Raw genomic sequence first — 1153433 nt, 5'->3', positions numbered from 1 at the left:
TTCGATACTGCTTGGTGTATCGAAAAAGGTTTCGAGATAGTTGTTCGATGTAATTAGTGTTTTCATGCGTGGACGCGTAGATGGCGTTTGAGGTTGATGGTTAGAATCATATATAATTTAAGTAAAACGCAAACTCGTAAATTCAAGTAAAATACACAAACAATATATAGGTCATGTAGACATTTTGTTATTAAATAACGAATACATTCAAGGTGGCAAAAGTTATTGCCTTATTCTGTATACTTTAGAATCATCGTAGAGGTTAGACTGTCTAGAACGTGCTTTCCACACGTGTGCCTCATTCTCGTGGGACAGGAAAAATGTTAACAAACGGAATGCTGAACGTAATTGCACCCATAAAACTTGTACCAACGTCATCAGCACTCGGTCAATGGTCCTCCGTCGTGCGATCTATTATTCAAGAAAATATTATGGGACTATAGAACCGGCGAACAACCTTCCGTAAAACGGAGGAGCTTCGATCCGGATATGACGCGCAAAATTCTGAATAATCCACTTCGAACGGCAAAAGTCGACGTTACATTCTACCAAACGAAGTTCGAATAAATGAGATAGCGGAGGGTTCTAGAATGAATGTAAAATCAACAGCTTCAATAGGTGCTTCCAATTGTCTTTATAAAAAATCATTTATTTAATCAATGACATAATCTTTATTAATTTGTATTATTTTTTTCTATTTTTCGTTTGCAAGCTCAACCAAGGACGTGCATGGGAGTTTCATCGCCATTCGTTATTGTGAGCTTACTGTGGTAAACAACCAGTTGATTCGTATGCAAATTCCACCGCTCGCATGAATATCGTAAAGCAGTCAGCACACGGTTAATAATATTATCAATATTTGTCGGTATAATATTATCAATACTGATAAGTTTAATTTAAAATTACATTTCGTATATGCCAACCTAATACAACACCCGGTTACAAACAATTCGACGTAAAGACGTTATCAGACAAAGCTGATCCGACGCAAGTGAATTTCTAAGGGTTTTATATCTTAGATGATTGGTGGGGATGGAGATATCTATTAGTTACATCGCGATTAAGTATCTCGAGTTTTCTGAACTACAGTTATCGACATGGTCCCTATAGCGACTCGGTAACAGAAGGATGCGGTGCACACTAAAGTCGCCTCCGTCTTAGCACCCCTCAGTTTTCACGAGATTGTTGTATTAGTACGCGCTTTCTCCATCCGGGACCTACTTCCCAGAGCGAACCAAGGAGATGAATCGACAATAGCGAACCGTCGAAGTTGTCGGGTGGTAAGAGAGAACGAGAACCCGAGAAAGCGTGGCCCGCGCGAAAAGAAGCCACCAGTAGGGGAATCGAAAGTAGAAGGAAGAACGTTGAGCGGGCAGGAACGGGTACAGAGGGTGGAAGGTGTCCCTCGAATCACCCCCGCTATGGTAACGTCGTAGCACGTGCTTGCTACGTCACCGCGTGTTTACAGAGAGATACCTATAGCCGTACTCGTGACCTTGTGTTTTGTATATATCACCCTTTCCTCCCCCCCACTGCCCCCTGGCGGTCGCGGGATTCCCCCGCCGCGCCCGCGGACCCGGGAATACCCCTATCCGGTATCGTCTCCTCTCCCTTTCAACCTCCGACGCGTCTCGTGCATGAGAGAGCTCCTCAAACTCCCCATGAGGCAACCAGTTGTTCCGTCTGTGACGTAACGGAGTATCACACGACCTGTCGGTGCTTTGTTGCATCCTGTCCCACTCGGCCGTCTCTCTTTGTCTAGCACCCTGCCACCGGCAGACTTCTCTCTTCCCTCGTCTTTCGACCGATGGTGTTCTCCGTTCTGCTTGTTGCTCGCTGCCCTCTTCGTCTGTCCGCGTTTCCCCGTCTCTTTCCACTTCTCTGTTCGTCGGTGTGTACATACACTCGTCACTTTCTCTCTCTCGCCCCGCTCCCTGCCCTCCCCCCTCCTGCCTCGATGTCTCTCTGTCTCGCGACCACTGTCGGAATTCTCTTTCCCTGTACCCTTTCCTCCTTCGCCGCCTCTGCGAATGCCCTCCTCCTCTCGGCACTCGCCATGTCCGTCCATATGTACGCGCGGCTACGTGCCCTTGTGTATTCTCTCCTCGTGATGCGTGAGAGCGAAAGTGAGAGATAGTTGGCGAGAGAAACGGAGAGAAAGTACGAGAGGATGGTTTAAATGGGTGAACACATCGCCTCGAAGGTCGTGCTAGAACCGACTGGGTCACTGGAACGACCGCAATGACCCCGCGTCCCTTTGCTCCGGGTTCTCTTTTCAGTGTAATGGATTTGGGATCGATCGTTCCGTGGAAAACGTGCACAGTGCAGATCGTTAGACCTTTCCCTGTCGCGCGAGGAACACGTCCGACAATTTCTGCTTCTGATCGGTTCATCGATCGTATTGGTTATATGCGTGATACTTTCGATAAAATAATTAAACGTATAAAAGATAAAATACAGAAACTGTAAAGTCGAAAGGACACGTTAGAAAAGAAGAGAATGCAACACGATGCCTTTGGAATGACATTGTTCCTGTTCCAACAGCTCCGCTTGCAGAGCTATAAAGAGCAGACGACAAAGACGACGGTACTGCAATGAGTCGGCTTTAAGTTAGTTTCGCGTCGTTCAAACTCAAACAGTTCTGCTAGATGGCTACGTGTAAGTATACTCGAACACAAAAGCAGGGATTCTAACCGTAACTCGAACCCTGTTCGGTTCTCAGTTCTGTAGAGTAAGTCGCATAACTGAATTACTTAATAGAGACTTGGTTAACCCGCTGTTACGGTAAGTTTATAGTGGAAGCCCCTATTTCACGGATACTAGAATACACAGGTACTCGTGTGCTTTTTAATAAACACTGGACAATTGTAACGACACTTTCGATAATGACTTGCCATCATTTTTTTCTGATTCAAAGTATCGTTGTTATTCATCAGTCGTACAATTGTCATCAAGAGCTGTTTTTAGGTTATGTTACTTAGAAGTTACTAAGAACTTACAATTTTCCATGCGTTTTTGAAGTACACGGAATAATACCTTTTTACATATTAACATAATACATAGTAACAGGGTTACGATTTAGGTTAGATAACCCGTGTACGACTTGCGAGTTACGGTGGGTTACTGTCATCCGCTTTGGTTAACTGGATTACGGTTCAGGTTAGATAGAGGTTAGGATCCCTGTCCTAAATTTCTGCGTGCATTACTAGCGACTAGTATGCTGTTCTAAAGTTTGGCCATCCGTTTCTGGAACACCTCGTACCCTTTTTTCGATCGGAGACCGATTTACCAGGGCTAGAAAAACATGACTCGTCGAGCGAAGCGAAAGTGAAACGCTCTCCAATCAATCTCTTCGACTTTCTCCGAGTATTCGTTCCTCGGCTGCCTCGGGGCAAACGAAACCTCAGCATCCATTTACGCGGTTTAAAATTTCCAATATTTTCAATCTTTTTCTGTTCTTATAACTTTCTTCTCTTTCTTCCAATCTCATGCTTTTTATCCCCCCAAATGTTGATGACAAGTCACTTATATTAAAGGGTTGAAAAGTACACTTTTTGGACTTGAATTTAAAGGTTAGAATTTTAGACTCAAAGGTTAGAGTAAACGTAAAACGTGTTTCCACGCCTAGCTTGGAAACGATTACTTCTTTTTTCATGTTTTAACATTTTTCACATCGATGAATCGTCGATTTCGAATTAAAGTAAATACAGTTACTAACAAAATTGAGCGTACACCTATGTAGTTAATAAAAACTGGTGGGAAAATGAACATAAACGGACATATTTAAAAGTAAAAACGTAATATTTATTTTGTTCATATATTTTGAAGGACAATTAGTGGAAAAAGTCTTAAATAAAATTAATTGTTCATTTCTATTTAGCAAAAGCAACAAAACTGTTCTTGTTTTACTGTCACAAAATTGAGCATACAGCAGATCAAATTAAACAAAAATAATTAACAGATTTTATTTTAATATTTTGTTGCAAATCCTTTTGCATCTATAACTGTTCTCAAACGTTTTGGCATAGACTCGACTAACTTTTCTGTAGTCGAACACGGAATACTATTCCATATTTCTACAATTTTGCGTTTAGCATCTGTTTTATTACTAAAACTACAATTATTTAATTTTAATTTTAATTCTCGCCACAAATTCTCAATGGGATTAATATCCGGCGATTGTGGTGGAGTGTGTAATAATTTTGGCACGTTATATAGCAGCCACTCTTTAACAATATACGATGTATGTTTAGGATCATTGTCCTGTTAGAAATAATATATGACTGGCATGTTTAATTTTAGAGCTGACGATTTCAAATTTTTTTTCAAAATATCGAGATATTTTAGTTTGTCCATAGTTATTTCAATAAAATTGCTATTACCGACTCCACTTGCTGCCATACATCCCCACAGCATTATTGAACCTCCGCCGTGTTTTATAGTAGGAACCGTATTCTTTTGATCGAACTCTGAATTCGGTTGTCTCCATACTATTATTTTTCCATCCGAATTAAATAAATTAATTTTAACTTCGTCAGAAAATATTACGTTCTTCCAAAAATTTATATCACAACTTACATATTTTTTTGCAAATTCCAAACGCTTGATTCTATTCACCTTAGAAATATAAGGCTTCTTCCTTGCTACCCTACCGTGATAGCCTTTATCACGTAGCACCCTACGAACAGTTTCTATCGATATCGATTTTCTAATTCTCAATGAAACATCTGTTGTTAATTTTGGTACACTACTTTTTGGATTAATTTTAATTTGTCGTATTATGTACCGTTCGTCAGTTCCAGTCAGAATTTTTTTCCTTCCGCGTCCTGGCTGATTATGCAGTGTACCATTGTATTTGTAATTGTTAATAATTTTTTGTACAGTAGAGTGGGCTCTACCTATTATTTTTCCAATTTGCCTTAGAGATTTACCTTGACAATACAATTTAACAACTAATTTTCGCACAGAAATATTAGTTTCTGATCTTTGTGAAGCCATAGCGCAAATTTTCGCTAATAAACAATGACAAATGAAAATCAAACGTATCATAGCAACGGAACTATGTTACTAGATACAATCGAATGAATTGTAAACCATGAGAAGTTTTACAAAAGTTAGTTTTCTAGTTACTAATAAACTGTACGCTCAATTTTGTGACGATAAAATAAGCATACTTTTGAAGTTTTTGTTAAACATAGATGAACAATCAATATTGTTTAATAATTTCTTCACGCATTATCTGCTGAAATGTACAAGTAAAATGTATAATGCGTTTTTACTTTTAAATATGTCTGCTTATGTTCATTTTCCCACAAGTTTTTATTAACTACATAGGTGTACGCTCAATTTTGTGAGTAACTGTAGTTAGTAAAACATTTCGAAACAAGAAAACAAGGTGGATGAACAGAAATAAAGCGAGGTGAAGTGGCACCAAGGAAGTCCACGGTTCTTATTCCCGCCCACGCGTTGCGTTATTATTTTTGTCCCGACGATCATCTCCGTGTGTTCCTCAACGATGTTTCTAAAATTAAGGAGATATGCAACCTTGCAACGAGGTTCGTTGCTAGGAACCATTGCACATTTAATGCTGCGTAGAGGAACTTTCCTTCGTCAGCAATACGAAAATATTAGAGAACAAGGATATCATTTTGTCGAATTTTCAAAATGAAAATATTTTTATTATTTTTATATTGTAGAAATCATTCGTGCAATTGAAATAAATTCATCCTTCCTCGTTAAAATAGAAAGCAGCCCATATTTTTAGCGGTCTAGGTTAGGTCAAATTAGTATATTATTAGTAGGTAAAAATTAGTAAAATTTGCAAACTTTAAGGCTTCGTATTTTTCGAACAATCACGAAAATAGATAATCGATAACTTCTTCTAATTTCATGTAGACTACAACATATTTCAATATCATAAAATGATCGATTTGGCATGGAGTGGCTCATACATCAATAATATTTCTATAGGCGGCAGTTACTCTGGAGAATCCGTTGACAACCCTGGCATTGAGAATGATCGAGTTGCGAGATATTGTGAGGTTAAGAAAAACCTTGAAATTAATATAACACAAAGAATTAGTGTCATCGTAATGGTGAAAACTACCCCTAAACAAAATATTTAACACTTAACTTATATGTTTAAAGTATCTCTTCTTCGTTAGATATGAAGTTTTAAAGATGGCGCCCACAGGCTCTTGCGAGACAGACTGGAACGTTTATTTATCTTTCGAGTTATTTCCTTGTTAATTACGATCGTGCATTTCGAATACTCACTGGGCACAAGTGTCATCGTCGTCGTCGCGATCATTATCACCCTCGTCATTTCCACGACCGTCATCGATGTCACGACTATAGTAATGCTGTCAACCACAGCCGACACAAGCATTTTCCTACCGTGGCTTCGTTTTCCTTTCCTAATTAACCGGCCAATTATCCCGCGAATCGTGATCGTTGCGATCGAACCGTTCTCTTCCAATTTCTGACGATTCCCGCCGAAACAAGATACTTAATTGCTCCTCTTAGGTTCGATTAATTTCGAATCAATTGCCGGTTCATTTCTGCGCCGTTCGTTGCGGTAACTGTTAATTGGTCACTTAATTGAACCAGCATGCGTTGCTATTAGCCCCGAGTCTGTGAATGCTTTTATACTCAACACGCTCGTCCCCGATAATTTTCAAATTCTCTTCATGAAACGCAAAGAAAAAAATAGTTATCTCACTCTAAAGTAAACTGAGAAAGAACACCGACTTTTGTTCGTAACGTTTATTAAATTGTTTTCAAAAAAAAAAATTGACAAATAGATCCAGTTCGAACAAGTAACTTTTAGTTTCCTGGGTTCGCTTTAGTCTTCCAAAAGTTTTTGGTTCGAATGTTTCCGCAATCTCTCGTTCCCAATTACGACCTCGTTTCGGGGAACAAAAATATTCAGGGGTAGTGCACGTAAATTCGCGAATCTGAGGGAACCGATGCACGAGCCGGTGCAACGCGTAAGTGCACTCGCGGTTGCATTAACGAGGCATGATCCCGCAATCGCGTGCTTCGAGAGGCCCTCTCTCGTTTTCCCATGCGTTCGCGGGCTCGTTACAATTGCAGTTTACGAGAGACTATAATTTCATCTCGCACGGTTCTGTTAAAACTCCATTTTCGGTCAAGAATATAGACAGAATACCACAGACCCGCAACACGTTTTCAAATAATTTATTTAACCTCGTACTTCGTAACGACGCGTCGTGTCGCCTAACAATTAATCCTAGAGTTACACATGTTGCTACGAGGGTCGTTCAATAAGTCCTTAGAAAATCCAAGACCTGGCGCTCGTAGCATCGAAAATGGTTTGCCTTTAGTAAGCATCGTGACTTGCTAGACAACTGTCAAAGTTTCAGTTATATCCACCACATGGTTTCATTTTTATTGTCGATCGAACAAGGAACTTCCTCTTGCATCGAGACAATGCACGGGTGCACACATGTGAAGTTTCGATGGCCAAAATCATGGAATTAAAATTGGAATTACTACAATATCCACCGTATTCGCCGGATTTGGCCCTCAAGTGACTTTTTTTATTTCCAAACTTAAAAAAAATGGCTGGGCGGACAACGGCTCACGTCGGACGAGGAGGTCATTGCCCCAAACAGATGTCTACTTTGAGGACTTTCCGAAATCTTACTTTTTAGACGGCTTAACAAAGTTGGAGAAACGTTTGGGACTTGAAAAGTGTATAGAGCTAAAAGGAGATTATGTTGAAAAATAACAAAAAGAAATCTACCTAAAATAATTTGTTTTTCTATCTTTTTCCAAGGACTTATTGAACGACCCTCGTATAAGGAAAATGAAAATTCGTCGCAAAATAGAGAGAGAAACGTGCAGACGAGACAAAGGAACTCGGATGAGTGCATCTTGATAAGATTGTGAGAGAGATTGCGATGGTTGCGTGTCCTGGGACGGTATTCGTCGAAGCCAAGGCAAAAAGTGACTCCCTTCTCGTTGGTCGGAACGTATCAGGTTGCAGCGTTGAGCCCTGTTCGCGAAATGAGTACATATTCATGTTTCAAAAACACCTGCTACTTGGAAATAAACCATGCAGAGTGACTCGCGAGACGACTGTGAAAAGCAGAATGTTTGGAAAGCGATTCTGAACCAAACATAACGTGTACATTATGGATTTAGATCACTGTTTCTCAACCTTTCTTGTATGCAGGTGTCATAGGTAACCAAATTTTGAAGAAGTATAATACAAATAAGCGTTTCTTAATGTGAATGGAGTTTTCTAATTGTCAATAATACAAATTGGGTAGGTGTAGGCGCCATGTTGCGAAACACTAATTTAGATCAACGTTTTGAACATTATACAGAGTGTTCGGCCACCTCTGGGAAAAATTTTAATGGGAAGTTCTAGAGGCCATAATAAAACGAAAATCAAGAGTACCAATTTGTTGATTGAGGCTTCGTTAAAAAGTTATTAACGTTTAAAGTTACGCCTGTAGAACGACAATCTGCAAACAGCTGCGTGCATGCGATAGTGGTTCTCACTCAGTATGAGTAACTCTATTTACTGACGTATCGACATCCTTACAGTTTTGTGAATGAGAACCGTTCGGCGGAACTTTAAACGTTAATAACTTTTTAACGAAGCCTCAATCAATAAATTAATATTCTTGATTTTCGTCTTATTTAGGCTTCTAGAATCTCCCATTAAAATTTTTCCCAGAGAATACCCTGTAGAATCAAATTCAATTTGTCGTTCGAGGGTACTTCTTCTTTCAACACCTTATTTTACGATTTACAGTGATCCCTCGTTAATGTTACACTATTCTAGTTGTTTCCGATTCGCTTGGTCGATCTCAAGAGTGAGAAACATTGGGAGTGGGTGAAATAAAGAAAAATGTTCAACATCTGTTTATACTACAGGTTCTAAAATCGTTCAGCAGTTCAGAAGTACATATGTAGTGTTTTTTTTTTTTTTACAAATTACACGATTCTCGTACGATAGCTCAACTTTGAAACAGCGTAGGCTGGTTAATAACGTTTACGCCTTTTTAACACACTCACCAAGGATCGTCACGCATTTTTAATTTCGTCGTTCTCGCGTATTTCTTTGTCTTCGTTTTTAAACTTTGTTTCGTCACGTTTTCGGGGAGGTTAATCACAGACGGTGATTCTCGGGATTGCTTATCGGTAACAATAAATGGCAGTAATAGAGATGATCCCCATCGATCATCGATCGTTAACACTTTGTGAACCTTTGTCGTCCAGCTTCTTCTCGGTATGGACGGTACACACGCTGATCGATTTAACATCTCGCGTTAACATCGTCGCTGTGTCGATACAAACTACTTTTTTGTTTGTTCCTCGAAGTGTGCTGCGAGGTATTAACATTTCGAGAGTTTAATCGACCAAAACTGATGGTCGTGGATACGAGCGATACCCAATTAATTATTGTCGGGCATCGTGCTCGCATTAATAACAGCGCGAACATATGCGACGCGAACGTCGATAAATACGATTCCAGGACGTCTGGTATTTAAATTGTTGCTTCCGTTTAACTACGGTAATCCCCGGTTGTATGTTACTCAATTTTTTCCGCGCAGAGAGAACGCCAGCTCCGACAATACTCTCGTATTTCATTCCTTATTTTAAATCAAAGTGTTCATATTTCAAATTACATTAGGACGTGTAAAAAAAAAATGGGTTCTTTTTTGAAGACAATTAAATAAATTATTTGTCTGCAGCCAGCAATTGTTTGAACAGCTTGGTTACCGCAATTTAGTAATGCTCAATAACCGCTAAATACGAGACGAAAGTCCTTCTCATTGCAGTAGATAAAAATTACTTTCAGATTACTTTCAAATTATTTTCGAAACTAACTTCTAAAGTTAAAAATCGTTGGCCTCTTCGATACTATATTTGATTGTTTTAGCGGGCCTTGCATCGTTTGGACCCCGAGAGGCAGTTCTGAAAAAAACAATATGGCGTCCACTTTCCTAAATGCCCTAAGCACGTGCTTATTTTGCTTGCTGGTTGATCCAGTTTTGCCGAGGTGTTCGTGTTTTTCCCTCAGTCTCGTCTTCTTGTCGCGTCGGGTGTATGAAAAAGAGTGTGAGAGAAAGAGAAAGAATGCATCGATATAGATTATTTCTGTCCACGTGAGATTGTGTGTGTTTGTTCATCCGCGGTTCACTCTCCCTCCCAGGCGTGGTGTTACGGTAGAAAAATAAAGCTAAACGAGAAACTAACCCTCCGAGTACTGTGCCGGAGTCACCGTTGACTCGTCACTTTCATCGGCACACGCGCCAAGTCCCGCTGTTGTGACAAAGATAATTGTTTACGTATATACCTACGTGTTGCGTTTACTGCCCCGATCGATGGGATTACTGTTTTTTTTTTTCACGGGCCTCTTTGTTTTTCACTTGTTGTCCTTTTCTCCTTTCTCCTTTCGACCGATGGTCCGATCAGCTGGGTTAATTTCAGCTACAGGTTCGCGAGCAAGACAGACAGACAGAAAAGAGGGGGGGGAAAAAACATAGTGTCTTCTTTACTTGTTTACAAGTGTTTTCAAGTGGACGTGTTCCTTTACAACGTTTCGTCGAAGGAAGACGTATGTACGCGAAACACGGAGGTGCTCGAGTTTCAAGCAAGAGAATATCCGCATTAGTGAAATGTCAGCGTGAGCCAGAAATGACTCCGGCACAGGCCGCGATGTCCGGTACTCGGAGGGATTAATCGTGAGAGTTATAATTTACCAGGCGTTAGAAGAGAGAAAAATAAATAACAACTTCGGCTACATTAAATCTGTTACGTTTATAAGACAATAAAAACTATGCTCGCTCTCGCCGTAATTCGTAATAATAGCGAGAGCGGCAGCAATAATATAATAATAATCATAATCATCCACGTCGACGTAGATCGTCGTCGTATTTCGCAAACACGTGTATCGATTCCAAGTTCGTCGTCGTCGTCGATTTAAATCGTTAAGTTTTTTTTTTTTTTATTTTCTATTCGGCGTCGTATCGCACATTTTGTGTCCTCCGTTCATCGTGATCCTGAAACGCGAAATCCTCAACGCCCTCCGAAACGCACGCACGTGTATAATATAATATATTTATGTATCTTCTTTCTTTGCTAACGAAACGATCGATAACGGAATAAATTAGGCGCTAAATAAATAGAACGGTTCGCTACGGTTTTTAATAGGTTCGTCCATAATTGCTGGCGTTTCTAGTCCTTCTATTTCCGAGTGCCCGTGAACCACCGAAAACGTCGTTCTGTTACAGCGATTCGGTCAGACTGTCTGTCTGTGTTCCTCGACGGGGGAAAAAGGGGACCATGAGACTGGAAGAATTGGGACTTACTTCTCCGATTGCGATTGGGAACGAGAGATGGAAAACAGTGGGAATTTTTAACATCGGGTTCCGTTTCTTCGTGTTCGATTTATATAATATTATCGATGACGTGAACGTTGATAGAAAGATACGAAACAAGCATCGACGAACGAGTATAAAAATAGAGTTCATTTGCAAAAATATAAAATCAATAATACATATGCATACGTGACACTTGGGCATAGAAAATTCCAAGATTGAATTATGTTATCATTTATTGACAATCTTGAAAGTGCTTACACGAAAGCTTTTCTGTAAAAATTTACAAATTTAGACAATTCTCATACGATAAATCATTGCTTCTGAAGCTTCAATTAATAATTTTTTTAATATTATAAGTTCTCCTTTTTATTTGAAACATGGTAAGTTTTCTATGGCCATTAGTGTCTACAATTTACCTCTCTTTGATAAAACATTTATATTTGTGTCCAAGTAGTCCCAGCGAATGGCTCAATTAAATAAATTAAATATGACTATTTTGTCGAAAAAGGTAAATTGCAAACTTGATGTTAGTAAAGAGTGCGAAGACACGAGTGAAAATGATTATTGAAGTGCATCCTAATTTTTATTTATATATAATTTGACGTTTCATAATCCGTTTAAAATTATATACACATTATGCATTATCCATTTTGTAGTTTTGTAACTATATTCTATTTTTCATGGTGATTCTTACATCTTACTCTTTTGTACTCATTCTTCAATGTTTTTTTCGTAACCTTCTATCAACGTTTACGTCATCATTAATATTATCTAACCGGGTAACTCTGTTATTTTTATCAATTCAGTCAAATGGTTTTGCAGACATATTTTCGAGAAAAATTGATTTTTACTAGGAGGCCCCCTTAAGTCCCTCCTCGTTTTCACGAGGGGTCGTCATTCGTGTCGCCGGTTGGTACTGTGTACTATTTTTCCCTTCCCACTACCAATCGGAGAAGAAATTCTCAGTAGTCCTTCTCGCCAGGCATCACTGCACACAAGGAACGTTCGAAACGGTTCGCGTTTCGGAAGTTTCTCCTTCCGGTTACCTTCGATTTTTTTTTTTTTCGTGCAATAAAACGAGCACGGCTGTCTTCGCCGGCGTGTGTGTCGTTTAATAATAGGGTCAGTACTAAAGCAGCCTCCTGGCCGCACGGTGTTCTAAATTACAAATATATATATTTTATATAATATGTATATTTATAAAATTTGAATGAACGTTCTTGATCAAGCTATAGTGGTTTATTTTTTTTCTTTCTTTCCGTATATCTTGCGCTCTCTCTCTTTCACTCTTTTTCAGAAACATACGCAATCTTGCACGCTCGCATTCTCCCTCAACCTCTCTTTTCTTCTTTGTCAATCACATCAACAGTTTGCATCGTTATACCTCTATATTGCCGTATTCGGTTAGTTTGTCTCTTCTTCGACGTCGTCTTCTACTTCTTCAACGAGGTTCCTCGCATTTCCTCGACGATTAATACAATAACCATTGATTAATGCAAAAATACTAGTTACATCCCTGTACATGAAAACCCCTGACACGGTGATGGTGATAAACGTACCTCGTACGTTTTGTCGTTTAGGTGTGCCCGCCACTGCCACTCGTTTTCTCGTTCTTGGTGGACTCAAAAAAGCGTTACTTTTATTTGTTTCTAAAGTTTCTTTTACTTACAAGGTATTTGGTTTTGCTTCATGCATCGCTCTGACATGCAGTTTCGTTTAGGTATATAAATTATGGTAATGATTCTGTATTATAATTATAATAATAATTATTATTATTAATATTAATATTATCATTGTGTGTTCGGTGTACCGCCCGTTATTTTTCTTGCTGGTCGCATAATCAGATACTCGATCTCTCTCTCACACACCCGATTTTACGTTCGTTCGTTCGTTCTTTTCCACACGTTCTTTCCTTGTCCTGTGTCATTCTCACTTTGCATACCACTCGCAAATATATATTTATACATATGCATGTATCGTATATATACAAACATATATATATATATATTCGAAAAAGCGCGTCAACGTGTTCGGTTTCACGCGTCTCGTACATCGTCGGCAGCCATGAACACGCGGTACAAATCATGGTAAAAAGGAATGATCATTCTATTCGATAAGGGCTACAAGTCGTACGCTACCGTGTGAAAAAAGCTGAAAATGGGGAACCGAGGGGGGGGGGCTGAAAAAGGCAGTATCGAGAATCGCTTCGTTCGGACGAACCAAGAAGAAAAAGATGAAAAAAAAAACATAGAAACAAAAAAGAACAGAGAATATACAAGTATATATATTCGGTGTACTTCCTAAGCGCTACGCCGCGGCAGAAAAAGCGAAAAAGCTCCGACGGGTCGAGTTTTCCCTCTGTCAAGCCCTTTAAAAGAAAAAAAAAAAAGAGAAAACGAATAAAAGGGAAGAGAATTCGCCTATCGAATGCTTGGTGTACCGTGGTTTAAAACACTAGTTCGATCCCCAGCAAGAATCGTCGCGCTGCGCCGGGGAAGAAAACCCGAAGAGGAACCGGTCCAGTCTCGAAACTGAATTCGTCGAAAACACCGAACGAACGGGAAACAACAGAAACGAAAAAATGACGGCACGAAGGGGCTCGCGCGCGATCTTCGAAACCGTGAGCTTTCGCAGCTTCGTTCTGCCTCCGCGATCGAGCCCCAATGAATCTAAAAACCAGCATGGTGCTCGCGTAACAGCCCATCGTGTGCGCGTGGTGAATGCTATTGTTGCACGAAGTCTCCGGTGGGGGATAGGAGAGATGACCCTGCGAGAGAGAACGGAGGAAAAGGAAACAAGGCGGAAACGGGATACAAGGAAACAGAATGACGAGTAGAAGCTTCAGGAGAGACAACTAGCTGATAAAACGGAGAGATCAAAGTGAGAGAGTACCAAGGGAGAGAAGAGACATAGAGAGAGAAAGAGAGCTGCAGCGAAGGGAGAATAATGAAAAACGATCGTGATGGTGCCGATGGTAGCTACGCAAGGTCTACTATCCGCGACCCTGATCGGTGATCCTGGCGGTTTTTAGAAGCGCCTCGCCGCGATCAGCGTTAGATTGGCGGCCGACACGAGGGCGGTGACGTTGTTGCTCGTATTCGTGACTCCCTGGGTGGTGGTGGGTCACTTCTTGCTCTTCTTGGTGGGCGGCTCCTGCGCGTCTTGCGAGTCCTCGGTGTCCTCACTATCGGTTGGTCGCGGCGTGTTGTTGCTGTCGTCGTTCTCGTTCGTGGCGAGGGAGTCGTTGGTGTCTTCGCTGGCCACGGCGACCGTGATCGGCGTGGCCGGTTTGTCCATCGAGTCCTCGGTGAAGGACGTGGTGGTGCTGTTCTCGTCGATGGCCGCCGGATCAATACTACCCGGCTCCTTTCCGTTCACCGCCACTTCTTGATTGCTGTCGTCCGATGGTTCCGTCGCCTCGCCGTTGCTGGGCGGATGAGAGTTACCGTTCTCCGTCGAACCCGGGATCCCGTCCAGTAACTCCGGTTTCATCTCGGACGCCACGTAGTGGGTCCACAGCGCCAGTTCCACCCTGTGAGGGCTCCATGTCTTGCTGTTCGACGCTGAAACGAACCGATCGAACGACCACCGTTTAGACACCGTTTATCATTTCGGTCGTTTAACCCTTCGACTACGTTTGACACGTGCGTTGAACGCTCGTAGGCGTTTAGCACACACAGTCAACTGATCAATGATAGGTGCTTTTCATAGTCAAAGGGTTAAGGGAGTATTCTAGTATGAACATTTGAAACAAATTTTTTTTCTTTTCTTGAGGAGGGTGTTTTTGTTTAGCTCTATGTTTCAAGAGTATTCATCATTTTTCTTTGCATAAAAATATTAAGAATTATAGGAACCCGGTGAAAGCCTTAGAAAATTTCATTATATCTTTATAAAAATATCACCGACGCGACGAGGTTTCCTTATTAGAGGTGATACAAGGAGAGGTTCCAAAGCGTAACGTTGACTCTTTGATGAGCTTTTACACAATGATAGGGCTTGAAATATTGAAGCTAATGGTACCCGGTTTTGGGAGCAGACGGTTAATAGTTTACGAGATATTTAATGTTAAATTTATGGTTTGAATGGCCACGGGCTAGCGTAACTGGGTCGATAAAGCGTCGATGGTCTTCTTTTTATCTCAGGCACGAATCCAACTGAAGACATTTTTTAAACATACAATATTCTTCTCGCATACATTACTGACTACAGTGGATCAAACAAGTATTGGCACACTCAAATTTTTATAAATATCTTTGTTTGTTGAAGTATTTTATCAACATCATGTATATCATTTTATGTCTTTTAACATACACTACTTCTATACCGAAGCACATTACTCAATATCAATAACAACGGAAATTATAAAGAAATAGCGAAAAATTTATCGTCAAGAAAGTATTGGCACAGACATGTCTGCAATTGTAGCTCTATAGTTTCTTCCTTTAGGACACTTCTTACACGATTTCAAGGACGCAAATGTAAACAAATATGTATATAACATTGGACTCTCTGTTCGATAGAGGTATTTAATTTCAGTATTCGTCTCATACAGGAAGGATGGTTGAAAAAACAAAAGAGCTGTCGATTGCAGTACGAAGCGAAATTATCTTTCTTCGTAAACGGGGCAAAAGTTATCGTAAAATCGGAGATTTCTTAAAAATTAGTTTCTCTACGGTTAGAAATGAGGAGTTTGCCACAACAGAAAACAGACCGCGATCAGGCCGACCGAAAGTTTTAACAGTGAGGGAGCGACGCGACATTGTTAAAGAAGTCAGAAGAAACCCATTTGTGAGTGCTCTCAGTTTATCTGTTTATGTCGCAACACAGTGGAGGAAGACAGTTAGTTCACAAACAATCCGAAAGGTTTTCCATTCGGCTCATATTTACGGTAGAACCTCGAGAAAGAAGCCGTTCATAAACGATGCCAATAAACAGAGACGGCTTGGATTTGCAGAAGTGCACATAAACGAGGATACTGAATTTTGGAAAAATGTAATATTTTCTGATGAAAGTAAGTTCAACATATTCGGATCTGATGGAAAGAAATATGTGTGGAGGAGATCCAACAGTGAACTGGAGTCGCGAAATATTCAACCAACGGTTAAGCACGGTGGCGGACATGTAATGGTTTGGTGTTGCATGTCATACAATGGAGTGGGAAATTTGGCTTTTATCGAAGGAAATATGAATGCTTTAAAGTATACCGACATATTGCGAGATAATTTATTACCAAGTGCTGCAAAATTCGGCATCGAAAGAACATTTGTATTCCAACAGGATAATGATCCGAAGCACACGGCAAGAAAAACGAGGGAATGGCTCCTGTACAATGTGCCAAAACAATTTCAAACACCTCCTCAATCGCTGGATGTAAATCCTATTGAAAATTGATGGTACATTTTAGATTTAAAAATTCGTAAAAGAAAAATTTCAAATAAGAATGATTTAAAAAAGGCGTATTAGAAGAATGGGCAAATATTCCACCACAACTACCCGAAAACTTGTGGAATCGATGCCAACTCGATTGGAGGGTATTATTAAAGCGAAATGAATGCATACAAAATATTAAAAATCTATTTAGTTTGTATTAATGTTAAAGACTAAGCATTTACTTTTTGTTTTCTACGCGTGCCAATACTTTTTGGACTATGCAATTTTCGTTATTTCTTTATAATTTCCGTTGTTATTGATATTGAGTAATATGCTTCAGTATAGAAGTAGTTTATGTTAAAAGACATAAAATGATATACATGATGTTAATAAAATACTTCAACAAAGTGCCAATACTTGTTTGATCCACTGTATGTAAACAACTAGTTTCGAATCCGTAGGATCAATTTAACGCCTCACCGGCCCAGCTGTGCTCTTTTGTGATCAATCAAGTCATACTGCAGCGGAGAAAAGAGAAACCGTAACTTTAACATTAACCCCTTTGATACCAGTAACAAGCTGTGCCCACTGATTTCATTTTATTACAGGAAGATCATAATAAAATCTATCTGTTGAAATCGTTAAAATTCGAGAGTGCAGTGTCAGGTAACTTCTTCGAAGTTCGGGACTAGTTATTTGCTATAATAATAAAAAGAAAGTATCTTTTAAACCTCCCTTTAACCTCGCGTTAGGCAATCGGGGCAACACGGTATGTTTCGAAGCGTCGTGACAAAGTGTTACAAGCTTTCTTTTTATTTCAAGAATAAAACACATGGAATCTTGTTTGGAAATTGATCTTCTGGCAGTAATTGACGAATCGACAAAGGCACTCACTTTGTTTGTTCAGCCTCTCGACAGTATTTTGAATGTGCTGGACAAAGTTGAGGTACTCCTTGATGGTATAATCGATGCCCTCGATTCCCGGTATTGCCATCAGGCATTCGTCCGCCATAAAAGGCGCATTCTCTGGCGACGCTGCTGCCAATAGGGCCGATGCCATCGTGGTGCCTACTCCTTTCAAATTCGAGAGGGCAGTGATCGCCTGTTCAAGATTTGGAAGCTTTTTGAATGCTTTTTTCGTCTCCGCCATTACTGCACGGGGTGTGTTCACTTTTACCAAGTAGTTCAGCTGGGGGTAAAACTTTCCACGCTACAAATAACAAAGCAGAACAAACACGGTTAAACGAAACGGCCTCGTTCTCACGAAAAATAAAAAACAATTCCAGGATCGCCTACTTATGAAATAACTTCCGTGTTTGATAAATATTTCGAATTGCAGAAAAAAAATTATCGTGTTAAAACATCGACTACCGTGCACCAGACATGAAATTTGGTCGCCATTTTCAATTTGGTTCTGTGAAATTGATTTCTTTCGAGTTTGCAATTTATTAGGAAAGTTACTATCTTATGCAGCTTCGCATTATATTACACAAAGTAATTACAGTCAAAGAGAAGTTAAATTCGATATATTTTGATCTGAATGTAATTAAAAAAACGGATCTCGTAATTTCGCAGTTTATTACAAAGATCTCTAAAAAGCGAGGATTAACGTCATTTATGATATCTAAGTAATAGCGAAGAGAAAGATCTCGTGAAGCAATTCCCTTGAAAGATTTATATTTACCCGTGTCAGAGTGAATGTAAAAATAAGAGAGCGCAGTTCGATTCACTCACTGTTTGCTTCCATTTCATCGTTTGCACCAGCTCCTCGTGGATGAGATGCGCGTCCTTGCCGCGTGACTTGATCTTCTTTGGAAGCTCATTCTGATACCTGCGAGCAGAAAAAGTTGTCGGACGGTCAGCGACGGGATCGTGTATGCGCAGGGTGCGCAAGATCACGGCTACTCGGATCGATGACGCAACCGCGGGAGAGCAGAGTGCAGGAAACAGAATACTGATTAAAAATGCAGGCGCAAGAAGTGGTTTTCCACCTACTGACAATCATGCGGGACGCCCCGACACGACGCTGGGAACACGAGCCAAATCGGGGACGTGTTCTCCAATGTTGGACTTTCCACACCCTATCAAACATGTCATCCACCCAAAATCTTCATTTTTTAATCGTTAATTCTGTTAATTTATTAGGGAATAGTAACTGCCAAATCGAGGATGTAATCTCTATATTTGCACGTTTCAAACCTTGTCATACATACTATTCATCGTTATTAATCATTTCTATCATTCATCAATCCTGAATTAATTAGTGGGAAATAACTACTAAATACGAAGCTGTATCATTCATGTTAAACTTTCTCAAACTCCATCAAACATGTCATCCACTCTAAATCTCCGTTTTTTAATCCATCGTTAATTCTATTAATTTATTAGTGAGAAATAACTGCTAAATTCGAAGATGTATCATTTATGTTAAACCTTCTCAAACTCCATCAAACATGTCATCCACCTTAAATCTCCATTTTGTAATCCACCGTTAATTCCATTAATTTATTAATGAGAAATAACGTCGATGTATCATTTATGTTAGACCTTCTCAAACTTGATCAAACATGGTATCCATCCACTACTTGCTTTGCTAAAATTATTTTAATACAGAAATCGATAACTAGACATAATATTAATCGATAAACACCAGTGATTTGTAATGAAAATTTCAAACAAGAAATAATTACGAGATTTCAAACAAAACAAGTAAATAAACTTTATTTTATTAAATTTTGTGTATTGCGTTTCACTGGTCGATTTATTTAGCTTAGACGATAAATTAAATAATAACAAATGGTACGTATCATTAAATTAAACTTTTCCCGTTGTAAGTGAAACGTGATTTTAATTGTCTATAAATTATACCGTTCAGTAGTCGCCTTTTGAAACATCGGAGAAATCAGTAAATGTCTAAAAGGAAATATTTCTAACATAAAATTCAAAACAATAGTATTCAAATAGTATTCGATGAATATTTTAATAAATTGTTTTAACAAATTGTCACTTATATTTGCACCTCCAAAGTTTTCGATTACACGACACGAGATCCTAACCCTACTTTGCAGTTGGTAGTGCAAGATTTAAAGAGCCGTGTCGCATCATCGAAGAGTAGATTCGAGAATTCATTTCGACCGGAGTACGTTTGTTTTAAGAACCTCGGTTTCGTTTACTCGAAACGACTCGGATCAGGTAGCGTTTCCTTTTTTCTCCTCCCTCCCTCTTTGTCTCCCATTATTCGGGTCATCGACATGGGACAAGTTCTCTGTTTCATGGAACGAAGACTGGATCCGTGAACAGAAACGAGCCACGAGAGAGAAAGAGAGGGAGGAAGATGCAGTCTCGCGTGGTTTTGTTGTAGGTACTTTCGAAGGACGTTCGGATCAGCTGTTTGGCCGAAGAGCTAAACTTAGTTGCGACTAGTTTGTATTTCATTCACATAATGTGACGCTTGGACACGTGTTCTCTGATTTACGACCACTCATTCTTGTCTTCGGATCGACGCGTTACCGGCAAATCGGCGTTATAAATTTTTTTTTTTTATAGTAATTATTTACAGAGCACGTTCGATTTATCATTGAAAGCGCATATTGAAAAATGTTAGGTTATAAATTATGTATCGTCGAAATTAAAGAATATACAAAGTGTCCATTTATAAAAATTTGAAAATCCTATTAAACCGGTCGAAAGAAAAAGCTGCACCATAAAATTATAATCTCCTACACTGTTTTCTTTAATATACTTTTTTTTGCAAATTTATTTTGATTCAGTTCTCTTTATTCTCCATACATTTCCATCATTTCATTAATTTTATAGACATTCCGAAATGTTTGGTAGCTTATCATAATATAAATATTTGTTTTTGTTCATTTATCATCATGATAGCGATATATAATATTCCATAAAGTCAACTACCGAAACGAATAAATTATTTTCGTAACGATAGAGGTGGATTCTGGTCCACTGTGCGTTCTGTTATGCGATTTCGCGACGCGAAAGGACTGTAGAGGCGAGAAGGTCGCGAATCGCATCGTTATTCAGCGCGATTGTCCCATAGAAAGTCCAAAAACAATCGTTCGAGTGGCACAACGGTGTGTTTCTTTTGAGCGCGCCTTCTTTTGAGCAACGTTGAAACCTTTTCAGGACGGTTGCTCGCACGCAACCATTTTAAGAGGCGCTCGCGCTGCTTCGCGCCACGCAACGCAAAAGCAACCTTGACACAATCGCAGCGCGCACCTCGACACGAGAGGATTATGTCTCGCGAGAGCTCTACGAGGCTTATTTTTCCACGTCGTTTTTACGACGGTTCTCCATTTTCTCCTTCCCCGTCCCTATGCTTCTTTTCTACTTCTTCTGGCACCTTTGAAACCGACGATATCGTGAATTATAAGTAAACTAGGACTAGACTCTCGTCGCGCAAAAAAGTGATATTCCCGAACTGTTTTCATCGCGTTTTGAAACACGTTCGTGTTGCTCAACGCCGACTCGAAAATATGCCTGACTGACTAGCGACGGCGTGACTTTTACGCGTGGGACTATTCGAATGTTTTATAATTCGAACGTTATTATTCGAATATTATTGTCTGTATATTTCAGCATACGAATATAATTATTAGATTATTAGAAGACTAATATTCAGGGAAGAAAGTATTTATATATTTGGCTTATTTGAATAACGCTGATATTTCTATTTAAACACTATGTACATCTTGACGTCATTAGATTATCAAGTCACGCATACGGATGAATTGGTGCGTTAAGCGGAGCCGATAATTTTTAGGTGATCAATAATCTACGTTTGTATAAATATATACAAATACGTTTATATATAGACGTACGTAAATAAACTGTCTCGTTTCCGTAATATGCATTACATCACAAGGCAGAGCACAATACGTATAGTGTGAGATGGTTTGAAACAGCTTACAGTCAAAGAACCTGAACACATTAATTTCTCTTTAATTACACTAACAAAAATAAGCGAATTAATTATACCAATTATCATTCACTTGAATTTCGACAGTTTCAAAATACAAATATAACTTGAAAGTTCTAAACCTATACTTTATATCGTACTGATGACAATAAAATAAATTTCGAACATTCGTAACATACGTCCCGTTTACCAGAGAACTATATTCACTCACTCTTAACAGATTTTCCACCAGATGTCGCATGTGTATGATGCACCGATTCGCGCAAGGGACCAACGTCAGATGCACGCGACAACGACGATTTTTTTACCGTCCGTTTGCATAAGCAAACAAAGCACGAACCATAAGATCATTAAATTCGTCCATTAGATACGTTATATTTTTTACATAAATACGAACACGTGGTACGATTGAATAAAAAATGTCAAGGATATCCCTAGACAGGGAAAACTAGTATGGCGGTCGGCGCGTTACGAGGAAAATGGACTTGAAAGTCATCACGGATGCGGAAACGTTGAGAAGACGGCAAAATCGTGACAAATTTATCGCGATCTCGATGGGCGAAGAACGACGAACGATGACCGTGTCGACGAAAGTCGATATTCGATTGCCAGCCGTTTGACCCGAATGTTTTCATCGCTTTAACGGACTCGTGAATCAGCAAAAATGTTTCCACGAACCTGAAGCTGTGCACCATTTAGCGTGAATAGCATGGGAATCGTGTTTTAATCATCCAGCACGATTTCTTCGGGTCGGGTTACGAAGAAATTCTTCGTTCAAGGTCGAATGCTCAAGCAAAGCGAATTCGAGACGAGACGAGATAAGCGTTTCCCATAACACAGTAAAATAGGATCTGTTCGAATAATCGAAGAAACGAAAAGACAATTTCGCGCGTTCCCTTAATTTGTCACTGATAAAAAATATATATAAAATTTTTCACACGTAATTACACGCTCGCTGCGAAGAATAATACGGGATCTAAACGCATACATAAGACACCGTACGTAAAGGTTACGCGCAAAGCAGAATCGTTTACACGAACAATTACAATCAGTTTATCTGTTGGATCGACAAGAATCATTTATTCCTCATCGTGAGACACTGGTTCTTTCTCACAGGAGGAAGTCGTGAATTGTACTCAGAGTTGTCCATTATTTTTTAATAATGGACCTTAAGAAGTAACAAGAAACGTACCTTTTCCGTTTTCGAGAAATCAATTTTTAAGGGGGGGAAAAATTTTAATCCCCGAGTATCGGCTATGACTGCCAAAATATTTAAAACATTTACATACCATATTTGGGGAATTTAATAAAAACTGAACTATGTTCGTTAAACCTTTGAAACTACAGGGTGTTTGGCCACCCCTGGGAAAAATTTTAATGAGGGATTCTAGAGGGCAAAATAAGACGAAAATCAAGAATGCCAATTTGTTCATGGAAACTTCGTTAAAAAGTTATTAACAATTAAATTCAAAAATTTCAAATCGTTCTGGAAAAATTATTTTCGTTTTGGGGGGTCAATTACAATCATTTTTGGTGAATAGACATACCCCCGAAATCCTACCCATTTTCTAGAAATTAAATCGAGAAGATGTGAAATTTTTCGACCGAAAAAAAATATTTTAAATCGTTCTGGAAAAATTATTTTCGGTTGCGGGGGTCAATTACAATCATTTTTGGGAATAGACATACCCCCGAATTCCTGCGCATTTACGAGAAAAAAATTTAGTACAGGCGGAACTTTAAACGTTAATAACTTTTTAACAAAGCCTCCATCAACAAATTGGTATTCTTGATTTTCGTCTTATTTTGGCCTCTAAAATTCCCCATTACAATTTTGCCCAGAGATGGCCGAACAGCCTGTATAAGCCCCCTATACGAAAGATAAGCTAAGATAGACTGAACAAATTTTTGAAAAATTGTTTTGTAACTATACGAAAAATTGATTTAATGTCGTGGAACATCCACGACGCACATTCATCGGTCATACTGTTACTAAATAATTTAATACTCTAATAATTTTGGTATTAGAATATTCTATGAGGTCCCAGCTATCGATAATATCCAGCAAATAATTTCGTGCTTATTTGTATATCGTTGGAATTTCATAAAATATTCTAATACCAAATTCATAGGAACATCAAATTATTTACGAACTATGCGACTAATACATTTCCACAAAATACTATACAATATTTTAATTTTCTTTATTGGGAAAATATCGAGAGGTGGAAAAAATTAATAATAAATTTCCGTACGATTGTGCATTATATTTGCACGCACACTCGACACAGGTGTGATATTTTGTATAAATACATATTCAATGAATCAATTTCTTTTTAAATATGAACCAGGAGGGTGGCCTTTCCATTACGCCTCCACAATAAAAAGGTGTAATTATATGAAACCTGGATTCATAAAATATTCCTGATGCGTAAAGTATTTATGCTTTTCATGCATTTAAGATATAACAAACAACAGCGCGAAATTGTATCGTTAATTCTTTTCCACTTCTCGTTATTTTATATTCTAAATATTGTATACTATTTTGTAGAAACGTTGGCGTACAGGGAAGGAGTGTTTTAATAAAAACAAAATAAACGGAAGAATAAAAAACCGAGTCAAGGGCACTGGAATTCAAACGACACGCTATTAAATTTACATGATTGTCATTAAGCGATTGAAACTTTCGTACGTTTAAGAATTTATTTTTCGAAAACACGCGTAAAAAAAAATAAATAAAATACTTAGAAACATGAAACTTTGAAGATTAGTGAATTATAGGAAGAATTTATTATTAAAGATAGCGCAATTTATTAATATCGTCTCGTATAAAATATTAGTCGCATCACACTTTCACTTACCACAACACACACACACACTCGAAACTCAAACGATTCAAACCGTTATTTGATTTGCAAACGAAAGGCAAAGAGTGTTCGAAACGCGTTCGAGTCTAGTTTTAAGAGAGTTGTTGATATATTGGAAGTTTCTGTGGTTCGTTGCAACAGGAAAAACGGTCACCGAGGTAAGACCACCATCCGCCACTACGAAACACATGGTGTTACACAACCGTGCATTACAGCATCAGAAAAATAAACGATCGAAAGAGAAACGACCGTGGGACACACGCAAAAACATCTAAAAAAAATTCGTGGGCCAGTCACGAAGCGTAATTGCACAGCATTATATCGAGGATATTCGAGAACTTCTACAATTCCTACACTGAAATACTATTTCGTATAAAAACTATCCCATAAACACCAAATTTTAAATATTGCAAGCAGAAAGTAGATCACAAACCGGGATATTCTACTGTAACCGTCCGTTTTCAATGTGATTTTTTAAAATTAAGAAAAACTAATAAACCTCTTCTAATCACAACGAATGCTATGAATAGACAATTTCCAATATGGCACCTTTTCAAAGAAAGTGATTTTTTAATATTAAGAAAAACTAATAAACCTCTTCTAATCACAATGAATAGTATGAATAAACAATTCCCAATATGGTACCTCTTCAAAGAAAATGCGCTGATTTTGTATACTATATTTTAGCGATAGTATTACAAAAATGGGAAGACAAGGATACTAATAATGAGATCAAATTTCTTTAGATTTAATATTGACTGTTGTAAATCGTGAGTATCGAATACAAAAAAAATTTGGAACATTAAGAAATAGTAGCAGGAAAGTTCTGCAAGAACGTTGCACAAAGCAGATATTGATGACATGGCGGCAGTTGACGCCGTGGAAAAGTGGCCTTGACGTAAACAAGGATCGCTGGGAACGAAAACAACGGTTCTTTCCACCTCCGACGGGCAAAGAAAATCACTCTACAACATCCTACGATAAAAAATCCGATGAAAAAAAATATGCAAATTCACTGAAGTCGTAACGAAACAGAATTTAAAAAAGTATCTCGACAAATGTTGCGCGCTCGATCGAATACCTTGTATCTGGTTTTCCCCGTAAATTCCCGTACGAAAATCTTTCGTGTTGTTTGAAATCTCAATAAAATCCTTGTTCCGATCCTTGATACAGAGACGAATGTACGTTCTCTGAAAGCATTCCACCGCGATAATTACGGTTATCGCAATCGTTCGTTCGATTACGGTGAATGCACAATAAACTAAATAACCGATCGATCGGAGAATCGTATTGAAAAGTCAACGGATACGTTGCAAAGGATAAAGTGGAGGAGTCTGATCGACTGTGTCTGCGAAAATAAAGCAGAGAGAAGGCTCTGCCTCCGTCTAACGAAGAATGAATAATTAAACGGTTAAAATGCGATCAGGAAGGGAAAAAGATTCCATTATTATTGTCCGATTCCGGGCGTCGTCGGAGAGACTAAAAAGGCTTAACGTGGAATTTAACGAGACTCGAACCTGCCTTTAATTAATTAAGGCAAACGTGACGCCAGTGGAATTGAAGCTTGCGCCGTGGAAACATCGTTGTCGTGAACGCTCGTCACGGGAACTATCTCCAATTCAAGCATTCGCTCGAATTTTCGCCATGTCGTGGAATTTACCAGGCTTCAGTCTCGCCGTTAGCCGGAAAATCGTAATCTGCTTGATACATAAATCGTACTTATCGTTTCGTGTTTCAAAATCCACCGCGACTCCATAAACGCGTTTTAACCGGCGGCGCCGCGGCTCCCGTAACACGTTCTTTTTAAATTCGAAGGTTATCGCGACGAAAAAATAACAATTATCCAAGGTACCAAATCTAATTAACTCTTTTACCTTGTATTCATTTAAATCGAATTGAATTTTTAAAAAATATCATGCGGAACAATTGTTTAATTTCATTTTGTACTCGCCGTTTTTAGAAATTTAGTCGAGCATAAGATCAAGCCTTCGTTTAAAAGCTCGTTTATCGAAGCTAGAGAAAATAGTTAATTTCAATATATCAAGCATATATCACGAACGTATAACGATTACAATCGCTAAGCGAAACATAATAATGCATGCATTGTCATGGCGGATGGAGAGTACTTTCGTTCTCGATACCAGTGAATACGAGACGGCTAACGTAATGTGAAATAATACGGAAAATTTCGTTGCGATCGTTGAAATACTGTCCCGTCGGACGAAAGCTCGTCGATGGCGGTTTCTTAATTTTTTACGAAGTTTTCAAACGTATGGAATCGCGATTTGTCACTTTTTTCGCGACGAAACAGGTAGAACGAGGATCGTTCGTCGTTGAAAAAGAATTGCGAAAATAAGAGTGGAGAAAGGTTCGTTAATCGTATCCAAACGAGTCGAGGTAGTTGTGTGAGCCGTGAAAGCGACGCCGGCGAGTCGCCTCTTTCACTGGCATCGTTGCCAACGCGACGGTCGCTCGAAAATCCGCTTTGCTATCGACCGAGATGTCAGAAAAATCCGCCAAGACGACCCATTACCGTCTTTACGTAAATCTCAAAGTTCTATCGACAATATTTGCAGACAGTGTATCAAAGAGCTCGCTAGAAACGAGCCTATAGTACGCGGTACGTAACGGCAACGTCGAGACTTCCTCGATGAGGTGGCATAAAATTCCCACGGAAATCGGTCGATACGATCGTGTTAAAAAATGATATAAAATTGGAAATAAAATTGGAAAGAGACGATAAAGGTAAGTAGAAGATTAGGAACGAGTCAAGAAAGACAAGAGTTAATCGAGTCAGCACGTGACGCGAGTTTTATGCGGATACTTTAAACGAGGTAGCCACGTATTTCGAAGCGACCGCTCTTCATGACCGTCGTCGATCACGGCAATAGGAGAGGGTAAATATACTATCTGGAATCGTAGCTAGTCTTGCGAGGGGGCCATAGGGGTACACATACAGCATGCGGTGGTAAGTAAGTACGTGATGGCAACTGGCGCGCCACGGGTTCATTGTCCCGTGTGGTGCCCGTGGTGGAAGCCCCTCGTTGAAAAGGAGGACCCGTGTATCGGGCGTAATATGTCGACGGTATACAGGACGGTATTTCTGAACTTACCAGTTGTCCAACTTGATTAGCTCCTCGGGTTTTTTCGTTTTGCGATCGGCCTTGAGTCTGAGGGCCTGCGGATAAAGCTTCAGTACGTGTTCGAACTGACTCGCAGTGCCCTCCACGAAGAAAGTCGCTGTGTCTTTCACGGAAGCCATTGTGATAACTGAGCTTCGAGGAACGGCCATTGGGGCGCAGCACCAGCGCCTCCGTGCACTATACCCGTCTCCGTCACTCCCCCTCAAGAGTCTCTGTCTCACTCCCTCTTCTTCCTCTTCTATCTTCGTCTATCAGTGTCTCGCTTACTTTCCTTCTCCTCCTTCTCTCACTCCTCGATGCACCCCTCTCCGTGCGTGCCACGGGAGAGGACCGACCACGCGAGAAATCCTATTTTACCCTCTGCCTCGTTCGAATTCTCTCGGTTTCACCGGCGGCGGTGATACGCGACACACGCGTGGGACGCGTTCACGATCGGCGCACACACAGTTTATTGGCGAGGAAGATCGTCGACGATACCACGCGTATATAAAGCAGACTCACTGCCAGTTCCTTTCTCTCACTCTCGTTCTGTCTCTTTCTGTGCCTGGCTGTTTTTCGATTTCCTCGAAAGGTATTCTTCACGCTTCAAGGACGAAGTTTTTTCAACGATAATTACTACGATGTCGGACGCACGGTGAAGAAGTTTACGCGGTACAGGACGTGGTGCAGAGCTACGAGGTCTCGTGCGTACACTCTCGTAAGGGAAAATCACCGTAGTTACACGCCGAGAACTCGCCTTCGGACCTCGTTCGACTGTCCCGGGTGGGGAGCGCGACTCGACGTCGCCAATAGGGAGCAGCACTGCTCGGCGTGTTTCGGACTTCTCTCTTCTGTGCCCGTTCCCCTCTCTTGCCCTCTCTTTTCCTCGTCACGTCCTTCCACCACCCTTATTATTTGTACCGAAAATTTCAACCGTTGCGTGCGGGTACGCACGCACGAGGATCAACGATACGGGCCGATGAAGGAAACGATGACAATAATACGTGTGCAGAGCAACTTGTGCTCCAACTTTTCGACTCGACAAAGAGGAGAATGTACAAGATACAGCAATGGAAACGCGACGAACCTCCTTTCTCCTTTCGAGATCACCGTGTTTCCCTCGGCGCCAGATCCTTCCTCCTTTTTTCCCTCGCTCTCCGAGAGAGCTTCGTACGAATGCGTGCGGATTCCCCGCCGGATGTCCGCGAAGTATAGACGGTCTCCCCACCTCTTAGTTTTCGTACACGCACGTATGCACCGATCTCCGAAGGAACTCTCGGAATACACTCGGGTTCTCGCGTACTTCGATCGTCAGCCGCGAGACTATACACACGAGTTCCGCAGGGTACGTACCCCTTTACGCTCTATTTACTCACGAACGTCTCTGATCCTCCCGTTTCTTAGGACACGCTGTACCGACTGTTTCCATGTAATCGTTCGTATATCTTTTAATACAGCACGAAACACGCTCCAGCGTCGGCTAAACCTCATTGACGATCTCATCGACGACCGCGACGACGATGACGGCAAGTAGACAACAAAGACAGCGATGTACGGCCGTTGTCTTTTTCCCCCGCGAAAAACGGCCTCGATTATGCTGTATCACACGTCCGCCTCCGTACGAATAACCACGTTCGATGACTGTGTACGCGCGCCTGGCTCTGCACGACTCCTCTCTCGGTGCTCTGTCGCTGTCTATTTCGAAGGAGTGTGTGCGTGTGCGCGCGCGCACTCACGACCGACCGAGCGAAAGAGCGGGCAGAACGAAGCTCGAAGCCTTCGCTCGAAAAACGGGAACACGGAGCGGTGCGCGCTTAGGCAAAGACCACGTATAGTCAATCGCTTGCTCTCCTCTGTATGCTGACTGTAGTGAAACGAGCGACCGACTGAGGGCAGCGCCTTCGCTGCCTTCTGCTCGTCCCCTTTTCCTCCTGCCCCCTCGGGACTCGGTACCACTACTAAAGCGCCGACCCTATCTCCCCTCTACGCGCGTTTTGCTCCCACTCGCTCTTTTTCTCTTTCCGTTACCCCTGATCACTCTTTCTTTTTCTAATACATAAAACGAAAGAACGAACGCCACGGATCGCGCCTTTATTATATAGATTTCATACTGAAATATTTGCCGTTCCGACGGCAAGCCGTACAATTTCTCGCACGACCCTACTTCGTGGACTCCCACGAGCGACACGGACGCTCGATACCTCCTCGCGAAGGCGCGTACCGTTCGCTCGATCGCGCTGGGTCGTCCGACTGGAAATCGATGCTAAAGTCGGGGTAGAGGCGCGCCAGTGGTGCCGTACCACGGCTGGCACACACCGTGTTCCCCGCACACAAATCGACACCGATGTGTCTGTCGGCCTTTACGTGCGCGATACGCCGTCGCTCACTCCGCAAGGTTAAACCGTGTGGGTAGAGACGGGGTTCCTGTACACGGGCCCGATACTTGTATGCGACGCGTCACGGCTGCCAGTACGCGTGTGCCAGAAGTGGCTCGCATACGCACGAAAGGGCATACGAAGAGACAGACTCGCAACCCTTGTGTCACGAACGCGTTGAAAAAGTCTGCGAGGTTTGAAAACTCCCGGAAGGATGACGATTGGACGACTGTAAAGCAGCGAAGGGAGGGAGCGCTTTTTTCATGCTTGTACAGGAAGATCACGAGACGGATGCCGGTGCCGTTGCGAAACGAGCGATTTCACAATTTTGTAAACGCGACGATAAACTATACCTCCGCGCTTACGAGCTAACGATACTCGTTCTATCGATAGCCGAGTCGAGACTCGATCGCGGATGCACGTCGTTAAAATCACGTTTATAGACATTTTAAATATTTCGTCAATGCGTTTTATTTGTTAGAAAAACGTTCGAATTTTTGCCTCTTCCGTTGTTAATACAAATTCGAAACTCGAATGTAGGAAATTTCGATTCCCGCGAATCAATTCTACCTTCATCCTTTGTCCTCGTAAGCCGTTAGCTTTGCATTCCTCCGCTCTTTTCTCACTGGTGTCCGTGACCGTCGTGCAAAATTGTAAGCAACGGGGAAACTTACGGCTGTTTTCTTCGAAACTTTTGCTACATACATGCATTTTGCGCGAGGGCTCGTCTGCTTACGTTCTTTACGTATGTGAGAGAACGATCGTTCTTTGTGCGCGGCATACGCCTATACCGCCATACCACATGCCGCGCTGTGTGGTAGAATGCTGGCGTATAATCAGTCGCGAGATGATGTTGGTGGGCGATATTGGTATACGTGTATATCATCGTGAGATCTCGCTTCGCCGGCCAGCCCGTAAGTACCATAGCGAACGCCTCACTACCAATGTCAGCATCACTACCACCGAAGCACTCTATAGTTGCTAGCCAGTCGGGTGTACTCGGGGAAAGTGGAGAGCGCTTGCGCATCGGTAACTTTCCATTGTCGCTGTTCCTGCAGAGCAAGAACGAAGAAACTTACCGAGAATCTTTGCAAAACTTTAGAATCACGAGTTAAAATGCTATGCCTCGAAATACTAAGAAAATGTAAAATTTTATCATTTTTCCTCTTTACGTTACGTCGAGAATATAAGCGGCATACAAAGACCGTCGTTTCATCGCTTCGGTTCACCTTCGATCCGACGCCCGTAGCGCGTTTGAAAGCACGAATTTTACCATGCATCCCTTGTTTCCTGAATCGAAATAGGGGTTTGGGCTTCTTTCAGAATTTTCATAATCTCACTGAAATTTATAACGCGCTATACCTGGATTAGGAGAATCGTTGTTTACTCAGAAAATGTTTAAAATTGTAGGGTCAGCGGTAAGCGAGGAATTTAAAGCTTCGCCAGGTATGCGCGCATGGACAATAGTGCAGGTAGTCGAATACCGAGTGTCGGGGGTTGTATCAGAGTACGGTTCGCCTTCGGGAGCCGAAGCATTCCTACAAATTGTTACTTACACAAAGTTTCGACCAAGCTCTTCAAAATTATATAATTATTATAAAATGAAAATATAAAATATTTCATCGTACTTGGAAATAAAAAATAACGCATACTCGGAAATCAAAATTTAAGTATAAACAGAATACGAGATTCCTGGATCGAGAACAAATTTAATTTGATAGATTTCAGATAAATTCAATGTACAAAATTATATCGCATTTGTGATACTAAATAACAAACTTAAAAATGTAAAAATGCTAAATAACAAATAATAAGTACTTTCCACATGAAAACTGAAATGTTCGACGAAACAAAAGACTTGCGCGGTTTCGATCGTAGCTTAGCCTCGGAAATTTGCCATTTACGCGATTTTAAATGTCCGTAGGGAGTGGAGGATCTCGTAATTAATACGCGGGGGAATATTCGGTGGTGAGAAACGAGCGATTACTGGGACTCAACCCCGTAGGCCTAGAGCAAGTTGCGGGTAATGTTACGGGGGACAGACAGAAGGGGAAGACGAAGAGAAAGGCCGGTTTTCTTCTGAATCGCTTTAGCAGGCAACAGAACCAGGCAGCCGGCTGTAAGCCCCGCATCATGGCCATCGACTCACCGTTATGTGCCGAGCATCGGTGAAGCCCTCGTGCCCCTTATACAAAAGAGAGAGGCCCGACCCCCTCTGTCCCTCGGGCGCTTGAAATTCAACCCCGGCACTGCCGTCCGCTGCAGGGTTGCCAGATCGTATTGCCAGGACGCGCGGTTGCAACGCGCCGTTATCGATGCTTACCGCACACCCGGACAATAACCTAACCTCAAATTCAGCTGCAGAACGAGCGCGGCTCGGTTTTGTTATCAGCAGCGCCGAACCGCAGAACAGCCCTCTCTAAATTGAATGAGCGGTTTTCAAAAGCGCCGAAACTATCCTTGAATATGCCTCTCAATGTATATATATATACATATATATACATATATATATATACCGTCTCGTTCGAACGAGAATTTATTGCCATCTTTCAATAGCCATTATTCATATTATTGAAGCCGTTTAACATTTACTTTTCTTCGATAGTTCGTTGGGCACATAAAAAATATTAATGGATAGCGTTTTAAATTAAAAAAAAAAAATACGCGAAAGATCGAAGAAATATGGTAATCCAGTTTTACGATGCAGTTCGCATGAATTTAAGGCTACGCCATTGTTGGCAACATACCGGACGCGACACCGCGTACATCACGGAACATATGTTCTATAGATTCTAGGCTTTTCCGTCGGTTGCTTCTAAAGAGCAGCTCGTAACCTGTTAATTATTTGTCGTCAGCAACAGGTCACACTCTCTTTCGTGTCTACGTTTTACCCGGAAGTTCGTGCGTGTTCGTAGACTAGTAATAACGTCACGCGCGTACAGAAGCCCCGTTCATTGTTACGTTGCCGCGGGTCACAATAGAATATTTACTTTTCTAATTTCTGTTCGTGTAAAAGTTTCGCGAAATAGAAATTAAAATTCGAAAGAATCGATCGAATACGGGTCACGAATAAATTGCTGTACATAGATTTTTCATTCGTTGCGTAGATATTCGAATAAAGTTTCAACCATCACTGACGTATACAAATTTAATACCGTGTACGCGTGATCTGTTTCCGTATCAATGATCACGAATACAAAAGTCACTTGCAGCGGAATTTTCTCGTTACCTATACTCGATCGCAACACGAAGATGAAAAGCAATAGCAAAAACAGTTATTAATAAGAAAGGCGTCGTTAAATATACCAAGACCTTACGGTGCGTGTTCTTGAGAAGCCTGTAACTGTACGCGAAGTTTAAATGCTGCGATCTCGGTGGATTTAAAACGCAACCGATGGTAGGAAACAATGAGGGAGATCAAAAGGGAGCGTGACTGGCACTATCGCGGTTGAAATACGCTTTGCATGCGGAGCTATGGCTGCGTTCGATTCGAACACGTGTTCTCGATGCGGTTGCTACACGACATTGTCGCGAAGTGACATGTGGGCCACGGCGCGCGGCGGAACGTGTGCGGATGGAGCATAAGGCCAGTCGGCCGAGGGACGGGCGCGGAGCTACGCTTTATCGTGGGCCAATCCGAGCGCTGTGACCTTGAGTAACTCTAGAGAGAGAGAATATATTTAGCTGTGAGCGGCTCCGAGCTGCTGGTGCGCTGCTACCTATCTCTTCCTCGTGCTCTAAAGTGTCTTCAAACTAGAGGCTCGCAGCGGCAGATTATAACGAGGGAGTCTTGCCGAGGGAAACTCCGGCCGCAGGACTGTCCCTTAAATCCGTGGTTACAAGGAAAAACTTTGCATGTCACGATCTAAAAAAAGAGAAAACGAGTTTACGTTTTAATTAGATCGCAAGTTTGATATTAACAAGTTTTCTACTTTTTTAATCCACTTGTACTATAATTTATTTTCTATTAAAATTTTTACGCTTTTTGTAATACTCCCGACACAACTATTATTTATGTAACAAGTGTTAAACACTGCTGTCGCCTTCCTTCCGTGCAGCTTGAAGTCTTTGAACATTCATTACAGCTCCGACCAAGTAACAAGGAGCAATTTGAATTCCAGTTGAAGCACGTTATGAAGCTCATCATTTGTTTCAAGGCTGGTCATTCGCCAATTTTTTTTGACAGACACGTGGACTTTCGAATAGTTTTGCTATAGCCAGAGCCATCCGATTATTCGGTGTTTTATTTTGGAATGTTGTATCGTGAACGCTAGGTGACGATGACGAGTTCGAAACCAGTTCTCCTTGGTTGCCTCGAGAGAGCGAGCTTCACGGGGTATTCAGGGTTACTCGCCCCAATTTCCGTGAATCTCTCGAGCGTTACGAGGCAATTGGGTATTCCCAAATTATAGTCGGCGCTTCCGACAACTATCTTCGTTGTTAATTTGTAAATCCTTCCTCGATTTGCTAACGAATCTGCTCCGAAAAAAAACAACTACAAAATCATCGCTCAATACAGTCAGTCAAGAAAATATTCGGGCACCAGTATAGTTTTGACATTATTGACTCTGTATCTTTTGTTTTTGAACAAAAGTGAGTTACTCTGACGTGTTCTATTTTTAATCAAGAGATTAATATTCGATCCATTTTAAGCAAAATAACTATTGGTTTAGTTAAAAGTATAGTTTCTCTCACCAATATGGTATCTGATTGCATCTCTCTTTTTTCAATTTTTCTTCTGTTTTTCATTAACTGGCGTTTTGTCCAACACCCGTATTCCACTAACTGGCGTCTTTTCCGCGAGGAAAATCGATTCGGTGTATGGGATACTAATGTGTTAACAAAGTGTGATTGCGAATGCTGCAGCCTTTATTTACTTTTTAAGTGCGATAAGCGACACGTATTACATGTAACTTGCACTGTTTGTAGAATTTATTTATCAGTGAACGATACGGCCCTGCATTAGCGAAAGGGATATCGAAGAGATCGATATCTTGGCTCACTATCGTCTAGCCTTGCGAATCTCGTTAAAAATTTGATCCCTGAGATCAATTAATTTCATCGCTAGCAGGAAATCGAAGCTCTTCTTTTCCAAGGAAAACCGGACGCTTTTTATAATTATTGAAAATTTATTATTCTGTCGGACTATGTATTAGGACAAAATGTAATCTGATTAACTTTGCTACGATTACTTCTACGAAGTAATTATATTCTAACCGCTCATAAATTATACTATAAATATACGGTATTTATACGGTTTAATGACTTATGATTATGTTTATTTGCTAATTATCATTGCAAGTTCATTGTAAAAATAATCGTGGCAAACGTAATCAGATTACATTTTACTCAATCAGAGTTGGGTCAAATTTAAAGATGAAATATTTCAAATACTGGTAGCCCTCCTACAACACGGCATCTTATAATTCGGTTTCGCTATAACACGATTCACAAATTGCGAGAACCCTCCTACAACACGGCATCTTATAACACGGTTGCGCTTTAACACGATAAGAAAATTGCAAAAACCTTTGTACAACATTGTACTCTTACAGCACTGGATAGCATGATTTTTGCTTAACATATTTAAAAACTAAATTACCTTAAAATAATGAACTGTAGTGACTTTACATGAAAAAATATAAACAAATTATAATTTATTAAATTAAGGTTGCGTTAAATTAATTTTTTCTTTGTGTTATACATACATTCATATTTTTCATAAAAATTAAGTTGCTTATGTAGAATTTAAAAAAAATATTTGCTTTTAATAAGTTTTCGGAACGTAACTCCCCTTTTTATACTGGCTCTGGGTCTCATGTAACACGGTTTCACACAACATGGCATTTTCTAGGAATCTATCTACCGTGTTATAGGAGGATTACCTGTACTGTTTGGTATAACAAATGCTACATAGTTCAAATAAAATACTATTTTAAAAATGTATTAAAACGAATCAAATATTTTACCACTTTCTGTTTAAAATAGTCATTTACCCAACTATGTGCTTAACACTGTTATCGATAATCTTTTAAGAATTGTCCGTATAATGTACCTGTTAAGATAACAGATTGCATTTTACGATATCTCTGAGTATTATAGGAAAATACAATAATTTCATAGCTAATTCGCAAGGTGCACAAGGAATACAAGGTACATTAATAAAATTAAAAAGTAGAGGAACGAATGAAAAGGAACTGACACTTGGGTCCAAAAACGATTCACCGATCTATCGTTAAAGTATTCGAATAGCCCTAGCGCGAGCACGGGTGTCAGTAAAGTCTCGATACGATCGCGCATCAGAACCCCGCCGACTATGGTCGGTGTTACCTTTTTCAAGCACGTAAATTCCAAACGACATTCAGACGTCGCTCCATGACGATCCGCAAATTCCTGGCGCGCGCGGTGCAACAAGTCCATCGCGATCGATCCTTCCCGCGATCGATCGGGCTCGTCGGCAACAGCACTCGAAATTTGCCGTGTGGATCTATTTACACGGAACCAATATGTAGTTCGGCGTGCAACAGGCAAACCGGGATTTCGCTCTCTTACAAGAGAGAACGACACAGAGATCGACGGTCGAGAGGGAGGGCGGGGTGGATGACAGAAGGAGGGAGATCAAGTTAGAAAAAGAACGACGAGAGAGGAGACGCGAGAGCGAGACGGAGTCGCGGGGCACGGTGAGAGCGAGACAGGATACAAGACACGGGCCGAGAGAGAGAGAAAAGCTACAAGTCTGTGCGGTATTCCTTTCAGTGTGATTGTCATTCATGCATTGTGAATCAGGGACTTTATTTTTAGAAGCGACTGAATGAAAGTGGAGTACCCCGTAGTAGTAGTATAATGTCGGGTGGTAGGAGGAAGAGGTGGCAGAGGAGGAGGAAGAGGCAGAGGAGGAGGAGAATGAAGAAGAGAAGTACGCGATACGGGGGGTGGGTGGCGGAGAAAGAAAGACAGCCGGTCGACCAGAAGGAGAAAGAGGGCTGGGGAGGGAACGAGGAAGACGTTCCACCGATCTGCGAGTAAATCGTAGTACGTTTAGTTCTCACACGTGGCTGGGCTCCCTCTCCGTCACCCTTTTCGCCGCCACTACCACCACCCTCAGTCAACGACATAAACTGCGGGACACGCGAACGCAGAGGTGCACGCACGTGCCCACTCTCGGACGTTGTTTACCTATACCCCTGCGAATCGTCGTGTAGAGAAGCGAAACTGACCAGATTACTGCACGTACGGTTGCGCTTCTAACTCCGATCCGGTATACGCTCGATATCAACGATCCTCTTCATACTGTCACCACTGTGTTTGGACCTAGTCGCTGATTTAGTTGTTGGAACAGCTTCAGACTAGAAAAATAGGAGATCCAAGAGAACATAGCCTTTCAATAGTATTTGTAATTAAAATCTGCCATTTTTTAAAATGGCAAATCTATAATTCTTGTCATTATTAGCAAAAAGAAGCATCTTTCTCCTCTTCGTTGTTCGCCGTTGCAAAGTCGGTTGCACCCTCCAAAACTGCCAACATTTTGGATAGAACTGAATAAATAATCATCACTGTTATATAGTATATTTGATGACAATACGTACCCCCATAGAATTACATTTCCAGGGAGGTAAAAAGTAAACCTCGGGTCAACCGAGGTCAGGGCTAGTCCGCTTGCGGGGTGCAATACAAACTCTTTAGACACCACGAATAGTTAATTCAGAATAAAAATATGAACAATGAAAATAAAAATTAATACCTTTAAATGGAAATTTGCATCGCTTAATTCGTGCATGCAATTGCCATTTTGACTTCGTATTCGTGACCGGCGACCCCGAAAACCTTTGTACCGTAATTTTCATGTTGATCGAAGGGTACGAGTGACATTTTGGTCAGGGTTTTTCGTGATTTCGACCGCTTACGCGACGCGTCAATGATCCTGGTAGTTGGCTATACGGGAGGAGATTCAGATGGTAGAGAGACAGACGGTGACCCTCGAGGTCGCGGCTGACAAAAGCTAGACGAGGAAGGAGAGACGGCGCGCATACGGACAGACCACACGTGCACGGAAGAGCTACGTGCGTAAGCAACGATCCAATAAATAGCAGGATCATTGACACCGACCGCGTGGCCGGGCTTCGGCGCTGTTGTACTACGATGTTTACAGTTTAATTCGAGATACTTGAAATATCACGTGCAGCGTGTTACTGCTCACGATAAACGTGTGTCTTTGAACGGGGAGGGGGAAATGGGGCGGGTCTTGGGGTGGGAGGGTAGGGGCAGACGAACGATTTGACAAACTGCTCGCGAAATGAGTCACCCGTGATCGTGTTCGTGTTTGTGTTTGTGTTTGTGTTTGTGTTTGCGTGTGCCTGCGTGTGAGTGTTCTCTTCGGCCGTCCCTCCTCTTGCTCTTTAGCGGCACGCTCAAGGTCCAGGAAACTATGTTACCGTTATCTAAATTGGATTATAAAACCCGGGCAGCCTTGACCCAGGACAATGTCTTATCGCGCTTGTAAACAAACCGACTGCGCTCGATTTGCGTCATGCGTCCTGCATCGTGTCGTGTTCCGTTCCAACACGATCCAAACGCGCATGTATACGAAACTAAGGAAATCCTGGACTAATTGTTGGTCTCGTTCCTTCGATGAAATTGTCAACCATTCCGTAACTATACTTTATTCGACGAAGCAGGGGATTAGAAAATCCCTTTTAATTTAGGAAATTAAAACAGTTACAAAAATATATTTTCTTTTAACTTACACTATGAAATGGAACGATATTTCTGCCAATTCTATTGTACATTATATTCTTAATTAGTCTTTACGAGGGAAGTTCTGCCGCGACAGGTAGAAAAGGCTGGAACCCTTCGGGACTGTCGTATTAATCCATAAAGGAATTTAAAGGTCCCGCACGGACAATGAAACGTCGAAACGAATTTAGGAAGCACCGTAATATTCATCAGGTAGTTCTAAAAGCGCGAAAATGTGTTACGTTCTAAATTAAATCCAGATAGTTCTGCAACAAACAGTTTTTCGTTAAATTCTCTTCGAGATTTATACGGCTATTATTGTTCTAAAATAAATCTCTAGTTGTGTTTTAAACGGTGATGAGTTTCGTTTCGTAAGTATCGATCCTTCAAGTATTTCGAACAATACGGCGAACCTTTTAATTGAAACACGGGATCAAAAGAAAAAGTTACGCAGAATCGAACCGCTGTGCAGAGCAACAAGATTCTGTTTATCGGATGATTGTGCATTTTTACACAATAATCGTTTCAATTATTATCTAATCGTGACTTGTGTTCTCAAGTTGAGCGTTCGCGTAATCGTTACCTAATTTCGTTGAGTATTGCGTGCATTGCGCATATATTCCTGCTTCTGCAATTCCCACCACCCACTCGGTTACCCGTTACGATTCTAAAATATCGGAAAGTACAGTAGCGCTCGCTTTCAAGACTGAATTTTTACCCCGGATTTAAGGCGAAGAGTCATCCGCACCACTGCTCCTCCAACGTAAGAAAAAGTCACCTAACCTCCGAAAAACAATCCCTATCTTACTTACTTTTGATGTCACTAACGGATTGGTTAAGTTCTCCCAATAAAAATAAGTCCAAAAACGACGCGATCCGGATTATTTTTAATCGCGTGTAAAACGAAACGCTTTCGAATGTTTTAAGGAGGGAGTCTCATGTGAAACCCCAAAAATATCAGTATTTTTTTCACTTCATTTTTTGAAAGTATATACAGTGAGTGTAAAAAGTATTCGTACACTAGCCAATTTGAACAAAAACTTTGCAGAACTTTGTTTATTACAAAAGTATGTTAACAAAAACATGCATACATATTCTTAGAAATCTCTGGAACAAATGTCATTAACAACAAATTATTTATTTATATTTATTATGAAAATATTAACAAATTTCCAGAAATTGACCTAAAATATACGCGTAATAAGTATTCGTACACTTCTAATTTTACAACAAAAACTATAAATTTTAGTACATAAACGTAACAAAAATCAGTCTATTTGCTATTTTAGTATCTAGTGGGATTTCCTTTAGATTGTATAATCGCTTCAAGCCTTTGCGGCATTGAATTTACTAAATTTTTGGTTATACTACTAGAAATTTTGTTCCATTCCTCTAAAAGTGCATTTTTTAAATCTTGTTTCGAAGAAATGTGATAGTCTCGAATTTTTTCTTCAAGATGACTCCATAAGTGCTCTATCACATTTACGTCTGGAGACTGTGGAGGGATTTTTAATTGCTGCGGCACATTATATAGGATCCACTGACGTGTATTATAAGCAATATGCTTTGGATCATTATCTTGCAAAAATATATAATTGCCCTGTAACTGCATTTTAGTTGCACTAACCTGAAGATGCTCTTTTAGAATATCGATGTACATTTTGTGATACATGATATCATCGATAAAATGAAGGGATCCAGCCCCGCTCGCACTCATAGAGCCTAACTGCCAAACTGTGACTGATCCTCCTCCATGCTTTACGGTCGGCTTCAAATTTCTTTTTTCGTACTCGGTATTTCTTTTCCGCCATACTGTACATCGTCCATCTGACCCAAATATGTTAAATTAACTCTCATCGGTAAATATAATACGGTTCCAGTGCTCCATAGGAACATTAACGTACTCTTTCGTGAATTGCAATCGTTTCTTTCCATTAATTTCATTTACGAAATATTTCTTACGAGCTACTCTGCCGTGATATCCTCTATCCCGTAAAAAATTACGCACTGTGCTACTGCATACGTTAATGTCCAGATCATTTTTAAGTTCAGCTGTGATTTTCACCGCACTTATCTTTGGATTTTGCTTTATTTTTTGAATTATCCATCGGCCGGTATACTCATTTATTATTCGTTTACGTCCGTTTCTTGGATTATTTTTTACAGTTTTTCGATCGCCATATCTGTCAATGATTCCTTGAATCGTGGACCTCGGTCTATTTAAAACTTTAGAAATTTCACTCAGTGTTTTACACTTATTATGTAAATAACAATTTTCCTTTCTTCTTCAGAGGTTTCCTTGCGTTTTCGTCACATTTTACTGATAATTTCGTTGATAATGTTTGAATTCAGGATACTACCTATACCGACGGCATCTCCAGACATACTGATGCTCTAAGTATGTTTACATATCATGGATTATCTTGTAATCGTTCTATGTGGAATGTTACGAATCTAAGACTGTACGAATACTTATTACGCGTATATTTCAAGCCAATTTCTGGAAATTTGTTAATATTTTCATAATAAATATAAATAAATAATTTGTTGTTAATGACATTTGTTCCAGAGATTTCTAAGAATATGTATGCATGTTTTTGATAACATACTTTTGTAATAAACAAAGTTCTGCAAAGGTTTTGTTCAAATTGACTAGTGTACGAATACTTTTTACACTCACTGTATATTTAAGAATGTACTGTTAAATTTTGAGAGATAAATGTCAAGTATTGTGGATTGTAGAACATTTGTTGTATAACCCTCGTGGTAATTGTCGGAGTCATTGTTTCGGGTGATTACCATGTACAGCCCAGACATTACTGTTTCGGAAGGTTTACGACAGGGTCAAGAAACATCTGCTGTTATTAAAAGTTGAAATTTGAGCGTTTTTCTCATCTAGGTGGCAATATTCTGGAAGGAATTCTACGTATATGGAGCTGAGATTGATGAGTATGATCTTGCAGACTTTAAATGCGTTTCTCTCGAAACGTTACTTTCTTAACTGACGTAGATAAAATCTCAAAAACTATACGTTCGATTGCTTTGAAATTTTTACACGTTGTTCCACATACTAGCAGTTTTCGCCCGTACCAAAATCAAATTGTTATAATGAGTTCATCATATCTTTTTTATTAAAAAGTTGCAAAAGAAACGACGAAATTTTGCAATTTTTACTTTAAGCTTTCACCATTTTGTAAATTTGCAACATAAATTAATTATTTTTGTACGGGCGATAACTGTAAACCTACCGAATAAAAATCTTTTTGATTTTTTTGAATTAGTCAACCTTGAGAGCTGCAATCACCTATATCAGTGTTTAAACACATGTTTACTGCGGACATGATACCAACATTAAAAGTTAATAAAAAGTAATTCAAAAATTATCTTGTATTCCCAAAGGATAGCTAAGTAAACTGCAACAAAGAATCATAACGTCAGATGTAACATTTCCTTCAAAAAAATTAAGAAAAATGCTTCAATTTTCTATCATTCACGTGATACTCCCCCCTTAAATGCATATGACTTCGAATAGCGTTTCGTTCCGTTGTCCAAAAAATAAAATTTCCTCGACTCTCTGCGAGCAGTGAATCAACGTTGCGGCGCTAATCGTCGCGAGTAGAATGGCCAAAAACGTGATGTTCGAATTCTGCAACCCAAATACGGTGGTGATGTCTAGGTCACCGACTAGAGGACTCGCTCGACGGGATTACATGGCGGCAAGAGACGGCGTTCGATCGGGGTCTGAAATCGAGATGAGCGCGAGATCGTGTTGCGCGTCTCATATTCTCGATTCTGGTTTCTCCGCGCGGCAAACGAGCGAGATCTCGAATAGAATCGCATTGGCCACGAGGCGAAATGTTATCTCTTGTACGCTGGCACGCATTTGGACGGAGAAGTTGGACCGTTGGACGATGATAAGATAACGCGTTCTTGATTGGCTGGCTAGCGTTCCGCAGAACGCCGTAAATTCGGTGTAAAGTTCGCTTACAGCTTTTCGAGAATAATTTATTGGCCCGTGAACGACGATCCTCGTTGGCTCGAGGAAGATTTAAGAACGTGGCGTGTCTCTGCGAGTCTGTTTCCGCAAAACGGCATCGGTTTCGTTGTTAAACTACGCTTGACGGACTCTGGGTCCATTTGAACCCGTACAAACATTTATTCCAGAGTCGTGAAGCTTTGGCTTTTAACCCCTTGCCGTATAATAACGTCTCTGACTCGTTACAATTCTTGATGTCAAGTTTCACAATTATGAGGCTACTCACTGGTCATGAAGTCTTATACAGGGTGTTCGGCCACTCCTGGGAAAAATTTTAATGGGAGATTCTAGAGGCCAAAATAATACGAAAATCCAGAATATCAATTTGTTGATTGAGGCTTCGTTAAAAAGTTATTAAAAAATTAAATTAAAAAATTTTAAATCATTATGGAAAAATTATTTTCGGTTGCGGGGGTCAATTACAATCATTTCCGGTCAATAGACACACCCCCGAAAACCTACCCAGGTTCGAGAAAAAAATTCGAGTAGGAGCTGAAATTTTTCGGCGAAATTAAAAAATTTCAAATCGTTCTACAAAAATTATTTTCAGTTGCAGAGGTCAAGCACAATTATTTTTGGTGATTATACATACCCCCGAATTCCTACGCATTTTCGAGAAAAAAAATTCCTTACCGAAAATATAATCTGAGGCTTCAAATGGTACCCCGAAATTTCATGCGAATCTTCGAAACATCATAACTCTTGAACGAATTGGAGGATTTTAACGTTTCAAAAGACTAACTACGCGTATTTTGATGGAGAATATGTTGAAATTCCGAAAATATTCGAAAAGTTGTTCCTTAACCCCGGAAAATGTGAAAAACCCCATAAAAATGGCCCCATTTTCAAACGTCCATAACTCCTACAATAGTGAATATATTTTAATGAACTTTTTTTCTAAAGTAGTGCTTATGGATACCTACAAAAAAGTATTAGACAAAATTTCCGTGCATCGTCAAACAAAATTACAAAAAATCAAAAACGAATTTCTAAAAAAATCGACATGGTAGGTCAAAAAAAATTTCAAATCATTCTGAAAAAATTATTTTCAGTTACAGGGGTCAAGTACAATCATTTTTGGTGGATACACATACCCCCGAAATCCTACGTACTTTCTAGAAAAAAAATTCTTTACCGAAAATATACTGTGTGGCCGGAAATGTTTTTATAACTTTTTAACGAAGCCTGAATTGATTTTCGTCTTATTTTCGCCTCTAGAATCTCCCATTAAAATTTCTCCCAGAGTTAGCCGAACACCCTGTATATTATAAATCAAGTCTTATACAATTCGTAAAACAAATCTATTCTTTTTCGTGGCTACTCCTTATAAGAATAAATTTAAACAAAATTAAATAGTATATATTTGAAAAATTATTCGAAATTAAATAGTACGTCAAGGGGTCAATAAATAACAGTCCAAATTATGTTTCACTTCCGAAACAAAATTATACAGTACGACTATTGATAAACACTAATAACGAGATATAAATTACTAGATCAATTCTATGTTGGAGGACCTGTCTCCTACCTATGAATATTCTAAATTATGATGAACTACCAAGATCGTCAGATATCCTAAATATTTTGGTATTTTTACCGATATGTATGGACCATCCTATACCGATATTAACGGTTACGTTGTGATACCATTGAAAGCGAATGCCAGTATTCGGTCTCTGTTTGAAATTACCGTTTGGGACTCGATCTTTTCGAACAGTGAATTTTAACGATCGCTACAAAACGGTGGACATCGACAGGTTCCCGCAGGCGTGTGCGGATGAACTGATTTTAAAAATCAGCTCGTTCGACGCCTCCCGACCAGTCGGTTCGCGAAGATATTGCGTTCATGCTGATCACGGGCAGCCAATAACTCCCGTCAGCGATAAATCGACGTTGTGCAACGCAACGCTGTCCGAGCGTCGCGAAAACAAATCGCTGACGCTTGACACTGAACTCTTTCGACGACACGTGCGTGACATTCCTTCGTTCCGCGAGCGCCGCTCTTTGGCCCGCTCAACGGACGGCCAAAATAAAGTTAATCCTTTGAGGGATGCGGCCAGGGGCGGACTGGCCATGCATAAATCCATCGGTGCAATCCCAGGTAAGGTTGTGAGCCCGTTTCCTTGGGTCAAAAGCGATTTTTTAATTTTATTAAGCTAATACTACTATTCCAAATTACCTGCACCTTAATAAAATCATTACTTTATGCCAGTAAAACTTTAGACCAAAGTTTTAGGTACCTTTTATTTTTCATTATTGCTAAGAGTTTAAAATATAAAAGTTTATTGGTTTCAGAGGAGAGTTTGGGAATAATAATTTATATTGTTGCTGTAAATTGTGTTATTATCAGTGCATAAGAGAGATTTAGTAATGACAAAGATTACTATGCAGGTTTTAGTTTTCTTGATCCTAGAAATTTTAATAATCTTTCTCAAAAATTTTATCCAAACATCTCTGAAGTTTTGCTAATGAAAAAACTCGGAGGTTTTGTTTCTAAATAGCCACATTTAAAAAAATATTAATTAAAACAGATGCAGAGGATATACAAATTTAATGCAAAAACTGTGTTCTCTGCTGTTAATCCATTTTATAAACAGGGTGGTCCACGCAATTGTTTCAAGTCATAACTCCGTTATTATTGCATTTCCGAAAAAATGCCAAAAGAGAAAGGTAAATGGTTCGAAGTGCACTACATCTGTAGGCCTTTACATTTTTTTTAGATGCAGCAGTGCATGTGCAATTAACAATTGCATCATTTCTTTAAATAGAAATGCATTTTTTTTTACACAGATCGATTCTTTTGTTCATTCTACGTAAAAAATGATTAGGGTACCATGGCTAAAAAATTATTAGATCTCGAGATATTTTCAAAAAATTTCTTTATTGAAGAAGATACTCAAATACTTCATGACTATGTTGTAAAGGTAACCACACTTTCGATATTGTTATCATAACAGAAACTTTCTAAAAAATAAGTTTTGCAATAACGTTATCGCAACAAATACATCATTATGTTGGCCAGCCCGTTCATCTGATTTAAGTCCCCTTGACTTTTTTCTGCGGGGTTATTTGAAAGATAGAATTTATTAAAATCCCATAGATTCTGTAGAGAATCTGAGAATAACTGCAGATAATTTAAACGCAGTTATGCAAACAATAAAAAAAACGTTATCAGAAATGTTTAGAATGTAATGGAGAAGCGTTTGAGCATCTTCTTCAGTAAAGACATTTTTTGAAAATATCTCGAGATCTAATAATTTTTTAGCCATGCTATCCTAAGCATTTTTTACGTAGAATGAACAAAAGAATCGATCTGTGTAAAAAAAAATATGCATTTCTATTTAAAGAAATGATGCAATTGTTAATTGCACATGCACTGCTGCATTTAAAAAAAATTTAAAGGCCTACAGATGTAGTGCTCTTCGAACCATTTATCTTTTTCCTTTGGCATTTTTTCGGAAATGCAATAATAACGGAGTTATGACTTGTAACAATTGCGTCGACCACCCTGTATATACAATTTCTATAACTGTGACCGATTTGGCTGCAGCTTACAAGTACTTTAATACAGCATCGTGCCGTAACTGTTATGCTTATGGCAGTAAAGAAACAAAGTACAGCCTTCCAAAAGGGGATGAATCCGACTGCGAAACTTAAACGAATAGATTGTTAAACAGTTCATCGCAGAAATAAAATATTTTATTTTTTAACGTACCTATTAATAACTAATTCCCCTCTAGACAAGGCTGATTTGAGGTTGAAATCACAAGGTCATTTTTAATTTGCCAAATCCGCCCCTGGATGCAGTCTTTTGGGACGACCGCCGAAAGCGTTCGCGCAAAAAGAGGTCAAGCGAACAAAGACCAGCGACGACAAAGAAAATGCGCGCGAATTTCATCAGCTCTGTACTCTTTTAACATCTTAACGAAGTTATGGGACCGTGGTCCATGTTTCGGAAACAGACTGAGTCACGGTGTTGCAGACCAGGCTCTAGAAACGAAAGATCAACACACAAATGCAATATAATTAAAAGCAAACATTTAATCGTATTAACTCCGGAGTCGAGCAAATTGTATTCCCGAATAAAGAATGAAAATCGTTGAAAATTTGGTTCATCGACTTTCGAGGCTGAAAAGCAACGATTTTATCGTTAGACTCATAGAAATATTGTTAAAGCTTTGCTATTTGGTTTTGTTGTTCCCTACTTGCGCTCGCTAAGCGCACTTTTGTACACCTGATCGCGTTGAGCCGCGAACTCAGGTGGAAATTGCATCCACGTTGCTCGGAATATGTTGAAGGTCACGTACCCGAATAATTTAATTCATCCAGAATGCCCTAATTACAGAAAAAATAAAAACATTTTGAGGCAAACGACGGGGGAAAAATAATACTCAAACCCAGATACAATAGAACATTTTTTTTTTTGAATCACCAAATTTGAAATTTGACCAATCGCCTGCCGTAACGGTGCAAGAATTGCGTCACCGGCGATTGTGAGAAAAATGCATCAAACCAGTTTCGCGAAATCGACACGGTTATTGGCGAATCGCGGAATGAATGAGCCCCGGTCGTTTCTCTTTGCGTACAAATTGTAAATTTTATCGTATCTGACTGATCTACGACCGTAGATCGGCGGAATAATACCCACCGCTCGGATATCGCCGCAGTCTCGGTCGGTAATTACGAAAGACAATTTCGCAGGCTCACTCTTCTCTTATCTACCCGACCTCTCCGGGTGGAAGTCAACTATATTATCTCTCCTTACTGCTGCGTTTCGCTGTAGCGTAGAAGGCGAACGGTGCACTACGTTTTCGCGTCGATAATTCAAGCGCAAAATACAGACCGAAACGTCGTTACCGCCGCCTCTAACGATTCTAAATGCGTTTGCGTTGAACATTAAGAGTATTAGGTCATACCCATAAGTTTCTGCTGTTCGACATTTTCAGATTATCGAGAATTCGTGACTTAATAGGGAGAAAAAAACAAAAATTTGTCGGTTGAGAAAACACAACCAAAAATAACGTTTCAATTGATTATGAAACAAAGATTTTCGGCTTCAAAACATGTTTTTCAATCGACAAATGCATATTGCGAACCTAACCTCTGTATGCATTGACTCGATCGTCTGTGACGCGCTTCGTCCGCATGTCAATATCGATTCCTAAGCGACGTTCACGGAGATCACATTTTCTTACAAGCATGTCGGGGCAAAATGGTTAATTCATAAGTTTGGGAGCTGAATGTATGACAAAAAGGTGTGAACGTTGCTTTCAACTATTGCCGATTCGGTCCTAAAACCGTATCGTGTAAACGAGCAGTAACAGAGATGAATGGTAGTACGCATGACAAAAAATTCGATCGTCTACATCGAGCCTAAAAATTGTACTTTCTTCAACGAGACGAAAGAGCAATTGGAAGTAAGTGCCCGTTCGTTAAAAATTAGCTTAAACTTTACGTATGTCGTTGCTCGTAGCATAAAAGTCTGACAGGTTAGTGTGATCGCAGCGTGCATCGTTTCGTACATTCTTGCTGAAAATCGCCACACCGTGCCAGCAAAACGCGCATTTAAAGGTACTGTGGACAGGCCGAGATCGGAGTATGGATTATAACCTCGCTCTCTCTCTGCAAGGATGCCATGCTCCGCGGTTTGCGCTAATGAACCAGCAAGTCTTTATGGTGGTTTTATTCTCTTACGTCACCAAATCCATCGGCACGGCCTTGCACGGTCCGCGCGTAACGGCGGACCTCTGGCGGCATGATCTGGAAGCAGGCCAGCTAGGCCGCGCCAAGCTAACGAGTTTTTTTCTCGACGATAAAGGCTAACGCAAAACTTAACCAGGAAACGGTAGAAATTCGTATCGTTATGCCATCGAGACTGCATTAAAAACACAAGCCCCGTACTCGCGTTTAGAACTTCGATGTTTCCTTCTTCCTTGATAGACGCATCAAAAATAGTTAGCCAATACTTGGTTGCTTCGTATAAGATAAATTTTACATACTCGTATATTATAGATAATCTGTGGATCGTCATTCGTGATGAATGATTTGACCAGGAAGCCGAATTCGAAATGACAAATTACTAATTTTACCAGTAAATGTTTGTAGCTCAAAGAGGGTTATATAAAGTACTTCGGGATTCCCTGTATCCGTTTTGCACCTGCCGGATCCGCTCTGGCTCCGCAGGTGCTTAGGAAAGTGCAGGACGTGATCACTTACTCTCTTACACTCGCGAAGGCTGCTCCTTCTCTACGCTTGAATATTATCTCCTTATTACTTGCACGTCCACGTAAAGCGCACCTGCCGTCTTAACTTTGATATTTCTCAAAACTAGCAATTTTTACACTATCCTAAAGCCCTTAGCATGACAAGACCTCCTTAGCCAGAACAATTTTTGCATAAGGATCGTCGTCGCTTAAATGCTGATGTTAAGGAAAGAAAGACTTCGAAGCTTGTATCGTCGATCGATACGTTTCGATGAAGATAACCTATCTTTGTCAAACGGTTGGAAAAATCGTAAAACGGAACGCGTAACAAAAACCAAAACCCTTTTCCCTGTGTCCATCGAAGATTCACAATCGAAAAAGAATTTTATCTCGATTGGATCCTTGTAAGAAATTTACAATGTCTAGGATCGTGAAATATTCTCGCTATAATTGGAATTTCGTTGTACTCGATACTTGGTTAAAAATTCTGTTAATTTTTACAAATTTGTTACGTCGCATCAGTGTTCGTGATTCGCGCTTAGTATTTTAAATATTAAATATATTGATAAATTATTATGACGAACACGCTGTAAATGCATCTGAACGATCCGAAATTAACGTACCTACGTCGCGTCGGGGCACAAATTTACCAAATCTCTGAACGAAGGTTTTGGCAACGGAAGAACGGTCGTCCGAACTCGAAGATAGAAATCACCGATGTGCAACCAACGGTCCGAATCCTCCCCTCTCCACACCAGAAACGAAAACACCTGTTACAGAGCCCGCAAACGTGAGATGTTCTGTTTATTTTCATACGATATCGAATCATCGTAACACACTTCGACACGAAAGCGGTCTATTTTACCAACAGCTCGAATAAACCATGCAGATGGCAGCATGTACCGAAGACACACACTATAGATCGCGAGGGGGCACATTAATAAATTATTATTTACGTTGTACCAAAAAATGAAAAGGAAATTAATGGTTTTGTCTTGGATCTACTGCTAGATTCAACGGTCCGTTTACACGATACGATTTTTAGATTGATTCGATCATTTTACTGTCAGATTAAGAGAACCAATTATTGTCTTCTTAACTAAGATCTAAAATACATTAATGAAGTTCGACTTTCGTGTTGCATGTTTCTATAAATTCTAATGCATTAGATACTATAACACTAGAAACATTGTACATACAATATGCGTATGAAAAGTTAGGTTAGGTGCACATAACTGCAATGTGGACAACTGTAACAGCTTTTTTTAGTAAATATCGTCCTAACAGTAATTCCAACATGAGTGAAACGTTTATACCAATCACTGTCGCCCAAATATTGAATGAAAAACTTGACTGATTTTTGTTTCTTTGATGACACTTATAGAATCTAAAATAACCAGATTTTATTATTTTTGACTCAACTACTGCAATAATAATTTTTTCTTTAGTATCCCAAGTTCCTTTTCATCAGCAAGAAAATCATCCTTTTCACTAATATTTTTTCATTATTTTATAAAAATCAAATGATAAGAAATTACTTTTTAGTACTAATTGCACATGTTAGATTACGTTTTACATGTAACTTCGTAAGGTTCATTCGATATTTTAAGTAAAACAGTATAGGGCGACAATAACTTGGTTGATGGCAGTAAATGGATTCTTTAACCTACGCGTAAAAATGACATTTTCGATGGAGATACGAATCGTATTAGACTCAGAAATAACCTCGAAATCGAAGATGTATTTATCTAAAAACGCCTTTAAATTGTTTGTGAAACTATTACTTTCCTGTTGCTTCCTGCAATGATCTAACTTTATTGATTGTAAGATTCTAACCAGGAAGTGCACAATATAGCGTTCTACAGTTTCAGAGACTGAAAACAATAGAATCATCGTTACAATTGTAGATAACAGAAAATACGGCTTTGGAGGTGTCTTGAACAATGCGCGCTGCAAAGTCAGATGATGGTGCGTCAGAGGATGACGTCGCGTTGCCATGAACTTAACATTTATTTACAGTAACATTTTCATCGTTTGAATTTGATGTTCATATAGTCTAATTCACGTTCGTTATTTATCAGTACAAGTGTATACGCAACAACGTTTATAAAATATAATGTAAAACGAATAATTAATATAATTCCTAAATTTTATAATTCTTAGAGGGGGCAGCGATCGCCCCTCTCTTGGATGCGTCCTGGTTTTCGGCACATTCTTTGCGTGAAAACATTAACTGAAACATATATGTGTGTTTGAAAATGACTGTTTGCCCTACTTCTATCTGTTAACAGATACACTCTAATCGAAGATCACACTCGATGCATAAGAAAAACTACTTTGAAATTTTACGATTATTATTTTCAAATTAAGTAATGGACAATTATTTTTTTTTAATGAATTTTTTCACACAAACATTTAGGCTGTTATTTTTGGTCCTTTCTATAACCTACATATACGTACATACCGAAACTTAGCGATCGCCTTGGTATTCAATAACCTCCATTTAAAAATTATGCTTTGAAAGACAAGTCCTCGAATGAGAGAGAATCGCGATGAACATACAAATGCCTTATTACGCCGAACGTATACTTACATCTAACTACTAAATAGACGATTGAATTTTACAGACCGATTATAGTTCCAAGAACTCTACGGCCATTTTTCCACCTAAGCAATACAACGACACGATCGACTAAAATTTTCAATTGACAATTACCTGTATCTATCGAGTGTAAAAAATATTTTCTAACAACTTTGCAGTAAAGTAATAATTCGAAATGAAGAAACGTAACAAAGGAAGATAATAAGGTCGCTTTAGAAAATTTATATCCCCCGCCTTAATTTGCATTTTTCAAGGTGGACGAGCAAAATGTCGGGTCCTTTATGGACGTCAGTGTGCCTCTCACTTGCGCGACAATTGATGAAGAACGCTGAATCATTGGCAACGTGCTTGAACACCTTGTAGGAAATTCATCGGGGCCCCTTGTTCCGGTTTTCGACGCCGAAGAAGTCCCTACATCGCGATGTCGCCGGTCCGGGGAGCGTTCACCTCGTGAACGAGGATGCAAAATGAACGAACCGAATGTAAATTTAGAACCGCCTTCTTTCTTCGTTTCGTAATCGGTTAAAAGGGGAAACATCCCACCGTGAATAATCCTCGAACGGTTTTCCCCTGTTTCGCCCAGCGTAGGAAGTTATCCTCGCAGAGTCGAAAAGCGCGGTTTAAAATAAACATTCTCGACACTCGCCTCGAAGAGCACAAGACCAAAAATCTAACCACGGCCACTGGTTAGATTTGTTTAAAATTTATTATCAGTGCTTGTCGATTGTAATAATTTTTGCCAGAAGCCAAACATAATATAGACTATATGAAAAATATGTACATAATACATACAATACGAAAAACCCCAATGTTCGGGGGTTTATGAATTTACAAACCAGATAAACGTTCGAAACCAAGATAACCCGGACGAGATTCGTCGACTGACCCAGGATTATTTTCGTTTATTGACCATTTTCAACGGTGGGTATACCTGCTAGAAACGTATGTATTTAGAAACGTCGAGAAGGTCTGCGTTCACGACAATGGCAGCGAGGAATATCTCTGGTCGCGAAGGAAACAATCGTTCCAGGAGTTGCCGGATTATTCTTGAGCCTGAACCCGAAACGCGGCACGCCGGTTAATCCCCGAGAACACAGCCGGCAAACAAGACGTTAAAAGAAGAAGAGGAATCGCGAAAAGCAAGGTTAAGAACAACCACAACGGCGAAAGGGGGAGAGAAACATAGGAAGAAGAAACGTAACGAGAGATGAAAAGTGGGCGGAGTAAGGGAAGGGTAAGAGAAGGGATCTCCTCGCGTCTGAGGACGACCCTTGGCGGAAATGCAATTTCGGTTCTTGTCTGGAGACGACGTCGCTACCGTGGCTCATCTCCGAGGCGTGACCCCTTCAAGATCGTTGAAGACGCGGCTCTCTCGCGCAGACAGAAGTTCTTCTCTCTGGCATGTTCCAGAAGATGAAAGGCTCCCGTTGCTATCAAAGGGAAAGGGAAGAGATGCAAAGGCCCCACCAGACAATGGCCATGAGCCCCAAGGTTTTCAGCCTCGACGTCCAGGGCTCCGGAGGTTCAGTCGCGTGATTCCGACCGGACCAGTCGACCGATTTTCAGATTTTTTGCAGATTAGAATTGTTATCCTACCGCTAAACTTCTTTATTGTGCATGCACGGTAATACAGTAGGACTCCGTTTATTCTCCTGTTTCAAGGTGAACTGGTTATCTCTGAATTTTCTTTTTCCTGGGTTAGAAACGTGCTCCTCGATGTCACGACTTTTTTTCTTTCAACGTTGTTTGAACAGAAACATCCGAGCCTTCTTTATAAGGTAAATGTATCAATTATAGTAAGCTTGTTATTAAAAAGTCGTTCGATAACTTTTGTCTCGTAAAGTCTTGTGAGTTTTCATTTATTTCATTTATTTGTTAATATTAATTTCTACGTCACCGGATGTAACAGGTGCTCCAGCAGCATTCCGATATCCATTTCCGGTCCTTCCACGTTCTCACCGCTAAAACTGCTACCAATTTTTTAATCTTAAATAACTATGCCACTACCGTGTAACTGAAATATAAAAAAACATATGCATGCATCATGCAAAATATACAAAGTAAAAGAAAAATTTTAACCGTTAAGTGAAATAAGCATCAAGAATTAAGTCGCTATAAGTAGAACCTATTCGTTATCTATTATTTGAACAAAATGTTGCACATTTGTGCTCCGAGTTAAGTAACTATGCAATAATGAGATCATTAGTATTCAATGACAACGTGTTACACGTGGCTAATTTAATTGTTTACCGTTAATGACCGTCTCGCCCGTACAACAATGTCGGAGACATTAATAAGATTACGATATAACGGTTATGATAATGAAAACGGTGTCGCTAATGACACAAACGTCGGGATGTCATGGGAAACCTTAACAAAGGCCTGAATTTCATTTAAATTCGATTAACCGGATTTTAAAGAATTTATATTTTCCGAAATCCTCCCTGTGCGAAACCTTACACTTCCTTTATACTATACGAACTGTCAATCCTGTACCAGGTATTACGCGTGCAAAAATCAAGAACAAAGAATAGTATCAATTTCATAGAAAATACATTTTGGCTGTTGTTGGAATAAACAAGAGTCTTAACCTAAACCTGCAAGAAACAGTTGCGTATTTTAAAAATAATTTTATCATTAAACTTCGATCTCAATAAAGCATCTTGTCGAAACCACATCTTACAAATTATCATTGTCAGTAACAATCACGGTCGCGCTTTCTTCGTTTTAAACAATGTAAGAAGAAAAGTAATTCGAGAGGAAAAACGCAACTATTTTTTGGTAAACAAAATTGCAGCTTTGCACAAACGCCGGTGCCATGTTGACCATAACCTAGATACGGCTCTGGCTTGAACTGATTTGTATCTCAACGTCTCTAATCACATACACGTTTGTTTCGTTCCACGAAGGAACGTGTTATCAAAGAACCGAGAAACAGGAAACCGCATTCGTTATTGGGAACGAAGGCTAGGGTTAGCTTGATCGAATGGCGTGCGAACGTCTCGGAAAGTTTCATTGAATGTGGGCGGAAGCGTGTATCTGCGACGCTTGTAAATCTTGAACAGGAAGCGGAATACGCGCACATTCATAAATTGGCCACCGACTATTTCATAAAAATTCTGATCGCGGTGCTGGCAAGGCTCGTTTCGTTCAAGATTCGACAGAACGAACATAACCCCCACAATGGCCTTTTTCATCTGGCAATATAGAAGGCCATTCTTTTCGCTCGGTATATGTACTTTGCGATTTAACGCGAGTTTATTTTAAATTGCAAAAAAAGCTTTGGAAAATGGTATAATAGGACGCTCTGGATTTCCGTCGCGTCTCACGATCGGCTTGCAGAATCGCTACTTTAAATGAAACTTTCCCAGAGCACTGTAGGAACGCGTGAAAATTAAAGACATCGACGATATATTGCAAGAATTTAGTATAGATGATATTTTAACTTGGACTGCTTTAGAGATACGTTCTAAATTTCTCGTGACGCGGTACCAAAAAGACAACTAAGTTCTATTTATAGTAGTTGTATATTACTTATCCCGGTACTACAAATAGCCTGCTTTATAAATAGATTATTATAAATACATTATTATAAATAGATTATTTTATGAATAGGCTATATATAAATAGTCTACTTTGCAAATAGACTATTATAAATAACTTATAAATAACCTGCACTGTTCCTTGATGTACATATACAGATCAGAATAAAGGCGGCTTCATCGAAATTCGTTCAGTAGATTTTGCGTTAAGTCAGGTCAACGCCAAGTTATTTTTTAATGAGTTTTCTATCTTGTTCAATTAAGTTCAAAAATGGATCGTCATCAATATGCCCTGTTCTAATTCTTGTAACGATGACTCTCTCTTTTGTAGGGTAGAAGCAACCACGTAGTTTTCGTAGAATGAGTTGCAGATGGATTTCCGTTGGGTACATAATGTTTGTTTCCATTACATATCTCATTGGTTCATTATTTATCTTTTTGTCTCTTCTGTTAGGTCTTCCATAGTTCTATTCTGTGGATGTAGTTGTCGGTAGATTAACTGCTCCATTAGCTGTTCGATCCGCCTTATCGTTCCCCAGTTATTTCGTGCGTAATACTGTTGAAAAAATACGACGATCAGCCATGTTTTTCCAGCTGAAAACAACGAAGACAGATGCACAATCGTGCGGCGAAAAGTCGCTCGTCTGCATCGGGCCTTACGAGCGCTTCGTAGCGGCGATGACGTCAAAGTTCGCGAAAAAAACCGCGTAAAACGAAATTCGTATTGTTGAAAATCGTGTTTTTCGAGGGACAATTGTACTTCGTTATAAAATAATCAGCAGTAAAGTGGCGGTAAAATGCAAATTGGCTGTAGAACCAAAACGTGGTCGACGCTCCTGATCTGTAAAAACTATCATTCAAAACATAAATTTCGTTTGAAAAACGATATTCTGTAATTAATTTTTAACGATGCGTGATATGGATATCTCGTCGCGCGTAGGACAGAACTGCAATACGTCGCCATTCGGATCCTTTTGTCGTGCAAATTGTAGTACACAGCTACGTCTAATTGATAGCTCGTTTGCAAGGTGGTATACAATCCATCCTCGCTTTCATCGCCTGCAGTCGCACAAAGGACAATTCAATTTCCGCGCGACCGCGTTTATATGTGGCTGCGCGCGGTGTTGCTTCATTTCTAAAAACATCGGGCCCCGTTCGTAACGCTAACATAAGACAATAACCCAAATAAACAATGTATCCGCACCGATGAGACCTTACGTAAGAGGCCGACACGGTCGAACAAGCCGAATGCCATTTGTTTGCGTGACGAGCTGCAGTTAAAGGGATGGTAAGGATTTACTAGGAATTTTTTTATTCAATTACGGTGGCCTGAATCGTATCGATAATGAAAATCCTTGATACTTGGTTGTTTTGCGAGCGTTGGTTCAAGGTTCCGGACTCCATCTTTTAAAGCACGCTACTCGTCGTTGCCCCTGGTATAAATTTGTTTCTTTTTTAATTTACAGCACATTGTTCGGTAACTAAATTTGGTACAATTTTTATTTTTAGAATATTAACGAAACTTTAATAGGAAAGATATAAAAAAAAAAAGGACAGTTACGCCGTCAGAGACCTTGACGACACATATTTTTATTGGCGTTAATAACGCCTGTTTTATTAATCCATTAACACCTATTCCTATCTAACAATTATCGACCATCGCGCTTAATATAGGATCGACGGTGTTTTCATCCTGTCAATCGTTTCTACTCTATTAAACAATAACCGCAGGTTGGATGTCTTCATAAGCACGTTTTTTTTTTACGCTTTCAAAACAAACGTGCACTTTGTTGGGGTAACAATAGTCCAACACATTGATCCGCCGTTCGAAACGGTTGATCGTAGATAAGAGTTGAACAATTATTTTTCTGTAAACATAATTTCTGGACACGCGTTGGGCGAATCCTCACGGCTATTTATAAACAAATAAATTATAAATTCAATCTCGAATAAAATTCAAAAACCTATTCAAACCTATTAGTGGATCGAATAAACATGTTCATGTACAGTAACAATGAAGAGATTTATAAACATTGCAACTACTATCTAACCTGCTTTCACTACACGTTTGTTTACAATGCACGTGATAACTGACAATGATCTCGTCCATTTCACGACTAAACGCTATGTTTCTAATTTGTTTTTCTCCCCTGAATATTTCATGGCGCACGATATGTACTTTCCATTGTGAAACTAAAGTCGTTTAGATATCATATTTATACATTACTGAACTATTACATACATTATAATATTCGACTTAACTTACATAAACTTGTTTTTTCTGTTAATCAATATATTGCAAAACTTGCCTCGATGCAATGAGTTAAAGATTTGCATAACGATTATGGTCTTCATTCAGCATTATCGCGTGCTCAGTGTTCAATTATCCTACTGTAATTTATTCTGAACTGCAGGAAACGATGGAAAATAAAAAGTGCGCAATACCTTATTACGTATCTTCGGTTATTCGTTTTTCTTTCCCTGATAGAGCTCTTAGCAACTTACAAGAAGAACAGTTAAATTGTACTATGTGCAAGTTGAATGCACACGCCTAAGGATGTACTAAATTTCGTGTTATTTCTGGACTTATTTCGTTCCATTGTTTTGAAACAGCATCTTTAAACAGTCGTTTTGTACAGAGTGTTTTTGTATTATTCTCTCTAATTCGTTCCAAATGTACTCCATCGGATTTAAATTTGGGAATGGAGGAGGGGTTGGTAATGGACGAGGTGCATTAAAAATAATCCATTGGCGGATAATGTAAGCAGCATGTTTTGTACTATTCGTGCTAGAATAGTAATTTTTTCCACATTTCTTTAAATATATGTATTCATAAACCCCCATACTAATATATTTATATTTATTCATATAAATACGTAGTTTCAAATTAAAATTTTTTTTTTTATATTAATTTTACTAATCAATGGTATCCAGCAGTTTTAAGAACTCTCCGGATAGCCTAAATTGTATCTTTATATTATTTTCCTTGTTTACTTATGCTGTTAATACTGTGGAGATAACCATGGAATTTTGTACTATCTTGGTGATTTTCCTTTTATCTCGATCTGTTGATTTTTCCAAATGACCGTTTCGTGGAAAAGTTACGTTTTCCTCATCGGTAAACCGTTTAATTATACTTCTGACCGTAAACCAACACTAAACCACTACTGGAATTTATTTGTTATTCATAATTCCCGTTTAAGTTTATTTTCGACATGTTTTCAAATTATAAAATAACAAATGTGAGTATTTATTATTTTGCGTTTTTAATTAAGACAAATGTCGACAACGTTCTTGATTAAGATAAATATCCTAACATTCTGAAAAAACACAGATCAGCGGAAACTGCTACAAACATGGAGAAGGGTTTACGTTTTACTTGATTGACGTTTTCCTTTTTAAATATATAGATAGATCAATAATTTTGTGACTCACTCTACGTAAGAAGTAAATGACTTACATCGCTATCGAATTAGACGTGAAATTGCCATGGATAAATATGAAAGTAACGTCTTCGTAACGTTGCCTGTTTCATGGTTACTTAGAAAAAATTATTCCATAATATTTGAATATAAATTGATGTAGTATAAAACAAATAAAAATGTTTATTTTTCTGGTTTCTTTACTTACATCGCTTTCATAATTATCGGTACGATTAAAAAACCGTGAAATTGATTTATTGATACAGTTTTACTCCCCAATTTTAGTCGTCCGTTTTGCACAAGCTATACCAATGGAATATAAAATGTGTCATTGATAATACGAAATTTAAACATAACGTAATAGTAAAAAGTTAACAACAATATCTTACGGTTTGAAATCAATTTAAAGTAATATAGCTTTGCAAAGTCGGAACGTGGATGTGTATTCTGACGATCTTGTATAGTACAAAATGGTGATGGAGCAGTCGACGCAGTATTCTCGAATCACGCATGCGCGCGCCTGCGCCACAGAAAAGTAGTACGCCGGAGTTTTCGTCCGGTATAATCGCGTTCCTCTTCTCGTGGCGTAGAAAAGCCCGCGTCGGATTGTGTTCGGGTCATTTAACTCGTATCTAATAGCTATTCGATCGGCGTTCGATGCATTGAACGCATTTACATTTCGACGGCAGGCAAATCTGGACGTCGGAGTGCGCAGTGGCCCAGTGCGCATCGGTGGACCGAAACACGAAGAGCGAGATCAGCGAGAGAGTTGAGAGTGTAATGTCTGATAAGGCGAGTGATGGACAGTCGTGCGAGTGCGTGACCGTACCTTCAGTTTTGACAGTTCAACCGTAAAAAGTGACTCGAGGGAGGTACAGATTCCCGAACAGCGCCCGAATCGCGTCTAATATGTATGTGCCAACGTGCCATTGATCAAAGCGGACGGTTCGGAGGACTGATTCAGAAAATCGCACGGACAAGGAAAAAGCACAAGTGGTCGTCGGTGTGTGTCGCGCGTTGTGTCCCGTCGTAAGCACCTACGTGTCTTTCGTCAGGAGTATAAGAACATTAATCGGAGGTGGTTACCTCCGTACGAAATAAATAAGGACCAGAATCTGTCATAATTTCTTCCCACTGGCAAACAAAGGCGGCTGGTTTTAGCGCTGCCTTTGAAGACTGGATATAGTACTGCCTCTCTCTTTCGTTCTTGCTCTCGAGGGACGAGGAAGCAGAATGGAGGCGATAGCGAAGCACGATTTCACGGCTACTGCGGAGGATGAGCTTAGTTTTCGAAGGAGCCAGATCCTGAAGGTTAGTATATCGTACGTCACGATGCGACGTTTAATCCTCGACGTACAAGAGTGCAAGCGGACATTCGCATTTTCCCTATTACTTCTCAATGAATTTACCGATCACGAACTTCTCGAACTGCTTTCGTGCGAGCGGATATCGCGTGTCTCTTAAGGATATTCGCGACAATGCGCTACGTTCCATAAACTTATATTCTTCGATACTTCGTTGTTTTTCTTTTTGTTTTCGAATGTGTTCCGACTTTGTTGTCGACAATTCGTCCACAGATATTTCTTCCGAGCATTTTCTAAAACACTTTCTTACAAGATACGTGACAGGAAAGTTTGTTAATGTTATCATGATGATAAGTTTTCTCCTCCTACGATTCTTACCATTCTTGAATTGAAATTTGGGCGATGTACATTTATTAGATTCGTACGGACGAAATGTTACCTTTCTGTGTTAAACACGAATGACGTATAAATTTATTAAAAACGTTTTTATATGATATTTTTCACTTTTCTCAAAGTTTTGCTGGCTTCATTGTGTCAATTTGATGACGAAAAGAAATTCTGGAGATCAAAAAGTCGATGAATGTTATTGTTTATGACCATTTATGTTTAAAATATTTGCTGTACAATTACTCCTGCAATATCATAATTATATTAAATAAAAATAAACTTTTTACAGTTGTATTATATGTATATGTTTTAATCTAAATATAATGTTATGCCTTGTCATGATACTTTTTATTTACGTTTTTTATTAATATTTTAAGGTTATGTATCAATTACAGCATTTAACTTTAATAATGAAAATGAAAGTAATCAATTGTTATGTATAATCTTATTTATGTGTAACAGAAATAAAAATAACTACAATATACATGTTTCAATTTAATTATACAGTCACTTTCTGATCAAAATCTGTGTTTGTCCCTATATAAATATTCTTTGCATCTTTCAATTGATTTTGTAAGCAATGATTAAAGAGTAGTAAGTATGTTGAAAGAAATTTGAAACTTTGTTTTGCATACATAATTTTCATTGCTACAAATAAATTATGGCAACTGTGTTATTTTTACAGATTCTAAATATGGAAGATGACATGAATTGGTATAGAGCTGAACTAGATTCCAGAGAAGGTCTCATTCCAAGTAATTACATAGAGATGAAGAACCATGAGTGGGTATTCCTGCTTTTTAACATATAAATATATTTTCAGTATCTTTTATTGAATATTTATTACAAGGATGTTACTCTAAAATTATATCTCCTTGTACTTTGTTTTTTCAGCTGGTATTATGGAAGGATAACCAGAGCAGATGCAGAAAGATTATTAATGAACAAACACGAAGGCGCTTTTCTTATTAGAATTAGTGAAAGTTCTCCTGGTGATTTCTCTTTGTCCGTTAAGTTAGTAAAAGATTGTTAAGAGAAACTGTGTATACAAATTAAGAAATATGTCAAGCAACATTTATTGACTCTCTTTTCAGATGTTCGGATGGCGTTCAACATTTTAAAGTATTGAGAGATGCTCAAGGCAAATTTTTTCTCTGGGTGGTTAAATTTAACAGTCTTAATGAATTAGTAGAATACCATCGCACGGCATCCGTTTCCCGCTCGCAAGATGTTAAATTAAGGGATATGGTTCCAGAAGAAGTAATTACATTATAACTTTTTAACACGATGGTTGTCACGGTGGTTGTTTGTAACAATTATGTTGTACTTTTTCTAGTGTCTAGTGCAAGCATTATACGATTTTGCGCCACAGGAACCCGGGGAACTCGAATTTAAGAGGGGAGATGTAATTACCGTTACCGATCGTACAGATCAACATTGGTGGCACGGAGAGATCGGCAATAGACGGGGTCTGTTTCCATCTACATATGTTACTCCATATCACTCCTAGGTAAAAATATGTGCTGCGCTTCGAGTAATTCTTTCGTTATTGTTATTTGTATCTCTGACTGGTAGAAATTATTTATTTTTAGGCCTCATGTGCACACAGAGGTCACAGGCATCGACCTCTTAATCCCACCACTATCATATACAGGATCAGACTTACTGCAGAATTAATCAACAATATTTTGCAAACTCCGCCTATCGAATGGGCTACCAGGATGTATTGGTGGTCTAGACGTCGAGTTGTCTAGCTTGGTTGAATATACCATTAGCACTCTTCGTTGGTCTCATTGAAATAAATTCTCCATGTTTAGTAATTACGTAAACAAACGAGTACGTAGAGTTCCTTGATGTAGCGCATAACGGGGTAGCAAGTTTGTTTTGTTATCATTGGAATAGCGAGAGTAAATTTTCACTGGGACCGATACTATTATTCGAAGTTATCAATAGTCATTGTGTGTGTGTACAACAGATACATCTTTAAACATCTCATATTTCAGTTCCGCGAAGTAATCGAGTAGAAGGTAGATGTGAAAATACATTCACTATATTTACGCGTGACAAACGAATCTTTAAATAGTGTTTCCTATTTCTTGGTAGTCCATTAATGGGAGTATTCATATGGGAACGTACAACATCAATTGTGTACATCAATGATGAGGAGCATCGGCCATATTAAACGAAACTGCATATTGTTTCGAAAGACAGGTTTATTACAGGGCTGTAATAAACATTGTATTTTTCAATACGAATTCGCTGTTCGAAGAACGGGGACCTTGGTGATAAAGAGCCTAGTAAGCTACCCTTACGTGAGATACAAGAACTTTATATAGATATAGCATTAAACGCGTCGCCTTTTGGCATAAAATGCACACTTATTATGCCTCTATGTTGTGGATATTTTTACAAATACTTTAGGAAGAAAGTATTCTTCCATTGGTTAAGATACATCTGACACCACTATATCAGATATTCTTGCTGTGTATCATATATAGACTTGTACTTTCAGACTGCACGTTGAATAACCATTCTGACGTCTTTTTATGAAAATCCTTTTTAAGTATTAGCAAAGATATATAATTGCAGTTTGAACAAGCTATTTTGCGTTTTGATTTTTTCCCCTATCGTACGTATACGATGGGAGAATTATATTTTTACAATTACCGACTATTCTATGAAACATAGTTTTTCACTTTGGAACATTGTGTCTTTTTTGTCTAGAAATGTTACGACGAAGAAAAGCGAACGAGAATACAATTTTTTACACGAACATAGTACATGTTATATATTCTTATTGAAACTCGAGTACAACGAGTGACTGATTTATTCTTTGTAGTGTGCTAGAATAGTAACAAAAGAATAAAACGTAGAGTATCAAAATAAGAAAATACAAATTTTTATGTCGAAAATTCAGTTAATTTCGTGATATATGTTACCTTCTTAATGAAAATTTCTATTCTGTAAATGCATTTTTGAGAGATGCCAAAAAGCGATACGACATCGAGAATAGGCCGTGCGAAATAGACTCGACTTTTGAACACGACTGGTCTGTACAATGCAAAACATGTAATTTTTAAAAGAGCGTAAGTTCGTGTACATTTTTTTAAATATTTTCTTTTTATCTGATCATTTCGGTAAATCTTGCTTTCGTATTTCTGTGTAAACAATGAAAATACGTAGCTGTATCGTGTAATTATTATTATTATTAATATTATTATTATTATATTATTATTCGTTATGTTACATTTTATTGATAACAATATATTATATTAATTACATTTGCATGCTTTATTTACTTACGCCCATAAACCACGACAGTTTGATTACAGCAGAAATTTTATCTACGTTACGTGATAATATTGTATTTTAGTTCGAATAACTGCTTTGCATATACATTTTAGACAATTAACGCTATATGCTTGTGCATGCATTGTATTATAAAATAGATGGAACCAAAAAAAAGTAATTCTAAAAAGACATACCCTTTCTTTAATCCAAAAGACTGCAATAATGACCTTATGGTTCTTAAAAAGTATAACCCTGGGGTCGCCGACGCTTGTTTCACCGACACGATTTGATCGGTATTAACTTTTGTCGACACTATGTTTACGTGGACACACATTTAATACTTCGTTTCCCATGAATAGAGGAAATAACTTCCGCCACTTGTTCAAAACTAATTTGCATTGCGTTTGTTTCACGAACAATTTAACCCTTACAATCACGAACAGATTGACGATGAAAGCGTTTGTTAACGACTGGATTGTATCGATGTAAAGCATAGTATCGATAAAAGTCGATGTTGGTCAATTCGCGTCAGCAACCCCAGAGTAAACCCGTTTCTGTATTGTACCCAAAATTATGGTTACGGACATAGGCGTTAACGTATGTAGTTTTGACCCACTTTACACCGTCAATACATTTAGTGAAGATTTATTATATTTTATGTAGTTCCTGATAAAACGAGTATTATATCAAGAGATTGGGAGAAAAATTGAAATTTACCGAAACAAAGAATATTCTAGTGTTTGCTTTTTATAAAGTCTAATATTAAAAAAACCGCGAAGTTCGGTTGCTTAGGTTCAAAATAAATTGTTAGAACGCAAGTTCATCCATTTAATTCTAGCTTTATGGTTAATGTTATTGAAAATGCGGATATAGTATAGTTAAAAAACTGTCAGAAACATCTGAAGATTAGTAGTGTAGATTTTAAGAAATACAAAGCATACAGATTCACTTGCCTTATGTACTTAAAGGTTGCTCATTTTAACAAATATTCTCATACATAATTTATTTTCCCGATTTTTTTTTTTCTTTTTTTAATTTGTGAATATGCTTTACAGTTTTTATGACAATCTGTGTATATTAGCATTCATTTGTACATGTATTGCAATTTTTTTGTTTGTTAAATATTTTGTATCAATTATTTGAATAAAGACATTAAAGCAGCAACAAATAAAGCAATATACACGTACACTTGTTATGAATATTTTCTTAACTATGCGTGTACAATTGCTTAAATGAATCGGGAATTGAGTTGTCTTATGACAACAGTATACCATGATATGTCTGGACCAAGAAATGTATAATAATGAGATGTAATAAAATACATGTTTGAACAAAGTTCATTCTACTAATCTTGATTTGAATTATTGCTGTTTGCAAAGACTGTACAAAGTTATACCACTCACTTATTATTTTAATTTTATGAATGACAAGCAAATCGAAATGCATTTATATCATGATCAAAGTGTAATGCTGTGAAGAGTAATGCTAATAATTATTTACTGCCTGATGTATAGCTAATACTTAATACTAAACTATTTATTATGTAATTATTAAATACAATTGTGGCATAATAAAATGCTATCTGAAAACATGAACTTTTTTGTTTACTCTATAATTGTTATACATTTTTCATTATTCATTTCATTATTTCAAATTACATAATAATTGTAAAAATTATGTATTCTCTAAGTACTTCATTTTTAGGGTAACACATCTTTGTAACACATTTTTGATAAAAAAAGGTATTTTATTTAACATACAAGTCTATAAGAAATATATCTTCCAGCAGTTTCAGAGGGTCTAATAATTTTTACAACTTGTCCACGTTTTAAGCCAAAATAACGTGCCACTGGGTCACCAACTTGTATACGCATCAATTGATTCTCTTTTAACTTATACCTGGTAAGTAATTCTTCTTTCTCATCAGGTGTAAGTACAATATGTTCAGGTACCAATTCATGTTCTGTGATGTTAATGAGTAACTCTGATTCTAAAAATTGTTCCAATATATATTTTGGTGCCATGTCTACGAGTGACTGTTTTGCTGATGGTGTCATTCCTTGTTGCACAACAATGATAGCTCTATTATAGAAAACAAATCATATAATATATTACAGTTATCAGATTACTAATTCTAAAATTCATGTTTGACTTATCAAGTAGGATTGAACGTTTGATAGAATGTTACCTGTGAATTTTTTCCTCTTGCATGCGTTGACAATACGTTTTAATAGTTTTGATGCCTATTTTAGGTTCATCGGGAAAGAATACAAAGAGTTGGTCCGTCGGATCGTCATTGTGAGCTACTAGAACGATCAGATCACTGCGTGCTGGTCTTTTCTCGCTTGGTTTGTCACCGAATTGTTCTTTAAATTGTTCTAAAGTTTGATCCAATTCATCCTGCGTAACGAGATAACCTCGATCATGGCATAACTGCATTACTGTTTTCCTTATTCGCCACAATTTATACGTTTCGGCTTCGTCATCCATTACTTATTTATATGTAGACTATTTACGTATTCAAATTTTCCAGATTTGTCTTATGCTTCCTGTTTCTCTGCTACTTCTAATTGACAGTATTTTAGCCGAACAACATAACCTTTATCAAATAAAACTCACAATTTTTCGCGCATGCGTATTGAAAATGGTTTAAATTATTAAAATTAAGTAAACACGCATGTCGTATGGTCCTTGTTCGATTGGTATAGAAAATTATGTAGAAATTTATACAAAACGAGTAAAGAAGCTCTAAAGAGAGGAAAAATACTGGAATAACTGGTGAAATGGATCATCAATTTGGCGTAACTCCAAATACATATTTTATTTGACAAGCATTGTATAGGATACTAACATTTGAAGTAAAAATAAGGGAATTGGAAAAACATAAGTCTTTGGCTAGACAAATATCCATACGTCGGAAGCTTGGTAGAGCTTCTTTGTTGTTAATAATTATGCACGTCTATAATTTTTGGTTATGCATGCGATAAAGTTGCAGTAAGTTTGGTTATTCTGTCAGTGTTCGAAACCGGTTAAATTATTGAAAACAAATAAAAACGTAATGTTAGAGAAGTAAAATTATTATAGCTTAGTTTAGTATGTCAATCGGCTTATTCAGCAGAATATAGCAATCGTTGAGACCCAACGTACAGTCGCGGCGGTATTTATGTTGACGCTGTTGTATTTCTGGTATTGACGATATTGTTCCATAATTTAAACACTTGTACGCGTCCTTCCGTACATTCTGACATTGTTTACATTATGTACAAGAAATGCCTCAGTATACCAGTGAGTGTCAAAGCGAAAACACCGCGTACAATCAAATAACAGTCAATCTGTAAAAATATTTCCTAAATTTGATTCGCCGGAAAGTAAGTTGACGTAATCAAGTTTTTATTTCATTAATAAAATTTTGCTATTAAACGCGCATTTAATAATTTGATAATGTATTTAGTCTCTTATATAATGTTTTTTTTTTGTTATGTATTGTTATTGTTAAGAATGGGTTACTTGTAGCATGCCGAAAATACGGGAATTACACGAGTCTGAAAGATTATTAATTTATAAAAGAAGGAGAAAAGGCCAAAGTTTGCAACAGATTGCCACAGATTTTGGGATATCAAAGGAAGGGGTGCGAAAAATTTATAAAAAGATAGAGACTACTGGGAAACCTGAAAATTTAGTTAGAACGGGAAGAAAAAGAAAAACAACTCCCCGTCAGGATCGAGAAATTGTTAAAATAACAAAAAAGGAACCATTTATTACTGCCAAACAGATCAAAGAAGATTTAAATTTGCCAATAGGGACCACTCAAATAAAATCCCATTTATACGAAGCTGGGTTGCATGGTCGAATATCTAGGAAGAAGCCACACATTTCCGAAACAAATGCTCGCAAACGTTTAAATTTTGCAAAAGAGCATTTTAATAAACCGACTGCATTCTGGGAATCCATAATTTGGAGTGATGAGTCAAAATTTGAATTACAATCAAACAAACGAAGGAAATATGTGTGGAGAAAAAAGGAGAAGCTTTTAAACAAAATGTTATCACCTCCACCGTGAAACACGGTGGAGGGTCTATAATGTTATGGGGCTGCTTCAACAATGAAAATGTAGGAAAATTAACAGTTATTGATGGTATATTAACAGCAGCGAAATACATCGATATTCTAAAAGAAAATTTGTTTCCATCAATTCAAAAATTTGGGCCAGATACAGGATACATATTCCAACACGACAACGATCCGAAACATACTGCAAAGATCGTTAAAAAATTTATCGACGAAAACAATATATTGCTGCTTTCTTGGCCACCGCAGAGCCCTGATTTAAATCCGATTAAGCACTTATGGGACGAACTCGATCGAAAAATACCAAAATCGGACCGCTATACAAAACCAAAATTGATAGCCGCACTAAAAAAGGCATGGGATGAAATACAGCCCAAAACGTTAAAAAAATTAATACACAGTATGCCAAATCGTTTACTGGAAGTAATTAAAGCCAAAGGGTATCAAACTGCTTATTAAATATTTTTCTTACTGTTACTTATAGAATTATAATTTACTTTATAACCATTGTCAACTTACTTTCCGATAGACGTTCATTAGAAAATATTTGTTAATGCTATTGTTACTCAAATGAACATAATTAATAAGGTGACATTATTTACTTAAGACACGAATAAATTTATTTTTGTAAACATTTCGTATTTTATTTATTTTTATTGTATCCTTTTACGGCTATTTTATAAAAATGATAAGTGTCAACTTAAATACCGACGCGACTGTAGGTAGAAAAAGGATTGCGGTGACCGTTGCATTTTGGACTCGTCAATAATGACCTTCGCGATCAGGACCGCCATTATAAATCGAGGACTTTTTAGACAGCTGCACATCACGTGGAAATTACCATCATAATCATTAATAGTTATTTTGACCGACTGACGTTTTCCCCAAAATTATGAACAACGCAAGCCCCACTTCGTTGCCGTCTCAGAACCACACTCGTAGAAATACGAAATATAAAAACTAATTACAGACTCAGTCGAATCAGCAAGCGTAAAAACGTGCAAACGAGAACCATAATAGCTAATAGGTTAATGATAAACCAAACTTGAAAGAAAGTATCACATAAAGTCAATGGAATGTTCTCGATTACTATACGAGTGATAGTAAATGGAAAATATGTGTCCATTCAAATTGATATACGCGACGTTCTGGGTCGACATAGGCACGTATCCAATTGGATACACAAGGCGGTCAACGTGTTAAGGTCGTCGAGTTAAGTGACCCTCACCCTTATATACAGCGTGTCTTACGAAATTCGAATATACCGTTGCAGATTTGAGGAAAAGATACACGGCTTGTCCCAAAAATGCTTTCTTTGTTTTACAACATACAGTTTCTTATTTTTAATACGATTAAAATGTTGGGCACGCAACAACGAAAGTGTAACGATATATCAAATTTCACGGAGATCCATTCAGCGGTATACGCGTATTGACGCGTGTTTGCGTGTGTGTGACCACGCGCTCAGTTAATTGGAATTTAAATAGCGCGCGCCGTTGTCGGACCCATGAATTTTAACTGTCGATATTTCTGAAAGGAAGCATCAGATTGGAAAATGGTAAAGGACTTTTCTATTCGTATCCCCTCGAACAATCTGTATATTTCGGATTATTCTATAATTTTTAGACCCCCACGTTTAATATCGTATCTTCCTCTACCTATAAAATATTATAAAGTAAAATTTATAGAACGGTTATAAATCTCACGAGCCTAGATCAAATCACGTGGCATTTTAATCGCTCGTTACAAAAGGTATGAAAGTTATTGCAACGACAGCGTAGATTTATGGATAAATTTATCAGTCTGCGACAATGTCCCCTAAAGTACACGAGGTAATAAAAATCACAAAAGTAGGCGATAAAAATGTACTCGTCCAGGAATTATGGTTCCGATTCTATTATTCACTGACATCCAGTTGTCCAATGATGAATTGTATTTAATAGTGTCAGTACCATTATGCCTCCTGTACGTATCCTTCGATCATGACGATCGATAAAATTCTTTATTTCGATTTATTTATCCGGTCAACTGTTCGTAGAACAATGGCGTACGTTGAATTTTGATGATAAAAATCCGGGAACCTTCGGTTTATCGCATCTATTGAAATGTATATCGAAGATGTACGAAACTTAAATGCTTAATCCTCTGTACGTCGCGTAATGTGTTTTGCGTACGAGGTAGAAAGGGACAGGTAGAAATAGAGTGGGAAATAAGTATTTCCCCCTTTTCGGTCGTGTTTAGGTTCGCGATCCCTACCATCGATTACGGTCATGACAAGCGTGCCGCGATCGCGACGTCAGTGGTTATTTGGTTCCCGTGAAGGTGCTACACCTGTCGTGATCGGTCGCCATACATGTCACGGAGTTTGAAGTTTAAGCTTCGTCGCGTGTTCCATATCGCCGAAACTCTACCACCTGTTTGGATACCCGGTATCCAACGTTGGGCTAATTTATTTTAGTCGTGAATCCGTGAAAATGCAAAAGGTACGATACCTTTTATCCAACAGTCCATCGAGCATCCGTTAAGTCGTTTCCTTTCCGGTTTGTCTTCAAACTTGCACGATGCTCGAACGAGCCATGCAGAAGTTTCAACGACAAACGTAGACGGACATGACATAATTGACGCGTAGTTTTTAGCATGATAATCTATTTTATAAGTTGGTAGTGCAAAAGGCATGGTGCCTAAACCTGATAGTTCAAGGGCTATAACATTTTGTCTACTAAATTATTCAATGCATCCTTATTCATTTTCATTTAGACATTGTACTATTATGCGTTGGAATGTTTGTAAACACGAGTCTAGGTTTAATATCGATCAGTGCAAGATTAACTTTCTTGTTTGATAATTTTGTGGATTTACGAGCGATGAAATAGTAAATACGTTCATTTCGTTTATTAAATGTAATCGGAATAATCGTTGTGTTGGCTATTTAAATGGAACTTATGGAGACTGATTGGTACACGAGGTCCAACTTTATGGCCACCGGCGGTCACCCAACACTTGACTTTTTCTTACAAGGATACTCGAAGAATAAAGTGTATCCGCGTCCTGTTATATACATACTAGTTTTCAAGGCATTCAACATGGTATTTTTAGAAATATCGAAAGTTATAGAAAGAGACATAACAGAAGCGTTAAGTAACGTAAAGAAATGACGATGTTTACATTGCAATGGAAGATCATAACACTTATAAAGTGGAAAATTAATAAAATTTAGAGTGGTGTAACTCGTGAAATATTATAACGTAATTGATAATTGTCAGGATTAAAAAGACATCAAAATCAGGTCTCAGTTTGGCAATTTCATTATCTTTATCGTCGAAAGTTCTGTTATACGTGACTAGGTAGATAAGTACGAGTAGATTACATATTCATATTACGTAGAAGTTTCAACAGTAAGCGCAGAAGTATATGACATAATTGACGTTTGTTACTTCATATAATAAGTTAAATCTTTTAGTTGCTCGCATAATAATTTTACTCATCGTTTAGTTGGTCAAGGCCTATCAAGGATCGTTACTATCTATAAGTATATCCAAGCAAATTTTATTTACATCTCAGTTTTTTATTTTCGGCAACGTTGTTTCTAATGAACCGAAATATCGATTTATATGTATAACAGAAATAGTGCTCCAAATACGTAACAAGTATAATTTATCATTAATATTATAACAAAATAATATTCTATTATACTTATTATTTATTTTTTGTTTTTATTTTGTGAATAAAATCGTCAAATAAAAAATTAGAAGTTATTTTACAAAATAACGTAAAGGGACTGTATTTAGAAAATGAAGAAACCGTAAAATGATAAACATGTTATTTGAAATAATATTTCTAGAGTGTCCAGATCTTCACACGCGAGTAGTATACTTGTGCAATAAATGTTAGAACGTGTCGTCTGCCTCCCTACTCGTTTCGAAATTCTATGAAATATTGAGTCTACTATTATGCAATTACTATTTAAATTTCTGGAGCAACCGTAGACAGTCAACTACCATTGCCGTATTTCTCTTACATAAGAATTTCTTTTATTTAAATTTCGCGTCTCACGATATATCGCGTGATTATAATAATACAGATAGAATGTTCTTATACTGCTTAGAAACGTGTTTTGTTCGTGTACGTAGCTCATTTTACGAAGATTAATGCGTGACTGTAATTGTACAGATCAGTAGCGGATCTAGAAGAACTTTAAAGTTGGCATGCAGGGGGTGCTAACGAAAAGTCGCGAAAAAATTTCGAGAAACTCACTATTCGAAATTGTCTGTTCTATAGTGCTAACCTAATGGTACCAAATAGAGTTATAGTCCGGTCCAGTTACTAGTTTAACCCTGCGCACAGACTGTATACAAAGTATACCATATAATTATAATGCTATGGGAAATATTTTTGCAACAATCGCCATTGCTTTCGAAATGTGGTGTCGAGTCACACTCGACATAAGATCGCAAAGGGTTAATCCGTACCTGCTGGTAATCCTAACCGGAGCCACGTTCTTGGCCTCGTGATCTCCTAGCTCTAGCACTAAGCGAGTGTTGAATAAGAAAATGAAGAATATTTACCACAACGAGATTTCCCAATGGTGATTCACTCTCATTAGAGTTCTGAATTAATAAATTTTTATATCAACGAATTCGGTTGCTCATAGGGTTCGTTGTAAGCAAAAAAGGCAGTAAAGTCTGTGACGAAAGTAGAGATATACTAAACTGTGTCAAGAAAGAGAGTAACAAACGAGAGCTGTTGCTAAGCAATAAACAAGGTCAAGTTAACCAATACCGAGTCTTTGCAGCCGCCAGCAGTTCACAATGACAATTTTTATTAAAAAAAAAAATCGTAAATTTATATTCAAACAAAATAGAGATTATGCACTGCAGATTTTTCTATAGCGTTATACATCTCCGTTTTTGATACTGAAAATGTTTTTCAATGCATCGAAAAGCAGATCAGAAATGTGCAATTATTTCCAATGCGTGACGAGTCCACAAAGTGAGTATCGTCTTCAAAATATTTATATTAACAAGATTAATAAAATTAGTCACCTGATAACAGACTGTCCAAGTGTTAACGAACTCGCGACGAGAACGATCTTCTGGTTCTTTCGCACGAGATCGAGGAACTTTCGGTCTGCGAAGGCTCTAATAACCGAGAAAGCAAGGACAACGTGCAAACAATCACTTTCGTCGTGACGTAACGTCGTTTCCGAAAATAAAAAGTAAAATGAAAGTCTCATTGTTACTTTCTCATCGCGCACTAAACGTATTTGTCATCGTTTCTCCTCGACATCTGACTTTTCGCGCTTCCGCCATTTTGGAACGAATGAAAATACAAACAAAACATTGTGAACGAAGATTGTGACAATTAGAACTCGTCAAAAGGTTTTGATTGCATTTAAAAAAAAGTTAAATGAACCTTTTCTTTATTCTTTCTACTGCAAAAAAAGAAATGAAACGAAATTTTATTCCACGCACATTTAAACCACATTAATTCCAATAAAACCGCTGTAAATGTTTTAGTTGATACATGAGAAATGTCAATTAAGGAAAAGAAAAGAAATTCTCGCTCGTAAGGAGTCCAACCGGAAGTAACTATAGTGAGACACAGCCAAAATCGTACACCACATACGAAAATATGTTTCATTCGAAAAAAGAAGTTTATGAATGATTTGGAAAAAAACTAAGGAAGACATATTATTGTAAATATATCTGTATTTATTGCGCAATAATGACACAAGAAATGAATATTGCTTAACATAAAAAAAATTAAGTTACTATAATACGAATATTCTTTTATATTTAAATTAAATTAAAAATTAGTACTTTGTAGGGTATCCTCGGTTCCATTCTTCTTGCAATGCCTTTTTTAAGTCATTTTCATTAGAAATCGTATGTTTTCTAATCCTTACTTCTAATTCATGCGAAATATTCTCAATTACGTTTACGTCAGGAGAATTGGGGAGGTGTATTGATAACTTTCGAGCAGTTATATAATTACCACATATGCGACCTATGTTTTGGGTCATTATCATTATAAAATTTAAAACAATTCAAAATTCCTAATTTTCGGCACTATTTTTTAGATTTGTTTTTAAAATATTCAAATAATCAAATTTGTCCATGTTCTCTTCAATCAATTACAAATTTCCTGTTCCAGTAGCTGATATACACCCCCAAACCATCACTGACCCACCTCCATGTTTAATAGTAGGATTCATATTTATTATTTTAAATTCTTCATTAGGTTTACGTCATACAGTAACTTTGCCATCTGAATGAAAAAGATTAAATTTGCTTTCGTCGGTAAAAATAACTTCGTTCCAAAAACTAAAATCCTTAGTTAGATACTGTCTCGCAAACTCTAGTCTCCTTTTCTTATTTTTATCGCTGACAAATGGTTTATTTCTTGCTATACGCCCATAAAAATCATTCTTTCTTAGTACTCTTTTTACAATTTTTAGATTAACAGATATTTGTAAATATTTTTCCACCTCGTTCGACAATTTAGGTGCACTCAGCTTTGGATTTTTTTTAATTTTTCTAACTATCCATCGCTCATCGTACGCATTAAATTTTTTGTTCGGTGATGTTCTTAATTTATTTGTAATTCTATTTTCTTTTCTATAGCGTTTAATAATGTATTGAGCAGTGCTAATATTTCTACCAATAATTTTTACAATTTCTCGATAGCTTTTCCCATTTTGAAAGTTCTTCGCGACAATTTCCCGCGCCTTTAATGTCGTTTGCTTCATTTTTGCTATTATTACGATTTATTTCCTTGCTTCGATGTAATACAACGTTTATTAGCAAGCTAAAACAATTCTTTTGTTTAACGTTCTTCCTTTCTTTCTGGGGATTCCTGGAGGGGAATACCAGATGGGAAAATAGCGTACGATTTTAGCTGTGAGATGTTTTCTGCACCGTATTATAGTAGCTTTATTTTTTTCATGTTAAGCAACATTCATTTCTTTTGTCATTATTGCACAATAAATACAGATATATTTACAATATATGTCTGCCTTATTTTTTTTCCAAATCATTCTCAAACTTCTTTTTTCGAATGAAACATATTTTCATATGTGGTGTACGATTTTGGCTGTGACTCACCGTAAGGGCGTTTAGTTATTCAGAGAAGCCGGTAACACGTGGTATTAGGTTTGCTATAAAATGATTCAAGTCGCAGAACCGGCTTCCTTTATGTAACAAAAAGGTAATAATCACCATCATGCGTTGGACGATGGTCGTAGATCCTTGTGAAACGAGGATAAATTCCAAGCTGTCGTGTGCAATTCTACCTGAATGCCTTCAAGGATTCTACGACTGAAGCGTTTCAATGTTGCTCAAAACGGAACGTAACTTTTACAATCAGTCGTGTAATTCTACATACACATTCATCCAATTTACATTAGAATCTCGATGATCCACGTAGCTCGTCGAGCGGAATATTCGAATAATTGCATTCCAGGTTTCAACATTTTTTGGAATTTTCAATTTGCAAATTACTGTGCACGAAACATTAATTTTTTTGAATTGACACTTATTTTTGTATCGCTTTTTAAATGTCCATTGCATTTATGTGCAACCTTCGTAGTTGGGCTTAAAATTAGGCAACTAAAAAAAGAGAAACTAGAAATAAAAGAAAATGGAATAACAATATCGAAATTGAGTAGCAATAATTAATTAAAAAAGGTAAAGAAGTAAGCAGTAAATGTTAAATTTTTTCAAGGTAGAATTTGCCTGTCTAGTAATACGTTTTATTTCCTAGTATTTGGTATAATATCTTCGCTGTCCTTGAAGCAAAATTCACTGTAATCTAATCCAATTTCCATTAATTAACATTCGCGATTTCTACACGGCAATTCTTTCATCGACGGATCTGATGTAATGTATGGAAATCGGATAGGCTAGAACAAATTCGAATCGCGATTTTTCTGTTAATTCGATAGCCTCTGCTACGTATGGTACGACGATCGCGAACTGCAACTTTCGTCGAGCGATTGTTGCAACGTTAGATTGACGCAATAGTCGAACGTTTCTGATCGACTGAAACGTCAAGAATGTCGCGTGTATTAACAATGAATCGAGCGTATTCGCGTGCGACGACGATCGAGGTATGCGGCCCCAAAACAATGGAATGCAAGACAATCACGTTTATCAGCTTGGTGTTGTTCGGTCGCCATATTGGAGGAAAATTATGAAAGTCCAGTTATTGCATATTATTGTATACTTTGGTATACTTTGCATATATTCCATAATAGAAAAAGAAGACCACTTATGTAATATCGATAATACCATTAGACAATGATCTAGAACAAAAGGAAGAAGAAAAAGTAAGTGACCGCCATGACAGTCAACGTGTCGGTGAAAGTTAATTGCTGACGTTTGCTTACTCGTTTAAATGTCTATTACACGCTGTAAATTATAATAATTTAACTACTCTTTTGGAGATATTCTTATTTAAAGAATTTGTTACAAGGTTATCCCCACTACTCATTATTATAATTTCAATTAAATCTCATTCATAATTACTCTCACTGTGTTGACCGTGTCTTGCTTGCTCTCGCTGGATCTCACTGGATCTTGCTGGTTTTCACTGGTTCTCTATTTCTCACTCTCGTCCCTGATGTGTATAGTGTGGAAAAATAACAAATTGCTACTTGGAATACCGCCAAAGCTACGAGAGTGAGAGGACACGTTCTCGAGTAACAGTTTTAGGGTAATTACTAAAATATTCTGAAGAATGACGGAGATCAAACTTCTATGAGAAGATTTTATAAACATGTCTAGTCGAAGTTACATATTGCGACGTTAATATTAGTTTCACCATGGAAGTGAACGTGGCAAGTAACCGTAACGACGAAATTTAGTAATAGTGAAAACCGAGATACGATCCTCGTCTATGGCGCGAGGAGAATCTTGCGAGAGCTAAACAATTGTATGCAGAAAAATAACTAAATTAAAAAACTTCAAAAGCTTAGGACTTGGAGAAACTTATAATTTCAACGTGGAGTGCAAATGGCCTAAGCTTGAAAGAAATGTGAAGAATAGAAGAACTACTCTTTAGTTTTAACAACATCTACGTAATTAGAAACAGATGACAGTTGAAGCCATAGCTTCTATTAGAGAGGTCTGGACTTTCTCCAAATAAATTACTTGTAAAATAATCGTTAAGATAATATATTATTTTATTTGTCAAATAATGTTTGAAGTATCTTATTTGAATTTCGACGGAGGATCACGATGCATAATTTATGACTAGAATAGCGTGCAGCGTTGCAGACTTTGGAAAGTGTCCTTGCAAACGACAACAAGAACGGTTATGCAGAGGAATTAGTTGTTCCGTGTCACGGTTCGTTCGCTGTAAATAATCATCGAGCGACAGAATAGCGCTGAAATAAAAAGACAAGTGCAACGAACCACTGCTAACACGATTTATTAGCTAGGACATTCTAAATGCTTTGCTAATTATTCACACTCTATCTGATATAGAACTCAAAGAGGTGGGGACAAACAAAAAATATAAAAACTATAAATAGAGATAAAAAATGCAAATTTTGACGAATGTTTAACTTTTAACGAGGAATAAATAAATATCAAGCCTCTGTAGCAACTATCCTCTTGTTTTGAATTTGTTTTTAACATTATTTTCCTGATTCGTTTAATTTTTACAGGAAGGAAAACAAAATGCTGCATTCGTCGGAGACGATGGCCACTCGACGACGAATTTCCAAACCTCGAACGCGAACAGCATCGCTGAGAAGGTAAAAAATACGATTATTTCGGAATCGAAGTCGAATAGTCAAAATTGAGAAAAAAAAAATTGAAAAATTACCTTTAGCAAATTGTAAAAACCGGGGAACTTCGTTCTCGTTTTAGAAGCATGGCGATGAGAATTTCGGCTTCGATTATGGGATTCAGGATGACCGCAAGTTACGACTTTCCCCGTCAATTCCAGAGGAAATGGTACCATATTTCAGATTATACCGCCTGTACAAGGCCACCAACTATCCCCATAGATAATTCGAATCTTTCATTTTTATTTTCGCTCGAGGTCTGCCGGAAAATGTTTTTTTTTTCGTCAATTACAACGCGACGATAATAAGAAAGCAACTATAAGAGTCAACTTTGTATAAGATATACAAAAATTACGTCTAAAGACCATCGTAGCTGGATCGTGTACCTTTGGATCGATGGAGATTCGTTAATTAAATTAAAAAATGATATTAATCTACAGACCAATAGTTATCGTCTGAACCAAAACGAAGGAAAATTTGTTAAATTAAAGAGAAAGTAAAATTGTTTATTTCATTACAAACATTAACATAATTTTGTTTCGCACGATAAAAGAATTCATCGATCTATTTTAGAGACATCCATGGTAGCCACTTAAAAAGATAGACTGCAAGAAACGTGCAATAACTTGTTTAATGAGATAGATTATTGCACGAAAATTGTACCCCGTGTTACATTGAAAAATGACTAAGCACGCGAGATAAGTTTTAAAATGTTTACTGTATAATTATGGAATAATTGTTTATTTTAAAAATCGACGCCCCCGGATGGAAATACTTCCTTAAAGCGGCGAAGACTTGTTATTTAAGTATTATTTAAAATTCGTGAAGTCTACCGCGGAGAATGGAGCAGATAGACCGACCTGGGACAACGGATTGGAATTTCTGATGTCCTGCATCGCCATGTCCATCGGTCTCGGCAACGTTTGGAGGTTTCCGTTCACCGCTTACGAAAATGGCGGCGGTGCTTTCCTTATACCTTACATCATCGTCCTCTTCGTGGTCGGCAAACCGTTTTATTACCTGGAGATGATAATGGGGCAATTCTGCAGCCGATCGTCGGTGAAAATGTGGGCAGCAGGTGCAGATTCATCGATACGTCCAATAAACTATACATTCGTGGCGTTTATTTTCAAATTTTATTTCTCTAACGAAAGAAAAAAATGGAGAACAACGAATATGGAAATAATTTTAAAACTAAATCTAGAAAATTTCATTGGATTAATAAAATTATATTATATTATAAAATGATACAACTTTCCAAAAGAGCGTTTAAACAAAATTTTACAAACGGTGTATAATACTTTGTCAAAATATATTACAATATTTCGGTGGAAAAATTTAAATTTGAAAAAAATGGCACGAATATATGTTGCAATCAAATATTTAATTTCGAAACTCTTTTGGGTAGATTATACAGTATGCCCCATGTAATTGGGTTTAAAAGAGTAGAAGATAGAGACAAAAAATTACATTAGAAGAGATTCTTGTTAAGGTAAATCGAAGTAACAATTTAATTGTAGCGCCAGGATTTCGAGGTGTAGGCTGGGCCCAAATGTTCTCCATGCTCGCAGTAGGCACTTACTATAGTTCTCTGATGACTACGACTCTGTATTATCTGGTCGGAAGCTTCCAATCCCAACTTCCTTGGTCCAGCTGTCTCGAGGAATGGGGTGACTCTTGCGTAGATTCTGGGGGATCCTACAACGTCACCGGACGAAACAGAAGTTCCATGATTAGCTCTGCTGAACTCTACTTCAGGTGAGTCTTAAAGCGAACATAATCGTCGTTCAGATTCAGATAACGTTACTATGAGGATTCCTATATTGAGTTGATGCGTAAGTTCCCTTTTCATTCCCCGTTATATCCTGTTACACCTGTGATTTTGTCAATTTTTATAAATGTAATTAAACAGTGAAACCTCTAAAGCTCCGAGTGCCAAAGAAATACTTTGTTTTTATTTACTGAGTAACTAACGATGCTTTCTAACTTACTTATCTTCGTCAAAATATCCTACTACATTCCCAGTCTTCGAACAAACTTTACACACTCATAAAAAATAAAATCTGCTTCGTTCCAACACGACTGATACCCATTTTTATGATAGCCTAAGGGGTTCGTTGAAGCCTTGCAATATTCCATATTGCGTACGTTTATCCTAAGTCCTTCTTTGGAGCTTTTGGCGTCTGTTCTGCAGAAAGGGCCGCCATATTGGTTCACGGTAGATTCCCTCGGTCTCGATCCTAAATCCTGACCAAACTCGTTGCGTTTCCTTTTATGGAAATTAGGGACGAACGTGTTCTGATTCGCGACGAAACGGTTTTTCCGACAGGAGAATAGTGTTGAAGGAGAAGCAGACGATCGACGACGGGATCGGTTTGCCCGATTGGAAGCTGACTATCTGTTTGCTGTTCGCGTGGGGCTGCATATTCGCTGTATTGGCGCGCGGCGTGAAGAGCTCGGGAAAGGCGGCCTATTTCCTCGCTCTCTTCCCTTACGTCATCATGATCAGCTTGCTGATCAGAGCGGTGAGCCTGGACGGCGCCGTTAACGGGATCGTTTTCTTCATCAAGCCGGATTGGGGGAAGCTGTTCGATGCGAACGTCTGGTACGCTGCTGTCACACAGTGCTTCTTTTCACTGTCGGTGTGCTTCGGTGGTGTCGTCATGTACTCGTCCTACAACGACTTTAAACACAATATATACAGGTTACTCTTTGAATATAAAATAATGCTTGAATAGAGAAGCTAACATCGTTAGAATCGAGGGCCCCGTTTTCTTTTTACCTCGGAATCGTCGCGACGCACTACGAGTGTCACAGTTCCATCAGGAAAAATGATAATCCGTTTTGCATCACATCAGAAAATATGAGGCCAGAAATGGTTCCCCGAAATTTCGTGACTACGTTTAAATAATCATAACTCCTGAACGGATTGGAGGATTTTAAAGTTTCAAAGTGCAAACTACGCGTACTTTGGTGAAAAATATGTAGAAATTCTAAGAATGTTTGATAAGTTGTTCCTTGATCCCGTAAAGTGAGAAAAATCCTATAAAAGTGGTCCAATTTTCAAACGTCCATAACTCCTACAATAGTCAATGGATTTCTTTTAATCTGGAAGTAGAGCTCATGGATACGTACAAAAAAGTACAAAACAACTTTTCCGTATAGTGTCAAACAAACTAATTAAAAATGAAAAACGAATTTTTAAGAGTTATTTCCAATTGTTCTAAAAATATTATTTTCAGTTGCAGGGGTCAAGTAAAATCATTTTTGGTGATTAGACATACCCCGGAATTTCTACGCATTTTCGAGAAAAAAATTCCTTATAGAAAATATAATCTGAGGCTTGGGGTTCCCCGAAAATGCGAATATTTGAAACATCATAACTCCTGAACGGATTAGAGTATTTTAATGTTTAAAAAGGCAAATTACGCGTATTTTGATGGAGAATATGTAGGAGTTCTAACAATATTGAAAAAATTGTTCCTTAACCCCGTAAAGTGAGAATAACCCCTTAAAGGTGGTCCAATTTTAAAACAGCCATAACTCTTACAATAGTGAATATATTTTAGTGAAATTTTTTTCTGAAGTAGTGCTCATGGTTACCTACAAAAAAGTATTAGACAACTTTTCTGTAGGGCGTCAAACAAATTTATTAAAAATGAAAAACGAATTTTTAAGAAAAATCGATAGGAAGTAGGTCTAAATTTTTTGACGAAAAAAAAAATTATAAATCATTCTAGAAAAATTATTTTCGATTGCAGGGGTCAATTATAATTATTGTTGGTGAATAGACATAGCCTCGAAATTTTACGCACTTTCGAGAAAAAATTCAGTTGCGGGACAAATTTTTCGGTGAAATTAAAAAATTTCAAATCGTCCTGGAAAAATTATTTTCACCTGCGAAAGTCAATTGCAATCATTTTTGGTGAATATATATACCCCCGAAATCCTACGCATTTTCGGGGAAAAAATTCCTTACCGAAAATAAAATGTGAGACCAGAAATTGTTCCCCGAAATTTCGTGCCTACGTTTAAATAATCGTAACTCCTGAACGGATAGGAGGATTTAATGTTTCAAAGTGCAAACTACGCGTATTTTGGTCAAGAATGTGTAAAGATCCTAAGAATATTCGGAAAGTTGTTCCTTGACCCCGTAAAATGAAAGATTCCATCAGGAAAAACGACAATTCGGTCACGAGCTCTGCGTCTAACTGCTGATACTCGGAACGATCGAACGCGTTCCATGAAGATTTATTACGTAAGATGGAACACTAACTCCCGACGTAGCTCTTTCGTTTTAAACAATAGGAGATAGGTGTAGTTGCAGGTCCAGCAGAGGTGACTTTTAAGAATTTTGAAAGTAGTAAGAACGGTTGACAAGATCTAGCAAGGTTTAGAAAGTTTCGCAGAGGTCACCGTGGTTAGGATGACACAGAATTCGGGGAGCAAGCATAGATCAAGATGGGTACATTCAATTGTTGAAAAAGTTCGTAAAGGGTAATATTCGAAATCAGTATATTTTCGACGCTTTTTTAACGCGAGTATTTTAAGTGTATACAGTTGGTGGCTCAACCTGTACGTGTGTGTTTTTTAAACACGGTTCTCTGGTAAGGCACTAGCATATCATTCAACCTGTTTCAGAGATGTCATAGTGGTAACCACCTTGGATACGTTCACCAGTCTCATAGCAGGTTTCACCATTTTTGGTATACTCGGGAATTTGGCTCACGAACTCGGCACAGAAGACATCAGCAATGTTGTTCGGGGCGGAACCGGTCTCGCCTTTGTCTCTTACCCGGACGCAATTGCAAAATTCACTGTTCTGCCGCAGGTGAGCCTTCAAACGCTCGAAATAATTGTCTAACGCCTTGCTGGTCCACGATAAACGATCACCAAATTCATTTGACACTTTAAATATTTATTTTCGTTGCTATCGACTTTGTCTTTTCAATGATTCGACATTACGATGATTATTAAATTTAAATTAAATCGATTCGCTGTTCTCGAATTACCTTTAAACAAACTTCTTTAAATTGACGAGGAAGAAAAATAGTTTTCTAATATTTATCAACGATATCCTTTTCGAAGAAACAATTTTTCAAATACTTAAAAATTCTTTTTTTATTTTGTACGTATAAACGTACCAAAATAGTTTTTTTTTTTTCATTTTATTTCTCTTCTTTTCTGCTTCCTTCGTAGGAGGTCGTTAAAAAAATAAGCATCGCAAATGTTCTTGGACGTTGAAATAACGAGCATTTTCGTTATTATAACGAACGTAGTATCAAGGATTTTACCGTTGTTTGCAGCTATTCTCGGTGCTGTTCTTCCTGATGCTCTACGTTCTTGGCATTGGAAGCGCTATCGCCCTGGTGGGCTCTCTCGTCACCATCGTCAGCGATCAATTTCCGACTTGGAAGCACTTGTACATAGTACTTGGCGCGGTTATATTCGGATTTTCCGTCGGAACTGTTTACTGTACACCCGTAAGTATCGTATCGAGTCCCAAGTTGTACTTTAATATACTTAGGAATAAATATTCTATCAAAAGAAATTTTTGAATTTTGGCAATAGGGTGGGCAATTCATTTTGGAGCTGGTGGACTTCTACGCTGGCTCCTTCGTCGTCTTCATCTTAGCCACTTTGGAGATAACTGGTATCTTCTGGGTGTACGGATTAGAAAATTTCTTAGACGACGTAGAATACATGATGAAAAGAAGGCCGTCCGCGTATTGGAGGCTCTGCTGGGCCATCATCACCCCCCTCTTGCTGGCTGTCATCTTAATTTACAGCTTGATCTCTTTGCGACCCTTGACTTACAGCGGTATTTCTTATCCGTACAGTGCACACGGTACGTATTAATAATTTCGTGTAATTTATTTCTTCTTTCTTACAACTACGTACATTGAAATTCAAAATAATTTTTATTTCAAATTTTATTGCATGAATTTTATTTTATTCGTTGAATAAGGAATTATTCGATGTTTTATATACTAGTGAATTAATTAATACTCGAGCTGAACAATACTTGGTTGAACGTGCAAAGCTGTGTTATGTAAAACATCGTTAATAAATTTTACAGGGATTATTTTCAATAAGAATCCAAGATAGTGTAAAATAATCTGGTTTCTAATAACTTAGCAGTCGACCTTGAAACCCCACTGAAAAAAGAAATACTCTGAATCGTTTCTTTGCCTTTCGTGGGTAGATTCGTGTTAACACTAAATCTAACAAGATCGGTCAAATGACTATTTTATGGTAGAACAGTCTAACAACGCGTATTAAAAATACTAAAAACTTTAGACGCGTGCAGTTCTGAAATTACTAGTGCTTTATCCATAATTGAGCCATTATCAGAAGCGGTAAACCTTCCTCTTTAAAATAGCTTTTGGGTTTTGGCGATCCGGCTTTCCGTTTTCGAGATATCGTAATTTATGTGAAGGGGTAATTTTTCTTAATTCGACTATCGCTGTCTCCGTCTAACGCGTCACGTCGGACGTTCTTCTCACACGTTGACCCACTGACCGAGTGACCGAGTGACGTGGTGTTTACTATTTACTACGCGCACGTGCGGTCAACGACCTTGACAAGGCCGTAGTAAGAAAGTAAACAAACGCTTCGGACCCTTATATATCTGTAACTAGCCACCGCATCGACTTGAAACTAAAATCATCATATCTCCGGAACTAATTACGCTATCGACTTGTACGACGCTCGTTTTAAAGGGCATTTCATTCTCTATCTAATGATCGTATCACCTACTATAATTTATGCTGTCCTCTATGTTTATTTTGAAATTTACTTTGACGCTACATACCCAAAAAAGTTTCAGCAATTCCTATCGATTATACGACTGGTGTGCGACAAAATTCGATTATAAATTATTTATTTAATTGAAAATGAATTGTCGGTAGGTCTAGTGTTAAGGAATGGTCCGTTTCACGAAAAACATTGATTTACAGCTGCTGGATGGAGCATCTGCGCTTTCGGGATATTACAGATTCCATTCTGGATGATATACACGATGATCTCTAAGAGGCACTTGAAATTTCCCGAGGTACGAGTAATAATTTCGACCGACAATAGCTGTACGCGTGACTACTTATGCACTTGCAGATGATCAAGTCAGCCTTCAGGCCATCCTCGCATTGGGGGCCGAAGAACGCGAAACATCTGGCTTCCTGGCGCGAATTCAAAGAAATCAGACGGAAAATACGGGAGAAACGAGAATGCTCGAGGATGAAGCAGTTCGTTTACGTGATACTCAGTTGGGAAGATAAGCTCGTGTAAAGAGAACCGAGCGTTCTCGCTCTATAGTAATTCATACATCGATTATAAAGGCACACAGTGGCCGGTGAACAGTTTCAGAAGTGAGCGATACAATGGATTCGAGTCTATTAATCTTCTGGCTCTCCGCTTTGAAACCATTTACCTCACTCTGTTTTGTACTTTCACGGATCTAAGAAAATAGGAACATCCTCCCTTCCTATCTCTTCCTCTGAAGACATTTCACGGCGTTCAAAATATCCATTGCATTTCTTTGTTCATTTTTGCCCTGCTCGTTCAGTTTGCCGTCTTGTAAATAGTTCGTACCTGTATAGACGTAGGCTTCAACGCTTTTTTTTATCGTTTAACCCTTTGGTAATCACTACAAAGTATGTTTTATAATTTTAGATCGAAGAGAAACGGACGCCCAAATTCGTTGGAAGTTTCGATGACAAATAAATTATGTCACAAAATATTCGATAAATCGTAAGCGTTCTCCGATGTCCGCCATCTTCGAAGATACAGTAATTCTTGCCTTCGAGTGCCAAAATGGGAACTGTTGTTTGACTTACGAGCGCAGTAGGCAGCCATTTTTATCTTGAACCGAGGGCAATAAGCAGGATAGAAAAGCGAAACTCAAATTGAAATATATTTCGTCGTTAGAGGGGTTTAAAAACGTATATTTTACGTACTGCGTGTGCTTTGGATATTTCAGTTAAACGATATACGCACGAATATAGTAAATATTTTTCTAAACATTGTCACTTGAAAGCGGGAGTTCTGTAGTTTCTTTTTCCAGTGTCGTGGAGTACAGTATTAAGCAGAAAATCGAGTGACACGATAGTTTTAATGATTTATGTTACACAACTGCCGCGAAAAGTATTTAAACTCTCAATTTTATTTATTAACGCGACAGTTTCTTTCCATACTACTGCCTTTAAAATACTTAGAGTACGCTTTCAATAGCATTTACTAAAGGTGTGCGATAAATACAGGGTGTTCGGCCACTCCTGGGAAAAATTTTAATGGGAGATTCTAGAGGCTAAAATAAGACGAAAATAAAGAATATCAATTTCTTAACTGAGGCTTCGTTAAAAAGTTATTAACAATTAAATTAAAAAATTTCAAATCGTTCTGGAAAAATTATTTTCGGTTGCGGGGGTCAATTACAATCATTTTTGGTGAACAGTCATACCTCCGAAATCCTGTGCATTTTCGAGAAAAAAATTCAGTACGGGCAGAACTTTAAACGTTAATAACTTTTTAACGAAGGCTCCATCAACAAATTAGTATTCTTGATTTTCGTCTTATTTTGGCCTCTGGAATCACCCATTAGAATTTTTCTTAGGGGTGGCCGAACACCCTGTATAGTAGCGTCGCGTTAGTTGGCAGTAATTCGAGATCATATTTAGTCATCTATCGAGACAGAATTCCAGTCAATTAACGCGACACTACTGCACGAGTCGATATAGAAATATACTTTCTTAACGTGTGGATTTTCGAATCATTCATAATGCAAGAAATTCCAATCGTCGACGTACTCTTCCTCCTCCTCCTCGTGTTCCATCGACACGGTTATTTTGTCTTCCAAGTCCTGTTTTTTTTCCACCGTAGAATAATAAGCGTGTTATTAGTAGTTGCACCGATTTTGATAAATGTACGCGAAGTAATTTAGATAAAAAAGAATGCAAAAGCTATACAGACTCGTAAGCTAAGTCTCTCTCTTTCGATCATAAGTTCCAACTCGAACTCCCTTTGCCTCCTGCACCGTTCCTCGCATATCTGAAATTGTATACAAAATGGCAGACACCTTTTTCAGATACTTCTGATAATCCCAGAAAAGAATGTTTCCTCAGTTTTTGATCAGTTAAAAATTCTAATATAAAAAAACTTTTTTTTCGATAAAGGATAAGGTCACCTTAACTGTTTTTTAAAATCTAGCTTTAGCTTATTATCTAACTTTGTAATTCAGTAGCCAGTGGCCGAGGTATTCGACCGGATCGAAGGGCTTCTTTGAAACAATTTCACACATGCCACGTGACAAAGGCTTGCTCAATGAGTTTTTCAGGTACATCCCATCCGGAGACAAATACTCGTCGGAGGAAGAAGACGAAGACGCGGACGAATCGGTGTTTTCTCTATTCTTCTCCATATCCCACAACTTCTCAAGCTTTTCGATGTCCTCCTCAACGAATCCTATCGCCTTCAGCAGTCTATTATTTTTTAAGACGCATAGAAACAGAATTTCCTCAAAAGTTTTGGATGTAAATCACGCTGAGAGTCTTCAACGTCGATGAATTAATTTTTTACATAAACCACTATTACTAGCTTTTATTTATTTTATTTTATTAGCGCGTGTCGAACGTTTAGCTTAAAATTTGCTTACCTAAGAAATTCGTCGGTGAATCCAACTTTCAGTAAAGTAGCGATCAGGCTTTGGCTTAGCGATTTTTCGCGCAAGAATTTTGCAATTTTTTCTTTCGGAGTTGACGCGACATTAGATAGATTTTGTATTTCTTTATTACACGATTTATCTGGTTTTTGAGGTATCTTAGATTTTTTGGCTTCGTTGTGTCCTTTGGAAACCTCTTTTGCATGTTCTGGAAATCCAATCGTAGCTTCTTTGATCATTTTTTTCGTGTTTTTTGAATCGTCTTCTTCTAGTTGCTCTAAATTTGAGTGCTTTAAGAATAGTATTAAAATGTTTTTGTATCGTTACTAATTCATAGAAAAATACAACTTTTTTATGCACGTGTTATAGATTTAAAATTATACGTAACTTATACAATAATAACACAATAATCCAGCGACTAATAAGTAAATTAGGTTACTTTTGGGTTATGTTTTCATTAATTTAAATAATCATCTCTCATTTCGCAGTTGAGTCAGACAAAAACAACACGTTACATCAAAAAAATATCAAATTTGGAAATTTCATATCTATACTTGATCGAAAGACTGAAATTCATCAAAGATTAAAACATTTTCAAATTACCTTGTCCAATTTCGATTCTCTCTTCGTTTCAACGTCCATGTTCGCAACGATATTTTCTTCTTGTTATAATATTTTTTGTTTAAATAGAATAAGATTAAAATTTTAGAGAAAAATTATTTCTACCCAACTAAGATCAGTATTTTTATCACCGTGTGTTGGTGACATTAATAAACAGAGTATAGTAGTACATTTATCAGTGTGCATAGAATTGCAGTGTAATCTAAATGTTAGGATCGCCTTATCGCCAAGGTTTTTTGATCACGTACGAATCGACACACGTTTCGTGATATAAAAGCTGATGCGTGCAACGTCGATCGTCGAAAAGCGCGGGGCAGAATCGATTTGCCCGTTTCTAGAAATCGTAATTTCTTTGTTCTCGTAGTCTTCATCCTGTCGTTTCATCCTGTGCTTCGTTCATCCTCGACTATCAAATGCGCAAGTATACGGTGAGTCAAAAAACGCGACTTTTTTTTTCGTCTTCGGCGTCAAGACATTCGCCTTTCACACATAACATTTTTATCAAAGAGTAAATAAATAAGTAAAAAAAAGGAACATCGATTACTTGCCACGTTAATATTTGCGATTCTATAATTTTTTCATGGTGCAGGTATCGTTTAACGATTCTGTACAGCGCTGAGGCAATAAAAATAGGCTACGAATTAATTCTTTTACGCTCGAAAGTGTACCAAGTTTGTTTTCTTTTTATTAGGAAACGCTCATACATTCAAGTTCGCGTTTTATTATTTCTAAAGCTGTTTTAATCGCGTAATTTCATTCTTGTATCGCAATTTGGCCGAGAAAAGCAAAATGGGAACGGGTTTTATGCTCTAAAACGCAGTCTAAGCTTACATAAACAACTTCGAGACGCGAATTGGTTCGCTTTATTTACGATTGGTTACACCACGAGCGTTGCAGGAAGTGATAAACGGCTTTCATTGTATTTTGTCTGCCACAGAAACACTGGCGATAGCAAGATTTTACTCACGCGATAAGAATCCGCATGGGTTCCATAAAGAGCTCAAAACTAATGCTCCGCTATCTTGAATATGGAACGTCCGTGACACGTTATTCTTTTTGATCAGCTTTTGCAGAATGGTAGATGTCGAGAAACTAAAACTAATGGTATATGTATACCTAATTTTCCATGAGACGAGAAAGCTTATGGAGTTGCAATTTTCTCCTCGTTGGCCAACCCAGTATTAAACGACAAAGTTTAAAATTCAATTCATCTCTAATTGACCCTTGTTGCCATTGACGACTGTTTAAAATGGACGACTATTTCTCGATATTGAATCCTTTGTATTTTTTAAATACATCTACAATGATCGGTGAATTAATAATAAATAAAATTGCTATTTACTTAGGTTTCGAGTGCATCATCCCTGATAACTATTAAACTATGATCTTGATAATTTCAAGTATTGTGCCTCGTGCGATTCACGGAAGACAATGCTATCTGTGCTTAATCTTTTAAGGCAGTGTCGATACTTCACCAATGATCTGTTTTTCATCGAAATTGAAAAACCACTCGTCGTTAAACCATTTCACTTAACGTTAAACCAATCCACTTATCGTTAGAAAGGAATTACTATTAGAATCACTATTACGTAGCAACGCTCAATCGCAAGTTTTCGTTATTTTCATTTCGTTAAGCTCTGTCACCTTTTCTTAGGCATTTCCAATAGTGCAGTCAAAGAATGTTTCAGACAAAAGTGTATGTTTATAATGCTTTTTTCATTAAAAAAGTCGAGGTCAACTTGACAACAACCATGCACCACACCGAAGGCCACACAATTATTAAAGAAAAAAAATAATATAACAACTTTAGATTGATCGATTTTTATTTTAAAGTAATCGAATACGTTTGCTTTCGTTCGTAGAGCAATGGCGTTCAAAACGGTCATCGGAACGCAGCATTTGTCGCGGACGAAGAAGACCAAAATGGCTTCCGGAAAGACTCCGGAGACTCGATTGCACGATATTCGGTGACATCCGAGGAAACAGAAGCGAAAAGAGGCTGGAACAACAGCATCGAGTTCCTGATGTCCTGCATCGCCATGTCCATCGGATTTGGTAACATTTGGAGGTTCCCGTTCACAGCGTACGAAAATGGCGGCGGTGTTTTCCTTATACCATACATAATCGTTCTGTTCCTCATTGGTAAACCATTTTACTACTTGGAGATGATCATAGGACAATTCTCGTCCTCGACGTCCATCAAGGTTTGGAGCCTTTCACCAGCGTTCGTCGGTAATTTTCATTCGTTTACAGTTAAGATTTACAGATAGTTAAAAATATAATCAAAATATATTCAAATCCTATAAATCTAAGAAAAAACTCCTCAGAGACGACTACCAACGTGTAGCCTTATCGTTAGAAAGAAAAGGGCTAATTTTAATATAATTCTTCTTAATAACTTTAATAATCGACTCTTCTTTCGAGCTGTCCATTTGCTTATCCGTCTATTTGTATTCTGTTTTAATAATTCTGTAGCCACATTAGCAGATGCAATCTCACAAAATATTACACAACGCATAATTCATCCTTAGCTCGTCTTCCTACGTTATGTAATTACGTTTACAATGCTTCATTCATTATATTTGTACTCCCGATTGACTCACAACACATTTCTACAATTTGATGTAGAAATAATACCGATCCACATCTTGGAAACTATGGAAGTGTATTTTTTTTAGGAGTTGGATGGGCCCAACTCTGTTCGAACGTGGCGCTGATGACGTATTACAGTTCCTTGATGGCTTTGACGTTGTTCTTCCTGATCGCATCTTTCTCCTCCGAGCTACCCTGGGCGAAGTGCAGAGAGGAATGGGGCGACCATTGTGTGGATTCCAGCACTAAGGCGAACATAAGCGCGAACAGTATGGGCGCATTCGAAGGAGCACGGTCCGAGGGTGCGAACGTATTCGACTTGCTGGTGACCGACGAACAGTTTAAAAGCTCGGCAGAACTTTACTTTTTGTGAGACATTTTTTTATTGAATCATTAAATCATTAAATCACAGACGAGGTATACGAGCACACCATACAAATCGTTCTAGAAAAATTATTTTTGGCTGCGGGAATCAATTACAATAATTTTTGGTCAATAGACATACCCACGAATTCCTACCCACTTTTGAGAAAAAAATTCGAGAGTGTAAAATTTTTCGACAGAATTAAAAAATTTCCAATCGTTCTAAAAAAATTATTTTTAGTTGCAGGGGTCAAGCACAATCATTTTTGGTGTTTAGACATACCCCTGAATTCCTACGCATTTTTTAGAAAAAAATTCCTTACCGAAAATATAATTTCAGGCCAGAAATGTCACTCGACTTGCGTATCTTTAAAACGTCATAACTCCTGAACGGTTTGGACGATTTTAATGTTTCAAATTGCAAACTACGCGTATTTTTGTGAAGAATATGTAGAAATTCTAACAATATTGACAAAGTGGTTCCTTGACCCAGTAAAGTTAGAAAAACCCCATAAAAATGGTCCAATTTTCAAACAGCCACAACTCCTGCAATAGTGAATACATTTCAATGAAATTTTTTCCTGAAGTAGTGCTCACGTTTACCTACAAAAAAAGTATTAGACAAAATTTCCTTACATCGTCAAACAAAATTATTAAAAATCGACAGGTGGTAGGTGCCTAAATTTTTCGTCGAAAAAAAAATTTTCAAATCGTTCTGGACAAATTATTTTCAGTTGCGGAGGTCAATTACAAGCATTTTTAGTCAATACACATATCATCAAATTTCTACGCACTTTCGAGAAAAAAATTCGTTACCAGTAATTGTTCCCCGAAATTTCATGCGAATGTTTAAAAAATCACAAGTCCTGATCGGATTGAAGGATTATAATGTTTCAAAAGGCAAACGGCGCGTACTTTGCTGACGAATATATAGAAATTATAAGAAAGTTGGAAGAGTTGTGTCTTAATTCCGGAAATTGAGAAAAAGTCCATAAAACTGATCCAATTTTCAAACGACCATAACTCCTACAATAGTGAGTATATTTCAATGAAATTTATTTGTGCAGTAGTACTTGTGGATACCTACTGAAACGTATTAAACAACATTTCCGTACAGCGTAAAACAAAATCACGGTAACAAAAAGATAAAATTTGCGTAACATATTACTTTTAGCACAATTTTTGTCAGTTTTCGTAGCAGATATTCGTAAGTAAACATTTTTCGAGAGATGTGTTTTTAATTAAAATGAAATTTAAAGGTTACACTTTTCGATATCAGGAAAGTGGTACTCCAGGAGAAGGACAGCATCGACGATGGGATCGGATTGCCAGATTGGAAATTAACGCTCTGCCTGCTTGGCAGCTGGCTATCGGTGATCCTGATAACGTTCCAGGGCGTGAAAAGCTCTGGAAAAGCGTCCTATTTTCTCGCGATCTTTCCCTACATCGTACTGGTCAGTCTTCTGATCAGAGCAGTCACCCTCGATGGCGCAGGAAACGGGATTTTGTACTTTATCACGCCAAAATGGTCGAAACTTTCGGACTTGACCGTCTGGTACGCTGCTGTCACGCAATGCTTCTTCTCGCTTTCCGTTTGTTTCGGCACCATCATCACCTATTCGTCGCACAACGACTTCAAACACAATATCTACAGGTAGAATTCTTCTTTTCTCTTCCGAAGAAAACGCGCCAAAACTTCGGTTCTCCAATTTTTACGAAACTTTTAGAGCGTATAGTGACCATCTTTGTTTTACAAATCATAGAAAGTAACCGGTAACAAAGAAATAGTGTTAAGCATTAGGGTAATTTTCGAAGAGATACATCATTGTATTAATGATACTGAAAGATTAATAGCTTTAATTTTGTTTGTTTGCAATTTTATCGAATGTTGACGCGTTTTAGGGACGCGATGATCGTGACCAGCCTCGACACGGTGACCAGTATGATAGCTGGTTGCACGATTTTTGGAATTCTTGGTAATTTGGCTCACGAAATGGGTATTACGGATATTGACAAAGTGGTGAGGTCTGGAGCTGGTCTGGCGTTCGTTTCTTATCCCGACGCGATAGCAAAGTTCGATGTTGTGCCACAGGTAAACGCACGATTATTGCTATAACGGAGGTCCGTAAGAAAATATTTTTGGTCAGAGAGCTGTGCAAATTTAAATTGTTCTCCACAGGTATTCGCGGTCCTCTTTTTCGTGATGATGTTCGTTCTGGGAGTCGGTAGCAACGTAGGGATGGTATCGGGAGTAGTTATAGCCTTAAAAGACAAACTTCCAAATGTAAAACTCTGGCAAATCGTAATTTCAGTGTGTTCGATGGGATTTGCCGTCAGCACAGTTTACGTAACGCCTGTACGTATGACATTTTCATCGCAATCAAAAGAAATTCATTTTTTTTTCAAACCAAGTCGAGCATTCGATTATCCAAACAGCCCGAACGTTCGATTAAACTTAAAAAAGATTAAATGTAACGTTTGAACAGCCTGGTTGCATTCGAGTTATGTAATTCGAAATCAATAATCAAATAGAATTCGACTATCTGAAACTATAAATGATATTCGTGTGATAATCATTGTTTGTACAAAATTTTAGAGTGATCGTAAATGATTTAAAACAATATTGCATAGTCAGAAGATGAATTGTATAGTGTCTAACTATTCTGACTATTCTCTTTGCTCACAGGGTGGCCAATTTTTGCTTACGTTGGTCGATTATTACGGCACCTCTTTCGTTGTGTTTATCCTGGCGTCTTTTGAAATCACTGCGGTAGTATGGTTGTACGGTTCGTATTTTTCGCATAATTTTTATATAATTATTACAGTTACACCTCGAAAAATAAATTACAGCTTTAAGAACATTTCTTGCATAGTTCAAACAAATATTATTTTTATTACAAAATAGTTACTTTATTGCAGCATAAATATACGTTCTATCTAAAATTTATTTATTGCTAATCGTAATTTAATGGATGGTATGTTATGTATTTGTTTCTTATTAAAGGACGATTACCCCGTAAATAAATAAAAATAATACCCAGCTAACTGTTTATAACTAATCTTGTTGGGACAGGTATAGAAAATTTCATAGACGACATCGAGTTTATGTTGGAGAAAAAAACGAGCATCTATTGGAATGTCTGCTGGTTTCTCGTAACGCCGTTGATTTTGATAATAATTTTTATATACACTGTTGCAACCTTGTCGCCAGTGACTTATGGCGGAAAAGATTATCCAGCGTCGGCACACGTGGCTGGCGTGATTATACTCTGCATCGGCGTTTTCCAAATACCATTCTGGATGGTAGCGGAAATGGTGAAGAACAGACGTCTGCCATTTTTGCAGGTACCATGCTTGGTAGTGAAATACTCGTGGAGTGTCTCCCAAAGAATATTTTTTAACATCTTCCCGCGTTGATTATTTGTTGTTTTACCAATCGTTCCTGTTTCCGTCGCAGAATATAAAAGCGTCCTTTCAACCAACGTCAGAATGGGGGCCAAGGAAGACCAAGTACAAGGATGCCTGGTTACTTTTTAAAGAACAGAAAACGAAAGAAAGGAGTCTCAGGACGCAACCCAGATGGCTCCAATTGATTTGCATACTGCTGCGTGTTAAAATGAAATAAAACGGAAGGAACACTTTTAATCTGGCATTAAAGTGGTTCACCAATCGATGCAAAGAGAACTTCAACAAAGATCAATAACTTACAGGAAAGGTTGTTGATCAAAATTAATACCGATAAAAATTGATTCAAAACGTTGCAACGAAACTGATCGATTGGTTCTCATTTTCGCAATGGCCATCAAACACGATAATATAGGAAACTTAGGTGTAAATATCATTACAGTAACGTGACAGTTAAGTATATTTATTTAGAAATTAAATAATCAATATACAGTATGGAGATATCTACAGAATGGTAACGATCGAAGTAGCTAGAAGACCAGATCTTAAAGCGAATTTCTTAATAGTACAGTCGCTATCAATCTGCTCCAATCAACAACTCCACTATTCTCAGTCGTTTCTTGCTCAGGTTCATCCTCGATATCCTTTTGGCGTCCTTGAAGTCTTTCCATTCTTTGTACTTGTTCGGATCTTTTGGGCCCCAATTGGAACTCGGTTTGAAGATCTGAAATCACACGAATAAAAATAAAGAAATTATAGTTTATATCGTATTATGTTATTTTTTCAATTGCTCACGTCCAAAGCATTTTTATGTTTGTTCTGTATCCTCGTGACAACGATCCAGAGTGGAAACTGAATCACTCCCAGTGCCAGAAGAACCCAACCAGCGACTGAAACAGTATCAGAACAATAAAAATACGTATAGCATAATTATCGTACGTTTCCTTTGGGTAACAATGTTTTTACCGTAAGCGGAAGTTGGATAATATTCGCCGTTGTAAGTGAGAGGCGTCAACCCGTATAGAAAATAAAGCAGAATCGAAAAGAGAGTCAGAGGTGTCAAGAAACACCAACAGGTCCTCCAGTAGAAGGACGGTCGGGTGCCAACCATGAATTCTACGTCGTCCAAAAAGTTATCGATACCTATGCGATGAGAATCGATTAGAAAACTATAGGACGAAGGGCGAAGCCAACGAAAAAATCCACTTTTTGGGAAAAATGAAACAAACTGACGGGACACGTTTGTTCCAATTTACAAAATCATCGAACAGCTTTCAAAATCGATACTGTAAAATAGAAAAAATCCCTGACTTTAGCCTAGAGGGTTGTGGATTTGACTAATAGAAACGGTTTATTTGAACATTGTAAAGTTCTAATTTTGTATGAATAATAATAACGACTATTAAGAATAAATTTGCGAAGATGAATAATAATATATCTTGTAGCTCATTGTAATTTTTATCGATTCTTTCGTGGACTTTGACGTAATCTGTGGGAAACGCGAATAATTTACCGTATACCCAAGAAATTCCAATCACTTCGAAGGAAGCCAAGAACACTATGATGAACGTTCCACCGAAGTAGTCTACCAGGTTTAGAACGTATTGTCCTCCCTGTAAGAAAAATTAACATCCCTTGTAAGTGAATTCTCAACTGTTCAGTATTTTATGAAATTTAAACACGTAATGAGACTCACTTGCGTACAGTAAACGATTCCGATTAAAAAGCCGCAGCTCGTAACACCGGCAGAGATCTTCCAGTTTGGAACTTCCGGGAATTTGTCTTTGATGATGCTGACGATGACGTTGGTGAAGGCCACCGTGGTGCCTATTCCCAGGACGAACAGCATCAGGAAGAACAATACGGCGAAGAGTTGAGGTACCACCGTGAATCTAGCAAGTGCCTCGGGATACGAAATGAAGGCAAGACCTGTACCACCGCGTACGACTGTGCTGATGTCGTCTTTCCCGGATTCGTGAGCAAGATTACCCAAGATACCAAAGATCGTCGTCCCTGCTATCAAACTCGTGGCCAGATCCATGGTCGTCACTACTGTGCAGTCTCTGGAAAAATTAGTTTCCTTTGAATCTGCCCAAGAAAGACACAAGAGACTCAGAATATGAATAACTAGCAATACCAAATGCAATTTTGTGACGTGACTTAGAAAAATATTAAAATTATTAAAATTAGACAAATATTCTTTTCTCCACAAAAATGTTACTGAACAAAAATATAAGACACTTGGAATATTTATATATTTTGTATATACAGTTTCTAATGCCAGGATGGCACTGTGTAAGTCATTCAATGAAGAACAAGTAGCAACGTCGCCATTGTATTCGTTCGAATCAAAGTCAAGAATCAAGACGGAAGTAGAAGATCAGATGCGATTTCGATTACCTTAATACGTTGTGATTGAATCGGTTGTAGGAGGAGTACATGGTGACTGCACCGAAGCAGACTCCAAGGGAGAAGAACGATTGGGTTACAGCCGAGTACCAAACGGAAGGATCGAAGATTTTCTCCCAGGTTGGCGTGAATAAAAATATAATGCCGTCCACGGATCCCTCGAGCGTCACTGCCCTCACCAGAAGCGTTATCATGATCACGTATGGGAACAGAGCAAGGAAGTAAGCAGCTTTCCCGGTGCTCTTGACGCCATTGCTAATCACTATGAAAACGCACACCCAGCTGACGAAAAGGGCGACGACCAGCTTCCAAGATGGCTCTCCGAGTCCTTCGTCGATTCCGGCTTCGTTAAGGACCACTTGGCTGGAAAATAAATGTTGCACTAACTCTTAAGTGTAGTTACAAATAATTATTTCGACGTAAATTAATCAATTGATGGAAAATAATCAACTGTGGTTCGAGACACAAATTTCTATAGTGAAAAGTGTTAGCAGTCAAAAGGATAAGATCTATTGTTGTCCCAACAAAGCTTTTGTAAATACTTATAAATATTAAAGATGACTGTCTTCTAGACGAAGACAAATAGTTGACATTAATTAAATAGATCTAATTGTAAAGTTCTGGAAGTTGAAATTTTACCCAAAAATAGAACAGAAATTATGCAACGACTCGATGATTGTTTATAATGATATTTGAGACATAGATTTAACACTCACCGAAAAAAGAAATCGGCTGAGCTGCTTTTGTTGACGTTCGTAGTCGTGTTGTTGGTTGACGTGCTGTCGAAACAACCGTCGCCCCATTCTTCCCAGCAAAAAGCCCACGGAAGAACCGGTTGAAAACTGACCAACAGGTAGTACATTGTCAATGCCATCAGGGAACAATAGTAAGTGACCACCGAGAAGACTGACACGGCTACGCCATAACCGATCCCTGAAGTGACGAAGAAACACAAACATAGGGGTAGGTTGACCAATCATACGTGTACTATGTCGCAGAAACGTTTACTGTAGGAAAAAGTGACTTCTGCAATGTTTTTAAACTGTATCTGACACAACGATAAGGATAATTTAAAAATAAAATATAAAAAAAATTGAATAAATATTTATCCTCTGTAGAGTTTTTGTTCTCACATTCCGTACAGTTACACTAGTGTAAATATGAGAAGTGTATTTTGAAGTTTGTCTATTATACAATTAATTGCCACCCTTAAGTATCTGTGAGAGGGCTAGAAATTTTAGGTCTTCAACCCCTGGATTGGAGCGGCCATTGCACATACCTTTGAAGGCTGACGACACGGACCAAATTTCCACGCACGACTTGCTGCTGAATTGTCCCAAGATCATCTCCATGTAGTAAATAGGCTTGCCAATGATGAAGAGGACGATGATGTAAGGTATGAGGAACGCACCGCCCCCGTTTTCATAAGCTGTGTTGGGGAACCTCCAAACATTACCGAGACCAACCGAGAACGCCACGCAGGACATCAAGAATTCGATGTCGTTCGTCCATTGCTCGCGCTCGTTTTTGTCTGGAGGATCTCCAACCCCCGGCTGCTAAACGAATCAAATAATTTGTACGATTACGAACATTGGTACAGTACGAACATTGATACCATTGAATTTGATAAATGTGTATATAAGTTCAGTTATTCTCCATCGAATCAAACAATTATTTATATATTTTCGCGTTATCAATAATTTGAAACAACGTATTAAAGCAAATACCTCTGTGTTTGATAAATCAGCAACCCTGTATAAGGGTGCAGTTGTTCTTCGTCGAATCGAACAATTATTTACATATTTTCGCGTTATCAAACATTAGAATCGTATTGACAGGCTTTTTGGACGATAAATAACTTGAAACAACGTACTAAAGTACACCATTGAGCAACATTTTAATGAAAAAAGAAAATGGAGTCGTCAAACGAGAGGAGATTTATTAACGTTCGTAATATTTTGTGGTATATTTAAAAGATTGAACGACTCGAATGATTAGTAAAAAATTTCTTAGGGTTACGAAAGATCCCAGTGAGTCATTCGAGGGTTAAAAGTGGCTCGTGCGTGGGAGCGTGGGTGATTCGAGTTGTGCTCGACGTTCGACTCGAGTTAGAATAGATCCTAAAAGGTAACTCACCCTATTTTCGTGTTGCTTGTCGGTCGTGGATATTACTGAGAGCCTATACGAACCAGCCACACCATCGTTGCTCGCGAAATTGTTCTATGAACGGAAACGCAATAGTTTGACTATCTTCTTCTTATTATCTAACAAATTGCTCGTTGCAAATTCACACTCCCGGTTTCTTCGATTATTGTGCCGTTTACGTAAGGACGCATCAACGAATATCTCTCTCGAATATGCTTCCATGCAACCGAGCTATTAAAGAGCAATTACGGCGAGATCCCGTTGAATTTGTTACGAGCAATATTCTCACCGGAACAATGCTCCATTTACGATTCCGTCGGACAAGGAAGAACGTTTCTAAACAATCGTCGATCGGCTTAGAACGCGTCGAACATTTATTGCGAGAACAGAATTATTGGGAACAAATTGAAACTAAAAATAAGTGTATAATCGTCGGATTTCTTAGAGACGTTTCAACATTGGCCAACGTTGTTATTAAGATAACTGAAAATTAAGCCACGATACAGCTTTACGACTGCAATTTAGATTAGCTTCTCGAAATGAATTTGATATTTAAAGCAATAAATCATTTGCACTTTCTAAGAACCGTTTATCAAGTCTAACAATTCGGAGACTATCGTCAAACGATTGAAACCACTGTAAGGCCTTTTTTCCAATCAACGTTCAAATTTTTACGTATCGTTTCGTTGGCAAATTTTTTGATTCTCACAAAATATTATCTCAATAGAATTTTTTTCCAGGTAATTCGAGCAAATTTTGGATTAAAAAGATGTCGTATCGTAACGATTGTTCTTTTAATAACTCGTTAGGTAATTGCTGCAATTTCTATTTTATTCACCGCGACTCGTTATTTGTTATAATTCGAAACGTCGGGGGAAAAAGATACGAACCTGAGTCATAGTCACCCAACGCACGCTGCTTGCAAGAGTCCCTCTTCGGCGATCTTCACGAGGCAAGAGCTTTTGAAAGACTGATCGACGACATTTAGTCACCTAGATCGACCGTGTGTCGTGAGAAATCTTGACAACTGGCAGTGTCATATTTTCATTTTCGCGTTAACACCGTCCACTTATCAATTTCACTTTTCACGGTATCGCCTAATTGGATATTTCGGCTGTCTGCGAACGGCACCCGACACGCGAAATCAGCATCCGGCACGCGACCTCGAAGGCTCTCGATCGTCTTTTACAAATACAACGCACGGCGTCATGATTTTTGCATACGACAGATTAGAGGAATGCCACGGACGCGATCCGAATGTTCTGTTTGCTGATGGTTTTGTAAATTGCGGATTGTTTTGTAAATCGAGCGTGTCAAACGATCCACGACAGGAAAGACGATACGGATCTACATGGTCAACGTGTCTCCATTGAGAATCGCAAAAACTCTTTTCTCTAACGCTACGTCCATTGTGTCTGTTTTAATCATTTAATTAGTGGGATCCTGGTAATTTTACGTAATTTTTTAGCTTTAACGTTACTTCAAAATACTTGTCGAATGCAAGTTTCGTTTCACAAAAGGTAATATTAAAAGAGTGCAGAAGGCTCGCCTTCTAAAAGGCTTTGGTAAATTATAGCGCTCGAAATGGTGAGATATAGTTTAAAAAGCTTTCTCAGATATTTAAAAAAATTAATCGTTTGATAGTACGAATTACGTTTTATTAGTACAATATACATATTTGCAACGTGTGAATTCCATTTTATTGGTAAGTATGCAGTTGTATCCCTTTATTATGAAATATTTTATGAGATATATCGTACGATTTGTAAACATAACTCGTACTTATTAAAAAAATGTAATTCATACTGTTAAACAAAATTCATTGTTCAAAATTTATTTCTAGATGCGTCGTAAATTAGACCTAAAAATTTCCAGTCGCCGCATTCGGACAAAAATTAAACGAAAAACGAGCATGAGATAATGCAAATAACTGCAAATTAAACTTTATTAAAGACAAGGTCGTCTCAGAGCCATAATATACTAGGTCGATGAATTCATATTACAAAGTCAAAAATGTATAGTCTGAATTTAAACAATTACGATGATCTTGATTTTTCGAGACAAACATTTTCAGTTTAAGTATTAATTTTTGGTGAAAACATTGTCCATCTAAACTGTCGAAATTACTCGAAAATCGTACTGATTCGTAATGCACCTTAAACAACAAGAAAAATTTATAATAAAAAATTTCGTCCTTGACTAAATCACTAATCCAACCGAGAAATATGTTTTCCTTGCAATTTTAACGTTAAATATCTATTAAACCTTTGAACCGTTCGGTCGTAAAACTATGTCAATAGGTTTAACGTTACAAGCACTGTGCAAAAGCGTATTAAAAAGTGAGCGTTACACTAGAGTCTCGTTCTTTCTTAAAAGAATACGTTTACTAGTTTTCCTTGTGGTCGGTTTTTTATTTCTTAATGTTAATCTACGAACGCTATCAAGCATAACCAATGCAGCAATTAATAGTGACTTTCTCTTTGTCAACCTGAGGCCAGCCATTTCTAAGAAGAATTGCCCTGCATTCTGCGCGCCAAGACAACAACGTTACGCGGTGACCGTGTTAAATCAGATATTATCGGTCAGATTCTTGTATCTTCAAACGTTAGACTATACAGGGTGTTTCTAAATCCTTTACTGATCGTTACGATGAATGTTTTCTTGCTAAGTTGCAACCGTTCAAAGTTACTCGTCGAATAGAATATTCGAAGAATCAGCAAAGATGCAACGTACAATATTTGTTCGTCATCGAAACGAGTGCAATATCTTTACGATTGGATGAGATCTTCTAAAATCACTTTGCATACGAGAAACTGCTTAATACCCGCCATTTTCAGGAATAGCTAATTAAGTTTCTATTCCTGGGAATCGTTGGAAGGGACACGAGGAGTTTTTAGGTTCACTTGAATCACACAAATGTGCAAGTAGTCTGTACAGAATTCGATTTTATTTGACACTATTTAAAAAAAGTCTCCACGAAACCGCTTCGCTGACTGAAATTCCTCTCCGCGATGAATTCTTTCCATTCCAGGCGGATCTTGGGATCTTTCGGGCCCCACTTTTCTTCAGAAGGACGGAACGCTGCTTTGACGGTCTACGAAACAGACATCGACCGTGAAAATTAATTATTTTTGTGAAAATTACTCGCAAAAGTAGTTATCAAACTTCCCTATTCAAATTTACAATACTATTCTTTTTTCTTTTGTTCTGCAAGATGCTTTAAAAGGGTGTAAAATAACTTTAGAATGGTAAAAGATATGAAGAGAAAGCTGAAACAAAATTGCACAGTTTTTTCAAGAAGTATTTTAAAGTTATTTCGAAAAGAAGAGAAATTTTAATGTTTTCGAGTAATTTCAACCTCTTAAAATTTTGTTCAACGTTAAAAAAATGGTTTTATATAAATATTGAATGAATTCAAGCCAACTTATCAGTTCGTGTAATCGTATAACCGCTCGTGACAAAATGACTCACTTCGATCAACGACGACGATCTCTTTTGTACCAGCTTCTGAACCATCAAACCGACGATCAAGAGAATTCCCAAAGAGAACAGGAACCATCCAATGCCTGCAAACATTCCGTTCAATTTCCCACTCAGTTTTATTTATCCACATCCACTTTAAGACGAGTTACAAACCTAAGGCGTATCGTGGAAATTGTACACCGTCGTACGTGGGTGATTCGTAAGTAACGATCGTGTACACTAGAATGATGATCATCAGCACGGGCGTGACGAACGCCCAGCAGAATCTCCAGTACCACGACGGTCTTGACCCCAGCATAAATTCAATGTCGTTCAGGAAATTCGACACGCCGTAAATCCAAAAGATCGTTACCATTTCCAAAACGCCCACGATTATCGCCACGAAAGTACCACCATAATAGTCCACCAGCGTTACGAACCATTGACCACCCTTGAAGATCAGATTTAGTCCAGTTTTATCGAACGTCGATCAACTTTTTCCCCCACTCCGACACTGTGTCACGTGTTCGATGGAAATCGATTCATATGACCGAGTAAAAATTGGTTCATATATTCGGGTAGAATTTTATTTATATATCCAGGCAAACAAGCGCCTCGTACTACATCTGTAGTATATCTGGAAATTGTTTTATCTAACGAGGTAAAAATTATTTCTTATACAGAGTGTTCGGCCACCCATGGGAAAAATTTTAATGGGGTATTCTAAAGGCCAAGATATGACGAAAATCAAGAATACCAATTTGTCGATGGAGGATTCGTTAAAAAGTTATTAACGTTTAAAGTTCCACTTGTACCGAATTTTTTCTCGAAAATGCGCCGGATTTCGGAGGCATGTCTATTCACCAAAAATGATTGTAATTGACCCCCGCAACCGAAAATAATTTTTCCAGAACGATTTGAAATCTTTTTTTTTCGTTGTAAAATTTCACACCTCCTCGAATTTTTTTCTAGAAAGTAGGTAGAATTTCGGGGATATGTCTATTCACCAAAAATGATTGTAATTGACCCCCTGCAACCGAAAATAATTTTTCCAGAATGATTTGAAATTTTTTTTTTCGTCGAAAGGTACCTAATTAGATTTTCGGTAAGGAACTTTTTCCCGAAAGTGCCTAGGATTTCGAGGATATGTGTAATGACAAAAAATGATTGTAATTGATCCCCACAACCGAAAATAATTTTTTTAGAACGATTTGAAATTTTTTAATTTAATTATTAATAACTTTTTAACGAAGTTTCGTCAAGAGATTGATATTCTTGGTTTTCGTCTTACTTTGGCCTCTAGAATCTCGCATTAAAATTTTTCGCAGGGGTGAAATTGCTTCATATATTTGGATAGAATTTTATTCATATATCCGTGCAAACGATCGTTTTATATATTCGAGTAGAAATTGATTCATATACCTGTATATCTGTAGAAATCGTTGCATATATCGAAACGGACAAATGTTTCATGTATCCGAACAAATGGTCGGTTCACGCGTTTAGGTAAAAATTGATTCACGATATTTGAGGTAGTACTATATTATAAGAGGACTTATTGGAAACCATCTTAATTATCTGTGCTATTGTACATTGTCTCTACAATCATTTATTGTATATAAATACGTCGCTTTAAAGTTACTGTGAGTAGTTTAAAACTTATCGTAGGTCGCTAGATATTTACCGTGATAGATTTAATGGACTTTTGCAATTTGCAAGCGCTATCCAGTCAGAAATGAGTGTTTGCGTATTACATTGATAATAGCAAAGGTATTAAAATGGTCTGTCTCTAGTGTGCAGTAAGAACTAATATTAGAAGAATTTTTCCGTAATTTATGTAACTTCCTGTGCAGGAAATTTTCTTCGCAGTTCAAATAAATTTCACAAAGCGATTAAACGAGCGTAGTCGATTTGTTTAACGTGTGTTGTTGTTTGTTGCATAATGAGAAAGCGAGACAGCAGATGTAATTGCTGTGTATTAACAATTTGCGTCCAGTGTAATTTAAATTGTTCGTTCTTGTGATTATACTAATTCTGTCTAAATATAATTCTTCTCGTTAATCATACGTAAGTCTTATACTTACAGGCGTGATGTATACGAGACTGACGATGAATCCTAAACAAGAAACCAGAAGTACCAGCTTCCAGTGAGTCACTTTCGAATAGTGGTCGCAAAGAACGGCGAAAACAGCACCGGCAAGGGCCACCGCGCTTCCGATACCCAGCACGAACAACATCACGAAAAAGAGGACGGCGAAAAGCTGTGGTACTACCCTAAAACGGGCCAAAGCTTCCGGGTAGGAGATAAACGCGAGGCCAGTACCGCCTCGCACCACACTCGATATATCCGTGGTGCCCATCTCGTGCGCCAAATTCCCAAGGATTCCAAAAATTGTGCAGCCAGCGATCAGACTCGTGAAAGTGTCCAGTGTAGTGACAATCAATACGTCTCTGCAATCACAGATATAATTATCCGTTATCTCAATCTTATGGGACGAAACTAGAAAGATTTACCCCTTCTTACTGCATCTGAGATTTATCGAAAATACACGAAAGTTATATAATTGGGTCTCTCTCGGATAATTCAAGGTGTTTCTGACGTGGTCCTCTAAAGTCATATTTTCTTCAGTAAATTTTTGAATCAAGTATTCATGGGTGATTATAAACGAATTTTATTTTTGTATCAATCAAATTCAAAAGTCTTACCTGCTTATGTTGTGTCCAAAGTTGTTGTAAGATGAATACGTGATGATAGGTCCGAAGCAGACGGACAAAGAGAAGAAACATTGGGTAATGGCGGCGTACCAGACGTTAGGTTGCCAGAGCTTGTCCCAATCCGGCGTGATGAGAAAGAGGATCCCGTCGACTGCACCCTCCAAGGTCACCGACCTGATCAGCAAGCCGATCAGGACAATGTAGGGGAATATCGCCAGGAAGTATGCAGCCTTCCCGGTGCCCTTTATACCCCGAAACAGCACAACGAATATCGTTACCCAGCTCAGTAAGAGGCAGATCGTCAGCTGCCAAGATGGCACCCCGATGCCATCCTCGATGGAGTCGTACTCGTTCAGAACGATTTTCCTAAACAAATTCATCGTTGTCGCGTGGCTAAGATGCTTTTGATTCGCGTAAATCTCGAGAAAGCCATCAGATTAAGAAAATTAACTGAATGGGCAAACTACAGATAATAACTCTAGATCCTCGTGGCAAACATAATGACTACTTAGTACAAATCGAAAAATAAGTGGAGGGAACCGAGCAACAATGTAGCTTTGTGAAACATGTGACAGGAAGCCATTTTGGTATGTCGTGAATTGTTTAAAAAAATACTCTACGTTCGAAAGATATATGTGTATGTAGATAATTATAAAAACGTGCCAACGTAATATTTTACATTTAAACTCGTGTTTAAAATAATTGCATATGATGATGTGGGGGGAGTTTGACAATACAAATGGAGGAAAAGCGTGGATAATTTGAACGCCTCCATCTATTAATACCGTCATGAATGGCACACGATTATGTCTGAATGCGATAAATATGTATAATTCTATTCGAATTATACCAGTTTTTATGCAAGTAAATAGAGATTCCGTTTTATCAACGATCTGTCTTAACAGCTGCTCTCGAGACTTAGATCGAGATAAACGTGCGACTAGTTATCGTGCATCGTTCCTTATAAATCTAATTTAAGTATGTCACACTGTGTTATACATAGTGCGCATGGCGCCATTACGATTCAGGAAACTATACTACCGCTCATAAATATGGAAGACACTTGATTATTATAACTCTAAGAAACGAAGTCGTCCAACGATCTTCGAAGATTGCAATATTGCTACATTATGACAAACGAACTATAGATACAATTAAATAATTCCAGTCGTACGAACGAAAAGTTTTAAGTATTAGGGATAATCCTACCCCGAAACCTATTTTGTTATAAAAACTGCTTGTTTTTACTGTAATTAATGCGTTCTGTCCGTGTCAAAGAATCACCAACCTGAAGTACAATTCCGCGGAGCTGCGGAGGGTACCATTGTTTAGAAAAATGGCCTGATTCTCGATGTCGTCCTTCGGAACCGAGTCGACGCACTGACCCTGCCATTCCGGCCTACAGTAAGACCAAGGTAATTCTGGTTGAAAACTGGCTACGAGATAGTACAACGTCAAACCCATTAAAGAGCAATAGTAAGAGACTACGCATGTAGCTGCGAACGCCTGACCGTATCCCAACCCTGGAATTAACATTTGCGTCAGCTCTATTTACCTCCGCGACACAGATCTATTAAGAGTGTTCGTACAGCTCGAGAAAGTGCACTGGTTAGCATATTCCATTAATCATTGAACCACTCATTTCATACTTCTATGGTATATAAACGTGGCTGTTATACCTTTTATATATATTTTTATACAGTCTATTTTACGTTTACAATTTATAAATCTTGATGACTCCTGAGATATGTATTCCATATTAGCACTGGGAAATACCAAAACAATCAAAATGACCAAAAGTTTTTCTTTGCTGTAATTTTCTATATGAGAATGAGTGAACACTTATTTGTATTATACATTTCTTCAAATTTCTATCGTTTTCATTTCTTTGGTGCAAATAGATACACTATAATCGTGGATAGTTATAGCGTTAACATAAAAGATGATAGATGAAATTCATAGCGTTGATCACCTTTCATCGCCGGAGCCATGGCCCACGTCTTTGCGCACGATTTGTTAGTGAACTGACCCAGAAGACCCTCCAAGTAGTAAAAAGGTTTTCCCACAAATATCAGAATAATGATGTAAGGTATTAGGAAAGCGCCGCCTCCATTCTCGTATGCAGTGAATGGAAACCTCCAAACGTTCCCAAGGCCCACGGAAGTGGCTATACACGCCATTAAAAATTCCAGACCGCCTCCCCATTCTGCTCTCTAAAGAAACAATGCAAAAAATATATCTATACAATCATTTATAAAAATACTTTACCTTCAAACATTCGTTATAATCGAATAGTTTCAGAATTTTATAAACGTATGCATTCTTAAAATTGTCCTTTTATTATAGCTGAACTGTTTAAGAAGTTTTAAATATTTTTGCTTTAAAATTACGTACTTGGCAAAATGATTACAGTAACTGTAATCAAACAGTGTTTCAAGTCGAAGTCGATTCGATATATAATTGTTGTCTTATCTAAACAAGACCATCTAAATATCTCCATTAATTTTGACGATAATTATTTTATATGCAATTTAAATATGTTATTTTTTTTTTCTATGCGTATAAGTGCAAACTTTTACACAGAGGACACTTTGTTTAAGTCCCATAATTAAAATGAACAGTTGTGGATCGTGTGTGACCCAAAAAATAAAATTCACTTAATGACCCGGCAATTGTTCGAACTTGATAACAGATCCAAATTTATATTTCAGGATCGAGTACTGATTTTCTGATCGGAACCATCGATTATTTTGAGTTGCTTGGAGAAGCAATTAGAAGACCAAGCTTCGCGAGTTTGCCCGTGTTTATTTCTTGATTTTTCCAGCGTTTCGTGCGAAAATGATTTACCACCTATTCTAGTGTTTGCACGAGCGAAGGTGTCATACAAATATAAGCGGGAAAATGATTCGTCATGCGAGAAAACCGAGCACAGACGAGTCGAAGAGTAAACGAACGCGGACAGGTGGTTTATTATCGTTCCTATGCTGGAAGCAATCGTTAGTCGCTGGTCGTTGGAACCAATTCCAAGCAGACGATATTACGTACAGGGTTGTCAGTTCCCGCAGGTGGTTTCTCCAGATCGTTCGACCCTTTCGATTTCACCGAGTCCACGAAATCGTTCCCCTTCTGCTCACCCTGAACATTTTCCATCTGGAACGCCTCGTTCGCGTAACCATTTTGTATCTGCAACACGTTTCGGTCCCGTAAATTAAAATCTCCGCTCTGCGCCCTTCGTTACGAAACATAGTTACGAAACATCGTTACGAAATGTCTCACATAAACTCCGTTCTCCAATTTCTCCATGTCGTCCGTGCGATGAATTCTCCAGAAAAATTTAAAATTTCCTTCGATCGTTCACTGTTTGCTAATTCTTTCCCCTCGAGGGAACGCACTGCCGCGACAATATCCTTTCCGTAAAAAGACACTGATGCATTAACGCGTGAAAATCCATCACCGAATGTTTCCTCGTCCGCGACTTGCTCTTCGCTGCCGCAAGACAATGGCCAGGTTCGAATAATCGCGATACTTGGAACAAAAACCGCACTTCCAAAAGATGTCACCAGGTTGTTATGTAATTTCGAATAGTCTTGCAGACGATCTTCCGTGTTCCTTGGAACGGAGAGCCACCGACGAGGAGGGCGGGATCGCTCGAGGTCGGGCGTAGAGGTGAACAATTTGTTCGTAAGGTCATGGAATTGTGGTCTTGGACGATCCGTAGGACGGAGTCACGCTCTGCGAACGATTCGTCCGATGGAGTCTGGTCACCGAGCTGTCCCAAAGACCGACATCGACGAAGTAAACCTCGCTTTTAACGCGCACGTCGATTAGATATGATCGCCGCGAAACGTTCTCCTTCGTTCTTCAAACTTCATCCGTAGTGGCTCTCTGTTAAAGCAGGATGCGCCGACAGTCGCTGAAGGTACGTACAGTGAACGAAATAATGATAGGTTCGTCTTATTAACGTCAGATTCACTGTAGTTTTGTAGTATAAATGTTCATTTTGTTCGAAATTTTTTATGTAATTATCGTTATACGTTTTTGAAATGAACGTATAAACTCCTATTAATATTAACCCTTTAGACTCCAAAAATTCATTTTAATAAAAGCAACTGGCTACAATTTTGCAACGCTATTTTAAGGAATATTAAAATTGTTCTTTTTCCTCAGAGTCATTTATAAATGTTCATAATTTTAAATTTCTTAATTGATAAATATTTGAGAAGGTAACAAACAGAACTTAATATTTAGTAGATCCTACATTTTGTATCCCCTGAAATATCCTTTTAGACATCGACTCTGTTAATTTATCTAAAGTTTCCAATTCGATTTGAGACCACATTTGTCGATCGCCATTTTTTCGTTTTCCTTTGTAACTAAAATTTCCTACAAATGTTTAATTGAGTTCAGGTCAAGTCTCCTTTTGTCAGGCCAAAGAATAGAATTTTATTTGCCTCAAAAAGTTATTTGAACAAGAAACTATTCGAATAAAAAATTATTTACATAAGGATTTCTCTGAAAATTTGTTCTAATGCAATTTTATTTATATTGCAAGTGGACGAAGTAAAAATATGTAGACAATACCGAATGTGTATTATAGTGCTGCTAAATTAATGAAAACAAATAATTATTCGTATTATTGCCGGAATAATGAATGCAAAATTATTCGAATAAAAAGTACAATTTCTTAAGGATAATAAATAATTATTCGAAATCTTTCAGAAACGTTGAAAGATATTCAAAAAATGTTTCAATAAAAGTTGTTTGGCACGAAAGGTGGCATGATGTGACAGAAATGGTTCTCTCGTCAGTGAAAAAATGGCAGAGATTTCAACATCAAGTTAATGTCCTTAAACAGAATGCTGTATTTTTGTATACATATATAACTTTATAGTACAATTTAATACAAATCCAACTAGCTATTATCGAAGTCATTTCGTCGAGCATAAACGTGAAAAGTCGTGTACAGTCTCCGGTCACAACACTCCGCATGACTGCCACGATGCTGCACAATTACAGGACATGATTGATGACTGTTATACGTATTATGTCAATTTCATACTGTACAATTGTAAACAGATAGCATTCTACAAAAGGAAATGGACACTTTGTATATATTTCCATACATTACTTCAATGGGAACAATACTGTTTATATAACAGAACATTCACACAAACGTTCAATGTGAAATTTATAACGGGCATTCAATCGTTTTTATTTTTTACAACTTGATTTAAACAATTTGGAACTTTCGATGATAGGCAATTAAACTTTAAAGTGTCGTCATTTTTTAAATTGATTCTTTTCTTTTATTTTAGTACTATAGTTAAACTTCACCTACGATCGTTTATTTTAGAAACAACCTGTACATGATACGGGGAATTTCGTCGAGTACCATCGTCGCGATAAACTTGGGATAATAAAAACTTACCGTAATTCGACCATCATTTCTCAATCGCGAGGAAAGCCTTTGATAAAGAACCATAATCGTGTTCATCTCGCAAAGAATAGGTCAGAATCGTAAAGCAATAAAACGTTTGTCGGCTCGATACGGACGTCTTTCGATTAGGGCTGGGATTATTCTAATTGTTTCGTATTTGAATAGTTTCCAAATATCCGAATGCTTCGAATGAATTACGTACATTTGAATATTTAAACATTATTCATATATTTGGTCTGTTTCAATAATACCAATGCTCTATTAAATGGTCTATTAAAATAATGAAAAATAAATAAATTAAAAGAATAATATTCGACTTATATTCGAACGCTTTGCTGACTCAAATATTCGAAAGTTTGTCAAATCATCGAATATTGCGTTGCAACTATGTAATTGGTGGGTGCATGTCGATTACTATTTCCCAACTGCAACGATCGCAGGAAACCGAGCAAATTATTCTGAAGGATAAACGTGGAAATATTAGCCATAACTGTTAGCTCGAGTACCGTTCAAGGCCTTCGATCGAACATGTACGTATACTATCGTTTCTAGCTATTAGCTCGCGTTAAATTTACTTCTTTTTCAACGTGAACACGAGTCTTCGAATGAGAGACTCAATTGTCAATCGTGAGTTACTTAGTACGATAATTCCTACTAGTCGAAAACGTCATGATTAGGATAAAAGACAGACACAGTAAAAATAATTTCACTCTTCCACAAGAATTTCTCAATAAACTTGCTCGGTTACCGATCATCGAAACGACAGATATTTCTATCGTTGGTACGAGATGTACTGTTTGTTTAGGCGTGTAGATGTGTTACAAAATTAGGGAAAATAGCGTGATACCGTAGGAAGTAGAACTGCGTCTTAATCGCAAACTTCCTGACGTCACACGGCAAACACTGTTGTTCTCGATTAAAGGATTACCGCCAGCAGCCTGAAGAAATCAAACAATAGAGTCTGGTTTCGTCAGAGACGCTCATTTTCTTCGCCTCTAAATACATTTATTAACGCCTTTAGCCTGGCACTTTGCGGAAGATCAGACGAGCTTCTTCGAAGACTTCGGTATTATCGTTTTTCTGCGATCGTCGAACGTTTCTAAGGAATTTTCATTTTTGAGGGCTTTGAAATCGATCTGCATAGTACGTAGTTTCTTTACAACCCTCGCGTCCACGAACGATATTTTCCTCCGAGTACTAGAAATCCACACGGACTTAGCTCACAAAAGCAAATACAATTATTTTAATTTGAACTCTTTCTCATGTTAGAATTCTTAGAAATAGAGCAGGCAAATTTTCATTTTCAGACACATACAAATGTCATCATTTTGAAGACAAGGATACATGGAAAGGATCTTTTTAAGATCCAGCCAAAAGGCAACTTTCACAAAGAGGAAATAGAAAATAGAATTAAATGAATAATAATAATAATAAATTGGAGACGTTGCAACGTTTGCTAACAAAGAATGGTAAAACTCAAACGTCTTATCAATGGTGGGAAATCTGAAAAATATTCAATTTGCAACAAAAAATTTTGGCGTTAGTACGTTACTAAATTATTTTCGTGTACTTCGAGCTTCGATTCTCCATCAGTGCGTTATCGTTCGACGGAAAATGGACTTCCGGGAGAGGATCGATGTCGACGAATCGAACAAATGACAGTGAGAATTCGTACCCGTAAAGCTTTTGTCAAATTTCGGTGCAATCGGTCGAGCAGCGTGACATTTCTCGTCCGAGAATGGCTTAAATTTTTACGACTATCGATTTAAATCGTCCACCAAATGATCGGCCAGTAGCGATCGATGATGGACAATCTGAGTGACATTTACTATCTCGTGCAGATAATTGTTTATCAGATATTCGACTACTTACAGGTAAGATCGCGTGATTAACCTTCTCGTTCTGTCGTTTCAATTGCGCGCAATGATTGAAACGATGACTGACAAATCGTAAATGAGAACGGAATAATAACGAAATACGTTTCAGGATCTGATCCTGTACAAATTCCTCTGGCTGGTCTCGACCAACGACGAGATCGACTATTCGGTTTCGAAGGTGCTCGCCTCCAGAAACATGACAGCCGATGTCTTGGCCTTCTTCGTTCTCTGCGCCATTTTGTTTCTCATCGCGATGTTCACATGTTTCACGTCCAAATGCGAGAAAGACGAAGGACGAGATAACGCGACCGCTGGTATCGAAATGTGAGTCGAAGGACGTGGTTAAGTCTCGCGAAAGAATTTGGGATACATTCCTAGCAAACGACCCGTTCAACGATCGGGGTGAGTTATACGTCATTCGATTCTTCTAATTCAGTACATTATTAATATGCATTTCATTATCTGCGGAAACTCGTTATTTTTTTATGAACTGCTTGTAAAGTTACAGTAAAAAAGTAAGATTAAGTACATTTTTTGGCAGGTGCACAGGTAGAAACAAGTGACTATCGCTGCTATGTTCATGTTACAAATTATAAATGATTGATCTAATTTGATAATGCTACATTATCAAATGGGAATATGTAGAACGTGTATGCATAAAAATCATTTTTTTACGCATAGACTTTGCATGAGTTGGTCAGGTAGACAGTATGTGCCGCAACAATTAACCATATAACCCAGATCTACTCAGACAGTACTTATAGGTAGACAGTATGTACATGCAGCAACAGTAAAAAATGTTGCCACCCTCCTCTAACAGTGTTTACGGGTAGACAATATAATAAATTACTATTGTATGCAGTGCATTGGTTTAACTTTTTTTTTATTATTAAATTTCATTATCATCTACGTCTGGTATATTTTGATTTTCTACAGAATCAAATGTGAAATTTCTTTTAATAACTGATTAAATAAATCATCCTTTCCTTGCTTGGAAGATTTATAAAATACATAATGGCTTAAGTACCCAATGAAATTATCTTTTTTGCTGAAAATAGGAAATATTTATGGTATTATATGTTACAAAAAGTATTAAAAAACGTGTGAAATTGCAAATACTAACCGACAATATTCAGGCAAAAAGTGTTTACTATGCCTCCACGTAGTTTCTATTGTTTTCCTACGAGCACCTGTTTCTAAATCTTTAAAATGTAAACTATGGTTTACGGTGAGATGTTTATACCTTTCTTTTTCCAAAATGTTGTAGGCTTTCCAACAATCTGAGATAATTGTAGTTCCAGGCAACACCCACTGTTTGATTATTGGAAGAAGGGACTCTATATCCCTACTTTCAATAGGGACCAGGAATATTTTCCCACTTTCCCTTTCAATTACTCCGAAAACCCATTGTCCTGTGACTCTCTATGATATTTTCTTCTGCCGAATTTAGACTCGTCTATTTCTACCACTTTGCCTGATCCGCCAAGTATTTCACATGAGTTTTGTAGCCAATCAGCCATCACTTGCTTCACAAAATAGTTCCATTGAGAAACAGTGTTTTTATTTAATTGTAATTCTCGTATGATACGATATTGTTCAAAATTATGGACTAACGTGTAAGTTAATTTTAGTACTACTTCGTAAGAAAGTTTTGTTTTTGAGAACTATGTTCCACGCTTTATAGATATTTTTATATCACAGATTCGCTTTCTTTTGCAAGCATTGGCAGATGCTGCAATTGTTCTTCTACAGTGCCAATTTTCATTTATCAATTTCATTGCGTTTCCACACTGTGGACAATTAAAATTTTTGGCAATTAACTTTTTGTCTTGCAAAAATTTCAATAAGGCTTCTTTATTTTTAAAAAATTCGTGCAATTTAAATAAGGTCCATACTTCTGGAACTACTAATTCACTCATTTTTATAGCACAGTTGAACAAAATTCACAAAATACAAGAAACAGAAGAAAATCAGGAGTGACAGTTGAAACAAATGATTACTGAAACAATTTCTGCTTTTCTTCTGTTTCTTGTACTATCTGCGATGTGGAAATGTTATGAAAATGGTATATGCAAATTGGCAATGCAGGATAACTATTCCAGGATCTGTTAATCTAACTAAACGTAAAAGACGTTATAATATAAAGATATTTGCAAAGCAAAGAACATGGTTTTCTAAAAACAAACTCAGCTACAGATGTTTTAAAATTAACATATATGCTAACATATAATTATGAGCAATGTCATATTATTATATAACTAAAATTAAATAAAAATACTGCACAGCAATTGGAAAGGTAGAGTAGATTGTTGAGATTGATGAATCAACATTTTGTCGTAGACAATATCACAGAGGCCATTTGAAAATTAATCACAGCGTCAATTTTGAAGATTCCATTACTGATGCTTACACGAATTAAATTGAAACCACTTGGAGGCATGCTCCACATATAATACTACCAATATTCTATATTTTCAAGAAGAGTAACTTCATTGGATACCTGAGCTATTATGTATTTAGTAAATGAACATAGTAGGAAAGTGATGATTTATTTAATGAAATATTAGCAGAAATAGCAAAAAGGACACCCCACAGATCTTATGGAAAATGGCCCCTGGTTAAATTAGCTGAACTTTTGATATGATGTAGTTCATTATATCTTCATGAAAAGTTACAATGAGCCCAAGCTCGTAAATTTAACAGTTTTCGAGATACGGGGGATCACAAGTCAATAATAGCGCGCCTTATTCTAGACTACCACGTTTGAGCATATTTGAGTGTAAGAAGCACTGTTGTACACTGTCCATTTATTTGACCCCTTGAAACTCAGTAGTTGTACTGTGGGCCCTTAAATATTACCCCTTGATCCCCTGACCCTCTGACTCCCATTCAGGAGTCAAAATAAAAAAACGCCAAAAAGGTAAAAAATGGTTCTCTTTTTCATTGTACAAACATGAAGCACCGTCGTCATTAGCATTACCCAGTGTGCACCACAAGGAGGTTGCCCGATCGGATTTTGCACACCATGTGGTCCTGAAGAGGTCCGTTTTTATAGTTCTCTCTATTCGACCATAAGAATCTCAACATTCATATTGCCTTGATGCCCTCTATTAGCGGCATCTCTGGTCGCATTTAGAAGATTGCCATCCGAATATTTGGCATGCCTTTGATGACGAGCAAATCCTAAAAACCTTAAAACACTTGTAATATGTGCGCATGTACCCAATGTTTTGGCACCGGATTGACAGATGCAGTAGGAACCATTTATTACTTCCTCTTCTAGTTCCAGTTCATTTTTGGGAATTTGAGAAATAAGAACTTGATGTTTGGTACGATTCCGAAATCGTGAATAAACTTTTTGTCTTCTAAGGCTGTTATCTACCAACGAAATGCAATCTGTAATTCATCGTCATCATCTTTTTGTAGCCGAGGGTTAAGGGTTCAAGGGGTAATATTTAAGGGCCCACAGTACTACTATTGAGTTTTAAGGGGTTAAATAAATGGACAGTGTACAACAGTGCTTCTTACACTCAAATATGCTCAAACGTGGTAGCCTAGAATAAGGCGCACCATTATTGACTTTTCATCTCCCGTATCTCGGAAACTGTAACGACAGTCACTTTCCACCTGTAAACCTGTCAAAATACAATTAATCTTATTTTTTTACTGTAACTTTACGACAAGTTTATAAAAAAATAACAAATTTCCGCAGATAATGAAATGCATATCAATAATGTACTGAATTAGACGAATCGAATGACGTATAACTCACCCCGATCGTTGAACGGGTCGTTTGCTAGGAATATACCGAATTTGGAGTTGTTGGATTAACACCGAAGCGTGGACGTGAGTTAACAAAAAAATAGCATATTTCATTGGGTTATCTCATAATCATCGACGTTTTTTTTTATGTATTAGGGTTTACAGTCAATTACTTGGTTACTAGCTATTTTACACTATTTTGGACACAAGTTTCGACTCTCGAAAACTTGGTAAGGTTGTTCGATACAAAAATCGTGGTTTAACAGCATAACAAATGGAATAAAATTTGTTTTCTATTAATTAAAATAAGGTAGATAGTATATAGGATACTATTACATTCTTGTAAATAGCATGTACATCTTGTGAAAGTTGTCTTTTAGTATTGGTTCGATCTTAACAAGATGGCGACAGGTTCTGGTGGACTAGGTGGTGTATAGTTAATTGTTACATTACACTTGGAGCAAGTGAGTGGTTTTTGCTTGTCAAATTCTTATTCTGGAGATTATTACTTGTTCTATTCTTAGTAATTTGTCGTTTGTGTTTGACAATATTCTTATCGACGTTTATTTTCTGCATTAGGTTTTAAAGTCAACTATTCATTAGGTAGTCTGCTTCACACTATTTTGGGCAAAAATTTCGGTTTTCAGATACTTGAAAAGGTTTGTGCTAAGGAGTTTTGTAGAGGGTTGTCTCAGTCCCTAAATATAATAATTCGTATCTTACTTTAATGTTTTTTAGTTTACATTCTGTAGTTTTGTTGAGATTTAAAATTTCCCACAAATGCACAAACATCCGCAGTCTATTTATTACTATTTATTCGATCTTTGCCTGATACGAAACTCTCTACGTATTTTTCTCTCGGAAAAAATTTTGAATAAAATCGTTGTTAGTAACGATCTGTCGACAGAGTATCCACGGAGTTCCAGGAGGAGCCTTACTGGAGTTTCAGCGCGACGAGCTGCTTCGACGCCTGCGGGGACTCGGTCTGCGGCCACGGGCGCGCTCTAAAGCGAAACTTCTCGGACGAGAGTCTCACCAGGATTCGCGGGGTGGATCGTAAACGACACAAAAGGATTCTGAAGTTGTCCATCTTCGGTTTGAGCGGTGTCCAGGCTCAAAATTCGCAGAGCACCCGAACCGAGATGATGGCTCGAAAGAGCAGCCAGACGTGGCTGGTCAGACGAACTAGGAGCGGACAGATCTACGGGAAGTATCTTGCGTAGATCGACTCTCGACCAACGTTTTACTTGTATTTTTTCTTCTTTTCTTAACCGTTTACCGCTTTTTACGAGCCTCTTTTATTTTGTAACGGATCTTATCGTCGCGGCAGACTTTGTTATTCCGCGATGAAACTTTACGATTTTTACAGGAATGAATTTATTTTTCAAATATTGACACCAACCGTTACGCGCGACGTTTTATGAGACTTTTGTTTCGTTGATAGGAAATTTTCTTGATGTTTTTGTTTTTTTTTTTAGGCTGCCTCGCCGTGGCGAAGTATTTGTACAGAAATAAAGTCCTAACAGTGTTTGTGCGTCTCGTTAAAATCATTTCGCGCTTCGCTGGACGCGTTATCGATAAATAAATAAAGAGATCCAAACTTGAGGGAGGGGAGTGGAGGGGGGGGGGGGAGAGAGAAATTTATCTTGCAAATGTCGTAAACTTATTACGACCCTCGTATCCAGCGTCGTAAAAACTAGTATGTATGACTTTATTGCCGCGGATATTTCTTACGAAAGACTGGCCATGTATCGGGATCAATAATCTATAGATTATATTCCAACAATGGAAAGTAGAGCGCATGTAAATTATAAAAATAAAATTGTTATTGCACTCTAATACTGACCAAGAACAATACATGTTGAGAAAAAACACTTCGTAATAGAGAAACGTAATAAAGTTGTCTGACTTTTAATATTTCTCCAAACATTTAATCCTCTGATAATAACAACAAAATAACTGTATTGCATATCTATATTGGACGTCCACTATTTTTGCTACAAGCTCTTAGCTTTATGCTGTTCTGTGGCGTCTCTTGCACGTTACTCTACAAGCTATTAATATTATTGAATAGGACAATGAATTAAAATAAGTGTTACAAATGTTTTTATAAATACTTCCATAAATTTCCATAAATAGTGATCGTCTATTATTTTTTTACCAATGTAAAAACACGTTTCAATAAAATTTTGTATCGTTGTGTTTTATTGTACAACAGGAGTACTTATAAAATAATATTTGTTACCATTTTTCGAACTATATTATTTACTTTTAAGGAAAAACGTTGCATCGAGCAATGTCAATTTACTTTCTGGGTCGAGTGATAGGTCATCGTGTGGTTTTTAGTCGATAGGAGTCCAAAACCACCCTGTGCCACCTCCTGGGACCAGAGATGCCAGACGGAGCCCCGGGTGCACCGGGGATACCTCATTCCACTTTCTCATACTATGCCAGATCACACGTACGTGAGCTCGTATAAAATATTCTATTTAACAAAAGAATCTGTTAATTAATTGAGCCGTTTATTTTGAAAGTGGCCTAAGTCCATTTATCTTCAAATCGAGATATTTAAGGGTTTGCGTTTCAATGAATTTAAAAATATACGTATAGGATACTAATGAGTCATACTGCTTAAGTGTATCTAAGGGTGTTAAATTTATAGTTCCTATTAAAATAGTAGCAATTATTAAGTGAATAATATGCGTTTTCTTATCAAGAATGGAGTTAGGCCACTTTCAAAATTAACAGCCAGATTCATTATAAAATTTGAAGGTGCCCAAGTCCATTCAATATAATTTAGGATGCTTCAAATTGAAAAAAAACAATTCTGAATTTGCAGAGCTTAATAGTCGTTTTAAGCGTCCTTCGCTTACTTTAAAAGTATCCGAAAAGAATTTTTTACAGACGGGAACTTTTCCGTTTTTAGAATTTAACAAATAGCTAAAACTCCAATTTCTTGGCGAACCTTTTCCGTTTGTTGGACGTCTTTGTTCCACAATTTTGCGCTCGACAGCTTCGTAAAGCAATACATTTTGTTTGTTAAAATCTCCCAAACCCCAAAACTTCTCGAAAATATTCTTTCTTTCTTCTTCATCGTAATTTTTTGTGCAAGCATTCCGACAACGGCAATCTTTGTTTTCGAACATTTTTTCAGGTACAATATTTCCGGTTTGAGTACAATATCTTTTTCCTAAATTCCGTTTGGATGTATGATTCATCAATCTTTTCTCCATTGTTATTCGTATCTTCATCCCCTGAAGACGAATATTGTTCTATAATTCTGTTTCTTTTTCGATTTTTTTAAAAAATCATTAGTTACTATTTCTTCTTCACTGTCTGAACTAAATAGTCTTGTTCTGTTCTTCCCCATGGATGAAATAATTTCTAAAATTTAATATTAAATTTTATGTTTTATATTAATTAAACGTACTGGTTATTCAACTAACGCAATTGTCCAAAAACTGAGGTTAACTTGAAAATACTAATTAATTAAAATTACCTTCATCATTGCTTTCCGACATTATCAATAGTAAATATCTTGATTTAAGTATAAATGGAGTTTGGCCACTTTCAAACTACACGGTTCGATTATTGAACTAACTCTGAAAACTTATGTGTCAAGAATGATCGTATTTGCTCGGAATATAAGCAACCTGAAATGCTTTACTGATAAATAACATGGAGTTGTACATGTAACCATGGTAACCGGAAAAAATTGAAAAATGGAGTTAGGCCACTTTCAAAATAAACGGCTCAATTTGATTATATTTGAAAATATTCTTGCTAAAATTAATATTTCACAGTCAAGTATTAGAATTTGGAAAAACGTTCACATCTACGAACTTAAATTAATTCTTGTTTATTTTAAACATAATTTATTACAATGATTTATTCTTTATACACAGAGATGCCATATATACTTTATTATTTGATTTCACGAATACGTGTACACAGTTAATACATTTTCAGTTAGCTCATTTTATATTCTGTTTCGATCTTTTTAATTGTTTCCATTATTTTTTCCTTTTATATTTCATTTGTTAAAATACATAGGCGTTTCATTAACACTAATGCTAAAGTTATCGATGCCAGTAAAATCTTAAATACTAGTAAAAGCAATTTTATTAGTGTCAAGAGTCATACTTAAACGATCGTTTAAAAATCATACAATGTTTCAGAACAAGTTAGTTCACAGATTCATAAAAAAGATGTTTTAGAAATATTGTATGAAGATTAAATAGTTTATATACTAAAATCAGTCCTGTAAGTAGCGATAAATAATTTAAATATTAAGTACAGGGAAAATAGTATAATAGGAAACCATTCTTTAAATCTAGTATCGACGTATAAACATTATATAAATTATATTTTATAAAAAATGTTCAAGTATATTAAATTCAAAAAATACTCTTGATTCTTAAACAGAAGTTTACATTTATCTGTCTATAAATTTAAGTTTCTGTTAATATGTAAGATGAATGGAATTAATATAAGAAAGATGTAATTAATTGTTCGATTGCTAGTTATTGTCTCCGTTGTATTCTACGACATAAAAAATATTGCGTGAAACAAAAATATTAATAGTTAAACGGAAAAGTCGAAGCGCATTTTCCCTAATTTATTAATTGAAATTTTTAAACACGGGGATCTAAATATCACATTAATAAATTCAAAAATACGGTTTTCGAGTAAACAAAATAAGCTATTGTAGAATAGGATTCTTATAGATTTATAGTTTAAAAAATTCGATACTCCGACCTCTGTGTCGTTCGCATCTTGGATTAGATCATTTTAGTTTACATAAAGTTTCTATCTCTAATATTGTCCACGACATAGTTCTTTCCGTTTAATAATTCCACATGTATACATATATATATTTGCACACATTCCGAACAACATAACAATTATGTTAACATATTTAAAATAAAGTATGAACAGCTTGAATCATTATTGAAAGAGTTTGCTACCAGTCTATAGTTTTAGATATCAGGCACTGAGATTCTGCGATTTAAAGAACCTTGGCCGAAAACATCCATTTTTTGTAAAACTCAATCAATACGATACATGAGAACATAGTGATAGTTACAAGTTTGCATAATGTATAATGTGTGTTACCTTGATATGCATGTATCGCAGTTCTGTGTGTGTATATGTTCTCTGTATATTATGTATATAGTATATATGTACGTATCGTATTCAAATAGATCTATATAAGTATAAAGTATTTATAATCAGGCATTAAAACCGCAATCGGTATCAAACCATTTCTATATAATTATTCAGAAGTTTTCATTTTGTACGCATCGTAGGAGCTGAAAGTGATTAATTCTCAGCACGAGATATGGATTAAGCCACATAAATATTCTCTTTTTTTTTTTAACCTACTTAAGTTTTTTTTTTCTTGTTATACGATTACATGAAACGTTTATAATTATTGTCTTTATATAGTTCTGATTCTTAAGCACTTACCATTGGCATAGAACGTTTTTAATAGCAAGTAAACGCGAGGAAAAAGAATCTGCTTCCATGATTATTTTTTTATTTTTTTTTTTTTCAATTTAATCTCCAGTTATTGAGATACCTTTATTCGAAAACTGTCACCGGGGCAGTTTAGCCATTCGAAATAAATGACCCAAACGAGTTCTTAAGAATCGAAAGTTAAATTCACTCGTACGCATAATCGATGTATAGTATATCGTGTATACATAAACTCGAGTATGAGGAAACGAGACGCGAGCGATGCGTTTTCGTCTTTCTTAAAGAATTCAATCCGTACATTACAGATTTCTCCTTTTTTTTTTCTTTTTTAAACGTATTGTCGCTTATTATTACTTATTTCAAAGTATTATCTTTTTCTTTTTTTAACATACATATCGTAAACTCTGAAATCGAAATCGCATCCGTGTCGATTGCACGTACGGGCTACAAGAATATCTTTTAAGATTAATTATTGTCATTCGTATAGTTCCGTTGATTATGCTTTGTAGTCTTAACTTAAGTAAATATATATATATATATATGTATGTATATATATATTATATGTGTGTGTGTATATATATATATATATATATATTGTCAAAATCTTCAAAATATTAGTCTTTCTATTTTATTGTCCATGTTCAAACGAGGCGGAGAAAACCCGAACGTATTTACACGAAATCGCGATACTTTTCTCCAGATTATGTTAGATTATCGATCTCGATATCCTAATCTTCGATTTCCGTTGCAGCCTCGTTCGAGCGGGTTTCGTCTCGAGAAGAATCAAAAATTCACGACGGAATAGAAGCATCGAACGTCTGAAGACTTTTTTTTTGCAGGACAAGACACGTAACATTCTGCAATAAAACAATTGACTAGAACCCGGGTACTTGCGTTCGGAACAAAAATTAAATTTTCCTTTTAATTATAAAAATGTCAGTCTAAAAATATTCGCTTTAAAAGAAATCTTTAATTTTTGTCAAGCATCGAAAGTGTCGCAAAGCAAAATATCGAAACGATTATCGTCGATTGAAATGCTCGTGACGTCGTACCTATATACCCATTTTCTTTTTTTTGTTCTATGCATCGGTTGAAAGTTGTAAAAACCGGTTTCAGGAATCTGCCCAAAAATAAATTCACGATTTTTTTTATTTCATGGCGAAAGAAAAAAATAAGCTCTCAAAAGTGGGTCAATTCTGATCCCGTGAGAAGCTACCCTTTTTCCAAAAACTATTCCCGATATTATGTGTACACAAATAATGGCGATAAACATAGTAAAAAGTGTAACGAATACAGAATAAATCGTGAATGTCTGACAAGCTTGTAGTGGGTCAGAAAAGACCCGTCGTTAACCTTATTATTCAACGTACGATAGTCTTACGAGCAAGATAATCGAAAATAAAATTTCGTACTTTGGATAGATTTTGATTCTCTGAACGATAATTTTATGAAAAAATATATATATATATATTTAAATATCAACGAAGTTGTACGTTGAAGGTATATAATAAAATATTTATAAAGAACACAATATGACTCGAGGATCGTTAAAAGGTACCATTCCCACTCTCTTTCGTTATCTTGCCCGGTGTTTTCTCCGCTCAACGGTGTCAAAATACGTTCGCGTCACCGTCGTTGACACTTGTCGAAAATAGTATTAAGCTTACGCGGCTGGAAATTACGAGTTCGAACGAATTAAGAAAATATACGTTCGCGGTCCGTTGTTCCGTTTATTGACGTTTTCGCGTGGTCGAACGCGGATGAAAATTAGAGGGAATCGTGTGGCAAGATAACGGAAGGAACGAGCAACTTGCGGGACCGATCTAGGCTCGACGAAAGCGGAAACTCCTTCGATGGATGACGCTGCCGGAAACGCGAGAGGCCGATTCACGTAGGCTTCAAGATGTCAGAGATTTCAAGGGAAACTGATGCGAATCCTTACCGATCCTGCTGTGTATGGACGTATCAGAGATACGGATGCGCCAATTTGTAGTTCAAGTACTAACGCAACATATATTCCCGGGACTGAGGCTCGCTCCTCTAGAAGAGAAACATGCATTTTATAATAAGACAACGCTCAAACATACGATCGTGGTCGAAACGGTTCCAAAAATAATTGTTGTACAGCTGTGTTCGGCCACCCCTGGGAAAAATTTTAATGGGAGATTCTAGAGGCCAAAATAAGACGAAAATTAAGAATAGCAATTTATTGATTGAGGCTTCGTTAAAAAGTTATAAAAACATTTCCGACTATACAGTACATTTTCGGTAAAGAATTTTTTTCTCGAAAGTACGTAGGATTTCGGGGGTATGTGTATTCACCAAAAATAATTGTAATTGACTCCTGCAACTAAAGATAATTTTTTTAGAACGATTTGAAATTTTTTAATTTTGTCGATATTTGTCCACCTACTCAATTTTTTTCTCGAAAGTCCGTAGGATTTCGGGGGTATGTCTATTCACCAAAAATGATTGCAATTGATCCCCGCAATCGAAAATAATTTTTAAAACGATTTAAAATTTGTTAATTTAATTTTTTAATAACTTTTTAACGAAGCCACAATCAACAAATTTATATTCTTGATTTTCGTTTTATTTTGGCCTCTAGAATCCCCCATTGAAATTTTTCCCAGGGGTGACTGAACACCCTGTATATCGGTTCTGAATTAAAACAGATACGTAACAGGTTATTGTTCTTCGTATATATATTCTGTTTCAATTACAATTAAACTATCGATATATCCATAATAGATATTTTATATTTGTTGCACCGTGGTGTTCAAATATATGACTAACGATCGAGTCGATAAAATGATACAAGACTGCGCGACACCAATCGAGATTTCATAATATATAATTGTATTTTAGATCCTGTCAGGCGCAGAAATGAAATCACAATTGAAAGCCATTATTAACTGCCGGAACTCCCGTTAGGAACATTTTTTACGGCTCGAATTAATAATCTATCTATCTATATATATCCTATCTTATTCGAGACCGTACCGTGACGAACATATGTATGAGACTCTATCAATAAATCTAATACTGTTTTCTTTATAGGTAGCATTTTCGTCACAATCTTTTAGTAAAGCTTTAAATGATATATATTTATTTAACATCTTTCTGTTAGTTGATTCTAAAAGACTGGCGGTACAATGGAATGCTTCAAAATCCCCACCTGAATTTTGTTTAATGTCTTCTTCAGTGTTATTCATACAACTGTCCACAATATTTACTGTATTATTTCTCTGTAATTATTTCTCTTAATTGTTATGAACGAAACAACAATTGTGTCCCTTGGCAAGATTAGTAGTTACTCTTATTTTACTCCCACTCGTATTCTTACTTTTACCAAATGTTATGTTTATTACAACTGCATTTACTTCTATTTAACGAAGTAGTTTTGTTTCTTTAAATATTAACAGGGGCAAATAACGCGCAATTAGAAAGGTATAGACAATACATAAACAGTATAAAAATCAACAATACGTGGGTGGTGTATTTTCTCGAGCGGTCACCCATCCTATACTGACCGCGCCCAACGATGGCTGCACTGCAATGATCTGACGAGTTCACGAGTTCGCGCGTTCACGATCACCGCTGACAAGTTTTATTTTTATTTTATTTAAATATAAATCCTTAAGTATCTCAATCTATGAAAAATTGGACTCACACCAGCGTTTGTACACTCTGCGTAAAAAAATATTAATTGCGAACAGATATTTGTAGCACAAGGGAGGCGTTATTGTATATTTGCTGCCCCTCTGGGTATACCATTGCTCTGTTTGAATTTGAGTAAATATATTAAATAAACATTCCGTAAAAATTTGATTCCATTAAGTATACAGTGATTCAGTAGTGTGTATACACGTATTGCATAATATCACAGACGTGCTGTATACAGGGTATCCCCGAAAGAAACGATCAAATTATGATAAAATTTTCTTGTGAATAAAGTAAAAATATTTCATAAATATAAAATAGCTTTTAATTCGCAGAGTAAAGAGGAAGAAAAAGTGCCTCGAAGAAGAGTAAATACGCATCAGGAACCGACCGATAGGATCAATACTATTACATCGTCCAATAAGTTCATGAACTTACAAATTTCTTCCATAATATATTTAGAGAAATTATTACAATTGTCGCGAGATTCATACAACGTTTAATTCTATATTTAATAGCGTCTAAGCTTGTACTTTCATTTTGTGGCGAGTAATTCATTGCAAACGAATATTTTTACCGAACACGTCGTTACAATTTAATCGTTTAACTTGGGAATACTCTATATATCCATGGCGTTTCTTTCGTCCTACACATCCTAATATTTTCGTTATTTTTGCTGATACGAAAAAATATGACGGAACCAATTCGTTTGGTTCAAAGATAATAATATTATGATTCATTTTTCAAGATAAAAGGAACAATTTTTATGTCCTATGACACGTTTGCTATCTACTCACCGACCATGCTTGACCAATATTTGGCACATTCGACGTGTATCGTCCCTGACCAAACTCGTAATTAACTTTCGTTGGGATTCGTAATGTCGGCTTCAAGAATTGCTTTCGATTTTGCTGCATATTTAACTCGTCATCCATCGCATCCTCGAACGCAGTCTTTCCTTCATTTTCCTCGGCCCTGTGCAGCTCCTAAAAGAACGTTCATAACGACTAGAAAATCATTTACATAATTAGAAATGCTTCGATTGTCTTTTAAAATTATATCATTCGTGAATTTTAATATTTTTCCTCGAACTACCAGATTGCGTTTGCGTTCCTCGAATAATTCACGAGACCGAATCGGGAAATTTCCTTTATGATAATAATAATGATAAACAACAATCATTAAGAGCTTCGTTAATGTGATACGTTAACCAATGTACAGGGTATCCCAGGTTATTCCTTGAGTCTAAATAAGGAAAAAGTGTTATGTGAACATAGGTAGTTCAGAGCTTTATTAAAAAGTTATAACAGAAGTACGAAATACGAAACAAATTAGTAACTCGTTATTACGATACAACGTAGGAATATATTCAACGATATTTACATTTAGCTTGTCTTAAATTGCATTTACTATTCGAGGTCGTCAAACATTATAAACGTAATTATACTTCAGTTCTGTCAGTAAATTGTTGTATCGAGTGAGTCGTTAGATTTCGAAATGCCTCAATAATAACGAGTGTTGTTGGAAATGATTTAATTTTCTGCAGCTCTCACACAAATACTAAGTGATCCGAATTTCGAGCTCGAGTCATAAAAAAATTGTGTCGAATGGTCCGGAACGTTTCGAGATATATCCGGCTCGAATCGAAATTTCAAGATACCGAAACACCCCAAAATAAATAATAAATATCGTTTTATTTCGCAGACGCAAGAAGATGGAAAATAAGCAGCTGTCGCCTCGAGCAGCTTAGAATCCCGAGTAACTTTCCAAGCGAAAGTTGCGTCGTGTCAGTGTTATTCAAGGTAATAATTTGTTCGTTAACCTTCAGCTCGCGGGCACGTTCGGCTTGAAGCAACTCTTTCAAGTGCTGAAACCTGCCGGCTTGAGGAACTTGGGGCATCGGAGGCGGACCGCCGCCTATTGTACGAAAACTGGATAGGTGTCGTCTCGTGGACGACGAGTAAGGATTGATTGTTCCGTAAAATGGCGAAATCTTCTCGATGGGCCTCACGAACTGTCGCATTCCGTTCCGTAATCTGCTTCCGGCTGGAACCTTGTGCACTATTTTCCCGTAAACCGGAGCGTTTCCGCCCGCGCGATTGCGTGGCCTTCCTGTGTATCTTCCTGAAAACGTAAACACAGCTTGACGATACGAAAAAGTCTAAATAATAGAAATAGAATTTATTGAAATATTTAATAAACTATCGCGTGCACCATTTAGGGAGGGGGGGGGGGGACAGTAACAATTCGTAGTTTACTATCCTTTAGTTATTATCAACCCTTAAGTAGATTATTGGGGCCGCTGCAGCCCTCCGCAAGTTTGAACTAATAGTTGTTTAATATAATTTGATCCTCCATTAGTTCATTATTTTTTAAATGCTTTAAAGGAAAGTTGATTTCCATTTACCAATTTGGTAAAAATCAACGTTAAGTAAAATAATACAGTTGAGATTCAGAGTCCATGTATGAACTGAAACAATTAATTCTCAAGTTGAAATGTTAAAGAAAATAAATTTGAATAGGCTTCATAAATTTGACTGAAATTATGAAAATAAGTACTACGATAAGTTTTAAGTTATGTAGTTTACAATTGTCTAAAATCAAAGTTTTGGTCTCGTAAACAATTTTACCATTTTAGATTGGCAGTCAACGTGTTAAAGGTTAAATCTCCGCCTCTGAAAGAACCAACATCAGGAATATGAATCTCGAAATCGATTCCATGCGACACAATTAGCTACGGGTAGGTAATAATAGTGACGGAAATCGAGGTGGCAATATCTGGCGACCCACCCCGTGTAAAATACTTGGACGAACTTGGAACTTCACGTTTCGCGTACACGTTTACGTAATTCTTGTACAAAGTTTGAATCAAAGTGTTTCCAGCAAGTGCCGCGATGTTCAGGCAGCCCATCGATAATTGGATTATTTTGCATGCGTCTACTTGCAGCCTATTAACCATTAAGTGCAAACTGCGCGGAACTTTAATTAAACGGGCAAAAGATAAGATAGTATTATGGGCAAACCAAGAAGCAGACTATAATAGCTATCGATACGTTTTTGGAATAATTTTTGGAACCGTGTTCGAGGTATTATTACCATATTTTTATTGTGGTATCAGTGACGTTTATAATTTAGTTCATTTCACTCTTCAAATATTCGAAATATATTTTGATGTATTTGAATAATACATACAACTATTTTCATTATCTCTATTATAGTATCAGTAACGTTTATAATTTGGTTCATTTCATTCTTTATATATTTAAAGTATATTTGTATACATTTAAATAGTACATACTACTATTTTCTTTTATGTCGTTTGTGCACATAACTTTGATATTACAGATAGTAAAAAAGTTTAGAGTGATTCTACGTTTGAAAGTAAGCTGAGAAAAAAGAATGTTCATTTAAGGCTTCGTTTTCGAGATAATTTAATTTGAAAATTGCTCGGATACGCGCGCGACTGTGAGTACGATTGCTTGGCACGTCTGTCCATTACCTACTATTTCTACTTACGCTGAACTCGTGCTCTGTCGCAGGCATGCAGTATAAGCGAAATCAAATTAAAAATTAATTAAAATAAAACTAGAAACTCGTGAAATTTCAGAGGCTGTGGCCATCGACCAGATTAAAATCTCCGTCGCGTTGTACGCCATCTTGGAAACGCTCGTAGGAATATTTTGTCGTCGATCGTTCCGTGGTTTTTAATAAAATAGCCTAATTGCTCAGAAGTAGATCCGTCATTCTCGGAATAATGACTATTCGAGGAAATATTACCAAACTGTAACGATTTCTGTTTTAAACTACGCGTCGAGGCGTAATAGTCGACTTTACGGACATTTTTGTCGTCCATCTTGGAAAATGTAAATCAAGGTACAAATACAATTTCCTGTAGTTTAAAGTTTAAAACGAGCTTAATACGGGATTGTATTAGCGAAAAAAATTCTAAAAAATAATCGTTGATAGAATTCTACTAATTTGAACGATCGCAAAACGAAAATTTTGATAAAATACATTATGAGTTACATTTCCTTTGCAATATAATGAATAAATAAGCGTTTGTTTTCACCTCCTGGTGTTTTCTTACGACTTGGTTAGTTTTTTTCTTACCAGACGCGTACTTACGTGCTATGTTAAAGGAGTCTCCTGGTTGTCTTACCTCGATAATTAAGAGGAGGTTTGGCGCGTTCGGAGTAGGACTTCCACATATTATACGTAAACGGATCAGGATAAAGCGAATATCCGGTGTTGGTTTTGGCAGCTCTGCTCTGTCGTTTGGTGTTCCTCCACATTGCCCTCAATTCTTCGCATGTCGGCTCGGTCAGGTCAACGCGCTTCTCGACGATGTCGCCGTTGTTCCCCGACTGCCCTGAGATCGGATCGATGTATCGTGTACTGGCCACCAATGGGCTGCTCGAATACGCTAACACAAAAGCGGTCCATACGGCCACAGTACGCATTTTCTAGCAACAAAACAAACAGAAACGGGCAAACGGTTAGATCGAATATCCATTCTAAACATATACGCGTACGAGAAAAATAAAATATTGGAATAACTATCGTCCTTTGGAGACGATACGATCGAAAAGAATCTTAATCCTCTCGGAAACATAAATAAGTATGTTTCCTTTTGGAAATCTTTGCTAGTGACTTCCAACAAATGAGAATTTTTTGTTTTAAAAGACACGAATTTAAATCACCTGTACCATGGAATACGAAGAGTATCGATATATTTCATAAACAATTAAAATGTAAGAATCGTTGAGCGAATCGGCGAATTGTTGAGGAGGAATTTAATCAACTGTTCGTGTAATAAACATCGAATTAACGCTACTCAATGAAATTGTTAATCGATACGCGTTGACTGCCATGGTGGTCACTGGTGACCGGCACTTCGAACGTATCTTTAAAACGCTTGCGATAAATGGACCTTAATATTTATAATATCATTAACGTTGGGAATACAAAATAGAAAGTACTCTATAGAACTAATGAATATTTTCTATTTGTTACGCTATAATTTGCAGAAGTGTAATTAATTGCTATTCCATAAAATGCAATGAAGTAAGCAATGAAGTAAAGTAAATTCGGACTTGTTTCTCAAACATTCTAAGGAGGAACAAGTGAACATCTTCAAATTCATCTCGTGAATTATTCTTTGTTACAATGAAGGATACATCGAAGCAAAGAATCTTTATATTCTAGAAACGGGTTTATTACAATTATTCGAGAAATCTATAATGAAACAGAGAAGATAACGTTACACCGATTGATCATATTATCTTATATAAAGATAATTATATTTCGAAACCGTAGCACTTTTCATGTTATCCATGAAAAGTTTTAAAAGGAGAATTAATTGGAACCGTAGATATCAACAAATTTGTTTCCTTTCAATTATGATTTCCTTTCTGTCCCTGACAGGGCATAAAATGCAATTATCATCGATGTACGAACCGTGAAATTTCAATTGGTATTGCGCAGTATTGTATTATTTCATTAACCGTATACACAACAGAGAAGCAGATTATATCATGCTACGCTTTGAACGTTTTATGTATACCCATTGTTACTGAGTTATTAACCGTTTGACGTTCGAAAAATTAACATTCAATAGCTAATACAAAGTGTTACGTTTTCATGATATTTTACTTGCGTAATTCGTTTGCTGGACAAACCATGGTATCTATTTTCATTCTACGTGAAGAAGGATTACAAGTTTTTCATGGCACGTATGTTTACTTTACCATGTACACGGAAAAAAGAAAATTATTGGCAATGGTCGAACATTCTCAAACGTTATACTCAAGTTATAAAGTATACATTTATAAATATTGAAAAAATTATACATAATTACCGTCGAAAGAACAAATAATCACCCTTGGGGATGAGATCAAGTATATTGCAAATATACTCGAACCTCTGTGAGATAGGCTCGAACCCTCTATAAGTACTTTGGCAAAGAGAAACAGTACTTTCAAATATACTCGAACCTCTGTGAAATAGGTTCGAACCCTTTATAAGTACTTTGACACAAAATACAATACTTTGATAAATGCACAAAATATCGTGCTTAATTATGCTTGAATTCATAATTAAATTCTGTATATTTGCACGTGTAACGATGCAATTATAGTTTTACAATGTATACGATCTTCATATCAGCGCATAGTATTTCGTAATGTAATTGCAGCTTTCATATTATCCGTAACAAAAGCTACTACTTTTCCTTTATTTTTCAGTCGACGAATCTGTGACATTACGTGTGATCTATCAATGAAATTTTTAGATTCAAAATATTAACTGCCAAGTAGAAAATTGTTGAAAACATGGCCAAGTAATAAATGCGAAAATCTTAAAATCTTAACGTGAAAACATGAATTAAACAGTGCAGAAGAAGTATGCAATAGAACAGATCTGTGGACAAACATAAATACAGATAACTTCTTGATTGCCACGTGCCACTTTATCGTTGATAATTTCGAGTTAAAGGCATATACGTTGCAAATATTCGTGACAAATGTCGGCGAGTCGTTTCACATTTCAAACAAGGTACCGTGGCTATAGGTAAATAACGAGAAACGCAAAATTTAATTAATGTACCGAATCATAAATTGATTATAGGCGTAGAAACGCGGTAGAATTCTACGTATCGAATGTTTCAGAGATTAACATAATTAAAAATTAATTTTGAACCATTAACAAATTTAGAGTGGAACGCTCTTAATATTATTGAATTAATGCTATGTATATTTTTTTTTATTTCGGGAGAAATTAATAATGAAAATAACTTTTGTTTTGTATATTTCTACTGACAACCGTAGTTTGGAGTATACGTCGCTGAGACTGATATATTATGTTAATTATTATCTAGGTAATATCGAGAAGAATCATTTTTATACACATATATTGCTAGACGATTCAAAACATTGGCCCTTTTCAAAACTGAATCTATTATTCGAGCAAGGGATATATTGATCGATACAGCCATCAATTACAATATTAATGATAATTCTGTAACATTGTTCAGAATCATTAATTTGGTCATCCTTCAACAATGAAGTAGCGATTACAAATAATACAATACCTTGGTCATCTTCTGCTACGCTAGAAATAGAAAATTATATAAAATTGCAATAATTGCAAGGAAGTTAATATTTTGTTGTAGCAATTCATCCAAGTATCCCATCCTATCGAGAATTGCACGTGTACGCATATGTATAATGGCTGCTTCAGCGCATTGAAAAATATTATAAATAAAAAAAGAAAATAAAATATTATTTTTAAATAATATGAAAATCAATTACATAAACCCTGTTACAGAATTCTGATTTCCAAGATTCGAATGTCCATAAAAATAACATCGAAATACTCACAAGTACCTTTTCGAAGCTTGCAAGTACCCGTTCCAGGGTCGATATCTTTGTAAAGAATAAATACGCTTTAAGCGTAATTATCGAGTAGTGTTCGAGGCTCACGAAACGAAACATGGTTATTGAAATTTACTCGGTCTCGTAAGTATAATATTGAACTTGATTCCGTCTCTACCCACCGTCTAGCTTTCTCCCTTGCGAGGACTAACAGCTGTTCTTTGAACAATTCTTCCTTATGCGCTGGTTCTACCTCGACGAACGTGTTTCGCGTATAACAGGTTGTACCACGGAGTGCAACGTCTCATTTTACGAGCACCGACCAGCGTTGTCTTCGGGGACACTAATTCTTTTACGCGACACGAGAGAAGAGAAGTTCGAAACACTGGCGAAACGTTTACGTTCCAATCTGTGCTCGTAGTCTCACGATGATCGAAACCTGCCAAGAACGTTTGGAATCTTGTATCGAACTCTGTGGATTGTCACTGCGAGGGACCAAGTTTGCCAAGCGTAACTGGAAAATCGAACGGAGATCCAGGGACAGAACGCGATAAAAAAGCGGACGAGCGAAACGGAAAGATCGACAGCGAAGAAAAAGACTCTGGCCAAGGAGGCCCGATAAATCGTGCGACCACCGAGCGAGCAAAGAACGAATACGTATGAATGGAGCCAGCAGACACCACGGGGGTGGAACGGAGGCGGACAGAGAAAGAGGGAAACAGAGAGGGTGCTAAGGAAGGAAGGAGGTCAAGAGTGGAACGTGGAGAGACTGGTGAATGAACGGGATTCGGATTCACTAACCTGCCAGTCCACGCAGTCCGGAAACCGAGGAGCAACTGAGAGAGCTGCAATCATCGGCCCGACTATTTGCCTTCCTTTCCACCCCCGCTTCGAGCGCACCCCTGCGTTTCCCCCTCCATCCTGGCAAAGCTCCCTCCTCCCCTCCCTCTCTTTGCTCCCTTGCCATCTTTCCTCTGTACTCTTCCACTCTCTGAACGGGCTTTCCAGGACGACGTTCCGGCACCAGTCACTCGAGAGGACGCTTTCGTGCCCTCGACGTGCGATTCTTTTTACCATTTTTACCCCATCTCCGGACGAAATTTTCTTAACGTCGCCGATTCTTCGTAACCTTTCTCGCGAACTACGAGCTTCGGAGTTCTTTTTTCATCCTTGCTACGTTAATGTATGAATTTCGAGGAATTCGAAACAGGGTAGTTTTAGAGAAATGAGAGTATGTAACTATAGTTTCAAGGGTTGAACTATTGCTTTCTGAATGTCGTTAATATTGTTCATTTATACGAAAAAAGAATAGTACGCGGGGAACAACATAAATAAAATTTTGTAAAATAATTAATGTACGCTGCAAGGATAGTTTTTGACTTCTTGAGGATTGTTTAATTATATCTATTTTTGTGTGTAGTTGGCATGAATAATCATTCTACTTATACGATTGTGAGATCCATATGAGTTGGTTTACAAAACAAGTGGTTTATAAAATAGGATGTAGTTCCATAAATATTTTGATCGTAGAGTAATCCCTACACAACGTTTCCATATTCGTATTCGAAGTCTATCCCTCAATTATTTCAATAGGATTTGATGATTGTAAGGGCGTATAACTCGTGAACAATAGTACAATGGTTATTAAATACCTATTTTTGAGGTTCTCTGTTTCAAAATAATTTTTAAAATATCAAACAGATTTTTTAGAAAAATTGTTCAGCATATTTTAGTAATATTTCTTAAAGCGTTAAATCTTTTCCATGACATTGAATTTGCGTGAAAAATGCTCCTAACATCGAGGAGGAAGAATGTAACCCTTGCATCAGTAGCTCGGTGGATCTATCGGGTGCCGTGAATATGATATTGTTCGATGGCACTGTTAGGCATGTCAATTTCGTTCCACAATACCGATTACGTTCGTTGAATTCCCGCCACTCTTCTATTCAACGTTCCGTGATTTTGTTTTACATAATCGGTTTCATCATCCAATTATGTATGTCATACTAAACGCGTGCGAAGTACAACCAATTAATTGTTGAATACTATTAACGATAATTCTCTTGTTCTTCTTTTCCTATATTATTTATAATTCACTTTTTTTCTATTTAACACGTTCGTCATTACTTCGTTTGTAACAATCTTATTTATTGTAGCGCATGCTTTCAATTATGTACGAATAAAATATACTTAGTGAGCCAATATTTTCAATGTAGTATTCTACATAATGATCGACAGTTCATTAGTTGTTGATAAAAGTGACAACCTTTGCTGTCACATATACTTGACATTGGCCTGCCACAAGTAATCAACGTGTGACAAATGTATTTATAAATACTTTCACGCAATTTAGTCTTTTCTCTTTATTATTATATTATTATATATATATATATATCGTGATCTAAATCGTGTCATCATTAATTTTATTCGTTCTCTTCACGACTCGAAATTTTTTCTATAATATTTTTGAAAATATCATCGACACAATCTATGATACATTCTCTACTTTCTTCGGATAATTTTCTATCGTTCGTTCGTTGTTTTTTATACAAGTGATCATTGATTTACCAATACCACATTCTTCTGCTAACTGTTGCACACTCGCCATTTTGAACCACGAATCAGCAATGACGGGGAACCATATCTGAAACAAATCGTCGTGTACGATGAAAAACGGGTATTTTCTAGTAATAATACTCGAAAAAACACAAGGGTGTCCAGGTGGAAGCGCCTGAATCTACTACAAATAAAGATCCAGAATTGCATTGCCTATGATAGGACAAGAGAATAATTTATTCTAAACTTAACGATAAATCGTCTGTATCTCGTCGATAGAAAAGAGAAGAAAATGAAGGAATTAAATTGGATCGTTACAAAATTATCTGAACGGAAAAAAACTCTAAACTTATAAACAAGTTAAAACCACCCTTCGAGAATATTTCTCGTCGAAAGCGCAAACGTTTTACGAGTACGGTATTAAGGAACTCGTGGAACGATGGAAGAAAGTAATGGAGACTAATTGGAAATTATGTAATTGATTAAATTAAATCACCTCTTGTAAAAACGATAAAGTAGTAATCGATTTAGAAAAAAAACGTACAAACTTTCGATTTTACGATAGTATTCGATGGGTCTAAATGGACCCGGAGTTCGCTGGGCGAGGGTCAAACGTGACGACATAACTAGGGCGGTAGAGCACAGACGACCTTACGCTTATTGTCAGTTCCGGTCCGCCTGCGCAACAAATTTCTCTCTGGGACTTAAAATCGTTGTAGCCTGGCGTCCTCAGCCTAACCAAGAAATAGCTGCGTCACCGAAGTTCCCAGCACCGTTGAAACCCTGCGTCGAACTTTGTTTTCTCTTAGCGTTGTCGAGAATATAAATAGGAAAACGACTCGTTCAAGAGCGATCTTAATTAAGAGGCACCGAATACGTTTTCGTGCCAGTAAATGATCGTTGACCTGGTTTTGATAAATGCATCATTTAACCGACTATGCGCAAGGCATCGATCAATCTAACACTGATTTCTTGAAAAACTGTTTCGCGGAAAGCTCCTTTTTGCAGGAAAACTTTGGGGAAGCTGGTACCTTTAACTTTTCTAATTTTATTTTTTATTTTTCAACACATTCAATCTCTCTTATAGATCTTTCCTTTTTCCCCAATGAAAATATAATCTAACTTGTACTATATTTGTTTCTTTGTTTTACCATGGTAACGTATTATTGAAATGATAATGTGTTTGGCAAATTGACTTTATGGGGTTCGCAACCAAATGCGAACCGTTCGATTAGCCCATGGAAAGCTAAGAGGCGGCGTCACAGGTCGAGGTTATTTTTTGCTGCTGGCAACTGTTGGCGGACTATAGACCAAGTTTCATTCAGATGGATCTGCAACTTTACACATGACGTTTAACCGAATCGATCAAGTACCGTGATTTGCAATTATTCGGGAGATCAAAATTAAGCTTGATAGACATTTTGGACGAATCTGCACCTTCGATGACCTGTTGAGGTCACTGCTCTAGAAATTATTTAAAAAATCCACGCTTGACAAAAGATTCTTTTACCTCAACAATGCACCAGCTCACTTGTCTACCATTGTAGCTGCAAAATGGTTCGATTTACTCTACGAAGTCCTTTTGCATCCTCTCTCAAAAACCTCATAGGCGACTAAGTTGACAAACGAAACATGTCTGTTCGAAAAAAATTATCAAATTCAATTGTAAACATTTGTCATTATTTGTGTTTCGTACTATATTTATTAGCATTACGTGTGCACACATAACACCGAAAACTCGGAAAAATAAATCCATCTCGGTTCATTCTAGCCCTCATGATCTAGAACGGTCAGTTTTTAGAATCCGAGTCCTCGACTCGATGTCGTTGATATAAACGTGTGAATCGTCCGATAACAAAGACAAAACACGGGTCCGAGTCCACCCACCTTCCTCGATTAAGTAACAATCGCGAACAAATATCTATCGAAATTCGTAGATTTATTTTAGTCGTTGCAATTCATTTTACTGCAATTACAATGAATTGTGAATTGAATATTTCCGAAGAAAAGAATTTAAAAAGAGAAAACCCCTTCGTTGCCTCGTCATTTAATTTAATTTATTTCGCATCCTCGACCGAGCGAATAATCTTCTGACCCGCTGTGTTTCGTCCGTGGCGTAGCACGAACGTTACTACGTCGCGAGATATCTCGTTCCACGGTTGCGAAGTGGTTTTAAGCGAGCAAACATCTTGGCAACGATTACGTAGCGCGTAACGAATGACGCGATATAAACGAAAATGGTTATTTTAATGACACATTTTCGAAAAACCGTTTTGAACGTATCAATTTTGGAACAAAGTGCCTGCACTCGTGTGTATAATCGACGACAGGGGTTGAATCCACCCCCTCTCTCGTTAACCACCCACGGAATTTCAGTAATCGGGCTGCCGCCCCTCCACCTCGTCCCTTTCCCCTCGTTTTTCAAGGCCCCTTCCCTTCCGCCAACCCCCGTGTCACGGCAGTGCGGCTGCTGAATGACCAGAAGTGGGGGTAACTTATCTCCTCTGAACCACCCACGCAATCAATAGCAGCCTTGCCGCTTCTACTGAATGGACTCAGCCCTCCACAGGCTCTGGCGCTCTTCGTCTGCCTCTGGCTGGCTTCTATACCTTCTCACCCTCACTCTATCGATTACTACGCCCTTGCCGTGCGATCCTGCGGGGGGCTGCTCTATCGACCCATCCACCTGTATTACACTTCATTCATAAATCTTTGCTGCTTTTCGCTCGGATATCGTAACGCTAGTTTTTTCTTACGATTGGTGCCCCGTGGGATCTGGCCTCCGGTCTCCGGATCGGTCCAGACATTGGCGTTCGTTTCATGTTCTCTCGATTCGTATCGCTAAACAATCTTGCTAATTACGAAAGACACCACGTGCACCGAGCCTCGAACGATCTTGAAACGATGCGCGTTCTTTGTTTTCTCGTAAACGAAATAACAGTGCGTTTCGAACGAAACACATTCCCACGTCACCCACATGTGACATGATTTTTTACAGAGGACCTAAAAAAAAAAAATTAATCGACAAGATTAGAAAATAAATCAACACAGGAGAGAAATAAATTCTATAACAAATCGTGGGTATGCTAGTTTCCAATTATCTGAAAACAAGGTTTCGTTTTCGTGGAAAGTTTGAGAGGCTTGGTGTGGCAGTGTCAAAAAAGGAAAAAAGAATATCGTTTATGCATTATAAAATATTGCAGATAAAATCTCAAGACACTACGCGGTCTCCTAACTAGTCACCGACCTATTTTTTTTGGATTAATTATGGATCTTATACAATAATATTTCGAAGGGAAAAAGAATGTCATTGTCCCTCTAATACGTCACGCCTATTTAATATTATAAGAAACAATATAATCCCTGAAGATAAATTATATACTACTGTGTAAATACGTACATCTATGTGCAAAAGTTAAACATTGTTGGTAGTATTCTATACAAGTTCGATTCGGTTGGAATCCCAGTCACTTGACGCTAAGCTGATAAAGGGGTGCTTCGATAAACACTTTGACGTTGAGTAGGTAGGAAATGTTTGGATGATTCCGATATTCGTAGTAATCTGAAGTATCTTGACATTCAATTATAATAGCCACTATTTTAAAGAACATTCGGACCAATATGCCATTTAATAATCGAGTATAACGATAATTAATCAAATCATCACCAATCGAATTGATATTATTTAACGATCGTATACGTGACTTAATAATTAATATGTTTAAAGATTAAAATACACCAACAGATAATAAGTAGGTAAACTACTGTTATTTATACTTTCACAGCCTTTGTAAAATAATAACGAAAAAGTAAAACAAGAGGAAGATAAAAATACAAGGGCAAGCACAAAATTGATATACAAATTTTGTAAATAGTTAATAAATTTATTTATTACATTTCTGTTAAATACTGTACATTATTCCATTAGTTTTAAATGCTTGAATACGTGTACGAATTAATTGCTAGTAAACTCTAGACGTCTACGTGTTACTGTAAGCTACAAATAACGAGACATTTTTTTTTTAAACTTAATGTAGATTTTAGGTGATTTATCTCCTAACTACATTCACACGGCCACTTAGAAGAACTTAATTCGTGTTATCGAACATTGCAATGTCATTATAAAATATGTACGTGATACTGTATGTAAATATAACATCCGGCACTCTTACGCTATATTTATGATATCGAAGCTTAGTATAACTAAAGCAAAATTCTTTGAATGTAGAAATATCGCAGAACATTGGATACGAAACACTGCATACTTTGCATTTAAATCGAGGAGTTCTTGTTTAAAAATTATACTTTTGATTTTATAGATCAACTAATATATTCGTAAACTATTTCTCGAAATTAACACGCTACGATCCACAACGCTGTAGTCAACTAATTTTGTTATTCAATAACATTTATGAAATTAAATGTATGCTCGCGCTGGAAACCCTTAATCTTAGTGTTAAAATAATTAACTATAATGCACAAGAATTGTACATACTTCATCGTGTTTAACGTTGACGTTAATGGAACACCAATATTACAATTTGTATGACGTGTATTGAGTGTACTTTAAAAGAGACATAAAAAAGACATGATTTGTATAATAATTTGGTCCTTAACCGCTGTTGGAAGATCATCTTTCACTGCTCCAATAACTCTTACCGATAACCTCTAGAACCAAACACATAGTTTTTTTTATAAAACACGCGGCGCGATAGCGCTTCTCTAGTTTCGTGTCGAAAAAATTCCAACCCAGTAATATTAACGACATTGAAAGAGTAAATTTAATTTATGCAAAATATCACAAACAACCAGACACGTTATCCTTTGACGGGCATCAATGTAAACGATCATATAACAAAATTATATTACTAAATATTCCAATATTACTTTAAACCAACTTACTTTAAGCCAACTCAACAGTACAAACGTACTGTTACTCACCTGTACGATTGCTAACAGGGCTACGACTTCGAGAATAACTTCGACTGTAGCTTCTGCGGTTCCCACGACCATTGTGTTCCCTACTATGACTTCGGCTTCTGCTTCTTGAGTAACTACGATCCTTTCCGTTGCGACCACCTCGGGGTCGCCATCGATTTCTTCCGCCTAAAGATATTTGATTCCTGATTACACGGCGCGCAATCCGATTCCTTTTTGATAATAATTCATACTACCGTATCGAGCTCAAGGTATTCGGTTATGAGTTACATAAATTAGACTTTGCGTATAAAACAAAATACGTAGGTACCTCTGTGCCTCCCATATCCGCCACCTTTATTATCGGCAAGCTCCAGTAATTTTGGGTTTATAACTTGATTCGCTTCTTTTAATACCTGGATTAGGTCATTAGCCTTATTAGAATTATTCGGTGTAAAAAAGGTGTATGCTGTACCAGTTTTTTGCCGACGACCTGTTCGACCAATTCGATGAACGTAATCCTCCGAACAGGAGGGATAGTCAAAATTGATAACAAACTTGACGTCTTCAACGTCTGAAATAAAGCATATGCATTACCTGTTAATTTCTGGAAGCATCCGTCTCGAGGACAGACATTGGTTAAAATAGTAGTATGGCAAAGTGTATATAAAATATTGTATTAAATATCAATCACGTATTCTAAATTAAATGTTTGTGTTATACGCTCTCCAAAAGATTCCACTATAAGGATTTATCTACAACTCTAACTAAAAACGTGTTTGGACGAACATACATAGTTTAAGCAGATATGAACGTAAAAGGTATTTAGAGTCTGCGAAAAATTTAACATTCTTTTTAATTAAATCTCTTTAATTATATTGTACTAAAGGCATAATGTTTAAAAATAAAGGAAAATGAATCTATTTCTTTAGAGAGCGTTTAGACAAAAGTATAAGGTTCTGAAATAAAGATAAATTTTTGCATAGAAAACAATCCTGGATCCCTTTTCTAACTAAAAATGTTATTGCATTAATAATACATTTCCTTTTAAAATGTTTTGCATTCTTTTTAACAAGATTAGTTTAATTTGCCGCTAAGAAGATACAAATCGAATGTAGCAATTGTTACAGTTCTTGATAAATAATGAAAAATAGATTAGAGAGTAATATTTAAAGAAAATGAAACCAGGACTGCTGTACAAAAAACCTTACTTGGTATAATAGTTAGTATGGTGTAAATATGTATTGATACAGTTATCATAAAGGATGTGAAAGGATAAAGGAAATGTAAATTCAAGTGGAAACAAAAGTGATACATGTGTACATGTATAGAAATATACACATACATACACATACAGTGTCTCGTAAAATATGGCCTGCTCAAAACGTTAAAAATTCTTAAGTTAAAAACAAGAGAACTCTTGGTAATTTTTAGTGACCATTAATCAACAACTTCTTAAATTTTTGACAAATTTATGTACCCTATGTATACATGATGAAATAAAATTTAAAAAATGTATTTGAGAATTTTACCATGCAACAAAAAGTTGATAAATAATGATCGCACGACAGTATCAAGAATCAACTTATTCTTGACTAAGGAATTTCTCGCATCTTCCGCTTTGCCACATATTACGAAACACCTTGCTATATATGTTTATATAAAAAGTGTATATACAAAGTCACCTAGAAAAATGCATCCAGACTATACACATTTTGTTTAAATCCGAGATGTATTTTGATTAAACAAAATGTTGCACAATTCTTAATAAAAAGAAATATTTAGCTAAAACTTCTACGGTAACAAATTGATTCTAAAATCCGTTGTTTATCCAAGTTAAATACTTCTACCTGTTCTAAAGAAAATATTCATGTTCTTGATAAAATCCTAAATAAATCTCGAAAACAGTATAATATATTACATCACAAATTTTTAAAAGTTATGTTAATAACGTATAACGAATTTTTTTCAATTCCTACTCAAAAGTCTAAAACATTAAAAAATTGATGTGGTGCTATAATTATGTACTGCATTGTATCATTAAACGAGCAGTGGTTATTTGGTTGCCAATTCCGTACAAAAACGGTGCAAAATCATTATATTGTATTGTATGAAAATCGCTGTTCTAAAATAACAATTACACGACATTAAATACTGACAAACATTTTAGCTCAATCAATAAACATCTTAGATTTCGGCGAAGAATAATGTTATATACGGTCAAAGTGCCTGTTTTCTGAGTGACTCTGAGTATATGTATATATATGTATATGTACATATAGCTATATATAGATATACACATATATAATATATAGCAATTAATTTAAGATTACTTTTATACTAAAATTAGGCAGTGGGTGAGTGTCGCTAGCAACGTACGGGCAGGGCCTGGCTGTTTGCGCTCGCTCCAGCTACAGCCTCCGCCATTCTGTTGCTACAGGGCACACTAGAGGCTCTGGCATCAGCTACCATGCCACCGCCTCATTGGACCGTTGTTGGGTCTGATTAGCTTGAGCGGCCAGCGCAGGGGATTCTATTCTGGCAACAACTTGGCCAGCCCAGATGGCGTACAGCGTAGCGTAGAACTGATATCCAGTATGTAGGAGGTAAAGTAGACCCCGATTAGGCCCGGACTGGCCCTTCACGGAATTGACGTATAGAGGCACGCGTCGCAGCCAGCGCAGACAATGCAAACCAGTGCACCACCGAACAAACAGGCGGCGGGCACCCCCAATTTGCTTTGCATTACCCGGCGTGGGCCTGCGCGCAATGTGCCTCTGCAATACAAACAAAGATCCAACCGCGTTAGGTATATGTTTACCTCGTTATCTCCTGTGTTCAATATGAATTTTTGTATTACAGTTTTTTTTTATTTTATTTTTTTTTTTTTTGCTTTCTTTTCTGAACTGTCTAGTTGATTTCTGGAAACCTCGTATGGTTGAGTTCATAGGAAAAAATACGTTTAAAAAACTTTCGTTTATCTTATAAGTTTCGGCAAGCGCATAACATTTAACCAGTCGAGTTAATGCTTACATTAGAACTTTTACGATTGTAATTATGAATCATTTGCTTCTTTGATTTAAAAAAATGAAGAGAAAAAAATAAATAAATAAATAACGCCTGATGTTATCATTGGAACTCTTCGTGACTTTTAGATTCAATTTACAGTTTTATTTAAACAGATAAACTATTTTGTAATTTTATCACATTGATAGCTATAATGCTTGCCGATCACACGTTATACAAGATTAAATTCATTTTTATGAGTTTTATTTTAACGTATTGTTTAAAAACTAATACCTTTAGTAAAATGTGAGGAAGCAAATAAACACAAATATTAGAAATGCTGAATGAACCACGTTATGCATTTAGAAAACTGTGTAGTACAAGAATTGTTTACTTTTTCAAAACAAATTTTTACAACAATGACACTTTGATTAACATTAAGGCTCTGAATTGTATCATTTAAGACTAAAGAAACTACTTTATTATATGTTTGTGTTATACCTGAATGCAATCTTTAACGAACTGCCGCTATTCAGTAGAAATATTTTGAGATATCAGAAACATTAAAAAGTAGACAGTTCTTAATGTTATATTCGTATGACATATATATATATATATAGGTTATCTGTTTACTTCCTCTAAATTAATTATCTATACCCTTTTGGCACATAAAGTGGTCCAAGTCTAGATCAGTGTATACACAATGAAATCCTGTTCTGACTAAATATATGCTTGAATTATTTGTATAAATATTATGCAAGAACAATCCATTACTAAGTATGTACTAACGTTGTAAAAAACAGTATAGGTTAGTTACTAATTGAAATATGCGTTTTGGTTGATAAATAATTATTTAAATTATATTATTATAATACAATCCATTTCGGTTACTATTATCATAATCATATATTTTGACAGAACAAGATGTCTTGTATATAGCAGTAATTATGAAGCTCAAATAAGATTTGTAGAAATAATGTGATTTAGAGTGGTTCATTTTCCATACCAGAGGAAAATGATCAGTGATGCTTAGTCTTATAATTTTATTAGGTTATAGTTACAGTCTCTTACTTACCAAGACCACGAGCAGCTACATCTGTTGCAACAAGAATTGGCGCTTTTCCTGATCTAAAATCTAAAAATTAATATTACCTTTCGATTGGCAAACATAACAAATCGTTAAATTAAAGATCGATTCATAACCTCAAATATTTACCTTGTAAAACCCAATCCCTTTCTTGCTGTGTCTTGTCACCGTGTATACAAACAGCTGGCCAACCATCTCTCTTCATTTTTCTAGTTATTTCATCTACTCTGCGTTTTGTTTCGATAAATACTATTGTTTTGTTTTCACTTTCTGCCATTATTTCTTTTAGAAGTGTACTTAATCTATAAGTACAAATAAAAATTAATTAGTAATGTGATAAGCAGGGGTGTGCGGGATCCCGAAAATATTTGGTCGGGGCGGGACGATGTACTAAACAAAACTTATTTACTTACTTGTTTTCTTTCTCATAATCTTGGCATACATCGATGATTTGTAATATATTATGATTTGCCGCTAATTGTAAAGATCCAACATTAATTTGAGCATAATCCTTTAAAAAATCTTCGGCTAAATTTTTTACTTCTTTAGGCCATGTGGCAGACCACATTAATGTCTGCCTATCTGGCCTAATTTGCTCAATAATTTTTCTAATTTGAGGTTCAAACCCCATATCTAACATTCTGTCTGCTTCATCTAGTACCAAATAGGTACACCTTTTTAAATTTGTACGGCCTGATTCAAGAAAATCTAATAATCTACCGGGTGTAGCTATAACTATCTCAACACCACCATCTAAATCTCTGGCTTGTGCACCTTTTGGTGCTCCACCATACAGGCAAGTGTTTCTAATGCCTGATGAATGACCAAAATCATCAGCAACTTGCTGAATTTGTTGTGCAAGCTCTCGAGTAGGAGCTAATACTAATGCAATAGGTCCATCTTTTCTACCTAATTTAGGTTGACTATTAATGTGAACAATTGCAGGCAATATATAAGACAATGTTTTTCCAGAACCAGTTGATGCAATTCCAACCATATCCCTTCCACTTAAAGCAATTGGCCAACCTTGTGCCTGTATTGATGTAGGTTCTGTAAAACCTTGTCGTCTGAAAATGACAAACAACATTGTTATTTGATTTTAAATTGTACTAATTAAAAGTGAGGTTAATTAAACTATTATTGAATAGTAATACAGGTATCCCTCGAATTACACGGAAAAGAATTGCGGCAATGCTCGAGTTATGCGGTTTTGGAGCAATTTTATTTAAAAATAAAAAAGATATGTATTTCACAATAGTTTGTATATATTTCAGAATATTTCAGAGACTAATTCTGAGACTCGACTTACGCGGAACCAATTAACCGCGTAACTCGAGTGTTACCTGTAGTCTTTTAAAAATATATTAGACCAAATAGTCCACATCTTTTGATTTATTATTTTGATTTGAATATTTATAGTAATTTGCCCTTTATTATTTTGCAAACAACTTAAGTAAAAAGTAACATGTAAAAGTCCATGTTTTGCATTTAACATTGAAAGGTAACAGAATTCTACAATTTTTTCATATGAATTTAAAAAAGAAAGAAATAAGAAAGAAGAATCAGTAGTGTACATCAAAACAGTATAATTAAATTGTCTAAACTAATTTCTCTTTAAACTTTGTATTTCTCTTAGTTTACATGTGAAACAACATGTAATATTCTATGTTAAACAACATTAAGAATGTGAGCTCAATTTTAATTCCATTCTTACTTGATTAGTGGAAGTTTAGTTTTCCAGAATAAGCAAATTTTAAGTTGTGACATTATTCTTGATTATGTATAGTATCATCACATACTGGATACTTGTTCTGGGTTTAAAAATAAATTCTGACATCATTGTTGTAAAGTAAATGGACTTTATAATTGGTACATTTAATGCACTTTAAACACAAAGGAGTTTATTACTTGAAAAATACTTACTTAATTTCCTTAAGAACATAGTCAGGAAACCCTGTTTCTTCAAATGTAAATACAGGATTAGGTATATTTTTTCCTTTCAGAGTAATTTCTTTTTCACTTCTATATTGTTCGACTATACGTGGATCTCGATTTTGAACAGCTTCATGCGGTACATAAAAATCTTTTTTAAAAGGCTCTAATCGACTTAGATCCCACCGAGGCTTTCTTAAATTTGCTCCAGGTTGTCCACGACTATTCCTGCCACCGCCTCGATCCCGACCCCCGCTACCTCCCCAACTTCTTCTTTCTCTTGGCGATCTGCTACGAGATCTAGAGCGAGATCTACGTCTCCTATCTCTATCACGACTACGACTAAAATAAATTATACCACAATATAATTATTTCTATATAAATCTATATTTTATTGTGATAGTACAATACATTTCTTGGTACATTTCTAGCAAACGACCCGTTCAACGATCGGGGTGAGTTATACGTCCTTCGATTCGTCTAATTCAGTACATTATTGATATGCATTTCATTATCTGCGGAAATTTGTTATTTTTTTATAAACTTGTCGTAAAGTTACAGTAAAAAAATAAGATTAATTGTATTTTGACAGGTTTACAGGTGGAAACAAGTGACTGTCGTTACAGTTTTCGAAATACGAGAGATCAAAAGTCAATAATGGTGCGCCTTATTCTAGACTACCACGTTTGAGCATATTTGAGTGTAAGAAGCACTGTTGTACACTGTCCATTTATTTAACCCCTTAAAACTCAATAGTAGCACTGTGGGCCCTTAAATATTACCCCTTGAACCTCTAACCCTCGGCTATAAAAAGATGATGACGATGAATTACAGATTGACACTTCGTTGGTAGATAACAGCCTTAGAAAACAAAAAGTTTATTCACGATTTCGGAATCGTACCAAACATCAAGTTCTTATTTCTCAAATTCCCAAAAAAGAACTGGAACTAGAAGAGGAAGTAATAAATGGTTCCTACTGCATCTGTCAATCCAGTGCCAAAACATTGGGTACAGGCGCACATATTGCAAGTGTTTTAAGGTTTTTAGGATTTGCTCGTCATCAAAGGCATGCCAAATATTCGGCAATCTTCTAAATGCGATCAGAGATGCCACTAATAGAGGACATCAAGGCAATATGAATGTTGAGATTCTTATGGTCGAATAGAGAGAACTATAAAAACGGCCCTCTTCAGGGCCACATGGTGTGCAAAATCCGATCGGGCAACCTACTTGTGGTGCACACTGGGTAATGCTAATGACGACGGTGCTTCATGTTTGTACAATGAAAAAGAGAACCATTTTTTACCTTTTTGGCGTTTTTTTATTTTGACTCCTGAATGGAAGTCAGAGGGTCAGGGGGTCAAGGGGTAATATTTAAGGGCCCACAGTACAACTACTGAGTTTCAAGGGGTCAAATAAATGGACAGTGTACAACAGTGCTTCTTACACTCAAATATGCTCAAACGTGGTAGTCTAGAATAAGGCGCGCTATTATTGACTTGTGATCCCCCGTATCTCGAAAACTGTTAAATTTACGAGCTTGGGCTCATTGTAACTTTTCATGAAGATATAATGAACTACATCATATCAAAAGTTCAGCTAATTTAACCAGGGGCCATTTTCCATAAGATCTGTGGGGTGTCCTTTTTGCTATTTTTGCTAATATTTCATTAAATAAATCATCACTTTCCTACTATGTTCATTTACTAAATACATAATAGCTCAGGTATCCAATGAAGTTACTCTTCTTGAAAATATAGAATATTGGTAGTATTATATGTGGAGCATGCCTCCAAGTGGTTTCAATTTAATTCGTGTAAGCATCAGTAATGGAATCTTCAAAATTGACGCTGTGATTAATTTTCAAATGGCCTCTGTGATATTTTCTACGACAAAATGTTGATTCATCAATCTCAACAATCTACTCTACCTTTCCAATTGCTGTGCAGTATTTTTATTTAATTTTAGTTATATAATAATATGACATTGCTCATAATTATATGTTAGCATATATGTTAATTTTAAAACATCTGTAGCTGAGTTTGTTTTTAGAAAACCATGTTCTTTGCTTTGCAAATATCTGTATATTATAACGTCTTTTACGTTTAGTTAGATTAACAGATTCTGGAATAGTTATCCTGCATTGCCAATTTGCATATACCATTTTCATAACATTTCCACATCGCAGATAGTACAAGAAACAGAAGAAAAGCAGAAATTGTTTCAGTAATTTGTTTCAACTGTCACTCCTGATTTTCTTCTGTTTCTTGTACTTTGTGAATTTTGTTCAACTGTGCTATAAAAATGAGTGAATTAGTAGTTCCAGAAGTATGGACCTAATTTAAATTGCACGAAATTTGTAAAAATAAAGAAGCCTTATTAAAATTTTTGAAAGACAAAAAGTTAATTGTCAAAAATTTTAATTGTCCACAGTGTGGAAACGCAATGAAATTGGTAAATGAAAATTGGCACTGTAGAAGAACAATTGCAGCATCTGCCATGCTTGTAAAAGAAAGCGAATCTGTGATATAAAAATATCTATAAAGCGTGGAACATGGTTTTCAAAAATAAAACTTGCTTACAAAATAGTACTAAAATTAACTTACATGTTAGTCCATAATTTTGAACAATATCGTATCATACGAGAATTACAATTAAATAAAAACACTGTTTTTCAATGGAACTATTTTGTGAAGCAAGTGATGGCTGATTGGCTACAAAACTCATGTGAAATACTTGGCGGACCAGGCAAAGTGGTAGAAATACACAAGTCTAAATTCGGCAGAAGAAAATATCATAGAGGTCATCGTGTGGAAGGACAATGGGTTTTCGGAGGAATAGAAAGGGAAAGTGGAAAAATATTCCTGGTCCCTATTGAAAGTAGGGATATAGAGTCCCTTCTTCCAATAATCAAACAGTGGGTGTTGCCTGGAACTACAATTATCTCAGATTGTTGGAAAGCCTACAACATTTTGGAAAAAGAAGGGTATAAACATCTCACCGTAAACCATAGTTTACATTTTAAAGACTTAGAAACAGGTGCTCGTAGGAAAACAATAGAAACTACGTGGAGGCATAGTAAACACTTTTTGCCTGAATATTGTCGGTAAGTATTTGCAATTTCAAACGTTTTTTAATACTTTTTGTAACATATAATACCATAAATATTTTCTATTTTCAGCAAAAAAGATAATTTCATTGGGTACTTAAGCCATTATGTATTTTATAAATCTTCCAAACAAGGAAAGGATGATTTATTTAATCAGTTATTAAAAGAAATTTCAGAAATTTCATTTGATTCTGTAGAAAATCAAAATATACCAGACGAAGATGATAATGAAATTTAATAATAAAAAAAAAGTTAAACCAATGCACTGCATACAATAGTAATTTATTATATTGTCTACCCGTAAACACTGTTAGAGGAGAGTGGCAACATTTTTTACTGTTGCTGCATGTACTGTCTACCTATAAGTACTGTCTGAGTAGATCTGGGTTATATGGGGGGGGTTAATTGTTGCGGCACATACTGTGTACCTGACCAACTCATGCAAAGTCTATGCGTAAAAAAATGATTTTTATGCATACACGTTCTACAAATTCCCATTTGATAATGTAGCATTATCAAATTAGATTAATCATTTATAATTTATAACATGAATATAGCAGCGATAGTCACTTGTTTCTACCTGTGCACCTGCCAAAAAATGTATTTAACCTTACTTTTTTACTGTAACTTTACAAGCAGTTTATAAAAAAATAACGAATTTCCGCAGATAATGAAATGCATATTAATAATGTACTGAATTAGACGAATCGAATGACGTATAACTCACCCCGATCGTTGAACGGGCCGTTTGCTAGGAATGTACCCATTTCTTTCCATAATATCAGAAGTAGTTTCGTTCTTTCATTCTGATCGTACATATTGCTATTAAATATTCACGAAGTCTACGACAATTTGAATTAAATACACCAATGATACAAAATTATAGTTCTGTTTCTAAATCAGATCTGAAAAACATTTATTATTTACATTACTTTTACTATTTCGTGAAATGATATACAAAAATCTGATTGAGCTTAAATCAAGGAAGTGTGGAAGGTTATGTTGAAATGAGTTATTGAGAAATTGGCAAAAGTCTCTTAAAATCATATTTTCTAATAACTTTTTATCCGTATATGATTTTTTGTATTTTATTACAGACAATGGTAATTTGATAGAATTTCTTCTATATATGTATATATGGTTGTAATACTGAGCACTTTGGACATATTGATACATATACCCTCGCGCATCCATATCATACATGGCTTACCTCCTGTAGCGACCCATATTCAACCTCTCTTCAGTTTCACTCTTCTTTTACTACGACGCTGTACTATTACTAATAATTACTTGAACATAAAAAAAACCGCGAGATAGAATGTAACTTGCAAAACTTAAATCCAATCAAAAGACGCAAATGAAAGCGGCTCCTATGCCACAAACGACACAATTACAAGAAAGAACGAAGGTATCGTGAAATTCTTAACGCATGCGCAGCAAGTGATAAAAATAACGTTCTTGTATACATATACTTTGTAACATTCGCAAAAAAATGTAAAATATAATACTAATTGATTTTCTATGTTTAAAATGAAACATTACTTAAAACCATAAACCTTTTAACATTTATATGTCCTAAACAAGAATATATTAAAGGTAATGAATCTAAAATATACTCTCTTACTTTAATACATGTTCATTTTCATGAAAGGTTCATTTATAAAACGACATTTCTTTGCAGGAAATATACGTATAGTACACGAATTTCGAATTTTGTGCATTAGTTTCTCGATAATTCTTCTTTTAAGATTTATTTTTTAAATTGGTTTCTCGAGACAGAAATGGAAGTATCGTTTATTAACATTTAGATAATTTCATGTATGATACAAAAGAGGTCAGCCGTGATTTTGTTCTGTAGCGATTAAAAATTATGTTTGATGCAGAGAAGAAAAAAAGAAATTTTTGATTTCGTCCATGATCTGTCGACTAGTTTTGTGAATAAATCGTACAGAGTTTGCCATTAATTCGTTAACATGTATTTTGTGAAATATTCTGATGTTTAAAAGTATCATATTAATTATTATTGAAGAACTTGCGAGAAGTGACTGAGTTCATAGCCCTCTTGTGGCGAGTTCAAAAGACGTTGTTGCAACTCATTATGTGACTCACATAATGTGAGTTCCGTGGAGTGACGCTTGTCATTAACTGGTCAGCAGTTGCTCATGAACCATCGAAGAGCAAGGAGGGTTTAGATTTCTTCCACACATTATTATCCTTGTGCATTAACGCGTGGGGTATAATTAAAAACACATTCCTCATTTTGCAGATTTCGTTACAAAACACGCTATTAATTTATTTCTTATTTATTTCTCTTGCTCAAACAATGTATTAAGTTAATTTCTTCTTTCGTTTTGAACTATTTGTGCAAGTGATTAAATAGATGTACATACTCAGTTCATGTGAAGAAACTTGTTATAATCGTTTGCATCATTCGTACGCGTGGCTTGACATTTCGAACTATGTGTTCCAATGAAATAGAATCGAACAAAATGGAAAGTTCTACTAAACGTTATACTAGTAGAAACTGAAGACTGTAAGGTCGAAAGATGATAATGAACGCATGTAAAAACCTTGAATGGCGAGCATGCAGTAAGAGACAATATGCATAATCTAATAAGAGGAAACAAGGAGGAGGTTGCCGCGAGAAGAATGTAATGAGAAATTCCGAAGACGTCAGTCTAACATTCAGGATCATCGGCTGCCGTTGTTGACACAGCTTCCTTTTTTGTCATGTGACAGCCAAGACACGATGAGGAACGGGATGATTACCACGCGGGCTGATGTTTACACAGAAGAAATTCCCGGCACATCCAACAGGTATGTCATAAATCCTTAAAAATTGATCAATTTTAAAAATCGATTTACGTTATCGTACTTCTTATAAGAAATAATAAACTATCGTTAATAATTGGAAACATTAAATGAACAAAAAAATTTTTAATACATTATCTATTATCATTTCAACTTTTGATCATATAAAAGACGTGTTCTGCGGCCTACTGACGCTGATACTTATTGCGATCCAAGTTTCGATACAAGCAATGGGTTTAAGTTCTTGACAGGCCATGCAAACAGTGACGCTAGTAATGGATCTAAGCTAATAACTCATTCGACGTTGAATTGTCACTCTATTTTCCAACATTATGTGAGCTATATCCTGAAATCCATTGCTAAAACAACAATGTATCATTACAAATTCATCGAAACTTCGCGATTGTAGCTCGAGTATACAGAATAAAATACCTGCGTGTTCAAACAAAAATATGCGGAATTACAAGAACTTGTCGTAAAGTGCAGGGAAAACATTCCGCGCATTTTTGTTTGAATACGCAGATATTTCGTCATTCGACAAGCATTCGTGTAACCTATGAATGCTAATGAATTCTTCGAAACGAATGCCGACACGCTAATACATACATTGTTGTTTTAATAATGAGTTTAAGTCTATAGTTCTCATAATGTTAGAAAATAGCGTAACAACTCAACGTCGAATGAGTTATTCGCTTAGACCCATCGCTAGTGTTACTGTCTACGTGGTCTGCCGACAGCTTAAACCCATTGCTTGTATCGAAACTTGGATCGCGACAAGTATCAGCGTTAGCAGGTCGTTTTACGATACCTTGGAAATAATCGAAAGATAGAAATATATTTCTTTGAAATTTATCAGTTTTACGATTTCTAGCGATGGATCGCTAAAGCAAGTTACTAAAATCTACGTGCAGATCAGTGTTTGGCATTATCGCGCTCTATTGAATTTTAATATCTTGTGTCAGACACTTTGAGGTATCATGTAACTTCCATGAAGGTAAAGAAGTATGTAATTCAATATCTCATCTTTGAAGGTAAACGTAATGAATATGTACCTGCGCTGAGTAAGTATGACATTCTGGAATAACATTTTATATTACAAGCATTAATTTTATTTCGTCATCTTTCTTCTACACGATGTATGAAAATAGCTGCCGAATATTAATTGTACGACACTGCGTCGAAAATCATTGTATTTACAATAAATTATGTCTATCGTGTTGATTAGTTTCGCATATCCTTGAATATATTCTTATTTATAGACTTTGGTTAATAAAAATTCATTAAAAAAACATGAAAAATCTTGAAAAAAGGCACTTGTAATTTTCCAAATGTACTTGACTATATGTATATGCCGATGATTATGAAAATGATGCAAGTGGTGTATGAATATTTCGTTTGTAAATATTTACATTTTCAGGAAATTCAGTTTCAGGATCCATTGATGTCTCATATATCATTTTATGTATGGCATTTTTTTTTTAAATTATATCGTGAAAGTTTTTATTCCAAACTGATACTCAAAAGATAAATTAATTATTTAAAAAATTGTATCCAATAAATGGTAATAAATATTTAAACTTCTATAATTGTTAAATAAGTTTACAAATGTTCTAAATGCTATTTGTAATTTATGTAGGAAGACTTTTCGGAAAGCATTGGCACGGAAGGTTTTATTTTTTGTTCTGTGCCCATACTGCTTTAAAACCGGTTTCATGTTAGGTGGGTTATGTGTGTATTAAAGGATGGAGTGAGTCAAACTAAGAAGAGCGTGTGCTTCGATGAAGTCTAAATACCACCCATAAAAACGATGACATTACGCGTAACGATACCGTATTTACAAATAAACGAGAAGTTAACCCAATTATTGTCTGCTTGTATAAACATTGAGCTATTTGTCACATTTTCTTCTGATACATCGTATTATTTAAATTACCATTGTTTGCTTATAGAATTCATTTAGCTATACAGGGTGTTCAGCCACCCCTGGGAAAAATTTTAATGGGGGATTCTAGAGGCCAAAATAAGACGAAAATCAAGAATACCAATTTGTTGATGGAGGCTTCGTTAAAAAGTTATTAACAATTAAATTCAAAAATTTCAAATCGTTCTGGAAAAGTTATTTTCGGTGCGGGGGTCAATTACAATCATTTTTGGTGAATAGACATACCCCCGAAATCCTGCGCATTTTCGAGAAAAATATTCAGTACGGGCGAAACTTTAAACGTTAATGATTTTTTAACAAAGCCTCCATCAACAAACTGGTATTCTTGATTTTCGTCTTATTTTGGCCTCTAGAATCCCCCATTAAAATTTTTCCTAGGGGTGGCCCAACCCCCTGTATACAGGATGTTCCAAATTCAAATGGTCAAATTTTGTCAGCGTATTCTTTGGATTTAAATAAGAAAGAAATATTATGTAAACATATGTCGATTAGAGCTTTATTCAAAAATTGTAATGAAAATATCAGATAGTAGTGAAATAATAATACATACGATACAATAGAGGAACATACCAATAGCTTATTGTTAGATAACAAGCTGTATTTACTTTTAAGTTTGACGAACATTATGAGCGTAATTTTCACTAATACTATTAGTAAGTTGCTGGACTTCGAAGTGCTAATTTGAAAAATTGTTAAAAATATTATAACGTTTTCGATAACCTCGGATAGCAAATATTTACTAGCTCAGATGAAAATAGACTAAGTATAAATATAGTTATCACGTTGTATCGTGACATTTTATTGTATATTTTATAGAAACTGTTATCAATTGCTAATGGGAAATTTCATAACCACATATACTGAGAGAAAACAGAGTGCAGTGGTGGTGGTAAAAATACATCCGGTCCTCAATATATTAAGCAATGGGAAGGTTGTACGGCAACAAGAAGAAGGGTGCATTGGTTAAGGCTAATATGCATTCATATTGTAAAGCAAATAGTTTTCACCATTAAATTTCATTAGTAGCGAATCTTTTTGGCAATACTTGATTAATATCGTTAATAACTAATTTGCAGAAAACATGGAACATTTAGCGAGAAAAAAACCAATTTTATTATTTACAAGAAAAATATTGCTATAACTATTTTTATTTTAAAGGTGCATGAACTTGACGAAACAAACCGTGCCCGTATCTTACGTACACTTTAATACCCTATGCTGGACAACTTTGTTTAATAAAGCTATTATGGTTCTATTGCATAATGACTTTGCTTTATTGTCTGTTCCTTATGCGTGCAGTACGATGCATTAACTTCTTTTATAATTCTTTCTTGATAATAACTTTATAAAATCTCGAAAGTTTAGAGCATGTTTTTGGGAATGATCAACGTTTTCGTATATAGTATGATAAAATTCGATATTACGAAATTTGACAATTTATTATCATTGATAGTACAACGTTGTCGTACAACATTGAAAGATTGCTATGAAGAGTAATGTTGATTGTTAAATTACTAAAGATATTTGTTACCATATCATTTGATCGGTGACCGCTGTTCGACCGGCAAGCTTCGTCTCTCCTCACCTGCTCCCCCTTTGGTATACGCTATGCTTGTCTCCTGCCAGTCTTTCGTGCGCTGCGTGCCCGTCGTTCGTTCGAGTTGGGATGCTGTCTAATTTTCATTTCGTATTCAGTCGTTCGTGAATATAAACAAGCGTAATCGAGGGTGTTCGTTTTAACAATTACTTGGTCGATCGCGGAATAATGCGTTTTAAGAATCCATTGCCACAGCGTGGCTCCTACGAGTAAGTTCAGTAAGGCGATTTGGCAGATTTCGAGGTTAAGCATTCTTTTCCCACCCCTGTCTTCTTCGCGGCGAATTTCAATTCTCTCGTTACTCGTACTCTCGACCGTTGCTGATTTAATTCAGTTGCCGAAACATTTACGAATTCTGACGTTTTTATCGCGAATATGTCTCACGATAACTTTTCTTTTATATATAACTTTTATTCTTGTCTTGCTATTTTTTTTTTTTTTTTCTTTAGAGAATGTGCGACAATGTTCGAGTGGTAATTTTAGTAAAGAGTGAAGAGTATGCATTTGGTACCCAATTAGTAGCTCGATGATAAAACTAACCGAGTAAGTGAAATGTCCTTCGTTGTAGCAACGAGATAAGTGGCTTTCAATTACAATAACGAAAATTCACTGGACCGATCGCGAAGTATTTAATTGCACTACGTGCTTTCTAGCGCGCTAACAATTCATTTGCACTGTATTAAATGTATAATACACACGCTGCGATTCGACTTTGGAATATTTCGTTCAAAGAGTAACTGTGTGTGGCCCTAGTATACAAACATGTATTGCTATAAAAAAAACCGGTTTCGCCATGACACGACCACGGGTCCTTGTACGCATCTTTGGATTCACAGAATTCGTAGATAAATCCTTATTATTTACGATGCCGGTAATAGATTTTTCGCTTATGCAATTTCTGAAAAGTGATACTGATCCCGCCTGCGGTTTTGTGAAACTTTCATTCGATGAACGTTCTTTTTAAGTTGCCCCCAATAAGATCCTTTTACTTAACAGATATTGTTGTGCCATATCGCGTATCGATTTCTCAAATAAGATGTAGATCTAAATACAGATGATGTAGGTACAAATATTTGCACAAAAAATAGTCGATAAAATACATATTATCGTCAGTAGCTTTTCCTGAGTCAAGTAATATTTCCTGAACTTTTTTTCTTTGCTTGTATAATCTTTATAAATAGAAATTTTAGTAAACAAATTATCCCACCGTGTTGTAATAGTTTTTCAATTATGAATCTGTTGTGCTATGATTTTTTTATGTATGAGTTTCCGTGGTGATGAATCGTTTACGAAGTTTTATATTTTGCTTTGATTGTTTATCGTTTATGATAGTTGTTTAATGTTTTGCATTATGACTAGACCAGTGGTTCTTTCTATGTAATGTTTCTTAGAATGATGTTCTTAAATATTAAATAATGTTTAATTACGAATTAATAGAAAATAAATATTAAAAATTTCTATGTGCAAGCTCGTGGGCTCTCAGATATCTATTGTAACTAGGATCACTGTAGGGCCCACGGACCATAGGTTAAGAATCAGTGGACTAGACGATAATATTCAAAGAATTTTATGGAGTTTTCATGTACGGATCGATTTTACTTTAAAAGAGGGGGCGACTTTCCCTGTGGATCCGCCCCTACGACCACGTGAAAACTGTACACGCGAGTTGGGAGTGTAGTTTTAGGAGTTATGTCGAGCAGTTGAACGGCGATTGCCGACCGTTGCACAAGCTTCTGGTGGTTTGTTTCTCTGCGAAGATACATTTCGATTTGACATATTAAAAAAACGATACATCGATTTTCGTCAATTTTTGTAATACGAACGTTGCCAGTGACAAGTGATCACATAAATAAATAATTTAACACGCGACAATAAACTTTACGTAAATGGTACGCATAGTTGTCGAATGACAAAATTGTTAATTTACTTGTTATTGAATATTGTTGAAAATTGCTAAAATCTTTCACTTTTATTATTTTATTTACAATTCTTAATTTGTTGGAAATGAATTAATTATTAATTCTAAATTAATTTAAAACACTGAGTTTGCAGATAATTATTATTATAATTATTGTACAATGACTATTAAAATCTTGAGGTGGCTAGCCGTTATTAAGTCAATGCAAGTAGAACTAAAGTTTGATAGTACGTATTTCATTATTCCTGCTGATCATTTGCACGCTACTTACGTTGCGACGAGTAATAATTTACACAGTGATAAAGCGTTTGTTCCTTACGAAAACAACAATTTCAAAGTTTTGACAAATGTTATGCGCACAAGGGACACAATTTTTAATTTTGTTAAAAATTATCATCGCAGCTTCATCTGGTGTTTTATTCTGATGTAATCGGTTTTTATTGCAACGCTCATAAATATACATATACGGATACAAAGTTCCATCAAGCATAAATTAAAGAATCACGTGTGTACTGATTTTTTTTTCAACGAGACTTTATAACCTGGCATTAATTTTTTGTTATCGACACTTGAACCTTGTATTGCATGCAATTGTAGGTATACCATGATTTTAGTCTGTACCTTCGATACGCGGATACATGGAACGCATGCTCGCACTTAGAATTTCACACAATCAAGTAGATTTCAATGAACAATGCATGTATTTTAATCGATAGTAATTGTTATCGCGTTATTGGTCTTGATCAGCTCAAAGATTGCAGGTATCGTTATGTTCCATTCGCTTGTTTTGTAGAAGCGTTCTTTTTTTTCTTTCTTTATCGTATCAGTAACTAACGCGAATCTTTTTTCTTTTTCATGAAAGGTTTTCCCGGGTGAATATGTTTTTATGCGCGCATTTAACGGCGACGTCTAAATTTAGACAATTGGTGATAAACATTTAAAGTATCGATTGTTTGTCGAGCGAAATATCGCCAGAGACAAACGCTCAATCTTCTTTTGCCCGCGCGATGTATCAAAACGCAAAATGCAAAAATCTGTGATCAGTGATGTGTGAACTTCGAACGAAACAGGACGAAGGCGGTGTACGATTCGCAGCTCCGATGGAAAAGGATAGACGATTCGAAAGACGTATCTCGAGCCAGCGAATTTAATACGATGACACGATTATAATCGCTCGAAAACGATTAAAACCGCAATCCCCAAGAAATGGCGAAGCAAATATCATTTTATTCCACTCTGACGTCGGAAGAAATGAGTAGAATGCAACCTTGTATGAAAGCTAGGTGGTATGTCTTCTTCCTAACACTTTCTACCGAGAACTTAGAAGGAAAGAGAGAGAAGGAGAGAGTGAGAACGCGTGTAACGTTCTTCGAAAGAATTCCAACGAAAACGTATTCGGTTACAAACCGTCGTAATCCAAAGAACACGTGTCGAAACTTTCGTTGTCGGCGAATTAAATAGTAAATATTTGTTAATATGTACTTTGCGTTCTTTATTTTGTTATATATGTTCCGAGTAACTAGACAACAGTGACCTACATCAACTCACCCTTTGCACGGTAATGATTGTACTACCGCGAGACAGCTACGAACAGCAAATTGCAAGGCGTTTGACACGATTCGGTTGAAAGGATATAAAAACCTAACGTACTTTAAACATTATAATTTTTTTTAAGTCCATTACGACGAAGGCACGGGTAAGACTAACTTGAGTTGAATAGTAAAGAGACCAGGGTCAACTGCGTGACGAGCCTGAATAACAGAACAGCAGTTGACCAGATCAACGGACCGACTTGTAGCTTGAATTTAACTTATAGAAGCTATTACTACTGCTGCATTTTTAAGCTTTTTAGTAGAACGTTACCAGCGTAAATGGCACCGGTCTTGACTTGTACCCTCCTATGTTCGTTAAAGAAGTATCACTTTTCAAGACAAACGGTACCTGTTTTTAAAAAATCACATTTTATTTTGCGAACAATTTTTAAATACGATATAAATATACGATTTCACCGGAACAACTGAATTGCTGAATTCATAAACAATAAAAAGGTCACTGAGAAATAATTACTATTCGTCAAACAGCATCGTTCATCTGTAAAAGTTGCATTAAAAGTTGTTGTTTCTAGATCGAACGATGGGCCAAAATTGAATTTTAGCTGTTCAGACTTTCAATTCATTGTTTATTAAGAACGAAAATATATAAATTATTTTTTTATTCGTGTTAATTCAAATATTTTTTTTCTGTTTGAAAAATCTTTTAAATATTTAAATAATCTCTCGGTCGCGTGATTGATTAGATTTTGAATATCAATATCTGCATAACCTATTTGATTTTGTGAATTTAACGAACCGTTAAATTTCGAATCTGGCTCACTGTGGATCGTAGCGAATAGTAAGTAAATATTGAAATGAAATTTGCCATTTTGTTTTTTCAGTGTCATAATGACCAGTGAATCTCCATCGCCGTTGCAGACCTCTGTGCCACTGGTAGACTACGACGTAACAGATGATGCTCGTTCTGGTAAAATCACACCGACCGCACCTACTATTCCGGTGATGAGCAAACTTTTAAACAGTGGTACCACCGACACGGAGACGATCGAAAATGCAGTGCCGATCGCGCAGACCGTTCTACCGGTACCCGAGCCGCGACCGAAAATCGAAAGGAACGGAATCGATTCGGAAACGAAAAAGTCGGTCACTCAACCCAACGACGACTCCTGTGTCGTGGATTGTATATACTTCACGCAGCAGTGCTGCGAATGCATGATACTTTAACGGTCAAACTCACCGCGTGCGGAATGATCAATCTCCTACGCACGATCTCGGTTGATCGGTAAGGAAAACTCAAACTGTCGTCCCGAACTTCGATATCGTTCAGACTTATCGACCAAAATAACGTAACGTCGAAATGCTCGCGTTGTTTTCCTTATTAATCGAACAATTGCTTCCCTCAAACAGCACGATTATAGTTACTTTCGTCGTAATCCGTTCGCTATTTAACGAATTCACGAACCCACTGATAATTTCTTAGTTTTCCTCGAGAAGTCGAAGATCTGAAATTTAATTCTAGCATTGAATTAAAACCAACATTGTTTTTTATGATAAAATGATTATTTATTAGATGAAATTTATAAACTACATATTGAGATATTCTTTATAACGAATATGTACACTAGATCTTCCTTAAAGCTTTGATTCAATTTGAAGCATTCTCAATATAGAAGTGTCTATTTATGTTTCGGTTATAATTGTATACTTAAACATGGCATGAAATTAATAGTTATATACATGATAGTATAACTATTACTGTTGGTTACTAATTATCTCATTAGTTTTCGAGAAATAAGATTAACGAACCTGCTTGATATTTTAAACTGAATGAATTTGATTTCCAGTTGTGCTTTTATGTAATACTGGATATGGGAAACGATCGACGTAATATCATTTTTTGAACAAAATAGTAGAGTAGAAAGATGGAAGAAAGACTAACAACCATCCACTAAAAATATCGAATCTCATTCAATGAAGAGCTCTGTATGATAATTTGTCATGCATTCCTACTTTTAAATAGTGATACTAAACTAGTTCTTAAGTGCTTGTACGCATTATACCAAACAAATCATTGAAAGTCGTAGTTTATATAAAATTGCTTTTTAATGCATCTTGATACTTTGTTCTTAAGTAAAAGCTATGCAATGCATAAGAGTTTCTTTAATATAGATACAGGTTTTAAGATTATTAGAAAATTGAAAATCTATAACATTTAGCATCCTTCGAAAAGACTGCTCAAGTGCCGTAAATGTATGTAAATTTAAAGATATTAAGTATCATTTTAGAATGATATAAAAAAACTTCTTATAAAACAAACATTTACATAGATCAAGTACTATTTTTGAATGTAAAATTTTACATTTATGGAGCAAAAAGAATATATATATGTAAAGTTTGCAATCTAGAAGAATAATTTAAATAATATTTATGACGCAATACGCAAGGTATCCCAGATCTTGATGGCCGAACTTTGTCAATGTATTCTTTCGATTTAAGTGGAGAAAAAATTTGTTTAGAGTCTTATTCAGAACTTATGATAGAAATCATAACATTAGAATAAAGCTCTAAACAGTATATGTTTATGTAACGTATTTTTCCTGTTTAGACCTGAAGAATACCCTGCCAAAATATGGCTGTTAAAATCTTGGACACCCTGCATAATCATAACAATTATATTTTAAGAAAAAATTGTGTAAATGAAAAAGATGATAGAAATATATTCTTGATATATAATAATAAATATGATATGTCGCAAATATTTTCTAAACAGTAATGTACAAATTAAAAAGGCACTGCTATGACTTCTAAAACTTTAATACGTTAATTGTATAGGAGGTTTTACAAGTTAGTCTCTTTTGTATAAACCATTATTTTTATTAACGATCAAGGAAAATAGAGAAATATCAAATGCATGTATTGATTATTGTATACATAATTCTTTAAATTATACTTTCTGTAATAACAAACTACAATATAGTACCGAGAATACACGGAACTATAGGTGACTGAAAATGAATTTTTGATAAGGTGTATTGTCATTGTATAAGAAATTTTATCTGTACAAAAGTTTCTCCTTTCTTGAGACTGCCATACATTGTACAACACCCTGTATATTTTAAATACACATCTTTTTCAATTATTATCATTTCGTGACAAACTTAATATAATTAGTTCAAAAAAGAAGTAATATGTTTCAAGAGCAATATAAAACGTGAATATTTATATGTTAAATATTTTCATTATACGATACTACTTTTAATCCTTGCTTTCATCATATAAAGTAAGTGACTACTTTAGTAATATTCATTTAGTAACATCTATGTTATAATGTTTGTTGTATAGAAAAGTGTATCTTTCATAACTAAATAATGACAGTTGTACACTGTCTTAATACCTATTTACAAATTAAACAGTTATATATTTTGTGATACATTTCTATAATACATAACATACCCAGTATTTTAATTTATTAATTGCTCTTGTCCTATCACAATATTATATATGATAGACATTTAAACAGTTTTTGTTAATATTTTATACAAATATGTGCAATAAATAAGAACTAAACTGCAATGAGAAATAACTGTGAAAATTGTCATAAATATCTAGTAATAGTTACCCTAATTAAGCAAGTATATTTTCAAATTATTGCAGAATAAGTATGATATATTAAGTTTTATTACGAATATTTCTTTAATAAATACAAAAAGATGAAAGGATAAACAGTTTGAAAATTTACAAAACTGATAATAAATTAATTGGTTTTTATTTTCAAACATCGTGTTATGCATCCCGGAAAATTCGATATTTATTTTTGTATGTATACGCGATATTATGAAAATATATCTTAGTTACATTAACTAAATATTATACCTATTAATAATAAAAAAAAAAAGAGTAAAATTCAGATTTGACTAGGATCTTTGAAAACAGTTTAAGTAACTCCGTTTCAAGGTTACATTCATTTTTAAACTGATATGTGTGCAATGTTCTACTTTCTTCTTAAAGAATGAATTGGTATATCAGGCTACAAATAAGTGAAAAAAGATGATAGAAGTGTTATAACCCAACAGATAAATTATTTTCTATTTTACAGTATTGTACTCGAAAATTCTGATACACTTTCTCAAATTCAAACTACAATCTGTGATGTATTAATTGTATCAAATCATGTATCACGAAATGGACTATAATAATTAATTAATAATATACACTTCTGAATTGAAAAATTAATACAAAATTGAGTATAAATTGTCAATTACTAGTAAATATATAATTTCTGTGTCTCTTTTCATAGTAAAGAACTTTTGCAAGAAAGTTATGTTTGAAGATTGTCACTAGAACAGTTCCAACCCAATTAATCCGTTATCGGCGTATATCGTTAAGATATCTATCGACTGGCCTCAAAAGATATTTAATAGCCTACTAATAGTGCAGATTTATACATTAAACTGTATTTGCATTGGGTTACGATTTGTATATGGGTAGTGGATGTCCTTCAGAATTAAATATCCATCTATCTAAATCTATTAATTGCCTTGTATCATCGAATAACAAATACAAATATTTTAAAGTCTCAGCGAACCAGAAACTTTCTGTTAAATCTTGTTGTCGAGTATTCTGAACATTTCGTACATTACCAATACTCGTGTAACCCTTTTCCACTTTCGTATAATTTTCGAAAGCCTATTGCGTTAAAATCTGCATTATTAAAAGTATAACGGTGCATCCGTATTTGAAGAAAAATATTTGTTAATTTACTTACTTGAAATATTTGCCATCCCCAATCTTGGAATGTTTTATTTCCAGTGAAATACCACATATAAAACAAACTTTCAATAAATTCGGGCCTCAAAAGATTATGCGCGTCGTTGATTTTTACATACATGTCCATTGATTTCTCTCCCTCCACATTCTATATAAAATAATATTTTTTATACGATTTAACATCGTTTACGACGATTTTTGCACGATACATTAATTATTTTAATTACCTGAATATTAAAGTAAGTAATTTCTGGCGCAAGAAATGTCGGTTGAATTGCATACGTTTGATAACAAGTTTTAACAATTTCGTTAGCAAGATCCATATGTTCGGACGGCAAACCATGATGTGCTCCTAAAGCTAATGTGCCACCTAAGTAACACGTAAGATGGTCCTACGAGATAAACATTAAGTTTATGAATAATATAATACGTAATAGTAGCGCGATTAATTGTATTCAAATGCTTATATCTCGTTACATGCCATTTTTGGTCTTATTTCTTTATTTGCCCCAACTAGTTCCGAGATGAAGAGATACTTATTGTTCGCCGTACGTTTGACAAGATGCTTCTGAGTCCCGGAAATGCCTGATAAATAATCATCCCGTAGGCTGGAAATGTTTATAATCAAGCATATTACCATAACTTCGCAACTACTCAAGTAAGTGATACAAGCCTTATGCTTTGGTGATTAAAACTCAAAAAGTACTAACTAATTAATGGTCTTCCCAGTTTGAAGCCACTGTTTCAATAGATATTCGTAATAACTATCACCACGTGCGCCAAGCGTAATTGTTGCATACTCTCTAAACTGTCCAGTGTTAGCATTAATGAAAATGGGTACTAAACCGTCATATTTTTCTAATTGATGTACATGTTCTGAGACTTTTGCTACTGCTTCCTGAAGAAACAATAATTACATACTCTTCTACGTATGATACAAATGATGCGCTCTATCCGTTAAAGGATATTTTATAAGTACCTCGTATTTTGGTTCTCCTGTATTACGACTAAGATCTCGAAATTCTAATTGAATCGAAGTGACTTCGCTAGTACTACTATCAGGACCCCATTTAGGACTATGCGCAGTTCTAGTGCCTAGATTTACATCAGAATAAGGAACACCAGACGAAGTAGAAAATGCCGGCATCATTCGATCTCCTAATTGTGCCTGTGATTTGTATCAAATATATAAAATTCGAATAATGTGAATTTGGTTTTACGCGGTTTTTTGCATACAAAGTAAACTTGTAAGATAGATTACACATTGTGGTTCGTTTTTGGATGAAAAAGAGAGGAGAGGGATATAAACATTTTACGCGGATTTTCAACTACGCGACTAGTTGGAGAAAGACACAATAAATAACTTACAGCTTTATTTAGGAAAATCTTATCGCCAGAAAGATGATACGCTGATAATAGACCTCCTAATACCCTTATTGTAACTTCAAATAAATTAACGTCCCTATTTAGGGTGAACACTAAATTCTTGTCAATCCATGCTCTGGCTTCTGAAAATTCTGTAAATAGGAAAAGCCAAATTTATATACATGTGCTTATGTATAGCTAATATAGCCGTGTTTCAATTTGTGCATTTCTTAATAAACGGATATACGAATTCACGTGTATCGAAGTACAGTAATGCCTTAGATATTAGCCGACGTTCGGGACTGAAACTGACCAAAGTTAAAGGAAAGTAGATCTTCCAGGAAATTCCGTGGGTCTCTTTCTTTTAGAGAATGCGAGTGAGATAGAGATGCATTACACGGCACATCGATATCTCACCGTAGATTTAAAAACATAACAACACGGATAATGCACGCGAATTCGTATATATTAAATACATGTAACTTCAACGCGGATATTTTAGCTAGACACGTGTACGCATATTTTAAATACACGTGAAACGGCGATCTCTAGTAAAAAAAATCCTGACGTTCCATCATACCATTATTCAAACCCATCATATACATAGTGTCGAGAGAATCAACTATGGTAAGTCCTAAGCCAAACCATTCATAATATTTTTTAGATATTGGCTTCACGTTGTCATGACCCCAAGCATATTCCTTATATCCATTCCATGAGTGTTTAAATGCTGCGACTATGGCTTTTTGTCTATCGTTTTGTGGGCCTAAAATTAAATAAGTATATTATAACAATTAAAATGGCCTTATATATTAAGAATATAATAGTTTGGTATGACGTTACCATTGAATTTAATTGGGTTTGGCTTAGGTTGAGGTGGCTCTCCAATTTGATCATCGTCCACTTGGTTTATTTCTGGTTGGAATTCAGGTTCTTCTATAACCTCCCCACCATCCTTATGTTCCTGATTTACATTATCTACTACAATATCTTCTATTGCCTATAAATTTTATTCTTTTAAGAAATTATAAAATATACAAAAGATATCTTAAAAGTACTTTGTTAATTTGTATCGTATTTATTGTACCTTTTCGTATCTAAGGGTGTCTTGTATTACCTCTATATTGTTGTAATCATTTTCATCTAAAACTCCATTCTTATTATCCCCAGGCAATAGATAAAATATGACTAATATAATTGTAATGACTACAAAGTATAGGATATTTCTTTGAAACCTTGATAGCTGGTTCCATTGCTGAAAGGACGAATAAAGTTTGTTTATTTGCATGCTTGGATATGTATAAATGGTTCTTTTTTTTTTTATCAAACAAACGTAATAGAAAAATATTTACAAAATTTCGGAACAATATTACAAGAGCTTACCCTCCAAAGACTACGTGATGTTCCACGCGCAAAAGTTGCACTTTCCTGGATATTTAAACTAATATAATCTGTTTTCCCTAGATCCCTCGGCGGAAACATATTTTGCTTAAGGTTAAGTTGTTCTGGCGGATACAATAATAGCGAAAGCCAGAACACGTCGCGAGACGATAATGCCACTGGTGTACATTAATTGCAATGCTCCTCATTTATGTAATCCAAATAAAACATGCTTACAATTAATTATACTTCTTTCAAAAGACCGTACAAGGACAACCATCGACCGTAAGAATTTCATGTACCATTCGGGTTGCAGTATAAAACCTGATACCGCGACTGTTGACAATGCACTTAAAAATTTCACCTATGTTTAATCGAAATGGCAATATCATTCCGTTTGCTTGTATTCACGCACAAATTCATACGCTTGGTAAATATAATTTATTAGTACAACATCACTTCTGTTAATAACACAGTCCATAAACAGATAGATCCTCTTCGTCGGTTGTAGATTTGACATTACAGTGGCCCATAAAAGTGTGCATATACGAGATTGAAATTTGTTTAATTTTATTTTATTAGTATTTACGTAACGTTTTTACGAAATATATTTACGCGTAATTAAAATAGAATTCAAATTTTTAAAAATAACACAAATACGAATCGAGAGAAATAATTTCTCTTTGAACGAATGAAAAATATTTATTATATAGTATAAATATCGCCATCAGGGGCGGACTGGCCATGTAAATCCACCGATGCAATCACCGATGGGCCGTTTTCGATCGAAAGCAATTTTTTTAAACTAACTAAATTAATGTAAACAGAATCGTTAAATCAAATATATTATGATCTTAACAAATTTGTATAGTACAAATATGCAGTAGAATCATTGCCAATCACCTTGTGTCTTAATTACGTTCTACCAATTGGAAGTTGAAACGCACCTACGATTTGTATAGTATGACAAAATTTATTTACAACATATCTCAAATATGTTTTCATAATTTAAATAATAGATAAATTTACTGAAAATTTAATCAACTTCAATTGATTAAAATCATTTCCTATCACGTATAGTATCGCAGGTTCAATGTCTAGTTTATTGAAACACGAAAAGATTCGATAAACAATTGAAAAACTGATGACTTTTATTAAAAGATTATAAATGTTAGAACCATTACAAGAAACTAACAATATTTGTCACATTTGAATAAAAATTGTCTTTTAAATATATTTTTATTTAAAATATTTTCAATTATTGATCCTTTCCTTGTATATCCTTTATTAAATCTACATCTAGTTGAGGTAAATTCCCTGCAGTTTCTTTTTTGCTGAAAATTATACATTTTGTCTACCAAACTGATTGATTTCACTGGATAATGTATAGAATACTTATATAATTTGTATTTTAAACTCAATAATTTATAGATATTGTAAGGAGATGGCCGGGATTTGTGATAAAGTGCAGAAGACCGAGATGAAATATGTATACCAATGTATTAGTCTTGCCTCGACAACGACTTGGACGAGACTGACTCTCGATTTGGTCATCGGCGGCGGATCGGCACCTTTAAAAAGCTCTTTCCACGGCCCGCAGTCGCCTCTAACATACTACAATGTATGTATGGCGTCCGGTCGGCCAACGGCTTACAATATATTTGATATTCAAATGTTTTCACAAGACACCACAGTAAATACATCAATGAAACAAATTTTATTACCAATAAAAGTAAATAAATTTAATTGTAGATTGAATGTAGTTTTGTGAAAAAATTACAAACAATTGCTCAGTTTATGTTTTTGTATATTTAGCGTCATATGATTTTAGTGTAATAATTCCAAAGCTTTATTAAATTCAATCTCTACCCAAATTTAAATATGTTGATAGTACAAGTGTTGACAAATTGATTATCGACAATCAATGTTACATCGGGACTAGTTTCAATGCACAAAATATAATTAATGAGAGCCTCCTGAACCATATACAATATCATCTGGAGGTTGAGAGTCTGGAGTATGGGGCCACATTGTAGGTTTCTCAGGATTGAAAGCATGCTCTGGATACATATCCTTAAAGTCTTCCAATGTCATCTCTGCAATGGGTAACAAACCTTTTATTCTGTCTATTTCTTGCTGTGAAGTTGATATTTGTGAATCTGCATAACGAAGATATTCTTCAATTTTAACAAGCTGTAACACAAAGATCAATATTAGCTACATGAAATTTGAAAGAATAAAATATAAAAGAAAAATAAATATGTTATATTACAGTTTCTTTTTCTTCAGCTTCAATTTTTGCTGTATAGTTATCAGGTGGATAAGGTATTGTTAATGATTCATATTCTTTTTGAAACTTATCTACTAGACCAGGAGTTGTAATAGTTCTTTTATAATATGCCCAATCAATTTTTGGTGCAGCTTCTGGGTTAGCTGTCATACTGTAAAACATAGAATACATTTCTACAAATCATTATTAAGACCTTTACAGTAGATTCAAAGTTATATGATTATACTATTTTTCTTATAACAAAATTAATACAAGATACTATCATAATTTTATTTATTATTGGTTTTGAATGATCTTTAAAGAGGTTATGGCATCTCATTTCTATATTAATCACACGTTAAAATTCCCATTTAATAGGAAATAAACTAGAAATTCGTTAGTACTTAAATTAAAAGAATAATATTAAGAATAATTAATTCAGCTACTTGATTATTTTAATGTTGAAATATGGAACATCCATTCAAAGGTATTATGTAATGAATTTATTTTGACGATTTTTACTAACCGTCGTAAAAATTGATCGGATTTAGTTTTAAAAACAGCCAGTGTAGTTTTCTCAGATTCTGGAATCCGCTCAACGAGTGGCGCCCAATTTATCGCCTTGATTGCTCTTCGTGACATTTCTTCGAATAATAGTAATTCTTACGATTAACGTAATTCAAATCTTCTCTTCCGAACAAGTTCGAACAATGTGGTAGATGGAAGCAAATACCACTATTGCCAGATAAACCGGGGTTTTTGCGCATGCGCATTCTACGAACAGCAAAAACAGTGATGTATATAATCAATATTTCGGGCGTCAAAGTTCAGTAGGCCCTGATTAACAGTATCGATATGATGTATTCTCAAGCTTCTTAGCAAGGTAGAATATGTATAACTATTACATTATTGTATGAACGTAAAGAGTACTGTCTGTAACAACGAAGTTAGACGAGTGATACGAGAGGAAATAGTAATGTGTAAAAAATAATGTATACTAAAATATGAAAAATTTATATATTATAATAGAGGCAATGAATATGTCCACCACTGTATACCTCTAGAATAGTTTTATTAGTTTCGCTTGTATCGACTTTTCTTCTTTTAGCTTCTATGTTGGTTTTCTAAAAACTTTTAGATAATTTTGTAAAGTAACTAAATGGGGGCCCATAAGATACCTGTTTTTTATATAATCAAAGTACTTCACTGATACTGTGTACGACACGCATGCGTGAAAACCCCTACATGCTGGCAACTTAGCCGCTACTTTGAAAATTTCATATTCTTCATTAATATCATTTGGTATCGTTTTCGATTGGTCGAGTTCATGTTTATCGAAATGTAATTTCGACTACATTACACTCGATATAAAGATTTGTTCCAAAAGTATCATACCGTACTGACTGTTCGACTGTAAATCGAAGTACATACACAAGCAATACATTGTTCAAAATGCATATTATGAGGGGTTAATTACCTTATGTAGAAAAATTTAGTTCCAGAAACTTTTATGCAGATAAGCCACATATAAAATATATGGTTAAACATTACGCACGAGAAAAAGGAATATTTTTAAATGACTATATAAGTTTTACATTGTACGGTATTTCAAAGATCATCGAAATGCTTTTTAGTGTGTGTATATGTTTAGATCGATGATAACAGTCTTGTTAGTTGTCTTGTGCTGTTGATCAAAGACTTGCAAGAGTTCTAAACTTCGAATCAAATTTGAATTGATTCGAATTATTCGCCAAATATATAAATTCGGAAGTGCTTCAAATCCAATCACTACCGACAACACGACTAGTGTTTCAAGACCGACAAAGTAGGGCTCACATATGCCTTCTTTCTCGGCTTTCCGAAGCTGTCCGAACCGCCGGAGCTCACATACACGTGTCTGTGCATTGGTATGTTAAGTGGAGGGGCAGTTCTCTGATGGAACCGGTCTGCCGTCTAGAAACACTGGATTCGAGAAGAAGGAAAACTAAATATTAGAATAGTAATAAGATGAACGTACAACCTATACATATTACACCACACATTGTACACACGACATCCTGCTTACAAACTATTACCGATGACAATAGATGTCGCGATTAGTGACTTTACGAACTCTGACACATTCATACATAGCGATGAAGCGCAGCTACAGGATCGATAAAAGAGGAAGATCGTGGTCACGGGGTACGTGGGGTATGGAAAAGGAAAGTAGAATAGCGAACAAGCAGAGAAAGGGAAGTAGATGACGCGCGCGGTGGGTGCGAGTGGTGCGAGGTTGCTCGGGGTGGTGAGTGGTGAGTGGTGAATGGCGAGGGTGGGCGGGCGGGCGGAGTGGGCGGTGGTGGTCAGGCGGTGAGCATAAAGAGGATAGGATAATATCGGTACACAACCTCCGCGGTAGCTTCAAGTTCGCCGCTTTAATACCGGCAGATCTACGATGTAGTTATGCCGAAGAAAACTACAAGGCATGTGAAAGAGTCGGGATCAACGAGAAGTTCTCATCATAAAAGCAATAATTCCGCAATTGGGCCGGAACAGGAAACAAAACACTTTAGAAGCGTTCGCATCGGTCTTACCAACGGCAAGCGTTGGCTCTCTCTTAAGAAACGCTTAGGTTTATCAACGGATGAAGATGTTGCGGTTTATCTGCTCGATCTTGCAGAGTCCACTTCCAGGTAGGTTCGAGATAAATCGCTTCTCTAGACTAGCACGTTTTTTTTCACGAATCCGGCTAAATGGCGTTGGATTCGACGTCAATGTTTTATTCACATTAGGAAAACTATTTTGACTGATAGATAGTTGTGTCTTGTCATTCGGAGACGGGACTTCCCCTTTATCGTACCCGAATCTTCCCCGAATCGCCATCTTGCGGGGTCGATATTTGATGTGAAAGTAATCGATAATGTCTTGCTTGTTGAAAGCTCAAAAACCGATTTTATCGATCTTACCGATTTTGACTGATCTTGGTTTACGTCGGGATCGTGTACAAGTCGATATAGAAGAAATGTCATATTTGTTTGAGTTCAAGTACAAAATATATTTGGGTAAACAATATTCTCTGAGCATCTATTATTGGATTAACAACTGCTGATCACTTTTTAACTGTAGGATTATTATTGTTTTAATCCTTCCCCAAGTTTCTCTCTTGAATTAATTTTTTTGATGGAACACTTTTTGTTTTCTATTCACTTTAATGTTGGTGTCACCATATTCTTTATCTTTATCATTTTCACATATATGCTTTTTTCCATAATAAACAGACACTGCGACAAATACAATGGAGAAGACCAAAGAGCAATGGATCAAGACAAAAAGAACAAGACGCAAATGGCACAGACCGAAAACATGATAGATGATACAAAGGAATCTCTTCGTCGGAGTCTGAGGAAACAAAATAGTAATGTTGCTTCAGAACGTGAAGCTTTTTCTATGGATACTGCACGAACTACATTAACCAATGATGTTGAGTTATGTGCAAGACGTAGTTCAAGATCTAAACATCATAAGAACAGAGCCAAGCATCACAAAGACAAACGAAAAAAGAAACGACACCTTAAAACTGTCGATGTACTTTTATCAATAGAAACTGCTAAACAATTATCCACTGAGTCACCAGCAGAAGACAAAAAACAAATTACTGTGAAAAAAGATAATTCTAGAATAGTGAATGAAATTGGTATAGAGCCAAATTTAAAAAATAGTCTTCGCATCGCTACAAGAGAGGTTGAATCTGTTGCAACAAAGACTGAACACGTAGGTAGCATAGAATTTATAGGAAGTGTAAATACTAACAAAAATGTACTTTATCATGCCATCAAAGATGTTGATGTGGAAAACACTGTGACGATTAATAACCAGTGTGAGCAGTTGAAATTGAATAGTCTAACAACAATTCCCACTGTTAAGAGCAATGCCAATGAAACTACCATTGAACAAGTCACAAATACATTGGGTACAATGTCTTCTAGTGCAGCTTCTTGCATTCAACCTGCAGAGACAAGCGACAATAAAAATGTTTCGTGCGACATTTGTTATGATGATAACAGCGAACATGTCAGTACAATAGCTAATTGTTCCAGCTTGAATACAAATGCAACTCAAGAAACAAATAGTCGAAAATTGAAAAAGAAACGAAAACGATTGAAATATGATAATCAAGAGGAAGAAGATGATGATGCAAAAGAAGATTCGTCCGAAGATTTTCTAGATGATTCTGCCCATAAGCACAGAAAGAAAAGGCATAAACGTAACAGCGAACACAGGAGTCGTAGGCATCATGATGTCCGGAAAGCGCCCCAAGATGGAATAATCGTGCAGGATGAAAGAAACGCCGGTTCTCTAACGGACGATGTATCAGCAATTGCAGCTTCAAAATCTCAAAGCGAAGCGAGCCCTGAAAATGTATTATCCGAGCCGCAAAGATTAGCTATTAAAATAAAACTCTGTCAGGAATGTAATAATCGTCACTTACAAGATGCCTGTCCCTTGACCACGCCTCAATATGCGATCCCGGATTCCATATCGTACGAGGAATGGTTAAATCAGCACAAAGAAAATTCCGAAGTTTTAAAAGCTATAAAATGTGATGATCCTATGTCTGAAGGATATGGAAAAATGGCCGAGGATAATATCGAGTCCGATGATGAATCTTTACTTACCGAACACTGTAAAATGAAAATGAAAGCTCAAAAGGAAGAGAAACGATTGATTGTAGATGCGGACCGACCATTGTATGCCAGAGATTCTATACCTGAATGCTTGGAATTAAAAATCACTAATTCGGAACACGGACTTGGAATATATGCGAAAAATTCTGTTCCAATGCACGTTAAATTAGGTCCTCTCGTCGGACGATTAGTTAGGGAAATGGACATTCCTGATGATTTTTCCATGAGACATATTTGGGAGGTAAAATCGATGGAATAGTTTTGTTAATCTTTCTATACGGGAATTATATTTATAGAGATCATGGATCAAATATTTCTCCGACAAAACGATATTTCTTTTTTTGTTTTCTTTAGATAGATAATAATGGTAAAACTTCGTACCTAAGTACCACCAACCCATTAAGGAGTAATTGGATCCGTTATATTAGGCCGGCCGAGACAAAGGAGAAAAGAAGTGTAGCTGTAATTACGAAGCAGGGAGAATTGCATCTTGTTACTACACAAAATATTGTGTCGGGAATGGAACTAACATATTGGGCAGATTCACAATCTTCAGCATGGACAAGAAAGAATAAAGTAGACAAAACGAGTATGGTATCATCTTTCTCAATATCAGCGTCGATGGTGAATGTTGCGAAAACAACGATCAAACGTTCAACTATGAATTAAACAAGAATTTCATTTCGTTTCGATTACGCTTATTTATTTTCTTCTGTTTAGATTGTGGGGGATGCAATTTGAATTTTGCTCATCCGATATACTATCGTCTACACTGTTGTATCTTCCATGATACCAATTACAGTTTGACGATAAGAAAGTATCATTGCAAGGTAGAGATAATTGAATCGTTATATTCCGTATTGATGTCCGTTACATTTTATGCGACGGCTCTTGACGGTTTACGCGACTAAATATACGCATGTATTTTCGGTTGTTTAGGTATGCGGAGCTGCTGTTCTAGGCAAGGACAACATTATGAAGCATGCTGCAGAATTACACGCAGGTCAGGGCGCATACCAATGTCAATATTGTAAAAAATTCTTTTTACGTTTGAATTACCTCGAAATGCATCGAACTTACGGGTGTGCACAGAACCCGCAACGCTCAAGACCATTATGCGATTTTTGTGGGCGCAAGTTTTGTCAACCACAAAAGTTGAAAGTGCATATTAAACGAATGCACAGTGGTAAGAAATATTTACAAGTTTACAATTAATTTGCCGAGACTCATAGACTTGATATTGTTCAACCGAGTTCTCGTATCACGTTTTCACGACTACACATGTACTTGTTTAGATATGTCAGAGGTGCTTCGAGAGTTTCAATGTAAACTATGTTTGAAACTTTTGGGTTCTCGTGCCGCCCTTCAACGTCACATGAAAGAGGTTCATCACAAAGATGTTGTCGGCGCTGCGACATGCGATCGATGCGGAAAAATGTTTCAAAATAAGAGTAATCTAAAGATACACATGTTAACGCACAGCGGAGTGAAACCGTTCAAGTAAGATCGTGGTATCAATTTGCTATTTTGCGAGTCTCTTTATCATTTCTTTAGTAAATACGGTATTCTTTTGATTTTCAGGTGCAAAGAAAACAGTTGCAAAGCGGCTTTCACCACTAAACAGTGTTTACAATTTCATTACAAGAAAGTACATGGTCTTACGGAGGAGATGATGCCGAAAATCGAACGATCCGTCGCGTATACTTTCGATGCGTATAGCGGCGGGCTGATCGAAGATGTTGGTCGTGGAAAGACTCCTCGGCCTAGCGGAAGAACTTCTCAGGTTTGTTCTCGAATAAAATTTTGTTTGCTTCATGAAAATATTATTAAGCGCGTTGCACGATTGCATATAAAATTCTCTTTGTAATATTTTCAGCAAGATAACAGTAATAACAGTATGACATCTTTGGACAATGACAGTTCAGAAAATGGCTTGAAGGTTGAAGCGGCAAATAATTCTGCCCATTCAACTATAATCGAGTTTGGAACGAATCCCACGTCCAAGTATAAAGTAGAGCATAACCCACGAATTTCAACACCGCCGTCGGCATCGAGTACTCTTGAGCCGACAACGGTAGAAAACGTTCGTACAGAAACGGATTTTTATGGCGTTTCTAGATTGCAGAGTAAAGGTAGTAAAAAGTGGCTTGGTGAATTTAATCCCTCGACAACGTCAGACATGACCGTAGTATCAAATACGATACCTCGTCTGTCGACAAGTGTCATTACTGGGAATACTTACGAATTTGAAGATAACAGAAAGGAGGTTGACGAAAAAACATCACTGTCGACAGTCACGGGGAGGGCACAGAGTATTATGGAGAATAGTAAGCTGGGACTTGGCGTTTATAGAAGAACCGAGAGCGCGAATGCTAGTTTGTTGGTCGAAGCTGCACTCGACGCCGCTGAAAGAGAAATAGGAGCTGTATCAAGTCCTATGTTGGAAGACAATGGTCGTGACACTAATCTCTACTCTATCTCTAGCCAGCTACAATCGCCATTACCTCAAAGATCACCGAACCACTTGGATTCCTATATGCAGCAACAAGCAGAATTGTTATCGCCTGCGCCTACACCAGACAACCGAAATACGCCACCTTCTTATTTACATGTCGACTATCAATTGCATCGGCCTGTCGACTACATTGGTACACCAAGGGCACATACTATCGATCAATATTTACATCACGAGGACATACCGCGCGTTCCTTCGCCAAATAATTACATTCACATACAACAGGACGATTTAGTGTCACCTTCAGCAACGCCAAATTCACGATATCAGAATGTACATCATCATCATCATCACCACCACCACCATCACCATCATCAGCAACAGCTGGCTGCAGAGAATTTGTCCAGCGACGAAGGTGACTCTGTAGCGCAAAACCTCAGTCTGTCTGTGAAAGAGAAATCGATGCAGCTGGATCTATCAACATCATACAAATATGATACTCTTGAACAATGCCCTATCGTTCTCAACGGCGGGGAGCTTCAGGGTTTGGATATGTCCGCGAGGGGATTTCACCACGGCTTTGGTGTGCAAATACAAAATACCGCTCGTTATCATCACCATCATTTATACGAAATTACAGAAAGACAAAGCGTTGATCTCAGCAGGACCGGAAGCTATTCGATGTCACCTACACCTCTTTCGCCAGTCTCTCAACCACCGCCTGTTACTGTAGCAGCTCCACCTCCTCCCCCTTTACCTTCCTCTGTTCCTGCCGTTGTCCCTCCACCTCCGCCTCCACCACCCCCGACACCACCGCCGCCACCGCCCTATCCTCACAACGACATCTTAAGAGTCGTAAGTTTGGATCTCACTCCTGGTGGAAGGCATACCGTCGATCTCACTCTTTCGAGATCTCATTTACACGGATCCGGAGCTCGCGTGATCGCAAGTCCTCAATCAACAGGCTCCGGTACTCCTCACGTCGTACCTGATGCGGTGGATGGCCGAATTTTGTCTTCCTCCTCGCCACCGCCTCCTTTGACAGGATACAACCCAAGTTATCCTGTAAGTCCTGCGCCGTATCATCCGCCTAGACCAGGATACCATCATTACTCTGGTTACTATTGATCAGCTGATATAGTCAACTGACTCGCGTTCGGTTCGTCTCAGGTATTCACGTCAGTACTGACTTTTTCAGTATTTTCAATTTCTCTTCTACTCTTCGATTTTCTTCTCACACATATTCGCGTATAGTTGCCTTTATTAATTCTTCTCTTAACTACTATCCTTGCGAACGCATGGTCGTCCTCTTCCATTATATTTTCAAATACACGTCGAGTCGATTTTATTACGAATCTTCTCGCAGAACGCACGATCGTCACTATAGAAACGTTTTACTTGCGAATAGGCGAGAATAACACAAGAGTCAGAATGCTGTCATTTTATAACAACTGCGACGTAAAGCGCAGTTGTTCGTAGAAATCGTCAATTTTGTTATTTATGTTTGCCTTTCTCGCTTTTTATCGGAGTAGTTCTATAAATTATGAGGCCGTGTAACGCTGAATATGCAATTTCTAATCTCTGTTAATGTTGGTAACGTTTTTTGATCAACGCGTTGATGAGATGGACAAACAACATAGGTAAATCACGGAATGTCAGGACTTGATTTGGTCTTTCGTCAGTCAAAATTTGTAAAATAAAATTTATAAAACTTATAAAATAACCGAAACTTAACTTTAGACACGTTAAAAATTTGTAAAACCCTTTATCTTTCGAATGAAAGTACAACTCTGAATCAGAGACGCGCACAAATGTATTATGTTAGACCGTCGAGTTTTTAAAAGGTTTAAAGTACACGGTCGGGTTAGTCAACTAACTGGTTAAACGTAATTGTCGTAAAAGTGTACAGTTAAATGTGAAGTGTACCTATTATTTTTCAAATGAACGTTATTTTTTTAAGATATTTATAAACAAAATTGTAGGAAGAAATTCGTTCCATGACTAAAATTACGATGCATAGATTAGAGAAATTACATAATTTCTCTATTATGTAATCTTTAGAACGTATATTTATATTATATACATTCTTTACCATGATCATATAAAACTTGGACACGATGCATCATTTTTTAACAGAGAGATTTTTCGCAGCGATTTATTCTTTTTGTGAAATGTTACATTAATTTTGATACCTTACATTTATCTATTTCTTGTTTATCGGCGAACAAATACTTCGGTAGATACTACACAATGATCATCACAAATTCACGTATTAATATTTTTCACATAATTCCTCAACGGCCTCAACGTTGTTTTTCTTGTCGTTGTTGTCGTCGTCGTCCTCATCCTCGTCATCATCATTGTCGTATTATCCGTAATATTTAGATCGAGAATTTTTAAATTGAATTGTATATAAATTGGATGAACGAACAAGGAGCTTCGATACTATTTGTTCTCTTACGGTGTTTAACTTTTGAGAAATATTGTGTATCACGATTTCAATTTAATTAAGGCAATTTAGAATTTGCGAAACAAATTATTCGAGTTGCCTAACGATAGCTGTAAGTATCCGCATAGCGATAACGAATCTTAGGCGTTCATTTTCATTCTAGTCATAGTATGTGCGTATAAGAATAATATTAGTTACATTATAATATCTCGGAGATTGCGAATGAGTTGTCTGACATTGTACAAAACACGATAAATTTACTCAAACACTTATCCTTGTTTGCATTGTACGATAGATGTAAACAGTAGAAGTATTCAATTGTAAGATACGTTTCATACGAATTAGAATTGATAAGACGAGAACCAGCTCATTTGCAAAATTCGTAACGAGGTGCGAATAGCTTCCAGCTTTTTTCAAATATTATTTATTAATGATCGTTTCTGAAAACCAAAGACCGAGGAATCGTGGAACTTTTGTGCCAAATCGATAAGACGTTTGTCACTGTACGTGCATTTTTAAATCTAAAAAAATCGTCGATTATTTTATATTACTTAAAAATGCGCGTAGCGTTTATGTTAGGTATGTATATGGATATACACGGATGTATGTATGTATGTAAATATATATGCTCTGATATGTAAGTGGGTAGATGAGTGCATGTGTCACCTTCTTTTTTCTAGTGATGCAAGTTTTTCATTTTTAAACGTATATTTTTTTGTTGACTTTTTGTATTCTGGTCAATGTTGCTTCTTTCTTTTTTACATTACATTTTCATGTTCTACTGTACGTTCTCGTAGTTTAAAGATTTATGTTTCCATTTTATCCACCCTCAATCGATTATGTATGTCACTGTTTTTATTTTGATATAGCAATAGCAAAAATAATTGTGAAGACATCCAATTTTTCTTATTCATCTGTTCGTGTATCACCGCCAATTATGATTATGCAAAACTTCAAACAACAATGTTCACGAGTACAAATATAGCACGGAATACATTTGTATTGACTTTCTTAATATCATAAATGAAATTAATAGAATAAAATAGAAAAATAACAGTAACACGCAGTGTTTTCTTTATTTTCTCCAATTCATTGACAATCGTAGTATGAATTATTCGTGAGAAAACGGAACTTATAATCTTATTATTATATAGACTCGTATAATAATTTTTTTAGTCACTATAAAAATAATCCATGTTGAATTTGATTAATGCAACGATATATATTTTAATGTAATCGTCAACATAGCAAGTTTAAATAAAAATATGTGCAATCTGTGTTTATAAATCTAATGTTAACCATGTTAAATTTCTTACAATTTTGTTTTTAAATCGGCGCGTTATTCAACGTTAACCGACACAAGGGGAGTTCACTTCTATTCGATGAAGATTGGTTCGCCATCTACAGTTTAGTATCTGTTAAAGTTGGTGCTAGTTCGTGTGCTACTCCTAAGGAAAAGTTCTTCTAGTCATTCAGAAACAGAAAAATGGCTTGTTCGGTCGCGCGGTCGTCTCTATTACGTAGTCCTACGGTAAAAATAATACACTTTTCTTGCTATAATTTCTAAAAAGGAATTTGTTTTCTATTTTCTGACTATGAAAAGATTATCATAGCTGTTATATAAACGATTCGATATCATTCTGTGTGTCAGACTCTGTCGTACGAATTACATAGAGCTAGATCGTGTTCATAGATATCTTTTTTTCTTAACTAAGATTTTAATCGTATCTTTTTATTTACTGTTTATAACTTCTTGGCAATTCTAAAATTTCTCTTTAATTTCAAACACATTGTAAGGATAGAAGTATGAGAAAGAAAATGCATATGTATTGATCTTAATGGTATTTGATATTCTGTATCAGGTTAGGCATTATGCAGCTGCAGCAGCTGCCCAGCCTTCTGCTTCTTCACGGCTTGAGTGTAAAGTTGCTAGTAATAATGTTACTGTCGCTACTTGTGACAATAATTCACCGGTTGCCCAGGTGTCCATTGTTTTTAGGTATTTAAAACTCAAGGTTGATGCACAAATGAATCTGTTTTGGTCCTTCGTTTGTATATAAATGCATTATTTGCAGAACTGGGTCACGAAATGAAACATATGATACCCAAGGTGTAACACATTCTTTGCGGATAGCAACAGGATTAAGTACATCTGCTAGCAGTAGTTTTGCTATAATTAGGAATATTCAACAACTTGGTGGAAATTTAATGACAACAGTTGATCGTGAAAGTATTGCATATACACTGCAGATTACTAGAGACAATTTGTAAATATTTTTCTATTTTGTTATACTATTTGTATCAAACCAAATGTTTGTATTATAATATATCAACAGATCGGATGCTCTTACATTTTTGGGGCATGTTGCAACAAAGCAAGTTTTCAAACCATGGGAGGTAACGGATCAGTTGCCCAGGATGGAATATGAATTAGCCTCCGTGCCAGATTCGACTATGGTCCTTGAACTTTTGCATAAAGCTGCATATCGCACTGGGCTTGGATACTCCCTGTATACTCCAAAGCATCAATTAGGAAAAATTGGTACAGAAACTGTAAGCATGCTTTTTACAAAGTGACTCCAATGTAAGACAAGATGTTGACTTTGTTGAAACAATATTTTACCTTTTTTTTATAGTTACAACACTTTGTTAATACATGGTTTACTGGATCAAACTGTGCAGTTGTAGCAACTGGGGTTTCATTAGCAGAACTTACAGCTTTTGCAATGAATTTAGATATTGGTTCAAAAGATGCTACAACCGAAGCATCAAAATATTGCGGTGGGGAGTTGCGTAAAGAAAGAAACTCTGAACTAGCTAACGTGGCAGTTGCCCTTGAAGGTGTAAGTTTGAAAAACGAGAATGACGCTTTAGCATGTGCGGTATTACAAAGAGCGTCTGGTACTGGGCCACGTGTTAAATGGGGCAGCAGTGCAAGTCCATTGCAGAAGCAAGTTTCGAGCGCTGCCGGCTCGGAACCGTTTGCTTTGTCATCTTTTAATGCCAGTTATTCAGATTCAGGACTTTTTGGTTTCGTTTTATGTTCGACACCCAACGTAGCAGGGCCCGTGAGTAAATATAAATGAAATTCGAACGCATAACGCGTTATTCCTACGTATTTTAATTTTGAATTTAATATTCAATTTAGATAACGAATGTTGCTGCTAAGTGGTTGAAAAGCATGAAAGTATCTGACAGTGATGTTGCTCGCGGTAAAGCTATATTGAAGACTGAAATTTTAGAGGCAGCAGATAATGGAGCTGCTTTATTAGAGAGTTTACAATGTCAAGCTCTGCACAAACGTACAGTCGCTACACCAGAGTCGCTAGTTGCCAATGTTGAAAAAGTCTCTGCATCTGCTGTTAAATCCGTATGTATACTAATGACGCGATTGACTAACTAATCATGCTACTTTATTCGTTATTCCTTTTAAATTTATTTATCTTAATGGTATACGTATTCTAGATTGCTGACAAAATGGCCAGTGGAAAGTTAAGCATGGCTGCCATTGGTAACCTGAAAACTGTACCGTATGTTGATCAATTGAAATAGATGTTAAGTGTATTCTTCCAAAGTGAAAAGTAGCACGAAGTTAATACATGGATTCTTCTTATTGTTGAGAAGATCGTAACTAAGGTTCGTATAAGTAATTGATCCGAACCCCTGCAACATTCTCCGGCAGCGCATTTTTCATTGCAGTGAATGTAACATTCTGTAGATACAAATAGAAATAAAGAAACCTTTATTTCCAATTTTGTTCCCTGTATGTAAAGGTATAGATACAAATATTTCTTATGTCAATTTGAAATTCGAAGAATTATGGACCATCATTTTTAAACACCCCGTATATTATATTGTTATATAACAAACAGAATAATTTTTCGTGTTAGTAAAGTTTTATTTCCTCTATTGCATAGAACTTATTACGGTTTTTTTGTAACAGCTTTGATGATTTTTCGTTAATAATCCGTTTTAAGATAGGCCTCAAGTTTTCCATGTCCTTGAATACACGCAACTGAAAAAAATATTTATTATTACGAGAGGTAAAACAAGCCACAAATTTATTAACCCCTTCCCGTGCCATTTAGCTCGACGAAATCCGGGCCCAACCGTTTACGTTTAGGCCAAAATCTTCATCGCAAGTCAGACTTGTTAAAGTACGGGAAGGGGTTACGACAATGTTCTATGACTATGCATGAACACTTACATGATCGTCTAAAACACAATTAAGTTTATTGAGAAGCATTGATACTTCCGGATCTCGTGATAATACATAATGCTGATAGTGGGATTCTAACAAAAGGCTAGACCACTCATATAATTGTTTATCTGTAGGTTGCTGTACGATATAGCTGAAAATATTTTCCTGATCGTCTAACTTTTGTATTAAATATTGCAATAGTCTTAATATTTCGTCGAAATTTAAGCCGCTTTTAAGATACGAAGATAAAGAGACATCGGAATAAGTAAGACTAAAAATTTTATCGAGAAAATCGTTTCTGGAATAAAAGTTCTTGACGATGGAAAGATCGTTGATTGTCCCGTTTTGCGACGGTAAAAACGTAGCGTCGTTACATCTTAGCGAGAAAATCAAAAGATCGATTAATAATTTCTCTGGTAGGTCCTTAAAGGTATTTAAACACCATACAATTCCTTCAATGTCTTTCGATTCTATCAATTGTGGAATCAATATTTCTTGTATTGCCGCATCACTTAATCCTTCGTTCACGTAAGAGGATATTTGTTTGGAAAGTTTTTTAGGAGGTTGCTGAACCAATTGTTTAACTAAAGGTGGTGAATTATTTTCCCATTGAGCTACTGTTGATTCTTGTACCACAATAATCTCGTCGTCTTTCTCGGTTTCATCGCCAGTTTTGAAATGTAAGGATGAACCAAGTAAAGTAGCTATTTTTTGAGGTGCTAGATGATAAGGAGCAATTGCCAAGTGTTTATTGGCTGCAAGCAATAATTTGTCCTCGATTTTCCATAATTTTGCATCTTTTGTATAAAGCTTTAGTTTCTGTGCATCTTGAACCAATTTGAATTGCACATTATAGATCATTAATATAGCTCCTTCTTCAGAAGCATCAGCTCCATAAATTGCTATAGTAGCTTCATTCAATGGTGTCATAACTACAGGATGTTTTGTATTGATATTACAAATAATACCAATCAGTGTATGTAAACTAAATTCACTACTTGTTTCTGTCAAAGAATGGCTGTACAGTCTGCCATGCGACCACAATGTCAACAGACATGCTTTGTTTTTTGTTTGAAGTACTGTATAACCAACTAACTTCTCTGATCTTCGCGTCAATTCCATTCTCCTTACACGATCCATATCTTTGGAGAAGGTTGTATCGTTAAGTTTAATCACTAAGCAACAATACATTCCATTGGTTTCAGTTAAGAGACATAAGTTAATTTTGTTGCCGGTACGAAATAAATGACAATCCAAAATCTTTTCATCCACACCTAAGATTCCATCTTTGGACCAAGATTTTCTGTTTTGTACAGCCCATTCTAACGAAGCGGTAGCTCCATCTTTACGAACCAACACAGGGGGCCCCTTTTCGAGAGTAAGAATAGTGTGTAACGGAGATTGAAATTTGTAACCTCTAATGCTATTCAAGTCCGTCTCTTTCTCGGACCAAAGACGTATCTTCTTCTCGTTAAATATCGCAGCATATCGATGGGTTGTTTCATCATAAATAACTTGTGTCGTTAACCGATCTTTACTCGTCCAACTACTCAATTGCTTTGGATCTTGTAGCTGCGAAGATAATAGTATTGTTCGCAAGTAATTCAGATATGAAAGGCGTATTAGAAATAAATGCTATTAACACAATATTTAAATTTACCTTATATCGAATTACAATATTTCTTCCTAATGTAACGATTGCACATCCGCTTTCCGAATCTCTTTCAACACCTAACAAATTTTGTTGATCAATAAGCGGGCACAGTGTATAATACGAATAAAGTTTTGCCATTTTGAACGCGTGTAGAAAAGCATTTGCCACCAGAGGGCCAATCCCACTGATTTCTATATACATCAGTGCATAGAGATCAGTGGCCAATCCACTCAACGATAAGACCCTTTCGAAAAGTCTTCTCCACAAGTGCTCGACTTACGATTGATTCATACGCAGTACTGGACAAATTAATATTAAATATTGGAGGAAGACTACAAAACATTACCATCGTTCGACGAACACAGAGTAGTACGTTTTGAGTGTGAGCGAGATGCAAACAGCTGAAACGTGCCGGCAGATTCGAACGTTAGTAATTAACCCCTTCCCGTACTTTAACGAGTCTGACTTGTGACGAAGATTTTGGCCCAAACGTAAACATCATGAGCCAGGCTCGCGGACAGTAAATCACGATCGTGATTGAGTTTTAGTTGCTATCAGTACGCCACAAGAGTCGGTCACGATTCTTATAATCTCTGTTACAAAGCAGTTTAGCATTAGTCTGGTTTGTTTACCGCGCGTTTACGCCTACCGTTTGGGCCCGGATTTCGTCGAGTTAAATGCCACGGTAAGGGGTTGATTGTCTTACATTTTACACAATTTTATAACTGAGCTCACTCAAAGCTAAAGAGAGTAAAGTACTTATAAGTAAAAGATTATATATAAATATAAATTAAACAAAACATCCTCACAGCTTTAATTAAAATTCTCTGAACTTATTTCGATAAATCTTGCCGTATTGCCAATACTGTTCACGTTAATTGAAGTTGATGCAAAATGAAAGTTTACGTTTTGAAAGAAAGATGCAATCTGGACGCATCATGTATCCTGGGCATGGCACTATTGTTCAAGGAAAGAAGGCCGGGTAGGGGTAGAGCTATATACCGTTGGGGTGACTTGAATGGAATTTGAGTTTGTCCAGAGCGTTCGAGGAGAGTTTGAGGGAGGAATAGTGTGATAATTAGGTTGTGATAAAAAGCGAAGTTTTGGTAAAACCGTGTATAAGATTGAAGTTACAATAAATTTTGTTTACGCCTGTAAAAGAACGAACGATGTCGCAAAATTTCGGATCACCAAGGGAGAATATGTTGTTGTTGATCGGTATTTCTTTTCTTGGTTTATTTACGAGTAAGTACATGTAAACATTTTAACGAATGCTACATTTGTTATAATAATATCTTTTTACTCTTCGGTGCTTGTCGCGCCATTTCGTCGACTGCATAACATCACGCAGTCCATTGTATCTTTTCGTCGATTCGATTGGAATACCAATTGAAGAGGTAGCAACAGCGCAGAGGAAAACACGCGAGCGTGGAAACGCGAGCGCAAGAGAATATGTTACATACGCAAATGTATCTTTTCCTTTATTTTTCTCAACCATTGGGCCTCACATTTTAATCTTTTGTTTTCTTTGCGAGACAATTATTTTAATCGTACTATCAAGTTGTCATTTTCTTTGTTCTACGATTGTACTCGTGCTTACATAGGTGTTTAGAAGTGTGTGTTTGAACTTTTCAAAATTCAGGTACCTAAATTTGAGGTAGCTCGATTTTATCCAATTCATGTATTAAAGAAGAAACAGGGGTAATTAGAATGGTGGGGGAAGAGACACAAAACAGTTGTGTCTGTTTTAATCGTCGTTTCGGTTTTATCTTTAGGATTAGGTTGTACAGTTTTTCTAGAATTAGAAAGGGACGAGGATCGATGCGATACGATTATGAAAGAAATTGCTTCCGAAGACAGAGCAACTGTAACGGATGACACGCCATCTAGGTTACATTCAACATGGTTATCAGAGGAGTAAGTATCCTCTGTTTTTTAAGTGGAACAAGTTGACGAAAGTGGTTCGATTCGACACAGATTTTTGAAATTGTTTCTGCAGATGCGAAGTACGTGCCGGGCCTGGATATATCGTAAGGAAATATAGCTTTTTCGCGAACGGCACGTTCCTTTTGTTACGATACTATTACGCCGAAGAGTCGTGCAGTATTGCAACGTACACTGTCGTGGCGCGTGGTTCTATCGAAATCTCATCGGCGTCCATCGCGGTTCCTGGCGCTACGGAAGCTAACGTTCAGTTGGATTCTATTCGTTTGATACCATTTGACAGACAGGTACATCGATCATCTTTCCTTGTTTAACGTACATTGTCTTGTTTTCATGACGCATACTTTTTGACTCGTCGCATTGCCAGGTCGTTCACAAGTTTGAACGCAAACTAAACGCTAGTTGCGGCGGAATCGAAACGAAATGGCGCACGTATACGACGCAACTTATCTACGAACGACCGCCGACGAATATTTTGTCGAACGCGAGCCTACACGATCTCGGTTTGAACTCGAATTCTTTTCAAAGTCGTTTGCCACGACCGAGAAACCGAGGCACGTTGGAGTGTCTAAACTTCCTCGGCATCGAATTCACTGAACTTGAATTGCTGCGAGTCGAGAGGAGACGATTCGATCCTCCGACGAACACTGTTGGACCGTTGAATCGCGATCCAGCCGACGCAGACAGGACGCGAACACGTGTCGAGCTGTTGTTAGGCACGTTTGGTCGTAGTGGACGCTCTGGAAAATTGGCAACAGGGTCACGGAGACCGGATCGGTTACAATCCGCAGCGTTGCTACGCGCTGATACGGTATGGGTACGAAGGTACTAGGCGTATCCAGAATGTAAATTTCGATAGATTGTTAAAACAAATAAAAAATGTATATTCAAAATACTTTGTGTCTAGTACATTCTACTCTTGGGAGATGAGATGTTGACACACTAGCAAGCTAAATTGTCTAATCTCCTTGACTGTTTAGGTTCTTGGCCTAGTTCGTGATCGACTTACTTAATAACAAATAAGAACCCAAGAAGTGGTTTAGTTTGTAGGTAGTGTACGTACTTTGAACTACTTTTCTACCTCGTTTCCACCATCACTGAGACATTTATTGCAACGAGGCATCAGTACATGAAACTTATTTATTTAATTCTTGTCCAGTAGGCTGAGGATAACTTCCAGTTTACATGTTTGCTTTTTCTATCTAATAAGCTTGTGGCGTCACCTCCCACACTCGCCACCAGAGGGGACGCGTTCTCGCAAGCGTTCGACCGATCCCTCCGTTGCTACATATACGTTCCTCAACTGGCATTCAATGTCCCAGCGTCTGAGGCAGGGCTTGCTAAGAAAATCTTACTGATGGAGTCCACTAATAGGCCCTGGATGAAACGCCTTCATTCTCCTTTCCTTTTCTATCCTTCTACGATTTTTCTTCTTTTCCTCGACTAACGAAGAAACGCCACAAGCTATAATTGCCCCATGTTTTCTTAATTAACCCTATCCGTTATATACCGTGCAATCTATAATCTACTAAATTTGATAAACGGAACTTACTTTCTGGATACGCCCATATAGCTTCAAGACACGCAAGTAACAGTTGCCTAATCAATGCTGTTTTTTTAACGTTACAGGCTTTCGGCTGCCTGATCTGCGGGAGCGTGTTACGCGCTACCGAACTGAGCCCACCTCTGTTTCATCAAGCACCACCTCTTCCGGCGGTGATCGATGGCCTCTGGCTGAGCGTCAGGTGCGAAAGCGTCGATCAAGGTTTCTGGTCCAGAAGATTCTTTCGAACTTATTCCGGTGGTAACCGATGGTCCGCGCGCTGGACTTACTACGCCGACTCTGCGTGCTCGATTCCCTTATACACGATCATCGTAGCAGGTACTTACGTTCAACGCCCGGCCAGACGAGAACGAGATACGTTCGAACGCGAGGACGTTCGATTCGAAAGGGTTCAAAAGTCTCTGATCCCCAAATCGAACGTTTATCGCCGCGTCACGCGAGACAGCAAGGAACCAACGATAGGATCGGTTGCTCGATTGGGATCTACCGATCGAATCACCCTATCCTTGGCCCGAAAACACGCGACGCTACTTTCTGGAATGACACTGCTAGAATTACGGGTCACCGAGAGTCGATCGATTCCTGTCGATACGACAGTGTCGATTCGTTGTTTAGCAGCTACGAAAAGAAGCAGGCGCGCAACAGGAAACTCGTGGCCTAAGAATTGCGCGCTTCGAACGGTCGAGGCTCCCGCGGTGTTGACGTTCAAGGCGAGGGTGGGCCTCGATTGGAATGGAAATTACATTTTGCTGTTAGCGTCGTGGAAAGATGATTTCTGGGAGGCCCCTCTTCGTCGATGCTCTGAAACAATTTCCCAGAATTATTTTCAAACGAACACCGGTACACGACGTTCCGAATCTCTGCAAGGGTTACAGTTCTCCTCTCAAACATACGAACGCCGCGGTCGATATTGGTTTTCCTCTTCGGCTGCCTCTTGCCTGTTGGAAAGTAGTTCTTCGTTACTACGTCCGACGATGTTACTTTTGCTGTTATGGTTACACTATGTGCGTTGTCGCGTCTACCGATGTAACCGAGTATTTTGAATACTTTCACGATTGTAATCCGTAGATGTCATTAATAACGTCTTCTTTTTCATTATTGATCTATTACATTCCTCATAAACAGGAACAAGTTACGTGTAACTGCACTCTATATGAAATAAAAATTAGGTCCATAGAACTGGACGATGCATATAAACTGTTACAAGCTGTTTTCTGATACTGACATAAGTTTTTAATGCTGTAAGGGCACCTAGGAGATAGAGGTGGAAAAGTATCGACAGTCATTGATAGTTTGCTACTAAAACTTTGTGAAATTTGTTTATTCAAAGAGAACTTTGAAGTTAATTTGTAACAATGCAAAAGAATTAATATGATTTAGTGCGTTTTTAGGGTAGAAGTTTCTATCAAACGTTCGATCTATCCCATATTTCATCCGTGATGATTAGTTTATTCAATTGACAATCCATTGCAAAATTTAAATAACGTCATCTAGCGGTTTGAATGCGCGACAACTAGAAATTCATCGAGAAAGCGAATGTATTTGGCGTGGCATGTTCTTTTCAAACTCAATGACTTAATGGACCCCTGTGTACACGTGCATTTCGATGGACCTTCCTGTAAAATTAACGATAAAAATTGAATATGTAATCGTTCATGATCCCCCTCTTCTTCGTCTTCATACGTTCTATGTGTGCACAGATACGAGCTACGCCCTCGGGTAATCGACCACGAACGTTTTTCAAGCGCGATCGCGTACGATCAACGATGCATGAAAAATAATTTTCATTTTGGCGCCCGACAGAATTTCACTGTATACGTTTCAGATGATTCGATCGGAACGTACACAGGTAACTCTTATCGATTAAGAAGCGTCCAGATGTGCGGATGCGCTCTCAAATATACGATTTCGCGCATGTCGCTTTCCGCCGTCTCTTTCCCTTCGGTCCTTGCTTCTTCCGTACGTTCCTGGTTTTTCGGTCGATGTGAAAATTCCTCTACAATATCTGTCAATTATTTTCAACCGGTGGATCGGTGACGCACGAATAGATCTCTGTTTCGCGGTTGGACCATCCGTCCTAGCTACAGTATCACGACGGTGGGCTCGTTCCTTTGGGGCCAAATCGTTCGATAGTAGAACAAAGATCAAAGAACGTAGAGTGTGATCGAGCTGCGAGGTTTTTTCTATATAAGAATCGCACACCCGCCCTTGGGTATCGAAATTGGGATGCACTCAATCAAGCTCCATGCATTCACACAGGTTGGTGCGAATCCTTTCTAAACCTTTACTGTCCTCTATTCACGGACAGTGTTCCCCGAATTAACTAAATCGCGATGATACAACCTCAGATGCCTCAGGAGATTGGGGATCAAACACCCGGTCGACCATGGAAATTCGGCGGGACTTGGGAACACTCGAACCTGTCGATCTATTCTGCCGACTTTCGAGTCACCTTTTAAGCCATGGTGAAGAACCATCCCCTTCTTAGTACTGGTCAACTAGTGCATTGGACACGTGGAGATGCTACTCCTCGATAGCCACCGATTTTCGAAATGGTTGCTCCGCGTAGGAACCAAAATACAAGAGGGAGACTCGTACGAAACAGTGGAATCGAGCATGTTTAACACGTCTTCCAGCGTAAACGGAAATCGACTGCGTGACTAGATAACGCTTTTGGGGATTTCTCGAGTAACGCTAAATCGCGATCTTCTTTTTTTTGAGTTAACTGGCTCTTTAATAATTTCGTGCCCCCCATACCCTTACTCCATTTCGTTTCGTTTCGTTCCTTATTCTGACGAATCGTAGAACTTATCAGGTTAAAACGGTAGTCGAAGGAAAGAGAAAAGACAAAAAATTTGCAACCGTTAGCAAATTGTGGCGCGTTACGACGGCAGAGCCGTCGCGAGATATTCGTTCCTAGGTTTTCGTGAAACGATGCACGATAAAAACGACAACGGATAAAAACGTGCGCGGTAGGATCGTGTTCGTGCATTCCGCGTCGCGCTTTTAATAATAGATGAAAAACGTGGGCGTTCGCGCCGAAAAAAGAACGAAAACAGGAGCGTCAAGGGTTGGAGCCACGGATATGTGGACAATTTGGAGTCTGGAGTGCGTGAAGTGCAAATCGCGGCGAAAGAATACAGCGTACGCGACATTGTCGTTCGTTCGGTCGTTGTTCGCGGTTATAAAAATGATTGGAAACGAATCGATGAGAATTGGAGTTTGAATGCCACTGCAGCGTTGGCGTCGACGTCGTCCAATCGTTAGCGATTGGACGATCAGGGGACAAAAGAAGATTGGAAGGAAGGTGCCTGTGACTAAAAGAATACCGAAACGCGGGAGTAAAAGCGATTGGGAGAGAGTCTGCGAGGGATAGGAGGATTTTATTTTAGCTGAAATAACGTCAAAGATAACGAACAAAGAAAATAGAAAACGCTCGATGGAATTTTGGAGTATTGTATGCCTCCGAGAAGTCGATCGCATCGTGAGATGGGAGTGTCGAAAGTAATTGTGGACCAAAAATCTCTCAGAAATGACTACATTCGCGCAAAAGAGCCTCTTGGGATTAACGATACTGACCACCGTCGTTTTGCTGGCTTTGTTAGCCTCGAAAAAACTTGGCCCCGAGTCCCGAAAAAGAGACGGACTTTTGCTCGAAATGTTGAGCAACGTTAGCACCGAGTTGGACAGACTCGACTCGGGATACGACGGTTTAACGACGCAGATGGATGTTGCGAAAATTCGTTTGGTGCAGTTGATCACCCTGCACCGTGAAAATCTTCTGGTATGCGCGATACTTCGTGAAAGGCAAAACAAATCAATCTCGGAGAGAATGCCGGGGACCGATTTGACACGATCCTCTTCGACGTAAAGAAAGCCTATCGATGTCGTCGGTTCCGTTACCCTTTCCTCGTTGTCCCCTTAGCGTCGACTTTTCTCGCATCGATTAGCATCGAGTATAAATTTGTCTTACCGTGAGAATTCATGTATGCATGCGTGCACGTGAATGCATTATGTAGCGTGTAGCTCGACAAAGGAAAAACACGCGTTAGTAACGCCTATCACGTTCCCGCAGTCTCGTCGATCTTTGATTGTTCAAATTAACCGTGAGATTCGCCTTTTATCGCGTGGAATGTTATTGCACCCTTTTGCGTCGATACAATCAAATGTTTGGTCCAATGGTAATGTTTTTAGAATGACGTTTTATATCTTTTACTAAGGATAATATCACATAAAGTAACCTACGCAATATTATTTATTATATTCTATTCTATTATTTAAAGTTCTATCGACGATGCGGATTATTACATTATTATCACACCAGCAATGTTGATAGAGTTGTAAGAAATGCACAGAAGGATATTGAAGTATATGTATAGGGTAGATGTCCAAATTTCGGTGCCTTTAAGCTAATTTTCGCTTTACCGATGATACCAGTAAATACACTAATCTTTATTTAATTTGTTCGAAATAAATATTGATTTTTCAAAAATTTTTGTTTTCATAAATATTTTTTTACCTGACAAAAATTAGTGCTATAGTAATGATTAATAAAATAAAAACAGCTGTTTTTATTCCTAATTCTGCACCCTTTCAGAGATTCAGCACATTGTAGATCTCTGCTCCTTATTACTGTGTTCCCTATTTTTACCTTATGCCTCCTAGAATTGTTGAACTTCTTTTAATAACATTGCTGTTCTTAGCGAGTTTTCAGCAATAATATTGCTAAAACAAAGACACAATGTTACTTAAATGGACCCATGTACATATAACACTTTTTGAATGAAAATTAGATTAGATTAATTACTCGGTTTAAAACAAGAGGGCATTGAAATACGGACATGTTCTAAAATCTGATTCTATTTCTGGGCTTTATAAATGTAGAAACACAGACGATATATACGAGTGGACCTTACATCTTGACATTTGTGGCCCAATGTTTCAAAATGGAAACAACGCGTATGTACAGCTTTCATTCCGTTAAAAAACAATAAAACAACGTCTGCAATTTCATTTTCTCTCTCACTTCCACTTGTGTTCATTTCTGTGACCTGTTGGTAATGTTGCGAATGACACGAAAATGGTAATGGAGCTTTAGAGACTCAGAAAAATGGGCCGAAAAAATACATTGGGGGAAAGGTCTACTCGTATACCTCGTCTGTGGTAAAATCTACTCGTATACCTCGTCTGTGCTTTCACCTTATGGACATTTGTGGCCCGATCTGACTGCTATACCGACCTGAAAATTCGGAGGTGATATTAGCGTCCTCTTCACATGGATGGCGGTCAGTTGAGAAACTATTCACTGAATTAGTATTGATAGGTAAACAGCTGTAGTGGTGCGTAAATACACGTGAGTTGAGAGATTAAAATTCATTTCTAACTCTTGGTAACGTTGCGAATGATACGAAAATGATAATGGGGTTTCGAGACCTCATAAAAATGGGCCGAAAAAATACATTGGGTGAAAGATCTACTCGTATACCTCGTCTTCTCTGACAATACTCTAGAATCTTTGATGAATCAATGAGAATCAAAACTAACCTAGCGAAGAAGCTCTATATTTATGATGACCTATGCAAAGCGGATCATTAATTAAACGCTAAATAATATTACCCAGGTCTTACCAGGTGATATCTGGTGACATCGATATCGAAGATACCCAAAGTCGTCAACTAAATTATGAAAGTGAATTTAATTATTGAAGAATGTAAAGAACAATCGGAAGCTACTAATTTGACACTCATTCTAAAATGAATATAATTATAAGTATTATAAAAGATATTAAAATCATGACTCTACTTTCGATTGATATTACGATATCTGTCATATTAAAAATCGCGGCGTGCAAAAATATCGCACGTTTAAATAAAACGTGATGCGACGCGTGCTCATAGCGTGCAGTGAGTGTGGGTATTAAATTGATCCCCCCCGACCTTGATTATCAGAAAAGCAAGTCATGCCCCTGAAGCTGGTCACTTTGTTTCTCTATGTACACCGTCGGGTCCTAGCCCCACTTAAGCTGAACCAAGCTGCACCGGGGTTGAAGCAGTTAGAGTTATCGGACCTACTACACAGGTGATCACATGTTTCATTCTATCAAACAGAGGTGATAGAGCAAAACTCTCTGGTCCTTTTAGTCGAGACATAATCTCGGAAAACGAGAACCAGAGAACGAGCGAACAAGAGAAAGTTATATGTATATGTACTCATTATATGTATATTCATTTTAAAATGAATGTCAAATTAAAAATAATTGAATATACTATGACATTTGTCATCTTAAAAATCGCGGTGTGTAAGAAAATTATAATTTTAAGCAAAAGATACTAAGATAAAACAATATAAATGTGTTACTACTCACGGGTATGATTCATACCCGCGGTCACTACACTTGTCAAAGAAAGCACGTATACAACCAGTCGAAGCTTAAGTCTAGTTTAATTGTACCAAGCAATTATTTTGTTTAAAAAGATTATTTTGTTTAGTGAGATATGGTAAGAAATTTAATAAACACTTAAAAATGATCTATCACCTAGCTAAAGGGAATTGAACAGAGTATATTAGCAAAATGTTACAAGAATTTAAGCTGAAACGTAAAAATAAAAATCTTATATTAATCAGTGTCATCGAAACAAATATAGTATATGCATCGACACCATGTTATACGTATCAAAAAGAACATTCTTATATTCATCAGTGTCATCGAAACAAATATGGCATATGCATCGACACAATGTTATACATATCAAAACGAACAATCGTAATAATGAAAGAAACTTGGATCGAGACACCAAGTTAAATCAACACCAAACAATCAAACAAAGTACCTCCGTAGAATATTACGAGAATTCGAGCAAGAACGTAAAAATAAAAATTCATGAAATTGTATAGAAACAAATATAGTATATGATTGAAAACAATATTACATTATTATATCCTGCAATATTATACATATCACAGCAATCACATAAATTCGAAAAACAATGTAAAAGTAGAAACAGAGAAAAGGAACATTCATAATAATCAAATAAAATCAGATAGATACATAAAGTTGAATTCACATAAAACAAACAAATAAAAATAGTAAAATATAAATAAGTGGAGTGGACTTACTATTTGTTGTTAGTACATAGGGTAGTTACCACTGGGCCAGCTGTAAAGTAAGAAAATATTCATATTATAGCAACATCAGTTGGACAAGCAAGGCAAAATCAGTTCACTGAAGCGAAATTGATATCAAACGATAGAATAGAAGCGGGAAGAGAATTTTTAAACAGTTCTTACCGTAGGCCATCACCGTCCGACACTGGTCAGTAGCGGTCAGTAACGGCGCCACCATTGGTCATCACTGGTCAGTAGTGGTCAATAGTGGCCAGTAGTGGCCAATCGTGGTCAGTCGTGGTCAGTGCTGGTCAACTATGGTCAGAGCTGGCCAGTAGTGGTCAGTAGCGGCTAGCAGAGGTCAGCAGTAGTCCCCGGTTCTCTTCTGGCTATTTGTACACTCCCGAATTCGTAACGAGACTGAAGAATTCCTCGCAGTGGCCCTGCTTATACATACATATGTCTAAGGTGATGAAAGGGTGGGGAGATCAGTCAGAACCAAAGTTAAAGTTAACAATTAAGGCTGTCTTGTCTACAAAGAAACTATTTCGATTGGTCCCATCTCTTGACCATTTCTGGATCTGCACTGGACCGCTGACCTTGATGTCAACCTCACTGTTGACCACCAGTGACCATAAGCTAGTCGTTATTGATCATCGACCCATTAAAACCATTATGAAGATTAAAGCCTTCTTACGAGGATCCCTTTACAATTTGATGCCTGATCTTTTTAACATTTTGTTCCACTTTGGAATAGTGTATCTTGTTAATTTTTGTCTTTTTGTACGTCAGTTCAAACAATTGCCATACCGAGCGAAAAATTCGGAGGTGATTTTAGCGTCCTCGTCAGTTGAGAAACTATTCACTGAATTAGTATTGATGGACAGACAGTTGTAACGTTTGCGTAAATACATGCGAGTTGACTATGGGGAAGAGATTGAAATTCATTTCTAAATCTGTTGGTAATGTTGGGAATGACACGAAAATGGTAATGGGGCTCTAGAGACCCAGAAAAATGGGCCGAAAAAATACATTGATCTGTGGTGGTAGAAACGTGCTTGATCGGTGCTTTACATAGGCATACTTACCGTATGTAGATATTAAAATTATCTTTTCCCTCCTGTAGCCACTTCCCCATTAATTCTGTACCATGTCACGTGAGGCGCGAGTATATCGTTTATCTCTAATCATCAGATGAGTATTTACGTCACAGACCTCGTCTGTGCTTACGTGTTCGCTTTTATTACTACGTCCTTCCTATTTCAATCGCAGTAGTCTCTTATTGCGCATTCCATTCAACCGCCTTTTGATCGACCAAGTTTGCCTACCGAATGAAACGAGAATGCCGGAAAAGAAAGGTACATTCGTTGAATAGTATGTAATTCGATGTGGTGATCGTGTGATAACGACGAATGGATTTCTAGGTTGTTCGAGTTGCGGCCCCGGCTATAAATCGCCAAAAGCAGCAATGATCGAGGGTCCACGCGAAAAACTCATGTACGTTGTCGGCATTCATACAGATCCAAATAAATCGGATGTTTTATGCACTGTTGATGTGGATCCAGCAAGTCCTGATTACTGTAAGGTACAGTCGAACGATTATGCTTATCGTTGACGTATCTCCCAATGTGCAAACTGTTATGTTTGGCAGATCATTCATAAACTGCGTATGTCTTACGTCGGCGACGAGTTGCACCATTCTGGTTGGAATATTTGTAGCAGCTGTCATGATAAACCACGAAAGCGAGACACCTTGGTACTCCCATGCCTGATGTCCGACCGTGTTTATTTTATTGACACGACCAATGAACGGATGCCATCTATCAAAAAGGTTTGTCCAATCGATCGATTAATTTATCGAAATATCGACATACAATGGCGGACCGGGCGTGAAGCTCGATGAACATATTTATTTGTAATATTAAACGCAGTTATTGGTAGTGAATAACATAAAGTGAAAGGATTTTCGTCTCTCTTCTTCCTGGCAAGGTATTAGAGCCAACGGAGGTACATCAACATGGAGTATCGACTTTGCACACCAGCCATTGCGCGCCAACCGGAGAAATTATGATTTCTACTTTGGGCAAGTTGAATGGCGACGGGCAAGGTGAATTTCTCTGTATCGACTCCGAAACATGCGAGATAAAAGGTACGTGGACGAAAGGCGAGAAAAAAGCAAGCTTTGGTTACGATTTCTGGTATCAACCATACCACAACGTACTCATCGCGACTGAATGGGGGGCACCTAGAGTTTTTAAAAATGGCTTCAAGCCAGGTGTCGCCTCTGATCCTGGTTTGTATAATCATTGTTCGTTACTAACGTTCGTTACTGCATATTCTCAGTACATGCATAAATGAGTACTGTCTCGTAGCGGCCTACGGCAGAAGTTTGAATTTCTATTCGTGGAGGGAACGAAAGTTGACACAAACGATAAACTTGGGCCATGAAGGGATCGCTCCACTCGAAGTAAGATTCCTTCACGATCCAAAAGCCAGGGAAGGATTTGTTGGATGCGCGTGCAACTCGATCGTGTACAGATTTTACAAAACAGAGAGGGCTGAATGGCGCGCTGAAAAGGTTATCGAAGTTCTTCCTAAGCAAGTCGAAGGGTGGATGTTATCGTCAATGTCAGGTACATACACACCTACTGTATATAAAATGATAGACTGTGTTAATTGTTAAAAAATTTTTGACTATTTCTTTGGGGTGCAGGAATGATAACCGACATTTTAATCAGCCTTGATGATAAGTATTTATATATGTCCAACTGGTTTCACGGAGACGTTAGACAATATGATATTTCCGATACGAAGAACCCGAAATTAACGGGTCAAATCTTTCTCGGCGGTTTGATCGTAAACGACTCGAAGGTTCGAGTTATTCGGGACGAGGAACTGGACTCACAACCGAATCCTGTTTACGTTAAAGGTCGTCGACTCTACGGTTCCCCGCAGATGCTTCAACTGAGCCTCGATGGAATGCGTTTATACGTGACCACTTCCATTTTCAAACCGTGGGATCGACAATTCTACCCCGATCTTATCAAGTACAATTCGTGTTATTACTTTTTCCCTCTCACCCGTCGTTCACAATCACTCTGTTCCTTTAATAATCGTTACACATAATTTAAAATAATGTACATATGAATAAATGTGTTCAGGAATGGTTCGACCATGGTCAAGCTGGACGTAGACGTACAAAATGGCGGTTTAAAACTTGACGATGAGTTTTTGGTAGACTTTGGTGCAGATAAAGACGACATAATACTTGCACACGAAATGCGGTAAACGTTTTTTATAGTACGACATTTCCATAACCGTCTACCCGCACTTAACGAACGCACGATTCTCTTTCCAGATATCCGGGCGGTGATTGTACATCCGATATATGGCTACCGGAGGACTAATACCCTTTGTCTTTTACAAAATGTAATTGATTACGTACCTCTTATTTCAGGTAAATATTTTTCTACTTGACGTTCGTAAACATTCTGTATTTTTGTACGCAACGCTGCAATAAAGATAATTACTTTTGTTATTTGTTATCGACACATCCTATACTATTGGCGTTCGTCAACAGGAGTTCTTAACTTAGAGAAATAATTTTACATATCAAAATAAAATGGAAATCAAAAATTAAAAAATTGATCGTAATCGAAATTTCGCGCCTGATTCATAAATACCTAGTAGTTCTAGTAATCACTAGTGTCGGCTAGAAACAGTGATTCCAGAAAAGCACCGGCGGGTGCACACTCACACATGCTAGATACGTGTACGTGAGCTCGTGGAGTTTCGGAAAGACGACAAAGGCAAACTGACGCATGCCCTCTTTCTCGATTCTCCGAAGCTGCCCGAAGTAATTTCAGATCGCCTCGTGGGAGTCGAGAGAGAAAGGCTCACATTTGCCTTCTCGCTCTAAACAACTGAAATCCGACCTCCCGTCAACGGCATACGATTTAGATTCTCGAGCCGAGATTCTCGACTGCCCAGGCATTTTTACTTTCCGACCTATGTAGGCGCACATAAGCAAAGTACCCATAATGAAAAAAAAATTTTGTAAAATTTATTTTACGGAAATACACGTTTTAAGACCTCCTGATCATATTTTAATTATTGAAAAAAAAGAAATTTTTTTTATTCCCATGTATGAGCACACATATGTATATTATTATTATGATTGAGTATAAATAGCTAAATTAATTTAAATGAAACTTTACATTTAAGTTTTATGTTCTCATTTCAAAGTCCGGTTAGACTTTGACTATAATCAGTCCATGGATAATAATGATTATACCTCTTGTTTCATAGTTGTTCCGATATATGTATAGGCATAATGTATAAAAAATCTTTTAAATGTTTCATATAAATCTTAGGACGAATTAAATTTTATATATGTTAGACAGACGCGTAGAATGGAATTAGGAATTAAGAAATACGCAGGGTATTCGTATACATGCTTTATTCCCGTTCTTTCAGCGTCGGAAAAACAAATGAGCCCGTCCTGGGTCTAGACCCTCGCCTTTGTCGTCAGCCTTCTCCCCCATCGGTAGGGGTGGAAGTGTTGACGGACGAAGGCCAGACGCGGTCCCTTGCCAGCGCCTCGGCTTGGGCCTCGCCTTTTCCCGACGCCTTAAGCTGCGTCCCCACTGGGTCGGCACGGCTCGGCATTTGCCGATCGGCACAGCGTTCGGCAAAAGGCGGCACAAGGCGGCACGGCCGTGCCACTGCTATGCACCGCGGCAAAGCCATTTCTTTGCCGACGCAGTGTAGACGCAATTCTCGGCTTTACATATAAAAAAAATTATATAAACTTTTTCTCTATCTTCTCTAGAAAAGAAAAAATTAAATGAAATCTTATACATTACATGCTTACTTAAATCGCATTGAAAACGAATACCACAAATGTTTTAGAATAATGTGCAAAATGTGATTACGATTTTCGCTAAGACAAATTGAAAACTCGGTTCTAACAAGGAAAAGTTGGAATAGTACCCGATTTTGGGTTAGGTTTTACTTTGAGATATTATTAAAGTTATTACAGATACTTATCTTCAGAAATAGAAATACATTCAACAACCAGCGTGGCGTGAATGACAAGGTATTTGCTTGCAAGTTCCGAGCTTCTTCTGCTCTGCAGGTTCAAACCCTGCCAAAAAAAATCCTTTTTTTTATTTTTTCAATCATATTTTAATCGTACACTAAATGTGACATTATATTTTTGTCTGACCTGTAGCATACAGGATAGAATAAAAGAAGAAGAATGGGTTTTATAGGATAGACCAATGAATTTGTTTTTTTTTTTTTTTTTAGGATATTACACAGTGGCTCGATTCACAGATCCTTTTCGCACGGGCCTCGTACATCAACTCTACTCTTGGCTGCGCGCGTCGAAATCGCGCCGCTCTTCGCGATACTCACTCACACAGACACACACAGGCCCCTTCCATTGATATCCTGCCTGACATACAACAACTTCGGCCTTTCCTGACTTTGTCGCCGTCCTCGGCGCCTCAAGCATCATTTTCGGTGTTTCCCGCGACACATGAGCGAGTTTGGCGACGATTACAGTAGTCTTTCGCGGTTGACACATATTTTAGACGGTCCGCCGCAATTATTCCGCTATATGGCCGCTGAGATTGACGCTCGCCCTCGATATCGGTCACAAGATATCTATCGGATCCAATGATCTTTTTAATTTCATACGGTCCTCGGAACTTTGGCGCTAATTTACGGCTTTCTCCTGTTGCCGGCGCTTCGCTTTTGACTAATATCAGATCACCTATGCTATACTGTCTCGCGGGCTTACGCTTCTTATTAAATTATCTTGCCATCGCCTCTTGATTTTTGCGTAGTCGCTCGCTCACATTTTCGGTTTCATTTTCGTTGAATAATTCCGCGTTGATCTCCTGTATTTTGCGTGTTAATGGGCTTTCCATCCATCCATCCACCCTATAACGAAAGACTAATTCGAACGGGGTACGTTGAGTTACGCGATGGACGCTACTGTTTATCGACCACTGTACGCTATACAGTTGTTCATCCCAATCTTCGCTGTCCTCCGTGGCCGTGGTTGCAGCTAAACAATTTAGAATCATACTATGCACACGTTCTATCTGCCCATTGGCGCGCGGTGTACCAGAAGCAACTTTAATATGTTGAATTTCGTGGTCTTTACAAAATATGTACCTCGAACGCGTGCGCCGTAAACGCCGTACCTCTGTCCGTAATAACTCGCGTAGGTTTGCCGTAGTGCGACATAACCCCTCGCATGAACCATATTGTTGATTCCGCACTTACATCTTTCACTCCTTTTAATACTACGTACTTACTAAAACCGCAAACTAATCCTAAAACATATTTTCGCCCGAATCTAGTGGTAATTAGGGGTCCCAGGTGATCGATATGTACAGTATGAAAGGGGACACTACCCTTGTCCAACGGGTGCAAATAACCCGGCGCTTTCCCCGTAAGTGGTTTGTGATATAGGCAATTTACACATCGATTTACATATTGCGTCACAAAATCGCGCATGTTTGGAAAATAGTATGTTTCTTGTGCTTTGGCTAAGGTTTTTTCAACGCCAAGGTGCGAAAGTGAACGATGTGTTTCAGATATTACCTCGTACCTTAAATCGGCCGGCACGTAAAGTCTCCACCTACCATTTGAAACTCTATATACGCGCGCGTTGTGCATCGTAAACTTACTGTGAACATCTTGATCACCTGCCTCTAGCGCATCGCGAACGCGCAAAATTTCGGGGTCTCCGCGCTGCATTGCCGCAATCCAGTTTGTATTTATTCGCACTCCCAGGACGGGTAGCCCGATTAATGGGGTGTCCTGACTCGGTTCCGTCGGATTCCGGCTAAGCGCATCCGCTACTTTATTTTGATCGCCGTTGTGATATTCAATTTGATGATTATACTCCGACAATCGTATAAACCACCTCCCTATCCGAGGGTTCAAATCGCGTTTATTTGCGAGCAGCTTGAGACTATTGCAATCAGTCCGAATGGTGAAGGAAATACCTATCAGATATGTTCTAAATTTCTCTAGGCAGCAGACAATTGCTAACGCCTCAAGCTCGAAGGAATGGTACTTTGCTTCTTCCTTCGTTGTCTTCCGACTATAGTAAGCTACCGGGTGCCAAGTCCCGTCGGTTTGTTTCTGCAGTAGGACACCACCGATTCCTATACTACTCGCGTCTGTATGCACTCCTGTCGGCGCTTCTGGATCATACAACGTTAGTATCGGACTACTTGCTAGCCGGCGCTTTAACTCATTGAACGCATTCTCTTGTTCCATACCCCAACGAAAACTTGCCCCTTTTACTAATAAATCTGTTAAAGGTCTAGCTACCGACGCGAAACCTCGGACAAACCTTTTGATATCTCAAAACTTAAATATTCGATCTTTCTTTTTAAAAAGCGACATTTCCTTAAGTTAATCGTGAGTCCGGCTTCCCTAAGAATTTCTAACACTAATTTTAAACGTGTTAAACCTTCCTCTACCGTTCTGTTCGGAATCAGTATGTCGTCCAAGTACGCCATTGCCACCTCGTACCGCAGATTGCCTAACACTACATTAATTAGTCGCTGGAACTTCGATGGGGCATTACAAAGCCCAAATGGCATACGTTTGAATTGGTACTGCCCGTCAGGTGTGACGAACGCCGTCTTATCTCGCGATCCCGGTTCGATCGGGATTTGGTAGTACCCGCTATACAAGTCTAGGTTCGTAAACTGCGCGTATCCGGAGAGCCTGTCCAGTTGGTCGTCTATCCGCGGCAATGGAAAACGATCTTTGGTTGTAACTTTGTTAATAGCGCGATAGTCTACGCACATGCGTATTTCCCCGCTACGCTTTCTCACTAAAAGGACCGGGTTCGCGAATGGCGAGCTACTATCTTCAATTATATCTGCCGATTTTAATTCGCTAATTAAATCTTTAAGTTGTTCGCGTTCATGAAAAGACAGTCTATAAGGACGATGGTATATCGGACGATCACTACTTATATCGATGCTCATCGCTAATTTGTTGGTGCACCCTATCTGCCTAATATTAAACGCTACTACGTCTCGATACTCGTTCAGCAACGCAATCAGCTGACTGGCTTCTGCCGCTTCCGCGTCCGTGTCGACTGCTTCCTCGGCGATAGCGTCATCGTTGACCTCTCGCTGGTAGGTCCCTGGTTCGCAGACCTCCCCACGCGTGATCTTCTCCTGCGGCCGAATGGTCATGGCTTGTCCTGAGACGTTCAGCACCGGAAGAGTTGCGCGTCCCATCTCGTCCGTGGCTACCACACATCGTGGAATCATCGAGCCGCTTTCCCGTAAGCCTCCTTCAACATACAACTCCGTATTGGGAACGTCACCTGCAACTACAATATGCCCTAAATAATTGTCCGGAATTATCCGCGTGTCCTCTGCCCGCAAGACGGTCTTGCTCATTTCTTCCCTAACTGAATGTGGCATCAGATTTTCCACTGATGACGCCACTCTCAGCTCCCCTTTCGTGCTGAGTGTCACCACACTGGGGTGCTCCGTATAGGGGTGTCCTATTAGCAATGGAACCACCTGCTTTTCAGTAGGCACAACGTGAACGTCCGTGGCCACCTCCACGCCGTCGACGTCAATTTTCGCGGTAAAAACTCCCACTGGCTGCACACATCCTTGTCCGTAACCTATGAACGGATTTAGCCTGGTCTCGTGGTATGTGACGCCCATGGAGTCTGCCACGTCTTTCCGAAGAGCGTTCACACTGCTTCCTAAGTCTATATAACATCGCACTGATTTGCCATTAATTTTTGCATTTTTCATATATTTTAGGTGGGTATTACCGCTTACGTGTAATACTTGTTTGTCTGTCTCTGTTGCACCACCTCGAACAACAGTCGCTCCCCTGCCGCTGCTGCCGCTGCTGCTTGCCGTATTGCCTGCCGCGCATGCGCGCGCGTAGTGTCCTCGGCCGCCACATTTGAAACACGTCGCCTCTCTTCTGGAATTCGGGCATTGTTTCACCGTATGCCCTGTTCGTTTACATCCGTAGCATGTCAATACGTCGGGCTTCGTCCTACAAGTACTCTTCTCTGTCTGGCTAATATTTGTATCTTTTATGTGTACACTACCGCTTCTGAGGTCGGGCAACAGCTCGCAAGGTCGTCTGTATCGGCTCAACGGTCCTAAATAATCTGGTTTCCGACGATAATTTTGTGCTTCCTTTGTCTGCGCCATAGCGCTGTCTTGCGAAGGAAAATTTTCTTGGAGCAGATTTTTCCAATCTTGCCATGAGCGATCCTCTCGGGGCAGGCTGCCCCTCCACTTCTTAGCCACGCCGCAAAGCTTCAATAGCGCGTGATGTTTCATCGCAATTTCGTCCCACAGATACAGTTCTCCATATTCTTCCATTTTGTCTAGCCACTGTTCGATCGTTAAATCGTCTTTAATCGGATCAAATTCCGGCAACACACGCGACACATCGCGAAAATTACGTTCCTCGGGTTCGGTGTCCACTATCCCCTGCACGTGCGACGGTTGATTCGCCATGTTCGAATAACTTTACCCGTTCTTTCCAATTCCGAACTACTAACAGCACGTATCCGCGTCTCACGCCGTCTGTTAATCCCACACGGAAAATTTGCACAACGGAAAAGTATTCGTCTCACCCCCCTATTTTGGAAAGGCTACCTTACGGACCGTAGTCTCTATCACGTTTTGCTGAAACCTCGACACTTCGTATTCCGGCACACGCCGATTACAATACCGGTAATGGCGTCGCTCCTAATTAACGGCCACGTGCCCGCAAATCGTAAAGTACTTGCCGATGCTCACTGCACTCCGAAAACGTATCCCACTTCTGAGAAATGTAGCATACAGGATAGAACAAAAGAAGAAGAATGGGTTTTATAGGATAGACCAATGAATTTGTTTTTTTTTTTTTTTTAGGATATTACACAGTTGCTCGATTCACAGATCCTTTTCGCACGGGCCTCGTACATCAACTCTACTCTTGGCTGCGCGCGTCGAAATCGCGCCGCTCTTCGCGATACTCACTCACACAGCACACACAGGCCCCTTCCACTGATATCCTGCCTGACATACAACAGACCTTCGAATATTTTTTTTTAAAGTTGAATTTAACCAATTACATTTAACATATGTTATTTTCAATGTACGAAGTACATGAATCTGGATGGTACTTTTCGTAAAAACAGTGAAAACATAACAATTTCAAGCACCACCTACATCTAATGAAAGTTCTGTTTTCACAGAAATAACAAAATTTTGTATTTAACTCTGATGGAAAGGCTGCTTCATTTACATTGATAAAATGTGAACGATTTTCGGATAGTCGTACCTTGTACCTCGTACTTTTTACCTTATACTTCAGGTAATTATCTTAAAGTATTTTGATTTTCAAAAATCGTATTAATAATATACATATGTATGTGTGCTCATACATGGGAATAAAAAAAAATTTCTTTTTTTTCAATAATTAAAATATGATCAGGAGGTCTTAAAACGTGTATTTCCGTAAAATAAATTTTACATAATTTTTTTTTCATTATGGGTACTTTGCTTATGTGCGCCTACATAGGTCGAAAAGTAAAAATGCCTGGGCAGTCGAGAATCTCGGCTCGAGAATCCAAATCGTATGCCGTTGACTGGAGGTCGGATTTCAGTTGTTAAGAGCGAGAAGGCAAATGTGAGCCTTTCTCTCTCGACTCCCACGAAGCGGTCCGAAATTACTTCGGGCAGCTTCGGAGAATCGAGAAAGAGGGCATGCGTCAGTTTGCCTTTGTCGTCTTTCCGAAACTCCACGAGCTCACGTACACGTATCTAGCATGTGTGAGTGTGTACCCGACGGTGCTTTTCTGGCATCACTGGTTAGGTACCGTAAATTCGATGCATGATGGGTAAAAACGTGAGAAGACTTGTTAAACGGTTGAAAGTCTGGTGGTAGCGCTTCAAAAATTAATAGAAATGTTAGAATCACCAAAAACAAACTAAGTATAGTTTTCGCATTTTGAAATAAATTAATTTGTATTCAATATTTGAAACATAATTTCCAGAGGCAGAGTATCCCGCCGTTTTGTTCTATTACGAGTCAGGTGATTGCGTTACAAGCATTTTCCCGTTGAATGAACAATAATTTCCTTTTCCCTTCTTAATATAAAATGTAAGAAAAATAATAACCTATTAACTGCTGCAACAATCCTCATTTTCTTTATGAGTTCGAAGAATAAAGTATTATTTATTAAATATGTATCGGTGCGATTTGAGAACAAATTGCTATGTGAATTTACATTTATTTGTCTTTAAAATAGTTAAACGATTCAAGGATGCAACGATTGTTTCTTAAATATATTTTATCGTGTTTTGAGGATTTTTGATATATGTACATATGTAACCTATACATGGCAGATTGCATGAGTCGCTAAAAAAAATTATTTTCACAACATATAAAGATTAAACAATTTGCTAAATATATTTTAGTAGCGTGACAATTAGAAGTTTGTCAAAAAGGGGTGGATGCATTTGGTATATCGTATTTATTTTCAACTGAACAAATGAATCTCTGTGTATTACGAATTTCGCTCCACATTGTAGAGACAGCCAATGAGAATACATTTTTAGGCGAGTTTGATCGTGAAATGTACAAAATGACGTCTGCCACTGTTCTGTCAACGTGCTAACATGGCGTCTGCGTCGGTAGGTGTTTGAAACATTCCAATGCATTCAATTTATATACGTTGACGCCAAGCTTTTTTATCGTGATTTTACCGTATCGGTTAGTTTTAAAGCGTAATAATAAAGTTGTTCATTGTTACGCAAGAAGTTGACGTTATTTCGGTACTATATCAGAAGAATCGTTTTTGACGTTTATTCGTGAATTTCCGTACGTATATTAGAGAGTTAAAATATGTTCAAATGAATATACATAATTACTCTTTACAGATGTATTTGATCCCTAAACACATGTTTATTGGAATATCTTTATTAGTTGTTTATGTTCCTACTCGTTCCCAATCTAGTGTCTTTTCGTTTGTGGTTATATTCCGTATTTCTTTTCCTATGTAAGATTTTGTATCGCAATGATTTTCGATTTTAAGTTATTGTTATTGTCGTGAGATGCATCGTGGGTGTCTTTTTATCGCTTTTAAATTCCATGCGATTGTGTTTGTCAGGTCCCTTTGCTAATGGATGACGATACAATTGCTTTTGGGGAGGAGGATGAGGCAGGCCAAAATAGCAACAAATTAAAGTATATACGGACTTATGTATAATAGTATATAAGTAGTGAGATATATAATACTGGTGATACATTTAATTTTTATAGGCATCCATACGTTACAATGTTTCATTTAGCCTTCAGAATAATGGCAATAGTAGTTTATATGTTATGCGGGTGGTTTACGAATAGTTTCATAGCTGTCTTTGTAGCTGTTGTATTACTTTTGTCAATGGATTTTTGGACAGTTAAAAATATTACTGGAAGGCTGATGGTTGGCCTTAGGTGGTGGAATTATGTGGATGATAATGGAAAAAGTCATTGGGTATATGAGTCGAAAAAGGTTTGTTCAGACCTATATTACCCTTAAGGGTTGATGCACAATTGTTAATTCAAAGTTCCTTTTGTTCTTTGATAAATAATTGCACCATCATCAGTTCTATCATGCATATTTTTAGTCCTTATTGCAGTAAGCTTTAGTTTAATTTGACCAAATACTGGTATCCCTCGAGTTACGTGGAAAAAAATTGCAGCAATGCCCAAGTTGCACGGTTTTGGAGCAATTTTATTTAAAAAGAAAATATATATGTAATTATAGATGAATGTTTTTAAATAAAAAAGATAATAGGTATTTCACAATATGTATCTCACAATAGTTTGTATATATTTCAGAATATTTCAGAGACCAATTCTGAGTCTCGACTTACACGGAACCAATTAATCGCGTAACTCGAGGGATACTTGTAGTACATGGTTTATCAGTTTTTATATCTTATATAATTATACCTACTGATTAAAAATATTGTGCAATTATGCAATTATGCAGGAACTTAATATTCTGCTGCTGTTGACAAAAATACTCTAAAGCAAATTGTATTTATTTCTTCTAAGAGGTATAGAAGAGCTACTATGTACCCTGTGTTTCAGGGTGCTCAACAGAACCGTATTAATGCAACAGAAGCTCGCATCTTTTGGTTAGCTCTAATTTTAACACCACTTTTGTGGTCAGTATTTTTTATGGTAGCATTGTTTGGTTTGAAGTTTAAGTGGTTGCTACTTGTGTGTATTGCAATTGTTTTAAACGGTGCGAATCTGTATGGATACGTGAAGTGCAAAATGGGTAATGAACGAAATATATCTGCAGCCACTGGCGATTTTCTGAGGAAACAAGTCATACAAAATGTTTGTAGATAAATTAATTTATTATATCGTTACGATAGTTGCAAAATTAGAGATAATTTGTAACAATCATTTTATCATAGGTCGCGTCAATGATGACCAGCAGACCTCCCCCAACAAGTAATCCAAATCAACCAACTAATGTGATATAGGACTGCAAATATTGCAGTTACGATATTATTTAAGATATACGATCATGATGAAAGACAAAAAATTTTGTACATAATAAGAACAAAGGCTTATAAAAATAAGTCTTAATAAAATGATATAATAAAGCTGGTAACGAAGACACTGATCTTTGTTTTCTTCATGATTTCCCAAGAATGGATAAGGATAAACATCACGTTAGTTATTAGTTTATTGATGCCACAGGGCAATACATAATGTACACGTTATTTCTCCTTGTCAACAGACTTCCTATTACACAATATTTAATTTGTATAAGTGTTAATTAGTAACATTGCATTTATCATATTCACTTCAGCCTGTTGTATTCTTTCTGGCAAGAAAGTATCACAAAATAATTTCCCATTCTTTCAACGATATTTAGTATTTGACTTATTCTTTGTCTTTTTAATTCATATTCTTCTCGGAATGAACGACCGTAATTACTTACTGTCTCGTCCGAGTGGATGAACTTGAGGTGATCGTACACACAGTAACAAACTCGTCGTAATATTGCACGGAGCATAAGTGGCCGATTGTATTTTGTTACATTTATTAAAGATTGCTCCGAAAACGCGAGTTGCTGCTTTTAAGAAGAAGAATACAACAAACCACATATTGCTATACATTTTGGGATATAAAAAAATTATGAACACTAACAATAGACACGCGGCTAAAGTACAAGATACATAAAAGTTTTGGAATGATACAAAAAAACGTAATAACGTTACGATCGGTACCTTATAAATATATGAATATCGTGGACTTCTTGTATTGGTAAATTCATCGAATACAATTTAATGCTACGAACTTATAACTAGTAATATATTTATACAATCATTTAATTTCGTTTCTCATAACGTATTGTATTTTTAGTCTGGAACTTTAAACACGAAGTTGTTGACCACGTTGGCAATACTGCACTTTGGGCAGTGAAACATTTTTTTTTTTTTTTGTCCGCTGTTAAACAGTATCGATAAAAATTGAATGGCAGAATAAGTAACACCAGGAAGAGTAATGATATCTTGAGAATTGATGCGACAAAATTTTTTTCATTTTGTTCGCTTTTTTTTTTTGTTAACAAGTACTGTAAGAATCGTGTGAATAGGTCGTCTCAATTGAAAGTTCGAAAAACTATCTTTTCTTCTAACAAGATTTTCAATTATGAACTATATCTCTCATAAATTTTATAATCAATTAGTAATTCGGTTGATGCAAAAATTTGTTGGCAAAGAATTTTTATCTAGAGCGAAGCATCAACGAATAAGTCTCTATAGTTTATTATTGTACGGCGGAATGTTATTTCCTAATGAATGTTTATTTATTTGTCAGCCTTTTTAACGATTAAAGAAAGTCTATTGCAAACGTTACGAAGCCCTGAATCGGATATAACAATAAAAAATGAAAAAAAATTGAAAAAATAAAGAAAAAATGTATTCGAGTCGATTTTAGTAAATTTCCGTAATAGCACATTTGTGTCGAAGAAATTGTTTCCATTTATCTTTTTTTAGCCATTGTATTTGATTTACGGAGGAAAAAACAGTCGTTTCGCATGTCTTTATTGCCAGCGTAACAATATCAATATTTAGACAGAAGCACGATATCGCTAAGATAATTTCAACGTAAAGGCGACAAAGAAGGAGTAAAGTAACGTACACGCGAATCAAGTTGGTAGTATAAAAAATAATTATAAAAATAAAATAATCATTTAGAGAGTAACTTTCGTGCTCGCACCAAAGGCCGGTTCATTGCAAACATTACTCGGGGTATAGATTTTGTTAACGTACATATGTATAATTAAAAATCATTAAAAAAATCATCGGGAAACAAATCTGAGTATATCGTGAATAGTTAATGCACGGAGCAACGAAGCATTTAAAATAAAGAAAAATAGTGTTATTGAGCTTGAGTAAACAATGATTAAGTAGTTTATCTTTCAACGACGACCGAGCCATTTAAGTACTATTACAAGTACTGATAATACGTAGTAATAGATCAGACACAATGGCCTTCAGTCTTACAACATGAAATAAAAATGATATGAGACAAGAATAAATGCACGTTCTGAAAAAATGCAGTATGTACTTAGTCTTTAATGTAAATCTCGTGTTAAAAAATACGTATGCACGGTAAGCTTGCATTGCAAAAAAAGAAAAAAAAAACAGAGTTATTGTACAAAAGGTTAAAAAAGATTATATCAAAAAATGTGTCAATAGAATGAAAAGCGTTAAAATGAAATCTGACGAATGTGTAACAAACAACGTGCTTTTCGGATAACACGCATCAATCCCGATAGTCTGGAAAATATCCGCACAGCTTCTATTTAATGCGTACTCTCTTCATTTGTGATGTTTTTAATATATATCTATGTATATATTATTTATCATCTTATATATATATATATATATATTTATATTTATATTTATATATATATTTATATTTATATAATGTTGCTAATGACAGACGGTGCATTTATGTACACTTAGTCACAATTCCTGACCCTCGAACCACTTTTAAATGAAAATTTATGCTTGATTTAGCAGTTTAGGATATCAAAGGTCGAATTTAAAAAAGTAATACTGACTGTTTTTAAACGCTATACCGAGCGACAGGGTATTGTACGAGCAAACGATCGAAGCCAAACGAATGCCAAAAACCAAAATGGATCCTTTTCTTACAGGAGAGTACAATCGTTATCGTATATACTTACACGTTTTAGTAAATAGAATTGTACGTTCTATTGTATCGAACAGCGATAGAATAACTCTATATACCGAACGGTACGACGAGGATTTTCGAAATATAGAAGATATACAAACGAGCATATTGTTTATTGTCTTCGTAGACTACGAACTTTGCAACTCTTTGAATTACAATATACAATTAATACACGTCGAATGTTTCGATCGTTATCAAAAAGGATATGCTGTGTGTATGTGTATATGTATGTGTGTGTGCGTGCGTGTAGGATCGATTGCATCAGCGTTAACGTTCGTTTTTGGCATTGATTTGGCGTTTCAGTAGATGATATAATATCTCGTCGATTTTACGGGGTTTTAATTCTGTTCGATCGTAAACTATGATTTTGGTATGTTGTACTACGAAATAGACGTCTCAGTTTTAGTATAAACCGAGCCAGGAATGATCGAAGTCGATTTAAACAACCGGGGAAAATCGTTAAAAGTAGTGTCGAGATAGAAGCCTATAATGGAACTTTGTACACGAGGGCGTCGAGGGCTCGGGGGGGGAACAGTACGCAAATCCGACATACAGTGCTTCTAGTTAAATTAGTTTTTCATAGAAACCTGCACAACTCTTTTTGTGCATTTAAATTGAATATAGGCACCGTTTCCTTTCACTCTTCCTTCATTCAGACCAACCTGTTTTTCATTTTGTTCTTCTAATGGCATCGCTTACACTCTAATCTTAGAACAATCGCTTACGGTCTACTTAAAATTACAGTAGGTAATGAGAAGATCCCTATCGTGCGTAATGGGCTCAGCATGAATAATTGTCGATTTGGCAGTATGGTAATTTTCGAGTCAGTGAGCGGAAACTCGTGTCCCTCTGGTTTTCTCTCGACGCTTGTTACGGAGATCTTTTGCAATTTCTCTGTTCTTAATATCGTTTTTGTCGCATCGATAAGTACTTTTAGAACGTGCCACGGTCTGTGTTTTTCTTTTCGATTTCTGTTTTTTTTTCCTTGTATTTCCAGACAAAACGCACTCTCGCGTGCGTCGATCGTTCGCTTTCAGACATTACGTTTCCCACAAATATGGAAGCACTGTTCTCCAACGGATAGGAAAAGTTTGAACTTGTATTCGCGTGTTTGATATCGCGAGGCACACGATCGCGTTAATCCCCGTCAGTTCGTCTTAGCTTAGCAAAACCTAGACTATCTAAGCAACCGTAGTTTTGCGAGGGACCTGGAAAAAATGTAATCGCAAGGTGTCCACGGATGATCGTGAGTCGGATATGTTTCAATGATCGAACTTTCGATTACGATTTTTTCGAGATCTTCTTTTTCCTTTTTTTTTTTCTTTTTCATTTTCTTTAATAAGAATCAGTCTCCGTCGCTCGATCGATTTTCGTAAACGCGGAAGTCGCTCTCGTGTCCGTGTACTTCTCGTTTCCTTTTCTAGAATCCTTTAAATTGTATTTTTTTGTTTTTGTTCCGTAACCCGTAGAAGAACTTTCGGGAAAAGGATATTTTCTACAGATATGATTGTTTCTACGATTACTTTAGCCGTACGTTCTAAACGGCAGTCTTCTTGTTCCGTTAGTCGTTCGGTAATTCGAATAAAATTGATATCAGCACTTACGATACCGCGAAAAAATTAAAAATGTCTTCCGCACGGCCGAGATAGCTGCAAAACACCATTTACTAAGAATACTCGTGGCTGCCTACGCGTTAGTTGCCCAAGAAGTTTGCCGAAAATCGCGTCTCTACTGTATTTGTCCATGGAAGGTACGAGTATAGTTATGTTATGCCCCGGAATCATAGTATAGGCTACATTTCCCGTTCATTGAATAGTTACACATACTCCTTGTACTTCATTGTACTAGACGCGTCGTACTTTTGCCCGCTCTCCGACGTCTCTCTCGCTCCTTTGACGATCCCTTCTATCCCTGGTGGATTCCCTTTCCTCGCGTGTATCGGGTTGTCAGTTGGCATAATGATCGAATGAACCCAAGTACTCCAGACTGGCACGATAACAGAACTGATATTGGTCCTAGAGAAACAAACAAAAATATTTTATTTACAGTTCTGGTCAAAGATCACACTGTCCAAGAATTAAAATTCTTTCTCCATTCTGCGATATCTATTAGATATTTTTAGTAGAATTCCTTCACCAGAAAACCTTACTCAGGCTACATAGTAGGATGTTCATATCCGCGAGAGATATTGTTAGGGGATAATCTCTTGTGGATGACATCGGTGGTGATTTGGTTGTGGAAGTTGGCAGTGATGATGAGTTAGGTTGGTAATGAGGAGTGAGGGGAATACCAGGTGTATCGAGGAGACAAAGGAATCATAGCAGAACGAGAGAGAGTTGCATAGTTGTTAAGGTTTTTAGTTAAGTTTTTTTTTGTATGTTATTGTAAATAAATCTGTACGTTTTAAGAAAGAAATACAACAGATACATTATTGTTCTATTCATGGTAACACATTAACAACGGGGCATCTTTATTAAAACTTTCCTATACGACGGGTGATGTATTTAGATAAAAAATAAGCTTTTAAATTAACTACTGTGATGTATTCGACTGTCAGAAAAACACTAATGATAAAAATGCACCACGGTCATAAATAATACCGTTATCGTAGAAATTACTAGAAAAATACACGCTTTGTAGTAAAACGAGAATACTAGTTTTCCGTTGGTAATGTGTTAACACAAGGTTTACGGAACTAACGTTACAGAATTCATAAATATTATTTGTTAGCAATTTATGTTGAATTTAATTGATGTAGTGATAAGAATATACAGGGTGTTCGGCCATCCTTGGGAAAAATCTTAATGGGAAATTCTAGAGGCAAAAATAAGACGAAAATCAAGAATATCAATTTGTTGATTGAGGCTTCGTTAAAGAGTTATTAAGAAATTAAATTAAAAAATTTTTGGTCAATAGACATACTCCCGAAATCTTACGCATTTTCGAGGAAAAGATTCTTTACCGAAAATACAATGTCTCACCATACGTTGATTCACTCCCCTGAAATTTCAGCGGAAATGAAATATTTCAAATCGCTCTGGCAAAATTATTTTTGGTTGTGGGGGTCAATTGCAATCATTTTTGTTGAATACACATATCCCCAAAATCCTACGTACTTTCGAGAACAAAAATTCTTCACCGAAAATATACTGTGTGGCTGGAAATGTTTCTATAACTTTTTTAACGAAGCCTCAATCAACAAATTAGTATCCTTGATTTTCGTCTTACTTTGGCCTCTAGAATCTCTTATTAAAATTTTTTCAGGGTGACCGAACACCCTGTATACCCTGATTAAGGGAGGAAACCATTGCGACGGCTGAAAATGAAGGCAATTCCGATGGTACTGACCTCAGTTTGAACCATCGCGGGACGCTGTGTTCGCAATATTCTGACAGTCTGGAATATGTCGACGACCCCCTCGTACTGCATGCGTTCCAGCACGATGCTGAGCGTGATAAAGACGCCCGTTCTTCCGACGCCGGCGCTACAATGCACGGTGATCGGACCGTCCTGGCCGAACTGCTCTTTCGTTTTATGCACCTGACCGATAAAGTCGATGAATCCGTCGCCAGACTTGGGTACACCCTGTTCCGGCCAGTCGATGAACTGAAACTGTCTGACCGTGCGGCTGGCTCCGTCGCGCGCGTCCGTCACTTTGAACTCGCGCAGAATGTATTGCGGCATGTTGTATTCCGCGATCGGATCGACGACGAAGCATTGGTAACGAATGGACCTGTCGGACGGCCAGTACTGATGGCACTTTTCTCTACCCATTTCTTTCAGTTTCGTCAGCATCACGACGATCGTGGAGTTGTGCTCCCAGAGCATGCGCCAGAAGTCGTCCGTCGTGTCGCAGAGAGGGCCCTGGGTAGCGATGTAAGCGCCCCGGTAACGATAACCGTCTATCAGGCTCGCGTTTATGTAATCGGAACCCTCGATGTTGCGCTGAGGCTGCAGGCACACTCTGGCGCACTCGTACGGCAGAATGTGCACCAGCCGGTTTTTGTGCTTGTTGCAGGGCAGGTTCGCCGATATGAATCGCGACGAGTCCACCTTGATATTGGATAGCTTCTTGAACTCCAGCTCCATCCCGGTTATGTTGTCGATCTCCGGTTGCATGAGCTTCTGGATGTGGGAGTGCAGGTTTCTGGCGGGCACCTCGGTGTTACCGCAAATCACCGCCTCGTAGAGCGCGTCGTGAATGAATATGTACTGATCCTCGGTCTGTACCATGTAGTTCCTCTGGGCGCGCAGGCAGGTCACGTGACCGTATATGTCGATCATCTTCTCGTGTTTGATCCTCTCGAGCATCGAGTCGATGACGATGAAACAGCCGGTCCTACCGACCCCGGCGCTGCAGTGGACGATCAGAGGTCCGCTCTCGGGCGGATTCAGGGAACGTACTCTGCGCAGAAATTGCAAGAACGGAGCTGGATGCTCGGGTACACCGTGATCCGGCCAGGCCGTGAATTGCAGCTGCTTTATCTCGCGTCTCTCGGAGTATCCGGCCCTCGATACTTGAAACGTTCTGATGCAATAGGTGGCCAGCTCTTGTACGTCGGTGATCGTCACCGTCATCAGACCGTACGTCTCGGATCCCCTGGTCGGCCAATACTGGTCGCACTTTATCCTCGTTCTCTCCTCGAGTTTCGTCATCATCACGATGGTGCTCGACCGAAGTTCCCAGCACATTCGCCAAAAGTCACCGAAAGTCTCCTGAAGCGGTCCCTGGGTGGCCACGTACGCGTTCTGTTTCCTATAACCGTCGCAATAGTTCGCGTTTATGTAGTCCGTGCCCGATATGCCGTCAATCATCTGAAGAATCACCCTTGAATGGTCGTACGCGATCACGTTCGCGTAACGATTCTTCGACGCGTTTATCTCCATGTTCGAGTGGTCCCACGTGAACTGTTGCCCGGGCTCTATAGACTCGTATTCCTGGCTGAACTTTAGATTGTCGTTCGCTTTTAGACACTCGATGTGATTCCCTAGCTCGCTGATATGGATAGGTGGATGAGAGATCATGCCGGGCGTTTGGAAATTCAGACGACGCATTTCGACCGGATCGGACGGCGCGTGGTTCGAACTGATGTCGGCGGCCATTAGTGGTCGAGTTACCGCTGCTTGGTCGGGTGCTTTGCACGGTTGTCTTCGTCTGAAACGATTGCAAAATCGACTAATTATGGAATAGAAACTGATGGACAAAATGTCATGCCCAACGTTTCTTTGTAAAGACTTTGTCATTGACGAGCAATATTTATTTATTTACGAGTATGAATTCCCTTGTGTACAAAGATAGGGAGACATGAATATAAAATATATGTAATTATAAAATCATATAAACTTATAAACTATACAACAATGAGCGAGTGACAAATTGCAACCAAATATAAATATAGCAGACGCCATACCTAGTTATACTACTTACAAAATTCATGTAAGTCGTCTTAGTCTTATAGTATTATCTAATTTCTGCACGAAAATAGGATAAGAGGATAAGAATATTGGCATTGATTATTAAATGATTAATGCAGTTAAACATTCCATATAACGTAGAATGAAATTATGTATAATCTTATGGTGTCTTCTTGTAGTTAATCTAGGTATCGTTAGATGCAACATAGAGAGTATTTCAGGAGATATGACTAATCCATTAAGATCTTTATAAATGAAAATTAGATCAGAGTTGATACGACGATGTTTAGATTAAGTTGAATTGATGAATATTCTATTGCTGCCATAGGAGTTCCTAAATGTCTAGCAACTAGTCGTAAAAATCTGTGTTGAACTCTTTTCAAGAATGTTTGTTTGATAAAGATAATAGGGCGACCAAATCAGTGATGCATATTCTAGTTTAAAACGTAGTAAAGTACAAGTTATGTATTGGTATTGGTATCTGTAAAATATGGATTAAGCTTGTGAAGCGATAATATTTATTTTGTTGTTCCTTACATATTACTTCTTTTTGTACTAAAGGGTTATAACAATAATAATGAAAAGTAAACAAAATTGTATAATATTATTATTGTTACTATTGTGTACTATTAGGAAATGATGTAACGATTGATTCTTTTAGCTCTCTATCCAGCCTTTAGAAGCAACCTACTAAATATTTTGTCAAACCTCAATGTTCTATTCAATTTGTATCAAAGGGTAATTTCTTGAATCTTTTGAGCGTTATGAATACATGTGTGCGTTCGACAAAATCATTCACCATGGGCTATGAACGCACATATGGGTTCTCACACAACCATTCACTGCTTTTAGCAGACACTGCTCAAATTATTTCAGCCCAAATCAGTATACATTGTGTAAAATATGTTCCCGGAATTTCTCACTTTCAAATCCCACAGTGCATGTATTGAAACAAATTTTTGTGTGTAAGTAGGCAACATTGTATTCAGTTGTTACGCTAAATTTGATCGCAATATGAGAACCAGTGTGTTCACAGCAGTTATTTACACCAGTCGATCTCGAGTGTGCTCTGCGATTTTTGCCATGGAAAGAATTGTCGAGCAAAGAATTTGTCTTAAATTTTGCGTTTCTAACGAAATTTCTTGTGCCGAAGCGCTAAAAATGTTACAGAAAGCCTATGGTAAGTGGTGTCTATCAAAAACGCAAGCATACGAATGGTACAAGGCATTTCAAAAAGGGCCGAGAAGAAGTGCAAGATTTGCCGCGTGCCGGCCGATCGTCAATGGTTTCGACTGAAAAAAACATCGAAAAGATAAAAAAAATGGTCGTCGATAATCGTCGCCTGGGTGTTAGAAAGGTGGCTCATGAAGTGAAAATGTCTCACATATCCGTGTATAACATTTTAACTGAAGTTTTGGGCATGAGACGCGTCGCTGCACGACTTGTTTCGAAGGAGCTGAATTTTCTGCAAAAAGAACATCGAAAAGCAGTTGCTGAAGACATGATTTCACGAGCTTCTAGTGACTTTACCTTCATGAAACGCATCATAACCGGTGACGAAACATGGGTTTATGAGTATGATATGCAAACAAGTCAACAATCTTAGGAATATCGCTTAGAAAACCAACCCCTAAAAACCAAACCCTAAAAAACCGTGTCAAAAGTTGCTCGAAAATTACGGTCATGCTCACTGTTTTCTTTGATTATCTTGGTGTTGTTCATTCGGAATTCCTTCCGGATGGACAAACAGTAAATAAAGAATATTATTTGGGCGTCATGAGACGCTTGCGTAAAAATATTCGTCGGAAACGACCAGATGTGTGGAAAAACAATTGTTGGATCCTGCACTACGATAATGCTCCGTCGTATACATCGATCTTGGTACGCGAATTTTTGGCCAAGAACTCAACAAATGTGATTAAACAAGCACTGTATTCACCAGATACGGCCCCTGTGACATTTTCTTATTTCTAAAACTGAAATTACCCCTTTGGGGAAGGCGTTTTGAGTCGATACAGGCCATAAAAAAAAATTCACAGAAGGAGCTAAAGGCGCTACCTTTCTCAGCGTTTAGAAAGTGTTTTGAAGACTGGGAGAAGTGTTGATGTATGTGCATTGCTTCTGATGGGGCCTACTTTGAAGACGACAAAATAAATTTGGATGATTAAGTAAGCAATTTGTATTTTATTTACAAATTCCTGGTACTTATTTTACATAATGTATTTTGCAATGAAATTTCAGAATTAGCCCACAGCGCACGCTTAACGTTGCACAACTCAGCGCTCGAAGGCTTAATAAATAATATGTACATATATTGATTCTATTCTTACTTTTTGATAACAAACAGAAGAACCAGAAACACGCTGACCATCGACGCCGCTATTATTGGACCCACCACCCACACCATGCCCGGTTCTTGCCCGTTAGTTTTTGCAATGATCTCTGGATTTCCATCTACTGGAGTGTTCGGGTTAGGACGTCGCGGTGGTTCACCGGGTGGTACCTCCCTCATATCGAGCGACAGATACTCGGAGAAGGGCGACGACGTGTACAGATGCTGCAAGGTAAATATTCACCGATTAGACTCGATTCCTATTCGCATTCTTCTACGTCTTACCTTTCTGGGCGTGTCGACGACGGCGCGCACGAAGATTCGGTACCGTTTGTTCTTCTCGAGTTTCCGATTTTCGTAGCCCTCGTATATCTCTCCGCTGCCCAAGTGGAACGTGTACGGAATGTCCCTGTGCGGGAATTTGGCCGCGATGTAGGGGGCGTTCGCTCTTTCCTCTTTGGTGCCCTTGCCCGTGATCATGTCCTCCGTCAGTTCGTCGGGTTGCTTGTCCATCGTCGACTTGTCCTCGGGTACGACGATCAAGTAGTAGTGAGAAATTGGTCCGTATTCCTCGGAGGCCTGAGGCAAGATCACTTGGATCTCCTCGCCGTTCACCACCCCGTAAAAGTCTGGCTTGACCATAGGCTTCGGGGCCGCCATTTGCGTGGTGACCGTAATTTTAGCGGGCGGCCTGTATTGTCCGTCGCGTGGTACCGCGCTTACGTTCACGTTGTACGTGGTGAACGGTTGCAGTTCGTTTATCGTGGTGGTCGTATCGCTGGGATCCAAGAGGATCTGTTTGCGCGCAACATTTTGTGTCTGCGTGATGCCCTGCGAGTCGACGAACTCTTTCACGGCGTCGAATGAAACTTTATAGTTGACTGGGTTCAGTTTTATAGGCGGTGTCCAGGAGAGAGTCATCGAGTGGGTGGAGGAGTCAGGCGCCCTTAGATTCAACGGAACGTCTTCCGGTTTCACTTTCACGGTCACCTTGTCGCTGAGCCTTCCTAGGCTGGGGACTTTGTTGTATCTCGCGGCAACCGTGATCGCGTATTGGGTAAACTTCTCCAAGTTGACGAGATCCACGGATTCCGTGAGACCAACGGTCTTCTGTTTCCATTCGTCCAAGTCCTCCACGGCCGTAGTCGTGTAAAAGATTTGATAACCAGCGATCTTCCCACGATTGGGCACCGACTCCCACCAAACCTCCACGCTGGTCTCCGACGTGGCCACCGCTTTTACGGACATCGGTGCTCGGCCAATGTCTTTGTCCGTTATTATCGTGATCTTCTCCGAGTAAGGGCCACTGCCTTTCGACGTGTGAGCCCTCACGTGAAACACGTACTCCGTGTTTTCTTCCAGGTTCGTGAAAACAGCCCTCGTCTTGGTCGTGTTACGGTCGATGATCGTCGAATGGTCGTTTTTCTTATTGAATTGAATGTCGTAACCGATTATCTGGCCGTTCCTGTACTTTCGGAGGGGCATGTCCCACGTCACGCATACTGTATCAGGCGTTTGAAAGAAGTACGACAAATTTGTCGGCGGCCCGCTGGGTTCTCCTTCGGGGCTGGACCAATATTGTACCGTCTCTTGCCCGAATCCGATCTCGTTTTGTCCAGCGACCCTAAATTCGTATTCTACACCCCGTTCTTCTGCGAATAAAACACGTAAGTCAACGGTTCGCATAATCGAGTGCTATCATACCGGAAAACAAACGAGAATCGTTTGGGGGAAAAGTAAAGTTTCAACTAGCTTACCAAGACCCTTGATTTTGTAGGTGTGTTGATCCGTTCCTTGGATAAATTCTTCTTTGAGCGTCTGATTTTTAATTCCGTATCTTATCCTGTAGCCCGAAAGAACGCCAAAAGTTTGCGTGGGTTGTGCCCAATCTAGCTCGAGCTCGTCGCCATCTTTGAGCGGAACTCTGAAAACGTCGGTCGTGTTGTTAACGCGATTTTAACTAGCTTCCGATGTACATAGGAAATATATATATAGCTAAGATGAAAGGAGAAAATCTTCAGTTTCCACTATTTCACAACGTATTAGTGTTTTCTCTATAATTGAGCCACTGTTAGAGGCGGCAAATCTTCCTTTTTAAAATGGTTTTTGGTTTTTGACGATCGGACTTTCCGTTTTCGAGATATCGCAATTTATGTAAAAGGTCATTTTTTTAATTCGACTATCTCTGTCTTCGTCTGGCGCGTTGCGTTGGGCCTTTCTCTCACGTGTGAGTCGTGACCTAATTACTACGATCACGTGCGGTGAACGACCTTGCCAAGGCCGTAGTGAGAGTTCATTGACCTCGCGACGTAAACAAACGCTTCGAACCCTCATATCTTCGGAATTAGCCACCGCATCGACTTGAAACTAAAATCGTTATATCTCTGGAACTAATAAAGCTAACGGCTTGTTCGAAGGCTCATTTTAAAGGGCATTTTATCCCCTATCCGATGACTATACCAACTACTACAATTTATGCTGTCTTCTATGTTTATTTTTAAATTTACTTTGACTCTATGCACTCAAAAAAGTTTTAACAAACGACTAGTGTACAATAAAACTGGATTATAAATTGTGTATTTAATTGAAAATGAATTGAAGTTTGTACACAGGATGTAATTACTATGTCACCATTTTATTTACTTGCGTGTAAAATGTAAATGTCTTACTATGCGTGTTTGCTGTTCAATCTTGAACAGCTAGGTTTAGTTGTAACGTAAGAGCACGTTTTGATATATTTAATTAATTTAGTGTTAATATAATAACTTCGTGCGAACGAATTTGTGAGGGAAACCGGGATTCAACGTACTTGACGGTAACATGAGGTCTGTTTGGTACACCTCCAGGTGTTCTGACGTGAACCGGTGTCGAACGTTTGCCGTCTCCTTTTCTCGTCAAGGCGGTTACTTGAACCGAGTATTTTGTGTCTGGTTGCAAACCGGCAATGGTCACTTCCAGCACATCGTCTTCTTGCACGTCGCGTCGTATCGGTTCGTTTAGGAGATCCTTTCCCTGAAACAAACACGACAATTAAAACGTAATAATTTTGTTTACGTCCACTTTTGTCGCTCGTTTCGCTCACCTCTTCCCTCACTTCCTGCACGTGTATTTGGTAACCCCTTATCACGCCGTTCTGTTCTTTCGGTTTCGGTGGTTTCCATTCGACGTGTATCGCGGTCGAGTTGATGGGCGTAGCTTTGACATCCTGGGGATCTCCCGGTACTGGAACGCAACGCAAAGTTAGCGCGCGCACTTTAAGCCTCGACGCGTCTCACACTCACAGTCGCACGCTCATGTACACAAAGTCGCAATCGCACGTGAAGGGTTATAAAATGAATATATCGTAATAAGAAACCTGTAAAACGTAAAAATAAGGTGAAACGTAGTTAATTTAACGAAATTTAACGCGATCTGTCCTACGAGAAGAAGCGATGAAAACGCAAGTACATACACGGTGTACAAAGTGTGACGCGAAAGAATGATTCCGTCGATGTTTTTAGCCTGTATTTTAAATGATAATTCGGTCAGTCGTTCGTCATTGGTAATCGATTGTAATTCGTTGATGGCGAAAGAGTACGGGCAAACGAAAGCGTCATCGTACAGCGATTGATAAAAGATCGAGCAGAAAGAAAGTAATGCGTCGCGGTGTAACAAACGGAAGAGAAAACCATAAACGTACGCAAAATGTCGAACAGTAACAAGTAATGATAAAGTAATGGTGAAACGTATGTACATGCTACCAATCACACACGGACAAAACGACGTACAAACAATATTACGAGGTACGCAGAGTACCTCATGCTCTACGTCCCTACGGCACGATATAATCCTCCATTTGAATACCAATAATGTATGTTTTTATTTCTGCATTCGGTTTGAGAACGCGAATGTATGAACGCCCGTATAAATACGTCATCGGGATGCAAGCGCGCGGTTACGTTGGACGATAATGCTACGGCAATATTGGAGAGTCCATGACGAGAAACGAAGCAGTTTTATACATATGTATTATATAATATGTGCGATCTACGATCATTGGTGCTGGGCGTGGATGAAAATTGTGCCAACAGAATCTCGTGCATTCGTGTTTTTCGATAGACGTGCAAGGGTAACAAAATCGTATCCTCGTGTATTTACAGTTACCCCACATCGACAAGCCGCTTCGATAATTTGTCGCGAGAACGTTGCCGCATCGTCTCTCTTTTCTATAATTTTTTGTCGCTTCAACGAGTTTTCAAAGCCGGTTCGACCGTTATTCTTTTTTCGGTTTGTTTTTTTTTTTTTTTTTGCAAGCTTCGCATTCCCCTCTATTTGCTCTATTCCCCATATTTTCTTTTCTTTTTACTCAATTTTTTTTTGTTATTTTTATTTTTTTTTCATTTTTGTTTTTCGTTCCCGAAACGATGTTTTCCCTCGCGCGGATTCTGATTGGCGACAGACGATGCATCTCATGGACAATCCAGTATCCGAGGCCGGAAATGTTTATCGACATTACACACAGAAAACGCAATAATGACAAAAACCAGTTCGTTAGGAGAAAAGAAACGAAATGAAACGAAAACTTCTCAGCATTGTCTATGGTATTACCTAGTTTCGTACGTGAACAATAACTGCAACTTTATCTACGTAGTCTCGCAAAAGGAAAACGAAATGAACGGAAAGAGACTAAAAAACGAAAAAAAAAAAAACAAATGCGTTGCAAGGTTAGATACGATATAAAGAAAAGCCCAAACGATTGCTGTTCACGGTGAAGTATCGGATCAGCGTTGATCGCCCCGGCTCTATCGTCGCGATTTACGCGATCGTTAACATGTATGAATTACACCCACGATGTGCAGTACGCGGTATGCGGCTCAAAAAACAAACTTTGGGCGAGCGCGCAGTCGCAGCGTTTTGTTGCACGCGAATAGTTCTCGTTTGAATCGTATTATTTGCTTGCCGGCCGCAGCAACAAAAAGATGGGGTGGAAAAAAATGACATCTCCAAAATGGTCTCTCTCACAGACGTAAAAAAACAAACGGAAAAAACAGACGATATGCGAACGAGACGGAAAAAACGTAAACTATAGAGAAAACGATTAAATAGGTAGAAAATTCATGGCACAACTCGAGACGAGCTAAGAGATACTCACTGTTTTCATCTGCGCCCCAAAAGTCGCCAAAAAAGTGGGAAAAAAAACTCGTAAAAATTCGTGTCAACTTCGCACGTATATTGAGTAGAATTATAAAATATTTAGTATGTTTATGCATATCAGTGGGTAGCATACTACTGATTATTAATCAACGTCAACATTGGCCTCTTTTACGGCATATTCGTTTTGTTTCGATTTAGGATTTAAAAAAAAAAAAATATCTATACGAATCTCTGTCTGTTTCTCTTGTTAAATCACGCACACGCGCACTCGCTCGTTCGTTCGTTCCCTCCCTCCCACGCGCTCGATTCCAATCGTATCCATCCCCTGCACTGTTCGTAATATTTTTTATATTGGCTCTGCCGAGGAATGTCGGTGGACAAAATTCTCTTTCGAATCGATCGTTAAATTGAAAAATATCGCTTGGTCCTCGGTTGCAGTTGGTCGCAGAGAGGCGGGAGATGTGAGAATATACCTTTTTTTTTTTCTTTTCGCATGCGCAATCACTACTCCAAATATGAAATAACTAAAGGCTCATGTCCACCTGCCCCCTGCCGTCGAGAGAAAGACTTTTCGTTTCTTTTTTTCTTTTATTTTTTTCGCGCGTTCGTAAACACGCACCTCTCGGGCGAAATGGATCCTAATAATGATTATGGAAAGGATTCGAGAAACGAAACGAAAAAAATGATAGAACACGCGGAGAACGGGCGTTCCCGTGGTGAGTTCTTTCCCTCGCGGCACGAGGCGTCGAGAGGGAAGACCTATGATAAAATGTCTACTGAAAAGAAAGCTAGGAAGGATAAAAAACAATAATATGTAAGAAGAAGGGATTACTGCTGGGACTCGTTGTGATTTGGGACGCATGAACCGTTTAAGGATCTCCGTGTGTTTTGCTATCGTCATCGTATCGAAGCGATCGAGAAGTAGTCGTTGGATGAAAAAAAGATTCGCGGTTGCGCCTCTTCGTACGTAAAAACTCACGGACAAAAGACGAGGATACGAGTCGGCAAGGCGGAAGAATATGTCTTCTGGGGGGTGGGAAAAATTGTTCGTTAGTTTTTTTTTCTCGTCTTTTTCTGTTTCGCCGCGCCAAAAAGTCACCCGCAAAAAACGTCGGCTGGGAAGAGATTTATCGTCAGAAAGGCAAAGGGCCGGGCAATATCCGGGAATACGGTAAAAAATATTTCCGTTTCCCTTTCGATACCTTTCTGTTTCACTAGCAGCATCCATCCGCGCATTCACCCAGGCAAAAATCACAAAATTCTTCGCAAAATAACACACGTAGATGTGGCTGCGAAACGGAACGCGTGTCGTTTAGATCGGGTCGGATCGAGCGTGCACGATACGCGATACGTACTCGGATTTCGGATTGGTTTTTTCGGTTGTCGGTTTTATCGATGCAGCTGAGCGGATTCGAAAAGGAATCTAGATGGGGAGAAAGAAAGCATGCGTTTCGTTCGGAAGCTGGGAGCTTTTCAATTGGATCTTTGAAAACAGAAATGGAGAAGAGGCTTCCGTAATGATCGAACTTCTCGATATTCGGACGTAAAGTTATTCCCACTTGTATTCGTACGCTACGATGGTGATTCGTTATAAATGGGGTGAAAAACTTGTTTCTTATTAATTGTTTTCGAAACGGGTGTAAGTTCATGTTTTTCATACATTGAGATATTTAAACGGAAAACTTGTCAACAGGTTGAAAACATTCTTGTTTGATAACCGAAGTTAAAACATCAAATACGGTACTTTGGGATGGGTGGTATTTGTAGATTGTTTGTAGTATTTATACTTCTCTATCGGGGTTGTAATTGAATACTTCTTGCCCGTTATTATTAAAAATACTACTTCGTAAATAGAGAAGTAACACACAGTGTAACGAACAGCATATAAAAAAGAATTCTTGACAGAGTTTCTTTCCATTTATAGCGAATCACCATTATAAGGGAGTAACTGCACGTAGAAAGAGATACGACTTTAACTGCAAGTCGTGTTGGAATATTTAAATACAAACGTAAAAAAAAACATACATATACAAGGTGTACTCTTTCTAGATACCTAAAAGAATATGTAACAAGTATCAATACACGATATAAAAATGTAATACGTATAAATGTAAAATAGTATATATAATACGCAGTATACGTTAGATACAAAGAACGTATTATACATATCGATTAAAAATAGTAATTCAATATCAAAGATTACGATGGTTAACTTACAGAGGCAGAAGACGGAGAAACAGGTCGGTGTTTCGCATGCAGAGAACGAAGGTGCACGTATAGACAATATATATAGAAAGGGCTGGTGTGAGTGATATCATTCCAACGAGCTTTGGTGAGTGTAAAAAATTAATGAAATACCGCGTTAATGATCCATCGGGGTGTTCGGTATCGACCGGAGAGAACGTATCCGGCGGCAACCTATTAATCGGCCCCAATTCGTCGACGGGAGTTTCATTTACACCGGATCGTTTACATATGCAAAAACTTTGCGGTCTCGCGACACAGGAATATGTGTCAGACGTACAAAAAACCATAGTAATTAATCTTTACCCGGTGGAAACGATCACCGTTGACGAGCACGGCTCAAGCTCTCCGGATCGAGACCGAAATACCTTTCTTCCGCCACTGGACTCGTGGCTGTCGACTAAAACGGATGAAGATAATGAAGAAGATCGTATGGATATTGGTATTCAAATGTTTCAAAGTAAACGTTCTTCCAACGCGGTGCTTCCCCATCCCACGCGACACGATTGTGCTGCTCGTCGCCCGATTACGATCGCGCTCTTCGAGATGTAAACGCATTCGTCGATCGAAGTACGCGATTGGTCGCCGCCCCGATTCCTCGAATCTTTTTCACCCTAGTTCTTGTTACCCCACGTATTTTCCCCACGCGTTTCTTTTTCTAACGCGTCGTTTACTCTTGCATCCCGTTCTTCTCTTTTACGCAATCTCTCATACATTCACGCACGCGCGCCTCGCCCGTCGTGATCTCGACGCGACGCGATCGATCCCCGGCCGGTCCTGGACCAAAATCGATAACGGTACGAGCAATCGCGAGTCGACGGTCGAAAAGACTCGCGGTCGTTTCGAGATCACCTCGAGAGGGCGCGAATCATGTTGCACGGCAATCGACAGTGGGGGAGGGGTGCTTTTCGTGGGTGCTTTCGGTGCTGGTGCTCGGGCACGATATATCGCATCGACTATCGCGACGACAATTGATATTTAGACACGCGTCTGTATACACACATATATATGTACATGTATGCATGTAACGCGCCGTACACGGTGCTAGCTGATACGTGGACGTCGAGCGAGTAAATATCGGGCGCGCGTGTAGTCGCTCGCGCGCGTACGCACGAACGAGTCGGCTTCGTAAATACGCGCGCACACACATTCTCAGCCACGCACACGACCTACGTGCATGCGTGCACGCGAGTGCCTTTAGGCTGTTTACTCGAAGCGAAGGGTGCTTTTCAAGTAGTGCGTGGCAGTGGTGGCGATAGATATATGTATATATATATATATTCATTCTACTGGGGGCGTATACGGTGAGATAGGCGTGCGTCTGCGTGTGGCTCTGTGCGTAGGTGCGTAAATACTCGGTCTCATCCTCCCTCCAGCTATCCGCTCTACGCCCTTTCATCGTGCGCGACACGCGTGTGCGACTTTACATGCGTGCGTAATGGGTGCGAGATCGAAAACGGTGCCCGTATTAAAAAAGATAAAAAAAAGACTAAAATAATAAATTTACCGGTGCCCCGTGCACACACTCATAGTGATGCTGATACAAAATATATATATGTATATATACGGTTACTCCCCGCTCCCGTTCGTACGCTGTAATGTCGATTTCGCTAAACGAATAAAAACTTGCGACGGTATGAATAAATTACAAAATAAAACTTGTCGACGATCGTGCATCGTTGGGAAACGAAGCTCAGGTATACCGGCGTTATCGTTGACCATTAGTATACTGTGTTTATATTTTTGCAATCGGCCGTTGCTAGCCCGTTAATATAAAAAAAAAAAGAAACAAACTTCGTAAACAGAGAAGTGGAACGTAATGACCAACGTTCGGGTAAAAATAAGTTTCTTTTCATTTGTAGCGAATCACCCCCATTACAGCATACGAACACGAGCGGGTTGGGGGGTGGGGTGGAGGGAGTAATTGTATATATATATATATATATATATGCAGATCGATAATACGTTTAGAATAATATAATTATAGTATAGTGGTGGTGGTACTAGCGGCGACAATAACAATAACGAACGAGTATACGTATACACGACGGTGAACTTTTGTGCTTGACAATGTGCGAGCTTACACGGCAGGGTGCTTTCAGCAGTGCTTTTTATCGTTCCGCCTCGCTTTGCCGAGTCTGCTCTTAGAGGGTGGACGGTTGGATCGGTCGGTCCGTGAACGGGACAATGCACGAGAGGAACTGGGAAGTTCGGGGGATGGGAGGGGGAGGGGGCGTGGGCGGGGTGGGGGCGACGGTGTGTGGGCGAGTGTGAAACGAAAGAGGATCCCGGGCGTTCCGAGTGCAAAAGGTTCGAGGGAATGTCGTTAGAGACGCGTTCGTACGACTTTTCCCGCGACAATGACGCCTCGACAATGCTCTTCGCAACAAATGATTCCGATTTCGCGTCCAACCAAGGTCTTCGATTATTTTTCAAGACAAAAGAACCGCGCCGCGCGGCTATACACGACCGGCTGTCTTTCCGCGCGATTCTACGCGTTTGTTCTCGCTTTTCGTTTCACCCGGGGAAAACGATCGTTCCTGTTTGTCGTACGACGCCCGAGAGAAAAAGTGTCCCTTCTCACCGATACCATTTAATATTGCCTGTATCGTCGTACGATTTCGCGTCCATGCTTCTTTTTGTTCGTCGAGGAGATTAGTCGAGAGAGTGGCGAGGGTGGTTAGAGTGGCGAAAAAAATCTTTACCATGCAGGGTGTTTTTTTTTTGGTGGGGGGGGGGGGCAGTACCGTCGCGCGGTACCGTCAGAGGAGAAGGTCGGGAAGAAGATGAAACGAAAAGCAAAAAATTCTTCGTGCATCGGCATGCCATTCATTGGATACGAGGATTTAATCGTGATTACGGTGGGGGCGTTTATGGTTTCGCAGACTCGACGTAGCTCGACGGTTTGTTTTCTCAGGTTTGGTGGCGGGGAAATATCGTTGTGGAATGGATTCGTAGTCACGGTGATGTTGGGGGGGTTCGAGACAATGATCTTCGGGGAAAGAGAGAAAGAGAGAGAGAGAGATTGGTGAAATCGGAGGAATTGTTAAACAAACGAAGGCATGCTCTAAACATGTGCAAACAATAGGTAGAACTAAATTTTAACTAAAGACAGAAGAGCCTTATATATCAGAGATATAGAAATATATATACATATATATATATATATATATATATTGTGTATTGTATATATGTATATATGTATATAGTGAAAAAAGTGCGTTATATATATATATTTTTTGTGTGTGATACATACGCTATAGTTTTTTATATATATACGTAAGCGTTTCACTGGCAAGCTGCCGCCCTCGTACACAGTCATTATTTCCAACCGATAAAATTTTTCGAGACCGACCGAACTTGTAATTTCACGCGAAAGCTCGCCGGCAATAACCGTTTCCATACATCTTTTTTTTTCTTTTTTTTTTGTATTTTTCCGCAACGGTGAAAATAATGCTGTAGAGATGTATCGGGACGGTCAGCTTGGTCTCTATCTCCATAACACGTGGCAAGAGTGAGTCAACGAACTAAAGAGAGAAACGAAACATCTTTACTGACGTAACCACGGTAACCACCAGAAAGAACATTGAGCGTGAATGAGTACATATCATTAGACAGTCGATATAATACGTTAGTGCGAATAAATCTTAAAAACTAGCTGTTCAAAACCTGGATCATCCTCCTGCAAATGCTTTAAGGAAAGACAAAAACACTTGAGTGAGTATAATTAAAGTATAACATTAGTTAGCGTGTTAAATTGGGTATCCAAGTTTCAAAAGTGGGGCTCGGGGGGGTTAAAAAAACCAACGGCAACGAACAAAGGGAGAGTTGCGATTAGGCCCTGTAAAAATAGTTAGAAAATACGGTTTTCTTTTTTCTTTTTTTTTTGGTTGCAACTTTATCTTTTTTTTTCTCTGTTTGCAAATGTATAGCTGAGTTCAAAAATCGGTTATCAGCTTCTGAAAAATCCGTGGCTGCGTGCACCTGGAAAAAATGTCTGGGACACACTAATAGAGGGGCCGGGGGGTGTGGGCGGGGATCTCGGGGCGTCTGGGAGCACAGAATAAATCCGTGGAGATTTGTTGTCGCAAAAATCCCAAAAATATAAAATCTCGCCAGCCAAAAAAGTAGGGCCAACATGATTTTCGCGTCTCGCCGCGCGTTGGGTTGCCGCGTCCCGTCCAAAAAAGTGGGAGATCGTGGGTTGTGCCAGAAAAGCGATAGGAGAGCGATGGACCAGTTTTAAAAGGAGAGAATATACGCGACAAAAATTTGTTCGCGCGTTCAAAAGTTGCGTTCGCGCGACAAAAATCAATGGTTGCATTAGTAATCGAAAAAAAGGGCCGCGTTTTGCGTCGTTCGTCGCGCGAGACAAGGGTCTGACGTTCGACATGTTCGTTCCTCGAAAGCGTAAATGAATCACAAAAGGTGGCCTGAGAGGGAAAGCTTTACGTATCTGTACAATATCAATATACAATTCGAATGAAAATTTAAATGGAATGCAACGATAATAATGTAATATATAACGGCAACACAGGAAAACATCTGTCGAAAGAGATATGAAATCATTGTATAGAGAAAAACAGAGTGAAACGTAAAATCGTAAAAGAGGGGATAGAAGTTGTTGTGTAGTCGTATAGGAAGAGACAGGTTTCGAAGAGACGTTAGCGGAATCTGAAATCGAAAATACATTTAATATATGTATGTGTAATTTAACAGCGGACCGAATGTTTATCGCCGTCTCGATAATAACAGGGCGTGTCATCGCAACCCGCACTAGTAATCGCGCGATTTATTCTTCGGACTGATTTTTGGCGGGCTTTTATATTTTTGGCTCTTGCGCGACGAACTCTATGATTCTTGTATCGCGACACGTCGCCTTCGCAAGAGTATCTTTACACGCGAAGCGTGGCGCTTGAAATTCTACGCGTTCGATCGAGTCCGTTTTCGGTCATCGTTACCAAACGATCGTAAAGTAGATTCGGTGAGAGTTCTCTCTGTGCGGGGTGGTTTCATGCGCCACTCTTCGTCAGCCTCGTGAGAACGTAGAAGGGTTGTTAAGTTAACGTTAGTGATACATACCGTCCTCGTGAGTTTTGATCGTGATAGGGTAACTCGGGGGCCCGTCACCTACGCTGGTCCCGGCCAATACCCAAATCCGGTACTCGGTCCACTTTCTCAGTTCGTCCAACTCGAATCGCGTGTCATTCAGTTTGATAATCTTCGCCTCCGAGTCGGAGCGTCCGCTCTCGACGACTTGCAGCTTGTAGTACACGATCATCCCGTTCGATTGATTGGCAAGCGGGGGTTCCCATGTTACCAATATGGAGGTCGGGCTGGTCGCTCGTCCGTTTACATTGCGAGGCGGAGCCCCGGGGACTGTATAACACTCAGTTATAGGGGGGAAAAACAAAACGAAAACGAGGTAGGGAAATCGTCAGCCGTCGGACGATCGCGACGAATTTCGGTTACCGAGCCTCGAATCGAGCATTCGCGAGAATTCGTCGGGGCGTTCGGTTTATCCGGAAATCGTGTGTCGGTAACTTTTCTTTTCGAAATAGGCAAACACTGTGAACGAATCGTCGCGTGCTCGATTCGAGGAGCTCGGCGAGCCTCGAAGCCAGGCCACGTTCGAACCCGACTGACGGCGGGGGGACGAAAATAAAAAACATTACGTGACGATTGGTCAAGGTTCAGAGTGGTGAATCACTCAAGGAAAAACTCATAAGTCGATCCTTGAACAGTCGAAAAAGTACGTGATTAGAGTAAATTTGTTTTTTTCGTTTGCCATGACGATCGTTTAAAACGATCGTCGTGCGTAGAACTTACTTCACAAGGAAACGAGACAATGAAAAACTTAAGAACGGACGTGTAAACCATTCGTTATCGAGAATGAAAAGAGGTGCCCAAAATGCACACATATATCAATGCAGTGCTTAGTGCAATTTATATGTATGATATGTACGTATATATATATAGAGATATATATATAAAGTGGCATCCAAAAACGGCTTTCTTATTTGCAACGCATGCAATCATTCTCACTCTCCCACACTTCACGGTTCAACGATACTCTCTATTCCCGTCTTTCTCTTGTATTTCTTTTTTTTCCCCTTCACCCCCTCCTATTCAATGAAATCGGCGGTGCCGGATGTCTATTTACTCGTGTATCAACTGATTCTTTACAAGGTGGCGCGCAATGTGAATAGCTTACGCTACTTGCGGGAGCGTCTAGCGCTACAGCACCTCCTACCTGCTGTGCCAGGACGATTCGCGATCCCGTCTGACAGCATCCTCGGGGGGACAAGTGAGCATCGTTTGCACCGGCTAGCATCGTCCACGGTGCTATCGACCGATCGCGAATCGACCTATGTACGGCACTCCTCGCTGCGTGAACTCGCCTCTTTCTTTTCGTTCGTTCTGCCGGTCTTTGGTTATCTGCTTACCGTACTGTTTCGTGCGAACCGGATATGGTATCGTCGTTGCTCCCTCCCCCCTCTGACTTCTCGCGGCCAGCCAAACGTAGTACAGCGTGTTCGGATAGAGATTCATCAGCGTGTAGTTTTGGGCGACGGGTATCCTTCGATGATGCTTCTCCTGAAAACAACGAGTGCTCGCGGATCATAAAGTTTCGACGAGTCGTCGATCACCTTTTCGGCTAGCAGACACGAGGGGCGGGTTTGGGGAGGAGTCTGAGGATGGGGCAGAGAAGAGCAACTTCGCTGAATCGCTCCTACCTTTGCGTAAGTATCGTTCCAATATAGCTCATAGCTGAGGATATTTTCCGCGCTAAGAGCTGGCTTACTCCATTGGAGTACTACTTTGGTCTCCCCGATTTCTACCGCCGTCAACATTTCCGGTTGACTCGGTACCCCTTGTTGCGTCTTTACTTGAACGGGCAGGCTCAGAGGACCGGGACCGACGCTCGTCAGCGCTTGCACTCGGATTGTATAGATCATGTACGGCGTTAGATCCGACAGGGTGGTTAGCTGATTGTTGTCCACCATCTGATATTCCCAGGACGCCATTGGTTGATTCCAATCCGTCGTGTAGTATACTTTATATCCCTATGAAAGTATTGAATGTTTTTATTTTGTATTTTATTTCACGGAATTGGCAGGAAAACATAATACAGAAACATTTCTGGTCACAGATTATATTTCCGGTAAGGAATTTTTTCCTAAAAAATGCATAGGAATTCGGGGGTATGTATAATCACCAAAAATGACTGTACTTGACCCCTGCAACTAAAAATAATTTTTCTAGAACAATTTGAAATATTCCATTTTCGCCGAAATTTCAGGGGAGTGAATCAACGTTGGTCAGACATTGTATTTTCGGTAAAGAATTTTTTCCTCGAAAGTGCGTAGGATTTTGAGGGTATGTGTATTCATCAAAAATGATTGTACTGTATCCCCGAAATCAAAAATAATTTTTTTTAAACTATTTGAAATTTTTTAATTATGGCGAAAAAATTTTGCACCTAGTTTAAAACGTTCTAGTTTTAATAATTTCTCATGAAAAATAGTTTGGACCGCAGTAACAAATACAAGTTACATAAATTAAATTGATAACAACCATTCGGAAAGTGGCGTATATTTCAATAAATTTCTGGTATCATTTTTTACAACAAATTTGAAAATTTAGTAAAGACAACGGAAGAAAAAGTTCCTTCGTTACTATTTTGAGGCGTAAAAATTTTGTAATACGTAGGATTCAGTTTTTTGTTTTTGCTCGACAATAGAAAATGTTTAAAAAGAATGATAAACTAACCGTCACTTGACCGTTCGGTGTCTCTGGCTCGTTCCACTGTATGACCACCGTGCTGGAACTCAATGGTCGGGCCTGAACCTTGCGCGGCGCAGTACCAGGTTCTAGAACGAAGAAACGATTTTTGATACTTCTTGGAACGCATTCTCAGAAAGGACAAGCCATTCTAGTTAGTCACGGGACAGGAGGATAGTACAAGTAAACCCCGAGAAAAGAATACCATAATAACCAACAAAAAAAAAAACACTCGTTCCAAGTAGGCAAAAAGAAAAAGGTATACAATGGTTGCCTTTACTACGATGTCCGTGGTATCATGACTACGGTGTAACTTTGCGATGAAAAATACGAAACAGAAAAAACCACATGTACATATATCGCATTGCAGGTGATTAGCTACAAGTACATAATTGTTTGAATAACAGAGGTGTGAACGTGTGCGTGTGTGCGAATGATCGATGAATACGTGTACGTGCTTCCCGAGTAGGTAAAAGTAGTGGAGGATACATGTATAATATATATATGTATATTTATAAAAGAAACGAAAATAAAATAAAAATCAAATTAAAAAAAAACATAAAAAAAAACCACCACGAACAGAAAAGTAAAAAAAAGATGAGCTACAGCACTCTTAGTATATAGTTGAACTTACTGGCACCTCCATTTGTCGATTCCGCTATTGAAAAAAATTATGAACGATTATTTTCAATGATCAACGAATAAATAGCATTATGCGCGGTGAAAATACGAATAGCGGGACTGCGGTCTGCGGCCGGTTCGTATTTTCACGAGGTGTGAAGAGTGCGCTACTATATCCAGGAAAGGTGCAATTTCGCGTGCTGTCTCTCCGCGTATTGGTTTTTCTCTTTTCCGGGAAAAAGAGACGGAGAGACGTCGATGGTACAGAGGGGCAAGGGAGAGACAGAGACGGAAAAATACAGAGCGAAAACGAGACGTCGAAGCCGCGACGCGCCGAATACGATCCGACAAAAACACTAATACATGGTGCAACACAGATAGAGGGGGGTGATTTTTGGTGATAGGTGGAAAAAAACTTTCTTGTCACTTACATGAATCAAATCGTGCGTCCACGGCGGACAGCATGGAAAAAAAGGTATAGTTTCCCTCAAAAAACGTGTCAAAATTTGTTCCTCCTTTGTGGTGCAAAAAATATTATCTACGTGCAAAAATATCGTACGCGTTTGCCGGTATTGATACACCAGTCTATCGTTTTTCGCTTTTCGTTTCGCGAGAAAACCCAACGTGTGCCGCTCGTGCTGTTTTCTTCTTTTCGTCATGCGAGGGCTCGCATGTTTTACGGGACGTACGAATTAAATGCGAAGTTATACGATTCAAAATAACCGTATGGCAAACGACGTTTACCGTTTTGGTCGTGGACAGAGATTCGTTCGAGACGAGTCGAATCGTTTATAGTTATGAATGCACTTTAAACTGTCTCGAAAGAATCCGTCGACTCGAATGATGTGGCAAGGTGTTTGGTGTGGATCCCGACGAAGCACAGTGGGCCAGAAACATTGAGAAAGTGGCTAAAACCGAGATAATACACGATTGTTTTTAATGAATTGTACAAGAATTCTTTTCACATTTATTACTTGATTATTATAGTGATAACTTTCTCTTTAGTACCTTGACTTTGGCTAGTGGAATCGTCGCTTTCGCTCTTTTAATCAACGTATGTTATTTTTATCATTTCAAGTGCTGTCCATTGTTATTATATGTATATACAGTTGCTCTCACTTGTATTCATACACTGTAATGGCGATTCGCTATAAATGGGACAAAGTTAAACAAAACTTATCAATGATGGTGGCATGTTAGAAACACTGATTTTGGTCCGATCACGATATGATTGATTTGTTTACTGTTTTATATTATTCATACCTCCCTATCATATATACTAATACTACAAAATAATAAACAACATTTGGTCAAAATATATGTATACATATATGTACAAAGAGAATTCATAAGAGAGTTGCTTTTCATTTATAGCGTACAATAATGTGCAATCACCATCATAATAGTGTAGGGAATACGAGTGGGAGTAACTGTGTATATATCTTTATAACAATCTTTAGCAACATTTTCGCGTTTGTGACCCTCTGTGCGCATGAAGAACGCTCCTGAAAAAAACCTGGAGCGGTAATTGAATCGACAAGACAGACGATTATTGCGAAGCCGGTTGATATCGCCGATGCTAACGGAAGGAAGAAAAGAAATTCTTAATCGGAAAGTTGTACTGACTCGTCTCGCCAGTGGTGACTATCGCCGGGGCACTTGGGGGACTACGCCCGTTGGCGTTCACGGCTATCACGTAGAGCTCGTACTCCGTGTAGGGGCTGAGACTCCGGACCAGGTAGTACATCGTCGTGATGCCCGATATCTCGGCGAATGCCTGATTCACGTGCTTCGGTTTGTGCTGAATCACGTAGTAGAGCAGCTCGTCGGTACCTTTGTACGACCATGTGAGCTTCACGGACGTCGCGGTGATGTCGGAGACTTGAACGTTTTCCGGAGCGCTTGGCAGAGCTGGAACCGAAAAGCAATCGCGCAACCAACGATTTTAATTGATACAACTTCCGTGCATTTGCTCGCGATGCAGTGACGATTCTTAAAATGAACGTTCATTTTACGAATCATCACTGTGAGAAACTTTCGATCGTCACAGCGGGTTGGAAACGGTGTTTAGCAAGAACAAACGAAGCAAGGAAACGTACAAAGTACATTGTCCTTAACCTCTCGACGTGACACACGAGTCGATTAATTGATTAGTCATCGAAACAGAATCGCGTGCTACGGTTCGCGGAGTATGACCAACGACCGTGATTGATCGTTGTACATTACGTAGTCTGTTAGCCCGCTAATGTGATCTCTGGATTTACGTGAGATTTCGATCCATCTAAATACGAACATTGAACTTTCACCATCGTGGTAGCTTCTATCACCCCGAGATAGGTGACGGCCTTGCACGTGTAGTTGGCTGACTCTTGGACGTTGGTGAGCACAAGAACGTTCTTTCCGATCGGCAGTTTGTCGTCCGGCGTTAAATCAGTCGCTGGCTCCTTTCTCCACTTGACGAAGGGCATAGGAGCACCGGCTGCCACGCAGGTCAAGTTCAAAGACGAGCCCAGCGTTACTTTTTTCATGGCAGGTGGTGGAATGGAGAACGAAGGTGGGACGCGGCGAACTGGGGGGCAAACGGTTATTTATTTATTATTTATCCATTTATTATTATCGTTAAACAACATTACCATGTGATCCAAACGAAGCGTTATAAGCTGGGGGATGTTATTTGAACAGTTCTTATCGATTTTAGTAACACTTACTCGAAAAATTATAAATTCAGTTCATTTTTGGCTCGTTTATTGTCACGGTTAGAACTATCGTTTTTTCTTTTTTGCAGAATTAAATCTCGTTTCTTCAATGAATTGTTTATGTTTACATTCGTATATACGTTATTTATCTAAAATATGTAAATCATACGCATTGTGAAAAATATGCAAAATATAAACTATATTTCCGAACCTCTTTAACTACGAAACAAATTTCAGCCCAAGTTCCATTTTTCTATCTGTTTTCAATAAAAATATGCTGTTTGGACTTCGGTGAGACGACCAGGCTTATGACAAAGACCGCGTTTTTGTCAAGGCCAACATGGGCAAAGTTAGAATTTCATTTATCGAATAAAATGTCATAAACTTGGTCAGCGAAGACAGTCTCGAGTGGTTGCAACTCCAGCGGACTGTCGGATGGCCCACACGTGCTCGGATTCGTATACCTGGGCCTCCCTTGTTCGTAGTTAGTTTTGCACGCAGGCCCAGGGACCGACGCACGCGGTGGAAAGTCCCTGGAGTTGCCAAACGTAGCACCCTCCGCCTTGGACGCCAAGCTACGTCGGCATTGCTGCACCCCCGCCACAAGAAGTTAGCAATATAAAAACGGCGGCATGCCGTGATTTCGCCCTTACCATTTTCAACTATCAGATAGTGCGCTAGCCTTCCATAGTCTATGTATAAGCGCGGTCACGTGTATATTTTGTTGAGTTTTAAATATAATACAACCACTCTCGTACAGTCAGTCTCGTTAGTCCCCTGAAGAAGGGGTGGTCCTTCGAACCTTAGTTTAATCGGCACACCACGTGCAATCTTTCAACATCCGAATCGGTATCCATTCGACTTCGGATTAAACATATGCGTTTGCACGGAACATCCGTCGTCTAGTTGCGATTGGCTACATCGAATGTTGTTTTAAAGGTTCGTGTACTTGTAAAACGTCAACATGATTGCAGTTATCGAGGACAGAAGAAATATAGAAGGAAAATAACGAAAGTTTGGAACAAGAGACTCGTTGCTCCTTTAATAACTTTGTTTAACGGTACGATAGGCCAACGATTATGCTCAAGATTCAACATTGGCAAGGTTGCTGATATAGCAAAGGGCAAAATTGATCCGATAAAATTTATTACGAAGAATCTATAAGATTACTGATTATTAAATGATCAGAAATTATAACATTGTGATATTCAAATTTCGCGAAATCGTTACGCGAGTCATCGCGAGAAACGTCCTGTCTCCTGTGTAACGTTTGCAATGCAATTCCAAGCATGCGAATCCTTTGTGCCGTCAGCTTAGTTTAATTACGTTGCGTTAATTTTAATTACAACCAGGAAAACGACTGGGTTTACCGGACCAGGCTTGAACTCGCGCACCGTTTTTAAAGCCTCGTCGTAGTCGACGGCAACAGAGATAAGAACCTCTTTATTGAGATTTCGTTTCAAACGTTCCTCACGTAGCTGTATGTTCGGATCAAATTTCAACTTACCCTTCACGTATAACATGGCCGTTTTGGAGTACTCGGTGCCGACAGAATTGTTCGCCACGCACTCGTATTTTCCTTGATCCATCTCCTCGGATGCAGTAATCTGCAGCTCGCCTGGGAACACGCACAAAGCGAGAGAATCTTTAAAATTTTTGTTTCGATCGATCCCTTCGACGCAGTCACCCTTTCTTTGGTCCCGTGTTCTATTCGTTAATGATTCCTAACGATGGCCCCGGAATACGTTTCAAAGGAAACAGAACGCGCTTAACATATGTCGAAGCAGGCTGGGTCATATTCGAAATACTATATCGTATAACAGGTTATCTAATTTCACGATTATTTTGTTAAATAACTTTCGGAATATTTTTGGAATAATCGACATGTTTAGAAAATGGTCTTTCAATAGATGAAAAAAAATCAGAGAAATTAGCACAATGAATATACTTCATTGATAGTTTTATAACTTCGAATGCATAGTATTATTGTTACATAGAGGGTGTCCATGAGATTTGCACACAAACTCTGTCACCATATCGTATAGCTGAGAATAAGTCGAACGTTTTGTTAAAATGTTATTAACTTTCTATATGTAGATGACAAATGAAAACGACGTTATTAAACGATGCATTTTAACGTGTTTACGTATATCATGTAGTATATCGGGCATATTGCGTGGTGACACGAAACTATCAGTTACCAAATAAATATATAATTACGATAACCGATTTAGTTGAATTATAGTCAGAACCTCAAACGAAAATAACAAACATATTTACTGGTAACAACTGGGTGGCAATTACTTCAAATAATTGTTTCAAATAACGTGATGTAAAATGAAAGATCGAAACGATTATTTCAGACAACTATTCGAAAATAAAATTTGCCCAGGAGCAACGTTAAAGGTAGAAAAGCTTAGGGGGTCGTTTTTATCGCGGTACCGCGTGGCCCCATTCGTATACATTTTAATCCGTTCGTTTCCTCGAAAGTTATTTTCGGTCCAAAGGGACGCTTCCCGATCCGACGATCGTTTCGGGTTAAAGTTTGAAAAGTACCGGTGGCGGGCGAGGGGCGTGGAGCCGCCGGGACGCGTCCGGCGACGCGTATAAATGCGGCAAATGAAATATCAACGGACTGGTTCTCTCCAATGGGTGTCTACACTTTACACGGGTCGTTGCGGGTCTCTAGCTCGGTTTTTCCGCCGCTAATTGAGTTGGTAGCTGGTCGAGGAACGCGGCAAGGAACGCGCGTCGAGCGACGAGGGCGAGGAAGCTTCTATGGAGGGCGGAAGGGTACAGAAGGGAATGGTATATAGAGGCGACCGGGGAGGGAATCCGTTTCAAAGCCCCGTTACAAAGGCCGTCTATTCCACTTTCTGTTTGGCCTGGCCGGTTCGTGCGCGATTTCCATGATGCATCAAGCCCCTTAGCACGATACCACGATGATGAACTAGCTGTTACGAGGCGTGTGATTATCTCCGTAGACGTCACTCCTTCGGTATAATTCAACCCCTCCTTGGATATCTCCGCCCTTCTCTGCTCCCTTCTCTGTTTCCCTCCCTCGCGTCCCTGTTCGTTTCTCGACTTCCGACTCCCGGCCGCCGCCGATCCCTCGGTTCCCAATGTAAACACGACGAATCAACGGGGGTTTGTTTTCCATCGTTTCGACGTTGACGTTTTATCGAACGACGATGATAATTAACGACGGTAATTAATGGCCGCGTTCAGAACGGAGAACGTCGTACAACAGTTTCCTTCCGTTGTCGGAACCTTAACCGTCGACGGGAAAGAAGGCGAATTGAATCAAAACGTCGAGGCTTCGATATTCGACGAGCGTCGGGTTTAAATATTTTCTTACGAGTGGCTGGCAACTCGTACGGATTTATAGGGTATCGTTGTAAACGTGACTCCCGGGCGACGAAGAAAGAGGGCGAATCGAGGGAGGGACGAGGGGCGGGAAGGGTCGAGGGCAGAAAACACTCCATCACGAGCGAGAAGCCGAGGCGGTTTGATATCACGTACGATCGGAATACATAATCGAGTCTCATCTACAATTTCCAGTAAGCTGACCAGGAAGGAACGCATGGTCATATTGTTATCCCATCCAGTCACGTGCACGTTGTTAGCACCGTTGTGAAAAACTTAGATTGCCGTGAACAGCCGAACGCCGGAAACCGTTGCTCATCCCTTCGTTCTATCCTGTTCTGAAACGCTGGCTCTGCTATATTTCCCCCTCCCCCTCCCCCGGGAAAATTCTTTCGATTAGTAACTACGCGTTTCAAATGGCTTGTACAGACACAGGGGGAAACAGTAAGGTGAACGTCCCCGATTTATATTTGTTTCGATTTCATCAAATATTAAGGGGTTGTTTGTTTAATTTCTTTCAAGCGAATGTTACGTCTAACTTTGTGATTTTTACTAGGTCTATTTAACTAAATTTTAGTTACATATTAACATTTTTTTGTATAGTTTTAAGTAATTGTTTTTTACTGTTATCTCGATAAAGACACGTTTAAATGTCTAAAACGGAAATATCGGAAAAATTCTTAATTAGTACGTTTATACGTTATTAAAACAAATCATGTATATCGAAAATTGGCAAAATGTACGCTGAAAGTGAAAACCTCCGAATTTTTTTACAAACTATGACGTATTCAATGTAAAAATATAATTTTGCTACCGACGAGAGCTAGTGATGAGTGGAATATCCTGTACAAATTTCCGGTTTTTATCCGCGCAAAGAGTTTGTTAACTCATCATCCCCAATTAAACGATGTTCCACTGTATTGTTTACCCTCATCGACATGAATTTTCGACCATCATCGGTTCAAATTTGCACGAACGATCGTGCTTTTAATGTGGTCCGCTAAACGTAAAGTAGAAAACGCGAGGTGGGTCTCGGTCAGCAAACGCAATTGGACGTTCCGCGCGCGAAACACCGGAAGGTTCTTTATGAGTTCAGAATAATTATCGCACGCGAGCCTCTTTGACACTCGTACGGGTCTAGTTACGAGACGGGAACAAATTCTATCGCGTCGACGCAACGGTGTAACGCGCGTATCTTCCATTCGGGTCCCCGATAAAACTCGATGACGTTCAAGTGGTGTACACGATCTATCTAGGTTTGCGTTGCGATAACGTCAACGCGCACGAAAGGGCTCTTTCGCCGTACAAAGAACGCGAAATTGAATAAAGATGAAAATCTATCGCGACGCTCGTTTCTCGCAGTAACAAATAAAAAAAAAGAAGTAAAAAACGACGCGACGATCTAGGAGATTTCCAAGCTCGTTCAAGAGACAATCGTGAGTTCGTGTCGCGGCCCATTGTCGAAACATTTACGCATGGGTCGTTCCGTGCCAAATCGATTACTTTTGCACCCCGGTGTCAGCGATTTTCGTGATATCGAATTATGTTTTGATTCGTATGAAATTAGATGGTGGTCGAGTCATCGTTTTTCTATTTTTGTATCTGTTTAAAAAATATGAGCCTCTGGAGTTTGCTGTTTTTAACTTTTTCTTTGTCTCGATAACGAATTTAATTTTACTATCTGTTTTTCGAGTGTTTAGAAACGCGTGTCCAAGTTTATATATTTGGTGTTTTCAACTGGAATTCTACTACAGTAATGATTCTTAAAATGAGCCTCAGATGTGATTCTTAAGTTGAACGTTTTTATCCCTCTCAACAGTATTTTATTTATAACCGGATAATGCAGTACAGCGATGACTCTTAAAACGAACTCCCCGCGTGATTCGTAAATTGAACATTTCCAGCCCCTCGTTTTTTGCCCCGGTTTTGGCAAATATCTGCGGTAGATTTTGCTGTTTGGCGAGTCGGTCTCTTCGCCGTGCCAACAATGGCGGAACATTTTTAGGAGGACGGCAGGGGCACGTTTCAGCTGTCAGTAGGCAAGAAGGAAACATTTTTCCTCGAGTCCCTTCCTCGGAGGGACGACAACAGACGGGTGTACGTCTCGGCATAAATATGTACAAAGATATCGCGGACGGAGAACGTACAGCGGGATGCGAGAGAAGGAGCAACCTGACAGAAACGTCGAAACTATTTGTGTGTTTACCCACCGGTATTGAAATATCTTTCCCTTATATTTCATATTACGAGCGGTAAGCGCGAAATTTACGCTCGGTACGCAGCGACTCGTGCTTTATTCACTATCGTCTATTTCCCCTACTGTTCGTTTTCGTTTTGCCCTCCCAAGTGCCTCGAACCCGGCAAAGATACGGCAGGAAAGGAATATGGGATAGAAACCGATGTGGCCGATGACTTCGAAAGACGGGCGTGCGTCGTTCCCTCGATTCGATTGAGATAGAATGCAAACAGAAAATATGTTTACCTCGGGGCTACAGGCTTCTTCTGCTCGGTTTGCGTTTCTCTCTTTTCCTCGTGTCGTCCAAGGAAATGCACCAAAGATTTCTATCGTGTTCGCGTTTCCAGCGTTTTAATCGTTCACGTAATTATACCTAGCCGCGGTTACTTCGTCGATCACGCGGAAAAGTCAATTATACTTATCGGGAAATATTCGTGTGCGCGCGAGTCAGATTGCAGCGGAAAAAAAGAAAAGTCGTGGAAGGGAAAAGCGAGACAGAGATTCGTCCGCCATGCTTTTCCAGCGGTGCACGTTCGATTCAGTCAAAATATAAACGAAAAATATGTTTACATTGTAGCCCGCGCTTCTGTACACTCGAATCACGTACGTTCGTTTCGTTTCATTTTTCAGCGAGCTTTTTCAAATGTAAATATTTATTATTTATTTACTTTTAACGTTACATCCGCCCGAATGGGTGATCAGCAACCACGTTAATTTGCAGAGTGCCTGCAGACTCGTATTTCCACAATGGTCGTGTTTCAGAGTGTTTTCCTTGTCGAGCAAGAATGGTTTAACGTACTTGAATTATTTAAAAATTTTTAAGTTGTCAACTCGAAGCACCGGTCTATTCTTTTTCAAATAACAAGTCTTCCATTCAAATATATCAATCCTTGTGCGGTGCGAGTTTAGAAATATTAATTGTTGCATTGATTTTACGCGATAAGTGCCTTAGAGTATCCACGATTTATCGAAGTTAATTTTTCCAACGGTTCAAGTACACGTTCGACGCGACCTCGATCCAACTTGAACCGTCCACTCGACCTCTTCCGCGCTATCTGAAACGCTATTATTATTAAGACTGCTTTTTCCGGGAATTTAACATGCTCGACGAGGTGCATGAGTTTGTACGTTCTTCATCAAGCGAGGGCAGTAGACGTCGGCTACGTTATAAACGATCGATCAATCTGTTAACACGTTGATTACCGGGCCATTTTGATGAAATGTAAACTGGAAATGTGTTTGCAATTTTAACGTTTTCAGTTTAATTAGGATCGTCTTTCGATGTGCGTACCATGCGAAAAAGGGAGAATCTTAATTTTAACGAATTTTTAATTCAACGTTTGTGCAGTTTTGTCACTGACTGTGTTGCATTGCAGAGTAAATATTCGAGTTTCACAGTTACAAAAAATTGAGGTATACCGTGGAAGAATAGAGAATGTCAGGACAAAAACCCAAAATTGGGTATTGTTTAATTGAAAAGCTTAAAGATCAATGATAGGTAGAAGATATAGGAAGAATTGTATTATGTATACTGGTACAAATTCGTGCATAATTATGGAGATTAAAATGTTTTGTTAACGATGTAAATATTGAATCAAACAGTTATATGTGAAATAAAACACGGCTAAAGTGAAATGACATAAACGACGGCTGAGTAACGTTGCAGCAAAGACGAAGGAGAGTTGTAAAATAGCTTGACAACTTCTTCAAGCGATTTAAGAAGATGCGAACGACAGTTTTTTCTCAAGCAGAAAGTTCACCAAACGGATCCGGAGTAGCCGACTGAAAATAAAATTAAAAACATCTTGCTTTATTACGAGAAAAATATTATTTTAAATTGCATCTGTCTTTCTCTCGAAATTATGTTTTTCAATCTAGCCGTCGCGTAATCTCCGGAAGCAATCATCCGTTTTTCTACAAATTTTGTGAAAATATTCTGCGTAAATTGTCTCCAATCGTAGCCCACGATTTTCTCTATATCTCGATCATTTGATTTTATAGAAATGTTTAAAGTTGATTTTTTCATTTCTAAATTTTACGCTGCATTGAAAATAACAGATTTTTGTTAGTCAGTATAAATTTTGGTTTGAGACGTTTCAGTTTCGATTGGGAGTAAATAACTAGGCCATTTTATAATATATTTCACTTTTTAACAATTGAAAAATAGAGTTGAAAGTTACATTTATATTTTTTGAGATGTCTATAATTTTCATTTTGTAATTAGGGGAAAGGAGGTTTTAAAGTAACAGGTGCAAGTATTAATAGTCAATTTATGACAGTGCTACCAGTCCGAAATGTTCCATTACTAATTATATTGTGTCGTGCGCCAAAATGGCGATTATACACTGCATTTTAATCAGTGTTGGACAAAATGTAATTCGATTACATTCGCTACGATTATTTCAACGAAGTAATTATGTTGCAATTACGCTGTCATTACATTGTAATTACACGATAATTACACTGTCATTTCATTGTAATTGCACGATAATTGTACAGTAATTATACCCGTGAATGATTTACGATTATCATTATACGGATAATTATCGTGTAATTAGTTTGTAAAAGTAGTCGTGGCGAATGAAATTACCACATTTTAGTCAGGTAATGGAACATTTTTTATTACTTTAGTTTTGATTTTGCCTAAATTTCGTTTCTTCGTTCAATTCGTTCTACGCAACACTGATGTTTGTTTTTGGTTCTGTACGTTATTTGAAATATCATTTTTTTTTAAATTTCATCTTGGGAATTGTTTTAGTTCCATAGTGAAAAGTTCTGTCACCCATATATGGATGTCAATCAGTGTTAAAATGAAATTAGTTACGTTGCAAGATATTGCCAGAAGTATTTGGGGAAAAGACATAATTATTTGTAGGTCAGCCCGATACTTTCAGACGGTTCAGAGGCGGCGTATTCCTTCAAAATACACAGATGTCACGACAAACGTCTCTCTTTTGGCTCGCGAAGGGTTGTCGGAGCGCAGCGGATTAACGTCAGAAACGTCCCGGTTCGCTAATATAAGAGAGAACGACGGAAGACGAGAAGATTATGCGGGCATGAAACGTCTTTCGCGAGGATTCGAGGCAGCCACGTCGGTTCGCGAATGCGTTCCGCCGGAAAGGAAATCGAATTACTCGTTAACGTTCCCACACCCTCCCCTCCTGCGTCGTTCTATTTGCTAGCAATGAAACGAGCCGTTAATTGTATGCAAACGTAGCTACGCAAGGTCGTTTCGTTTCTTGCGGCCAACGACTCGCGGAGTCGAAATGAAAATTCCTCTGTCGACGAGACAAATTTTCCGACGCGTTTAACCGCCGGGGCAATTTTTTCTCCATTCACCGCCGTCCGAAACGGATCTGGAAACTATCGAGCAAGCGTAAGTCTACCCAGCAACGCTCTACCTACTCGGTGTATAGTCTACGCTTCGAAAGATGGCAACTCTTTTTAAAGGAGTCTTCTAACAATCCGCGTCAAACAAATCGATTCTCTTTGGTTATCTTTTTAAAGTTAGGAACTTTAAAATTATGTTTACAAAACGGTTTGATAGAATTCGTAAAAATAACGAAAGTACAGTCATTGGGGCAGTAGTCAGTGGTTAAACGCATTTTTCTCGAAACTATGTTTTCGAAACTGGCTGATAGGATACCACGAGTTCTGGTTGATCGATTGACTCGACGATTATAATAAACCTTGAGGAGACGTGTATTTATAATTGGAACTAGGAGCGTTTAAGATCTGACGTGTTATTCTATTTCTTTATTAATCTCAAAAACGTTAATCTCAAAAATTAATATTTCGACTTTAAAGTGTTAGCAATAGAGATATTTAATTTTTTTTTAGTTCGAGCTACGATTGTATCTTTACTAAGTAGAATATATTTTGAGCTCCTACGTTTTTTATTATTTTGTGCAAAAAAAAATTAGTTCTATGCAAGAGAGGTGAGAGAGAAAGTCGCAGAAAACGGTGATTAACGAATGATTAAAAATAAATGTAAGAATTGTTATTTTACACTTAAAGTTAGCGTCAAAAGAATGACACGATGGGTTGACCTAATATTTGGACTCGGTTGACTGGGCTAATAGAGAAGGCAAGAGAGTGGAAGCGGGCGAGAAAGGTAACTTAGTCGATCCCCTGGTCCGGGTACAGCCGGCGGCGTCGTAAGTCAACCCCCGAGGGTAAAGGGGTGGTCTAATGGCCCGAGGGGAGGTTCTCGAGGGGGTTAGGTGGGCGGGAAACACGGTGGAAAAGAAGATCGTAGCTCTCTATAGCTGCGTAACGCGTCGGGCGGCAAAGAGGTGAAAGAGCAGAGGGTTAGAAGACCGGACGAACGGTGAGAATTCCAGCAGCACAAGTGTTAAGACGAGCTCGTTTCACCTCGGGCTTGTTTCGAACTTTGCCCTTCCTCTGGCGCCTCTACGACCGAAGAAACTTAGCCGGAGAATATTTTACGAATGTCGAGTGGAAACGTTAAACCTTACCGGCTTCGAGGCCGGTTAAAAACCGTGGAGGACCATAGCATGGTTTACGTCCCTCGACTGTCGCGCGATTATCGAGAAGCTGGTCCCCGGTAGCGAGAAATCGTGATATAACGCGTTTCGCGATTCGAGCTGCCTCGGTTATTACGACGATATTCAAGGTTCCGGTGTTCCAGGCCCGGTGCATTCCAACATTATCGTTACGGACAATTACAGAAGTTTCGAAACGATCAGGATATTATGCCGGAATTAAGAGAGGAAATAGGCGAGCTGCGAGTGCGAGGCTGCAGCGAAGAAACGACGATAAGAGACTGGTCTAAAAGAACAGGCGAACACCGAGGATCCCAGGGCAGGTGTTAAGCACCGGCCGTAGTAGCTCCGGGCTTGTTTCGAAGTTCAAGCCCTGCTCATCAAGCCTCGGAGCTTTAACGCTGGAAATTTTACGAGTGTTGACGAAGCGTTAACTGCCCTCCCACGCTTTTACTTTGCCCCCGTCCCTCTCTCTCGAGGCTTTACACGCCCGGGCTCGGGGAAAATATAATTTAACGATTCTCGATGCGTTAAGCTTTTCGCCGGTTTAGGTCTTCGTCGCGTAATTACGCGTCGCGTCCTTTGAGCCCCGTTTTCGGCGGTTTCTCGCTTCCCGAACGCGACGTGACGCTCGGGGCGCGTCGGTGGTTTCGGGTCGCGGCTCTGTCTTCCGTCCCAGCTGCTCCCCGCGAACGCTGCCAAAGGTCTAATGAAACGTTAAATTGGTTTATCTTCGCGTGCCGGGGAATCCGCGCGAGTTTAATTCTCTTCAATTATCGTAAAGTGCCCCGGACGCTGACCAACGCGGCCGTTATTTTAATACGCCGCGTACGGCGGGGCTGGCCGCCGTGTCTAACTTTAATTAATTTGTCTCGTTTGCGCGATAAACGGAAATGGAGATCCGCGACCGCATTGTCCGGGCGTGTAATGCCACGTCCTATACCCGCTTTCCGTTCCTCTCGCGCCTTTTGTTTCCTCTACCCGCGAAGAATGTCGAAATTACATTCGCATCCGAACATCCCACGAAAACCGGCTTTCGCCGTCCGACTCGCTATTTTCCTGCATTTTCGATCCGGCAATTTCCAGCCGGGACACGGTGTGTATACGTACTTCGAACGACGTTCGAAAAGTTTTCTTCGTCGAAACCTCTCCTCCGCGCCCATCGACCCTGGATGGGATTTCGTGAAATTTAACAACAATGCCGGAGCAACGAGGGCACACTTTCGGGAGTTTCGAGCACCACTCTATAATAACCCAAGGATACTTTGATATTGCTAACGTAAATTGCGAATGTACACACTACCTTCAACGAATGCAAACAACGGTACTGGCCGACTTCTAACAATAGACGTTAGAAGCGAACGTTACAACGCTATGGCGCGGTACAGCCCAGCGAATATAATTTGTTGAATTTGAGTAACGCGAGCACGGCCACTGTCCCTCCGAACTTGGCATTTGAATACCACAGCTTATTAACTCTGAGAAAGATGTTCTTAAAAATATGCTACATGCCACGTTAAACTACTCAATTTAATAATACACAGTATGTCGGAAAAATAACGGAACTTTTTAAATTTAATGAAAACTGCTAATGCCATCTATTGAAACAATATGTAACCTGAAAGTTGTATATTTCCTCTACAAAACAAAAGCATCATTATTGGAATCGACTAACGGATTGTCAAGTTATAACGGTTAAAGTGGCAGTACCTTTTGTCACTTCGTCGCAGAAACACAATGGAACAAAGAGCAAATATTAAATTTTGTTTCAAGCTCGGGAAAACTTTTACAGAAACATTTCAATTGATGAAAAAAGTTTATGGTGATGATTGTTTGTCCCGTATACGTGTGTTCGAATGGTATAAACGATTCCAGGACGGTCGTGATGCTTTGGAAGGTGACCCAAAGCCAGACCGGCCAAAAAAGAAAAATCGCGATGAGTTGATGGAAAAAGTACGTAATATGATTACCTACGATGCGTCTTGAAGTATGAGATGAGTGGCAGAGGTATTAAATACGACTAATGACATGATTCATGAAATTTTGACGAAGGACTTAAAGAAACGGAAAGTCTGTACTCGATTTGTTCCTCACGCATTAAATGAGGACCAAAATATTGCTCGCGTTGAACATTGCAAGGATCTTATTAAAACCACAACAAGGATCTTGGTGCTTCAAGTACGATCCACAAACAAAGCGCCAAAGTGCAACGTGGAAGTCCCCAGACTCTCCGAAATCGAAAAAATTGCGATTCCAGAAGTCACGAGAGAAGACAATGTTGATCTGTATTTATGATTCTAAAGGTATTATACTTGGGGAATTCGTTCCACAGGGTCAAAATGTCAATGGTGAATATTATCTGGGTGTTATGGAGCGTTTGTGGAAAAAAATCGTTCGAGTGAGGTCCGAATATCGAGCGCCAGAAATGAAAGTTGGTTTTTGTTGCACGATAATGCACCATCGCACAGGACTGTCGTTGTTCGTGAATTTTTGGTGAAAAAACAGGTCTGTGTGCCCCAACATCCTCCGTATTTGCTGAACTTATCTCCATGTGATTATTTCCTATTCCCACAACTCAAACTGGCCATGAAGGGAACGTTTTATGACAGTGTTACACAAGTCCAAGGCGTGGTGACAAGAGTCATTGAGGCGATTCCGTAAAATGATATAAAATAATCTATGCTGGCACTAGTCGAACGTACCCAGCGGTGTATTGATGCAGAAGGGATGTATTTTGAATAAAAAAACTAATTTTGGCAAAATAACTAATTTTCTTCTTTTAATTTAAAAAGTTCCGTTATTACCAATATTCATGTTACTGCACGTTGTATAAATAAAATTATATTGGCTTTAATCGATGCGAAGAATGTCGTGCGATTGTTTGGCGTTGACGTTTGTGACCTTTGAAGGTAGTAATTGGTTGTCTGGATACGAGAACGTTAAAAAAAAAGAAATGTACGAAGTGAAAAGGGGAGAACAAAAAGGGTTTCCGGGCGGAAAAGACGCGCGTTAGAAAAGTTGAAATAATTCCTACAAAGGACTCATCCGTTTTCGTTGAATATTCTTTCTCGTTAATAAAGTTTGTTCTAGTCAATAGTCAATCGTTAAGTTAGTTAAAATTTTAAACAACATGAAAAGAGTTACGAGACACAGAGAGGACCTGAAAGAACTAGAGTAATTTTTAATGAAGTTGCTTCTCCGCAAATATAATAGTATACGATGAATGAATTGATGTTTGATGATTTCCATTATACGAAAAATGAACATACCACGCCCTAGGAGCGACGTTCATTTTAAGAATGATTACTGTACCCGTATTTCAACCGGTGGCAAAAACCTTGGACGTAGCGTTCGTTGACGCGGAAGCCGCCTCGCGACTTTCAGTCGTTAAACGCGTTCTCATCCGTGACGCGCGGTTACACTTTGTCTCTCCTTTCTTCTCGGCGTCGTCCTTCGCGATACCCTCAACGATCTCTCCACGCTGTTACCCGTGCCATCCATTTTCTTTTCGCGGAAGTTAGTACGCGGATACACGCGGGAAGTACATTGCCCTCGTCGTGTACTTTTTGCAATACATTAAGCCGTATATTTTATGGGATATACGTAGCGACGGTACCGTATGGCGTCGGCGTACGCCTTCTGACGGTATTGACGGGGGTGGGTGAGCCTTCGCGAAGACACGCGAATAACGTTAAGGGAGCGAGCGAGTGACTGATGCGACTAGAGGGGAATGCTTTCCGCTTCGAGCTTGTCATTCTACCCCTCGACTGTTCTATCTCTCGCGTTCTGTCGGCTCTTTTACGCTTCTGCTCGCCGTCGAGGGCCCAATTCCTGATCAGTTTACCGAGGGATTTGATTAGGGGAACCAAACATGTACAGTATAGGGGAAAACTAAGACTTGTTCGTAATGTTTTGAAAATAATGCAAAGTTACCATAATAAGTACTGAAACAAACTTTAGGTTGTTGAGTCTACAAAGGTCTAACATGAACATTTTAATCTTGCAGAATATTATACCACTATGGAACTAGAAAAATTAATTCTCAAACTGAGATCTTGAAGGAAATTTGGATAAGATGTATGAATTTTAGCAATGTTACAGAAACAAGTACTGAACCAAATTTTAAGTCATGTAATTTATAATGGTCTAAAAATCAAAATTTTAGTCTTCCAGAATATCGTACGGTTTCGATCTTGACAGTGAATGCGTTAAGTAACAAAAAGTGTGGAGGAGCATCAATGGTAGAAAATGTGTTTGATTTCCAGAACGAAAACGATCGTGAAAACATTTTGGGATAACGAGATTCTTGAAGAGAGATGTCAATTTACATTCGTGTAATGACATAATTAAATTGCAACCACCGTAATCAGCTCTCTTCTCCCAGATTTGGAAATCTCTGTAAATACGTTTGATTCAAAAGTGAATATTTAAAATCGCATTTTAATGAATTTTCGATCCCCGTCGCGTCGGTCAAAGTCTATTCGTATCCGATCAAATTTCCGCGGGGGAAAAATCCCCTGGAGCGTGGTGTGCACCTTCTGGAACGCGTTTCCTCGCGAGAATCTTCGATAAGATGGCCGCGACCGTGCGTTTCCGCATAGGCGCGGACGGAATCTGCGACACGACGACGAGCACGCACGCGATATCCCCGTTTATACGTGTGACGCATACGACACAGCGGTTGCACGAGTCGTAAGATCGACGAACGTGCGATATACAGTTACTCCCACTCGTATCCCTACGCTATAACGGTTATTCACTATAAATGAAAAAAGAAAATGTTTATGATTGTTTTCATGAATTGATTGTTATTGAAATTGCTATGATTAACGATACTGGTACGATAAATATACATTTATGACTCTCAAACTAGAAGACACTGATGTTTACAAACGCTAAAATATTAATTTTGAAAACGATACTAACTCAAAACAAAAACCAGTAATTATTAAATTTGATATATGTTCAAGAAAAATTATACCTTTTAATGCCAAAGGTAATAATTGATAAATATTTATACAGGTTATTTGGCCATCCCTGGGAAAAATTTTAATGGGAGGTTCTAGAGGCCAAAATAAGACGAAAATCAAGGATACTAATTTGTTGACTGAGGCTTCGTTAAAAAGTTATAGAAACATTTCCTGCCACACAGTATATTTTCGATAAAGAATTTTTTTTCTCGTTAGTACGTAGGATTTCGGGGATATGTGTATTCACTAAAAATGATTTTAATTGACCCCTACAACCAAAAATAATTTTTTCAGAACAATTTGAAATTTTTCAATTGTTTCAGGGAAACATGTCAACGTATGATCAGGCATTGCATTATCGGTAAGGAATTTTTTTCTCGAAACTGCGTAGAATTTCGGGGGTATGTCTATTTACCAAAAATGGTTGTAATTGGCCCCCGTAACAAAAATAATTTTTCCTGAACGATTTGAAATTTTTTAATTCAATTTTTTAATAACCTTTTAACGAAGCCTCAATCAACAAATTGATATTCTTGATTTTCGTTTTATTTTGGCCTCCAGAATCTTCCATTAAAATTTTTCTCAGGGGTAGCCGAACACCCTGTATAATAACATATTTCATGTTCTCATAATATTAATAATATTTATTTGTTACCTATGTTAAATAGGTACAAATGTGCGCATCAATGATAAAACACAGTTATTTTTTGCAGTAATTTTAATTCCTTATTCATTGCCAAATGAATTAATTTGTTTCTTTCAAGGTGTGTGTAATAGTAATAGAACGTTCGTATAATAAATTGATCCGACCAAAAGCAGCGATCAATCACTGTCGATTAAGTGGACAGCCATTATATTGGTCTGCCCAATAACTACGTTCCTTTACAATTTCTTCATTATTGCATTATTTTTGTTGCGAATCTCTAATCTTCAAATTCTCTTGATTTTTAGTCTGTTATACTTTTCTAGAACTTCTTACGTTTAATTTCACGATTTAAGAAACATTCTTCTTTAACACATTGTTTGGCAGATCAAACCCCTCGTATCGTCCACGAAAACGAAACTTTGTTTTCAGACAATTGTAAACTAGCGTAGATAGAATTTGCCATATCTAGATCTATGTTTTTAGCTAAATCACTGTTCACCCCCGCTAGACGATCCAACTTACAACGTACCGGTCGACGTGTGCGCGTAACTCGAAAACAACTCGTATCGAACGTTCTCGTTCGATATAATCGGGGATCGGGCGAGGGAGGGAAGCTTGTTTCTCAATGTCGTCTGGCACCGGGGGCGTCGGGAATCGGCCCGCCGAGTGGTCGGATCGTAACGAATTTTATGGAAGAGTCTGTACCCGGGACACGCGCTGGATGTATGCATAACGTATGCACATACACGTAACAGGGAGCACGATACAGGCGAACGATACTAGGAGCCGGGTTTCCTGCATCTAATGTACACTTTTCACGTCGCGGCAAACTGCACCGTCCGCCGTAAAGATAGTCGGTGGCAAGTGTACGCCGGTATTACGTGACGTGCCGCTCGATAATGATACCGCCATTGCGATAAAAACAAAGTGAACGTTAGATATATATACGTATACACGCGTGTGTGTACAGTCGCGTACGTAACCCGGGACGCGACGCGGGGAAAAAATAATGATAATAGGTTACATCGTGCGTTAGCGAAACAACCTTGCTCGTTCGTTTCCGCCGTTATCGCGAATTATATTTCGCGAATCGCGCGGCTCCTCGTTAACATTCGGTTCTGTCGTCGACGTTTTGGTTTTTCATCTCTCGGTCGGACGTGCCATCGCGTTTATGGAAAGAACGCGGACGGGACGGGGCCTCGATTACTCGTATTTTTTTTTTTTTCATCCACGCAGATTTTTCGAGTACACACTCGACGGACAGTGGACTGGCTCGCGAAACAAATCGGTCGAGAGAGCTTATCCAGGTTTTCGCGGACGATCGAAAGATCGTTCGAGTTCGTTAACGGTATCGAGTGGGGCTCGAGTGCGCCACGAGTAGTATAGGTCGGCCTTTGCAACGACAGTGGCCATTGCCTCGTTCAAGAACGCGTCGAAGGGAACGATAGAACGTACAGAATGCCTCAACGATCCTACTACGACAACGATACAAATATGAATTGGAAATATCGAAACATTGAATCCGTGCTCGACTGCGTCCAGACGCGTTTTTTTATTTAAATATCGGTTCGAAGACTGTTGCATCTGACTTTTACTTAAGCAGTCTTTTTAATAAGCTTTTTCTGTTTTGGACAGTTTTTTTATTGACTCTGTGATAATATTAGCACCGTCCAGTGATTACTTCATTTGAATATCACTAAATAGTAGTTATACCCGCTTTCATATAAATAAAAAAATGATTCTTTTGCAAAGATTAAAAAACCATCTCGAGTAGAGTGATCAAGATTATAGAGCTTCATTTTAAAAAACAATGGTACATTCAGTTTGTGCACCTTTTAATGTCGCCTTATGTCACTCTATGTATCTCTAACTGTTGCAATCTATTACTATCTTTGGGTCATTAAATAACGAGAGAAGTTCAGAGAGTAAGAGCACAACCTAACAATTGTGCTGTAAGCTTAAACATGTGTTATAATTTAATGAAATGGGAGTTTCGCAAAGGGTTATCTCAACCCCTAAATACAATAACTCGTATCTTAGGTGCATTCTGAACTTTTTCGAGGATTAAAATGTTCCATAAACGCGTAAACATTCACAGTCTAATAATTATGGACCGAAGTATTGAAAAACGTCGAGGAATGGTAGCAGAAGTTCCGGGGCGAGATGGAGTGGCAATTTCGTGATTTACTCGTAAACGTCGCGGATACGGGGTTCGTTCGATTAAGCATAAAGTCTTGGGTGTTTGGCAGTTTCATCGAAAACGTCGATGATATCGATTCTCGAACGACCAGACACGAAGTGTACTTCGCGAGCATAGCAGGTGCGCCGCTCTCGGGAAACGAGATGGATGTGCTGGATGTTCCCATATCGCGTGACCACTCGATCAACGCTACCGCGAGTCGACAGTGACTTACGCACTCTGGCACTCGACGAGATATGACACGCGCCACCGGCTTTCACCCTATTGTTACCTGCCTGTACGCCGCGGTCAAACATCTTCGATTTATCTGCCATCCATATTTTTCTTCCCCTCGATCCTTTACGCTATCTCCGGTATCCACTTTATTCGATATCCCCCCCCTTCAGTCTCCTCACGTCGATCGAGTCTGTAATCTTCGTTAATAGATTTTATACAGTCTGTTTAACAAGAACGTGATCGGGCACATTCTCGTTTGACAGCCGTTACATCGGGAACCCTCGAGCTAGCACGCTGGAAGGGCTCTTTCGCTAGTGAACAACGTAGTTAACGACGAATACCGTGTTAGCCAAAAGATTCCAAGTTATTTTCCTTCGTGTTGGTTCGAGAAGCCAAAAAGTATTAAGTACACAAACAGTATCAAACAGGATAAAGCAGTATCGCGATCCGGTAGTTCACCAACCGGTATTTGATACCATTTGACACTGTTTTATTCTGTTTGATACTGCTTGTACACAAATGCTTTTGACTCTTTCATCTATTCTGCGACAGTTTTGGTGTTTCTAATATATGTATATAAATCCTTGTCCTTGTATTTTATACACCTTTTAAATAATCTGTTCAATACAAACAACGTGTCTCATAATTTTGTCCATCAGAATGTGTACGTACATACGTTTGAGAATTGAAGTTTTTGAGGTGAATTCGCGGTACTTACCGGTCCCCAAAACCGTGTAACGTGGATTGGTCGTGTCGATGGGCAGACCGTTTCGTACCCAGGATATGATCGGGGGCGGTGAACCGACAGCCGTGCAGATCAACATCGTGTTATGGCCCACTTCGATCACCTTCGACGTCGGTGCTTGAGATATCATCGGGAATCCGTTTGGCAGTTTTTCCGCTGTAACAGTCAGAATATCACGAGCTATTAGAATCGACGAGATACATGATCGTAGACATTAAGTTGACAGCTTTATAGTACATCACAAACACACAGATCCGGAATCTTAGATTACAATTTGGATTATAATAAGAAATATTCAAATTAAGAAATAAACGTAATTTTATATTACATTAGAGCTTTATAGCACATCACAAACGCACAGATTTGGAATCTTATATTAATAACAATGAAACTGCCTTTAAGCTTTCGTTGAAACAAGGATTGGATGTGATTATCCGTTTCTTTTTATTTTCTGTAATTTGTTAAACAATACGGAGCAATCGGGGTCGCGGGAGTCAAAGTTGCGGGTCGCGGCGATCGATCATGCGGTCACGAAATTAGCTCAGACGTGGAACGAATATCACTCTTCGTTTTTCAAGAGTCATTAAATCTAAACGAGACAGAATGTGTTGAGGATCGATAACGTTCGTGCAGATTTGTCGCGACTTTTACGATTATTCGCAGCTAGGAAAACTTGAAATTCCAATTAGGACGAGAAAACCTTCAAGTTCCATCTTGACTCTCAATAGCGATTGACGTATCGCGAACCTACGTTGACACACATTTGCAGAGGCACTTAACCGTTCCACTGCTGAATTAATGTCATGGTAGGAAAGACCTCTGTGCTGAATTAATTTCTCAATTTAGATTTTCATAATTATACTTATAAACGTGTATGAAAATTAAATACGTTAGTCAAGAATCGTACGAAAGCCAAAAAGTTTATACACGTACATTGAGATTCTTTTTAACTCCAACGTATAGACTAACGTTGTTGCAGCAGTTAAACTCAATTACATTAATTTGGTGGGAGAAACAGAGTTTAGATTAAGGCTTCTTTCGAGAGTCCCCTAAAATCGGATATTCGAAATCGTCAGGGAACGCGTGCGGTTTCCAAGCAGCGTGCTCCTGAAGCAACATACTTTAGACAATTGGAATTCCTTGAGATTTCGAATTAGTCGGGAGCCGACAACGAAGAGCAACGGAATCTACACAAGGAATTATTCAAAAGCAACGAGCTCTTAATTTGTTACACTCTACGAGCAACGGATTTCTCTTAATTAGCCGCGTAGCATCGGCTTTGCCATATTAACCAGTTTATCCTCGATTGGCCGATATTTCGACAGTTGTGCTCCTTCCTAGAAAACTGATCAATTGTGTCCAATTATTTCGCAAGTTTAAATTGCGTATGCGAGTTACTAAATGATTGGGCTACGGATTTTATGCATTTATGGTGTATGCAAATAAGGAAAACGTATACGATGGGTATACAAAATACTATATTAATCTAAAATACATAGTCTACCAATGACATATTTTTTTATACAAATAATAATACTTTATTGACCACTGATAAGGTGCAGAAGTCTTTTTGTACAGATATTACGTTAACACAACTAATTTTAGTATAAAGGGTGTATTTCTTGGTAGAGAAGAGACTAATGTTTTAAGACTACTCCATTTAGGTTAAAAAGGAATTACGTAGAGCTCAGGTTTTTTATGCCGTGGTGTAGTTGAAATTCCAGTATATTGCTTTGTCTTCAGTTTGTGCTAAAAGAAGAATTTCTTGGTTTTATTCCGTTATTATAATAAAGTTTTTATAGTATTCATAAATGTTAAGGCCACTTGGCTTGGGTTTACGTTGCAGGCGATAAAGGACAAAGCGTAGGAGTTGACTACAAAAAGTGGTCGCACATAGCGTGTTTTCAAAAAAGGTGTTCTGGTTCAGATAGTAGTACAAAATGCAACGATGAATTTCACCCTTTGAAAGGACAAATTATTTAATTTAAATTTTTCAATTTTCGTTTTGTTTCCGAGTTATCTATCAAATTGAAATTAAAATCACACATTCTTTTAAATCTACACAGTTTACATGTACTTTGGAAATTTTGTTTGGTGAATTTTTATATTTTAAACTGCAAATGCGTTAAATTTATTTCGAGTCTTTTTTTATTAAAATCCGAAATTAGACCAAAGGGTGGCAGAAAGTTGTACAAAATGATGGAAACTATTTCTAAAACTTTTCCACGCACTTAATATCAGTAATACAAATATAGATTGAGCATACGTCAGTTTTATTTGTTATTAAACAAAATTATTGTTTCTCCCAAAGTGTTTTGAGCGGTCCTTCGAACCTTTCGGAGCACAGCATCTGGCGTTGGAATGCGCATCGTGTGTGATTATTGCGGAATCGTAGTCGCGTCGCGACGTAAACAGCATGAATTCGTAATTATGACATGTTGTTGGAATAGCACAATTCGTACGAAAAGCAATAAGACGAAGGAATCTGCGTTGCGCATTCTGAATAACAGAATGGTTGTTATAGTTGCTAAAATAAGGAAACCTGACTAATGAACAGTGCTACAAATGAGGACGCAAAGAATAATCGAGCATTCTTAACGCGTTTGCGTCATTAAAATGTTGCGTTAAAATATTAACAAAATTAATGACTTTAAAACTTTGCTTTGCAATATCACGAGAATGTTGGTAAAAATTGGTAAATTACGTTTCACATATTATTATTGCAATTTTCATAGTATTATTCTAAGTTTGTGATAACATTTTTTGCCTAAATATAAGCCTACAGACGCCACGTTATTTGAAACTTTCAATATTCGAGGTATTTCGTCGGATTTATAACGTAAAATCTCAACGCGTTTGAGGTATTTGATCGTCGACGATAAGCATTTAATAAACAAATGGTTTTAAGTGGTCTTAAAAATAAAAAGCCAGTGGATCTAGAGGAACAATGGGTTAGACGCGATCTATTCATGCGTTAAGCGGCCCACACGCGCGAAGGGTTATTGAAAGTTCATCCATGGATTTGGTCGACCGTCTCATTCGTTCGTCTCTTTCTTCGGGAAGACACTTCCAAGAATATCGTATGTTTTAGAATTTTCAAGTTACTCAGCTTTTTACATTTTAATAGAAATTTTCGAAACTTTGACACGAGATTGACTTAATACTTTATTAGTTAGAGAAGTTAATCACTTGTTCAAGAGATCGAGGAGCTGTCGAATATTGCATATATGAATAGTTTATTAGAATCAGTTATACTGGCTTGATTTATCATTAACACGTTTCCTGTGACGCGACTTTTCTCGTGAACATTTTTATATAAATTTCCAAACTCTAGTTTTACTAGACATATATCTTCAGATATGATAAAAAAATGAGTTAATAGAAATTGACGAAGGCAAATATCGAGTAACATTTTTCCATGTTATTGGAAAGTTATAAAAATCAGGAATATTATTTAATCTAATTAACGTAGTCGTATGGATAAAATAAGTACACGAACAATGTTCGTAGATCTAGTGGTAAGCGGTTCATTTACACGGCGATAATTGGGAGATTATAGGTTTAATAAAGTCCCTATCGCTGGGCTGACCACGCGTTTCAAATTTTCTCTTAACTTCATGCATTAACTACTTTACGTCGTTATCCTTATCATGTCGTATCTCTTTAATCATCTTGGGGTCACACTGTGGCAGCTAATACTATTTCGAATATCTCGCCAATGTAAAATTGACATTTCCACGCTTCTGCCACGAAAAAATTCGCTGGAAAAAATGTAAATTAAAAACTTTAAAACCATATAATAACAAGCTTGCCTTTTGTTTTCTTGTATATATTTACTAAATTCAATTTTGAAATTTTTTATTTAGTGAGAAATTTAGGTGCCATTAATCTCTTGGTAAGCGCGGTCCTTCGGTTTTAGAAAGTGTTTTTAGATATTAGATTCTTTTGGCAAGTATTCGTTTTGTATAGTTTTCATATTTAGTATGTGAAAGTTTCTATTGTTAGTTTAAAGAGTATTGTCTCGAATAAAGCTTGATATAAATTTAAATTAAGCTAAAAAAAATTGTTTGTAAAAATTCAAGAAACAGGTCCTTTCAACTGAACGCACACATTTCTAGTAAAAACTCGTTTTGGGTCCATCAAGGTGCTGAAACGCTTCAAATGTCCCAGGAATATACATATAAGATCCCTCACTTCTGTGGACAAAGTATACAAAGGAGAAACCGGGAGAAGGATCAGTACATATTAACTACGTGCCAAACTTGGCCATTTTTATTACAGCAAAGCGGAAATGGTAGTCCACATCAAGGTATATTTTGCTCGAAAAGATGTAAAATTAAACAGCATCAAATCGCGTGGACTTTTCTAAAAATTGTTTTGAAAAATGTTCGTGGAAAAGTTATAACAATGTTATCGAACGTGAGGCCTTTGGGCGAAATTCACCGAGGGCCAAACGACGATTCTAGCTGGTCAAAATATAATCAAAACTAGTACCCTTGGAATCGTAAAATTTAAATTCAACGAAGTTTTTAGGTAGTCGACTGTCTGAACGACGCCAGGTCTTTGAACGAGAATTTTCTGTACTCGTCGCGAGTTGTCAGAAAATTTCGGTGTCTTCCTTTCCTCTCCGCAGTGTTTACTCGACCGTCCTACTGTGCGAGTCGCTGTTCCATCCTTAACAGCTCGGTTTCGTGGTTATCGAAAGGTACAGTGCTCCGCTGACTTGAAGTCTCACGGGACGGCACAAGAGCAAGGGGAGTTGGGACCGCCCATTTATCTATCTCGCTCCCTTGCTCCCAGGCAGTCCACATGTGTGTGTAACTGCCGCGACGAATAGCGAGTTAGAGATCAATGTGTGCGTGGGAACACGTGTATCCCCTTCTACTTCTCCCGCATTCTTTCCGCGAGACTTCAAGTCAGCGGAGGACTGTATAGTCCGGGCCATGGTATAGCGAGGTCGTAAACTCGAGAAGGTGTCAAAGTTTACACGTTTCAGCTCCCGAAACAAGTGAATTGACAGAAATACGAACAGCTAAGGGTCTTAGACCATAGTCAGGGCCGTGCGTGTCGCCATTTTTAGAAAGCCATATTTAGAGGTATCGTAACAGATAAAGGTCTTACTCAAGTCTTTAATATCTTAATTTACCTGCTTATAATATGAAAAAAGGTAGTGCAGTTACGGACACAGAAAGATATTCAGAAAGGCACTCTCAAGCAAGATGTCATGTACGGCCCTAAGTGCCGCGGCAGTAGTCAGTCCTAACCCTCAAGAGTTTAGTTTACGACCTCGCTATATCGTGGTCCAGACTATACGTAAGAGCACGTTTTGGTATATTTAATTAACATGTTCACAGCCAGATCAAAACCGTATAATATTCTGCAAAAGTAAAATTTTGATTTTAGACCATTTTAGGCTACATAGCCTAAAGTTTGTTTCGCTACTTATTTTTGTAACCTTGTTAAAATTCACAAATTCTATCCATTTCCTTCAACGTCTTAACTTGAGAATTAATTTTTCTAGTATCATAATAGTAAATCGAGTTCCGTTTCAACCGCCGTGGCGTTCGGTCGTGTTTGTTGACACTTGTGCTGGCGAGTCTATAGTTTCTGTCTGTGTATACATACAGTTTCTCTGCGGCAAAGTCAAGTTACGGTGTTTTTTTTTTTCCCTGGGACGTAGTCCTGGAGTATATTTCCCTGTGGGAAATATAAGTCAACTTAAATGAGCATTTCCGATATCGGGGATGCCCACTCACAACGTTTAATTAACAATACTGTCTCTCCACCAACAATGTCTACATACGCCCAAGCAACTCAAAATGGAATTTTTCCAAAGAAAGAACAAGCCATCGTTATTGACTCAGTGGAAGGTATCAAAATCAAGGAATATAACATGGCTATTGGAAAATTAATTGATCCTTGCAACCTCAGGTTTTCCTCAAGAATCTCACACAGTCGTGTTTGCATGTACTTGAGCAGTCAGGAAGTTGTTAATTCTCTTCTCGCATCCCACAAGACTGTAAACATAAACAACCACGTTCTTGGAATTCGTCCGCTGGTTTCTCCGGCAAAACGAATTCTTCTATCTAACGTGTGTCCAATCATTCCACACAATTTAATAGAAAATAAATTAACTGAACTAAACATAGCAACAAAATCTCAGATCACTTTTGTTCGAGCTGGTATGACTGAGCCTGGTTATAGCCATGTTCTAAGCTTTAGGAGGCAAGTCTACATTGATCTAGATGATGTTCCCAAGTTACCTGACTCTATCCAAATTAATTATGATAATACGCTGTATTGGATATATGTATCAACTGAGAAATTAACATGCTTTTTATGTAAAGCTGAAGGCCATCTAGCCAAGCACTGCAAGAACACCATTGCTGAAAATATAGACCATGCACCAAATACTCAAGTGAAGGATACAAATTTCCCAGTTGCATCTGATGACCCTGTAGTTAAACCTTCTGATTCTTTGGCTTCAAGAGGGTCCCAAATTTTATCAGGGGTAAAAAATATGCTACCTCCTGTGGTTATCAAGAGACCTCCACCAACAGATTCGACATCTACAGCCAGCCCTAAGCCAAATAGTTCATCCTTGAAACAGGAAAAGAAAACTGATAAAAACATCAAAGCCACAAGGAAGAAGCGTAAAGTGGAGGCAAGCTCAGGCACCACCATTGATGAAATCACATCACTCCTACGCTCATCCTCAGAATTTTTCGAAGATGAATCACTCAATCTCCCTCTTAGTTTCGATAGCTGTGCTCAATTCCTCTTGGCCTGCTTCGATAATCCGAACGTTTCCGAAACAGCCTTGAATTATACTCATGACATTTCAGCCCTTATTAGTATGCTGTTAAATTTGAAAAGTTTCATTACGGAACGTAAATTAAAAGAACGTATAAACCGCATCATCAAACGTCTCAAAAGCTCTCCCACTTCTGATACAACCAGTGAAGACTCGTGTGCCTTTGAAGAACAAGAAGACTAATTATAATACAATTTCTCGCAGCTGTTTTTCTGCTCATGGGCACTTTCTCTACTTCTCTTCGCTTTTTCTACTGGAATCCAAGAAGCCTTCGTTCAAAACTACCTGAGGTCCAGTCTATTTTGGATAATTATGATATTCTAATTTTTGTGGAAACTTGGTTAACAACGTGCGATACATTATCCTTTCCGGGTTTTATCTCGTTTAGGAAAGATAGGGCACATTCAAGGGGCGGGGGAATCCTCATGTTAATTAGAAAAAGCCTTGCATTTACACAAATAGTTAATTTATCATCTCCTGATGATTCAGTTGAGCTATGTGGTATTTGTTTGACGGATGTCATCCCATGTTTGGATATTATTGTTTGTTACAGGACCCCAGGTCACTCTCTTTCTCAGTATCAATGGTCTACTATCGTTAATAATACTCATAACGATCGTAACTGTATCCTCGTTGGTGACTTTAATGCGCATCATACAATTTGGAATTGTAATCACACTGACAGTAATGGAAGGAGACTTCATAATTCTATAGAAGAAGCTGATTTGTTTTTACATAATAGTGACTCAATTACCCATATTAACATAAACACAAACTTCAAATCCAATCTTGATCTTCTCTTTTCCACTATGAATATCTGTGGTTCCATTGAATCCAGAGTTTTTGACGAGACCTGGGGCTCTGACCACTTCCCCATTACCTTTGAAGTTCATGTTGGCAAGCATTACTATGTAAAAAAAACTTTTAAAATTAAGTCGACCCGCTCTGACTGGGACACTTTCTTTAACCATCTTGATAAAAGCTACTGTGATTTTCTTTTGGACGACTATGATAGACTTTCTCCAACTTATAAGTATGATTTCTTTATCAATACGATTTCCAATGCAGTCAAAAATAGTACACCTAGTAGAGATAAGGGAACATTACACGCTAGACGTCATAGGAGGAACCCAGTTTCATGGTGGGATAACGAATGTAACGAGCTCAAAAGACAACGTAGAGCAGCTTATAGGAAATGGGAAAGGTCAAGCGACTTGGTTGATCTGATCGACTATAAAAGAACTTCAGCATTGGTAATCAAAACATTTAAGAAAAAGAAAAAAGATTGCTTTAGGTCATTTGCTGAATCTATTAACTTTCATACTAATCCAAGCTATGTTTGGAAAAAATGCAAAATTTTTAAAAACAAATGGACTAAGGTCTATCATTCTCATTGCAATGAAAATCTGCAGACATCTGACCTGACTCTAGCTGCTCTAAATAAAATCAGTCCTCCGTGGGTACCAACCGACCCGCTTGCTCTTCCAGACTGTTCGCTAAACGAATTCCTTGACTCCTCCTTCAACTTTGTTGAATTTAACGCAGCCCTTGATATAAAAAATGCTAAATCAGCTCCTGGTATGGATGGCATAGATTTTGAAATCTTACAAAGGCTGCCCTCCAAATATAAATTATTATTACTGGACATCTTCAACTATATGTATTGTTGCAATGAGTTTCCTCCTAACTGGAAATCCTCCTTTATCCACTTTATTAAAAAGTCTGATGGCATAAGCTTTCGGCCCATTTCTCTAACATCATGCGTTAGCAAATTATTTGAAACTCTTGTAAAAAATAGATTACAGTATTGGGCGGAAATAAATAACTGGTTGCCTGCCTGTCAACACGGCTTTCGAAAGGGCAACTCATGCATTGACAATCTGACTAACCTAACTCTTAAAGTAGAGGAATCCTTCAGTGAACGTAAAGAGGTTCTAGCTGCCTTCTTAGACATAGAGGGAGCATTTGATAACGTTAATGTTAATATTATGTTACACCAACTGGCGTCCTTGGGCTGTTCTGCTAATTTAATCAAATTTATAAATTTTCTTTTGAGAGAACGAACCATTTATACTGCTCAATCGTACGAGATACCAAGATTGGTTCATAAAGGAGTTCCTCAAGGAGGAGTTCTTAGTCCACTTCTGTTCGCTCTCTATACTGCGAAGGTAACAGATGGCTTACCAAAATCATTAAATGTTTCCTTATTTGCTGATGATATTGCTCTATATATTAAATTCTCTTCCCTGAAAAGAGCAAAAATAATTTTGGAGAAGGCGATTAATGTTGTTAGTTCCAATCTGCTCAGTATTGGTCTTGTTCTCACACCAAATAAAACGGGCCTACTTCATTTTAATAATAAAAGAATCCCATTCGACAGTGTGCAATTAAAGGTTGAAGGCTGCATTGTGAAATCAGTTAAATATGTTAGATTTCTGGGTATCATATTTGACAATCGATTGACTTTCGGACCACACGTAGATCATATTTACAATAAATGTATAAAATCACTAAACATGATAAAATTCTTGTGTGGAACGTGGTGGGGATCAGATCCCTTGACTTTACTAATAATATACAAAAGCTTCATTCGCTCTATTATAGACTATGGATGCTTTCTTTACTGGCCAATAACGGTATCTCTTAGAAATAAATTAGAAAAAATTCAAAATTCTGCTGTTAGAATTGCACTGGGGTATCGTAGAAGCACTCCTCTCAATGTAATGATAGCAGAATCCAAGTTGATGCTTCTATCAGACAGGTCAACTTTTCTATGTGAACGTTACCTTGCCAAAATTGTTTCAATCAAAGGTTCCAAAATTTTTAATGCTGTCACTAGGTACTTTCATCACCCAAAAAGGAAAAACTCTAGATTCAAAAACAAAATTCTTGACATATGCATTGACTGTCTTCCTGAGTTAAAAGATAAAATCATCTCTAATAATAAATACAATTTATATTGCCATGATTTCAATACATTGATGACATCCGTCCCAATTAACACAACTCTGGGTTTTGAGCTTAAAGATTCAGGTGATCCTAATCTTCAAATTAAAAAAATCATAATAGACAATGGTGCCACGGCCTTATTTACTGATGGCAGTAAAATCGCAAATGCTGATTATGTTGGGTATTCTTGTCTTTGTTACGATCTAAACATTCGTCTCAAAAAAAGTATCGACAGAAACGCGTCGATTTTTACAGCGGAATGCTTGGCCCTGTGTGACGCTATGGATATTGCACTTCAGCATAGAAATCGCTCCTTCGTTATTTTTACTGATTCTTTGAGTGCCTTACTTAGTTTAGAGTCCACTAGCCTTAAAATCACATCTAATCCGTTCATTCTTGAATTTAAAAAGAAGTATGTAAAATTCTGTCAGGATAACTCACACTCCATTAAATGTTTTTGGATCCCTTCACATATAGGAGTGTTTGGAAATGAAGATGCTGACTCCCTTGCAAAAGCTGCCACATCTTCTAATTCTGCGGACATCTCTCAAGTTCCTTTCACCGATTTTACTTGTCATCTTAAACTAAAAGGTATTCTTAATACTCGATCCACAATTACTGAGCAAGGCACCTTCAAGGGTGTTCACTATTTTCAAAATTTCTTCAAACCAAATCCAACTCCCTGGTTTGCTCAAAATTTTAAGGCCCACATTAAAAGGGGTTTTATAACCACAGTAAACCGTATCAGGGCCAATCATTATAATCTCGCTGCCTCCCTGTATCGAATAAACATTGTCAGTGATCCTAGTTGTAAGTGTGGTTATATATCCGAGGACTTGGACCATGTTTTGTGGCAGTGTCGTCTTTATGACTCGCAAAGAATTAAATTAGTTAATAAGTTGCGTAAAATTAAGTTTTTTCTACCATTAAAAGCGGACATTTTCTTTGCTAAACCTAATGTTAAAGCCTGTGAATATATTTTTCAGTTTTTATGCGACTGCAATCTTCAAATCTAGAGACTACCAATTCTTTCATTGTACAATAACTGTAAGACTACTGTAACAACAAAATTGTTAAAGCCGAAATAAACCTATAATAGGTTTCAGTGGCTCAATAAATAATAGTAAATCCTGTCACCCATATATGGATGACATGGTAGTAAAAGTGTTAGTCTAGTGTTACCGGTGAAGAATTGTTATCAATATTGTGAAAAGATATCTTCGGTAGTGTGAAATCTGTTAATATTCGCCGAATTCCTCCCCCATTAGTTGTCCGAATGAACGTGAAGAATGTCTCCGTAGAAGTCGACGGGGGTACTGGCCATGGAAATCGAAGTCCCGATACGTCGATTATAGGTTCGACACGCGGTAGAACGGCAGACGGTCTGAAAGTAATGCAGGCGCGTGGTTGGCATGAAATCGGCACAGGTTCGAAGCCCGACATCCCGCGGCCAGTCCCGCGGGATCGAAAGTTAGGAAAAGCCATTGGAACTACGAGGATATCCCATTCCCCGTTTCCATCTCTCAGCACTGGAAACAGAGGCTTCGTCTCCGGGAAAACGGTTCACTGATACCCCGGGGTAGATGCGGCTGGATATGCCGGGTGTCCGAGTGTTCGAGAATGGAATCAGAATTCAATATACCGGAAAAAAGTTCGTAAAATGGTTTACAGAGCAGGCAAGGAACGAAGGGGAAATACAGCGGCGGTGCTCGATGCCTCGAAAATTCCTATTCTCGGCTCCGGCCGCAAGAAGTCGACCGATTTATTTACGTTTTTACGTTTCCCGGAATGCCTCGAAATACACACAGTTACTCCCCACACTCGTATTCCGCACACTATAATGGTGATTGTACATTATTGTACGCTACAAATTGAAAGGAACTCTTTTATCCTTATTAATATTGTTTTTTATTATTATTATATTAAATAGAGAGATTTTGTTTGCTCTGTTATATTAGATAGAGAGATATAAATAATATAAGACAGTAAACAAATCAACAATCGTTTGTGTTTTTCCAAGCGGTCACCTATCTCTTGTACAGCACACGACCCAATGATTCTGCACTTTGGTGATCGGACCAGAATCCATTCCATTTTAACACTTTCACTACCACGTCACCCACATATGGGTGATAGGATTTACCATTGTGATATTAGAAAAATTAGTTCTCGAGTTAAGATGTTCAGGGAAATAAATTTCGATGAAATATATGAATTTTAACAAGGTTACGAAAATAAGTACTGAAATAAATTGCAAGTTATGTAGCCTACAATGGTCTGAAATCAAAATTTTACTTTTGTAGAATATTATATGGTTTTGATCTGTCAGTCAACGTGTTAAATATCATTTATTAGACATTACATTTGGTAACAAAATACAATAACATAATTACATTAACGTAGATGTTGGATATATTCAATATTTAACACAAGTTCCTACTTATTTAGTCTAAGCTTTACCTTTACTTTTCATTATACTACGTATTTGAACATCGCTCGTTTATTATGTATATAAAAAATAATGATAGTTCAAATATTACAAAAGTATTTGTTCGCAGTCTTTGCAGGAAACTAACCAGAATCACTGTTCCTAACATGCCACCACCGTTGGCAAGTTTTATTCAGTTTGTTTCCCATTTATAGAGACGCGCCATTATACTTTACGAATACAAGCGGGAGTAACTGTACTTTGAATCACGTATGTATCTCGACGGTTCGTAGAGCTGATTGAAAAATGCTAAAATAGAAAAACGAACGAGCGACCGAGGTCCCACGGATTACTGTCGTTGATAACCGGGACGTGCTAAGCGGATTCGATACACTCGAAACGTTTCGCGAAAGTTAGCTCGTCCAGTAAAGTAAATATTTGTCGGGGGAAACGAGACCGTTTGTTTTTTTTTTCTCGTCTTTTATTAAAGAGCAAAATCACGAACGACCAGCCGCGGTGGCGCGCACGTGCACGGGAAATTCCGTTTGAAAGTCGTTACACCAAGACGAGATTAATTCGACTTGTTTTGAGGTGGGCGGCACGAACCACGTTCTTCACGTAATTACGGCGATACTGCGTTAATCCTTACGGCGAACTAGTAGTTGAATTTAAGTTCGAGGATGTTGCGCTCCCAAGTTTCGAACAATTTCGGTTTTGGTCTCATTTCTATGGGGGCTTACGCGCCTTGAACCGACTCCGTCGACGGAGTCGGTTTCGATCTTTTCCTTTTTTCGGTTCGTGAAAAATCTGTGCTTCTCGCGTGTTCGTTTCGACGAAGTGCCAAATTTTTAGAATACTTTTACGGTCTTTTGTGCAGCGATCAAACACAGAGGCGAAGTCGACGGTTCCGTAACGAAGAAATTGGTTCAACCGTCGACAAATTATTACAAGGGCCCTACGAACTGGGTGAAAGTTACCAGAAGACTGACGATCAAACTGCAATTACTCCGTAAATCGTTCTTTTATAATCTCGTCAATTAAAAGAGCAATCGGAACTCGAGCCCGAAGTTGGTTCGCCGTACGACTTTCGCCAACTTTGATCTGGCCGTCTCTTCTACCAGTAAATACATTTTAAGTCGGGGAGAACCTGTTGGATCGCTTAGGATCCCATGGCGTGTCAGCGAAACTAGAAGGGGCAACTTTTCGAACAAAAGAGGCTTCGAGTGGTTTACGCACGTTCTCGCTGCGACTTTTATCGGGCTTATTCCTATCTCGAATAAAGGGGAAGTCTATCGTTTTCGATACGAGAAGCAAATTTTCTCGTGAATGTTCAGATTTTCCTCGTGACTGAAACAGTTATAATCATTCTACGGGAAAAATTATATGTATGCATTTTACGCATTTGAATCTTATTTCAATTAAAAAAAAATGAATATATTCTCCACCAAAATACGCGTTGTTTGCATTTTGAAACATTAAAATCTTCCAATCTGTTCAGAAGTTACGATGTTTTAAAGATACCCATGAAATTTCAGGGGAATCGTGCGTTTATGATCAGACATTAGATTTTCGGTTAGGAATTTTTTTCTCGAAAATACGTATAGCAAAATTGCTTGTAATTGACCCTTAGAACTAAAAATAATTTTTCCAGAATGATTTGAAATTTTTTAATTTCACCCAAAAATTTCTGCACTTACTCAAATTTTTTTTACGAAAGTGCGTAGGATTTCGGGGTATGTGTATTCACCAAAAATGCTTGTAATTGACTCTTACAACTACAAATTTTTTTTTTAAATGATTTGAAATTTCTTTTTTCGCTGAAACATTTAGACATCTCGATTTTTAATAAATTTGTTTGACGCTCTACAGAAATGTTTTTTAATGCTTTTTTGTAGCTATTCATGAGCTCTACTTCAAAAATAAATTTCAATGAAATATCCTCACTATTGTTGGAGTTATGAACGTTTAAATATTGGACCACTTTTATGGGGGTTTCACACTTTACCCTCGTAACCAGAAATAATTTCTGTTGCGTGCTTTTCGAAATAAGCGAAGAGCGACTTTTCGTTGGGCGTTGGCCACGTTAAAGGTTAAAATATGTACCACCGGTAAGCACGCCCCCGGACAAGCGAATTCGTTTCAATTAAACGGTATCGCTGACCTAGAAAAATTGAAAACAAAATCCTCTCCCCGTTGCTCGGGACTCGAGACGCGCGGTGGAAAAAGCTGACCCACTTATACAACGTTCGTTCGAAAAAGGGGTATTTGCGGTAAATCCCCTGAGAATTTTAAAGACGCGGCATAGGATGCTTCTGTATCGTCCGGCGTTCTCGCGAAGTCAACCGGGAATCCCGGGGTACGTTTCTTCCCGGGCGCTTTACAAATTATTCACGTTTCTGCGCGATACAAGATTCCCCTCGAATGAAAGCCGCGTATCTGAATCGGTTCCTCGAAGGTTTTGCACGGTGAACGGTTCGGTACGAAAGAGGAAGCGTACCGCGGGGGCGGGGTTATTTCTTTTTCGTCGCGCGACAATAGAGCGAAGGCAAAAGCTGGTAGCCCGGCGATGCTCGTGGCGTCCATTTTCTCGATTTTTCCGTTCTGCCCCCGTTAACGAGCACAATTAACGCGAGCATCGTCGGAAGGTTGCTCGGTTGGTGCACAAGCATCGAGCGACGAAGCCGGTAAGTCCGTTGAATTCTGTCAGATTCAGTCGGGGCTGCCGTGTCATCGCGCACCGAAGAGCTCTGCTCGTCGGTTCTTCGCCCGGTACTTTCAGCGGATTTTCTTCCCATTGTTTTCTTCGCCGGCGCGGCTTCTTTTGTCCTCGTTATCGTTCGAGTTATCCGGCAGGGCGGCGCCAATTATATCGGCGACCGTGAGCGTTCACGGCACGACAATAGAAATCGACCACAGACTTTCCCGCTCCTCCAGTCATCCGTAACCTGACTCCGACTCTCTGACCTTCGGTTGAGCTTTCTCGGCTCGCGACAAACAATTCCTGCCCCCCCCCCTCCACAGCCACCGTTTTCACCAATCATGAACTAACAATACAAGAGGCGACGACGACGAGAAATCTACCTTTCCGGATGAAGCTATTGTCCCTGTCGATTCGCGGATCTTCTTACGTCGTCCCACCTTTCCTTCGATCAGAATTTTCCTAAATTTAACGACAAAAGTTCACCCACCCATGGTTGCACGACGCGCATCGCCGTATTTGCCTCGAAAAACTGGCCAGAAGACGATTTTTTAAATACAGAAGAGAAAACTACAGTAACGCATGTGTTCTTACGAAAGACGGACAGAATCGCGTTTATATAGTTCGTTTTAAGTAATGGGAAGTCTATAATGGCGACTTCTATTGAATTTAGTATACCACTAATAATATTAGCAAGGTATAAAAATTCGAGTCACAAGAATATCCTATAATGGACTATGCTACACAGGGGCTTTAATATTGAAGAAGAAAATGCTTTGAACGAATACAAAGAGAACCGAACCTCAAACATTTATGACAATCCTATTCCTTCTACAGCTTGGAATACTATTGCATATTCGCTCAAAGCAGTATTATCTTTTTCAAAGACTGGACCAAAGAAGAAACAGATATAAATTAGTAGAAATTGGAGAACAGTAATTTAGTTGATAACTCGGAAAAGAATGTCTTAATTACAGAACAACGATTCAGATAAAACAGTCTAATGATAATGAATAAAAAAATAGAAAAAACTGGTAAACAAGTTGAGCGAAAGAAAAATAATTTTATGAATTAATTGTAACAGTGAATGTAGCATAAATAACGTTAATTTACTTTTCATTTTATGTAAAAATGTTAGTTTGTTTTGTATGTTTCCAAATTTAATTAACAGGTATCATTTTTATCTTGTAAAAATGTTATTATAATATGTACGTTATGGTATTTTAGCAAAATTATACTACGGTATAATGGTTTCGACATTTATTTTAATTACTTTTTTAATGTCTTGATTGCTCCACTTACTCCATTCTCTTTTCTGTTTTTTTTTTTTATTTCTACGCATGTATTCTTTTACAGTGAAAACGTTCATCACGTAAACATCCACCGTCTCTTATGGTGCAAGTCGTAGCGTTGCAAGGTGAATGGATAAATTTTTATAATACTTGTAACAAAAAGTGACACAAGTAGCTCCGTCCTAACCTATGGCCTATATATTACTGGAAGTATGGGCAATACATTGGCGAAACGATTTCCCATATATAGGCTACATATCGTCATTGCTCTCGAGCCACATCTCCCCCATATATCGGAAAATAGGCCATACAAAAAGTAACTTCGTAATCATTTCAGAATAAAAAAGCGAAGTGCCTTCTGACCTAGATTTTTTAATGAATTTTTTACTCAAATACATCACACGCTTCAAGAATGAACTTCTTTTATAAAGAAATATTAATTCACAAACTTGACACGATTTTATATTTAGTATGAATACTATTTCCGTCTAATAAAATTTAGATTTATACAATTTTGTGAAATTTTCAGTTTACGAATCACGTCCGGGGTTCATTTAAAGAATCCTCCACTCTACTGCATTATCCGCTCAGAAACGTACATAATACAGTTGACAGGGGATACAAATGTTCAATTTACGAGTCACGTCTGGTGTTCATTTAAAGAATCCTTGCCGTACGACGTCGCAATCGAGAAGAGTTAATAAGGTTCCTCTCGTTTCGCCAAATCGTCGGTCGAAGCAACGATAGAACGCACGCGTCGCAAGAACGCGAACCGACGCGACGTTACGTTGCGTTCGTAACAACATCGGGACCATACGTTCCTCCCCGATCGACCGGTTTGCAATCGCGTCACGACAGTTCTATGATGTCGCGAACACGATAAAAACGACAACGAAAGCCCCGTAGACCGTTGTCGAGGATAACGAGGATGCGATTACTTCGGGGAGTCGTTTGTACGTGCGTTCTTCTGGACTTCCGTTCGTCTTCGAGTCACGTCTCAAGGTAGCTAAGCTTAACCGTTCCCGAGTAATTCACAATGGGAACGCGTAGGATAAACTGTCGATCCTTTCCTCTTGGTTCGTACCCGTGCACGACTATCGCGCGTTCCTTTGCGCCTTCCGTACTCAACATTTAAAAGGAAGAATCCTTCTCGAGCTCCATCCATTTTACGAAAAGTCGCTCAGGCAACGAATCGTCTCGAGAAAGAACAAAGTACTCGCGGTGCCTCGGGGGTAAAAGGAACGCGCATGGAAAATCAATAATCGTTTAGTTTGTTTTATTCAAAGGCAACTAACGTACGGCTACGAATAAATCGTAATCTCGGTTAGACGGTGCGGGCATTATTAAGCAACAGGTGATCGTTTTGCTTGGTCTTAGCCCGGCCCGAAACCCGCGATGTATTTTTCGACGCGGGCCACCCACGTCGATGAGAAACCGTCCCGCCATCGGTACGGATCCGAACGGTACCACGATCAAGGTAAATGTAAAACGATTTAGAGTCGTCGATCTCTCGAATCCTTGAATTTCCGTAATCGGACGCGGAGGCGAGGTAAATTCTTTGAAATATCGACGCGTCAGGAACGAATCGCGTTCCGGAATCAGGGACGCGTGCGAGAACCTTTAGTTCCGCGCGGAAATCCCTTTCGACGTGATACGGAAATAATAACGATCCGACGTGTGCGCGTTCCACGGGTTCGCGGGGAATTTAAAAATCGGCCAACCAAAGCACCGCGCATAAATAACGCTTAGGGATCCGGCGAAAAAATAATACGTTCGCCGGCTGTCCGTGCTACATCTACATTTTGATGGAAAAACGTGACTGGCAGGATGTAGGGAATATATTTGAGGGCGGAAAAATGAAAAATAGCGTCGAAAAAAAAAAAACACGCACGAGCAGAGAACAAGGTTGGTAAGGGAAATAAAATAAAGAAAAGCAACAACAAAAAGTAATTAGAAAATTTCCGGCGAAATCGATTAAGAGTTTTCCCGGGGTCGAAAGTTGGATACTTCACGGTAAAATATTCACGGTAACTTTGCCCGGAAACAAGAAAGGTTTATGCGGTACCTTGGGAGCTTATCCCCGAGGAACTTATCGAGGCGGAAGCGGCTACGTAGCGGTCCTGTTCGTTCGTTGGCTTCGCGACAGGGTCGAAGACGTTTCTGCGCGATGAAAATCTTTCCAGGAGCTTTTCATAGAAGACGTCCGTGACGAGCGCACGCATTCTGATAAATCGCAATTTTCCCTTGCCGGCGGTGACATCGTGCGCGAACAAAGCCTTCTTACTGCCTCGCCACGGCGACGAAAAGAGCAAAAGAAAAGATGAACGTAGCCCGCCGTACCTTTCGTCGTCGGACTATTCTGCCAATCTCCTTCGAAGTCTGTTCGCCTTAACCGATCCCTCTTCTTTCTGTTCTTTTCCTTTCCTGTCCCCAGGACACCGACCGGTCGGGCTTCAATTTCGAGTTCCTATGGAGACCCGAACGGTCGATCCGGTGTGCGCTTGGGTATCCCGAAACACTTGAAAAGTTTCATTCAGAAAAGTCGACCGTCCGGCTGAAACGACGGGGAATTCTCTCGATCCAGAGGGACGTAGAGAGAGAGAGAGACAAGTATCACGAAAATTTGCGTGGAAGACGTCGAACCAGCAGAGTTTCTGTCCCGACGTTCTACCGTCGACCCTGAGGCGAACGGGTAGTTCAATTTACAAAGTATTGGCGCGGCAGCGGCTGCCTTGCGGTCTCGGAACGGATGTTTCTCTGCATCGAGAATGGCAGGGGCGTGCCGCACCCGTAATTACGTTCGATACGAAACGACGAGCATCTACTTCATCCCGCTTTCGCCCTCGTCTATTTTTTTATCCGTTGACGTTTCTCTATGGGGGTGTTTGGGCTTCGGTGAGTCGACCAGGCTTATGACACAAACCGCATTTAGTCAAGGTCAGCATGGGCAAGGTTAGAATTTCGTTGATAGAACAAAGTGTCATAAACTTGGTCGGCGAAGGCAGTCTCGAGTGGTTGCATCCCCAGCGGACTATCGGATGGCCCACACGTGCTCGGATTTGTATACCTGGGCCTCCCTTGTTCGTAGTTAGTTTTGCACGCGGGCCCAGGGACCGACGCACGCGGTGGAAAATCCCCGGAGTTGCCAAACGTAGCACCCTCCACCTTGGACGCCAAGCTACATTGGCATCGTTGCACCCCCGTCATGGAAACTCTTGGTGGAAGGGGGTGCAAAAGGCCAACGCCTTGAAAAATCAGCGGAACGTCGATCAGTTCGTTTTTGACTTTCAAACACTTGGGTTTTAGCATAGAACCAAACCACTTCGTTTTTGACCGCCAATAGCTTGATTTTAGACTCTAGAACACTTCGCATTCGAAACAGAATACTTCGTCTTTAGCACAGACACTAGCTCAGACTCGGTCATGTGTATTGTTTGTTGAGTTTTAATACATATAAAAAACGAATTCGTCTCGTTAGTCCCCTGGAAAGGGGTGGTCCTTCGAGCTTAGTTTTAGTCGGCACACCACGTGCAAACATTCAATATCCGAACGAGTCCGTCTCAACCACGGATTAAACAGGGGGATACGCGAGCCGTAAAAGCACGACGAATTTCTGGCGACACCTGCACTCGCCGCCAGAGGGACACTCAGCCTTTACCTCTCTCGCAAGTATTCGATCGTTTATTTAAAAAAAATGTTACAAGCATGTAGAGTTGAGATGTTTCGGTAAAGAAAGATTGTTCTACTTCGGATTGTCGCCATTTTCTTACTTGTCAAAGTAATTGACAAAACTATAGGTTACTATTTAGGTACTTTCGTAAGGAATAATGTGTATAAATTTCAAGTCGATCGGTTGAATACTGTCTGAGATCTATTGGGTACGTGGCGTCGCCTTCCATGCTCGCAACCAGAGGGGTCGCGCTCTCACAAGCGCTCGACCGACCGCGACCCTTCAGTTGCTATATGTATATGTATACATTCCTTGAACGACTTCCCAATATCCCAGTCGTCTAAGGCAGGGTCTGCCAAAAAACCTTACTGACGAGTCCGCTGGCAGGCCCGGACGAAACGCGCCCCCTCCTTTCCTTTTCTGTCCTACGAATTTCCCGAGTTCCCACACCGCAGCAAAGCAGCGCCACAGGTATTAAGTTTCTATACTATAATTCCACCATTTTGTAAGTTAAGATAACAAATCTTGCAGATTAAAAACCGTATAATATTTTGCAAGACTAAAATTTTGATTGTAGACTGTTGTAAACTACATAACCTAAAATTTGTTTCGGTACTTATATACCTTGTTAAAATTCACAAGTTCTATCCAAATTTATTTCAGGCCAGTTTTAAATGGTATCTCAAAGGTCCATATAAGACTAGCAACATAGGAGATCTCAAAACTGTAATGCCACTTAACAAAAGCACCCTTAGTGTGTATGTTTAAAGCTCAGAATTAGACATGGCGTAAAGGTCTCCATAATTCACGTCCTGCATTCGCCATTGGATGGCTCAAGCTTTACCTTTCTCACAAGTGCTTAACCTATCGTCTATATATGCTCCTCGGCCAACCAACGATTGTGTCGGCATCCGATGAGTCCAATAGCAGGCCCCGGAACGAAACGCTTTTCTGTCCCGCTTATTTCTTCTTTCATGACGGCAAGCCACCACAAATTAAACTCGCATTTTTCACGAGCGTACACCATCGGGGGTGGGCCATTCGGCGAGATTTCCGCTTTTCCGGCTGAACGGGCTTCGGCTTGGCCGCCGCGTCATCGGTCGACGTAAAATTTTGCGGCCGGCTGACGATGCGGAAACAGGAATTAATTCATTCCTGTCAGAGCCGCGCGATAGGGAGGCTCAATAAGGAACCCCCGGGAGCCAATAAACTACACTGGTTAAAATTCCCCGTAAAAGTCTCGTGCAAACGCGCTTTCATAATTCAAGCGCATGCGGCCGTCGATGCAGCTGCAGCCTCGCGATCTCCCTTTCCGTCTTGAATATATCCATATATATATGTAAATGCATGTACGTGTATTTGTACATACGTGGAAGCGTATGTGCTCGCCAGCTGTACGTGTATAAAGCCACCCTCTACGTCATTTCGAGAGAAATCGATTTATGAAAAATTGGCTGGGTTTGCAGGAAAAGTGCTCCCTTCGACCTAGGGACGAGCGCGTAAATCGGGTCCAAAACGAACCGAGCGATATAAGCGGCGCTAAAATCGGAAAATTAAATTCGAGGGATAGGAAAAAGTCTCGGGGAAAATGCCGTCGCGGTACCCCTGCTTGAGAAAAAGGCCACCGGTACACTAAAAAGTGTTTTTCCTTTGCCAGACTTGGTGAATTCGAGGCGAGAGAGGGGAGATGGGGGATGGGGTTTCCTTAAATTCCACGGCCGTTGAGAGAAAAAGCGAGAAACTGGGGAGGGGAGATCGAGAAATTAAAGTTATAAAAGAGCGAAAGAAAAATTGCTTTCCTCCGTGCGAGCGCGGCAGAAATTCCAGCTTCCATTGAAGTTTACGCGCTCCGCGGTATCGTCAAGTTTGGAAGCCGGATGTTTCCTATATCTGCGGATAATAATTAAACTCGTGTCTACGGATTCTTTTAAAAAATGTCTCGAATTTTTTTTTTCTAACTTTCCACAGAGTTTTAATTAACAAATACGGTCGCGGAGATTCTTGTCGAGAGTGGTTTTCGATACGACGCGACGTCGCGATTCGAACGTCGTCGTTAACATCGTCTTGTTCAGTGGTTCTCAATGGATGTCGCACGGTGGTTGAAGTCACGAAAACGCCCTTTGATTAGTACGAAAATTATGGTATAGAAAAATTCCAAAGAACTAAATGGCGAATTTAAAATAGTTGCATGCACCAACAAAGAGACACAAATGGGTTTCCATAGTCAGTTAAAAACTTTAGAAGGAATTTCTTTCGTTTTCTTTTGTAACATCATCGTATTTGACGAAGAAATATATGAGTGACAATAAGCAATAAAATCACGTATGTTCGAATTAATATAGTTGGATGGAACACAAAATGGAACTTCCTTGATCGTATGACAGCATACAGATCGTTATTCGCACGCGATAAAAACGAACGGAAATTATTTGGTAATTAGAGATGAGAAATGGATTTTATACGACAATTCTCGGTGAAAACGTTGTTAAACTGATAAAGAAGAACAACCACAACGATGTTCCAAGCCAGATTTACATCCCCATAAAGTTCTTCAACCCGTTTAGTAGGACCATCCAGGCATTTTGTATTTTGAATTGCTGCCAAGTAATAATGAAACGATTACGATATTCATAACTTTTGGAACGAATAGTATTCACCAAATTGAGCAGAAAATTTCTAGCAAACATGGATCGAGAGATTAATATTTACAAAGTTATTTATATCTTTGTTTTTCTGTTAACGCAAATGACTTGTTCGCTTCCAAGAGCTATTGTGTTGTATATAAACAACGGATTATCCGTCTTTCCTCTCTACATGTATCAAAACACAAGATTACCTTATAATATTATGAGACGTTGCCAGAGAAATGTTAGTTACTGTTAAGGAGTTCAGTGTCGCCACCTACGGGACGTGAGGCCCGGTCTAACATGTGGCCGAAAGCTGTGAGCTGTGTGTAATATAATATTAGAAGTGTAATGTTACAAAGTTATGTATGTATATTATAAATATAATACTTTTACGCACGTCGTACTTCATCAATCAAACCACCCACACCCTAACAGGTTATGGGCCCAGAGTTACGATAAACTTCCAATGAAAAGAAGTAAGTTTAATTTTGAGGTTAAGATTCCCACGTGCATAAGAGATTTTGCCCTTATATGAGCAGCTTTTGGGTCGGATGAAGTCTCATTCGAAAGAGTAAGGTCCAATGCAGTGCGCTCTGGTCAAAATCGAACGAGATTCTGTTCACATTTATTAATATAAACGTCGAAAGTCGAGGAAAAAATGAACGAAATACAGCCGCAGAATCGAGGTATGGGTTAGGGTACTAAAAGAGTTGTACGATTCCAATACTGAATCACCTGCATAGATCCCGCTTCGTGGGAGAGTCTATGTTGAATTTATTGTCAATAATAAATGAGCAAAAATGAATCGATGATTGAAAGACACCGAGGGAGATAGGCAGGCACGAGCAATGCAGCGCGCGGTATACCGACACAATTCGGCCCGAAATATGGGTTTTCGAAACAAGAAATTTTGTCCTTATATGAGCAGCTTTTGGGTCGGATGACGTCTCATTCGAAAGAGGAAGGTCCAATGCAGCGCGCTCTGGTCAGTATTGGAATCGTACAACTCTTTTAGTAACCTAAAAAGACCTCGATTCTGTGGCTGTATTTCATTCATTTTTTTCTCGACTTTCGACGTTGATATTAATAAATGTGAACACAATCTCGTTCGATTCTGACCAGAGCGCACTGCATTGGACCTTCCTCTTTCGAATGAGACCTCATTCGACCCAAAAGCTGCTCATATAAGGGCAAAATCTCTTATTTCGAAACCCCCTATTTCGGGCCAAATTGTGTCGGTTTACAGCGCGCTGCATTACCCGTGCCTACCCCCTTAAGGGGGTAGGCACGGCACGTGACCTCGCCGATTCGGCAGGTCGGTATTACAGCAGATATTCTCTGCACAGAAATGGTAATACCATCAGATACGCTGCCGCCTAAAGAAATCAGAGGCAGCTGCTTGCTATTGCCATATACCATTCCGAACAGTGTGACCAATCGACAATAGTAACGGCGAACTTCCTTAGCGTCTAACAGAGTGGTGGGGATAGCAGGTATACATATACTACTAACCCAGCCCTCGATTCTACGGCTGTATTTCGTTCATTTTTTCCTCGACTTTCGACGTTTATATTAATAAATGTGAACAGAATCTCGTTCGATTTTGACCAGAGCGCACTGCATTGGACCTTCCTCTTTCGAATGAGACCTCATCCGACCCAAAAGCTGCTCATATAAGGGCAAAATCTCTTATTTCGACATAATTGAGTACATCGAAATCGACAGTAATGACGGCGAACTTCCTTAGCGTCTAACGTAGTGAAATAAAGAACGCTAGTGTGAGCCTTTCCTTCTTGCTCTTGTAAAAGAGAAACAACTGAAATACGACCTCGCGATAAGCGGCATACGATTCCAAGCCTCGACTGCCCCAGCATTTTTACTTTCCGACCTATGTAAGGTATAAGGAAATTTATGAAGTATCATAATGTAAAAAAAATGTCGAAATTTTTTTTTAGCGGAAATACACGTTTTAGGACCCCCTGATCATATTGTGACTATTAAAAAAAAAGACTTTTTTTTTGTTCCTATTACATATAAACGGCTGAATGAATTTCAATGAAACTTTACATTTCAGTTTTATGTTCTCGTTTCAAGGTCTGATTAGATTTTGAGCGTGATCAGCCCCCGGATAATGATGATTATACGACTTTTAGTTTTATAATTATTTCGATACATATACATTATTTGTAACAAATTTTGGCAATTATTTAGAAAAGGGGGAGGTCTCACCGATTTTGATAATTTTTGAATATGTTGTAAAAATCAACATTTTGAACAACTTTTTCCTATACATATAACCACCGCTGGCCTTATTTTTCGAGATTTTTCTTCAAAAAGATTGCTGCTACTGCAATGAATTTTGTCTATATGTACATGTCCGTGACTCTGTATGCGTCAGTCCACGACTTTTTTCCTCGACTTTCGACGTTTATATTAATAAATGTGAACAGAATCTCGTTCGATTTTGACCAGAGCGCACTGCATTGGACCTTCCTCTTTCGAATGAGACCTCATTCGACCCAAAAGCTGCTCATATAAGGGCAAAATCTCTTATTTCGAAACCCCCTATTTCGGGCCAAATTGTGTCGGTATACCGCGCGCTGCATTGCTCGTGCCTACCTCCTTCGGTGTCTTTCAATCATCGATTCATTTTTGCTCATTTATTATTAACAATAAATCCAATATAGAGTCTCCCACGAAGCGGGATCTATGCAGGTGATTCAGTATTGGAATCGTACAACTCTTTTAGTAGCCTAACCCATACCTCGATTCTGCGGCTGTATTTCGATCATTTTTTCCTCGACTTTCGACGTTTATATTAATAAATGTGAACACAATCTCGTTCGATTTTGACCAGAGCGCACTGCATTGGACCTTCCTCTTTCGAATGAGACCTCATTCGACCGAAAAGCTGCTCATATAAGGACAAAATTTCTTGTTTCGAGAACCCATATTTCGGGCCGAATTGTGTCGGTATACCGCACGCTGCATTGCTCGTGCCTACCTCCTTCGGTGTCTTTCAATCGTCGATTCATTTTTGCTCATTTATTATTTACAGTAAATCCAACACATACTCTCCCACGAAGCGTGTATATAAATGAAGAAGACTTTCGCGGCAATATTTTATTTTAATCAACATGCAACCCCACTCTAAAATCTTCCACAATAATGTTTCCAAAAAAACTTGATTACTATGCATTCATTTGAAAATTTTACTGTACAAAATAAAGTAACATTTATTTTCGTGAATAATGTAGGGTATGAAATTGTAGACAATAATGTAGCGAAAGGCTGCAATACATACTTTGAATATTCGCTCAAGTAGAGAGGTAACGCGTGCGCGCTCTAGCCGGATTGGAAACATTTGAAAACCTGGAAAGTATTGTCAGACTCCAAACTCGCAAAACTATTGGCCGATTCAAAACTTGATCGATTCCGAGATCCATATGGAATCGATAACTTTCTGTAGTAATTTGTGCTTGACGATTATTAAATATTAAATGTGGGTAATTATTTAGATTACGGACGGTAACACCGATTTCGGTGATTTTTGAATATGTTATAGAAATCAACATTTTGAACAACTTTTTCCTATACATATAACCGCCGCTCAGCCTTAGTTTCAGAGATTTCTCTTCAAAAAGATCGCTGCTACTACATACAATGAATTCTATCTATACGTAAGTACATGCTGTGGCAGCTTGTGTGTAGGCGTTCAATCGCCGATTGTTCATTGTTTCTATAGATGCATCGAGGCGGCCGACAATGGGTGTGCCTAACGGCAGCCGGCATAAAAACATCTAACCCTTATAAACCTAATTATTCTACCTAGTAACTAATATAATGGATTAGGTCTGGGTTAGATTTTCTTATACCGGCCGCCGTAAGGCGGTCGGCCACGTATTCATTTTCTATTTCAATTTTCTCTATTGATATTATCAGAAGTGGGAAACATTTCATTATTCGATCATTAAAATCATATTGTCGATGGAAGAAGAATTCAGCTAAATAGCCTACATAATGTATTTGGCGAGTTCCATACTTCGGAATATTCGAACCATTGACAGCAATACAGAACTAGATTTAGCTTCACACATTGTGCATTATTTCTTGTCACAAACAAGAGAAAAAATCGGCGATCGTGGACTGACGCATACAGAGTCACGGACATGTACATATAGACAAAATTCATTGCAGTAGCAGCAATCTTTTTGAAGAAAAATCTCGAAAAATAAGGCCAAGCGGTGGTTATATGTATAGGAAAAAGTTGTTCAAAATGTTGATTTTTACAACATATTCAAAAATCATCAAAATCGGTGAGACCTCCCCCTTGTCTAAATAATCCCAAAATTTGTTACAAATAATGTATATGTATCGAAATAATTATAAAACTAAAAGTCGTATAATCATCATTATCCGGGGGCTGATCACGCTCAAAATCTAATCAGACCTTGAAACGAGAACATAAAACTGAAATGTAAAGTTTCATTGAAATTCATTCAGCCGTTTATATGTAATAGGAACAAAAAAAAAGTTTTTTTTTTTTAATAGTCACAATATGATCAGGGGGTCCTAAAACGTGTATTTCCGCTAAAAAAAATTTCGACATTTTTTTTACATTATGATACTTCATAAATTTCCTTATACCTTACATAGGTCGGAAAGTAAAAATGCTGGGGCAGTCGAGGCTTGGAATCGTATGCCGCTTATCGCGAGGTCGTGTTTCAGTTGTTTCTCTTTTACAAGAGCAAGAAGGAAAGGCTCACACTAGCGTTCTTTATTTCACTACGTTAGACGCTAAGGAAGTTCGCCGTCATTACTGTCGATTTCGATGTACTCAATTATGTCGAAATAAGAGATTTTGCCCTTATATGAGCAGCTTTTGGGTCGGATGAGGTCTCATTCGAAAGAGGAAGGTCCAATGCAGTGCGCTCTGGTCAAAATCGAACGAGATTCTGTTCACATTTATTAATATAAACGTCGAAAGTTTAGGAAAAAATGAATGAAATACAGCCGCAGAATCGAGGTCTTTTTAGGTTACTAAAAGAGTTGTACGATTCCAATACTGAATCACCTGCATAGATCCCGCTTCGTGGGAGAGTCTATGTTGAATTTATTGTCAATAATAAATGAGCAAAAATGAATCGATGATTGAAAGACACCGAGGGAGATAGGCAGGCACGAGCAATGCAGCGCGCGGTATACCGACACAATTCGGCCCGAAATATGGGTTTTCGAAACAAGAAATTTTGTCCTTATATGAGCAGCTTTTCGGTCGGATGAAGTCTCATTCGAAAGAGGAAGGTCCAATGCAGTGCGCTCTGGTCAAAATCGAACGTGATTCTGTTCACATTTATTAATATAAACGTCGAAAGTCGAGGAAAAAATGAACGAAATACAGCCGCAGAATCGAAGTATGGGTTAGGTTGTCAGCATCTGGATTTCTCGGGGCGACGGGCCTATGTATCGAAGCTAACGCTTCACTTTGGTATGGTTTCACCTTCACAGCCCTCTTGATTAGGCGCCATCTCGTAGCGACTGCCTGAACTAAATTTGTCACGTGACTTGCTCTGCTATTACCCATGTAATGGCGGAACTCGCTTGTGGGAATGCAATTCCGAAATAAGAGATTTTGTCCTTATATGAGCAGCTTTTGGGTCGGATGACGTCTCATTCGAAAGAGGAAGGTCCAATGCAGCGCGCTCTGGTCAGTATTGGAATCGTACAACTCTTTTAGTAACCTAAAAAGACCTCGATTCTGTGGCTGTATTTCATTCATTTTTTTCTCGACTTTCGACGTTGATATTAATAAATGTGAACAGAATCTCGTTCGATTCTGACCAGAGCGCACTGCATTGGACCTTCCTCTTTCGAATGAGACCTCATTCGACCCAAAAGCTGCTCATATAAGGGCAAAATCTCTTATTTCGAAACCCCCTATTTCGGGCCAAATTGTGTCGGTTTACAGCGCGCTGCATTACCCGTGCCTACCCCCTTAAGCAAGTTATAAAGATGTCTTCCGGTGAATATAAAATTGAATTGTTATCGAGAGATAATTATGAATCATGGGCTATTCATATGAAAGCAATTCTGAGAAAGAAAAAGTTATGGAAATATGTAGATGGCTCGTTACCTAAACCGGAAAGAACTGCCGAAAATCACGCGATTCTCGAGGCATGGATAGATAAAGATGAAGATGCTAGGGCAGAAATAGAATTAGCTATCGCATCATCGCATGTGAAATTAGTAAAAAATTGTGAAACATCACACCAAACATGGAATAAAGTTAAGGAAACCTATCAATCACAAGGACCGGCAAAGAAAGCCATGCTGCTGAAACAACTAATTACGGTAAAAATGGACGAAGATGGCGACGTAAGATTACACTTACGACAATTTTTTGATGTAGTTGATAAACTAGAGGATATGGAAATTCCTATTAACGACGATTTATTGGCCATAATGTTATTGTATAGTTTACCAAAGAATTATGAGAATTTCAGGTGTGCAATAGAATCGCGCGATGAACTTCCTGCACCAAATACCTTAAGAATTAAAATAATTGAAGAAGGTGATGCACGTAAAGAAAATCCATCAACTTGCGATGTTCCCAATGCAAATGCAGTTTCTAATAAGGCACTATCAAAGGGTCATCAATCAGGGTATCAAGGTAAACCAAGGTATTCTTACCGAAATTATCAAACCAATTCTTATCAACATAGCCAAAATAAGCCAAAATGCTACAAATGTAATAAGATAGGTCATAAATCATTCGAATGTAGACTTAAGGATAGACCTATGAAGAATAGATATAATAATGATATAGCAATGTTGACTACGGTAAATAGTATAGGCTGCGGAAGAGATTCATGGTGGTGTCTGGATAGTGGGAGCACAAGTCATTTGTGCAACAACGCAGATAAGTTAACAGATATGACAAGTTGCAGGTCAGAAAATTTGAAATTAGCAAATGGTGATTCAATAAACATAACAGCTAGAGGAATGGCTCAAATAAAGATAAGGAATAAAGATATCAATAATGCTAATGTCAATGATGTTTTATGCGCACCACAGTTGAGTATGAATTTGTTATCGGTAGGAAAGATAACAAGTAAAAATTTAGAAGTATTATTTCAAAGAGATAAAGCATTAATATTAAATCAAGATGGCCATGTTGTACTGAGAGCACAGAGAATTGGTGATTTATATTATATAATTAGTGATAATAAGGAAGAGGTACACCAAATTCGAAAACAACAGAGCGATATTGAAATCTGGCACCGAAAATTGGGACATTTGAACCCAAGAGATATATTAGAATTGGAAAAACGAGGTATAATACCGAATTTGAAAGACAAGAGTCATAATCTAAACTGTGATGTATGCTTGAGAGGTAAGCTAACCAAGATACCCTTTCCTAAAGAATCTAATCGGTCATCCAAATTACTAGAAATTATTCACTCTGACGTATGCGGCCCAATGAGAGTCGAATCTTTCGGGAAGTCAAAATATTTTTTGACTTTTACGGACGATTACTCAAGATATACAGAAGTCTATTTTTTGAAACACAAAAGTGAAGTATTCCAAAGGTTTAAGGATTTCAAGTCAAAAGCTGAAAATTTAACTGGCCACAGAATTAAGTATTTGCAAAGTGACAATGGGAAGGAATACATTAACAACGCATTTGATGAATACTTGAGGGTGAATGGCATCCAGCGAAGAATCACGACACCATATTGCCCACAACAGAATGGCGTCAGTGAAAGGAAGAACAGGACATTAGTAGAAATGAGTAGATGTCTGTTAATGCAATCCAATCAACCTCCAAAGTTTTGGGCAGAAGCAATCAACACGGCCAACTATATTAGAAATCGGTGCCCAACAGCGAGTTTAAACGGAAGGATACCATTCGAATTATGGTTTAATAAGTTGCCAAACACGATGCATTTTAAGGAATTTGGACTTATCGGATATGCTATGAAAACAACGAATAATGGAAAATTTGACCCGAGAGCCGATAAGTGTATATTTGTCGGATACAGCGACGAAGTTAAAGCTTATAAAATATGGTTAATTAACAAAGGGAAATTCGAATTTGCTAGAAATGTCAGGTTCGTGAATGCGATGATGAATGATAATAATTACGGGGAATTTTATTCTGAGGGAGACTCAAATACTGAAGAAAGATCAAAAGAATATCAGGTTTTTGAAGATAATGAAACGGATGATGAAATAAGTCCTGTAGAAGAAAATAATGAAACCGATGAAACCATGCCAATAGAACCTCTAACAATTCAAAGAGGCCCTGGACGCCCAAGAATCCATCGTACAGGGTTAAGGGGGAGACCCCGGAAATTATATAATGAATTTATCCAAAGAGAAAATGATGAAACGAACTTCACTGAAGACGGATGTGTATATGCAACCGAGCTGAAAATTGAAAATGTGATGAAAGATCCAGATGTCAATGGATGGTTAGAAGCTATGAGTTCAGAAATCAAATCCATAATCAAGAATAACGCTTGGGAAATAGTGAGCCGACCAGTAAACCAAAATGTAATAGGCAGTCGGTTTGTACTTACATTGAAAGGAGATTCAGAGGGCAGACCCGAGAAGAAGAAGGCAAGAATAGTTGCCAAGGGTTTTGCACAGAGATATGGCGTGGAGTTCAACGAGACTTCCTCACCGGTAAGTCGTATGAGTTCGATTAGACTAATAATGTCTTTAGCTTCCAGGTTCAATATGAAAATAAATCAAATTGATATAACGACAGCCTATTTAAATGGAACTCTGAATGAAGATATTTTTATGGAGGTTCCAAAACATTTTAGAGTAGGGCTTGAGCATTTAATTGAACAAGAAACAGAGAAAAGTGAAGTTAAAGAATCAGCTAAGAAGATGTTGACAGATTTGAACAAGGGAAATCGCGTATGTTATTTAAGGAAAGCCTTATACGGTTTGAAACAGGCCGGCCGACAATGGTTCCAGGAACTTAGCGGGAAATTACTAAACTATGGTCTCAAACAATCCAAGCATGATCCTTGCATATTTTTCGCCAATAAGTCAAGTAACTTATTGATCGTGTGTGTCTATGTTGATGACATCTTAATCTGTTGCCAAGATAATGACAAGATAACTAAATTGAGGGAATATCTTCAAAAGTACTTTGAAGTAAAGAATCTTGGAGAGATTTCAAACTGCTTAGGTGCTGAATTTAAACGACAAGGGAATGCAATTGTTATGAAGCAATCAAATTACATTCAGAATTTATTAGAGAAGTTCCACATGAGCGATGCAAATCCGTGCAGAACACCGATGATCACCGGATCAAGATTAGAAAAGGCAACAGAATGTGATGGCAAACCCTACCAAGAACTGGTTGGTGGTTTGATGTATTTAGCCGTTGTTACAAGGCCTGATATTGCCCATACTGTTGGTATACTAAGTCAGTATAATGATTGCCACAATGAAGAGCACTGGACTGCTGCGAAACGCGTTCTGCGCTATTTAAAAGGTACAAAGTATGTTGGTCTGGTGTTTGGAGCAAGCAATGATATACTAATGGGATATGCAGACGCCGACTACGCAAACGACATGACTGACCGCAAGTCTTATACGGGTTACGTTTTTTCTCTTGGAGGATGTGCTATATCATGGGAGTCACGAAAGCAAAAAACAGTAGCCACATCGTCCGCGGAGGCAGAATACATTGCGCTATCTGAAGCTGCCAAGGAATCCCTGTATTTAAGTGATTTTTTATTAGAATTAGGTTTGGATAATTTTGTAAGCAAGATAATATATAATGACAACAAGAGTGCCCAACTAATAGCAAATGGTGGTGGACAGCATAGCAGAACCAAACATATTGATGTGAAGTACCATTTTCTGAGAAATCTGGTGCAGGAGGGATCCATCACAATCCAATATTTATCGACGCAGGAAATGGTCGCGGATATTTTGACCAAGAGTTTACCAAGGGCAAAACACGAGGAGCTTACTGCGGCCATGGGATTGTCGACATTGAGGGGGAGTGTTAAGGAGTTCAGTGTCGCCACCTACGGGACGTGAGGCCCGGTCTAACATGTGGCCGAAAGCTGTGAGCTGTGTGTAATATAATATTAGAAGTGTAATGTTACAAAGTTATGTATGTATATTATAAATATAATACTTTTACGCACGTCGTACTTCATCAATCAAATCACCCACACCCTAACAGTTACGTATTTTCACGATCGGTGCGTGTTATTTTAATCAAGAAATGGCAGAAATGCGTTTCATTTATGAACCTGCCAATGGGCAAATGGAAATGGAAGCAGAACAGGTAGAAAACCTTCTGTTACTAGATAAAGAAGACATGATAAAATAATATATTGTTTCCATCCGGCACAATAGCATTAACAAAAACAAAAAGCCTTATGTTTATCATCACAATGTTTATCAGGAATGTTTTACTCAATTTAGCGAGAACTATTTACCCTTAAAGTCATGAATCTTGTATATCGTGGTCAATGAAAAAAACTGCCAGAATCAATAAATGTAAAACGTCCAGGATTATTTAAACAATAAATGTTAGAAAGTTAGTACGTCAATTTGATTCGAAAATTATTTTGTGCTTTGGATAAGAAACTTGAAAACATCAACGTACTAAGAAATAATATGGAGCAATATGTTTGCTTAAGCTTGTCGCGATAGTTCCAGTACTCGCCGGTAGAGGGCTACGCTCTCTCGCTAGTGCAACCGACCATATTCACTCCTCGGTCACTGAATATCCTTCATCCTTTTCTTTCCTCCTGCTACCTCGCTCGCTTGTTCCAACAACAGCAAACTGCTACGAGCGTTGTTGCATAAAATTTGGCAGAAACTTACGGTATAATCTGCTGTTTAAAAGTGGGCCACGAGCCAAGATTGAGAAGCACTGGCCTCGGTGTATCCGGGAGGGCCCTGCACGAAAGTATTAATCGGGGATTCGTCGTTCGGTTCCGTCGTCGGTGGTTTTCGAGAGTCACGAAACGAGGCTAATGCGAGACGGTCGAAGTTAGAATAACGCTACCATGCCAGCAGCAGGTGGTGTAATACCGTATGGAGAGGGTCTCATAATATTCAAGCTACACCCTTCAGGAACGATTCGAGCCAACTCATCTTAACGAGGCCTTGCATCAAGTGGCTCGGTTTCGAGTACCGGCTCTAGGGGATTAGGCTCTAAAGACCAAACTCGTCTCGAATGAGAGACGGATGGTGGAGGACGCCGGGAGAAGAGAAAGCCACCCTAAATCGTCTTTTGATCTTGTAATTAATTCTGTACGCATTACGGTCGTCCAGAAGAAACGAAACCGGGTCTCGTATTATTCATCGAGTGGTCGGGTCGTTAAGAAAAAAAAAAAAAAAAAGAAAAGATGCAATAGGCAGGGAGGAGGAATGCCGCTGGTAACAATGAGAAAAGAAAGCGCGCCGGCCTGTTGAGGCTTTTCATTCCGAGCGAGCGTCGATAGCACTCTTACCTATTATCAATTGAATCGAAGCTGTGCCTTTATGCATGTTTGATGGAACGACTTACAGGGCAGAGCTTGTATTTATTCATCCGATTACAATATCGTGAATATAAAGTGCAGCGCGGAAATTTATCAGCGGAGAATTGATATCGAGGCCGCGCTCGCTTGCGCGGGGGTGGAAGAGCAAACGGATGAAAAAAAGAGGAAAAAAAATGGTGGAGAAAAGAGGTTGACTGATCGGGGGAGAACTCAAAGTTTGCCGATATTTTTTCCCATTTCGAACGCGTTTGCTTTTCAGGGACGCCGGTTTCCATCAATTAATTATTTCCCCGAGGCCTCGAGGAGCTACCACACCCCTTCGGTTCAGCTACGGCGAGAGTAGGACGAGGGGTGGCATTATGCTAGCGAGCGATCGTTTTAAATTGAAACGGCTATTACTTGCGTCACGCTGCATCGCGATTGGCATAGTTTCAAGGTACAAAAATAAATGCACAAGGGTGTACGCCTCGTGCGCTAGAAACGTTTTTATTCTTCGATGCGCGAACGACGCACGCGACAACCTTGCACGCCCTGAAACGAATCGAAGAGTTCCGCCAAGTATTCGAAACACTTTTTACGGGCACAGGGAACACAGTCGCCGGTAAATGTATCATGTGCTTAATCCGGAAGAACGTACCGGAAGAGAAAACAAACGGGGACGGAAAAGATGCTCGATCTCTCGAGCGTTTCGTTTACCTTCCGCCTACGCTCCGGAGTTTTCCGCGTCACGTGCACATGTATATATTCTCGGTTGCCTAGCGCGGTTTTCGCTCGACACGTCCCCGTCTGGACGAAACTTTCCGTCGAAAGTCATCGTCGTTTTATATATCGTTCGCGAGAACACTGACGGGAAAGAACCTTTGAGGCTGTTCTTTCCCGTTCTTACATACGTACTTGCTGGATTTTCCCGGGAAATCCCACGAAAATGGCTCAAAAGGTGGCCAGTAACGATTTGCAAACAAACTAGGAGTTGGTAATATCCGTGTTTGCGTTTGGACGTTCTCCTGGGTACACTCTGGTAGCGATGGCTTCGAGCGTTTTATAACTGCATCGCGTAGAACATAAATTTCCTTCTCGGATCGATCGATGATGAGGATTACTCATAGTGGTTAGTAGACTGTGGATGTTTATGCATTTATAGGAAATTTTAATCTTCAAAAAACTACAAAATGCACTAAATATGCAAAAATATAAGAAATACGTAAGATACGAATTATTATATTTAGGGGTCGAGACAATCCTCTACAAAGCTTCTATTTCATTATTGATTTCTAGTCATTAGAATTTATTAATTGTATCGTGGCGCAACTTCGTTATTCAATGTCAGATAAAAACAAATTGTGAGAATGGTTCGACGCAAAAGTTTTCGAATAGAAAAGACACTCCTTTCGATGTTATCGATAACCTTATCGATAGTAGTGCTCCCAGACGAATGGAATCACCGTCAGTTTCGCGTGTCCAAAAATTCGGGCGTCAAACGTTTTATGTAGACGGATATACGGTCACCGACTCGCGCCATTTATAAACTCGTCCGACAGAGGCCGACCTCCCGGATTTTCGGGAATACATTTTCCACGCTCTAGGAGGGGGTAAAAAAGGGAAAGTGACGGCGAATACGCGTTATCGATGGCCAAGTAAATGGAGGGCCAGCGCGGAACATCGATGATTAAAGTGCAAAATCTCGTACGTCGATATTCGATAATTCAATGGAAGGGTTAGCCGTAGAAACAAAAACTTTCATTATGCACGGCAAAACGCCGACGGCATTCAGTCTCTCGTTTATCCGCACGCGCGACGCGGACGACGGCGTCGTGATGCTTCCACGGTATTCGTCGTCCCGTGGATTTTAATAAAATCCTGTTGGAGTCGCGAGGCCCAGGATCGACAAATCAATATTTAATGACTGTTTCGCGTATCGATGGCGAACGGTTGACTTGTAATTTTGAATGGAACGTGACTCCATCGCGTGTATCTTGTGTTTTAAAATTTTATACCTTTATTTTATTCTCTTTTTTTTTGTAGACTATTTTAAATTTAATAGTTCATTATAGTATAATAATAATATACTAGAATGTCACGGTATTGAAAAGATATACAGTTATTCGTATTCGTACACTAGAATGGTGATTTGCTATAAATGGAAAAAAATGTTAAATAACAGTTGTCTATGGTGGTGGCATGTTAGAAGCAGTGACTTTGGTCCGATCACCGAAGTGCAGCATCATTGGGCTGCGCGCAGTTTCAGGATGGATGACCGCTTGGGAATGATTTTTATAATATAGTAAAAAAAACTCTCTATTTAATATAATAATATTTTAGAAAAAGCTGTTTCGTAAATAGAAGTAACACAGTGAGTATAATTAAACACATTTGGTAAAAATTAATGAGTCACCATTATAGTGTACTAGTGGAGAAGTAACTGTATGTACAAACAGTGGAAAATACCAACGTTGTATATCAAAAAGTGCCCATTATAGTGAAACAATGCAAGAGGTTTCCCCACCTCGAGTTGTGTATCACTCTTTCGAGGAACGGTATTCGATTCTTTTCCTTCGAATTCATTGGATCGTTTACGACGGGACAGGGCGTCGCGTAAATTTCCCTAGCAGCCCCCTCGAACCGGCAGAGTCGATCGAGAATAGAGGAAACGAGGAGAACGCGGGCATTCGCTCGCAATAATTTCATCAGGAGGCAAAGCGGTTGGAGCGGCAGTCAGATAACGTTCTAGCCTCGGTATCTGCGCGACCAATTTTCGGTCTGTGAATGCGAAATCTAGCGACTCGGAGGAGCTGGTAAATCATCGATGAGCCACGATACATGGTCGATGCACCGTCCGAATCAATTACCAAGTAAGCGATAGCAATAATCGCGCAGGGTGCTGCCAAGTTCTCGATCGAATGCTACTTAGCGGTCTGCCCGGGACGACGGAAGATCGATCGCAGTCGGTTAATTATGAAATCGTAATGTTCCGTCGCGAGTCTCGAGTCGATGGGTACCAATATAGGAAATCCTATTACGTTGCAAACTGAATTTCATCACTATTTTCAATATCTGATAGGTACAAAGAGAAACAGAAACAAAAACTCAGAAAGATAAATAATCCTTACACAAATATTAGTCCAATACAACTTGAATGAAAAAAGTATCAAACATTCGTCGACTATTCTGTTACAGCAACGACCAAAGTCCACCGTGTACCGATCAAAGGTATAAAACGAAATAATTGTACAGAATTCAATATCATAATGCACAATCAACTACGATGCTCGCGTTCGAATTTCAATTTCTCGATTCCGTGCCCGGCGTTTATCCGAAAAGTTTAGAAATCGGCTGCACAACCGGAAACGACGCTCGACGCGTACGTAGTAATTCAACGACCGAATATCGTCGTCGTGCTTTTAACGTTCACGGTTGTAGGATGGGCAGAGAGAATTTCCGTCAAACAAAATGACGCGCGGCGGACAAATTTAACTCCCCCCCCCCCTGCCTCCCACCGTCAAAAATTTGATTCCTGTTAACGTGATTGCAAATTCGTGCGCCAATATGACGCGTTCGCTAAATAAATGTAAATATCGAAAGTTCGATATCAAATGTTCGTTGGTCCATTAGCTAACTAATCCGGTGCATTAGAGAAAATACCGGGCGAAATTGCGGGATCGTTGGATTGGTGGAGCGGCGTGCGTGTCGATGGGTGCGTAGACAAGCGGAGAGTTCAGTTTTGGCGATCGCGGTTGAAACAGGCTCGCCGACTAATGGACATCCGGTATTTCTCGGTGAATTAACCTCGAAATGGACGAGGAGAGTTTCCGCGTTGTACGCGGCCACCAGGACCGGCCCATCGCATGCTCGCTCGCTCGCCTTCGAATTTTCTCCTCTGGCGATCTTGCCCTCTGACCGCTTCGCTTTAACAATAAGAACGATCTCCATCCTCCTTCGCTTCCCCTTTGCTAACGATCCGTGGAAAATTATGGGCGACAGCAATTACAAAGGCCATTTCGTCGAACGAATTTCCATTGCCCCCCGTCCGTTATTAAGTCTTGGAAATCGGTATGTCGAATATTAACACCGATAAATAGAAACGTAATTTTGTCGCGTCTGATATACAGCGATCGTAAAGCAACGAGTATTAAAAAACACCGGGCTGCGATTATATTCGCGAGTTGCACGTTCTCGGTAGCCTCTTAAACTATCCAAGAAGCGGCTTTCCGCGTAGCGAGGGCGAGAAAATTCCATGGAATTTATGGTTGCGACTCCCGATGATAACAAAAAGAGATACCCTGTTCCGAGAAGTTATAGAAAAGTTTTAATAACATACAAGTCTAAAATATAGCGATACGATTATAGTCTATGCGGTTTTACAATAATTGCATGTGTAGAGTCTTTCGTGGCTCCGTGGCTTGGACGCTTGTCTTTGATTCTCGAGGTCTTGAGTTCGTTTCGTGAACTTTGAGAAAGTTTTCCATAGTAGTTTTTTCCGACTAGAACAATACTAATACTATTAGCGAAATAGTAATACAATAAATAATAGAATGTATCTGGATTTGGTACAGTTTAATAAGCAGACCCCCAAAATATCGAAAATTCGTAGAAAACGCAAAATTACATTATTATACATAGAGAATCGTGTGTAATAATTAAATACTTTATAAATTGACACAAAGAAGATTGTGTCTGTAGATATCAATAAATCATAATAATTACATTAAACCCAGTCTTGTAAACATCAAATTCGTCCCAGTAAAATCTCTACATACATTCTATGGAATCCACTTCGCTTGCAACTGATACTCCAGTGCTGTACTAGATTCTGCGTTCCAAACTAAACATTCAGGACCACTCGAAACCCTCGTATCTAGGAAATTGCTTTATTGCTTGAAATCGTGAGATTTCAGACAGCTCCATTGCTAGCTACGGCCGACCCAGTTAGGAGAAGTTATTCTTACGATTCCAAATTTACAGACAGGGAAGAAACAACGATCTTCCCTTTCATATAATTTCCATCGTTTATTAAGTTAAATTCACGACTCTAATTTCTGTTAAATTATATTACATCGTAACTATACCGATCTGTAAAATTAACTAATAAAATATCACTCTGATTTAATTGTCGATATGTATCAATTGTGTGTCGCAAGACTCGTAAAAAATTATGGTTACGAACGGCACAGAAACCATTTATGATTTAAAGCAATGTTTGTTTGGCACGCGTCGACGATTTAATCAATATAAAAATACCTTGGGAACAATGGTTGAAAAATTTCAGATCGAACTGAATACGGTTCGAGTGCAATAATTGTACTATTCAATTGGTAACTGCGCTTATAGAGAACAATAATTTACAGTGAATATGGAATGAGAATAAATAATAAGCGAGTGGTGCTTGTTTATCTGATTATTTATACAAGGTGTTCGGTAACCGGTGGTACAAGTGTCAATATGATCATTCTACATGAGAAAGCGAACCAAAAATAAAGTATTAAAATTTTTGTGTGACGCTTTGCGTTGGGCATGGAATCGACCTCCTTCGATTCATGCTCAATACGGGGTTCATGATAGGGAAACATTCTTTTCTTCAATTCTCACTTCTACACGCCAGCCCTACCATGAGACCCCTAACTGCACATTTCGGGAAAGTTGACCTGCCAGCGACGTCTTCGTTCCGACGTGACACGCACCCCCTTCCAAGGGCATCGTTGCAAGGGTGCTTGGAAGGAGGAGACGGCGTCGCACAGTGGGGCCATTGCATGCCAAACGCGGCAAAAAGTGGTTTTAAACAAATATACCCACAATGAAATAATGATACACTAATAGTTAATGGGACACATGGGCCATGATTTAGTGTGATTTTTTTTATCATTTGTCGATTTTTGATACGGCTACATGATTTTGAAACGTTCAATCTTAAAATCATCCAAAATTATAATCATCGTTTATTGTTGCTTTGATTCTTCAAAGTATATGATGAGTAATTGAATTAAATGTACTTAGTACGTATTTAAATTACGAATGAAGAATCAGATGAAGAATCATTCATAGACTCATAAATTCTTTCGTTTTCTCTTCGTAAAGGTCGTGTCGTCTATTCGCTAATTGCCATTTTCTCCTGAAACGGGACTTCAAAGTTGCAATTTTTGTTTTCAAAATTTTCTGGTACTCCACAAAATAATTATCCTGGCTCATTAAGGACGACTCTAAAAATTCTAGTTTATTTTCAAAATCATGATTTTGATGCTGTGTCATGATGTTATAAAACTGCATCATTAAAAACACACGTACTCCTGATGAACCTTAGGATTTAAAAAAAAATGTCACTGTTAAAATGAAACTTTTGCTACGAAAACTGTATTAACAAACTATATAGAAGATGAAGAAAAATGGCGAAATTCAAATATATATATCTGTACCTACCTACTTCAATTGGAAATTCCATTATTTTAACACTAAATATTTCACTCACAACATACAAGTTAGGAACGTCAAACGACAAATGCTCCAAGTTCGTGATCATTTTATGCTTTTATAGCATTCGAAGCAAAAACAATGAAATGTATGCATTGTTTCCTAGTTTTGATGTATTTTTGAGAATCGTAACAATACTCGCAATCGCCGACGCTCGCATGTGCCGAAACAGTTGATCATCTTTATATTTTTCGCAGTAGCAGCTAGTAGCAGCTAATTTTTTTTTTAAAAAAAAGGTAAGGCTTCACTCTACAAAAAGCAACTAAAATGAACACTGAATCACACTGCATTCATAATTAAAAAATAAAATGAAAACTGAACATGTTCAATTAGTTATAACTCAAAAAATGTTGGAGATATAAAATTGTACTTTGGTGTAATTTAAATACATACTAAGTTCATTTAATTCAATTATTCATTTACTTTGAAGAATCAAAGCAACAATAAACGATGATTATAATTTTGGATGATTTTAAGATTGAACGTTTCAAAATCATGTAGCCGTATCAAAAATCGACAAATGATAAAAAAAATCACACTAAATCATGGCCCATGTGTCCCATTAACTATTAGTGAATCATTATTTCATTGTGGGTATATTTGTATAAAACCACTTTTTGCCGCGTTTGGCAATGGCCCCACTGTGTGTCGGAGCGTTCTCAAAAACTCAGTTCGTTACAAGAGTCGAATTAAACAGCATTATTATATCTCTCTCACATTTTACACATTCTCACATCGTCAACCAAACACATTATACATTAGTTTCAATCGTGTGCAAATAAACAATCAGAAAACTCAATCTAACAAAACTCACTACCCTCCATCCGGAATATTAATTTACTTCGGAAAGAATTCGAGCCCGACGTTGGATTGTAATTGGATCCAACGTATACCGCGAGCCGCAACATTTTGAGTTCGTTACAAAAGTCGAACCAAACAGCATTATCATTTCTCTCTCACATTTTTCACATTCTCACATCGCCAACCAAACACACCATGCATTAGTTTCAATCGTGTGCAAATAAATAATCAGAAATCTCAATCTCACAAAACTTACTACCCTCCATTCGGAATATTAAGTTACTTCGGAAAAACGCGAGCCCGACGTTAGATTGTAATTGGATCCAACGGTTGCCGCGAGTCGCAACATTCTGGTCCTTTAAGTCGGATTGCAGCGTTGTTTTTGGAAGGAACAAAATGTTGCGACTCGCGGTAACCGTTGGATCCAATTACAATCCAACGTCGGGCTCGCGTCTTTCCGAAGTAAATTAATATTCCGGATGGAGGATAGTGAGTTTTGTTAGATTGAGTTTTTTGATTGTTTATTTACACACGATTGAAACTAATGTATGATGTGTTTGGTTAGTGATGTGAGAATGGGTAAAATGTCAGAGAGAAATGATAATGCTGTTTGGTTCGACTCTTGGAAGGAGGTGCGTGTCACGTCGGAACGAAGACGTCGCTGGCGGACGTTGGAGAAAGTTGCCGCTGTTTGTCGACGCGCAGGTCAACTTTCCCTAAATGTACAGTTAGGGGACTCATTGTAGGGCAGGCGCGTAGAAGTGAGAATTGAAGAAAAGAATGTTTCCCTACCATGAACCCCGTGTTGAGCATGAATCGAAGGAGGTCGATTCCGTGCTCAACACTTTGTTTCCGAGAAAATTGATTTGGAAAATTTGTAGACTACCGCGAGCAATCAAATTATTACGTTTTTATTTATTAAAATTATCAATTGTTTGAAGTCTGAACAAGTTTGAAGGTATTGTTATGTTTCTCATAATGTGTAGGAAGGATTTAAAAATTTTTAATATCCTTTCTCAATTTATTCGGGTATTTACTTTGATGGTATAAGATGTAAATGGCATATGGGAAATATTCTTGAAAAAAACGTGAAAAGTTTAGAAATTTCTCCTTCTCGAGGAAAAAGGAAGTATTGAGTTCGATCATTTTCCCGAGTATATCTTATTTTGACTTGCGTAATATTTTGCAGGCGAGTGATAACAGCTTTCTGCTAGTAGGGAACAGTTTATATCGATAAATTCATTTCTTTGAAGGAAGTTCGCACAAAGGGATTTATTAAGAATTTACAACGATAAAACGTCTAAGAAATTTATTAAGAATTCGCAAGGATAAGATGTATAAATACAAATAATATTATATTTTTCATCTCAATTTGTACTTCAGGAAAGTCTAATTAAAGGATAATATTTTTAGTAAAATGTTTCCGTATGTACGAGAAAAGATTCAATTTCTTATAAACGGAAAAAGCGAGGGGAAGAGATATTTTAAATATTTAAGAAATTTTATATTTAATTTGAACTGTATTAAAGTTTCATTTCAAAGATAAATTATGAAAATGATTCAAATAATTATAAGATTTATTCCAGAACTCTCTGAATAATATCCGAAATAGAATTTAGATTATGCTAAAGTATAAGCCACGTATTTGATTGATTCAATCTGACGTTGCATCTATTTTCATTCCTGTAGAATGAGTTATAATGAATGGATTAAATATAATAACAGAAATATAAATTATAAATCATATCATTTTATATGAACAGTCAGAGATGCAACATTCTTAGAGGCAACATTCTTAATTAAATACAAATCTCGAATAACGAATACAAGGCAAACGACTATTGTTAAATAAAAATAAACATGTCAAATATTGAATGGAATATACAGATAAAAATTTATCTGTTCCGTCCAATATGCCATAAGTAAATTAGTACGTTTGTTTTATTGGTTATTAATAATTCGAATAAAATTTTGTATTGAATTTTTCACTCATCCTGGAACAGAAGCGGCAATTAATCCACGTTATGATCGGAAGTTACGAGAACGTAACTGACATAATCAAATTTATTTGCACTAATAACCAACAAGAAATAGCTTCCTCTGCTATTACTCGACTTGTTTACCGGAGAAAGAGCAAAATAATTATATAACCATCCATACGTTTGTATTTGATGTTAGTCTTTGATATTGTAACAACTAAACTCGGATTTCAAATCCCTACTTCGAAGTTAGGTAAACTATTCAGCTAATTTTGTTGGAATTTACGTTAACTTTTGACAAAGTAAATAAATGGTTATGCGGGATACCGTAAAATACCTATGTATCTCTGTTCAGTTCAACGACATATTGAGACTAAGCTCTTGGTTCGTTAAACAAATATATATATAATGTTATAAATAATATAATATTTAATGGGTTCCGTGCAGATGGTGATCTTTATTGAAGAAATAAGTCGAAAATAAAGAATAACATTTTTTCATATCAAGTTTCGTTTTCGAGAAAATCGACTTGAACATCTGAACAACTAGAAAGAGTCGATAATGGTCAGACGCGCCAGCCAACGCAGTGGGACAAATTGTGCAAATTGGTATAAAAATCGTAGAATTCTTGATGAAAATAGGATAAAGATTAGTTTAAATTAAAGCTAATATGTGATAAAATAAGGGAAAAATATAAACAATACGATCCGTACAATTTGTATCTTGTAATTATATATTAAACCGGAGATCTTTTTTCCAAATTGAAATTATTCAATATCGTTATTCAATAGTTAAATACTTCAGATATGTCATTTCGATTTTGTAAATTAAGTAAAGTGGAGTATTTCAATATGGGAAGCGATTTACATTGTACTTAATTCAACGTTTTTTCTTACACATTGAAAAACAGTTTAAATCAGTCTGAAGAGTACTTCTAGCAATTAGCATATTCTTTCTAGTTCGTTGAAAGTTGTAAAACACGCCTCACCATTTCGCCGTTAGTATAAGTGATTGAGGAAAAAGTAACGAGAATGATAGTTGAATTCGACCAAGTTTAATTAAGGAAATAAATGCAGCTGGATAAATTAAAATATCCTGTCTGTATTTCAAGTAGTGAATTAAGACTATCTGACTCAGTAGTCGTTCCAGGGGGCACTGTAAACTAGTAAAACAATTTGCAAAATAGCTAGGACAAACAAAGTTTTTAGGATTTTACGAAGTATGCAGGGCATTCTAATTTCTTTCAAACACAAAATTTTAAATGGTTTTCATTTTTTTAAGTATTCTAGTGTGAACTTTTGGAAAAATCGATTTCTCTTTTTTTTGCATTTTCTTAAAAAATATAATTTGATAACTATATCTGCAAAACTTTCAAGTTTTTGCACTTTAAATAAACACAATAGATCATGGACCTGTTTTAAAAGCATCTATGTTTGACTATGTTTGAGAATATTCAGTGGCACCAATCTTAACTTTCTTACGCTTGAAAAATTTGAAAATGTTACTGAAATATGTATAAACAAACCTTGTAAATTTGACCGCAAAAGGTGTCGTAGTTTATTCGCATAAAATTCCTTAAGGATTTCACGAGCCTCAAGAGCAACTTAAAAATTGAAAATTTTCGAGTGGTTTAATAGTTATGGCACGTAGCGTGGCTTCCTGGTGCAGTTGTACGGCACGTTTCATCCCCGTTTTCGACCCTTCGAAGCAAAGACATTATTCCCGCGCCGAGATCGGCCTTCAATTTCGCGCGGCTGTTAATCCTTCGCTTGCGCGTTCCCGACCGAAATCCTCCGTGAAACCGTGAAACTATTTGGCCGCGCAAGTTTTCGCGTAGGAAAAGAAAGAAAGAAAGAATGTAGCCGAGCACTTTAGACGGGGCCACGCGAAAGCATTTTCTCCGACGGCTTTCAGAAAAACTTGCCTCCGGAAGGAGGCAACGGCCCCCGTAAATACGTCGATTCAGCTGCGCGCTCCGTATTCTTAAGTAATTCATAAGTAGCCAGCAGCAGACCCAGGAATGGTTTTATTTTCCCTTTCCCAGTTTTACGCGGACGACCCGCACATTCGACCGTCTCGTTTAACGGAGGCAAAAATTTCCCTGAATGCTCCACGGACGATTTGAAACTGCTGCCAACTAAGAGATCTCGCGAACTTGGCGAAATCGGAGACATCGGGGGATCGAAACTTTTTTACCGTCGACACAGCCATCTCGGTGATGCGGGTTAGACTCTAGCCGAGGATCGCGAAAAAACCTTCGAAAGAGTAGTTTGGAAGCGTCGTTCCCTTAGTGGGTCGAATAATTATTCGCGTGTATTTTTACTCCATCTAATTTGCTCCTTGGAGAGTTGCGGAATAATAGACTCTATTCTGAAAAGAAGATTCAAAGAAAAATCGTTCTTCGAATAAAATATACTTGGAGTCAAGGGGAATTATTCGAGTTGCTTTTTTATGTAATTTTGGGGGATGAAAAAATTTTTGGTTTGAGTTCTACCCCTTTGGTTAGAAGGATAGTTAGGTTACTAGGTTTTTATTTATCTTAAATTAGGTTCAAATTCAGAGTGAACAATTTTTTTCATTTTGAAATCAGATAAGATGGGTGCATTATTGAAGAGGTTAACAAGATTGAACGTTAAATAATAATTCTAAATTTATTTTTGAATTTTTGCTTATCTTAAAGGGGGTTCACGTGCAACGTGAATTTTTTCTTTTTTAACTACTGTCAATATTTGATTGCGCTTTTTGAGGAATATGAGGAGATACTTTAGAATTGCAGAAAAAAAGTTTTTCGAACGAACATTCTGTATATGCTTTCATACAGTAAGTACATGTATCCTTCAAAATTATTTTATTTCCCATTGTTCTATTACATAGTTGCGCTACAGTTTTCCTATACCGATTATCCGTTAAAATTGATTACCGGAACGAATTTGCCCGCCTATTAATTCCGCTAATCGTTCCGTGCTATACCCGGTGTTGAGGAACGAAAGAAGCGTAATTTGAACGCTATTTACGGTCGTTCCCGCAGCGAGAGCAGTCGTTGCATTGTTTCTCACGGCGTCGCACGGTTCGTTGTAAGTAAAATAGCTCTTGGCAAACGTTGTTTTTTGTTTGTTTGTAATATGGAGAACTTGCCGAATAGCCTGTAGCGGGGCTTTCGATCGTGAGAAATTGGGGCCAGAACGTCGCCGGCGGTGCCGCGAGGAGGAAGGTAGAAAAAAAAAAGAAAAAAAATCGAGGTGGTGGAAGAAGGAAGCTCCAGACAAGCGTGGCAAAGCGCGGAATCTCTCCATCAAAAGCTCAACAAAAGCTTGCTCAGGGCTTCGGCTTGGCGGTAGGACGGAAGAGGGGGATGGGAAACCGAAAGAAGGAGGGAGGGTGGGGGGATGTGCCAGAGAATGCTAGCTAATGTCTGAGACGCGTCAGCGAATGGGAGGCCAAGGGAGTGGCGTAAGCATGAGAAAGCGCGGAAAAAGGCAACGACGTAGAGGGTGGAGAGAAAGAAAAAAGAAGTATCCGGAGAAAACGCGCCGCGGATGAAACGGACAGGCCGGAATACCTGTGAACCATTCGCGAACAAGCTTTATCGCGTTAAATAGAAAACGCTGATGAAGGCTGGCCCCGGCGAATCCAGGCTTCGTTAAACTCGAAACTTGCTCGACCGTGTTTCGAGACTCCGTGTGCCCCCGATCGTTTTCGATTCCGTTCCGAATCGACGAGCACCGAACGACCCCGACACGCTCGACAAATAATTTCGCATCGACAGGGGGGAGGGAAACTCGCGCGAAGAAAAATCATCGAACCGGAGGGACTTCGTCGAACGCCGCGGAAAAACCGTACGAAGAAACTGTGGTTATTACGTGCAGAAAGAAAGAAGGGGAGATGTCTTCCTTGTTACGGTCAATCAGAGCTCGTTAAGCTCCGGGGAGCGTAATAAGCTCGTTCGTTGGGGGATTTTCGGAGGTTATGAAGCAGCAATAGTTCGCAGACCTTGCGGGTAACTTCCGCGAGACTCGAGAACGAGGGAAGAAGTCCTGAGCACGGAAAATACTTGGAAAGCTCTTTAATGACCCCTTAATTTTCGATCGAGGAAATCGATTGAAAAACTATTAGCGAGGTAGATGGGTTGAGCGATAAAGAAAATGGATTCCGTGAGGCGGCTTTTGCCCAGGCGCGATTACTGCTTCCTCCACCCTCTGCTTTCGTTTCACATGCGGCAATTTTATTCCCCGACGAAAGAGAAATTATTTCGAAAATTCCTGGCTCCCCGTTGCGTCCTCGTCTATCGATGTTCTCCACGTTCTTTTCTGGCTGAACGTGTTTGGGACGACGCCATCGTTGGGACATTGTCAGGTGCTCCTTTGCAACGTACACAGTGGAAAGAAATTTATTTACTATTTCAAAGTTCTATGCACCACACAGACGTTTTCAAATTTGTTCACGTTATTGTAAACCATATAGTTTGTAATTCTTATCGTTTTATTTTTTTTTCGAGTCTCTTAGTGTTTGTTTACTTTTTTTTAAATTGTGAGTTTTCATAAATACAAAAGTATCAAGATCGTACGGGTACGTGGAAAAGCATTTTCCCCAAAGGAGAGAAAGAAATTCTTATGAACAAAAATAGTTGTATTCCTTGCGTAAAAAGGGCTTTTTCTATGTTCATAAAGTCCCCACTTTCAAATTAATTGCAATTCTTTTATGCTTTTTAGTCTATCATGGATGCGTACACATATAATTTAAAAATCGTTTGGTTTTTTGTTTCGAAACGATTGAAAAAATGTTACAATGGTTGTCAGCGATGCATTGTTTTTTAAACGCATTCCGTCAGGTTCCTATAGTTTCCAGAATATTCAATATTTTTGGTTAAAAATTCACATGTAGGGAAAAGGATGAAATGTAAAATAATTTATTCTACACGTTGTTTATTATGCCAATATTTATCATGCGAATAATTAATATTGATAGTAGTACACATATTTCCCTATTTAAATAATTTTTTAGGAGGCCAATTTTTAATTCAAGAATTTCTTGCAAAAACATTGTAAGACTTTCTTGTATGATTTTTAGAACATATAACTATTACCATTTTATGTACGTATACTATTTTTTTCGACTCAAAATAATGATAAATTTATTTGCCTCAGTATCTCAACTTAAGAATTAATTTTTCTAGTTCCATGATGGAAAATCCTGTCCGAAGTGTTATCTTCAGTGATTTAAGAATTTAATTTGTCCAAAATGTGAAACAGTGTGCAAGATCACAGCGCACCGAAATTTGTCTACCTTCGAGCTTACGCAACGGTGAAGTTAACAAAAGATTAGAAATCCTGAAAAATCGGTTTTTCGAAGCGACAGAATCGCATCGATGTCGGGGATCCTGCACGGACGGAGCAACGTCGAGAGCCTGAGGCTAGCATATTTTCAGAAGAATGAAAAAACATTGCTCCCTCTCAGGTAAACGATAGCTAGATCGCGAAGGGGCAAGGTTGGTCCAACGAGAGAGCCAGGTCTCGAGCACTTCGTCCTTTTTATTATTCATGAAAATCGTGCTGTCGCTGCTTTTTCGCGGCTGTATACCGACCGAAGCTTAGAGAAAATTCTTCTCGAATTAAAGGTTGGCTATCGAAAAGGCTATTTTACACCGGCGAGCGGCCGGTGTTTGTTCGCTCACGCGTCAACGAACATTTTTTTCTCGTCTGTTTTTTTACAGACCGTATATAGGTTTGTTTCGCGACACGCGTAACGTTGTTTTCGTAAAAAAAATATATATATGTCGGTGTACACAGCCAGAGGTAAAAAATCTATCCCTGGTGTTTTTATTGCGCTCGACAAAGGGGACAACGAGCGGCGACATTGAACGGACCGTATTCGGGGTCCCGCAATTTCACCCTCGATTCGATACAATCCTAAGGTCCCGGAGACAGCGTATCCTTAACGAGCTGGTAAGGACACGGGAGGGTATTTGGAGAGGACCAGGGGCTATAACGAAGAAACGAAAGTATAAAAGACAGACGAGTAGAAGGAGAGAAAACGATCGGAGAGATTGAAAGAGGGACATCGACGTGGAGGGATGAACGTAAGCCTGTAGGTTGTGGGCAACCAGTCGTGAAGACTGGAAGAAAACTAGTAACGTCGGAACTACTTGACGGTGGTAGTAGTTGGTACGAAAAGGAAAAGGAAGTTTATTTGTACTTCCTACACCCGGATGTCCGTCCTCACGGATCGTAGAAAATGCCCAGCGGAGGGTTCCGTCTTTCTTTTCACCCTTCTGTGTGACCTCCAGCCACTCCTTTTCTGCCCCTTTTCGCCCCGGCCGTTCTTGCCGGCGTTGCCTCGTTTTGTTCGACCTGACATATTTTTCGAAGGCTTTTGTGCCGGCTGTAAGGACGCGGAGGCGGAGATAGAACGACGGCGGAGTGTAGCGAAAAAAGGCGGGAGGAAAAAGTAGAGCGAACCGAAAGACCGTGAAAAGGGCATCGCGCGTTCTCGTGCCGACAACGCCAACAATGGAGAAATTCCGGCTCGTTGGATGATTTGTTTCTTCGTTAAAACCAAAGCAGCCCGGGATTCGCGATCGGTTCCCCCGGCCGGATCGATACCCCTTTTGCTTTTCTATCCGTGTCTTGTTTAAACAGTCAAGGAGAACACACAAAAGGGAGAAAAGATAGAGGAAAAAAAACGTTTTTCTCCGAAGCTTGTAAAGTACGGTTGGAATTTTATTATTATTGGCTCTCGTCTCCCGGACACGCGAAACATCCACGGCGAGCGCCAAATTATTCACTGTCACCCCATTGGTGCAAAAGGTTCGACGTCCAACGGGGTTAAAAGCGAATCGCCGTCGATTCCGTTTTAACGGCCGTAACGATCGTTACGTGGCCGCGCGAAACTGCGATCCTTTTAAAGTGATTGGCGGAACCACTGGCCACGGCAGCCCCGCTCTTTTAATTCGCTTTTTGCGCTCTCTTCTAGCCCGAGCCAACCGAGTGCTCCAACTTGCCGTCCGCTCATGCCTGGAAATTACTACTTAATGCCTCCGCTTGCCCGACACTCCAGGGTAAAACTGCGCGAGCCAGTGCTGTCCAGCCACGAAGATTGAAAAGCATTACCCCTTCCCCACCCCCACCCCCCCCCTCCATCCTTGCTTTCACGAGAAATTTTCAAATTTATCAAACTCTGCCGCAACGCTTCCCGCCTATCAGGGCTATTTCCCGCGCGTTTTGTCGTCGTTGTTTTCGTCCGTTTCCACCATTTCCGCGTTCCCCGTAAGATCGTGCCGACCACGAGACACTGGGAACGTTTCGATTCGACGGATTCTCTTTTCCTTCCCTCCCTCTCTTCGATTATTTTTTTTCCTTTTCATTGTATCGCAGGCATTGAAATTGTCTCGACTAATTTTCCGGGCCGCGATCTCGATCGAAAATGCCCCGCGCGATACAGGGGACGCTCGTTCGCATAAATGTATTAAATTTCAACGATAGAGGGCCGGTAATGGGTGAAAGTAGCGCGAGAACCCCCCTCTGTACCCCGTTTCGCCTTTAGATCGTTTTTTCTACTCGCTTTTATCGGACGGCGGAACGCAGCCCGATCATGCCTGGAGATTACTACTTAATACCTTCGATCGAGCGAGGCCGTCGAGTGGAACAACCCGCGTACGGGTCAGACACGGCGACTGAAATCCGTTAGCGCGGGTTACCGGTTTAATGGACTTTAATATCGATCGTGGTCCGATGTTGAAATTGTGCCACGAACGAATTTTAGATTATATCCCCCTAGGAAGAGGCGCGATGCGTTATATTGGCCGGTTGAATAGCGGCTGTCCATAAACTGTGTTTACTGCCCCCGAACGGTTATAAGAGCGATCGTTACGATAAATCTGAAAATCAACCGATTTACTCGGCGGAATATTTCTTTCGTGCTCTTGGTTTCGCGTTTCTTTAGTCGTTGGTAGACGAGACCTCCATTAAAACGATTGTACGATGAAAAGATATTCTCTACGATGTATGTTAGCTTTCATAATTGCACGATTTATGCAGTTACAGTGGTGATTCTTAAAATGTACCCCAGACATGATTCGTAAGTTTTAGTCGTTGAAAGACAGGACATCATTTGACGCTTAAAACGATTATATGATGCAAAGGTACCCTCTACGATGTATGTATGTTAACGCTCACAATTACATGATGTATGTAGTTACAGTGGTGATTCTTAAAATGAACTCAGATCTGATTCGTAAGTGGAATATTCCTATTCCATTTTGGTGGAAAAAGGAGGCAACTCCAACATTTAAATTACATTTATTAGAAAAATAAAATTGGTATGGGTTTCAAATTCAGTGTAAAAGTTTCTTAAGACAAATATTAATTAACCATTTACAACGTGTTTGAAACAGTATCTACTTGATTTTTAACTGGGTTTCGTTGGTTAATTCAAATTGTCCAAAAATGGAGTTGCCATTTTATTACCCTTTGATTGATATATCTTTGTATTCTCTTTAACCTTTATAATAATGATTCTTAAAATGAACTCCAGACGCGATTCGTAAGTAGAACATTTTTATCCCTCCCAACTGGGAGGATTCTCCATGAAGTGAAGTATGAAAGAGTAACCTATGTTTTGTTATGAAAAATAGCACTGTCTTACAAATAACATCACGTTTCAGTTTGCCAAATAAAACAATATACTTCACCCTTTTTTATGACTATCAGCATGCATGGTTTTACGTCACGTAACCTAATTCTAGGGTGATCCAGTAATTATAGCATAACTGAGAAAGAGGCGATTCTACGTGAAAAAGAGTCGAAAATGTAGAATGAAATTGGAAAAAATCATTAATAACCATTAATACCTTTAAACCAAGGTAAATTTTTCTAAAAATAACGTGACTAAACAACATCAATTTCTAAATCTTCCCAATCATTATCTACGACCAAAACTGTGTTCCAATTCCATATAACCGTTACCAGTGCTAAAAATATTTTCTCGATCACATTCGAACAACAAAAATTATCCCTTTCGAGTAGAATTCGAGACTCGGATTCCCAAGTATATAATTGAACTTGATCCCGTCTGGAACCACTGGGTCAGAGGTCGACTCGTAACCGGAGAACTGGTTGCTCCAGCAATTTTCCATGCGACAGTGCCGCGTGTTTGCGTCATTAGTGTAAAACCGGCGGTAAAATTCGAGCCCTGGCTGTCATCGCGGCTGACATGCCAACGTAGGAAGACCTTGCAACCAGTCAGCCAGTCGTTCGGTCGCAAAGCCAGCGAGTATAATCCTCGCGTCGTTCTTCCACCCCCGAGCACCACTCGTCGCGACGTCTTCCTCGTCGCTATCGCGTCATCGTTCTCGTCGACGAGTCCTCTCTCGCCCTTCCCGCGCGCCTAGGGGTAGCGCCTTCGCCGCGCCTCGATAATTAATTTTACGTATCCAGTTTACAAGCTGGCGAGGCGGCGCATAATCAGATTTCGCGCCGAAATTGGTGGAGATTGTTCGTGAAAATTCTCTTCCTCCGCGATCGTTGCCTTTCATCCCGCTCTCGTGTTCCGCGTCGCGACGACACAGCGCCGTCGATGCTTCGCCAAACGAAGGACACGCTTCTCGAACGGGAGGGGAACATTGTTTCGGAAATCAAACACCGGATCGAACGCGTCCCCCGCGGAGGAAGATCCTCGTCGTAAATTCGAGACTCGTTGGATCGCGTAGTCGACGGCAATTAAAAATGACCGGCCCCCTACGGACGAGCGTAATTAACGTGCCCGGTTAAGTGTCGCGAATCTTGATAGGAAAGTTTCTAAGTGACAAAGTTTTCGGTGGAGAGACGCCGGAGTCGCGAGAGTAGAAATATGCGAGTACTTTTCGCGTCCTCGACTCTATCCCGGGTTGCAAGTGAACGATGCCAGGGGAAGAGGAGGGGGAGGGGGGGGGGGGCTTAATTACCAGATTTTCTAATCTGGATCGTTCATCGTGGAATTTTTAATGCGGCTCAAAAATAATAGTGATTTAGTGGCCGTCGGATGCAGCCGGCGGGTCGATAACGCTTTTTTCGGCACGCGAGACCCAGCGCCGGGGCCACGGATCGGAAAGCTAAATTAAGAACTCGCGGAGGTCATGAATCTTTCATTAAAATCGTCCACGGATTCGGATGCTACCCCGAGACTAGTCGAGCGCGTTAATCGAAATATCTTGTTTGTCGCGACGTCGGTAACATTCGTTCTTCGATTACGAGTTTCTCTTTCGTCGGGTTTCCCGATCGATTTCCGAGTCCCGAAGGAAATAGGAAATGGGGTACGCGAGAGAATAGTTTGTAAATATTTTCCCCCGGGCGCGAGGCGACAAAGAAAGGAGGCTCCATTGTCGTAGAGCGTCGGTATCCGCGAGACCTATTGCAGCGTAACGGTAAAATTATAAAGCTGCTTCGCGCTCTAAAAATTCAAGGTTCTTCGTTTCGAATTTGTTCTCTATTTGGATGTAAAAAAACTAACGTGTTAATATTTCCTATGTCAAAATAGAGAACTAATTTGGTAAATCTTGCTCAGAAAAATGATGTTTCGTTTCATTTTTATGGTTAAATTTCCATACTTCATACTCTTTCTAAACAAACAAGATGCTTGGAATCATGGACATAGTGAGACGATCTTTTTTAAAAACGACTATGTTTGAGAGGATTCAGTGCTCTGTCAATTTTAATTTTCTTTCGCTCGAAAAATTTGAGAATGTTATTGAAATATGTATAAACATATATAAATTTGACTGCAAAAGCTGTTGCAGTTTATTTTCAAAGAATTCGTCGAGAAAGTTTAAAATATGCACTTGAATACAATTTGAAAAATATATCTGTAAAACTTTCACGTTTTTATATTTCAAATAAACACAGAAGTCGGAATCATGGACACCGTGAGACGACCTTCTTTAAAAGCGATTATATTTAATTATGTTTGAGAACATCCAATGCCATCAATTTATATTTTCTTTCGCTCGAAAAATTTGAGAATGTTACTGAAATATGTACAAATAGATCTTGTAAATTTGACTGTAAACGATGTTGTAGTTTATTTGCAAAAAATTCGAGTAAGTTTAAAAATATGCATTTGACACTAGAATAACAATATTATATTATAATAGATTGACAATCGAGTATAATTATACAACTATTTTCACCAGTTTCACCTGAAACAGTAATAGTACTAACTGATCAAAATTTAAATCCATCATTTCTCGACCCTTCCATAGGAGGTGCTACAATTTTCCATAAAAATTCATTTCAATTTCCCAGTGACCCATTTTTATTTTACGTATTCTGCACGTATGTTTTCCCCGTGCAACTGCACAAAACAATTCGATCCGTGGAGGAGCATGATCGTTACGGGCCAGGTTAGTGAAAGAGAGAAGAAGGGTCGATCGAGAGCAGGGACACGTGAGGCAGAGGTGGAGGGATGGGGGGCCGCTTTGTGAAGGATAACTGCGTTACCGTGCACTTTACCGCGATAACTTGATTCCAGTGTCGGTTGCTTTCCGCAGAACTCCGGCTCCCAACGATCGCGTTTCGAGACTCCGTTGCTCGTCCACTTTGCTCGACCCCCCCAAGATATTGCTCGGCCGTATCGGGCAATGTGCTCGCGGCTCGCCGGGTACCGTCTTGCGGCTTCCGTCCATAACGCACGCGTTTCGACTCCCCCGCACCCGAGAGGTTCCGGTTTCTCTGGAACTTTACCGTCGCGGAGGAATCTCGCGTTACGATACGCGCGGGATCGATATCGTCCGTGGGGTCGAACGGGAGAGAGAGTTTGTTGGGAAACGGTTTCACCCTCCTACGGAGAAGCACGCCAGTTTCGCCGGAACGAAGGCACACGGTCCGTTTGACGGACCGTCGGTCGAACATTTAAGCGTAACGCGTGCCGTTGGATTCGATTTGACCGGCTGCCCGGCTGAAATCGTCCCGGAAGGCAACCTCTATAGATCATATCGTTTCGTTTCCTGACTCCCTCATTGGTATCCCCGTTGGTGGTAACCGACGAACCGTAGATACCGTCGAACCGAGGATCCCCGGTTCCTCTCTCTTCTCCTCTCGGTTGTCTACTCTGGCCTCGCCTCGACCGGACAACGAGTACGGAGTCCCGGATTGCCTCCCTTTCCTCTTCGACATCGTACCAACACTGGTTAGCGGACAGGGTCTTCGGGCCTGGCAAGCAGCTCGGTCCGGTAGTTGCTTACATTACCATATGAATGGCCGATCGATCCAAGACCTCGACTACCTACCCACCCGTGGCCGGGCACGTGCACACACGAGCTCTTACACCGCTCCAAGATACGCGCAAACACACCCACACCGCGGTACACACGGCCGAGTCGGGCATTCGCGCGATTTCCCATCGGCGTATGCGTTCCTCGGACACTCTACGACACTCGCAGTCCTCGCATTTGCTACGTTTGCACGAACACGAACACGTTCAAAGTCGGGACAACCGAACTCGTATACGCCTTCGACGTAGGTACGCGCGCACACAGTGAAACGTCGCCACGCGCGTTCAGACCCCGGACAGACCGATCGGGTCGAGTCATCCTCGGCAATTCTATTCGCAAACCCACACCCACCGTCGCCCAACTGCTAACCGCCAGTTAGTCCCAACTCGGCGTTGACCGTTAATCATTATTATTGGCATTCTTCCCTGGACCCTGACTCGGCCGGATCAACTGGATTCCGGACTCGCGGCGATATTAGCCCGAACCGTTGCATGGTAATCCTCCCGTAGATCTAGATCCGACCGCAATCAATGTCTAAAGCGATTCAACGACATCGTGACAAACGACGAACGTCTCCGACGGACGACCTAAAATATCGCGAGATACGCGGGTAAACTATCGATCGGCTTAAGACGCGCGTCTACGGTCGATCCATGGATCTGAAGAATCGTGCCATTTTTCTATACAAAATATTTAATCTTGCCCCTATTGTAAGCAATTATTTTTTAAACTATCTTGTGAGTAACATTAAGGGGGGTTTTTTTTACTGTAAACCGCCAAAAAATTCGATTTTCTTTGCGTTTTCTTAAAAGATATAGTTTTAGAAATATATGTGCAATTCATCGACCTCCTAAAATTAATGATGCTCGGTAGAGCTATACCTGGTTAAACGGTCCGATCCTTCTATTTAAGGGGGTCTTCTACTGTAAGTCGAGAAAAAATTCAATTTTTTTTGCATTTTATAAAGGATATAGTCTCAGAAATATGCGTAACCCATCGACCATTCACAGGATATCTCGTAAAATATTGATTCAGTTCAAAATTAATATAAATTCTCCTGCTATATTGGTAAATTATAGTATTTACACAAGGATAAAATTAGATTTGTGGCGTCGCCTCCCATGTTCGCCACCAGAGCGGACCCCTCAGTTGCTATATACATATACATTCCTCGAACGACTTCTCAATATCCCAGTCGTCTAAGGCAGGGCCTGCTAGAAAGCCTTACTGATAAGTCTGCTAGCAGGCCCGGACGAAACGTGCCCCCTCCTTTCCTTTTCTGTCCCCCTACGAGATTATGAGTTTCTAAGCGCAGCGAAGCGACGCCACAGATTATATAAATAATTTGGAATAATGTTCCTGTCACCTTTCAAGAATAAATATTTTTGTAAATAAATAGCATTTTCATTAACCCCTTGGCGTACAATGAAACGAGTCTGACTCGTTATATGTGTAAGTTCTTGATGTCAAGTTTTACAATCATAAGGCTACCCACTCGTCATCAAGTCTTATGTATTAAAATCAACACATTTTTGTATTTACGAAGTATTCATAAAACAAATCTATTTTTGTTTCGTGGTCATTCCTTGTACGAACAAATTTAAACAAAATTAAATAGTATAGGTTCGACAAATCATTTGAAATTAAATAGTACGTGAAGGGGTTAATCCACGTTAGTCATTGAAGATGTTGATGCGTAAAGAAAATAAAGGAACAAATCTTGAAATACGAATGAAGGAATCAATTAAGGAAACGAATGTCGTACTTAAACGATCGTCTTGTTCATTTTTATAAAAATGACGATGTGCACAGTATACATATAACAGTATCGAAGCTACCCAAGGAAGTGACTCAATTCGAACAAGGAACAAACATTTCCCCGGCGCCGGTTTTCACAATTCTGTGTGCAATGTCAGATAGCTTTGCATTGTAACCAAGAACTGTTTGCTGTGCCGGCGTCCGGTTTGTCGAATTCTACGCCAACGGTTGGCCCGGCTCCCGACTGTGCCGGATTTTGTGTAAATATTACAGAAAACATGTTCGATCGTCGCGACTGTTAATATCAGTTGTAAGACAATTTGATTTACCACGGCAAATCATACTGACAGACTGTATTTGTATCTCAGTCTCATTCTTTATTTTAGAATAAGTACTCTGTTTCTGTTGCCTTTATTAATGTATTTTACGTATTAAATACGTTAGAGATTACGTGAAATAGCACAAACAATCAGACTGAATAAGCAGACTGAAGTGAATCAAACCCCATGAACTCTAACGACGGACTAAAATAATAGACTAATAATAATAATACTTGTAATAATAGTGAACTCGAACAGTTCTAGCCATACTTTCTACTCCAAGTCGATACACCTAGTTCGTGCAGATCCGCGATTAAAACGTTGTTACGAGCAAATCTGCTCAGCTCGATCGAGAAAGTCACGCGTCGGAATTCCATTCGAAGAACCACCCACGGGTTATATTCATACAGCCAGGGTCCTTTGGCTTATCGCGAACAAAGAATCGAGGCCAAGAAATCGTGTTATTCCGTCATACTCGAGCCTAGACCCTATCGAGGCCTCGTTTTAATACGGTTCAGAAGTCGAGTCTTTCAAACCCCGTAAAAACGACGTTCCCAATCTTATTCCCTAACTCTGTCAGGAGCACGATTGAAAAGGGATCTATGGTAAGATTATTTTAGGTTGAGCTCCGAGAGGCGGGCAGTAGCAACGAAATCGAGTGGGGAGCCAATCACGCTGCAGAACTAGATGCGACGTTGCCACATCGATGATGCGTCGTATCTCTTTCTATTCATATTTAGCAGATATTCTTCGAAAAACTGCTTTCCAAACCTGATAATTACATTCACGACGTATGAATAAAAATTTTTATTTTACCATAGAGATGATTGTTTCGATGCTTTAGAAAAGAATAGTAACGCGCTCGAACAGGATTCCAAAGTGGCTCTCGGAGCTCGACTTAAAATAATTTTAGAATACGAAGAGAACGGTAGAAGTGGTCCAGCTATCGAGGTAACGAATGAAAAGGTGGCTCCTCGAGTGGTCGCTCGAGGAACGGAAAAGAGAGAAAACGAAAAAGAAAAATAGAGTAAGATTTCTCTTGAACAAACGTAAAGGGAGTCCGAGAGGGGGCAACAACCGTTCCGCGTACAGGAAAATAATGATACAAATTCGCGAACGAGCCGTCGATACACAATCGTAATCGTGTTTCGATGGTCCGCGATAAGAGGAAAGCGAAACTTTATCGACGGATTGCTGAATTCTGCGCGCCCCCGTAACGCGTTAACCCCTATGAAAACGAAATCCCGGGTCACGCTCTCTTTCGGATGCTATCGCACGAATGGTGATAAATGTACGCGTTTCCTCGCGATGCTATCATCCCCGTCCACCCGAAATTACATTTCGCCAAACTTTTCCCAGACTCCTGCTACCCGAAAAGATTAAGCTGTTTCATCGTCGGGCGATAAGACGTCTGCGAGATCGTGGAAAAATGATCATAGAAATTAACGCGTGTATGGACCGCGCGTAATGGTTGATCCTCGGGGTTTAGGAACCTTGTAACCCGCGAACGAGAAGCACACGGTAGAGGAAGTGCATTAGGTGACGTTCTACCTTGGAGCAGCTACTCGAAGAGTTTGATATATCCCGCAAGGACGTCGGCGTACCCTCGTAAGCACAGAGTCTTTGCTATGATGCGCGTGTACACGGGCGAGGAAAGTGCACGTAAGGGATGCGGATGCACGAAATACCTCTCGAGGCTCGAATGCACATTTGGGACGTTGCATTCGATGCGAGAGGGACAGGGGGACGTGAACTCCCGCCGTTGCACGCTCTTATTGAAACCGGAAACTCCGGAATATCCGCTGCAACGAATCACGACGCTCGGAAAAACTGCAACGCGCGATCTTCGTGTCGCCACCTTCCCTGGCCATCGATTGACAACAATCGATCGAATTTCTTTCTTCTTTCTAGTTTTTGAGGGGCCTCCTGCACGATCGATGAGATCCTCTTGCAGTTTGAATCTCATTACAGCGATGATTCGTAAAATGAACGTTGATCCGTGGTAGGTTCATTTTTCGTACAGGGGAGGCGAAATTCGACAACAGATATTTATAGGGACGGAAATGTTCAATTTCCGAATCATGTCTGGAGTTCATTTTAAGAATCATTATTGTGTACGCAAAGTGTCCTATATTTTTGTCCAATACTGTATCTGATGGACGGGAAGTAGGTGGGAAGGATAAAATGTTCAATTTACGAATCATATCCAATTTTACAAAAAAATAAAACAATTATGATACAAATTGTATTATATACTCGATTCCTACACATAGACAAATGAATTGAATAGCACTAGAACTCGCCTAAAACATAGAATTTGTTAGAACTCGGTTGTAACTGTATTATTTGTATCTTCTATGTTGTGAATAAACATAGAGAAGAGCAACGTCAGCGAGCTTTTTTTCGGCACTAATTTACCGGAGGAACGTGGCTCTTTCGCGAGAAGAATATCTAAATCCACGCGCGAATACGTGTCGCAACGCATGATATTCGTAGAATTAAATAAAATCCATCATTGCGTATGCAAAATGTAAAAAGGAATGCAATTTCAACTGGTTCTTTTTTTATAATGCAGGGGTTTCGGTGCAAAGGTACAAATTAATGAATTTTCACTCTCATTATTATTTTGTTACGTATGGTTATTATTATAATTTATGTACGTGCATCGTTTTAACGTATCTTCGCGAAAAGTTTGAAAAAAGATTACGAGCTTACATTATATTAACGTTTCGACTCTTTGATTGGTGAGTTATTTTTAAAACATGTGTAATAACTATGAATTTTAATGACCGAAGGTCTTTAACAGAGACTTTATTACATTTTTTGTTTCGAAACATCCTGTACAAACAAATCCAATCCTGTTGAATCTCGTAAACGCGCAGGTCAAGCACAACCGATCCATCTTCCGGGAAAATGTATATTAAATCACTGCCATAGTGAACAAGGGCAGGCCATTTAATTGAAACCAATTTACTTTCATATACAGAAGAACGATTTCTAAAAGGTTATAAAATTCATGCTCTGCGAATTCGAATTATTCGTATTTAAGCAAAGTTGTAAAAAATATGGTTTGATTAAAGTCATGTCCATTTTTGTTAACCATACACTACAAGTCAAAAATATTCCACAGGCGTTTGATTTACAAAACAGACGAAACATTTTAATGGCATTTAAATTTTCTGTAGAGAGGATTAAATAAATAAATAAAAAATAATAAATAGTTAGCATAATTTTTCGCAAATACAGTAGTGCCCGCTTATATGCCACCAAATGTGTCCGCTTATATGACATCGAGTTATCCCCACATCGTTTCTATGATTATTTTTTAAAAACCATGTAAGTTACATACTATGAATGGAAAGAACAAACAAATATTCGTAAGATAAATATATTAATTAATGACAATTCTTCAACGTTGCGAGCTGCAATTTATATAGCAGTAATTCGATCGCATTATATTTTAATTACACTGTATTTCAATTACATTGTATCTGAATCATATTAATTAGAATAATCGGGAATTGAATTAGCCGAAAAGTTTGAATTGTGCAAGTCAATTACAATGGCATGGAATTACGATGTAATCGAAATACAATGTAATTAAATTGCATAATTGAAATGCAATACGGTTGAATTAGCACAACACTGCCTCGAAGTTATCTATCTTTGTGTTTCTCCCTGCATCTCACTCTCACGTCGCCTACCTGGATATGTGACATAGAACGATGTCATTTAAGCGGGTATTACTGTATCTCAGTAACTAAGTCCTATCAAGAGTAACACGTATGGAGAAAAGTTGTTCAGAATTAAGTCCTTAATCACGCGTTTCAATATCATCGAAATTGACGAGACCATTTTCAGTCCATTATCCAAAACGATTACCAAAATTTACGGAACGCGTTCGAACGCGTACTAAGGTGTACCGAAAGTCGTGAATTACGCGTCGAATATCTTTCGCGAGAGTAAATACCCGAAACCACCTAATTTTCGCCAGTCGAAAATCACTCTATCGAGCCCCATTTCCGCGAGCGCGTGCAACAAAGTCGGGGATTACGCGGCGTGGCGAGCGAGGTTCTAATAAACGGGCTTTCAAAATTTCTAATTAGTTTAAGCGGGGGACGCGACGCGAGCATAGATAGAACCGTAGATAGACGCGCGGACAACAGGGTAATAATCGACGAAGCGCGGAGGCGGGTCGAAATACTTTATCGATTTTTCGTTATCTAAACTGACCCGGAGGTTCGGAATTACATACGGTCGCGCGATACGCGCTGCCGCGTTTATTCAGAGCCGCGTTTTCGAATTATACCGCCGGGCCAGACGACGCTCTGGCCCCTCCCCCCCTTCCTCAACACCGGTTGTTCTCGGAAAATAGGAATCCTGCGAGCAGTTACGTCCCAGGAGATTTCGCCGACGAGTTACTGGATGGAGGTACAATCTCCATTAGCGATTTCTCAGAACGCGCGCATAGTCATTTCCCGTACGTGTCCTTTTCCCGTTCGCGACCATGAACATTCTCGTCGTCCTGCCGCTGGCTGCGAGACGCTGCTCTTCGTCCCGGTTGCTCGTCGTTATCCCAAGGATCTCCGATCGCTATTCCAGAGCCGGCCGGAATACGGCCAAGTTTGCCATTTCGCGGGCATTAACGTAATTTGACCGTGACGCAACCTCCAGGCGTTCCCGTGTACGACACTCCACCTTCGACGAAAGAGAATCGAACGAGGATTAGTCGAGCTTGTCGACGCTCCGCGGCTCGATCGCTTTCAGCCGCAAGTTCAATTAGGTAATGCGTTCCGGGCAAAAAATATCCGCCGCCCGAGCGCGTGCATTTCGTGGGTTTTCATTAACGCTCTCGGTTTAATTACTTTGGTTTAGGCTCGGTCTCCCTCTCTCTCTCTCTCTATCTATCTGCCCCCCCCTCTCTCCCGATACGCCGTCCCTTTTCATTTGCCCCGCCACTTCTGCAACCTTGCATACGCCTCGATATTCATTCGCGATCTGTACCGGTTGCTCTTCCGCAAAGAGCAACGACTCCTCGAGTGGCCCTTCTCTAACCGTGTGCTTTTTCCCCCGACGAAATTCATGACTGCCCGACGGGAGCTCGAGTTTTCGTGGCTACGACCACGTCCGCGAGTAAGGCCCAAGGTTTGGTCGTCGCTTTTTAACGATTTTTTAAGACTGAGCTACGGAAGTGATTCGTAAGTTGAACGTTTCTATTCCTACCAACTATTTCACATCCGCCAAATGCGGTATTGAACAAAATATGAGACACTTTGTATACTGTAATGATTCTTTAAATGAACGCGTGGTTCGTAAGTTGAACATTTCTATCTTTACCAACTATTTCACATCCGCCAAATACAGTATTGAACAAAATATGAGACACTTTGTATACTGTAATGATTCTTTAACCCTTAAGTACATTATTAGGGCTGCTGAGGCCCTCCGCAAGTTTAAACTAATAATTACTTAATATATGACAATGTAATTATTTGAAAATTTATATAATCCTCCATTAGTTCATTATTTTTTAAATGCTTTAAAGTTGATTTTCATTTACCAATTTGATAAAAATCAACATTAAGTAGTTGATATTGAGATGTTGTTGTTGATAATAACTTAGTTGAGATTCAGAGTTCATTCCAAGGGTTAAATGAACCACACGTGGTTCGTAAGTTGAACATTTCTAACCCTGAACAAAAATTTAAGACATTTCGTGCATAGAAACGATTCCTAAAATACGTGCAGACTGAGAAGTACATCTACCAATTTTACGTTTGGTAAAAAATAATATAGAGGGTATATCGAGCAGAGATAATTATAGAAAGAAAAGAATCTTTCGACTATATTTTTTCGTCGATATCCTCGGTATGAAAGATATTCGACTTAAGTATAACTGACGAGCATTTGGAAAATGAGTTTGCACGAACTTAGTTATGCAAACGAATTTAGACTAAAATAGCATTTTTCAACGTGGACGACAGAGCTTTTCTGGGTTAAAGCGTAATTCGATCGAAAAGTACTACAAATCATTCATTTTTAAATAGAATTATCACCAGCGAAAATGTATTCGCGAAAATATTATCGACTGATGTGCCTTCCTCGATGAAAATTAATCCAAATTAGGATTCGGCACTCGTCCGGAAATAACTGTTTTAAATACTCATATAACGGTTCTTAGCGAAGCGCACTTCAGAAGAATCGATATTCGGAATAACTGATATAAAGAGTAATAAAAAAAAAAAGATCGAACGTATTGATTTCAATTACGATTCCTATATCGGTTCTCGCATCGATGTGTTAACAATTTTGTAACGATTTTATACAGGTTGTGTAACAGTCATTTTCCGATTCTTGTATCGATTCTATAATGACTAGATTCAGAATCCTGTGGGAATAAAACTGTGTGTATATATTAACAGTGTGGTGTGTCTGCTCATTAATTCCTTTTATATTTATACGTCCAATAATAAATGAATGAATTTCTTATAGGCAAATAAATAAATTAAATATAATGTCATTTAAAATTATGTAAATTTGTGATGCATTTATAATTTATTTATAACTTCGTTACGAATATAGTATTGTACATTCAAAAATTCACAAGTTGTTTACATATTCTCACACTTTTTATAATTACACGTTATAATACTATACATTTACACAATTTTTTATCAACTATAAAAATTACTGTAGTCCCAACTAAAGTGGGAATAAACAGGAAACAAATACTTACAATGAGACAAATGGTCGATTTCAGAGAAAAATGTGGTCGTCTTGAAACAGACATTTTCTTCGATCTCCAAAGTTCTCAAGAAGAAATTCGTGGTCTCTTTAGTAACTGGCATTAATTTCATTATTATCATTATTTACTGGATGCGCGTATTCTATTGTCATTACTTGGGAATTAATCTCATTAACGCCTATACCCATTAATAATTTATCGAATTTCGAGTTTATTTCATATACGTGGTGCAACTGAGTGGAAGGCGATTCCTCATGAAGAAACAATAAACTCTTTCGGTGGAATGTTCGTTTTCGAGAAAATCGAGTTTGAAAATTTATCCGGTAATCGTGCATTAGAATTTGACCTGAACTCCAGAATAAGTAGAAATAGCGAGTAATGGTCAGACGTGTCCCATCTTTAAGGGGCCTTTCTACCTTGTGGGATTAAAAAAATCGATATTTTTTTTTATGCATTTTCCTTTAGTATGTTGTCTCGAAAATATATCTACCAAATATTAAATTGAAATTTGAAAAACTAACGAAGTTATAACCTGCTGAAATGTACCGCGCGCAGGTATAACAACTGGACGTGAAACTTTAAAGCTGTTTTTCTCGAAACTACATTTTTCGGCACTGCGTGCGTGATAACTAAAAAACTATTCAAGATATCAACATCAAATTTATACAGTATCTTCAGAACTGGTCTCCCTATAGCATGAACTAGGATAATTGCGATATATGCAATACTTTTTCTTTTATTAACAAAAAAGCAACCAAATATATGAAAATATTCAGTATTTTTTCGTAAAATAGCTGCCATTTTGCCATTTTTTGTTTTTTTGAAAAGATCCTAGTTCATGCTATAACCACACTCATCTATATTAAAAATATCGTTGGTTTTAGGATTTCGAATAACTTGTTCGCAAGATATCACGTACGCAGTCGGGTGCCGTTCGTAAAAACTGTTGTTTGATGATCAACAAAAACAGCGTAATCAATAGATATTATGCGTTGCAAAAATTCGTAAATATAGCTAAATATATAATAAATGTATCTACAAAATCCGGAATTAATCGCTCTTTAATAACCCGCAAAAAAAAATCACAAAGAAACACGTATTTTTCATGCCTACAAGGTAGAATGGCCCCTTAAACTTGCAATTTCTTTTAAGCCTGTGAAACATTGTAAATTAGAAAAGAAAAGGTAGTGGGAGGTGCTGGTAGACCTCAAAAATTTATTACAAACACTGAACAAATATATTTTCAACGCAATTCATACGGCTACATTTGTCAAAATGGTGTTTTAGTTTTCGTAGGTGTTAATTATTCGTAAATATTTATAGAATGCGTGGGCGGAGCCACTCTCCGCGCAAGCCACCCCGAAATAATCTAACCTAACACAACGAAGCCTTCAATTAAATTCAGGATAGGATAGATTGGTTTAACCCCAGGGTAGGTTACGTTAGTACAGATTACGTTATTTCGGGGCGAGGTTGCGAAGGGTGCTCCTCCAACTAAATTTTTCGCTACATAATAATTAAATATTACAACGTACACTGGTTTTGTTGCTCTTCATTTTTAATAATCAATAACTTTTCAGACAATATCGAACGACAACTAAAATCTTCTCAGATCGTAATAACTCTTTTTTGCAAATACTGTGCCGCGCTCCTGCAGTATTTCTAGGAACAGTTTAGTCAAGCAATTACAGTAAAACTACATATCGGTAGGAAACTTCCCACCAGCTACTGAATAGAAACGGCCTTAGGATTAGGAAAACTAACGCCGGTTCAGCGAATCGAAATTTCGGGGCCCGGGGCCACGAATTCATGATGTACGCGTTCGATAATAACGCGAAACTAATTAACGCTGGTAGCCTAATAGCGAATCAACGTATTAAACTATAACGGAAACGAATTCGACGCATTTTAATCCGATCGGATCGATACGATTACGATTTTAGTCGAATTAACTCGCTTCGCGATAAAGCCGTTCTCGCGCGATACAAAATACCGATATACGTGTACGCGGAGGGGTTGGAGGAGGGGGTGGAGGAAGGGTGATGGGTGCAAAAGAGCGAACGGGCCGATGCGGTTTCCCGTTACATCGCCGCCGACGACAAGAGCAGAACCGTTACGAGATTACAAGCTGCTCCGACTAGTCGCGATTTCGAGACGGTTATTTGGCCACGTAATCTGCGAAAGTGCCGACATTGGCTCGGAATTTTCCCAGCTGGGGACAAACCGCGACGTTGAAACAAAGAGGAACCTATGGCGGAAGAGAGAGAAAGAGAGAGAGGGAGAGAAGGGTTCTCGCGCGCCACGGCACAACAGGGCAGAACTAGGCAAGGGAATGTGGAAGGAGGCAGGAAACGATGGTAACGGTAATTATTTTCCTTTCTCGGCCCGTAACTGCTCAACCCCCGCGAAGTAACGGCGTTCGAGGACTGCGCCTTTCACGGATTAATTAAATCGTTCGCGGTACGTTCGTCGAACAAATACCCTCTCGGCCGCGAACGGAAACAGGAAAATAGAAAACAAATTCGACCAAGGAAGAACTTTCGAGTCGATGGTGTTCCTCCTCTTTGTTTTGCCGTGGCGTGGTCGGGGGAGGGAGTACTCGATGGAACAATAGGTTCGCGATAGGGAAAGAAACTCGAATCGCGATACGATTTTTCGCAATACGGACGAATTTTTAGTTCGCGTTGGATCTCGTTCGACCGCACCACGGGCGCAGATTCGAACGAAGAAATTCTTTCAAGAGATAACAACGTGTAGTTGTTTCGATAAAACTGTGCTACGGTGGTGGCTGGCTACTTAACGCGTTGCCAATTGATTGGGGAGATCTCCATCTTTGCGTTATTTAATTATTTAAATAAGTTGGCACGTTCATCTTTCGTAAAAAGTATCCTCATTTATAGACATCGGTATTGGAATCTCAGCTTGTATCGTTTTTCACGCTTCACTGGCTCCAAGGTGAGGTATAAAAATGTTCAACTTACGAATCACGCCTGGAGTTCAGTTTGAGAATCATTACTGAATGAAAACGTCTCATATCTTTGTTCAATACTGTATTCGATGGATGTGAAATAGTTGGAAGGAATAGAAATGTTCAACTTACGAATCACTGCTGTACATTGTTATTCTACGTTTTCACACCATAATTACCACATTGTTATAGAAAAAATATAACAATGTGGATACGCGTGCGATTGAATGATTAATCTGGCGCGTCTGACTTATTATTTACTGTTTCTACTTGTAAATTTTCATAGTCGATTTTTTCGTAACCAAACTGTCGTACGAAAAAAATTTACTCTATATTTTTTATTCATTTTCTCACATAGAATTGCTCCTCTTCCGGTCGTACCATAATTATCGTCACACTTTGCCTGATAGGCAGATAATTAATAATTATAATGAAAATGTAAAACGTTTCGATATTCTTATTATTAGACTGAGGATCTTTATGCAAATTCATATTTTTACTAATAGAATTAATGAAATGGAACCTTGCAGAGGGTTGTCACAATCCCTAAATATAATAATTCCTATCTCATTTTAAGTATATCTTATATTTTAGCATATTAAGTGCATTCTGCATTTTATTGAGAATTAAAATTTCCCATAAATGCATAAACACCCACAGTGTCTTATACTTCTGTCTAGTACCCGATCTGGTGGATGCAAAATAGTCAGAAGGGATAGTTCAACTTACGAATCACGTCTGGGATTCGTTTTAAGCATCATTACTACATGTAAAGTGTCTCATATTTGTATCCAGTACTGTATCTGCCGTACTCGAAATAGTTGACCGGTTATAGAAATGATCAACTTACGCATCACGTCTGGGTTCATTTTAAGAATCACCACTGCATACCAAATGATTCATATTTTTGACCCAATACTCCATCTGACGAACACGAAATACTCGAGGAACAGATACGTTCAACTTTCGAATTACGTATGGTTCATTCTAAGAATCATAGTTGTACCCTGACGTTAAAAAAACCCCATTTAACTGCAGCCAGATTTATCTTGACCAACGCGCGACAAAACCTCGTTAATTTCAGCGCATGATACATTCCAGTTGGTTTCACGACACGACACTCCGTAGACCCGACGGCTTGTACGCATTATTTACGATTAGAAAAGTTCCCTGTCTCTGTCCCTTAGCGTTTTGCGTTTCCTTTGGAAGAAAACAAGAGGCAACCAGGCGTCTCCGTACCGAGGAAACGAATAAAAGAATTTTCCTCGTCGAACGGTACCGCGGTATTAATTACAATTCGATGCAATTGTTAATTACAAAGCGACTCGGCCAAAAGGCGCGTAAAGTCGCTTCGAAGACTGGATATCGACGAAGAAAGAACGACAATTAATTAGTTCCGTAATTGGGCGACGCTGATCCTGGAACAGTTATCAAACGATTCAATGTCGCCGCAAACCGGTCGTCTTTTCGCCGCTATTTCTCCGCTCTTTTCTCGCTCAGGATGATCCTCCGTCGACGAATCAAGAAAATTTCATTCCCGTTGCGTACGTTTGATCGCGCGACTGGAAAAGACCGACAGAAAAGAACAATTACTCGGACGTTTCACGGTCGTGCCCGTTCGCAAAGAAAAAGGCAGCCGGTTAAATAAATGGGAGAAAAAGAAACGGAAGGGGGAAAAAGGAAAAATCGCGAGGCGAGCGCAGCTTCCGCGGGGTCTTGTAAAAGGGCTCTCGTGCTTCTTCAACTTTCAGAAACACGGTTCCGGGACTCTTGTTGCCGCGATAATTATCCGTTTCGAGGATCGAATGAAAATAGAAAAAGAGTTTCGCGCGAAGTTTGCGTAGCTCGCGTGGCTAACGAAAGAAGAATCGCCCGGCTCGCGCGTAATCAAACCAGAAAAACCGCCGTGGAACGTAGGAAAACTTTGATCTTACGTTATTACGTTCCAGCGGCGGAACGTAGTTTTTAACATAATATCGTCGACAGGGACAAATCCGCGCTCCGCGTTTACCGGAACGGAAAACTTTCCGCAGAGTTCTTTCGACGAACGACAGTCGAGTGGACCTCGTCGTCGAAAACGATCGCCGGATATTTTTGATTTGATTTTGCTTACGCAAAAAGAGACGCGGCAAAGAAAATGGAAGAGGAAAGAAAAATCAAGCCGACATACAAGATAATGCGATCGATATAAAATATGTAGACGGTTTTGAAACTTCTTGGAAGGCATCTCCTCGAAAAGGGAAATTTGCCCGACGTATACGTTGGGTCCGTAATTCATGGCAGAAACGAGGTTAGACGAAAAGGATAAGACGAAAATCGAGAAAAACGAACTTAAAAAATTTTAAATTCAAATTTTTGAAGAGAATAGTATTTTCGTTTGGTCGAATAACCAAGTCCAATTATTCTAAACACCGTTACTGATAAATGCACCAGCCAAAGCGAGTTGTTCAATTCTCAAGAAAGTGTGACGGTTCTAGATAATTTTTTTCCTGCGGTAAATACGTATTGTACATATTACCATGCGTGTTTAGCATATTTTTCATACGTACGTGCACGTTTTTCGTGCATATATGCATATTTGTCGTGCATAAGCGTCGTAAGTTCTTTATATATCTTGCTCGCATAAATGTTACATATTTTTCATACATACACATCCTCGGTTTAGTTATAAATCGCGTATGGAAGAGATCACCGAACGTTTGCATAACGACAAAGAGCCGCATAAAAGCCGACGATATTACAAAATGAATTCGCTTTCATAAAGATGCGATCTACGGAATGAAATTTATCGTAAAGCGTTCGATGAGGTTTTACGAAGCTCCTTAAATTTTCCAGCCGGTATACGAAAATTCATTTCGTGCAGAATATCAGGCTTGGTAATCGGCTGATTGATTAGTTGATATATAAAGAGCAGGTCGGCCGTCGTACGATGTTGAAAGTCAACAACCCGACCTGCGATTGTGTGGAACCGTAATTATCTCAACACGGAAACGTACGGTAAAGGATAAAATTGTACTCGTACTTTAAACAAGTGCAAAGATTTAGAATTTCTATTTATATAAATATGTAAACATATACGGATTTTATTATAAATATTAACGTAGAGATTTTAAAATCTTTTCGTTACGTATACTGTTTTGTTTACACATTTTCAAACTTTCAATGCAATTTTAGACGCGCTTGTATCCTACGTTTCTTTAACGATTTTATATTGTACATAAAACTCGATTACAGTAATTTGTAACGACGCGCATAAACAGTTCCACGAGACATAAATATTCGTGTAGTGTCAGTTTTGTTAATAAATACGAGGTACGCGATAAAATGCAATTTGTCTTGCTCCTAGCATGTAATTTATCACGAACGTAGCAAATAGATTGTGACTTTGTAAATATCCTGTACGACTTCATCGACTTATTTTCCTGATCCGGCCATTTTTTTAAACATGCTCAAAGAGGTCGTTTCAACACAGTTTTTTAAACTGATAATCTTGTTTGTTTTAACGCAATATCTTTATATCTGACACTTGTTTTTGTAGTTTCATACGCTGTTGACATTATGTCACTCACTTTTATAAAATGAAAATCGCAAAATACAACATCAGCAAAGCAATCAATTGGGAAATTGACGAAATGTAAGTTCTTCGTGAGTTGATATCGAGTACCATAAATTGCCATTATGAGAAAACAACAACCGATAGCCAGTTTATAATCGTTGTATTTTCAGTAGCAAGTAATGTTTGATTTAAATATTTGTCAAAAAAGGATCTAGCTTTCGTTACAAAATAATATTTGTTTCGTTCGTTTCCCTTGTATTTGTTTATAAGAGAACCAAACGCGAGCACATTCGAATCTGATAACGTACGTATAGATATTGACGTTCGCTATCTGATATAGATATTTATATCAGATTTGATTCCCGGACATTATTAAAAGTGGGCCATTATTATAGTTAACGAACCAGTTGTCGATCATTGTTCTCACGAATGGTGATTCGAATTTGCTCGACACCAATCTACGACGAACTTACAATTTTTAAACGCTTCTTCTGCTCTAGTGTCTATCACACATACACATATATGTATTCTTGATATAAATAAATTTGGACATTGGGTAGTGTGTTCCTTGAAAAATAAAACTAATCTTATTCATTGGGGTACAGTTACATCTGGATCATTCTTTTATAAGTACTTAAATAAAAGAGTTGAGTTGATCCTTAGGTAGTTCTAACGAACGTTTGTGCAAAGTTTCAACAAAATCGATGCTTATGTCACATAACCGTAATATAAATACGTAAAATGAAGAACCGTATTCTGTAAAAAGTGTCATAAAAAAAGCATTGGTTAATTTCTATCGTTGTTATTTGATTTTCCGTTTACCTTCGGACCGTTTAGTCGTTCGACGACGCACGACTTTTTGATCGTAGCAGGAGAAAAATTCCATCGTACAGTTGAGCGAACCTCGAAACGGTTCGACGTGCTCGTAATCGATTAATTAACCGACAATCTCCGCTCCAGGTACAGATATATAGCCGCGAACGCGGTTTTATTGGAATCCGGAGTCAAATGGAAACACAATGAAAGTTTATCGCGAGTGTTGGTCAGCCGAGTGTGCCGCTCTCGATCGAAACGAGTAATCGGTGCTCGCGCGGAATCGAAAGAAGCAATATGGCGGCGGTCACGGAGGCCCCGAGTATTCCTGTGTCGCGATGGTGGCGGACAAAGCGGCGCGGAAAATCTGCGGTAATGGAGTGGCGCGGGTGAGCGCAGCGACGATACGTAATCCGGGTGTTTACTTAATTAAAAGTAATCCATTACCGGCGTATCGCCTGGCAGCAAGCGTTTCGCGGTGACACGGAGCCCCCGTCGCTGCCTCCAAGGAGAACACTGTTATTTCGCGCGAGAGCATTTACGTACCCGAATGGGAACGCGAGCACATGGAGATACGGAATGCTGCGTGTTACTCATCCAGAAATTACGGGAATTCGCGATCTATTCTTCGAGGAATCTCGTCGTCGAACGCCTGCGTAGGGCGGAGTGGGACAAAATGGCGGATGTTAACTGCTTCCGTTCGAATCGTGACTTCGAACGAGACGCTTATTGTCGAAACACGAGGGTGAGAATCGAAAACTCTTCGTAGAAAGCAATGTACAGTAGTGATTCGTAAATTGAACGTTTCCTTCCAAGTATTTAGCAACCACCAGATATGGTATTGGATAAAAATATGAGACACTTTGCATACAGCAATGATTTTTACAACGATTACCAGTTGTAATTCGTAAATTGAACGTTTCTATTTTTCCCAAGTATTTAGCAACCGTCAGATACGATATTGGACAAAAATATCAGACTATATTCCTTCCAACTGGGGGAGTCTTTCTACGTCTCAGTATATAAAACATATACTACTTCGGTATATAAAATCCTGAGTTTGATATTCCTTTTGCAGAAACAAAATATATAAATAATCGAGTGTCTAATAATTTTGTTCAGTACTGTACGCCCCGACATTGTCGTTCGATGAGATTACCAGATTCGCTAACCCACCTTTTCGCGTATTTTCCGGGGTGTTCCCCGCTTATTCAGCCCTGGACGACGCGTAGCTTCCCCGGACGTATTGTTCTACACAGCGTTGTATCGATATCGAGCCATTTAATGGCCGGACGTCTCTTCGAGTCGAACGGCAACCGAAGTAATCCCGTGGGACAAGCTCGATTCTGCTCTGAATTCTCTCTCTCTCTCTCTCTCTCTCGTTTCGTCCCTGTTTAGAACGTGGGTGGAAGGCGAGCCAGCTGCGTTCTACTTGGCCGGAGAAATTTCCGATTATAAAGGCTATTACCGCGGTTGGTAATAGCGAGTGAAACGAAACGGAGGCCCAACGTCAAGAGGGAAGAAATCGAGAGAGAAATCTGACGGGAAAAGGCAGTTCCACGCGACACAGACGATCGCTGTTTCACCCCTTTCTTTCGCGCGACTTTCGCTTGACCCTTCAAAACCCTCTGCACTCGATCGTTTTTTTTTTCGCCCCGGGAAACCAACCACTCGAAGCTGTTTTGGTAAAAAATTGACGAAACTTTTTACGACCGACGAAAATAAATCGTACATAAATTAATCCTCGACCGCGTGGAGATCGCTGACGACGATGGTTGGGGTCGTTTTAACTCGCGGTAAAAAATTCTATATTAGTACTGTTCCAAAATATTTTTTAACAAAGTTAATTCCTTTATCGTGGTTTGTTACTTCGATTTCGATAACAATGACAGGTAACAGATAAAAGATACAGCGTTTTTTACTAAATTTCACAGAGGTGAATTTTGTTAAATAATTCTTTAATGCTAAATTTCGACCAGTAAACGGTGGTTAATTACCCCGTCGCGTCGATCCAAACCACGCAAAGAAGTTATTAAATTTCATACGGGTGAGTTTTGTTAAATAATTATTTAATGTTAAATTTCGATCATCGAACGTTGGTTAATTCCTCTGTCGATTCCGTTGTAAACGACGCTAAGAACCACGATGAAATCAACGGTGGATATTCGTTAATATCTTTATAGGGAGGTGAAATAATTATACTCCGTCAACTGTGGCGGCGCAACTCGTTGAGATTGCATTACATCGGATTGTTTGCGAACAAAAGGACGCGACGAGAATTTCGCCCACGGCACGCCCGCGTCAGTGTATGATTTTTCCATTACAATAATGGGGTCTGCGGAAGCAGGATTACAACGCCAGTGAGAAATGCAATTTTTAATTCGCTGCCGAGTGCGTGCAAAATAATCTGAGCGGATCCGCCTGCATCGCCGCGGCGTGTTTGTTTAAGGAAATTACCAAGAGATTAAACACAGGACGCGTATATCGACGGGCACGCTGGTAGGGAGATTGACGTTCGTTGTCCCGAATAACAACGCTCGCCCACGCGATGAGGAAATATCTCTATTCGTTTCCCTCGATTCCGAAAATTCTGTAAACCACGATCAAATATTAGCTGACGCGTATCGGGAATTCATCGCGTGGAAACACAGCGTTCTGATCTCGTCGAAACTTTTTTCGAAAGACCTCTTCGATAAAAGAAGAGAAGAAATTAACGATATTACAGTAGAGTTTATTGTGAGATCAATTTTAAACGAAAAATTTAAAAGTTAAATAAAATGTACTTTTGCATAGGGGAAGATTTAAAAATCCGACATTAAAAATAGTGTGAAATTAACAAGAATTCGGTGCGTTAAGTATGTATTATCAATTTTTATGTTTGATTCTTGTTGTTGCTATAATTTTTAACCTTTAAATTTAGACATTTTGCAATACTTGAATATTTAGACTTCTATAATAATGTAGAATATTTGTTTTACCCATTTGTTGGAAGACGCAATGATCCTAATTTTGTCATAGAATTTTAAAGAATTTTTCAATGGGATCCTTGTAAGAAGGCTTTAATCTTGGATTTCGTGGTGGTTTTAATGGGTCGTTGGTTATTCGCTTGTCAAAAATGGTTAGGTAATGGTCGTCGATGGTCAACAGTGAGGCTGACATCAAGATTAAAGGTCCGGAAATGGCCAAGAGGTAGGACTAACCGAAATAGTTCTTCTGTAGACCAGACTGTCTTAGACTGTCAACTTTGTCTTTGCGTCTCCCCACTTTTCCACCTTAGGAAGAGGTATGTGAAGAGGAACTGATAACATACTCTTTCAGTACTCCTGGGACTTCCAGGAGGATCGGGTCTCGCGAATTAGGAGCCTTACCTCTGGCCATTAGTGAACTGGGCTGACCACTGATAACCAGAACTGACCAGTGTTGGTACCGGTAATTATTTACTTTAGCGATTCCTCGCCAATTTCGATGACCTTGAAATATGTTGTCAAGGTCACTGTTATGAAGATTTTTTCCTTATATATGTTACCGCCGCTCGCCCTTCGTTTTCGAAATATTTGCAAAAATAATTTTATGTCTGAATTAGCCTCGCGTTGGGCTGGAAATAAAATATTAAACTTTATTCTTTATTATTATTATTACTATTATCGTTGTTATTAACAGAAATTGGAAAAATGTCTGCCATTATATAAAAAAATACAGGTATTCTTGTATTAAAATCATGTCGACCAACGACAAATAATGTATACTGTGTCAAGCTAGTATCGGATAATATTAATAAAGAAAATTGAAATAAAAGTTGAATGCGTGTCCAAGACACAAAAGACAATCTAACCTAAACTTAATCCATTATATTAATTACTAGGTAGAATAGTTAGGTTTAAGTAAGGTTGGGGTAAAATGTTTTTACGCCGGCCGCCGCTAGGCGGCCGTCTACTCACATCGAGTGTCTAAGCACATCTGTTATACGCATCCATTGCCGGCCGCCTCGATGTATCTATAGAAACGATAAACAATCGGCGATTCAACGCTTACACACACGTTGCCACAGTCACGTACGTATAGACAGAATTCATTGTAGTAGCAGCGATCTTTTTGAAGAAAAATCTCGGAAACTAAGGCCGAGCGGCGCACAGTGGGGCCATTGCATGCCAAACGCGGCAAAAAGTGGTTTTATACAAATATACCCCCAATGAAATAATGATTCACTAATAGTTAATGGGACACATGGGCCATGATTTAGTGTGATTTTTTTTATCATTTGTCGATTTTTGATACGACTACATGATTTTGAAACGTTCAATCTTAAAATCATCCAAAATTATAATCATCGTTTATTGTTGCTTTGATTCTTCAAAGTAAATGATGAGTAATTGAATTAAATGTACTTAGTACGTATTTAAATTACACCAAAGTACACTTTTATATCTGCAACATTTTTTGAGTTATAACTAATTGAACATGTTCAGTTTTCATTTTATTTTTTAATTATGAATGCAGTGTGATTCAGTGTTCATTTTAGTTGCTTTTTGTAGAGTGAAGCCTTACCTTTTTTTTTTAAAAAAAATTAGCTGCTACTAGCTGCTACTGCGAAAAATATAAAGATGATCAATTGTTTCGGCACATGCGAGCGTCGGCGATTGCGAGTATTGTTACGATTCTCAAAAATACATCAAAACTAGGAAACAATGCATACATTTCATTGTTTTTGCTTCGAATGTTATAAAAGCATAAAATGATCACGAACTTGGAGCATTTGTCGTTTGACGTTCCTAACTTGTATGTTGTGAGTGAAATATTTAGTGTTAAAATAATGGAATTTCCAATTGAAGTAGGTAGGTACAGATATATATATTTGAATTTCGCCATTTTTCTTCATCTTCTATATAGTTTGTTAATACAGTTTTCGTAGCAAAAGTTTCATTTTAACAGAGTGACATTTTTTTTTAAATCCAAAGGTTCATCAGGAGTACGTGTGTTTTTAATGATGCAGTTTTATAACATCATGACACAGCATCAAAATCATGATTTTGAAAATAAACTAGAATTTTTAGAGTCGTCCTTAATGAGCCAGGATAATTATTTTGTGGAGTACCAGAAAATTTTGAAAACAAAAATTGCAACTTTGAAGTCCCGTTTCAGGAGAAAATGGCAATTAGCGAATAGACGACACGACCTTTACGAAGAGAAAACGAAAGAATTTATGAATCTATGAATGATTCTTCATCTGATTCTTCATTCGTAATTTAAATACGTATTAAGTACATTTAATTCAATTACTCATCATATACTTTGAAGAATCAAAGCAACAACAAACGATGATTTTAATTTTGGATGATTTTAAGATTGAACGTTTCAAAATCATGTAGTCGTATCAAAAATCGACAAATGATAAAAAAAATCACACTAAATCATGGCCCATGTGTCCCATTAACTATTAGTGAATCATTATTTCATTGTGGGTATATTTGTATAAAACCACTTTTTGCCGCGTTTGGCATGCAATGGCCCCACTGTGCGGCGGTTATATGTATAGAAAAAAAAAAAAGTCTTCATAACAGCGATCTTGACGACATATTTCAAGGTCATCGAAATTGATGAGGAGTCGCTAAAGTAAATAATTACCCTGTTACCTCTATTGACCACTATTGATTACTACTGGCCACTACTGACCAGTGCCGGATCGTAATGACCAACGATAAGAATCGGTGAGTTGCATGTGATTTTTGTTCCTCCGGTCCTCATGTCGTAGGACGAAAAGTCGGAATAGACATGGGTGACTGGTTGTATACATACTTTCTTTGGCAAGTGTAGTGACCGCGGGTATGAATCATACCCGTGAATAGTAAGACATGTATATTGTTTTATCTTAGGATCTTTTGCTTAAAATTATAATCTTCTTGCACACCGCGATTTTTAATATGACAAATATCGTAATATCAATCGAAAGTAGAGTCATAATTTTAATATCTTTTATAATACTTATAATTATATTCATTTTAGAATGAGTGTCAAATTAGTAGCTTCTGATTGTTACTTACATTCTTCAATAATTAAATTCACTTTCATAAATGATTTGACACGTTTCTGAATTTTTTCAGAATTTTTGGTCGCAATTGAAAAAGTTTAAAAATTCCGATTCTATATCGAAGTCATCAAGTGACCATATTTTTACATTTTTTGGGCCGTGTTATGGTTACTAGTCTGTAATTTTTTCAGATTTTTCAAAGTGGAGTAACGTTGCACTACCGGATATTATGTATTAATATCGCGTCATAATTGATAGAAGATATACGAGCAGGGGCGAAATTGTTGCATTCGAAACTCTTCATCCTTTGATTGCATTGTAATGCATCGTTGCCCGCCGGATAATTAAATTACACCAATATTTTGTATAATTTGGATCAATGAAAATCGAGACCAGGGAAAATCCCGGCGAATCCCGTTTCCCCGTTCTCCTATCCGGGTTCTCGTTACAGCAACGTGTATGAACTAGTGATTTACCTTTTATTCGACCTACACAGCCGACGTGCGAGGTACGCGTCGTGATTTTAATCGCGAGATCACGTTCCTATCGTTGCCCGGGATCCGTTTTTCCTTCGATTCGAAACCACCCACCCTCGATTATCTGTTCAGTCTTCCACGATACGTCTTAGTTTTCCGTCGGACCACGATAAATCATGCTCTCTTTCCTGTGTTTTTCTTTTTTCCCTCCCTTTTTCCCGTCCCCCCCTTGCTACATCGTCGCGAAACCGAAAGGGACGAAACTTTTTAGATACTTCTCGTCCAACGACGGACGTTCCTTAAGAGTTCCCCAAGAGGGCCGCGAAGAAAAGAAGGAAAGAAAATGAAGGGTGGCAGCATAGAAGACAGAGACGAGCACAAAGTTGGGCGGTTGGAATGGCTCCAGGAGAAAGATTTCGAAGACGTCCGGGGGTTCTTTCTATTTATACCGAATCGGGTCTCGTTCGCGTCTTCGGGTCCGAAGACATCGAAAATAATATCCGTGGGGTCTCCGGGCGGGAAACTGAATTACGATATAAGCTCGATATCGACGAGATACGACTCAGTAGGAACGAAGACGAGGATCCGTGGCTCGTTTCTTTCTCTCTCGGTCGGTCAGACCTCGCTATCCTCGTACGAGTTCCAAACGAAACAGATAAACCAATAATACCGCCATTTCTACGCCGAGTTGTTCGAAAATAAAGAGGAAGAGACGCGTTCGGAGGGGAGGATGAGGAAAAAAAGTCACTTTTGTCGTGATTTTCTTTCGGTTGGAGGATCGTTGTATTATTGCCTTCGGTGATCGGAACGACCAATTGAATTTTCCACCGTTGTTCGACCGTCTCGCGACTCCCCACGGGGTAATTTTTATCATCGTTCTCCTGCCGGACGGCGAGACTCTAAAATCACTTCCGAAGTCACGGCCGATCGACGATCGTTCCCGGTTAAAATCGAATCTTTCGAGTCCATTCGAAAATCCTTCGGGCATCGACGATCGGGATAACTCGATAGCTACACCGGAAACGCACGTTCCGTACTGTTTGGTAATTACGCTACCCGTTACGGTCCCGCGGAACGAGAATTCCAGGACACCGGTGCAATTTGTAATTGCATTTTCTTGGAGGAGTACCGGCCAGCCGAGAGCCGCTACGAGCTCTCGTACGCACAGCTAATCTTTTTACCGGGGTATCCGGCTTTATTCAGAAACCGCTCTTCACATACAAAACAGAGAGAGGAGCGTCGGTATTACCGAAAGGCTGAAACCCACGGACGAGAAAAGTCGACGGCGCGCGCGCCTCGAAACAAAAGAATTCCCGATTATAATCATCGGGTCTGTTTCGCGTTTCAAAAAGAGCCCCGTGTAGTTACTTGGCGCGCTACGTTCCGAACGACACCGCAAAGCCAACGGAGAAAAGACTTTGCAAACGGATTAAAACGTGTAAAGTAGAAGTGGATTATTACTTGGTCGCGATAATGCAACCTGGACGTCGCTGCAACGCATTCGGGACCGAAGAGGCACGTTTAGCGAGAGGAGATAGTGTCTTTCGTGTTTTACTGGACGTGGAATAAGAAAAAAGACAAAAGACGATAGAGTGTAGAAAGATATTTGAGAAAAAGTGAATTTAAGGGTGTGAAAGTATAGCTTTCATCCTTTAAAGTGACCTACAGTAATGATTTTTAAAATAAACACCATACGTCATTCGTAAATTGAACGCTTCTATTCCTTTGAACTATTTTACATTCGCAAAATACAGTATTGATAAAAAATATAACAGTTTCAATATAGTAACGATTCTTAAAATGAACCCCATACGTGATTCGTAAGTTGAACATTTATATCCCTCTCAACTGGGGAAATCTGTCTACACGTTAATGTTAATTACTTCCATTGATGTTGGTTTTCTATGTTTATTCACACAGAGAAGATGGAAATAATATAGTCACAACTGAGTTCTATCAAGTTCTACATGTTCGAAATTCCACTGCTGTTCTATGAAGGTTTTCTGGATACTTTAACTTCGTATTTGCTAATTTCCTATATCATACAGTTTACATCATAACTGTCTTATTTTCTTGTCAGATCGAAGATGATTCCACCCAAAATCGAGATGATTCCTAAATTGAACATTTCATCCCTCCCACCTGTTTCGTACCCGCCAGATACAGTACTGAACAGTAATGATTCTTAAAACGAACCCCATGCGTGATTCGTAAATTGAACATTTCTATCGCTGCGTATAAATATCCCCAAGTGTCGAATTTTGCCTCCGCCGTATGAAAGACAAACTTACCAACCCCGAAGCGTTCATTTTAAGAATCGTGTTGGAAGGAAAAAATTTTTTTTCCGAAACCGCCAAATTTCGCGACGTCGCCGCGAGCCTGGAGAACTTCGAAAAGGAGATCGAAGTTTACCCCGAGAGGGTTCTCGAGAAGGTTCGTAGGACACACCGCGAAATATATTCTCCGTCGTAGGGGGAGGCAGGAGTGGAAGAACCGATGGGAAGTGTGCCGTGAAAGTTTTCTATCGACGTCGTATTAGTGTGCCATAAGATGGAAGACGCGAGCCGATGATCGCGTGTAAGCAAGGAAAATATTCAGCAGAGTTTCCCGGCGACGAAGTTTCTTTCGCGAAAAGCGGACAGGCAAGGGGGAGGAGGAAGTGGGAGGGACACGCTCGACTAGTGCTTCCTCGCGAGAATAGATGCACCCACGAGGATATATACGGGAGGCGGAGGGGGAAGAACCCGAAGTCCATTGGACCGAGGGGAAAGTTTACTGGAAGATGGAACTATTTCTTCGTAGAAGGGACCGATGGAGTTGGCATACTTCGACGATGAAACGCCATACATAAAATTTTCAAGTTCCGGGCACGTAGTTTCACGTGGAGGGCGGGCGAACCTCGCGGACGTACTTCCGCAATCGTGTAACTTGTTACGCGGTTGCACCCTTTCTTCTCCAACTCCGAAGGGCCGTATACGGAAACGGTGTTTCCCAACCGTACAATGACGTCGTTTGCTTTCGGCTGTCAGCTCGTTCAGCGTGCGGTTTTCAATGGGTCCTGGTCGAAATCGCGGCACAGACACGATGCCTTTGAAACTCCCTAACACTGTCAACTTTCGAGAATTTAGCCGAGGACCGACCTTTCACCGAGAAATTATGCAAGAGACTTTGATCGGTTCGTTAACTCTTAATTGAAGACGTATAAACAACTTCTCGTCCATGGAAGGTATTAGGGACGCAAAAAGGCGAGGGATATAAATGTTCAACTTACGAATCACGCCTGGGGTTAATTTTAAGAATCATCACAGTACTGAATTATCTACGGACAAATGTATACAATATAGTTGAGAGGAATAGAAATGTTTAACTAACGAATCAGGTCAGGGGTTCATTTTAAGAATCATTGCTGTATACATAGAACCGGTCCCAATGCATAAATTATGTCAAGTTCCAACCTTAGTGGACCATCTAATGATGTCTTATTCTAAGTACAATGGTATCATAACTATAATAATATTGGGACCACAATTAAAAAAAGAAATCGAGATCGTTAATCAAATAGTGTAATTTAATACTGATACTGAGATTAATACTGATCAGACAGAGGGTGATTCCTCGAGAGCGTGGAATGAAATTTTCTCGATGTTTCGTTTTCGAGAAAATCGAGTTTCAAAATTTGTCCAGTGCACGTGTACTAACTGTCAGTTACAACCTGTCGGACTTCTGTTGCTGCTCGTATTTGTATTCATAAACATGGGTAATGGTATTATCTGTTTCCTGTCGTTGTCCTGCCCTGTCCTGTCACCCTTAAACTTTTTACGCAACGACTTATTCCATTTATTAGAGAGCGTCCCTCTAGCCAGCTCGCAAAATTTAATCCTTCAACAAGATGGAGCACCGCTTCGTCTCGCTTGAGAAGTGAAAAATTTCCTGAACGATATGAAAGTTGGATTGGTCGCGTACTATAAGTTGGTCACCGTGATCGCCTCGATCTCTACTTATGGGATTTTATTAAATCGCGAGTACGCTCTAGAGACGAACAGAAGCGTCGAAGTGTATAATAATTCAGTTTAGAAAACTGTACGTTACTATTCTTTGTACTCTGAAACCTCGACATAAATTCGAGGACCTTTTATCGAGAATGCACGGGCCTGTAAGGGAGTGGCGCACCTGGCGGACCGTTTCTCGCCCAAAGAACGATGTTTTCTATCGCCTACGGCTGATCTCCGTCAACAGTTGGGTCGCTGAAAAGTCGATGGCACGAGTTGGCCCTTATCGGCGGTTTCACGGTTCATCGATCAGCCCGCGTCCACGGTCGGTCGAGACTTTTCTCTTGCCGGGGCGCGAAACTCAGACGAAAACAGCGGCAACGATAGCGGCAGTCGAGCAACTCCGAAAAAAGGACACGACGCAGGCATTGTCCAGAGATAGGGGGAAACGAGCTCGTACACCGGCAGGAAAAATAACAGCGAGCGAGGACAAATGGCGAAACGAGAAACACGAGGGAAGAAAAGAACCATGGCGAGGTCGTTGCATCGCCACGTAGGCGTATGTGTGACCGTGTGTGATCCGCGCGAGCCACACACGGACCGACGGAAACGGCTTCCCGGCCGGTCGGCTGACTCGAGAGTTGCCAGCGCGCGACAACAATGCTCCCGAGGTTTCTCCCCCGCGCGTAACACACAACGAGGCACCGCACAGGCGGCCAAATATCGTCCTGAGAACCTCTCGAGGACCACGTTTCGCGCCGTAGACGACGCTGCTTCGAGAGAATTTCGAAAGCGTCGTGCGCGACACCCTCCGGGGACAGCTAGGTAGCCGAGGACTTTATCAAAATTGAAACGCGACACCTTTGTTGGAAACTTCCTATCCGTCGGAAGCGAGAGAGCCGGGGAACACGAGAGGCGATACGCTCGAGTTTCTCTCTCGCGCCGCGTTCCGACCATTCTTGCCCGGGTAACTTCCCTCACGCGACGCGTTCTTAGTTTTCTGTGCGCGAAATCAAGTCGCGGCGAATTTTTCCACCCTTGCGGGTCACTTTTGACCTACCCTGGCTCTCGAAGGATGGATTCCACTCGAGAAAGTAAGAAAGTTTGATAAACGTGAGATCTACGGTGATGATTCGTAAAATGAACGTTTATTTCTCGTGCAAGGGAGACAAATTTCAACACCAGTAGACATCGACGGGGTCGTTTTCTAAGTGTTTTCTTGCACGCTTCGCTAATAGAAATGTTCAATTTACGAATCACCTCTAGTGACCAAGCTGTGTCCTTTTGTCAGAGAATCCCGCGTACGACAACTCGCTAATTTTCCGTGTCTCGCGCCGAGGAACCGTCCCTGGTACAGTTTGTCGTGTATAATTTTCGAATCGGGATCGCTTTATTACAGCGAATTTAACCGAACTCTTCGAGCGAACGGGGTAGGCAAGGTTAGGGGGGGAAGCGCAGCCAACCAGACAGCCGGCACGGTCGTAGGGTAATTAGATGAACCGATGCGAAACTCCGGAGCTATCTGTAATTTTCATCCAACGCTACTAATCAGATTAGTAAATTATTCAAGACTAAATCGGTTAACTCTGTGGAGGCGCAAGATGGAGGTAAATCTGACGATAGAACCGCGCTTATGGCCCCACCCCTGCTGACTCCGCCGCCGTACGGACCCTCTATCTGCGCTATTTATCTCCAGGAATAACGAGTCCGCTAATTGCACCGGCAGCTTGGCTAATCGCTAACAAATTTCATATTTTTCCGGACGCGCCAGCCTACGTCGCAGTTGTCGCGTCACCGAGTGGCCAATGGATTCCCTCCGTCCTTCCTCGCGATATCCACTCTTATTTGTAGAGTGAATTAATATCGTGAACGCCAGGGATCAGAGGCCACAGGCCACAAGATTATCGCAGGGAGAAATTTCACTCATGAACTCTAAAAATAACATCGATTCCCCCAATTGGGATAGAAACTTTCAACTTACGAATCACGGCCCGGAGTTCATTTTAAGAATAATTACTGCAAGTGTCTCGTTCTATCCAATACCATATCCGGCAGACGCGAGATATTTAGGAGGAATAGAAACGTTCAACTTACGAATCACAGCTTGGAGTTCATTTTAAGAATCATTGCGTTTAAACACGCGAAGCGAGCTTTGCAACAACGTAAAAGGTCAGATCACGTTTAACAGTCGGGGTTTTCCTCTTTTCGCGTTTTTGATTTCCAAGTTATCGCGAAATACACTCGGTTTCTTTTCGCCTTAGACCTCGTACGATCGAAAACTTTCCGCCCGGGGGTTCGTAATAGAATATTTCTGCGAAACACCGGTGCACGATCGGGATCCACGAAGACGGCCATTAGACAAAAAAACCCCCGATGAAATCACGGCACGGCAATTCGAAATCCGCGCAGAGATTCCCACGGCGAACGGTCCTCCGGAGACGAAAAGTTTCCTCAGACGTTCCCGCGCTGGCTGACGAGAAATCGATACCCGGCGCGTCTCGACGCGGCTCGGCGCGCCGGTTCGATAAATCGAATCACCGGTACGCGTACGGGTTTTAGTTGACGCCCAATTGCGCATCTAATTATTAATCGCGGCAGTGCAATTATGTCGAGTGTACGCGCGTGATCCGCACAGACAGGCAGACAGACAGACAGACAGTGGGGGAGAGAACTATGTTTGGTTCCACGGCACGTTGTTTCGCCAAGTTAGCCCCGTGTCACTGCGTGCTCTGTCTTCCTCCGACCTCCCACCGGTACCCGTACCGTTTCTCTTTCCGTTTCTGTACCAGAGTAAATATACGCGCGTTTGCTGGCCGCGTGGATATATTTAAATGCGTGTGTGCGCCTCCACAAACGCGGATTCCGCCCCGTCGCGAGCCAACCCCGAATAATGGTTGATTTCCACCAGCGCTTGAGGGATGCTCGCGCTTAAGGGGTCTACCCTAGAACGCAATTTTTCCGACGGTAAAATATTTTTTTTTATCAAATTTTAACGCGCACAGCGTATCTCGAATATCTTCAAAACTGTCGAAGGCAACATAATTTAGAACAATTTATATTTATAAATATCATCAAGGTTCCTTGTTCCTCTGCATCGAAAATAATCTTCCACGGATCGAGAATAGTTTCCAACGAGAAACCAAAAACGATCTGGGTCGATGCAAAAATAATTTCGAATTATAACCATTCAATTCCAAGGAGTACGTCTCGGAATAAACTTCGCGAATCGAAATAGAAACCATTAGAATTCACCGGCAGCATTTTTGTCAACGAGATACAAGTCTATTCGTTCCATTAATATCGAATTTCGGAGGTTTCGAAGCCGATGAATTTTCTGCAGCTGCTCCGAAAGACTTGCTCGCGCAAGAAGTCGTCAAGATGCTGAAAAAAGTGGAAGTCTGGCGAGCAAGCTGGTTGAGACAGAGTTTTGGTAACCCAGTTCGTTTAACTTCCGGCAGCGTCATTTGTAATACGCGAGACTCCAGCGTTTGTCTCGCGCTTGTATTGGACCTTTTCGATTCACCGATACTCGACGTTTCTCGCGGAACTTTTGATGCATTTCGTCGATTTAGTGTCGGTGCTTTGCGCTCGCAATAGCTTCACCGAGATTCCACTTGCCGGCCATCAAACAATCGTAACCTTCTTTTGATGCAGCTTCTGTTTGGGGAAACGTTTCGGTGCTTTATCTAGATCCAACCATCGCGCGAAACATCGCGAGTTCTCGTACAAAATTCATCCTTCGTCGTACATTGTACCGAACGAATTTTAATTGCTGGGGGAAAAAAATGAAGTAAAACGCGGAGCAAATTTAAAAATCCGTAACAGCCATTTCTGTCAGTGTTTTTATGAAATAACTTAATATTTCTTTGTCAACAATCTATAATTAGCATAAATACCTGTGATAAAAAGTTTCTTTGGTCATTAGTCGTAGATTCGTCTATGTTAATTTGTTGTGACTTACCTGGAACAAAAAGGAAAGGCTCGAGTTAATGATAAAGAATTTTAGCTTAATGTCTTTATGTTTTCTTTCTGTATTTAAAAGGTTTGGTCTCAAAGCGGTAAATAAAACCAATAATAATAATATACTAGTTTTAAATATTAGAGTTTGACGCGTTTCAGCCCATTAAAAAATGGAAGCCGAAACGGTAGGGTGAGAATTTCGATTCCAGAGCGTCTGTCGTTTATGCTCGACTCGCTGATCGCCCTGTGTCGTTTCAACGCGTGCACGGTGGCGAGGTCAAAAAAGGCTTTCGCGTTCCCTGACATCGAAGAAAACGCGTCCTGAAAGAATCTCGGGGTCGGAAAGCACGGATGCCGGAAGCACGAAGGAGACCGCCAAGGCGAAATCTCGGTTCGACCGTTTCGTCGTATTAGAAACGAGTTCGTTGGATCGTGCCTAACCGCGAAATAAAGGGGGGAAAGAGCATTGTGCAACACCGGCGGCGGCCGAGCTCTTTGCAGCCTTTCTCAAACATTCGCGGGCCAGTCGCATCGGTAAACAAAGGGTTCGAACGTCGCGAAAGAAGGGAATGAATCGAGTCTGCTCGTTACTCGACGTCGTTCGAGCGGCCCGACAACCCCGACAAGGGGCAACAGTCATTCGAAACCTTAATGGCGTCCGGTGGATCGTGTTTCCTCGTTCCTAGACGTCTCGTACGCCATCCAGTTAAAACTATCTTTGACCCAAGAGTTCGCCCGAGTGCTCCTCCGCCTCCGTGCGTGTGCTTCGCCAACACAGCGATGATACGTTCCGGATGGCCGGAATAGACTTGGTTTACCTAAAGTCTGTCGGGCAACCGCGCGTGTAACGATTAAACAAGAGAATCTCGGTCGAGAAAGGACTTTATCCAACGTTTTAGCCGCTTCGTCCGTTTGATCCGTTCGCGGAACGCCGTTGCATAATTTCGCGTAGTTTCACGTCGCAAACGACACACGGCACTACCTTCTGCGGTCGCTGACAGAGGGCGACGCTTTCTCGCAAGTACTCGGCCGCTTACTCCTGTATATATAGGCCACTGACTATTGAATATCGCGGTGTACGAGATAGGGTCTGCTAGGAGGACGAGTCCATATTTGAACTCGCAAAAGACATGTGATGGTACTTCCAGCGTCTGCCAACAGAGGGCTTCGCGCTCAACGTATACTCGCAAATGCTCGACCGACTGTGCCTATTTCTATATATTACACACTCCACGACCACCAGAGGGACACGCTCAATCTGTAACTCTCACAAATATTCGACTGACCACCTATTCCTATATATTTAATATACTTATCGAAATATGGAATCTAAGGCAATCAGGGTCTTCTTAATCGGACATCCAGGATCTTTAGGTACCATTGGAAGATGGGATGTTAGTGCACAATCCGAAAGCTTAAACAATGCGAGGCGCAAAGGGAATCGTTCCCACGTCCCATCTTAATCCCCTCCACTATGTTTAGGTTCTTCGCTTGTTTAGGGGCTTGGTTCGTAATAACCAAGAATCTAAAGAAGTGGATTAGGTGGATCGTGCATTCTCCTCGCGACATTTAGTTCCTAAATGCCATCGTCTACGTCTCCTAATAATAGACGAAGAGTCCCCAGGTCCCGAATCGACAACGAAATAATCGAAACGAGCGTACAGGATCGATGGACCGCGTCCGCGCGCAAGTATCTTTGGAGGTATGTAAATTAGATGCAGAAAAATGGAGAGGGTACCCGACGAAGGGAAAGGAGAAAAGGGAGCATATCCCGAGTGGCAGAGCGGAAGCTTGCAATTGGAAATGCAATTTTGATGGAGTACACACGCACGGAGGACTCTTCTCGTGTACGGTAAAGTAGCAGGCGGAGACGGCGTCGATGTCGGTGTCGGTGTCGGGCAGGGCAGCATCTCGCTGGGTTGCAAGCTTCCACGAGCGGTTTTTCCTTTAGTGGCTCCAGAGGGTCGGATAGGCGGAGAGGAAGGGGGAAGGGAGGTCGCCAGGAGGCCATTAGGTAAAGTAGGTTTTGACTTATGCCGTCGCGCTAGAGGACCGATATATCTCTATAAACTGCTGCATAAGATATAAGAACGTGCTCAGCGCGCCTCGTGTGTGTGTGTATATAGCGGTATCCCGCTACCTGTGAACGTCGATTCATGGACGCTACTCCATCGGAAGAAGGTGTGCACCCTTCGAGAGACCCTCTCTGTTTCCACGACACACCTTCGTCGCGTACCGATTACCTTCGAGGGTCTCTCGAGTCTCCCGTTTTCCACGCTCTCCACGGTCAACAGGCGACCGAAGGACCTCCGGAACACGAGCTTAACCATGGATTTGTTCCTATACAACCTATTATTTACGATCTGGTCGTCCTCCTGTCCCTGCCCTTGCAACACCAACGTTTTTACCCTCCAATGTCCAACCGTGTCGCGAGAGTTTTCTTTCGACGGTCGAAATACATCTTCCCGTTCGTTTAGTTCCGAGTCGGACGATTTTAACGAGATCTCGAGCGAAACGATACTCTATTCTCACACACTGCTGGTACGAGCAATATCGTTCGGTTCGCTTCCAACGGCCACAGACTGAATTATTCTCGGCTCTGGGTCGCACCCGCTCTCGCGTTCTCTACCTTCGAAGGGTGTTATTAATGAATCGAGCTTTCCGATGGAATAGCGCGGAGTTTGTACCGATGTGTAATCCTCCGCGCACCGCCACAGAGGGCAAGAGAAACAGGGACGGAGAAGGAGAGGGAGAGCGAGTGTACTTTATCACCGATTCCACGATGTCTGTATTATATCGCGCGGGCGAATTTAATTGCGACGGATATTATTACTTGCACAAAGGAGGGACTCCGCGAGACCGAGATTCGCGGGAATCTTGCTTTCATAAATCACGGGAGCCCTCTGCGCGACCAACCCTCCTCTCGACTCGATTGTTTTTGATTTTACTTTCTCGTCGGTAGTTTCATTTAATCGTCGCGCGTCGGCCGGTAGCTCGATTGCATTATCGATTTCGGTCGCGCGCATCCATTAAAACTCCCAACTAATTTTAATTACGTTCCGCGTAATTGCGCCTCGTAAAGAGCGTAGCGAACACGCGGGAAACACGATTCTCGGCGCGGAGCGACGCGGGCCGCATATCCCAGTCGCCGGAACCCTGGTACATCGTCACAATATCCGTACGGATACGCGAGAGTTGGTTCCGCGGGAAATCGAACGCGATTCCTCCAGGATTCTCGCCGCGTCCGCTCCGAGGCATTTAACACCAATTAACTGTTAATCCAGCGTGGCCACGGGGAAGAGAAACTGGGGAAACAGTCGAGCAACGCCGCCGCTCGCGAGATCCGCCTCCGTTCTTCCGTTTCTCGAAACTCCCACTGGGTCAACCGGAAGCGCGGGATAATTAATCGCGCGTACAGACGGACGACAATATTCCCAGACTCCAGCTTGAACGATTATATCGCCCAAGTACGGTAATGATTCTTAAAATGAACCCCAGACGTGATTCGCAAGTTGAACGTTTTAAAAAGTTAATACTCTGACGTCGAACGAGCTTGTATCCGGTTCCGGCATTCGACTATTAAGCAATTTATAGCTTGTCAGGGTTAAACGTGTTTTATTCGAATCGCTGTTTTACAATTGTTAGACGCGACAACTGTAAAACGTAAATAAACATTGTCTATAACGTTCCACGTCGGATCGCGGAGGATTTTTCTAACTTTCGTTCGCAATTTGTTTTAAAAACGGACGCGAAACGTTCCGTGAAAAATGGATTTTGAACTATTAAAGCACGGTTTTCGGGTAAAACGGAAAAACTGGGGGAAAAAAAAACTCTCTGTGACTCGAAAACAAATACGAAATACGAGTAAAAATTTGTTGTTGTCTCAGCTATTTTTGCAGGTCGTAGAATGTCCATCATGGAGACGTGCGCGGAATGCAGAGCTTCCCGGGAACAATAACGGCTTCAATTTTTAATATTTTTGTTCGTTCCATGCATCAATTTGTTGGTAAAACGTTCTTTCAGATGCTGAATACAAAAAGAGAATCGTTTTAAAATTCACATCCTGTGCACGTCCTTACAAACTTCCCCCTTAATACAATCATCCAATCAACTTATGACGTATATTCAGGTTTAAGTTTGATCTCTTATGATCATTATAGTATTTCTAGATTTATAATTCCTTCTAACAATAACAATTTTTGTGTGTCTCGTTTTAAATGTTAGCACAGTAAGCTGTCTCACTAAGTCACAACACTTACTTCTTCCTATAATACAATGGCAAGTCGCCACAGTACTCTAATCATGCATAAATATAACTAGTTTTCGAGATATTTAACGCGTACGTTAAATTCGTTTCAAAAATTCACCGGGCTGTGTGAAATTCAGTAACGCGTCTGACCATTATCGACTATTTCTACTTGCGCCTGACAATGACATTATCTGTTTTAAATACTAATTTTTTTCTCAAAAGTGCGTAGGATTTCGAGGATATGTCTATTGGTAAAAAATGATTGTAATTGGCCCCTACAATCGAAAATAATTTTTCCAAGACGATTTGAAATTTTTTTTTCATCGACCTAACCCCTGTGGATATTTCTTAATAATTTTTCATTTATACTGAATTTGTTTGACAATGTACGGGAATGTTGTTTAGTATTTTTTTTGTAGGTATCAGTGAGCTCTACTTCCAAACTAAATTTCAATGGAATCCATTCACTATTGTAGGAGTTATGGACGTTTGGAAATTGCACCACTATTATCGGGTTTTTCTCATTTTACGGGGTCACATTTCCAATGTTGTTAGAATTTCTACATATCCTCCACTAAAATACGCGTTGTTTCCATTTTGAAACATTGAAATACTCCAATCCATTCTGGAGTTATGATGTTTCAAACATTCGCATGAAATTTCAGTAGAACATTTCTGTTCTGGTCAGATATTATATTTTCGGTAAGGAATTTTTTTCTCGAAAGTGCGTAGGATTTCGAGGATATGTGTATTCACAAAAAATGATTATAATTGCTCCCCGCAGCCAAAAATAATTTTTTCAGAATGATTTGCGCACGGGGTTTACACTTACAAGAACACCATTTTGCTGGTAACCAGTTTTCGCAATATTTAACGCGCACGGGGTCAAAGTCGGTCGCGTCGCATATAGAGGACAGTTTGTACGTTCGATTGACGCATACACCGCGGATAGAGCGATGGCGTTGCTTGTCCCAGCGGAGCGGACGGGCTTAGCGCGCAAACACGCTTCCCGTCCAGCGTCGAAGCTTCGCCATGTAGCATGTTCCGGCTCATTAGCGCGAACGCATACACGCGTAAAGGATTTACACGCGACCCGGCGTGTGCCCCCGGCCCCGTACCCAACGTTCCATCTCCGTTTCAGACGCGGACACCGTAGCCCGCAGGCGACCCGTTTTCCAGCGATGACGTTCGACGACGACGACGACGACGACAGGTACGTGTCGTCTAGCCGCTTATCGATACGTTCGATCGACCGTGGCCGCAAATTCCTGAAACGGCGCTATATTTCGTGCGATATACCCCGCGCGCAACAACGTATCGACCGTATCGGATAAATTTCTACACGAACGTGCCGCGCACACCAGGGGCTTGCGCCCGCTATTCGCCAACAGTATTTTCCCCCCGTCGAATACTCGTCGAATATGATCGCGGCCGAATGCAGCATTCCGTGCAAGATTACCGGAAACAAGTATTTCATTCGTTCGGTTACGAAAGGCGGGGCCAGCCTGGACGGCGCGCGGCCCCGGAGAGAGAGTTCGTTTAAACGCGTTCAGCGCAAAGTTTTAATCGCGTCGGAGTACCCGGAGCTGAGGATCGTGGCCGCGATCGAGCCACGAGTTACATGAATGGCCCTCCTGCCCGTATGGCTCTACCGAGAGGAAAAGTGGCGGTCGTTACGCCCCGGGAATGTCGTGCACGACGAAGGGGGAACGGGCTCTCGGGGCTCTCTCCAGGGCTATCGTAACCATGTCCTTTATTAAACCATCGTGTTAATATTTCGCGGAACAATGGAAATGGCACGGAAAACGCGATCCAACGTGGTGCGAGTTAACGTCGTTTCCATTATGATTTACCACAATCGAGTGTAACTGTTTAGCGGTCCGGTGCCTGGTACGCGTTATACGCGGTCCCGAATAGTTCAATTAGTGTTCAAATATTTACTCCAATTGTGGCCGGTATCGCGACGTAATGCTACAACGGGTTCTCCTACGAGCACCGCGTGAGGCAGATTGTGCAATCATTTGCGTCGATTACAGAAATTTGGCACGGATACGACCGATCAAATTCGCAGACGTCTCGTATTATGCGATCGATGGTAACCTCGCTTAATAGTTCAACGTACCATGGTCGTGTTGCCCATCGAGAGCCCCGGACCCGGGCTCCTCCTGCTCGCTGTTTCGTCGGACGGACACCGGGCCGACGGAGATAAATTAATTCGTACGAGAGTCGTCGGTGCCGTTTCCAAACTCGATTTCGATCCAGGCTGTTACCCCCCGAACGCTTTCGGTATTTTAGGAAACCCGTCTGTTTTCGGGGGTTCGATATTATTCCTGGAATAATGCAGCGACCATTCGCATTCTTGAATAGCGAGCGCGAAAGTGAGATCAAAGCACCCAGCTATCCTCTGTATACACACACACACGCGCGCGCGCACGCACACATATATATATATATATATATATATATATATATATCCTTTTTCATTTGAATGCAGTTCGCGTATAAAGCACTTTTCGGCAGCTTCCATTGGCTCTCAGTGTTCCGTACGACTCTTAGAACTCCGGTTCCGCTCTTCTTATATACTCGAGCTGCTCTTCCTTCCACCCTCCTGCTCCCTCGTCGTTCCTCGCTCTTCAACCAGGCTCATTCATTACTACTCTTCTTATTTTCGACAGCGGAACCCACTACCATCTGCGTCCGACCGTCCGTCGGACCGTCTCGTCTATCCCTTCCTTTCTCTCTGGATAACCAGAAGGTTTCCTCTTCAAATGCTGCTCACTTTTCACTCGACATACAAACCCCTTCCTTCTTTGCTCTTTCAACCGTTCCGTCCGTTTTCGCTGTTACCACTCCCTTTCCTACTTACTTCATCCTTCTTCGCGGCCGTTGGTTTCTTCCAAGATCCTACCGTCTCCCTTCTTCACGATCCTCCCGTCTCACCGCGTCTTCCCATCTAGCCGGGGGTCGGCTGGCTGGCTCTGCACGGTAGGATCCTCCTCCGACAACCGCCCAATCTCCATTAGTATAATTGCCAGAGAACTACCCGCATCTCCGAAAGATGCGGGCTGGCTACGAACGATTTTCTAGGATCTTTCCGCCTCCGTTCCCCTTCAGCCGTAGCTACTTATTTAGATGCCTCGATCCACGGCGATCTTGCATTTATCGGACGCGTTCTTTTCCTCCTGCTTCTCTGTTTTCTATGAATTTGCGTTCAGCGTCGCGGAACGACCCGTACGGAAACGTGGCTTCCGGGTTCGGGTTCGGGATCGCGATTTACGGCGTCGACATGTTTCGATTGTACGCTATGGGCTACTGGGAACGGTTCACGCCTCCGACTGGCGTAGAAAAAGCTCCCAAAACGATGCACAGTGGGACAAAATGTTGACCACGGCGAACGAAAGCAACTGGGAGAAGCTCTAACCTAGTTGGAGGTACCTTGGCCTAATTGTTAGATACGATCGGTAGTCCTGAAGAAATGTATAGCTAAGGAGACGTTCTAATCTAGGTAGAAAAGCTAAATAATGGCCAAATAATAGACCCTATTCAGAAAGAGAGATCCACGAGAATCAATGGCGTCATTAAAATGAAATATACTTGGGTCAAGAAGAGTCTTGAGAACCTGAGTACCTGTTCTCCCATAGTTTGAGAAGATAAGAAAACTGGTTGTTTCGAATATATTATAATAACATCCCTTAGACATGAAGTCAACGGGTAAAGACTACGTCTATGAGAAGTTGAAAATGCAGACTAGATAAATGAAAACTGCAAATCGAAAGAGAAGGAGGTAAAGCCAAAGTTGTTCCGTTAGGTCAAGTCTTCTCCCTTTATGACTCTGATAACATAGAAGGCTAGTTGTTCCTAGTCAAATAACACTTTGGTAGCGGTGGACCCGGAGGGTAGAATCCACGTACGTGATTTACGGATCAGAGGGTTACAGGACAAGAGTCTCGAAACTCCTAACGACGCTATGCAGAATTACAATCGATGTAAGTTACCTGTTACATTATACCTGGGTCAAGTGTGTTTCCGAGTACCTCGTCGTTTTATGACTCGGATAACAAAAAGAAGGCTAGTCGTTACGAGTTATATAATCCCACTCCCGGTAACGGTGAAGTCAAGGGGTAGAAATAACGTTCGTGATCTACGGATCGGAAGGTTATAGGCCAAGAGCCTCTAAACACCAAGCGTTGCAGAACTACAATGTACACTCTCGTTCATAAGTCACCGCTTATTACAGTTACCATACTTGCAAGTCTGGTGAAACAAAGTAATTGTTAGAAGATAGAAAGTACAAACTCATCGACAAAGTTTGACGTTTATTCGAAGGTCCATAATCTACAAGGAAATACTTTTTTTCAAAATTGCACAAGCGCGAGTCTCCCAAGGGTATAAAGTCGCACGACTTTTTCCAAGCATTTGTTCCTCGAACGAACAGTTTCTGAATAATGTAAGATGGTCGAGCAAGGTGACACATTCTCTACGTAAACGCACCTTCGGAGGGAATTTCGTTCGTCGAGCGAACGATCGCGAAGAGGATAAGCGACCGATGGTTTTGAAAAGAAAGTCAGCTGGCGGAAAGATCCGGATGGGGGGAGGGAGGGGTATGGCGAACAAAGTGAACGAGGATCGAGGCGGGGGAGTTTTTGGTGGAGCAGCACGAGTTCCAGAGGCCAGTCGGCCGCAACTACGAGTACAGACAGAACTTTCACAATATTCCCTCGGCCTGTTAGCCCTCCTATTCGATAAAAGTTGCAGGAATTTATCGCGTGGCCATTTCCAACGGTATTGTAGGAAGCGACGGCTTCGGGCATTGTGCAACCGGCGTGTAGCATTCAGTACCGCGGACTGCGACCCAACTACCACCCTGAATGCCCATTCAACTCGCGCGTCTGTGTTTTCCTGCGTCGTACGTGGAGCCCTGTATCCATTACGTTTCCTCTCCCCGTCGAAAGCACGCGGTGGGCTTCGTCGTTCGCCTCGGACCGCGAGAAATCGTCTTCTTCCGCGTCGCGGTCTCGATCGGTTCGAGTTTGTTCCCGGATAAAATAAAAACTTTCTCCGTCCTTTGGCGCCGAAGAACGGCCGAAAGAGAACCGCCCGGGAAATAAGGAAGGAAAGACGAGGGGAAGAAGAGCCAATTAGAGGTCATAGACTTCTCCAATTAACGTCGCCAGACGCGACCGTCCGAACTCGGATCCCCTCTGTTTCACTCTTACCGCGTTTTCCCTTTCCCCTTCACCGGCTTCCTTTTGGATTATAATTAGCCAATTTATAACGGCTGAGATTCCGCGCGAGAACGGGGACAGAGGGAGATAGAGGCGCGGCGGTAACGGTGGTCGTGATTTAGATTAAGAGTCGAGTTAGGGAAACTCTCGAACAAGGGAGCTCGAGGATCGTACGAGTACGCGTGTACACTCTGCGGCAAAATGATAGGCCATCCTTGAATTCTCGACGTGTCTCCGAATCGTCGCACGATTCACGAATTTCCCTTGTCGGTAGCAAGGAAGAAGGTTTTTGATTTGTTATTGTCACTTGCGAAAATATTCGCATACCATGAAAAGGGAATTTTTTAATTGGGGCAAATTAGAAGGGCTATTATTTTTTATATTGCCATTAACCAGTAACTGGACTCTTCAAACGATATCAAATAACGCTAAAAAATGGAGTGAGCTCATAATTTCAGTCCATAATGGTATTAACTTCGTCCATTCTGAGTTGATTGGTTATTAGATGGACAACAATGGTTGGATTATGGTCATAGATGGCCAACAATGAGGTAGACATCAATGTCAGTGTTCCAGTAAAGATCATGGAAACGCCAAGAGTAGGGCCAGTGAAATACATTCACTATTGTAGGAGTTACGGCCGTTTAAAAATTCACCTTTGAGATTTTTCGGTAAGAAAATATATACAGGGTGTTCGGCCACCTCTAGCAAACATTTTAATGAGCGATAGTAGAGGCCAAAATAAGACGAAAATCAAGTATACTAATTTGTTGATGGAGGCTTCGTTACAAAGTTATTAACATTTAAAGTTCCGCCTGAATCATGGCAACCATCGAGCATATGCGTAAGCGTGGGAGGTCAGGAGACGATGTATTACAGGAACCGAGCTTACCGACTTATCGATCGCCTTTCGTGTCTGCGTCAACTCTCAGGACGGCGAACGTGGTACGTTGAATGAAATCCGACAGCCCCTCGTTTTTGCGTCAACTCCCAGGAAGGTGAACGCATATCGTCGAATAGGATTCAACCTGTCTTATGAACATCCAGAGGGGCATATCAATACTCGCCCGACAAGATGTTCACAGAGAGAGGGTGAATGCCTCTTTTAACACACACATTTTTTTTTGTATAAAAATCACCCACACGCGAGCATACACGCATCGCGATTGTCCCGTCCGCGAATGTCCACGTGTATGTGCACCACGATTGTCCCGACCGCGAGTGTCCACAAGTAAATACTTTTCGACGAGCACCACTATGCAATTAAATAATACACGCGCACCGCGATTGTCCCGTCCGCGAGTGTCCACGTGTCCACGTTTTCTCGTTCCGCGCCGCGCACTACACAACACAAACCGCGTACCACACACTACACTGCACTACACAACACAACTTAATATAAACCGCGGATTTCGATTCCACGCACTATCGCGCAATAAAAAAGTAAAACTGGAAAAAAATTTATAATTAGTAAATCTGATTAATGACTGAATATTAATACAGATTGTAGAGTTCGAGAGCTATTGAATGTCCGTATTCGTTGGCGACTGCCTTCGAAATGAGTATACAATTTCTTACCCTAATAGCAAAGGTAGAGAAAAAGAGACAGGACAGAAAGACGGAAAAACGAAACTGGAAAATACTCAGTGTATAGAAAAGTTTAGCGAAAAAGAGTCATAAAAGTCAAGAGGCTCACCGGGCCCGGATCAGGGTGATCCGAGGCCCAGGCGAAACCTTGAAGGAAAACAGACGCCTCGCACGGCTCTGGTCGCCAAATGTTTAACAGGACGACCAGGCTCGCACGAGACCCTGGGAAAATGGAAAAATAGAAAGCTTAAAACTATCCTTACATTCCATTCCCATTCATACTCTGGCAAGGGTGTAGTGGCTATACAATGGCCGCTACAGTCCGTATTCGTTGGCGACTGCCTTCGAAATGAGAAAAGACAAACGATGACGAGTGGCGAGAAAAGCAGACACATTATTAAAGTGCCGAACGCGCGGCCTACGAAGCATACATTGTAACAATTTCCAATAACAAATATTAAGTAAAAAGAAATATTTATGATCGGGGAGTTTTAAAACGTGTATTTCTGTAAACAAAATTCTGGACATTTTTTTCCATTATCGTACTTATGCCTACATAAGTCGGAAAGTAAAAATGTCGGGGCTTTACAATGTATGCTTCGTAGGCCCCGCGTTCGGCACTTTAATAATGTGTCTGCTTTTCTCGCCACTCGTCATCGTTTGTCTTTTCTCATTTCGAAGGCAGTCGCCAACGAATACGGACTGTAGCGGCCATTGTATAGCCACTACACCCTTGCCAGAGTATGAATGGGAATGGAATGTAAGGATAGTTTTAAGCTTTCTATTTTTCCATTTTCCCAGGGTCTCGTGCGAGCCTGGTCGTCCTGTTAAACATTTGGCGACCAGAGCCGTGCGAGGCGTCTGTTTTCCTTCAAGGTTTCGCCTGGGCCTCGGATCACCCTGATCCGGGCCCGGTGAGCCTCTTGACTTTTATGACTCTTTTTCGCTAAACTTTTCTATACACTGAGTATTTTCCAGTTTCGTTTTTCCGTCTTTCTGTCCTGTCTCTTTTTCTCTACCTTTGCTATTAGGGTAAGAAATTGTATACTCATTTCGAAGGCAGTCGCCAACGAATACGGACATTCAATAGCTCTCGAACTCTACAATCTGTATTAATATTCAGTCATTAATCAGATTTACTAATTATAAATTTTTTTCCAGTTTTACTTTTTTATTGCGCGATAGTGCGTGGAATCGAAATCCGCGGTTTATATTAAGTTGTGTTGTGTAGTGCAGTGTAGTGTGTGGTACGCGGTTTGTGTTGTGTAGTGCGCGGCGCGGAACGAGAAAACGTGGACACGTGGACACTCGCGGACGGGACAATCGCGGTGCGCGTGTATTATTTAATTGAATAGTGGTGCTCGTCGAAAAGTATTTACTTGTGGACATTCGCGGACGGGACAATCGCGATGCATGTATGCTCGTGTGTGGGTGATTTTTATACAGAAAAAAATGTGTGTGTTAAAAGAGGCATTCACCCTCTCTCTGTGAACATCTTGTCGGGAGAGTATTGATATGCCCCTCTGGATGTTCATAAGACAGGTTGAATCCTATTCGACGATATGCGTTTACCTTCCTGGGAGTTGACGCAAAAACGAGGGGCTGTCGGATTTCATTCAACGTACCACGTTCGCTGTCCTGAGAGTTGACGCAGACACGAAAGGCGATCGATAAGTCGGTAAGCTCGGTTCCTGTAATACATCGTCTCCTGACCTCCAACGCTTACGCATATGCTCGATGGTTGCCATGATTCAGGCGGAACTTTAAATGTTAATAGCTTTGTAACGAAGCCTCCATCAACAAATTAGTATACTTGATTTTCATCTTATTTTGGCCTCTACTATCGCTCATTAAAATTTTTGCTAGAGGTGGCCGAACACCCTGTATAGGGTGAACGAGGGTGGTGGACTCGGGTGTGAAGCGATTCTTCGTAACAAATTGAATAAAAACCGCGAGGTGAAACATTTTCCTACGAGCCTTCGTTTTCGAGACAATTCGTCGGGAGCGTGAAATTCAGTAGCGCGTCTGACCATTATCGACTATTTCTACTTGCGCCTGACTATGACATTATCTGTTTTCAATAGTAATATTTTTCTCGATAGTGCGCAGGATTTATAGGGTATGTATATTGACCGAAAATGATTGCAATTGATCCCTGTTAATTGTTTCAGGGAAACATGTGAACGATGGTCAGACATTACATTTTCGGTAAGGAATTTTTTTTTCGAAACTGCATAGGATTTCGAGGATATGTCTATTCACCAAAAATGATTATAATTTACCCCCGCAACCGAAAATAATTTTTTCAGAACGATTTGAAATTAAAAAAAAATAGTAATCTTATAGGCAGGCTATATTTTGGTCTACTTTTCTGTTTTGTTGATGAGCACTTACAGTCAAATTTTTTTTCAGAAAACTTGTTCGTTGGTTGCTCCCTTTGTTGGTTCCACTTTCGTCTATTGCTTCGATCGTTGATCACAGAAGATCTTTATTAATGGAGGGTGGTTGGGATTCGGTTAGGGCGGGTCTCTATTCATAGCAACCTCCACGTGGTGAGACCTGGGTAATATTATTTACCGTTTAATTAATAATCGTGTCACTCTTAGCTGGATAATGCAATTATTAATTAAAAACTAAATAATATTAGCAAATGGCTGCGATCCGCCTTGCATAGGTCATCATAAATATACAACTTCTTCACTAAGTTAGTTTTGATTCTCATTGATTTATCAAGGATTCTAGAGTATTGTCACAGACGAGGTATACAAGTAGATCTTTCACCCAATGCATGGGGTTTTCCATTTTTATGGGGTCTCGAAACCCCATTACCATTTTCGTGTCACTCACTACAGCTATCTGGCCATCAATACGAATTCAGTGAATAGTTTCTCAACTGAACGAGGCCGCTAAAATCACTTTCGAATTTTCAGGTCGTTATGGCAGTCAGATTGAGCCACGAAAGCCCATAACGTCTACTCGTATATATACCTCGTCTGTGACGTAAGGTCTATTCGTATACCTCGTTTGTGTCTAAACCAGACCGACCGATGTTATCTTTTGTTTGGCGAGTCGAAGCCGCGAGCCGCAGAATAAAACGTAGACTGAAAGTTCTCGAGTAGTAAGGCCACTCGAGGTTACTTCTTCGGTTATTCGAAACTAATCTCTTCCCTTCGCCATCTTAACCCTACTTTCCATCTTCTCGATTTCGTCGAGAGTCTCGAGCCTCAGCGGAGCTGTTCTTCCGAGTTTTTTTTCTGGGTCAAGCGCTCAGGCCGCATTGCATTTCCAACCCGGCAATATCTTTGTATCGATCTCGCTATACGTACACGTATAACCGCGGGGTCTCTTTGCATACGAGAACCGTGCCCTCGGCCTCCGCCGAAAAATATTTCTGGGGTTACGAGGGGAGTGCACGGAGTAGAAAAAAAAATTTGTTTCGATGGAAGAAGCTAGATTCTGACGATACTAGGAAGGAAATCGTATATTCGCTAGAGGTTTCGAAGAACGGTTGGGGGGTGGTCCGAGTTCGACGAGTGCACTCCGGAGAAAAGCGGAGGTCGGGACGGCTGTAAACGATCATGCAAATAGAAGGCGAAACGTATTCAGCGGTGGTTTTGTCGCGAAATCCTGGACTAGCATGCGAACACCCGTGTCGTGCAACAACTATTTATTACTCTTCTCTCGCCGGCAATCCGGTCCACTCTCCCCGCTGCATATAAACATGAAGAAGGACGACGGGAACGCGCGCGTATGCACAGCAACTGGCGCCCCCCTCCGAGCATTTCCCGGGATTTCCATGGCGATCCAGGATCTTTTGGTCGGCCAGGTTGGGGTCGCGTTGTAAATAAAAACGACACGGGCGCATTTCGAATAATTCCGACGACAGTGTACGTCTCACCCCCGCCAACCCCACGATACCTCGAGATTTATTTCAATCTTTCCGAAAGATTCCCGGGGCCGGTCCGATGATCGCGGTTCTCTCGGATGGTATTCGAGAGATTCGACGCGAGAACGAGGTCGTAAAAATTCAATGGACTCCTCCAGCTGGACGATTTCGAGGAGCCTCGGGTCGAGGTTGATTCTACGCGATAGCCGGGATGGCCAATAGCCGCGCGTGGTCCCGTGTCGCCTCGAAACGATAACTAATATGGCTGAGCCAGCATCCGGGGACAGCGGATGGCCGTGCCTCGACGCTCGGTATACTTTGATAGCTTACCGAGGCTTCCTATCGGTCATATTAAGTAGCCTGACCGCCATCGTGGCCCCTCGTTCGACCCTGGTCGAGCTCATCCTTCGAACGAATTATATTCGCGGCCACGCGGTGCCACCGAACCACCCTTAAATCTTCCTCCTTCGAATCTTTCATCCCTCGTCTTTCGTTCTTCTTTGTTTAACAATTTTATATTGGATGGTCTACCGATGTTGGAACTTGGCATAATTCACGCTTTGTGACCGGTTCTTGATATACAGTAGTAATTCTTAAGACGAACCCCGGACATGATTCGTAAATTGAACATTTCTATCGTCCTCAACCGTATTGCATACATTTGTAAGTGGATACTGCATTTCGATTCACAAAATAACCCCCAAACTTGATTCGTAAATTGAACATGTCTGTTCTATCGTTCGCGGACTAAAACCACGAAATAAAAATAAGGAAACGGGGGCCCTGTCCTCGTTTCGCGTCCGGACGCGACACTTGCGGAAACTTGAGGGCCCCCCCTCCAATCTCGTCTTTGCCACGTTGTTTGGACTCTTCGCTTTCACGGAACGCGGAACAGGCTCTCGAACAAAAGCCTTTCAATCTGTTCCCGTCGGGCCATCCCGAAAGACACGGCAAGAGAGTACACACTATCGCGCTAAGGAAAGTTTTCACGGGTGCGGGAGTTTGGCAGGCGTCGTTTAATACGCGAAAGACTGTCGCTCGTTATCCGTTTCGGATTTCCTCGTACACTCGTCGAGGCTTCCCGAATCGATTACCCGGGGTACACGCTCGAAGGATAACGGCGCTGGAGAGAGAAACGGGAGAGCACTCGCGTGCGCGAGCAAATCAAGGAACGCGCATAATTTTCTTTCCCCAATTTTCGCATCGACGATATCGTCGGGCGCGCGAGAAACGCCAAGAACGAGAGAAATAGAAGGAGAAAGAGAAATAGGGGGAGGGGAACGGGTCGTCGTTACACCGTGAAATTAAAGCTAGCTCTCGGACGGGTAACGCGGCAAGTCTGGGAACCGTAACGAGCCACTTCAGTCTCGCCGTGCAACCATCCTCCGCGTTGAAAGCTTATCGGAACTTTGAGAAATAGAAACGTATTCCGTATTAGTCGGATATCGTAGGGCTGATCCGACCAGCGATCTGAACACGGTTCTTTTTCCTCAACCTGGGTTACTGCTCTCGCGTTCACGGTTCTCGTCCTTCCTTCGGTGGTTTCGTCCGCCGCCTTTCATCGTTCGACCATTATTCTAATGAAAATACGATGAGCGTCATTTCACTGACTGATAGCCGTTATTACCGTGCAACGTCCGCCGGCTGTGCAGCCGTTTCCGACGCTGCGCTTTACCTTTCATTTAAATTGCGAACGTTTTCCGTGGCCGTTGTACCAACCAGAGTTTTCCTCTGTCCCTCGCCCTCACCCCCGTCCTTTCATTTCCAGCGATTTTCAGTCGCCGTAGGAGCGGTAATCGCGTTTGCACAGCTTCGCGTAGCCGACAGTACTTAGGATTTACCCCGATGTTCCGACGAACGCGAGCAACCCCACGAGTAACAGGGAGGGGGACGATAATCAACGAAAACACCGAAGAATCGACGGCCACGTTTTTTAACGCGCTCGTCGATCGACGAAGTTTATATCGTCCTCTCAGTATGCGAAAGAAATAGATTTTTCACTTTTCCTCGTCTCAAATTCTCCGATTTGAGAGAGTAATTCCGACTAGTTATTTCTTGAAAAAATAAAAGTTTCGTTTGGTACGGTATCCAGGTTATTCATTGGTTCTCGATTCCCACAATCTTTTATTTTTGTAAAATCTCTACGCGTACACTCCTGTTTATCAGTTATCGGGCACTCAACAATCGTAGAACAAAACGAATTAACTCTCTGACTAAGAATATTAATATCGCTAAATAGAGGAATGTTATTACTTTCAAATTCACGTCTGTTTTTTGTAATATTTAGATTCAATCTTTAACTTTAACTATCGGTACATATCATGTGAGGTGGTCGAAATAGTGGGGTAATTTTTAACCATATTTATTAAATTCTTTTAGCAATTTAGTAATTGCAAAGAATTTTTTTTTTGTAAATTTTGAGTCGCGATATCGATATTAAAAAATTCGAAAAAATATAAGATAATTACCTCTATAGAATAGGACTATTTCCGAAATGGACGTTTTATAATTGATATCATAATGAGCCGTTAACAGCCACGGCCTGTTTTATTTAATCGACCGACTCGCTTGACCATACCCTTCTCGCGCTATATTATTTGAATGAAGTCTACGAACGAAATCGGCAGGTCTCATAGTAGTTTCAATGGCGCCATTTATACCTCTGAAACAGTTTTACCGACCATCTCTGTATTAATTCAAGCAACGCGTATACTCAGAGTTTACACTCCCGTATAATATGATATTTTAACGCAAGTATGTTCTGTTTTCATTGTAAATTTTCAGGAACTATAACAGAATTATATAACAGTACATTTGATCTTTACATTTCTTGCTAGACAGGGTATTTAACCGGGAATATCTAAATACCTCCATTATTTATAATTGTATCAAAGAATTTTCATGTACATTTTATAAAATATATCTATATATTTTTATTCCTATTGTAAACTTTGTTTTTCAATTCTACGCTAAATTCATCCATTCATTCGTTAATTATTTCAGTACTATTTTCCACGGCGCAACTTGAACTACTTTTGACACCTACTAAACTTGTTTTCATTCTACGATGGACGCGATCTACTTGTGCAAACTTCCGTTTTCCAGATCTTAATATTTCACGCGTTAATGGAGGCCTTGTTCCTGAAGGATAGTCTCCGGTGAGTTTGCAATAATTGTCAATTACGTTATAAAAACCATATTTTTGTGATTCAAGATGAAATAAAAAATCATCGTTAGATCAAAAGATAAATTACTATCCAACTCATACATTATTTCAAGGATGATTTTGTACTTCACTTTGAATTACGAAGCTGCAATTTTCAGAAAAATTGGCAATTATTACAAATTCGTCAGAACTTATCTTTCAGAATAACATTATAATAAAAGTAAATATTACAATATCGATAAATAACGAAGAGATTTAAAGAATCCCATTTACGTGATCCACCCTGTACATATAAATGCTTTGAGAATTAATTCTCTTCCAGTATCTATGAACGTTATCTTCGACTTTACGTTGCACACAGTTTGTACAAACACGCTTATTGTAAGCGCACAATGCGGCGTGGCGCGAAGAGAAAAATATTTGTTACAAAAAGGATCTTTATCGCGTTAAAAGGAATTAAAACTGACGTACAACATCACAAAGCTCGATGCTGTGTAAATTAAGAGAAGCTCGTTGATTTCACAGCGTAACTAAGTAAGAGCCTGTTACCGTTGAATAATTCTCTGTGCAGAGCCTGTTACTCGTCGTTGACTGTTTCTGACTTATTCATAGTCCCAAGAAATTCTAATTAATTAAAGTATACCATTTTAGGAATACACAGGTTGGAAATACAGGTGTTTTCCGATGGTTCTGAACACCTGTTTCTCGATGACTCGACATCTAAAGTTTATTTATTTACGATTTTGGTTTTCTGTGGCTCGTTTCGAAACGTCGCGTCAAGACGTTGAGAGACATTTTACCGCGTATTTTTTCGTCGCGTCAAGTGTCGCTCGAGTTACGGGACTACGGCTTTTAAACGCGCCGTGTACGAGGAAAACCGCGAAATAAAAAAGGACAAGGCTGCAGCTTCTCCAAAGTTTTCCTTTTTCCTTCGCGTCGTCGTCGTCGTCGTCGTCGTCGTCGACGCTCGAAAAAGTCGAGCGGACAATTCTATATTCTTCGAGGAGTCTCTGGGGAGAGAAAAGGTTTCTGTCTGGCTTCTTCCTAAGAGAATAAGACCGACGAGAGAAAGGGGACGACGGTTTCCATTTGTAGAAACTTTCCGTCTACTTAATGCAATATATCTCTTTGTCCGAGCGAATATTGGCTCGGGTCGCCGCCGAACAAACACATTTCCTAATTTATACGTACACAAGGAACGAGGCTTTTTCACGAACGGCTCGATAAACGTCCGGGAAAGTTACTGGGGACGATCGCGGAATCACGCAACGTTCGAGAGCGACTGTTCAAAAATTCCCACTGCCCGACGAAACGGTCGACCCGCAATTTCTACCTCAAAACGGCAACCTTTATCGTTGTTTATTACGATGAACCAATTCGGAGCAACGAGATAACAGTAAAATAAGGAAAAGGGGAAAAAGAAAGAGGACACATCGTCGTACAATCCCATTGAATTCTTTTTCTCATTGGTCGTGTGATTCTTATGTAACGCAGTGATTTTTAACGTCAATGCTTTACTAAATTTTTCTGTCTTAGTCCCATACAATAATATGTCTGCAATAAAACTACAATTGTCTTTTGAAATTAATGTAATAAAACACAGGTCGCAGCTAAGATATACAGTATTTGAAATAACATTTTTATTGTGAAATATATGTTCCATACGTGAACATTATATTTCTTATTTACCTTATAAACCTTGATTCATAATATCAAATGTGTTAATATAAATGCAAACGAGCTTATACATTAGAAATAAGCCAATAAATATTATTGTACATTGGCAATAAATACCACTGTAATTAATTATTTAAATTTATGTATAATTTGTATCGTTCAAATTCAATTACATTTATTGAATTTCAATTAACTTGAAATACGCGAAGATAATTTGTTTTAAGGAACAACATTAAAACCGAGAGGGTTAAGACACTATTATTTCATGTAAGCTTCTCCTCACCGTGGCAAATTTTTTGTTTAAATTTCTACAGAAAATAACATTACATAATCATTTCTTTGATATTTAAACTAATTTGCTAAAAATGCTATAACATTTAACGACTATTCTCTACATAGGTTAGGAATAAACTGAACTGTTAATTGTAATTATAACTTTTTTTACTATTTAGCGCATATACAAATATTGCGATTCAAAAGGAATCAGGAAGCGCGCCATATTTACCGATTTATAATGGCGTCGCGATCAAGCTTGTAGCACAGCCGTTAGTGGCGCTTTTCGTCATCTCATCCAATATGGCGGAAGGACGGAAAGATCGAGTACGTGCCTTCGTTGAATTTCGTGTTTCTTTCTATTATTTGTACGTTATTTAAATATATTTGTGTTAAAGTGTCTAGTTAAATGAATTTCATTATCTATCACTAGTCAAATTATGTGTGTTTAATTGACCTAATGGTGATACGCAAGATGAGAGTTCCCGTTCTCAGCACTGTGAACACACTCGCGATAGCAAGCTTGCATTGTAATTTATTATTTTTTACACGGCATCTTTTTCACCGCACAACAAGCACAAAGTGAGTGGCCATAAAAATGTTCCAGTTAATTAAATGGAACTCAATAATTCTGATTTATTAAAACAAGCATACCATAGATTTTCTTTCACAAAATGATATAACGAATATTATATTCTTGTTGAAGTAGTGGTATGTACACCAGGTTATATTTTTTAATACAATTATAATTACTTACACGGAGAACAATCTTTTAACATTTTTGCGTTTTCCTTTCAAATAAAAGAGATATTGGTTTAAATATGTCAAAGGAATGATTGTGTAATATTATTTCTTATGTAAATTCAAACAAAATGTCAGGATTGAAAACAAGGCTATGCGATTGGTAAGATACAACTGTAGCTACTGGCTCATTTTTTCATGAACACTGTTAGATGTTGCCCATATTCTAGTTGTTTATAATATTTTCTTTGAAATACTTGTAGAACCAGCAGGCTAATTATGATCTATTCTGAATAGAAGTGCTAACAAATATCAAATATTCTTTACATTTCTATTTATTTATGAAGCTTCGTTACAATAATGCTTCTAGATTATCCGTTACTGAAATCTTTAGCTCTAATTTGATTAAATGATTATATGGTACATTTCAATCTTGGCTTGTATTCCTCTATCTATTTTCATCAGAACATTCATGTATTATATATACCAGAAACAGGCATAATTCTTATTTAGATAAAAATGTGGATTGTTGCAATAAATATTACAGATTGAATTACAAACTAAAATATTTCAGGGACATTCATTTGGATAAACGTTTTATTCGCTGTCTATTATTCGAATCAAGTTTCCCCCCATCTTTGCTAGGTAATTTTATTTATTCTCTGCACGGGCCGTCGATGGGCCACTATATATATTAATTAATTAAAATCGTAAAACAAAATGTGATTCTCGTATCGTCGAGCCCAGTCGAAACGGAAGACGGTCGCACTCGGGATTAATAAATCGCAATTAGTATGCGGGATCGTTATTTGCTCGCGTGTATTCGAGTTTATTTGTTTGGAGAGAGAGAGAAAAGTTCCTTAACGAGTATCTGCAAAGCCAGGCCCCCTTGTAACTTCCTTTTTTTTTACCTCCGAAGAAAGGGGAGAAGCTCGAGTACCGTTCCTCGTAATTGTAGGAGAGAAGAAACAATTTCGACCCTTAGCCTCTGGCTTAGATAGGGGGAAGAGACCGGGACGCGGAGAAAAAGAAATTGCTCGATAGGTAGTTCCGTAGGGTTGTGCAGGGACGATTCGAAGGAAGCTACGAAGGTGGAAAGGGACCGGTGGAGAGAGTCCGGAAGAAGCGGAAACGCACGGAAAGAGTGGTCCAAGGGCGGAGATGGTCCAAGGAAAAGGAAACGAAGGGTCTTTCTTGACGAATCTCTCGACTCGACTCGACTCGCCTCTAAAGAAATTAGTATTCGTTCTTTTCGGTCGGCGTGATTCAATCTACAAGCTAAATCGAGTTGGCGAGCATGACGAAACACGCGCCCGGCGAATTAGTCCCGCTCGAATTTCGTTCTTCTTTTTGCGTCGTCTGCCGCAATCTCACGGCACCCGTGTCTCCTCGTTCCAATTCCCCTCTTTCTACCGGCCTCGTTTTTAATGGAATTGTCTCGAGCTCGTTCGTAGCGCCGCGCGCGCGCCCGCCTCGATGTTTTTAAATCGCTCATTATCGCTCGGACAAATCGCGATATCGCCCCGGAACTACCGACGAAACGGTCGCCGTCCTCGCGACGAATTCCAATATTTACTCGCCGCGATTCCCACCAACGAAGCCACCGATACTTTCGTCCTCGTTCGAACGTTTCCGCAAACGGTCCGCGTAAAAGTCCATTCATGCACGGAGAACCCGGGGTTCGATTTAATTAATTTCGGAATTACTGCTCGCCTACCGTCCGTCGCGGCACCCCGATTCGTTTAAGGGGCCATTCTCCTCTGGAAAGGTCAAAAAATCGATTCTTTCGCTTCTGTTTCAAATGTTTTGTAGCCTCGAAAATGTGCTGTATTATTTGTATCTTATATTTTTGTCCAATGCTGTATTTGGCGTACGTGAGGTAGTTGAGAGTAATAGAAATGATCAATTTACGAATCACGGTTTGGAGTTCATTTTAAGAATGATCACTGTACGGAAAGCGAAATAGGAAAGTTACTAGCGAAACTGATCGATGATTTGACAGTATATCATGGATTAGTAATTAGGAGGAATTTAGAAATTGAAGAAGGATATACAAGGAACATATTATTCGTACTAAGAAAATCCTTATCAGTTTTGTTCGACAGAGAACAAAAGTTCTCAGTCTCTATTTTAATAAAGAATATTTTTAAGTGAATAACAGCCATATTATCTTTGTAACTCTTGTTCCAAGGGGCGTACGATTGAATTCGGTTTCTATTTTAAAAGAATAAAAAAATATATCTTAATCGTTTTAAAGATCAATGTAGGTTGACCGTATGTAAGATTTTTTAAATCCAGGCCGCGAAGGAGATCGAGTGAGTGTTTAAAATATTGGAATCAAGCACCTAACAAGTAAGTACTATCATCCTGGATTTCTTTTCTGTTTGCGATTTCGAGCTGTTCTCTTTCGTTTTGCTGTCCATTTTATCCCAGAATTTGTCCGCCGGATTTAAATTGGAATTAAATCTATCAATTGTTTCAGACGTGGCGCACTTTCACATTATGTTTGATATGAAATAATAAGGTAAAAATTGCATTTAAAAATTTTGTTCGAGGTATATTTCATATGTTTCCAATAATGTGAAAGAGTGCATCCGTTGTTCATCATTCGTCGAATACCATTTATATTTACGCGATATAATATATTAATATTTCTACCGAACTGATGTATTTACGGTCACATTGTTACGATGCTTAACCATTTAGTCTTTCTGGACTATGTTATATCGAGAACATAACATTGTATAGCGTATCTAACACTCGCATCTCCGTTTCTTTTGTAGAAAGCGTGAATGTGGCCACGTTTCTCCATTGTTTATAAAATCGTCCTGGTTCAACATAAAACAGAAATGGATTCTCTATCTTTGCTGTATCGTCTACCAAACACTGTCCAGCACGTTTACCACCCTATCTGTATAATTAGATCCGAGCTAATCTCTCATGCCATACTATTGACACCCACCTCACCCATTCCCAACTACATCTATCCATCCTAATTCAACACATATCGAAGTTTCGAGCCTTCTTCTCCCACACAATCAACATCCCACCGCAACTACCCCCTTTTGATTCTCGTAACTCGCAACCCTGTGCCTGCTTCAAACAATCTGATATATCCTCCGTTCCTCCACATCGTATTGCCTAAAATATGTGCAATTATTACGTACATTGTAGGCTCCCACTATGTTCGTGGAGCCGTTTTATTTAGTAAATAGAAGGTTCAGTACTATTTACAACACTTGAATTTATTTACAAATATGTACATGTGTTAACAGTTTAATTTTCGGTGTTCTTACTGGCGTTCTTATGGAGTTCTTGTATTATTTTAACTTGTAAAGTCCTATGCCCCGCGATTTTATACATATTCCAAAATAGGTGAAGACTTTATGTATCCAATCAAACCCCTGCCCATTCCTCGTGGGCCAGTCCTTAGATATTCGAAATCCCACCCACTGAGGGTGGTACAGGGGTGGGTGTCCGCGGTCCCAAGGGGCAGGTATGGTCCCAAAGTACGGTGCTTAACGCCTTAATAGTACGGCAATTTACTTTCTACCCTAAGGTACCTGTCAAATTGCTAATCAAGTAATTTAAAACTAATATTAACTAAATAAGAGGTCCACTAATAAGTGTTGGAATTCCCACCATACATATACCTTGTTATTTAGTTATGTTTCATCAGATTAGGTATTTCATACTAACAACGCGTATGTATGCTTTTTCTATTTTTGTCTATACATCCCGAATTCAAAACCAGTGTAATGAAAACGAAAATGGATAAAGAAACAATTGGATAAAAGAGTGTTGTTTCAGCTAAATCAAAACTATTCAAAAGCTGACATCCCGAATTCAAAACCAGTGTAATGAAAACGAAAATGGATAAAGAAACAATTGGATAAAAGAGTGTTGTTTCAGCTAAATCAAAACTATTCAAAAGCTGACATCCCGAATGTCAAAACTAATGAAATCCGTCATTGAGATGCATGGCGGCTGTATCGACGAAAAAAAAGATTCTATTTTTGTTCAGGTTCCGGTTACAACGTCGAATACACATTTCCTTTATGGTGTAAAATATTATGGGGATATTCCTTGGAGTTCTCGAATATTTTTCCGATTTTTCCAATTCCAATTAATTTTATTTACTTCTCAAAATAATTGAATTCGAAAACGTTGTAAATTAATTTAATCCCTTTAACTTGCGGCTACAGTCAATCTTTCTACCTTCGACGAGCAACAAACCGTATTTCTCTGTTATTGGTATGATATTAATACTTTTGATAACTGTACTGATACTCGAGGCCAGGAATGTACGTATTCGGAGTAACGTGAAGATCGCACGTGTTCTCGTAACAATTACGCTGTCACGTAACGATGCGTTCTCACGTGTTTCAACGATCAACGGGAACGTTTCGCGCCCGTTTTTGGCTGTCATTCGCGGCGAACAGCCACGGAGGTCGTCTACGACCTGTTCAGTCTTCCTTTCTTCGCCGTTCTTCCGGGCTTAATTCCCGGGAAAACTGGATTTTCCGGTCGATTGGGATCGCTTTCCACGTACGAGAATGCAGAGCCACCGTCGTGTCTTCGGTCTTTTCCTTTATCCTCCTTCGGTCGACGCAACCGTTCTCCCCACCCCTTCGGCCTCTTCTTTCAGCGAAGATCTTTTGTCGAAGAGAATTTCATATTTATCTCGGCCTGTCGATGGCGCACGCGACGTGTCCGGACTAGAAACAGGAACGACGACCTCGATGGTGGCTGCGGGATCAGAGGGGACGCGCGGGGGCGATGGAAAACGAAGAGACGTTTGCCCCTCTGTCTCGGGATTTCCTTGCGAGAGACGCGAACCCGTCAGTCTTCGCCGCGAGAGATTAGAACGGCAAGAACCGACAGATACGCTTCCGTCTTCCGAGCGAACCTGGGCGAGACGGATTGCCTCTTCCGGAAACAAAGTTTCCCTTTGCCGATTTCTCTTCGCCTCCCCACCCCTTTGGCCTACCAGCAACGTCTTGCCTCTGTCCTTCTACCCTTTACCGCGCTAATTCCTGCTAACTTTATGTGTATTCCGATGCCGAGCGCGATACGATTCCACGCTGTTGCGTCGCGAGTCCAAGTGCAATATTGCCTCGCTTAATGCACGAAAATTGTTACCAATCATCGATATACAACAAAAGTATATTTAGAGTTCACATTTTTGTAGAAAAAAGTGTTTAACACGTTAAAATGTTAGTGTGAAGTTGTATATACGATCTCTGTAAATGTGGAAATCTATTTCGTAAGGGTAGCATTGTTGATTTGAAGTAAACCTCGTTACTAATTAGGTACCCAAACAGAAAACTAAATGTACTATGTCAGAGTAGAGACTGGTTCAGACTATACGATATTTATGAACGATTTGAGGTATGTATATTAAAAATTGAAGAAGGAAAACAGACGCAATTTAAATACAAAATCTGAAGTAGCAGGTACTCGATGATAAAGTTAGTTTATTGTTCAGTTCGACAATTTCTTCGATACTACGTCCCTAATAATGATTGTAACACTAAATCTACCGCGACCGTTCAAATGATTGATTGAATGCTTTATATTTGAACTGGATAAAATTTGGTATAAAATTCTGGTTAGCTTCCGATGTAAATAGGAAATATGTATATAAAGCCGAAAGGAGAGAATCTTCAGTTTCCACTATCTTAAAACAGTCTAACAACGCGTATTAAAAATACTAAAACTTTAGACGCGTGCAGTTCCGAAACTATTAGTGTTTTATGCATTATTAAACCAGCGTTGGAAGTGGCAAGGCTTCTTCTTTAAAGTGGTTTTCGATTTTTGATTTTTGTAATTTATGTAAAAGGTAATTTTTCTAATTCGACTGTCTCTGTCTCCGTCTAACGCGTCACGTCCGACCTCCTTCTTGCACGTTGACCTACTGACCCAGTGACTGAGTGACGTTACGTTTACTATTTACTACGGTCACGTGAGTTCATTGGCATCGCGACGTAAACAAACACTTCGGACTCTTATATCTCCGGAACTAACCACCGCATCCATGCGAAACTAAAATCGCTATATCTCCGAAACTAATAAAGCTATCGACTTTTTCGAACGCTCGTTTTAAAGGGCATTTCATTCTCTATCTAATAATCATATCACCTACTATAATTTTTGCTATCTTCTATGTTTATTTTGATATTTACTTTGACGCTACATACCCAAGGAAGTTTCAGCAATTCCTACCGATCGTACGACTAGTGCACGATAAAATTCGATTATTAATTGTATATTTAATTGAAAATGAATTGAAATTTGAATACAAAACCCAGACTGCGCGATATTTATGAAGGATTTGCTATATATCAAAAATTGAAAAAAAATGCAATTTAAATACAAAATCTGAAGTAACAGACACTCGATGAGTTAGCAGTTTATTGTCCAGTTCGACAATTTCTTCGATAATATGTCCCGAATAACGATTTCAAGACATTTTCTCTGCCGGTTCGTTATAGCAGAGGTACCGTCAATCAAACGTTGGGATCAAGCGTTGCCTGTACTTAGCTCACTCCCCAGCAAAGGTACTAAAATCTACCGTGCCCTTTCGCCAATTGCTTTTGAATTTCACGGGTTACGTTTGGCGGAACAAATCGTCGAGCAATTTCTGTATGGACGCACACGAGATCCCGCGTTTTCGGAGTTAAAAAAGTTCGCAACGGTCGTTGGAGAAAAAGTTCCGGCGTCAGGGTTTAACGTCGACGATCCCTCCGGTCGGGACGATCGGTTTGCACCGGCCGAGGGCCGGGTTGTTACGTGCTTTTCATAACGTGAAAATAAGCGGAGCCGACGCAACGCGACGGGGAGGAAAAGAAGCCAAGAAGGGAGACGACGGTCATTAGAATTCCACCGGCGAAGGCTCTTAGCCGTGTCACGGTTCGGAGGCACTTTAATCTTCGACTCTCGACAACTTAACCTCGCGTCTAAGGACCCTTTGGAATCGAAAGCGGCACGAGGAACCCGGGGAAAAGACAGCCGGTGACCATTTAATATTCAAAGGGCAAAAACTCGCGTTCTCGGTTCTTATCGCATCTGCGCCGGAATCTCTTTTGGCTTCGTCCTGTGCGCCAATATTAATTACTGACGCTCGACTCGCAGAACGAACGTGGGCTCGACGATCTGGACACATTCGATTTCGTTAAAAGATCCGTATACCAAATTGTTTGGCACGTACGACGAACGGTTCAAATTAAAACTTAGGCTAAAATTTTGGTTCTTTAACCCTTAAGTGGACTCTCAATCTCAACTGAATTATTAATGTTGATTTTTATCAAATTGGTAAATGAAAATCAACTTTAAAGCATTTAACAAATAATGAACTAATGGAGGATAACATAAATTTTCAAATAATTACATTGACATATATTAAATAATTATTAGTTTAAACTTACGAAGGACCGCAGCAGCCCTAATAATCCATTTAAGGGTTAAATATAATATATATTCGTCATCTCATAATTCAAAGTATTAGGAATTTGTCCTATATGAATAAAAATAGAAGATCAAAGATTCATTTTTAATTCTGGTTGTGTCGTACAAGTCTTTTAATATCAAAATATTATCAATTTACCAAAAACTTAATTTCACGAGAATCGGTGCCAGGACGATTTAGAAGTATGAACATGTATTGTGCAAAGATCGAAAGTTGTCGACGACTCAAATCAAGTGTATCGCCTTTAATCACAGTGAGTGTTATTATTGGCTTCGTGGATCATTCAAAGTCTCATTTTCAAGTCTCCAATTCATTTCAAAGTCTAGTCATTAATTTCAATTTTAATTAGAATATTACCATTTTTGTCAACATACTCGAACGTCCAGACCTTGTTCTTTGAAATTTTGTTTTTAGATTCGTAATCAGCGATCTCGAAAATTTCAAGATACCAATTTTCGGGCCATCACGATACTTTTATAACACATCCATCCGCTATCAGCCACCTTGAAAACCCTATAATACCAAGTCTCATATTTTGGCCATCTTTTCTACGAAATAGGCCACTGTGCGTAGTCACATGGCAACGATTCCCAACCATGAAACTGTATAGCGTCCACCAAAAATATAGCAAGAAATTCCACTTCTATCTTCGAACCGAAAATCGAAGAGATCGACGAATCGACCGAAATGGAGCATGAAATCGTAAAACCACTTCGCGGAGGTCGCGGGGGAAATGGTTGTTCGTCGAGGGGGCTCGAGGATGGGCGGGACTTGAATGGAGGAAATCGTGATCATGGACCGAATATCATCGACTTCGATAAGGGACGCGCCGCGCGTACTGGATAGTCTTCGAAGGGCTCGAAACCACCGTCTCCTCCATTTTCACTCTCGACATAGCCAAACAGCCATTGTTAAACGCAGCATTATTCCGGCGATAACCCAGAAAAGGGTCGATTTGTCCGAGCCCAAGGTCCCCGAGACTTCTTTTTCCTTGATCGTTTTCTATTATCGCCCACCGCGAACCTTCGTCCAACGATTCTCCAACGCTTCTCAGGATTCTTTCCAAACGAGACTCGTCGCACGGAATCGCGGACGTTCGTAGATTTCCACGCGACGCGACGTGGAGGAGATTCGTGGAATTCTTTCGCGGCGTAGAAGCCACAGGTTGCCCGGAATCGAACGAGACGTCGACGCGATTCCGTCGCTTTATCACCGGCGGCGGCGCTTTCCACGGATCGGAAAAGACGGAGAGGTTTCAACTGTCGGCTTTCGGAACGTAATCGCCACCGAGGACGCGGAGGGGCGAGGATGGCTGACGCCCGCCCCGGGGCGGCGAAACTTGTAACGGCAGCGAGAAAGTTAGATTGGTGAAATAGTTGGAGGCGTTCTTATCTCTCTGTCGCGGCGACGTCGTCGTTGCGGAGGTGGGGAAAAAGGGGGAGGCGAGGGAAGCATCCCAGAATCGGGATCGGGATCAGGATCAGGATCGTGATTGGGGGTAGAAGAAAAGACACAGAGGGGGAGGGAGTGTCGCGAAAATTCGCAACTAATTTATGTGCCAATTAATTGCTAATTAAGGCACCGGTTTTTCGAACGAATTAAATTCTCTGCGGCTCGATACAACCGGAGTTTAAGCGGACGAAGAAACGAAACGCCCTTCCACCGTCGCGAGAAGTTGACTCTTCTTCTCTTCTCGACTTAAAGACTCTTCTTTCCCTCCGTTCCGCCCGACGTCTACCGCGAGAACGTTCCCTCCGTGCCGCGAAACTTTCAGACCCGCTTTTTCATCCTGGATCAGCTTTTAATCGCGGCTTCTTCCCTCGCGAGGATATATAGATCGCGCAGACCTTCGCGGTTCGTCGATGTTCCTTCTCTGCCGTCTTTCCCTTAATCCCTTGCCTCTACTTCAGGTTCGTTTTTATCCATTTTTCATCTTCTCCCGCGGGATTTTCAACGTCCAACCGCCCCCGACGAACTTCGTCCCGTTATTTCGATATCGCGAGCCCGGGGATCCCCGGCGAAATTAATACGAATAATTATTGTTATTGTTAGCGTCAACGGGAGTTAAACCTTCCGACTTTCTAAGCGGAGAGAATTTTTCTGTCGGATATGATACGATGGAAGTTATTATTCTGGGGGTTTTTAAGGTCGTTGTACCAAATTTAACACTAGATTTTTTAGTATTTTTATTGAATACCGTCACCTTTGACGGTCAAATTAAATTGCGATTTTTCTTTTAATTAATGCATAGTTGCATCGATAAAATTTAACATAATTTACGAGTTCTGTGAAAAAACATTATTCCATATTTTCGATTAATTTTTTTCATGTAATACGAGCATATTGTAATTTATACCAATTACAGGACACCTCTACATATTTATATATTTGTAAAATATTGATCCCATTTCTCGTTAAACTTTATTCAATTCTCCAATGACTAGCAAAATATGTTTGACGAAAGCTATTGTTTCAATAAAAAGGTGATTTTTAAATAAATTTTCATGATTGAATCACGAAATTACTCTTTCAATATTCATAATGTAGTATTCACGCGACGCATTTTAGCACATTCGTTCGTATGTTAATTTCATTATTTTCCATTCCATATCTGCATAAAAAGACATTTTTCAAAGTTAAATACACAAAACTTTGGAAAAATAAGCCTCATTGTGTACGTTAATAAACATCTCTCTGTACGCAATTATCTTCTGTATAATATTGATATGAATTGCATAAACTTTGTTTTCTATCTTATGCGTAACTGCATAATAGCCTTGAGCATTGTTAAAATATAACAATTGATGAACGATCGTTAAAATAATCGTGCATTAATTTATTTGAATTGTCAAACGATTTATCTCTAGATTATTTCTTAATTTGGATCTCAAATAAAATAATTTCCCAATCTACCCAAAGAATTTATGGATTTTAAGTTTAATAATTTGTGGTTAAAATGAATATATTAATTTATTACTTTATTTGAACGAATTAACTGAAATAACAAATAGAATTTGGGAATTAAAAACAATAAAATAATGCATTGTTGAAAACAGTTATTTATCATTATATTTTAAATTATATTTTCAATATTATTCCTTAATCCACAACGCTGAAATGTTATTTATTGTTCGACACTTCACAGAAAGGGTTTGTCATTCAAAAATATAATGATGCGGCAGTATAGATAAATGCGTACAAAAAGATTCATAACATGGCTTTGTATAAACGAGTATGAATGTTGATGCGTAATTATTTTAGCGAGATGCAATGGCATTTTAAATGGGGCTTTAAAAATGCGTGACGAGTTCGAGAAAATATCGATATAGTCGCATAGAATGTTAGCAAAATTGCATATTCTGCGCACGGGATGGATAAACTGGAAAATCGTTCCAAATTTTTGAATATGAAAAATTGCGAGTTGGAAAAGTCTGCATCTATTAATTTGTTTTATTAATCTCTTTTAAAGGTAAAACGAAGTTCTCGAATCCATTTATGTAGCTTTTCAGAAATTTAAAAATTATTTTCAATTGTAAAACAATTGAATCCGTAATGCAGCGTACGAAGAAACCGGAATCTTAAATATTTCGTGCCAGGTATACGAAATTTATTACATGTTAGATCCGAAAGGGAATAATTTTCTTGTCAAAGAAGAAAGTTTCGACTTGCAAAGCGTCTGAAACGTGAAAGGTATCTCAATCAAGTGTACAAAAAAATAAAAAGGAAATATTGTAACGATGTTCCTGGGTCGTCTGCAGGGTGATCAAAGATACTGACAGAATAAAGTAGAAGAAACTGCACGTTTCCTCTTTATAGAAGAATCAAACTCGGCAACAATTGCAGCAAAATTATTAGAGCAAACGGACAGCTGGAAAAGTTCGTAAAGAAATTCATTTTCAAGCTAGTGAAAGGAAGAAAAAGATCCATATTACAGAAACACAATCTTAAAGCTTATTTGGCGTTTGCAAAAGAAAGTGACCAGACGAATTAAAAATTAATAACAATTCTCAGCTGTTACGGTTACTAAAAAGGGTTCATAGTGGACAAAGTATTAAAATTATTTTCCAATTGTTATTTGGCAAATTAATTAGTAAAAAAATAAATTCTGTTACAAATTTTTTAAAGCATACAATAATATAAATAACACATTTTTGTTAAGGTAGTGGTTTATTACGAACACTAAACTACGGTTAGCGAATCGTGTCTCAAAAGAAATTAATGCATTAAAAATAGAATGGCAGTTTATTTAGTCAAATTGATTGTAAAGCTCGTCGAGGAAGGGAAAGGTCTTTTTGCACTCGTCTTTCTAGCGAGTCCAATCCAATCGGATGCTACCCCCTCCTCCCCTGAAACTCGTTCTTCGTCGCGTCCTTTAACAACGTGGAATCAAATTTAGAAACACACGGGAAACAATAACGAAGAAGAAAGCGACCAGTGGTTGCGACGTGGTCGAGCGAAAACGGTCGAAAAAGAGTTCCTCGCTCGGGACGGAAACGCTGTTGATTCTTTCCTTCCGGAAGGAGCAAATATTGACTGTTCCACGCCTCCGGATTGCCCTTGCCGACGGTCCTCAAAGAATTTCTTTCCGTTGCCTTTGGTTCTCACTAGGCAGTGGTCGTAACGTTAATCGCTAATCAGAACCGCGTTGTCCCCGCCCAAATGTTCCGACAGTTTTCTGGAAACTCAGATCGGAAACGGAATCGAATTCGACGACCTGACGGGCAGCCGGGACCAGCGAGACTTTATTCGAATAATAGACGAAGAAGGAGACCAACCAGTGATTTATCTATGAAGTTTATTCGATCCGGCTTTATGAGATCATCCTTGTTCACCGTGAAATCTTTCATTTTAGAAACTCGAGCGGGAATCGCGTATCCGTGGCACGATTCGCGGGACGTAGATATCGAAAATTCGCGAGCACGCGTTGGGGGAAAAAATAAGTCGAAAAGCGTGGAACGAAAGTCGATCGCGCGAGGCTTTGTTTTCCAGAAAATCGATTTTGAAAATTAATTGAGCACGCGTGACTGCGGCGTAAGTAGAAACGGTGAATAATGGACCGGGGCAAATCCGTATTCGGTCGCTCTGTATATCACAAATTTTCAAGTTCGATTAATTTGACTACGAAACGATTTTATTATGTATTTTCGAATCGTTTTTTTTTTTTAATGTAGAATCATCCTTGTTCTTATGGTACCATGATTACTGGATTTATCTTATGGTCTATGCAAAAAGTTGGCAACGTGGTTGCATAACTTGGCCAGTATTATTATGAATATTTCTATATACCCCAATTTTAATAATCAACTTGCAGTCTCAAGTGGGCTCTCAATCTCAGCTGAATTATTTTACTTAATGTTAAAATCAACTTCCCAAAGCATTTAAAAATTAATCAACTAATGGAGGATTACATAAATTTTTAAATAATTACATTTACATATATTAAACAATTAGTAGTTTAGACTTCGGAGGTCCCAATAATAATTCACTTGAGGATTAAATTAATATAATTTCTCCTTATTCAGATATTCACTGGAGTTAATGCCATAAATATGGAAGTCACCGCACTAAATCGTTTTCTAAGAAATTAATCTTGAACTATAAAACAAGCTTCTGTGAGTTACCTCAATATTAATTTTAATAGTCAACCTCTTCTTTCTTGCAAAACAATACAAAGTTTACCTTCCGTTTAATTGCAAATGATTCACAAGTCTACCAGAAGCAGAAATTCTCGACAAAATGTATCTCTTTCGATTTAAATGCAACTGTAAAAAACCAATTAACATTTTGTATCGTTCGTACAAGCTTCGCAACTAATTTAAATTACGTCGATCGCAGCAAACATTTTCAAAATCGATAAAAAGGGAAGCACGAGAGGTTTTGACGAGCATCTCATTCCCGCGATGTCCCGTCGACTTTGAACGTCGACGACAAGAAAACGAAAGCAAGCATCAAAAACCCAGCGTTACCATATTATAGTGCAATTAGTTCCCCCTTCGAAAGACATCGATAATTTTTGTTGCTTTGTCCCCCTTTCCAAACCCTTCCCTCGTTTTTCTTTTTCGCGTATTAAAACCTTTGACTCGGGGGGCAAAGTTTCGCGTTAGATCCCGAGCGAAAGAGCGTCGGCCGGATAAAGCCAGGAGGCAGCTGTTTTATCAGGAATTTTTCCCTCGCAGAGGATCGTCGAGCAAGAAATCCGCAAAATGGCGGGCGGTAGGAAAACAAAGCCCCAGCCAGATTCGTTAATTAAGCATTCGATTCGACGGAGTATCAGCAACTCGAAGATTCCAGTTGCTCTCTTAACGAGTCGAGTTTTCGCTTTGTTTAAGGAGCCGAAATAAAGTTCCCCCTTCCCTCTTGGGGGCCCAGCACGGTTTTCTCGTTTCCAAACGTAACCGTCGAGCATCGAGGAGTCTCGAGAGTGGCTAGCAAGTTTTTCAATAATGAACGATACGAACGAAACGTCGAGCAGTGCTTTTTTCCTCCCCCCTACCCCGGTTCGTTTCGCTCATTTGCGCGCGACAACTTCCGTCTCTCCTTCGGTATTCCGTTGCCCCCCCCCCATCCCCCTCCACCCACTCACGGCTGAAAGAATTATTTCGTGGGAATTTCACGGACGAAACGACGCAGCAACAAAGTTTCGTCGTTTCGGCGCCGGGCGTAACTCGAAGTAGATAGTTCCTCGGCGGCGCGAGAGACTGCAGGAACCGAAGATGCCACTTAGCCCTCGTGCAAATTTAATTTCCGGCTGCCGCGTGGCTCGAAATTAGGCTAATGCTTACGGGGGAACTGTATGCCCTTTATGGAGACCGCCATCATCGTGCAACCGACAAAACGATGCGCCGAGACGCGCGTAGCTTCTGGGGAAGCCTCGAGTTCCGATGGAAAATTCATTCGCTGAACTTTACGCGCGACGCGTTATCGCGCGTTCCGCCAATTGGTGGGCTCGTTTTCGCATAATCGAAAAGGCAAACGAGATCCCCCGACAACGTACAGGGCGTTTTTTTGTTTTGTCGAACAATAAATGGTGCGGGACGTTCGATTAAACGCGGCACTACGAAAGAAAGTTTCCGATCGTACGCATTAATAACAATTTTAGGAAAAACTGCCGTGTTTTATGATTATAAAATGTTATTGAGAATAATAAAAAATATTCCATATTAGGACAACTGACTCTAAAACATACTTTTTCGAGGATGAGTTCAGGGCTGATGTTGATGAAATACAACCCTTGGCAGAAAGTTTTCGATCATATACACATTAATAAAAATTATATTGTCAATAATATTTTATAATCATAAAACACGGCAGTTTTTCGTAAAATTTGTATTAATGTGTATATGATCGGAAACTTTCTGTCAGTTTTCATCAATATCAATATCTGAACTCAACGTCGTAACAGTATGTTGTAGGGTCAGTTGTCCTAATATGGAATACTTTTTTTTATACACACGTTTCACTTGCTTACAGAACTATTATAAAACTGCAATGTTATGAATCTATAGGAAATTTTATGCTCTTTAGACTGGTAACATAATAACGGTTTAGGAAATGTTTACTTTTCTTACTGAAGTCATCATCTTCCATATTAGACTCATAGTGTTTGTAATATGGAATACTATATTTATATAAATTTATATTTACATTTATATTTGAAGGAATAATCGAGCTAACACAAAGCTGATGCACCTACCTTATTATGTATAATATTAGGTCAAAGATCGCCTTGTAAAAACTCAGACTATGATATTTTCTTCAATATTCTTTTACGAACATGGACAATAGATGGCAAAATCACGATTCTTTAATATCGCGTTGTTCCAAATTAGGAACGTATTCCATATTAAGACAACTGACCCTATTTTTCTACAATGAAAAAGTACGTTTTAATCGATCGTGCACAGTTGGGAACGTCGATTATTTGATATAATTGAAATATGTAACGCGTTTCTGGGCGAGCAATTCTTAAACTCGATTAAACCATACGGAAATGGAGACATGGACTCGCGAGATAGAGGATCATCGTCTGGAGACGCGCACAATGACCTAAAATGCCGGCGATTCTTGGCCAAAATTCAATTTTTCAACCATCGAAATCCAAAATATCCAGGAACAAAATCGTACGTTCGTTTCGAGTACAAGCGTAATAAATAATTGCATGAAATTTCGCGACCGATGCTTCCCTCCGACATTTTCTCGATACGGAGAATTAAAATATTGTATTTTATAGAAACACTGGCGTATGGGAAATAGTGTCTTGATGGAAAAGAATGAACGAAAAACTAAACGAAAGAATAAAAACAATGTTTCGCGTACGTGGCCTCGAATCTAAATAAAGATAAATAAAAAGTTTCGTGCACGGACACGTCACAGACTGGGCCGCGCTATTTTGGCATTTTTGCGTTTTTAAGAATTTATTTCTCGAAAAGTAGAAGAGTAGAAGGGTTCTGTGCCACTTTCTATGATTGTTCTGGGACTTTGGAAAACAAAAAGAATGAATAAAAGAACTTGGGTAACGCGGTTCGTGTCTTTGCAAGAAAACAGGCTTCTGTTATTATTTTATTTTTTATCAATTTACAATTCTAGTACTCAGCTAATTAAATGTTAACAAATAGGCTCGATTATGAAAAGCTTTCGATAAAATTAAAATAAGAAAAAAGGAAACATCTTAGACACCCTGTTCTTTAACGTCGTCTTTAGCAACACTTTGATTGCCAGGTTATCCATACATGGGTGACAGGATTTTTTACTAAAACAATTAATTCTCAGGTGAAATGTTGGAAATAAAGGTGAATAGTGTAGGAGACGAGTGTTTTCCGTCGTTTCGTATCGATCGTGAAGAACGGCTGAGTGATCTGAATGTGTCGACTCTAATTGAACGATTGAATGTATGAGTGCGTTGGCCATAGAGATGGAATGTTTGGAAATGTTAAGAACATTCGGGAAAGATTACCGGATGTGGAACTGGTAAGGATTGAATTGCGTGAATGTGTCGACCCTGAATGATTGCATGATTGGATGTATGAATGTATGAAGTATGGGTAACGGAACGTTGTTGCGAAACGACGGGAATGTTATGGAAACTTCTCCGGATATGGAATCGGCGGATGTTTGGGACGGGAAAGGGTTAAAAGGACGCGTCGAGAAGGCAACGGGGTCTTTTGCCGGTCGATTCGACGACGAAACGATTGTACGTGACGGTGATTACGATTATAACGATTTTGTGATTACGATTATAACGATTTAGTGAATATTATTTGTTTGGTGTTTGTTCTGGTGTTAATAAAGTTCCTTGTTCCATGTTTTGTTAATTCGCGAGTTCTGACTAAGTGATTAAATTACAATTTTAATCCTACAATAGGATTCATGAATTTTAGCTAAGTTACGAAAATAAGTGACCAATTTTAATTTATGTAGTTTGCAATTGTGTTAAAGTTTTGGTCTCCCAAAAAATTGTACGGTTTTGGTTTGGCAATCAACCTGTTGATATAACGTAAACACCATATCGTAGGGTTTAATTTCTCATAATTCTCGTAAAGTAGGAGATTTTTCGGTTAGTTTTGGAACGGATCGGGGAAAATGGTCGTATTATCGCGTAAACGATAAGGAGCCAGGGCGAATTTTTCTTCCTATTAGCGACTCGCACGCCAAGTGTCCTCGCGAACAAGGAAATTAGTATTCTGAACGAGGCCAGGCGTGTATCGCTATCTGATCTCGGTTTGTGCTCGGCACCGCGAACCCGACCGTGCATCGATGCTATCTTCTACGTTCGAGGAAATCCTTAGCGACCGCGATATTCCTTGTTTTCCGGAGTAAAGTTTTACGATACGACGCGCGAAAATATTCGGCTCGCGTGGGGGCGTGCACCAGCGAGCGAGCAGAGACTAGAGAAGAAACGATTTCCCGAGCATTCAACGTATCGGAGAGACGCTCGCTGCGGTTGCAAGGCACGTTCCAGGCATTAAGAAGCATAGCGAACCGTCGCGTCGACCACCGTGCATAATCCTATCGCGATTCCTGTAAATTCCATGCGCCTTCCAATGGCTTCGCAATTACCGAGAACTGTGAATCGAACGGGGAATCGCAAACTCGGTGAGTCGTACCCTCGGACGGTGAACTTTTAAGGGGTGGTTTCGGTATAGAATTCCCAAAAATTCCATTTTTTTAACGTAATATTTGGTTAATAAGAAATTTTGAAATTTTAAAGGTTAATAAATTTAGAGGTAAATTGATTATAATTGGATTTTTCATCGCGTGGTACTTTAAGGGTAAGTTTTGGTCTCGAACTTTGAAAAATTCTATTTTTCTTTTTACGTTTTCCACTTCTTTGAAGAATATGTAGGTAATAGGAAATTTCAAAATTCTAAAGATTAACAAGTTTAGAGGTAAATAAATCTTAATTGAATTTTTCATCGTGTGATACTTTAAGGGTAGGTTTCGTTCTAGAACATTCAATAATTCTATTTTCCTTTTCACGTTTTTTACTTCTTGTAAGAATATGTAGTTCGTAGATAATTTCAAAATTCTAAAGATTAAAAAATTTAGAGTTAAATACATCGTAATTGGATTTTTCGTTACGTGACATTTTAAAGCTAGGTTTCAATCTAAAACATTCAATAATTCTATTTTTCTTTTCACGTTTTTTACTCCGTTTAAGAATATGTAGTTAATAGATAATTTCAAAATTCTAAAAATTGACAAATTTAAAGTTAAATACATCTCAATTGTACTTTTCATCTAAAACTGCAACGCTATGATGTTTTCAACGTGGTACCGTAACGAGTTTTAGGTTACACGGTTTACAAATGACCCAAAATAATAATTTTAGTCCTGCAGAAAATTGTGCGGTTTTCATTTACTAGCGAACACGTCAAAAAATTATTATCTATCTTCAAGAAAGGTTAAATACAGGTTAAATGAAGTTAAACACAGGTTAATCAAAGGTTAAAGGTGTCCAGTTCCGAACCTTCACAGCTTCGGAAAGTCCCCATTGTTCCGCAAATTTCTAAAATCTAGCGAACCTACGACTTTATTGCGTACGTCTCCATCGGTGGTCACCACCTGGGCTCGACCGTCATTTCCGACCGTACCAAGGCCAGCCCAGGTTCAATCCTTAACAACAAATTCAAAATAAGTACCTCCTAGTACGGAGGCGGATCCTCCGTTAGACGACACCCCCAAATTTTGACTCCCCTTCCAACGGGAATTTTCGTCTTAAATACCACCGACAGATTCTGCGCAGGCAGTCTTCTTCAAAAAACAGATTCGTTGCAACATCACTTTCACAACCCGAAAATATCTTTAACTGATTATTCAATACATAGTGTTAAGTTATTTGTTATTATATAAAGGTTACTTGTTATCATATAAATAAAATTAGATTGTGTTTAATAAGGTTATTCACAGTCCTTCCGTCCCATTAAATAGTCGCGGAATTCGCGGAAGTGACCTTACGACTCATTTTAATAAAATTGCGATTGGTAGGACGGTTCAAAAGGTTAAATAACAATTTTTTGTCAGAGGTTTAAACAAAAATTCTGAAAGATCGTCCATTACCGAGTCCCTCCGTAAAAAGAATCGAAACGCAAACTGGTCAGTTTCGAACGGGATCGCGAGTCCAGGAAACACGTTTGGAACTTTGACGAGGGTCGGACGTAAGCAAGGAACCTTGGACTTGCCGGAGTCTGGTGGGCCCCCGGTTGCGTTTATCGATTGTTTCCGCTGGTAACCCGCGTAATTTTAACCACACTCGCCTCGACGTTGCGTTGTTACATTATTGCGTCGTTACATGCTTCGATTAACCGCATTAGTCGAATGCGGCTTTAATACGAGCTCACGGGATGAATATCGCGCCGATGCGTTCGATAACGAAGCGCGTACGGGCAATGTTCGCGAGAATGCCGAAATATTCGCTGGGGCCCATTACGCGGCCGACTCCATTTGCCCAACCAACTCCGCCCAAGCATCGACCTTACCCAACGCGAGCCAGCCTATTTTTCACCCGCTCGAATTAAATACTCCGCTTATCCGACCGGCGGAGAAAAATTGGTTCAACTTTTAAATTTTCCTCGACCGCGAAAACAGGAATATTACACCATTGCGTGGGGCTTAGGATGCAGCTACGCGGTGTGTGACGCCAAAAGTGATCGAACTTCTTCAAAATAACGAACTGTGAATTACTCATTAGGGCATTAAAGTACGGTAAGAACGTGAAAGAAATAAGAACTTTTTGTTTACTTATTATAAATAGTCCGTGCTGAGATTCTATCTGCTCTTTTTAGACACTTTTATCAGCTGCCGCGAGAAGAAATACGGTATCACGTAAGAATTCTCGTTACGTCTCGTGTATCGAGGTAATATGGGGGCACTTGTGTGAGAAACACGAGTAGTATGGATTGTATTGTATTTCATTGGATAACATAATGTGAAATAAACGTAACTATCGTCGTTCTATACTACCTATATATTCATCCATGTACGTACACGTCTTTTTCATGTATTTTTCTATCACGTTTCGACTAGATACAAAGTGGATCACAATGTTCGATGTAGTCGTCATGGCATCGAATATTGTATTTCTCGGATCTAACCCAGTTGTCGCGTGTACTACAAAAGTGCTACAAACGTGTTCGTGCCACGTATGAATGCTGCATTTACAGGGTCTTCCTTTTAACTGAATATACACCAAAATGTTTCGAAAATTGTTTAAGATGTTTAAAAATGTGAGAATTATTTTACATGGAAGTGTATACTTTTTATTATAGATATAGTAGCAGGGAGAATTTCAAAGCCTAGTTAAATTTTCTAAGTAAAATATACATTTATATATAGGGTGTTCGGCCACACCTGGGAAAAATTTTAATGGGGGATTCTAGAGGCCAAAATAAGACGAAAATCAAGAATACCAATTTGTTGATGGAGGCTTCGTTAAAAAGTTATTAACAGTTAAATTAAAAAATTTCAAATCGTTCTGGTAAAATTATTTTCGGTTGCGGGGGTAAATTACAATCATTTTTTATGAATAGACATACCCCCGAAATTCTGTGCATCTTCGAGAAAAAAATTCAGTACGGGCGGAACTTTAAACGTTAATAACTTTTTAACAAAGCCTCCATCAACAAATTGATATTCTTGATTTCCATCTTATTTTGGCCTCTAGGAACACTTTTAAAATTTTTCCCAGGGGTGGCCGAACACCCTGTATACATACAGGATGTCCACGCTAAAGTGCGACAGTCGCGATATTTCAGTAACTATTGATGATACGAAAAAATAGTTCATATAAAAATTGCAGGATAAAATAGGATCTTTATTTTGGCGTAAACGAAAATTTTGTTTATATTATTAATTTCAAAGATACGATGGTGAAGTTTCGTTTTTTAAATGGAACTATATATTCTTGTTGGATCATGCGATATTGCTTTTCAAGACGAATTCATTAACCTGCAATTTATTCACCCGATTTTTATTAGTTTTCAAGATATAACGCTTGGAAATTTACTGATTTTCGGCGGAGACGCATCGGTTTGAGTGGCAAGTCATAAAAGCGGTTCTACTGTGTCTGTTGAAACCGATAGCAAGGGTCTACGCTCGGAAGAGCAGGCCCGAAAAGTAAGAAACATGGAAAGTATTGTCCATCACGGTCCAAGTTTTCCGCATCGAGGATGGAGTCGTTAATAATTTGGATGATTAGTACTTTCCATGTTTCTTATTCTTCGGGCCTGCCGTTCCGAGCTAGACCTTTACTGTCGGTTTCCACAGGCGGAGTCAAACAGCGCAACAATAAGACCGTTTTTATGACTGACCACTCAAGCCAAGACGTCTCCGTTGAAAATCAGTAAATTTCTAAGCGTTATATTTTGAAAACTAATAAAAATCGGGTGAATAAATTGCAGGTTAATGAATTCGTCTTGAAAAACAATATCGCATGATCCAAAAAAAAATATATAGTTCCATTTAAAAAATGAAACTTCACCATCGCTTTTACGCCAAAATAAAGATCCTATTTTATCCTACAATTTTCATATAAACTATTTTTTCGTATCATCAATAGTTATTGAAATATCGCGACTGTCACACTTTAGCGTGGACACCCTGTATAATATTCCATATGCTCAGAATTCATGATAAAGTTTTCAAGTGGTTCCAAAAATAAATTTCCATCCGGTTTAAGTACGTAAAACGAGAGGGTCGGTCGAGAGATTTCTGTACGATCCATACATCCGTTAGAAAATTATTCGTTCATGAACCGTCTGGCTATTTGGCTGAAACAGGACGGCGGGACGTTATGCATAAATCATGTGCGATGTACAACGCGTCTAATGGAACGTCTTCCAATAATTCATGCAATTGATTACTCGATAAATTGTCGTAAGATCGTCCTGTCAATTTCCTATTAAGGAAAACACTGAGTTATCGATCATATAAACAGTCTAACGCAATTCGTCAGTAATAAACAGACTGTCTCTATACAATAAACATCTTTTATCAATTTTGGGACTTTGATACCTGATACACGCTGTGTATCAAAAAGTAACATTTTAATAACTGCTACCGGTTGCTCTCCAAATAAAAACCAATCTGTACGATTTGTAAGATGAAAATACGTACAAATAACTTTTGGTACAAACGTGCCCCAATATTGAACATTGACGTACAACTTTCAAATTTGACGAGTGCCCGTCCGCCGGTTTGGTACGAACAATTTCCGCGAGGAAATGCGTTAAAATCGAAAAACAGAGAAACGTCGGTTAAATATAAAAAATTTCAAGCAGAAAAAAAGATTTATTATACGGCCTCGAAATTTGATCGAAAAAAGAACGATATTTCATGCGCGTTAATACACACCCACGAAGCTCGCGTAAGCGGGGGAAAACGAAAAACTCTGGGGGGAAAAAGGGAGAATTTCGTGCAGTGATTAATCGCGCGCGCGACCGCGGGAAAAAAGTGCTTAGCTCGCGGCAAGCTCCGCGATTTAGTTTGTCGCTCACAATTAGTAATAGCGCCTTTGGTCGGCAAATCGCTTTAAATCGCGCCAATTTCGATCGTCCGGGCCAGAGACCACCGCGTGGAAAAGTTGGCCCCCGCGCTTTTTAATTAGAGAACTTTTTCGGCCACTCGAGAAGATCGCGTTACCAAAGTGAAGGCCAGTTCGAGGCTGTTAATTATATTTTTTTTTATTCCGCGAAAAGACATCGACGGGCGGAGCAGAGAGGACCGAAAGGAACACGTTCGCCCCACCTGGATCGACTTTATAACAAATAAAGCCGAAATCATCGGCGAATTTGAGAGATTCGAGCAAATATCCGCGATTTATGAGGGCCTGGCGCCGGATGGCGATGGCATTGATACGAAATGGCCGACAGTCGAGATTCAAAAAAGCGAAAGAGAAAAGGTAAAAAATACCGATGCGTTTCCGAGCATCGATGCGAAGAGAGGAATAGGGAAGCGGCTGCGACGGATGTTGCCACGGAGAGAGAGAGTGAGAGAAAGAAAGAGAGAACGAAGCGTAAAAACTAGAAGCTCCTTGGAATGGTTTCTCGCCACGAAACGGTTCTTTCTCTTTTTCCGGGGATGGAGAAGAATACGAGAAATTGCGAGCAAAAATATCCGCCATTCCGAAGTTGAAATCGAATTAAAAAGCTGGCCGAGCCAATTAAGGCGTTTCGCGAAAGTTTAAGAGATTCTTGCCGGAAAAGGGTAAGCTTTCCCGGGGTGCACGTCGGCCGCGTTTTTTTTTCTATTACGTCGCCTTCCGCTTGGTCGCCGAACTGGGCGCCATTAAGCTGTTCGCTCTTCCGTATAAATAGAAAGGAAAAAAAGATCCCCCACCGGACCCTAGCACGGAAGAAGAAGAAAAGCTTCGTTTAATTTCAACAAAATTTAGCTCGTTATCTTGCCGCCTCGTTCGCGGTTCGCTGGCTATTTCGATAATTTCTATTTTACTTCGAAAACGTCGCGAACGAACGGGGGTACAATACCTGAAAACATCAACGATGCTTCCTATTCGAACGCGACACTATAACGGAACCCTTCGGGAGCCAGCAAGGAGTTCTGGTATATTTTTATTTTATTTTCATTGGAAGGATTTAAGAAAACAAATTTCTGGAAAAGCTTGATTCGTTAGGGGGTGAATTCTATCTGCGAAAGCGTTACTTTAGAGTGCTAAACTTGTAGTAATAGAACCCTTCGGAGCCAGTAAGAGTTGTTACTATATTTTTATTTTATCTTCGTTGCAAAGATTAAAAAAAAACTAATTTCTGGAATGGCTTGATTCGCAAGAGGGTGAGTTTGATCTATTAAGTGTTAATTGAGAGTGGAAAACTTGTAGTATCAGAACCCTTGGAAGCCTGGCTGTTGCTAGTATATGTTTATTTTATCTTTGTTGCAAAGATTCAAAAAAACAAATTTCTGGAATAGCTGGATTCGCAAGAGGGTGAGTTTGATCTGTGAAAGTGGTAATTTAGAGTGTAAAACTTGTAGTATCGGAACCCTTCAGAGCCAGCAAGAGTTATTGTATTGTGTATGTTGTATTTTATCTTAGTTGCAAAGATTAAAAAAAACAAATTTCTAGAATAGCTAGACTCGCAAGGGGGTGAGTTTAATCTATAAAAGTGTTAGTTTAGAATGCAAAACTTGTAATAACAGAACCCTTTGACGCCATCAACTATCTCTTGACAATATTGAACAGTACACATCACATATTGTAATTTAAATTGTAATCGACCATTATTATATTTAAGTAATAAAATTGTTTGAATATATTTTGCATATTCCTGTATATTTTGGCATTTTATTGATGCATATTCCACATATGTTTCTTCCATGTTTTAACATATGTTATTGACATAAACATCCTAGTCATCATCCACAAATGGATGGATCCATGGGAACAGATGATGGAAGCGATTTTTTGTTGATTTTGAAATGTTCGTTTCGATACCACCATGTAGTCCTCGTTCGAGAGGAATTCACGTCGATGAGAGTCGTTAGTTAAATATAAAAGTTATGGATACTTACTTTCGTAGACTTTGAGCTGCGCCTCGGCTGACACTGCGTCACCAACTCCATTCTCGGCCAGACACTCGTACAGGGCGTTGTCGCGGAACGGTTGTTGTCGCGTACCTGGCCTGACAGGTTCGATCCGTAGTGCAGCTCCGTTTGTGTAGTTCTGCACCATGTACCGTGCCTGTGCATCTGCGGCATAACGCAAAAGATTCGGATGAATGAAGAGAAATAAAAAGATTCGGGTCAATTTTGATTTCTCAACCGGGACTATGCATTTGACATTAATTGGTGCGATTTGTTACTCCGTGTAAAAATTCCAAGCCACTTTATTCGTCGATAAAGGTTGGCAACAAAATTTATACATATACTATTTATTTAATAAAAAAAAGCGTTTTTGTCACTTGGAAATATGTTTTCAAAAATATGGTGATCTTTTGAACACATCCGGATGATCAAACTTCTTAAGCTTTCCACAAAATGATTAATATTTATCAGTTCCATATCAATTAAGTTGTACATAACCTGAATGGTTTAGTAAATGTCACAGACCGTATTAGTTCAATTGTGTCAGGGCAGCTAATCTCACGTATATTGTAAATAATCTGATTATTTTTAGAACGAGATCATATATAACGTACGATTTGCCCCGTTTTCTCGCGCGAGGAAAGGTCAACGATTCATTGCGCTCGTTCCTATAATAGAAAGGAAGGTTTGCTCGAGGTCGCGACAAAAATTTGATTAAAAAAATAAAACTCAGCGAATTTTGGCGCCGCGAATCGATTCGAAATCGACGACAATCGTCGAAGCCAGGATAAAAGCGACCATTCCGGCGTTAACCGGCACGATTTTTCGCGGCGTTGAGAATTTTCAACGGTTAATCGGGCCCAGTGCGCTCTCTCCGAATAAATTCCGGTTCCGGTTTCACGGGTTCACGACTGCGTGACGGCGGCTTGGCGAACAGTCGCGCGAGATCGTTGGCAAACTCGATTAAGGGGTTATTCTGGTCTAGAAAGGCGAAACACAGTCGGTATTATTTATAATTTGTTGCATTTTTCAAACGTTCATTATCTTTCGTTATCTTGTCGAGCTCAGAGAAGAATAACTAACAACACAACGTGAAACATATTTATTTTTTGTTAATGGATCTTTTATTAATATATTTTTGAAGTTTTTCTGATTAAAATAAGACCTATTATTAATCACCTATTCAATTTACTTATTGTTTGTAGGCAGATTGTAAATTTTATGCAAAAAAAGACCAAACACAGTATAACTTGGATTATATTTGTGTATTTAATCGTATTTAACACAATTTTGTACTTTATTAGAAGCAGGTTAAAAACAAATTATATCGTGTTTGGTCTTATTTTAGCCGTAAAACTCTCGCAAATACATTGGTAAAAGTTTCATTAAAGCAAAAATACAAATAAAAAAGTTTCATCTTTGCATTATGTACTATGTATGCATTCTTTCGTAGATATTCGAGCCCAGATCAGGTCGCACTGCACGGTCCGCTCGACGTTGAGCTTCGAAGCGTGTCAAGGGGAGTCTGTAGTAAGGACGACTACCGTTCACTTATCCAGTCGAAAATGACTCGCAGTTATCCAAGCATTCCTGTACAGTCATCATCTATGCAGAATTTGCATTCGTTCGGTCAATATCAACATTTACTATTTCTTTAGCAGTAACATAGATTCTTCACAGTACTAATTTTACCTATATTTTGCAACAGTTTGTATAACGCGTTAAAATACCCAACCCTTTATTCATCGAATTACCGTTGTAATTTACCGTAAAAGCAACGGGTGGAGTATCGTAACAAAGAATCCTGGCTTCAGCCATTCGCGTCGAGGATCGCAATCGTACGGTAATCCGACTCTTTAGCTCGCTTCCGGTTCCGATTTCTGTTTCGCAACGACGTCGCATTTTCGTCGAGTTGTCGGTTCTCGTCTTCTTCTTTCGAAGTAAATTTCGCGCTCGTCGGAGTCCCGGAAGCGCGCCGGCTGTTGCCAGGAGTCGAAGCGGGTCCGGTTTCAAGAGTTTCGGAAACTGGCCGGGGATCGTCGCGTCTCCGGGCGTGTTCCTCGCGACTCGCCAAAGTAGACTCGTCGCAATTCTCTCTCGAGAGAGATTCGATTATCCTTGGCCGTCGCTTCGGCCGAGCGTAAACCGAGCGTCGCGTGTTTGTTCGCCGCTGTTAGTCTCGCCCGATTCGGTAAGTCGATATCCGGGATTCGCGCTCGATTCCGTCTGTTCGCTCGAGGATGGGAATCTTGCCGCGTGAAATTCGACGCGGCCATTCCCGACGAGTTTCGATTGGAAAAACAGCCTCGAGCCGCCGATATTAACCCTTTACCGCGTTCGACGTGCCCGCCAAGAATTCAAAGGCCGTAAAAAAGGGAATATATAGAGAATCTTCAGTTTGAACTGTATTAGAACGTCTAACAACGTGTATTAAAAATATAAGAACTTTGGACCAAACAAAAACAGTTCCAAAACTACTAGTGCTTTATTAAAAATTGAGCCACAGTTAGAAGCGGCAAAGCTTCCCCTTTAAAATGGCTTTTGGATTATGTTGATCCGACTTTCCGTTTTCGAGATATCATCGTGTAAAGAAAAGCGTAATTTTTAAAATTCCACTGTGCCTCGCTCTCTGCCGCATAGAAATCTATTAAAGCGTAAAATAAAAATATAAAAACTTTACATAACCAATGTAAATAGCAACATCAGACCAGAAATAGACATTCTATATCCAACATTCATTTTTTCCAACTATTCCGATACTATTAATATACTCTTCGGAAAGCGTCCTTTCGCGCACCATTCCAATTTTACCTGGTCGCGAGAGTCCATGCAACAATATGAAAGGGTAATTTTTTTAATTCGACTATCTCTATCTTCGTTTGGTGCGTCATTGACCTCGCGCCGGTGTCATCAATGAAACGTAAACAAACGCTCGGATCCTCGTATCTCCGGAACTAGCCACCCCATCGACTTGAAACTAAAATCGTCATATCTCCGGAACTAATTACGCTATCGACTATTGTACTTTATTTTGTCTTGTATGTTTATTTTTAAATTTACTTTGACACTATGCACCCAAAGAAGTTTTAGCAATTTCTATCGATTATACGACGGATGTACGATAAAACTGGATTATAAATTCTTTATTTAATTGAAAATGAATTGAAATTTAAATACAGGATGTTTGTGTAGAAAATAAATTTTTGTTTTTGTGGGTTCTACAACAAAAGAAGGAAACTTCAACGTGTACTATTATCATTATATGTATAATCAAATAGCTAATAACGAACAGAAAAATCGAACGCCGAAAAAGCGAAGTATGAATAATGATATGGGCAGGAATCGATTATTGGGGGAAAACCATTCATTTTATTTGGTGAAAAATGAACAGTGCTAATTACCTTGACCGAATGAAAAATTTTGCACAGAATACGTGTTCTAACGAGACAATGCTGTTGTGCTTACAACGAAATTTATGCAAGATTACTTTTTAAAAAGAAAAGACTTGTATTCTGAAATGGCCAACGTACTCTCCCGATCTAACTATAGCAGAGTATTGTTGGGGGATTATTATCGCGAGCAGTGCATGAAGCGGGAAGGTAATTTGAAAATGCAAAAGAGTTACAAGAATGTATGCAAACAGAAATGATAGAATTTATCGCAAACTAAAATTAAAAGATAATAGAAAACAAAAAAAATCCTTGGAGGTTCCATACACTAGTAGAAATACACACATAATCCAATTTTGTTAGCATTTACGCATTTTTATAGTTTATATTAATATTTGTCTTTGCCTCCATTCGTACGTCTATATTTATTCCGAGCGAATCGACTGACATTATTTAAATGTAAATTTTGTTTACGTACAAGGCAGCCCTTACACACAATTCACAACGTTTATGCTAACACAATTATAACGCGAGATATTAAAAACATCACAGGCGTGTACTATTTATGACAGAAACGAATACTGTACAATTTTATATAAATAATATAAATGTAAAATAAATCTTGAACTTTATATAGGTAAATAGAATTATAGATTTTAAAGTTAAACAAAAACGTTTTTCGATGGTATTTGAACCTGTGGTGAAAAATAACAGGCGCACGGAAAATAGACACTCTACCAACTATGGCTGTTGGAAAAGTTATTTATGCTACGGTACATATTGCTGTATGGAAACTTTAACATTAAATATTTCGTGAACTGTAGCCAGTAGCGTCCAAAACCATACATCGCTACCTTTAATATTGTAAGCTCCATCACACTGCAAAAACATATTTAAATATCGGTGGAACTTTTGGAATATATTTGTTCGAAGTATTTAATAAAATATTACTGTCGGCTATATTTTCAAATCTATGAATACGTTTCAGTTTCTTTTAGTTTTGCATAAACGATGGTAGCATATATTTTAGGATGGATTTAAAAATTTCTCAATAAAGTAGAATATATGAATTAGTATGATAAGTATTACAATAAATACAAGGGGACAATATCCTTAAATGGTTTCAAAATATCAAACTATTGTCGTTTAATGTGCAGGAAAATAGAGAAGCGAATACTTTTTCCTCTGGCTTTTAAAATAATTTAGACCCGAGAAATTAACAAAAATGTGGTAATTAAAAGGAGTCATTTTATTGTACTAATCGGTCTATTTTCACGCGAGTATAATTTTAATATAAATTTGTAGACATTAATTCAGAGATCAACACGACAAAAAAGGCGACAAGCGTGTACTTTTTAATTTTCGCGCTATATCTCGGTAAAGTACGTAGCCGCAATTTGACAAAAGAGGTGAAATAATTTTTTTTTTTCAACGAGAAAATGCAAAATTCTCTATGACAAATAGAAACGGAGATATAGCGTTTCAAACTTTGACTAAAAAAAATCACGTTTGACGAGGCAGCGTGTATAAAAATGAGGCATTTTACGATTTTTATACTTTTTTCGTCAAACTTTGATACGCTATATCTCCGATCCTGTTTGTCACAGAGAGTTCTACAGGATCGTATTTTTAACGTTAAAAAAAAAAACAAAATTTATTTGAATACTATTTAAATGCAACTGTTTAAGATACAAGATCTTCAAGCATTCTAACAGCTTCAATTCGTTCTTTGATCAAACGTTCAAGCTACACTGGATAAATAAATATTTGAGTTCGAAAAAAAACTGAGCTTTGTCTCGGTTCGAGTTTCAAGTACTCGTACAGGCTCTTGTTCGTGTATTTGTCAAATATCCGAATGGTAAACCCCTCGAATAGTCTCTCGAGCCTCGGTTGAAACAGAAACGCGGACGTTGACAGGGACGGATGGAGGACCGACAAGGAAACGGTGGCTCGTAGGAAAGTTTCGGAAGCGGACAGACGGCAGAGGGAAAGGGTAAAAAGCGAAAACTTACCGGTAATTTTCTTTCCGTTCTTCCTCCAGTGGATCTTGGGCGGCGGCGTACCCTCCGCCGTGCAGTAGAAGCTCGCTACTCCGCCTGCCTTCACCTGCTGCGATTGCGGCCTCACCAGGAACGTCGGTGGATCTGCGAGCACAAGATCAAGGGAAACCTTTGATTAGAGTCGAGTCGTCCCTTCGGGCCGCTTCGATGGCCGCTGTTGCTCTCCGGAGTTAATAAACGCGAGAGACCCCTCGGTATATCGAGAAACGTCTCTGAAAGAAACTCGCTGCTGGCCAGGAGTAAGCAAATTACAAGAGCCACCGATAGATATAGTATTTCCGGCCGGTCGAAGGAAAAGAGTATCGGTTCTCGCGTTCGCGTACAGCTCGGTCGTTCGGGTTACGGATATAGTATTAAAAAAAAAAGAAATAAAACACGAAAAAAAAAAAAATTGAAAAACGAAAAACGTTGCTCCGCGGATTCGATACCGTGGAAGCCGCCGTGTAAACTAGATAATCGAAATTTGCTATCGCAGGGAAATCGAGCTCGAATCGGACCGCAGCGCGAACGCGACGCCCTGAAATCCGCCCGGAAACTCGAACGGTCCGATTTTAACGCCGACGGGAACTCCGAAACTGACTCGACACGCTTTCGCTCCGGGAATAAAATAGACGCTCGTTTCAAGACGGACGAATGTGCACCTTTGTCGGATCGTCGTAGTTACTCATGGTCCACCCCTGGGCGAGCCAACATCGCCCTCGTCGGAAACAGAAGGACCGAACCAAAGGGCGTGTGCTATCTGGAGCGAGACTACTGGCCAAGCACTAAATTGGTCTCGAAACTTTGCGATCGTACGGATCGTTTATGGCCACTCTTCCATGGACCGTCGACCCGAACGCGAACGGTCTCGCTTTTTCGCCGGTTAGATCTCTATCGGGTCCACGAATCAGAAAACAAATTCTATCGCAAAGGGGGAGAAAGCAAATTAAACGGACGTTACAACGTCGAACGCGTCGTTTTTAAAGAGCAACTATAGAAAATTGAACAGAAAAATACTATTCATTATTGAATAAAATTAAAAGCAAACGGACGTTCCAACGTCTTTTGAACACATCGTTTTTAAACAGCAACTATAGAAAAATACTGTTCATTACTGAATAAAATTAAAACCAATCGTATGAAAGAAATAACCATGGCTCGTACTTAGAAAAAAGATCTTTTCCTATTAAAAAAATATTGTGCTTGTAAGATATTATATCCGACCTACTATATTCACCGGATCGTATCTCATCTGATTTTTATTCGTTTTATACATTGATAAATTCTTCAAAACCACCGAAGAAACAAATACAATTAATTTGGTATATAAAGAAAATTGATATGGGCAGGGGAATGGATCTGTTCAACAAAAAATATGCATTTTCATTTAAAGGAAGGATGCAATTCTTAAATGCACATGCACTGTTGAATTTGAAAAAAATTTAAGGTCCTACAGATGTAATGCTCTTCGAGCCATTCGCTTTCCGCCTTTGACAGTTTTTCGTAAATGCATTAATAACAGAGTTATGAATTGAAACAATTACATGGACCACTCTGTATATTACACACGGTTTCTTGATTTTCCAATTTGCCTCGCTGCAACAGCGCGAGGAAAAAGAGTTTCAATAAACGAGGGAATACTGTTGACATAAAAGCCACTGTTCGTGATTTACCTTTGTAAATCTAATCAAGAGGTTACCAGGCCAAGAATCTCGAAAGTCTGTTCACCGTAATCCGTGTAGCTTCTCCATCGACGCGCGTTGGCGCTGTAAAAAAGAGCGTACGCGTTTCGAAACAGGATCGATCGTCGAGAGGCCTGGTAACGTTTCCGCGGTTGAATCGAATCCAATCGAATATCGGAATAATCGCGCCTATCGCGGAATAGAAGATTATATTGGGCAGGGGAGGGAGGGGGGGGGGGCGATATCGAAAGGGCAACGCAGGGGGACGTTGATGGAGGGAGAAACGCGGTGGATGGCTCGAAAATTCGTGCGGGAACGAACGCGAACGCGCTAATCTATCGGCTGTGCACGAAAACTGCGCGACGCATGGGGACGGGCGAAACGCAATTTAAGGTAAATATTATTCCATCGGCGAACCGTCGATAATTTTTGATCGAATCGCTCGTTCGAGATTATTGCTATCCGGTCGGGTCGCATTGTGGCCGGCCGCGCGATGATTATCATACCGAAATAGTTCGTAACAGGTGCATTAATCGAGCACGCTCGCGGCATGCGCGACGACCGATGGATTTTTAAATATTCCAAACGCTCCGGGGCCAATGATTTCACGGGATAACAACCGGCCATCGGGGGTAAAATGAATTTAATGGAGTCCGCGCGCCCCGTTCCGACGGGGATTTCTTAATTCTATGGGCTTACACGACCCAGCAAAAGAAACGTTCAAAATTTCTCGACCGAACCCGGAGCTACTGTTCCCCCGTGAGAAGAAGGCACAGCGTGTTTAAACTAATGTGTACTAAACTAGTAATTTTTTTTTTGCCACAATACCTTAATAATTCTTTACGTAGAATGGACAGGGTAATGGATCTATGCAACAATAAATACGTATTTTCATTTAAAGAAAAAATGCAACCCGTAATTGCACATGCACTGTTGAATTTGAACAAAATTTAAGGTCCTACAGATGTAGTGTTCTTCGAACTATTTACCTTTCTCCTTTGATATTTTATTCGCCAATGCACTAATAACGGAGTTATGACCTGAAATAGTTGCATGGACCACCCTGTATATCGTACAGTGTTTGTTTCATTTCAATTTAATCATCTATCGAAAAGTATTCGAACTTACGCTTGACAACTTAGTATGAGAAAATTAATAGTGTCAAAGTAATATAGTTATAGTCCGGGCCACGGTATAGCGAGGTCGCAAACTCGAGTAGGTGTCAAAGTTTACACGTTTCAGCTCCCGGAACAAGTGAATTGACAGAAATGCGAGCAGCTAAGGGCCTTAGACCATAGTCAGGGCCGTACGAAGAAATGTTTTATCTAGTGTCGCCATTTTTAGAGGTATCGTAACAGGTCAAGGTCTTACTCAAGTCTTGAATATCTTAATTTACTTGCTTATAACATATGCGTGTAGAAAATGAAAAAAAGGAGTGCAGTTACGGACACAGACAGAGATTCAGAAAGGCACCTCAAGCAAGATGTCATGTACGGCCGTAAGTGCAGCAGCAGTAGTCGGTCCCAACCCTCAAGAGTTTAGTTTACGACCTCGGTACATCGTGGTCCGGACTATACATTCTTGAAATGAGCCCCAAACGTGATTCGTAAGTACGTTTCTATCCCTCCCAAGCATATTATGCACGTTTGTAGACGGACTGCAACAAGAGTGAGGATGTACACACGCCGTCTTCTTACGGAAGAACAGTAGCTGGATTTGTTTCGAAACGGGATTGCACTGCGCATCAAAAGCACCTGCTGCTCGAATGATAATTTACGATCGAATATTAAGGAGCTGCTCGATAAACAGCCGCAAGCTCGAATCCTACCACTAAATCTTGCTTTGGTATTCTTCTACCCGGTATTCTTCTCTATTCTTTCTCCCGCGATGGACGAGCCACGATTCCCCGTTCGATCGAAATATATTGCCGTGGAATACTCCGTTTTAACGAGTCCTCGATGGTCGATTCCACGTCAAATTCATCATCTTTTGCGTTCGATCTCGGAGGTTTTATCGAAGTTACAATATAACGTGTTTCACGTAAAATTCTATGGTATTGAAGGGCTCTAGAGTATATAAGCTTGGAATCGGGGGGCAGAAAAATAATGGAAAATGTTTATATAAACACGTGCTCTACATGATTTTCTAAAGTCGTATCCATTGTTGTGCTTTTAATAACAAATTGAGCTGGCATAATTGATTCTGCCAAACTGTTTGTACACAATGTTCGATAACTCTTTATTTTCCTTAATGGGAGAATTAACAGATCATTCTTTCGCCAATATCTCGAAAATACTGAATTGCATGGGGTACTAGGACTTCCACTGGATGCACCATAACGGTGTACCAACATAATTTAGGCAGTTCTTGAACAAATAATGTTTTATTTGTGGATTTCCATTTTTTGGAGCCATTTAAATATTTTTTATTGAAATACTTCGGCAAGAAATACGAGGGAACTATTTGAATTTTGTCAGAAAATCTATTGTAACGTGTATAATTGAAAAAACGTCATTCATAAAGAATGGGTTTGCAAAATTGTTATAAACGCATTATTAAAACGGCCATGAAAGCTGCCAATTTCGTTTGTAGGCTGCATTCAAACATTGTAGCATGAAAACTGTAGATTAGCCGTCTGTGGCAGCTGAACGCGTGGGTGGATTACGTGAAACGGGCTACACTGTTACTTATGTGTATAACAGTTCATTATGATGTCAATTATAGAACACCCACCCTAGAAATAACATTACTTTGTACAGAAAGCTCAAGGAACACGTTTACATTTTGTCGGTTTTGATATGCACACGATAACACGAAATTTGCAAAATAAAAAATTTTTCATAACGTTAACGATTAAAGCAACAATTTTAAATCTAATAGAGACTTCAGTCCAAACAGTCAATCCTAAATAAATAGTAACTTAGAGTGGACAGTTTCGAAGACAGAAAAGTTGTCCTACGTAGAATTATATTTTACAGTCAATAATTTTGTGATTTATAATATATAATCGTAGCATTCCGATGACAATACTACTAATAGTAAAATTAACGTTATATTAATTATTTAGTATTATGGATACATATAATCAAATGTAATTAATAGAAAATACGATCGAATATTATGCTGACTTATGATTACGTTAAATATTTATCTATACCTGCAACTTCAAATTAATTAAGTTAACGTTAACAACGTGTAAAATCTCGTTTGTTTTTCAATTATTTCAGACATTTCTTTCAGAATTGTATTTTGCGATAAATTGTTTCGCTTCTCGGCGATGGATTCTTTTAATTGTCGAATGTTATCAAATCGTTTCACATTTTCATACACTGCTCGCGCACGTTAGTATATATTTTCTCTGTTGTAAAATATGTTCCGACAATTTTTGCTCGATAAAATGCAGTATTACCAGAGTGGAACATGAATCCGTTTTTAGTAATCCATTCCGCGTATTTATTACAATGTTATTTAATAAACTTACATATGCTTTGTTATTCGTTTACCATTGAATGAATTTCGTATCCATTTTACCACTGTAACCGATTCCGACCCAAATTATTCACGTTTTTACGATCCATTTGCCATAGAATCATTTGCCTTTGAAATAAATTTTTTTTCCATTTTAGAAACAAGTAAGTTTCGATTTTTCAGTTCAATAATTGCATTTATTTATTACGGGCATACCTTTATTATACGCAGCCTATTACGACAACTATTTGCAACATATTTCTTGTTAATTGTTTCACAAACTTACGAACTACTGAATAATTTTCAAACAAAGCTCAAGCGTGTCACCGTTTCGCTTTCGGTATTTGCTTGTTTACTCCAAGTATTAATTTAATAGCAGTTTCCTTCTTGCGTTGTAACATATACGCACTGTTTGCTACTGTTACAAAATTTATCGCTGTTAAAAAACAATTTCACGATTATTGGAATGGATTATGCAACTTGCGAGCAGTACACCAACGAATTATATTTCTTTTTATCAGCTTTTCACCAAATCGCAAATAAAAATTATTTAAAAATTTATAGGCGTCTACGCCATCGATATCTAACGCATGAAAAAGCTTTTCATTGACCAGCAATTACTTTCCCTTTGTGTTGTACATTCTTTTGATAATTTATCGGTCGTATCTAGCACACCTTTTGTGTTATTACAATATAAAATTGTATTATTTTTGTGATTACGTTCAGCTCCGCTAACTTTATCGTCATTATTTTATGTCGATAAAAGAATAATTCGGGTGTAAACTGTATCCCAATGAATAAAATTAGGATCCCCAAAGGGAGACATATTAAATATTTATTTCCAATGCTTTAACATTACAATAACTATTATATAATAAATTGTTAAGGACGAATTATTGCACAACCAAAAATTTGCTAGAACCTGAGTTTAACTAAAGAAGTTTCGAAAAATTCTAGTGTTCCTTAAAAGAAAACTTGTACAGGGATTTATTTTCACTGGTTGGAAAAGATTGATTTAGTTAATATTTAAGAACGTTATTTTGAGAAGGAGTCCATGTGCTCCATTAGGCTGTCAAGTGGGGTCTATGGAAAAAAAAGGTTACTAATAGACAACAGAGCGGAGAAAGTGCATAAAAATTCATTTTCGAAGTTCTAACAAGAAGTGGATGTCTGGGGTACACCTGTTCCCCACTTAGTATTATGAAGATTAATGGGGAATATTACTGAATACTAAGGTGTCTTTAACGAGAAAGTATGTGTCTTCGAGGTATGATCTTATGATGTAGTGTACCACCTGTTCCAAATAAAGTGTTACAAGCTGTTTTCTCAGAAACCAATAAAGATATCGATTTCATTTATCTCTTAAATTGAATGGCCCAGGGGGGTGTCTAGCATTCTCACGTACAACGAATTCTTTTAGAGCGTTTGTTAGGAGTAAAAAGAAAGCTAGAATTTCTTAAACGGAACATATTTTTTTGTTCACGCAGTTAAAAAGCTACGACGAAATTTTGTTGCTTCGTTGTGTTTCATTTTATTTCCAATATTACAACTTACACAATAATAATAATTACGTGGGTGAAAATTCATCCGTAGTACCATTAGCATAACATTAAAGTATCGTGCCAGTTAAGGGTTAATGCCAATATGTAATTATTTAATCATTACCATTTAAGCTCGATCATCAACAACTATGAATTAATCAAATCAATTATTACAATAATATATCCCTAATTAATATACATTGAATCTATTATTTATAAGTTCATAATATTTTCAATTAAATTTATATAATCCAATTAATTCGTAAAATTTCAACGGCGCGTTTGAAAAATCTCGAGTTACGAGACAGCGAAAGAAAATGAAAATCGATTTTTCCAAAGCGTCAAACTGACGGGTTCCAGTAAATTTATCGTTAACAACGCTTTTCATCTCGGAAGATGACTTGTTTGGGAAACGCTTCGGGACGCGTGCCAGCGAGTCTCCTGGTTTTTCCTCAGGGCGGAGTGCAAAACGAACGAAACGTGTCCGTTTCAAGGAAATCGCGCGCAAAGATTAAACGCCAGGGAAAATTAGATCGCGAAAGGCGAGGCACAACGTCGCGACGCCGCGCGGATAACGAATGGCGATCCACTTTCGAGGGTCGTCTTTGCCCTCGGTGAAAATGTCGTCGTCCGCTCCCGAAAATCCTCGCCCCCGCTCGCGTATTCATTATTCACGCTCGAAGGCGTCGTGGATCGAGCGGTCGGGCCCATCGCGGACGAAAATCAGGATAAAGATCGTACGTTTATTCCCCGCTCGGAAAGTTCGTAATAACGAAAGATAGCACCAGGCTCGCAAAAATACTTACAGGCCGTATCTCATGCTTAAAGTTTATACCGGTTTGGCAGGGACTGGGCGCCCGCCGGGGCGTCGCGACGCCTCCGTGGCAGAAGTTCGCGTCCAGACGCTCGGCCAGAGTCTCGATTCTCTGTTGCAAGCTTTATAGCCTGCCGCGGCGTAATTGAAAAAGTAGCCGATAACGGACCGGTTCGGACGAGGTTCGAATAAAATTCTCTCTGTCGAACCTATCACGGTATCGATCCATTACGCCGACGATCGATCCTCGAAAAACTAACGCGCGATTAATTTCCAACGCGGGCGATTTTTAACGCGGTACACCTCGCGGGCCCATTCGCTAATTAATTTGGAATTTTCGAAGCTACGGGCGGATTGATTAGCTTGGTCAGAGGTTGTACGGATAAACCAGTCTCTCAAATTGGGTTAGGTCGGACAAGACGAATTTATACGAAGTATATTCTGACCGCGAAGCAACCATAGATTGTTTTCTTTTAGAGTCTGCTTAAATGTGTGTGTATATACAGGGTGTTCGACCCCTGGGAAAAATTTTAATGGGAGATTTTAGAGGCCAAAATAAGACGAAAATCAAGAATATCAATTTGTTGATTGAGACTTCGTTAAAAAGTTATTAACAAAATTAAATTAAAAAATCTCAAATTATTCACGGAAAAATTATTTTCGGCTGCGGGAGTCAATTACAATCATTTTTGGTCAATAGACATACCCTCGAAATCCTAACCATTTTCGAGAAAAAAATTCCTAACTGAAAATATAATTTCAGTCCAGAAATGTCACTACAAAATTTCGTGCGTATCTTTAAAACGTCATAACTTCTGAACGAATTGGAGGATTTTAATGTTTCAAAATGCAAATAACGTGTATTTTAGTGAAGAATATGTAGAAATTCTAACAATATTGAAAAAGTTGTTCCTTGACCCCGTAAAGTGAGAAAAACCCCATAAAAGTAGTCCAATATTCAAACAGCCGTAACTTCTACAATAGTGAATATATTTCAATGATACTTTTTTCTGAAGTAGAGCTCATGAATGCCTACAAAAAAATACTAAACAAAATTTCCGTAGGACGTCAAACAAATTAATTAAAAATGAAAAACATATTTTTAAGAACAATCGACAGGTCGCTCTGAAATTTTTCAGCGAAAAAAAAAATTTTCGAATCGTTCTAAAAACATTATTTTCCTTTATGAGGATCAATTAGAATCATTTTTGGTCAATAGACATACCCTCGAAGTCCTACCCACTTTCGAGTAAAAAATAAAAGTAGGTGTGAAATTTTTCGGCGAAAAAAAAATTTTCAAATCGTTTAAAAAAAATTAATTTCAGTTGCAGGAGTCAATTACAATCATTTTTTATGAAATCCTACGTATTTTCGAGAATAAAAATTCTTTACCGAAAATATACTGTGTGACCGAAAATGTTTCTATAACTTTTTAACGAAGCCTCCATCAACAAATTAGTATTCTTGATTTTCGTCTTATTTTGACCTCAAGAATCTTCCATTAAAATGTTTCCCAGGGGTTAGCCGAACACTCCGTATATGTAGGATTTAAGGAAGAAAATTGTATTTGATACAAATATACAAACGAATTTAAAACACACTGAGCACAACATTTTTTTACACAAATTAATATTATATACAAATCTCGTCCGTTCTTCGCAACCACTCGTTTTGTTCTCCCTGTTATCTCGCTGTCCTTGATTACCCATTGCTTCACAAACAAAACACCTTCGACCCTTTTGCACATAAATTTACATTTAACAAAACCGCAGCGCGGCGCAAATTTCCAGTACAAATTACCCACATATAAAATAAAATAAACAAATTCTCAAATATAAATACAAGTGCAAAGGGCTAGTTCTAACACGTGCAAATTATTTAATAAAATTAAGTTAGATCGATGAGTATCTACTCAATCACCTCCCTCGCGTGGCGGAATCGAAGGGATCGCGACAATCTGTTTTCCCACTTCGAGAGGGGGCGGAAGAGCACGCGAAACGAGTAAAAATTTTCGAGTCCGCGAACGTGACTGTTCCGTTCGTTCGTTCGAGGTGGATGCAGGCGCAAACTAAGCGGAAGAGGAACAGGGAGGGAGGGGCGAGAGGGATGAGAGCCGCAGCGTCAATGCCATTTTGCTCCGGCATCGATTGTAAACACGGCAGTTTATGTACGCGCGATGGATTCCCATCGACGAACGATGACGTTCGGTCGGGCGCAGAGAAGGAGGGACGAGCGAGAATGGAGGCTGGCAATGATAGCGGTTGCAGAGGCGCGACGGGAATGGCACGGCTGGAGCCCTAGTCGAGTGTACATTACGGGGGCGCAGGTTTATCGTAAATAATTGCGCAGACCTTATTCGCATTTTCGCGTATCGAAAACCGTCGGGTCCGGCGTCGATCCGGCCGTGCTTTTCGCGCGGTCGAGATCCGTCGGTTCGAAGGGGCGCAGGACAAATATTAATTTAAACGGGTTTTCAACCCCCCTGATCCACCCCCGCGATCCTCCCGGTCCTCCGTCGAGCACGACGATCGCGTATCAACGGATGAACACCGCGGTAGGCCGGCTTCTCGTTTCGTTTCCCCGAAAGCTTCGACGTTTTCTACTCGGTTTGTACGAGCACAACGCGCCAACAATGGTGGATAGAATCCGGCCGGCCGGATTAAATAATGAAAATTTTCCGCCGTCCGCCAGCGGGGCGTGAAATTGAATTTATACACCGTAGGACCGTTATTGGCGTTTAAGTATTATTGCTTGCTACGCCGTTGCGTTCGCGCTCTCTTCGTCGGCGACCGCTAATACGTTCCGCGCGACCCGTAATTTTATACCGAAGAGTTCCCGGGGACACGCGAAAAGTATTCCTACGGTCGCGTTTTATATTACCGTCTATTTTTTAAGCGCGTCGAAACAGTCCTTAGATAATGTCGGACCCGGAGGATAATTATTTTTACGCGCTAAGTACGCCGCTGGATTCGAAACGTCGCGTCGATCGGAGGATCGCGAAAACCTTGTTAGCCGGTACAAAAATGTTTTACTTCCCGTCACGGACCTTTTACGGAACGGTTCGAAGCAAATGCATCCAGTATTTACTATCCTGTTGAAAAAGTTCCGGGAGAGTTTACAGGAAACAGGAAAACCTTGTGTCGTTTGTTCTTCTTCCCGTTGGTACGCGTTTTAATAACTTATTTGCGTCGACAACTTCGGATCGATCGAATAGTTTGTTTGCTTTATTTATATTTGAGGTATACTGTTCAGATTGTAAAGGAATATTGAATAATTTTCAGATAAACTCAAAACAAAATAATAATGATCTGTTCGGATACTCTCGTGGCCCACGTAAAAAATGTGCGCGAAATAAATATTTCATAAATACTGCGTACGTTGTTACGCTACTTTCCAGTTTTATTCATACAATTTTGACACTTACATCTCGCTCTGTTTACAATATTAATTTGAATACTTGCAACATACGTATTTCATTTGATAACTGTTTCAACCGCGAATACTTTCGAGAACCACCGTCTATGATTTCTCCACGATAGTCAATAAGAAACAGTGGAACGTTACTCTGTCTACTTCATCGAGTAGAATATAGCGATCGAACTGCGTTTTTCCATACGTTCGACTCGATTAAGCAGTCAGCATGGCATTCGATTCCTTCTTGACAGAAAAATTGTAGCACTGAGAAACTCTCAAAATGACGCGCACACTATGCACAATTTCTATCATTTCCGGCGTCTGTAGCGAAGTTATTTCCTAACTGTGCGCTATATTGAAGCTACACCAAACCGACGTTGAAATATATTGTATACTTTTATCGAATAAAAATAATATCTTCTATTTTACATACTGTCCAATGATGAATAATTATCAAGTGATTTAGACTCAACTGCCAAATAAACAGAACACCAAATAGACGCTGAAAAATATTGAAAACTTTTATCGAATAAAAATATCTTCTATTTTACGCACTGTCCAATGGTAATTATCAAGTACTTTATACTCAACTGCCAAATAAACGGAACAGTTAGATATCTTTTAGCCCAAGTGACAGCAACGTGACAGTTTATAATAAGTTGTTAACGATACGAAGTTCCCGTAAACGTTACCGAGCTCATTGGATAATATTCACGGAACTCCGCTGAATGAATTAAAAGTTTCCCGGCTGACTAAATAATTTTCTTTTCCTTTCTCGAATTTCCTGTCGACTACCGAAACAAAAATTATGAACGTTCGATTCAACAGTTGAGTCGCGAGAGAATCATTAGTACGGCCGTAGTTCGAAGAATCGCGATGGAAAAATAGCAAACTTCTGACAGCGGGAACGATCGACCCGAATCGTATAAATAACCGATTTATCTTGCAAACACGGGCAAAGAATAGGTCGATATAAATATGACGAAACGACAGCGACGGTGCCATCGACGGGAATCGAGTTCTCGAAATAGCTGGCCCTTTTTTGTTTTTAAAACAAAGCTTGACGGCGACCGAGTGCATTCGAAAAAATTAAATTAAATTTTTATACAGTCTGTGCGCTTCTATACGAGCGGTATCGTATTTTTAGTAATCTCAGACAACGGAATGGCCGAGAAAACCCCAAGTACGAAATAAATCATGTTTTTCCATTCGACGTCACATCGATTGAAATTGAAATACGATGTATTTCGTATTTCGTGATTTCGGTCATCGTTTTGCTGGCCCCGAATTTTTACGGAAACTTGGAGGTACGCGATTTCAATGTGCTTTCGCAACAGCGGACCGTATAAACAAATTTCTTTCTCCGAAACTATCAAGCGTATCCCTAGGTGCGACATATCGCGAATAGGCGTGAATGAAAACTGTTTGAAACAGAGTTTAAAGGTTCGAGTTTATACCATAGTAGGGCTCCCAAAGTACTCTATTTACTAGATACTGTAATCATAAATCAGACCGCTGAGTTTCGATGAAAAGGAAAACCGTCAAAGAGACAAAGAAACACCGAAATTCTGCAAACATGACAGCTTTTAACGACACTCGACACGATGATACTGTACGAAGCCATTTGCAGATTGATTTTTCGCGAGTGATATTGATAGATTTTTTTCTTTCAGTTTCACATGTTACCGAGTTTGCTTTCACATGGGAAATCTTAAATTTAAATCGCTATTTAATACGAATAAGTGGTTAAGAATCTATTAAATTAAAAATAAGCGAAACGAAGTGTGCTCCAGCATAGACGATTGTTTTGAGACTTCAAATCCATGTTAAAAAAAAGCTGTAGGTACGAGGAAATACAATCCCAAGTATCTCGAGTATGGATTTAGTTAAACTGGGACTGTGGAAGAAAATCCACCTTCTCCCGAGTGTGTGATTCCCTGCGAAAAGCTGTCAAACCATTCCGCGAAACTTTTTCTTCTGTTACGGCATTTACAAACTCAGCTCGGGGATTTGAAAGGCGAACTATTGGAGAATTTCCAAAGGAAACTATCGGATTCCTCGACAAGGAAACGTCGAATAGATTATTTCTCTGAAATTAATTCGAACGCCACCGAAACGTCATACAAAGTAAGTTCGAGGAATGTCGAAGCAGAGAAAATAGTTGTTTCCTTATCAAACAACAAAGTTTTTCAAGATGCATTTTAAAAATGATTTTAAATATTAATTAACAGTTAATCAAGTCGTTTGAAACGAATGTAACTATCGACGCGAGGAATCTAGAGCAACTTTTTACGTTTATAAAATTTTGAACATTTTTGTCCACTGTTGTGTTTGTATAAATCGAGTTCCATAGTTGCTACCAACGATATCAATAAAAGTTTACAGAGAGTCCACACGACATTTATTATTCAGGACAACGTAGCACGCATAAAAAAATAATTCTTTGTTAATAAAACCGAAAGAGTACAAAATTTATATTTATTTTTATATTTGGACAAGCTTTTTCAACGAGAATGAAATTCCACTGGATATAATACCGGCGAGAAATATAAAGCAGCTTAATCTCATATTTTAAACAATATTTTCCACAAGACTTTGTCACGCAGAATTTTTGATCAATTTGTTTTGGATTAATGTCAGCGGAATTTTTCATATTTCGATTAATTTTAGAATCCACAATAACCAAAGAGAATAGTTCGAGTAAAATGGATAAACTTGAAATTAACTTTTTTGCGCGTTGAGTATTTTATTTTTACATTTATGCTACTAGTTCAGAGTTGAAAATCTTTTTGGTGGTTCTTTGATGGTACATCGATTGATGAATCGGTAGTTCAAAGTGGTGTACGGTTGAAACAGTTTGGAAACACTTGTACTAGAGTGCATAAAGATCCTGCATAAGAATGGATTTTTCGAGTGCATATGGAGAGTCCGGTTCGAAGAGAACGAGCGAGTCAGCTTTGAAAATAGAGTCGCAGCGAGAGAGTCTTTCAAAATATTATAGAGTGAGAGTTGCGTGAAGAGGAAATCAATGCATTCGATAGACAGCAGTGGTTTTCAAACTTTTCGGAATACATCCATGACAAAAAAAAACATTTCTGCGTTCGAGAAAAGCGATAAATTTAAAATGGTACAGAGAAAATATATTTATCTAGTTAAAATTATTTTTACAGAATAGCACGTTCCGAGGCGATTTTAGAAAGTTAAATAAACATATCTTCAATAAAGTACAAATTAAACGAAATTCTGTTCATTCAAATTTCATCGGTAACGCGTACTGCGAATATTTTAATTAATATATTCACGAAAATATGAATTTTTCTTTTCGTACGCGATGATCGATATTTCGAATGCATTTCACTCGTTCCTCCATATTGAAATTCTGTTTTCTGGGTAATTACTCAAATTATCGTATCATTCAATGAAACAGCATATACATTTAAAGTAATGCATTACATTACATAAAATTGGAAATTGCGGATACAGTCGTTGCTTAAATTAATACATTGGTGGGTTCGTAAAACTGTTTCAAATATATAAATGAAACGATTCAAATGATTGCGATACCTATCGATTTCTATTATCGACTCACTCAAGTAATTAAGCGTGGAACGATACAGTCGACGTAACCTTTAACAGCTCGTTGTCAATTCCAAAATCGTTTACGAACTATGAACTATACTTTCGTATACATTTAAATTCATTTTCAACCACAATATTTAATTAAAAATAAATTTTCTTTCGAATACAAAATCGTTTAAAAGTAATTTAAAACCCCTCAATATGGTTTATTACAGAAACTACAGAATTTCGTTTTTAAAAGTGCATTAAATTTACTTATATAAATCGTTTGCTCTCGAACGAATAAAAGTCGCAAACGTCGAAGTTCCGTATATTTTAAACCAGCAAAATGTTAACAAAAATCCCATGGTACTTTCGTGGCTCCCTCGGTTTTGCAGTTTCGAAGCTGCAACGATACCGTGGAAAAACTCGAGCCAACAAGCGCCCTCGAGAACCCCCGTTTACGTTCCGCGACTGGTATTTTCGAAATTCCGGATTCCGTTCGCGAAAACATCGCGCGATAATCCGTTGGGCGTTTCGTCGGGCACGGTCGAATATGAAATTTCAAGATGTCAATTCGGGATTGCGGGTCGCGGTCGCGTTTAATTGAATTCCGGGATTTTTAACGCGAACGGCGCGGCGGGGCAGCGCGACCGCAACTTGTCGCCGCTGGAAAAAATTGCAATTTATTCTCCTTTGGAATTAAAGCGTCCATTACTTTGCAACTTCGTCTCCACTGTCATCCTCGTTCGCCGAGAGTCTACCCCTTACCGTCCTATTTCACTTATCCTATCTCTGCTACCGCTGCGAACACGACCAGCTTTCGCCCTCCCCGCCCCCTCCCCTCTCCATCCTCGTTGCTTCATCTTCAGCGATAAAGTTACGACTTTGAAAAGCCCCGACCAGCGTCTCTCGTAGTCGCGATTTGTACGCTCGCGGATTATCCGCTCCTCGCGTTTCTTTAACGAGATAAGTAACGAAAAACCGACGAGCACCGTGAACAAAAAACGGAAAAAACTATTTCCGGACGACGTAACGCGAAACAGAACTCGTTATTCCTCGTCCCTCACTTTTTCCTCGATTTTCACTATCGTCTCGTTTCGCGGTTGCGGCGACAAACTTTGGGGAACTTAATATTAATCGAATATTTTCGAGTTTACCGAAACGACCGAACACGCAGTCACGAGTTTACATCGCGAGGAATAACGATAGATCGTGAAAATTAAGCTACGAAAGCAGCTACTGCAATGATTCTTAAAACGAACGCTGCGTATAAATATCTGCTGGTGGGAAAATTTCAAACATCTGATATTTGTTCGATGGGAATTCTAACGCGAACGACGAAACGAAATTACGGTTTACATGAAGCGAATGAAAGCTTGAACGAGTCACTGTCTGATTGAATAAACGTAGCAGATAAACCGTTATAGGGTGTTTCTATTTATCGTATTTATTATCGAAATATAATAGAATTATGTTTATCTCCGATTATTTTTAATTTATTACTCATTATTAATGCAATCGATAATTCTTCGAGTGTAGTGGTCACCGATATTTTCAATTCATTTCATTAATATTATTTTTAGCAAAATATACAGGGTGTTACGTTTAAGTGCGAATGGTGGAATATATCATGAGGTATTGAAGGTATCTAAAAAGTGTTCTTACAAAAGTTGTTTCATTTAAAGGGGCAAATTATGTGGTGTAAATAATTTTTTAATAGGTGGAGCGGTGGGTCGGGCTAATTTTTTTAAATGGAACCATATATTTTTTTGTTCATACTATGATAGCATTTGTTGAGACAAATTACATGACAGTTTCATGATTTATTTTAACCTCGTGTTTTAAACCTCTTCAAGGGTTCGTTATTAGATACGCTTCCCTTATTAACAAATATTTCAAAAGTACGATCGTGAACAGATAGACGTAAAAATTCGTGCGCACAGGAAAATATCGGAGAATGTAATGTTATTAAATGTACGTTTATTAGTGGGAGCTTGCAGGATGGTGAGCGTTAGAAGTGGGCGAAGGAGCCACTCGCGAGTAGGTGCATCCAGCGAAATTGCACGGCTCAGCTTCGATACGTATGCAAAGCGACTGCGTTTAACCAACTTCTCGGCGAGAATTTCCATTAGTCGGGGAAGTCCAGGAGGCTCGGGGACAATGGCGAGGGTGCACGACGGTTTCGGTAAACCGAGTGCGCCGTGGCTGGTTGGCTGCTTCGGAGCGAGATCGAGTCGTCGAACGATTTCGAATCAACGCGTCTGGTAGCGCGGATAATTCAATTTGAATATGTATGCGTACCGCCGGCAGCGCCCGAAAATCCGTGAGACGCGCAACCCGTCGATCTCGCGATTATTCGCGCGCCCGCTCGCCACCTTTACCGGAGCGTACGCGACTCGCGAAACACCGACCAATATCCGCCATTCCGCGAATTTGCATCGCGCCGACCCGGCACCGGGACCCCGAAATATTCGGCCATCACGCGAGCAATAAATAAGTCCTCCATTATAATCGTCCTCGTAACCGAAAATGAATTTTCTTAAATGACAGTACAATTACAGACACCGTTAAAAATATTTGTAGGTTTTCGAAATTCCTAAACAGTGATTTCGACCTCCCAAAACTACCGAAGAAACAGCAGAAAGATAGAAAGAAAGTCAGTAGTATGGTATACATGAACGTTTGCAACAATAGGGGGAAGGTATCGAAACTTGGAAGATGGCTAATGCATTGTGATTTAGACCTTCCAAAACTACCGAAGAAATAGCAGGAAGATTGAAAGACAGTCAGTAGTGCGGTATAGATGAACGTTTGCAACAATAGTGGGAAGATATCGAAACTTGGAAGATGGCTAATGGCACGATTCAGCAGCGGATAAATAAAGAAACTCGGAGGAGCACTATACTTTTATTTTTGTTTTGCCATTGCTTAAAAAAAATAATAAAATTTATCTCATCCAATTGTCAGCATATTTATTGCAACGTGTGATTTCTTACGCGTCCGCATACTAGATAGAAATTTGTCTTCCGTAACGAGTGTTGAAAATGGCCATTTTTCGATAATGACCTTCCCCGTAGAATGTTTCATCGTTCGTGCAATAGGAGCCATAAACGTAAAGATGTATCGTACCGATAATCGAACATGAAATTGCAACGATGGTATACGGCCATGTCGTAATGTCATCCAACATAGTTATATCGTACGATGAGTTGGGCACAACATCCTACAGTTCACAATTATCGAACAGTCGTACTTCGAAGAGACAACGATTCTATTAGGTCCGTAATGTACAAAACACCCTCTCCAACGATCCTACGTTTTGTAAATGCATTGTTTTGGAAAATCTAGCTGACTTAATTTTCTTACTTTTTGTCGAATTTTCGAAACATTCGACACTGGTTCTCTTTTCTACTTTGCCAATCTTTCGTATCATTCTGTGAATTCTCTACGCGCTGAGACTTATCTATTTCAACTTCGTTTCACCGTACTCTCAAATTCCAGGCATCATTTTCTTATCTTTTTTCCCAATATTACCACCAGTTCTTGTATTCGCCTACGCTTTATCTAATTTTTCTACCTCTGGTTTCCATCCTATTTCATTCGTTCCCCTACGTTGTCTTCCTTCTATTATTTTAATCTGTTTGTGTTTGCGTAATAACTTTAAGGTTAGGTTGAAAAGTAGCCTCTGGCTCGCCATTGTGCAAATTGCTTTTATATAAAATATACGTATACTGCACTTATGTGTATAATGAAGACGTTCGATAATGATAATAATAACTATATCAAACTAAAAACGTCATAGGCAAATTTTATTCCTGAATTTTAGTCTAGTTCATAAATTAAACATCTCTTAATGGATTGCAATGTTTACTATTAATAAATGGAATTTAGTTTATGGGTCTAAAGTTTCTTCTCATTATTCGTAAATAGAATTTATAAATTCTGTCTATGGCTCCAATAATGGTTAGCACGGCAATTTATTATTTAGTCGCTCAAGAAAAAACTTGATTATGTAGAAGCTGCGATAACGTCGGCCATGCTATTCGGTTACACCTTTTTAAGTGTCGCGATACCGCCAGCTGAGATATTCGGTTACCCTTTTAAGGTGTCGTGTTGTCTCATGTTAAAAGCCCCAGATAAAAAGATCGGGAACGTGGCAAATCTCTCGCAGTAACGGAGGAAATGCGTAACAAATTACTATACAAGGTTCCCTAGAAATCGTAGTATCAGTACAGTGTGATTCAACATCAAGAAACAAATAAAAAATATAAAATACACGAATGAACTTATTCTATTTAAAATAAAGTCTTTAATAATTTTTGGTTGTGACAATTTTCCATTTTGCACAGCAGTATTGATCTGTTCAATTTAAATATATTTCTGGAACCAACACTGTATACCAAATGTATTGTAGGGTGCAAGAAAGATTACACTTGAAAGGAGCTTATACTCGTGTTGGATCAGACATTTTGGCCAAATTTTGTATAGCACGTGACTAAGCAAAAAGTATTTGAATATGTCCACCATTCCGTTATCGATGATGCTATTTTATTCTTAAACTGAATTTTTCTTTTCCAACAATAAATCATACATACAGAATCGTGTCAGTAAATAAATATGGTATCGTGAGAATTTTTTTCTCAACAGTAAGTAGGATTTCGGGGGTATGTGTATTCACCAAAAATGATTGCAATTGACACCCGCAATCGAAAATAATTTTTCCAGAGTGATTTGAAATTTTCTTTTTTTTCGCTAAAAAACTTGTTCACCTAATCGAATTGTTTCCTCGAAAATCAGTAGGATTTCGGGGTTATGTCTATACACCAAAAATGATTGTAAGTGACCCCTGCAAACGAAAATTGTTTTTTTAGAACGATTGAGATTTTTTAATTTCACCGAAAAATTTTAACACATACCTTTGGTGGATTTTTCTTCAAAATTAGTTTTTGATTTTTAATAAATTTGTTTGACGCTCTACACGAAAGTTGGTTAATACTTTTTTGTAGGTATTCATGAACTCTACTTCAGAAATAAATTTCATTTAAATATACTTACTATTATAGGAGTTATGGTCGTTTGTAAATTGGACCATTTTTATGGGGTCTTTGTTGCTTCACGGGGTTAAGGAGCAACTTTTCGAATATTCTTAGAATTTCTATATATTTTTGATTAAAATACGCGTTATTTGCTTTTTGAAACATTAAAATCCTTCAATCCGTTCAGGAGTTATGATGTTTTAAAGATACGTATAAAATTTTAGGGGAATGAATCAACGTATGGTCAGACAGAGTATTTTCGATAAAGAATTTTTTCCTCGAAAGTGCGTAAAAATTGGGGGGTATGTCTATTCACCAAAAATGATTGTAATTGACCCCCGCAACCAAAGATAATTTTTTCAGAACGATTTAAAATTTTTTAATTTTGCCCAAATATTTCAGCACTTTTACGTAAATATAAGTATAGAAAGATCCGGTTCTAAAAAGACCGACCGATGGCCGTGAGAGTGTTTGGCAAGCAGTAACACGGGCAAGTCCCAATAAATTGCTGGCAAAGCGAGACAATGGTGTTGTGCAGGGTCAGAGGCGGGGTCCAGGTGGTAGGGTTCGCGTCTATCTCTGGTCCTTAAGAGGGTCTCCACGGGTCTATAACGAGGGGCGCGACGCCGACCAAGAACGCCCGCAGGGCCTGCGCTAAATTTATGCAAATGTATGCCGGCAATATTCTAAATAAGTAGCTTCACCCCTGACCCCCTACATCTCGCGCCCGGGCGGGCCGATATCTCGACGGCCTCTCGCCTGTAAATTCGGGCCGCCGACTACAAAACGACCACGTTTCAATGGCTTTTCGTGGCGAGGATCCAACGAGGAGCCCGTTGAACGTCGTCGACGAGCGGCTACATAAATTTTGAACGAAAGGAAAATGTCGGTGAGTCTCTCGGTGGCTCGACTCGCGTGCCTTTGAAATTTTAATTCCGAAAAGCGGAACGCGCGCGTATCCGCGCCGCGGCGACGGCCAGAGACGCGTCCCGAAGAGCACTTTCGTATCTCGTTTTCAACCGTGCCGGGCTAAGTCCGGTCGAACGCTCCTGGCCGTTCCCGCCCCGTAACTGGCTTTTAACGCTAATAGTACTTTCAGACCCATTTAAAGAGCTTTCGCGAAACGGAGAAGAACGCAAAAGTTTACTACGCCCCCCGTCTTTTCACCCAGTCGTTCGCGATACCCGGAAAATTAAATCCACCAAGGGCTAGGACCCCGAGTTTATTTTTTTCGACGCCTCGATTCGAAGGTATCGAACATCGCTGGAAAGTCGAAAGGTGGGTAACTCGGTTTAAGAAGCACGACGCGAGCATGGATTAGAATGGTTCTGCTCGACGGTGACACGACACGCAACCCCTAATCAGCACTCCAGGGGGTTTTAACGCGGTTAATTGCGCTTCAATTACCTGCCCTTAGCCGTCGCGACTTTCTTGTTCTCGGTACGCGGAACTTTCGCAATCGTCGTCCGCGCCGTGCAATTAGCCGGCGAGCCGTCCCGTGCATTAAGAGGGACCGGTAAAAAACCGCGAGAAGATGTACCGGGTTAAATTACGGGAAGATAAAGTCGAAGTTATATCGTCGTTAGAGAGTGACGAACTCGACCGCGCCGCGACGGTTTCTTCGCTACCTTTACGTACTCGAATATTCCTACCGTTGTACAAATTACACGGCGAGACGGTTTTCGTGACCTTAATGCGCTCGTAGGGCGGTACTTTCCGCGCCGGGAATAATATCGCGACGCGGAGATGATAACCGGGACGGTAAATGTATCGCGCGTCTCCTGTGTTCTCCGTTACACGGAATGTTCTTCGTTTCCTCTTACGAGGAGAACGTCGGATCTGATGCTCAACGATTCTAATGACATTTTGGGGGATTCTAGATTCGCACATAAGACAATAACCGTAGTTATAGCTGCAGATGGCTAGTCAATTATAAAAAAAAATAAGCGTAAAGTTTGAAAAAATCAACTTGTTGGATATACTCTACTAAGAGATTCTTTGAAACGGGAGTGATCTTAGTGTAATAGTCAGCGTATGAAACTAGGAACATTTTGCCCCAGGTTCTTAATCCTATAATAAGTAGAATTTTTTTTGTTTTTTTTCTTCTACTAATCGTATTGTATTGTATTACTTTCTAACACCTGATTAGAAAGATTGAATAATTTTGACAGTAAACAAGCAAAAGTAAGAAAATGTATATAGTTGGAGGTATAAGGAAATGAATTTTATTTTTTCATACGAATTTAATCTCAGTGATCTATTACTAAAATATACCTGCCTAATTGGATGTAATTTCGGTTACGATTGCCGTAACGAATCAACCAGTTTGCAGAATATCATTGAAATCTGCGAACATCTGATCCTGACGTGCTCCTTGTTGGTTAAAAGATTTAACCTGGAAAGGAAAAAATCGTCGCTGGTGGAAATTCGATTCGAGCCGCGGCGTTGGACGATATCGACCCAGCCGCGGACGAAGAACGGTCCAGGAATAAATCACGGAATCAATTCCGATACGTAGCCCGTGCCGCCATAAATAAAATGCGCTAGATATCGTAGATCGTCGGTGGCCGCTGGTACACGGAAGAAGGGGGAAACAAATGACAGCGCATAAGCGGGCAGAAACGTTCGAAAGTTGGTCGGTGCCACGGTCGACACGGGTTGCGCGCGCGAAATTTGAAATTCAAAGCGTGTCGGAGCCCCCGATAAGAGCCTCAGACTCGGTGCAAAAATACACATTAGCGGATTTGAAATTTAGATCCGGTCGCCCGGTCATCCAGGCGAAATTGAGTACCGGCCCCCTCGAAAACAGGCCGATTTACGGCGGTTTGCTTGAAACTCTAACGAGGCCCTCGGAACGTACATCTCGCGTGGACTGAGCGAGAGAGAGAGAGAGAGAAAAAAATGAAACCTCCTCGAGACGTCTCGTGCCTTCTGACCACTTTAAACGCTCTTTTCCTTCGACGCGGTTTCGATAGTCGCACAATTTCGCTCGCTCGCGTCACCCGGAGTGTCCTGCGCGCGCAGGCTGCGCAGCGCTCGTACTTACTTGTCATGTATGTGATGTACTGGGAGTCGCTGATGTTCCCTGAAAGAAGCTGGTTCAGTCGTGTCGTCCATTGTCACGGAAAACGCCACGCGGGCCTGTCGAACGCTCGCGAATGCTCGAGTACTGCGATCGTTTTTCTAAACCATTGTTTCGATACTTTTTCAATCGTCGAGTAAGAACGTTCTTACGCTATTTCAGACGATTTTTAAAATAAAGAATTATTATACACAGCGTACATTTGAAAACTTTTAATTACAATACTATTTTATTCATTTTTTATTTTCGTTGAACGCTTTCGAACCTTGTTCTAAAAAATGTAGATTAATTATTTTACGACGTTGCTCGCGGCTCGGCTGCGCGGGAAAGAAATTTGTATCGCGCGTAAAAGTTTCGAGTGTAATGCGGAAGGAGGGTCATCGTGGAGGCAGCAGCCCATCCGGATATCGCGAAACTTCCCGCAAGAGCGAGAAACTACGAGATAATTGCGTGCGCGGTTTAACCCTCGCACGCGTTTCCCCGTGAAACGCTCGGGTAGCCCCGGCCTTCTCGAGCACAAGATATTTTCGCGTTAAATATTTATTAGCCGTCTCTTCGAGTGTACGCCTTTGTTATTCATCCGGTTTCTCGGTTTTCGTCGTCTATTTTTTATCGCGCTGAAACGCATGAATCGCTAATTCAGCCATCTCGTATTCAAAGCGATCTTTCCTTTTTTCGCGCGAGGCAACGTTGAAAACTCAATCGACCGGGAATATTTTCGCAAAGACGTAGCAGGGATCTTAGATAAATTAGATAATTTCATAGAAATTGAAAATTGTAAATAAAAGTAATTATTTAATGATATAATAGTAGCGTTCGAGCAAAACATTCGTTAAGAAACTTTCTTTTAGTATGCAAGATTACGAGGTCCGCTCGAACGAATAAAATACCGGGGGAAATATTTTTCTTATTCCACGGTACAATGTATGTGTGTATATTTTTCTTTTCTACGTTCTTTTTCCAGTTTCAAAGACTCTGCAATTAAGGACTTTCTTTTACAGTAAATATTCAGCGAAACACTGCTATTATTCAAGCGATGGAAGCACATTCACTTCTTCTAGAAAATATGAATGTCTCTATAGTAAATAATTGCCCAAAACAAATGTATTGTGCTTGCGCGGAAAGAAGGCTGTGTTGACAGCCTACACTTTACAACCCTGGTAGCTTCATTAAACAGAGCCTCTTATCGCAGAAAAATAAAGTAAATCAATTTGAGGTTGAGAGTAATATTGCAAAAATACTATTGTGGACAAGTCGTGGCCAATTTCCAATTGCCTAAAAGCAAAGTTTCGTTTTGGTGAACAATTCGAGTGGTTCGATCAGGCAATCAACACGTTAATTGAGCCTTTCATCGCAGAAAAATAAATCTGTTGATTCGAGGATGAGTTCAGAGTAGTATCGAAAAAATAGTATTTAATCAAGCACGCTGAAAGGTTAATGCGTCTCCAATTGTTTGGTCTCGATACGCCATTCCGCGGCGGGCGAGTGCGTGTCGACGCACCGGATGGGATGTAAATTAACTTCGAGGAACAATCTGGCCGTTAACTCGGCGTATAATAACGCAGCCACGCTGGTATCGGGTTTCCTGCTCTATCTCCGAGTCCGTGCCAGTGCTTTCCAACTCCACGCGGAACACGCAGAACACCCTTAACCGTCCCGATCTTTCTCCCCTGACGTCGACCTATTAGTTAAATGTTTCACCGATTTTTTCTCTTCGCTCGAGATAGGGCAGCTCCTCGATAACTCTCGGATCGGGGCCGCGTGCCCTCGACATTTTTCTTCGCGAGCAGCCGACCATGTATCTTCTCGCCTTTGAAAAATCCACCGGCCTCGATGGCCATCGGACTGGTTGTCCCCGATTCCGAAACGACAAAGTCCTCTCGCGGTAGCTGTTTCGTTCTCGCGGAAACGTCGAGCAGATTCTCTCCTTCAAACTAGGATTCGCTCCCTAACGCGGAATAACGTTCAATTGTTGCAGTAAATAAAAGCTCTTAACGAAAATTTATTTCACTTTGGTCCAGATTCGACGAATTGTGTCGAGAGACGATCGTTGTTTGGTCGAAAGGAGGAACTGGAAAATTACGGCGTTTCGACCCAAATATGTAAATAAAACTGTTTATTCGGTCATTTAGTTATTTATCGTAGACGAAACAAATAGACTATGGATATTACCAATTGCATTTTACAGATCGAATGGTTAGTACTTTTGGGGCAGCTTCTTCTTAGTCCTTATCCGAATCTGCTGGCAAACTATACTAGCAAATTCTGCCTTAGACGTGCCTCCCAGATGGAAACTATCTCCAGTAAGAGCCTTTGTATCAACCTCGTCTGTGAGGGAGATACGCCATCTACTGACCGAGATGCTAATCTTAGTTTGAACAGTCTTCGTGGTTTGGAGAATTCAGGACAAACTTTTAGCAAACCGATACAAGGGAGAATTTTCGAGTTATAACAAGATCTGGACGAGAATGACGAGAGCACGATGGAAGAATTAAGCAAGAATAAAGGATCGATTAGTTCATTATAGATCTTCGTTCTATGAATAGTGTATTTGATGCAAACACTTCTTGTGGGTGATAGTTCGTGGAAAGTGTGACTGCTGGTCAATTGCTTCTCGAGACCAATTAATGAATATCAAACAGCATTCGATCTCGATTATCTTGAAAGTTAAAGCAAAAATGAGAAAAAGGTCTTATTCTTGGACCCCAAATCAGTTTAAGGATCGATTCTAATTATAAAAACATTCCGAGTCAAACGTCAAAAAGGACAGTGAGTAACAGAGTAAAGTGAGAGTCAGTAGTGGGGATGAACACGGATCACATACACCGTACATCGGTTTGTGCATGTATCGAGTGATCACTGTATACTCGTCCTTAAAGTCACGTCGTTGTAAATTCAGCCCGGGAATCACGCGTCATTAGAATAACTCTGAAAGGTAAATGCGATAGCGCAATTCCGGGGCGCGCGGGATTAGTATTTGGGAGGAGAAACTGTACGAGGGGGATGCAAAATAGAATTCACGTCGGACAGTATTATTCTTACGGCGCGTCTCGGTTGAACTTGATGAAGACAGAAAGCCAGCCAAGCGGGTGCGCATCGGGAAAATCTTTATCTTGGATCTCACGGAGCCCGGTGTACGGCTAAAGAAAATTAAAGTCACCGTGGAATAGCGGGGAGGGGGGAGACCCCGTAGTCGCATTCCGCTAATTGCGAGCGACGTAGCGGCATTCGATAAAGAAGGTGGAAAAGAATAGTCTGGAGCAACTGCGAGCAGTATTTAAACGGGGACCATCGTATCGCCGCCATTACCGCGAAAGCACGTCGGCATCGTAGTCGGCGATCCGTACATAACATAGCTGACCTATATACCAGCCACGACAAGCGTGCCAAAGAGAGAGATTCGTATCGCGATCACGGCTGCGCACGCGGCCACAGGCTACTTTCCCCGTGGCAAACGATTTCCAACGCTACGCGAACACCGATTCGCTTCGTTTGCCGATGCTCGTAAGCTCGCCCCTATTTATTTTTCATCGGAACCCACCGACGCGCGCCAGTATCGAATTTGACACCGTCAGAGAACGCTCCCCGTACGCCCCTCCCCAATCTCTCGACGCCAGCTTTTTTTTTTTCGTTTTTCCACGTCCAACGAACATCCAAGTCGTAATCTATATAAATAAAATGCAGTTCCGTTTGTCCGTTTATTTTCGCGCCCCGAGAAAACGCCCGGCGCCCGAATCGCGCGCCGGAAGTTTGCGCAAACCGAGATAATACCTTTCGCGACGTCAAATTCATTTCTAATAGTTAGATATCGACTCGAATCGTGCGTTGTAAAATTGATAAATGGTAACTTTCTTCGTTTGTGTTTGCATACGGTCTTCTATATTGAAAATGGTTATTTTTGGAATCGTTACAATTTCTGGCTAGGAATGCACGATGATGGATGTGCGCGAAAACGCTGAAATTTTTTAGAAGCGCGTGTCGACAATGGCGAAAAATTTTATCCGAATGAGGAGAACTTGTATATTTCTCGAGAATTACGTAAAAGGATGCGACAGTTTTCTGGAGAAGAAACTTCTGCTCTGGCCCGTCACCTTCACAAGGAGCAATTCAAGGAAGACGTATAGTTTGTCCTAGATCCACTGCCAAAAAATTTGCAATATATATGAGTGGTGCAATTCTTTCGTTCAACAACTCTAGCAAATTTGTAGCAATTGGTTAGAAAAGCATGATCTGCGATAATTACGTTTGCAAACAATTTAACTTAAGTAGGACTTTTTTTCTTGTTGTGACTCAATATACTTTTACAAATTTCTTTAAAACTATTCGTTGAATGTTATGTTTTAAAACATTCCAATACTTATGAGGTAACAAGTCGGACTATTGAAATTTGAATACATTTGGATAAGTTTGAGAACCCATGTTGTAAAATATAACTCACAAGGAACCATCGCGAACGGTCCGGCTTCGATTTTGATGAAACTTTGTACACTTATAAAGCAGCCAAAAATAATTGGCACGTATTTTTTTTTAGCTGCGGTAACTCGAGTTTAAGGGGTGAAACCACCCCTTGAAGTTTTGGCTCCAAACGGCTCTCTCGAAAACGGAAAGAGATACAAAAAAATTGTTAACGGGCGAGGTTAATGGTTTCTTATGTACAATAACATGGTGTTAAAAAATTTTTAAAAATACAATTTGTTTATAACATAAAAAAATTTATTAACTTAATTTTTCATTATATTGAAATTTTCATAATGACAAAAAATGACGAGCATTTTATTCCAAATCCATTGGTATGCGATTTTTTAAAATTGCCTCCTACAGTTTTGCAGATTTTGATGATTTACATCTTGCGCGCACATCCATTATGGTAGTAGCCGTTCTAACTTTGATTTTAATGAAGCATTGTAGGCTTGCACTAAATTATACAGTAACAAGTAACAAGTAACAATAACAGTAACAAGTTTCTTAACAACAATGAAAAAATTTTTTTTTATGCCTACCTATGACATTGTGGCAAAGGGGGAGCGATTTATAAATTATAAATACATACAGTGTGTATACCAGGAAATAAAGATATACTTATTATTCTCATGATGTACTTGCTTTAAAATACAAATTGAATAAATAAATATTGTCATTTCTGCGGCTCGCCTATCATGCAGTTTACGCACGTTATCTAAATCTTCACTGTTGTGAAAGCATTCTGTGTAATTTGTATAATAAAAATACGTGTCAAATGAGATTAGTATGTGCATCTGTATCTCTGTTGTTATTAACATTCTTTAAAATCGAGACGGTTTTTGTAATAAACATGATAAAATTGGTATATTGAAATGGAGTTTGTATTATACCTTTTGATAACGTGACATATCGTAAAGTTAATTAAATTGATTGCCCTTGTCATGTGAAAATAATATTTGTTGGTAGATAAGTGGGAGAACTTGGATATATATATTGCAATTAGCTCTTTATAAGCGTGTAGAACATTGTTGGTTATCCATACAGCCGAGGTGCCGATTCTGGGCATTTAAACGTTGCACTTATCCAGCCAATCTTTTGTTGCATATATCCAGCTTTTACTGTATTCGGAAAGATGGTAAATATTAATCCTATTAATGTAATAACTTTACTGTCTGCTGTGTTTGTTGAGTGGAACCAGGGACCCACGCCAATTAATAGCGCAGAAGAAAATTTAAGGGATGTATTATTCGATTTAATTGTAAGAAGTGTCGAAGACACGGCATTCCTGGTTGAACATGAAACGTGTGTTGAAATGGACGGGACGCCTATCGACCAAGAAAATCAGGATGCTGATTTGAACTGGTTGTGGGTAGATGAAGAGGAGGAAAATAGGACACCGAATATTCCAAACATATACGAACAAGACGTTGTATGTCATTCGAATAAGGAATACATCCCATTCGAATATAAAAGGAAAGCTGTGGCGTACTGGAACAGCGGGAAGTCGAAGCGATTAAAATTAGACACCGTACGTTCCAAATTCCGTCACGTGAAATCCGAAAGAATGCTTCGTAAATGGGCTTTACAAATTGAACAGGGTGGCACAAAAAAGGAAAAGATAAAACGTATTGCAGAGTATACATTTAATAAATTTATGGAAGCTCGGCAGTTAAGAGTAATTGTGCATGAAGTATCCAGAAAAATTACCAGATTTGTAACCACAAATATGGTAAATCGAGAAGACGATATTCATTTGCAATGCAGCGCATTCGTGAATGAAGTAAAATCATATATAGCCCGAAATGAACCACACAATGTTTACAATTCCGATCAAAGTGGTTTTAATTTAGAATTACATTCAGGGCGCACTTTGGCTGAAGAAGATATAAAAATCGTAGAAGGAGGTGTTCAATCAGTGTCATCCACCACTCATAGTTACACCATCCAGCCAACCATTTCAGCTGATGGACAATTACTGTCACCATTATTTATTGTACTGAAAGAGAGTACAGGACATTTCGGGCCGATTGTGGAACAACATTTATTTCGCCCTGACAATGTATATCTTGTAGCTTCAAAGTCAGGCAAATTAACTACGGACCATTTCAAGACCTGGTTAAGAGAGATCTACTTCGCAAATACTGGGGCCGCAACAGTTCTAATTCTTGATTCCTGGAGTGGTCACTGTAAGAAGACGGTGAACGAAGTTACTCCCGAGGGTAAAAATGTAAAACTTTTTATAATACCAAAAGGTGGAACAAAGTATGTTCAACCACTGGATGTTTACGGTTTCCGCACTTGGAAAAATTTCGTCCGCCGATTTTCCGATATAGTTCTCGTTTTAAATCACGACATTAATCTCCACGCTAGGAATAATATAATTAAACTTCAATCTCTGGTCCACAATCAATTTTCATCGCCAAGGTTCCAAAATTTTATTAAATACTCCTGGTATAAATCCGGATATATAGATGAAAAGCCAAATGCATTCCAGAATCCTGTTGAGTACTGCTATTCTGTTGAAAATGAGCCAACATGTCATATTTGCGGTGACGTGGCAATAATTAAATGCGCATGGTGTAAGAAATCTTTATGTTTCAAACATTTTTTCGACGAGTACCACTATTGTCGGAACTATATAGAATAATTGTTATACACACTGCATATATTTATAATTTATAAATCGCTCCACCTTTGCCACGATGTCATAGGTGGGCAATAAAAATAATTAATCCTTTCGTTGCTGTTAAGAAACTTGTTACTGTTATTATTACTCGCTACTTATTACTGTATAATTTAGTGCAAGCCTACAGTGCTTCATTAAAATCAAAGTTAGAACAGCTACTACCATAATGAATGTGCGCGCAAGATGTAAATCATCAAAATCTGCAAAACTGTAAGAGGCAATTTTAAAAAATCGCATACCAATGGATTTGGAATAAAATGCTCGTCATTTTTTGTCATTATGAAAATTTCAATAAAATGAAAAATTAAGTTAATAAATTTTTTTTTGTTATAAACAAATTGTATTTTTTAAAATTTTTTAACACCATGTTATTGTACATAAGAAACCATTAACCTCGCCCATTAACAATTTTTTTGTATCTCTTTCCGTTTTCGAGATAGCCGTTTCGAGCCAAAACTTCAAGGGGTGGTTTCACCCCTTAAACTCGAGTTACCGCAGCTAAAAAAAAATACGTGTCGATTATTTTTGGCTGCTTTATAAGTGTACAAAGTTTCATCAAAATCGAAGCCGGACCGTTCGCGATGGTTCCTTGTCAGTCGAACGTTTGCAGCGAACATTGTATGTAGTCTCGAAACATCATGGCAAAGTTGCGTACATCACGTATTACAATTTCGCCAGTTGTAGCGTTTATTATTTTTGTTCGAGAGCAATTAAAAATCCTGTTTTCGTAGGAATTAATTTATCCCAGGAGTCAAGGACTTAAATTACACAGTATACAGGGTGTTCGGCCACCCGTGTTTAAAATTTTAATGGGAGATTCTAGAGGCCAAAGTAAGACGAAAATCAAGAATACCAATTTGATGATGGAGGCTTTGTTAAAGTATTAACGTTTAAAGTTCCGCCCGAACTGAATTTTTTTCTCGAAAATATGCAGGATTTCGGGGGTATGTCTATTCACCAAAAATGATTGTAATTTACCCCAGCAGCCGAAAATAATTTTTCCAGATCGATTTGAAATTTTTGGATTTAATTGTTAATAACTTTTTAACGAAATCTCCATCAACAAATTAGTATTCTTGATTTTCGTCTTATTTTGGCCTCTAGAATCCCCCATTAAAATTTTTCCCAGGGGTGGCCGAACACCCTGTATTTAACCAATTTTCCAAATGGATAAGTAGAAAAATTACACAAAATTCTGAGTATTATACCGTAAAAATGGAGCAGATTTCTCTTATAAAAATTTATATATGTATATTTCTACAGTAACCCTTGTGTTCGAACAATATTTTTTGTTCCGAAAAACTGCCGAATAATTCGACTAATTTCGTTCGACTCGATTCTTCGAGGAGCATTAACAATCACAAAATCGATTAACGGAACCGTACGTGCATAAGCATTCTGGAAATAACCGCGAGCAAACTGCAGAACGTATTTAATCGGGGAGCTAAAAAAGGATCGACCTATTCGGGCCAAGCGTGTTTTCGAACGATACGAAATAATTCACGAGGAACCGGGACCGGGGCTACGTTACGATTCGTCGGGATATTCGCGGCAATAATTGACGGTGCTTTCGAGCACAGCGTAAATAGAAGTTCGGGATCGATCGACGCCAGCTCCTGGCAAAGCGGACCGTGTGTAATTTTTATTATTTGACGTTCGGTGAAATCTTCCAGCTGTGTCGGTTTGTGTTGGTTTGTCGCGTCGCGGGTTCGTCCACTCGGGTCTCGTCAAACTCGTTCACGCGATGGACCAAGATGGCGGTCCAAATCCGAGTTTAACGATGTTTTGGCAAAAATCAACGTTTCGTCTCTTTCGTAATAAATTTATATCTGTTTCCAAACGTCCATCGACTTCGAAATTGAAATAAAATTATAATAGATATCTAATCGATCTCAATTATACGAGATACGTTTGGTCCACGTTACCCGGGATAATTGAGACTCTTCTGCAATAAACTTCAACATATTTAATTTATTTTAATAATTTTGTCCAACAGCTTCCTTTTAATCTTTCAAGCTTTCCTAAAAGATTATTGAATTATTTGATACATTTGAATCGAGTACTCTTCTACGATCGCTGTTTAACGATTAATTCGTATCTCGTTATATTTTAAAATTTGACCATCGAAATTAGTAGATCGCGTTGGACAAGAAGTTCTTATTTTCCCTGAAATTGATTAAACTTTGGCACGACCCCACTGTAAAATAAGTGGCGGGACAAGGATCGGGGGCGAATCGATAACTCTGTATCGGATTAATTTCGTGGAATCGCGGCCGGGCGTGAGTCCGAAATCACGTTTAACGTTCGATCGTTCGGACGTTTGGTTGCGGGTGGACGCGGTTCGGAGGATGGGTTTCTCATGGGGATCGTGATCTACGACATTGGCGTGGTCGAACGAAACAGGAAGCAGGCTGCACGAATCCGTGACCTCGCGGCATTGCCTCGACCTAACCGCCCCTAAAGATTTCGAGGCGTCGCAGCATCGTCTTTATTTCTTGTTGCCTTCGTGCTGCAGCCAATCGCGACGATTTCTCGCGAAACAGCAACCCGAAAACGGGGAATAAAATCTTTTCACAGGGACGTTTCTCGTTTTCGAGGAAATCGATCTCGAAAATTGCATTTTAATTTCGTAAACATTGACTGGTAGCACGGTAGTATCCGTATCTCGCTATTCGAACGTCCTGTTCTTCAAACAGTGAGAACTCTGTACGAATAACAGAACGTCCGGATAGCGTCATTTGCATAGTAAAATACTTGGATAATTAATGTTCGGATACGGGAGATTCCACCGTATCTCCGTTGATTTTAATCTAACTACGGGTTTGTTTGAAATTGATGCAAATGGCGTAGTAGAATGGAAACCAAGTCATGTCGGTTGTGTTAAGAACTTGGAGTGGGGATGCTCCTGACGGAGGTATGTAATAATAATATATAATTCAACGATACGGCTCTTCAAACATTGCGTAATGCTAAGATTAATTTTTCAGCGTGATGGTGCACCGTTTTAAAAGAGAAATTATCAATTAAATAATTTAATATAAAATACTTCTAGTTGTTCTTCTGCTCCCTGCATTCAACAACCCTTACGATAAATAAATATCTAACCATCGGGATGTTTTCTTCCAGGTCTTCCTGTACGGAGAATGAGGGCAACAGGAAAATTCCAAAGAAGATCCAGAGAACTCGCGGACGACGCGAAATCTCAGGAAGTCTGCGTGTCGATTAGGCGAAAGTGCTGGTGCACGGGGGAACCTAAACGCGGTCGACGCGGGAAAGTTTCGGTTGGTCCAAAAGACGAGCCATTGTGAAAGTAATGGGCATACCTTTGAAGCGTGACGAGCCGATGAGTGTCGAGTTCGTCTCGTGAACGAACTCCGAGGGACGGATGGGAGGGGTGAGATCGAGATTTCAATAGCGGAGGCCGCCGACGCCGCCGCCGTTGTCGTCGTCGGCAGTTCCGCAGCTCGAATAGCCTATCTGGTCTATACCGGACCGCTAAGAGGGCGGAATTGATTAAATAATTGGCCCCTTAGATCGGGGGCTAGTTTCTGGAATGAATACGCTGGCTCTCGGCCAAGGCTCGTTCGAGCTGTCGAGGATCCTGGAGGAAGAAGGGCGGAAGGGGTTGAAAACCACTCCTTCGCACGAAGTACCTCGCGCGACCGCCACGAGAACACCGCTACGTGGCTCGATAGCCAACCGAAGCGAAGAGAGGAGAGAAGCGAGAGCCCAGACATAGTCTCTGTTTAGCTCGGTGGTGCCGCGCCTACGCCGGACCGACGACTCGCGAAACTCGGAGACCGTTAAACGTTTTAATTCTTTCCCTGGCCCGTATCTGACCTGCCAATGCCACGTCATCGACCGTATTTCACCGCCTCGACGAGCCGCGTTAATTAACGTACCTCTATACGCGACCACGTTCGAGTTCGATCCGCAGTTTTTGCTATCGCGAAAAACGCCCACGCGGTCGAACACGGTCGACGATAACGGCCGGCGTACGAGTTTAAAGCGCGGCTGCGAATTTTCCGCGTTTTCGAGCCGACCGTACGGTTTATCGTGTAACCAGATAAGATACGCTCGTTTCGTCCGCGTATCGCTGACTCGTTTATGCTACCCCCCCACCACCGCCACCGGGCCCCGTGAGAACCGTACGCACCCTTTTGCGTTAAACAGTAGCGATTCGCGGGTTGCATACCTACCCCACGGGGGCGGCTGCTGCAACTCGACAGGTTTCGAGGATTGTCGTTCGTCGAAGATTATAGCGAGACACGGTGACTCCAATTTAGTATGCTTCTTATTTAACCCTTAAGTGGACTCTCAATCTCAATTATGTTACTTAATGTTGATTTTTATTAAATTGGTAAATTGAAATCAACTTTAAAGCACTTAAAACATAATGTATTAATGGAGAATTACATACATTTTCAATATTATAGCATATTAGTTTAAATTTGTGAAGGGCCACAATAATCCACTTAAGGGTTAATCGAAATGGATGTAAATTTTGGAATGTCCAATTTTTTAAATATCGTGTATGAAGATGTATCAACAACTCTGGAAGATACGAAGCAACGTGTAAGATTCAGAGACTAGCGTCGTTGCAGATGGCCACCATCTTGAATGTGCTTCAGAAAAACGGTCGAATATCTCGGAAACGGTAAGCTAAGACAAACGTGCTTCAATACTTTTATACTCAGACCATATAAATCGGTCGAAATCCAGCATAAAAAATTGAACATGTAAAAAAAGTTGATCTCTACGTCTCTTCTGCGCCTCCTCTTGCAAGAACACCATTCATACCATAATTCCCCTTCGATAAAAATTATTATTACATAAAAAAATTATTAAATAATAGCAATGTATTTGCAATTAAATATTGTGCTTGGAAATATTTAGTTTTAGGGTTATTTTGGAATCGCTATGGTTTCAGGCCAAGAGCCTCAGAGTCGTTGAGCGAAGCAACGTTTGCTGTCGCAAGAAACAAATGTATCTCGTTTTCCAGTCGCTGTTGTACATACTTTTTCTTTCTTATGCGAATCAGAGTGTTGATCGACGACCCGTAGGCAGCGGTACGCGCGACCCAGTAACAAGAGCCAGTAATTTTAGCCGGCTGGCAAGCTGGCTGGGCGATTCGGTCAGCCAGCCGTTAACACCCACGACGCGTTAAAGACCTCGAGACTTCGCGTGATAGCCCTTCGAGAAACTCGTTTCAGGTGATAGGAGGCATGCGATTAAAGCGACTACTGGCGCTGCTATACTAATTAGTGCCTGGTTTCCATGACGCGTTGCGCGGCTCGCGTTTGATATCGATGCACGAACTTCAATCGGATTCGTGGACGAAACAATCGCGTCGAAAACGAGTTTAACTCGCGGATCGATTTCGTTCGAACCCCCCGGTGCAATTTCAAGTCGGTTTGCCTGTTGTTTTTCTGATTTTTCTGTTTTTTTTTTATTTCGACGATCAGGTCTCGGTACGGTAACGAGTCGTTGAACGACGTATCGCCGCCATTATTGACGATATCGCAGAATCATTCAAAGGAGAGTTTATCGATTCCGTAAGCAGTCCCTCTTGTTTGCATTTGCAGTCACGATAGGGGTAGTTTTTGTTGGAAACGATGCTTTCGAAACGAGTCATGCTTTCTGTATCGATCACGGGTGGAATAATTGAAATACGTACTTCGAGTTAGTTTCTTATAAAAAAAATAAAATATATTGTCAAAAATCAATAACATATTATCGACATTGTACGCGAAGACAAGTGTCGAAGCTACTGTAACGACATGGCGGGTTGGATAGCGTATTTAAAGAGACCTATATGTTCGAAAGGTTAAATGAAAATCAATTTCTTTCTTTCTATTTTTAAATGATTAATCTTCCTCCAGTGCTCCGTATAAATTTCAAGTCAATATTTCCAAAACCGAAATATAGAAAGCGTTCAGTTAGTTTTCTAACAATTACTCGGCCACTCACCCCTAAACTCGTTATTGGGGTTCACATTAGAAAACTAGGGGTTAGTCAAAGAGGAAGAAAGTTATGTTTCGTTAATAATTTAAAGGTAGAACAGTTCATTTTGAGACGATGCACTCAATCTCAAGTGATGCAATAAAACTCGTGTTTCATTATTTTAAAAGAGTAATATAAGAGAAAAGATGTTTCTAAAGGTATATATACATAATATATTTGAGTTGTCAGTTTGACAGATTGTGTTTCGAGAGAAAATGCCAAAGAACGAAGTTACAGGTTTCCTTCAATAAAATTGCGTTTTCTTTTTTATTCAATCCTAATCAGTTATTCCAGATCCATAAAGAAAGCTTGTTCATTTGTATTATAAACCTGGTCGTTCAATATTGACGTTCAAGATTACACTCGCAAAATTTTCTTTTTATTTTTGTCTTTGTTTCTAGACAGGATCTGACAAATTATAGAATTGTAATCATAATCATTAAAAAAAACTTTTCCTTGATCATCATCAACACACTTACGACATTCGAACCAATCATTTTATTCGATTGATATTTCCCTTACAATCTTACAGAACTTATTTATGAAATTTTTCGACACGTTGGGGGTAGTTACACCTCTTAATGCGACCCGACGCTACGAGCAGACACCGTTCGCGTATTTCGAGCGCGAGGGAACTAATGAGTTGTGTAGTGTTTTTAAGGTATGTGGATTTTTGAAACGGACATAAATATTCCGAGGGTTTTTTGGATTTATATTTCGCGCGTATCAGCGCGGTCTCATTTGCATGGAGAATTTACCGTGCACGAGGGGGGGATGGGGGGTGCATCGCTCTTCCCAGCGCGGTTTTGGTCCGCTTACACGTACGCGGGCAGACACACGCGGCCAAAACTCGGCAACAAAAGGAAGGAAATGGCGGGCACGGGGAGGGAGGAAAAGCAGACGGAATGAGAAATGGAGGAAAAACGAAAGGCAACGTTCGGAAGATATAGCCGGTCGATATAACTCCCGACTAAGCTGCGCTATTGAAAAATGATATTCTAGTCCCGCGAATGAAATATTATAGCTGCCTATTCCGTCGCGCGATCTCGCCGTGAATAACCTTTCGTTCCCGTCTACGAGAATACTCGAACTCTGCTCGCGACCGATCGACTCCAATTCGTCTCCCTCTCTCTCTCTCTCTCTCTCTCTCTCTTTCTCTCTCTCTTTCCCTCCAAAAAGTCAGAGACAATTAATGGACGTGCCGCGATCGCGTTATATTCTTTCTTTTTCTGTCCCCCTCTCTTTTCTTCCGTGCCGTGGAAACCTCACGGAAAGCTTCTCCGAGCGACGACCCACCAGTGCCCGGGAGATTAAAATTGCGAAACTGGACTTTGATCTCTCGCGCCCGCGCTCTTTGTACGCGCGTATGTACTTCGAATTCTCCGAAACTTTGAACCTGAATCTGGATCATCGCCTGTAGGATCGTACATTGTACGCAATAATAGGCTTCGCAAACTTTCCGCGGACCCAACGACGGGACGGGCTAAATTGAACCGCAACGCGACGAATGCATCGAGATTAAAAAGCCTTAAAACTACCTCTGCAACACCGTTTTACGGGGTTCTCCAGATTCTACCTGGGCTTGGTACACCGAAGAAAGTAGAACGGAACACAGGGTGAATCGAGTTACTTGATCGGCTTAATTTTTTCTGTTACTAAAGCAGTGATTTCTAAAATGAACATTCTTAAATGGTTGCAAATTAACGCAATTCCAATTTTTAAACAACCATAACTTTTACAATAGTGAATATATTTCAATGAAATTTATTTCTGAATTAGAGCTCATGGATACATACAAAAAAGTATTGAACAACATTTCCATAGGGTGTCAAACAAATTGATTAAAAATCAAAAATCGAGAGGATAGATGCAGAAATTTTTTCGACGAAATTAAAAAATTTCAAATCGATCTGGAAAAATTATTTTTGGTGGCGGGGGTCAATTACAATCATTTTTTGTGAATACACATACCTCCGAAATCCTATGCAGGTTTGAGAAAAAAATTCGAGTAGATGGACTTTATCGACAAAATTAAAAATTTCAAATCGTTCTGGAAAAATTATTTTCAGTTGTAGGGGTCAATTATAATCATTTTTGGCGAATAGACATACTACCGAAATCCTACGCACTCCCGAGAAAAAAATTCGAGTAGGTGTGAAATTTTTCGACGAAATCAAAAAGTTTCAAATCGTTCTAAAAAAATTATTTTTGGTTTGGAGGGGTCAATTACAATCATATTTGGCGAATAGACATGTCACCGAAATCATCGGAAGATTATAATGTTTCAAAAGGCAAACGACACGTATTTTGATGAAGAATATGTAGAAATTCCAACAATGTTGGAAAAGTTGTTCCTTAAGTTTTATTTACTAATACCCGAGCATTGTATAATATATCAAATATATCTACTCGTAATACAGTATTAGTACTTAAAATAAACCTCATATTTATACACAGAGAGATAGAAACGTTCAACGAATCAACGATTAGTAAACAATTTAGTATATTCTCCCTAAACCATGTTATACTGTACAAAGAAACCATTTTTAATGGACCACTAAAGTTATGATTCGTAAAATGAACCCCATACTTGATTCGTAAACACTTCTATCCCTCTGTCTTCTATTGTTGTGTATAAATATTTGCTAGAGTCATACGTCGTCTCGGCTGTACGAAAGACGAGCACGCCAATGTTCATTTTAAGAATCATTATTCTAATAATAGAAAAAATTAAGCTGATAGAGTTACGGTGTACCTTGTATATTTCCGGTGGTTCGTCCTACAGCCGACTCCGTAGATAAAGGAACGGAGAAAGAGGAGAGAAAAAAAAACTAATGGAAGATAAGCGAGTCTGTTGTCGGGTGCGGTTTTTCCACGAGTACAGAATCGGGGGTTATATCTTCGCCGGCGAAAAATTGCGGAAACTACCGGTTGATCCGGCTCGGTAGGAAGCTTCCTCGTGGAAAGGATTATCGGAAAATCGCGGAGACGAGTCGACGTAAACGAGTCGGACGAAATATCGCGCATACGGACAAGTATACGGATTCGAGAAGCACGGAGCAGCGCGGCGGAATAGGTCGAATCGTTCGAGTAATTCCCTTTTACGATTTTCTCGGCCCATTCTACGGCTGGGTAATGTTCGAGGTGCACGGCGAAAGAGAAACATAAGCGGTAGGGAAAGAGGGCTAAACGAGCTGAATCGGGGGAAAAAGAAATTCGCGAGAGAGCGCAGAGTCACGGGGGAGGAAGGGAAACTAGGCATCCCGTCTTTCGCAAGAGCAACTGCACCTGCAAAAACTGTTCGGGATTTTTACTCGAGTTTTATGATTTAAATCGCACACTCCGCAATATTCCCCCTTTCTTCTTCTTCTTCTTTCGTTCCCGACTTGGACGCCCACGCAGGAGGCGCAATCGAGTCAGCAGTTGATTTTACGCTTTATTTTTATGGTTCTACGCGCGGCGCGTTCCCACGCGACGACAACTTTGAATTTTCTATACTTCCCGTCTATTTTATCTCGCGTAATCGTCGCGAGAAATACGCACCAACGACCATTTTGTAAACGTCTGTTGTAAACCTTTCAAAAATCCATTCTCTTTTCTTTTCGTTTTATTGAAATTTATTTAAGAACGTACCGTTCAATTTTGAGAGAAAAATTTCGGGTATCGTTCGAGTAACGTTTTCAAAAATTTGGTACTTAACTTTTACATAAAACTTCGTTATTCTTTTATTATGTTATATCGTTACATTTTTATATCTACTTATAAATTTTAGTTTCGCAAAGCGCTATTTTATTTTCATTTTATAGTGACTTCATCAAAATTCCTAATTCTTTTTGTTCTGAAGAATTCAATATTATACACTCGACGCGCAGAAATTGCATGATTTTTCGGGACGTTATATAAACAAACTATTAAACAATATTGAAACTTTCCTTTTAATTAATTGCGTGCACATACAAGAATATTTTTCAATATTTGCTTCGTTAAAAAACTTTTGATGGTGTACACAATTTACCGATAATGGTTTATTCGAATGAACAAAAATTAAATTGTTTCATAAACTACATTAATGTCGCTTTCGTGTACCTTTTTTTTCAAGATGTTAGAAAATGTTAATTTTATTCTTGAATACAGAACTGATTTTGTCATGAAAATCGCTCGGTTCGATTCTGTTTTTAAAAAACTGCAGGTTTACAATAGGGATCCTTTCGTGAAAAATTTTCAAATGAATTATTTCAGTCGATTCAACAGTGAAAAAACTACAGTATTTCTGAAATATTTTTAATGGTTATTCTATTTGACAATTATCTATTAGTTTTTGACAGAAATAAAGTTTATTTAAAATCAATTTCATACATAACTACAAATATAAAGTACGCTAAGTTTACATACTTTATTACTGCAATTTTGCATTTGCACTTTCTGTTACAATTATTCTTGGCAATCTTTTAATACTAACTGCAATATTTTTTACAGATATATAAATAAAATATATGTACTTTATTCAGTCATTTTGCACTATATTTCCCTAACAATCTTAACAAGCAAATACCTAATATCTTATCGTCTCATTATTAGTTTAAATTTGAAACGTATCCTCCCACGCGTCCACGATTCCTTCCTTCCAGTCGTTGGTGCGCGCAGACCGTTCCTCCTCGTATCTCGTCGACCACGTTCGATGACTATACGCGTGCGTTTCGGTTGGCTCGCGGTGAACCACGCGCTATGATCAGGACGGCGTAATAACGAGAAAGCATAAATTGACAATTTGTCCCGGAGTATCGGTTTGCCCAGCTACCAGACAGGTCAAACGCAATAATTGGTATTGCCTGTCAAGTGTTGCGTCCTCTCTCTCTCTCTCTCTCTCTCTCTGCTTCCTTCCTCCCTTGCCCTTTGTCACTCTTTCGTTCCCTCCCACCCTTTGTTCCTATTTCACAGCCTCCAACGTCCTTGTACACCACGTTCGATGCAACGCATTACAGTAATGATTCTTAAGACGAACATTCAATCTTTCCAGTTGGGAGGGACAGCAAACGTTCAACTTACGAATCATCCCTGGGTGCATTTTAAGAATCGTTTCCAATTTCACAGAAATCCAGAATGGTGTAACCCAAGGATTACTCTTAAGTCACATTATTTTTTATATATATAAATAACATCAGAAAACCATATTGTCCAGACTAAGATGTAGTCATACAAAAATTACAATTCTCACAAAGCGTTGTTTTTCACGTTTCACTGGCTCAGAGAGGGCTCTCCCTTCGGGACAAAACGTTCAACTTACGAATCACACCAGGGATTCATTTTAAAAATCATCACTGTACTGCGTTATTCGGTCATATAAACGTACATAACGCAGTCGAGGATAGGAACGTTCAACTTAATCGCATCTGGGGTTCATTTAAAGAATCATTGTCGTCGTAGAGGGCAGAGTTCGAGGGGTCTACTGCGATGCTCGCGCTCGCGCTCGCGTTGTATTTTACGATCGGTCTAGGGGGGTCGCGTAAATTCCTGCCGAAAGAATAGCTCCCGTCGTATACGATGTACGCGAACGGAGAAAATTACTGGCGATAAAGAGCGCGATTTTCGAATCGATACCGTCGACACCGATGGAAGAGGGAGTTCACCGACGCCGGAAACGATTTTTTTCCCCCCATCCCCGCCTCCCAGGACGCCGTTGCAGTTTTGCAGCTGGCAGCAACGAATCCCTACGCGTTCTTCGACGTTCTATTTATATACGTGTACCACGCTTCAAGAACGGTCGCCGGTAGTTATACGCTCAATTCGGTACGAATGGGCCCCAACGGAGAAATAGTCATAAAGCTTTCGCTGGAAATTCAAACGCGACCCAGGCTTTCCGAACAATTTACCTCGAGCTCGCCGAGGCCACGCGATGCGATCTCTGCGCTTGATTCACGAGCCAGAGGACCCGTTGGTTGCATCGGCGGCCGATACAGGGTCCCGTGGATGCTCGGGTCTCAAAGAGTCCTGGCACAATGGGAAAGAAATCACGGGAACGAAAATATTAGACGCGGAGGACCCCGGTTGCAGAAGCCCACGATCCCGCGAGTCAGATAAAATGCGGACGTAGCACGTGCAAACAACCTGCACCGATACGGATCTTCTCGACGAGCCGAAAATTACCCTTCACGGGAAAAATGGTTCGCGTGTGTGCCCCGTGCACGTACCTGGCCAGGCCTCGAGGAAGACGCCGTTGCACACCAGCAACCACCATTAGCTTAATAATTCGCGTGTCGACGGTTCCTCGGGTTCCGCGGTAACTTTCCTCGAGGGTTTCGTTCAAATCGAATCGCGGCGATCTAGAATGCCCGGGGTGGGGGAGGAGGGTTTCGAGAGCAGGTGGTTGGGCGGTCGGGGGCGGAGAATCGTTTCTCGAACACGCACGGACCACGCGACGCTCGCATTTTTCAAACGAGACCCTGTCGTTGGGGAAAAAATTCCGTCGCTCTCGACGAGCAAACCGGATATGGAATCGCGCGGAGCGGGGGTGAGGGAACCGGGTTTCCAGTCGCGAGCGGCGTACACGGATCGGGAATAGTGAGGCAAATATTGAAAGTTACCGTTCCTTCCACTCTCTGTCATCGATTATATCCATTAGCTGCTCGTTCTTGATGGAGACGTCGAATATATCCTTGGCCGCGGGTCGTACATTTATACGGAAAGGTAAAAACGGATTCGTAGACCCTTCAACCTCAACCGTAACGCGAAACGTGAATAATAACGCGGGGATTGGGTTAGGAGTTCATCGATCGGAAGCTTTTGTTTCGGTGGGAATTATTACATCGTGACGTGTTTCGATAAAAATATGTGGAATTAATTTCTGTAGATTAAAGTACTTGGGCTTTTGTGTCTCTAATCATAATTACATGTGGAGTTCATTTTAAGAATCGTTACTGTGTTCGAGTGAGGGTGAATAGAATCTTTCCCAACCCCACAGAAATCCAGATGTAATTCAAGGATCAGTCTTGAGCGATTATTTTTGCTAGATATAAATAAGATCAAGAAACTATAATGGTCAGGCTAAGAAATGACCATACAAAAATTAGAATTTTCATAAAACGTTGTTTTTTACGTTTCATTGGACTCCAAGTTGAATCCCCCAAGCTGAGGATAGAAATGTCTAGCTTACGAATCACATGTTCATTTTAAGAATCGTTACTGTAGATATTTTTTAATCTTGAACCAAATTTATGATAAAGGGTTGCACCAATATCGCAATTTCCATTATTACCAAAAAGCGTGCAAGCAATTTATATTTTCTTCGGGCCTGTTTGATTGCAAACGATGCGTTTCTTCGGCCATTTCTCGGTGCTCGAGAAGGCGTCGAGAACTGTTCCGGGCGTAGGTAAACTGTAAACGATTAGGAGCGTCTCTCTCGTTCTCGATACCAAGGGAAACGAATCCCTGGCCCCTCGGCTCCCCCGTAGCAGAGTGGCCCTCGAGTGTCATCGTAGCTTTTAATTAAGCTTCACTTGCCCGTGCAAACTTTGTTGTTGGACGCCGGGGCGTAGACTCCTCCGGGACGGGGCCAGGTAATTCAGTCTGAACGGACGGACAGGAACGAGAAGTTTATATTGGTAGACGCGTCGTCTCTATTATTATGTTTCGTATTTCCTCCTATCGTGCTTGATACGACGCTAGACGCTATTCGAGCAATGGTCGAATTCATCTGCAAAACGGTCCCCCGGTATTGGTTGACCGCGAATTAATTCCACTCGGGGCAACAATGCCCCGAAAGAACGCGTCCCGTTCGGGCGTAAAGCGGGTCAGGCTTAATCGCGGACCAACCGAGTTGATTCTTAAACCGGTTTCCGGCGACGCCGGGAGGTCACGACTCTTGGAGTTCCGATGGCGCCTCGGAGAGTTGTTTTTGCCAGAGGTAAGCCAACGTCCGACAGGATCAGCCTTTATTTTCTTTGGGAACCCGACGAGGCTTATCTCGTTCCCAAGTGTTTCGCCGCATTAGCGACTAATCCTTTAAAAATAATTACAAGAACAACGCGTATCGAGTCGATTTGCAGCGTGCTCCATTTTTCTCCTGGAATTTCATCGATTCCGGTAATAAACTGGCCCATATTGCTTTATTTATTCATGATTGAATGATAGAACTGAAATAAATTCAGCAGCAATACGAGTATATTCGTTAACTATTTTACTGAATGTTGATTGTTACCAAATTGGTAAATGGAAATCAACTCTAAAGCATTAAACTTGCCCCAATAATCCACTTAAGATTTATGTTCTTCGTGACACAGAATAAAATGAGATTACGATCGTGATTTAGAGATATCGAACAAAGTATTTAATAAATTCGTAATTTATATAAACGCGAATAGCCAGCGTTTCGATTCTTTCGAGTCGAATAAAAAAGAAAAAGGGAAACAAGTTCGTTTACAATCTCGAAACATTACGAAACGCCTTCGCCAAAGGGGACAAAAGTGATAGATTTGACGGGGAATGGATCCCGGGTAGATATCGGTTCGGAGACAAAATGTTCAACTGGTACAAACCCGGGTCGATGGGACGCCGCGCGTCTAACCGGACGGCGGCGTCACGCTGACAAACGACTCTGGTCCGTTTCGCGCTTATCGATTGCCCCGGAGCGCGCGTCGGTTGCCCGCGGGGCACGGGCATTTTTCGAAGGTCGTCGCGGGCAACGTCTCGACCATCGAGAACGCAGGCGCGAAATCCAAACAGCATCAAGCGTTCAGCCGTGGAATTTATGAAGTTAATATTCCGCGGGCACAGTTAAATTTCAATTCGGAAGCGAACAGAGAGGGAGCCACGCACGCACGGATTTAAAGTTATCGCGCTTCGAGGACGGGGATAAAGCAGGCCTGGGGCTCGTAGATTCCGGGAGGCGACAACGGCGTCGCGTCGTCGAGCGTCTGGCAAGTTTTTCCCATAAATACCGATTATTAAATAGCCGGTGACTGGCCGCGGTGGCCAGGGGTTGGCTGCGGTCTCGAGGAAATGGTCGGACCGGTCGACGATACATACGCACACCGAGGGCGGCTGGCGGCAACGGGGTGGACAGAACGAGCAGAACGAACAGAACACGGGGAACGGGAGCACACAGGGGTGTCGCCGGGAAGGCCGAGTCGGAGGACCGTGTTCGAGGCTGGCTTTAATACAAGTACAATGCCAGTGGCGTAAGCTTTATGATGACGAAGAGCACCTGGGGGACCGGGGGAGCCTGCAATTTCCTCGTTGCCCTGACCCGTCGCACCTGTACTCGCCACACAGATGCTTGTGTGTTTGTAGCGTGCACACGCTTCTCCACCTTCCATGGCCGCGCGACGGTTGCATGGGACCAATTTGTATCCGGCCGCGGAATCGCGGTGATGCGTCTTCGATAATCTCTTTGGGAATTAACCCGGGGCTCGAAGAACGTTCGTTGGGACTTTGCTTCGATAAACGTCCGCCTTCGTCGAGACTTTAATCCACTGGGGTTTAGTTTTATTTCTTAACCCCTCGCGATTGAGAATTATGTGTCACGTTGACAGTATCTGGTTAGGGAATTTCTTTTTGTATTAGGGGGGAAGTAATGTACAATTACGAATCCGATAGAGAGGTATGAATAAGATAAACAGTAGAAAAATCAACGGTACGTGGGTGTTTTCCCGAGCAGCCACCACCTATCCTAGAGTACATGACGCAATGTTTGCATCCTGCATTTAAATTGAAATTAATGTTCAATTAAATAAACAATTTATAGTCCAGTTTTATTGTACATTAGTCGTACGATCAGTAAAAATTGCTGAAACTTCGTTAGGTATATAATGACAAAGTAAATCTCAAAATAAACATAGAAGACAAAATAAATTATAAAAGCAGTTATGTTCATTCGATAGAGGATGAAATGTCTTTTAAAATGAGCGTTTGTACAAGTGGATAGCGTAATCAGTTCCGGAGATATGACGAATTTAGTTTCAAGTCGATGCGGTGGCTAGTTCCGGAGATATGAGGTTTCGAAGCGTTTGTTTACGTCGCGAAGTCAATGAACTCTCACTACGGCCTTGGCAAGGTCGTTCACCGCACGTGACCGTAGTAACTAGGTCACGACTCACGCGCGAGAGAGAGGTTCGACGCGACGCGCCAGACGGAGACAGAGATAGTCGAATTAAAAAAATTACACCTTTGCATAAATTACGATATCTCCACAACGGAAAGTCGGATTGCCAAAAACCAAAAACCATTTTAAAGAGGAAGGTTTACCGCTTCTAACAATGGCATAATTATAGATAAAGCACTAGTAGTTTCAGAACTGCACGCGTCTAAAGTTTTTAGTACTTTTAGTACGCGTTAATAGGCTTTCGTAAGGCGGAGTGTGGAATATTAAAAATTATCTCTTCACATAAATTACGATATCTCAAAAACGGAATGTCGGATCGCCAGAAACCAAAAATTCTATTTCTTTACGATTCGACCAGCAACGTGCCATCCTACGTTTTGATCGTTCTGTTTTGAACGGAGACACACGCAAATTAAATCGGAAGTCAAGCGATACATTCAGCTCCGTGGTTCTTCTCACCTTCCCGATTAATGTTATAGAATAATTGAGAATAGGGTTAACTTAAAGTTTATAATAATATCGGTCATTCTGCTCCCGCTACTTTTGGTTACTCGTCTCGTTAACGAATCGAGACTGAATAGATTTTTCATCTTATTTAACTTTCGCGTTACGCGAAGCTTCCTTCGCGCCGTGTTTGCATTAGGGTTGCGTAACATCGAATCCGTATCCCGAGTGGCTATTCCTGTTCGTCCTTGGGTCGTTCAGGTTCGCGGGAACGCAAACAGTCAGGAAGAGGCACCGTCGATCGTATCTCTGGCTTCTCGACGGTCGTAGATCCTTGATAAAACCAGTTTCTCGCCGCAGGAAACGCGAGTCTCGTTAGAGAACGTAAGTCTGCCTCCTACGTACCCATTACCATCGACGGCCGTCAAGAGGGATGCACGATGAGAAGCAACCCGGCGAAGCAGCCCGGGAAGCGGAAATAGCGAGAGCAGCGCCGCTGAAACGCGGAATAAAGGGTCAAACGAAAGAGGGGGGGAAACGGAGACGGAGGAGAGAACGAGTAGTGCCGACTTCCGCGTTCAAGCGAGGGAATCGTTAAGCCAGGGAAAACTTTTAATCGTCCTATTCACGAGGCAACCGCTTTCCCCTATATTTACGTTGCACCGATGGTACGAAGGCAGGAAGGTCGCGATTCCTGCGAGATGCGCCCGAAAAAACTCGAGGGCCTATATTAGGGGGAAGTTGGTAAAATTCTGCCACTCGAGATATTGCGTTTCATGCTCCCCGGTCGGCACGAATTATTAGACTCTGTCGTAAATAAGCTCGGTTACGGCGTATAAATTACGCTCGAATTACTGAAAAATTTATTTGGACGGTGTTAACAAATTCCCTTTAAAATGGGAGAACTATCATGAAAAGATTTCAACTGTTGAAAGAAGATAAAATGTTTTGCTCGTTTATAAAATTGATACAATTTTATTCGAAACGAATTAGTTTAATCATAATTGAAAGTATCGGCTCCCCAAATGATAATTGTTAGTGAGTTGAATAGGTAGACTATAGGGCATCCATGGAGAAATTTAGATGTAATTTAAGGATCAGTCTTGAACGTCACATTATTTTTCATATGTGATACCGATTTTCGCGGGCAACGACAACGCACGTGACGTCATGCGAGAGCGACACCGCGGGTTGCGGGAGATTCGCGAACAATAGATTTTACGAGACAGTCGTCGAACTACCGATAGCGAAAGAACACGTGTATATCTGTAGCTATTCCTTTATAATACTATCATTAGAATAAATTTTCTCGTAACATATGCATAAATACGATTAAGAAACTATAATGGTCAAGCTAAGAAGTGGCCATACAAAAATTAGAATTTTCATAAAACATCGTTTTTTACGTTTCACTGGACTCTAAGGGGAATCTCCCAAGATGAGGATAGAAATTTTCACGTAACCTATAGAATACAAATGTATGCAATACAAACGTTGTTCGAGAAACAAAAGTACACACATTCCGCTGGCCAACTCGGGTTGTTTCCGGTCCTTTATGTTGTCAGATGCGGGATCGGTACTACGTTGCGAAGATCTTCGAATCTCCCGCATCTGGCAAATTTCAGAGTAAAAGAAAGGAATTTTGTTAAATGAAAGAAACGCTACACTCGAGTTGGCCAGCGAAGGGCTATATTGTTCCACGGGTGGTACGGTCGTCGAGGCCAAATGTAGGCACCGACGACAACGGCCATCGTCGACACGTGGAACAATATAGCCATAAAACAGCTGCAAAACAGACGCGGCCTTTTGTCGTGTTGATAATCTGGAGTTTCATTTCTTCCTTGGTAAATTAACGCGGCCTTCGTCTTGGGGAGGAAACCTCGGCCACCCTCGTCAGGGTAGCTTGGGACTTTCCTCCACCACCGAGGTGAAGGAAGAGTTTTCTGCCGAAATGGGGCAGGAAAATGGGTCCTCCTCTCCCAAGTCGATGGCTAATCAATCGAGTCAGTATTCCACGGAGGAATTTGCAAGCACCCCCAAGTGTACCTCTTGGAGGAGATCTAAGCTGAGGAGGCAACGGACTCCGGACACGAAAGTGACTCTTAAATTGTCTTTTGGGAGAAGAACTCTCTTCTGGCAGAGTAACGATCTCTGAAAAGACACACGACAACTCGTAGGTCGTGAAGAGTCAATCATTTTGAACGCATTTTTGAACGTAGAATAGGGGAACAGTTCCTCCTATATTTCATCGCGCTTAATAACACATATGTATATATACAGTCCACTTGTTAATGTTGTAAAATAAACGTTTTAAAAATCACACATCATAACCACAAATACATTTCAATCCCGCCAAGCATATTCGAGCGCGAACAAACGTACATGCGTTAAATATTTTTTAATCTTGAACCAAATTTATAATAGAGGGTTGCACCATTTTTACAAAAATGTGCAAGCAATTTATATTTTCTTCGGCCCCGTTTGATCGCAAACGATGCTCGTTTCTAAAATTGATACAATTTTATTCGAAACGAATTAGTGTAACTATAATTGAAAGTACCGGTTCCCCGAATGATATTGATTAGTGAGTTGAATAGGTAGATTGTAGGACATCCATGGAGAAATTCTACCATTTCATGACTTCGCTATTATACTAAACAATAGCTGAGAAATACTTTAGCGATATGTACTTGGAATGCTTATGGCGTTAGTAGATGTCGTTAATAAACATTTTATCGATAGTAACGTTAACATGTTTGATTAACATAGAATGTAGAATATATTAATAATTATTAAATAACATTTGCGTTGAGTTTGCAAGTTGGGACGCCAATAGACTTTGTGTTATGAATAATATGATAAGCTATACCAGGAGTTGGCAAACTGCGGCCCGCGAACCAGATCTGGCCCGCCGCCTATTATTGTACGGCCCGTCGAGATGAACATGATTTTCACATTAATTTCATGGTAGAATCGCGAAATTGCCGTTTGGATAACCATAGAGTAATATTAAAGTGACGCAGCCATGCTCATTTGTTTGCGTATTGTCATGGGTGCATTTACGTGAATTAATATCAATATTTGCTACTACCAATCTCAGCAAGTGAACATTTTCCAACGTGAACCACCAACGTAAAATTTTCATACGAAAATGTCCTTTCTTATAGTGAAAAGAATTCTGCATTTCTCATTAATTAAAAAAAAAAATAAAAAATTACGTAAAATATATTTGAACGCATCCAAGTTACCAACAAATAAAATATGCACTGTACAAAATTTACGTAACCATATTTCTAGCCATGACAAAAATTTTGATCTCTTTAAAAAAAATCGTACGCCAAGTCGTAAAGAATATAAATATTTCCGTACTCTCTGAATGATATATGTATTGTGTACGACGAGCACAAATTTTTCGAATACGTGATTCCGTTGTGATTAATTCCTGAAAACGACTGTTATTGCGCCTCCGAGGAGGCGAACCCCGAAAACTTTTCTCGTAACGATACTGTGAGCCCATTCGGCGTTCGTAGTTGGACAACAGCGTCTTGGATTACTCGATTTTGTTTCGATCGCGATTGCAATCGCAGTCGGTTTGGCGGAATCGAGTACAAACACGTTCCCTTCTTTTCTGCATTCAACGAAGAAGAGACAAACAAACGGAGAAAATGGGAGCAAAGGAGCTGAATGCTATCCAACTGTGAAGGAAGGCAGTATTTACAAAAAGGTGTCGTACGAGTTTCATTGTACGTTTGACGTTTGAAAAGGTTTGACCACGTTGCACGTTGCTTAAATACAAAATAGAAGAATATTTATCTAAACAAAAAAATAAGTTACTGGCTGTAAAGATGACGAAACGCAGGAAATGCAAACAAGGAAAGCAGTGCATTACAAAGCGTAAAAAATAATTGAATAATTGAAACATGATATTTTGGTAACTGAAATAAGAAAGCAAAGAACAAGTGAATGCGTGTAAAATATTTTAACAGGTTTAGAATACTGTCTAAAGAAACGATAAAGTTGTATTTAATATTTTACATATGTAAATGTAAACGAGAATCAATTATACCTCGATAAGATCAAAGAGGTAAAAATTCTCTACTTAATAAGGTAGATAAGGAAGCTGTGCTAAACCATGCAGAAACATTTCATCCAACCATATCCCATTACCAGAGCACGACCATGCTCCTCGAATAAAATACTTACCTACCGACACCACCATTGCATTTATGCAGAAAAATATTTTAGAGTAAATGTCCATGATACGAACGCGAATACGAAGTCTGCGGAAGAAAAAAATTATACACAAGGAGTGTGAGAATTTCGAGATAATGAATCTTCATAACCGTAATCGTAAAAACCTAGATCCGCCATGCACTGCGCGTAAAAAATGAGTTTGGACATTACAACTGTGCTGAAACTACTGTAAAAACGTACAGGAAACAGGAAAATAGAGAAAATATGATTTTAAGACGCGTGTCTGCAGATTTGGGAACAATTATGATGCTTTTTGAAATTGAATGTTTCAAGAAAGATTTAATCCAGTTCTCTGACATGAAGCTATGGGGGAAAATAATGATGGACAAATCTTGTTAAGTATTGTTCGTTTAAATATTAATTAGTGGAATAAATGAGGAAGAATGGGGTATCGCGTAAGAGAAATTATCTTTGAAATATAAGATTTTACCTTTGAGTAAAATCGTCGAAACCATTATTGAAAGTTTGTATTTTCCGTGTATTTTTAAACGAATCAGAATAATTACAGGAAAATGACAATTAGGTTTATTATTTATATTGTTTTATAAATACTATATTTGATGTTTTAATAATGAATATACCAGAAATTAGTTTTAAGCATTTGATATATCAGTTTGGTGAATTATAAATTAATACTCAAACGTCTGATATTTATTCCACGCGTAATAAGTATTAATATAGATTGCTTGTTCGTTAGATATATTAAGGAATACATTGATCCTCGTGACCTGGATCGCCCACATCGTTTAAAAACATATAAAAAGCAAAAAGGAACGGATAATTACATCCTCCTTATAATAAAAGCTTAGAAGCAGCAAATTACGTTAATGGCTATACTGTGCAGAAATGAGAAGTTGCCTGGCGAGTCTGATTATTTATAGCACAATCTCCTTCCTATAGACCATCCTGGGTTCATAGGAAGGAGATTATACTTCACTAATCAGACCCAGTAGCCAACTTGTTACGTCTACACAGTACACAAATACAATGAAAATCCTATTATCGTATAATTTTTTTCACGAAACCCAAGTACAAACGTAAACACATTTTCTGTTCGGTATATAAAAATAAATTTATAATTTTACTTTATAATTGTTTGCACACTAATTACAATCCATCATACCACTGATCGCGTTGACCCCGTCCTCTCTATAGCTAGACAGAATAACGAAGCATTGTCAGTCGGTATGTATATATTACGCCCGTGTAAAGCCAGCGGCACGAATGCAGCCCTCGGGACCGTGTGGGAGGGGCCGTTGGTGAAAAAGAAAGGATAAAGAAGCCTACGAAAGAAACCGCTGTCGGCGCGGAAAAGGTGGTCGCGGGAACGCGAATTCCTCGGATACACGGAAAAGTTGGTAATTAAAGCACGAAGGGGGTGGAGGTGGAAAGAAGGTGGAGAGGGGAGAAGAGGAGCGTCGGCGCACGCGAGAAACGAAGGGTGGAAGCCGCCGGTAGGAGGCAAGCGGAAGACCAGGAGAACGCCGCCCAGGAAAATGCATGGAAATGTATTCCCGGGAGCAAAGGCGCGCCGAGGGTGAAACCGAGAGACAGAGAGCAGGCCAACCAAGAGAAAGAGAGACAGAGAAAGAGGCCAATGGCGAACAAGAGCAAGACAGAGCAGACGATGGAAAAAGCCAGGAGGCAGAGACTGCGACCAAGGCGTTGAAGATATTATAAGGGTTGAAAAGCCGACACCATCCTGTCACCAAGAAATTATGCCCGATTCTTCCAACTAGTCGTACCCCGCCGACGGCGGTGCCGTTTCTATTCTTCCCAGGACGCCTACGCGAGCGTCCTCGCCGCCAGGATGCCGCGCGATTTCCCTCTTTTACTTCACCCCCCAAGCCTACCCTTCCTTCTCTTCCGAGCGGTTTACTCGGATTGTCGCGTCGGGCTCTCCCACGATATCGAGACTCGCGAGCACCTTGCTCCGTTTCACCTTTTTGGCTCGTCGGTTTCTCTCGTACAACCCCACGCAGCCTATATTCGACCCGAGCTACGACGTTGAATTACGTTTAACGCGGCATGCATATTCCACAGAGGGTGAGAATCCCCCTCCCAACCACACCCTTCCGCTTTCTCCTTTATTAAGCTCACGGCCGTCACTCGCGGGACTCCCTTCTTTGCTCGCTCCCGTCACCTACCTAATTTCTCTTTTTGTCCGCCGCTCCTCCTCTTTAAAGGGACGTTCCATTCCATCCCCCGACCCGGAATAATTCACCGCGGACAGCGGTGTGCCGAACGGACCGCGCCGGTGCAACGACTTCACCGTCCACGGTCATGATTCGTTAAATGAACGTCGCTCAGGGGTTGGAGTTTGTTTCTCGTCCAGTCAAGACTATGTAAATAACAGCAGTCAGTTAACAATGTGTCATTTCAGAAGTTTGGACTTGAAACTGCAATAATGATTCGTTAAATGAACCTCACTCAGGGATTGGTATATGTTTCTTGTATGGTCAAGACGTTGTAAATAACAGTATTCGAATAACAATACATCATTTCAGGGTTTTGGGATCGAAACTACAGTATTGATTCGTAAAAAGATCTTTCGTACAGTGGAAATTCAACATCAGCAGATGCTTATACGCAACAATATCACTTACCCTCGGAGTCGCCTTTATTTTTTGTTGACAAGCGAAGCAAAGCGAGCGAGAGCAAATAAGAAACAAAGCATTGTTTTCTATACAAATCACTTTTATTGACATACCTAACTCAGCTCGTATCATTGTTTAAATATTGCCTTTCACTAACTTCGAATTCCTCAAGTTAAAATGAATAGAAACGTTCAATTTACGAATCACATCTGGGGTTCATTTTAAGAATAATTCCTGTATGGTAAGTGTCTCATATTTTTGTTCAATATCGTATCTAGTGGACGCGATACAGGGCCAGAAATGTTCAATTTACGAATCACGGTATCATTTTTAGAATTACCACCGTGAAAATAGTTTGCTCGTACGCCACGGGAGGGGGGGCACGTGGAAGCATAAAAAATTCGCGAGTTTGTCGGGAACACGAGCGAACAGAATGAAATTCACCGCGGTTGGTGGAATTTTCGAACGAATCGCCGGTGGGAAGGGCAAAGGTAACGCGTTCAGAAGGAATTCGTATGAAAATCGAGTGGCTCGAGCTGTTCGCGGGAAGAATAGAACGAAAATTAAACGATTCATAACGCGTTGCCGCGAGCGAGCGTGCCCGTTAACAGTTTGGTAGTTAGAACGCCATTCAAGTGGTCGATTCGAGCCCCTACCTAGGGGGAGGTTGACTTTCCTTCGAATCCGGGTCACGATCGAACACACTCTGCCGCCAGGAACACCCGGGAGCACGGGGGGTCAAACCCATGAACGGTTTTCCCCGAAAAGAGAAATATTTTTCAGCAGCTTTTACTTCCTGTCGGCGTCATCGTTTCGGCGGGGAAATCCACCGAACGGTTTGCAACTTTGGAAAACGTACGCGGAAAATTGGCAGAGTACCAGGAACCGGAACGCGTTTCGGAACGATCCATTGTCGGTTGCACGATTCGCCGCGTGCTCACCGGATCCGCGAACGAACGGTTCCCTTTTATTCTTCCGCCCGTAGACTTCGAATAGGACAAAAATCTACAATAAACAGGCCCTTAAAACGCGATTGTTCGGGCCATGGTCCGGTCCTCGAGGCCCGGGGCAACAGTTCATTTAATTATTTTATCAATCGTTAACATGTCGAGTCGTAATTCCAACAGGGATTAGAAAAAGACTTTTATTTGAAGCTTTCGTGTCCACGATTACGATTAAAATACGATTTTTCTTTTAATTAGAATATATATTTGTTGAATATTTATTTGCTAAATAAATACAACAAAGTTTCGACCTAAGTGTGTATATAATTAATGTAGTTTTACAAAACGAAAATGCTGTTCTTTGACGGTTTTCTGCTAACTGAGCTTGACGCTCGGAAAAAGTACAGGATGCTCAGGGGGTGCCATAAACGAGTGTCCTCCTCAGGTAATACTGACCTTTGTAGGGGAAGGGACTGTACCAATGGATACAAATTTTCATTAAAAATATATATGCATGCAATGCTTATTCTCAACAATATTATTACAAAAAATACTATTTACGGTGTTCTCTAATTTTAAATATGGAGTCCGATAACCGTAAAATTGACGGCTTTCGTAAATTCAGCGTTGATAAAAATTTTGAAAAATCAGATTAACGTCGAAGCATGACATCGGTTTATCGAAATGGTTTTAGGCGAAATCGCGAAAGGATCCCAACGAATCCCACGAGCTGGCGGCCAGGTTCCCGTGCAAACGTCTTCGCTGGTGATTCGTCCGGCTCGGTTCCGGAAGCCAGAAGCAGGACTTCTATTTGGAGAATCCATCGAATGGCGAGCAGCCGTTTAGCGGCGTATGCAAACATCCGATGCGTGGGATGGATCCCTCGACTGGCCTGTCTACTCGTTCCTGGCCGAGCTGACCCGAGAGTGTATCGACATCGGAGGTTACACGGAACCACATGCCAGTGCGGTCTCTCTTTGTGTGCGCCAGTGGCAACAGTATAGCCTGGCTAGCTCTATACTCGGCGAACTTAATTTCCCCAATTTCGACCGCGCTTCGTCGACCACACGATGCAATTTATACCGAGCAACCCCTTCCAGCGCGCGCCACGGTAATATCTCGGAGGTTGTGCGCGACGATTTAGAGGGCTCGGGCCTAACGCGTCGAGCTGCGCTTGCATCTGCACCTGGCCCTTGCACCTGCACCTTCGACAGGATAGATTGACACATTCGATGACACTTTCCTAAAAATTCACTTCTGATATTCGTTGAACGCTTATACAGGGCCAGTCGCGAAACGTAACGACGTCAAATGACTCTAATTATTCGTTGTACAATATGTTTTGATGTGAAATTTAATGCTTCATCCTAATTCGAGGAGAAATGTTAACCATTACGTTTAAAAAACTAAAAGTGAACTTCGTATCTTGATGAAGAATCGAAATAACATAAAACCGACTACGGAACTATATTTCCCTCTCAAAATCATGCAACTTTGTCTGAAACATTTCTTTTTTTGTACAATAATTAATTGACGAGTTATTTGAAGTTGTCATATCTCATGACTAGCCCTGTACAAGCGTTCCACAGATACAGATATCAGAAACTTCGCGTTATAAACACTTTTTCTTGCCACTGTTGAGTTCATATTGAACTCTCGAATTCGTGTTAAACATTAGTAATTATTCAGACCATTACCAGGGTGATTTTCGAAATATTCTTGCAAGCTATCGTGAAATATAACAAATTACTAAATAAGTACTAAAAAAAAAACTCAGTTCAAAAGGGGTTGAACACTAGGGTGGTGTACCTTAGGTCATGAAATGCTAAAACATCGAAACGAGGGTTGCAAAGAAGTGACCAAACGTTAAAGACCCTCTCGTCTTTGGTTTGTTTGGCGCGCGTCGGTCCCGCGTCTCGCGCAACCTGCAATTTCTTAACCCCTTGGCCGAGGTCACGAAACGTCGCACGGCCGCGTAGGAAACAAAGGGTCGAGTTTAGCGCACTTCCACGAAGGAAAGTTCGAAATTTCTCGGAGCCCCTAAAGCGACGAGATCGCCGGTCCCGACAAGTTTTATCGAGGGAATCCAAAGGTAGGGATCTCGTCGGTAAACAAGCCCGGCGCTCGTTCGGATCTGATTAAGGGTTTACGAGGAAAGTAATACACCTAACGAGGCGAAGCACGTAATTACGCAATGGCGTGCCGCGAAAGTATAGCCCGCGTCGCGGTCATTCGGTCGCGTGACAGTTCCTCTCGAATCGCCTGTCGTTCGCTGGACGAAACGGAAAGCGGGACGAAAGACAGCCAGGGGGGGCCTAGGCGTGTACCCCTTTGGAAACGGCGAATCGCGAAAAGAAGGGTAGAAACGAGGCCGTCGGTTCGTTAAGCCTCTTAGCATATTTCCTCAAAGTTCTCTATTGTTATTGCGACGTATATTTTTATTGTATTAATTATCTCCTGATCCTCTTACGGAGTTCGAATTAATTGGTTATTTCATAATAAGAGAGAACGCGAACGGTCGGAAGGGGAGAACAAAGGGCGGGAAACTGTTTGGCTTACGACCAACTTTCGCAGACGGTTCTTGGCTGAGGGGACCCAGAGAGTAGATTCACCGGGGCCACTCTCTGTTCGCGTTTAATGGAACCACGGAAGGAGCGTTCTTAAATTTTCGCCACCGTCGCCACGGGGGCGGACACCCGCGAACGCGGATCGTATCGAACCGCGTGCTGCGTTCCATCGGATTGCAACCGGCACCCTAATTACATTACGAGGGACGCGTAATGGGCTCGCGTGCGTTCGCCCAGACAGAAACCACCTTTTCTCTGGAAAGCTACGATCGCGTCGACGGATAACGCGCGCCTATTTCCCGGGAAGAAAACGCGTTCGCCGTACCTCGTCTCCGCGTTGATGCCGCAACGTCGGGTAAACGGCTTTTACGTAATTTGCCGCGTTTCAACGGCAAATTATCCTACCCGAGAAAACTAATAGATCGACTGTCGATAAAACTAGAAAAAACTGGGAATAATAATCACCGGCGTGTTCCCGCGTTAAATACCAAAGGGGACAACGTCTTTCATGGTTCGATGTTCGAGCAAATTTCGATGAAGAATCAGAATAACATAAAATTGATTAAATAACTATATTTCCCCTTAAAAACCATGCAACTTTTGTCTGAAACATTTTTTCGTACAATGATTAATTTATGAGTTATTTGAAGTCGCCACGCTTCACGACTAGCCCTGCATAAGCGTTCAACTGAAATCGATATCAGAGATTCATTCAACGTAATCGTAGGCTAGATTGACATCGATTTTACATAAAAATATATTGTACAATGAATAATTTACATGTTATATGAAATCGTCACATTTCGCGACTGGCCCTGTATAAGCTTTCAATAAATATCAGAAGTACATTTTTTGGGAAAGTGTCACCAAGTTTGTCAATCTAGCCTACGATTACGCTGAATTAATTCTTTTCGATTATTAAATTTTTTTTACCTCTTTAGCGTTCAACCTCTTCTGAGCTGAGTTTTGTTTGCAAAACCCTCTAAAAACTTGTTCCGATTTTTTCTGTTTGTACTTATTTAGTAGTTTGTTATATCTAACGATAGCTTGGAAGAATATTTTGAAACTCACCCTGGTAACGGTCTAAACAATTGCTAATGTCTAACACAACTTCGAGAGTTCAATATAAACTCAACAGTTGCAAGTAAAGTGTTTATAAACGAAGTTTAATTAAGTTTTAATTAAAGCGAAGTTATTTTAAATTTCGTTTAACATTCTCAAAAACCACTCTGCACATTTAAAATCATAATATTTACAAACTCCCAACGTCCACAACAGTTTTAAAATTCAATATTATTTGGGTCGTTCGGAAAGTTCCCGCCGATTTTTATGGTAAATTAAAATCGAAAAAAAGTGGACTTACAATTTAGTTTATTCAATTATGTATGCACCATTTTGTTCGATGACCTTTTGCCATCTACTGGATAGTTTCATTAACCTCCTATCATAAAATGTTCTTGGTTTCTCATTGAAAAACTGCTCCAGGTGCTGTTTGATGCCCTCCAACGAATTGAAATTGTTTCCTTCAAGCGAATTTTGCAAAGAACGGAACAAATGGTAGTCCGAAGGTGCTATGTCAGGACTATATGGAGGGTGCGGTAAGACATACCCGTCATACTCCAACAACTTTTGTCGGGTAGCTAAAGACACATGTGGTCTAACGTTATCTTGGTATAAGACCACACCTTTGCGATTCACTAGTTCTGGGCGTTTTTGATCAATTTCTTTCTTTAAATTCTCCAGCTGACTACAATATTTTGAATGGATTGGAATTGATAATTTGGTTGTGCCGTAACAGCTCGTAGTATACAATTCCCTTCCAATCCCACCAGCAACAGAGCATCACTTTCTTTGCATGGGTGTTAGCCTTTGGAGTGGTTGTTGGCGGCTCACTCGAATGACCCCATGACCGTTTTCGCTCAACATTACTGTAGAAGATCCACTTCTCATCGCCCGTTACTTCTCATCGGTTCATTAAATTTTTCTCTGTCAATTTGTGCGGTACCCAAACATCGAGGCGGCTAACGACTCCAAGCCGCACCAAATGTGCATGAATGGTCGAATTCGAAACTTTGAGGCATTCTGCCATTTTACGACTGGTAATTCTATGATTATTGCTGATTAGAGCTTTGATTTGGTCGTCATCAACCGCGGATGGCCTACCGAAGCGGTCTTTAAATTTCATCTTTAAATTTCGCAAACCATCGTCTCCGTAAACGGCGCATATCTTTTTTGCCACTTGAACTGCATTCTTGCCTTTTTTATAATAAAAAGACATCAAATGGCGAAAATGCACTTTTTTGTTCTCCATATTTATCGTGATGAATGATCATGGGTAATACATGAAAATATTGGCGATACCGCCATTTATCAGAAAATGTATAATAGTAAAGTTTTACAAACGTAGTTCAATTTTTCTAGAGCGTTCTTGTGCCATTTGTCGGAAATCGGCGGGAACTTTTCGAACGACATTTTCCTACAATAAAATGACATCTTCCATATTGAAAATGAACGTACTAAAATATATCTTCTTATTCAGTTTTTTATTTCGAAAGTAAATACTAAAACAATTTATTGTCCGTATTCGACATCCAATGTAATATGTGGTTTAAAAAATTTTTAAGTTCGTATTTGCGTAGCAAACCCGGGACTGGATGAGCGCGGAATTGTTAACACTCGAGACCTTTTCGAAACAGCTGAATTACACGTTAAACCTAGAAGCATAGCAAACCTAGAACGGGAAGCCCGGTCGACCATAAATCAGGAGACGCAGCGGACACCGTGAAGACTTACTCAGTCTCTACCAACAACTCTTGGTCCTTTTTCTCGACTTTCTCACTTTCACAACCCTTTCCACGACTTTTCCTCGTGTTCACCTCCGGTTCTTTCACGACCGTTTCGAACAATTGCCACAATTTTCAACATCCAATTCTGTTCTGACCACACCCAATATTTTCCTACGACTCCGGCTTCTCCGCCAATTAGAATCGACCCGAATTTATTGCACGAGGAAACAAGAACTCGAAGGCAGAATTTGACAAACTCTCGAACAACGCTGAATTTTATTTGTTTATTACATTAACGACGCTGGTTATTCGAAGGTCTTAACAAAGTAATTAAAAACGTTTAAGAATTATCAGTCAAGTTGTTGATTAGTAAAATAAATTTACTATGAACTTTTCCCTCAACGTGTATGTCTATATCTTAGGCACGAGAAATATTAAAATTACCAATGCTTTCATCGAGTTAACTCAAATCACTACCTATACGTTATTTTCCATAATGTTGTTATTCAACGTATCAATGTATATTAATTTTCTTCGTTTATAGGTTAAGAAAATAAATTCGAAACCTTTAATTGATAAGGAACGCCCGATGCATTTCAATTAAAATAATAAAACATGACACGCACATAACCACCATTTGAATACAAGCGCGAACTCATTAATGATAGTACTATTACTGTTAATTTAAACGAATAATCAAGACATTTTGAAATATCTGGACAGTATCCATTATTACGAGTGTATTATTGGAACAATAATATTTTTATTAGCGTTAATCGATGCATGTTAATATTCATTGCTGTACCTATCTCGTCTAATTAAATTGTCGTAGACTGTCGACGCGTGTGAATTGTGCGTGGGCGTAACGAGATTTACAAGCTCACGAAATTCGTTGGAATTTAATGTTTAAGTCAGTGTTAGCAAACTTATTCGAACAATACAAATTTTTGACTTCACGAGCCACTAATGCATAAAATGGAGAATAAAAATAGAATTTTTGTATTAACAATGAATAGAATATCAATAGATTGTTGGGGGTTACTGGTAGATAATTTAGAATTTTTCCCCATCAGATATAATTACTATTCATTAAAGATTTCTATCGTAATTTTAAGTATTTCGCGTATGAAAATGTCTTCCCAAACAGACAAATAACAGTAACTTTGTTATTCTGCTTCGAAATTTATTTAAAAATTATTCTTCGGTGAAATCGTACTTGTCTCAGCGCAGTGTTCATCCATGCACAAATGTTTTGTAAAGGATTCTTTGATAAAAATCTCGACTTCCACAGCAGTCAGTTTCGTTCTAAATAAAGTTATTACTTTGCGTCGTTTTATTTTCCAGAGGAAGTTCGTCCAGATTTCTTCTACAAACTTTGAACAATCATGACTTTCTTGCAGTATAATTTTGTTCAACAAAACATTGTTTAATACTGCGATCTTTCTCCAAACATTCTACAACGTTTTTACGTTCCAATAGTGTAAAACTCTTGAGTTTCAAAGAAATAAAATAAAGGCTATTTTGACATTGTCGGTAGCTCGAAGTCGTGAAGTAAAAACGGGGGCATTTTATTGTTTTTTCTCGCCACCTTTATCTTTGTAAAGTGTGGCAGTTTCAACTTTCCATCGACATTATCACACTGTTCATTATAAATAATAGTAGAAAATTGTTTTGAATATCTGATAGAAAATTGCACTTTAGGTGTAAAGCAGCCATTTTCGCTGAACCTGATCCATTCTGCAATACGTTTCCTTTATTTACATTCATCGATTAAATACATAAAGTGACCGATTCCACGATCAGAATGCGACAGAATATTTACGAAAAAAAAAATTATGTTCATTCCGAGGGACCAGGTGCTAAAAGCCAGAACGACGAGATTTCGTGTCGCGAGAATCAGTTAGGATTGCAAGCTCTCCCGGAACGTTGGCTCCTGGCGTGTGGGATATCATTTAACTCTGTCAAAATCGTCGCTAACGACGCATCCGTTCCCTTTGTTTCGCATTATCGATAATTCGACGTCGAGTTGTAGGCGTGACAGCCGAGAGAGTCGAGGTGGTTGAAGGTGGCGGGAGGAAGGGATGCTTTTCTAGAGCGTGGAATTCTCTCGACCTCTTGGCTCGGTCCGCGAGAGAGCTCGGGTTGGTATAGTTGCTATCGGATGGTAAGATAATGTAAACTTATGCGAGGCACGCCCGACACTCCCCGACACCAGCCCCTCCCCTCACTCCCTCTCTCTCTCTCTTGCACAGCCAAGCACCAAACTTTGCAGGATTTAAATATATCACCTCTACCATTACGGTTTAACCATATGCTCCCCAGCTTCCCACCCACCTACTATACCCGTCCCGTACCATTCGAGCGTACGCCCCCCCCCCTCCCCACCATAACCCACCCACACATCCCTCTCCAACCGTCCAACCTGCATCCCTTACGGTCTTGCTCGGATTTAGATACGACCCTTCTCCCCTACCCTCTTCCTAAAAAGCCACGGACTAATTCAACAACCCTTCCGCGCGAACCATTACTGGCTCTTCGAAGCTAATTCCCCCCCTTGGACCAAAACACCAACAGAGGGAACGCACAACGCATCGTTTCGCGGTGGAACGAACTCGCGACGCTGACGATCGGGCAATTAAATAGTAAGAAGTGTATGTGTTTAGACCGTGGGACCGTTGGCGTCAATGGTGTTTAGTCTAAGCTAAAGTACGTATCGAATGAGGTGTTTAGGTTTAGGCTGAAATGCGTTCGGGGAACGAGGAGGGTATGTATAGGAATAGGTTGATCGAGCGTTTGTGAGAGAGAAAGGTTCAGCGTAGACCTCTAGCGGCGAGTTTGGGAAGCGTAGCCTCAATGTCTTTCAGTTTAGCACGTTCACTGCCAGATCAAAACCGTATATCTTGCAAGACTAAAGTTTTTAGTTTAGACCAGTCCCACAACCTAATATTTGTTTCAATATTTATTTTTGTAAACTTGCTAAAATTTACGAATCCGAGTCAAGAGTTAACTGTACACGGATTTACGAACATGTTCAATCAACCTTTTAACGTTTCAGGATTTTTTTGTCAGTGTTTTATGTATAATAGTTAACTTAAAAATCTTTAGAATACCAATTATGAAGCTCGAGACAAATAAAACGAGACGAAAAAGCTGCAGACAAGTGATCTGGTTTATCGATTATTGGTTTTCCACCGGAAGTTCGAAAATCGTTGCACAAAAATATCGAACTGAAAGCTAAGGGTCGATGCAAGAAAATTTTACCAATATTATAATTTAAAAAGTGATAAAACTGTTCAAATTTTCGCTACCTTTGTACACGCAAACACCAGCATGCATCATATAAACAAAAATCATTTCTTGAATGTAAAGGTCCAATTACGTTGAAACTTCCAACATTAGCGCAAGATCTGTTAGAAATTCTAATATCTTAAAGTACTAAAAGGTTTTACGAAGCAACATTCGATGCATTAGCTTGGAGAAACTTAGTTTGTTTAACTTGGAAAAAGGAAGAGTCGTTAAAAGATAGTAAAATATTAAAAAAATGTTTAATGAAGCGAAAATAAGAAGCGACTTGAAAGATATTCTTTCTAAAAAGATGCTAAAAATAAATTGCGAAAGAAATCGTCTTCGGCTCGTTAAAAGGTTCGTACAACGATGAAGTATGATCACGTTTCAAGACGTTTCAAGACGATGCAACGAATTGGTTTCGAATATTATTTTACTCGTTTGACTGCAACCCGAACTTCGCGTGCGGAACAACAATCAGCAAATTGAAGTCGGGAGACAAACACCAAGCAGTATTGTTGTCTCTTGCAGTAATTGAACTCGACACATCCACTGTTTAAGCCCGTTATATTAATAAGTACAAAAAAAGTTGCATGCGGGCAGAACGTGGAACAGTTTCCGCGTATATTTTTTTTTTGCAGCTATGATTACAATGCAGTAGTTTCTCGCTTATCTGCATTCTCGACGAGAATGTTATACAAAAACGCATATGGTCGTTTAGCACACACCTAACGAAGTAAGCGTGAATTATTTAGTTAATATTTAGTTGCAACATTGGATCTTTAAAATTGTACAGAAATAAAATCAGCAAATATTTCATTTAATTCGTTGTATATGCTTGTTTGATACATTAATTATTTCATTTAATCCGCTGTATGTGATTGTTTGTTTGCAAGTTGATTCAAGTTTGGATATCGTAGATCAGTATGGGGGCTCGAGATACGTGAATTATTTCAATTAATCCGATGTATGTGCTTGTTTGTCTGGAAGTTGATTCAAGTTTGATATTGTAGACCAGTGTGGGGGCTCGAGATACATAAACTATTTCATTTAATCCGATGTATGTGCTTGTTTGTCTGGAAGTTGATTCAAGTTTGATATTGTAGATCAATGTAGGGGAAAATGTATTCTAATTATGAATCTTGGTCATTTTTTTGACTTACAAGGGGAGGTCATACCCTGTCAACCTGGGATTTCAATCAAATTTAGCAGAGTTGTTGGGGCTGATGTCCAAACGCATTCTGTAAAATACTAGACGTTTATGACCAGCCATTTTGTTAAAAAATGGCATTAAAGTTTAAGATTTCGAAGTTGTCGGATCGACGTTTTTTTTTTTTTAAATTGTAGGTCTCGAAGAGGGGAACACAAAAGTCCAATTCATTTTTGCCGTAACATCAATAGTTTAAACAAAAATTTGAGTTTTTGTGACGGGATAAATGCATATGTACCGTATAGTTGGAGCGTATTTTCAACAGTCATGGTAGCCGTGGAGTTAGCGTCGAGGAATTCGGGTTGGAAGACTGGGGTTCGTGTCCCCGGAACTAGAACATTTTGTTTTTTTTCTTTTCTTCGCTTATTTTTGAATTTTTATTTATTTTTAATTTTAATTTTTAATATCATGGAAAAAGATGGCTGTTACAAATAAATAAAATACTATTATGGTTATAAATGTTTATTTTCACACATACTTACAAACATATTCTCATATATATTTACATCTCACGTATAAATAAATACAAAAATTAGATATTTATTTCATACGGGTTTCGCAATGCATTGTATGATTTTTATCATAAAAACAGGAAAAACATAATGGTTTCATACACCACGCGCATGTTATAAATGCTTGTTCTGTACAGCATTTTTTGGACCACGGGTAGCAGTAGATGTTCGAAAACAAGAAGAGGAATTAGGCAATGTACATGTCACTTGCACAAAGTCAGGGAAATTGCAATCTGATACCTATCAATTATTTTTGGAAAATATATTAAAACCTTACGTAAAAGCAAATAAATTCTTATTAGTCATCGATTCGTGGGGTGGACAAACAAATCCAGCATTATATGACAGGATCTTTTATGATCCGGAAGATAAAAATATGGCTACCTGCACGTTAAAAGTGATACCACCAAAATGTACACCCATTTGCCAACCGTGTGACGTGTATTTTTTTAGACAGGTTAAGAACTTTCTTTCAAGACTCCAAAACGCCCTAACATTAATCCGCGAAAACAGAGAATTAACCAATAGACAGGATATAATAAAATTACATTCCATAATCCATTATCAATTATCTGCTCCAATTTTTACCGACATGATTAAATATGCATGGTATGCGTTTAAACTCACCCCTCCGAATCATAAAAAAGAAATCTTTTGTAACGTGAATCAAGTATGTTTTCCACACGACCTAAGAAATAAAAAATGCTGTACAGAACAAGCATTTATAACATGCGCTTGGTGTATGAAACCATTATGTTTTTCCTGTTTTTATGATAAAAATCATACAATGCATTGCGAAACCCGTATGAAATAAATATCTAATTTTTGTATTTATTTATACGTGAGATGTAAATATATATGAGAATATGTTTGTAAGTATGTGTGAAAATAAACATTTATAACCATAATAGTATTTTATTTATTTGTAACAGCCATCTTTTTCCATGATATTAAAAATTAAAATTAAAAATAAATAAAAATTCAAAAATAAGCGAAGAAAAGAAAAAAAACAAAATGTTCTAGTTCCGGGGACACGAACCCCAGTCTTCCAACCCGAATTCCTCGACGCTAACTCCACGGCTACCATGACTGTTGAAAATACGCTCCAACTACACGGTACATATGCATTTATCCCGTCACAAAAACTCAAATTTTTGTTTAAACTATTGATGTTACGGCAAAAATGTATTGGACTTTTGTGTTCCCCTCTTCGAGACCTACAATTTTTAAAAAAAAAACGTCGATCCGACAACTTCGAAATCTTAAACTTTAATGCCATTTTTTAACAAAATGGCTGGCCATAAACGTCTAGTATTTTACAGAATGCGTTTGGACATCAGCCCCAACAACTCTGCCAAATTTGGTTGAAATCCCAGGTTGACAGGGTATGACCTCCCCTTGTTAGATAAACGGAACGACTGGAATCATGGAAGCCGTTAGAAGAGTTTTTCGGTACGAGGCTCTGTACTGCCACTAATTTTGATTATTTCTCGTTGTAAAAATTTGTAAATATCACTGAAATAAATATATATACGAAACGTCGATGCAAGAACTTGCATAGTTTCAGTATAAAAAAAAATATCAAAGAAGATATTAAAAAGGCACGTTTTTCAGTGGAAGTCTCCTTTAATTTCGAAACAAAGTTGTAAAACCGGAACACCCTTCTCGATAAATTTTCCCGGGCGCCTCGTTAGCGCGTCTCGCCCCAGGATTCACGTCCATTCGTATGTTTATCTGCGCGTTACGATCAATTAGGGGCGGATGATAATCGTCGCTGGCGATACCTTACTTAGCGATTGTATGCGGCCGCGCGAGCATCGGAGTCACGTAAATGCAGTCGGTTGTAATTTTCCGCCACCGTCGTGTTACGGTTACCTAATGTCCACCGTTCGTCGAGTTATCGCGCTCCACGTAGATATCTCTCGACGAATAGAAACGCGAGCATCGATTCACGACGGGGGGATGTTGGCCGCGAAGAGGGTCGAATTCTCAGGTGCCTCGTCGCCGGACGGACGGCATCCAGGGCGCAAGCCACGGGTAATCTCGTTAAAGTGCAAGGTTCCAACGATCGAGGGAGGCCAGAGAAAAAATTCCACGCCAGATGTAAAAGTAATAGTCGACGAAAAAGAAATTCACCGGTCACGAAACAAGGGAAACGTTTACTTTTCGCCTCGAGAGGGAGATCGAACGAAGTCGTACCATCGCGAACTCCTAAATTTTATGGCCTCGTTCGCGTACTCGTTGGTAAATTAATCTGAAGTTTCGTATCGATGTCCCAAGGACGGGATTTCCCGGTGCACAAGGCCTCTCGACGTGTAGGTGGAACGGAGAGGACGGTCCTGAATCGGTCTCCCGATACCTTCGAGACGAATTATCGTTTTTCCGGATCATTAATCGACCGTGCCGTCTGCCTCCCCCCGACGAGATAGCGGAATCGTGATCGAATTTAATCGCAAATACGTCTCTGTGTACCCTCTCGGCGTGTTTACACCGCGAGATCGGCTGCAATCGAATCGAACCACCGGAAACGCGACACGAACGAGACGACGATTCGACGAGTCTCCAGAATTCCAGAAACGGTTCACGAATCCGTCGGAGTCGCAACCCCGATGCAATTTACTGGACAAATTGTCGCGGTGAATAACCAACCCTCCACGAAACCAAAATGTTTCTCGCGTCTTCCTCATCCTCGACGTTGTCGCGAAAAACTAACGCTCGGGCGAATATTGTATCCAAAACGTAGATACAGTCTGTCTTAAAAGAAAGTTTATGGGAACAACTTTGCAAAGACGTCTAGTTTTGGTTGTTAGAATGCTTGGAATATGCTTTTTTCGCGTACTATGGTAATGATTCTTAAAATGAACTCCAGACGTGATTCGTAAATTGAACATTTCTATTTCTTTGTTTTCTATCGCTGTGTATAAATAGGTGGTGTTGAATTTCGTCTCCGGTGTACGAATGATGAGCATATGCTAACCTCAGAGCGACGTTCATTTTAAGAATCATTATTGTACCTAGTATTAACTGCCAAGCAACATCGAACCATTGGATATTTATGGAATAATTTTTTAGAACTACTTCAAAGGGATACATAGTTGTATTATTTGTTTATTTATGTATAAAGAATATTATGTGAAGGTAGCACGAGACAATTCCGAAAATTGTCGAAATTATAGTTAAAATTGTAAGAGCGTGCAAGCTATCGGTAACAATTTGAACTTGCACGCTTTCCGGTCACCTGGTTTTCTGAGACCCTTGCTAGAGTAATAAAAGTAAATTGTGATATTATCATTATTGCAATAAGGGAGTGCATAAGAAACGATAAAAATAACAAAAATATTAGCAATTAAAAATATAATCATTGCAATTTCTATTGAAACTATGAAGCGTATTGTTTGGGTAACACTCTTCTACTAATTAATCGAGAGAATTATTTTGCTCATTGATATAAAATAAATTCACAATGAAGAGAAAAAAAATAAGATTTATTTTTCCTGTAATTAAATTTCATTTAATTTTTACTAACTTTAGATTATTGGGTTTTGAAGAAAGTCTTCTCATAGTCGTAGTAATCTACGTCCTACAGAAATTGATTAATAGAACAAATCTTATTTTTCTCCTCTTCTTTGTGAATTTATTTTTCTAAATACATCTAATGAAATTAGATTAAATTCAATAAATACCATTCTATAAAATGCAGGTAAATTATATGAATACCAGGTGCACCTGCTGTCATTCAGAAAATGCAATTAAACCTACCTATAAAGCACTATCTGAGGAGGATTTGTTGAAAAGGCGCCTTCAAGTATTTACACACAATAGTAATGAAAGCCTGAATGCGAAGGTCTGGAAAATCGTTCCAAAAGAGAGCTTTGACCGCCTCTGTATGGTAGAAACGGTAGTTTGGATTCAATCACGGAGCTAATATGTATTTATACACTATGCAAATCATGAGTATATTAATGCATCAACAATATTGCCTACAATTATTGCATCAACGGAAACATTTTAATTTGACCGAGCACGAATCGAAACGCTGCAGGATTCTTTAATTCTTCAGTCTTTTATTCGCTAATAAAGGAGAATTTTAAAGGAGAAATTTTCATTTGATCTTTAAAACGACGTATAATTTTGTTAGTCATTAAAAATTTAATCTAATTCTGTTCCTTTATAGAACGGATCACTGTGGGAATCCGAATCGTCCTGATAATGCAGAAATTAATTAGTCGACCATATTGGCTTACGCAAAACTTTTGTAATCAATAACTTCTTGAAGAAGCTCGAGGAAAATATTTGTTTAGTCACATCACAAAATTGCGAGTATAATAAACTACAAAAAATAATTGCAATGTTAGAAGTCTCGCTATCGCGACGGAGATAATTACGTATCCATAATTCACTAATTAAAAAAAAACTATAGGTTCGCAAGACAAACAGAAACGAGAAAGGAAATCATAGTATCTCCTTTACTTGTTTGTAATTATTCTCAAGTGGTCGCATTCCTTTGTATCGTTCGAAGGAAGATGTAGTTCGAGTTTCGAAAATATATCTGTATTATATATCTGTATCGGCACAGGCCTGCGGGGTCCAAATTCATGAAAGTGATTAAATTTCGCAATTTTCACGGAGTAACGGCCCCTCGAATGATCCAATATAGAAATGAGACAACAGAAAATCCACGCCGTTCCGAAACGGGCCATTCTTCTGGATTCTCGTCGATCGTACGATTCGCCTCGATCGCGTGCCGCGCTTGGTTGCATTTTATCCGTTTCACCGACGCCCTACGAAGCACCCCCCACCAGCGCGTCGCGCCGTGTATCGAAAATTTGCCTTTCGCGCCTCGCCGTCGTCGTTTAATTCCCAATTTGTACGAGCTGCCAACACCACGAACGATCGCTTTCGCCTCCGTCCACCCTCCCGACGAACCTTGTGAGCGCAGATTGACGTAATCCCGGGGTTCAATGACGCACCGACGGGGGCACCGTATACCGTGGAAACCGCCGATCGCTCTGTTGCGGGTTGCGGTCGCTCGTTAAAATAAAACCACGGTTTGTCGGAGCCGGTGCGCGATTGATCCGGTTTCCGTCGCTGCGTTTCGAAACTCTGCCGCCGGAACAAACTGCACCCCCCTCTCCACACGCCCCCTTTTCGACTACGGCCAACTTCTTTCCCATCGAGGAAACGAGGGAAAGGGAATACCGGTGCCCGAATAACACCGAACGAAAGGTGCTTTCGGGCGTTACTCGTCCCCTCCCCCTCGCTCCCACAACCGGAAACCGAGAGCAGAGAGCCCTGAGCAACAATCTCGTCGGTGATTACGACGGTCGCCGTTGAATCCGGCCTCCATTAAAAGGTCGTAAAACCCCTGGACGACTTCGAGACAGAAGGAGGCGCGAATAACTCTCTCACGATACACAAAGAACGCGAGGGCGGGAAATAAAAAGCTGCGAAGGATCGTGCTCTATCCAGCGGAAAGGGGAAAAATAGAGAACGAGGTGAACGTCGAAAGATACCGTTCCACGTCGATGACCGTCTAACGACCGACGGAGATGATAACTTGTTTTGGCCGGAGCGCAAATAGGCCGAACCGTTTCCTTGATTAACGCGAACCATAACGGAGAGACTTCTTTGCACGCCCACGCGATACGCGACGAGGGATCCAGCTTCGACGAATCGACTCTATGTCGGGCTCATTTTGATACCGTGTCGTTGAGAAATGTAATTATTAGACATTTATGGAAATGCATATGTTTCTAGGAAATAAATAGAAGAGTGAAACCTGAATAGAAGTTTGTTTCATCGCTGGAGGTCCTTAAAAATATATTTTTTATAAAAACGTCTGTGGAATCATACTGCATATGTCATATATGTTTATTGCATTTCTCTTTATAAAATTAATGCTTATATGGGCTTCCGAACATCTATTTCAGTCTACTGATTCAACGTTTGTATACGATAGTCATGGCAAAAATGACAACATAGCTACTTATCGCTATCGAAAGTGGCGAAAAGTTTCATCAAACCCTTACGTTGTAAAAAAAAAATTGTCAAATTTCGCTTTTCGTTTTACCATTTTACATGAGTCTCCTCCCTTAAAGAAGAACAGAATTATGACTGGAGCTATTGTGCACTGTTTCAGGATTGAAAGGTCAATTGATATTTGTTCTGTATGAAGAAATAATCTTGGGAGCGGAAGTATAATTATTTAGTTGCAATTTATTAATACCATTCTAATAGAATTCTTTGAATTATTTGCAATCGAACTTATTTATGTTACGATCAAATATTTAATTAATACCAGAAATATTTTAAAAGTAATTCTTCCAATCAAACCAACAGCAGATTACTTTATACAAAACGTATAAAATACAAAAATTTAATTTAACCCAACCGCCTGAGAGTTATGAAATTTAAAACAAATATATCTTATTCGTTTAACATTACATTCTATAAACCTTCCTCAGCGTATATTTGTATAAGTAAATCATTAATGTGAATTTAATTATTTATGTTTCCATTTTGACAGGATAAATGTTATAAGAAATTTTCACATATTTTGCCGCTTCCCCCGCATTTGCAAGGCTTTGGGATCCCCTTCAAGGTTCGCGTTGCATCTACGAACAAAAATGGCTATGGAGTCGCGTCTCGTATGTCGGTGCTTTCGTCGATTGTAATATGGAAAGCTTAAAGCTTGAGGTTGTTGGAAAATTTAATCTAGTTTCCTAAATTTTCAACAATTTCGTTCTCTCTACAAACTATCATATTACGGCTTATATTCATAAACTCCGGTATTATTTCTGGACACAGGATCTTTGCTATTGAAACAAAAAATTCGATAATACGTGCGTCCATTACCTTCTATAAATCGTTTCGACTTATTCTAATGCCTTCGGTATCTTCGTTAAGCTGTGTAAATACTTTCTTTATCGAAAAAATTCAGCAGCAAGTTTGAAACATACGTATTTTAAACGATTTTTTGTTCTATTTGTATTTCCGCGTTAAACAGTGTTGATTTAATTTTCGTTGCACCTTAGATTATTAAAAGATTTGCGCTATGAACAAATAATGCGTGTAATAAATTGATCTCGTGTTTGGCGCGCCTGATTGTAGGTGAAGAAAATTAAAAAATGTGATTACCTATAATTGTCAAAAGGAAATTATTAAACCCTTGTAGGGGCTCTATATTGCTCAGAACTAATGAAATATTTAGGTTAATTTCTCCTTAAATTTAGTCAACTGCAGGTAAGCTAGAAATAGGTAAGTGCAAACACAGCTCTGTCATTAGTTTTCCATTAGTGAACTCTAAAGGTTTCTCCGTACTTCGGTTTAATGAATTTTTTTCGATGACAATGAATTATTAAGACATAAATGGGGTTTCCACAAAGCGTAGAATATGTATGTATATTTATCTCAAAGTAGTTTGTTAGCAGGTGGACACAAATATCTACGTATCGATGTATTCTTTTTCTCGAATGTGAAAAACCTTTTACAAGAGTCATTATAACAATATTATAACCTTTTTTTTAGAATTAAAGTCGAAGTGTTCTAATTAATTAAATTTAATTATTCAATTGCATTCTGACAAAAACCAAATATACAGCTTGGAGTTGTTTGGCAGTTGTCTGAGACTAAGTGTTTTTATATTTATTTGACACGGATGCTATTTGAGACTCTGTTATAATAGTTTCAGACTAACATCGAGCGAACGAAATGTCGATCTGCGTATCTTACGATGGACATTGTTTTTGGAAGCGTATGACTATCGGATCGAACACCTGAAACTAAGATGCTCCACGTTGATGCGCTTAGTCGATATTGTGTAACGTTTGTGTTGGAAAGTAACATCGTGTTTCAAACGGAACTGGGACAAAGTTATTCTCCGGGTAACGAAATTCGCAATTTCAACGCATTTATCGTCGTTCAGATTCCATTTCAAAATTCTGCAGCGAGATTTACGAGACGTAACGCTGCAAATAAATTGTTTTATTTAACACGATGAAATAATGCACCTAATAGACAATCAACTTTCTCGACAGACTCCTATTTATCGACTGACAGTCTATCGTAAAACACAGTTTATCGACACAGATTGTATTCATAGTCCTTTTTTTTATCTCTATCTCAATTATTCAAGAAAAGACAATTGTAACATTAATATAGAAACATATTTGAAAGGTCCAATGCTAGTTTGAGAACAAAAAGATGTTAAAAAAAATTGAAAGACACACCATCCATAAAAATAACATCCGACGAAGTATTATTTCTTTGAAAATTAACGAAGACGATAAAAGAATTTTGATAATTTTGAGAAACAATTTTCATTGTCGAGTTCCGTGGAAGGGGCCATTTATTTACACAAAAAATATAAACCAGTATAAGTGATTAAATTTTGCTAAAACATGCGTGAATAAATATAACGAGATTTGGAGGCGTATCAATTTTTTCAATAAAAATGAATTCAGTATATTTAAATCGGATGGATGGAAGTAGAGGGTGACTCGATATTGGCGTGAGAGTGTGTGAAACTCAGTGGCGTTGGGAATTTCATGATCATCGGTAGAATGGTAAATAAATATAAATATTTACATATTTTGAAAGAGTATTTAAAACAGAACGCGAAAAATTGCGGTGATTGAAAGATTGTTACTTTTAATTAGACAAAAATACGAAGCATATTGTTCGTATTATAAAAGAAGAAATTTTGTAAAAAACGTATAAATTACAAAGAAACAATTATCAATTAATAAAAACGATTATAAATATTAAGATTCACGTTTTTATTATTCATTCGTTCGAATATTTTTGTGATTGCACTCGGTGGATATTAAATCATAATTTTAATCTAACAATCGATGATGGTTAATATATGTGGGTGTTTGACTGAAAATCCGTCATTAATATACTTTATTTGTGGATGGGATAGAATATATTATAGATCATAATTTTAATCTAGCACTGGTTCACGATAATATCGGTGAGTATTTGGCTGAAAATCCGTCAGCAATATGCTCTATTTATAAAATGGAACGTTCAGAGGTGAATAATATAAATAACGATTTAAAAAGAAATACAGATTCGCTTTCACATGGGCTGGCAAATCTACGTGCATGGACTGAAGCAGTGGACATAAAACAATGGCAAAAGTAAAAATAGGAAAAACTGACGAAAATAGGAAGAAAATGTTCATCGACTTCGTACAGAAATAGGATAGTGAATAAATCAAAACTACGATTTCATACAATCAATGACGGGCAATGCCGTACGAAAATTCTTCTTTGACCCAAAGTTGGCCTCAAGCATTATAGGAATGCACGATAACCTTATGTACAGACTCTCTATAATTCTCAGGACAATAGCTTCAGGATAGTCAATAAGGGCAGGAACATTTCATATATTTCGAAATTGCTATAGTATATGCAAGCAATTATAATTGGTAATATGTGTTCCACCAGCGATTTACAAACTGCTAATATACGGAGCAAACATTATTATGCAAGCAATAGCTCCAATAGGTCAGTATCATAGGAATATAAAACAATTTTGCGAACATTGCAGTAAAAAGTACTGACACATTTACGTTGGTAGAAACCATTATAGAATTCCATCATTTTGCGAGTTAAGGTAATAAATCTTGCACGACAATGAAGAATAGATCTTGCTCGCCATGGCCTGAATAAAATCTCGTTATACTACTTGATAATTACCTTAGAAAACAGTTTCAGAATTCACTTACTTTTATAAAACGTCTGTGTACACCCTTACACAAAAGTAACTTAAATATATTCCACAAATTCTCATTTAGTGTCACTGAATAAAAGCACGCTTGTCGTGTATTTCTGAAGCTGAAAAAATTAACTAACGATCGGTTGGCAAAAATCTGACAATTCTACGCTCTCTCGTAAGTGAAACTGTCAATCTATTACTATATGTACACTCCTGGACCATCCATCGAGTATCCCAACTCCTTTCCTTTCCTTTCCTCTGCTGTCTCGCTTCCACCCACGGCAGCAAACGAGGCACAGTGGTTTTCCAGTCCCGACACGTACTGTATTATTCCAATAAAATGTTACCCGTCTCTGCGGCGGTTAAAATACACATAGCGTAACATAGTTTGGTTCAGGTGTTTTGTTGACGTTGAAGAGAACCTCGTGTTTCTTGCGACCACGGTCCAAAGGGTTGCAAGTTCGATGGGGAGTCGAGGCGGACGCCCAGTACGCGGTGGGCGTGGGTGATCCTCTACGTTTTGACCCTACGAAACCCTCCGGGGTCCAGAAATCCTTTAATTTAACACTCGAAATTAGACATGTCGCGCAGCCTAGGTTTTGCGTTGAGTTTCTCGACCGTAGACAATTTCGTCGTACATGGAATCAAGGTCTTGCCGGATCCTCTTGGCGCTACGCGTGCTCCGGAGGATTTCGATGTTCGAACTTCCGGGCGGAGGGGGAAGCTACGAAGAAAGGAAATCAACGTCGAACGACCATGCCGACGCTCGTAACGTCGATTTACGATTCCATCGCGTAACGAGCACCGGGCTCGCCGTGTGCCGTGGAGCAAACAACCGGAGCGGAAAATCCGGAGGTCGATATTAATGACATCGAGCACGCTTCGGCGTAACAAACACAAGATACGAAACCGTGTAGCGCGATTAAATTAAACCGTCGACTCTTCAACGATCGCGACGACGTTTCGCCACCGACAAACGGTTCATCGATCCACGCCTAGCGCGTCGAACGTTCCCGCTAATTACCCGACCAAGTAATGATTCGACTTATTGTTAGTTCGCTTATCGGATTCGAAACGAAACCGCTGATGTTCGCGGTACCCACCTCCTTTTGCAAATAAAGCGCTCGACGATGTTTCGCGCGCGTGGAATCGTTGCGTTAAGGGGGAAAATCACCCTGGCGGATGAAAATACAGGCAATTTTCAAGAATGTTTTGGGGATGATTGTGAAACTTCTTTTGGAAAATGTTTAGTGTTTTCAAAGGTACATTTCTTGAATTACTTCTTGTAAAAATTTTGTATGAAAATATTAATTATTATAGGCATAATAGGAACCAGCGTGAGAGGCCAAAAATTTGTTAGAAATGGGCGGACGTATAATTTTTCACTGCAAGTTGTGAAATAAGAAATCATACAATTTTCTTAATTTATAAGACAGTAGCTTGCGCGTGTGGATTTTTAAAAATGATTATTTATTATAAAATTGTGGAACGAAACATTTAAAAAAACTGTGACAATATCAATATTTGTTTTAACGCCACGTCGAAACTAATTATTAAACAGAGCCACCTGTGTTCGACGACCACATTTGTCATAGAAGACGGTATTTTGTGTCACGACGTCTATAACCGTCATGCGTAAAATTAGTTACCATTTGCTATTTATCCCCTTGACGTACGATTTCATTTCAAATAATTTCTCGAGCGTATACTATTTAATTTCATTTAAATCTGTTCGTACAAAGAATGGTCAGGAAAAAGAATAGATTTGTTTTACAAATACCTCGTGAATGTAAAAATGTGTTGATTTCAGTATATAAGACTTGATGACGAGTAGCCTTGTGGTTGTGAAACTTGACATCAAGAATTTGTAACGAGTCAAACTCGTCATTGTACAGCAAGGAATTAAATTGTAATTTTAGCGAAAAGTGGTCGCCACAGTTGACTGATTAAGAGCTTATAATAATAAATTAATTCAGTAAACCGCGAGGAACAACCCTTCAGTATACCAGACAGTATTTTTAGACACAATTATAAACGACAAAACATACTAGAAGATAGTCGAAATAAATTTCAATCACCTTGAAAATGGAGATGCAATCAAATTTAACAAACAAACGTGCGCAATATAGTTAGATAAATTCGTCCGTAACATGTTTAGAACATTTACACTGTATTTGAAACACGCGGACGAGGCTTTCGATATTTTTTCGAGGAATCGGAATCGCGAGACGTAAAACAAAACGCAATCAAACTCGAGCATCGAGGGACACGGTAGGCGGAAACACCGGGTTCGAACTGGTTTTTTCCTTCGTCTGGACGTTGGGTGTCGTTCGGACGTTATACGAGAATTTTACAGGCCGTTTTCGCGCACAATTCACTCGGGGGAGCCGCGAGATTATGCTCGTAGCGTGTCGAGGGGACGCGTTGCGTGTCGACTCGACGCCATCGCGCAACTTCGAACCGTCGTCGGGTTTCACGATACCGATGCACGAAGTTCGAGTCTTCGAAGCTTTAAGGCTCAACCTTGAAGGCTGAATCTTTAGAACCTGCATATAAAGCTCGAGTCCTCGAAGCTTTAAGGCTCAACCTTAACGCTGAGTCTCCGAAGCGTATAAAGCTTCGAGGCTCGAGTCTAAAGGGTTGCGTAGCGTTTATGGTTACAACCGAGGCCTATCTTGCAGGGATCATTTTTATTTGAATTGCTGATCGCAAACGAGCATGGCAATTTGTATCGACAAATTTTTATTTCTACGAACGATATTTTATCCGGATGAAACGACGCTTGTTAATTTTCGTTGCACAAAGGGTTGTACTAATACTGTGGTTTTTACTAGGGTACTAATAATCGTTACAAGGTATGTTTAGGTATAAGTAAAGTGAAGGGAGAAAACATAACGACGAGATTATTAATCGGATGTATGTTCAAAGGAACAAGTTCAAAACAAGAACAGACGGGTGAATTAACAGAAAATCAGAGTTCCACTATCGGAGTAGCTATTTAAGAAACATATACACTGATCCCCCGTGGGGGTTAATGTTTGCTATTTTTTCTCCTCGATATTGTTCATGGAGTAATTCTCACTCATTTCTAGAACTATAGTGATCCCTCGATAACGTTCTCAAAGCCATTTTATAATAACAGTTTTCGAAGTTAGTAATGATGAGGTAGGAATCGAGGAATACCAAAAATAGTGTAGTTCACGGTAATATTGGTTAGGAAAGAGTTGAGAATACCAAGAATAGTGTACCTCCCTAACTATTATTACCTTTGAAAACTATTATTATAAATACTTATTGATTAAGAAAGACATCTATCTCTCTCCTCTCTCTAAGACTAGAAAAGGTCTGTTTCTAAATTAACTTTGAAAAGAGAGGCAGTCAAATGACTGGCTATTTCTAAGCTATTGAAATATTTATAATAATAGTTTTTAAAGTTAATAATTGTTAAGTGAGAGTCAAAAATATAAAAAATAGCATACTTCCCTAATTATTATTACCTTTGAAAACTATTATTATCCCTTAAGTGGATCATTGTGGCCCTTCACAAGTTTAAACTAATATTGTATAATATATGTCAATGTAATCATTTGAAAATTCATGTAATCCTCCATTATATCATTATTCTTTGAATGCTTAAAGTTGATTTCTATTTACCAATTTGGTACAAATCAACATTAAATAAAATAATTCACTCGAGATTGAGAGTCCCACTTGAGGGTTATAGCCACTTATCGAATAAGAAAGACATCACTCTCTAATATCGAAAAACGTGTAATCTCTTTCCAAATTAACTTCGAAAAGAGATACAGCCAAATGATAGCGATTCGATCCGAACTAGCTGAGTTCAGGCAGTTGAACCCTCAAAAAATAAGATGAACGAAACAAAAAAGCAGAAACTACGAGATTTGAAATTCCCCAAAAAATGTTTCCACCGTTTCAAGGGGGCAATTGCTTACGACTGGACCGAGTATTCTGACAACCTTGGTCTGCGTAGAGTCTGACCGAGCTAGAGGGAGGGCCAGGAGTCAACGGAAGGGGCGGAATCGAGAACGGGCCGCATATGGCGAGGCGTCCTGGCGCGCCCGGTGAATGGGAATTGCGCGAAATCAGGAGGAGCAGCCGGTTGTTAAAATCGGCGTATGCGTTTAAGTACCGTTGCCGAACTCGTACGAGGAACCGCTCCGTGTCCCGTCCTTCCGGCGATCAACCGTTCGAAGGTAAAGGCTGCTATTTCGCGACAACTCGGCCGAATTTCCACGTTTGGCTTTCCTTTACTACCCACGACGAACTACGATCTCGATCCGACCGAAGAGGCTCGGTTACCCCCATGCAGCGTGCCCCCTTGTCTTCGAGCATCGTATCCCAGAATCCGAAATATTCGTTGGCTGCGATCGGTACGTGGTTGGCGTTCGATCATACGCGATCCAACGCGATTCCACGGTGACCGACGCATCCTCAGAATTTGCGATTCCAACAATGGCCTCGACGGGGCTGTTCTACTTAAGGGGCAAGACCACTATAAAAACCAGAAATAAAGCGTTTCTTTGCGATTTTTTTTTTTTTGATGGATCGAAAAGTAAGAGGATAATAATATTCAGGAATGTTATTAACCATGTCATTAAGCGTTAAAAAAAAAATATTTATTCAAAAATAGTGCAAAATTACGACACTGGAGCCATTCTTGCGAGACGTGTTTTGAATTTGAGGCACTCTGCAGCACGCAGTGTAATTGACGTAAATTTGTGTCAGGGAAAAAACAAAAAACTTTTTCTTAATCTACATAAGTATAGTTAGAGAAATACATAGGGGATTTTTGAAACATTAACTTTTGTGTCATTGGCGAGCATTTGAAGTAGAAAGTTCAATTTTGTACAAAACATGGGGCAATCGTTTGTCAATAAATAATGTTAAAATTAACTTATCGAAGATCCCCTACGTATTTCTCTAGCTATACTCATGTAGATTAAAAAGAAATTTTTTGTTTTTTTCCAGATACAAATTTGCGTCAGTTACACTGCGTGCTGCAGAGCACCTCAAATTCAACACGCCTCGCGAGAATGGCTCGTCAGGATGCGTCGTCATTTTGCACTATTTTTGAATAAATATTTTTTTTTGTAACACTTAACGACATGGATAATAACATTCTTGAATATTATTATTCTCTTACTTTTCCATCCATCCAAAAAAAAATCGCAAAAAAACGCTTTATTTCAGGTTTTTACAGTGATCCTACCCCTTAAGAACGAAATTTTTTAGAGGGGGACAGTAAAGTATTTTTGTATGATGTTTCAGCGTGAATATTTAGATCTATGTTCGGAGAATATCCATTATTTTTTCTGTTGAAAAATAGTCGATATGTTAGGATTTACGGTAATCTTACCGAGGGACGTTTTGTTAATCGAAAAGCATATTATTAACTAGACGTTTGGTATCTCTCTAATTTCAAAGAATTTATGGAATCCACCTTTCGATGTTACGACACTTTTTAAACGTTTTTTATTTAAAAACTGAGACGTCGAAAGGGGGTTGATTCAAAAACATTGATAAATGCCTACGTTCTCGATATGGGCCGTATGCTTAAAGTTAACATCACGTTGGAAGTTCCACGGTTTTCGAAATGGGGTTTAAAAATATATTCTCTGAAAGTAGATTCGATTGTGTGATTCTAAAAGAGTGGAATGAAATTCCCAATATCGAAACGAGTTATTTCAAGCGTTTTGTATTTTCTTTCTTTTCCTTCGTCTTGCCGTCTTTAATCGTTATAATAACACGTGGTACCGAAACATTTGCGTTCTACAAATTGAACAATGAACAGAGCTACGCAAACTTTTTACCCAGACTATTAACCGTAAGAATACACTCCCTACACGGGAAAAGAAATTAAATCTGATCCTTCGTTTCCCAGATACAAGCAGTCAAAGTTGGGAGGGCGCAACAGACACGCGTTTCTCGTGCACCAGTGCAAATACTAGCCGTCCGTAGAATCAGTAAACTTTAACTGTTTGCGTCTCGAGAACGATGCATCAAACAGACTTTTCAAGAGGGATTTGCTCGCCTCGGTTAGCCTCGCCGTTTCGAAACACCTAGTATCGAGTACTCCGTGGCTCGACGATCCGATCGAAACTGTTGGTTCACCCGCGAACGAATACGTCTCGATCAGGCATTTCGCGCTTTTACTCCTCCGCAATATACTTTACGACTCGCGCGAGGCCCTGGGAAATTTTGCGCGCCCATAATCTCGAGCAATTATTCATATTTTACGACGGTGTATAATTGACGCCGTAAAACGTCCATTAGTTACCCTTCCAATTCTACGTCTCCCCCCTCCTTCGTATCCCACGCACTCCTGTCCTATCTCTCTCTTTCTCGTTCTCCGACTAGCATCCCAGACGATTTTCCAACCTCCCCAGGCTTCGCTCGTTTCGCTCGCTCTATCGATTCGGCTCGGTTTTCCTTCGCCTGGCGAAACGGGAAAACTACGAATCCGCGTGTTACCGGCCAAAATAGCCGAGGAAAATTAACCAATCTCCCGTGCGGGACCGCGAGTTATCCTTGTTCCGGGACCAGTACGTTTCAGTTTTGCGTCGCTGAGTCGCACAACGGACCAAACATCGATTCTAAATGCTGGAAAGTCGATAACTTAAGATTCTTGAAATCGACAAACTTTATACGATTCTCAGATACGAGTAATGATTTTTAAAATGAACATCTCTCAGTTTACTGATCTTAGAAATGAGGAATGATTTTTTAAATGAATACCACGATTCTCAGATACGAGTAATAGTTCTTAAAATGAACATCACTGAGCTTAGATACAAGTAATGATTCTTAAAATGAACGTTACGATTCTCAGACACGAGTCATAATTCTTAAAATGAACACCATTGATCTTAGATACGAGCAATGATTTTCTAAATGAACATCACTGACCTTGGATACGAGTAATGATTTTCAAAATGAACATCCCGATTTTCAGACGGAGGTAGTGATTCTTAAAAGGAACATCACTGATCTTAGATACGAGTAATGAATTTTAAAATGAGCAACCGGATTCTCAGATACGAGTAATGATTCTTGAAATGAACATCACGATTCTCAGACAGGTATAATGATTCTTAAAATGAACATCCCTATTCTCAGATACGAATAATGATTCTTAAGATGAATATTGGATCTCCCCAGTCGAGAGGAATAAAAATGTTAAGTTTACGAATCACGTCCCAGGTTCATTTTAAGAACCATTATTATACCTGGTGATCTATCACAAAAATACCTAACGTTTCGTTGAATTTGATAACGATACAATGTAATCTATGCTTAATTAAAAGGTAACCCAGGTAAAAGTTGACATAAAAAGCAGGCTCTGACGAATATAATAGGATTTTTGGCCCACCGTGGGTCACAGAGGCTTTTCGGGACGTTCGAGAGGAAGGATCCCGAGGACAATGCGTCGATGAAATGCGCTAGCATTTAACGGACCACGGACCCCCGATTAATATCCCGTTCCACGAACTAACTTTGCCCCGTGTATATACTAATCTACGCGCCTTCTCTTTCTCCCGGTCTCTCCTTCCGAACCACCTCTTCTTCCAGCGATTCGCGACGGAGGCAAGCTATTAATCACGGCACAGCCAACGGCAAGTTGCGCCATCCGGAGATAAGGTTTTTGCTCTCCAAGTATTGCGGCCCTTTGGCTACTGGCACACTTACGAGTTACACGATATTCTTCGCTACATTTCCTCGACGAGTTCGACCGCGGCCACGGTGCGTCAGATTTCAAATTTGGCGGTTCAAACGAATTAAAAATAAAATTAATCGAAATATACAGGGTGTTCGGCCACCTCTAGCAAAAATTTTAATGAGCGATAGTAGAGGCCAAAATAAGACAAAAATCAAGAATACTAATTTGTTGGTGGAAGCTTCGTTAAAAAGTTATTAACGTTTAAAGTGCCGCTCTTACTGAATTTTTTTCTCGAAAATGCGCAAGATTTCGGGGGTATGTCTATTCACCAAAAATGACTGTAATTGAACCCTACAACCGAAAATAATTTTTCCACAACGATTTGCAATTTTTTAATTTTCTCGAATAATTTCACACCTTCTCTATTTTTTTTCTCGAAAGTGGGCAGGATTTCGTGGGTATGTCTAATGAAAAAAACTGATTGTAATTGACCCCCGCAACCGAAAATAATTTTTCCACAACGATTTGCAATTTTTTTTCTCCGTTGAAAAATTTAGGCACCTAATTGGATTTTCAGTAAGGAATTTTTTTCTCGAAAGTGCGTATGATTTCGGAGGTATGTGTAATGATAAAAAATGATTGTAATTGATCCCCGCAACCGAAAATAATTTTTTTAAAACGATTTGAAAAATTTTTTTTCGCCGAAAAATTTCAGCACCTACTCGATTTTTTTTCTCGAAAGTAGATAGGATTTCGGAGGTATGTGTACTCACCAAAAATGATTGTAATTGACCCCCGCAACCGAAAATAATTTTTCTAGAACGATTTGAAATTTTTGAATTTAATTGTTAATAACTTTTTAACGAAGCTTCCATCAACAAATTAGTATTCTTGATTTTCGTCTTATTCTGGCCTCTACTATCGCTCATTAAAATTTTTGCTAGAGGTGGCCGAACACCCTGTATACATAGTTTGGAAATACACAATCAAATTCAATAAGTTGTGAAATAAACAAAAAATCGGTGTTCAATGTTTGGTATTTGTTAGAAACAGGGACGAATATCCTCAGGCATTGTCCAAATGATCGCCTGCTGAAACAAACACCGTGATACTCGCGAGCAATTCGAACTCATCATATTGTTCATTGTCCATTACGTTATTGCATGTGATAAATTTCTAATTTGTTTGTTAAGTGTGTCGGAGTGTATTATTTCATATCCTGACCTCATCAGCAGTATTAACCCCTTGACTTACGATTTAATTCCAAATAATTTTTCCAACATATACTATTTAATTTTGTTTAAATTTGTTTGTACAATGGGCACGAAAAGAATAGATTTCTTTTACGAATACCTCGTGAATGTAAAAATGTGTTGATTTATAAGACTTGATGACGAGTAGCCTCATAATTGTGAAATTTGACATCAAGCACTTGTCACGAGTTAGACACGACATTGTATGACAAGAGGTTAAATATTAATATTTAGTGGTCGTTCTCTTTCATCAAACGATCGATCAAAGTTCGCTAGTTTTTTAATAACACTCATAGAAAAATAATTACATATTTTCTTTAAAACCCATCAGTCCAAGAATAATTAAATATTTTACTTGAAAGCTCGAGAAGTACCATCGCGGTCCATAGTGCGCGTGCGCGATCGATCCAATTAATCCGGCGCGTCTCGCCGACCGCCATACGCTTTCGCCGTTTGGTCCGTCGGTTCTCTATGTTCGGAAAGAAACCAGACCGTGCGCGGCCCCTTTTTATCCGTGTGGCTTGTCGGAGGAGAAAATGCCAACGAAAAAAAAGGAAAAAAGAAAAGAACTTGGTCGGCTTGTTGGGATATTGTGAACGTACGCGGCCCGAGGCGTGTGTATTCCGTGGCTGCATCGACGAAAGAACAGCACCGATCGCGCCTTATGCGATACGATTTCTGTGGCGGACGTCGGTGTATCGTCGATGGTCGTTAATCACGCGAGCCGAGAAGAAGAGGCAGCCAAAGGTCCCGATCCTCCATTAGCCAGGGCAACTCCGATCGGTAATCGAGGAAACTTCCGATCCGTAAAACAGAGACGAGCCATTAATTAAGTTGTAAATCGTCGGATTTGGGATCGATCGAGGTGTCGCGAACAGAGAGAGGACGAGGCGTCTCGGGGGACAGACGGAAATTTTCCTTTCCTTCCGACGGACGAGCCGATATTAGTCGGCCGGCCTGGTATCAACCGAATGGATTCCCTTCCGGTCGTTGCAACGGGTAGCGTGACTCGCGAGGCCACGGGAATACCGTCACGTATTCATATTTAATCTCTTCGGGTTCGTACGCGTTTTGACCGGTGATTACACGAGCCGCTTCTCGTTAACATGTATCCGGTTGTCGCGTTCGTTTAGTCAACGATGCGCGTCGTTGGTCGCGGATCGGTCCCTCTGTGATGGAACGCGAAACGATGCGGACGCCACGGACTTTAAATTACCCGGGTGTCGGTGAAGCACGGAGACCGGAACGGCCAAGTATACCGGCTAATCCTGAAATAGAGTAGACGACGTTTCGATACGCGCGTGTCCAGTCGGACGTTTTCGATCGTAGATTACGTTAATCCGTATCGAAGTACGATCTCTCTTGGTGCCGGACGAGCACGAGGAACGGGAAATGCGATCTCGACCCGTTCGTTCGACTTACCTCGCGACCGAGTAAAGAAACGTCGGTTTCGATTACAATAATGATTCGTAAAATGAACATATCGCTCCATGGTCGACGTGCTTATGTTTCCTACAGCGAAAGGGAAATTCGACACCAGCAAATATACAGGGTGTTCGGCTACCCCTTGGGAGAAATTTTAATGAGAGATTCTAGAGGCCAAAGTAAGATTGTAGAACGGCGATCTGCGAACAGCTCCGTGCGTGTGACAATAGTTCTCACCACAGAAGAGGTATACGAGTAGACTTTACATCCAATTTATTTTTTCGACCCATTTTTCTTTTCATTAATACGCATTGTTTGCATTTCGAAACATTAAAATCCTCCAATCCGTTCAGGAGTTATGATTTTGTAAACATACGCATGAAATTTCAGGGAAACATGTCAATGTATGGTCAGACATTGTATTTTCAATAAAGAATTTTTTTCTCAAAAGTGCGTAGGATTTCGGTGGTATGTCTATTCACCAAAAATAATTGTAATTGACCCCTGCAACAAAAAATAATTTTTCCAGAACGATTTGAAATTTTTTAATTTCGCCGAAAAATTTTCCGGTCGGCATGGAACTTTAAACATTGATAACTTTTTGAGAAGCCCCAATCAACAAATTGGTATTCTTGATTTCCGTTTTATTTTGGCCTCTAGAATTTCCCGTTCAAATTTTTCCCAAAGGTAGCCGAACACAACAAATATTTAACATATGTACATTTCTATTGGATTATGTATTTGTATTCTATAGGTTAACGTGTCATCATTTACAGTAGTGATTCTTAAAATGAACTTCAGTTATGATTCGTAATTCGAACATTTCTATTTCTCTGTCTTTCATCGCCGTAAAAAAATGAACGTACCAACGGAGCGACGTTCATTTTAAGCATCGTTACCGGCAACGCGCGGCCCGGTTCGCAAAGAAGAAACGTCGGTTTAGATTACCGGTGGCGTACGATGAAAAACGATTGCCGCTAATCAAACGATAACGATAACTCAGCGCGAGGTAGGAAAGTTTACTTTGAAATTCATTAAACCGCGCACCGTTCAACGCCCACCTAAGTCGTAAATCGTAACGAAGCCCAAGGGCTACCGTGATAATTACGCGGAAAAAATCTTGACAAGAATTACCACCACCTTACGGGCCCGGGCGAATTCCGACGAGGGTGAAACGGAAATTGGTGGAGTAAAAGGAATCTAAAAAATCGACTTCGTTATCGTGGCCCGTGAATATCGGAATTATTAAATCCCGCTCTCCTCCGCCCTTCCGGATTTCGCGGTCCTTCTCCTTTTTCCGCGATCCACTTTAATTTACGAGCGGAAGCGAAACGGTCCGGCGGCATTAACGTTACTCATTCTGTATTCTCAACATCGACGTCATAATTCACGATGATAAATTCGCGTTAGCATCGAACGCGCGCTTTAGCGCCCCCCGCGTCTCCTCGTTTTTCCAGACAATGAGAAGGAGAACTCGAGAAGAACGACGCCCTGGCAGCCCCGTCCCCGATGGGAATTCCGGAACCGTACTTTCTTACAAATGGAAAGCTGCTCGCGATCGCGCTCCCCTTTAATCCCGCCCGATGAGGGGGGAGGCGAACGATTCTTCTCGCGAGATTCGGTTTCGTTCCTTTCGAACGATCGCGATCCCTCGGTTATCCGCGTGTGTCCCGGCCAAAAAAGGAAGTCCGAGTCTTCGACGGAAATATCGCCGGAAAGACGAGGATTAGGAGATCCAGTTTCGCCTAAAAGAACAACGCCTCGCGGTGGAAAATACACCGGATTCTGTCAATGTGTCTCTGACCACGGACCGGACTGCAACATTATCGCGTCACAAATTACTTCGCAGATAGGACGGCTGCGGAAATTAGTTTTACGCCGAGTTTGTAAATCGGCTGCTTCGAAAGCACCGTCAACTGGCTCCACGCGCGGAACTTTCTTCCTGTTTTTATACCACGCATTTTTATACACAAAAATCCTGTATCGATCGACGAGGGATTAAACTGTTTTTGCCATATTTGGAAATAAATTTTTTAAATCGCTGGGATCACGCTCAATATTTTTGGTACAAAATCCTCCATCCCCTTCGTCAAAATCTATAGAGGGACGAGAATTCGATTCGCCGTCTTCAATATTTTAACGTTTAATGCAATTTCGCGTAAAAACGGTTGATCATAAATGACTAATGCTCCAGTGTCTGCTCCAATTTATACACTCTATATTTTAAGCCTGGTCTCATCCAAAAAGCGCTCGTCCGCTACGTATTCTCCTCTTATAAGTATGTTGGTTTGCTTGACAAAATGATCCTCGCGGTCCGGGGGCTAAATCTGCAGGCCAAATAGTCGACCACCCACACAAAGTGTTCTCTGCGGTCTTTATACGTCCGTGGACAAACCGGCGATCAAAGAGCAAAACTGTAAATACCGCTTACAGACGAATCACGTCTGGGTAAATCCCTTACAGATAAATCTACGCGTTAATAGCTCCGCCATATACACGGAAATTCCTCTGCAGTCTTTATCCGTCGCGTTTCGAGTATGTGGATTTAACTTTGTACGAACGGTGCATGTCTCTGATCGATTTATGCCGACACGGTTCTCTTAACGAACCTTACCCGCCTGATAAAGCATTAGTCCCCTGGCACTATTCAATTTTTTCTCCGCAGGCTTCAATCGAACGCTCGAAATATAGAAACGTCATCTGAAGTGAATATCGATACACGTTTTACGAGCCCAAGCTTTTATCCTGACGTCTCGGCCACGATTCCAACTTAATATTTATAATCTTCGCGAAATTATTCTCTGTTGCTGCTGTTTTAATCCAGATTACATAATTGGAGAGCGATTATTTCGTAATTAAATTATAATATTGGTCGTGGGAATAATTTGATCAAAGAATATAAATAATATGAAAGGTTCTTTTAAAGTCTCTTATGAATTCTTTTCATTTATATTTTTATCAAATGTTTTTTATCACATTGTGTTACACTTCTATTTATGAAGCAGTTTTTTTTTATTATATTAACGGATTAGCAATGCTTAATTATATAACCTATACAGAGATATAATATAGACAAATTTCATTTACAATTTATTTAAATATTTCAATGTATAAAAAAATGGACTCGTATCAGTTTCAAAAACAATTTTTATCACTCATCCAACATACAAAAGTTCAAATATAATCAATTTAGTATAATTTGGAAAATAACATTTATATTCCAGTCGTTGACAGTCGAACGTAACAAACAACACTGATGATGTAACGCGAGAAAAAGGGAGAAATCTTTGAAGGGATGCGCTGTAATCCGAAATGGACGCGTCCTGCGTCCGTGTAGCGTGATTTTAAGAAGCAGAGAGCGAATTTAATCGACGATACGATATCACGGGAACGGAGTCGAGAGGTAAAAATAAAGGTGCTCCGCTGCTACGTTCGTCGTCGAGTAAACAGGATTTCGAAAGAATAGGAATTTCCATTTCTATCTGCCGGCGGAAAATCTCCGTCGACGCGAGTTACACGCGTAGACACAGCAACAGGATCACCGGTTGTCGCGATATAAATGTAAATGGTAGACGGTAGACGGGAAGGATCGCCGTTGTTGTATAGGTTGCTGGCTCGAGAACGCTGGAGCAACGTAACGGATGCGGGGAAGAAGACGCTGGACGAAGGATCCAGTTTCTCCCTGCTGTTCCCTCTTATTAAAATATCTAACATGATTACTGGCAGACTCGGCAACTATAATAGAGCGACTCGAAGACGAGTTTGAGCAGCTCCGGTTCGTCTCGGCATCTGCCGTCGTCTCTGCAGGGACCTTTCGTCCTTTCCATCCTCCGCCACGGACCATCTTCCCTTCTCGTCGTTCATCATCTGTCGCGTCGGAAATTACGCACGGAATATTTTTAAACCGTACTGGATCGACCTGGTTTATCAAGAAGTTAGAATTTCTTTTTTTAGAGCAATTGCAAACAAGGATATTACTCACAGACCAACACGTAGATCTCTCGTCTCTCTTTTTGTGGTCATAAGACTTTGTACAGATGTATGAATATTGTAAATACGTGTCTGCGATATTTCATTGATTGTGAAATTGGATGGAAGGCACTGTGTCTGCAGACAAAAATTCTGTGGTATAAAGTTGGTGTTTTTGATACGTAAAATGGTCACATCCACTGTTGCAGATAATTAACACCATATTTCAGATTTAAATCGCATAATCCGACAGCAGAATGGATCGTTACGAGTTATGCGAGCCTTCCATAGAAGATGCCTGTCGGTTGTGCTCGTATCGGAAGGATTAAGTCGTCGGAGAATCTTCGACGTGCACAGCGGTCTGAAAAGCAATGTTTCGTAGCCAAACGTGTATACATATTTCAATTCTTTAATGTGGTTCCAAATATTCCTTAAGTTATATACGGTTTATAAGAATTTCAATTTTGAATAGGTTTCCAAAAGAATGACAAAAAGAGTAGAAAGGAGAGAATCTTCAGTTTCCAATGTCTTAGAACACTCTAACAATGCGTATTAAAAATAACAAAACTTTACACGCATGTAGTTTCGAAACTACTAGCGTTTTATCCATAATTGAACCACTGTTAGAAGCATTCCTCTTTAAAATGGTTTTTGGTTTTTGGCGATCCGACTTTCCGTTGTGGAGATATCGTAATTTATGTAAAGGGGTAATTTTTTTAATTCGACTATCTGTCTCCGTCTGACGCGTCGGACTTCTTTGTCTCGCACGTGAGTCGTGTCCGAGTGGCCGAGTGACCTAGTTACTACGAGCACGCACGGTCAACGACCTTGCCAAGACCGTAGTGAGAGTTCATTGACCGCGCGATGTAAACAAACGCGAACCCTCATATCTCCGAAACTAGCCACCGCATCGACTTGATACTAAAATCCTCATATCTCCGGAACTAATAAAGCTATTGTCTTGTTCGACCACTCATTTTAAAGGGCATTTCATCCCCTATCCAATGAATATAACAACTATTATAATTCATGCTGTCTTCTATGTTTATTTTTTAATTTAGTTTAACACTATGCACCCAAAGAACTGTTGTGCTATGAAACTGGATTATAAATGATTTATTTAATCGAAAAAGCATTTGGGGCGCTCAAAAACTTCGCGTAATTCAAAAGTGATCTCAACAAATTGACAGTTCGATGTGGAGCATTGAAGGTGTTATCCGTCCGTATCTCTTTTTTTTCAAAATGAAGCTGGCAAAGCACTCAGGTCAACAGCGAACAGAACCGACACACGATAGAAGATTTTTCGCGACCAGAATTCAACGATATGGATCTGGACTACATTTCTGAAAAACAGGGACTTTTTTAACGACAAAGTTTTCCGACTGACATCAGGTCAAAGTGTGTGCCAATGATTCGGAAGAAATTAAGCAACTTAAGAACAATATTGTTTAAACGATACTGTATTCCATAAATAATTCCATCAAATAAACTTTATAATAAACTAAAAATTTCATTCTTTTTGGTGAAGACACAGATTGAGGGTTATAGAGAAGTACTCGAATGCTTCGAATTTATACAGTAATGATTATTAAAACGAACGCCAGGCGTGATTAGTAAATTGAACAGTTCCATCCCCATCAATAAATACGCGAAATTTTCCCTAAAAAATTTAAAAGTGCATTCTTAAATATAGATACATTCGAAAACGGAAAAGAAAAATCGATTTTTGGCGTGACAGAGGAACGACCCCTTAAAGGGTGCAAAGTCCTCGATACGAAGGAAATCGTCCGGAAGTTCTGTAGTCAGCGAGGGACGGGCGTCGAGCATCGAATATTTATGGAAGCGGTTCGATAAGAGTGAAAAGGGTGGTAAGGGGGTACGGAGGGGAGTCGGATAAAACGCGGGATAAAAGAGAAACGAGGGGGAATAATTGTCAGGCGGTTTTTCGAAGCGCGATTAACGGGAAAGATGGAAGAAAGAGATTCGTTTGTGCGGACGAACGCCGGCGAAAGAGAGAGAAAGAGAGAGAGAGAAAAAATAGAGAATCGGTGGGTGTATCGCGAGCGAAATTAGCTCGTATTCAATTTCTCCCGAGGGTACGTGTACCAAGCCAAGCGTCCCTTTCCACCGGCGCCCTAGGACTTCCCCGCAGCCCGACACGGTGTTCCCGAGTACGAGAGTCGGCCGCTCGATGCCACCCCAAGGCGTCTCATAATTAAATTCGGCCGAATTTACCCCACTTCGAGCATTGTCCCGTAACAAGCTATTGTGCCGGGCGTCGCCACACTGTCACACCGCGGCAAACTTTCCACTCGAATTTTCGCCGTCGGATCCGCCGCGATAGCTCTAGCCACCGACCGCCTTCCAGCGAACTTTCCTCCTCCGTGTCTCGAGCCTTTCTCGGACCCTCCCCTCCTGGCTTTCTTCTTCCGGCGTCGATACTTAATAACCGGAACGGAGACGCGAGAACGGTCGAGAATTCCTTAATACGAATCAAGTATCGATAAACGACGCTGCCGAAGTCAAGGAAAATAGAAGACTACGAACGTTGGCGGGATTGGCACGCGATCAACAAAATAAAGGGTTCCCTTCGCCCCCTAGCCCCGGTATCGCAGTCTGAAAATTTAAGAGTCCCCTATTGTGTTGGTGCGCGCACAAGACCCCCTCAGGGGCACAGACGGAGCGCCGGTAGTCCAGATTTATGCCCGATAGGCAATTGTTTTCTCGGAACGCGGTAGACTGGAGGAGAGGAAAAAAAGTACGAACGACGCACACAGTCCTGGGTTAGGTCGCTTGCGAGTGCACGGACCGTGCACCTTACACGGACACGTGTAAATTATGTCCGTCTAATCGAATCGACGCCCCAAGATTTATGTCCCACCGTATTGCCGCCATTCGCCTCCCGGGCCTACCTCCTCTTCTCGAGCTTCCTTCCAGCTTCGTTCGTCCGGCTCTGTGACCCAACTTTCGACTCGGGACACGGTTTTCGTCGAAAACTTTTTGAAAAATCGTCCCGCTGCGCATCGTCTCGATATTGGATGCCTGCTCGAACGCGCCCTAACTAAAGATGCCAGACGGAGCCCCGGGTGCACCGGAGAGATCTCATTCCACTTTCTCACACTATGTCAGATCACGCGTACATGAGCTCGTAGAGTTTTGGAGTGTCGACAAAGGCAAACTGATACATGCCCTCTTTCTCGTGGGAGTCTAGAGAGGAAGGCTTACAATCTCACTCTTGAACTGAAATCCGACCTCACGTCAACGGTATACGATTTGGAATCTCGACTACCCAGGCATTTTTACTTTCCGACCTATGTATAAACAAAGTACGGTAATGAAACAAAATTTTGTAGTATTTTTTTTACGGAAATACACGTTTTAAGACCCCCTGATCATATTTTAACTATTGAAAAAAAAAGAAATTTTTTTTCATTATTCATATGTATGAACAAACATATGTATATTATTAATATGATTTTTTAAAACCAAAATACCTTAAGATTGAAAATTAATAAATGTAATTTTAAATTTTTCTACAGGCCTCTGCTGACCATTGCTGACCACTCCTGATACTACTGACAACGTATAACGATTACAACTGGCTACTGCCAGCCTCTCCCAGCCGCTGCTGGCCTCTGCTGACCACCGCTTATATTTCTGACAACGTATAACGATTACTACTGACTTTTACTTGCCTCCGCTGGCCTCCGCTGACCACTGCTGACCACCCCTGATGCTTCCGACTATTGCTGATAACTTTGGGCATGATATATATGTATTAAAGATTTGTTTAATGTAAATCTATGGCAATAAATGATATAATTTCAAAGAATTCTATGTGTTCTCATCATTTTTTACCTTTCTTTTCCTCTCCAAATCATTCCCTTAGTTATAAGATATGTGCCACCTCCTCGTAAGGCCGCCAACATTTTGTAAAAATTCCGGTCACTTTGGAAACCCGGATGGCCTTGACCCAATTTCGAAAGTGTCACCAGGTCACCAGCATTTTGGAAATGTTCTGGGCACTTTGGGATTACATTTTTAACTGGAAATACGGTTTTTTATAACCAAGGGAATGATTTGAAGAGGAAAAGAAAGGTAAAATGATGAGAACACATAGAATTCTTTGAAATAATAACATTTATTGTCATAGATTTACATTATACAAAGCTTTAATACATATATATGTTATCAGAAGTTATCAGGAATCCTCCGCTGTTGTCCGCAGTGGTCAGCAGGGGCCAGCAGAGGTTGGCAGAAGCAAGAAGAAGCCAGTAGTAATCGTTATACGCTGCCAGTAGTATCAGGAGTGGTCAGCTGAGGCCAGTATGGGCAAGCAGTAACAAGTATTAATCCTTATACATTGTCAGAAGTATCAAGAGTGGTCAACAGCGGTGAGCAGAGGCCAGCGGAGGGTGGCAGTAGCCAGTAGTAATCGTTATACGTTGTCAGAAGTATCAGGAGTGGTCATCAGTGGTCGGGAGAGGCCAGCAGAGGCCAGCTGAGGCCAGCTGAGACAGGCAGAGACCCACACATGCTGGCAGAGACCAACAGAGGCAAGCAGTAGCAAGTAGTAATTTTTTCACGTTGTCAGAACTATTAGGAGTGGTAAGCAGTGGTCAACAGAGCTCAGCAGAGGCCTGTAGGAAAATTCAAAAGTACATGCTACTGTATGATGGACTATACCGCTATCGACGGCTAGAATGTCCAAGCTTGTCGAGAAACACGTGCCAAATATAATATATCGAAAAATTGTTAGTTTCATTTAACTTTTTCATATAATTGCTATGTACGTTACGAGAAGGCAAATGTGAGCCTTTCTCTCTCAACTCTCACGAGACGGTCCGAAATTACTTGGGGCAGGCTCGGAGAACCGAGAAAGAGGGCATGTGTCAGTTTGCCTTTGTCGACTCTCCGAAACTCTACGAGCCCACGTACGCATCTAGCATAGTGTGAGAAAGTGGAATGAGATGTCCTCGGTGCACCCGGGGCTCCGTCCGGCATCTCTGGCTCTAACCCACTGCCTGGCGTTCGCAGTCTCCGTTCCACCGTCTGGCGTCTTAAACTCGATCGTCGTGGAAACTTTCGTCCCTTGACGTTCGGCCAACGAGCTAGCGTTCCCGAGCGGGCAGCCAGCATTTGTTTAGCTATTCTCTCTTACTTGTTGGTAGAAATTTTCTTCGCCACTAATGGGACGCAATTCGAACAAGCCGAGCTCGATTTTCAAGGCTCCCATATTCGAATCTCATATTCTCCAACTCGAACGTTCTCATACAAACATTCAAACAAACACCAATCGACAAGAATGGCGAGTGTCAACGCAGAAAACTGTAACAAGACAGTGCGTTACAATTTTCTCCCCCCCCCCACAAATTGTTTAAAGACAAACCCAGTCACACCCAATAAGTCTTCAAACTAAAATTCACTCCTTTTAAACTTACGGGTACACAATTTCCAATTGTGAAGAGTAGTATTCTCATTAAATTAAGTCTCATTACCGAAGGGAGCGTTTGAAGTTCTCTCGACACACTCTCGACATTAAGTTGAGCAAATCGTTCGCGGTCTCGATTAGCAAACACCGTGTCGCGAGTTTCCGGGATCGTGCAACGTCAAAAACTTTCTTACGAAGGAAGTCGGCGGATATGGCGTTGGCGCGGAAGCAAGAGAGAGAGAGAGAGAGAGAGGGTTAGAACCGGGGTCGACGGCTCTCTTTGGTTCTCATTGTTCATCCGGTTGATAGCGAGATATACTGGGGAAGCTGGAAGGAGCAGGAAGCAGGAGGAAGGGAACGGGGTAGTTGAGCAACACGAGATATGTGTTAGGGCGCGCCATTGTCCCGAGAAACTCCGGATTGCGACGCTTACAATACGACGATTGTTTCTTCCTTTGGCGTACCGAACGGGCTACCACCTCCGCCACCTTTCACCTCCGTTATCCACCCTTCGCCGTGTGCTATTGCCGCGTTCCAGCCTCGCGCCGAAAACTATTAAATTCCGTATTAATGTTACTGTCTTCTCGACCCGGTTCTCTCCGTTAGCCCCCCCCCTTCTCTCGCGTCTAGCTACGCGAACTACGGGGGCGACAACGACCGAGCAAATTACGCGTTGAATTAAAATCGGAAAGCGGGGCCTGGCCCGGGAAACGTTTCGATAAAATCAACGTAACCCCCGGGTCGGTCTCCGTCTGTCGAGCCACGCGGCGTACCGTCTGCTACGTTTAACGCGGTTTTGCGACTCTAACGTTCCCAATTTGTCGCGGATAAAAACTCTGACCGCCAGGGGAAACGAAACCATTTCCTTCGTCGCGTTTACAAAGAGCTCTCCCAGCGCTGCGAGGAACCATTTCGAATCGACCAGACCCCTCCTGCAACGGTGCCACGACCAGAACTTTTTCCTTCGACTTCGCGTTGGCGCTCGTTTGGACGAAACACTCTGGAGCGTCGGCTTAAACGCACCAAATCACGGTCGAATTTTTTTAAAAGGACGTTAAAAAAATAATGTTTCCCATTGAATTATTTTTGGACAAATGTAAACGCGAAGGCTTCGAGAAATTTTAAGTAATTCGAGCAATCGTTAAAATTGTTCTTCGTTTGCATCTGTCAACGGAGGTTTCGTTATTTCGGGAATAATAAATGTCCACGGGGATAAACATTGACCTCGTAGCCCTGGAATTCATGCGCAAGTAGAACGAAGCGACGTTATCGCGAACTGCCGCAGCACAGACTTCAAAAGAAGCTAGAAGGGCTCGAAGAAATGAAAAAAACGGACGTGGACGAGAAGTGTGGTCGAGTCGAAGGTATTTTGTACGGAGATTAGATGCTGGTGTGTTTTATATACAGAAACTTCGTGCTTGAAATTTTAAACACGTTTTCCTCGAAAACTATTCTACCAATCCATTTCAAACTATAAGAAACAGCTCTACGTACTATTTGCTCTAGCTGGGATTTAAAACATATTTTTATGTTCACAGACACATTTTTGTACATCGCTAAACTTGTTTCTTTCTAGTTTCAATTGTTAGGTCACTCGTTCTAGTTGAGAATTTTTCTGAGTTTTTGATGCTAGATCATTATTTTAGTCGAAATCATCTACGCCCTCGAATATTTCATTCGAAAGGTAATTACACTACAGGAACAAATTCTTTTTTCAATATTTAATATGTTAACTAACACAGATTGACATAAAAAAAAATGAAACGTTAAATATCTTTGTAAATAAGGAGCATCGACAAAAACTCTCCCTATTTTCGATCCAGAATCACGAAAAAAAAATTAGTTGCAAGAATATCGACGACTTCCCCCAAGTAACTGTGGCCTCTCCTCATAAGCTTGGTCGATGGAAAGCAGTAAAATAATATTGGTCAACCTTTTCGTCCCGGAGTACTCGACCGTTGGACGGCCTTAATGGGCCGTACTAATCGAAATGGCTTATCGACGCGTTGTTCCGTTGGCACGGATAAGGTCAAAGGCAAAGCGTGGTCCCTCTTTTTGACAGTTTCGTTCGCGGGATCGGATTATACCGGCGGAACACCGCACCGCGTGTGAGCGTCGGTCGGAAACGAGTCGAGCGACAGCCCTCTGGTGTTCCTTGCACGGTCACCACTCCCTCGCGTTTACGTTCCATTTCTGTACACGCGTTTGTGTGTTTGCGTACGGTCGTGTGCACGACCGACCAGTACCCATTAGTAAGATTGCTACCCTGCCGATGAGGCTACATTATATAATAGAGGTAGCCCCCTCGATCGCGCTTAATGAAATTGCTCAGAAAACAGGACCGCCCCGGGACGAATTTGCGTGGCGAAAAATCCGGATTAATCGTGCGACTGCGAATACAGCTCGACGATTTTAGCGACCTTAAAAAATCGCGAGACGATTCGCATTCGAGAATTCGCGGATCGACGGGTCCACGAGGAGAGCTACAAGGTTTTCTCAAAGGAAACAACCTCGTAAGGTCTCGTTAAACTAGAGGCAAACTACGCCTCGAGAATCTTTCGTTGGTTTTCTCCTTGGTCGATGCTCTGTAAACGAGATAAGAGTCCTCTTTTTACTGGCTCATTTCGCCCGGCTGCGAACGAAAACGATGATCGTCGAAAATTTCAATTCGAAACGTATCGCGGGACGCTACGAGTTTCCGATCACGCGCGGCGTCGCGACGCGTCGTTAGTTGATGCTAGGAATTTCGCGAAAGGGGTCGCGCGCGATACGCTTATCCGAGGGGGTAGGAAAAGAAAACGGGGCCAGTTTCTTGCGGAGCAAACGTTTTCATGAATTCCAGCTACGCGAGCGCGGACGTGGAGGCGGCCGATGGTAGGAGGCAGTCTCTATTGACCTCCTGGGTCGGTGTATTCACCGTGGTAAAAAGCACCGAGGGAGGTTGTTTCGCGGCTGCAAGATCGCCCGCTGCTTCGAAACGCGGGCAAAAAATATTTTGTGGACCGGTCTTCGCCCAGAGACTCTTAACCGGGGGACTTAAACCTGGTAAATATCGTACTGCCGTTTTAAAAGTTTAGGACGCTAACTTTTCTCTGGTATTCTTTTCTCTTGTTTTCTAAAGCGTCGACGTTTCGTTATATGCTCTGCGACTGTATATATTTCGTTGGTGTTTTAAGGGTATTTTAAATCGATGCATTGTGTTTTCTAACACACGGGGAAAACAAATATTCTACTTTCTGATAGGTTAGAAGTCTAAAAATATTAGTATTACGATACGTAAAATATGGGTCTAAAAAAACCTACCGATCACCATTTTCATAATATCGATGCAATACGAATAAGAAATAACCCTTTCTGTTAATTTATCATTCTATAAATGTATAACGAGGATGCAAACAATTAAGTACGATCCAGAAATATTGAATATTTTCCTCCTGGTAGTCCACGGTGATATTTATTTTTGTTGCGCTAAGAGCGCGTTTCATTGCACACTGGTGGCCGGCGCCAATTATACGGAGGCGCGGAGTTTCTCGTAAAAATGATCGTAAATACCTTGGTCGGTGTTAAGATTCTCTTCTATTCCAGCAGGAGGACACGGAGATTCGGTGCAGCAACCCTCTGGCCGCCAGCCAGCCTCTGCCCTGGCGAATAGTCGCGAAGGACGGTCAAGAAAAAGAGTCTTAAGACTCTCGGAGTCTTGCTTTACGAGCAACGTCGGCGAGCAAGCCCTTTTCTGCTCGAACTTGAACCGCGTCGTTTTCGAAACGCTCCCCAGAACATCGAGTCCTCGCGATCCTTGGCCTGGGATCGTAAAAATTTCGCCCTTGCGCTCGAATTCTATTCGGGCTACGCGCGTGGCGACTACAACAATGATTCTTAAAATGAACACCGCTGGTTGGCAAGTTCATCTTTCGTACAGCTAAGGCGAAATTCGGTACCATGTTATGTGTGTAATTACTACTGAAATTTCTAATCTGAAATAAAATTTAAACTAAATATTGTAATTTATATGTAAAATTGATTAGTTTACTTTTTGTTGTTTTATACGTAAAGAATTGTAAACGATATTAGATTCCATTTTGATGTCGAAATGATATTCGGATACCTGATACATGTAGTGATTCTTAAAATGAACACTGTTCATCTTTCGTACATCGAAAGGGAAATTTGACATCAAAAGATGTTTAACACAGCGATAGAAGACAGACGGGCAGAAAGGATCAACTTATGGATCACGTATGGGATTCATTTAAGGAATCATTACTTTAATATGCAAAAAAGCAACATATTCCAAGCATTCCAACGGTCGAAAACAGATGTATTCCAGACACATGTTGGTTGTCTGACAGCTGACACTACTAGCTAATGATTCTTAAAATGATCATTTTATCTTCCGTACAGCGGGGGTGAAATTCGACATCAGATATTTATAGAAATGTTTAACTTACGAATCATGGGTATGGGGTTCATTCAAAGAATCAGTACTGTAACGAGTAACGGACGAGAAAGCTAATGGACGAAGGATTCTCCACAAAGATTTAAGAGACACCAGAAAAATATCGCCTGCCCTCCCCAACGATATCCTCTGCTCGACTATGGTCCGGTCCCGGGGATATAAATGTGAATTAACCCTTTAGCGTAGCGGGGGCGAGATATTCCCCGTGGGACGACGGAGGGATCGTTTCCTAGGAACTGCTCCTATCCCCCGGTTCGAAAACACCGGTCTCTGGTCCGGGCCGCGCTAAGCGATACGAATGCTTTTGGGGACCCGGGTGCTACGTTTTAAACTATACTTAATGTCGGTCTGCGGGCGGTTCGCGGCGGAACTTATATTACGGGCTTTATATCGCGGGGGAACCGTTCCAGGGAACTGGGGAATGGTCGACGAATATCGATTCGAGTCGGGTCGAGCGTCCCAGGAGACGCGGGTTCGACCGTATAGCAAGAGCGCACGCAAATTAATCGGGCACGACCGGTCGAGCGCACGCGATATCCTCGCGATCGCGTTTGGGGAGTCCTCTCGTTACCGTGTTCCGCGTTATCCACCCCCCATTTTGGGCGACGTCTTCCGGGAATCGTCCGATTCGAAGCGTTTCCCAACCAAATTGTCGTTCCCGATTTAACGGCGTCGCTCGAACCATCGACCGTTTATCGGCACCGATGCTCTGCGGTTCTCCCGCGAAGGAGTCGCCGACAACGACGTCGCCGATGTTTATCGTCGGAACGCCGCCCCCGGCACCCTAGCCCGGAGACCGGAGGATGGGGCGTGTTGCGGAATACACGGAAACCAAACTAGCTTCGCATCCTCTGGTCGGTAATGTACTGTGATGTGGTCTGCTGGGACCACCGGGCCCCCGCCGCTCTATACTAACCGAAACACCTTATCTGCGGATGCACGCTGCTACCACCGCGTCCTCCTCACTCCTATCCGCGCACAATGGACGCGAAGATTCCTCCGGCGAGCTCGACCGCGCGTCTTGCCGCGTAAATATACTCCAAGGAACGCGCCAGAAACTGCGTTCCTCGTCCAACCAGCTCTCGAACAGGCAACTAAACTGGGCTTCAGAAGTTTTATAATATCGGTTACAGTTTTTGAAACTATCGTGAAAATCGAGAAGATGTTATAACCGATACGGATTTAACGGTTCTGAGTTATAGTAGTGATTCGTAAATTAAACACATTTGTATCCCTCCCAACTTGGAGGATACATTCCAGTGAAGGCTTACTAACATAAAAAGTACGATGAACGTGTATGTCCAGATGCACTAAACTCTGACTGAATCAAAATAAATAATTTCTATAAACGTCTGCTGTACGAAAAACGAACACGTCAACCACGGAGCAATGTTCATTTTATGAATCATCGCTGTATTTCGGTTTCTACTATAGTTAGGGGTCTTCAGGATTCCTCATTTTGAAGTTTATTCCTTTACCATTAAATGATTCCTGATTAATCATATGCCAGTCAACGACCATTTATCCTTTTTCGAAAGAAAGTGCCAAGCCGTTTAGTCAGTCAAAGATACACACATTTTTGTAGACCGTAACAAAGTAGCCATCTTTCGACAGCGAACCAGCGCATGTGAAACAGAATGGTTCTACAAATAGACACTATTTTTCGTTTAGTCGCGAGTGGTCACGAAAGCAGCATTTCGTGCCGGATTCCTTTTCAGGCGTTTTCTTCTCCTCGAAAACTGAAACGCCTATTAATTTTACGAGTGCGTTTCACGGGCAAAGGTAACCCCTCAACGCCTCGCGGTTTTTTCTTTCTTCTTCTGCTTTTCCCTCGACTTCGAGGGCGACGCGTACACGCCTCCCCGAAAAAGGGCGGGAAAAAATCTAATTTAAAGACTGATCCCGTTTTCGCGCGACGTTATCGACGAGCATCGAGGAAGAAATAGGAAATCTGCCACGACCTCCGGTGAATCCCGGATCGAATTCCTTCGCGGAGCGATCGAGTCACGGAGGAATTCGTTGTCATAAACTCCGATCGCCCCGCTGTCGGTGTCGCGTCTCTAAAATGCTGAATCGACGTTTTGAAAACTGGCACTGACATCAGACGAGCGAATGGCGTGTTCGAATGACGAGCGTTTCGCCCGTTCCTCCCTTACATCGCCTTGATATTTCCTCGACGATTTCTTGGTACCTTAAGAGGGACGAACGATCGATGGGAATATCGTCGTAGATATACTGAAATTTAAATTGTATCGCTACAAGAGCAAAAGTTACACTGTCGTGCAGTGGTTTTTCGGACGAAACAACAATAGACGCACGTTTTGGGTGGCTCGGTGACAGCATCGACCATTTCCTTGGCAGCATTCCTCGCTGAGGGCCGAGCCTCCGTCCTTGGATGCGTCCAACTCCTTTTAACAGCCGGCAAGTTTCAACGACGATGGTTTCCCGTGGATCGCGTGGAACACCGGGGAAACAATTTAAAGCGCAATACCACGCTTCTCCGAGTTATACGGCTTCGTTACGTTTTACGATTTACCGGCGCCGATATTACGCTCGGTATCGGCTATTTATTAAAAGCGAGAAATACCGACCAACCACGTATCTAAGCAAGAGAGAAGTTTAAGGACAGAGAGGTCTGGCAAAGTCTAAGATATATCGCCCATTGCTATATCGCACGGCCATCCAGCCATTCTCTAACGACGATAAAAGTCTGTTTTCATAATGAAATTACTGAAACGGATCCAGAAATTATTATTTTTTCAACTTGGTTATTTCGAGAAATATCAAAAGTAAAAGCTTGCAGAGTTAAAGGAGACGTTATTATCTATTCGAAATAGACCGAAGTATAAGTAATACCAGAAAAAAAAGTAATTCGAAGTCATAAGAGAGACTTTTCAGGATGTCTGTTATTATATTTTTATTCGTATTCATCAAGCATCATAATTAGTACGGCAACAGCCCATATATTTTTGCTATCCTAAGTGCATTTTTATGTCGAGTGCGTTAAAAATATTCCACGGTTATATTAAAATACGAGTAAACATCCCTGTTCCCATTTTTCTTTTAATTGGTATATACGCGTTTTATCATTTCACCTAGTAAATTAATAAACAGAAAAACTGCTGACAACCTGGCAGATCTGTTTTTTGCACCTTAAATTAATTTAATTTATATTCACCATATTAAAAGTGTGCTTCATTACTTGATGTCGAGTATAATAAGATTCCTTTCATTTATATGGAAATACGAGAATATAATTGATACGTTGTATTGTACTGTTGACATTACATAAACGATACTGTGCGTAAATACAGGCCCATCCCCCTCTCGATAATGTGTATTTTTCAATTGATTGCAATTATGTTTAACATATTAAAAATTTCCTTTGAAGTATAATCATCGAATACATCGACTTCATAACTTTATGGCTTTATTCCCACTTTTCCGCTTTGATCGAAGCACTCAATTATTTCTATCATCCACCTCTCCACTACGCTTTCATACCCTCAAAATTTATAAATCTATTTTTCTCCACGCGTTCATACGAATATTTTTCTATCGTTTTCATACGCAGAATCCATATACATGCCACAGGACAATCTGTATATCACAATTAAAAGAAAAACTGCATTTCAATGTAATCATCAAGGCGACAGTTTTCAACAAAAATATATGCAATCGATGTCTGTGAATCTAGTGTTCTATAAGTTTATAACGTATCGGTGTCTGAGAATTCTGCAAGAGCAGGACAACCGCGTTGCTCTTGAGAAAATCGACTCGGAATCGAGCCTGATAAAAGCTGCCGCAGCCCGTCGCCCGTGGAACGCGTTGACGGATCCTATTCCCGCGAGTGTTCGCCACGCCATCGATTCCAATATTCGCAAGGCGTCCAGAAATTCTGTGACGCGAGCGTAAACCGAGGAGGACGCCTCCAGTCGACAGACGATCCGAGAACGAAGAATAAAATTGGTCCGCTCGCGTACAAGCTCCACGCGTGGTTCGGTTTCCTCTGTGGCGACACTTCCCTCCACTTGCCGCCAGAGGGCTACACTCAACCTTTCCGTTTCTCACAAGTGCTCGATCGAATTCCTATATTTTCGGAATTTTCAGTACGTTATATGCAGTACAACGACTTCTATTTAATAAATACACAACTTTGTCACTATTTAACATTTCTCCACGACCCATTACATTGTTTCTTTTTAAATAAATGCGATAATATCGTAAGTGAATGGCAGGTTTTCGCTTTTGCGTTGACTCAAATCTTGTGCAAAGCCTTGTGTAAACCTTTAAGATTTGATATATTCATCTTGCATATAGAAAATATAAAAAGATTCTCCCAGTTGAAAGAGATAAGAATGCTCAGCTTACGAATGAGGGTTTATTTTAAAAATCATTACTGCACGCAAAGCGTTCTATATTTTTGTCCAATACCGTACACGCTCCTCGACCGATCATCGAACGTTCCGGAACCGTCGCATCAGGATCGATAACAATACTTCCGCTTCGTTACATTCCGCAACTGCCTTATAATAACCAAACTAGAAAATTCTTGCATTCTTCTTCCGTCTATCGATTATTCGTAGCGTCTGTAATCCAGGTCAGCTCCGGCTGGGAAATTTAATTTTCTCGTTGCAAGGGATTTTCGTGAAGAGGACAGACGGGTCGACGGGACACCAAGACGGTGTTTGGCAATACAGACGTCCACGAGAACGGACGAATCGGCAGATGCCTCGCGATCGAGACGTCGCACGCGAAGCTTCGACGTTCAGAAATGAAAACGGGATAAGAGAATGGGGCTGAAACGAAGCCGCGGAAGGTGAGTGGCATATCGTCGGGGAACTTTTAATATCTTTCACGGCGTTTCCGATACGACGGTACCGTCCGTCGACGACGAGCTACTCGTACATACCGGCGTCCCTCTTCCTCCGTTTCTTGTCTCCAGTGGAAGAAACCCATGGGACGCGTGGATCTCGCCATTCCAGTCGGCGGATTCCATTTTTCGAGACGACGGCGACGACCGCGAAATGAAACGGAACAGTACTCGCGATGCTTCGTTTCCGGTCGTAGAATTAGTATACGCGGTCTGGAAGCGACGCCACTCGACCGCCGTACGCATTTCGCGTTCGTCGATCAAACGGTACGGCTAATTAATTGATTCATCGATATACCCTGCCGGGAAGCGCTACGCCGACCGGTGATTAATTGGGCTGCTTGGTTGCACGAAATTCGTTGCGCGACGGAGATCGACTTCTCCCGATGATTAATCGCCCGAGATTCGCGACAGATATACGAACGGAATGTCGTTTGTCGGTCGGGCGAGCATCGTCGACGCTGGAAAACGCGGTGTTGCGACACGAATACGCGAACTTGGACTACGACTAGCTGCTGGATAGCGGAGACTCTGGGAGTACAAGTTTCGATTTATTCGAGACTCTGTTTGTTGACAAAGGGGTAGGCTGATCCTGGTGGAGTTGTTTGTTTTAGATTTTTGGTGCAAGACTTTTCTTGAAAACCTTGCAGGACGATTATTTTCGGTGACACGTTACAATTTTTAAGGATAATGAATTATTTGCCAAAATACGCGTCGTTCGCATTTTGAAACATTAAAATACTCCAATCCGTTCAAGAGTTATAATTTTTTAAACATACACATGAGATTTCAGGGGAATCGTTCGTTTTTGGTCAGAAATTTTATTTTCGGAAAAGAATTTTTTTTCTCGACAATGCGTAGGATTTTGAGGGTATGTGTATTCACAAAAAATGATTATAATTGACCCTTGCAATCGACAATAATTTTTTCAGTATGATTTGAAATTTTGTAATTTCGTCGAAAAATTTATCCACGTACTCGAATGTTTTCCTCGAAAATGCGTAGGATTTCGGGGGTATATCTATTCACCAAAAATGATTGTAATTGACCCCCGCAATCAAAAATAATTTTTCTAGAACGATTTGAAAATTTTTTATTTTGTCGAAAAATTTCTCCACCTACCCTCTCTCCTGTACGTCCACAAAAAGTTGGCTAACGAAAGGAATTCGGGTCTGATTAGTGCCTAGATATCCACTCTAGTTTAGAGTCATTACGCCACGGCTAATCAGCGTGCCTATCCAACAAGTCGTCTCTCTACAGTAGGGTACGAACGTTAACATCTTGTTCTCAGGTAGAGGCCCTTGCTATGCGTTAGGGTATGAAAAATTTGCCTTATTGGATTGCCTGTCAACTGGTCGTAACGGTAATTTATAATTTTGCCTACAACAATTCCGTCTCGCGGGAACAAATGGCATCGAATCGGTCGACGTTGCGTTCCTTTTCCTAGACGTCGTAGGAGAATCCGTTTTGCGCGATGTCATCCCGTGTCTCCAGCATGCGTCGCGCGGAGCAAACGACGAAGAACGAGGCAAGTATCAATCGCGGTACAGCGTAGCGGAGGTATCGTCGCGCATATCAAGTACGGAATGTTCCCTTTCGGATGGCGGTTGGGTCGAACGGGTGCCCGCAGTTTTATTCACGTAGCGTAGCAGCGAGCCAGCTACCGTATAAATGGCAGCATTATGCCCCCGTCCGGCGCACTCTCCGCCCCCTCTACGCTATTGGCGACCGCGAAGGGGACGAGTAGTTGCGCTTCAGCTTTCAATATTTCAAACACTTATCGTCCGCGGGTCTGCGGTTCGAGCTTTTCGGCTGAGAGGCGGGAAAGGTTGCCGTCGGTTCCCTGGCGAAGGCCCCTAGAAGCTAAACGGGGAAATCGACCGTCCCCCCACCACCCCCGCCCCTTCACTCTCGCTCGGTATAATAGTCGCATTTATATCATCTCCGCCCGCCACGGTTTTGACTTTATAATTTAACGTGGAAACCCTCGACCGCGCCCCTGCTTTGCCCGCCCTTCCCCAACGCGCTTCAAAGGGTTGCTCCGACCGGCGCGGCGGCCACCTGCACAGCCACCGTCGCGATGAATTATGCGAAAGGTATCTGATTTTTCACCCTTTCTTCCCTGACGGCTTTTTTCTCTCGACTTTTTGGCGATCATGTACACCGAGACACGCCAAACAGGTGTGGGCAGCGAGCAAAAGGAAAGCTGGAAAACGCGTTTCGTTCTGGGTAAAGCAACCCTATAGGCCCTGGCTTAGATAGATAAATTGATTCCAAAAAACGATTGTCTCGATAACTCAAATTATTTGAAAGGAAGTTAGACAATATTATACCTATTCTATGGTCAAACTAAAAATTTTGTTCAAAACTTATTTTTCAATCACCGGTTTTTAAAGTTTCACAAACCAGGGATTCAGTGTTGTTTTTTGCGAGGAAGCCGCGTCAGCCCGGAATCAGATCCGTCCGTAGTAAAAGACAATCGTATTCCGCGCGTAATTCGCGGGAACGCGTGGCTGGCCAAACCAAAATGATCGCGCGTCGGCTATCAATCGAAGCACGGCCGCGTCTAACGAACGATTCGTTCGCCGCGTACGTTCGTTTCTACGTATCCTAATTGGGCCCGCGGGCTCCGCCGCGCAATTATCGACTATTATCTTGGCCGGAATACCACGTGGCTCGCGTCTCGTTCGCGTTTATCGTCATGGTTCGCCGGATACTTGGTCGTTTATCGCGCGGATCGGCATCCGTCGAGGGCAGCGGTCGCGTCGCGGCTTCGCGACAGCCATGCAACAATCTCGTTTCGCCGATAGAGTTTCGGCTGGAAATCAACGACGCGCGTTAATTAAATCGTTCGTGTTACCCCTACCACGAACCCTCCTCTTTTCCTCTCTCTGTACGCCATCGAAATAGCGAAACAACCCCGTTCCGGCCAACGCGGACCGCTCGTCGCGCGACTACTTTTTAATCGCCATTTTCACCGACAAAACAACCCGGCGCGGATCCGAGGGGGGCTCGTTCTTTAAATTCCGACGCCGGACCATAAATCGTGGATGCAGGTAGCCGATTTTTCGAAATCGTTTCGCGACGTGTTTATCACGCGAACAACGCGCCCAACGTTACGCGGCGGGACGGACGTTCGGGTCTCGCGAACGCACCGCGTCCCAGGACTTATAATTCTTCTATGACAACGAGGAATAAACGGCTGCCGCGTCCCGGGGCCTCTCCCTCGGCGGCCACAAAACACTCGCTCGGTTGATTGCCAGTAAATTGCCGTTGCGCAGCGTTTCGCTCGAGACTCGGATTCCGGGAGATCCTCTCGCGTCCTTGGCTTCCCACGAATTCGCCGGGCCACGTCGGCCCCCGGACACCTGATCGTCGTCGCGTGCTGCGATTTTACGATAAAACGTGAGGATGTCAGGGATGATTAGAGACGCGTGGTCGGACTCAATTATTCGAACACTTTAAACTTAAGGGGGAGACTTTTTTGCTTAAAACAATGGCTTTACATCTGGAGAATGTTGTGTGAAAATTTCAAAGTGAAATTTTTAGTCGTTCTTTAAAAAAAACCAAGCAGGAGCTAATAGGTGGTGAGAGAAATGAAAAAAGATATCGCCACCCTCTTCTTTTCCACCTGAACATTTATTGCCTATTTATGGAGATCTATTCAGAAGAGATCTGCACGACAGATCTTTAGATGGCCACATGCAAAACGCAAACGAAAGTTTTAATGCTACGTTGTAGCGATTATTTCTGAAACATCTCCATACAGGAATACAAATAATCGACATTGCTGCATATACAGCTGCTGCATTTGCATTTTTTAAGGAGGATTTTAGTTCGTCATAAAATGTCGTTTGATTTTTTATTCTAGATCAAAGGAAAGAAATGCTAGACTGTACGCCGATCAATGCCGTCGACATAAGGAATTACATTTATTATTTCATCAAAAGTCGATAAAACGTAACGAAAAAAAGATATTTGTATCTTGAAATGTTAAAGAATATATGTGGAGAGTGGGCGAAAAGTTTCATCAAGGTCTTTCGTTATAAAAAAATTGCCAAACATCACTTCTCGTTTCAACATTTTACTTGAGTCTCACCCTCTTAACGATATAAACTATATTATTTAACATTACTGTAACTATTTGGCAGAAAAAAAGAACATAAAAAATGTAAGCGATAGAGGTAAGTCTTCCTGCTGTCGAAATCGAACCCTTTCGATTCCTATCTACATATCATAAACAAATGAGGTCAAGGATACGGAGGTTAGAATTTCTCATTCTACGACGTATCGAGCACACGGATTCCTTCTTAGCCATTTAATTGCCGAAATTTAGTTTTAAAACGAACTAAAAATTAACTTAAAATCAGGACAACAAGCGACTCCGGGTCGTCGCAGAATTTTTGCATCCCTTTACGGAGCACAGAAACTTTTTGCCCGCTTACGAGGTTACTATATTACGTCGCGAGTGTATAAAATATTAAAATTAACTCCTCCCCGCCGAGTTGTAAACCTACCTGATATTGCGTGAAACTTCCTCGAAACCAGATTTCGTCGGGAACGAAATCATTTCGGAACGTGTGCCGGGATATTATAAACGCGTCGAAAAGGGAAACGCGATAAATGACGTTATTGTATTAATTCCAACAATTTATCATCGCGGTCGAATTTTGGGCGACAGTCCAAATAAGGTAACCATTTCCTGTACACTGCGGTGGTGCCTGGAATATTTGATCTTCGCATTCGATGGAAGCAGCCGCGGCGTAGGCCAGTTACCGGGGGGGATGGACGGTGGTTGACGACCGCAAAAGGGTTAACCTTGACGAGGCGGGCCAAGAGGAAACGCGCGCGGCAGGGAGCACCTTCGACGCCGGGCGTCGACGTCGCGGTCGACGTCGTTACGGGCGCGTTTTACCCCCGTTTTTTTTCGTCCGTGGCTCGGGTCGACGAGCGGCCGTGGCTCGACCTCATCGAGATATTAATTTCTTAGTCACTTAACTGCACGCGACGTACGAACGCGTCTATTGATTTTCTCAGACACCCCTTCTTGAACGACCCTCCGTTCCAAACCTCACGCTGCACCCTTTCCTCCCCCTTTCGCCCACTTTCACCCCTTCCCCTCCGTGGCACCTAACCCGAACCGCGTGACGGAGACCCGCCCCTTTTCCGGAAGCCATCTCGTTCCCCGCAACGCTGCTACCCTCTGCTTGTTTTCTTGCGATCTTTGAACACACCAGAAGACCCGCGTGTCTTCTGCAATTCAATTATTGTAATGCGACTCTGCTGGATGACACCGTCTTCCGGCATTCCAGCGACTGCCTCGCGGCTATGAAAACTTCCTTCGTCCCCCTCCCCCACTTTTGTTCTCCAGGTTGCACGAACCACGATTACCTGGCGAACCATCGGAGTGCAATTAACCCTTGATGCTTGCGAGACGGATGGTGGGTCCTCTTGGACCCAGACAATATTTAATGAAGCGTTAATGTCTCTGGTATTCGTTACGTTCTCTGAGATTACATATATGTTTCATTTGTATTTCAAGAGCAGAAGTCTAATACTATTTTTGACGAAACTCGAAAATATTTGGGACAAAATTGGGATCATTGTGTCTTCTAACAAGAGGGTGAAACAAATATTGTACACTTATTATAGGTTCCAAATTTAAATATGAAAGCGTTTAAAATTGTAAGATACGGGTCTAAAAAGACTCAGATCACCGTTCGAGTAACTATTTTAATTGGCTATCAAATTGTTTCCATTGACAATACTGCCCCCTGCGTTATTCAGAGGAGTTTACGTTTCTCTTCAAAATAAATAATCTCGTTAAAAAGAACACTACATAAAAGAAGAATATTGACAGACATAAAAAAAATATATGGCATACCATTTAAAAAATCGAAAATCACCGATTCTCGAAGAATAACGTAAATATGAAAAATTGATACGCGTTCTATTGGTTATAAGAGACAGTGAAACTTTTTTCTCTTTCATTTTTTTCTAATAGTTTTCGAAAAAATCGGCTAATAATAGCGTGACTACCCGGTTCGACAAAGCATCGTCGAAACCGAAAATGTAGCTAGCAAAAAAAGCGCACGTTTTCGCGTGGAATGACCCTATAATGAAAAATGAGGCAGTATTTACTTTGCATTAGTGTTGACACACCGACACGCCCGAGGCATCGCTTTGAAAACTCGGCTGCCGGCCGACGGCAGTCCAATAGCATCGCGCACGAGACGAACTTGCCTGGAGGTGTCCAGCCGTGAACTGTTAACGCCTTTGTGTTCCCAGCAAAACCGACCTGGCTATAGATCACCGCGACCAATCGTTGAAAAATATATCGAGGCCAGAGTTGGGCAAATTTCATTCACGTATAACGAACACAAACGTTAGATTCGTTCGTAAACTAACGTACGTTCGCGTTTTTATTTGGCGTTCCTATATCCTCCGTTGTAACTAAAAAATTCACTGTTACACGACCGGGCCAACAATTATTATTTACTGGAAAATTGGCACAAATGTCCCGTAAATCTAGCGTTATCGTATTCTGATATCGAGAAAATACAGTAACTTTGCTGAGTTTATAAATTGGTTTTTTGATGCTCGATCCAAGATGTCTGCCCGCTGTTAATATCCACGCGTGGAGTTGGCGTAAACGTCGTTGTTTAAGCGCGAATAGGACAGCCGAGAGAAGTTTACAGTCCTCCGCGGAGTATATGTCGTTTTACGGCTCGTTTCGCCATTTTTACGTGTCCTCTTACTTTTATTTTTCTCGAGCGGTTCAAGATTATCGCTTTGCCTTTGTTCGTAAGAACTTTCCCGGACACCGTCAATTATTTTATTATTGTATATTATCTTAAAAATATATCTTATCGTTGAGAAAGGGAGATTACTTATATATATTAATTTTGCAACCTTCATACGAGGTTAAGTAGCTCGTTTTTATGTCTAATACAATATTTATATTTATAAGCTTTTCACTGAATTCTAATTTCTCAATGTTTGAGAGACGTATTATTATTATTTTGTAGATAGACCTCATATAGTTGTTTTCAACTATTTTGGGCGGTCATAGCTGTTTATGAATATCCCTCAATATCCATTGCCGCGGGTATCTTGACGCTTATATGTTTGCTCCACGATCGCTCGACGTTTGGTCCGATCGTTGTTTGTTTGAAAAAGAGAAAGCGCTAATACTGCCTCTGTGTATCGAGCAACTAGACTCTGAAGGAAATAAAAAAAGCTTCGATGACTGTCGGTACCGATAGTTTTAATCGCCAGTGGGAAAATCGAGATTTCTACATAGTCGTTCAAACACGATCGTGCATGGATGGCTTTTTTCATTATGTAGCTAAAAACATTAATTCTTGATGTTACGAAAATAACTCCAACGACGAATGTTGGGTTATTTAACTGCTAAATTGTCTAAAAATAAAACTTCGACCTCGTTCGAAATTTTAATTGGCGGGGAAATATGTCTGTTTAGCCAATATAGTCCAATCCTACGAATAGAGATGACCGAGATTCTGGAATGCCAGGAATCTTGAAATCCAATACGACAGACATAACTTGATACGTCCAATATATCTGAGCGATGCAGCATAGGTAGTTAACCGTTTTGCCACTCATTTTGTGTCTCTGTACTCGTACGGCACAATTTGCCACTTAATTTTCATCCGTCCAGTCGAAATAAATATTTTATGCACGCGAATGAACATCGATGAAGTTTCTTATTAAGTCCAGCAATTTAAATACGAATAAAGAGCTAGATGATTGATGTTGTATGTGCATTATATATTATTGTAGATATAAAGCTTCAAATTATAGTTAGGTATTTGTAACGATACACTCGTACGCAAATAAAATGGGAACGTTATTCCTCGAATCATAAATCATTTGATCTGTATTATTACCGTAATGTAACGTTGATAACGCAAGTACACATTCTTTATCTTTTCAAACATGGGAATCTAAAATCTTGTTTTTTGCAAAATCAAACGTCGTCCTTGTATTTTATTTTCACGAGTAGTATCAAATATCGTCGATCTGCGCAAACTTTATATTTCTTAGCAATCTTTACACTGGTGAACCCGTTATCCATTGTTATGTTTCCGTCAGTTCCGCGGAGCGGAATTCGCAGTCATTGTTGAATAATATTTGATATGTACCCTCTGGTTGCACATACGCATAAATTTCCATATTCATTGTATAGTAAGTTCCCAGCGTGAATCGATCAACAAATTTTTAAACCATATTTAGAAGGTTTCATTTAGCTCGAACAGCACGCGATGCGTAATCGGATCAATTGTTAAGAATTACGTGAATGGACACTTCGAGTTTTGCAACAAAAATTAAATATTATCGATGTGTAAATTCTAATTATAGCTTTTTGTCCTACTAATAATAATACACACGTGGGAAGTAGCACAATTGTGGACGAAGTAATACCGGAATGCGAGATTTTCGATCCAGAAACGATCTAAATCCGTCGCTGGAAAGGTAATAACGTGTAAATTATTAATAATAATCATTGATAACGAATATTCTTTTGTTCGTCGTCACTAATTATTGTTAACAATTTATTCGTCATTAACCGCTAATTCCTTATCCAATTACTTACTCGTCATTGACCATTAATTATATATTCAAATAGCAGGGGATAAACCTGAAATCGGATTGGAAATTCGATAATCTCGAAACATCCGAGATTCCGGTCGACGATAGGCGTCTGTCGCTATTTCTGGTATTTTCTTTTTCTTCTAGATTTCTTCATTGGAGGTTTCATGTCCTCTGTGATGTTATTAGTGGCTAACAAAAATAATGTGATACTAGAAACTAATCCTCGGGGTACACCGTTCTGGATTTCTGTGAGATCGGAACGGATTTCATTTACCCTTGCTCGAATACAGTAATGATTTTTAAAATGATCCTCTAGACGTGATTCGTAAGTTGAACATTCCTAGCTTGAAAAGAAGAACGACATTTAAAAAACTATACGAAAGAGGAACGTGCCAACCTCGGACGTTCATTTTACGAATCATCGCTGAAACTCGATTTCTCAGAAGATTTATTAGAATATACGTGTCGTTTCCCAGATATCTCCGAGTATCTTAAACAACTTTTGCACGGAATCGAAGCAACGCAGCTCGCGAGTGAACAATTTTGACGGGTTTCGATATTCACTGTTTAAGCACGACAGGCAATGAATCTCGTTGATTGCGTCTTAAATCAAAGCACGAAACGCCACGCCGGCCTCGGCGAAACGAAATTCTCGAAACGAGCATAGAGGGAGGGGGGAAAAAGCGCGTGCATTCCGCTTAAATGGTAGACGTCACGGTAAGAAATAGCGTGCGGCTAAACCATGCCGTTTTCCGCGAACGGGGCTCGTGATTGCGGGGAACGGCTCCTAAATTTGATCGCGCAATACGAGCAAATTACGCGCTGTCCCGCCGCAGCTGAAAGGCTGTATATACTGGGAATTCGAGGAGGAAACGCAAGTAACAAAAGAAGAAATGGAAGAACGGGAAGAAGAAGGAGTGTCGCCGCCGTCACGTAACGGAATCGAAACGAGACGATGCGACGGGACACCAGAGAATCTCACAGACGTCGACGATTTTTCTTCCCTTTTTATTGCCTTGACGATTTAAGAAGTTTTAATACTTTATGGGGACGAACCGACGCACTCGTCGCGCTACGAATTACGTGACGCAGCCGCCACCGTCGCCTGTCGACGTCACCGAGGCTCGAGATCTTGCTAAGGGTGCTCGCACGACGACAACTTCTCCAGCGCGTCGTTTGCATTCTTCGTCTCCAGATTCCCCTCCCTCCACTCCCTAACGCCCTTCGTCGCCCATTCGAATTTCAGAGTTTATAACGAGCGAGAGAAACGGAACAAGAACTTTATCGCGCGTCCTCGAATGTTTCCTCGCGGAGGTCTAGGGCACCAGATCGTCGTTCCGAGCTTACGATATCTCCGCGTTTTGTTCCAGATTCATTTTGCTCGACTCGACGGTTTTCTTTTTTTTTTGGTCAGGGATTTTCGTGCGAACGGTTTCCATAGAAAGTAGCTAAATCGTCGGCACCGAGTGCATTCGACGCGCGCCACGTGTTGTCCCATCAACGGCGAACCAGTTAATTATAGCGATATCACGGCTCCGTCGCGAAAACAATAGCTCTGCACTGGATCAGGCGTTTCGCGATAGTGGCCTCGAATATCCGCGAAACACCGGACACGAAATAATCGAGGCCCGATCCCGCAGGGACCAGAGCTCCGGCTGTACGGGTCAAAAGTCAAGTTCATCGAATGTTGTGGTGAATATGAATCGCCCAACTCACGGATTTCGCGAAGATACTATCTGTCTAATGAGAGTCTGGTTCGGTAAACTTGTATTCGAAAACCGCTACAGTGATGATTTTTAAACTTAACCACACACGTGTTTCGTAAATTGAACATTTCTATACCTATCAATTATTTTGTGTCCCTCAGATACAGTACTGGATAAAAATATGAAACACTTTTCATACAGTAATGATTCTTATAACGAACCAAGACATGATTCGTAAATTGAACTAACTTGATGGATCCCCCTTTATAGCCAAGCGAAGCGTAAAAATGCTTAGTGAAAAGCCACAAGTTTGATTAATTAATTTTCCTTGCATTCCTATTATTATCATTTATACAGTAAAAATTACAATGCACAGTAAAAATTTACACCGTAAAAAAAAATTAAAAATGTTGCTGAATAATCAGAAAATTAAACTATCACGAACGAAGAAATGTAATTTTACAATATATTGGCAATGTTAAAAATAGTGCATTATTAATAGATTCGTGTTCTGGGCGAGAAATAATGCCCGGAATAAAATGGCCGAGCGCACCGTGTGTTTAACACGCCTGATCCAGACGTTTGAGTAGTATTCACCGTTCCCAGGCACGGACAGTCGACGATTTAAGAACGTTTTTGAAAGGGCAAAATTACACCCCACGTCTAGAGACATACCAGAACCAACCGATCATAAATCACGAGGCGCAGCGGACACCGTGAAAACTTGCTTAGCCTTTGCCGACCATTCTTCCTTCTTCTCCTCGACTTTCTCACTTTCGTTGCCATTTCCGCGACTTTTTCTCCACGCTTCTACTTCCTCCGTACCAAGAATATCATTTTCAACGTGCAAACATTTTTTTTACAACTTCGAATCAACGTCGATCGAGTTCACGAGAAAAATCGGAGAATTGAACAGATTGTCAAGCCAAACTAATCTTTGCTCGATAATCACCTTTGCACACGATTCTCACGAAAGACGAGAACAATATTAATTTAAGCGAATAATCAAGAGCATTGAAAATATCTAAATAGTATTGATCGTCATAGCTGTATCGTCGAGACAATTATATTTTTATTATTCTTAATCGGTGCGTTAACATTCATTATCGAACCTATCTCGCCTCGTTAAGTTGACATAATTGTCGATGCGTTTATTATTGTGCGTGGCCGTAACGAGATTTACAACATCGCGAAATTTCGTTGGAATTATAATAAACGAACCGTGCGCTATATATTTTAACAAATTAAACTAAATCGCGTTAAATTATATGCTCTAACTCTGCATTCTAAACTCTATTTAACTCTTCGCGCAACTTTCACTATAGAACTCTCACTCGATTGAAATTCTCGCCTTCCTATTAGCCTCCACAACCTACATTCTATTGTTTAGTTCCATGTACCGACAAGATATCGTCCTCGTGTTGACCCTTCGAACCTCATCGTTCGTTAAAATTAATTCTAGCTTCTATTGTTGCTGCGCCTATTCTCGATTTCCCTGGTTCGCGAAGGAAAATTCAATATTAGCCTACTTTTGGCTAACTTTTCGCTCGGAGAGAAACGCACACTTACGCATTCCGACGATAGATCAACTAGCATTATCTTTCTGTTTTAATAAAAAAATATTTTCCACTGACAAATCAACGACTGAAGAAATCAAACAAATTACTAAACAACCAAATAATATGGGAATTATTACAGTTATGTGCATTTCTACCTTTCTCGAATGTTTCTAAACATCGTTGTAACTGTCGCGAAATCGTCGAATTTGCTTCAAAATATCCTCTTGAAAAGGTTTTGTTTTTTGGCAATTATGATCTTCCGTATGCTAGCTGGCACAACCATTCTATTAACGCGATTAAAATGATACCTTTCAGAAACACATCCAATAACGAAGCTGAGGTCCACAGAATTATTACTCGAGCTTCAAAATTTGCACGACTCGAGTCAGTAAAGAGATTATTAATTCCTTTAGCAGTAAGCTGGACTTATGTTTCACCAGCATCACCAACTTGAAAAAGCCATCCAGTTTCGTTTCCTCTATGAGATATGTACCATTCAATTTTTTACACTTGTGCCAGTAGTATGACTATTGGCACAATAGGGTTCGGTAAAATTATAATTATAAAAACTCGATAACTATGCTTTGCCTTGGATTCTTTTCACGCGACCCGAACTATTCAATTATTGATTTGTATACTAAATTAATTTACTAGTTTAATTATTGTGGGTGTTTATTTATTAATTCATTATAATAAATTGTTTTTAATAAGAATAGATATTAATGTTTTCATATATGTATAAATGTGAACAAAATATTTTTCAATGGGCATTAACAAATTACGACTTTAAATGAACAATCTGTCGCAATATCCTCCTAGTCATGAAATCGTAACTTCTGGAATTCTGCTAATTTGTTCGCCAAATGCCTCGAGTCAGATTAGACCTGAAATTTTCATATTTCCCCGAGCTATCAAATAGTTTCGTTGACATTAATGTCATTTCCATAAATACCAGTGAGGTAGATGGTAAAATTATTGGTCTAAATATTAATAAAGACCCAGGAGACCATTTCTGCAATATGTTTCAACTGCAATTACATCGAATCCGATATAAATCATTTTTCTACGATTCCTTCGCATTATTTCAATAACATTCAAAATTTATATAAATTAATATGAAACTTTGCGTGTAGGATCTCGCTTTGAAATAAAATTCAATACCAATATTCGATGTTTCGCCTTGAAGCAAGGGTTGGTATTGAATTTCATTTGCATACTTAAAATTGGTGTAGTTTACTCTAATTTTAGCAAACCTATCGATACAGTGGATGGCAAATACTTTGTTATTCGAGTAAATTTCCATTAACATTGTTAAAATCGTTAAATTAATTTGAAAGATATCGATCGGTCGTATATAAATAAATAAAAATAAAAACGGGTTTGTATCTTGGCCTCTAATCGTTTACTTCGTAACATGTGCTTATTATCTGCCACCTTAAGACACTAAAGAGACTAACTTCTAAACTCCATGTTTGCAATCTCTCTACAAGTTGGAATATTGAAAAAGTTCAAATTGATAAGATTCACTCGCAGTCGTTGCCCAGTTATATTGAACTCACTGAATATTCACTGATTCACTGAATAGCCTTACTCTTTCATCGATCAATACGATTCGTGATCTTGGGACGTTTGTGGATTCTACCCTAAGCTTCACGGACCATTATAATCACATCTTCCACACCGTTACGAAAGCCCCTGATTTTTTGAAGACCATGCCAGAATTCAATAGCTTCTCTGCGCTCTCTCCTCTACCCTAGTTCTTTCGCGCCTATGCATTCGTAATTTCGCCTCTGCACTATGCCAGTTACGAAACTTTGCTTCGAAAGGGTTCGACGCTTCTTAGCCATCTTTCATCTGAAAGCTACATACATTTATTAGTTCCTTTAGGCTTGTCTTGGGGTTTCTTCGTTCAATAAATCTTATTATAATACGAGTCTTCTTCGTTCTCATAATGAATATTCTACGTCTATTTCAGGGTTCAGAATGTCGAATAGGAAGATATATAAATAGATTGAACAATAGTAAACCTAGATGATAAAAGAAATAATATTTTTTCAATTTTAAGGACAATATAAACGGGAACAACTGTAGAACAGATTGTTGTGTCACTTTTCATTGAGGAGTTAAATAAATGAATTCTCAAGACTAGATGTTGGAGTTTTGAATTTTAACGAGGCTGTAAAAATAAGTTCTGTGACAAATTATGGATACAATCGTTATCGAGGGAGGTACTATTAAATTGTCGATTGTTACTGGGGATGACTTTGTGAACAACATGCTAGTTTCGAATGGTCCAAAAACAGTTTCCTTTCTGGTGGGCAATTAGAGAGGTTTGATCTGCGATTCTGGACCGTATTGTTCATACATAGAATAGGAGATACGTTTTCCGAAAACTTGCAGTGATTTTTACGAAACGTTTCGAGAAAGCGGGGGTCTGGAAGTAACCGAACCGGATACCGGAATTGAAAGAACCGCTACTCCGCCTTAACGTCTGGAATCGAGGCGGAGCCGCTCCCGGGAGAAGTGGTCTTCGCGGTTTGAAAAAGATCTCGAGATCCCGGGCGAGAGTGCCGACCACTTTTCGGGCCGTAAAAAATTTCGAGCAGGGGGAAACGAACTTTCCGCGAGAGAACGGACGAGAAGAACGAGAGGGGAAAATAAAGGAAAGGGTTTGTCGATGGTTTCTCGCGAGCGTGTTCGATTCCCGCGCGCCAAGGCGTAACGAACGATACGCAATATCTATTAGCGTCGAAGCCAATCAAGTCGAAAAACAATTCCAGTTCGTTCTACGTTTCGCTGGGGCGCGTTGTTTCTTTTTTCGCGTGCTCTCTTTTGTTTCATCGTCGATGGCCGGGCGAAAGGGGTGAAACGAACACCCCTCACTGGACAGAGATCGCGAAACCGAAAGACGAAGACGGAGGTAAAGCAACCGAACCCTAGCCTGTATCGGATATAGGATCTCTATTAAACAGACCGAAATTCCCTGGGAAAAATCACACCCTGCGCTATCGAACTGATACGAGCTGGCGGCCCATGAAATGAACATCGGTCCCCGGTGCTCCCGTGCTGCTCCCGTTGTTCGTCGTGCGCCTCACATCCCTTGAGCAACGTACGCTCCTATCTACGCGAGGAAACACGCGCCATTCATTCGGGACGGACACCCGAACGCGATATCTGGAACGAGGAGGATAGGTGTCGCGAACCGGTCGAACGTTTCGCAACAACTTTGCGAAAGTTGCACGTTCTGCACGCTCCAATGATGGTAAATCGAAAAAAAACTCCCGAGATCTACGCGACGCACAGTGGGGTATTTGCCCCGAGACGCTGGACATAAGAGGATTTTAGAAATTTCAGATAAACTATAATACGTTTCCTGCCTGAGGTAGTCGAATATGCGAGTAACATTATATCGACATTCTTTTTTCATTTGTGCATTCCTAAACTGATGTGCCTCGTCGAAAGTTAAGAGATTTTGTGGCACACGTTTCTACCTTAATCGTTCTCTGGAACACTGTTTGCTTATTTGCAATTTGTACATGTTACAAAGAAGTTGTTTACTTTTTCATTATGGGAGCTTTTCAGATAAATATACAGGGTGCTCGGTCACCCCTGGTAAAAATTGTAATGCGAGATTCTAGAGGCCAAAATAAGACGAAAATCAAGAATACCAATTTGTTGATTGAAGCTTCGTTAAAGAGTTATTAACAAAATTATTGTTAAAAATTATTAATAAAATTCCTTCACCTACACGAATTTTTTTCTCCAAAGTGCGTAGGATTTCTGGGATATATGTATTCACCAAAAATGATTGTAATTCACTCTTGCAACCGAAAATAATTTTTCCAGAATAATTTGGAACTTTTCAATTTCGTTGGAAAATTTTCCGGTAGGAATGGAACATTAAACGTTAATAACTTTTTAATAAAGCCTCAATCAACAAATTGGTATTCTTGATTTTCATCTTATTTTGGCCTCTAGAATCTTTCATTCAAATTTTTCCCAGAGGTGGCCGAACACCCTTTTATACTACACTTTTGAATAGTTTTTACTTTTTCATCGTACATATTCGTATAGTTATTAATATTTGAAAATAGCCAATAATTCGGTAATGTTCTTTACGATTATTTGACTTCATTAACGATTTTGTTATACTTCAATTATACTTCTCATCAATGAATATTAACGAAATTATGGGGTTAAAGAGTTTGAGGATCGAGCAAATGCCATAATAGGCATGCCCGGTTTTTCGGGCCAAACTACTCACTGTGCGATTCGTAGGTTTTTCCACGGACGGTTTAATCGGATCGACCGCCGTCGCCGATTCTAATTACGACCGTAAAGCTCGCGTCTTTTGGCCCCGCGCGATTTTACAACGCACAATTTCGTCTTACGACGCGATAAAGCTCCGGAGCGGCCGAACGAGGCACGTTTTCAAATTCTGTCCACGGGACCAAAGGAAAAAATTACACGCGAGGGCGTCGGGGGCGTTGTCATACGTCGCTTTACGATTTAATTTTGGTCCGATTGGGGCTCTCGACCGTGCATGGGTCTCGTCGTAAACGTTCCGCGGGGTTACGGTTCGGGACTGGGGTCAAACGGTAAGCAAAATAAGCACGTGCTTAGGTCACGGCCCGATACTTATCGTCGAATACGCTTTGCGCTAGAATTTTAGATTTTTTGTCGCAAGTTTTATTTGTGGATGAATAGACTAAGGGTAAGGGTAAGGGTAATCCTTTTAGATCCAGAAATTAAAGATTGTCACTTTTATCAGACCAGCATATTACGATTCTTTATTTAAAATCGAATTCCAGATAACTGCAGGCACGCGAATGCTTTTCGCCCTTTTAAGGGGAAAACTTTTGGATCGAGAATATTAACACTGTGGAATGGCGAGTCTGAAACGTTACAAATTCTCGACGTCAAGTTTCGCAATCATGAGTGTAGGATAAAGAAAGGGAAAAGTTAATTTAAACAACGACGTAATATTCAAGAGAAACACTCTTGTTCGTTTTCTACGAGACTCACGTTTTTAGAAACATAATAATAACGACAACGATTGCAAAACTCCTAGATCGAGGTATTCGTAAAATAAATCTATTATAAATCATGACCAAATCGAAACAAAATTAAATAGTACAAGTTTGAAAAATTATTTGAAATCGTAAGTCGAGGGGGTTGATATCGTGGAGAAAAGCAAACTGTCGAAGGTTTCGTCGCGGGTAAAACGAGACGCTGGATCGGATCGATGCGCGGAGGCAGGCGGGAAACGACGACGAATAATCGAAGAAATTGTTTATTCGTAATACGTGCGACCCGACAGGACGTTTCATTGGGAATCCGAGATTCGCTGTAAGGCCGGGACTCTGCGGAAGAAGAGGCAATAAGGTATCCGAGGAAGTATCGAGGTCGAGGGAAGTCGAGAAAGCGGTCGTAAACCGGCACGTAGGCGACATCGAGGCTTTGCAGGAGGAAGGGGGAAAGGAGAGGCTCGAGTGATCCGGCTGGCTGGAGCTTGCGGATTTCATGGACCCCGGGAGCTTTTTACCGTCCAAAGCTCTATAATACATAGTGAATTTGTACCGCGTAACCGTGATATCAATTGCAGCCAAGTTCGAACGTGTCGCGGGTCGGGAACACGAGCGATTCCCTCGGCCGAATTCGAGCCATTCTCGCTTTTTACAACGGTTTTCTCTCAACCGTGTCACGCCTTGAAGTCGTTAGCCATCCGCGCCCGCGCGTTCCTCGCTAACAAATACGCTCAAACTATATACTGCGAACGCCCGTGGCATTACTCTCGCTTTTTTCCCCCCTCTCGGTTTCTTTTATCTCGATGTAAAAGGGTATCATCCTCCATTGTGCTCGCGAACGGGCAAAACGCGCGGCTGTCGCGATGCTTTCGACTCGGACGAGATACATTTGATTTTTCGCCCCATTTCTATCCGTTAAGTTAATCGGCCATTTAATGTTTCCCGTACTGAGGCGGAATTTAAAAAAAAAAAAGAAAGAAAAGTCAACCGAAAAATTATCGACGTAGACTCTGCGTCATCGTTGCCCAGAAATCGCGAAAACTTGAGTGGGGGGAAAAATAGAAAAGGAATGTCCCAATTTTGAATTTAGAATCGTGGAGTTTCACGCAGAAAAATGGATGTATTGGCGTTAAGTTACTTGGTCATTTAATATTTCCCATAGCAAGATGGAATTTAAAAAAAAAAAGAAGGAAAAGTCAATCGCAAAATAATCGACGTCCGCCTCTGTGCCATCGATGCCCCGAAATCGCGAAAATTTGATTCGCAAAAAAAAAAAAATAGAAAAGGAGTGTCGTGATTTTGGATTTAAAATCGTGGAGTTTCTGTTGAACGTCGAAAGAGGGGTTAACGAATTTTTGATTGCATTTTGGAGACAAAGATATTTTAAAGAAACACTGCTTGTTAATACAGTAGAATACGTCGGCTCATTTCAATTTTATATTTCACAGAGAACATTTTAGCGGGTAAACGTCGCTCAAAAAGCACCGCAACGAGTCGGAACGCCGAAAGCAAATTCGGTACGGTCTCGTACCGAAAAAACATTGACTCGAACCTGGCGGAATCGCGATATCGAGGGCGCATCTCGCGAGCCCAGCGACGGGGAACGACAACTATGCATACCGCGCGTATTTGCGCCGACAGTCGACGGTTTTGCCATCGCGACCAGTAATGCAACCAAGTTGGCGAAGGTGTCGCGGCAAGAAAACGAATCTCGCGCTCGACGTCGCCGTCTGTTTCGCGTTTTGTCGATCCGCCCTGCTACGGACGCGAACCGTGACATCGTTTTTCGTACGGAGTTCGCTACGCTCGCGGTAGATTTTCACCGACGACTCGCGGCCGCGACAGTCATTCTCTTCCCGTTCGGTGGCTCGTTTTTCCACGGATTCCAAATTAAATGGAAATCACGCGAACAGACACGATCCACGGTCGCGACACGATCCGGTTTTATACGTTCGTGGTTGGCGATATTTTCTCCGGTAACCTCCGAATATTATCTCGATCGTGGACTGGTTGTAGCTTGTTTTTTTTCTTCTACGCGTTCGAGTCGCAGGTTCCGGGGGAGGAAACTTCGCGGGGGAATCGTGTAAATCTAAAAGTTTGCCCCGAGTAACTTGGCGGGATAGTCTGTGCACGTTTCGTCGTTTGTTACGCCGTTTCGTTTTTGTCGACATGGGGGTAAGATCGTCGATGAGTCGTCGTTAAAAAAGCATCTTGAAAAAGAGCAGCCGACGGAATCGCGGAAACTTCAACGTCGCTAAAACTGGGGGAGTTCAAACTCTTCCTATCTACATCGTTAACGAATAAAATACGGTTGAGTTCTTAAAGTAAGATAAATAAAGTCATGTGGGAGTGTTGAAATTGTACGCGATTGTTAACGATGTACAGTAATGATTCGTAAAATGAGTCTCCAAACACGATTCGTAAATTGAACATATTTATATTTTTTCCAACTTGGAGGATAGAGCTCAGTGAAGTGTTTATTTGCTAACGGTGTACAGTAACGATTCTTAAAATGAGCCCCCAAACGTGATTCGTAAATTGAACACGTTGATATCCCTCTCAACTTTATAGAGCCTAGTAAAGCGTTTATTTGTTAACGATGTATTATGTTGAATACATAACTATTCTATAGATTCTCGAGCCTTCCGTGTAACTTAGCTTACAATCTTATTTGGAAAACTTAAACCTAACGTGAGTATTTTATTCTTTAACGACGTAGATTGGAGGAGTTGGAATACTTTCGTGATTCACGGTGTACATCGGTGCGAAACAAACGGAACGACGAAAGCCCTCGGGCCAAGATCCCGCGAACCTAGGAACATTTTCAATATAATCATCCGGTTCGTTGTTGTCGGCGTTCGCATCTCGTTCGTTTTCATACGAGTATGCTCCCTTCTGGCCGACGTTACCTTTGCCAGCGCCACGCATTCCCTTTTCTCCTCGTTGCCATTTTCTTTTTCCGTCCTTCTCCCGTTTCACGTCGGTTTTTCCGTTAACCAGGCACGCAAGCTTTTTCGACGACGCGTTCATCCGTTTCCCGTCTCGCGATTCGCGCCCACGGAACCCAAGTATCCGTTCGTGCCAGTTGCGTAACAATGTCCCAACGGCGAGCCACGAGAATACGGCCGTGGACCAATTTCCAACGAGAAATCTCAAAGAGATTTTTTCTTTCAGGTTTATTCTCAAACCAGCATTCGTTGTGACAAAAAAATGAACGTTTGCAGGTAAGATCTTAAGGGTGTATTCTAGAGTTTGATTTTTTGGGGCTTTTTAGGGATTTTTTTTTAATGAAACAACCAAGTCTCTTAATTTTGACATTTTGTATACTTATCTGTTTACATTTCACGAATGTTCACAATTTTTTTCAAATGAAAATATCGACAGTATTCTTGATTATCATGGTGTGAACCAAAATGAAACAAAAACAATTTACAAAATGGTGGCACTCTGAATATTGACTATCGATTTTCTTGAAAAATTATTTTCTTTACAGTTGAGTATCTACACCTAATATCTTACATACGCCAAGATCACTCTATCATTCTGCAAAAGTACATTAAAATCGAAGTCGGACAGTTTCCTGCCCTTCCCTTGCACGTGTTAATGTGAAAATCTCGTCGCTGTCCCATTGAAAAATATTTCCCCAAGTAGTATTTCTACGATAGAAGTGCCGTAAGGCCAGCATCTTCAGTGCCCATCAGAAAATATATATTTAAATTTGGGAGCTGCTCGAAGTTGACAAACACGCAAGCGAAACGTAGGTACGTCGCGACGTTTCAAGTTTACCACTTAATAGTAATTTGTTTAATAGAAATCGGGGTCAAACGATGAAAAACTGATGAATATTCTATCATGAGGTCGATCGAATGGAGTTTAAAAATTTCTATCTAGTACCGTGGAATTGCTTATTTATCATTCATAGTTTTACTTTTGTTTTGAAAAATAAAAGCAAGCGTTTCCGTTATTCATGGCAAAATGAATCCAATAGGAAGGATACAATTGTTTCGTACGAAGCTGCATTAAATACGATTTGGCTGACACGTCTGGCCATTACTGACTGCTTCTACTTCCGTCGATGTCCAGATCAAACTCTATTGAATATAACTCCGTTGCCACGTCTGTCCATTACTGTTTCTACTTCTACTGACGTCTAAATTGAACTTTATTGAATATAATTCGCTCGGTACGTTTGTCTATTACTCGCTATTACTACTTCTGCCGATGGTCGAGTCTTCATTACACGCGTATACAATACATTTTAAATCTCTGTTTTTTCGAAAACGAAGCTCGATATGAAAAAATATTACGATCGATGTTATTCATCAGATTCAGAATTCAACGACCAAAGAATTGGATGATCGGTTACGACGGTAAATTTTGTTCTCGTACGACACGTTCATTTTCGAACCCAAATTCGCCAATCTCAATAACAAAGACGCGTTATACACCCACAACTAGGAATTCTGCATCGAGGTCGTAGCCAGCTGCCGTAAACCGAGGGCCAGTTTTCCCTATTACCTTCGTGTTTAAGCTTTCGAACCACTGCCCTCGTCTCTGCGCCCAACAAAATAGGTGGCACCAAAAGACCACCCCAAACTCTGCATCAACAACGTTCTGATTAGTTTTCGATACCTCTACTGGAATATTCATCTGATATCTTGTAAGCAGTGTATATTTTATAAAACGTACATCGCAATAAATATAGATCTTTTCTGTTGAACGTTAGCAGTTCACGTTGTAAAATTTATCATTTCGCGTTTCATGATATCTATTAAATCAAGTGTACAATGTCTTCCTCATGGACACGATGGTAAATACTTTTACAATTTTCGTCTATTTAGTCGTTTAATTGTATAGAATATGTAGTTTTACAAGGCTCGTAGAACACGAAGACCGGATGAAAAGTCACTGGGAAAAAGTGCTTCTCTCCAAAGAGTCTTTTTCACTGCAGTAAAACAATGATATCATCCTTACAAAAAACAAAATATTCGTAGAGATATGAAAGTTAATATTCGTTGCAATAAGCACACGTTGCGAATAAACTGTACGAATACCAACGTAAACCCGAAATAATTGAAGTAGTCCAGAATTAAATTAAACCAGTGTACGAAGAGGTTTTGTACGAAATAATAATGGCAGCGAAAAAAACAGGAAAATCATCGAAAAATTGAGTTTTGTTAGCGCCAAAATTCCAACTCGTATTGCATGCAAATATTTTCAATAACGAAGGTAGTGTATACAGGGTGTTCGGCCACCTCTAGCAAAAATTTTAATGAGCGATAGTAGAGGCCAAAATAAGACAAAAATCAAGAATACTAATTTGTTGGTGGAAGCTTCGTTAAAAAGTTATTAACGTTTAAAGTGCCGCTCTTACTGAATTTTTTTCTCGAAAATGCGCAAGATTTCGGGGGTATGTCTATTCACCAAAAATGACTGTAATTGAACCCTATAACCGAAAATAATTTTTCCACAACGATTTGCAATTTTTTAATTTTCTCGAATAATTTCACACCTTCTCTATTTTTTTTCTCGAAAGTGGGCAGGATTTCGTGGGTATGTCTAATGACAAAAACTGATTGTAATTGACCCCCGCAACCGAAAATAATTTTTCCACAACGATTTGCAATTTTTTTTCTCCGTTGAAAAATTTAGGCACCTAATTGGATTTTCAGTAAGGAATTTTTTTCTCGAAAGTGCGTACGATTTCGGAGGTATGTGTAATGATAAAAAATGATTGTAATTGATCCCCGCAACCGAAAATAATTTTTTTAAAACGATTTGAAAAATTTTTTTTCGCCGAAAAATTTCAGCACCTACTCGATTTTTTTTCTCGAAATTAGATAGGATTTCAGAGGTATGTGTACTCACCAAAAATGATTGTAGTTGACCCCCGCAATCGAAAATAATTTTTCCAGAACGATTTGAAATTTTTGAATTTAATTGTTAATAACTTTTTAACGAAGCTTCCATCAACAAATTAGTATTCTTGATTTTCGTCTTATTTTGGCCTCTACTATCGCTCATTAAAATTTTTGCTAGAGGTGGCCGAACACCCTGTATAGTATCGTGGAAACCATGGACATCGCTACAGTAATGATTCTTAAAATGAATCCTGGATCTGATTCTTGGGATCATTTTTGAAGGAGGTTTATTCCTGTCTAAAATAATGTGACACTTAAGACTGATCATTGGATTATATTGTTTTCTGGATTTCTATGAGATTACTTGAATACAGTAATGATTCTTAAAGTGAACTCCAAACATGATTCGTAAATTGAACATTCCTATTTCTCCCAACTGATGGGATCCACATAGGAGCCAGTTAAGCACTAAAGACGATATTTAAAAAGATGATACGAAAGATGAAACTTAGCATTACATAACAGAAACTCAAGAAAAACTAAATAAATTTTATTGTACGTCAATAAAGAAGGCCTACAGCCTTTCGAAAATCGTCTCAGAATTTCGACGAACGAGTGTGACAATGCTGTTCGAAGTCCACTTTTGACTCTCGACGGATTTATCCTACGGGACGCGTCAAGTGAAAAACGTCTCTTCTGTACGGAATCATGGCGAAAGCCCGTAAAAATTTATAGAATATCGACCTTTGGACCTTGGTCCACAGTTCGTCGTGGAATCGCGCGACAAGGCCGGCTGCTGGGAAAGTGGAAAATCTCATTTGGCCCCGGCGGAAGCGACGGACGTACGTACGCGAGGATCGCGTGGGCGAAACTGCCGGTTCGTTCGCGTATCGCGGAACGAATTCTCTCGGACTTTCGTTACGAGGCTGTTCGAGAACACCGGGGCGCGAGGACGTTAAGACGAGATGACGTTCCTTCGGACGAAGAACGGTCGGAAAATAGAAAAAAAAAAAAAAAAAAAAATATGATAACCCGGCTGCCTTTCGAGACGGCAGTTCTTGCCTCGCTTTGATCGTTTCGCGGCCAAATATAGTTTACGACGTTTTCGTTCCTTTTCTTCTCCGCACCCTTTTCAAAGAGCTACCTGCTGCCGTTGTTTTCGGTCTACGAGACCGTCTACGTCGAGGAATTTCATCGTAAAACGTAACCTCGGATGTACGTTCGAGCACCGTGAACGATCGGCTCAACGTCAGCGCAGCCCAAGCAGCGGTAACGTTTTCTCCTATATATCTTCAAAGGCGATTTTTATCCGCGGTCCGTTTCCTACAAGAGTACGAAGGAATCGAATCAGGATGACGAGCACAAAGGCGACAGCAAGAAACCGAACCCCCTGCAAAAGGTCGGGGCCTCCTCCGTTCCGACCAAGCAGGCTCTGTTCTTACATTCTAGTCCATTCCTTTATTTTTTTCTCCCTCCATACATATATATCAGGGCTCGATTTTCTCCTGTAGACTTAACTTTGACAAAACCCATCCGATTTCTCGGCTGGATACACCAGGAATTTTCTATTCTCGTGCTGGCAAACGTAAGAGAGACGGAAAAAGGGAACAAATCCGAACGAAACGAACCGTGGAGCCAAGTATCGAAACGCAAATATTCGCGAACCAGTCGGTTGGGAAGGGAACGCGTGCAACTCGGACCTCTTTAAGGGGGCAAATACCTTTACGTCCTTCAAAAAATCGAATTTTGGGCAGAAAAAGTTAGTTTGAACCATCAAAAGTGTAGTAAAAACGGTTTAAAAGCGAAATTCGAAGCGTTATGAAAGTTATAGACAACAAACGTGACTCGTTACGGAGCAGGTCGCCCGTATGGCTCGCAATGTTGAAAAAAGAATGGGTACGAGACCCTGAAATATTAAAAAAGAAAAAACACTTGGTGGGAGAGGTAAAGGCAAATTCAAAATGATAAGTCGCGCGAAAGTACGCCTACAAGACTGTACAATAAAACCGTCACTTCTTTTTATTTAAAAAAAAAAATTTTGTTTAATACCTTGAAACAATAATAAAATGTTGCAAAAGTTTCAGAAATAATATATTATTTTATTACGTTAAAAAAAATTCTTGAAAAACGTCTTATTTTCGAGCGTCTGAAGGTACATCCACCCTTAACTGCGAGGATCACGGAAATATTTCAAGAAACGAATCCGGGTCCGAGTCTCGGTTACTGAAAATTCACGAGCGCCAAGATCGAACCGAAAGACGGAAAGTTGCCGGTACTTAATACGCCCTGGAGGTTTCGAGCGTCGATTGAACCGTCTCCAGTTCCCCTATCGGATATCGTGGTTCGCGCGTATATTTCGGGGCCCGTTATTATCGAGGGGTAGATTTCATCGTGAATATTTATGAGGGTGGTTCTCTCGGTTGCTCGCGCCCCCGTCTTCCCTTCTACCTAGCGTCGCCCCCGTTGCTATCGACTCCTACCTTCGCCGCCATTTGCCCTCTGCCCTTCTCCTTCGTCTCCTTTTCCACCCTCGTCTTCGGGCGTACGGTCCCTCGAGTGAAATCGCGGCCCGACCAGAAAAATAAATAACGCTAAGAACGGGGTGGTTAATTCGTGGCTGAAATATTACGAGAGCCTCGCTTGACGAGAAAGAGAAGGCGGACGCGTCTAGCAGCCGGTAAAGCTTCTATCGAGTTAAACTTTCGTTAACTGCGCGCTTTTCGCGCCGCGGAACTTAATCGTTCCCCGCGCAATCCGTGAAGACCTATACACGCCTGCGATCCCTACACAGATACGAAGGGACCTGTGGAGCGTCGGATAATCCGCGCGGTTATTATTACCATAAATAACGTCGGCCAAGTCCGCGAAAACCGAGGAATCCTCGAGGACGACGTCGGCTCACGGCGCCGCTTATTATTCTTTCGCTACCGTTCCGGAGTTATTCCAACGAAACTTTACGCGAACGGGCTTAATTTCGACCGTCCCGTTTTAATTTCCACCCGATCGATGGCTACGCGGTTACGAAATTACGGTTCCGTAGCTACTTAGTACGTCTAGGGAACCACCACCATGGATAAGATCGGAAGCGTGGCGTCCAACTTAGGCGTTTTCCCATAGACGCTCCAAACTGGAAACGGTTCTGTTTAAAAGAAAATTATTTTTCCGTTTCGTTGCGCCTGAAATTTGAATTCTTTGCGCTGAAAATTCCCAACCGTTTCTGTTATTATTGTTATTATGAGAACGTGCAAGCAACGAGTACAAAATTATGAAAATTAGTAACGAGACAAATTTTAGGTTACCTAGTATGATATTCTGAAATCAAAATTTTAATTCTGTAGAATATTATACGGTTTTGATCTGGCAGTGAACCTATATAAACTATAAAATGAAACTAATATTTATTTATTAGTTACATTAGACATGAAATGATTCGAAATTGTTTCTTTCATGAGTGTATCAGTCTCGTTCGAATTAATGGTAGAATTCAAGCAACAATTTTGTTTTTTCATTAATTAATTTCAAATACGAGAGGTATAACATTTACAGTAAAATAGTAATTTAAAGCAACTAAATGTAAGAAAGCGAGATAGAAAAGTGTTAATTTCCATTTTTCAAGATGACCAAACAAAGCGTATGTTTACGTGAAAGTTTCTTGGAATGTAAACGAAATTGTCAAGAAAATAATTGAATATTTCGCGCAGTTTCCAAGCGGCTTCAAATGGTTCTTTTTAGTCGCGAGTGTGTTCCGTTGCACAATGCGTCCCCGGGAAGACGGAAGGAGCGTTCTGGTTGGTCCGTCGCGTTTCCGAAAACTGTAGTCGCGAGGCAGATAGGCGTACAGAAAAGGCAAGAAGAAAGCTCTGGCCAGCACTCGGAAGTCGTGTTTCCCGTGGACCCTTTGACGTCGGGTCGAGCAAACATTTTCGATGGTTTAATGAAAACAGTGTACACACGCGCGTAACCCACAGCAAGTTGGGATCGTCGACGTAACGGGGGAGGGCAGAGTAACGTCCAAATACGTTGCTTTGACCGCGTGCGTGCGCGGGTTAGGACTTCCCCCGATTCAAAGGAACCGTCTCTGCAGGGCGAGAGAAGATTCGGGCTAGCGGGCCGCTTTCGGGGGCTCAAAGACTCGCTTCTTTGCGAAATCTCTCGGCTCTCGTCGATGAATTCGGCCGTTGTTTGTTTTCGTCGGCCTTTCCATCCGCGACGTGACTTTTCTTTTTTACGTCGGCCACGAATGGTCGTTTGGCGGGTGCATGCGAACCAGGAGGCAGAGATATTGTTCGGAGCCAGGCTTACGGATAAGATCGTCTGCGGATATCGTTATTTTTTAGATCGGCTGGTTTGAATTTGTTTATTCGACGGCTGTAGCTAAACGAGGAGTCAAAATAAAGGTTAATTAAAAATATAAGTCTTCTTTGTTTTATAATGAATATTCTAAGTCTTTTTCAGGGTTCAGTATATTGACCCCATGACGTACGATTTAATGTAATTTTTCAAACCTATAGTATTTAATTTTGTTTAAATTTATGAGTACAAGGAATGGCCACGAAAGAGAATAGATTTGTTTTACGAATACCTTGTGAATGCAAAAATGTGTTGATTTTAATATGTAAGACTTGATGACCAGTGAGTAGACTCATGACTGTGAAACTTAAATAGGAAATAAATGTATAGCAACGACGAAAGAGGAGAATCTTCAGCTTCCACTGACTTGGAACAGTCCAACAACGCGTATTAAAAATGCTGAAACTTTACACGCGTGCAGTTCCGAAACTATTAGTGTTCTATTAATTATTAAGCCATTGTTAGAAGCGGCAAAGCTTCCTCTTTAAAATGGCTTTTGGTTTTTGACGATCGGACTTTCCGTTTTAGAGATATCGCAATTTATGTAAAAGGTAATTTTTTTAATTGGACTATCTCTGTCTCCGTCTGACGCGTCGGACCTCTTTGTCGCACGTGCATCGTGCTGACCTACCTCACGAACGTGACTCCCGTGACCTAGTTTCGGACGTAGTATTTCCAAGAATTTACTACGCACTGTTTACTATCTACGTGCGCGCGAGTTCATTGACTTCGCGCTTCCGGAACTAGCCACCGCATCGACTTGAAACTAAAATCGCTATATCTCCGGAACTAATGAAGCTATCGGCTTGTTCGAAGGCTCATTTTAAAGGGCATTTCATCGTCTATCCGATGACTATACCAACTACTATAATTTATGCCGTCTTCTATGTTTATTTTACAATCTACTTTGACGCTACATACCCGAACAAGTTTCAGCTATTCCTATTGATTATATACGACTGGTCTGCGATAAAATTGGATTATTTATGAAACAAAATTCGTTTTCAAGGGCGTTTTATCCTCTATTAGATGAAAATTACTAATTTACTAATACTATTAAAGAACTAATGCACGTTTAGAGTAAATTGAATATTTTTGTACAGGTTCTTAGAATTCAATGCTTTAAGAAAAAATATGTGTGGTATCAGGAAAACTGTAGTTAGTCATCGGAAATGTGGGGAACTTGCGCGGAATAAGACACCTTAAATACCTTAAAAGAGAAAGCAACTTGCAGGTCAAAAGGGACGGGAAAACCCCATGGTTCAGCGGGCCCAGTGACGCGTTCGAGGTCCTCTCGAACAGGAGTGCGAAATGCAAAGTGAAGGTTAACATGACCATATTTGGTCATGTACGCGCCCGAAAGAAGCTTGAGTGGTGGAGCGGGAGAAAGTATTAAAAAGGGATGTTTCGGCCGGAAGGCCAGATTCAGTTGACGAGATGTTGCCAAGTTGTTATAAGTTGTTGTTTTAAGTTGTATTAATTTAATCGTAGTTATCGTAGAAATAATTCGAATAGTTTCGTTTAATTAGTTCTTAACCACTTTTAATATTAAATAAAAACCTTTTTAAACAATACCACATATACGACATAAAAGAGAAGAATATCTTACGAATAAACTTCAAAACACAATTTTCTATAATGCAAAAATTACAAGTACGTTGCCTCGTAAAAGAGAAAAAGAAAGACTGGTCATTTGACCAGTCATGATAGAAATGGGTATAGATGAAGTGCCGGTAGGTTTAGTGTTAAATTGTTGATTATTGTCTCTGTTATTGGGGATGACTTCGTGAACAATATTCTAGTTTCCAATGATCTAAAACCAAAGGTAGGCTTTCTAGTAGGCAATTAGAGAGTTTTGGTCTAACAGTCGATATGTCAAGCTAGGCTAAGAACGTGGATGCGATATTTCTAGGAGCAGAGCTTGTAAAACTGAATTCTATGACAAATGTAAGTTGAATACCCCCTCGTCAATGCTCGTTAGCTTGTGTCTGCCCCGCGAATGTTATCGAGAGAGTTACAATTAAATTGTCGATTGCTACTGTATGCTAATTTCCGATGGTCTAAAGTCTATCCTTTTCCGTGGACAATCAGAAGGGTTTGATCCTGCAGTCGACACGGCAAGTTAAACCGAGAACGAGATATTTTCAGGATCATAGCGATACAGAGGCAGTAACGATTTTAGCGGGCAGAAGAACGGTCAGGATGGAAGGCACACGCCAGGCCACGGCGAGTTGGCCTCTGGTGGCACGACCAAGGGTCAGAGGGGATAAGTTTAGTCGCGGGTGCTGCGAAGCGGAGAAAGCCACGTGTCTGTTTGCGCGTGTGTCAGAGCGGGAGGGAACGTAGCTGCGTCGCATCGGGGCTGTTTGCGGTTGCGCCCGCCTATCGTGCCTTCCCTCGCCCTCCCACGCGTGCGTACGCGTACTCGTCCGTGTGCCCCGAACCCCCCGAGTGCTCGCAAAGACGGAGAGAAGGAGGAAGCTCGATTATTGCCGTATTGTAGCGGAGTCAAAGCGTTGACGTATTGTCGGCCGCAGCTCGGCCGGCGAACACAATGGCCGGCATTAATGGACTAATATTCTACGCCACAAAAGCAGTCGGCTTCCTCTTCGGCGGCGGTTGAGCGCGTGCACGCGTCCACCGTTTAGCAGGGTCGTTTAGTTGTACGCCTGCTGCCTACCGTCTGGTTACGTTGCCTTTCGTTACGACTTTCCCATCCCCGTCCATGGTTAACCCCAGAAAGACCAAAGGGAGAGCTCGTTTAACCCACCAATCGGATTCCTCGCGAATACGCTATTCCTCCAGTCGAAAATTGCTCGAGAAAATTATTTTTTGCCGCCTATGTATTCGGTGAGGGTTGAAATTCGGTCTGAAGATGTATCTCTGTCCTAACTCGTCGATTTTTTGATGGGTCAAACAAGAATTTCGGAATAACCTTGCAATCTTAGTGCACTGATCGCTAAGTTCGTTAGGCTTGATGTGAACGTTATCCAGGGAGGTAGGATTTCTCGATGAAAAGCGAGAGAAATGTTCAAGGTTTATTTAAAAATTTTGGAAAGTAGCGAACGTTATCGAGGAACTACTGCTCTTCTTACTCTGTTTTATAAAATCAATTCTTTTGGTTGCTCAATTTTAATGTTTCGTGAGTCTGGTAGCGACATTATGTAGGATATTAATCGTGTTGTAAGTAGAAAATGAATCTATCTGAACAAATACGGTGAAAATACAGGATAAAATTGTCCATGTAATGGTTCGTTTCAGAACTAATTGAATTCAAAAATTTGTCGGATTACCGACCGATTGAAAACAACTCATCCGGGCATGTCTGTCCATTACACACTATTTCTACTAGCCCCGGACGTTCAAGTCGTCCATTGCAACGCGCGATGAATTTCCAAATCCGATTTCTCGAAAAACAAAGCCCCATTTGAAAAATTTTTATTTTACGTTTTCGATTTATTTCGTTCACGATTATTGGAACACCCTAAAATTTTAAACCTGTCTCTCGCGAGCTTACGGAAGCGATTGAAAGCAACATATTCAGCTCAATGTATAACGAACTCTATAAAGAGAACCGAAATCGTCCGGATAACGAAAACAGTTTCTATTTGATCCACGAAATCCGTGTCGTTCGAACCAAACGGAATAAAAATAACTGAAACGCCGCGCGTACGGACCAAAACAAACGTTTGGCAGATCTTTCAAATAAGAAACGTGATTTTTCTAGGTTTGATCGCGCTCGTAGGCGTTCGAGATTCGTTCTTCCGGTCGAGCAAGTCGCCAGTTTTCGGTTTTGCCCAGATTCGAACCGAGACGGCCGCGATACGCGCTAATTGTGACGCGAAACGGTCCGGTAATTCTCGACGGTACATTTGTGCGCGATACTCCACCGGCGCAAAATCAGTAGGCATATAATTGTTACAGTGAAATGCGTTGCATTATTGCGATGCGGTTTGGCCCAGGTTTGGCTCGGTTCGTCGGAACAATCCTGCAGTTTCGGCGCTGGGCTGGTCGACTGTTCGTTGTCCTGCCAATTGTTCGTTGAACGAACGCCCTTCTCCTGTCGCGCGGCCGCCGATTTAATTCTACGCTCGAATCCCTCGACTTAGCTGCCGCGTTTGCAAGAATTCGCTCGATTCGCGTGCGCGCGATTTCGCTGCTGCCTGGAATTCGTTCTTTTCTATCGGACGGACGCCGCCCGGGACGAGAAACTATTCCCGGCGTGGAACAAAAAAAGAACAACGTGGCTCGAAAACCCGCACCTTTCATCCGCCGGTCTACAATCAATTATCGAAATTCGAGCTCCGACGAGGCTGCAACGAGCTCCGTCGACGGAGAGGGGCATCGTGACGCGACGCGTTAGAATTTAAGCGGCACCGTTCCAACTAAAATCGATCCCAATTCGTCCCACGATTTAAAGGGCACGAGTCGGACAGACCAATTCCCTCCAAGTTTCGCGTTCGACCGATGCTGCGATTTATTTGTTCGTAGCTTTGTTCATTTACATGGGATCACCTTCGAAACTCTCTATTAAACCTCGATCGGGGTCTGCTCTGGCCCTCGCGAGAGCCTCGTAGAACTCCTCAATTTTACGCAAACAATTCTTACATTTGATTGATAAAATAGAAATTCTAATTGATTTCATATACTCGACAAAAATTATTATATATACTATTACTATTAAATTATCTTCGAAATTCTCCATTAACCCACGATCAACCTGGGTCTACTCTGACCCACGCGAGAACCTCGTAGAACTGCTCAGTTTGATGCAAACAATTCTTAAATTTGATTGACAAAATGAAAATTTTAATTAATTTCAGATTCTCAAAAAGATTACTATAAATCGTAATAAACCAACAAAGAAATGTAAAACTCTTTTTCAATATAATAAGCAGACATCACTTGTATATCACAGATATACTTGTTTAAAAGTTTCTAACCTTCTCTAGACTACCAAAACGTAAGAAGCTTATGCATAAAATTGTTTGACTTACGTATCATCGGTCTATGCATGTATATTTATGATGTTATGTATTATGTTTCATGAGCTTACCATAAACCTACTCTAAAAATAGTGTGTTCTCTAGGGATGGTAATGTATTTATTGCTACAAAAAATTATTACACATACTCTGAAATATTACTTTCATTGAATAATTTTCAACAAATATTTATTATGAAATTTATACTTTGGTTTAACTCTATTCTTACGTGGCGTCGTATACTATATACCTCCTAATAGACTATTTCTTATCCGTGTCAATGAAATATTACCAAAGTTCCGAAATATCGATATACCCATTATGAGTAATTAGATTTCATTTTGTATTAATAGTATAGTTGTTATCCTAACGAATTGACACCATCTGTCTCATCAGGCTCATCAAACCTATAAATATCCGTGTCTATAATACCTGAATATTTCAATCTACGTAATCCGGTTCAGGTAAATTTAACCACGATAAATTATGATTTCGTTTGTAACTAAAAACGAATTTAGCGTGAACTCGTAGAACGTAAAAATACCTAACAAATTTACTTCCTTATAGAAAATACGTTACGACTACAATAATGATCCTTAAAATGAAACATTGGAGGGACAGAAACGTTCAATTTACACACACACACACACACACACACAGAACGATCATCTTTGAAGAGGTCTCATGATCATCGAGTTTCATAAAATAAATTTGGAGACGCGTTTCCGGTCGTTCCAAACCTTTCCTAACGACTTACGATCAAGATTAAAAGATCCCACGAAGCGAGAAGTGACTTTTGTCCAGCCGGATCGGAGACCCGTCGCACTGTGGGCCGGAAGCAATAGCGATTATTCAGCGTTCGAGGAGTTTCCGGGCGTTGCCGCGGCTGACAATTGCGTTCGTGAGACTTCGCCGCAACGGGGAACGGTACGCGACGAGCGCGAGACGGCAGGATGGACGGATAAGGGGCCAAGTGCCGTGCAATGGGGGTATGGAAGGGGTGGAAGGGCGGGGTGGACGAATGCACGGGTAGATGGAAGACGAACTTAGTTCGTAGAAGCCGGATATGTGACGCCACTTCCGCTCGCAAGTTGAACCAGACCGCGAACCGGCCGTGCTCGTGGATGTACGGCTACGGCCCCCGAAGCTACCGGATTAATTCGGATTTTCGTTTTTATCCGATTAGACGAGTTTCCAAGACCCAGTCGCGGTTTCCAGATTATCCCCGAGTTACTTTGGGAAGAATGGTCGAAACTACTGGCAAGTTTCGGGGAGAAAAAGCAATCTGTTGGCTCCCCGGAAGCCCGAACGATACAGCTTGGCGTTCGGTACCGTTTCCAACCATCCAAATCCAACCGCTATCCCTCGTTCATCCGCTTCAGGCCTGTGTACGGGATGTCTAAAATCGTTTTGTCGCGGCTAGCCTAGACGAACACCAATTTCTCAAGCTCCAACTTTAACAAAAATTCTATCGCGTTCTACTCTGAGGACCAAATTTCTCACAGGAACCATACGTCCTCCTATATCCATCTCGTCAATTGTTAACATCTATATGTGTTTACAAAACAATGATGGCCACATTGAAACTGGTATGCAAATATCTGTCCTTTGAGTTTGCACTCGATATACACGGTTTTTTCAAAATTGATAAGATTTCTAAATGTTTACATTACGTTTCTTAAGAGAACGGTTAGTTAAAAAGATTTGACCTTGAAAAAGTCTATCAAGCACACTTTTTTAAGAGTTCCAGCCGCGACAAAACATTTCTCAACACCCAGTACACTCTGTCGTGCGACATCCCATTATCCGTCTCATTTTCTTCCTTGAGAATCGCCATAACGCGCGTATTTACGATGAACTTTACGGGCTTCGGCTCGATCGAGGCGCGCGCGTCGATGAAGAAGACGACGTTAAGAAAGTACGATGGAAAGTCATTTCGATGTCGTATCTTCGCCCCGCGGATCTATAGAACGCGGCTCCTCTTTCGTTCCCGTTCTTTTTCCTTGGATGCATACGTTGCCGTTCCGATACAACTACTCAGCGAATACGCCCGTTGAAAAGGACCGGTGGAAACTCCATTACACACGGCCGAACGAGTTCCTTCGACTCGATCTCGCCGTCTCTGTGTACCTCTAACGACGAAGGCTAGTCCGGGGAATAAAGCAACCGGATATTAGCGTACCTGCTGGCAAAACGCTTTCTCCTTTTCCCTCGTCCAATCCCGAGAGACTTCCTTTTCAACCGAAATAGTTTCCGACGCGTCCTAACGTTTCGCTAAATTCTTCGCGACCGATCGAATCGTTCCAGATGCGGGGGACCATGCAGTTTGTTTTTCCCGAAATCGGTAGGAAACGGGGCGCCAGACTCGCGACGGGCACCGGAAACAAGAGATTCTCGCGAGAGAAGAGAGACTATGAGAGACGAGGGAGAGAGAGAAGAAACAAGAAGACTAGTATTTCAAGGCATTCTCGAGTGTCAGCCGGGGTTACCAAGCTACAACGTCCTCTCGCCCTGGAACCTCCGGTAAATTCCAACCACTCCTGTGCATCAACCTTCGCCTTTGCAAACAGAGCGCGAGACCCTCTTGCGACTTTGGCGCGGCGCGTCGCGACTTCGACGTCGCAACGAATCTTGCGTAGCCGGAATTCGGCAAACAAGTTCTGTCGCGATGCTGAGCGCGGTTTTACAGAGGAACGACGCTTCGACGGTGAAACCGAAACTCGAGCAAACACGTACACTCTCCGACGATACTATAAGACGATGCATAAAACCATGCAAATCTGCGAGAAAAGAATTCCTCTTCTACGTACAGTATGTTATTGTTTGATGATGTATGATAACATTTGTAGGAAGCTCAGAGTAAGTTCTACTAGTCGCTGAAAAACTATAAGACACTGTATAAAATAATGCAAATTTGCGAGAAAAGAATTCTTCTGCGTACAGTATGGCATTGTTTCATGATGTATGATAATATGTGTAGAAACTTCAGAATAAGTTCAGTATGTTATTGTTTGACGATGTACGATAATATTATTACATAACACACTGCATGCAGGTCAATAAAATTCTTTCTTACAGATTTATATGGTTTTGCATAGTGTCTTACAGCATTATTGCGGACTGTAGATGTTTGACTGGAGAAGTTTGCTGGGATCGACGTCGTCGAAGGCCGTTTTTGCGCACGCTTGGCGACGGATCTGTACCCCAGTTCCGGCTACGGGCACCGAATGTTTGAGCATGCCAAACGTTAGGTAACGAGGACACGGGAAACATTTATTTTTGTAAGAACGTTCGCCAGGAAACAGTTAACGAATACTCCGAACAACGACTCTATAGAGACGCGTCTTCACCGAAACATGAACAGATTTTATTGTACAAAATGTCTCGGGATGTTATAACACAAATACAGAATACAAGTGAAACAGTAACCGAGTTGTATTTGTCCACTAACCCTATTCGAATAAATTATCTGAATAAAACGTTTTTACTCAAACTATTAGCTGGTAATTTTTCGTCCAGGCGCATTTAAGCAAATTTTATTGAGAACAGTGGGACACAAAATGTAAGATTCGTTATGAAAAGGTTAGGTAGGATGATAATCTTCTGTTAACTACTATGATAATCTTATCTTGGTCCATTATTGAACAGACACGGGACCACTGATGTTACAAGAAACGTATCTCACAGATTTTTTTTGCACTTTTTCAAGCAACATTTTGCGTTTAACATGGCGCGTACTCGAGACGCGGCAGAACAAGGGAAAATAAAGCGTCCTGAGTGTGGAAAGACTATTAAATTCTGACGTATATCTCTGCAGGAAACCTAGGGCTTTTATGGCGGAGTAGAAAATACGGTTAAAATGGTCGGTGATGTTCAAAGGAAAATCGTCGAGTATTCCGAGATTACGAACGAGATAAACAGATGCGTGGGGAATATTATCTATCAACTAATTGAATACAATCGCGGACTTACTACGGGGTGAATCTAATTGTATGACATTTGTCAATATCGTTGGGAGAGTTTATTCAGTCGACGTCAATTTTCAAGACCCTAAATATCAGATTGCAGACTCCAGAACTCGGAAGTTATCCGGTGATAGACGATGAATAACAAGCAAGTTTCTTTAATCTGATTAAGAATACGAAGTTCCAGGAACACCAGAAGCCGCTGTATTGTAATTATAACGAATTTTGGAGCACTAGTTATTAATGTTGACTATTTGTAAGGGATCGACTAGATAACTAATCCGACGCAGTCGTACGAACATCGATGGAATGCAATTTAGATATTATGATGTAGATATGCGATCTACTGTGTCAAAGGCTTTTCCAAAGTTGGTAGAAACTACCACTTTGATAGAAGATACATAGTTGCTAAGTATCACAAGATTAGTATCAACGGATCTCTCAGAGACGAATCTGCTTATTGCAGATAGTTCTCGATGCTAGAGAACATAGTTTATCTGTGAAATAGATCTATAGTTAGAAAATTTAATTTGTTAGATTAAAAAATGCGAGAGCCATCGTGCTTGTTTACTTCAGGATTTAATAAACATTAATCAGAGTGTCTGACTTGTAAATTTTTTCGAAATAATGGAGGAATGTCATCGTCACCTGGAACCTTATTAATTTTGTTACACAGCTCCATATTTATTTTCCCAACGCAAACTGTGATACACCATTGATCTAAAAATGCTCACCAGCTGTCTCAACATTCACTGGGTGTTCGTAAATCTTGACTCGAATTGTCATTTTAATTTTGGGAGTCGTTGAAAGTGAGGATCTGCTAGAAATTCATCCCTGAGCATCAACGTCTGGCAGTGAACGTTTTGTTTATATTTCCTGACTCGTCTCGTCGAAGACCTCCGGAGGTTTCCACTATATTCGATCCAACGAGTCGAGTCAGTAGGTGCAAACAAATGCACGTGATCGGCATTATAGCAAGACAAGATCGTCTCTGAACATTAACAATCGACTAGCGTTTGGCAGAAATCGCTAACACCATATGACACTTATAGATGAGGAGTATTGAAATTTGATTACTCTTATTTTTTCTTTGAATAAGGTACGATCGAACTGTGTGCATCACAACAAATAATAAACTGCCAAAGTGATAAAAAACTATTTCGACAGAAGTAATATTAAAGTTTTATCTCGGTCCCTGGACTTAAATATTATTGAAAATGTGTGGGGGATAATTAATTCGTCGCGTCCACAGAAATTATAGACAATTTGAAGAGCTAAAAATGGAGGCTGTAGGCACACCAGAAGCCTGTACAGATTACTAAAATTGAATAAAAATCTTGTTATTAAAATGTTACTTAAAGAAAAGGTATTAATGGTTTCGAGGAAATATTCCAAGGGTATCCAATCATTTTATACATCACATAGTTTGCCCGATACGTACATAAATTATATCGATTAAACAAAATTATATAAATTCCTTGATACCTACGAAAGTACATGCTGCATATCTCACGCATACAGTTTACGTTTTTACGGCATACCGCACGCGCATAAACTTCCACAGTCTGTTCATAACGTTCGGAGGACGGTCGCCGGTAGCGCGATCGAATATTTCGATGCGCCTACGCGACGTCGAAGAATCGCGAACAGCAATTAACGGCGACAAAGCGTCTTGGAGGGCGAAAACGGGTCCTAAGAACGTGGCCCACCGCGGTGTCACCGTTCCTCGTAACGTTAATAAGCGTTTCACGCGCGCAGACACGACACACATGGCTGTTTAACTCGCACACGGGTAACCACGGCTTTATCCGATTGGACGGTCGCCAAATAGCGTGAGCGCGGTCGCCTCGTGCTCGTCGTTTCGTTGTATAAAGAGAAACGACCGAACGTGGTGCGCGTGGTTCGTTCAGAGGGGGACGAAGAGGGCGAACCCACACGTTAAAAGAAAAGAGAGATAGCTCCAAATCTAGAGATACAGCCATGCATATACTGGGCTTCCAAAAGATCTCGGTCCAAATTTATTATATGTACTCTGAATCATTTTCGAAACTCTCTATTAACCTTCGATCGATTAAGGTCTATCTATCTGACCCACGCGAGAGCCTCATCGAACTGCTGAATTTGACGCAAACAATTCTTAAAATTGATCGATAGAATAAAAATTCTAATTGATTTCATATGCTCAAGAAGATTACTATAAATCTAAACAGATTCTATGTGTCACTGAAGTCGAAGTCATGAATCTCTAGCATTCGCCACCAGAGGGCTACGGCTCAACCTTTCTCTCTCGCAAGTACTCGACTTTCCTCGCTATCCTCGCTACGACGATAAGCCGCCCGCAACGTTCCCAGCCTCCCAAAGATCGCGATGAAACGCGACTGCTATGGAGAGGGAGAGAAGAGGATGCAGGACCCAGAGGGAAGAAGCGGTCTCGCGCGTAGATCCTGCTGTTGCTGGCAGAGATCGATCTTATTTTAATGCGCGACAGACACACGGCGTGTTACTTTTGCCAAGAAGTTACGGGCAAACTGTAGTTTTCCACGAGATCCCTCGGTAGGGCAGCGAAAGAACGGCCAACCGACGGGGAACAGGAACGAGCAAACTTTTATCCCGCGAGCGTAGCGAAAATAAAGAAATAGCAGCGGTAGCGTCGCTCTTAACGAAAAAAAAAGGACGGCAATCGCGGCGGAGAAAAGGCGGGAGCAATAAGGGCAACCCGGGAAGGGCGGCTCGGATATTTCGGAACAGACTTACGAGGGGAGGGGAGGGGAGCGTCGGTTATTTTCTCGTTGGTCAGACTCGGGGGCGAATTTCGTTGAATTCGTGCGCGGAAGGTGGAAAAAGAAGCAACTCCGAAAGGGAAGAGAAAACGGCGGGTGGAGGACGAGAAAAGAAGCGAGCGACGAAGAAGTACGAGGGGGTGGAGGACCCGACGCGGCGGAACTTTCAACCGCCCCCGCCGCGCCATTTCCTAGCGCAATCAAAAGCTAGTTTACAAATGCTAGCAGCAACAACGCCGATATACACTGGTACTCTCGTCTCGAGTCTCCGCCAACAGCCTTCCGCAACCCCACCGGACACGTTTGAGCATCCAAGGAAAGAAAGTCCTCCGTTGGAAAAATACCCCGTGACCGTTTAACTCCCGTGAATTCTCGCGGCCGGAGGGCGGAGTTTCCGTTGTCGGGTCTCGAGGGCCAAAGTGGCTACAGTTTTTTAAATGCCCGGCAATTAGTGCTCCGTTCAACGAACAACGATCGCCGATACGCGCTCGTTATCGTTAGCGGCGCGTCGGAGGGAACTCTGTTGTTACTACTTGTTCCCCCGTTCGTTTACTTAAACCACTCGACCCGTTCCGTGAAATCGCACGACCTCCACTTTCGACGGTAATTATCGTTTACGCGAATTTGTCCTTTGTCGATGGACGGATTCATCCCCATTGAGTTAATGGAATCGTTTAATAGGCGTTCCGGAAAAGACGGCGAAATGTTCTTTCGCGAACGTCGGTCGTGCGGTAACTGCGAGCCTTGAGCCACCGGAGAAACCGAGAAGCCGTATTCGTCTATTCTGACATTTATCAGACGTCCCGGGGAAACCGAGGCAGACTCCAATCCCCTAAAGTAGACAATAATTAATAACAGCTCTCTCCGTGGTTAAGAGAGTCGTTGGGGTTTCGTTGTTGGTTCGCTGACGGGATAGCGGGCACGCTTTCCATCTTTCAAACGCGCCCTTTCGCCGCCAACAATGACGGTCGAATATATATTTTTTTTTTTTGGAAATTAACAGGTGTCGAGTAATACTGCTATATTGCGTTGGAATTGGTCAATTTTGGATTTATTTACAAATCGAAAATGTTTTTCTAAAGAGGTTTTCAATCTCCAAGATTGAAATGCCATTTCATCCCTTCAAACATAAATTGCTAAGAAAGATGTGTAGAATATTTTATAAGGAGCGAAAACATCCCTAGAACCGTGTTTGGGCCAAGATGAAAAATAGCAGTGTGGATAGATTCACGTGTATTTGATTTGTGTATCGTACTTTTTGTCTGAAAAAAGTTCACATAAATTAATTTCAATGTTTCCAAAATGCATTTACTATTATTTCAAATACAGACAGAATATTTGACAAAGTTCGACGAGGCCTGCCACGATAAATCTTAAATATCTTCAAAAGTTCGTACCTTTTCGACAAAGTATTTTCGGACACGCGTTCGCGCGAACTTTTTCCATTCATTTGAACCAGCAAACGCGCAGTTTGGTAGGAAAGTTTTTGGACACCCTGTGTGGAACGCAGTCAACGTTTCTGTCCCGATAACAAGTTGGACGGAAAGAGGGCAGAGGTACGAGCAATACCGCGTGGCGAAATAATATTTCGCGACAGCGAGAAGAGCATTTTCCATTGAACGGAGGGGGAGGGACTGTCGGAAGCGAAAGTAGAGGCAGCGAGAGGAACACGAAAATCCGCTTAAAAGCGACAGAATTCGAAACGAACGAAAAGCCACCTTTCGACGTAGTTTCGTGCGTCGCGAATTACGGTTGCGTGCACGACGTACCAGCGGAGGTACATGCTCGGTCACGGTTGTACACGCAGCTAATCCTCTCAAGTTAATTGTCAGGAACGACGATCCGTCGCCCGGGTTTCGCGTATCGAAAAACTTTTCGAACGCCGCGAGAAGACGTGGAATCGCGACCGTGCAACGATTTTCCACTCCCCCGCGAGAACCAGCTAATCCACTTTAGCGTTCGAACGAAAGCCGTAGCGTGACCGTTCGGTTCGGGTTTTACCGTGGAGAGAACACACGGGTCCCGGGCGCAAGTCGAAACGAGATTAGAAAGCGGTATCGCCGCGGAGGAATAAAACAAAGCAGAACCGGAAACGTAAAAGGACGCTTTTGTAAGATTGCCGAAGGAAGTAATAGCCGGTGGAAGCGTGTAGCCGGAAAATCTGTATCGTCTCCTCGTGCTTCCATCCTTCCCCGCCTAGTGCGGCTTGACTTTTCCTTGAGATGCTGCACGAGCGCATAAATTGGTGTAATTTCTCGTGCCGTTTCCGAGCGGTCTTCCATCCTTTCTAATCGCGTCGGGTAGGGTATGGTCGGTGCGGTTTCTGTTGTAATAACAGCCACGAGGCACGTCCGGTAGCGAAGGAGCTCTTCAACGTTTTCTCATAAAGCGTCGGTTGGATTGCTCGTACCCGGAGCCAGCCGATGGAGGAAGAAGGAAACGACGGCTAAACGGGTAAAGAGACGACGGGACGGGTGTTGTTGTAGAGAGGGGGGCGTAAAGGGAGGGAAAGAAACCCTGCCACGGCGGCGGAGAACCAGCGAAGAAAAGGGATGGAACCGAGTCACGACTATACGCACAACGGGGTATTTAACCAGTCAGTAAAGTCAGTTTTGTCACACTCGTTGCAAAAATTACGTTTTATCTGAAAATGGTACCTGCATAGCAATAAACTGCAATTATTTTTACCTTCACATCCATATATGGGTGACAGAGCTTTTCACTTTGGAACTAAAACAATTAGAGTGATGATTCTTAAAATGAATGTCGCTCCAAGATTGGCATACGTGCATCTTTTGTACCGTTTTTTAAACGTCGTGTTTCACGCTTCATTGGACTCCAATAGTCATCCCCCTAGTCGGGATATAAATGTTCAACTTACGAATCACGTGTTCATTTTAAGAATCATTACTGTACATCGTTAACGAATAAAAGCTTCGCCGGACTCTAACCTCCAAGTTGGAAGGGATATAAATGTCTTCAATTTACGAGTCACGTCTGGAGTTCATTTTAAGAATCATCATTGTAATTTTCAAGTTGAAATATTTATATAGAAGTTATTGGGTTTTAAGGGGGAAAGATAACTATTTTAACGCTTTCAAGAATGATTATTACGTAATAATAAATGGAAGAAATAATTCTGGCCCAACAAATTGATCAAATATTCCACTCTGAGATGCAGAGGGATCGTGAAGGAAGGATAAATCGAGTCGTGAATGTGATGTAACCTTCGTCACGCGATTCATCGTTGGCGTGCCGAGAAGAAACTTTGTCGGCCTTGCGTTAGCCTACATAATATGCCTTCGGGGGTACACACACGAGCCTCGTCGCAGCCTCGAACGCGAACCCGTAAACCCGAACTGGCGGTGCCAAACACGCAACCGCAACACTCGAAACCGTTCATTACGTCGATGCAACGTCGATCGTCCAGCCCCCTTTCTTTTTATTAAAGACCATCCTGGCGATTCCACAGCGCCGTGAGAAAAAATTTCAATGCTCTACCAATTTTTCGATTCCGCTTCGTCGATGGGTTCGAGCCCGAAGAAGCCGGATCGTGCGGAACAGCCTGTTCTCGTTCGCGTTACACGTCAGAGTCTACCTTGTTTTCATGGTTAAAAAATCGAGACTGGAATCTACTCGATACGAAGCTAACCTACTTTCCGGAATCTCCAAACTTGTTAATAGAGTTTAGTCAACCGCAGGAGAACGCGAGGGTGGGTTTTTCCTTGACGCTGACTTCGAGTCTTGGCGCAGTTTCGAGAAGTATCGTGCACCGGGGATGGTCAACCGGAAATAAAAGTTGCGAAACACGCTCAGAGTCAGCGATAAGAAGTCGAGTGATTTATCGATACTTTAAGTTAGGAACGATGCAATAGATTATAATTGTAAATTAATTATTATAACTTGCGTGTTAAATGAGAGTAAAGATTAGATTATTATTCTGGGTCAGACATTTCTTATGCAGTCCGCGATGAATAGGTTTGTTAATTTCAAGGATACAGTTGGATATACTTGACGGGGGTAATTTACTTTTTATGGCGTGAAAAGTAGTATAGCCCGATTATACGTGAAAAATTGGAACCGGAAATTCGTATATATCCGGGGTTGGACACGCATTTATTCAGGAAACTGCGCTTTCTTAACTCGAACTAAAACTCAACAACTTAGAGTTACTCTCCTTAGAATTGTTGGGTTCGTTATAAATACAGCTTGCATTAGTGGCTGTCGATTTGACACCGGAGAAGCTTCATTTGCATAGATCAGGGATGAAACCTGTGCATATAGCGCGACAATACTGTACAACTTTCACCCCGTACGAAGTAAGTCACGTTTCTCGACTAATATCCCGACTAAATTCTCTAAATTAACTTATAGGATTATAATAATTATATTCGTATTTCGAGCGAAGGTAACCATCATGAAAGCGTGATGCAAACGTGTGAACAGTTTCTAGTTCCGTAAATAGCAGCAGAGAAGCTCTATTTGCATATATCCGGGGTGAAATCTTCGCATATATTGCGACACTACTGTACAACTTTCACGCTATACAAAATAAGTCACGTTTGTCGAGTAATATCCGGGACTAAATTCTCTAAATTATCTTACAGGATTCCATAAAGTTACGTAACGGAAAGTATAATAATTATATTCGTGTTTCCAAGTAGAAAAGACGCACTTGTTGAACGAAGATAACCATCGTCGAAGCGTGATGCAAACGTACGAAGTAAATCGCGAAGCAAGCGATGTTAACCACTCTGTTTGAAAGAGTGAACTTCTCGAGGCGTTCGAGGGTAGAAAGGGCGATCGTCTTGGAGTTCGAAACTCGAACTCGAAGAGCGTCGATCGACATTTTGTTTTCGTTCGAGCGCGTTGAGACAGCGAATAACAATCGGGGAACATCATCGCTTTCGGTGGACCGTTTCGAGAGTATTGATGGTCCCGCTGTCATTAATGTCGTTCGGATCCCGCGGTCCGGGGTTCGACACGACGCAGACGACTGGAATCGAATCGACGGGACGGATACGACCATCCGCGTGCAATTTGCTATCGGTGTCGAGCCGGGCGCATCTAATAGAAAATCTCATAAAACGCGCATCGAGGATGAATTATTATACATATGTGATTCGGGGGGAAACGACTCGCGTGAGTAACGACCGTATAAATCGTAGGTGAGCGCGTACGACACACCCGGAAAACAATAAAATCTATATTTTAATCTGCGCCTGAGCGTCCTCGCGACCATCCCCCGCCAGGAGAATCCCTCCGCGAGATTGGTCCGCGAGGGAAGAGAAGCGAGAGGCTGGATTCTGCCCGATCATTTATCATGAACGAAGGGTTTCCCAACGCACGCCACAAGGGATAAAACGCGTAACTCTCTTCCTTCAGTCCCCTCCCACCATCAGTAGCTTCATCCCTTCGTTCGGTTTGGTTCTAATCTTCGTTGTCCTAATCGATCGGTATTTCGTTCCAGGCTTAATTACATCGATCTATCTTGGGCAGTAAATGTAACAAAAGTAGTTTAAATATTTGTTGAAACCGTTTCCATCGACGCTGAGAATGAAATGGTAGCGCAATAGGTACAGGTTGAAATTATACAGAGACACCATCTTTGAAAGTTTATTAGAATCAGCTTTTGAATTTCTTTCGTACTAAAATTACGTCATTGTGGAGGAGGAACATTTATATAGTTTTCCAATGAAATTTACTTTCAGCTCAATGGATGTATAAATAAGCAAAATTTTAGATTTTGGGGTAAGAATCAACACTGTCAAAACTGCATAGTCGAAAGTAATATCAAAGCTGTTAATTACAATATATTTTTGAAAAAACTCAGGAATTATTAGATCGAGCTTCTACGACAAATTCGACGACTCCACCACCATTTTAATTTGAAAATATTATTTTGTAATAATTTTAAAATGTCGTTTCAGCGATTTCCAAATCTTTTTCTGCGTCGATCGCTCTAATAAAAATATTGATCGTCGACAGGAACCGAACAGCTCCATCGTCGGGAGCATGATCAACAAAAAAGACGAAGATCCTTTGGAAGAAGGCAACGATCAGATTTTTTTTTTCCTTACCCCGTCGACGATCGACTTGTTCGTCATTATCCGCAGTCACGTTCCTCCAATTAAACGGAAGAGTTTCACGGCTTCGTTGGAAGAAACGACGCGGCCCTCGAGTGGCTAACGGAAGATTCCGTTCTTCGGACGAACGAAGAGTTCGGTCTCGTTAAGGTCTTGCGACGACGACTGATCTCCTTTCGAGCGGAAAGTGTGTGCAAAGACGAACCGAATCGGTTTCCAACGGAACGTTTCACGTAAACGTAGTTTCGGGTACGCCGCAACTGCTCTGTACACGTTATGGTAAGGTGAACCGCACGCGTCCTTGTACTTGCGGTAATGTCGACCGACACGGTCGTAAATAAGGAAACGGGAACCGCAACTTACCGACTTAATCCAAAGGCAACGGCCTGGTTTGCATACCATTACGATTACCGCTTAACCAAGCGACGCGACGTCGCGTATGTGTAGTAATGATTCTCAAAATTAGACGCAATTCGTAAGTTGAACATTTCTAATACAACTTCGTTTCTTTGTTAACTCTCGTCGTCTGGCATTTAAAAAGCTTATCTACTCTAGCAAGGTATTCTCAAAAATATGATGTTAAATTGCTCAATAATATGTGTATCTTCAAATTAAAATAAAATAAGGTGGAGCCTGTTGTACGAAAAATGAAATGTATTTCTGACTGAATTGAAATAAATAAATAAAGTTGTTTTGATGTTATATTATTTATAAATTTCTACCAATGCGTATTTATGTATTTTCCAGGAGGAAATATTGCATTAATCCTTTTGAGAAGGAATGTACGAACTGTTCTGTTTGTGATATTAGCGATGGCTCATCGTGTATCCAAAAAGTGATTGATTTGTCGTAGAATGACACAAATGTTAATAGTTTCAGTAAATCGTTGATTTTAAATGGACAGAACAGTCTCTCCGACCTCGACGTCGCTGCGTGTCAAATATGTCTGCCGATGTTCATTTTAAGAATCATTGCCTTGTGCCGTGTGCCTCGAATTTCATCCAGGGGAGAGTTTCGATTTTTTTCAGCAGCCGCGTCAACCGAATATCCTTCGGGCTTGTCCCGATAAAATTAGATTTTCCATGGAACTTGAACGAGAAACGGCTTAAAAGACTTTTTCCCGTAATTTCTGAAGCTGATCTTTAAATTGGATGACGTTTCTGCTAAGCGAAGTAATTAAAGTTGCCAAGGTTCGCCTCGGTATCCAGGCGAGATCGCTCCTGGAGAGGAGGCACACACTCGAGAAGGAGGGAAGATCGGTTTCCTGGGAATTTAGTTAGGAAAATAGGAAAGGGTCTTTATCCGTTTAATTTCTAGCTAGTCTGGTCGGTGCTCCTGGAGCGTCGAATCGCGTCGCGTCGCGTCGAGGGTCGTAAGAAACGGTTCGATTTACCGTTTCTCGCTCCGAGCGCCGACCAACGTTTCGATTCGCTTTAAATTCTCCTTTGGATCCCACCAACGCAGACAATTTGATTTGAATTTCGCGCGCGAACTCGTTCCGCGATATAACACGAAAATTCAATGACTTCCAAACGCGATGCATTATGGTACTAATACTGCTACCGAACGATGATTTATTGCTAATTTTTTCAAGCAATTTTTGGGACCTACTGGTAGCTCGATTTCGATGTTATAATTTTTCAAATTTATAATATCAAATTTTTTTTTAATGTATTCGTACGTGAAGTGTTCACGAAGAACAGATTTGTTTTACGAATAGCTCGAGAATGTGAAAATGTATGAACGTTAACACAAAATTAATACACTAAATTTTAATAAGAAATTTTCTCCCATTTACGTGAACACTTATGTAACAAGGACGGGAATGTTTTATCCGCTGAAAATACCAAATAACTGAAATTATTAGCTAACTTCCATGCATCAAACTTCGTAAATGATAAAGTTACGTATCCCATAACAGCGTCAAAGAAATTGTTTACAAAATCAACACACTGAACGTAAACAAGACCGTGTATACAATTTGATGTGTATACACGCACAGTGAAGTGGATAATTGTACCAATAACCACGAGTTTTCATTGTGAGTTTCAATAAACAAATCGATCGATATCTTAACAAAGAAATAAATTTAAATAAATGTCCATACAGAATATTGTATCCAATATATTTGAGGCGTCGCGATAGAGAAGTATTTGCTTCGATCAAAAACATAATCTCATACGAGCAACATAGATTTCTTTCAGGTGGCACTACCGTTTCCAATCTTATCATACTTGCAAGGCACATTTCCAATTCACTAGAATTTGGCTCTCAAATCGATATCATTTATACCGAGTTTCAAGAGAGCTTTCGATGCAGTCGAATAAATAATATTCTTATTTCAAAAGTGCGTAGCCACGATATTTCTTTCTAAGTTCTTCCTAACCTAGTTTTCTTCATTTTACAAAGAGAAATACAACTATGGAACTTGAAGATTCATACTGCAAGGTAATGGAGGTAACACCAAAAGTTCTTTGAAGCAGTCACATTGGTTCTATATTATATAATCCATTTATAAATGATATATGCAAATATATACATGAATGTAAATTTCTTTTATATGAATACAGTACCAAACTTTATCTAGTAGCCCTCTCACAGAATGACGCCATTAGTATTCAACTAGATTTTGAAAACTCAGCAAACCGAAGTAATACAAATAAAATGAAAACAAAGTTGGTATTATTAGAATAAATTTATAACATTATGCATACGTTAAACTTTTTTCTACAATTGTTAAAGGAACATAAAATTTATACATTACTTAGATAAACACGTAAATAAATTAATCTCAATTCAATTTTATTTCAATTAGATTGTATCTCAATTATATTAATCGTTAAAATAATCAGAAATAAAATTAAATTGCATAAATGAAATACAATATAATTGAATCAGCACAACTCTGGTACCATTTGGTACCTGTATAAGACCAAAATACTTATAGAATTCTGTATTAAATCTCCAATATTATACCATTACCTAAGTATTGTTTTTGCAGGGTGGCCAGTAACAGGCTAAACACGATCTTCCGTAGACGTACCAAGCTTGTTTATAATATTTCATATACAGAAGTTGGGTACCCGGTATACTTGGCAAATAAATACATAAATAGAATTCGTTTCTCCTTACAAAACTGCAATTAGTTCGAGTACGTGACTCGTCGGGCGACGGTGTTGACGTTCTAGTTTTCCGACGTACGCGGAAGGAAGCGTTGGACCAAGTCTCTCGCGGGAGAGCAAAGTTAGCACTTAATTCGCCGAGTTTACAGTTTGCGAGACTCTCAATAACCGAGGCTGAAAACGCGACTTTGGAAAAGAGAGAAAGATGCGCCCGGAGACGCCGCGAATCGAGACGAAAGGGAGGCATGATCGCGTGGCGCACGAACCCGGGCTTTACAAACACCTCAAACAGAAAGCTCGTTAGGGTTTTCGTCCAAGGCATTCGTCTTTCGAGCTGATTGCGAGGCCGCCTAATTAATAACGCGCCGATCTTATTTTTATGAGATTTCACGCGACCAAAGGAGAACAATGCAACCTGCTCGCCTAGAAAAACGGTTATCGTATTATTACGATAGAATTTCATATTTATTATAAATGAATTATAACATTTACAAGTAATTTTATTCAAAGTGTGTTAAAGACGGCGTAAATGGGTAGGCACGATGTTTGTGCTTGAATAATAGGTATGTTTTGGCATTTGAAACGGTCCTGTTTGTCTGAAGAGACTACCTCTACTGTGTAAAACTGACAAGATGGCACGATCACGATTTTATTTAAATGCGTAAAGAGAGTGTTCAAGATTGTGTAAACGGGTAGACACGATGTTTATAAATGATTGTGTTTGAATAATGTATGTTTTGGCATTTGAAACAGTCCCGCTTGTCTGATGAGGCAATTTCTACTGTGTAAAGTTGGTAAGATGACCACAAAGTGGCCTGTTAACGTTCTTTTGGAGGGTCATTTTTTATGATCTACTGCCAGTTTTTTGGGGAATGGAAACTCGTGCTTATGTGAATTGGTCGATCCAATACTCTACTGTGTAAAGCTGAGAAGATGGCAAGTGACTTATTAAGGCTGCTGTTTCTGTAGATCCATTTTTACGATCAATGGTCAATTTTTCGGAATGAAAACTCATGCTTACACGACACGTGACTATATTTTACAGTAATTTGTGACTCTCCAGACCACCGTAACGATTATGCTCGCGCAAACGTTAGATGTAACAGCTATTAAGAGGATCTAATCAACGACAGAGGTAGACGTAAAGAAAATAACGGGATAAACACCGGTGTAGGAGTTCTTTTATCGTCGACAAAGTGGAAATAGCACTCAATGATTTGCAGTTCTAGCATTGGGAAGGATAGCGCACGGTTAAACCTTGCGATAAACTTCCACGGGCCGGTCGAGGGAAAGAATAGGCGAACGGGATGAAGAAAAGCGCAAAACGTACTCGAGACAACGTAGATGGGCTGTTAAGATACGAACGTGAAGATTCCTCGAACGAAAGCAAAGCCAGGAGTGCGGGTAAGAGAGACAGAGAGATAGATAGAAAGAGAAGAAACGAACTGTAAGGGTCAACCGCGTGCAAGTCAGGGCGTAATTTTCCTTCCCGGTGAGATTCTTTTGCGGGGAACTCGCGGATAAGCCGATTTTACGGGTAACTTCCGACAGAAATCAGGAATACAAAAAGTCTTTCGCCGAGGGAGACCGGATTTCCCGATCGCTTCCGAAACCCTGGGATCGTCTACTGCGACTTTTGAAACGCTGGAACGAGACGGGGAAGAAGAAGAGTCGAAACTAACTCAGAAAATGAAAAGTAAACGGAAAACCGTCGCGAAGAAAGACTCCCGGGGTAGGAACACTTTATAAGAAGAAGCGTTTCCGTAACAATTTTGCCCCCGGTTACGTAACAGGATACTTCGGAAAGAACGATTCGATCTTCCAAACTGGAGGAACACGGGCGTTCCTTTATGAACTTTTTCTTCGAACGCTATCGATGATACATAGCTTCCTCCAGAACTTGCATGCTTGTCGTAAATAATAATGGCCGTATAAACACTGACTGGTTTTTGAACCTTCGGATAGGAATTCCCCCTCCCTCCTCCCCCTCCCACGAATAATCCAATTTAACTCGAGAGCCATGCACAGAGTCGATCAAAAAAAAAAGGATAGGTTCGCCGAGACTTTATTCTAACGGTATAAAATTTTGTAACTTTGTAATCGTGGTTAATTTCAGGGATGTGGTTGTAATACTAGTTGAAAGGGATAACTTACCATCGGTTTTTATGGCGGTAATATTGGTAAAAGCGAACTCTTTTTGGTGCAACAAAAAGATACGGTTCCTTGAAACAGTTAATTAAAACTTTGATGTAGGTACTTTCGATACTTTCTACAGATATTCCGAAGTCGTATCCGATTTTTGGAAGGAATCTAAACAATTTTTCACAACAAACTTTCACAGATTTTTTCCGTACAAAATAATTTCTAAAATTATTAGAAGTTCTGATGAAATGAAAATTAAACACTTTGTATTTCCTAAAAAAGAAATTTTAAAATTATTAAACGCTCCAATATGAAAACATTCTCCTATCGAGAATCGATACGAATTGTCCTCGAGAACAATTTTTCAGTCTAGAAGAGGAATAAATTAAATATTCATATTTGGTATTCAGCGGAAAATAAAATTCTGAATGTACAGAATATTCTTGTAGGAGAGAAATAATTTTATTTTTCTTATGGTCTTGGAAATTTATTTATCCGTCTTGAAAAGGGAGGATATTCGTACGAATAAAGTGGAATTTCGTTACAATAGAATTATATCTCAATTTCAAATTTATCGTCAAGTTTAGAAATTCAGAAACATCACATTCCTCTAATGTGCCTGTTTTACAGTAAAATTGCACAATGGGGGTTTCCTCGCCGATCGTAATAATTTAAAAATATGCTGTGGACGGTACATTTCCAAGTATCCTATTGTGAAACGTAATTATAGCTCATTCTTCGTTTTCAAGATGTAATTACTATAAACTATATACTATATTTCGCTCATAATGGTTCGAGTTGATTCGGTTCTGTTCGCAAAACAATAACGATGAATAAATAATTGTAAATTTAATATAAATTATAATTACATACTCGTGCTTATTATCGAAGCGCCCCTAGCAATAATCAACCCTTTGTGCGTGCACGATGGAACTTCGTCCGTAATGAAATGAATTTGTGCTACAATTCAAGATTTCTAATAATCATATCTTTAAAATGAAGCATTACGTTTTCGTAGCAAAATACTCGGAAATATTACTGAAATTGAGGAAGATGGCTTTTCTCCGTGCAGTTTTACGTCTTATTACATATTCAATACAAAAGAACTTCTTGAATTTAGTGTGCGATACATTTAGTATGCAATATTATAAATTGTACAATAGCATACAATATATAAGTTTTGATGGAGTCGTGGTGACATACTTACGCAAATATAAACGAACGTTCTTTTAGAAAAGGAACGACACAACGATTTCTTAGTTTATGTTTCTTTCTTTCACAAGACACGCGACGCAAGGAAATTTTTCAAAGTGGCAAATACCGTGGCGATTCGGCCGAGAAGAATCGCGAACGAAACGATCGTCTTTGTTTGGGCGTATCGCGGTTATATTACATCCGTTTCTAAACACGCGAACCCGTACATACTGTTAATAGGTATTTATCGTTCTTTTATGGTCGAAAACGTGCTAAACGCGTCGTTAAAGATGTTTCAAGTTTCGACTTTGACGATGGTTCGTCGAGAAATCTACCACGATACGAAAACGATTTGTACGTAGAGTATTCGAACCACAATTGCATAAATTGTGTAAATGGTTCGTGTACACCGACGTTCATTATCATTAAATATAAATGAATTTCTATATCTATTCAGTGCTCAAAAACATGTATTTCTGGTCTCAATATAAAGTCTCTAGCCAATGAAGTAAATTTTAATATCAGCAGTATTCTGACCGTACAAGGAGTAATCAATATGCTTTTCAATGGAGTCTTGTATGATAGAGCTACTGAGATTATTAAAACATGCCTGTTTATAATTTAAAGTCTCTTCTAACCAATGAAGTAATTTTGAATGCCTTCAATATTTAGTCAATAAAGGAAATATAGATTGCCTTTATTATAAAATTTAAGTAAAATACTTTAGTAGAATTAAGGAACGATAAAAGCCTACACAAACACCTGCGTTGTCTGTCAAAATTAATTAACATGCTAAAAAGGTAGAAAATTTAACAGTGAGTTCTTAAATATTTTGGAAAAATAAAAAGAAAAGAAAATTCAACTTCAAGAATTTATCGAGGAAAAACTACTCGACGAATCGATTTGATCGGAGAGGGGATACATTCTGGATTATTTGGAGGAATTATAGAAATTTTGTACGAGCCAATATTCGAGCGCCGTGATTGGTCAGTGTTTTTCGTTAATAATTAAAAAATGAAGCACCATCCAACATTTTTGCAAAGGAAATTGTTGTTCAGAATCGTCTCATCTACCTCCATTTCCGGTTCTTACACTATTTACGAGACACCCTGTATATGTATATACATTTTGTAAAATAAGTTCCCGGAATTTCTCACTTTCAAATTCCACAGTGAAGCAACATTGTATTCAGTTGTTACGCTAAATTTGATCGCAATATGACAACCAGTGTGTTCACGGCAGTTATTTACACCAGTCGATCTCGAGTGTGCTCTGCGATTTTTGCGATGGAAGCGTTAAAAATGTTAGAGAAAGCATATGGTAAGTGATGCCTATAAAAAACGCAAACATACGAATGGTACAAGACATTTAAAGAGGGCCGAGAAGAAGTGCAAGATTTGCCGCGTGCCGGCTGACCGTCAATGGTTTCGACTGACAAAAACATCGAAAAGATAATAAAAAATGGTCATCGATAATCGTCGCCTGAGTGTTAGAGAGGTGGCTCATGAAGTGGAAATGTCTCACATGTCCGTGCGTAACATTTTAACTGAAGTTTTGGGCATGAGACACGTCGCTGCACGACTTGTTCCGAAGGAGCTGAATTTTCTGCAAAAAGAACATCGAAAAGCAGTTGCTGAAGACATGATTTCACGAGTTTCTAGTGACTTTACTTTCATGAAACGCATCATAGCCGGTGACGAAACATGGATTTATGAGTACGATATGTAAACAAGTCAACAATCTTCGGAATATCGCTCAGAAAATGAACCAACCCGTAAAAAACCGCGTCAAAGTCGCTCGAAAATTAAGGTTATGCCTACTGTTTTCTTTGATTATCGTGGTGTTGTTCATTCGGAACTCCTTCCAGATGGACAAACAGTAAATAAAGAATATTATTTCAGCGTCATGAGACGCTTGCGTGAAAATATTCGTCGGAAACGGCCAGATGTGTGGAAAAACAATTGTTGGATTCTGCACCACGATAATGCTTCGTCGCACACATCGATCTTGGTACGCGAATTTTTGGCCAAGAACTCAACAAATGTGATCGAACAAGCACCGTATTCATCAGATATGGCCCTCTGTGATTTTTTCTTATTTCCGAAACTCAAATTACCCCTTCGAGGAAGGCGTTTTGAGTCGATGGAGGCCATAAAAGAAAATTCGCAGAAGGAGCTGAAAGCGCTACCTTCTCCAGCGTTTAAAAAGTGTTTCGAAGACTGGGAGAAGCGTTGGCGTATGTGCATTGCTTCTGATGGGGCCTACTTTGAAGGCGACAAAATAAATTTGGATGATCAAGTAAGCAATTTGAGTTTTATTTACAAATACCGGGTACTTATTTTACATAATGTATATATTATTAAAAGAAAAAAAGAATCGATTTCTAGCGCTCGGGGTAAAGCCAGAGAGGCACGTCGAGATCCCTCAAGCTTCCATCGAAATTCTTCCGAACGTTGGCTCGCGCAGGCCGACTTTTTGCGCGAGCGATACAAAGGAGTGCTCCCCGGAAATGGATTTATTAATCTTGCGAATGGGAAAAGGTACGCGTTATCGATCCGTCCGGCGGCAAGGAAGGGTTTGCGCCGCGGTAAAAGACGGCAAAAGCCCCCGCCCTCTCGCACGGAAACCTCGACGATGAAATACCAAGACAGTGTTCTCGCGTTACGTTCTCGACCGCGCGAAAGTCGTCGATTCGATTTCTCCGGGTTTTACTATCCGGCGTCGAATCGCACGGTGGAGCCTCGTGAACCCTGTAACCCGATCCCGTGGAACAAAACTTTAGGCGCAATTGCACAACGTTACCGGTGACAGCCGGCAGACAAGTTTTCGGTGCATGCGCCACGGCGAACTGACAGTCACGAATCGAGCCGTGAGGCAAGATGCGTCGCGCGGACGGAGAAAAAGCATCGCGGAAAGTAGACGCGACGTAAAATTGAAAATGTAACGGGAACACGCACGAGCGCGCCTCGGGGTTTCGGAAACCCATCGGCGAGGAAAGGCGTTGACCTCGCCGCTGCATCGTCTTCGGGGCGAAAGCCGCGAGATACAGTTGCTCGCGAATGTATTCCAACTCTTTCGATCTGCATCGTTGCAAAAATAAAATATATACAAAAATTCACGGTTAATTTTCAGTTCTCGAAAAGGCACGAGTCTTTACTATGGGCCTTTGCAATATACAGGGAGTTCGGCCACTCCTGGGAAAAATTTTAATGGGAGATTCTAGAGACCAAAATAGGATGAAAATCAAGAATACCAATTTGTTGATTCAGGATTCGTTAAAATAATTCGATAGTAGTTCTCACCATAGACGAGGTATACAAGTAGTCTGGGGCTCTAGAGCTCCATAAACACGCATTGTTTGAATTTTGAATCATTAAAATCCTTCAATTCGTCCAGAAGTTACGATTTTTTGAACATACACACGAAATTTCAAGGGAATCGTTCGTTTCTGGTCAGACATTGTATTTTCGGTAAAGAATTTTCTCGAAAATGGTTAAGATTTCGGGGGTATGTCTATTGACAAAAAATTATTGTAATTGACCCCCGTAACCGAAAAGAATTTTCCCAAAATGAATTGAAATTTTTTAATTTAATTTTCTAATAAATTTTTTACGAAGCCTCAATCTATATATGAGCCGTTTATTTTGAAAGTTGCGTAAGTCCATTTTCCAAAAAAATCGAGTTAGCTACCTTAATAGTTACATTTTTACATGATCTTTTTATTCTGAAGCATTTCATGTTACTAATATATTTAAAATCATTAAGATTTTGTAACACAAAAATTTGCTGGTTAATGAAGTGATGAAAAAGTTTATTTTGAAAGTGGTGTAAGTCCCATTGTGAGAGTTTCAAATGGATATGGAAAATATTATGCAATAAAGTTTTATGAAATCCCAGCTTTTTTATTTTGTTGCATAGTATTATCAAAGTACCAGTTGAATTATTAATGTGAAATGAAAAAATACTGACGGTAAAAGAGTAACTTGGTTTAAAATATGTTGGCTGAGATTTTTGAGAAGCGATCCATATAAGTTATTCTACAAAACGACAACAAACGAGGATGCACCATTCAAAACATTGGATTTACTACTGCAACGAGGAAGACCGAAAAACTTTAATAATATCAAGTTGGTATCACTACACAAAACAACGAGACCACTCACAAACCTAAAATACAAGGACTTAATGGATTTATTACATATATACCACCTGCACACCATAGTTATTTTAAATCCCTCCCACATACACAAACTGGAGAAGACTGAATAATAATTAATGAAACAATATTAATTTTAATGTAAAAATTATTTAACAAAGAATATAAGTTGAATATTTTTTTGATTTTATAACATAAAAGTGTATACATTTATTTTTATTTCAAGGGACTTTTCCCATGGACTTGTACTTTCTTAAGAATTGAAAACGTCATTTCACGTTATTTCTTAAATACTGTTAATTATGCTAATTAGGATGATAAATTTGACACCCTTAGAAACCCAAAAACATAATTCTACTATGTCATCTGTTACCCATATTTTTAAATTTAATCCAACGCAAACCCTTCAATATCTCGATTTGAACATAAATGGAATTACGCCACTTTCAAAACAGACGGCTCATATATATATATTACTTTACTGTAATCTAGTTTCAGAATGAGTTTAAAAATTCCCTTTTTAAGCATATTAAACGTTTGAGGTATCCCGCTGGGAATTTAAAAACCTATACCTCTCCATGGATACGAGTGTCCTACCGTAGTTGCCAATAAAACGATCAAGACTCTCGCATTAGGTAAGCATTCTGAGGTCGTCACTCGTATAGACATTTCGACGGTGCAGGGGAAACTCAATTTCAGTCGTATTGCCGGAATCGAGGAAAAAAGAAGCACATACGGGATTCGAACTCGCGATCTTCGCATTTGGCGGCCAGCAGAGGTATGCGAGAACTCGAAAATGTCGGGTCGAGTCGGGAGGAGAATTTTTCTTGGAATCAATTTGGAAAAAATCTCACGATTTCCAAGAAGGTCCGGATTCCCCCAAAATTTAAATTACAATTTATAAAATTGCAGAGTTATGAAAGGTGCAAGACGGAATGAAAATGATGCATCGAATTAGTAATACGCGCATATAATATCGTTTGTACAATTTTTATTACTGATTGGATGCATTTATTTTTACTCCATCAGCTTTTATAATTTTTGAATTTTTTAAATTGTACTTTTTCCGAGAATCTCAGATGCATCTGAGAATTTTAAATATTCGTGGGTCATTCTGGAATAAGAATTAGATCATACGGTATTAGAGGTAGTTTCCAATTTCTTCCAAATTTTTAAAAACGCGACCTCAAACCTATATTTAAAAAATAAAAATTTATTTATTATTTTCGACGTTGGAAAATTTATTCTTCATTCTGGAAAACATTTATTTAGAAAGGTAAGTCCCTTCCAAATAAAACTAAAAGAAAATATATCTCGATACGATAAATAGTTTTCGAGATAAAAATTCCGAAGTATGACCCATTTTCACAAAAGTTCTTCAAGAGTTTTTAGAGGTCTGTATCTGTTTAATAAACTCGAAACTATCAAACTGATGTCTTGAACTAGCCCTAATATCGTATGATTTACACTGTATTCAATTTCAAACAAAATTCCAAAGGGAAAAGGACTGATTTGGCGTGAAGTGACCCTTCTAGAAATCTCGAACCTTGTCCTACCAACCTTGGTACCATTTCGGTGTTAACGATTCCTTTTCTTTTTGTGGGTTTGGGGACTTTCGGACCCACACTGTGTCACTGTAACGATCCCCTCGTAGAACGAGGCTATGCACACGAAAAAACTTGCTTCGAAAAGAGAAGGAAAACGATGTTGAAGCATTTTTACCGCGGCAATTACCGCGATAGTATTCGAGCCTGTAAGGAGGTACGGTTATTACGGCAGTTATTGCGAATTATGGTGCTACTATGTGGAACGGCGACACACTCTCCTGCGCCGTCCATACAAATGCGACCACGAGCCGAGCAAAGGGGCCGGGAAGGCGTACGCTGCCTTCCTCGGCTTCCTCTACACTTCTCGAACCCCATTATAATAGTAATCGATAAGTAACCCTACTGTAATCGTACGTGCGGCTAATGGACCGTTTTAAAGTATACGACGCGATACGAATCCAAGTCGCGGCGAAGTTGCCATCGAGTGGACGACTGATAATGAGAACTCAGGAAAAAAATCCTTTGGAAGAACACAGCCAGCGACAACCATCTTTAAAATGGGTTATTGGAGCTTCGAAAAAGTTTACGGGACATTTTCAAATGTGAAAAAAAAAGAATTGCAAATTAGGACTAGTCGATTCTTAAAAAATATCCATATTTAAATTCATTTATAATAGGGAATTTATTCAAAATAAGATTCCGTATTTAAGCTTGACTATTAATAATTGTTTATGGATTCGTCAAGTTGATAATTAATTCATAGTAATATAACATTTTGTTGTCCAATCGAATGAAATATATCATTGTATCCCAATATTTTTTTCCGCAGAATGATGAAAGGATTCGATTTATGAAAAAAAAGCATAATGCAATTTTACCATTGCACTTATAAAAAAAATACGATCCTACAAATGTAGTGCTCTTGGAGCCATTTGTTTTCTTTCATTGACATTTTTCTCTAAATGCACTGATAACGGAGTTATGGGATGAAACATTTGTGTGGACCATCTTGTATGTAGTACGAAAAAAAATGTGGTTGCAATATATTCCAGACGTCTGTCAAATACACTACCAAATTCACACGTTCGTTAACAACATAGATAGTTATTTAGGAAAATAATAATAAGGAATAATAAGGCAAGAGAAAATGACCGATGTTTTAACTAATCTACTTAATTTTATTATTTATCGAAAAAGCCACTTAAGTAATATATTTTATATTTTTTCTAATGAATTAATGATGATAAATCAATAATAATTATATCTTTTCACGTGACTTTTTTATTACACAAAGTTTCAAAATAATAAATCATCCATTTTGTACTAAACAATAATACAGTCCATTGTGAAATTCACATCTTACTTTTTAAATATTTTTACCTTTCGTTCGTGCAATTTAATTTTTCATCTTTTATATTCGAAGCAGAGAATCTGACAAGAATCGGTTATTTTATTAAATACCTTTTGCAGATAAAATCTGATAAAAATTCCATACAAAAGTAAAATAAAGCGACGTTAACAAAGTTTCTGATTCGATTTTCTTAGGATCCAAACCGTTTTCCGAAACAAACGATTGAAAAGAAGGGGCTGTTCTAAAGTTTCAATTTTTTTGGTCTTATTAGTGGTTTTAGGGAAAGCCAATGAGAAAAATTCTTTTTTTATAATTTCGATTCATACCATAATCACAATCATACTAATCAAGAATCCTATTAATTTTTCCATTTCAAACAAGCAGAGTGATCGCAATCCAGTGGGACACTTTGTCTAAAAGAAACCTTGTTCAGTGACATATAATTCGCTAAGTTTTGATTATTTTCCCTTCAAAAAAATTGTGAACATTTATAAAACATAAATAAATCTATATGCAAGATATCGTATTTGTAGAAAAATTCTTAAGAATTCAAAAAAATAATACGCTAAACTAGAATATCTCCCTGACATACACTTATTATCAGAATATTTAAGGGGAACTTCTAAATTCGAAAAGCAAGGACAAAACGTTATACGGAGTTCGTTACGGTGGCGTAGATTGCGTGTGCTGAAGCAGTATTTGCCATTGTCATCGATAAATGGGCCCGGGAACGACGGATTGATCGCGCCTCTTCGGGAGTCGCATTTAGAAAAAGAAGCGGCGACGAAACGTTTATCTTTCCCGACGACAACGTTACTTCGGCCTCTTTATTTTCCGACTTCCATCCTCGCCGAGTCTCCCACGGGATCAGCTTCCCTCGACTCTACTCTCGGAAAACGGCAGACCCTCGCGAAAGGCAGCGATCCATCATAAATTTAATATTCGAAATTTCAGGAATGTTCCGCACGCTTTGGGGGCCATCCGTTTCGACCGACGATATAAATTCGTCCGATAATATACTGGCAACGGGAGTTAGTCCCGTTAAAAGCCCAAAGTACCGTTTCCACCTTCGAGCGATGTAAAAGCGAAACTTTGCAACGCGAAACCCGCGGCAAACCTTTCCCCGAAAACCAGACTCGTATATTTAGCGACATCCGCGAAATTTAATTATTTAAGATTAATTTATTTTCCTGCCCGAGGAATTGCGCGGCCGAAATACACGCCGGGCTCGTTTGTTTCGCTTTCCCTGATTTTTTGCGCCCCTGGTAAAGCATCTCTCGCCCGAGAAAAAGTAGTGAAATAATTTAGACGCACCCAGGAACAAAACGAACAGCCCGCGTCGCCGTACGTTTAGTAAATCAAAAACGTCGCGGAAGGTATGTGGGAATTTCAGTACGCCGGATTAGTTGTAATTTTTCGGGAATCGGACTTTCCACTTTCCGCGGGGTAGAATTATTTTAAATCAACGAAATATTGTTTCCAGTTTGGTCGCGAAAGTATGCCAACTCTTTCAATTGTTAACAAATAAAATACACGGGTTTAACGTCCACTGTCTTGGAACAGTCTAACATCGGGTATTGAAAATATAAAAACTTTACATGCGTGCAGTTCCGAAACTATTAGTATTTTATTAATTATTGAGCCACTGTTAGAAGCGGCAAAGACTCCCCTTTAAAATAGTTTTTGGTTTATGTCGATCCGACTTTCCGTTTTTGAGATATCATCGTGTAAAGAGAAGCGTAATTTTTAAAACTTCACTATGTCTCCGTCTGTCTTACGTGCAATAGCCTATTAACGCGTATTAAAAATACTAAAACATTAGACGCGTGCTGTTTCGAAACTATTAGTGTTTTATCCATTATTGAGCCATCGTTGGAAGCGGTAGACCTTCCCCTTTAAAATGGCTTTTGATTTTTGGCGATCCGACAATTGCGTGACGCGGAAACGTAGTATTTTCAAGAATTTACTGCGCACTCTTTACTATCTACGCGCGCAAGGCCATTCGCCTCACGTCAATGAAACGTAAACAAACGCTCGGACCCTCGTATTTCCGGAACTAGCCACCGCATCGACGCAAAACTAAAATCCTCATATCTCCGGAACTAATAAAGCTATCGATTTGTCCGAACGCTCGTTTTAAAGGGCATTTCATCCTCTATCCAATGACTATACCAGCTACTATAATTTTTACTGTCTTCTATGTTTATTTTCACATTTACTTTGACTCTACATAACCAAAGAAGTTTCAGTAATTCCTATTTATTATACGACTTGTTTGCGATAAAACTATTAATATCCCTGCAAGATTACATACACAATCATAATTAGTAATCATAACGTAGGTTAATCGTAGTCTATAAACTAAAATAAGAACATGTTACATGAAGTCTGTTTGAAAACGCTTTGTTAGAAAGTTATAGGCAAATATTGAATGTAATCTGAATATCCGCGTAACAGCATATTCCAAGTTTAATAATACGATAGTGTTTACTTTGCCTGTACTTTCATAATATTTCTCGTCTTCTAATGATTCACTATAGCCACGGTTGCTTTTCAGTTATCGTATATAGTACCGTGCGAGTCATTAATATCGCGTAATAGCATTAAAATGCTAAAAGAACTTTCAAATGAAAAATATGACGACAATAAGTTTAATCTGCTGTACGAAAATGTCAGCATATTTATTAACACGTACAATATTTGCCTATAATTTATAATTTTGTAACAAAGCGTTAACAAATTTCGTATAACATATTTTTCATATTTTCAGTGGTAGATTATGTGGATTCAATTAGAGAAAATTTCGAATAAAATACTTGTTAATGAAAAACTCGAAAATAGCACAGTTTCGGCATCTTTTAAACGCTCGAAGAACAGACTTACGCTATTTTCTGTTGATGAACCTTATAAATAGAATATATTCGCGTCGAGTTCGTTATTGCGTGCATAATACGCGAAACGAATTAAACGTATTTTGTACACCATAAATTATCCCAACATCTCAATTATGTTATCTGAAAGGACATGTATCGAAGTATAAGTGAAATAATTCTTCATAAAAATCGATCAATATAATATATGTATATTGTTGCAATAACGATTAAAATAAATTTATTTTGGTCGAATAAATGAGACAAATAGGTATAAATCGTAAAATTTCAACGATATATCGTTCGTAAACAATGATGTTTTACTGTTTTTCAACGTTTACACGGATTAAATTATCTTCAATCGTTCAAAAGTTATACGTGTATTTTTATTTTCTTGTATTCATTTACTTCTCATAGATGGAAACAAAAGGCCGCAAACAAACTTCGTTTCCCCGTTTCTTTTCAATTTTTAATAGCATATTTGATACGATGTACCTCATTTTTCCTTTTTTATTGAACTTCACGAATTCAATGAGCGTATAAATGTTCTTGTTATTACTTTCATATTCAATTTTAAATTTTTCTATCGACAATGAACTTAAAACGAGTTTTTCCCAACGTATACGATTATTTAATATCGAAATTGAATTTAATATGAACTTTCCTCAAAACATTACGATACATTTTAAATTGATTTGATTTAACAAAATTAATTCCTTGAACGGAAATGACGAATCTCCGTACCGGATCTAACTTTGTACCCGTCAAAATATTTAACGCATTTAGATATCAGATTTGAGAATAGTTCGGAGAATTTAATTAAAACTGAAACACGTTACTTTCATTTATAACAGTTGCGCGCACAGCGATCAAATTAAATTGTCTGGACGAGTACGTTTGCTCGAAAGTAAATCGTAAGGCAAGGGGTTAATAAGCAAACTGTAGATAGCTAGAACACTCAAGACGCAAATCTATTATGAACTGAGTTAAATGTGCTTACAAATCGTCAGCTTGATCAAATACCGTGAATAGAATTTCTACACGAAAGTCAAGGTCTTCGATAAATTATTCTTCGATGGTTATGCCTTAATAATATTTGCACAAACAGAATGAAAGACGTACACACTGAAAAAGACAAATTTAAGTTGACAAAAGTAGCCTTTATTGGGGGATTTGTCATCTTTTTCCCATATCAATTTCTCGTATTTTTACTTGGAAAACAGCTTGTCTCAGTTTCAAAAATTACTCTGTTACACGTATATATGTATTAGATTGTATGAAGTTTTTCATTTTCCTTCACCTAGTTCTTGCAATATTAATTTCCTACAACAGCAACGATCTTTTGGTAAGGGTCGGTTAGCTCGTTTCTCTTGCGAGGCAGACGCTCAGAATTTCGTAATTGAAAGAGGGAAAAGATACTTGCCCCGAGTCGATAGAGAAATTATATGATAATAAGCTATCGCTAAAAAATGCAAAACGCGAGATTCCACGACGAATCGATCGAACGACGCTACGAGATACAGTGAAAATCATTCAACACGTTTGCTTATGACTTTTCAACGTAGTCCATTTGCCAACAAGGGGAAGAAGAAAAGCGCGTCCGATGCTATTCCAGTTTCGTGCTTATGAAACGAGGAAGGATCATGCATATGCAATGTAATGCATTTACGCCTCTCATTTAATAGCCGCTACGCTATAACAACTCCCGATAACAACTCCTTTGTAAAGTATAGCTTTTCGCGTTTTTATTTGCCGGGAAACGGATTCAGCGACGGTGCCAGCCGAGTTCTCGTGATCTTCGAAAAGGCTTCGAAAGATCCTTCGATCGAATATCGCGCTGAAAGGCGCCGAATTTGAATGGGGATGTTAAAAACAGAATTTGAGACTTTTGGAGGCTTCGTAGTACTGGACGAGAGGAGTACAAAATATTTTTAGTCATTGCGTGGAGTAAATTAATTTACTGTTTAACGTTTGACTATGTAAATTATTCAAGTGCTGAATTTTTCAGGCTTAAATAAATTTCAATATGTTCTTAAGACACGTCAATTAAAAAATATTATTTTAGTTTACGTAACTATTATGTCTTAACTTATATAAATTACTTTTGTGATGTGTCTTTTGAAAATAAAAAACTACATTTTTCTTCGTATATTTCCTGTATTAAATTTGCGTTAGCGTCAGTGGAGCGCAGAGGGTCAACGCGTAAATAAATTCGATTTAAATAAGTGTTCTTAAGCACGTGGCCGGCACTGTACGTTGATTAAGTATTGTCTATTTCTCGCGAGGGGTCTTAGACTTCTTTTCCAACCTGTATATACGTACGTCAATTACATCGATTTCGCGCGTGCAAGCGTATGCCTGATGACACTTCGAACCGGATGGGAACAGCGAACTGCACTTCGCCGCCCCATAAATTGCGCCTCGGACGAAGAGGAATAGAAACAGCGGGGGCAAAATAGACCGAGAAAATTCTCGATACATCGACGCTATCAACGTCTTGGTGGGACGGAAAGTAACCGCCTCTGTCGCATACCGATCTCCGAAGGCTTTCCCGGTTCTCCCGTCGCCCTCCCCGCCCACGCGACTACTCGATATTATTAACGCCTCGTGCCCGCGATATTTCCTCGCGACAACGACTACGACGACGACGTTTTCCTTCGACTCGTTTCCCCCGGAGGTGGCAATTACGAATCACGGGAATCGGTTTGCGGGAGATTGCGATTCGACGAAAGAAACCGGTGGGAGTCTAGGCGTCTGTCGAAGCCCCGCACGCGTTTCGCGTCGTTCGATGCCACAGGGAAAATCAGTTTAACTTCCGAACGAACGTTTGCCGCCTACCACGGCTAATCCCGGATCCGGGGGGAAGTTCACGACGGGGGTGTAAACCCGAGAATGTTGCGGCCAAGCCAGACCTCGTCCCTGTTCCCTCCGCCCTACCCCGGTCCCCCATCGGTTGGCAGCGTTCTACGGCGTGATACCTGCTGCGAGTCTAGGCCAACCTCGAGCTTATCCCGACGACACTCGTTCGATACCGTAAAAGCCTGCGCGAGGGGGTGGACAGGAAGAACGAAACGACGGTGGATGCGCTGCAAGACGGGAAGGGGGACGATGCTGGCGGTTGCAACCTACCCTACCGCCTGCCAAGGATCGCGGCAGACCTCCCGTCGAGGGATCCCATAAAATAGCTCGAGTAACTTTTTTACTTTATCACCCGGTGACCCTCCCGCGTGCCACTTGGACCTACACTCCCCCTCCAGGACTCATTCGATAGCTGACGAACGGGGAATAAAAAGAATTCGACATTGGGAAGCGACGCTCTTAAAGGGTAGAGAAAATAAAGGCCACTGGGTGGCTTATCGAAAGAAAATTGTGGCGATTTTTAAATTGAAATTTCGACCGTGGGGGTGATAAAGGAAATCATGTTTTTACGCAGTCACTTTTGTTCCAGTCGATGCAAAAATGTGGAAAAATTCAGAGATATTTCGGATATCGGGGCACACGTTGTGGAATTTTATCAGATTTTTAGATTGAAAAATTCGGTTATAGAAAATAAAAGAGATTGCAGAAAATGTTGAAAAGTGGCGATTACGTATCGAGGCGGTTGTAGAGCTACTTTTACTACTTGTTCTTCAGGATATTTTATTATATTAGCGCATATATAAACTAAGTCTAGTCATGAATCTTACCAAAATGTTAGCAAGAAAATTCAAAATTTTCGTTTTACGATCCATCATATTAACGATAGAATTTTAGCAACAATTGTTTGCTAGTAGATATTTTCTTCATTAATGCCATTCCAACCTTTCTGTAGAATTGTCCACGAGTCCCTACACTCCGAGATTTGGTATTAGTACGAACAACGGGAAATGTCGACGCAATCGTGTGACTTCCACAAAAACATACAAACACCTATAATTTAAATTTCGTTCATATATTATCTAAATTCAACTTGCGTCATCATAAACGAAGCTTCGATCGAGACACAGTACGTATCCCGTTTCATACAATATTATCTCCAGGGCACATTTATTTTAATTTTACGCAACCGTCGTAAAATTCGCGCCAAAGTACTAACTTAAACCGTAAGAAAGCGAGATAATGAAGTCCGCTTCGGAAAAATTCCATCCTTAATTTGCATTTTCCAAGACGCGCGAGCAAAATGTCCGGTGACTTATGGAAGCCAGCATACCTGTGCTTGCCACACACACACTCCCACGCGTGGGAATAAGCTATCGCGACCGCGACCGCCAACGCCTCGCCCCCCGACCTTTCTTAGCCCTTCGTTATCCGGAAATCCCGAGCAGCCCGTACGCGCTCGCTCGCCTTTCTTTAACGTCGATAAACTTCTCCCGACCGGGTTACCTTCCTTATCGTTAACGTCAGTTGTAGGCTTTCGCGGTTCACGACCGCGCGCGACCCGAAACTTCCGGTCGGGGAGGGAGAGGGCGAACCTCGGAATTGAAAGTTGAAACGCTCCTAACGAACTTTTCCTCTCTCCAGCCACCTTTCGTCCGCCGCTGCCTCCCTCGCGCGAGAGAGAACGCGCGTCCACGCCTTCGTTTTTCCAATTAACGGGGAATTAGAGGTTCGATGAAATTTACCGGGGAACATCGACGGAACGAAATTGAAAAATTGGCAAACGAAGAATCACCGCGGCGGAAGGCTGTCGCGTATCGTTAGCAGCGGCGCTCTTTGCTTATCGCCGCTGTCAGTTTGTCCGCCATGGCGTCGGGCCGCGTTAAGCTTTGACCGTTCCTGTCCCTTTCGGAGGCGTTCGCTCGTTTCGTCCCGGTCTACTCTGTCAATTACCGATAAAAACAACGACAGCCAACGCGCGACGGTTTCCCCGGGTCGTAACGCGAGCGAAATGTAAATTATCGCGTCTGCCGCGACGATAAATAACGCCACGGACCCGGCTGAATCCAGAAAACGAAGCCAGTCAACCGAGGCGCGTCGAATAAAAATAAAAAAAACCTGCCCCCGATGATTTCGAAACGGGGGTTTTTCGCGCCGACGTGAACGTTCGTCCGGTCGGAGAAATTTCGCGTGCAAATATTTTTAAAGCGCTCCTTGGTTACCGGCCACGTTCACGCGTACGCGATTCGAGGGTTCGTTGCCCCGGAAACCCACGCAGAAAAGTTGAATGCAAGGATTACATGTCTGGTTACATCACCGACTGCGCGTGCCGCGTTGTAGGTTTAGGATACCCGGATCGTTATCGGGAACGCAGAACTTTTACCCGCGGTAAACAACTTTCGGGGCTTCGACTTCTCCCGTCGCGCCGGAGTCGATTATGGGGTTACGGTTGCATTTCGTTGCTCGACGATAAAAATTTCTTTGAAGGATGGTGAACAATGACCGTTTTTGGCGTCGTTTGGAAACGAGAAATTCGTAAAGGATCTATAGGTGCCTTCGTATGAATACAAAATGTTATAGGTTCCTCGAAAAATGATGGGAAAGTTGTTACAAATTAGTCCAAAGTATAAATATGACGATGATGGAACTGTTTTGTAGATATCAAACGTTGATACACTGTACCACTTTTTTCAAAACTATATTTTTCAGCTTAAATACTATCACTTTGCTCTGGATGACATTTATACTATACACTTCTAATAAACTACTAAACTGCTTGATATTATTTTCATATTACATTTAGCGTGATATTTAAATATCAGATCTTCTTTTACGGTCGCACACAGCTTCGTAACTGATTTCTTTATAAAGTAATACTACTTCACGTTACTCTACGCAATTCCGATACGACCAGATCTGTGCTATATTTAAACAAAATTAAAAATTATTAAGCTTTATGCGACTTACAGCACGTTTAGTATAAAATCCCCTGCAGTTCCCCGTCTTAATTTCTTATTTATGATTATTAAATGCTTAAACAGTAAACACGATTTTACTTATTCATCTGGTAACAACATCATAGTTTTCATATAGGGAATAATAATATTTCTCAACTTTTGATTTTTAAACTCGGGTGAACTCTGATTCCCGGATTCCGGTATAATGAAGGCTACGGACTACAACAACAACGCCATTTCGTTTCCCCGCGTTTAATGTAACCATACAAAATATTCTCTAAAAGTTTCTTCCACGTTTCGTTCGCAGGGGGGAAAAAATTTGTTTGAATTGCAAATAAAATCGTGAAAATATTTTCCGTCCCAACGCCCTGAGGTGGCATAATCTCTTAGAGATCATCGAACGATTCGAAGATACAAACCGAAGCGACGTAGCCCCGTTTGCGGTTCAACGTTGAAATGTTTTCGCTGCCGCAAAGCTTTCGATGCCCGGAACGCGGAAGGGAAACATTTGCGGAGCCACGTTTTTTCCTATTTCCATCGGTGCGTCTAATAAAATACACGCTGATAAAGTTTGACGAAGCGCCGTGGAAACGGCCCGCGCCGTCTAAGCATTCGAACCGTCCCTCGAGCGACGTAATACCTGGAAAAATGTGTCGGACATGTTTTTTATTTTTTTCTTTTCAACGAGGCGGGGCGTAACCTTTTTGAAATCGTAACGATCCCTCCGCGAGGTAACGGCAGCAGAAAATTCACGTTTCCCTCGACTTGCTCTCCCGGTACTTCTGGCGTAAAAGTTACCTAGAAGGGAAAAGCGTAACGCAGAGAACCGGGTACTGGCGTGTAGCTAACGGGAAAAGACTGTGCGCGATGCATTCTGAAAGGCAGTGAGAGCGCGTAACTTGCTCGAAACCCAACCGAGGCCGAGGCGACCCGCGAATTTTGATGCACTTACGGGGGCGTTTCCACGGAACGCGCGAATGGTAGGCGACAGGAGTGCCTCGATTCCATTTTTTGAGACGGCGCCGCGAATCGAAAACGAAACGGTCGAGGGAAAGAGACGCGCGGCCCCGGAGTCACCGGAGGGAAAGATAAATAGATGGATAGACAGGAAGCCGACGCAGCATCTGGTTGCCCGGAGCTTTCGTCCCGCTGCCCTCGAGGATGATTTTTCGAGGACGCGCGACAGCGAGCGAACCTCCGAGGAAATCTTCCTTGCCCGACCTCGGCAGCTTGTCTTTTCACGACACAGACGGAAAACGAACCGAGGGATGGATCTGCATTAACTATGGGATTCCAGAGTCCACCCTTTTCGAGATATTTTTACCCGTTTTTTATATATTTCTTCGATGCTTCTCCTCCGTCTACCGTGATCGACAATTGTTGACTATTTTTTGTTTAAATATTTCTATAGAAATTGAAAACTATTGTTTTTGTTAAATATTCACGAGCAATTGCTTACCAGAGAGGTATAAATAATATAAACACGAGGTGTTTTTACAAGCGGTCATCGAACATTGGTTAACATCGATAATCGGACGCGATCCGGCGTTGCTCATACACTATGTTAACTTCTATTTACAAAGTAGTTTTTTCTAATACCAATATTATCAGGCAGGTAATACTTAATTTCAAGATCGGCAGACAGGTGTAAATAATATAAATAATATAAACAGTATATAAAAATCAACGATACGTGGGTGTTTTCCCAACAGGTCACACATCCTAGTACCAACCGTGGCGAACGTCGATAATCGGACGCAAACCGACGTTGCTCAATACACTATGTTAACTTCCATTTGCAAAGTAGTTATAATATCAATATTACCAGACAAGTGATACTTAATTTCAAGACCGATAGACACGTATAAATAATATAAACAGTATACAGGGTGTTCAGCCATCTCTGGGAAACATTTTAATGTGAGATTCTAAGGGCCAAAATAAGACGAAAATCAAGAATACCAATTTGTACCAGGCTTCATCAAGAAGTTATGAACGTTTAAAGTTTCGACCGTACTGAATTTTTTTCTCAAAAATGCGCAGGATTTCGGAGGTATGTGCATTCACCAAAAATAATTGTAATTGACCCTTGCAATCGAAAATAATTTTTCCAAAGTGATTTGAAACTTTTCAATTTTGCCGAATTTGGGCACCTATCGACGATTTTTCTTAAAAACTTCGTTTTTGATTTTTTGTAATTTTGTTTGACGTCCTACCGAAAAGTTGACTAATACTTTTTTGTAGGTACCTATGAGCTCTACGTCAAAAAAAGTTCCATTGAAATATATTCACTATTGTAGGAGTTATGGCTGTTTGAAAATTAGACCATTTTTATGGAGTTTTTCTCACTTTACGGGGTTAAGGAGCAACTTTCCCAATATTTTTACAATTCCTACATATTCTTGATTAAAATACGCGTCGTTTGCCTTCCGAAACATTAAAATCGTCCAATCCGTTCAGGAGTTATGAGATTTTAAAGTTTCGCATGAAATTTCAGGGAAGCATTTTTGGCCTCACATTAGATTTTCGCTAAGGAATTTTTTTCTCGATAATGTGTAGGATTTCGTGGGTATGTGTAATGACCAAGAATGATTGTAATCGACCCTTGCAACTGAACATAATTTTTTTAGAACAATTTGAAATTTTTTAATTTAATTTCTTAATAACTTTTTAATGTAGCCTCAGTCAAGTCTTATTTTGGCCTCTAGAATCTCCCATTAAAATTTTTCAGGAGTGGCCGTACACCCTGTATAAAAATCAACGATACGTGGATGTTTTCCTAAGCGATCACCCATGCTAGGATCGGACGAGACCCAATTTTTTCAACCTACCATTATACGTGCGTAACCAGCACATTTTAAGGTTTTCGACTATGTCGCATCGCTTTACAAAAATTTTATTATTTTATTATGTTCTGTTAACTAATTCCAATATAATGTCTATACTTTCCTGTATATCACGTATGTAATAGTAAACTCGTTTAAATTTTGGCGTACACCGCGCCTAAAATCAAATCCACCCTAAACGGAACTAATGCTCTCGAAAATTAGTCACTCGTTTCCGGCCACGTGGACTTTGGGCCGATGAGTTCCGTCGCGATTAATTGTACGAATCGCGCGTGTCAACGTGACAGTCGGCTGAATTAGCGAGTATCATGGCGATCGCCGCGTAATAACGGTGATTACCGCCGCCCGATTCGTCGGCGAATCGAAACACCGATATCGCCGGTATCTGTGGAAAAGGGTTACGATCGCTGTACTCGAGCTGAAACGCGATGCACGCGAGAATCGACGGAGTCTCGACGCGTTTGGGCAGCCACGGACAAGCCCTGCGAGGCGTTTCCCTCGTCTGTACGTCGGATTCGAGTCTTAGAGTCTAAACAGTTCGAGAGCCGCCTCCATCGAGTTGGATGTCTCTCGTTGTGTAACCGTCTCTTCTGGTTCGACGTGGTCCCAGGCACGAGCCAAGGTCCTGACGGCTTTTTTTCTCGACGACGCGAAACGCGATACGTCTTGAAACGCGGCGGGCAAGCGAATTCGAAACGGACGATTCGTAATGCACTGGAACTGAACGCGTCACGACGTCGTGCTTGCCCTGACGGGTTGTGCGTGCACCAGCGACGACGCGCCTTTATTTTTCTACTACCGAAAAAAATGGTCCCAAAGAGGTCACAAATAATCGAGGTTTATCTTTATATCGAATGTGTACCTTTGTTATTGCAAACTTTGTTTTTTATATGACTAATGTATATGATTCTTACGAATGATTGTTTTGTAGTTATTAAATGTCTGATATAGTTAATCGTTAAAATTAGATCGTTCCATAAGTTCGAGTTTTGTACTAGGACATATCCTTGTTGAGCTCAGTTCTTAATATATAATTTAAATAAATGCATTCTTTAACATTTTGGAACATACCAAATTGTCGATCGCTAATTTTGATAAAATTTGCCATACTGATAATCAAAAATATTTGACCCTTAGTTTTGAATGGGGTGAAATCCACCCTCAAAGTGTACCCTGTAAAGGGGCATTCAACAAAGAATTTGGATATACCCTCTAAGAGAATACAACGATCATCGTTTTAAAGTGATTATATAGAACAAAATACATAAGCGGAGAATATAAAAAAAGATATGTTTCCTTGGATATTTACTATCTGTTTCGTAAGAAAGTGTGTTTGAGTTAGTAGTAGGTAGTCGAAGAAAGGTGTCCGAGTGCAAAGGGTTAAAAATATTCAAAAGGCGTATATACACGAATTTTACATTTTTTATAGCAAATTGGTAATGCATTGATTTAAATTACATATTGAGAAATTTACCAAGGATATAAGTTCCAATAGAAAACTCGAATTTACGAACCCAATGCTATCGATACGCGACAGAAACAAAATCTTTATGTAGTTAATTTACAAAATTCGTCCCATCGACGGGTCCTTGACGCGCGAGCTTTTAAACCGCGAACAAAGGCGCGCCACGCTGGTGCTCGCGTTTCACGTTTTTTCCCCCGCCCACCCACGTCCCCTTCTTCCCTTATAGTTTTTCTGGTACACACACGCGCGTCCAAGAATCGAACGTATCACGCGTCGCGACGTTTCGATAGCGCGGATCGACCTGGTCGAGTCGTTCTTTTTCACGAGACTATTCTTTACAGGACTCTGTCCGTCGAGACGCGCTTCGAACCGCGCGATCGCGTTGTATCGCCGCTATACAGCGTCCAGAGTTCTCGCGCGAACACTCGGCACAGTTCTTTTCCGTTTCAATAAGAAACGTCGGTTTAAACAGTTCGAGACAATTCGCATCGCGTTAATGTCCCCGCTAGAGTCTGTTAGGGAAACTGGATTTCTCTGGTCGATTACTCACCACCAATCTGCGCGATAATCGGGTCGAGTGCCACCAACAGGACGAGGAAGATAGGAGTCATATTGACCACCTTCTTTCCCGTCTTCCCTCGGTCACCCGTGATCACTGCACACTTAATACCACCGTCGCAGCGTTCCACCTATGAAAATACAAATCACCCTCTGCTTAACATACCACCTCCACTTGGTCTTCGAACGAAGACGACGATGATCCTTCTTGTAGCCCCGATCACCGAGGCAAAAAAAAAAGACAAAACCTGGACGGGGTAGGGGTAATTCTCGAGCAGATTGTCCCGATCCTTGGGAGGATCAGCGAGGATCAGGAACCAACGCGTAAACTTCGGTGAAATTTTTGCAACGCGTAAAAAAATACTCTTTGCCGGTGCTTCGTTGGTGGGTGACGGATAAGCGCGAACAAGGGAAATGGAAACGCTTATTCAGCGGGAATCGAACGAAACTATCGACACGCGCCATTTACCCAACGGCACGGCGTTCTATATCCTACTTGGGAACGCGGCGAATAAAAGATAAAACCGACAAGTTGTTCACAAACATCGTTAACGACCGCACACTTTCGTTCGTCGACTCGATCTCCGTCATTCACATCCTTTTTCGGTCGAGCCGCGTTCCTCCTCTTCCCTCGATCGTCGAAAAAGATCGATTTCACTTCGAGAACCACTGTTTCCTCGATGATGGACGCCGTGCTCCTCTTCCGACTCCTCTTCTTCGCCTTCTGCTTCCTGCTCGCGTTTCGTCCGTTCGTTTCTACGAAGATCTCAATGACAAGAGCCGGTTAATAAGTCGTATCGGACGGAAAAGAAGATCGAGAACGTCTTCCTCCTTTCCACAACCACTCTTTACCGAAATCTCTGTGCATGTCCTCCTCGTCAGTCGACGCGACGATCATCGAACGATTACCTCGTCTCTTTCTTTCGATGATTCCACGACCATCCCATATTTTTCACCGTTCTTCGCCCGAGTGGCAAGCTTTCCGTCAAGGTTGGTCGCGTCAGACGATCACCCTGTATCCGGAAACGTCTACCTCGGCTCCCGGTTAGCTTTGGTTACATCTTTCCGCCGATCGACTCTAATCCACGTTCTCTCTTGTCGCTCGACTCGCGGCCGTCTACGGTGCTCTGCATCTTACTGGATCCTTTCGTTCCGCTTGCCTCATCCACTCTAAAGCTATCCCGGAAACGGCACACGTTTCAGGACTCGATCGAACAGAACTCCATCGACGCTACGAAAGGCAAACTCGAAACGGAGCGGCCACTTGTCGATCTCGTTCTCGGATTTACGTTGGGACTTTTCGAAATGGAATTTCGACGAGCTTCAAATTCCCACAAATTTTACCCGTCCCCTTCCGTTCGTTCCTGCTTGTATCATGATCGTAAAAAGGGATCCTCTACTCTGTGGACCACCGTTCTCCTTCACCTTTTCGCGAGATTCTTGACGCTCGAGGTAAACCGATTCCCATATCACTTTCGAAGTAAAATCGCGACTGCACTTCGCGAGTCACACTTTCCAGGATATTCCGGACGCGGTGAACGGGAACGGAGACGGGTAAGCGCGCCGGGCGAATCTCGCGGTTAAATTGTAAAATAGCTCGCCAAAGATGCGAGACCGCGTTAAGGGTAGTTTTCTGAACGCGCGCTGCGGCTTGACTGACTCACCCCCATACCCCGCGACGATACCCCCGCACGGCGTACCGCCGAGCTTCGCGCGTGCGCGCCACCCCCTCTGATTCGGAGATCCGAAACGCCAACGATTTCGCGCGATCTAAGATTTTCGAACGTCGCGACCTGCACGCGCATCCCCCCAAAAACGATCGTACAAATTTACGAACGAACCAAACGGTCTGACACTCCCACGCTTATGATTCGTATCGAAAGACGTGTCTATCGAGTCACAGTATTTTCAGCGACGATCCATGGAACTTTCGGGAAGAAAAAAATCCCGCTAAAATAAAGAAGAGGAACGGAAAGGGGTAAAGAAGAAACGACAGCGACGGCGCGTAGAGAGGGTGGTTTCGGCGCTGGTTTAAACGCGACGCATGCGTCCCCCGCGCGAGAGACGATGTCCGGGGTGAGCCGCCGCCGTGCTCTGGCCGACGTATCGCAGTTTCTAGCTCGATGTTTGTCCGCGTGGTACTCCCAGGGACGACGGTGCTCGTGGCGACCACGAGGGTGCCGGAACGCAGTTCGAGACGACCGCGAGAACGAACAACGTGCGAACGGATTCGCGCCCCAGCGGGAAAAGTACATCGCGACGCGATGATCTTCGACGCTTGCGCGCCCCTGGGCTTCTCGTACGATCCAAAAAAAACTTTTCTCTTTCCTGCTTCGAGGCTCCGGGACCCTTCGTCCGTCCAACCACCGGGGAACCTCGGGAGGCCCCTGGGAGTACGGCCAGAGCTTCCCACACGACGAAGAAACCACCCTTCTCTACGGCAACGTGACACTCTTTCCGAACGGGTAAGTGGCCAAGCGTGTGCACTTGCGAACAACTTCCTTCGTCTATTATTTAACGCCCCCGTGACCCCGGCGCTTCTGGTCAAAGAACGAGAAGATCGACGTTGTTCGATCAATTAAACGATATCTCTGACGTTATCGCGAAAGTAAACAGCTCTTTTGGGATACCTCGAGCAATTCGGCCCCATCCGAACGGAGGCCGCCTTTCGTCCAAGTACAACGATCTCCGTATTCCGGAATATCGGATACGCGTAACTCGTTCGCGAACAAAGACTTTGCCGTATAATGGACGGAACAGAAATTACTATCGCCTCCAATTATCGAGCGCGCTAATTTTTTAATAAGTCCGAGCGCCATTCAGCGCTCTCGTTTACGGAGTATCGATTATGACTTGGCGACCGAACGAGTGCACGAGTAAAAGAGTCAGGAAACCCGACTATCGCTAGCAGGGACGAAGGTAATTAAATTACCCGAGCTATCGCAACGATCGAGCCGTACGGGGGCGAGCGATTAGACGTTGTCACGGTTTAATAATAACCCGTCCATTAACGGCTCGCGTCGTCGGAATCGAGAAAACGCGAAACAATTACGCGTTAACGCGATAATTCGAGTTTGAGGTCGCGACCGGAAACGGCCCCGGCAGTCATCGGCGGCGAAGACGACGCGCTCGTCGGTTCGACGACGGGAATTTGCAGCTCGTTATTCCGCGATTATTTTCCACTCGATAACAGGCGAGCGTCCAATCGAGAGGAAAAGAAATACATAAACGAGACGCATCGTCCATAATTCGCTGGACATTCATTTTGAAAGATGCAAATTACAGTACAGATACAATTTCTCTTTCTTATGTTTCATTAAGTTACTGCTTACCTATAAATTTTATAACTCTCGTAAGAAAGTAAATTTAAAATTTAAATGTAAGTAGTATTAATAAAAAAAAGTATCACAAAACAATTGTTGCTAGTATTCTACCATTAATTTGATCGTTTTTAAACGAGTCTGATACGTTTATAAATTGAAAATTATTTTGGTAAAATCCGTACTATACAATATGAGTTATACTTTCTAAGCTAATGAATAAATATTAGTTTCGTTTCACAATTTGCATCGCCTTTCTGTGTTCAGTGACTTATGAAGTGTAATCGTGTAGCCTCGGAATCGCCGAAAAGAACCGAAAAACGGAGAGAAAAAATAATATCGAGTCTCGCGCAGCAGCTTCGATGGCAGAAATCTGTGCCTGTGGACGATAAAAAAAAATTTCAAGGTACGCGTAAGTTAATTTAATGTCGCTAGTGTCCCGCGCACCCCGATAATAAATTCCACGGTATCTCCGTCCACGGCGTTTCTATTCTCCCGTTCTAAAATCTGCCTGGTCCGTCTTGTTCCCGAACAAAAGACGATCGCTGAAGTAAGAATAACAGGGAAGAATCGCTCGAGAACGTGCCGGAAGACGCGAATTAAAACGGAAAGATAGGCCGTGGTCGGGGAACCGGCGAACGATCGAACGAGAGAATACAGGGTGTTTAATTACTGACGAGCAATTTTTTAAAGGGTGATTCTACGTACCAAAATATAAGATAAAAGCGAAGATCGACGAAACTGAGCTTTCGAGGCTTTCTTACTTTTCTCAGTTTTGAGAGAGGTATTGTAATCTAGAGACTTTTGACCGTCTTACCGTATCTCGAGTGTTTCTTTAGATTTTGCATCTAAATCGCTTAGATTTTCCTCTCGGGCTCAGAAAATATACAGTCACTTCAACTCGTATTCGTACACTGTAATGGGGATTCACTATAAAGAAACTTCTTTTCCTATCAATTTTTTCCACTTATTTTTACTAAATATTTTCGTTTTATTTTAATGTTAAAAAAATTATTAATACAATTTAAGTAACAAGTCGTAAAATACGATTTAAATAAGAAGTCGATCTTAAAGACAATTAATTTTCCCCTGTCTTATTTAATAAAGTAAACGTTAAACAGAGATTTAGTTATTTTTGGTATTTTCAGTATTTAATTAGGATTCAAAGGATCAAACGCAATCCCGTTATTCTTAATCTTCATCTTATTCTTGGCACGCAGAATTAACCTGGATCCCTACAATATGAAATCTTCTTTATCGATTTGTTGCTTATAATAATTTTGTCAAAATTTACGTAATTAACCACGTTTCAAGGACAATTTCTTTTAGACAAAAGACTATATTAACCGAAGGGCTTCAGAGAAAAAATTCACGGTTATACCATTTTCGACTTTCCAACCATTTATAACACTGTTTTTCATTCAGCTTCTATAAAAAGTAATAAAGGAGTATATTTTACTGAATTTCTTGTAACGAGATAGTTTCACCTAAAAACCAAGTAATAAGAAATATCTTTTAATAACACATTTTTATTATTATATAATTTTTGTTCGAGTCCGTTAATTTTTTATTTTAGATTTTTTCTGGAATATTAAATCTCGCATTAAAGCTAAGCTTAGAGTTGCTTACTCCGGTTTTTACCGCCTGAATCCGTTTCCTCCTTTTCTACCTGGTCGTTGAAAGCTCCTTCTAGCTTCGCTTCTGATCATTTCTGTATTTGATTATGCTAATGTTGTGTGCTATCTTCGTCTAACCAAAAGATCCCTGCATTCGTATACAATCATCACAAAATTCCGGCCTAAAATTTGCGTACACAGCACCGTAAACTCGATCATGTTTCCCATCTGTTTGAGCAATCCATTTGGCTAAGTACGATATATAAAATCCTTTCTACCGTAACGCCTGCTTATTTACGCGATCCTCTCCTTATAAACCATTCTTTTCCACCGCACGCGACAACCACCTATCCTATTCCGTTTATTATACATTCAAGTACCAAGGTTCTTTCTCCTACGTATAACTCACTCCCCCTCATGGTTCGCTCCTCGCCAACCTTTAACTCCTTCCACCGCAGTGCTTCAGCTTTCATCGCTGAGCATTAATAATGATAACTCTTTGTTATTCTGCTGCTGATTCTGTTTCTTTTTTGTCCCCCTGAACTTCGTTTCGTACAGACTATTTTATTTTCTTTCCTTCGCCATCGGCGTACTGTATTATTTTATTACTCACTGACTGTAACTCTTCCGCTAAGTTGTTTCGTATTCGAGAAAAAAGCCTATCTTTCGGTATATACCAAACAGGATAACGATGTTTCAATAAACTTTCAGTCAACCCAAAACGAATAAATACATTGACGGACAAATATTCTAAAAATATGTCGTTACAATATTTTTAGTATAATTATGTATTTTATTTTTTATTTTATGTATTATTTTCTTTTTTATTGGTCTCAAAATTAATAATAATAATCATTTGTAAACTATTTCAACTTCCTGCAATGTATTAAATTGTACAACAATTCTTATAAATATTATTGGATAGTTTAATGCTTCTCAGGAAAATCCTAACTTATTATTTGCAGTCTAAATACTGGCAGGGTGCAGGTGTATAATTTTTACAGCGTCGTCACAAAACAAACCTAGATTGTTTCCTTCGTAAAACTTCTCATAATTGTTATTGACATTTAACATAGATAATTTTACTAAAGGGGACCTGTCGAAAATTGTCTTTTATTGGAGTAGTCGAAGATCGAGGAGCCCTATTTGAGAAGATCGCCCATCCCGTAGTCAAACACTCTGTAAATCGGGCGGCATCGAGTGGAGTCGACCGCGTAACTTACGTTCTTTCATTGCCTCCCGCGTAACTAAACTCGCCAAGTATCCTGTTTTACGAGGTGCCGTCATAGAGAAATACGCAGCCGTCGATAGCGACGGAGCTTTGTTCCGGCCGACGATGCTCTTCGGTGGCGGAAAACCCGCGGAAAAAGGCATCGACGATATTCGCAGCGCCTGTCATCCGATAACGTTTACGATGGATTTTCCGCGCTCTTTTTTTTTCTCTGTTTCGACCGCTGTGAAGTACAACTCTCTGATCCGCTTATCCGGAATTACCAATTTATAATCCGGATTAACGTATTTCGAAACTATGGAAAGGTTGCAGGATTACGCGAAATTGTACATTACTTTGGTATTGTAAAGGAACCGATGGAACACGCGACAGGAGGAGAAAAAAAATAATGCTAGTTTCCCCGTTTATTATTCGTTCCGTGGCCCTCGATGGCTCTTTTATTTCTTGTCGATACGCGGTGACGTACTGCGTATCCGCAAGAAGTTGGCTAACAAGACGACACGGGGGAGGGGGGAGTGTCATTTGCTGCACCTATCACCGCCTTCGTTAAAGGAAACAAATTTGTGCAGAACAGATAAATTTTATCGAGGTTACAAAAATACCGACTAAGACAAATTTCAAGTTACGTAGTTTAGAATTGTCTAAAGTTACGCTACATAGCAGTAGGATCTCCATATTCACGAGAGATACGTTTCAGTTCTATTCATATCTAACACTTTGACTGCTACATACATACATATATGGATTTCAGGACTCTTCGCTATGGAACTAAAACAATTAATTCTCAAGTTGCAATGTTACAGCAAATAAATTTAAATAGGACGAATTTTAATATACGAAAATAAGTCTTAAAACGAATTTCAAGTTATATAGTTTATATAACTTCTGGTCTGGCAGTCAACGTGTTAATATTCTGAGTCTACGCCAATGTCATTTTATACGGTTCCATCCTACTTTTCGTTCGTGTCCAATAGACTCGTAGTCGCGATCGACCCAGCCAATAACAACGCTGCGCGCGAGGGCAGACGGCCAATCAGCGCGCGTGGCCAACAAGTGATCTCGGCAAGGTAGCAGGTTGAAATTTTCGAGAGTTTCGGCCGGGAAACGGCACCGCGTTTCGTGCATCCATTCGCGGGAAAAGTGGAAGAGAGCAAACAGGCGGAAGTGACGTCGGCGGTGGCAAGCCATGTAAAACGTCGTGGAACAATCGTAGATCGCGCGCATTCTAGTAACTTATGAATAAACATTTCTTGGCGCCATCCAGTGGAAAATTACTCTCGGAAATGTCCCTATCCTCCCGGCCGTATTCTTTTCCTCTTCCCGTCTCTGTTCGTCCCTGGTTCGCTCTCTCGAGGACGAAAATTTCGCTCTTTGATGGAATTCAAAGGTGGCGCGCGCGCCACGAAAACGAAACGCGTCCGCGAAACGAATACGCGGTTAAGCGATAAAATAATTCACCGAATCCAACGTTACGCCGCTGTGTTTATAAATTATAAATCATGTTCGTTTTATGTAGACTATTAGCTCCGGCATCGAGGATCGTTTCCGCGATTAATGTTGACACGAGTTTGGTCCCGTTTGATAATTAGTTGATGGTCACGCGTTGATACATAATACATACCGCGTAGTACGGTCCACGCCCCATGGTAAAAGTGAATTTGTCTCGCGCCGGTATCGATGCACTTTGCTGTTGATTTATTAAACAGACTTGGCTAGTTATTTTCGCCTCGGATTCGGTATAATAATAACAACGCGTTCGATGCGAATCTACGTTTTCCAAACACCTCCCCTATTAAATCAAAATGCGGTCCGAACGGCGCAATAAGCCGCGCTCCGGGCGAAAATTAAAAAGGAGAGAAAAAAATAGAACCGCGCTTCATCGAACTCTCTCGGTGGGTTACCCTGTGTATACGTCACTCTTACAAAGTAAATTACGCGCGATTCAATTAACCATTCCTCCGCCGGGCTTGAATATTATTTACCGTGCGAACAATTCGTTTAACTTCTGCTTTCGGTTTAGCGTTGCACGATAATGCATTTTCCGTGGAGTACTCGTCCGACGATGTAACGCCTCGCACGCACTTGGACTGTTTGTCGCGATCAATTATCGCCCGCCTGAATCTCGACTGCTCGGATTCATTGTCGGGGAACAACGGACGATCGGTAAGTGACACAACGTCGATTTTGATGAAACTTTGCACAATTGCTTATTGGAACAACCTAAGAACTTTTTTTTATGCATTTGGTCGGCGCTGCTTCTCTGTACTTTAACCCACTTCCAATCACGCTTTCTAGACCGAGAGTGTTAACAACTGGCCGAGCAAACGACTCGGTCGAACTTACTTATTTTTTTATTTATTATATTATGGTTATTTCAACACATTTCTACGTTCGGGTTTCATCGTTTGAATCGTTGTCTTGAATATGGAAATGTTGTATTTTGATCAGAAGCGCCTGCTTTGCGCTTTGCCATTCTAATAAGGACTGAATAAAATATCTGAGCATCGCCGAGCACACGAACAAATGATACTGCATTTGCGTATGGATGGTAATAAGCCATGTGAAAAAGTATAACGCATGACGTACTAGTGAAAATAACCAGTAACGCTATAACGCACCAATCAGTAATTTTCCCATTTCAGTTGTCTAAAACGGGCTACGTGGATTTACATTTCTGTGCAATTGTTATTCGTGAAACCCGTGTTCGGGAGTAGTTATCGTGAAAATAAATCGGTTTTAAAATTTGTATTAATCATTATGTATATTCGATACAATTTAATTTCAAAAATAATCCACGATATAAAGTTTATTTTCTATTGCTATTTTTAAAAGCTTTTCAAATATAAGAGACGAAGGATGTTTCCATTCAGGATACGATCTTTCGTACAACATGCTCGCCTACACTGAGTTTTTATTACATTCATCGTAATTAGGATCATATCTGCTTTCTCGGCGTTTGTGAATTCCGCTTTCTTTACTATGACAAGTAATTGGAATCCTCTTTCAAGTAATACTTTGTAACGGAATAATGTACGTCACTTTACATACTCTCTAGTTTGTTGATAAGCACGCGCAATTACCTCGACGCTATACGCCATTAGCTGGACTATTATTCTTTGAAAACTTCGTAAAATTAAAATTTTATTCATTAATATAATGCAACATACACTCTAGTATTGCATTATAAATTTAAAAAAATTATAAAGAAATTAAAATTTTACTTTAAAAAGTTCAACAAACTAAAATAAACTTTAATTAAAATATAAATATATATCTGTTTAAATTTTATCTATACGTATATGTGTCTTCGAAAACGGTATAACATTTATTTAAACCTATCTTTATATCTTTCAATATTTACAAGTAATAAGCATAGAAATAAAATGGGCAATTCGAAGGAAAGAGGTGTATTTTCTATTAATGTAGAAAAGTAGCACCAACCGTATATGGAATCATTGTTAGGAAGGTCCATTAATCACTTGTGCAAAATTTTATCAAAATAACCGATCTTTCTTTCCGAGGGAGCTTGAACCAGGATTAGGACTACTCAAATAATTTATTTTTCGTATATTTAAGAAATGTATGAACGCAAGAATAAAATTCGAACATTTAAATACAAAAATACTATTATTCAAATATTACTATTCGATTTTTAAATAAGAAGGGATGTATTCATATATTTGCATTGTATATTCAGGGTAAAAATAAATAGAAAAACAAGAATAAAATTTTGTCGTTTGAGGCCTCATTTTCGAGAAAATCAACCCGAGCAATAGTGCAAGTAGAAATATTAATCAACGATCAGAAGCGAAAAGGAAACCTCGAATAAAAACATTGTTATTCTTTTTTCTCTTGATTTATTTATATACGCAAATTAAACAAAGACATTCTGAAGACATTTTAAACAAAGTACATGTCTCCAAAATTAATAGCTTAATAATAATTTTTTTATTTTTTATTTCGAGGTATTTGCTTGATACGGTATTTGCTTGATTTGATGATTTACACGGAACAGTTTTCGTTTTTCAGAGAACACCTTGAAAACATTTTTCTGAAAGTTTTATGAATATCGGTGCTGTAGTTTCTGAGATAATAAGGTGTAAAGGAGCGAAAAGCTAAACTAACAACTTGTACAAGAAAACACCATCCACGAAGGCGAAGCTGCGGGCTAAAGCTAATAACACGTATAATTTTACTGTCTTCGTGAAAGTAAATATTTGTAATAAAAATATATGTTAGTTCAAAGACGTAACTGCACTCTTTTAGCAAAGAAATACAAAGTTTTGTCGTATCCGACGTAAGATAAAATATTTTCAGTATATATGTAAACACGCGGCGTAAACTTTCATTAATTTTCACATCGACGATTTTAAAGTAGGATTTTAATATCACAGTTTTTCCTAAACTAACTTTCGTATATCTTTCATTCGTGAATCCATGTTTAAATTAGAATTATAAAATTTTCACTTTTCGCAAGTAATAAATATACAGCTTCATTGACGTTCATTCAGTCGACTGTAAAATTGTATATACCCACATTAAAAAAATTAAAAAAAAAAAAGAATTTGATCATTCTAATTTAAACATGAATTTACGAATAAAACGGATACGAAAATGTAGGAAAAAGTGTGGTATTGAAATCAGATTTTAAAAAACACTGATACTTTAAAATCATCGATATGAGAATTAATTAAAGTTAACTCTAATTTTGGGAGACACAACTACTATAAAAATTACTGAAATTTAAGCTTTATTGTAAAGCTTGAGATTGAAAGTTGCACTTAAGAGATTAATATACGTATCAAGATGTTGTTTAAATAATTATCTTCGATTCAACTCTGACATTAAGTCTCCCGTATCGGAGGTGGCCAAGCAACGCATTTAATCGAAAGTAAAATGGCGCCGTTCGCGAATTGTCAACGATCAAAGGGACCATAGTCGGACTCGCAATGGTTCCGATAACGTTGTTTCGAGCACTCGCGTTTTATTGCGCGATAAATTCACAGTAATCGAGCACGTAGACGCGAAAAACGGACACGAAAGCGGCAAAGATTCGAGCCCCTCCGAGAACGTTCCCTTTCGACCCCTAGGCTCTTTCGTCTTTAATGGCCTTGATCACGAAACGAGTTAAAAATCAAGGCTCGCTCGAGCACGGAATCGTTTCTTCCGCGGAGGAGACTCGGGGACGGAAGCTTTCGAGGCGAAAGGATTATAAAAGTCGGGCGTGTCGTTATAGCCTCGACAGAGTCCATTTAATTGGCAGAATACCCTCTAATTGAATCGACAACTAGTAACCGGAGTGCCGCGTCGTCTTTCGCGCGGCGCCAATTACGGCTCCGAAATCGTAATTGCGGCTTTTCGCGGGGGCGTCCGGTGTTATCGCCGTCTTCGTGAATCCTCGCGACGATCACGACGCGAAGAATGAAAACACGACGGCGTCCGACGGCGTAAATAATCGGCGCGGGCTCTCGCGGAACTACGATCAAGAGAAATCCACTGTTCCCTCTCGTTTCGAGAGGGGAGTGGTGATTCAAAGAAAAGCTGATTTCGCGGAGTGCCCAGAGACCAAGGGGAAACGGGGACAGCGAACCGGTAACGAACCTTCTTCCACGGTCGGTACTTAGAAACGCCGCGTCTCGACATCGAGACGAAGGATGAGGAAAGGAACGAACAGGACCACCGTAGCGGGGGAGGATCCAGAGGGAGGGGATATCCGCCCGTCAAAGGCGACTGTAAGGAAATTTTCGCGGAAAGGAAAAATCTGTAACTCGACGGGAGTAGCGCTGGGAATCCAATTGTCAGTGGCAAAGGAACCGCGCCGTACCACCCAGGGTGAGCCAGTCCGGGACGCAACGAACAAAAGAGTGGTTGAAAACCGGCCAGAAGCGGATTCGACGACGGCGCATCTTCCAGCTTTTGCCGCGCATTGGTTTGCGACCCAAGGTTTACGACGATGGAAAGTGATGGAAATATCGAATGTTTCTTTTTTAACCCCTTTCCAGGACAGAGTGGGGTAGATTGGTACAAAGGAGTTTTGAAATTGTATGTGTTAACCCTAGAACTACCGAACTGGTCAAAATTACCCGTAGTTTCTAGTAAACATTGTTACAAATTTACTCGACTGGATTTTTGCAAATTTACATTTATCTCCATTGCATTGTACATTTTTTCGAGTAATGTAATCTATCAATGTAGGAAACTTTTGTCTCATATAATGTAACAATCTCCAGTTGAAACTGAGTTAAAATAAAGTAAAATAAAAAAAAGAACTGACTTACGAATTTGATTTGTACCAGTAGAAACCTTGCCATTTGACAGGAGAAATTATTAAAGTTTGTCCCGAATTAATTATGAGAGCGAACCCATTCTTGAGCACCGATATTCGCGCAAAGAAGTCGAGCGTTCCTTTCGAAAAATTTGTGCCACAGGTTGAGTACGTTCTGCAATCGTCCGGACCGTTCCGCAGTAACGTACACTTTTTTTCTTTCCATCTTGTCGTGCCTCTTGACGAGCTTCGAAACGCACCGGGAACGACGATACCCGGCGCCGCGCGTCGCAATCCAAACACGATGAAAATCCCTTCGAAACGGGAGAATGGCGTACTCGTACGAGAGAATTCCGATCGCGGGGCCCGCGTATGTAAATTTTTATTACGACATCGCGTACCGCTGGCAGAAAGGAAATGGGATATTTTGCGACGACGTTGAATCGGGCAAGTATTAACTCCGCCTCTGGCTTCGAATCTTCTTCCGGGCGCCAGGGGTCTCCTCGCGTACGAACTACCGAACTATACGGAAGTCGCAGTTTCGTATCGCTTCGGTTTCGGTTACGCGAATCGAATATTAAATGTGTACCTAGCGAAATAGCGCCGAAACGGGCACCGTCGCCCCTGTTTCCCGTATTATACTCATTTACCTGTCGTCGATATCGTATTCCTACGCCATAACAACGATTCGCTATAAATTATTAAAATTTATTTCTCATGAATCGGACCGTTGCTTTGCAAACTTATACGGGACCATGTCTTTGTACACTCGGGTTATATGAATGTGAAGGTTTGTATACGAATAAATTAAAAACAAAACTTGTCAACGATAGTGACACTTTAGAAGCAATGGCTCTAGTTAGATCACTGAAGTTGCAGCATCATTGGGCGGTGTGTACTCTAGGATGGGTGAATTGTTGATTTCTATGTAATATTTATATTATTTCTATTAGGTGTACAAATGAATAGTCCAATTTTTTCAACCACATTCAATGTTTATTTTAAAAGAAAGTAAATTGAATTGTTCAATCAAAGTATTCGCCGTTACTTTCTATAACTTTAAGCCATCTTTCAGGCAGCTGATGAATTCCTTCTCAGAAAAATTTTACGTTTTTGGACCCGATAAAGTCGTCAAGCGATTTTCGGATCTCATCCACTGATTGGAAGTGTATATCGGATAAGGAGTGTTGCATCGACCCGAAGAGGTGATAATCAGATGGAGCAATGTCTGGCGAATACGCCGGGTGCTGCAAGACGTCCCAGCCAAGACTCATTATGGTGTCTTTTGTATGGGAAGCAATATGTGGCCTGGCGTTGTCATGCAACAGTTTCACTGGACGTTCTCCTTTGTCAGTATACGGACGTTTTCGTTCCAATGCTTGACTCGAGCAGATTAATTGACGTTGGTAGCAGTCCGCAGTAACTGTTTCACCCGGTCCCAACAACTCATAATAAACCACGCCCTTGATATTCCACCAAATGCAGAGAAGAATCTTCTTTCCGAAGCGATTGGGTTTTGAAACCGATGTTGATGCTTCGCCGGGATTTACCCATGACTTTCTGCGTTTCTCATCGCCCGTAACGATTTTCCACAAGAAAGACTTTCGACGCTGCTTATTGAGAAGAAAAAGACACGCAGCCACTCGTTGATTTTTGTTGGTTGCAGTGAGTTCATGCGGAACCCATTTTCCTTCTTTCTCGATCTTTCCCATCTCACGTAGGCGTTTGGAAATCGTTTGCTGGGTTATTCCTAACTGTTCTGCAAGTTCTTTTTGCGTTTGTGCCGCATTCTCAGCAAGCAGTTGTTTCAAATCATCGTTGTCGCACTTTCGAGGGCCTCCAGGGCGTTGTTTGTCGATTAGACTCAAATCACCGCTTTTAAACCGCTTAAACCAAAATGCGCACACATCATACGATACAACACCTTCACCGAGAAAGGAACAAATCGATTCGCATGCTCTTGCAGCATTTTTCTTTTGTAGGAATTCATCAAGAATGCACTGTCGGATATGCGCCTTATCTGTTGCCATTTTCCACTCTACTGAATTGAATACTTTTGAAGGTTATGTTGGGCCTTTCGCTAAACTATCTTTTGTTTTAAATAGCTATATGTCAACACTATATGACCGCAAAAGAGCGGGAAAATCTATTGACTTTAAACTTGATTTTATAACTGTTTACGATCATTTGGATTATTCATTTGTACACCTAACATCTTTCTATCGGTCGTGTAATTAATTATTACTTGCCTCGTAATATTAATATTTAAAAAAAAAATCTACTTTGTAAATAGAAGTAACATAGTGTGATGAGTAACGTTGGCCGCGACCAGACTAGGATGGGTGACCACTGTTTTGATGAATCATCACGCATTGTTCATTTGTTATACTGTTCATATTTAAGCAAAATCTACTTTGTCAAGAGAAGTAACACACAGTATAATAAACCAAAAAGAGAATTCTTAAGAAACAGAAAGTTTCTCTGGATTTACCCAGTGTACGAATACAGTCGAGAATCACTATTATAGCGTATGAATACTAATGGAGTCCCCAGGAATATTCTGGATAGAACCGAAGGCACACATTTTCTTGCGCGTCGACTGGTTCACGCGTTGGCGAACAACCGGCACACTGATCGAATCTCTGGTTTCCATTCTCATATCGCGGAACGAACCAAGTCGACCCAACGTTACCGATCGGTCGGAATTTCGACCCCGTGAGCCAACGAGAGCTCGATTATCGTGAGAACTAGTCGACGATAATCGTTCCGGTAGTCGGTCTTGTTTCGTGCTCGATGGGTATTTTTCTTGCGGCCTCCGGAATATTTCCATCGGAATAAAGCCCTGGAAAGGTACCGGAGAACGAAAACGCAGTGGCCCGATAGAAAACAGCCGTAACGCGTTAACGGATGCTTTTAATCCAGTTCGGATGGGTATATCCGAGCTCTTGTAACTCTGCCCATGCACGAATGTACGCGCGATTCCAAACACGATCGCTCTCTGCACCGACCGACACACGGACGGGCACATACACGTGTTAACGATTTCGCCCCCGCAAACAGACAAACTCGAATCTCCAGGCCCCTTTCGTCGTTCTCTGGCTTTCCGTTCATTTGGCTTTCCGTTTGCCAATAGACGGAGATCGATACGCGGCCAAACGATCCTACGATACAACATTAATCGGATCGGTACCGGGAGCTCCTCTTTCACCCCTCGGTGCAGTCAAAAGCGAAAATATCCGAAAGACGTGTAATTAGAACTCGTCTCCGCGGTCGTACGCCCCCGCAAACAGCCGTGCCAATTTTCACCGATAACCGGGCACAGCAATAACGCAATCTTCGACGTCGGAATAGGGATTAACGGTAATACGATACCCGGGATAATGTCGTATTATTTCCTGACACAATCAAGCATAATTGTGTCGATCATTAAAGTTTCAACGAACGGGGTAAGTTAAGCGGAGGAATGAAACTTGAAACGATTAAAATCCATTCTAGAAGGTCGTCGTTCGAAAGTTTACCGTTTACATAACACGCCAATTATTCTCTATTTTATTCTGTAAACCATCGTACAACACATGGATCTCAAACTTGTATAGAATATAATTGAACAATCTTTAAAAAGTCTAAAACTACCCTTGCAGCGCATCGTACGATAATTATTTCACTTTTATAAACGATAAGATATTCTCTTATGTAATTTTTATCTCGTTTCTTCCCGCGAACAAACGAATAAAAATAATGTCAATTTATTAAAAAATCAAGCCGGGTTAGATTCGTATGCGCGTAGACCGCGAAGCGTTAACGAGGCTTCTTTCGCGTCGTTCGTTGTTTCGGGTTGGTACATTTTACGAGCAGCAGCGTAGAAAGCGATAACGTCGAGCGCTATCGGAACGAAAATATCGAGTCGAACTTGGCAACAATTCTGGCCGAACGAGTAAATGCGAAAATCGATGGTCGCCACAATTTTTAGCGTATTATTTTTGCGTGTCCAACAATGAATTTAATGGTTTTCGTCTCTGTTATCGCTTCATTCGATTAAAACAATATTTCAAACTTTTCAACGAACGACCCCAAATATTTTAATGGCAATTTTAGCCAGAATGTAACCAACGGCCGCCGCAATTATAAAATCATACGTTGAATCCAAAAATACCGGGTTTCCCGGCGGGCGGGTCTCGTTGAATCAACGAGAGCGCACAAAATTAACAACAACCCATACACGAAAACGTAACGTTCGCAGAAGAGTCCGGGAAAATACGGGGAGGAAAATAGAAGAGGAAGAAGAAGAAAAAATGAAAAACGCAGCGCATGAAAGCGCGTAAAATGGCAACCGTTCGCACAAGATTTCTCTCCCGTTTACGCGTTTCCTTCCGCCGTGAAAGGACAAAACACACAAGTGGAAGTAAAGGGAAGTGGATGATACTGAAATGGAAGCTCGTTCTCCCACGTTTCTACGCGTTACTCCTCGTTTCCTTTCTACTTACGCCGCTTTTTATCTCTACGCCCGCGCCTCCTCCCCCCTCCCCCTCCTTTTCTCTTTTCACCTGTCCCTTTTCTTGCGCCTCTTTCCATGCCTCGTCTCCATCTCGTTCTCTCGTCTCGACGTGTCACCCGTAACAAGACCCGACAACAATACTCTTCTCTTTCCTTTGTTCCGAAATTCTTTGCTCGGTCGAGGCTTTGTGTACGCGTCATCTGTATTAATTAAAAGTTTTTGAAGGCTCCTCGTACCCACTGTTGGAGCCTCGAAACTACAGACAACGACGAGTAGGTGTACGAGTCGCGTCGTCGCGACTCGGTCCGCTTTCTCGTCTTTTCCGTCGCAACGGCGCGGTCTTTCGTCCTGTATCTTCTCCAGCACGCTCATAACCTCGGTATTTCCCATCGAGTCGCCTCAACAACGTCAACGTCTGCATTTGATTCTCCTCGTGGCCGTCCCTCTGGCCGTCCGAACCCAGTCGAGAAAGTCGACGGAAACTCGAACGGGAATCGAGGAAACAGAAAGATCGACGGCGTAGATATTTCGACCGGAAACCGTTCGAACCGGGACGAAGAAAGTATTGGGAAACCCATATATAGCCGAATTGGAAGCAATTCTATGTCCTTTTATCGCGTGTACAATATTCCCGCGTTTAATGCGCGAAGTCGTACCTCGTTACATGCACGAATTCTATCCCCACTACTAACAAAAGTGGATCTTCCTTGTCGACATTGATGAGACAACACTGAGGAAAAAGCAAAACTACGTTCTTTTAAATTTTTGTTAACGTATTCGTGACATTTTCTTTATTTAAACGACATCAAACTCGACATAATTTGACTGATATTTACGTACGTAATAAATTACAGATACAAGTTCTTAATTTTCGAAATAATATTATATGGAGCTACGTATATATTATAACATTTTATTCAGGAATTTATGTCGTGAGATTGACTGGCAGTATACAATTCATTTCTACATTACGATAAATGTGAACGAAAACATGAACGTCCTTAATTTCGACACTTGATCGTATTACGTTATAACCTTTCGCTACGTACTTTCTTTGGTCCTGAGTAATGTGCATTTAACGCGGGAATACTGTATCTCTCGGAAGTATTGTAGCGAAAAAGAAAGAACAGCCTCAGGGTTAAGGGGAACGTGGCAGCACGCGTAAAGAAACTGTGGACAGTGTCGAGTAATGATTGGTTAGTCGCAGGCCTTACGCCTGGTGTCCACGTCAGAGTTTCGCCCTCGAGAAGTCGGTATCGAGAATAAGAGCTCTTTCACATGAGCAAGCGGAAGAGTTTGCTTCCACCTCTATTCTGGCAATTGCCTTGTCACTTGTAAAATCGGCTTCCTCGTATCTATGGGAAAGAACCCTTAATGCTGTGCCCGGAAAGAGTCTTACTCGTGATAGCGTTTCTCGAGAGCAAAAAGTCCTCGGTGAACACTGGACATTACGAAGGCTGAGTAAAGCTAATAATACAAATTTGAAAACCAGCAGGATCGTCCATGAGCCTAGTTTTTATTTGAGGATTTTTCAGGCAGAAGAGAAAACTTATTATTTTTTAAATTTAACATAATATAATAATATATAATGGAATATTAAATTTCATGATTAATAAAAATAAGTTCTCCCTTTTGCCCGAAAAATCCTCAAATAAAAAAGTACGGTCACAAATGATCCTGTTGGTTTTTAGAGAAAATCTTCTGTTTGGAAATTAGAAACACAGAGTTTCTCCATATTCGGACACAGAACGTTTGAAAACATCGATAAAATACGTGAAACTAGAGGAGGGAGGGATGAACTTTTTACCAATAACAATAATTTCTGGAACGAAATTTTTCGTTCTTTTCGTCGAACACATTTTTCCCATACGTTTCCATCCGTTTGAACGCGAGCAAAAACAGCCCTAGCACTTCGTGCTTTTACTCCCTTTTATTTATGCATTTCGTTGTTGCGTACTTTTTGCACGTCCCATGGGATCGATGAGTGCCATTCTGCAAAACCGCGATTCCGTCTTGGGGTCCAAGTCGAAATTCTCACGCTCCTATTGGCCTACAATAAACGAATTTCCTTTTTGTCACGGTACTAATGTGTTATCGAAGCAGAAAAGTAAAAACTTTATATCAATTAAACGTAATTTGAGCTTTTATGCCAAAATTACAAATATACATTCACTAATGAAATTTAAAATACAATCATAATCATTATCTACACATTTATGGGTTTGGCATAAAGTTAGGAAGAAAAACAAAAGATACTGATCAGTTTAGAAACCATATTCACTGCAAAAGATAAAACGTTCATGGTTATGGCATAAGGGGGGCACTATGTTCTGGATAAATGAATTTTATGCAACAATACAATTTTTTTGTATAATCTTTCGCTTCTGAGATAATTATACTAAAAAATTTGTCGGAAACGAGTGGAACATATAAACGCATGGTCCGACGCGACTGACTATTACTCGCTATTTCTACTTACACTTCTGTTCGAGTGAAACATTCATACTTTGTATAGTCCGGGCCACGATATAGCGAGGTCGTAAATTCGAGTAGGTGTCAAAGTTTACACGTTTTAGCTCCCGAAACAAGTGAATTGACAGAAATATGAGCAGCTAAGGGCCTTAGACCATAGTCAGGGCCGTACGAAGAAATGTTTTATCTAGTGTCACCATTTTTAGAGGTATTGTAACAGATAAAGGTCTTACTCAAGTCGTTAATGTCTTAATTTACCTGCTAATAATATATGTATGTAGAAAATGAAAAAAGGTAGTGCAGTTACGGACACAGAAAGATATTCTGAAAGGCACCCTCAAGCAAGATGTCATGTACGGCCCTAAATGCCGCAGCAATAGTCGTTCCCAACCCTCAAGAGTTTAGTTTACGACCTCGCTATATCGTGGCCCGGACTATACCTTATTTTATTTGTTTTAAAAGCACATAGATTTTCTAAAAAAACTAGGACATCGTTTTTGAAAATTATTGTATTATTTTCAGTTTTATATGAAATATAAAATTACGGACATTAAAGAAAAGGAAGTCTTCTATTATTCAAAAATGTCCTCGATCGAACTGTTCCCTTGATAATTCGACCAATAAGCCTACCAAAAACTGTAGGCTGAAAATGTCTGTTTGTATTTCGGTGCGATTACCAATTTCCAATCATTCCGATCGCGTGGTGCCTCTTATTTCCTCTGAATAGCCGCTCGAAACGCCTCGTATTAAAGCTTTACCGAATACCGTGCGTCCTCGTTTCAGCGTGTTTGGTCAAAGGATAACCGGTGGACATAACTGGCGGATGGCAGCGATCAACGATACGGAATAAACTATTCACACCGTAAACAATAAGCGACGCGCGTGTACGCGCCGAACGGTCATTAATCTATCAAACACGCGCGTAACGTCGCTTCGTGGCGCGCCGCGCTTCACGGGTTAAGACAAATTTGATCGGTCGAGAGCGTGTTGGGTGTCCTGTTCCATTCAGCGAAAAGAGAGCGCGGAAAAGCAGGCGGCCCCTTGTTCCCGGAGCATAATTAAAATCTACTTTCTTGAACGGTTCCCTCCGGCGGACGGAAAGCAAAGAAAGGGAACGGGCAGGGCTCGTTTCCCCGGGGTTCTTTCGTTGTCGCGTCTTAATCGGCGCAACATCCGACCGACATCAGCGTCGAGAGAGGAAGCTGAACATTGTTAGGCAGATTATTCTAAACCCTGAACTCCCGGTCGTAGGAACAACGCGCGGACAATTTGTCGGGACGTAGCGCGGCCGGAAGAGGAAAAGCCAGACAGAGAGGACAAGAAGAGACTTCCGGGTGGAAGGAAAAGTCCTCTTTGCAGCCGTACGAAACGTCACTGTATACGATTCAACCGGCCATCAAGGCTTTTTCGAGCTCTTTCCGAAAAATGTTTCGACCTCCGCTTCTCTGTCTGTCCCTCTTTCTCGTTTACTCTGGTTTTCTCGTTTTATTTCTGCTCGTTCCATCTCCGTCCCAGTCCGCATCCCTTGTCAGCCGATCCCAGGCGAAAACTCTAATGGAATTGTTCCATCGAACGATATCCCGCGCCAATTCTGCATTTTTCATCGAACATTGACCATTTGGATTACCGTGAAACTCTTCCCGGGCGAAATCCGTCAGAGATTGACGGGAAAACAATTTGATGGGATTCGTTCTTGAGTCTAGTTAGCCGTCGAAATAGTCGATGAAACTCCCCCCCCCCTCCTCCCAGGCGTTGCCTAAAAGAACAATTACAATTGCGACGTAGGTTTCGCTTTTGTCGTTGGAAAGAAAAAAAAAAAGAAGAAAAACGACGTAAAACGTAAAGGAGACTGGCAGGGATAATGCTCGACGCAAAGTGGGCTGGCATTGGCCCCGCACGAAAGAATAACGGAAGATCCCATTATGCGGCATCAGCGGCGTAGTCGTTAACCGGGAATAACAGCGAAGAGAAACCTTCCGCAATTAAATTCTTATACTGGCGACGAGACACGCTCGAGGAAAGTATTGTTATCGGGAGGAGCGAATTATAACTGTAAGATTTCCAAAGCCCTTCTTGCTGCTCGACCGAGTAATTATGCCGTTTCACGTATTTACCGCTACTTCAGCGCCCGGACAAACTGAAAGGGTAGAGGCGGTAATAGAAACGTGAAATACTCTTTATTTTTCAACCTAGAAACTCTCAGAATGGCCAAGATTAAAAAATTTAGAGAATCTGTGGACGTTACAGAACCTATGAATGTTTTGCTTCTTCTAAACTGATGCAGAACTGAACATGAGGTGTTAAACAATGCGGTAATTAATAAAAGGCACGTTACAAAATTATTTTTATGTATATTTCAGGTTAAAATATTCCTAAAATACTTTCAGAACATTTACAAGGAAATATACGAGAAAATGATAATGAGTAAAACAAAAAAGTTGTCTGTTACACATTTCAGCATTCATTGCGGTTTTTTATTTTTTATAACCTGATTTTTCGATCTAAAAACCTGAAAAAAATCCACAACGTATGCCCCGATGTACGAAATGTTTCTAAATTCTTTTACATTTTTACACTCGATATAACAAAAAATATGCCTTCCTCTATCACACATTTACTACCCTCACCGTAGAGAGTAAAACTTGGTATAAAATGTTTTCATTCGATGAACAATTTGGTGCACGAGCACTTTTGGTCCCCCCATTTGCCTGTACCGTCGATTCTGTTCTCCAGGTTCGCGTTGATGAGTCTACAATTCGATAAAAAGTGACGAAAGAATCGCGACGAGAGTCAATGCGCGATATTTCGCCGATCGCGGGCTTTTGTTAAGTTTTCTCGATTCACCGACTAACCGTACACCCGCCACTCCGTGGCCTCGCTTAACCCATATGGTCGATGATCTGGGATTTAAGTGCCGTTTCGTGTACATCGGCTGAGATATCGTACGAGGAGTCACGCTCCTCTATCCCCCGCTCCCTTGCATCGCTTTCGACCCCGACATTTTCCATGAAAAACGAATTAAAGTCGAGTGGAAAACCGTTTCGTACACTCTTCGCGCGATTTCAATCGGTACAACAGATATTAACCGTTCGCTCGACAAAGATACGGCATTTCTGAACCTGTTTTCATCCCGCGGCGTATTCAGAACTCGTTTACGCTCGCGTTGCAACGATAAGCACATTCATCCGTTTAGCTTGCGGTGAAAAGCATCCGATTCTGCTAGGCCGGTTCCCTTTTCTGGTCACCCACACGCGCACACGCTCGCGCCAAGCAAAACAGTCGATTACGCCCCCGTCTGTTGATTTCGTTTTCAATCGATGTGCACAGGCACGGGGTTAAAAAACACATCGAAGAACCGAAAGAAAATCGTTCCCCCTCGGTGCATTTACCACGAGACTCCCTCAGGACGCCATCTTGGCGACAAAAAGAAAGAAAATATTGAAAACGAGATCGAGGGTACGTCCAATAAAAACGAGCCGAGTAATCGAGTCCCATTCAAGGTAACATTACCGAAGAAACGGCGCCAGTTTACTATTCGTGTCATCCTTTTTACGGGGGCTCGTGGTATATTTTCCTGCTGCAGCGTGAAAGGTCTCCGGTTTAAAACCGTAAATCACAAAAGATTTCGCTCCTCTCCTCGGTTAAACTCGCTCTGGTTATTTCAGTTATGCCGACACGACGAGATGGAATTAAACATCAATTTGTGCAAACAAAGGCAACGATAACGTTTCGTACCGAAAAGTTTTGCCTCTTCCACCCCCCACACCCGCCCTCGTGACCGAATTACACGAATTTCCGCGGAATCTTGAAGCTCGTTAGGTATAAACGGGATCGGGAGCAGGAAACCGGATCCTGAAAGGAACGACGTTTCTCCTTTCGCGGACGGCAAACAAATTATAAAGCGATACGGGCGAAAAGATTGCGATAAATTCCAGAAGCTTTATTAATTGCTCGACGAAACGAGGGGGGAGGGAGGGGGAAAGAGAAAAAAAAGAAAAGTACGCCTCGCAGGGCGAGCACGATCGCGTGAATTTAAGAGACTAACGCTCCGGAGCCTCTGTCGGCGGTATGATAAAGATGGGAAGAGGAAGAACCGGAGCCAGGGAAGAAAGAAAGATGAGAAGGGGACGGAGTACAAGCGACTGTAACTTGGAGACTTTCTAGTCGTGCCGGTGGTCTTAAAGAATTCATGAAAGCTAAATCATTTTCTTCGGCCGTCCGGTCATGCTGGAAGCGCCGAGGTTTTCTTAATGTTGCGATATTTTACGAGGAAACTCTTTAAATCTAATATATTACCGACAGTAATTAAATATAAGTTACATCGAGACAGAGACTGCACGGTTAAGTATTGCCCGGCGAAGAGCAAAGGCAGCGTCGTGAAAACGGTAGCGGATCGGTCAACACTTACTCGAGCATCGAGGTAAAAAGTTTTGACAGGTTCGCGAACGAGACGCGCCGTCATCGTCGGCCAATACTTTCGGGGCTCCTAGAATCTGCAAAAATTTTCTCCGACCCTGTTTTGTTCCCCCCTCTTCGTACCCTCTTCGTCCCCCGTATCGCCTCGAGACAACCCTAGATAACAAGGGGCAATATTTTGCGAGCGTGTTCGCAAATTGGTCGTTATCGACCTGTGCTCGATCGGTTAAGAAACTGCCAACAATTACAAAAAACCCTTTTGACTTCGCCTGCGTTATTTCATGCTTCACTGGACTCTATCCCCTAGAGTTGGGAGGGATAGAAATGTGTTCAACTTACGAATCACGTCTGTTTCATTTTAAAGGTTTTCGAGGCCTTTCCAATCCTGTATAATTCAGATTCAGATTTTTATGTAATTTCACATACATATTTTCGAAAATTCCACGTGGCCCACAATTTTATTTTGAAAATTTAGAAGACGCGTGTATTTTATTTATCAACGACGTAGATTGTAAGAGTTGGAATACTTTCGTGAGCCACTGTATCTGTTAGTCTCTTCTGAAAAGCCGACACGTCGGCCCGGAAGTTAGGTGTGCCACTTGCCGCCTAGCTGGGATTTATGTGTGTCACGGCTGCCTGTTGCTCGGTGGGCAACGCGTACGTATTAGGATCGGCCCGACGACACGTAATCGTAAACAATAGTTTCCGAACAGCATCGAAAAGTTTTAATTTACTATTGTTTCGTCTTATATGGGTCGTAACTTTGGCCCCGAAAGATGGAAAATTTCGCGCTCTGTTTCTGCCCGAGAAGAGAGTTTTATGTTCAGCCTCCGGATACAAAGAACCAGCTCAGAAATGCAATAATCGTAACAAAAAGTTCCTCTTCCCCCAAACCTATTTTTCTTATAATTTCAATTTGTTATGAAAGCATTTAGAACGTTTTATTTTAATTTATTCATCATATACTATTGTATTTGTATATTATATCTTTCTAGAATTAATATGTGATCTTTAAATGCCAGTTGGCGAGATCTATAGTTACACTTCACTGACTCTAAGGGGGATCCCTCAAGTCGCTAAGGAATACATATGTTCAACTCACGAATCATTACTCTATTTACTAATGCGTCACAGACTCCCAAGCGTCTGACCAATAACGTCCCATTCTACTGAATGCTAGAAACCGGCCAGATTGAAATCTGCTCCGTCCACAGCAACGCAACAGCTTTTTCCAAAACATTTACGTCGGTTTGGCGAGAATGGGAAATTGACGAGATGAAACGAGGAAAATTACTTTGGTCCGCGGCCGTCAAGGGTGAAAAGTTTTTAATATCTGAACGTGATTTAAGATCTGCGGTTAATTAAATGGAAGCAAAGTGTCTGCGTGAAGGTAGAAAAAGCCGTTCGCGGAACGGTAACTTAGATTTTATAACTTTCTTAACGAAACGTTCGTTTTTAGTGCCCGCTCGCAGGGGTTTCAGGGTTCTTTGCTTCCATCCCTTTGGCCCTGCGCAAGGTAAAACGATGAGAACGCACCTGTCGCCGCGAACGGATTCTGAACGGTTCGCACAATGGAAAATGGAAAAAAAGAGGGGAAAGATGAAAAGAGCGCGAAGCAAAGGAGGGGGAAGAACGAACGAGGATGGAAAACGAGAAAGATAAATCACGCGCTCATAGCTACGATCAATCCCAGCGTCTAGCACGGACCGCCTTTCGTATCTAAGCCGTAACTTAAAGTCTGGAAGGGGGAACATGATTCTTCAGAATCTCGATCTTCGAAGGTTATACGATCCTTTTTTGATTGCTGACGGGTAGACCCAGGTCGCTTTATATTGGACGAATCAGAGTTTCCGCGATCAAAATTTCCATCCTCTGGCAAGATTATCTTCCAGTACTTGTCAATCGGCTCTTGGCTCTCGTCGCCCTCTCTTTTTATTATTTTCCCGCCGTACGTTCGTTTATATTCCGTCGTTCCCGGCATATCCCCCAGTAATACAGCTAACTATAGAGCGACGCGTTTCCCACAGATGAAAACTGAAACGCTGGCTTTGCGGCCTCATCTATTCTCGTTTGCGTTTACCGCGCCATAAATTCCCCCTGGAAACTGATCGATCGAACGAGAAAATCAAAATGAAACGTACACGATAAAACAAGCGTTCCCTTTCGGTTACACGAGATTTTAACGCGTCATTTAATTATCGTTTGATTTATTTCTCGCCGGATGTGGAGAGGGGAAGAAAATTCATCGCCGCGCCCCTACGACGACGACGACGACGACGACGAACCGTAATTTCCATAAAGTCTCGTCGGTGTGTTCTTGCGAAATCGTTGCTCGACCGACGTGTTCCCTCTTTCCGTCCTCCCCCGATACGTACACAGTATATGGATATCGAAATGGATCGTGGCACTGGCATTAATTCGCGCGCATGAGGTACCAGCCGTGGAGTGGTATCTAAACATGCTAATCTCTAGAAGCGTCTATCCCGATTTAGCGTCCTCCGACTACGCCCCGTGCTTTACCGTAACCGCAAAGTCCGACAGGGAAGAAACTTCCCATAGGATGCGCAAATTGCCGCTTTCGAATCGAACCCGTCCAACTACTAAGGCAACAGCGAAGGGCTTTTCGTCTCGAACCTTCTATATACTCGTCCGGAGTAATCTCAAGAATCACCAGAACCTATTTATCGTACGATTCAACCCGGAAACGGTACATCATAATAAGAAACGTAAGCGGTTTGTCCAAACTACCGCAAATTCTTACCTTGGACCTCTTATATTTAATTTATTAACGTAGCTACAATTATTGTGCAAAAAGGACATGATACAATCTTCGTTTCATCAGAAAAAAAATATGTCTTTCGGTGCTTACACGAACTGTTCGACTTCGATTTCAATGTAATTTTGCAGTGATCCCTTTTGGTGTATGTAAATTACTAAGTCTAGATACTCGATACTTTTTATGATATAAATAATCAAAGTGGGATAATTATAGACTAGCTCTGTATAACCCCATCAACTATTTATATAATATCTCGTAAAATTTAATATTGGTTCGGTGCAAAAGTTTTTATATACATAATGCAATAGATTGTTTATTAACTGTCTGTTAGCAGTCTACACCAGGTGCTTGGTCGTGCATGTTGCACGGCCACTCTATGTCCCAACTTGTGAGAAAACAAACTTTATTTAACGAATGTTCCTAATAGAGTATAAAGTTATTGTCTGAGTAACTCTTAGAAGCTCGTTGCTTCTAGATTATAACCACGAAGAGCCAGTTGCTCTTAATGTGCCAAGAGACGAGAAGGTCTTGACTCGTCGGAAGTCTCGAGCTATTCTACCGGCCGGCGCGGAAAATTCCCTTAAAGAAAACTATGGCCCCTGATGCCACAATCTTTCCAGGTAGTTCTAAGGTGGGAGCATTGATCAAACCAATCACCAGAAAATTCGCCTCGACGGGATGGTTTTCTGAATATTGCAACGTTCTCGTCTATCCTGCAACATGATGTATCCAGGTAAATCATGCAACAGCGAGGCAGGAACGACGCCGGGTCACCGTCCTTCGGAAAAACCGTCTCGCGAAAGGAAAAAGGACTTCGAGTCTCGAGTTTCTTTACAGTCAAATGCTTCTCGAAAGTAATCTTCGCTACAGAAACATTTTCGAAATAAAACTAAACACCTGTTTTTATGAAATTTACATATTGAATGAATTAAAAAAAAATGTTGGCAGGTACTTTTTTCATCCACTAGAGATTGAAAACAGTCAAAGTTGAGGCTGAGATATCCTCGATATCTCGAAAACAATTCAGTCAAGAAACAAATTGTCTAAATGAAAATTTTTTTATGACAAATTTAATTTTATTTTGCAAAGTTTCATTGTTCGACTCAACCTCGACACGAATCGAGCAGAACCCCGCGAAAGGGTTTGACGTTTATAAAACAGTAGTTCGCGATTGCATGAAATACAACGGTAATTAGCAGAGTGGTGCAACTATTTGCGCACGGTCGTAGATAAAATCTTTTTAACGTCGTTGAGAATCGCGGCACGCATTAATTTTCCATCGACGAAACGGTTCGCAACCCACGGGGAAATTTTCCAAGAGGGTTCGAGCTTCTCATTGCTCGTTGTCCCGGTTCACAGTCGTTATTAACGCTATTTCACTTCCAATTAGTCTTTTGGAATATCGACAAGAAACGTTTCCAAGGGTCTCCGCGCACAAAGAAACGATTCAAAGTCGAGGACCGGAGGACGGCCATCTATATAAATTTATTTTACCCGTATTATTCAAAGGATGTTGATCGATACTCTCGATCATAGTTACTTCTATAAAAAACGTAGCAGGAAACAGGTGGACGGTTTCGTGGAACGAAAACAAAAGGACAAAATCCACGTACGGCGACAATGGACACGAGACGAGTCGAGGAACCTTGTATAATTTTGTTTGTTTATGAGAGAGCCGTTACTCGATTTTTCACCCCTAATGGATGTGCGCCAACTGACAAACGGCCCCGCCCGTTCTTTTTTTCCCCGACTCGTCCACCCCGTGCAGGGCCAAGGGAACCAACGCCGCCAGCTTATTCCGGCTCGCTTAGTTAACGCCCGAGCTCGCGAATTTTTTAACGAAACACACGCCCGGCGCAATTTACAAAGACCCTGCGACAAGCTACGGGGCATCTTTCTGCGTTTGCAACCGGAATTCCTCGAAATAATTGAACGGAGTCCGGGAAGGTGGAGGTGTTTCGGAACGCGAAGATTATCGCGTAGCGAAAGAATACACCCCCTCCAACGGCAGGAAGTTACGGAAGGGTGGAAAAATACGGGCGTAGGAACAAGTCGAAGAACCGCTCGCGAAAGTTTAATTTCGCGAAGCGGTATCGGCTGTGTAGCGGCGTATAACGCCCGGTGTTTAAGCTGCGTCGTTGCATCCAACACTAAATCATAAGATATTAGAGGGTGTACCCAACCCTTCGTATCTCAGACAGCGGCCCCTCGCACGAATCCTTCGCACCTTCCTGACCCAACCCCGGAGGGTGGAACCAATTTTTCTCTCGACTGTCGCGCCGAGTTACGAAGAAATGAAGCTAGCCTAGCTACCCTGCTCTCTGCTACCCTCTGTCTGCCAACCAGCTGCGTCTTCTTTTTCTCCTTCGTGTTCACATTTCCACCCCCTACGCCCCTCCCCCCTCTCTCTCTCTGTTTCGTAGCTGTCTTCGAGTCGGCGGCACACGTTGGATACGTCGACGGTTTTCTCTCGCCTGGCAATCGTTTGCGCAAGACGGTCCCTTGTTTCGACGGCCGAGCAACCAACCCTGCCGTCGTCCCCGTTACGCGTGTCTATCCTCGCCAAGCTTTTTCTCCGCCCTTATATACACACGGAACATCGTTTCTCCTCGTACGGACGCCGTTCGGAGCCCAGCGATTTTCCCGCGTCGCAGGAAAGCTTCGATAAAATTGAAAAGCTAATGCCTACGATCGAGTGAAGCCTCTCGAACCGGATGCAGTCGGACGGGGAGGGCCGGGCTCGATCGATTCGAATTCGTCGACTTTTTCCCTTTGGCCGACGCGCGCCAAGAAGCGTAACGTCGAATAAAAGGTGGAGCGGCAATCCGAGAAACGTCGGGAAACGTACGTAAAACGGACGAATGTAGCGATTACATGTACAGGAGGCACTTAAACGAGAGATAAAAATAATGGAGCTCCTTCGATCGCGTTCGCGAGACACCGGGCGCGATAAGGAGAAATCGTAGCGGAAGAATAACAAGAAACTCGGATGGGGATTCTTGCATTTTATATTAGGTGGATGCAAAAGTTTTGGTCTTCTTTTAAAAACAATATATTCCAAATTAAATTCACTTACTCTGTTTTTAAACTTTAAATGGTTTAAAAGTACCATTACATTGCAAAAAATATTTTTCGGAATGTACAAGGTTATCAATATTCTTCTTCACGTAATAGTATAATTTTTGTTATCGCATCGTGTGACTAATGTCAAAATTTTTGCCCATCGGGACTTTGGAGGCCAAGAGCACATATTTGAAGACATTTCGAACGTGGGAATCAATGAGGAAACGATGGAAACAAAACGGTGTAAACTATAAACTCCGGGATAGGGGCGGCCGTTAGGATCGCGACGCATTAACGTGTGGGAATCAACGTCGTTTCGGAATAACCAGAATCTCGGGTGATATCGGGTCATCGCGAGGATCGTACCCGGTTCACGACGTTCACGGAGGATCGTCGAGCGTATAGGAATAGATGCTGAAACTGCGGGAGGTGTAAAGCTCCGTTCGTACAAGGGAAGCGTTGAGCGTTTCGTCGTTTCGCAGTCTCGTCCATTGTGGCCACGGTATTAAATTAAACGCTGAAGAAACTACTTAATGCGCGTTCCATATGCAGATTCACGTCTCCGCGCTGGCTTCCACGGTCTCATAACCGAGGCAATATAGCCTCTTTGTATCCATTTTATGATGCCTGTTGCCATAAAGTCTTACCACCTCGAAAATTTAAGTGTACGAAAGCCACTCGAAGCCTCTTCTCCGTTCCTAACTCCCCGCAACGTTTTCTTCGGCTAAAATTAAACGATAACTCCTTCGCTCGATCCTGCCTCGTCAAAAGATTCCACTTTCCGCTGCCGAAATAATTACAACTACCGCTGGTAATGGACGAGATTCTCTCAAGATTTGTTTATGGAGTTTGGTAGTCGATGAAGCGCCTAGTCGAATCGAACTCGAGCAGAGTGGTAGCGTGGAATAGCATAGTGGAAGAGAGTTAACTTTTATATATTTATTTTATGGGAACGTGACCCGAGGACACGATAAATATAACCAGTTGCAGATATTAGCATCGCTAATTTGCAAGATAATTATTGGATTTACAGTGCATATCGCGAACTCTTCCATTTAAATGCTTGATTATTTCAAACAATAATTCTTTGTGTTAATACAAAGAATTCCTATAGGATCTTCCGCAGCATTTCCTACTACTAAACAGTATCGAATCTCTGACACGTTTATATAAAGTATCGTTTGAATTTGTTAAGTATAATTCGTCGAAGTTCGCACAAACGTATCATCAAGTATGGACATCTTTAGAAACCGCAACATCGATTCATAATCGTAGTTGTTATATGGCTGACCCCATTTACACGCCACGTAATGCAAAAATCTGTGCTGTATTCTCTCCAAGAGCTGTTTCTGTTCCAAATAACGCGGTGAATCAAACCACTGATCCATATTCAAGGCGCGGCAGTACCAGAACGAAATACAAGCGTCCTAAGAGCAAAGGGAGTTTTAAAGTCAGCTGCAGTCCGACATAGAAATCCAAAGACTTTTTTAGCCTGACCGAGAATACATTTAATAATGGTTAGAGAAGCTGACCGAAAAGTCAAATAATATCGCAAATACAATTAAAAAAAAATAATAATAGTTGTACCATGGAAAAATTTCGTGATAATGTTTAGAAATTAAATAACAAATTTTTAAATTATCGGCAAACAACAGGTATTATGTTTTAATATAGGTGAAGAATAATGGTCACAAACCGAAAAGAATTCTAGTCATTTCCCCAGAACACTCGAGTTCTCAAAAATAAATAAATCTTTTTAACGATAGGATTAATTGTAACGAAAGGAAGTTGGCTAGCTTCGGAATAGGAAAACGCGAGAATTTATATACGGTATTATATTTGACAACATGAATGATCAACATAAATAAATTATTTTAAAGTACGAATAAATTTAAGAAGAAACACGGCGACAGCGCGCGAATCCGCTGCAGTGTCAGCAGTTTTTCTGTTAATTAATTTCTTGGACGAGAAGATAAAACACGTACGTAACAATTAAAAGAAAAATAGAAACGGTAAAAATTATATCTCGCATTCTAACATACTCAAGATACATTTTGTATGCGTTTAATATACCGATGCTTTTATTAATGCAATAATTCAACGAAACTTGAAGTAATTCTTACTCTTTTGTTTTAACTAGCCAACTGTTAAAAATCAGTAACTAAAGAATAATGTGTAAAATTATGGCAAATGTTATGAATAAAATCATATTGCTCGTCGTGAATAAGTTTGACGTCGGGAGGTGTTAGTTTTAAAGTGACAATTTTCTCGAATAACTGGAATAAAACGTTTTGTAATGAGATAGGTCTATATAACTTCAGTTGAATTCACCTGACTTGAATATAAGCGTAATTACGCTTGACCTCCAACGGCGAGAAAAGTTGCCAGTACTTAAATATTTCTTAAAAGTAAGACAACGAGAACGCGATAAAACATAATTGCGCTTCTCGAAGAACAAAGGGAAGATATTATCGCCGCCTGGTCCCTTATTCCCATCCAGAGAGTTAATTTTCAGAAGAATTTCACTTATACTAACGATGCAGATGTCAACTGGATCGTAAACATATTTAATAAGAATCGTGTCGTTATCTAAACGCAGGCGATTTCTAAACCGGTGCAAACTGCGATGCCTTTATAATTCATGGAAGCTGAAATCAGAGCATGTACTGCTAACAAAAGACCACAAAGGCTTGACATTCTTATTAATTAGCTCCTTTGTTCGGTTGGTATAACTGTCATAACAAAGCTTATATAGCGACTTACATCCAACACGGAGACAAGAAAATTGGAGATAATTTTCCCCAACGGGTTGGAGTCTTTATACAAGGTGCGTTCCAAATAGTAAAAATATGAAAATAGCATCGTATCCTCTACAATTGTTTAGCTATATGCGTTGACGAGTAATCGTTGGTTTTATTCTGCATAGTTTACAAGCAAAAGAGGGTCAAAATTTAAGAAAACGAAAGAAAATTTGTATTTTTTTTTACTTTGTACGAATACGGCCGTGTTTAGACTCAATTTTATCGTGAGAATCTCCTCCGTCTGTTAATATTACTTCAATGCCGACGTCATGGAAAATAAAAATCACTAACTATCGACAAATGTTTATGTTGCGACGCGAGTAGGCCCTTGCAATTATAAAACCCACGAACATTTATGGCAGGGTTAGTTGGCGACAGTCTCGGCCTTTTGTTACTCAAGGGTAACCAAGACGGAGTTTTTTGGGCAGCTGAAACGCATGTGCGCGGCTAGCGCGCACTTTCACTTTTCTAACTTTCACTAATTTTCATTAACATTCAAATTTACTAGAAAACTCCGTTCCAACCCCGGAAAGGGCCTTCTCATCAGAGCCTGCCCTTTCCGCTAGTACATTTAAGCAACACCGACACAGAACAACTACACCAATCATTCACAACCAACGTCACTCCTACAACACGACACATTAGCCAATAAGAACATTCCACAACCAATGTAAATAGCGGCATCAGACCAAAAATAGACATTTCACGTTATACAGTAAAAAAGTCAACTTCGCCCGTTCACTGCAAACAACTTCATTATCCAACATTCATTTTTTCCAACTATTCCGATAGCGCTAATCCACTCTTCGGAAAGCGTCCTTTCGCGCACCGTTACAATTGTACCCGGTCGCGAGAGTCTACGCAACAGTTTATGATATACAATTTCTCGGTTTTCCAGTATGCCTCGCGCGTAATAATACAACAGAACAATGGGCTGGGTCCGCGAAAACGAGTGGGGATGAAAGCGTAGCAACAACTCGGGGAGAAAAGATTTCAATTATCCGGGGAATACTGTAATACCACTGAAAACTGTCCATCAACCAGCTCAGATATTATCGCCTCGAAATCCTTGGTTTGGAAAACAATTACGCGCACACATTTCAGGGAATTCCAAAGTAGCTGACGTGTTCAGAACGTATGTGTACGCACGATGTAGGACGAAGCAACAAATGCGCGCGTTTTTGTTCGAGCTTGCCTGCAGCTTCAGGAAGGAAGCTGCAGCTCCCTTCGATTTCCTGTTTGCGAGCGGGCAAAATGAGCAAGAAAGATGGAAAACGAGAAAGAGAAAGATAAGAGAAGGGAGAGAATGGACTACTGTTTATCGTGCGATTGCCGGAGGCGGCTATTTTGGCGCTGCACTGTCACCGCGCCGTTACGGAAATAAAAGAAAAACATACTTCCGCAGCTTCCATCGCTTTCCTCCAAACTACCGCGGAGCCATTATCCAAGCTACGCTCCCGCAGGATTTCGTTCTGGCGTCCTGGCTTGCTCCTCGCTCTCGAACGAATAATCTAACCGGACTATCGAGTCGTTCCATTTCGAAGGATGCTCGTTCCGAAGGCATCGCCGCCCGATGAAGAATTTTTCTCTTCGAGTCGGAAGGGCGAATAAGGGAACGCAATATCCGCCGCAGAGATTTCTGCGCGAAATTAATGACCGGACGCCGCTCAGTTTTCCCCTTGAAAAGAAAATACGTCCGAAACGTTAGACGGGATAAATTTTTTAAATGCTACTTCCTGACCGGTCGCTCCGATTTTCTTCCCTCCGGCAATCCCCAACAGTGATTTTACGCGACGTAAAAACTTCGTGGTCTGCATAAACCACGGAATTTTTCGGTCGCTCGCGAAACGCGAATTACGGATTTTCTGATCGTCGAAACGAATCCTACAGATCTATTTCGAACTCCCAAAGTTATTAGAAGAATTGGGCTGAACGCGGACCGACGGACAGCAAAATTCGATCATCTCGAGACCCCGGCTGACCTGATTCCAAGAATAGAGGTCTCTTTTCAACTCGCGCCTTCATCCCGTGAGAAACAGATATAAACACATCGAACGTAAATGTACCTGCGACGCGGCACGTACGATGGAACTCGATATATGCAGACGGAGAAGGAGAACGCGAGAAAGAGAGTAGCGGGAAAAGAAGAATCTGCCTCGGAGGACTGCAAACACGCCGAAGGCCTCCTCTACGCCTCTTCCGCATCCTTGCTATCAGACAACGAGAGAGCACGGGGCTCTGTGAACGCGCGAAGAAAGCACAAAGATACAGAATAACCCCGAGAACGCGGAGGCGACGAGGATGCCGGATAAAAGCATCATGACTTAGCGATGAACTCGTCTTTACCAATTCCCTATGCGCCCATAGAGCCGGCGAACAAAATTCTAGGCTCGACTTTCGCAGTTTCCCATCGAACTGAATCAAATTCCAAATCGTCACGCGAAACCGCGCCTTGAACCGCATGGTGGCTAACGAAAGCGTTCCAACACTTAAATTTCTAACTTTTCACTCGTAAGTCAGTGGACATTTTTTAATAAAAGTCTAGCATTTCGTGCAGATCAGCGGTGGAAACCTTTTTCAGGAGTAGACCAAAAGAAAAAGAAAAAATTCTTAATTAAATATTGTAATTGAAAATATTTAACTTTGAATCAATTTTCCAGTGTTTAGTATGTGCAAAAAACCCTATGCAAATAAAATTATCGTCAAGTTTAATCCCGCTGGAACCATGACACCAACCCTTTATTATTTTCAACCCCTTTTCGCAAACACGTTTCTCGAATAAGAAAGTTAACGATAAATTCCCCGAAATTTATAGCATCAATTTCGTATCTCGTGACACAGACATCTTGGCTCCATCGTGTACACGGGTTAATAACGAAGCCATAATGATTCTCGTTGCGGATGCAAACTTCTACCGAGGAATAAACACGGTCTGGATGTGTCTGAAGTTTCATGTACGCAGCAGGCATCGGTTCGCTCGTACGTATACGTGAACGTTGCCGCGAAAATTCATATATCGGTACACGCGTAACTCCGTTTATGAAGGAGATAGAGAAGACTAATAAAGGTCGTAGCGGGGCGTCTAATAAACTGCCCCAGCTTAGACGCGTGCTACCCCCACGATCGCGTTCACCTGGACGAAATGCATCGCTCGTATCTCCACTATCAACGCAATTTTTACTAAACTCGTCAATTTTCGATGCAATCATCCCTTTAACGACGAATATTTTCCAGTGTGATCGTTTACGAAACACAAAAAAGTCGTATCTAGAAATAAATTGTTTTATCCAAATGTGTGAATTTTATTTTCATTTAATACGTAATAATTTTAAAACAATAAACGAGTAGTTTCGTATCAGTATCCTCTCAGTTACGATAATTCAACATATACTCGTGGTTAAAAGGTCTTGAATCAATGAAAAACAAATAGTATCATACTGCCATCAATATTTTCCGAAACTAACACAAGTAGCACTAAACGAGGCGCAGATACGTTTACCAATTCGTAACCAAATGCATGTGTATACTCCACACAATTTCAAAATCGATTTTCTGTAAAAGGAAGCCTGGTATAAAAAAATCACCCTCTACAATTGGTTAATTTACACTTATTTGTTGAGTAAAATAAATACTCTTTTAATTCCAAAAATTATTATTCTCACTCAGGCTGATTGTTCTGGAGAGTTTTTTTTTTTACAAAAATTTCTGTAAATGAAGGGTGGTTGGGATTCGATTAGGGCGGGTCTCTATGCAGTCAACCTCCTCGTGGTGAGACCTGGGCAATCAATATCATTTAGTATGTAATTAATAATCGTATCACTCGTAGCTGCATAATACAATTATTAATTACATAGTAAATAATATGAGCAAATCGGCTGCAATCTCCCTCTTGTAATATGGCATAAATATAGCTTTCTATCAGATCGCGACCACCCTCAGTTTTCGAAAAATTTGCATATTTTTATAAAACGGTCCATTTTGGGCAACCATTTAATTATAGCCATTTAAATATAGCATACAAAATACAAGGGCATGAACATATTTTATGAGGCTTGCAGATAAATAGGTGACAAAAATGAATGGAAAGTGCAGTACTTCACTCTAGTATTACAAAAGACTTCAGTCCATCCATCAACAATAAATAATGTAGTGGTTTTATAGCAACGAACAGAATATGTATGTATTATAAAATAGAAAATGTGTATCGATCTGTAATCCGCAAATATCAGTTTTCAATTGAAATAAAAAAAAGAAACATCTCTAATAAATACGAAAACTAACTTATGTGTTTTACGTCGATAGACTTGATTTTAGGAACTATATTGATTAAGAATGTTTATAAAGAACTATAAGTCTCTGAAGTCTTGAAACATTTTTTTAAGATCCTGTACAAATGTAAGAATTCAGGAAGAAGAAGGGAACATATGATGGGGTTTGAACTCGAGACACGAGGATTAACGACCGGTCGCCTCTCCAACAAGCAACCGTCGAATCACTCCGATCCTGATCTTCTAAACTTCGTTTCTACCAGTGTAGGAGGACCCAACATGCACGTATCACGAACAAATAGCAAAACGAAAGAAGATATCAGATTTGATACGATTTCGAAATGTGGATCAAAAGTTCAATCGTACAAAACCAGGTTACAGTTTATTTTTACCGTGATCCCTCCTTAACGTTCGCTTATTTCGTCGACTCTTATTTCGGTAGGATCCTTACCCTTAAAATTTCTGTAGAACCGAACAAATTCACTTCAAAGCGATCGGACGCGGGTCTCCTTCGCGTTAATTTACTTCTTTGTGGCAATAGAAACCCTCTGTTGTTTCTTTTCGTTGGTTTTTTCTTTAGGGACGACACGATTCGCGAGTGTCGGTGAATGGGGTCAGAATGAGCGAGCCACACGGGAAAATAGTACGACGATAATGAGAAACGTCGAAACGTGAATAATGTAACAGTGGAAGACGCAAACGGTAGAAGGAACTCGACGCGTATATGCGTGCTAGATTGGTACATACATAAGGACTGTGTACATTGTGAAACATTTGGTAGCGTTGCCCCTGACGTCTTTCCGTCTGCCCTTCGAGCGCACCTCTCGTTCGCGTGTTATCCGACTGTGTATCGCACGGGTTAGCAAATGTCTCCAGACGTCACGTAGGTAATAGAGATTCTCGAACAAGGCATCAAATCCAATGCTAGGATGCTTCGTATTCGCCTGTTAGGAATGGTTAACGAGACTTGGCTCTCAGTGTTGATAACGACCTTGTGTTTACCAACCGTACGTAACAATTCAACTGCTGCTTTCGTCGGAATCGAAACGCGCCAGAAGCATGAAAACGACTCGATACAGTAATGATTCGTAAAATGAACATCGGAATAGGCACGTTTATTTTTCTAGAGTTACTAAGCTGTAGGTTTTAAATACCATTGTTTCTAGTTGGGAGAAACAAAAATGTGTTCAATTTACGAATCACGTATGGAGCTCACTTTATGAATCATTACCGTACACCGCGAGGAAAAGACTGCTGACAGAAGTCGCAGGATAAACAAATACATCTATTATTATGCTTCTAAGAGGAAAATCCTGCGGGCTATAGTGAGGAACAAGAGAGTGCTACTCGAACACTGCCCAGGGGACGAGTTACAGCGACAATGTAAACATAATCGACGGTTGGTTCGACCCAAGGCGGAGTCTATGTACAACTGATTTAGTAATTGCCTATTAACCGATTGACTGTCGTGGTCCACTATTGAGGATCACACATATACAAGCCCATTATTTTTTCTGTGTTGACATTTACACATAATATATATTATATTAAAGTAAAATTTATAAAACTATAGATAGCAATGTATGGGGAAAAAGTTGATATTCAATAAATTAAGACTGAACGACTGCGAGTATTTTCTGTAGATTTCGCTGAGAGTCACACTCCTATCAGAACTATTCTTTCGTAAATCGTGCTATACATTCCTGTCCAGATACTTTAACTTGAACAAAGAGGATCACATATTTCTTTAATAAATATTTTTTGAAATGAATGAATGTACAAAACTTAAAAAAAAGAATTCGTGAATAACGTCTATTTTTAGCGTTCCAAACCAGAAGACGCTCTTGTATAACAACAGCGTTGCGTTCGAGGGACATCGTTAAAAATTTTCCACAGAGAGCGAGACACCGTAACACAGGATTTTGTGAACGACATAAAACAGTTTTACAGCGTACACTGACGCGTGACTTACTGCGTCGCGCGACAATGTACCACATGCAATTGTTTACAAAATGCAGCGCCATCCTGCGCTCAATGAACGCCTAGCTTAAACCCTTCAACGCCCGGGGATTTTCCCCCGTTACCGACTAAAGATGATCAACTTTTCTTTAAATTATACTCTACGGTCTTTATAACAAGAGCTCTTTATTTTCAAGTTGCCCAAGAAATAACATTTTAAAAATTCAAACGGTATATTTTTGGCTATCTCGTTGTTAAATAAAAATCATCCAAGTTCCTTAACACGTTCTTTAAGATTTTCAAAACGTTTAAATATTTATATCCATCGTAAATTCCATCAAGGAGGACAAGAACTTCAATTTTACTCGCTTCCGTACGCCTCCATGCTGTGACCGAGCCACCATCATATTTCATACTCCGAAGTAAATTGTATTCGTGTATTTCTATTCGTGTATCACACTCTCCCCGTACATAATGCTGTCCATTCGAGGCGGAAATATTAAATTTACTTTCGCGCGAGGCGATATCTTTATCTCAGAATGCCTTATCTGTATCAATATTTCTCGTAAAAATTTATCTCTTCGCCTTGTTTGCTTCACCGACCTGTGATCAATTTTACAGCATCGGTTTTTCCACCGCGAAGAAGGCGAACGAGCCTTAAGAATCGATATCTTGTCTCAGTCAATGGAATTTTATATGAATATAAATATCTCGATACTTGGAAAAAAATATTTTATAAGTTAGAAACAAGTCTATACAATATTCATAGACTTATTGAGGGGGGAAAAATCACGATTTCACGAGTCTTTAGAAAGTCAATCTTCGATCTTAACACACATGATTGATAATATTAAGGCGTTAAAAGGAGAAAAGATTCTGGAAGATATTTTCGTATTTTTCGCGGGTAAACGAAGATTTCGATGCAAATGGTGCGCAATCGGTTTGTTTTCTCGGGAAAATATCGACGTATGATATCGACACTTGGGATCGATAAATGCAAACCAACGCGAAACCTTTCCGCCATCGTTTTTACTCGTGGCAGTTTCGTTCATGGTACTCGTCACGCGAGCGCCTAGACTCTATAGAGTAACTCAATCAGGTGTGCTGCAAGCATGCATATTTACTCAGAGTCGGCTAATGTTACACACCTATGTAAACTGCGGGTTCTGTTGATCGTGCCTGCCTGCCTGCAGGTCAAACATCTACCTGGCTTTGAGCAAGTATCTGCTCTCTGTTTCCAAATTCCCAGGATCCTAATTTGGCTTCGTTAAAAAGGAAGCCGTTACGTGGAACGTTGGTATGCAACTACCGTTTCCCTGGTAAAAGGAAAAAGATCGATACTCGACGTTCGCGCGACACTTCTGCCGGGCACTGAATTCTTTTCTGCCTCGGCTCTGCCTTCTCGAAATAGCGATCGTATAATCCGTTTTTACCCGTGTCAACCCCGAAACGTCCCATTTGCGGGGAATCAACTTATCATTTGCACGTAGAACGCCGTTTTGCTAGCCGGCGGATCTCTCAAATTCTAGGAGGATTTAATCTGCGGTGTACGTTAATTTGGTTGATCCTCTCCGTCAGTCATGTTAAATCCAAGCAGATTTCACACGATGGCATAACCGGATAATGTCGCGCAAGACGAGCAAATGGAAGATAAAGTGCTCGAAGAGATCCGGCGATAACTGCTCTATAAATTCGACCAGATGTACAGATTTTCGTTTTCCAGCACGATGAATATGGAAAAGAAAGGGTCTGGCGGGATATGCGTATGAAAAGTACCCCCAAACAGATTAGTTTGATTTTTGGCTAGATATTACTTCTAGATATGTAAATAACTTTCCTTAATTTTTAACCCGAAATATGCATTAATTTTTAAGTTATTTAACAATAAAGAATTTTACAAAATATTTTTTAATTCAAAAACTACCTGTCCAAAAATTCTGAAAAAAATATATGTTTATGCTTTATCATTTTAGTACCACAAATATATTTTCTACATATATTTTTTTCAAGTCGATTGTTGTAGTAGAAGGTATTCAAATATACTAAAACTGAGTGTAGCACGCGGAACGCAAGGAGGGTCCATAGTCGCGCGGCGCGCGATGTCATGCAGATTCGATCGCTACACTAGCAATTAGTGATGATATTAAGCAGAATAATAATTGTACGAGTGGTAGTAAGAAGCAGTAGCACAAGTAGTAACATTAATTGTTGCAAGCAGTAATTTTATTATTTATTAATACAAAATATTTAATTGTCAATATCACTATTTTCATTTATTATCGGATGTATTTCATTTTTAGTACATAAATTCGTCAAAATTTCAGCTGGTGTGAGAATTTTTGATAAATATCTGTCATGAGGTAAATAATAAATTAATGCAGCAACATGAAAACAGCAACCAACTGTTTTTTTGCCACTTGCACATTCGCAAGCATATCGTGACACTCCTGAATGTCCTATAATATTTGGCAAATATACTATACAACAGCGATATGGTTTTTTGTTTATATGTCGAGATTTTACAGTGATCGAACCATCCTCGTTCAATATTTCTGCCAAATACGAGATAGCTTGGGAGAATTGGTATGAGTGAATAAAATATGTAAATCATTTTCCGTCATTTCTGGAAAATCAAGAATGTCTGAAGTAGATATATCGCTGAATATTACATTTTTTCTGCTCCGACCGTGTTTTTCTATTTCTTCCGACAATGAGTTTTCTTGATTCCTTTTTTCTTTCATTTGGACAATAATATCCAATCGTCCCGCATCGGAGTTTAAACGTTTGCCATAACGATTTTGTAAAAATGATGCAATTTTACAATAAATTCCAATTTTAGGTAACATTTTATTGTCTAATTTTCTTTCCAGAAGGCGATATTTTTGTTTGATTATTTCATGGATGGCTTCAACCACACAGTGTTGGCGGAATGCGCATAAAATCATAGCGCAACTTGAAATTCATAACATTGCATATTATTATTCTGCATAATATCATCATTAATTCCTATTGAGCGATCGAATCTAACAATCGACATGAAAAAAATAGATATGTTACACATAAATGTCTAATACATACATATATGTACAAAATATGTTTGTGGTACCAAAACAATAAAGCACTTAAAAAATGATTAAAATAAATATTACCTTTTTTATAACATTTACAATAAACAAATTAAAGAAAATAATTTTTTTTTAGATGGACGACAGATGTATGTACAACATATATTTTTTCAGAATTTTGGGACAGATAATTTTTCAATTAAAAAATATTTTGTAAAATTCTTTATTGTTAAATAACTTAAAAATGAATGCATATCTCGGGTTAAAAATTTAGGAAAGTTATACATATCTAGAAGTAATATCTAGCCAAAAATCAAGCTAATCCGTTTGGGGGCACTTTTCACATGCATATACCGCCAGACCTTGTCATATTTTAGCCCAATAAGCTAAATTTAAAAGACTGAGAAAGAGAAAAATAGAACAGCGAACGTTAACGAGGGACAGTATACGAGTGTACTGAAAGAAGCTAGTATTTATCAAGGAATCGATACACGTAAAAACTTCTCCAAGCATATTTTAAACAAAGTTCACCACCAAACCGATACTTTACAGATGCAAGATATGCAAAAAAAAAATACACTATCACAACTTTTCAAACGACACTGCATACGCCAAATAATTTTTCTTCGTTCGAATTTAGTACGTAGAACTAAAGCGATCGGTAGCTTTCCAGAAACGATTCGCAGTCTTTCCAGGGGAGTTTCTCGCTCTTCTTTGCCAATACCGTCACGCGGTTATTAGTTTCGTTTGTAAAATGCACGGCGAAATACACTTGACACGGCATTCGATTTCCCGTCTTCCGATGTTCTTCCTGATCCGTGGATGGTAATGTAACGTCGACTTCCGGATCGCGTGGGGAACTTACGTCGAACATATTCGAAGGATTCGTAGAGTGGCAAACGAGCGGAGTGAGGCGATCGTTCCGCGAAAGAACGCGATTCCGTTAAATCGGCATTGGAACAATGCCACGATTGATAGCCGTGTTTAGCTCTGACAAGTCTAGGAGAGAACTCGCGTACGCAAAGTTGGATCGAACGGCTTCGTCGGAGAGACAGAGAAGTATTTTCTCCTTCCCTCCACTGTTTCTCACGCACACACGTAGCGGCAGACTGGTCGGCGATGGCGGCGAAGGTACCCGGGAGTTTATTGAAGTATCGCTAATCCCCCGGGATGATCCGACAGGGTATCGTGGCAGCTGCGTCCTAGGATGCCTTAAAGTACGAACCGGTGGTGGCCACGGTATGCCATGATTTACTCGGCCGAGTCTCGAACCCACAATCTGTTAGGCTTAGCGAGTCTGCGATTTTCTGCCCAACTACGACGATATTAAAACCCATCCATTTCCTCGAGTTTTCCCGCCCTTAGCCTTCGTTCATCAACTCTGCTCCACGAGCCAAACGCGTTGTGCCTCGAGCACGTTCTTTCCGATTGATCTCCCGCTAGGGTAAAGATGCGATCCATCTTTTCTCTCGACGAGCCCTCGTCCGAACTTCGAACGTCGCGGGTTATCTGCCATCGCGACCGACCCCGAGATCAAAGCTCTCTCGACTGCTTCGCCATCTTGATTGTCATCGCGAAATAATTTCAAAATGCATTCTTCTAAAATTGAATTTTTTTTTAAATTCTCTTTTACTTATACTTAGTATAAGTATTGCAAATTAATGTCATCGTTTTATTTACAGTTTTCACTGCTGTTTCATGAACTTATTGTTAAAAATCTACCATGAAATTTCAGATACACGAATAGTAAACAAATATACAAAAAATAGAGAAATTGTATTTCATTGAGAATAATTACATTTCAAGGCTTGAAAAACGGACTGAAACATTTGCATACGCACAATACAATTCAGTCAGTTTTGATTGTTTTCGCTCGAAAAAAATTGTAAACATTTGTAAAATATAAATAAATTAAGAAAGACCAAAAGAATGACACTTTAGACTAATAATAAACATAATATTGTACGAAATTGGTATTTATTTTTATTAAAATGCCCATTTTGAGGGATGTAACGAAGACTGTCGTGACCGACTGTATCTCGCCTTGGGCGTTTCTTTTTGAAAGATCCTCCCGGTGGCTTACTAGGGTAGTTCTCGTTACGGTCGTTCATGTCACGGTTTCCACGGTTTTGCGCGTTTTACTGCCGCTTCTAACGCGTCTCACGTACTTCAGCGATGACATCACGCGTGAAGAGAACAAAATATAAAGCCGCGCCAGGACCTTACCGAACACATCAGCCAGGTGCGTTCGTTCGAGCAAAGAGTAAGAGAATCCAAGAGGAGAGAGGGCTGCCAGATGGCGTATGGAAATGTACGCTCGCGGATTTCCACAAGATTCCACTTAGGATACCCGTAAAATAGTTCCCGCGTGCGTTGTCAACCTGTAAACTAAGGGAAAAGAACGCACGCGTATCCGTTGCCATAGTTGTTGCGTGCGTTTGCGTGAATCATTCTCGCCGCCCCGGTGTGAGACATACTCGAGAGGGTGCAACGTCATCGAACGCGTACAAACGAAAACTAAAGCCTCATTTCTACGAACGTTCGAGCGTTGTGTATATTTTTAGTGAGTTCAACGTGTGGCTTTGTTTTTAAATTTCGTTTTTCACGTTTTCAAAGAAGTGATTATCACATTAAAATTTCTGTAGCATCAAACGAATTCAGTTCAAAGCGGCCAGCCGCGGTCTACGTTAGGTCCTCGATGCAGACATTAGAGATAGACAAAGAAACAAAATGTAATTTCCACGGAATCTGACCTGTTCGTAAATTTTCGAAAAAATCTTTCGATGCTTGAGTGCTAGTGAGAACAAAACACGGAATGAACGCAGTTACGAGCCGAAATTGGCTAATCGCGATACATGTTATTGCGTGGAGAACGACAGACAACTAAAAGAGGGCCACTATGTTCGTATATTACGGAGAATATCATCGATTCCGAGGACCGCTTTAATCTCCCCAATGCTGTATTATCGACCAATAGAGGCACCGATTAATCGAATAGACGCTTATTGAAGGACTATCGGTAAGCTTGGCAATGTCGGCAGAGTATTCGCAGGGTCTACTGTTCGTAGCTCGAGCCAAATTGATTAATCCCGCGTTGCGTTTTGAAAAGGGGTATATAAACGGCATCCTGTCGCTCGAGACGCGTCGAGAATAAACTTGTTGCCCCGATCGCACGGGGGGAGGGGCAAGTTTCTCTGGCTGCTTTTTCCCCCGACGATCGTATAAAAATCAACGCGCGCTCGGATCGACGGAAGAAACGAAACAAAGCGAGAGGATAAACGACGACCCGACGAACGCTCGAGAGCCACTAAATTTACCACTCGGTTGAAAAGCATCGTAGCTCGAGGCGGAACATACGTTCTCAACAGGGGAAAAAAGCATCGATTTCTATTATCGACGACCGTGTTCCGATGGAATTAAACTCGCGCGTATCCGATTCACGTACGAAAAGATGTTCACCGTTCGTTTAGTTCCGTGCAGACCAAGCGACGCGTATACGATTATTAGCATTCCTAAAACGCGACGGCAAGTTATTATTAGTAAGCCATAATGTTAGCATAAAATGTCCGTTGGGATCGGCGGCCCCCGGCAACCGGACGACACCCTCTCTGCGCGCCCACCGGGGCGAGCTGGTTGCATGGAAGAGGGTGAACGCTATAGCGTTATCACGGCCGAATCTGGCCAGGGCAACGACACGTGGTTAAATTATTAGGGCCTCGTATAATTGGCCGTACCGACGGCTTGCGGTTTGCTCGTACACGGAACACCCGGTACTTTGCGTTTGTTGTCGAATATCTTCACAGAAACGTCGCCGCGGAAAATAAATTTAACGAGGAATATACCCCCCACTCCGCCACAACGCAACCGTGGAACCTTCTCGAAACGAACAGTAATTCGTGTCGAAATTCATAGTTTATCGGCCTACATTTTCGAGCAGCTGTCAGATGAATGATGGTAGGTTTAAATAACCTCGTAACTTGACCAACACAAGTTTTCATTGAGGAAAAAAGTTAATTCTTAAGATCGTAGCTCAATTTAAAAATAGCGAAGCTTTAAGTTTAAATTTTCAGTATAAAATTAAAGCAAACAAAACAATATTGTATAAAAAAAAAATGATTTCTTCAATATAAAAATATTGTATGTGATTACTTGTTTTATGTATGTAATGTATCGCTTATTATGAATGGATATCAGGTTTATGTAAATATTAAAATACTTTTTTGATTCGGATCAATTTCACTCGAACAGCTCCTGTTCAACAATTATTTAAACATTGCACGAGGGTTGAAATAATAAAGTGTGAAATACAAAACATGGCGCTACATATAATATTTACGTATTTCCTCCATTAGTTCCCACTGTTTTCATTTTTTAAATTATCATTCGTTTTACTATATGTTTAAAAAATGAATAAAATAATAAATATTCGCAATAAATAGATGTGTTGCTTCTCTTCAAGACATTGGCCAAATTGTACAAGACTGAGAAGTCCGTAAATAAGCTGCATGAACTTAAAATTAATTTTAACGTGTCTTGTCGGTACCAGGATAATAAACGATGACTATAATAAATAGTAAGACGCAGTTTGTGAAGGCTAATAGACAGTCGAAAATTTCGCCCGAGGCAACGAGGTTTTTGCACGTTTTTCCAAACAACACGAAAGAACAGAGAATTAATCGATGAGCCGTTCAATTCCCAAACAACGATCCGATAATGGAAACAATCGAACAAAGTAAAAACACGAACTGCTATTGGGCAAAAACGAACCAGGGAATAAAGAAACGATAACAGGGAAAACACGGGGGAAACGCAGGAAAACACGGCTCGTCTACAATTACGAATTAACGATCATCGAGCGTGTGCAAAAAAAAACTCGGCGACGCGATGCATAGCAACGTCGACGGGACTGTTTCAAGTACATATTCGAGAGACGTCGGTTATACCAACGGAAACGGAGCTTGCATTTTTCAGTAATTACGAAATTGGAAATTAAACCGAAAGTAATTTGCAAAAGTTCGGCCCTTGTTTGCGTTTGAGAGCCATCGGTTTTTAGTATCATTTGGCTGCGTTCCCTTCCCGCGACGTTAATTAATCGTCGAGTAAATTCTATTCGAGTAAATGGGGACCGGTGTTTCGCGAACGGAAGCAGAAGAAGAAGTTCTCGTTCGGCAACTTCAGAGGTCGAAAGTTACAGGAGGCAGTTACGCGTGAATCAATTTCATTACGTTTCCACCGTACCTGGTATGATCATAATTAATTAAAGTAATTGCGAGATGCGGTTTACGGGGACGAGAAAATCGATTTCCGCGCGATATTTGCTCCCATAAACTGTTTCCCTTCCACCATTTTGGCTGGGGCGTATCGTAATTGTGGCTAAGAAAGAAATGTAATTCGTCGCGTTGATAAGGCAGAGCAAAGCTGGATTCAATTAATTATACATATACAGTTACTCGTATCACAGACGTGGTACACGAGTAGACCTACTAAAGAATTTTTGTCTCGAGAGTGCATAGGATTGCGGGGTTATGACTATTCACCAAAAATGATTGTAATTGACCCCTGCAACTAAAAATAATTTTTTTAGAACGATTTGAAACTTTTCAGTTTTACCGAAAATTTTCTGGACCTATACCCTATCGATTTTTCTTGTAAGATTATTTTTGATTTTAAATGAATTTGTTTGATGCTCTACGGTAGTGTTTAATACTCTTTTGTAGGTGTTCGTGAACTCTGCTTCGTATCTATATTAAAGAATAAATAAAATAGTAAGTGAGGGTTAATTAAATAACCCTAAACGTGTTCGTCAGAAGTAAATCCGGTGTGGTGAATCGTTCGAGCGAGTCGCGAACATCGCGAACCGTTGCGGGAGCTTTTCCGCGACAACGTTGTAAAGAACACGAAACTTGCACCCTCGTTTCTCTTCCGACTCCTTTCTTCGGCTGTTTCCCCCTCGTCGCACGCGCCATAGAAACAAGCGCAAAGGACTTAATCCGTTTCATTGGCCGTATAAAAGTAGGGAAGCGTGGGAGAAGGGCGAACAAGGGAGCAAGAGAGTCGAGAAACGAGAAGGAAAGTGTGCACCGGAGCGACCGGTCGGCGCGTCTCGCGTGACATCGGTCGTCGTTTATTAAGCGTTATTAAGCGGGGAACGAGAAAAGAGCTCGACAGCGACGGATCTGTATTTTATACACGCGTCGCAAATACACACCGCCGCGGATTATCTCGGCGTACAGCTGACTGACGCGAAATTCGAAAGAAGAGCCTTTAATCCTTCCACGTCTCTAACGACCGCCGTGCCCGGCTACGAGTTTAGCACGAGCTCCGAGCGTTTCCGACCTGTTCCACGACTAACCGCCAATCAACGACCCCCTCCCGGTTGCTGTTTCCCTTCTTCGGCCAATACGAGATGGAAAGGTGTCGAAAAATCCCACGATTAATGCCGTGAAAGAACATTTTCCTCGAACGAAGTGTCAGTTACGAACGAGGTTTACCAAAATGATATTTAAGGCCATTCTTTATCGTCGAAAATCTTTCGAGGGGAGGATAACGATCGATTAAACACTGCTCTGTGAAGCTTAAAATTCAATACACGGTATATTGTATTAGATTCTAGGATCATAATGTATTGACTGCAACTTGAAACGTTAACCAAGGTGGGCGTGGATACTATAAGTGTACACAGAGTGTGACTGGTTTACAAGATTCCGGAGATAAGGTTCTTAAAATTTCAGCAGGATAGAAAAGCTAAGATCAACAACGACTTGTTGAAGGCTCAAATTAAATCGAATCCAAAGCAAACCGCTCGAGTGCTTACAAATAATCTTGGCGTTTCGAACTGAGAAATGTCTGTTCGTTTGGTCGATATGAGAGGGATACGTTGAACGATCAAATGGGTACCGCACGAACGTGATTGAACGACAGTGGCTAAGACTAGAAGTCTCCGTTTCATTGTCGCAGCGAATCGAATTGCTCCCGTTGATTGGCGTGTGACGAAAGTGGCTCTTTACGCCGGAGACGGACACCGATTCTTATCGGGGATAGAAACAATGAATAAAAAATGAAATTTTTCCGTCGCTTGTTAAATAACAGCTAAAATTTTGATAGAATTAAATATTTGAACCCACCGCTAATTCAATTTCACCGCCCTATGGCAAGAGTTTCCGCGTTCGCCAACAGAGGGAGACGCTCAACCTTTTCCTTTCTCACAAGTGCACGACCGACCATTAAATGTCGCGGCGTCTAAGGCGGAGCCAGCTAAGGTTGCTTTCCCGATGAGTAAAAACGAAAAACCTCACTTCTTTTCTTTCTTTCCCGCTACCTCGCTTATTTCTTCTCATAACAGGAAGGCCACGTCTCTTTAACGTTGGTTTAAGCAATCAATTCTCGCAATCCTATCCAGAAACAAGGTACCTGCTGGAAGGGGAAACGATACACGTAAAAACACAACGTTTTCCGTGTGTTTCGCTTAACAAGAGCAAGAAAAAGCGCGGCACGATAACAAGAGAAAGCTTGCAAGCTCGCGAGGATAAGGAAAAGAATAATGCGCAGTCACGGGCGTGAAAAATATTTTCGGTGTGCAGTGATATACAAGAAGAAATGTTCCCGAGTAAGGAGAAGAAGGAAAGAAAAGGCGAGAGCCAAAAGTGGAGCAAACAACTCAACACCATCTTTAATGCAGGACATCTCATGAACCGAGTCCGTAGTAGGTTTTCGTGATACTCTTAAGAACGGTGGAAGGCGGAAACCTCTCCAAAGAATTCCAACGTTCTTTCGTGCTGGCGTAAAGAGCAGAAAGTATGTACTTCCTCCGGAGAAAAAGGTATCCCTAACGGGCGGTTTTATTATCGAACGGGTAGAAGAAGTAGCACGCACGATATCTTTGAGCCACGAAGTATCGGCGGAGGCCTCTGTAGACCAGGCGTATATAATTGCCGCACGAATAAAAGCCCCGGAAGTGTTCTTCGACGGTATCTTAACCACGCTTCTGGGAGAAGAAAGAGGAGATCTCGAGGTTAAAATAATAATGCCGGGCGGTTCGACGAAGTATCCGGGGGTGATCTGCCGTTGCGACCCCTGGTTCGAGTATCAAATTCCATAAAAAACTAGTCTTATCTGAAAAGCTCTCTTGGCTTTACCGATAAACTGCATCGTTTCTCCCCCTCTGGTTCCTCGAGCAATGGAAGTCATTGCCTTCTAAGACTCTCTCTCTCTCCCTCTCTGTCTCGCCTCGTTTCTGTCGATCGGCTGTGCCAGAAAGCGAAATAAGAATAGAAACCCCCGGGTCTCGCCAAGAAAAAGACATTCGTCGATGTTTCAAAATGGCAGTACGTCGTCGTAAATTGGCTAGGATAAGCCGACAACAGGATTTCTCGTTCCCGTAGATGTTCGGAGCTTAAAGTTTAATGAAAAGCGTTACGTACGGGGTTTGGTACGTCTCGCACGAGTCGGGTAGAGAATGGCTCTTTAAATCTTATCCGGATTCGAACGTACGATTATCGGAACCGGGAAGGGTACACGGAATGGGTGGAATTGGATAAAACGTCGTTAATCGTTGAACAAAGCTGGCATTGTCGCGCTAATCAGCAACGGCCACCTTGATCGAAAATAAATTGTCGAGAACGAGTACGCGGCGACGCGTTTTGCCCCGAGCACGAACGCCACTTTTCTTTATTGCGCTTTCATACGTGTACTGGATACGTTTCAGGGGTCTGCGCCTTGAAATTTACCAGCCTTTGCCCGTCTGGCGTACGCGTTAGACGTCAAAATATAAGAATTGTACGACTCACCGTCTGTGGACGATCTTCGATTGGCGCTACAGCATTTGAGAAACGATCGAAACGAAAGACGAGAACGAAAATGATAATGATAGCGCTTTACGAACCGACGCGACGCGACGTCTTGGAACCTCTGAAACAGCCTTCGCCAGCTACTTCCTCGCAATGACGTTTCTCGCCTATATACGATGACAGCTGGCTGACACACTCCACGTACGAGAACCTCGACTCATACCCGTTGCTATTGTTATCCACCAACTCCGACAACAATTTCGGTGTTCCAAATATCTCTAACTCTATGACAACATCGTACCTACAGCGAATGATAACTTATCTCTCGCGTGTATAATTAATTGAAACTCGAAACTCCTTTCGATCGTTCGCCTTGAACGTTTGTTACTTACCGAGATGTGTAAATGTAATTTAATTAACGATTATAAATAAATAATTTTGCGTAAAATTACAGTAACATTTTGTAACCGTTAATCATTGCAAGTTCAAACTTTGAAGATATTTAACGAAGCAGTGATTTGAAAAACACTGATTTAACTAATATTAGGAAACGCCATTTCGAGGAAAAACTATTTTAAGAACCAAAATGTGTGAATACATATACATAGCACTTGTCCAAAAATAAACAAGGCAAGGAAGGCGAATAAAGCTACTTTTCATTCCATTTTGGAACCGAAGCGACCCATTTTTAGATAAAATCATTATCGAAGACGAAAATTACATCACCAGTGTTAATTTCGTTCGAAAAAGACGGTAGGTTGACGGAAATAAGCGACCTCGATGAGACTACAACGCGAACCTTAGCGAAGAGAAGGCTCTTGTGATGGGATCGCGAAGGAATAATTCATTACGAGTTATTGCGGCGTAATGAAACAGTTATGGCAGCAGTATATGTCCAGCAGCTAGCGAGGGTGCAAGAAAAATTGCAAGCCAGCGACCAGCAGTCGTCGATCGTAAGGACGTTGAGCTTTCGTGAGAAAATATTAGGCTACACGCAGCTAGGATCGCTCAAAACAAAATTTTTACACTCGCATTCGTACGCTATAACGGTGATTATAAATAAAAAAATGGTCATGTTTTTGAAATTGTTATCCATTTTCTCACACATTTAAATATTTAAGGATTTATACATGAATAAATTAAAAACACCGGTTCTCGTTCGGTCACCAGAGTGCAGCATCATTGGGCGCGGTCGGTACTAGGATGGGGAAAACACACACGTACTGCCAATTTTTGTTTAGTTTAAATTATTTATATCTCTCTATCTGGTTTGTAATTGTAGTATTAAACATTAGTATCAAAAAACAAAATGAGACTAATTTCTAAATAAAAATAAACAAAGTATAGTAAAACAAAATTTGGTAAAAATAAGAATCACCATTATAGTGTACGAATGCGACTGTATATCGTATTTACGGTGCACTATAAAGAGGGTTTAATAATAATAATAATGCCGATGCTCCGGAAACGGAACGCGGGAAAAGGAAACTGACTTCGGAAAATCGAATCGATCGGCCCGTGGTGGGGGTAGTGTTCCTCCAAGCTAAATCGCATCAACTTCTCTCGTACGTGTTGCGCCATCCTCGCCCTGCGTCGTCTTATTACATTTAAGTGCTGTCAATTTGACGCGATAAGTAAATTCCAGTCGGCCCAACTAAATTCGTTTCCGATGCAACTGCGCGGGAAGAACGCGGATCGTTCGAAGGGCTGTTCTTTCGTCGAGAGACGTCGACCGATAACGCTTTCCGACGGGGTAGAGAATCCGTAGGATTCGTCGTCGAGCGACGAGGAGGAACTGTTTAACCGATTTAAGGGTGGAAGCCATCGGAACAGCGAGTGGTCGGTCGGTGCCCCGATTGTAGTCCTTATCACCGGCAGTAACAGGGCGCACTCTCGCGTGCCAATGATTGCATGGTTCCTGGGCGTTCTACCGTGAGCACCGCCGTCGCACTAATACCATTATGGATTCAGGTCCTTGGATCACCATGAACGTACTACCTTCTGTGCCCTCCAGGAATACAGAGACCAGATTACGTATACGGTGTCAGTTGCATGTCCTAATCAGAGCTAATGTCCATTGTTCACTCGCTGGACAGCACTGGCAATGTCCGGAGTAATCGATCGCTCCGTGCCTGAAAATCTTCCAAATTCTAACAATTCTAAACTAAATCCAACGGTGTCGCCAAACTTCCCTAGGAACTCCGATCTATCCGTTTAACACGTTCGCGGACGTGAATATAGCATTAATTTTCATTGCGACGCGAAATAACATTCAAATTTATAAGCCACATTATCGTGCATATATAGTTTTTATTTTTCGAAATTATTATGCACTTTAATGTAATGGCTGACTGGTTCATCGAGTATTTTCATTTTATTTTCTCTTTGTGTATTTAAAAATTGAATGACCTATATTTATGAACATTTTAGCGATAATAAATGAAATAAAAATTCTATTGGAAACCCTGTCCTGAAGTATAGAATAATAAAATTAAGTTTTTGATCGGAATGAACCCGTCAGAACGATCCGAATAAATCATTTATAAATACACAAATTATTAATCTATGTACGTTGGAAAATAATGCGACTCGAAAACGTTGAAATCGTCATCGGTTTTGTGGGTTACGGTTTTATCAGATTGTTCGGGCACTTAACGCGTCTATCGATACAGAAACATCGAAATATTTCATAACTGTCGCCTTCGAACGAAATCGAACAATTGTTTTAACGCATCACCGGAACAATTTTTATCTGCGTTCCAGGCCGACAGAAGTTGACGCGCAACGTGTTGGTAGCCTACGCATAAATCAGCTTGTATCGCGGCTATTCGTGCTCAACGCTCGACATAAATTAGAACCAATTCTCGCACGCTGGAGTACGATAGAGCACGCGTGCCGTGCAGTAGAGCGTTTTTGAAGGACATTTTTGCACGAAAAAAGGTACAAGCCAAAACCAACCACCGATATCAAATTCGCGAGCAGTCAATGTTTACGTTTTTGCTCGATTAAGACTCTTTGGTGGGATCTCTTCTGGGATCATAGAGACTTCTTTCGAACTTAAATTTTGAGTATTTGTAATATTTAAGAGGTAAACTTTAAAATTTAATACATTTAAAATATATACCAAAAAATTTCAGACACATTTGTTTTTTGGAAATTTATCCGGAAAAAAAACTTGTCTAATTTCACTATTAGATGAATCTGTAATATTTATAAGACAAAAATAGTAGGGTAGACCGGAAGCAAACATAACGTGTTAAATATTTTAAAATATTATGAAAACGTACAAGTGCAGTTAACAAACTTCTCAATATTATAAAATATATTTTTACTTTCCTCAGATTACCTGCAAATACTAATTCGTTGGACGATACACAATACAATTTTTATTTTTAAAGTACCACACTGATTTAATTTATAATAAAACCAATTGAAAGAAAATAAATAATGTAAGCAACAAATGTGTAAGGTCAATTGAGATTCGAGAAATCCTTGAGAAACGCCGTTTTATGCTCAGAAAACGTAAACGTATCTAATGGCCTGCAACTGTACGCGTGCATTCTTACAACGAGACACAAATAAGTTGCATCGAACTGTTTAACGGGGTTCCTAGAAGTTTCGAGTGCTCCGCGGAATACGAATTCGCTTCCAATCTTGGTTGTCTTTCTCCGATCGCGGTACAAAATCGATTAAACGAAACGTATGGTATGCCAGGGGTGAGGAAAATATATTTCAAAAGGTATTCGACGAAAACCTTCCTAATTTGTATTCTGTTTGGAGTCGAATGCTTAAAAGTATTCGCTTGCCATTCATCGTCGACTACAGAATACAAAGTTATCTTGTAATTGGCTGGTCGATGAGTGCTGAATATATTAACATATCAAATTTAATACATAAGTAAATGCAGAATATTTTATTCAGTTGCACCATTCAATACATATTAATATTGTTAATGAATAATGAGTACGTGGGGCTAGAAATAAATTTGTATATTAAGCATTCGATGTATCATAGTTCTACACGGTATTAGTGCGATGTTTACTATCTAACTTTGATATAAATAAATAACTTTATAATTGTTTATTCTGTCAAAATAAGTTCGGTATTAACTTCGTATACATTAGTAGGTAACCAATTCCGTTATTTATAAGAAATTTATGAGTGATGAAGAATGTATTAAAGAAGATTGATAGAAACTGTATATTATGTTTTCAGTGTCCCTACAGTGTCCTCCATCTTGTCAACGAAAAACTTTCGTTTCTTTTTCTTACCATAGCAATATGCTATTAAAATGTATCCTTTCAATACTAAATAAATGAAGATGCATTTCTCTGAGCGCTGTAAGAAACTATACTGAATGTCAGATAAGATATGCATACTACACTCCAAACATAAATAATAAAAAAGTTAAGCGTATGGATATGCCTGATCTAAACTATCTATTTCTTATTTTAACACATTCATTGTCAGATCACAAACATACAATATTCTGCAAGATTAAAATTTTGATTTCAGAATATTGTAGACTAGAAAACCGAAAATTTGTTTCAGTACTTATTTTTGTAGCAAACATTCACAAATCTTATCAAATTTATTTTCCTCAAAATCTTAACTTGAGAATTAATTTTTTTAGTTCCATAGTAAATCCTGTCACAAAGCGTTAATTATAACCCTTCTATAAAATCATGAGCAGTGCCAATGACTTCGCGATACACTGTACAAGGACGTAAGTACTGACATGTTCCTGTATTTACGAATCTGAGACATTTTGTTGGATTAAAGAAAAAAGGAAGATTCGGTTGCATTTCATTTCATTTGCCTTTAAACCTGAGACGTAAATCTGCTTCTACCCTTCGGTTGCCACGTTTCCCTCGGCTTAGCTTTAACGCGGCAAAGCGTACGCTCGCGCGAAGCAGGGTTTAAGGTTGGCTTACTCATTAAGTGACAGTAATGAAATCAGGTGTCAGTTGGTTTTGTTGGTAACGTATTCTGGTTTCTTCGTTGAGCCTGGGGTCTCGTCGACTCGTCGCGCGCACCCAACCGATTCGATCGCGAGTCGGGAAATCCCGAGGAAAGGAATCGATCGCGCCGCGGAACAGCGATGGCGGCACCTTCGAACGCTCAGTAGTAGCGTCTAAAGGTTCTCCAATATTTAAAACATGGACTAGCGGTGTCGCATGGCGTCGCGGGGTCTTGAAAAATGAGCAAACTTTGTTCGAATATTTTATCTTGTCGCTTCTCTCCGGGATCACCGTTCCTCTCGAGCGTTCTTAATTAATTAGCACGCAACCTCGCAAGAAAGTGCCGCGCGACGAACGGACGAGGCAAAAGGGAAGGAGCGTGAATCGGAGAAGACCGGAGGCTCGAAAAGCGCTCAAAAGGAAGAAAGGTGAGAGGCAAACGCTGGTGACAACGAGGCGGGGGAGAGGGTCAGAAAAGGTAAGAGAGTGGGATCTCGCTTGGCAAACCAAGAGACCCGAAGCCCGCCGTTGAAGCATCAGCCTCGGGCAGTAGTTACGCCATAGCTCGGTTCAGGTTCTACCACAATTCGCAAGTGTACGTACTTCGGATCTCCCGGCGTTTTCCTAAAATATCTACGAACATAAACCTGTTCTCTGTATCCACGGGCTCGAACCATCCCTCTATTCTGCATTCCCGCCTCTTCACACGCACGTTCATTTAGCTACTACGCGTACTTCGCTTTACATAGTTAAGTGCACACACTAGGTCACTGGTATTCAAACTCGGTTCTGCCGTTTTCCAGCGATTCCACAACCATTTTATACAAATTTTCTTGTGGCAAAGTTGTATCGTTTTACGACACTTTTACTAAAGCTTTTGTTCGATTTCATTTTTTATTCGTTTTGGCACCAGCAGATGCTTATACGCGGCGATAGAAGAGACAGAGATAGAAATGTTCGACTTACGAATCTCGTTCATTTTAAGAATCATTACTGTAGTTCACGATACAAATTAGATGAGGTAGATTCTATGGTTCGAAATAAGACGAAAATCGAGAATGACAAAATTGCATTGGAGGCTTCATTTTCGAGAAAATTTGGCAAAGCGATTCTAAACTATATGTTCTACTACTATACCTACACTGTCAAAGATCGCTGGTAGCGCGAAAAATTTCAAAAACGATTATATCCGATGTACTAAGACCTTTCGAAGATTTCAGAAAGAGCTTTACACGCGAAAAATGCAAATGAAAGCCTCGATTCGGCAGTACGATGTTTGGCTCCGAAACATTTGACTCGCGGCTTCGGAACAGTAGAAATTACAGCTTTCTAGCTGCTGGTGTTTTTCACGAAGCTCCATGTTTTGTGTTAAAAAATTACGCGAACAATAGATATTGTTAGCCGGGAGCAGTGAGAAATATTCGTCTATCATTATGATACACGGCGACTGCAAAAGCATCAGAAGTAGTTTTACTGGAATTTTTTAATAACATATATTATTTCTCAGAATAAACCGATTACGTTCAGAATTCACTTTGAGTCTCTTCTAAGTTGTGATTAAGTTAATAATTACCAAGCAATATCTGTATCTTCCGAACACATAGATCGTCACGTGTATTTAATTATTCATACAAAATTATTTTCTAATCGAAAATATAGAAAACATAAATGGGCTCTACGAGTACCCCACACGTTGGTTCTCAACAAAGCTTGGTCTTTCTAGTGTTATTATATAGAATATACAACGCTTGGCTACTAGACCGAAACAAGATACAGTAGAAACTCGATTATTGCACGGAAGTCTCGTTCATTGCATGGTGTCGACAAGTAGAGGGGATGGTTGCTAAGCAACATCTAAGATAGGTAGTGATGGGAATAAGCTGCCTAGAACTACTCGTCGAATTTGTTACCTCGATAATTGCACAAATTTTATAATATATTTAGTTCCATATTCCTCTCGTAAAATACTTTTCTGTGTGCCTGAAATAACCGTATAGTAAACAACCAAAACTTTTCTAATATATATCTACACTATCAAGAAAATACTTTTCAAAACTCAAAAGATAGTTTGCTTCTAGACTTTTGCCAAGTAGCCACGAAAGAAGTGTAAGATGAAATTGTATAGTAAGATTATTTTAAGTTGAGCTTCGAGAGGCGGGCAGTAGGCGAAATCGGGTAGGGACCCAATCACGCTGCAGAACTGGGTGCGACGTTGCCATATTGTGACAGGCAGCGTTGTGTCTCAACTTAAAATAATTTTAGGAAACATACGTTTGCATCTAACGAAATGAAACGAAGAATGAGAATGTTTCGACGAGAAAGAACACCATCGCGCGCTATCACTATACCGGTGTCTACATTTTATTTATCGCCTGTTAACCCGTCGTGACTGTGTCCGACGTAATAGCGGGGTCATTAAAGTCATTAAACCACCGCAGCAACCACCGTGCCTCTATTCATACGCTCTCGCCAATCTCTGGTTTATTCTCTGCACGTTTGTTCTTCATGTTTTCGTCCCTGGCTGTTCTTACTCGCTGGCCAAGTCTCGGCGAGTGCCAACGTGTCCAAATAGTACAACTCGAGCAGCGGAATAAAGCGTAGCGCTACCATTTTTTACATTGTTCATCTTTATAATTTGATGTTGCTCTTAACGGTCTGCTTGCGTAACAGGTTTAATTCTTTTCCAGCTTTCGCAACGATAGGGGGGAGGGAACGAAACCGCGGAAACTGGCGCGTTTCATAAAACACGATACAACACGGCGTTCTTTATGAAATATCAGATAGCGTTGCAGGAGAAACGAAAGACAGAGACAAATGGGAGGAAAAGGAAAGACTACAGGCAGGGATGTGGTTAAAGGAAGCTGAGGGAAGTGCAGCTTCGGCCGGCGAACGCGTCGGACGGCTCGAGTCTAATGAACGAATGGGGTCTCTGGACAAAAAAAAAAAAGAGGGAAAGGAAATAAAAAAGCTTACCGTCGCTTTTGCGGTCAGTTACTTTCCACCCTTTGCTGCTCTTTTTACCCCCTATACCCTATGGTTCCTCTTTGGTACATCGTGCACGAATTCCAACAAGAAGTAGGTAAGCATCCAATGGTTGAGAGAGTATCTCTTTGTTGAGAACGTCCAGAAAATTAAGACAACACTGAATTAAGAAAGGCGTTTCTCTCCCAATTTTTTTTTACTCGACAACTACTCGTAATATCTTGTTCAAACTTTGTACGTTTATTTGCATGTGTTCCAAGAAAGCTTATATAATTTTTTTTTTTTTTTTTGTAAATGCAAGGCATCCTTGATTGTTTTAAATTCTGTTGATTCGTATTATTGCACGTTCGAATATTTTTGAAAATCTGTATGTGTACCCCAACATTTATTTATGAAAAATGGCAAAAATATTAATGGAGGTATATACATATAATACATGGGTGAAATATTCATATCAGACTCTTTGTATTATCTAGAAGAATACCCACGTATTAATATTACTTTTCGGCCATAAAAAGGGGTGTCTCCCCTTATCCTTTACCCTGCTGAATTAATTAGTAGTAAGAAGTAGCTCAGTGCTGAATTAATTTCACAATTCATTCTTTAATATTTACATTTATAAATGACTGTAAAAATTAAACAAAGAAGTAAAATATACTATAGAATTATCTGCAAATATGATGTATACTTTTCTTTTTATCTATGTCCAAAGGGGTGACTAGATTAAGTCATTCTACTCATACGTTCCCCCTTAAATGACTAATCCTGTGAATATATAGGGTGGGCCACGCAACTGCTAGAGAAAAATGTCAAACAATGAATGATTCGAAGAGTACTTGCAAAGATCATTCTACAAAAAAGTCTTGGAGCAAAGTAATAAAAAAAAATGATTAATTCGTAGATCATCCAGACATTAATGTTTATTATCAAACTAAAAACATTATTATATATGTAAACCATCTTTCTCGACGAACACAATTATTTAAAATATCTCATTTTTTATCAATTCACCACAATATATTTTAAACAGAACGTTGAATGGATTCTATGCAAAAGAATATGCATTTTAATTTGAAAAAATAATGCACTTGCACCATTGCGCGTATAATAAAATATATGGTCCTACGGGTGTAGTATTTTTCGAGCCATTCGTCTTTTTCCTTTGACATTTCTCTCCAAATGCATTGCTAACGGAGTTATGGCCCGAAACAGCTGCGCCAGCCACTCAGTAATTTATTTTTGATACCTCTTAATTTTCTCAATTTCATAGAAAATAACATCAAGATTGAATAAAGCAACGCGACTGTAGAAATGTGGCGGTAGTACAGTGAGCACTTATCGACCCGCTGAGAACGTTTTCCCAGCGAAAACAAAACGAAAAAAAAAGGAGGAGAAATTAACAACACCGATGTCTGAAATCAAGCATGACACACGTTCGAGCTGGGTAATGGGACGGATGTCTATGTAAAAGTGAGTAAGAAAAAGGGTAATCCAATTACGGATAATCGTTGTGTTCGTTCGGAGCTCGTACGAGGCATTCGAGCGCGATATCGAGTGATTAAAAATAATATGCGAGCGCGCGTGATCGGAAGTTTGCTCGCGTGTAAGCCAACACGGCCAAAGTACGAGTCACACCGCTTGTTGGCTTTGATTCCCGCTTTTCCACCTTGCTCTTTCCCTCTTTAACCCTGCACGAACGTAAGTGCCAACCCTCTCGTCGATGTACCAGAACCCGTTCGTGCATGAATTCTATACAAACGCTGTGTCCACTACGTGGAAAGTGTGATTAATCGACGGAATAATGGTCTCCCTTTTCACTTTTCAGCCGTTGCTTCAATCGCTTTTCGCCCGATGGTATTCGAACGTACTTTGCAAGCTTAATCTCGAAACATCCGCCCAATATCTCTTTGATACGCGAACAAATTAATTTAAATACGGCGCATACATCATTACGATGTGTTTTGTAAAGTTAAATAGTCAAAGAATAAAATTCCCGTCGATCCCGATAACTCAGTAGAACGAGTACGCGTTTTGCGACTTCGATTCCTCTTCTTGATCACGTTTACGTTATTGTTCACTGATCTTCGCTGTCCTAATCGGTGATTCGATTTCTTCTTGAAGCAGTGCACTACTCCAGCTACGAATGATTCTCTTCTCATAGCATTCCTAGAGTTTCAGCCATTGGTAATAGAATCGTATGGGAGAATACGGTGCAACGAATGGTATAATACGCGAGAAAGCACCGCAAGAGTTTCGTTTCGCATAATCCGTCCATGGTTTGGAAGACTGCGACACGAATTCGCTGTCGGTAAAGTGCATGTACGCGTTATCAGCAACGGGTTAGGTCACAGACTGCAATTCGACGTAGGGATCGTCGGCAAAGTCATTTCCGTGACCTCGGTAAGGACTTACCTTCGTTTATCATGCTTTATTCGTCGATAAAATAGAAGGGTTAAAACAGTCGGTAAAAAAAATTAAATACATTTCAAAATCAATAATATGTAATTATGGAATAAAAGTGGAAATCGACCACATTACTTCCTTGATTCGTTCGAGTCTTCCCAAGGTGTTTTCACCTTGTTTATATGGTAATATAAATACCACCTTGTAACGAAGACAATGTGATAACAAAATTAAAAAATAACGCGTGAAAATAATTTAAATATACTTTTCTAGAGCTATCCTCGCACAATTTCACTCGCAAAAACCAGTAAAACGTTTCGATTCGAGGGAAAAATAGATCGCACTGCTCGAGAATGGGGAATCTATATGTACATCATTCTTCATTATTGGTTGTTAAAGGGTACAAACTTATCAGAAATTAAACTGCAATCGTGAGAAGCTGCGACGTGTGCAAGAAGAAACAAAAAGTATCATAACAACTGTAATATAATGTGCCTTTGATATTCAGTGAGCAGCAAGTATAACGCGTGACTGCACTTAAAATATTTATAGGTGTCCATAGAATATCAATATTCTATTGAAATTACCATTATGCATTCACGTTTAATCTAATCTCATAATTATTCATCTCACAGACTATCTCATAAACAGTGTCATGCATAAAAATAAACTAAAACAGGCAAAAAAATAAAGAAAAAATACTTAATATTGGCAGAAGAATGCAAATAAAATAACTTGTTTTCAGATAAAACAACGATTAGAAAACATTTACAAGATCCATTCGCGAAGTGTTCCTCCCCGATTTTAATGAAATTTTTCAGATTTCTAAAACGTATGTACAAGAAATCTAGTGTTTTATGACAACTAGTTTTGTGTATGATCATATTTTTAAACGTGTATATGGAAAACATTTATGATTAATATTTCTCCTCCAATGAACTGATATAAAACAATTTTATTATCTAAATGTAATCAGTTATGTTTTAAAGATTGAACAACGAGTAAAAATAATAATAAAATAAACCGAAATATTAAGCAACAAAATATGCTTTATAATAGATGAATACACACAAAAAGTTGATTTCATCTTGGGGTATAGCGGTGCATATTTGCTAGATCAATAAGTGGGATACAATCTTCGCAAACTCTCGGACGTTATAGGGTACATACTTTGTAAACCCATCGTGAACATTGCAACCCCTCCACCGTATTCCGGGGCAGTCTATTGCATATTACTCTAGATCGTAGTTGATTACTTTAAAACATCACAACACAAACTTCAGCGTATGTGTGTTCGCCTATACCGGCAACGAAAGATCTGTTATTCCATTAAATAATTTTTCAATCTGTTTCAAAATTCTGTTCCATAGTCAGAAATATTAATAAGTAATATTTTGTTTTTCTTCGACGTTAAAAGAACTTTTATTACTTATTTAAATTACAAATATCATACTAAGAATATAAACTATTTTAATCATTTTGAATAACTATATTAATATAGAAGTAAAAAAAACTTACAGAAACTACTATTATGCGTCGCAAGTCGATAAACTGTATCTGGGTTAATCGCGCTTGGAGACATACATTACTGTACTAACAGATATTTGCATTATGTCTGTATCAAATACCTATTAATTTCATCAGAATTTAATTGTACATAAGTTTTCTCTAAAGAGGTTTTTAGTAAAGTTGAAAACGAATATTATTCAAACAAATAGTACTTAAAAGAATGTTGTCATCTAGTAAATTCTCAAGAAAATATTAAATTAATTAAAAGAACTTCCCTGCACCTTTAACAGTTTTCAAGACAGTATTAGGGTGAGAAACTTTATCAGAATTACCCCCATTTAACTTATATTATTATCATTAAAAAAAAAAACGTATCACGTATTTTTAACTACCCTGGAAACCTGAGAAATTTCATAACAATCGGTGTAGAATACTTTGCAGACGTTTCTTGGTAGCGCAATGAAAATAATATTTAAAAAATCAGCGTATATGCTAGAGAAGGGTCAGTTTCACTTTGCGCCAACACGTTCAATTATTCAGATTCGTCAACAAAAAAAAGGTTGCAAAAATATCCAGTAACGTTACACGTGAAATAAATAATACTCCTGGAAGATATAATATGACAAGAACCACACGATCGCGTATTAATGATTTCTACGAAAGGTCGGAGAACTGGTATTTTATCGCGCAATTACAATACAATTTACGCAGACAATAAACGTTATCAATATCCCGACTGTGTAACGATTCGCGACAATGCTCGACATTGTTCGATAGATGTAAGGAAATATAAAGATTTCGTAAACTAATGATCTTAAGTACTACAAAGCGTGATGCATTCAGGCAAAGAGGTGATAATAATTAATTCTATAAGAGCGAATCGTTAGAAAGTAGATAACGTAAAATAAGAGCATTGGATGGAAGTCGCGTGTGTTCGTGTTTCGGGAAGGTGCACATTACTGGATACGCGTGTGAAAAATAAATAAAATATAACCAAAAATAAACATACGTTCGTTTGAAGTTAGTGTCTGAACGTTTTCGCTCATCCCCTCTTGGGACGGCTCCGTCGGTACGCACCTGTATCCAATCTCAATGTCGATCCTCTTTAAGCTCCCTCTGTAAATAAACAGAAAAAAAACCTTAATCGTCTTGGAACGATTTATATTTATAGTCGGTTTAAGGAACAAATACAATTTGATTACATCGCGACCGTATGCAAGGACAACGTTTTCATAATTCAAAAGTATAAAATAGTTTTAAAAATGCATGATTTATAATTACCAAGTTATTTAACGAGATTGAGCGGTCAGAGGAATGAGAGGAGTTCAACAATTTAGCTAATTTTTACATTAAACAGATTTTTGCACAGCTTATTGCACAGCTACTCTGTAATTAAATATTTTAAAATGGATGAAATTAACTGTTGATTTTATTGATCATATGTTGATTTTATTAATCTATTATTCGAATAAAGTGTTGCGTATTGCTGCCCTCTGATAACAAATGCTGGATCATTGAAGACCCATTTCTCAAGCCTATTTTATCTCAGAATAGATCCATGTGTTTACACTGCAGTTGTACATACAACACCACTCCCATTCCCACCCACATTCGTATCTTTAGAACGATCGGATTCTGTTTCTGCGGCGAAAGAATAATTTATACCACAACACCGATCAGGAAAAATTGAGGTACATATCTCGATATCAGTATTGCAAAAGCTAAAAATCCTAATCTAATATTGATTAGTCACGTTGCAAATGCAATTGTATGTACGAAAACACATTATAGATCAAAGCAACTTTGATAAGAAAGTTAATGTAATATATATTCAACATGTCGTTTTAAAGCTATTTTAATTAAAAATAACAATTATTTAAACAAAAGAATATTTTAATTAATATATTGATTTAAACATTTATGTATTGTTTTATGAAACCTTTGCGAACGGTGTTTGCATACAGCAGAGAAGATAATTTTACAATTATGGACGTATATCGAGAAATTCTCTACAAAAACCGCTGTCACAAATCAACAAAAATTAATTCCCTTAATATATGTGCAACAATCCATTAAATTAAAATTAAATGTACACATCGGATAAAATAATTTTCAGTTACACGTTATTTTTCATCATTTCCCTATTGTTTGTACTCCAAAATTTAATGTGAATTAAGCCCGCAATGAATAAAATTTAACTTAATTTTTCCGGAAAAAAATTTGTTTATTTTACGATTCAATATTCATGTTTTAAGTTTACCCATTTAAGCCGGCAAGAGAAAACTATCGTTATCCATAGACTGATTTTACTAAAAATCTAATCAGATCTTGAAATAAGAATATATAATTTAAATAATTAACACGTGATCAGGGAATCTTAAAACGTATTTTTCTCGGAAAATATAAAACGAACTAGGGATTTGAATTGAAGCACTTCCTCTACACGTGCATTGTACATTTGCCACTCACTTACTTTTACATGTTTTTGAAAAAACAACAATTTCGTATCGTGAATGTAATGTAAAGCAATCCGATCTAACACTTTGTTTAAAAATGGGTATAGAAGTAATTTCACTATGGGTCAGGTATGATTCGGAGTCGTGCGTGCGAATGTCACGTAGTCCGTTGTCTGAGGGTTAAGGGCATAACAGCACTCGAATACCACGCGTTACAGACGCACCGGTTAGCATTAAATAATGCGACTATTTAGGAACACCATAAAATCGATACTTTTCCTTTAGAAAGTTCGCGGAAATGGGGAAAAACAGAGGACCCACGCACCCACGAGGTACGAGCAGTAAAAGGTCAGTAACAATTCTAACGGAGCTCCGTATAAATATTCAAGCAAAGGTCAAACCAAAACGCGCAAGACAAAAACAACGAAGTACACACCGTGAAACGACGATGGAAAGCACGTCGAAATACGAGAGGTTATATGTACGTACTGACGCGCTCGACTGACATGCGACGCATGCTTGCCTTCGAATGTTTCGTAGGATTTGCATTGTTGTATTTCGAACGACATCATGTGTTACGACGTTCATTGTTGCATCGGCAATGCGTAATTAATTCAGTATGCGATGTAAACAAATTGATTGGCCCCTTGTTTGGAGGGCGACCGTAGAAAGGCAGAACAAACGATTACGCACGAAATAGCAAAACACTTACCACGATTTTCGTATTCACGTCGGCCAATCGAATATCAACATCCGTGTTTTGTCGTTACATCGTAAACCATCGTACACTGCGTCTATCACTACACACTGATTTTTAGAAAAACTTGGGTAAAATATATAAAAAAGGCAACAATTAGGAAACTGACAAGAAAGTCGCCATAGCGGTGTTAGTACTGGGCGGCCATATTGCCTTGGCGTCCCCCACCCGACATCTGGCGGAGACTCCCGAAAATAGCCGGTTACCCACGAAGAGTAAAACCGTAGTCGAAGTTCGAACGAGTAAAGTAACATACTGAACGATTTTTTTTCATTTATCCAAGTTTTTTCTATTGATTATCATTATCGAAATGCAATTTATCAATCGGAAAGTATGACTGAGCAAGTGTATCGCAAATTTAACGATATTTAAAGCAGAATATAACAGTAATTCAAGCATTTGTGGCAGTCGGTGTATGGTTTTCTTCCTAACCTACCTTCGGATTTAACGGAAAGCAAGGATACACGAATTTTCCACTATCCAATAATTAACAGTACGAGTAAATGTGCAGCACGTTATATACTGCAAGCGTATGATTGACAATGTGAGTAATATTCATTTTTATATTATTTTACATCGTCTTTAATCAAGAGATCTCAAGTGAAAACTACGGTCACAGACCTCGTATACTTCATCTGTGCTACGACGTGCGTATTACAAGAGAATGTTCATATATATTTCTTCTAAAACAATGAATCTTTACCTTATGATTGAAAAATATCGATCTGTGTGAAATCCAATTGCTAGTTCTGTTTCTTATTTCGTCTCGATGATATACACCATCTTGGTTTCTCGAATGAAATTTATACGGTCGTTTGAAATGTTCTGCGCTTTCAGGTTATAGGTGGCGCCACATACAATATATTCACATAAAATATGTGTTTGTAACACATACGCCATACTTTTTCTGTATTTTAATTAAAGTGTATTTAAACATATTATATAAAACAGAGAAACTTTAATATTATATTTTTACTCCTTAAATATTTAAACATAGAATTCAATATTATGCACATACTTTGCATAGAGTAATGTTTCCATATCAAATATAATCGGATGTTTAATTCGCTAGTCACGTTGCAATTGTGTATTTTGATATACCACGATACGCAACGAAACTGAAATGGTGAACATCGCAGGAAACAAGTTTACCATCGTTTTAATTCCCTCACTAAATGTAATTGTTTACGAATGTATAACACAACAAAATAATATTAATGCGCTTGATAATTACGATTGCGTAAATCGTTAATTGTCGATGCAGTATACAAAGTGACAGCTTTAACTAAATTTCCTTTTGACGATACGAAAAAGAAATAAACCAGATCGTTCGTTTCAAAGGGGTAAATTTTATTTTTTCAATAACTTTGTATAACAAACAATCACGTTTCGGTTCAAATATGGAGATATTCTAATTTAGATTTCCTCGTTTTATTGCTAACGATTACCTTGCAACCAACAGTAGGAAATTTTTACCAATTCCGAATTGCCCCGGCAGAGTACTTAACAGCAGCTATTTACTAAACCTTAGCTTTGAGAAAACTCAAAGTAGAACGCGTAATTTTAATGAAACTCGTGCGTCTAAGTTTATGACTCACGTCAAATGTCGCGTGCTACAAATTGTGAGGATCACGGGTTACGTGTTTCTCAAGTAGAGAATTTTGCGTTCGTTGTACGGAGACCATCGTGTTAAGAGTCGTTACGTGAGTTTGGTTATCCGCTGCCATACGAAAGCACCTAACTTCCTTAACGAACTCTCAAACGAAGTTTGGTGACTTCCTGCTTCTATTTCAGTCTCGCATCGCAAGCTTAATTAGTGTCAACAATTTCCAGTTACTATTTAGACCAATAGCTTCTTTCCTCGCCACATTTCTATCCCTTTTGAATTAGGTGTTCAAGGAACGCGAAGGATCCCAAATAATCAGTTGCAACCGGCCCAGTCTTCACATCGTTGAAAATTTGTAATAACACGTTGACTGCCGGACCAATTTCGTAAAATTTTCAAGATCATCAAGAGTGAGTTCAATACAGATTTATTTTCTTTAACGTATCATATGGAATGATATATGTCAAAAATTTCTTATCTTTTTCTCTAAACAACAAGGACAATTTTTTTCTCAAAGAACGTTCACAAAGATCCAAGCAACTTTAATCATTTGAAACGCATCATCAAAAATATGTACTGTCTGGCATTGGTTCGGTGAAACGGTAAACATATTTTGTTGACTAATTCTGGAAGCTTTTCTGGAATTGTCGTCGTCAGTTGTTCCAATTGAGAACAATATTTCTCTGAATTAATGGTCTGTTTGTGTGGCAAACGCTCGTAGTAAATAATACCCTTCAAATCCGACCATACACGTAACATAACTTTCCTTGAATGTAAACCTGTTTTTGGCGTGGTTAACGGAGTTTCACCTTGCTGAGCCCCTCGTTGTTTCTGTTGAATATTGTAATAAATTATCCATTTCTCATCGTCCGTAATCAAGCACTCCGACACTAGTTTGTTTTCATTTCTTCTCAGAATTGAATCGCAAGTATAAATTTCGATCGATAACATTGTTCCCGCTCAAATTACGAAGGATCGTATTTGCTAATTAGTCAAGATTCTTCGATTGATTTTTAAATAGTTATTAAACAGAAATGACAGAATCAGGAAATTCCTGTTTCAATATCCATAGAATAGAATTAATGACAGTTATGTCCATTCGTTTGCGTATTGTCATGGTCATATTTACTTGGATTAATTTCAATATTTGGCAAAGGATATTTTTAAGGGCGAAATACGCGAAACCGCATTACAAATCCACTTTATGGGTTAAACATTTGAAATTAATTTTAATGATTGAGAACATTGACTTTGAATTCCGACGAAGAGTAATTATGCCTCATGGAAAGAACTTTGTCAATTATTTCCCAAAAATCTTTGTACACGTAATTATAGTCTGTGCGTTTTATTTATTTATTTTCGAATCACGTTTAAAGCCGTGTGTTGAAATATTACAAAAATTAATAATGGTTTATTATACCTCGTACAATTTCGTCTCGAATTTTTAATGCTAAAACCGTTTCTACCCTTCGGAAACATTTTCCGACGAAAATCTCGAGTATAATATTTTTGAAACCACCATTAAACGTTCCTTTACAGCTTTCCGGAAATAAAAAAACTTTATTGGTCGTAAATAGGAATTATTATTGTCGTTCATTTCTTGCTACAAAACGTAAACATCGTTAAAATAAAATAATACTGTTTGAAAGAATGATGAATGAAATGAAATATGTATTAATTTAAAACAATATAAACGACGTCTAGTGATATCGACGAATCCAATGTATCATCGAAATTCTTTTTAACTAGAATGATACGAATTGGAATTGATATTTGCGTTAGAATCGTTTCGAAAGCAAACGTTTCTTGCGTCTCGTGCACAGTTTGATGTTTCTTTTAAATTAAAATGCAAAATGAATTGAAAACGGTCCTTAGTCATATAAGTTGGACTAATAAATCATACCTACATCGAGCATAACTCGAAAAACTTGAGCCCGGAGGTGTTTTCGTTCCTAGTCTTTTAGACGACGGTATAACGGAAGGGTAGCAAAGTTACGGAGGTGGAGTTTGAAACTCGTATAAACGTGTATGTAGCGTAGCGGTCTCTTTCCATGTTTCTGATTACTTTACAAACTTTTGCACAAGTCTGAGCAATGCAACGGAAGCTTTTAGACACTCGTTTCTTGTAGCGCGTTGTGCGTAAGACTCGTACTTTAAAAAATCCTATTCTTCAATTTCTAGCAATCCGTGCATGCGTTTCATTATTTTAAAAATATTAATTCTTCCATTTCCACTGCAGTGGCATCGCTGCATATTCAAAATAATATTCATGTTTATAAAAATAGAATGCATCACCGTCAGTCATTTAGATGATCAAAATTACTATAAATATAATAAAAGAAAATTGTTTGCAATGCAGGAATAGGTTAGCGACATTTACATTTAGCGTGATTATGCGAGCTGTGTTTATTACCTGTGGTCGTCAAAAGTAGCATAATACTCGTAGCATTTCTAGAAACAACACTCCATCTCTAAATGTTCACTGTTCTTGAAGATTGACGGTCGAAATGGAACGTATTACTTTAGAAACTGTATTATAGATACGATACGAAAAAAATTCTCAAAGGGTTTCAAAATATTTAACTGTTTTTATGAATTGATCGTTTGACGTATGCACAAAAATATAAAAAAAGAAAATTGTTAGTTTCGTGTCTTTTGATTTATTTGGAAATGGAAGGATTCATTCTTAAATGTTGGATCGCAGGTGTCGATGATATCGCTGACAATAGAATAGGAAGTAAAAGTTGTCACGAGGTATGCTGATACACGAGTATTGATGGTTTGTTGAACATTTCGTGCTCGCATGCGTTCGCGCGGAATGTAGATCGAAATGATCGATCAGTCCCGGGTTAAGGGGGGAACCTTATGTAAAATGAAATTTTGGAGCATTTTTTTTTACTTAAACTGATAGGAAATTTCCTCAGGAATACGATAAAAAAAGTTAGAAAGTGATCAGAGATTTCCTTGTACCTTATTTTCAAAATAAAGTAAATGGTTGTATTGGGTGCAGCGCTCGGGTAGTCGAATGCTCGTCGGACGCTTGGTCTTATGGTTGCTTTGTCATTTAACTGTGTTACAACCAATTGTGTGTATATCGGTTCTGAAAAACGTATTTCCTCGCTCAATTCAGCAGCGTCTCTCGATTCAAATCAGTCGTTCGCAGAGCATTTTAAAGTAGGCAAATTGGTAGAGATTGTAAAGATTTTAATGGCCAGATGCTCAACAGCCAAGCCGACCGGGACGGGGACACAGGTTTATGATGCGGACGTGACTTTTGGCTTTTTTTTTGGGAAGCAATAAACGGATTTCGCCAACAATAAAATATCTTAACTTCGACAGTCCGAAGACTGAATAGCGATAGCCGCAGCATAAACCTGGTCATCCTAGCAAGGATACAAGGGGTAGCGCACTTAGGTAGGAACCCCACCAAAAGCATGTACTAGAAAGCGTGTAATAAGGCGAACACCTAATTGGTGGAAACTGAAAACGCCTATCTATTGGCAAAAGGTAAAAACCCGAGACAAAACGCTCAGAAACAGACATTATAGAAATATAGAAGTAACTCCAAGATACAGTGTAATCAATAGTGAAAATGAGTCGAAAAGTGCAAGATGATAATCCTAATTATCGTCCGAATCGTCCGAGACGATGAAAAGCTCCTAATAAATTTAACTTGAGGAGTGCTGAAACAGGAAGTGAAGAGACGAGCGGAGGCGAAGGAACGAGCTCTTCTGCTAAAAAAATAAAAGCTGCGTCAGCAGATATAATTACTAATTTTATACACTGTTACCGATTTATAGAATTTATCAGTGTTTTTGGTGCAATTTCGGATATTTCTATGTGCAAAACATAAAAACGAAAACAAACATTTGGAGAAGCAGGCAATCGTGGATTGGCGTTTAAAATCGTCGTTACATGTGCGTGTGGGACTACTTCAATTAATTCGGGACATTTTGTAAACAACAGATTTAAGATTAACCGCAGAATTGTATTCGTGATGCGTTTGTTAGGCGTTGCACGTAAAGGTATAAATATATTTTGCGGCATGATGGATTTAGGCTGTGAATTGAGTGTATGTGCTTATGACGGCATTATACAGCATATACATACTTCACTGCAAAAAATGTTTAATGATACGTGTCACAAAGCTGTTGAGGAACAAGAACAATTTAATGAAAAAAAGGAACAACCCTTGTTAAATTTTAAAGTATTTGGAGATGGTTCCTGGAAAAAACGACGATTTTCTGAACTCTACGGTGTAACGACGCTCATTGAATACAGGGTGTTCGGCTACCTATGGCAAAAATTTTAATGAGCGATAGTAGAGGCCAAAATAAGACAAAAATCAAGAATACTAATTTGTTGATGGAGGCTTCGTTGCAAAGTTATTAACATTTAAAGTTCCGCCTGTAGAATGACAATCCGCTAAACAGCTGCGTTCGCGCGGACGGTTGCGGCAGGCCAGTGCTAGTGGTTCTCACGCAGCATGAAAAATTCTACTTATCGACATTATCGACAGCCTTAGATTTTTGTCCACTTATGGGAATGCGAACACCTTACGTTGAATAAGATTCAACCTGTCTTATGAAAATCCAGAAGGGCATATCAAAACTCGCCCGACGAGATTTTCACAGAAAAAGGGTGAATGCCAGTTCCAATACACAATGTTGTGAACAAAAATCACCCACACGCGATTATACACGCCCCACGATTGTCCACAGTGTCCACAAGTATCCACAAATAATCCTTTCAGGCACTAACCACTATGCAATTAAATAAACACGTACCGCGATTATGTTATTCGTGAATGTCTACGTGTACGTGTATCACGATTCTTCCGAGTTACTTACGAATAAAACTGTTATTAATTTTTCAAATACACTTCAATTTAAAAATGTAAACAGGAATTTAATAAGTATTCGCTGATTGTTTATATCACTGTATTTCTTACATGCTACTTAATACATAACTGAATCAAATATGTCTAAAATGTGTCGCGTGAACTAGCTTGACTGATACTGTTTTACGACTGACTAGCTGGCCGAACACGTGCCGATGCTGCCCTTTGTCTCCGCTGTGTGTGAGAGAGATATGCGAGGCGAGTGACGTAGAATCGGGGCCTGTTCGGCATTTGTTTCTCTGAACCTCGTCGATCGATGGCACAGTCAGCTGCTAGTATTGTTACATTCTTCGCCGTGAACGTAAATCGATGCGAAAATTTCATTTATCCTGCGATTCCTTTTTACATTTTTAAATTGAAGTGTATTTGAAAAATTAATAACAGTTTTATTCGTAAGTAACTCGGAAGAATCGTGATACACGTACACGTAGACATTCACGAATAACATAATCGCGGTACGTGTTTATTTAATTGCATAGTGGTTAGTGCCTGAAAGGATTATTTGTGGATACTTGTGGACACTGTGGACAATCGTGGGGCGTGTATAATCGCATGTGGGTGATTTTTGTTCACAACATTGTGTATTGGAACTGGCATTCACCCTTTTTCTGTGAAAATCTCGTCGGGCGAGTTTTGATATGCCCTTCTGGATTTTCATAAGACAGGTTGAATCTTATTCAACGTAAGGTGTTCGCATTCCCATAAGTGGACAAAAATCTAAGGCTGTCGATAATGTCGATAAGTAGAATTTTTCATGCTGCGTGAGAACCACTAGCACTGGCCTGCCGCAACCGTCCGCGCGAACGCAGCTGTTTAGCGGATTGTCATTCTACAGGCGGAACTTTAAATGTTAATAACTTTGCAACGAAGCCTCCATCAACAAATTAGTATTCTTGATTTTTGTCTTATTTTGGCCTCTACTATCGCTCATTAAAATTTTTGCCATAGGTAGCCGAACACCCTGTATAACACGGGGAAAGTCATCGATTTATTGGTAAAAAGTAGTTATTGCCAGACATGTACATACATATTATAAAAATAATAAAAACGACCCCGAATATTTGGAACATAAAGAAGATTGACATCGTACAGTGAATCACAGTGGCTCTTCGGGTAAGATGGAAGTAGATGCCGTCGTAGAAATGTTTCTCCGCTCTGAACAATTACACGGAGTACGTTATAGTAATTACATAGGAGACGGTGACGCTAAAACGTTCAAGGCAATTTTGGATATCGAACCGTATGGTCATGAGTTCAAAATTAAAAAGAACGAGTACATTGGACATGTGGAGAAGGGGATGAGCAGTCGGTTGTGCAATTTATAGAAAAGTGTAAAATTAGGAGGAAAAAGAAAGCTGACCACTGTGTTAATAAAAAAATTGACAAAATACTACGATCATGCTATCAGGCGTAACAGTGATCCTGTTATTGAGATGAGAAAGGCGATAATGACAACATTTTATCATCTATCTTCAACAAATGAAAAACCGCAGCACGACGACTGTCCTTCCGGCGCCGATTCGTGGTGTAAGTGGCGCTTTGCACAAGCCTTGGGATAAGAGTTTGACCATCCACCTTTATTACATGAAGATGTGCAAAAACATATTCGTCCAATTTACAAAGATTTGTCACGAGAAGATTTGTTGGAGAGATGTTTAGGTAGCCATACACAAAATGCTAACGAGAGTTTTAACACCATCATTTGGCGTTTGGCTCCTAAGCATCCCAATTGTGACATAAAAATTATTGAAATAGCTGCTTTTTGGCTGCCGGCATATTCAACGCAGGATTTTCGTTCGTCCTTTAAACAATGCAAGAGCTTTCGAAAAGAAGAAAAAATGGCTAAATCACAACTTTTCGAAGAAGAGGAAGATCTGTTTTATGGCCCTGGAATCGCAAATTAGTAAAAAACTGCGGTAAGTTAAAATGAATTACGAATTTTTCACGATTTTTCTGTTACTCAAACTTTAAACGCGTTTTTCTTGAAACGCAAAATTTCGCACGCCGTGCAACAAAACTCCAAAACTAATCACTCAATCTTTATGAAACTTGGCACAAATATTCTATAAATAATTGGCCTCAGCATGACGAGCTCCGATTTTTTATCTTTTTATTTAAAACACTGATATTGACAATTGTTCATAAAAAAAATCCTTTTTTTCTTTAAAACTTCGCCATTTTTGCAATTTTGCAAATTTTAATAAAAGAAGACCATCATGCTGAGCGTTTTTCCATAAACTAAAGAACCCATTTTAATTTTTTTGTTTCAGATCAATTTTGGAACCTGTACGCCGCACGGCGCATTTACAAAATGCCATTTTCATGTCACCATTGTACCGTTGTTATTAACAATTAAAGTTTTAAAAAAATATTCATGTTACATTATAATATTAATATATGATACCTTAAATTTTAAATCAATCTACGCATTACATTTTTCACAAAAAATTCTTGAAAAACAGGCCATTTACATAAGGTTCCCCCCTTAAGGAGAATAGTTAATAAACAGAACGCAGACAGCGTCGAGTAACTTTTACTGGCTAATTTCTTTCTTTCTGCAACTTCAACCTAGTTGCATGTTTCATTCGATGCACGCAGATATAAAAATAACACTACACGTTGCTCTTTATCTACCCCGTAAGCTCCGTTAATAAAATGCACATTCGTAACTTGCGCTCGAGAATGCTTTTCGCAACAGTTCTTCTACGGAATGTAATTACACAAAGATTACGAAAACAAACGAAATGTTTTTATAATAAATAAAACATAGTTGCAGCGAGCTAAATTCATCGCGATCCAATAATTTAAAAAACGATACATACTTCAACGTGGTTTCTAAAACGTACAATCGCTCCGAGCGGGTTGCTTCCCTTAGTTTTTATTAGCTGTTGTTCTTCGAATCGTGATAAAAAGCCGTAAACTCGCTCGAAATAGCTACTTGCACGAATGCATCGTTAAGCGTTTAACGAGGTGATCGCATAATTTGTTCAGGCGCAAAGTGTACGCATAGTCTCTGTGGCCTTAAAAAAAAAAAAATTCCTGCACGAATATCCCGTCGTGAAAAATAATTGTCAAACGATAAGGGTGGCCAAGGATGGCAGCTAGCATAAACGGTGGCTGTGTTTTATTCCCAGCAGAATTTGGGAAGGTGTAGACATAAATTTCGTAGACCGTCGGCTATCGACCTTAACGGTTCGGTGACCGATTATTCGGGCCGTTCGAGAGGCCGCGCGTTGCCTCCCCCGATCGCCGCGAGTTTCCTTCAAACGAACGAAACTAACTGATTTCCCATGGGATAAATCTTTGGGTAAGCCATGGAACCTCGCTAGAAATTCGACGTAAAACGATCGCAAAAGCCCAGATGCGATTACGAACGAGTTGCTGTCGATTCTTAATGTCGAATGATTCCTCAGGCTCGTCCCGCGCAGTTTATACGGTCCGTTTCCTTCTTTCCCTTCGTTTTTAAACGATGGTACATCTTTCCCCCGACAATCCTCTCTATTTCCCCGGAGCTATTCGACGCACGCGACACACGCAACCGAGACACGTGTGGTGCGCGACCGTGTCCCATTATCTCGTGGAAGATTTGTATCTGTAAACTGCTCCAGGCAACTCCATCTTGAAATGGCCGCTATTCCGTTCCACTAATCATATCGGAAGGGATTTACGCGTGTACGAAGTAATTGCCTTCGAACTAATTTCCTACGCCTGTCTCGATCGTCACAAAGCAATCTTCGATCTGTTAAAGCAGATCGACGAGGGCAGTTGACTCTTACGCGATAATATCGTTCGGAATGATTTTTGTTCTCGTGTTTCTTTAAGAGTTGTTCGAGTTGTTCGTCTTGGCTTCGAACGTTTTGTCGAAGGAAGAGGATTAATTATTTTCGGCGAATCGATCGTTGGCTTTGAGGGAGTAGGAAACTCAACAGGAAAATTCAATTACGTAGACCGATTCAAAGTTCTGCGGACGATGTGTTTCAATTGCTACGATATTCGTGAATTGCCACCGCGCTATGTAATCGCGCGAGTATTACGCAACGCTCGCGAAAGCTCGTGACTACGTTCGAGGGTTGCTCGCGTACGCGAGAGGCGGCAAGATTGGCGAGAAGTTGAAGAACGGTGCCAAATTTCTGAGCACATGCTCATCTTTGGCAGTTAGAAGGTGTTTAGATGGCGGAGAATGGAGGCTCGAACGCTTGCAACTTTGAGAGTAGACGCTTCCGTCGAAGTTCCGGCAGACTCTTAACGTTATTACGGATAATAAAATACAGTCTTCGTTGTAACTGCGGTTATAATTACCGCCAGTTCACCGATACACGACGCTCGCGAGAGCACGCGGTCGTTTTCAAGAGGATCACGCGACGTACGAAGCGGATTTTGCGGATTTTGCGAAATTTAGCAATCTTCGTGAATTTCTTTTTAAGCGAATCCTACGTTTAACGTTGCGATTCTTCTTTGTAGTTTATTGGCATATTTTAACGTTAGTTAAGTATTCTTTATCATGATGTCAGATCGAGTCAATGACGTTCTTAAAAGATTTAAAGTCTAGAGCACTCTTCGCGGAAATACTTAATATTTTGACAAAGTAATTTCAATAGCATTAAAAATGTCTTATGAGTTTTAAAATGTGCTTTTAGAATATGTAACCAATAATTTAGCTATTCACTATAAGTAGATAACAGAATAAATTGTTAATTTGAACAAATAATTGTTATCGTTGCATCATAGTTTCCCAATCTTAAAAATATTTCAGATATTTGTCGGATTCATTGATACCTTTGTTGTGTATAAAGCACTTCAACACTGACAATAGGTATTAAATAGACGATTGTTTTCAAGTGGTTCTAAAAATAAAAATAAATTTACGTTTCTGGTACGCGTAGACAAACTAATACGTCCTGCGTAACCTATCCATTTGTTGGAAAATCGTTCGAAAACTAGCTATTCCGATAAAATATGCTCGTGCACCGTCATGCATGCACTGCATATGGCGTAAAATATTAAGTAAAATTTCTGAGAGTGACTTATTAATCTATAAAAAGCAAGACTAACATAACTTGGGAACAAAATTAAATAAGACACATGTTTATTTGAACTATTTTCAGTCCAACGTTAAAGTAGGTGGCACATATTATTAAACACCTTCTCCAATTAACAATTCGTATCAAAGCTATTCCCTGCCTACGTCGAAAATATTCTTTGAATATTCTTGCACTTTCCTTCCAAATTGATTAAATAAACAGATTGATTTAAATGCCAGAGAAATAATTGCATAGTATAATTTCCAGTATAAATTCAAAGAAAATGCAAGGGGAAAAGAATCTGTCTCTGCAGGACTCGAATTGAGGCTGCACAGCTGGAAAACTCCCATCGATCCACTCGAAAGAATAGCGATGTTTTAAATACTTGAAGAACCAGCGGTGAATCGGTATGATCTTCGTTGCTTAATATCTCATAAATTATCAAATGCCCGAGCAAACGTCCGTTTAGAGATAAAATTTTTTTGGTTCGCTGCCTACGAAGCCTCGTTAAAATCGGCCTGAAAGATCGTACTGTACCTTTGTAAATGAAAAGAGCTTACGGAGCTTTGACAGACTTTGTCTCGCTGCCGCGTAATTTTTTAATTTCCACGAATGTAGCCGCGAATCCGTGGGCACTCGAAGCAAAAAGTACCGATTCCAAGCTCTTGTAATTGACCTCCGCAGCCAAAAATAATTTTTTCAGAACGATTTGAAATTTTTCAATTTCGCCGAAAAATTTCTTCACCTATTCGAATTTTTTTCTCGGAAGTGAACAAGATTTTTAGGTTATGTGTGTTCATCAAAAATAATTGTAATTGACCCCCGAAACCGAAAATAATTTTTTTAGAACAATTTGAAATTTTCTTTTGCGTCGAAAAATTTAGACCCTGTCGATTTTTCTTAAAAACTCGTTTTTGATTTTTAGTAATTTTGTTTTACGCCCTATAGAAAAGTTGTCTAATACTTTTTTTGGGGTACCTATGAGCTCTATTCCAGAAAAAAGTTTCATTGAGTATATTCACTATTGTAGCAGTTATGGCTGTTTGAAAATTGGACCACTTTTATGGGGGGTTTCTAACTTTACGGGGTCAAGGAACAACTTTTTCAATATTGTTAGAATTTCTACATATTTTTCAACAAAATACGCGTTGTTTGCCGCTTGAAACATTAAAATCCTCCAATTCGTTCAGAAGTTATGACGTTTTAAAGATACGTAAGAAATTTTGGAATGCCATTTCTGACCACAAATTAGATTTTCGGTAAGGAATTTTTTCTCGAAATTGAGTAGGATTTCGGGGGTATGCCTATTCTCCAAAAATGATTGTAATGGACTCTCGCAATCGAAAATAATTTTTTTAGAACGATTTAATATTTTTCAATTTCGCTGAAAAATTTCAACACCCATTGAGCTATTTGTAAGGGGTTTTTCTCACTTTACGAGGTTAAGGAACAACTTTTGAAACATTTTTATGATTTCTAAATATTCTTCAATAAAGTACGTGCTGTTTGCATTCCGAAACATTAAAATCCTTCAATCCGACCAGAAGTTATGATTTTTTAAACATACGCACAAAGATAATAATTCTTTAATGTATTATTATGAATAATTTGGAGGAATGAAAATGTTACGCTTCTCGTGGAAGCGTGTCCAGGTCGTTTCGTTTCTTCAACACCTTTACTTTCTTCGGTCTTACATTCTTTGTGGCCGGTTCCACGGAAAACGACAACGAAAGCGGTATTCTCGTTACAAAGATCATCATCGCGACTTATCCAGCTACTTAAATATTTAATGATAGAGTAAGGAGACACTGAGGAATGTACTGCTCGTTATACGTGCAATAAATATTAAGATTTGACATATCACTATAAAATACTGCCAGAATGAAGATCTCCACCGTATCGCTACAGTTGATCGCGGAGTAAGAAAATCGACACGCGAGGCAAAATTGTTGGAGAAACAAAAGAAAATTGCTAGTAAGACGTGTTGTTGTATATATCTCGTAAGATTTATTTCACAGCTTTGAAGCAGATAAGTTACTGTAATTATTAAAATTTGTTTTTCTCTCTTTGTTTCCGTAAATTAAAAATACGAGTGTATAAATGTTGTATTTTCTTTAGTAATATCAACTTTTGAATATTAATAAAAACGTGTGAATACTGTACAGTGAGTTTCAAATAAAGGTGTAGCATGTACATAAAATGTTATAAAAATGCGCCTAGAAAAATTCGTGACAGACGTTGTTTCGCAAATCAAATTTTTCAGATAATCACATAGTTCTGTTTCCTGTCAAAAATCCTTTATTTAGTAATATTTCAGTACTAAATATTAATAAATACCACCAAATACCATTTCAACAGAATGATATTGGGAGACACATAGATTACTTTAATAAAGTTTATTTTATTCGATTTACTGTGTTGCAAATAGCAGTCAATATTATCAATTAATCCGATTTCTACCCCGCTTTGTAATAGACACTGTTCAACCATTATTGGAAAGACATTTCTGAATTTTTTAATAAATATTTTTAATGTAAAATTTTGAGAAATAGACTATTTTAACGTATTACAAAGTATATCCCGGTTAATTATTCAAAAATTAAAAGACGAATAAGTATTTTAACCCAAGAATGGCCGTTCGCGTGACCGTGCGAGCGTTAAACGCATTCAGCGCTCGCGACGGTACGAAAAAAACGTCGCAACGGATTTTCCACTTATTTTTTCACAGAGATACGGTTCTTTTTGTATCGACGGTTCGGTAAACACCCTGTATAGCATCGATAGGCGGGCCAGATATTTGTGGTCGCGGGCAACTGCATTCCTCGCGAAGCAAAGTGTGAAAGCAAAACTGTGCTGATACGTTTAATCAATGGCGGTTGCTCGCGGATTCGAAGTAGATACGTCCGTGTGTTTATCTCAATTCTCGCAGCGGGTATTTGTAGCCATGTGCGATCGAGAGGGGCCGGGAACTTTTTCCGGGCTGTTCGTGTAACGTTGTTCCACGAGTTCGACCAAGTTTCGAGACAGAAACGAAAGAAGAAAGTTTCGCGCGAAAGTGGAAGTACTCTTTCCAGCGGAGTACCGTGGAGAATCGAGATGCCCGTCTAGATCGTCCAGCGAGAAACTTTTTTTTTATCCCCTTCTACTCCACCTGGTTGCATTGTCGCGAGCTGCATTCAACCGGCGGCTCGTTTCGAAATTTACTCTTCGAAACGAGGCGATCGCGTTGCGCGGCGCTCCTATAATTTTCGAATGTCAGTCACGTATCCGGGGAATTCAAAGGGCAACAACGCGGGGTACGTGCACGGTTGGCGGTAACTAGAACCGAGAGATTTTTTTTAACAGGTCGAAAGAGAAACTAGAGAGCGCGGCGTATCCATTCCGGTGCTCGGAATAGATGCTCGGTGGCTCGTGTTACGCCTTCATCGTCCGAGGGTGCAGGAGGTGGTGGCAGATCGATGTCCACCACGCGAGGGTGTTGAACGCACGTGACGTCACGACACATACAGCGGCACGAAATCGGGGTTAGACAAGCCTAAGCTCGGTATACTGCTTAGAGACACCGTCTCCTCTCTATCCGGTCGTTCCTAGCCGCGTTTTGCCCCGGCGCCTTCGGGCGCGCGTTGGCCGGAAACGTGTCCAGGAGCGACAGAAACAACGTTGTTCCATTATAAGGCATTATTACGTTTGATGCGCGTACACGCGAACGCGAACGCTAACGCAATCCGCGAGCACGAGCATGAACGACCGAGCGTATGCGTGCACACGCGCGCGAAACAGAGAAACACACGAGGCCGCGTTTACTTAGTTATGCATTTTCACGGGGGGCTAGCAAGCACGAATGATCTCTCGTGTTCTAACGGAAGCTATATCGGGTACGAGGAACTCGACTACTGCAGCCACCGTCGGTCCGTGTGCCGGCTACAGAGAAGCGGAGACGGCCTTTTTGGTACTCGTGGTCTCGACGCTCCGCTGAACACTCACTCTCCGACCTACTAATTTAGCGGATTAATTAGCCGAGACACTAAGACTTGCCGGAAAGGCGGAAATCCAGACGTCTCGACGGAAAATTTCTGTCGTATTACCGAATCTCTAGGTTTTCTTCGCGGCGATCCTTCGCGAGTTTGAGTAAACTTTGGTAATCGGATTAAAACGTTAATCGGACCGCCGCGCCGCGCCGCCCCGGCAAGCGGAATTACTTCGAAACGGGATTCCGCTTATACGTAAAGTGCATCGTTAAATTTCGCGAAAACTCGCTGAAACAATGTTCATCGATTCTTCGTACAGCTTCCGCGCAATCTGACGATAATTAACGTAATTCTCTGTGCCTCTAAGAAGACTTAGTGTCGGATATTGTGTTTACCGATCATTCTGCCGCTTCGTCGCCGCGGATTATTATATCGATGACAGTCGATAATTTATTAGCGTGCACGAGAGTTGTTAAAATAAGGCTAGAATTCGTTACAGTAGCCCGTGAAGGTATTCCAATCTACAGGAATGATTTTTAAAATGAACGACGCTCCGGGGTTAGTACATTCATCTTCGGTATAACAGCCGTAGTCGACAACCAACAAAAAGGATAGCGTGTAAAAATGAATGACAAAAATAGTATTGCCTCTTGTACAAATTGTGTCACTGTCTTCAAGGGGGATAGAAATGTTCAATTTACGAATTGCGCCTGGTTCATTTTAAAAATCATCACTGTATCCTCTTTCAAGCGTACATAATACAGTTAGAAGGGATAGAAATGTTCAACTTACTATTTATCCTCGCCAAAAATAACACTTTTCTAACGATATAAATAATTTCACTTATACTATGTGACTTGCGATCTTATTTTGAAAACTCAAACGCGTGTATTTTATGTATTAACGATTAGAAGAGTTCGAATAGTTTTGTGAGCTACTGTACACCACCACGCGATGCCTTGAAACGTAATTATCGATGCTGAAGCACTGCAAGGGTGCCATCCAATCTCGTTTATGATTCGTTTAACCCTCATCTGACAGATGCAGGGTCATCTTGACTCTACAGTAGCCATTTTCATATTATTTCTTCTAAATTCTGAAAGTTTCGTGCGAAAGTGCTTGTTTCCTTTTGGAATCTGCATGTTATTTCTGACAAAACGGGGTGGTAGGAAATGATCAAATTTTAGGCAATTTTAGCACTTAAAATACAGTACAATTCCATTTATAGAAATGAAATTTTCGTCAATGGCCGATTCAGTAAACTTCTGATGGAATTCTATTATCTGAACTACTATTGAACGTCGTTCAAATTATATGAAATTTGGGCACGAAAATTTGAACAAATACATTTTGTAAACGAGTACATTTATTATTTGTTAAGCTGTTATCATTGTTGGTGTGCGTCTCATTGCCAATTATCAAGCATTGTTCCGAAGAAGCAGTCTTCCAATTTTAATAGCAGTAAAATATGTAATAAATTTGGAAAACGGAACCATAAATGCAAAAAGTAAACTATGCCAACTACAGAAAACAGTGGTTCAGTAAGAAAGTGTTTGTAAGAAAAACTAAATTCAAACAAAAATTTTAGAGTTAGTATCATAACTTCGAAACGAATACATCAAATGCTAAAGTTTACATCGTTCTACCCTTTGTGCCCAATTGCACCCTTTCTCATATTTTGTTAATTACATAATTCACATCAGCAGTCGATTACACGTCTATAATAGAGTTAGAAATACTCGAGCAATGTAATAGTAAAATATTTTATACGTATTTGAACGTTCGAATATCATTATCCAAATATTATTATTCAAATATGAGTGATCATGTATCGCGACAAGGGCTGAGATTACTTGATTTATAGTCCGTATCGCACTGTTCAAACACTACGAATATCCAGATATTTGATCAGATACACAAAATATTCGAATAGTCAAATATTGGAACTATGTTCGCCAAATATTTGAGTCGTTTAAGCGTTCAAATATTAGAATACAGAAAAATTCGATAAGTTCTAAGTAATTCTAGCCTTAGTTCGCAACTGCTGCGTAACAATACGAAAATTCAATAAATATTCGCTTCTTTATGGGCTCTTAAAGAAGCACAGAAACTTATATCTATGTAAGATCTTTTTACAGTCTTCATAAAGTATATTATGAATGAAATACATATATGGCCTCGCGAAGAATCCATGAAGTGTCAGGCGGCCTTCTAATTCTGAAAGGTTCCCCACCCCTAGTCTAGTTATTATTGGTGGACTCGTTAGTTAGGTTGACCCAGTAAATCTTGCCTTAGATGCAACTACGATTCGACATGTTCTGAGTTTAGACCATTCAAGTCGACTCATTAGCAACGAACTAACTTCTTTCAAAATGACTATCTGGTAGAAAATATAAGAAATGGAACATTCTGCCTCTCGTCAACCAGAGCATAATGAATAACGAATTTAGATCATCAGAAATTATTTCTGTTTTAAAATACTAGTTAAAAAATTTTTAAAATAGTTAATAGGAACAATATTATTCATCGATGATACGACAATATCCATCTAAAATTATTTTTTATAAAAGAAACTTACTTAAAACAGTAAACAAAAAGTATACGAAGATTTTTTGACATACAAATGGAGGGTACAAATAGGACAAGCAGTGCTTTTGAAACCAGTTTTTATACAAAACAATGTTAAATATTCAAACTTTACTTTTGTTTTCGTTTTAAATTATATTTCGACAGAGTGAATGGTTACCTGCTCTAGAATCGACAATTTACATGAAATATTCAATATGTAATTCGCATGGTTCCCAATTGAAATCCTGGGATATTAATTTTAATTTTTGTTCTCTTTTTTAATATCGAATTTGTTCACGAGTTGCACCTAATTAAATTTTACGTTTCTCATTAAAATATTCCAATACGAAAAAATTCAAATTCTAAAGCTAATATAATACCACTTCTATCTTCTTTATTGCAGTATATTTATTTACTTACATTTCTGTCTACTTAAAATTCACAACTATTCTGCACATATTACAAGTAACTTTTAAAGAAAAAAAAGAAAAAAATAATGTTTCAAATTTTAATGTTTAACGGTAGCTTTAATAAAACCGGCTGATCATAAAGGGCTAATATTCTAGGATCTGTTTCAATTTATAGTGACCTACATTTTAAGCCCGTTTCATCCAAAAAAGCGCTTGTCCCATTCGCATCTCCACCTTCCCCCGTACCCCTCATGTGTGCAGAATGAAATTTTTGCTATGGACAAAAATGACTCTGCACAGCATCACAGATAAACCAACGACCCTCCAACTGTTGCAGATATCTCTCGGCTATTTCGTACCGAGATTTTTGATATTCCGAAGTCTACAATTTTTCATCCACGGTACTGGAGAAACGTTGTTATCGATTAACCTCCTTTCGAAGAGGTATCCGTTTGCTTTTCCGAAAGCAGAGCCCCTCCGAGCGTTTTTGACATCGATTCGACTGCGGCATTCGTGGCTACGCGATTGGGCAAAAAATCTCATTAGTGTTTATTCCCCTCCTCTCTCTCTCTCTCTCCACCCCAACGGTCTCTGTGCCGCTGTGCTTTCTCCCTTCTCTCAAAAGCGTGCGATACGTTTCATGCACTGTTGTGCTACAACGTAATCGCGTTAATGATTTGCGGGGCATCCGCGCTAATGATCGCCGTCGCTCTCTGATGTAAAAGGACGAGAAGGATGAGAACAGACGGGTGAAAGCGATGGACGCAATTGCACTCGCGATTAATACCGGAAATCCATCCGTGCGAAATCCGAAACGCGCATGACTCGACGTTTTTCGAAAATTACCGGTGCAGGAACGAGAGAAAAACCAGATGGACGAGCAATTGTCGTTTGTATTTGTCGATTAAAGCCGGTGGAACGTTATTCGCGCATGTTGCGCGTTTGTTAAAGGCTTGCGTCTATTCTTTCAACATATACTTTGAACGTTGGTATTATAAGCAGAGTGTATGATCGTCTTGCCGCACGATAAGCCTCATAAATTGCAAGATACATCCCTTAGGTGATGTATCCTCGGTCCTCTGAAAATGACCGAAAAAGGGAAATACTTTAAACGTCGTGTTTTACGGTGTACTAGTCGGTTAGAAAACGTTACGATAGCACCACCGTGGGCTCAGCGTACATACATACTTCGGTAATAAATAATAACGATCTGGAAAATTGCTGTTGCGGCCGATGCAACGAGAAAAATACGAGTGGGAAAGGGGTTGCGGAACACGAGTGGCTCTTCTTTCTTCCCATCCCCCTTTTTTTACCGTTTTACTTTCCTACCCTCATCCAAGGTCTATTTATTCCCGTTGTACGGCTGCGTCGATTCGCAGCAATTTCGAAACCGGACGGACATCGGCCGCGGCGTTGAATTTCGACACAGTGGTACACCCCCCGTCGTAAGCGGAGCTTTAATCAGCCTTCCATTGTACCGTTGACAGTAATAATGGAAATACTGCACAGTAGATTAGATTACAACTAATGCGGCTCGCCGGGGGAGCAGACAGATCGGCCAGGAAACACCGGAATTTGCGATATCTTCTTGAAGCGGGCGCAAACGTTGAAACGTACGAGTACGAAATGATCGACGTTAATACCACGAAGTAAAAAATGAACGAAATAACAGGAAAAAAGGAAAGGAGTATTTTGTCCTGGAGCTACTAGTGGACTCATCGTTAAAAAGATAACTGTAGCAGGGACATTCGATGGTTGATCGAGGAGTGTATGTATATTAGAACAAGTCGGTCGAGTACCTACTTGCGAGAGAGCGGTCCCTCTGGTGGCGAGCGCGAGAGGTGTCGTTACGTTGCGTTAGACATTTTCTTACCGCTCGAAGTATACCGATAGACACGATTAACCGCGCTTACTTAACTCGTAGCACGGTATCGAGTACCAGCTATCAAAACTTCTTCCCGGGAGATGAAGCGCGAGAAACGTACATAGCTGCCAGTATTAACGTTGGATAGACGCGAGGTTCAATTTCCCCGTACTTCGTGTACCACCAAGAGAATTCTTCTTAAGGCGAAAGATTTTATCGAGTTCGGTTTCGCGAAGATACACCGTCTGTAATTCCCCGATACATAAACGTTTGCAGAAGCCGAGTAATAATATCCGTCGGTGAAAAGTAAACGTTTACGAAGAAAAGAAGACTTCGTTGATACAGTAAACAGTAATGTACAACGTATTGCTAGTTCCCGGTAACAGCCTGGAAATTACAATAACAAGGACCCTCCGTTGGAATCGATGTCAGGCCGGAGAGGCTGTCGCGATGCTTCTGTCGGAAAAAAGCTGTCGATAGATTAAGTAATAAAGCATCTGTACAATCTATTTTAGCGGTTCGATCGCACGGACGTGTAAATTATTCGTCGATTTATCATTAATCTGACGTTTGGCCGAACAATTCTGCGACTATATTTTGCAATAATATTCCATCAGGCTCTACTTAGAAATTTCCGAGTCCGTGCGTTGAATTCGATCGTAGGGCATTTTCTACTGAAATTACAATTAATAATTAGTTTTCTAATTATACTTGCCATAGTGGCTGTGCCCTAAGTAATTTGGCACTCGGGACGGCACTCGCCATTTTGCTTTTACATTTATGTCGGTGTTCTGCATTTTTCTTGAAATATAATTTTAATCTGAAACTTCTAAGGGAAAATCCGCGCAGGATAATTAAAAAATAAGACTACAGAAAACTGTGAAATTTGAAATTAAAATTTTTAAGTATTTAGTTTAAAAAATATTACTTTGCAAGTAATAGGTGAAATTGTTCGCTGTCTCGTTTTCTATTAATAAAATATGGTTTAAAATCGTCACGATAAAAGATTACTTTGTCATTGTTCAATAGTCGTAAAGGTTCAAAGTTTGTTAATAATCGTAATTTTTCTAATTGGCGACGCTATCTATATTAGATGTAATGGTTTTATTATACCATATTTCAGAATACGAAATGTCACGATGATACCACGAAACCCATAAAGGAATTTTAAAAGGATGTAAACCCTAGCTTGGAATACTGTTGTAATGGTTCTCTTTTATCAGTCTAGCAACCTTTTCGCTGGGAATTGTAGCATAAAATCCATATCTTATCCCCAGTTACTAAATGCTTTAGGGAAGGTTCGTTTTTATTGCATGAGAACCAAGATATGCATACTGCCACCAAACAGGTTCCAATCTGTAAACTGGCGTACGACCCATATTTCGAGCTTCAATATTTCACCCATTTTTCTTGCGCGTTATGAATTGTTGATGTATAAAATTTCAGACAACCCGTGAATCTTAAAATTTTGTTTCTTTTCTACTCAATTACGAATGTTGTCCAGACTTTTGGTAGTTGCATTTAGATCTGGTGTGAATATAACATATTTATTAGTTATAGTTTGAAATCCAGTTTGAAATCCATTGCGAATAAACATAGAATATCAAACAAAAAAGGGAGAAGGTGTCCAAATGAAAGTTTGTGCCCCGCGGACTTTCTAAAATAAAATTTCCCTCAAAGGCCCTGTTGATCATCGATATTTCACGACCAGTAAAAGTTTTCCACCGTTCTTCTGGTTGGACCCTCACCTATTCCCCGCTTCGAAAATCGCCTTTCTACTTGCAGTTTACTTAACTGTGGGTAGACAGAGGCTCCCGGGGTGCGAGGGAACGAAATGTAAGAGAACAAGAGGAAAAGGTAAGGAATTCGACGGACACAGAAGTGTATAGCGTCGAATACCGAAGAAGCGGTAGACTGGATTAGCATAGATATTGAGCACTCGACGGTCCGGCAGAGGAAAAACATTTTGGACTTCGTTACTGTGTTAGCCCACCCATCGTTCCCATCCGCCATCTCTCTCTCAAAGTATCTGCAAATAGATCCCAATTCTCTTTTCCTCGCATTCTCGATAAATCGTTGGATCTCGCTTAATGGGTAGACGCTATGTAAATGCACCGGCGAATCCGAAAGTTCAGTTTACTAGAGTTTCGTTCGGTTTGCTACAGTTTATTAGACTTCTCATCGCTGCCCGCGAACGAAAATTCCAATGGTGTTACGGCCACGTCGACGCGTTTCGAACGGGCAACAGACGCGTGCGCGACCCCTCGAAAACGCGACCCGAAGAAGTTCGAGTTAATAAAAAAAAAAAACTTGTAACCGTGGGTCTGTGATTAAAGTTCAGGGTTATGCTGTGCACTCGCGATAATGAGAAACTCAGCCAGAAGTCCGAGTTTGCTCGTGCAGGTAATCACGGGGGTATAACCGCAGCGTATAACGAGTTACAGCAGTTGGATCGAGCCGCCATCTGTTCGGTATCCGTTTCAAGCCTCGTCGACCATTTTCCTAGTTTCCTGTTATTTCTAGATTTAATGCACGACGTGCCACGCATATATGGATCAACGAATTACGTATCAATCGACGCGGTAACGTACGAGTAATCGATTTGGAAAATTTACATCGATATAATTGTTTAGTGTCGATGGTAGAAGCTTCTAGAATTTCTTACGCACGAGTCGATTTAGTATCGGGGAGCGGCTAATACCGTAAATCTTAATCTGAAAAGGGATTTCGTCTAGCTTTGAGGCTGTCGCTTAGTTGGCCACCACTGACGTCGAATTAGCACAGGCCCCCATTATTTAAATTCAGTGGATATAAAGGAGGGATCAGCGCTAAGTCGCACTCCAAGATATTGGCTGCCGAAGCTTGTCTGAGCGGAGAGGCTTCAGGAGTCCCTTTTGAAAGGAAAAGAGAGGACGGAATCTGGAAGAATCTGCCTAATAAAATTCCATCGGTACAGTTGCTAAAACGGATCGACAAGATAAGTCCTTTAGTTTTTCTTTTTTTTTTTATGTTCCGCTCGACGTTATAAATAGCTGTCGCATGGAACCTTGCGACAATATACACAACGGGCCACTTGGAGATATCGTTTTCAGATATTACTTTTCCCGACTGTTATTGAATATAACAGAGACGAGACGGGAAGTATTATCATCGGTCAAAATTTGACCCACAGCCCCGGGCTTTTTTCATTTCTCAGCGTTTTTGCGAACGTTTACCTCAAAATTGCAGATAACGGGATACGAAATTGTGTATGCACGAGTATGGTTACGTGTTGGTGGCTTACAATGTTGATTATGTGATGTATAAATCCGCGTGTTGTATTTATTATAATGAATATTTTCGTTTACAACGCACAGGTTACGGTGTAATCTGGCCCAATATTCTTTGGAAATGTTATGGATTAGGCTAGGGTTAATAATCAAAGCCATGCAAACAGAATTTGAATAAATAGCTTATCTTGTAAACTAATTAACGCATCGATCTGAAATTTATCACACTGTTTAATATTAGCATTGACCACAATATACTCAAAAAGCCAACCTAAAATCATTCGTTACTAGTATCCGATATTAATAGAATCTGAATTAAAAAAACGAAACGTGGACTGAGATATATGCTCATTATCCTAAAAGTTTCTGTTAGAAGTTTCCACTACCGAGAGCAAGAAAATTGGGTAGATTTCAAACTAACACCGGAAAAGTTCCGGAACAAGGTTGCGCAGTTTTTATTTTATTTCCGTGCGTTTGACGGTGCTCGAACGCTTGGTCGAGTTTTCAGAATCAATCGTAACAAAGTACAATTACAGTTTGTTTTTCACGCACGGAGTTTCCAGCACAATATACGGTAAAACACGTGGAAGGCTGGAAACCTTTCGTTTCTAGCATATTGCTTTTATTACACACGCAAGCGGTAAAAGTCTGATCCTTTATCTGCCACAGATCTAAAATTGTGTCGCAAAATGTACGCAACCTACTTTAACCAGTATGTATTTTACGAGCACGGTGCCACGATTTGCCAGGTTTTTTTTTCTTCGAATAACTCGGTCTGTCTTGGTCGTAGATAAAAACCATCTAAACTTTTGCCGTTCAACGGTTCCCTTTGATCGACTTTATTTATTCGACGAAGCTACAACGAAGCGTTACGCTTACATAGATTCTTCCAGTACCGATTCTAAACATTTCTCCTCTCGTTACGACGTTTCACGCGTCTCGTATTTCCCTAGAATTTCTCTTTTCGTTGGATTTCGCGTTTCTTCTATTACCGGTAGAGTAAAATCCCAGCTGCCGTTTGATTAGAGACTGTTTGCGCTTGTTCCTTCGCTTATACGCGGAGCACCGACGCGATAAAAAGAAATCAAAGCCGTGTTGCAGGAACGTTGGAAAAGATGTCGTCGCGTCGTCGTCTAGGAAGGTCGATGCAAATATGTGTGTACGTGGAAATGAAATCGTAATGCAGCGTAGCCGACGTAATTCCGGGGGAATCGAATAGTCACGGAGGCACAAGGAAATTCATCGATCGATATATCTAGTTCCAAAGGGTAGGAGAAAAATAAGCGGTACTCTTTCTCGGTTCTCGGGGACCCGTGGTTGGACGAGCGCCAGGAAATAGCGAAATTGATAAAATTTGCCAAGTAGAGGCAACCTTACTCCTCCTGGCCCGTTCCGCTAAGATCGTAGGTAGTTCTGCTGGGTCAACAAACCCGTTCAGCCAATTGGCAAATTGTCACGACCGTCGTAACGTCGTAAAGATTCCGCGTTCGTTATTTTCCCGCGGCGACGTTCCCCGAGCAGTCCTCGATCGTGGATTCTGTTTCGTTGCTCGCGTTTAAAATATCAATTTCCATCTAACGTCGAATAAATCTAAACGATTTTAACGCTCGGGTAAAAGACCGTAAAAGGGCGGATGAAAGGACGTGTTTTAGAACTCGTAGTAAAACTCGAAGAGCCAGAGAATGAAAAGCTGAGGAAAGAAGAGCTCGACCACTGTTTATCCCTGTTTATTGCGCAAGGGTGGAAAGTATTTCGCACTCGCGAGAGGCACACGTACGCGCGTAACGCGTGGCTCGTCCGCGTTCGCGCTTTTCCACTCTCATTCAACCCTTATACTTAGCCTTTTTCCCCGTGCTGTTTCGACGTAGCGGCATCGTCCATTTCGCCGCGGCGCAAACTACCCGGTGGCAAAAACCAACCCTGAAAAAAAGGAGCCCGGGTAGCCGCGGGTGCGGTGGAACGAAGAGGACAGCCTGGCGTAATAAGCCGGTCCGAAGAAATTATATTTTATGATTGCCGCAGCGTTTAAGCCGCCTACGGCGCAATGCACGTGCGCAATTATTCCATGCATTCTAAGCTGCGATTATGACTGTTGGTCTGCTCGGTTGCCGCGCCTCCTCCCACGCCCCCGCTCTACGCCCTTTTCTCGCATTTCGTTACCCATAAATTCGAACCGCGTAAAGTGTTTGCGTTTCGCAAATGCGCTGGAAATCTTATGCTTTTATTATTTAACGCCGTAGAGATTCTCACGGTCCGTTTACGAAGAGTCATCTATGCAATGACGAATCTAAATTTTCAAATCTGCCGCCGTTTTATCGTTGTGATTTGGACCTCTAGAGGTAGCGCTAAGTACGCGTTCAAATTAAAAGAGAGCCTTTTAAGCTGACAATATTTATTTTAAAATTTTACAAATTTAGTTTAAAACGTAAAATTTCTTTTTCTTCACCCGACAGCAGCAGTGATTCGTAAATTGATCAATACTATAATCAATAATCATATTCTGCCCACCACCTCACAGACCCGTGCCTCTTACCACTTAGATCAAATTGTTCGCCGACGGAAAGTCGATAGTATATTTCTAGGCTCAACCATTGGCGCCCAACCATGGGGATGCACGGCTACGTCAAAGCCCCATTCATTCCTTGACCCAGTCATAAATCTTTCAAAAGCAAAATAGCGTCGGGGTATCTGCCTTCGAAGCATCTTCAGCGGTAATGAAATTTACGATGCAAACCTCCAACATTCTTCGAGATCGCAAAATTCCGAAAGCGAAAAGTTCCTTTGTCAACATTACTGTTACCTGTATTTCACGCGCACTTAATCCGCACGCAGATTTAACGCAGGTAATTAATGTCCGTTGGTAATGCCCGGGCGAAACAGTGTTTTGTAATTTTTTTGTTCCGGCGAAATGCTTAAAATACGACGGGATTTAGCGTTGTTCGTGGATTTTAAACTAATTGCGCGCCACCTTGCGTGCATCTATGCATCGTACGCCAAGTAATTTTTCTAAAATTTTCCTTCGTCACGAATAAACGCGCGTGTTTGCGCCGCGAGAAGTCACAATCACAGACACGAAAAATGTTCTAGTATTTTCTCGGAGAAAGGCTTCTTGTTTTTGCTTCCTCTTTCGTTGGGTCCCTTTCTCTCTGCAATCTCTGATCTCGCGCGCGAGGAAGATTCGATCCTTTGTGGCCGATGAACCGGACGGCAAAGTTCTCGTCAACGCGAAGCAGCTTTCAAGATTGCCTACGGTGTCGCGTCACCGTACAAAATCGGGATCCTTGCAGACGATATTGCCAACTTCCTTCCCTTGGTTTTCTGCATTTTCCTCCCTTCCTTCCTTTCTTTCGTGTACCGTCCATTGTCATTGTGTTGTTTTTCGGGAGGCTAAGATGAAATTCTCTTCTCCTTCGTTCCTTTCGTTTTCCATTTCTTCGTTCCTTCCTTTTTCCTAGCCGCCCTTTTCGAAGCATTTCCATCGGCAAGCAACTCTGTTGCAATCGATTTGCACAGCAACTATTTAGTGCTGGGCGAATCTCTGCGCGACACCATCGCAACAGAATCGGATCAATACACCAGAGTGTCTTGCAAAGAGTAATATATTTTTTTAAACGCGACTTTATTTTCGAGAAAATTTGTTTCGATAACTTTCCTGTTATACTTAACTTTTAGATAATAATTTGGGATTTTGATTTTAATGTCGCTTTGCAGAATAATAGTAATTCTTTTCTATTGTATTATGTACTGTGGATTATGTACATATACATATTTAACACCTAGAAGGTAAAATCTAAGACGCATTTTAGCTTTCTTTGCGCAGACCCTTGACACGGTCGAGTAATCATTGTCACTTATAGGGCTGTTGATTCGAGAGTCTAAACGCTCGAGCTTAACCGAGCTTACGCTCGTAGAAATTCACGCGGCCGTAACGCGTCATCGAAGAGTGGTTTGGAAAATTGCACGTCGAAATACGGAATTAAAGTCCGACGATGCGTGAATCGACATTGCGAACGATTTCGAGGCTAAATCGATTTAGGGGCTACGCACACCGAGGAAGGGCGGCCTCCATTAACGGAGACAAAGTCTTCGTTGGAGTTTCGCTGTAACCAATCTAAACACTCGAATCTGTTTCAATTTGTGCATTTGTTGCGTTGTTCTCGTTCTGCAGAGAATGGAATCGCCTAAATTTCGAATAATAGCTTATACTGCCATTATTTACATATATTTCAATTCCAATTCTAATGTCTATTCTATGTGAGAAAGCGAATGAAAAATATGGAAGGTTTTTTTTTAATACGACGCTTTGTTTCCAGGAAAATTTATTTCGAAAATTCGTGTGGGCACGCGTGGAATGTACGCGACTTGACGTAATGTGTCTGGCCATCACTCGTTATCACTACTCGCATTACTTGTTTTTACTCATCGGCGGTGGTACACTATTGTTTATTTTCTATCGATCTTATCGACCACTTAATAGTTAGAACCGTTTGAAAGGAATAATACAGTACCAGCATAAATACTTGTAAATTAATGTAAACGCCTAACGCAAGTAGAAATATCGAGCAATGGTCAGACATATTTGATAGACTACATTTAACCGCGTGCGTAGCTGATAAATTTTCAACGTCAGTTATTTCAAGAACAAAAATTAATTTTCTAGAATATAAATTATACATTTACACATACGTAGGAAGATATATTGTATATATACTCTCATTGAACAAAATTTTTTAGAAACAAAAACGTGGTGAATCTTAAAACGTGTTTTTTCATAAAAAAAAATTTTATACAATTTTAAAGTAAAAATTGTAATTTTCGGTATTGGATGAAATTCGGTGAAACGAGATAACGGGTCGCTCGAGTTGAATCAACAATAACTGTTAACACGTTGACTGGCAACCGAGCGCCACTCGTAACTGACAATTTGTCGTCGTACGCACGGAACGAGCAAATAATGGATAATGGACGTTTGAAAGAAGAATAAAAATCAGTGTGCCATTAGAGAACTGAATATTTGTACGTGGAAAATAAAATAAGCAATAAGTCACGTTACAGTCAACACAGGCAAGAGACAATTACAGGCATAAGAATGAATGAAAAATGTGCATTCAGAATTGTTCGTACTAGACTTCGTATTCGAGACAATTGTATTTGAGAATTTGTTTGGCACACGCGCGGTTAAATACAATTTAACTGACGCGTCAGTTCATTAGTCACTATTTCTACTTGCGTTGATTTTAAAGTCGTACTCGGTCGCAGTGCTTCACAATCTTTTTAAATCACCATCTAATCGTCGTAAACGTTACATTTTATTTAGAATTTCCTCAGTCTTCTCTAATAAAGTTTTGCAAATTGCAGGAAAACGTCGCGGCACGTTCGTCTGTTATTTTTTAGACGCGACACTCCGCTAAATTTCTGGGTGCGCCACAAACTTTCGTACGTAGTAGCAAAGTTGCGTAGTATGTTCAAAGCCTAAGCGTACAGCTTTCGTCGCTAAGGTTTACAGCACGTCATATTTATACAGAACTAGTTAAATTACCCAGCGCTGTCGGGGATAAGTAAACTGAAACTTATATTCATATAGTTACAACTAATTAATATATATAGCTACGCCTCGTCCTCGAAAATGTTGCGTTAAGTTTACACGAAAGTTTTGTGTATAAAATTGTGTATATATTGTAGTTTCAGGTAGAGTGGATGTGTTTTTTTATATACTGCTCAATTTATTAATGAAATAACGTGACGAATAGAATCTTTTGACATCACTCGACGCAAATACTTCGCTATATTTAACTCTTTTCTAATATTAATTTAAACGCTCAGACAGGAATCAGACATTCTTTGCCTCTGTTAAGAATGCACGACTCTGAATCCATCGTGACGCTTGGTATTAGTATCATACGTAAAGCCCTTGACGAGAAGTGTTCTAAACTATGTTCGCGATCGTGTAGAGCTTTTCGACTCGCTCCAAGCGATTTGACTGTTCTAGTTGTATACAGTATGGCCTCGTACCACGATATTTCGTGAAATATTTCCGGGTCATAGGCTATGCGCCCTGACAAAGGCACCGACGAAACCATATCGACTGCGATCCATCGATGCGCAACAGACAGTCAGAAATATCCGAGTATCGACTATCGCAAAAATATATTTTGACCTATTCACCCTTCTAAACGATAATATCTACGAGTTTGGAGCTATTTAATTTTCAAATCGAGGGCACAGCTGCCCCCCCCCCCCCTCCCCCGCCCTACGCATTTTCACAAACTTCCACACTGTGAATATTCACTTGGTACATATGTATATTCTTGTGACACAAAAATACATAAAAGCTTACGAACTGAATTAATGAATTAACCGCGAGGCAAGTGGTCCTATTACAAATTTTACAAAAAATGTAAGGCAAAACGAGGAAGAATTACATTTTTATTCGATGAAAGATTAACGATTCATTGTTGAAAAGGTTATTGTTATCAGAAACTTAAAAATTGGTAAGAAATAATAAAATTCATAAACAAGAAAAATCAAAGAAAGAATTATAATTTTAGAAAATTCAGTTTATTTCAGTGTGGTGTTTTTCAAAGCAAGGCACCGCACGAAGTGGCACTTCGCAGGAGAAAATAATCAACTTAGTTTGCAAAAAGTAATACAATGTACGTGGAATAGCTAGCACTGAAGAGAGTAAACAAATTTTCTTTTATAAAATATATAGCGGTTTTACTGGTGTAGTACCAGTAATTTATAGTAAATGGTAATTTATAATTTTATAAATAGAGATAAAATAGAGTAAAAATTTTACCAGACAGATGTTAGACAGAGCTCACTTATAATTGTCCCACTTTAATTATTTATATTTTAGAAGCTATCGTGGATCAACGTCTAATATTTTGCATACACCGAAAGGGATCAATCTACTATAATTCTTCGAAAGTACATTAAAATTCAAGTCCGAAAGTTTGTGTCCTTGGTCGAACGGGAAAACCTCTGGAATACGGGTCAACTTGTTTTCAATTTGCTCGCGCGAAAGCTCTTAAAAATCCGCAGGGGGGTCAGCTGCGGCCTCCCTTTGTTAACGAAGGAAAGAAACGTTTAACGTCGAAACTAGGGCAACGGTCGAGAGAACTTAATCAACGGGAAAAGAGAAAAACGTGGAAAACCGATGCGCGACGAATTTAGAGGTACTCGAACAACCTCATTTCGGTCAGGATATCCGAATATCTACTTCATGATATCAGTGAAGAATAGTAAAGAGCTCTGAACGAATACCCTGCAGGGACGAAAGCATGACATAGGAAGACATTGATGCGACAGTTATACCACGAATGTCTGCCACGACGACGGAATCTTTTCTTGTCGTTACACTTTTCGCTGCCAGGGCGAACGTAAACCGATTATTGTTCGCGAGATGAATTAAAAGTTCGGTAATTTTGAAAGGCAATCGCGTTGTTTGCCACCGTTAATGCGCGTCAACGTTGCCACTTGAACGATTCATCATCTGCGGAACGCAACGAAAGATACGCCGTATAATTTGGAACAAAGATTTATGGACGATCGTAAATTTCCTCGCGTTTCCCATTTTTGGCAGTATGAATTTTTCGTTCCAGGCGTCGCGTCGGTTCCCTTCCTATTCCGAACCCGCGTGTTTCGTTAATTTTCAAACCGCCGATCGATTCCGGCCGAACAACGTTTTTTCCTGTTCCTACGTTTTGTTTCTTTTTTTTTCTCTCTCTCTCTCTCTCTCTCGAGCAACTTCGCCATAAATGCTAGCAGGAATTTGCTGTTTCTAAATGCTACGTCGTCGCGTACCGACCCAGCTTATTTGTACGTCCTCATAAATTCTCTGACGCGGAAACCTCCTAATGTTAATTCGAAACAAAAGCACGACCGTCACGAGGGTCCTGCGACGAAGTCTACCCCAGGACTGAACAGCACAGAGGCAACGACGAGGCAGAGACAGAGGTTCCGGAGACGCGACGGGGACGCAGGGAATTGTGAGCTCTTGCAATGGGGTAGCTGCATTCGGTACGGTACGACAACGGAACTGGGGTTTTGTTCGAGGGATGCGGGGATGGGGGGGGGGGGCGGTTGCCGGAATATCCACCGCAACAAGGTGCAGTTGGAAAAAGGGAATGACAAAATGGAGAAAAAAAAAGTGGAAGCCGCAGAATCGGCGCATAAAAGCGGGCACGAACAGCAGGGAACGGTAAATAGTATAAAATGTAACTCGACCACGAATTAGGAATTTTCAGGTTTTTCCCCTCGTTAACGATTCCTGTCCCCGTGTTGGTCGAAACTTGCGAAATTCGTTCGCGCGTCGTTCGTACGCGAACTCTTCGAGGCAGTTTTGAGACACGACGATAAACGAGGTTGCCTTTTATCTATACGGTAACCAACGCGAAATTCGAAAAACGGAATATCGCGATCAAGAAAGCTGAAACAGTATTCCGTGTTCGATCAATTTGACGCATTGGGGCGCGTCGTCGTTTCTTGAATTGGCTGGAAATCATCTCGCTTCCCCGTGTATTGTCGTTGGGAAGTGCTCCGTCGCGGAAAGCCGTCGATGTCGACGTCGACGTAGAAATATTCGAAAATTTCGAGGCAACGGTATCGTTTCGTAGAACAAGGACGTTTTCCGTTCGACGTTTTCTCTTTCGTGCCGCGCGTCTAATTATTTCCCGGCTAACAAGGCGGTATTTGCAGTCGATTTCTTTTTTTCTTTCTCTGTCTATCTGTTTGCACTGAGTTCTCAGAAAAGGTTAATATACGTAAATTTTTCCCCGTTTCGCAGAATGTAATAACCTTTCCACGAAGTTGCTGCGATTTCCTCGGCCTCGTCACACGAACTCGTTTAAATAAAATTTATTGTTAAAGGGAAACGGTGATTAGTTGAATTAGAGACGAGGAACCATTATTTGGACAATTGATGTTTAAGTAACTTTTGCTATTATTATACAAGTAAAATTGATTTTATAAATGAGTTTCAAAATAATATATTTTGTGGCGTGCGTGGAATTAAGTAAAAAAAGGAAAAATATCAGGATTTTGGGACTGTCGATAAGGGGTTGCAGTACCACTAAAATTAACTGGAACCAATTAATTTGGAATAAATGAGTGATTAACAGAGTCAATTGGTTTTTGGAGATATACATATATGTTACATCAGTTTGATTGCCATATTTTAGTTCCTGCGAGATACGAATATTGGTGTTATAACGTAAGGTTAACGAGTGTGGAGTGACCACAGACGAAATCATACTGTTCATTGATTATAATATTTCTAATTAGTGGTGACAGTTTACCGACTATAATGTAATCAAATATTTTTGGCACGACGTCCAGTGTAGAAATCAGTTGCTCGACAAAATATCACCGAAATTAATATTAAATAACCTAAAATATTATGAAAAATATCACGCGTAGAAATATCGTGAAAAGTTTTATTTCCGTTAGAAATCAAAAATAGGTTGTTATGTATAAAATGTATGTAAAATTGTTTATGTGGCACCACGTTCCCAAAAAAACGAAACCAAACTTTACTTATTTCTGATTTTAAATTGAATTTAATGTTAATTGAGATATCTTTGCCTGCGACATTATGTCGTCCTGCCTAGAAATCTGTAATTAGCAATGAGTGATTTGAAGCCTGATTTGTAAATAGATGAGACAATGCTTGATTTCCATCTAGAAGGAAATTTGCTCGAGACAAGTGACATATTATAAATTATTCATGAGATGAAAAAAATTGAAGGCAGGTCATAGTGCCGAACACTTTATTTACGCCCAATGCTTCTAGTTTATGGAAGATTTCATTAATAATATTACCAAATGTCTAAATGTTAAATGTCAAAGGAACACGAACATACAACATCACGAGTATAAATAGATAGAACATGTGAAAAAACAGTCAATTATCTCTCGTTTATTAGACGGGCTGTTTTAATTGACCAGATACTTTTTATGTGAACACGTTGTCTGCCAGACCAGGCAAAATTATTATTATTAATTTTAGACAATCATAAACTACATGAATTAAGATTTGTCTTGTTAGTATTTTCAAAGCCATATTTTCTTTAACATTTCAATTTGAAAATTAATTATTTTACCATTGCCAGTCAAAGTGTTAAAAATGGGCGTACTATCTATAATTTACATTCGAGTAAAATAAGCTTCATATCTCTAACAATTTGCTTTAGAACCCACGCGTTGCAACTCTCCTCTCTCGACTGCCTTTCATATACCCGTGACAAAAACTTTCTCGATACTCAATCAGTCTCTTCTTTTGAACTTCTCGCAGACACAATTACATACTCGTGTCACGTGCCACCAAGCGCCCTGTACTTCGCATGCATTCTTAAAATTCATTCATCCTTCTCGCAACCGATACCGTATAATGCTCACTCGATCTCTTCCGCTCTGTCGCAGACACTTGTTATTCACACCCAGCCATACGTTCACGCACAGATATCTCGCGTTCCACGGTATTTTCTGGGTCAGAAATCGATTTCCCACGAGAAAAAATTGACCTATCAATTTCCAGCGACTTTATTCCCACTGAGCTTCCTCCTTATCCCAATTCTGCTCGTTACGAAACGCTGGCCCATATTTTCGTAACGATTTAATTGTTTCGCATACAAAGGCTAACTGGGAGTCACCGAATCGAAACAAGACACTTCCCGCGCTCGCTAGCAGAGGGCTACGCTCAACACATCTCTCTCACAAGTATTCGACCAACTTATTCCCACGTGTACACTTCTTAACTGACCATTGTCTCTATCAATGTCTCTACTCTTACCAAATTGATTAAGTTGAATTTGAATTGGCTTCGAGTATGTTTGTGTCAGGTTTCAATGAATTTAAACTTAAAACAACAAAAAGTACATTAGTTTTTAGTGTCAAAATATTGCAGCAATACTCTATATTGTACTATCTTCGATCGAGATACGTTTTGTATTTGAAATTCCATGTAACTAGCAAAATCAGGGCTAATATTTTGTTGTTGCGTAATTCTCAACTCGTCAACAGAAGGACTGCTCTCTCACAAGTGCGATCGACCATCCATTCCTACGTACACGCTCAACTTGTCACCAAATGACGAGTCACTAGCAGGCTCCAGGACGAAACTTTTCTTCCTTCCTGCTATCCACCAAAGAAATTCCCCCGACATCTTTATTTCCCCGGAATCGTTCTCAGCTTCTTCTCAATTTTATTGCGCGGCGTGGGGGGAGAATGGGAACCGGAAAACGGTTGCAGAAATTCGACTTTGACACGGCATTGATAAATTCCCAGCCGCATCGATCACGGAAACGCACGCACGTCGGAACGACACGCTAGGTATACACAATGTGTAGACCCGATAACTCATTTTCCATTGGCGAATCGATTCGGGGGAGGGGTTAGAGTCGTCGTAGATCGATTCAATGTTCGTCGAGCGTAGCGTGCTCGCGCGTTTAACGGCGGGGGTATCCGTCGTCACGTGTCCCGTCGAAAATAAGTATCGCCTATTGATACATGTGGCTCCGGGAGCATTGGCGGTGAAACATGGCTCGCGCCAGGGCGGAGGGGAAATTCCATTGGCCTCGCGTAGATATTTTCCTCGATTCCCGTGAAACACGCGACCCGACCGCGTTACAGTGCGCGTACCCTACACATCACGCTTGTACGCCTATACGCGCATGGAACGAAGAGATCGCTTTATACCGCTTCGTTCTACGTGCACCGTAAAAATGCAAAGCAGGCTTGCACGTCGGCGCATACATCACATCACCGTACACGTGCACACACGAGACAGCCGTGGACTTGGGACGTCGACGCGGGAGGGGGGGCTCGGGGGGTCGTTTACCCTGCACTGCCACTCCGTTATCAAGTCGCCCCGATATTATCGACAAAACGCAATTTTCTCGGGCACGGCGCAATTTGACGTTCCGTTTTCCCCCTACTCTACTCCCTCCCTCGTGCATCTTTCCCTTTGATCTGTTCCTCGTTTCAACCTATTTCCCCTCCTCCCTTTTCCCTCGTTTCTTTCGCCCCATCTGCGTACGTTTCGCTCGTTTCTGCCTAACGAATTCCTACGAATCGTCCGCAACGCGAGACAATCGATAAATCTTTCTGGAATCATAGCGCGCGGCCAACAATTTCCCCTCGAGCTGGACACACGATTTAGGGTCGCATTTTCATCGTTTATTTGGTTAAAACTGCTTGCCGGAGTGGACGATTAGACGACGGGTTCGTGACCTCTTTTTCATTCTCTCGACACCTTGCTTGCCGCCGCGCGTGTGTGTAAAAACATGAATCCACTATTCAGCCAAAGAAAATTCAACGGAGCAAGCGCAGCTGAAATTCCGCGCAATAAATTCCTTTGAAAGAACCCTTTTCATATCTCGGTGATGCACTTGTACGCTCAAAGTACCCGATTTCTTGGTGCATCTTCCATTCTTTTTGTCGAGAGACGCACACAAGTCCGTGGACCGGTAACACGCGCTTGAATTTTGTTATTTCTATATTTATTTATTAAATGGCTAAAAAAAATATATTATTGTACATGTGTATAAAATGTACCATCGAGTCACCAATTTTAATTAAAGTTTGTACGCTGGTATTCTATTCCATAAGCCTGTAACAAAGTGTTTATTACCAAAGTTTATGAAACATTTTTTTTTTATTTTATGTCCAGGATATTTTAAGCATAAGCCATTTAGTTTATACAAAACTGGACAAATATTCATAGAAACAACAAATCTTCAGCAAGAGGATTAAACACAAACTTCTGAGATTTGCATCCCTCCGCATTGGATTAGTTATATCACGATAAAACCATGATTATTCAAGAATATCTTAACTTCCTACACACACGAAAATTATAGATACGTTTAGTTTTCAAACTTATTAAAGTCAGAATTATTCCAACCATCATTCACGTTTTCTTTCAAATTCCACACACATTTTGAAATAATATTATATTACAATATTTTTATATACTATACATAAAATAATAAAAATTTTCACATAAAGTTTAGATAGACGTTTCTAACTTCTCGTGTCCAACGTTATGGAATAAGTGAACTAGCTGGGTGAGTTTACTCTCGTCGAAGAAGTCAGTTACAGCGGAAATATGTTAGTGCATATTCTGCATGTCAGTTGTACGAAATACAGTAGGCAAGATCGAGCAAGTGTTTAGACTGGTGCATCCGTTGCGAGTGTAGTACACGCGGGAGTAATTCTAGAGTGCAAGAGTTCCAGAGAGTTGCAGAACGAGAATCATTGCTAGAGAATACAAAGTTATCGGAGAGAAAATGGATGAAAATGAACGCCAACGTCTGTTTCGACGTTACGTTGTATGCTCTCTACCCTGTATCGACTGCTATCGATATATAGTAAGTTTCCAAAATTGCGGCGTTTTGGAAGATTTAGATTATTGCAACCACCTCGATTATTAAATTCAATGACAAATAGTAAAAATTCATTATTTTATATAACTTCGACAACATCATTGATACGGGTCCTAAGTAGGACCTCTAAGAAACAGCCAATATAATATAACAAAAATAAGGGTTGAATAGGAATCTCTGATCTTCGCTTCAATTTGACTTCTATCAGACAAACAGCTTTCCAATCGAGGGAGCACATTCCCAAAACATCCTATGGCGGCAAGTTTTGTAATAAATATTGAGTGGTTAGACTTGTCAAATGTCTTCTTGAAGTTGGATAAAATAGATTCGACTTGATACGTGATTGCAATATATTGTAACGTTAATGATAGAGAATCTCCCATATACAGAATTCTTCTGTAACAATTGATCCGTCCTAAAATAGATATATGTATATCAATGCTAATAGATCTGTAGTTTTCGAAGGAAAACTACTGATTCTACTACATTTACACTTCTATTACATTTAAAGAATTCCGATAAATTTTAAATAACGAACGTTTGATGTTAGCTGTACTAGTCTAGAATAAGAATAAATTGGCGTCGAATCGATAATTATTCGCAACGTCTGTACTTGAACGAACTGTCGGAGAAAGTTGACTTCTAGCAAATTCTCGCGACATTTTGCGTGTTTCAGTAACTTAACTTTTCCGTATAAGCTTCCGTATACGTAGGGATGTTTAGAAGACCCGGGGACGAAGTACCTCGTTGAACTGTCGTTATCCTTCGGTGACCGTTCAGTGGGGCAAACGAGTGTTCGGAGCGACGTTTCGTCGAGTTACGATCGCTTTGTTAGGTCCCTCCCTATCGTTGCTTCGAAAGAATTCGATGATCGTTCGCGGTTGCGTTTTACGTTCCACGCGATAAACCACGCCGGTACACGCAACTTTCGGGGCGGTCTTTTCTTTTATTCCCTTCCGCATAATAAACTTCCAGGAGCGGAGGAATGTTCTGAGGTCGGAAGTAACGAGAAACTAATTCTCTTTCAGCGATCACGAAATTCCTCGGTTCGCGCACAAATATTCGTCGTATGTACTTCGAAACGGCGAACACGCGGAATGCACGTTGGGCCGGCCGATAAAAATGTCCAAAGTAGCGGCTATTTATCTAGGCAAAGAAGGAGCAACGGGGGCGAGGGTTCATGAGAGACACGAGGAGTATAGGAAGAGGCAGACGTAGAAAATGAAGGGGTATCGAGGATCCCATAGGAAATCGCCGGGAATGCAAGCCTCTGTTCGAGTCTGACGGAACAAAGCCGGTATAATGGGCAAGTTGGTGCACGCAGCAACCGCTCTGGAATTTCGCTCGCAATACTACTTCAACCCTCCTCTTCGGTTATTCCTTGATACACGATGCATCTGTGTACCGCGCATCTCCTCTCTGTGCATGCACCCATATTCACCGGCGTGAGAAAAGGATCGTTGCTCGCAGTAAACTAGCAAACCTCGTATCGGCGATGTATCGTACGCGTATCCATTTTCGCGAAAGATTAGCCTTCGAACGTACTCGATGGATCGCAAAGCGAACAGCAATATCGTGTCTCTCTCCCGCTACGGTTCAACCCCCTCGACGAATACACGACTCGTTAAACAGTATACGTTAAGCTGGTGGAGTTCTTAGCTGCAAACGGTCGACATTCTGTGGTGGGAAGGAATTAATAGCAGGAGAAAAGAAAAGGAAAGGACAAAAGGGCCTTGCTAGTTGGAATCAACAAGCACGACAACCCTAACAGGCGCTGCGTTAGACGCCTGGACGTTGAATGCTCAGTCAAGAAGTTTATACAGGGTGTTCGGCCAACCCTGAGAATAATTTTAATGGGAGATTCTAGAGGCCAAAATAAGCCGAAAATCGAGAATATCAATTTCTTTACTGAGGCTTCGTTATAAAGTTATAGAAACATTTCCGGCCACACAGTATATTTTCTATAAAGAATTTTTGGTAATTATTTACTTTAGCGATTCCTCACCAATTTCGATGACCACGAAATATGTTGTCAAGGTCACTGTTATGAAGATTTTTTCTCTATACATGTTACCGCCGCTCGCTCTTCGTTTTAGAAATATTCGCAAAAATAGTTTTATGTCTGAATTAGCCTCGGGTTGAGTTGGAGATAAAATATTAAACTTTATTCTTAATTATTATTATTATTATTATTGTTATTATTAACAGAAATTGGAAAAATGTCTGTCATTATATCAAAAAATGCAGGTACTCTTGTATTAAAATCATGACGAAGAACGACAAATAATGTATACTGCGTCAAGCTTATATCGGATAATATTAAAAAAGAAAATTGAAATAGAAGATGAATGTATGGCCGGCCACCTGGCGGCGGCCGTTATAAGAAAATCTAACCTGAACCTAATCCATTATATTAATTACTAGGTAGAATAGTTAGGTATGGGATACGTCTGGGTCAAATATATTTATGTCGGCCGCCTCTACGCGGCCGGCCACACAAATCCAGTTTTTAAGCATATCCGTTATACGCACCCATTGCTGATCGCCTCGATGTATCTATAGAAACAATAAACAATCTGCGATTCAACGCTTATACACACGCCGCCACAGTCACGTACGCATGGACAGAATTCATTGTACAGTGCGTAACAAAAAGTTGTACGCACCCACTTTTTTTCGATTATCTAAGGAACGAGTTGTGATCCATGGATGAAACTTTTATACAATAAAGAGCATCTAAAAACACACATTCTTATTATTTGTATCATCCAAATTGGAGCACATGTTCCCGAGTTGTGCAGTCGGAACAGTTTTCGGCTGGAACGAAAAGTTGTACGCACTTAATAAAACATTGTTGTAGAATCAGACTGGAAATAGACGAACGTCTTTTGTCGTTACAATATCGTCACTCGTCTTTTGTCGTTGCGATATCGACGCTCGTAGTTCTGATTCTACAACGATGGGAAGTGGTGCGAAATTATCCGTGGAGGAGCAGAACCGTGCATGGGAAATGTACGGTCGCGGACAGTCAATGAGACAAATTGGAAGAGAACTTGGTAGATCTGATGGAGTAATTAGAAACCTCATCAGATTACGTGAAAATTATGGAAAGAAGAAGTCTCCAGGGCGTCCAAGAAAGTTGGATGAGCGATCACTTCGGAGGATCAAGAAGCTGGCCACGGACGGGAAGATGTCTACACGCCGGATTTCCGCGGAACTGAAGAACGAGGTATCCCATACAACTATTAGAAGAAGATTAGTTGAAGATTCCAATATCAAATATCGGAAAATCACCAGAAAACCAAGAATGAAATCGCATCATAAAGAAGCCAGGTTGGAGTTCGCACGGAAATACCATGCGTGGACGTCCGAATGGAATAATGTGTGGTGGTCCGATGAAAAGAAGTTCAATCTGGATGGTCCTGATAGATGGGACTACTGCTGGCAGGATACCAGGAAGGAACAACCCCGGAAGGTCAGACGGCAAGTCGGCGGAGGAAGTGTTATGATTTGGGACGCGTTCAAACTCGGGAAGAAATCGCGGATTGCATTTCTAAGCGGTCGACAGGCTTCGAAGGACTACATTCGCACTCTTGAAGTATTCCTTTTGCCTCATATGGATGATGGAGATACTTTTCAGCAAGATAATGCCGCTATTCACCGTTCGAAAGAGACCCAAAAGTTTTTCGCGGACCAGAATATCGCGGTTTTGGAGTGGCCGGCTATAAGTCCGGACCTGAATATTATTGAGATGTTTGGGGAATTATAGCCAGAGATGTGTATAAGGATCATCGACAATTCGAAACCATTGCTGGCCTACAGGACGCAATAATCGACGCTTGGAACGAGATCACACCGGAAGTCCTCAAAAAACTGATCCAAAGTGTTCCGAGGAGACTCCTTTTAGTATTAGAAAATAAAGGAGGTCCCATTAATTATTAAAACACTGTATCCATCAATAAAATGCGTCTTATATATTACTAAATTAATTTTTTATTAAGTGCGTACAACTTTTCGTTCCAGCCGAAAACTGTTCCGGCTGCACAACTCGGGAACGTGTGCTCCAATTCGGATGATACAAATAATAAGAATAGGTGTTTTTAGATGCTCTTTATTATATAAAAGTTTCATCCATGGATCACAACTCGTTCGTTAGATAATCGAAAAAAAGTGGGTGCGTACAACTTTTTGTTACGCACTGTAGTAGCAGCGATCTTTTTCAAGAAAAATCTCGGAAACTAAGGACGAGCGGCGATTATATGTATAGAGAAAAAATCTACATAACAGTGACTTTCATAACATATTTCAAGGTCATCGAAATTGGCGAGGAATTGCTAAAGTAAATAATTACCGAATTTTTAAATGTTTTTTATTTTTATTTTTAAATGTGCAAAACATTTTTAAAACTAATTATCATTGTTAAAATGTAGCTAAAATATCTTACATGATATTTCAAAATCAATTGTCTTTGCTTCAGTAGATTACAAATTCAGGTTACATTATCCTATATTTAGTTTCAGTATGCATATCTTTATGAAATCTATGATATCACGAAGAAAATGTGTACTATGCGAGTTGAATGTATTACCAACTCGCAGCGGCTACGAAAAACCAATAACACAATTATTCCACGTAACGTTGAATCGTACCGAATTGATAAGTGCATGTTAGTTATTTTGTTTTTTCTTTGCAGCATTAGAAACTACAGGACTATGCAAATCCCCAAATAATTATAACATATATTCAACCACCGCTGTTTTAAGCCCACCATAATCCGGATAAGAGTTAATTTAATATAACAAAAATAATTCAGTAATTCCTGCTCTCGTTACCACTTCAACATGTTCTCCATCGTTTAATATGCAACTTTCTAATCCGCTAAAAATTCTATTTCCACAATTCTCGTAGTACGTAATATTGTACTTCACATCGATCAACAGTTCTCACGCTACTGTACTTTTAACCAGCATTCAAAAAACAATACATTAAATGGTCTCAAACAGACAGAAATCGTGTACAAAAGAATTAGATAATCTCGATGGCTACATTTGTTGTTAATGCGTTGCTCTAGCTAGTTCCAAGCTCATTAAGTATAATGAGGAGTGACGCCATCGGATTGAAACTACCACCTGCTTCTTAATTCAATCGATGTATCCAGTAGTCTGTTTAAGTACATTTCAAGGAGTCTCTAATGAACTGTAAATAACTTAAGTGTCAGATGGCAGATGGTAGAACGACAGAGCCAGGCCATTTCTAACCCACATTTACAAGCTCATTAGACATTGAAGAATGAATTTCAGCAAATATCTAATTTTACATTCAATACATATATCGAATATAATTTCTTTATTAAGCACATCGTAACAGATGTTGATTATTGTTTTCTTGAATCCAGTGCGGATTTTCTATACCGAACATTCTTGAAAGTTGATTGGAGAATGTACTGTTTGCGTAACAAATAAGTTTGTCTGTAACGAGTAACCGACAAACAAAATTCAGGTAATCAGAAATTCTCTTGGATACCCGTAAGGCAAACTCAATTCGAGGTCTAAAATCACGTGGAAGACGCTTGTACACACTAGTTGCTTTGAAAGCTTTCAACCTGTTTTTTTACTTTTAATTTGTTAAACAGCCCACTTGAAGTGTAGAATTTCCCAACTCTACCTAGTTGCCAATAAATGATCTACGAGATTTCGAAAATGCAGCTGATATATTTATTACGTCGGTCTCTGATCAAATGGAAACACAATTCAGAAATGGACATTTAAATACTTTTCAATAATTCATTAATTTTATATTAATGAACTATTTGGGAATACTTTTAAGGGAATACTGTGGATTATCAGATTTCAAATTCGATAAAACTTTGTACAAACATTCATTACGTATAATGAAGGTATAATTGATGAACTAGAATATTTCAAAAAGTATTATAACGTATTCGTCCCTGTTAATTAATATATTGGTACCATTTCGAGAGTTGTAATCGAAAGGGTACCGACGTGAAAGTATAAGAGCTACCCTATGCATACTTAGCCCTTAGGTAAGTTGCTCTAAGTTGCCCGGGTTTATCATCCCTGTTTGTCGACAGAAATTTTTCGTCGGTGTTTCGCCACTCACTTTTCGGCGACGCTTTTCACGCTGCACATATTCGACTTCTTCTGCTCTTCCATGCTTTTGTGCGACACACGTCCATCCGGGGAGTTACTTTCGAGACCATCCTGCTTATCGATCCGGCAGACACTATATCTCCGAGTAAACGGGAGAAGCGCAAAGGAGTTGGACCGAATCGTTCCGGAATTACGGGCTCGGGGAAAATATTGGAACTCGGTCGGAAAATGTACGCTAAGGAAGACGAAATAAAAGGCGCTGTTTCGCGTATCGAAAGCTGATACATTCATCTCCGGTATCCAAGTACCTTTCCATCCTCGAAAGCGATTGTGAATTACGAAAAGTTATAATAAAGAGGGAAAGAACACCGATTTACGTCCACCACTTTTGCCAACAGAAAATCAATGAGATTTTGTTCCATTTCAAAAAATTTCGACATCGGCCAAATAAAACACAAACTATTATATTCATTTAATAAACGAAGAAAACATTATTTGAAAAATTCGTAACGCATTTAATGGTGTTTCTGGGCAAAGGCAGAAACATTGTAAACATTGCGACGCGTAATTCATTCTGCGTTGTGGTATTTGTTTCCCGGATAATCGGCATTCGATCAGACAGCGTTTAAAATGCATCGATATTCGAACGGAGAAGAAGTGAATATGCTACGTGTTTATTACGAATACAACAAAAACAAAAAGTATACGAAAATTAAATACATGGGCATTACGAAACATTCTGTTCGTTTCTGTCTTTTTCTTCCAAAATTCATAAAAGTCCACTATGAGTAAAATACCTATTGTACGCTAACAACAATTTTATCACTCACGAGAAAGACGTTGGGGATAAATAGCGCGAATATTCGATATAGAAGTTGCGTAATCGCGTTATATTTATCGCGTTCTCATTGGCCGTTGGATTTTCGTTTCTTTTTCCGGGCATTTTCTTCCCAATTTTACTCAGCGCGACGGATCACCTTCGGATCAACGAGTATCAATGCACACCTAACTCGCAAACTGTTTTAGCTTTCTCGTTCGTTCGTCGCCACTCCTCGCGTCGGTTTTCAAAACATTCTTTTACGTTTTCCGCTGTAGATCGATACCTCGGAACTAAAAGCTATTCATCAAACAAAAAACGATACGCGTCCGCCGTTTTTGCTTTCGCTCTGTTTTATCGTTGTGTGCCGGATTGCCGTTTGTCGAGTGTTCCAAACGTCATTTAGATTCGATCTCGGCGTTTCGTTTCAGAGTGATGTAAACCGGGTAGCGAACGAGTATCTGACCGACCATCGGCGTCACCGTTATCACCAAATGCTCTTTACGTCTTCGTAGAGAAAGTAAACGGTACTGATTTTCGGGTGCATCGAAAAAAAACGTTAAAAAAATCGCCATATCTGGCGTCTGAAAATAAAAGTGCAAACACTATATCACTAATCCCTATTGCAGTCACAATTTTATTCGTCGATGTCGTAATTGCTGAGAGTAGATCGTTGAAACGAGAAGATACAGCAATGATTTGTAAATTGAACATTTCTATCCCTGCCAACTGTATTGTGTATGTACAGCGATGATACTCTCCTGCATGAAAGATAATGTTCAATTTACAAATCATTATCGTAATGACCGAGTTCATAGCGATTCCAAGAACTTTACTTCAGCATAAAACTGAAGAAAGACTCACGCGAGATCACGTTTATATTCTTATATGAAATAGAAAAATGGTAAAATATAATAACGATATAATTTTTTATTCGAAATACTGTACAGTCGACATAAATATGACGACACTTTCTTGGGAAACATTCTAAAAGGTTGTTCATGAATTTTTCATTTTCACGGGCGGCCAAAAGCGGCCATTTTTTAACACCAATTTCGCCATCTAGGAAATTTCCTCGCGCGAACCGGAATTCTATCGTTACTCTTTAATAGAAATCCGTCGGACGTATGTTCGTTCGTAGACTAAAACGAATCCTCAAGGAGAAACGACCGCAGCTCCAACAACGCAAAGGACCCGGAAATTAAGCATTCAAATGGAATTTAACTGCTGATTTTCTATTCGAAAACGCGACCGGGCGCTTACCTCGTTATCCATCCTTTGGCCAGCGTCGGTTCTAATTCATTTGTCCGGAAAACACCTTCGAATTTTCTTCTATCCGTCGCAAGACGGTTTTACCTTTTCTTTTTTCGTTTTCCTTTTCCCCCTTCTTTTCGTCCCGCGCATTGGCCTCCTCTCGTGTCGTTTCGTCGGGTCCTCGATCGATAAGTTAGTTTTTGTCGCTCTGAAAGTTTTTAAGCGAGCAAGGTAATTTGAATTTCTATCCGTCTCCTGCCTTTCCTTGCATGCTTTTTAAACGTATTCGTGTATTTAGTTGTACGAGTCTCGCGTAAAATCGAATATCCTTTATTTCGTTAGTCCGGGAACGTTGAATATGGTAAATCATGTTTACCACGGTTGTGAACCGAACTTCCGTTTGCAAGTAATAATGGCTTGGTTACCGCGCTTTGAAATTCGAGCAGCGGCGTGTGAAATATAGAATATCCGAGGAAAGTTTCGGCCCGAGCTCGATACAACTTTCTATGGTCCTGTTGTTCATCGTTGAACGCCGTTAGACATTCAACGGCGCACAGTAATCGAAATTACGCGCATCCTTTGCCCGGTTCGGTTCGTTTCGAAAATTCCCTCCTTTCAGTTCCAGCAAAAAGTTTCGTCGTTGCTAGAAACGACGGGCACGGAGGTTCCAGGTATCGGTTCATCCCTCTGTTGTTTCACCGAAATCCGTTTTACTCGGTATAAAGTACCCAGAACGAACGGTTCCGCGTTTAGTCTTACCCGGGGATGGAACAGAAAGCGACTTCGAAAGGTGTTTTCCCTTTAATAATTCCCAAAAGGATGACAGCGTAATACCGAGAAGCACGGAGGGTAAGTAGGCTGCAAGGAGGTAAGGTGGAACCAGCCAGAATGGAATGCCGGGACTAAAAAGAAGAAAAAAAAGGGTGACCTGGCCCCGAGGAGCTGGCTTTTATTTTTCCTTCAGTGTCGTCTTTGCTTCGAGTACTAGCTATGCACCGAAACAAGACGGAAACTCCGTGTGTTCCTAGCACGATTTCTCCAAGTATCTCACCTCTTTCCTCTTCCTCTCCTTTCTTCTACCTCACGGCGATGAGTTGCTTCCTTTATCTTTCTTCCCTCTTCTCGCGTGTCATCCACCGCGCGTACACTACCCTTCACAAGTATTTCGACACTGGTCAACGCACGATTAAAACTTTCGTAACATTTATTTTATTGCTATGGAGGTGTCTCGGTTAAAAGAGGTCACCCAAATATTTTTTTTATTTTGTAATGGTACGAAAAATATTCACAGCATAATTTAAATGGCATCGAAGGAGGTCATCGTTATTTTTTTTTATTCCACCTTGCAGTGGCTGAAAACTACATTTGTATATACTCGAGGCATTGATCTGCGGGTGACTTTGGGTACCAGAAATGTGATAAAATTGTGGGATAATATACTGTTTATCATAGTATCACTTGGTTCGAATTTAAAAAAAAAATAGTATGGTTTTGATCTGACAATCAACGTATCATGAAAATTTGAATCAAATTTATTATAGGAGGTTGCACTAATATTATAAATCGCATTGTTGCAGCGTCCAAATACTTAATGAACGGTAGTGTGTGCACGTAATATACCGTACGGGGGGAAAAAGAGAAATAGAATCGATGGATCGGATCGCTGGACCGGTATTCGAATCCGGAACTTTCGTTGGCCAGGCGACTGCTCCATCCATCGACGATTCCTTCTCTTTCTAAGCCTCGGAACGCACAATATCGTAGCCGGCTGCAATACGTATATGTATACATGGCAACGAGTCAGCCATCGATCCATTTACCCTTGTTCAGTTTCTTTTTTCTCTGGGACAACTAAAGTCAATTTCTGAGATAATATCGAGCCGCGCGGTTATTCGCTACAACGGAGAAAATCGCGGTTCGCTGACGCGGTTCCCAGTAATATCGTAATAATTCCATTTGCCCGCGAGTCGGTACCGTACGATTTCGATATTTTTACTCGATATTAGAAACCCCGTTCGTAGATTAAAATTCGACCCCGTTCCGGGGAACGTTACAGACACAGCTACTCGTATTATAAGTCAAAAACGGTTACGACTCCATCGAATTCGACCCTATTATTTTTCACCCCTGCTACGATTTTTACGAGGCTAACGGTTCGAGAGATTCTCGTTACGAGAAGATTGGTTAAGGAGAGTGTTCTGGCGGATTGAGCAATAGAGAAGATATAAAATCCCAGTACCAATTCCCGCGAGATTTTCGATTCCTGACCTCGATAAACGTATTTTGTCTTCGGCGCGCGAGCTAGGCTCGTCAGTAGGTCGCAAGTGTCGGTTTCTAAACGAGAAGAAAACGTTATTGTTGCGCTGTAACGAATTTAAAATATACCGATGCACTATTTATGTGTATTAATCAAATTAATCATCTTATTCTAATTCAAATTTAATTCTGGACTACACTTACCAAACGGATTAAATTTCGGTTGGCTTCCAGTATGTTTGTGTCAGGTTTTGATAAATTTATTTAAACGTTTTGAATAAAAGTTCTTTCATTTAACGCTTTCGTAATAAAACAACAAAAAGTACATTAGTATCCAAGTAATCGTGTTATATTGTTGCGTAGTTCTGAACACTATTATTGAATATCTTACTAGTAGTGCGACTTCTTTTTATTTCCATCCGTTATCTCGCCCGTAACAGCAATCATTTTTAGAGTACGGCGATAAATTTCTTGTCCTATCGCGATTCGATACGCTACAGAACGGTATCACCCGATCTACGATTGTTGAACAGTTTTATATTCGACGGAATCGGACGGTGGATTAAAGTTTCTAATTGACAAAAGAAGGGAATATAGCACGACGCGGCAAGAGTAACCATTGAGACACGACGGAGAGGCGCAAAAGGAACGAGTAGAAGCTTAAAAATAAGGAGAGAAAAAACAGAAGTAGAAAGAGGCGGGTAGGGGCGGGGAGGGATGGATTTCATCTTTTCTGCAGCCTTTGCACGAACAACCCTCTGGTATGTCCGGAGGCGTGCCGCGGAGTGTTCTCCTCGCGTTGAGAGTCGTCGGGAAACGAAAGAGCCGGGAGAGAGCCAGTAGAGGAAAACGGAAGGAAAGTGCTAGGATTTTAAATAGGCGAGAAATACGTGAAATTGTCGGAAGCACGCCCGTAATTAAAGAGAAACGTATTCGAGGAAACTAGCAGGGTGTAGCGTGACATCATCGTTCTCGATTAATCACGATGGCCTGCGCGGGAGCAGCTTTCAGTTTTCCCCATCTACCCCCGCGGGCGGAGGTCGATCGACCTTGCGAAATCTAATAAATGGAATTTAAACAAGGTTATCGCCACGCGTTTCCTATCCTTATTAAGAGGGCACTGTCGCGATAAATATCGAATACTCGCAACATTGGCCTCCGGGCTCACGGAGTTATCTTCTCGAGGGACTCGCTGAAACTTCTGGTATATTCGACAAATTAGTTTCCCCGGCGTAATTTGCTCGATCAAACTTTTCAGTTCGAACTTTCTCAGTGTCGAGACGATTTTTCTTTGCTCGATTCCATCTGGAAAGGCCAAAGTTTAATCGCAGTTTAGAGTATCGGTCGAAACGAAGCGTCGTACGCACGAGAATTACGAACCGATACTCGACGACGTTTTGCTACGAAAGTGATTCTTGGGAAAAGAAGACTCCTCGGAACGCCAAATACAATTACTGAAAGATAGGATAACTGTTTCGGTAATCGGATGGCAGAGGAAAAATAAAGCGTTTTCTAGAAACGAGGTACAACGATAGTCTCTATCGTTGATCTTTTTAAATTCGTTTCTGCAAAACCTGTTTTCTGCGTTCGATTAATGGAAGTGAATAGGACTAATCCTTCTATTTAAATCAATAGAATCAATAGGAGGATTGCTAATCAGCAGATTCTGAAAAAGCTCTGGAAAACTTAGCAATCGAAAGTTTCTCTAAACTCCAAATGTGATTTTCTCGAAAACTCGTTTTTGTTTCATTTTTCAATGATTATAATAGAAGAGAGGTTCAGATTGACCTGAAATTTCGTTTGCATATGTAAAAAATGTTCCTTTATGCACAGAACCACAGTATGAATTTGTAAAAACTATTTGTCATCAGAAAAAAAGTTTATAAAGCAGGTTTTTGTACTTTAAAATCTACATTCTTCGTACTTGATGAGCCATTTTAATTTTTTAAATATCTAAATAGGCATACTTGAAAGTGCAGAACCGAAATATAATGTTTCATTCAATTCTGCACACATTTTTAAATCTTGACATCTTTTATTTACTATAAAAAGAGTTGTTTTTTATTGGAGAAATAGTGTTTCTGCAATTTTTAGTATTGCACTTCGTCGCCGATCGAATACCGACTATAACGCAAGAAGTATGTAGACGACACAGAAATTTATGACGACAATACCTCGATTGCCGCGTATTCGCAACGATTTATCGAAAACTAGTGTAGCGAAATCGCTATAAGAAAGTGAGTTGCTATAAATCAAGTTTCTCGCTTTTATTACAGCTTCGAATCTTTTTGTATGTGCACCCGAAACGCGTACCGTTGAATTTTTACGAGCCGGTGGCTTTCAGCTCGCTCTGGCTCGTAAAACGCGCGTGACTCCTAAATTGCTCGCATCGCGTTTTCAACTATGTTTTATACCCGAAAGCGATGTTTCGCGTTTGTCCGTGTCTACTTTAGACAGTACGCTCTGGCGATCAAATTTTATAAAACATTGCATACGGAAATACGATTTGTTTTTAACGTTTCTAGAATAAAAAGTATTTGCTTTCGTAGGTTTGCATGTGAAGAGGAACGCGATTACCACTATACACGCATCCACTCTCCGCATCTTAAAAGAATATATAGTATGTACAGCGAGTTACAGCCAAAATCAGAAAATGTATCGTCTCGTAAAAAAAATTTAGGAGTAATTTGTGTAGGCAATTATACGTGCCACCTTTGCACAATCGGCTACGCCACCAGCAATCGGCACCGCTGCCGAACACGTGTCACCGAACACGTGCCACCGAGCACCAGGTTGTGTATGTATGACAGAGTATTTTAGGAAGAGCCGAGAGAAGGCAAGAGTCAGTCTTATCCCGGACTCCTTAGGGACCACCTTCGTCAATAAAGCTTTTACAAACCTTACATTGTTTTCGCTCAACCACCCTACATTTGGAAAAAGAGAGATAATGGAAATACAGATTGGAAAGAATCGATTTATGTATTGGAGTCTGCATTCTTCTAAAGACCCTTTGTGGCGCTCGAGTCGACCATGCAATGTATTTCGAAGAATATTGTTTTTATTTCCATTTTAAAACCACGATACAAACGTGTTTTTCTCAAAACCACGTTTGCTAAATTGTTACCAAAAATATCTTGGAACGTACCGATTTTCTTAAAATTCGTATCAATTATCCAACACTACATAATGCAGACTTATAAAAAATTTCTATTAGTCTATGGTTTCGAGCTATTTGCAATCGATTAAATTTCTAATTGGATAAGTTTGATTGTTCGGATCGGGAAAACATTGCAAACCCTCTGTTTTTGACCCTTCTAGATACACACGCCCCTTTAAGGGTCGAGACACGTTCTCGTGCGTGTTATCGAAGTTACGATCATCCCTTCATCCACCCTCCGGCGTTACAATTTCTCATTTAACATTGTGGCTGATTGCCACTGATTAAATCGTAGCCGATGTTACCGATCGGTATTCCCTTAGCCAAACAAACCTGGATGCAACGTCGCTTGGAACGATAATCATATCCCTCCGTTGCTCGTAATTATTATCGCTACCGCGTGGCGGAGGATAACGGTGTTATTGTTCGCGCGTGTTTCAGAGGTAACGCGTTCTACCGCGGTAAACGGAAAACGTTGCGACTACCATCCAATTTGCGTCGTACCTCAAACTTTTAACAGGAAAGCTGTGCGAGATAACGTTCGCAACAACAACCGACACCGGGGTAAACGCGTATTACCATTTCGCTTTCCTTTTCTGTTCGATTCGGTTCGATTAACGGGATTCTTCGTAAACCCTGTTATCTGTTCGAGCTTTCCCCTTTACCCCATGCACCAAAAGATAACTTGACTTCCACATATTTAACGAGTCCCTGAAGAAGTTCGTAAAACTCGCGTGTGAAGTTCGAACATCCTCGTTCGCCTTCGTTTTCAGCCGTGTATCCTTGTCGATCGCTCCGGAATTTATACTTCACATATCAGCAAATTCCGTCGGGTTAGGTTGTGGGAACAATTTTGTTCACTCTGATCGATACACTTCGTTTGTGTACATTTTTGTTTTATTTGTTTTCATTTGGTGAGTAAAATATCAGAGAGAGAATAAGGAACAGGTTAGGCTCAAACCAACCAAAGTAACTAGAGAAAATCCAGTCAAAGTATTATTTTCAATCTTTGTTGAAAAATCTGTTAATATTATTAACAATCTATCAATTAATTCTTATTAAAAAAAACTATTCTCCTCTTAAAATGCTTAAACGTATATTAAATGTTTTCTATTTTCGTTACAATAAATGTATTATTTTACTTTTTCACATGTTTTTAAAATACAAGTGCAAATATGTGCTATGAAATATCTTGTAAAATATTTTTAACACATTTATACACGGAGCTATGAGAAAAATCGAGTTATGTAAACAATTTTTAAATTTAACAATCAAGCGCATATTGCAACGAACAAACGCATTCAATTTTTTCCAGTATGGATCTTTTGTATTTTTGAATTTAGAAGATGCAAAACACAGATCGTCCCAGTTTCTCGAAATATCTTGCATAGTCATTAATGCATTACAATTTGTAATTCGATTTAACCGTGCATATGTAAATTTGTTTAGCGAGTAAAAAATCGATATTAATTATCTGTTAAAATATTAAAGACTACGATATTATTCCCGTTTTGGCAGTGTTCCATTTTAATTTCAAAATAATGTCTTTAATAGACATTTTCCGGCATTGATTCGCTAATCAAGTCATACTGCGTTCGATACCCTTCGTTCGCGTCCATCGTTGCTTTGATACTAGCACTGCCAATATGTCGATAGCCAACGTCGACGCTCGTATGGCAAGGCACGAATCGATACACGAAGGCTCACGTAAACGTGCATTTCGGTATCTGATGAATATTTAAACCGAATTGAGGACTGTAACATTTCTAGTACTCGATCGTCAAAATGTTGGTCGGTTTCGTTTTGTTCTTTTTTTTTATTAACGAGCCAATATCGAACAGTTCGTGGAATGCAAGACACGACGATTAAGGTTTGAGAATAATTTTTTTTACATTTTTAACCAGTTGTGAGCCAAATTCTCCAATCGCCTATTACGTAAAAAATAAAATGAAATTAGCAAAGAATTGTAATAACATTTTTTGAGAAAACGAAATTAATGACAAATTGAGTTGTAAACGACAGCAAACAAAGCGAGAATGTCAAAGTCAAGTGTAAGAATCATGTTAATTGACGTTTTTGATCGAAAAGGAATGGATTGATCAAGAATTTCTACCATCTAATGAAACTGTCAATCAATAATTTCATCTTCAAATTTTGGAAAGGCTTCGCAAGCGAGTGAAACAGATTTGAACTGAAATTGCTTCGTCGTGGCTTTTGCATCATGACAATGCTCCTGCCCATTCAGCCGTTCTGGTGAAAGAGTTTTTAACTTCAAAATCGATCACAATGTCGACGCGCCTCCCGTATTCGCCTGATGTTACCTTTCGACTTTTTTTCTATTTCCACGAATAAAAGGAAGTTAAAAAAAACAGTTTTTCGAACGCTTCCGTTTTGTTATTTTATTAATAAACCAATGTCAGACTGTACGTTCGATGCAAGATGCGATTAAGTTTTGAGAATAATTATTTTGTTTGGAAAAGAAAAATATCGATCCTAAGTTCGCGAGAAAAAGAAACAAAATTGTTCACTCAATGTTGGAGGGTTGAAAGTGGTTTCTAAGAGAAGATTAAAAATAAACTTGAAAATTTTTACTTGATAATGGAAAAATAATATAACCTGAGTGTATCAATATTTTTGTCCGTCTAAATATTATATGAAAAATGTATTTTTGTTGTTGCTTTTATGTAATCTTATTTGTGTTACTAATGCATATAATGTCGTTCTACTCTTTAGTTATTATACTCATGCGATTAATAATGAAATTTACCGTACAACATAGATACATGCTGTTTCAGACAACAAACCCTTCGAGCACATTTTCTTACAAAATAGTGTTGGAGCTCATTTTTTTATCCTAATGATATTTCTCTTACAACGTTACACAACTTATTCATGAACTAATTGTATTGGAAATGTCAAAAAACAACGGGGTCATTCGCCTCTGTTATTTGCGGTGTTTCGAATGAATAAGTTAACAGTTCTTTGGATATTTGAGAATTCCAAATTATCAAAATTATTCCAAATATGGTGCACTTCCATAACCCCCTTAAGCGTTTTAATATGTTGAATATGTTTGGACGTTGTCTAATCCTCCAGGTTCGCTTTCGAGTTAGTTTTAGCGTGGAAGTGGCCGACAGCGGCCAGTGTCTCCGATGCCTCTAGCATTTCCGGCGCAGCGTTGCGCATCCACCTGTCTTACCGACCTTCCTCTATATCCACCGGCTCGTCGAGCCAGCTTTGTTGCACGGAATTCTCACCGGCATTGCTTCGTGAGTTTGCTATATAGAAGGGAAGAGAGATTTCTCCGTCTCCCTTTGCTTGTTTCGCTCCTCCGGGAAAAGAGCAACTCCTGCTCGACGTCTTTTAGCCTTAGCCTTAGCCACTGCGCGCTCGTCCCGAAACGGAAACTCTACTGACCCTGGACCAAGGGATTACCATTCCATCGCGTTGTCATCCGTGACAGTCGAGTTTCTGGGCTCGAGAAACTCACTTTTCTCGTCATAGAAAATTTATCACACGCGATCGCGTGATTTTATGCCCCTTGAAATGGGACACCCTATGTCTCTTTGTACAACTTGTCGACGATACCTCTTTCCATGGATTTTTAATATTTTTCGAGAAATAAAGGCGACCTTTATTTTTTTTAATCTAAGTTAATTTACTACGTGTATGAACTCGTATTAATGTACGCTTTCACATGAAAAATATTAAAAGTATGTTATAAGGGATGATATTTTGAGTAACATTTACCTTTGAAAAAGTTGGCGATCGACTTTAGTTCTCGAGATATTTGCAAAAAACTATTGCCACCATTGCATTACTGCAATATCATGTGACGAGTAACCGTAGAGCACTGTGTCGACACTTAGTGCGCTCGCCAGCAGAGAGCTACGCTCTCTCACAAGTGTTCGACCGTCTTAGACAGTGTCTGCTAGGGTTGGTTTAACGACGAGTCTACTAGCAAAGCCACTGAACAAAACTTAACCGATTTTTTACTGATTATGAGTTAAATAATGGTTATAAAAGAAGGTATTATTTTAACAGAATTTTTTACGTACGTTAACGACAGTATTCCTTGCGTCGTAGGCGATTTAGACCCGGCAAGAAACAGTCGCCAAGTCCGTAATCGCGATTGTAGCCGTTTTGAATACGCTTTTCTGAACGTAAATGGAATATACCGAGAGAATACGTTTCGATTCGCAGTCGAGCTTCGGCCTCGAGTGCTGTGCACAAAGGGGGAAAGGTATATTCAAAGCCACGCTTTTGTGCGTGGCAGCTTTATATCCGTCGAGTCTTTAGCCGCGATGTAAAATGCGTCTCGAGAGTTTTCAAGCATTCTTAAAATTTCGACACTCCGGGTCGAGAATCTACTTTGACGCGATGGAAGGAAACAACGATGGGATCGAATGTGCTGATAGTGTGCGAGAGAGCGTTTCCGCGCCATGGCGGAACAGGAACGGTGGACGGAGGGTGAAAATATTTTCGCGACAAAAGTTGCCACGAAACAAATATCATGGAAATTGCGAACAACGCGTCGAAGTTTGAGGAACTCGACGGAAGTGGCACCGGCACCGGAGTTTACGGTGAAAATCTAAAAGTCGAAGCGCGCAACGAAGAATTGGGAATACCGGTGCATCGCGTAGGTCCAAATCTGATTAGTTGTTACCGCGATCCTGGCTCTCGGTGTAACGAGAAAAGGGGGGGGAAAAAACGCGCGGTGCGGGTACCATTTACCAAGTAATGGTTACGCCGCTGATGAAACGGTATGAAATAAAGGTCGAAAGAAAATTCGCGTGAGAAACGAGGTTCGTTCGGGGTATTAAAAATTTACGTACGGTTCCTTTTTCTAACGTACCGCCATGGTGTATCTCTTTACCGTGGAACGACGGAAGCGAAAATGAACAAGAAGAAAGGAACGACAGCCAAAGTGGGGTTTTTAATCAGCTTATTTGGCAGTATTTTAATTTCGTTATATACGGCTGAAGCTTGCTGACGATGCACGCCGCTTCAACTCCGGCTAATGACCGCCCTGGGCCAAGGAAATTTATCGCCCGTTCTATATTTCCCGCACTGTGGATCGAAAAAAAAAACGTTTCAAGGTAACCGCACTTATCGTGTTCACCGGCCACGGCTTGAGCTGGTTTGGAAATGTTCCAGGCAAAACGATCGCGATCCATTGCGCGAAACGTGTCTGCGCGACATCGTTTGCAAGAGTTTCTGTTTCTAAATGATTAGTATGCACGTGAATGCCCCAAAAAGTGCGGTGGGGGGAAAGAATCGGTTATTTTTAAAATGGCACTATAATTAGACCGTTGTTTTATTTGTAAAATATACGTTTAAGAAAATGTAAAACAAAAATTGTTCTAACATAGAAAACTTACCACTGGAAAATTAAGAACCAATTTTGGGATGTTTTCCCCATTGGGAGTCTGCGACGCAAATAGTGAATTTGTCTACATCCACAAAAGAATGTAGCAACTTTTTTACTTACACGCCAAAAAACACGGAACGGCCAAAGAAGGGAGAAAGATTAATCGAGTAGGTAAACAGTACTTTTAATTAATTCGAAGAGTTAGTTGCTTCGAAGGAAGCAGCTAAAAAGAAAATGGAAGCAAGTGCTGAAAAACCGGGAAAAGGCTTCTGAAGAATTACGGATACATCCAACTAATTTTGTGTTTTGTCTTACCCCCATAAGAATCCCATTTAACCCCGTACAAAATGAACAAACTTAACGATTCACGAAAAAGATGTTTATTTCAGTTTTTGATTCTTGCGATTTAAATTTTATTGTTTAATTTTGAAGGCGAATATACACGTTGAATCTAACAATGCTTTAACAAATGTTATATGCATAATATACTTGATTCTGTTTACATTTCTCCTTAGCGTTGCCGTCTTGCCCCACATTCCTCTACCTCGTTATCCCCAATGACTATTCATCGTGTTATAAATAGTTCGTTTAAGACAGCAGGTAGCCTCCACTCGAGACTTCATTACTCAGTGAAACACTCGAATACACTCTGTAGAAAAGGCGCTGTAAAGATGGGAATTTGTTTCGAATAAATTGAACGATCCTATTGTTTATAATTTCAAATCGTTGTCAATTAACGGCATATTTTTCTTAGATCTCGCTCGAGCAAGTGTACTGACTCGGTCGAATTCGATATTTTTTATTAATTCTAAAAAAACATGTGATTAAATTATCCATTATCTATATACGTCGCTAGTACACGTTCGTAGGTAGAGAACAAATGGAAAAACTAGACGGAAGACTCCCCAAACGCGGTATAATTAATGGCAAGAAGAGGCAACATCCGACGTCTAACGATATTAATAGCTGCAAGGAATAAGGGTGTAAGTTCGTTAGACGTGCAACGACTTTGAAGACTAATGACGAAACTTTTGTCTCGATTCCGCCAATTTACAGGGACAAGCGTGCCTCGGTAAATAACGGCCGATTAACCGCGAGATATTTGAAGTTGGGTGCACGGTTTGTGCTAGATTGCCTCGAGGAACTGCTGGCCAGTTGAGAAAACACTGCAAAACGAGGGGCGACGAAAATATACCAGAAATTAAACTCGCTGGATATATCTGTAGTTGCATGACGAAACGACACTGTTGCTTATTTGGATAATTTAATGGCATGGTCTTTTAGATAACAACGACGCGTGTTACTTGCAAACGGTGTAACGAATTGTGTTATGCAAATTGGACGGTTAGAACAATAATTATGTACGCGACCACGTGGAGGCACTCGTGTCGTTTAGGGACAAGTTCACGCGGTACTTTCGGAAATTCGAATCAGACACGAGTAACATTTTTAATAAAGTAAAATCGTAAATTTACGATTTCGATGCGGCAGTTAATTTGTAGATAAACGATGGTTTCGAATATTTCTCGATCAGCTTCTGTATCAACATCGGTATTCGTTGCACCGCATTGTAGGGAACCGTCTCGTATTGTATCGGATTTATCGAATCGAGAAATTATTACCGGTTACTGTAGAAAAAAAATAAAAAAAATAAAGAAACGGGTGAAACGGTCGAGTAGTTGGTCGTAATACTCGCAGACCCTCACGACAATTATTGGAGTAAAGTCGTCAAATGGCTTTCCTTCGCTCGACCGGTCTCGCCGTTCCGACTCTTGGGAGGAGAAAAATCATTTAGCCTGCTTCCTGAACACGACGGAGAGAGATGGAAAAAGATGGCGCGCCATTGGCAGAGCGTAATTGGTGGCATCTGTGACCTACTGTTCCGCGAAATTGATTCAAGTCTCGAGCCGGAGAATCGGAGCTAATTGGAACGAGTAACGAATCTACAGGAGGAAAATCGCTACGATTTTTCTCTTGCGAGACCAAAGTGACGTCCGCATACTCTTCGCGCTCGATTAACGATTTTTAGATTGCATCGAATTCGTTTCAATCCAGGGATATCGATGGGAACGTTCCGTCTTTACCTGTCCAGATTATTTAAAATCTTCTTCTAAATTTCCTACGGATCCGTTTTTAAAAATCGCGAGGTACGCCGAGTGACCGATTCCCTGGAAATCCATCTCGTTCAACGGAAACGGAAAACGGCCGTAAAAGCGCAAAAGTTCTTTTCGCGCAAATCTCCTTATTCGTTCTCTGGTCTAATTTAAACGTATTCTTCGATTATTCGTTTTCACGGCAGCGGAGAAGCGGCCGGGGAGACCGAAAAACCGTCGGGGCGATGATGGTGTAGGAGGTGGAAAGATGCCTGGGCGCGCTATTAAATATGCCTCGGAAAATTGGATTTGAAATTCTTATTTTTCCTCGCCGCGTTTCCACCAGTCAGTCCTTCCGGCTTCCCTATTCTTGGGCGTTCACGATTCTCCGTCTTCTCTGTGCCGGTGTTCCCTCGTTCCTTTTTCTCCACGGACAAGTTCCGCGTAGCAAAAGAAAAGATACGTTCGGAGCCCCCGAGGCTAAATACCTGTGTCAGCATTGTTAAGGTAGCAGCTACGGGCTGACCTAATAGTCTTAAATTTTTACGTTATGTGCACGCCTTCTCGTGAAACTTTCGGTCTCCTTTACCTTCCGAACACTTTTTCCTCGTTTCATCTTCTCGCGTTCTCTCCGTTCGAGGCTCGCGAGACGAGGACTCGAGGAACGTTTAGACGTAGGCGTCGTCTAATGGAATTCCCCGCGGCTACGCGGGCCGACATGCCAACGCGATGACATGCCACCGCGTCCTGCCGCCGCGTATCATGCTCTCCCTCTATACCGAAAATCAAAAATCGGTCATGCGAAAACGGAAGCGGCGGCGTGTCGTTCGAATCTCTTTGACCCGCGTTCGCCGCGACTCGCCACCGTTTTCGAAACTTGCAATCAAAAAGTTATCTCCGGCAGCACGAGCTCTAATTAACGAACGCTAGTTGCCCGTGCTTACGTTCGGTTTAACGAATCAAAGAGCTCGTTAACGAGCGTCGCTTTATTCCTGGATACCAGCCGTTTTCGACCCACCCGCCCACCCATCCTCCCAAACTGATCTTCGTCGCGAGATTTCCTTCTTCGATGGCGCGACGTTGAAACGTTTCACGGGAAATAGCTTTACATACTTATTAGCCGAGAAACGTAATTATTAGCGACACGGGAGTGGCGTGCTTGTCCAAAGGTACGGAGGTTCGACGACGAGGACAGCGCCGGCTCCATAGTTAACAAGATTCGACCGAACAATGTATCGGAAGCCAAGGCTAATCAGACTATGCGATCGTATTGGCAGTAACGGGAAACTTTGCGCAGTTTCGTCAGCAGGATGTATGTATATATATATTCCTGCACCGTGATTAAATTCGTTGCAACGTACGAAGCTCGCGCGCGATACGAGCCTCTTCTCGCGACGTTTAACACTTACGCTGATGGACAAAATTAGCAGGGATTGATATATTACAGTGTTTGTTATAAAAAGCGTGTACAATAAGACTATTTACTTATATTACAACGAATATTCAATTTCAAATGGACAAAATTATAAGACGCCATCTTTGAAATTTATTTCTTCTTCTTCTCGCGACATCTAACATTTATACTGGTGGACAAAATTACGGGGGCTTGATATCTATAATAAAAACAAGACTATTTTGATAAATTGAACGTATTTTCAATGTGAATCACAATAATAAAATTTCAAATGGACAAAATTACAAGACACCATCTTTGAAAATGAATGAAATGTATAGAAATAAACAAAATTATTACATTTTGTCTTATATTAATATTGGGTAGATTTATTTTGTACCACGTTGGTCATTTTCGACTTCTTCTTGTAAAGAGCAAACCTGGAAATACCTTTCTCGAATAATAACAAACAATATAAAAAGGAATTATTCTTCCTGATAAGCTGATAATTCCAATACAGCAAATGTGTAAAAAACTCCTACTGGTGCGACGCCACCACCAGAGATCGATCACCAATTCCTAAATCCTCCTCGACTGACTTTTTAATATCCCGGCGTCTGAGTCAAGGCCTGTTAGGATTGCCTTAATGATGAGTTCCACTAGCAGATCCAGGACAATTTCTGCTATCTCGCTATATAAAATAGCGAAGAAAAGTCACGTCTGTATCGCCATTCCCTCACCACGACGCTTTTCCCGCCTCTTTTCTCGTTCGGTGTTGCGTACCTCGGGGAAAACGAGGAAGATCGAAGGACGAAGAATGAAATTCGGTAGCGTTCCGTTGTAAGAGGGAGAAAAGAGAGACGGTGGGTCGAGACACCCTTAACGCGGAATGTCGCCTGAATTACGGCCCTCCTTATGGCGGGTCCGCGCGCACCGTTTTCAGACAAACGAGCGGAACCCAGAGGCCGCGAGCGCGAATTTCTTTGCGAATTCCGGGAGAATTCCCGGTGCCAACCGGCACCGCCCCCCCGCCTTCCACGGGCTAGGTGAAAAGTAGCTGCAAGGAATCCTCTCGCGTACTTTTCGGAAATTTCGGTAGATAAGGGGCGAACATCGGGCGCAGCCTTCCTTCCGCCTCGTTAATGCCGCTTATCCGGCCACTTCTTCTCTCCTTCCTTCGTTCACCTTAATGAACTTGCCTTTTATTTTATTTTTTTATTTCCCGCCCTTCCTACCGGTTGATCGTTAAACGGCAAAGTCGCGTAGTCGCGACCCGCGAACCCCTGGGCGATCTATGGTTCGTCAGGAACCGACGCGTTCGACGCGCAACGTCGCGGCGTCGTCGTTTAACGAAGTAGAACAAATTGCCATCCTCTCCGCGCGATTCCTGGGTTCCCACGTCTCCTTCGGTTCTTGCTCTCGACGCGGGAAGTCTGGGAAAACGGTTTTGGTCGCGTTCGCACGGAAAGACCGATAGCGTTGGATCCGCGAGGCGGAGACGAGCCGCGGGAGAAGCGAGGAGAAGAGGACGGTGGGGCTGGGCGCGGCCGAAATCCATGGAAAACGGGGCAACGACCAGATATCGGATGCTGGAATGAAAACGGGACGAGAAAGAGGCGGCGAAAAAAAAGAGAGAGAGAGCAGGACGAATCGTAGCGAGCAAACGTATCGACGATAGGTAAACTAGGCACGAGTATGATTTCGGCGGCCGACGATGAAATATCCACTGTCTGCTCGTTAAGCGATTACGACTGACGTACCTTTTTCGTGTGGAAGAATGCAACGGGGCAACGACGCGAGTAACGGATACAACAAAACTATTGACAATTGGCTCGATGTTGCGAGGAACGTTGACGTTGCTCCGCTGCATCGAAACGCAGCGCGGCTAACATCTACTGGGTGACCATTGGCAAATTGCTCGGACTAAATAAACTTTACCGAATCGTACAGTCGGGGACAAAACGACGAGATGCGGGGTTTATGTTTTCGGATGTTTCGTTAGAACGAGCGTGGAAAACGGGATATTAAACTTTGAGTAAATTCCACGCTCGTGATGATATTCTGTGTGTTTTATAACTTGGTAATAAATGTGTTTTCTTTATAATACATAAAGTGAAATACTTGGTATTTGATCTAGAATAAATTCACACCCACATTTATTTACGTAGAAAATTCCAAATCGATTTCCTCGAGAATGGAGGCTACTGTAAAAGAAATTTTATTCTGCTTTCTGTAGCTCCGTTTTTTAATCACTTATCACGACATGAACAATTTGTACTTCAGCAGGTGATCAAGACCGTGCACGGTGAATTTTGTTAAAATTATAAAGCAACGCTTACCTAAATATAAATTAATGCCTTTTTTACGAACTCATGAAAGAACGGACGGTTTTGTGTTCTACGTTTTCTCCTGCGTTTCCGACCTTTTAATTCGACTGGTACGGATTAAAATTTTCTATATATTAATTGTATATTTTTATTAAATAAAACAAGTGTTTCATAAGTTAAATTTTTTTTAATTCATTAAAGAAAACAAAGACTGAACACTGTATGCGTGAAACTGTCCACAAATAAATTGTATTCATTTGATTGTGTCTTAAGTACTGTATGTAGAAACGAAAGTTAAATCGCTTGTTATTTTATTCCGTAAAAATTCTCTTATGCGAGCACATTTATTCTCCAATTAGTTTACATAACGAAGATTTTACTCGATCGAATATTACCTCGTAGATAAATATTTAACTGCTTTTGGCAATGTATCACTCGAAAAGATTCTGTTTTTGCAATATGTAATAAAACGAAATCAAATTCTCGACAAATGCAACAAATCCTTCGCATCTTCCTTTCATACGAGCACCATGTGTGCATACACTTATTAAATAACACATATTCAACTTTGCTTCCTGACATTTATCTTTAAAGACATTAAGAATGTCAATTCCACGCGTTTTCCCTGCGAGAATAGCCAGGGTTAGTATCTTCACGAAACATTGAAAATCTGCTGTTATAACACGAATGAGAAATAATATTTATTCTGAGTTACTAAAATCAATGAACACATTTGTGGCAATCGAGAAATAAATATTTTCATTTTGACAAATTTTTAGAAGTTGTTCGCTAACATTGACAGCTGATTCGTATCGTCGTTCGATCATAACACTTTGCGAAAAAGGAAGTTGTTTGTACTTATGAACTTTATCTGATTTCGGGCAAGCTATAACTTCGACAATGCATTGCTTTACGATTTCTATATCGCTGTATGGCCAGCCTTTTCTCTCCAGTATACATACAGGGTGACTCTAGTAACTGGGTCAGACTAACGTTTTAAACGAAGACAGGAAGAAATTGTAGAGGAAATTTTTACACTTCCTGTGAGAATCGAAAACAGAAAAAAACTCTATTCATATGGTTTTAACATTTTTTCGAGAAATTACAAGATAATGAATATGAGAGATTTTAAGTATTTATTTAAGAGTAAAGGGGACATTGAAATAATGTTAACGCTTTGTACTTCTTGCAAAGACTTTTAATCGCAAGTTTCCGCTTTTTAAACGTGGAAGATATAAATTTTATGCTTGCATAGAAAATTCCTGTTGTATAGTTAAGAATATTTAAAATTTAATAGCTTGTAAAATGGTGAGGTGCTCAATAATTATATATATATTAACAAGACTCACCTAGTACTGTCAAAATGTTCTTTGCGATACTACGTAGAAAATATTTCATACCTAAACAAAACAGAAAAACAGGATTAGAATTAGCGAGAAAATAGAAGCAAGATTATATAGAAACATAACAAAGAATTTCTTGAAAGAAGAACATTTCCCACCTAATGTTTGTCGACATATTATATAAAATTGACAGTGTCTGACATATAAAAATAGTAAGAATCATTTTATTTCGCTAATTTTTTAAGGACAACCCTGCGCAGAAAAACATTTTCCGAGGAAATATCCATCGACGTAGTGGCAACGTATCTCGATTTTTAAAAAAAGGCCAGACGCTCGCGAGTAATACGCTCCGTGCTCGAGAATACTTGGCGACCAATTCCTATCCTACGTGCCGTAGATGAATCCGATCATACCAGCTTCGTTACGGTCTTGTTTCGTTGGAAACAACATTATCGCAATCAAGTTGGAATATCCGTTCGAAGCGAAACGTATATCGATCGAATTTTATATCTCCCTCGAGCGAAATCTGTCTCCAAGGTAAATTATTTTCTCGTCGATCATTGGTTTAAACAACGCCGTCCACGCGTGCGTCGACGACACAACGTTCCCGGACCGTCCAACGGTTCACGGCGAGCTTTAATCTCTGAATTGGTTCGCTTTAATACTCCTCTATTTTATATTCTACTATTTTTTCTACCCTTCTTATGGCGTTCCGTTTAGTTTCCGGGCGAAACCGTTCGCTTTCCGTCTTGCCACTTGGGTTCCGGGGGACTCGTTGCTTTTCTTTCGGTGCCCTTCTCTCTGTCTTCTCTCGCCGCAAAAGAACGCCGAGAACGACGAAGGCTCGCGGAAAATTGGTTTCTCAGACGCGAAAGCAAATCGAGGGAGGGTACGCGGAGCCACGGAGTAGTTTTTGCGAGGCGAACGGGGAAAGAACTTTACCGACGCGTCTTTTCTAGACGGACGTTCTAGTCGGACGATTTCGAGGCTCCAGGGACGGACAATACCCGGAAAACGCGGCAACCTCTCAGTATCAGTCTTTCCCCGGTTTTTGCATTGCTTTTTCGGGTTACTTTTCGGCTAGAATTTCGTCCGACGTTAAAGACGCGACGATCAAATTTTATTCCTCGACGTCCCGCCGTACGGGATATTCCCTCTTTTTTTTCACCTTTCTTTTTCTTTCAATTTTTCCGCACTCGTTTAAAGTTGCTCGTTTAACCGGACCTCCGCGAACTCGTTTCGACGCTCCGCAGCTAAGCTACTGCTTCGAGTTCGAGAGTCGAACGTTATCGCACCCCCTCGAATCCACTTCGCCACCGTTCCCGGAGAGTGCCTATCGCCGAAAAGTTGAGGCCAGCGCGAAACTTCGTAAATTTTAAGCGATCTTGAACGCCGGGGAACCCTTTGAATTTTAATCCCCGTGCTTTTCAGCCCGCTGGAAAAATGCTTATCGCTTTATGGCGAGTCTGCCGTCGACCAGTTGCGGCGGAAATTCCTACCTGTATCGCCGTAATACTATTTCCCGCGGCTTTATTCTATTTTACTTCCTTTATCATCCAATTATACTCTAGATTCGCTCGTTATCGCGCCCGTCCAATTATTAAATAAAAATTTTACCGTCCGTATCGTTCGAACGCGTTTTAAATTCCGACAATTCGGAAGGATTTCGAGCTTCGACAAGCAACGTCGTCGTCTCCGGTTTCCCAAAGTCGCCATCGACGTAGAAACGGTTGTTTTTTTTATCGTTCAAGATTTTTACGACCATCGATTCGCTATGTCTCCCCGTTCTTCCTGTGTCTTCCTTCCGTTCGCTTAATCTCCCGATGGGTTTGATTCGACGATGAAAATGCACCGATTTTTTTGTCGCGATTCCTTGGATTTCTGCTTGTTCCGGGTTATTACCCGTCCCGTCACGTGGATCTCGATGATCCCGGGGTACGACGCGCGATTTAACCATTACCCTATCCTTTCGGCAGTCGGGATTTTCGAGCAATATTTTTCGCCGATTCGGGGCCGCGTCGCTTGACAATATCGCGGAGTTTCGATCTATCGGGTAAGCACGGAAAAGACCTCTCTTTTTCGCCGGCGAGTTTTTCTCCGTAACTATCTCTTTCCAAGTTGTTGGTCTGGAAAGAGGTTTCCGAGTGTACGGGTTAACGAGCAGTACAAACTGAAACGGGCGCGCACACACTCGCGGGGTACACAACACCGTCTCTGCCGTAGCCAGCAACTAGACGGCCACGATCCTCCCCCGGTTATTGGTTCATTGATTTTTGCATCAGCCCACGGCCTAGGTTCGTGGAATTGCAAATATCGATACTCGATGACGACCCTCCGAGCAAACAAAACCGATAATCCACCCTTGGAATCTTCGTGTCTTCGTCTCTGCTATAGTCTCTGCCTCCCCGGGGGCTCTTGCTCCGTTTCGTTCGCGCCCTAGGCCACTCCAGGCCAGTTTCTCTCATCCTGCGGGAGTTTACTCCTACCTACAATGTTTCTCGACACAACCTCGCGAGGGGACTTCCCCTCGATGGGTCCCGATATTTTAATGAGCTTCCGTACAGCGATAGAAATTCAAATATATAAAGTGGAAGAAACGAGGAACACTCTATCTCAAGAACACCACAGTCACGTAAAATTACTCTCACTCCATACACTTGCGTTTTATAGTCAAGATTACCTTTTGTTATAAACTAGACTTACTTTTGAATAGCAAGCCTATCAGAATATTCAATGATCAGTCGAGGAATGTACATATTGGAATTTGTGGTCAAGCATACTAGAAAATATTTACATATTACAAAAAGAAAAGAATTGAATTAAGGGTGTAAAATAATCGCTGGAAATCATTTTGCCATCTAAAAATCAGCCCAGACGTCAAGCAGAATCGTACGTATAACGAATCGAATAATTCTACTGTACATGGACGTTTGATTCGAAACTTCCCCGTAAGATCTAATTACACGTGTCCGCGGGTTTTCCATATCCACGTCGATTACAGTTCGTGACTCGGTGAAATCCGAGCAAAGTTTCGATTCGCACCCCTTGGTCTTCGTCTCGAGGAAACCGGTAACGAATACCGACGGAAACTGAGCGACCAAAGTATCGCTTGACCGCAGAAGCGCGGATGATTCGGTCTGGCGGAGACTACGATTGGTTTCCGGGGCTCAGCGCCTCCACCGGAAGTCACGCCAACTGTTACCAGCACGCCACGCGGCGACCTAATCCTTGGAACGTGCTTTAACGAAGCGAGGCTCGTTTCGTGTCGAGGAAAACGCAAATTGCGATCGTCAACTTTGCACTTACCGCGCCTGGGATTAATCGAACAGTTTTACACGATCAATCGAACATCGTTTTGTCTCGGCGATCGATCGACTTCTTGGCTTTTCTTTTCTATCGCGTTTCTTTAATTTGTTGCTTGTAACGAATCTTGAAACATTGCAACCCGGAATAGATTCCATCGCTCGTAGACTCTGGCCAGCGTTTGTTTGCGCAAGTCTGCTCCAAAGTGTATAAATCCATACCTCTCAACGCAGATCGCTCCTGCCTGTAATTCTACGCCTTCAGACGAAATTTCTTAAGCAAATACAATTTGCGATAGTTGGCGAGATCGTTACGAATCTCTCGTCTCTTTCGTCATTCCCGTGGAAAGCTACTCGAAGGCCTTGTTAGAGAACCGAAAGATTGGACGCGTCATCGTCGGAACGAGGGTCGACTTTGGAGTTGACGGGATTTTCGACGGCCAACCACGACAAACAGACCCCGATCCTTCGTGACCGCTAATCCATACGACTCGCCCGACTTCCTTGGACGTGGTCTATCTTCCAACAGCAGGCTGTTCGCTTCTAAACGGGCTTTGACCCGGTACGCTTGCTCTCCTATACATAGACAGCGATGCTCCATAAATTCAGGCACCGTCGTGGACCGTGATTAATTTAAAAGATTTCAAAAAGGAAAAAAAAAACGATTTTCCGTCGTTCGAACAGTGACTCGGCGAATCAATTACTCGCAATGCTTTTACTTCCACCGGATAAAAACGTTTCGCGAAAGCTGACGGTGGGGTCTGGATGGGAACGGCGCAAAAGATTCATCCGAAAATGGGAAAAGTAACCGACAGACTTTTTACCGAATGTATACATTTTCCGATGCAGCCACGGCCGCTATCCGTCTTGTCGTCGGGATGGAGAAAGTGGAAACGGAGAGAGGAAGTTTTCCAGGTACCGCGTCGCCAAAGCGAAAGCATTTCTTCTCTGCTCTTCTCCGCTCCTCCCACGGCCGCTCAGTTCCAGCTTCGTTAGCGAAACGCAATCTCCTCCATTGTTCCGGTAATGAGACGAAACGATAAAGTGGCACACTTTGAAAGTTTATCGGCGCTCCAAGGGCGAGCGCTCGGTATCCGTATATTTTGCACGGCCCCCAGACATGGGAGAAAAAAGGAGACAGAGAGAAGATATTAGATGCAGCCATTGCGAGAACCAAGCCGGATTTTCTTAAGCGACGCCATTTTCTTGAGGGAAGTAAACGCCGCGAAATGGAAAGGATATTCTCTCTGGCGTCTTCTTTACGCCCCGTTCTCCTCCAACCACTTCCACTTCCTCGCGCTTCCTCCCCCTCGAATAGTTTAACGATAAGGCGTCGTCCCATTAAAAACTTTAACATCCAAGCCGACTAGTTAACCGAGATTGTCCGAGACAGTCGGCGAAATGGCGTTCGGACGTTCGTTTGGATTGTTTCGACAGACTCGAGAGACTCCCGGGATTAAACTACCTCGAAACTGTGGGAATCTTGCTTTGGCTTCCCGTCGGGTTTTCCTCCAACCCCTTCGAGACCTCGATCGCAGTCATTTATTTATTTATTTACGAGTAATCGTCCTTTGATAAGAAACAAATCATACAGTAGTCGTATCGATTATAATTACGTTTGTTTACAGTTAAAGAAATTAAGTAAAACACTTTCAATGCCTAACCGATAAGATATTAATAAGTGTTAAAAATCAAACGAGAGGACTTTACCTCTAACAGACCCCACTTTAGACACTATGACGTTGAACAATTAGTCCAGAAGTGCGTATGTAGGAATTAGTGGTCGGTTTCACTTGTTAGAGAATCACAAATTTCCGAAGGACGTCTTATTTCGACATTTAGAAATGATTGAATGCTCCATCACGATTAATCAACGGAAGGCAGGAATAAAATAATTTTCCAAAATTAAGATGGGACCATTTTACATTCTAGAAACACAATTATAACTAATAATTATTAAAAATTCCGCGGACTCGACCACTTTTGTGGTGCAGAACATCGAATAAACTAGGTTACAAAAATAAAAACGTATCCGTTCTTTTCAGGTAAGTTGCCAACACTGCTTCCTGCCTGCTAAAAGTTTGACTTAAGAACTCTAAAGAAAGGATCGTCCAAACTCTTTCGAAAAAGACAAGGTTCGTTGGGTCAGCCTCGGAAACGAGTCCACTAGCATTAGCTGGATGAAACGTGTTAAATTTTATAACCCACTTCATTTGTTGCTCCGAACCATAAAATAAGGGAAACAGTTAATTTATACACATGGCAATTTAATAGAAAATGTTTAGTCAATGTAGATACTGAATCAAATTCTTTGGATGTAAACTCTACTTTTATATTTACAAGCGTTCGATTATATTTAGAAGCTTTGAATAATTAAACACTTTCCAACTATTAAGAGAGACTAGTATTTTTTCATTTTAGACAAACTAAGAACCTGAACTATCCTTTTGTCATACTTTTTAACAACGTGTCTGAATTTACAAAGAGTCGGAAATTACAAATTTTCATATTAATCATGAATGGTCACACGAAAACCCTCATTCAATTATTAAATCAGGACAATGAACCTCCTGCTGCTAATATTCAAATTCGTTTATCTGCAGCAAAACGAAAATAAATCCCAGAACAAAATAATTTTCTCTACCGAGCATAACAATAGGCAGTTCATTTTGTTCACGTTGAATTTTGTATTTCGTTTACGATACGCCATAGCACGTCCATTTAAACGAAGGATATTAAATCTAGTGTCGTCTGCGAGAGTTTTATTTCACCACACTTGCTTTCTTAAAAATGAAATTTTAAAAATAAAATCCATTGCAAAGTTCGGAATATTATCTGTAACTATATTTCGAGTATTTTAAGATAGTACATGATTCAGAAGACTTTCAAATTCTATCATAAATTTCATTTCCATTTCATTTAATATTAATTGTAATCGAAGAATATTTCTGGTGTTGAATAAAATTCAAGTTAATTGCTAGAAATACATGCTCAAGTGAATATTTGGCATTAAATGTAATGAAATAAATTAGTAAATTAATATTTTGTTACATCTGCTGTTCAACGTTTAATTAAGTATAGGTATATTTTTTGGGAAATATTTGTGTACTAATAATTATTAATGAAATAAATAAATTTTATGTTTTTGTTAATTATATAAAATGAAGTATCATATTTAATACACAAATAATTAACTCTCTTTTCCGAGGGCGAAATTTCAGAACCAATTTTGCTTACGCCAATCCTCCACTTCGTAATTATGCTAATAATCTAATTCGGTTGATTTCTTCCGGAGCTTCGTTAATTATTTTCAAATTACCTATCCATGGGGCTATTGCTTCCTAACCATGCAATTATAATTTAGTAACAGTAATTATATCCAATTTTAAATCTTTAAATTTAATTGCTGTTAAGATTTAAAAAAAAAGCATTTGGCATATTTTCAACATTCAGCCACTTAATTTATCTTCTCCATGGATCAATGTTCGCTTTTAGAAAGTGTTGATATTGCCAATAATATTACCTAATAATATTTCAGAGATATTTGGTATTGTCTTACAGACGAAATTAAACAAACGTGTCAATCAATTTTTATCCTTCCAAGACACAATCGTGTGTCTGATATAAAACGTTTCTATTTCCTTAATTTAGATCCTAGGAGCAAAAATGGTTTCTGATGTTATATTCGTTCGACCGATAAACTATCTCCTATCTGTATATTGAAAAAAATTTTCCGACAACGTCGCGTCCTACGATAGATCATGCGGACGCTCGCAACGTTGTTCAAGCGTGACGGTGACGGTTTATATTTTTGACCAATTTCAAGTGGATCGTTCGACTCGCGTATCTATACAATGCCCGAACGCTTTTGATCCGCGTAAAATTTTAGTATCGAGGAAAACAGAGAAAATAGTGGAAGACTGACAGGGCTGTTGTCACGGAGAAAAGAAAAGGATCCAGGGTGAGAAAACACTTTACGAAACCAACGGCGTACTACCCCCCTCCCCCCTTTCGCGATGATGCAACGCGGAGGAGCACGTCGCGACGTCGACGATATAGGGTTATAACGCGGCGCAGCATCCCTAACAGCCTCTTGTTCCACAGTTAGGATTATTGTCGCAAGCACAAGAGCCTTTCTCTGTTGCCAATTGCAGCAAACATCGTCGTTCCTTTGAATCTCTTAACAGGTGGCTTAGCGTGATGTATATCGATGGAAATTGAGCATGTAGCCGACAATGGTGCAATAACAAAACAAGAACCGTATCGCCAGGAAATCGATTCCTTATCCTCCAGTAACGTTCGATGATCGAAATACTTGGATAGAACGCAACCGCTCGCGATAGATTTGACCGAAACTCTACCAACTAACGATAGTTTATAGCTTAATTCACTTGTATACTTGCCTAAACGTTATACAAGTTTGGCCAACTATCCACAAGCTTAGTACAAACTACCGGAATACAGAATCGTTACCGTATTGCTACTACTATAACGTATTCAAGGAACACGCGTGAAACAGAAAATAAACTTCGAAAAGTCTCGGGCACATTTATAGGGAACGTCGTTTATAAAGAGGACACGAAGTGTTCGAGTTCGATTTTATTATATGAATTTTGTCATTAAATTATACAGGGTGTTCGGCTACCTATAGCAAAAATTTTAATGAGCGATAGTAGAGGCCAAAATAAGACGAAAATCAAGAATACTAATTTGTTGATGGAGGCTTCGTTGCAAAGTTATTAACATTTAAAGTTCCGCCTGTAGAATGACAATCCGCTAAACAGCTGCGTTCGCGCGGACGGTTGCGGCAGGCGAGTGCTAGTGGTTCTCACGCAGTATGAAAAATTCTGCTTACCGACATTATCGACAGCCTTAGATTTTTGTCCACTTATGGGAATGCGAACACCTTACGTTGAATAAGATTCAACCTGTCTTATGAAAATCCAGAAAGGCATATCAAAACTCGCCCGACGAGATTTTCACAGAGAAAGAGTGAATGCCAGTTCCAATACACAATGTTGTGAACAAAAATCACCCACATGCGATTATACACGCCCCACGATTGTCCACAGTGTCCACAAGTATCCACAAATAATCCTTTCAGGCACTAACCACTATGCAATTAAATAAACACGTACCGCGATTATGTTATTCGTGAATGTCTACGTGTACGTGTATCACGATTCTTCCGAGTTACTTACGAATAAAACTGTTATTAATTTTTCAAATACACTTCAATTTAAAAATGTAAACAGGAATTTAATAAGTATTCGCTGATTGTTTATATCACTGTATTTCTTACATGCTACTTAATACATAACTGAATCAAATATGTCTAAAATGTGTCGCGTGAACTACCTTGACTGATACTGTTTTACGACTGACTAGCTGGCCGAACACGTGCCGATGCTGCCCTTTGTCTCCGCTGTGTGTGAGAGAGATAAGCGAGGCGAGTGACGTAGAATCGGGGCCTGTTCGGCATATGTTTCTCTGAACCTCGTCGATCGATGGCACAGTCAGCTGCTAGTATTGTTACATTCTTCGCCGTGAACGTAAATCGATGCGAAAATTTCATTTATCCTGCGATTCCTTTTTACATTTTTAAATTGAAGTGTATTTGAAAAATTAATAACAGTTTTATTCGTAAGTAACTCGGAAGAATCGTGATACACGTACACGTAGACATTCACGAATAACATAATCGCGGTACGTGTTTATTTAATTGCATAGTGGTTAGTGCCTGAAAGGATTATTTGTGGATACTTGTGGACACTGTGGACAATCGTGGGGCGTGTATAATCGCATGTGGGTGATTTTTGTTCACAACATTGTGTATTGGAACTGGCATTCACTCTTTCTCTGTGAAAATCTCGTCGGGCGAGTTTTGATATGCCCTTCTGGATTTTCATAAGACAGGTTGAATCTTATTCAACGTAAGGTGTTCGCATTCCCATAAGTGGACAAAAATCTAAGGCTGTCGATAATGTCGGTAAGCAGAATTTTTCATACTGCGTGAGAACCACTAGCACTCGCCTGCCGCAACCGCCCGCGCGAACGCAGCTGTTTAGCGGATTGTCATTCTACAGGCGAAACTTTAAATGTTAATAACTTTGCAACGAAGCCTCCATCAACAAATTAGTATTCTTGATTTTCGTCTTATTTTGGCCTCTACTATCGCTCATTAAAATTTTTGCTATAGGTAGCCGAACACCCTGTATATATATAATAATGTTTATCAATTTATAGAAACCTTAAGTAAGCTTCTTAAAAAATTTATGAATCTATAAATTGCTTATAAATAAGAATATTTTGAAAGTTGTACGAAGCTGATAAATTCAAATCAAATCTACATCATTCAGACGAGCATTTATTTATTCATTCATGGTCCATATATTTGTTATTCGTTACTAGAGCAAAACATATTGAATATTGAAACCGAATAAACTATTATGCAATTATATAACTTTTGAACACGAAACGCTATGTATATCCGATACACATTTACCAAACAATTAGAAAATACCCGGATATTATATTATCCGACGATGAAACCAAATACAAATAATCTGTAATTGCACAGCTACCGACTGCAATAAGCGAATATTGTTAATTACGAATAGAGTGTAAATTATTATAGCAGAGTATTCGTCGTTCGAATAATTTCTGAAACACATTTAGCCCATCCCCGGTCACGAGGTAGAATCGTGCAATGTCGCGTATAAAATTATATCGCAATAAAACGCAAATAAAATTGATACACAGCCAGCGCCTCGGTCCTATTATAATTTCAACCAAATTTCTCACTATTTCATCCGCCGCGATTATTCGAACCGCGACGTTTCTAAAATATAGTTCGCCCGAAACACACAATGATCCTCCGTGCAGAAACTTGGGTCGTTCCGCTTTCTACGTATGAGAGTCTACTCGACAACCTCTTTTTCGGCACAACTTACGTCCAATTCTTGTTCAAACTAACGCCATTTATCTCTTCGACCCACCACGGAATATAGAGTAGTGCAGTATTCCAAATTCTAATGTAACGGCGCCAAATGCCTTATTTGTTCCGAATAATAAAAACTAAGGAATTGTGACTAAAACGAAATTTAGGTGTTGGGACGACCTCCTTTACAGAAAAATGAATTTATGGGAGGAAGTCACCTATATCTATGCAAGTATTGATAGAAAATTTCTCGCTTTTCATTAATAGTAAAAAGTGTATGCTACAAGCGAGTACATGGCGACACCTTCCGTACTCGCCACCAGAGGGCAATGCTCTTGTCTCTCTCGCAAGCGCTCGACCGTCTATTCCCATGCATACACTACTCGAGCGACCATCGAATGTCCTAGCAGGAAAATGTGACTACAAAATGAGTGAAAAATAAGACCCACTCTCTCCTACTATCGCGGTTTATCTCTTGCTCGAAACACGATCGTTGCGATAGGAACGATCAGAATTACTTTATAATAGCTCGACAAGCCGGTGTAATGGACGCACCGTAGGAAGTTAGTGGAACTGTAAAATCGTGCCCTGGTAGTCGAAGGAACCGGAGCGGTTACGGAGTCGGGCAGAATAGACTTACGAGGAGAAACTGTAAAGAGAAAGACAGGGGAGGTTCGTGCGCCGGCAAGGGTACGTAATAAATAATAAAGAGCAGGACCCCTTGAGCCTGGAAATCTACCTACGGTGTAGACGAATCCGGAGTAAAGTTTCCGGGCTTGTCCCGTTGTACCGTCGGAGAGACTTTACCGTACTCGTGCGTGAATATTCCGCGACGCTTTGCTTTTTCCCTCTTAACAGGAAGGGGAGGTGAGGAGGGCAAGGAAGGGGGAGGGGGTAGAGAAAGTTTTCGAGACTTTTTAATGAAATTACTGCCTAGCACGTCTCATAAATATTCCAGACGCCGCGTTACGACCGTCTTCGATGTTCCTCGCGAGCAAGAATCGTTTCGGCTCGAGCTCGTATTTAATTTTCCTCACGGTCGGCTAACGACGCAGACGGCAGGATTAGGTCTAAGGAATCGAGCGATAATCCGGCCTGGACGAGCGTTCTACTCGGAACGCGCGATAAAGCCGGTCCCGTCTTTAAGTGGAAACGTTCGTTCAACGTCAGACGAGGCACGTACCGGAGCTCCGGTGTCAGGGCGGAGCGTAAGAGGGTGAATAATCATTTTCCGTCGTAACGAGGGAGATCTAGTCGTAACCGACCCCACTTCGCGCTTCGGTCGTGCTACGTTTCTATGCCTTTATCGTTCCGGTCAACGGAGTCCTCGGGATTCACGTTCGATCGAAACTTTTCGACCTCTTCTTCGAACTCGACAACTACAGTAATGATTCTTAAAATGAACGTCGCTCCGGGGTTGGCGTGTTGTCTTTCAGCCTTCGCTGGACCGAAAAGGGGATTCAGTTGGGCAGGATAGGAATGTTCAATTTACGAATCACAGCCTGAGTTCGTTTTAAGAATCACTGCTGCATGCAAAGTTTATTATACTTTTGTTCAATACTATATCTAGCGGACGCGAAACAGTTGGATAGGTAACGTTCAATTTACGAATCACGTCTGGGAACTCATTTTACGAATCATTACCGTTTTACAGGGATCGATTGATGCTTTCATGACAGGCCCGATTAATAGTTGGTCCTTCTTTTACGGTTCGGTGACGAAATAATTTCGCTTTTTATAACAAAATCGTTACCGCTGCTTCGGTTGTTCTTCGTGCCATCGAGCCCGACAATCGTGCACGGAAATCCCGCTAAATCGCATCCGTTAGCCCGGTTAATCGTGATTTTGTACCAAACGGAGGACATAATTGCCGTCGTGGTCGTAAACAATCCAGGTCGTTGGGATTGCGATGCTTCGTTACGAACAATTAGACGGACCAACGTTGCTTCCCATAGCCGACTAATTCTTGCTGCTTGATACTCGTATGGTTCGGTACAGGGGTGGGCAACCAACAACCTTTCGAGATGTTTAGTACAGTTTTCTCGCATACTTTTTCAATCACAGAACGATTGCGTTAGTGGAAAATATTTTTACTATCGTTCTGTGCTTACTAGACGAATGCTAATAATTTGTTTTGGAAAATAAGCCATTCGGTGTCAATTGAAAAATTGGTATTCTAGACTGTACCATTGTACAAGGTGTTCATTCTAATAACTCGAGATACAACCGAAAAGAGGGAGATTCTGTGCAAAACATATAAGCTGATTATTCTTTGAGACGAGGCTTGGTTTTTGTAAATTACGGTAATGATTCGTAAATTGAACATTTACTTAAAATATAGAGTATAACAGTTAAAATTACACTGGTAAATTACATCATTCATGTATGGGACCGAAACATTTGATAACTTGGGCGTTGGCCCGATGATCTAGCTCACAACCCCTCCGGACGGGGTTGACTCATGCCCTATGTGAGCACCCGGCTCAATTTTCATTGCCTTATATGGTAATACGCCATCATTGTACAGAGCAATTTCGAGTATATAAGGGCCGCGTTTCTCACTCGAGGACCTCAGTTTTTCTAAAACTCTCGCCACAACGTTACTTTGACATTCGAGGCAAAATCGGGCTATAATCCCCATCAAGCAACGTACCTACCTTAGCAGTTTTATTAGTGAGTGTTCATGAGACTAATCGAGAAGTAGCTCCCGCGAACGCGCCGCGTAAAAGCCGACATAGAACTTTCGCCGTCAAGGCAACCTAGCAATAACACTAGTTCTGTTAATTGACCATTGTACTTGAGCATCAACTAGAATATATTCAAGTAGTTATCCTCACTTGCATTATTCACTTAATACAACCCTGAACCCTATTAACAGTACGACTATCGAGGTGTACCATTACGACACAGCAAGATCCTAAAAACATCCTAAAAACCTACGTGGCTCCCAGGGTATAGAGCCCCTGGTTCGTCCACGTAACCTCCTCCTACGGCTCCCAGGGTATAGAGCCCCTGGTACGTCCGGAACTCCTTTTTCTCTCCTAACCATACCTAAAACCACCGGTCTAGTACTGCCCTCGACCGAATCCAGGATCTCGCGCTCGCGCTCGTAACAACACTATAAATTTTCAAACAACGCTTGAATTTTAAATAAAGTTAAAAATCGTTATCTGCAAAGTACGTTGCATGGTTGATGTATCTTCCTAATTTTGTTGTTTGGTTCATATGGGAAAAGAACTTCTAATAAAGAATCATTGAATTGTTTATCGCTTCCGAAGGAAACAGTAATTAACATTCAAGTCAGTCTTTGCTTATAATTTTAGCAAAATTGACTTATAAAATGGCACATCGTAAGGAATCCTTGATATAATATGCGACCTGGTTTCGCATGAACAGCTGACAAGATTGGAGTGATTGATCGCACTGGAAATTAAGATATTATTAAAAAAACAATTTCTTTAATATTTCTATGTGAAAAGTAATTTATTTTCATCTTCTTTACATTTTCAAACTGGTAAATTCAAAATGAAAAATATCTCAGTGTTGTTCAATTTTTTTAAATGTCAAGTTTTTTTTCTATTGTTTTACAATATTGTCCAACCAAAGTTAGCTTACATTAATATATTTTTCTCTAACCTTTTCATTGTATGTCCTTCGAAGATTTGTTATAAAATATATAAGCAAGGTCTCTTATATTTTTGTCCAGTGCTGTACGTTACAAACCCGGATCGATCCATAAAAATTTATAAGTATTTAGTCGTAATTCGCGTCTCGACAGCGATCGCGAGTTTCCCCGTTTCCCTCGGGAGGGACAAGTACGCAATAAGGGCTTTAATTACGGCGGCCTAAACACCTCCAGCGAACTCGCGAACGACGATGGGGGAGATGGGAGAGAGAAACGTAAGGGTAAACGCGGATGAAAATTTTGATACGTGCCGCTCGCTAACACCGAACGGATAGACCGAAATAACGTTTCCGTAACGCGTCGCGCGATCACGGATGTCGTTAAGGAAGCTCGGAAGCCCCCTTTGCGCTCGAGTAATCGGGACTCTGAATCATCCTACTACGAAACGGTGGCGACGCGAGCCGCTTTACGTAATTAAAAGTCGTCGACTCGAGAGACGACGATACCATTCGGCTGGCGGAACCCGCCGGATCCCTGGATTTTCGATGAAAATCACGGGATCGGCCGTGTCGAATGCGACGCGGCCGACCGAACGAAACGAGGCGTTTACGTAATTGCGAGTTTCGCGTCACCGATTATCCGCTGTAAAAGGTCGATAAATGTAAATCCTAACGGCCATTAGCTGTCGATGGTGCCGGATGTACGTTCTCAAATAATCATAACGTTTCACAATTAACGCGACCGACCGTTTTCCGAGCCGGGATCCGCGAAAAATCGGCGACCTCCCCGATGAGTCGTGGAGCGTATACGCTCGAGTAATAGCCGATCGTAAATCGTCGATATCGGAACGGCGCGAACAACACCCGTAGAATCTTCGAGCGCGGGAAGATTTGTCGACCGTCTGTTTAACCGACTCGCCGAGATATACCGAGATTATCGTTATTCGAATTGGATGTCGAACGGCCCAGGGAACGTTCGTCAGTAACGGAGAATGGGGAAAGGGTGGGCTTAAATCTGGTAGATTGGATTAACGATCGCGGAATAGATTTCGCGATTCGGTTACGTCGAATGGTTCACGGTATCAACGAGCGCCGTCGAACGCCGGTATGCGAACGATCAGAGAGCAAAGGAGAATACCCGGTGATTGAGGGAACAGAATGGAGAGGGGGAGGTGGTGGAACCATCGTGGAATATAACTCACGTCGGCGTCGAACTGTGTCTCACCGGGCTAGGTAGCTATGCTGGCCGGCCGATTGGTCGGTTAGTTCGTTCGAACCGATCACCAGGCATATTAACGAACGCACTAAGGCTCATAAATCATACCGACGCAAGGGAACGGCCAATCGGATGGCCCCGTTAGGAACGAACAGCCAATCGGAGTCTCGCTCGAACGGACGCTCACGTCGAACGAATCCCACGCCCCGGAAATTACGTGTCCGACTCTAAACTTCGATGATTGATGAGCCGACTGTAGGTACGTGGAAATAGTGTGCACTCGCTCTCTCCATATCTCTTTCCCATCCTATTTCTCTCGTTTTCCATTCCCCCCTCCGCGCCCTGTCGCAGCCTCTTTCCTATCCACTTCGCCAACATACGATTCGTTTGCTCCTCGAAACCCATCCGAGAACTCACACGTTCGACTCATACTTTTTTCACCAACGCCGTCCGTTTTCCGCTCCACCTTTTCGATGCCGCTCCTTGTCCCTTCGTCACTGTCAGCGCGGCGCGTGCGACCGACGAAACTCGATACAACGGGAACGAACCGACGACCGTTTCTCGGTTATTTGGAGTCGTAAGCGTTCGATCGAACGAACGAATCGTCGTTTGTCCGATCAAACCGCCGGAACGCATTAAATCGAGCGCCCGCCGGAACGTACTGCAGATTCATTCGGGACGATACCCTAACGCTTCTCGCGCGCGCCACCAGAGGGAACGCTCGACATCTACCTCTCTCACAAGTACTCGACCAACCACTTATTTTCGTCTATAGACCAAGTGGAAATTCTTAATGGTAAATTAGATTCTGTTTTCTTTGCTGAAATTTGTATGCAATTATCAGAAGAATAGATGAATACCGCAAAGAAAGGGATTCCTTCGTTATTTGTATAATTTTCCTAACCGACGAACCTTCTTTACTCAATTTTTGTAACTGAATCGTGAATTGCAAGTGGTATTTGCAATATTTCGTTTCCACAAGCGCGACCACCCTACCACGAGGAGTCAGTGGCAGGCCCAGGGCGAAACGCCACCCTCTCCTCCCCTTTTCTTCCGCTTATTTCTTCCTACAACAGCGAACCGCCCCCGCACAGCCCGCTTCTCGTCCGTCACGCGCCTTTTCGTGGCTCTCGAAACCCCCGTGTACGGGTTTAAATGGAAACGAGGCATCACGAGAATCCTTTAAAACTTCATCCGACGGTGGTTTTGTATTATCACATTTTTCTTTGATTCCTTTGGTTGAAAATGTTCTCGCGGTTAGATCGTCTGCGCGGTTGCACACGCGTGGCTGTCATCGAGATCAAAGCGGTCGCGAAACGAGGGGACTTTAATGCGTTTGCCAAAGCGTGTCGGTCAAAGCGAGCGTAAAGAAGTACCTACAGGGAGAAGAGCAGCCTTCGCAAAGAGGGATGAAAGAGCGGGACCCGGAGAAACCGGAAATTCTTCCTTCTTCCAGGGGGTTACGTTTCTAGGAGTAGCGAAAATAAAATAGCACGGTTCGAAAACCTAAGATTTAGCGGTGCACCGACGGGCTGACTTGCAGTCAGCGGCCAGCAACCAGTGACCAGAAACGAACGGACAGCTGACGCAGCGTTAATTCGCCGTTTCTGAATTTCGCTCTAAAGAAAATCCTTTCGAGGTTTTGAAACGGCTTTTAGTGACGCGTACGAAGGACTCGGGATTGCTTACAAAGAGACAGAGATGTATTTCAAGATTTTGAGAAAATTCATGACATTTGTTGCGAAATGTGTTTCGAGTCACAGGTTCGCATTAAACCGTGCAAAGCAAGAAAAGTGTTTTATCGAACACATATAGTAATGAATTTTAATTTAATAAATGCTTGTCTCTATATTTTTCCTTGTGACTTACTGATATTAACGCATTCGGTTCTAATCTGTTATCTCATATTTCCGATGTTGTTAGAATGTCATCGTAAACCGTTGATTTAAGTGTACCCCAGAGATAAAACTCTAGAGCTGTGAGACGAGGCGAACGTGCAGGCCATCGAATATCTGCGCCACGGCTTATCCAGTGTTGTCGAAATTTTTGATCTAATATTTGACGGGCTATCAATACATTGTGAACAGAACATCCGTCATGCCAAAATGACATTCGATATCTTCGATGAGCGGGAACGTTTCGTCGGTTAAAAAATCTGTATATTTTTGACTATTCAATATACCATAGATAAAAAATGATCCAATAATGTTGCCCATCGATATCACACCTTACATTTACGTGCTATGAACGCTGGTGTACGACTTATCAAAGTCATTCCGGATTGTTAAATAATCACCTGTGCCTCAGATTTAGTAAAAATGCATTACAAAGTTACGCAAACAAAGAACATAGAATTTAAAACACGTCAAACTGTAGTTCCAAATCTAATCAAATTTCTATCCATTCTGTGTTTCTACGCACTGACTACCACGACCTTTGAAATTTGATACCTCAAGTCACACACACATTCATTCTTTGTTCTCGAAAACTTCACAACCGATATTCTAGTTTAGGCATTCGCTCAATACCTCCGACACTGTTTCAAACACGTGTCAGTCACAACCAACCACACGACCCGCAATGCACAGACATCCTAAACCTAAACAGGTCCTCTGTCCCGGCCATTCCAATCCCAAGCATTCATCATTCGCACTTTGCATTATATTTAAAATACGCGTCTATTATTTGATCTCAATTTTTCGCTAAATATAAATTATTACTGGAGAGAAAACAAGGAAGACCAATATTGCTCAAGCTTCGTTTAAAAACTCTCGAGGAGCGTAAATTATTTACATTTTTATTTATAATAATAAATGGCTTCGTTAAGCTCGCATCCCTTTGAAATTGACTAAGTTTTATGTTTCGTCTAAATTATTATTAAAGCTAGTAAAAAAGTCCATTATGTGTACAATCCTTTCTCTCTGCTTCAACAACAATTAGGAACAAAATAATTTGGCCTTCAAGAAGATAAATTTCAACAAATTTCTCTTACAAACGATGAGAATACGAATACTTATGAGAGGTTTTGTTAAAAATGTACTTTGTCCACTTTTAACGTTCATAACTGTAGTTGTTATCTAAATTAGAATGAACCAATCGTTTCAGAGTTCGACAACGTTATAAAATTCGAGTTGCAATTGAATAAAGTATTTTCCAGCGTGGAGTCTGATTCGACTAAAAGGGATCGGACGACGGAACAAGAGGGGCGATTCGTAGCGTAGGAAACTCGAAACGTAATATCTGTCCTCGACCTAGACAGAGCCAGGGTACGCGAAAAGCTCGCTCGCGGGTCGCGAGGATTTAGAATATCCCGAATCGAGCGTGACCCGAGAGGGAAAACCCCGAGGAGTGGGATCCGTCCTTTGAATTTATTTTACCGCGTGTGAAGCTACTCCCGTGCTGAATCGAGCGGAAGCAAAAACAAACGCTTAAAAGAATTGCCGCCCTATTCGCGAAGATAACGAAGCGAGCGATAGGCTAGAATCGAGAAGAGAGCACGGGACGAGATAAAACCGAACGGAAGAAAGAGAAAACTCGAGAGAAGCCTGGCACACTCGAAATGATTGAAAGACCGAAGAAATTGAATTCTCGCATTCGATCGTGCCAGCTCGGGTCCTCTAATTGAACGACTCCTCTTCTCCTTGTTCCTCCGTCTCTTTTCGCTTGTCAATCGTCCCCTCTCCCTCATCCACCCCCTCTTCCTCTATCTAATACTCTTCTTCCAACGCCACACCACTCATCTTCTCGGTCGTTTAAGCGATTCTCCTCCTTCTATCCTTTAGCCGACTTTCTCCCAGCCAATAATTCGTTTATCATCAGCGTTTAACCATCGACCAAATTAGCGCCGTTAACGACTACCCTGTGGACGTTAAAGCAGCCAAAGAAACGACTCGCGAAGAACGTAATCAGGGTATTGGAACATTTCTGCCGTTCGGCTGCAAGAACCGTGAAGAAACGGTTCCGTCTTACCCCGGGATCGTCAACTTTAATTGCATTAGTTTTTGCGCAAACTTTATGACCGACGATCGGCATTCGTCGTTTCGACGGAGGAACGGCCTTCTCTGCGAAGACGACCCGTTTGGCTCTCGACGTTCGACGCCGATTTCATATTCTCGAGGCGACGGGCACGATAGCTACCCCCACGATCTTTGTTTTTCTATTCGCCAGGGAATCGTTACGTCCGACTGACGATAAAACTCGACGAGCCTGGAACCTCCTCCAAAATATAGGTACAGACGAGATATACGCGTTGTTTGCATTTTGAAACATTAAAATCCTCCTATCTATTCAGAAGTTATGAGTTTTTAAACATACGCATGAAATTTGAGTGAAACATGGCAATGTATGGTCAGACATATTATTTTCGGTATCGAATTTTTTTTCTCGAAAGTACGTAGGATTTCGGAGGTATGTGTATTCATAAAAAATGGTTGTAATTAACCCTTGCAGTCAAAAATAATTTTTTTAGAACGTTTCGAAATTCTTTAATTAACGACGAAAATTTTCTGCACCTATCTCGTGCAAACCTGTACGAACGCGGCATTTCGTGATATTTAAGTTAAATAAATAAAAAAAAGTCATCCTTTTCAAACAAAAATTGTGCTTTTCCCCGCCTATCGTTTGTTAGTTTCATATTTTCGTACTCTGTGATTTTACAGACAGTTTCTTGGATTAATTAAATCTAAGAAACTGTATCGCGATTATTTAAATGTTATTAAACTCTGATCAGGATATCAGGATCATCGAGTATATTAAAAAAGTAAATAAAAAGAAAGTACTATTCAATACGTTGATTTTCTTGCTTCCTCTGGTTTTAAATTCGAACATAAATTCCTGTCCAGTAAATGCTAGGCTATTCATATTACGAAATTCGAGATGTCGATTCTATATAACGCCAAAACATTCTGGAACTTCATTCACTATATTAAAGAGAATTCCTCTCAGGCTTCCTTGCATCGATTTCAATAACCACCAACCAGTCAATAACCGTTCTATTGCTTATACTTTTATTGATTATTTCAATTCAGTTCATATCTGTGGTGCTCGCTTGCTCTCTAACTTTAATTTAGTAAGAGTAAAAGTATTTATATTATTACAATTTTTATGTTGTTGGGTCTCGCTTCTTTCTCAGCAAAGTGTTTAAAGTATTTTGAAGACATAATGTCTAACAAGATATCGTCATCATGTAAAGATTTAATTCCCATCGAAGAATAATAACGAATTTGCTAATTTACGATCACTTCGTATGCGACAACATTGAAAATGATTTCTAAGTAGGTAGACGTCGATACTGATTTGCGTTAATCTTTCGAATCTATGCATCGTTCCATTCTTTTATGGAAAGTTTAAGTACTTGGTATGCATAGTAAGTACCGTCTTCTGGTGGCTATCTAGTTTTATAACTGACAGAACTCAGATCGTAAGATTTAATGATTGCCATTCCAAAGAGATTACTGTGCGCTCAGGTGTTCCCAGACGACCCTACTTGGGATCGCTGATTTTAAACTTATCTGTTGATTTTAATATTATTATAAACAATGATTGCCTTCGACGTTGTTTTGCGTGGAGCTGAATATTAGAAATACGTCACATGTCAAATTAATATACAGTGATTTACGAAAGTATTTGAATAAATATCAAAACAACGAAGTTGCATTATAATTTTCAAACCAAGGTCGTTTTCTATTTCTTTATCTTATTGAAAGCTTCCTTCATTTACTGCATGGTTTACTACAATATTTCTTTTTCCTCGTTTTGATTAATTATAATTTTTTAGAATTTGTACATTTCTTACCTAAGGAGGGTTCTGCAGAGAACCGAAACGTTGTACAACTAAGCAAACAGGAGGAAGACTTTAATCCCGATTTATTATATTATATATACCATACTTTTGTCAATATCTATAAAATTATTCAACCTAGTAAAAATTTAGATTTCATACGGGGGGAAAATATATATTTTTGTAAAAATGTTATCCTTAATCTTGAATTTTATTATTTCTCGTACACGATTTTTGTTTAAATATTTGTTTCATCGTATTCGCGAATATTATTACCGTCAATTTCACAAGCTCGCTTGGTATTATTATAATTGTTGATTAAAAATCAGCGACGACTCCGAAATAAACAGTTTACGTGGGCTCGAATGGACCTGTAGTGGGCGGGTGGACTAATAAATACCAGCAGCACGCGAAATAAAGTCAATCGTCCGATCGTTTGAATTTTAATTCCTCGAAATTCGAAATGAAATTTGCCTGCGCGAGTACGGTAGCTGTTGCACAACTCATGGCCGATAAATCGGCTGTTACGTCCGTACGGTATTGTCGTTACGTCACAGCCTGGCAATACTGAACGCTCTGCCGGAAGTCCAGACGGAACGAGAAGGAAGGAGGGAAACTAGAAAATTATTAATCGTTCGAGCCCTTGTCTATAGCTGATGCTTTGCCTCTCCGCGTTTCCTTTTCAAGCATCAATTAAGAATCTTTCACGTTTTTCACTTTAAACAAACAAAATGAGACGACCTTTGAGAGTATGCAGTGCCACAAATTTTAACTTTCTTTCGTTCAAAAAATTTTAAAATATCACCGAAACACGTATAAATAAATCTTGTAGATTTTATTACGTAAGGTATTATAGTTTATTTGCAAAAAATTCCTTACGTAACGTATTAAGCGGTAAAATCGGTATTTCACGTAAATAAACGCACGGATCGAGAAGGCGTGAATCGTTAATCGTCAAATTTTCGTCCCGACGCCGAGTGCGAGTGAACCGCCATCGGAGGTGTATATAAAGGCATTGTCCGCTTCCTGTTTTGAATATCGAATTTACGAGTAAAGTTATGGGCCGCGCCCGCGAAATCTTTCCCTCTCAACCGCATTTCCTTCTCTCCTCCGCGTGGCGGTTCTCTTCTCCACAGAGATTCTAACTTGGCCCGTAAAACTTCGCTTGGAACTCGTCTCCGAATGGCGGACTTTCCTCTTAAGGGTCTCCGAGCAACCAAGGAATACGGTCGAGGGTGTCGTACCGACGATCGTAAGATCCACGATTCGTTTCGCATTCCGCGATATCCGTCCGCGAGAACGCGGGGAAAATCGATCGTTCGTGCGATTCGGACCGGGGAAATCGATCGAAAAGAATGAGACGGGAAAAGACAAGCCTCTGCTCGCGGAATTTGGGACACGAATGTCCTCGTCAACTTAGAAATGGCCGAAATCTTAAAATAATCTCGCGATTCTGGACCAGACGAGATTCGAACGTTCGTAAATTGTGTCAATATGCTAATAATTTCTATAATTCTGTTGGTTCCTTCGAGCAACTACTACTGCAAACACTTCTTACAATAACGATCCTTAAACTGAACATTTCTATCCCTCTTAACTGTATTATGCAGGTAAGTGGATAATTCAGTACAGTAATGATTCGTTAAATGGACCTGGATGTGATTCGTAAGTTGAACATTTTTAACCCTTCCATCTTGAGAGATCCTGTGGCGTCGCCTCCCATGCTCACCACCAGAGGGGTCGCGCTCTCACAAGCGCTCAACCGACCCCTCAGTTGCTATATACATATACATTCCTCGAACGACTTCCCAATATCCCAGTCGTCTAAGGCAGGGCATGCTAGAAAGCCTTACTTATGAGTCCACTAGCAGGCCCGGACGAAACGCGCGCCCCCTCCTTTCCTTTTCATGCCTCTCTACGAGATTCCATCGAGTTCCTACCCTCAACAGCAGCGCTACAATTCAGTGAAGCGTGAAAGACAATACGAGTTAAATATCAACTGGTATCGAAATTCGCCTTCGCTGTACGAATGCTAACTTAGTTAGCTAGCTTACTGTATTTCCTAGTGGAATACTGTAAGCAAAACATCGTGATTATTGTCCTCTGTACAAGTGCATACCAGGTATTGACGATCGAATAAAAATATGGAGCCGAATTATTACTTTAGTTTTGTAATAAATACTGTAAAATGATTGAGGAAATTTTACTAAATAATAATAATAATGAAAAATTGTAAGTAAAATTTAAAAAACGGTCAATTTGGTAGTGGTAGAGGTTTAGTGTTGAATTGCGCCAATTTCGTAGAATCGAGGGCACGCGTGGCGAATAACACGCGTTTCGCTTAAAACCGTTGGCGAGTTTCGTAAAAGGAAAAGTAGGCGAAAAACGTGCGCGAAGAAGAAACGAAAAAAGAAGGAATAGAGAAAAGAGAGGAGAGAGAGAGAGAGAGAGAGAGAGAGAGAGAGAGAGAGTGATTTCAGCATCGGATGCTTACGAAATAGAGGGATAGAGGAGGAAAAGCTTAGCGCAATGGCGTGCACGTGATCTGAAAGCGAAGGGTAGGTCGGTGAACGACGTCAGGTGGAATCGGTAGGTTTCGTGACAACGGCAAGCCACGCTCCCGAACGTGGGCCCTCGAAGCCCCTTCCTCGAGCGCAAGGCACACCGTTCATAAGGACGACGCAAGTGCCTCCACCTTCGACTTTTGACCCACCGCAGAGACGAGACTTTCCCGTTTGTCGGCACCACTTCACCAGCTATCTCGAGAAGAACCGCCGCTTCCATCGCCCGAAGCCCTCCGGTCTTCGGTTGTTTTCCATGCCCCTTTCTCCTGTTCCCACTCCTACTTCGTTCTTACCACCGATACCGAACCTCGCCAAGGTACTTACTTCTCGAGAGAGAAAGAGAATCACGCGTACCGCGGAACGTTCTCCTCGTCTCGACGAGGATGTTGAGCAGCACGAGATCTCGAAAAAACCGAGACGAGACAATCTCGTCGGAATCACGAATTTCAAACCGTGATTTTGAATTTGAACAGAGATCCTCGCATGTAAACCGTGATCTCAATTACGTGGCTGCAAGAAAAATCTCCGCGACTCGCACACTTTCTTTCTCGAGATACAGTAATGATTCGTAAAATGAACTCCAGACTTGATTCGTAAATTGAACGTTTCTATATCTCACAACTATCTCGCGTCCGTTAGATACAGTGTTGAACTAAGTGATAAGGTACTTTGCATAGAGTAAGAATTCTTAAGTTGAACATTTCTTATCCCAATTATTAATTGGGATAGGAAATATTATCCCCATAATATGCCATAAATAATTATTTGCACAACTCGGTGAAGCAATATTTTTCAAATAACCTCATTTTTCAAAATTATTCATGGTAGAGAGATTCATTGAAAGAGTGAGATAAACGAATCGATTCAACGTAAAGTACAAAAAAAAATCATTGTTATGATATCAGATTCAACGTTGCAACAAATCTTCCAAAAAATACCGTAATTAATGTTTTTGTTCGGTATTGAAAAAGAATATCCACAATCATAGGAAAAAGCTGTTAAATTACTTCTTTCTTTTTTAAGTACGCATCTGCACGAAGCCGGATTTTCTTTATAAGCTTCGACTAAAATAAAATATGGCAACACATCGAATGGAAATACAAACACGAGAATTCAGTTGTCTCATATTAATCCAGATATTAAAGAGTTTTATTTAAATGTAAAGTAATTTCACGTATGTCAATCAAAGTAACAATCTTTCTGATTCGAAAAATTCCGATGATATTTTTATAAAAAATTATACGTTCAATTCTAATCTTTTCAACACTTCTCTCCGCTTTCTTGTTTCCTTATAGTAATAAATACACATTCGTCTAGAATCTTATGAAATATGAATTCGAAAGCTCTGCACAGTTTCCAGGCAATTCGCATTCTACCGTTCGTTCTAATAAAGAAGAAATGTGTAATTATTATGCGTTACGTTTTCATTCACGGTACACGTTTCTGAACGAGAAATCATGGGTTTTATTGACTGCATTAGATACGATTAAAATTAGATTACAATTCAGGCATCGAGCACTCATAAGATCCTTTCATTGATTAATACAGGCGCGACGCACAATAGGGCAAAACAGATTTCAATGATTAAAGTCTGTCACTTTAATTTTATTCTAGATACTTTAACGAGATTTTGAGAAATTATACCTTACATTATTACCTTTAAGTATGTTACTATAAATTATATTTACTTATGAATTGTAAGGTATTTACTAACGTTTACTATACTTGACATTTTTTACTTTTTTATTTTATTTTAGAAGACATACCAAAAGATCATAAAATTCATAATAAAGCCACCCTTGTTAAAAAATTTAAAACCTGCTTAAAAGATGTTTTACTAACATTTTATAATAAGTAATGAATCTAATGGAATCTATACTTACGTGTAAAAATCTTTGGCTACTAATTGGGATTGGTTCCGAATTCCCGTAGTCTAATTAGGATCTGACCGGGCTATCTAATCCGATCTCATTCGAAATCGTAACAGTCCAACGACCAGATTCTCGATTAGGCACCCCACTTAGAATCCATTTTGGTTTCCACTATGGTTTTGGTTGGACTCGGACATATTTTTGATCCCAAATAAGAACGATTTCTTTGTTTCAAATATAGTTATTCTAATTTATAGACAAATGAAATACAAAATTGTGTAATTATATTCCATTATGTTTACTTATATTTATATTATACTATCAGTCATATTTTCATAGTTACGAAATATTTTCTTCGAAGCATCGTAAAATACATTGAATTATTTATATGAGCTCAGGTATTCCTTGTCAGTAAGTAGAAATACAAAATTTCGTGATTAAAAATGCATTAAAATAAATTTGAAGTACAGTTTAGACCCTTATATAATCACCCAACAACAAAGCTTAAAATTGTGTATAATTACTTTGAAACGAGTGTAAAAAAAAGAATTGAAAGTCTTCCTTTGATCTGCGTATGTGGATGAAACGTGAATTATAAAAGCGAAAAATAAACTCTAAAATATCCTCGAGGTAAAAATACTTCATATGAAACCTAAAAAAATATATAAATTAAAAATGTATAAATATATAAATATATTTTATACGATTATTTAATATTACTGTATTACGATTTTACAGTTTTATTATCTTTTCTTTCACTTTTATCATCCTTTGTGAATTTTCAGTTTCTAGGTTTTACATTTTTCGCATTTCAGAATATACTCATACTTAGTAAAACCTAATCATAATCTGCATGGGTTTCTCGAATTCAAACAGGGAAGTTTGATTAGCATCCAGTCACGGAGTCCCAATTTGAGATGTAATAGGGCGATCCAGTCAGAATCGGATTAGTAATCGGAACACTTCGAATCGTTCCCATCCAAACATATAAGCGATCAAATTTCTAATAAATTTAAATTGAACTTCTGAAAGGAAAATTTTTTAGAATCTTTTAGAATGGTTTTGGTAAGAATTAATGGTGAGAAATATATATGATCCCATTTCTAATAAAACATTAATAACCTTCATATTATGCAGATTTAATTCAATTTGGAATTAAATTACGTAGTATTACAATGGTTCAATATCGAAATCTCAGTCATGTAAAATATTATACAGTGTTCGTCCGGCAGAATGCGTTAAATACCGAAATGGTTAAAGCTGACGAATCTAACTGCGACGAAGGGCAGAAGAAGGGTAGAAAAAGGGAAACGGATACGATGGCGATGGCGGGGGTGGAAAAAAACAAACGACGGCGGAGGCGAACAGTGCGAGAAATGAGTATATGGAGGGGGGGGAGGATTCTTCGATTTTACTCTTTGGCGGGCGTTAATTACGTGCGAACGTACACCGACCGACGCGTTTATCGAACCACCTGCCGCTCTACACGTTTTTTCGCGCGGTTCCGGAGATTTACCGCGGCGATTCACGCGATGGGAAAGTTTCGCTCGTCCTTGGAGAGATCGTCGCTTCGACGTTTTTTCGCGATAACGGGCAGTCGCTGGTAGCGATTCGCGGCGACACGCTAACGCCGTCGACTCGCCGAGCACCACGGGCAAAAGAGAAAAGATTATCCGAGGGGTCGCGTCGCTGTGCCGATATCAGCTCTCGATTAGAAATCCATTTGGTACGAATTCGACTCGTGTAGCATGGTCTTTGGGCACCATTCGTCAGGATTGGTCGCGATTCGTCGGTGTACGTCGCCGAATAGAAAGAGGTCGGCTTTCGAATTTAATCCTATCGACGTTCGGTCCGTAGTCGAGCGTGCCGTAGTCGATAAGGGACGCGAAGGGACGTAGAAACGGGGTAGGGAAAAATCGATCGGGGAGACGAGCGGTGATCGGCCAGTCACGAGTCACGAGTCACGATTTACGAAAAGGGTAAACGAAGCGGCGATGAAGGTGGGTGGAGTAGGTAAATAGGAGACGGGGGCGGGAACGTGGAAACGCGTGTACACAACGGAGGCCGTTCGAGAACGTCTACGCGCGTATTCCGACTCACGTACAACCACGGACGGCGAACATACGGCAGCGCGAACAGACGACAACGAACGAGGGAAACGTACAAACGTCCTCGATCGTGATTTCGCGAACGCGCCTCCCTCTGCAAACGAACCGTCCAAACAACGCGGTGCTGCGCGACGACCGGATACGAAACGATGAAACAAAACGACGGACGAAAGCTTGTAAGACGGCCAACAACCGTGGAACGGAGGAATGGGACGAGCGCCGATGGCCCAAATTCCCGACCGTGGAAAATCTGCTGGGAAAATAGAGGGGTTCATCGTGAGCTGCGCGCGGGGGGCGGCAGTTTGACAAATTGTGTGTGTCTAGAAAACCCGGTTTCTCGCTGGCTGACGTTCCCCGTAGCTCTTTCTATCCGCGGGTCTGTTATTTGCGAGACAGGTTCGCGCCGGCCCAACCATTGTCGGCTGAAAGAAAGATGGAGGCGTGCACGCAGTCCTACCAACCGATGAGAAAAAGGTCGGTTGGTAGCGGGCCGCGCCTTATTCTTCGAAACGAGGATTCCCAATGGGAATGGGTTAGTGTTCCGTGCGATCGATCGGCATAGCGTTTCGTTAAATCTCGTGGTAAGAAATGAGAAACGATAAGCAACATGATAGGAGCTAAGAAAAAGAACTTATCGGTAGCGTAATTCGATCAGGCCCTCGAGTGGTCGATCTCACTTGCGAGAGAGCGGTCCCTCTGGTGGCGAGTAGAGGAAGTGTCACCACACTCAATATCGGGAACACGTTCCCCCGAATCCAGCGATTAGAAGGGTAGACTCGCGTGTTTTCGACTACTCCGCTGCACGGAACCACGACTCCGCGTCCAGCAGCAGATCGCATCGAGCATTTTAAATGCCGCGATACCGCGATAGCCGACGACAGATATATCCTGAGCCTATGAGTCGGCCGTAAATCGCGAACGTAAATCGTACGCGTAATTGCGCGATCGCGTTGTCGCGTTCTCGCGTACCGCGAGAACGTATAAGGGAAGAAGCGTCGCGCGACGTTTCGTCGATATTAACGACGCCTAGCTTTTTCATCGACAGCGACCAGGTTGCGTAGAACGCTGCCCGTGATACGTTGAAATTGATGAATCGCCGTTTTGCGTTCAACGGGCGCCGCGAGTAGAGGAACTGAGGGAAAAAGCGAGAAAGGAGGGACCGAAACAGCCGGCGTGTCCGGTAAATTGATCGAATCAAAAAGCTCCGCAGCCAATTGATTCGGCGCTCGACCAATCGTTCCGTTCCGTCTCCGCTTCGCCGTTTCTCGACCGCCACGCGATTTTCCGCCACGACATACATATTCTTTCTCCCCTGCTCTGGCAAAATGGTTTAACGATCGTGAATTCGATTTTCGGAAATCTCGCGCGGAAACATCGTTCTCCGAACGACCAAATCTCGTTGATTTCCTTGCACCGAGGACAATTCTTAATCGTGAGTAATTAGAATAATAAAAACTCGATAACAAGTTGTTCGTGAACTGTAAATTCGATAAAGGAGAAAAACTATAAAATATAAATTTTATATCGAATAAAGTTTAAAATATATTTATATTTAACTGTCTGTTGTATAATGAACCTATCAGGGAACCGATAAAGAGAATCCCAGTAAAGTTTGCCGAGGCAATTGTAATGGATTCGTAAATGATGTCTTCTCTTGGGAATATCTAATAGCTCTGCGGGTTCAGCAACTGACTGTTTATTTTAAGTATTAATTGATTCGTGAATGTACGAACAACCAAGAAATAATTTCTTGTTTGAAGGATACAATAAATTTTTATTTTTATTCGCCATTCCCGAAGTTTAAAAGAAAACAGAATTAACATACGTGATCGAGGTGTGGCGATAATGTTTCGAGAATAATTTTATTCCGGTTCTTAGTGCCAACGGGGTAAACAGTTACATCTGTCTGTTGTAGAATAGCTTAATCTGCCTTCTACCCACATGCCAAAGGTAAACATTGTTAGTCGTTTCAGTAATTGTGCAGGTTGGTTCGCGTAAAGCATATTTGAGTATCCTGTTACGCGAAAAATGGAACAGAATTTAGAGCAAAGAGTTGTGATAAAATGTTCGGTGGAAACTGGCGAATTGTCAACGAACGTGTACGAAAAGTTAATGAAAGTTTGCGAAAGTAATACCATTACCTTGAAACAAAATAACAAAATCAATAAATGAAAAGGGACTTTTTCGTTGATATCAGAAAAACGAAAATATTGAAATTAAGCGTGAAACCCCTTTATTTTTTTCATCGAAAAGGAATTGTCAAGTTTTGAAAATGTTTTGTAAGCGAGTTAAATAGATTTGAACAGAATTGATTTTGCATCACGATGACGGTTGATTCAGTAATTCTGGTGAAAGAGCTTTTATCTTAAAAACAGATCGAAATGACGTAACACTACTCGTATTCATCCGATATGCCACCTGGTGACTTTTTTCTGTTTCATTGAATAAAATGATTTATGAAAGGAACTTCAAAGCATTGTAACTCAGGTATTAAATCAAATACTAGAAAGTGAATTGCGGCAATATTATGATTTTAGTATGCTGCACCTAATTATTCCAGTGATTTATTCAGGCCCAGGAACATGCGATGTATAGCAGTTCAAGGATTTCAGTTTATGATATTTTAGGCAAGGAAACTTTTGAACCTTTTACCAGGAACAAATTAATTTGTTATAAGATTCTTTATAACATAGTGTACCCCCTTTAAAAATTTATACCTAGTTACCGAATTTCGTTTATTCTGGCTAAGAGAATAGAAAAGAAGTTAACATATATATCAATAATTATTAAATAGTTTATTCATATTCATTTTATAAGTCACAGTCGACTCGTATAATTTGTTTATTTTTCGTTCTCTTCCACAACTTTCATGAACCTATAATGTACATTTTATACACGGGATCATATTATCCATATGTGTCACATAACCTACGTGATAAGCTAGATGCGTCGCAGCGAACATGTTAAGCATGAGTTCGTAAATCGCGCCGGTACGATGTAAAAAATTTTCTGGTGGTACGATTTAAGAACTATGACGAATTTTAGAAATATATAGTTTTAATCCTCGAAATAATTGGAATATGTACATAAAAAAAGTGTAAAATATTTTGCAACGACCTCGTGTTTATAAAAATGTAAACGCACGCGACGCAACTGCTGTTTCATATGCATAAAATGAATGTGAAATATTATTCAATGAACGTATTTTTTGTAATAACGTACACCCGTAGTACACAACTGCTGTTTTGTGTACATAAAATAAATGTGAAATATTCGACAATGAACCTGTTTTTACAAAAACGTGAACATTGTTATATTTTTCTACGTTGCATAAATATAAAGATCATACTTGATTGTATGGAATGCTTGTAACATGCACAACGTAAAATATCATCTGTCAATTTTTTATCTACAATTTTCATTGTCTGTTATATCATACAGGTTCAGAATAAAAATCTTTATATTCAGTAGTAGTAAAATAATCAAATGAATAGAACTTCACAAGCTTAAGTAATATTGAATAAATTCTTATTGGAATAACTTCCCATTAAAAATTTATTATTATTCTTGCTCTAACTGCAAAAACATTACCATAACTCGTTAGAAATTTTTAGGATCTATTGATCTATCAAAATGTTCAATGCAACCAAATTTTATTTATATAAACGTTTAAAATAGATCAACTTGGAATATCAACAATAACGTCTAAAAATTACTGGCGCTAGGAGATTTATCCTATATTTGCTTTAACTGCAGAAGCGTTTATGATATAACTCGTTAGAAAGTAAATTCAAGACCTATTGCTCCATAAAAATGTCCAACGCGACTAAGTTTTATTTACACGAATGTAACAGCTGATGATAAAATTTGCTCAACAGTGAGATTCAGGCGAGAGATACGCATTAGGCTAGTCGCCCTGTCATGCGCTTGTGCGTTACGTAACGGCGTCCGCTCTAAATCCGATATTCCGGTTACGTAAGAGCGGAGGTCGCATTTCGAACGATTCATCGATTCAACCTCCTCCGGTTGTCTCTCGTCCGTCCACGACCTTTCCTCCGAACAACTTGAACGGTTAATCGAATTTCCCTGTGGCCCGAGCCGCGCGATAGAAAATCCGAAAGATTCATGGGAGCCCACTTCCTGTGGTCTTTCCGGATTAACGACGGATACTCCGTTCGAGAGGCGACGGCGAACGTAGGCGCGTCGTGAATCGTCCCTCGGCGAACGGAAATGAGATGGTCTTTCGACCCGTCCCGCGGAACGGCCGAAAGGAAAGAAGATAGTTGGCGTCGACGAGGGTCGCGCGCGAGACGCCGGGAAAAGAGGATAGAAAGCGCCCGGTTACGGACGCACGGAGTTTCCTGATCGTCGCGTTGGTCGTTTTCGTCCCGTTCGATCGATACCCGTAATTCCGGCGACTCGCGAACGGTACCGATCGATACGGGCGATTTTCAAGCTCCGCTCGGTCCGTTCGGTCCGTTTACCGCGTTTGCTTCGTTCGGTCCGTTTCCTCGACGCGGTCGAGAAGAGAGAAAGAAAGGGCCTCGTTTCGTCTCCCGAGACACAGGGGAATCCGTCGCGGCGCCTCACGCGCTCGCCGCCAGAGGGCTACGCTCTCTCGCGAGTTCTTGATCAGTCATCGAACGTCCTGGCGTGCCCCTTTCTAATAAATTCACTATCAGGTTCATATTTTGACTGCCTTTAAGATAAACGAAACCTTCTCCTTTTTCCTTTTCTCTGCGAATCGTCGCAAATCTGTGGAATTAAAAGCTCGCCGAGCGAATGTAAGTTGGCGGTTCCCTCCGCGCCAAAAGAAGAGGGGTCGACGATCGCCCTCGGGGAGAATCGACACAGGGTAAAGAGGTTCTCCGTGGCTCAAGGGTTGTGAACGGTTGAAAGAAAGGGGGGAGGGGGGCGGTGTAGGCGCGTGGACACGGGAAGAAGGAGGACGCGCAAGCTCGACGATGCCGCGGGAAACGGCATCGGAAGAAGGAGCGAGGGAACCGAGAGGCAAGCGGCGGCGGCTGCCAGATAAGATAAGGGTGAGAAATCGCGGCGCTCCTGGATGCGGTAACATTAGAGCGTCCCCCGACACCGTCGTCCCCTTTCACGCGCAGCAACGTTCCACGGGCGCTCGCGTTGCTCTTCGGCTTAACGCTCCGAGCCCCCGAACTAACTCCTATCGTCCTCCGCCACGGTATCGTTTCGCCGTGTAGGCACGCGATACCGGAATATCGGACTGTGTTACTCTGTTACGCGCGCTCCGTTGTCGCCACGGATTCGACCCGGCCGAAGGCAGCCAGGCAGGGTCAGGCGACGATGTAACGTCGGATTAACGGCAACTGCTCGATACTAAACCGTCCACCGTAGACGGGATCGCCTATAGATCCGGTTCGCGTCTTCGCCGCTCGGCCACACCATCGATCTAACCTTACCACGATCTAGTACCCGGCCACGTTAATATCCCCTTCGCTCCTTCCACCTTGACGGAGTTCGATGGATCTTTCAAGCGACAGACGGTAAGAGGGGAGAGCCTATTACTTGGAAACAGGGAGCTTCACTGAAATAGCAACCGGGCTTTGGGCATCAAATAAATTATTTGAAAGAGAAGAGTCATATTCTGAATTCTATATTTCTTATACAGTTTCCTAATGTCATATTGCGATTCAATCGTCGATACCTGCTATGCATTTCTGCAGAGGACAGTAAACACTTTGTATATATGTATGTGCTTACAGTATTGATTTTTAATCTTCTTTACTCACAACACAATTTAGAGAACTACGGTTCTTAATACGTCGTATGGGTCAGGTAAATTTTGTCCCAGATCGCCGCCGGATATAAAACAAATATCGCCTATATCTGTAAAGCAACACAAATAAAGTAGTCAGAAAATCTATTAAAATATTTATTGTTACGAAAGTGTCCATTCCAAATACGGGTCATCGATCCCGGATAATTGCAGTAATAATTTTTAAATTATACAAAATAAACATTCAACGGGTCGTTGGACACCTTCTCAACCGTTTTGCTACACAATAAAAGTGTAACTACACGGATGGTTAAGAATCAGTGGCTCAGACCAAGTCGACGCTCTCGAGATCTGGCCGCCTCGCGTTGGCGTTATGTAATCGACCCGTAGTTTTTTCAAAGGCTCCTCCTCGCCAAACGATCCTTATAACGATACAGAAAGATTCACGAAAAGCTGCTTTTATCGACGAAGGCGATAACATCTGTCCCTCTCTATTCTCGATAGGGCGCGAAGCTAAAAAGTCGAGTCCCTCGTTCGAGTAGTGCTCGTTGCCATTAAAGAGAAAGTACTTTCGCCGATTATCGATTCTCGAAACCGATCGAAGACCCCCGCAGAGATGCGAGGAAAATTGTCTAGAGCCGTTGCACTTTTTAGAACTATCCGAAGAGCACCGACTCTTGTTGGTTATACTCTTCAACTCTCGCGCCGAAACAATACTCGATGCTTTGTTACTCGAGTGTACCTGTGTCTACGCGTCGCTTCCTAGCAAATATTTTCAATAAATAAAACCGTAGTAATAGCATTACATTAAATCCGATAAATATACTAACAACAGTACATTCCATTTTTAAGTTTGCAACAGTTACTAAACATTATTTAACTTAAATGTAGACTTGATTGTTTCAACCAGTGCAAGGTTTCTGATTGTACTTTTCCATTATTGTAGTTACGAATTCTTTTTTTTTATTATTATCGTTTACTTTTGCAAACTGACTTGGTATTACTATTAAAAAACTAGAAGAAAACAAATGCAACGGTTGGATTATAGTACGAAACGATTCAACCGTTAATACGATGCACGTGGAATTTACGAATCATTTCTAACATGCTCGCAACGCTACCTGGTTAAGTGCAAAGTTTGTTGACTCTGTTCGATCCGCTTAAAATGTAGAATACACAATGTGTAGTTTGCAGATCGATTATCGACGGATACAAGAATACAAGCATTTCATTTCTGGGTGAAACATTTAAAATTAAAATACAGCTCGTTTATTTCTAGAAATAGAAAAGATTTAAGAGCACAATATTTTTAGTGACCTTGAATAGTCTTCAACAGCAGATCATTAGATTTGCCTTATAAGTATCTAATGGAAAATAATATTCCGTTCTACGAAGACAAAAGATACTATGCTCCCACTAAACGAAAAATTCTGCCTGAAATATTATTTTCCAAATGGGCAAGCTATCAAAGCAGCTTATCTTGAACGCTTCACCTTGTACGTTTGTCCGCACCGCCTAATTACGTAGCATTGACCGAATCTCGTTAAATTTGCAATGCCCGTTCTGCCATTTCAATAGCGATTCTACGATACGATTTTTCCCAGAGCACCTTATTAGCAAACTATTATAAGGAGACCCATAACTAGGATCGCACAGAATCGCGCGCAGCCTCTGCTCCGGCGTCGCTGGCTTTTGCATGGTCCTTTCAAAAGAATACTATCGTGAACGTCGACCAGTTTCTAATTGGTTTTTTAAATTGAAAACCACCTTCGTGGAAAGGTCATTTTCCTGTTTCATATGCCCCCTAGCTGTTAGGTGGTTCGTGGCCCCTCCTCCCAGGAATCGATGTTTAAAAACAGCAGGAACAAGTGGAAATATCGATCAATGGTCAGACGCGTCAACCGAGTCGTGAAAATCAATTTTCTCGAAAACAAATCGTCGTACAAAGAAACTTTATTTCACATTTTGGGCTCAGTTTTCCACGTAGAATGACCGTATAATGCAGTTTATACCACCCAATTACTGAACATTTTGCATAAACGAAAATGAATGTATAACAAGGCTTGAATATTTGGACACTAGAGTTTCCTCGTTCAAATTATAATTAAATATGTCTCTATTACATAAAAAAAAATTCAATTTTTCTCTTCGACCCTGGCCAATTAAATAGTTTCAACCTTCGTGTTTCCCTCGAACGGGCGTGGCTGTACGAAAGCATTAGTTGTTCGATGAAAATTTCGAACATAAATTTCCGCGACGTCGAATCGAAAACGGGGGGACCTGTTGCGCTAAAATGTTCCCAGCGCGACGAAAAGCGCGTCTCAGGACGAAATTGTAGATTTCGTATGAGATCGTAGTAGCGGTAAACGACGCGTAGATGAAAGAGGAGGAGCAATGGGCGCGTAGCTTCCGTCCGATCGCGTTTCGTTCGTTGAAGGAGACGGGTCGATGAGACGCCAACGGCCGTTATTAAAGCCTCTAGGGACAACGACAGGGTAAGCAAGGGGGCATTGAATCGGCGGGGTTCGTTCAGAAGAGGGGTGGCAAGGAGTGCCGTGGCGAGGCGTCGCGGTGGTGGCTGGAACGATCCAGAGACACGCACGCGAGTATGCGGGCGTAAATACATCCCATGAATTTAGGTTAGCATGCAAGCAAAACCGCAGCACTTCACAGTGCGACCTGAGCCCGCTAAATATTGCCGGCCATGGGGACGATAATCGACTCGAATTAACGTACCGTCCTGATCGCCGGTTAAGCAGGAAAACGCAATCGCTTCGAGCGATTTCGATATTCTAACAGATTTCGTCCAGAAGAGATCGCGCGCGAAACTTCCCTCTGGGCAACGCTTCGTTCGATGCTGCGAAGCAGGGGTTGAAAAGGTTCCAAAAATAACTGTTTCAAACTGTTACACGGGGTCATCGTATATAGAGCAACGAAAAATGTTTTGGACGAAGTTGAATGGGTTTCGAGAGGAACACATTTTCACGATACTAGTTTTCTTATAGATAGATCATGTATCTTTTTATTGCATCATTGTTAATATATTTATTTTAAAAAATCATTAGTTTAGAAGACGACGCCATTATTTTTATTCCAACATTTAGAAATGTCCATTTCTACCTAACATCGCCTATGTGCACTTTGTTCAGGGTCGGCTAATAATCAGTGGAGGAAAGTGGAACAAAACAGGGAAATGGGACGGAACGGAAAGTTGCGTTTTATTTCGCTGATACGTGGCGAACGCTAATGGCGCCAGTCGTAATTACCGTTGAATATATTTACGAACATCAGACAATCGAACCGCTGCAACTGAGACAGACGAGCTGTCGATAACGAGAAAAAGTTTATTTCACATTTTTTCGTTAAACCGTTTCGCTGCAACTATATTCGTTTAACTCAGACCACTTTTATATGATTTTAATAATACATCGGTGTATATTGCAGATAAACTTCTCTACCACTCTCTTGCAATACCGTCAATTTCTCGAATTTCACCATAGAATTTAAACCGTATATTCTCGAACGTGCATACTTTCAGAATGCTCGAAGAAAAAAGAATTTTTCACCGGGCAAAGTGGAAATCCACCCTAAACGAATATTCTTCCTCACGAGTCGGTTTCGTCGAGTAGAGACCCTTCTCCTTAACGAACATTCTTCGTCTTCTCGAGTCAGTTTTAGCAAAGTAGAATCCCCCTTCGCCCCTCGAAGAACATTCTTCATCTTCTCTAGTCAGTTTTGAAAACTTCCCCTACCTCTTTCGGTTCTTTTCTATTTCTTTCAACGTTATTTCACGGGCCGCTGCGTTCCTCGAATTCCCTTTGTTCGCAATCAATTTCGCAACGGGAACAAAATCCACGAACAATTTTTCTTTATTCGTGGATCGATCGTACGCGACTCGAGGGTCAATTAACAATACCATTTGTATAGGTGGTTGGGTTAATACGCTCGGTTAAACAATTTGCGTGCGTATCGATCTCCCCGGGGCTCCCCAAAGCAGCTTTTCGCAGCTTCCTGCGTAGATCGTGCGACGATATTATGTGGTCGTCCAGACGACGTCCTCGAGTAGAACCGCCGACCCGTATGCGCTATAATAATTTAATATAATGCCAAGTATCGGGAAACTCGCAGCAGCGTAACAATAGAAGGAGACCGGTATGGTAGTCGATGGAGTCTCCGTGAAATATTCTCGATACAATACACCGTCGCTTCTTTCCTCTTGGCGTTTTCCAGCTTACAAGTTAGACCGCGCAATGACCCAACCTCGCTTTGCCACGTCTCGATAGTCTCGAGTCACCCCTTCGTATTCCTTTTTGTATTATTCTTTTTCTCTTATTTTTCCCCCCGCCTTATCGTTACTTTTACCGTTTCCGCTTCTCGCCAATACCATAAGCTCTCGTCCAATTTTTTTCGTCCACCTTTAACTTTATTCCGATCAAACGTTTTTAACCTTTATACGTTCCTGCATATTAAATGTTTTCGTATTTGAATACTGTAATGGTGAGTCATTATAAATGAAAAGAAACTTTGTTTTCTTATGAATTCTTTCCTATTTAATTTTGCCAAATTTTGTTTATTACACAGTATGTTTATTTTTATTCGCGAAATTTGTTTTCCTAAGTCATTTAATATTTCAAGAATATTTGAAATTCGCTGAAGAAGAATCGTGATCGGTGTTCGATGATTCAATAGCTTCTCCTAATTAATTTAAAATTATGAACATAAAACTTATTTATAGTTTGTTTAAAGTTTTTACAAAAGGTCGAGAGTTCACTGCTTTGGCCGACAAGCTTTAAGACTGCAGTGCTATATAAAAGGTCAGTTGTTTCTGTTTCCTCATAGATTTATCTCTTTGCATGTTCAATAATGGCTGTCACACGGAGAAAGGGGATCGTGGTACTATCAATATTTGATTGTTCCACGAAAAAGGAAATTTAGTGGCAGTTTAATTTGGACCAGAAAAAATCATTTGCAAATACGTCGACTGAAAAGTTGACAAATTCTAAGCACTACTTCTGTCCACCTATCTTAATTTTGATCAATTTTTTTTTTATTCATTTTTGTGCACACTATCCTATTGTATTTGGTTAAAAAATGTAAAAGAGCAGAGACTGGCAACATACGGCTCGATGTGTTTTAAGATGCTTGAGGCATTAACGAAAATTTTTAATATTTATGAGAAATAAGCCCTCCATAGCTTATAAAGGAAAATCCACGAGTGAAAATATATTTTTGAATGCAACACTGCAAGCTTGTTGGAATAAAACTGGAAAAGCTTTACCTTTTCACGGCTGAATTAATCAGTGGGATAAATCTCTGCTACATATATTCCAAATTTATTTTTTAATAATTACGCTTATAAATAAACGTGAAAGTTAAGCGAAGAAGTAAAATACGTTACAGGTTTCTCAATAAAATTTTAGAAATATATACTTAATGTTTTTCTTAACTTAAAAGTCTAGATTCACATTGAGGTTAATATTGTGTTTTTACTAATAACTTATATTTCCACTATGTTTCCAACTTTACATATTCTAGTAATTTTTCACCAAATAGGTTAAGTATACATATAATTGAATAATAGACCGTTCTAGGATTAAATAAAGTTATTCGGTTATTGTTATAATTTAACAACTTCTAACACAAATTTAAATTAACCTGTGAGGTACGCGTATAAAATCGAAATTCCATCGTAATAATTCGCGTACGAACAGATGCTCACCCCTATTCTAGAGCTTCCAAAGTTTGCGCCCGCGAACATAGGAATGCCAATCCATAGTATTAGGCGTAGAAATTATTTCGTTGGCTATCAAACATAAATTAACCACTTATATGTAAACAGATATCGTACAACGTTCGAGTTTACCACGAGTTAGTTGATATAAAAACTTCAAATTAATTTCTACACCCAATGGAATATACAGGGTGTTCTGCTACCCCTGGGAAAAATTTTAATGGGAGATTCTAGAGGCCAAAATAAGACGAAAATCAAGAATACTAATTTGTTGATGGAGGCTTCGTTAAAAAGTTATTAACGTTTAAAGTTTTGCTTGTACTGAATTTTTTTCTCGAAAATGCGCAGGATTTCGGGGATATGTCTATCCACAAAAAATGATTGTAATTGACTCCTGCAGCCAAAAAGAATTCTTTCAGAACGATTTGAAATTTTTTTTTACGCCGAAAAATTTAGGCCATGTCGATTTTTCTTAAAAATTCGTTTTTGATTTTTAGTCATTTTGTTTGACGCCCTATGGAAAAGTTGTCTAATTCCTTTTTGTAGGTACCCACGAGCTCTACTCGAGAAAAAAGTTTCATTGAAATATATTCACTATTGTAGAAGTTATGGCCGTTTGAAAATTGGACCATTTTTATGGGGGTTTTCTCATTTTACGGGATTATGGAACAACTTTTCGAATATTTCTGAAATTTTTACATATTCCCCACTAAAATACACGTTGTTTGCCGTTTGAAACATTAAAATCCTCCAATCCATTCAGAAGTTATGAAGTTTTAAATATACGCACGAAATTTAGGTGAACCATTAGATTTTCGGTGAGGAATTTTTTTCTTGAAAATGCATAGGAAAATGCATCGGCTCCTGCAACCGAAAATAATTTTTTCAGAATAGTTTGAAATTTTTCAATTTAATTTTTTAATAACTTTTTAACGAAGCCTCAGTCAAGAAATTGATATTCTTGATTCTCGTCTTATTTTTGCCTCTAAAATCTCCCATTGAAATTTTTCCCATAGGTAGCCGAACACCCTGAATACATCCCGACACCGTCGAAAACGATGAAACCATAATGTCGAACAGCACTCGGACATCCATCCGGGAAATGGTTAATTTTAGAACAAAAGTCCGAACGGAGATCGACTCGATTACGTCGGCGATTAACGGATAAATCGTTCCGCGAGAAAACGAATGGACTACGATCCCCGCTGGATCTTCGTTAATTTAAAGTAGCTATTCGTAATATCGGAAACTATCGCATCGGAGGGACAACGGTGCTCGCTTAAGTGCTCTTGTTAACGATAACAACGTCAAAGCAAATTTCAGTTACCGTTTCAAGTACCGTTCCGGATGAATGGTGAAAAGGCGAATCGACGAAGCCAAAGGTTTCTCGTAGCTAGGGACGTTCCCGTCGAATAGTGGCGAGGCAAAGGGACCGCTGATTTTAGACTGCGTCGCATTCATGGAATCGATGAAGATGGAACGCGTACGCCACGACCCAGTTTCACAGAATCTACGTAGAGCGAAATTTTTCCGTCGAAACTCACTGTGGAAGTTACTTCCGCCCGACAACCTAAACTCCTCTGTTAACTGAACTTCTTAAAAGCGCGTTCCAGAATCTCTTTGACGGGCGAACAAACGATTACGGGGGCCGTGTTCCACGCCAGGTCACCCAATGGCGTGGCTGCTCGATGATAATCGTAACAAATCTCAACGTTTCGAAAAAACACGGTGCAACGTGCTTACGTCTACGTCGAACAGTGATTCTGTTCCGCGACAACGGTGTGGCGCACCTCCAGCACTCGCCACCAGAGGGCTACGCTCTCTCACAAGTACTCGATCAACCATCAAATGCCTTACCGACGAGTGATTTTTCCTTACAATACACTCGTTAACTGGTAAATTAACACTAGTGTAAGTTAGGTATCGTAAGTTTCCATCGACGCGTACATCGAAAACACCGTATCTTGACATATTTATTTATTTTTCGAAACTTTATTTATTTTATCTCTCGCCCACGGTACCCGTTTATTTTACTTTCAAATCTGTTCGCGGACCGCAGTTCCACGGCTTTACGACTGATAAACGCGCGGAACTCTATAGAATAAGCGTTAAGCGCAGCCGCCGAACGAGGACAAAATACAATAAAGCGAGTGTGCAAAGTTTCTTGGGAAATATCGTTTCGGAAAGAGCGACCGAATACGCCCGCGAGTCTATTTCGGTTGAAAGCTTTTCCGCACGCTCGAGATCTTGCGGCTTCCGATTCGTTGCAACCAAACGAACGGTTATACAAACTTAATTTGCATCTACGTAGCTCGCGACTCGATTCGCCGACACACCGGCAAAGATGACGAGAGAAAAAGAGAGAAAGAAGGGAAACGGTGGGACGCCAGATTGGAATAATTTCGATATTTTAAAATGAGAACTACGAATTCGCGTTTTTTTCTTTCCAAGAGAAACGATGAAACGCAACTGAAATATTTTCAATAACGAAATCGCCCTCGCTACGGTCTCCTATATCGGGTAAAACTGGGGTTCAACGATTGCGTCGCAGCGTGCATAAATTTTAACGTAACTTCATCTCCCGTCTCATCTTGCAACGAAAAGGAACGTTTTTACGAATATATTATAACCATTGACTGGTATTATTAGTTAACACATTGCCAATCAATCGGGGAAATATTTCTCTTTAATAGTATCGTGTTTTACTGTGTGCAACGTAAAATTAAACAGCATTAATGGGACCTAGAAAAGAATAAATTTTCTAAAGCTTGTTTCAATTCGCAAAGAAAAAGTAAATGAGACTATAAAATTTACTGAAGACATCGCCCAGCAATATCAGAACGAAACGACAATAAAATTGTGTACGTTTCCTAATCTTTTTCATTTTTGAAGTTCAAACCACGGGACCCGTCATTAAATTTATCGAGGTCACGTTCGTGCTCCCGGAGAGAAAACTCTGGAATCATAGTGTCACCGATAAATAATGCTCCTGCAGAAACCATTCTTCTTCTTTCTTTGGTGTATACATCTTAGAAGTAACGATCTCTGACGTTCCTACCATTCTTTCTATAAAGTGAAACATCGGATCGATCCAATTTATTTCATTATTTTATGATTATTTAGAAGTCGTACAAAAATTCCCTGCTATAGAAAAGCCTGTTTCAACAGTGATTTCAGAATATTAAACCACATAAGGCGGAAAAAACAATAAATTCCACAACCGGCGAAGGTAGCCAAGAGACGTTTGGCTTTGCCAAATGTCACACGTTCGAATTTTGCTATTGAATAATAATCCATAACCGGGTTATTTATTACCAGCACGTTATTCCGCGCGAATTCGTTCCGAAATCTGAACGACGACCGTTTCCCTTTACGGTGGAAGCCGGCTGTTCGAATAGACGACGATATGAATCGGTACGTTGCTTTAATTTCAAGCAGGCGAGCAAAACTCGCGGGTCGACGGCTGCCGTGACCGAGACGATTTCATCGAGGACGACGGATAAATGAGAAGAGGCAGAAGCGAGGCAAACGAGAAAGACCGCTGGATGAAACCGGGAGACGCCAATAACTCGTGTACCACTAATTCTACCGTGGTACACGAGGTTTGGACATGAGCACGACGTCGCATCTCGAGGGGTAACCACAGGGACCGGTGAAATCTTTGTCCACGTGGAATCGCGATGTCTCGCGGGAATTTCAGTCAATTATTTTACCTCCGCCGGTAAATCTCTCAATTTTAAGGTTACGACAGGATTTACGGGGTCGACGTACATAGCGCAGACTCGAGCCCTCGCGCGTCTATGCACGAATTAATACAGACATGGAAGTTACTACACGCGAATAGTTTAACTCGAAAGCAGACCTCGAACGAAACTGTTAAAAATTTCAATTAGTTACGACGTAGCAGTTATTTTGTAATTTTTTACTTTTCTGTTATGAGAAAACAGTCTCATGTCGGAAATAGTTATTTTGTTTTGAGAATAACTCAAAATAACTTAGGACATGGAGGAATACAAACAACAAGAATGTCGAGAATGGTGTCAAATTTTCACCGATAGAGATACTTTGTTACAGTCAATAGCATCCAGGAAAGTAATAACAGTTACGGAGTCGTTACAGAACCTATATGTCAATCGGTATTACAGCCGTAACCGGAATCGATACGTTCAGCTTTTTCAATTCTGTATAACAGATACTCCTAATATTGATTCTTCATAACTGTCTCGCCAAAAACCGTTATATAATTGCTCGAAACTCTTACTTCTGGAAAAGCTTGCAAACTCTGTCTTTTACATGTCGTCGAACAGTTCACATTTTCCAAGTTACGCTGCTTTTACCATGACGTTTGTATGTCAGAAAGTTTAATTTCACTCAATTGTTTTAACAGCTTTGTTGATATTTGTAGAACAGAACAAAAAACAGAATCAATTATTACTTTTTCATTTTTATTCGAGAATTATATAAACTTTATTAATTTTGCCCATTCACTTATTGATGCTTATTTTATTTGATCAATTATAATTTTTTATAATATAGCGTGGAATAATTCTAAAATATATTATATTTCAATATGTGTTCGTTATACGCGAAAAGTTTTTTCATCGTTTTAAAATAAATTTTTCATAGAAGAATTGAATGTACTTTTTCTCCATTCTTTTAATAAACGGTAATTGTTTGATAGCGTCGTATAGTTACCCAAAATTGGATATATTTTATTTGCAAATAACGATTAAAAATGTACAGGATTCGTAAGTGTAATTGATTTAGAAACGAACCTAAAATTTGCATGCGTTATTCTTGAATAAAGTTTGCCCAACAGGTTGTACAACAATTTCGCGTAACAAAAATAGACGTGTAGTTGTAAATTCTTCGAATGCACACTGAGAGTTTGAATACACACGTACGCGAGCGCTAGTGTGCGTGATTCGATATGTTTGGTGCGAAAGTTTCAGGGAGACTCGTATGGTTGAGATAAGATAGTCGAGTAAAGAGGATCGAAAACCGAGTTATTGCACCAGAGTATTGTTCCGTCTACGCAACGGATTTCTATTCTATTCGGTTTGGGTTTATTTACTCGATAACTGTTTACTTTTCTTTGGGTAGCTAAAGCGTGCCTTTAAAAAAGGAAGAAACTTCTTAAATTTTCATTTTACCATCCGTAATAATACATTTTAAAGAAATTTAATTCTTCGTATTTGTATTTTTAATTGTTTACTAGAATAAAATAAATTTTGCTATTTTCAAATATTGCATCCTTTTTTGTTTCGATTTATTATACGAAAAGCACGATGGATTTTAATCAACTTCTGGTTGATTAAAATTAGTCAAAATCGTTCGTGAAATCTCTACGATACGGTCGGGTTCTCATCTCCTGTTTCCTTATCGCCTCCATCGAAACGAATCAAATCCACGGCAACGTGGAAGCAGTTGACGCTTATCGAACGCGACTGCGATCCACGCGATTTGTGCTTCTCGTTCGTTGCTCTTCCTTTTTACGCGATGCCTTTAAAAGTACAAAGACACAGCCACCGGGTCGTTAATAATCGTTAGACGTCGACGACAAAGCAGCTAGCTACGACACGATCTACGGCACGAGCCAGCCCTGTGGGGCGGCACCGACGCTCGCAAGTTGCTCGACTACGCCCCAAAACGGATGCGATTATTACACGATACCTTGTCCCGTTCAGTCGTGAAACGCGAAACCTTATTTCCCTATGAAACGCGTCCATTCGATCGTGCGTCTTCTCCCTGTCCAGCTAAATACAGTATTCCCGCGCTTGTTGATCGAATCGTTTCCCCGCCGAAATGACATTCACTGTAATTTCGCGTGGCAACGCTTACAACCGTCTCATTCGAATATCATGGATATTATTTTACTCTCCTGCGATACCGTTAGAAAGTTATTAAACTCAAAACGACCCATCATGTTTTTAAAATTAGATACTCAGTGACCTTTCATTATTTGATTATTTTATTATAAGTATATTTGTTAAGACTCGTTTTCTTTTGACTTTTATTTCTGACTCGTTTGCACAATTTTCCTATGTAAGATCATGTATTTCGGCGTCACCCTGTATGGAAAGACAAGAAGAATCAGGCAAATTCTGGATGGACAAAGAAGTAAGGCAAGGGTGCTCACTTACAATTAGTCCATTTTCGCAATAATAGCGGCTGACATAGAAACAGAACTACAAAAAGGATCACTGAGGTGGATCTTGGAGAAGAGAGAATTCATACACTGCCTTACGCTAACGACACACAGTCGCGTCGCCATTTAAGTTTACGCTTATTATGTTAGCAAAATAATGAGAAAATACTGCAGTAAAAGTAAATAAAGAATCAGGTCGTAACGAAATTTTCTTTATGTAACACTTTAAATAATAATGAAGCAAACAATTATTTATGCTACACAAGTATTTTCTAATTTACGTGCATCGCTATTTAAATTGAACTTGATTACAAAAGAAGTCACAGTGCTGTAAACTGCAATATAGTAACAAATAGAAATATGTACTAAGTAAAAAGTTCTACGACCTCTAACATTCTTAATCCTAAATTTATTATAAATTTTGATTTTGAATATTATTTATGCACAATTAGGTGTTTTATAAAAGGTCAAAATACACTTGGAAATACTTTTTATTGAGTTGGTGAATCAAATAAAATTTGCAACAATTGAAAGCTGAAAATTGTATCGACTTGATTCTCTCTCCCCTATCAGCGAAGGAAGAGGAAGCGTTAAAATCAGAGATAGAGAGATTGGAAAAATACCTTGACAAAAGAAAACTACACCTCGATGCGGATAAATCTAAAGCGCTGATATTCCGAACGTGTGAAGGAAGAAGAAAACTCGTAAACTGGAGGTAGAAAACATCCGACATGGGTTACAAGGATGAAGAGGGTAGATAATAAAACATCTGTCAGAGAAAGCAAATGCAATACTCGAACAAGGGGATTGGCAGAGAGGAATTTTAAAAACGATTTCGAGAGGAGTTTATAGCTTTTCGACCGTTCGGTATTGCCAGTCATGTTATACAGCACCGAGATTCCAGGATGAACAAAATGGAGGGAACGAGCAAGAGTGCAAATGAAACATTTTAAGTGGACACTAGGACCCGATTCTTGCACAATTTTCAACGTGACATGCAAGAAATCTAATTTAATACATTTAATTATATACTAGAAATCTTATTTTATAACATCTTCTATAGTCGTATTCAAGTGCCTTGTACTTTTTTGCTTCAGATACAATTATTAATTTCTTTCAATTAAGATTATAAAGAAATAAAATGATTCGTTGCGATTTTTCAATTTGCAGTACATTGGAACGAAAAATCATAAGAATGAAGTTCATAATTCATAGGAAATAGAAAAATAAAAGACGTAAAGATGAAAAGATTGCAAAAAAAGCAAAAATAGATAAATATTAAAAGAATACAAAAGACACTGATAATTACAGAAACCAAAATATTAATTTTGAAAAGAATCGAGTTAAGGGTGTAAAATGATTTCTGCAAAATTTTCGTATTTTGCCACAGGTTCGCTACCACTGACCTAAGCAGTACAGTCGTAGTTCGTAACGCGAAGGGTTACAAGTCGTGATTTTACGTCGCGTGAAAGACGGAGCTTTCACAACGTTCTCCCAGTTTTTCCGTCTTCTTTTCTGACAGTTCCACGGCGCTATCTGATCGAACGCGACTGAATTTCCGTGATCCTTGAAAGCACAAGCGCGAAACCTTTGCAGGCGGTTTCCGGCGATAAAGTTATCGCCGCCGTTGAATACGTAACAGTTTTAACGAGATTCGTCCCTAGAAAATTCCCCGGGTCCGCAGGGGGAGAGAGTTTGGTTAAAGATTCGCAGACGATGGTCGGGAAAGGATAAGCAACGGAATGAAAATTCATTCTTGGCGCGAAGAGGAACGGGGACGATGGACTCGGCAATAAAGTTGACGCGGTAATTAGGAAGCGAGCCACTCCTTCGCGGATCTAGGCGTGCATTATTTACGCGACTGCTGTAGCACAGCGATGGCGGGTGCTGGTGCCGACGGGTGGCGTCGACTACGACGGGTGGGGTTGCACGATTCTGTCTGCAATGTGCAATGCATCGCAATGCACCGCGATACGAAACCACTTCGAGTTTTCACGGAGTTACATCGTTGCGTCGTTGCGTCGTTGCTCGGTTGCAACGGTGCCAGGTTCGTTCCGCTTGTAACGCGTTCGCTAGCGACGGAGGGAACGCGGCTGGGGTGGAACGAACCGGAACGAGGATCCCGGAGAATGGAAAGGAGAAAGATGGCAAACAGAGAGAGAGAAAGGGAAAGAGAGGAGGGGACGAAAGTATAGAAGGGGAGGTCGAAAAAGTTTTATCGAATGCGGTCGTACTGCCTTCGGTGTTACGAAACACAATTATCTTCGTAACGTCGGTTACACCGAGTATCTTGCGGGTATCCCGAGTTGGATTATCCTTGACGAGTGGATCGTATAACTCTCCGCAGAATCGAACCGGGGTCGGTGATCTCTGTCAGTCGCGCACGTGCGAACCTCACCCCTCCTCCCCCTTCCTCCCACGCCCCATCAGAGGAGAGGTATCGGACAAAGTTGCTCGTACGACTCCTAACTACGCCAAACAGGTTTCGGTTCGAACACGACTCGTACATTAAAGGTTAGCTCCTTGTCGGAAAGACGAGGTCGGAAGGACGGGGGCAGTTGGTCGAAGTCGAGGACTTTAACACCGACGGGGAACGACTCGAGAGTCGGGTCGAAGCCGGGGAACTCGCTCGCGCCAAAAGTCGAAAACCGCACCGACGAAATCGATCCGGTTTCTCGTTTCGACGATTACATGGATAATCGTCGAAACGACTATGTTCAACGGGGGCGTACGTGGATTAAATGGAAGGTTACGTTGCGCTGGGGAGCCTTGGGCCCCATCCTCCGTTGGTAATATAGTTTAAGGACCACAATTTTCACTATTTTGCTCCTTTATTTTTTCATACTACTTTATCTTAAATGCAAAACGCGAAATCGATCCGGAAGAGATAGATTAAATTAGCATTCCTAGGAATTTCTAAATATTCTACGCCAAAATACGTGTCATTTCCCTTTTGAAACATTGAAATCCTTCAATCGGTTCAGAAGTTATGATTTTTTAAACATATGCATGAGATTTCAAGGGAATTGGTCAGACATTGTATTTTCGGTAAAGAATTTTTTTCTCGAAAGTGGGTAGGATTTTGGGAGATGCCTATTGATAAAAAATGATTGTAATTGACCCATGTAATTCAAAATAATTTTTTTAGAACTATTTAAAACTTTATTATTTCGCCGAAATATTTGTCCAACTATTTCTTATCGATTTTTCTTAATTCGTTTCTGATCATGATCTATAAGACATCGCGTACTTTTGCAACAAGAACAAGAACTCTAAGACATTTTCTCTTCGTTTGTTCATCAAATAGCAATCCCGTATATAAATAAATAAAACTGAAAAAGCTAATTGAAACCTGACCCAACCTTTCTGGTAAGTTGAGTCTAGAGTTTGGTTTTAGTTAGGGTTTTCTAGGTCTTTTACTATAGATTTCTGTGGAGAGGAACGAGTGATTGATTAACTTTCCGTTCGACCCTAACACAAACTCAGGGCGTAACAATTAATTTTTTTTAAATTGATCTGAAAGTGTTCGGAAAGATTGCTGAATTTTTGCTAAAAGAAAAATATGGCTACAATAATATTTGCTTCTAAAAAACCATTTATCGATCGACGTTTCCTTTGATATTAATATTAAAAAATTGTAAGTGACGTTATTGTTCTGATTTGGTTAAGTTTTTAAAATTCGGTAGAGAATAAGTTTTCTTTCGATGGTTTGATACACGTCTCTTTCGTGTTACGTCTGTTTCTATCTGAAAAATATAAAAAATAGGTCAGCTCGATAGACGGATTTGGCATAACAGGGGTTAAAAGACACACGAGTGGTCGGGGTGTACGCAAATCCTGTTTATCGACGACTAGCGAATCGTTTCGTTCGATTCTCCGTAGAGACGGGAAAGACGTCCAAACGAGATAGCTGGATTAGCCGAAAATACGTCCCTACCGGCCCTGATGGAGCACGCCATGACTATAGCCCAACAAATGTAGCAGTTCGATCAACGAGGAACAACGTGTACAAGGAATAGTCGCACACCGAGTATACGGATACAAAACAGTCTCCGTTCATGCATACTTTAGCAACAGCTGTCCTAGCAGCTCCAATTCCCAAGCGTGTCGATACCGCGTCGGCTTAAGCGTCGTTCACAACCGTGGCGTTTCGATGCCTCCAGCGGCCTACCACACGTCGATCAACTTCAAAACCGGCTTCAAATTGACGCGCCGGTATCGACCCCGTCGTCTTTACGCCAAAAACAAAACGCCGCCTGCTCTATTAATTTCACGAAAACCGACGAGTTCTTATTCCCTTTCGTCGCACGGGCGAATTTAACGCGCGATGCCGTTCCTACTTTTACAATCGACTACGCGAACGAGTCGTCAGACGTCTTATAGCGCCGGGTTGATAATCGTCTAGCGGTTTACCGAACGATTATATCGCAAATTCCCTCGGAATTCGCGTAGGAAAACGCCTCAGCAACGCTATCGACTTTAATTACTCATAACCGCTATAATCGCTTCTGAGGTTAAAGCTATTCGCTTTGAAATTGCGTCGTACGCTTTATTGCATTCAACTGTTAATTCGCGTCTTAGGGCGCCATTTTGAAATTAGATTACCGGTTCGCCGCGTTAAGTCGTTGTCTGCTGGTCTGCGCGCAGTTACGCGACCGGGAAATCCCCGAAAAACAAATGAGACACTGGTTACCGAGTTTATAGTTTCTATTTTTCAAAAATTATATGACTCTATAACTCTCCTTGTAATCCATCTTAAGAATATTACCATAGAAATGTTAATATAAGCAGTGATACAAAATTAATAAAAATGGAGAAGGTTACCACTAAAATTAATTATAATCAAGAACGCGATTTATTAAAAAATGAGTTACCTACGAAGGGTAGAATATATTAATTTCAGACTTTCGAGACATAAAACAAGGAGTAGATTAAGTAAGTGAATGGAAGTGAAAGAATTTAATTCTTATATTATACAATTTTTTATTTTATTAGGCTGAGAATAACTCGAAGAAGAGTCGAAACGTTTTGAATTTAAATTTTAAATGTAATTTCTTGAATTTGCTTGTGTCAAGACTAAACAAAACTTTCTTTTTAACAGTAACAAAATTAAAATTAGGATATCTTCCAAACGGTCGAAATAAAATTTACGCAAGTGTTCCTTTACCTAATATCTGAAGAACTGCGAATACATACTTTTCATCTTCAATATCATTTTCTTCCTCTGATTTTATTTTTTGATTTCAACGTGTTCAAAAAGGAGAACTAGAAATAGCCCGTTTGACAGATATAGTCACTACTTGTCACGAAAATGGAGGTTTTCCACTTGCCTAAAAGGATTTAGAAAATCTGGGAAAAAGACGATTTCAAAAAGTTTGCGTGGGTTGAAAAATTATTATTTCCTGAAGCAAGTTAAGTATACGAGGTACAACGTGTCAATGTTTTATTTATAATGCCAGTGCTCAGAAAGCGCTGGGCTTTGTCAAAAGTTAATAGTTTTTATGGTGCACGTTTCGTTGTTGGCGTTTCGCTGCAAAATTGCTCGTTTGTTAGTAATTTTTACGTTTTAAATACATCTGTACAAAGTTGTGCATTATGGACACCTCTGAGGTAAAAATATACTATACATTTTAGAAATTTTTCTTTATTACCGTCTATATCTGTGTAGTTTTTAATATTTGAAAACGGTATAAAATTTAGTGCTTTTACGATTGTCACAATTCATTAGTGATTTTACTATATTTCCGGTTGAGCTCCGATGTTCTTTCTACCGCCGTGTAATTCAGTAATGGCTTCTATTTATAGTACAAAGAGAATTAGCTGCCGGCTCTTTCTAATACGGGTTTTTAAGTATTTTCTCTGTTGCGATGCATCAAACAAACGCATCGCGTATTCCACTGTCTTAGAAAAATATTTCATAGATATTTTTACTATTTGCAATAATCCATGTCTGCGTGGTAAAAGCAACTCTGGGTTTTGGGAATGTTCGGAAAAAAATTGTATATTTTGCATAACATATTTTATTACGTAAACTGTTTTCCAAATATCGGTTCGTTTAAAGAATGTATCCATTAAAAATTTTTAATCTTGTGCATGTTTGGCTTACGAAGTAATATGTTTCGAAGTATACATTTTTTCATATTTGCAGTTTGTCAAGCAAACGTGGAACAACAATTTGCAAGACAAATATGTGAAATAGATGTAATATTAATATTAATATTTTAACAAACAGCTTGCGTGATTAAATTTATCGTAAAAAGAATATACGTTTTATTCCAAGACTAAATAGTTTAGATAAAGGGTCATTAAGGCGAAAGAAAAAACATACCAAACATTTTCTGTACTGTTTCACGCGTAAATAAAAGTTTGCATGTTACATTCATGCAACGTCCCTTGTAAAACACGTTGTAACAATAAGCTTATGAAACCAACAAACGTGACACGAAGACTCGTCCTTTTCATTTATACGTTAATCAGAAGAGATATTTACGTGGCATTGTATGACTGACATCCAAGAATGTAGAAAATTTTAATATACACTATTATTTTACCTATAATATTAGCGATTGACTAAACTATGCAAGGAAACTGCCGAGAACCAACATTTCCGTGTCTATAGACAAGGTTTCTCCGAGAAACTCGATAAATTTAGAACCGAGGTATATTAAATTAATTTCTACCAACCATCGATCCACTAATAAGTAACTCACGTTCTAGGCCAATAAAAGGTAATACCAGAATAAGTAGTATGTCCAATTACGAATCGGACATAGAAGGATAAGCGGAAGTAGAAAATGAATGGGGCGCTGAAGAATTCGATTAATCTACTAGGTACACCATTTAAAAATTATTTTATAAATTCCTTGTTAAACATAATTTTCGTATAAAAGTACATCAAACAATAATACTTCATCATTTACAAGGAAATTGAAAATTTGTCGAATACGTGTGAGATTGAGTAGGATTTGTCTGGCGCGTCTGACCATTACTCACAGTTTCTACTTCTGCTGAAGTTCCACAGTCGTACTCTTGCACGTTTTTCCTATCAATTTTTAATATCGATTGCATCGTTTACAAGGACTTTGAAAATTTGTCGAACATGTGTAAGATTGAATAGGATTTATCTGATAGGTCTGACCATTACTCACAGTTTCTACTTTTACTAATGTCCTACAGTACTCTGGCACGCTTTTCCTATAAATTTTTAATATCGATTCTTTCGAAAACAAAGCCTCGTATGAGAAGTATAAAATAATTTTACAAGCTCTTAACGTTGGATTTGTAAATAAACAAATCATTACATTATAATCTTTAACAATATGTGTTAAAAAAGGAGTCAAAATGGCAATGATTAGCCCTAACTCCGTGGAGAGTACCGATGAAATTCCTCTTCAGACTTTTACGAGAATATCCGCTCCCCTTCGCCCTTTCGAATCGTAAACGAGTCGTTTCCCGCTGTTTGGTCCATCGGCGCGCGCAGCCTCCCATCCGTCCAATCGAATTTGGTCTTTTTCATCCGTGTCCCTCCGTGGCAGGATCGAACGTTTCGGGCAGCGTTTCCTAGCCTCCGTCACGGTCCTCCTTTGACGACCATAAAATCTACAAGGTTCTGGGGCGCTTCTCCTCGTTCCCGTTCGTCTCTCGCCCACTTCACCGTCGGCGACGTACCGCTTTTCCCGGCGCTCGCTCGAGAAAATTTCAACTAACGCTTTCCTCTTTATTTTCCACGAAGAGCGTAGCGTCGAGTCGTCGCTATTACTGCAACGAGACACTAATCTCTCGTCGTCCGCTCCGCTCCTCCCGCCCTCCCCCTTCCGTGCCTCGTTCGCGTTGACGATATTTCTTTTACCAAGCCGCAAACTTTATTCGTTTTTCCTCTCTCGTCCAAAGTAACTCGACGGCTCAGAGATTCACGAGCATCCCTTATCCCGGTTAAACGCAGCCAGTCGCATAAATCCCGGAACCCGCCACGGTGGCTGAGAATCGCGGTGTTCGAAAACCACCCTAGCCGTGCGTAGCCCGCCGATCGACAGTGATCTAAAACGATAATGTCGCGGCAGTGTTCTTAAAACGGTGTCAGACGTATCCTTTGTCGCGAGGCGACTCTATCGAGCGTAATAGGGATCCCGAAAGGGCCAACGACGGTTCGAAAGCCGAGGGATTGCCGCTCGCGACTCAAAATGCAAACGTACGCCGGAGTAGGTTGCCGGCACGACGCAGATACGACCGAGAGAACTCCTGCTAGAACCGGAGGAATATTAATCGCAGCCACTGTCGGTATCCTCCGCTACAGTTCTCCCCACCGCTACAACACCCCACTTGGTTTCTCTCCTTTGCTCCTTTGCTCTGCCACTTGGTCCCTCTCCCTCTTTCGCGCCAACGACTTCTCTTCACGACCTCTTCTCTCGCTCCTCCTTCCTTCGCGGCAGCCTTCCTCTTACCCGCTCAGGGACCCTTTTCCGTGTACCACATCAAGCCGGGAGACGGCTACTAATGAGGCCAAAAACATCGGAGCCCCGAGTTACGACCGTCCCAAAAACATTACCAGCGTGATTTAGAGGATGGTAATGGAGCGGACCTTACCCTCGTCGAGCGAAACGCCGCTGCTTCTGCGAATCTTTCTTTGGACTTGCACGCGTTATCCCGTGTGGACCATCTATTCTCCCTTCAAAGTCGAACCTCGGTCTCCGATGCTATTATAATGCTCCCGGAAGAAAAATCCTAAAAGCAACGGAGTCGCCTTCGCAACGCCCGCGGCTAACACTGGCGTAGCTTAAAGGAAACCTATCCTTGTAGGTTAGAGCGGACGGACCATCTTTTCTCGTAGACGTTGCCTCGTTCTTAACGTTTTTCAACAATCAATCCTTATTATGTGCTTCTCTTTAATACACGTAACGCTCTAGTATTTTTCCTTGTAAAAATAAACACTCGATTAACACGACTGAAAGACCAAAACTATGTGACTGAAACTTTGATTTTAGACAATTGTAAGCTACATAAAGTTTGTCTGAGTGCTTATTTTCGTGACGTACCCTACTCAAATTTATTTCCTTTAATGTTTCAGTTTGAGGATTAATTGTTTTAGTTCCTAAGTGAAAAGTCTTGTCACCCCATATATGGGTGACGTAGCAGTGAAAGTGTCAAAGGGTGATGTTCAATTATAATATAATAGTACACATACTTTCTGGATCGATCTATTTTCAACGCAGGGAAATATCATAAAAGTTACGAACTATATTTTTGCCACCAAGTAAAAAATTGTGTTATGAGGCACGCAATTTTATTGGATTCTGGCAGCTGAAGCTCACTGAATAGCAACAAGGAAAGACCCGGTAAAATTCAAGCATTGATTTACGGGTTGCAAGCCCCAGTTTACAGTGACGCGATAATGTAACAACAGCGAATTACATTAAAAGAGTAACAATTAAATTTAGAGATCTGTTTGACAGACCTAAAATAACGTACGAATAAATAACTTGATATTCCAACGTTATTTGCCAAATGCCGAGACTCGGGAAGACGCATTAAAAATTCATTCCGTGATACAGCATCGACAAAGAAATATTTCATAACGTTAATGACATTAATTTTCCTATATATAATTGTTAATGTCAACGTAGAAAACCATCTTTCCTCAGGTATTCATGAAGTAGTGAAAATTTATGATTCCGCTATGTGTATAACAAATTTCGCCCGAATGCAGTAATTCCTCGCCTCGAGATAGAATTTTAGCTCGGGTTGAGAAATTAAATCATCCCCACCATTGCTTATATTTCTTCGACTGAAGCGACTCGTCGGTTCGAGCAGCAGGCAGCCGTGGAATTAAAAACCCGCTGACCGAACTTTAAAATGATGACATGACGCACGCGTATCGATGCCAGCCACTAATGGAAACTACCGAGATTTTCTCGGTGAAAATAAGTCCAAACAGTGATAATCATCTTTTCAGAATGACGTAGGAATACCATCTATCGATTACTAATTATATCACCATAGTTTTTTTCCTCAACATTTCTAACATCTACGAATTAAAAATGTTTAAACTACATGGAGACTGTCTAGCAGAATAAACCCAATTTTCATAATTTATTTTTAAAAATAAAATTAATCGAATAAAATTCCAGTCTAAATTTCAATGTCCTTTGTGATTTTAATTTACCCTTACTCATGGTTCTTTGTTATCCGAGTGACATAATATACACTATGTTTGTTGCAAGTTTTCCTTTTGAAAGATGGGGTCGACGTTAGCGATCTTTAAACCCAAGCACCGTTAGTGCCTAGTCTAGCTTATCCTAAAGCCGGTTCTGCGTTGCCTTTGCTGTTACTATCAACCCTTTGCGGTAAGGTACGCTCAGCTTACCACCTGTTTGCGCACGGTTTTTAATTATTTTAACAAATTTCTTGACGTTAAGTACCGGTTTTCTTGCTTTCGTAGATCCCTCAGTACACCGTCGAGTGCAAAGACAAAGTAAACAACCGTACCTTTGCATTTACATAATTTTATTCACTAAACTATTACAAATATTGAAACAGCAACTTGGGCCCTCATTCGGGACATTTTAAAGCTTCTTTTAAAATTATTTCCCAATCTCTTTCCCACTTCGTTTGTTTTTTTACTATAAAGTAATATAATCATTATGTATTTCAAATTCGTATACTGGCTTTTCAGTATTCATTTTTAAAATATGCCTATAATGATCTGAAAAACTTTTGGATATAAAAAGAAACAAATATCGATTTAAAAGAGTGAGACAAAGAGTTGAGTAACGGTGTAAGGCGCGGTAAAATAAATCCACGAAACGCGATTCCGGTTTCCGGGCGATTAAGGGTCGTTCACTTTTACCCTTATTGGTTTACTCTTTCGATGTAACCGTTCGCGAGCTGAAAAGAGGCAGAAACAGCAGTTTGGAGCGATAAGAAAGCCGCGTGTCACTCCACGGCGGAAAACGCGATAGCGACGCATTGCCCCAGAGGAAATTTGCGCAGCCATTACTTATATAATACCCTAGTCAGCTGCAGATGCAAAACATTTTTCTCTGCGCCTTGCGAGTGACTATGATGCAGTATAATAATATTCCAGCAGTTTTTCCCTAAGACGCGCCACACCGCTCCTTGCTGCGGTGGGCCGCGCGCGTCATACAGTAAGCACCCCAATAAACGTTCGGGTCTCTTCGCAACGAAACCGGCGCCATCCGGTTAATTCAACGTTTTTCCTTCCACGTTCGTTCGCTTCTCCGTAGCAAATAGTTTTTCGAGAGTCAGTCGAAATATTATACTATAATACGCAGCGCCCACCGTGAAACTGGCCTTAAAAGCATCCCTCTTTGAAACCACAGAGACCTCATTATTAGCATTTTTCTACATTTAAATCAATGTGTTTAAGAATAATGATATCTCAAGCTACTTGTCGACGAAGGAAATACATATGGTTTCATTTAACCTATCACACCGTCCATTCCATTTTTGTTTCAACTATTTTTTTATGTAATTGTGTTGGAAATGAGTAAAAAGGGTTTTGTTAATTTGTTTTCAACATTATCTCAAAAAAGAAACACCTAGGATAATGTTTTTTTCAGCTAACCACGTGTGTATGAATACATGTCCGAATAATTGCTCGTCCATATTCATGAAATAAATAGTTCACGAGTAACTTTCGTTTATAGATCAAAATTTGACACACCGTATGAATAATATTTCAGGTATCTACGGAAAAAGAAAATCGAAAATGTAGAACAAAATTGTCGTGTAGTACTTTAATAGGATTAAATATGCCTGACGCGTCTGACCATGAAACACTGTTTCTACTTGTTCCGATACCCAAGTCGTATTAATTGCTTTTTTAATGAAATGGCACAATCTTCTCGATTGCACCATTGATACTGGGACTCTCTGTATATATTGTCTAAAATGTATTGATACTACTAGATAGTATCCACAGTTTACTATTAGCTATGAGACTCAGTCAACGTGTACGTATGTGCCCTCATCGTTAGATTCAAATTTGCCATAGTACACTAAATCCTATCATTGTGTCACAATTTTCACCTTTCATTGTGTCACGAAGCTATCCCCATCTGTTCCTGGAACTGCTTGCCCCGAACTACCCTCGGTGTTATCTTCAACACGCGACCGAGGGTGTCTCAGGTTACTAACGAGTTACATTTTACTTACATGCTCCGAATTTACATGTGTTCAAAATGGAGGCTCTATCGTATCGATGCGATACCAAACTCTCGTAACAAATGATTTCGTTGTTTATTGCTGCAATTCTTTGTTCAGTATCGTAACATGTGCATCTTAAGAATCATTATTTCATTCACATCGTATCGAAATTCATTTTAGATATACACCGTGCCATCTAACCGTATTATAATATAATATATAAAAATAATAAACGAATAATATCTGTGACTTATCGCCGTTACGTGCTTGCCAAACTGTTTTGCAGACCAGTTTGCCAGCTTTTCGAGTCGAAAGTAGATATTCAGAACCGTGTGTTTAGGAACATATTCAAAGAATGTTTCTCAAAGTCAAAACCTGACTATTTCCCTAATAGTACGAATCGGCCTTAACGCTGTCGAGGATCCTCGCTGCAAGGGGGGAGAGTGGGAACATTGTCGGAAAATGGCGTTAACCGTACGCGTAGTGTTCCACTTGACCGTTTGCAGCATATGAGAGAGAGACAGAGATAGAGAGAGGGAGAAAGGGAGAGCATGGGAGGCGAAAACGAGAATCGTCGGTACAATGTTGCGCGATTTCAACAACGGCGTTCCCGGTGACATTTGGTATGTACGTGTACCAAACGTGTTCGTTCGCACCGGCGAACTCGTTGGCCAGACTTAACGTATTATAGCTGGACGGGAACGGGCAGCATTATACGCCGCATTGCAATTTAACGCCGTATAATCGCTCGAATTAATCGCGACCAGCGAGAAACTTTAGCGATATCTCTGTGTCATCGGTAGATACGGTTGGACGCGACTCCGCGAGGCCAATATCTGCCGCGGGCTGAGTTTTTGTCGCGATTAAAGGAAACGACGAAGGCGGGTAAACGGCAGCGGCAGAATTCACAGCGAATTCGCGTAATTCTCAAACTACGCGGAGGTTCTGTATAGCACGCGTAAAGTCGGTACAATGACCGAGGACCGCGACCTGTTCTCCCGTGATTTACGAAGTCCCTTTGAACGACCCAGCAAAACATCGCCGACTGCAATGGCCGCGGTCGTTATATCCCGTAAAGTCAACCTCTCGCGCGACAACAGGAATCGTCGGTATGGTTTTTATGGTTGAGATTAGCCCGCGCGTGCAGCTCGAGCAACGAACCAGCTACGCGTACGCGAGATTCTGCGACACCGCGAATCAGAATCTCGCGTCGTCCTTTTGGTCATCGAGATACACTTCTACTCGACGCCAATTAACAGCTAGTTAGGTTTTGTTGACTGTTAGTACAGCGATGATTCTTAAAACGAACCCCATATACAATTCGTAAGTTAAGTATTTCTGTCCCTCCCTACTCGCTAAGCATATATTTGATTAGGTTTTAAATTTTATCCTACATCTACAACTTATTTGTTTGATATACAATCACTCTCGATTATACCATGAATACTAGAACACCCAGTACATGTAAAACTGAATCGAAAATACATGGAATAAAGTGTGTTGATGCGAATGTTTTGTTTTTGAAAAAATTGGTTTTGAAAGTTCATGGACCACGCGTGCAATTGAGTATGGTCCGTTGAACGCGTCGGTTCATTATTCGTTATTTCCACTTGTATTGGAGTTTTTATGCATTTATTCTCGTATAGTATTATCTGTTTTTTTTCATTTTACCATTTCTAAATAAAAGCGATTGGAACAACTAGTACCGTGCACTATCAATACCTGCGAACACAGACGCTAGTAGAAATAACGAGTAGTGGTCAGACGGGTACTTAAAATTTTTGACGTTATTTCGAGAACAAATAATTTTCCTTAAATTGACCCAGCGAGCGTTAGCGAGGGATTACTGTATATTTATTTCACGAATTATACCACATCGGTTTCGATCGCGATAAAACTTATCGCCGTTAACCATATCCCGTCGACCAGAAAGATTGTCGTTGAATGTCTCGAGACGATCTGGGTTCGTTAGTTTCAACGGGGATTTGACACGAATCGGTCCATTGTTTTTTATCCTTTTTCCATGGATATTCTCGCGAAGCTCCCGTGTATCCCTGTTGCCTTCGCTGAAACCCCGAGAAACGACGTTGATTAATCCAATCATCGTTTAGCTGCGACTCCCTTCCTCGAAAACGAACAGCAGAGCTCCAGACCTACCTACGAGCGGATAAGTGTTCTTCGTCGAGTGCCAATGGAAGCGGCACGTCCGAAAAAATATTCCTTCTCGTCGGAACGCTCGAGAGATTTACGAGGAGGTTCGAGGTGTTTTCGCTCGAGTATGGTCGACGACTCTATTTTATCGGCATCGGCATCGCCCTACCGTCCTCCCGTCGCTTCTTCGCGTTTTCCTACTTCCATGACACTCGATTAAACGCAATACAGCGTACACGCGTAAAAATGTGCGAAGGCACAACGCGTTAACTGAACATAGTGTATTTGAATGAGATCGCCTTGACAGAAAGTGTGAAAAATGGAAAAGACCTTGGAAAATATTTCAGAATCGATTCCAAAGAAAGATCGTTGGACCAACACGTGTCCCTGCGATAACAGTGGACGGAATAAAAGCTAAGCGTGACCAAACGTGCCTTCAGGAAGCGAGACAACTGGGAAATGTGGAGAACCGCATTACTGCACCTCGGAATGAGCGAGTAACACAGATCTACATGATTTTGGTATTTGAGAATTGGGAATGCTTTCCTCCGTAATTTTCTGCGTTAAATTCGTATCTGACCTCACGATTGTACCTATCGCGTTAGCATTCGCAAATAAATATGGTCGAACGAGTAAAAACTGGTAATTTCTATATATTTTTGCGGAACATCGTACGATTCAATAGTTGTAGCAATAGTTTATTTGTTACGAAACTTTTGTGGAAAGCAATTGTTGAAAAAATATTGAACATATTTGACGCTTGTTCGTGATGAAAGAGAATAATGCTCGAATCAACAGAGTCATCGATAGAAACAATCTATTGTCTGAATTCCAATTGCTTCGAGAGATTTTAATATTTAACAATCGTTGATATTTTAATATTTTTAGGGCTAGCATTTTTTAATTCACGTGATTCGTTAACGTAAAAGGACCATAGGAAGTACAATACGTATTTAAAAATCTGCTAACGTTATCTGATTTGAAATACCGCAAAAAATAGAGGCGAAATACCTCTCAACCAATGACACGTGCGAATGAACCGTAATTTTGATATTCCCGACTCAGTCTGCGGATGAATGAAAAATCAATTCGCTAAAATTTTCGAACGAAATTTAAATCCTTGCAATCATGGTATAAATATATAAAAATATCGGAGTAAGTCGTTCCATCCACTGATTTGCATATTAATTTAACCGTTTTACATCAATTTTGCAGGCATTTCGACTATGCATAATCTAACATGAAATTTTTGGTTTTAACGCCATGTTACTAATTTTCAATACCGAAGATAAATTTAATTTGTAATATTCCAAATCGTACCGGTGCTTTTCTGTAACGTGAATTACATCGAAGACAAAAGAGGAGAGGAGCAGAGTGGGCAATGTTTAGCGTGTGAAATATCGATGCTCCGTGAACATGCTCGTTATAACTCCGGAAATTACACCAGCACATACTGCAAATCAATTTTAAAACTTAGATATTTACCTACAGTAATTCCTATATCGTGATTTCTATACCTGATTAAAAAGGTTACAGGCAAGGATTCAATCAAAAGGAAATAATAATACTGTCTATCTATTTTTTTAATTTTGTAAAGTGCACAGTAATAAAGTCATTACTTTATGTTATTTTTGGCAAGTGGCAAGTTTCAGCCGTCATCTAATTTCTATAATAATTTATTTCGACATTCTAATCTTGGAATTAGTAAAAATCTAGCAAGGACACGATTTCTATTGGCCTAGTAGTGTTTTTGAATTATAATGTTTCTATATAAATTGTAGCTCTCGATTTGTAGGGATAGAAGTGTTCAATGGTGTTCGATTTAAAAATCATTAAGAATCAGAACGAGTTTTTTTTATCTCAGACTGGAAATAGAAAGTGCTCGAAGTACGGAGTTCGGTGTCGACTTCTACGTTATTGGCACGCAATTAAGTCGAAATTCCTCGTTGCGGCAACTTAAATTCGAGGGTCGTAGACATGGCGAAGTTGGTAGAACGGGAGAAAGGAGGAGCGTTACTGCCTATCCACGATTCGAAACGAGGCCCCAAAACCGCGGAGAACTCGGTTCGCTATCAGTCAAGTCCAAGTGGCTTTCCAGGTATACAGGAACGTAATCTCGGAATCGCATCGATTTCAGGATTCGACGAGGAGATACCACAAAACCGTGGTTCTCCGAAATCGTTCGACGTTCACTGCCACGAGCATCGATTATTCCAACTTAGTCGCGAACTAAATTCATTCTAACCCTGCAGACGCGTTGCACGCTCGTCGAAGAAGACTACTAATTTCGCTGTGCAGCTTCGTTTTCGTAAAATACGTACATGTTCCCGGGATTGTGACGAGGCAAGAGCGAAAGGAGCACGCGCCACTCGTTACGAGGATAATAATTGAAATTAAAACAGATTCAATTAACTGCTTTAACGCTTCGCCATTGAAATTTCTGTTAAAATTCAATATTAGAATTTTCGATGGATACGCAAAATTTTTAAACGATCGAATCGTAAAGGTCTTCTCATGGAATCGCGAGAAATCGAATCGGCGAATCGAAATTAATTAAGTATCCATGATACGCGAGGAACGATTTAACCGTGTCGAGCATCGCGATTCATTACGAAATCGAATCGAACCCAAACTGACCGTTCCAAGTATCATGGTCTGACACAATGCCACGAGTATTCTATTGTAGTACCTTTCCGAATATTGATTCCCCGGTTTAGTTCAATTTAACAAATTTAATCAAACATTTTCCGCGTTGGAAAGTGCGTATCTCCAACTGATAGAGATTATTCATATAAAATTTCAAACCTGTGTGTTTGTGATTTCTTTGTAACTCCTACTGTTTTTGTTTGATCGAGGTGAAATTTTCTTTGGTCGTTCTTTATGTTCCCATGAAAAGTATAGATCACTTAATATGACAAAATATTAACTATGGTACAGGCTACGAGGCTTTGAAAAAGTAAAAAGAGAGCTTGCTTGCTTGTAATGGGGGATTCGAGTCGATTGGGTTAGTTTCAAAGAATCTTTAACGAAAAAGGCGTGCTACGTAACGGCCTGGGGCAATAATTAAAACCGATTCGACTCAAGATGCAAGCGGCGTTCCAGAGCTTGAAGCACCAGAGGCGAGAAATGTGAGGGATAAGGAGTAAAAAGAGTAGGATCGGCCCTGGCGATTGGCGCGACGTTCGTGGCCGGTATCGAAAACTACAAAAGAATGTAAAAAAGTTTATGGTAAAGGGGGAGCGATAAACGTTGAAACGCCAAGCTATAGCATCAAAGAAATGGAAGGCGTTGGGGCGGGTAATGTCGAGAGACGAGAGAACGCGAGGCGAGAACAAAACGCGGACGTAATGAAATTTGTCGCGATAAAACGCGGAAACGAAGACAAGCAGAATTATCGGGAAGGAAACGTTAAAGTTACGTTCAACCAAAGACAAACGCGATCCAGCTTGTTACTTCGTAAGAAGATCCTAATAACGGGTATTACTATCTCGGAAAAGTATTACCGCTGGCAACGTCGAGCGTAAGGTACTTCGTCTTCTTGAAAATCCTTCGTGCTTTCGCTTTCGCTTATTTATTTATTTACGCGTGCAGGTGCAAGATATCTGTGCGCTAGCAGCCACCATGCATCCACACGTACCATTGAATATAAACGACAAATGTTTTAGACACGCTGTAAAAGATCGACGCTATATCGAAGCTCGATCGTGTTACGTTTTTAGTCTTCTTTCCTCTCCGTTTTTTAACGATAAAGTTTTAGATACGAGCAACCGAAAGCATAGGCGAGTTTCACTGTTTATTTAAATCTTTTTAACAAAGAAAATTGATTTTTTTAAAGTTTGAAACCTTGAAAGTATGTCTACAAAGCCATTCGACAGAATTATAAACGCATTTTACTCGAAATTATATTTTCGAAATTGATGAAAAATCAAATCCATTCTAGAACTGGTTGAATCGTATAATCGTTAGAGTTTCAATTGCTTTTCGCTTCTCACCTAATCTTTAAATATCTATTTTAAGCGTAAATAGTAGTTTCGTATGTTAGGAAACAAATAATATCGAAGGAAAAACATAGTAATTTGTTTAGTGAAGTTTGCTTTGTTAAAACTTTACGGGATCGGCATGCGCTAGCACGGTTTGGACCTCATTAGTAGATTATCTGAGAAACCTTCCTAACTTAGAAAACATGATAAAATGTATTAGTTTCCGAATATTACATTGTTTCTGTAATGAATATTTTGTTTCAACAAGATATTCATTACAGCTTGGAGAGTTCGAAAGTTCTGTAAAGTAAATTTATTTGCCTACGTAACCATTATATAACTGTCGTTTATTAATTGTTTTATGCATTAGTATTCTCGTTAAACCATAACTGCTTTAATATATTAACAATAATGAATTTATGACTGACGGATTCGATAAGCCTCCTCTTTCTGAATATTCTTCTTCTTAAATTCGTAATTTGAAGTTTGAAAAAGATTGTCGATCTTCTACTACTATTATTAACCTGTGTTATTAATCAAGGAGAAGTAATACAAAATGTATGAACATTAAAATTTTAAATTCGAGATACGCTTCTTTTTCTACGTTCTGTTATAAAATGCTGCTTTAATTGTTATGCGGTTCTTTCGATGATCTCCCAAGAGCTAATAAATCGCCGGAAACGAACAAGAAACTTTCTATATTAAGATTTCAAGAAATGAGAGTGGAACTTCTCCGTGTAATACTTTCGTTGGATGTTGCAAAATGATATTAATTATACCTTCGTTTATTATATAAATGGAAGCATCAATTTGGGAAGCAATAATTTCCCGGAAGATAAAGGCGAGTTTCTGACTCATTTATAATTCACTTTTACGGGGATAATAATTAAAATAAATAGCTTCAATGTCTTCCATCCTGCCATCGTGAAAATCAATTTTCGATTAGCTGTCGTGGCGAGTGTGTTCACTTTCAACGTCATCATAATCACTCTCATGAATTCAATGGTCGACATCAGAAGCATATGGTTCTGAAGTTTCTTCATAGTCAGGACTATTCATGAATTCTAACCACCTCGAATAGTACCGACCTTCCATCGAGAACCAGACACGAGTTATGGGAGAAGTTATGGGAGGATTACAAATCCGGGCTACTATAATATATAGTAATATAATATTATAATATATAATCTAATGTTTGTAAGCGACTAATATCGTATTTAATAAATTATTGAATTCTCGGTTGGTTACTTTTCTTATTTTGTTTTAAAAAACTTTTTAAAAATAATTAATATCATCTAAAAGGATTTTCTATAAATTTCAATACGCGACCTTTAAAATTGCTGGCTACGCCACTGTCTACGATTCGCCAATATTGTCATGTTAAGCACGTTTAGTATTGGAATATAGTCGTGATCTAAATACGGCATACTATTATCTTATACGATGCAAATCTTGGATATTATTATCTCGTATATTACTTTATGTAGGAAATCAAATAATGGAAGTATATCCTCAACGAAATCTAACCAAACAATGGAGTAAAAATTAGTGAACTCTCCATAAATAAATCCTTAAATGCATAAAAAACAAATGTATTAAAATTCTCCTCGTTAATCCATTCGCTGAATTTTTTATAAAATGTGTGAAGTATAAAATTACAGTTTTCTCTAAATAACTTCATTAAGAATTATAAGAGAAACGTTCGAAATTAAGGAACATTTCACGTGGAACATGTATATTTCATTTCACGATTCGACGAAAGCTGTCTGTATTAAAATTTTTGCAATTGACGTTCGAATTTATAGATTAGCTTTTCTCTTATTTCTTCGATTCAATTTAATTATTGTCTTTGCATATGTACAATATATTGGAAAAAACTAATTGTTTATTGATGTATGGAGAACATCGAGAATACACCGAAATTATTAAACGATTACGTTATTTCTTAGCTTTTGTCAGTAAATGTTCCACTAATAAAATAGTAAATGTAAATGTAAATATTTGTTACTAGCAGACTGAGGATGAAGCGTTTCTCTCTACTTTTTCCCCTTGCTATCTCGGTCACTTCCTTCACTGACAGCAAAAGCCAGCACACTAATAATTAATGAAACTACTTTAATTTTTATATTGCACTTGAAGAGTAATTAATCTCTAATATAAATACGCGTTCTCAACTTCGACACATTCAACACACGCGGTGCCAATAGATAGACCGTTGGATCGCGCATGCGCGCCACAGGATTGCGTTTCTCGATACATCAAGCGCCACGTTTGAACTTCTCGTAACAATCGCATTAGAATTTATAGAAAACGAAGATAATTTTACGATATACGAGAAAACGACAGCAATATCTTTGTGTTTCGCCCTCTCTGGTCCGAGTGGAGCTTACGTTGCGTGCATCTCTAGCTCTACTCGTTGTCGTGCCGCCTGGAAGTTCTCTCCGGAGTAGGAACTTCCGAGAAGTTCTCGAAACGGTTCGGATAAGATGCTGGAATCGCTAAGCCGCTTATCCACGAGATGGCAACTAATTCCTGGATGCTTGTCCCGCGAGGAGGGATGGTTCTGTTCGCGTTCGGTGCTCGAGGCCGCGTCCGGGGAAACGACGAAACGTCCCCGGAATATAGGACGCGTTTAGGTCAAGGACGGCTGCGTTCGAAAAGGACGAGAGTCGTAATTGGGCCGCGTCGTTGGTCGTTTCGTCGTACGAGGCGAAAAGTAAAAAAGACGCGTCACGGCTGGCGAGTTTTGAAAAACCGTGGACGCATCGGGGCGGGTTAGGGGCAGGACCCCAGCACAATGAACTCATCTTGCATCGTCAACCTTTCCCCTTTGTTCTTGTCGGGTGGTTGTCTTTCGAAAAGCGATAGCTTCTGTCGCGAATACGAGCGCCCGGCCGCTGCCGAACCAAGGGGGTAGTTTCGTTGTTCGCGAACCGTACGAAGAGCGAGTTTGTTAAGCGGGGGTGGCTCGCCGTGGGAAAAGACCGACGGCGGGGAGTCGTCGGGCTTTCGAGTGGAGTTCGATCCTCCGGTTGAGGTTTTGTTCCGCCATTGTGATAACTCAAACAATGCTGGCCTGCTTGCCGCGTGGTACGCGAAGGGACGCGAAAGGAGGGTCGAGTGTCTCTCTCGGTCCTCCTCTTTCATTTTCTATCTCCCACTTCTCGCGCTCCCTTTCTTTCCGGTTCCTCGTACCTTTGCCTATCCGCGTCTATCTAACCACCCCATATATTTATCCGAACAGTTCGCGTCGCTCTTCTCGCGATCGTCTTTCCTCCCTTTCGCTCGAGCCTCGCGCGTCACGGTCGATCCGACGCATACACACCCCCGTACTCTGCTTTCGCGACACCTCTTTATTCGCTCGACTCCGTTTCTGGCATTGCTCTTTGTCCCGTCCGGCACCTCGAGCAGATTACCGCTGGTCCTATACGCGAAATACTGAACGTGACGAACGAAGAGGGACGAGTTATTAATCCGCGGCGTGGTCCTCGCACAGAGGACTCCAGACAAAAGAAATTCGCTCCGAGCGGCTGGCTGGCGAATTTTTTCGGCTCCTCGCGATACACCCTCGAGGAGAAGTTGTGCTTACGCAACGTGATCGATGGTCGTTGAGCAAACTATTAATATTGGGTCGGTTCCAGTTAGCCGCTAATTTTTGTTACGAATTCCAAGTTACTTTACTTTTCCTGTTGTTTACGGAACTTTGAAGAATTTATTTACTACATTTACAAAGCTAAGGACGAGAATTATTTGTTCGTTTTGTGACCATTATCCCTTTACCCTCCGAGAGTCTTTATTAATATGAAGAACTAGCAATAACAAATGCAATTTTTTCACGTGACTTCTAAAAATAAAAAAAATACCTATAATTAAAATTTTATTATATGTATAAATGAAACTTGAATCGAGCTATGGTATGTAATATGTTTATCGCCAGTGTAGTGCAAAGGGTTAAAATAATTGGAGAGTCTCAGTGAATTATTGGGCGTAGGATTATCCTGCTTTATTTGTTGTTAATGAATCTGTTTGTAACTGAGTTTTCTTAGTTGCCGTATAATCGACTCCACAAACTCTGCGGGAGACAACAAGCACTAATACAAGACGTACAACTGACAATACGCATGGGAATGCAGTTTATGCATGTTGGAGTTCCGGTCCATTATAATCAAACTACTTGGGAATATCTTAACCTAGTTATGCATGACGTCCTTCCAGAAGGATTTAGTAAATACATTGTTCTGTTCTTATATTAGGTACATTAGGCTTATGTGTTTCTAAAAGGCAGGATCATTCTAGCGACTCGATTGATCTTATATCGATGAATTGTTTTTTGCTTATCACGTTGACCAAACCTCTGAAATTGTCCACGGAAACGAAACTTTATTTTTAGACAATTGGAAACTAGAGTATTCACAATTTGTTATAGAATTTATCTAATCTTGAGAATTAATTTTTGTAGCTGCTCAGTGAAAAATCATGTCACTCATATGTGATGTATACCAAAATTCTTGCGTGAATCTACGTTAAAGATACACGCAACGCAATCACTCTCTATTTATGTTACTTCAGCTGGAGCAACTATCGACTCGAATGGCTAGCAGCTGTGTAATTAAAACCCATTTAAACGGCCAATTTCAGTTCGACCACTTCTGAGAACAAAGTCTCGCCTGAACCTCTCTACATGAAATTTGGATGTTTCGATTTGATTGCAAGAAGAAAGATTCTTCTTGAGACTCTACTTTGTTAGACTTTTGTTTAGTTTACAATAATAATGTTATTGATACGAATTGATACCCTTTGTAACAAAATTCAGAATGCTTCGATAATTTTTAAACGCCTCCTTTCGGCACTTTTTTATTTATTTTTCAACAAATCTTTGAGAATTTTTTTCTGTAAATCAGTAGATTGTGCGATTCTAACTTTTCGTACATATGTTTAGTAATGTGTCAAGAGTACAAGATAATTTTTTCACAGAAAAGTAATGATCATTATAAGAGTTACGCGTCTTTATATAACATTCTCTTATTTTGTTTATATGAAATTAGACAGCAATACCCTTTACAAGCTGCGTTTTTGGTAGACAACAAATTTTCTAAAGCAAACAACGTGCGTTCCCCATTATTGGAAGACAGAGTGGCACAAATTCAAACGGGTACTTTTCCGTAAATTAATTGAACATCTGGGTAACTTCCCTCGCAAGTGTCAACGATCCGCCAATTGTCGTTGCGGCTAGGCCTTCGTGGCACCATCGACACCGCTTCCAGTCCAATTATCTTGCGGCGCTTAACACTGATCGATTAACGCCTCGGGTACGTGGGGTCGCTATTTCCCTCCCCTAACAACCCACCGCCCCCTCCCCCCTCCCACGGTTTCCAAAGGGGCTGTCTCCGGCGCATTTCCGCGGCGTCCGGTTTTTCCTCGCATTAGAAGCGGATCCGCGTAAAACGTTTGTCTCGGCTTGCGTACTCGCGGGACAATTCAGCCGAGAATCGTGCACAAAGGCAGCCACGGACTCCCGCGACTCTGCGCGCCATGTTTCCACCTATTACATATTCATACGTGGACACTAACGATAGTCGTAGGAGTTCCTAACGGAGAACCAGTTTGTAGGTTTCCCATGTTTACCAACACCAGCGTTTATCAAACGACGATATTCGTGTACCGCCAAATAGACACCAACGAAGAACTTATTTCGAAGAAGCTATACACGCGTATTCCACGTTTCTATAATCGCGTGGATTTTAATACTCCGTATTTATAAAATATGGTAGATATCGTGACGTGGACAAATTACTACGCAAACGTTCGCGTATATTGTTACGCATGTATGGAGTAATTAAAAATAAAACTGAATAATTTCCACGCTTCGTTTCTCCATATACGGTATACTACTCTTTCCTTTCTCGATGCACGAGGCACATATACTGAAATTATTTTAAATTTAGCTCTGAGAGGTGAACAGTTGCAGCTATTCTTTTCTAAGGCATCAAAACGACCGCCATTTCTATGGCGACGACAAGGCGACGACGAATCTTATTTCAATATAATACTGGTAAAATAAAAATTGATTTATTTTGAATGTAATTGTCAGGTTTAGAAAACAGGAATATCGATCCCTCTGCTAAAGTATTTTTCCGTGGGGTTGAAATATGAATACATTTTATTGGCGTCCGAATATTTTCGTATATAGGTAGCAGGACGACGAAAAGGATCGGGCGACAGTCGAAATTACCGAGACACGACACGGGACACGAGGGATTCGACCAAGTTCGAGGAGACTGTTTAAACATTTACTTCCGGTGGCGTAAATATCGTCTTCCAGAAACTCCCGGCGTGCATCGAGGTCGATTCCACGGCAGCTCTCAATGGCGGAAGCGTCGAAATTAAACGTCAGCGGCAGCTCGGTCAAAAGCTGTATCCGTCTATGCTTCGCTATTTCTCGTCTCTTTTCACACACCTCGACCATCCGTACGGCTCGTGGCGTTTTCCTAATTAATCGCAAGAAGGTTCTCGGAAAGGAACGCCAGCTCGCGGAAAGAGGTCTCGAGATAACGCGTTCGCGGCATCGCTCTTTTAACTACGACGCAATTTTACGTCTGAAAATGCGCCGCGATCCGTGAGACGATCCAACGATTCGATGCTTTAGTCGCAAAGGTCCTTTTCCCGAGGAAATTCTTCTTCCCTTTTCCTTTCCATCGCGGTCGTTCCACAAAGATCGAACACGAAAGGCTCGCGTCTGTACGCGTTGGCGCGCAAATTCGTTATACGTAGAGTAATGATTCTTAAAATGCAACCTCAACGACATGGAATTCAAACCACCATTGCCCAATATAAATAAAAAAAAAAGCATCATCGCTAAAAAAAAGACAAGGCCCATATAAGGGATACTTTGAAATTCGTGAGCGACTTATTTATGCGACGTAAAAGAAAACCAGAAAAAGAAGAAGATTTTTCAAATGAACGTTGCTCCGGGAGACAATAAAGTTGCGAGTGCTTTAAAAACGTGTATCGATACGTGACAAATTCCTAAAAAAAAATTACTAAAAATCTAGTTACTATTGCAAAGTATCAACTGTACGAGTAGGTTGACCGATGTTTAAACTGGCGTCTTTGTCCAATCATTCAACGATCGTTTGTCGCGACGCTTATCGTTAGGAAATCTCGCGACGGGTATACATATTAATGGCCATTGGATCGCGGGCCCCATGTGTCGAGTTCACGGTGCACCAAGCACCCTCGTTCCAACTAACGGCGACGTCTAGAAACCGATCGAAGGCGTTCAGGGTTGTTTTCGCGATACGCTCGATTCGATTCCGAGCCAATCCACGCCACGTCGGCAAAACATCGACGAACCCACGCTCGACGAAAGTTGTCGATGGCAACAAACGTGACGAAAATAAAACCGTGGACCGTAAGCAGGTCGGAGTGGTTCTAACGATTTCGGATGACCGATACACACCCGACTAGGGAAGCAAAGCATCGTCGATTACTTGCCAACGAATAACCGGGCCAAGAACCGACGAAATTCTCGAGGATCGTATCCTGTGACTCTTTGCTGTTTTTTTGTACGGCAAAGCGGAGCTGCTTAACCTTCTCGTGTATACCTTTCTTCGATCGAGTGTCATCGTTATTCGTAAGTCTGCGCGAGGGAAATGGAATTTCAATGTTTGTCAAACGTGCAAACAGCGATATAGAGATCAGAAAATAGTAAACAAATTAATGGGGTTAAAATAGTAATAACTATAGTATTAAAAAGTGATCAAGGTAATTAAGCGATTGATTTTGAATTTTATGACATTCGTGTTTGAAAATATCACTTTGCTTCCCACGTCTATTACAATTGAATATTTTTAGAGGATTTCAAATAACGAGAAAGGTACGTCACTCGTTGAAAGTTCGTTTTACTTGAAAATGTTAAAATAAGTCGTAATTAAAAAATCACAATATTAAGGAAAATAGTTGCAAATGAACAATGGCAGAATAAAATGGCAGGCTGTTGTTTGAATATTAAAGTATATTCAATTGTGTATGTGCTGCAACAAGAACAGTATATTTTATGTTATGTATATACTATGTTATATAATTATATAAATTTGAACATCTACGTTCGTCACGTAATACTCGAATAAAATTTACCCCTTCTTTGGGTTTGCAGAAGCTGGGTTACTATACGGGTCGAATCGATCATAACTACATTCCTATTCTGAATCGTATTAACCTACTGACTATTCATTATCGCTTTGTTCTCGACGATTTAATTTTTCTGCTCGAGATTATTAATGGTTCTATTAACATCGCCTACATCTCGAGTTTTATCGGGTTTAATTACTGTACAAGTTTTTTACATGCAGTGAGCGGTGAAATTATTAGTTACACATGTTAGAGTAGTAATTACACATACTAGAATTACATTTTAATTTATTTGAAATTCACTTAGGTTAGAAAAAGTGAAAGATCTGTAATATTTCTACAAAATTTGAAAAATAATAAATAGAAACAATTAGTACGCCACAGCAGTTACATAACTTAAGCAGCGTATGTTTCATTGCTTATTAATTCATTTCAAAATGGTCTACCAATGTCTCTGTAGGATGCATGGCTGGGAATAGTTCGTTTCGAATTCGACAGAAAGTTAAATAAAATCTGAAGGAAGAGGAAACCGAGGAACTCGCGCTTGGCCGGTCAGCTTTGCGTTAATAAAATTCACCGAGCATTAAAGCGGGAAAGATGGTGGAGCAAAGAGAAGAGACACGAGTAGGGGACCGAGTTGGCCTCCGATCCACGAGGAAAGAGCAAAAGGCAAGAGCTGGAAATGCACGGCAAAGGAGATTTCACGGTGTCGGAGCACCTGCCGTAAAGAAAACGAAAGCAAAGCTCTCCCTCTCTTGGCACCCGAAACGATTCCGTTCCATCCAGAACCAACGATTGGCTGTTTTCATCCCACCCCCCTCCCTACAAAGATTGTCTCGACTGGACGGGAAGCTCTATTCGACGTTGCAGCGTCCGAATTAACGAACCAACATTATTTAGTCGAGCGTCGGTGTCGAAATTGTAACGACAGCGCTCGTCGATATCCGATGACATTAACGCTCGGTTGAGCGAAAATCTGTTTATTCGCGACGGTCCATCGTCGGGCAAATCGCGTTTGGAAAATTTCCGACCGGTTATCCGTCGACAACTATCGACCAACACGCGACAAAGGAATAAAATTCGAGGTCGGAGGGCCGCGTAACAAGCCGCGGTGCGATAATGTCAGTATTACAAAAGTTTTAACCGTGGAACATCGATAACAAAATTAACGCGCCAAAACTAGGGGTGGAGTTCCACGGTTGACTGTCGTCGCGCGTTCGACGTTATCGAACGATCCCACTGACATCGTTTCAGATGCGTTAATATACCATCCTTATTACGCCGTGCTTGCTACTTTCGATCCCCGGTACTATCCACGCTGGCGGAACTAATCGATCTATCCAATCGATAGAATCGAAGTTAAATTACGTTGGTGAAACACTAGGTTGAGCGGCGAACTATCTGACAAAATAATATGGAGGAAGCGGGACCGTGACGATGTAGGAGCGAAAGGGACACGTGCTCTTGGGTGTCAAGAAAGATCTTCTAAGTTGAGAATTATATTAATGGGGTTGACCTTAGTATACGTAATTAGAGAATTGTAAGCTACATAATTTAAAATTTGTCTATTTTCGTAACCCTTCTAAAATTCATAAATCTCATTTTATTTCCTTCAAAAGTTCTTCTTTTACGTAGAATCTGATTCTGGAATAAGTAATGTAACATTCCATTTTAAAAAATAGATTTGACCTTCGTATGTATGTCCTGTACGTCGCCACCCATCACAAAATTAATATCGTTATGTGCTGAAATTTTTTTTTGAATTATTCAATGATTCAGTATTAATCTTGTTTGGTTATTTCACTATATGTATACTACACATTCTATGCAGTACAAATGAATTACACAATTGTAGTATAAAATAAATGAAAAGATCGTTCTTAATTTCTTTCTCGTGACCGTACATCGGAATAAAAATATTAGTTAGCCGCTGGTTCCACGCCAGGACAAACATAATAATTTATTAATGCGTCGCCACGATCGAAAGGCACTCCGCAGTTGCGAATCGAGTTCATTGGGACGTTCGACGACGGCCTAATCCATTGCAAGAAAACAGGCGACAACGGTGCATACTGCATTAGCCGTTAACATCCCTTCCGGTCGGGTAAAAAGTTTCTCGGGGAGCAGAAAACGCGGAAGCTATGGCTGTTCGTCCAAGCCTCACGGTCCCGGCCGCGCGCACAATTATACGGAGTCGAGTCGCGTTTATTTTACGTAATTAGCGCGAGCCGGTTACGAAAAATGGGTCAACGCCTGGTCTTTGCATATTTATAATTTACTTATCATTGTCTTGACGGTTACAATGTATTTCGCATAGATAGAAACTCGTATAACGTTGCTTATTCAACGGAACGTGACGTTCTAATTACGATTAACAATGTACATTATAATTAAAGATAAATCCTTCAATGTAAATAAATTGAAATACGGCGTTAAATTTCGGGGAGAATCAGTTTTGTTCGGATACTAATTATCATTTCTTTTAAATACTTTAAATTGTAACATTTAAGAACGTGGGATGCCTTCGTTCACGGTGCCTATTTTGAAAATTATAATAACATACAGATTGTTCGACGATTGGCGGATCAAATGAGAATGGGAACACTTTACGTGAAAAAGTGAATCAAAAATATTCTCGTAAAAATTGTTTTTTAAAATTGATTCGCAGAGTACGAGGTTAAATAGAACCTGGTACACATGTCTGACTATTACTCGTTATGTCTACTTGTTCGGTGCTCTGAAACATTAATTGGGATATCGTATAGTCAATATGTCTTTTGCAGGTTGTTTAACTAATTGAAATATATTATGCAACAATGCTAAAAATATACAGTATTAACATCGGTGCTGACAATGACATAAAACAAGTAGAATTAACTGATAATGATCAAATGCGTTAGAGAGGGTATACAAAAATTCGAAAGTTTAAGAATAATTTACGTATACGAAAATAGGAACATTTACATCAAAAAATGAATCAAAAATATTTAAATAAAATTTGGTAAACACGTCGGACTAATACTTGACATTTCTACTTGTCGGGTGCTCTGAAACATTAATTGGGTTATCGTATAGTCAATATATCTTTTGCAGGTTGTTTAACTAGTTGAAATATATCGTACAACAATGCAAAAAATGTACAGTACGAGCATCGGTGCTGACAAATTAAGGTAAAATAATTTTCTCCAAAATTGATAGAAGGTTCAAGTCCGATCTTGACAACAATGAATAATAATTGAAACTGCTCCGTCACTGGCATCGGTGACTGAACTCTGTGTTCGGGTTCGAATATCGAGAATCGCGTAACCGATAGAGGGGACGAACGATCGATGGACGGACCTTGAGGGTGTGTAACTGGCAGACCGAATGCGAGTCGTCACCAAGCGTGTATCGTCGATCGCAGGACGATGAATAGAGGAGGCTAGGAGGGTGGGCGGTGGGCGGGGTGTCCAGGGGTTGTCGGCGTCGGCGTCGACGTCTCTGCGTAAGCATTCAGACGACCTATGATGAATCGGCCTAATTTCGCGGCCGAAAGGTCACGTAAGCTCGGTAAATCTTGGACAGTGGCGTCGGAGAAGCGAAACATTTAGCGGCGTTGCACGCAAATCCCACAACGGTCGTGTGCCACGGAGCAAGAGCACCGACCGACCCGGGTGGATAGTAGTCGGGGCCGTAGGAAGCGATTCCTAAATCATATCAGCGCGCTCGAAACACACGCCACGCATTCCTGAAACTGTTTGCTATCGCCTACTACCAACCACCGGCAGCCCGGTTTCACGCATACACGTACGTGTAACTCGGTGTTCCCTCGGTCTCTCCCTCCGGCGACGTAAAACGTTTCCAGCAGTTACCCTCCATGGTCCGTCGTGGTGCAACGTGGATCAACGTGGTCCACCACGCCCGAGGGACGGCGAATTGAGTCGATCCACCGACCATAATCACCCTCGGCTTCCCCGTCGATGAGATTGATGTCGTCAGTCTCCTGCTGCCGCTGTCGATGAAATTTCGTTTCACCGGGTTTCTCTCCTCCGTCCAACGATACCGAATAAAAGGAAGATCGAACGTGAACCGGCGGCAGCTCGACGAATCGATCGTTTCGCGTAATCCCGCGCGCCGCCGAATATGCTGCCGGCTCGTAATCACCGTGTAGGTTATCGTGGTTGAGATTAATGCCGTCGAAGGTCATAGATATCGGGCCCGCTAATACGTTATGCCGCGGCCGAAACTTGGTCTCGTTGGCTCGCAGAGAATTCCAGCCGGATAATCGTTTCGAAACAACCGAGGCCACTGATGAAATATCGCCTCGACCATTGCCGTGCGCCCGTGGGACAACTTTTCGATCGGTGGTCGCGCGCTCGACTGACCGGCAAAAACGGAAGGCTTGAAAAACTCTACGGAATGCTCCCGATCTTCCGGGAACGCCACAAGTAATCCTACGGATAAATAAACCGGAACTAGCGAACGGAATTATCGCCTAACAACGTGTACTCGCGGGAGAAAAAAATCGTTGCGTTTCGTTAGTAATTAGATATCGTTCTTCTTTTTCAACCTATTTCTTCTTCCGCCAAGGAATTTCTCCACATTGCCAATTATTATGAAATAAATAATTATCTCTTCACAATAGAGATTTCACTGAGAAGGTATTCTTTGCAAATTATTTATCGACGATTTTCTTGATTTTTTTATATTAACGACTTCGTTACTCCAGGAACCAGATTCGCGCTTCTACCTCGTTAAAGCGCGCCACCGTATTCTAAGTGAAACGTTTTATCGTGGAATTGTTGTAAAATTTCTTCAATGCGATATTGAGAAGTCTAAAACTATTCTTGCAGCGTGCTGTACAATAATTATTATTAGTGTAAGGGTTTTACCCGATAGTAAACGAGTAATAATAATCATTAACATCGAAAATTTTCGTTCGAATCGTGCCAACGATTCAACGCGGAGGATCGATAGGACGCTGCATCTATTCTACGCATCTCTGGATGATCGATCGTGGCACTGTCGATGACACGTTACGGAATGTTACGTGGACGACGCATACTCCAAGCGTTCCGAGAACGCCGTGTAACCGATTTCTAGTTAAATCCCAACGCGTCTACTGAATCAACGAAGGTATCAATTTATATTTATATAACGTAAAACGGCGGATGTACTTTGGGTCTTAGGTTCTTCCTCCTCGAGTTTGCATTAATAATACAAAAATTCCATTTTCACATACAGCGGTTGCTCGAAAAGAAAAATAATAAAACTCTTGCAATAACGTTACTTACGGTCTCTAATTATTTATTTATGATTAATGGGTCTAGACCAGTGATTCGCTATAATTTTATGACGTATTATTTGTACCCACCACCTGCCGTAATTATTTATTTATGTTAAACATACTGGTATTCCAAATATACTGCACTTCCTCTACTGTTAATATAACATGGATAAATTGAGAAGAGAGTGCCGCAACTGAAAATTGACAACTAGGCGAAACAGTTATGCTAGAGTTGTTGGACAAAATTATATTATTATTAATAATAATAATGATTTCTTCGCATATGGTAATTATTTTTATCAACTTGTCCATTACCTTGACCATGACATATGATGTACGAGGATTCTAAACCTATCCCAAACCTATTTGACTTCGACCTACCACAAAGCTATTATTGTCTTCAGAAATATACAGACTGTGTCACACAACTAGGGCGAGTTATATCTCGAATTTATACATCACGAAATGCAACCCAAAAATGCTACTATACATTTTTTTTAGTGAAATCAATTAGCAGAATGTCTTTGTTCAACATTAAACCTAAGACAAATGACAATTATAATAATTTATGGTACAACGTATACTTTCTTTCGACGATTCCTATTTATAAAAACAAACCAAACATTTTAACCACCAATTTTTCTATATTTTATCAATCATCGTTAACAGCGTTCGATCGAACATTCATAAATACACATATTCCAAAGTAACGGGTGTTATATACATCGCAACAATAATAATAAAACGTGAACGGGCGATTCGTTTTAAACGGTCGGGCGACTGACTTTTACGTCGAACGGATACCGTGTCGTGCAAATGCGTCGAAGAGCTACGATTTCATTAAGCTCATTCGAAAGTGGAAACTGCCGACCGGATCGTACAAACAACCAATATCCATCGTTTGATTCCAGTTAATCGCCAGCCTGAAATCTCTCCTGCGAACGCGTACGTTACCAGCGTTCGAAGCCACGTAATCTTCGTCCAATTGGAAATTTTCCGGCGCGAAAACTCGTCGGTTCGAAAATTAATCGTCGTGCTTTAAACACGCTCGAAAGAAATTAAAATGCCTCGACGGTGATTTTATCAAAAATCCGTTTCTTTCGCGATCGTTCGAAACAACGGGAAACGCTTCTTAAGAACTTACAAACCCTCGAGTCCGAAGCGTTACCGCCTGAACTTTAATTTCCCTCGGACGTTTCAAATTAATCGCAGCCATCCGATAAACTTGGACGGTTCTCGGAACGGAAAGATCGGACGTTGTTCTCGGACAGCCAGCACAAAGAGCCGTTTTTGCGAACCGATGGACAGCTCGAGGGTAACTGGGTCAAAAGCTTAGACGCGAGATTGAAGCTGCTCCTTCGATGTACACTACAGCATTCCCCGAATACATCAATAGATAAACATAGTTCTCTGACTCACCTATCTGGAGTAGTCGCAACGAGAAAGCCTTCGATGCGTTTTCGATGTGATGGCAGAAGGACGATTCACCGCATCTTTTTATCGTGTCCGCCGAGCGTTCACGTGCTGCTTCTGCCAGTAGCACTAACACTACCACCACCACCCCCGCACCAGCACCACCACCACGACCACTACCGACACAACCACCACCGGTACTGCCGTCGACACCACAATTATCGCTGTGAAAACGCGACTAGACTCTCCACGTAGCTCTCGTTGTCAAATGAAACGAGTTTGGTGGCGATCATAAACAGATCACGAGAGAAACCGTTGACAGTTGTGAGTATCCCGAAGTCGTACGAACGTGAGTATCATGTCGACGAATTTTCAAAGGTTTTTCACAGCAAAAAGGACGCGATCACTGGGCGTCAAACGATTGGACGGTTCGTGAGCGTAAAGGTGGATCGTTTCGCGAGTTCGCTGCTGGTTTTTCTGTCGGTCGATCGGCACAAGGGATCGGTGACGCTTTGTGGCACGTAACAGCGAGCACGTTGCTGGATCGAAGGGTAGCTCGAGCGCGTTCTACCCCTGCCGTTGCCGGGGTTCGACTAATGCGAGAACCGAATCTCGTACACTGGTGCTACCCGAGCGCATGCTCTGGCTTTCCTCGTTTCCTCGCTTATCCGCGTCTGTGTGAGTGCTCCTATATACGCGGTCGCACCGTGTCCTACCTATAAACGGCTGGTCAAGAAAATTCTCGCAGAATCAAAATCCCATCGAAGGAGTCGTTGGCACCCCAAAGGGCCCTTCGAGGTCTTTTCTTTCCTCTAACTCGATTTCAGACACGGAAACCATGAAAATCCGAAAACCCCCTCTCTCCCCGTTATTCTACCGTCTCTTTGTAGATTCTTTGCTGGCGCGTTTCTCTTCTTCGCGCCCCTTTTCCTCTTTTATGTCGAGACCCGTTTCGCGTCGCGGAATAAACGCGCGCGGCGGTTTTACGCGTCGACCAGTTACGTTGCTATTCCCCTTTATTTCTGCGCGGGGAACGAGCCACGAAACGATGCCAACGCGTAAAAACATTTTTTTTTACGCGCGACGCGACCAAGAAGGGCAACGTTCGGGCGACGTCGCACGATGGCTCGAACACCGATAGTTGATAAACAGAATATGAGAGTCGAAGGTGCTTGAGATCAACGAACTTTGGTTTTACGCAATTCTCGGGCACAGTAATGATTCTTAAAATAAACGTCGCGATTCTCAAATACGGAATCGACTCGAAAATGGAATAATTAGAAGCGAATATTGTATTCTATTAAGTAATGGATTTAAATGTGAGGAATTTAATTTGCAAATACGAATTTGGAGAGAGATTTTTTTTAAAGCTGCAAAATACATACTTTTTCAGTGTTTGAGGTGTACCTCTGAAATTATGCAAAATTTCGCAAGTTTTTTTTAAATATTTTTCAACGGAAATAATGAGAGACTACAAAACTCGACTGGCTTCCACCATTATGATTTCACATATTTTATAGTTATTTGTGATAAATATTATTTTATTGTGATTGAGAAAGACATTTTCCACGAGTTCGCGTTATGCAAGACTTTAAGGTCTGGTGATAATGAAATGCTGCATACATTTGAACTAGAAGAACAAACTATCTAGCAGCGAAAGTTTTATCTAAATCGGTCCAGTGGGTTTCCAGTTTATCGAGTACAAAAATAGGCACAGAAAACATCCAAACGGATAAATTTATATAATAGTACAGATATGCAAAGTTTGAAGGTGCTATCAAAACTGTTTAAGAAAAAAATTTCGAAGGAAACACCTTTTCGGCATGTTCTAAGACCCCCCTCCAAGAGACCTACTTTATGCTGGTTTATCAGTTGAAACGCCTGAACGATTCTATACACGCGGTGTCTCACGCAACTGGATCAACTCGTACAGTTAAAAAAGTAGAAGAGAAAAATTGCAGTGCATATGTCTTCTCTGTAAGTGGAAGCATTTCAACGATTTTTAAATGTATCTTTTTGCTACCTTCTACAAGGGAAAAGATAGTTACGTCTACTAGCGACGCTGAGCTTTTTTTACGAGCAAGCATGCCGACAGCCTACCAAAATTTAATTATCGTGAGTCCGATTTTACGAATTTTCGATGGCGATTTTTAACGATCCCTTGGCTGCTGCTCGTTAACTTTAATATCTTTTCTCGCGGAACTGCCGCGTTTGGGGAAAAACGGTTTCTAATTTTCGCGTGTTCACGCGCTTTTTATCGCTTCTTCGACAGTGGCACGCAGAGCGATCGACGATCTCTCATGGCATTTTACTCCCCTTCCTGTCTCTTCTCCTTCGCCGATCTCGTTGCCAAAGTATCCGCAAACTTTTTACGATCGAGCTCCGTTTTGATATCGATCGTAAACGAAAACGGTCAGTGATTTCCAATGGCGGAGGTACGGTCGAATATGGGAACTAGGGAAACCACGAAAGACGGGACGAATTTCGATCTAACCTAGGGAAAGGAACTCGATCGTTTTGCGAAGCTATACAGTGTACCGTACGGACATAGGAGACGCGTATTCAGCCGTAGACGTGTTATCGGCAGGGTCTGGCGGTAAACCTATTTCGTTCGAGCTCGCAACGAAATCTTCGACGGTACGAACCTTTGAATCCCGCGAAGACGGATTTCAAAAACGACAGACGACGGTCGCCCGTTCCCCCGAGTTGGATCAAGCATTACTGTCGACGTCGAAACGAACTACGAGCAACGAAAATGATACTTAACCCCCTTTGAATCGCGAATTTTTCTATTCGATAGATTTTTTCCCTTGGATCGGTAACGGGGAACTTCTCGGCATCGCTGAGTACGAATTTTATAAGAATAATAACACGTGTTTATGGAGAGGACACGATTATTGGGAGGAGTAGACACTCAATAGTTTTTTAGACAATTATACGTTAGCTCTGTATAGTTCTAGTTCACGAGTTTTTGTGTGTTTTTGTATTGGAAGATAATATGTAGCAAGTAGGAGTTTATTGATGTTGCAATACTGTAGCAATCAGGAGAATTGCCTTCACCAGGGTCTAATGACGCTCACATACTACAGTGAATTGTCGATAAGTGTCGCGAGTCGGTTAGAATTGCAATAGATTGAATTGTTTGTAAGTGTCGTGGAGTCTACACCAGACCGCACTGTAGTATATGAGCGTCATTAAACCCTGGTGAAGGCAATTCTCCTAATTGTTACAATATTTCGATATCAACAAACTCTTATTTGGTACATATTTTCTTCCAACACAAAAATATACACAAATGTGTGACCTGAATTAATCTTAAATTAAACGAGACATTCTGTGAATAGTCGATGGGGTTATACTCGAATTTTATTAAATAAAACGTTGTCTTAATCTGTCTTTTCATAATTATAGAAAACTCGCCTAATTATTCTGTGAGTAATATATGTATAATGATTTCATACGATTCAATCGATATTGTCGGGCCCTACTAGTCCCGAGTACAGCACTAACGCTGTGCGCATGCGCGTGTACGATGCACTTTTCAGAATCCAATATGGCCGCGTTGCACTTTCTTACTTTTTTAATATACAGAGTGTTCGGCCACACCTGGGAACAATTTTAATGGGAGATTCTAGAGGCCAAAATAAGACGAAAATCAAGAATACTAATTTGTTGATGGAGGCTTCGTTAAAAAGTTATTAACGTTTAAAGTTCCGCCCGTACTGAATTTTTTTCTAGAAAGTGGGTAGGATTTCGGGGGTAGGTCTATTCACCAAAAATGATTGTAATTGACACCTGCAATCGAAAATAATTTTTCTAGAACGATTTGAAATTTTTTAATTTAATTGCTAATAACTTTTTAACGAAGCCTCAGTCAAGAAATTGATATTCTTGATTTTCATCTTATTTTGGTCTCTGGAATCCCCCATTAAAATTTTTCTCACAGTTGGCCGAACACCCTGTATATCGTTTAATAGTTCTTAGTTTATAACTGTGTATCAGTAATTAACCCGACCTAACCTCGATCCTTACGAAAAACCTGACAGATTAGTAATCTACAGTGAGTCACAGCTAAAATCGTGCACCACATATAAAAATATGTTTCATTCGAAAAAAGAAGTTTCAGGATGATTTGGAAAAAAAATAAGGCAGACATATATTGTAAATATATCTGAATTTATTGTGTAATAGTGACAAAAGAAATGAATATTGCTTAACATAAAAAAATTAAGTTACTATAATACGGTGCAGAAAACATCTCTTAGCTAAAATCGTACGCTATTCTCCTATCTGGTATTCCCCTCCAAGAATCCCCGAAAAGAAAGGAAAAACGTTAAACAAAAGAAGATTACATTGTTTTAGTTTGCTAGTAAACATGGTATTGCATCGAAGGAAGTAAATCGTAATAATAGTAAAAATGAAACAAACAACACTAGAGGCCCGAGAAATTGTTGCGAAGAACTTTCAAAATGGGAAAAGCTATCGGGAAATTGCAAAAATTATTGGTAGACGTATTAGCACTGCTCGATACATTATTAAACGCTATAGAGAAGAAAATAGAATTACAAATAAATTAAGAACAGCACCGAACCAAAAATTTATTGCGTACGATGAGCGATGGATAGTTAAAAAAATCAAAGAAAATTCAAAGCTGAGTGCACCTAAATTATCGAACTAGGTGGAAAAATATTTGCTGTGAATCCAAAAATTGTAAGAAGAGTACTAAGAAAGAATGATTTTCATGGGCGTACAGCAAGAAATAAACCATTTGTCAACGATAAAAATAAGAAAAGGTGACTGGAGTTTGCGAGACGGTATATAACTAAGGATTTTAGTTTTTGGAAAGAAGTTATTTTCATTCAGATGGCAAAGTTATTGCGTAAACCTAATGAAGAATTTAAAATAAAAAATATGAATCCTACTATTAAACATGGAGGTGGGTCAGTGATAGTTTGGAGGTGTATATTAGCTACTGGAACAGGAAATTTGTAATTTATTGAAAGGAACATGGACAAATTTGATTATTTGAATATTTTAAAGAAGAATTTAAAAAGCAGTGCCGAAAAATTAGGAATTTTGAATTGTTTTAAATTTTATAGTGATAATGACCCAAAACATACGTCGCATATTGCCAAAATGTGACAATTATATAACTGTTCGAATGTTATCAATACACCTCCCCAATCACCCGACCTAAACGTAATTGAGAATATTTCGCATGAATTAGAAGTAAGGATTAGAAAACATACGATTTCTAATGAAAATGATTTAAAAAAGGCATTGCAAGAAGAACGGAGAAAAATTGAACCCGACTTTACACAAAATCAATGCTGAAAAAGTTACATGCCGTAGAATGTAGCCGAAGATATCCTACAAAGTACTAATTTTTAATTTAATTTAAATATAAAACAATATTCTTAATGTGTACGATTTTAGCTGTGAGATGTTTTCTGCAACGTATTATAATAACTTTATTTTTTTTATGTTAAGCAATATTCATTTCTTTTGTCATTATTACACAATAAATACTGTTATATTTATAATAATATGTCTGCCTTATTTTTTTCCCAAATCATTCCTAAACTTCTTTTTTCGAATGAAACATATTTTCATATGTGGTGTACGATTTTGGCTGCGACTCACTGTATTTCAAGTGAAAAATCATCGTGTTATATCGGTTGTAAATGTTGGACCAAAAGTTTCTAGAACCTTAATAATTTCTGACAAAATCTCAATTGCTGTGGATAGTATCATATGAGTTAGACGATTTTATATTTGTCCGTTTCAGTGTAACAAATTTAACGAAGATCGGTCTCGAGAAGATACTAGGTACTTCTACAAATTTCATGAAGGACTTCGATACGGTGAGTACGTTATTTTCATTTCAAAGTTAAAAGGTTATAATTTGTTTTGAGACATTTTTTATCTGTTCGATTTGTTGTTGCTGAACCGTAACCAAATGTAATTTTTTTATCACACGTTGACGATCTTAAATTCATTTGTGAAATGAATTAGTTAAACGATAATTATTACGGTCTGATTTAAATAACCTAGATTCGGCGCAAGACCAGAAATGCCAGGTTCTGAATTACGTACTTTTACAAGAACGTTGCTTTAATTCGCACTATTGTTCGATTCGTTATCTTGGCATTATATTCGTATCAACTCTCGAATACAACTTGCATTTCCAACGTTGCCTCCAAATCTCTAGGATTTCTAATGCGTGCTGCTAAAGACTTTCATGATTCACGCACGTTGAAGCTTGTTTACAATGTAATAGTACTCCCTAGCATCAAATGCGCTTTATCTACATAATTCCTACATAGTACTGTGTAACAGAAATAGTTGAAGAGGATTCAACAGAAATTTCTGAGTTCTCTCTATCCTCGCATTGAATTAATTATGTCAAGATAGAATTACGATCTTGTAACGCGACATAATATTTTTACATACGTTTAAGAACGACGACGCGACTTTCGCCAACACACCGCGCTCTTAGTGTTAACGAAGCTAGAAAACAAGCAGGTAATGCTAAAAATAGAAGGGTCGCAACCAATCAGCGGCGGATCAGGGCAGCGCTAGCGCGCTACCCTTAGTATAAATACGGGCCCTCAGGCCCATGTTCGGCAGTCACTACCCGACTACAGTCAGAAAAGCGCCACAGTGCCGGCTCCTACGCGGACGTGCCAAGCTGTTGGAAAACCTATCGACTAGCCCTCGGGTACACTCGCCACGGGAAAGCTCCTCAGTGCCGGCTCCTACGCGGACGTGCCAAACTGCAGGAGAGCGCCCACCGCCTCTCGTTGAGAAATCCTCACCGGCCCCGCGCACTTGGTCAGGGCCTAACGACCTCCGACGGCGGATCTTCCGCCGGACTTTTGTATAAGCAGCACAATAAACTCGAGTCCACCTCCGGGTAGACTCCTGCATCGTACCAAGCCGTTCGTGTCACTCAAAACACCCGCACCCTCCTCATCTACCCCCCCTTCATCCATCCTCTCCCAATACCTCCCTTCTTTTCCCTCCCTGTTTCCACAAGGAAACACAAATCCCTCTTACAATCTGAATCTTTAATTTATGCCATCTATTTTTACTGTCACTAATTGTGACCATACGTAGATTTGCCGTATCTCGAAATAAAGATTCATTCTATTTATGTAATTAGTTTAATATCATTAATACGTAATTTCATTACATTGCAATGTCGTCTCAATATAAATTTTATTACTTTTTAGTTATATCACTGTTAATTTCTTCTGGCTCTCAGAACATATAATTCTATATTTTTTCGTTCAATATTTAAAATTTCTTCTAAGATGATTTAACTGAGAAAGAATTACGGTAATTATTTATTTTAGCGATTCCTTACCAATTTCGATGACCTTGAAATATGTTGTGAAGGTCATTGTTATGAAGATTTTTTCTCTTACCATCTCTTCACCATCATATCTTTCAAATCAATAACATAAACAAAATTTTCGTTTACGCTAAAAGAGAGATCCCATTTTATCCTGCAATTTATATGTAAACAATTTTTTCGTATCATCAATAGTTATTAAAATATCGCGACTGTCACACTTTAGCGTGGACACCCTGTATAGAGAGAAAATCTTCATAACAGTGACCTTCACAACATATTTCAAGGTCATCAAAATTGGTGAGGAATCGCTAAAGTAAATAATTACCAGAATTACTAAACTCCGGCCAACGAGACGAGTCTGTAAACGTAAACAAACGTCCCTGAATGTGACTCGTACTTCACACGAACGCTTTGTTTTTCTTCACTGACTCGTTTCGTGAACTCGAGTATAGAAGCTTGTATCATGCAAAATAATAATGAAGGTTTGAACGCTCTTAAATGGAAATTTGCTTCGAAAACTACGTCAAGCAGTACTTTCGTTGTAGAAACGACTTACCGTATTACTTGCATATTTAATGATACAGTAACATCGATGAGATCCATTATGCAAGCATTAAATATTAAAATTGGACAAATCGCTGTTCAATAATGCGAAAATGAAGATGTCCGCCGTATCACTGCAGCCAACCTCAAATCGTAAAAATTAACAGGTTCAGCCAAAATTATTACAACAACAAAAGTAAATCGAACATCTTATCTACAAGATTTATTGTACGGTTCTAAACCGTATGACAATAAACATTTATGAATGGGCTAGAAACTCCTTTCGATATTTAAGATATTATATAATAATAATGCAACGTGATTTTATGTATATTTAAATTAAACATTCATATGTGGGTAGATTGCATGTTTATTATTCACGAAATAATAAACATGCGAACTTTTCAAACTCATGGAATACCTTTTTTAAAGTATTTGTATGACCCTTAAAATTTGAACTCTTGATATAATGTTGCGTGTAGAGTTCTTCCGCTTTCTTTTGTGAAAACTTTCTTTATGCTTTTCTTTAAAAGCATGTTTTTAGGTATTCTATTTTTATCCACATCAGATCATTAGAACCAGAGTAACCCACCCCAACACGCGACAAAGAAAAGCAGAGACTTTTGAATAAATACTGTTAGAAATAGGAGAAGGTTACCTACATTGGACGACATTCGTTACTTTCCTCGTATAAAGAAATATAACATTCAGTACTCTAAATTTAATTTAAATCTTATACATATGAATATCTACATATTTCTTCCGTGTGTACACATTCTTCCATACATTTCTAAATTTCTTTCAAAGAATCTAGCATTACCAAACACAAAACTATGGTTTTTCACTTTTCCTGCATTAAAAATATTTACCACATAAAGTTGGTTTATTTGAACTATCACTTAAATTGAATTGTATTGACGATCAGCTGAAAATTATTATAACACAATCCGTTGGTTTAATTTCTTCCTTTCCATATAAGAAAAAGAAGTTTGGTAACTTTTGTGACGTCTTCTAAGGGTTTGGAAACGTTCAATAGATTTCATTCGTTCGCGGAGACTATGGTTTTTCAATTCACGAACGAATAACGAGCGAGACAACCCAGGATCGCTGACTTTTATTAAACATCCCGTATTGTAAAAAAGAATATTAGCCCTTTTTTCGGACTTCAAAGTCGTGTTCCCCTTGGAGATTTCGAGTCGAGGTTGGACCGGAGTCGTGTCGATCGGGGACAACTGCCACTGGCACTGGTGTGCACAAACAAACGCGCGAAAGCTATAGGGGAACGCAATACTCTCGAACAGAAAGCGCCACGCGCTCGCCAAACCAATACTTTCCTCTTCCAGCTGCTATTATTCTGCCGAAGCTTGCCGCGACCGCGACATTCGCATATCCATGCCACTTTTTTTCCTCCCTTTCTCGTTCTTTTCTATATTAGCGAACGCGCAGCTTACAGCGGTCGTTTATTCGCTATTACGAATAATGGAATCGATTTGCGGGACGATTTGCGCTTATATCCCGTAACTCCCTCCCACCCTGCATCTTCTCTATCAATTCTTTGTGCAGCGTAGACCAATGGGAACACGATACTTTTGCGTGTTCGAACGTTCAAATGGCATCGTTTCTCGACGAATTGCCATCGCGAATCGCGTTCCTCTACTTCAAAAATGGGAAGATAGGCCACTCTTCTATAGTTTAGTCAATGAAGACCCGATTTTAGAAACTCTGATAGAAACTATTGCCGCCATCAAAAGCTTCCAAACCGATTCTCGTCGCGAAACTTTTAAATTCAACGTTTTATAAATATTCCAATATTAGCTCTACAGAGTTTAATCATTAAGTAAACACGCTAATATTAATTTTATTAATTCGCCCGGCTCCTCGGTATTGCCGTAAACACCGGAGTTTCTGCATCATACTTTTTCATTATCCTCAGAAACTTTTCGGTAGAAGCTATTTCTGAATTACAAATTTATGTAAAATGGAAATTGCGGTTAACTTGTGTGAATTTAATTCGGACTAGCTATCGGTTAAAGGCGAATTCATCGATCGGTTTGAAATGAACTGCTTGAAATAGCTTTCTGTACTGATTGACGTTTGTAAATCGAAGACATTTATCTTAATGCATTGGATTGTGATTTGTATTCCATTTCTCTTGCAGTCTCTGATCACGAGTAAATTTTAAAGACGAACGACACGATATTCACACGACAGAATTTCACACGGATTATTGGCAAATACTTATCTAATATTGCAACGATATGTAGAGTCTTTCATGTTAACCACTTCCCGTGCCATTTAGCTCAACGAAATCGGGGCCCAAACGGTAAGCGTCAACACGCGGTAAACAGACCAGACTGACGCTAAACTGCTTTGTAACAGAGATTATTAGAATCGTGACCGACTCTTGCGGCGTGCCGATAGGAACTAAAACTCAATCACGATCGTGATTTGCTGTCCGCGAGCCTGGCTCGTAATCTTTACGTTTGGGCCAAAATCTTCATCACGAGTCAGACTCGTTAAAGTATGGAAAGGGGTTAAATTAAAAATTTCTGTGATTTTAACCCCTTCCCGTACTTTAACGAGTCTGACATAAATATCGCGAGCCAGGCATTTACGTTGCTTCGTAAAAGAGAAAAAGAAAGACTAGTCATTTGATCGGTCATGGTAGGAATGAGTATACACAAAGTGCCGGTAGGTTTAGTGTTAAGGGTTAATAAATGAGTCCACTATAAGGCCCAGGACGAACCGTCTCCCCTCTTCTTTCCCCCCGTTATCTTGCTCGTTCCCTCCTACGCCAGCAAGCCGCCGCAAAGTATTCGAATGCTTTTTAAAATATATTTCGTTCCTCTCTGGATATCTTCGAACGTTTCTTTCTATCGTCTCGATGATCGAACGCAACCTTGAACTTGGGGAAGAATGTCGAGAACGGTCCCGCGCGGTAATAGGAGAAAAGTAAAGTAAACTAGCTCGGTTATCGACGAGCTAGAGACGGGGAAAAGAGGCACCACGGTATTCCTCGTCGGTGAGGAGAAATGTAATCAGCCGAAAGGACGGTAAAAATTTCACCCAGCCCTCGTTCCTCGCGAATACGTTGATTCCGGGTGGGTGGTAAGGGGGGGGGGGGACAAGGGGACAGACCAGCGACGAATGTTCGTGTCGACCGAACGAGGCCACAGAGTTAAAAAACTATTCGTTCCTTCGACGACAATTTCTGTTTTACGTGCCGCGGGAGGCGTGGGAAAACGCGGAACGTTGCTATCGCGGATTCCTACTTGAATAATTAACGCCTGCGCGACGTTTACAATTAATACGGTCCATTATCGCGACCGAGCTCGAATTTCCTCGCATCGAATCGTCAGATGGCCGACCTAATTAACCGGTGCCATTTACAACCTTAATAGCACGCGAAACGAATCCCGGCGAATTTTGTCGCGGCAATTACAAATAGGCGCGATTCGCGATAATTCGTCGGCTCTGCTCGGCCCCGACCCATAAAACGCCCACACGTCGAAAAGCCCCGGGCGAGATACAGTAAGGAGCAAAACTGAACATACGACATTTTATCAAAAATAATTTTTTATTCAATATTTCCATGCAGAATACGAAAAAGACGAAATACTCAGTATTATCTACAAACTTCTGGCTTTTCAAAACAAATTTAATATTTGCGATACCATTATTATTTTGCTTCGTACAAGTTTTTTGTTCGTGTTGTCAGTTTTTACGCTTAATATTTCGTTTATAAACCTTTAACCTTGATAATTGTTTCAATACGTTTAGGTATACTTAATACTGCATTTTCGTAACACTGGTATAATGAAACACCATTGTTCTTACACTCTTTGCCACAAATCAGTTATCGTTGTTGGGAGAGCACTATATTTATTTTCCAACTTCATTTATTTTCAAATTCAGACGGATCTTGACATTCATTTTTGATAGGGCAGGTTTTTTTTCTCCTCAATTGCTGTAAAATTGGCTTCTTTTAATGCTCCTCGAGTCCACTCTGCTGTCCACTTATTAATTTCCTTTCCAACAACGCTTTCTAATAGCTTTGCAGTCATTAATGCTGTTGTTGCAATTTCTAAAGTAATGTACCTTGTCCTTCTCTTGTCCTGACAAGATAATAATTTTGGACGGCCTCCAAAAGGTGCAGGGACTTCATAACATTTTCTCCATATTTTATATACAACTCCCTGACTAAGAGCAAATTTTCTAGCAATTACTTGCGTTGGTAAACTCAATTTTAATTGGAAAATGATATTATTCTTTATATCTTTAGATAATGGTTTCGAGACATTATATTGATGCGATTTTATTGCACCAGAGTATTACGAAAATGCAGTATTAAGTATGTCTATGTACGAAATATTAAGTGTACCAAATTTCGAAATGTTTACTAAAAATTGTACGAAGCGAAATAATAACGATGTCACAAACGTTCAATTTGTTTTGAGAAACCAAAGGATTATAGATAATAAGTATTTTGTTTTTCTCTTATTCTACGTGAAAATATTCAATAAAAAATTATTTTTGTTAAAATGTACGTGTGTTCAGTTTTGTTCCATACTGTATATCGACGCAACCGATATTCTTGCGCTTTCGAAACCGATTCGAAAAGCCTCCCTCTTTCGCTTTGTTCCCGCGCTACGGTCCTCTTTCGATCTCGCGCTGGTATTCGCCGGCTAATCCGCTATGCGGATATTCGCCATCTTGAAATTCCGGAAGCCTCGCGGAAGTTTCGCGAGTTTCACCAATAAGTTTGTGTATCGCGGTATTGCAGCTGGCCGAGCCCACCTAGTTTCCGTCCGACGATCTTCCACCTCCCACTGCATCCCTTGTTCTTCCGTACACCCCTGAACTTCCGCTGCTTAGAGAGCCAAACGGCGCATCGACCAGAAAAGGGGACCGCGAGAGAGCCAAACGAGACAGGGGCAAAGAGACTGAAAAAATCGAAAATTAAGCCGGATGAAACGATCGTTAAAAAAAAAATGTCCAGGTTGCAGAGAAGCTTCGTTAACCCTTTGCGGTCGTGTGTCTGTTTTCAAAGTACTTTTACCGTTTCAATATTTACAGTGACACGGGTGTTCGTACCTTTGCAATTATTACATTCGAGTGAATAACATTTTTTAACTGTGTACGCTCTGGACAATTTATGAATAGGGCGATAACTATGCCCACCTTGAATATCTCCGTTATTTGTAATAATATGAAAAAATGTTACATACAAAACTTGCACGGCACAGAGGGGGGCACATTGTGATACAAACATTTTTCGTGTGGGTGGAAGCATAGAGGACATTTCAAGGTCATCTTCATTTTTTTAAATGGAATGCTATAGTTTTTTTATTGCGATGTGATAGCGGGTATTGAGACAACTTCATCAAGCTACCTTTGAAGGTCATGCAAGGTCAAATGTGGTAGTAAAATAAACTATCTTACATTACAGAAGATGTTCGAAATGTTGACCGTTTGCGCCAATGCAAAATTGTAATCTTCGTATCGTCGCGTCACGTGTCTGTCTTATCGTCTCTGAAGTTATTCTAGCACATGCTGCAATTATCCGTTGTTTCATATTTTCTGGTGTAGTGGGTATTTCTTATCAAAACAACATTTTTCAATGCTCCCCAGAGAAAAAAATCTAATGAAGTTAAATCTAAAGCGCGAGCTGGCTAAGAAACTAATCCTCCAAGTCCTATCCATCGACTTGGGTAAAATTCGTTAAGTGCATCTCTTACTCTCCGAGTATAATACGCTGGGCATCCGTCGTACCGTAACCACATTAATTGGCGAATGTTTAATGGTACATTTTCTAATAAAATTGCCAATGTATTTCGTATAAAGTGTTTATATCGTTCGCCACTAAGATGTCCATTTCTAAAATGCGGTCCGATTATTTAATCATCAACGATTCCGCACCACACATTAACTGATCACTGTCATTGATGCTCAACTTGTCGTAACCAGTATGGATTATCGGGACTCCAATAATGCATATTATGCAAATAGAGATTTCCATGGTTAGTAAAGGTAGCTTCATCGGTGGACAGTATTAAAGAAATAAATGTTTCATTCATTTGTATTTTTTATAGAGCCCACTAACAAAATGTAACACGATTCATAAAATCCGCACCGTATAACTGTGATGGAGACTAATATGGTATGGTGGTAAGGATTCGTAGCACGCTCCTTCTACTGATAGCCGATTCACGTTCAATCTGTCGGGAACTAATTTGCGGGTTACGAGCTACAGTTGCAAGAAGAGAAACTTCATTTCTTTCGTCAGTTGCTCTTTTACGACGACTGCTCTTACGGGTACCCAAACTTCTGGTTTCCTTTAATTTTTTGCACAATCTTTGGAATGTTCGGTGCAAAGGATGTGTACGGATTGGATATCGTTCAGCATACAAGGCTGCTGCTCTTATCGAATTTTGTCGCATTTCTCCATAAATGAGGATCCACTTGCTCTTCAAAAGAAAACTTCATTTTAATAATCACATTGTTGCTTGATTTAACAATCTACTGAGACTGACTACCGATATTTCATGTCAATGTTATGAACTGACGTAATGTTTACATTTCTAGTTACACTCGATATGTTGCCACAACATAAACAATGTTACAAGACCATTCGTTTACATGAAAGTAAGGATCTATGAAGTACAGCATGTGCTAGAATAAGTTCAGAGACGATAAAATAGGCACGTGATGCAGCGATACGAAGACTGCAACTCTGCATTAACGCAAACGCTCACCATTTCGAACATCTTCTGTAATGTAAGAAAGTTTATTTTACTATCACATTTGACTTTGCATGACTTCAATGATAGCTTGATGAAGTCGTCTCAACACCCGTTGCAATAAAAAAAAAATAGCATTCCATTTTAAAAAATGAAGATGACCTTGAAATCTCCTTTATGCCTCCAACCATACGAAAAATGTTTGTATCACAATGTGTCCCCCTCTGTACCGTACAAGTTTTGTCTGTGACATTATTTCATATTATTACAAATAACGGAAATATTCAAGGTGGACATAGTTATTGCCCCACCCTGTATATGACAATATAAAATGTAATTACTACGTTTTCAAATCGTATATATAAGTTCCATAAATCATACAAGTTATTTAGTTTTTATTAATAAAATGAAATTCAATTATACAGGGTATTCGGCCACCCCTGGGAAAAATTTTAAGGGGGGAATCTAGAGGCCAAAATAAAACGAAAATCAAGAATACCAATTTGTTGATGGAGGCTTCATTAAAAAGTTATTAACAATTAAATTCAAAAATTTCAAATCGTTCTGGAAAAAATATTTTCGGTTGCGGGGATTAATTATAATTATATTTGGTGAATACACATAACGTCGAAATCCTATCCACTTTCGAGAAAAAAATCGGGTAGGTGTCGAAATTTTTCGACAAAAAAAAAATTTTTCAAATCATTCTAAAAAAATTATTTTCGTTTGCGGGGATCAATTACAATCATTTTTGGTCATTACACATACCCCCGAAATCCTACGCACTTTCGAGAAAAAAATTCCTTACCGAAAATCTAATTAGGTGCCCAAATTTTTCGACGGAAAAAAAAATTTCAATTCGTTCTGGAAAACTCGAAATATTGCGCATTTTCGAGAAAAAAATTCAGTACGGACAGAACTTTAAACATTAGTAACTTTTTAACAAAGCCTCCATCAATAAATTGGTATTCTTGATTTTCGTCTTATTTTGGCCTCTAGAATCTCACATTACAATTTTTCCCAGGGGTGGCCGAACACCCTGTATAATTCGTTAAATATTGATACTATCTTAAGAACATTTTTAATGATCTACATGACGTGATTTACATGATGTATAATTGCAATTTATTGACGCATAATAAAAAATAAATAATTTCTTATACAATTTATGGAACTTCAAGACAACTGTCTAGATATGCCTGTGCCTAGATTCGACAGTGCTCATCTTATACGATTATTTGGGCATCGTAATTATTCAGCGAGCTTATAAATAAATTCGAAGCTTATTTTCGGAACGTAGATCCAAAGAATGGAGACCAAAAACGGTTTTGCGGCATTTCCACAAGACCACAAGACATCGTTAAAGGGAATTTAGGTATGGTCACCCAGGTACCCGGTGGCCTATATAAGACTTAATCGATATCCTATTGTAGACTTGGTACAAAGAGAAATATTACTACGTTTCATTCTGGATTTGCTAGTTGGACTGGCCAGTAAGCTTACCCTGCAGAACCTGCCTTTAGACACAACGCTATCATACGATCGAACAATTTGTTAAACTACTTAACGTGCTAATAATCTATCGATTAGTGGTGACTGTTCTACCTAACAATTAATAACGTCTCGTCTACGGCAGGATCTACTATGCATAAGCCTTACTGATGAGCTGCAGCCGACAGATACAGAATGAAACACAGTAATTTTCCACTTTGTATCGAGTATACCACTTATTCCACAAGAGACTCTATGTATCAGATATTTCTCGTTTCTGATTATTGTAATCAATGACTGGGATTACAGGATAAAATATCGTATTGCAACTTGAATTAACTCAGCAACAGTCGAACAGAGAAGAATCACTCTACAGTTTAAACAATAATACTTCCAATTACCATCGAGCGTTGCCAACACTGTTCAATAAAAAAGTTGAAAAATATTTTTTCCAATAAATCGATTTCGTGCCCTGGTACGATTATTAACATGGTTCAAACATTATCGTTTCGCTGATATAAAAGGCGTTCAGATTATGTATTTCCATGCCACGAGATTCCATACAATGGTTATAAAAGAATTTTAAGTTGCTGAGTTTAATTTAAATCAGAGTGATTTTTTTCGTTTTTAATTAACAGTATCATCGATATTCTTGTGTCGACGTGAAAAAAAACGTGTTAAAATCTCGGATGTACCGTTTGCTTGGAATAAATTCCCCAAGAATGCTTACTTCTCGGGCGAGAAAGAGCTACTACCCCCTTAACGCATCCAATTATTTACGCTTCAAGGCGAAACAGAAACCGAAAGGCACGGACGTCTCGTGGAAAAAAAAGGTTTCACCCTTTTTCTACCGCGAAGCTCTTCGAAGGACTCTCGAAGCTGGTTGAGAAACGCCGTGGCTATTCGTCTTTTGTTTAAACGCTCCGGCGCTCTTTGTTTCGCACGATACGCGCGTCAAAAGCGTATTAATACGGTCTGTACTGGTTGAGTACTTAGGGGCGTGTGTGCATCGACTAATGCGCCGGTAACGTGTTTCGTACTCGCTGTTAGAGGGAAGCAAAAATCGTTATTTTAAATACTGAGCTTTCGTGGCGATCTGTATGTTTATGTCACAGTGGAAGAACAGCGATTGAAATTGTCGAATTTTGGAGCTGTCTGACAACGAAAGTCTTTTCGAGGATATCTACGGGACTTAAAAAATCCGAAATGCATAATTATTTACCTTTGAAGCGATTGGAAAGTAGAAACAAATAATTCGTTAATCGAGCAATAGCTGATCAGCTTAATCATCAGCTTTACTCTCGACCTTTAATTCTCATATTCACAATAAAATTGTTTTTGATTCTAGAATTGAGTTTTGGAACATTGAAAAATTTTTAATGTTTCGTCGAGATTCGCATCTTCTTTAGTGCCCCAAGATACAGCGTTTATTGCTATGTGTTTCAACTGCTTTGATTGATTAATAAGTAATATCACATTACTTATTTGAATAAAATTTTGAACAAATGAAAAGAAAATAGTAGACAATTGAAATTTATTATTATAAACGAAGAATTATTAAATGAGGATACATATACAGGGTGTTCGGCCACCCCTGGGAAAAATTTTAATGGGAAATTTTAGAGGCCAAAATAGGACGAAAATCAAGAATACCAATTTGTTAATGGAGGCATCGTTAAAAAGTTATTAACGTTTAAAGCTCTGCCCGTACTGAATTTTTTTCTCGAAAATGCGCAGGATTTCGTGGGTGGGTCTATGCACCAAAAATTATTGTAATTGACTCCCGCAACCGAAAATAATTTTTTTAGAACGATTCGAAATTTTTTTTTTCGTCGAATTTAGGCACCTACTCGAATTTTTTTCTTGAAAGTGGGTAGGATTTCGGGGGTATGTACATTCATCAAGAATGATTGTAATTGACTTCCGCAACCAAAAATAATTTTTCCAGAATGATTTGAATTTTTTTAATTTAATTTTTTAATAACTGTTTAACGTAGCCTCAGTCAAGAAATTAATATTTTCGATTTTCGTGTTATTTTGGCCTTTAGAATCTTCCATTAAAATTTTTCCCAGGGGTGGCCGAACACCTTGTATTCAGTTTTACTAATTGTAAATATTATTACACTGGTGTAAGTGTATCGGAAATTAGTAAATGTATACGCTCGCTATATTCATACCGTGACTGTAACATATGTATTTCGAGAAAGCAGTTGTTTCCATTTATTGGATGGTCCTTCGAATATCGTAGACGGCTCCGAATCGTGCAATATTCTGCGGTATCGACATATTCCAGTCCGTGTCGAGCCCTAACAACCTAGAATAGACTCGTGGAACCCATTTTGACTAGTCAATTTGCATTTCGCTGTCACGTCATGGGCAGACAAATATACGATTATTTTCGAACAGTAAACAATATTTCGAACGCCATTTTTCAGTCCTATCAGCGCTAAGGAAATCTTAGACTCATTGTTTGTTCTTCACGCTAGTTTTGGCTTCAACGAATACAAGATGAAGGATGTACAGCAATTCTCATCTTTGGGTACTTGGTCCCTCGACTTTTCTCAGTGAATGTATTATTATACGATCAATGCATATAGTGATCATTGTAAAATGAAATGGAACAGGCCTCGTGTCGCGTACCAAACCCCGGAAGAAAGATCGTACTAGACTTCGGTATCGCAACGACGAGTTTCCCTGTTCGCCAGTCGTCGCGTACTTTCGTCAACCGCAGTGGACCACCGTCCCTCGCAATTATCATCCAGCCAATCGTGTCGCGAATAATCAAATTTTTATTTTACCCGGACGACTGCAGCGTCAACTGCCAAGAGAAATCCTGTGGAACGGCCAGGGGAATGGAAAAGGCAGCGTTCTGCTGCTGTAGCAGCGTTCTCGAGCAGGCGACGGGGTGAGAAAGGGAGAAACGAGGAAAGAGGAAACTCGTTTAACGACCGTGCCAGCGAGCTGATACACGAACGACACGAAATACATCTGCAACGAGATGCAAATTACGGACTTACGAAGTATTGTTACGGACGTGCGGCGGCATGCGCTGCAAATAATAAATTGCGCAATGTACGCCCTACCCTACTGGATGAAGCAGGGGTAAACAGTATAGTTGTTGGCCACCTGAGAGTGATTGGCTACCACCTGGTTTCGCAAAACGAAAAAGTATCGGAAAATATGTATCCGTATCAGCGGTTCCTCGCGTTTTATTTACCACGGACCACCTTTAAATAATTTTTTATCGACTCGGAATTACGCAACTTCTTCTGGAGGAATTCTTATTCTTATTCTATTATGAACAAAATGTCGTTCGATTTTTTAATCGACATAAGGAATAACATTTATTATTTCATCCAAAGTCGATAAAACGGAACGAAAAAAATTATTTGTATCTTGAAACGTTAAAGAATATATGTGAAAAGTCAAACCCTTACGCTGTAAAAGAATTGTCAAACATCGCTTCTTGTTTTACCATTTTACACTAGTCTCCCTCCTTGAGTGTAACAGAGATTACCAATGTTTACACGGCGCAGAATCCACGTGAATTTTCCTAGAGGCCCCGTACGAAGATTAAAAAGTAACCTTGGGGTAGGTTTCCTAGCGAGAGAATCGCTCTATATTTATGATGGCGGCCTAACCGCGGCGCAACAAAGGCGGCGTGAAATATTCAGGGCGAATAGGCTCGACGGCGGAGGATCCTCCTGGCGGAAACTCCCGGAGTAGGATTTCTCTCGATCTCTCTAGATTACTAGAAGCGACGCGTGTTCCGCGTAATGGATTTAATGCACGGCGTTCCGTTTCCTCCCGGATTTTCAGGGTATACGGCCGTCCACGCGACCGAACTCGCTGCTCGTCGTCTCCGCGTTTTGGAATCGTGTGTCGGACGAAGCGAGGGTGAATCTCGACGTTGGCTACTTCCGAGCGGTTTAGCGCGTTTCGGAAACTACACGACATAGACGGGACGTGGCGCAGCAGCCTTCTCTCGCGGCAACCCCATCCACGGTTCTCTCGCCCCTCGATTCCAGCTGGTCCCTATGGCAACGCACTTAAGCTCGCTTTAGTATTTCAGTCTCGGGGAGAGGGTTCGCCGGTTTTCCCTTGGCGGTCTCGCTCAGCTGACTCCTCTCTCGCATCCTCTCCTCTCTTTTAACCATCCCCCCGCGCTCTCGACGACGACCAACTATTGTCCGAACTTACACTTGCTCTTTCCACTTTGTTCTGTTCGGCCTCCCCGTTCCCCCTCCAACCCCTTCCGATTTAACTAGCTCACCTATTTTCTCTCTTTTCTTCCAGCCGGGCCAGGAAATATCCCGCGTCTCGGAGTCCTCCTCGGCTCCGAATAGATTTAACCCCGAGTGTATCTCTAAACGTCGCGAAACGGAACTTCCACTCTCCGTAGTCTTCGTTCCGGATTCTCTTCCTCTCCTCCCACGCGGCCGCTTTGTCCCGCGGTACTCGCCGCGAGCTGCTCGCTTCCGCGTCCGAGACTAAATGCACGCGTCTCTGGATACGCTAACGTCAGTCTACCTGTCGAGGACATACCCCTCGTAATGCTCGTAACAGCTTTGAAATTAGTTTCGCCCGTTTTCTTTTCGTTCCTCAAACTTCTACCTCGCGTGATCCCCGGTATCGCCGGACGGGCATTCCAAGTTCAGACTCCCGGTTTCCTTCCGCGAACCGTTATACCCGTGTCTTGTTTGTCGTCAACACACCGGGGATTTAACTAAATGACGTCGAAAATCGGATAACCCGGCCTGAGAGACGACGCGAAACGACTAATGCTCGAACGTCACCGGGGGAAACGTACATCGTTATTAGTATTTGTTATTATGAATTATCAGTTACGAATTTTTGCAATTTCCGGTGTACAATTAGATGGCAGTAAATATTGACTTATAAAATTAACTAAAGTAAATTATTAGGTACAATTTTAGTAGGGAGAGTTCCCCTAGTATCGAACACTTAAGGTTTTTTTTAAATCATTGAACAAATATAATTTTCTTGTTTCTCTTGTTTCAGTTCTCTTTTTTTTGGCTTTAGGTAAGGGAGATACCTTCAGAATTATTTTATAAATATTATCAGGAAAACTAGTAGATGGCTGCGCGTCTAATGTCTTCCCATCTATTTCTCTAGGATCTTCAAATTCCATCGTAGAAGTCAAATCTTGCTGATTCCTTATTTCTTTGTGTGGATTATTTGTCATTTCACAACCTGCATAATCAATATCTCAGAATATATTCCTACCCAGTGAATAAATTCCAACATATTTGAAGCTATTAGTACGAATACACATATACGAGTCTTCTAAGAAAATTTAGACGATGTCGTTTAATACGCTATTAGCCAAAATCGTACATTCGGCTCAATTCTTGTTGTGGTGGCACGCTGTTCTAGAGAAAATGAGCAAGATAGCAGGATAAAAGAACAGGAAACTAGAGAGAGAATGTTGGAGAAATTGTTCCTTAATCCCATAAAGTGGGGAAAACATCTTCTTAAAACGTGGGGTACCGCATTTAAGAGAGGCAGTTGTAGTTTAGTTAAAAATAAATTGTATACTTTGAAGGGCCACTTAGTATTATAATGAGTCACGTACGAATTAGGGGCTTAACATACAGGGGGTTCGGCCACCCCTGGGAACAATTTTAATGGGAGATTCTTGAGGCCAAAATAAGACGAAAATCAAGAATACTAATTTGTTGATGGAGGCTTCATTAAAAAGTTATTAACGTTTAAAGTTCCGCCCGTACTGAATTTTTTTCTAGAAAGTGGGTAGGATTTCGGGGGTAGGTCTATTCACCAAAAATTATTTTAATTAACCCCCACAACTGAAAATAATCTTCCCAGAACTATTTGAAATTTTTTAATTTTGTCGAAAAATTTCACACCTTCTCGAATTTTTTTCTCGAAAGTGGGTAGGATTTCTGGGGTATATGTATTCACCAAAAATGATTGTAATGGAGCCCCACAAATTTTTTAATAACTTTTTAATGAAGCCTAGGTCAAGAAATTGATATTCTTGATTTTCGTCTTACTTTGGCCTCCAGAATTTCCCATTAAAATTTTTTTCCAGGAGTGGCCGAACACCCTGTACATAGCAGCGATTTTCTTGCCACTCAACTGTTGAAGCAAATTAACCGCCATCTACAATTTTTACTTTAGCGAATAGTTTAGTCAAGTAGGACTCGAGTGTACCGCGTATACTAGCAGTTGCCTTCCGCTGCAGCAGGATTTTGAATGCAGAGGCCCTCGATTGCTCGCTGCTGTACCGGAAACGAAAAAAGAAGAAAACAAATAAGCGTTACTATGTTCACTCGACGTTCAGTAACAGATTATTATTAGGGAAATTTCATTTAATCCACGAGAAACTCTTGAATCGTCTTGAAAAGTTCCGTGAATATTATTCAATGGACCCAATAATGTTTACAAAGCTTCTGTCGTTAATTGGGCCGCCTGTAAGAAGAAATCTCCAACTACGTAAGTAAGATTCTTTCTCAATTTTACTTTCATTTTATGATTATTTATAATACTTTGTTGCTTTTTTGTCATTCGCTATTTTTATGTTCCTTTTAAGTCAGATAATTGGATTTTTTTCGTTTTCTTCGTTTCTATTGTCTGTTAGTATAAACTGCTTTCTTGATTCGATTGCACTATATAATTGTGGCGACCAAAGCACCACATACGCCTTAGTTTTTGAAGCCCACTACATTGTATGGGCGCACACGCGACGACCAGAGCCGCGCGAGCCGAAAGGCCTGTTGTCATCGCCTCTGATCTTCTTTTGTTTTTTCCGAATGCCTTTTGGTACGGCAACGATGACCGAACGCGAGGAGTCTAGCATAACCCGCACTACGGGTCACGTCGTTGTACGACAGTTAGTAATAAAATTGTGCGGAACGGAATCAGCGGAGTTATTACCTTCCCGATCCCACATAATATTCAAACGTGAGTCCACAATTATTTAAATCTACCAAGATGGTCAATATTATTTGTTCTGACATAATTATCTGTTATCTCCTATCCTAAAATTTTCTGTCATTTTTGTCGAAATATTTTATAATGTAGCTCACGGAAGTTCTATAGTATTACAGAATTTAGATAAACGATTTTATTAGAGTTTCAGAAATTTCATATATTTTGGTATAACTGAAATATTTTCTTTTGAAGAACAAATATATTTAGAAACTTTCACGTTGTATAAAAGTTGTCAAAACAAACTTGCGTGTTACGTTTGTTCAGTTGTTGGATACCAGTTTTCTTTTTTTATTTTCCATAGCTCTCGTTTGCCCATAAAAATACGTCTCGTATCTGTCGATATCGCTTTGTTTACGATGCGATTGCGTCTCAAAAAATGTTTCAGATTCAGTTCGAAGCAAACTTTATAGAAAAAACATGATTTTTTGCCAATGTACTTGTTCTTTCCAAGAACAATTCATTTAACAAGGCGTACTGCAAACGAATCATTATCAAATATTAAAATTCATCAATGTCAGTACAGAAGATACAACTATTAACAAGTCTGCGGAGTTAGGTTGCATCAGTATGAATCTGCGTAGCTCCAAAGTACGTAACATAAGACGAGTTAAAATGGGATCATAATTGTGATTCATTTTGTTCATTGTGCGAGCTGCCTTAAACGCTGGAAAGCGCAAGAATTTATGCTGCACTCCTAGAGGAGAATGGTATTTTGCTTGGTACAAAGACCACACTATGGTGGCATACTCGCAGTACGAGCACACTAGAGAGGAGTACAAAGTTTGCGGACTACGTGGATCTGGAAAATTGGTGGAGAAATGTTTGATACGTAAGGATTTTAAAGATATCTATTTAAGTAATTATATAATATGCTAACTGCAATTAATAGATGCATTATAGGTTAGTTTAGGGTCATTCAATATACGAATGGGAGCAAGCACTGCTAAGATTACGACTTGCAAGTAATGCTAAAAAAATATTCTACATTTCTAAATATTTCTCTCTATTATTGAGATAACTTCGCACCAGTTTAAGCTGAAAATGTAATTTCTATTGTTTATGAGATATCGATGAGATTTCTGTAACAAAAGTAAAATAATCGGTTCGTTTGCTATAGTTTTATTCTTTATTAAAAACGAAGTTTATACAGTATCGATTGCATATCCTTCCCATCAATATCGCCGCGTTCTGAACGAAAGAATATTTCCATTTTGAATATCTCAAAACACGATTTTGGCAGATAGCCCACTATTCCGAAGCACAATTATAGCATTACCCCTGAAGGGGGTCAGTAATTGGTCGAAACGTTGGGTCTATAAATACATATGCATATCTCCAGGAAGCGAGTGCTTGTATAGAACCAATAAATATAGCAAGAAATTGGCATAAGAATAATAGCTTACCGGATCGTCTTTAGGAATAACAATTACAATCGGTTCCAAGCGTAAACCTTAACGACCAAAAACAACATTTATTTTGCGAGACGTATAATTGTGATTTTTAATTAACTGCGACGTATTACTCGTACAACTACAAAGCCTTGATAGAAAATTACCATGAAAGCCAAACATGCACAATTTTTTAGTCAGAATACTGGGATTAACGGACAGGCGGTTTTTTAAAACGAACATATATCACATGAACTTGCTGACGTTTATATGACGCAGGCGTTGAGAAACTTTTCCCTGAAAAGAGATTAATAAAACAAATTTTGAGATTTTCGAGGGAAATGATAATATCGAGAAAATTATGTACATAATTATGCGCAAGAAGGGGAACAAAATTTGTACATAATTTTTATTAATAGGATTTTTTGAGACAAATTGTTTCCGCGGTACACAACGAAGAATGCCAAATATTAAAATTAAAGCGATTATCGCTTGATGCGACGCAACGTGCCTTGGAAGATACACGCTTTCATAATTACGAGCAAGTCCAAAAATGGGTTGATGAGTGGATAGCGTGGAAAGATAGGGCATTCTTTCAACGGAGGATTCAGTTTTTGTGACGTCCGAGGGAAAATACTTTGATTAATGTGACCCCCAACAAGTTTTTACAAAACGAACGCTTAAAAGCAGCCGTGTTTCGATGCAACCACCTAATAGATGCGCTCGTTTCGGCCGATAATAAACGACGATCGAAAACGCGTGTGTGCGTAGAGGCGTGACTAATCCACTAGCGGCCAATCAAAATCCGAATTTCTTCCGCATGGCTCAGCACAGTACATACGCCGAAGCAATCGTCGCAGTAACGCTTTGGATCTCGCCCTCTATTTTCTGCACCGCGTTCCTTGGACCTTAGAACGTCCATCGAAGGCTCGTAACCTCGTACACGCGTTTCGGTACCCCGGTGCCACGTAGAAAATCAATACGCGATAACAAGGTGGCGAAACGCCGCCGATAAGGATGATATTTATTGCTAGCGTTAATACATCCCGTGCCTCGGCGAACAAAAAGAGCATAAGGCCTGCGCGCTCTTAATGAGCACCGTGGAGTTTATTACCCCGCGCTTAACGGGGGATTACGACAGCTTTAAAAAGGATGCCGCGACTCGGCGAACCAGCCGAACGGTGTAAAACATTCAACCGCCCCTGGGTAACACTGGAAGCGCGTAATAACGGTAATTCCCGCGTTTTCCTTTTGTTTCCGCGACTCGTTCCTGTAACGAGAAAGTACGATCATCACGGTGGTCGATGCACATCAATGATTCTTAAGATGAACGTCGCTACCAAGATTGGCGTGCTCATCTTTCGTACAGCGGAGGCGAAACTCAACACCAGTGGGCATTCTATACGCTGGGCTCCAAGGGGGAATCAGCCAAGTTGGGATAGAAATGTTCAACTTACGAATCACATCTGGGGTTCACTTTAACCCTTGAGTGGACTCTCAACTGAATTATTTTACTTGATGTTGATTTTTAGCAAATTGGTAAATGAAAATCAACTTTTCTTTAAAGCATTTAAAAAAATAATTACATCATATTTCAAATAATTATACAATATTAGTTTAAACTTGTGGAGGACCCAATAATCCACTTAATGGTTAAGAATCATTATTGTATGAAAAGCGTCTTGTATTTTTGACCAATACTGGATACTGGCATACGCTAAATAGTTGGGAGGGATAGAAACGTTAAACTTACGAATCACATGTGAGGTTCATTTTAAGAATCATCGACGAATCTCCTCCCGGCTGCGAAATAAAGGGCAACGTCTCACCACGCGGTACTCGATACCGGACAGTTCCGTGACGCTGAAACAGACGACATGATATCCAGCTTGGAAGGAGATGCCGCGATAATAAATATGCCCAGCGCGGGCAGCTATAAATCCCGCGTAATTGAATTTTCAACATCCATAACTGGTCGTCGTCGCCGGTGCGACCTCAGGAAATAGGATGGGATGTATCTTAAACCGACTGGGGTCGTTCCTTTCTATTCTCGAAACGGCGAAATCCCTTCCAAGCCCTCTTCGATTAAAACGCTGTCTCCTTCGTCCCCTTCCTTGTCTACCTTCCTCGATTCTTCGGTGTTCGCAGACTGGAACAATTTTTAATTTGCTCTCCAAACCGATTCTTTTCGTTGCTCCTTCCTTTCGTCTCACCGCCTCCGTTCGCTTTCTTCCCCCAGACCCTCTCCGATCTTTCTTTTCCATCAGCTATCCGTCGTCTCCGTTACTCCCTTCCGTTCCCTTCACTTTTCTTTCTTCGACTCTCGAGGAAGCGAAGAGTTCCTTTGACGGGAACATCTAATCAAGGATTTCTTCGAGCCCCAGAATCCTCGGTCCGCCAAACTCGCTTTCTTCTCCTTCTCATTCTTCTCTCGTCCGCCGAATCCGTTCCGTTCCTTTTTCCCCCCTTCTTCTTTGGCTTCTGCTTAGCGCCAAGAAGCGCGGAGAAGTTTGAACGCGCTAAAGTCGCGTTCGCGCGATTGACAGGGAAGGAAGAGGGTTCCTTTGGGGACAGCTGCCACGACGGGATTACGGCTTGATTGGAGGTTTCATCGTTCGACGAATCGCGTATACGTTTTCCCGATTGATTTGAATTTTGGACTACGAGAAAATGAGAAATTGGACGCGCAACGAGTCACTAAACTAAAATTCATATTTCACCTTTTAATGTTCAGTGTAATTATTCTTAGAATCTTAATTGTAGAAATATTCTTGAAAAGTTTGGAAAATGTGAAGTATAATATACCGATTTGATCAAATAATAATCCCAGATATAAATTAGAGGGTCAGAAAAAAATCAGAAATTATTATTTTAAAATTTACACTGCATCAAGTGTATATGGATGTAGATAAATAAATTTATTGTAAGAAAACAATACAAAAATAGTATTTTCTCAATTTGATTTTTTCGTATGCGAATATTTTCACGAGAAATGTAAAATCTAATTTGACGTGACACGCGAAGAGATTTGATACTGGGGGAAAAAAAAGAAAAAAAGAAATGAATAAAATTTCCATGATTTAAACCTGGAATATTCCGGATCGCAGTCCGGCACGTTGGCGCACGTCTATCGCATCTATTGAAACTCGTGTTGATTCTAGCGTGGTTAAGGATTCAAGTCATAGCAACAATTTAATATTTTGGGTAATCGGTTCGAGAGTTAAAAAAAGATTTTCCATCCGTTCCATCGAAATAAAGCTTGTAATAAAAACGAAGTTATTTCGATATCTTCCAAAGAGAAATGTTGTACAATGAAAAATGTAATTACCACTTATAATACAAATTTTGTATTTGTCTAATTAATCTTATGACAATTATCATCCTGCTTATTTCTTGTATAGGACTGGTTTCCTCGAACACGTTTTCCTATGATTGTTTTACTGTCCCTTGGTCTCTTCGTTCGCTTCGTTTCGCCTATATTGAAACACAGGCAATGCTCACGTTTGCCTATACTGAATCAGTATTTCATTCTGCGATTTCTATTAAGAGAGGTAAAGGTTGGAACTAGAATACCGATTTAGTATAGGTAAATCCGAGTTCACTTTCCTTCGCCTGTATCAAGACACAGGCGATGTTCACGTTTGTCTATACTGAATCAGTATTTAATTCCATAATTTCTAAAAGAGGTAAAGATCGAAACTAGAATACCGATTCAGTATAGGCAAACGTAAACATCGCTTGTGTTTCGATATAGGCGAAGTCCCTCAATCCCTCTCTGTAATTTACTCGTTTTTTTTTGTGGCCGTCAACAAAGTACGAAGATTCGTTTCTCGTCTGCGCTGTAGGCAGCAGCTTCGCTTATATAGAGGCAGTACTATCAAATTCATTAGTATCAAGACTGTAGGTTCGACAGATAGATGGTCTTCGCGGTGCCTAAAATTCGCGATGGTTGCGAATTGGTCGGCAGGAAACGACGCCGTACGAGTGACCGAACTGGCTGGACTAACGCGAGAGATCGTGGGGAGCCGTGACGCCAGAGATTACGATAAGCCCTCCCAGCGGCGAGAAACAAATGACGTACTAACTGCATATTAACTGAACTGCCGGGCTATCCGTTGACTCCGCCTCCTGTCCGGGGAGCCACGCGAGTATGCTAGCTACCTACGTGTAGCTACACGTTCCACCGGCGTCACAACCGTCGGACTAAACTTTCCCCGCTGCATTCTACGACCACGTAATCGTCTTGTCTTCCTCGACGAATCGGAATCCTCGTACGATGAAAACCACTATCCGGCACGGGACACCGATCCCGACACGACGATTACGCTTCTCCGATACTCCCGCCAACTTTGCCTCTTACAGAACCACGCGACGAATATGCTTATCGAACTTATCGATAGAGTCGAATGTTTAAACCGAACGAGATTTTCGAGATCTCGCGGTCGAGTCGACCGTGCCTCGATATAGACTTTCGCGGTCAATTCTCGTAAATTCGATAATATTTTTCACGACGTCAAAACTGCCGTACGGAACGATCGATCTCCGGCCACGTTGGAAACCGTCGCTTCTCCCGGCATTGTTCCTTCGTACGCGAAATTCGCCCCTCGACGGTTCGTCCGTTTTCGAAGTTCTTTCTCCGCTTCCGGCAGGACGAACCGCATATTTCACGCGAGCGAATCATTCGGTGCGGGGGCGAGTATTAATGGAGCCATGTTTCTTGCGAGCTGGAAAGTTGGACCACGAGTTCTCGCGCCACGTTTCGCGTAATTAGTTACCTCCGTTTTGTCGATTCGCACTCGAAACCGAAACGACACACTGCGCGGGCTCGAATCGAGAAAAGTTGATCAAAACTCGCGGGGTCGTTCCGTGTCTGATTATTTTATTTTGTTCGTATTCTAGTACTATTTCGAAAGGATGGGACAAGCCGAGGTGTGAGAATTAATCACGTAAAATCGAAATAAAAAAATGCTGTACCATTTTTATCTTGAATTAATTATAAAATGGTTAGGAAGTTTTTGATTTCTTTTGGTACTGGGAATTTGTTTGTTTTAGCATGCCCCATGTCCCGTTTGTCAATAGGAGGGTGGTTTAAGTCATCATTTTGCTGTTTTGGAAATAGCGTAATGTAAACCACAAGAGCGCGTACGGCACCAAGGACCTCCCTGACCGTTGGTTTATGGCACTTAGCCTGAGCGAGACCCGTAGTCGCCAAGGTTAGGGAAAGCGCTCAGTCGGATTGCACATGGCCCACCCTAGCGGTGGGTCCCGTTTTTCCAAATTGAGGAGAGAGGAGTCAGTCGAGCTAGGCCCGCGGCAAGGGGCAGTTGAAATAAAAGATAACCGTCCTCAGTAGCTCTTCGCATTTTTGTATACGCTTTCTGCCCTATCCCGTTTTCGACCATCCTTACAGTAAGAAGTATGATCGTTTTATCTTTGTAACGGAAAATATATGTGGGTATTTGTTCAAAAAGATCTTTATTTAAATATTAAAAGTGACTAGGAACTAATTTTAAGACTATTTGAATAACAGCTACGCTTAAACTGATATAACTTAGAACGACAACTTAAAACGACAACTTGAAATGACAACTTAAAGCGACTTGTTACGGCAACGTCTTGTCAAGTGAGTCTCGTTTTTCTGCTCGAAACATCCCTTTTTAAAACCTTTTCCGCCCCACCATTCAAGCTTCTTTCGGGCGCGTACATGACCAAATATGGTCATGCTTGCGTTTCGCACCCCTGCGCGAGAGGACCTCGAACGCGTCACTGGGCCCGCTGACCCAGGGGTTTTTCCCGTCCCTTTCGACCTGTAACGCTTTCTCTTTTAACCTATAGTTCTTACTCCGCTCAAGTTCCTCGCATTTCCCGATACCACATATATAAATTTCGATTTTTTTTACTTTTAATCGCAAAGGATTGGTCTGTTTGATCCATTCATACCTGCCCGGCAATGAGTGTTTACATGATATTTTAACGTGTATATTTTTGCGATATGTGGTATAGATTTTCACATACCTGTCATATGTATACGAATAGTTATGAAACTATACGGTAATATTTTCCAATATATTTTACAGCGTACATTTGCGAATTAGTGAAATTCGATGTATAAAAACCAAGCGTAAAATTCAGATCCGGATGATTTTAACGAATTTTTACTCTATTTATAACGTTATTTATCTCTCGAGCCGGGTGTCGAACAATTTGGAAAAGAATATTCTTTCCTCTTTCGATTGCTTTAAAACCTTAGTACACTTTGTACTACAAGCTGTATCAATAAATTTGGAAATGCCATATCGTAACTGTACTTTACTAAAACTTTATTAAAATAAAAGAAAATCAAATAAATAAGAAATAAAAATTCTTTTACGAAGAATGCGAAAATTGGTGGAAGTATTCAACACTGAAGGTGTGTGCTTTTTTAACGGTTTTAAAAGCAATAAAATAATTACTAAAACCCCTAAATTAAATCCCGCTACTCCGATTAGATTGTAACGTTTCAAGTTAAATAACGTTCCTGGTATCAGGGAAAATGTGATCGATTTAACGCGGTATGACCCATTTTTATTTTTTACACAACGAGCAACCTCCATTGATAGAAAATGTCCCATTATCTGTTAGAAGAACTTTTATTTTCCAACATGATGGAGCTCCACTACAGTACATCAGCAATGTATGTCAGTTTTTAAACGAACAATACATGTGTTGTGTCGGTCATAGTGGAACAAAGCTCTTTGGTTTACTGAAATCATCGAATTCAACTTCCCTTGATTTTTGTCTGCAAGGACTCGTGAAATAAATCGTTTATTTCCCGAAGATATCGCATGCCTTGAGAAATCAATACGAAGAATTATATTAGTATTTGAAAAAGAAAATACGCGGTTCATAATCATTAAATTTCGTATAAAAAAGACTTCGAAAGAAATTCAATATTTTTAGGAGAATTCTGTAACAATTCTTAAAGCTCTGAATAACTCTTATAATAATAGTAACATTTATCCACAACGCTTCTTCATATTATTCAGAAATATAAAGAAAGATTTAAAGAGAAAAACAATTTCGCATGAAAAATTTAAATGTTATGTACGAAATGAGAATTACTTTGCACAGAGACCGCGTTTGTAGTATTCCAAGTCTGTTTATAGACACTGTTTCCGACAGTTACTCGACAGCTGATTATTCCAACTGGTTTAACTCAATTCGATAAGAAAACAGATAGTTACTCGTATTCTTGCGGTACACATAGAAATTCGAAAACGGTAAATTTTGACGGAATATTGATGTGCTAGTAGTGTTTGCAGAAAGGTTGAATATTAAAAAATTTCATGCTGTTACGATATCATAAAACCACCAAACAGATGCAAATTCGTAACAAATGTCTATAACGCAATTAATGTATTCGACAAATAACCAGAGATAGTGGAATCACAGTTCGGTTCAACGACCATTACGAATACACAAATGTCAAAATATCACGTATCGCTGCATCAGCAACAGCGATTTTCAAAATCGAAATTCGTTTGTGTACTTTATCGCATCAAATTAATCATGACGATTCCTTTTTGTTCGTCGTTCTATTTTCCAATGAAACAACATTTACCAACATAGGCCACGTTAATGGACACAATTTACATTACTGGTCCCCTGAAAATACTCACTGCATTCGAACAGTAGCCTTTCAGTTATTAATAATCTTTAAACGTTCAATGTGTTTGCGTTGTCGTTGATAACGCAATCATTGGACCAAACTTATTTGATGGTTGATAATTCTACGGTTAGGTGACTTTTTTCAATTTCGATTATAAGTCTATAGTTTATTGCAAATCTTTTTACTAAAATGTATATATCGATACAAGATAATATGATTTTGACACACTCTGGCCAAAACAAATGTTCGCCTCTAAATAGGAAATTTAATAAATAGGTAGGTTGGACGTGGCGGGTCTCCTCGTTCATTTGACCTAATGCCTCTAAATGTCTTTCTTTGGGGATTTATTAAAGATAAAGTTATGATTAATATCTCAACAACGGTAGAAAATACGAGGGGAAGAATATAATTGCAGGAACACAGACATCTGTTCCAAATGATATTAAAAAAAGAAATTGAAAAATATTTTGAACACTCAATAAAAAGACTGTTACGAGGAAAAAGGAGCATTTAGTACTATAAAACATCCAGATTTTTCTTGCCAAAGAAAATAAAATACCTATCTAAATAAACTCCTCAACAAGAGAGTGTGAAGACAAAAGCTGTTTTCAGTTGCTGGTTTTTTATTATTCAAATAATTGACGAAAACGTCAACGTCTATATTTGATAGTTTACGTTCTTGGTCTTCGACCAGGTATTTTTAATTTCGAATCAACTTCCAACGCTTTTATGTCGTTCACATAATTTGTGTTCCAGCGTCTCATCTGTCAATCACTCGACTAGGAAGTACACTCCCAGCCAAAAGTTTAATTTCTCACTGACACACGTACAATTTTGGGTTTGTAACACATAATATAGTAAGCTTACGAGCTCAGAACATGCGGATCGCTGCAAAGATGTCGCGGCATCACGGCGTTTTGTTTACAAAACAGAAACAGTGTTGTATACGAAGGACAAAATGATAGCACACTTATAAAGCAATAAACATTTATTTAATTTATTATCAATCTATATAATTATTCATTAATTGTTTAATAATGAGTACATCCTCCTTTATTTTCTATGATTTCAATCATTCTATTTGGTAACGACTTATATAATTTTTGAATATTTTCTTGATTTAAATTGCTCCATTCCGCGACAATAGCTTCTTTTAGTTCGTAGACATTCTCGTATTGTTTCCCATGTTTGTAAACTGCTTGACTGAGTTGACTCCAATAATTTTCGATAATATTAATATCCGGTGAGCGCGCAGGCCATGATAAAACACGTATCCTTTCTTTTTCAAAATAGGTTTTTACAAGTTTTGCAGTATGTACCGCTGCATTATCCTGCTGATAAATGAATCCAGACCCAGATATACGTAGGGCATGCTTTGTTATTTGTTGCTTTATCAAATCCAAATAATATTTACTGTTCATTTTTCCATGAATAAATTTTATTTCCGTCTTACCGAAGTAACCGATGGCCGCCCACACCATTACTCCACCACGGCCCATTGCTCGCCGAATTTTTGACAATTTTTCTTTTCTTAGATCGTGGAAATAATAATTTAAACCATCAGGTCCATCTAAATTAATTTTTTTTTCGTCGGAAAATATCACTTTTCGCCACTTCTTCTTCCAGTGTATTCGATCTTTGGCAAATTGTAAACGTTCTTGTTTGTGCCGTGGAGTTAATGCAGGTTTCTTTTTTATTGTTAGTCTTTTAATGTGCTTGCATGATTGTAATACACGACGAACACTTGAAACACTTGCATTGACGCCAGCCTTTTGCATGATTTGTTTTGTTGTACACTAGCTATTGGAAGTTATACGCAAAACAGTTCGTTTATCCCGTTGTGACAACGATGATGGCCTTCCACTACTCTTCTTTTTACCATAATTTTCCACGTTTTTAAGTAAATTATAAATTACCTTTCGACTTCTGCTAGTTATTTTCGAAATTTTAGATACTGATAAATTTTGCCTTTTCAGTTCAAGAATATGCTTTATTTCTGATGTCGTTAATTTTTTCCCCCGTCTCATTCTTGTAAATTACTAGGCAATACTTTCGCGTCTTGAATACCTAAGAGACCGCGAAATACTAAGCAGTTTATAAACATGTAGACGGAGTGTGCTATCATTTCGTTCCTAGAATACAACACTGTTTCTGTTTTGTAAACAAAACGCCGTGATGCCGCGACCTCTTTGCAACGATCCGCATGTTCTGAGCTCGTAAGCTTACTATATTATACGTTACAAACCCAAAATTGTACGTGTGTCAGTGAGAAATTAAAGATAGCACACATGTGCTATCTTTATGGCTAGGAGTGTATGTATTATCGTCGAAATCCAAGCCTAATGGACGGACGCGCGTTCGATTATTTTATATTTTTAACGAGCCAAACGGGTCTCCGCGATTTATAGATTCATAGATGCGAAGAAGGACCCGCGGATAACAATTTTCTTGGCGCGCTTTGCTCGCGCAAAATATCACCTTTCGGAGATATCAATCTTAAGGACGAATATTCCATGGGAGTTAAGGGGATCGAGATAACGAGAGTGTAACGGGATCCTCTCAATTTTCCATAACAAGCGCCCGAACAAACTATGTTTTTTCCTTTTCTTTATGGAGAACGCAGAGAAAAAACTACCGAGAAGATTCGTTTTTAAAAAGAAACGCGTTATTCAACGTGCAGCGGTTGCACAATGTTACCGTACCCCGCATTATATTAGTACTCTCCCGTCCTGCACCGTTCGAAAAATGATATTCGTATAATACTTCTGATTACTGCGATAATGATTCATACAAAAGTAGGTAATTGCCTCTTTGATTGTTTAAAAAAAAAAAAATGAAATTGAAATTTATTCTGTGAATGAATCTCAAAGTACTTTAAACGAACAAAGTTAGTATGTATTTCGAGTGGATTTTCTACGTTAACTTTGCACAAGCGAACGCAAGAGATTAGCTTTTGAAAATATGAAGTTCTGTGGGAACGCCAGTCGCAATTCGTGAATGAATTATTTAGCGAAGAAGAGAGAGGCATTCGTTGTGACAAATAGAAAAAGCAGTACAAAAATGTCACTCCACAGTTTAATATATAGGGTGTATACAGAAGAAAGAAAAATTTATCGAGACCACATTTCCGAAATTTCAAGTTCATCAATATTTTTTCAAATGGAATAAACAAAAAAAAGGGAAATACAACGATATGTGATATTGTACAGGGTGTTCGGCTACCCCTGGGAAAAATTTTAATGGGAGATTCTAGGGGCCAAAATAAGACGAAAATCAAGAATACCAATTTATTGATGGAGGCTTTGTTAAATAGTTACTAATGTTTAAAGTTCTGTCCGTACTGAATTTTTTTCTCGAAAATGCGCAATATTTCGGGGGTATGTCTATGCACCAAAAATGATTGTAATTGACCCCCGCAACCGAAAATAATTTTTCCAGAACAATTTGAAATTTTTGAATTTAATTTTTAATAACTTTTTAGCGAAGCCTCCATCAACAAATTGGTATTCTTGATTTAAGTCTTATTTTGGCCTCTAGAATCCCCCATTAAAATTTTTCCCTGGGGTGGGCGAACACCCTGTGTATAAATTTCAATCGCTCTAAGAGCAGTTCTTTATTTAATATTTTCAATATTTAACCGTTTTATTATAGATATAATTTACACTAATAAACTTATTCACGTTTGAAGACAGCGTAACTGTACCGTGATAGTTTGTAATATGGACCTTTCCAAAATATATCTCAGTATTGTAACTTTGTTGAAAACAATGCTTGACTTCTTGATTTTGTCAGGTTTTTGTCGACCATTTATTAAAATTGTTGAGGATCTATCGTTATGAAAGATTGAACTCAACCGCTTACATGCAGAAGAAAAAATGGTTTATTGAAAAGTATAATAATGGATATTACAAGACACGGAGGCGAAAAACTAAGTAAAAGACTTTCTCCGCGGTCAGGGTTGTCGCACAACTAACTCCAAACGGAGAAAAAGCCCGGCTTTATAGGCGTCGCCAAATGATCGGCAGACCTATGGGTTTTCTGACCCGACCTGGGTCGACGTCGAGCAGAGAAAAATCGCAATGCTAGACATTGAAAATATATCTATTCTCAACAAAAATATAAAAGAACATTAATGGGACAGGCTCGCTAATAGGGACAGCTAGTATGCCCACGAAAGTCCTCTTTTGTAAGCTGTTGAAGATGCAATTCGTACAATTTATGAGGACCTTACCTTGGACAAACTTTTAAAAAGATAAGAAGGTGGATTTGCACAAACTCTAAGGGAAGCTTGACTCCCATTACGTAGTCACTACCTTCAAAACGACGATCCACGGACAAAATATATTCGATGTTCCCGCGTGTACAGCTACTAGCACATTTAACGACAACCACGACAATATTTTATTGAAGATGCATTTCTCGAGATTGGATTTTTTTACACGATCGTTACGAAGCCATCAAGAGTACCCGTTCGATTTTCTTTGAATTTCGTGAAGATATTCTACTTAAAATTGTCTTCGATACAATGTTTGATTTCTTTGATGTTTCAAAGTTGATTTTTATTGGTAAAATAGCGAGCACAATAAGCAATTTAAATACAAAAAATTATATTTGAAAGGGACAATGTCTTTCTTCGCGAAAGCGAAGCTCGTAACTTCGACCCTTTGAGTGCTACGAACGCCACGTATGCGTCCTACATGCAAGACGATTGTCAGTATTTTAAAAATAATTTTTACTATTTACGACCACTTTGGCCAGGAACATTCAGCACTCAGAGGGTTAAAAAGGTGGACACATAAAACGATGGTTAAACAAGTTTGCTTTAACGATGCTTTAATAATAGTACAATCGATAGTATCGGCGTACACGACGTTATGGGTATTTTCCACGGTCCGACTTGCGTAGCCAGGCACGGGACCACGACCAGAGAGTAGAAATCGTAGATCAAAGATCGAGATCGGCACCGGTGGTGGCTTTATTTTTTACGGTGGATCTCGACCGGGACGCTGAGAAACGAATCTTATCCGCTGGCGGATCGAGATTCGATGATTCGTCGTCGTTTATTACGCGTCGTCCGACTTCAGCTTTTCAGTCTGAGCGGAAGCAGTGTCGTGATGCGGTTCCGGTTCGCGAATGCCCATCCACTTGCAACGCTTTTGCAACTCTTGTCGATACCTAAGCGACAGGAAAGGAAGATGATCGTTGATAGTCGCGTCAACCCGTATCGCCAGAACTAGACGAGTAGTTTCGTTTTGGTGTACCTTGGATGATTGATCGCGTAAATCCACGGATCGATGCACGAGACCGTTTTCGCGAACACGGCAGGTAACATCGTAGATATAGGTGTTAGCATTTCCCTGCAACCAAAGTGTCCACGGTTATCGTCGTGAACGATCGTCTTTCGACGCTTTGACGTATAATACTCTACTGTTTCAAGAATCGTTGTCTCCGATCGACTCGATGGAGTAAGTGAAACAGAGAAAAATATTCAACGTTCGTTCGTACTACGGGTTCTAGAATCGTTCAGGAGCCAAAGTGTGTAGTTTGTTTGAAAAAATTATACGATTTTCGTATTATTTACGCCTCTTGACGCGTTTTAATTACCGATTTCCGAACGCTCCCATTATGGCGACGGTCGCGTACGGTGTCCAGGCAAGCAAGAACAGGAAGAAGATCGTGAACGCCACTTTGGCGATCCTAAGTTCGACGCTTCTCTCCTTGTCCTGATTCGAGACCAGCGATTTCACGTTCATCTTCTTAGCCTAGACTCCGGTAAACCCGCGTTAGAATCGAACGATCGTTACTTACGCGAAGAGAAATTGTTAAAAGGAGTCGTACGAATGGAAATTTGTACCTGTTCGCGCAGCATTTTCTCGTGATTGCGAATAGACTTGAGCAGCTGCGAGTAAAAGTAAATGATGAAGGTTAGAGGTATCACGTAGGACCAAAGAAAAATGCTCATAACAAAGACTTTGGTGTCTTCATCCTCCGTGAGGAAGTCGAACGAGCATGTGGTTAGGAAGCCCTCTAAAAAGCAATGGGTAACGCGGATCAAAATTGGGGATGCGGACGTTTCTCGTTAAAGCGTTTCGTTACCGGTTGTGAATCGACCCCAGATTTTCAACAGCGGCAGAACGGAGAACGGCGACACCCAGAACCACGTGAAAGCGACGATCACCGCCGCCTGTTTCGAGTTGAGCCGTCCGTCGATCGGGCAGGAAATGGTCCTACGGAAACGAACCAAGCTCGAATCAATTCTCGAGAACGGGGGAGAGCGATCGATGGGGGTAAAACAAGATTAGACGGCGCTCGTCGAGACCTGTATCGATCGAAGGCGATGGCTGCGTTGGTAATCGACTGTCCCATACCGGAAATAGAGCCGAGGATCGCGTAGACGTCGCAACCCAGTTCCCAACCGATCATCCGTTCCATGAAGCAGTTTATCACAAACATGGGCATCTCCATGCACATTATCAAATCGAACACCGCCAGGCTAACTATGAACATGTTCGAAGGTGTCCTCAACGACTTTGATCTGAAAGCACACGTTCCAATGAGTTTCGTTTGAAGGGGAGAATTCAGGGGTAGGTTAACCGGTGGTCGGTACACCACCCTCGCGTTCGTGCGGGAAATCTACCACCCGGAAGAAACGATGTCGGCCATTGTCGAGGGATGGCGCCACCACCGTCGATCTTCACATCTATCAAGCTGTTTAAGTTTTAAATATTTATTAAGTGCCATAATTAACTAGTTTTAAGACTGTATACAACTTAGTAGCAAGACTTTTGGGGCTTACTTGTGTATAGGACTCGTTTTTCGCAACTAGTGCAAGCTCAACTTAAACACAAACTTAAAAAGTACAATACTGTATCTCGTTTAAGGCTTGTAATATTATTTTTGCAACCGAATCTAAGGGCTCAACTGGAGCCTAAGATCTTTATTCGATAAATACGAATTTATTAAAGATTTATAGGGATGCATAGTGCAATGTAAATAAGATATAAGCCATAGATTAAGGAAATGAAGGCATACAAAATTTTATAATATTCACGCGATGCATAAACTTACGTGCTAAATATCCATATGACGCAACCGTTTCCCACGAGAGACATTACGATCAGCATAGAGTAGATGAGTGCGAGTCCAATATGCCAATATTTTCCTGGCGCGAGGTACCCTCTCCAGTGGGGGTGTACGAGGTCCGAATGATCCGGGGGCACGTTCCATCCCAAGAATCTTTCCCGCATCGACGGGACATGTCTGAATGGCGAGCAAACAAGCAAAGTTTAGTTTCCGGCTCGTGGACGGAAAGGAATTCGAACATCGTGAGGGAGCAAACGCGCCAGGATCTTCTTTCGAAGAATCCTTTCGACGAGCGTTCGCTAAACGTTTTCCCATTGAAGTACTGTTCTTCCGCGAAAAGTTGGCTAGCGAAAGGACCGCGGGTCTGATTGGTGCCCAGTGTTGTCGCTATTGGGCGAGACGACAATGGGCGGAGCACTAGCCAACTTCTCGCGTACGCATAGTAGGTGAGTCAGGACGTAAACTGTGGCTTCTTCTCGCGGAATAATAATACGATAGATGGAGAGATTAAACACACCCGGTCTCCTCGCCCATGAAAGCCAGTGGACCGTTGATGAGAGTCTGGTTGTGCAACAGCATCCCGGAACGATTCGAAGAACTCTGGTTTACGCTCGAGGCCGCTTTAGAAATTAATCGATGGACGGCGTCGAGTCGAATCGCGTCAGCTCGACCGTTTAAATATCGATCGTCGGATATGGCCGAGCGTAAATATGGTTCTTCCTTTACGATTCGACCGAGCGACACACGTGAAAGGGGTCGCGGATTGCGATCGATTACCGTCAGGAAGAAAGGAGAAAAAAAATTGTTCCGATAACTCGCGTCGGAAAGGATCGGAGGCGCGATGCAGACGGTTTTGAAGTGAGACGCGGTGCAGAGGTCGTGAATACGTTCCGCAACTCACTTGACTCGCTCTATCGCGATCCTTTCCTTTTATACGCAACGACGGATCGCGATCAGGAATGGCGTGCCGGTTGAGAGTTTAATTCGATTTGCGATTCACAAATACGAGAAACCTTTTGTTCGGCTGAGTCTAGGCGGTCACGCGAACCGATCTTGCCCCATGTTTTCACCCTCCCTCGCGACGCGGATGCCCTTTCGCGACGACTCTTAATCTCCCGTCGAGGCTACCTTCCCGACAATCAGCCAACCCTCGAGCATTTCCAAAAACAGAGATGGAAAAAAGACGTTCGACTCTCGGTGCTTCGCGATTTGAAGGTGCACGTACGAGTGTTTACAGAATACAAATTGGGGTTGTTATTGTGATTTTAGTATGAATTCTGAATCGTGTTGTGACGTGGACACATGAGGACTTTGTTAATCGCCTCAAAATGGTCAACAAACACGAATCATAATCATCAGGTGCACGTGACCCACTTTACCGTTGACGTTGACCAATTTGGTCAAAATCAACATTAAGTAAAATAATTCAGTTAAGATTAAGGGGTAAGGGAGGAAACCACTGTGACGACTGAAAATAAAGACAATATTCAAGAATTTTTTAGGCGTAATTATAAAACTTTTTCTGATAAATGTTTAATGTTTTCGAAAGTACATTTCTTGTAAAAATTTCGTATGAAAATATTAATTATTACTCCCAAAGTTTTTCATATCATCGATGGGTACTCCTCGATCCACCTCAACTCAAAGTAACATTTAGCCTATAAGGATGTTTGATCTTTGCTTTATTAAGTTGGGTCCAATTCGCAACAAATGAATAAAAGATAGCAAAAATAGACTTAAAATCCATCCTCTGGCTCTACGAAGCTACCAAGGGGTGATAAATAATTATCAACCCTCTCAAGGTTCCCGATATCATCGATGAGTACTCGTTGACCCATCTCGACTCAAAGTAACATTTTGTCCCTAAGGATGTTTGAACTCTGGTTTGTTAAGTTGGGTCTGATTTGCAACAAACGAATAAAAGATAGCAAAAATAAGCTTAAAACCCACCTTCTAAGCTACCAAAGAGTGACAAACAATTATCAAACCTGTCAAGGTTCCCCATATCATCGATGAGTACTCGTTGACCCATCTTGACTCAAAGTAACATTTTGCCCCTAAGGATGTTTGATCTCTGGTTTGTTAAGTTGGGTCCGATTCGCGACAAACGGTAAAAAAAGACAGCAAAAATACGGGCGACAGTCGAGTGGGCCGTCGCGCGCGGCGAAATTACGAGTGTACAGAGCTTCGCTCGGAATCGATTGGACGCGCCACGTCAATCTCGTAATCGAGGGCTCGTTTCGTTATCGGTTTAACCGAATAACGCTCTCGAGCCGATCGAAAATTCGGAGAAATTGCGACGTTCGTCGGTCAGCGTCCTGAAATTTCACGCTGGTCGATCGTCGGACGGCCGCCGCATTTTTACGCGCGGTCCCCATTTGGCGCCGCGCGAAATTCATCTCGGCAAGTGCAGCCAGGTCCCACCTCCCTCCCTCCCCCCGAGGGGGTATGTCGCGATGCTCTCGGGTTTCGAAGCTACCGCGACCACAGCCTTCGCGCATCCAGCGGATTAAATCATAAAATTGTCCCGCAACGGGCGCGGAATTCCACTGATTTACGAGGGTGGCTCGCGCTGCTCTCGGGCCGCCCGTGTACATCCACTATAACGTTGCGTTTCCAGCCGCGGGCTGGCCGCCCGATTCGTCGGTTCCCGCGACGACGACGCTCGCCTCGATAGCCAGCCTTTCATTTTACAAACGTAATTCCCTTAAAAATATATACATATTTCTGCGAGCAACGTTCAAAAAACGCGTTAATTTCGTCTACAAAGAAGTTTCGCGGACGGCGAGGTTGCGCTTCCTGTTGATAGCGTTGGATGAAATTTGGTTGTTGAACGCAACGGGGAAACCATTCGTTACGCTGTGGCTGACATAATTCGGTGGACGAGTAATGGGAACAGTTATCAATAGGAATATGCAAAATACATGCAACATATATGTATGCTAAATAAATGTAAGGAATTGGTAGACTGTAATGTTAGGTATTTAGAAAATATCGAGTATATTATTGTTTTATTTATCGTAATTTAAATTACAAGTATCTTTTCTTTGAAAGGGCTCAGCATACATTTTTACGCCTAGCAACTCATATGGTAGTAATCGACTATGACTATTTCTCTTTGTAACTACTTGTGAATAATCTATCGATTCCTGCTGAGCTGTATACTTATGTCAGTATATACAAAGGGTCTTATACAACTGCGTAGTAGGAAATTTATAGGACTTTCGAGCCAACGTACACGAAACTCGGGGACGCTCGCAGTATAGAAGTCAAAGTCGAGCTGTGCAGTCGAATATTCTATAGTCTTTCGTTTTCTAAATAATTATGGGTCGTAAAAGGGGTTCGAGAGACTCGTGAAAGTCTGGAATTTTTCCAAAATTTAGATGAAGGAAAAGGTAGTAAATTCGAATACGAAATTACTTTTAGTGCCTCTGCAGAAAAATTGAAGACACAAAAAGAAATTATTGTGCCATAACACAACAGAATAGATTATAGAACGTATGTCATCGTATTTGCTGCAATTTTAAAGCTGATAAGTGCAAAGAGTGAAATGTTAAATTTGAAATTTATGAACTCAAAAATAATGTTGAAGAGATTCAATTATTGTCGAATTGCAAATAATAATAAAAGTTCAAGAGCATTATTAAAAGCTGTGGCCTAAATGCTTACAAATATGTGGAGGCAGGAGACACTGTCCGCATAAAGATCTCTTGATCGCCACTCGGGAGGGGAAAACGCATCGTTGGCAACACCAAAGTGATGTTTTGGAGCCACCAGCTGTGTCGGAATACTCACTATGTGAGCTTGGAATACATGATTCCGCGTAAGTAGAAAAATAAATTGTTTATATTAATCTATACTGCAAATTGAAACGTCAAAATTTCGAAATCTGTGAACAAAATATTTCGAGAACTGTTGTCCCAATTAAACATACAAATCTAGTATTTTTTATTATACGATGAAAAAACTAAATAATATTCTATAATTTATATTCTGAAGGAATCAATAGTGGATACTTGCAGTCCAAATAAAATTACTTTTACTAAGATTTAAAAAAAATGTGTCCACTTTCTTTTATTTGCAATAGCTTCTAACAATTTTCCTTCTAATATAAATAATTTATAAAATCTTGATATTTCTAGGGGTTGCATTCCTGCGTAGCGTTTCGCTCTACGCCAACCCCACGAAGACTCTAACGATGCTAACGAATAACGAATACAGAGACGCTTGAATAAGAAAAATGTTTCTCAGGAGAAAGCAGTGAAAGAGCAACGCGATGTTCCGTTATGAAATAATGTCCGAACTAATTATTCTTATCTCCTAGACTCGGGGGAAAATTGACAATATAGATTAATAACGGTCGCATAGATCCACAAACGTACAAAAATTGTAACAAATTCGTTTAAAAAAAAACGAATTTCTTCGATTTTGAACAAGGATTTTAATAAAATAATAATTTTTCGTTTCACGTTTTACCATCGTCGATAATACAACTTCAAATTATTGGTAACCAGTATCAGTAACAATAATCTATTTTCTTTACCCTACTGAAAATGCTTTTTATTAATTTCTTTTCGGGTAAGAAAGGTCGAGAAACATGGGTTTAATACAATGTCTGCAAAGTATAATCGTCCTATTTTTTATACAACGCCTTGCGTTGAATTAATGGAGCATCGGGCATTCCTTCCGCGAGGGAAACGATCCCCTCAATCTTTCGATTTTCAATCCACGTCCCTCTGGAAAGTCGAGAGCAGCCAGCGGGGAAAATTATCTGCTGGCGGCCGTGATTACCGGTTAAATTTTCTTCCTGAATAGCGAGCGGGGAAAAGAGATTGTGCGCGGTTCGCTACGGGGAAAATCACGTTACAAATTGACACCTATCGTGGCTTATAAAACAAAATACCGTACGACGTGGTTTGTGAAACGTGTTTGCGTCACAGCACCTAAGATACTACCCTTTTTTACTTTTCGATATCTCTACAGTGATATTCATCTTTCACCTTTCTGATAATTTTATTATTTTTGTATTCAATTTTATATTTATGAATCTAGCAATTGCGGATATCCTTACTGAGTATCGGGGTCAATTTAATCCCCACAAATAGACTCAAATAGTATTTGCTACCGTATTTGAGCTCAAAATCAAATTACCGATTTTCTGAAGTGATTTGCCTTTATTTATATGGCAAATAACTAATTGCCGAATGTCAAAGTGTTTGTTGCTATGCCTCCATTATATCTGTTAATACGTTTGGTATAAATGAAATTTCGAACGTTATTGAACCTTGTAGGTGCATTGTATACACAAACAGTACTAATAAGCGATTTGGTCAATTTCCTAGAACTAATATATGGAACGCAATGTTGTGTGTTTCAATATATGTGAATTAGATAAATAAATAGCATGTTTCTGCCAGCCCGAGTAAGTGTTTGAACTCATTAAAAGGAATTAATTTGTATACATATGAAGCAATAATGTATAGAATACTATGCTATCAGAATGTTTATTCGAGTCATTCTGTCTTCTGGAATTTGAACCCTTTTTTATTACATAAAAAATCTTTTATCTGAATTTTAATTGCTTTAAATGATTACTTTTTTATTGATTAGTAAATGTTGAACAATCATTAAGTATTTCCATTTGTAATTCTTGGAGTAGGATTCTCGAATTTTCGAGATCTTAAATTTATTTCCAGATTTTCTGTTAGCATATTGTTTATTTATGATGTTTTAATACAATTGGTGAGTAACGCATAATATGGTCCCATTATCAGTGGAAATACCACTTGTGATCATCAAAATTATTAATGATCTGGTAAAGGAGCTTATCGATAGTCGTATTTAATTCCAACGTGAACGTTTTCGACCAATTTAATGGCCATCTTCAAATATATTACACATAAAAAACCTATAATGCAATTAAGTTACCAAGAAAATTAAGTATATTAGTGATATAAAATATAATGAAGATAATAAACATAATAAAGAAACATATATAATTATTAATTTCTATTTTCTAGAAGGAAGAGGGCACTCAGTTAAATTTAAGTTTAATTAACCAATTGTTGTTTGTTAATTTGTTATATTATTAACTTTTCTATCCTATTTAATAATAATACAATTAAACAAAATATTATTTAGACAATTAAAACCAACTTGTCGCTAACTGTGTAACAAAGTGACTTCGCGTTTCGATGGTTCAACACGGAGCGTCCAGCAGTGGAATTATGTGATTGGTGATTGGACATTGTCGCTTAGTTAGTATTGTCGCGAAGTGGCCGAACAGTCGTGGGAAATTCTAATCTGATTATAGTAGAAATTTAACAATTACGTCAATGATTCACGATTTTCATGTTTTTCGTACAAAAGACACTGCAATAATAATTATAAAAATACAATGAAATGTACTACATGAGACATAGGAAATTTTCTTTCTTTAACACATTGACGTTACCCACGTATGGATGACACGACTTTTCACTAAGAGGCTAAAAAAATTCATTCTCACGATTGGATGTCAAAGAAAACAAATCCAGGTAGGATTTTTAAATTTTAAAATAAAGTTTTTCAGTTTCATGGATAATTTCAGGAGTTTGGTCTGGCACTCAAAACGTGTTAGATATAGAAAATACATTTCCTGTATATTTTTTCTGCAAAACAAAGCCACCAATGTACGCTCGTCATTCTTGGTTTTCGTCTTTTATTTAGAACCGTGGAACTTCCTTGACCCTATTTCTGGTGTAGCACTAATTTCAAGTCCACCTCGTAGATTAAAATCAGGCACTCTGTAGAAACGCGTGGTCGGGCAACTTGTACCGAGAGGATGGCTGCAAGAGAGAGAAAGGGGTCGCGACGCGACGTGGGAGAAGCGTCGAATAGGGGTTGCGACGGCAGAATCGCACAGAGAAAAGAGACCTTCGTTCTGCGCGCAGCAACAGCGAGTCGCGGGACGTTTTTCACGATTCAACAGATATATTTACGAGCTTTGTTCGCCTGTGTAATTCCCACGACTTATAAAGCGTCGTTGCCATTGTCCGCGGTGAATATCCAGCGGAAAAATTGAATGACAAACAATGGGCCCAACCGAGGCCGATTATGGTAACAATGTGAACGAAGCGGCGGGTGACGCTTGGTACTCGTTCCTCTTTCTTTCTCAAACCTATCGCGAAACTGGTATCTTCTTCCTCCACTTCTGCGGCCCAAATTAAACATTCAATAGCCACAATAAACCGGCGCTTCCACAAAATCGATTTATATTCTCCTTCTGTTCCGAATTACGATTTTTCAACAGACGAGCCTGGACCGATTAGAGTCAATAAGCGTTAATCACGGATCCCGGAAGAATTCCTTTAAGCACTGTCATCGTCACTATTTTATTGCAAACATATCTTTTTATCAAAATATATCTCTTTAGATATCATAGAAATAACTCGATTAAAATGAGACATGTGTGTATGGCCCAAGACCTTTTTACTCGATTGCAAGTTTCTCTATTCCTCTAAAAGTAAACAAAAACGATTGGAATTTGTACTGTTATAACTGCAATTTAATACTACCGAGATTATTTTATTGTTTTTTTTCGGAACAAAGGCTCATGGATGAGAAAATCTGTAGAGCTAATTTCTATCTGCTATGTACTTACTATGTACTTACTGAACCACCACTTTCACAACGTCTCCGTACGAGACGAATCCGATTTCGAACCCCGCTTAGGCTATTCAACCTACTCTAATAATGTTCGATAGGCACTTAGGATCAACCTCCACGATCTGCCTATCTACAAAGTGACTCGTTATAATCCTCAAATGCATACAGGGTGTTCGGCCACCCCTGAGAAAAATTTTAATGGGAGATTCTAGAGGGCAAAATAAGACGAAAATCAAGAATATCAATTTCTTGACTGAGGCTTTGTTAAAAAGTAATTAAAAAATTAAATTAAAAAATTTCAAATCACTCTGGAAAAATTATTTTCGATTGCAGGGGTTAATTGCAATCATTCTTTATCAATAGACATACCCTCAAAATCCTAACCATTTTCGAGAAAAAAATCCCCTACAGAAAATTTCATGTCTGACCATACACTGACATGTTTCCCTGAAATTTCATGCGTATCTTTAAAACGTCATAACTTCTGAACAGATTAAAGGATTTTAATATTTCAAAATGCAAATAACGCGTATTTTAATAAAGAATATGTAGACATTCCAAAAATATTTGAAAATTTGTTCCTTAACCCCGTAAAGTGAGAAAAACCGCATGAAAATGGTCCAATTTTCAAACAATCATAACTCCTACAATAGTGAATATATTTAAATGAAACTTTTTTCTGAAATAGAGGTCATGGGCACCTACAAAAAAGTATTAAACAACTTCTCCGTATAGCGTCAAGCGAATGAATTAAAAATGAAAAACGAATTTTTAAGAAAAATTGACAGGTAGGTGCTTAAATTTTTCGGCGATAAAAAAAATTTCAAATCGTACTGAAAAAATTATTTTCGGTTGCGGGGTTTAATTACAATCATTTTTAATGAATACACAAACCCCCGAAATCCTACGTACTTTCGAGAACAAAATTCTTTACCGAAAATATACTGTATGGCCGGAACTGTTTCTATAACTTTTCAACGATGCCTCAATCAACAAATTAGTATCCTTGATTTCTGTCTTATTTTAGCCTCTAGAATCTCCCATTAAAATTTTTCCCAGGATTAACCGAACACCCTGTATATTTTGGCTACATGATGCACCGAGAACGTCTTCATATTGAATGCACCGACCTAATAACCTTTCGTCTTAGACATTCAATAATTTTAGTCGGCCTACAAATGATGTCTGTGCATCGGAATATTTTAGTTGAACCTTTTGAGCCGAGGATCGACCAAAATCTATGTTAAATTAAAATTTAAAACGTATCGCCTATCCTAAGGAAACAAATATTATCCAGTTAGCAATGAACGTGTTAAGTGCATTTTGAAAGCGAACGATCTGACACTGCTTCACTTTTGTGGAGGCTACGAGCTGGATCAAGGGCTGAATGGAGCTTTGACATAAATCATACATCCCCATGGGTGAGCTCCCGGCATTGACTAGTGACTAGAAACCGTGTAGCTATCGTCTATGGTAGGATCGATTGTTTACTGTAGGCATGGATGTGTACAAAGGGGCAAGTAGACCAAGTTGATTAAAGTATAGAAATACTATCAAGAGAATCTGGCTAAGGAAAAGGGAAGGGAAAATTAATGTAATAGGAGAGGAATTTTAATTAAATAAGGCACCTGAACACGAAATAATTTCGTAAGCTGCGGTCTATGTGAATTATGAGATTTCGGGCAGGAGAAATTTAAAGTGTCATTTAAATTAAATGTCTCAATTTTTAAGTATCACTTTCATACATTGGTTGTAAAAGACGTATTTTAAAATTGTTCAACACTTATTTCTAGGTAAGAATTAATATATTAAGGAAATGAACACTAATTTTACAATTTTTAAGCAGAGAAAAAAATTTGTATAGAACTGCTTTTAGCGAACGTTTAAACGAGTAGAAATTGGGACATTTACTGTGTCTGTGACGCGGCTATTCTCTTGAGAGACTAACGCCACGTGTGTGTGACAGCGATGATTATCTATTTTGTGTTCGTATAAACGAATGAAATATGAACTATTGACCGTTGTCGTATTATGTGAAACAACACATTCGAAGTATTCAGTTAGCCTATTTAATAAATTTTATTTATACACAATTGAAAGCATACGCTACGTCGAATAATATTACTGCAAATGTAGCGTGGTCTGTGGCGAACGGTTTTCCGACTGAACGGTAACAGCGAGCATGTTAATGGTTGATTTCCAATAGGGCTCGAGGTACGCTCAATAGAAAAATGTTTAACTTTCATTTAATTTCGTTTGTCCAACGCTTTGCACAAAAGGAACAAATTCGTCTTTCAAAATGTAATCACAATAAAATAAAAAAAGAATATAATCGGTACATAGAAAAAGAAAGTTATGAATTTCATATTGCAAATCACAGAACATTTAAATGCAGAATTCAATCTCTTTTTCCAAAATTTAATGATTTTGTACGTAGAGGTAACTTTACTAAATTTTACAATTTTCTGAGAAAATTCAATTCATGCAGAATATCGGAGTAGTTAATTTGCTAATTTATTAACTCGTTAACAAAGAGGAGGTTAAACGTCGTATGACGTTGCTCGAGAGTAAATGGCTCGGATCGAGATTGTGTGGAATCATAATTATGGCAGTAAGCAGACAATGGGTTTATTGGTGTGGTAGGATACGAGATTCTAAGAAATCTGTGGTTCACTCTCTCAATCATAACTTTGTGAATCTTATGATAGAAGATCAAATGAGAAAATCGTACTCTAAACGAGAATAAACAAGAAAATTATACAAAGTTAATATAGTAGAATTTTGAATACAAAATCTGTTAGTTAATACAATAAGAAGTAATATGATCATTATATAGAAGAAAGTGAATCGAAAATATAAAATAAAATTTATTCGTACCATTATTTTTCACAAAAATTGATTTTAAAAATTCGTTGAGTACATTTCCGATTTATTTTTACTTGATTAACACATTCTCAGAGGTGGAAAAAACGATTATATAGTAATCATATACTAATACGATATTTCACAGTTCATTGATTTACAAGGCTGATTACACGGCAATTAACATGGTAATTACTTTGAAATCATAATTGTAAATTAGTCATTAGATTATAATGTGTTTAACTCTGCTGTCTGTAGCACGTTATTTGTGATTGTGTTAGTGTTTTTGAACACAGACTGGAGCATTGATTATTTCTTTCAATTCGTACAAAAGGTGTTATTGTTTAGGGCCTTGCTGAAGGTTAATCCACTACTGGTCGAACATGAACATTGTTTTCGCTAGCGTTCGTTCGAGATAAAGTTGGCCCTTGCAATCTTTCACGACAATTCCGCTGCGATCAATTTGTCCGAAAATTTTCGTCCTTCGATTTGTTTTGTTTGCAGCGAATCCGACGATTCTACTCTGAACTACGGCTGTCCAAAGTTTGCAAATCGATCGATCGAAACATAGGAAGATTGACCTACATAAATTCCTCGAAATACGCGCGAGCAATAGAAAAACTAAAACAACCAGAAAATAGTACGAGTGATACAACAACAAAATACCATTGCAGAAAGATGTTTGGCTCGAGCGAGTAGCAAATTTTGTTAAGAATATAACGACAAATTATTCTCTGTATTTTCTTAATTTTTCCATTGGTATACTATGTGTATATATAATAATAATTTATCGTGACGTACGAATGCGTTTAATAAATTGATTTATAATAAGACGTAAGTGAAATATGGTGATTATAAAGTTGTTACGGCGCGAAATAACAATTACAATTTATTCTGTGTTGCAGCGTAACAGTAAATTCATAAAGCCAGCGGATGTAGAGTCAGACCTTATATACAATCAAGTTTTGCCTATAACCAAGTACCATTAAGGCGGCTATTTAATTATTAAATTCATTTAAATCTGCATGGCCCTCCAAATCCAGGCGTTCTATGACTTTACTTCCTGCAATAACATCGAAAACCGGTGCCAGATATTTTATGACGAGTCAGATATCGCAAGAAACATCTGGACACCAAGCGCTGACCTGGGCCCGTAGCCGCCTCGCGGAAAACCCCGGACGAGGGAAAATTATTAAAAATAATCGTTACATGCCGCCTCCCACCGATCAACTTCGCCTCCAAACTGATTGGCCAGTATATTGGCAATTTTTGACCAATCTAAGACCGATGCTGCCTCTCATGGCCTTGGGTACGCCCATGGCGAGGTTAGCTTCTTGGGCAAGACAGCAGATCAAAATTGGCAGTTAAACACCACTCATCAATAGTATATTCAAGAATTTGTACATTTCGGCTATCCGACGTAGAATAAATAGTTATTGATTGTTACAATATTCAACTGATTGTGATTCATGTATTTACCTTTCATATCTCACAAATATTCATTCGTCATTAACGTTGACGTGTAAAGTTGAGCATATTAGAAAGTTTCTTCCATGCTTTTGTAAGTGTTTGAGGGTTAAATAAAGATCAAAGGTTTATTAACAAAAAATATGTATACACCTAAAACGTGTAAGCGAATACCATTATGAATATTCCAGCGTCGGCGAAGAGTCAGTAGTCACCATACTGAAATTACTTCCATTCCAAATTTCAAACTGTTTGGAACTATTTCAAACGGTTAAACAGTGTTCCGCGCCCATGCAAAAAGTATTTTACCTGGGAAATACATAGCGAGGTAATAATTTTAGCCATATTCTGAAAGTTGTATTGTAGCGTAGTATAATGTTTCGTTATTTCTTTGCAGTATACGTAGGAAATAATTTAATATATTCGTAATATCGTAATAATTATTTTTATGGCAGTCACGAATTAGTTTTGTAAATTGTGTATTATTTGTTTTTTTTTTAAATACGACGTCTAAAAAATGCTACGCGAAGGAATGCAGTTTGTGGAGCCAAAAATTCAGGGAACTTACCAAATATCATGACAGAGACGGAACGTTGCTTGGCATGGATTGTGGCACGCGGCAATTCAGACTTTATGAAGAGGACAACGAAGAACCTGAGGATCTGCGATGAATATTTTGAGGACCGTTTCAAAGCAAAACGCAATCTCAACAAAATAGCAGTACCTGATATTCACTCAGAATTATATTTCAATAAGCAACTTGTAGTAAATTATGCGCATTCGTAGCTCACATTATTATAAATAATTCCAATATTTTTTAGAATCTGTGAAGCAGCAAGAAATGGAAACAACAGATGCATTTTTTGATCATTCAACGTTCCATCCATTTGCTTAATGTGGTTTATCTTTGTTTTTTCTTATTTTAATGGAAACTGCCAATTTCCACGATAAAACATGTTTTTCCAAAGGAAGCACGAGAATATTCAGCCACGAGTATGTTAGCGTCGACGCATTTAGAGGATGTTTTGAAGGTACAGAGCCCCGACGCTATTTCGCTTTCTAAAGGTGTATGGTTAGGTCAAGGGCTGAATAGGTCCTTGACATAAGCTATGCATCTTCGCGTGCAGGCGTTGAACGATGGTTGTCGTCTTGTTGTCGCCATAGTTATTGGGTGTTGGATGATATTATTTAGGATACGCGAGGGTTTGAATACAAATACCTCCTAAAAAATATTCTTCGCCCTAAGGCAGGGAAATTAAGATTCGACTTGTTTTTCTTCCCCTTACAATAACAAAACGCGGTTTTGAGATTTTTTACAACACATGAGAATTAAATCCATTTAGGGGACAGTCTGGCCTATAAACGAAAAGGTATCCTTGGAATTTCATAAAAGATAAACAATTTAAAATACCAGTTTCAAAAATTACACCATTGTTTAGGTATATCTAGCCCAGTTACTTGAATTTTTTCATGCATGAATAAATAACAGTTAGAATACGAGTTTATCGTTTTTCGTTGCATTTCAGAATCTAGATTCATCTTTTCGACGTAGATCGTAAATTGCTTCGTCGTAACAGTCTTCGCCATAGAGTTTTACTTTCAACAAAGTTTGAAAAGTCTCTGTTGCCACTATTAATATACGTGACTATCGCGATGAAATGTGTATAGCTACGTTATTTTTAGAAATCTTGATCAAATTTGTTAACAGCATATTTTAAAAGTCGAGTTTTTCAAGGTTTTCGAGTGGACCTCCTTAAAACAACGAGTATTTAGTTTCTTAATTTACTCGTACGCACGCAGTTCGTTAGTTTTCGATATTCGTTATGTTATATTTGTTAATCAACGCGTCGTCGAGAGCTTCATCCATCGAACTGGGCTTATGTGATTAATTTGACATAAGATGGAAGTGTGCGCTGCGAGATTTACGATCTCGCGAAATTCATAGAAAATTGCACGGTATACAGTGACTCGTGTTAATACTCCGACACCGTGATACTATACTTCGCACGTTATTGCTTTATGTACATTGTAAGAGCTTAAGGAATTATGAATTTTTTAACAAGTTAAAGTACCTACTCTCGATGATCAAAATTTCAAATTTTTTTCTTCGAGTCCTTCTAAGGCTTACAAAATACTATAAAAAATTAATGAAGAGACTCATAGCAAAAATAAATCACCAAATAAACAAATTCTTTGCAACCAGTAATTTCAACGGCGCAAAAATACTTGAAAATAAAAAATTATCATAATTTCTGTATTTTATTTGGTAACTTTATTGATTTGTAACATACAGCTTCGTTAAACAATTCTGTGAAAAATACGCTTGCACTTCTGTAACTCATATTTTTCTTTCCTTCTTTTGTCTTTGTGCATATTTCTCGAATGTTGCTATACAATAAATGTAATATATTTTGTGTAGGATTTACACCCGATAACTGGGTTTTCGGGTTTAAATCCCGAATAATATGTGTATAAGTGCGAATAACATGGGCACTACGTGGAATATGGGTACGATTGTTTAAATGCTTCGAATATTGAGAGCCTTTTGTCCCAGTTTTTATGCCTGTCATAACTGTTGATAATACTATAACGGCGGATGATCGACGCGTTGTTTTCCTGTTACTAGACAGAATGTTTCACCATGTTTTATCAAACAAAATTAAATGGTATATATTTGAAAAATTACTTGTTATTAAATCTTACTAAAAATTAATACTTATACTTTAACTTCTTCCATGTTAAAAAAACAATTGTCTGTCATTAATGACGTTTGATCTGCTTGTTTAATATATTAACTGATGTGATAAATAGTACAACTCTGAATCGTTTGGTGTAAAATATTATATTCACGACTCGAATATTTTTGGGACGATAAAATTCCACATCGCTCCTTTAATTAATCATCATGTGGAAAGCTATGCGAATTAAAATTTCGACGTAGGTATGGATTTTGCTGGTCCTTTTAGTGGTCTCGTTTCCCAGCAAATATTTATTAATTATATTCCTCCCAGATTTTCGGCCACATGCTGGTCCTCTTCAGAAGGTGAAAATGAATTAAATACGTATGTACTTGCACAGATCCTACTAAATCATGTCTATACAGGGTGATTCATTTAAATTGACTGTCAATACTAAAAATGTTTCATTCGTTCTTTGCTCAACGTCCATCTGTGTTTCCTTACTTTATGCAAATAATTTTTTCGCCAAAGAACAGTTTCTGTCTTCCCTCTCTCGGTTGAACAGTGTCGTGTACGCGTTTTCCACTGACGATGCTCGGACAATTAAACTCGTACTTCGCACGCTGAAGTAACTTTGTGCGAATATTTAGAGTAAGAATTAGTGGACTGTATTTCCTGTTGATAATCAATGTAGTGACTCGGAATAATGATGTTTATTTGTTACGTGTCGAAAATTTCTGGTACGATTCCTACATTTGATCGTGAGCGTCGCTTTTTATACAGGATTCGGTTGGGCGTTACTAATCTAAGAAAACGCTGATTTGTCAAAAGTAAATGAGGCGGGAACAAAAATTTAATGTCCAGCCCCTACAAGGAGGGGTAGTGCGGGTGGTACCAAAGTTCGGAAAATGTCGGTGGTCGACCAAAAGTACCTTCAAAGGTTAGTCCTGTTAACCATGGCGCGCAATAATGCTGGTAGTCTTAAGTATTGGGGAAAAACTATTGTAGAAATGGACTCGACGGACAACTGTTAAACATCTGTGAAAGTATATTAGGGTAAAGGCTATTTCTAAAATCGGTATTTGACTGTTGCCTGGAGGTCGTAAATGAGGGCTCGCAAAGCGACAAACAGTTCTCACTCGCTCGTCCAACAAATTTGAAATTGTTCAATAGATAGTAATAATTTAATAGCATCAAACAACCTACATAATAGTTATTATAATTAATTACGCATTGTACTCGATCCGATGATTGTCTGTTCTTCACGAGAAACGGGACCGTTCGAAAAGATTTAATTAATTAACATTTTCTGAAAACGAGTATTTATAGGAAACCAATAAAATTAACATTTACACATACGTCCTATATTTATGCGCGAAAAATGAAGAACGTAAAAATTACTCATTTGATTATATTGAATTAAATGTATAAATTGTGTATAATGTACGAAAATATACAGAACGTTGGTAGACCATTATTCAATGTATGTTGCATTATAAAATTACATCGTAAAATTACATCGAATGGTAATAAATAAATGTGATGTTTCTTCGATCCGGGACAAGAGTGCATTAATTCGTTAAAAACAAATTAATTTGCTAAGTACGTATTACATTTATATAAAAAGCAGCAACGTGTACGAGGTACCATGGTTACAGGATATTAATGCGAGTCGCTGTATGTATTTTTTTTACTTTTACCCGTTCCACATTACACAAGAACATTTCAATCATTGGTGCGTTTGCAGATTGCAACGGCGTTTGAGCTGCAATTCAGTTTCAAATTCCGATGGAAAAGTATTTGCACGTGATCGATCAGCTATTTCAATATTCTTTATCTAACGTGATATTGTTTTACGTGTTCCACAATAACCGACTTTCAAATATTTAATTCGCTAGAAATGTTAATACAAAATTTGTTATGTACAGATAATATTATCATCCTGTACGCTTTTCACTTTCCAAGCAATAATTCCCCTCGCGAAATTGCTCGAGCCGCTTTCTACAGGTACGATCAGATACAATCGTGGACAATTGATTAGCCCGAAAGGGAACTTTTTATTTGCGAGCATTTCTTATAGTGATGTTTTATCAACGATGTTTTAATAAAAACGTAAAAACCACTTGTTAGAGATTTTTTTTTAGAATTTATTCTCTAAATTATAATCTCTAATAATTATATTCACTACAGCTTGGAAAACTCTGCGAAGCGATATTTTTATTTTTTATCGTTTGATAAAATATGAGTATGAAAAATGCTCGCAAATAAAAAGTTTCCTTTTGGGGGCAATAAATTGTTTGCGACTGTATAGCACCTTTTCCACGTACGCTATACGAGTGTTTTTAAATGTTTGATGCACCAAGTCCTTTCCGAAGCTCGTACAACCTGACGTAACGGAAATGAAACCTGTTTTCGTGCATAGTTTTTTACGTGTCCCTTACAAAAATCAAAAAATTCATTATTAACCCTCACAGGGCTTTGAAATGTGCCTTAATGGGGAGAATTCTATCTGACGAGTAGAAGAAATCGAGTTTTTTTTGGCGTGTAGAAGTATCAAAATTACCAATTAATACTTGGTTAAATTTTGAATCTGAATAAACTCCAAGGATTTTACAGGTTATGTTTACAGGTGATGTTTTTATATTGTATCATATTAAATCGCCACACTTAACATTAGATTTACGGAACCTGTCGATTGGACAAGTTTTAGATTCTATGCTTAAAGTTACAGAACTCGTAAATATTTGTTAGCAATTTAAGTTAAATCTAATTTTAAAAAATGGCTTTCAATAAAACTATATGCAGTTCTTTGACTAAAACTGGAGAAACTATATACAGTAACGAGCATATCTGAACCAATAATCACAAGTTTTGCATAGATCATTATTTACTGTTAAGGATGTAGGAGAATATTAAAAAACAAACATTATAAGACTACAAACGAGAAGGAATTAACTACTAAAAAAAGGACCCCGCACAGATCTTATGGAAAATGGCCGCCGGTTAAATTAGCTGAACTTTTGATATGATGTAGTTCATGATGTCTTGATGAATAGTTCCAATGGGCCCAAGCTCGTAAATTGAACAGTGCTTCTTACACTCAAATATGTTCAAACATGGTAGTCTAGAATAAGGCGCACTATTATTGACTTTTGATCCCCCATATCTCGGAAACTGTTTGATTTACGAGCTCGGGCCCATTGGAACTTTTCATCAAGACATCATGAACTACATCATATTAAAAGTTCAGCTAATTTAACCGGGGGCCATTTTCCATAAGATCTGTGAGGGGTCCTTTTTTATATTACTTCCAACTGCGATAAAAATAACTATAACATTTATTTTTTAATATTCTCTTATATTCTTAGCAATAATAATTTATATAAAACTTGTGATTACTGGTTGCAGTTATGCTCCTTACTGTACACGAGATTAATTTTGCGTGTTACTGGAAACAAGTGTCTTATACTCTGTCCATGTCCCTACCCGGTCAGCCGTTCTCCAATCCCCTCGTCGTCGCACTTTTGATTCCGCGGGCATATCCAGAGTTTTGTCTGTCTGGTCGGGGAAGGCATCGTCCCCCATCCCCAGACGGGATCCATCGACGAGAGGACAATGCCTTGTCGCTTCGAAGAGACAAACATTTCTAAGCGCGGCGCTACTCTTTGTCCCCGATCTCTCCTCGCTTTCTATATCGGAAACAACTCTCTCCGATTCGGGGGCGATCTCGCGAATTTCTCTCGGCATTTCGTGCATCGCGCGCGCCCGTTCGTTTCGCCCTCGGTCCGATACAAAGACGAACATCGATCGCGGTCGACGTTTTCGGCCATCGGTCCTACCAGAGGCGCGTTTCGAAAACCCCTCACTCCTTTCGTCGCTTCTGTAATGCAGCCGTTACGGTCGCGCAACTACCATTATTTTCACGGTACACGGCCACCTTTTTCACGCGATTTTGATAATGCCAGGCATCGTCGTCGTCTCGTTCCAGGTGACAGACCTGCTCGTTATACTCGATACTTTTCCGTAGTTCGTGGACGCGTCGTTCGTTCCATCGTTCGTCGGCGTTTCAGCGGAAGGATCGACAGTCGCGAATGAAATAGTCGTGGAAACTCGACCGAGATAGGATTCCCGTCGTTCCGGCTTGTTTCACCCTCGGTATCGATGCTTTTCTCCCCCGTTTCTGCATTCAGTTTCAAGCCTATTCCAGCGCCCTCCGTCGCTTTCCCGTTCCTCCTCCGTCGCTCGTTCGATCCCGATGCTTCGCCCGTAGACACCGAGATATTCTCGTTCTCGTATACCGTCGCGATAGTCGGTCCGCAAAAGCGTCCCGAACGAAGAACAAAGGAATGCAAATTGGAGAGACACAGATTAACGAGGATTAACGCTAATTGGGCGGTCGACGGTCTGGGTTGACGTCGTTTCTCCTCGTCGCTACGGCATCCGCGTCGCTAATGGCAGCGGTCCTGGCGTTTCCGATGCTTCTCGCGCTTCTTCTTCGGGTTCGAGAGAGTTCCCTGAGCCGGAGGGAGGTGCAGATTGACACTTTTTTCCGATTCAAGAGCCATCGCGATTATTCAAATCGCGTCCCGCGAGGCTAGACGAAACGAGGCGCGACGCGATCCGATGCGAGGCCCCGGCTGGTGTACAGACTCGAGGAGGCATTCTACTTTCCACCCGAGAATTCTTCCCTCGTTACGGGCGAAATCAATTCGGTGTCTCCGTTAATCGTACTCTCCTCTTCCGCCCCCTCGGGGGAGTTGTATCCCGCGATTCGCGGAATACATCGAAACGCGATCGACTCTTGGGAAGGTTTCGCGATTTCCCGCGTGAACGATTTCTCGACGAGGCCTCAATCCACGAACCTTTTGCTATCACGAGGATTTTTTAATAGCCACGCGCGCGATAAATTTATCATTTTCCCAAAAAGTTAACTGAAATTAGGCTTATGACTTGTGCCAGTACATTGTCAGTTTGTAGTAACACGTTGTGTTTCTGGTATTATTGTTATTATTTTCTCTTGTGCGAAAAGAAGGGTTTTCTCCATGAATGATGTTTTCATATTAATATTTAGTGAGACCTATTTTCGTTATTCAAAGAAAAACAAGTTTATTTTGTATTAACAGAAACGTCTGTACGTAAGAGTTATCTGTGTTTATAGGTATAAACATACTATTGCACGGAATTGAACCTAATATTACTATAGCAAACAGGACTGATATTAATATATACAAACAGCTATTTACGTATGGTATGAACTGATCGATCAGTTCATATAACACCTTACTGAGGGAACATGGTCGTTATTAACTACAGATCTTGGTAAGACCCGAAGGGACACGACGTCAAAGGACCAACCGGCGTTATAATCAACAAGAAAGACGACGCTGGTTGGGCCCCCCACATTGCATCACTGTACAAGTCCAATCAAGGACGTTAACACTAAACCTACCGCGACCGGTCAAATGACCATTTATAAAATTTCGTTTAGAATTTGTAACGCGCAATATTATTTTAACTTCATGATTTTTGTTATAGTATACATACAATGAATTTTACAGTATTCACATCTATTCTTATTGTTTGTTTTCTGAGAAAAATATGTAGTCTGTCTTGCCTATCACGACTGGTCATTTGACTGGTTGAATGCTTTATATTTGAACTGGACAAAATTTGGTATCAAATTCTGGTTGGCTGCCGATGTAAATGGGAAATATATGTATAGCAAAGACGAAAGGAGAGAATCTTCAGCTTCCACTCTCTTAAAACAGTCTAACAAGGCGTATAAAAAATACTAAAACTTTAGACGCGCGCAGTTTCGAAGCTACTAGTGTTTTATCCATAGCTGAGCCACCGCTAGAAGCGGCAAAGCTTCCCCTTTAAAATGGTTGTTGGTTTTTGTCAATCCGACTTTCCGTTTCGGAGATATCGTAATTTATGTAAAAGGTAATTTTTTTAATTCGACTGTCTCTGTCTCAATGTAACGCGTCGCGTCGGACCTTCTTGTCGCACGTTGACCCACTGACTGAGCGACTGAGTGACGTCACGTTTACTATTTACTACGAGCACGTGCGGTTAACGACCTTGACATGGCCGTAGTAAGAAAGTAAACAAGCGCTTCGGACCCTCGTATTTCTGAAACTAGCCACCGCATCGACTTGAAACTAAAAACGCTATATCTCCGGAACTAATAAAGCTATCGACTTGTTTGAACGCACGTTTGAAAGGGCATTTCTTCCTCTATCTAATGATCACATCACCTATTATAATTTATGCCATGTTCTATGTTTATTTTGAAATTTACTTTGACGCTACATACCCAAAGAAGTTTCAGCAATTCCTACTGATCGTACTAGTGTACGATAAAACTGGATCATAAATTGTTTATTTAATTGAAAATATAATTTAAATTTAAATGCAGGATGTTTGCATAATACCTAACCAGCACTTTTTCTTAAATAATTGTTTTCTCTAGAATTAACTATGGTATCGACCTGGAACAAAATTCGTTTTCAAGGACGTTTTATCTTCTAACCGATGAAAATTAAAAAATTGTTGACATAAAAGAGAAGGATATGTTACGAATAAATACTATATTACGTAACGTAATCGGTTTAAACATTAATAAAAGAAACATGGAAATTAATTTAAAATAATATTTAAACATGCTATTCATAATAAAGAAAGAATATATGATAAAATTATTTCGATAAAAGCGAAAATAGGGTAGGTTTTCGCGTTTGGAATATTTTCAAAGCTTATAATCAAATTCAATGTTTCATACTGGATATTTAACATAATACAATCATAAATGAAGAGATTTAATTAGTAATCGGATTCTCTGAAATTTAAATAACTTGATAAAAATACTTAGAATACATATATTGAAGAATAAAGTAAATAATAATCGAAATTAATATAAACGAACAAGTAAGAATTATTTGATTGATAAATTCGTAAGTTTAATACCATTTAAATATTTTTAAACTAGATTTAAATATATCTAAATTATACATGTATTGCGAATTATTGGATATTGGACTATTATATTCTGTTTATTTGTACTCCTATGTGCTCGCGTTATGCCGCTGTGTTGTTATAAATAAATTGTATTGTGTTCGCAAATAATTCTTTATTTGCTAAATAAACGGCTTCGCGAACTCTGTGGTAGCCAACAAAGAGAATAGAAGAGACACTACCTCCGAAATAACTGCAGAAGTAAATAAAGCCGGAAACGAAACAGTTTTGGTGGCAGCGGTGAAAAGGCGACTCGCGGAGGCATTCGTGGCTGCATGGCAGTCCAAAAACCATTATTGGGATGACAAAATACCACCAAAAAAGTTTCGATAGACTAAACGTCAAAGAAATTGAACATTTCGGGACTTGGGGAAAGTGTTGTAAAATAATAATTCCAAGATTTAAGTGAATAATGATTCTAAAATTAAAATATCAACGTTATAATATACGCAATAATACATCAACTACGATTATTACAAAATTATTGAAATGTTTTAAAATTCGCAAACAATAACATCGTGTATCAAACTACGTTATTGACATTTATATTTCGATATATTATACAGGTTGCTCCTGGGTTAAATGATTGAATTTGAAATACTAATTTAGGGCCACGAAGCAACAAAAACCTTTTTATGAAAGTATACTGGCAAACGTTTCGTTCAAAGGCACTATTTTCTAAAGTTATAAAACTGTACGTGACGACGCTTGCCACATTCGCCAGCAGAGGGCTACCTTTCTCACCAAGCCGCCAGATGTACAATTACACAGCGTGTTAAGATCGTTATTGCAATTAAGAAAGTGTCTTAACATTTTCGTGCAAAGGTGTAAATTATTTAGTTTTGTCTGTTCCCCGGTTGGTTGGCCTAATCCAACTATTCCGTCGCGGCAGAGGACGAGGAGGGATATTAACGAGAATTCTTGTATACCGACGAGAAACAACCACGATCGCGTTACCGCCTCTTCTTTTCCCCTCTCGGTTCGCCACTCTCTCTTTCTCTCTTTGTCGATCGTGCGCCATTTCGCTGCAATTATTTCCGCCCGGCATAAAGCGAAGGGACAGAGCCGAAGAGGGAAAGGAATTCACGGAAACGAGATCTCCATCTCGCGCACAATAAACCGTATTATGCGCGCTACTTGTCCCGCTTTCCTGATATGTACTCGGATGTATCCGCGTTATCTTTCCGCGCGCTCCGGACCCCTCTGTTCTTTGTTCCGGATGCAACGACGAAGCAGATCGACGGTGTGTGTATACATAGAAAACGTTAAAGGCCGGGTACGATAACGGGCCGCTTGCGTGGAAAAAAGATCGCCGCTATATCGTTTCGTAAAAGCTAGAGACGCGTTTCACGAGCGTCGCGTAAAATTATGCGAATACGTCGTTCCGACGATCCGTCGGGATAACGTTCGACGAAATACACTTTACGTCGCTATACGGAGATCAACTTCCGGGCAGAAATCCTCGCGAGTCGTCTGCACAAACCAATAGCGACCGAAAGTATAGCTACTCGATAAAACGTTGTGGTTCTGGACCTCTTGTAGCGCTTTAACGAGGTAGAGCCGCAAACTTGGTTCGTGGAACGAATCTGTTTTATCTGGTAAATTAAACACTCAATTATCGTCTAAATAAAAATATTCCCTCGTGCATGTTTTCCCAAATATTACTTCGTGTATTTTCTTTCTAATTTTTAAGAAATACAAGAAAAAGAAACTAAAATTTGCCGGTTGGAACATAGTAATCACTACATGGCACGATAATAGGAGTTTTCCACTCGCTTGTGCAGGCTACTCGTTCAGTTTATTTTTTGGTATTCTTTATTTGCATTTAACGAAGGACGTGATGTGATTAAACTAATCACCGAACTTCATTAGCGAACTTGATTATAGTGAATACAATTGCTCGCGCAGATGGAATCGTCCTCTGTTGCGGTGTCCAACTGTAATGTTGTTTTTTTCGCGAAATTACTTTTTTCAAACTGGCGCCCTTAACAAATAATGATTCTATCTTTACAAAATTCTAAGCGTACCTTTACCGTCCGAACTATAGCCATGATTGACAATACTTAATTCTGTTTAATCAACATTTGCCAACGAATAAAGAAATTCTGGGAAGAAATTATTGCTAAAGAAATATCTTAATAATATAATTTTGTTCATAAAACACGACTCTATTAGGCAACCAATAGCAAAAGTAAAAATTTCTTTCGAATAGAATACCGAGGAGAATTTATCTTTCAAAAGAAAAAAAATTAAACTGTCCACGAAAGACCACTATTGCATAAGATCGATACGTCGAAACCTTGAGCAAACGCAACAGGTGAGTGTCTGCTCTAGAAAATGGAGAGGGAAATTAATGTAGGTAGAGCAGACCTTATTGGTGTTATCGTGATAAAGAGGCGATTATTAAAAATCGTTTTATGTGGAATTTTAAGAAAACCACTATTTAAATTCTTTCTCACGTAGCTTTATTTTCAAGAAAATCGAGTTTGAAAATATATCGTGTCGCGTGTAATAAGTAGAAATAGTAAGTAATGATCAGACGCGCTGGCCAAATCTCGAATACGAAGAAATTCTGAGAAGATAAATGTTATTCTACATATAATGCATATATTCTCTGAAATTTTAGTTGTTCTCATTCAACAAATTCTATTTTCATCAACAAATAATTATATTGTTGTAGCATGAATGGGCTATTTATCTGAATTTGCTAGGTGTCGGGATATTTATGGAAGGTAGTGTACGCATTTAATAAAGTATAATGTGATTATGTTAATACGCACTGCGATTTAGATACTCCACTAAAGGCGCTTATGTGCGAAATATAAACTGACGGGTGCCCCCCAAACTGAATAATATCATTAGGAAATAATTGTCCACAATTTATAATAGAAATTTCTCAATTCAATAACTAAATCGTATAATACGACGAACTTTGGTAATAATAAATAGAAAATACACGACGTACAGATAACTGAGGTAAATATAAATATAATTGACAATATGATTACATAAAGAAAACTGACAATCCGGAAACAAAAATCTATTGAATAGTCGCATTTCAGATTGGATTAATGTAAAGGTATTAGACAGTATAAATATCACCAATGGTTATAATTGAAAATAATTTATATCGAATAACTATACAATATTATTTTAAATTCGCAAACTGACACAGCTAAATTAATTAACTCGATTATAAAGTATAAAATTAAGGAAACTGGCTTTGGAAAATTTTCTGCATCTCGAACTATTTTAGTACAGATGCCGAGATCGTTTTTTGTTATTTCTGTTTTTGATTATCATCGTCTTATTATAGAAAAATAGAATATATTAATTTGAAGTTGATTCGAGGATAATATTGAAAAAATACATATACATACATACATATTTCGGCGAGATACTTCGCGGGATCTTGTCCCGATATCGTAAAAGATTCCCGACCCGACTGAGCCGTGACATTTTCTTGTTCACGCGCACCCTCCACGGGTAAGAATGCAAAATCGAAAGCTCGGGCCGATGGCTGAGACGAGGGTACCGAATATACATACGTTTGGTGCCTAAAATAACCTCTCATTTGTTCCAAGCCCGACTCTCCTTCCTTCTCTCTCCTCTCTCGTCTTCTCTTTTCTCGGCCCGTTTTCGTCTCCGCCCTATTCGCCTCGTCTGCGACCTCCGACCTGCTTATTCCGACAAAGAATACGCAAGGGTGCGCGGGGGGCGCGGGAGCGACGCGCAGTCCTAGCTAGAATAACGTCGATTTCGCGAAATTCTTCGGAAAAATCTCCATAATTTCGGGAATTGCCTTTTGATGTTCGAGATGAAAGAGCCCGCAACTGAGTGGTCTCTCCCTAACCGTTCCGCCTATTTCTCTCTGTAACTTCGGCTCGGCTGCTTTCTATCCCGCGTCGTCGACGACGTTCTCTCGTAGCGACGTTAGCGAACCACGAAGATACCTGATCGACCGAGACCGCATCTCGTTGCGCGTCGAATTCCAAAAATTTTCGAAAGAACCGTCGCGGGCTTGCTGTTGCAGGGAGGAGCAAACGAGATAGCAAGGAGAGGGGATATAGGGGTATAGCTCAATCGAGTACTTGTGACAGAGCGTGGCCCTCTACTGGCGAACGATGAAAGTGAAATGAACTAATAACATATGTTTCGTATTATCGAACTCCTCAAATTGTCCACGATAAATGATACTTTATTTTTAGACAATTGGGAATATTAAATATTAAACTTACTTTCGTCGCTAAAAATAACGCGATACCAAAACTCTATTGGCTTTCCAACATATTGCTTAGCAGAATTTAACCGTTTTCGTCTGTTGCGTTCATTTATAAACGGTTTTTTCTGGCTGCTCTGCCATGTAATTGAGAATCATGCAACACATTTCTAACAGTTTCAGCACTAACATGTTTGGGTAAAAGGGTTCTTCATTACTGTTTTTATAATTTGCCTCCGCTCCCAAAAGAACTGGGTGAGCGAATACATTATTGTACCCACTGTAGTAATCGAGTCGGCCGAGTGCTCGTGAGAGAGAAAGGTCGAGCGTAGCCCTCTGCTGGCGAACGTGGGAGGCGTCGCCACGAAATCCAAGGCAACGCGAACGACGATGGTTCTCGAGGGGCCAGACAAACGGACGGAAAAATAATCGGGAAAGGGGTAACTAACGTCTGTAGCCCGAAGCGTAACAAATTCGCCTTGGAAAATAGGAAAAAGACGAGAAAGACAGAAAAGGGGAAGGAACGCCGTCTCGGTCGGGGACGAAAGCAAACCAGCTCGTCGTCCCGCGTAAGCTCGCGACAGAAGAAAGTACAAAGGGGTATGGCACAATGCGTATCGGTGGTTTCCGCGGTGGAGAACGAAAGGGGTTGGTAGCATGCTCGCATTCGCAACTAGTAGCTACGCGAGCAAACGTGCAAGCGTATCGTGACCATAACAAACGGGTTGGAGGGGGGGTAAGAGAGGCGAGCGTTGGTGAACGGCCGCGAATTGCCGCGCCATCCCGCTCGGCTTAATTTAGCCCTGAGCCCCTCGTAGTTATTCGAATGCCGGCGACTGGCTCGTGCGGGACAGTTGAATCGCTCCTAGGGATTCGCCATCTTTTGTCTTAGCACAATGCCGGCCGATGCACAAAAGTGACTAAGTGCCCGTAATACTCGCCATTATATGCCTGCTGCCGGCGCTGCTCTTCTCCGCGTTACCGCTTTTCTACGTTTTCCGGCTGGCTGCGCGACTCCCCCTTTTTCCGTACGGATCTTCGCGCATCTTAGGCCGCAAAACGAACCAACGCGACGACGGGACGCCTCCGCGACCCATCGCCGTGAAACACGCGTCGTCACCCACCCCCGCCCATTTACGCTACCCGTCCATAACTCGTCGGACGTTTTGCTCGCTCGTGAATGCAAATTAAAGGGTGTCCTCTACCGTAAACGCGCTTTTTTACGTTCTCTTTGGTATTTTTTTTTTACAAAGAAACTATGCAACTTCTTGCATCGACGTTTCGCATATATGTTTATTACTGTATCCGTAATATTCACAAATTTTTGCAACGAGAAATAGTTCAAATTGATGGCAGTACAGAACCTCGTACCGAAAAAGTGTTCTAAGGGCTTCCATGATTCCAGTCGTTCTGTTTGTCCAAGTCAAAAAAAAATGGAAAAGATTTTTAATTAAAATATATTTTTCTATAGTCGGTACTAAAAAGATAGAAAAAAAGTGATAATTAAAAAAAATGGCAGCATTGTCTTGTTTTTAATTTTAGCAAGCTAATAAAAAAATAAAAAGAATAATGATTTTGACTTTGTTCTAATACGGGCTATAGCGACACATGTACTGACGGTACTCACCAAATTTGAACGAAATCGGTCGAGTAGATCTTAAAATATCATGAAAGTTACATATATCGAAACTAATTTATTATCTTTCATTTCAAATTTTAGTGGAAAAATAATATTTTTAATTTTAATTACAAAGGTGTCCCGAAAGGTAATTCCTTTTATTAAACCAAACCAACTTTATAGAGAAATAAAGAGCACCGAAACGAACGTGGTTTTTGATTTATTTTGTAACATACGTCCATGTCTGTTCGCCACGTCACTTTCTGTAATAAATTTTAAACTATAAAATGCACAATAGTATCTCCAATCTCCATTGATTTATACGATTATATATATATATGAATTTTTAGTACAGTTCATGATATTTTATTAAATTTATTGTAATAAGCATTGTTAAATTAATAACTAAAGTAATTAAAACGCCGAGGTCTTTATTTTTTGAACATTTCCGGTTTCATTAAAAAAAGAAGAGAAATGTTTGTCACTCTAGGAAAAATCGATGCTCAATAACTTCGATATCAAACCGAACATATTTGTCTTTAAATTGCAATTTTTAAAGTCATTTTCGATATTTAGCAAATATACATAAGGCATTTTTTACCAAATGTCATATTTTGAACAAAATTCAGTTTGCTCGGGACATATTGAAATCATCATAAAATGACAAAATAAAGACAGTTTTGTGGAAAAATATGTTTATATTCTATCGAGTTTTTAAGAAACACTCTTGCTTCGATATTAATATTAACTACAATGTATTCTCTAAAAATAAATTTCCCTCAATTAACTGTTTGACTTCATATAAATATTTGTCTTTAAGAAACATCTTTTGTCGAATATTTTTTTTTGAACGGTTAAATTTTAAGGCATTGAAAAATCTAATGCTTCTCTCAGTGGAATTTAAAGTATCGAGAATAGAGCATTTCCTTTTATAAATCAAGATGGCGTCCAATCCTTCCTCAGTTCCGGGGCTTAAAGATTAATTAAGTTCTGGGTCGCAGTCGTCTAGTTTTCGCTCGGCCAGTTCCGAATTCGGTCTACTGAACGTACGCTGCGAACGGAAACATTTGGTCGCACTTCATCGTCGGGTCGAAATCGAATCGACCATTTTGGAACAACGTTGCACAACATTATCGATGGCTCGTCGTTTTTCGTTGACCAGGCTTACACGGTTAGTTAGCAGCCGCGATGGCCATTTGTAGAGTCGACGCTGGCTCGTACAGAAATGAGAGAAACGAGACGAAAGGGACGGTCGAAAATTGATACAACCGCTGCGCGGAACGTTTCTCGACATTATTACATAGTGGATCGGGTATATTTAACACGTTAAGCTCCCTGTTGGCCATGGAAAGTTCATCAAGATACAAGACGTAACACTTTAAACAAAATTATAAATAAATGTTTACGAATGGTAAAAAGTAGCGTTTTAAACAGGTGCAAGAAGTAAGAAGAAAAAAAATCCTTTACTAGAGACACCTGTTCTATTTGGTTCTACTCCTATTACGAGCTACTTTAAGCAGTAATAAATATTCTGTTAAAAAAAGACTTTCCATATGTATCGTATTGGGTCACACGTTATAGCGTATCGTCCTAAGGCAAACTTACTCGATACTGTCCACGTTCTACTTATTCGTAGTACCATATTCACCTTAATCCGGAACTGCTCTTTCTTTTCTCCCTGCATCGGAAGAATTCCTCTCAACAGTCTCCCAAGTCGATTCTGTCGCTCGAAATCTTGGTAAAGGACTCGCGAAGATGCCATTTGAAGGATTTTAGTGCACTTTACGATCAATTTCTTCGCATTCCGATGTATCTTAGCTAAACTTTCTCGGAATCTATCCGCCGTATGTACGTTTCTTCAACTACGGTTACGAATTATCTGTCAGTTATTCACAAATTAAATTAAACGGAGTTCCAGGCACTGAATAACTGCCAGATAGATTATAATATTAACCCTTCGCGGTATTCGTCAGTTTTGATATTTCGTTCCAGCAGGTTCGCGTACAATTCCATTTATTCACCAAGGTTTATGTGTATTTCCATATTGTAGTCATTTAAATTTGCAGAATCACATTTAACATAAAAGAAGCAATAATTTACAAAAATATGTTTCGCATTTAGTACTCGACCGGTTTTAATGAACCGAAATAAAGAGAAATGTAAAAAACATGATGGGTCGAAAATATTGCTACCACATTACTAGTAAAGACTAGTAAATTAAACTCTCCTTTTGTACAACCAACGCAAGATTCATTTCACTATAAACAGTTTGTACGACATATGCATAACATTGCTGTGGTCTTCAAGTTTATTCTGTAGTGTTCAGATTATCCGGATTAGTGGTTATTCTCTAGTGTTTGGATTATCCAGCACCCAGTTACCCGAATAACTATAATAGAAGATGCCTAAATTTTTTGGCGAAATTGAAAAGTATCAAATCAATGTGGAAAAATTATTTTCGATGGTAGGGATCAATTACAATAATTTTTGGTGAATAGACATATCCCCAAAATCCGACCTACTTCCGCGAAAAAAATTGGTAATTATTTACTTTAGCGATTCCTCACCAACTTCGATGACCTTGAAATATGTTGTCAAGTTCGCTGTTATGAAGATTTTGTTCTCTATACATACATATAACCGCCGCTCGGCTTTAGTTTCCGAGATTTTTCTTCAAAAAGATCGCTGCTACTACAATGAATTCTGTCTATACGTACGTGATTGTGGCAGTGGGTGTGTAAGCGTTGAACCACCGATTATTTATTGTTTTTATAGATACATCGAGGCAATGGATGCATATAACGGATGTGCATAAAAACTCGATATGAGTAGCATCAACAAATTTTATCGAAACCTTACTTAAACCTAACTATTCTATTTAGTAATTAATATAATGGATTAGGTTTAGGTTAGATTTTATTAGACCGGTCGCCGCAAGGCGGCCGGCCGCGTAAACATCTTCTATTTCAATTTTCTTTATTAATATTATTCGATATTAGCTTGATACAGCATACATTATTTGTCGTTGGTCGTCATGATTTTAATACAAGAATACCTGCATTTTTTTATATAATGGCAGACATTTTCCAATTTCTGTTAATAATAACGACAATAATGATGATAATAATAAAGAATAAAGTTTAATATTTTATCTCCAACTCAGCCCGAGGCTAATTCAGACTCAAAATAATTTTTGCAAATATCTCGAAGACGAAGAGCGAGTGGCGGTAACATGTGTAAAGAAAAAATCTTCATAACAGTGACCTTGGCAACACATTTCAAGGTCATCGAAATTGGTGAGTAATCGCTAAAGTAAATAATTACCAAAAAATTCAAGTAGGTATGACATTTTTTGACAAAATTAAAAAATTTCAAATCGTTCTAAAAAAATTATTTTTAGTTGCAGGGATAAATTACAATTATTTTTAGTGAATAGACATATCCCCGAATTTCTACCCACTTTCGAGAAAAAAATTCCTTACCGAAAGTATGATGCGAGGCCAGAAATGTCACTCCTCGTGCGTATCTTTAAAACGTCATAACTTCTGAACGGATTGAAGTTATTTCAAAAAAAATTTTTTCTTGACCCTGTAAAGTGAGAAAAACCACATAAAAATGATCCAATTTTCAAACAGCCGTAATTCCTACAATAGTGAATATATTTCAATGAAACTTTTTTTTCAAGTAGAGCTCATGGGTACCTACAAAAATGAATTAGACAATTTTTACATAAAGCATTAAACAAAATTATTAAAAATGAAAAACGAGTTTTTAAGAAAAATCGACAGGGAGGGGGGGGGAGGGGGGGGGTTAGGTGCCTAAATTTTTCGGCGAAAAAATAAAGTTTCAAATCGTTCTAAAAAAATTATTTTTGGCTGCGGAGGTTAATTGTAATCCTTTTCGGTGAATACACACACCCACGAATGCCTACGCATTTTCGAGAAAAAAATTCGAGTTTGTGTTAGAGATAGTTAAACGTCGCGCGTTAATGAATCGTGCGACACTCGCGAGCTCTGCGTGTCATGAGCGACACCTTGCGTTGGGCCCTGGGCTCGCGCTCTCTTGCAATGGCCGGCGTGCTGTTTAGACGTGCACACGACAAGAAAAGCGCGTAACAATGCAAAATAAAATACGGATGTGTAATAAGGTACTGTGTGCTTCCAACAATCATTATATTGGACCTTCCACTTGTGCCACAGTTTACGTTGGACAAACACAACAGTTTGAAATTTTTCGACGAAATGAAAACATGTCAAATCGTTCTAAAAATATTATTTTTAGTTGCAGGGGTTAATTACAAACATTTTTAGTCAATAGTCATACCCCCAAAATCCCACTCACTTTGGAGAACAAAATTCTTCACCGCAAATATAATGTATGGCTAGATATCTGCAACTATATTTCTCATTTGTATCACTTCATATGTAGATATGTGAGATTTTAGAGAAAATTAAGAATACCAATTTGTTGATCGAGGCTTCGATGAAAAGTTCTTAACGTTTAAAGTTACGTCTGTAGTAGTGATTTTCACTCAGCATGAGAAACTTTACTTATCGACATATCAACAACCTTACAGTTTTGTAAGTGAAAACCACTAACAGCTGTTCGTAAATTACCGTGTAAAGGTAAATAACTTTTTAACGAAGCCTCAATCAACAAACTGATATTCTTGATTTTCGTCTTATTTTGGCCTCTAGAAAACCCATTAAAATTTTTCCCATGGGTAGCCGAACACTTTGTATATTGGAGAGCATATCTGGATTCGAAAGCGTAGTTGGTTTTCACAGAGAAATGTTAATTTCAGCCTCCGGTGCCCTCTATTATTCTTCGAGACTCGGCGCGGCGTCGGCTCGTTTATAAACCGCGAAGGGTAATCGTCATCGATTCTCCGTTGGCGACACTTTTAACGCTCTTAAGCGTTTTAAGCGTTCCAAGCGTCTCGTTCGCGGTAATGGGTAAATTGCCGACAATTCCAGCCGAGTCAGCGTCTCAAAGTCGTACAGAATAGCACGGTTGAAACTCCTCTTCGCGGAAACACCCGATAACGTCTCGAGAAACTTTCTCGTTGGTACGTTTTGCGTTCGAGATAGAGAAAGACCGGGCGGGAGGTGGGGGAGAGGATAGAGAAACTCCGTGAATTGTCCGACGCAAGTATGTATCTCGTTTTCCGTTTCCGTCGAAGCCAGAGCGCGACGGTAGTTCGATTAACGAAGAAAGAAAGACACCGCGTCGTTCGCCGAAAGAGTCAAAGTTCTTCGCGAAGCAGCCGGTAAATTGTAACGCGGTCGCGAGGAAAAACCGAAATCGCCGTTTTTCGCGATGCAGCGTCGCGAAAGTTTTTCCATCGCGTCGTCGTCGTCGTCGTCGTCGTCGACGTCGCAATGTATTCTCGACTCGTCTCTCGCAAGTTCCGTTAACTCGAGCCAAACGCGCGATATTCCATCTTCTTGCCTCGCAGTTCCTTTTAAACTCCGTCTCTCGGGCTATTTTTTTCCACCCTCCTCCTCCTCCCATCCCTTCATCGTCGGACGCTTGGCTTTTGCGTCACGTCATTTAATTTCCGGAGTCGAACTCGAAAGTTATTGGGTTGTACGTGCTCGTCTCAATTAGGTCCTGGGCGCGCCGGCCAAAATTGTTTCTTTCTCGTATTATGCGAGGACAAACTTTTATTGGCTCGTCTCCTAGTTATCCGCTGCAAAAGTTGCTTTCCCTTCGAGATAAGCCCACCGTCGGGAGTTTCGCGCGTAATTTCGCTTAAAAACAGTTTTGCCCGTTAACCATTACCGCGGAGCGATTTTAACGATCGTCCCCGCTTAATTGGATAATGCGCGTCGAACGACGACTGCGACGACGACGTCGGTCCACGGGGCGCTGCTCCGTCGACAGTCTGCGTACCGAGCACCGTACGCGGGAAAACTTCCCGCGAGGAATCGTTTCCAACTTTTTAATCCGCCGCGATTATCGAAGACGAACGCCGCCTGCGTTAGGAGCACGAATGCCTCGAAAAATCGAATCCCCGTAGTCGCGGTTCTACGCGCGCGTCAACGATTAATTCGTGCTCCAGTTTTCGCGAACCCGAGATACGAGTCTCGTGAATAAAACAAACGAACGAAAGACGGTGAAATCGGTCTAGTTCGAAATAGACTTCGAATTTCGAGCTCTCGGAAATCGCGACGCGGTTCGTAGAGCCGTAAATGCTGAAAGGCTTTAGGCTCGAACGTTTGGCATAGCTGCACAGGGTTATCCAGCGCGAGCAACACGACCGGGCTACAGGTCATTCTACAGCGTGAGTCGTTTAACTCTGACACCTGATTTCACTTCTGCGTTTGAGAAAAATGTTTCGATAAAAATGTGTTTAGTATCGAGGGAAGTATAGAATAATTAACCGATAAGAATGCACGCGACTGTACGAGCTCTTTGCGTTTCGATATCTCAGAATTATCAGAGCTTTACGGTTCGAGCCATAAACGCTGCAGTGCTTTAAGTTCGAACCTCGAGCTTCGCGCGTCGGGTTTTGAAGACTCATCCCCGAAGGTTGAGCCTCCAGACTCGAGCTTTAACGCGACCTTTGAGGACTTACCCTTTTAAGGTACTTTCGTCCGTCAAACAGGCCCCGTGAAAGAAAGAACGAGATCCCTTTGGGGGGTGGGAATGGAGAATCCTGAATCTTCATGGCTCTCGGAATCATTCGAATCCGTCCCCCTCCCGAGGCGACCTATCGATTTCACCACGGGAAACGAACAAGGATGCCAGACAGCTTCGGCTCGAGATAAAGGCCAGAAGGAAGAGATGAGTGCCGTGGGTGGAAAGCAAAAGACAGAGAGAGACAAAGTAGGCGGTAAGCGCTCGATTAGAGAGCGTCTGATCAGGCCTATTAATCTTCGATCTGTCCGATACTATGCCATGAATTATGCATCGCTCGGGCAGACGCATTGATTTCTCCGCCAGACAGGGAAATATTATTCGAATAATTCAAAGTAATGAGTCGAGGAGCTAGTCCGGCTCGAACGGTTCTCCAATCCCTCGCTTTTTCGTCGCCGCGACCGCGAACATGGTCAATTCGCCAGTGTCGGTTGCGTTCACGGCACGTAGCCAAATGTTATTTCCAACAAACAAAGACACTGTCATTTTTTCAACCGCAAAACGCACGACCATTTTCAGTAGATTTTGTCCTTTGCGCGACGTTGTCGACAAACTCGTATTATTTTCCATGCAGAAACGACGGACGAGAGTCGTCGTGTTTCGCAACTCGAGACGCACGATTTGCAGTAAGTAATTCCCTTCAAGTTGCTACTCGATCCCAGACATGCCAGACGGGGCCCCGGGTGCACCGGGGACACCTCATTCCACTTTCTCACACTATACCAAATCACGCGTACGTGAGTTCGTTGAGTTTCGGAGAGTCGAGAAAGGCAAACTGACAAATGCCCTCTTTCTCGATTCTCCGAAGCTACCCGAAGTAATTTCGGACCGTCTCGTGGGAGTCGAGAGAGAAAGGCTCACATTTGCCTTCTCACTCTTGAACACTTGAAATCCGGCCTCACGTCAACGGCATACAATTTGGAATCTCGACTGCCCAGGCATTTTTACTTTTTGATCTATGTAGGTGCACATAAGCAAAGTACCATAATGAACAAAAAGTTTTGTGAAATTTTTATATATCGGAAAGTAAGAATGCCTGGGCAGTCAAGATTCTATTGACGGGAGGTCGGATTTCAGTTATTCAAGAGTGGGAAGGCAAATGTGAGCCTTCCTCTCTCGACTCCCACGAGAAAGAGAGCATGTATCAGTTTGCCTTTGTCGACACTCTGAAACTGTTAAGTACCGGATCACATAAACGAACACATTAACTTTACAACTGTTTATTTACTACAAAATGCAATACATCGGCAAGGTACACAAACGGCTGGGCCAGCGGCCATACTGCGTCCTCCGCGTTCGCCGCGACACCTGCCGAGCCCGGCTGGCGTGACGTCACGATCACGTGTCCGGACAGTACGTGACAGAAACTCAACGAGTTCACGTACGCGTGATCTGGCATAGTGTGAGAAAGCGGAATGAGGTGTCCCCGGTGCACCCGCGGCTCCGTCTGGTATCTCTGCTCGGTTCAAAGATCGAGTTCGACAAAATTCGATCTCCCTTATTTCCTCTTGAAGAAAAGCTTTGCAGGGGTATGATTATATCCAGGAAGAAAGTTACGAAACGGTGAGAGCTATAGTCAACAATGATTAGAGATAGAAGGAAAAAATAATGAAAAATTCAATAAGATGCAATTCGTGATTTTTATTCGATCATCGAGGCTGGACAGCTCATTTACGAAGCTTGTCATGTATGTAAAAACGTGTAATTTATATGGAAGCAAGCGAAACATCAGGAGCCTGCTAGTGACTCGTCACTGTAAGCCAGTTAGTTGAGTCTATTTGTAAGAATAGGTGGTCGAGCACTTGTGAGAGAGCGGTCCCTTTGCTGGACGAGTTTAGAAACTACCGCCACGATATTAAACTTTACGACGCAAACGTGTGCCCACAGAAATTTTCTTTTTCTTTTTTCGATATTATATACTTAACGCGAGTCATCGTCGATGATCCATCGAAAGGAAGCGGTGGGGATAAATGTGTAAGATCTTGAGAGTCCAAAAGGTAATATATTAGGTATAATACAGTTCTCTGGAAGAGACAACGGATTTATTATGAAACGTCTGATCCGAATGTATTACGAAAAAGACAAAAGGGTCGAGAAGAGATGAGACGACATTGTAGTGGGGCACGAAAGAAGGAACGCCGTAGGACGGTAGAAGAAGGTGGGCCGGGGGCGAGGGTGGAATAAATCGGAGGAAGAAGCTTCGCGTATCGGATATCGTCGATAAATCGAGACCCGTAGGGGTTTCCAGGAGATTAACGGAGAACTTTGTCGTAGCGGGTGTGCGCGGGACGCCACGAGAACACTTTTCTCTAATTCGATGGGAAGTTCCTTCGGTCCGATTCATCGGCCGACTTCCGGTGCAGTTCGTCGGATCTTGGTCAGCCAATTCCCGATTCATCCTGGAATCGACGCGGAACTTCGCCAACAATTATTCTGCGCCCGTTTTCGTAGCAAACGCTTTCCTTCCACTCTTGTCTATCGCACCTTCCTCCCCCTCTCCTAATTACGTCTTACTTAAAACTAGCGATGGGACTAATCCAACGACGTGCTCATTAATCCTCTATTGCACTAATCTTTCCTCGAATATATTTTGGACGAACTTATTACCCAGGGTTTCTTACGAATTCGGAAATTAAAAATTTTATTCACTTTTCGAAATTAATAAGAAACTATAAAAGTATAATTAGACCTTGTTCTCTATAAAATTCGACTTAATTATATCAACAGCCATTTTTAGCAATTTATGGTATTACGTTATATTCCATTCGACGTCGAAATAATGAATGAATCGGAACTTTTATCATTGCAAATACTTCTAAGCTCCTACGACTGTACGATACTCGAAGTACAACGATGAAAAGGCTGGAAAATGTTGTATAAAGTAATGTTGATTATTCTGAAATAATTATACAACTCCGGCTCGCAACACAGTAAAGTGCAAATTGGCCTACGCGTCAAAACAAGTTTGACATGCCTGCTTTGCACGAATATGCAATGTTGTGAATCAATACTACGACTTACGAAGGAAGTTCACGAAGCCGGAAATTCAAAAAATTTTGAATATTTCTGTGGAAGCAGAGTTGCTCGCCCATAAGACAAGAAACTCTTTTCCATTGGTGCGGAATTTCGATTTGGGAGGGTGAAATCGTCTCTTGAAAAAAATTCAGATTTGTCTTATTCGTGGAATGTTTCCAGAATGATGGTAGGTATCGAGGAAAATGATTGTACTAAAGATGAATCATATTTTTGTATCTACAAAACGTAACTGCTACAAGAAATTAATCCAGTGATACTTTACTAAATATTAATAAGTGATCGATCTGCCTTCTTCTGCTTTTCCAAAACTTCACAGCTTTTCCCTTGCAACGTAAGTCGACTTAGCCACCTTCGACTTTAAAAATGCATTCAACAGACGCAAAACTGTCTTTTATTTCTGAAGACGTAAAGTAGTTTGCAACTTGTAATGGATCAGCAAAATCATACACAAAATCAACCGCTTATTTCAAGTTAATCATGTTCAAAGGGGAAACATGCTTTGACCAGTTTTTACGAACGGTAGTCGATGTTAGTTTATTTGTTTTAGGCTCGCAATTTAAAGTATAGCAATTAATACATGTCAGAGAGATTTGAGAAAAAGAAATATGTTAGATTCGTAAATATTATAGTCTATTATGAAATGAGTGAACGATGATTTGCCTTTCCATGTTTTCTTGAGCTGTATGTGCAATGGTAAACGATGCTTTTTATGCATCCTCACAAAAAGTAGCCTAATGGTGTCGAGACTGGTGACCTAGTCGGCTGTTTCATTGGTACACCACGTCTAAACCATTCATTTGGAAATAGTTCACCATCTGTTGCCCTGTGACCTTCAATTATGTCAAGATCGCTTCAGAATTATGCGATTAAATTTGCTTTTTACCCATTTTTAAAAAAAGACGAAGTAACCATAATCATGAAAAATTGATGAAAACTAATTTTGGAATCCTATTGGAATTTACGTGAAACAAAATCGATCTCCCAAACATGATTACTAAATTATTGCGTAGAAGTGTGTCTCATCGTTTGAAGTAGGAGGACTGATAAAAATGAAAAGTACAATGAAAGAAGGAGACTCTAAGCAGATACTCGAGTAACGCGCCAGGTCTCCGGTTAATAGGTAGAAATTTTATTATGCGGCAAGGTAACGACCTTAAGCACTCGTCTGAATTGTCTAAAGGATTCTTATTACAAAAAGAAACGAAGAAGGTCCCGAGGAGTATGATATGGCTAAATTAATCATCGGACTTAAACCAGAAATGGGCAAAATTCTCCAACGGATACGAAACATTTTACGAATAAAGGATAATTTACAATCTAAATTGTACGACTAAAATAAATTTTACGATTAATAAATAACACTTGGAATAAATTGTTACGTAGAGTTTGTGTTTGTTATTTATTGAATTCCTTTTTAAATTCATTTACTAAATTTATTTAAATTCTGCCAATTTCTGACTCGAATAGAGTTTCTATTTTTCATTTATTCGATATCTGCTCACTTCTGATTTAAAGCTGCTACAAAATCGGGGAATAATATAAAATTAAAAATAGTTGAAAATTCTTTGTTACGAAGTCCCGAACATACCGTGTCATCGTTGTAATTAAAAACTGCTTTTTCGACGAAATGGCAATTAAGAAGAATATTTATCTTTCGGTGAAAAATGATATAAAATGTAAAATATGTTGGTTATTAGTTTTTTAATACATATAACTACCTGACAAAGGACTATATCGAGGTGTTAATTTTAATAAAACGTAGGAAATAAGTATAAACAGCCAAACAGATAACACTCTTAAAATTCAGGGGTTGGAAACTTATTCATATTACAAAATTATATGCTATTCGAGTACAGATATAATTGTATAAACTATTGTTTTAAAAAATATGTTGAATGTTGCTACATCTTTTTTGTAAAATCAATACGTCAAAGAGCACTATCTCACAAAAACTGCGAGCAAAGCATGAAACCAATTATTTTTCGTAATATACAAAATATCTTTATCCTTTGTCGGGGGCTTTAATTTATTCATGCACATTTACGTGAAAATACATCAATATTTCACAGAGCAAAATGGCCACTGAAATATTAATTTTTCAAATATTCTTTAAACGATAAAATTATTTTTAAAATTGTTTTAATTTGTTTAATATGTTTAATTTGCAGCGTTTTCGAGTCATTGAATTAAACATGTTTCCATCGTCCAAATTTCAGAGCTGGTTTCTCCCCTTTAAATATGAAATTCAAAACAATGTTTTGCTTTTGTTTAATATTTTTCTAACTTATTTTAAAGTCGTTCATTTTTTCTCTTTGTTGGAAAAATGTGTGGGACAACCAGGAGAGATTAAACAATTCCGCGTGAAGGAATAATGGCGGAGAAACATATAACAGAGAAACGATGGCAGGTTGTGAAAACGATACGAATAATGCATTCGCGACCCATGACATTAAGTCGCGTTCTTTCTGGCTGACTTTTGCCCTAACGAAGATTTATTTCTATTCGAGCGTCACGAACCGGTAGAAATATTCGACGAAGACCGCTATATCTATTGGATTCTATAAAAAGCGTGCTACGGGTCGAATATTTCGACACATATACTGTGCATCTTCCCGAAATGTCGCTCGTCGCGACCGTTTAGCCGTTAAAAGCTGCCCCCGTGTGCTGATAAACAGAAAATGTGCTCGCTCGGGTATTCTATATTTCTGCATTTACGTATGCACACGCGTGCAACGGTGCAACGTGGCGAGGCTGTTATCGCTGAACGTTTAAAAAATTACGACGATTAACCTCGTGTTTTCGTTCCGTCTGTCCTGCACGATCGTGAACTCGACTATACATATACGGTGTCCCAAGACGAATGACGCGATCGAGCAAAAGGTAATTCCCCAACCAAAGATAAGTAAATAATATAAAATAGAAATTTGTTCGTCTACGACGTTTCATTTTTTGAGAAAATCGATTTTGAAAATTAATTGAGAACACGTGCAATAGAGTATTGGTCATTTCACTATAAATCAATCACTTTTCGCACCCTCGAAATGTCAGCGAATTCGTTCAAATTCAAATATGTTTTACTCAAAGTTGACAGCTTTCGTTGATTTTTACGAACGCCGCAACGGCAAAAAAATTTTTACCTCCGCGACCATCAAACGTACGAATTTTTAAATTTTTTCTAATTGTAAGGATTTGTGGTTATTTTCTTTTAAAGCAAATGGTTTGCTCTTTTTTTTTAAATATCGACGTTGTTCGAATCATCGGAGTATTTCCTACCCGGACCAGAATTTTCAAGATTCGGTGGATTAAAACTTTCTGAACGAATGCTTGTAATCACGCATAACATTTTTACTTGTTAGGAATGATGCACGTATTGCGGCAAAAAATGGTTTTATTATTTGAATTGCCATTGTTAGTATCTTTTATTTAGAAATTTTTTACTCTCGTGCTGAGAAGAAGAAAAGAAATTGAAAAAGAAACAACTTTCTGAAACTGTAAACGTCATGAATCAAATTTACCCATTTTTTCAACGAAACCGTTACCACTATAAAACTTCTTAAATGGATTTAAGCAACTCATTGTATTTTTTTCGTACAACCGCTTTTCTACATTTTAACAATATTACATATCTTCCATAAAACAGGCGTTTTGCACTTCGAAAATCAATAACTCCGTAAAATTGTTGTTGTTACAGATGCCGTGCATCCGATGCAACAAAGGATAAACTGGTTTCAGTTTCAAACAATACGACCGACAAATATGACATTGCATCGCGCGCGTTGTCAATTTGGACGCGAGGATAGAACATGTGTTTGGACGTATCAAAATTTAAATTGACAGACCATTATTTAGTCACCGTTAGAAGTATGTTTAGATAGGTGCAAATGTTTGTACGTGCATACATTTAAATTGTCGGGCTTATATTCAGTTATGATACGTGTAACCTATACATATCGTACTCGTTGCTATGAAATGACGATGTAAACGGAGACTTTTCAGTAACTCTGTTATAAAACAATAACTTCGTTATATTCAATGAACGAATTGTTTAGTTCGAAGGAATGCATACCGTGATGTGAACAATTTTTACTCGAAGTCATAGCTTTCGACATTTCAAGATTATCGATATTTTCTTTAAATGGGACTACATTTTAGAAATAAAAAATTTGATTAAGTGTGAAATGATAACCATACAATTTACAGGACAGTCTATAATCTAATAAAATAATTAAAAATATGTAATACCTATTATAGAATGAACTTGTAAAATTCATTCACATTGTGCCCAGTTCGTGACTTTAATCCAGATGTAACAGAAACAAATTATAAGAATCGTTATGTAAAAGTTTCTTGTTTCCACTGTTGAAATAATATTGCTGAAAGTTCCGTGTAACTTTAGAAGGACATTTTTAAAAGTTAACTTCTTGAAATGAAGCTTTTATTTATCAAAATATTTACCACGTCGAGAGAAAGAATCTTCTATTTTGACTTTCTTTCAAAGGAAATACTCCGTATAGTAAAACATAATTATAAGGGAATTGCAGTTTGCCTTTGCATTTTCCTGGGAAAATGTATTCCTCGTATACTTCTCTGTTTCCATTATTCTGTACTCGGGTATTTTATCGTCCGTATTTATCTTTAAAAGTTGACCGCCGGAATTATATGTTGCAGTATCCCTTGATGGTTCTCACAGTTTGGAATGAGTATTTGAGTAATTATCAACAGCCTGCTGTGCCTAAGTATTTTTGCGCCCTGGGGAATACTGACTCACTGAGTTCTATGTCATTTTAAAAAGTTAATAATATATGTAATTTTTTTGGCAGTACAAATTTTTAATAAAAATATATGTGAGCTCGAAGATCCCATCACCTTCCTGTGGTAAATAATAATTAATAATTTTTGTTCTTTAATTTGAGGCTGGTATTAATTCTAAGCATATTATAAACGTAACTAATTTTTTATTATACTCGTTTGAACCATGACACATAATGTCATTGAGGTGTAGAATGCATTGCTTATAGTTTAAGCTGAATAATATGTTATCCATTAAGCGTTGAAACTGTGAGGGTCTGTTTTTTAATCCAAAAGGTATCCGCGTATATTCGATGTGTCCCTTAGGAATGGAAAACATGGTTTTCAGACCATCCGAGGGTTCTATTGGAATTTGATGAAACCCGAACGTGAGACCGAGGGTCGTAAAATATTGAGCATGGCTAAGTTGATAAAAAATAGCATCGATGTTCGAGAGAAGATATGTATAGCCCATTGTTTTTTCATTAGGTGTGATAATCTATGACTTTTTGCCACTGACATTTACTAGACGGGCCCATATTTATGAAAATAACACCAAGGGTACTGAAACAAGGGTTAATCGAGGGTTTTAGCACTCCTTTCATATCACAGTTTTATTAAAAATATAAATATATGAAAAATAATTTAGATATCGTGGCTTACTAAAAGTTCATTAACGCATTTCATGGCTGATAAGACGATTTAATCGATAAGAATTATATTTAGCATTCCGATATATTCGAGCTGATCGTATTTTTGCTACGCCAATCATTAAATTTATCGAGGCCAGCCGGCAGTTTTCTTTCGACATTGTGAATTTGAAGATATCCGTATGATTTTACACGAATGGGTTCTCCGTTGTTTTGATACGATGTTTTATGGAGGAAGTTGTAGTGAAAGCATCGTTAGGCAAATGGAAAATATCGTGAAACCGAGTACAGATTTTTTTTCCCCCCTCCTCCAACAGAGTGCTTCTCTTCTGTATTTAAATGTTCTAGGGTTTGCAAACGACTCTTTGCAGAATTGGTACGATCTTGGGATGGAGCTGTAAAGAATCGATTGATCCATTTTGAAAGGGAGTCTATTGTTACCGCGGGAACAGATATTCTTTTCACGGCCATTGAAGTATTTACAACGGTAATAAGTGCAAGATTTTTTTTAGGAAACTTTTATCAATGCTGTAGAAAAGACTTTGCATTCTTTTTTTATCGTTTAGATAGTAAATATCATTGAACTTATTTGTACAGACTTGTTAAAATTCAAGAATCCTATCTAGATTTACTTTCTTTAACATCTAATATTTGAAATTAATCTTGTTTCGGCCGCGAAGCACTATGCCCACGTGCTATGTACTGCGCGGACCGTGAGTATTACACAGCTCCTTACTGTGTTCCTTTTTCTTGTGTTCGAAGGACCACCCAAACTGGTGTTTGGGAAAATACAGATAACTGAAGCCCGTTGATTCTAATTGAGAGCCTGTTGCTCTTCGAGTTACACAAGAGTATGAAACGTCTTGTGGAGAGTCTAGTCGAGTTCGTAAAGCTGTATCCAAAACGAATCTAATCCGACAACTTAATGCTATCCTTAACCTAAGCTCGGCTTCCCCTACCAAGGTGACGAAAACGCGCAGCGCTGACCGTTAGGAGGATTGGTCAAGCCAATCCTCAAAGTTGTCACCTTGGCAGGGCGTTTCTTGCTTTTTGCAACATTCCCGCCCACCCAAGAGTGAGCGAGAACGTTGTCTTTTTTATAAACATTTTGGGGAAAGCCAAAGCCCCCAAGACCCCGGTGGTCTGCAGATGTGCGCTCCCGTGGGTTTACAATACGTCAATCGCTATTGAGACAAGGAAGAGCTCCAAGCATTCCAAGTCCTGTGTGGAGTTTGATGTTTCCTTAATGACCGTAACGTAATTTGTCAAATAAAAATGTCTCGAAGTCCTAATCCTCAAAAATAGCGGAGAAGTCACGTCCATATCATAAACTCCTCGATGTGAAGGTTCTTTAAGAATCCTTAACAAATCTTTTTAACTCCTCGGTAAAAGCTAATAAAGAGCTTTGGAATTAACGAAATTTAACCTTACCGTTTAGTTTGTAATAATTATATTTACGAACAACGCGTGAAAACTCTTGCAGAATCGTCCACAAAAGGCAACAAGTTTATGTACTTGGAATTTTCCGAGACTCGGGCGTCTAGAATAATATCGTTACCCGCGCTCAAGTATACTCGAGTGCAACAGTTAAAAGGTTAATCGGTGTTGTAAGGGTTGCAAGTGGTCGTCATAGGTTTAACTGAATTGCAGTTCCATTATTCCGGATGGAAACAGGTAAGATTTGTGCTCGAAGAAAAGCTCCCAATAAAATTAACTAACCCGTTAATAGAATTATAATTATACATACATCAGAAATTTTACATATTCGTTCCAATCTATTTAATTAGTCTCTTCACAATGTTTTATACATTGAGAATTAAAGAATGGTAAGGAATTATGGCAAAGTATTATAAATTTTTTATTAAGTTATTTTATTTCATTTGACGTTTGACTTTTGATCTCTGAGGGATGTTTTATAATTTATTTAATTAGTCCTGTTACGATATTTTAGACAATCTTTGAGAATTAAATGATATTATTCATTCGTTGGTTCAAAGATTGTAAGGAATTGCGACGAAGCATTATGAATTTATAACTCTGTTATTTTATTTAATTTGACATCTGACTCTTGATCTGCAAGTAATGTTTTATGAAGGGCTTCGATCCTTCACATTTGGGAGGGATTCGTGGTTAGGTATTGGTTTCGAGAGACAAAACTTTCTCGGGTAATCCTGAGCGGTTAGGATTAATTTATTACTTGACCCCGAAATAAGTAGCGACCTGACTATGCCCATTACAATGCTTTCGAACGCAGTCTCAGACGTCATAGTGATTTTCATATACTGTTTCGTCGACCTACATTAATTTTTGTTACATCGAATTTTGTTACAATTACAGTTTATTTCACCATCATTATAAAGAAACAGGAACTTTAAACAGTTAAAACAATTGGTTCGTACGGATAATATGAAATTTGTAATTTATTAAAACGCTATGCATTCTACGTTAAACATTCAGGAGCTCTTGAAACCCCGTACACAGAAAATGGCCTCACTGCATGAAGTCGTTACCGGAATTTTAGACGGAAACGTAGAAGAGAACACACGCGGAGAAGCAATAGAGATCTTTCCTTTTATTAGATCTCCCGGAGTTTGTGGAACTGATTATTTATTAAATAATAAATCATGCTCGCAAACACGATAAACTTTATTCGCAATGAATGGATACGAGAACAGAAATAATTAAGTAAATTGGATCAATTTGATGTTTTACTAGTCGAAACGAATAGTGTAAATTCTATCTATTTATTAAATGGAACATAGAATTCTTTGAACGAAAAGTTCGAAGTTAAATTTATTTATTGTAAATTTTTCAACTATATTTTTTTCCGTTGAATCGTCAACGACAAGTTGTCTATTGGAATTCGCATTTCCAATGTTTGATGTTTCGACATACAGTTTAGATCAGGCTGAAATTCAAGTCAAAACCACCGGAATTATTAAATTTATCGGGGACGTAATTGTTCCCTCCGGGGCGGAAATTCTGGAATCATGGCCCCGTCACCGATAAATAGTGCTGCTACAAATAACAAAAGTTCTAATTTTAAACTACAATGTTGTAATTTCGAGTGTGTTTAACGGCGCGTAAGATCGAAAGTACGGTTCAGAGTTCAGAATTTTTGCATCCTTCAGGTTCGAGGCACTAGTAGAGAACGATCTTTAAAAAGTATGTCAACTTCGAATCGACATTTTAATTAGAAATTATTTTTCTTCGCACATTTACATTAATTCTTGGTGATTTGATCGAAACATATGAAAATTGATTATTCCATTTCTGCTAAATATAACTTCCTGGATAAATATTACGACGAATAAAACATACTGGTTGGCGATAGACGTACGCAACAACCAAGTATAAAAAGTTAATTGAGAGAGAAATTATCTTCGTTAATTATCCGTTAAGGACAAAGTAGTTTATCTTGCGAAACTCTCCGGTACTACTATTCTTCGGATCCCATCATTTTCTTGAACGTGATTCATAATCCTCCTCTCGAGACTTTTTTAAATAAAACTGTATCTGAGAGACGTTTCTGCATTCTCTGGAACGTTCTTTTGTTTGACAGACGTCTATTGCAATTCCCATACAGACGTCTTGCTTCTGCTGATTTACATTTAACATAGTGCATACATCAAATGCATGTCTGCCATTTCCTGGTTTCAATACTTATTCATTATTTCTTCTAAAGCATCAAGTTGACGGATCATCATTTGTCCTTCTCTTAGATTAACTCGTAGAACGGTTTAGTACAATCAATTGTACTGAGTTTGTGATTAAAAATTACTGGAAACTGTCATATTGTTTAGAACTCTTTCGCTTATTAGAATCTATCTATCCAATATCACCCTGTTTCTACTTTTATAAAATATCTTTCCCTCTATCTCGATTCTGAGACCACCTGTACATTTCTGCAGACTTTGAGGTAAAAAAGTAGTATGTCAATGACTTCTAGTAGACTTAAACCGGTCAATGTCGATATTAAACACTTAAAAGCACATGTGTTAGCCACAACTATTCATTAATACAGAATCCTTCCAATCTAACCATTTACGGAGAATATTATATGCAGGATATTGTTCTACAAATCACCAGAATAATTAGTAGCTCTCGAAACCAATAAAGTGTACATACAAGAATTTAACATTCTATAACATAATCTGCTCCTCATCCTATGCAATCGAACCAGATTCGTAAATTATAATGGATAATTACGAATTTAACATTACTAAAATGAGATACGTTTTATTTGTGAGAAATCAGATTTCAAAATAAATATTGTGTAGTATTCTTGACATTCGATATCCTTTTTTATCCATAAATTTTATTCTCTTGATAATTAGAAGATAAAGTTTCTTAAATAACAGTTGTTATTTTATTCAATTTCATTATTTCAAAAACTGTCGTTATTAATTTTAAAGTGAAATACTGTTAGAACTATCACTGATCTTGTTAATATTTTTAAAAAATATGTTAAAAACGGACAGTCACAGAGTTGGGCAAAATATACTCTGATTATTTATTTACGACTATGATTTCAAAGTAATCACATGGTAGGTACACGGTAATTACGCGATTTAATAATTTACAAATATGATTATACGTTAAAAGTAATTACACGGTAGTTGCACGATAACTACCGTGTAATTACTTTCAAATTATAATCATAAATAAATAATCAGATTACATTTTGCATGACTATGGCCACTATTTGACTTTCAAAAGCTCTATGGTTGAATCGAAGGCTGAAAGAGACTTTAACGAAACCCATTCACTCCTATGGGCGTACATTATTTGAATGAATGGGACAAAACTGAAAAATTCGAAATACAGAAGATACAAACATTTATGTATAAAATGTTACTAATGGAAAGTATTTTATTATAATACCTATAGATGTTAAATATAAAAATCAGTGCATTTTTCAAAATTTGACCATTTGTGTATTTACTTTGATTTTCATCAATTAAATCGAGTACTGTTATAGCTTTGAAACGTATAAATAATTTCGATACAACAGTAATGAAATGTTACAATTTATAAACACAAAGTATCTATAAAAAAAAAAAATTATCAGGCAGTAACTCTGTGATTTTTCGTATATTTATTTAAAATGTAATAAATTTTATATGACTACAAAATGAAAAAGGTAATCGAAATCTATATTAACATATTCACTCTCCAAGCTTTTAGCGTGGACTTATTGGAACGAACCGAAAGCCGATAAGACGCTTAGTCTAAAACAATGTTGTAACGCCTCCAAAATTTTGATGGCATAAAAAACACCTGTTAGCAAAACAAACAATGGTAGGCTTAATTTATATTTATTCAATATTTGCTCTATTAATTAATCGTATATTGTTCAAAGAATATCTTATAAAAGTTTCATCACAAATTTCAAAAAATTTATGAAACAATAGTTAAATTGCAAGAACGCGCACGACGAGCAATCGACAATGTGCATATGTGCATATTGCAACAGTTGTGAAGCTCACGAGAAAGATAAGGTCACTGTAGAATATGAAAATTTGATGGAAAGTCACGTGGAAAAATGCTTGGCAAACGATAGTGGAAGTACGGACAAAATTGAAGTTGATGCAGTGATCTAAACAGTCATACAATACTGTCCCTGACAATGTTAGAAATTATTTAAAAATAGACACAATAGCTTAAGATAAGATACTAAATTTAATTCGAAGTAATTTTTACAAGCAAAATACAAAAACGAAAACAGACATTTCTCCATTGCGACGTTTTTATTTCACGCTGTATTTGTTAACAATAGCAAGATTTGAAATATTCCATGAAACTTGGAACATAAACATTGGAATAAAAATCTTCCCCCATGAAACGTGAATCGATATTCCCTTTAGATAGCTTTCCTATTTTTCGAACCTTTGGTTAAAAGCTGCGGACAAAAACTGAATGTTAATGCCAGATAACTGCTATATAACGTGGTCGAAGTTCATCAAAAGAACCGTGACGGTATACATCGATCACAGACTTGTACCACTAACGTGAAGTTAAATCCATAGATTTAAATCGCGACGGATAAAGACCAGATAAAACTCTGTGTTTGTGACCAGCTATGCGATAAAATTTAATAAAATCCCATTCATTTTCAGAACGGGCCACTGCGAGAACCTGAATCGAGCAAAGAGTGCGGGTATTTGCTTATAACTTATCAAAAAACATGGTTTCTCTGGAGAAAAAAATTAGTTATTTTCTATTTTTATTTTTATTTTCTTTTATTATAAAATTATGTAAATTAATAATGATACAACATTGCTGTGACAACATCAGATTATTATGTATCTATCATTCTAATTCCGAAGAATAAAAGAAATTGATAACTATTATTTCTGGAAAATATCGAACACCTACAACAAATTCTGCTGTTCGAAGTATTTATTCTGTTGGAAATGATATTCAAAGATATGAGTTGTATCCTTTAATGGTGTACTTGACAATGTTTTATTGAGACGTCCAGCTTATTCAGAATGCAACACCTTTTATTTTTCTCTATTTACCAGCTTATGTTTCAAAGCTTGTGCTGCAACAAATAAATATAAAAAGAAACTTGTAATTTCAAAATGCTGAAATATTAAATTAACAAATTTAAAAGTTTATTTTATATGTTACTGCAGAATCAGAATACAACGAATAAAGTAAAAGCTATTTTAATTTTGAGGGTGTATTTTTTACATTTATACATGTTTTCGAGTGTGCATTAATTATTTGTTTTGTTTGATTATTATTTTGTTTCAAGATTTATTATTGCGCCACTCCATTTATTACTGAGTTTATTTTTGCTTTTTGTCAGTCAAATTATATGATTGTTATTTTCAATTATGTTCTGTTTATATTTTTATTTGTAATTGCCACCGTTGGTACGTTTCATTACGTTGTTCGAAATTTTATTTTATACACCCCTGTAGTAAGGAAATTTAGCGTAATTTTTAAATACTGGTGTTGAACATCATATCATTGCTTTAATTTGTCGAGATAAATTATTTCCAACTCGTATAACTTGAAATCTATTGAAAAGGTAGTCGCATATCCGAGCTAAAAGATTTCCACGAAAGCAAAAATGAATTAATTTGATTTCAAGGATGCCATAATCGAGCCAGTCAAAGGCCGTTTTGAAATCTGCATATAGAACATCCACTTGCTGACTTACATTAAGAGCGGTAGAAACGAAGTTACTAAATGCCATTAAATTTGTAATCGTGGATCTGCCAGATACAAATCCATGTTGAGAATCGGATACAGACGGACTTCTATAACTTGACCTCCTTAAGTCGAAAGCCTCTATAAGTCGCAGGTTTATTCATTTTCCTTCGTAAAACCTCGATAACGCAGAAAAATAAACAGAAGGTAATCCAAAGCTGTGTACCACTTCTATAATATATAAATTTACTTTTTCAACTCGAAATGCATTTCATTAATTTTTATCGCGACAGTAATTCATTTCTGTTTCCTTCTGATTCTATACTTCAATTTATTTCCTCAATTTTATAAATTTTATAAGTCGAAATTTTGTTTAAAAGACTAACGTAAGCTTCTATAACTCGAAACACCCTTTATTTCCCACCAATTTCGACTTCTCGATGTCGATTCATGAATGTGTAATTTGAAGTTTTGGCGTCGCTAAACTGAACAATAACTCACATTCATGAATCAAGTTCAGAATATAATCTCCATCGTTATCGGAAGTACCTATTTATGGTTTTGACATAAAGTCACGCGCAAAAAAAGACATTCAACTGTTCGAAACACATCTTTAGACTAATATTTATTAACAGATATTATTTTTTCAATTATTATTTTTCCTAAATTCTTGGCAAAAGTATAGATTATACATTTGAGTGTTTCAAAACGACGAGACAAGCCGATGTAAATTTATCGTGCAAAGATAAATCAATAAGTGTTTCAACATTTTGCAATTTGAGGCTTCGTTTTCGAAATATAATCAGTTAAAATCTACGCGTGTGAGATCGCTATGAACACGTGTTTTCTCGTGTGTGAATGTGTGCAAGTGCCACGAACTAACTGGGGATATAAATAGCGGGCGTCGAGAGTGACATCAATAAACTATTCTTGCTTATATGTCAAAAACAGAGCTTCGGTCTACCAAGTGACAAAGGATTTTCCCATTTTTCTTTGTACGAGGAATTCGTTTCCTTTCTGCTGTTCCCATTTCCCTAAACACCCTATATAAACTATTACGGTATATTATACAGTACATATAGTTGTGTTTTATTTAGTTAATATTAATTAAATTAAATTTAAATTTATGAATCTTTGAGTATTCATTATGAAATAATTTATTTATAGTATTAATATATGATTGGAAGGGGGAGGGAGAGTGAATGTATGTTTAAAAATGAGTCGAAAATGTGGAATGAAATGTTTTTGTACGATATCTGTCCGATTGAATACAATTCGTCCGCCGCGTTTGATTAATACAAAATATTTCTACTTGCACCAATGTTAAAGTTGTACTCCATTGTGCGCTTAGCCACTGAATTTTTCAAATTCAATTATCTCGAAAATGAAGCATTGCACGAAAAAAATTTATTCCACGTTGTCGATCCATTTTGTCGCATAGAAAATATTAGTAGACTAATTCAGTTGATTATATATTCCGGGGGATATAAGGAGTCATTTAAATATAAACGATGATAATGATCCAGAAAAAGGTCTACAAAATTATCATAGCAGTTTGCAGATAGAATAATACGATTAATTGGATCACAGGAACCGTAACGAGGTAAAGCTTCATAAAGCACAAATAACATCCTGAACGGTCTAGATGGAACATAAAGTATAATTAATTCCACAAGGGTTGTGCACTTCATAAAGTAATTAATTATTCTAAGTAAGAATGTAATGTCAGCTACTAATTTACGTTTCTCGCGAACTTCTAAATTAAGCGCGAGGAATCGAGTTGTAGTTTTGGTTGGCACGAAAACATAGAGTGACTTGTAAGTCGCGGCCTTCAAAATTTCTACACGTTACAATTTAATAAAAAATAATCAAACGACAGACACGTACAAAATTTATACAATGCAAGAAAATTTAGCTAAAACGTTTCAGGCCGCGAACACTTACAAAACGAACAAAAATTTCATTCGCTATCGTACGAAACGAATTTATCGTCGACGATCGAGTACGGTTTCCAGTCTGATCCGCGTAGCGGGGAAAACGACCGCGATTAACGGGAAATTTTGTTGTTCGCGGGCATCCGTCTAGAATCTTCTTTTTGCTCGTTCGTTTCGCGGAGGGCGGGAGGGGGGGAGGGGTGTTTCTCATAGTCTCTCGCCCGGAGATTTTACCCGGGATCGTCCGTATTCGCGTTCCACGGGCGAAAGTCTGTTATCGGTACACTCCACTTCGCCCGGATATTTCGGTATCTGCGCCCTTTTCCTTCCCGAAGAATCTCGCCATTGTTATGGCAAACGATACGAGTTCGCGGTTGCCGGTAGGATAAATACGCGCAGCTTGTTCGCCGTTGAGACGTCGATATTTTCCGGTAACCATAACGATAGGGAGTCTCGAACGCGCATTAAATCTCGTTCCTTCGAAGAAACCATACTCTGGGCGGTTCGAGTGCGCGCCACGATCGTGGCTGGCTCGTTTTCCAGCTTCGTTTCTCCCTCGTTTTCGCCACCGGGGCTACGGGTCGCTCGCATTTTCCATAATATCGGCTACGACGCTCGAGAGCGTCGACCAGCACGGTAATCTCGTGCCCGAACTTTGGCGACGAGAGCGCGAAACATAACTCGTTAGAGAGAGGACCGAGGCGTGCAAGTATACAGGAACGGGGAAGCAGAGACCGACGATACGAGGAAGGTTATGCGCGTGTAAAGCGAAACTGCGTCGACAGAGACAGTGAATGATGTCGGGGAACGCGAGGATCGTGGGGCCAGTTGCCTAGAGAAGGTGGACGTGCATTTTCAGTTGATATTTCAGAAACGCGAAATCCGGTGGAACGAGAGGGCGAGAGAGCTTAAACAACGGCCACGCCTGTTGGAAAACAGAAAACGAGCACGTCTAAAACGAGTTAATTCGAAAGTTTTAATAAACAAGCCGCAAGCTGGACCGTAGAGGGAAACGGAAAGAAACGGGAGCAAACGAAGAGACCGCGACGACGCGAAACCGAGAGAGGAAGGGACTGGTTTGCCGGGTCGACCGTCACAAAGGGAAAGAGAAACTCGGGATTGCGCGTCCTCGCAACGGGGGAAAGAGATACAGTAGTCCGCAAATCATTTGCATAATTGATTAAAGACTCGTACTGGCCGAGTGTGCCGGTTGTAACCGGGCTGAGTCTCGCGATTCTCGCGTATATAAGCCATTAAGAGGGCCGTGCGTTGCGAAACGCTCGAATCAAGGGTACCAGAGACGTCTCTCCGGTAGTTAATCGCGTCTAAAACGGCCCCCATAAATCTTTGCCACGGTAACGAAAGTACCTCCTAACGGATTAAAGCAACTACCGGTCTCGATAGACGCGGTTTTCGCGGCTTAATCGCTAGCTAATTTTCTTCGTTTCGGAGTCGACTGCGATCAGAGACCGTCGCGAGACCGTTGCCTCTTTCTCCGCGCGTTTTCGACGACCACGGCAAGTGTTTGCGATCGCTTCTCGAAAGATTACCAAGAAAGATTACCGACAGAGACTCCGTCGTCGTACGAACAAATAGTTCGACCTGCAAATTACTCGTTCGAGCGAACGAATTTATTAGGCAAACAACCTCGAGAGCCCCACAGACCGTCGTCGCCAACGATCGTTTCGAATTCTCCATTCCTACGGTTACCCCTTTGTTTCCCGGCTTTCTCTGCGACGAATTCTCGTGAAATCGTCACCGACAGCCCGTGAAATTGAATTGTCCTATTTTCCAAATCTACTACTAGCGTTAACATTAATATAAGTTACATTTAATAGCTCCTTTTTACTAGGTGACGAAGACTAGAATTGTGTGAAGCAGTCAATCGATGAATGTATATACAGAAACAACCTATCGGTCGAGTACTTGTGAGAGAGCGTGGCCCTCTACTGGCGAGCGCGGAAAATGTCTATTACTATTCATGACAGAATTTTTATAACTCAAACATACTTATATTTGAGACTTGCAAATTTAATTTTGGATTGCAACAATATAACACCACTTGTAGAATCAAAACTTGACGCAACGAAGACGAAGGTAATTTAAATTAATAATTTATTTTGCTAGTTTCACGAGGAAAACGTTTTAATCCTGGCAATATAGAGCTAAAGGGCTTGAAAGTAAAGAAATTGAATGAGGTAAACGTAGAATGATTATTAAAAGGGAACTAGTACTAATTGCTGCTAGTTGTTGCTGGCACCTAATTCACAAGAAATAAATCGGGGAAACTTTTACTGAACACATATAGCGGTAGTGGAGAAGCAATTAAAGCAAGGGAACCAGATAATTGAGTAGTATCCAAAGCGAGGTCGAATTAGACTGTTATATTAAAGATCAATAATAAAGGTGTTCTTAAAGTGACAAGAAACATGAATAATAAGACCAAGAACTTGAAAAGCTTCCCCCATCGTAACAATGGTTATAGAATAAAAGAGACAAGTTAAACAAACAGTTTACTATACTATTTACACTCATTAAATTATGGTATATAATCTCTTTTTTTAAGAAGACTGACTACACCATTAAATATTCGTAAATCACTTTGTAATATATTTTCTGAAGTCTTTAAAAGGAACTAGCTACATCTTTTAGAAATATCGTTCATGAATAAAATAAACAGTGATCCGAAATAAGATTTTCGAAATACATACACCGAATTAAGAAACCAGCATAGAAACAGTTTTCGAACTTGTGAAATTGGTATTTATTGTAAATAAAGCCGTGACAAAGTGCAACCATGGATACCAAGGGTATTTAATTTAGCTAATGGAGTAGAGAGTATGGACAGAGTCAAAAGGTTCTGCGAAAGTTAACGTAGATAGCATCGATTTAAAAGCGTTTCTCGTGAAGGTGGATACGAAATAGCGATATCTTACCGAGAGTTCGTAGTAGTAGATCTACGAGACGCCACGGTGCTCGTTAATAATTACGTTCTTGGTCAGAAAAGAAAGTTTCTACGTGAACAAACTCCCAACAATTTTGGTCGTTCCATTTTTATAGTCAGGGTAACTTTGTTTAGGTTCTCTGGTAGGAGAGAGAATTTTATACGTTATTATGTTTTATAACTTTATAATAGCTGGTATAAAAGCATTGTCGCCGATTCTACGCATCCAGTGGGCAATAATAAAGGATTTATTATAAAACTATGCCCGCGCGGTTGTACATTTCAATTGAGAACGGTGGTTGCAGACGGCCTTTTCATAGAAATAGACGCGTACAGAGTATTAAAAAATATTTCCCACGGATTTTAAGAGCGAATTTTTATTTTATTTCTGTATATTTTATTCGGTAAAGAAATAAAGGATTCTAACTTAGTAAAAATGAACTCTTCAAACGGAATATAGAGAAATAAAACCGAAATTTGATCTTGAATTTAGCGACAGATTCTTTTTAACAAATGTCTGATTCGGTTGGGTAAATTTACTCCTGAAAACCATGTTGAATATTCAATTTATATTAATTGTATTTATTCCTTAAATAAAAAAGTTTTTGTTTTATAAAATGTTTCAATTTATAATTTCTGATTAAAACAAAACTCTTCATGATATTTTTGTACAATAATTTCCCGTGATGTATGTATGTATGATATTTTGTCGCGTGGTGTTCTTTTTGTTTTCTTTTTTTTTGCAATATTTTTATTTGCAATATTACTCCTCGGAATATTTTGTCCTGCGATCTGTCAACTATTACGAAAAAAAAACACCATCGAGCAAATAACACATTGAGCAGAGATCGCATTTTGCTGAAAAATTTGTTATTGCATCAAAAATGTAAAAGCACATCGTATTTAACGTCGAGAAAATGTTTAATCCAGCTTAATGGCTCTAATTACTATTGTCGTGGCGTACGGAACAAGGGCAGAATATGAGGATAAAAACGAATTAAATAATAATAGCATTTTTATTTAGCAAAGAAGTATCGAGGTGCGTTCAAAGAGTATTTATTGCCATTTATAACGTTAATGGGGGGTGAAAGCACGATGCTAAAACTAGATAACGCTTCGATTCATGTTGCTGATACCATTTAGAGCTATTTGGTAACTATCGAATAAAAGTTTTAGAGTGGCCATCGCGAAACCAGAAGTTTCAGTCAATAAACATAAATAATTTGATGAGACGATTAAGCGTGGATCGAGATGGCACAAAATAACCACGTAATAGCTTTAATACAAAATACATGTTCCAAGTGCAAATGTATCCGCGAAAAAAACGAAAAACAATTGGAAATAATCGTTGATTCTGCTCACGGTTGCAAAATATCCAACTTTTCAGCAGTTTCGAGTGCTCTTAGCAATTACGTAAAATGTAAAACCTACAACGTAAACACTAAATTCCTGGAAAGCAAAGTTTGTAGTTTCCGTTCAACTTTTTAGCCCCCCGCTTGAACCGTGAACCAAAACTCATAAATTCTTGCCCATTAATAAACAACCGTGCATATGAAATAAATAAAAGAATCGGTGCAATGAATAATGGACGACCTCGAGCTTTGTCATTGATCCTGAAACCGAGTCAGACAGCATAATCTGACTGCATAACAGAGGAGTCAGGAATCAAGAAGGAGGGCAAATATTGCTGAAAGGACCAACAAAAATATTTTTAAGTGACAGCCTGCGCTTTTCTAGACTAATAATGGATGGTATTATGAATCAGGGTTGAAGTAAAAATCTTTACAGAGCCTTAAAAAATAAATATATAAATTATTTTTCTCGAAACCGTTTGCTCCTTGTACTGGTGGTATCGATAATTTGAATACCTTTGTGTCGATTTTAATGAAATTTGCCATTTACACCCTACATTGAGAATTATATTATATAAAATATATTAAAAAAATTTCTAGTTTCCTTTGAAACGTTACAATGTCTGCAACTCTTTGAACAGGAATTTATGTTTTGTAAATATAATAATAATAATAATTCCTCAGTGCAAACAATTACAATCGTTAAAAAATGTGGAATAGAAGAGAAACACAAAATTAGGAAAGGCGAAATCCAGTAATGCCTCGTTACCGGGATCGACCCGTAAATAACAATATTGTTACAGTTAAAGTTGTTTTAAACGCCGTAGGAAATAGAATCGTTAACGCTATGTGTGCACGCCACGGAGGAAAGCGAACGTTTCCGACGTACGCGTAAAATATTTCATCTTAAAGCGTATTATACGTTTTATTCGTAGTAAAAAATTCATTTCGATCGGTCGTATAGGATTGTCGTAAAAGATTCGTAAAGTTACCCTCTATTTTGTCGTCATCGAGCGTAGGCGTCACCCCTTAATCTGCTTCTCGTCGCGCACCCTGATTCGCGCTGGCACACTAATTCGAACACGCCACCGGAAGGGCCGTCGACGGTTCGCTGTTTGTGTCCACTGGTCGAACGGCAGTCACGAAAATGCTTGGTTTCTTGCGCTCCCTGGCCCGCTAGGGGCTAGATTAATATACTTTCCTACGTGTACCTTCAACAAGAAGCCTCCCCCGAGCGGACGTCGCCGCTGAACGGGCGTGTTTTTTCCCCCAAGTAGAAGGGGGAGGGTGGTTCCCAGTATCGTTGCACGGCAGGTCTGCGGAGAATTTTACGAAAACATCGCGTCGACGAGCAACCCATCCAGGGCTCTCTGTCTCTGTCTGTCGTTGAGAAACGGTTCGTTGATTTCACGATACTTCGTAAAGGCACGAGCTCGCTCGACCTTGCACGTTTACCGTGCCGTCGGAGACGATCGAGAACGGGGAAGACCCGGTGGCCGTAGAGCAGGCTACGTGCGGGAAACGTGCTAGGAAATATGTATGCGCGGACCTGATACCGCGGCGCATACAAGATGTACCGCGATAAAAAGTGCATTTTCGGCCTCCCAGAGGATCCGAGACCCGACGTTGCTTTTCCGTTAATTTTTCCACCTTTTCTTCCCCGTTCTACCGTCGCTTTTTTCGTCGTGGACGCGATCGATAAGATCGTAAACACCCGGAGCCCCGTGGATCCGTGGATCTCGTCGTTGCTGGCCGAGAGAAAAAGACACGGCCGTTCCGTACGTCGTCGACTTCCAGAGTTCCAGGTTTCGGATGCTCGTGGCGAATCGGCCACTTGTTGACAATTCGCACCAGGCGATTGGCTCGCCTATAAATTAACGCCGCGACAGGGTGGACCAATTAATCGAGAGAGAGAGAGAAAGACGCAGAGAAGGGATTCGTGCTCAATGGTAGGGTCGTAAATCAAGCAGCAAGCAGCAACAGCAGCAGCCGACAACTTGCCTCGCGCCTCCCTTCGGCCAGTTATTCCTCCAACTTACTTGTTGATACGCCGTTGCACCCTCCGTCACGAACCACGAAACCTTTTTGATACAGTAATTCGTAAAATAAACCCCAGACGTGATTCGTAAACGTTTCTATCGCAACGATTTTTGTGTTATTTCGAGCCATAGAATCCGCCTCGTCTAATTTGAATCGCAATAATGACTCTTAAGATGAATCCCAGGCGTGATTCGAAAATTGAGCGTTTCTATCGCAACGATTTTTGTGTTATTTCGAGCCATAGAATCTGCCTCGTCTAATTTGAATCGCAATAATGACTCTTAAGATGAATCCCAGACGTGATTCGAAAATTGAGCGTTTCTATCGCAACGATTTTTGTGTTATTTCAAGCCATAGAATCCGCCTCGTCTAGTTTGCATCACGAATCACAGTAACGATTCGTAAAATGAACGTGATTCGTAAGTTGAACCTTTCTATCTCTCTGCCATCCCTCGTGTCAAAGTCACCTCGAAAAATGAACGTACCATCCCCGGAGCGATGTTCATTTAACGAATCGCCGTTCGATATCAGGTATCGATCCGTCGAATGTCGCGACGGAAAAGAGTCGAAGGATATCGCGACGACTAGTGTCCCGAAGTCCCCGCGAAGAAAGAGACGAACAACATTTACAGGGGGATGGCGTAAAACCGGTAGATCGAGCTGCCACGCGAAGAGATATGGTGGTTCGGTCGTGTATCATATTCGCGTACGTTTTATGACGGCACGATGGATCTTTCTTCTTTCTCTCGGGGAGTGGCTTAGATTCGCGCTCGAACTAACACCGGGGGATCAGTGGAGAGAGTCGCGTCGTCGATATCTCGCGGAAAAGTACGACGTTGAGGGAACGAAAAAAGAAAAACAGAGTCTCCGGTTACCTCTGCAAACACGAATGGATTCCGGGTACGTAGGCACGCATGCACTGTGTGAGAGAGGGGTCGTAAAATTCGCGATCGAGAGACTCTCGATTACTCGTCGTCGATCGGGACAAAAAGGTTCGAAGAAATGTCAATAACCGAAAACGATACGGCGAGCCTACTCGTAGAGCGGAAGGAGTAACAAGGCCAGGCGACCTTAGGGGATGGGGGTGGGAAAAAAAGTATCGTATCGCCAAATACACGGGGACTGGTCTCGGAGTTACCTTAATTATTTTCTCTCCCCTTTGGCTCCCATCCTGCCGTCCTCGGTTAGGAGCCCACAGCCAACTCCCAAGAAAATTACAGGCAGCCTCGATAAATATTAACTCCGTAGCCCGGAAAGGTCGTGAAAGCTACACCCTCGAGTTCGGCCGTCCCAGTCGTCCCTTTGCACCCCTTCCACCGGGCAGGTTACGTTTCAGACGGTCAGGTTGCTCGAGGTGGTGGTGCAACAGGGCTTGAGACGGAGGACGCGAGCGATGTCGAGGACGAGGGCGAGAGACAGGGCGGAAAGAGAAGGACGAACCTCGGGGGTAAGAGGCGGAGGTTGCCGGTGCGACGAGCTGGAAAGGATGGTCGATACTATTTTCCTGCAGACGCGGAACATCCCTATTTATTCGGGTTAAGCGGCGCGAGCTTCCAGCTACGACGAATGCGCGCTAAATTTGCCAAAGTTCGTTATCGCTCACCGAGGCTCTCGAAAAACCGCGTCCCGTCCTCCCGGAAGCGAAACGAGACACTGATTCCTCCTAAACGACGATCGAAGGACACGCGTTGTTAACCGTTGGAACATTCCAGAGTTTCAGTCGTTCTTGACCTACGTCAAAATCACCCTTAAAAAATTGATCATTATCGAGGGCACTTTACCTGTCATTTTTAGCACAAAATTTGCCTTATTAAGATATTCTATACTTAAACAGCTACATATATTTTTATTTAGGTACGTGAGTTCATTAGAGTCTAAAAGCATGATAAATATACGTATCATAACACACAATTTCTACTTTCAAATTTAATGTATTTAAAATGCATACCAAAAAATTTCAGAAAAATTCGTTGCCTCGTTATTCCCTGTACGGTACAAAAAATTAACAAGTATATTCATAATAATTTAGAAACTGTTTTTGATAATAGTAAAAATTAATAAAACGAACAAGATGCGCCCCGAAGACCGCAGCAGGATTAAGGACATCGTTGCTAATAACCTACCTGCTGTTGATGCGACGTTAAACCCATTATAAAAAAAAAGTCGAAAGAATGACTAACAAGGGAAGTTTAGCAATTAATACACTGCAAAAAATCTGATATTTTGCACAAATCGAGTGCACGCGAACCTAATCACGCTGCTATTTTTCATTTTGGCCCAGAAACGGTTCTGTGGGTGTTTCCAATCATATATATGTTGATATATCTGAAACTATAAGAGATATTGAAAAAAGTTAAATATTAAATGTTATAGTGTCTAATGAGGACGTTTAGACCCTCGTGCTGTAATAAAGGTTGCAAGAAACGAATGTGCGTTCGTTCCTATCTACATATTCCTCGACTGAGCATTCTACATCCTAAGCCAGAGCCTGTTAAGATTGCATTACTGGTGACTCCTCTCTCCTTTCCATTCCTGAACTTTTGCTATCTCGCTTATTATTTCTCCGTGTAGCAAACACGCCATGAATGAAACGTGCATAATTGCAACATAAAATAATAGAGGTAAAAGGCGACAGGGTGTACGGGGTGAAAAGAGGAAAGGCAATTATATGCGCGATGGTTGGCATAGGGTGAGCGCGTTTCGGGCCATTTAGCAGCCAGCTGGTTACACGTTTAACGCAGTCCCGCTAACTATTCCATACGGGGTCGCAACGGATTCGACACCGGCGCGACAGAACTGGCGTCGATGTAAATTTGACGGGAACTCGAGCTCGCGTGTCGACGATTAACCGTGCCGGGTCGCATCCCGTCCCCGACGCGCCATTAATATCGATAACGCGAAACGCGGAACCGGATCGTCCCGGGGTGAAAGGAAGCAAACCGAGGAAGTTCGCTCGGGGTACCGTTTACCGGACCCCGAGCAACCTCTTCGTCGCCTCTTCGGGAAAAACTAAATTCGCGGGACGATTCTTTGATTAACGACGCGTTTTCCAAGCCCTCCTCCTCCGGGTTCAACCTGCGCGAAGAACTTTTTTATGCGCCGGTAAATCACGTTCGCAGCCTCGCTTTATGTTAATTTTATTTTTACCGCTGATATTATGGCGGGCGGTGCACCGCTAGGAAAAGATAAACGAAACGATGAATTATTCATTCCAAGATAAACACGATTTTAACAAAGAACGATTGTATTCCGCCGCCGGGCTACCGTGTCCACCTTTTCGCGGGGAGTCCGCACTTATTTCGGTAAATGTGACGGGGACGTTGCGGAGCGGGAACGAAAACGGAAAGGGCGGCGGTGAGGGGGAGGCCAAGGGAGGAACCGAACGTCGATATTCGGACGAATCGCCAATAAGGAGAACATACATACGATTTTACCTTCGTTCCTCTCGAAACGGTATTTCGGAGAAGCGTAATTTCCCCGGAGCGTCCGGGTCCGTCGATTCCTGTCCACGAGTACTTGATCGTTTATCGGCCGCGTGGCTTGATTAATTAACGGATAATCGATTTATCGCCAATTTCGTACAAGCTTCTAACCAAAGTACAACGTCTTTGATGACGTAACCGCCAATCGTCGGATCGACGATACGCGCGGTTTCCAGCGAAAACAATTTCGCTGTCTTCTCAATCCGCTGGAAACCACAATGGAATTTATCGTCTATAGCTATGAACTGGGATTCGAACCGGAACTGTTTTCAAAGGAGCACCGCAACGGGCATAAAGGGAACGAGATTTCGACGCGTTTCTCCGCGTTCCTCCATGTTCTCCCTACGGCCTCTATATGCCGAGATGCAATGGTAACGATTTTCGTGATCGAGACACCCCTCCACCCCCGTTGTCGACCCTTTCCACCGATCGTCGTTTATCGTTTTTAATCGTTTCGTCCCCGATATAAAGCCTACCTACCCTCCCGTTCCCATCTCCCGTCGCGCTTTCTCCGTCGCGTCGACGTCCGAGTTTTGGTTTTCGCGTCCGCGAATCGGACGGAAAAGCGATATCGGCTGACGGGACGCGAGGCGTACAGCGAAACAACGGAAAAGAGGCGAGGTGGCTTTGATCGGGCTCTGCAAGGGGTTGCTTCCCGTCGTCGACCACGCTTCACCGTCGAGAACGCGCGGTTAACGATTACCATTATCGTTACCGTAACGAACGGGAATTGGCCGTTGCGTCAGTTTCAGTTTGCGGAACAAAGTGGACCCGAAGTGGAGGCGAACGAGGCCCGCGGAGCCGTGGAAACGAACGATTACGCTGTTCCGGAGAAATTTTTATCCGCGGGACCTCGCGCAAGAGTTCCTCCTTCGATGGAGAAAGAAAACGGCGCAAAGTTAATTTCTCATCCCGTTTCCTTATCTTTTTTTCTCTCCTTCTTCGTTTTTTTTCCTTTTTTTTTATTTTGCATTCGCGAAGATTTCCCCGCGGAACCCCGTTTACAAACGACCGAGCTTATTATCGCCCCTAAAGCACCGCTCGAATCCATTCGCGCGCGCATCGGGCTTCCAAGAGGCAACGGAACAACGGAATAATTGTTTCGTCTATCGGGCCTCCTCTCTCGTTTCCTTCTCCCGGTTTCTGCTCCGAACGATCGTTCGCGGAAGCTTGCTTCGATCTCGCGAACAATTAGTCGGGCGAACGATTTCGCCTTGCAGCCGCGGCGCTACCCCTGCTCTCCCCGAAGTGATCAATTTACGGGGTTGTCTGGCTCGCGGAGGAACGCACCTTGGGCGAACGCGACGATTAAATTACTCGCGACGCGAATATTTCTGAAACTTTGACTCTCCTTCGCGGATCGTTGACGGTAGACACGCTATCTTGCGGTCGCGATTGCACCCCGTTAACCCGGAAAACTCGAATCGATCTGGAATCCTCCGCCTCCCGCCCCCTCTCCTCTACCATCGTTAACGCGACGACTATTTTCAATTTGCCCTCCGAGAAAACTGGAGGCCGCTCGATCGGAAATGGGGCGCGTTACCGGAGCCGTGAATACTAACAACAATCAGAGTGGAATTAACTATTGTTTCGTATCGATCCGCGTTCGCTAGGTCTGGCTGGCAACGGGTCCGGATATTGATAATTACTGAACGCGGCGTTGTACCGAGTATCGTTCCAACAACAGAGAGAGAGAGACGCGGCGAGCACGAGTGAAAGACAACAGGCGGTGTCGAAGCGTCGCAATTTCTAGCAAAATTGTAACGCGACAGGTTGTTTCGTGTAAAGAGGAACGTTTCGTCCAGATCCTGCTAGCGACTCGTCACTATCGCTGGTGAAGTGTATACATAAGAGTAGATCGATTGAGTGCTTGCGAGAAAGCGTAGCCCTCTGCTGGCGAGCGCGGGAAGCGCCGCCGCAGTACTTCGAATCGCGAAAAAATGTCCATTTTGGCAAGCAGAAGCCGATATTGGACGTTTCCGGTATCGTCTTGGCTCACGGTGGACCTAATAGCAATATACAGGGTGTATGCAATAACTGAAATAAATTGTAGCAAAATTAAATTTTTACACTGTTTATCGAAAACACTGAAATCAAAGTTAAAATGTTTCTTATTATTTTTCGATTCTTTAAAATTGGAAGAATATAGTTAAAAGTAAGTTTTTAAATTTGATAAACTTCTAAAGTTACGAACACTTAAACAGTGTTATAGTATCAAAGAGAAAATTTCATTTTAAAGAGTGTAATTAAGCAGTGGAAAATTTTCCTTTGTCACTTTTCCCTAATTTGGATAGAATTTTTTGCAATCTAATTTCTGGAGAACTCTAGGGGCATTGTAATGTCAATGATTCATAATCGTAGCGTTCCATTTTAATACTCGTTTCGCAACTTCCTCCGAGTAATTCATTATTTTGGGAATCGCTGTGTTTGCATTTGCAGTAATAACATCGAAAATTTTTGCCATCTATCATCGTCAACTTAAAACAGCGCTTAACCTCTTAACGAGCACACTCGAATTAGCTTCAGCGAACGATACTAACAGAAATATGCACACACGGAGTTAACTCGAGCAGCGTCGCATGTTACGTTACCATAATGTACGCGTATGTATGTACACGTTTGAATAAACGTGGACGATGAAAAATAATTTGAAAAAAGTCGTGATTGCGTACAATTCTTACAACTTTTCGTGAATAATACCAATGAATCTGAGTAAGAAATTATTCATTTTTCTAGAAGACCAGCTACCATTATACTTTAATTTAATTTTACAACAGCTGCATACATTTAACGACCATACCCGTCGTATCTTCATTTTTACGACACAACGTGGGTACACATTTTCAAAACAAGGTACTACAGCCAACAGGTTAATTGGAGCCGATTATGTTGACGCGTTAAGTACTTTTTTCATTTCAATTACTCTCTTTGGAGAATATGCTGTAACAACTCGGGCCATTAAAACTGCCTCCCGTTTGCTATCGTTTCTCAAATCGGTATTAACCGCGAATGACAGTTTCTTTGAACTACAGTCTTCTACCAGAGGTGAAGGTTTTTGTCTTTTCGTCTCATTACTAACTCCAGCGAACGGTACCGGCGATCGACCTGCTCTTTTGACAAGTGTAAAAACTAGTTTGTTATCAGTCATTTGTTATGTCACACGAGAAATACTTGTAACGATCGATTACGTTTCTTCCACTTATCAGCAAAATTACAGTTTAAGTTTCTCATGATTTCATCTATATGTTGGTAATTGGAGGTAGCGGTCAATTAAATGTAATTTGTTTGTAACTTGAGAGGAATTTTTTTACATGGTCGTGACAACTAAGGGATGCAATATCTTAATTTTTTTGCAGACTAAATTATGATAAATTGAAGAAACGAAATGAAAATAGTAGCAAAGTTCCTATTTAATTTAAATACTGTGTTCTACTATTAGTATCTCTGAAGATATTCCTACGAATTGTATGACAGAGACATTATCTTCATAAACTAAACTTCAACAGTAATCCCATAACGCTCAAATATTTTCCAAATTCACAAATATTTCTTTCTCATAAATTGATGTTCCATGGATGTCGTAACACGTTTGATGCATTTCTAGCTACGTATTTTTATTCAAACATCAGATCTCTTTTTCTTATAATAATTGAACGAGTTAAATTTCCAACGTCGTTAGAAATAGGTTTCGTTCCGTAACGTTCGAACGTAAACAAAGTTACAAGAATTGAACGACCGGGCAGATTTTCAGAACAGTTTTAGGGAAAATTCATCCGCCCTCGCGACGTTTCGCTATCTTCGAATGCCGTGGAACGGAAATACCTAAAGGCGAAAGGTACGGAGCGCCGACTCGATCGAAAGCGTCACGAGTCTTATCCGTTATCGGTTATACGAGCGTGGATTCCGGTCGATCCAGCGTCAAAAGCCAAAGATCGGCTCGCGGTCGTGGTTGGCCGTTGCTCGGCGCCGTTCCGCGCGCGTCAGACCTTTCGCCGCGGAGTCGCGTGCATTTTGCACCTGCTCGACTCTTAACGCGCACGCGCACAGGTGCACGACCTACCGGCGCACAGACCTAAACTGGCGCGACGTCGAGCTTTCGTAGTCGGCATCGGCCATCCGCGACGCGAACTTTCACTCGGAGACGCTCCTCGACCTGCCGTGTCGTGTCGGGCCGCGCCGCGTCGCGACACGTCGCGTCGCCGACGAGATCGCGATCGTTCCCGGAATCTCTTTGCGTACTCCTCCTGGATCACGGTACCCATTAAAACAGAAAAAAAAAGAAAAAACGTATCCATCGATCCAGCGATTTCCCATCGTTCGAACCGCCTCGTTCCTTGAGTTTTCCTGTCGCGTTTTAATTCTTGAATCGAATCGTTCGCCTCGACGCGATGGCTGTGCGCGCTCGCTGAGCCGGAAGTAGCCTTTGGAGGAGCAGCCGCCACCAGCGGCGTTGCGGTAAGCCGCTCTTAATCCGAATCGAAGATCGCTCGACGGCGAACCTCCGAGCGAACTTTGAAATTCGATTTAACACGGTGGATGAGTGTCTCGAGCAATCCGAGGGGGAAACCACGGACAACGAGCAGATCCTGGCGCTTAAATTCGGACGCCCCGTGAAAGCAAACAGATAGACACGCATATATAGATCGCGGGATTATCCGCGTAACAAAAAAAAATAGAAAAATATCGGCGTAGTCGATCCCATAGACGGGATACGTGTCAACAAATAAACTGTCCTCCCCCTCTTGACGGCGCGTTCCGCCCCTTCTTTGAATGGATCCGAAAGGGAATAGTCTCGGTCAAATCAATACGCATTCGCGTCGTACGGTCGGAAAAGAGGGGAAGGGGGGAGGAGGTGGCAGAGGACAGGGAACCAGAGAGTGCCAGAGCGCAGGGAGAGAAATCGGGTTGCGTGCGTGTCACTGGCTGGACGGCTACTCCGGTGCACGTGTCACTGGAGAAAAACAGAGGGTCGTGGTCGAGCGGTCACGGCGGCGGTATCGCGGCGTCCGGTAAACAGCCAGGGCTTTGGTCCCAGGTTAATAATTCCGGATCTCGTTTGTCCGCCTGGTACCGGTTTACCTAGGGTACCACGGTTCCACGCCGCCTCCCTAGTTTCCGGGCGATGATCGATCCCGCGAATTTACGCAACCTCTTACGTCCCTGACTCGAACACGCGTGCGAAAGGGGCACACACGTGCGCTAGTCGAAGGAGCTCTCGGAGCTTTGGGCGAGATTGCAACAAGTTGCATTTAAAAGCCCGGTACCTTCCGGTACGCTCGACTTTCTTTCCTTGTCCTCCCTTCAGCCTCTTCTTTCCGCCCTGTTACCGCGAACCGAACCGGAATTATTCGCCAGAGTTTCTCGTTACGTTTGTTCCGCGTGTCCGCGGTCGCCGCGGGTATTTCCCTTGGGTAATTATCGGGGCGAGAGGATTTAAGGCAAAAAACGCCCGTTCGTCGCGTGCATCTTCTCCCAACCCATCGCGACGCGCTCGAGACGAAGAAGACGTCCTCTCGAGTTCTTATTTTTCGTCGACGTCGCGATCGTTGTTCGAGATTCCGCCCTGAAAATTACCCGCCCCCACCGCCGGGCTCTGTCTCGGTGCCAAACTATCGGACGGCGAGATCGGATGACGAGGCGGCTGCTCAAAAATCGCGGAAACTTCGAAATCCGCGAGAAGCGTTTAACGATCGACGAGTTTTAAACGAGGGTGCGACTCGTGATACCTCCGAGGCTCGACTAGCGACGTCTCCCTTGGCACTCGCCAGCGACGGCCGTCACGCGACCTTTAATTTCCCTCGATCGGGACCGTGTAACCGCGAGTTCGCGTCGATGCAGTGATATTTTTGTGTGGAAATACGTGCTCACCGATCGTATTTTGCGCGCAGCAAGACGGAGGAGCCGGGGAACAGTGGCCGGAGAGAATCAAGGACGGGAAAAACGACTACGCTGGACGAACGAAACCGACGCTCGGTGAAATCTTGGAGTCAACGCGGGAGACGATGGATCTCACGCTGCTCTTGCTCGCCGTACTCCTCAGGCAAGAGGGTGAGTAGTTTACTCGAACAAATCGTGCGACGAAGAACCGCGAACGCTTTCCCATCCACTCGCCTCGACCTCGAAGTCGTTCATGAATCGAACTTTTCTGATTCGCTTCTGGAGAACGGCGATGGTTCGACTAATTTTCAAATGGCCATTGCCTCGCTCCTCCGACCGAACAAGATCTTCGCCGGGGGTGGAGGAAGAAGATAAAAATTATGGTCTAAAAGGGATGGCCGCCGCGAATGCTGACTGTCGTTTCGTCGTGGATGGGGGGGGACGGTTTAAAAATGGCACTCTTTCTAATTACGTTCCGTCGTTTCTTCCGTGTTATCGCGGTTTTTCCGAGGGGGACTGTACGCGTGGAGAATAGAGAAGGACAACTCGACGGCGCGGGTAACGAAAGTAAGAGGAAACGGAAGGGGAAGAGGAAAAGGGCGGTAAGAGAACCGTGAGCAGGATAGCTGGAATTTATGACGTTCCGGTACACGAGCTTGACGAGGGTGCGAGAAAGAGAAGGGCCCGAGGATCGTTAGAGGGCAGAGAAATAAAAATCCCGCGTTAAGGGACGAGTCTCGCGGCGGATAAGTAGAAATTAAACGAAAGTAAAGAGAAACGGAGCCGCGTTACGTGGCGAACGGAACAATGAGAGGGGTCGCGGTTCGTCGATCGGCGTTTAAAATTCAAAGAGAAACCGATCTCTGTAAGAACCGTCTTGTCTGGCGAAATAAGGGAAGTGGAAGCGTTTTCAGTCGTAGTGAAATTGAAGCAAACGCGCGCGGAGCATCGCCAAGCAGGCTACAGAGGGTGGAGGGGGTCGATATGAAATTTTCAGACGATAAACTCGATGGTAAAACGACTCGTCGAAGAGAATAGATTAGCATAAATAAATAAAACGTGCGCCGATCCGCGGATATCGAAAGCTCTCGAAACACGACGAAGACGGTCCGCAGGGGGAGAAGGAGATACGAACGAATTAATTACGGAGGAGAATGGAAAGTCGGTCGACCGGTCGCGTTCATAAATTATCGGTATTATGCCGAGGAGACTGGCAACGGGTCCGCCGTTTATCAATACCGCGCGTCATAACGCGGTCCGTCGAGCGCGACAGGATGTTCGCCGCTTTTATAACTGGATAATATTAACTGTAAATATTTGTCCGGCGCTCCATTTGCGGCCGCGCTCGACAATCGCGCATACATCAACGTTAAACGAAGCCCCGGCTGGACGCGGGAAACCTATAATTTTGATTTTCGCGTGGTCCCGCTTCTCCTGGGTACCTTCGGAGGTTTACCTAACTTCTGGCGCCTGGGAAGAAAGGTGAAACAAAGGTGGAGGGGGAAAAAGCTGAAGTACGACGTGCGACGCTTGGGTTTTAATTCGACGATCGATCGTTTTCGACGGGTCGTGGATCGTCGGTTGCGCTTTCACAGGCGACGGTCGTGCGCGTTCCCTCGTTACCAACCAGTAGGTCGAACCGCTGTTGCGTACGTAATTCCATCGATCGTCGTGCAGCGCAAAAACGTGAAAAACGACGCGGACGAGTGGCGGCGGATGGTCTGGTGCGTCGGGACGGAGGATAGGCGAGGCCAGACGACAGGACAGGAAAACGAAAAATGATTGACGCGCGTAACGAAGACAAATTAAAAAGAAGAACGGCGCTCTGTGTATGCGCGCGTGCGCGGTAGATCCAATGGAGGAACGCCGTTATTCAGGACACGGGATGCAAGACGCGAAAGACGGGACGGCGAGTAAATACAACGATCCCACGTTAACGTTCCAGCCAGCGAACGTTATCGAGGGAGGTACTATTCAATTGTCGATTGTTATCTCTGGTAGGCTCGATCTCATTGCTGATGAAATGCTCAACGTTTTAAAAATAATGACTTTTTAGATTAAATTTTGTTCTCTGGCAAAGGTTTTTAGAAGTTGTGTGGTTGAATATTGGTGGAGAGAAAGTGCAAAGCAAAGTTAGATTTAAGAAACCTGCAAACTGCAGTCACAATGGTGTGTGTACAGCGATCCACGACGCGAACGTTATCGAGGGAGATACTATTGAATTGTCGATTGTTATCTCTGGTAGGCTCGATCGCGTTGTTGATGACAGTATGAAACCCTGAGAGTGAATGAAATGGAATGAAAATAATGACTTTTCAGACCAAATTTTACAAAATTAGTTTTAAGAAACCTGCAAACTGCAGATAGAGTAGTGTATGGTAGAGCGACCCACGACGCAAAAATCCCAAGAATTATCGACTTTTATCTCCATTAACTAACGTCAGTCTCTCAATTGCATCGCACATTTTTAGCACGTTCAACATTGAGTCGTGCATTTCTTCCTCATTTTCCACCTTTGTCTTTCACATTTTCGAGGAAGCTACTCCAACGTACATGAGACCAATCAGTCACCAGACTCCAATAATCGTTCGGATATGCCTCCGGCGAACAATATCGAAAAAGTAGCGAACGTTAACGAGAGTGTCCAAGCGTGTGCCGGGCTTGAGAATCGAAAACGCACTCGGAGTAAGCGGTTGGGCGTGCGGTTATATCGCTTCCTCGGTCGCGAGTCGTTCCCCTACAGCCACCCCACCTGATGAAGATAAAACGGGATAATTATAGAGCCTATCGGGGATCGTGGCGCGGCTAAATTTCGTCGAGACACGCGAGATCGTCGAAAGAGGGTTGGCAATAAAGGGAAGCCGGGCTTAAGTAAAAAGAAGAAAAAAAAACGAACCGAAGAGGGAATAAACTCACCGCTAGGGAAGTAAAAAGGGTCGGGGGCGGGGTGGGGGAATGCCGAGAACGGGATGTCATTAATTTTTCATACGGACTTGGCACATCTGCGTTCGGTCGGCCATGCTCTGCAACCCCCCTAATTATTTCTGGCTCATCATTTTTCCTCCCCGCTTCCACCACGTCCCCTCTCCCCTCATTTTAACCCACTCTCTCTCTCTCTCTTGCTTTCACCCGATGAGGTTTCTTTTCCCTTTTTGCCGGTTGATACAAACCGTATTCTTCGTTGACAAATGTGCAGCGTCGTCGAGTCGACGCGACGGTTTCGATTGGAAATCGAGAAGCACGCTTATGGATCATTACACCGGAAGAGCATCGTAATTGAGTGTTTCGTCTCTTGTTCGTCGACGTTTCCCTTCGTCGGTCAACCGCCGATGTTCGACGACGACCCAAACCGGCGAACTCCCCCGCGATCGTCTAATTATTTCCCCGCCGAGGCTCTCGCTCTGCCGTTCACGGTTTTGCATTTTCGGAATTACGTACGCTCGTAACGGTAAATTTTTATTGGTCGCACGCACGGTTGCACGCTCGAATGGCTTCTTTCGTTCAGTTCTCTGTTATCTCCCTTGTTCTGGGACTCGGTCTCCGTCGTTCTGGTCGCGTTCCTGGAAAGGTACTCGACGAAGTGCGATTTCAGCGCTTTACAACTTCGATTCCCTGTCTACTTGGACCTCCTCGAACCGGAAACGAAATGTCCGCAGTGGCGGGATTTTCTTTTCCCTTCTCTCGGTAACGATTGACCGTTCGCTCGCGTTACACGCGCGCGCCTCCGGTATTTCACCTTTTTGGCACGTAACAGCCAATAGCCCAGGGGTTCCCAACCCGTATGTCGCAGCACGTTTCTCGAACGGGCCACAGAGACTGTTGAATTCTTGCCTTTTATTGTAAATACAGTATAATATATAGACTGTCCCTCGAATCTATTTTGTTTAAAATACCAAATAAATGCACGAGTAAAATTTAACATAAAATTTCAAATGCAATGAAAATACTAAAAAAAGCTGCACTTACAAACTTGTGTTATTTGAAACGATGAGTGTCGCTCTAATCCATTTGGTTTACAAATAAATTCTAAAATACACGAGTAAAATCTGATAGAATTTTAACAAGGTTACGCCTCAAAATTTTTGTTTGTTTTCGACTTGTACCCGATAAAGGTGACGAGTTCAATTTTGCCACAGTATAAATTGCGTTTATAACGCAAAGTCTATATTTGTAGTACAAAATGCAAGAATAATATGGATGGGGAGGATAGGGTCCCTCGACAGAGTAGGCAAAGCGAAAAAAGAACGGGCCACGAATTCTCCCCGCGATGCCTGTCAAGTTGCAGCGATTTTTGCCTTTCGAGCTCTGACCGTTTGTCACTTGCTCTGACGATTTATCATTTGGTCTTACCGCGTCGCGATCTCTTCTGCAATGTAAACACAGACGTGCAAGATGGTTAGACGATAGGAATAAAAATTTCCTCGTCTTTTAACGTGCAGCGGATCCGCTCCCGATCATTCTGCAACTTGACAGGTATCGCTGTATCTTTTCTCTATCGATTGCTTGCAATGTACGCGCTTTGGTCAGAATCCAATCTGATTAGTTATTTACCATTGTGGTTTCAAAATAATCACGCGTTAATTATGCACTATTAAACAGTTCAATGATTTACTATCGTGATTGCCTTGTAATTGCCGCGCGATTATTTCGGGATCGTAATCGTAGATAAATAATCAGATTACGTTTTGCCAAAATCTGGGTCGAACATGCAAGTCGCTTTCTCATGTTTATCACTTAACTAAATACTATTTCTCGAAACGTTATCTGATTTATATATTTCATCGCAAATGACGTCTATGGCGACGTCCATACGCGTATGGTCAGATTTGCGTGGATTCACGCGTTTAGTAAAATATCTTTTCAGTATTAAGAAGACTGTTATTAAAGGAACTCTATTATTTATTTATGGTAGGTGCAAAAATTTTTCGGAAAATTGAAAAATTTCAAATCGTTTTGGGAAAATTATTTTTAGTTGTGTGGGTCAGTTATCATCATTTTTGGTGAACAGACATACCCCCGAATCCCTACGCAGTTACGAGAAAAAAATTCTTTCCCGAAAATATAACGTGTGGTCAGAAATGTTTTCCCCAAAAAATACATTCGATGTAAGGTCCACTCGGAAATCTCATTTGTGGTTACACTATGGATGGTCTTACGTTATATGGAGAGGAGGAATATGGGGGGATAAACTGACATAAGATTGACATATTAATCTTTCAAGTTGGAACAAATGTTGTCCCATAGAATATTAGAAACTTCCTGGAACTGCACGCATTTGGCGAAGTTTCAGGTAATTTCCAACATGCAAATGATGGTGTTTTAGGTTCCTAATCAGTAGTCCCGAGTTATCGAAATAAAAGAGTAACTTGGATATTTGCTATTATATCATTATAAAATTACTTCAGTTGGTTTCACGGAGCTCTTACAGCGTGCATGACATCAAACACGAACATATTCGAATGATTATAAGTTAGGCGTAGAATATATAACTGGCGACGAACAAGAAAACCGTGTGACGATCGAATGTAACTAGCACTTGCTGTTTTCTACTCGGCGTGAGAGTTTGTTAGCTGCTCTAACTGTTTTGCACTGTCTTCCTTAATTAAAACATTGTCGAGCGAGTCCTACTTCGAGGGAAGACAGGGACGATTAAATTTCTCCTACATGCCCTTCCAGTTGCTACTGTCCGATCCCGATCGTGTAACAAGTTCAGGAAAATTACTGTACTACGTTAGAGTGGTCCACAAGTTTTTTTGTTTCTTCTGTTATTATTGCTGTGCAACTCTCTTAAATAAATTTCCTTTATTCATATCGATCATTTTGAAGTTCTTGAAATTTTCTTTCACATTCTTCGTTACAATCCAATTATTAAGTAAAAAATATGTTTCGATATATTAGTAAATAGAGATGTTTAAGATATACATAGTTTCATATATTAAAAATTTTCCATCCTGATTGAACTATGAGATTTCCTTTGAACAATTTAGAACATGTATACTTTCATTCTCGTGTCTATATATTTGTTCGAGGAAAGATACTAAAATATTTAACAAAATTGAAAATAAAAATGAAATAAATAACACTTTTAACTTCAACGCCAAATAATGTTGAGAAATATATAAGACACAGAGATATCGTCAAACGCAATCTGTTTACATAATACAAAAGAATATATTATGTCAAGTGTCAGCTAGCTAGGTAGTAAGACGTCCTATCGGAAAGTATCGTATTCGTTTCTGTTAATTTAATTCGACGATCAGAACATCGCTAGGAACGTCGTAGACGATTGATTTACGATTCCGTCCGGATATATGTATGTGCAGATTCCGGGGCACTCGGGGAATCGTTCTACTGTCGCGACAATCTCATCGTCGAACGCACGATTCCGTTCACGGTTGCCGTTAATTCTCCGTCGTCGTGCATCTCGTCCCTCTACACCCCCGGCTCTCACGACTCGTTAATTACAGTGGAAAAAGAACCGGGTTTTCGTGGGAGGAATCCGTTGCATTACCATATTTTATATCCTCGATTCTTGGTCCGGCTAGGCTTCTAGCCACCGTTAGCTTTTTATCGCTTCCGTAATTCAGCTCGTTCCTTTCCATTTCAGCGCGTCGCCCGCCAATAAACCGTTTCCGCGTGAAAGGACAAATCGGAAAACGGGAAAAATTTTCCAGCTACCCGTGCCTCTGGCCGCGGGAGAGAATCGTCGGTGTGTCTCCCCGGCACTCGATCCGCGTTTCCCGCGCCCCCTTCCCTACACATTATCGCGATTATATTTACGTCCCGTTGTCCCAGCCGAAAATACCTAATTAGCGGGCGCGGTGCTCGGCCGCTTACGCCTTTGCATGCGACCGGGAATCGATATGGTGCCAATTTACCAACCCGAATTCGAATAATTGACGTTGCATTAAATATTCGCGTTCCAATCGCCTCGACGTTTTCGGGCGCGTTCGTGCGAGAGTAATTTTCAATTCCAGACTAATCGAAATGTCGTGGCGTGGTCACGCGAAACGACGTTAACGCCGGCAAAAGTGACGAGCATAAAGAGCCAAGCAGGAATGCGATATCGTTTTGGAATCCACGACGAATCGAAAGTTCACCTCGCGGTTTTTAACGAGAGACCGTCGACGACGGTAACTTTTCACGTTTCGCGAGATTTGCGGAAAAATAGGCGCCAAGGCGAAGGTTCGCCAAGGTTAGAAAACCTTTCGAGTTACGAAAAGATTTGCCCTGCGCTGGAGAGGAAACGATACGCGCGGGACCAGATTGTCGACTACTAGAAAAATTGTTCGATTTTACTCGAGACGCACTGGACCAGCGTTTTCCAAAGAGGAAACTATTTTTGTGTTTTACCAAATTATCTTCTTGGGATTAACTCACGCCTGAAGCATTAATTCAGCAAAATAAAGTCGATATCTTCGCTAGTTTCTGAGAAAGTACCTCGTTTGCACCATGTGGTACAAGTGTTTAATTTTTAGGTTTTTTTAAATAGATCGACTTGGGTAAAAACGTATCAATAATCTCAATCTATGGAAATCACACTAGCGTGTGCACTTTAGAAAAGAAATTATGATATACGGCGAACGTCGTACAACGCAATAAGAATATTAAGGCTATCTAGATTTATTTTCCTTAACATCACGCCTTGAGAATTAATTTTTTTTAGCCCCTTAACGAACACTCCTGTCACCCATGTATAGTTTACGCGGCAATCAATGTCTGAATTCTAATTAACCATTAAGTTACCAACTACATTGTTTCTGAGGCACTTGGAGCGTGAGAATTATCAAACATCATTTTTACGATCCATTCGTACGTGTAATAACATAACTGAAAAGATAATATCGTGCGAATTTATAACGGGAAAGGAACTCTACAGTGTGGAATGCAAGTAAAACAAGTGTTTGAAAGTACGTAATAACGTACGTCTGGATGGAACGTAATATAATTTTTGAAAGATTAAATCGTACCATCAAAGGCCATTCATAATGAACAGTGATCACAATTGAAACGTGAACAAACTGATCATTTTTATTATCTCTGTTTTAATAAATGAAGCTTGATATTAGAATACTGATTGTTCTATCGCACTATTCTTTTAATTTATTACTGATAAGAAATATAAAAATTGGTCAAGCGAAGGATATATTTTCTACGTGCCACGTTAGGGCATTATTAATAAAAATTTCGGCGATGTCGATAGCAAGGCTGCGTGCCTGAATACAGAAACATCTCGATCAATGTCACGCAATCAAGTACGTTAGGTGACTACTAACAAGTATGTTGGGCGATCTTTTCTCCCAGTTTGAAGCCAAGGTTGTCGTATAACTGCAAAACGATTCCGCACGCGCATCGGTGTCTCATTAATCACTAAATGCAAAATAAAAATTTGAATATTTTTCATTACACCATGGTGAGAAGGTATTACTATCAAATTGATGAGGTCTCCATGAAAATAAGTTCAGCGATACCTCGTTAGGGTTATTTCTAATTATGCGTTATTCAAATTGTTTCTAGATAACTTTGTGGAATGAGATTGCCTTTGAACTGATTTCTACCAGGAAAACATTAAGAATGTATTAATAATATTCTTAAGAGTGACAAATATGTAACATTTTGTTTTCATTAGTAGATAAATGGTATCCGATTAAGCGTGGTGCCTAATTGCTAGCGTCGAATAAACTAAAATAAAATAATGAGATCGAAGTTAAAGTCTGCGCTTTCTATATTATTTTACGCCGTACTTTTGTTAATAATACCTCTGCATAATTATTATAATAAATACCAAATTCTTGTACGTTAAGAAATTTAAGATTGAGGAAAAAGAAGAAATATAGTCAAGATATCTTTTGCAATATTTTTGGTAGCATTCATCTGTATAATTATACCGTTTCGTTACAATGTTTATACGATATTTTTTATCCCATTTCACTCTCTAAACCAGAGATAGGAACATTTTATTCGCGAACAAAGGATACGAACTTTAAATTCGCTCGTAAACCTGTTCCTGCTGAGAAGAGGTAAAAAACGCCGTTAATGAAGTCTAATTTACAAACGAATTTACAAATAGTACGTAATTAAAAAACCTTGAGTTTCTAAAGAAGTCCAAACCTACATTCGCCAGTTTTGTGACTTTATTGTTTCGCTGCAACAATACTGTTTTATTTAATTACGGAAAATATCAAACTCCTTAAACTCCAATTGAATTTTGAAGGGTTGATTTTACCTTCTGAAAGTAAATTACGGAAAAAAATAGGCGCATACAATCTGTACGTATTCGTGATAAATACGGTTGTGGCAACGAGTTCCCGCGCTCGCCGCCAGAGGGACCGCTCTCTTGCAAGTACTCGATCGGCCATTAAATGTCGCGACGTCTGAGACAACATCAAGCCGCCGCAAACATAATTTCTCACGGTATAATTATAGTTGCAACAAGGTTTCGATTCCCAGGAGGAAGTCTTTTCAGTAAGGAATTATGATCGTAGGCACGCGCGACAATTTTACGGAAGCGATTCGTTTGGAACGTGTGCGTTTCTCAGCCGCGGGGATCCCGCGTAACGAAGATTTTTCTCATTAACGTTCGACTAACGAGAGAACGGCGTTAAAAGATCCGTTTACAAGAGGGTGTATCTTTCACGGTGGCGCGGTCCCAGTTGCGGGTTGCGTTTGCGATCGTTTCGGAGAAAGGTCGCCGCGCGTTGGCTTCCGGTGTACGGGCACACGGCTCCGGAGGATCGTCGGTTGGACGAGTCGACCTCAAGCCCCGACGTGGATGTAATTAAAGAGGAGGCTGGCTGAAACCCAGCGAGACGGTTCGACGCGGTTCGACACGAATCGAGGGCCAGCCTAGGAGCGACGCAGTCTCACAATTACGGCGAATAAAATTTAACGAAGTGTGTGGCACGTGTACGCCGCGAACCACGATTCGCGCACGCGCTTAATTAAGTTCGCTCGTCGCCCCTGCTAACTTGATCCGACGCGATCCAGGCCCGTCGAGGTATGTAAATCGAGTTCCCCGGCCAGTTCCTCGTTGCCCGGATCCTCTAATTTTCCGCGCGCATACAGGTACCCTAGGAAAAAAGAAACGAGAACGGAGACGGAAACAGAGGCGCGCGGAGGAACTGGGGAGGGGTGAACCAGAGAACAGGAGAACAGCGTGGAAGCGATTCACCGTTGAAATTTCTCTCGTTGGGAATCGAACCGCTTACCGATCGACGAAACGTGTTCGACCAGAGACGATTAGTTCGACGATTAGCTGGCGACGACACCGTGCAAGAGCCAAGCGACGCGAGAGGCAAAGAACCGATCTCTCGTAACGGAATCGGGGTATTATCGTGTAAAACGACGGAGATAAAAAGAAATCGTTTTTAACGCGGGGATCCCCCCTCCCCCCTCCCTCTCCCCCCGCCCCCCGGGAGGTTAAAGTGGATAACGAGAACGCGGAAATTATCGTCGCGACGCGGCACGATATAACTCTAACCAAATCCCGACAGGTGACAGGCGTCCGTGCTTGCTTTGAATTTTCCTCGTTCGGCGCCGCGCGTCGACGGTTCAGAGATCACCGGGCGTAATTTTCTCCCGCAATTTCGCTATTTGAAACGTAACGCGAACTCATTAAATCGTAACCGCTTCCTATTTTCCCCGCTATACTGTGCGCGGTGCATTTCTAATTAATTCGTCGGGTTTTGTTTCTCTGTGTTCCCTTCGTTCCACTGTTTTTCATCCGGGATCTAAAAACGTCGGGAGGGACGACGGGGGTTAAAACGGTCCGAAATTAGTCCGAGGAATTATTTTCGAGGGGCATTTGCATTAGTCGGAAAATCGGGAAAATTGTTATCTCCCGCGAGAAGAGGGAGGGAAAAAAGAGACGGCCCTATTTGGATACGTTTTCCGTTTACGCTCGTTCGAAACGCTGCGCCTGGCTCCTCGGAGCAAATACGGTCGTGGGCGTTCGTGCGTAGGCGGAAAATAGGAATCGAAGGACTCGTCGTTGGTGGGAGCACCGACGAAGGAATATCGAGTTTTTTCCCGAATGGGTCTCGTACGCGATAAAGTGCATTGGCGCAACAGATATCGCGAGGCTACGGGGGGAGGGAAAACGATGATAAAACAATTTTTCGAAATTCAATGGAAAAGGGAGCGCGAGCGCGCGTGTGAAATCGCGCACGGTCGTCCCGCAGGGCCAGCCTTAATTCGGCTTAATTCGTCGATAAAACGATTGGTGCCACCGCGTCAAATCGTTAACGCTCGGCCTGGCCCTCCACCCCCGCCATCGGCTGGATTCGAATCGATTCCTCTTCGAACTCTTTCTCCGCGCCCGTGGTCCCGCCGACGCTACCAGTTCGTAACGATCGCGCATGGCCCAACGACCGGTATATCATACAACAAGATTTAACGTCGATATTCCTTCTATTAAAATAATATTTTGGTTTAGACGTCAATATTTTATTATTTGGATTTTTTTTTAAATAACACTGTGACACTTCCTGTAGAGGCCTCGAAAGGAAACTGTAAACTTTGAAAAATAAAATCTAGCACTCTTTTTTTCTGTTATTTACTTTTATATTAATATTTTATTTTTCTTATAAAAATTCAATTTTTACAAATATTAGTTATCTAGTATTTTTATTTTTGTTTGAGTTAACTTTTACATTAATATTTTAATTCTTTCATACAAAATACCATAATTTGTCTCTGAGATAAGTTGACACTTTCAATTCCTATATTTTTAATAACTCCATTATTAATTAGGTGGTTCTTTTTATCTTCTGCACAACTGTAATAGAGGCGTATTCCTTTTGAATAAAAGAAAACGCGCTTCATTTTGATGTATAGTTTTCCTTTGATCCTCTGAAGTTGCACCTAGATTACGTCTTCCAGCGACTTTCAGCAATACGTTTATGAGTATCTTTAACATTTACACCAAAGTTGTTATTTATATAGTATCAAAATGCAGGAACAATTTCTTTTAATAAATTTATCGTGTACAAAGCTTTAAATTCTCTTATTTGGCACTGCTCCTGGGACCTCAAATAAATTATAATTTCAGTGTCTGCATGATTCCGGCCTATCGGGTCATCGTATTTGCATAATTGCAATATGTAGAGAAATATGGGGCAAAACGGGAATTCTAAGCGCTTTCGCTCGAATTATGACTTCGGAGATAAACGAACAAAGAACCTTTATTATCAAAATACAATATAATTTTTATTAAAATAAAATTCACGTATCATTTTGGGACATTTTTTGTGCCTCGTGGTATTATTAAATATTAAAAAATATTTTAAATTCATTTTGTTATTTTCATTTTATTATATACGTACTCGTACGAAGTCATGGATAACGTTACTGTATTTGCAGCAACAGTTTTTATGTTTGTTAATATTACGAGCGCAAGTAACGAATGCCTGGAATTCAATTACTGCGCAAGACAACAGCAATGGTGGGTATTTAGATTTCACGGCTTCAATTTGCTGATTGCTGTTACGCGTACGGGAAGCAGCCGCTTAGGTTGCAATTAAACGTTTTAGGAAAAGTGGGTAAAACGAAATTTTCCTTCTGACAGATCGTACTTCTGTCTCGGTTGCAGTTTTTCCAGTCGCAGTTCGTAATTACGGCTGAAATTAGCGAAATAAAATGCAACCTCCATTCATATTTAAAGTCATTATGCGGTTACTAACTTGTCAAGCTAAATAATTTTCTAGAAACGCAAAAGTTACACCATTCAGAAAAAAAGTTTCCCTCGCATTGAAGGAACTCCAACTTTAACTACAGTTAATAGAAACGAATGCAATAATTTCTGAGGTATCGCTTTAATACTATTTTAACTGTAAATGTACTATAAAATAATGATTTGTGATTTAAAGAACTTTTACGTGAAAAAATGATTCGAAATTTTGGAATATCATGTTTTTTATATATGGCATTATTTTCAAGAAAATTAACTTTGAATATTTAGTTGTGCATTATTCGGAAATTAATGAAAATGGTCAAACGCAAGTAGAAATAGCACAGTATGGTGCGACGTACAAAATTTTAATTTTTAAAATTCAATTATCTCGTAAACGTAGCATTACATAAAAGAATTTTGTCATACATTTTCGACTTATTTTCACGCTTAAAATTATTCTCTTTTCGTTTGTTTCATCGTTACTAGAACAATTATCAAACCTACCAAAAAGCTATAAGAAAACAACGTTAGACTCGATTTTGTTAAAAATCTAATCAAATATTTAGATGAAAATATAGTTTCCTGCAATAAAAAATATAGAAAACACGAAGTCAACGCGGCCTCCTCGCTTTGATCTTTTACACAACAGCTTGTTGCTGGGTTTTTCTAGGTTTCGTTCTTGCTCCCCATATTCTTCGTACCATAATGAACGAGTTTCGACTCGGAAAGGGTGAATCGATTTTTCGAAAGTTAAGAAGGCGTGCAACCCCTTAAACTTGAAGAGATTTCGAGGTAGGCGCGATAAGAGGGAAAAGGCTGCGTTTCTCTCTCCGAGCGTGTTGTACTCGCGTCGTAATGCCAACGGCGCATACCGTCCCACCGAGAAACGAACTCTCGCTAAAAGCGGCATTAATATTTTTATATTCCAGCGTAATTAGGAATAATACTTTCATTGCTCGGCGGTACGATGAAGTATACGCGAAAGCAACCGCATCGCGAGAGGGCGGAAAACATAAAACTGTGCCTCGTAGAACGCAGTCCTCGCGTTTTTTGTTTTCCTTCCGCGAGCGCAACCGCGAATTTTCCACCCCTACTTTTGTTTTTTTTTCTTCGCGTTCGCCGCATTACGATGCGCGCAAATTTGGATACACGGGCGGACCCGGAGTGCCGCGGAAATATAGAACAATGCGTCGTCGCGAACGAACATTTTCCGTGCATCGAAGTCATTTACGTTTCTACAGCCGTGTCATGCTCTTTGGACGCGAAACTCTTGAACCGTTGATAACTATTCTAGTATTCATCGCGCAGCAAACACTGTTATGAATTTAATACTGTCATTTATGCATGCAAAACTTAAGTAACTAAGTATCGATGTGTTCCAAAGTTAAATTATTACTTTCGACACCGGTGTCTGGGTTTCTGTCGCAGACAGTTGTAAACACGAACGGGTCAAGAAATATCGATCCGGGATCCCGAATGTGTGTCGCCAAGTACGAACTTCGGGATCTTGAAATTATTCTGCGCATACATACGTATTCGGGATTCCGAAAGTCACCATGTTAACGTATACCACGTATGACTAATAAGGCACTCGAGAAATCTTCGATGCACGATCGTGACGTGATCGTAGCAGGAATTATGTATTAGTCGGATTTTATATTTTAAGTTATTCGTTCCTGACAATTTTCATATATTCGAAATTTATGTTTCGGTTCTGGCAACGATCTCTTAAAGACTAAATTATTTGCAAAGAATAAATATAATTTTATATAACACGAATTAACGTAATGTGAATTTATTACAAGTATAAAATTTGTCATGAATTTATAAATTATAAATTGTTACGTCGCGAGCCCTCTGTTATGACTGCCAAACAACAAACGATCCCAAACTCAGAAATAGCCTTTACAACTGTCATATAATAAAATTTGTTCTTTCCATACCTCCGCACTAGATGTCTAGCAGTTGCGCGTCGAGCCCGTTTACAAACGTTTTTTCCAGCAATTAGGACTCTAGATTTATTCCACGTCACGGTCAACCTTCGAAGACACAACAGCACTTTCGCGCGACCACCGACACATCTCAAAACAGAAAATTTTGGTACCACCTACATCACCCCTTCTTGCAGGGGCTGGCCGTTCCCGCCTTGCAAATTTTGTAACCAATCAGCGTTTTTCGTATATTAGTAACCGCCCAAATAGAATTGTAGAAAGAGCGATGCTCGCTCAGAAAATAAAGGATTCAACAAGAATTTTTCGGACCATCAACAAACCACACAAATATTCATTTTTTCGAGTCGCCGCATTGCCTATCCATCATAACTTTAAATATACTCCACTTTCAAACTTAAAATAATCGCACAAAGTTAAATCGGCGTGCGACGTACGGGTTTAACCTGACGAACATCGTCGGTGGAAGACACGTAAACGACATAAATTATGAATTTATAAACTTTAACAATTTTAATTAATTCATGAATTTCGTACGTTTGTTATAAATTCATAAATCCATTATAAATTCGTAAATTATAAAATCTTTGTAACACACTGACTGACTCGAGAGATTCTGGTCGTTTTAATTTTTTATAACTGAATACATGTTACAAAACGAATCAAAATTATGTATTATTTATTATGGGATTATTTATCACAGTGTACAAGATCATTGAATTCGTTTTGACACGAATTATAATAATATGAAATAAAAAATGATCTTGACTTCTTTCTGTTGATATTTTTTATATTTGTTACAAGAAAAATTCTAAGAAAGTATTATAAGGGAATAGCTACAGATATACACGTGTACTTTCGCTATCGGCAGTTCGACGACTGCCTTGTAAAATCTATTATTCGCGAATCTCCCGCAACCCGCGGTGTCGCTCTCGCATGACGTCACGCGCGTTGTCGTTGCCCGCGAAAATCGGTATCATATTTGTGACTGAAAAGTCGTGGCGACAGTTAGATGGAACGCCCTGTATAGTTTATACTACGAGCACGAGTAGATCGCGTATCTAAAATTTCCCGAGTATCCTATTAGTCGTACTCGTATAGATACTTTGGGGATCCCCAAAAGATTGGTATAGTAAGGGACTTTCAACCCCCAAAGTTCGTACGCGCTGACACAGTTTCGGGATCCCAGCGCGAGTCTGAGTGAATAAATCTCGACGTCAGAGAGAAACGGGCAACTGAAGGGGTATTTCGGTACGCTTCTAGAAATTATCTCCGCCATAATTTTGACGAACATCCGCGTCTCTCCTTGCACTTCAATACGTACCACGCTTCCTGCCTCGACATTCTTATACCGCGATACTTTTCCCTTTTACTCGGTCGAATTTCCTCGACAATCGTTCCCGGGTTGCTTCCCGTTCGTTCCACGTTCGCCGCCGGACGTCTTTAAAGTTTGAAAAGACGCATCGCCGGCGAACAATAGGAGGTCGCGGACGAGCGCGCGCGATCCCGCCGTCGAGCTATCGAACCAGAGACACGACCTCCCGACCCTGGCTCCCGTCCAAAGCGATTTCGAATTCCGTGTCAAACGCGCCCGCGTCCGTTTTCACGACCACCGGAGATCGAACCATACGTCGAGCACGCTTTCTCCGTAATTCGTTCGATACCGTTTTCTTCTCGTTTGTCCGTGTCCGAGTCCGTCGCGTTCCACCCCCAACTTTCCAGCCCGGATTAGAAAATCGCGACGCTCGTCGTCTTTGGCGTTCCGCTCGATCGCAACCAAAAAGCAAACCGTCGCGACACGGGCTTTCGTTTCATGCGTCGATCGGTAATGCACGCTTTCATACGATCTCAGGCTGAAAACCGCTGCTCTGTAGTATTAAAACGTGGCTATTGCTTTATACTTTTCATTCGGATTTAATTATTTTCTTATTATAATTTCTTAAAAACTAATTTTTAAGAAAAATCGATGAGGAGATAGGTGTCTAAATTTTTCGACGAAAATGAAAACTTCCAAATCGATCTGAAAAAATTATTTTCGGCTGCGGGAGTCAATTGCAATCATTTTTTGTCAATACACATACCCCCGAAATCCTGCGTATTTTCGAGAAAAAAATTCCTTACCGAAAATGTAATGTCTGACCATACACTGACACGTTTCCCTGAAATTTCATGCGTATGTTTAAAACATCATAGTTTCTGAACGGATTGGATGATTTTAATGTTCCAAAGTACAAACAACGCGTATTTTGATGAAGAATATGTAGAAATTCCAAGAATGTTTTACAAAATTGACTCGATAGATGGACTCGATGCGAATGTTTGTAAGGTGACCGTCCTAGAAATTCCCTCTGAAAAAGCACGATGGTCAAAGAGCGAGCTTGACGCTTGGTGAGTTATCCTTGGGAGGAAAGTACATAGAAGTAAACGCGAGTAGTTCGGGGAACAAAGTTTCGTCCAAACCAGTGCGCGTGAAATCTGGCGGTCGTGACGCGATCGCAAGAAGAGGGGCAAGCCCAGCACTTTACGTACAGCGCGATACTTCCCGTCGGCCTGGTATCAAGTCCCGAGTCTCTGCACGCAGGTAAAGCTCGAACCTCCCTTTACACGGGTCGACGAGCTAAATCCCGAGCAAGGTATTTGCCGTTCCATCTATCCTGGGCGATACGGTTTCCAGCGGGGCCATTGGAATATCGCGAGACCAACGAAAGTGGTTCCCCGTACGGAAACACCAGAGACTCCGAACCGAGCACGATCCGAAAATGGAAATTTCTGCACGACGAAGGTAATCGACAACTACCAGCGTGGCTACCCATCGTCGGCCCTCATTAAACATTGAAATGCGTCGGGGCGGTTGAGCGTTGCTACTCTCTTGCGCTCGCGTCAAGCGTCCCCGGTCTCGCGCGACGTCCATAACGTTCCATCAAAACGACAAATCGAATCGCGCCTTCGAAAAAACTAACGAGAACGATTCGTGTCGGGGATATTTTCACGCGGATCACGAATACGAATACGAACACAGACGTGGCGTTAAATTCGTCGAGCACGAACGAGAGAGGTTATTGCTCCCGCGTTATTCTAGACGATTCCCAACCTCCATCTTGTTAACTTTGTTACGTACGGAGATTTCTCCCTGTTTGATAGTTTAACCCATTCGCAGCCGCAGTGGCCGTGCGGTTTCTGAGCTAAACCAGTAAGCAGGAAGACAACGAAACGGGCGAACGCTCGATTCAGACTCGAGTTGCTACGTTGTAACGCGATCTAACAGACACGGGCGAAGGATATGGCCGTATGTGGTAAAAGTGCAGTGAAGTCGAATTCAACTTTGGACGTATCGATGGATATTAAATGGCACGAAAGAGTATACAATTTCATGGTAAACTGTGTTTCAGTATTTGGAATACAAAATTTATTTAATGACTGCATACGTTATTTAAAATGTGCCCGGGTCTGATTCAAAACAATCAAAGTAACAATTATCTCAAAACACTAACGAGAAAATAATGTTTCAGAAAATTTACTTGTTATACTTTTAATTCGTTTTGCATAACAAAGCACTAGAGCGTACATGACTTTTGTCCGCCATTTCACTCTTGTAATATTTTAAACTGTTTTATGCAGAAGAGAATCTTCAAACAGCAGCAAACGAATTTTGAATTTTTACGAAAATATAAAATATTCAGGATATTTGGTATTATGATTTAACACCTACATCAGTGGTTAACCCCTTTTTCTAAAAACTTCTCTTGATCAGATACAGGTCATGAACTTCTTCCTAAAAATGACATCGTAAAATATTAGTAAAATCAGTATTCCTCAAACCAGTGCTCCCTTAATTTTTCCAAAAATACTCCACCCAGAATACGTCTATATCAAGCAAGAAACAATCGCGCTTTAATTTTAGAAAGAGTTCTGTAATATTTCCAGATGCTATTTGAAAGCACTAACAGAGTAATAATTCTCTGCATATGGTTGCTGACCTCTATAGCCCGTTTTAATTAGAATCATGAACCATTATACTTTGAGTGTAAGCATCTACTTTTGAATTTTGCTATCGCGTGAATAAAATATCTGTGTAAATTTGTGTTTGGTTGCTGGTTTATCGCCGATGAAAATGGCCTCTAAGGCTATGACGTACGAGTACGTTATCTGTGGAAGCGATGTGGATAGCTATGACGTATCAGTCCGTCATTCATCGCGAATGAATTCACTCTTTTGATAGCTGGAAATATGTACATGCGTCCAGATAGAGTCGTTGCGTTTGCAAATGTGTGAAGTGATCAGAACTTTCGTAAAAATTGGCATCCAATTGAAAGGACGTGTATCCCCCCACTGTTTTAGCCCAGATTTTTAAATATGAATCACGCGTGCAGGCATTTAGATCGTTTTTTAGAAACCTAACCCCATATTCGTGTAGAGGACAATAACTTTGATCACCTAGAAAAATCTTCTAATAAAAATTTCTTACTAGAAACCTGGTCACCCTTTCGATTCCTAATCTTTGCTATACCAAACTTACGGACATTAAGAAATTAAAATAATACGAAAAGATGAAATAAATAGTAATAAATACTATTATATATAAATTATTTTAGAACGTTAATTACAGAAATATAAAAAGTTAAGTACGTATGTGTATTCTGGATCGTTTCGATCCGTATTACAAGGATAGATCTAACTTTGATGTGCCCCTAAGTGTGCTACATGATTAAGTTACGAAGTCAAAACAAACATTTCTGATAGTTCTCTGTAGGTCCAATTATAGGGCATCCAATTATATCCAGACGATTCAAACGGTGACTAAGAAATTTTAAATAACTCTCTTGGCATCCATCTCGAGTCCCCGGTTTCGCGACAATTTCAATTTGCTCGTCCATTCTAGAATATCTAGCGGAGAATTCTTGTATTCGTCACCGCGGATCGAGTATTTGTTATTGCATCCGCTCGAAATCCGTTGTGCTACAAACGAAGGATCACTGTTTGCTCTTCGCTTCTCGCTCTCCATTTGTTCGTTCCTGATGGCGCCTCTTTCCAATCCGTCCCGATAATACGAGACAAAGCGACCAAGAGTCGAAATTCCCGGTCTATCGTTTCATTTTCGAGTAAGCCCCGGATCATGAAAATAAATTTACGTGCTATCGACAGCGAACCAAATCATTATTGAATCACGATAATTATGTAACGGACGAGAAACGTTTGGAAATGTATACGATAGAATTAAAAGTTTTAATTACGAAATTAAAATATGATAAAAACACGTACACGATTGCACGAAAATATTTCAAAGTTTCCTTTTTTGTTAATAATTTGTGTTCACCAGATATATACATATACTGCGTTCTCAAATCACCGTTCGTTTCGATCTCAATGATAGGAAGTTTCATTTCAAGGCCTATTGTTAAAGATAATGAGACGTCGAGGATATAATTACGAAGTTAACAAAGTTTCGTATATTTTTACAAAATGGCTATTTGTTACCGAGACTGTCGATATTTCCGGTTTTAGCCAGCTCGAGGGATCGAAAGGGCTCGATGGAAGGAATGGTAAGAAGTTTGATTTCCATTTCGGAGGATGCTCCTTCAAGTCCTATTGTTAGAAATAATGGAATGTCGAGGATATAATTAGGAAGTTAACAAAGTTTCGTATATTTTTATAAAATGGCTATTTGTTACCGAGAACGTCAATATGACCGGTTTTGGCCAGCTCGGTGGATCGAAAGGGCTCGATGGAAGGACGAGAATTTCGACTCGGTGAGACACGCTCGTCATTACGTCTCCGTTCCTCCGTCTATCGCGATACACGAGGCTGCGCCATTATCGTATCATGGCAAATGGAAGGGCTGTGTGCATCGAAGCAACGTAGTATCCCTCGGGGAACGACGGCCCGTATGGAGCTCAGCCGAAGCGAGCCGTTCCGCTGTGAACTCCCTATAAATATCGAATGATTGATTTTAATTGCACGCCGCTATTCTACCACTCAGACCCCCGTTCCCTCCGCGTCCATTCACACCGACCGCGGCAACGCGTTGCTTTCGAGATCGCGGGACGAGAACGAGTTCGAAGTACGCCGTGGCAAACTTTGATTCCTTTCTCATCCGACACAACGAGAAAACTTTTTCCTTTCTCTCTTCTCGCACCTGTAACCCGTCCGCTCTACATTCCCTCCCTCGTTTGTCCGTTACTCCCGTCTTTCGGAAACTTTACCAGCTGCGGTGGATTTTTATCGAAATTTTCATCGGTCTCGTTTCCCGCGCTTACACAAATCAAGATCGTCCTACGTGGATCCGCCCTTTCGTCGAAAGCACGCGCAAAATGTCGATCCCTCGGCTGAAGACGCGTGGGTAATAATTAATCGCGAAGCTAGCCACTTTGTTCCCCTTTGGCGCCGTCACGAGTATTCGATTCTTCGTTCGCGTTTCCCGTTCGTCGTTCGAGAGGCACGTCGTCGCCCAAAAGTGTAGCTACGAGGTAATTTTACGCGATAATTAATATTAATATCGCGTTTCATCGTGCGTTCCAGCTGAGTCAGCCAACTGAGCATATACATGTGTAGATCGCGAGAACGAAAGGATCGATCCTCGTCGTGTCTAGCACACACTCGGAGCAATTCGACGCATTGTCGCGCGGGGCTCTGTCTCGTTAGGATTAAATAGCTAGAAAAAGGGCTGCGCGAGACAACACGGTCTCAAAGTTGGGAAATTAATCCTAAGATAAGAAACTATTAATAACAATCGATTATACAAAAATTACGAAAAGTATACGTTTCAAAATAATAGAGTAATGAGAAATATACGTATATGTGTATTATATGTATATGTATAAGAAAACATCAGTTTACGCACAGTTCTCTTTTTAAATTTAGTATACCGTTTTGTATCGTGATACTCGTGTGTTCAAATTGAAAAATTCCAAGTGAAAGACGACAAACAAACTATTATTGGAAAATGTGTTTTTATATCAAATTTTAATTTTCTTAACCAGAAAATATTACTTTTCAGTAAGTATGTATAATGTCAGAGTGAGAAATGGCCAGACCTAACGTAATATCCCAGGAACTATTAAATGCCTGAAGCAAATTTTGGAGCTTTTCCGGAAGTGTGGCCAAAATTAACATATATTTTTACGTGTTTAATTTAGTAATAGGTTTTTACAAATTTCCAAAACACAGCTACGAATTTATATTATTAGTTTCGAAACGATGTTTACGATAACCAGTAATAAAAGAAATGGATTTTGTAGATTTAAGATTGAAGTGGCGGTTTTTCTTGCGGAGTACGGTGTACTCTTCATCGAGTCCGCGCGCAATTTACTATGCTGCAGACTAGTTTTCGTTGGGTTTGTATTCCTGGACAATGGCAGTGTCATGGCTTGTTATCGTTTCCGATTCAAACTCTCAGTCTTTGTAATTCTGTCAATATGTCTACACAGGGTAACATGATCCCCGCGTTAGGTGCGTGCGCCAGCATCGTATCTATGGCTGCTAGTTACGACAAAGACCAATATCCAATGGTCGACATCCTGATAGAAGAGTCATTCAAAGAGCGGAGCGAACGTTCGCGGAACATAAACCTCTCCAACACACATTGTTGGTTTGGTTCCCGACAAATTGCAAGAAATACACGGTAAAAAATTTTGCACGATTTGGAAACTACCTTCCTACCCGGCAAAAATAACAATCTATATTTTCGAATTATTTTTTCACGTATATTCACCCCTTTTTGTTGTTAATGCGTCGATTATCAAGTAGGAGTTGACTGGTAATTGACGATTTGTCACCGGGATGCTACGAATAAATGATAAACATGAAAGAAGAATAAAAATAACAAATAATAAATGATTTTTAACACCAAGATTTTAAGATGAAATAAAAGAATACTAGAAATGTGATTAATATTACTGTGCAGTGACGTCTTTCATTGTGTCGCAAAGTTAATTATAGCATGTCTTGGAACATGGGGCGAGCCTCGACGTCATTTTCGATCAACAGCCCCCAAAGTCTCGGGTTACTAATGGTGAACCGATGCAGAAAAATAAAAGCTTTATACTTTCTACTTTCTCATTATGAAACTGCCTTAATCAGATCCGTGAGGCTCCTGCTATGAAAATGATATCAAACGTGATTATGTTTGATCGATTCTGACCTGGGCGAGCAGTATATGTATATTTCGTTAGGAGAATATCGGTGAGGATTATGAGATAAATGTTAAAACGCATATAGCGAATCCTTGATTTACACCGTTAATTCGTTTCGAAGCTTTTCGCGTAAGCTGAATACCGTGTAACATGAATTTTATTTTATTTTATTTTTGGGTCCATAACAATAGTGTGCCTTCGGTAAGGGGATTGTTAGAATATTTGGCTTGATACGACTACCAATTTCTGACAGAAGTGATCTTTCTTTCTTCCTATAATACATTTGATACGTAATCTTCGTTTTATAAATTAATTAAGAAAAAAATGTTCTCAATATGTAAATACATATACACAAACTATAGATATATATATAAGAACATGTATCTGTAGGAGCACGTACATATTAGTATAAATATGCTTACATGTGTGACTAGTGATGTATTATTTTCATGGACACCCAAGCTATCCATAGAAATTGCTTTAGCTACAAAATTATAATAAACAGAGTGTCTGTGTGGTATGAACGGCAATATAAATATTTTATGTGTGAAATATTAATCCAAAAAGTATAATAAAGTTTGTTCGGACTAGTATTTGTTTTCGAGATAGCTGACGTTGAAAATCCATTCGGTCCGTCTGACCATTACTCGTTATTTCTACTCGTAGTAGATATGAGCATTAAATGTCGGTACTGTATTATTTATTTCAATTGATTTTAACTAATTAAAAAGTAAGAATAACGAAAAACAGATGAGTCTGTACCACGTTCGATCTTTAATAACACCGATACAAATAGAAACGATAAATAATCGACGAATTTTCATAATCGATTTTCTGAAAAACAAAGCGTCGTGTGAAAAACCTTTATTGCACATTTTCGATTTAATTTTTCATGTAGAATCACATTCCCTAAACAATGACAACCGCTATTTTTAAACTTCAGATTCAGATTATGTGTACTTCCGTCAACAAATGGATATATATTCATAAATAATATATTACAGATTCTCTCAGGCTATGAATAATGCAATTCAATAATAAGAATCAATATTGTTTCTGTTTAAAAGTAATCTTTATGTAATAAATATATAATAAATTTATGTATAAACACGTAATTACGTATTTAATTTTTGTTATACGTAGTTGCGTGTACTAACGACACAATTCTTAAAAAAATATCATAAAAAATAAAATACGATAAAAACTTTAGAATTGTATTATTTCCTGTAAAAATATGTTATAACTGTACACGGTAGTCGTCAAATATGCATGAAACTCACCCAATCGATGATCGAATATAAACAATATCTGACTCGTTTTCACTGTTTTTCACTCGCTTTCACTGCTTTCACTGTTGCTTCCAATGCATATAAAAGGGATTGAGTCTCACGTCGAGGAAAAATAAGGAACAATTTAATTTCACACATGTTGTTCTCTCATTGTGTCGCGATATGGTTATTTATTTATATACATTTGTTTTTAGTTCTACGTGAAAGAAACGTTCAATGTCTATTTAAATTATTTATGTAGCACGTAAACGGTACGAACGATGTCAGTATATACAAATAAAATATATTAAATTTAATGTAAATGACTGTATTTCCTAGGTCATACGCAATTAAAAGATGTCTTTAATAGGATCGTTGTAATCTAGCTCGGTTCTTTACCTCATTGGTCAGATCCTCCTGAACAATTCAGAACAGATGAGAATACCATTTAAGATTTTACGTAAGACGATTAGGTCTGAGGCTCGTCTTCTACGCTCGAGTCTATCCGATACTCAGTTTCGCCGTTATCGGGCCACATTTATGCTTGTAATATAGATACCAAGTGGCACGTATTCAAAATATCTGTACTGCATTTTCAGGAAATCAGATTGATATTTGTATTTCGATGATAAAACTAATTCTGCACAGAAAATCCTACATACTTATAATGGGAGTTGTTAGAGCCTTTTAATTCGTGGAAATGCGTTATAAAAGAGTTGCCATAGTGTTGACCTTGACCTAAAAAATCAAGGCCAATTTTTTGTATCGATATTCTATTTGTCTCGTGAATAAAACGATGTTTCTCCAATAATTCTTAAACAGACTCTGTTGACGAATGTTCTTACATTTTGCATTTAGATAGCATTAGTTGCAAAGTAAACAGCGCGCTGTCGCCGACGCTGACGGAAAGTGGAATATTGGAATACCGCTTCGGCCAAGAGAATCTCCAGATCGACGCGATTCACAGGGATTAATATTGCGTGATCCTAGCGGTGGGAACCTCCGAGTATAAGCAAGAAAGTGTAACGGTAAATTGTCAGAGATACGACCAAGCTATTTACTTTGTATCTCGCTGCAAAGTGTGAGGACACTCGTCAATAGAGTCTGTTTGAGAATTATTGGAAATTTAATATCATTTTTCAAGGGAACGACGGAGGAGTCGCGATCCGTGATTCCTTTGAGACTTTTCATCGTCGCGACGAGCAGAATACGATGCAATCAAAAGGAAGCGTTCGATTTTTACTATTGATTTTTTTCAACGTAAATTAAATAGCAATTATCACACTAACCAAAGGTGTAACAGTATCTCAATTTAATAGTAGACGCTAGATTTATAAATTTCAGATTCCATACTTAAACTTACGGAACTCGTAAATATTATTTCTAAGCAATTTATGCTGAATTTGATTAACGTAACGACACGAACGTATATCCTACTTAAAAGAAAAAGACAGTTTAAATAAAACTATGTGCGATCGTAATCCATAAATCTAGTGTTAAGTGCGTAGGGGAAAAATGCAAGGTATTATACGTTCCAGCTCTCGCGCCTCGCTACATTCATTAATATTGATCGTAAGCTCGTCTTTTCGGTACCGAGAGCTTAAATTGTCAAGATCTATCTACAACAATCTCGCGTCTATTTTAGAGCTCGCGTTGCTGAATATTTTCAAATCACTGACAAAATAAGGATATTGCTAATAAATAAAATTAATTAGAGCGCTCTAAACATAGTAAAATGACTCGAGTTCCGACCGAAAGATGGTCATTGAACTTGACAATCCGTATGCACTTATCTAAATTTCCACGTAGGCGTTCTAACGTATTTTCGTAAATTCAATTTCCGCTGGTATAGCGATTAATATATGTAGAGAGCGACTGACAGTGTTGAAAGCTTTCTTGAGAGACCCGGTTGTCAGTTTCTAATGCATCCGCTATGAAGTTAACGAACAAACTCAGATTGGTAACCGTATATCTGAACAAAACCGTGCTTCGTATATTACGGTTCTTGGAACTTGCATGTAATTTGGCGCGCGATATGTTCTCAAATATTTTAGCCATCGCATTAATTAGTGACGTTGCCCCGTAGCGTTTCGTAATACTTTCGTTCTTGAACCGAATCTCTACGACAGTGATTAAAATAAAACGCTATTGAGATTCTTTCCTTTTAATTTCTTGCGAATCAATTTTATTTCAAGGAAGTACATTATTATTAAAGTATTAAAAATGTCGGTATAATAAGAAGGAGATTATTTCAATCGCGCCACCGCACAGTGGGGTATTTGCCTGATCTAGCTGGCCAAAAGTCAGTTTAGTCAAACTCGTTGCAGGCAAAAATAACTTTTTACCTGAAAAAGGTAAGTACCTGGGTTGTCTTAAACTGCAATTTTGTCGCCTTCACGCTAGCAGTCGTAACATTTGATCAGTTTGAACTTGAGCGTGTCGAACAGCGAACGTGTGTTTCCTTGTTACTTTCTACGGCATTAGAGTTTCAAAGTTATTATTCTTTTTTTTCAAAAATATTTATAAGCAATAAATTATGGATTCTTCTGAAGCAGGTAAGTGTGTATAAATATCAAGCATTTTAATTAAAACTTCGTTTATTTTCATATACTTAAAGAGTGTTGAATAAAAGGAATTTTTTACTCAATTTTAGAGACACTATTATCATAACTCGAAGGGTTTTGTCATACTTCAGGGTGCGTCCCGACTTTCATTTTTCTTTAACATTCAAGGGAAAGGCTTTAACATTATATTCGAAAAAGAAATTTCCGCGGAATCGCGTGAATCTTCTTGTAATCATTAGAAATATAATAAACAGTCATATGTACGTGATATATTTTCACTATGGATTACTTTTACTTTAAAAATTATAATTTTGTGTTTAGGTTCATCTGGAGTTAGAGTAATGACCCGGAGAGATATTTTTAATATAATGCAAAAACAAAAAGACTGCAATATCAATGATAAATTGAAATTCATTGAAAATTACATTCTGAGCCGCGAAGAATATTCAGAAAATGAAAGAAAGGGAATTAAACATAAATTTTCGTACGTGAAATCGGAAATGAAACACAGATGACAGGCAGCGGCACATAAAAAAGAAGAAATTTTTCTTCAAAAGAATCAAGAATGGCTTGAAGGAATATTTGAAGTAACTAAAATATAAAAAGTGGAAAAGGACCAACTAATTTTTGCTGCTCGCATGAAATTACAAACTAGTGGAATGAGAGATGCTTCCCAAATGCTGAAAGAGATAACCACTTCCCCAAGGCGTGCAAATAAGTATAAGAAAGCATATTCTAAAAGTACACAACAACAAAATTCGCAATTGTTACCATTCCAGGCATTGGCAATGTATGTAGAAGCCGATCTTTCTAGAAGACAGTACGAAATTATCAGGCAAACTAACAAAAAATTCTACCCGTGTTACTCAGTATTAAAAACAGTAAAAATGGATTGCTATCCAAATAAAAATTCATTTACAGTGACTGCTACCTCTGCGGAAATAAGTGTACAGGAATTAATGAATCACACCACTACCAGATTATTAATATATTTAGAAAATGTTATAGGAACTTTAAACCAACAAGATGCCAATACTATAAATCTAATTTCCAAGTGGGGTTGTGACGGATCGCAACAGTCCCAATACAAACAAAAATTTAACAACGATGCAGATTCGGACGCAAACATATTTCAAAGTTCGTTTGTGCCACTACGATTAACTTGTGGCATAAATAATACAAGAATTATTTGGCAGAATCCAATACCATCTTCACCACGTTATTGTCGGCCTATAAGGATTAGATTCATTAAAGAATCTGTTGATATAATTAATGAAGAAATTTGTTATATACAAACACAAATAGATGCTCTGCAAGAGTCAAAAGTAACAGTGGTAGATCGAAATTTATCTGTTAGGCATACAATGCTATTAACTATGATTGATGCCAAGGTGTGCAACGCAGTCACCCAGAACTCTTCAACAATGAGGTGCTACATTTGCGGTGCATCTTCTAAAGAATTTAATAATTTAGCGGAGCAAAAAGAAATTAATGAAGATACGTTAAAATTTGGCTTATCAATCTTGCACGCAAGAATAAGATTATTTGAAAACTTATTACATTTATCTTATAAGCTACCCATAAAAAAATGGCAAGTACGATCGGAAAGTGAGAAAAGCATCGTACACGACAGAAAATTATTAATTCAAGAAGAATTTAGGAAGAAGATGGGTTTAATTGTTGATGTACCGAAACCAGGTTTCGGCAATACTAATGACGGAAATAGTAGTCGAAGATTTTTTATGAACTCTGAGGTAACAGCGGAAATAACGAGCTTAAATCAAGAACTTCTAACTCGTTTTAAAGTTATTTTAGAAGTAATATCTAGTGGCTACGAAATAAATATTCAAGAATTCGCTATATATACTACTGACACGGCAAAGCTATACGTTAAATTATACCCATGGTATCCGATGACACTTGCCGTACACAAAATTTTAATTCATGGTCCTATTATAATAAAAAATGCCCTGCTGCCCATTGGACAATTATCGGAAGAGGCAGCTGAGGCAAGAAATAAACATTTTCGTTTGTATCGTCAAAACTATGCAAGAAAATTTTCAAGGGAGGCATGCAATATGGACGTCCTCAATAGATTACTTATTAATTCTGATCCACTTTTAACTGGTATGAGACCCAGAATGAAGAAAAGAACAAAACAATTTTTAAAAGAAACTATGCAAATGCTCCTACCACCTGATGAACCTACAAACAATAGTGAGCCTGAAGAAAATGTTCCTTCGGAGGAATATGAAATGTCTTCAGACGAAGAATTATGACCATTATAATTTGATTAATGTTATATATATTTTTATTTATATAGGTAGTATGTATTTTTAGTTATATTAGTTGTATGTTTTCTTAGTTATATTTAGTTATATATTTTCATTCATTTTTAATTTTACATATTACTATTTGAATAAAAACATTTAAATCGTTAAAAAACGCATAATAATGATTTTTCATCCCTAAATTCTTTAAATCTTATCATAAAGAAGTAGCTAATTACGTTTTGAACCAATTAAATAAAAGGAGTAATTTTGGCCAGCTAGATCGAGCAAATACCCCACTGTGCACCGCTTCTTATTTATCTGTAAACGGAGTCAAATAAATAGTGCATAACGTTATGGAAATTTTTTAATTACGGAAGCTTTTGTGTAATAATAATATAACAACTGCTATCTTGCCGAGCCACCGTGTGGTCTTTTTATCAAATAAGATACGAAACATAACTGCTACAAGTAAACATAATTTGCATTACAATTACTGCATGTCTCGTTTCTTTTTCAGTAAATAAACTATTTGCGTAGCGAGTAACTGTACACGTGTTGTAAAAAAAATGATAATAAATCCGGTGTTGAGGGGTTGAGCAAAATAATATGATTTGTTGAAAGACACTTTCTAGTATACTCAACTTCACACGTCAACGTTAATGACGAGTGAATTGTTTTTGGGATACGGAAGGTAAACTTCAATAACAACCAGTGAAATTGGTAACAAGTAATAATTATTTCTCCTAAGTCGGATAGCCGAAAATGTTTACAGTCTTGTGTGGTCTAGTGTTAAGTCTGATCTGGTCTCTGGGCCAAGGTTGCCCAAGCAGCTAACCTCGCCATGGGCGTACCCAAGGCCATGGGAGGCAGCATCGGTCTAAGATTGGTGAAATAGTGTAACAATACTGGCCAATCAGTTGGCAGACGAAGTTGATCGGTGGGAAGCGGCATGTAACTGTTCTTTTTAATAATAATTCACTCGTCTGGGGTTTTCCGCGAGGCGGCGACGGGCCCAGGTCAGCGCTTGGGGCCCAGATGTTTCTGGCCATACCTGGCTCGCCATAAAACATCTGGCACTGGCTTTCGATGTTATTGCAGGTAGTAAAGTCATAGAACGCCGGGATTTGGAGTATCATGCAGATATGACTGAGTTTAATAATTAAATAGCCATCTTAATGGCACTGGACTATAGGCAAACTTGAATGTTTGAAAGGTCTGACTCTACATCCGCTGAGTTTATGAATTTACTGTTACGCTGCAACACAGAATACATTGTAATTGTTTTTCTCGTCGGAACATCCGGTTAACGTAGTGCAACTTACTTATGCATATTTCATAGAAACTATGTAAAGAGGTAATTAACATTTTCAATTCTATTTGAAAGACCAATATTATAACTATAGTATAATAATCCTGTCGTAAACCTCTCGAAATAGTAATGTCGGGGCTACACAAAAAATGTTCTATAATTCAAAATACTTGACATTCATCTCTCAAAATTTAGCAGTGCATTCTTAAATATATATACTTACAAAACATGAAATAAAATTGATTGTTTTGAGGACCCACATGAGACTGTCCCCTTAAGAAAACAATTTACAGAGGGTTTATTCAAAAGTTGCGATTTTTATTCCGAATTCCCATAAACGCGAAACGCTACGGCGCGGCGTCGCGTCGGCACCCTCTGTCGCCCAGCAGGCGTTCGAGGGTGAAATGTGCCGCGATAGCATTACGCGAGAGCCACGAACGGTTTTGGCGGTCGTCCCTTTCGTTCTGTACGTCCTTCTTTCCCGGGCGGCACGCACGCTTTCTTTCTTCTCCTCTTTCAGCCCCCCTCCCCTCCCGCGCCTTTTTCCTTCTGCTTTCGCGGCCAAGGGACACGCAGTCATGCCATAACCCGGAAGTGACCCTTTCTCTCAGCCAGAGGGGCCCGTCGAGGCTCGTAAAGACAAAAATCGGGACTCTTATCGCTGGATAAATTTATCGTCGTGCCTAGACGACGAACACAACGCGCGTCGTAGGGCTCTCGAGCGCCACCTACGAAAGATACGACCAGGGAACTCCAAGGCGAGCTTTTATATCGTTTACTCGATTGTCCAGCCCGCGGGCTACCGGACACATTCCGTGCTCGCCACTTATTCCTCTGCCCCGCTCGTGCACGTGGACACGCACGCACCTATCCGCCCACGCTCGACCACCCTGCTTGATAAATTGCCCCCGGAGCCCGTCCGTCCGTCCGATTGGAAACGCGAGGCGTGTGCTTTCGTAGCGTCTCCGAGACAGCTACCCTTTGCTCGATCCTATTACCCAGCCCCCGTCGACGTTTTATCCACGTTCCACGCCTCTCGCGACTCCTCCCCGCGATGACCATGGCAAAAGTGCTCCCAAAACGGAATTCGGTTACGGGACCAAACGTAATTTACAGTTTAACGCGTTGACCGCCAGTCTGAAACGGTAAAATTGTTTGAGAGACCAAAACTTTTATTTTAGACAATTCTAGAGTACGTAACTTAAAATTTGTCCGTAGTACTTATTTTCGTAAATTCGGTAAAATTTATAAAGCCAATTTATTTTTTTTAACATTTAAGCTTGAGAATTCCTAATTGTTTTAATTCCACTGTTAAAAGTTCTGTTACCTGATGGGTGACGTGGCAATCAGAGTATTAAGCTCTGTTTCTTTTGTTATATGGGCATTGTATCTGAAAAGGCGTATACGTTTCCGAATTTTAAATTAAAGAAGTTTAAAAAAAAAAACGTTTATAGTTTGACAGTTTTTGGGTCGAAATTAGTCGAAAATGTGGAAAGAAACTTTTTCGTACGATGCATCATTTTCGAGATAATTGATGCGTCTGACCAATGTTTGATATTTCTACTGTGCGTCCCCGAGAAGTTGACTGGTGAAAGGAATACACATCTGATTGGTGCCTACATCCCCACTCTAGTCTGTCGCTATTAGTCGAGACGACGAAAGTGGGAATAGGTGGCGCACTAATCGTCTTCTCGCGGAAGCACAGTAGAAATATCAAGTACTGGTCAGACGCGCCAATTATCTAGAAAACGAAGCCTCGTACCAGCAAATTTCATTCATCATTTTCGACTTATTATTTCATGGAGAATCACTCCTCGTGGTTACACTATTATTGGGACAATTTGTATCTCCATATAATTTTAGGAGGAATATCAAAAACGGTGGCTAGGATCCCCATCGAAGGCTATTTAAGGCATGGCCATAGATAAATTGGAGGCTACCATACGTCTGCGTATGGATCTGTCCCGAGAGAGGAGAGGAATGGGGCGAGCCCCGCGACGCGACGGTTAGTCGTAACCGTATAATGGAAACGTTAATGTCGAGCGACGGTTGCGCGGTCGCGTGAAACTCATCCAAACGCGATAATACCCGACGGTCGTTACCTTTCCGTGTCTCCGGCCTCCTTTGGAGGAGCGCTTTAATTCGCGATAAGTACGTAAGGGGGAATTTAGTTCGTGGCGTGACGGCAGATACGAGCTAACTGCCTACCTGCTCGGACAGCTGCTATTGGATAAGATAACGACTCCTCGGACGTCCGCCTGGGTTCTCTTTATTCTGGTCGCGATCTCGTTCGGCCATCGCTTCGATCGGTCCCGTTTACGCGAAAGACGGATCTAAACAGCGATCGTATCGCCTCGTCTCGATCGAAATCGTCCTCGAAACAAAATCCTTCCTATCGACGACCACAAATTTTTTAATCGATCCGCTGGTTACAATAGTGATTCTTAAAACGAGCAGACCGTGATTTGTAAATTGAACGTTCCTATCCCTTTCGTTGAATTTGTTTCTGAATTTGTGGAAATAGAACAGCTTGAAACAGGTTTCTATGCGCAGGTTATAGTAATGACTTTTAAAATGAGGAGACGTGATTCGTAAATTGATCATTTCTATCCCTCGTAAAGGTAACTTTTGTTTGGAAACAATTGTTATTTTCAGAATCTTAAGGTTAAAATTTTAGATATATGTTAAATATATATTACAAATTTCAAATCGATCGGTTCGGTAGTTTATCAAGATATTTTGTACGATGATCGTCAAAGTATCGTTTCGAGAAAATCGGATTTAGCGTTCAGAATCTGATTATTTTACAGATAATTACTTTTGTATGGATCCTACATATACAGTTGTTCCAAGGCCGTATAATAAACCCTTACTTGCTTCAAAAAAGTCATTTTCTTGTGATACGGCATCACAGAGAGCAGTTCTTGCCTCCTTTGAAGCGTTTGAGCGACGCGGCTCTGCAATACTGAGATGCCTTTGATTATAGCGGGCGAACTTTTCGACTTCCAACATAAATGCAACTCCCAATGTTTTAATATTAAACAGGAACCTTCCTTAATAATGACTGCACCCTCATAAGAAGCTATTTTTACACTTTTCCAATCGCAACCTCGAAACGTTGAAGCTTCAATATATTTTTCTAATACAGAACTGTTAATTCTTTTTAGATAAAAATATTTATTCATATACTATACATAGGGGTTACGATGCTAACAATTTATAGTAGGCAACAAAATTGGCATTTTGGCATTTTCGAAGAAGAAAGGCCCCCGTAACGCGATTTCCTCCGCGTCGTTCTGTGTTCCTTCGTCCTTGGCGAACGATGAGTCTGGTTAATTATACGGTTGATGAGGCTCGACGAGTCGCGACTCTCGTCACGAGCTGACCGAGAAAGTAACTTGCTCGCGTCCGGGAACGAAAACGGTTTCAAACGGCAAGGGTCTCCCCGCGTATCCCGACAAAACGGATAAAAACCCGTCCGAAAGAGAAATATGCTCGTGGCACGAGTTCTCTCGTCTACCGGCGACCGAGAAACATTTCCGCTCGAATCGAAACGACGGAGACGTTTCCGGACGAAAAACGGAACTCAATGAGACCGCCCCCGCTGTCTCCATTCTCTCGTTACCGTGCCAATTAATTTCACTTGCCCCGAATCGCGGATAAATCGGTTTTACGATTTCGTACCGAGGCGGAACTCAAGGATGATGCGCTCGAATGGAACGCTAGAGACGCACAAAACGACTCTGCGAGTAGTTACACCGCGACACGAGTGTCGTTTAATTGTACGCGTCGTTCTTTTGTTCAAACGAGAAACTACGGTTCGACGTACGAGTACCGCGCCCACAGTTCGCTCAGCTACTGGGAAATCCTGAAGCACGGCTTCGAAACGATCCCTTTGTTACCGCGAAAATAAAATACTTTATTTCGTCATTTCTCTATTTACTTACGCGGAATTAAACCCTTTTTTATACGATCAAAAAACGGTAAACGCAAAAAGAGAACAGTAGATTTAATACTAGCGGTTCTCAACGATCCTTTAGTTTCGTCGTTTGCTTGTTTGGTTACAGGAATTGGACCCTTTGTGTACGATCAACGTTATTACCTTAATAAAAAAATAAACTGTAGATTTATTTATCCCACAATATTGTAACATACTTTACATCGTCGTTAATTATTTACAATCATTTTTTGGAGCTACCAATCAATTAGTATTCACTGTATTCTTATGAAATGTTAGAATTATTAAACCCTTTTTAAATTGCCAATCTTTCCCTCGATTTTTAAAAATCTACATCAAATTTCAAAACATTTCCATTTATTTTATTTACTGAAATCGTGCTATTGACAAAAGTAGGAGTCTCTTATGCGTTGCATTTACCAAGCTACCATCTAGACGTAAGTTCTTACGCAAAGAATGTTGTAAGAGATTTTAAATTAACTGACTCTTTTGTTCAGAAAAATACCAAAGCCGTCGGGAGTTTTATTAAAAATGTGAGAGAATCCCGAGACATTCTGCCGTTATTAAATTTAACGACGAGAGATGCTGCCTCTAAAACAGTACACGTTCCTAATTTATTTGCCAAGCACTTCGAAACTATTATATTATAAACGTAACTTTATCTCGACTTTTTGAATGCTAATCTCGAAGATTTTGATCAAAAGCTACAAATAAATATCATCATGACCTTTATGGTTAATACATAATCGTTCCTTAAGTTCTGCCTTCTTCCCTCTTTGATGGAACACTACCTTTGTAGCGATAACTATAAGTTTGACGATAGATCCGATATCAGAAACTGTAAATCAATTTCCATCTTAACTGACATGCCTAAGGCACTCGACAGCATAATTACCCATAGATTGTCTTCTAGTCTCTAAACAGAACTACTTTGTTCAGAATTATTCAATCTCATTTCATTTTACAATATTCGACTCGTTAAATCAAGAACATTATGTTGGTAACATATTGATTTTACGATGGCATTTGACGGAGCAGATCGTACAGAATTTATGTTGAAACCCGTCTGAAACGGGATTGCGTGGAAATATCTTAAATTGGATAGACAGTTACATTCATGGCCGTTCACAAGTTGTTTCGTTCGAAGATACCTCATCCGGAATAATTAATGTATCATGCGGTGTACCACTGGGTTCTCATTTATATTCCTTGTTAACTATAACATTTATTAACGATATTTCCAAGATAATCGCCAGTGGCTTCTATTATTTATTGACGATTGAGAGATATTTAAAAAAATAACATTTGAAAAATCCATGTTATACATATATACCATGTCATGCATACATTGACAAACAAAAAGAAAATAATTGAATTTTTCATTTATTTACAAATTATTCAGAAGCCATGTAAATTACTAGCCATTACAGAAAGTTAAATTTTAATGCACCATTGCATTGAATTATAATCACGTATCATTCTTTTTATTTCTCATTCCCTTTTCTTTTTTTACGTACCACTATATACATATATTTGTATTGTGATATATTTAATAATTACAAAACGAGTAACATAATATTAAAAGTGCATGCAAAACCAAAGACAAGCGTCAAACGAAAAGTTACAGTATTTGATAATCTGTGAGTTATTTGTTTTATAACAAACAATTAACTCTTCAAAAATTTGTTTGCATCAGGATAATTCTATGTGAAAAACTAAGTCGATAATGTGGAATCAAATTTCTGCGTACGAAGCTTCGTTTTTTAGAAAATTTATTAAAAAAATTCAGTAGTAGAACTCAAGTACAAGTCGGACATCAGAGTAAGTAGAAATGCCGAGTAATAGTCGGACGTGCAAATAGTATTTAAAATTCAATTATCTCGAAAACGAAGCATTGTAGAATAAAATCTTATTCTATACTTTCAACCTATATTTTCACGCAGAATCACCTCCATCACAGTTAATCCATAATTACTAGAACATTTTTTTTTTAACACTGACAGTAATCAATCTAGGGCGGATAATTATATGCTAATATTACAATTAATATCGAATAATGATACTTGTTTGCAACCATTCAAACAGCACACAAAATATTTTTCGTATTATATTATAATTTCTTCCAACTAATAATTCGATCACCGAGTTTCAAATAAATTCTTCTGCGCTGTTTTACTAATTCGTTTCTCTCTTCATCACAAACATTTTCAAGCCGATTATCAAACGCATACACGTTACAAGCACCGTCTTGATCCCTGGCCTCTTCGGGTATAATTATAAAAATGAAGCTCGCGAAGTGGATTGAATTAAACAACGAGGAATCTGGGCAGAAAAGCCACGGTGTACGGGTTTTGTTATCCAAAATATTCATTTACTTAAGCCGCGAAAGATTGAATGAAAATGTGATTTAAATAATTTGATTCGCAATCAGATTAAGAGCCGAGTGCGACTCGCGAACCACAGGTTGCTGACCCCTAGCCCGGTGCAGTGAAATGGTCCATTTGACAACGCGTTTAAAGGAACGGACAGCTCCGGGATAGAAGTCGATAGTGTCGCGGAAGAATATTTAAAAGGAGTTCACGTATTCCAGCGATAGGATCCGCGAAAATACGATTTGTTTTAAATCTATGCGTCTGGACAAATGACACGTTATAGACTTGATTAGCGCAATTTGGAACGTTTAATGTAATGTTACAGAATTTTAAAATCGGTTCTAAATCGATACAATTCAGATATCCAGATGGGCGATAAATATTCTATCCTATTTTCTACGTGCAGTAATTCAGGTTGAAAAGATGAAGTGTTACAATCCATTTAGTGAGTCACAAACTACTTAGACTACTCATATCAAAGGAAATTTTATTTTTTTTCATTTTTCCTGAATTCCTACAATATTTCAATCTCACTGATACGAAAGATCGATAAACTTGAAATTTGAGGCATGTCTCGAGTAAATACTTCTCTGTCTTTTGTTCTAAAATAAACCTGATATCTGTGAAAGTTTTTTTTTGTGCCATTTGAAAAATTCAAAGTACTTTAGCGTGTAAATTTGTTCACCTTAACCCATTCGCTGCCAAAGACGAGTATACTCGTCTTTGGCAGGGTGTTATGCGTTGCTAAGACGAGTATACTCGTCCTACTTTCAATATCTTATAACATACAGGCTTTTGAATAAGCAAATTTTTTGTGCCCATAAACATAAATATATACATAAATGTAAAAAACTTGAAAAAAATACTACAAATAAAATTTAGTACAAAAATGATACATCAATTATTATTTAAAGAGAATGATCTTTTACAAATTTAAATTAAGCAAAAATCAACTTCATCGTGTATTTATAACAAAATTTTATAGCAACATAATCACATATTATTAATTATTTTTATGATAGGATTTGTAACAAAGCCTAATGGAGGTTAATCAGGACAGATCGGACAGTAATATCGAGTCTCCTTGCGAATGTTTTTCGTTGCACAAACTCTACATTTGCAAGTTGGTTTTTTTTTGTCTAGGAGGAATAGCATCATGATAATGAAGGGAATTGTGTTCCTGGGGTATGATTGACGTAGATGGCTGCGATTGAATGATTGGATCTTAGCTTTCGTTTAGCAAATATTGTATAACATCTTCTCTAAATTGAAGAGATGTTATATTTCCTGCGTTCGGTTGCTGACAATAAAATTTGTATGCATTATGCACAACCATTTCCATTATGTGTACAGCTATTTTTTTTATACCAACCAAGAGTTTTTCTCATAGTACTATAGTAGGGCAGCATTAATATGTGCTTTTACCAAGAAATAACAGAACTTTGGTAAACAATACCACTCAAAATATAAATGGCAATGGGAATAGCTTCATATAATACATACAGGCTTGGTAGCGAATGTGTTAAATTTCGAAACGAGAAGCTATTAGGGTTGAGTATACAAATCCGAGCTCTCCAATTTGAACTCGAGCGTTCTTTTTTTAAACGCGACCAGGATCATCTGTTGCCAATTTACAAACACGTGCCAAAAATGATCTATTAGAAAGATGTTTAGCTGTATGCATACAGAATTCGAATGAAAGTTTTAACGCAACCGTTTGGCGCGATTCCAAAACATCTTCGCTGCAGTCCAGAAACTGTTGAAAGCGTCTCTTATATGGCTGATACAATTTTCAACGAGGTTCTTTATCCCATATTGATGATGATGAAGAAGATAAGTATCGTGATTTGACATGTGAAACAGAGTGATTTATTGGATTATTCAGAACGTAAGAAACTACAAATTTTAATCGAATCATCATGTTTATAGAAACTAAAATATAACATAATAAGAGAATAAAATACATTTTATAACTGTTTCTTGATTATATCAATTTTTAATTTTCTAAAAAATCTTAAATAAGAGTGCAATTAGGCTGAGTTTCCAACGAGTGGAAAATAAATTACTGCGCAGGTACTTGTTAAATATAATCCGCAAGTTTTTGCCAACAAAGAAAGTTGAAACATTTCCTAGTATTTTATGGAACTAGTGTTCTAATGAAAAAGAACGAACAAAGGGATAAATGGAAGAATAAAAACAAAGCCACAGGTAGGTAGATTCTAGCCTGGATAGAGATACAAAAACGGTTCTAGAGGCAAGCACGCTATCGCCCACGTTACTCTGTTCTGATGACAAGAGCTCAATTTGCATGGTTGACATTCGGTAATTGAAATTTCCGCATATATTTAAATCTATTCTCAGGCTGTTCCGAGTGCTTTTCCCTGCATCTAACAGAAAAATGGATAAAAGAACTTCAACTATGGTTCAAAACTTCCCCTTTGGAGGCCCAGTCTTTCCAATTCGCCTTCAATTGACTCCCCTAGCTATCATAGAGTGTCTTTCGTTTAGCAATAAATTGTTCGGATCGATCTTACTTCGAAATTTAACAGGAGAAAATTATATTTCAAGACAATCATTATTTTCTTACAATAATTAGCAATAATGGTTATAAAATCGTATATATATTTCAAAGAATTTTGAATCCGTCACCACCTTTTCGGAGGAATTTCAGCCACCTAGATTTTCATTGCGTTCTCCATTTAATTTTTATGAGAGGTCGAAAACTTGTTTATTATTGCAAAATATGGAAAAATGTCTGGTAAACGGTAGCAGTAAATGCAAAAATTTTTAATAGTGAACATTGTCGGGAATTTGTTGTTTCAAAATAGAAATATGACTAGTCAAAATCCCAACAGTGTCGTATTGAAAATTCGTATTGTCCTATTAAAGGGTCAAGAAGTTAAGGGTTAATTTATCGCGCAGATCGCGAAGGTGATTTCTTTGACTTACCACAACAAAACGAACATAGAAATAAGTACGAAGAACAGTGTGAATATCCAAAACTAGTCCACGAATTATGTTGTCGTTGTTGACGTTGCCGTTGGAAAACTCACTACCGTGGAATTGAGTTACCATCGAATGTATCGTCGAGCCATATTCAAACGTTTTGGAGGCAAACAGTTACCAAAACACTGACTCTCTCGTTAATTTCCCATCGAACGGTCAGCCAAATTGAATCGAGTAGCGAGGGGGCGAGAAGGGACCGACGAAAACGATGCGTCTCTCCAGGGTTAATTAGGATCCTCGACCTGGAATGTGCTTACCGCGAAGAAGAAGCCTCGTTGTATTAATTCGGGAAAAATAAACTGCCACCAGTAACGAATTTTGGCTTGTATCTGGTCAGCAGAACCAAATATCAGATAATTCTGTATAAAAAATACATTTTCTTAAATAACGAATTTAATTTCTATTTTGAATATACGAAGTATTGGAAATAGAAACTATTTTTCTTTTATTTGGAAAAAGAGTTCTTAACTTGTTCCATTTTAGGAAACTCTCATAACTTTATATATTTTATTCGTATTTAGAGGCTTGCATATTATTTTTCTTTCTCCATCGAAAACAATGAATTTATACAGCGAAAGTAATCCTGAATTACGTGAATACTATCGAGTAATATTCTAATTAGTCAGCTGCCTTCCAAACAATGCTAGTCTATTATTCTATACATAGTGAACTGCTAGGAATACAAAGCTTCTATTATATATTTGGTAATCGTATGAATTCTATTACAATGCATTGACCGGGGATTGTAGTTTCAAAATAGATATCCTCGAATAATGCTCGTTCTCCTAAGTTGTCCGTCTTCTCCAGTCAAAATTTCTACCTCAGATTAAACTTCATCAAAGTGATCCTCTGCTCCGCGAATCTTTTGTACACGTTCGTGTAATTGATGAACGTCGCTTTCAATGCGTGCACGATCGGGAAACATTCTGAATCGCGTCAAGGGTCCTTTCAAACCGTCATGCTTTTAAACGAGGGACTTTTTTTCTGTCTTCGATCATTGTTACGATTAATTATGTGCATGACACAAATACGATAGGAATCACCGTCGATGCGCTTACAAATTAAAACGAACCGAAAAAGAATGGTATTGGCAGTTCAAATAAATATCACGAGCCCGCCATTATTCACCTTCGACGATTTAAACAGCGTTTTATCCAACGGCGTTATTCAAACAAATCTTCAAACAAATATAACTAACAAAAGTTACAGTTACGAACGAAATATTATTAAAATATATCTTGAGTTTCGCAACAAAAATTTGTTTGCACTATAATGCCGAGTCCACAGAATTCCAACTCAGTTTCACGATCCCGGAGATGCAGTATTTTCACTGGCAACTGCATTTCATGCGGTTAAGTTTCTAACTCTGTTAAAAGAGCAAAAGTTATGACCGAACGCGATGTTTGCCGATCTAGATTGTGATCGAGACGAAGGTTTCGAAGAATTCTGCGCGAAGTAAAAGTCAGCCGGAGCGCAAGAACCACTGGAAACTGTTAAATTATCTCCGGAAAACTCGGTAACGATGACACGGAAAAGCGTACGCTCAAACTGATGATCTCAAAATTGCAACCACTTTCACTAACCATCGAGAAGTTAACCAAAGTGTCAAGATAGAAACGAATTGTTCAGAAAAGCCTGATAATGAAGTCGAAGCGGAAGAAGGAAAAGTTTCCGGGACGATCGCGGAAAAGTTCGCGGAAACCTCCCATTTAATTTATGAAACGAAACGAATAATAAACTTTCTCAATTATCGAAACAAAACTTATTCACGGACTCTGCGACGCTTGAACATTTTATAATATCGTAGAATTTTGTTGATACAACGTGTCGAGGATATTTATATTCGAAATTAAAATATTTTTAACTCTCGATCTTCCTGGGTGGATTGAGAATATAATAATATTTTTCCAACGAATATCAAACCTTTCTAGAGAATAACTCTGGTTTCAATTATTGAATACGACTTTCGATTTTTCTTATTTTGAGAAATCCTGTACCAATTTCTCGGCCATATTGAGTGGGGTGATCGTACGTTTTGAAGGTTCTTGGAATAATAACTCTAGTTTCAATTATTAAATACGACTTTCGACTTCCATTATTTTGAGAAATCCTTCGAAATTCTTCGAATAATAACTCTAGTTTCAATTATTGAGTATGACTTTCGAGTTCCATTATTTCGAAAAATCCTCTACAAACTTCTCTTCGCTTTCTTAACGCCATCGAAGACGACGCGTCTGGATCGAGCGTACTCGAGCGAAGTTTTAACGGTATCGACGATCGTAACCGTGAATTTACATTGGCTTTGAATACGTTCGAATTAAGAGAGGTCCCGGTGTTCCCGACACAAGCATTTTCGCGGAGTGAAATCGACCGTTTCAAGGTGCACGGTTAATTCGTGGCTCAACGCCGAAGGATGATTTACCGTACAACGTCGTCCGCGACGAAAGGCACGGTCAAGAGGAAAGGGAAGAGGACGACTCGCGGAACTCGCATTTCCCATAGAAGGCAGCGAGGTTCGCTGGAGAACCGTCTATGAGTGGCTATTCAAAGTCGAACCGGCGTGCAATTAATTCCTGAGCGTGGGGAAAGCGAGTCGCGTCGGCCGATAGGGCCGCACTCGTGACCCGCGTCACGATCGTTTCGCCAAAAGCTGAGTAGTCGGGACTCGAACTCGCTTATCTCGAATAACGACGCCGCGGGCTCTCTAATTCAATGGACGATTCCGTTACGTACACCGGAAGTGACGGTATTGTCGTACCTCCGGAACCTAACCCAACCGCGAACCCGAAACGACGACGATGAATCGTCGATTCTCTGCGCGAAGCTATCGATTTTACGCGACTCGCGATTCGAAAACCGAGTTATCGTTCGTTAATGCGCGTGTACCGAATTTCCAACCAATCAAATTTTAACATTCCCCCGTACCGGGCCGAAATATCATGAATAAAAGAAGGAAATGGCGAAACGTCGTTAAGGAATCGTATCTGATCATTTTCCCGCGCGATTTTGCCCGGACGCCATATTGCGACTTCGCACGCAGACGCTCTGTACGAGAGCACTGCGCTGTTCAAAGCGTTTTTTAGTCAGTTTTTAGTAACAAAACGAAATTAAATCATACGATACAAAGGTTTTAACGATATTGGATTCCTTAAAATGAAACAGTTCAAAAAGATAGTAAATATGTGATTGCAAAACTAAAAGCTGCCCTACAGTTTTTCGATACTATCCTAGGAAATCAAATAATTTCTGCCTCAAGCATTCCTTTCTATTAGGTTGTAATAAAAATAAATTCGTTCGCGAGCATAAATATGCTTCTATAAATTATATAATATTTAAAATGAGAAACTATTGTAAATAATAATGAAGGTTATATAATCGATTGCAAGTTATTCTGTACTTATTCAAGCTATAATTAAATATATTTAAGAATATACAAATTAGGTTTGACCATCTCTGTCCCCAATATGGAGGCGGTTTCGAGTTTATGATAGCGTACGAAGGACAGAAAGCAGATTCAAGCAAACAGGAAGTGGAAAATCCGATGAAACACAATTTTGCTTAATCCCAGAGGTGCGAAATTCGTTTCTGAATTTCGCTGCTAATCCAGAAATTCTCTTTAGCATTTTTGAATCTACCTTGAGCTGTTAAATTACTCTCTGCGATTCAACGGGGCAATCTTGTAACATACAAGTGCATTAAATACGAACGTAAAATTCACCTAATGCGAAATTCTCGTTAAATAGCGTGTATGGCGACGGAAAGTTCATATCGCCGTATACATTTTTCAAACGCTCGGCAAATATTCAATGGTTATTATTTTGCAATTCTGCTCCACGGATAGCCACGGTAATTTCATTAACTCGCGACGTCCTTGTTTCGGCCACGAACAAATATTCGAAATGTTTTTACAACTGTTGCTCGTGGTCGTTGCTTGTGGCACAGCCACTCCGTGCTCCTTAACCGTGTACCCTTGACCTTTACCCACAGAAGACGATGCCTCTGTTATGCAAGAATGAATTCTTGCGGAGACTAAATGTGAAGGCGTCGTTTCGGCCACGAACAGATATTCGTGCTGTTTCAAATGTTGCTCGTGGTCGATGCTTATTGCACAGCCACTCTGTGCTCCTTAACCTTATACCCTTGACGTTGTGCTCGAAAGACCACCCAAATTTGTGTTTCGGAAAAAACCCGATAACCTTGTCCTTTACCCACAGAAGATGATGCTTCTGTTACGCAGGAATGAATTCTTGCGGAGACTAAATGTGAAGGCGTAACTCTGTCAAAATTAATCTGATCCTAAAACCTAATACTACCCTTAACCTAATCTCGGCTCTCCCTACTAAGGTGACCTAACCGGTAGGAGGATTGGTAAAGCCAATCCTCCAAGTCGTCACCTTGGCAGGGCGTTCTTGCCTTTTGCAACAGTCCCTGTCCAGTGTCCAGGTACACCATGTAAGGGTGAGCGAGTACGTTGCCCCTTTTTAAATAAACAATTTGGGGAAAGCCAAAGCCCCGAAGACCCCGGTGGTCTGCAACTGTGTGCTACCGCGGGTTTACGATACATCAAACGCTATTGAGGCAAGGAAGAGCTCCAAGGATTCCAAGTCCCATGTGGAGTTTGGAGGTTCCTTAATGACCGTATCCTAATTTGTCAAGTAAAAATGTCTTGAAGGCCTAATCCTCAAAAATAGCGGAGAAGTCACGTCCATATCATAAATCCGTCCACTGTACCGACCCTGAACAGTCCTAAATTATTAAAAAATTGTTCGGGTGTTTTATGAAAAGCTGCGATGGAACTCTTTGCAATTCTGTGAAATATAAGGTAACATTTTTTGAAATAAAATTAGTCAGGACTGGTCACGGGTTTGTTTTAAAAACGTGACTACCCAAGCTTCTCGAAAAGCCAATCTTTGGGAACGTTCACATTCGCTGGAAAGATTAGATTTGTGTAAATGAATATATGCATTTCGAAGTGTGTTTTATAAAATTTGTGCTCGCAAATATTGACGTCGCATCAGTCCGTTTACCGTAGCTTCTCCGACTATGTTTGCATACCTGACCGCTACTATAACTCAAAACTGGCTGATCTGAATCTGAAAACTTAGGAAGTTTCTATTTCGTAAACGTCGCTATAACACAATTTCAACATAGTTTCATCCTATATTAAATAAATTTAATCTAAAATTAATAAACAAATAAATAATAATAATAATTTTAGATATTAATCGATCCAAAAATATTATGAGAGAATTTTAACTAAATCGGATCATAGTTTATAAAATTCTCTGGCAGCCTGCTTAAAGGATGGTGTTTCGAGAAACACGCGAGAGAAAAGTTATTGGATTTTTCTTTGATGAAACAGTCTTTTCTACTCGTCCCTAATCGGCTATCCCTGATTCATAAAGTAAGGCTTATTTCCCAACTTCGTTTCTATCTTTTCGCCGCGCTCGTCGGCCATTTTTATCGTTTCCTTTGCTCTCGCGACATTCAATTGGTATTTATAATTTTCTTTTCACGAATATGATGGTAACCGAGTCCGACGTTAAGATGCATGACTTTCATCGTCGATAAAACGGTCGTGTATTCGTTCTTTAAAGTACTTGCAGGAACGCTGGGATCTCGACAATTATTAACGTCGCTGGAAAATATTTTTTTAGCGGCGAACAAAGCATGAAATTCGTGTATACTCTTTTTCACGGTTACGACAAATTGCTCGTACTCGAGCCTTTGTAAAATGTATTCATTGGAGATTCAACGTTTCCGTGCAAAGGATTCTTTTATTTACATTCAGTCACATTTCCGTCTGCTTTCTGCCTTTTCATGTTTCGCTAACAAATTCAACGGTGACCCGAAATCATCGAAAATCGAATCGCAGCTGTTCAATACGATGATCTCTGCAATTAATTATACTGGCTACGAAAGGCTCGAAATTTTTGAAAATAAATGATTAATGAATTCTGTAACTATAACTACATTTTCATATTTTCGAAATATTCGTAAACTGAATTCTATGCTTTTTTACGACCACAACTATAAATGTATTACAAAGGAATGATGTAGTATGTACTTAAACAATTTTTGTCTAATTAAGTCGTACGAAGGGTTGTCGAAGATAGTTTTTCGAATTTTCGAGAGGTTGAAGTTTTTCGAATTTTATGGTTCACAAAATTTTCAATTATTCTCGAAACTCCAAGTTTTAAGAGTATTAAGTGGGTCGATTTTTTCAGAAGATGCATTATAGTGCAGAAACAAGCAAAATTCTTAAGTAGATAAACATTTTAAAATAAAATATAAACAGTGCATCGGTTACTTATTAAATGAAATTGAAAATTTTAATTATGGAATGGAATACTCCAAAATCAACAAATAAATATTATACTGTTTTATCAAAAAACTATCACGAATTAATTGCTGTACGTCGATTATTTACTGTTCAAATCAAATGTGGGTACAGAGAATATAGTAATATCTGATACAAGCTTCTGTTAAATTAATTTGCTCCGCTTTCATTTTTAACCACCGTACTGTGGCGCTGCGTCGCTGCGGTGTGGAACTCGTGAGAATCGCAGGGGGACGGAAAAGGAAAGGCGGGGTTTCGTCCGGGCCTGCTAGTGGACTCATTAGTAAAGCTTTCTAGCAGGCCCTGCCTTAGACGATTGGGATATTGAGAAGTCGTTCGAGGAATGTATACATATACAGCGTGTTCGGCCACCCCTGGAAAAAATGTTAATGGGGGATTCTAGAGGCCAAAATAAGACGAAACCCAAGAATACCAATTTGTTGATGAAGGTTTCGTTAAAAAGTTATTAACAATTAAATTCAAAAATATAAATCGTTCTGGAAAAATTATTTTCGGTTGTGGGAGTCAATTACAATCATTTTTGGTGAATAAACATACCCCCGAAATCCTGCGCATTTTCGAGAAAAAAATTCAGCACGGGTGGAAATTTAAACGTTAATAACTTTTTAACGAAGCCTCCATCAACAAATTGGTATTCTTGATTTTCGTCTTATTTTGGCCTCTAGAATACCCCATTAAAATTTTTCCCAAGGGTGGTCGAACACCGTGTATGGCAACTGAGGGGTCGATCGAGCGCTTGTGAGAGTACGACCCCTTTGGTGGCGAGCAGTACTATCCTCGCCATCATTATTCCATTGTGATTTAGTTATCGGATCACGTTTTTTTTTCTACTGTATATTTTTTGTTGGGAGTATGCCCCGCCGCCGCGTAGGGTACAGGAATCCCAAGACCCCATTCAGGGCAAAGCGACAATACTTGTATATTTTTTGTATCAATTAGTTTTAATTAATTATCGTTTTTTTGAAAGATACGCAAAGTAAACGGTCGAAATGTAAATAAATGTTATTGCCTGCATACATTATTAAATTCTGAACATACGAACGTTTAACCAAGGCAATGCAAATGGTGGAAAACGTTTCTCCAACAGTATAACTGGATATCCCAAAACGATTTCTTCATTTGCTCGATATTAATAACTTGTGCACTTGGTATACCAAATTTTTATTTGTGTAAAATTTTCGTGGTTCACTGAGAAGCTGTTGTAGCCTTCTACTTTTTTTTTTGTTGCACTTTTCATTCGTGGAAATGGATTCTCAACACAATATTTTAAAAAAGATATTTGTATATCCAGTATGTATATTTTCTTGTCTCTTTCTCGTTTTATTATGCAACACTGTCGCCTAAACAGGATCGTGACCAACGATCCATCGAGATTAGTCAATAAATATTAAAGTTGGGGTACAGTTTTGTCCTCTACAACCAAATAACTACTCCCTTGCGGGCCAAATATTACGTGATAAACAAAACACTAACTCGATCCTTGTTAATTAAATAATTAAAAGCTTATTTAAGAGCAACCATGCTTCAAAGAAGATTGGGCGGATTTACGATCCCGTCGCTTGAACAAAATTTGCACTTATAGAGGCTCGAAGAGTACTATCTTATAATAATAGTAAACTAAATTATTATTAGTATAAATGTTTCGAAATATATAATACACTTTGAAGGAGCACAACATACACTTCTAAGATTATCACTTCTTAAAGTAGGTCAATCCTGGATAATAATTGTGAACCACTAATGGAAATTATTAATTTAATACCATTGTAAAATCGTAGAATTATGAGCAATCTCGCATTTTTATTAAAAACCTTTGATGGATATGTTACGTGTCATCATCAATTAATAGTATTTATAATATTCTAGTAACATTTTATTATTTTTAATTGGCAGACGACAGTAGAAAAGTGTCCGGATTAATACAGTCGATACAAACAATTTCGTCGTGCAGCGTAAACAGTATTATAAAGGCTATTATTCAGATATTTTAACGCGGGAAATTGAAGAAGAAATGAACAGAGACGTGTATAGGTTAAGAAATGGATAAGTAGTAGAAATTCGCTGGGAGTTTCAAGCGTTCTCCTGAAAGAGCTAGAATGAAAAGATCGTCACAGTACTTGAACACGCTCCGAATGTCGGAAAATTCTTTTAATTTCTTATTGAACCAAGTTGAGACTTCAACACGGCGATACCTTGAATACTAATGAACTTGACTAAAGAACTCCGGGATAGGTTTAGTTAGGTTTAGCTACTAGTGGCGTTGAAAGCCTACTCGGCCAGAAAAATCCAACCCAGTGAATCTACTCGACTAAATCGTTTTACTAAATTATTCGATGAAATTTCGATGTCCGTGGACAGTAAGTTATCAAATTACTCGCCACTAGACTGAATTTCTGGGCGAGTTTGAACCTGATTGTATTAATAATTGGAAAATAGATGCTGTAAAAAACGAAGTACAGAAGAATTAGGCGGACTACAAACATATGTACTCAATTCCTAGTAATTGAACTAATAGGAAGATACAATTGTTGGAGCAGTGGAAATTTTCGGGTAATGCAGTAGAACGTCGATTATCGGAATCCCGATTAATCGAACTTCGACTATCCAAACGATCGATTGTCGAAACACAAGTGGAACGTGTATGTACACTTTTTGGTTTTTAATTTTTTGCAAATTTGATTTGAATCGCTAACCTAATAAAAAGTATTGCTGATTGTAATTCGACCTTTTCTTTGCAAACAACGAGAATAAAAATTGATGAAAATGCGTTATACAAACATAAAAGGGATTTGGTAACTTACTGTGTACGATAGAGCTGAAATTTAAACCAATGAATTGAAATTATTAAGACTTGAGTAAAGGGGGAGTAATGAAAACAATAACCATTTTCAGAAGATTGTAAAATTAGCGATGATCGACCAATTAAGCCAGACGCAGAAATGAATGTTACATTAATTTCAGTTAAGACGAGCGAAATATGGATTTCAAATATTCATTTTAGAAGTAATGAGAAACTTGACTGAATCAAAGAATTATGAATATCTTTGATAATATGTTTACCATGTGTTCTTTTATAAACATATGCCTCATTTTGAAACCGTAAAGTTAAGAAGAAAAAGTTTCACGCGCCTTCTGAAGGATCTAGGCGAAATAAGAGAAACCAATTAAAACATTTGTACAAGAACTAACAAAATCGAGAATAAGTCGACAGTAGTGAATTGTCACTATTCGTTGGTGATCGTAACTAGAGAATATGGTAGGAAAGTTAAAATGAAAAGCTATCGTGCATAGAAATTTGCGCAGAACTTTCTCGACGGCCTTACATTCGTATCTATAAAAAGGAGATTAAAGTCTCAAACTCTATGGTCGGTCTAATTAACGAACAGGAAAGTAGTTTGAATGTCGCAGTGTTCCTAAAATATCTGGTCGTTTTCTGAATAATATCTAAAGTTCTACGTAGACGATAGCAATAACTTCTTTAATGTGATCGGAAATTGTGGGATCAATGCCAAAATAAAGAAAAATTATATCCTTACAAAACAGTAAGATATCATTATCATGTTACGAAAAATACGTCAATGGAATCGAATTTGTTCTTTCTTCAAACGTCAAAATATTTTGGTAATTCGTTCGCTCCGCTACCTGGTTACGTAAATACCCTTGTTGCATGATTTAACTGGACGCCCAATTGATCGATGACATTTTCAGCGTGACACGAACGCTTTCGAATTGTCGAAATATAGTCGAAATCTCTGTTATAATACGAAATATCGTAGATAAACAGATTAAAAAGTAAGGCAACTAGGTATATTCAATTATTGATGTACCTTCTGTCCGGGAACTTGAAATCCAGGCGAGCAATAACAGAGTGTCACCGATTCCCAACGAGTGCAGTTTACATTTAGATCGCAAATAGAAGAAGAAAGTTTGATCTTTCTTTAGACTTAATAACTCGAATTAACTCTATGGAGAACCGGGGATAAGGCGAATTGACGCAAAAGAAGGAATAAATCGAGGTATGGAAAGGTTACGATGGAAATACAGGATGTTCGCAACGTTCGAAACGGAAAGAGGTTCGAGGAGGTGATTTCAATAGACGCAACTAGGGTATTCGATTATAGAAACGTAGTCGGTAAGTTTAAAGTCGCGAATAGTAGAAAATCGAAGGCGAATAAAAATTTAAAAATAGTTGTCTAAAAATTAAAAAAAATATCGAAGACAATAGAATGCTAAAAATCGCGATACTATAAAAAGGTTCTGTTTCAAACGGATCTCGGACAACTGAGAGTTCGTCCGACGCGATAAAAGAGTAGAATTTTTCCCGCGTTTACCAATGGCGAAGCAGCTGATTCTAGAGCAGAAAACATTCCGTTCAATTATTTATTTCTCTCCGTCTTCCCAGTCGCCGTGCATCAGTTTGCACGTGTTTGCACAAGAAGTTGGAAAGACGAAGTCGTCGCGAATTAAAGTCGACATTTATTCGCCAAATTCGGTTCCTCCATAAAGCATAGGGTGAGATGGAAATCGATACACACCTGGTCGCGTCCCAACCGGACACGATCGATGGCACCTTTGGAACCGGCGCGAAACGACTGTGTCCCTGTGCAACCTCGAATCGCGATAATTTGTCGTTCGTATTAAAAATGCGATAACGCGCGCGACGCGGCCGGGTTTCGATTAAAAAGTCACCGCACGTTTGCGTAATTTGAGCGCGACACCGACTCGGACGGCATTCCCAAGTCCATTAAGATCCGTGGCCCTGGTAATTAGAAGGACAATGCATCGTGGTTCGTGAGTGGCGGATTAAGCGGTACAGCCCTGGGAGAGATTAACCGCGGAGAAAACGGTTCTTTCTGGAAGGGTGACTTAGAAGTCGACCACGTACGCGAAAAGTCACGCTGGAATTCCGTCCACGGAGGGCCGCGATACAGCAATGATTCTTAAAATGAACTCTCAGACGTGATTCGTAAGTCGAACATTTTTATCTCTACGTCTCACGTCGCTGAGTACAAATATCTGCTGGTTTCGTTTTAAGAATCATTATTATTCACTCCGGAACTGTTTTTTGTTTTACTTTTCATTAAAGTTAAAAATTGAAATTTATTTAATTCAGGGACACTTAAAAAACAGAGAAATGATGACTCAACGTTGTCCTGTAATTTTATACGTGGAATATGTTTTAAGATCATACAAGTTACTCCGGAATAATTTTTTCTTTTAGTTTTCATTGAAAAGTTAAGCAATAAAAATTGAAATTTATTTAATTCGGAGACATTTAAAAAACAGAGAAATAATAACTCAACGTCGTCCTGTAATTTTATACGTGGAATATGTTTTAAGGTCATAAAAATCCTTGACATCGAGGTACAAGAGTGATCGATTAGGCGCAGAACGGTTCGTATTCGTCGAGTTTGACAAGGGAAATACCTAACTTGTCCGCCTTCGATTTTAATCTACTTATGCACGATGGTAGATTACACGTCTCGACTGCTGGGCGCAAAATATTAGGTGCCATAGCTCGATAATTGCAGGGATATAAGTAATTAAAGTTGCGTATGCATCGTGTTCTGTAACGTGTACTATGAATATCAATCTTCGTCACTCTTTTTCATCAAAGTGACCGTGGCATAAATCAACGCTGACCAACGAACTCTGCAGAGATCATAAGTTCCCGATCGCGAGCTTTTCAGTGCGGGGATAAAAGGATAAATCACTACATAAATCCCGGCTTCTAGATTTTCGACGATTACACTCGATGTCTGATTTGATCTATCTAATTTAAGATCTCTGCGTAGTAGAAGGAACCTTATTCAATGACATATAATTCAGTTTTGATTATTTTCGCTAGAAAAAAATTATACACATTCGTGAAACATAAATAAATACGTATGCAAAATGTCGAAATTAAGGAACTTCTTTTTCATAAAAATCATTTGTTTAAAATATGTAGATAGGAATTGAGAGGGTTTGACTTCGACAGCGAAAAGTCACTCTGCATCGAACTCTGATCGAGAGTAGTCACTTATGGTTTTTACGCTCACGTTTTATGTTCTTTTATGTTAAATAGTTATGTAGGAAATAAAATTAAAATGTAGATAAAAAACGTTAAATTTATTTAAACATATAACAAAACGAAAATAGTAATTACACGCTACGTCTCAACTCTCGTGTCAACTCTTCGACGACTCGCTCGACTCTGCCTTTTTTCAGGGCCAGACACGCGCGACTTCCAAACGAACGACGCCACACGCAACATTGTCGCCATCGATATCGACACCGCTTTCACGAACAATCATTCGATTCCAAGCATTCGTTACTCACTCATACCACTCATGATTCACACACACACACACCATATTCGGCCATCCTGCAGAGATATCTGCCCTCAGATATCAGATGTGTTCTCACGCCAATGCATCTTCTAAGTCCTCAATCCAGGGTTTCATGTACTCTGCAGTTGTCGACGTTTGTCGTGGTCCCTCGTGCTCACCTACTTTCTCGACCAAATACCGATCATTGCGCAGTACACGGGTAATTTGATACGGGCCTAAGTATTTATGCGCGAACTTTAGACCTGGTCCTGATTGCGTCCTTTTAATAGCGACCAAGTCTCCCTCTTGATACCGATGAGCCTCTTTACGATTCCGGTTAAAATTACGCCGATTTTCCTGTTGGATTTTCAAAATGTTGCTTTTTGCTTGCCGTTTCAATTCGTCTCGATTTTCTAGAAATAGTTCGTTCCACTCGTTGCTTATTATTTCTCGGACCTCGGGATTGTTCTTCAACCTCATATCAGTCCCGAATAGGAGCTTAAAAGGTGTAGTGCCGATACTGCGGTGAGGAGTTGCATTCAGGTAGTTTTGGCATATGTCTAGGTACCTGTGCCACTCATCAGGTTTCGGTGCGACCAATTTAGTTAAGACAGGAATGATCGTCCTGTTCACTCTTTCTACCTGGCCATTCGCTCTTGGCATACCCGTCTAGATAAGGCCAGCTTCAATGTTTTCTTCTCTGCAGTACTCCTGAAACTCTGCCGAAGTAAATGCAGTTCCACGGTCCGAAATAATCTTCCGGGGATTGCCAAAAATTGTCGCTTGTTTTTTTAAATGGTTGACGACCTTTCCAGTGCCAGTAGATTTTGTAATATAAAGCCACACAAATTTAGAAAATCCATCTATTACTACGAATATGTGTTTATAATTCTTCCGAGTTGAGGGGAGAGGTCCTAGGTGGTCAACGTGGTACACATCTAACGGAACGTCTCCTTTGTCGATAGGATATAATAGTCCGTCTCGTTTTCCAGACTTCCGTTCAGCTAAAATACACGCAATGCAATTCTGAATCACTTTTTCCACCTTAGGTCTTAGACCTTTGAACCAATAGTCTTTTCTAACAAGGGTCTCGGTTTTACCACTAGAGAAGTGTCCGTTCTCATGTAACTGTCTTATTATTTGATTTTGCATAGCGCGCGGCACCACTATGCGAACATCATCGTCAATCACCTTAAACAAAAGTCCGTTTCTTATTACGTAGTCGCCACCATTATTTTGTGCACCGTTCACAGAATCCATTATTTCAGATAATTCTTTGTCCGCACATTGCGCTTTTCGCAATCTCACAAGCACACTAGTCTCGCACTCATTAACAAGCATGCACACCGGAACAGGCTTTCGACTTAACGCATCGACATGTCGCATATTACTTCCTGAGCGATGTTCAATAGTATAATTGAAATCCTCTAACAATAATGCCCATCTTGCAACTCGAACACATAAGTCTCTTTTTTTCATAGTAAGAGTAAACGCACGACAATCGGTTACAATTCTAAATGGTATCCCTAAAAGATAAACTCTAAACTTATGTAACGCTTTAACTATAGCTAATATCTCTAATTCATAACTAATGTATCGCGATTCTGCCTCTGATGTTTTCCAACTCGCATAATATGTTGGATGGTAACGTTGATCGACATCGTCCTTCTGTAACAGGATGGCACCGAGCCCGACACTCGACGCATCCGTATGGAGCTCTGTTTCCGCACCCACGCGGTATAATTTTAAAACCGGCTCCTTGCTCAATGCAATTTTCAACTGTTGAAACGCTAGCATGTGGTTTTCATTTAGTTCAAATTTTACGTCTTTTCTCAACAAGTTCGACAAAGGTTGGGCTATGGTTGAATATTGTGGAATAAATTTTCGAAAATGCCCAGTTAATCCTAAGAAGCTCTGTACGTCTCTAACACTTTTTACTAATGGAAAATTCATAACAGCTATTGTCTTACGCTTCGACGGACGTACGTGACCATCCTCAATTATGTGACCTAGATATTCTATGCTACGTTGAAGAAAACGACATTTCTTCCAATTTACTCGCAATCCATAATCACTTGCAATACACAATATCTCACTCAATCTCGATACGGCTTCATTTTCGTCACTCGCAGGAATAATTAAATCGTCTATATACGTCAAAACAACACCTGTCTGTATCGGGTTACGAAATATGCTATTGATATATTTCTGAAAGATAGCTGGAGAATTACAGAGGCCAAATGGGGTTCTTAAAAATTCAAAATGCCTATCAGGTACTATAAATGCAGTGTATTTACAACTATTTTCCTCAATCGGGACGTGGAAAAAACCATCCTTTAAGTCAAGGGTACTAAATATCGTCGCGCCCTGTAATCGATCCAGCTGATCCTCTATCAATGGAAGCGGATAACGATCTTTACATACTTTCTTATTAAGCAATCTATAATCTATACACAAACGCATTCCATTATCTTTCTTTTTTACAAGTACAATCGGACTAGCGTATTCCGACGTACTTTCCCGCACTATTCCTTGTTGCATCCATTCATCTATCTGCTTGTTAACTATTTCTCTTTGCACTGGCGCTAATCTACGTGGAGGTTGATATAGGTATATCATCTTTCAATACAATTTCCATTTTAATGTTAGACTCTTTAATGGTTTTAGGCTCATAACTATTTATTATATATTCTATCCCTTGTTTAACGGTATCATTTTTAATATGTTGCAAATCTATTACAGAATCAGTTATGTTGTTCTCGGACTCATCGAAAGTATTTATGCAAAATATTTCCGGTACATCATAAGAATTTGTTACTTTATTATCGCGTTTCGAAACCTCAACACTTTTGCCGTCTAACATTAATTTAGCCTCTTGCAATAACTCTGAGCCAATCAAAAAATTGTGTCTTAAATATTCATCCGGTACCACATGAATTAAAAATCGGAAAATATTTTTATCAATTTGTACGTCCGCGTAAAAACTGCCTAAAGTAGTGACTTTACTTAAACCAAATCCTTTACAAGATATTTCTGTACCGTGTAAAATTGGACATCCTAACCTGATATATTGCTCGGCCTTCAATAAGTGCAAATCGCTGCCCATATCCATAAACGCTACTACCTGCTTACCTAATAATATTACCGGCTTGTATATCTTATTGTCCCGAACGGCCACTGCCGTATATTCATTTACCTGCTTATTCTGCCCCTTCGTACAATCTACGGCTCTGTGCCCAAAGTCTCGGCAGGCGAAACATCTCGGACCTTTGCTTTTAACGGGGCAGTCTACACCTCGATGGTTCCTCTCACCGCAATTAAAACATCGTAACTGGTTATTCGGCACTTCTTTAGCGTCTTGTTTCACTGTTTTCATCGGTAACCACTTATTTTCTTTTGGCTTGGTCGCTGGGTTGAACGGCAACGATCTTCCTTGCAAAGAAATCCTGTTGAATGCTGCTAGCAGTTCCCCCTTAGTAGCAATCTTCTGCACTCGTGCCAGATCTCTTAATCCACGATCAGGTATTCCTCTACGATATACTCTATAATTTCCGTGTCACTGATTGGCACGCGGTTTCCTAATATAACTTTTTGATGCACGTATTCACTAAACGTTTCTTCTTTCCTCCAAACACGTGCCTCAAAACGTCGTCTCATTTCCAGAACGCTCCCAGGATGGTAAAACATGTCTTGCAAATTCCTCAGTAGTTCTTCTACCGACATCGCAATATGTTCAGGCTTCGAGTGTAACCACTCCAGTGCATTACCCTTCAGTCGCGATCCCATTAACAATTTGGTCATATCATCCGTCAGCTGATATGTCATTTTCAGTGTACTGCTGCTCCCATCGAAATGACTTAATAAATCCGCAATGGCAGAAATATTTACCGGTGGCGGTCGTCTTTGCCCCGTCGGTACGCTTGCAGATTCTCCTGCCTCACCTCTATCGAGATTAAGCCTTTGCATTTCTCGAAGTAAACCAATTTGCTGACGAGCTAATTCAAGCTCTCGCTCTACCAACTGTTTTTCCCGTTGCGAAAGTTCAATTTCTCGTCGCATCTGTACCATATCACTCGCGCAACCTGAACCATTCTCACTCGCAATTTCTTCAACCGCGCCGTCTGTACACATTGTTAACCATTCGCCGGTCAGATCGGCCTCATGCAGACGCTGAATCAGTTTCGCCTTCAAACCAGAAGTTGAAAGTCCCTTTTCTCGTAATTTTTCTTTCAATTCTGCGATGCAGAAATCACTTGGATTCCTCCTTACTGAAGCCATTTTATTGACCACCACAACTATAAATTGCCACTTTCAACACTAGTCCTCGCAGTCTTCACTCTACACTTACACCTCAGCCCTTTAAGTAAACTCTGTTCTCAAAATACTTTACTAACAACTCTCTAGTTGCACAATTTCGGAATGTTCACACTAGGCGTTTTGCTATGACTCGGTTTAAATTCTAATCCCGGACGAGCCCCCAATTTGTAGGAAATAAAATTAAAATGTAGATAAAGAACGTTAAATTTATTTAAACATATAACAAAACGAAAATAGTAATTACACGCTACGTCTCAACTCTTGTGTCGACTCTTCGACGACTCGCTCGACTCTGCCTTTTTTCAAGGCCAGACACGCGCGACTTCCAAACGAACGACGCCACACGCAACATTGTCGCCATCGATATCGACACCGCTTTCACGAACAATCATTCGATTCCAAGCATTCGTTACTCACTCATACCACTCATGATTCACACACACACACACACACACACACACCACCACCACCACAGTTATAGTAATATTAAATAATATAATTTATATAGTTACACATAAGTGTCCGAATATTAGAATCTGACCACACGCCTTTGACCATCCCTGACATCCTCACAATTTATACTCTTTTTCGTAGAAAAATAACACTCTAGATAAGAATACCCTCTTAACGCCTGTAACATTCATGAAACATAAACATGTACACGAAATATCGGAATTAAGAAACTTGAACTTTTTTTCCGTAAAAAAATGAAACTGCCCATTGAAATACCCTCTCAGCGACTGTAAAAACCAAAATGGAAAGGACGAACGTTTGGTTCAAACACGATATCGCTCATTATTCCTAAAAAAAAATTCGTTGCACCTTTCGCGTCGAATAAGCGCAGCTTTGCCTTAGGTAATTTCCTAGCAAGTCAGTCGTACAGAAATCACGCCGAAGCGTGTAGGAAAAATTGTCCCCGTCCGAGGGAATAATTCAACCAAACTCGGCTGCCACTTTCCGCACGGTCTGGCGTAATGGTGCATTACGGATGGTATATATTTTACGAGCGCGAGAAAGATCGACCCTCGTTGGAATGTCCACGCGTACCTTCGTCGTCGTCGCCAACGGTGTCGTAAAATATTGCGCCGGCTTAATTAAACGCGAACCACTTTGAGCCGCGCGACTCGTTTACTCGGCGTGCCAGTCGATGTTTCGCTTTCGCGAGTCCCGCAACCGTTCCCTCGAATCGATTGAAAACCGTTTATCGTTTTTCTCTCTCTCTCTGGATCACGCGGAATCGACGATTCATCGGGCGAAAAAGAGAACGAAGCGCCCGGCTGGCGGTCAAATCGGATAATTGCATCTCGCCACGTTTTTCATGGTTAGCGGCGCGCGGCGTTGACCTAGAAGGGTGGTCGCGGGGGCTAGGGAGGGGTGTGGGGTGAAAAAAAGCAAGAAGAAAAGGAAAACGGTTACAAAGGACGGCACAATGGAGTTTGCGGAGCCATTGTTTGAGCATCTAGTACGATCCATCGACTCTCGCGCCCTTCGCCTCCGCTCTCGGGTCGCCCGATCGAATCACAACTTTTCCGTGCTTTTCTTTCTCGAAGGTCGTCACGAGATTTTATCGTCGAAATATCCTGAGGGCCGTGTGCCGTTGTTTTAATGCCTCCATTGTGTCGGTCCCAGTGGGTCAAGCGTTCGCCGGATCCGGGAACAAGAGCGACCGTCCGACGTCGCGTGCCCTTTCTTACGACTCCACGGGAGGAAAGCAGCTTACACGGATCTCTGACAAAATTTGTTTCTTCGGTCTGTTGCAGTTGCCGGTCTGAAGCTGATTCGCATAAACGTACCGCCGTACACCCTCAGAGGCAAGAGCGCGCTCCTCGAGTGCAGGTAAGAGTACTTGGACGCGCTGCGATCTCGTCGACGAGCAGTCGTGCCATCGAAAGGTCCAAGGGGCCCTCCCCCCGCGTCCGTTCGATGCGTCCATCGATCGATCGATCGCGCGAATCTCGTCGAGACGCGTCCGCCTTATTCCCCTTCGGCGATTCGATGATTTTGCTTACCCGAATAAATCTGCTCGCGGTCCAACGACCAGTGGAAACGCTCCCACAACCGAAGGGACGCGATTTTTCATTCGTATTTACAGCGCGTGGGAGGGGCGAGAAGAACTCGTAAAGACTGTTGAAATAATGATAGAATGCCGTCGATCGATTGTTCAATAATTTATTTAACATCGGACATCGCTTCTTACATCATTAATAAAAGCGAACAAAGACTGTTAGATTTAGGGATAGAACGGCGGAACGGTGTCCTTACGTACAAATATTAGGTGTACAAATGAATAATCCAAATTACCTTAAGCAGTTATAAAATCAAGTTTACAGTCAGATTTTCTCGCTCTTTTGCGGTCATATAGTGTTGACATATAGCTAGTTAAAACAAAAGATAGTTTAACGAAAGGCCCAACATAACCTTCAAAAGTATTCCATTCAGTAGAGTCGAACATGGCAACAGATATGGTGTATATCCGACACTGCATTCTTTACGAATTCCAACAAGGGAAAAATGCTGCGAAAGCATGCGAATCGATTTGTTTCTTTCTCGGTGAAGGTGTTGTATCATATGATGTGTGCGCATTTTGGTTTAAGCGGTTTAAAAGCCGTGATTTGAGTCTAATCAACAAACAACGCCCTGGAGGCCCTCGGAAGTCCGACAACGATGATTTGGAACTGCTCGCTGAGAATGCGGCACAAACACAAAAAGAACTTGCAGAACAGTTAGGAGTAACCCAGCAAACGATTTCCAAACGCTTACGTGAGATGGGAAAGATCCAGAAAGAAGGAAAATGGGTCCCGCATGAACTCACTGCAACCAACAAAAATCAACGAGTGGCAGCGTGTCTTTCTCATCTCAATAAGCAGCGTCGAAAGTCTTTCTTGTGGAAAATCGTTATGGGCAATGAGAAGTAGATACTCTATGTCAATCCGAAACGCAGAAAGTTATGAGTAAATTCCGGCGAAGCATCAACATCGGTTGCAAAACCCAATCGCTTCGGAAAGAAAGTTCTTCTCTGCATTCGGTGGGATATCAAGGGCGTGGTTTATTATGAGTTGTTGGGACCGGGTGAAACAGTTACTGCGGATTGCTACCAACGTCAATTAATCTGCTTGAGTCAAGTATTGGAACGAAAACGTTCGTATACTGGCAAAGAAGAACGTCCAGTGAAATTGTTGCATGACAACGCCAGGCCACATATTGCTTCCCATACAAAAGACACCTAAATGAGTCTTGGCTGGGACGTCTTGTAGAACGCTGAGTATTTTCCAGTTTCGGTTTTCCGTTTTTCTGTCCTATCTCTTTTTCTCTACCTTTGCTATTAGGGTAAGAATGTGTATACATATATTGAAGGGACGCTTGAAGAAAGCCCCAGTTTGTTATAGACAATCTACTTTCTTTTAAAATAAACATTGTATGTGGCTGAAAAAATTGGATTATTCATTTGTACACCTAATATATATCCTCACCTCTCACCGTCAATTGTTCTGTGAACTGCTACGCGTTTTTGTTTTTAAATCATGTCGCGCGACGCTCGCGCAGCATCTCACAGGATGACGATACACTCTTTATCACACGCAAGCTAAATTTACTCTCATTTCAACGAAGACATCGATAAGATTGCCAGGCAATAACATATCGAATTTACGCTTAGCGTTCGGTAAATAAAATTAAAAATAAGACGAGAAAGAGAGACGAGTCTCGATATTTTTTCGCTCTCCTCCAGCTTTATTTATTTATACTCGTAATATCGTACATCGCAATCCGTGGGAGATTCTTCTCGCTTCTCTCTAAAGGCCAGCTTTTCTGCCTGAAAGAGACGTTCCGATCGCGACCAAATCTCTTTCGAACTCGTTTCTGTTCTTTTCGCCCTCGCGTTTGAGACTCGCGAAAGATGCTCGTCCGAGAAACTCCCGCGTATGGGTCATTCCATGCCAAATCGATCGCGTTCAGACTGGATGTCAGGGACTTTTTTCGAATTTAAACAAATTGCTGTCCTTGAAAACAAAGCCTCGAATGGAACAGTTTTAGCAAAAATATAACTGACGTAACGTGAATTTTGGGAAACTTCGACACGATGATTTTAAATAAAAAATAAGTTTAATACGTATTAATCGTTGTTTCGTAATGCTTAAATAAAAATGTTCCCAGTATATCATTCCACGTCGACCGAAACGACCGATACGCGCCTGGTTCGCGTTGCAAATACAGAGAAATAATGTTTCGTTTGCATCCCCTTTTTTTTTTATTTAGAAATAGAACCGTGCATTCGCCGTGAGTGTAAATTACTAAACATCGCGGCATGAAAATATTGTGGACAAATACAAATGACTCGGGCGGGAACCTTCATGTTTCTTACAGCAACGGGTGCATTAGCAGTTAATCTAAACGTCGCGTAGTGCCGTAACCAGGGTTTTCCGACCCAGGTTTTATTTTCAAAAAATTATTCCCCCGACATCCACCATCCCCATTAACGCGTTCGTTTTATATCCGTATAAACAAACGAGGAACAAAAATATATAACAAAAAATATCCAAACGTATCTATTTACTACATTTAATTTATCCATAATTCATTGTTTCCACTGTTTGGTTCGAGCTGACCATAAATTAGGAAGCCCAGGGACGACCGTAAACTCGCTTCGTCTCTACCAATCGTTTTTTCGTCCCTCTCTTCGACGCTCTAACTTCCACTTTCCTCCCGAGGCTTTCCTCACGTTCGTCTCCACTTAGTTTACGACTCCATTTTACAATTTGTACAACCCTTAACATCCAATCCTGGCCCGATCGATCTTTTTATCTACGACCCCTGGACTCTCTCGCTAAACACTACGTTTCAAATCCAGTGCAACTGTAATCATTAATATGTTTATTATCACCTTGGAACGTCAATATGATTTCGCCGCCAGTTTATACAAGCTGTAACGCACGCAAAGTGTTCAATTAATTAACTCTCTGATAGCTTTAGGTTTCCAATTGCATAATCTGTTTATTTGCCCAACATAAAGGCTTATGAAATTATTTTCTATAAAAGCAAAAATATTCATAGTTGCGTAACAAAATTTGGAATTTTGTTCTTAAATATTCCTGCACAAAATTTATGAACTTTCCCCTTACGGAACATGATTCCACATTGAATAAAATTACTACAGATGTAGCATTGGTCCGTGGCGGACAGATTTCCCCCAACGGTGGGTAATGAAAGGTGTTAATTTGCTGGACGTTATTCCGAATCACCCTCTAAAATAGTCTGTTTACGCGACAGAACGTGGCGAATTTGAGAGGAAACGCCAAGATGGATAAGCCTCGGAGTCGTAGCGTCGCTACGATCCCTTCCGTCCCTTCGACGACCTTTATCGCCTCGAGCCAGTTCCCGTACCCTAAAGACTGTACGCGAAGGTTGTCCACGATCGACTAAATTAACTCGTCGGGAATCGTTTCGTCCCTTGGCGTACGCGTTTCGAGCGGAATTCCTAGTCGGACCTCGTTGCTGACCCGATCGCGTTCCACCCCGTTCGAGTCGTCGTCGTCTGGCCGGTAATTACGAGCCCAGTTAGCGTCGAATCGAAGTTTCTTCCGGTAGGAAACGACGGGTGTCACGGAATCTGTATCGACGAGGCCCGGGATCGAAGTCTCGAATTGGCCGCGGAGACGTTGGGGGGAACGAGAAGACCAGAGTAGCCTCCCGCCAAACATCGTCGACGGTCAAAGATTGACGCCATCTTTCCCTCGAGGGTGTTTCGCGAATCCTTAAGTCGCGCGCGACCATGTTAATTAAAACGTAATGAAATTATGGCATAGCGTCGCGCGTCCTACAATTACGGCTAGCTGGAATATGCATTCTAATTAGTGGCGCACAGGCTGAACGAGTTTTCACGAAGAAAATAAGGTCGACCGTTGGGTACCTGTGCGCGTTTCTAGAGAGTGCTTCGTATCCCGAGAAGCTCGCGGCAAAATCTGTAATTCGTGCCGGATGATGGTCGACCGTGATTTCGCGAACGCGACTAAAGGCGCGAAAACATGCACCGAAACGAGGTCGAACAATTAAGCTGCTGTAGAATTGGGTAGAACGTTCCGTGTATCAACTGTATCCGAAGAACGATACAACGAACAGATATCGATAGCATGCAGAACATACTAGCACACGCAAAAACAAATTTTAAATTTTAAATTCAATTTTAAAGAAAAAAAAGGGGTGGAGACATTTTTCGGCGAAATTAAAAAATTTCAAATTGTTCTGGAAAAATTATTCTCGGTTGCGGGTGTCAATAACCATCATTTTTTGTGAATAGGCATACTCCCGAAATCCTACGCAATTTCGAGAAAAAAATTCCTTACCGAAAATCTAATGGCTGACCACACGTTGACATGTTTCCCTGAAATTTCATGCGTATATATAAAAAATTATAACTCATAAACGGGTTAGACGATTTTAATGTTTCAAAAAGCAAACAACGCGTATTTTTGTGAAGCATATGTAGAAATTCTAACAATATTGGAAAAGTTATTCCTTGATCCCATAAAGTGAGAAAACCCCCATAAAAGTGGTCCAATTTTCAAGCGTCCATAATTCCTACAATAGTGAATATATTTCAATGAATTTTTTTCCTGTACTAGAGCTCATGAATACCTACAAAAAAGTACTAAACAATTTTTCCGTACAGCGCCAAACAAATTTATTAAAAATGAAAAACGAATTTTTAAGAAAAATCGGCAGGTGCTGAAAGTCGACGAAGAAAAAAAATTACAAATTGTTCTGAAAAAATTATTTTCGCTTGCAGGGGTTCATTGCAATCATTTTTGGTGAATACACATATCTCCAAAATCCTACTCAATTTCAAGAAAAAAATTCTTTTCTGAGAATATGATGTGTGGCCCAGAAATGTTTCCCGGAATTTCATGTGTATATATAAAAAATCATAACTTTTAAACGGATCGGGGGATTTCAATGTTTCAAAATGCAAACAATGCGTATTTTAGTGGGGAATATTTAGAAACTCCAAGAATGTCCGAACGTTCGCGTTCCCGTGCGATCGAACGTCGACTCGCTGGAACTGATATTACACGGAAAGAGGAAATCGTGCCACGTCTCGGACCGGACATATTGTTCGATCGTCGGTGCGCATCGATTCGACGAATCACGACCCAAACCGCGTATTATTGGATTACAAAGTTGGCAAGTAAAATTCAACAGTACGGTCGGGTCGGGTCGATGCATCTCCGGCACGACGACAGAGTATACTCACGAACTGACTGTACGGTGCTTTGAAATTCAATAACTTAGAAACGTATAACGACGCGGTTCGTAGAAAAAAAGGTAGTATATCAAATTGCAAAACATCATCAAGTTGTTATTAGACGATTTATGAAACCAAATAAATTAATTAACTAACTCATCCCTTTTTTATATCCAAGAAGGAAATTTGATTTGTACGACTGCATTAAATATAATATTTTGTAAATTAAATATCACTGTTAGTTTTTATTATAATGCGCGTGTGTGTGTGTGTATGAAGAGGAAAGATGATACAATTTATTTAGAACCATGTTCTTCCCTCTCATTGCTTCAATGGCTTCCGTAATATCATTTTCATCCTACGACTTTCTTATACGCTTCATTTAATATGAAAGTATGCTTGGAGGCATACTATATATGTATATCTAAGAGATGAAAAAATTGTTTTAAATCTCGTGCCGAATTAAAGTGGATATGGAATCCAATTTCACGTTACCTTCGCATATGGGACTCTGTATTATGAACAAAACAAGGTTATCAGTTTCTGTCCGTATTTACAAATAATTAAAACACTTCGTGAAACTTTTCGCCTTTAATAACGTTTATAAATATAAACGCAGAGGAAACAATATAATTTATAACGTAAGCAAGTATACGATAAATATTGAACATTAAATTTATTTGAAAATAAAGCTTTTTAGAACAAACGTCATTCTACATTTACGACTTATTTTTCTTTTATATGGATTCATCTATTTTCGAGTTGTACTACCGACGTACCTTGTACAGAATAATATTTCTTAGAGATGTGGTCTGCGATCGTACTGGTGTGAGTTTACAAATTGTCAGAAGAAAAAACAGTATATTAAAACATGCTATAGGTAATATTTCGCTCTTAATTAACACGTTGGCTGTCAGGTTAAATTCGCTCTTGAGTCTGAACTAAACCACCAATTTTCTGGATGCTGTGCACGTATAATTTAATGAAAGGATTGACTGCATCCGGTCATATTATCCCATGTGTGCTCAATGCTTGGTAATCTAATCATAATCTCTTCTAATGTAAGCTATGAAGTCTCGCGTTCGAAAGCATCCATTACAAACGTAAACATAACGCGTAATGATTACACGTTTGTCCTTTATTACAACGAACGACAATGTATGCATCGAGTATGAGCTCTTAATCTCTAAATGTAAAATAACTTTACATGGAGTGATTTAAAAATTGAAATTTCTATTTGTGGACGTCGTTAAAATGAATTTAATATATTACGTCGACAAAATGTAATGACGAAGATCTTGCGTTAGCGAACTAATTAATTATTTAAACGACGTTTCTGTCCACTTTCTTGGGATCCTCTTCAGGTGCATAATATTTACGCATGAAAAGGGGATGAAATGCAAAGAAAGATAATAAAAGAATGAATACGATACAAAGATGATGGTGAGTGTGTGGCAAAGAAGGAGAGAAAAGAATTTCCCTTGTTAAATATAAACTCGTAGAAAAGAAACTCGAACATTTATATTTTTATTTAACGCAAGACCTCCGTTAATAAATTGTAAAGTTGTCGCGTATCAATAAGGAAAGATTTGTCTTCCTGGAATATTCGCTCGTCGAATAACCCTGTTTTCAAAAGTTGAGTAATTCTATTCGATTATTCACGTAATACTTCATTAGTTTAATTCGACATTTTCATACGTACTTGTGAAATTTACTCGAAACTCGATAAGTGAACCTGTCACAGAGAAATAAGTGATGCGGCAGTCGATGCTTCCAAGTATTTTCAATAAATCATATTTACTGTTTTCATAATTATTTTCGTAATTTTCATCATTTTATTAGTCCTCTCGCACTCTGGCTGGAATACGGGCTAATATCATTCGTGACATGATAAAATATGAGCGTCACCTGCATTCGGGCGACGCAGCCCCTCTGGATTTTACGTGTCACGCATATCCGGATGACACGGCAGTCAACGAGTTAAGAGGCTCTTCCAGCCTAAAGCATTAAATAATTGGTGTTTATTTCGGAATTTTTTGTTCGAATACTATCGATGTTAACTCTTTCAAAATTTTTATGTTTATCGACAAATGCATTTTCTTCGTAAAAAAAATATTAAAAAGTGCTTATCCTCGACGTTTCTAATTTTATAGGTGACATAAAGAAAATTAGCAAAGGTGGACGCGTCGTTCTATAGTTATTAATAATTTTGCTCTAAAGGACCGGATTGTATTCTTGTCGAGACGTCGACATTTCCATTTGGTGCTTGATGAATCGTAAAAGGTTGTGTTGGAGTCTGATATATTTCGTTATATAATATATGTATAGCAAGTTGCTGTGTTACTGTGCAACAGCCTTGGGATGTGCGTGATACGAATCGATCCGACTGGCTAACAAAATTAGCTACGTGAGAAATATTTTCATTAAATATTAAATTGTAAGAGAAAATAGCCCTTCGGTGATAAATGGAATACACGGCAATTAAATTGTCGATATTGTATAATAAAATCGCGAGATTAATTTTCTATAATTATTTTGACATTTAGTAATATTTCATTTCATTATATTTCTGTTAACCTAGTTTATATAAAGTTGCAAGAAAATTCTGATAGCGTCGTTTTACGAGTTTCAACTAAGATTGAGTTCGTCAACTGAGTGCCACGACAGTTACCAATAACAGAGAGTGTGTAAAGTTACTTGTAAAGAACTCGGGAAATTCGTAGCAGGACAGAAAAGGAAAGGAGGGGGCGCGTTTCGTTCGGGGCTGCTAGTGGACTCATCAGTAAGGCTATCTAGCAGGCCCTGCCTTAGACGACTGGGATATTGGGAAGTCGTTCAAGGAATGTATACAGGGTGGTCCACGCAACTGTTACAAGTCATAACACCGTTATTATTGCATTTCCGAAAAAATGCCAAAGGAAAAAGATAAATGGTTCGAAGAGCACTACATCTGTAGGCCTTTCAATTTTTTTTAGATGCAGCAGTGCATGTGTAATTAACAATTGCATCATTTCTTTAAATAGAAATGCATATTTTTTTTATACAGATCGATTCTTCTGTTCATTCTACGTAAAAAATGATTAGGGTACCATGGCAAAAAAATTATTAGATCTCGAGATATTTAAAAAAAATGTCTTTATTGAAGAAGATGCTCAAACACTTCATGACTATGTTATAAAGGTAAACACCCTTTCGACATTGTTATCATAACAGAAACTGATTTGTACGAGTAAGCATTTCATCATTCAGTAGCAATTCACATATCGTAACTCGAGTACAAAAACTAAGAATTTGAAAAAGTGCGGTTTCTGAAAAATAAGTTTTGCAATAACGTTAGCGCAACAAATACATCAATACGTTGGCTAGCCCGTTCACCTGATTTAAGTCCTCTTGACTTTTTTCTGTGGGGTTATTTGAAAGATAAAATTTATTCAAATCCCATAGATTCTGTAGAGAATCTGAGAGAAAGAATCATACTGGAATGTGCAGCAATAACTGCAGATAATTTAAACGCAGTTACGCAAACAATAAAAAAACGTTATTAGAAATGTTTAGAATGTAATGGAGAAGCGTTTGAGCATCTTCTTCAATAAAGACATTTTTTTTAAATATCTCGAGATCTAATAATTTTTTTGCCATGGTACACTAATCATTTTTTACGTAAAATGAACAGAAGAATCGATCTGTGTAAAAAAAAAATGCATTTCTATTTAAAGAAATGATGCAATTATTAATTGCACATACACTGCTGCATCTAAAAAAAATTTAAAGGCCTACAGATGTAGTGCTCTTCGAACCATTTATCTTTTTCTTTTGGCATTTTTTCGGAAATGCAATAATAACGGAGTTATGACTTGTAACAATTACGTGGATCACCCTGTATATAGCAACCGAGGGGTCGGTCGAGTGCTTGTGAGAGTACGACCCCTCTGGTGGCGACCATGGGAGGCGACATCTCATACTGTATAAAACTAAAAAACTACATTGTTCTAATTGCATTGTTTTAAGTAATTAAAATATATTTATATCACGCGTAGCACTCAACGTGTTAAGGATATGTACTTCCTATAACAATAGTTATTTTTGCAAGAAAAAATTACCCTGTACTTGTGAAACATTACCAAATCTATATACCACAAAATTATAACCATACAATCTACCAATTCAAAGAAAAAAATTCCCAAAGAAGACGACCTTCTAAAATTTTATGTTAAAAGGTGTTTCTTGGTAGAAAAAATGTTGATAAAGATCTCGATCGAAATTTTATTCTGTACGTTGGACGGAACAGCCTCCCGTTTGCTTTCTCGTTGATGGAGCCTCGGTCATTGGAACGCGATCGTGTGTCATGGATCCATCGATGCAACGAGCAAAGTAACTCGGAACCGTTCTTTCCATTTCCGAGTACCGTACGCTCAAAGCGGCAGTATGCTTTCCACGTAACGTCGTAAACGAGATGCCGAAGAGCGCGCGAAGCGCCGGCAAATTGGAGTGTGCACATTTTCGCGATATCTCGAGGTATCCTACGGAAAGAAGAGGCCCTCGCCTCCTTTGGCACGCTTCGATCAGGGTCGCGTTTGCTCCCTTAACGTCTCACACCTTTCCGTCTGCCGCGCACTGGCTGCCTAACGCTCTTTGCCCACCTAACCGGACCGATCTCTCGCTTTCTCCTCTTTGTTCCGATTCCTGTGTCAGAACAGACACGAAACACCACGCACGGTGGTCCGTTTCGCCGAAAAATCTCACCAAAATGCTATTTCTTAAGTACAAAGTAGCGTTGTGTACATTGGAATGTAAGAAATGCTGCTTTGTTCAAATTCCAATCGATTTGCCCAATGTGTACACATACACGGTATTCGGGCACGGGAAAAATTTTAATGAAAGATACTAGAGGCCAAAATAAGACGAAAATCAAGAATAACAATTTATTGATTGAGGTTTCGTTGAAAAGTTATTAACATTTAAAGTTCCGTTTGTGGGACGGCGCGTGATAGTGGTTCTCACTCAGAAAACTATAAAGCTCTTAATACGTCAATAAGTAGAATTTCTCATGCTGAGTGAGAACCACTATCGCGCGCCGTTCTACAGGCTGAACTTTAAATGTTAATAACTTTTCAACGAAGCCTCAATCAACAAATTATTATTCTTGACTTTCATCTTATTTTGGCCTCTAGAACCTCCCATTAAAATTTTCCCCATAAGTGACCCAACACCCTGTATACCTTGATATAAAAGCTAAAAATCCATGTCAAAAGATTTTCAATATCTCAGTTTTTTGAACTTCATCAGGGCCTCGGAATATTAAAATCGACGCCACGCTAGTATCTGATGTAAATTAAAATATTTGCTAAACGAATCGTTGGATTGATTAGCTCAATGTGTACACATATACTTTAATATGAAAATGCTGCTTGAAAGTTTTAAAGTTTAATTTGAAGTAACGTGTCCGTGTTTAGAATGGAAAAGAATTTAATTATTGCCAATTATTCCTGCTAGTACGTTTAGACTGAATTTTGTTAGTGATTTAATTGAAAATTAAGTGCGAGGGCCTCTTCTTTCTTTGTCACAACGATGAGTATGAAAATTGACTACACCAGTTCTGGCGAATCCTATTTTGTAAATAATATGACTGATAGATCAGGTACAATAGGTGGCTCACGGAAGAAAATCATCTTCGTTAAATACCTGTACAAACGAAATGTGAATAAAGCTCGTAAAACTCTTCGTATTATCACGTGTTCAATATACTACATCGCTATTTTCCGAACACCGATTTTCTTCAACGAGATTCAGTATTTTCTGTTCGAGATTAGCACAGTTCCGATACCGATTAGTCTACCATCGTCTGTCTCGTTTTTTTCGACCGAATCTGTGTTCGAAAGGCATTCGTGCATTCTCTGAAACGTTCCCTTACGTGGCAGACGTTTATTGGAGAAATCGATTTGCATACAAACGTCTTGCCACGGTTGAATTATATTCAGTAAACCCATATATGAAACGCGCCTTTGCTATTTCCTGATTTGAATACTTGTTCATTATTTCTTGCGGCGCGCAGGAAATTAATGAATATAAAGTGCTTCTCCCGAGAGAATAATCCATAGCAACTTCGTACAAATGAATTGTCAATAAGGTTAACTTACAGCAAAGAGTTATCAAAAATTGTATACAAACACAATTTTGTGTAACTTTCTTTTTTTTTACTGAAATATCTCAAATTTCTACAATAAAATTTTCAACATTTTCAAATTTCACATGGCTTGTACCGTCTCCCCACTTTATTGCAATTTTTATTTTGATTTTCCTCGCGTATTAACTTCATTTTACACTGAAAGGATTTTCCCGCAAATAAACGAGTAAATAAAACGCTGCAGTTTTTCGTAAATATTTTGGGGTTGTGGTACGTCGACGATGGTCGCGGTTTGGCCGGATGTTCGGTTGGTTCTAGGATCGTTGCACCATTGCGGAGCGTCGTAGTCGCATCGTCGCGTCGTTGCATCGACGTACTCAGCTGTGGGGGAGGTTGTATCGGTGGGGGAGTTGTCTCAGCGTCGGTAGTGGTACCACTGCCATTGCCGTGGCTCCCTAGTTCCCAGCTGCAGCTACTGGAAAAGGGATTGCCGCATTCGAGCGTAGGTGCACAATTTGGAGGGCCGCGTCGTGGGATTGATTTGCATCCTCCGGCTCATTTGCTGGGTCGTGTCCTGCGGGAACACCCCTCTCCTCTTCCCTCCTCTCCCATATTCTCTCCCCTTTGCCGTCTTTCCATTTTCTTTCCCCTTTGCGGCGGATTTTCCAGCTTTTCCTTCGATAGACCCTCGCAATTTTCTCTCTTTCGTCGCGTACCCACCTACTCGATCCGTGTCTCCCGTTCTCTCCGCGGTAAACGTCACGAAAATGTTTCGTTTCTACTCGTCCCTCTGTTTCCGCTCGCCCCCTCATCGAAACGATCGCGAGTCGAAGTTACATTGTTCGAGACGGCGAGAGGTCTGCTCGAATGGCGTAACCAGGCACACCCTCCGATGGCGTGAGAATCCGTCGAGCGTGCTCTCCGTCTTTCTCCTCGAAGGTCTGTCTTCCCTTGGTGCGAGTTTCCAGCGAGAAGAATACCCCGTAGAATCTGCAACCAGGTGCGCGACTGTTGGTGGGAAAAGTTACGAGCAACGGAGAAGTACGGATGAACATTGCGCGATCGCGAGCTAGGAATGTCGCTTTTGAGAAGCTGCTCTGTCGGTCGGACTTCGCCTTCGAGACGAAGATACCCCCGGTTGAACGGGGAACGTGGCGCGTTACACGCGCTCGAACGAATCCGGTCGATTTCCGTCGGCGTAAAATTCGCTTGGAATTTCCATGGTGAAATTAGAGAAGCGCCGCGAGACGGAACGCGCGACGAAACGGGACACGGAGAGAAGGGTAGAGACGCGCCCGGATAAACCAACGAGCCGGAGTTCGCCGAGAACGGTAAACTAATTTGCAATTTATACCTACGCCGTGGAACGATCTCGTCACTTTGGTACGAAACGATGCCGTCCCGACGTTCGACTGCCGCCTAATATCAAAGAAACCCCACCGCCGTGCACCCTCGCCTAACTCTTTGCCTTACTCCGGGCAAGGGTGCACGGCTTTTACCGAAAGAAAATGCCCTCGTCGAGTGGAATAAGCCGAACAAAACGATACGTTTCTTCGCAAATTGCTCGTTATAGAAAAATCACTTTTCCAACGAGGACGATGGAGAAAATCACATGCATTTAAATATAAGGCATCTTGTATCTCTGACTAAATTGCAGAGAAAATTGTGATCGGTTGTAGGCATGGCTTGCATTGCTTTGGGATGCAGTACTTTCTGTCATCTGTTTATGTTTGATTAGGTTGGGAGACTATATGATAAATTTATTCCGAGAGATGTAGCTGTCGATTGGCCACCAAGATATGGTTCCTGTTTATCTGGAAACTTTAATTTTGCTTTGAAAAGATAAAAGATGCCTATTTATTGAAGATTTATTAAGGAGGGAGGCTCATATAAAATGGTAAAACGAGAAATGATCTTTGCCAATTTTTTTATGTCAGAAGACTGATGAAATTTTCCGCCACTTTCCACATATATTCTTTAACATTTCAAGACACAAATATTTTTTTTCGTTACTTTTTATCGACTTTGATAGATATGGTTCCTATTTAACTGGAAACTTCGATTTTACTTTGAGAAAATAAAAGTTGCCCATTTATTGAAGATTGTTTCGTAATTAACTAAAAATTTTTAACACATTCCTTGAATCTCTGTAATGTATAGGGTTGTTAAGACCATAATGATTGGGCAGTATGTTTCACTTGCGACTAAATGGAATGCAGTATAGTTTGTATAATCCGGCCGTTTGCTAATCCGACGTGTTCAGTAATCCGGCAATTCGGTGGCTGATTTCATGTTTCAATTTCCCAATATAGAATAATTGCAAGTTGTTTATTTTCATCGTGAAATAAAATTATAATCGTTCGTTCGTCTTTTTTCTTTCTCATTTTGATGAATTCTATCTTAATAAAGTTTCCAACAAATTAATTTGTATTCATACTTCTTATTTGTAGTAAACAGTAACAATTTTTATCGTATCTTGTACAGTAATCTTCATAAAATGAAGTACTGTCTATTATTTTTAAATACTAAAACCGATTTGTGTACACCCTTCGTTAATAATAACATCGTACAAGCGGAAGAGCGTAATTTTTCTAATTATGTGACACATTTAATTTCCATTAGCTCCAGTAATCCGGCAATCTCTGTAATCTGACAGTTTAATCCCTCATATGTGTCGGACTATCGAGATTGTACGGTATATGTCTATTTAAGTTATCTTACACGATCAAACTGCCTTCTGCTATTTTAATCGTTGAAAAATATTTTAGATCACAGAACGCAATAAAAATAAGAAAGCTTCAGAAATATTGTTAATAAAAATATCGAAGTACTTCACATGAAACATTAATAAATCTAGAGAACAAATTTTGTGAAAAGAAACTAAAAGCTCAGGACACTTAATTACCTGCAATTTCCATGCTTAATGGAAATGGGTATAAACGACATAGGCATCGTGACTCTTATCAAGCGTGTTAGATAATAATTGTGAAATAATACCAGGTTAGTCCCGATAAAAAGCTATTTCTCTTATTAAGAATAAAATTTACGCATAATAAAGGAAGTTTCTCAGCAAGCAGCAAAGGTGAGATAAATGATAAAGGCCAAGTATGCTAAAACTTCATTCGATGGTTTATCAAACCAACTTAAACACATTGTCGTATTTAGATAGTACAATATTTTATACTTTAAGAGAAAAACCAGCCGAAAAATAAAGAAAATTGGCGTAAATTGGTCATACTAAATCAGTGTTCCTCGTGAGCGATTTCATCCCCCCTCGGTTTAAGTTGCGTAACGTACCTTTGGCGAGCGGTTAGTCAGTTGTTTTCCTCGGGATTTTTCTCCCGGGATGATGCACTACGCGTCATCGTGGACACAGATTTTTATTATCGGGAAGGAAATGTTGGTTTTTGGATTTATCTAACACCTTTATCGGCGCAGGTCACCTCGAACAGGAACGTTTCGCGACGTCTCGACAATACCTTTAAAGCTTCGCGCAGCACGATTGAGGAAGTCTACTCAAACGTAATTTAACGAGTTGAAACGGGAGGCGCAAGGATCGGGACGGAAGATTCAGAAAGACGATTACACAGGGGGGGTTTGCACGACTACAGAGAAATGTTCTATCGAAGATCGTCCCATCTATGCCGCGGATGAAACTTAACCTTCCGTTGGGCGGATCGGGTTGAAGAACTCGTTTGTCGCTATGGGTCTCTCGCGGACTTATTTTTACTTCCTGTTGCAGCAAATACTGGATAACTGCAAGAAATACGCGATCGAAGTCTACCTGTTATAAAAGCATAGTTAATTTTCACTTCCCAGAAAGGCACAAGCCCAGCTATGGCGTTTATATCTTGTAAAAAAGAGAATAACACAATGTGAAACTTATTTATTTTATATTAATTGAGCCTTTGTTAATATATTTGTCAGGTTTTCTGATTAAAATAAGACCAAACACGATATAACCTGTATCGTATTTCATCAATGCGTATTTAATTCCATTTAACACGATTTTATGCTCTATTGGAAGCAGGTTAGAAACAAATTATATCATATTTGGTCTTATTTTAATCAGAAAACTGTCACCGATACATCGATAAAAGTTTCATTGAAAAAAGAACAAAAATAAAAAAGATTCATCTTTGCATTATGTACTTGCTTCGTTTCTTTTCAACAGGTGGGACTATGAAACTGTAAGTTTAGGCTATTTTCAACAATCGTCAGTGTTCTCACAGAAATGTGTTTTTTATTTGAAATTATTGAAATTAAAAGCTTTCAAGTTTGCATGAATTCCAACGAATTTTACGGATTATAACAGACAAATACTTGGATAGATAGCTAGAGACTCCGAAAAGCTCAACGCGACGCCACGATTCCAAGCATGCTGGGCGAACCACGAACATAACCCTGCTCCTTTAATTACTTTGCGAATATTAATTGTCGCGTCGCTTAGCCGAGTTACAAAACGCGGCCTCGGTTCTCGCAAACCGGAATAGCCTGTTGCGCGCCACCATTTTATCGACGATTCGATCGGAGAGACAATCGACTTTTTTTTTTATTATTACTTTGTTTAAATTTGTAATTTGCCCCGGTACAACGTTCGATAAATTCTTTTACGTCGTTGGAAAAATTAACGCGTCGATATTTTCACGCGTTATCCTCAGCGTTTTTTAAAAATTGTAATATAAAACCTAGAAACATTATCATTTTACAGTCTATCCCTAATTCTACCATTTACTTCTTCTGTACAGTCTATAGAAGCTTATATTATCACTGTTGTATGCTTGCGTGTTTTATTTGTATATATATTTCGTATATGTTTATTTTAAGGTTAGGTGTAGAAAGAGTATCGACCATTGGTTAGGAATAATCGATTCTTGTATGTTTTATGTTAACACCAATCGATTCCTTTAATTAGAAATCGATTCTCGATTCGTTTTTCGCATGCGTTTCGTTCTTCGTTCCCAATAAACGCAGTTCTAATTGGACATACAATCCGTATCCATGCAACATGAAATATCTAGGAACATGCACAGAAGAAATATGCATTTCCTAACGAGCAGAAAATCGTAATTAAACTAACTGAGAAATAACAGCTGACAGCTATATTAAAAGACTCGAATGTTTAGCCCTAAAATGCACGATCCCACAAAATGTATATTATGAAAAGATATTTTTTTTAAATCGATTTCAGTTTGTTGTTTCTCCTTAATTAAAGATAAAACGATTTGGTAGCTAGTGTAAATGAGTTTGGTGTTTTCCAGAGCGAAACAAAGGTCGCTAAGATTAGAAGGAGAGAAGGAGAACTTAATAGTGTAACTCTTAGAAGACTTAGACATATTCGTTAATGAGTTTCAACACTCGTTCGCCTTGTTTAATTAAAAGTTTTATTTAAACACCTTATTTATCCCGAACTCGTATATAGCTGGCACAAAATTCAGAGACAAAGATACGTACTTCGTTTTTATTATCTGATACATAAAATCCTCCCTGCAGCAACGCCTTCTTATTTACTCGATCTTCTTCTTACAAACCACGTTCATTGATCAATTCTTTTCCATCTTTGTCCATTTATCACGCATCCAAATATCACGGTTCTCTCCCTTACAAGCTCCGCTTACTACTATAACTCAATCCTCCCCCTCCCACGCCCCACAATTTGCTTCTTACCAACCTTCAACTCCTTCGAGCGCGCTGCTACCGCTTTCATCCCCGAGCTTTGACAACTCTTTGATATCCCGGTTTCTTTTTGTAACTTTTGTCTCTAAACTTCGTTTAATTCTGTTTATTTTATTTCTTTCACCTACAACTTCGTTATTTTATTTTCTGTCATTCTTCTCGTTTCTTATTCCCCATTCTACACCTTCAATTATTTTCTTTTCCCCACTTTTCCTTTATTGTATAAAAAGAAAAAAACGAACACGAATCATTAGATAAGCAAAAGTTTATCCAATTTTCAATCGGTAAAGCATCTATACGCGCGTTCAAACAGCGAACATGTCTTCTGAAAATTATGTTTACGCCTTGAAAAATCCAAACCAGCGCGAACGAGACGTTTTTGAGCAACGAGCCGAACAAAACGCCGTTCAAAATGCAGTACTGATCAAGGTTTCTTGGAAGGTCCAAGTCCATTGAAGCCGTTTCAAGCCAAACAAGCCAATTCAAACCAACCGTGCCGTTCAAGCCGTCGAGCCAAACAAGTCGAACTGGTTTCCAAGCCAGCCCAAGCTGGGCTGAAGCCTCCGTCGGTTTGACTTGTTTGAAAGCTTGCAAGCAACCTGGTTTGAATGCAATCTCTAATTGCAGGCCTCTGCTGCGTCCAGTATGTAGAGATCAATGGGTTTAGGATTTATAACATATCGTTATTTTTTTCTTAAATAAAATTCGTACCCTCAGCATCCAGCGATTCAGCTTTCTTATTGCTCCATTTTATTCTTGAACTTGGTACGTGTAGATAGGACGTTAGTCAGAGTCTGGTAGGTTCTATAAATTCATTTACAGTGACACATTTTATTTGGTCGAATAATTAAATATAGTTTTCTATATAAATTCATTTACAGTTGTACATTTCACTTGGTCGAATGACAAAATATATTTTCGTATTTAAATTCATTCACAATTAAATATTTTTAACCACGATATTTATGGTTCGTACATTTTGGAGCATTTTCCTTTTTTATTAGGCGAGAATTAATTTACCGTTTTCCATTAATATTCGTGTTACTTTGACTAGGTCAATTCTCTTTAATTCGCTTAGATTTATTTTATAATCTCCAGTGTTGTTTCACGAGGATTTTGCTTTTGGGTCCAGTTCAAGAGTATTCTCTTGGTCTCACTTTTTGTTATCGATGGATATTTAGAAAACTGTAAATGTTAGATGGACATTGATGTCGGAGAGTTCATTTTTTGGCAAAATATCGCTAAATTTCTCGATCCAGAGTTCACGAATGATCTGTTCAGGGGAATCGAGGCCGTGTTCCTCCGGTTTCCCAGAATCAGGATTATCGGGGGCAAAAGATTTCCGGCTTTTAACGAACGAACGCAAACGAGAATCCTCCGGGGCTCTTTCGTTCCCTTTCGCAAGACCGACGAACGAAGAGAGGACTCGATTAGCAAATTGATCAAACTCGTAGCCGCGTCGGTACACTTCGATCGCGGATGTTGATCAATTACCGTAATTGTACGGTAGTTTCCTTCATTGAAGGATTGTCACGCGACAGTCCGTTCCGCTCCTTCGCGCAGGACATCATAGCAATTGCGTTAAACGTCATGCATGAGAATCTACGCGTTCTCGTGGATGTCGCCACTAAAGATTCACTTTTTCGACAAACTGAGGACAAATAGAATAGATTTATGTATCATATACAGTGAGTGTAAAAAGTATTCGTACACTAGTCAATTTGAACAAAAACTTTGCAGAACTTTGTTTATTACAAAAGTATGTTAACAAAAACATACATACATATTCTTAGAAATCTCTAGAACAAATGTCATTAACAACAAATTATTTATTTATATTTATTATGAAAATATTAACAAACAGAAATTGACCTAAAATATACGTGTAATAAGTATTCATACAGTCTTTGATTCGTAACATTCCACATAGAACGATTACAAGATAATCCATGATATGTAAACATACTTAGCATCAGTATGTCTGGAGGCGCTGTCGGTATAGGTAGTATCCTGAATTCAAACATTATCAACGAAATTATCAGTAAAATGGGACGAAAACGCAAGGAAACCTCTGAAGAAGAAAGGAAAATTGTTATAAATTTACATAATAAGTGTAAAACACTGAGTGAAATTTCTAAAGTTTTAAATAGACCGAGGTTCACGATTCAAGGAATCATTGACAGATATGGCGATGGAAAAACTGTAAAAAATAATCCAAGAAACAGACGTAAACGAATAATAAATGAGTATACCGGCCGATGGATAATTCGAAAAATAAAGCAAAATCCAAAGATAAGTGCGGTGAAAATCACAGCTGAACTTAAAAATGATCTGAACATTAATGTATGCAGTAGCACAGTGCGTAATTTTTTACGGGATAGAGGATATCACGGCAGAGTAGCTCGTAAGAAATATTTCATAAATGAAATTAATAGAAAGAAACGATTGCAATTCGCGAAAGAGTACATTAATGTTTCTATGGAGCACTGGAACCGTATTATATTTACCGATGAAAGTAAATTTAACATATTTGGGTCAGATGGACGATATACAGTATGACGGGAAAAAAATACCGAGTACGAAAAAAGAAATTTGAAGCCGACCGTAAAGCATGGAGGAGGATCAGTCACAGTTTGGGGCTCTATGAGTGCGAGCAGGGTTGGATCCCTTCATTTTATCGTTGGTATCATGGATCACAAAATGTACATCGATATTCTAAAAGAGCATCTTCAGGTTAGTGCAAATAAAATGCAGTTACAGGGCAATTATATATTTTTGCAAGATAATGATCCAAACCATAGTGCTTATAATACACGTCAGTGGATCCTATATAATGTGCCGCAGCAATTAAAAATCCCTCCACAGTCTCCAGACATAAATGTGATAGAGCACTTATGGAGTCATCTTGAAGAAAAAATTCGAGACCATCACATTTCTTCGAAACAAGATTTAAAAAATACACTTTTAGAGGAATGGAACAAAATTTCTAGTACTATAACCAAAAATTTTGTAAATTCAATGCCGCAAAGGCTTAAAGCGATTATACAATCTAAAGGAAATCCCACTAGATACTAAAATAGCAAATAGACTGATTTTTGTTACGTTTATGTACTAAAATTTATAGTTTTTGTTGTAAAATTAGAAGTGTACGAATACTTATTACACGTATATTTCACACCAATTTCTGGAAATTTGTTAATATTTTCATAATAAATATAAATAAATAATTTGTTGTTAATGACATTTGTTCCAGAGATTTCTAAGAATATGTATGCATGTTTTTGTTAACATACTTTTGTAATAAACAAAGTTCTGCAAAGTTTTTGTTCAAATTGACTAGTGTACGAATACTTTTTACACTCACTGTATAAAGTTTTATACTTTCATCGTAACCGGTGGGATCTTCTATTGCACAAACTTAGAAATAGCTTGTCTAATGTCACTCAAAATGTAATGTACTGTATTGCAGTGGCCACCGGTGCTCCCCAAAGGTCATATCTTGTCACTCTTTTCCATACAAATACCTCATATTTGCGGATGATGGTGTCCATCCTTTTCGCCACGATGCCCTTCGACCCAAAATGCGCACCCACGCGCAGGAAAATATTTGCTTGCGAGACCCTCAGAGTACCTGACGTCCCGTGTCCGGTTTGTTCAGATTAAGCTACGTCTATGAGAGCTCCACGCAAATCTCCGCCATAAATATCGCGCCTATTTTCATTAAGTATGGATGTACAAGGTGTTTCATAACAAACACGTACTTCGCGATTTGACCTCGCGAAAACTACAATGACCGTCAATATACGTCACGCGAGATTTATGCATGGCGGTTCGCATTCTATTCCAACCAAGCGTTCAAACAGTATTTGAATGAACGATTTTTTAACTGATGGATAGGTCCTGCAGGACCTATTGTTCTGACTGCTCGATCCCCGGATTCGAATCTGCTGGAATTCTTTTTTGGAGAGGGAGTGGAGGCACTTAAAAGCAGTTGTTTATTCTGGATTCACTACCAGCGTTGAAACACATACAGTTACTCCAATTCGTATTCGTGCACTATAATGGTGATTTACTATGATTCGTTGACTGTCAGACCAGACCTCTCGAATTGTCCACGTAAACGATATTTCGTTTTTAAACAATTGGAAACTAGTATGCCCCACAATTTATCGTAGAACTTGACAGTCTCGTTAAAATTCAGTCCTATCTAGATTCAATTTCTTGAATTTTAATTTCGTTAGCTCGATAGTGAAAAGTCATGCGGAAATCAACGTGATAAATGGAAAGAACCATTTAGTAATACTTTAGCTATATGGACCATTTTTAGCAATTACCGCGAAGCCAAGTAGCCATACGATTATTGGAGCAGAAAAACGACTATCGTTCGTGTTCAAATGGAGCACAGGTATACACTGACATTTTTCATAGGTTTTATGTGCCACTTTCTATCTCTGAAGCAGGCACCATATGTTATGAAACACTCTGCATACAATAGAACCTCAATTATAGGGTGAGAGCCTCGTTCATTGCATATTGTCGACAAGTGGAAGGGATGGTCACTAAGCAACGCGCAAGGTTAGGGGGTAGTAGTGGGAATAGGCTGTATAGGGCTACTACTAATTGGATTGGTTACCCCGATTATTGCAGGAATTTTCAACCCTGATTTCCTGCATTAATCGAGGTTCCATAGTAATCGCTCGGCCACTGTGGCTAATTCTCAATAAGTCCCTCTGCTGGACTGGTTGTTTTCCATCGAATCCTGATACACAAATCTGCTTCCGAAACGAAAGTAAGAAATTATAGGTGAATTTCATATTGGGCACCAAATTATTATACTAACTGTCAAGAATTTGATACATTCACTACCAAATAACTTTATAGTAGGTGTGTTAGAAACTAGGAAAACCAGATAGATATAATTTTTATTGATTTTAAGAAAACTACGCCTTCAGCCGCTTCTAAAATTGGAATTAACGGAAACACGTTGAAATGACTAGGCACTTAGGTAAAAGCAATTAAATTGTCACCTTTAATGCCCATATTTCACGTAAAATCCGAGCTATGTCTGGACTGCCCTAACTCTACGTTCACCCTATTTATTAATGGCATTTCTACCTTATCACTGAACAATACAGTCCTATTATTTGTGGATAGTTTGAAGAATACGTCGACATAGAAATGAATCTAATTTTCTTGGAAAGACTAGGCAAAATTAATAGACTCTGTCAATAAAAAAGATCTGAGAGAAAACATCCTCACAAACATTACACTTGGGTCAAGCGGCTCTTCGAAATATCCATTCCTTTTATGACACGAGTAACGAAGAGGAGACTAGATATCCCGAATCCAATAACCTCCTGGTAGCGATAGAACCAGGGGGTAGAAACAATGTTCGTGATCTACGGATCAGGAGATTATTGGCATAAGCCTCGATACTCCAAGCGTCGCAACGTAGAACCACACTCAATGTCCTGGACTGCTTAGGTGAATTCCTATAAATGTACCCCCGAGATTAGTAAAATCTCTCCTTTTATTCCGATCAATAAGATACAGAAGCAAACTGGATCGTAGTGACAACACAATCCAAATAAAATAGAAAATAAGAGCTGAGTCGAACCTTAGATTCTTTAAATCGAATCAAGTAAACTTCAAGTAAACTTGACTGTTCAAGCAAACTTGATTGCCCAAGTAAACTTGATTGTTCAAGGAAACTTGATTGTTTAAGCAAACTATATCAGATTGCATTTTCTCAAGTTTGATCAAGTATTCAAGGTACTTGGATAACCAAATATTTGACTTGATTGGAAAAAAATAAGTTTCGTCTTGATTTAAATTAAAAATCGAAATTTTAATGCGAGCTTCTGAGGGGTTTAATGAATCTCTGTCATTAGAATTAACACCCTGGACCTCAGTGTGTGACCCTACTCTTCCGTACAAAGCGCTGAATGGTCATATAGCGAGACCACAATTCCTTGAGCAAATTAACATAAACGCTCCAGAAAGAGGGGACAGAAATTTCCGTTTGTTCAAACCAAAGTTCTATTTACCTCGGTACGAGCACACGGATTCTATCGCCAAATTATGCGAGCAAATATTTCAGCAAATAATTCTAATAATAAACTATTGTTCACGGCTTGAGAATGAATGCTGTGCGTGTCATTTCCGACTAATATTTCTTGTACGTACACACGGTGTCTCCGGACTGGTAGTGCGACACAAAAATGGGTCAGTCTAGAGGAAAAAATAATTCGAAAATCTAGAGTGACGTTTTTCCGTACGAAGTTGGAAATAAATCGATGTTGAATATTCGTCGAGTATGGGTCCACTTATAATCTCGCACCACTATGTGACAGATGTCACTGCGGCGCTTATATCGATGTTCGCATTTTGTTTACTAATAATAAAGGATGAATAATGAAATAAAAATATTTTTTCCTCGAGAATTTTAATTCATCAGTGTAAAAGTTGCTAACAGCCCCAACTTTTGTGTTGTTAACGTTTTATAAAAACTACAACAAGCTCTACCGTTGGTAATTTTTATAAATGCAAACTATATATAGTCCACAACATAATCGAGTTCACGCACAGTTGACGAACCATTGGCATTTATTTTGAAATGAAGTTTTAATACAAAAATGTGAATTTGATGTACGATTTCGCCAACGATTTCATTTATCATTTTTTCCTTTTTTTTTCATCACATTGGTGCTGACGATCAATGAAACGACAGTCTGGCTGGTGGGAGCCGGGACTGGGCACGATGGTACGCCTTCAAATTTGTCAAACAAAACAATGCACTCGCGTTATAGCACCAAAGCTGAAACTTTTTTTGCTAAATATTGACTCGAATAAAAATGATATAATGACCGTCTGGCAATATTTTGTCGGAATTCAATTTATAAAATGTTGGAGTACCCAGACAACGTAGTACTAAAACTGACATGTGGTCTAACAATAGTTCACATAATAAAATATAAATAAAACATCATTCTCCATTTTTGTATTATGTGTACTTATAATTTTATGTAATATATAACGCATTTGATTCTAAAAAATGAAAACTATTTTTAGTTCGTAATGCACGATAGCTAGATTGCAGATTCTATGTATCGTATAAAAATTATTCAAGAAGATTGTCTACCTATTTCATTGATAAATTGAATTTATATCATAGTACTGAAACAGCTCTTTTTAAAATCACTGATAGTGCCAGAAAAATAATTCGTGACAAGAGACTGGTAACAATAGTATTCTTTGATTCGTCCCAGCTATTTGTAAAGCTGACTGATTAGTTTGGGACGCTCAAACACTATTATTAACTGGTTTCGCGCATAGTTCTATAATTGTTATTAGACCGTGTAGAGTGTAAGTGGCATCAGATCCTCCTGACATCCTATTAAATTAGGTGTACCTTGGGGAAATATTCCCGGCCCTCTGTTATTCTCCATTTATATAAATGACCTATCCTCCACTGTATTATACTGTAAGCACATGCTGTATGCAAATGACTTTCGAATTTATCATCTCTATTATTGTAATAATCTACACGAATCCACCCAAAAAATTAGAAGTGGTGTGAATAGTATCTTACAATGGACTTCACTAAATCACAAAGGTGCCAAAAAATTGATTGAAATAAGTATACAAACCAACTATAATCCACAGATGTTGATTTTGTATTAAAACACGATACATATAAAAACGGGTCAGAAATGACCCAACAAAAACTTAAACTACGAATTATTAGCTTCTTCAAGCATTGTATCTTAATAGAGTAGGTATCCATTTATTCAAATTGGTCAGAGAACAAGATAGTTTAATAAGAGCCTATAGATTATCCTCCCTACTACTGTTTATTGGTTTGTACACTTAATAGGAGCTAAACAACATGTTCGGTAAACCAGGTACCGTGACAACATTAGTTCCGATAAATGGATTTCGGATAAATGGTGTTCTACTGATGCTACCAAGGGTCTGGGTTAGGTTAAACGATCGTTGGGAATGTTCAACAAATAAGAGACATTATTTGGAAGAAAAGACCCAAGAGAAATCGACCTTACAATAAAATATACTTTGATCGAGAGTCTTTGAGTACTTGATCATGATTCGAAAAGATTAGGAGGCTATTTGTCCCAAGTCTATTGATACGCTTCCAATCTTGGAATTCCAAACATTACCACGCAAAACTAAAAATTGCATTTATTGTATCGTTCCGTTAATTATCAATAAATAAATAATCAGTGCTTATACCCTATTCTATATCCACGTATCAACAGTGAATCGCAAAAATGGACCTCCGCCATTAAAAAATGGGTTTCGCCGTAGAACACTTTTCTCCAATCTTGTACAATCTACCCGACATACTTTTTAGCCCACAGCAGTCTTTGTTTCTTTGTCCGATCAGTTAGAAGTTGCCTCGTCTGGTCGAACAGCCTTTCTTCCATATTCTATGAGCCTTTTGTGTACCGTCGAGTCATGTATAAATTACTCCAGCCACGGTTAAATTTCCCTGCGAATCGAAACAAGTTTCTCCGAGGTTTATTTTGCTATTTCTGATTAAAACAGCTTCATCGCGATGGGTAGTATTTTTTTCCTCTCTCGTTCCTCTTTTTAACCGATCCGGGTTTCTCTTTTTCCGTTTTAAAATCTTGTTTATCGTCGCCTGACTCGCGCCACATTCTTTACCAGTATCTTTCCGCGACAACAGAGCATAATTAGCTGAGGCCGTAATCCATTCTCGTTTACTCGTAGCGATATTCATAAACAAAAGTTATTCGTTAAAGATACCGAAATATTCTTATTGTTGAATCGAGAATGTACGTTTCCATCAAAGTTTCGACGCTGGAAGTGCACTGCATTTTTACAAACATCGCGTTCCGTTATTAGTGGTACAATGGAAGGCAATTCCTCGCGAAGAAACAGTAAAGCTCTTTCGTCGGATGCTTCGTTTAAAAGAAAATCGAGTTTGAAAATTTATCTGGCACGCATGCATTAGAATTCGACCTGGACGCCAATATAAGTAGAAACGGTGAGTAATGGTCAGACGTGCCCGGCGAAATCGTATTCAATCGCACGGGTTACCCGACAAACTTTCAAATTCAATTACCTCAAAAACGAAGCGGAAGATACGGTTTAACTTCAATCTCTGTACTTTTCTATACACTAGATTCGCGGGGGCTGAGACCGAAACAGAACTCGTATTACTCGTTGATAATTAATATTGAATTTAATTGCTGTGATAATATAAACGTTAACCTAACGAATTTTAATAAAAATATGCGCGATACGTTGGTTATTCTTGGTTGAAAATATTTTTCAAAATTTTCTTCGAAATCATAATTTCTGCAAAAATCAAGTCGATTGAATGACTTGCTTCATTTGTGCAAAGAAATTGGCGAAAATACAGATTCAACTTACGAATCACAGTTGATTTTTTTTTGGGGGGGGGGGAATATAAGCGTTCATCTTACGAATCACGAAGCTCATTTTAAGAATCATCGCCCGAATCGTTATATTTATCCGATCGAAGCCAGAATCGGTATCCACCGGGGGCCACTGAGAATAAATGGCGGTAATTTCGCGCGATATTTCCGTGGAATATTCGCTCGAGAAACGGGGGGTCGGTTGCGCGTCGCGTCTCCGCGAAAACGTACACGCGCGTATCGCAAATGTAATAAGCCGCGCACCGTTTGCTCTCCTGTTTCAGATACGACCTAGAAACGGACAAGCTTTACTCCATCACGTGGTACAAGGATCACGAGGAATTCTACAGATACGTGCCTGGAGGGGAACCTACGAAGCACAGCTATCGCGTCGAGGGCGTTAAAGTTGACGTGAGTCGAAAGCCCTCTTGTGTCCCGCAACGTCGCGCAACCTTGTTCCGACTTCGGTATCAGATCTCTGCATTGCCGCGTTTCGCGCGAACAACGACTTTCCTCATCTTCCTTCCAACTTTATGGTCCGTCTTCGCCACTCTGCAAACATCCTTCCCCCTTCCTCTTTATACAGGGGCTCGGTTGAACAGCACGCCCCCCCGATGTCCATCGGAGAGTTTTGCTTTTAAAAGACGCAATCAAAACTGGGACTCTTAACCCTTAGCGTATCGAGGCTGGGGATCTTCCAGGAACCCTATACTTACTCTTTTTTTTATACCATACCTAAATGCTTGTAATTTTTCTATCTGTTGGGTTGGATGAAAAGAAATTGTTATACATACATCTCGTGTAACGTAAGTAACATCGTTTCACAATTTATAGAAACGTGTATTCTACGAAATCCTCTTAATGAATTATTTTATATCTTAACATAGATAACGAAAGCGAGAAATCGAAAAATATTGCACTCAAAGAGTTAATTTTCAGGCGTCGTTTGAGCTCCTCTACCACCCTCTATAAGAGATGAAACGTAAACCTGTTACACTCTGCATATCAGGCTAACTGTCAGCGGGAACGAACTATAAACTATTATAAATGAAACTTAGTTGTGTCTGTGCGTTTGCTGCCGTTGTGGGAAAACAGATGGAATTTAAAAGAGGTTGTCGGGGATATCAACTATGAAATGTACGACATCTCGCTGATAGTACCTTTCACAAGCGTTTATAACATACTTTGTTGGATATTAAATTTAAAAACTTTTTTTGGTCTATAGAAATTTTTGTTACACAGACACGACCGAAAAATAAAAACTGAAAAAAAAAAACTGTTGGCAGAGACTTCAACGCGGTCGAGGCCGCGGGGTAATAAGTAGTTTGATTACTAATCTCGATTGGCAGAGACAAAGTTAAACGATTTTCGCGATAAAATATTTAAAACGGACAGAATAATCTGTACTATCTTTTCCTAGATATTGTTGAATCAAACTTATAGATTATGTAGGTAAAAGATCAAGATTATGAGGAAATGTAAAAACCATTTTATATGAAATATTGTTCGAAGAAAATCTGAATTGACCGAAAGGAAGAGTAATAGTCATAATTGTAACATACATGATGAGTAAATGATTAAAAAGTCGAGACTTTTAATTATAATTAAATTTTTGTTGATCTTTATAGTATGAATGATCGTACCAATGGTTTATATCATTTTTAAAAAGACTCTTAAAAATATTATGACATGAAATTCGTGTGTGGAAATTTTTTCATATGAAGTGTTTAATTTAACCGAACCAGAGAGCGTTAAGGACTTTTTACACATTTTTTTCAATTTTGAAATTTGAATCCCTGGCCTATTTATCGATAATTATGTCAACTAAAAATATGAAGCGCAAAATAACATTTATGTGAATATTAATAAAAATTGCAGGAATTTGTATTCATGCTAGTTAATTTTAAGCTAGAAAACTAGCAGATGCTTCTGTCATATATTCGGCAGAACCAAATATTCTGATATCAAGTGAGCTGTCAGAAATACTCGATATCCGATCGATGTTCCTTAAATTATTCGAATCTCAAAACCTAATTACAAGTTACTAAATGCAACAATAGGTAAAATTGGATTACTTTCAGATGATAATAACGATTAACGATTATCTAAAAATATATTTGTCCATAAATCTCAAATGCGTATACTAGATGTACGAGATATAAACTATTTTTACTTTATTTAGGAGAACTGTGAAATTATGGAATAATGGTTTTGAGCTACTGCTGAGTAACACTAATAGAGTAGAATTTTTCAAAATTTTCCGAATTTTCAGGCTCCCGATATTCCATTGACAGTCGTGTGCTTATTCGAACAATTTTCAAAATCGATTTTCTCCGCTACAATGCATTGGACAAAACAAATTCAGTACCAAACCTTTACTTTTTTGTTTACGTAGACCTACTCGCATTCCAACTATAATACGATTATAAATTCATGTAAAAATTGCATGGAACAAGACTTGCAAGACTTTTTCTACTTTACTCTCTAATTTATCTTTAATGTTTTATTTCGTTATTAAATTTAAATACTAACATTCACTTTTTTTAAATTTGTGTCAAGATTATAAAACAAAACAAATATTTCTGACAATGGAACATACATATAATTGTCGCACTTTAATTATTTATACCTTAAAAATCTTTATTAAAATAATATTAATATTTTACATACACCAAAACAGATCACTCTATCATTTTGCAAAAGCACATCAAAGTCGTGTTCTTCTTAGTATGATCTATTCCAATTTTTATCACAACGACTTGGTCCCTCGTTTGCAAAACAGAAGCAACCATGTATGTTTCACAGCGAAAATTGCAGATGGATTTTAATTGCGTGGGTGTTGCTTTGCTCCCACGAATGATCCCTTATTCCTAATAACTATGCTCAAGTGGACGCCAGAAGTTACTCTCCGGCGATTAATGAATCGCGACCGAATATCGACGGTACGCGCGTTCTGAAATCCCACAAAGCTCGCGGAGAACCGAGAAAAATTCCATTTGCGGGGTTGGCTGGTAAAAGTAAAGAGAAAGAGACCGGGTTGGGTTTCTTTTCCTCGCATCCGACTTTAATATCCAGCGTATATAGACTTCTTTGTGCATTACGGGATACGCTGAAACGCGCGCAATTACCATCCCCCCGGCGAATATATACGATCGACCTACGGGAAACTACCCTTGTAAACGAGATTTTCGCCGTTTCGAGCAGCATCGAGCCATCGTAAAATCGTAAACCGTAGAAACTCGCCAGGAAATTATTTTCGGGAACGATTTTCGGGTTGCAGCGAAGTCGGTGGTCGCGCGACACACGGGAAATCGCGAATGTCGTTTACGCGTTCGACGCTGGGAACGCATGGAGTCGTAACGACGCCACAAAATATGAAAACGTGACTCTCTATTCCTGTGAAAATTAGTATATTAGAGTTTCTCGTGGTCGCTGGTTACAAATATGACGCCAAATTCAGTGTCTAATTAACCGTTCGTTGACAAATAAATGTTATGGATATGATATTATTACATTGACATTATTGAATTATAAATGCGAGGATATTGTCTGCTAGAACAAATTATATTAAAATTAAAGTATTTTAGATCATGTTATACAGGGTGTTTGGCATCTATACATTTACATTTGATTAAAAAACATATAACTCCGTTTAAAAAACAAACTTGACTTTCAGATAACCTCCAAGTTTTATTCGAGGCTTTTGCAATGCAACCAATAGTTTCGAAAATATTTCAACTTCCAGGAAACTGTATAAATGGTATTGCAACTCGTGTAAACTGTTTTCATTGCTCGAAAAAATTCGATTTGTCCCCGTTCCGGGCGTTTTTGCAGACTGTGCATCCCCCAGCGGTCAGTCTACGAGGTGAATCGAGAAATTGGCTCCGCGATCGTAAAGGCGTCCAGAGTGTGAAAGGTTTCCAGGGTGTGAAACGACCCGGACGACCCGCCGTTACCGCGTACGATGAATTCGCGTTTCTGACGGTCGTCGCGACGATTTCGAACGCGTCGAGCGCGAAGGGCGAAACTTGAAAGGCGTGGGAGCGTGAAACGCGAGGCGTACCTACGCCGACGCGGCGATAAACCACAAACTATTCGAATATTGGAGCGTTCCGAATCGCGATAAACGTAAAGTCCAACTACCGCTCGCTCGTTCCGGCCGAGTCGACCGCATTTGCACGCGCGGTAATGCGCGCGACCCTCGCTAAAATGAAAACGAAGAAACGGAAACGCTGGAAAGGGTGGGAGGGGTCCAGTTGCCTAATGCGTACGGGCCATTCCACGCTAAATCGATCAATTTTGTACCTCCAGGTCAGGAATTTCGATAGTATTGAAATACAGTCCGCGACACTCGATTAACGCTCCAATACGCTTCATCAAACGCGACAGTATTTTCTCAACGTTACTCTGAAACGAACCCCAAATCAACATATTCTACTTTTATTAAGAGACCATTTGTTTTGGACAGTTACTTATTCGGTATAGATATATTCGCGTCACTAAATAATGGAGAAAAATTTATTTCTAATTGTTGATTGTACGATGAAATCAACATATTCTACTTTTAAGTAATCATCTGTTTTCGATAGTTATGCAGCGGTTAGCTCGCACTACAAAAGAAACATTTGGCGTGCAAACGGCTAGCATGGTTTACGACAAGCAAAGCCGAAAAGGCCACTTTTGAGAAAGCCGTTTTCTCCGTATTTATAATGAGGCATGTTTTCTTCGAAAGTTTCCGACCGCTTCAATGGCGAATTGCACATCTCATAAACCATGGATTTCCGAAGGGCTGCAAGGCCGGGTCAAGCGACCTTCGGCGGGTGACATCGCCAGACCTGGGCCTGGAGGAAATTCCGCTGCATTGCCAAACTTCCATCGGCAAAAACACTCCACCACCGCGACACACCGTCTTCCCGAAAAAGCGCGCCAAGAGCGTAAGGAATAGGCGGCGACACAGAAATAGGAAGTACCTAATTGGTTTACTCCGACGCATCGAGTTAACCAATTAGGTGAATACGAAAAGAACTTGTAGAAAGAAAATTGTACGATAGTCAGTCTTCGCTACGGCTTCCAGCGACGAGTATCAACAGTCTCTTGAACAATAAAAAACACAAGACGAATTTAGCGAGTTTTCAGTATCACATACATTCCGACACTCAAATCCCTTTAGTTACTTATTCGGTATAGACATATTCGCGTCACTAACAAGGAACCATCGCGAACGGTCCGGCTTCGATTTTGATGAAACATTGTACACTTATAAAGCAGCCAAAAATAATCGGCACGTATTTTTTTTTAGCTGCGGTAACTCGAGTTTAAGGGGTGAAACCACCCCTTGAAGTTTTGGCTCGAAACGGCTCTCTCGAAAACGGAAAGAGATACAAAAAAATTGTTAATGGGCGAGGTTAATGGTTTCTTATGTACAATAACATGGTGTTAAAAAATTTAAAAAAATACAATTTGTTTATAACAAAAAAAAATTTATTAACTTAATTTTTCATTTTATTGAAATTTTCATAATGACAAAAAATGACGAGCATTTTATTCCAAATCCATTGGTATGCGATTTTTTAAAATTGCCTCTTGCAGTTTTGCAGATTTTGATGATTTACATCTTGCGCGCACATTCATTATGGTAGTAGCCGTTCTAACTTTGATTTTAATGAAGCACTGTAGGCTTGCACTAAATTATACAGTAATAAGTAGCGAGTAATAATAACAGTAACAAGTTTCTTAACAGCAACGAAAGGATTAATTATTTTTATTGCCCACCTATGACATCGTGGCAAAGGTGGAGTGATTTATAAATTATTAATATATGCAGTGTGTATAACAATTATTCTATATAGTTCCGACAATAGTGGTACTCGTCGAAAAAATGTTTGAAACATAAAGATTTCTTACACCATGCGCATTTAATTATTGCCACGTCACCGCAAATATGACATGTTGGCTCATTTTCAACAGAATAGCAGTACTCAACAGGATTCTGGAATGCATTTGGCTTTTCATCTATATATCCGGATTTATACCAGGAGTATGTAATAAAATTTTGGAACCTTGGCGATGAAAATTGATTGTGGACCAGAGATTGAAGTTTAATTATATTATTCCTAGCGTGGAGATTAATGTCGTGATTTAAAACGAGAACTATATCGGAAAATCGGCGGACGAAATTTTTCCAAGTGCGGAAACCGTAAACATCCAGTGGTTGAACATACTTTGTTCCACCTTTTGGTATTATAAAAAGTTTTACATTTTTACCCTCGGGAGTAACTTCGTTCACCGTCTTCTTACAGTGACCACTCCAGGAATCAAGAATTAGAACTGTTGCGGCCCCAGTATTTGCGAAGTAAATCTCTCTTAACCAGGTCTTGAAATGGTCCGTAGTTAATTTGCCTGACTTTGAAGCTACAAGATATACATTGTCAGGGCGAAATAAATGTTGTTCCACAATCGACCCGAAATGTCCTGTACTCTCTTTCAGTACAATAAATAATGGTGACAGTAATTGTCCATCGGCCGAAATGGTTGGCTGGATGGTGTAACTATGAGTGGTGGATGACACTGATTGAACACCTCCTTCTACGATTTTTATACCTTCTTCAGCCAAAGTGCGCCCTGAATGTAATTCCAAATTAAAACCACTTTGATCGGAATTGTAAACATTGTCTGGTTCATTTCGGGCTATATATGATTTTACTTCATTCACGAATGCGCTGCATTGCAAATGAATATCGTCTTCTCGATTTACCATATTTGTGGTTACAAATCTGGTAATTTTTCTGGACACTAATCTAAACATCTTTTTAAAAGTATATAGCCAAGTATATCCGGCTTTAAATGTTTGTAAATTTTCTATGTCCCTCGCTTGTAAAGCCCATCGCCGTAGATCTACTTCATGCACAATTACTCTTAACTGCCGAGCTTCCATAAATTTATTAAATGTATACTCTGCAATACGTTTTATCTTTTCCTTTTTTGTGCCACCCTGTTCAACTTGTAAAGCCCATTTACGAAGCATTCTTTCGGATTTCACGTGACGGAATTTGGAACGTACGGTGTCTAATTTTAATCGCTTCGACTTCCCGCTGTTCCAGTACGCCACAGCTTTCCTTTTATATTCGAATGGGATGTATTCCTTATTCGAATGACATACAACGTCTTGTTCGTATATGTTTGGAATATTCGGTGTCCTATTTTCCTCCTCTTCATCTACCCACAACCAGTTCAAATCAGCATCCTGATTTTCTTGGTCGATAGGCGTCCCGTCCATTTCAACACACGTTTCATGTTCAACCAGGAATGCCGTGTCTTCGACACTTCTTACAATTAAATCGAATAATACATCCCTTAAATTTTCTTCTGCGCTATTAATTGGCGTGGATCCCTGGTTCCACTCAACAAACGCAGCAGATAGTAAAGTTATTACATTAATAGGATTAATATTTACCATCTTTCCGAATACAGTAAAAGCTGGATATATGCAACAAAAGATTGGCTGGATAAGTGCAACGTTTAAATGCCCAGAATCGGCACCTCGGCTGTATGGATAACCAACAATGTTCTACACGCTTATAAAGAGCTAATTGCAATATATATATATCCAAGTTCTCCCACTTATCTACCAACAAATATTATTTTCACATGACAAGGGCAATCAATTTAATTAACTTTACGATATGTCACGTTATCAAAAGGTATAATACAAACTCCATTTCAATATACCCATTTTATCATGTTTATTACAAAAACCGTCTCGATTTTAAAGAATGTTAATAACAACAGAGATACAGATGCACATACTAATCTCATTTGACACGTATTTTTATTATACAAATTACACAGAATGCTTTCACAACAGTGAAGATTTAGATAACGTGCGTAAACTGCATGATAGGCGAGCCGCAGAAATGACAATATTTATTTATTCAATTTGTATTTTAAAGCAAGTACATCATGAGAATAATAAGTATATCTTTATCTCCTGGCATACACACTGTATGTATTTATAATTTATAAATCACTCCCCCTTTGCCACAATGTCATAGGTGGGCATAAAAAAAAATCTTTTCATTGCTGTTAAGAAACTTGTTACTGTTATTGTTACTTGTTACTTGTTACTGTATAATTTAGTGCAAGCCTACAATGCTTCATTAAAATCAAAGTTAGAACGGCTACTACCATAATCGATGTGCGCGCAAGATGTAAATCATCAAAATCTGCAAAACTGTAGGAGGCAATTTGAAAAAATCGCATACCAATGGATTTGGAATAAAATGCTCGTCATTTTTTGTCATTATGAAAATTTCAATAAAATGAAAAATTAAGTTAATAAATTTTTTTTTGTTATAAACAAATTGTATTTTTTTAAATTTTTTAACACCATGTTATTGTACATAAGAAACCATCAACCTCGCCCATTAACAATTTTTTTGTATGTCTTTCCGTTTTCGAGATAGCCGTTTCGAGCCAAAACTTCAAGGGGTGGTTTCACCCCTTAAACTCGAGTTACCGCAGCTAAAACAAAATACGTGTCGATTATTTTTGGCTGCTTTATAAGTGTACAAAGTTTCATCAAAATCGAAGCCGGACCGTTCGTGATGGTCCCTTGTAAGTAATGGAGAAAAATTTATTTTTCATTGTCGATGTGGTCAGGAAATAATAAACTCTAACACGCTTAACGAAGAAATTAGAAATTTATCAAGTCAAATATAAAGTATACATAAACGATATGATAGTCATGCAATAACGAAGAATATAACAAGTTCGAATTGCTCGCGAGTATCACAGTATTTGTCTCAGCAGGGGATGATCATTTGAACCTGAGAATATCCGTCCCTCTTTCTAACACTAATTAAATATCGTGGTCGAAGGTACTTAAATTTTCTAATAGTATGCGTTAAATCTTAAAACTTCATCGGTTATCCACGAACAATTACCAATTATTTGCTGCTACGACTGTAACATTATTCGGCAAGATGAAAAGAACCACGAGGTTGAATGTATCGCTTGGCATCCGATTTATTTTACGCGTGGCTCCGTTCAAGACAGAGCGATCAAATCTTAGGGTGGTACGTTGCTGGTCGAATCGTAAAAAAATAAAATTGGTTTTACTCTCTTTAAGAAGAAGGTGGCGGGCGGTGGCCTTGATTACTAGAGAAGGAGCCACGTAGCTGAATTTGAAGCTGAATGTGCCGGAAGATCCTTTCCCAGGCGTGTCGAAGCCTTTTGATGAGTCCTTTCCTTTCCTTAGACGGTGATGTTTACACTATGCGGATCCGTAGCGAGGTTTGAGTTAGGCCAATCGTGTCCCACTACCAAACCACGCGTATTGGCCAAAGGCGCGTGTTGGGCGCGGAATCGATCTCCTTCGATTCACGCTCAACACGGGGTTCATGGTAGGGAATCATTCTTTTCTTCAATTCTCAAAACAACAGCAGCTTTCTCCATCGTCCTCTAGCGACATCTTCGTTCTGACGTGACACGCACCCCCTTCCAAGGGCATCGTTGCAAGGATGCTTGGAAGGGATGAGACAGCGTCGGAGCATTCTTCAGTCAGTTCGTTACAAGAGTCGAACCAAACAGCATTATCACTTCTTTCTCACATTCTCACATTCTTACATCGCCAACCAAACACACGTTCATCATTCTTAATTGTGTGTAAATGATTCATCCGGAATATTAATTTATTTCGGAATGACGCGAGCCCGACGTTGGATTGTAATTGGATCCAACGGATACCGTGAGTAGCAACAGCGCGTTTTAAGGACATTAACCCCTTGGTTTATGATTTAATGTAATTTTTCAAACGTATACTGTTTAATTTTGTTCAAATTTGTTCGTAGAAGAAGTGGCAACAAAAAACAATAGATTTGTTTTACAAATACCTCGTGAATATAAAAATGTGTTGATTTATAAGACTTGATAACGAGTGGCCTCATAATTGTGAAACTTGACATCAAGAACTTGTAACGAGTCAGACACGTCATTGTATGGCAAGGGGTTAACAGAAGACAAAGAATTAATATATTTTTCCTCGATCCATATGTATGATCCGTGGTTTTCGTATTCCTGAACTCATCGGACCATCAACGCCCGACAAAAATACTTTGCATTGGTAAACAACCAGTCGGCCTTAAATAGTATCCCGGTCACAGTGGCATGTTACAATAAATTATTAAAGGTGTTTAAAATTTATAAGTCGAAAGTACCCGTTAGCAGCGCATTGCATAATTTTCAACGAGTATTATTCATGAGTTTAACGTGCGAAAAATTCAATTTATGAAATGTCAGTCAGGTTTGTTTCGGAAAGTATACAACGGTCTTAAGTAGCTGGCCACCACTGCACCGTATTTACCTACTTACTATACGTGAGTCAGAAGAATATACACTGCCTCCAGGGTTCCGGCGCACAATGGTCCGGATCCGTAAACACGCGAACTAAATTAAAAGTGCCGTTATTTATAGGTTTTTCATTATGAATGGAACGGTTTTAGGAGCTTTCTGGGTCGCGGAGCCTGATTCTGACATTATTTGTTCACTGGGATAAAGAATTGTCTTAATAAAAATTTTCTGATATGTAAATTCACCGTTCGTGTCTTCGAAACGACAAAATCGATCGTGGCTCGTGAACTCCATTTTGCAATTCCAACTAAACAGAAAATACCTAGACATATGAAATGTAATATTTCCCAAAGTGCCCCCTTTTTTATCCCAAGTAGATATTTATTTATTTATTCACGGGATTAAATGCCCATTAATACAAAAATTAATACAAAATTGAATGATATGAAGTATGAGATTGACTGTGAATAATTGGAGATGCCAAGTAAAGAACGTTTAAATGATAATTAAAATGACTGAATGGTTAGAAACATTGATCAAACCACGTGAATGAACAAACGATTATAAGGGTTATAGAAGCCATAAAGTGTTCGATGGTGTTCTACGTAAAACAATTCAGAACGACCAATCTATAGAAAAATGTCATCAATTTTACAGGAAATTATTTAAATTTTCCTCGAAACACGATTCGAAAAATTCGTAATCAAATTTTCGAAAATTTGCCTATCGTTTCGCGTTTCTGTCGCTGAAATTATGACGTAAACCTGGCCTAATTTCTGGCGGGCCACGAGTCGTTTGAATTTCATCAAAATTCCTGACCCGGTGCGCTTAAAGTGATCGATTTGGCGGGAGGGAACGACACCGGGTACGAGTTTACGGTCCGCCGCGGGAAACGTGAGACGGCCCGAGTGTAGGAAAATTGGCAATACAGTCGCCTCGCGTCGCGACGGTTGCGGGATAACGATCGATTTCTCGGATCGCGAGAGGTGGAGGGGGGCCAACGGGGGGGTCCCAGAGCTCGAGAAAGGCGAAACGGGGGGATCGCGAGAACCGACTATTCTCGATACGGTACGGTGTACGGCACGGCACGGCACGGTACGTCCGCTTCCGATTCACGTTTTGGAAGGCACGAAAGTTCCGTTTTCCTCAGCGCTCGTTAATATCGGCCGACGCGTAACGAGCATTACGTGAGTCGAATCGGCTCATCCCTTTGCCCCGTTCTCGAGATCGAGGAGAGCACGGCTATTAATCTGGCTCGGTCCAATGGCTCTCCGATATCGACAAAGAAATTTCTCCGTGGACAAAAGCGAGCGTGTCTTTTCACCCTGCAGGCTCGGATACGCTTCCCGTGACACTTATTGGAGTAGCAGGAATTAAGTGGATTTAGCGGACAGAGTCGTATATTTCTACTCCGGGGGCTCTCGACTTTTAATTTTACCTCTCGTACGCCCCTTTGCTACCCGTTACGTAACGCCACTTAATTTCGCTATCTAAAAATATTTAATCGCGCCCCGAGTCTCCCCGGAGATTTACTTACCTCTGGCTGGAACGAAAAGATTCGAGGGGGTCACCGATTACCAGCGAATTTACAACTTCTTACCGTCAAACCATCACAAACGAAAGTGACGTCCAAAATAACGAAACTATATCTTACGAAAGCAAACTGTAGAAACGAATTTTTATCTCTGAAACTATTGTACTGAATTTTCTTGTTTTTCTTTTCATCGTGAAAGATCCTTCTTTATTTCTTCAAAATGGAAATCATAAATAGATTCTTATTCGTAATTTATACCGTGGATATGTCACACTTAACGTCTCAATTAGCTTTTAAAGTATGGCGAGGTGTCCCGTTTTATGTAATTGATTCATGCGTGCCCACCTGCTACGGTCAGCGAACCGTATCATGCTCGCGTTATAGAAGTGGTTTCAGAAACATATGAAATATCCACCACGTGCTTCGGCATCGAATTTCGTACACGCTGGATAATATCAGACGTTCCTCGAATAGTCTCGAATCCATTTTGTGTCCCTTTACGTGGATCTTGATCATTGTTTACTTGTTTACACAGTAGAAAGAAGGGTTATGAACCACTGGTTTATACTGTTTCAAAGTTACTCTATCGAAGAATACAAATTATATGGTATTGAAAAAGCTGTGATAATTAGAATTAAAAATCGTTTTATTAGACGCTTTGTTCAAATTGTGATTTTTAATCGTTACACTTTGAACGCGCATGACGAAAGATTTCTCTACGTTTTATCCAAAGTGGCCAGTAAAAATAAAAAGTCTCTACTTTCGACGAATTGAATGAATGCCCCCAAAATTCGTCCATATTGAAGCGACAGTGACAACTCCAAACGAATCCACAAATTGGAGCTTTATAAAGGGCACTTGAAAGGCGAAAAGAAATCCTTCTAGCGAAATAATGAAAAGTGACTTGCAATTTAAGTTTTACAGTCAGAGCCAATCTCAAAACGGTGTCAGGCTTCTGTGTCAAAGAATTAATAGAATCAAAAAAGAATCAATATGAGCTTCGCTCGCTCTTAAATTATTTCTGTAGCTTCCGGAATCTTTTATATGTATTGCATTGAAGTTTATTTCTGAAATAGAGCTCATGCATACCTACAAAAGAGTATTAAACAAAATTTCCGTAGGACGTCAAACAAACCCGAAACGAATTTTTAAGAAAAATCGACAGGGGGTAGCTGCTGAAATTTTTCGGCGAAAAAAAAATTTCAAATCGTCTTGGAAAAATTATTTTTGATTGCGGGGGTCAATTACAATAATTTTTTGTGAACAGATATACTCCCGAAATCCTACCCACTTTTGAGACATAAATTCGAGTAAGTGTGAAATTTTTCGACAAAATTAAAACATTTCAAATCGTTCTAAAAAAATTATTTTTAGTTGCAGGGGTCAATTAAAATTATTTTCTGTGAATAGACTCACCCCCGAGATCCTACGCACTTTCGAGAAAACAATTCTTTACCGAAAATACAATGTCTGACCATAACTCAATGAATCCCCTGAAATTTCATATGTGAGTTTAAGAAATCATAACTCCTGAACGAATTGGAGGATTTTAATGTTTCAAAATGTAAACAATGCGTATTTTTTTAACACTCACGAATTTACAAAAAGCAGAAACAGACATCGCAAAAATTGCTCGAAGAATGAATTTCTGTTATTTCTTAGTTTCGCTTAACACAGTTTCGTTACAGCATGGAACGAATTACCTGTGTTATAGGAGGGTTCATTGTATTTTCGAATGTAATTCCTGTTAATATATGCACAGAGCTCGACAGATGCATTGTTCTACAAGATAAAATCCTTTATGTCGTATCTGTATTATTTCTAAGTTTCGATGCAACGTGGAACGAATTACCTGTGTTATGGGAGAGTTGACTGTACTTTCAAATGTATGTACTGCTAATGTACAGGAATCAACGAGTGTATTGTTCCACAAAAGTAAAATCCAAACAACCATATGGTTTATTTCTCCTGCGAGGTGTACTCTGGGCGAATAAAAGGGCACTAAAATGGAAACAGAATATCTTCTCGTTAAAGCGTACGGACTCGACGGAGTACACTTCTTGCTTTAATTAATATGGGCTACGAGACCTGTCGGTTATCGATTGTAAACCTCATTGAAGCAACATAACGCGATGCAATATAATGTAGCATCTGGGTCAGTTACTTGTAACGGGCTATCGCGTGATCTTTGATAGCTAGTTCAAAGTTGATTATGATATTCCCACGCTAAAACTTACATATTTTATAGAAGAATCTTAAACAAATTAAAATGTAATTTTTCCAATGTACCTCAGTTTCCTAAAAGTCCCCGAACCTTGGTTTAAAAAGTGATCGATTCGTTGTCGAACGATCCTTTATTGTTGTCTCGCTTTAACAGATCGCGAGGAGAGCGGAGACTAAAGCTCTCGAACTTTCAAGCTCCGACGAATGAGTTTGCTCTCCACTTTTTTTCCGATCTTCGTTGTCGCTGTATCCAGATTCTTTCGCGAGACTTTCGTAGCCTTTCTTTGTTACACGATTTTGGGAAAAACATTGAACCGTTTCAATTGCACTACGATGGTTGATGCCTGTCGTTCCAAACAGCAAGAGTCGAAATTCTCATCTTTCTTTTAGTTTTCTCAACTTGCATTTTTCCAAAATATCACCCTTGCAATCGTTTATCATCCAATCTATTGTTGTTTACAAAATATTTTGATAGAAATAAATTTTGTTAATGGGAGAAATAAATATTAATTGGAAACGTCAAGGTCCAAAAAACGTGGAGGATGATGTGGAACATCTAAATAAAATTGTTACATTGTCTCGAACGACTGAAAATACGTGCAGTCTGGCGTTCTCGCGGTGGAAAACAACGCCCCGCTTGTTTGCCAATTCCGGGCGTTTTATGGCGGTTGCAGCCTTAAAATGGTCCACTTGAAAACAGTGCTTCGTAGAGTTAATCGTTTCGCCGTGCGGAAGTGGCTCATAATAAATAACACCTTTCCAATCCCACCGAATGGACAGTAAAACTTTCTTCGTGCGAAGTCCAGGTTTAGAAATAGGTAAATGGGACCTTAATTCGACTGGACAAAGATCGTTTGCGTTTCACGTTATCGTAGAGAATCAAACTTTCATCTCCAATTACCAGTTTCTCCAAAAAGAGATCGCTCTAGTTACGCTCGAGGTGTAAATCGCAAGTGCAAACTTGCAAGTACACTTGTCTCGGTGTTAAAATTTGTAATATAAAAAGAATTTTCTTCCTTTTTGACTTTATTTTATCGAGGAGGTGGGTGGACTGACATAGAAAGTCTTCTCATTCGATCCAGCATTCCAGTCCCATATTCAAACTTTGCTCAAAGCTTCAGAAAATTGACTAAATTCAAATCCGAGGATGACTTGTTCGAACAGGCTGCTTTCAGAGGTTCTGAATTTTTCGAACTGTTTTATAATTCTACGTCTGTCCCATGGTTTTCACATAAAAGACTTCCTTTGAGAATTTATTAGTCGTATTGTCTTGGCAAAACCAACGTGATTACTAATTTGTGTTCCTTAAACTTTGAAAATAGAACGGCCTAAAAGCGAAGAAAGCGGGAATAAGACACCGTTTGAAGTCGAGGTATTAAAAATATTCGAGTTATTCCTGCATCGATGCGTTTGAACTTATTAAAATACATAGGCCAAAACGTTATGTTAAGAATTTCGACTCGCGTTGGTCACGTTCCGTCGTGACGTTTCGTCGACGTGATGCTACATCTTTCCCGACGAGGCACGTACATATCTTCCTGTTCTGAGGCGTTATGTCTACGGTCCGCCATCATTTCGTCGATCGCTCGCCTCCGCAGGACCAAATAACCTCCAAGGTAATACGATTCCTGCGAACGTTTCGATGTTCCCGTGTTCGTCGTTTCCTTGTTCTCCCCTCGCAACTTTGCTCGCCGCTGGTAAATCGATTTGTCGATCAAAGAAGTTTGCGTCCAACGACGTAGTATCGACGCGGCGGAATAAACGTCAACGTTTCCCCGCTAAAAATTTACCCGAACGGCGTGTTCGCGGCGAATTCTTATCCAATTCCGCGTGTACCGTAAGTTCTTAGAACGTTCGATAAGAAATAGAACGCCCTTGAAAACAAATTTTCTTTTAAATCGATACCCGTAGTCAGTTTCAGAGAAACGCACTATTTGCGAAAACATGCTGGCTAGTACTTATGCAAACATCCCTCAATAAACAATTTTTAGTCCAGTTGTATCGCACATCAGTCGTATGATCGATAGGAATTGCTGAAAATTGTTTGGGTGCATAGTGTCGAAGAAAATGTCAAAATATACATAGAAGACAGCATAAATTATAATAGTTGATGTGCTCATCGGATAGGGGATGAAGTGCCCTTTAGCATGAGCGTTCGAACATGTCGATAGCTTAATTAGTTCCGGAGATATAGTGATTTTAGTTTCAAGTCAATGCGGTAGCTAGTTTCGGAGATATGAGGGTTCGTAGCGTTTGTTTACGTCGCGTGGTCAATGAACTCTCACTACGGCCTTGGCAAGGTCGTTCACCGCACGTAATCGTACTGACTAGGTCACGACTCACGCGCAAGCGAGAGGTCCGACGCGACGCGTCAGACGGAGACAGAGATAGTCGGATTAAAAAAATTACCTTTTACATAAATTACGATATCTCAAAAACGGAAAGTCGGATCGACAAAATTCAAAAGCCATTTTAAAGAGGAAAAATTTCGAAACTGCACGTAATTAAAATTTTAGTAACTTCAATACGCGGCAGTAGCCTGTCGCAACACGTAAAGAGCGATAGCAGAATTTTTAAAAAATTACCGCTTCACATAAATTACGACATCTCCGAAACGGATAGACGGATCGAGATAAACCAAAAACCATTTCAAAGAGAAAGCTTTACCGCTTCCAACAGTGGTTCAATTATGAATAAAGCGCTAGTAGTTTCGAAACTGCACGCGTCTAAAGTTTTAGTATTTTTAATACGCATTATTAGACTGTTTTACGGCAGTTCCTTCAAGTATAAATGCTCGCGTTATTCGAAAATTATATTTCATTATCTTGTTTTACTTTCGAGGTCGCAGGACACTTAGGAAGCGCCAAACGTTGGCCAAATATTGATACGAGAAAGTTGATTTTTTAATCAAACGCTAAATTCCTCGATCCCGGACCGCTCTGCGGCGTCGCGTCGGTCCGGCTCCCCGTTTTATCTCGAGAGAAATTGGAGACGGCTACCGGGGCGTGTAAAATGAAAAACGCCGACAGAAAGAAACTAGAACGTACAGAAGCGAAATATTCGCGACGCAAAAGTGAAAAGACCCGCGCGCGGCGGGCTAAATGGATTATCAGCGTCGCGATTCCATCTATTGCGGGTCTTCTTTCTCTCGCTTCGTGCTTTCGCTGCCCCCCCCCCCCTCCCTCCTTCACTCCCCCTGTTCTAGAGCTCCTCACCGGGCGACGTTGAAGCGACAAAGCCGGGGCAAACCGAGACCGGATACTGAATTTCCGCTGAGAGATCGCGAGCGGCTGCCTCCGCTTTGTCTTTCCTTATTAACTCGCTAAACGTGTAATCTCGTTGCTTCGTTCGGAAGTAACGGCGGATCGCCTCCGTTTCACGATTCGTCGTGTCGTCGGTGCGCCTCGAATCTTACGAGACGCTCGTCTTCGTCGATCAGGGACGCTCGTCGTTCGAATAATAAAATTGTTCGAATATAAAATCGATTAACCTTACGCGATCAAAAACATTTTTGATGTTTCGTTGCAACAGGTCCGTGTCAACAGCCCAATTTACAATTTAACCGTACGACTTAATGTAATTTTTCAAATGTATACTATTTAATTTTGTTTAAATTTGTGAGTACAAAGAATGGTCACGAAAAAGAATAGATTTATTTTACGAATACCTCATGAATGTTAATATATAAAACTTCATGAAGAGTGAGTAGCCTAATGATTGTAAAACTTGACATCGAGAACTTGTAACTCAGACCCGTCACTGTATGGCAAAGGGTTAATATAAGCGAAACAATAACTTACGAAAACATGTTTTACCATTACTCGAATCATCACTAGATTTATGGAACCTGTCGATTCAATGGGTGTCAGATTCCATATTTAAAGACACAGAGCTCGTGAATATCATTTATCAGAAATTCACGTTAAATTCCATTGTCGAATAATATTTAAATAAAGCCTGAAATTAGGCAGAAGTAACGATACCAACTGACTTCTGTTTCCGCAAGTTTCTAACACTGACTTTGTTTTCTCGTATTTTATTAAAAAAAAATGACATTGTAACCGTCAACAGGACGAGTTTCGATAAAAATACGTGCAATCGATGTTTGTATAACTACCGTTCGACGTTGTTCGACAACCAACGATTGCAGCTGCAGTGTTTCGTTGTTAAAAATCTGTTATTTTTCGTTCAATATTTTTATCGCGCTGAAGACTTTGTCCGTCCCCGCTGCCGACGCGCGAAACCCAAACAGGGGATCCGGTCGATCGACGAGCGGTCGCTTCTCCGAGAAACGTCGGATCAACGCCGGTACTCTTTCCGCTTACCGGCCGAAACAGGCTCGCTCGACCATCCTCCTCACCAAAATAACTTTCGGCTGTGTGGACCGGGGCGGCAATCATGGCAATAAATCGATATAAGCGCGTAAGCCTCTTACCAGCCTAATAGCGTAATATTCTGTCTACGAAGAATAATTTTCGAACGTCGCGCGGAAAATATTCCGAACCGAGGAATCCTAAGAAAAGGCATGTTCCCGTTCGAAAGGTGGAACATTATTTTTATGGGCACGTTCGCGCAAACGACAAATGGAACCGCTGTTTGCACGCTGAATTTCGCAGTGGCGAACTTCTTGGGCGGAATAGGGAAGAAAAGGCAAAGGGTCTCCGCGTATTCGAGGTTGGATATCGATCTCGATTCACTTTCAAGTTAAATTTAATTTAATTTATTTACGAGAAATTCACCAACGGTAACGGAAACGAACGGTACAACGCTGGACGGTGATAAATTATAATTATGGTAAGTCCTCGAGTTACGCGGCTGCAGTGGTGGTTAGGTCCTTCGAGTATGTTTCATACGAGTGGGTGTAATTTCGTATCGATAGCTTCCAGTATAGTGTCGACTTATGTTGTTTTTGGGAAACATAGGTTTATGTATGGAAAGACCACTCTGGTTCTTTTATATTTTTGATTGGGAGAATTTTGATTTTTATACGCAAGTATTTTGAGAGTAAATAATACGGATATTAAGGAACGTGATAATTGTTTAATATTTATTAATACATTATTTAACAGTGTAATAATGTATTAACTTCGAACGTTACTTTTAACTGTTTTCAACTTGGACGTTATTCGATGTCGAATTTTTCCAAAAAACAAAGAAACGTATGTAATAAAATGAGCATACTAGACGAAATGGACGCTGCTGCATTCATGCGATCAGAAATTTTGCGCATGAATACTGTATGTCCTTTGCCATGGACGTTTTGCGAACAGAATATTGAATTCAGGGATGTGTGGTAAACAAAAATATTCGTTATCACGAATTTATACAGTGCATGAATGTATGATATTTATTATATTTACATAAACACATAAATTTAACAAAAAGTGAACATACAATGCATATGTGCTATAAACTATCGATGTGAAATAAAGTTTGCCCTTTCGTAATTTATTCGCAATGGAGTATCTATTGATCTTTGTAAGTTCAGTGAACTTTTATATCAGATTGAAGATTTGTTATATCGTGAAACTTAGATACTACGCAGAGCATTGAGAAATATTAAAAATGTTCATTGGTTGATAAGTAAATATTTTCTTTTATCTCCATTAATTTCCTCAAAATTATTAAGTTGTATCTTAAATAAAAAACGAATTGAATTCGGAAGAATGAACGAGCATGGAAGATGATTATTTGTTTAATAATATGCCATTTAATATTAAAGACAAATGTAAAAATAAGTGCTGTAAAATTAAAAATGAAATTAATGTACGAGCGTGCGTTAATGCTGCTCGTAGCGCGCAGAAAGTACGATGTAAGCGAAAGCAGGAAAAAGAGAAAACCAAAATTTACTAAAGAGCATATTCATTTATCAATGGACCACTGAAAGCGAGTGCCTTTCACAGAGGAAAGCAAATTTAATATGCTTGGATCTGATGGGCGTTACGCACCGCGAAAAAAAAATACTGTGCATTGAAAAGAAGAATATTCGACTGTTAAACAGGGTAACGGATTGGCAGTAGTATGAGGGATGTACAAATCCTAATGGCGTTGGATTATCGATAGTATTATCCACCGTGTAAAAATATGTACAAGCTGCAAAAAGCTTTCGTTACCAGACAAGCTCCAAGTTAATAATTGTTTTAATTACATTCTGTTCCGTATAATTCGCAGCGTGTCTCAAATTAACGTTTATATATTTAAAAACTTTATCGTTCTCGTAGAAACATTTTAAATGTCGTGATCTCCGAAGTAGTCAATTTTCTCAACAAAGAAAAACGTCAAAATGTTAACGAATGTCACAACGAATCATTGCTGTAGCGTGTCTAGAATTTATCGGGGGCGGTTTTTCTTTTGTTTCAGCGCCGTCAGTCCGATCATCAGCATTAATTATAAGTTCTGCACGGTTTGCAGCGTGTCTCAAATTAATGTTTACACATTTATAAACTTTATCCTTTTCGTAGGAACATTTTAAATGCCGTGATCTCCGAAGTATACAATTTTCCCCGCAAAGAAAAACGTAAAAATTTACGAATAGCGGGTGGGTTCGTTTCACGAATAATCGCTGTAGCGTGTCTGGAATTTATCGGTTCGGTTTTTCTTTTGTTTCAGCACCGTCAGTCCGATCATCAGCGGGTTCTGCTGCAGGATGCGAGCCTACATACCAGCGGACAGTACAAATGCGAGGTGAGCGCGGAGGCGCCGGACTTCAACTCGGTCAGCGCCGATGCCAGCATGGAAGTCGTAGGTGAGCGAACCAATGCACCTTCCTCACCCCTTTCCTTCTGGTCCCGATCCCCCTCCGTCCTCCACGTCATCCCCTCTGCCCCTGTGTCCCCCGTCCTGTGTCCCGTTCCGTCCCGCTAATTAATGATCCTTTGAACGCGGCCATCGAACCGCCGTAATTCGAGCAAAGCCTTCGTCGTTTGCGAGTTTCGGTGATCCCCTGCCGGGCCAAGCGAAGGAAAACGATCGTCCAACCAACGACTACCACCGCGACAACTCGGTCAAACGGTTCCTCGGGATCGACTGACCGAATGGAATTACGATTTTAGCGAATTTGAAAAGGCCGTTAACCGGAGTCGATGACGAAACGATCAGAAGGAAGCTCGACCAGCTTCACGTGACGCCAGAAGATTGCCAAAAATGCTAAGAGCGCTTCGCAAACGCACCTTGGCGCGTGACAAACGAATCGAGACCTGAGAAATTATGAGATTTAACCCTTTGAAGTCCACTGGCTATGTCGACAAACATAATACATACCATCGATTCAAGTTTCATTTATGATAACACAAATTTAGTTTAGGAAATATAGGAATAATATTTAACCCTTAAATGCACGATTTTTTAATTTTTACCGAAAAGATATGTTATATGTACATTATTATATAGGTTTATGCAAAAATACCTAAGAAAATATTCATTCAGTATACTAGGATTATTATACCCATACCCTATCATTTTTTAAACAGATGAATCAAGGAAAACACCAGTACAATACCAACGTATTTTAATAAAAAAACGCTTACCAGCATAAAATACAGTTACTCGCCTATAAAATATCTTTTTAGCTAGAATGAATCTCCAAAAAATGTAATTTTATTGTCACTTCTTAATTTGTCAATCTAAATGTCATATTGAAAAGCGCGCAGATTTACTTTTTTCTATTTTTTTCAAAAGTAAAACTTCCACTACGGTTAATACTTTAATTAGGGGTTAAAGTCAGTGTTTCATTTTTTAGACACCATGCATTTAAGGGTTAAATTATAGGTATTTATGCAATTATCCCTTGGATAAGGAGATGCACCTGCGGAACCAAACCTGAACAATTTTCTCTGATTGGTAAAACTGGTTCACCTGCCCTGCGCTAAAAGACTCTTCAGAAGTTAGTGAGAAAATAGGTCTTCCTAATGATCCCGGAAGAAAAGATGAGAAAAGAGCTAGGAAATCTATCTCGACACCAAATTATTTGAACTAATTCAATAACCAGAAGCTGTATTTGGTTATTTAAATTAGTTTCTAACACTCTGTAAACTCATTTCCTGTATAAAAAGACAGCAATTTTGGTTATGGAGGAACGTAGCCAGAGGCTAAGAATTTAACATTGAAACAAGAATTGTTGTTACTTTTGCACGAAGAACAATATAACCGGAAGGGAAATTATAGAATAATCGAAGTTATCTCTCGCGATGCAAAGTGTCGGCACTTTGGAAACAAAAAGATGATCCCGACGACCAAAAGCAACCAGTGACGCGGAAGATGTAAGACTTCGAAATTATTTCAAAGCGAAATAAAAGACCGCCGGAGAAATTCGAGTCGAACGAAAGAGATAATCCTGTATCTCTGATTACGGTGAAATGATTGTCAGCTGCAGGATTAAGGAGCAGAGTAGCAGTCGAAAATCAATTTCAAGAGTACGGAATAAAAAAAAAACTAAACGCTCGGAGTCGGGCTGGAAAAACGTGAAACTGGACGCTCGATAATACGTGGAAAAGAATGCTGTGAACCGACCAGGTCGACATTCGAGGTATTCATGGTATTCGAAGGATTTGCACCGCCATGTAAAGTGCTATCAGCGAAACAGGAAGTTCTCTCTATTCGTACAATTAACTATTGCAGCAGCTAACAAGATATGTGTTTACGACCGTGGATTCCAAGAATTTTTGTTGATTCCACGGAGAACGTTTGTGTTAAGCAAGCAATTGATATTTATCACGAAAAGAAAAACCTAACGATTCATTGTGTAAGAAAAATGAGATTTCGCTCAGGATAGTGTTAAATAACAAAATTGACACTTGATGAACGTTCTAAAACTCTGTGCTTCGCGACTAGTCACGATAAGAGCCAATACAAATCTTTAGGCACCCTTGGCAGTATGGCCCTTTTTTTACCAAGTACCCTGACCAATCCTTCTTTAAGAGGGGGAAACGCGCCAAGAAGAAACAGATGGCCTGCTTCAGGCATTTCTTTACTTCTATTTTTCTGACAATTATAAAATGTAAATATGTGATTTTTGCCTCCTACGCCAATGCGATCATATAGTGGAGCGGATCGAACGATCTTATAACGAACGAAGAAGGAAGAAACGGAGGGTACGGGACAAAAGCAGAGTGGATTCGTCAACGAAAGCCTTTGACAAACCGGTTGGCTTGATTATTACTTTGGCTCGAATGCGAAACGGAATAAGAACAACCCGGGGGCGCAACACATTCCCCGTCGTGAGGCTTCGGTTAACGCGCTCGAACAGACCCAGATCCACGACGGAGAACTGGAGATCGGGCGAGCGTTAAATTTTAGGATCGCGTAAAGACGAGTCGAAGCGCGCGATAAATATTACGACATCGTAAGTCTTGGGTCGTAACGCGAGTCGCAGACGCACCGGTTCTGGTGGACAAACGGGTGTCGCGACGATGTTACCCAAGAAGAAACAGAGAACGAAGAAACGACGAGCCCATCGGTCCCTCGTCGTCGAAGCTCTGTCGCGTCTTTCGAATACGACGAAACTTCCTTTCTCCGTCTTTCTGCTCTCGTAGTCTAACCGCGCTTTGCGAGGTATGCACGATCGATACCAGGTGCCCGCCATTACCTTCGCCCGACCTCGTGGAAAATGTTGTACGCGACAAATAACCCGCGGGCATCCTCCGCGTCTCGACCAGAATCCTCTTCGCTGTACCCCTTTACGCGCGACCTTTCCTTCCCCCAAGCTGTTTTTCTTCATTTTTTTCTCATTGAACTCCTAGATTTTCCGGGGCCCCGCGCGTACAAACGGTTCTCGGGGCCTGATCCTTGCAATGTTATAGACGAAAAAGGAAAAAGGGAGGCCATGCATGCAATAGTATTTGGAGTCAATGTACGATTGCCTTGACCACGAAGATAAACAAACTTTAAACTCGTTTTTCTTGAAAATGTAGCCCATGATAGAAAAATGTTATATCAAATCTTCTTTTTTCTCATTTTTTCATGTAGAATTATTCCCTGTACTTCGAATTCCGGCCCACCCTATATTATGCTCATACGTATAACACGAGGCTAATTAGATCTGTTCAACGAATTAATAAAATTATAAAACTATTACATATATTTGAAGGAATATTACGTAGAGACGTTCTATCGATAATTTAAATATTGGCGCCTTGCGTGTAGCTTACTACACAAACCGCGGAGGTTAAGGTTAGGTTAGAGCATCATTACCGGAAGAGAATGAAAGCGAAAGAATACTACAATCAGTAGCATGATCTTTCCAGCAGATTTTGGAAAAGATTTAATATTTAAATCTTGTATGAGAAGGGTTTCACGGCATCTCCTCGATAAAACGTCTAGGTGGGGCGCTTTAACGAGGCAGAAGCGTAAATCTGGTTCCTAACGTAGATTTCTCTTTTTGTTTCGACCTGACGATGAACGTTGTATATAAATATCTTCAAAACTGTACTTATATAACAATTTTTCACCGCGTTTAACGCCCATATGGCAGACTTCATCGTTTACTAATTCCAGCTTAAATTTTCGAAGACGGCAAGTTTCGTATTAATGCGAAAGACTGTTTAGGAGGATATCCGTCGTCTAATCGTGTGCGAAGCGGGAGCAGGAGCACGTCGACGTAGCGAGTTTGCGGAATAGAAACGCGATCCGGCGCAAGGAAGTCTCGGAGTCTCGCGTTCGAAGCGTGGTGGAGTCGAACGCGGGTCGGGCGAAAGCGTTTAGCGTCAGTGAAGTTTGTCATTAACGAGGAAGCCCTCGACGCTCCAGCCCCCTCCCTTCCCCGTCGCGTAAATCGCGTTATAAAAGGAACCGTTTATTAAAAACGTCCTCACGGGTTCACGGAGCGACCCAAAGTATGCATTAGAGCCGAAGCGATCGCGCGTAAGTGGTACCTGTTGTGTTGTTGCAGTTCTTCCGCAGGATGAACCGACGATAACCGGGGAGGAAAAGATTTACGCTACCGGGGACGTCCTTGGCCTGAATTGCACCAGCGGCAAGTCTCATCCGATCGCAAAACTCAAGTGGTACATCAATGGCGTGCAGGTGTGCGAAACCCGTTCGTGTCTTCTCGACTCGATCTGTCTCTTTATATTTACCCCCTTGTCCGACCATTCGAAAGCCGAGTAACTTTTGTTTTGAAAACATTTTTTCGTCACATAAGAGTTTCAGAATTTTTTGCATTCCCCTGTGTTTCCTTGGGAGTGAATTCCTCGTCACTGTTGGATTTGGAATATTTTGGTAGGCTGGGCTAGATAGAATCTGTCTATTATACTGTTTATATTAACAGAAACAGTTACAAGTCTGGATCTAGCCTCGAGAAGCAGGATTCAGGATCGAAAGACACGGATAGAATTTAACGGCGAGATGATGCAGGTGGAGTTTGCGTTTGCAGGATGAGAAGGATCGTCAAACGTAGGAGAGGGCAAGAGCGAGCCGAGCTTATCCACGTCGCAACGACGGTCTGGGCGTCGCGATACTTGATGAACCAAAGCTCCAATTAACGAACGGTACCGAAACGCGCGGTGGAGCTTTTAGATACGACAACCCTTGCCTTCGTAACCGAACCAACGTTGCGGGAACCACCTTGGCTGCTAAAGGTTTTTCGCGTCGTCTACCCCCAACGTGCACGCTCCATTCTCTGTCCTTCGTTTATAGCATCTCATTTTGTAAAAGTGTGTTTAGACGTACAATAGTGTCGCATTAGATGACTGTAATTCTGCCCCGACAGTTGATCGTCGCTATCCCCACCTTACTCCTGCTCTTAATAGCATCTACAAAGCCTTCAATTTTATATTTCTAAACTAAACGCAACAAATGTCTATTATACAGTTGATTCCAAAACTTTAAATTTAAACATCTCGAAAACAGCACATTTGTAGGAAAAATGTTATGTACAAAAGTTACTTGCTTTCGGTTTTATTTATTTTTTATTCGTCGAACGCTACTAAGGTTATCCAAAGGAGATTTATGTTATTATTATATCTCGTGTATATAATAGCGAAGAGTAAAAAATAATGACAAAACGATGCAATCTTCTGAGTTTGGTTCGTGCATGTATAAATGGACCTTAACGCTTCGCTCGACCAAAGAAACTGCAGCTGAGAGAAAAAAAATCAAACGTTTGCATGAAAGAAACGGGGGCGGCGAGAGGGCGAGCGGAAGAAGAACGACGGGAGTCGGCGGAACGCCAAAACTCGGCCAACTCGGTTAATTGCTAATTATGCAAGTCGCGTCGCGTAAACGAAAGGAATCCAATTTGCACCCGAAGAAGAAGGCCGGCGGGAGTTCGCAGCAAGATCGGTGGGCACGTTGTCCTAGAGCAACTTCTCTTTCGTACATGGCCGATTCTGCTATGTTTCCGGTGCTGATTCGCAGTGGCGCGTTATATGTACATATAATACACAAAATAGAACGTAGGAGTCCCATCCAAAGACGGAACAAATAAAAGTTTTGTTCGGCAATTTCAAACTTGGATTTTGGGAACCCATTATTTGGGTTTCTTTCCATCATAATGAACAGAATTCATAGGAAACAAGTTTCTTTCCATATTATAATGGGAAGAATTCATGAAAAACAGGTTTCTTTCCATATTATAATGGGCAGAATTCACAAGAAACATGTTTCTTTCCATTATAATGGAAAGAATTCACAAGAAAGGGGTTTCTTTCCATATTATAATGGAAACAATTCACAAGAAACAAGTTTCTTTCCGCATTATAATGGGAAGAATTCATGAGAAACAAGTTTCTTCCCATTATAATGAACAGAATTCATAGGAAACAAGTTTCTTTCCATTATAATATACAGAATTCACATGAAACAAGTTTCTTTCCATTTATCGTGAATCATAATTATAGCGTGCGAATAGAAGTAACCATGAAAAAGCACATTTCTATCCAAGTCTTGCTCTATCCAATCTCTATCAAAATATGCATTTGCAGAAACATCTGGAGTCTAATTACTGTTCGATCGAAACGCCATAAATATCCTTCCCTGTATCGTGTCTCTTTCGCCAACGGTATAACGCGTCACTGCTGATTCGACTTCCATCCCCTAGAAGGGATTTAAATATAATCCGCAAAGTGGCGGCAGTTGATGGCCGGAAGCTCTCGGACACGCGGGCGCGAGTACGACGCGCAACTATACGGGCTTAAAGACTACGCCGATGAACGCGCTCCTTTTAGGGCTTCGCGACGAATCAAGCCCGCCGGCACGAAAAGTTTCCTCCTCTCGTCCCGTCGTCCCTCTTTCTCGCCGTCGCGCGAGCCTCCCACGCGCTGAGAAACTTGGCAACGTCGTCGAGCGATGTCCATTAAGAGTTGAGCGAGTTTAGCGCGGGCACTTAGCGCGAGCAATATTGTTTCGCGAACGTCCCCGAAAGATTCGACGAAGTCGAACCGTGATTTTCGCTTCGACCTGCCGTCGACAGTTTCTTCAGCCTCCGGAGGCGGTGTTAATCTTCGATTCTCTTTCAATTACTCGCGTACGCGCTTGAAGACCCTCGACGCGCTTCCTCCTCCCGGAATCGATAGCTATCGGGCATCGGGATCGTCGCTAAAGCTTCTAAAGAATCCGGTGACAGACAGGGGTTGGCGGATCGCGGAAGAAACGAGGGAATTCGAGACGACTAGGGGGGGGATCGTTCGTGAAAGCGAGAAACGGTTCAGCGAGGCGGACAACGAAGGACAAAAGTAGGGCGGTCGCGATCAAAGGGAAAGAGAGTCTCTGCTGGTAGACGAGTACGGCTTAAAAATGATTTAATTTCGAGGCTCGTTTATCTCTGCGGCCCTTCTCTCCATTACCTCCGTGTTCTCGCGTAATGGAGAGATCCGGAAGGAACGAACGGGGCACTCGAATCTCGTCGGGGACCAGAGTTGTTCGCGAAACGGCTTCGAACCGGGAAATTTTCTCGGTCGAATGCGGTCGCGGGCAGAGAAACGTTCGATTCCGCGGTTAGCCCGCGGGCGGATCGTTCGCTCTCCGAGGAAATCTCGACGTCGCGAGATCGAGGTCTCCGAACCTCTCGACTGCACCGGCCCCATTACGTTGAATCGCGGCGGGTCGTATCGTCGTTCCAGCGAGAGTCGGGGTCGAGAAATATTCCACGACAATTTCCATACGCGGTCGCGATAATCCGCAACTCGTTTCGGTACGCTCCCGGTGCTGGAAAGTCGGTCGGTGAAGTTTGCGCGTGGTTGAGCGATCGCGATCGCGAACGTTAAGCCACCGCCACCCCTCCTCGAAGCCCCGATCGTAGTCACGATCTCGATAGAACTCGAAGAACACGTTTCGTCGCTGGTCCGTTTCAGGTGAAGCCAGACTCGGAAACGGAGTTCGAGCAGCACGGACTCTACTCGGTGATATCCAGTTTACGACTACAGTTGGAACCGGATCACATCGCCGGCGACAAAATAAACGTCAGGTAATTTCGCCCCTGGACAATCACCTCTCCCGACAAAAGCACCAACCAACCGTCACAACCACAGCCACGCCGTCATCCAAGGCTCACGACGATTAATGCGTCTCTATAAATTTTGTCGAAGATGCGAGGCGACCGTGGAATTGGATTCAAACTCGGACGCGCCGCTCGTCGAGACGCGCACCACGGAAGTTTTTGGTAAGCCTTCCCTGCGATTGCGCGTTTCTTCTCCATTACCACTTTTCGTACACCTAACTACCCCTCCCGCCCTCCCCCGTTCCCCTTTCAACGCTCCTTCTTCGTTGCAAAACGAAGAGAGGGAGGGGGCCTGGTAAAACGCGGTAAAGCGACGGACGCGTTAATTAACGCGAGCCTGACGGCACGAGAAACGATTACCTCGTTATTTCCGAGCGAAAGAGGCGCGGAACGAGCGGGAGAACGCGACGAGTCACTTTCGCAGGAAATTAAGCATCGCCCGTGCGCTCCGACGAATTAAGGATGCTTTACGATCGCCGGTCGCCCGTGGAACAGGAGGCTTCGGACTATTCCGCCTTCGATGGCCGCGAAGGCGGAATACGGCCAGGGACTCCCCCTTCGGACCGTACACGGCGATCCATCGAAATTAAAACAATAATTTACGCTCGTTTACCGTTCGCGATTCATTACGCGACCCGGTCGAACAACTTGCAAACGATAGTCGTTCGGTAGAAACCGCAAATAAACGAGACTTTACGTTGAAAATGTGGGTTATCTTTCGGGGTTGATTCGTTATGTCGGTGAGAATCGAAAAGTCCTGTATCATTTTATGATCGGAGGCTTCGTTACTGAGATAAGGAATATTCAAATATAACACTGTCGTTCCTACGATACTTCGTGAAAACTATCGGCAACTATAGTTAGCTTTCATGGGAAGCTTTGTGAGTACTACCAAATTCGTGAGAAGCAAGTTTCTTTCCATTATAATGGAAAGAATTCATGAGAAATATGTTTCTTCCCATATTATAATAGACTTAATTCATGAGAAATATGTTTCTTCCCATATTATAATAGACTTAATTCATAACAAACATGTTTCTTTTCATTATAATGAAAAGAATTCATAAGAAACATGTTTCTTTCTATTTTAATAGGGGAAAAAATTCGTAAGAAACATGTTTCTTTCTGTTATAATGGAAAGAATTCATGAGAAACACGTTTCTTTCCATTATAATAGAAAGAATTCATATGAAACGAGTTCCTCTCCATATTATAATGGAAAGAATTCATGAAAAATAAGTTACTACGGCCGCCTATCCACTTTCTTGTGACTACCTAAATTTGCTTGTATCTAGAATCGCCACCGATTTAACTATCGCAACTCTGATTTATTGTAACCGAAAAATCATACTTTCTAACGTGAAATTCCCCAGTGCACCGTCGATTTTATCTACCGCGATGGAAGAATTAGAACCGTGTTTGCATAATAAAAATATTCAAAATCATCTGATGGTAAGAAATGCGTGATTTCAACGCGAGAATCTCTAACGAACGCAAAAATGTATTAGAATTCACAGAGCTGCATTCGTGGCATCTAGCAATACGACGCGTGCGACCATGCATCGATGCGCTCGTCTCGCGTACGAGGCCGCACGCTCAGCTGACTGGGGATTCAAACGGCTCGAACCGGAAGTCGCGCCATTAAATTGCAAGCCCTTATATCTCGGTAACGAAACCTCGGATTGCGAACCAGTGAAGAGCTTTTCGATTTCTACCGATATAACGAATCGATCCCGAGGAAGCGTTCTCGTATTTTCGGTAACGCTCCGCGGGAGGATAAAACGAAAAAAGGGAAAGGACCTCGCCTCGCGCGTCCTATGGGAACCGCGGGATTGGTTAGTTAGTTATGCCAAGGCACGTAACACGACTCTCGCGAATACCATCGAGCTGAAGAGAGCAACGGGCCACCGGATCTGCGCGTAACGACGCGATTGTGTTCAAACTAACCGCTCGGAGCCCGGGGTCAAACCGCCGCACGGCGCCGTTTGCACACCCACGCGACGGTTGCTCCGTGAATTCAATTCATCGGGAGGAGAAAAAAAAATCGTAGCGGCGCCAACCTCGCGCGCGATCGATCCCGAAACGACCAAGAATGCGCGCTCGCGTTCTCTCTCTCTCGATCCAGCGTCGGACTGGGCGGTTAACGTTCGCCGAAATCGCCCAGAGGATGAAATACTGGCGAGCAGGAACGATCGTAGAAGAGGAAAAGAGAAGGAACTGGGCTGAGCGTCTCGGCGAAATTGCTCTTAACGATCCTCGATTTTCTCGTTAGTCGGAATCGTTCTTGGAAGCGACGTACGCCGCGTTCCCGTTTTCCCCCTCCCTGTACACCTTCTTCGTCGTCCTTTGGATCGTCCCGAAAGACCCGCGGCCGAATTTCGTACGTCGAAACTTTCCATCGAGTCACCTCGTTTGCCCGTCGACGTCGAACCTCTGCCCTCGCCGTTTGCTTGCTCTCGCTCTGTCTTTCATACGCGTCTGAAGTCGCTTTCACGGCCGATTGCCGGCAAGAATCGAGGATAAACGTCGCTCGACGTCGACCGGAGTGCAAAGTTACGTGACGCAAAGTTTCGCTATGGCTAAAAGGCTCGAAATTGTCGCGAAATTTCGAACGGGACGCTCCCGGAGAAGCCTCTTGCGGCTCGCGAGCCACGCGAGGCGTCAACGCTGTCTATCGGTCCACGCTTACTGTGGAAAGTTTGTGTCCAGTTTGTTGCAACTTGGAATGGTAGATTTTTTTTATCAGTGTAACGAATTTCTTGGTTATGATGCTGAAAAACTGCTGGTTCACTCGCTATTAACTATTTAATTGTTTAAACGGATATAAGTAGTAAACTGTTATAGATGGACGAATTTGTTTAGAATAAAAGTGCTTTGCTTTTAAAAAGGAACATATAGTTATTCTTAAGAATTTTGGAAATTTTAATTACGTATGGAGATTTCGAGCATAAACTAGAATATGGTGCATGTTATCGTTACCATGCTGAAAAACTATTGCTTTATTTTCTATTAACAGTTTAATTATTTAAATGAATATACACGATTTAAAAAAAGTACTTTTTAAATAGGAACATAAAGTTGTTCTCAAAGATATTTTACATTTTTATTAATAATGGATGAAGAGCTAAAGTTATACATGTTGAGCTCACTCCATTTCTATGTGGAATATAATAGTCTACAGTCTCTATTTTGAAAGTGAAGACACGTCAATCACTATAATAAACGAAAATAATCATGTTTCATAAAAATCGTTATCACGTCGTAAATACTAAAAAGTGATTTTTAGTCAATTTTTGATAGTCCTGATTTAAAATAAGACGGTATACTATAATTCAAATTGCTTTTTATATCGCGTGGGGTAATTACATTTTCAGTTTTTCGAGATACACCAATTAGTTCACGAGATAATGGCAATCGAAGAACGGACATCGTCGATGTAGCGCGCACGTGCTCGCGTTTAATTGCTTTTTCGATATTTTAATTTCTTTTCAATCTTCAATATAAATGAAATGAGTCTAATCCATCCATTATGACTTCAACTTTGCTGCCAATCGGTGCCATTACGTCTATGTGAAAAAAGCAACGCGCATTTTATTTCTGTTTTATTCATATTTTGCAATTTTTTTATAATGGATGCATATTACAATCGTCTATTTGATAGATATTTGAAAAAGACAAAACAAAAGCAATGTTCACTTTAATCAGTTACTAATTTTGAATATAAAAATGAACGAAAACAATTATACTTTTCTTATTACAAAATAATACTTCATCGCAGATTTATAGATTCTCGAAACTTTTTTCATCAAAAACAAAATATCAGTTTAATGCAAACTGATATTACTGTTAAATAATTTTTTTCGCACCTTTTTCTAACTAAACCGTCGTCCATTTCTCACAGAAATGAAATCGACAATAGTTGGTGTACGCGTTGGAAATCCACGGAATAGACAAAATACGACAATATATTGCAGTATTTCGCAATATAAATAGTACAGATTTTCCTACGACAAATATAGATCCAAATGTTTCACAGTGAAATAACAATAAGTCTCATAAAAATGAATCGGAATAGATATTCCTGTACACTCTCGTGCAGTACAGATAAAATGTTACCAGCTCTTTTAATTCAATAGTTTAGGGCTTTTCTTTTAATTCGATGGTCCAGGACGAGAGGTAATTCAACGTGCAAAACTTGAAACTTTGTTGTATAACAGTGCTTTTCTATGATAAATGATATTTTAAATTCGTTGGATACGCGTGGAATTAACTGTGAGTACGATTTGTCTGACGCGCCTGACCATATCGCATTATTTCTACTTAAATTTCACGTATGTACGACGGCTTACGGGCAGTTTTGCATTCTTCATTGGTTGATTCTTTTTATTTTCCTCATAAAACACTTCCTTTTGGATAAAATAAAACAAATTTATATACATATGTGTACATATACAACATACAATATACAGAGTGAATAGAAAGAGTTGTAGTTATTAAAAAAATGTTCGTACAAAAGTTGTTTGATAGGACGGGCTACATTATATAGTACTAATTGCTTTCTTGTGAATGGAGTGATAGAGGAGATTTGAAGATCAATTTAAGTTTCTTAAATGGAATTTTCTTTTTCTCATCAGAAAGTAACAGCAGATATTGAGACAAATCCAAAGAGGTGTTATACGATATTATTTTGAAATCGATAAAGGTAAATTGTTGGTTTATTTTGTATATGTACCGATAGAATTTTCTATTCTAAACTAACACCGAGCGGGGATTATATTCATAGAGAAACTTGTTTACAATGTCAAGTTCTATAACATATTCAAAAATCATCGAAATCGGTGAAGTGTCCCCTGTTTCAAACAATTGCCATGACCAGTGTTATTGAAAAGCGGAATTTCGCATATTTTTGTTCGAACATACAGATATTTTCCTATTCATTTTTGTTTTAGCCACGGGTTTAAGTCTACAGCTCTCATAATATTGAAAAATAGAGTAACGATTCAACATCGAACGAATTAGTAAACCCCATTGTTCGTGTCGAAACTTGCGTCGCGACAAATATCAGAGTCCCTGTTAGCAATTGGACGCAAACTTAACAAAGTACCGTGGACTCTAGGCGGCTAATGGCACGTCCAACCAACGAACCATCCTTCTCTTCGATGTTTCAGTGGAGGGCCACGCGAGCGTCGCGACGCCCTCCGTGTGCCTGGCGGTGGCGAGCGCCGCGCTCATGCTGCGACTGTTGCTGCCCGTTTAGAGAATCTTCCAACGAACCAGCGAATCGGCCCATCGACTCGCCGCGTCTCGCTCGCGCTGGTGATCGCGATAGCGACTGGTGGACACGCGGGAGGAACCGACGGTACCAAGAAGCTGTGTAGCGGATGACGAAGGAATTGGAAGTACAGGAGGAAAGTAGGTGTGAAGGACAGACGACGAAGAGACAGGGGTATTGCGTTGGACGTTTCGAAATTCGCCGCGAAATTAAAGGGAAACGCGCGTGTCGGATGGTCGGCGGCCATCAGCGGGGAATATGGAGACGATAGGAGCGAACTAATACTATCACAGGGTATCAGAGCTGGGCATTTAAACAAATTAAACGTAACAGTATCGGTTGAAGTTACTTAAACTTTGTTCGTTGATGGGAGCTACCGGGTGAAAATCGTACAATTCTCTGCAGGATTAAAATTTGTATTTTGGGCCATTTGTAAACCGCGTAATCTAAAATTTGCTACTGTACCAATTTGAAAAATATTACAGTGTGGAAGTTTTAGATGAAAAGTACAATTGAGATGTACATGTATTTACCTCTAAATTGATCGATCTTTAGAATTTTGAAATTTCCTATTACCTACATATTCTTCAAAGAAGTAGGGGGAGTTCCCCTAAGTAATGAAAAAACGCATGAATTATTATACCTTTTGGTAAGTACTTTTTTAATTACGTTTGTATTTTGTATATACAAGGTGTTCGGCCACCTCTGAGAAAAAATTTGAATGGAAAATTCTAGAAGCTAAAATAAGACGAAAATGAAGCATACCAATTTGTTGATTGAGGCGTCGTTAAAAAGTTATTAACGTTTAAAGTTCCACACCGACCGGAAAATTTTTCGGTGAAAAAAAAAGTTTCAAATCGTTCTGAAAAAATTATTTTCAGTTGCGGAGGCCAATTACAATCATTTTTGGTGAATACGCATACATCCGAAATCCTACGTACTTTCGAGAACAAAATTCGTGTAGGTGGACAAATTTTATTAATAATTTTGTTAATAACTTTTTAACGAAGCCTCGACCAACAAATTGGTATTCTTGATTTTCGACTTATTTTGGCCTCTAAAATCTCTCGTTGAAATTTTTCCCAGGGTGGCTGAACACCCTGTATAGTGCACTGGTTTTTATAAAGCAAACTTTTTTTTATGGCTTTGATGCCCCTGGTTCCGGACAGATCATCGACCCCTATTACCGAACACTAAAAATCTAAATTTTGCTTATTCATATTCGTACTAATGGCCTCAAATGTACTGGAATTTGTCTTCTGGATAGGAATATGTTCTCAGACATTGATTATGCAGGTTATGAAATGACAAATATTCCACACGAAGAAATAAGAAATCAGCAAAATTTGACCAAACTTTAACCAAAATTTCAGTTAACTATTATAATAATATTATTTGTTTTGTTGATTTGAAAAAGACCTTAAGTGTCCGGTACTAGGGAAACTCCCCCTAATACAGTCTACTCGGGTTATTATCGCTAAGTAGAGGCGAATATTGGTGAATATCGAGTATTTTTCAATCAGTTTGACCAGACAGTACCTAAAAGTATTATCGATCCTCGAATAATCCCAGTTAACAGCAATCCCTCGTTAATGTTCCGCAACGCGAACGCTATCGAGGGAGGTACACTATTCTTCAAATCGCTAATAATTATTTACTAGTAAACAAACACGAAAGACACTGACAACAAGTAAAATAGAAAGCAATGTTCAACATTTGTTTATTCATAACATCGTTGAGACATCAAAAGCACACAAGTAACTGTCTCACAAATTGCACAAAATCGTACGAACGTTACTTCTAACACATTCTAATCAATCGTCGATCTATTTTTTTGTGTCATATTTTTTTAACGCGTTCGAAATTTGGTTCCTTTTCACTGCTATGTATACGAACATTAGCGAGGGACAACAACCGTATTCGTCTAAGACGAAATTGCTCGAGCAACGAACGAATTTTGATTAATTTTATTCGATTTTTTCTTTTTTTAGTTCACGTTTTGCCCATCTCTGCCAGGTTACTGTAGAGTGAGCGCGAACTTTGAAGCGGAATCGCAGTTTCCGAGTCGCGGAATCCGCGCTTCAGACGCGTATACGAGCTAGCAACAGCGTTTTAAATCGCGTCATCGCGTCGCGAGCATCGATACACGCGATCGATGAGTGCAGTCGAGCGCAGGACCGGCCCGGACGCGGATTATCGTCTCGTTTTGCGGCACGCGACTCGAAAGTACGATTTACGAGCCTGTAAGCCGATTAATTTGTAAAATTCGACGTACACGGCTAGAGCAAATATTTGTCGAAATTGTTCCCGGGAACCGGTGGCGATCTTTCGCCGGCGATCCCCAAACCCGATCAGAGATGGGCGAAAATTCTTATCTCGATGAACATTTCTGAACGACGAACAGAGAAGATAAACAGTCGTTGTTTGTTCAGTTTTAAAATCTGTATCATAGAATGACATTAATATTTCGCGTCGAACGAGTACGAGCTTATCCGGATCGATCAATGGAATAAATGTTGCATATTAAGTGCTATATTCCATTTATCCGATCTCTTAATCGAATAAAATTGTGCCCATCTCTGAACCCGGTACAGTACTGCCTCGCTTCTTGACTAAATTCTCGGTCGGGGATACACGAGATCTATTTTTATTCGATTCCAGATGTCCGACGGCTGTGGGATCGGCCCTGTGAATTTTATGATATTTTTTTTAAATTAAATAAAATTCTGTTAACTTTACGGAATTCAAATTTTATTAAAATTCTTGTTCATTATAATTTATCGTGCTGGTCAAACCGTTCCTGTTGGTAGCAGTTCGTAACCGTCGTGTACTAATAGAAACTAAAATTTATTTTAGTAATGACTTATTAAGCTTGATTATAAAAATATGTGGAAAAGTTTACCATTAATGAATTCGACTAATGTTACATGCAGGCAAAGTGCAAAAATCTGGTACCAGAAATTCGAAGCACGCGAAAATCCAGACTTTTTAAATTATATGTCATAAAGCAGAATGCCAGTTTTATGCCTATTGACATTTATGGGGATTTTCAGCCTTTATTTTTGTTCCAAAATGGTAAGTATTATATGGAGCACAGTTCTTGTTTAAATTTACACAAATGGACCTAGTAAAACAATTGTCCTTTTGAACTGCTTATTGTGTCTTTCTTTTATAACAAAAGTTTACTTAATGTTGTTTTTTTATTCTTAATTCATTCTTCCATTAAAATTTTTAAAATAATGCTTAGTAGATTTGGACTAATAGATAGTAATTTTTTTCTCAATCCTTTGGATACAAAGATTTCAAATTTGAATTCGTGAGACCAGAAAACACTTTTCCATTGTTTCAATGTTCAATGTTTATGGTATGCAACCCACTGGAGCTCTTCTTCCTTATTTTGCAACTTTCATAATAGTTTCATCACAACCAGAGAGACAGTCGTCCAAAAGTCGACTTTTTCAGTTTCCCCTGAAACTGGTTCACTTCCGGTTTTATTTATATTCTACGGTTATTTCGAACGCTGTATCTCCTCCATTTCGCTCGCTGAAGGTTTTAATATATCGATCTTCTTATTCGCTCGTTCTTCTTGAACGTCACGGTTGCTTTACAGATGCACAACCACCAATCAGAGCGTACATTTTCATTTTACTTTGAAACTTCAACTTCGTTTGAAATTTCTCTTCCGGAATACGCTTCGAACAATAATCAACTATTCGGGAACGTTTCCACAACATTAAGTTCCTTTCATTTTACAGTTTAATAGTCTATGAGACTACGTAAATACTACTCATAAACGATAAAATTCAAATGCTACCGATCTGTTCGCGGCTAGAAAGATGGCAACTGACAAAATTGACGATTTGATCGATTTTAGCATATATCTCACGATTTTCATTTTTTTTAACTTGCATTTCAAACTTTCTATAATCTTCGATTAATTTTTGTACTGTTATCCGCGTGGATGTCGACGGCGACAATGCGTTTCTGAACGAAGTGACAAACTGTCCACGCTGGAGGAGCGTTTATTTCTGTTGTTTCCTATTGCCGTGTGCTTCCTATTTCTCTTCCATTTCTACCGATTTGAATGGAAACAAGACATTTGTCGCTAGCGACGGAAACCCGACTAGAGTAACATTCGCCAATAAACGGCGACTTTTTCAAGAAACATTGTCAAAATATTTCTCGATCTTGTAGACGTAGCTTCGAATCAATCTCCACCGCGTCAGTGGCGTAGAATCACGATGAAAATCTTTGTATCGCCAGAGTATTGCCTCGATACCATAACAAAACAAGGAATTTGATCGCAAAAAAATATTATTATTCTGCAGACTTTGTGATTATTCGGACAGAAAGTAAAAAATTAAACATTATACTTTATCAGTGGGAAAAATGACTTTAAATGCGAGGACGATTATATTTTTCATCGTGAGAGTGTTGCCTCAATACGATAACAAATTAAGTAATTTGATCGGGAAAAAAATTATTATTCTGCAGACCAATGCTTTGTGATTATTCGAACAAAAATTACAAAATTAAGCCTTACTCTTCACCAATGAAAAAAATGACTTGGTCGATCATGAGTGTTCAAAAAGTGCCAGGACGGTCATATATTTCATCTATAAACAATAACGTTTAATTTTCTATTCTTATTTCTCTAGAACAATAACTTTCAAATTTCTTATCTTGTTAATATGTATACTTCTACACGATTTTCACTATAATTTCCTTCCACCGCGTACGTTCTTGAATACTTGACTGGATTTCAAGAATGGAGGCAGTGCTGCGTAAACAGATCCCGACGAGGTTCGTTTCGGAAGAGAGTCGGTCATGGCGAGAGTCGCGGAGCGATGCGTCTTGATGTCCCGCCGCATATCCCGCCGTCTTTCTCGCATTAACGTACTCGCGTAGCACGCAAACGACGCGTACGTGTACCCGTTACGGCTTCGAAGCTTCCACTCCCTTGTACTTGTACTTCCGAAGAAAAAAAAAAAACGATGCGACGTACCTTTCTCGCGTCGCCACTCTTCTAGCTCGTAGTCTCGTTCGCGCGACCGACCGACCGACCGCTTCCGGTGTCCCTGCACCGCGCCAGCCGCCGGCCAATTCGCCTTCCACGCGTCTCCCACCCACCCACCCACCTCCTCGGAGAAACCTCTCTGTGTGCATGCATGTGTGCGTGCGTGTATACTTTGTACATACTTGCGACGCGCGTATCATACCTGTCGTATCTACGTACCTTACCGATTAGAAGAGAAAAAAAAAAGAAATCCGTGATCGCATCGAAGCGAAATTTATCGCGCTTTCCGTAGTGTAGGCAACGACCGGTGGCGTCTATCGCGAGAGACCTTGAGCGTTCGATAATTCTGTCGTTATCGCCTCCGTCGTTATTCCGTCGTCCCCCCGTCATTATTTTCCCGCCTTGTCGTGTCGTTAATTCGCTTCGTTACCGACCGAGGTATGTATAGTTCGGCCGAGCGAAAACGAAGCTCGAGTGTATAGTTCGGCCAAGCGAGAATGAGACTCGAGGAACACCGCGCTGGCTTAGGGCCGGTGAGTACAGAAACTTGAATGAGATCTAGGATGAGCATGAATCTGGCTAATAAAGAATCCTATTCCTTGAAGACAGTTAACGATATTAACTTTTTTTAAGTCGTTGCAAAGGGGAGACTTCGTTCTTCAAATACACGGTAGTTTCAATTGCAAATTGAGTTGTGAGAGTAGAGAGTTTATCCTTTAAAATAATCACAGAAAGATTCTTGTACTTTACTATTACTTGAATATTTTAAAGATATTAAAATATTAAATAATCGCAAGAACGTTCGTTAATTATAAATTTTAAAAGATCGACTGCAGTCTTTACGCCATACAGGCATAGACGCGTCAAATATGCTTTCAAACGAAGTCTGCAGTCGACTGACGTTGCTTTGCTTCAACAGTGACTTCTAACGCGAACGCGCTCGATACTAGAGTAGAATATTTGCAGTTGTGTACTTTGACGCGTCGCGAACCTGACACTGATGTTACCAATAGTATGATACAGGCTTAAATCGCTTTAGAATCGAACAATATTTTAAACAATTTTCTAAAAGTCTTCGAAAAATGGAAAAGGAACATGTCAATCCCAGATATTACTAAAACCTCGGTTCAATTTGATAACACTGATGGCGCGGAATGAATATAAATATGATAAATGTTACGCGTTTGAATCAGTTTGCGCATGCGCGTCGAAGTCTCGCTCTCGCTGGGTCGAACAATACATCGATCATCTCGTCTTCGTTTGAGCAGAATTTGAAAAACAGATAACAAATTTATAGAATTTTAGCGTTAAGAATCAAACGTGTTGCTGATGTTGAATGGAGGTATGGCTGGAAGATCGTGATACGTACTCGCGCGTCGTCTTATCGAAAGAAATACGGTGTTACGGTAGTGGATGATCGCAAGAACTATTCCCGTACGAATGAGGAGACACCTAACAAATTCTAGGAAACGATTGAAACTTTTTAAGCCGGGAAGACAATACACGCGGAATAGTTCGCGAATGAAAGATTAGCCTTAAACCTGATTTATTCGAACATCGAGAGCTTCGTAATTCAAACTCGCGAGTATTGTGCATTTTCAAACTTTCAAGTGTCGTTGACTTCTTTTTTTCTTACTTTCGATAGCTTTAACGACTGCGGGGAAATATCTTTTAAACACTTGCACCGAATCTTGCTTTTCATTTGCATTTCGTGCAATGTACACACTGTGCACGGCGACGAAGTAGCCTTTCGTCGATTAGTCTATATTGGTAAAATCATGTCACGATGTAACCTTGTAAGCAACGACGGAGTAACGACAGCTCATACGTTTATCACTGATGATAGTATCCGATGAAAGTGACGTTCTCATATCAAAATATATGTATTCGGACAACGGTGCAATAATTCCTTGCCGTCATTTCAACGATATCGACCTTAGACGTTCGATAATATTGTCATTGCTCGAACCGAATGACAGTAATATCGAACGCGTAAAGTTTCTATTAGGATCCGAATACGATATCTCTAGGAGATATCGAACCGACCAGGAAACCTCTCGTCCAGCGTCCTTTCCAATCGCTTTCAACGATCATCGACAGACCTTTGGTTGAAAATCACGAGCGTCTACGGTCTTTAAGCAGCCGCCACTCGTCGACATCCCGAAACCCATCGGAAAGATTACGTACTTGTGTGTATGGCCTAATGTATATATTTCGCATATTTAGTAAATAAATCGTATTTCATTATAGGTGATTTTTCGATACAACCCCCTCGTCTACGTCCCTCTTCCTGTCCTTTCTTGATATTTTAATACGGAGAATGTTAGATTTTAATGATACTTTGTACCAGTTTGTTACGAAAAAAAATGAGTGTAACGTTTAAAAAATCGCTTAGTCAAATATATTTTAGCAATAGATCGTTCGAGTCAAGAGTGTCATTTCTTTGTTCCATTTCCTGGAGTATTTTTACTAACAAACATGAACGAGTGTGATCTTGATTGTTGGGACATTAAACACTGCTTTATTTCCTGACTTGTTTCCCTCCGTTCCCGAACAGCTTTTAGACGTCAGAAAATTAATGAACAATCTTATCCACCATCTGACAATTTAAAACGTATTAAGCATAAGTAGAAACTCGAAATCTAAAAACGGAATGAAAAATGCAACTTGGAGTATACTTTTTCATACAATCTCCAACGGAGACTCCTAACATTAGCATTATCTTCCAGGATCTTGGTTCGCAGCATAACATCCTTAGATTTAAATAGACTTCTCTTAAAAATTATAGAAAGAGCTTCAACACGCAGGAACAGTAATTTTCAACGAAAATGTCCGCTCAATACTAAAGGTTTCCGAAGTATTGAAAGTTACCATTGTGTCCAGAAGCAAAAAGTTTAACACTTTTCAGGGCGATGGTGCACCGAGCGCAGGCCCTTTTTGCGCTCGGTATTTAATTATTTTAACGACGTTAGGTACCAACGTTTCTTGACGTTAAATACCGACTTTTTTATTTTCCTCGAGCACCCGGTGCACGAAGTATAAAGAGAAAGCATGCAACCGTACATTTGTATTCACGTAATTGCGTTAAATAAATGCATAATAGAAATGTGTCCTTTTTACAAAAATTCGTGCTTTTTGCTCATTTTAATTCGCCCGTGACTAAATTTTAAAAAAGAAATATACCCGTATGCGTAAACAGTTGAAAATATGGTCCTCTATAATGCGCTTCGGTATGCCATAAAGCGTTCACTGCAATAACAGAGATACTGCAAAATCAAATTCCAACTAACTGAATAAGAGAAACCTTCGCCGCATCCCCGCTATAATATCCACATCAATATAAAGCCCAACTAATCTTCTTTACATCCAATAGGGGTTAAATTTATTTCGCATAAACAAGAAATTTGAATATCGTCCCGTTTTTCGAGACTTGGACGCACCGTGATAACTGCGCCATTCATAATACTTGGGCCTCGATACATAATTTTATCAAATATTCCACGAAGATATTTTATTACGTATTTTATTGTGAAAATCTCGAAATCAGTTTCTACGCAAAGAGTTTGTAAAAAATGTTTGTCATTAACGCTGTTTGTACGTACGTGTTTAATTTTTAAATTGGATCGAGGCTTCTTGAATCAAACCAAAAATTTATACAGCATTCCAAAGTGAAAATACTGCACAAAAGTGGCTCAGAAAATTCAAGATGGAGAACAGTTGAAGGTAAAAGTCAAAAGGTTATCGAATATAATGGTGAACTACTAGAACGTTTAAGAAAATTCAAACGATACATAACAATGGCGAAAATATAATGTCAGACCACCTTTAGAGTCCAAAGTTAAAAGACTGGATTATAGAAAATGTGTTAATAAATAAATAAATAGTGCCAGAGACTCAAAACTTGGTAAAATTTTTTCGAATTGCAAGGAACGAGCGATCTGACCGTTGGAAAATGTCGCTTCCGGTTTGTCGATCGTCTTCCGTTCGCCGTTCACGTTGGATCCGTTCCGGCCAGTCAGAAAGAATTAATTAACGGTCGTTCGTGACACGAGACAATACGGTTTGTGGCTGGTCGAAGGAACTTCTTCCTTTACCAGATACCGAGGGAAATTCTGAAGAGAATAAACGGTCGGTCGACGGGACAGGGTCCCGGAAGACGATCGATGCTAATGGCCCGTACCAGACCCGACTCAGCCTGGCCCTGCTCTGCCTGACCGTCCTCTGAATATGTATCGATGCGTGCTTTACCTCGACCGGTCGAAGAAGACCATCGAGGAATCGTGATTCGCGAACGGTCCAAAATGGACGGGATCGATGCCTACGTCTCGTCCTTTGAACTCGAAGGAAATATCATGAGTTAAGTAACGTGGTCCATAATCGATAAAGGTACACTTACACACGAGCTTCGTCTAATTTTGGATAAATCGTAGAAATTTTCCAACGAGAACGATAGAACTTTTAATTGAAACACGGTAGTCCCTCGATAACGTTCGCGTCACAAACCCTAGCGAGCATTAACGAGGGATCATTGTAAACATAACATTAAAAAAGATAATCTGATGGTCGTTCTATTTCGATGTATCGTTTAAGGGGAGAAACCACTGTGTTGGATTGAAAAAATTGAAATTTTGTTTTGTTATCTCTTTTCAATGCTTAGGATTTTAAGAATGACCCCAAAAAATATTTAAGTAAAATTCGCAAAAATGATTAAACGATTAGAGTGAATATGATTCAAATATAACTCGAGCCCAGTCAAGGTAATTTTGGATGAAAAATTAAACGCCAGTATCTTTGATGTAAGTTCTAGTAAGGGGATATCTCTCCAAATTGCTATTCGTGCGGATCGACCGTAATATTCTACGTTTTGTTGTACTTTTATCAGCGTAGAAGGAATAATTAATGTTTAAAATTAAATTTCTTTCATATAGTATACTCGCTGGTAAATTCTTAACGCCTTGGGGTAACATTCACCCCACCGCAATTTCTAACTTTCAAAGTTTCTCTACTTTGTAAGAAAGATAATAAGATACTATGGGAAAAAGCCATACGAGATATACAAATTTTCTACTCCGTACGATTGGAACGATGTATTTTTATCAAATAAATCCTCGAAAAGAAATTAATATTCTGTTCCTGTAAAAATGGTTTTAATCCTTCCTTTGAAATTTCAAATACTATCAAAACTATATGAAAAAGGTACAAACTGGATGTTTCTAAAATTAGTTAAAATACTGTAAATCCCCCTTGCAATTATTACACTAATCATTACATATTTCTGCGACGAATATAATTTCCTTCCTATGCTTGTACAATGAATCATAATTGTTCGTATAGTTTTTCTTCTGTTCTCTGTAGCAGCCTCTAATAATACATATTTGATCAAATTAGTTGAGGAATTATATTTTATTAAAAAATTGTGAAAATCTGCTTTTTACGCGAAAACATATAATTGGACTAGTTTTATGATTAAAACGTATAATATTGTACTTGGAGGTAATGAAATATACTGAACTCTTAATTATCTGTTCATCGATTATCTCCCGGATTATCCGACCTCCGGAAGTTTCTGAAATATTAATGAGCTGTATTTCTATTTTACTGCAATTCACGTTTTTCCTAAAAATTCAATAAATATTCATAAGATCTGTGATTTAAGGATACATTACATAATTCATGTATTATGTCTTGGAAACTGTATTATAATGTACCTTTCTGTGCATAAATATTTGAACACTTACACATTATTCTAAAAATGTGAATAATAATATTAGTACAACAATCTATTATAAATTTGGTTCAAGATGAAATTAAAAAAAACTATACGAGCTTAGATAGAATGTAATTTATAAGGAAATTCTGTAAATAATGGAGTTTGAAAGATAATTCTGTAAACAGAAATTTTAATACAAATAACTAGAGGTAGAAAAATATTTTTTTAAATTTGAAACGCCTGCCAAGCTTATCGCAGACGTACAGTAGTAATTTATATAACGAGTGTAACGAGTGTTGATTTGCTTAAGAGTTTGACCGTAATTAATTCTGTGTATTTTCTTTATGTTTGTTAATTAGTGATTACATTTCTGTATAAATATTTGTATCAACTTTGTATTCGTAACAAAGTAAATTCCCTCGTATTTAATTCTTCTACATTCTAGCTATCCAAATTAAGGAAAATTAATTTTTTGAATAAAACCTCGTATTTTCTCGTTCATAATATGATAACATTCACAGACACCTATTCAACGACCCGGCGCACCAGATCATTTCGTTTTATGGAAAATCGTAAAATATTGAAGAACTTGGGAGTCAGGTCAATATGGGTCACACACTTTCGACCAGCTAAATCCTGCTTGACCAGGTTGATAATACAAATCACACCATTCTGTCGTTAGAAAAATTCGTCTCCAGTGAAAAGGTTACTACCAAGTGAGAATCAATACATCGTTAAATGACTCTGAACAAATGCTACCATATTATGAATAAAAACTAAATATACAATTTCATTTAAAAAAATCAAATTGAATCATTTTTTTTATCCCTTCGGTTCCTCGTTAAACGTTCCACCGTGTCCAGATAAAATAGACAGTATATATTAGGAAACGTTAAAAATAACATTAGGGTCATTCCATGCGAAGTCGGACACCTTTCGGAGTACCACGTCGGATTTTGTTCTACTTTGAATATGTTGTAGTCTTTAGTGATATATAAACGTATCTCGAAGGATTTTTAAAAATTTTAAAAATTGTTAGTTTTACATCTGTTTGAAATATAGAGCTCACTTTTTTTCAATAAATAATAGCTGCTAAAGTAAGGAAGTTATAAAAATGAAATTTTAGGTACTTGTAGCAGACCCATGGGAGTATCAAATAAAAATTATTTCAATTAAAAAAAAAATTTTTTTGATTATTTATTTTGCAAATGTTTACAACAAATGTCATTTTTTTATAGCGGGGAAATATTTAAAAATCTGAAAAAATTGGGCATATAGTCCTGTTTGTCCCCTTCACGGACCAAGTTTTAAAAATACGGACACTTTAAAATTGGCCTTATAAAAATTAATTGAATGGAACGCTGCGTCGCGTCGTGGCACGCTGGCTCGACCGGCCAAGTCGCGCGGTGCCTGCAACCGCCAAGCGGCTATACCTGCTATTGTTATACATAGAGTGTTGGACTGCTGGAAGGTGTGACAGTTATTGGACACTCACTCTTTGTCAATGACACTTAGCATTATACACATTTAAGTTGTCAATGTTCAATGGAAACCACGAGAAGGTGATGAGTATTCTTCCGTCGGGAGGCGGGATAGGATATGATGGGATGTAATGGGATTTGGTTCGGTTAAGAAATAATAGTTGGATTGTACCAATGATCCTCTACCGGATTAAATTGTTTGTTATAAAATTACTTACTTCATAACATCTACAACTTTTGATTTTTAACTGTCTAAATAAATTCGGATAGTTAAATGTGTTACTTCTTTGGGTAGAGTAAATGAATGAAAATGATGTGTTCCACAGATTGTTGTAGACAGTTCACGTCTTTCCAGCAAGAATTCCGAATGTTTCTTATATTCTTCTGTTGAGCTAAATTCAAAATGTATATTTTTAATATTGACAGTTGCCCAATCAAATAATTTTTGTGGTGTTGTTATCTGGTCTTCCAACGGCTTTTGTACACTAGCTCGAGCAGCAAGGCGTTTTAAGGAACCGCTAATACCATCGCATCCATTTTTGTCATGCGATGTTGCAAAGTAATGCCATTCGGCGTTGATTCCAAAGTCTTCAAAATGGAAATTGAGATTTAATAAATTATATTTATTTTTGTACTGTGATGATGCTCCGTCAGAAAAATATTTGATTTTCTTGATAGTTGTGCCATGTGTTTCCTTCAAAAATTCCACTAATTTCTTCTGGTATAAATGGACTGCAGTGCTGTCATGTTGGAGACAATCCGAAATAATTACAAAGTTTTCATGGTTTAAACAAATATCCACCTGATAATATGCAATGAATGTGTGTACTGTCGTCTGTTTGTTGGACCAATGATAATTTTGGATTTTGTCTTGGATAACGAAGGAATAATTTTCCGCAAAATCGCCGACGACAACAAATTCATCAGGTCCTACATTTTCTTTAGAATATTTAAAAAAGCTGCTTTGACTTCTTGCAATAAAATCGTGAATTTGCAACTTTGGTAATCGGATTTCTAATTCATCTACAAACTGTGTTGCTGTTAAAAATGTACATTTTGAATTCAACTCAAAAGAAGAATATAAGGAACATTCGGAATTCTTGCTGGAAAGACGTGAACTGGCTACAACAATCTGTGGAACACGTAATTTTCATTCATTTACTCCAACCAAAGAAGTAACACATTTAACTGCCCGAATTTATTCAGACAGTGAAAAATCAAAAGTTGTAGCTATTATGAAGTAAGTAATATTATAACAAACAATTTAATCCTGTAGATGATCATTGGTACAATCCAACCATTATTTCTTAACCAGAACCTAATCCTATCACATCCCATCATATCCTATCCCACTAGAACATTCAACATCCTATCCCATTGAATATTGACAACTTAAATGTGTATAATGCTAAGTGTCATTGACAAAGAGTGAGTGTCCAATAACTGTTACATTTTCCAGCAGTCCAACGCCCAATGTATAACAATAGCAGGTATAGCCGCTTGGCGGTTGCAGGCACCGCGCGACTTGGCCGGTCGAGCCAGCATGCCACGACGCGACGCAGCGTTCCATTCAATTAATTTTTATAAGGCCAATTTTAAAGTGTCCGTATTTTTAAAACTTGGTCCGTGAAGAGGACAAACAGGACTATATGTCCATTTTTTTCAGATTTTTAAATATTTCCCCGCTATAAAAAAATGACATTTGTTGTAAACAATTGCAAAATAAATAGTTAAAAAAATTTTATTTTTAATTGAAATAATTTTTATTTGATACTCCCATGGGTCTGCTACAAGTACCTAAAATTTCATTTTTATAACTTCCTTACTTTAGCAGCTATTATTTATTGAAAAAAAGTGAGCTCTATATTTCAAACAGATGTAAAACCAACAATTTTAACAATATATATCACTAAAGACTACAACATATTCAAAGTAGAACAAAACCCAACATGGTACTCCGAAAGGTGTCCGACTTCGCATGGAATGACCCATTAGAAATATCGTTAATAAACGAGTTAAATATTTGCAGACTCAAATGGGATACTTTACGGAACACCTGAGCGCACAGTAATCTCTTTAGAATAGCAGTCATTACATCTTCTAAGTTACGGGTAGTTGTAAAACTGGATAACCAAGAAAAGAAGATAGAAAATTGCATACCGAGTGTTTCACGTTTCGATTAAAAAAATGGAACGATTCGCAAAAACTTTCAAAATCATACAAATTGTTCTATAAACATTTTCCATTTTATCAAAAACAAAAAGGATCACTTAAGAAGCGATTTATAAACCTCTGAATATTGAATAAAAGGAAAAATTTCAATTTCCATATAAAAAGTTTCACAACGAGCGAATACGAATTTCACCGAATAAATTCGATCGAATAAACGTCGCGAATAAATTGCTACACGTTAGTATGATTACCTATGATTCAAATAAAATTTTGCTCCGCTTTCAAATCATACGTGCATAATAATGACGAATTACCAGCCGTTCGAAAATCTAATTTTCTTAAAAATTCGACACGCGGGGGACGTTGCATCGCGATTGGCGATCGCGTTCCCTCGATGCATCGGTACAGAATTACACCGCGGCTTGAAATCTGTTGCAACAGCAACAAACCGTAGCAAATAATACATGTGCATTTAAACGTTTAAAACTACTTTCTGAGTTTCCAGAAGTTGCACGCGATTCTCCCGCAAACCTGCAAGCTTTATCCGAGAAGGCACAAATGCATGTCAACACGCTTAAGGCATTAGGCCAACCCACAGAACATTGGCATACAATTTCACACTGTACACCGTGATTCTAGAAATTGGGACAAGCTATAGCTCTTTTCCAAGCGAACGTATTACGTATTCATACACTCTCCTGTTCGTATTCGTACACTGTAATAGTAGTGATTCATTATAAATGGAAAGAAACTTGTCTCTTACGAATTCTTTTCATTTATTTTTATCAAATGGTTTTTAAAATTATTATTATTACTAACAAGGCAAGTAATAATGAATTGCAAAACCGACAGAGAGGTATGATAATATAAACAATGTACAAATAAAGAGTACGTGTGTTTTTCCCCCAAGTAAGAGAGTTTTAAGATCAAAACAAAGAAACATAAGGTTGTTCGGCTACCACGATCGTATAAAATTATGGTGTTTAGCTATAAATCCATTGGAAAACTCATCGATATGGCTTTTCTAATGGATTCTGTCTTGGGAGCTTCCTCGAGATGAAAACTGTCTCCTGTAAGAGAAGTAACAAAAATTATAGCGAAAAATAAAAAGGAACCACTAAAAAATTTTAAATTGCAATTGTAAAACGTCTGAATACCTACTGGAATAAAATGATTTTTTTTAATATTATAAAATATGAAATATCTCGTAAAGTATTACAGGTGAAACGAATCGATTTATGCAATGAACATATGGCTCCATTTACGGAACAATATTAAATTGAAACAAATATTGATAACATCGAAGGATAGTTTCTAATTATATTTCTTGTATCTTCGCTGAGAAAACAAATACTCATTATCCTAATTTTCAGAATCATTCTGTGTAATTATTATGATGTTTGATAAAAACACACGTAAAACTTGGGAACGCACATCCGGGGGACGATGAAATGCTGAAATTCGAGCAATGGATTAGTTTTATTAACAAGCAAGCACGCGACGAATATGTTGAGACCGAAAATCCAAACGTGTTGAATTTTAATTGTCGCAAGAATCGCGTAAAAGCGAAATTATAAAATCATGATCAAAAGTACGCGTCAACTGGAAACCAAAACCTACGTAGATAATATTATTTGAAATCAGAAACATGATTTTTTATAATATTGAAAATTTAAACTTTAAATTAGTTCCTTTCAGTATACGTCGTAATTACATAAAAGCTTGATGTATTATCGTCATTCGTTAATATGCCATTATATTACAGTAATAACTATCACTATAAATAGAAAATAAATTGTGAAAAACTGTAATGTCCCTCAAATATTTCAAATTAAATATCGCGATGACAATAATCATACACATTTGCAATAAAAGTAATGAGAAAAGGATCCATAAACGTTAGCAAAATATCAAATGATTTGTGCAAAATTATTACTTGCAATATAATAACTGAGTAAGTAAAGAGAAATATTTTTTCCTGCAATCTTTTAACAACTTCGAAATTAAAAAATTGACATAATAGAACATTCATAACGTACGTCCACATATTATTAGATGGTTACAGCCAGAAACGTTCGGAGCAGATATCGACGATATAAAACAGGATAATCCTCTTAGCGAGAGAAATAAATTACATAATTTGCATTCGTGTTTCGATGATAATGAAATATTTCAAGTCGATAAGAAATTAAAACACGAACCCATTAGTCACTTACAAAAACGTCCGATTTAATTACCAAGTACTCGTCGTATTACAGATTTGATCGATACATGATACGAGCATTTACAGCATTGGCACGCAAGAATTCAAGGAACGTTAACCGCCTTGGTGGTCACTGGTGACCGTCGCGACGCTTCGAGATTACATCTTTTCTTTCAAACTCCTCCAACGAATGTAGATACTGTTGGCACAAAGAACAAAGAAAAACATGAAATATTAGTAATCCAGATCCGTTTAGCATCAAGCAACTATAAGTTTAAAATCTACTATAAAATTTACACTTTGATTGTTGACATTTATTTTATTCCTATTTATTTTTACAATTATTATGTTGATACGCGTACGTTTTATTTTTCTTGCATCCACGAATAAATAGCAAAGTCATTTGACTGAAAAAAGCAAAAGTAGCTTGTACGTTGTAAAAGGTTAAACGCTTATAGATACTTCGTAACCAACCACTAAACATTATTGTAATTAACTACTAAGCACTTATTCAATCAATAGTGAGTTCAGCAACAGGTGTTCGAAACTTTAAGAGGCGATTCTACGTGCTAAAATAAGAAATTGAATTTGAGGCTTCGTGGTCGAGTTATTAATTACTGGAAATAAGGGTAAAATGCGCGGGGGTGAGAATCCTGTACCCGGCTGAAGCAAATAAAACAACCACGATACGTGTGTGGCGAGGTTGAGCAAATTTTATTCACGAACGAGAAACAAAAATTGTTTACTTTGATTAAACGATTTAAATAAAGTTTGTATGCAAATAAAAATATATTAATGGTTACTGATTTATGTACGAAAAAGTGTAAACGAATATTTACCAATGAAACTGAAATTGTTATTGAGTTGGTCATAAATAAAATTTGCTCGACTATGCAATCAACGATCTATGAACGTTGGTGCAATAAAGTTTCGTGTAAAAGCGACTGTTACGCAGAGATTACGAGGGGCACGTAGTTTGAGTCTCCTAAACGCCTCCGGTTAGGCGGTTTCTGACGTCGTGCATACAATTAGCGACTGAATAATAAGATTCCCGGGCGGAGCAATGTCAATAACAGGAATGATATTAATAAAACTGTAGGAAGAGAAGACTAAGTCAAGTATAGTAATCCCACGCCTGGAGATAGAATTAAGCAAGGAATTCGAGAAACTAAATCGTCTCCACCAATGTTTATGTTTCTTCAACTCGAGCGACCCGGTTAACTGGATACATAATTTATTATAAAATTTCTCGACAAATATTTTTCGTCTTTTTTCGTAGTTGTATAATTTCACCGAATAGAATATTTTATAAGCCGATGAAAACGTTGTAAGTTATAATGTTTAACTAAACGAGGAAGCATAACCAATGCCTTGTGCATATTTGACAGGATTATTCTCATAATAATTTGTCAGGTATATCTACGCTGCTTTTAGTATAATTACAGTACGAGATTACTTTGGGTTTATAGTCACTTTCTGATCCAGAAATACTATGTTTGTGATGTACTGTTGATAATAAAACGTTCTCGTGGTTTATGAATGTATGATGAGTGTTAGTGACAATTGGTTTTGAATAAAAAGTCGAACGAGAATTGTCCCAAACATCGATCATTTATTTAGGTAAACTTTGATTCAGACACTGTCTATCAAAAGAGATTTTAATAAATTTTATATATGCGAATAAAATATATAATAAGCTTGAAAAACAATTAAAATAATTATAGTACACGGTAACAAAAATTTTCCTTTGCTCCTTTACGAGAAAACTTTATTTGAAAACATTACCTTTAGTTTAAAAATAAAGTTTTACAACTCTTAGGAGTGGAAGGCCAGTTTATTTAAAACTCTTTTTCATTGATAATGTAAACACTCGCACGAGTAAAATTTTCATTAAGTTCAATCACCTTTGAAATATAGCGCTCCCTATATCAATATTTCCCCCGAACCTCTTGATCGCTCTTTTTTTTAATTGAATAGCATCAATACATCATATGCAGAAACAACCATACCGAGTTTTTATGACTTTCTGATAAACTGCTCCATATAGGGCAAAATAAATAAAATTTTTAATTAAAATGACTCTTGTCGAGGCAATAAATATTATACTTTGTTCGTTCCTATGTATATTTAGATTTATTTGTTTTTCTTTTAGACAGTACGATTTAAAAATAGGATTGCCGAGCCTTTGTCATGTTTTTGTGATATTTCTCCACTTTGAGGCGGCGCGATTTAGGTGCAAAAGCTGGTCGAAAGAGACAAAGACACCGTGGGTTTATCCCTCGAAGTCTTACACCGGACAGTTGACTTAACGACGACTTTAATACTAGAGCTTTAAGCAACTAATTGAGCCAGGGATTAAGACACTAGAAATTGCTTCATTGTCGCAAACTTGGGAATTTCTACCAGATACGTAAGCATACTTCTAACAGCATTCTACCGTCTTACCCTCCATTGTTTGCATTTTGTCACTGTTAAATTTAAAGTGAGATCCTTTTGAGAAATTATTCAAAAAGTTCACTTCATAAAATTCTTTTTTAACCCTTTACAACTCGGTGTGAAGTCACATATCCAATGTGTACATGTTAAAAATTTGTGTTCATTAAAATTTACTTTTTAATTTATATCTCATTATTAGTGTTTAACATTCGTATAATCTTTTTCAAAGGTCAAACATAATTTGGGTTACGGAAGATTAATTGATAGCAGACGCGAGGGGGCCGTGGATTTTCATTACTTATTCCAATCATTTTACGTTTACAGCTTTATGAGAGAAGTCAGATTGTTCGTTATTAAGAGTTGATCATAAGATATTGCTCTTAGATTGGTCGTTTCTTTCTCCATTCTATCCGTTCATTTTTACCAGTACCAACACGGGATGGTATCCAGGTAATATACTGGCATTTTATTATTAACTATTATGTCATAAGAAACCGTTTTTTTACAGGTAAGTAAAAATAGTTCGAATGTAGTTGTGCACAAACTCATTTTCACTGGAACAAACTTGACGATAGATTAGTATAACTCTGGTAAGTATGAGTCTAGTGAAAAGTATAAAATATTTTAATTTAAAAATGTTTCTATTCAAATAATAATAAATTGTTTCAAAGACCAAGAACAATTATCCTTTTTCTGAAGTTAGAAAAATTGAAACTCTGATGAAATTGGATGGAATGGACGCGGAAATAGAATGAAGAGAGGGATTACATAATGAGCTAAATGCATCATTGATCCATGTGATATTAGGTATATTATTGTCTCCTGTAATAATGAAATTAACAGAAGGAAACAGAAAGGATAGGGAGAATATAGTGTCCAGCAGGAAATCGATGAACGGTCCTTTCCGTAGCGTGTGAATCGCTTTCCGTTCGTTGTAGCAGTTTGAAAACATCAAAAACTTAAGATAGTCGGGCATTGAAATTGTTTAGATCAGTATTTTTCACTTGTTTTTACATCTGGTCCCGATATTTCATAATTAAATTTTTATTTAAAATAATATTGCATTAATTGTTGATTTATGATAGGCATAAAAAAGTACACTGATGAGAAATATATATCGAAATGAAACAATATAATAAAATAAAAACTCAAGTATTGTCTCCTAATACTGTTTAATGGAATATAATGCCACAATAGCATTTCAAAGTAACGTTGTTAGAGATAAAACTTGATGAAGAAGTTGACTAAAGTCGTACTTAACTTAATAAGAAGTGGAAAACGCGATGAACCGTAATATTATTTTCTCCGAAGCGTGGAAATTTTTTTTATAATATTTTCATTAATCAAAAAACAGTTTCTCTAACAGTTTTACGTTCGACATTGAAAATTCATCGTGTACTCGTGCAATAGAGAACGATTTAAATTTCAGCGCAAGTGAAACTAGCGATTAATGGACAGACACGCCAAACAAATCCTATTCAATCGCACGCGTATCCGACAAATTTTCAAAATCAATGAAGCCTCGAACGAAAAAAATTTCATTTTTTGTTTTCAGGCTTATTTTTGCACGTGAAATCACCTTCTGGCAGATTGTTCTATTCGTTTAGATACGTCCTGTTGTTATTTTATATTGAATATAATTCACAACACGAGTCTATCGACTACGCAGGGTGTTCAAAAAGGTTAGAACGAAACTTATTTTTATCTGACTTCAGTAACTTTCAGTAAAAGTATAAGTTTGATCTCTTGTGTAATTAAAAGAATTTAATTGTGATTCCAAAATAGTTGGGGGCTGTGGGTTATTCGTGGTGATGCTCCGCGCGCTGACCTGCAGAGGGCTACACTCTCTCACAAGTGACATCGACAAATCGCGACTCTCTTCTTTCTCATAGAAAGAGAGGTTATGTTGCTGACGAAGCAACACACAGAGAAATGATTCATACGATTTTGACGCGAACGATGAGTTTCATTCTCTGTTTTTAGCAATGATTTGCGCCAAAAAAGGCAACTCGTGAAAGTGCATTGTTCCGTCATTTTAAACCCAATGGAAGAAGTATAGTAATTTGAAATTTGTAACAAACCTCAACGAAATTACTGAAAAACATAAACACACGGACCAACGCAATATATTATATTTCGATGGTATTTTTCGCGTCAGTTCGAAAGTCGTAGCTTTCGCCGTTTTTCTTACATCCTGTATTCATGAGCCTTAAGGAATGCAGAGTGGCCCATTGAAGGTTCATACGACCTGACCCCTCCCGTTGAGAATCCTCTGGTTTATACCACTGACCGAGAGACGCGTTCTCGCTACCGGATTCTCGTCCCGTGGCCCCCGGGAGAATCTTTCTTTCTAATATCGCCTCCGGGGTAGCTATTCGAACGACGCGGAATCTCGGCATTCCTGGCTCGCTTTACCACCCATCGACTCTATCCGCAGATAGCCCCCGACGAGCTTTATTAAAATTATTATAATCGCGAATCTCGAGACCGTGAACGCTGCCTTCTAATAAATCCTCCGTTACGATCGAAATTGAATTGAAAATTTGAAATTGAATTTCGAGTTGATCGATATTCCGGTCGCGGCCCCGTGTCGCCACCCCTTTAATTAACTTCTCCGGAAAGGGAGATTCTCTCTTCTCTATTTCCCTTTGTCCTGGTATTCGTGTCTCCGCGCTGTCTTTCTCCTCGAATGACGTAAATCTCAATTATTCTTCGTTCGTCGTTCGTCGTCGTCGTCGTCCTCGTCCTCGTCCTCGTCTGCCTAGACGATTTTTCTCTACGCGTTTCTCGCTCGTCGGTACACGGACTGCGTGCACCATCCACACCAGTCATTTGTCCCAAAAAAGATGGACTCTCTCGAAACTCTCGGCGGATAGGAATCTTTCCGTGGAAAGTAGCGAGGGCAGACGAAAATCATCAATACCCTTAAAAGTTTCACTCGCGTCGAACACGCGCGAACCGTTTGGCTGCGGATGCCGGCGATCGTTCACCGTCCACCTCGGTAATTTCTTCCGCTTCTCTCTGCATCCAGAATTATAAAATGTTAAACAGCCTGGCCAGGTATACCGTGCACCTGCGGCGGCCATTTTTTCCGCCGACTCCAGATACGCGAGCCCCCCAAACAGCGCGAATTTAATATTCTTCTTCGAAAAAACGAAAAAAGTACACGCAACGACTAAAATTATACGTTTCTTTCACTTCTTTTTATTTTATATAGTTACTATACTCTTAGACACTGACAGAAAAATTGCAATAGATTTTATAGGTGGAGGGCGCGTAAATGATAATCCTTTTTGCACTGTATGGAAAATATATATACATATACTTTAATAATACATTGAGTATCATGCACTGTACGCATCTTCATAGCGTCAAAAACAATAACGATCAAAAGCAAACATCATCGCCAGAGGCTCTAGCGTCGCGCAACACATTCCAATAAACATAAAGCGAGTAAACCAATAACGATCTCACCGATCCAACAGACACAAACCTACAATTCGTGAAATTTTCGAAAGTTTCAGGGGACAGTCCCATGTAAACGTTGCAAAATTTAACCGTCTTTATTAATTTTTTCTAAATAAATGTTACATCTAACGCTATAATTCATTTTCGCAACTTACTTAGCTATCCTTTGGGAATACAAAATAAATTTTTTTATAATAATCTCTCAAAATATAACAGTACATTCTTACACATGAGACTGCTCCCTTAACTATCTAACTGTCTTTGGATTTATTTTTGAAATCTCGTCGAAATTTACAAGTACTATGTGAATTTATTTTCTTTAACATCCTCTCTTGTGCGTTTCTCATGAGTGTATGAGCCATAGATAATATTCGAGGAAGTAAACAATATAAGTATCCCATTTCTTGACTTTCTATTAAATTTCTTTCCATTTCTGGTGAATCCACCATTATACCGTGGGAATTCCAATTTCCAGAATCCCATCAGCTTCCGAAATCAATGTGTACCCATTCCTAGCATAGTAGTATTGATTTGTATGAAACAAGAATTCGCAAAATGCGTCACACGACTTGACAAGTAGTCGAGGATTAAATCCATCGAGTTTGAAACTGTTTTGGTTTCGCGGCTCGCGTCGGATCTCTCGTTCTCTCGTTTTGGCTGTGGCGTTCGATACACGAGGAAACGTCAGTTTCGATGCACGAAAGATTTTTCCACCGGGCAACGACGCACTCGCGGCCCTTATTCGCCGACAGTACTCGCGTGGCTAAGCGAGCGCAAATATTGATTTTCAATTACGGCATTCGTGACTTCGCGCAATGTCCCTGCTGCAGGAGCGTGCCCGGCAGCCTTGGCATAAAATAAACCGCAATCTCAAGGTCCATCTCGATGCACCGCGGCTCACGATCGATCTAAAGTTGGTTTAACGTCTTGCCTCCCTCTAAACGGGGGAACCTCTGGCTTACAGAGTCAAAAAAGATCCAATTTCTTCTTCTTTCTCTACCTTCAATGCGTAGAACACACCATCTAACGGATCTATTTGAAATTCGAAAAATTGCCTATACTCCTTGAATAGTCCTTGGCATGCAAATAGAATTTATGGTCTTGTCATGCACTAATGACTCGTCTTGCTGTTGTTCAATTTTCATTCATTATCGAGGAATATATTGTAAGCTTGAGACGTGTTGAATTCTTTGTTCTAAATAAAGATAAAAGATTTATTCTAGTATCTTTTCTATAGTTTCTTCAAAAGGAATACTCAAGAAACGTCCAGATTTTGTCGAAACCAGTATTTTCCCTTGGTCGAACGGAACTTCCAGCATTGTGGTCGTTGGCCTCGTCTGTCTGTCGCGGATGGACTTGTTTGGCACACCGGATGGCTTCATCAAAAGGAAAGAAAGCAGCGACCTTTTCGTGGTCCTGGAACAGCATGCTCTCAAAGCCAAAACCGAAAGATGAAGTCGAGCATAGTTACTCTATCTGATCGATCGAAATTGCGTCAAACGTTTGCATCAAACGATCGTTGAACAAGGAATCAAAACATTACGGACCATAAATATTGTTTACAAATTACATATTTTTAAAACAAGTTTCTTTTCATTTATATAGAATCACCATTATGGTGTACGAATACGAGTACGCATCGATAGATCGAGCTAGAAAATAACGAAGGGGACTCCGTCATAGGGAAAACAGAAAACAGGAACGATACTGGAAAAACTAATCAATTCGTATTGACTTAATTACCGTCAAAACTTTGAATACTCGGTTCCATTAAAATTCTGATTCCGCGTGCTCGTCAATGACGTCCGTGCGTCCCGAATCGATTGCACGCTGGACGAAATACGTGGCTGTTCTTATCGCGATTCAAATTTCACTCAGACATACCCCCCCCCCTCCCCCTCCTCTCCGGGTTTCATCCCCAAAGGATCTTGGATCGATTCATTCGCATACGGTGTGGCGAAAGTCGACCTTCCGAGTTTCGAGAAAAAGAAGAGAAAGATGTTACTGGGCCGGTACGGTTCCCTACGGTCCAAGAGCTATCGCTTCGATCCTCTTAACGCCCATCCAATCTTTTCCAGTAAAATTTCCTGGTAAACCGTGTTTGGTAGCCGACTCGAAGCGTAAGATTATTTTCCGCGTCGACGCGTCAGAATATTTATATCGTAACTTACGAGAATGGCCTTCCGTTGTTTAAATTGCAGGATGATGGGCGCAGGTGTATCGAGTGATAATTCACTATTAGTATCTTCACATCGACTAAGATTTAATAAAAATTTTATACGTGCATCGATTATATATTATTAATTATTTTAATTCGCAAAATAAAGGCCTTTCTTATATTTTTTGTATTTATCATCGTCAGAATATTATTTAAGTTCTACGTCGATCACTGGTTCAGAACGAATCTTGATTGTAGAGTAAGGTTCTCGGAAAAAAATCCCAGGAGGAATGCGGGATAGAACACCAGCGCCATCTTCGTGGGATTTTTCTTTCGAGAACCTTACACTACAAACAAAATTTGTTTCCTATTTGAATCCTATCGAAGATGAAAACGCTTGGAAACAGTGATCAGATATGGAATAAATAATATCGTTACGAGCAACGCGAAACTACATCGAAATTTTGTGTTCCTATAATGAAGAACGTACCAGGGTTTATGTGAATAAATGGAAATGGGCAATTGTTGGTTGTCGACAAAGCAACCAGCAATGTATTCGACAGCAGTTGCTTTCGAAGCATTAAGGGAGATAAACATGTTATACTTGATTGCATTCCTTTCCTCGAAAACCTGTTTCGATTATGTCGCCCCGTGGCCGTAATTGTGCACGTCGCTCTGTTACAATATTATATTATCCCATAAAGGACGATTCGCAGGCAAAGTTACAGTCAAACAATCATTAATTCGCCTGTCGTGGAAAAATACAACGTATTTGAAATTTTCAAATGCTGATGCAATTTTAACGAATTATTATTCTTATATACAAACTCTGTTATACTTAACAGACTTTAATCGAAGAACTAAAAGGTGTATAAACGTGAAATTTCGGTTCAATAAATAATAAATATATTTCTTTAGGGTTTCGTACGACAGATTGCAACTAAAATAAAAAGATTGCACTTTCCGTGGAAAACACGCCGCAAGTTAATTACGTCCTCAGAATGGGAATGTTGTTTCGACAGAAGGTTGCAAAAAAAAAAATAAAATAAATATTCAATCGGTACCCCGGGAGTAGCGTCGAACAAAATCGACTCGACGCTCCGGAAAGGTTAACGAAAAAACTTTGCCAAGTGTCCGATATACACGGACGGCTACGTCCAATTTTATTTCGCAGTACACCCATTCGTTGGATTCCTTTCCCGCGGAAGTTTGTCGGAAAGTTTCGAACATCGGCACGTAAGCACGCGAAGCTCGATAATACGTGTACCGGAGCAATGACGCAAAAGCTGACCTCGGGAATTAGCCGAAAACAGACGCCGCGAATCCTGAGCACCTTGAATTACGAGCATCAGCACGATACTCGCGTCGGTGCGGATACGAAAGGTCGAAAATTTGTTCGGCCTCGTTGAAACCGGCCGAAAATATCGATCATCCGGCGACCCAGTTAGAAGAGTATCGCGCTGGTGCAGGCAGCCTTAATTACAGCCCGTTTCTTCGAGCCGCTAATCGCTTCGAATCGAAACGAGTCGTCACCGTCACCGTCACTGTCACCGCCACACCACCCTCGGGGTCGTCCAACGGCGATGACACGGTGCCCCGCCTTCCCCTAACTCCACGGAACGATCGAATTAAGAACAATGACGGGAAATCGATCGCCTACTGAGCGTAGGTACACCGAAACACCGTGTTCCTTCGACGAACGATACAGGTAACCGAATCGCGAACGGTCGCAAATCATTTATTTACTGTTCCGTAAACAGGAATACACCCATTGATACGCATAAAGTTTCCAACACACGGTGATCCCTCCGATTATTCCAGCAGGGACGACGGTTGATCGTGTAATCGAGGGTGTCGAAAAATCGGAGGATTTTTTTTATCTCCAAGCAACAGGTGGATTATAAATTTATCGTAATTCTTTCTGAAACGATAACAATATTGAAACCGGAACATCGTAAAGTCCCTTATTCAAGCGAATGTCGATGGAACGTGGGATATCGTTTATAATAAATTTTTTAACGAATCGAGGTAATGATTAGACAGTGAATGTTTATGCAAGTGCGTTTATAGGGAATAAATGAAGTTATGGGTTTTATTGTTGGGTATTCTTGATACCTCCTTTACTAGCCGCCAGAGGGCTACGATCTTGTCTTTCTCGCAAGTGGGATCTATATATAGGCTCCTCCACTAACTATCCAATGCCCTGACGTTCAAGTTAGGCCCAGGACGAAACGCTTTTCTCTCTTTTCCTTTTCATAACTTCTACTTCTCGCTCACCATTATTCTCTACACACTGGTATCAGACAAATAATTTCTCAGTTGAGTACAATCGGTCAAGAAATGAGCGAAAGACCGAAAGCAAGAAGAACAGGAACAGACCAGAAAAGAAAACAAAGTTATCTTATATAATATCTTATATAATATCTTCAAAACGAAGGAAAGTTTCTGATAACCAAGTGCCATTGAAAGGTACGCAATCTATATATGTAACAGAAAATCAACTAACTGATAAAAGTTCATTCTTTACGTACAAGTAATGCGAAATTTCACTGTATGTTTCGTTTACTTTGTTCCTTAATCAATTTTCAATTTTTCAATAAATATTGTATAATATCTAAAAAGAACCAAATAGCAAACGTTCTAAATAAGCTCGTGCTCATGGCCGTCCTCTTCGTCCCAAATATACGATAAAACTTTTAATTATTAGCGGAAGATTTACAACCATTAGAAATGTCGAGATTAAGAATAATATGTTCCTCGTTGTACTCAGATTGAGATAAATGACAGCACCATCCCCAAACTATAATAGTTTGGAGAAAGATATAAATGATAACGCAAGGAATGTTGTCGTTGCATTTACGGACACACGCGAGGTTGCGAATCATTAAACTCATATCACAGACCCGTGCTGTCTCTGAAGAGGTTAAACTGATCGCTGGAAAGCTCGTTAGAAGAGGTCAAGTTGAAAAGTACATCAAGAACCGAGTAAGTGCGTGATGAGACATTCAAGGCTGACCTAAATAATCTGTTTGATATAGCATACGCTAATTCCAACACACTGATTCAACTTGAAGAGGGCAAGCATTTCCTAGCATCGCAGAGAGCGAGGTAGGGCGTGTTGAATTGTAAAGCCCAGAATAGAGTTCATGCAACTAATTTTAAGGTAATGGATCTTTACTTTTCTCAACCTCTCGGGTACACAAATCTTCATTTCGTTTAAGGGGTTAACGCGTGACTTTTGTTACCATTTTTCCTAACTATGTGAATTCAAAACAACCGAGAGAACAAAAAACAGTCTTTTATAATCATTATAGTCTTATTCCATCTGCTATATAAACTCATAAAACATAAGGGTGATCAAAGGATGATTACCTGTAAATAAATAAAATAAATAAATTCCAAGTCGAGGATCAAGCAACCGTCGTTGGCAATCGCCTCGCGTTGGAACATTCCGCAGATCGACGCGGTGTGTATGTATCGTTCGTCGGAATTTTACAAAAAGCTAACAACCTACAGGAGACGGGCGAAGGGCCTAGAGAGAGGGAGAGCAATTAACGAGCTATCGAGTATTCGGTTATGTACGCTCGGCTCGTTCTTCGAACCGCTATTACCATGAACGGGTACAGCCTAGCGAACAAACGGTTTTTAAACGACGTCTAAACGGGCAAAGCGGCTGCCGAGGATCGTTAGGCGGACCAAGGCGAGACGAGGCGAGACGGTGGCGGGGCTTGGCAAACGGAATAACGGAAAAGGCACTTTCCCAAGGTGGAAGGTGGAAGGTGGACCGCGCGAGCGAGCGAGCAAGCCTTTCAACCGACGGGAAATCGTTCGATCGCGTACGAGACTTAACGAGATATCGTTAACGTCGCGTCGAGAATGAAAGTACATACGTACGCGCCGACGGAGCCCGTAAACGACGTCTCGGTTTACGTGGATCCCACCCACTCTCTCGCGCGACAGCTCAAGTGCGCGCGCTACAACGGATGGCCCTTTTGCATCTTCGTTCCCTGCGAATTTATGGTTCCTTGAAACTAGATCGAAGCCAACGACCCATGGAATTTCGAGACACCTGAAAACCCCCCACGGCTACGTGCCCCGAGAGACTAGTCGTTTCTGGCTCCCAACTCCTACGGTGCATACAGTAGTACCTCGATTGATGCACCAAAATTGCATTCGTTGCATGACAACAACAGATGGAAGGTGTGTAGCATGTAGGTATTAGAGGAAGTGGTAGGAAAGTGAGATATCCTTTTTATTTTTTAACCTAGAGACTCTCAAAGTAGTAGAAATTAAAAAATTTTGATAAATAAATCTAGATAATTTAACTTGAAATAACTTGCATGAGTATAGATATTGTGGACCTTACAAAACCTGTGAATTTCTCGCCTTTTCTTTTCATGCAATAGTAGTACCTCGTTCGTTGTTTGATGTCGAGCATACCAAAGTGTCGATCACTAATTTCGATGAAATTTGGCATACGTGAAAGTCTTAATGACTATGATTTTGAAAGATAAAAAATTGTTTTCTGCAATCTTTGACCGAAAAGTGCCCTTGAATCTATTTAAGGTGCCTATATTCGTGTCGTAGATTATTTGTTGCCAATTCCGAATCTCGTGTCATGGGTCGCTGGTGACCAATCAGAGCTGCGTTAATTGTACAACGATTTAAACGGTAGCCTACATCGCTATCGATGTTGTTTTCAGCGATTTCCTATATTTATCTAGTTTCAGTTATAATTTTGGTTTCGTCAAATAGTATTTTGTGGCACGTTGTAATGTCTATCATTTTGTTACGGTTGATTATACGTAGCCAAACCTAGCGCGTCTCTCTATTTGATACATGCACCTGTAACACGCTCCTCCCACTCTTTTAATTGTTCAGCTGCGCAATTGAAACAGCTTTGATCGATGACCAATGATTCATGACACGTGTACAGGCATTTTAAATAGACTTAATAGACCACACGATACCAATATTAACTTTCAGCTAGCACGGTATCACGTTGATAATATAACTGGTATTGTTAGATCATTTATGTTCTGCAGGGGAAATGATGAATGGTTTTGTTTTACATATTGTTCTCAATTGTGTGGAACCCATATAAGAAAACAAATAATAGATTCTTTAAAAACATTAATACCATTAACCACGAGGAAAATTTCGAAAAGCAAACAAAAAATACGATGAATTATGTTTTTTTTAATTATAAAGAAGAATATAAATGTTTACAATTTTGAGCTATTTTCCAGAACTGATTTCCCCACACATTTCCAAAAATTGTAGGTTACGTTGAGAAAATATAACGAAGTGGAGGCAACGACTAAGTGTCTAAGGGTTCAGCCTAAGCGACTGGAGCGGTTAATAGATCGTTTGGCCCCCAAAAAAACTGTTGAAACGTCAGAACCCTGAACCCAGTATCAACCGTCAGAACCCAAGAGAGATTGAAATCTCTCATTTAGAAACCTCCATTATTGCAGAAGTTTCCTCCGAGGCTCGAGCGTACTTCGAAAATGCCAATTGCGAAAGCCACGCGAATCGACGGACGCGCGAAATACGCTCGGAACGTGTTTTTCGCGAGATAGAAATTCGCGTCGAACTCGGTGTTCAACCATGGTGAAATTTCATTAGCGCGATCATGGAGGAGGTTGACAGAGCACGGAAGGTAGCGCTTAGAAAAAAAGCAAAATGGGACAGAAAGGGAATCGTCGAGAGAAAGAAAGTTGAAGGCGGCTAACCGCCAGTCAAACGTCTCGAATTCTCGGCACGTTCGTCGCGCGCGGCTCGCGCCAACTGCGAAATACGAGAACGTTTCCGTTCCCATTCCCGCCGGTTCCGTTCGTTTTTTCCTCGACTCTCGACTCTCGACTCTTGCCACGGTTCCGTCACTCCTTTTTCCGAACCTTTGTTTCCGTTCCGGTGGAAAAGCGCCCGCGCAGCGATACCTTCTTTCCTCTTTGCTCGGTTCCGAGCTCACTTTTATCTTAGGAGGAACGCGAGCAAGATTTCCTGGGTCGGATACTGTGTAATTAAGAGCGTGTTTTTTTCAATTATTCTGCTATTGATAGTCCGCGAGAACGACGTGCTCGACCGGACCGTGTGCGTCTGATGGGATCGAGTCTAGATGAGTTGGCCTGAACCGCACCAGCTTCACGATAAGCGGTCCACACTCGGTCAATAATATTGTTGGGGGAAAAAAGTCCGTGACTGGACCGGGATTCGAACCCGGATTTTCCACTTACCGGTCGGCTGCTCTATTCATCGAGCTATTCTACCACGGACGAGGTAAACGAGTGGACCTTATATCGAATGTATTTTATTCGGGTAACCATTTCTGGCTACAGATTATAGTTTCGGAAAAGAATTTTTTTCTCGAAAGTGCGTAGGATTTCGAAGGTATGTGTATTGACCAAAAATAATTGTACTTGGCCCTTGCATCCAAAAATAATTTTTTTTAGATCGATTTGAAATTTTTTAATTCCGGCAAAAAATTTCTGCACCTACCCATTTTGTTAGATGCTGTAGGGAAATGTTGTTTAATACTTTTTTGTAAGTACCCATAAGCTCTACTTGAGAAATAAATTTCATTGAAATATATTCACTATTGTAGGAATTACGGTCGTTTGAATATTGATCTACTCTTATGGGGTTTTCCTCACTTTACGGGGTTAAGGAACAACTTTTCCAACATTCTTAGAATTTCTACATATTCTTCGTTAAAATACGCGTTGTTTGCAGTTTAAAAATTTTAAATCCTCCAATCCGTTCAAGAGTTATGATTTTTTAAACATACGTATGAAATTTCAGTAGAATTATTAGAGGTATGGTCAGACATTGTATTTTCGGTAAAGAATTTTTTTCTCGAAGGTGTCTAGGATTTCGGGGGGTATGTTTATTCACCATAATTATTGTTGTCGGCCCCTGCAACTAAAAATAATTTTTCTAGAATGATTTGAAATATTTTAATTTTGTCGAAAAATTTTACATCTACTCGAATTTTTTTCTCGAAAGTGAGTAGAATTTCGAGGGTATGTCTATTCACCAAAAATGATTGTAATCGATCCCTGTAACTAAAAATAATTTTTTCAGAATGATATGAAATTTTTCCCCATTTAAATAAAATAAAATAAAAATAAAAATAGAAATAAAATATATAATATAAGTTACATTCTACATGCCTGGAACTATTTTTTCTGCGTATACTATGTCCAGCGGGACGGGACAGCAAATAAAAGCGAAAGCCCAAGCGATGAAACGGATCGAACGTCAATATTAACAGTCGATGAATAAAGCCAGAACTATCCGTCTACTGTCTCGTCTCGTTGAACAAGATATAGTTTCCACCATTATTCAGACACTTGTCATAACTGTGCGCCAGCTTTCCTGAATGATGCCGCCTGAGGGGTATGATAATATCGATCGTGTACTGTCGTAAAAAATATCGAAGCGAATTGACAATATTATTCGCATTAGTCAAACTGGAATGATCTGATATTATTAACCGTGTGAAGGTCTGTGTTAGGCTTCTATCTTACCGATGTAAAATAAGTGCTGTAAACTTCGATGAGGATGTGATATAAAAGTTTGATCAATAAATGTATTATAGTAACTAATGCAATATTAAAATACTTCGCTATCATATACCATAAATACATTTTATCGCCTCTCTGCATTCGTGAATTTCCTCCTGAAAATATCTCCACGTGTAACTTCTTTTGACAGCACGTTGACGGTTCGCGTTTGCGTTTTGTTCTTCGCTATCTAACATCAGATACTGAATTCATGTTTTGACTCGAACGTGACTGTCGAAGAAACGTAAGAAGATGAAAAACAAACTATGATTTAATGCAGCATTTCCCAGCGTGTGTGCTAACAACTAGCCCTCCCTTCGGTGGGGGGGGGATCGTTAAAGACTTTCAGGTACATTAAAGTGATAACAAACTTTAGGGGGGTGTTTGGGGACATTAGGCTGACGTTAACCCTCTATAACCCCGCCTGATGTAATCCTGTTATTAATATGTATTAATTGTGGTTTTAAAGCAATGGCCTATAACTTTTACGACTGATGGTGAGTGTGTATGAATATTTAACCCGAAGAGGACCATGAAACCTCTAGAGTTAAATTAATTTTACAGCATATAATCTATCTGGTCTCAAGGTCGAAAAATAATTTTATATACTTCACAATTTTTCACACCATTTTTTACACAGCAATAAAAAATTGTGTTTTTACTAAAAACTTGTTTAAAAAAGCAAGTTTACCCTTTAAATAACTTTAAAAGCGATCAACAAATAACGAATAAATAAAATATTTGTATTTCCCTCTCGAAATATTTAGATTTAAAGTTTTCAAATCAACAACCTGCGTACGTATACCCTAGTGTCCGAATATTTTGCGTTGCTCACCGTAGTTTCCGCGGTACGTATTCCAAATCGTAGAACTGAGAACGTCGACTCGTGGCCCCAGACGCTACCGTCGACGTCGATAGGAAATCTCGTCTTTTGGACCGATGCAATTAGCCCAACGTAAAACGGATACGTTTGCCCGGACCTTTGGGAGATTGTCAGAAGACAGGACGCTTGTAGCCGCGAAACGCGCGAATAGGATAGTCCGGTGCTCGATACGGTTCGACAGTTTTCAAATTTTACGCTTTAACGAGCAATGGACGGTCCGATTGAAAGTAATCGACAGAATCGGCGACGGGTCGAGGGTATTAAAAACAGGATTTGGATGCAATTTCGCGCGTAATCCGCGGAAGCCTCTGAGTCGAGAGAGCGACGCCGCGTATCGACAGAAAAGTCACGCGGCCAAACGATCCTATAGGCGAATTTTTTCGATTCGAGCATTCGGTCGCTCGTTATACGCGAATCGCGCGGCTTCGAGCCCTCGATCGTTTGGTCTCCTGGCTGTTGGTGTATAACGATTTTCCACTCCAAGGTCGTAACGAGAACGAGCTAGGAGAACCGATGCGACGCCGACACCTCCCGCGCTCGCCGCCAGAGGCCCACGCTCTCTCACAAGCACTCGACCGACCTACTCCCATACATGCCCTCTTTAATCATTGAATGCCTGACGTCTAAGGCCACTATCTCGACATAATGTTTAATTATATCTGTAGTAGCATACAAGTGCATCTATGCTTCAAATTTGGGATGGAAAACCTGATGATATACACTCCTTGACCGACCATTAAATGTCCTGACGCCTAACGCCACTATCTTGACATAATGTTTAATTATATCTGTAGTAACATAGAACTGCACCTATGCTTCAAATTTGGGATGGAAATACTATTTTGGAGAAGCTGTTGTAAAATTGGAAAAACAAAGAGATGATTTGAATGCCATATATAAAGCATATTTGAGAAGGTTAAATATAAAACCAACGAATTATAAATATTCTGACAATTATTACACAAAATGTGTTTGGAAGAAATAAAACCAGTGCTAATAAAGAAGTATATCTGTCCCCATCTTGAGATAGCATCTCATTGAGATTTTAGATCCCACCACCAGAGGGCTACGCTTTCTCACAAGTACTCGACTGATTAACCATCGAATGTTCCTGCGTTTGAGGCAGTTTGAAGCCTGTTAGGCTTATCTAACAGGCCCAGAACGAAATGCCTACCCTTTCCTTTTCTTTCCTCCTGCTATCTCGGTTTATTCGGTTCCTCCAGCAAGCCGCCACAGCGGAAGAAGCAAGAAACGTCGAGGTGAAACCCAGAGGCAGCGCAAGCGCCAACTTGGAGGGGGTGAACCCCGAGCACCGAAGTAGCGATGCATGTCCAAACGCAGTATATCCTCATAGACGTACTCCCCCGAGGTAGCTGGATCACGACTGTTCCGGGGATATTTATTTACATTCTGGCAATTAGTCGAGCATTAGTCGAGCCTCCAGGGGTACGAATGGCCTCGACTGGCGTCGCAACTCCCGCCGTCCACGGAAAGCAAGCGCGTATGAGGGGGGGCTTCCGAATCCGGAGGATCGTGTGTGAAACACCTAGAGGTCTAACGGCAGACAACTTTCGACCCCGATTACCGGGGTTCTCCGGAGTCAGGGAAAATTCTCGAGACTCGCTCGTAAATCGTGGATCGCGTCGTGTCCCGCGAGACACCGGAAGCCAGGCGACGAAGAAGATGATTTTTCCAGGGTAATGGGACTCGCGAGAAGCCCGCGAACGAGAAGCCAGCCGACCGGACAAATGGAAACCGTCGCGGTCATTCCGAGGACTACCCCGAAAGACTCGCGAAAAAGGACCGATCCTGAGCGAGACGGAGAATCCGAGAAACCGAGAGGGTTGTACGGTGAGTGGGAAAGGGTAGAGAAGTGGACGAAGAACACTTAGTTAACGGCAAAGTCTCGAGAGTACTCGGAGAAGTAGCGCGGCGTAAAGCGCGACGACAAAAATGCTCGAAAACAGTGGAAGTTGGTGAATAGTAAAAACCGTGCCAAATACGCACGGAAACAATGAAGAAACTTCGTCGGTTGAACGGGACGACGAGAAAAGGACGCGACGATCGAGGGTCCCTGTAGATCACCCGAGTCGACGTTCTCCCCTTTCTATTAGCCTTCCTAACCTACATTCTTCCGAGTACCGCCATATACGACGAAATATATCGCCTTCATGGCAAACTTTAGCTTCGTCGTCGGAGAAAATTACACCCTCGAACAAACAACCAAGAGGGTTATGGATACCGACTACTCGTCAGAGTTTTGCAAAATTACTATTGAATTACACCAGGAATTATTATTACGAAATTATTCGATTATATTATTTATAATTCGGATATTTCGTTCGATTAAAATATGATGTAATTTGTAGTTGCAAAAGAAATTAACGACCTACGAAGCTCCAATAATTCTCTGATTATACAATCCCATATTTTTGGAGACTTGTTCAGGATTTTAATAGAACGAGTGAAAAATTAAAAAATAACACAGAAAGGGACTTATGCAAAAAATGATATCCTCATATTTTGTAATTTTTTCTTCCTTCGACTGTACGAAATAATATAAAATTCACATTTCAAAACCTGCACCGAAACCCGTGGCCGATTTATCATACTCCGCCTTCCGAGGAAACATACGACTTTCGATGCAATATCGATAGATCAGCGCATACCACGTACCTTTGTCGCCTATAACTTCAAAATTGAATAATCGGATTCGCCAAATGTCCTGTACAAGAATATTGTGTATGTACGAATGTACCAACAAACATTTTTGAAATTGTGTCAAAGCAAAAGGTTCGTACAAAGAAGAAGAATCACTTCTGTTGTCAAATTATCTATTTTTTTTTTTAATCTTTTTCTTATTCTGACGTCTTATGACCAACTTTACAACTTTATTATATCTAATTTTTAAAATGAAACCAAGTGTTGTTTTACATTAAATGTTTCTTCTAAACATTCTACGTATGAAAGTTCTAGGGCTACATATTCGAAAAATGAATACTTTACGACACATTTTATACGTCACATCGTATTTTATTTTGAAATAAAATATGAAATATCTCGTAAACTATCAGGGGTGGATCCATGACCCTTCCTTGGGACGAAACACGTAAACGTATACTTGCGAGTCTCTTTTAATTTTTCATTTCCTTTCAATTTTGACTTGCTAAGATCCAACTACACCGACATTATCAAAAGATCAGTACTCCGAGCAAATAATAATGCTTTTAATAAGAAGGTCAAGGTGGACACGAAATCTAATGGATCATGCTGCGTGTTTAGCATGCCTTCTGAAAATTATAGGCCAAGGATGGGGAATCTGCGACCTTTTGTAATTTTCTATGCGGCCTTCTCGCATATTCTCTCCGCCATCATCGAACGTGTACAGTAAAAATTAAATTTATTCTATCTCGTATCAGGAATATATTATAACTTTTGCAATTACGATTAATAAAGCAATCTATAAAAAATAATTAACTGCCACATTGTATATCTTGATATTTTATAACACAAGTTTTATGCACTAATTAGAAATCTGACGCATTCCATAATTATTTTATAACGAACACCGCTGTACGTTGCAATGAAAATATAACGCCATGAACCGATTATGTATTAACGCTAACAAATTCCGTAACTACATCGATCATTATATATCACATTATTAATATCATTTGCTCTAATTTGGTTATATGACCATATCGCGATACACTAGAATGTCGATTATCAGGAATAATAGGAAGACAAAACCTCCGTTAATTTCGGATAATCGACGCAGCGAAATAATTAACAGAGACGAATACGTCACCATACTTCACGACACGTCGTTTTCATACTATTTTCATTGATGATAATAATTACCAAAATTAAAACAATAGTTTTCCTTTTCTTTTCATTTTTCAAAAGCTTTACACACCACAAACGACAATAATTAAAATATACAAGTATGATTAAAACGTGGTCAAATAAACTACAAAAAAGAATCACAACGTTAGCCGTAGCGTTCGCTTTAATAAAATTCATGGAACTTGCTAAATTTCGTAACTTCTACGGAGGAATGCCCCTTCTTTTATAGAAAATAAATTTAGAAACTTAAAACGATTCTAGATTAAGCGTGTTCAGTAGCGATCCGTAATTGTGGTCGAGGGTAAACATAGGTTGACCCAGTTCGTAAGTCACTACCCTCGAAAACTTATGTTGTATTCTTTGCGGGAGTACAGCATTGTGGAAACGGCTCCTCCAACTCGAAGAAAAAGAGTCTGAAACAACAGAATAGGAGAGTTTCGGCGCTGAGGTTTCGAAGTCACGTACCATCGTCGTGTGTTCCTTATTCTTAGACTACTGCCTTTTTAAAATCGGCAGTTAATCGAGAAAATAATAAACACCCAACGTGTTTTAGTTTTTTTAAATGTAGTCTCGTTTTAATAAAACTTCGAAAATTTGTCTCAATGCATTATTATAGCATTATCAGATTTTAAGAAAATTCCTTGATGCAAACGTTTCTGAGTTAACAATAATTTCGTCAAGATTTTACTGTACGCGAAGCGTGGAATCTATGAAACGTCTTTCAACGCCGAAAGGTTCTTCACTCCCCCTGTTACAGACCGATTGGCGGAAGGAATTTCAAAGCGTTAAAGTCGCACAATTTCGTTGCCTCTCGTCCGAAACTACTTTTATCTTCTTCTGCCGTCGAATCGTCAGACGAATAGAAAAGGAATAGGCCTTTCGAGGGTTCGAGTTTGGCAGAATTCGTTGCGGATAAAGCGTTCTGGAGGTCGGCCAATACAGAGGGAGAGTTCAATGACTACCGGGGACGCGACTTGTCCCTCGATGCGCGAAAAACTGCAGGCGAATAGTTAATTGAATCGCCCAGAGACCGATTACCGTGCAAACGTTACCGTTACGAACGAACAGCATAAATCGCAGCTTAACGGAAATTAAGGGATGAAATCGCGACGCCTCGAGTTTCGGGACGAACTTGAATAAACGCATAGGTTACGTGAACTAGTGATGGGATCAAGTATGGTGCAAGTAGGTAGGCTAGATTGATTCGATTTCTTGGTGAGTATTTAAAAAAAAAAAGGGTAAAGTTGTATATATAAGAAAAATAAAAATAAAGTAGATATTTTTAATAGTTTCAGAGAAATCGGTTTCTAATATTTTATTTGGACAAAACCATGTAAAAACAGAATAACCAGTGGAGAAAAAATGAATTTTTATCCATTACCATATGCAATTAAATTGATCGACGAGCCAAACAATTAAATTTTATAGCTAATATCGTAAAACTGGCAAAAAATGTTGAGAAGAATTACTTCCATATATTGAAAATATTATTTTATAAAATTGCATGCCTTGTCAAGGTAGTGGATGTGTCGTCTAGATGTAAAAAACGTCATCAGGAAGGAAATTATGGCTACATAACGTCTTCCACGAACTCGTTCGACGACCCCAAATGCAATTTTCTCAGATTAACATACCGTCCGTAATATATGCGTTTATAGATCAGAATGAATCACTCTGTAGATAGATAAATCGCAGAGTGAATCTAGGCGCTACCGTTGGAGTGGATTAAATAGGCTAAGCGTAGGTCGAATTCGACCTCTGCTTAGCCTAAAAGTGGAGAAAACGGAAGTAAGTTCCCATTTGAGGCTGAGAGTAGGCTAACGGACGTATTTAACCCTTTGCATTCGAAGTATGCCTCCTGGGCACAGGCAATGTCTCAAGATCTTCTCAAAGTATGACTGTCAGGCGCTCCAGAGACCGTACCGACGCTACCTATTAATTTTCCTATACTATGTAAAAAGTAAAAGCTATCATTTTTACAAATTTTCAATATTTCTTTAAATTAATACGAACAACATAACGTGAAACGTTATAAATGATACCGCGTGGAAAGAATTGTTTCGACGAATTGATCCTAAATGCAGATATTGATGTTCACAATCTGATGCAATTAATAGTACCAAAAAAGTTTGTTTATAGAAATAAAATCTATCGCAAAAGCAAGTTCATGCCTCACAGAAAAGTAAAAATAAAAATTTTTTAAATATTTTAATCCGTCCTCATTCGGCGTCTTTCAGTCTATTTAAAATGGCGGCGTGAAAATGTCCCGTGAGAAGTAGCGTGAATAGTAGTTCTTTCATTTAGAAATTTCAGGTGCAAATGAAAAGGGAGGCCGAAAATGTGGGGTTAAAAAAGAGCTAGAAAATCGTAAGGAGAGTCGTTCGATGGCCGCTAGAATAAGGGAGAGGGAAAAATCGATGTGCTCAATCTGATTAAGAGTCCGTTCGCTGTTGGCCCCGACATCCGTGCACGAAGGTGCGAAGGTGCAAAGGTTCGTGCGGGCCGCACCCTCGCGCGTAAATAAAGACAATCGCGCCACGTCGGAAATTTCGCGGTACGATTCCTGGTCGCGCGGAACGCCAAGCAGCCGACGACGACCCAAGCAACGAAAATCTGGAGGAGCAACAGCGAGCGCGTCCCGCGTCGTTACCGAAAATTTATTCCTCCTACCGGCGCCTCTTTCTCGTTCGCGTAAAAGTCGCCCGCGCCACGGACAGTTTGAAAAGCAGTCGCCGTACGACGCGTCGAGATGATTTACGAGATTACGCGCGATCTATTCCGTGGAAGCGACGCCCGAATCGGCAATAAAATATCGTTCAACCGGGAGATACGAGAACCCTATTAAAGACGCGCGATTGTATAAATATCTAAATAACATCGACGAACCGAATCTCGATATCGCGACCGTTTTACCGTCTCGTTTTTGTCCTCGATCTGTCAAAGATTTTTTATTGAAATTTTTATTATTATTTTTCATTTGTTAACGGGAGAGAGCTTTCGACACAAAAAGAAGAGTAAAATAATTCATGCATTATACGCTGTAAGGATAGTTTTAGATTTCTTAAGGATTAGTAAAAATGTGTGCAAAAGTTAAGGGAACACCCTGTATAAAATGGAATTTGCCACTTCGGGGAAGAGACATTTGACGTGCAACACTTTAATGTTATTACAGACATGATTGTTATAGATTCATATGTATTACCGCTTGGAATTCTTGGAGCAAGTAGAAATAATGATTAATGGTCAGACGCGCCAAGGAAATCGTGTTCAATCGCTCACGTATCCAACAAATATGTAAATTTACATCGAACTAAAGTTGTTATTTTATAATTACGCTTGTTTCTACGCATAGAATCAATCGATTTTTAATTGTATTCTTTGAAGTGTTCAATATAAATATGGTTTTCATTTTCACTCTTACGACCATTAATCATTATTTCTACTTGACAAGTGGAGGACATGGCCAGTCAGCAACAAGTAAGGTTGGAGACAATATACACAAGTCATAAGTAACAGGATCACTTCTCACTAGATTGATTACTTTGATTATTGGGGAAATTTATATCCTCTATTTCTTATAATAATCTTTACTCTTTACCAGAGAATACACTCCATATGTGCAACATCAATATTACACATGTTTAAATCTATTAATTACGATGCCAGAAATAGCCACTTCTAGAGGCAAAAAATCAACCCTCGAGTGCAATAATTAGAAATAAAAATTTTATTGTACGAATGGATATATTTACTAGCCAATCTAATGTACTACATTTTGCTTAACAAAATTGTGTTACGTGTAAATTTTGGAATGAACTAAATTGTATGCAACAATGTTACCTAAATATTTTGTACAACTTTTGCAATAAGGAAAACGAAAGTATACTTTTAACACTTTAATTTCCGAGAAACTGCTTTCGAGCGACGTAAACAGAACGATGTGAAACGTAATCTCGTGATATCCACATACTTCTGTTGTTAAAAATAATTCTACCCATACAATCGTCCTTTTTCCCTCTTTCCTCTTTTTGATGGATGAGACCCACCATCCTCTCGCGGTTTCCAACGAGCAACGACGCTTTCGTTTCATACATACATAAACTGTTATAATCCAAGAGTAGGTAGATAAACTACTTTTGAATGGTTTATTTCGCTACAATATGCAATTATATACTAATCAGACTTTTCCTATTGCTGTGTAAATGTGACAGTTACAAAATAGAAATTGTCCAAGTCTTGAGACTTTTATTTCACTTCCCACCTTTTCGCTGTGGAAATTCTTTTTTCATTATTTCGAGTGCACAACACACTTCAAGAAGAAGAAAATAAAAATTACTACTTTTTGCCACTTTGGGATACACCTCATTTTCTTTCACTCATCCAATGCGTGAACAATCTTGCACTCTTTGAAAAGTACAAGTTGTACATATTATAAGAACCGTGTTTTATTTTTGTACTTCGAAAATCCGTAGATTTTACACTTTTTGTAAATCATCATTTTATGAATTCTAAAAATTTTCAAAATCAGTTTTACGATACCAAGAACAACGTCTGTTACAGTAAATCTAACTTTGTGAGCAGTTCTCGAGTGAAACGATCGGAATAAAAATTCATTCGCGAAAATTGTAGAAGATCGACAAACTCCAGAGTCCGTATTTTGCAAACTGTTCGAAAAACAGAGGAAACGATGACTTAAAACCCGCGTATAGTCGCGCGGGCTGCAACATATTTCAATTCGAACGAAATCCCTGACATCGGGGGGAGGGGCGAGTGATCGATTTGCCGCGGAATGACCCATTCGTGTCGACGATTTGGCCAAACGAAGAGCTACACGTTCGATGGGGGGAGGGAAAAAAATGTCTCTCGGATAAAAACTCGCGGCGCAGGATATACGCTGGACCCGACGTGGCAGGAAGAAGGAAATCGTGCACGGTTACGAGCAGAAACAAAGTGTGATACGAATGAAGATACTAAAACGGGAACACCCCAGGCGAGAAGGAGATAGAGTGATCAGTGCATCGCGTCCAAGATGGAAGGCATATTTCGCGTGGTCGTAAACTCCGTGCGACGTCGACGTCCACCGGTCGACCCATTTATCACGCGGCGCGTCTAGCGAGACGCGAGGTAAAGGGACGTCGTCCCGAGAACTCGAAATCCTCCGGTGCAAGAACGAACGGAGCGAGGAATAGGACGAGGGAGGAAAGATTATTCGCTTCTCGGCCTCGAGCGCCTGGGTAAAGAAAGAATCAAAACGCTTCCGGATCCGGATCCGGTTCCGGCGAACGTTGGACCTCGACACGGAGCCAACTATGCCCCGAACGCAACGTCCCGATAACCCCAATTAACCGTGCTTTAATCCTATCGGATAATTCGGAAATACATTATCCGGAGAACAAATAATCGCGTCACTGGCACTAGAGCCGCGCGTAAAATCGCCGCCCCAGGGTGTACCGGGCCTCGTTCCGCCCCCTAATCCTTCATAAATATTGTATCTTCCGATAGATTGATAGGTTTACATCCGTAGGATATTTCCGCAGCGGAAAAATCGACTCGAGGTGTCGTGTGCGCGCTCGCCGTCGTGACGATCACCGGTGACCGGCGCTTCGAACTTGTAACGCACTACAAAATTCAAGAACTCTGATACGAATTGGAATTATTGGAAATATTTGAATTGGAATAAAATAAATTTGACTGTGAAACTTTCAGTTTATGAAACGAGTTCTTCAAAGTCTGGAATTGACATCTGTTCGACTACTTATTTGTAGGTTTAAGGTGGTTGACATACTCAGATACGAAAAATCTTATAATAGAACGCTGCTTAGAGGATATGTATATCGAAACAATTGACGATTTAGACTACCGCCAGGGATATCAACTAATGATTTTGAAAGTATTGTATTTATTTCTTATGTAAACATTATCTAAATTGCAGCTTTTGCATCTCGTGCATATGCAAGCATGTCTCCTAGGTGCAGATTTATAACGCGTCGTTCGTTTACCTAATACGTCTAATATACATACGTCAGAAACAAAACGATTTTTCGTACGATTCTTTATGCAACTATGTTACGTCGTACGACGCGATCATGTTTGATGGTGGCAGATTCGTTGTACATTATGATTATAGTTGCAATTCCACGCAAGATAAATTGCTGCGTCTTTAACCCCTGGGGTAAATTGGACAATTTACTTTCAAAGTGGAATAAAAAAATCATATAACCGGCTATTAGGTTGATGATTCAAACAAGATTTGAAAAAACTGAAAACTGAAAAGTGTATTAACTTGTGTATAATAAAAGCATACCAAAAGAAAAAAAAATTGCAATTTTACGTGACTCGTATAAACGTGTTGATATGTAATTTCTAAATCTATTATTTCATTGCCTTAAAACGGCGATTTTAATGTTCGACCATCTTCTCGATAAAACCCTTTAAATACTTGAAAATTAGACTAAAATGGATGTGAAAGTGTGCATATGCTCTCAATCCAATATCAATTTTCGTAGAAACTCCGACCACAACATCGCGGGAACAGTGACATAACCAAAACTCATTCGAAAGGGTCAAAGCATCAAGAAGGGTGAAATCTCCGTAACAGTTGTGCACGTAATACAATAGCGACGCGTTTCGTTAACTAGGGCTCATTGTCCAGTTTTACGCAAGAAGAGAATCACGACAGAACTTCCAGTAGTCGTTTCGATAGATTTTAAAAATCTTTTACGACATAATTTCGAACGCGAGCACACGAGCTTTCGTAAAATAAATCGTAACTTAATTACTGGGACCGTGTATGCGCGAGGCATGCGACAGAATGCTTAAATCGCGTGTTAAAAATTGTTTCGAAAGATACCGTATCGCGAGTAATTATAAATTATACATAATTGCAAAACATATTCTTGTAAATTATTGCTCTGTTTACATAAATATATTATTGTAAATTGACGTTCCATTACTGAAATCTTGGGTTCTAAAACCTCGGTGTACTTCTAATTATTTTTTTTGTTGGGCTTTAAAGTTTTAACTATTTTACACTATTTTGAAGAGGTCTTTTGGTATTGATTCGATGGCTTTAAGGTTCCAAACTTTACAGAGCTCGTGAATACTACTTGTCAGCAATTTACGACGAATTTAATTAATATAATACTGCCTACACGACCGGATTACGATAAAAATGCAACGTTTGTAAATCTACTGTTAAAAAGAATTCGACGAGGTCGTTAAATAAAAAACAAAATCGGTACAGGACCGTGTGATACGAGGGAAAGTAATCGAATGGAATCGTTCGAAGCGAAATATGAAAACTGACGGGCGCGAGCGTCGAATCTTGGGGAGTCGAGGGCGCGACGCGCGAAAAAAATCCACGTCGCACGAAATTGTAAGCTCCGTCGTCGACGGTTGATAAAACGCGGCAACGAACGAACGAACGAACGAAGGGACCTAGGGACGGACGAACGGACAGGGTGGTAAATGGGGTCGGTCAGCTTGAACGCGTATAAAATATGCCGAGCCGCGCTATCTCGCGGCCGATTGCCTGGAAAACTCACGCGAAAATATCGATCCCCACCTGGTCCGCTTGTAATCAGATTAAGCAAGACCAACGGCTCGACCTGGCCATACCTATAACCCTGCACGGCTCCCTCGACACCTGTGCGAGCGTACCGTGGCTGGCCAACAGAGAGAGAAAGAGACGAGAAACCAGCACGAACGTTCGCACCCCTTCGTCGTGCACCCACTCCTCCCTCTATCTGTATCTCCCTATCTACGCGCGAGGCGGTACACAACCAGTACACTCCGAGGGTTATGGAAACGACTACAATTCGAGTGTGTTTGCACGCCAACTCGTACGACGATCGACAACGTCCTAGGGTTGCCAAAGTACTCGATTCGACCACGTTCGCCCAACGTTTCGATCGACCCGGAGCCGTGCTCCAAGATTGCAACGGAGGGAACAACGCGAGGGAACGCTAACCCAATCGAAGAGATAACTGTGATCATCAGAAAATTAACGATCATTCTGGAATCTCCAAAGCTGGTCTGGGTCTTTCACGATCAGTTTAATATTCAATAACAGTAGAGCTCGTAGGTAGTTGTGTTCGTTAAAATATGCTTCAACAATTAAGGGGCTCTTCTACTGTAAACCGCCAAAAAATTCGATCTTTTCTTTTTGCATTTTCTTAAAGGATATAGTTTAACTTACATTCCGTACTAAAACGAAGTCAAAATCATTATTCTTTCTATTTTTGTTTTGGCCTGCTAAAGTTAAATATAAGAGCAAAATCAATATTTCAACTTCAACATTTCTTAATAAACTATAGAAAAATCCTCTTTTACCGTACGAAAACATGACAGCAGATTATGCATCTCTTAAGGAAACCAGGCAGTCAGATTGAGCCTTTTTATGAAGGCTTATTGAATAAAAACAGTTAATTATAAATAATTTTATAACCGTTATTATGTTTTAAATTTGACTGTTACCAGTCAAAAGTTTTTATAAAACTTCTGCAACCAAGTGAAACATGTGTATAAAAAAAAGTATTTCGTATTAGAGCAACTGACGCTACATTAAAATAATTTTATAATAATACCTTCAAATCTATTTTAAAATTTATTTCAGATTGTTATTATTAATCCCTCTCACTATTAATTTATAGAGATTTGAAGAAATTCCAGCGATTCCAGAAATAAAAGTAAATCCAGTCGACCCAGTGACATATCTGTGCATATCTAACTTAACGTGTTTCAAGAACGGGTCAAAGTGCACCGCGCAGAGTTGAAAAGATGACACTTGGATCGTCATAGAGGCAAATAGGATTTACCTCGATCGCTCCATATCCATCCCGTAGCCCTTTCAAAGCCCTCGGTCTCCGGGTCCTTGACGACTCACTCGATGCTTCTTATTTCCTTTTAAAAAGTTTCCTTGTAAAAAAACCCCTGCTAGAATTACTCTTGATCTTCCTACATTACGTTTGTGCGCGACTCTACGGAATTTCAATTGTTTTCGCGAGGTACACCGACCGCTTTCGTCGCTTCGAGAAACGCGCGACGCTCCCCCGTAAAGAAAAACCAGCTCGCTAGGAGCCCGAGAGCAAACCATCCCCCCGACGTCGACGAAGTCGAGAACGTAATTCGAGGCGAGGAATTTGACTCGAACCGTAACAAGAAATTCCTTCAAAACGAGTCGTCGCAGCGATCGTTTTCTTCTGGAAGCGAAGGTTTCTTTAGCGATCAGTTGAAATAGCCAGGAGCGCGACTAGGCGAGAGCGAAAGAAGCTCGTGCACCAAAAAACAATAAGAAATATAAATTCGAGGACGTTTGCACGATTGTAAAATTCTTATATTAATTTTGATATTCCGCAAATGACTAATATCGAGCCGACTTTCCCTTACCCATTACTACTTTTAATGTTCTCGGCACATTTTCTAGTAAATTATACATAATTTCTGGTTCGATGTTGTACCATTCGTGCTATGTTCTAATCCATAACTCGGGAACGTCTGATGGCAGAGTTTCGTATTTTACTAGTTTCTTTTTATAATCATCTGCGAGTTTTTAAGTGGATTTAAATTTGGACTTCGAGCTCGTCACTTTGTCAGAAAAAGTTTCTGCTGGCCAGCTTTTTTACTAATTTTCGTGTACACTGCATCAATAATCACGATAGACTTCTTATAAAAAGAGAAGTTCAAATACGTAGAATCTAAGAACGAAAAGATCGATAACGAACTAGAGACGGTGGTATAACAAGTTGACAGCTTCGTTTACGGAAATATTGACATTGGTATATCGTTCCAATTAAAAATTAATTAATTCCCATTGAGTAATTGAGATAAATTATAATGACGTTCGTAAAATCGTATCTTAAGGTGCCTCGATGGCCAAACTCCTAAATTATGTGATGGTATATAATCAGTCGACAATTTGTTAATTTTCCCAATCCTTTCTAGACTAATTTATTAAAAACGAATACCTGCTAGCTTTCCACTGTATCAGTAAAGAACGCAATGGTGCTTTTTGATAGCCCCAAAAGTATGGAAAATCTACGTACACCCCACATTGGGAAACGCTGGTTTAACCGATTCGTTTACGCGATCGATCGCCGGACCTTGAAAATTCCGGCACGATCCTCCTCTTACTCGAGTAAACTGCATCGCGAATTCGATAATGCGTGTCGTGCTTTATAGCAAAACGAACACGCGAATGGTGGTTCCTGTTCCCCCGACTGCGAACCGTATTGGGCAAACCGAGCGGACGCTGAAATCTTCATGAGCCAATGAAGCCAGGGTCGATAACAGAGATAACCGATTATTCCGATTATTATCAGGATATACGCGACGTAGAACTATGCATATAGTAGAGCATAGTGTTTAGTTGACGCAGGCCTGGTAAATTGACGATCGGAATTGAGGATCAAAAATGAGTAGATTATATCTATGTAATATTCGTAGCCCTGCTTTCATTCGACATTGCCGATAAACCGTTTCGCTCGGTCCTTCATTGTCGTTTCGCGTTTAATTTAATTAAAATAAATACAGTACTCCCTCCGCTGTAGACATTAGAACCATATATCCATCGTAGTAAATTCTGTATCGAAAATTCTTGACTGTACTTTACGCTTCGCGACCCATTTTTATTCCGTTGCCGCGTCGATTCTCGCACTCGCCGGCAGAGGGTTACGCTCGACCTGTACTTCTCTCGCAAGTACTCGTACCATTTATTCTTATATATGAATAAATACCTTTGGACTATTAATAGACTCGATCTAAGCATACATTTCTTCGATTTTATGCATACAAATCAGCTTTTATAACAAACTTCATTTTTATTAGGAGCGTAAAAAATGAAAGATCTATTCCTAATATTCACTTTTCACATAAACTCCTAACTTGTTTCTTTATTGATTCAATATATTCAATATTCTTTTAGATGTTCCATCCTGTGTGGTCGATGGCGATGAATTCGTATCGTATGTTATTTATACAAATTCTTATTTACCGGTCTTTCGAAAGTTTCGAATCATGGAAGAACTTTGAGACTTTGAAACTGTTGAGTTTCGGAGGGGGCTTTCCAGCGCTCGACGGCTAAATAAATCAAATCAAATCTGATATTCCTATTCCGAGTTCCAACGTCGTCGCGCGTAATCGCGTACAAAACATCCATCGATCGATCGAAATTCGTGTTTCACTCGACTCCCTACAAATCAAACGAACAAGCTACAGGCACGGATTCCAATAACTGGATCGTTCCCCGACGTCTCGAATTCCGTCTCTCGATTAAATTAGTGCGTTTAGTCCGCTTACAGGTTTTACCAGACCGACATTCGAAACCGATTTTCTCGTCTGTCGTGCGACTGCTCTCTATTTAATTGATCGATCGACCCACATCGCCGGCAGATTCTTTCTCCTCGAGCCTAATATCCGTGCTATCCATGGAAAAACCGAGCGAAACACGAGCACTCTCGACTCGTACAGTCGATGACACGCGCCAGCGACATACCGCGTTTCACTCGAACGGCGGTCGAGATCGATATGAGAGCCGACGAAACTTTTCGTTTGTCATTATTCCCCACGTCGAGATTATCAAACGCGCCAGATTTTAACGATCCGGATCTTCTGGGCTCGTAATGGACGCAATCAATTAACAACCTGCTGTGCACGTAGGTGTTTGTTTCAACACGGTAGGAAGAGTTTCCCTAAAACCAAACAGTAACGATATCTTTAAAGTGTGAAACGCTATGCGATTGTTATTTCGCATAAACAATAGTAGGGATAGAATAAACAATGATCAAGTTTCGCCATGTTCCAGTCACGCGTATACCAAAGTTTAACCAAAGTTTCAGTTAACTGTTATAATAATATTACTTGTTTTGTTGCTTTATATTGATTTCTAATATTTTCAAATTATAAATAAAACAGTATAGAAGGCATAAAATATTATATTTTCTTAATGATTTAAAAAAAGCCTCGAGTATCCGGAACTCCTTCTATACTCCATCGCTCGTCTCTGCAAATATTTAATTTCTCGCAGAGAAGAATCCGCTCCTAATTTACGACTTCATTTTCTCGAAAAAAAAATTTTAAACAATGAAATTGACGACATCCCTAGTATCTCATTCACAAACGCTAAGGGAACGACTAACAAGTCGCAAAGAGTGCATAAAGAGAGAGAGAAGAATGCAATAAATATCTCGTTGCGTTTCGCGTTCCATATTACTTTGGAGTTGATCGTGCCGCGCGAAACCATTAATAAGGCGCAATTTATTCTACGCGTCTGTCGAAAATTTATGCAGAAATTACTTCTTGGCGCGAAACTCTACCGTGGCTCTTGATTTCGAGTTATGGCCCGCGTTGAATTACTGAGGATGCCTTGGTCGCACGCATCGGTGAATCAATTTCCAGCGCAGGTGGTTAATTACGACATACACCTCGCGTCGTCGTACACCTAACGTCCTTGTACTTTCGCTATCGAGGCCCTAACAACGTTGTTATGCGACGCGACGTTGCGTTAACGAACGATAGTCGATAAAGATAAAGAGCCCGTCATCGAATGAAGCAAGGGAGAGGAATGGCTCGTCCATTACGTAGTCCCAGACCAGGTCTCTTAAGATTAAAAGTGTCCATAGAATGGGTAGAAAATGTATAAAGAAATTGGCTAAAAATGTACGACATCTATAAAATATAAAAATTTATATAACACAATTTAAATGGCTTTGAAAGAGGAATGTTGTGAGACATCAATATTTTTTACTAAGAAAATATATATATAAGCTCACATTCAAAAAAGGACTTTCTGAAAATCAGGACGTTCAGTGCCTAACTCTGATAATGCAAACTAGAACGTTTGCAAAATTATGAACCCGGAAGTTATGAATACTAATCTCAGAAAATGTTTGCATATATTGCTTAAAAGTCACCATTCGCATTTCGTGCTAGAGTTCTTGGTATAAAACTACAGTAGATAAAAATAGAATGACTAATGGGAGAAGGGAAGGGGTTCGATGGAAACTTTGTACCCTCTAACAAAGTTACTCTCAGAGGCCTCGGATCTACTATGCAAATGCTCTGTTATTCAAGCAAAGTATTTCCTTGTAGAGTACCTCTTCCCTTATTAAAACATTCTTCTATAATGATCAAAATTAATCAGTATCTGAACAGTTTGGGAAACAGATAGAGCTTATTATAGAAACAAAACACGAGACACGAAGATAGTTCCTAAGTGATGGAGTTAGAAAAAGGATTTAAATAGTTTGAACGAGTCAAACTTGTCTCGTTCCAATGAGTTAAAAAAAAGTTTCTCTATATCTTATTCAATCGCTGAATCGTTAAAGCCAGTTTCCATTGATTCAACTATTACCGTTGAAGGCAGAAACGTCGTCGAACGTAAGTGCAATTTGTAATCCCGGAGTTATCCGTTCGAGATTTCGTTGTATGGATCAGCGGTGGATCTTCCTCGCGAAAGAAAAGAGTAAAGAAAGAGTCGGAAGGCGAGAAGATAAGATACCGAATTCGTAAGTTCCGGGGAAAACAATTTCGAGCGAGAGCGCCGGGTATTCGCCCAATAGAAGGATCCAATTTGGATTATCGAAAATTCATGGGAACGTTTCGTATTCCCGTGTCCGGCCAAAGATGCTAAGATACGCGGCGGCAGCTGCAACTGCCAGTGAGAAATATACCGCGGACAATATAAAAGGTTGTTTCCACCGCAACTTCCAGCGACCGTATCGTCTGCCATTCCAGCTTTTCCCTTCTCTCATCCCCGGTACATTTCCCTCCCATCCTTTTATCTCATCGAGTCTCTTCTCGTTCTATTCCTAGGGAGGACTCTATCGAGATGTGGATTTGTCCTCCTTATAATACGTTGTTCCTTTTCATGAATACTCAATCTTAATTTTGAGACGTTTAAAATTGTATAATATTCTGCAGAGAGTAACATTTTGATTTTAGATTACTGTAAACTACCATAAAATAAAATTTGTTTCAGTAGGTATTTTTGTAACTTTGCTAGGATTCACAAACCCTGTCTAAATTTATTTCTCTCGACATTTAAATTACGCATTAATAACCGTAAGAAGACTCGAAAACGGTAAAAATATAAACGGGGTCGCTTGATAATAAAATAGATGTTTGTAAAGTTTCTTAATCTTTCAAAACTCCATGTTGTAACCAAAAACTGTGGACTATGCACCCCTTCGGAATATTTATAATTTTTTTTATGATTTCTTTTATTCGATACAACAAGAGAAATGGAGCTTCAACTGTAGATTACGTTTTGCCCTACAACTACCCTAATAGTAGGGGTAGAAGGTTAATATCCCAAAGAAAATACTTTCCTTTAGGAGGACTTATCCATTAATACGTCCACAGTTGATTTTGATTTGGCTTATTCAGATATATCCTTTGTCTGCAAATGGCGTCATTGTAACAGTCTTTTCACAAAATTCCCCAAAAAATATAGAAAAAATGCATTTCACAGTAGAAGACTCCCTCAAACAACAGTGTATCTCTTCAAGATAACTTGTAAAACACTATTGCATACTAATGTCACGTGGCTCAAACATTATATAAATCTTGTTCTGTCTACAAAGTGTATTATAGTAGTTTTTGCAAAAAAATTCCCAAAGCAATGTAGAAAAAATGCATTTCACAGTAGAAGATCCCCTGAAGTAACATTGTATCTCTTCACAATAATTTAAAAAACACTATTGCATACAAATATCACGTGGTTCAAATATCACACAATCCTTGAAAGGATACGAATTCTATACTATAATAGCCTTTGCAAAAAAATTCCCAAAAGAACGTAGAAAAAATGCATTTCACATTATAAGCCCCCCTCAAACAGCCGTGTGCCTCTCCATCAACTCGTAAAGCACAATTGCATACAAACGTCACGCGCCTCAAACAAACAAACAACAACCATGGACAGCTAGGACGATCGAAAACCTTATAATACTCGACGAGTGGGTGCGGTAAAAGTGTACGGTACGGTTGATATTCGTTTCCCTAGTTTTCCCCCATCAACAACCCCATCAACTCTGTTCGTAACAACGTTATGCATAGCGCGTTCAAATCCAGTACCGTGCTCGGGCGTTACTTTTCCAGGGGACAAAGGGGGCGATGATCACTCGACAACTGCGCGACGGCGAACTGGAAAGGCAAATGCGTCCCGGCACACGACTAATGAAAATTTAAGACAGTTCCCTGGGTCGTGCTTTTTCTCGCCAGTGTCGCCATCCTCTCGCGTTTTCGGTCCGCGTCCGGTCGGACGGATCAACGAACGCGCTCGCGGAAAAGTTGTGTCCGCGGACGAGCGTGCACAAACGTGCAAACGAAAGAGCAAAACGCGACCACGCGCGCGCGCCAGTATGTATCGGGGGATTTTCAGCTGCGAAATTTATGGCGCCTACCTACTCCGGAGGGTACGGGGGACATCCACAGCCCGATGGGGTGGAGGATATAGATTACGTACGGCTCAACCATGGAGCAGTATTTTCCTGTGGCTCATGCCCCAGCGAACGCACGCTGCGAGACCCAGCCGTGGCGGGACTTCCCAGCAAACAAAGAGAAAAAGCCAAACAACAGACTTTGTATTCCCTGTTGCGACACTTATCTCCTTACGTACTCGCATTTTCTACATCTCGAGTCCCCGCCTACTCCACGCGACCCTTCCGCTATACTTTCTGCCCTCTTTTCTCCTGTCCATTTGACCGCCAATGGCGTAGGAGTGCTTCCGTTACGACGACGATATCCGCCGGCCAATTTTTGCTCGTCCAGCGACCTCGACTAAGGAACGGCGATACCTAATTGTTGTGGGACGTTTTTGGTTCAACAATTGTTTCGATTGATTTTTGTGTCGCGATCTAAGTCACGAGACCAAAAAATCGAAATTCTTTTAGTTTTATGAAAGAATTTTTGTTAAATTGATGTTTTTATTATTAGATATTAACAGTGACGTAAGTCATGAAATAATTATGTTATAACAATTTACTTATTCGTATCGCGATGTTGGGTATTGCATTAAAAGGAACGGATATCCGGCTTCTCAATAGTAAATGTAGAAATTTGATAAATGCTCACAGTTGAGTGTATAATTGATTCGAATTTTACCACCTTTTAATCAAAACGGTTTTAGCCTGGAACACCCAGGCTATCGGGAAACCCGATATTCGGAGGAAGCGAATTAAAAAATAATTCTTTTCACACGGAACAAAATAATCTCTTGTATTGCCTTAAATATACGGGATGACCAAATAGATTGGGATCGTATACTACGTATTACTGACCTCAAATAGATAAAAAAATGTTCATATAAACTTATGTTCGAAAAAGTTTCTTTGAAAAGATATAAGCTTCGTATGATATTTATTATTTATTATGACAGTTATAAAAAATGTTCAAATACTCCTCTCTCTGTAAAAATGCAGGCTCTCAACTCTTTTAAATAAAGCATTTTCTAGATGAAAGCTGATTATACATTAACTGATGTTTTAGAATTACCAAAATATTCGTATTCTGCAATAACAAAGTATTATGTTTGACATTTTTCTGGTAGTTTCTGGTGACACTCTTTTGACATTCGATTCCTAGAATGGACACAGTGGAAACATGATATGAAAACTAATTTTCCTCGTTTCCCAGTAATTTGAAATAATTGGCAAAAAAATACATGTTTACATTTTTCATTCTTTTATTTTCACTGACTTTTCAGCAAGAAAAATTACACTACTTAATTTTTGTTTTCTATCCTTATTTGTTTTCAAGTTATTCAATTAATAGCCTCCAAATTATTATAAAATTTCTAATTTCTCAAATTTTAAGAATGGTATGTACGATAACTATACATGTGTACGAAATTTTGTTCAAATCATCGTGTAACAGTTGGGTGATGTGACCTGGCGGAAAAATGAACGTTTTTCCACTAGAATACCGTCGATACCTCGACTCTACGTTCAAAAATGGAATTTTATTTATTTTTGCCATCCTTTAGATGAATGGAATGTGCCTTCAAACGGATTTTTTAAAATTCGAAAAATCGGCTAAATTATATGTAAGTCCTTGAATAGTACGCTGCACAGAGGGAAAACAAGGTTTGGCATGCGACCTAAATTCATAACCCTGTAATCGAATTCTCTACAATATCTGTATCTCTTTCAAACTCTAATGCCTTCCAAATCCTCCAATTTTTACCTATCTATGAAATTGTGATCGCAAATAATTGATTGGAACGATGTATTCAAGACAATACAATAACAACGACTGCTTTGACGCATGTATATTGATGTTTGCTCTAAAACACATCTCATAAACAACTGTAATAATTCTTTATTTAATAGGTTTTCCCTTTGGGTAATATTTAAAAAATGGAAAACATTTAAAATTCATTTGGTCGCAAAACTTGTTACCATGAATTATTGTGTGATTCGTACAATAGAAAATATTGAGTTTTCTTGAAGTTGTCCTATGCACAGATTATACAGAGATAGAAGCTCAGGAAATATTATTCCACTATTCATATACAGCACCTCATATACAGAAATCAAATTTTCATACGACGAATGTTTAACGACCATAAAGTTAGTTCTACTTGCATTCAATAGTTGAATAATATTGTTTATATACTGAGGCCGACAGCATATTTTCATAACCTAAATTTTACAGATTGTATTAAACTCTAGAAATTCTGTAGATAGCATTTTCTTGCATTATTTGAAATAATCAAGATATTTCATTTTTGTTGGAATAACAAAATTCAGGTGACAGATCTTTATAAACCTGTATATCAATAAAAAATCCATACACATTTGCTAAAAAGATTGATTCTTTCAACGTTTTTCATGGGAACTTCCCATTAAAAGATCAAAGAATCTGCGACGCCACTGTTCGTTCCGCTGTCCGACGCCCAGCGTCGACGTTTGCGCCGATACCGGGCAACGACGACGATGACGACGTCGCTGAGAAAGACAAAGATACAGAGGACGTGGACGTGAAAAAGGAAAAAGCGTCGGAACTCACTGAGAAAGTTTTTCCGCGCTCACGACGTTCGCTATGCTAAACCCGGAGAAAAATATTTTTCCATGTGCCTCGTTGACACTTACCACGACGAACTAGCTCGGGAAAAGCAAAGAAGAAGAAAAACAGAGTGTCCTGACTTTTATCCGTTCCCCGTGAAACTCGCAACATTCCTTCCTTCCTTCCTTCCTTCCTTCCTTCCTTCCTTCCTTCCTTCCTTCCTTCCCTCCTTCCTTCCTTCCTTCCTTCCTTTCTTCCTTTCTTCCTTTGCCCGCTCCACAGCTTTTTTTCGCGATACGCGTCGCATTCGAGACCCACGATCATTGCATACAAAGTGCAATCGGGAACGAATTTCCGGCTTAAAAAGTCCGCGATAACTGCGACAGTTCTCGTCTTTCCTTCTCGTTTTTTCCACTTCTATTCTTCGATCGATTCCACGTGCCTAGAACAGAACGGATCGGAAGAACGCGCGGGGGGAAATAGATAAATTACTCGGTCGCTGGAGGAAAGAGCAGTCGTTTCGTCGAGCACGAGATTAAACGAATCTCGCGTCGCATCGACCAGGTCCCTGGATTATGAGAATCGATTTGCCATTAGTGCCGTTTCGCGCTTTGATTTCTCTATTGCGAGCAATAGCCAGCCGGGCCATGCCTCGCGTGCTTATATCGGTAAACATTTAGCGACTGTTTGCGAGCACGCCGCTGATTATTCCTCCGAACTCTGTCCGCGAGACCAGCGCTCATCCGTTTTGCCCGAATAGTTATATTTCGGACCCCCCGTAATCTACTGGCAGACCGCGGGGGCAATAAAACGCAACCCGACTATGGAAATTTACTGATGCACCGCTACGTGCCAAGTATACGCGGGAAACTTCTCTTCCAGCTAGCAAGGGCATTAATAGGTGGAAGCTACTCAACTCTGCGCCATTATCGTCGTTGTCTGTGGCCCGGAACGCGAGCGTGTCGCGACAAAAATACACTCCGCGGCAAAACTGTTGCTGGTGTTTTCAAAAAGAGCGACCGAACTATAGCGATTGAAATAAAAATGTAACAACAATATAATAATGATAAGCCTTCGAGATGCCCGACCATCTGTTGCTCATTATTGATCATTTATAGCCATACACTGTCCATCATTGATCATTAATGACCACAAGCAGACCATCGTTGACGATCGAGTGACCAATTAAAGCCATCGCGAAGTCGCAAATTTTTACACGTATCTGCTTATAACTTGATGCATAATTTTTCTCACAAATTAATTTTCTATCTCCTGTCAGTACCATACATAAAAAAACATCCAATAAGTAATACCTTTAACATTGCTGTACGAGAAAAGCTTTCGTATTCCTTGTACTCAAAACTCTCACAATAATAAATTAACAAAATATTTCACTTTTGCTGGTTTAGTAACGTAAAATATTCACGTTTCCAAAATACCAAAAACGAATATGTTTTTGTTTATTCGATTTACCGAATAACGTTTGATGGAATAACATTGAAAATGTAATGGAAGGTTCTTTCATTAAAATCGTGTAAAATTTATTCTCAAATGCTCTTTAATGTCGTATTTAAAAATTGAAACGGATTTTGCATGTTACGTTTTTAACGAAACAAATACAACGTTATTCCATTTGATACGATTAAACTATGTTAATTACTTCAGGAATCGTAACGAAATATGCTCGATAATAATTTTACACATTTTTTCGCCTCACGGCATTTTTATGTTCCGACGATTTCAAAACAAGCAAACGAAAAAATGTTTAATTGCCGTGGTGAGATCGCGTGAAATCATGTATTTTAATAAAAAAAAAACAAAAAAGTCGTTTTTCATTCTCGATCGATCCCCGTCGCGGTTAACAACCGACGGTTCGAATTCTATCAGAATTTCGGCTCGTTATTAAAATAAATCAAACTTTTCGCGAGCGGGACAGTTGCGGGCGTCACGCCTGACGATCCATAATGGTGAAATACGACGCGTCCCTCGATCGATTCCGAACACCCCAAACGACTTTATTTTCGCGAACGGGACATTAAGGGGATATTCTATGGTCTTTCTCAAAAACGGCTATACTCGACTCATCAACATTAACTTTCTTTCGCTCAAAAAATTTTGAAAATATCAAAGCTTGCAAATTTCACTGCAAAAAATATAGTTTCCTTTCAAAAAGTTCCTCAAAAAAATTTAAAAAAACGCACTTCCGTTTTCCATGGCATCGAGAGCCTCTATTTCTCGATCGATGGCCAAGCGAGAGAAGAAGTCTCGCGAGTTTCAGCGGCCACGGTTTGCGCCTGCAAGAAAGAATCGTCGGTCCCCTTCGTCCAAGTCCCAGACGGGTCGCGTGCTCTTCGACCCACCCAGCCACCCCCTCACAAAGCTTTTATTGCCGTCCGACTTCGCTCGTAGACCAGCACGTAAGTGTCGCGCCGACGCGAATCTTTTTCCCCGGCTGTCGCTTCTTCTCGCGACAACTCATCGGAACTTCCCACGGTGTTGTTCCCCCAAGACGCGAACATTTCGCAAAAAGAATCTAGAGACTTTCAGTCTGTCATCTATTTCGCAAACGAGCTGGCTCGCGAGGGAATTTCTTGCTCCGTGAGACATGCGCGCCGAAGAAACAACGTTCCAGCGTGCTCGCCGACTCCGACACTATTTTCCTTCCGCTGGAAGAAAAAAAAAAAGAAGAAATGATACACGGACTCGAGTCAACAACCCCTGGCAGAACATTTTCGATCGCGTCGATGGAAAATTTTACGAAAAATTTACGATGCACGTAATTAAATGAAATTGGAAGCATTCGATCGTTGAATATTTTGTATTTATTATTTTATAGTGTTCCTTATGACGTTAAAGTAATTGTAAGTATCTCGAGATGCAGCGCTCTGCGTCACAATATGGCAACGTCACCTCCAGAGTCCATCTTATAAAAATCGTGCCTTACATGTATGCCGCAACGCATCGCTCGAAGGCATTCAATTTTTCCTAACGTAACTTTTCTTTGCTTTCTACTGTTTTAACGCTATAGTTTGACAACTTTAATGCTCATCGGCTCATTAAAAGAACGTGGACTAAAATGATAGACGGAGAATCTGACATCGATGGAAGGATTTTCTTTTCGTGAGATGGACCTAAACGCGTAGATAGGTAAATACGCGAATCGAGCTTGGCCATAATTCAAGATTCTCGTCCGGTCTAAGACTTCTGCCGTCTCGAAAGGTAAATCGAAATCGCGACGCGTCGAAGCAACCCCCTAAGGATCGCGAGGACGGAAAAGGACGAACAGTACCTTCTTCGACGTCGTCCTTCGACGTGCTCTTTGTGTACCCCTACCTCTTTCTTCTCTGCATCTTATCTCTCGTTGCTACGTTTCCCTTTCGAGTCGTACAAGATACATGAGATAAAAAGATCGCATATTTAATCATACTCGATCGTTTGAAACACGAAAAACATTCGATTCTTTTAAACTTCGACGAAAGACTCCCATACTTTTCTATTACATATATTGTTACATAAAGGTACGCCTTTGGAAATTTCATGGAAGAATGTATACCACATATTCTGCGTACAAACTAATAATAAAAATATTAGTCATAATTTACACAATTAATAAATTAATAAGACAGAAAATATTCATTGGTACTTTTATCCAAAAAATAGAATAATAATAGTAACACTATATTGAGACGTGTGAACAAATGAATTTCAAAATGGTGGAGGATATTGTGTGAGAATCGTTCCAAATTTAATGCACCAATTTAAATAAATGAAACAGAACTTTTTTTAAATTCGATATTTAATTCGATTTTACCACATGATATTTAATAAAGTGCTGTAATTCGAGTAGACGTATTTTTCCTTTCCATTTCAACGCAACACTGCTCGCCAGGAAAGAACAAAAACAAGCCATTTCTACGTACGAACGAGTACGTGAGACTACGGACTCTACACAACGAGCATATATAAAACATTGTTCGTTCGTTAGCTGCTGCGTGCATGCGCTGTGTACATTATTTTTGGGATAACCTTCGTTCCACTTCCGCACAATAGCATTACGAAATTTCGCAATTAGCCACGTGATTCGTTAGAAATAAGTTGCAGATAATATATTACGTGATGAACTGACTATTTGCAATTTAAATATACCGAGACAGTAATCAAAATATAGAATTTTTAAATAATTTCGTTAAATATTTTATGAAATTTTTGTAACAATTTGTTTAAAACAATACTCTCTTCGCAAAGAAATAATCTGAAAGACTAAACAAAAATTGTAAACCAGGCCATTTATGAAATAAAATAACACGTTATTTGAAATAATATTACGCATACCCAAGAAATTTTCTAAAACATTACACGTCGAAATATCATTCTACTATAAATTTTCAACCTATTTTTGCATCTAGAATTAGTAGAATTATTTCTTAGTTGGTTGTGCAGCTCGTTCTAAGACGCCCTAATAGTGATTAATGGTCGAACCTGTGCCCCTTTTGTCCCGAGAATAGTTAATTTTCGGTGCATGCCGCAGGTCATTTCGCTATTTGCCACTATTTAGAATTCGCAATGTCAGAACTAACTGAGATTTGAAAAGTTGAGCCAATACCACGTTCTCGTGTGCCATTGCTAATAATTTATGAATCGACATTGACTTTTTTTTGAGCCGAATGAACTCATCTGTGTTCCTATTTACCTTCCGACGTAACTGGCTTCATTAATTTATTTACACTCGCAGTCTCCCTCTATTTGCAAATCGCTCACTTATTTATACTTTCGAAAAGCCAAATCTCAATAGAATCGTTTCAATTATTATACGGGAAACAAAAGGTTGTCAACCGACGTTAGGCAACGTATTGATCGTATTGATTAAAATTGCAAAGCATTAATCCTTCTGTCCGATTGCATCGTCGATCCAGATTTTATTTTTACAACTTACCCAGACGTATCTCAATTTCTTATGTCGCCTCGAACGTTTGAAAATACCATCGTAATGCACCGAATGCAATAAATAGAAATAAAGAAGTATTTAATGATCTTTATGTAATAGAATAATAGTAAATGTATAAATATGACGCACAAATATTTTACGCGTCGTACAATATTTTGGATAAATCACTATAACTATGAAACCACTGAAGTCCCATTTGTTGACCTCAGGGTATTTTCGAATAACCCGTCAATCATTTTAAAGTGGCAGAAAGCTATGTTTTTTAGGAATTAGTTTCTCTTCGTAAAAATTCTTCAACTATAAATATTTTATTAATTTTACTAATACATGTTTTTTTAGAAACACATGCAGGGTATCTTTCAGAACTTCATATTCTATCGATCTTTGTTTTGCTTTCTCGAATCTGTAAATTTTTTAAGAATATTTCCAATTGTAAAATGACTTTCTTCCACTATCTTATCAATTTTTAATTTCCCTTCCCTTCTTCAACCCGCGCAATTTTTATTTTGTTGTATATATTTCATTTTTTCTTCGAACTGTGGCGCTGCTTCGCTGCGGGTAGGGGATCTCGTGAGAATTCGTAGGAGGACAGAAAAGGAAAGGAGGGGGCGCGTTTCGTCCGAGCCTGCCAGTGGACTCATCAGTAAGGCTTTCTAGCAGGCCCTGCCTTAGACGACTGGGATATTGGGAAGTCGTTCGAGGAGTGTATACAGGGTGTTCGGCCACCTCTAGCAAAAATTTTAATGAGCGATAGTAGAGGCCAAAATAAGACGAAAATCAAGAATACTAATTTGTTGGTGGAAGCTTCGTTAAAAAGTTATTAACGTTTAAAGTGCCGCTCTTACTGAATTTTTTTCTCGAAAATGCGCAAGATTTCGGGGGTATGTCTATTCACCAAAAATGACTGTAATTGAACCCTACAACCGAAAATAATTTTTCCACAACGATTTGCAATTTTTTAATTTTCTCGAATAATTTCACACCTTCTCTATTTTTTTTCACGAAAGTGGGCAGGATTTCGTGGGTATGTCTAATGACAAAAACTGATTGCAATTGACCCCCGCAACCGAAAATAATTTTTCCACCACGATTTGCAATTTTTTTTCTCCGTTGAAAAATTTAGGCACCTAATTGGATTTTCAGTAAGGAATTTTTTTCTCGAAAGTGCGTACGATTTCGGAGGTATGTGTAATGATAAAAAATGATTGTAATTGATCCCCGCAACCGAAAATAATTTTTTTTAAACGATTTGAAAAATTTTTTTTCGCCGAAAAATTTCAGCACCTACTCGATTTTTTTTCTCGAAAATAAATAGGATTTCGGAGGTATGTGTACTCACCAAAAATGATTGTAGTTGACCCCCGCAAACGAAAATAATTTTTCCAGAACGATTTGAAATTTTTGAATTTAATTGTTAATAACTTTTTAACGAAGCTTCCATCAACAAATTAGTATTCTTGATTTTCGTCTTATTTTGGCCTCTACTATCGCTCATTAAAATTTTTGCTAGAGGTGGCCGAACACCCTGTATATAGCAACGGAGGGGTCGGTCGAGCGCTTGTGAGAGCGCGACCCCTCTGGTGGCGAGCATGGGAGGCGACGCCACAGAACCAAACCTGTTTTGTTTCCTTTTACAGAAGAATGTTTGTTCATTAACCCCTTACCTATGACGAATCTGACCTGTTACAAGTTCTTCATATCAAATTTCACAATCATGAGGCTGCCCGCTATTCCTCGAATTTTATATATTAAAATTAACACATTTTTATATTCACGAGGTATTCGTAAAACAAATTTATTCCTTTTCGAGGCAATTCCTTGTATGAACGACTTTGTACAAAATTAAATAGTGCACGTTTGAAAAATTATTTGAAATGAAATCGTACATCAAGGGGTTAAAAGTAATTATTCTTTCATAACCTCGCAACAGAGAGTAGCTGTATGCCCACTATTGTATTCGTATTCGATAGAAACACGAACGAAAAAGTAGAAATATTCGTCGAATTTTATCGAGACGTTTTTCGTTGTGTCGCCCAGGACCGTTGAAATTACGAGCAATTTGCGAAAGCGGACTAGACATTGCTCGAGCGAGAACGAAGAGTACGTAACTTTTTACCCGTTCATTTTTCATTTTTCGTTCGTTCGCAGTTTCTCCATCCGTTCTTCGTTCAGTCTTCTTTTAGTCCACACGGTCGTCACACTCTGCGTGCGAAAAATGAATACGTTCTTTAAAACGACTGTCCTGCTTACGGTCGGTGGTCGATGGCGAGCGCAGTTTGCCAAGCCCTCGAGAAATACCGGGTCGCAATTTCGCGTAACGAAAAACAAATAGCAGGCATCCATCGAGCCCGCCGGCGCTAGGAGACGCGCAGGAGAAGAAAACGAGAGGTAAAAAGGCAAGACGAGCGAACGAATGAAAGGATATCAAGAAACGAGAGCGTCGGTGGCCGTTGAGGAAATAGAGAAATCAGCTATGGCGATCCGGAAAGGAATTTTTCTATGCTTCGAGCGACGGTTGAGCGTCGCGATTATCTTCCTTCTCCGCCACTTTTTCCAATTTCTCGATAATTCTGTGCAACCCCGGAATCCCCTCGCTCCGTGAAGACTTTGAGAACGATCGCGATCGATGTCTACCGGTTCGACGAGAGGCAAACTTTCGCTTCGAACGATAGCCTTCTCGCATCCGAGGAAGAAAACTTTTTCGGACGTCTAGCATAGTATTTCTTGGTATGGTTTCGTTTGGTTTGCTTTGGTTTACGGAACGTTCGGGGTAAATATTTGAAAGTCGCGTTTCTATGGGAAACGACTACTCCCTGGTAGTTGGCTCACGCTCGTCCGGAAAACAATCGGTTTTCTCTCGAATTTTAAAACCGTAATGCTCTCTCGCGCGCCCCCTCCTTTTTTCGCCCGCGTAGCTATACTTGCCGCCCGGTTTCGACCGAACCAACCGCCAGGATGGATCCCTTTCAAATATTAACTCTCGAAACGGCTACGAACCGACTACGAATCCCGTCAAAATTTAAACCGATGCTTTTCTATATTCTAACGTTCTACGTGCACCGCCCGGATAATGCATTTTCTTCCGAGTTCGGCTTCCGTTTCTTTTTCCGCAACGCTCACCGACTTTTTATCGCGCTCTGATTTCGGTCCTTCAAAACTTGCCCGGAACGTATTACACCCGCGGGATGGAAAACGGAACAACGATCGTCAACTTAACGAGAAGATACTGACAATTAAAAAATTCAACGCAATTTGGGGGCAAAAGTCTTTTTTTCAAAGTATACCCCCGCCCCCCCCCCTTCTGTAATAAAAAATTTGTTCCCTGATATTTAATTGAACACGCACGACTTCAAAATGTGATGTATTTTCAGGTTATTTCGAAATTATAAGTTTCTTGAGATTCAGTGTTAATTTTTGGTTGCATTTTAAGGAGTGAAAGCTCATTTTGAAATTTAAAAAAAAATTGCAATACATTTATTACTAATGAAAATAATATTCAATTATTTTAATTAATAGTAAGTAGTAGTAGCTAATTTTTTTTAAATATCAAGACAAGATTTTACTCTTTAAAATTCAACCAAGAATGGAATTAATTATTATAATTACAAATTACAAATTTTTTACACTCAAATATTCCACACGTACTGAAAATTGCAATCCAGGAAGAAAGTCTCGTACCAGAACACCGTTTCGTTTCCATTCTCGTTATTTTTCTAGTAAAACACCGCCCACAAATATGAAGTTGGAGTTGGGTAAATTTTATTCCCCGAATGACGAATAAAAATTTTAGATTCATTCGTACACAAGATTTTGCCCGCGGCATTGCTCGTCCGAATGTTGGTTTAAACAGTCCGTTAATGGATTCCATCTCATGAATGAATATACGAGTGGAACGTAAATGGAAGTTAGTTTACGAATTAATTTAAAATCTGTATTCGTTATTCGTGAATACATTTTGCCCTGTATAAAACGTTACTCGACAACAATATGTGTGATTATCTTAAACATTATAATGGGGATCGTTTAATTGTGTGCATCACAATTCACAGACTGTCGTATAAATACACAATTTCTTTCGAAAGAATTGTTGGACGAAATATGGATTGCAAAACTTTTTCTTCTTTAATTCTTTTCTAATTAGAATAGCGAACACGCTCTATATTTGTAACAGTGACGATAATACTAAAAATAAATTTGACTAAAAGTCTAATCTCTCGGACAGTTACCAAACAAATCAAATGTGGTAAATATGCATATAAAAATATTTTTATCTTCGTATGTTCTGTCAAAACTCTTTACTCGAGGGTTGTTGGGAATCTTCAATATCAAAATCGTTCAATTTAATATTTTTACCCCCAGATTCGTAATCAACGATCTCTAAAACCCCTACGTAACAAGTTTCACCGTAATATATTCTACGGAAAAATTCGCCCTACAAAGGGTTAACGCAGCCACTTATGGATGAACAGCACGCCCCGAGAAAAAGTTGAGAATCATAGATGGAGCAAAACTCGAGAACGGTCGACCTACGGTTTCGCGTTCGCATTCTCATCGCGAAGGAATTTAAATTGCGAAAGGATAGGCTGCGCGACGCGAAACGCGACAAAATCGATGAAAATCCTGCTTGGAGAAACCGTCGAGTGCCCTGGCAGATTGCCATTGTCGCCGGTACAATTCAATCGCAAAGTTAGCTAGCTCCCTGTAGAAATCACATAATGTGCGGTTACCCAACCACTCCTCCATTCCTCCCCCCTACCCTCCCCCTTGCGTCGTCGTACGCCCATGATGTTCACCCTGTTCGCTTTCTCCCATGGCCTCTTCCTAGTCGCGTTCCATACTTTCTCTCGCCTCTCTCGCCCCTCCTCGTTTCGTTCCCCCCTGCTACCAACCCCTAGCTGTTCACCCCTCGCCACCCAACCCTTCGTGACATCGTTCTATCCGTTTTCGTCTTCTCGCAATCACTCTCTTCCTCTCACCTGTTCCTAGCCCAGGCAGTCGTCCCATGGGTACCAACAAATCAAAAACACCCCCAAAGAGCCGCCCCGCGCAACTCCTCGAGGTGCGACACCGACTCACGAATCACTGACGCCGACAAACTCGAGAAAGGGGCTAAATTAAAATGCATCGCGAGACAAGCACCGGAGGAAATTACGTCAGTGTCTCTTGAAAACACTGCGAATCAAGGCCAACCGTCGAGCCCCCTCCGGAGACCAGCGACTTCGCGTTAAAATTTTCGACTCGCGATAAATTGAAACGAACGGAACGGTCCTGGATCGCGAAATTAGCAGCTGCCCACCAGTAAACCTTCAAGATCGTTAAACAAATTAAACAAAGACTACGAAAAATAATCTGGAAACATAATATCATTCGAATGACCCGCGTTGAGCGACTGTGTGTCTCTCTACTGAATTCAGATGGCGCGTGACTCGAATAATAAACACGGCGGCTGTGACGATTGAAAGTTCCGTCTCTTATTGGACGACCTTGTATTTTTTGAACGAACGCTGGTTTTGAAAGGAAACAGACGTTTGTTGGTCGAAGATTTGAATTTGAAACGAAGACGCGTAAAAACGATATTTAGAAATTACTTTGTACAACGCGTGCATTTTAAGTGAACTCTCAATCTCAATTGAATCAGTTTACTTAATGTTGATTCTTATCAAATTGGTAAATGGAAATCAACTTTTCTTTATAGCATTTAAGAAACAATGAACTAATGGAAGATCACATAAATTTTCACATAATTACATTGATATATATATATATATATATTAAACAATTATTATTTTGAATTTTCTCGATTTTCCAATAATGTTGTGGAGTATATGAAGCCGCCATTAACCCTAAATGGTTTGGTTAGGCAATCACGCTTATGTAATACAAAATGCGCGGGGATATATGAAAAATAAATCTTACAGCTTATTTAGAGTTCATCAATATTTTGTCTGCGTTTATGCAATCTTCTAGTATTACAAAAAGGTAGTCAAGGGTCGAAAGACGTGTAAAGTAGAGAAGCAACAAGGTTTAAGAAATTTCACAGAGGACGAGCCGAGACGACGCAGGGTTGTTAAGGCAATGATGACACAGTGTTTTCGGGTACACATGGCAAAGTGTTTGCGCGTGCAGAGAAATTCGGTACCCGAGAATATTTACAGAGGGAAATTCGCGGAGGCGGACGTAGACGCGGGGAATTCGAAAGACCCCCGGTATGCTATCAATGATAAATTACGAGACCGTTCGGTATCTCGGTCACTTTTCATCCGCGTAATCGCGTGTCGCGAGCGTAGGAAAACAGAGACGTAACATCGTCCAATTAGAAAGCGGCAAACGTTGGAAAGAAAATGGTAAGGGTAAGGGTAAGGGTAAGAAGTAAGAGATGAGGGTGAGAGTAAGGGTTAAGGGGTACGGGGGAGGGACACGAGCTTTGAGCCGTGTAGTTTGTAGGTCGTAGCGGTGAGTAGAGGTACGTACCGTTTGACTGAAGCAGGTGTTTAATTTAGCGGTACTTGGTAACACGCGTTGTACGCTGTAAGCCTAAGGCAGGTGGAGAAAGAGGAACAGAGGCGGGCGGGAGGGTTGCAAAAGGTGAAGGACGGACGAAGAGAGATACGGCGAAAACGGCACAGAAGGAGGAAGAGAACGAAAGAGAGACAAGAGGGAAGAGGGGAAAGTGAGAGAGGGCTCTTGGCTTTAGCGTGCACGGCCTGCCTACTCATGGTAATTAAATGCCAGGCAATTTACAGGGCATGCATTTGCCGAAGGCTGGGCCACGGTACCGTGCGAGTTTCTCCTTGTACCCCGGCAAAGTCGCGCGCGCGCTCGATAGAGAGAGAGAGAGAGAGAGAGAGAGAGAGAGAGAGAGAGAGAGAGAGAGAGAGAGAGAGAGAGAGAGAGAGAGAGAGAAAGACAGAGAGAGAAAGCTCACACACGTTCGTGCAACGACTCGACGGCAATGGCAACGGCAATAGCAACAGCAACAGCAACAGGAGAACCAAATGCTTTTGGGAGCTTCGGTTGCTTCGGTTTGCTCCGAATGACCCAGAGTGGCCACCTTCCGCGCACAGAATATGCTTCAACGGGCAACTCGCGACTTATGTTCCCCAAACTCGTTCGTCCATCCATCCTAAACCGTACAACGTGCGGTTGTTTCCTCCCTATAGTTAATCCTAGTCAATTTAACGTCAACGAACGGGTCGATCCCACGCGAAATTACGACGCATCTTGGCCCAATTCTTCCTCCAAGTTCGATGGCTTACTCTCTTTCCTGACCCGCCATCGATTTTGCGCGTCGTCCGGTTACGCTTTGTGGAGAGTGTTTCAGAGAAAAAGAATTCGAAAGGGTAGGATAGGGTAAAGACGGGTCAATCTTTTTTTCGGACGTTCTGTTAGGAAGAGATTTATAGAATTTATATAAATATATTTTCATAAGTGGGATATCGCTTGAACTCTGTTAAAAAATAAAAGAATTTGCTCCAAAGAAAAATAAAAATAAAATTACGTTCTATCTTATTTGATTTAAATATTAATCTAGGTAAAACCAAAAAATGGGGGAGCATTGACCCTTTGCACTCCTTTGTCGAGTCTCATTTTTTGTCATTCGACATTTCTTCAAGTCCAAACCAAAGAAATATCATACACTTGGAAATTACAAAATACAACAATAGTGTAAATAAAACACATATTTAATTGAATCTCTCTGATCCTCTGTTTGTTTAAGTCATTATTTTTTAGTTAACGTAAATTTCAAATAAAACACTCGAAAGCGTTGGGAGCTGCTGATAACAAAATTGAAATATAATTTGGAGTACAAAGGATTAACAATATTTATGCTAGATAGAGAACTGACAACTGACAACCGACATCGGAATCGTATAAAAGAAATTATATATAAATTTAAACAAAAGTCAAAACATTTGAGGAAATATTTTCTTTTATTCGAATAACATATAGCGTGCATACGCCACCATCTCGTAAGTCGTCCAGCGGGACTTTGCATGCACCCGACTAATACAGAGTGTTATAAAGAACAAATTAAGTCGACAATGGAACTTCTGGGACTGATAACACTTTCATAAATTGAGTGTTAATACTTATTCCAGTTAATTTTAGACCGCGTTCGCGCTACAGCATTGCACCCCATAGTTTTTACACAGTATTTTTATGTTAATATAAATCTTTTATCTCGCTTTGCAGTGTAGAGACAATGTTTATTAAATGATATCACGCTCTAACAAAACCGGGTACCAAATTTTGTACTTGCACGCGGACAAATCTAGCATTGCAAAGAAAATGGGGCGTCTGAAGTTTCATAATCCATCAAAATTAATTATTTCTTTTATTATACATTTCTCTCTAATGGAGACAACATTCTAAGCTTATATTTTAAATTCGATATTATAGAAAGCTATTCCCTGTTACAACTTGTCAAAGACATAGAAACTAAATTTCTATTATCGAAGAGACTAAAAACATATTTAAGGGCGATATTTATTAAAACTAATTCTGTGCTTGATCTTACACTGAAAGAAATATTTTACACAATACTGAAGAAAAGGATCAGTCAAATATATTTTCCAAAGCTTAAAATAGCAAAAATTTGCAACCTTAGCACTTCGAATTTTGAATATCGATTTTCTTTTCTTTGCAAAAAACTGTTCTTTACTTGGCATTTCCTTACAGTTATTCACAGTCAGTCTCATAACATTCAATTTTGTTTTTCTGTCTATTCTTGTTATGTAAGTATCTTCTATACTTATATCTCTTTCTTTACTCATGGGTATTTAATCCCGTGAATAAATAAATAAATATAACTCTAGAGTAGAGTACCCCTTAATATGTGTGAAAAAATCTTTTCAATAGAAGATGCATACACTATCTTGCGTATCAAAAAGTGTCCTGCCCCATAAATTATTATAATCGCTATTATTTTATTGTTATTATGGAAGTCACGAATGGAATCGAGGTAGGAGGAAAAAAAGAAGATCGACAGAGCGTTTTAATGGAAAGGAGATAGGCGTAATTTTCAGGGAACTCCTATAACTTTTCTTATTTCGCCGAACATTTATCGCGGGCACGACGCTCTACGAGAGACTTTTTGCTACTCTCCTTGTCACTTGTTGATGTCGCGGAGTCGAGAGTTTCCGGTAGAGGCCGGAACACAAACGTCGGTGGCTAGCTGCGCCCCTAGCACGCCCGGAGCCTCGAACAGCATGCTCGAACGCCTTCCTCCTTCGCTCCTGCGGGATAAGGGGAAGAATTCTACTTCGACGAGCGCCTCTCGCTCGACGGGAAGAGCCAACTTTCGATCTGTACGAAGCGTTCTCGACAAAGTTTACTCTTTCCGAGTTTTATTCCGCGTCTCCCTGCCAATAACTTCTCCGAGGCAATCGTTTCGCGTACGCGCGTTCAACTTAACCTCGAGGCTCGTTTCTCTTCGGAATTCATGCATTCGAAAAATTTCTCCGTTGTTCCCCCGTCCGAAAATCATCGGGAAAGTCATCGATCGATTCGATACTCTGGAACGTATTACCGCCGTCCCGTACATTCGAGTTTTGTGATACAGCAATATTTCAAACGTATGAAATTTTATGGGAAAACTGTAAACTTCTCGTTTTTACATTTACGAAGTATTCATAAAACAAATCTATCCTTTTTCGTAGCCATTCGCTGTACGAGCAAATTTAAACAAAATTAAATACCATAGGTATGACAAATTATTTGAAATTAAATCGTACGTCAAGGGGTTGAAACAATGATATTTTCAAATTAATTGCTAACAAGCACTGATAAGCTTATGGATTTTATTATATATTAACAAACATATTCATGCAGTCGAGCTCAAGCACGATCAAAAAAATTTCGTTTCGCAAGCCAGTGTAAATTTCTTTTCTATGAATCGTTGATGTTGGTACATTTCGAAATTCAGAAATACTAAATAACAAATTTTATCCTGGTCAATTTGAGCACGTCGAATGATCTAATACGATTTGAAGAGTAGACTGTCGCGAGGAGGATTATCGTCGATTCATGGTGTACACCGCGATAGGTTGTAATCATTTCTCACTGATTCCCTATCACCTATCGCCGGCAACGACTCAAACTACCATCTTCCTGTGTTCCATTAGAGAAAACGCACGGTCGTTCTAAATATGCATGCATCTAAAGGTAAATTCGATTCGATTCGATTCGAGATCGACCGAGCGGACGAGACAGGGCAAGAGGTAACGGATAAAACGTTGACGCCGAGAGAACAGAGCGCAGGGGAAGCGAGAATAGGAGAAAAAGGAAGGAAGGAAGCAGGTAACCCCGGGGTGGCGTGCTTGGTAGGGCACGTCGTTGTCATCGTTCGACGTCATTACCGTGGTTCGGCGAAGCGGATATTCCGTATCTCCGAAGTAACGCGTAACAACGTCACTGTTTACCGTCTTTCGGCCGTACACGCCGTTATCCGGGCACCTCGTTCCGCGAAGATCCCAGAGGTTATCGATTCCGGTGGGTGGCAAGCCGCGCTCGCAAACTTCAATTTTAATCGACGACGCGACGGAGATTACGTAACGCGTTCGACGGCCCAAGTCTACGGATCGGAAAAACGGTCCCACAAAATCGAAAACAACGCTCCCTTTATTCCACGAAACGATTCCTTCGTATCTATTAAGAGAGGAGACTCCTGTAAAATAGTAAACGTTAATATCCTTCAATCCGTTCAGGAGTTATAACTTTTTAAAAGGAGGTATGGCCAGACATTGTATTTTCAGTAAAGAATTTTTTTCTCGAAAGTGTATAGCATTTAGGGGGTATGTGTATTAACAAAAAATGATTGTAATTGCCCCACGCAACTAAAAATAATTTTTTTGGAACGATTTGAAAATTTTTTTTCGTCGAGACACACCTAACTGCCTGTCGATTTTTCTTAAAAATTCATTTCTCATTTTTAATAAATTTGTTTGACGCGCTACGGAAAAGTTGTTTAGTACTTTTTTGTAGGTACCCATGAGTTCTACTTCAGAAATAAATTTCATTGAAATATATTCACTATTGGAGAAGTTATGGTCGTTTGAAAATTGGACCATTTTTATGGGGATTTTTCATTTTACGTTGTTAAGGAAACTATGCAACATTCTCGCCCACAATTTATCTGGACACGGAGGCACAGAGTGATCGAGAAAAATAAGGAACAAGTCCTTCCTACCAAGGTGACAACCCCGAGTCGAGAAAAAGATAGCTCGAAACGTCCGGCGAAATCACGAGCGCGTTTCGCGTGTTGAATATTTTACGTCGACGGTTTCCACCGTCCAGCGGCGTCCGCGACCAACCAAATTGCCAACATTTTTCCGGACTCGAAACTTTTCCTAGGCGGTTAGTCGAAGGGAAAAGAACTTTCGGCGTAATAGCTCGTCGTCGTCGTTTCCCGCGTACGACACGGTGCTCGTCGCGCAGCCTTGTCTCGCCTCGATACGCCGGAGCTCTGAAAAATAAAAGGGCTTCGCGGCGAGGCGCAACTGCTAAGCCGATATCGCGGAAGCTAGCCCGGTTCTTCGTTTTATTTCATTTCAGCTCCGTTCGTTTCGGTTCGTTCCGTTTAAATCACGCGACATCGCGGCGCGTCCATCGAACGTGGAATGCCTCCCGGTTTCCGGTACGAAACAATTCGTCGTCGCCGTCGCCGCCGCGAGACGACAGCTCGCGGACAAGCGGCAGCCATTCTCGCCTCGTCAATCTCTCGCACCCTTTTAAATATGGCGACTGGATGGTTTCGACGAACAGGAAACATTCGATACGCAACCCTGTGCGTACAGTTTCCTGATTAAAAACACAAAAAACTACTCTGCGTAGTGCAGACCAAATCAAATTTATTTTCATCGCATCGTGTCCTATTTAAAAAAAAACTCAAAGAAACCATATATCGCAGGTCAGTGGTGCTCTTGAAAAATAGTTTCGATTGTTTTGATTGTTATTGAGTGATACAACCCTAGTCGAGCGATTTTGAGAACGATAGAGGTCGAGCATAGCCCTCTGTTGGCGAGCGCGAGAAGGAAACTTGGAGCTCCCAAGAACCCCATTGTTATTAAGTTTTTAATTCGACTACCATTCAAAAACACAAAAAGTTTTCGTGTGAATAATTTCCCATTTTCTCTTAACTTGATAGTTACAAATAAATATAGTGGAATTGTTATTAGTTTGATCTCGTCATCGTTTAGTCAATTTATTTTTTCGTACAGCATTTTCAATTGTGAGTTCAATATATCGTATATTAAACCTCGTTTTTGACGTTTTCAAAGAAACATTTAATAATCGATGGAGAAAACAGCGAACGTTAGCGAGGGATTATTACTGTATGTGTTAAAGCCCGTGTTTTCGAAACCTGCACATAAAAACGAAGGTTCCGCCAGCCTAAGAGGAGCATTTACGCCTCGCAACCGTGAGAATTCAAGACTCGAAGCCTATTTCAACGATGCTGGACGTATGTGTATGTAGTCGAGGCATAGAAGCCACGTACGAGATATCGCTTCGCTAGATTCGCACAGGCCTCTTTAAAAGCTTAGACGATGAGAAACCGGAAACTCGAATAGTCAGACCGTGTCGCGCGTCAATTGAATCGTTGGTCGAACGTGATCGGAAACTCGTAAAGTTGGTATCCCTTTTGAGGCGCTTTTCTTCTTTTTCTTGTTACCCCCTTGTACTTCCTAAACTCTACTTTTTCGACGATTCGAGCGTCCGTGGGCGAACGAAGAGGGTTTCGAACGAGAAGACGCTCGATGGACGAGTCTCTACCGATAGTTGGGGGTCGCGCTTTAAATCGTTCCTGGCCGTAACCGTCGAATCGGTGGTCGTCTAATCGAAGCGCGGGACTCTCGAGATTTCGCGAACACTTTCGACGACCGGATACGGGGGATGTTCCTCCGTTCTTGACGTGCTTCTTCGCCGCGTTTCCGATCCACGACAGCTCGTTCACGCGTCGCCGAGCTAAGAGAAATAGAATCACTGAGAAGGCGCTTCTAGAACTGACTTTTTATTATGGAAATACAGTAACACGAAACTGATCACTTTCTTTTAATCAAGCTCTAATTATTAACTGTAAATCTTTGGAAGCTTACTTGATGTATAATTGTAATTCAGAACTAAACTTTTTTAAACTTTAATCGCAGTAGACTCGTTCGATCTCTGTTGGAATTCGCAAGCATAGTTTGGTCTTCGTACCAGACCGCTTATGTTCGATCGAAAACGTCTAACGTAAGTTTCCTCTGCTGCGTTGCGCATGTTTTCTGTCGTTTGATGGATAGGTATTGTTACGACGCGAAACAAACAGTACAATTTATTCTGTGTTGCAGCGTAACAGTAAATTCATAAAGCCATCGGATGTAGAGTCAAACCTTTTCATGCCATCACGTTTTGCCTATAACTAAGTGCCATTAAGGCTGCTAGTTAAGTATTAAATTCATTTCAATCTGCATGGTCCTCCAAATCCAGGCGTTCTATGACTTTACTATCTGCAATAACCAGAAACCCAAGGCCAGATGTTTTATGGCGAGGCAGGTATCGCAGGAAACATCTGGGCACCAAGCGCGGACCTGGGCCCGGAGCCGCCTCGCCGGAAAACCCCAGACGAGGGAAAAATTAGTAACAAGACCCGTTACATGCCGCCTCCCACCGACCACACTGATTGGCAGTATTTTTGCACTATTTTGACCAATCGACGATTTACGCTGCCTCCTATAGCCTTGGGTACGCCCATAGCAAGGTTAGCTGCTTAGAAACCCTTGACCGAGACGGCAGATCAAACTTGACTGTTAAACACCACGCATCTCTAGTATTTGAATACTTTGTATATTTCGGCAGTCCGACTTAGAAATAAACTTGTTATTTGTTTGTTACACTAATTCACTGATTGTGCTGCAAGCACTACCTTCCGTATCCTTAAAAAATCAGTCACTCGTCATTAAGGTTAACGTGTGACGTGAACATACTCGAAAGTTTCTTTCAATAAATTAAAATCATTTTGCTCACCCCTCAACAGGTATAATCACGAGTATGATCCGATACCACAACGCCGCAACACGCACATGCCCGAACACAGAAGAATAGCTCTAAACACACCTTTTTTATTTACAACATTATACGCATACGTCACAGTATCGGTTGTTCCGATTTATTACGTCCAATCGATTTCGTTGTTTGACCTACAATACTCCGCTTCCCGTTCTCGTAAATTTAATACGAATCTTCGGTTTACCGATCCTATATACAGAATATGCAATTTTGCGAACTTTCTATGCGGCCGTATTGACTCTTTCTCGAGCTCTCGTACTTTGAAAACCTTCGTCGAAAATGAAATTGCATCTCGCTAACCTATCTACGCGTCGATGTTTTATTTTAATATATACAAAGCCACGTTGCGTTTTCTTTCCGTGAACGTTTGCCTATACTGAACACTATCCTTACAATCTCTGGTAATACAATCCCTGGAAAACAATTATGTCTTACGTTAGCGGGGGAAAATAATATCGTGTACGCTCAAAACAAATGGAACAAATATTTTTATTTATTCAAAAAAAAAAACAGAGTGGGAGAACTGAATGCTGATGGTAAAAAAAAATGCTTGATCGATGGAAGCTTTGGAGAAAAATTTTCACTTTGTTCCATAGCACACGGAATCTTGCTATGTTCTATATTACTCATCGGTGAGGTCCGTTAGAAACGGTGCCGGGGGCAACCGATTCGGGCCGGGTGCAAAATCGATCGATTGCACGTGTCGCGGAATATTCTCGGTCCTCGAAGGCCCGAGAATGTTCCGCGGCACGCGCCTCGAACTTTTGCACCCGGCGCGAAGAAAATCCAAACGACGATCGGGACCAGGGGTATATAGCCAGGGTCCCGATCGCCGGGCGGTACTTGATTTCTGACCAGTATACCACGAACTCGGTATCGTAACACAAAACGCGAAACAATCTTCACGAACACAATTTAATTATTATACAAAAATATATAGTTTTTCCTGCACACGTTGTCCAGCTTATTTCAAACCCAATTAATCCCAACGGACTTAACAGGACGTAGGGATTTTAAACGTGCATTCTTCCGGGTGTCGAAAATATTCGTGACGAGGACTTACGACCCTCGTCGACGCGTCACACAGCAAGCGCGTCTCATCCGCTGAGTGTACGAACACACTTATTTCTGAAATAATATTATTGCAGATATTATGAGATGCAAACAAGACGTTGTTCATTACACAAAAAAGAAATTTACTTTATCGTGACTATAGACTACAGGATTAATAAAAAAATTCGTATTTAAATCGTATATATAATTTTACTGCTACATTTTCGTTCGAATTGTATCTTACCATAATTGTACACCCAATCGATCAATTTTTAATTGACTTTTGTCCACACCGGATTTAAAAAATGAATATTGATACACGGTATAAATGACACGTTGTGTATGTTTTATTTTTGAGCAGTGACTGATGAATTATGTACCTCAAAGTCCATTTTCATAATTAAGGGACCAGAAAAACATACACTTTTTGTCGTTAAAATGAACGTAGGTTAGTCTGGCTCCCAAATACAGAATTCTGTTAATCCGTAGACTGCTTAGAAGTTGTTTCAAAGAACAGCAGTTTTGATGATAAACAGTTCAGGTCGATCTGTTGACTTTGACGCTTTAAAAAAGTCTTGTAGACTCAGAGCCGAAACCGACGGTAAACGAGATTGCAAAAAGGCTTTATCCTGCCCGTGTTACTGTATTCCCCCACCCGAAAGTAATTGGAAAAGCATCCAAGCTTGGTAAATGGTTACCGCACGAGCTATATCGGAAGCCAATTGTCAGCAACGCATAAACATCTGCAGTTCTCTTTTGACCCAGCTTGAACGCGAACCATTTCTCGATCGAATCGTAACAGGTGATGAGACGTGGATATTGTACGACGATAACGCACAAAAAAGCCAGTAGACGGGGATAAACACGTAACGACAATAACAAGGAAATTGCATTCAAAAATAGTTCGTTCGTCCGTTGAAATAACATTAATTTTCGATCGAAGATAAGCTCTGTCAGACCTTTAAGCGGATTATTACGGCCACTGCGGCCCTCTGCAAGTTTAAACTAATAATTCTTTAATTATTTGATAATCCGTTGATTCATTATTTTTTAAATGGTTTAAAAGAAAATTGATTTTCATTTACCAATTTAGTAAAAATTGACATTAAGTAATATAATTCAATTGAGAGTCCACTTAAGGGTTGTAATCTGTAATATTTAAGTCGAGTAGATAATGAGAGATAGTGAGAGTTTCACAAGAGATTGTATTGTTGTACGTCGCATAATGGAAAGCATTTTGAAAATGGCGGATGCAATGACGAACAGACGAGCAAACAATTAAAATGACGTTTATTCCCTCGAATATTCGAGTTGTATGGATTGGCGTATAAAAAATTCCCAACGTTTGAGCATAACGCGTACAATATCGTGCAAGGGGGCTGAATCGTGTCGTGGCCTCGATTATTCCACGCGGTCTCGATACGGCATCGATACGGTCTCGCGTGGCGTTAGACAAAGCGCTGGAAGGCAAAGAGGCGGAGAGAGGGCGAGCGTTTAACGGGGCGCGCGTCGCGAGTTTGAGCTTTCGTTGCACCCTATCGATTCTCGGGGCAACTAACCTGCACGATACACGGATGCACGATTTAACCGTGCTCGATACGCGCTCTCGGTCGTAAGTCGACTCGAATTCGCGGCAAGTTCGAGTTCTCGTCGCTCGCGAAACGAGTCCTAGAAACTCCAGGAACGTTTTGCAGGACCAAGGATCGAAAGGGCTCGAAGAAGAGGACGAATCGACGAACACGAGGACGAAACGGAATTGGTCGAACTCCGTGGGGCCGTGATACGCAAAAGTTTGAGGTCGTCGCTCGACGAGGACTCGGTAAGAACGATGGAAGCGAAGGCTGTTAGCGCGGCGGAAGAGACCTCGATCCATCATGGGGCAGCAGAAAGGACGGAAATCGATCGATCTCGCGCCGCCGGTAGGAACGCGACACGAAAGTCACGGTGGTGCCGGTGTGGATCCGATTGTTACGAGGCGAGAAGCGTCGTCGTCGTCGCGGACGCACGCGACACCAGCGGCTCGAGATCGAGAATCGAGATCGAGACAAGTTTAGAAACTTCCATAAGCGACGCGTTCGTCATAATTTACATCGGCCGTGAGCGGACGATACAGGCAGGAGCTCGCACACACGATCGATGCGATCGCGACCTCACGTGTCCACCGGCAACTTTGCGTCTTCTCGCAAGGACGATCGTGTGCAACTTTACTTTCCTCTTCCCTCTTCCTAATCTAGCAGATGGTTACGCAATTATTTTATTATTATTATTATTGGAGAATATAACTTAACGAGCAAGGCTCTGTTCTACGAACACAAGCTGGAACACGTCTTGATCACTCTCGCGATGAAACAATAAATTTCATTTTTTACAATTAATGTTTTTATCACGCACCTAACTTTTCTATTTCTGAAAGAATAAGTAAAAAGTGTGGAACATCATTTTGTCGTACGGTGCTTCGTTTTCGAAATAATTAAATTTGATTATTTCTACTTGAATCGAATCTTTTGCAGTTGTTATTAACACATTCCGTGGCACGAATGAACTTTTCCTTTAATTTTAATATAATTTTATATAACTCATTATCCTAATTTATGATATCGTCACGATCTGCCTGCCACGGCTGACTATTATCGGCTATTTCTACTTGAATTGAAACAACGTCTTTGCAATTATTATTATACTCTTTTGCAGTGATTATTAACATGTTCCGTGTCACGTGTACCACCGACACATGTTATATTTTCTATTCAGGTCAAGTGTACCACTGGTGTATAATTTAAAAAATTAAACATCTATAAAAAGTCTCGAAGGATTCTGACGTTTCTTGCAATCGTGATTTTCGTTTCAATACTAAAAAACATTAATTTAACTAATATTTGAGAACTTTGGTTTGAGAAACATTACATAAAAAGGGTCCATAAAGTCTATTAAAAAAAAAAATGATAAAGAGCCACTACTCTATTGTACCGTTCAGGGATGAAACAGAACAGTCTCGATCCCTCTCGCGATGCATCAATATTTTTCATTATTTAGAATCAATATTTGAATGACCTTTCCTTTAATTTAAATATAATTTTGTATAACTCCTCATCCTAATTTACGATGTCCTCCATTTGTAAAAATGATGGAAACGTATAAAACAATTTTTTTCAACTTTGTTTAACCAAAAATCAAATTCTTAAATAGAAGCTTCTATTTTGTAATTGCAACAAACAAAGAGTAGACTCGTTTCTCGGTTTCGATTCGCTTGTGCGACGCGGGACAATCGCTAGTAACCGATTGCTCGCACGAACGGAGTCAGTATCGTCGAGCTTTCTCGTTATTGCTTCCAACCTATCGCGTACGCGCGAAATCCTTTCGCGAGCGGTCAGTAATTTCCCGTGCGGCGAGTCGGCAATGATTAAGCTTTCGTTCGCTCGTCGGTAATTACGCGAAGCACGAAAACACGTCGAGGATGAATACAACGCGTATTCGACTCTTGCCCGTTGGTCGCTTCCGTCGTTTGCACCTGTTCCTTCTAATATTCTGTACTCGTCGAGCCACCGTTAATAATAATTGTTTTTCCAACGTATATAAAAACCTACTTATACAGGGGGGAGTAAACTGACACCGAAAATTACAATTTTCAAAACTGTGTGTTTTATAAAATTGGCGAAACCCGTTTACATACCAATTTTTCATCGATGTTACGACATATCTAAAAAAATCTTTGCCTTTGAAATCTACGCCTGATAAATCTTCGTCCGAATCTATTGTCGTTCCATCGTATTCAATTTATCAAACGAAGATGAATTATATCGACGGTTCTTTGCACAGAAAAGTAATTTCCTTATTCGATCCGCGTATTTGCTTCGTTAAATGATTAATCAATAAACCGTTTAAACTACTTCTTTATTCGCTGCACTTGTGTGTAAATAAATTTGCTCTAGTTCGATGAACTCTTTTTTTAGGAAACTTTACATGTCTCGTCTTTTCTTTTTAAACACTTAAACCTTCCCGCGACTGAAAAATGAATTTTTAAACTAGTAAATACCAATAAATCATCACGAATCGACATGTAATTTCCGAGGGTAATTTGATATCGTGAGTACTAGTTTTTCTTTGTCAATTTATCAAGAATATCCATGAAAATAAGTATTTGTTGAGGTGTAATAATGGAGGGACTTTGACTAAAAAATATTTAATATAACTTCGCACAACGACGACTTCAACGAGGAATGTTAAAACCGAAGATGTAACTCGAGCTATTATGATTTTTGTTTAAGATACGCGGTGGAAATTTGAATAATACAACAGCCACAATTCTTTGATTAAAACGCGAGTAGCAAGTGTCTGATTTGTGTACATTGGTAATATCTCTATGAAGAAGTTATATTGCCTTTTTTCTTCGGATTCTCAGCTCTGGCTCGAAAAAAGACCTCGTAAAAAATTTCTTCTTGATTCTATCCCGAATATTTTGAACTTTATTCCCTCACTGACACCATCTTCATCGATTTCTAATAAATCTATACCAGCATCAGCGTCTTTTTATATCTTTCACTGTCGACAGGCTGATATAAAATGATCGTTCATCAGGATCAATAAAAGATAGCACGCTCAATAAATCCATTTCCTTTTATTCCGAGATATGTAAAAGACCTTCATAAAGCAGGTTTAATTTCTCATTAAGATTTCCATTCGGATCTTCTTTCTCCTACGATAAATTTTAAGAAAAGATTCCTTTTCTTTAATCAACTTTCTTTGGTATATCTTGGCTGTTTTGCATTTTACCAGACGATGCGACCTTTTTATGTTGCATAAATTAAATATTACCACTAATGGATTTCGAATTTCAGTATTTCACAAAATTTATTTTATGAATAAACAATTCTATTTTTAATATATTTATTATTTTTCTACGTCAATGTTTATAGTATTATAATTTTTTTTCGTCAGACTAAAAAATAATGCGAATAAGGGTGGTAATGTTAATAAATTTAATTGAATTTGTGACTGCGTTTAAAAGAAAACGTAGTCAGCTGACAACTGTCGCGTCTACTGATTCTCACAAAGTTCTCTGGATCGTTGAGGCAATCCACAACACAATGAGGCAAAAGTTTCTACTTCTTCATCAGCAGATGGATAACAAGTTACTTCCTAAAGTCGGCTTATACTGTCGAATCGCTTGCTTTTTGAACAATGCATTCGGGAAACGCTTAAATTAAAATTTGTGTCCTTGTGATGAAACAACGACAAGAACGTCGATGCCACGAAATATAGAAAATATCTTTTGATGTCGAAAATATATTTCATTTTGCGAAAATGATGAAGGAAGAACGAATTTTGTTTACTGTGTCGTATAAGTAATTTAAAACAATACCATATTTATCTGAAAAAACATTAATCTCCACTACATCCTGTATTGGACAAAAATAACTGAAATTAAATTGAATTAAAAATTTTATATTTCACATAGGATAACTTCAAATAATATAAATAATTGTTACACATTGATTTAAATCGAATGAAACGTTGCTCGAGCTCTGTTTATATCTAGGAGAAACAGCAACATACACAGTATGTCGGAAAAATAACGGAACTTTTTAATTTAAAAGAAGAAAATTAGTTATTTTGCCAAAATTATTTTTTTTTATTCAAAATACATTCCTTCTGCATCAATACACCGCTGGGCACGTTCGAGTAGTGCCAGCATAGATTTTTTTGCATCATTTTGCGGAATCGCCTCAATAACTCTTGTCACCGCGCCTTGGACTAGTGTAACACTGTCATAAAACGTTCCTTTTATGGCCAATTTGAGTTTTGGGAGTAGGAAATAATCACATGGAGATAAGTCCGGCGAATACGGAGGATGTTGGAGCACGCAGACCTGCTTTTTCACCAAAAATTCACGAACAGCGACAGTCCTGTGCGATGGTGCATTATCGTGCAACAAAAACCAACTTCCTGGCGGTCGATATTCGGGTCTCACTCGAACGATTTTTTTCCACAAACGCTCCATAACACCCAAATAATATTCACCATTGACATTTTGACCCTGTGGAACGAATTCCCCAAGTATAATACCTTTAGAATTATAAAAACAGATCAACATTGTCTTCTCTCGTGACTTCTGGAATCGCAATTTTTTCGATTTCGGAGAGTCTGGGGACTTCCACGTTGCACTTTGGCGCTTTGTTTGTGGATCGTACTTGAAGCACCAAGACTCGTCTCCAGTCACAATGCACAGTGCAGTGCCGTCTGGCTGTTTTAATAAGATCCTTGCAATGTTCAACGCGATCAATCTGTTGGTCCTCATTTAATGCGTGAGAAACAAATCGAGCACACTTTCAGTTTGTTTAAGTCCTTTGTCAAAATTTCGTGAATCATGCCATTAGTCGTATTTAATACCTCTGCCAACCATCTCACACTTGAAGTCGCATCGTAGGTAATCATTTCACGCACTTTTTCCATCAACTCATCGTGATTTTTTTTTTTGGCCGGTCTGGCTTTGGGTCATCTTCCAAAGCATCACGACCGTCCTGGAATCGTTTATACCATTCGAACACACGTATACAGGACAAACAATCATCACCATAAACTTGTTTCATCAATTCAAATGTTTCTGTAAAAGTTTTCTCGAGATTGAAACAAAATTTAATATTTTCTCTTTGTTCCATTGTGTTTCTGCAACGAAGTGACAAAAGGTACTGCCACTTTAACCGTTATAACTTGACAATCCGTTAGTCGATTCCAATAATGATGTTTTTGTTTTATAGAGGAAATATACATACTTCAGGTTACATATTTCTTCAATAGATAGCATTAACAGTTTTCATTAAATTTAAAAAGTTCCATTATTTTTCCGACATACTGTGTATTTCAATTGGAAATTGGATCACATGGTTAGCTAAACGTATAATTGCTGCATCGTACGTCTAATTTAATTTAACCAACTACTCCGAGGTCAAAATCTATTACTATGAATGTGCAAATTGTAACTGTACTGTTGGGTGTTGTGCACACGTATCTACGATAATTTATTACCTGTTGCATGCTCGATATCTCGCAAAAATTATAAGACCAGCAGTTCAAAACATGCTCCCGAATAATAAACAGGGTGTTCGATTACAGCTCTAAGAAACGATAAAGGGTGATTTTATATACTCTGGAAAGTTGAACCAATTATTTTTTTATCAACTGACACCCAACAGAGAGCAACGAAAGCGTTTCGAAAATGTCTAGCACACCACGTAAATAAAGTTTTGCTACCCCCAACCATTGAAAATTAATTCTACAATATTTTTAAATACTCTATTAGTATACAGAGTTTCTCTATCTATAGTAAACAAAAAAAAATGAATTGAATTTCACTTTAACATGTGCACTTTAAAGATTATTTCGATTCGAGGATTTCTTGCAAGTCTAAACAAACACTAATCGTATTAAAAAAATTATTTAGCTAGCAACAAAACTTGAGATTCATAGATCTTACTTTTGCAGTTTTCCTTAAAAACTGGTGTCGAAAAATATTCTGATTTTGTGTTCTGTGTATAAATTTATCTACAAAACAAATTGTATTCATATTCCACTTAATTTTGTCTTTTATATATAAAATTGAGTTGCTAACCGCTTGTTGCGGTACACGAAAAGTCTCTCGTGCACTTTCGTTCAACTAATTCACACAACGAAACTTGTACGGTTTCCTTGGAAAAAATTCTTCCTGGTGAGCTGATAATAAATTTATCGAGTTTAATTCAATTCGAGGGTACTTTTCGCACGTTCATCTATTTATATTACGACACGATTCTCTTAGAAAAAAATTTCCAATGCTTGTTGAACCGTCGACGACGTCGCTTTCGAGCCGCGATATCTCGTTTCGACTGCGAAAAGAGGGCGAGAGCGTATTAGAAAATTCGCGAAGGGGGAAGAAAACGCGTTCCAAAAGGCGAGGATCACGAGAGACAACCGAGTGGGTGATAAGAAATGAACTTCCGCGACAACATGCTTGTTCCACGGGGCTGGCTCAGCGTGTACCATTGCTGGCTGCGGCGGGAAACATTGCGCGGCCGTTTTCTTTCCGCCCCGACGCGTAGATTGCGGTCTTATGAAATTACGTGAAACGACTTCTCGACGGAGGACGCCATGTGTCACGAAAGGGAGAGAGAAACAAAAAAAAGAAGAAAAACTACGGACAAGGAGAAACTATTTCGTCCGTTGATGAAAAAGGAGCTCGAGTCGAAAACGGATCGCCGCTCTCGACCTCCCGCGCTCCATCAGGCATGTCAAACACGCGGACCGATTGATTAGATTTAGCGACATGCTTTATCTTTGTACAGGGTGTACGGGCAGTCGTGGTACGGGAAAGAAAGTTCCTGGATTGCTAAATGAAAATACAGACCAGAGTGAAAAGACGCGGGATAAAATCTGATAATAATAGGTTGTGGGTTCAAATTGCTCAAACATCGACATGTTTGAACTTTGTTTTGGGAAATATTACATTAGGTTGCCAAAAGGTGTGAAAAAAAGTCATAAAGAACCACTGATCTATTGTACTGTGCAAAGATGAAAAGTTGGCTGGCGAGTCTGATTATTTATAGTATAATCTCCCGTCGTATAGAACTACTTTCCTGGGTTTCTAGGAAGGAGATTATACCATAACCGCTCAAAACTGCCAGCCAACTTTCCATCTTTGCAGGGTACGCGTGCCCCATGAATTTTCAATGTCTATTTTCTCGAAAACAATGCCTCGTACCGACAAATTTTATTCCACATTTTTGACTTATTTGTTTACGTAGAAGCGCCCAAATATCTTCAATTTTCAATATATTTTCAATATATATTTAAATATATTTTCATATAAAATCAATAGAAAGAACAGCACAAGACATTAATGAACTTTAAATTAAGCCACCACGATCGCCAAATTTAAATCTGATTCAGAAACTTTGGGGCGAAATGGATCGAAAACTGAAAATAAAGTGTCACAAATCAGGAAGACAGTTGTGAATTTATCTGTTATACAAACGGCTTGGAAAGAGATCCAGGATGACACTTATAAGATGACATCTTATAAAATAAAGTATTCCATATTAGGGCAACTGACCCTACAAACAAAATTTTAAACTAGAATTTTACGTATTTGAAGTATTGTTAGAAGTTTCACAATCATGAGGCTACTCACTCATCATCGAGTCTTATATATTAAAATCAACACATTTTTATATTTACGAAGTATTCGTGAAACAAATCAATTCTTTTTCGTTGCCATTCCTCATACGCACAAATTTAAACAAAATAAAATAGCATACGTTTGCAAAATTACATTAAATCGTATGTCAAGGAGGTAATAACGTAAAAGATACGCTCGACATTGTTACCGCGTTTCCATCCTGCAAGATACTTTTGTTCCCGCGTCAGCGATTCGCGAAATATGAGTCGACCCTCGGGCGAAAACGAGTTTCACGCGTCCGCCCTACGTCGTTCCAAACTTCCGGCTTATGATCGTAGACGCGTGCACGCGCGTTCGATCGTTCGCCTTTGGCGTCGCGGAACAATAAGCGAATTCGCGTCGCGGGAGTGGCAAATACACGAGTACGGCCGCCCGGAGGAGGCACACGAGAGTCCCGTACGTAGACGAGATACGGTCGAATCGAGGCACGTACGCTCGCCATCCGATGGATACCCTTCGTTCCCTGACAACCTAATCTATTACCATTTACATAATAGACAAACGAAAGAAAAACGAAGGATCGCGAGAAGCGAAGGAAACGTAAAAGCATAGACGACTGGCGCGTCGTTGGGTAACCCAACTCTATGGCACACCGGAGAACCTGCGAGTTATAAAACGTTAGTCCCGAGCTGCGACCTCCAGGGAATATCTAACTCGAATAAAGTCTCGAAAGGAGGGGTATAAACGACGTCGGCTCTATTACCGAGGCAAACTTCTTCGCAGGTTTCCGGCCTCTCGTCGCCCGAACAACCTGCGTCGCGTATCTTCGACGCTTCGAAATTAGAAAGCAACGACAAACACCGTCGACAATAGTCGTAGGGACTAGAAGTTCCGGGGGTAATGTCTTTAAAATGAAAAAAGATAGTGCTCTAAATTATTTTGAAAACATAAACTGACCACTCCATGCTGTCAAACATTTTAATAGCGTCCATGACAGAGAATTATGTAGATTTCGACAAGAGGTGGTCACGTATTACGTATTCACGTATTATTTAATGTCAATATCGTTTATTGTTCTGTATGAGACGTTCTCGAAATCGGAACTTCCAACCTCGGTCTCGTACGTTTCTACTCGTTTTTCGTATTTACGCGAAATCCATCCCCAACGGCAATTTCTCACACGGTAGAGGAAGTTCTCCAAAGAACGACATTTACATTAACTTCTACGGTATATTTCACAAATAGTTCCTCCATCAAAGTTATGTATTAGTATTGTTAACACAAGTGATACTAAAGCAGATTAGTAACAAAAAGGAAAATCAATTTTAAAACTTATTCTTCGTTCATTGTTTAGACAATCAACTCATAAAATGCTATAATCTGTTAAGGAATGATTTTTAAAACTTTATAAAATTTACGAAGAAATAGAAGTGTTTCCAAAGAATGTAACGCTATATGGGGAGTTCCCCTAAAACCGAACAGTAGCGATTTCTTTAAAGTGTGAAACGCTATGCGATCGTTAATTCGCATAAACAATAGTAGGGATAGAATAAACAATGATCAAGTTTCGCCATGTTCTAGTCAAAAAATCAGTTGATTGTTGCGCCCAATTAGAAGCTAGTGTATCGTACAAATAATAAAATACTATTATTTGTTTTATTGATTTACATCGATGTCTAATACTGTTAAATTATAAATAAACCAGTATAGAAGGTATAAAATATTTTTCTAATGATTTAAAAGAAACCTCAAGTGTCCGGACTAGGGTAACTCCCCCTACGCGGCGAATTTCGGCTAATATCGAGCACGCCGAAGGAAAGTTAAACGAGAGGGAACATCGAAACTGGGCGTGGGACGCGGAAGGGACATTGGATGGCAGCGAATCGGGCTATCCGTCGATCTGGCTTGCTCCATCGAATTGTACGCTCGGCAAACTAGGTGGTTCGTGCTCGCGCGCGCGACGTTACCCGCCAGGATAGCACCTAATGTAATCACGATAATGGCCGTGCTGGGTCAACCAAGAGCTCTACGCCATCGCTCTCGGCATCCCAGACATTCCTGTATCATCGCGTGATCTGGACATGAAAGGGGAAGAGGAATGGGAATGAAGCGGCACTGACGGTGCTGGTGGCGGCAGGAAGAAGAGAAGGATGAACAGGAGGACGTTACGAAAGGGAGGGTACCGAAACGGTACTCCCGTGGAATCCCGATTGCCGCACGTTAACGGATTTCCGAACAATCATCGTCCATTGACAGAATTGCAACTCGCCGTTCGATTAGCAAAAAATAATTCGCGTATCGTTTCACCGTTCCTCTGGATTCCCTACCAAGGGGTTGGTACAATGTCGAGGCGTACCAGAGATTTGCATGTACGCTACGAACATAATTTTGTCGCACGGTGCTTCGTTTTCGAAATAATTGAATTTAATCGAACGCGATTTCCCTCTCATTTCTGACTAATGTTGACTATTTCTACTTGAATTTACTCTTTTGTTGTTATTATCATTATAGTCTTTTGATACACGTTATATTTTCTATTCTGGTCAAGTGTACCACTGGTGTAAAATTTAAAAAATTAAAAATCTAAGAATTAAATCTAGGAAAGAAACAGAATTTACATATCCACTAAGTTGGTGCCTATAATGTGTACAACACGTATTTTCGATTGTTCAAATCACCCGTTTTGGTAATCGTTTAAACATCTGCCGGATTGTATTGTGTAATAAATTTGTTCCGTTACCAATGTGATGAATTCTCCCCCAGTAATTTTGCATAATGTTCGAATCTAGAGCGTGCACGGGCTATACAAATACGTTCTCTGTCGGAAAATATGTTTGAAAAACTCTCATTCGTTGAATCGCAGCATCATTGTGCTGGAAAATGAATCCGTTCTGCGCGTTTGCTAATTTATCATTTTCTATTCATTTTTCTTCGAATGGGCTGTACATCCGTTTCGCTATTGTTACCGATTCCTGTCCAAATCATCAGGCCGTCGTTGCCCGTTCGTCACTGAATTTCGATCATTTCTTTTTTATGTAAATCGCAGGGATAAAGAAAACCAGCCGAAACTGAGCGAATTAAATTTCTTTACATCGATGAATAGAGAACTTATTTCCATTTATTTTTCCCGTGGGTTGTTTCGCAAATTGTAAACGTTGCTCTTTGTGCCGCTTTGTTAATGGAGGATTCTACCTCGTCTTCGGCCGTTCAATGTTTTTGCATTTCCCTGGAATACCGCGAAAACTTCGAACGTTTGCAGTAATACTTGTTACGCGAGTAATTTCATTTGTATAAAAGCCCGAGTTTCGCGTTCCAATGAGTTTGGTGGCCTCTCGTAGTCCCTTTTCTTTCCAGAATTTTCTAGGCTTTTCGACAAACTATGAACGACAAATATCCCTTTGAATCCCTTCTTTTTTTTTTCTTTTCAAACAGGAGTCGACAACTTTTTAACAGTACGTAAAGAATGAAAATAGATTGAACCTCTGCATTTATGAAATATTAATTTACTTAGAACGAAGAAGTTATGATTTCGGTAATTTTCGTTCATAATTATTGTAAAATAATTTGTTCAATTTATTTTTACAGCGCAATCGATAATTGCTTGTAACAAAAACCGTGTTTTGACGCTCACGTCAACAATAAAATACGACACTCTGTTTTTTTGGACAAAAAAACATTGATCTCGAATATTTGGAGGAAAACCCATAGTAAATAAAGCCATTTTTGATGTGCCTAATGTCTGTCAGTCGTTTAAATTTACTTTATTTTTATAATTATTACATTGTATTTAAGTAATAAATGTTTCTCTATCTGGAATTTTTATTATTAATAAATGACAGTAAAAAATATTTCCTGCACCAGACAAATTTACGAAATCAGTTTTCTCGAAAACGATGCATCATATGAAAAAATTTTATTGCATATTTTCGATTCACTTTTTCATAAAAAATATTCATATTGTCGCTTGCATTACCAGTTACCCTGCATAGAGTACAGTTACAATAGTAATATGTGAGTGACGAAATACTGCGTACAATAAAATTAATAGAAACGAACACGTCACAATTTCTGACACATTGCCTCAATACTATTTTAATTGAAAATAATAGACAATATTTCTATAAATATATCAATTACCACGATACGCTCAAATTTATACTCTTGTTATTGTTATTATTATAATAAAGTTACTCGTTGTATACGAGCTTGTTTCTTTCGAAAACACTAGCTTTGAGTAAATCGTGTACGAACAGTAAATTTTGATAATTACAGAAGAAAAGGTAAATAGATCACGATATTCGCTAAAATCATAAGTGTCTTATAATTTCGTCACACAGCGTAGATGGTGTTGTCAGTATGTGCATCTAACGCGAGGATCACGTTTGTGTACTTTCGATTATTCTGTGTATGTATATCGACGGAATGACGAAAATTGAGCGTCTGAATTATCTTGAAACGATAACAAGCCACGCCATTAGGCGATGTTTATGAATACAAACGCAACGAAAACTAGTCCATAGTCAGGTATACGCATCCACCTCAACATCAATTTATTTTTTTATTTTTATCAATTTTACTCCAATTCCATTTAATTTTTTTACAGAGATCCAAATAATAAAGAATAAAAAAGAATTTCAATTAAAATCACATAACATTTATCACGTTGATTGCCAGGCCAAAAACTTCTGCAATTTAAAAAATTTATAATAATTTGTCTAACGTTCTTGGGGACATTCGAATATTTTCGAGGAAAAATTCCTATTCCGTTCCGAGCCGTTATTTTTATAAGCAAATTCTCCAATTTCGTGATCACGCGAACAAACGCGTTCTTCTACTTTTCATTGGGATAAAATAACAGAGACGCCATCGTCTGCGGATCGAATCGTGACCCTAATATTCTTCTCCTTAACTCGACGAGGACGAGAAGAAAGCGGTTGAAAGTCGGTCGATGGACGTCGCGACGAGCACGGAAAATGGCGAACAAGGTGGACACAGAAGGAAGTAGCAGGTGCCAGTGAAACGAGAAACGAGCCCGTTAAACGAATTAACGTTCGCCGTGGTTCGCCAGCAACTCTTCTCCAACTGCGGAGGACTCCAAGGATGCAAGCGCGCAAGCTATCCGTGAAACCGACGGAAACTTTTCCTTCTAAAGCCTCGTTCCCACTAGCGCTCAAAGGACGCGAGATATGCTCGAGCAACGATCACACAACCACGCTCGTGGGACATATACGTACGGTCGGGAACATTAATCCGTTCCCGCTTCGAGGGAATGCCACTGACGTCAGGGAGTTCCCCTTGGAGCAGGGCTTGACAAACTTTTTCCAAGAAGGGCCACAGAGTAAATACTTTAAGCCTTGTGGGCCAAAGGGTAACATCAAAGACGATGAACGTATCCTAGAATTATTGTAAGTCGAGTTCTTCGAGAGTCGCAGTAAATAAAACAATAAGAAATAACGACGTGAGTAGAGTAATTTTACTCGTGAAAATTTGTAATACCGCTTTTAAATAATATTTTTCTACTGTTTTGCGTATAAAGTCCCTTGCATATAACTATCTTTTTATTAGACACTCCTAAAAGTTTTTAGTCACGTTCGTACGTACTAATATTTTATTTTTTTAGGGTTATTATAATCTCGATAATAGCGAAATGTGAACCTTTTCTTGTTCCATTCGTCTTTCGAAAAGTTTTTCTTTACGCGAATGCATAGCGATACTAAAAACTAAGAAGTATGTGGCGTGCAAAAGCTGTAAAGTTGTTACTCCAGGGCGGCGAAAGTGTGTCAAACAGAGTTGGGCAAATTTTATTCACGAAGTAACGAATACAAATTTCAGATTCGCCCCCCGATCAAAGCGCACCTGTCGCCTGGCGAGCGACGCAATGGAAAAAGCCGCGCGACCATAACAGAACACCTACAAACTCCATTAACCACCTTCGAAAATTGTCCAAAAAGTCGGGACGCAAATTTTGTGCTACGGTTATCAGAGTTTTCAGTTATATTCAAATCAGGCTGTCCCGCGAAAATTCTCATCGCGACACCGTGAAGACATTTCTACTACGAAATTTACACGTACTACGGTCTCAATTTATTTTTGCATACATTTTTCAATCTGCACAGTGTGATTTCGAAACTTCAAAATTTCTAACTGCAACTCGATATCTCGAAAAAATATTTCACCAATTTTAGTAATCGAGTACCTTGAAAGATCAGCTGAAAGATTTTTTGGACAACAAAAATTTGTTTCGATTCTATTGAAAAACATGACGATTTAAAATTTCGATCAATATTCGAAATATTAATCGTGGACTCGTAAATAATAAGAAATTATTTCCAACATTCGATAACGGTTCGAGAGTTACGAGCAAGATATTTTTTTAAAACATAAAAATTAAACAGAAAGAACATGTAAGTACGGAAATATAAATAGAACGATGTTTTATTTGTTGATGTAAAGAAGCGTAATTTGAATGGCACGGATGGTTTTGTTTACTAGAAGAAATGGTAATAACTCGACGACAAATGGACGGCGGTGGCCCGATGATTTGGGTGGGATTTAAACGGATATACAATGCATTGGAAAGAAAATGAATGGTCGAAGCGTATTTAAATTTAGTGAAAGAACACATTAATAAACACGCGAAACGAATTACCAAAAACGAATTCATTTTCCAGCGAAATAATGCTGCGGTTAATCGAGTAAAAATTATCGAAACATGTTTTCCGATAGAGAACGTATCCGTTTTGCCGTAGCCTCCGCGCTCTCCAGACGTGAACATTATGCAATAATTCAGCGGGGCGATTGTACGAGAGAATTGCGTAACAATGGAATGCAACTTGCCCGCGTTCGATAATTAAAAGAATCCATCACACAGAAACCGGAACAATTTATCAGAAAATACGATTCGACAGTTATTTAAATCACTACCAAACCGGATGATCGAAGTAATTGAAAACAAAAACGATTCTGCACGTTATTAATTTAAACTTGGTTAATATGTAAATGCTAATTTGTGTAAATTATGTACCGATTCGACTCCGGTATTTGTCCATTTACTCTGTCTACGGTACGTGCCATAAATACACCAATCCCGTCCGAAAATTTAAATGTTATGAGCTTCCTATTAAGCAGCGGTTCTCAATCATTTTTTCGGTAGAAAATATTCCACGTAAAATGCAAAAAAATCATTAAAAGGATACTAAAGCGTATGAGTAAAAATGTGGTGACGGTTCCCGCGCTCGCCAATAGAAGGCTACGCTCGATCTACCTTTCTCGCAAGTACTCGACCATCGAATGTCTCAGCGTCTAGAATAGCCGTCACAAAATATTCCACGCTACCCGCAAGCTATGATCTGCGACGAGGAAAAAAACAATCCTATTTCTGGCGACCAGAGAAAATAAAAAAAGGTATGAACAACAGTATATAAATCGGTATTGTATGCATATTTTGCCTTTGATCGTTTCGTTCGTTTGCATATTTGCGAAACTATCGGCCCCCCTTCGAAAATTTGTATATTCAAACATATCCGACACGCGTCGAATAACCCGGAGAAAATAACGCGATCGGGGAATCCCCAGTTTGTCGACGAAATAGCCGAGCCCCGTTGTTACGCGACAAATCGGTCCCGATTACGTATGGCGAAGCGAAAGATTATCGCTATCATCGATATTTCGCAGCCTTAATTGCGAGCAACGTCGACGGATAATTGATGAAGTAACGCGATTACCTGTATGGTCGGATAATTCTGTGGATTGTTAGGAAAGCCGCCATCGCGGAACGTCGATAATCGATCGCATATACAATCGGTTCGTTCTATTCTGCTTATCAACGACAAACGGGCGATGACGTCTCTGTGTCTTTATGCAAAAGATACGCAAAATTCTCATCCGAATAAAAATGTTAAAATTAAACGGCATCGAGTGAACGTAATTTTTATCCATTTTTATCTATCGACGTCCTTAAAACTGTTAATTAACTGATTTAATTAAAAATAGAATTGATTGATTGCCTATATGTGTTTCGATTCCTATTGACATATTGAACATTTCTTGCATTGAAAATAATCTAAATATCTCCGGTAGCTATCAATTTTTCGTCCCATGTACATTAATAATTTTGTTACAAACGTTTTTCGATCGATGGAAAGGAAAGATTCCGTATGGCAGAAAATAGCTTATTTCCAATTTCTTTGAATTATTTCCCGCGAAATTCAGAACAGAGTCAACGCCAATGGTAAACTGCAATTCGTGGTGTCACCTTACGGTGACTGTCGAAGTCGTTTGTACCGATCACGAATCCGAGTTTACTCGATATGATGCAAAGTAGCGATACAAGATAAAAGCAACATTGGAAATACTAATAATAATGCATATTCATTATGCAAAACTTGTAAATGCTAAAATTAAAATTCAGTGAATAGAAAGAATTATAAACATAGGTATTATTCTGTTATTAATTCATCCACAAGCGCAATGTATAAGACTAACCACGAACGAGAGTAGAATAAACATTGTAGTCAAGCATGTGTTGTGTTATAAAAATAATAACATGCGACATTATCCATCCAGAAAAGAATAAGACCGCAGCGCTTATAGTTGAATTTAGCGATCGACAATTATTTTAAACATAATTGCAATCGAAATTGAAATGGATACAGACCAGAATACAGAATAAATCCAATGTACAATGAATTTTTGTGTCACACGACTCGAGGAACTGCATGGCTCACTTACCACTTTTGTGTCACATGCGACGTTTCCAATCGAGGGAAGAATAAGATAGCAGCGCAACGGAACAACGGGAATCGTAACAGAATTTAGCGACCGCCAATTATTTGAAAACGTTGTCAGAAACAACCGCAGGATGCGTAATTATTCGTAAAAATGATCAACTTCCAGAGAGCAGCCATCCAGGGCGCTTGATTATTCACAATACTAACAAAATCACGTGCATCCATGTTAAACAATACACAACGCTAACTTTAATAATCAGGAACAGCCGTCTCAAGTTGCAGGAAATCACAGCTTCTGCGCTTCGTGATGCTGGAGAAGGTATTTTGGGCATTTTATGTGTCGCACCGCTACATCAAAGCGAACGCGATCAGTCAATATCGCAACACTAACTCAAATCATGTCGATGAATCAATATCCGCGTACGCGATCAATTTTCATCGTATTTAGCAAAAAAAACAAATCGCGATCTGTGTTTATTCGCAACGCTACTGCAAACCATGATCAGTGCTGGTACGCAACACTATTCTGAAAAGCAAACGCGAAAAATAGTAATTCGCAACGCTAAGAGCAAACCGATCACTGCATTCGTAACACTATTTTTAAATAACAATAAATGCAATCGCGTATGGAATTCGCAACACTACTCTGAAAAGGAAACGCGAAAGATAGGAATTCGCAACTTCACAAGCAAACGCGATTTTTGTATATTTTTCGCAACTCTATAAGCAAACGCGATTATAGCATATTTTTCGTAACTCTATCTTTAGTGACAATATTATATTTATGTCTTGCAACGCTAATAAAAATCGCGTTATGCCCAAAAATGCTGGACCAAGTGCTGGCGGCGTGGTTGATGTAAATAAACATGCACAACATAAACTAACTACTTAAAACTACTTAAAACTACAATAGAGTGGCACATATGGGGATGAAGTTAGACGTTTTAAGTATCGCAACACTGCGGGACAAACAACGCGAGAAATCAACAATCGCAACGCTAATTTATAATAGAAAAATTCCAAACGCAATTTATAACAATAAAAGTAACCGCGAATGGTGATTACCCGCAACACTACTCTGAAAAGCAAACGCGAAAAATAGTGATTCGGAACTCTAATAGCAATCGCGTTTACTAAAAATTCGTAACGCTATTTTTAAAACAAACGCCCGGTTCCTAGGTTTGCATCAAAACAATCGCGAATCGTATTTATTCGCAACACATACATATCACCGCGATAAATATTTATTCGCAACTCTACGAGCAAACGCGAACATGTATATTATTCGCAACTCTAACTTTAATCAGGGGAATCATGGTACATGTAAATTCACATGTACTGGCCACAAAATAAACTAACTATTTCTAATACTACAGTTGGGGTACAATTTGGGCATTGAAAATATCGCAACGCTAAATAAAAAATCGCACGATTAATCAGGATCGCAACGCTAATTTATAATATGAAAATTGCAAACGCGGTTGATACCCATTATATGTATAAAAGAGTAAAAAAGCAACGTGAATCGTGATTGTTCGCAACACTACCCTGAAAAGCAAATGCGATTATTGTATACTCGCAACTCTATGAATATATAATGAAAAAAGTTATTAACACATTGACTGCCACGTTTAAATAAAGTATAGCATGAAAAATACGAGAGCCATTCAATAAGTCCTTAGAAAAAGATAGAAAAACAAATTATTTTAGGTAGATTTTTTTTTATTTTTCAACATAATCTCCTTTTAGCTCTATACACTTTTCCAAACGTTTCTCCAACTTTTTCAAATCATCTAAAAAGTAAGATTTCGAAAAATCCTAAAAATAGGTATCTGTTTGGGCGGTGACCTCCTCGTTCGACATGAACCGTTGTCCGCCGAGCCATTTTTTAAAATTAAAAAATAAAAAGAAGTCACTGGGGACCAAATTCGGTGAATACGGTGAATATTCTAATAATTCGAACTTTAATTCCATGATTTTGGCCATCGAAACTGCACAGGTATGTACCCGTGCATTGTCTTAATGGAAGAGAATCTTTTTCTTTTTCAAATGAGGACGTTTTTTCTTAATTTCTTCGCTCAACCTGTGCAATAACGACGCATAATACTCTCCAGTTATTGTTTTTCCTTTTTCCAAGTAATCGGAGTCGATAATTCCGCGTGTATCCCAAAAAAACTGTGGCCCATTACCTTGCCGGCCGATTTCACCGCCTTCGCCTTCGCCTTCTTCAAAGCATGTTCGCCTTCAAAAACCCACTGTTTTGTCTGTTCCTTTGTCTCTGGAGTGTGGTGGTGTATCCACGTTTCATCCACAGTTATTTATCGACGCAGGAACTCGTCAGGATTGTGACGAAAAAGTGTCAAAACAGCCTTAGAGTCGACCACACGATTGGATTTATTCTCCGCTGAAAGCAAACGCGGCACCCATCTTGCCGAAATTTTTTTCATACCCAATTTTTCGTGCAAAATTGAAAACACTGTACCTTGCGATATGCCTGTGGCCTCAACTATTTCGCGCACTTTGATTCGTCGATTACTCGAAACCATATCGTGGATTTTGTCAATCATTTCGGGAGTAGTCACTTCCACTGGACGTCCCGAACGACGTTCATCATTTGTGGATGTACGGCCACGTTTAAACTCATTTACCCAATTGTAAATATTTGCAAACACAGGAGCAGATGTGCCATGAACTTCATTCAACTTAGCTTTGATTTCTTTCGGTGTTAAGCCTTTTAAATACAAGTGTTTAATCACCGCTCGAAAATCACTTTCCTCCATTTTTCTAAATATGCAAAAGTTTCTTGCTTCAATGGACAATAAAAAGGAAATCGTATGGTGGGTATAACTGAGAATTTGACAGCTATCTAGTGAGTCATGATGCTTACTAAAAACAAAAGTTTTCGATGCTACGAGCACCAGCTCTTGAATTTTCTAAGGACTTATTAAACGACTCTCGTACAAAAGGAATTCGATGATGTACATGTTATTTTATAACTATATTGAAAATATTAGAGTTCGTTCAAAGTATCATTAAAGAATTAACCCCTTGACGTACAATTTAATGTAATTTTTCAAACATATAGTATTTAATTTCATTTGTTCGTACAAAGAATGACCACGAAAAAGAATAGATTTGTTTTATGAATACCTCGTCAATGTAAAAATGTGTTGATTTCAATATATAAGACTTGATGATGAGTGAGTAGCTTCATAATTGTGAAACTTGACATTAAGAACTTGTAACGAGTCAGACTCGTTATTATACGGCAAGGGGTTAATGTAAGTTTGAAATGGCAGTAAACATGTTAATATTGATATTTAAACCGCGAATTACCCTGATGGCTGGCATGTATGGTGCAATCATGTACCAGGTACATGCATACATCAGCCAACCAAGAACATACAGGGGAGGGATGATTGGCATGCATGGTGCAATCATGTACAAAGTACATGCATACGTGAGCCAGCAAGAAAAACAAACTAACTGCAAAACTACAGGCGAGAAAAGTGACAAAGTAGTAACAAAGAATGACTTTCCATCCTCTTTCGAAGATGAAGATGAAGAGCCATTTATTGCAGCCCACTCTTGAGACAGTTTGTCAGGGCCTCTTCGACTCTTTGAGCATCTTCTTTCTTCGGCGGTCCTGCCAGAAACTTAATAGTACGCTCGAGTATTCCGTGCAATACGCAGAACCTCCAACAATTCTAAAAATTGTTGTCGTAACACGGGTGGAATAATTCAAGCATTTCGAAGAGCGACTTTAAAATCGCGGCGACTTCAAGAATTGAAAGTAACACCAAAAGAAACGGTATAAATTGTTTGGATCGGCTAACTTTTCAACTCTCAAAATCGTACCTACAGGTACAGGACTGCCACGCGAAAACGCACCTAACCGTGTAACTAATGTGGACAGTCCTGCCCTGACCCTACCTACTTAGATTTAGCACATACACACCAGAAAGAAAGTTACCTACCTACCTAACGCTATATTTAAAAAATTGCAAAACTCATTCTCGCAAACAAACACTTCACGGTTCTCATTCTCAATGTCCGGGCACGACCTAAACTAGAGAGAACTCCCCGGGGTTCCTCCGACACCCAGACATAACTGACTTCATTCACACTTTAATTGTGGGCGTACAAGTTTCTGGGGTAGACTGACACGGACTAGTGATCATTGCGTATTTATATTATAGATAATATTTTAATGTAATATAAAGTATTTAATCGATTATATTATATTTGTTATTTTATCGTAGTATGAACTACCTTCAATCATCGTATATTAAAATGGATATATAAACAACGATATCAATAATTTGATTGGTAAATTGGTAAATGGAAGTTTCATGTTTCAATTTATAGAATATGTAATGATTCATAATGTATTGTTTAAACGACGTAATTCCACAACAGACACACACACATGTGAACATTACGTGGTGCACAAATCACTAGCTCAGTGTCAGCCGCATGCATATGATTTATTAGACATTTTACAAACTAAATCATAGTGCCCCGTTGCACTCGCTCATGCAAATAGCACCTGGACATGTGCATGAACTCAGGTAACAAGCACGGAAAGATTATCCTGACTAGAAAAGTTAATTAAGTATAACTAAACGGTATTTCTTATTTAAGTTTTTGTTAAAATGACTTGATTTGTTATATGTAATATATCAGCAACCAAATAAGTTAATATTGAAAAATATTATTATTCAAAAAAACTATTATAATTAAATTTAATTATTTAAAATGAAAGCCTTTAATTAAGATTTTATGATAAAATAATTTACTTTAAAAATTGAAATGAATTCATTAAATTGTTATTCAAAATATTCAATTATCCTTTGTCGATTCTGTCGTCAAAGTAAATTTGTTAAAAGATGAAACTAATATGCATGTTACTTTGAATTGAAAATCGACCAGTCGCAAAACGTCTTCTTGCACGTAAAATACATCATATGATTTATTAATCAAAGGAACGATCAAAACTTAATAATTGTATTAATGTAATAATTATTGTATAATACTATATTAATTGACATTCATATTCTACTGAATCATATAATTTATGTAAAGTTAATGAAAATATTTAACATATTTTATAAAAATTATTTACCACATTGAGAAAATTTTATTTGTTACATTAAAAAACGCGAGTGCAAGAAGACCCTAACCTGCGCTAAAAAAATATTACAACAGATGTTACTACTCGCGGGTATGAAAAGTATCCGCGGTCACTAAATTCGCCAAAAATACTAAGAATACAACTGGTCACCCGTGTTGGTTCGGATCTTTCATCCTACAACATGATTGGGGACCAGAGTAATAAAAACGGCATGCAACTCACCAATGACGACGATGATGTCCAGTGGAAGTCATCACAAAAGTCATCCTTCAGTCAGCATGGTCCTGCTGGTTTCCAGGATGTATGAATCAGGTCTAGAGACTGCAAGAAGCAATTATAATCTTTTGTTAAAATTATAGAAATTTTCAATTAAAAATTTGAAAGTATAAATTTATACTTACGTTGTTCGCTCGTGGTCCATCGCTCGATAACCAGATACTGCTGCTGAATACCAAGATCAGGTTCAAGGACTGTAAGAAGAATGCAAAAATACAATTACAATTTATTGTTCAAATTATAGACATTTTTAATTAAAAATTTGAAAGTATAAATTTATACTAACGTTGTTCGCTCGTGGTCCACCGCCCGAAAGCCCTCTTCAGTGATGCACTGATTCTAATACCGGTAACGAGTAATATTAATTTCGAAAAGAAAAATTGTAAGAATTGTTAATATTATTCGAGGATAGTAAATTAACACGACCGAAAATCAAGAACGGCGTACAAGTGACTCTACAGGTGGGTGATAAACACTGATTCGATCTTCGCGCGTGCCTGGAGTCCAAACGATAATTTACTCGTAGCTACGAAACAACAAAATATTCTACGTAACAAACATTGATTCTGACTTAATTCGTAGTATAGGAATGTATTAATATTATATTAAACCACCGATAAAGAGTAACACAGAATAGTAGTAGCAATCAGAAACGTAGATGTCGAAAAGTAAAAGGTTAGGCTAGGCTATACCCTATTTGTTGTGAAACTATCAACAGAACTGTCCCGGCTGATATCCACGAGACGAATGGCGATCGCGTACTTGGTGCCAATGACGTCACCGATTAGGCGATGAGTGGGGAAAGGCCCAGCATTTAGAGTTTCGATATTTATTTTCAAACTCGAGCTTCGACGACCGATCAACAATGTTGATACACATGGTCAAGGGTACCTCAGGTAGAAATTGCTATGCAGTAAGCTGTGGGCAAAAGGAATATTTTAAACGTTTACTTATTTGGCTGTCTTCTAAATGTACGTCACTCCCACAAAATCGTTTCTCACTTACGTTTACATTAAAAGCTACAACGCAACTATTAAAATGGGGCGGTCGTGAAATGTAATTGCAGTTCCAGCATCACCGCTAGCGCTGCAGTCTTATTCTTTTCTGGTTGGTAATGTCGCATGTGACACGAAAATGCATTGAATTTAAACTTCAAAAAAATAAACATTTATTTTCTTACACGAATCTTTTGCATCGAGATTGCTTTAAAAATAGATTTTTCTGAAAACGATTATTTTTAATGCATTTAAATCTAATATTAACACAGATGTATACATTTTCAATATTTATATTTAGAATGTTTGTGAGACTGAAATACAACTATTGGAAATTTATTAATAATTTAGAGCCTTCTTATAATTTTCATATAACATCCAACGTTATAAATTCAGAACCAAATATCTATCTTATAAGTCTCAAAAAATTTTACTGAGCCGAACAATATTAGATTTATTTTTGACTGAAACCTTTGATCGTTTATTTTTCATATACAGGGTAAATCAATAACTTTGCCCATCTTTAATAACTCCGTTATTTTGTACTGCATTTTGTTTTCACTGCGTGTGTGCCATTTTACGACGCGACGTGTTTTATGACGCGTCATTTGCCATTGAGAGCGGTATGGCTAGACTCTTTCCTAAAGAAAGTTCCCAACTCCTCGCGAAACGTATACAAAAGAGAAACGTGCTAACGATGTTCTCATTAACTATACCACGAACCTAAATATATGTTCCTAAGGCTAGCATTAACATGCACTTTAGTAAGATGTTGAATATAAAGGCTCTCGTTTGTGCAATCATTTGCCAAGAAAGTGAAGAGAAAAGAAGCAAATTATTTAAAAAAAAGAAAATAAATTTAAAGAAAGTCTATTACAGATTTTACCATTGATTGCAAACTTATAAAACTTGTAAATAAATAGGAAAGTTATGTACACTCCAGTATTGGATTATCATTTAAAATGAAGCAGAACTTAAATAATGTAAAAAAGGTGTTAAATTCCGAAGTCCAATTAAATCGATCCTACCTTATATTATTATATATATTCTTCCCAGAAATTACAAGAACTTACTTGCACACGTAATACTTTGTCACCATGTTCATCTGTAGTTGTATTATTAGCTGTGAATAATAATAATGGTGTTATCAAATAAATGGGGTTACGTAAAGTTTATTAGAACAAAGTTGCATAACAAACAAATTGCAAACAAAATGCATTACTCAACGATCCGAACGTACGTCGAATCAAACATGTTCTCAACAAGAACGACGGTACTTAATTTACTTAAATTCCTAGATCCGTATGCGCGCTTGTGGCTTTTATAAATACATATACATCCTTATAATACGTGATATAAATTAAACGATAAAGAATATCTGAAACGGTCTTGCGTCGAGATCGAGTCGAAACGCGTCGTGTCGAATCGAATCGAAGGGAGCAACTGTTCATATAAATAGTGAATACGCTGAAACCATCGGTAATCAGCTTGTGCTAATCGCATTCCAGCAATTGGAAATCGAAACGTAATAATAGATTTGTAAGTTTGAAGCCAACGTATTGTACGGGGGAATCAGACGTTCGAGTCAACCTTTGCGAGGCCTAAGGTCAAGCAAAAATTGATCGACGCTATCCACGTTCTATTCATGGCACCATGCTCTTAATCTTTAATTGATCTTTCTTGCTCCCCGCGATTTATACACGAGCGATCGTTTCAAAGCCACGAAGGCTTGCAATTTATTCCAATCATCAGTATAGTATTAGTGGTATTATTCTTGGCATAAAATCAATAACGATTGATAATTTGCTGAATCCAATCAAGGTAATGGGAAACGCGAGAGTAGACGCCAGGAACGCCCGGTTGTCCACAACCGATTCCCCAGGATACGATTCCAGCCAGCTGCCAGCGACCATTTCGCTCGCAGACCATAGGACCACCGCCATCGCCTTTGCACGCGTCTTTTCCCTCCTCCCCTCCGGCGCAAATGAATCCCGGATGAAGATTGAAGCCAGGACCCAACCTCGTTCGACGCATTTGTTGCTCGCAAATCAGGTTGCTCGTTACAGGCACGTCGACTTCTTTCAGAATGTTCTGATATTTACCGAAATCTCCGAAAGCGTCTTTACCCCAACCGGTTGTCCAGCATCTATTGAAATTATAAACGAAATTAGGCGCGAACAAACGAAAGCTGTATGGTCCAGAATTGAGCATCGATCGACTTATTTCATTGGAAATATAAAATCATTACATATGGCATTTAGATTTCGTCACAGTTTTCGTTGATTATCATTCTTGGAGTAGTACTGCTTTGATGAATTTCTTGGTGCTCTTTACGATTGTAAAAAGATACTTAACAGTATTTGAGTAAACATGGATTCAATATCCAGTGGTAAGTATAATCCTAAATTATTTAGACATTTATTCTTTTATTTTCTAGTCCTGAGATACACTTCTTCAAAGTGTTGTTTGCATTTTGAAAAATAAAATCCTCCAATCCGTTCAGGAGTTATGATTTTTTAAACGTACGCATAAAATTTCAGGGGAATCGGAATTTCAAGGTTAGACGTTGTATTTTCGGTAAAGAATGGTTTTTCTCGAAAGTGGATAGGATTTCGGGGGTATATATATTCACCAAAAATTATTGTAATTGATCCCCGCAACTAAAAATAATTTTTTTAGAACGATTTGAAATTTTTTTTCGCCGAAAAATTTCAGCACATATCCCCTATCGATTTTTTTTTTAAATTCATTTGTGATTTTTAATAAATTTGTGTGACGCTCTAGGGAAGTGTTATTTGATACTTTTTTGTAGTTATCCATGAACTCTACTACATAAATAAATTTCTATGAAGTATTATCAATTGTCCAAACCTCTCCATACACCGCAAAACCAAAAGTTAACGATAGAATTCAATAAATTAGATAAATTCCTCTGCAATAAACGTGTTGATGGTAAACTAAAGAAAATAAGAAAGAAAAGAACTCGCCTGCTCCTTGCAAAATCGTCCCGTTTGTCTGGAAGACAGGCAGGGTTGACGTGGGGGTTCCTTTGGAAGTCGACTTGATGATCGAACCTCAATATGGCGATATCATTGTACAAGGTACCGGCATAAAATTCAGGATGCACGTGGATGCTGGCCACGTCCCGTTCGATGTATGGATAGAACTCTACGTCGTGATTCACGTCCCATTCTCCGAGTCGAACGCGAAGATCTCGAGCCGCGTAGGGTTTCACGCAATGCGCCGCCGTCAGAATGTGTTTAGGAGAAACCAGGGTACCACCGCAAACGTACACGCTCTCCGTTGGGTCCTTCTTCAGAATCGCAACCTGCCATGGATATTCACCTGCGAATCGATCGATTACACGTCACTGTAGTTTCATAAATCGCGATGATCAACCTCAAATTACGTCAAACGACTTTCAACCTAATAATTTCCATTTATCGTTGACGTAACAATGGCGGTGTCAAATACTTAAAGTGCTAACTGGAATTACTCTTGCATGTTGCCTGATGAAACAACGTAAATGAGAACAACGTACCGAATTCTGCGTCTCCGTCCACGTTTGAAGGAGTTTTGATACGTCCGTTGATGCCTTGCGTGTACCTGATTCCGCACTGACCAGGTCGTGGTTTCGTCGTGGATTGTCTCCTCGGGCAGCAGACGAGTCCTGGTCCGCATATTCGAGGGGCACCGGCGATGAATTGTCTCTATCGAGGAAATCAAATTTCTCGTTGGACGACGAACGACGTTTCGAAACGGGGCAAAGCTTATCGCGACCGTAAACCGTGACCCTCCGACTGCTGCAGTTCAGAGAAACTTCGTCTTGGGTCAGTTCTTCGATCGTGCTCGATAAACGAAGACGAAATATAGCAATTTTTAGTCATAACCCAGACCATTATTACACAAAATTGAAACTGTTATGACGCTATTAAATACAGTACACAATAATACAATACATTCCTAGACCCAGAATCTCTATTCGCGGAGTGCTGGCGAAAAATGGTGCCCCAAAACGAAGTGTAGCCGTTCAGGGTCCTATGCCGGAATCATTTTTGACTCATACTGATATTTCACCCAGGCTAACACGATACCAGTGCCAGATGCTCGAGCTCTAAATTGATCATTCAAACGTACGGTTTCCTCCCTATTATGGCTCCGAAAATAAAGAGTCCGTAGTACACAATATCTGGAGGGCTAATCATCGCTTATTGCTAATTACAATCGAGCCCCATCCGTTGCGCCGTTTCAACCTTTCGACGCGTATGTCCATATTCCTTTCGATCTTTATCGATGGACGGTTCACCGTAGTCGATACTCGTCGCGCGTCCGCGAGCAGTTGGCTAGCGACAAACTTTAAACTAAAGTAGAGATCCAGGCACCAATCAGATTCGCATTTCTTTCACTAGCCAACTTCTCGCGGGCGTACAGTACTTACCTCCGTCGTGTCATTCGTTAACGGTAACCGTGATCGCGCGTCACGCTTTCTTCTGTTTGGAAAGGATACTTTCCCGGCGGTTCCAGCTTCTGGAACCGCCTGTCCCTGTTCCTCGTCAGGCTGACTTTTATCGTTGTTGGTACGCGCTACACCGTAATAGTGGGGATGATCCTCGTAATCGTAATCATAATTGTCCCCGTCACGATAATAATCCGAGTACTCGTCCGTGTAAGGGGTCTCGCGATGATTCGAGTAAACGTACGGAGGCGGATGGTGAGGTTTCGCGTAGTATGGTTTCTCATAAAACACGGTAGGCTTTGAGGGATAATATTGAGGCGCGTAATTGCCGCCGTTCGTCTCGTAGAGCGTCTGCTTCTTGTGAGCGAGCAAATGACCGAGCTTCTGCACAAGGCCTCGATTCGGCGTCACGTGAAAATTTACAAACGGTTTTACCACTTTGTCGCCGTACTCATCTTTGGTGAATTGTACGGCTAGCAGAGGATTCACGGAAACCAGGCCAAAATTTAAGCCCTGCTCGGCCGAACCGTACCCTCCGTACGGATTCACCAGGGCATTCGCACCGTATTGACCGACGGGGTACGGTCCACCGGTTTGCGGTAGACCGAAACTGATCCCCCAAGTTGGCTTGACGTTTAATTTCGAAGAGTCCAGATCGCTAGCATCGAGTCTCTGCAACCAGAGAGTCGAACAGTCACGCAGAGAGAGATCCTAGTTTCCGTATTTTCGTGCTTTCTACGCTGTGATTTCGAGCGGGAACGACGACAGCGCCGACGGCGGCGGCTTCTGTTACTATTGGGAGACAAGATGGAGACCACCTACGAACTAAACTCCACTGTTTTGGTTCGTAGCTTGTTTAGGGGCTCGTGATCGTCTTAGAAAATAGTAACAAAGAATTTAAAACGATTCCTCCTGTTGTTGTTTAGCTTATGGGTAGGGTGCCAACGTCTCATCTCCCAATAGTACCATTCAAAGATGATTTGTTGATAGCAACGCCTGTCCTCATATATGTATATTATTATTATTAGTCGATCACAACTATAGTTCCATCCCGAATTAATGAAGATAGAATAGGATAGAACTATATTGAACTATATTAACGAAGCTGGAAGCTCAAAATATTATGGAAATCCTACTGCTAGGTAGCTGAGAAGCTAGAGATGGAGTTTTCTCATAGGAACTAGGCCAAGTTTATAACTTCCAGGTGCCAACAAGTCATCTCTGTATGGTACTCGTATCTATACAAAAATGCAATCTTACCCCTTCTCCATTTCCCTTCTTCCTAGCCTCGACGTCCTCAGACGCTTCGTTGGTCTGCCTCTTAGTCCTACCATTTTCGCCGGAAGTCCTCGGAGTCGACCCAGTCTCGCCATCCTTCTCCACACGCACCACAGTCGCTAAAGTTCCATTCCCTTCGACGCCAGCCTCTATATTTTCAGCGTCGATATTTTTGTTCAAATTTCGCGGATCGATAGGAAGGAACAGATCGTCCTTGCGTCCAGCGTGTTCGCCAGGGCACTGTTCGTACGGAACGCAAACGCAGTCAGGCGCATAGTTCGCCGAGAAATCGTTTCCAAAGTTGTTGTCGTTCTCGTAGGAGTTTTGCGAATAGTAATTGTTGTTGTTGGTGGTCGCACCAAACGCGTAATCTCCGTTGGAGGCTTGCACGGTGTTCGGGGACAAGTAGTTGCCCGAACCGTAGTATTTGCCTGTTTTCTGGCCGTCCGATTTACTGAAGGCGGTGTCGCGCGTGGGTTTCTCATAAACGGGATACCGTTCGGCGTAGTTGCTCGCCGACGCGGAACCGATGAAACCGTTGGCCTCCTTGTTTCCTGTCGCTTTCACTTTGAACGCCTTCTTGTAATCGTCGAGATCTTGGTAGCCACCAGGAATCCCGGTTCCGGGGAGGTCGTAGGTCGCTCCCACGGTGCCATAACTCTGACCATAGATCGATGGGTTCGATGGTACGCTTTGACCGCCCTGAGCGTGGTGATAGTGATGGTGAACGTGTTGTTGAACGGGATCCGTGCCGAGATGACTTGTTGGCCGTAAGGAGATTTGCTTCTTATCGATGAACTGATCATTCCCATCGTACTCAAAGCCAGTTCCAGCTTCGTACACAGGCTTTGACGCGGAGAACGGTGGTCCAGGCTTCTTGAAATTCGGGTAAGAACCGATCAGTCCGGACGGCGGCGGACCAAACTGGGAAATCGATGGGGGATGCGGGGGACCACCGATCCCGTAGATCAGATCTGGCGTCGGACCGGAAGAGGCGAAGCTTCCGGGGGGTGGAAGAGGCGGGGGCACAGGTTTCCCTAGCCCGTAAGGTCTCTTCACGGGAATTGCTGGCAAAGGTCTTCCAACTGGCTTAATGGTCACCGGTTGGGCGTAAATTATGTCTTGGGGGTAGATTCCGCGATGGGGGGAGTAGTACGGTCGACGTCCTTCGATGCTTTCACACTGGAAACGAGGAGAAACAGTTCAAATACAGGACTAGATTCTACACGCGAAAACAATAATGAAAGTTCATGTAAACATATGTACGTCCTATTCGAGCCTTGTTTTCGAGCTATGTCGAGTTGTATGTTGGTATAATTATTTCGAAAGGAATAACGTCGGAATTGTACACGAAAGAATTGTACAAAATTGTATAAAACGTTTCCAGGTCTCATTTCAAACATTTGTTGCAAAGGTGAGCAAATACGATATGTCATCTCGCAATAACTCGAAAACAAGATCGAATAAGGCGTATGTATGTTCATATGAACTTTTTTTATTGTTTTCATGTCTACATAAAAACATTTATCTATATTGCATTATATATTTCTTCAAGTATCTATCGTTTTAATTCCTTTGGTACAAATAAATACACTATAAGTGTCGGTAGTTCTGGTGTTAATAATAAAGAAATTCTGAAATCTGAAAATCTTGGATCACCTATATTTTCTTTAGCTTCTAACGATTCTAGTGCACGTATACTCACGTTCATTAATCCCAACGAGCACAGTTTGTCCCTAATGTACGATCGTGCGATCGTGTCGTTTCCTATCTGGAGCGCATTCTTTACGTCCGGGTCAGCATACACTTGATCGTAACCCTCGATGTTGCGACCCTGCCGGTTAGAGACGAGAATTTCCTCGATCAACGACTCCGCCTGCAGCAGAAAACCAGCCATTTGATGCTCGTAAAACGTACTTCTCTACGAGCGAAGAAACAACGATTGTGTCACTTACCGATCGATGCTCCCTCGACCTATCGTCGACGTTTTCTACGCTCGCGTTTGATTCCGCCACGTTTCTCTTATCCGTGGTGTCCTGTTGCGATCCACCAATCGATTGCGTGTCTTCGTTTTGCCAAGACCATTCGCGTCCCTCCGATTCCTCGAAACGCATCGGAGAGGACGTCTCGATCTGTGCTTGCACCGCGTAGCTGTTGATGGCTACGCCGAGTAACCAAACTACCCAGAGTATCATCCTAAAATAAACGAAGAAAATCCGTTGAAAACACCGATTAGTTTCACAAATGACGAATACAAATTTTATATTTCCATAAATAGTCAAACAACATCGTTCGAAAATAAACCGAAGAAAATCTGTTGAAAGTCGCGAAACGCTGTCGATTCACAGAAAATGAGAAGTAAAAATGTTTAATTCGTTTGTAAAATTTAACAAAACGTAAACAGAAGTTTGTATCCGTCGATCGTGAATATAATTAGCCATGGATCGCGTGGCGATCGTGAGAATCGGATCGCGAACAGCGCCCGAGCGAAAGCAGATCATCTTACTTTCCTTTCGCCGGACCGGTTGTCGACGAAATCGAAATCGTCTCGTTTCACTCGAGGGGGAAAATCGTTGGGAGATTAATCGCGAACAGCGGATGCCCGTCGAGACGCTCTCGCCGGTCGAGGAACGAGCACTAACGCGAACAATACGAACGATGATCGTCTGACGATCTAACGAAAGCGAGAGGATGTCGGGAGAAAGTCGCTAAACGAGTCTTCGCACCCAAAACACTTTCGCGCCTCTTCCAGCGGTTGTTGTTTCGAAAATTTTCGAACACGGTGAAAGTTATTATGTAATAATCGTACGACGCTAACAAGGTTGATGGAGAACAGAGACTCGGAGAAATTATTGAGGAACCCTTTATCGTGTGCATCGATCGAACGAAAATGTTACGATAATAAAATGGGAGTTACTGGAAAAAATGAAAATAGATTAAAAGTTGTGAAACTTGGGAAACTCACCTTAGGGGTTGTGGATTTCGTCGAGGTCCTGATAAAAATTCCTTGTTTGCGGGAATGTCTGCAACCAACGACCGACAGCGATCGTCTGCGATGCGTCGAGGAGTTTCGCTCTCTAACCAAACACTTTCTCCGTGAACGAGGTTACTCTGCGCGTTTACCGACGCCATTCGTATCTTATATAGACGTCCCTTTCGGAGATGCTGTAACAGTGTACGAGCTCACGGTGGGGTACGTTTCTGACTCACCGTGCAGCCGGACATCCGTTTTGGATAGGTTCCTCGAACCGCCGGACGTCGGCGATCGACGGTCGTTTCTTGAATTCTTGGCACTTGTTGCCTTTCGATGCACTGGCAGTTCAATTTATTTGTGAGAACACTTTTTCTGTAACACAAAACAGAAAATTATACGTTAGTTTAATATACAAGTATTAATTTATTTTTTTACTTAACGGGGGGTGAGAACCCTTTTGCTACAAGAAAAAACAGAAAAATATACAAGTATTCAATTATTTATGTAACTGAACCATTCAATTTTAATCTGAACCATTTCTTCATACAGAGGGTAGTTTACGAGTAATTTGTATTTGCAGATAAATTTGTAGTTCGCTTCGGAAAATGTTTTTAAAAGATCTCAAAGCGAATCTAATTTCACATATAAGAGTGAAAGTTTTCTAGAATAAAAAAAAGATTAAATGATATTTTATAATTTCGTTGTCCCGTATTTTCATCTTATTTTAGCGCCTAGTACATCCCTTAAAGTCTCTGACACCTGTTGCTGAACACACTGCAGACACGCTGAACGCTCGTAGGCGTTCACTGCACGCAATCGACCGATCATTCGATCACCAGTAGGCACCTATAGTGATCAAAGAATTAACGCATCCAAATGCCACATTCTGACTGAACAAAATTCTTATATTAATTTGTGTACTTTATAGATGAGGTTTTTAAATTCAGGTTACTCTTTACAATTCTATTTTCTTACACAGTTTGAAAATAATTTTAGTTCCTTCCTTAATTCGTCTCAGGTTTTTATAACAGCTTACATGGTTACTTTCTTATGCTTAACAGTTTGAAAATAATTTTAATTCGTGTCTTAGATCTTAGATTCTTCTTTAATTCGCGAATAACTTTCTGACACATTCATATGTTGATTTTACGATTAACTTGATGGTCTATTGTAACTTCGTTGGGACATCGAAACGTAGATGACGCGATACGATGTGTGACACGGTGTAGGCTAGGTGCGTGCGTATGTACGCAGGCAAATTGTGTAACACAGGATTTTCGATAATGGGCTTGCGTAATGACGTCCACGAAAAGCACGAACGTCTCAGGTAAGCGTGCTTGCTTATAAATAAAAAATTCTTAGAACCCTCCATGGTTGGGCAAATAACGAAACACGGAATATCCACGATCCATGTGGTTCGAATAAAGTGTTACAAACTGTTTTCTCAGAAACCAATGAAGGTACTTCAATTTTTGTTAATTAAATTATTCAGAGAGGATTACTCTTCTCGTGTGCAACAAATAATTTTGGAGCCACTAATACTCGCGAATGCATTGAATATTCAAGCAGGCAAAACACAATATCTAATCTACTGTGATGTACAGATAAATATCAGCATAAATATAAATCTCTACTTTGTAATTATAATTGGCAAAATATTTTTTATCCCATCTATGTTTAACGTTTTCGAAACCTTGTCGCTTTTAATTTCTTAAATGGACATCAATCCTTTTATAACGAAAATAATAGATAATATTAAAACGTTTATCAAATGACTTCTTCAATCACGTGGCTGTTCGAGAAACTTTCAAAACAACAATGAACAAAAGACTATTCTTCAACGAATGACTTCTATTCTTCGCTAATACGGTGATTATACGTGTATCAAAATTGTACTCCATTTGTTTATGCTAACGACTCTAGCGTAACGGATAGAGTTCAGGATTTTTCATACGTTCGTAAACAAAATACGGAGAACGTATTGAATTGTGCTTGTGAAAAGAAATCTCAAGAATTTACTTAATAATTTTTTGGTAGCTATTTCTTTACAGTATTATATTAAACTACAATTTTTTTTAAATGTTCAAACTAGCATACAAAAACTCTTGATGGTCAATTTTCTGTTTTTCCTATTATGTTCTCTCCTGAATTATAAAATGTTTTGGGTAAAAATCGTATCGTTTCGTTGCTTGGTCCTCGATGATTAACTTGAAGGCACCGAATGACGCAGCCATTGTAAGAAAGTCGACGGTTTCTCCTATACCATCTTACCGGTGGGTAGGAGAAAAGCAAACGATTGTTCAATGTCAAAAACATTTCCCAGTTTTGGAATCGTACGGGCGGTCTTCGGAAATCTTCAAAGGTGACTATATGGGAACGCCACCACGAACACCTTTTCCGTGGTCGGTTGTTCCATTTCGCTTTGTCGAGATCCGGGAGAAAGTGCTTCTCGTGTTGTCAAAACGTCGAGTCGATTCGAAGATGCTAACGAGTCGTAGAGAATCGACAACTATTGTTTCCATCTGCGGTTCCGGAACAAGTAGACTTCGGAAACTTCGACATTGGACGCCATCTTGAAACGCTTACATTAGCTTGTAACACAAATAAGTTCGGTTGCAAGTACGAATGTATCCCGATTATGAGAATTCTATTCAGGTGGCATCGATTAATAAAGTGTTTACTGTTTTCTTAGAATACAATAAACGTATCAACTTTTTTTTGGTTAATTATATAGTTCAGCAGGGCAAATCTTTTCAATGTGCAACCAAGCTTATAAGTTTTTAAAATATATTATATTATTAAAAGGTTTCTATAAAAGATTTCTAGCTTTCACATAATAATTTAAAAATAAAAAGTCAGGAAAAGTTCGCTGGGCAGTCGACCTGTTAACGGTTGCAAATGCACGATCCGATTAGCTGGATACGGTGGACGCTGATAGGCTTTTGCGTTGCACGGCAATTGCATAATCTGGATTTTCCACCCTCTCTCACAACTCTCTGGGTTTTACCCACAACTTGCTCCAAGTAGGCCCGTCGCGCGATCGTTATCGAATCATTTCTTTCGGAAAGTTGCTGGAAAATCGGTCAACCAACACAAGTCAAATGATTCGCTAACAAGACAAGATATTCATAATCAATGACGTGTATTTGGTAATCGCAGAAGCTTGATTTATTAGTAAATAAAGATATTCTACAACCCTACAACTCCTAGGATTACGTTTCAAATACTGCAGCCTCGTTATAATGTACAGATGATTCTTAAAAAATGAAATTTTATTACAATAGCTAAGAGATTTAATTTTTATCAATCGTTTTATTATTAGAATATAGATCTCTAGATTTCGATAATTTAAAGTCAATTATTTTGGATATCGAATTAAAATCGATCACATAAATAATTAATTTTTATTATTAAAATGAAACTAACATCGTAAGAAATAGAATAAGACCTTTGCAATTACCCGATATCATAGATTATGGATTACGAATCGGACGTTATTACATATTACGAATTACGCTTTGAGAATCGTTCGTTATTCTTGGCGCGACGCCTAGCTAACGGGTGAAATGAGTTTCGTTAACGCAGGAGAAAGCAGGATATGAATTTTCACTTTCCGTTTCGATTGCACGGGGGGCAAAGAGGTGATGGGAGACGTCGATAGGTACCATGGTCAAACTTCTCGTGTTACGAAAAGGATATGTATTTTGATATTGCTTGCTGTTTCGACATGAACAAATTTATCGATGCACGGTACAAAAAGGATCACTGATGAGAGAGAAAGCTTGTACCCTGTAGATGGTACGCCAGGTTCTTGGTGAATGACGCTCCGCGGAATCAGTAGGTAATGCGATAGCCGTGTTGTTCAATGGAGTAGCTGGAAGGTGCCGCTACCAGCTCGAGTGGCGCAGGAGCTGGTACTGCATAGGCGTAGGCGGAAACCTAAAACAAACGACAGTTCGTCAGTTGGAGGCACAAAACTCATTTGTAATTATTAGACTGCGGATGTTTATGCATTTATGGGGAATTTTAATTCTCAAGAAACTACAGAATGCACTTAATATGCAAAAATATAAGAAATATTTAAAGTAAGATACGAATTATTATGTTTAAGGGTTGAGACAATCATCTACAAAACACCCATTTCATTAATTCTATTAATAAAAATATGAATTTGCATAAAGATCCGCAGTCTAGTAATTATGATATTCGAAATTTCTCAGCTGTCTGCATTATAGTACGATGTTCTTTTAGGGGAGACGCAGATAAATTTTTTTAGGGAACCATAGCAACGATCCATTCCATTTACGACTTTAATCAGATCGATCAGTGGAATACAATTGTAATAAAATTTGATCTTGAAGAAACTGGTGAAGATCAACTTTATTTAACAGTTCTCCGCCGACCCAAGGGCGTAGAATCTGTAATGATCTCAACTTATAATTTTTTAACGTGCAGTGCCTGATTATAAGATTTTTAATTGATTCCTCCAGTCTTGTAAGTACTGTTTGCAGACGAGATGTTGGCAGGCTCCGTCCCCTCCACTGTTTAGGGGCGTGGTTCGTGGTCGACTTGCCCAATAACAACCAAGAACCTGAGAAGTGGAGGGGACTGTGCGATTCCCCTTGCCTCTTGCGTTGTTTAATTTGTCATCATCTCGCCTCCCAACAGTACATTTGTAACGAAAAGTAAAATAATAATCCTGTAAGAGGTGAATTCGTATACTCGTATACGAACAATCACCAAATGAGGACAGAATTATCCGTGTCTCGCCTGGTTGGTCAAGGTACAAACCTGGAGAGGCGAAAGGATAGGCGTCGCGGCGGCTAAGGGCGTCGCTAGGGGCGCAATTATAGGCGTCAGTTTCGCAGTCGAGGCTGGCGTTTTGATTTCAGACACCAGGGATAGCGCCTTTGGAGAAGAGGCTGGGGATCGCGCGGGCGGCGAGGCGAATTCCGCTGCGGCCGCCGACGACGGTGCTTGTTGTGCAGCGTCCAAAGGCAACGCAGACAGCAAGGAGGGTGCTGGGGACGAGCTGGCCAATGGAGCAGGTTCCGGGGACTCCGACGGCGAAGCTGGAGCGGCGCAAGTAGTGCCGAGCACGGCTGCCAGGAAAATCTAAGAAAGAAACGCGAGATCGACTTTGTTATTCGGAGTCTTTCGGGAAGGAAAATCCGTGTAACTCGCGAGAACAGAAAGAAAAATATGGAGATGTTGGAATTTATGGGATATTGGAAAGCTTTACTCACGTATCCAATCATGACGATTCCGCGATTTCTGCTTGCACGGCTTGAAACGCACCTCTATTTCTGAACGAGGATCGAGTCGGACCTCTCGTACTTATAGAGATCCTGAGGGTGCTGTAAAAAGAAAACTCGTCCTCGTTCGCGGGACCAGTGGTCCCGTCCCGGCACATCGTTGCATTCTTCGTCCAGGGGCGGGACTTGCCGCGTTACCCCGCTCCACCTTCAGTCGACGATGAGATAGAAAATCTCGAGAAATTTTTTTTCCCGTGTACCGACTGACTATTCCTCACAGCATTCCGACGATCGTAAAAATCTTTGAAAATGCTGAATCGTCCGACAAAACAGCACACGGGATTTCAATCGCATGCATAAAATTTCACGCTGAATCGGCTTCGATTCGTAGGATTTTTGGAAAAATTGGATATCTTCCTGAATTTGATTCCAGGGAGATCGTTAATAAAGAAGAGTAATCAAGAAAAGAGGTATTCTAGTCCAGAGTTCCATTGTTTCCGTTTTTTTAAGAATTTTTTTTTAATAAAAAAAGTATAGGTTTTTAAATTTTGATACCTTGCGTACATATTTATTTATGTAGTACACATGGTTAGTCTTTTTTTTATTTGAATAAACTTTTACATACAGGATATCTCAATATCGATGATACAATCGAAATGGTGGTGGAAAAACAAATCGAAAATGAAGAACGACAATTTTTCATTTGGGGCTTCGTTTTCGAGATAATTAAATTTGAAAATTCATCGGACACGCGTGCGATTGAATGAGAGTAGCTCTGATATTCTGCCCACCACCTACTGTTTCTACTTATGCTAAAGTCCAAGTACTCCGTTGCACTTATACGCGAGTATTCGATTTTGTGTGCGAATATTCACGATAAAAACTAAATTATATAAATTAATATAAAATGTATATTGTATTATGAAGTACACGATAGAAAAATCACTAAAAATAGTGTACTTAACTTTCTCAAGGAAACGACAATCATAAAAATAATTATTGTATTGAATTTATATTTATCAGTAAACATATTTGAAACAAGAATTGTACTAAAAGCCACTCATTCTTTTGTATCTGTTTTAATTGCATAATAAATATCATATTTTCCAAGGAAGCGTTGAGTGTCATTATTAATCCAATCATAATAAAACTTGTAATTACTTCATGATTAGCGTTAAACGAGTCAATCGTGTCTGAATAATCGCTATCATTAATCACTGGCTGGATCTCGGGGTTAATCATGGTAATAATTCAAACTACGTTTCGCCCAACTCCACCTTCCGTGTACATAAAAGGTTTCTATCGCGTGCAAAATAAATATCTAAAACAAGATGGTCGTTTAAATTGGATTCCCACCAGAACATCTCGATGTCTGGTTATTCTTTATCGAACGTTGCAAAGAGTAAAAGCATTATCGGTGGTTTCCCGTGCAAAACATGGTGTCGGTAACCCCGCGAGAGGAGGCAAGGGCGTGCCTGTTTGGATGACAAAAATCGAGTTGACGATTATAACCGGTTCCCGGTTCGACGCAAATATGTACATTGCTCGTCCCTACGTTCGACTCCAAGTAATTTTCCGACAACACGATCCTTGGAACGCGTCCCGGGCGTGTACATATTTTTCTCGTCGCAGGAAGTCTACTTTCATTAGACCGCCGCCCCTGGTTTTCCAATATTTTCGAAATATCGTCGAAATTACTTTATATTCTACGCTACTTTAAATGTTATATAACAGTCAAATAAATAGAAGTAATGGATATTCGTAGGATGAGTTTTGAAATAATGGAAATTATTTTAACCCTTTGTACTCCGGGGAGTCCTTATTAATATGAATGACTAGCAATACCAAATACAATTTTATAATGTGACTTCTAAAAATAAAAGAATATTCTTTCTGGCTAAATTCAATTTGTGTTATCATAAACGAAACTCGAATCAAGCTATGCACTATGTTTCTCGCCATAGTAGCGTCCAGTGGAGTACAAAGACTGACTACTGTGGCGACACATCCCGCACTCACCAGCACAGAGCTACGTTCTCTCTCAAGTGCAATCGACCACAAATTCCCTTATGTATGCACCTCGAACTTGAATATCCTTTATGACAAGAAGGTTTTTGAAACTGTTCTCACTCTACCCTAACGTGTCCAGACACTAATACTCATTTTAAATTGAAGTTTTAGGACCCAGCCCAAGGTACTGCAGCCACCCAAGAAAGAAGGAACAAAAAAAAAACCATTGAATGTCCCGAGCATCTGAAACAAAGCCTGCTTGGGTTGTCTTACTGATGTGAGTCTACAATAGCAAACTGCCACAATTCTATACAATTCACCTAGGGGTAAGTTATGGCAATTAGAAGGAGAATGTGCCGGATCCAATTAGTTGAAACAAAGAGTAAGTCGACCTATTTGAACCCAAACATTAGAATCGCATTACTAGAACCTCAATATTGTGGGGAATAGGTGAAGCCAAGTGCCAATTTACCCAGCCAGTGAACAATGCTTAAAGTCACAAAACTCGATAAGTATCATTTTAACACTTTAATGGCCACACGTATCACGCGAAGACCGTTGTTCGTCACCACTGATATTGTAAACCAAAGTGAGATACATGAAGATGCTAGGAATATTATTATAAGGAATTATAAATGTAACCTCACAAACGTAATAAGTTGAATGTATGATGAAATGGTGGCTGATACAGTAGATCACGCACACGTGACAGTGGCCAAAGTCTGCTAGCTCGCAAAATCACGTATACGTGACAGCGAATCCTTAAATCTATCGTCGATTCTAGCTAGGTAGTAAGAAAAGGAAGGTAAAATCGAAGAGACAATAAATGGTAACGTTGATTTGAGAATGGGTAAATTTTATTCGTGATGATTAGTCGACAGCATCGGGTCGCGATCGTTGGTCATCGCGTTTGACGAAGTCGTGGTCGGGTAAGGATCGACTAGAGCGGCTTGGAGACAAGATGGCCGGTCCGTTTTGATTCAGTATGTGTAGGCAGCGGCGGCTACGATCGGGCTGTGAGCGTAGACAGTAGCGGCTGGTGCAGCTGCGACGATCGGAGCGGAAGTCTTGACCAAGGCGGCGGTGGCTACCGGAGCAATGGGTGCAGCGTGGATGTAGGGTGCAGTGGCGATCAGCGGGCTCTTGACGCTGACTTTGTAGGTGTTGGCGTAGCTGGTGGCGACAGGAACGGTGTGGGCCACGGCAAGGGGTGCCGCGGCGACCACCGGTGCTGGTGCAGCCAGGAAACCTGGCGTTGGTGCAGCCACGGCGCAGGCCAACAGAGCGAACAAGGCGACGAGTTTGTACATGGTAGCTGACAGGGTTAATGTTCCTCACACGAAACTTAGATACTTAGCAACTGAGATCGCTGAGAGTCGAATGATGCTCGACCAGCTGAGCGGGTGCGCTTTTATTCCTCGATTCTGACCTCTCCCACCAGCACGCGGTCTTGAATCGAACGGGCGCGCTCGAGCCCGCTTCATTTCGCCACCTCTGTTACATTACGTCCCCGACCGAAACGAGATTCGTTTCGTACGCTTCGCCGTTCTCTTCTACCCATCGGACGCTGGACGCGTTCAGGGTCCTTTCGTCGTGTCGTTTCCATCTCCGTACCCGGGGAGTACATTGTCAAGGACCGTGATCGGATCCAGCCTCCTTCGAATCCGCGTGCAATGTACCCGAAAGGCCCTTCGCCTCTCTTTGTACGGTACGCCCAGGTCATTGCCGACAGCACCGTTCCTATAAGGAATTCAGAGCAATGTCGATGGCGCAGGAAACAGTGCTGCACGAGCACTCATCGAAATTCCAATCGAAATTCAGTTTTTCAAAGTTTTAAACTCACCCCTTGACATACGATTTAATTTGAAATTATTTTTCAAACGTGTACTATTTAATTTTGTTTTAATTTGTCCGTGCGAGGAATGGCGACAAAAAAAGAATAAATTCGTTTTACGTATACATTATAAATATAAAAATGTATTGATATTAGTATACATAAGGCTGGATGACGAATGAGCACTGTGAAACTTGACATCAAGAACTTGTCACGAGTCAGACTCGTTGTACGACAAGGGGTTAATTTGTCCCTGTGGTTTTCTGTCGAAGTACACTGAGAAAATTATCCAGTAAATGTCCTGATGGAAAATAGGGTAATAATTAATCTCAAGACATCACGGTACTCATTACCATGTACACGCTGTAAAATCTAATCTTGGTATTATAGAATTTTTACTTTCTTACCTAAAATTGCATTGAATTAAAAACATATTGTGAACAAAATTCGAATAAAAATTATCCAAGAATACTTGAAAATAAAACGCATTATTAACTCCTAAAATAGTATTAGTTATTTTTCTATGTATGTATAGGCAAACAAATATATTCCTTCCCGTCCAAGCAAGTTTTAGTCAGAAACAACGATTAGGTACGAATGTTTGCATGTGTGAAAACTTAAATTGACAGACAGACACAAACGTTTGAACATATCAAAATTTTAATCGACATATCTATATTCAATCATGGTCAGAGCCCAACATCGTATACATAGGTGCAAACGTTTGTACATATCGAAATTTAAATTGACAGATCTATATTCAATTACGATACGTGTAACCTATACGTAATAGGTCACATGAGTCGCTATGAAATGGCGGTACTAGTCAATAGACAGTCCCCAGAGGGTCTAATTACTTACAAACGACTATGGTGCCTTGAAAATAACGAATCGAGCAGGCCTTCCAAAACTGATAGCGATAGCTAATTATTTACTCGTCGTCAGATATCCTAGGTGCAAGCAGAGGTGGGCGAAATGCAATTTGATTACATTTACCACGATACGATTAGACGAAATTATACAGGAATTACGATCCAATTGCAATGTAATTATAATTGCAAATCTTTAAAGTTGAAAGTAGAAATTGACGAGTCAAAGTTTGGGAAGAGAAAGTTAGACACCGAGTGGATCGTTCTTGCGTTTTTTGGATGGTTTTGAGCGGGGAACCGTGTATGTATTTATAGTTTCAGCCTCACTTTTTATTCCAACAATGAAACATCGAACAAAGAGTTACCGGACTTGATAATTGTTAAAAGGCGTATAATTGCTCGAGGAACAATGGTTTCTAAGATTTATTAGTTAATCATAGTCCGCGCTTCAAAGACCCCGATATCGAAATACGTACAATCGCAATTGAGAGTTCTTGGAGGCATGCCAACGAAAGCGCAAGTAGCAAGAAAACGCTCTTTTTGCAAGACGATGCTATTAAATACATGCTTTGGAAGAAGAGAATCCCCTGAATGAATTTTGAAAATTATTTTCACAAATGAACAATCGAACTCTGCAATCCCTTTTTCGTTCAACAGCTCCCACGCAACTTTTCGACAAAGCCATTATAAAACTCCTTTGATTTTTCTATGAAATGTTATTCGATACTATTTTTAGTATATTTATATTTTCGAATTCGTTATCCACTAAAAAATATTTCCAACGTACAAAATGAGTGATAATTTATCAGACGTTTCGTGAATCGATTTTCGTTTTCCTCCTACCAAGTTACGAATTTTATTCTCGTCGGTTTAAAAATAACGTCACGAGTTTCTGGGACGACTAATATGCGAGATAGTAAATAAATAAGAAAAATAGAATTAAATTTATACTATTTATATTGCCTCTTTAAGTGAGACTATCCAATCAGTATTCCTCAAGATACGATTAAAAATCAATAAATAATTAAAAATGTTGGACTCCTGGTAATTTTATTTATTTCTTTCGTTTCTGAGGAATATACTCGATCGTGCCTATTATTTTCTCGAGTCTAGTGTGGTATTCGGTGCCTCGTTCGGCCCGATCGAAGATCCCCAGTGTCAGTAACCGCGCGAACCGTCGTCTTTGGTCAAGCACTCGAGTTCTAGTCGTTCTAGTTCTCGAAAACTTGGTCCCGTAAAAATGAGCGCACCATCCAATCGATCGACCGATTACATAGCGTCTATAACGGGCAAACGACACTCGTATTTCGAGATAACTCCAGTTAGTTAACCGACCGACTGACTGTACGTTAATTAATAAACGCGATTCCTATCCGGTAATCCGGTCTCCGTATTTCTACGATAACGTAACACTCTTGTACTCGTTGATGTTAATGCCGATACCGATAACGTTACGTTATACCTCGTGTTTACCTCGACCAACCACGCGATTGTGTAACAATTAGTAATCCATTTTAACGCCCATTTTGGCATATCGGGACGCGTCGTGGCGCATACCGACGCGACCTGTCTAGGAAGGACGAGTCGGTGAAGCAAACCGAGGGAGCATTGTGACACTCTTTTGCGAAACTAAAGATGCTAAAGCTTGATTTCCTGCATGCATAGCGATCGTACTCGAAGAGAACTCGAATATCCGAATCTGGTTTATTCAGAAAGCAATTTTCACATATTTTTTGAAACGTACGTTTTCAAACCTGTTTTTAATTTTGATATATAATACGGTAGGTTCTAGTTTTCATTCCAAATCAGTTAAATTTAAAATTCGTATGCAAGATTATGGCGATTTATTCTATGAAAATAAAAAAAAAATCAGAATTTGTCAAATTTCATTTAATGCAGTCGGCGACTGTCCTTCGAACTTGCATGACATAAGAAATTTTTGAATTTCTGTTTTAATATTTAATCGAATAATTCCTGAACCCCTTAGAATATTTTAAAAAATCGATACCTTCAACCCTAGAGACAGGAATACTTTTGATGTTATTTAAAAAGAAGACTAATTAATTTCACTGGCAGGTCAAAACCATATTCTACAAGGTTAAAATTTTAATTTTAGACCATTCTGAGCTATATAACTTAAATTTGTTTGCTTATTTTTGTAACCTTGCTAAAATTCATAAATCTTATTCAAATTTGTTTCCCTCGATACCTCAACATGAGAATTTTTCCAGTTCCAGTCAAAGTATGGGAAATATTATAAAAGAGATACATTTACAATTAAACCTAATCTTCGTTTTGAGTAAGAGTCGTTGGAATCCAACTCCCTTTTCCGTAAATAATTGCCCAATTTTTTGTAAATAAAAAAAACAAGTACGAAAAGCGAATACTTGGTTTTAACAGTAATATATTATCGAAATGTACATACGTGGATTACGAAGTAAACTTAATGAATTTCAGCAAAATGTAGCTTGTTCCGCAATCTCCTGACATCATTGCTCTTCTAGAAACGTGGTTGGATGATAAAATAGGTAATTACGAACCTGGACTCGCTGGTTATAATATATATCATCGCTGCAGGTCATAGGTCATTGGCGAATTTGCCAGAAGCGGGGGTATTCTGATTACTACTGGAAATATGGTTTCATTGTTCCGAAATAAAATTATCTTTTCACAATATCGAACAAGTATTTATGAACGTCGATTTTAGTGTTTTATCTGCAATATTTGGGGCTGTATATATATAGAGTATCCCAAATTTTAACGACCAAGCTTTGGCCAAAAAATATTCTGTAAATATATATCGTTTGGAGCCTTACACGAAAGTTATAATAATTTATTTTTAAATAAAAAATATCGTAACACTTTTGAAAACCACAGATAGTAAATAGTAGTAATTATTATTTCGTATTAGTATCATACCTTTTCAATAAAAATACACGTAAACGATATATATGTTAGCAGGATATGTTTGCCTTATTTAGATCCCTAGAATATGTTGACAAAGTTTGACCATTAAAATCTGAGACACCCCTTACGTAACCCCTGCATTTCTGGCGTTTCTATTACCATCTCTATGACTATTGTTCGACTGTATTGGAAACGATGGAACATTTTCCCAATACGTACACGTACGTTTTGGATAATTATAATCTACTGTACGCTGATAAGCTTCTAAATCAGTCTTAACGTTATCTTGCTTTACATTCTCGAACTCATCTGCAAACGAGTCTTCGACAATCGATAGTATTGCATGAAATCTTAACTATGGCAACCTTCCACCGAAAACTAAATTTATAATCCACGTACCGCTTTGCTCGATTTGTTCCTTAGCGACGATATTTTTACAAAAATCTATTTAAATATATGTGTGCTTAAATTAATTTACAATGATATGTTTTATTTAATCCTCTCTGCTGATCCGATGTTGGATCATTATGATCCTCGTGATGTAAATTTGTATAATTACTTCAGGCAATTTATATATAATATTTATTATGTCTTTAAGCCCAGAGATTATCCGAGTATTTTCGATCATTTTAGTACTGTCTCCTGGAATAATCCATTATTTAACTTGAAGCTACATTTAGCTATTGATTTTCTATGTATACATCTTTATATAGCTACCGATTTATATTATTAAATCTTTAAAATATACCGAACGACCAATATAATTAATTAGTAACAAAATCCGTTCCCATAAAGCCTTCAAGAGAACGGATTCGCGTGGTTATTTTTTATATATTACAGTTTCAGTAAACCACGGCTTCTGTGGATTCATTTTAATAAATTTATTGACTGGTGATTTTCCTTTTTGTTAGTAAACCTGTTTAATAACGCCTGTATTTAAATCGAAAGACGCGTCTGATGCAAGAAATTATGTATCTATCAGTGTTACGAATAAATTATTTAAAAAAAAAGTCATTGTGAAAATCAGTTACTGGTTAACAAAGAAATAGGTGGTCTAACGTGCCTAATTTTCCAATGTTTCACAATAATTTCAGAATATGAATGTAATGGTATTGATATAAAATTTTAAAAAAATGTGTTGATACGATGAATCGCGTTATATCGATTTTTAAATTGCTGCTATAGGCTTTAGCGAGTACTTTTTTGTGGTTTAACAGTTACTTATCCAGTCGCGCTCGAGTCGTAAAGATTGTAAACGTATCGTCAGCTCCGAATATGGTGTCGGTGTTCCTCAAGGTTCTCACCTTGGACCGCTACTCTTTAATATTTTTAATAACGACGTTGCTGATATGTTTACCAATAGCCAGTTTTCGTTATTTGCCGATGACCTTAAAACATATAAGAAAATAACTCGTTTATCAGGATACTATTTTTCAAAGTGATTTACCGCGGTAAAGTGATTGGTATCAGTTTGCGGATCTAGATGATCGAGTAGACAGAGTTACAAAGAAAATTCGAAATTTCGAGGATGCGAGGATACATAAACACCTAGGAATTTTAAATAAAAATAGGAATATCGAAGTTTCGATGTTTCGTAAACAAATAAAGAAATTGCTTTTAAAATGTAGATAATAAATTTTTCTAATAACAATTCAATTTTGTTTTAAATTTACTTATGGACCTTCGTGGAGCGTAGATTAGCAGCTGACCTCGTATTTTTGCTTAAAATAATGAATGGCTTAATTATTGACGCACCCCTTTCAGATGTAATTACATTTTAAGCTCCCAAACCTGAACCCTCGTTGGAATACCTATGTTTTACAATACGAGGCTTTTATCTCGTTACAGCTATTGTGATCCAATTAATCGTATATTATATCTGCAAACTCCTACGACGAATTTACGAACCTTTTCCTGCATTATTATTGTCGGTCGTATCTAATTTACGTAGGACGAGGAAGCCAGAAGCGTGTGATTAACTTAAAAAATTCAACTGCCGCGACGTGCGTTTCACGTGTATTGAAATTTCTTGATCGAATTTTAATTGTACTTTTTCTGTATTCAAAGTGTTATTTTCCCTCGATGTTAAAAGTAATAATAATGAGTTAGTAGTAATAATATTTTATGATTACCATCTTCTAGTATGATATAAATAAAAATAAAATAAAATTTTCATTCATCTGTACCAAATTAGAACACACAAAGAGAATCACAGAAAATGGTGGAAACTGCAGTTGGGGTCATTCGAATAATTTAATATATAACAAAAAGTGTCCTTATGCAAAAAGTGTATAATTATTTCACTCGTACGCGAGTTTACGACTGCTATAAATAGTTTGAGGCGGATCCGGATGACATTAACGACAATAATAATTACCTAGGTCAGAAAACAGATTAGGAAGGCACCAAAGAAGTGTTTGAAACGATCAAAACTCAAAGTACTGAAAATGAGCCGAAACGATCAAAAAACATAATTTATCGCATTTTAATCGAGCATTTAAAACTTAGAAGCTATAGAAGATCGCTGAATAAAACGTCGAAGAAATATCGAAAAACAAAGGAGACAATGTTGAAAGGGCAAAAACAATTTGGAACTTAAAATAGTACATTTTCCTTTTCTCGTTGCTTTTTCTTTCATTTGTCAATGATTGGCCGAGCATTTCGTAGCAAGGACATGGTTTCATACTTCGAGCGTGTCTCTTTGTCCTTTGGTAAACATTCTCTAAGAGGATGTATCGTCTCGTTATTCGATTTCTACGTTTCTCGTATTCTTTGTTTTTCCCGTACCGAAACGTATACGTTTTGATCGACGATATCGGTCGATCGCTGGCGGTCGATCGACGAAAAAAGAAGATCCGGTTCAAGATGGACGATAGCCGCGAGCTCAGCAACACCCAAATCCGGAAGGCCTTGAACCGTCGGATATCGCGCAAACGCTTTCGGATTACGACACAAAACCAGGAAAGCCGACCAGTTCACGCAGAAGGGGGATGCTTTGCTATAAAAGAGCTCGAAAGTCGTCCAGTGCAGAATCACTCGAGGCTTATAGCGCCTCCGAGCACCGAATAAGCAGGGATAAACAGTACATACAGTGATTGGCGTTTCAGCGAGAGGACCGCATAAACACTGGATCCTTGAATCCTAATTTACCGAGTTCGACAGTAAAATCGAAACAAACGATTCCGCAGGAACCGATGGTCTGAAAATAAATTTTTATCGATAACAAAAATTAGAAATTCACAAAACCAAGACATTGATTGGACAATATTGGCGCGTAATAATAGACAATATAAAATTTTAAAGAAGACTAATCGCAGAAGAAATACGATATAAAATTATTCGATAAAAATAGAGATATTTTGCTGATTATTAAAGACATATGAATTCTAAAAAATGTAATGGTTTACATAGAATACAGAAATGATAGAAACAAGCATAGCAAAATTTATAATAGAATCCTTATTAACTTTGCTAGGAATTTATATAATTTATATGGTATATCTTATCAAGCTATAATACATCTTGCTTATCACTATGCTTTTTCTCTAATAAGCATTCTACTTTTGGCACTTTCTAATTCAATAATTTAGTTCCAATCGTCAAAATCGAGGTGCTTCCCTTGTTAGAGCTTTTCTTCGAATTTGAGACTCAAAACAGTATCTTTCGAGGCTCAAATCGGACTCAAATCAGATTTCTATTGTCACGGAATGGCGAGTGACAAACTATTCGTTGCATTCAGAGCAAGAAAGTGTATAAAATTTGAAATTTATGCGTCCTCAACCGTAATCGCAACAGCTCCAGTCGTTGGCCAGTTTCCAGCGATTCTCTCTCATACGCAACATGATGTTGCTCCACGCCCGATGACTATCGCGATTGTACGATTTCAATACGCTCATAGTCGGAAACGACCGCGAGAAGGTGAACGATTCATTCGTTTCGTACAATTTCTTCTGCATTCGCGAAACAAATTCCTCAAAGGCGAATTCGAATCTATAAACGATCTTGAATTGGACGATTCGTTGCACGCTTCTTGTTTCATTCGATAAAGTCACGATGGAACTTCATTTGTCAATACCAAACTGATCAAAATTAATTTTCATCGAATACTATTTGGTTTCATTTTATATTGGAAATTATATTTCGCACCTTTCTATCGCGTGGTATTTTTTAAAGCATTTTGCAACGCTTTGAAATGTTTAAGACACTTTGAACATTGATCAATGATTGTTTTTTTTTTAATTTTTGGTAAATTTTAAAATAAAAACGATCAATGATGGATGGTGTAAACAAACAGTCGCGAAAGAAAGAATCAAATGGAACGTGCTACGCCTATTTGAACCTTGATCCTCTCTTTCAACTGTTTCGTATTCGTCTAGATAACTTTTTCTTTTTGGCCTACAAAAAAAGACTGTCTTTGCGTTACGCCTCCACGCGTTCGAACTTCATCACACATTTGGCGATCGTGACTCGAATACATCGTTCAAACACTTTCAGAATAGTCTACATTTCGGTCTTTTTTGGAGAGGCACGCAGAGACAAAGTGAAAAGGCAATCGATATTTAATTAAAAATACATTTTTTCTATCGTTTAGTAATTTTTGGTACGGATATAAAACCATATTAAATATCACAGTACAGTTCCTACTTTTAAAAAATGTGGAATTTTTAACAGACAATTTCGATATCACAAAAAACATACGATGAAAATTGCAAAATAATAATTTGTAATCTAAGATCACAATTACCGTCACATACTACCATAATTCTACGTGCATCACCAGTGTACGTGGATAAAGGTATTTACGATACATAAAGAAAAACATTTTAAATCACATTTTTTATTTTACAAAATAAACTTTGCTCACGTTATTTAGAGTTCCCCTACAACTCACGAGAGACTCTTGTCGTGAGCAAATTAAAAAATTTCGATCAATGGTCGTAAACGGAGGAGATCCCGTGTCCAAGCGTGTTAGCATAACCGATGTCGTACCCATTTCCGTATCCATATCCGTAACCGTTCCCGTAGGCGTCTTTGTATCTATATCCGTATCCCAAAGAGTCCGGGTACGATAGGAGAGAACCATAACCGTGAGGGTAAGCAACGTAGCTGGAGGGCACGTAACCGATCTTCGAGATCGGCGATGGTACGCTATAGATCACTTTGCTTATCGGCGGCGATAACGCAGCAATTTTGCTCGTAGGTGTCAACGCAACCTGCAAATTGCAATAATCCTGTTGCTAATAATATTAAATTTGCATCAGGTTTGGAACCAGAGTTGGAGCAAATGTTATTCATGTCGAACGAATACTAACTAAGTTTAGATTCGTTCGATAATCAGTTTTTGCCCACGACTTCGAAAGTCGAGTTAGAATATCCAGTAATGGATTCTAATTTAAGAGTGATACGTAAACCGGAAATTAGTTTATGAATCGATTAAAAGTTTCATTTCATTAGTCATAAATATTTGAACTTTCCGGAGAATTATTCGTTTGTCGAGAATATGAATACTGCTCGGGTGTTTGACTTTTCGAACGCTATTTTTAATATTCGTTTTAATGTTGTTTGAATAGTGACGTATTAAAATACTTAACAATAATCACATTGCACAAGCACTGAGGAAAATATACTCACTTATGGTAAAAAGAAACTCAACAGTACAAGTCAAAAATAAAGAATTGATATTTACCGAACAGCTGATCCAAAATAAATGTTTGAGACTTATGTTAAATAGAAGCAAGTACTCAAGAATAACAGACTTGCGTGAACACTCACAACTTCCACTGATATCAAACTAAATAGATAAAAAAACTCAAGAATTTTATAGATCGAAATTGTATAATAAAAATAAGACACTAGAAAATATAAGAAAGTATTCAAACTAAAATACAAACTGCTGTATCAAAGTCTACGAATATTTTATCAAAATAACACATAAGTAGGAGCTAATGTAGGAGGTGTTAAATGTTAAATATAAATACAAGTACACATACCATAAACCGTACAACCTAGTAAAAATAAAAGCAAGACTAAATGAAATTATTATACTCAATAAGTACAATTTTCAAAAATAGATTTTCACTACACTTTTCCTCTAACAATAAGAAAGAGATATTCCTCCAATAGAACATATATATTTTTCCTCATCACACTGTGATAACTTTAAAGGAAAAATAGATATTACATCTATACTGTTCCATAATGAAGAGCCACAAATCAGGAATTTTTAAATATCAGATATGAGGTAAAACTGTTAATTTTATACATGTACAGCTGTAAATATATTGTTAATAAATCGTTGTTAAAAGTTCACTGCCATCTTTGATCACTAGACTAAGGACCTTTATGGAAATTTGTATTCTTATTAATAGAGTGAAATGAGAGCTTTTGTAGAGAGTTGTTTCGACCTCTAAACATGATCATTCGTATCTTGATTTAAATATTTTTTATATTAATGCATATTACGTGCATTCTGTAGTTTTTTGAGAATCAAAATAAATGAATAAACATCCACAGTCTATCGATCACACAAAGCTCACCTTATAAGCGTTCGAATAGCTAGTGGCGACGGGAGCTGCTGGCTGAACGAACGTAACACGGGGTGCTGCAGCCACCGCGAGACCATGATTGAGTCCGTAGCCACCATATCCATAATTCTCATAGCCTGTGTAAACACCAGCTGAAGCATAGGCTAATCCAGCAAGGAACACCAACTGCCAAACGTGTATTTCGTATGAACTCGCGTAAGAAATTCAGATCTTAAATGGGAGGGGGGTAGTTTCACTTACCAGTTTACAGTACATGTTCGTGCTTCTTAATAAATTCCTATTTTGACTGATGCAAACTATCGAGAGAATCGACTAGACGATCTCGTACCTCGTAGACGTTTTATATATTCCTCTGGTCCACTCCCTCTCAACGTTACCTCGACCATGTGGTTTTCTCTAGCGATTTCTTCGTTCCTTCCGATCTCGAGAGAATGGCGGAAACAGGGGGAAAAAACTGTGTTTCTTCTCGCGTCGGCAAGGTTACAGCTTCATCGATGTTTGGGGGAAGGTGTGATTAGTCTAACGGAGTACGCGCTGCATCCAAGCTGCAATACGTGCGAACGACCTTGTCGTAGCTAACCGTACGCGAACCTACGACTCCTAAGGAGGACAAGAGCACAGTCTCGAACAACGCGATACAAATAGACGATAATAAAGTATCGTTTTTACTGTGAGAAATTTCCTCTCCTCGCGTTGGGAATCCTTGAGAACGCGTTGGGTACGTCAGCTAGAAGAAATCTCGCGCAGTCTCTCGACCGGCAACCGGAGCCTACGTTTTCCACAGTAATTATACACAGTGCTGCGTGTCTGCGATCTTGTCCGTTCGCGCTCCGTCGACCACAGAACAGATTAACCTCTGACGGGGACCTCGACCGATCGAATGTAGAACGTGCCAGCGAAGAATCGCTGACCATCTCGACCGTAACGATACCGATATATCGTCTTCTGGCGCTGCTTCGTTAGCGGAGGAAGGTGAGAAATATCATAGGAAGGCAGAAAGGGAAAATATGACTCGTTAATTAATAAGGCTTCCTAGCAGACCCTGACTTCAACGAAGGGACATTGGATAGTTGGTCGAGCGCTTGCGAGAGAGACGAGAGCGTGGCCCTCTGGTGGCGAGTACGGGAGATGACGAAACGCTCGATGGCCCGCGACGGTCATGACCGCTGGAGAACGCCAGGGAATCGTTCTTCACCTGCGTTGTGTGCCAACGCAAGAATATTCAGGTGAGAATAACTCACGCGCGAGAAAGTATACGCGGCACGTTCCGTTTCACGGCGCGAAACTTGTACCTTTAAATCAATGTTTCGCAACCTTTCTCGATCTAACGCTATTTTACGAAATCTTCCACCATTCTAAGAGGTTGAAAAGGTTATGAAAATGAAACCACGTTCTTACGAGAGATCCTGAGGTTTGACGCTACCTTTTTGATCGAATTTTTTTGTGTGTGGTAGAACAGGATTATAAGATTCTTATTTTACGAAAATACGACTGGGTTCATCGAGAACGAACGTTGCAAAATTAATGCAGTCCTTGTTTTAGAATACTGTGGTCGTGGTCGAAATTCAAAAACATTCATCTACAGATGGTAGTCTGAACCAAAATAAAGTGAAAACAAATTTTGTCGACGTCTACTTAATATGTGTGTCAAATTTGGAAAGATTCATCGATTCTTTAGATATCATGACAAACATTAAAAACAATAGACTGCAGGAAACATGCAATAATTTGAGTAATAATAAAGATTTACTCAAGACTGTTACTGTTTCTTTGAAAAATGACTAAATACGCGAGATAAATTTTTAAATACTTGCTCTACAATAATACAATAATTCTTTATTTTAAAAATCGACGAGCTCGAAATACTCCCTGAACTATATTATGATTGAATCGAGGCAGTTTTCCGATATTTTCTCGAGACCCTTATCAGATTATTAAAAGAAACAAACAAATGCCCAGGCATCCCAAAGGTCCACGTGAGGGTTGTCACCCCTAAATATTGTCACGTTAACGTCCCCTTGAAAGAATTTAATACGTTTGGGAAACGCTAGTATAAACGGATGGAGGGGAATAACACGTTCCAGGTCGATTCCCTCCGACGATCCTTTCGAGTATTATACTCGTACGATCGATCGGTACCGACGAAATGAAATTAGAAGGATCGCCGGAAGAAAGGCACCCCGGCAAACGTAATTTCGTTTCACCCTCGCGAAGGCTGAAATAAAAATAGTCATTTCTTTATTTTATATGTAGTGTATTGAGGCAACGAGGTCGCCAGGAAAACAACAAAGAATTAAAGTACGAACTTAAGCAATCTGCTTTTAACGGTACGATAACGCTGATAGAATGGCTAAGCAGGTGGGTGGACAGTTATAGGACATCGGAAATGTGTAGCGTGCGTGTGTGTCTGTGCGAATGAATCACGATCAATAAAAGTGAATGGTGGACAAAGAAAACGACCGATCCTGAATACAACGAGTTACGAGGAGTCGGAAAGCGATGCCCGTTTCCAAAAACAACGATATCCGAGGCGTGATTCTCATCGGTGGAAATCGGTCTCACTGATTTTCACCCTCGCCCTCTTCTTCCTCGTCGAATTCGCCGCCCTCCTCGTCGGCGGTGGCCTCTTCGTACTGTTGGTATTCGGACACCAAGTCGTTCATGTTGCTCTCCGCCTCGGTGAACTCCATTTCGTCCATACCTTCTCCCGTGTACCAATGCAGGAAAGCCTTCCGCCTGAACATTGCGGTGAACTGCTCCGAAACTCTCTTGAACAGCTCCTGAAATCAATATGGTCGGCTAGATGTAGAATTCGATGAGCGTCGAGGGAGCATTCTACTTCTAAGCGTGTATTTTTAAGTCGAGTAACTGCACAACTTTTTTTTTACCAAAATATTTCACACGTATTTGTTGGCATTTATGAAATACAGAATTAAGTCGCCTGAAAGTGCAAATTGAAATATTTTTGAAACTGCTGGTTGCATTGAAACAGCCTTGCATTTTACAGATAAAATTTGAATAGTTTCGAGGCGACCGTATTATTTATTTTTAATGTAATTAATATTTCTATATGTAGATTTTTTAAATGGAATCATATATGTTTCGAAAAAGCTTTGTTTTAGTAGATATTTTAATTTAAATGTTGTAGCAATACGTTCGGTTTAACCCTTAAGTGAACTCTCAATCTCAACTGAATTATTTAACTTAATGTTGATTTTGACCAAATTGGTAAATGCAAATCGACTTTAAAGCATTTAAAAAATGATGAACTAATGGAGGATTACATAAATTTTCTAATAATTACATTGACATATATTAAATAAGGATTAAATAATTATAGTAATTATAATACAATGATTGTTACTATTAATGTGATATATTATTTTTTCATCAGAACGAAGCTTCACCCTGTTTTCGGCGTATAACTAACCTTGTATCGCATATTTTTCGCCCCCGCGTCGATTTACCTGAATGGCTGTCGAGTTGCCAATGAAAGTCGCCGACATCTTCAATCCGCGAGGCGGGATATCACAAACGGCGGTTTTAACGTTGCTGGGTATCCATTCAACGAAGTAACTGCTGTTTTTGTTTTGAATATTGAGCATCTGTTCGTCGACTTCCTTCATAGACATCCTCCCACGAAACACGGCCGCCACTGTCAAGTAACGACCGTGACGTGGATCACAGGCCGCCATCATGTTTTTCGCGTCGAACATTTGCTGCGTGAGCTCCGGAACCGTCAGAGCTCTATATTGCTGCGAACCTCTGTTTCCACGAAAATTATAAACACGTGACAAAGGGAAAATTGGGATTTCTTTATCTATGGGTCACTTGTTAAATAAAAATAAAATATTGGATTACAGAATGAAATATTTCAGAATGGAGATATGCAATGGAGACGTCGACTGGAACAACCGACCCTTCTACTGTATATTTTACAAATAGTTCCTCTATCTTAATTATGTATTACTATTGTTAACACAAGTGACACTAAAGCAGATTAGTAAAAAAAAAAAATAAATTTTTAAACTTATTCTTCGTTCATTATTTACACAATTAACTCATAAAATATCTTTGCTGAAAATTTATAAAATACAGTATAGAAGGCATAAAATATTATATTTTTGTAATGATTTAAAAAAAAACCTTAAGTGTCCGATACTAGGGGAACTCCCCCTATGTATGTGATCAATTGGCTGTACATGAACGTTATATAACAAACCTGGACGTCAACGGCGCGAAACCGGGAATGAAAAAGTGCAATCTAGGAAAGGGCACCATATTTACAGCGAGCTTGCGCAGATCGGCGTTTAATTGGCCAGGGAATCTGAGACAGGTGGTCACGCCACTGAGAGTCGCGCTCACCAAGTGATTCAGATCGCCATAAGTCGGCGTTGTTAACTTTAACGTGCGGAAACAAATATCGTAAAGGGCCTCGTTGTCGATGCAATAAGATTCGTCCGTGTTCTCCACCAACTGATGCACCGACAAAGTGCAGTTGTACGGTTCCACTACGGTATCAGACACCTGAAAAACAAGAAAACGTGCTATTTTTTGTAAATTACCTGACCTTTTCATCCGTAACGAGGTTCATCTATGATAAAAAATGCATAATATATTTATATAAATTCAGCTACTTCCATGCCAAACATTTTCACGATTTTTAAATAGTTCTTTTCAGAGGTTACAATAAACGCGTGGATTAGTAAAAAAATTTTCTCTATTTATGAACGTGAATTATGAAAATGACTCCCTGGTTCTGTGTAATTTTTCAAGGACCCGCTATTCAAAATATTACACAATATCGTTTACACCTTTCTCGCTATGTACAATTAAAAATTTGATACATTGTTATTAAGATGTGAAACGAAATTGAACCCGAATAAAAAAAGGGGTTGACGTTTCTTGATTACCTTTGGCGAAGGTACCACGCTGAACGTCATCATAATTCTGTCCGGGTATTCTTCGCGAATCTTCGAAATTAACAACGTTCCCATCCCAGCGCCAGTTCCACCCCCGAGCGAGTGAGTTAGCTGGAAACCCTGTAGGCAGTCGCAGCTTTCCGCTTCCTTGCGTACAACGTCGAGGACGGAATCGACAAGTTCGGCACCTTCTGTGTAGTGACCTTTGGCCCAATTGTTCCCAGCGCCGCTTTGACCAAACACAAAATTGTCCGGCCGAAATATCTGACCGAACGGTCCCGATCGTACCGCGTCCATAGTCCCGGGCTCGAGGTCGACCAGAATCGCTCTAGGAACATACTTTCCCCCTGACGCTTCGTTATAGTAAACATTTATGCGCTCCAGCTGAAGATCCGAGTCACCGTGATAAGTGCCAGTGGGATCGATACCGTGCTCGTCGGAGATCACCTCCCAAAACTATTAACAAACACATATTACGATTAAAGTTGAACGAAAATGGTTGGATGGCAAAAACCACAGATTTATTTAATTTTGTGTTGTAAAAGTTGAGGTATTGTACAGTTACTCCCACTTGAAAGTTTCCATTTTTATTTTCAACAATGTATCACTTTTATTTACGAGGTAGTTCATTTTAAAAATCAAAATTATAATGTACGAATACAAGTGGTTGTAATTATACATTCCCATATGTATCTAAATACGATCAATATATTTGCAAAACATAACATTTCTTTATAATATATTTAAAAAGAAAGTATTTATCATAAGATGGTTTTTACAAAGTATCAAAGTATCAATTGTATAAATTTTTAGAATCAAATTTATCTACCTCTTTCTATTACTTCAAAATATTGATTTTAAAAGAATACAAAATTTATTAAATATATTTAAAAATGTTTAAGGTTCTTGCCCCCCAATATATTTTGAACGAAAACTAGCTCTCGCAAATTCAATCTGGAAAAACTGAAGTCCATTTTCTTTATTGCTATTAGAAAATTTTTGAATATCATTAATCTGATCGCAATACCTTTGCTCCTATTTGATTACCGCATTGGCCAGCTTGCAAATGGGCGATTTCACGCATTTTCCCAACAGTATCCCTCCTCCTGATACACTTCCCAAAATTCTGCCAACGGTTTTCGATGCACTTTCTACTTTAGCTTCTCTTATCCCGACCACCGTTTTTATGACTCGATTTCGAACGATTTTATACGATTCTTGAATACTGATTTCTACCTATATCGGATACAAGAGTTCCGAAATGGAGGGTCCGTCTCGAGCGTACGTACAAAAACGAAAAGGCTCGAACTCGGCAATGGCAATCAACAAGTCGTCGTTTGTTCTTCGGTTGCCTTGGATATTTTGTTTCGACGATTAATCAATCGCGCTCGACTGCCACTGGAAATCGTTTCGGTTCAAAGGATGGAGCGAAATGTTTTAGCATCGAATAAACGCTTTTTATTTTGCGCTTTTCCACGCTGTCTCTACAGCGAATGAAATATCGTTTTTCACGCGTTTCTATAATACCATAAAACGGTCGCGCGTCGTTTCGACCAGAGATAGTATCTACACACAAAATTCTAATAAAATTCGTTATGTTACTTGTGGAACAACAATCAAATTGAAATTGCAGAATAAAACATTTCACTATGAACAAATAAAAATTTGACCTAACTCAAACCATTTCAAAGATTCAGGATTTTACTATAATTTTTAAAAAACACTATTGAAACATCCAATAAAATTAAGTATAGTCTATATACAAATTTTGTAGAAGATTTGCACCTAATCAAACATCAAGAACTCTACTTTCATTATACATAATTTACTTTTTAAAAAACACTCTTGAAACATCTGATAAAATTAAGTTGCACGAATTTAGTTTTCGTATACAAAGACTTACGATACACCACTGTAAAACTTTTGTTTTACATTTTATAACTAAACTTTTAGACTTTTATATTTAATATAACTATTAGATCAGTAGAGTATGATTTTTCTCCAAAATGGCGGGTGAAAGAAATACACGAACGAAAGAGAGGTTTGCAGGTTAGACGTGTTTTATTTTGTTTTTGTCATCAGTAAAATAAAGATCCAAAATAGTGCCGATTTTGTAGGATCGAACGCCGGAGAATGGAAACCGGAAACACCGGGGGGACGATCGTGCATCAGACGGTTTCGCAGAAGGTGGCCAGGCTCTCCGGGAGAAGAAAAGATTGTATCGAAGGTTGGTCGATTGTTTTGCAGCTGCGACGTTCGAACGTAACCGGATGTTTCGCGACGTTCGTCCTCGAGGTGGTTGTTCGCGAATGGGTACAGGTTTCAGCGTCTGCCGGCGATGAGTGCCGCGGCAGGAAGGCCCGAATAGGCGTAATGGGCGACGGGGGCAGCATGGGCGACCACGGGACTGGCGTAGTACGGTGCAGCGTACGCATGATTAATAGCGTGAGCGTTGTAGCTGCTCGCATAAGTCCCCACCGTCAAAGCAGCTGGAATAGGCGCTGCGTACGCCGCTGGAATGGGCGCTGCGTACGCCGCTGGGACCGCCGCTGGCAACAAACCGGCCGAGCAGGCGGCGAACAAACCGGCGAAAAGAACCTTAAAATCAAAAACAAAATGTCCAAAATTAGTATAGAGTTAAAAAAAAAAATACTCCTTTACTCAGAACAAAGCCGTCTATGTTCGACATCGATGTAGTCCGTCTGAGATTTCCAGTTGTCGAACGACTTACCAAGATTTGGGCGACAGACATGTTTGCTAGTGGTTGTCTTGGAAGTGGTTCGAGTGGACCTCTATCGAAACTGTGATACCATGAGGATTAACTAGACCTCTTTTATAGGTGGTTTCGCCCGAGAAATATACTCCCACTACGAGCACTGGGGGGCAACGCAACAACGGTTCAAGGCACGATGCGACAGGAACACGCTTCTGAATACCGGATTACTTCTGCTTGTTTTAGGCCACGCCCGCGTTTGCCACTTTCATCGGTAGGTCTATGGTCGAATCTATAGTTCAAGATGTTGGTCTATCGCGGATAGATCAGAGGAAAAGATAGGAATAACCAGGATACGCGAATACAAATACTAAAAACGTTAAAATTGCATCGTTAGTTAAGAATGCTATCAGAATATTCGTATGATCTTTTCGTGAGAGTACAAACTTGGGAAAACAGTAAAAGTTCACTATTTACAATGTTTCTTTGTGTTATACTCTCTTTGAATTTTTCTTTTAAATATAAAAAGTCTTAAAAATGTCGGTGGTGCTATAGTTACGCTGCAAAATACTTATGTCATTGTTATATTTTGTAATTAAATGCCGTTTAGCCTGATTTGCGTAATGTTATTAATATTTAGATATCATTAATTAATACTCTGAAACTCTCCAAAATTATAGGAGTGCTATAGTTATGTTCCGACACTGTATAAAGTTGGCGTTTGAAGGTTACGTGAATGTTAGACCGGTTCAACGTTACAAAATTCAAGGCTGGCGACGTTTCGCTAGAAAATAAATCAAGGGGAAGGCCGGAAAACTAACAATTATGTTTTGAGGAATATCATTGAAGAAAATTCACAAGTATACAATAAGAAGAATAGTGTCTCGATCTAAAGTAAACCTGAATTAAAAAATTTTTGATAAAACATATGATTTAATTAATTAAGCCATAAGTGAATTAAAAATTCACTTCGATACTATAACAATTTCGTTGTAACTGGAGCCACTTCCGGTGCAACCCTTGTGAGTCACACAATGGCGCGATGTAACATTTTCCTCGAAAAATTTCGTTGCTATACTTTACTATGAAACTTGCAGTTACTCGACTTTGATGTATGATCGAAAGTTACGATTTTGTAGTATTAGGGTGAACAATTTTCTTTTGGAACCCATTCTAGATCATAATCTGTGAAAAACAGTGGTTTAAACTAAAATTGCCTAATCGAGGCTTAAGTATTTTAGGGCCTGCGTCAATAGTTACACGTACTCTCGAGCTTAATCTCTAAAAATGCCACATTCTACCAATTTGTAAACCACCATGTCCATTCCATCGATTGGAAAACTTCGCCTTTACTTTATTTTTCTATCAGATCCGTACAAAGTGGCTTAAATTTGGAAACGTTGATATATCGATCTGCTCAGGATCAAGTTGACGAGGAAATTTAAAATTTCGTTTGGCGAACAGTTTTGCCCTTTGCATTCCACGGTCGCTGCTATCGCTGGGACGAATTGACGAAATGAATAAATAAAATTTAAATCGCAGGCAGCTCTCAGTTTACGAACAAGTTCCGTTTCAAGAAGTGGTACGCTATATGTATTTCGCATTCTTCAGCTTATAAAATACGTACGTATCGTATACGTTAGTAGCCATTTTCAAGGATAAATACCATGTATGTGAAAAATGTCCAGTGAACTGTGTAGTACGTTTTATTATATGGACGCGATTCCGTATAAGAACGTTCGTAACTACCGAAAAAGTCGTTTATACCATTTGCTTTTTTTGGAAGGTATTTCTATTTAAAATACCTTACTTTCAGGGTTGGATCAAAGTATTTTGAGGTCCTAGGCTTGGGAAATAATTGGAGGCCGTCTTACTGTTTGCTAACAAAATTTAAAATAAATTTTCATTCAAAATTCTTTAAATCTAGGATCAATTTTTTATCTTCTTTAAATGTTCTAAGATATAATACGTAGAGTATGTAATTTAAATTTAGATAAAAAAATGACGTGGACATTTGTTGAACTTTTAGGGAAATAGTGAATGGGAGTAAGACAATGATACTGCTCGTTAATATAGGGTGGGTCACAGAAACCTGGGGATTTTTAAAGTACAATAGGTTGATAATGCTGACATTTAGACGGAAAGCGGACACATTGTGCGCTTGCATAACGGCGCCATTTTAGTGACAATGGAATGGACTGCTGTGCGTCGTGCGTTCCTGTTGGAAACTTTTTTCAAAAATGGCCACTCGGTTGTCATTGCACAGCCATTAATCTGACGTTATTTCAACATTACGATACTGTTCCTAGCAGAAATAAAATTTCGCGTGTAGATCAACAGCTTCTGCAAACAAACTAAATAAAAAACAATTGCAACCATATCGAACATGATTCTGCAACCGTATTATATATTTATCTCATCTCGAATTATTGAAAATTGGAAATTAAATATTCAAAAATTGAAAAAAATTTCACAAACAACGTTGCGTCACATATGATCCTACTCCCCCACCCTCTCCTCCCTATGTTACGAATGGTCACTGTTTTTTAATTCTGATGCAACTCCAGATGCAGTTCTGAATAGATCAATTGTTATTTTTTTTTTGGAGGATAAATAATTTCACTGAGAAATCAGAATCGTCTCGAATTAATTACGATCCATGGTTGATGTAATCCGTCAAACGGCCATGTCATTCGTGTTTTAACGTGAACGAGTGATACATGCTCGGGCGCGGCTCGTTCACGTTCTAAATACGAAACGCGGGCATACATTTTACGTCGACAACGACGATTGTGACATTGTAAGTTTCGAAGATCGTTCATCGAGCGTGACTCGAATTCTTCCGAGGCGTCGTTCGGCGACTCGTTCGCCAACTTGCTTCACATTTTAGCGCGTCGACGAGACTTTCGCCTGTAGTGTTCTTTTCGCCATCATTGCATCTTCGACGAATTTCCGCCGCATCAAAGATCGAAAATTGGCAGAATCCTAAAAAATGATAAATATATTAGATGTAGGTGTTGTAACTTCTTTTATTGGATGTATCCACGTATAAACGTCGAGTTTGTTAACTGTTAGATTGCTGATATTTTGATGAAGTTGTCAATGATGTCTTCATAGACTTTGTTCATTTGTCTATTTTAACTGATTAGGTTCGAATCGAGCCTAGTTTAAGATTTTTGCAATTTGGAGAAGGAAAAAGTTCATTATTACATATTTATAAATGAGGAAAATCCAGAAAGAGAGACATCATAGGGGAAAACATAGTTTAGGGGCTCGCAATTATTATCTTTGATTACATCCTTTATCTTCTGACTCAGAGCACTCTGAACGAAATTAACAATACTTGACAATTAGAATCGTCTTGAAGTATTTCCAAACGGGAACGACTACCCAGACTTCACGACCTTCGGTTGCCTGTCAAAATTCCTAGTTTCTTCTGATGTAACACTAGACAAACGAGTTCGCGACGCTATAATCGTTTCGTCAGGCTTCGAAACGCGGACGTCGTTGGTTATCGTCGAGAACAAGGGCGTAGGCAGAATGATATCTAGGAAGGGGCAAAAATGCTAGACTAAAACTTATTTGGTATATAACTACTTCTTTTTTACTACAATATTTCAAAGCTATAAATGATGTTGTAATTTGTCCTGGAGATTTTACAACTTTAAATCAAATATATTTTCACTCTACGATGAACAGAACTGTGTGAAATTGTTGATTCTGTTAGCTCTCTATCAACTCACTTAATATTCTATTTGTACCAAAGGGTAATTTTTTTGCCCGTAGATATATAAATAAATAATATGGCATTCTTATTCTTTTTCAGTCATTTCCAAAGAAAACTGAATTTAAAATAGCTAGTATCCCATTTATTTCACCCTGAGTACGTCTTTATACGGGGTGTTTGGCCACCTCTGGGAACAATTTTAATGGGAGGTTCTAGAGGCAAAAATAAGACGAAAGTCAAAGATACTAATATGTTGATTAAGGCTTCGTTAAAAAGTTATAAAAACATTTCCGGCCACACAGTATATTTTCGGTAAAGAATTTTTTTCTCGGAAGTCCGTAGGATTTCGGGGGTATGTGTATTCACAAAAAATGATTGTAATTAACCCCCGCAACCAAAAATAATTTTTCCACGACGATTTAAAATTTTTCCATTTTTTCGAAAAATCTGTCCACCTTTCTGAATTTTTTCTCGAAAGTGTGAAGGATTTCGGGAGTGTGTCTATTCACCAAAAATGATTGTAATTGATCTTTGCAACTAAAAATAATTTTTTTAGAACGATATGAAATGTTTTAATTTTGTTGAAAAATTTCACACCTACTCGAATTTTTTTCTCGAAATTAGGTAGAATTTCGGGGATATGTCTATTGACCAAAAATGGTTGTAATTGATCCCCGTAACCGGAAATAATTTGTCCGTGAATGATTTGAAAGTTTTAAATTCAATTTTTTAATAACTTTTTAACAAAGTCTCAATCAACAAAATGATATTCTTGATTTTCGTCTTATTTTGGTCTCTAGAATAAAATTTTTCCCAGGGATGGTCGAACACTCTGTATAGTACAGTAGTCCCTCGTTAGTATTCGCTATTTTTGCCCTCGATATTGTTCGCGAAGTCATCCAATTGCAGGAATTGCATCGATGAGGCAAACATTGCAAATCTGATTATTAAATATTTCTATATTAAATTTATAAAAAAAAAACTATATACGTACTTCGTACATTCTCTCTATTCCAATCATTCTCAGTGTTTCTCACTTGCGATCGAGCCTAACACAGATAAGAATTGACTATTCCTAAAATAGTACACCACCCTCGATAACGTTCGCGAGTCAGCGAACATTAACGAGGGATCACTGTACATTGCTAGATTTCAACGTCCTTTTTTTGCAAAAATATAACATTACAGCGTCAGAACTCGAGTTATTCTCATTTGAAGCTTTCCAGGCATTCAAAAATCTTATCAATATTTAAGGAGTATCAATTCAGAACATTGAATCAAAAGGTTTATTTCAGTCTGATTGCTGTCATCGAAGCATCGAAATCTAAAATAAGAATTGTCGACTCCCAGAATAGTATATCTCGAACCAGCGAACATTAACGAGAAATCACTGTACAACGAAGCAACAAACACAGCCACTGAATCTCTTAAAAACAACTTTGTCGCCCGAGGAGGATTCCTGGGGACAATCTTGGAACCGTTTCGTTGGAGGAATCGAGGGTTGGATCTGCGACGAGCACAAAACATAAATGTTGATTTTGTTAAGATTTGCGGTTTATTCTATTAAACAAAGAAGGTAGTTTGAGGGTCGGGTGAAGAATCGTGTTCAAGGCAATGCGTATGGAGCGGCGTATGGAGCTGCGTAGGCGAGATGAGCGTACGACAGGGGTGCAGCATGCGCAGCAAAGGCAAACGGTGAGGCTGCTGGTACCGCTGCAGGCACTGCGGCGTGCACGGCTGCTAGAGGTGCAGCTGCAAGAGGTGCAGCCGCAAACGTGTTGTAGTTCCTAGCGACGACTTGGCTACTTCTGGCAGTCACGATGGGCGCTGGAAGAGCTGCTAGCGGAGCTGCTGCGACCGCCGCGGGGGCAGCGACCAGAGGGGCGGCCGGTACGAAGCCAGCAGACGCCATTGCTGCCAGCGAGAGGACGATGCACTGAAAAGGAAAGGGAAAAATTAGAAAAAAATTACAGGTGAACTCCCGGAAAACACCAAAGTTCTAATACTCGAAGACAGTAGCCACATGCTATGACCAAACAAAACCGGAAGTCCTGGTTCGAAGTATCTGTGGTTCCACTTACCGCTAACTTGAACATGTCGAATTTGATGCGATCGATTCGGTATCTCTGGGACGAGTGCAGAAACGTCCACGCGTCCACACTTTATACCGATGTCCACCGCTCTTCGGCCCCCCGGTGGCTTACGAAAAGCCGAATAACTTGCGAAAGCCACGGCCTTTGCGCTGTACGCTCGCACTCGTATCGATTACGTTTCATTACGCTCGCATTGATATGCCGCTCGCGACGCGTTTTCGCGCTCTCCTACTTGTCGAGCTTATTTTCAATCCCGCTCGCGTTTCGTGGGTTTCGATTCGAACGGATCGATCGATTTCGGTGACCTTGATCGGAAGAGAGACACAAGCCGGACGCTTCCACGAGTATGGCGGAATTATGTAAGCAAGCATGTCGAGAAATTGTATAACCCCCTCGACTACGTGCCCGTCCGGCTGGAACGCATAACAAGGTTATAACGCCAGCCGACTGCCCGATTACGCGGATCGTTTCGCTTCCCACACAATCCGATCTACCTGCAAATACCTTTAATCTACTTTTCGCTACCTTTCATCTACTCTCACCTCCTCTCTCTCGACTCATCTTCCCGCGAGGAACGAAGGAACGTCCGTTCGTTTACCGATCGTTCCTCGTCCGCGTTGTTCTTCCTTTTTTCAGATCCGATTTCGATCGACACTTTTCCGCCTCTCGCTACCGAGACGCCCGGTTATTCGAACACATTCTCCGCCTTCTCTTTCTCTCCTCTTCCACAAGGCTACGCTTCAAGGCAAAGCACCTGGTTTTTTCTCAAGTTCAAGTTCGTCGAGTCCGGATCGAGGGAACTCGGCGTTTGCCCTTCCATGGGTGTATGCACCTCGTATCTCTGTCACCGCACCCTTGATCGAATATAAATTAAATATCTATCGAGAATTCGTCCGTCGTCTCGTGACGGCAAAAAGATATCTATAATTTCGCGCGGACCGACAAAGGATGCGACGAGATCGTGCCCTAAAATGGCGATACGTCCCGCGGAAAGCCATCAAACGAGTTCGAATTTTTCTCGAAGGTCGCAAGGCCGTCGGGGAGGGGGAACCGTCGAGAAAAAGAGAAAACCTGTTTGCGGTTTGCGGAATAAAAATCGCTCGAGAAACCCGGGTGATTCGGGGGAAAAAAATGAAAATACTCGCGCATTGTTGGACCACGCCTGACGCCGCGACCTTGAAGATATCCGCGATTCGCTGGTAGTTCGCCTGGTCGCGCGGCAAAAACCTTTCCCGAGAAGGGAGACGTCGATTGGTCGACCGGTCGGTGGAAAAAGAAAAAAAACATTCCCACGACCAACAAGAAGGAAGCATCTCGTTCGCGGGTTGCTCGAAGACTTGGGCTGTTGCCCTTCGCGGAACGATGAAAACGGGTAAAAAGAACGATCGACTGGAAAAGGGAAGGGGGATGCAGAGAGATGAGAATCTTTGTCGCGGTTTCACCTATATAAACGCTGATTCCTCGGGATTTCAAGTATATTCGTTTCGACTTGCTCCTAGTGCATCCGTTCGTTCCACGTAGCCGACATGTTCAAAACGGTGAGTGCAAGAATTCGTAACGTCGACGTTGACTCCGAGAGCGGTGGACGTTGGAGGATGGAAAACTAATCGAAATATTTTTTTTTTGGCCACTACAGTTGTTGTTCGCCGGATTGTTGGCGGTCGCGGCCGCTGCCCCATCGCCAGTCCCGAATCCGGCGCCAGCTCCAGCGCCGATTCCAGCCCCTGCACCGGCTCCGAGCAGTTCGGCCCTGATTGGGGGCCCGTTGATCGCTCCTTTGGGACCGACTCTCCTCTCCAACATCGGCACACCGCTCGTCTACACCAATTACCCGGCACCGCTTCCCCTCACCGGATACGTACCACCCCTCATCTACAAGAACATTGTCTACTAAACACCCACAAGGACGCGCCGAACGATCCATCGATCGTACGGCCGTAACCGAACCACCCAACCGATCGACTCATTTTCTAATCACGAAAAATCATTAATCGCGTGTCTGTACTTTTTTCTGCGACGTATCGTTAATCTCCGACTTTCCATCAATGTTCTGTACTTGTAGATTCGGCGTCAATAAAACCGCTTAAAGGCAAAAAACTTTCTCATCTCTTTTCTGGCTTTTTTTTTCTTCGATATCCTCTACAAAACCTCCTTCGATTGTAGGTATCCGATCGGCGACGATTGTTTGCTTACTCTTTCGTTAATGAGAATCGCGGAAAGCTCGTTACGCGATTCGTCGTTACTCTATAAATCCGATTACGTGAGCGCGGATTATATTCTATTCATAACATTGTAAAATACAGTTATATTCATAATTCGCTCTGTGTACAAAATGAACGTGTATATAGATCGTGGGGCGCGAAAGTACGGTTGAGGATCGAGACGACGCCTTCGAGGAGGAAAATTACCTACAGACTCCACTTTTTAGAGTTTGTCTATTTTGTGTTTATTTTCGTATTATTTAATTTTGCTTTTCACTTGTTGAAAAATTAATAAAAGCGAACTGTGGATAATGGTGCAACAAGCATGATTCTTTTCTATGAGGATATCTCCAAGGAAAAGTGTTCACGAGGGTTCTAAATCAATTCCACAGTCGAAAGAAGCTGTAACTATGGTAATGATTCGTAATATGAACGGTCACTTCTTGGCACGTTCATCTTTCATAGAGCTGGAGCGAAATTCGACGGATAGAAACATTCAACTTGCGAATCTACGTCTGTGATTTATTTTACGAATCATTCCTGTATCGAGATCGAAGAAAATAGTTTAAAAAATCGCTTTTCTGCCTCGATAACTGAGGATGATGACCATTATAGGATACTAATTTCCACTTTTTCCTTTGTACTTCAGCAAAGATATAATACAATTATTTCTCTACAATTTATTTTTATCGATAACAATTATCGAACCTCAACTATAAACAGCCTTCTACCAATAAGTAACGAAAAAAACTTATCGATACGTATTTTTCTTAAAAAAAAGATAGAAATTATTTTCCTATTAAACTTATTATTTTTTTTCTCGAAAAGATACTCGTCTTTTGGTAATGTTTCTTCTGTATTTGCTAATCTGAACATACGCATTCTTAATCTAACGCAACAATGAATCTACTACATTTAATTATACACAATCACACGCGGGCGTGTACATATTAAAAATGCCGTTCCAATAGTGAATGTGGCTTTCGAGTATTTCTGGTAGACGATATGCAACACGTATCATAACAAAGTTTGACCAATTGGTATATCTATAATTACATATTATGCACGAACCTTAGCGACAACAAGTATGCGGAAGAGTTAATTGCAATACTGCCGTTAGCTACTAATAGTAATTCAAAATTTACGTAAGGATAACGTTTGCTCAAGACAAAAGTGTTCAGGACTAGCGATAATTAATAATTACGAGATTAATATTTTGAGGAAATCTCCTTCTTCTGGTACATAACTTCTTACAAGCTGTCAGGCATAGAATTAAATTTTTGTCAAAATCTAAAATACTATTGAAAGTATTGAATGTAAGAGAATCTTTATACGATAGTCAGTGATACACTATGAAAGATGCTTGCTTTGGATCACGATCCTATTGCAAATAAAAAGGATTTGCTATTCCTAACTGAACGACGCCTTCGTAAAGCTTACAAGCAAAATATTTAAATATAGACTGTCTGTAATCCAATCAATTATTTTATTACTAATTAAGTAATGACGCATTATCAACGTGCTTTCGCCCCCGTGCTTAATAGCCAGTTATATGATTTCGTGTCCTGTTCCGTTCTTCATACCTATTTGAATACGTGTGATTATTCTAAAAGTACAAATTAACATATACGTATCCTTAAGCGTATTCTCATCTTCCTTTTTGTATATGCTTTACGATGCGATCTCCTTTTCTATTCTACTTCGATATTTCTACTTTGTACCATCTACGATAGAATATTCTTTTTAAATTCAGATTCTTTTCAATTTTAGATGCACTTATTAATTATTAATATAGAAATGTTAGACCATTTTATTTCACATGTACTTAACACTTTGAAATTTGTTGTCACATATGTGTAATTGTTACTGTTTTAATCACCATCCTCTAGTCAACTTATTATATTTGTTCAGGTTTTAAGGTCTACATTTATAACTAGCATCCTCCAGTGTCTGAAACTGGTTGACAATATCAGTACAGAAAACTATCTCAATCCTGTTCATATCAAATCGATCGATGAATCATCTTCCAAAAAGTCAAATTCAAACAAACAGCCGAAATTTTCAATTTTCATAAATTCACTCTTCAGAAACAGTTTCTAACGAAACTCCCTGACCATGAAAAGATACATGAAGATGCTTTTTCTCGAATCAAACTGGTATTCGTATATCTATCACTTCATTCATTTTGCAAAGTATTCCTTCGTACCATTCAAATTGCAGATATTTAATTAATCTGATTTAAGTTCAAATCGTTAACGAGCAAATACTATGCTTCAAGTACGATTGCAAGACGCAAGTTCGTCTTGGGTTTGAATTATGCGCGTGAAACGTTTGTGCGAGGACTGTGACCGTTTCCTCGCTTCGAACTTACTTAAGTCTCGTACGCCTGGTGGTACGCCAACGCTACGGCGATACGTTTTAATGAATCGTACCATTCATTATGCCTCCCAGTTGAATTTTCGCGCAAAGGGACAGATCGGGAGGGGCAGGGACTTCTGCGTCATCGTAAGAACGACAGAGCGCTGTAATTGCGTAACAAAACTAGAAGTCTTTTGTCGGTTGATCCTTCTAGCGGATGGCAGGGAACAATGAACGCTCCCGATCCGTAGCAGGTTTCCCATTGGTCGTTTTGCATTTCCGTATCGTTATCAAGTATTCACAAAATGTTTACGAATCCCGCGATCTGCCAGCGGGGGAATCCAACGGATTCACGGCCGAATGGATACGAGTACGCGGACTAAAAACGTATTAAAATTCGTCGGTGACTCGATACTCGAGGGTGACGCGAACGCTTGCAGCTGTGCCGCGCACCGCGAGAGCTTTTGTTTTTACGAACGACAAGTTAATTATGCAACGAGCGACAACAATACCGAATCATTACGTAAAGGTAAATGCAATGTCCTCGCAGTCGGGTACGTCGCTGTAGTAAAGGGATGAGCAATAGATGAGATACGCTTTTCATTATCAGTTCCATCCGGCTCCCGTTAATTTCCAATTTGATACGTCAGGGTGGGGAAAACCTCAACGATGCCCTCATGGTTTCAGAAAACGATCTCGAATGAGATTCATGGATTCGTGGCTCGTTGCGTTCTGGCGCCATATTGGTCCAAACTCGAAGGCCTTGCTCGTCAGAAATGAATCGTTAACTTGTTGGATGCAATCAAAGTTAGTTGAGCTTTGTGGGGTAGATTATTGGCCTCCTATTATTGGACGCCATAAGAATATCGCTTAAAATTAAGAATTACTTATCTAAAATGATATCTAAGTAAAGTATGTAATCTTGTGTTTATCGAAGTTTCTAGTTTTTTAATTAAATTAGTTCTGAAGAGTTATCTGACTATTTATAGTGGAAGGAAAAAAGTATTCGATTTTGTGACCTCTTTATTGACTAACTTACATACTAACAGTGACGAATACAGATTGGTGTGAACAAAATCTATTATTCAAATTTTGTTATTAATCGACAACCATTGAATAATCATCAAATCTTTAAGTATGTCTATATTTATTTCTGTTTTCTGGAAGTGGAATTCTCGAATTCTCAAAATATCGAATTTTGTCACTTTTTATGAGCCATCCATTCTTTAAGCATTTATTTATTTTCCTTCCAAATAGATTCACATAAAAAACAATATTTCCCTTTTAACGGTGGATTTTCGATCGAAGCTCAAAAGACAATAGGGCTGCCATCTGTCTATAAGGAAGTAATTTACACGATTACAGGTACAATTTGTTATTTACCTGTTGAGAGTTTGCGGTGATCTGTATTAGAATACATAATTTTTTTGTAATATTGTATAGTAATCTTCTTGTGGTTATTTTTAAGGTCGAAATCTCTACTTTCACAGCCTCTAAATCCAAGTTCGATTTCGTCGATCTTTTTACGAAGCGAACACAAGAGTCAAGATTAAAAAATTTACGCGTCTAAAAACCACCATGAATTCAAAGATTAAACTCTACTCTTGACCACGAGACGTACAATTTTATTCCACGTTGAATGAGGGCCCCATTGGAACAAACGATGAAAATTTATTATAAAACTTTAATCAATATCGAGTATTTTTTATTACAAGGGAGAAATGATTCTAACTCATAAATGTCTCATTTTGTACGAATATAACAAGCATGCTCTAACAATCATAACCATTTATTATTGCAATATTAACAAATACACCTCGTTCAAAGTGGAATAGAATACCTAAAATAAATATACATGATCTATCGAAGAGATCGTTGCAAAGAAGAGGCTTTAGAATTTTTTCATTTTTTTTGGGGATCATTTGTATTTAAAAAATATTTTGTTTCTCGCTCTCTATTTAGAGTAAAAGAATCTTCGTGGAAATTCAACTCGTGGATGCGAAAGTAGAAGTTTCAACGTTTAAAACGATCCTCAGGAAAATTATTGCATTTGTCTTCGCGAAGTTATCATAATCCAGGAATCGACAACGCGTCGTCCAAGTGTCCTAATGTTTATTAGCGACAGTATAAATACAAACGGAACTATATGTGACGCTGATCGTCCCGAGAATTAGCTCGTAACAGATACGTGACGCGTTGTAGCAAACGCGTTAAATGGTAACAGTCTTGAATTAGATAAATTCTTAATAGAGGGAGTAAAATGTACAGATATAGTTTTCCCAGTCCTGGACGTCACCCAGTATCGGACAAATGTTATAATTCGTTACCTAAACTTTGAAATCGTCTGTTATGCCCGTAAACCGAATGGGACGGACAGAAATAATATATGATTACGCAAACCAGCGTCGTGTTTTGTTTACAGCCTCGATAGATCAACACTGTGTTATCGTGACCAAGTCAAATTGCATCGCTTAAGAATAGATGTTTCAACGATAAGTTTATAGTTTCGATCGTCAAGTAACTTACTTTAGTTTATAAAACACTACCTTAACCCCTTTCCGTGCCATTTAGCTGGACGAAATCCGGGACCAAACGGTAGACGTCAACTGATAGGAACTAAAACTCAATCACGATCGTGATTTGTTGTCCGCAAGTCTGGCTCGTGGTAGTCATGTTTGGGTCAAAATCTTCATCACAGGTCAGACTCGTTAAAGTACGGGAAGGGGTTAACGTAACCCATAACTCTGTATTTACGAGTCGATAAAATAATCGAGGAAACGAAAATGTAAACAACGCAGAGGCGCGTGAAATTGATCGAGATACCGGAAGTCCTCGGCGGAGTCGAATTATAAACTCCATCGGATCGCTCGATATCCGGTTTAGCAAAGTTTTACCATACTTGACTATGGCGATTACGAAATTATTGATTACTCTGGTGCATCCAACGTTGGCACCGACACGATCAGCTTGGTGGGTACATCCACCCCTTTGCATCGATCGTCGCGTCGGGTTCACCGCCCTCGGTTTCTCTGCTCAGAGAGACGATAGAATACCAGCTCCTCCTACTCCCGTTATCGGCCTCGGCCACTGTCTCCTCGCCCACTCTCGCGCCACCCTCTCAACCGTGGTCCGTTACATCGCAGCATCGTTAAATATAACGAATTCGTTTCACAGATTGCGTTTGACGTGTCGATCGTCAACAAAAGCGTCGACGGTTTGGTACTTTGTCCACGTTTCGCTGACGCGGTACCGCGCCATCGCGATACCGAAACGCTGTCCAAGGTGTAAACGAGACGAAATCCAAGGTACGAAGATGCGCGAATACCACCCCGGTACGTCTAAATGAAATTGATCGAAATAAATTGCCACAAACGCGTAAAAAAAAAAATATTAAATACTCGAAGAACGAACAAGACATACGATTCGCATATGCTATGATGGTGATTCGCTATAAATGGAAAGAAACTTGTTTGTTTTTACCAATTGTTGTTTATTGCACTACTATTTACAAAATAGTTTAAAAAAAATGTAATTACAAGATCGATGGAGAGGTATACCAATCAACAATACGCGGTGTTTTTCCAAGCGGTTATCGAAATATAGTGGTCCCTCGATAACGTTCGCCAGCAGAATGCAGAATGTTATCGAGGGACACTATTCTGGGAATCGTCGACTCCTATTTCAGCTTGCAATGCTTTGATACAACGACAGCTATCAAACTAAAATAAACCTTTCGATTCAATGTCCTGAATTGACATTTCATAAATATTGATGAGATTTTCAAACACCTGGAAAGCTTTAAATAAAAGTAACTTGAATTTCTGACCCTATAATGTTATATTTTTGCAAAGAAAAGGAAAAATTCCCTCGTTAATATTTGCGAACATTATGGAGGAAGGTATACTATTCCAAGAATCGTCGTCTCTTACCTCTGTTAGGTTCGTGAAAGTAAAAAATACTGAACGAACCTCAATTTTGTAAATAAACTCGTTTTTTCATTTATATCGAATCACCATTATAGTGTACGAGTACGAGTGGAAGTAACTGTGTATGCACAGCACGAAGTAATAAAGGTCGGCTCTGATCGATGTCCACGATATGAAATCCGGTTTTTTCATCCACAAAATGCATTTTTGAAACAGGTTGATCCTATATTACTCCATCGCCGAGTTACCTACTTTTATACGAACCATAATAAAATATTATTTGCAAGTTAGCGATGCAATCGTTGACGAACATCGAGGTAACCTTTAAAAAATTCTAACCCCTGAATCCGACCGCCCAGGGACGGTCGTCCCCGAGTCCCCGCTATACATAGAGTCGTACACGTACGTATCGATGGTTCAATTTCGTATAGCGATTAGTCACGGTCGGTTGTGCCGTGCGAAAACGCATTCGTCGCGATACCGCGTCCCCGCGGCGGCGAATCGTACCCTCGCTTGGAGGAGAGGACATGCGCGCACCCTCCACCGTGCCGCGACACTATATAAGAGATGACCACGAATCTCCGGCTCTCAGTCAGCCCTCGTGAACGTGCCAAATACTCGCGGCATACAAGCAACCACTAAACGCGTGTTAACGTTCCTCATTCTCGAGAACACGACTGTCATCGACGAGTCAAGGTACTCGAAGATCTCGAACAAGTGAAACTCGAACCCAAAGGGAAAGAGGGCAAAACGCAAACGATCCTTACCAAAACAAAAAAACAGAAGACTTAACAAGTGTGAACGCAATGAGCAAATCCTCGAATCTTACGGGATAACAAACTCGCGTGTGCGCGCGTCTTTTCCGCGTGCACTCTGAACCACTTCGAACGTCAAAGAAACTTGACCGATTCCGTGACTTTTAAAAAGTTACCGTACGAATTGGTGAGATCTGTGTGCAGTTACTTGCTCCGTAAGCCAGAAAAACTGATCACCGGTCCGTCCACGATGGAGGACACCGCAAAGCTCACCGACCCCGCGGAGGATCGTCGTCGAGACAATTCCAGCCAGAAGGGCGAATCGAAACGCAGAAACGGCTCAGCCGGCGGCGTGGAGTCGTCGAGACGACGCCAGGAGTTCGGGGACGACGAGTGCAGCACGGACAGCGGATGCAGCAGCGCCGGAAGCGCCGAAAAGCTGTCGCGTCGCGGAAGCGGCGAACGCCTCTGCCGCGCCACAAGGTTCTCCAGGACGCATTGCTACCTGGACAGACTCTGGGGACGACCGGCTCACTCCCAGGAACGAGTGTCCAGCGTTCAGAGGAGCTCTGAACGCGTTCGAGCCAAGTCGTCCTCCTCTTGGAGCCCCGGGGACGTCAGAGGCAACCTGAGGACCAACGAGTCGCACTCATACTGCCCCAGCCCATCGGACGCTCAAAGCAGCAGCGACAGCGAATCCCTCAAGAAGTCCTTCACCGCCGACACCCTACGCAGAGCGTTCCGAACGTTCAAGATAACCTCCAAGTGGGAGGGTAAGGAGAACAAGCGCGCGAAGAAGAGCCCCAAGAAAATCTTACGCAGCCCAGTCTCCTACACGTACGTTCGCGGACTTTCCGGCCTGGCAACCCAGAGGGTTCCAAGGAACGTAGGTCAACAATTGGCGGTCCCTTATTCCAGCCAAGACTACGTCGGCCTCTATCGATAGAGATCTCGGTTAGCCGCTACATTTAAATAGGACCCTTTGCTATCGATCAGCTTTCTTCCGTTCGATGTCATTTTCCGCCATCGTGTTCCGTTCCATTATTTCCTCGTGGTTCGCGTCAACGACCGAACAAAAATCCCCCTTTTCGTCCTAAAAACTTTTTCCATCGTGCGATCCACTCGCCTTGCATCCCAACATTTACAATTTCCCGGTTTCGTACGCAAACGACTCGAAGCCTCGACCAAACGAGTGGATCAATCGGTATGCGTGTATACAATAGAAATGGCACTAACGAGAGAATTAATATTAGTCGAAAAGAATCCGAATTAGTAAATCGTTTGGGCTAACGACGTCGCTCCGTTTCGTTGGTGTCAGGCGTGTTCCTCGGTAAGCGAGGGAAGAATGAAACGCGAACGTTGCGTTAACGATAGGCTACTACTACTCGTAAACGAGATAGATCAACCGTAGATACTATAGTCATTCAGGTGTATATGTACCTTTTTGTAGGAACGGTTAGCACACCCACCGATAACATGTACACTAGCGATACTAAATACCTACGCGCGTGGTCGACGACTACGGTGCAATTATACTTCGCAGTCCCTTTCGATCGCAAGTACAAATGAATTAGATGAAGAAGGGGATGGCGAAGGAACCCGATTAGAATGGGTGAATCGTCGATAAGACCAATTATACGATCTTTCTCATGTATGGACTTTCTTTCTCGAGTCGCAGCGTGAAAGCAAATTTTCTCGTTCTTCCCTCGGCAAAATTTTTTTTCACGAAAAAAAATTTCATCTCGAGATAACCGTGATCGGTTATTCGCGCGGTATACGAGTCAATTACCGTGGACGTTTCGAATCCGTTGCACAATACGTGTCTTCCACGAGCATAAAAATTTTTCGCCGACCGTACGATGCAACGTTCGTGCACGTTCCACGTAGAATAGAATAATTTGCTCGTTAAGGATACTATTAAAACATATCACGATTCGAAGATTGTAACGCGTCCTTCGATCGACGCAGCCTCTCGACGCAAATCTGAATTTTCTTACGAAAATCCATGCGAGTCCACGAAACGCAAAGGAAGTAGATCGTGCCTCGTTTTCGTTGCTCGAATTTCTCGGCAAGTGTGCAAAAGATAAAGCAGTTAGGACATCGCGTCGTGAGGTCGCGACGAATCGAATCCACCGTGACATAGAAAATTTTTCTTATTAATCTATCGTCGAGAGTATTGTTCTCATTTATCAAAAAAGTAAAACAAACATAACGCATCACGCACGATACGTACTTATACATGTAACGCGATCTTCCAGTGCCTTGGAAATACCTGCCGCGTGATTGCACGGTATGTCGCGAAGCATTTGTCACAAATAAACATTCTGTACAATATCTTGCGAGACGTCAAATAGGTATTTCTACGAATTCGTACGCGCTTTAGCGCAAATGTTCGTGAGAATGCGAGGGAATGCGAGAAAAACAAAAATCTCAGGACTGAATGTTTTGTATTAAGTATTACCTATGTCGATACTCGTAGTTTACGTCTCAAATAAACGTTTTTCATTGAAATAATTACTCGACTTTTACTACCTTCCTTGACGATCCTTAAAAAAAGCGAAGGAAAACTTTGAAAAATCGATCCCTGGCCGGAAATCTGGTGGCTGAGGACACGGGGGACGGCCTCGAGCGGACCATGCGGCGCATTCGTACCGGAACACGATCCACGAAAAAACGTGAAACGGGAAGGACGTCGCTGGTCCCTTTATAGATACGACCATGACAGAATCAACGAGTGACCCACTTGCAGGGGTTTGCACGTGACACCCCGTGACGTCACGTCGAGGCAAGCGACGCCATTCATGACCCTTCTTTGACCCAGATCGAGCCGACGTTCGAGCCAACCCCATGAAATACCATAGTTCATTCAAGGATCGTGTCGAACTGTGTCGATCGATGCCGATACGTTTCTTCCTCGCAGACGGTATTCGGGACGACGCGTCGTCCAATTCCGATCGAGCGTTCTACCCTTCAAAAATCTATTCCCATTCACTGTTCAC

General features: G+C 39.6%; 30 protein-coding genes across 57 annotated transcripts; 13 read left to right on the top strand and 17 right to left on the bottom strand.

The window, feature by feature from the left end:
* Positions 1-13960: 13960 nt before the first annotated feature.
* On the bottom strand, positions 13961-29674 carry LOC122402121. The gene is made up of 4 exons (XM_043404678.1): positions 27650-29674; positions 18468-18564; positions 17628-17943; positions 13961-14926 (listed from the first exon to the last, which is right to left on the bottom strand). The coding sequence occupies exons 1-4, from the start codon at positions 27826-27828 to the stop codon at positions 14487-14489; spliced, it is 1032 nt and encodes a 343-aa protein (XP_043260613.1). The 5' UTR covers positions 27829-29674; the 3' UTR covers positions 13961-14486.
* Positions 29675-59179: 29505 nt separating this feature from the next.
* LOC122402189 (growth factor receptor-bound protein 2) lies at positions 59180-64574 on the top strand. Its single transcript, XM_043404785.1, has 6 exons — positions 59180-59882; positions 60948-61045; positions 61157-61276; positions 61357-61522; positions 61599-61772; positions 61855-64574. Exons 1-5 carry the CDS (start codon positions 59805-59807, stop codon positions 61770-61772), a joined length of 636 nt encoding a protein of 211 aa, XP_043260720.1. The 5' UTR covers positions 59180-59804; the 3' UTR covers positions 61855-64574.
* Positions 64575-65237: 663 nt separating this feature from the next.
* Positions 65238-66159, bottom strand: LOC122402111 (DNA-directed RNA polymerases I, II, and III subunit RPABC1). Its single transcript, XM_043404654.1, has 2 exons — positions 65742-66159; positions 65238-65635 (listed from the first exon to the last, which is right to left on the bottom strand). Exons 1-2 carry the CDS (start codon positions 66041-66043, stop codon positions 65305-65307), a joined length of 633 nt encoding a protein of 210 aa, XP_043260589.1. The 5' UTR covers positions 66044-66159; the 3' UTR covers positions 65238-65304.
* Positions 66160-69944: 3785 nt separating this feature from the next.
* LOC122402110 (sodium-dependent nutrient amino acid transporter 1-like) lies at positions 69945-85711 on the top strand. 2 transcript variants are annotated; one of them, XR_006259497.1, is made up of 12 exons: positions 69945-70104; positions 77289-77378; positions 77494-77580; positions 78240-78489; positions 78932-79169; positions 79741-80115; positions 82053-82242; positions 82718-82894; positions 82983-83259; positions 84371-84465; positions 84525-84778; positions 85083-85711. XR_006259497.1 is itself a non-coding variant. In XM_043404653.1 (11 exons), exons 1-11 carry the CDS (start codon positions 70096-70098, stop codon positions 84696-84698), a joined length of 1962 nt encoding a protein of 653 aa, XP_043260588.1. In that variant the 5' UTR covers positions 69945-70095; the 3' UTR covers positions 84699-85711. The 2 variants fall into 2 exon arrangements, 1 of the variants encoding a protein (XP_043260588.1); XM_043404653.1 differs by having other exon boundaries at positions 84525-85711.
* Positions 85712-87994: 2283 nt separating this feature from the next.
* Positions 87995-94299, top strand: LOC122402153 (sodium-dependent nutrient amino acid transporter 1-like). 2 transcript variants are annotated; one of them, XM_043404735.1, is made up of 9 exons: positions 87995-88115; positions 89550-89919; positions 90366-90648; positions 91922-92296; positions 92545-92734; positions 92822-92998; positions 93329-93428; positions 93716-93987; positions 94100-94299. In XM_043404735.1, exons 1-9 carry the CDS (start codon positions 88101-88103, stop codon positions 94265-94267), a joined length of 1950 nt encoding a protein of 649 aa, XP_043260670.1. In that variant the 5' UTR covers positions 87995-88100; the 3' UTR covers positions 94268-94299. The 2 variants fall into 2 exon arrangements, with proteins under 2 accessions (XP_043260670.1, XP_043260671.1); XM_043404736.1 differs by lacking the exon at positions 92822-92998.
* A 316-nt stretch (positions 94300-94615) lies between these two features.
* On the bottom strand, positions 94616-99756 carry LOC122402154 (sodium-dependent nutrient amino acid transporter 1-like). Of its 2 annotated transcripts, none has more exons than XM_043404737.1 (10): positions 99492-99756; positions 98593-98676; positions 97736-98012; positions 97173-97389; positions 96448-96819; positions 95744-96110; positions 95561-95660; positions 95014-95190; positions 94843-94937; positions 94616-94771 (listed from the first exon to the last, which is right to left on the bottom strand). In XM_043404737.1, the coding sequence occupies exons 1-10, from the start codon at positions 99498-99500 to the stop codon at positions 94625-94627; spliced, it is 1845 nt and encodes a 614-aa protein (XP_043260672.1). In that variant the 5' UTR covers positions 99501-99756; the 3' UTR covers positions 94616-94624. The 2 variants fall into 2 exon arrangements, with proteins under 2 accessions (XP_043260672.1, XP_043260673.1); XM_043404738.1 differs by having other exon boundaries at positions 97736-98009.
* A 1778-nt stretch (positions 99757-101534) lies between these two features.
* On the bottom strand, positions 101535-108632 carry LOC122402075 (sodium-dependent nutrient amino acid transporter 1-like). Its single transcript, XM_043404590.1, has 9 exons — positions 108055-108632; positions 107824-107961; positions 106751-106991; positions 106067-106301; positions 104770-105144; positions 104148-104514; positions 102238-102514; positions 102073-102167; positions 101535-101695 (listed from the first exon to the last, which is right to left on the bottom strand). Exons 1-9 carry the CDS (start codon positions 108079-108081, stop codon positions 101558-101560), a joined length of 1893 nt encoding a protein of 630 aa, XP_043260525.1. The 5' UTR covers positions 108082-108632; the 3' UTR covers positions 101535-101557.
* A 3327-nt stretch (positions 108633-111959) lies between these two features.
* Positions 111960-117365, top strand: LOC122402138. Its single transcript, XM_043404705.1, has 3 exons — positions 111960-112089; positions 112202-112416; positions 116762-117365. The coding sequence occupies exons 1-3, from the start codon at positions 112018-112020 to the stop codon at positions 117075-117077; spliced, it is 603 nt and encodes a 200-aa protein (XP_043260640.1). The 5' UTR covers positions 111960-112017; the 3' UTR covers positions 117078-117365.
* Positions 117366-122922: 5557 nt separating this feature from the next.
* Positions 122923-133220, bottom strand: LOC122402128. 2 transcript variants are annotated; one of them, XM_043404687.1, is made up of 5 exons: positions 133167-133220; positions 129155-129458; positions 126818-127119; positions 125793-125981; positions 122923-123372 (listed from the first exon to the last, which is right to left on the bottom strand). In XM_043404687.1, the coding sequence occupies exons 1-5, from the start codon at positions 133218-133220 to the stop codon at positions 123334-123336; spliced, it is 888 nt and encodes a 295-aa protein (XP_043260622.1). In that variant the 3' UTR covers positions 122923-123333. The 2 variants fall into 2 exon arrangements, with proteins under 2 accessions (XP_043260622.1, XP_043260623.1); XM_043404688.1 differs by lacking the exon at positions 133167-133220 and adding an exon at positions 132548-132582.
* A 4571-nt stretch (positions 133221-137791) lies between these two features.
* On the bottom strand, positions 137792-150317 carry LOC122402160 (probable ATP-dependent RNA helicase DDX17). 2 transcript variants are annotated; one of them, XM_043404751.1, is made up of 8 exons: positions 150184-150317; positions 145855-146205; positions 144345-144998; positions 144061-144233; positions 143920-143979; positions 140170-140412; positions 139863-140027; positions 137792-137924 (listed from the first exon to the last, which is right to left on the bottom strand). In XM_043404751.1, the coding sequence occupies exons 1-8, from the start codon at positions 150198-150200 to the stop codon at positions 137914-137916; spliced, it is 1674 nt and encodes a 557-aa protein (XP_043260686.1). In that variant the 5' UTR covers positions 150201-150317; the 3' UTR covers positions 137792-137913. The 2 variants fall into 2 exon arrangements, with proteins under 2 accessions (XP_043260686.1, XP_043260685.1); XM_043404750.1 differs by lacking the exon at positions 137792-137924 and adding an exon at positions 138889-139589.
* Positions 150318-151127: 810 nt separating this feature from the next.
* LOC122402117 lies at positions 151128-160943 on the top strand. Of its 6 annotated transcripts, none has more exons than XM_043404666.1 (3): positions 157058-157212; positions 158312-158527; positions 159676-160033. In XM_043404666.1, the coding sequence occupies exons 2-3, from the start codon at positions 158448-158450 to the stop codon at positions 160016-160018; spliced, it is 423 nt and encodes a 140-aa protein (XP_043260601.1). In that variant the 5' UTR covers positions 157058-157212; positions 158312-158447; the 3' UTR covers positions 160019-160033. The 6 variants fall into 6 exon arrangements, 5 of the variants coding, with proteins under 5 accessions (XP_043260602.1, XP_043260603.1, XP_043260601.1 ...); XM_043404665.1 differs by having other exon boundaries at positions 158104-158527; XR_006259498.1 differs by lacking the exon at positions 157058-157212 and adding an exon at positions 160639-160943 and having other exon boundaries at positions 157406-158527; positions 159676-160076.
* LOC122402115 (endoplasmic reticulum mannosyl-oligosaccharide 1,2-alpha-mannosidase) lies at positions 160166-167247 on the bottom strand. Of its 4 annotated transcripts, none has more exons than XM_043404662.1 (11): positions 166310-167247; positions 166014-166181; positions 165770-165926; positions 165507-165692; positions 164930-165078; positions 164541-164729; positions 164272-164459; positions 164043-164169; positions 163789-163953; positions 163560-163709; positions 160166-160296 (listed from the first exon to the last, which is right to left on the bottom strand). In XM_043404662.1, the coding sequence occupies exons 1-11, from the start codon at positions 166406-166408 to the stop codon at positions 160249-160251; spliced, it is 1626 nt and encodes a 541-aa protein (XP_043260597.1). In that variant the 5' UTR covers positions 166409-167247; the 3' UTR covers positions 160166-160248. The 4 variants fall into 4 exon arrangements, with proteins under 4 accessions (XP_043260597.1, XP_043260594.1, XP_043260595.1 ...); XM_043404659.1 differs by lacking the exon at positions 160166-160296 and adding an exon at positions 162595-163480; XM_043404660.1 differs by lacking the exon at positions 160166-160296 and adding an exon at positions 162595-163480 and having other exon boundaries at positions 166044-166181.
* A 387-nt stretch (positions 167248-167634) lies between these two features.
* On the bottom strand, positions 167635-169316 carry LOC122402104 (ATP synthase subunit d, mitochondrial-like). Its single transcript, XM_043404645.1, has 3 exons — positions 169102-169316; positions 168579-168747; positions 167635-168499 (listed from the first exon to the last, which is right to left on the bottom strand). Exons 1-3 carry the CDS (start codon positions 169215-169217, stop codon positions 168269-168271), a joined length of 516 nt encoding a protein of 171 aa, XP_043260580.1. The 5' UTR covers positions 169218-169316; the 3' UTR covers positions 167635-168268.
* Positions 169317-170971: 1655 nt separating this feature from the next.
* Positions 170972-177513, top strand: LOC122402077. Its single transcript, XM_043404592.1, has 8 exons — positions 170972-171250; positions 171836-173483; positions 173597-173831; positions 173963-174072; positions 174182-174428; positions 174538-174742; positions 174824-175025; positions 175119-177513. The coding sequence occupies exons 1-8, from the start codon at positions 171021-171023 to the stop codon at positions 176823-176825; spliced, it is 4584 nt and encodes a 1527-aa protein (XP_043260527.1). The 5' UTR covers positions 170972-171020; the 3' UTR covers positions 176826-177513.
* A 2044-nt stretch (positions 177514-179557) lies between these two features.
* LOC122402071 (cytochrome b-c1 complex subunit 2, mitochondrial) lies at positions 179558-181892 on the top strand. Its single transcript, XM_043404586.1, has 7 exons — positions 179558-179677; positions 180009-180145; positions 180222-180413; positions 180483-180699; positions 180783-181214; positions 181295-181516; positions 181612-181892. The coding sequence occupies exons 1-7, from the start codon at positions 179633-179635 to the stop codon at positions 181696-181698; spliced, it is 1332 nt and encodes a 443-aa protein (XP_043260521.1). The 5' UTR covers positions 179558-179632; the 3' UTR covers positions 181699-181892.
* A 122-nt stretch (positions 181893-182014) lies between these two features.
* On the bottom strand, positions 182015-184143 carry LOC122402070 (nucleolar protein 11). Its single transcript, XM_043404585.1, has 3 exons — positions 184008-184143; positions 182354-183919; positions 182015-182161 (listed from the first exon to the last, which is right to left on the bottom strand). Exons 1-3 carry the CDS (start codon positions 184137-184139, stop codon positions 182033-182035), a joined length of 1827 nt encoding a protein of 608 aa, XP_043260520.1. The 5' UTR covers positions 184140-184143; the 3' UTR covers positions 182015-182032.
* Positions 184144-185618: 1475 nt separating this feature from the next.
* LOC122402185 (protein APCDD1-like) lies at positions 185619-188727 on the top strand. The gene is made up of 5 exons (XM_043404780.1): positions 185619-185918; positions 186001-186232; positions 186313-186756; positions 187575-188513; positions 188635-188727. The coding sequence occupies exons 1-5, from the start codon at positions 185836-185838 to the stop codon at positions 188725-188727; spliced, it is 1791 nt and encodes a 596-aa protein (XP_043260715.1). The 5' UTR covers positions 185619-185835.
* A 7085-nt stretch (positions 188728-195812) lies between these two features.
* On the top strand, positions 195813-198228 carry LOC122402101 (methanethiol oxidase). The gene is made up of 8 exons (XM_043404639.1): positions 195813-195971; positions 196038-196198; positions 196265-196444; positions 196603-196906; positions 196986-197246; positions 197327-197660; positions 197775-197897; positions 197972-198228. Exons 1-8 carry the CDS (start codon positions 195956-195958, stop codon positions 198018-198020), a joined length of 1428 nt encoding a protein of 475 aa, XP_043260574.1. The 5' UTR covers positions 195813-195955; the 3' UTR covers positions 198021-198228.
* Positions 198229-206266: 8038 nt separating this feature from the next.
* LOC122402147 (uncharacterized Golgi apparatus membrane protein-like protein CG5021) lies at positions 206267-208359 on the top strand. Of its 3 annotated transcripts, none has more exons than XM_043404728.1 (5): positions 206267-206321; positions 206798-206874; positions 206950-207184; positions 207781-208023; positions 208104-208359. In XM_043404728.1, the coding sequence occupies exons 1-5, from the start codon at positions 206307-206309 to the stop codon at positions 208170-208172; spliced, it is 639 nt and encodes a 212-aa protein (XP_043260663.1). In that variant the 5' UTR covers positions 206267-206306; the 3' UTR covers positions 208173-208359. The 3 variants fall into 3 exon arrangements, with proteins under 3 accessions (XP_043260663.1, XP_043260662.1, XP_043260664.1); XM_043404727.1 differs by having other exon boundaries at positions 207769-208023; XM_043404729.1 differs by having other exon boundaries at positions 206294-206508; positions 207769-208023; positions 208104-208355.
* A 2283-nt stretch (positions 208360-210642) lies between these two features.
* On the bottom strand, positions 210643-775153 carry LOC122402145 (tyrosine-protein phosphatase Lar). 13 transcript variants are annotated; one of them, XM_043404713.1, is made up of 21 exons: positions 774952-775153; positions 631493-631599; positions 568085-568223; positions 392814-392945; positions 387401-387577; positions 255987-256169; positions 238637-238747; positions 236727-237002; positions 236060-236344; positions 234447-234470; positions 233801-233901; positions 232765-233094; positions 232474-232624; positions 231110-231406; positions 221733-221872; positions 221460-221662; positions 220408-220574; positions 218936-220302; positions 218649-218875; positions 214252-216058; positions 210643-212918 (listed from the first exon to the last, which is right to left on the bottom strand). In XM_043404713.1, the coding sequence occupies exons 3-21, from the start codon at positions 568143-568145 to the stop codon at positions 212850-212852; spliced, it is 6108 nt and encodes a 2035-aa protein (XP_043260648.1). In that variant the 5' UTR covers positions 568146-568223; positions 631493-631599; positions 774952-775153; the 3' UTR covers positions 210643-212849. The 13 variants fall into 13 exon arrangements, with proteins under 13 accessions (XP_043260648.1, XP_043260651.1, XP_043260646.1 ...); XM_043404716.1 differs by having other exon boundaries at positions 631561-631599; XM_043404711.1 differs by lacking the exon at positions 774952-775153 and adding an exon at positions 633652-633820.
* On the top strand, positions 548636-551021 carry LOC122402146. The gene has a single exon (XM_043404725.1). It carries the CDS (start codon positions 549299-549301, stop codon positions 550292-550294), a length of 996 nt encoding a protein of 331 aa, XP_043260660.1. The 5' UTR covers positions 548636-549298; the 3' UTR covers positions 550295-551021.
* Positions 775154-811884: 36731 nt separating the features above from the next.
* On the bottom strand, positions 811885-815059 carry LOC122402149 (opsin, blue-sensitive). Its single transcript, XM_043404730.1, has 8 exons — positions 814691-815059; positions 814159-814350; positions 813410-813625; positions 813187-813317; positions 812945-813117; positions 812695-812852; positions 812352-812447; positions 811885-812265 (listed from the first exon to the last, which is right to left on the bottom strand). Exons 1-8 carry the CDS (start codon positions 814750-814752, stop codon positions 812154-812156), a joined length of 1140 nt encoding a protein of 379 aa, XP_043260665.1. The 5' UTR covers positions 814753-815059; the 3' UTR covers positions 811885-812153.
* A 64857-nt stretch (positions 815060-879916) lies between these two features.
* On the top strand, positions 879917-1001069 carry LOC122402083 (basal cell adhesion molecule-like). Its single transcript, XM_043404604.1, has 9 exons — positions 879917-880165; positions 881603-881758; positions 939835-939910; positions 966818-966944; positions 987247-987382; positions 991523-991656; positions 994923-995035; positions 995157-995230; positions 1000237-1001069. Exons 2-9 carry the CDS (start codon positions 881713-881715, stop codon positions 1000323-1000325), a joined length of 795 nt encoding a protein of 264 aa, XP_043260539.1. The 5' UTR covers positions 879917-880165; positions 881603-881712; the 3' UTR covers positions 1000326-1001069.
* A 100327-nt stretch (positions 1001070-1101396) lies between these two features.
* LOC122402150 lies at positions 1101397-1108438 on the bottom strand. The gene is made up of 7 exons (XM_043404731.1): positions 1108311-1108438; positions 1107301-1107541; positions 1107051-1107221; positions 1105328-1106527; positions 1103153-1103321; positions 1102599-1102956; positions 1101397-1101757 (listed from the first exon to the last, which is right to left on the bottom strand). Exons 2-7 carry the CDS (start codon positions 1107538-1107540, stop codon positions 1101397-1101399), a joined length of 2499 nt encoding a protein of 832 aa, XP_043260666.1. The 5' UTR covers position 1107541; positions 1108311-1108438.
* Positions 1108439-1116564: 8126 nt separating this feature from the next.
* Positions 1116565-1116894, bottom strand: LOC122402183 (cuticle protein 38-like). The gene has a single exon (XM_043404779.1). The coding sequence runs from the start codon at positions 1116892-1116894 to the stop codon at positions 1116565-1116567; it is 330 nt and encodes a 109-aa protein (XP_043260714.1).
* Positions 1116895-1126122: 9228 nt separating this feature from the next.
* On the bottom strand, positions 1126123-1127994 carry LOC122402182 (cuticle protein 64-like). The gene is made up of 3 exons (XM_043404778.1): positions 1127980-1127994; positions 1127731-1127904; positions 1126123-1126407 (listed from the first exon to the last, which is right to left on the bottom strand). The coding sequence occupies exons 1-3, from the start codon at positions 1127992-1127994 to the stop codon at positions 1126123-1126125; spliced, it is 474 nt and encodes a 157-aa protein (XP_043260713.1).
* A 2303-nt stretch (positions 1127995-1130297) lies between these two features.
* LOC122402155 (tubulin beta chain-like) lies at positions 1130298-1133745 on the bottom strand. The gene is made up of 5 exons (XM_043404739.1): positions 1133689-1133745; positions 1132653-1133117; positions 1131962-1132266; positions 1131207-1131504; positions 1130298-1130519 (listed from the first exon to the last, which is right to left on the bottom strand). Exons 1-5 carry the CDS (start codon positions 1133743-1133745, stop codon positions 1130298-1130300), a joined length of 1347 nt encoding a protein of 448 aa, XP_043260674.1.
* Positions 1133746-1134983: 1238 nt separating this feature from the next.
* On the bottom strand, positions 1134984-1135413 carry LOC122402181 (pupal cuticle protein C1B-like). The gene is made up of 2 exons (XM_043404777.1): positions 1135393-1135413; positions 1134984-1135259 (listed from the first exon to the last, which is right to left on the bottom strand). The coding sequence occupies exons 1-2, from the start codon at positions 1135411-1135413 to the stop codon at positions 1134984-1134986; spliced, it is 297 nt and encodes a 98-aa protein (XP_043260712.1).
* A 5294-nt stretch (positions 1135414-1140707) lies between these two features.
* Positions 1140708-1141197, bottom strand: LOC122402180 (cuticle protein 16.5-like). Its single transcript, XM_043404776.1, has 2 exons — positions 1141183-1141197; positions 1140708-1141037 (listed from the first exon to the last, which is right to left on the bottom strand). The coding sequence occupies exons 1-2, from the start codon at positions 1141195-1141197 to the stop codon at positions 1140708-1140710; spliced, it is 345 nt and encodes a 114-aa protein (XP_043260711.1).
* A 9487-nt stretch (positions 1141198-1150684) lies between these two features.
* On the top strand, positions 1150685-1151380 carry LOC122402143. The gene has a single exon (XM_043404710.1). It carries the CDS (start codon positions 1150685-1150687, stop codon positions 1151378-1151380), a length of 696 nt encoding a protein of 231 aa, XP_043260645.1.
* The last annotated feature ends 2053 nt before the right edge of the window (positions 1151381-1153433 follow it).

The sequence above is a fragment of the Colletes gigas genome, unplaced genomic scaffold (genome assembly GCF_013123115.1).
Source record: "Colletes gigas isolate AHSC1104 unplaced genomic scaffold, ASM1312311v1 Colletes_gigas_Sc00033, whole genome shotgun sequence".
In the NCBI taxonomy this organism is placed as follows: Eukaryota; Metazoa; Arthropoda; class Insecta; order Hymenoptera; family Colletidae; genus Colletes; species Colletes gigas.
This window is presented reverse-complemented; position numbering and strand designations above follow the sequence as displayed.

Bases quoted from the DNA above. Each gene is read 5' to 3' on its own strand.
- LOC122402149 (XM_043404730.1), bottom strand. From the start codon at position 814,752: ATGCTGTTGCACAACCAGACTCTCATCAACGGTCCACTGGCTTTCATG. The intron at 814,351-814,690 runs GTGTGTTTAATC...CTCGCCATTCAG, and splicing joins TTCATGGGCGAGGAGACCGG to ACATGTCCCGTCGATGCGGG. The intron at 812,853-812,944 runs GTACAAATTTCC...ACCGGAGTCTAG, and splicing joins AGAAAATGCTGCGCGAACAG to GCTAAGAAGATGAACGTGAA.
- LOC122402155 (XM_043404739.1), bottom strand. From the start codon at position 1,133,745: ATGCGTGAAATCGCCCATTTGCAAGCTGGCCAATGCGGTAATCAAATA. The intron at 1,133,118-1,133,688 runs GTATTGCGATCA...GTTTGTTAATAG, and splicing joins GTAATCAAATAGGAGCAAAG to TTTTGGGAGGTGATCTCCGA. The intron at 1,131,505-1,131,961 runs GTTTGTTATATA...TCGTGGAAACAG, and splicing joins TTCGCGCCGTTGACGTCCAG to AGGTTCGCAGCAATATAGAG.
- LOC122402121 (XM_043404678.1), bottom strand. From the start codon at position 27,828: ATGGCCGTTCCTCGAAGCTCAGTTATCACAATGGCTTCCGTGAAAGAC. The intron at 18,565-27,649 runs GTAAGTTCAGAA...TTCTGCTCGCAG, and splicing joins CTAATCAAGTTGGACAACTG to GTATCAGAATGAGCTTCCAA. The intron at 17,944-18,467 runs GTGAGTGAATCG...TGTTATTTGTAG, and splicing joins CGATGAAATGGAAGCAAACA to CGTGGAAAGTTTTACCCCCA.
- LOC122402110 (XM_043404653.1), top strand. The intron at 82,895-82,982 runs GTAAGTATCGTA...TTTTGGCAATAG, and splicing joins GAACTGTTTACTGTACACCC to GGTGGGCAATTCATTTTGGA. The intron at 83,260-84,370 runs GTACGTATTAAT...ATTGATTTACAG, and splicing joins TTATCCGTACAGTGCACACG to CTGCTGGATGGAGCATCTGC.
- LOC122402070 (XM_043404585.1), bottom strand. From the start codon at position 184,139: ATGGCAAAACTTTATTCGTATTATACACTGTGCCCGCTTATTGATCAA. The intron at 183,920-184,007 runs GTAAATTTAAAT...TTATCTTCGCAG, and splicing joins ATATTGTAATTCGATATAAG to CTACAAGATCCAAAGCAATT. The intron at 182,162-182,353 runs GTAAGTGTTCAT...TATTTTTTTCAG, and splicing joins ATTGTGTTTTAGACGATCAT to TTGCGTGTATTCAAGGACAT.
- LOC122402160 (XM_043404750.1), bottom strand. The intron at 140,028-140,169 runs GTACCTACGTAT...AAATATCTTTAG, and splicing joins CGGATATGGGAGGCACAGAG to GCGGAAGAAATCGATGGCGA. The intron at 139,590-139,862 runs GTGAGTAACAGT...GTTTGGTTCTAG, and splicing joins CCCTGTTAGCAATCGTACAG to AGGTTATCGGTAAGAGTTAT.
- LOC122402185 (XM_043404780.1), top strand. From the start codon at position 185,836: ATGAAAGAAATTGCTTCCGAAGACAGAGCAACTGTAACGGATGACACG. The intron at 186,233-186,312 runs GTACATCGATCA...TCGCATTGCCAG, and splicing joins TGATACCATTTGACAGACAG to GTCGTTCACAAGTTTGAACG. The intron at 186,757-187,574 runs GTATGGGTACGA...TTAACGTTACAG, and splicing joins CGTTGCTACGCGCTGATACG to GCTTTCGGCTGCCTGATCTG.
- LOC122402101 (XM_043404639.1), top strand. The intron at 197,247-197,326 runs GTACATACACAC...TTTGGGGTGCAG, and splicing joins GATGTTATCGTCAATGTCAG to GAATGATAACCGACATTTTA. The intron at 197,898-197,971 runs GTAAACGTTTTT...TTCTCTTTCCAG, and splicing joins ATACTTGCACACGAAATGCG to ATATCCGGGCGGTGATTGTA.
- LOC122402071 (XM_043404586.1), top strand. From the start codon at position 179,633: ATGGCTTGTTCGGTCGCGCGGTCGTCTCTATTACGTAGTCCTACG. The intron at 179,678-180,008 runs GTAAAAATAATA...ATTCTGTATCAG, and splicing joins CTCTATTACGTAGTCCTACG to GTTAGGCATTATGCAGCTGC. The intron at 180,146-180,221 runs GTATTTAAAACT...CATTATTTGCAG, and splicing joins CAGGTGTCCATTGTTTTTAG to AACTGGGTCACGAAATGAAA.
- LOC122402189 (XM_043404785.1), top strand. From the start codon at position 59,805: ATGGAGGCGATAGCGAAGCACGATTTCACGGCTACTGCGGAGGATGAG. The intron at 61,046-61,156 runs GTGGGTATTCCT...TTGTTTTTTCAG, and splicing joins ATAGAGATGAAGAACCATGA to CTGGTATTATGGAAGGATAA. The intron at 61,277-61,356 runs GTTAGTAAAAGA...CTCTCTTTTCAG, and splicing joins GATTTCTCTTTGTCCGTTAA to ATGTTCGGATGGCGTTCAAC.
- LOC122402075 (XM_043404590.1), bottom strand. From the start codon at position 108,081: ATGGAGAAATTGGAGAACGGAGTTTAT. The intron at 107,962-108,054 runs GTGAGACATTTC...AACGTGTTGCAG, and splicing joins AATTGGAGAACGGAGTTTAT to ATACAAAATGGTTACGCGAA. The intron at 101,696-102,072 runs GTGAGTCATTTT...TCTGTTTCGTAG, and splicing joins GATCGTCGTCGTTGATCGAA to ACCGTCAAAGCAGCGTTCCG.
- LOC122402111 (XM_043404654.1), bottom strand. From the start codon at position 66,043: ATGGATGACGAAGCCGAAACGTATAAATTGTGGCGAATAAGGAAAACA. The intron at 65,636-65,741 runs GTAACATTCTAT...TTTCTATAATAG, and splicing joins CAAGAGGAAAAAATTCACAG to AGCTATCATTGTTGTGCAAC.
- LOC122402150 (XM_043404731.1), bottom strand. From the start codon at position 1,107,540: ATGATACTCTGGGTAGTTTGGTTACTCGGCGTAGCCATCAACAGCTAC. The intron at 1,106,528-1,107,050 runs GTGAGTATACGT...CCTCGTTTCCAG, and splicing joins GCTCGTTGGGATTAATGAAC to TGTGAAAGCATCGAAGGACG. The intron at 1,102,957-1,103,152 runs GTACGTTGTTCT...ATCGATTCGCAG, and splicing joins GGACGGAGACGCAGAATTCG to GTGAATATCCATGGCAGGTT.
- LOC122402182 (XM_043404778.1), bottom strand. The intron at 1,126,408-1,127,730 runs GTGAGCTTTGTG...TGCAATTTGCAG, and splicing joins GCTATTCGAACGCTTATAAG to GTTGCGTTGACACCTACGAG.
- LOC122402145 (XM_043404713.1), bottom strand. From the start codon at position 568,145: ATGACTCCTATCTTCCTCGTCCTGTTGGTGGCACTCGACCCGATTATC. The intron at 237,003-238,636 runs GTAAGTTGAAAT...TTTGCCCCCCAG, and splicing joins GGCCATGTTATACGTGAAGG to TTCGCCGCGTCCCACCTTCG. The intron at 233,902-234,446 runs GTAAGTTCAACT...TCTTCGTTCTAG, and splicing joins ATCGACAAATGGAGGTGCCA to AACCTGGTACTGCGCCGCGC.
- LOC122402104 (XM_043404645.1), bottom strand. From the start codon at position 169,217: ATGTCACGAAGAGCAATCAAGGCGATAAATTGGGCGCCACTCGTTGAG. The intron at 168,748-169,101 runs GTTAGTAAAAAT...TATGTTTTACAG, and splicing joins TCCGATCAATTTTTACGACG to TATGACAGCTAACCCAGAAG. The intron at 168,500-168,578 runs GTAATATAACAT...TTTGTGTTACAG, and splicing joins AAGCTGAAGAAAAAGAAACT to CTTGTTAAAATTGAAGAATA.
- LOC122402115 (XM_043404659.1), bottom strand. From the start codon at position 166,408: ATGTTTCCGCCGAGGGATCTAGGGAAAACAGATTATATTAGTTTAAAT. The intron at 165,927-166,013 runs GTACAATAAATA...TAAAATTTATAG, and splicing joins ACACCCTTAGATACGAAAAG to GCAATAGAAGATATTGTAGT. The intron at 165,693-165,769 runs GTAACGTCATAC...ATTTAATTTTAG, and splicing joins AAACCCAATTAAATTCAATG to GCCCACAAAACGATAGACAA.
- LOC122402146 (XM_043404725.1), top strand. From the start codon at position 549,299: ATGCCTACTGTTTTCTTTGATTATCGTGGTGTTGTTCATTCGGAACTC.
- LOC122402117 (XM_043404666.1), top strand. From the start codon at position 158,448: ATGGCGAAGCAAATATCATTTTATTCCACTCTGACGTCGGAAGAAATG. The intron at 158,528-159,675 runs GTATGTCTTCTT...TTGTTTTTTCAG, and splicing joins CCTTGTATGAAAGCTAGGTG to TGTCATAATGACCAGTGAAT.
- LOC122402083 (XM_043404604.1), top strand. From the start codon at position 881,713: ATGGATCTCACGCTGCTCTTGCTCGCCGTACTCCTCAGGCAAGAGG. The intron at 881,759-939,834 runs GTGAGTAGTTTA...GGTCTGTTGCAG, and splicing joins CGTACTCCTCAGGCAAGAGG to TTGCCGGTCTGAAGCTGATT. The intron at 987,383-991,522 runs GTGAGCGAACCA...GTGTTGTTGCAG, and splicing joins TGCCAGCATGGAAGTCGTAG to TTCTTCCGCAGGATGAACCG.
- LOC122402128 (XM_043404687.1), bottom strand. From the start codon at position 133,220: ATGATTGCAGCTCTCTCAGTTGCTCCTCGGTTTCCGGACTGCGTGGAC. The intron at 127,120-129,154 runs GTAAGACAACCA...TTACGTTTTCAG, and splicing joins ACCTCCTCTTAATTATCGAG to GAAGATACACAGGAAGGCCA. The intron at 123,373-125,792 runs GTGAGTAGATAG...TTTCTCTTCTAG, and splicing joins ATATTGGTCAAGCATGGTCG to AGGAGCGAGCCTCAGTCCCG.
- LOC122402143 (XM_043404710.1), top strand. From the start codon at position 1,150,685: ATGGAGGACACCGCAAAGCTCACCGACCCCGCGGAGGATCGTCGTCGA.
- LOC122402181 (XM_043404777.1), bottom strand. From the start codon at position 1,135,413: ATGTCTGTCGCCCAAATCTTG. The intron at 1,135,260-1,135,392 runs GTAAGTCGTTCG...TTTGATTTTAAG, and splicing joins TGTCTGTCGCCCAAATCTTG to GTTCTTTTCGCCGGTTTGTT.
- LOC122402153 (XM_043404735.1), top strand. The intron at 92,297-92,544 runs GTAGAATTCTTC...GACGCGTTTTAG, and splicing joins TTCAAACACAATATCTACAG to GGACGCGATGATCGTGACCA. The intron at 92,735-92,821 runs GTAAACGCACGA...TGTTCTCCACAG, and splicing joins AGTTCGATGTTGTGCCACAG to GTATTCGCGGTCCTCTTTTT.
- LOC122402183 (XM_043404779.1), bottom strand. From the start codon at position 1,116,894: ATGTACAAACTCGTCGCCTTGTTCGCTCTGTTGGCCTGCGCCGTGGCT.
- LOC122402154 (XM_043404737.1), bottom strand. The intron at 96,820-97,172 runs GTGAGTGTTAAA...TTTATTTTCCAG, and splicing joins TCAGCCGATTTCTTTTTTCG to CCAAGTGGTCCTTAACGAAG. The intron at 94,938-95,013 runs GTAAAAACATTG...ATACTGTTTCAG, and splicing joins TTATCCAACTTCCGCTTACG to TCGCTGGTTGGGTTCTTCTG.
- LOC122402147 (XM_043404727.1), top strand. The intron at 207,185-207,768 runs GTTTGTTCAGAC...CCTGTGTTTCAG, and splicing joins GGGTATATGAGTCGAAAAAG to GGTGCTCAACAGAACCGTAT. The intron at 208,024-208,103 runs GTTTGTAGATAA...ATTTTATCATAG, and splicing joins GGAAACAAGTCATACAAAAT to GTCGCGTCAATGATGACCAG.
- LOC122402077 (XM_043404592.1), top strand. From the start codon at position 171,021: ATGCCGAAGAAAACTACAAGGCATGTGAAAGAGTCGGGATCAACGAGA. The intron at 173,832-173,962 runs GTATGGTATCAT...TCTTCTGTTTAG, and splicing joins GAATAAAGTAGACAAAACGA to ATTGTGGGGGATGCAATTTG. The intron at 174,743-174,823 runs GTAAGATCGTGG...TTTGATTTTCAG, and splicing joins AGCGGAGTGAAACCGTTCAA to GTGCAAAGAAAACAGTTGCA.
- LOC122402138 (XM_043404705.1), top strand. From the start codon at position 112,018: ATGATGGACAATCTGAGTGACATTTACTATCTCGTGCAGATAATTGTT. The intron at 112,090-112,201 runs GTAAGATCGCGT...AATACGTTTCAG, and splicing joins AGATATTCGACTACTTACAG to GATCTGATCCTGTACAAATT. The intron at 112,417-116,761 runs GTGAGTCGAAGG...ATCTGTCGACAG, and splicing joins GCGACCGCTGGTATCGAAAT to AGTATCCACGGAGTTCCAGG.